Here is a 983,997-nt window from a genome sequence, read left to right on the forward strand (position 1 = left end):
GCCACTCCTCTGCTTAGATCTTTCAATGGTTCTCATTTATTTAGGATAAAGCGTGAAATTCTTAGCAGCCTACAAGACCAGCATGATGATATGGCAGCTGCCTATTTCTTCATCTTATTTCATGCTTCTATTTCCCCCTTGCTCACTGCTTTCTAAGCACTGGACCCTCCTGTTTGTCCCTTGAACCTATCCAATTTCTTTTTGCCCCAGGACACTTACACATGCTATTGTTTCTGCCTCATACATGCTCTTAGAACTCCACCTGGCTAGTTTCTACCTAGTTTAAATGCCATATCTTCAAGTGATGTGATTTGTAATTATATATATGGTTTCCTATTTGACTCTAAGTTTCTGAGAGGAAGACCCATATCTCACATGCTTACCATTATATACCAGCCTAGCACATAGGAGCTTGGCATATAGTTATTAGAGTGAATGAAGAGAACCCAAGAGTATCTAAGCCCTAGTTCAGACAAGCCACATCTCCTTCCCATAGGTCTTAGAAGAACAACATAGACAAAAGCAGAAGAACAAAGTAGGGAACTTAGGGTTAAACTCTAATAAGTGACACTCAGCCACAGGTAGGATTTCTTTTTCTCCTCTACTTGTTAGCTTTCTTTTTTTTTTTAAAATGTTTTTTTTTCAACGTTTATTTATTTTTGGGACAGAGAGAGACAGAGCATGAATGGGGGAGGGGCAGAGAGAGAGGGAGACACAGAATCGGAAACAGGCTCCAGGCTCTGAGCCATCAGCCCAGAGCCTGACGCGGGGCTCGAACTCACGGACCGCGAGATCGTGACCTGGCTGAAGTCGGACGCTTAACCGACTGCGCCACCCAGGCGCCCCAGCTTTCAATATAACCTTGAGCGATCAAGCTGAAGGCCTAGGATGTCTATTTCTTCCCATTGTTCAAATATGTCTCCTGCTTTTTCAATGAACCTAGAGGGACCATAGGAAAAGGGTCTGGGATGGTGGGGCCGGGGGCGGGGGGAAGAACACTTACCCCATGGTGGAGAGCCAAGCTTGCTAAGGCTGCCCACAGACCTCTTGGTCTAGGGTTATATCAATGGGCCATATTATGTCTCTTGGAAGAAACGAGAGCATCCAAAAGAGAAAAAGAGAGGTGAGACCATATCATCACCAACTTGCCGAAGGAAGAAAAAGGGGGACATGTGCACTATCTTATCTTTCCATTTCCTTGAAAGTGCCACCCATCAGAATCATAGTTCTCATTAAATAGATGGAATGAGGCCACACAGGCCAGCATCCTTCCAACTCTTCCTCCTCAATGGGAGAATGCTGTGACCTTGATCCTGCTACATCTTTGGGAAGATAGGAAAGGAAGAAGGATGAATTGTGTGCTGGACTTTTCTACTTAGAGAACAGTAATGACAGTTACTGGACTAGAGCCATTCCTGTGTGTGTGGAAAATGGAGGCCTATCTTGGGCCTTTTATTCTTTCCCATCAAATGGCACTTTAAATTTTGAATAGGGACTTCACATTTATTATCTCATTTGATCCCTATAGCGCCTCTACAACATTGGTTGGGGTAGGATGTTAATATTATTTGAAAGATGAATCATGAGACTTAGGTCATCTTACATATTTGAAAACATTACCAGCATGAAAATATTTTGAAATAACTTTTTTTTAACTCTATAAATTTCTTTTAAATGATACTTCTCGAAAGTATTAGAGGATCTAGCATTGTTATCAATTTACGCACATATTTGTGAAACACTTGAGTTTGATTGTTAAAAAACAATTTTTTTCCTCAAATATTTCTCCATTCTTCTTCCCTCCCCTCCCTTTGCTTTCTCTGTCATTGAGTCAGAGAATAATTCAGTCTTAAGTCAATTAGGTGGGACAGAAGAGGGTAGGCATCAGCATTTGCAGGGGAGAGAGTGCAGTGCTCTGGAGTGGGGTGGGAGGAGAGAGCTCAGGAAGGGGAGGAAGGCTTCATGTGAGGGCTGCCCAAGCAGAATAACCTGAGCCTGGCCACGCAAAGGAGTAGCCTGATGTGAAGTGTCAGGGCCTGGAACATGTGAAAATGTTGTCTATGTCAGGGAGAGCCATCCCAAGTGTGCCAAGGGGGGGCATTCACAAAGTGGAGCAGCCTTCAGGGCCCAAGTGGGGTGAGAAGTATATCTATTCAGTCAAGGAGGGGCAGCTGCCTGGCCTGGGAAGTCAGAACCTTAGCAAGATGAAGAGTGTGATCCTCAGGATGGACAGTCCATGGGGAGTGTCATGTGGGGGAGGGTGGCAGGACTAGCTTAGAGTGGAGAGTCAGAGCACGAGAAAAGTGAGGAGGGGTGCCTGGCACTGGGGGGGGGGCAAACTGCAAGCATGATCCTTAAGAGTATGCCCCTGTGTGGGGGCAGCTCAGTGCAGGGGTATCCAAGGCCCAGCAGGGTGAGGCAGGTGTTCATACAGTGTGGTGGCCCCACAGGGGATGTTGGAATTCAAATGGAATGAGGGGGCCATCTGCTCTGGGAGAGGCAGTGGGGACGGGAGATTAGCTGTGTAGGAGAAACTGACCAAATATAAGTAAATAAAGTAGGGGTGGTGGGAACCATTTGGAGAAGCGAGATACAAACGTGGACAGAAAATTAGAAAGGAAACTGCGGAGTTGGATTACAGTTGGAGCAAATTCAAGGTTTTTAATATTGATAGTCAGAAACATGAATGCGTGAATATATGCACATATGTTCCCTGACTCTGTCCACTGAGAAGATCTGGGAGCAGCATCACCCCAAGAACAGTGAGCACACCTACAGCTCATATCTTGGTTTCTTAATATCATTCTCCAGTAAAAGAAACTCAAATTCACTGGGAAGTAGCTAATTTCAGGAGTGGGGCAGGGATGAGATTACAAAATGGAAAGGGAACACCGTGTGACAGAGAGAAATAACTGAAGCGTATTAAAGGGGCACAAACCTAGCTTGAATGAAACACTGCTGGCCAAATTGGAGAATAACCCAAGTAATCAAATAAGTCATAGTAATAGATTATTGCACACTGAACAAAATAGGAAACCGTGAATCCACACTGATAAAAACAACTTAAGAGTTTGATGACAGTGGCATATTTAAATAGTCATAGAGTACTTTCCCATAAAATACTTGCTAGTGACAAAAAGAAGAGGAGTGAGTTTACAGGGGGGCAGACACCGGCTTTTCATCAAAGAATCAAAGTAAGCAAATGCACTCATCCACCACCTGGGGGGATGGGATGGGAAAAACACAGCATCGCTTCCACAGTATTTCTGCCAAAGAAGCACAACCCAAATCTAATCGTAAGGAAATATAATATAAAACCAAATAGAGAGGTATTCTGCAAAATAAAAGACTGCACTGTTCAAAAGTGCCAAGGCCATGGGAAGTCAAAGAAAGACTGAGAAACAACTGAAGGACACCCAAGTAGGTTCAATACATGATTAATAACGGAGTCCTCTCGCTATCACGGAAATTACTGGGACAACTGGAGAAACTTGAGTGGATGGTGGTGATGTACTAATGCTGATTTCCTGATTCAAGGGATGTGTTGTGCTTCTTCTTCTTCATTTTGAATGTCTATTTATTTTTTGAGAGAGAGAGAAAGAGAGACAGCGTGAGGGGCAGAGAGCAGGAGACACAGAATTGGAAGCAGGGTCCAGGTTCCAAGCTGTCAGCCCGACACAGGGCTCGAACTCACGAACCATGAGATCATGACCTGAGCAAAGTCAGACGCTTAACCGACTGAGACACTCAGGCACCCCATGATGTGTTGTGCTTCTGTAAGAGAATGTTGCTGTTTGCAGGATAGACACACTGAAGTATTGGGGTAAACTGGATATCTGTTTGCAAACTTACTCTCAGATGGTTTAGAAAACAAAATATCTGTATGTGTTTGTAAAAGTTTTCGAAGTTTAGGGTTGTTTTAAAAATTTTTTAAAGGCAAATGGAGGGATAATCCTTCATTGTCAACAAAAATGCCAGGTCTTTGCTTTTTATTGAAATTAGTCTGATCACACTGCTGTCTCCTCCCTACCCCAACTCCTAATCAGAAATCCTAATTTGCAGTCATGAATGTCTCTGATCCATTTTAATGAAATGGTAGGGGAGGAAAGAAATTAAGCATTAATTACGTGATTGAATAGACCAAAATTTCCAATCTATGGATTTCCTGGGGAAAAGGACAATAAAGAGGGCCTTACTAATGATAGTAACAGCTAACAATTTCTGGGAGTCTTCTGTGTTCTAGGTGTTATTCTGTTTTATATTTCTTAATTCGGGCTAGTATTTTTCACAGCCCTATGGGATAGGTTTTAATAATGCCACATTTTTTGGACAAGGCCACATAGTTGCTAAATAGCAGAACTGAGATTCAAAGCCAAGTAGTTTGACTCTTGGGCCCACAGCTACCAGGTTGGCAATAATAATTATTGTTATTGTGATAGTTGTTAATCGGTATTAAGTATTTAATATGTTCAAAGCACAGAGCTAGAAATCTATTTAGTTGAATGTTCACACAAACCCTATAAATTCGGGTTTCCAGATACGTAAAATTTGACCAACGGCACTCAGTAAGTGGGAAAGCACAAATTCATAGGTGGGTCTGTGTGACACCTAAATGTGGTCCCTAAGCAATTACACCAGATCATCTATGTGTTGGTGGAAAAGTCAGTAACTCTAGAACTTTACTGTGCTTTTCACTGTTCCTCATGAGGTCTGGATTCTTTGTATGATACCATTTAGGAAGAAGTAGATATAAGGTTTGATCTTTGTCAAACTCGGTCAGCGGCTGCCATATTTAAGTGATTCAGCCCTGTGAGTGGTTGGTCAGTTAGTCAATATACTTCTGTGTGACCTTTCCTAGCAGAAAACTGACTTTGAAGGTCCCCCTCGCAGTAGTGATCACACGGTGCTCTTGTAATCCATTTTTTTCAAAGGCCAAGCTGATCAAAACCTTCTAACCGGGAGCCAAGTTGTTTCCTGAATCTTCATCTAATGGGCTCAGAAGCAGCTGCACTTTGCAGAATTGCCTGTGCTCTGCTGTCATGTCTGAAATATAATGACTGGCAAGGAGGGATCTGATCAACAGCTGTGTATAAATAAAGCCCAATGTCAAAGGTAGCCCTCCCTGTTGTCTTAGAGTTTAAACAGAGGCCCCAGAGGCCTAGAATGCATAATGGGTGATGTGCACCCCCATATCCTAAAATAAGATGGCATACTCCCTACATGGGACATGGAAAGGATGTGATAAGACTGGTTCTGCCACTGAGATCACTTACCTCCAGCCTGTAAAATTGTCAAATTGGAGGTATTTGCAGAACAGAGCCCTTTGAAGAGGGCTGTTGGAGTGCTATAGGTTCTCTCTTCCTCTTTCCCTTCAAGGTGGAAATGTCAAGGGCTGCACCTCTGGACATTAAATTAGATGAGAGACAGCTAATGGGACCACACAGGGAACATGGCCTGTGTCCCTGAGGATTGAGGGAATGTTAGGGTGGTGTGAGCTGCTGTTGAGCCAACTGTGAGTAGGATTTGAGCACATGAAAGCCATCCTTTTGCTATGGTGGGACACAGTTGTGGATTTTCTTGGACCAGATACTGGCCACAACTCAGAGAGCTTGCCTGGCACATCTCAGGAGGATTCTGTCCAGAGGACACATCCTGAAGACACCCAATGAGAGGATGGACTCTCAGAAGATCCAGGGCTGACCGGAAACACAAGGTTGTCCCCTAGTGACACATTGATTTCAGTAAAGGAATTGCCTTGCTGGAAGATCCCAAGGGAAACACACATAAGTGGTCTAAGAAAGAAAAGTCAGTTTTAACTGTTCACCAAACTTAGACCCGTAGCACCAGCTTTATGTGGTCAGCCACATGTAGGCTGACTTTCTTCATTTGGGCTTACCCTAAAGGTGATGGAAGCAGCAGGTGGCCAGGGGACTAGAAGGATATCAAGAGAAAGACAAGAAGCCGAGCACACCCTCTATCCTCACTGGGGGCCAGTTTGCAAGCTGAGTAGGGGATGAGTTCAAACTTGAATCATGCTTGGCTTTACACTGCATGTGACATTGTCATTCACACAGATCAAAAATTATCAAATATTGGCATCTTCTCGTGGTTTAACCTAAAACAGTAGATTGGATTTGATGGGTTAATGGCCAACATGAAATTACTCTCGAGAATGAAAAGAACCCAAAAAGCAATGGCACATGCATAAGATTTCTTGCAGGTTCAGGGTAAGAACTAACCCACACAGCAGGCTTGGAGGCCAGTGGGAGAAAGAGCTAAGCTGTAATAAAATTGCCCTCATTAAGTCCAGTTCTTCCCACATAATGGGAACATGTATGATGCATTTTCCTACTGGGAAAAAAATAACCTTTGATATGTTCATGAGTTAATGCTCTTGGTAAAGAGCAATTCTTTAATAAATTGATTCATCCAGTAAATACTTATTGAGGTGTTAGCACTCTTTGGTTCCAAGATTACATACTGAGGTGAGAAATACAGACAGGATCCTTGCCCTCAAGGAACTTACATTCTTTTGGAAGGTGTAGACGGCTGGTGGCCACTATGAAGGAAAAAAAAATAAACTTATAAGATCTTCCCAAGATGCCCAAAAAATGTTATGAGGAAAATGAATACCATGGTCTGACCAAGATTATCTAGGGCTTGGTAATCAAAAAGGTCTGCCTAGGAGATGACCTATGAACTGAGATGTCATAGGAAAAGGAATCATTCAATGAATTAAAAGAGGAGGGGAGAGGGAGGAACAAGTGTAAAGACACCAGGCAGGTGTGAAGGACAGAAAGGATGCCAGTATCAATGGCGATGATCAAGTTCTTCTCCTTGACTGTAATTGACTTGAAAGCTGAACCATGTCCCCTTCATGTCAGTTTCCTGATCCCCAGCTGGGCATAGTGAAGGTGCCCAAGTCAGGTGCACAATTCTTGAATGAACCTCACTTGTTATGTTTGGGGATACTTCCCAGGCCCCAAGTCCAAACCAACTTTTGAGCAAATTTCACAGTCAGACATGAAGTCTGACCAGTGAGAAGATGCACAGATGAGTGTAAGCCCTTACTTAAAGCCCAGGCTCTTCTGGCCGCGAATGAGCATGTGACCTTCAAGTAGAAAGGAAAGAGGCACGATGAGGAGGTGGAGAAAGAGAGATGGAGGGACATTTTCAAAAGAAAAAGAGTTCAGAGGGATGGTCAACAATCATATTTGACCTTCCACTTCAATACGGGCCTTCTTATTTCATCATTAGGAAGTGCTATTGAAGGTAGATGTTGTCCATTTTTTAATCATAAGGAAACTAAGGCTCAGAAAGGGTAACTTTTTGCAGAATATCACATAGCTAAAAACTAAAAACTGACAAGGCCAGAACTTGAAACCAAAACCATAGGATTCCAAGTCTAGTGCCCTTTTTAACTACAGTGTATTCCTCTAAGGTACAAGGCAAATGAGCTCATGAGAAAATAGATGTTGAGATGTTGAGATGTTTTCATGAGAAAATACATGTTGTCTACCTGTTGCACACCCCTATTGTATATAATTCAATCCTCTTTCAAACTCACAATGTTGGCATGACACCATGTCAGCTACACTTCCCTGGGAAGCAGTAGCCAAGATGGAATTAGAAGCCCAAGGCATTCAGGGTGCTTGGGTGGCTCAGTCGGTTGAGTGTCTGACTCTTGATTTCAGTTCAGGTCATGATCTCACAGTCACGGGACTGAGCCTTGCATCAGGTTCTGCACTGAGGGTGGAGCCTACTTAAGATTCTCTGTCTCTCTCTCTCTCTCTCTGTCTCTCTCTTCCTCTACCCCTTTCTCTTGTGCACACATGCTCTCTCTCTCTCTCTCTCTCTCTCTCTAAAATAAAAATTTTTAAATTAAAAAAAAAGAATCACAGGGAATTTATTGAGGTAAATGCACATGGAAGATAAAAGGGAGCAATGGCAGGAGTAGATGAGGAGGGTCTCAGACCAAGATGCAGGTCTGGCACCTGTGAAGGGAGGGAGGGTAGAGGTCTGGGTAGGAAGAGCTTCTAGGGCTAAGGTGTAGATCTGAGCAAGTCTCAGCAAGGCTGTGGAAGTTTTGGAGCAAAGATGGGCGGTTAGAGGAGTCCCACAGAGGGCAGGTATGTCTGACGATAGTCCCCTCACGAGCTCAGTCCTCGGCTGGGACAGCCCAACATAACTTCTGCCACAGGTCATGAAGGTGTGACAGCTGGAGCTGTCTGCTAAGTCCTCCCCTCGCAGCAGGTTCTCCCATGAAAGGAGATCTGAGTGGGACCCCCACCCCCCCCCACCCCACGGCTGTACAGACACCTACTTTATAAGTGGGTGTAACTGAGGTGCAGGGACATCGGGTGCCCTGCCCAAAGTCCCTCAATAATTGGCAGAGCTGTTTTTCTAAACCTGGTCCATCCCAAACCAAAGTGTTTTCCATCAAAACAAAAGGACACAAAGAAAGCAATGAAAAGGTATGGTGTCTCAGAGGGTCTCTCACTGTTTCCCTCCGTTTCCATTCACCTTGACCTTTATCTTCACAGACCTACCCAGACTTCACTATTTCGACCTTTGCTTTCTCTTACCCAAGGCCCTAGCCACACAAAAATGTCACAGACACCGTTTCCTGTTTCCATGACTTCACACATACTGTTCCCCCATCTGGAAAATCCTTTCTGCTCTTATCTTCAATTGGTATTTGTGGCTGTTTATTTTCATTATCCGTGTATGTGCCTGCCTGCCGCACTTGACCGCACGTTGTGAGTTCCGTAGCCTGTAGGTGACTCATCTTTGTTTCTTTATTCCCTGCTCCAGTGCCAAACACATAGCAGGATCTCAGAGAGTGTTTATGGAAGGAATGAATGAGTAAACAAATGAATGAGTGGCTATTACCACTGCCATGAGTCAGTCCTGGACCCTTGGCCTTCCTTCTTATCCCCTATCTGTGCAACCAGGTGGAGATGAAAGCATTATCTGAGCAGTTCCATCAGCTTACAGTAATAGACATTTCTCCTGTTTATCAGTGGCTACCACTCTGAGACACACAGGGATGACTTCTTATTTGCCCCCTTTACATTATTTCTAGCAAGCAGGGCTTACTTGGAACAATGAAATATAAGCCAAAGTGGTGTGTATCACTTTGGGGTGGAAGTAGCCCATGGCCAGGGTTCTCCTCCCTGCTGGGGAGTATCCCAGAAGCATACTTTGTCATGATGGTACCCTGGGTGAAGACAGCCTGGGATGGGCGCCACCACGTGGAGGACCGCTGCTCTGGAGAGGCACCCACATTGACACCCGATGTTGCAGGAGCGGAAAATACACTTGTGTTAAGTGTCATACAACAAAATCTGGGATTTGCTTGTTACTGCTCTGCCTTGCTGCACCTGACTAACACAGGCACGGTCTCATCAAATCCAAGGACTAGAGAGCTGGCAATAGTTTGCACACTCTTCCATGTGTCAGACATGAGCTTGCTCAACCTCAGACTCCCAGGTCCTATCCACAGAGATCTGTGAGTCTCCAGGCTTGGATTAAGGTTTAAGAATCTGTTTTTATGAAGCTTCTGGCGGCAAGTCAGATGTGTAGGCACATTTGGGAATGACTCTACCACAGAATATTAAATATAAAGTTTTTTTTTTTTTTTATATGAAAGGGTTTGCCATTTGGCAGAAGGGTTTTGCTCCAGGATACCGCATCAGTACCGGAAGAATCTGGATTAATGCCATGGTATTTCTAGCTCTTCCCTCCTGCCACGGTGCTCCGAGTCCAAGCTTCCCTGAATCACCTACGTGGCCTTGGACAAGTCACTTCACCTCTCGGAGCCTGCTTCCTCACATAGGAAATGGATAATAAAACTTTCTCTGCTGGGTTGTTACATGCATCAGGATGGGTCTAACTGAATGCATTGCAGACGTCCAGTAAATGTTGCTTATGGTCACAAAGAGATTGAGGTCCCAAGAACCACATGAACGTGCCAGAGCTCACACAGGAAGCTTGTGGTCCAGAAGGGAACAGACTGCAGGATCCTTTCTGCCTCCCCAGCTACACATCTGGGTAACTGAAACAGGAGGGGAACACTTAGGTAAGAAAAGGGTCTGGGCTGGGCTAGGAGGAGCTCGGGCCAGCTCTGCTCTGTGAGGCATCAGGACACGGCTGGCTGCCTGGTGCATGAGTTCCCAGGTACCCGGTACAAAGCGAGAGCTTGCAGCCAGGCAGCGGGAGCGCAATTAAAAAACTAATGGCTTTTAAATGGAGCTGCCTCTTAAGCTGGCAGAAGTCAAGTTGCCTCCAGGTTGTAAGAGAAGATGGAGAGAGAGAAGGAGGGGCTTTTAAACCCTATCGGAGAGCATTCATTTCAAACTACCCTGACCCTTCCTTTCTTCCAGCACACAGGTAATGTCTTCCCTGAAGGCTGGGCCAGCGTTTCGATGGAGGGAGAGCTCAGACCACCAGGATTTTGATCAGATCCCCTGTTCACTTCTTACAACCAGCCAGTTCTTCTGGAACATCTGGCTGGGCTCAGTGGTCAATCGGTTACTCGACAAACAAGTTTGGAGCTGTGAGTTCAGGGTTGGGTTAGGATCTGTGATGTCCTGCTGCCCAAAGAGCCCTGCCTGGGAGTTAGTATGTATAAGTTCTGTCTCAGCTCTGCCACTCGCCAGCCGTGACCATCTAAGTGACCTTAGAAAGGTCCCTCCCCTCTTTGTGCCTCATCATCTATAAAATAGCAGAGAGGCTGGTTGAATCATACCATAATAATAACAAGCAACATTTATTTCGTGCTTATCGCTTCTCAGGCACTGTTCTAAAGGCCTTACGCTTATAAACTTATTTAATTCTGGCAACAAATCGACTTGATCATTCCCATTTTACAGATGAGTAAATGAAGGCACAGGAAATTTCATAACTTTCTGAAAGTGACACATTTGGCAAAGCACCAGGGTCCTCCCCATCTCAATTCTCATGGTCTGGCTTCCAAGAATGCACTCTTAAACACTGCACTGTCCAGCTCTCTGGACTCTGCTAGCCTTACCAGCGTATGGTTCCAAAGACAAGAACTGGGCCTCCTTCCCTTGGAGTTTTCTTCCCTAGTAGAGAAACAAGACCAGAGCCAAAAAAAGTAATATTGAGCGTGACGGTCTGGACTGGAGAACTCAGAGAAAAGACAGAGAGGATGGCTCCCAGCAGTTGGGGAAGGCTTCATGGAAAAGTTGACATTAGACATGGTCCTTGCAGAGGAGGTAGGATTTGGACAAATAAGAGAAGAGGGGGGGAGACATTTCTAATAACAGAAATGCATCAGTGAACCCCTGGAGGTTAGAACATGTGTGATGTCTAAGTCAGAGAGCATGTCTGAGGATCTTATCCTCTTCTGTAAGCACTTAGCCTCTTGGAACACTCCTGCCCCATCCTCCCAGGTTCAACCCCAGCAGCATCTTCTTTTAACCCTTTTTATGACCACCTTCCACCCAACACAGACTTGGCTATCACCATCTGTGCTACACCTTGCCTTTCCTGATGGACCATGAGATTCTTGAGGCCAGATATAGGAATCTGTATTTGGTTCCCACCTCTGCACCCCAGCTCACAGAGCCTGTCACCGTCTGGTATGCACTAGATGAGGAATTCATAGTGGAGATAAGATTTATACCAAATGAAGCCAGGGCATGGTCCGACTGGCAATCAGAAGAGTTTGGATTTGGGGTGCCTGGGTGACTCAGTCTGTTAAGTGTCCGACTTCAGCTCAGGTCATGATCTCATGGTTTGTGAGGTCAAGCCCCGCATTGGGCTCTGTGCTGACAGATCAGAGCATGGAGCCTGCTTCGGATTCTGTGTCTCCCTCTCTCTCTGCCCCTCCCCACTTGCTCTCTGTCTCTCTCTCAAAAATAAACATTAAAATAAATTTTAAAAAATAATAATAAACATTAAAAATTTTTCTTTAAAAGAAGAGTTTGGATTTGATCTGAATTTCGACTGGGGAGTTGAATAACCTTGGGCAGAGGAATGACCCCATAAAATCTGTGTTCTACAAAACCCACATTGGTGGGGACAAGATTTGGGGTAGGACAATAATCTTTTATCTTTTTAATATGAATTTAAGACCAGAAGAGGAGAAACCAATGATTCACATTCTGTAAATTTTACGGGTTATGATTAAGGTTACTGGTAAGGAGGAGAATGACAGTGATGGTGATGTTGATGGTGGTTGATGATCCAACTTTGTTCTTTCAAGAGTCTTTTCTCTTAAACCAGGCGTATTTTTTACTTTTTTTTTTTTTTTTTTTTTTTTTTTAGAATTTTCTCCCTCTCACTTCCCATCTCACTGTCAGGTTCTAAGACAATGCTTTTTACACAGTAGGTTTAAAAATGAGGACAGGAAGGGTAACTTTTACAGTGCCTGGCATTTAGTAAATTTCAGGTCAAACTATCTAATCAAGGATTTCCAGGAAAAAAAATTTTTTCAAATTACTCAGGTAGCCAACTTGAGCATTATTGAAATTCTAGTGTAGTTCTCTGTAGTTAATCAACTGCCCTACAGCTACATCAAGGACACAGGAAAAGAAAAAAGAAAGACGGATCCTACACCTAGAAGCTCCAAAGTGCCAAGAACATTTTTTTCCAAAAAGTGAAAATAGATGGAACTCAAGATAAATTGGGCTGGAGAATTTTGAGGTCATTCACACAAGGAGGAAGGTGATTCTAGAGCTGGGCAAAAGACTTAGCAGGCACTTAGAGCTCTTATCAGCAAAACTATAAAAGACAAGGAAAAGGATAATTCTTCAGAAATATCCTAGAGGAAAATGAGCCTCTCTAGTTCAAGAACAAGGAACTGAACTTGCAAGGACACTTATACCTTTAGAATTTAATTGTTCAGATCTTAGAAAGTGTCTTAGGATCTTAGAGGTAAAGCCTTGGATCTTTGAGAGAACACACACACACACACCACACCACACCACACCCATAGACTCAGCACATGACTGCTACAAACAAGCAAAACCAACTGGACTTTAGCTCTTGTGTTTTATAGCCACATCTTACAGGCATCCAGGCATACCTGCTTCTCATTTGAGGGATCACTTAAGACAGAATTCTATCTTCCCTTAACCCCACCTATGCCACCTGTGCCTACTGGACAATTATGGTTTCTGAGATCCAGCTGTGGAGACAGATTCCTCACTAAGAAGACACAATACAGCGTCAGGTCCCTGGAACCTAGGGGAGTCAGTTCCTGACAAGATACACCCCAGTGAGTCAATGGAGATCGCAAATGACATTTGCTGTAACATAAATACATCCCATACCTTCTTCCTGCACATCACCCCCAACCACATCCTCAAGCACCCATCCTCAAGTACACATACATGCTTTCAGCGCATGCTCATGTGCACACACTGCATAATCACGCACAACGCCTATCACCTCTGCAAACCTCACATCACCTCTACACTAACTCACAGATGATCAGCTATGTGATCTCATTTCCACTGTCCTAGGAAATTCCCTGAGACCATCTTATATACACTTAGAGGCACGGACACCCCACTATCATGTCACCCCCTCCCCACACATCCATTTATTATCTCATGCCAGGCACTGTTCTAAAGAATCGACGTTACATCAGCAAATAAGATAGCATGGCTCTGCCCTCCTGGAGCATACATTCCAGTGGACAGATACACGAGCAGTTATAAAAATAACACAGATTACATAGATAAATAAGATAATCACAAGTGAAAAAAAAACAATAAACAAGGTAACGTCAGGGAGACAAGAATCATTGAGCAGGATCCACGAGCCCACACCCACCACTCATACGTGTCACACCTCAGACCCTCTACTGTGAACAGTCCCACAAATATGCCCTCCATACAGTGGTGCACAAGTGTATTTTCCTCACCCACCCCATGTCATCACCCTCTCACCATCCCCACCCCACCTCTCCTGCAGACAAATAACCACACATGTAGTTCCTTCCCTACCGTGCTCTATCGCACAGCACGCCCTTGTCAGCTCTATCGCTCCATCACACCCTTGTCTGTTCACATACTAATATACCAGGGTCACAGTTCCACACACATGCACTCCCCATCACAATGACCCCAGTCCACTGCCCGCCACACACTATCACACATGGATGTACCTACACATGTCACCAGCATGCGTCATGACTCATGAGTTCCACACATCACATCACAACATTCCGTGGATCGACTATTGTGTCTGCACAGACCCACACTCACACACACACTTCATTTATGCACAGATATACACAGCAGATCTTGCATTCAGCCTCATTTTGCTTCACAAAGGAGTGCATCTGGTCTATCACCAACTTACTTTAAGAAATAACACATCTCCAGGGCGCCTGGGTGGCTCAGTCGGTTAAGCATCTGACTTTGGCCCAGGTCCACCGTTCGTGAGTTTGAGCCCCACGTCAGGCTTTGTGCTAACAGCTCAGAGTCTGGAGCCTGCTTCAGATTCTGTGTCCCTTTCTCTCTGCCCCTCCCCTACTCACACTCTGTCTCCTTCTCTCTCAAAAATAAATAAACATTAAAAAAAAAAGACATAACACATCTCCTATTATTCTCCTCACCAGCCCCAAGGATTATTCAGTCTGTAGTTCTGTTAAGAAAGAACAGAGCTTACTCTGAGCTCAGACTAGGTGATATCTGTAAACAGTAATGGGAGAAAAAAAAATTCCAACTTTATTTGGTTGAGACCCAAGTCAGGAACTTTTTCACCATTTCCCTTGAAGTCAAAACCATGGGGAGTTTGCCTCTTCCTTCCCCCTAACCTCTGCTTCTGCAGCTTGTTAGCTGCCACTGTCATTGTTGGAAACAAAGATTGTTCCAAACAGGGCTCTATGGGAGCCACTGGTGTGGGGTTGTGGTTGACTGTGCAGTGAATGAATCCTCCCGTGATGCCTCTACACAAGGGGACACATCAGAGGTCCTCATGACATATCAATTTTCTATGGCTCAGTGCCTGGAAACAACACCCACTTGTCATCTCGCAGTCTGCAGATCAGGGACCCCAACATGGCTCTCTGTTAGGGTCTCAAAGGCTGAAATCAATGTCTCCACCAAGCTGAGTTCTCATCTAGAAGCTTTGCAGAACTTCTTCCCGACCCACTCATGCTTGGAAGCTGGTTCCTTACAGTTATAGGACTGAGGCCCCCATTTCTTTGTTGACTATCAGACAGAAGTTGTTGTCAGCTCCTAGAAGGCCCCACATACCCTGCCATCTGGGTCCCCCACCTGCCTCCATCAAGCCCCTCTCGCACTTTCTATCTCTGACCTCTGTCTCTAACCTCTAGATCCAGATCGAAAGGGCTCAGGTAATTAGGCCAGGCCACCAGGATAGTCTCTCTTACTTAAGGTCAACTAATTTGGGACGTTAATTGCATCTGTAAAATCTCTTCCCAGCAGTACCTGGACTAGTGTTTGAATCTCTGGGAGAAGGGGTGTGTAATCACGGGCTGGGAAACTTGGGCCCATCCTAGAACTCTGCTTAGCACACTAGTGTTTGGCCTGTACAAATAGCTCGCTTCTCCTGGGTTTCCCTTGGCCCATATTTAGCCAGATATCTCCGTGTCCATTCTGATGGTAGCTCCTGTCTTTATTCCATTCTTCACTAATCACTGTGCTGAGGCCTGGGCGCACTCTCCTTTATGTGTCCAGCCTTCAGATATTTGGCCTGAGTAGCACAGCCCTCTCGGTCATCATTTTGCTTCATCTCACAAAGAAAGGACCTTTCATTTTTCCTCATAAGGTGCTCTTGACAATCTTCCTTATCCCAGCCCTGGGCCGCATACTCTTGAGAACTGAGAAATGTCATGCCGGACATGGTATTTAAAAGTCACTGAGTCCCAGCCCCTCGTTTTGCTGTTAGGGAAGCTCAGGTTACCAGAGAGACTGCCCAAGGTCACACATCAAAGAGGCATTAGAACTGCAGCCGCCCTAGCTACTTGTGATCCATGCACCCCGGTGGGGAAGACCTGTCTTCCCACCAGACAGACCAGAGCCGGAGGTCTGGTGCCAGCGACAGGAAGGCAGAAGGAACTTGGTGTTTTCTGAGCCCATGCCATGTGCCAGGCCTGAGACTGGGCAACTAACACACCACATCTTGAATTCTCACGGTCACCCTTAGTCAGTGGTTCTCAATGCGGGGCAGTTTTACCCCCCACAGGACACTTGCAATCTGGAGAGATTTTTGGTTGTCACAACTTGGCAGGGGTACTTCTGGCATCTAGTGGGTGGAGGCCAGGGATGCTTCAAATATACTACAGTTCATGTGACAGGCCCCATGACAAAGGATTATCTGGCCTAAAATACCAACAGTGCCAAGGTGGCGAAAGCCTGCTTTGAGTTAAATGCTACTACGCTTTATGCATCCCCATGATTCTTAGCCTGCCCAGACTTTTTAAAGGTAGATTGGGATATAACTATAGATCATCTTTGTTATGCAGGCTGTTACCCCTCTTTCTTCTCCAAGCTATAAAGACTCAGAATTTCCCTCAACATTGTCTCATGTGTGCTCAGAAACAGCTGCCTCAGCATCTCAAGGCACTCACCAAGCTCTTCTTCTATATCAGACCTTCCAGAAATGTCACCTTGCCAGAACAGTGAATGTCTACATACCTGAAGGTACCTCAACCTGCCTCTGATGTCTACCCCAAACGCCACTTTGCTGGGCACAGTGACAGCCTCTCCTGATGGCTGATGTAGTTCCCAAATGGGCATTCTTTTCCCAGGGAGCTCACAAAGAAAGGGCCAAAGCCATGAGGTGGCCCAGAGAGAAAAGCTCCCTCTCTGCAGCCTGGGTTCTCCCTGGGTTGCTGCAGCATCCAGACAGGATTGCATGGGCACTGAGATCTCAAGGAGATTTTTTTTAATGTTTATTTATTATTTTGTGTGTGTGTGTGTGTGTGTGTGAGAGAGAGAGAGAGAGAGAGAGAGAGAGACAGAGCACGGTGGGGGAGAGGCAGAGAGAGAGAGACAGAGCACGGTGGGGGAGGGGCAGAGAGAGAGAGGGAGACACAGAATCTGAAGCGGGCTGTAGACTCTGAGCTGTCAGCACAGAGCCCAACGCGGGGCTCGAACTCATGAACCCTGAGATAAGCACCTGAGCGGAAGTCAGACGCCCAACCGACTGAGCCATCCAGGTACCCCACAAAGAGCTTTTTTAAAAACAACAGCAGAAATCATTGCTTCTGCTTCTGCCTACCTGGTTTCATTTTCTAGGATCTGGGTGCATGGTTAGTCATAGTCTGGGTGAGAAGGACAATTTGCAAGGGGCGCCTGGGTGGCTCAGTCAGTTGAGCGTCGACTTCAGCTCAGGTCATGATCTCGAGGTTCATGAGTTGGAGCCCTGCATCGGGCTCTATGACAGCTCAGAGCCTGGAGCCTGCTTCAGATTCTGTGTCTCCCTCTCTCTCTGCCCCTCCCCTGCTCATGCTCTATCTCTCTCTTTTTCTCTCAAGAATAAATAAACATTAAAAAAACCTTTAAATAAATAAAAAATAAAACACACTTTTTTTTTTTTTTTTAAAGAAGCACAATTTGAGAGATAAACACCGTCTGCTTCTTGCAACTCCCCTCCCCTGTGCTCTGGCATTGATGGTTCTCTTTTCACCAAAACCCTTAAGCAAGTGTACTCGTGAAAACTGCATTTGGGGGTGTCTGTCCCACCATCCTCCATAGCTGTACACACCAGACAAATCTCAGGCCAAATCTGGGACGTTTGACGGGGGTGTTTCTGGCATCTACCAAAGAGTAAACTTAGACACAGAAAGGTTAAGAAATGTGCCTAAAAGTACAAAATATTCTTTCGGGCTCCAAAACCGACACTGGGGCATCTACATATTTCTGCAGAGATGGGATCAGCCCCCTACCTTCTTCCTGAAGGAAGAGAATAGCACATCCTTATCCCCTTGAATCCATAGACTCAGCCCTCTGACGGCCATAACATATAGAGCAAATCACTAGGACAATTCCAGCTCCTCCTTTTCTATGCCTTTTATTTCACTTGACTTAACACTTCTTTTCTTCATAGTGTTTGTCCAAAAGTGTGAGTCACACAAAAAGGTCATTTGACTTAAATTTGCTCCGTGGCCGGGCAAGCTTATTTCTGCATGTGTTGGCCTAAGTCACTCTTCTGAAGTTCATTCATTTCAGTGTTTTCTCCAAAATTTGGGGTCATCCTCCCTCAGGAGAGCTGACGTTTTCTTCTAGCCCATTCTCCCCACCTCTCCTTTGGAAGTTCAAACTGCCACCCCACTGTTTTCTGTGGCCTCCTGGTTGAACAAAGGCTGGGCACACCCTCCTCCCAGTGCTCTCAGGGCTTCTTCTGTCAGTTCAGAGGGACCCTTCTGGTCCGGTTCCCATGGGAACGGAGGTTCACATTGCCAAGGCCTCCTGTGGCCACAGCATCAAGGTTTCTCAGGGAGAAATCACCCTGACATACAACAGGCTCTGGCCTCCTCTGCTTTGTTCTAACCCAGAGCCTGTCAAACCTTCCTGTGTATCACCTGAAGGGGGTCAGGTTCAGTGGGTCTGGAGTGGGACCCAGGAATTGGCATTCTCAATGATTTTAATTATCCAGGTGAGTTTGATGTTTATCCAAGTTTGGTAATCACTGTTCTAATCACTTTGCAAACCTGCTTGAGACATTCTGGGATCCAAGAGTTTCCTGGTTTCATTTTTCAACCAAAGCTTCCTACTACTGAAGGTCCAGGTCCTGACCGGGTAGGATGGACCCATTGCCAAATTCAATGTCTTGCTCCTTCTAACCATTCACTCATTAGCAGATGATTATTCAGGACTTACCATGAGCCAGATTCTGCTTTCAGGTAACATAGTCCACGGAGGGGAAACAGCCTTCATTAAGAAAGCATCTACAAGAGCTCTCTCTCTGGGCGGATCCTGGCCCTAGTGCTCCATGCAGGTTTACCCACCCAGGCATTGACAAGCCTAAGTCCATAGAGGGTTTGTGCTGTGTGTGTGGTGGGGGAAGGGGCACGGAGAGTCCGGAGGACAGAAAAAGATGAGCATACACACAGGTGAGGGAGGTGGTGTCCAAGTCATGCTCATGGATACTTACACTGTTAAAAAAGTAAAGACCCCACACCACGCATGGACCAGTGATGTAGCTGTAACCCAAACACAACATTACACCTAATCCAATTCTGGTCAACAATGGCCCAACCAGGAAAAGCAATCCTAATCTTTCTCATAATCACAAAAGGGTCTATGGAGAATCGCTGGACTCACGCTGAAGAATGGGAACTAAGTGCAGTTTATTCTAGAACTTTGTATATTATAAACCACAAAAGCCATGTGGTGGTGTCTGTAAAGTAAATTTCCTAAGATTTCTTAAATTTTATAAGTACCACATATGCATAGGAGAAAGTGAATTAAGTAGCATGACAAACAAGTACATCATATAAAAGCTTGGAAAGATGTAAAGAAAAATATTAAAATGACCCCTAATTCTACTACCCAGCTATAACCTCTGTTAAATTTTTGGTGTACTTCTTCATTTCTCTGTCTCCCTATATAGATACATACATGATAGATAGATGATAGATAGATAATATATTATATATGTGTGTGAATGTGTAAACATTTTATGGATTGCATTCTCTTGCTTAACACTTTACTGCAAATTATTTCTCTTATCGTTAAATATTTTCTAAATCCCCTGCGTCAATAAATATCTAAAATTTTTAAATGTTTATTTATTGTTGAGAGAGAGATTTCGAAGCAAGCTCCAGACTCTGAGCTGTCAGCACAGAGCCTGATGCGGGGCTTGAACTCATGAAACATGAGATCATAACCTGAGCTGATGTCAGACATTCAACCTACTGAGTCACCCAGGCACCCCATGTGTCAATAAGTATTTAAATTAGAATGCCATTTTTGTGCCAGACACTAGGTTTGGCTCTGCAGATCTGAAGGTGATGAAACACACATGGTTTTTGTCCTCCTGGGAAGTACCCTCTGATAGGAGATAATCATGTGATCATATACATAAATGCAACATGACAAGTGTCATACAAGCTATGAATCCAGAATTCACAGTGCCAGGAGAGTGCATATCAAGAGGGAAAACTGGTGTGCATGTCAGGAGGCACCATAGTGTGTGTGTTGGGGGGGTGTGTTTCTTGGGCAGTATGGTGGATGAACTGAGTTCCCCCTGCCCCAAAGTCCAGGTCCTAACCCCAATACCTATGACTGTGACTTTATTTAGAAATAGGATCTTTGCAAATATAATTAAGTTAAGGACCTTGAGATCATCCTGGATGTCGGGTGGGTTCTACATCCAATGACTAATATCCTTGTAAGAGAAAAGAGAAGAGATTTTTTTTTTTTAATTTTTTTTCAACGTTTATTTATTTTTGGGACAGAGGGAGACAGAGCATGAACGGGGGAGGGGCAGAGAGAGAGGGAGACACAGAATCGGAAACAGGCTCCAGGCTCTGAGCCATCAGCCCAGAGCCCGACGCGGGGCTCGAACTCACGGACCGCGAGATCGTGACCTGGCTGAAGTCGGACGCTTAACCGACTGCGCCACCCAGGCGCCCCAAGAGAAGAGATTTAAAACACACAGACTTAAGAATAGGGTTATGTAAAGATGGAAGCAGATACTGGAGGTAAGAATCCCCAAGCTGAGGAATGCCAAGTGTTGCCACCAGCAGCCAAAACTCAAAGAGAATCATGAATGGATTCTCCTCCAGAGCCTCCAGAAGAAACCCACCTTAATTTGAACTTGATTTGAACTTCTGGTCTCCAGGACTGGGAGAGAAGAAATTCTGATGCTTTGAGCCACCCAGCCTGTGGTGGTTTTCCACAGCAGTCCTAGAAGATGAATACAGGGGCTTTCTAGAAGAAATGACATGTGAACAAGCATCTGAAGGATGGGAAGGAGTTACTGAGGAGGTATTCTAGGCAGAGGACATGACTTGCTCAAGCAGTGTGAGGTGGGAAGAAGACAGGTCAGCCTGAAGAACTCAAAGAAAGCCCATGTGGGTGAAGGGCAGAGCATGAGACTGGACAAGAGCCTGGGCCCCCCAGGTCCATCTACTGTCTTGTGAGGTCATGGTCTTTATGCAAAGAGCCAGCAAAGTCATTAGAAAGTTAAAGCAGGGCAGGATGTGGGGCTAGAGTGTGGAGAACAAATGGTGGAGGTCAAGGTGGATAAAGGAAGCTGGTCAGAGGCAGACTCCATGGAAGAGATCACTGAACAGATTATTCCATTCTAAACAGATTCCATATATTAATCCTCACAACAACCTTCAGTAACAGGAAGCCTTATTTTCCCCATTTTACAGCTGAGAAAACCGAGACACAAAGAGATGAACTAACTTTCAAAGTGTCATATTGATAGTAAGTGATAGAGTGGAGATTTGGATGCATAGAATCTGGCCCCAGATCTCATTCTCTTAAGTGTTAGCACAGATTAGAGGGAGGTGACTGGACAGAGTCCAGAAAGCCTGCTTTGAAGGGTGGATGGAATTGAGGTAGGAGGAGAACATATGAAAGGACATTCCAGGAAGGAGAAAGAACATGTATATAGAAAGGAGGTGTATTCATGGCATATGACATCATGCCATCATGGCAATTAGTGCCATGATGAGGCCACTTCGCTTGAAGCAGAGACTGTACACCAAAGAAGTTAGTCACAAAGATTGTCCCCAAGAACTCTCCCCAGGCTTTACACTTTGGTCTCTTCCATATAACATTTGAGGTGAACGTAAGAGACTAAGGAAACAAAATTAAAGTGTGGGGATCCAAGAGAGGACAATGGGGGCAATCGTTATCTCCTTTGCATCCCAGGAGAAGTCGCTGTCTTCTCCATTTCTTCCTTTCCCCATTAGGTGTCATCTCAGGAGAGAGCCAGGAAATTTATCGGGCTGCAGAAGTTGAGCCTTACAGTCCAGTAAATCACAAAGCTCATGTCACTTGGGCTGCTAGAGAGCTTCCACCAGGGTCTCTCACAGGGTACGTTTGTGCTCACGTGTCAGCCACTTTCCGAGATTTATTCACAGCCTATTCCCCTGGAAGTTTCCCCTTATGATCCTGGGACAGAGAGCTCAGTATGTGCTCTAGGTAGGGAGAGAAAGTGGGGAAGCAGAACTGCTGGTCAGGCTCCACATGTCAATGGCTGGAAGAGACCTCCCAGGCCATCTACTCTCAACCCACAAATGTGGAAGCCAAGCCTCAGTGAGAGGAGATTTTCCTATGACCTTTCAATATATACAGGGCATGATTTGTTCAAGGTCATCTAGCAAGACAGCATGAGAGCCAAAGCTGAAATCCTGAGTGGATTCCTTTCAGCTTTACCAGAAAGTGTCTATATATGAAGCTGTGATATTTCTCTATATTGTAGAAGTATAAATTATATTTAAACTTTAAATTATATACATGTCTTCCTGTTAGGATGAGAATTTCCAGAGGTCAGAGACTTGCTTTTAATGCCCATATTTTAATACTTGTCAGGTAATGGGAACTGTGTGAGTAATAAAAGAGTGGATGGGTGGATGGATGAATGGATGGATGGATGGATGGTTGGATGGATGGATTCAGGTGGAAATTTTCTTCATCTTATCTCTTTCTCAAAATGTGATCTGCCTTCAGGATTACTGTAGTGTTTTCAAAGGTGCTAAGCAGTGTCTAGGGTTGCACTAGAGAAAACCATAAAATTAAATGAATTTCTTGTGACATCTTTTCCATGGTCAGTAGGTTCTTCTCACCAAACATACATCCTCTCACAACTAGAGAAGTTAGAAAACTTCCTACTATGCCACATCCCCGGGGCCTTTCTTTTCACCTGGTACCTATATTCTGCATCTTTGACAAGCACCTATTTTTTGTCAAAACTTCTCCATCCTGGCTCCCCTTCTTAGTCTCTTCATTAATTCTGTCTCCACAAAGAGCCACCTGGTAATCATCAACACTGTTCTCCTTTCTGTGGTCTAGATGCAAAATCATAGGGCTATCCTTGAATCTTATCTTAAAATCAACAGTCAAGCTGCCATTAAATCCACTTGCTTCTCTCTCCACAGCATCTCTCCGTTTATTTGCTCCTTCCTATCTTGGTACCATTAACCTGTGTCAGGCCCTCACTCTCCTTGTCCATTACAACAACCTAATGGACATCGTTCCTTGCCTCTCTTTCTCACCTAGATTTGTTTAGTTTAGCACTAACGTGGTTATTTCTCTGGTCCTCTCACTACCCACCCCCACTCACACATGTCCCCTCACACACTCACACATATGTGTTCATACATGGTCTCACACGTGGGCACACACATACTCACATTTCCTTCTCCGAGCCTCAGTTTCACCACTTGTGAAATGGGGTCAGTGATAACTATTTCTCAGGGTTATGGCGCCATGGAAATGAGAAAGTATTAACAGACACCCTCATTTTATGTGAGTGAGACACTCACTGTGCCATGGTATTTGTGGTCTTATGCCTTCGAGCTTTCACAATAGTCCCAGAAGATAGGTATCTGCCACCTTGGTTTTATAAACGAGGACCCTGAGGCATAGAGGAATTTAATAAGTTTCCTGAGTTTAAGTATTAAGTTCTGAATTTAAACCTAGGCAGTGTCTCCTGAGAGCACTGTACTCAACTACTAAAGAATACAGCTTGTGTTTTGTATAAAGCACCTTGCAAACTGCCTGGCAACGTTAGGCGCTCATTGAATATTTTCACTTCCATTCCCAATAGAAATGTTGATTGCACTGAAGTGAACATGTACCATGTTGTTGAATCAAGCGCAGCTGTGGTTGGGAACTCCCCGTTTCACCCAAGTTGGAGAAGCTTGTATGAGACCAATCGTCTTGCCAAGAACTATGAAAGCTAAATCAACAACTATAACAACTACAAAAACAGCTGATGGAGGGCTGTGGACAGTGGCCAAGGTAGTCAGCACACAAGAGAAGGAACCTGTCGATTTGTTTGCAATGGGGAGCAAGGCCTTGAGTTGGGGGCTAAGCTTTTAGCGTCTGGAGGTACTGGGGAAACAAACAGCAGAGTTCATGGCTACTAAATCAGCCAGGATTTGAAGGGTCAATATTCTCTGACCATTCTTGTTTGAAGATTTCTTATACCAAGGAGTTTGTTGAATCTGGACCCAAAGGCCTCGGCACAGCCCACTCTGCTTCCATTTCAGGGCTGATTTGTCACTGATAAAAGCAACTCTGGAGAAGGGTTTCCTTGCCTTCCCCTCCCACATCCCTTGAAACTCCAGTTCCTTTTGTTCTGCTGCTTTACTATCTGCCTCAGTCACCCTACTTTTCCATCCCCAAAGCCCAAGGATGCTGCCTTGAATTGCTTGGATCCTCACCATCCCTCTCCTGGATTATCAACCCATCTCCCTGCCACAGGCTCTCCCTGCTCTAATCTGTTCTTTTCACAGAGGCTAAACCTGTCTTCCTAAGGCACATGTCCAATCAGTTGACTCATTGAAGACTTTCCACAATCTCCCACCAATCTTGGGGGGGGGGGGGGTGGATGGAAAGCCCATCCTTGTAGCATGATCCAAAAATCTATTTATGCCCTGGGCAAACCTTTGTAGCTTCCTTCTCCTCTCATCCCCTTCCCCTCTGTCTGTCACCTCAACCTACAGTTCTTCAAAGTCTCTCCACATATAAATCCCTTCTTCAGAAAATGGTCTCACCTTGTAACTCCTGCTTTGACCTGGCTAGTTATCAGCTGCCACACCCAGCACATGTCATTCTATCAGGAGACCTTCCTTAAGTGAGCCTACTCTTCCACCCTGGCAGCTGGATCCCATCATCTTTCCTGTGTTACCACAGCACTTTACGTCTCCTGTATTGCAGTATCACCATGCCAGAGAGAACTGGCCAGCTACTTGCTTCTCACCCTCCTTGATCACAAACTAGCTAAGGGCAGACAGAGCCCAGGTGGTTAGTCTTTACATATCTAATGCACATGCAGCTCTGGCCTATCACAGCCACTATGTTTTGAATGAATAAAGGAAAAAAGCATGGAAAGAAATGTCTATGATGATAAATGCTTCCAGATGCCAACTGCATTTAAATTAAGCTAGACTGGGCTGGGGTTAGAAGTAACTCAACAGGCAAGACCTTTCCCCGGGTCTCATAGCTCAGGGAAGATCATTGGCCATGGAGTAGGTCTCATTCGGGACTCTGGTTGCAAGTCGCAGAGACCTAGCTCATACTAGCCTAGAGAAATCGTGGACATTATTGGTTCACATGTCAAGTCCACACCAAGGTCAGGGAAGGGTGACACCAGGGACTCTAAGTCCACCTGCAGAGTCACCCTCTCATGATTCAACTTTGGTCTTCCGCCCTATTTCCCTAGATCAGGTTCTCCTTTTGACAAGGAAGTCGGTCAATGGTAGCTTCCAATGGTAGCAGTTGGCATCTTTACGGTCTCTTTTCTCATTTGGAAAGAAGCTTTTCTTACTCTGCTTCAGTTTTCCAGTTGGGAAGTTCCATGGCCTTTGATTTCCCTAGTTTGGTTCACATGCCCTCCCCACATTGGACTAATTACTATTGTTTGGGAATAAAGTACTCTGATTTTGTCCAAATTGGGCCCTATGCTCATCTCTGGCCTGTGAAGGAGGTGGAGTCAATAAGATGATGGCAACTCTCCCTTTGTTCCATGTGGCTAGAGAAAGGATAAGAGGAGGGGCAGTTCCCTGGCTGCCACAGCCATGGTTGCTGGGGGTGTCTTTGGAGCTAGAAAGGCAAGCCAATTAGGAAAATGGCTCTAAGGAGGATTTGGAAATGTATGAAATGGAGATATATCAATTTAGCTATTGCTGATTTAAAAACAACTCTAAACTTAGTAGCTGAAGATAACACTATTTAGTTAGCTCACAATTCTGCAGGTTGACAATTAGTCTTGGCTTAGTTGGATGGCTTTTCTGGTTTTGGCTTGGGGACATTCCTCAATCAATAGTCAACTGCCAGTCAATGCATGGCTCTGTTTTTGGGGGTTGACTGGCTCAGCTAAGGTGCCAGGGCTGATAGGGCTATGTATCTGTTGTCATCCAGCTGGCTAGCCTGGGGTTGTTGACATAGTGGCTCAGTATGATGCCAAGAGAATGAACAGAAATGTGCAGGGTCTCTTTAGTCCTAGGCTCAGAATTGGCATAAGGTCACTATTGCCATATTCCACTCCTCAAAGAAAGTTACAGGACAGCCCAGATTCAAGGGGAAGGGAAATAGAATCCACCTCTCAATGGGAAAAGCCAGAAAGTACAGGGAGGGTGGAGAAACCGTGTCTCCTAGGAGGAAGGAAGTGGGAGAGTAGGAGGAAACATAAGAAAAGGAGGGTTGGCAGAAGGGAGAACATGGTGGAACCAGAGGGACTAAGTTCATTAACAGTGTTCTGGGATGACAGGGAAGTACAGCCTGGTGGGATCTGTAGGCTGCAGAGTCAAGTCCAGGTGTTGTCTATCTGTCCAAGGAACTTGATGGTAGAGGCTGGAGGACAAATGTCCCATGGGTTCAGCTTCATGGCACCCAGTCCCAACACTGGATCTTTGACTTTTCATCAAGCTTTTCTCTTAATTGGCTATCTCTAGAAAGACACTGAGACTATGCCTTGGCCAAGGATGGCCAGGGACACGAACAAGCCAGAGAAGACTGGGAGGCATTTTCCAAGCAGATCTTAGTTGGTTTCTCTCCTTCGGTTTATGCATTTTGCTTTATAAAAATTAAAAAGATAAAAGAAAGGCAGCCCCTGTGTTCCACTAAACTGGCTGTTAGGGGACTCCAGAGGGGAATTAGCAATCGTCTGTTATGATGATAGCATCTAGTTAAACCAGCAAAATGGCTCCTCTGACTCCAGCAGGGGAACTGGTGGGTGGGAACTCTCACAGCATCTGAGAAAGCTAAGCATGTGTTCCTAACAGGCAAGTTAGAAGCTACAGCAGAGTGAACCTCCTTACTCAGGAATTTCTGCCTGGGGCAAATGTATGAAGAACTGGCAAAGGAAGTGACTGGGTAGGGGGAAGGTAAGAATGGAACCCTGGAAAGAGCTCATGGTTTGGCAACAGAAAACCCATATCCAGGAAAAGTTTCTTTCTGCCACTTTCAGGCTGGGTGACCTTGAGCAAGTCAGGCTGAACCTCAGGCCTCACATCTGCACAATAAAGATAATAATATCAGCCTCAATAGAAAATGTTAATGATTCAGTGAGATCAGCTGGTAGTAATGTGAAAAATTTAAACACAAGACATAGTTCTAGCTATTTTGAGGAAAGTGAGTTCCCCGAGTCAGAGGCAAGATACAGAATGAATGATAAAATTTCCTCTCTGAGCTATAAAAATCCCTACTCCCTTTCCATAGTCCCAAATAAATGAAACTTCTCTAATCAAAAATGTAAAGGAAAAGAGCTCCCCTATAAACATGGACCTGCATCAGTAATTCCAGAGCCAGTTTTTACCTACATAATTATTCAATTATGGCATTGTGGGTTGTGCTCAGGCTGAATTGGGACCACTGGACCTGCTGTCCCAGGCTCAGGTCTCCAGCACTTCCTATTCCTCACTGAAACCCTGGACAAGGCACCCTGGCTAGAGGGATCGTGCACTAAGAGTCAGCAAATATCTCTGCATTCAAACCAGTATGATTAAAAATAAAAATAAATATTACCCACATTTAAAAAAATGTTATCTCTTTTTATATTTTTGTAATGTTTATTTTTGAGAGAGAGAGAGAGAGAGAGAGACAGAGACAGAGCATGAGCAGGGCAGGAGCAGAGAGAGAGGGAGACACAGAATCTGAAGCTGGCTCCAGGCTCTGAGCTGTCAGCACAGAGCCTGACGTGGGGCTCAAACCCACAAACTGCGAGATCATGACCTGAGCCAAAGTCGGACGCTTAACTGACTGAGCCACCCAGGTGCCCCAATTATATCCCTTTTTAAAACAAAACAAAACAAAACCCAGGAACTATAACAAGTACAATTGCACTAAAGAGTTGTTTACTGTTTGTCTTTGAAGTCAGGACATTTGTATGTGACTAAAACGTGTTAGTAATTATGCCATGAGCACACATGTATGTATGAATGTAATACGCAAGCATCCCTGAACAAACTTTTGGTGCAGTGGAGCTGTGGGTGTTAGATAGTGAGAGGTTTGGGGGTGGGGGAGGAAGGCAGTGACACCATAACACCAAATAGTTTGGGCAGAGAGGTGGACGAGAGAGAGAGAGAGAGAGAGAGAGAGAGAGAGAGAACAGGAGGGAGGAACCCAAAAGAGCGTATTGGAGAAGAGTCTGTTCCATGGAGGACTGGGTATTTTCTTTGTTCCTTTTTTCTTTTTCCTCATTATCATTTCCCCAGTGACTTGCAAAATGCAGGCACATATGTTCTCAATCAATGTTTTCTCAATGACTGAATAAAAAAGTAAATGAAGAACACACCCTCCACCGCAAATCAGGTGGCATCCCAACCGTGGGGGAATGTAAATTAAAACAATACATTTTGAATGACTGGCTTTTTTCCCCTAGATCTAATCTGTAGAACCCCTAGAAGCAAACACACTGGGCCACAACATTTCCCAGAAGGAAGAGGGAACAAGGCCTCCCACCCTTCCTCCGAGGGCACAAATCTCTCTCACGCTCATCTGGGACTGGGACTATGCTACATGCCACTTCCCCACCAGTGTCTGGAGCCTGTTGCTGTGGCTCTTCAGAAGCAGCAGAGGGCTGGCTGGGCCTCTTGGCCCAGTAAGAGGCTTTGGCACAGGATGGCTACTGTGTGAGCAAGTGAGATGGTTCGGCTTTGACTTTAGGAGGTTTGTGTATTGATTTGGTTGTTGTTATTTGCTTCTGAACTTCAACTGAGACAAATTACAAATGAGGCGAGCCAGGTTTGTTCAACGAGTATTTGTAAATCTCCTACTGGGGTGCCTGGGGGGCTCAGTTGGTTGAGCATTGGATTCTTGATTTGGGCTCAGTTCATGATCCCCGGATTGTGGGATCGAGCCCTGCATCAGGCTCTGCACTGAGCATGGAGCCTACTTGGGATTCTCGCTCTTCCTCTCTCTCTGCTCCTTACGTGTTCACATGCACTCTCTCTCTAAAATAAAAACAAAAAAACAAAAAAAAATTCTACTGTTTTCCAGGATCCATTCTGGGCACTGAGGATACAGAAGAACATTGCAAGAAAGAAAACAAGAAAGAAAGAAAGAAGAAAGAAAGAAAGAAAGAAAGAAAGAAAGAAAGAAAGGTGATTATATACTGATGTGGGGACCAATTAAAATGATAGTAAATAAATATACAAAATGTTATATGATAAGTGCTCTGGAGATAAATAAAACAAGATAAGGGAAATGGGAACACACTCTACTAAATTGGGTGGCCTGGGAAAGAGAGCTACACGGAGGACCACAGCTTAGGGGAGCAGAGAGGAACACATGACCCAGTGGGCATTTCCTTTTAAGAAGAAGAGAAAGAGAAAAGATTGAGCTACTCATGTATAGTGTCTCCTTCTCAAGTCACCAAAGGAAAAGTCTCAGCTTCCACAGAGGCAACAATGAGGGTGGAAGGTGAGCGTGTATGAGTGTTACACTACCATACGTCCCTCCACATGGAAGGGAACAGCAGGCACAGAAAGGAGATGTTCTGTTCTCACAAATAATTCATTAGGAGAACCCATGTAAAACACACAGCACGGTTGACCCATAGCAGGTGCTCCATCATTATTAAAAAAAAAAAAAAAGCAAGATTAATAGCAACCATAATCATGTGTGCCAGGGTAAGGTTGTGCACCAAACATAATGCCAGGTGTCTCCTGTGTGTATTCTCCATTTTCAGAACAAGCCTAGGAGGCAGGCATGACTATTAAGTTCAGCCAAATGGAATTACCAACATTTTACGGTTCCATCGACTATGAACCCTACTTAACAGACTGGAAGATAAGCTGGTTACTATTGTTGCTGTCAATGTACACGGTCAATTTCTGAATTCACAGAAGCCCAACAAACACAAAATGAGAGATAGAACAGGTACAGTGGTTTCTTCTTCTCTTAATGAAGCTGAATTTGAATTGGCTTATCCTTCCAGCCTATAGCGATTGTCCTTGCTCCCTGCAGCATATTCCAGAAGATCGGGGTTATTTGTGGCTTACTGTATGCTCTTCCTGGACCCTACCCTCAGCAACATTTTCCTCAATAACTTGGGTTAAGGGTTAGTGCACTGAACAAATGTGTGGAGGACGCAGTGCCAAGAGAGTTAGATGAACAAGCATGACTCCAATCAAAATCTAAGTTACAAGTTCCATCAAAGTGACCAAATCCAATTAGATTATATGGAGCAGGAATAAACTCATTCATGCGTGTATGCATTTTTTTCACGCAAAAAATTATTGATTGCATGTTTACCATATGCCAGGCACTGTGCTGGATGCTGGAGATTCAGAAATGGTCAAGGGAGGCAAGGTATCCACTTTGCTCTATTGAGCTTTACCATCTAGTTCAAGAGACAAACGGTATACATGTACGCCAATAATAATCGCCACCTGTGACAGGTGCTATGAAGTAGGATGAAATGGAATGCAGGTAGGCAGAAAGGGCTATTTAAGTTGTGTGTCTCAGGGTTTAGGAGGGACCTGTATCATAAGAAAGAGGCAGTCCTCTGAAATCGTGGGAGTGGGGAGAGCATTCCTGGCCAAGGCACTACCTCGTGCCAGATTCCCGAGCTGGCAATGGCATTGGTGAGATGCACGAATTGGAGATCACAGGGACTGGAGTGGAAGAAGTGAGGAGGAGGAGGAGGAGGAGAGTGGCAGGAAATGAGACAAAACAGACCAGATTGCACAGGGCCTTGGGAGGGGAAATGAGCTTTATTTCTTGCGGCTAAATATGTACTAATCCACCCCCCTCCCCCCGCCAGGTTCAAAAATTACCTCCTCAAATACTGGGAGAAGCGGGAGAGACCATGAACTTCCTTAATGACTTAATGATGGAACAGTGCCATGAATGAGCACAGCAACAGCAGATTAGGTCTATGGAGAGCTAAGGCAGCCTGGCGCTGTGTGAATAGAGCTGTGTTGTTCCTTACAGAGGAGGTGAGTAGCCTGGTCCCTCTGGGATACTCAGAACACAGCTGTTGCCCTGTGCACAGACCTGAGCTCCACGTTTTCAAAGCAGTATCAACAAATGGAAGCACACCTCGAAAATGGAAAACAAACTCCTGAGGGGTCTGTAAATAAACGTGAAGTGCAGAACCATTGAGGGAAACGGCTTTTAGATTAAAGAAAAGGAAATTTGGGATGATCCGGGAAACATGGACTTTACAGTCCTTATCTCACTGAATCTATCCAACAATCCTTGTGAAGCATGGGGTGTCGTCCTTGTGTTCATTTTTCACATGAGGAAACTGGCTCTCAGGAAGATCCCTTCCCAGGATTTCATAACTATTCAGTGACAAAGTGTGATCTGAACTTAGGACCAGATTGGTGTTCTTTCCAATATGTCTACCCTCAAAAGAAAGAGAGTATTTCACTCGGGAGCCCAAAGGACAGAGAGAAATGGGATTTATAAAGAGGTGGAACTGGTCTCCAGAGGAGGGGGAGCTACCTAGGAACATGTATGCTGTGTAACAGTGGAGTTCTATAGCATCATCACATGTGGTATTTGACCCGAGGCTGCAGGATCCTTTGTCTAGGAAGTTGTAGTGGGGTCCCACATATGAAGGGAAGGATGACTTGGGCTCTCAAGGCCCTTTTAAGAGTAACAAGATTCTCTGTTTCTCTCGAACAGTTTCCATCTATGCCCAAAATACTATAGGAGGCATAGAGACCAATGCAATAAAATTGAGAGTCTAGGAATAAACCTATATATCTATGGTCTGTTGATTTTTGACGAGGATGCCAAAAAAAAAAAAAAAATGTATGATAAACTCCCTCCCATCTCCTTGGCCAGTTCCCAGGGGGATGAGCCTCCTACTGCCTCTTTCCTCATAGTTCTGTCCAAGGTCATCTAAGGCCAAGTAAAACAAGCACATGAGCTGTAATTTGACTCTTGGCTTGGTTCCCCTCTTGGGTAAAGAGTCCTATCTCAACATTGTTGGCTCAAGGATTCTGCACAAACTCCTTTATAGACCAGACTCAAATCCATTTCACAGATCCATCTGGCTCAGAGGCCAGGCTGATCTCACTCTAGACTTAAGTTCCACAAAAAGAGAGAGGTCAAGAAAGTGGATTATTCATGTCTTCTTGAAAAACTAATCATTTGAAATTAGTAGGGAAGTCCCTCCATGTAGATTGATATAAGTGTAACTGTGCCTCACACAGGAGAACCACGTGACTTGTGCTCACAGTATATGTTAAATTAGCAAGTACACCTTACATTCCACATGAGTGAATATACACACAAAGCCACAGCACATTCCATGTACACACGTATGCAACTTTCTACACACCTAAATGCACATCTCCTGCACAATCACAAATATTCAGCATACATGCACTTCTGAATTCCACCCCCCACAAATGCATACAAATGCATGTACATGCATGATACAGTCATATTCATAAGTGTGTACACATACTTATTACTAACTACTACCTTTAGAAAACTATCTCAACCTGTCTGATTCTCCTTCAGAATCAGTCAGACACGGTCTCATCACTCTTCCCCAGTCCCCTTACACATGGGAAAACTGCTTGCTCCTACCAGAGGAAGAATGTGACCCTTGCCTTCTCACAAACCCACTACAATAAATGTAACATCACAGTCATGGGGCCCCTGGGGCTGGGGATTAGTTAGGAGCTTGAGTTGGTAATCTAGATAAACAATTATTCCTGTCTCCCAAATTGGAAACCAGGTGATCTTGGCCAGCTGAAAAAGTATAAGAAGGCCTCCCCCTTTGTCTTGAACAAAATGAACTCTCTTCAGATACCCTTTAGCAGAAAAGCAGGAGATAAGAGGCAAATGGAAGGCTACTAATCTCTCTTTTCTTTTATAATGACAATGCATTTTTTATTATTATTGCTTATTTCATTCCACAGAAAGTGCTAATAGAATTGTAAACCAGTGTAACTGCTCATGGAAGGGGAGAGAAATAAAGTTGTAGCCATAGAGATTCTAGCCTTAAGACATTGTTCTCTTCCCCCTTGTCTGATTCCCCACCAGTGGGATGGAACGGAGTCAGAGGAAAAGTCTCCTGGCTCCTTCTCATGTCCAGTGTCCTATGCAAGCTAGTTCCCCTTCACAGTAAATGTCAGACTGGCCTAGGTTCAAATTCTACCTAGGATGCTTACCTAGCAATTTCAAGTAAACTAGTTCATTTTGCTAAACTGCAGATTTCTCTCCTATAAAACAGGGAGCTAATACCCCACCCTGCAGAATTACTGGAGAATTCAATGAAACAATCATTGTGAAATGCTCTGTAAAATATAACAAATCTAAAGACATTAGTTGTTTGTTGACTTGGGGGAATATCTCAGCAACTCATTTTTCACATTTGTAAAAATTGAAAATTATGGACCATAAACATATGGTAAAGGGTGTGTGTGGCACAGAAAATAAAAAGTACTTAATTACATTAATTCCTTCTCTCCTATTACAGAAAGATTAGGGTATTACCATACAGCTAATATCACACACACAGTATTTTTATGACCTCTTCATCTTTTCTGGGGTCTTATCCTCCATTGATGTGTGTACTATATATATATATATAGTATGTATATATGTATATGTATATATATGTATATGTATATATATGTGTATATATACACATATAGTATAAAATAGACTCTCTGAGGGCATCAGGCAGCAAAGGCTACACTTTGTCTTAAAAGTCAGTGCAATATACTGAAACAGGGGTCATGAGGTTAGAGCTTCAGTCCTGGCTCAGCACTTGCATGCTGAATAATTCCAGAGAGTTATCATTAGGACTCCTAGGTCCTCATATTTCTCATTTATACAGTATGGGTGCTATTAATCTATTAATGTTCCACTTCATAAGACTACAGTGAGGAGCATAACCAATGTGGAAGAATTTTGAAAACTATTCTGTTATTAATCAGGTCCTTGTCTGGATCAGCAGATATTACCTAAGTAGTTACTCAGCCAAGGGGCCTGGCTGGTTGTTTAAAACCTCTCAACCGTGACCTCTTGGTCGATGGATCATCTAGACTGGGGGTTGGCAAGATTTTCTTATAAAGGGCCAGATAATAAATATTTTATACCCACTCACCTCAATATCTCTAGGTGGAAAGAGGGAAGATGGTCTCTGTCATGATTACTCAACCCACTTGTGGCAGCACAAAGGAGCCATAGACAATATATAAAATGGGAGGGAGTGGCTATGCTCCCATGTGACACTATTTACAACAACAAAAGGTAAAACTTATGGTCCAGATGAGATGACATAGGCCTGATTTTCCCTGCCCCTCCCCAAGAAGCACAACTATAAGCCCTGAAAATGGCACAAGAGACAAGCAAAGGAGAACCGTAACAGGCAGTAAGAAGGAGACAAGCAGTTTGGGAGGAGGAAGAAAACTGCCTGGACTTCTCGTACCCCTCATCACCCAACATAAGATGAGCACCCAGACCTAATGTTTTTTGACCCATGATGTAACACCAGAAGACGTCTCACGTAGATTCATTCCCCCACCATATCAACATCAGGTAAGACTAAATCCACCACAGGTGAAAGACTCTCATTTCTCACTGTGCCAGAGACTCCCCTTTTCTGTTGAGGGATAACAAGCAGAACAGGCAGAACTGGCAGGGGACAGGGGACAGCTACAGCAGGCATCCAGTCCAGAAAGCCTCTTTGTACTACCCATGGGCTTGAGAATTTACTCCCCTGCCCAGAGACACCAGGGTAACTTAGGAGTACCAATAGAAGGATCTCACCACATGCATCCACAGCAAAGAGACATTCAGCAGCCCCACCCCCCACCGTTAGTGAATCCCTTCCACATCAGGCAGCACCACAAGGAACCCAATGGGAACCCTAGCAGCACCAGATAAACCAAGCAGCCCAAAAATAACACTGCAAAGTCTCTAGAAATTAAACTGCCTTTGGAACCATAGTCCACAGAAGTGGGCCAAGACCCACATGCAAAACCAAAAGGAGGTGATAGCCTGCTAAAATAAAAGAATTAAATAGAACCCAACGTCTCTTGACATAATAAATATAATGAATACAATGTAAAAAAGAAAAAAAAAACCCATCATACCAAAACCAAGAAAATCACAACTTGAATGCGAAAAGACAGTTAATGCCAACACTTATTTGAATGCAATATTGGGCTTATCTGACAAGAATTTTTAAAGAAGCTATCACAAAAATACTTCAAAAATCAATTACAAGTTATCTTTAAATAGTTTTTAAAAAATTAAACACAGAAACAGAACTTATTTTTAAAGAACCAAATGGAAATTATGGAACTGAAAGATTCCATAATGTAAAATTTAAAAAGCCCTCATAAGATAGGCTTAATAATAGAGTGGAACTGACAGAAGATAGAATCAATGAACTTAAGGACAGAACAATAAAATTCACCCCATCTAAACAATAGAGACAAAACAGAGAAGGAGAGAGAGATCTTTGGGACAATAACAGCAACCCAACATTCATACATCACAGTTGTAGAAGGAAATTAAAAAAGAGAGAGAATGGAACTAAAACAATATTTGAAGAAATAATTGCTGAAAACTTCATAAATTTGGTGAAAGACACAAATCTATGAATCTAAGAGGGTGAGTTAACACCAAGCAGGATAAACCCAGAGATATCCACACCAAATATATTATAATTAAGTTTTGGAAACTGGGGCGCCTGGATGGCTCAGCTGGTTAAGTGTCCAACTCTTAATTTCGGCTCAGGTCATGATCTCACAGTTCGTGAAATGGCCCCACATCAGGCTCTGTGTTAACAGCACAGAGTCTGCTTGGAATTTTCTCTCTCTCTCTCTTCCTCTGTCCCTCCCCCCTCCTCAAAAGAAATAAATAAACATTAAAGAAAATGTTAAAAAAAAGATTTTGAAAACTAAAGTCAAAGAAATAAATCTTGAAAGCAGCCAGTGAGAAGTGACATATTACCTATAGTGGAATTTAAGTGAAAGAGGTTCTCATGCAAAACCATGCAAGCCAGAAGGAAGTAGTTAATTCTATATCCAATGAAACTGTCCTCTAAGAATTAAGGGGAAATAAAAACAGTCTAAAATGAAAAAAAAAATAAAAGAATTTGTCTCCGGCATACTTATCCTTAACAGTAGTTCTTCAAACACAAAGTAAAGGAAAAAGAAAAAAAAATATTGCAGCACCAGGAAGCAAGAAGGAAGAAATGATCAGAAATAGGGACATACAGTAAATAGTGTCTTTTTCTTCATGAGTTTTATGTCATGTTTTATAATTGAAAAAAAATTAGGATATCATCTGATATTCAAAACAAAGATATTTAAAAGTGAGGAAGAAAAAGGGCTCTAAATTCAACTGAGCTTTCCACATTTCTCTCTTTTTTTAATTTTTTAAATGTTTATTTATTTTTGAGAGAGAGACAGAGCGTGAGCAGGGAAGGGGCAGAGAGAGAGGGACACAGAATCCCAAGCAGGGTCCAGGCTCTGAGCTATCAGCACAGAGCCCAACTCAGGGCCTGAACTCATGAACCACGAGATCATGACCTGAGTCAAAGTTGGATGCTTAACTGACTGAGCCACCCAGGTGCCCCCTCACATTTCTCAAGTAGCAAAATGATACTAGGTGGCTATTATAAGACACATATGTATACTGTAATGCTCAGAGTGACCACTCTGAATACTATACAAAGAAATACACTCAAAAACACTATAAATAAGTCAAGATGGAATCTTAAAATATGTCAAGTAACCCTGAAGAAAAGAAAAGATGAGGAAACAAATAAAAAAACAAATACTAGAAATGGCAGACTTAGGCACCCAGATTTTAATGATACCTTAAATGTAAATGGTCTAAATACTAATCAAAAATCCAGGATTGGCAATATGGATAAAAATAAATAAATAACACCCAACTCTATACTGTTTATAAGAAATTTACTTCAAGAGTGAGCAAAGAAAATTACTGGAGACCAAGAGGAATATTGTATCATAATGATAGAAATATCACATTGCTGGAAAGACAATGATCATAGTTGTACACACATCAAACAACAGAGCTCCAAAATACATGAAGCCAAAATTGATACAGAACTCACCTTTCTCAGCAACTAATAGAACTACTAGATTGAGAATAAGTAAGGATACAGAAGATTTTAACACTATCTACCAGTAGGATCCAAAAGGCATATATAAAACACTTCACCCAACCACAGCAGAATACACATTTTTTTTCAAGTGGCCAAGGGATTTTCATCAAGATTACATAAAAAGACCATAAAACAAGTCTTAACAAATTGTAAAAAATTTAAAAGAATTTAGTCAAAGTGTGTTCTCTGGCCATAATGGAATCTAAGTAGAAATTACTAGCAGAAGAGCAACAGGAAAATGTGTAAATATGAAAATTAAACAACATATATCTAAATAATCCATGAAGCAATGAAAAAGTCCCAAAGTCAATTTAAAAAACACATAAAACTGAATGAAACTGAAACATACCAATTTATGTGGGATGCAGCTAAAGGGTACTGAGAGGGAAATTAATAGCACTAAATGCTTACAATACTAAATTCTTATCTCAAAAAACTAGAAAAAGAAGAGCAAAATAAGCCAAGAGCAAGAAAAAGAAAATAAATAATAAAGATAAAAGTAGAATTCAATAAAACCAAAACAGGAAAAAGATCGATAAAATAAAAACATATTTCTTTGAAAAAAAATCAATAAAGTTCATAAACCTCTAGAGAGATTGACAACAAAAAACACAAATTACCAATATCAGGAATGAAATGGGATATCACTGTAGGTTCTGAAGCCATTAAAAAGATAATAAGATTTCAATGACTTTATGCTCATAAGTTAGACAACTTAGAAGAAAGGGATCAATTCCTCAAAACCACAAACTACCAAAACACATCCAAGATGCAGTTCACAATCAGAATAACCCTCTAACCATTAAATAAATTGAATTTGTAATTAAAAACTCCTGAAAAACAGATGCGTAGGACCAGATGATTTCATTGGAGAATTCTACCAAACATTTAAATGCGAATTAATACCAATTTTATACAATGTCTTCCCAAAAATAGAGAGGAGGGAATTCTTCTTAACTCATTTTATGAGGCCACGATTACCCTGATACCCAAACCATACAAAAATAGTACAAGAAAACTACAGACCAATATCTGTCTTGAACATAAGCACAAAAAGTCTCAACGGAGTATTAGTAAACTGAATCCAATAATATATAAAAATAATCTTATACACCATGAAGAAGGGACATTTATTCTAAGGGATTCAGGGCTGGTTTGAAAATTAATCAACATAACCTATCATATCAACAAACTAAAGAAAAAAAATCACATGATCATATCAGCTGATGCAGAAAAAAAATTGACAAAATCCAACAGCTATTCATCATTAAAAAAAAATACACTCAGCAAATTAAGAATTAAGGGAAATTACTTCAAATCAGTAAAGAGTAACTACAAAGGTCCTATGGCCAACATCATATTTAATGGTGAAAGACTGAATGTTTTCATTCTAAGATCGGGAACAAGGCAAGCTCTTAACCAATCTTGCATCACTGGGAGTGGGAGGCAGGTAGATATGATAATAACAGGTAACATGAAGGAATCCTTGTGGTGTTAGAGCTGGTCATTGTCTTGAGAACTGTGGTGGATACATGAACCTACACTGGTGATAGAATTGTAGAGCACCTGATAAACACACAAAAGCAGAATGGGATATATCTGAATAAGATTGGTGGATTGTATCGATGTCAATTTCCTGGTTGTGAAATTATACTACAGTTTTGTAAAATGTTATCATTTAGGAAAATGGCAAACTGTCAAGGGATCTCTCTTTATTATTTTTTGCAACTGCATGTGAATCTACAACTATCTCAATAAGAGTCTCAATTTTTTAGAAAAAGAAGAAAACTCAGGCAGTGGGCTATATTTGTCCTATGAGTCAGAGTTTGCAAACCACTGAGCCAGACCATTGTTTCCCAATCCTAAAAACAGGTTAAAAATCACCTGGGAAGTTGTTTGTTTTTGATGTTTATTTGTTTTTGAGAGAGGGAGAGACAGTGTGAGCAGGGGAGGGGCAAAGCGACAGGGGGAGAGAGAATCTGAAGTGGGCTCTATGCTGACAACGGGGAGCCTGACTCAGGGCTCGGGCTCACAAACCCTGAGATCATGACCTGAGTTGAAGTCCGTCATTCAACCTACTGAGCCACCCAGGCACCCTTCACCTGAGAAGTTTTTAAAGATGTCTAGGCTATACCCCCACAGTTTTTGACTTAATTGTTTTAGTCTAGGACCTATGCAGCTTTTTCAAAGCTTCACAGGTGATTCCAGTATACAGTCAGATCAGTGAACCTTGTTCTCTTGAACATAACATGTCTATCATTTTTGTGTTCTTTTTTCCACTTAGCCCACATTTAGTCAGACACCAAAACCTAAAATATACCCACAGAAAACTTTAAAAAATTTCCTTTCTGTCTATGAAGAATACCAATGCCTTAATTTGACCTTCATCACCCATCACCTGAACCAGTATAATGGACTCTGGACTGCTCTGCTTCTCTCCTGTATTTTCCCTAGAAAACTAGTTCTGATGTACTTCCAGACTGCATGCCTGATTGTGGCATTATTTTGCATAAAATCCTTTTTAAATTCCACTTTGCCTGAAAGGGTGGAACATCTCTGTTGTTTCTTTTGGCGTGTTCCATCCAATCCCACACTCATCTCCATCACATGCACCTGCGTCTCACTCATTCAGAACTTCTCACCATCCTCTGGACACTTCTGGACTTAGCACAGCTTCATACTTCTGCACATGCTGGGCCAAAAGTAAACTTTTTAATCCTTCACTCGAAAAATTCCAATTGTTCTTTCAATACTCAACCCTCTCAATGAGCTTTCCTCCAGAAGGAGTAGCTCTTTACTCCTCTGCATAGCACTCTGCCCAGACCATCTTTCCATGTGCCTGTCCCCACACTCCATTTTATGTTCTAAAGTCAGTAGCCAGGAGGCTAATAGTTGTCTGGTATAGGACTTGGAATACAGTAGCATTTTCAAACACAGAAATAATTGAAATAAAGAAATAGGGTCAAGGTACCTGTTAGAACCCAATCCTGCTACTCATCCTTGAGTCTTGGTTTAAACATGGCCTTTAGGAAGCCTTTTCTGAGTCCCATGAGTGAGGTCGGATGCCCTCAACTACTTCCCTAATAACGCTATGCTTTTTCTATGGTAACACATATCACATTTTCTCCTATACTTGCTGATTTAATTGTCTGTCTCCTACAGGCTGGAAACTCCATGAGATAGAGGGTCTGGATTTTTGTCACTCTTTGCTTTAGGCCTAGCACCTGGTATGGAATAGATGCTCAATAATCAGTGGTTTCATGAATGAATGGATAATCTCTGTCTAGTGATCTCTTAGTACATAACTAATCTCTCTTCTTTGCTTAATGCTCTAGAACTACAGCTTTGCTGTCCTGACATCATTTCTTAATGACAGGATATACTGTTTCCAAGCTAAATTGCTGAACCGTCTGTACTACCTTGACTTGGGAACGTCTTTGCTGCCCAAGTGGTGAAGAGGTGATAATACATGACCAATCTTCTTTGTCAGGACTTGGATAAGACATCACTCTGCCTGCTGAGTGTACAATAGTCAATTCCAATGGGCTTTAGGACCTGTTTACAATAATTACAGAACATCCTTTTGTTTAGGGAACAGGAGAATTTGAGCTGAATGTGAGGGATCCCAAGAGGGAAGGCAGCTTTGAAAGATGTGATGTTATCATCTGTGCTATGCAAATTGAGTTTGGGTTGAAATATGAGTTCTGTTTGCCTGACTCAAAAGCGCCCGGTGAAAACATTAGTGTTACTGTAAAATATGGTGACACACTGGAGCTCACACATTATGCCAAGAGCCTCCAGTAAAGTGAGGCAGCCCAAACAGTTCTCTTTTATTCTTTTATTCAGTGTTTGAGGGAGTTGCTGATCTAATAATAAATTCTTCTTCCTAGGAAGAGGGCACCCGATGAGTACAAAACAGCATTTTTGATTAAAAAAAAAAGTATGCATGTTGGGGGAGGAAAGCACTTTGCATTTTTTCAGCTCCTTCCATAGAAGAAGGAGGTGGTGCTGAAAAACACACACTCATTTATTGTCACAGCAGCAGAACAGCAGGGACTCCACACTGTCTGTTTTTCTAAGGAAGTAAAATGGAGCCAAAGGAGAGTTCCTGAGAGCTAATAGCAAAAAGGACCAGGAACAGGATAGAGAATTGGCCAGCCATCTTGGGGCCAGTAAGGTTCTGGGGGAAAGAACCCTCTGAAAGGACAGAAGACTGTCCAGTTGTATTGTGATTCTTAGCTTAATAAACAGTTTCTAAACTTTCAAAAATTAATTACTCCATAAGTGTTTTTTTATTTTTCATGTTGAACATGCATCACCAATATATCTGTCCCTCTTTTTCCCTCACCTTTCACAAGAAAAACATAAGCTCTGTGAGGACAGAGACTGTCTTATTCAATGCTGTATGTGAAGGGCCTAGGATAGTGCCTGGGGCACAGGGAGTGCTCAATAAACATTTGTTGAATGAAATAATAAACACATGAGTAAATACACATGTATTTATTTATGAATTATATTCATGCACTCAAACAAACTAATGTATATTCATGTAGTGAAATATTATGCAAATTGCAATTCCTATTGAAAAAGAGGAAAACTCAAAAAAGAGAGGCAAATAAATATGAATAGCAGTTCCAGTGATTTTTCCCTCCATTCCCCCTCAGCACATTACTATCTACTCCACTTTAAATTGCATATAAAATTATTTTTAAACTTCAGGGTGAATATGAATCACCAGGGAAGCTTTTTAAAAGTGAGTATTTTTATTCAGCTCTCTCCTTTTTCTTCCCCTCCACCTTTGCCTTAGATTCTGATTTAATAGGTATGATTAGGCAAGGCTTGGAAATTGCATTTTTACAAGTCACAGGAAATTATGTTGTAGATCTACTTGGAACTACATTTTATGAAACTCATTGTGGAGAAAGTGTTGGCTTCATGGGGCTTAAGTCACTCCAGTTCCAAGCTTCCGAAATGAGCCAGCTCTGCTACCTTCCACAATCATGGAGTTCTTTGGAGCCTGGCTTTACAAATAGGAACATACACATACACACACACATTCCCCACAGTATGTGGTACCCTAAGGGTCATATTCAATTACAGCAAATGCATGGCAGAATCTAAGAACTACAGCAGTGCCTTGGCCAGATAGGGAACTACAGACATCTCAGAACCACGGACAGCTCCTGGGAGCCAACCAGCTGCCCAACTCATGGCCCCCTGTCTATGGTTCTTGGTGATATGCTGCCCCCTACCTGGTGAGTGTGGAGCAGTACATAGGACGATAAACTGCAGGAGCCTCTCCTCTCCTCCCCAATCCCCTAATGCCTGTGCTGTGCCTGAGGACATGGTAGCGGCTTTCAATCCCCATATCCACCTTTGTTTCTTCTCTAGTGCTTCCTACTCCAGAATGCTCATGTCGTTCACATCAACATCAAATAATTCATGGCTATACATAATGTCATAAAAACAAACCTGGAAATGTGAGGATGAGAGAATAGCACCCCAAGTGAGGGAGACTGATTGAGATCATGGACATGGCAGCAAAACAATTTGATAAGCATATATTACATTTATTATTTTTTTTATAAATAATCTTATTGTTTAGAGGAGCAGAGTGTTTTGTTTGTGTGTGTGTGTGTTATTTTGCTTTTTTTAAGTTTATTTTTTTAGTGATCTCTATACCCAACATGGGACTCAAACTCACAACTCCAAGATTAAGAGTTGCACGTTCTTCTGACTGAGCCAGCCAGGCACGCCTATTACATTTCTAGACATGCCAGGCACTGTGGAGGAGGCAACCAGACTAAGTGTTTATTTTTCCCTTTTTTAAAAACTTTTTATTTATTTATTTATTTTTTTTAAATTTTTTTTTCAACATTTATTTATTTTTGGGACAGAGAGAGACAGAGCATGAACGGGGGAGGGGCAGAGAGAGAGGGAGACACAGAATCGGAAACAGGCTCCAGGCTCTGAGCCATCAGCCCAGAGCCCGACGCGGGGCTCGAACTCACGGACCGCGAGATCGTGACCTGGCTGAAGTCGGACGCTTAACCGACTGCACCACCCAGGCGCCCCAAAACTTTTTATTTTTAAATAGTTTTATATTTACAGAAAAGTTACAAAAATAGCTGAGTGTTTACATTTTATAATGTTAACTTAATTAACCATAGTTTAATTATCAAAATCAAGAAATTAATATTATAGACTATTCAAGTCTGACTAGCTTTACCCCAATGTTTTTTTCTATTCGAGTCTCATCTAGAGTCCCATATTCCATTTATCAATTATTAGTGATATTTCCATAGTATCCTTAAATCTGTAACAGTTCCTTACTCTTCCCTTGTTTTTCAAGACTTTAATGTGTTTGATGGGTACTGATCAGTTTTTTTGTAAAATGTCTCTCAATTTGGGTTTGTCTGATGTTTTCTCATGATTAGTTTGCATTCAATGACATTGCTGAAGATCTCTCAATGGCCAGAGATAGGAAATGTATTCATGCATTCATACATATCTAATTTACTTCTCTGTATATCTATCTGTATATATTATAGAGCTGTAAGTTCATATTGAAACCTAACATTCCAATCCAATGACACTAAGTTTATTCTAGCTGTTCCACTTTCCTTGTGACTTCTTTCTCTGACAAAATACCTGGATCTCATTATCTACAATTTACTCACTTGTTTGTACAACAGTATAACATGCAGTAATAGAACTGCAATGCATATACTATAAGGTTATAGTATTTGTGCCCAGTTCTTTTTCTCTTTAACCTTATAGCATCCTGTTTAAAAAAGCACTGCTTTCCAAATGTAGAGTATCTTTGATGTCAGTTTATAGTGTATGTGTGTACGTTTATGAGCGTATGTGTTTTATTCAGTACCTTCCATAATTTAAATGTGTCTCCTAGTCCCATTTCCCAAATGTAAACTGAAATTAAGCCAGTAGAAATGGCTGTTAATATATCAGCTATCTACTGTAGGTGAGGGAAGAATGGAAGGCTCACAGAAGGCATTCTGTCTCAGACATTAGCTCTTCCTTGCTATAACCCTCTTGATGTGTATCCTGACATCTTCCACAAAGCTTAGGATTAATTGCTTGCCAGAGTTTTACCAGAGCAATAATCAAACCTTCTATAACCACCATTTTCCTAAGTCTGTGTTTCCACAGATACCTGTACTTGCCTTTGTCATAACGTTTATTGCCCTCTATTATAAACTATCTTTTTACTACTCTCTTGGTGCCCAGAATGGAGTTGGCACTCTATTGACATTTCCTGAATGACTGAATGAAGATGGGAAAGCTTGGCTTAAACAGTGTCCTTACATCCTTGAAGAAGATCACCCAATGTGCTTGCTCAATATGTCAACCTGGGGCCCTACCTGGCAGTCTTCAAATTCAGTAGATTGACACAATCCCCAAGAATGCATTTTTGCAAGACACCCAGGAATCCTCATTGACTTTCAAGTTGGCTAACCACATGCACACTGGCTAATACAATCCTGACAAGAAAAGTTTGGTGGAATGGAGTAGACAGGGGAGGCTTCTTGAAAGAGGAGTTACTATCTGCCTTCTTAAAAATGGACCCCACCAAGCCAAGAAAAAGCCAATGTACCCAGGTGACAAAAGGGTTGACAAAAACTATTTCACATCTCTTTCAGTTTCCTGGGAGAGTAAGGAAGCCTTTAGAAATTCTTCTCAGAAGCCCCAACCCCTCCCTATGACAATTGTTACTATTTATAGAAAATGCAGAAGACGTGTTCTGGGGCTGGCCCTTCCATTAAGCCTCTGAATCTGAATGACGTTGAGAAATAACACTCATAATAATTACTACTGTAGTAATATCATTATCATCATTATTATTACTTACCCAACATTTAAACTATTCCATACTGTGCTAGGGCTTCTTTGCACATTGCCTCTATATAGTGACCATAGACCTCGTCACTATTATAATTTCTGTATTTTGGGAGGACATACAGATTCAGAAAAATTCAGCAACTTCCCCTAATTTGCAGAATGGCCATGTTCCTCCTCTGTAAACTGGGAATGATAGCACCTCCCTCTTAGGAGTTGTGACGAGTTTTAAATTATAAGAGTTGCTGCAAAATTTTCTGATCAAATGCAAAAAACTACTGACAGCTCCAACTCTTTGGAAATGGATCGGGAGTTGGGATGACAGGGAGGTTAACAGTCCTTGTATATTTTTTGGTACTTTGTAAAATTTCTGTGAGCTTTCAATATCAAAAACAAATGAAGTAAAAACAAAAAAAAAAAATTCAACACAGAAGAGAGTGAAGGCAAAAAAGCAGAAAACTGCTATAAGCCCTAGGCTGAAGACACAAAGGGAAGGGGCCGCATTATGAAAACCCAAGGGCCAGAGTCATCAGTGGAAGCTGGAACCAAAAGATGTCTGCCAGGGGAAGCTGGAGTCATTAGGAAATGCAGCTCTAAGCAGAGACAGGGCAGAGATTCCGGTGTGATAGATTACCCAATATTTAAAAATATTACTCCCGGCTCCCGCCCTCATGGGAAAAGTGCATTTTCCCACTCCATCGATGTTGGGGTTGGCCATGTAACTGGCTTTGACCAAGAGAGATTAGCATACAGGACATAAGCAGAGTGTGCTTGCACAGTTAGACTTGTTCCCCTGCGCTTTTGCCATTGCCATGCAAAGAGCATTCCCTGGGTAGCCAACTTGTCCCTGAAGAATAAGAGACACATGGAATAGAGATACCCCAGAAAACTTGCAGAATTGAAGCAAGGGGTATAGTTTCCTTGCCACTGTAGATCAAAGCAGAGCCATCCCAATAGATCCATTGACATGGGAGCCTGAAATGCTTGCCATCGTATGTTACTGAGTTGTGCTATTACACAGCAATAGCTGATGGCTGCACCAGCTGTTCTCTTCCTCCTGCTCTCCAGTCTTCCACCCGTGCCTCCCATTAGCTACACCAAGCCAGAAGCCAGTTGATGTAGGATCTTAGCAATTATAGCCTCCTTGTGATACAGAGATAAGCAAGGAATGGATGGGGGGTGGGCAGGAGGGTCGGGGAACAGAAATAGGCACGGATCTGTCACAGCTTATTACAATGTTACAGTGTCTGGAATAAAATATGTTACCCGATAAATGGAGATTATTGTAATTGGGGGAAAAAATCTCTAGATAGAGTAAGGTTTACAACTGGGCTCAAGGTCACCTTCCAGGACAGTGTTCCTGGCTTCTAGCTGAAGAATACTCCTGAGAAATAGATCAACAAGAAGCAAAGCATAATAATTTGATGACAACAATGATGATAAGGATGTAATGGTAAAATAGTTAACTTTGAGCATTTAACATGTTACAGTTTTTTAAAGTTCTTTACATGTGATGATCAGAACAGCCCTGTAAGATTGGTACTAATATACAGACAATCCCTGACTTAAAATGGTTTGACCTACGACTTTTCAACTTTACTATGTGCAAAAGTGATATGCATTCAGTAGAAACTGTACTTCATATTTTGAATATTGATTTTTCCCAGGATAGTGATATGTGGTACGACCCTCTCTCTTGATGCTGGGAAGCAGCAGCCACAGCTCCTGGTCAGCCCTTATGATCACCAGAGTCAACAACCAATTCACTTACAGCCATTCTGCACCGATGCAACCATTGTGTTTTTCACTCTCATTACAGTGTTCGATGAATTACATGAGATGGTCAACACTTTATTATAAAACAGACTTTGTGTTAGATGATTGTGCCCAACTATGGGCTAACATAAGTGTTCTAAGCATGTTTAAGGTAGGCTAGGATAAACTACGATGTTTTGGATAGGTTAAGTGTATGAAAATGCATTTTTGACTTGGGATATTTTTAACTTACAATGGGTTTATCAGGACTTAACCCCATGATAAGTCAAGGAAGAACTGTATATCTATTTTACTGGTAAGAAAGCTGAGGCACAGACAGGTGACCCAAGATCATATAGCTAGTAAATGTCAGGGTCAGTATACGAACCCAGATAGTCTGGCTACAGAGTTCATAGTTTTGACGACTACGGTATGTGAGAAAAACTGTGTTTTACATAGTGGAAATCAAGAGATATGAGTAGGGGTGTGTGTATGTGTGTGCATGTGTGTGTGTCTGGCACTGATGGGGGAGGCACTGGCTCCTAAAGCTTAATCACAAAGCATTGTGAATTTATAAGCCTCGCTCATGCCGGGGAAGATGAATGGGGAAGAGGGAGCTGAGCTAGGGCATGGCATCTTGGAGCCAAGCTGATGAAGCTGAAGCCATAAATCCTCCTTCTGAAGCACTCCCTTCTTCCTGGAAGACTGTAGCTGACAAGCAGAGGAGAGGGACACTGTCACCTGGACTGGGGACATCACTGGTGGGTCCTTCTCTGGGAGTTCAGGCAGCTCAGAGACAGAGAAATGTATGTGTGACAAGAGTGTCCTGTGTTCTTTTCTCAGGTGGAGGAGGAGGGAAAAGCCTGGGGACTATCCCCAGAAGCTCCAAGGGATAATGGACTTTGGAATTAGGGAAACCTAGGCCCCAGTGTGGGTTCTTTCCCCTATCAGCTATATGACTCTGGGGAAGCCATTCAATGTCTCTCAATCAAACCACTGACACGAAAACTGGATGATAACAAATAATACCTCCCTGGGAAGGTTGTCAGGGACATTCAGTAAAATAATGTTTAATAAAATACTAGCTCAGTGCTCAGCATCTGATGGCGTTCAAAGCTTGTTGGAGACAACCCCTTTCTCTCCTTAACTGATTGTGATGAAACTAATAATGGTTGCAGGTGGTTTACCTATAATCATATGGCAAACATCACAACAGCACATTCTGTAAGAAATACAGTTAAAAGGAAAGACCTTCCCCAGGTGTCAGAGGTGGTATAGCTAATAGGTTATGTACATGGGCTTGGGCATAAGCTGTCCGCATTCTCCATCCAACCCAACCCAACCGCTCACCTTCTATATGGCTTATAGCAAGCCAGTTAATTTCTTGAAGCCTTGGTTTCCTCATCTGTGAAATGGGCAATAATAACAGTGGCTGTACCATTGGGGAGTTACGAGAGCTCACTGAGCTACTGACACAATCAACACTGTCCGTGGCACACAGTAAACTCTTGATGCATGCTACTTGTGATTATCATGGATGTTAGATACACTGATCAAGGGTGTAGGCTCTAGAACCAAACCTAATTAACTCAAAACCTGGCTCTTTCAGTTACCATTGTACAGTAAGCATCCTTGGACAACAGCTTGGTCCTCCTGTGTCTCAGCTTGCCCACCCATGACATAGCAATAACAATGCAATCTTCTTCACGGAAGTTGCTGTGAAGATGAACCAAGTCAGTACATGAAAAACAGTCAGGATACTGTCTGGCTTAGATAAAGATTTGGGAACCATTACATTGTCTGCACTTCCAAAAAGTATCAACTTTTTTGGGCAAAGGACATTTTATCAGGTCACAAGATCACTGCATATATACTTAAAACTGATTCCATCAGGGACATGAAACCAACAACAAGCAAATCAAATCTCTATGAAATACCTAGGATAAAGGAGCTAAAAACAGGCAGGGGTTATTGATTGGGCAGGAAATGAAGTTAGAGGACGGTTTCTTTGTAAGCTCCATTAAGAGGGAGAAATCACACAAATAATTCTATCCATCATACAGAAAAAGTCCTCAAAAAATTATATATATAATTTATATATTTTACATATGCATGTATGCATATATTTTTAAATATATAAGGTATGAAAAGATGGCAAAAAAAGAAATGATTCTCTATACCTGATATCTAGGACAGTTAACCTGGTCTGTCGTTAGGGAAGAAGTGTGGTATATGCTGATTTAGGAACAATAATAGGCATGATCAACTAGGTGGAGACCACTGGTCCACAGAACCCCTTTCCCGTTCCTAGCATAGGAATTTAACTTTCCCACCTCGACCCCACCTCCCTTTCTTTTCTCTTGTTCCTACATCCATCCTCTATTTACCTATGATTGTTCCTTCCTCCCCAGACATAAGCTGCCTTACTTCCCTCTTCTGTCTGAGATGTCCTTCCTTTTGCCTTGTTAATTGCCAACCCATCCCTTCAAACCCTATTTAAATGCCCCATCCCTTCTGAAGTCCTTCTCAACTACCCCAACTACCTCTTTCCTCCTTGCTTCCATATCATCTTGTCCAAACATTAATTCTAGCTCTGACCACAGTGTTGTGATCACCCATTTTTGAATGTGTCTCTCCCTCTCCCTGATTTACTGTCATAGTACAGTGTTAGGCACAAAAGTTGATGTTTAATTTCTATTTGTGAAAAAAAAGGGGAACAAAATAATGGATGGATGAATATTTTCAATTCCTGGATGGACCTCTGCCCTTTCCTCCCTTTCCCTTCTCTTCCCACAGAGATTTCTCTCTCCCCCACCTTTCTTATGCCTTCTTGCCACTTCCAACCCTTCCTTTACTATACTCTATACTGGACCTTCTGATCTACCTGTTGAATCTCAGATGCCTTTCTTGCATCCCAATCTCTGACTGAGCCCTATGACCTAAGTCTTCTAAAAGATCTACTTGGCTCTTTCCTACTTGACAGTCAGCATTCTTGCCTGGCATTACCACCTCTGCCAGACTTCTTGTACAACCAACCTGGACTCTTTCAAAGAGCCATTCAGGATTCAAGCCACACTAAACTAGGACTCCAAAACCAGGATGGACCACCCTCATCTTCCACATCCTTGCTGTGTATTCATTTCCACTTGATGCATTTGCAATGTTCCTGGAAATCTTCCCACTGTTCTGGCTCAGCTTCCAGGCTGCATGCTGCGACACAGGGAGTTCTGTGTCAAACTCGTAATTAACTAACTACTGTACTTAAGCTAATCTCAGCCTAATTGATGGCTGCTCAAGCCATCGGTGCTGATAAAGCAGGACTGTTCCTGCTCAGGAGCTCTATTTCCTGCAGACTCAACTGTGTCAGAACAGGGATGTGGCACACATCCAGACTTCTTCAGAGCCCAGGGGCTTCTTAGTTCAATCACAGGGGATTGAGTACAAAGATGAATTTTCATTTTCCGACTTTCTAGGACTCTTGGGAAGTGCTCTCCTGGGGTCCCAGCTCCAGTCATCTGCCCCACTCACCTAGAGGGGCCTTTGGGAGCCTGCAATACTCAGTGAACTAGTTGCTAGGTAAATTTGCTTACACGTAGTCAAACTGACATTTTGCTGGCAGAAAACTTTTCCAAACTTTTCTATTTATTTCCTTTAAGGATTAAGGTATCATAAGCATATAGTTTTAAAAAGTATATAAAATTAAATTTCCCCATTAATAAAATATGCTGATCACAGAAGATGTAAGAAATACAAAATCATGAAAAGAGACACCTCTTCTAAAGGCAATCTCCTAGATAATTTTGATACATTTTCCTCCAGTCTGTTTCTCTAAAGTCTTCTCCAATTTTCATTCTCAATGTTTGCATAGTTTCGACAACCCTGTGGATGCAACCTTGAATCTTAATTCTTATTAGTATTTCCCAAGACCCTCTTTTGCTTGCTATGGATATCAACATGCATCTTGAATGTAACAAAATAATAATATCTCATATTGAACATTTAGTAGGGTCCACAGTACATATTCCCATTCTCTCTATATTTTTCTAACTTAAATCTATACACCGATCCGGTGAGATAGTACTATTTTACCCACTATTACCCTCTCAGGACACTGGGGCTCAGGCAAATGAAATAACGCACTTAAGTTCACAGCACTGGGGCACAGCAGGGCATAGTTTGAATTCAGATCATTTAGATCCCAAACCTACTCTTACAATACTAAGCATATTGTAGCCTAAAAACACTTTGATCAGTTTTCTCTAAACTGATGGATTTTGCACATATTTATGCGTATGTGTAAGAAAAATCTAATTAGATTTCAACAGATAAATACCTACTTAGAGTTCAAGCATTTTTAGGGCTCAGATTTTCTGCTAAGGCAGAAGCAAAGTAGAATGAGACCTGCGTGGATTTCTCTATGTCATCAACTTAAACCTGACCCTCAAGGACCCATTATCCTTTCCCCGATTTTATTATTATGATAATATGATCCTTATGTCCATTGATATAGCAAGGGCTTGGGAGCACACAGACTTAACTTGAATGCTAACTCTGCCATTTGCTGTTTCCATGGCCTTGAACAAGTGACATACACCCTTACTTTTCTCATTCACAAAATAGGAATAATCAGGCCCATTCTCCGATAATTGCTTTGAGTCTTAAATGAGAATAAATGAGTCAATAGATATAAAGCATTTCAGACTGTCCTAGATAATTAGCACAGTGCGGGAAATGGTAGATACTTCCTTCTGTACGAATCAACACATCTGGGGTTTTAGCCTTCCTGGATAGTCATCTGTTATCATTCATTCAATCACAAATTTTTCTTTGCACTCAGTACCTATCTGAGCCAGCCTTTGAGGTAAGAAAGAGAAATGTGAATATTAAAATTTTTTACTCATCTCTGCAGTTCTCTCTCTTCTGAGAGATCTAGATACTCCTGCTTAAAATCAGGAGGCTGGGAGAGAAAATAAGCCGCAGGCTACTGCAGTGGCTCCTGTCCTGAGCAACCGGATGAACCAGGAGAAGTCGCTCCACCAACCCAACATCTCTCCACACAGTGGTAGTGCTGGGTGATGCATTTGTGGCATTCGGATTCCAGAAATGTTTACTTCATTATGTGTACTCATCACAACTGTAGTTGTGGTTTAACCAAGGAGAGTCTGAAAATGTTGGCCCCGTGTGACTGCCTTTATTTACATACAATTACTCAGATTCTTCTCCTCCTGAGCTCCTTCTTTGTTGCACAAATCCTTACTAAATACCTCTCTGGACCTGCTTCCAGAATGGAATGGGCAGAACACTGGCTGCTGGTATCTAGTTAGGATTTATTTCATCAACATATGGATGGGTTCCTCATTTCAATATCATTATCACGAGGTGGCTCCACTCCCAGGATACAGCTTTATTATATATCTGTACCTTCTGCTTCATTCGGGAAAATTCTGTATACGCACACAGCCAAGCTTGCTTTTGTGATCGTGAGGGTGTAAGCACGCACCAGCTCCTCTTCCTTATTTTCTGATGCCCCATCTGCCTATATGCTTTTTTTTTCTACATTCATTCATGTTTCTTATTCTACTTCTGTTAACTAATACCGATATTTTTTCCTCATCTGATAGAAAACATTTCGCTTGTGATCAGTGCTGCCTATTCAGCAGAGTTCACCATGCAGTAGGGTAGACAGACATAAAGTCAAATACCAGAAAACATTATTAGGTAAAACAATCTTACATCTGAGTACTATACAAACTGTAGAGGGGTAACAAAGAGGAGTTGCTAATTCTGTTCAGAGCAGTCGAGAAAGGCTTCTCAGGGGGGTAAAATTTGAATTGTGTCTTTTTATGGTTCATCCCCCAATCACCAAAAACACCCAAAACCAAAACAACAACAACAACAACAACAAGAACAAAAACCCACAAGAATTGAGAGAAGATTAGCCCGAGGCCATAACATGTACAAAGACATGGAGGCCTGAAATATCATGATGAACCATGTAACTATGAGGTTCTTCCATAGGGCTAGGATGTAGGGAGTGGGGTTGACAGATGGGAGATAAGGATGGGAAAACAGGTTTGAAGTCAGGTAACAAGAGGTTGTAAGACTATAGTGCTTCAAACTATAGGTGATCAGGAGCTATTAAATAATACACAAACAAAACAAAAATCTATACTATCTATAATTAAAACAGCCATCATTTAGTGAGCCCGAAATAATGTGGCAGGCCTGTGCTAAGCACTCTACATCCATTTCATGTAAATTCACTGTTAGAGACTAAAGGGAATGTTTGACAATATTGTATGGTATTATAGTGAGAGATCTAGGAATGCCTGGATCTCACAGGAAACCATCCCAATCCTACCAAGAAGTTCTAATAAATAGAGTAAAATAGGCAAATGGACATCTGGGCCTGGCCCCACCACATTTTAGAAGGACTGCTGGTGACTCAGTGCAGAAAGCTGGGAGGAGGTGGAAAAGGAAGCAGAATATCACTGCATGGGTCAAGGTCTGAAAGGCCTGAATTAAAGAAGTGGCCAAGGGAAGGAACAGAAGGAAATAGAGGGAAGTATGCAGAAGCTGGAATAAACAGCGTTTATTAGTTGAAAGAGAAAAGTGAGCAGGAGAGAAAAAAAGTCTAGGCTGCCGGCTCTGAGCTGTTAGGGCGGAAATGGCAGGTGTGAGAGCTCTCTAGCTCTCTTTCAGAACCTCAACTTTTCTCATCTTGAAACTCTGTGAAAGTTTTCCCCACATGTCAGGGCACCCACTGCTCCCAGCCTTTCTCCATAGCCACTACAAACCCCAAGATGATTCATCTGCTCCCTGTCAAGCTTCTTGTCACTTTTCATTTGCCAACCAACTCTTCCTCTTCTAATGCTAACCACTCTGGCAGACACAGCTCATGTTCTGTCATTTCTGGTCCCGCTGGGCCAGCCTGGCACAGGGCCATTTCTCCTGAGCTCCTGTGGCCATTCATAGAGTGATGGGAAACTGAGTTTGACTCTAGTTTTTAAGCCTCCAGTGCTTGGCACAGTGTCTGGCACATAGAAGGTGAATGAATACATGAACCTTGGACTTGACTTTCCTGAGCTTGAGTCTCCTTGTACACACAAAGGGGATGGGAAATCCTATCTCAGCGTACAATTTTGAGGATAAAATGTGGTTAAAAAACAAAAACTAGGGGTGCCTGGGTGGCTCAGTTGGTTAAGCATCCGACTTCGACTCAGGTCATGATCTCACGGTTCGTGGGTTTGAGCCCCACATCCAGCTCTGTGCAGACACGCTCGGTGTCTGGAGCCTGCTTCAGATTCTCTGTCTCCCTCTCTCCCTGCCCCTCCCCTCCTCACACTCTGTCTCTCTCTCAAAAATAAATAAACTTTAAAAATTTTTTCATAAAAAAGGAGAAAGTGTCTTGCAGGGTGCAATGCACAATGTGCAGCGAACATGGAAGGAAATACCATTGCCCTCATTATCATACATGATGGTTAGGTTTATGTGTCAACTCAACTGGGTCATGAGACATTCAGACATTTGGTTAAATATTATTCTGGGTGTGTCTGTGAGGGCGTTTCTGGATGAGAGGAACATTGGAATCAGTAGACTGAGTAAAGCCGATGGCCCTCCCCAGTGTGGTGTATATCATCCAATTCATGGAAGATCTGAAGAGAAGAAAAGGCTGACCCTCCCTGGAATAAGAGGGAACTTATGCTTGACTGCCTATAAGCTGAAACAACACTTCTCTTCTTGCTTTTATACTTGAACTGAAAAATCGACTCTTAAGCCTGTAGCTTTCAGACTGGACTTTGGCCTCAGTCTAGAACTATTCCATTGGCTCTCCTGAGTCTCTAGTTGGCCAACTGAGATCCTGGGACTTCTTGGCCTTCATAATCATATGAGCCAATTCCTTATAGTAAATCTCTCTCTCTCTCTCTCTCTCTCTCTCTCTTTTCTTTTTCTCCAGATGAAGAACACTGACCAATACACTATGGTTACTCCTAAGGCCAATATTCAGGAATTCTCCCTCTTGGGAAGCTTGCACTGAGATCCAGGCCATGGTGAACAGAACAAGAAACACTGTTCTATGGGGCACCTGGGTGACTCAGTTGGTTAAGCATCCAACTTCCGCTCAGGTCATGATCTTACAGTTCATGGGTTTGAGCCCTGTGGTGGGCTCTGTGCTGACAGCTCAGAGCCTAGAGCCTGCTTTGGACTCCCTGTCTCTCTTTCTTTCTCTCTCTACCCCTACCCTGCTAGTACTCTGTCTCTCTCTCTCTCTCTCTCAAAAATAAATAAAAACATTTTTTAAAATTTTTAAGAAATTTTAAGGGAACTTGGGCAAATACAAGATATGGGGACTGGAATGGACTAAGCATGTGGGGGCAAGCAGGGGAGAACAGCCAAGCCGGAGGCATCATCCAAATTTCTACTGAGGAAGAGACCCCAGAACTATCTTCCAACCCCAAGCCAGTAACAACTGCTGGGCCATCAACTACTGGAAAGAGGCATGACCAACATGTGACAATAAACCACAGGGCTGCAAGCCAAAGGTTCTAGTTTCTCACTTTTTGTTGCATTGTATCAGGACGTACTTATATTATTTCGGGAAACATGACAGAAGTGAACAATAAAACAGCTGGTGAGTGGCACAGGGGTGGGTATCTTAGAAAATCATGGAAAGTCCAGAGATGCAGCGTAAGTTTTATCAAGTGGTTCAACACTAACTTAGTAACAAAGGTCAGGGGGTCAGGGGTCTATTTTTAACTCCTGTTTGGTATGACACCAGGAGGTACACGGTATCTTAAAGAAGGCAGGCAAACTGAAGGCTCTGAAGGAAAGTCTTTTCATGTTTTCATTTTTAAAAAATATTTGAACATAAGCATTACACTTTCCAAAAGATAGAAACATGTGCAGGTGTAGCCCTGGACTTGAGTTGGAAGTGAGTGCTTTCGATATAGCTTCAAACTCTTTGCCGGGTCATAGCCTGCCCTGAAACAAATTGCCTCTGAAGCTGGCTCTGCAAGGTTCCTGGGAAATGTATATCCATAGACAGCAGAGATGCAGAAATATGAGTGGCCCGGGTGACCTGAAGGGAGACTGATCAATGGGTTATTCAATGTCCAGGAAGGACCCGATATCAACAACATCAACCTCACTGTGAAAGCATGTGTAGAGTGCTTGAGGACCAGAGGAACTCTTCAATCTGGAACCAATCATAAAAAACTCAGACATAGTAACGGATGAACCGGAGGGTCCATGCTGGGTCTGGGCCAAATGGGCTGGCAGAGCCGGATGAGAGTTACTCAATTTCAAGGTCACATGTCTGAATCAAGAAGGGTTACACATAATACATTAGGCCAAGAGTGTGGCTCGGCCCTGGGTTGATCTCCATGAATATACATACTCTTACAGATCCACCTCTGCGTTAATAGAAAGAAGATATTATCGCCTGAAAGATTTTTTTCCCCAACATTATTTATACCACTATAAACCATGAAACTTTTATAAGTTTACATAATGTCTCCGATTTATCCGTTAAATAGAAATTAAAGTACTTTGGGTACAAGTAAGATAAATCCAACTTAATGAAGCTTAAGAAAAAAGGAATTTGTTGACTCATTGACTTACATCATTAAAAAGTCCAGAAAAATACAAAAGTTAGGCAAGCAAGATCCTGGAGATCAGTCAAAATAGTGGAGATTCTGTTACTCTTTTCTATTCTCAGAAATGGTCTTTCCATGTGAAGGAAAAGATGGTGGCCAGCAACCCCAGACCCACAGTTCACTTCCAGTGGAAATAAGTCTTTCCAAAAATTCCAGCAGAAAGCCTCATGGAAGACTATAATTGGTCCAGCATGGACCATATTTCTAAATCCTTAAACAAATCACTTCGGCAAGGAGAATAGGACATTCTTATGAAAAGAGAGAAACGAGGGGCGCCTGGGTGGCTCAGTCGGTTGAGCGTCCGACTTCAGCTCAGGTCACGATCTCGCGGTCCGTGAGTTCGAGCCCCTCGTCGGGCTCTGTGCTGACAGCTCAGAGCCTGGAGCCTGTTTCAGATTCTGTGTCTCCCTCTCTCTGACCCTCCCCCGTTCATGCTCTGTCTCTCTCTGTCTCAAAAATAAATAAACGTTTAAAAAAAAATTAAAAAAAAAAGAAAAGAGAGAAATGAGAAAAGGAGAGGCAGTGGTAAAATGGGCACTATACAGATGAAAGGAACAGATGTCTATACTTGCTTCCTTTTTTAGGTGTTTAAGACCAGCTAAGATAACTGCTTGCAGATCGGGTGGCAAAGTGAACTTATAAAAATTCAGAGATGTCTAGCACTTAACTTAGGGGTAGTAAATATTAATGTTTTATTTATCAGTGTCCACAAATAGCTGAGAGATGAATATGAGAGATTTTCTTGATTTTTCTCCCTGAGCAATGGAAAGCTACAGTTTCTGGAATAATGAGACCTGAGTTCATTTTTTTCCCCAAGCTTTTATTTAAATTCCAGTTAGTTAACATACAGTGTAATATTAGTTTCAGGTGTAATATGTAAGTGAATCATCACTTACATACAACACCCAGTGTTCATCACAAGTGCCTGAGTTCAAATCCAGACTCCTCTCTGTTACCAGATCCATGCTCTAGGGCATAATATACTGGTTCATAGGACAGCTAGGACGGTTAAAAGAAGGGCAACATGTGGAAGTACTTTGTGACCCAGAGAGCTGAATGCAAACAAAAGAGGAAATAGTAGGAGTTGTGAAGCCAGATTCCAATACGAGGAGAAATGGGCAAGGTGCAAATAGCTAGGAGCTGAAAATTCCCCTCAAAGCCTGCAGGGCAGCTTCAAGGACTCAGATGGAAAGGTCAGTGAGACAAAATCCTCAGTAGTGGTCAGTTACAGAAGCAAGGACAGCCTTGGACAGTCATTGATGCCAAGGTCTTTTGGTAGATCCTTTAAGTGCAGAGAAGTTCAGGCTCAAGACTTTTCTGTCATGCCTGCTTCTCTCCATCATTCTACATCACTCTCATCCTACAGCCTCTACTTCACTCCTCTTGAGAAGAGTTCAAGACTGAAAGAATCCACTGAAACAAAGGCTATCCAGAAAGCAGAGTTTACTGTTAGTATCTCATTACCGAGGGTCAAGGAACCCTGGAGAGTCTTGGTCTATCCAGACCCGCCTTTAGGGAAGATGGGAAGGGCAGGAAGAGACAGATTGGAAAAGGAGCGGTCTGGATGATTTGGCTACAGTACACGGATATCTTCTACACCAGATTCTTGGGTTTAATCTTATCTGGTGGGTCTTGCCAGATAGAAAGAAAGAGCAGCCTTGTTTTGGACCATGCCCCACTTAATTCAGTGATTTGATTAAATTATTTTATTTTTACTCTCTAAATATCCCATAGTGTTGCTCAATTCAGTTCTATTAAAATTCATCGAGTCCCTCTTCTGTGCCAGGTCTTATGCCAGGAGCGGGGGTGTGAGAATGAGTAATATATGATCCCTGTCATCCCAAGGAGCCAAGGAGGTAGGTACAGTGCAGCATGATGAATGCCACAACAGCAGAGGCACAGGTGAATTGGAAGAATGGGAGAGTGGTATCACACCCAGTCTAATGAGGCATTTCAAGACTGCTTCCTAGAGGAGGCAGTCCCTAAGCAAAGTTGGCATTATCCAGGTAAAGAAATGTGGGAAGGCCATTTTGTAAAGAAATACAAGAAGCAGCATAATATGTGTAGAGATTATGAGAAGATTTGTTTTATGAGAGGGTAAAGTGTGAGATGGAAATTAGGTTGTTGAGGGGGAAATATCTTGAGGGTGTGTGGTGTGTGCTAAGGAGCACGGACCTTATCCTGTTAGGGAGCAGTTGAAGGACCTTACGTGAAGTTCCATGGTCTTATTTTTATTTCAGAAATATCTTTATGGTGCCTGCATGGATGATATATTAGAGGTGAGCCCGCGTATAGGAAATAGAAAGCTGAGGCAATAATTCAGGTGAAAGATAATGAGGTTTTGAATAAGGACAGAGCTCTAGGAGGGATGAGAGAGGAGAATTAATTGAAATATATATAAGGTAAAAATGGCCAGATAGGCAACTGATTGAATGCAGAGCTGAGGAAGAGGACCAAATCAAGAATAACTCCTAGGCTGCTGACTCCAGAGACTAATGGCACCATTAAATGAGTTTGTCGAAAGGGGTGGAGCAGGTTTAATGGGACCACAGTAGGTTTGGTTTAGGACATGTTTGAAATTGTGATATTCATGGAACATCTAAATGAAGACGGCCATTAAGTAGCTGCATCCACAAGTGTTTATGTTGGCAAAAACATAAAGGGGTGTGTGTCATCAGACGAGAGGTGGTAGTTAAAACCACAGAAGCAAGTGCAATTGCTCAAGGATAACTCAAAGACTGATAAAAGAAGCTAGTCGTGTATGCCAAGAATCTGAGCTATAAGGGAAAGAGGAGGCGGCAGAGCAGATAAGGGATGATAAGAAAAGAATGGCTTAAAAAGGAAAGACGAGAGAAGTTTCAAGATTGACAGGAAGTGGTCATTACTACCAAATGCTACTGAGATATCAGGTGAGGTAAGAGCTAAAGAGCTTTGGACAAGGCCATTAAGAGAGTGGTTGCAACTGAGCGTGAGTAGTTTGGGGAAGCCAATTAATAGCACCCTACCTTCCCAGGCTGTGGACGGAATCAGCTGAGGAATTAACACCTGAAACTCAGATGGAAAGCAAAATGTGGCTTAGGTGTGTGGTCAAACGGACTGAATACTTCTCCCTTTCCCTCGTGCTGACCATCTTCTCTGCAGTGTGGTTCTCTCGGTTGCAGGGTAGAATTTGCCCAAGGAAGCTTACTGCATAGGGATGAACAGATACGCCTGAAAGAAGAGGAGGATTGTTGAACAAGTAAACTTCAGGATTCTTCCAGTGTCATCAGTCAGACGAGTCTATCCATCCACAGAGAGGAAACAGAGAAGCTAGCTTTTTCACAAAGCTGCCTTCTAGAAAGGGAGAGAAAAGTTGCCTTCCCTCTTCGAAATAAAAATGAAAGGGGAGGGGTGCCTGAGTGGTTCAGTTGATTAAGCGACAAACTCTTGGTTTGGGCTCAGGTCATGATTTTGAGGTTTGTGAGTTTGAGCTCTACATTGACTCTGCATTGACGTTGTAGAGTCTGCTTGGGATTCTCTATCTCTCTCCCTCTCTTTCTGCCCCTACCCTGCTCTCACTTGCTCTCTCTCTGAAAATAAATAAATAAACTTAAAAAAAATTTTTTTAATGAAAGGGGAAAATAAAGCTCTCCTCCAACAGCGGTAGGGATAAAATCCAAATGCCAAGACATTGGTAGGGGCAATGAGTGGGTGTTGAAGAAGTAGGGACCACTGATGTAGACAATTCATTTGGGAAACCTGTTAGCACAAGCAGAAGAGAGAGATGGGAGAGAGATTTGAATGACTGGGTCAGAGCACATGGATGTTTTCTATAACTAACTCTTAGATTTTTGTCTTACCTGCCCCAAGGCTATGACCCTTCTTCATTTCAATAAACAGCACACCCTGATGCAAGCGAGGGACCACTTCATCCTAACCAAACTGAATTATCAAAGTCAGTACTTTTGCCTCAAATATTTTCCCTGAGTGTTGAAAGAGCACTGGGCTCGAAGTCAGAATATCTGGACTCAAACATCAGCTCTTTTACTCACACCTTATACCTCCTTGAATAAATCTATTCTGAGCCTCAGATTTCCCATCTCTGTATTGGAAACAATTGGCCATATCTCATAGGGTTGTGAAAATCAAATCAAATGAAGTCAAATCACCTTAAGTTAATATCAATGAGAATATATATAAGGAGACCTCAGCACATACCTTAGGTGCTCAATAAATGCTCTTGATCCTAAATCTATTTACTGGCAACAATGCTCTTCCATAAAAGCATCTACGAACTACAATCTAGGATAATGACACATTAGTAATATTGTTAGTATATTGTTAGTATAGTAGTATAGTATATTGTTGTCCTTTGGGGAAGATTCTTTTTTGTTACAGAAGAAATATCACACTAGGAGTCTGGCCTGCTCCCTCAGAGCACAGCAATACCTTGTTAGGATCATTTTTTCCCCTACAGTTTAGTCTCCAGTTTTGTAGATTTGGATCCTCAATTTTGTCTCAATACCTAGAGGTGATATAACTCAAGGAGACAGATTAGCACTTTCCAAATTTACAAGACTCCTGATAGGTAATGTAGGTGCCAATATATATTTTCAGCAAATCTCCTGTTTGTTGATGATAATACTCAATAGGCTAAATTTATTTATTCAATCATTCATTCAGTGCTTAGTTGCATTATGTGTTAGATCTTGTGGAGACAGAGATGAACAAAAATGAGCTCTTTCCTTAAGGAACTCACAGTCTGTTAACCAGACAGGCATGCAAACAAATGCACATGAAGCTAGAGATGAGCATGAAAATCCAAGTCTAGGGACCTCACTGCCACTGAAGAGGGGTGAATTCACCCTGCTTGGAGGAAATCAGGAGAGATTTGAGAGTAGCAGCTGCTTGAGCTGAGTTGTGAAGGGTAAGTAGGAGTTTGTCATATGGAGATGGTGAGAAAGAGCCCTCCAGACAGAGGGAACCATACCCATAAAGCTATGGAGGCATGAAATGGCCTCTCTTTCTAGGAATTGCCCATTCAAGACACAAGTTTAGTGACAAGGGAGAACAGGGTGGAAGTGATGGAAGGGGGAGCAGAAAGGGAAAGACAGATGCCACTTCAGGGGGCACCATGAACATGAGGAGCTTGGACTCAGCCTATAGGCAAAAGGGTAGTGATACAGAGGGACAAACATGAGCCAATCTCTGCCTTTAGGGAGGATACCTGGGAAACCAAATTCTCCCAGAAAATTGTTTGCTGATTCTGATGCCAGAACAAGCATAGTGGTAACATTCTTCAAGATCATACAATTCACCTTACTAGTTCATTACTCAGTTGGCCTGCCATCATCCTCTGTAAGAGCATTTCACTCCCCATCCATGAATGAAGGACATATTCTAGGCTCCATAGGGTAACCTATTTCCATCAACAAAACCCTTTTCCTAATGCAAATACAATACAGCTTAGCAGTTAAAAGCATGCAGCAGACTGTGTGGATGTGAATCCTGGCTTCTCCACTGACTAGTTGTGGGACCTAAAATGTGAGCTTGTGCCTTTTATGCCTGTTTCCTCATCTATCAAATGGGAAATAATGTAAGTATCTGCCTTACAGTGTTGCTGGATTAAATGAGTTAATATTTTATACATATGATGTGCTTGGAACTGGGCCTGGTTCACAGGAAAAGCTATGGAATGTTAGTTGTTGTATCTCAGCAATTAGATTACAGCTTTGAAGTTCTGTTACATACCCAAGGGACTCCTCTAGACTCTGGGAGATTTTGTCCAGTGTCAATCAAGGAGATACAAATCCTAGTTCTGGCCCACAGTATCCATTTAATCTTTGACAAGCAACAAAATTCTCTTAGCATCAATTTCCTCATCTATTACCTAAAAGCAATAATATGCACTCAAAGGACTATTGTGAGGGTTTAACACGAGAATTTTGTAAGTGTCCCCATCATACAGAGAAGATGCAAATAATTTTCTTTTCCTTCCATCAGGAATTGGCCAACACTGATTCTTTCCTATGTTCTGAATGAGAATGTAAACCCAACGAGCAAGAACACATGGAGAATTTTTGTCAAATAGGTATCAGAGATGAAAAACTGAAATGAGAACTGACTTTGAATTTGTCTTTAAAGCCCGGTGAATAGATTAGTTATGATTTATCCAGACATGAGTTTGCCTAAGCTGATTTGAAAATTGTGAAATATGTCTTCTTCCACATTGGCCCTAAACTCAAGTTGTGGGCACATCTATCCCAGATCCTTTTCATGTGTGTCAATGATGCTGGGGTGGCAGTAACTGTGATAACTCACCTTGGTGACAGCCTCTGGATTCCAGTAAAAGTTGCTTTTGAAGTCCCAAGACCTGAAGAGATGCCTATTGGAAGGTGACTTTGAATTAATCTAGCTGCCTTTCAAGAGACACTCAAACTTCCTCCCAGTGTACAGCCACCTTATGTGAACATCCATTTACCAACATTACTTTTGGAATTTACCTATCTGGGCAGCCAACTTCTCACTGGTAAGAATGCAATTTAGATGATCGGAGATTCTGAATGAAAATATACATGGGAGGGAAGGAGGACTGGGGAGTTGTCAATGTTTTCAGGGCGGATACGCTTTCTTCAAACTGTGCAAGCCTCTTGGGGATGCTGATCACTGCTTTCCTAGAGAAAGAGGGGAATAGTGCAACTCTCCCTCCCCCTACTCCTATTACTGAAAACTGGTTTTATACAAATACGAATAGCATGGGTAGGAGAATGTTGAGAGCTTTGGCAAGCTCTCAGAAGGGAGGCAGTTGGAAGAGTATATGGATTTAGACACTGGAGAAGTGAGAGTCAAGTCCCAATTAGATCTTTTATCAGAGGGAAAAGTTGTTCAAGTTGGTCTAGCACTGATTTACCCATCCACAAAATGGGAAAGATGATCACTCTCTCACAAAAGAGAGATTGAATGTAAACTCATAATGTAATAAGAAATAATAAGTGCTCAAAAATGTTAGGTCCCTTTTCTGTAACATTCTGAATCTATGATTTGATGGGTAGTTTACAGGCAGGCACATTTTCACTGCATATTAGGAAGAACTTTCTAATATTAGGGTTTCCCAGCAATGAAACAGACTGCTTCACAGAATTCAGAATCCCCCAGCTCCTGCTGTCTCCTGCCATTGCTGACAATATTCAGACACAGACTCAATAATCTGCTTTTATGGCCATTTTGAAAGATGATGAGCTAAGAAGTTGGACTGAATGCCATTTAAATTCAAAGACTTCAAGATTCTTTAAAAGTCACTGCTAATGTTTAAAATTCCCTAATGGAGAAACTGGATGCTTCTAAAGGCATCACAGGAGTTCACAGTGAGACACCCCTATGACCCAGAGAAAGAAGAAGATTCTCAAATTTGAACTTGATTATCAGAAGGGAATTCTAGTGATATTAACCCTAAGGCATCTACCTCCTTGAGACACCATCGAATTAATTACTTTAGTGTGTAAAAATGGAGATTAGATGGTGTCACAGCTGTCAACTAAAAAAATGAACAGAAAAAAAGCATTCAACAAAATGGTTGCTCATTTACATGACCCCAAAACAACCATTTTGACTTCTTGTTCTCTGTAAATTGACTGGAACTAACTTTGGTGCTTCTTAAAGAGAGGAAGAATATCCAAAGCGTCTTGGAGGTTGATGTTGGCTCTTTCACTTAAAGCAAATCTTCATGATGAAATCCTATACTCCAGCCCCCTCACTGCCCCTTGCAGCTATACGTCCTTGAGCTAATCATGAAATGCCCTGGAATTTCAATTTCCTCATCTCTAAAATAGGAGTAAACTTTTAAACACCTTGCGGTGCTGTTGGAAGAATAATCGAGCTCTGATTTTTCAAAATGTGTTTCCTTGCGAAATGGTGCAGCCACTTTGGGAGACAGTTTGACAGTTTCTTATGAAACTAAACATGTTCTTACCATGCAATCCAGTAATTATGCTCCTCGGTATTTACCCAAAGAACAGAAAACGTATGTCCACACAAAAATCTGCACAGGGATGTTTACAGAAGCTTTATTCATAATTGCCAAAACCTGGATGCAACCAAGATGTCCTTCAGCGGGTGAATGGATAAACTGTGGTGCGTCCAGACAATGGCATGTTAGCAATAAAAAGAAATGAGCTATTGAGCCATGAAGAGACATGGAGGAACCTTAAATACAAGTTACCATGTGAATGAAGCCAATCCAAAAAGGCTACATTCTGTGTTATTCCAACTCCATGACATTCCGGGAAGGGCAAAACTATGGAGGCACTAAAGATATGAGGGTTTGCAAGTGTTAGTTTTGGATGGAGTGGGGGAGGAATGAATAGAAGCACAGAGGATGTTTAGTGAAAATACTCTGCATGATACTATAGTGATGGATACATGTCATTATACATGTGTCAAATCCATAGAAACACCATTCACAACACCAAGACTGAACCCCAAGGTAAACTACGGACTTTGGGTGACAATGACGTGTCAGTGTTAAGTTCATCAGTTGTAACAAATGTACCGCTCTGGTGGGGAATGGGAACAGTCAGGGGGAGGCTACCCATGTGTGGGGGCAGAGGGCAGAGGGGAAATCTTTGTACCTTCTTCTCAATTTGCTATGAACCTAAAACTGCTCCCCCCATGCCTCCAAAACAAGTTTTTTGAAAAATGTGTTTCTTGACTCACTATGATTCTGCTAGTGAAGGGGGTCCCAAGAAATCAAAGTCTGGGCCTCTACTCCACAATGTCCAGAGCCATGCCTTACTCATTTTTCTTTTCAAATTTGGAAACCCTTAAGCTATTTCATGGATACATTCTTGCACTCACACATGTTTAGTCTACCCTGCTATATGCCAGGCACTGTCCTAGACCCTGGGGACACAACAGTGACCAAGACAGACAACGTCCCGGGCTTCATGGGGCTGTATTCCAATGGGATAATGCTCATAAGACTGTGAGGAAATCGATGGGAAAGTGATTATTACTTCACTAGGGGATCGGCTTGAAGGAACCCGTCTGGCTGTCATTTGGAGAACATGTGAACTCTGAGTGTGGAAGCCAATCTTTGTGTCAGGCTTCTCAAGAAGTTGTGCCCATCTGGCCCCAAACACTTTGCTTTTGGGGAAGGGAATTGCCAAATGGCAAGGTAGGCTCCAGGGGCTTAGTCCAGGCATCCTTCCCCCAACCCCTACCCAGGACAAGAAGCCCACTGGTCATCCTCTTTGTGATATGCAGAATTCACCCCTTGGCACTCTAATTAATTGAATCAATGCTTAATCTGCAATCAAAGGCTATCTCTCTATTGCCTTGGGGGAAGTTTTCCCTAAACCCAGTCATTGCCCTTCCACTTTGGAGATTTTTCCCCCCTCTCATTTGCTCTACCCGTATACCTCTGTTATTATTTTCTCACTATATAGGCTTAATCCTACTCACATTTTCGTCAAATAAATTTACTTAAACAGGAATATCTAGTAAATGAAAAGAAACTGGAACCACTTTCCATGAACCAGAAGGTATGCGTAGGGAATAAATAGCACTCAGACAAATGTTATTAAACTCTAACTGGCTGCTGCTAAAGATTCAGAGCCTGAGGCCTCGTCTGTCTGTCTTCGTTAAGATGTATTGCAGCAAGGGTTAAGATCCTGCTAAAGATTTGCTGACACTAAACCAGGACTTTGCTCACCTTAATCAGAAATACGGAAATTGAAAAAAACTAACGATCTCAGTGTGCTGCTCAGTGTTGTGTAATTCCACGGCTGCCTACCACCTGAAGGATCTCTCATACCACCTAAACTCAAGTCCTGCCAGCGCCCAGTGCCCCACTTCTGGAAAGCCGCTTCTAGGGACTTTGCCATTAGGCTCTGTGAAGCCTCAGATTTAGGAGATCAGCCCCGTAGATGCTTCCACACATCACCCAGTCTGTGAGCCAGGGAGGAAGTCACTGTGTCTCACCTCCAAACCCACCCTGTGCTTTGCTTCTGAGGCTGACACCGGGGCTCTGCAAACCATGTGTCTCCCTTAGCCAAGGAGTTCTCATTAGATTCTGCCAGTCAGAGGCATTGAAGAGATCCCACGTGGCAAGAAGAGGGAAGGGACTTGCTCCTTTCCGTTTGCATACGGTTTCTGCCAGCTTTGCACCAGCAAGGGCCTTTCACCCAGCCTAGGCATGGATGGCCACTGTCCAGCCTTTTTACGCACTTGCAGGGTCAGCCTCACTGCACCCCTTGGGGATGTCCCTGGCAGCCCGTCTGCACCCTCCCCTTGGACCCTCCATACCTCTGCACCCCATCTCCACGGGGACCTCTTAACTTTAGAGGTACCCCCGCAGAGGCTGACTCCCAGCTCCTCTAACTTCTGAAGTTCTGGTGACTCCACTCTCTCCCATTGTCCTCTTGACCCCATAGTGGTGGCTGCTCCCTCTAGTAACCATCTCTGTAGAACTTCAGAGCCCTCTTTTGGCCTTTTCAGCTCCCCAACATCTGTTTTGCCAATTCCTTTGATTAAATTCTCTTAGTCGAAATACGTGGTCACTTCTGTGTGCTGACTGGCCCCTGACTGGCACAAATTTGTTCACATCTTTCTGACTAGAGGGGGCTCTTTAAGAACAGAGGTCATTATTAATAATTCCCCCAATGGCTTCTGAATGAAAAAAACAATTCTGCCTCTTGTGATCACCACTCCTTACCCTGTCCTGACTCTGAGTCTGTTCCCCTGCCGAGAGAGGTCTGCTAATCTGATTGGTTAGCCCCCAACACCTTGGATTTGCATCAGTCTCTAGGGTCAGGATACCCAGGCTTCTGCACCTCCACTTTCACCCTGTGTTGAGCTGATTCAATAAAGGCCTTTTCAGGATCTTTCTCTTTCCCCCCACAGACAGATGAACACATGCTGTCCCTAAGGTTTCGATTCAGAGGCAAGTGGGAGTCTCCCTTGGACCTCCAGGGCCAAAGCTCAACACAACTTTTATCACAGACTTTGTATATACATTGGGGTTATTGGGTGCTAGATCTGCAAATGATAAAGTAGAACTTTAACACAGCCTTCTATTGGTTCTAACATGTTTTGCTTCCTTAGGAACTTGGTGGAGATAGGGGTGGTATTGTTTTCTATTCCTGCATAACAAACCACCCTAGTGGCTTAAGAAGACCACCATTTATTTGCTCATTCTGTGGGTGGACAGTTTGGACAGGGCTCAGCTGGGATGGCTTCTTTCTACTCTGCGTGGTATCAGCTGAGTTCATTCATGTGTTTGTATTCAGTTGGTGGCTCAGCCAAGGGCTCGCTGGCCCTGGATGCCTGATGACTGGCTGGGCTGATGGAGGCCACTGGACCACACATCTCTCTCCATCTAGCTGGTTTGTTTGAACATCTTCATAGGGTGGCTTAATCCCAAAAGCAGCAAGAAAAAGAGCAAGCTCTAATGCGCAGGTGATTTTCATGCCTTTGCTACCATTCCGGTGGCCCAAACAAATGACGTCACATGGCCAAGCCTAGTCAATGTGGAAAAAGACATGGGTTGTAAGGCCTTCAATGATTTGTGGTCATGCTCATCTCCTTGGTTTTATCTCTCTCTAGAGTTCCCGAGCCCAATCACATCTCCTCCCTGCAGCCTCCTACCTGCCTCGTCTCAACCCTGTCTTATAGTCCAGACTTATGGAACTGATTGCATCCCCTGTCTCCTCCATGTTTATTTATACTGCCAGGCCTTTGCACATGCTGTTTCCCCAGGCTTGGACTCCTTTTTTTCACTACCACCCACCCTTCCTCTGCTTCTTGTGATCTGCTACTGGTCATCCTTCAGCATTAAATGAAACTTCCTACTGGAAGCTTTCTGCCAATCTTCTGAGGCCATGTAAACTGTTCCCAAAATGTATTCCCATGGCACCCAGCTCCTGTCTTATTATATAACATAAAGCTTGTCTGTTTGTTTCTCTGTATCCCCCACCAGACGATGAACTCTATAAGGACTGAAACCATGCACACTGGACAAGGAGAGAGCCCATCAAATTTGTTTTCTTTAGCCTTCCTGAAGAAAGACTTCTCTAGAGTAGAAGGAACTGGTCTGTTTCCCTCTGGCATTAGGATGGTGTGAGGGCTGGGCAACCCTAGGATAATGAGATTTGGTATTTTCCCATCATTTTGAAAGATGTTTGGTTAATGTGCTTTATAATAAGCTTCCTGAATTCAAACTGTTTTCCTTAGAAAGCAGTTTACCTGCCATACACAGTTACTCTAAAGTGTTCCTTAGGGGCATTACTGGGGTGGAGATGAGAAGCTTTAACTGCTAAGATATTAAGATTTTTTTCACCTTATAAAGATCTTATATTTGTAGACACAAATGGGGTAACATTTATCCATGTTGAACAACAAATGGGAGATCACTCAGGAACCAAGACTAGAATGTAACAACTCAAGAGCCATACCTCAGCAGAATCCCCAGTATCTCTGCTTACAGGATTCGTGCTGTGGGGCAAACTCCAGGAGTCCCATATTGAGTAAACTTTGTCTGACCTTCAAGGGCTAGGAGAACTTCTTGCTTTTGACTAGAAGGAACCCCTCACACACACACTGCCCCACCACTCCCAACATCAGTGTGGAAACAACAGAAACTTTTGCAAAGTAGTCATCTAAAAAGGGACATCGAGAAACCCATTCCCCCACACCCAGTGGCCATCAAATTTGAGTGTCATCTTGCAATGTTTACATACAGTCTAGGGCATAGAAGATACTAATAATTATACGATGAATAAATTGATGATGTTGGCCAACAATAACATGGAGTCTCTGTTCAAGCCCATGTTCAAGTGCATAAAATTACAAACATGAGACATATCTTATAGAAAGTGCTTAACAAATACCTGTTGAATGAATGAAGCTCAGGCCCCAGGAAAGGCCATAACTCTCAATAAAGTCAGCAGTCTCAGGAATCAGCCTCTCCCTCCCAACATTTTCCCCAAAGTCAAAGTCAATTATCCTTGAACTGACACTGTGTCTCTGATTATTCTCAAATATGGTAACAAAGGGAAAAACAATAAGAAGGTCACCTGGGGAAATAAACTTTATGATGGTAGGCTTTGAAAGAGAGATTTGATTCAACCTGGCAACCCAACATAGAAACTGAATATGCGACCATGGGAAAAAAGTGGGAATGCCTCTGGGCAGTGACGTGAGTCCTGCCCTCTGCTTCTCACCCCATCCCCCATCCTGGGAAGATACAAGGTCATTAGTCTGTCAAGGCTGGATCTGGATAGAGGCCCACTTGTCTCTGCATCTTCTTGTACTGCATGGAACCACAAACTCAACTCAAGATGAATAAGGTGGGCAGAGCAGGGCATAAAGGAAAGAGCCCTGTGTTGCACGTTGATAGACCTGGGTTCAAGTTCACTCTCCAGATTACAAACTTTAGGAACTGCATGAATTATTATCCCCCTTGGGGGCTTTAGCTTTCTAATGTGTAGATAACTCATGTGTAAATAACAATAATGCCTCAGGTTGTGGTGAGCAGTAAAAGAGAAAATGACTTATAATGAACAGAGCTACATAGTACGAGCTGCCATTATCATTGCTATAAAAGATGGAGATCCCAAGTGCAGCAACTTAAAATCTAATCAGAGAAATAGATCCATGTTTGACACTAGAATTCATGGAAATCTATACTCTTAATCTGTCTGTTCCTTGAGTGATTTTCAATTGTTATTTGTTCATTTAACAAATATTTATTGAGTACCTATAAGTGAGGAGATAATGCGCTTGGCATTGAGGGGACATCATGGCAAGAAGAAGGGAGACTATCACTCTCCTAACTGGATACTATGATCACTTTAGTTATTTTAGCTACCTGAGTTGGAAACAAATAGGCAAAGTATATTCTGTGTGTGTGTGTGTGTGTGCGCGCGCACGTGCACGCGTGCTGAATGGGACACGCAAGACCACAGAATGGGCATCAAAAACCTAGAAGGATGACAAGGCTCAGTGATATGTGGATTCCCAAACTGAAAGTTCTTAGACATTAAGAATCCAGGTTAGATGAAGGTACTCCTATGTTTTTCCCCGGGCTGGCTCTTTAGTCTAAAGTTTAGTTAGGGGCCCTTTACAGAGGAAGGTAGGAGTCAATATGGCTCCCTACTCTAGAGTCAAGGCTAAAAGGAAAGAAAATTAGTGATTGTTCCTGGGGAATTGTTCCTCATCATCAATAAGAAGTTCATGACAGACCCTGGGAATAGAAACATGGGAGTTTGTGAAATACAGACACTTTTTCTCATGGGTGTTTTCATACAGATCAACAGTGAAAATCCTTACAGGAAAAAAAAAGGAAGAAGGGATCACTTCGTTGGGAGAAGCTGAGAAAAGATGGTGGGTAGAGATGATATTCCACTCTGCAGCCAACTGGATACCAAGCAGAAGCCGGGGCTGGGGCTGCTGCAAAGACTGTGTTTTCATGGCTCTGCTGGATGGAGAGGGAGGCGAATAGGCTGTTTGGATGCTGACCTGGGCCAGGGAAGGATACCTGGGCTGAGCCCCAGAAAGACAAAGGAAGATTCATTGGATGAGGCTTTTGCTTATAAAACCAGAGAAAGCCCACTTCAGGCAACTTCTTCATCCCACAGAAGACAAAGATGAAACCAGGTTAAAAGTGGTTGAGATTGGAGCAAAGACCTGACTTCAAAACACATCCATGAATGAATGTAAGAGTAAACATGTGTTTGTTTTTGAGAGTAAATAACAAATAAGTGGAGCCTAAACATCCCAGTGCAGAGATGATCTTACCATACCCATGAATGCCGCAAAACTTCACAGCCCCTGTGACATGCAGGTGCCTGGGGCCTGACAAGCAAAAAGCTCAGTCCTCTTCAGTTTCCAAAGTGTTGCTTGGCTGACGAGGAAGACTGAAGAATTCAGACAGCGGTAGGAGGGAGGAGGAAAGGGGCAGGAGTTGACCGAGTCCTGTTCTGTTCATCCATTCTTTGGCTTGACACATGGTTTTCTCCAATTCAAAAAGAAATAAAACAGAGACCTCTTTTGCCTCCCTCTGCTCATCCTAAACTCTCAAGCTCATTCCCACAGGTCCACAGAACTATCAAATATCCACTGAGGTGGAAAAAACAAGAGGTTCTTTATCCTTCAAGTCACAAGCTTGGGAGCCCCTCTATTACAAGAAGACTTGATCTGTCACCTCAGTAATTAGACCGTCTTCCACAAGCTCCCATGGTGCCTCCAGCTGTCCTTGCTGTCACCACAAAAGGTGACCCAGAAGTGGGAGCGCCTCACCTTATCGATGTAGGTGAGGGGGTACCTAGAGCCCTCTTACAGAAGTAGATTTTTCTCGAGCTCTCAAGACTAGGACTGAGCACACCATAGGGTTCCCCCAAAAAGCTGGCTTCAGGGGTGTAGAGGTACCTGGGCATTGTGAGGCAGGCAGGATTCCCAGACTCCCGGACTTCCCTCAGAGGCTCAAATGCTTTCACACTTCCTACTCTCTCTTACTAGTCTCTCTTTATCAAAATGTGCTTCCCTGATCTCTTCCATGCCAACCCAGACTTGCGGTTTCACCCAAAATATCACCTCCTCCAAGAAGTCTCCCTTGACCCTCAGATTTTTTCAGAATAGTAGACTGGTTAAGAGCATGGCCTAGGCCTGGAGTTGTACCCACAGCTACCACTTACCAGCTGTGGGCTTTGGGAAAACTACTTTACCTCTCTGTGTTTCAGTGTCCCCTTTCGATATTAATTTGGGGGAGTAATGTTGTGAGAATTAATTAAGTTATGGCGCATAAATCACACAGAGTAGTCCCTGTCATATAACAAAAATTCCATAACTATCAGTTATTGTCATTTGTATTATGATTTCCCTTTATTGCACTCTTGACATGCAGAGTTATTTGTTCAATATCCACATTTGCTCCCAGACTTCAAGATCCCAGAGGTTCAGAGAGTGTGTCTGTCTTGTTTACTGCTGAATTATGACTGCTTAGCATGGCACATCAATGGCTGAATAGATTTTGAATAATGAGTGAATCAATCAATGAATTGAAAACCTTCCATAAATGCTGAAGTGACACACAGACCCCTCCAAGAATATTTATCATGTTTCCTTTAAAATTCCCAGGGCCTAGCACAATTTCAGGTTCCTAATAGACAAGAAATAAATATTTTTTGGGTGAGCAAATGATACTTTTGAGGGGAGGTGGAAGAGTAGTAGAGACAGGAAATGCAATTGCCAAGCTCGTGCAAAAATGCCAGAAAAGGCTTGTTCGTGCAAGAACTTAACATTCAATGAAGAATACCTATGATAAAGGTGCTTGCAGTGTAAAAGCCCATGAAAACGCAAAAAAAAAAGCATAGTCATGGCTATCACATGAGCATCTTCAGAAAGGTGAAGCCAGATTGTGTTATTGGGGAGAAAGCAAAAATAAACACCTCACCACTTAGATCAATGGAGTTTTATTTCTGCTGCTGCTATCTGTGCAGCACTGAGCTGCAGGGAGTCCCTGGTCCCTGGAACCCCCCCCCCCCCCCCCCCGGCCACCGGGCTAACAGAATCTCTATCATCATACAATACTGCCATCTCAACACAAGACTCTGGGGTTTGCAGCAGCCATGGGAAGAGCATGGGGAATCACATGCCTGGCAGTTCAGGGAACAAACCAGAGCCTTGGATCATTAAAAAAAAAAAATTTTTTTTAATGCTTATTTATTTTTGAGAAAGAGACAGAGACAGAGTGTGAGCAGGGGAGAGGCGGGGGGGAAGACACAGAATCTGAAGCAGGCTCCAGGCTCTGAGCTGTGAGCACAGAGCCCTATGTGGGGCTTGAACTCACGAACTGTGAGATCATGACCTGAGCGGAAGTCAGGCGCTTAACTGACTAAGCCACCCAGGCGCCCAAAGCTTGGATGATTGAAGCTCTGGTTTGAATTAGCACAGCTGGATCTTGATCTTTTGTGCAATCCCTGAGAGGCAGAAGTCTTTGGAAGTGGAGTGGAAGTGACAATGTATTAACTTAATAGTTGGTACCAGAAATTTTTCTTAAGGAGGAAATTGTGTGTGTGTGTGTGTGTGTGTGTGTGTGTGTGTGTGTGTATGTTTAAGGGACATACCTTAGTATGTTTCTTAGGGTAGAATGTGGGACTCTGGAAGCATGGGTTTCGGCAGGAGCTCGGGCAAGAAAAAACTAAACCATTCTGCATGAGATAAAAGAGAAGAATAGAAAGGAGGGAAAAAAATCTCTTGTTCCAAGGAAGGAGCATGTGGTTAAGAGAACAAAGTGAAATGCTTGAAGTGTAAACTGGGCTCCAACATTCCTTGCTTACACACAAGTCTTTAGCAAAGGCAACCAGCACAATGATAGCTTCCCATGTGCCTTTTGTGTATGAGTGTGTGTGGGTGCAGGAGGCTGAGCTCCTACCCTGGCTAAGCACAGATGCAAATGAGATACCATGCACCAGAGGGTAAGATATCCCAGAAATCAAGGGAGCCAGGCTAGTGCCAAAGAAGCTACGGGAAGGGTAAAGCCCCTGGGGATTGTTAGAAATACAGGACACTACTTTGAATTTTCAGAGACTGGGATAGAGGCCAAAACACACCTCATTTAGATCACAAGGGCTGGGAAGACTTTGGCTGGAGTCTGGGACACCTATAAATTCTAAACACTCCTCCAAATGTTTCTGCTCTCATGCCTGGCCATTGCAAATACCACATGCTAAAAATAAAAGCATTCATGGGAAGAACAGATCGGGGAGGATGGGTCAGAACTGCTTGTAACCAAAGATCTTACAATACAATCACAACCCTAGGACAGTTAACTTTGCACCAGCAGATGTACCCAAATCACACTTCATTCTCAGCGGCTTGACACCCTGGGCCTTCTGTCTCCTTTGACTAACAATTTCATCAAAATTAAGAATATGACTCAGAGGGTAGTCTTCTTCTGGAGTCCATGGCTTTAATAGGGGGGAAATGTCATCCCATATTCCCTAGAACCTTAACATGTGGGAAGTACAGTGGTTACTGGAGCCTTAAAACTAGCCATTAGATGTACTAGAGAAAGCGATTTTTGTCTTCTGTTGCGGGGTCTTCTTTAATTATTTGGAAAACTCGCTCCCGATGACAGTAAAGCATTAATGTGCTGGGGAAATCTGAAGGAACTAACATGACTTCCAAACTACACAAACGTGTCCCTCTTAACTGATCACATAGGAGATGATTCACTCAATGCAACGTGACAAACAGTTTTGACTATGTGCTTCTCTCCATCCCTGCTTTGGCCTTTTGAAGGGCAAGATGGACACTTCTGGGTATCTCAGGACCCACCAAATCGCCCATCCGAGGCCCTGCTTACCCCAGGGGACATCCTTGGCAACAGAGATGCAGGGATCTTGGGAAGAAAGCCAGAGAAGCCTTGAATGTCATGAAAAGTCTCTTGTCCGAGCCTCTGCTTCTTAACTGTTCTGTTATTCTTTCAGGATCGAGTTTTGTCACAGAAATTTAATCATATTTTCAGAAACTTTTCATTGTCATATATTCATTTTTCTAGCTTTTCACTTATTCATCTTTTTATTAAATATATATTAAGTGGCTGCTGTGTTTAAGTGGAGGATACAAGGCATGAATATATATTAATATATATTTGTTTTCTAGGCAATCTCCCTCTCTAGATGTTGAAATCGTTTAAATCCAAGGCTCATCTCCCTATCTGCGTGGTCTATGTCATGGCCAGGCATACAACCGGCCCCCACAAATCCTGCTCAGTGAATGAATACAATTTGAACTTATTCAGCAGTGCAAAGCACATGGTCTGGATCCAGAAGGGCCAAATTTGAATCCCTCTTCCACCACAGACTTAGACCTGCTATTTAATCCCACCAGCCCCAATTCCCTATATGTGTAATGGGAACAATAGTTGTGACAAACGAATGAGATAATGTGTGTGAAACAACACAGTGCATGGTACATGTATTCAATAAATGTTGGTTGTTTGTATTATTAATTTGTTATTTTATTATCTATTATTGAAAGTATATGGATAAGACATTTGCCTTGCCCCCAATCTATATATTGATAGATCTAACTGACTTCTAGGTATCATTTAAGTGTTTTACAGATTGGGGAGATGCTCAGAGATTTAGAATGATTTGTTCAGGGCAGATTTAACAAAATCAGTTAAATAAGATACAGCACCATGAAGAGTTTTCGAAATCCTAGTCTGTCTGTTGTTTCTGGCCCTTTTCTGAATCTATTTTACTCTCTCAGCATCCATCCAATGTTTGTTGAAAAGACATAGACGCTACACTTATTCGAAGGATATAATTTTATATGTTCTTCCATGTGTATTACTGATGCTACCTTGGAGCCCTGCAGACCCCATGAAAAAACTGTGGCAAATATTATCCTCTCCATGAAGCAAGAAGGGTTTTTTAAATTGCAAGGAGTAGAAGACCCAACATAAAGTAGATCAGCCAATAGAGAAGATGGCTTGGCTCATGTGACAGGAAAGAGTGAAAACTGGCAGACGTTAGTGTGAGCTAACCCCGTAGCTCAGTGATACAAAATTAAAGATATGCTTGTTTCTGATTCAGCTCTGCTCTCCAGAGTCAGCGGCATCCTGGGGATGGCCCCATCATGGTCACAGAATGGCAGAAAGCACCAATCTCACGTCCAGTGAAAAGCTGCCAGTTCCATCTTACAGTCATCAAACAATGTCTCAAACTCTGTGGGGACTAGACCACCTCTGAACCAATACAGTTGACCAGGGAAATCCCGTATGCCAATTGGCCTAGACCTAAATGATATTCTCAACCAGTCACTGTGGAAAGCAAGGTGGAATTAACCGGATTGGCTTGGACCCAACAAGGCCCACCCGTGGAGCTGTGCATGGGGAAAATGCCACCCAAATCAGATGGCTGTTGGACAGTGGGAAAGAGGTCAAATGAAGAACCCTAGTTATAAATGAGTAAGACTAACGGAAAAGCTGGGCATGTTGAAACTCTGTTTAGAATAGGGTTTGCTTGATTCTCATGCCAGCATGTTTTTTCTTCTATTTGCTCACTTTGTGAGAGGTGGGTCAATTTACTATTGATTCTATCTTTGCTCTGTAAAGGGAGTGGGGAGTGGGTGCCAAATCACTGACAACAGGGATGCTTTCTAACACATCACTACCTGGTGTGTACCTGGTCTATGCTATTGTCTACAAAGGGTTAGAATGAGTTTGGGGGACCCCGGAGGTCAGAACAATTTTAGGGTCACCATGTGAATCTTATAGGACAGGGCAATTAGAAAGAAGTACACAGATCTTGTGCTGTCCAGCTTCTGCCCCTACATTTGCCCAGTCCTAAAGCCCATCATCCTATCATGATAGCCAGATGATACCTAACCCCACCAAATCATTGCAGGTTGGAGTTCACATATGCAGAGTTCCAGGAGGTGGCTCAGTATGTCTCATCACCCAGGTTACAAGAATGACAGCACCACCAGGACCCCATGTTTCTGAAAGTTTGTCCCAAAAGTCTGAATGGCACCTATGATTGCTCAGGGCTGAGCACAGAATCAGGGATCACTTTGCTCTTTAAACTTGAAAGAACCATATGGGAGGAAGTCTCCTTAAGTAGAAAGACTCCTATACTTTGAAGAGCAAAGCCTGTGTTGAAATCCTGCTCTATCACGTGAAATTTGCTTTTCCTAAGTTATTAACTAGCATATATATTCAGCCTATAGCCAAACTTCCAAAACAAAAACAAAAACAAAAACAAAAAACACATTTTGATTCCGTGCTACTCTCAAGCTACCGCTATCCTCTCCTTCTGTCCTCATCCAAAATTCCCAGGGGCGCCTGGGTGGCGCCTGGAAGCGTCTGACTTCAGCTCAGGTCATGATCTCCCAGTTTGTGAGTTCAAGCCCCAGGTCCTGACAGCTCAGAGCCTGGAGCCTGCTTCAGATTCTGTGTCTCCCTCCCTATCTTCCCCTCCTCCCCTCCTGCTCTGTCTCTCTTTCAAAAAGAAACATTAGAAAAAATTAAAACTTCTCAAAAAGTGTTACCTGTATTTCCCTACTTCCTCAACTATATTAATTCTTCTTTAACAGTTTTATTGAGGTATAATTCATATGTCACACATCACCCATTTAAAGTCCACAATGTGAAGGCTTCTAGTATAGTCACAGTTATATAAATATTACCACAATAAATTTTGGAACATTTCATCACCTCATAAAGAATCCCACACTCCTTACCCAACACTCCCGATCCCCTCATTAGCTCTTCTCGAAACTCTTTCTACTGAGAAATATGCCGTAGGTGCAAAGGAGGGATGTAATGTAGGTGTCAAGTTAACAAAACACAAATAAAACACTTGAAAAACAAGCACTTGTAGAGTACAGAACTCATGTGTAAAAGACAGCTGAAAAGTGGGCAAATGAACACACATCACACCCTCACTCCCCAAATGGAAAAATAAAATTTTGCTAATACTATTGGTACTTCCTGTGTTTTTATCTGATTTCATCCCCTTGCTTTTCTCCTAGAGGTCCCCAGTGTTTTGAATTTTTAAAAATCAAGTTGATTGCTTTTCTTGATAGTTTTACCCAAAGGCATGTGTTCTGAAACTACATATTTTTAGGTTTTCCCTGCTTTTGAAAGCTGAATTAATGAAGCAAACTGAATACATTCTTCGGCAACTTGGTTTTGTTTTGTTTCTTTCTTTTTCCCTCCCTCAACAACATAGTTTTTTTTTAAAAATTTTTTTTCAACGTTTTTTATTTATTTTTGGGACAGAGAGAGACAGAGCATGAACGGGGGAGGGGCAGAGAGAGAGGGAGACACAGAATCGGAAGCAGGCTCCAGGCTCTGAGCCATCAGCCCAGAGCCCGATGCGGGGCTCGAACTCACGATCGCGAGATCGTGACCTGGCTGAAGTCGGACGCTTAACCGACTGCGCCACCCAGGCGCCCCAACAACATAGTTTTTGAGACTTACCCATGTTGATGTTTATGGCTGTATTTGGTTTCACTGCTTGTTTACATGATGTCTGCATGAGGCACAATTTATTTAACCATTTCATAGTAGACAGACACTTTAGAGATTGTTTCTGCAATTTTAAAAACAATGCCACAATGAGCATCCTTTAGATGCAGCTCATTATTCATAAATACACCATTTCTACAGCGTGTGCTCCTTGGTACAGAATTCTGGGACATTTCACATAGCAGGCACATGTTCCACTTTAGAAGCGGGGCCAAGTTGTTTATCAAAGCAGTTACCCCGATTTCCACTTCCTCTGTGAGTGAACACCACACCTTTGGTAGATTTTTAACTTTTTTCAATTCAATATGTTTATCTTGCCTTTTCCTAACTAATAATGAGGTTAAGAACATTTTGCTATATGTTTATTGGCAATCATATTCCCTGTTCTGTGAAATGCCTGATTTTGTCTCCTGCTCATTTTATATCTTACATTATGGATACATCCTTCCTTGGCCATATATACTATGAAATATCTACTCCCAACTTTGTGGCATGTGCTTGTGATGTCTGTTAAGATGAGTAAAAATTCTTAAATTTCATGTGGTCAAAACCATCGAGCTTTTCCCCATGGGTTGCACATTTTTAGACGCTGTTAAAAAGTCCTACCCTTTCTGAGATCAGAAGGCCATTCTCTTACACTATCTTCTAGGAATTTTCAAAGCTTTCTTTCACATTGAAATCTTTAGATCCATCTGGAAGGGATTTTTACATGTGATGTGCAGAAAAGATCCATTACTATTTTTTCATCCATCTAACCACTGATGAACATATACTGAAAAACGGACTATCACTTCCACTGGTCAGAAACACCAGCTTCATGCTATATCATGACTGCATATGGACGAGGGTACGTCTAGGGTACTTTATTGTGTTCCCTTGGAATAGCTGTCTCTTTCTACACCAGAATGATAGACTACTGATTATCAGAGCTTTATAGTGAGTTGTGATGTCTGTAAGGACGAGTCTCCTTGCTTGGTTCACCATCTTTAGGAGTATCTTGACTATTAGTCGGCTTTTGGTTCTCCTGTGTGCTTATTGGAATCAGTGTATCACATTCCACAAAAGTGCTTCTTGGCATATTGACTGAAGTTTTGGGAAACTGAGAGATGAATTTGGAAGGAATTAACACATTTCATGGCATTGAGTTTTCCCGCCCACTAGCTTAGTATCCCTTTCCTGGTATATTGGATCTTCCTTAACGACTTTTCTGTAACACTTTATACTTCTCACCATAAAAGTCTCAGATAACTTCTCTTATACTTTGATGATTTTCATTTTTTGGAAATGTTATTTGTTATTGCATTTTCTCTTTAAATTTTTTTTTAATGTTTGTCTATTTTTGAGAGAGATTGAGAGAGAGAACGCGCAAGCCAGTGAGGGGCAGAGAGAGAGAGAGACACAGAATCTGAAGCAGCCTCCAGGCTCCAAGCTGTCAGCACAGAGCCCGATGTGGGGCTCAAACTCACAAACTGAGATCATGACCTGAGCTGAAGTCAGATGCTTAACTGACTGAGCCACCCAGGTGCCCCTGTTACTGTATTTTCAACTTGACTGTGAGTAATGTATAAAAATGCAAGTGACTTGTGTATGTTGATTTTTTTTTCATCTGGAAACTTTGCTCACCTTCTTATACATTATAATAATGTACTATAGGTTCTTTGAAATTTTTAATATAGAAAATCTCATCTTCTAGTAATGACATTTTGAGTCTTGGTTTTCAGTTCATTTACCTTTTATTTCCTTTACCTGTTCTATTTTGCTAACTAGAAATCTCCAATGAAATACTGGAAATAACTAATGATAGATATCATTCTCATCTGTTTTTCTGACCATAAAGGGAATGCATTAAATATTTTATGAGTATAATGTTTGCTTCAGGATTTTTGTGTCTATGTAGGAATAATTTTTTTTTCTCAATTTCAAGTCTGAGAAGAGTTTTCATGTTATCATGAATGAGGGTGGAACTTTGATAAACTGAGTTTTGTACCCATGGAGGTGATCATTCATTAGTAATTTTCCTTGAACTTGGAACGTAGTGATTATAATAATAAAATTTTCTAATTTTGAACAAACCAAACATCCTCAAGAGGAAACTCAGCTTGGTCATGTTATATTACTATTTCACATACGGCTATATTCAGAGTATATGTGTACATTCAGGAAGAAGAGTGAGCTATGATTTTCTGTTATTACAATAGCAAGGTACAGTTTTGATGTCTACGTTTCAAGAAAGATATAAAGAGTGAGTTCGGAAACTTTTCATCATTCAACTTACTTTTTAAACAATTACTTTAAATTTACAATTGTAAAATTCATTCCTTTTGATGCACATTTGGTATGAGCTTATTTTTTCTACTTCAGCTGCCATCCTACTAGGCCCGTGGTGGCATCTCACCCAGTGACCAGTAACTGTATTGCCTGTCTTTCCATGTGCCATTCATATATCCTCTTGGGAGAGTGTTCAGATCTTTTAATCATTTTTTTAATTGAAAAAAATTTTTGTTGTCTATTGTCAGATTTTAAAAATTCTTTGTATAATCTTGACATAAGTCCTTTATCAGGATATATGATTTACAAATATTCCCTTGCCCTTACAGGACTGGTCATTCTTCAGGGGTTGACTTCCTGCCCCAAATGGCCTATTAATTATTTTTTCAGAATCTCCAGGTAGTTGATTTTTTTTTTTTTTTGGTCTAGGGTTTTTAGTTGTAATTAGTGGGAGAGATAGTCTATGAAGAATTCCAGGGGCACCTGGGTGGCTCAGTCAGCTAAGCATCTGACTCTTGATCTCAGCTTAGGTGTTGATCTCAGGGTCATAAGTTCGAGCCCCACATTGGGCTCCATGCTGGGCGTGGAAACTACTTTAAAAAAAAAAAAGAACTAATTCCACCTCAGCCTGCACCAAAAATCAGTCAGTTTTTATTCTTAAAATATTTTTCTCAAAATTTGGGATGATCAGTCCCTTTACGTTCTGTAGAAGTCACACATAAGATTGTGTGAACGTTTGTGGGTAGGTGGTAACTGCTCGTGTGTTTTGAAGCGGTCATAAAATCATTTGATTTTTCTCTCTGTCCTTCAGTTAGTTTTGTCACAGTATTCTTTCCCTTTGCCTCCCCTTTTCTGGGAGGGACATATCAGCCTTGCCAGAGGTTGACAATTCCTTAACTGTTTGTAGAGACTGACTTTCTTTTCTTTTTTAAATGTATATTTGCATTTATTCCACTTCATCCCTTCCTGTGCTCTTCGTTATTATTTCCTTCCTTCTACTTTCTTTGGGTTTGAGCACTTATTCTATTTGAAACTTCTTTAGTTGGATAATTATTGCATTTGTGTCCCTTGATTCTGCACTATAAGCATTATACCCTTAATCTTAACCAAAAGGCCGAGAAGCGATGCATTATAAGCATTATAAACAATGCTTCCCTTCTGTGTAATACTTTAGTTTTTTTTTCCATAAGATTGCAGGTTTGGGGCGCCTGGTTGGCTCAGTTGGTTGAGCATCCGACTTCGGCTCAGGTCATGATCTTGCGGTTCACGAGTTCAAGCCCCGTGTCGGGCTCTGTGCTGACAGCTCCGAGCTTGAAGCCTGCTTTGGATTCTGTGTCTCCCTCTCTCTTTCTGCCCTTCCCCCTACTTGCGCTCTGTCTTGCTCAAAAACAAACATTAAAAATTTAAAAAAAAAAAGACTGTAGGTTTGTAGTTAAGAATTCTTAGGATAGACTTTTATATTTCTATTAGTTGTGTATTTTTAATTCTCTATTCCATGGAGGATAATAACCCTTTCTTTTGAGGCATCTCCAGTTTCTAGTCCATTCTCCTAGCCCCACACAACTAGCGCATGCTCTGTCGGTCTCTCCCCCAGGAGAGCCCATCCGTGAGTGCCATGACTGCTCTTCCGCCTGTACCTGGAGAGGCAGGATCCTTGGGGAACAAATGGCGTCAGCTCACCCAGAAAAGGCTCTTCTCTCCTGTAATTCTCATTCATCTATTGCTCTTTGCTTTCACAGCTCCCAAATGTTTTTGAAAATGTGAGTTTTTGCAATGTTTTCTCCCTAGTTGATGCAATGGGAATGTGAGCCTACTATAACCTACCACATATTACTTAGAAGTAAAAGTCCTCTTTGGAAAAATTTCTTATGTCCTCATGACTCATAAATTTGTTATCTCTAGTTCTGAGCTTTCCCCTGAGCTTTGAATTCATATATTCAACTGCCCTGAGACCCATCGACCTGAATGTCTTACTTATGGTTCTAACTCAAGAGTATCCAAAATCGAACTCCTCGTGCACTGCTTCTCCTTCCTGCTCAATCCTCTCGTGCTCCTGGCCTCAGCTGGGGGCGCTACCGTGTCTCCAGTCATCCAGGCTGTCTCTATAAACACTTTCTACACCAAACAGTCCTAATGTGACTTATTATCTGTTTACCTTATATTTGTCACAAAGACAATGGATAAAAACCTGACTCAAGATGAGCCGATTGGAATCTTCTGTGGACATTTCATGTCTAGACCCAGAATAAGAAGGTCTTTCCTCTCTGGAACGATGTGTGCCTGTAGCATTTGTGACAATGGTTCCAATGCGATGGAGAAAGCTGAGCTGAGCGGGTCATACAGACATGAAGAGAGTGGCAAAGATGAGGGGGCAGCGAAGAGAGGGGATCCTAGCATTTGTGTACATTGCTCCAGCTCTAGGCTGGGAATTTCTATGGCCTCAGCTAGTACAAGTCAGGTATTCTGTCACATACAACCAATAGAGCTCTGACCCGAGAGGTGACTCAGCACATCCTTATTGGGCTTGGAGTGGTGCATGAAGCTAACAGCTAAGGCGTTAAAGTGGAGAATATTCCTAGCATCTCACTGTTAAATGGGGGACAGAGAAGTAAGGCACACACTTAAAATGACCCTCTTGTGAGCGTCACCAACCATCATTATTGCATGTGCCAGAAAGGGAAGTGCCCTTCTGCATGGGGTCATCTATGCCAGCTTCATGGAAGACAGAAAGAAACAGAATCAAGGGAGGCAGCCATGGACAGAGAAAAGTGATAGCTCACGTCAACTGAGCACACACCATATGCCTGGCACGGTTCTTAGTGTCATGTGTATTAACTATTTAATTCTTACAGTAGTCCTGTGAGGTAGGTGTTATTCTTCTCTCCATTAGACAGATGAGAAACTGAGGCACCAAGGGATTAAGTAATAGCCAAGATGGCACAGGTGATCAGCACCAAGGCAGAGCTCCAAACACAGGCAGCCTGGCTAGTCCCTTAGCCACTACACTATACTGCCCCCTGATGGTCAATCAGGCATTGCAGATGAAGCACGCCATATGGCAAAACCATGATCACGTGCAAGGTCATGTTAACTAGAATTCCCATTTGTGTGGACTAAATGTTCTCCTTTAAAAGAAACAGAAGAGAAAGTCAAAAACCAGCTTGTAGGTCACATACTAAAAGCCTTTCAATGCCATGTGAGTTTGAACTTGCTTGTGTTGTCCTGAGATCAATGCTGCTAAACCATGGTCAGGTCACAATGCTGATATCAGTCTTCTGAGACACCGGGGAAAAACTGTTGAAGTTGTGCACTGCACACAGGAACCTAGCTGCACAGACAGGTGGGGCCTGGCATCTAGCCTACACATCTGTCCAAACCAGGGGCCCTGGCACAATGGATATCCACTTGGAGAGTCCACCCTTTTATTTTATTTTTTTTTAATTTTTTAAAGTTTATTTATTTGGAGGGGGGGGTGGGGAGAGAGAGAGAGTCCACACAAGCAGGTGAGAGGCAGAGAGCAGGAGATACAGAATCTCAAGCAGGCTCCACGCCATCAACAAAGAGCTCCATGTGGGGCTTGAACTCACAAACCACAAGACCATGACCTGAGCTGAGATCAAGAGTCAGACACTTTACCCACTGCACTGCCCAGGTACCTTAAGAGAGTCCACTTTTTAAAATTTGCACAAAGTCCTATACTAGCTAGCAGCAACCCACCCATCTTCTCTACAAGGTTGTTTGCTAGTAAGAAACTGAGAGACCTTTCCAGAAACTATTACTGAGAGCATCCTCCGTTTCAGGCAATGAACTGGATGTTTAAATGCTCTGACTATCCTAATCCTCTTTTCTAAATTTGGTTAATGTTTATTTATTTTTGAGAGAAAAAGAGGGACAAAGTGTGAGCAAGGGAGGGGCAGAGAGAGAGGGAGACACAGAACCCGAAGCAAGCTCCAGGCTCTGAGCTGTCGGCACAGAGCCCGACGCGGGGCTCGAACTCACGAACTGCAAGATCATGACCGGAGCCACAGTTGGATGCTTAATCGACTGAGCCACCCAGGCACCCCATGACTATCCTAATGCTTACACGACCCAGCAAGGCAGGTTATAACATCCCATTACAGAAAAAGACTAAACGCCAAGGAAAGCTATGTCACTCACTCAAGGCAGCAGGGCCAACATTCAAATCCAGGTCGGACACCAAAACCGGTGACGGTTCACTGCTCCCGCCCTACCCCTTCCACATGCAAACTGACCCCAAACCTCAACCTTTCGACACTATGCCGCTAACCTGCCAGTGCCAGAGGGAAGCTGGCCAGCTGGTTCCTAGTCAACCACACCAGGACCGAAGACACCCCTGAAACCTCCTTGCAGCCACAGGGGGGTTAAGAAAGTCAGCACCTGGGCTGGAAGAGCAGAGACAGACGGAGTGGACTGCCGTTGGCTTTGAATCCCACAGGAACTAAAGCACGGGAGACAGGTGAACGGTGTTCCTGGCAGCAGACGAGAGTGAAAATAAAATCTATTCTAAGCTGCCAGCTCGCACCTCTCCTTCAGCTTAACAAGTATATTACTGTCGAATTTGCAGCTACGGACATGCCACTTATAGTTCAAAACCATTTCTGTTTCAGCCTCAACTCACTCAGTCAGGACTAGCAGGGAAGGATTTTAAAAAAAGAAAAAAAACATACCTTCCGAGCATTGTTCTCCAAGTGCATCTGAAGTCACTGTGACTCGGGCGTGAAGATGGTCAGGGAGTTCCCCAGAGGGCTCTCTCAGTTCAGCAAGGAGGGCATTTTGCCGTATTGCCACCCCCTGGTCCTTAACAGATAGCTCTTTTGAAACAGAATTTTTTTTCCTCTGAAATTGTTTTGAATTTCAAACGTCAAACAGCCTCCAGAAAATCCTGGTTGAGGGCATAGGATCCTTGCTGAGCCAAAAGAAAAAAAGAGATGATTTTGAATTAAGGTACTTCCTCACTTGAAGAGATGCTACATGGGGACCAGCAGATGGATGTATAGTTAGAGAACCAAGAGATTCATTGTAAGAAGGTGAGAAAAGGAAGGGAGCCCTCCTGCATGTGCTGTGTCCAGTGCTGTTCTAAGACACTTAGACTTAATTCGTTCACTTATTTTTTTCTATTGTTTTATTGTTTTTTTTTTTAAATATAATTTATTGTCAAGTTGGCTAAAATACAGTGTATACAGCGTGCTCTTGGTTTCGGGGGTAGATTCCCATGATTCCTCGCTTACATACAATGCCCAGTGCTCATCCCTAACCAGTGCCCTCCTCAATGCCCATCATCCATTTTCCCCTCTCACCTGCCCCTCCCATCAACCCCATTTGTCCTCTGTATTTAAGAATCTCTTATGGTTTGCCTCCTTCTCTGTTTGAAACTAGTTTCCTTCCCTTCCCTTCCCCTATGGTCTTCTGTTAAGTTTCCCAAGTTCCATATATGAGTGAAAACATACGACATCATATGTTATTCATTCATTTAAACATCACAACAGTCCAGTTGGGCAAATAACCGATTTTCATCCTCACTTTGCAGAGGAGGAAATGGAATCATTAAAGAGGTTAAGCAAGCAAGTCACCCAAAGTCAAAAACACTGGGAGTAGGGCTCTGGTTGGATCTAAGCAATTTGGACATAGAGGCTGTGCTCCTAACCACAACACCATACAGCCTCTTGGTGCTGGGTGTGCTTTCTGGGACATTCGTGAGGACAAATTCTCACACAGCTGGATGGAGGAATGCTTAACAAAGGCACAAGCCACACACTGTGGGTGCACACAGGGTGAAGTGAGAGAGAGTGGGAAGGTAGGGATCCCTTCACAGATTGGGAAGCTTTGGACAGGGTCTTGAGAACTCGGTCTGATTTTGAAAGGTTATAGATAAGAGGAGAGCCTTTTAGGTGGTTCCTTCTCTTGATTCTGTGAAACCCTCCAACTTGGCCAACCAGTGGGACTTCAACATGTCTGAAACTCTTCCGTTCCTTCCAAGCCTGCTTTTCTTCCATTCTGTCTCTGATGGCGGCCCCTTCACTCACCCAACTTAGAATAGGCTTTGATTTCACCCCCTCAATATCTCGCCAATAATTATCCTGTCCTCCACAGTCTTATCTTGAGAATAAGCCAATTTAACAGGGGGGCTTGGCCTGAGGAACACAAAGGGGAGTCTCTGAGAAAGTCTCTGTGGGAAATATCACAAAGTCAATCCATGGAGAGCAAGCACACGGGGGAACAATTCAAGAGACAGTTTCTTAGACTTGGTATTCCCTAACTTGTGCAAAATGAATTCATCTTCCTGGACTTCAAATGCCCCTTCTGTAAAATGGTGGGTGAAACAGGAAAGAACAGAAGTTGGTGGACTAAATTATTTCTAGGTTTCCTCTTAGTTAAAACATCCTGTCATTCTTTGCCTTCTGTCCCATCACCTCCACGCTTATTAATCCTCTTCCCATCCTATGTAAGTTATGAAGCCAGACAGAGCTTGAGGTACCCGTGAACTTTGTTCCCTACAAGGTCAGGAGCCCTAGGAAATTACCTCACCGAGGTCATCAGGTGTCCACCCTAATTTCAAGGTAAGTCCATTCATACCTCTATCCTAGACCAGAGGGCAGGTCTAAATGACCTGAACAAAGCTTCCTTTTCCATGAACCACACTCTCATTCCTGCCTAGGTCCCTCAAGAGGAAGGCTTCTCCCCAAAAGAGGTATTCCTGACTTGTCCTATCAAGCCAGCCACATAGGAAAGAAAAAAGAGAAAAACCCAGATAAGACAGAGAGAGAGAAGAGTCTGAGACAAAACGAAGGAAAGGACACCATAAATCCCTCACATTTGAAACAAGAAATCCCAGAATGGAAAGGTACCCAAATACAGTAAAAAGTTGATTTTCCATCCAAATATTCTATACCACCACCATCACCACCATCCTTTCCCCCACCCCCTGCCAAGATCACAGCTCCAGACTGCTTTCAGAAGTGAAATCGTGCCACAGTGGTCCAGTGCCAAATAAACAGTAGGTATACAATCAATAACTGTCAAGTGAGGAACGAATACATTAACATTGTAATGTTCCTCTCAACAATACTTTAATAACAAAATCCAATTCAAGGCATCATAAATATTTGACCAAAGAAAACAAGTTTCCTTCCTTCTTTCCTTCCTTCCTACTTTCCTTCCTTCCTTCCTTGCAACTACTTGTGCCTCTGGGTCTCTGTTCATTTCATTTTTATTTTTGTTTTAGAAGCTTGTTGATTTAAAACATACTATTATCATCACATTTATCCTATCATTGAGGAAAGAGAGTTTTAGAGCTCCAGGTACTACTGATTGCCAAGTCACAGCTTATGAGGGGAGCCAGGGAGCAAGTCTTGTTCTGCCTCACTTCCAAGCTGGTACTTTCTCCACTCACCTTGCATCGCTAGAGAGAAATGTGAACAAAGTCCGAAAAAAACAGACTCACATTTTAACATCTTCCTTTCCTCCAGCTTGCTGAGAAAGGAGGAACTTTGCTTTTCTGTTTGCCTGTTCGATATATGCCTCTTAGACGCCATGTCAAGAGGGAGATTGTGTTTCTTTAAGGAGTATCCCTTTCCCCATTTCCAGAAATGATGACTTTACCACAAGGCTAACATTGCATTACTATGGATTTTTTTTTTTTTTTTTTACTTAATTGAAATGAATGAGTTTTTCAGCTAGACTCCCTCCTCCTAAGAATCTGTCTTAAGATGCTGGAGGTGCTATCAGGCACATTTAGTTATTCTTTTTCATTCCAAAGAATAGGGACAAACAGCCTTCTTTCTGGGGTGTGATGATGCGGGAGAGGACAACAGTGTTTGCCTTGCCTATCTCTGTCACTATAACTAAATCTATTCCACTTATAGTTTAACTTTCCACACCCCCGTTGATTCTTTTATTATTTATTATTGAAGTATAATTGACACACAATGCCATATTAGCTTCAGGTATACAACATATTGATTGGACAATTCTGTACATCACTCAATGCTCACATCCCCATTGATTCTTTTTTTTTATTTTTTTTTAACGTTTATTTATTCTTGAGACAGAGAGAGACAGAGCATGAACGGGGGAGGGTCAGAGAGAGGGAGACACAGAATCTAAAACAGGCTCCAGGCTCTGAGCTGTCAGCACAGAGCCCGACGCAGGGCTCGAACTCACAGACTGCGAGATCATGACCTGAGCCGAAGTCAGCCGCTTAACCGACTGAGCCACCCAGGCGCCACCCCCCCCATTGATTCTTATAGCATCCACCTGTCTTTCCAAAAGACCTTGGCCAGAATACGAAGGCCTAAGTCAAACTCTTAGAGACATCAGCATGAGCAGGCTGATCTAAATATTAGCTCAACTGAATGTAGGCTGGGGCTAAATCTTGAAAAAATGAAAAAGAGACTGTTTATACTCTGCAAAAGCTTTGTCTTCCAGATGACTAACCCGTACACTTGTAGTTTTAAGTTTCTGTCCTTTGAAGATAATTTTTGTGATGATCTTTCAATTTCTATATGTTCTCAAGGGAAAATATTAGTAGAAGGACTGCTTGGATAATGTCAGTATTAGACAATATTGATGTAGGTACACGTTCACACATGCCTGTGTGCAACACACACACACACACACACACACACACACACACACAGCCATTCCCTCCTCGTCCTTTTCTACTGTAGAATTATTGGAGAAGAAATTCTATACCTATAGCCCAAAGCTTCCTTGCACACAATTCCTATCCCCTAGTGTGACCCCCTCCTCTGGCACATCGCACTCATTCTCCCCATCCGACCCCCACACCCCCCACCCCGCCCTGGGTGCTGGGAGCAGTGCTTGGTCTAACAGTGAGTTTGAGAAGATCCAGGTGTGTGCAGATCAGCCTCTTCCCACTGCTTTCTCTTTGGGACTGACCAGCTCTCAACCACATGGTAAGTAAGTTTATCTTTAAAGTCCCCTGTCCTGTTGGTAGGACCTTTCCCAACCTTGCCCGTGTCTGAGGTGGAGAATCCTGTCTCATCCTGAAGTTTAGTATCACAAAGCCCACGTGAAGCTCATCTGAGCTGCATACTCTAGCTTTAACAATGACAATACCTCATTTTGCCATTCACTGGATTCCTGTTTTTTTCTCATTTGGTTCAGAACACAGGCAGGGGAAAAAGAGGATTTGCATATGGATTTATGCCAACAGTCCTCAAGAACTACAACCACTTCCATTTTCCTTTTCCTTTGGAATGTGTATTCATTTTTTTTGAGAGAGAGAGAGACAGAGAGAGCGAGACAGCGAGAGAAGGCATGAGTGGGGAGGGGCAGAGAGAGAGGGAGACACAGAATCCAAAGCAGGCTCCAGGCTCCGAGCTGTCAGTGCAGAGCCCGATGCGGGGCTCAAACCCAAGAATCATGAGATCATGACCTGAGCCAAAGTCAGACACTTAACTGAACCACGCGGGCACCCCAACCTCTTCCATTTCCTAACCTGTAAGCAGACACTGGATAAAGGAAGGGAGCAAACTCAGCTATCTGGGTGGAACATGAAGGGCACCTGTAGATACCAGCTACCAAAAGTCCCTTCCTTTTAATGTTGGGGGCAGGAAGGGAATCCTGGCTTCCTTTCTGGACCCAGTCATCAAACCAACACCATAAAACAACTGTCAAACAGGAATGAAGACCCTTCCACACTCCCCTCACGAGCATAAGTGTTCTTTACTGACCCACTTTACAGATTAGGCACCTGTCTGGGCTGCACCTCCCTCACCTGTGCAGATAGAGGTGCCTCTCACCTCGTAGGCTTATGGAGGACAGAATGAGGTAAAAGACGCAAAGTACTTAGTTTCTGGCACTCAAAAGATCTCAGTGAAGTTTCTCTAGGTTTGCTGCTTCTTCAGTTTTGTTTTTATTTCATATCGTTACTGTGTTGCTGTAACAATGACACTGAGTCCCAGTAGGTTATGTATCTCGTGCAAACATTCATTTCACTATCTGCCATCTGTTGGCTTTGACGTCTTGCCCATCTTTCCTCTGGTTGCCAGCGTGATGGCAAATTAGCCTAGGTGGACAGATCTCCCTTTTATGGAATGTTGTGAGAGCCCTAATCATTTTTTTAAGTGATCACCTTTAATTAAGAGAGACAGGACTTCCATGTGCCAAGAATCCTCACTCTGTCCCACATTGATTGGTGAAGCTGTTAATGGTACCAGCCTATAAATAATTATGCCGCCTTCAAAGTCAGCATTTCTGTTATCTCCAGCGTCATCACTTATGTGCCTAAGTGAGGGAGGCAAGGAACGAGGGAAGGGCCTGGCATGCCCTTCAAGGCAGTTCCACTCCCTGGAGGCCTGGGGGACCCACTGGGCACAGGGAGCAGATCAGATAAGGAGGAGGCAATGACTTTAAGAGAATAATAATTTAGAGCCAGATACTGTAGTGGTAAGCGTCTTAGCCTCTAAGTTGGGGGTTCTGGGTTCAAGTCACGTACTTGCCACTAACTCGCTGCATAAACTCTGGCAGCAGAAAGGAGCTAACATTACCAACTGTTACTCCTCCAGGCTCCTAATGGCATGATTTTATTTCACCTCTTTAATGCCACCACGAGAGAGACATTGCCCCCCCCCCCCCCCCCCGCCGATTTACAAGGAGTAAAAATTAAGCTCAGACTAGTGAATACTTACTCGAGGGCACACAGCTAGAAAATGGCAGATATGAGATTCAAACTCTGCAGACCGGCTCATTGCACCATATCCTTCTGTCTCCAAGAGATCACGCTCCTAAACTACAAGGAGAGGAGCTGCCTCCACACCACAATCCCGTATATTCCCACGCTACCTCCTCTAAGATGCTGCCTCTGACCCCAGCTAGATGTGACATCTCTTCGCTCTTTACAAGTCAGGGTTGTAATCAGTGAGAGGAATCTTGTCAGCCCCCTGCCTCAAATACACCAGCTCTTTTTAAAGAGCCATTTTGTTTGTGCCTATAATGGATATACATTAGTAGGTCTTCCCAGAATCCCTCTGTTCCACTAGGAAAAGCATCTTCTTTTCCTGGAGTTTCTCCTCCTGTAATTTCAGCTGTGACCCTCAAGGGGGCACTGCTATCTTCTTACAAACCCAGTCTCCTTGATTACATCAAGTTCAAGCCAGCCAATGATGAGGCCACATCTCCCATCCTGTATCCATTCTCCAGTGATTGGCCCAATGGTGAAATAAGCACAACAGGGTGTCTGCAAGTGGAAGCAACTAGATGCAAAGTGCAGAGCCCATTGGTGGCTGTGTCCTGTGCCGTGGGGGGTAGCAGTGTGCACCAGAACAGACGGCAGCACAGATGGGAAACCGAGTCAAAGAAAATCCAGGCAGTGCTCAAATCCTCCATATCAGCTTCGCTGCACCCCTACGCTGCCTGCCATCTTGTGGTTCAGCTGCCACCAGGGTACCCTTGAAACAAATCATGTTCTGCCTGCCTACGCTCACTTACTGGGAACTAACATATCTTCACATAATATCTACCCATCCATCTTGGGGCACACGTCCCTTCAATCCTCGCTATTCATGGATTCCATATTTGCAAATTTGCCTACTTGTTACTATGTATTTGTAACCCCAAATCAATACTCACAGCACCTCTGCAGTAATTAGCAGACACGTGCGGATGTGCAGAGAGATGAAAAATGGGTCTCCTGACACGCATGTTCCCAGCTAAGGTCGAACCAGACAGCAACACTCTGCCTTCTTGTGTCTGCTCTCATAGTATAAACAAACAAGTGTCCTTCTCACAGGCTACATAGCACTACGTTTTTTACTTTTTATTTTTTGTTGACAACTTCACCATTTAAAATGACCCTTAGCCTAGCACTGAAGTGCCATCCGGTGTTCCCGGCGGGGATGTACCTTAGGGAAAAAATAGGTGTGTTAGATAAGCTTCATTCAGGCATCAGTTACAGTGCTGTTGGGCCATGAGTTCGATGTTAATGAATCAACAATATACATCAAATTAGATGTCTTTAGGCAGACACACATACAAAAAAACAAAGGTTATGCATTGATGACTTGATGAAAATGTGATCAGAGGCTTGTAAGAACCTAAACCTGTATTTCCCCTTGGATCAATGGCTGAGTGTTTGCAATGACTTTATGGAATATTATTGTGAATAATAAGAATCAACTCTATATATGGTATATACTATATATACCTATGTGTGTATGTGTGTATACACACACATATATAGGTGTATGTGTGTGTGTGTGTGTGTGTGTGTGTTTACACACACAATTAGTGGTATTGTGTATATTGTATATACACTAACTGTATATACATATACACACTACATAGACATAGACATGTGTGTATGTGAGAGAGAGAGAGAGAAAGAAATTTATCATAAATATTTTCCAACAATGTGTTGGAGAACAGGGGCAATTTCTTACATATTTCTGACCTCTTTCCTCACCACTACCCTGCTTCATTCTCAATATTGAGTAAAAAGGGGCACTTGCGTGGCTCAGTGGGTTGCACGTCAGCTCTTGATTTGGGCTCAGGTCATGATCGTGGGTTCAAGACCCACATCAGGCTCCGCACTGAGCGTGCAGCCTGCTTGAGAGTCTCTCTCTGTCTCCTTCTGCCCCACTCCCCCACTCGTGTGTCCTTTCTCTCTCTAAAATAATTTTAAAAATTGAGTCAATAAATGTCTGCTGAGTGAAAAATGTTGGCCATCTCACTTTCCCTAACAGATGCGGGTTATCAAGCACCTATTTATAACCATAGAACATATATTGAGGCAACCCTGCTGGGATGATACCAATCAATCCCACAGGAAAGACAACTGCTTATCCTGGGTTTGCCCATTGTCAGGACACCCTGACTGAGGATGTACGGACCGCGGTCTCCACACCAAATCAAAGACCTGGAGAGTACCTTCAAGAGGAAGATGTGAAATAGAGAATGTGGACTTTGGAGGTCCAAATACCTGAGTTCAGTCCTTGGCTGCACACTCTGGGCCTTTGGCTTGTCACTTAGTACTCCCTCCATGAAATATTCCTCTTGGTATGAGAAGGTGCTCTCGACTCACCGATGTCCAGAAACCCTTTGTGCTGTGTACCCATGGGGATGTCCCTGCAGTCACTCAGAGGATGGGGCAGTTCTAGAGAACAACACTCTCACTGCCTCCCCTCGTATCTGCTCATACAACTGGGGAGACGAGAAAGTTCTGTGTGACTCCACAGAGCACCGCCATGCAAAAATGTTTCCAAGAGGCCTTGAGCCTACAGCTGGTTGCTCAAACCGGCGGAAATAAACAGCCAAAGACGGAGCTAAAGAGGCGCCCAGGGCGGAGAGGAGACCGAGTAATTAAAAGCCCTGGTGAGAATTCTGTGATAAGGGGCAAAGTGAATCATGGCACGATGGGCAGACGTCATCCCGAGGCTAGTCTCAAATTAGGAGAACAAACAGACAACTCCCTGCGGAAACTTCAGTGATCTGGAGAGCCAGACCTCTGGGGCCAAGCCTCCTGTGCACGCACTGAAGCTGCTGACTACTCAAATTCCGTGCATAAAAGAGAATAAGTGCTTACATAAGGCCCAAACACTTTTCAGTCGGCAAAGCACTTTCCTTATACCGTCTCATGTTTGATTCTCTCAAATACTCTAGAAAGTAGGCAACTGAGATTTTACCGAAGAGGAAATCAAGGCACGAAATTGAGGTGAATTGCACAAGGCCATGTTGCCAGTAAGGGGCAGAGCTGGGGCTCGAACTTCGGTCGCCTGATTCTAAGCCCAGGGCCCTCTCTGCCCACCATCACTATCCCCACTAAACTTAAGGACACTGGGGACTGAGCAGCAAGTTCTGGGCTCCTTCAAAGGAGACCAGCAGCAATAAGCCTGCCTGCCTGCCTGTACAGACAGCAAAGAGACTGGATGCCTACAAAGGACAGTTTTCAGGCTGGACCCAAACATATTCTCATGAAATGGTAGAAAACACTTTTAAATATTTCCCTGGCAATTCCAATGCACAGCCAGGTTGAGAACCACTGGGTCCAAGAGTGTTTCTCAAATGTTGGCAGCAGAATCACCCGGAGAATTTGTTGAAACACAGATGGCTGCCCCCGCCATTCCCCATCGCCACTTGCATTTCTGGTTCAATGGGTCTCAGTGGGGCCTGTTAATTTTCACTTTTAATAAGTTGCCAGGTGGTTCTTATTGATATGGCTGGCTCAGGGACCACACTTTGAGAACCACTGGATTGGAGTGTAGGGTGCAGTCTTGCCTCTCCCTTCTCAGTCCCACCAGCCTGCAGGGACATTTCTTTCCAGGCAACTCCTCTCTCAGTGGTAAACTGTGCAACGGACTCAGACTCTCTGTAGTGAGGTGTGCAACTTTTTAAAAGGAACCCCAAAACTGCTAAGATTGAAGCCCTATTTCCCAATCCCACTGTGCTTGAAATGATACTAATCTTTCTTTTTTTTAATTTTTATTTATTTTTGAGAAAGATACAGAGAGCAAGCAGGGGAGGGGCAGAGAGAGGAGACAGAATCCCAGGCAGGCTCCACACTGTCAGCACAGAGCCCTTGGCCAGGCTCGAACTCATGAACCGCGAGATCATGATCTGAGCTGAAATCAAGAGTTGGATGCTTGGGGCGCCTGGGTGGCGCAGTCGGTTAAGCGTCCGACTTCAGCCAGGTCACGATCTCGCGGTCCGTGAGTTCGAGCCCCGCGTCGGGCTCTGGGCTGATGGCTCAGAGCCTGGAGCCTGTTTCCGATTCTGTGTCTCCCTCTCTCTCTGCCCCTCCCCCGTTCATGCTCTGTCTCTCTCTGTCCCGAAAATAAATAAACGTTGAAAAAAAAATTTTAAAAAAAAAGAGTTGGATGCTCAACCAACTGAACCACCCAGGCATCCCACCCCTTTTTTAAATGAAGCTAATATTTCTGATCCCTTGTACAATTTTTCCATCATATCTGTACTCAGAAGAGGTAGACAAAGGTGTAATTTGTAGGTACTCTTCAAGTTCCAATGATAAAGAACACAATTTTCTGACCTTTGAGCTTGATGCTAGATTGGATGAAACTTTTAGGGATCTCAGGGTGAGAGTGAGTGCATTTCACATATGTGGCCAGGAAGACTGGCTGTGACAGATGAAATCACCAGCCCAATGCTTCATTCCCTTGCAGCGATTATGCATCCACAACTTTGCCATGGCATCAATGGCTTCAAGGCCCCCCATGCCTTGACTTAACCTTGCTCGATTGAGTATCAGCACATGTGACATGGTCAGGATTTTTTTAATGTTTATTTATTTATTTTTGAGACAGAGAATTTTTGAGACTCGAGCAGGGGAGGGGCAGAGAGATTGAGAGAGAGAAGGAAGGAAAGAGACAGAGAATCTCAAATAGGCCCTGTGCTGACAGCATAGAGCTCGATGTAGGGCTCGAACTCACAAACAGTGAGATCATGACCTGAACCAAAGTCAGACGCTTAACCGACTGAGCCTCCCAGGTGCCCCGACATGGTCAAGATTTAAAATAGGTCTGCCTGTTTGGATCTTCCTCTTGTTCTCTGAACCGCATCACTCTAGAGAGGACATGTCTTAACCATGCCCCAAGAAGGAGGATGTGGAACAAAGCTGACCTGACTAACACTCAGATATGCAGACCAAGAGGAGCCATCCCAGCTGATCTGAGAGCACTTGAGTGAGAAATGCACGATTATTAAATGCCCATTGTGCTTGGGTGCAGCATTAACATAACCATTGCACTTGGGGGTGGACTGTGATGCAGCATTAACGTAAGAATTCTTGACTAATACAAGAGGGACAACAGATATCCCAAATGATATTTTAAAAGATACAGAGGAATGGAAATATTTGGAGAAGTTATGAATGGTTTAGGGTTTTCCAGAGAAATGAAAATAATAGAGTGTGGAGTGTATGTGTGTGTGTGTGTGTGTGCGCACATGCTTTTAGGACAGCAGTCATGGTCTAGCCCCTCACTAGAGTCAAATAAAGCTAAGCCAATTACTAGCAACCTAACTTCTCTATGCCTCAGTTTCTTTTTCTAGAAAGAGGGCCAATAATAATAATACCCACTTTTATGGGGCTTTTAAGGAGCAATGAATAAATGGATACACATTGTGTACTTAGAATAATCTGGCACATCAGAAGTGATATGTGAGTGTTTGTTACTATTGCTTACATCAGAATTTTTAAATAGCATCAAATACTAAGAGAAGTCAGGACATATTCAAGTGTTAGTGTATGATGGGAATTTTGAACTTATATTTTACATTCTACTAAATTATAATTTAAAATTAATATAAAGTAGGGGCACCTGGGTGGCTCAGTCAGTTAAGTGTCCGACTTCAGCTCAGGCCACAATCTCACTGTCTGTGAGTTCGAGCCCTGCATTGGGCTCTATGCTGTCATCTTGGAACCTAGAACCTGCTTCAGATTCTGTATCTCCCTCTCTCTCTGCCCCTCCCCGGCTTGCACTCTGTCTCTCTCTCAAAAATAAAAACAATAAGCATTAAAAAAAACAAACAAATAAAATATATTCTTGGATGTTTAAGGTCTCATGATGTTTAACCTTTGTGAAATGGAAATGACCCAGAGAAAGATAGGACTAACGGTAAGTAACGTAATAAAAGTTGATGTTGTTTCAATAAACAGTAACCAAGAATGCAAGGAAAGGAAGCACATATCTGTGGTAGCACAAAGCAAAACTTCTTGATTGAATCAATGTGGGAGGGGTGCATGGTTACATAGGTATACATGGTGAGAAGTGAAATCATATGTTCATGCAAAAATCTGTACATAAATATTCATAGCAGCGTTATTCATAATAGTAAAAAAGTAAAAACAACTCAAATGTGCAACAATGAATGGATAAGTAAGATCTGGTATCCATATAATGGAATATTATTCAGCAATAAAAAGCAATGAAGTGTTGATATATTCTACTACATGGACGAAACTTGAAAACACTGTGCTAAGTGAAAGAAAGAAATCAGTCCCAAGACCACATACTATATAATTCAATTTACATGAAATGTTCAGAACAGGTACCTCTATAGAGACAGATATAGATAAGTGGTTGTCTAGGGTCAGGGGTGCAAGGTGGGGATGGAAGTGAGTGTAACTGCTAATGGGTGTGGGGGCTTCTTTCTTGGGTTAATGAATATATTCTAAAATAGATTATGAAAATGATTGTATGACTCTGTAAATAGACAACAACAACCGAATGGTGCACTTTAAATGGGTAAATTGTATGGTATGTAAACTACATCTCAAAGAAAAAAAAAAGGAAGTCTTGAGCCCATGTAAACAAAAGTCTTTCAAGAATTATGACAATAATAGAATCAGAAAAATAATTCAAAGCACAAATCATTTCAAAAAGGTCACCTTAAATTGATAAAATATTAATTCCAGAGTTAAGATAAAAGAATCATACATTTCAAAGGTCAAAAAATAAGGCAAAAATATGAAGAAGCTTTTCTGTATTAGATGAGAAATTTACAAATACACAGCTCTTGTGAAAGACTTCAACGCACCTCTCTCCGCCCTTGACAGAAGAAGATGTGGATGTGAAAGGAAGAGCGTGATGGAGAAGATTTAATAATTTACACAGTGTGATAAAATTAATAAAATATATATGCAATTATATTAACCTCAAACAGAAAATATACTTTTGTAAGCATTCATGTGGTGTTTACAGAATTTAATTATACGGTAGAAATTGTAGAGGCCATATTCTCTGGCAACACTGCATTAAAGCTAGTGTAATCACAAAGTGTAATCAAAACAATGTGAGAAAACCTCTTGGAAATTAAACAACATTCTATTAAATAAGGATTGGTTCAAAGAGGAAATAAAAATTATAATTACATGCTATCTAGAAAATAGCAAAAATGAGAACAATATTTATCAAACCCAACGGAAAAGGTTACCCTTTACCTAAAGTCAAGCCCTTTAAAAGCTGTCATTATTAAATAGAAAATCATGTAATTAGAGTAACTAAGGATTTAATTTTTTAAAACGAACTAAAATAACATCAGGAAAGGAGAAAATGATAATGTTGAAGGCAGATATTTGTGAAGTACAAATAAGTAAAATAGAATTCTTAATTAAACTCTGGAAGGAATTCCTGGACTTCCCAACACTAAGACTATGACAACAGTAGAAGTCCAGAGAGACATCTCAGAACAACATACAAAATGCTGGATGAAATATGGGGCTTGAGCTTTTGAATACATCATTCAGCTGGAGAGGAAGCAAGAGAAATCATAAAAGGCCAAAAACAAAATAAAAAGAACAGATACAAAGAGATAAGTGAGCCTTGTAGCACCATTTGCCCTCAGGACTTAGGTCATCTGCTGCTGACCTAGACCATAGGTTCTAAAGGATTCCATGTATCATGGGGACAAGACACATAATCAAAGGACAAAACCTGAGATACACAGTTGGGAGACCCTTGCATAAAGCCAACCCCTCTAAGGGCAACACCATCCTCAGCGAATTAAAATTACACACAGACACACACACACACACACACACACACACACACACACCTTCAGACATAAACAATATGGATTCTGGTCCATACTGGCTCAGGTTTCTGTGAAAACCAATAATAACAAACAACAACAAAAAAAAAGGGTGCCTGGGTAGGTCACTTGGTTAAGCGCCCGACTTCAGTCCAGGTCATGATCTCACAGCTCATGAGTTCAAGCCCCACATTGGGCTCTGTGCTGACAGCTCAGAGCCTGGAGCCTGCTTCAGATTCTGATTCTGTGTCTCCCTCTCTCTCTGCCCATCCCCTGCTCTCTCTGTCTCTCTCTCTCTCAAATCAATAATACAACATTAAAAAATTATTTAAAAAAAAGATTCAAGGGGCGCCTGGGTGGCTCAGTTGGTTAAGCGTCGACTTCAGCTCAGGTCACAATCTCGCAGTCTGTGAGCTTGAGCCCCGCATTGGGCTCTGGGCTGATGGCTCAGAGCCTGGAGCCTGCTTCCGGTTCTGTGTCTCCCTCTCTCTCTGCCCCTCCCCCATTCATGCTCTGTCTCTCTCTGTCTCAAAAATAAATAAACGTTAAAAAAAAAAAAGATTCGAGATTTAATCCCATGAATCCTTAATGCCAAGTTTACGCTTGCATGAGTTTTAACTACCCAGACCATTGTCCTCAAAAATAAAATAAAACTATAATTTAAAGTGTTCTGGAATGATAATCTTCCCTAAGCCACCGGCAATAGCAAATGTATTCCTCTCTGGAATTCACACCCCCAAAATTCCCACCGATAACATTTCTCAAAACATCATCTCATAATCATAAATCACAGGACTTATGTGGGAATTAGGCATCATAATGCAAGGCAGCAGAAACAACTAACCATACCCACAATGACTGTAGATACAGGAATATATAATTAGATATGTAATTTATTTAAAATAAAGTCAAAGTGATCTATAGTTCAATGTAATCCCTATCAAAATGCCAATGGCTTTTTTTTTTTTTTTTGCAAAAATAGAAAAATTCCGTCCTCAAATTCACATGGAAACTCTGAACAGCCAAAAGAATCCTGAGAAGAAAGAACAAAGTTGGAGGATTTATTTACATGTCCTGATTTCAAAACTTAATGCAAAGCTACAGTAATCAAAAGAGTGTGATACTGGCATAATGGCAGACATAGACCAATGGTATGGAGAACCCAGAGATAAATGCTTGCAAAGATGTTACAATGATTTTCCTCAAGGGTGTCGAGACCATTCAATGGGGAAAATACAGTCTTTTCAATAAATGCTGCTGGGAAAACTGGATATCCACATGCAAAATAATGAGGTTGGACCCTACATTACACCATATATGAAAATTAACTCAAAATGGGTCAAAGATTTAAAATGTAAAAGCTAAAACTCGAAAACTCTTAGAAGAAAGCGTAGGGGGGCAACGTTGTGACACTGGTTTGGCAATGACATCAAAAGTACAGGCAACAGAAGGAAAAACTGGTGAAATGGACTTCATCAAAATTTAAAACTTTTGTACATTAAAGGATGCTAGTGGGGCACCTGGGTGGCTCAGTTGGTTAAACGTCCGACTTCAGCTCAGGTCATGATCTCATGGTTTGTGAGTTCGAGCCCTCCGTTGGGCTCTGTGCTGACAGCTCAGAGCCTGGAGCCTGCTTCAGATTCTATGTCTCCCTCTCTCTACCCCTCCCCAGCTTGCACTTTGTCTCTCTTTCTCAAAAATAAACATTAAAAAATTTTTTTAAATAAAGGATGCTATTGACAGAGTAAAAAGGAACCCACAGAATGGGAGAAAATATTTGCAAATCATATATCTGATAAAGGATTAATATCCACTATATATAAAGAACTCCTGCAACTCAACAACAACAAATCAAAAGATGGGCAAAGGACTTGAATAGCCATTTCTCCAAAGAAGATATGTGGATGGTCAATAAACACACAAAAAGATGCTCAACATCATTTCTTCATTAAGAAAATGCAAATCAATGGGGCACCTGTGTGGCTCAGTCGGTTGGGCATCTGACTTCGGCTCAGGTCATGATCTCGCGGTCCGTGGGTTAGAGCCCCGTGTCAGGCTCTGTGCTGATAGCTCAGAGCCTGGATCCTGTTTCAGATTCTGTGTCTCCCTCTCTCTCTGACCTTCCCCCATTCATGCTCTGTCTCTCTCTGTCTTGAAAATGAATAAGTGTTAAAAAAAAAAAAGAAAAAAAAGAAAATGCAAATCAAAACCACAATGAAATATCACTTCATACCCATTAGGTCAGATATTAAACAAATAAACAAACATCAGAAAATAACAAGTGTTGGTGAGCATGTGGAGAAATTGGAATGCTTGTGCATTGCCGATGAGAATATAAAATGGTATAGTTGCTTCGGAAAACAATACAGTGATTCCTCAAACAATAAAACATAAAATTACCATATGATCCCTCAATTCCACTTCTGAATATTACGCCCAAAAGAACTGAAAGAGAGACCTGAACATATATATTTTTGTAACAATGTTCATAGCAGCATTATTCACAATAGCCAAAGGTGGAAAACCACACAAATGTCCATGACGAGATGAATGGATAAATAAAATGTGGTATATACATATGATGGAATATTATTCAGCCTTAAAAAGGAATGAAATTCTGATAGAAGCCTCACATGAATAGATCTTGAAGACATTATGCTGAGGAAAATAAACCAGACACAAAAGGGCAAATATTGTATGATTCCACTTACATAGGTACTAGAGTAGTCAAATTCATAGAGTAGAACTGTGGTTGCCAAGGACCAGGGAGAGGGGGCAAGAGGGAGGGGGAAGTTATTGTTTACCGGGTGCAGAGTTTCAGTTTGGGAATGATGAGCAAGTTCTAGAGCTAGATGGTGGTGATGGTCGCCCGACAATGTGAATGTGCCTCATGCCACCAACTACACACTCCAATTTTATACTATTTATAATTTCCCACAGTACAAAAAATATTGATTAGTTCTACACATATATCATCCCATTGGGGGTGGGGGGCTAACTAAAAATGTTATGAATATCAAACCAAACGAAACCAAGTTACTGAAAGTATGATACAGGAAGGTAAGATCGCTATCACTAATACCCACGCGGACTTGAAAAAGAACCAAAAAGAGCTTCTAGAAAGAAATGTCTATATAATAATAAGTATAGACTCCCACAAGTTAAAGAGCAGATTAACACATCTGAACAGATGGCTAGTAAATAAAGATAGAGCTGAAGAAATTATGTAAAATTATGGAAAATGTAGCACGGAGGGACAAAAAGAAAAAAGCGTGAAAAAGAGGTTATAAGAATAGAGGAAAGGGAGAAAGTTTATTATGTGTCTAATCAGAGTTCCATGGGGAGATAATAAAGACAGAGGGGAAGATACAACATTTGACAAGGCAGTGGCCGAAACTTTGCTGAATACATGCAAAATCACACTGCTTCAGGCTTAAAAACCCCAGCGAAACATGAGCAGGATGAAAAATAATAATAAAACTTACAACCTAAACTGGTCACAACCAAACTGCACAACATGGCAGAAGAAAAACATCTTTCTTTTCAATTTTTAAAAATATTTTTATTTATTTTTGAGACAGAGAGAGACAGAGCATGAATGGGGGTGGGTCAGAGAGAGGGAGACACAGAATCTGAAGCAGGCTCCAGGCTCTGAGCTGTCAGCGCAGAGCCCGATGCGGGGATCGAACTCCCGAACCATGAGATCATGACCTGAGCTGAAGTCGGACGCTTAACTGACTGAGCCACTCAGGCGCTCCTAGAAGAAAAATATCTTAAAGGCTGATGCAGAAAAATAATAAATTGCACAGAAAACAATTAAGATGTCAGCTGACATCTCCCAGCAAAAAAAAAAAAAATGGAACCCTGATAGGGCTAATAGGGGTGGAATAACATTTTCAAATTTAGGACAGAAAATTACTGTTGACTTAGGATGTATACCCAGTAAAAATACCATGTCAACACTATGGCACAATTAAGACATTTTCATGGAAAAAAACAAACAATCTGGCACAATTAAGACATTTTCATGGAAAAAAACAAACAATCTTTTATGCATAGACTCTTGCTAAACTTCTTATAAAGAATGAGTTTAGAGGGTTCATTTTAGGAAGGAGTAAAACATCTCACAGCATATGCGTAAATGTACACATCAAAACAAACACTGATTAAACAAAAACAATGTCTAAATGTTAGACTTTAAAAGAAGGTAGACTAATGTGGTGGCTAACAAGCAAACAAACCTCAGGAGAAGAGGGTGGGGACGGGTTAGAATGCATTGTTCAGAAGGAGAATAATGATACTGATTAACTTCTGACTTTGTTGTAAGTATGTTAAAAGTTCTGGAGTAATCACTCCAGAATTGAAACAGAACACAGAATTTTCCAGATTATTAGAAGGGAAACGTGGAAATGGGGGAAGAGCACAATGAATCCAAAGGAGGAAGAGGTATACAGAAAAGGTATGATAGCAATAAATCAAATATGTAGGAATCACCACCTACAAAACTCAGCTAACCCCTCACAATATAGGACAGAGTTGTCAGATTAAAGTATAAAGACATACCCTAGAGGCTTTTGGTGCAACCAGAACATGTGACATTGGACACTGAACTTTACTGTCTGAGCAGGGCATTCTGACCTGGCAGTTCATTAGAGGCTTGTATAAGGCCAGCTTCTGACTGATGAGGCCTGGGCCTTCAAGCCTGAGAGCACGTGTTCTTTGATGTTGGCTGGTGAATTCAGCTGATGGTACCTTTATCTGCAGGCAAGTGGCTCCTTCTATAAAGGCAGCACAGATAAGGAGACGAATTCCAGAGCCCAGCAGCTGGGCTTTGATAATAGGCACATTATCAAAGTCAGTGACACAGTCAGAGATCTGAGGGGCACCCATCCGAGACTGCCATACTAAGCTACCTTCCTTACATTGGGTCATAAGTAAAAGCCAAGGGACCACAAGGACCTCTTCAAGGATAATGTCTGCTGTTCAGACGGCCTGGTAAGCAGAGGCACTGACCTTCTGTTCTCAGCAGGTGTGGGTCACCAGTAGATGTGCTCTACATGGGGCTACGAGACCAGCAGAATCAGCCTGGCCTGGAAGTCTGCTAGAAATGTAAATTCTTGGGCTGCACGCTTGAACTTCTGAATCAGAATCTCCAGTAGTAGTAGGTAGGGCCAGAAATCTGGGTTTTAACAAGCCCAGCAGCAGATTCAGATGCATACCGAAGCCTGAGAACCACCAGTCTACGGCAACAAGGGAAGTTTCTGGAACTCATGGGCTCTTAGCACTATGGTGGATTCAAGATGCAGACTGCAACAGCCTCTTCCACAGCACAGCTTTTCCTAGGCATCTGTGTCTGTAGCAAATAATCCATGATAGAGAAAACAGCATCTCTATCAGACTTTGAGGCATTTGGGAGAGGAGAAATATTTGCTGCGTTTATACTGTGCAACAGCTTTTTTCCTGTGTGCCTCTGAGTCCTATTGGAATTTCTAGCTTTTAAATGACTGGTATCCAACCTAGACATGAAGGACTGGGCAGCTGCCCCAATTTCCCTTTAATGATCTTACCCTAGAAGGAGACTGGGAGTTTAAAACTTGGAAAGGGTAAACAGAGGGTGTTTGGGCTGGAAAAAGTTAGAAACAAGACCAGTCTGCTCATAATCATCACTTTTACTTTACACTGCACTGGACGTTTCAGATGCCACAATTTAACAAAAAGCAATGAAAAATGGGAGAAGTAAAACAATCATTAGTTTCAGATTATGTTATTGTAATCCAGGAAAAAAAATCAAATAAAAAAACTGAAAATAAGAAGAAAGTGCAGGAAGGTAGCTCAAAATGGTGGTCATGAGTGGGCACCTCTCAGATCTGTGACTGCATCATCGACTCTGAACATATAACTACAGACCCAGCTGCTGGGCACTGGAATGCATCTCATTTGTGCTGAGGGCTGGCATACAAAGACAGGACCATTCCTAGGAGATGGAGGCTTCTGGAATACCTGATCCATAGGAATAGAATCCTGCATGGAATGACATCGGGCTGGGGTGACCACATCAAGGTGACAGAGGTGTTGGTGGGCCCATACTCATGGGTTCCACTGGTGGGCTCACATACTGAACCACCCAGAGGCAGTCTTCCTCATGGGACACTGTAGTGGCCTTCTAAAGCTTAGATGGAATGCCAGATTTAGGGTAACACTGAAGACAATGGGGTACCATTCTTCAGGATGCAATGTATGTGTTAAATTAGAAAGCTTTGCATGATACTAGATCCCCAAATAGAAGGATGGGTCCAGAATGGATGAAGGGGTAGAAGTAGGAGCGGCTGTGTTTATGGACGCTCCCAATGACCTGCTGGGGTATTCTGTGCCTCCCATTCTCTCTGGATTCTGCAGGGTTTGAAGGTCTTATCTCCCAAGGAGGAACCTCGGCAGGAAACATAGCAAGGGTTCCATTGAGCTACAACGTGTGGCTATCACCATACTTGGGACTCCTGGGACAAGGGACCAGGGGTGAGGAGAATTGTCACTGGCAGGGGTAATGGATCTCAATCAGCATGAGGAGGTAGGGTTTTTACACAGGAGGTCAGGGTGGAATAGTGTGGAATGCGGGCACCACTATAACTGACCAAGAAGGATACAATTATGAAGAGTTCATGTTCTCGTCAATGAGGGTTTGGGGCATACTACCAGAAGAGCCACCAACTTGCTGAGGGGAGTGGAGGGAATCCAGAATGGATGGAGAAGGGAGCAGATGAGTGTACTTACAGCCCTAAGATCACTACGGTGACAAGGGCTCCACTCCCTTCTATCTGCTGTGTTTTCCCTCAGGAGGAAAGACCCACAGGAACCATGGCAGAGCTGCTCCCAAGTCCATGTGGAGAAGTGCAATGCCAGGGGTGGACTGTGGTAGCCAAATGATGTGCTCTCAGACCTCAGGCTGCATAATTGACCAGCTAGCCCCACTGCTTGAAATCCATCACCACATGCCTATAGAGACCATGTTGCCCACTGGCTGCTCTCACCAGGGCTGAGCGTTTCAGGGAAGATGAATGGCTCCCCTAACAGGTGACCTTGGCTTCAGGACCACCCCCCACCACCACCACCTCCAGTGGCCTTGCTGAACTTTTCTCAGAACTGGACTACACTCTGACATGCTTCCACCCAGCCTTTCTCTCCTCACTCAGTGTCACACCTACATCTCCCAGCCTCCCTCACTCTCAGAGCATTTCTGTTAATCAGTCTCTGGCATGTCTAACTCCCATCTTGGCATCTGCTTCTTGGAGTTAACATACGTAACAGAAAATTAACATATCTGTCATATACTCATCCAACAAGCTCTTTGTATCCTTCAACACCCATCAGCAATCAAGAGCAGACCCCATATACAATCACAATAAAAAAGATGAACTACCTAGAAAATAGAATAACAAAAAGTATTCAAAATATATGTTTAGAAAAGACTTGTGGAAACAAACAGAATTACTGTGTTTTGGGATATGTAAATTCAATGTCATAAAGACTTTAATTCTTCTTATACAGTTTAGAGCTTTCACATAATCCCCATCGAAATATTAATGGGTTTTGTTTAACAAAATAGAAGTATTGATGGTCAAGTTTGTATGGAAAAAATTCAAATGCCTAGACAGACCATTTGGCCCTGCAGTCCCAACTTGGGGAAATGACCTCTACAAATGGTAAGTTATTGTAGCCTTGTTTATGATTGCTAAAGACTGGAAACAATGAAATACCTCTCAGTAGTGGACTGGTTAAATAGAATGTGGTGAATCCATACAATAGAATTTGCTATCCTGCTCAAAAGAAAAAAGAAAAGAAAGAAAAGAAAAACGAAGCTATCTACCTACTGATTTGCAAAGATCTACAAGTCACACTGTTAAGTGAGAAGAGCAAAGTAGATAAGAGTGTATATAACATGCTACACTTTGAAAAAAACATATGCGACACTTTGTGTATAAAAAGAATAAAATAAAAATATATAATCATATCTGTGTGCATTTGCATAAAGAAGGTCTGGAAGTTATGGAAACTAACAAATGGTTAACTCTGACTCAGGATAATGGGGACTATATATAGTGAGAACAAAGTTGAAAACAAGACTTTGTCTTTGAACCATGCGTATAAATTACCTGTTCCCAATAATCGCACAACTTTATCTTTAAAATGCCACTGGGATTTCACACTGACTAGAATACTATTTCATACCCACAGTTTGGCAAAAATTAAAAAGCCTGGCAATGCTAAGTGTGGTGAGGGTGTGGGGTGTTCCAAAGCATTTCCAGTGTCTGCGTGAACTTGCTCAACCCCATCAGAAAAGAATATAACCTAGTAAGGTTAAACTCCAAATATCCTATGATCTGGAAATTTCTCTCCTTCTTATATATCTGAGAAAGGACACAGGGGTACTAGAAAATATGTGCAGGAATATTCATGGCAGCAGAAGTTGTGATAAAAAACACTTTATCTGGGGGGCACCTAGGTGGCTCAGTCAGTTGAGCACCCAACTCTTGATTTCAGCTCAGGTCACAATCCCAGGGTTGTACAACTGAGCTCTATGTTGGGCTCCACACAGAGCATGGAGCCTGCTTGGGAATTCTCTCTCTCCCTCTCTCTCTGCCTCTCTCCTGCTCACATGCGCTCTCTCACTCTCTCTCTCTCTCTCTCAAAAAAAAATAAATAAGTAAAAAACTTAAAAAATAATAAAACACTTTATCTAGAAGTCCTTTCAAAACAGGATGGAGGAACTGTATTATAATTCATTTGTGGGAATACCATACTGCAGTGAAAAAAGATCAGCCCCACTACATGCATAAACTACAGCAAACCTCAAAAACTTGCAACTGAACAAAAAATCATATGGCATGGGTCATCTCACAAAAAGTTCAAAAATGGCAAAACTAAATTAGATCTTATTTAGAAAAAGTACCTATGTTACAAATATGCCACTGACTCATATGCTATCTCAGGATGTGGTTACTTCTCAGCAAGGGAGGAAAGGGCCATTTGGAGTGCGTGAATCTGGGTAACCGGTATTATCTCTATTTACCTCAAAACTAGAATAAAATGTTTATTTTAGTTTTAGCACTTAAGTGTATCTCTATTTAAATGTAGTTTTTTTTGTGTGTAGGATATATTTTATTATTTTTTAAAGGTAAAATAATAATTCTTTCAAAGATTAGTAAAGTGGATACCTCTGACATATTAAATCAGGAAGAATAATTACATGAGGAAAGAAATCTTGCTACTGATGAGGAGGAAAAAAATAAAATAGTGAAAGACTATAAAAAACTTAAACTTCAGAATCTCATTGAAATGGAAAGATTCTGGGGAAACAGACACTTTAAAAAATTCACTCATGAAAAGGTAGAAAATTTGAACAGACAAATTACTGGAGAAGACTAAAAAATTCATCAAAGAATTACTTTGCAAAAACTCCTATACCAGACAGTTCTGAGATTTAGTACTTTCAAACTTTCGGGGGACTAAAATCCCTATGCTATTAAAATTGTTCCAGGCTTAGAAAAATATGAATACATTTTTCATTTTGTAAAGCCAACATAACCCTGATTCCGAAACGCAAGAAGTGAGGATAAAAACTGTAGTAAAATTGGGAAGTCATGTAAAATCCTAAATAATACATTATTGGACCAAACCAGTGGCAGAATTAAGAGAATTATTCACAATGGCCAGGTAGGAATTATCTAAGAAATGCAAAGATAATTATTATAAGATCTATTAATGCAACATCCCAATGAATATATTTAAGGAGAAACAGGAATAATCATTTTAATAGAGGAAGAAAAAGTGCTCAATGACATTCAAATACATTCAATAATCCCCAAATTTGTTTTGGGAAGAAATGAGAAATAGAAGTTTTCTTTTTTTTTTTTTAACATAGTAAGACTTTATATCTTAAGCTAACTATCAACATTACCCTTAAGAGTGGAAAACTAAAGAGAATTCTTATTAAAACCAGTGGCAAAAGCAAGTAAAGAAGATACTCGTCATTATTACAGTTTAGCATTTTCCGAAAATTCTCAGCAATGCAATTAGCATAAAACAGGAGGAGATAGGATTGTTGAAAAGATAACGAAATTATCACTTTGTAGCATAATGCAATGGTACCTTTATAAAACTCCGGAGAACCTATGTTTAAAACATATCTTTTAAGTTAGTGTTTTTTTAAGTTTATTTATTTATTTTGAGAGAGAAAGAGGGCACGAGTGGAGGAGGGGAAGAGACAGAGGGAGAGAGAGACAATCCCACGCAGGCTCCCCACTGTCAGCATGGAGCTCGATGTGGGGCTTGAACTCACGAACCATGAGATCATGACCTCAGCTGAAGTCAAGAGCCGGACGCTTAACTGACTGAGCCACCCAGGGGCCCCTTAAGTTAGTTTTATAAAGTAACTTCACAGAAGGTATTTTTTAAAGTCTGTATATTTCCTATATGTATCAATAATAATCCATGAAAAATGACCCCAAAAAATTACTTTACAGTGGTGTCCAAAACATATAATTCTGAGGGGGGAAAAACGTTTTGAAGAATAAGTAAGATCTGCAGTGTATGCCCCCAAATTTGCTGAAAAATAACAATAAACATTTTTAACATACAGGCAAAAATATTTATGTATGAGAAATTCATACATTAATGCTTCTGAAATTAATTTATGGGCTTAATAAAATTCCAGTTACATTCCTAATGGAATTTGTTTGGAAATTAATTATTGGATTCTTAAGTTCACCTGGGGCGGGGGGAGTGATAATAATACAAACAAAACAGATTAATGAGAAAACAGCTGTGAACTTTCTAAAAAGAGTGATTAAAGAGAGAATTTTCCTCCAAAAGAACACAAATGAATCAAAACATACAAACATCAGAATTGTGTGATAAAAGCAAAAGAAGGGGGGCACCTGGGTGGTTCAGTGGGTTAAGCATCCAACTTCGGCTCAGGTTGTGATTTTGTGGTTCCTGACTTCAAGCCCCGCATCGGACTCTCTGCTGTCAGGGCAGAGCCCAGAGCCCAGTTCAGATCCTCTGTCCCACTTTCTCTTTGCCCCTCCCCTGCTTGTGTGCACTTTCTCTCTCCCAAAGTAAATAAACATTAGAGAAGGAGAAGAAGAAGAAGAAGAAGAAGAAGAAGAAGAAGAAGAAGAAGAAGAAAAAGAAGGGGGGAAGGAGGAGGAGGAGGAGGAAGAGGAAGAAGAAACACTGTTCGAGGAGGTTGAGAAATAGGACTGGTTCCTCACCAGGAAGGGAGACCTCACAAATCGACAAGGCAGTGAGAGGTTACCCAGGACTCTGCAATGGAGAGATTCACTTTTGGGTGGGGGCGTACAAATGGCAGCCTCCACTGAACCACTAAAAACTCATTCTGTGCTGACAAAGCGATAAGAGTACAAATAAGCAAATACACACACCCAGAAATCAGAAATCCAGGGGAACACATATGGGTGAGCGTTCATCTGTCTTTAGTTAGCCTGGGCTTCTTCACCAAGACCTGCCTCCCTCCTCACCCGCCAGATTGCATCCCACGGAACTGAGTTCTAATGCACATCTCTGACGCGTCCCCATCTCTCCATCTCTGTGCCACTCTCCCCAGGACCACTACCATAGTCACCACAGCTCTTCTGGTTTCACATGCCTCCCATCCATCCCCTACCCGGCTGCCAAAGTGACCTTCATCACACACAAATTAATTTGCATTCCTGCTCTGCTGACTTCCCTTCTTGACTATCCATTGCAGTTGGTATACATTCTGAAGTCAAAAAACGTGTGTTATCTGATCCCCTCACTACCTGTCTCACCCCAGTTTTGCTGGTGTCCCTTTACTCCCTCTGCGGCTCTAGCTACCTTGGCTTCATCAGCTTCTCAAAAGTAAGAAGCTTGGGGGACACCTGGGTGGCGCCGTTGGTTGAGCATCCAACTCAATCAAATCTCGTGGTTTGTGAGTTTGAGCCCCACATCAGGCTCTGTGCTGACAGCTCAGAGCCTTCAGCCTGCTTCGGAATCTGTGTTTCCCTCTCTCTGCCCCTCCCACGCTCACATTCTCTCTCTCTCTCTCTCTCTCTCTCTCTCTCTCTCTCTCTCTCTTTCTCAAAAGTAAATAAACATTAAGAAAAAAAATTTTAAGTAAGAAACTTGGGAAGAACACAAAAACAGGCAATGAAAGGAAGAGCCAAGAGAAAAGAATGATAGATCAGAGTACTTAAAACTTTAAACTCTCTACATAAAAACCATCATTGGAAAAAAAGCTGATGACAGACGATGAACAGGGAGGAAGGATTTGCAACAAACAACTAGACAAGGATTCAGAGGCACTGCTGTTTAACAAGGCTGTTCAAGTTAGGGAGGTAAGAACTCAGATTCCTGTTGGGACCAGGTCTGGAACAGGCACAGGCAATTCACCAAATAAATGCTTAAGATAGATAAGTGTGTGAAAGATATTCTTCCTCATTCAGTCAACGAGAGGCAAGTTTGAACCACAAGACGGCATTTTTCACCCATTGCTTTGGTGTTCTCCTTTTAGAAAGCTTTTCATTGAGCTACAATTTACATAAAGGACACCAATGTTTGGCATATAGTAGGCTTACTTTTTACATAGTTTTTACATCTGTGTAACCACACCCAGGTCAAAATATACAACATTTACAGCCCTCTGGGAACTCCCTTGTGCTCCTCCCTAGTAAGTTCTCCCCTCATAAGAAGCAACTCTTACTCTTTTTTTAAAAAAGTTTGTTTATTGGGGCGCCTGGGTGGCTCAGTCAATTAAGCATAGACTTTGGCTCAGGTCATGATCTCTCAGTTTGTGAGTTTGAGCCCCATGTCAGGCTCTGTGCTGACAGCTCAGAGCCTGGAGGCTGCTTTGGATTCTGTGTCTCCCTCTCTCTCTTTCCCTCTCCTGCTCATGCTCTGTCTCTCTCTCTCAAAAATAAATAAAAACATTTAAGAAAATTTTTAATAAAAAAGTTTGTTTATTTATTTATTAGAGAGAGAGAACAAGCAGGGGAAGGGCAGAGAGAGAGAGGGAGACACAGAATCCAAAGCAAACTACACACTATCATCACAGAGCCTGAGGCGAGGCTCAGTCTCACGAACCGGGAAATCATGACCTGAGCCAAAATCACGAGTAAGACACTTACCCGAATGAGCCATCTAGGTGCCCTGCTATCCTTATTCTTCTATTTCCAAAGTCTAGTTTTGCCTGTTGCTGAACTTGATAAAAACAAAATTTTACACAATGTACCTTTTCTGGACCTGCCTTATTTTGCTCAACAAAATCCCCTGGGGTTTGCAATTGTTAGTAGTTGCTTTGTGTTCTGTTTAAACTCGCTGTGTGGTACCCCACTGTAGGAAACACCTCAAAGTATCTCTTCATTCTCCTGTTGATGGACATCAAGGTTGTGCCACTGGGTCTAGTCTGAATAGATCTTCCATGAATGTTCTTGTGCATGACTCGTGGTGGGAATAGATACTCATTTCTCTTAGATAGAAAACTTGCAGTAGATTGCTTCGATCATAGATCAGACAGGTGTATGTTTAGTTTTAGTAGATAATGCCAAACGGTTTTCCAAAGTTATTGTACCAAGGATTGGTGCTCAAACCTTCTAAAATGAAGTTCGGTGCCCTTTCTAGTCAGCAAGTGTGAAGGTGGAAGGCTCCTCCCTTTCCTTATGTCTTCTTTCTGTCTTCTCTCTCTCTCTGTCAACCTTTTTTTTTTCCATCCACACAAACTCCCTGCTCAACCCGTCTGCATCCCCCTCCCTTCTTTCCTCTTCCCAAACCTTTTCAGACCACTTACAGTTGGAAGATGTTCCAGGCCTAAGCAAGCCTTTAAACTAGAGTCTGAGTTCCCTGCATCAGCAACTGCCTAATTAGAGTCACGATTTGCAGCCCAGTGAAGTCTCCACCAGTCTAATGTGCCTGGCGGAGCTGTGCTTCTGGTAGTAATTACCTTCAGCTTCCAGTTAACAGAAGGGAGAGAACATCTGTATCAAGAGTGATGAGAAAACCCCTGCCCAGGTTCCTCTGGAGCTGGAATGTGAAAGCAGGGAGCCAGCAGAAACTCTCATTAAGTGGACCATCCATGACTTACCCCCTGACAGCTCCTATCTCCTGTTACATTTCTCTCTCGCCCAAGGAAGGGAATTTAGTTCCTACTTCTGGAGCTGGGTCTCTGTCCAGTATGTATTATTTAAGTGGGAGAACAGGAAGAAAATGTGGCAGGGGGGCATAGATTCTTAAACATGAGAACACTGAGGCATGTAACAAAATTAGTTCCTAATAAAGGACCACTGTCCAAGGGAGTCTCTTTTCCAACAGAGAGAAGAGGCAAGTCTTTCCTCACAGGAACACTCCTCTCATTTACAGTTCCAACACCACATATTAAACTCTCTTTCCAGTACCTACTTGTGCCCAGCAATGGGTACCAATTGTGAGAAAAACAGAAGTGGTCCCTGTTATAGTGGTTCTATGGTCTAGTGATATATTAATCAAGTAATCGCTCAGCTACTTCCCTAGTGGCTGTTTCATGTTGGGAAGGAATGCAGAGAGCATGAAGGCATATGAGAGCTTATTACAAGGGTCTTGAAGGGGGTGGGAGGGGCAGGAAAGGCATCCCTTAGGAAGATCTCCAGGATGAATGGGGGTTGGGCGGTTGGAGGGCAAGCCACCAAATAGCCTACAATGAGGCTGTTTTTGTGGTGGGAGAGAAAGGGCCAGAGTTCCAAGAGGGCACCCAAAATTACTAACCTCCCTGGTGGCTCCCATGAAAGTATCATAGGCATATGATGGTTTATACTAGTCTCATTTACTGAGGCAGAAGAAAACAAAGAGAAACATTGTCTAGCAGCTAGTATTTTTTGAGCACTTACTATGTCTCATGCATGAGAAGTATTTTCTCATTTAATCTTTAGACTCCTCTTTTGAGGTTGGCCTTCCTATTACGCTGGTTGTACAGAAGTGGAAACTGAGGCACAGAGCAGTTAAATAAATTTTACAAGGTCGCCCTACTCCTAATTGCGGAGTGCTAAAAAACAAAGTTCAACCGAGTAAAATTTAAAGTTCTTATTGTCTTTATTCAACCATTTGTGAATTGGACAGCAACCCATCTAGCAAACTGAAAAGAGCTCCAAAGAGCTGCACAAAATGAAAGACTTTTATAAGGAAGAGAGGGTGGGGGAAGGAAATTACTAGCAAAGACTGGATTGTTCCAGGCAAAGTCACCTTCCCTTAGGGGATGGCAGGTGTCTATCAGGCAGATGACCTCACTGGTTCTGATCAGGTGAGCCCAGATTGACCGGTTTAAGATGTCACTCACGGAACAGGTTGAAACTGTAATTAAATTAGGTCTTGAGTGTTCATTTGGTGACAAAGGCTTAACACTAGTGACTCCATTTGGGGCCTATAGTCTCTTTTTAAGGGGAGCCAAGGACACATAAGATTCCTGTGTTTTGCAGAAGCAGTGATAGCCATCATCCATCTTCGGACTTCTCTCTAGCAACAAATCTTCTGTCAGCCCCGGGAGATCCCGTGAGAACTTAATGGAGCCAGCAGGCTTCCCAGGAGCCCCTTCTTTCCTGAGGCCACGGGTGTCAGTCCCAACTTTGCCCAGCCGACCTTCAGAGACAGGCTCCTGGGGAAGGACCGGGGAAGCCCAGGAAGGGCATGAGGAAGTGCACTGTAACAGGTCAGAGGAAGCCCCGCACACAGGCTGCACACAGCCCTGCACACTCAGGATGACGTCACCCAGTGAGAACATCAGGGTAGCAAGCATGAACTTACTCACTAAATTTCAGGTTTAAAAAATACATTCTTTCGGAAGGCATTCTCTTTCTGAACCAAATGGAATCTGGCTTCTAGGGCCATTAGTGAGTATTGGTTCCTCTCCGTAAGGTCGCCGGAGAACTCAAAGCGACAGAATCAGTACAGAAAACATTATGGGTAGCACTGTTCTTTCTTCCCTCCAGGCAGTCTCCCCAGCTCCCTCTACAGAGGACGGCTCCTCTCTCCATGGCGAAAATTCCAGCCCTAAAGACCACCCCTGGGAGGGAAAATGCTCATTCGTTCCCTGTCAGTGCAAGTGCAAGTCAACCCTCCGTATGCTGGTGGCAGAAGCAGATTGATATACCACTTGGTACTTCCTGATGAGCCTAGGGAAGAACCAAATTATCCTCTGTGCATGCATGTGTGCGTGTGCTTGCGTGTGTGTGTGTGTGACAGAGAGAGAGAGAGACAGACAGACAGACAGACAGACACACAGAGACAGAGAGAGACAGAGAGAAGACAAAAATCTAACTCAAGAAAATACTCCAAATACGCATACCAATCACCTCAGCATATTGGGATTTGGAATGATTCTTATTTCTTTCTTTGCACTTTTCCCTATTTTCTAAATTTTCTGAAACTGCCTTGTAGTCCTGCCATAATCAGAAAGGAAGCCATAGAAGCCCTTCCTTCCTCCCTCCTTCCTTCCTTCTTTCCCTCCTTCCTTCCTTCTTTCCCTCCTTCCTCCTCCTCTCCTTCCTTCTCCTCTCCTTCCTTCCTTCCCGCCTTCCTTCCCGCCTTCCTTTCTTCCTCCCCTCCTTCCTGCCTCCCCCCATTCTTTCCTTCCCTCCTTCCTTCCTTCCCTCTTTCCTTCCTTCCCTCCTTCCTTCCCTCTTTCCTTCCCTCTTTTCTTCCTCCCTCCTTCCTTCACCCCTCCTTTCTCCCTTCCTTCCCTCCCTTCTTCCTTCCTCCCCCTTCCTTTCTCCCCCTCCTTCTTTCTTTCCCTCCTTCCTTCCTTCTCTCCTTCCTTCCCTTCTTACTTCCTCCTTCCTTCCTTCCTCCCCCTCCTTCCTTCCTCCACCCTCCTTCCTTCCTTCCCTTCTTACTTCCCTCCTTCCTTCCTTCCCTTCTTACTTCCCTCCTTCCTTCCTTCTTTCCTTCCTTCCTCCCCCTCCCTCTTTCCTTCCTGCCCTACTTCCTATCTTCCTCCCCCCTTCCTTCCTTCCCTCCTTCCTTCCTTCCCTCCTTCCTTCCTTCCTTCCTTCCCTCCTTCCTTCCTTCCCTCCTTCCTTCCTTCCTTCCCTCCTTCCTTCCTTCCCTCCTTCCTTCCTTCCTTCCTTCCCTCCTTCCTTCCTTTCTTCCTCCCCTCCTTCCTGCCTCCCCCCATTCTTTCCTTCCCTCTTTCCTTCCCTCTTTTCTTCCTCCCTCCTTCCTTCCTCCCTTCCTCCACCCCTCCTTTCTCCCTTCCTTCCCTCCTTCCTTCCTTCCTTCCCCCCTCCTTCCTCCTTTCCTTCCCTCCTTCATTCCTCCCTCCTTCCTTCACCCTTCCTTTCTCCCTTCCTTCCCTCCCTTCTTCCTTCCTCCACCCTCCTTCTTTCCTTCCCTTCTTACTTCCCTCCTTCCTTCCTTCCTTCTTTCCTTCCTTCCTCCCCCTCCCTCTTTCCTTCCTGCCCTCCTTCCTATCTTCCTCCCCCCTTCCTTCCTTCCTTCCTTCCTTCCTTCCTTCCTTCCTTCCCTCCTTCCTTCCTTCCTCCCTTCCTTTCTTCCATTCCTGTCTTCGCTCAGGCCTGTGAACTTTCAGGATGCCTCCATTGACTGTAAGCCCTTAGAGTTCCACTGCACATGAAGCTGCATTTTGTTCCCTTCTGTCTGACTGCCATGAGCGGCCGCTGTTATTATTACCAGCTTCTTCCTGCTTCACCATCTAGAGAGACAGGAGCTCAGAAATCCAGCCTCCTCACCTCACACGCAGTAGGTCTAAGGTTGGGATGACTGGGACCCGTGCCTGGAGTCTGGAATGGAGGGGGAACTTCTGGGGGTCATAGTAGTCTTAGCCAAGAGGAGAGAGAGAGAAAGACAACTGGGACAGAGGGATCTAAGATGCCACGGTGCTGGTTCTGCAGTTCTGTGTGTTTTCACAAGAGTAATTTAGTTCTAATTACTGACAATAATTATTTCCCAACCCACAGTGGGAAGCTGTTGGGCTTGTAGCTATGGCAAATTCCAAAGGCCTCTACTTGGGCTGTGCCTCTGTTGTGAAGCAGTCTGGACCCCAGAGGTTCTCTGGTAAGAAAGGCCGAGCCTAGAGATTAAGGGGGAGAGAGGGAGGAAGAATTCCAGGCAGGAGGGAAAGAGCCAAAGGAGGCCAGGCTGGTGGCCAGAGTATCAGCAGGAGAGCATTAGCCTGTGGAAAGAACACCCACCACAGGGCCAGGAGACCCAGCCCTGTGGCTAACTTGGACCTCTGTGCAAATGTGGACCTCCTTTTCTTTAATTTTTTTTTATTTGAGTATAGTTGACATGCACTCTTACATTAGCTTCAGGTGTACAGCTTAGTGATCTGACATCTGACATCTGTCATCTCTACATGTTATGCTAAGCTCACTATAAACGTAGCTACCAAATGTGGACCTGTTTCAGCCCTTGCTGTTGCAAATGTAGACGTCCCCGTCCCCATTAAGCCTCAGTTTTCTCATCTGTAAAATGACAATAACATGCCAACCTCACAGGCTTGTTGTGAAGATTGAATGGAAGGTTCTAGAACAGAGGGCCTTTGTTGGATTATGGCCTTCCATCACTCTTTCTACCTTCCTTGAGTAACTACAGTTCAACTTCCGACTGAAGAACTTTCCCCTCCCCCACTCTGTTCACATGCCTCAGTGGGCACCCCTCACGTGGCTCAAGTGGCCAGAAGCCAATCATGTACACAGGTCCCTAGCCCGCTGGTTCTCACAGGAAGAGTGCGTGTGCACATTCAGTTACAAAAGCCAAATAGAAATTGTACATGAACCCAAAGTGAGGCCACTCAAGCAAACTGAAATGTCAAGTTTTTTTTTCTTTTTTTTTTTTTTAAGACTCAAACTATATTCATTCAATGTAGGAAAACTGATTAATTCATGCCTGTCAGAAGGTCTTTTTGTGGAATGCCTTTGGTTTTTTAAAAGCATGAGTACAAATTAATTATTGCTTAACAGATGCACTGTTTTAGACATAGCCTTCTGAAACATTAGATCCCAGGGGGAAATAGCTACCGGGCTGCTTGGGTGTTAAAAATGATGAAATCCTAACTAATTCCCTTCTGGCTCTAACAATCTATGAGCATCATGTGGAAACTGTAAGCCTCTGACAGGCAGAAGGGAGTATTTGAGGATTTGGGAGCAAAGCTCAACAATCAGGAAACCATACCATGTCATCAAAGGAAGGAATAACTAAGCAGAGGCTAGCACTCTGCTGGGCTCTTTCCATGAGTTTTCTCACTGAAGTCTCACAAAAACCTGACAGGTTGGATTATTATGCACACTTTACAGATGGGGAAAACTGAGGCATGGAGAGGGTATAATCATTTCCACAAGGTCACCCATAAGACAGCAGTATAGTCAAGGTCACAAGGCAGGGCTTCAGAACTTTAAAGGCATGCGTGCCCAGCACCAGGAGAGCCCCTCTGAACAAGCTCGGAAGAAGCAGCCACAGCCAGTTCACTGAGCCCTGCACGGTAACTCCGTTGTATTGTCGCTGGAGCCAATAGTTTCTGCCCTGGAACTTCTTGATTCCCCAAATCCTTGACGCTGCTGAGGAAGCAGCTCCATGGGCACATTGGTTCCTCCATGTTGTTCTGCGTAGCCCCAAGCCCAATGGCTGCTGCTCCAACCTTCCCAAAGATTTGGAAATATTCTACTACTCTGTTTGAAATAATTCCTGCTGAAATTATCTACCATAGCCTCTGTTACCTGCATCCGATTCCCAGTCAGGTCAACTCCAAACCTCATTCAGGTTAGGAAAGGAAGGGAGGGAAATAGCCAATGTGAGTATCTGAACACAGAGCAGAACTCTTCCATGGGGGGGGGTTCACTTTCATTTCTTCTGCCAGTGGGTTCCACGTTCTTACTTTGGGATAGCTATGACTGGAGCGAGTTTGGGACTGTTGATTCCTATTCTTCCTTTTCCACATTGTTGCAGAATTGCTCACAGAACATATATATTTAGGAAGCAGTGATGAATCTTCTTTCTCGGATGCCCTCTAATTGTAAATCAGCATTTAGGAAGCCCTTGCACATTTACACAGAGTTTAACAAAAATGTTTCATTAGATATTCCTTAGGCTGATGTGCCACACCAGGCTCTGGAACGGGCTCCAGAACTCATGTGGGGGAAAACTAAGCATTTGTGGGACCAGAGTAAGAAGGAGCATGTTCTGGGATTGGAGTCCCACTTCCATTGCCTCCCTGATGGAAGGCAACACGGGGCCCTGGAGTCCCCAGGCCTTGTGTGAGCATTTCACATCCATCCCAGTGCTTCATAATACTATGCACCCATGGACATTTATTTAACCATTTGGTGTTATCTGAGCCTTGACTATAAAATTAGTCGAAATTATAACAGTACATGATTCCAGAAAATTGTTGTAGAAATTAAAGGAAATAATGTGTATGCTTCACTTAAAACAGGTCCAAGCAAAATTGAGTTCTATCTAAGCATTTTCACCATTAGTATTTTTCACGTGATTTATACATTTTACATTTGAGGGATGGGAGGCTCAGAGAAATGCAGTAGCTTACCTCAAGTTTCTGCTGTCACTTCCTGTCTATCTGACAAAATGTCATCCTGCTTCCTGCCCCAGTTCAAATGCTCCCTTCTCCGTGAAGCTCTCAGTCATACATACAGACTCAGCCCCCTCCACACACACATACACTCTCCAGGTTAGGCGTAATATTTCCTCTCATTGTACGTTATACTTTTCATAAGACTTAACACATTTGTGCCATATAAAGTCAACAAGGGCACTAATAGTGTCCCTTGCTATGAATGTATATATTTTAATGTTTATTTATTGTAAGAGAGTCCATGCGTGCATATGCCGGGGAGAGGCAGAGAGAGAGGAAGAGAGAATGCCAAACAGGCTCAGCACTGTCAGTACAGAACCCAACATAGGGTTCAATCTCAGGAACCATGAGTTCATGACCTGAGCCGAAACCAAGAGTTGGCCGCTCAACCAGATGAGCCACCCAGAGGCCCCAGTGTCCCTTGCTATGAATTGCAAGACTCCACAGAGACCCCCAGTGGCTAGCATTGTGGCCTTGCACATGATAATAATAATCATAACCTGTGTATGTGGAACAATCTTTCATTTGTGTCCCATGATGCAGTTCTAACCCTCCCCCTACGGACTAGATATTGCTCTCCACATCCTACAATAATGAGATAGAAGCTGAGAGATGTGATGTCATACACCTTGTAAGAGGTACAGCCAGTGTCTCAACTGAAAAGCTTCTGGCTGTTCTAAGACACTACCGTCACATCAGTAACAAGCTTTGGGATGGAATGGAGGCATGGAGAGGTGGAGTAGAATGGAGAGATAAAACACAACGAGGAGAGGTAAGGAGAGGACAGTGCGTGCAGGGAGAACAGCATGCACTGTCTGAGTCCTAGGGTAGAAAAGAACAGTACAACTTGACCAGTGGACCACATTTCAACAATAAAACCAATAAAACCATCTGTCCCTTCCTTTTCTTCAAGGCTTTTGTGAACATGGAACAAAACCCCAAAACTAGAAAATGTTGAAGGAAAAACCCAGTGCTCCCCAGAAACAAAGGATTGCTAATGTTATCCCAGTGACAATGGAGATGACTGGGCCTCAGGGTGCTCTCCCAGTCAGAACATCCTGGCCTGTCCATGCTGACATCAAAACTACTGGGGGAGGGGCACTGGGTGGCTCAGTCACTTAAGTGCCCCCCACTCTTGGTTTTGGCTCAGGTCATGATCTCACAGTTCGTGGGTTCTAGCCCCATGGGCTCCATGCTGATGGTGCAGAGTCTACTTGGGATTCCCTCTCTCTTTCCCTCTCTCTTTGTCCCTCCCCTGCTTGCTCTCTCTCAAAATAAATAAATAAACTTAAAAAAAAATACTGGGGGCAAAGAGTCGTTCCTCCTCCTCCTCCTAGCCATGGCTGTGTCCGATTCTCCTTCTCTCCATGGGGCTGAGATATGTCAGAACAGAATATGAGGACCAGACCTACTGGGCTCAGGTCAGCCTGGAAGGAACTGGGTCCCCCAGGCAAGAACCGGTCATGTTTCTGGCAGGTCAACAGGATGTGGGAGTCCCTGTGGGGGTGACACTGGGGATCTAGGCTAGAGGCCACAGCTGATGGTTGGCATCTGGGCACCCTAAGCAAAGGCAGCTAGGACCCACTTCACAAGAATATGTTTGACGATCAGAACTCCATTTTTAAAAATGCACAAATTTTGTGCAGGAAAAAAAAAAAAAAGGGGATGGGCATCCTTTCCCCCAGGTAAAACACAATGCAACACCATGAGCCAGGAACTAGGCCACAGGAAATTTCTTGGTCACATCACTCAAATGGAGCGCCAGGGCCAGAGCAAGTCTAGGAGCAAAGTTTCTCTGATGCTGTATTGCTGGAGCCCCTGACTAGAAGCCATATTTGCTTCAGGATGGGCCAGGCTGTTCTTCTAGGTGGAAGTCAGGAGTTTCCATCTCCTGAGTCCTATCTCGGCCCCTGCCCCACAAAAACTCAGGACCTTGTGCCATCTGAATTCACAGCAAGTTATATCTCTGTTTTAATAACTGATGGGATATCAAGAAGCACCTAGGAGGGTCAATGCTTGAACATGTGATGTGATTAGGAACCAAGGCAAACGTTAATTCATTCTTTTTTTTTTTTCATTTATCAGACATGACAAATTAAAGATTGTTCCTGACTTTAAGGTGCTTGCATAAGACAGACATGTAAATAAATTATTATGTTCTTTGAGCAAAGGGCCATGCACAGGCAAGCCCATTCCTATGAGGGCTTAGAGGAGAAGTGTCTTAATCAGACTTGAGAGAGTGAAGGAAGGCTTCTAAGAAGAGATGAGGCTTAGCTCAAATACTATAGGATAAGAGCGAGTCCACTGGATTAGGAAGAGAGAGAAGAACATCTGGGAAAATATCTAGTTTACTCAACATGTCTTTGCGGAGACTATAATATGTGCCAGGTACTCTACTAGGGAATGGGGACATAGCCAGTGAATGAAATAAACATGGTTCCTGGCTTCATGGAAACTGCACCCAAGTACTTACCACAGACACTTTATAAAACCCTGATCGGCATCCCTAATGGACAAAGCAATTTGAGAGAAATTTATTTTATAGAAATTGGTAGAAGGAATAGACGAAGGTCAAAGAAAAGCCAGAATCAAGCCAGATGTGAATATAACCAATGACTTTAGTCTAGGGACTTGAGCCAAAGTCCTAAGAAACCAAGTAGTATGAGGGGGTAGCAGGCTGATGCCACAATAAGGTAGATCTGATGAAATAGCCACATCTCTGAGTCCTTTGGTAGGAACCAAAACTTTATAACCCAATGTGAGAGGAGGCCAATGTGGGCAAAATAGATGATGAATCCCTGGGTATTCACTTGATGACTTTTGGAGAAGAAGAAATTTAAATTGTTAAGGAGGTGGAACATTATCTCATATCAATAGCTTTGAGACAGAGAGGGTGACCCCGCAGCTGAAGGGTCACTTAGTGGTCTGCATCAAGGGAAGAAGTACTAGCAAGTGCCAGGAGGTGGAAGAAAATGGTGGGTGGGTGCAGCCAGTGGTGAGCCCCTATGAGGTTCCTCATGGACTCCTGAGAAGGACAGAAAGATTCAGGTGGGGTTAGAGTCCTAAGGACTCCGTGGTAGGAACTGAGCCAGAGTAACCATTCTGGTGTCTACCCTCAGAGAAGGCAGGATACCCCAACTCAAATTCCACCACCTCTTGTTCACCAAGACTCTTCCTGGAGGTCAGAACACCAGATCTCAGGCCAAGACCCCCTGAGAGACAGAATGGCCAGGAAAGCAAAGTGAGCCTGACTGACCAGTTTCTACATAAATAGCAGCATTTCCCTTTCAAAATGGAGTAAAAGAAGTAGGAGCGAGACCAGTGGCCAGTGTTGGGGATCTTGAGGGACCCTGTCACAGACTTTGAGACATACATGGATAAAAGGCAAATGTTCCTCTTACAGCAAGACAGCCTTGCCCTCTGGGCCTCCACATTCTTTCTTCAACTCCTTCTGTTTCAAAATATCTTACCTCCCCTTACTACATATAACCTTCTTTACAGGACCTAACCTCAACACCACCCGCCCCCACAGTGGTAGGCTGGCCTGACCCCCAAATAAGCCCAGAACTGCTCACTGCTCTCTGCCAGGCCTTGATTCTCCATGGCGGGAACCAGGATGGGAAAGGAGAGGTCTGGGAGAGGATGATGAAGAAAATGCCCAAGGGCATGATGGGTGGGAAAAAGTTTATCAAAGGGCAGCATTCAGCTCAGCTTACAAGTCGGGAGAAACTGGGGCACAGAGAGGCTAAGGGACTCAGCAAATATCACACAGCTCAGAAGTGGCAGAACTAAGCTGTGAACCCAAGTCGGATTTGAATTCCCAGTCCAAGTCAGAAATTACATCATGTCCACGGAATAATCCCAGTTAATATCTGTTGAATGTTTAGCACATGTCATGCCCTGCTCTAAGCACATTTTACATGAAATAATTCACCTAATCCTCACAACAAACCATGATAAAGATTAGTATTGGGGGCGCGTGGGTGGCTCAGTTGGTTAAGCGACTAACTTTGGCTCAGGTCATGATCTCATGGTTCATGAGTTCGAGCCCTGCAGCGGGCTCTGTGCTGACAGCTCAGAGCCTGGAGCCTGCTTCAGATTCTATGTCTCCCTCTCTCTCTCTGCCCCTCCCCAGCTCATGCTCTGTCTCTCTCTCTCTCTCCTTCAAAAAGAAATAAGTATTTTTTAAAATAATTTTTTTAATGTTTATTTATTTTTGAGAGAGAGAGACAGACAGTGTGAGTGGGGAAGGAGCAAAGAGAGAGAGGGAGACACAGAATCCAAGTAGGCTCCAGGCTCTGAGCTGTCAGCACAGAGCCCGATGTGGGGCTTGAACTCACCAACCCCGAGATCATGACCTGAGTTGAAGTCGGACCCTTCAGGTACCCCATACGAAAGTAGAACCCCCTCACTTTTACAAACGACCTACATTACTACATGTTTTTGCTATCTGAAAGCAATCTAAAGAGGGCTTTCGCTTTTATGGAAAAAGTCATTACTGGACTAATATAGGTCTTTTGTAAAAGCGAAGGGGTACAATGTGAACTTCCAGAAAGTAGGAGATACTCGTACATCTATTTTACAGATGACCAAAAAAAAAAAAAAAAAAAGAAAAAAGAAAACAACCTGAGGTCACCCAGTTAGTGGGTTTAAATCTAGACAATGCACCTCCAGACTTTCTACTTTTTGCTCACAGTAAATAATCACTTCATTAAGCCCTTGATGGGGAAACATACATAGGCTGTACCCAGAAAGCAAAGTAACCCTTGATTTATTCACTGGGACAGACTGAGTCCAATACAGAGACCTCTGCCAAGATGGACAGGGCAGCACAGCACTCCTTCCCCTAAAATCAGTTTACATGCTTCTAACCCCAACAAGCCTCGAGGATGCTCTATTTTCATGCCAAAACTGTACCCCGGATCTTCCTGGCCTCAGACCAAGACACCTGGTCATGAAATGGGTGGGTCCTTAATCTGCAGTCCAGAACTTAGGGAGGTAGAAGTGATACCTTGCAAAGGAATTTGAATTTGGCCAGGCAGGAGTTTGGACTTGGGGAAAACACATCAGTGAAGAAGGTCAAAATCAGGTGCGAGAGGATCCCATCCCAGTGTGGTTTTGGATCACACCATGGGCAGTGCTCTAGAAACCCCATTCTCCAGACTCTGTTAGCAGCCAGTGTCCTGGACTTTGAACTCTAAGGCATTACAGAAAAGGGACAAGACATGATGCTGGGTCTCCTGCCTTTTCAGCTTTGACTCTGAACTTTGTGGGATGTGAAACCATTTGAACGGGGCCTCTAGCACAATGGGTTTAGCTCCTGGCCCTGAGCTACCCCATCCTTCCTCTCAGTGTCAGGAGCATAGAAACACTGAGGGTCAAGATCTACCTTTGTCCTTCTGGGCTGTGCAACATTGGGCATGTTACTTAACCTCTCTGAGTCCCAGATTCCCACCTGTCAAATTAAGAGAGCTGATAGTGATGGAACCTAATTTGCTGCATAATTATGAGGATTAAATGAAAGTGGTGGTTTAAAATAGTTAGCATCAGGGCGTCTGGGCAGCTCATTTAAGCATCCAACTCTTGATTTCGGCTCAGGTCATGATCTTATAGCTTGTGAGTTGGAGCCCCACATCGGGCTCTGTGCTGACAATGCGGAGCCTGCTTGGGATTCCCTCTCCCTCTGTCTCCCTCTCTCTGCCTCTCCCCGCTCATTCTCTCTCTCTCTCTCTCTCTCTCTCTCTCAAAATAAATAAATAAACATTAAAAAATTTGTAAGTGCTTAATATCACACATTACAAGACCTCAGTAGATGTGTGCTAATGCATTATTTTTTCTACCTTTCTTGAGGTATGATTGACACATAAAAATTGTATATATTTAAGGTGTACAAGGTGTTGTTTTGATATTCATATACAGTGTGAAATGATTAGCATATCCATTATTTTGAAGGCTAGAGCACACTGTTGAAACAAATCCCAGTTGGCACCCACTCAGGGACTGCCACCACCCTCAAATTTGCCCAGTTAGCCATTGAGGGCTCCCCATGCCCCTGCCCTCCCCCAGTGACTGCTGAGTGGTCAGCTCCCCATCACAGTGATACCATGTTCTGCTCAGAAGGAAGAACAGACGTGGACATGACCGGCAGAACACTACTGGGGGCATGACGTCAGAACCCGAGATTCTGGGAACAGAGCAGAGTGCCAACACTCACTCTGTCCCTGTGAATTCCGATACTCTTCTTCCCAGAAAGTTTTTATTTTTTATTTTTTATTTTTTTTTTATTTTTGTAATGTTTATTTATTATTTTTGAAAGACAGACAGAGCGTGAGCAGGGGAGGGGCAGAGAGAGACAGGGACACACAGAATCTGGAAGCAGGCTCCAGGCTCTGAGCTGTCAGCACAGAGCTCGACATGGGGCTGCAACCCACTAACCATGAGATCATGATCTGAGCAGAAGTCAGACACTTAACCAACTGAGCCACCCAGATGCCCCCTCCTCCCAGAAAGTTTTTAAAAAGAGAGAGAGAGAGAGAGAGAGAGAGAGAGGGAGAGAACACATTCTTTTACTGACTTTAAAAGCACTGACCTTTTAATCTGTCCTTCCGGGGAGAAAATGGTTTGTGCTTCACAATTTCTTTGGAGTCAATGATCCTGAATACATTCATCGAAGCCAACTCTCATAAATCTCTATATGTACAAGTTAAAAAGATAATGAAGCTCTCTGATTCTGAGAGCCATCCGTCCTCGACAATTAAAAGTCCCAAAATGCATTCACCTCAAACTCTTCTCTTTCTGAACCCAAAGAACTTTCCTTGCCTTCTTACTCCTTCTCATAATAATTCAATCAAAACAATACTCCCTGAGCATATTTTCTCACTCAGTTCCAAGGGAGCCCTGGAGAGAATACAAAGTAAATAAGAGAGTGGGAGCCCATATTGTCTAAGAACTTAGATCAGGTGCAAGGCAAATTCAATTCTTCATCCCACCAATATTGTCAGGTGGGTGCTAGAGACAAACCAGTGACCCAGACAGGCATGGTCCTTAAAGATATGGGGGTAAGGGGCACCTGGGTGGCTCAGTTGGTTGAGCATCTGACTTCGGCTCAGGTCATGATCTCATGGTTAACGAGTTCGAGCCCCGCATCGGGCTCACTGCTGCCAGTCTGTCCATGCAGAGCCTGCTTTGGATCCTCTGTCTCCCTCTCTCTGCCCCTCCCCTACTTCTGCTCTCCCAAAAATAAATATTTAAAAAGAAAAGAAAACGTCATTTGCAAAAACAGGATATGGAGGTTAAAATCTAAAAAACTATTGAAAATAAGTAATGAACAAATGCCCAGCTAAAATCAGGGGCACAGATTGGTAGTGGGGGCCAGACTAATTTGAGTTCCTACTGTGTGACAACATTATAAAGGACATTCTGCAGGTAGGATAGGATTCAGCTCTACAAGGAAGGGGCAGAGATGTTCTGCTTTGTGAGGGCATTCACTGACTGGCCCACAGTCACACAAACAGAACGGTGGCAGAGCTGAGGTTTGAAACTCAAGTGTGTGTTCTTTCAGCAGTAGGAGAAGTGCTACAGTGTGAAGATTTGCCTGAGATGCTGAATGCAGAGCCCAAAGAACTGACTGGCTCCCGAATTTCTGGTGCCTGCTAAAGCAAATTCCTCATCTGATACTGAGGTTCACAGAAATGGACATGACTTACCACAGGTTAAACACATGTGTTGTTCTTTCCTTGCCTCGGGCCAAAGTCTCTTGCTCTGGGGAATTCCTGCTCGCAGCTCCCCTTTGGGTGAAATGGAAGGTTCCCCTGTTTGTTCCTCTGTGAAGAGCCAGCCTTCATTTCCTAGGGCTGCCATAACAAAGAACCACTAACATGGTAGCTTTCAACAACAGAAATGTTTTGTCTCCCAATTCTGGAGGCCAAAAACCCCAAATCAAGGTGTCAGCAGGGCCATGCTCCCTCTGAAGTTTCTAGGGGAGAATCTTTCCTTGCCTCTTCCAACTTGTGTTGACTTTTGGTATTTCCTACCTTGTGGCTGCGTCCCTCCAATCTCTGCTCCTGTCTTCACATGGCCTTTTCCCCTGTGTCTCTGTGTATTCTCACAGGGACACCAGTCACTGGATGTTGGGTCTACCCTAAATCCAGGATGATCTCACCTTGATATCTTTAACTAAATATATCTGAAGAGATCTTATTTCTAAATAGGGTCATATTCTGAGGTTGTGGGTGGACCTGAGTTTTGGGGAGATATTCTTCAATCCACCACTGGACCCTATCATCTATTTCTTTGGCTTTGTTTATTTGTTTGTGTGTTTTTAAGTTTATTTATTTATTTCGAGAGAGAGAGAGAGAGCACGAGCAGGGGAGGGGCAGAGAGAGAGAGGGAGACAGGATCCCAAGCAGGCTCCACACTGCCAGTGCAGAGCCCAACGTGGGGTTTGAACCCATGAACTGTGAGATCATGACCTGAGCTGGTCAAGAGTCAGGCGCTTAACCAACTGAGTCACCCAGGTGCCCCTCTATCTCTTTGTTTTATAAAGACAGATGTTGGTCAACTCAAAATAGTCTTTCCTAAGTTTATTATTAAGCTATGAGGCAAAAGTGGAGGGGACAGGGTCTAGAACGACCTGAAACGTTTTTATGATACCATCAGGTAAGGTACTAACAATATGGAATACGAGCTATGAGATATGGCTTGTAGTATTAACCTCATCATTTGCCAACTGTGTGACCTTGGACAATTTATTTAACCTCTCCAGAAGCTCCATTTCTCAGATAAGGAATGGAAATTTCCAGAGGTTTAGAAATAGCGAACTGCCCACCAAAGATTTTTGTTATCTCTTCAATACTAGAGATTATTGCTTGAAAGCAGCTCACCTACCAAAGATCACATATCAAGTTCACTTTTCATCCCCTTGGGGCCCCACGGCAAGATCTTACTGATGGTATGTGCATCACCTCCAGCCTGTGTTGGCTAAGGAGTAGCTATACCTTCTCCACCCTCCATTTCCCCATATTTAGACGGAACGAAAGGGACGCTGAGGGCCCGGGGGGATGCAGTCCCAAGGCGGGCAGAATCAGAGTCCCTGAGTCACCACCACAGGGAAGACTAGCCAGTAACAAGGAGCAAAGATGTGAAACTGGTAAATGAACCAAAAAGAAGCATCTGCTACACTGTCTCTTCGAGTTGGGTCCTTATTTGTGGTAGCACATAACATCAGCCACACGATACCCTACCCAAAGTCATGGGACAGGAAGACTGAGATACAACTACACTCTTCCTCTGAGCCCCACACCCTTCCCACCATGCTTTCCATTCTCAGATACGAAAAGGAGTGGGATCTAGGCTCAGGCCAGAATCTCCATCGCAGAAGCAAGATGAGCATTTGGCCCGAAAAGAGCTTATCCTGAATCTCTCAGGAAATGGCATTTGATGGATGTGGTGCAGAAAATCAGTGCTAAGGGGGGCCGTAGAGGAATGCTAGAAAAGTGGACTAAGCCTATCAGTATGAAGATTGAGGGTGAGCTCAGTGCAGATTTGGAGGGAAATCTCCACACGGATGAGCAATTCCTCGGTTTCTACAAAGGGAGAGATCTTTGAAACCCGGAGTGACCTCTTTCAGACTTAACCGCGTCTTCATTCTCCACACAACCAGCCCAGCACAGGACAATGTCTCAGAGACAGTTTTACTGTTCTTTTAATAAACCTAAGCCCTCTCTTCTCTTTCTTGCCACAGAAATGTATGGGCCTGACATAAAGAAATTGGTAACTACAATTGCGAACATCAGATATTGAAAGTCAACTGTTGGAGTTTAAAAAAATAAAATAAAAAGAACACTTCTTGTAGAGTACATTCCTTTGAAAAGCCTTTGTATTTCCCAGTGTTGAAGTGATGGTGTTTCATTCAGCCAAACATAAGAAATTTGAAGCCATTGTCGAATATCCAGAGGAAATTTGTGGATGGAATTTTCTGCCTGGGATTAAAGGCACGTTTGAGCAAACGCTTAGCATTTTATTGCACATAGGAGATCCCATCAGAGCTGGGGCTTTGTTTGGTGGCAGAAAGGCCTTTATTGCTGCATTTAATGCCTTGTGTTATAGATAGTTTTATCCATTCAGAGCCCTGGATTTGAAGTCTGACAGACATGATGTTCAGGAATTCATTCTAAAGTTTTGGTCCTTAGAACCCAAAACAATATTCAGACCTAGCCATCCTGGCTTCATCCCAAGGGAGAGACACTCACAAGGGACAATGACAAATGGGAAAAGTCCGTAAAATTTTATTGTTGTTGGGCTTGTACCCAAAGCCACAGGCATTGCCCTCTGGCAGATTTACCTGGAGAATGTAGAGATGTTCACCTGCTGCCTGTCAGGGATGGATCTACTCTGAGCCAATAGGGCAAAACCCCACATTTACCAAGTGATAACATTCAAGTCTGAGAGAGAGAGACAGAAAGAGAGAGAGAGAGAGAGACAGAGAGAGAGAGAGAGACAGAGAGAAGCCATTATCATCCCTTTGCTAGGCAGCCAACCACCTTCTAAAATACCAAGCCTAGTCATATTTCTAGAACTTACTTACCAGATGAGGAACTCCTGAGTAGAGGGCAAAAGGAAAGCAAAGTTTGGAGGGTGGGAGGTGAATCATTTGGATGCAATTCACACCCAAATACTTACCTTCCCTCAAAACACAATCCTCTCTCTCTTACCACATTTTGTGCCCCTGGGAAAGTCATCAGTCCTGCTTTAACCTTGTCCTGATGACTGATGCAAATAATAAAAGGAATAAAATATATAAAGTTTCTAAAGCAATGCCTGAACTCTACCGAGGTGGCGCCTTTCCTAGCTCAGATCAAAACAGGCCCTAGAGATTAGGGGGAAGCTCTGAGCATAAGCTGGAGGTAAGGTGGCCTCAGCGGCAGAAAGGAGGAAGGCAAAATTAGAAGGTGCTGGTCTGAGAGGGCTTTGGGAGAAGCGCTTTCATCTTTGACAAGGCAAAACCTGGAACAAGAAACAAGAGGCAGGCTCGCTCTAGGGCTGAAGTACAGGTCACAATGAGATCCTCAGCTAGTCTGACTATCTGGGATTTTTTATTCCTCCTCGGATGAATGAGCTGGTTGGTTCCAGAACCCGAGGCAGCCCCGGCCTGCTGTGGGGATAAATGGCCTGGGCTGCAGAGGATCGGAGAAAGATGGAGGCAGGGAGCCAGGCAGGTTATTACAGATTCCAGGTGCCAGCATACAAAGGAAGTGGAGTCTGGCGATCACAGGCCAAAGAAGTGCCAATGCTTTTTGACAACTGTCATTTGATTGAATTGTTCCGAGGCAGCATTGCTCAGCAGTAAATACACTGTGGAGGTTCAAGAGAACTCGGAGGTTCTGGTGGCCACTGTGGCGTGATGAACAACTGAATAACTCCATCAAAGGGGGCGGGCCGGGGGAGGGGTGGAGATGGCCGTGAAGGATGCTGTGCTGCTCTACTGTTCTGGCAAGAAAATGTCCAGGAGTCAGAGCTCAGCAGCTTCTCTTCTGGGCCCTGCTCCCTGATCTAGAAGTTTATTCAAGGTCATCCTTGTTCAGTCCTCCCCGCCCTACCGGGGAGGCCAGGGAGAGCTGGCTTTTGTAGGTCTTCCAATGACTGGGCAAGTACAAAGCGTTTTCCTTAACCAGCACTGTTCAATGAAGGTTATAATGACCTATATTTATTGAACATTTATAATTTCTTTTTAAAATTTTTTTAACGTTTATTTATTTTTGAGAGAAAGAGACAGCATGAGCAGGGGAGGGGCAGAGGGAGACACAGAATCTGAAGCTGGCTCCAGACTCTGAGCTGCCAGCACAGAGCCCGACACGGGGCTTGAACTCATAAACTATGAGATCATGGCCTGAGCCAAAGTCAGACACTCAACTGACTGAGCCACCCAGGCGCCCCTGAACATTTATAATTTGAAAGCACAGCGTAAGTGCATTTTAAGAATTACCTCATCTCATTCTCTAAATAAACGTACGGCTTCACAACAGTTATAAAAGCAATTGCTCCAATGAAGAAACTGAGGCTCATGTGTGTTGAATAATTGCCCACAAATATGCAGCTGGTCAGCCAGCCAGGAGCTCACTCCCGTGCCCACACCCCCAAACTCCATGGCCTTGCTTCCAGGAACAAGAGCCTGATGGAAGCATATACTTGGTGCCATTTCCTCTAGGATGCATGCGGTTACAGGAAACAGATTGCTTGCCAGGAGTTAGTATTAGAATTGTTAGTACTTGCTTAATAAATTCAGCACCTCACCAATGTAAGGTCTCTGGCCAATGTCTCTGAAGTTTCCTTGGTCTTTTCCTGGTGGCTGAAAGATACTGTCACAGTTCCAAATGTGACATCCTACCTAAGAGCTACCATCCCTCTCCCTGCTCCCCTTTAAAGGGAGACTCTTCAAAAGAATTTTCCTTACCCTCTGTTTCTCCTTCACCTCCTGCCATTCTCTCGGGAACCCAATCCAATCAGGCTATGTTTTGCACCAACCCCATTAAATCGGCTCCTTTGAAGGTCACCAAACTACCTCCACATCACCTGATCCAACAGTCAATTCTAGGTCCTAAACTCTTAACCCATCAGTGCCCTTTGATACACATGACGACTCCAACCTTTGTGAAGGACTCTGCCCACTCTTGGTCCTCCTTTTACTTTTCCATCTCGCTCTTCTGATGGCTTCCCTTCATCTTTGCCAGCTCCCAACTCTTGGTGTGTTTCGGGGCTCCTTCTGTACGTCTTTAACATCCATGGGTAATACTACCTGCTAGGGTTTTAAACACCACTCATAAACTTAATCAGTCAAAGAGTATGTCTCCAGCACTAAATTTCACACTGAAATATAAGGTTGGCTTTTTGACCTCTCTACCTAGTTGTCTCCAGAGTTTACATGCCCCCAACCTGAACTTTTGATCCCACTCTTTTCTCTGAATCTAATTCTTCCTCTGATGACCCTTCTCAATAAATGGTAACTCTATTCTTCCAGTTGCTCAGTCCAAACCACTGGAATGAGCCTTGATTTCCACCTTTCTTTATCACTCTACATCCAAACCATCAGAAAGTCTTGTTTGGTCTAGCTTTGAAGTAAGTCTGTAATCAGACCACTTCTCACCATCTCTTCTACCAATCTTCTGACCCAAGCCACCTTTACCTCTCACCTGGGCTGTTGCAATGGTCTCTTACTCTTCTCTGTCCTTCCACCTTTGGTTTATCATATTCCATTCTCCAAAGAGCAGCCGGGGTCATGTTTTAGAAACATAACTCATTCCTCAACAATAAGTGTTCTCTTAGCCTTCCTACTCAGCCCCCTTCAAGAATGTGAAAAGCCCATCTTCTGGCCACACCCCCCCCCACTACCTCTCTGATTTTAATTCCTAACACTCTCAGCCTATCCCAGTGTAATTGTAGGTTCTGACTACTGGCAGATTATGTAATCAGTTTACGTAGTCATGACCAGAATTTTTTAATAAAATAGAATAGACAATATTACAGAACACTGCATATAGCAAAGGTGAGTATTCTTTTGTAAGACTCTGAATTTGGTGAGAGTGTGTGTGCATGCGTGTGTGTGTGTGTGTGTGTGTGTGTGCTGGGTCCCCATATAAAATTTACGTCTCACTACGAGTCATGGCCCAACAATTTAAGCCTTAGCTCACTCTGCTCCTATCACTCAGATGTCTCTTTAGTTTCCCCAACATGGCAACCATATCACCACCTGAAGGATTTTACCCTCTTCCTGGAATTCTCTTGCACCACTCACCCATCCCCTCACTTCTCAGCAATCTCTCCTCAAGGTTCACCTGATGAGAGAAGTCTTCTCTGGTCACATTATATAAAATAGCTCCATCCATCCTACCCTGCTTAATGTCATTTTGCTTCTTACCACTTGACATACTACAGATTAATTTGTTAACTGTGGGGTGCACAGTAGTGCAGAACCATAAAAATGACCATTCGTCTCATGAACAATGCAATCTCAACAATGGGAAAAATTATGATTGTTCCATGACCTTGAAAAATGTTTGTCAAGACAGTACTCTTACTACCATTTGTAAATCTAGAGAGAAATGATAAAATAAAACTAATACCATAGTCCTATTTCCCTTATGTGTCCCCTCTCTGTGACAAGGTTATATGTCTTGACGTCATTTCCCTTCCCACTTGCCAAGGACGATGGAACATGAGAGCAAGTGATACCTAACTTCAGAGCAGAGTCTTAAGAACTAGCTCTTGGTTCACCATGTCTCTCTTTTCAGTCCCAACAGGGCCTTCTCCATATGCTGGCAAAATAAGATGATGCAGAACAGAGCTACAGACAACCCCCAGTGCTCTTGTAAGGTAAGTAAGGAACAAGTCTTTACTGTTCTAAGCCAGTGGTTCTTAAACTTTAGTGTGCACAAAAACACCCAGAGGGCTTAGTAAAGCAAAGACTGATCAGCCCCATCCTAAGATGGTCTCAGTAGGTCTAAGAGAGAGACAAGAATCTGCATTTCTTTTTTTTTTTCTTAATTCAAATTAGTCAACATTACAGTGTAGTCTTGGCTTCAGGAGTAGAATCCAGTGATTCATCTCTTATATATGACACTCGGTGTTCATCCCAAAAAGTGTCCCCTCTTAATGCCCATAACCCACCCACCTCCCCTCCAGCAACCTCCAGTTTGTCTTCTGTATTGAAGAGTGTCTCATGGTTTGCCTCCCTCTCTGTTTTTATGCTGAGCAAAATAAGTCAGAGAAAGACAGATGTATGATTTCACTCATGTGGAATTTGAGAAACACAACAGATAACATAGGGGAAGGAAAGGGAAAAAAGATAAGAATCTGCATGTCTAACAATTTCCTGGGTGATTCTGATGCTGCTGTTCAGGAACCACATGTTGAGAATCACTGTTCTAAGTCAGTAAAGATTTGGGGGCACAATTGTTACTATAGCACAACTTAGCCTATGCTAACTGGCACGGAGCAGAATAAACATATACAGATATAGGAAAAGAATGACTAGGCAGAGGGTACTTCAGGGCTTTGGAATCAGACAGATTCCCCAATGTGTCAGAGATTGTACCAAGATTCATGAAGGTGAGTTAGAGTTTCTTCTCTCAGAAAGTTCATACCCTTTGGAATATTATCTAGATTTTTAAAAAATGACTCCTTGGGGCGCCTGGGTGGCGCAGTCGGTTAAGCGTCCGACTTCAGCCAGGTCACGATCTCGCGGTCCGTGAGTTCGAGCCCCGCGTCAGGCTCTGGGCTGATGGCTCAGAGCCTGGAGCCTGTTTCCGATTCTGTGTCTCCCTCTCTCTCTGCCCCTCCCCCGTTCATGCTCTGTCTCTCTCTGTCCCAAAAATAAATAAACGTTGAAAAAAAAAATTAAAAAAAAAAAATGACTCCTTAATCACTTCCCCAATGGTGTGACACTTATGATTCCCTCAAGTGACATTACACTGAATCAATATGGGCCCATTTAACTATTTCTCCCAGAAAAATTAAAATGTTATTAAAGGTATAGTAGTTAAGTTAGTTATTTCATTAGTCAGTTTATTTAATTGTTGTTGTAAAAGTAACAAAAGAGCCTGAGGAAAAAAAGAGAAGTGAGATATCGAGAGAACTTTGATGCCATATCAAAGAGAACATGCTCTCAGTTTTGGGGTTCTAGAACATCGATGGAGGCTCTCACCCCAGCTCTCTGGAGAGCAGAAAGAGAAGACCAAGGCCTCCTATGGCTTCCCTGCAGCTGACCTGGACCTGCTTCTCACCTCACAGCTGATCTTCACCCTGTCTCTTTTCTCTGCTTCTCACCTTCTCACCTTCTCACCCCTTACTCATCACTCCATCCCCAGGCCTCCTGCCCATTCTCTCAGGGCTGGCTCTGGACATAACTGCCTCTGTGGTGTTTTAGGTAATATGGGCTGAGCCTTCCAACTCTCCATTACTGTGCTTGTCACAGTGCTCAGCATGTACTAAACTCTCATTAACCATCAGATGGGTAGGTGGATGGGTGGGTGGGTGGAGGGTAGAATAGTATAGTTATTAAACGTATGAGCCCTGGAATCAGGCAGAGTTGGTTTGGAATACAGCTCCATCACTTACTATCTCAGTGACTGTGGGCAGATGATAAATTTTTCCACGCCACAGTCTTCTCATCTGAAAAATATTGCCTACATCATGGAGTAGAATTTTCAGTAATGTTAGCTTTTCAAAAATCATTATAGGAGCTAGTTTAGTGGATAGTGAAGGACGCTCCTTCAAGATTGTTTTGACAATGATGGACGAGGAGAAAGACAGATATCAGATGCTGAAGTAAGGAGGGAGGAGGAAAAGTTTAAAAGAATTTAGAATTCAAGAATGGGTGAAATGATTCTTGGCATTCTGAAGACCCACACTGATAAAAGTGGATGAAACAATCAGCTTCAGGGATCTCCATGGACATCCAGAGGGGAGTGCAAAAGGGAGATGCATATACTCCCTTTCTCCTTCTACAACCTTGAGAAAGTGAGTTAAGAAGTGGCTTTAATTTCCATCTGCTGGTGCTCTAAGACGGGAAGGCATTGGAAAGCAGTTAACCCTAAGAGCTCTGATACTAAACTACTTGTAATCCCTCTTCCTGTGGGGGGAATAAATAGAAGTCACTGCCTTTAAGAGTCAATGTCCATGCAGGAAAACAGAAATCCAAATAGGAAATTTGAAAAGGGAAGATGCAATCCAAGGAATGAATTATGAAGTGTTGCTGAGGCTGAGAAAGCAAAGAGCAGAAGGTGTGATGACCTGGGACTGAAAAACTGCAGGAAGCAGCAAGCACCCTAGGGCAGGAGGAAGGGTGGGGGAATGGCGCAGGCAGAGACCAGGGTGCATTCACACCAGTGCTGTAGCCATGCCGCCTGGTCAGCGCAGAAGCTGCCCAGGAGAGCGGGCCCCAGTCCATGCTCAACCCATGGAGAAGGGCTGATGATGGCAGACACATGGAAGGACGTCCCCTTCTGAGGCTTTGATCGCCAAGAATCGGGTGCTGTGTCTGACACCGGGATCATTCCAGTGCGAAGCAGCCCTCTCCAGAGATGCTGCCAAGAGCAGAAAAAGAAGAAGCCAATGCAAAGCCTTCCCTTTCTGACAGTGTCTCCTTATTGATAAAATTGAACAAGGAGCCAGATGGCAGGGGAGTTCAGGAAATGTAATTTACACAGGCTCCCAGCCTCAGCATTACAAAGAAAAGTACAAGTCTATTACCTCTTCTGCAGAAAGGAGGGTAAGCTGGGAGGGAGGAGATGATGATGGTGATGATGTTGACGATGACAACGACAGTAAAGACAGTGGTGGTGATGACAACAATTATAATAGAAATACATCAACAGCAGCAAAACCAGCATTTATGGCCAGGCACTGTCCTAGGCACTTCATGGATTTACTCAGGAGCAAGAAGGAAGAGGAGAGGAATCAGAGGGAAACAGAGTGAAGGAGAAGTAGCCCCTCCTGCTCTGAGATTGAGGATTTCATCGCTGAGAAACTTCTGTCCTTGTCCTCTCTCACACCCCTCCCCTTACACACACAGACAGAGGAGAAACACACACACACAATGAACAAGTATTGGCTGACAGCTGGGGGCTGGCCATGGTGCTGAGGACTCTTTATCGCATTACCTTATTCAATTTTCACAAAAATCGTATGTTGAAAAGAGAAACAGGACAAGAGACGTTAAGTTAAGTCACTCACAGCCAGTAAATAGCTCACAGATGGCAAAATTTAGTTCTGTCTGATTTCAGAGCCCATGCTCCTTCAAATTAAGTAGAAAGAGTGAAAGCTGTTCTCACCCAGATGTCCAAAACCAACGCTCCTACCTGCTCCCTCTCAGAAAGCTGCCTTCATTTCCAGAGAGGTTCTGGCTTCAGGGCTGTCTTTTAACTGGGAATCTACTGAGGGAGCAGGGAGCCTCTGGCCTGAGGCTAGCCACTCTGGCCTAAAGGGGATTTGCTTTGAGAAAGAGGTTTTGAAGTTGACAATGAAAGTAATTTCCCTTCTAATGGAGCCTAAATAGCAGATCTTGAAAGCCCAGCCAAGTAAAGAAAAGTTTAAAAGAAAGAATGAAAAATTCAAAGTACTGCCACCAACTGCCCACCCCCAAAAAGGGGACAGGATTCAAACACACTGAACTATCTAAACTAACAGAAAGGACCAATAACCCTTTTTTGTCCCCAGCTTTACTGAGGTATCATTGAAATGCAGCGCCTGTCGGTTTAAAGTGTACAATGTGATATTTTGATACAGGTATATACATTGTGACATGATTATAACAATAAAGTTAGTTAACACCTCCACCTCCTAACATAATGACCTTTGTGTGTGTGTCGATTTACTCGCTGGACAGCTTTCAAGTAAATAGCATAGTCCTGACAATACAGTCTTTCTACCATATACTAGTGATCCTCAGAATGTATTCATCCTATAGCTAAATTTCCTACCCTTTGACTAACATCTCATCTCCCCAACCCTTGCCCCTGGTAACTACCCTTCCACTCTCTGTATGAATTTGGCTTTTTCATATTCCATGTGTAAGTGACAGCCTACACACAGTATTTGTTGTTCTCTGTCTGACTTACTTCCTTTAGCATCATGCCCTCAGGTCCATCAATGTTGCAAATGGCAGAATTTCCTTTTGTGTGGCTGAATAATATTCCATTGTGTATATATCACAGGTTCTTTGTCCATTCAGCCACCAATGGACACTTAGACTGTTTTCATGTCTTGATTCCTATGAATAATAGGAGTCCCATGCCGCAGTGCATGGGAGTATAGATGTCTCTTTGAGACAGTGATGTCGTTTTCTTTGGAAATATTCTCAGAAGTGAGATTACTGGACCACGTGGTAGTTCTATTTCTAATATTTTAAGGAACCTCTATACTGTTTTTCCATCATGGTTCCACCAATTTATATTTTCACCAACAGTGCACAGGGCTTTTCATTTCTCCACACCCTCACCAACACTTGTTATTTCCTTTCTTCTTCGATAATAGCCATCCTATCAGGTGTGAGGTGGTATATCTCATTGCGGTTTTGATTTGCATGTCCCTGATGATTAGTGATGTTGAGTGCCTTTTCATGTATTTGTTGGCCATCTGTATAACCTCTTTGGAAACATATCTATTCAAATCCTTTGCCCACTTTTAAATTGGATTTTTTAGTTTTTTGGTTTTTTTGTTTTGTTTTGTTTTGTTTTTTGCTATTGATTAGCATGAGTTCCTTATATATTTGATAAGGTGTTAATGCCCAATAGTTTTTAAAAAATTTTTAAGTTTATTTATTTATTTTGAGAGAGAGAGAGAGAGAGAGAGAGAGAGAGAATGAGTGGGATTGAAGCAGAGACAGAGGGAGAGAAAATTCCAAGCAGGCTCCACACCGTCAGTGCAGAGCCTGATGCAGGGCTCGAACCCACAAACTGTGCAATCATGATCTGAGCTGAGATCAACAGTCTGTCACTTAACCGACTGAGCCACCCAGGCACCGCTAATAGACTTTTTTTTTTACAAGAAGCCACAGGTGTTAAGGTTCATCTGTGTGTGGGTGCCTCCATTGAGAGAGAAGCAACCCAAGCTGCGGTCAGTCAAGTTCATGCCTGTATGAATGGGTTCACTGTCTTTTTCCGAGAGAATTTTCTGATGATGGAAAAAGATAAAAGTGTCCACTGGTGCTCAAGGCAAGAAGAAGGGGCCACTCTATTTGTTTTCTATCACTATTGATTTCCATCACCAGAACGGATTACAACAGACTTAGCAGAGCCTAAGAGAGCATACAGTTTCTATGCTATTCTATCGGGAGTCCCAGCATGGCTTAAGGTCCTGTAGTTAAGGGTCACAGGGCTGCAACAAGGTGTCAGCCAGAGTGGAGTTCCCATCTGAGGCCAGAGGTCCTCTTCCCAGCTCATTCAGGTGTCAGCAGTATTTGGTTCCCTGCAGCTGTAGGACTCAAGGAGCCTTGCTTCTTCAAAGCCAGACACACACACACACACACACACGATGAAGGAGAAAGAGAATGTGGGGTGAGTCAGCTGGCAAAATGAGACTTCCATACCATAATATGATCCCAGCAGTGATGCCCCATCACCTTCTATGTATGATTGGTTAGAAGAAAGTGACAGGGCCCAGCCACACCGAAGGAGGGGATCATACAAGGGTGAGAACACCCAGAGGTGAGGCTCACAGGGAACACCCTAGAGTCTGTCGGCCACAACCCGAGGCTGCCAAACATGACAGTGATGCCATGCTGCTGAGAACTCGCCTGCCCTCCTACTTTCTCTTCCCATCTTGTACCTATATACACCCACTCCTTGTCCACCTTCCCTCCTATGAGACCACTCAGCAGCTCCTGATCACACATCCCAGGGGCCCATTTGTCTGAAAACACCACCAGAAGCCTCTGCTGCTCAGGGCTCTCCTGACAACAGGTCTGGGACAAGGAGGAAGGCCCTGGAGGGCCCTGCTTGCGTTGGCGGGTCCACACCTCAGGCCTCACACCTGCACCTGCTGTGGGAATCGAGAGGAGGGGATTAGCAGCTGATGAGAAGAAGCATGGGTGTGTTTAAACCTTCTCCCCACATAATCTCTTATTGACCGAGAAGCATCACAGGGAGGTGTCTGCGAGGAATTAACACTAATCCCTTTCCAACTCTTGGGCGGCTTTGCTCACCAGCCCCTCCTTGCCTGGACAACCACAGGAGTGGGTTAGTCACAGAGGATGCTGGGTAATCAATTAGGATGCTAACACACCACCTTCAGAAATGCATTAGCCCTGGTCCCACCAGCACGTTCTTAAATAAATCACAATAAAAGTGAGATATGGAGCATCACAAATGAATTAAAAGAGGAAGACGAAAGTAGAGAGAAACACAGGCATGGCATGGGGTTTCATTTAAATAGGAAAGGAGTAGACGGGACATAAAAGGTAAGAAAAATGAAGGGAAAGAAGAGGAGAGGAAAGGAAGGGACGAATATTTTTTTCTTTTAAAACTTAATTCTGTGGCTGTAAAGTGGGCCAGACGAGCCCCTCAGGCCTGCTCAAAGGGAAGATTCACAGCAGTGAAAGTGTAACAAGAGCCAAGTGGTCTGAGGTCAAGTTCATGATGATTGAGAGAAGACTGGCCCTGTCTCTTGGGTCCATACTGCCAATCACACAGCTGAATATGGAAGAGGTATTCTGGAAATGATTGCTAAATGGATTGGTCTTTTGTTTCCTACACAGCAGCCACATCATTCCCCCCCCCCCAGGGCCCTGGTCACCCCATCTTCATTCATGCTTCCATCGATTCATCTATTCATTAGATATTTCCTGAGTGCTACCAGTCTGTGCCAGGCACTATGATCATATATGGTGTTATCACAGTGAGTCAGAGGACATGGTTGCTTTCCCCACACATTCCTGCTCTTGGGCGGAAATCCTAAAAGCTAGAAGACAGTATAAGTAATAAGTATAAGTCAGTACCTATAGGAGAGGCACTTAACCCCAGTTTTTATGGGGTATAGAAAACCTTCTGGAGCTAGTTATATCCAAGTTAAGACTAACAGATGACAGCAGGCAAGAGAGCTTGGGACAGGGGTCTTCCGGTCAGAGAGAAGAATGTGTTCCAAGCCCTGGTGTTAGCACAGCACACTAGAGGAAACCTACATGGTTTGGAATGACGTAGGCAGGACCAGGTCCAAGTCCCCAAGTACAAGAAGTGCAGGAGCATCCGAGATACAAGACCTGGAAGAATAAGCAGGGTCAGATAAAATTGGATATTCTGTTCTGAGGCAATAGAGACCTCTGGAGGGTTTTAGGCAGGAAAAATGGCATAATTCAATTTGTGTTTAGCACAAAACTAGACAAAAGGAGATAAAAATGGAAGGCAGTAATGGACCAGGTGAGAGATGAAGGTGGCTTGAATGTGAGAGGTAGTACGGATGCCGGGAAGAAGTGAAGAGATTGGGCGGGGGGTGGAATCTAACAGAGCTTAGTGGCCGATTGGACATGGCGGAATAATCATCAGTGACTTTCCTCCTGGTATCTATGTTGCCCAACTGGCTGGATGGTGGTGCCATTTAGTGGAAGAGTAGGAAGGTGTTTCGAGAGAAGACAAATGAGGGGTTCAAGTGTAGAGGAGTCCATGGGACATCAAAGCAGAGAGATGTCCAGAGGCTTCCTGGGAGCAGTCTGGGCTAGCAGCACCCGCATATAGGTGCTAATCAAGGCCACAGGACCAGATGAGATTACACAGGCAGATGTGGGTCCTGCAGCCACGCCCTGCCCTATTCATTCTTCTCCTGCCAGACTCTTAACAGACCTGTCAGATCCCTGACCAGAGGTATGCATGTAGCTGAGCTCCCCTAAAATGGACTTTGTAGCAGCTTTTTTTTTGGGGGGGGGGGGAGGGGAAGACAGCTTCCTTAGCATCAGGTTTGGGGCAGCAGAAAAGCTTTCTGCTGTTTCCACTGTGATTCTTAGAGCCAGAAATGTGTATTTGGAAAGTTGGCTATTTTTATGCTGCCTGTATTTGCTGCAATTATTTCCTTTCAGTTTCCCTTAGTGTTTAGTAAAAAATCTTTCTGAAAATATCAGCCTGTCTCAGTTGTGTTAAAGGGATGGCGGAAAACAGAGTCTTGTCAAGCTTGGGCTCAACTGTTGAAAGGACGCTGTGGCCCTTGGAGGCTTGGCATGGTGTCCCAGGAGGAACCAGACAGAAAGAGACCCAAATGGAAGGTAAAACCCTAAGGAGTGGAGTCGGGGCCATTTGTACATCTGCCCACTCCAACCTGAAGATACAGTCTTCCAACCTGGTTCTCTACTCTCGCTTGCTCTGTGAGATATAGCAGAGTGCTGTGAAAAGAAAAAGAATGTGGGAGTCAGACAGAAATGGTTTTGACCCCTAATGCTGCCACTTAACAAGCTGAGAAACCTTGGGCAAATTACGTAAGCATTCTGAGCCTCTGTGTTCTCACAGTAAAATGGAAGTAATAATAACCAACCTGCAGGGTTGTGAAAATGATGTCTGTAAAGCTCCAGGCTTAGAGTAGGAACTCAGTAAATGGTGCCTGTTGTGATTATGATCCCTATCAGGGGTAGCCAGAAGTAGTGAAAACAGCAGAGAATTCAAACTCAGAAGTCAAAGATGAGCCTAAAGGGAACGAATCTAGGGAACTTAAAGACAAAATTAGGTCAACAATGGGGGTGGGGCCAAAGCCAGGTTCGGATTCAAACCCAGCACCTGATCAGAAACAGGAGGTTTTTAGGAAGCAGAAGCAGAGAACAGAGAGGACATTAAGAGGCCCCAGCCTTCGAAAGATGTCAACTTGAGACTAAGTTATGCCCCCGCTCTTCCATTCTTGCATTTTTCCTGCTGGGATGGCAGCCTGGCCCTCAGCTCCACTTCCCTGTGATCTGAGGTTGGTCCAGTGGCCAGAGGGAGCATATAGCCAGAACTGAAGAGGGAATTCTGAGGTTCTTCCTGGGATGAAGTTCTCTATAGACCCATTCGCACTGAGCCCCTACAGCTCACCAGTGGCTCTAGGTGCAGCCCATAAGCTCTATCTACTCCCTACATCTACTCTTTCCTTCAATCCCCAAGACACCAAGCAGAAAAAGACCTCAGTTGCATCCCATACTGATCACCTTTTAAAGGCTGGGTGAGTGACTACAAGAGCAACCCATGTTCTCCAGTCTACTTCCTCCCTTTACCGTTGTCTCCATTCTTCTCCCCACCTCCCATGGGAGGAGGCAGACAGACAGCAGTCACTTCCTGGGAATTAGAACTGCAGAGATGACCAGATGGCTGGGAAGGAGGTACCCTGGCATGGATTTTTCTAGATATTTTTAATGCCAGAGCTGGAAGCGTTCATTAGATCACAAAATCCAGGGGTTGCAAACTCAAACAGTCACCCCAATCCTGTGCCCTTGTCCCTAGGCCTATACCACCAGCCGTGGCATCCTCTTGTGGGAACAGGACTTATGCTGTCAAAAGAGAACAAGGTGCAAGACTTTTATTCACTGGTTGGTGGATGAAAGGCCATTTCCCTGCTCCTAGATGTGAGTGAAGAACCAAGTAGCCCCAGGAGCTGTCAGCATCTGTATCATTAACATAAGAAGTCAGCTTGAGATGAAAGCCAAACTACAAAGGAGAGAAGAACCAAGGGAGGTGGGGGGGGGGGGAACTGGAGCTGTGGCCCCACATCCATTGTGAGCCCCTAAATCAAACAGACCCTGAAACCTTCTCCACTTCTGGGTCAGTGCCAGTAAGCCAGCTTGAGGCAGATTTTCATTACTTGGAAACATCAGCACTCCTTCCTGACTTACTACTTTTAGAGACTCCTTCTCTTCTCCTCCCACTTTGGATCAACGCGGACCTCAAACAAGGGGCCATGTTGCCACACTCCTCACTCCCTCTGTTTGGAGGGAGGACTACCTTTTGACCCTGGATAAATTACTTAGCCTCCACACCTCTGGTTCTTTATCAGTAAAATGGGACAATAACAGATCCACCATATGTAATGTGCTTATGCCAGCACATGAGTGCTCAGTATATATTGGGAGTTGTTATTATAAGTAGTCGTAGAAGCAGTGGTAGAAATAGTATTAGTGTGGGTATTACTACCCTCAACTCTGATTCTGGGCGAATTCTCATTCGCTTCCTTTTTTTGTAGCCTGGGTAAGTCACTGGGTAAAGATCAGTTAACTCTGTAACAAATATCCCCCAGGTCTGGGGAAGAGCCCAGGATCTATGAGGTGCTTGGGCGGGACACCTAGTCAAGCATCAGTTCAGTTGGACTGTGGTGTTATCTGGGTGACAAGGGGTGAGAGCCAGACTGAGGTTTCTTATCGAGGACTTGGGAAAGAAAACAGCTGACCAGGCAAGTCAAAGCAAAACCCTTACTGCTCATGGTTAGCCAACCTAGGCAACCTGAAGTCAACCAGCAAGCCCAAATGTGAAGAGCTGAGTCACAATTCAGGTACAAATCAGAACAGAACTGGAGCGGGGCAGGAGGAAAGAACAATTCTAAGGAGATTGCTATTCAGCCGTGAAGCCTTTGGTGAACTGGACCACATCCTCTGGATACTATTGTTACCAAGGGAGATGCCATATTCTCCACTCCCTCTTACTGGTCACTGGCTGTGTGGGTCACAGGGTTGGGGTGGGTGAGGACTGGATTCAAGAATCAAGGTCCAAAGGGACAAGAGGTACTGAGGATTCGGTGTCAGTCATTGAGAAGCTTCTATGGGTTACGTGATTCTGTGAACCCTAAAAACATAGGGGCCATCATCGCTGAGATTTACTTTGTGCAACTGGCAACATCAAAGCTTCCTGAAATCTTCCTCTGAGAAAGCAATCACCAGCCTGTCTGGTTCCTCCTGGATCAGTCCCTCCCCCTGCTACCAAATCACACCAGGTGGACAGAACAGTTCTCCAGGGAAACCAGGAGCTCTCACTTCCTTCCTTCCTAATACAATTGGTCTCTGGTAATCTACTTGTCATATGTGACTTTCACCCTCGCTAGCAGCAGCAACAAGGGCCCCTCTCATTACATGGCTGCCAGGCCTGCTCCAGCCCAGCCTGCTGCAGAATTAACTTGTCATGTCCGCCCCACCACTGGGGACCCACAGGGTGTCACAGCCTCGAGCAGCTGAAGCGCCAGCGGGAACGAAGATTGGCCGCCTGAGTCACTCCCCATCTGCAGCACGTTAAGGAGTGCGCTGGAAGGTGCTGTGGACAGATCCACATACAAGCAGGATGGGGACCTGCTTTTGAACCCAAGGCCATAGGACACATGTTCATAAGACATTTTACACCTTCCGGAACAGCTTCTCACATTCTCATATGTGAAGCATGCCACGGGGAGGTGATTATTTCTCCTTTCACAGAGCTAGTTGCCAAGCTGCAGAAAAATCCCTGAACTCTGAGTCAGGGGCACCCGTTGCAGTAATGTCTCTGCTCCTGACCAATTTGTGAATCTGTGCGAAGTCCCCTAGCTGTTTCGATCCTCCGTTTTCTCGGTTCCAAAATCAAAGCAATAAAACCAATGTTAAGAGCACTCGATCAAACGAACAGAATTTTAAAATGCTTTGTAAATTTTAAGAGACTACACCCATCGATCCATTATAATGATTCTACTCTGAGATGATGAAGTGTCAGCAAAGGCAGGAAGAGGAGGGGGTGCCCTGGGGCCAGACTCCCTGGGTCCAGTCTCTGCTCTTCCTCCTCCTCCTCCTCCTCCTCACTCTGTGGCCTGGGGCATGTTCCTCGGCTTCCTTGTGGCTCCGTGATTGCATCTATAAAACGGAAAGTAATAAAAGCTACGTGGAGGTTTATTTTGAGGATTAAGTTAGACAGCACGGGCAAAGTCCACGGCACAGAGGCTAGAATAACACCGACGTGCAATGAATAGCTGGCATCCGTATCTTCACTACTAACTTCCAGTTACTACACTTTAGGATCAGAATCCAGCCTCCATGATCACTGGTCCAGTGCTGCAGAAGTCCCCTGTCAACAGGATGACTCTAATGACCCTGACCTCAGACCACAGATGGTTGGAGTGAGGGGAACGGGCAACCGCAGTCCCCCTTTCTGAAGTCCTCCACTTCACAGGTGGAGTTAGGGAAGGAGCTCAGACGTTAAGCCAAGTTCCTGGGCTCCCAATCCAATGCTGCTTCTACCACCCTGCTGACCCAGAGACTCACTGACCTTTGGCCTGCAGAAACTGAGAGACCACCGAGCTCACCCCTTTTCCCACAAAGGGAGGCAGTCTCCTTGCGGACAAGCACAACCACATTGCTACCCAGCGTCTTCCTCACTCACCTCAAGCCGCCTTAGAACTTCACACTGACCACGACTGCGGAAGGGAAAATCGCGAACTTGCAAACAAAAAGGAGAAATCGCCTTCAGAGAAATAAAAAGGATAAGGTGACTCACTCATCAGCAGATACAAGGAATGACAGAAACAAAAGAATGGCCGCTTTAAAGCTCTGGGGAAAACCAACCAACCAACCAACCAACCAACCAACCAAACCAAACAATGGCCAGGCTAGAATTCTACTCAGAAAAACTGTGCTTCAAAAACGAAGATAAAATAAAGACATCCCCAGACAAACACATACTGAGAACATCTGTGACCAGTAGGCTTACACCACCAGGAATGAGGCTTTCCAGAATGAAGGGAAATATTCCAGACAGATGCATGCAAGTTCAAGAAAGAATGAACAAGCATTGGAGAGGATAAATATATGGGTCACATTAACAAATATATTTACGGCTTAAAGCAACAATAGTAACAATGCCTCTTAGAAAGCAGGCATGTGTTGAGGGAAACATACAACAACAGAAAACAGGATGAGGCTAAGTGGAGTTAAACTACAGAAAAGATGTAGCAGTGTTCTGAAGGTGATAAACAATAAAAAAAATTAGAGGAGATAAAACAGACGAAGGAAAATATGCACATGATAAATACCAAAACTAGTAAACAGGGAGTAATAAAGCAAAGAACATAAAGGACCCATAAAAAAACAGCAAGATGATAAATTTGATCAATTTAACCTCAATTATATCAGGAGCGGTATTAAATTTAAATAAATAAATACTCCAATTAAAAGGGTGTCAGACTGAAGTAAAAAACAAAAACAAAACACAAGATGTGCCTATGTGCTGATTACAAGAAACATATTTTATTATTTTATTTTATTTTATTTTATTTTATTTTATTTTATTTTAAAGTAGGCTCCATTCCCAATGTGGGGCTCGAACTCACAACCCTGAAATTACGAGTCACCTGCTCTACCGACTAAGCCAGCCGGGCACCCCGAGAAACACATTTTAATTATTTCTTTATTTTTAATTATTTTTTTTTATTTTATAGAGAGAGAGAGAGAGAGTGAAGGAGGGAGCAGACAGAAAGGGAGAGAATCTTAAGTAGGTTCTATGCTCTGCGTGGAGCCTGACCTGGGGCTCAATTCACAACCGTGAGATCATGACCTGAGCCAAAATCAAGAGTTAGAGGCTCAACTGAACCACTCGGGTGCCCCAAGAAACACATTTTAAACATAAAGGACAGGTTGCCAGGATGGAAAAGTATATGTCATACAATATGCAAATGCTAAGCAAACATTACGCAAAAGAAAGCAGGCGTAGCTCCATTAATACGAAGGAATGGCAACTGCAAGGAGAGAGTTATGAGTGAAAATGAGGAACATATTATAGCAAGAGAGTAAATTTAATTGGAATACACAGCTATCCTCAAGTTGAAAGTACTTCATAATATACTGTTTATATAAACTTGAAGTAGGCAGAGCCAATAGGAGAGAGAGACACAAAACCACACAAAGGTTGTAAGTTGTCACACACACATGTCAATAATCACAGACCAATCAGAAAATATTAGTGAGGCTACAGAAGATTAGAACCATGTGGCCAACCTGACCAGTCGGACCAAACTGAATACATTCAACCACGCCAAATATGTATCTGTTGCAAGTGTACGTGTAACATTAATCAAAACAGGCCAGACTATTTGCTAGGAATCCCATCTCAAAAAATTTCCAAAGAAGGCAATAACTTAATGTGTATACTCTGATGACTATGGAATTAAATTAAAACTCAATCACAGAAAGATAACTAGAAAATCTGCAAATGATTGAAAATTAGATAACACATCTCAGACCGCCCATGTGCAAAATGGAAATTAGAATGGAATTTAGGAGATAGTTTCATCTGAATATTGAATATCTCAAACACTAAATATCTATATTTGTGAAATGAAGCTAAAGCAGAACCTGGAGGGAAAGTGTATTTATGTGCATATATTAGGGGAAGAAGAAAAGTTGAAAATCAATTATCTAAGCTTCTAACTCAATACACTTGAAAAATAAAAAAATAAATTAAGCCTAAAGAAAGTGAAAGGGAACAAAAGTAGAGCAGAAAAAACTATAAGACAGTGTAAAATATAAGACCTGTGATAGAGAAAGTAACACAGTCAGAAGTTAACTCCTGAAAATATTAATCACATAAATAAAAATGGAGCAAGACAAAGAGAAAATATGAAATACACAACTACACATATCAGGAATAATCAGGTACATCATTATAGAATTTGCTGACATTTAAAGGTAAGAGTATACTATGAATAACTTTAGGCCAGTAAATCTTTTAAACAGATGAAATGGACAAATTCTTGAAAATCATGATTTACCAAAACTCTTGCTAGAAGAAATGGAAAATGTGAGCTATCCTATAGCTAAATGGTTTCACTGGTGGGTGCTATCAGACAGTTGGGGAATAAATAATACAAATCTTTTTAAAACTCTTCCAGATAATGGAAAAACAGAGGACGCTCACTGACTTGTATTATGAATTCTTTATAATCTTGTCCTGAAGCCTGACAGCAACATTCTAAGAAATAAAAATTAAGGTCAATATCCTTCATGAACACAGAAGCAACAATCCAAAACAGAATATTATCAGGCTAATTCAGTGGCTATTTTTATTTGTTCCAGGAACACATTGAAAAAATAAAGATTACAAGAAACATTATTGAAAAACTGCATGTCAATCTCTCTTGTGAACATAGAAGTAAAAATCATAAATAGCAAGAAAAGGGGGGAGGGGGAGGAGAAAATCATGTAGTAAGATTTATTCTGGGAAGGCAAAGTTGATTTTATATAAAAAATCAGTCCTATAATTCACCATGAACAGAAGAAAGACAAAAACTATATGATTATTTCAAAAGATGAAGAAAAAGCATTTGATAAAATTCAATACCCATTCATGATCTTAAAGAAAAATTCAATTGAAAAAGTTTTTCAATCTGATAAGGGATGTCTTCAACAAATACCTACCACTAACATACTTAATGGTGAAATGCGACATTGGGAACAAGATTAAAGATTTCTACTAGGGTGACATTTATTCAATTGTATTGGAATTCTTAGAGCAATAGGACAAAAAAAAATAGAAATAAGAGTCATAAAGAGTCAAAAAGAAGGACTAAAACTATCTTTATTCCCAGAAAATGATTCATAAAATTCTGTAAGGAGAAAATCCAAAGGATCCAACAAGGAAATTATTAGAGTTAATAAGTGAATTTAATAAAGTCAATGAAAACAATATAAGTATACAAAAAACAGGTCTATTTATATATGCCACAGCAAACAATTAAAAAATAAAATTTTTAAAAAGGAAAATATTTACAACAGCATCAAAAATATCAAATCCTGGAAGTGCTACACTTCCATACCAAAAAAACAAAACAAAACAAAACAAATTAAAACATTGCTAAGGGACATTGTGTGTTTAAATAAATAGATAATCCATATTTATAATTTAGAAGACTTCCTATGATAAAGATGTCAATCTTCCTTGAACGAATGTATAGATTAACGCAAAATAATTCCCATCAAAATACCAGAAGTGGTATGTGTGCACATGCATGTGTGTGTGTAAATTAACAAGCTAATACTAAAATTACATGAAAGTGGAAAGAACATAGAGTAGTCAAGAAAATCGTGAAGATCAAATTTGGAGGGCTTCAACTATCACTATTAAGTTATAGTAATTATGACTGTGTGGTATTGGCTCAATGATAAATAGAACAATGAAAGACAATAGAAATGCATGTGAGACATAAATCCTCACATACATTGCACTTAATTTGTGGCGTGCATTCCGATGCAACTCATTTGGGGGTGGGGGGAAGAATGGTCTTTTAATACATGATTCTGAAACAACTGGATATTCATATGAAAGAAAAAAAAAAGGACCTTGACTCCTATCCCACATCAAAAGTTCATTTGAGGTGATCACATTCCTAAGCATCAAAGGCAAAAATAGAAAGTTTCTGGATGAAAATGTGGGAGAATATTTTTATGACCCTGGGGAATGTGAAATTTTAAAAATAGGACAGAAAACAATAATCATAAATGAAAAATAGATAATTTGTACCTCATTAAAATTAAGAACTACTATTCATCAAAAGAAATGATAAGAAAGTAAATAGCCAAGCCACAGACTAGAAGAAATTCTCAATATATGTATCTGATGAGGACTCATCACCAGAAAGTGTATTTTTTTAAATGTCAACCCAATTTAAAAATGGGCAAAAAAAATTGAATAGGCAGTTCACAAATGACAATATTCAACTGGCCAATAAGCCCATGTAAAGGTATTCAACACTGGGCAAATGCAAATCAAAATCACAATAGGACAGTGACTCACCCCCATGAGAACAGCTAAAACTAAAAAGACAATTCCAGATTTTGGCAAGGGTCATAAGTGACCAAGAAATCTCACTGCTATGTATGTATACGCAAGACAAATGAGTGTATATGCCCACCAAAAAATATGTACAAAATTTTTAGAGCAGTTTATTCATAATAGTCAAATCTTAGAAATGATCAAAATGTCTAACAACAGAGAAAGTGATAAAATTTGGTATATTTGGTACGGAACAATAAAATAAACAATAAAAAGGAACACAACATCCAAACATACAATAACATGAATGAATCTCACATTATCTGTATTAGGTTAAATGAAAGAAGCCAGTAGTTTCCACCTTCTGGTTGGACTCTGCTGGATACAAGTACATACTATACGATTCCATTCATAGACCTTCAAGAACAGACCGAATTATTCTTTTTTTTTAAGTTTTTTTAAAAATTTATGTATTTTGAGAGAGAGAGCACACACAGTGGAGGAGAGGCAGAGAGAGACGGAGAGAGAGAGAATCCCAAGCAAGCTCTGCACTGTCAGCACAGCCCAATGCAGGACTCGAACCCATGAACTATGAGATCACAACCTGAGCCGAAACCAAGAGTCAGATGCTCAACTGACTGAACCACCCAGGTGCCCCCAGACCAAATTATTCTATGGTTGATAGAAATCAGAACAGAAATTACCTCTGGGGTGGTGGTATTGACTAGAAAAAGGTAGGAAGGAATTTTCTGGGGTGTTGATGGTATTCTGTTTTGATCAGTATGGGAACTACACAGTTGTGTACATATATATTCACTGAGTTCTTTACTGGATGTTAGGTCTCAATAAAAAAGAGAGCAAAAGGGGAACCTGGGTGGCTCAGTGGGTTAAGCGTCTGACTTCGGCTCAGGTCATGATCTCATGGTTCACTGGTTCAAGCCCTGCATCAGGCTCTGTGCTGATAGCTCAGAGCTTGAAGCCTGCTTCAGATTCTGTGTCTTCCTCTCTCTCTGCCCCTCCCATGCTCATGCTCTGTCTCTCTTTCTCAAAAATAAATAAAAAAACATTTAAAAAAAAAAAAGAGTGAAGTATTGAACTGCCCTTTCAAATCAATTTTCCTGTTGTGTTATCTTTTCCTTGTCAAATTTTAAGCACATTTTTATTTTATAGATGTCATGTCTTGATCTATTAGCAATATTAAACTTTTTCAGATCTACTATTTATTAATTCTGTCCACTGATTATGTTATGGTATCTTTCATCATACAGAGTTTTAAATTTTTATATAGTCAAACATTTCTATCTTTTAAAGCATCTGGACCTGTAACTATGGTTAGGAAGTTCTCAAGATCAGATTGTACATGTAGCTCCCTGGACACTTTATAAGATTTTTATTCATTCATATATATGTATTTAAATATATTAATATATATTTAAAACTTTAATCTATATGGAATTTATTATTGTACATAGTGTTTTCTATGGACTGAATGGTGCCTCCCCAAATTCATATGTTGAAGCTCTAAACCCCAATGTAACATATTCGAAAGTAGGGCCAAATGGAGTAGTTCAGGTTAAATGAGGTCCTAAGAATGGAGTCCTGACACTACAGGATTAGTGCCCTTATAAGAAACATGAGAGAAATGATCTGCCTCTCCACCGTGTGAGGACCCAATGAGAAGGTGGTTGTCTACAAGACAGGAAGAGAATCCCCACCAGAAACCAAGCCCTTCCAGAACCTTCATCTTGGACATTTTAGCCTCCAGTACTGGGAAGAAATAAATCTCTGTTGTGTAAGCCACCCAATGTATGGTATATTGTTACGGCAGCCTGAGGAGACTAAAACAGCCTGTTACGGGAATCCATTCTTCTCTTCTCCCAGGTACATACTCAATCCCTCTTATTTATTTATTTTTTAATGTTTTTATTTATTTTTGAGACAGAGAGAGACAGAGTATGAGCAGGGGAGGGGCAGAGAGAGAGAGAGAGACACAGAATCTGAAGCAGGCTCCAGGTTCTGAGCTGTCAGCACAGAGCCCGACACGGGGCTCGAACTCACAGACTGTGAGATGACCTGATCTGTAGTCAGCCGCACAACCGACTGAGCCACCCAGGCGCCCCATAATCAATCCCTTTTAAATTGCCTTTCTTTCATCTACTGATTGAACTTCTCAAGTATTTTGGGATCAACATGTGGATTCTCTATTCTATTCCATTGAAAAGTTTTCCATTTCCACATGAATTTCAATACCATATGAATGAAAAATGCCCAGGAACAGCCACGAAAAAGGAAGAAGAATACTAAGTATTAAACTAAGTATTATGGCTCCTGTCTGATTAATATGGGAGTTGCCAGTGGGCATCAACTGAGAAGCGTACGTTTATGTATTGTTGGTGGAAATGTGAAGGCCATAGCATTTGTAGAAAACGATGTGTTCAGCATCTATTAAATTTCATAATACCTATTTCCTTCAATGCAGCCATTTCAATTCAGGGTATATGCCTATGGAAATAAAAGCTTAAGTACATGAAGACATGAATTCTAGGGTGTCCATTTCAGTAGTGTTCTAAGAGGCAGTGTACTGGAAATAAAAGTGAATGTCCGTCAATAGAGAAATGGCTGAGTAAACTGTGGGCATTCCTACCATTAACTACAGAAAATGAGTTAAAGTTACCTAAGGACTTGGAAAGCTTTACAAAAGGCATCACTGAGTGAGAAAAGCAAGAAAATGCAGCAAATACTACGCAACTAAATGACTCTATTTCCTAACCTTCCTTGTAGAAAGGTGTGGCCATGTGACTAAGTTCTGTCCAAAGAAGATATACAGGTAGTTGGTAACTGCTTCTTTTTTTTTTTAATTTTTTTGTTTGTTTATTTATTTTTGAGAGAGAGAGAGAGAGAGAGAGAGACGAAGACAGAGTGCAAGCCGAGAAGGGGTAGACAGAGAGGGAGACACTGAGTCCAAAGCAAGATCCAGGCTCTGAGCTGTCAGCACAGAGCTTGACACGGGGTTTGAACCCACAAACTGAGATCATGACTTGAGCCAAAGTTGGACACTTAACCAACTGAGCCATGTAGGCGCCCTTGGTAACGGCTTCTTGAAAGGAAGAGGATATGCTCATCCTTTGTCTCTTTTCTTCCACCTTATTTCCTCAAGTATGGATGTGATGCTTGGAATTTGAGCAGCCACCCTAGAATATGAGGATTAGCCATGAGGATTGAGTCTATCCCAGGAGTAACAGACACAAGAGCTGGAAAGTTCCAGAAGTAATCACCATTAGCAGTGGTCCCCAACTTGACTGCATATTTGAATCAGCTGGGTAGAATTTAAAACTCCTAATGTCCCCCCAAATTAGAACTTCTGTGGGCATCTGTATTTTTAATAGCTAGGGTTGCCTTGTATGTCCAAGGTTGAGAATGATTGTTTTAAATTCTCTTCAGTGTTTTCCCAATGGTAACCAAAGAATGACAAGAGTCCTTATGCCCATACGTGCCCATCCAATGGAAATTATAATTCAGTAGGGCTTAGGTGGGGGCCCAGGAATCTGTTTGGTTTTGGTTTGGTTTCTTTTTTTTTTACCAAGCACTCCAGGTGAAGCTTATCTTCAACCAGGTTTGGGAAACACTGGGTAGATCAGTGAGCCCAGATCAGTGCATCTAAATCAGAGTAAAGCATCAGGATCACTTGGAGAGCTCATTTGGCTTTTTAACAGCTTTACTGAAGTATATTTTACATACCATAAAATTCACCCATTTCCAGTGTACAATTCAATGATTTTTAGTAACTTTACTAAATGGCATCGTAACTTTAGATGCATTTTCATCTAATTTTAGAACATTTTCATCCCCCCGCCCCCAGTAAGATCCCTCATGCCCATGGACAATTAATTCCTATTCCCACCCTCTGCCCCAGGCAACCACTAATATCCCTTCTGTCTGTATAAATTTGCCTTCTCTGGACATGCATAGAAATGGAATCACACAATACTTGTCCCATGTGTCTGGCTTCTTTCACCAAACATCATGTTTTTGAAGTTCATCCATGACAGCACTTGCCAGTAGTTTGTTCCCTGTTGCCGAGTAGTATGTGGAGAGTTTGTTAAAATCCAGACCTCGTCGGGCACCCGGGTGGCTCAGTCAGTTGAGCATCTGACTTCGGCTCAGGTCATGATCTCACGGTTCATGAGTTTGAGCCCTGCATTGGGCTCCATGCTGACAGCTTGGAGCCTGGAGCCTGCTTCAGATTCTGTGTCTCCCTCTCTCTCTCTGCCCCTCCCCTGCTCATGCTTTCTCTCTCAAAAATAAATAAATACTTAAAAAATAAAATAAAATCCAGACCTTATCTTGGGCTCTGCCTTGGAGATTCTTATTCAGTGGGATTTGCATTTTTTAACATGCTCTCAGGTCTTGCTGGTGCTGCTGGTCTACAGACCACACCTGAGTATCACTGGTCCAGAAAATGCCAAACCAAGACCACCTAAAACTAACACACCAGCCTACAAGTTACCATTCCCCGCCAAGTTACAAAACCTCATTAGGAATGTGCCCTGGGCACACGGATTCATCCTGAGAAGGTTTATCATCAGAAGTCGCCTTTTACTTTTACCTTGTCATTTACCAGCAAAGATGTCACTGCACACAGGTCCCTGACAATAGCTCAGAGAAGCCAGTTAGAAAAATAAAGAGAAATCAGGTCATCAACACATGGGAGCAGTGCATTTGTCCAACAACGGGGAAGAAAATGTTTAACTTCACTAATAGTTCGAAGGATAAAAAGTGAAATCATATTAACCGATTAAACTGCCAATGATACATTTAAATATCAAATAATCAGGGTGGATAAAGGCATAGCGAAATCAGTGCCACCATTTATAGCTGGAGGAAGATTAATTAATAAAACCATTTGGGATGGCAATACTGTCCGTATTGAGATCCTTAAAACGTTCACGCCCCTTTCTCTTCTTAATTCTGCTTTTTGAAATTAATCCTAACAAAATAGAAACACCTATATATATACAATGTTGTCTGAGGCTGTGTTGTCTTCATGTTGAAATGTCCAACACAGTAGAGAGAGGGGCTATACATATTTTAATGCATTTTAATGCATTAAAAATGGTCAGAGGCCAAGAGCAGTAATGAGTCTAACCTACAGGAGTTGAGATCCCTGCTGTGCTGATTGCTGACCGCACGACAATGGGCAGATCACTTAATCTCTCTCTGCCTCAGCTTCTCCATCTGTAAAATGGCAATAATTATATTACCGACCTCAAAATGTGTGATGATTATTTTTGTAGGTCAACTTGATTGGGTCACAGGTCACAAACACTTGGTCAAATATTATCCTGGGTGTATCTGTGAGGGTGTGTTTGGGTGAGTTTAGACTGAGTAAAGTGTCCTTCTAATGTGAGCTTCATCCAGTCAACTAAATTAGGCATGAATAAAACAAAACAAAAAAAAAAGGGCTGACATCTCCCCAGATAAGAGAGAATTCCTACTACCAGACTGCTTTCGAGCTGAGACATTGAATTTCTCCTGCCTTTAGACTCAACTAAAATATTGGCTCTCCTGGGTCCCCAGCTTGCTGCCTACAGATCTTGGGACTTGTCAGCCTCCACAACTGTGTGAACCAATTCCTTATAATGAGTCTTTATTCCCCCTCTCTCTCTGTCTCATATCAATTGATTGGTCGATTGATCACCTATTGGTTCTGTTTCTCTAGAGAACTCTGATACAAAATAGCAATATGTCCAATAACTGGGAATAAAATGTTAAAAATAAATTTTAAATTTGTTCTGAAAATTAAAAATATAATTATCAAATGACTCAGCAATCCACTTCTGAGTATATACCAGAAGAATTGAAAGCAGGAACTCAAACAGGTATTTGTACATCTGTGTTCACAGCAGCATTATTCACAATAGCCAAAAGGCAGAAGCAACTCAAGTGTCCATTTACCTATGAATTGATTTTTAAAATGGGATATATCCAGGGGTGTCCACGTGGGTCATTTGGTTAAGCTTCCCACTCTTGATTTCAACTCAGGTCATGATCTCACAGTTTGTGAGTTCAAGCCCTGCATTGGGCTCTGCACTGACAGCATGCAGCCTGCTTGGGATTCTCTTTCTGCCTCCCTCTCTCTTACTTTCTCTCTCTCTCTACCCCCCACCCCTCAAAATAAATAAATAAACTTAAAACATGTTTTTAATGGGGTATATCCATTCAGGCTTTAAATAAAGGAGATGCTGACATGTGCTACAATGTGGATGAACCTTGAAGACATCATGCTCAGCAAAATAAGCCAGTCACAAAAGGAAAAATACTGTGTGATTCCATACCTAGAATTATCAGATTCATAGACAGGAAGTAGAATGGCGGTTACTAGGGGCTGCAGTGTGCAGTGAAATGGGGGCTTAGTGTTTAATGGGTGCAGTTTTGGTTTGGAAGACAGAAAAGTCTAGAGGGGTGCCTGGGTAGTTCAGTCAGTTAAGCATCCAACTCTTGGTTTCAGCTCAGGTCATGATCTCATGGTTCATGAGTTCGAGCCCCACATCGGGCTCTGAGCTGACAGCACAGAGCCTACTTGGGATTCTCTGTCTCCCTCTCTCTCTCTGCCCCTCCTCCGCTCGCTCTCTCTCCCCCCCAAAAAACAAATAAATCAACTTTAAACATTTTATAAAAAAATTTAAAAAAAGGAAAAGTCTAGGATGGTTGGATGGTAGTGCTGATCACACAACAATGCGAATGTACCTTGTGCCATGGAAACGAACACTTAAAACGGTAAATGTTACGTATATTTTACCATGATTAAAGAAATGGGGGAAAAAAGCATGTACCTCATAGGATATCTGTGAGAGGTAAATGAGTTAATATGTGTAAAATGGCCCAAAATAGGCACGATATCAGTAATATTTGATTCACAAATGAAGATCCTACATATTTCCAAAGTATATTTACATATGAAAATACTCGTGGGAGAAGGTGAAATGAAAACACAGAATACAAAACCAGGCACTACCAGTATAATCTGAATTTGGCTTGAAATATTTTTTTGAGATCTACGAAGACCTGGGGCGCCTGGGTGGCTCAGTCAGTTAAGCGCCTGATGTCGGCTCCTGTCATGATCTCGCGGTTCATGAGTTTGAGCCCCGCGTCTGGCTCTGTGCTGACAGCTCAGAGCCTGGAGCCTGCTTCAGATTCTGTGTCTCCCTCTCTCTCTGCCCCTCCCCCACTCATGCTCTGTCTCAAAAATAAGTAAACATTAAAAAAAATTAAAATTAAAAAACGATGTACATATAGCTGTCTATGCATAGAAAAGAATGCAATCAAGACCAAGCACATGTTAAACTAGTGAGTTCTGAGTGATGATATAGGATACTATATGTTCACTTGTCTTGATATGTTTCTGCTTGTCCCCATTTTGACTAAGGATATGTGTTATTTTTTATGCGTCACCCCTAAATGATGATCTTAGGTGTTTAAGGGGAGCATGTCTGCATCCTGTGACCTGTTTACATTTCCTCATTAACTGGATATGCCCTCCTCCTTCCAGGAGGCAGCCCGCCCTCTCCATCCCCACAAATGCCATCCACATGTCCAAGAAAGATCAGCAGTCCCTCTAGCATGGGCACGCCTGGCAACTTCTGTCTCACTCCCTGCATGCAGAAGAATTTCGAGAAGCAACGGGGACCTGGAGACTGGAAGTTCAAAGGAAGAGGTGTCAGGCAAGAGAGTTGGCTCTTGTCACTTATGGACACGCTTGACACTTTTGTGTGTGACAATCGGTTCCGGTGACCTCAGGGAAGTCCCCCACATCCTGTGTAATCAGGGCTCATTTCAACATCTCCAAGACAGTACTCCTCTCTGGGCTCTCTGTGTCAATCACGCCCCCTCTCTTGGCTTCTGTGTGATTGGAGGGTTTCAGAAGAAAAGCAAAGCTCCAGAGAATGTCACTGCAGGTCCTTCACAATCCAGACTCAAGTGCCCCCTCCCTGCTCCAGGTGTCCGATATCTGAACATGAGGCTACAGCTTGCGGCATCCCATGCTATGAATGTTCAGACCGTGTGTGTGATTTTCTCTCTTCCTGGGCCAGTTCTTCCCAGTTTTCTGCCTTTGTGAAAGTATTTCCCACTTTTCAAGGCCCAAGGGCATTGTCATCTATGTACAGCCTTTCCGATTCTCCAGGCACAGTGGAGTTCTCCAGCCTCGGAGGGCAACTGGAAACTACCCAGCTGACCTCCCCAGACAACTAGAATGTGAGTCTCCTATAGACCTGGGTGGTACTAACTCAGCTCTGCTAATAAGATCAGATATGTTTTGTTCAGTTTTACCTTGACTGTGACATATCACTAATGGGAGCCACAAGCTCATCTGTTACATGGAGAGGCCATTCTTACCTACTCTGCATGGCTGGCAAGAGAAGGTGAAAATCTGAGAGGTTCTTCTGGTGGGGGTGGTGGAGGGGAGACAGTGAAATCTCTTATTCAGAAAGTTTTGAAATCATCCAAAGGATCGTGATAATAATCATGAACTTGCCTGACTCCAAATAAGCAAGTTGGGCCCAAAACATTGCCCTGGTCACAGCTTTGCTTTGTACTGCTAGAAATGGAAGCTTCGCTGCATTCGCCTGAATAATTGAATGGTTCACTGCTCGGGAGAGGAACAATTGAGCTCACTCCATTGTTTGGGAGAGGACTGATTGAATGTTTCATTGCTTGAGAGGAACAATTGAGCATGAGACTATTTGGAAGAGAAATAATTACGCATCCCATTGTTTCAGAGAGGAACAATTTAATATCTCATTCCTTGGGAGAGGAACATTTAAGGACAGACTTTCACCAATTTAGGACTCTATTCTACCTAAAAGTTAGCTTCCAAGCCATTTATTTGTTTGGAACAGAGAACACATTTACCCAGAGACACAATGTTTGCCATGATTTGTAGATTTGTAGGCTTCCTTCCAGAGTAGGACCTTCACCCCCATCAACGTCTATTATCTTTCCATTATATTTGAAGCATGCTGGCTTTGATTTCATTTATACCATACCGCCACTTCTGATACTGCATCCGTAAGGATTTTCATTTCCGAATGCAGCTCTAGGTGCCAAGAAGTTGCATGATCTGCCTTCACTGCAAACATGTGACCTCTGCTTCCACTGTCCTTGTCAGTTGTGTTCCTTCATAGATAGATAGGTTACATGATCCAGCTAGGTCACTGTAACTCTCAACCCTTCCATGTAACTGAAGTCAGCTCTGTGTGTTTGCATGAGAGAAAGTAACTCTCTGGGCCAGTCACTCTCCCAGGTGTCGTAAGTGGAACACTGACTCAAATATTCTGCATCCAAAGGTCGTATTAAATCTCAGGTTACTAGAGTTCTATTGCTTTGTATGTCTTGTCTTCCAAGTGTAAGTGACAATGAGTGGAACCATCTGCTGAGCCACTGGACAAGATTTTAAAGAGTTTCTTCAACTGGTTGTCCCATCTAGGCACTGAGATAAATCTCTGACATTGGGGCGCCTGGGTGGCACAGTCAGTTGAGTGTTCGACTCTTGATTTTGGCTTACGTCACGATCTCACAGTTCGTGGGATTAAGCCCTGCATCAGGCTTTGCATTGACAGCCTGCATGGAATTGTCTCTCTCCTCTCTCTCTGCCCCTCCCCACCCCTCTCACTCATGTGTGTGCTTCCTCTCCCCCTCTCTCTCTATCTCTCAATAAAAATAAACAAGCTTAAAATTTTTTAATAAAAAAATAAATTTGACAGTGACAATGTCCTTCAGATAAGATCTTATTTTATTTTTTAAATGTTCGTTTATTTTTGAGAGAAAGACAGAGCATGAACAGGGGAGGGGCAGAGAAAGAGGGAGACACAGAATCCGAAGCAGCTCCAGGCTCTGAGCTCGAACTCACAGACAGTGAGATCATGACCTGAGCTAAGGTTGGATGCTTAACTGACTGAGCCACCCAGGCACCCCCTTCAGATAGGATTTTAAGTAAGTCTTTCCATCTTTCCATCTCTCCATATTATGATGGATTGCTTGCAAAACTGGCTGCCCTGGTTATCCTCCCTGTAATCTCAGCCTTGGTTATCTCCTCCCATGCTGCCTTGGGTTTGGCTATATAACTTGACTGACCAATGGGACAACATGAAATATAATGCAGGCAGAGACGTGAAAAGTGCTTATGGACTGGAGCTCGCTCTATCCTTAAAACTCTGCTACCATGAGAAGAAGCCTGGGCTAGCTAGTTGGGTGATGACAGACACTTCGCCAAGTCCCCTCTATTGCCCCAACTCAAAGTCTGTAAACTTCCAGGTGTGTAAGTGAGGCCATAGATTACTCACTCAGTCACCAGTCTGCCAGCTGACAACACATTCAAGAGCAGCCTAGCAGAGCTCAGCCACGATGACCCACACCAAGAGAACCAGCTGATCCACAGAATCAGAAGCTGAGGAAATCGTTGTTATTTTGAGCCAGTAAGTTTTGGAGTGTATTGTGACACAGCAAAAGCTAACTGGTACAGGAATTGATACCTAAAGGCTGGCTGCTGCCATTAGCAAAATCTTATACATGTGGCATTGGCTTTGGGACCAATGGATGGAGCCTGGAGAAGAAGCAAAGAAAATGTTAATGAAAGGGATAAAAATGATGAGCAAAGTGTTAGTGGAAACTGGAGAAACAGTGATGGGAGTGCAAGAGAAACAGGAAAAAATGGTGGCCTGTATTATATAGCAGTGGGGCAATCAGGGCAATCATCAACACTGTCATCCGTGGTAAAATATAGCAAAGGGTCTCAAGCTTTTGGACTTTGGCAAAATCACTTCCAGGCATAATGTTGAAAGAATCAGTTGGCTTATTTAAGAGTCTGTGTAAAGATACAAAAAAAAAAAAGAGTATAAAGGAACAATTATCCAGTTTTGGAAGCAGAATTTAGAAGGCATAGAAGGGTCAGAATTTTCTTGACGGTAACATGAATGTGTTTCTCAATCCGAGTCTTGAGCAGGCAAAAGATTCTCAAAGTAAGTAACAGCCTCAAGGTAAAGATAAATTAAGATGTGGCTCCAAAAAACTCTAAACCTCATGAAAAGACTTGATGAGCTGCCTATCAGACATTCTTAGTTAGAGAAAGGGACTTATCAGAGTCTTAGGGCAATTGTCCCATAGTAGAGATAAGCTTTTGTCAAATGGAGTGGACTTATTATTTGATACCTAGAAAACCCACAAAGTGTTGAGAGACTTGTATCAGTAAAAGAGCCATCAGCTTTAACTGGGTAAGACTGATATTGCTCAAACTGCAAAAAGACCTCTAGGCTCTGGGCTCTACATGGGCATAAAGTAAGCAGAGAAAGCTATTCAGCTGCCAACATGGGCCATTTCTTATGGAAAAGGAAGTATATCTCAAAAGGTAAGGGTGAGAACCAAGAGAATGGACCCTTTAAAAATAATAGACTCAGAGTCCCTCTCAAGGAGCTGACCTGAGTCCTCATCAAGGAACATTTCCTTTGTCCACAGTAGGGAGACAGGGCAGCATCTGCCTGGAGGGCTTTCAGAATTTCTCTGGGTCAGGATTGCCATGTGCATCCCATTATTTTCACTTGCATGGCTGTCCTTCCCTGTATTACTAAGGTATTTTGAGGCGGGGGGGGGGGGGGTGGGGTCAGATAGCTTTACTAGTTCAAGGGCTCAAGATGAAGGGGAACCACATTCAAAGAACCACACCCAAGAAACCTTATCCATATCTGGACTTGATGGCGATCAGGAGATCCTGATGCTATGATTGGATGACATGTAGAGGACCCAGAGATGGGACAAGCACGTTTTGTGTGTGAGTGGAATGTAAACAATTTTGCAGAGGGCAGACTATGGTAGATTGGAAAGGTAGCCCAAGATTCTTCTTCACAAGGCTTACCTCTGGGGTTTCCCAATCTTGGTCTTCTTGAATAAGCCATCAATTGAATAAGCTGGGCTAGCCTGCCACGTGAAAATTCCCGAGCTAGCCCCTTGGATGATTATAGATTGTGGCACAGTTACCCCCATTGCTCCTAACCAGCAAATCACCAGACATTTGAGCACCACCTACTATCATCCAGTACCAGCTAGCCTCCAGCCAACCTGCTAGGACCAAACGAACTTTTGATTGGATGCAAATATATGAGCAAACTCTACTGAGATTCACTGAGTCTAGCCAATCCAGAAGATCCACCCATCAGAAATGTGAGCAGAAGCTGACACACTTCTACACATCTATGATCTATTATTAACCACCTTACCAGGAGGGAACTATAAAACCACTGGAATAAATTACACATATTCTAATTTGGAAGCCTTAACACTGGTTCATGACGTGCTCCATCCACGCTATGTATTTACCACTTCCCCTTCTCCATTCAAAACGCTTGCTACTTTATTTACTGTGGAGAAAAGTCTCCCCTCTTTCCCAACTAGACTGTAAACTCTTTTAAGAGGAAATGTGGCACAGTAGTTACTAGCACAGACTCTGCAGCCAGATTGCCTGGATTCAATCCCTAACTCCAGGACTACAAGTTCTGCAACTCTGAGTGAGTCACGTGACCTCATTGTGCTCAACGTCCTTAGCTCGAAAATAAGGAAAATAACGGTATTGGTTGTAGGGCTATGGAAGAATTACATGAATCAACATGTGTGTATCTGCTGACAATGGTTCCTGACATATATTAATAGTGAATGATATATGTTTGCATTATCTGAGGTTCAAGACGAGTCTTGGGAATGCTGGACCCCCTTCACTTCCTGGTGTTTTGAGGGGTAACACACATCTACAAGGAAGCAATCATAAATCAAAGAAGTGGAGAATTCCAGGGCACTAATAAGACTATAAACCAGTGAAGCAGATGTAACATATTCATCCCATTACCAGTATAAGGTATGTGGGAAACACTTTTCATTTGAGGATCTGGGAGTGCTCCCCAGCTATTATCTCAAACAGCCCCGCCACACGCACTGCTAAGCTCTAAGCCCAAAAATAGGTAGATGATTTTTCCACATTGGTTCTCTGCTTTATTATCAGAATGTACCTTTGTGTGCAGAGGAAACAAGAAAACATCTGTTGTGCCACCTCAAAGACTGGCCAAGGCTGAGAAGAGCCCCCACGTGTTGGCATCCCATTTTCTTGATAGAATCTACCATGTGGTCTGTGGGCTCTGATTTCACAAGAGATTTTTCAAACTGCTGGACAATTACTGGACAATCAAGCAGCATAGTTTCTTTGAAGGCAGTGCCACGACGCTGTTACCTGAGACAAAGCCTGGGAATGAGTCCTCTATGAGCCAATGACAGTAGAATTTCCTTCAAGGAGGATGAAATGATGAATGGATATTTCCATGAAAAGAGGAAGCTGCTTCAATGTCAAGAGTCTTCATCTCTTCAGACATGAGGTATGTCAACCTCGAGCCGCTCATGGCCCCAGTAAGAATGAGGACCATTGAGCAAGTCAGACACAGTTTGTTGGCATTGATGGAGACCTGCACAAATTCAATCTCTCCCTTTTGCTTATGGATATCTGTAAAATGCGGTCTTGGCCCTGCATCAGTATCTCCAGGAAGCCAGCTACAAATCTGATGCTGAGGCTCAACTCAGACCTATCCAGTCAGTGTCCCTAGGGTGTATGGGGCCCGGGAAGCACCTCTCACCAATCTCCCCAAGAAGCACACCTTGTGTACAGTGACTGATATTTAGGTCAGGTGCTGGCTTGAACTATAATGACAAGAAGCACTGTGAAGAGATCTGGAAGTGAAGAATCAGATATCCTTTCTTAACAAGTTCCTCCAGTATTCAGAAGAAAGAGAGGCAGAGATAGAGGGAAAAGGAGGAGGAGGGGGGAAGGGTGGAGGAGAGAAGGAAGGGGGAGGGGGAGGAAGAGGGGAGGAGGAAGAGAAGGCAGGGAAGAAGAAAGCTAGAGAGAATGACTATTTATACAGAACACTTTTTACGTCGAGACCTGACATACAAGCCCACAAATGACACACACTTAACCAAAACAAAAGTCTCAGGAAACAATACTTACTGAAACCTCCTGACACAGTGTGGACACCTATTCTTTTTATTATATTTTTTGTGAATCCTGGTCACATCCAAGTAACTTGGTACTTCCATCCACTAATGGATTGCAGAAAGTACTGGTGTGCAGGACCCAGGGGTGGTGGTAGTGGAAACCAAGGTAGACAAGAATCAAACAAGCCTGGGCTTTTTCTCTTTGCACTGACAGCTAGTGACTGTTACCAATCAGAAAGAGGATATGAGGAGACTCCTTCCTCCTCCAGCTTCAGCGATGAGCCTCCTGTCCTTTTTATGAAGCGCAAGTCACAAATCCCCTAAGATAACTAAAAATCTTGGGGAAAATGAATCGAGAACAAGAATGGTGGTTAGACAGGAACGAAACACACTGACCTGAGAGAGGAGAACAGAATACGATAATTTTACTATTTGTGGGGACTCTGATGTTTCTCTCACGTAAAAGAAACTGCACTTAGGTTAATACGAATCTGCGAAGGGTCCAGAGACATTAACTGGTGCCTCTGTGGCCAGAACACTTAGTTTTCCATACCATTCTTTTGTTCCTTCAACATATATTTATTGAGTACCTCGTAGAACTAGCGATACAACAGCAAATGAGAGATGAATAGTCCCTGCCTTCATGGAGCTCACATATCAGCAGAAGAAGGCAGACTTTTTTTTTAATGAATGAAATATAGAATATACTAGATGGTGATAGAGAGTCCTTGGTTCTTCTGTTGGGAAGTGGTATCTGAAGACCACACTATGGGGACTCAGAGCGCTCACTGCTGCAAGGTTGGTCATTGTATCCAGGTCTTTCCAGTGGTCCAAGCTTGAAAACAAGGTTTTTGTGATCTGTTTGCATAGGAGGAAATTCATCACAAGCCACAGTTAAACTTCCAAATCAAATTCAGGACTAAAGAGCCTTGACTTACTCTCTTCAATCTGACGCCTTCATATCGTTTCCGCCACACAAATAATTCTGGTCCTTGACAATATTAACACAAGCGCTTAATCTATCTCATGGCATACACACACACACACAGGTCTCAGAAGAGCCCGATTAGGGGCACCTGGGTGGCTCAGTCGGTTGCGCAACCGACTCTTGATTTCGGCTCAAGTCATGATCTCACAGTTCGTGAGATCAAGCCCCACATTGGGCTCTGTGCTGACAGCGCAGAGCCTGCTTGGGATACTCTCTCCCCTTCTCTCTTTCCGCCCCTCCCCCCTTGGCACTCTTTCACTCTCTCAAAATAAATAAATAAAAAGAAAAAAGAACCCCATTAACCCCACACCGACATTAGGACCACTGCAGATGTCCACGTTTATTTTACTAGTGTTTCTATCCATAGAGTATACGCCATTAGAGATGTAGTTATCTACATCTACATTTTGAAGTCATTTGAAACAATTCTTCTCTAATTTGATTGTTGAACACACACGTTCATTTATTTCACTTTGCTTTCAATCTTCAGAGACTGCTGTTTCCTAGATGTGATTTTGCTTTGTAATTATGTAAAATGTCTTCCTGGTTCCAGGGTTCGCCCTGCCTGTTTCCCTCATCTTGTTTCTTCACTGCCTTATAGATATGCGTAACCTTTCTTATCTGTGTTTGGTTTCTCTTCCTATCATTATATATATACATACACGTATGTATATATACACATATACGTATATACACACACATGTATATGTGTGTGTATATATGTGTACATATATGTGTGTGTGTGTGTGTGTGTGTGTGTGTGTGTGTGTATATATATATAATTTATATGCTTGTCCTCATGTTCTTAAATTACACATGCTTTTTTCCACTGTGCTTAATTTACTTGCTTTGGTCCAGAATATATTCCAGAGACCACTCCACTGTTGTCCTTAAACATATTCTCTCTTACAGCTATGTGGAAACCTCAAGGTTTATTCAACTAGTGCCCTGTTGATGTACATTTAGCTTTTTCTACTCTTTTGGGCATCTTTCTGTTTGCCCAAGGGCATTTTTAGATCCTCCTGTAAATTTTATGAAAACTTTGGCTCTATAGACAACAGAAATCTCGAGAGACCAGTTTGGAGGTAATACATGGAGAGAAATATACCCTGTTTATGTCTTATTTCAACCTAACAAGGGTTATTGATCCTGTGTTGTGTCAAAAGCACAGCACTAAGTGTCAAGGGGGAACACCACAATATAGAGAACCATCCTGCCCTAAAGGGCCCCAAGTGGGTCAAAAAAGCAACAAACAATTAATTGTGTAATAAAAAAGTAGAATGAGCTCAATGTTACAATTATGGAGGAGAAAACAAAGAGAAAACATGTGATGATGTATAGATGGGAAGAATTAGATGTGACTCATGGTGAAAGACTACTGGATCCTTTAAAAAAAAACTGCAGACATTTTGGCCAACATGGGTGGAGGATGGTACCTTGGGAAGAATTAAGGGCACAAACATAGATACGCTCAAGAGATATGTGAGGCAAAGCTTGCAACTATTAAGAGGTGACTTATGGAGAGTACAGTGGTTCAAGCTTGGGGTAGACACTGGAGTCCAAATCCCGGATGTCCACTTAACTCTGATCTTCACCAAGTTCACTCAACAGCTACCTATGCCTATATGGGATCAGGCATCGTGGGGTAGCCCTTGTCCAGCCGAGCCCTGAAATAGAATTTTGCAGTGTGTGACACCGTGGACGACCTCCAACTCAAAACTCTTCGCCTTGAACTTCTGCCATGACCTCTCCATTTCCTAACAAAACTGTCTATTCTGCCCTCCCATGGGCTGCCTTTCTCCTAAGGACACAGGGGGCAATGTCTGCTGCAGAGGAAACCTGGCCTTTGTTCTTAGCACAAAGGTGTCTTCTTCCCCAGGTGGCCACCTCCTTGGCTGGAGATGTGTTGGCTTCCATGGCAACCACCTCTGCTACACACACATCTCTTCCCCCCAGACATCTCCAGAGAACTTTCCCAAGCTTGGGGTGTGGCTTGCACCTGTAGCGTCTCAGCCATTCCGCGATTCTATGTCAGACAAGATTCCCCACTTTGTCTTTGCCTCTAGCACACCTTATTCCTCAGAGCCGGATCAAACTCTTCCAGACATTGGGATGTAAAGTCACCCTTCAACTCTCCACAGTAACAACAATGGCTAGTTTGACAGCCAACATTTTCACATGCATTCGACAAATTTCTTTTGATTGCCTATCTTGTGTCTGGGAGGCTTTAGGCACTGAGGATAAAGGTGTGAACAAAACACCCGGATGAGGGGGTTATGGAGCACACAATATGTGCCAGGTGCTCTGCTAAATATTTTAGGGCAATCAGATGGGTGGATCCTTGCAACATGTCTCTGAGAGCAATATTTTTGTCAAGTCAATAGGTGAATAAAACGAGTGTTGGTCGGATTAACTAACTCGATACCTGAGCTTGTATCTGGTTCTTGCTCTGACTTGTTATCCAACTTTAAGTAAGTTTCCTTAGAAGTGCTTGGGGCACTTGGGTGGCTCAGTCAGTTGAGCAACCAGCTTTAGCTCAGACCTTGATCTCACAGTCTGTGGGTTAGAGCCCCGGGCTCTGTGCTGACAGCTCAGAGCCTGGAGCCTGCTTTGGATTCTGTGTCTCCCTCTCTGTCTCTCCCCCACTCATGCTCTGTCTGTCTCTCTCTCTCAAAAATAAATAAATATTAAAAAAAAAACTTAAAAGAAGTGCTCTGCCTTACCTTCCCAATCTGGAAAATGGGGATTTTAGTAGCTACCTCATAGTGTTTTGTGAGAAATAAAGGAGCTTTTATCTGGAATGAAAGTAAAGGGGTACCTTACCTATTTCTAGTCTTATACGATGTAACGACCATTAGTTTAAGCATTTTCTCCTATTAGATCATGAGATTCTAAGGACTTCGAGTTTGTTTTTATCATCTTGTGTAAAATGGGGTTAATAATACTGACTTTGCAGCTGAGTTGCAGGATTAGGGAGAATGTTTCTACAAAGGACTTCACACAGTTCCTAATCTATGGTCAGTGCCCAGTAAATTTCCATTATTGTAATTATGATTGTTATTGCTATTATTGCTACCAGTATTATTCTGTAATGATTAGCACAGTTCTAGGAATGGAAAGAGTGTTCAAAAAGCATTTTGTGACTCACATAGAAATAAATGGTGTAGCACTGATTCAGAAGCGCCCCCCACCGCCCATGGGACCTGAGGGATTAGTACTGCCTCCCTCTGTTTCCTGAGTGGCAACCCATCACTTGCTTTGGTTAACATTGAGCGGTAAGGGCTCACCCCTGCTAACTACTTAAAAACTAATATTGAGTTTGCAAAAACTGCTTTTTAATGATCTTTAACAGCCCTCCAGAAAACCTCATTAGCAGGCACCGAATCACTCAGGGCTGTGCAGAAGAAGGTTTGCACGCATGGCCAGTGGCCTTTAGCCTCATTTGTCTCTGACTGAAGGCCAAGCACACGCCATGTACAGGTTCACAGAGGCCCCTCCATGAGGTCTCTGAGTCACCCCTTCCCTCTTGTCCACCTTGTCGGGAGCCTTGGACCTTCCAGAAGAGTATTGCAGTCACTTGTCAGCTGATCCAGCAGACTCCAGTATCTTTCTGCACAGAACCTCCCTGCTCCTAATAGCGAGGCATCACTCCTCTGCTCAAATGCCCAGCATGGCTCCCTATTGCCTCTTTCACCAACTCTGAGCTCTTCGCCGGGGACCCTTCCCACCTTCCTCCCTTGCCTCTCATGATACCCCCACACTGAGACTGTCTACATCAAATGAATTAGGATGCTTTTCCCAGATCAAAGGCTTGTGGTCCATTTTTCCTGCTTCTAAGTTTTTACACATACAGCTCCCATAGCCTGGCTTGGCATTGCTCATTCCACAGTTGTTGTTGGAACAATATAATGGAGGACAAAGAACTCAGAACATGGACTCTAGAGATAGGGGTTATCTCATTTTTGCCCTGACCAACTATTGGGTTGAGCCCAAATACATCATTCTATAGTCCACCTATTCTTTTCCATTGTTCAAAATATTACAACAGTGTTCCTAAAACTTGGCACAATTGATATCTAGGGCAGGATAATTCTTTGTTGGGGGGGAGTGCTGCCCTGTGCATTGTAGAATATTTAGAAGCATCCCGGACCTTACCCACTAGATGCTAAAATCTGTCCCCTTTCCCCCAGTGGTAACAATCAAAATGTATCCAGACATTTTCAAATGCCCCCCTGGGAACAAAACTACCTGCAGGGAAGGAGCTTTTCTTTACAATGACTATAAGAGCCCCTGTGATATTCTACCCAAGGTAGTGTAATTTTCTCCTCTACTTGTCTGGACCCCTTGTTAATAAGAACAATCATAGCTAATACTTATGTAGCACCCACTATATGCCTGGCATTGTCCTTACGAGATTTACTTACATTAGCTAAGTCTCATCACTTACCCCGTGGAGTCCATGCTTTTGCTGTCCCCATTTTATAGATGAGGAAAATGAGACACAGAGAAGACAAATAATTTGTCAAAAGTCACACAGTCAGAATTCAGTTCCGGGTAGTGTGTCTCCAGATTCCCTCTTCTGAATCTATAATGCATCTTAGAATGAGCAGTTACTTTGAAATATGAAAGACCTACGCTTATATTCTAGCTCCAGCATCTATGAGCTCCAGAGCTTTGGGCAAAAGGTAGATCCCCAGTTTCCTTAGTCAGCAAGATAGAAATAATAAAATCTATACTGAGGGTTTGTTTGAAACTTAAAAATAACACATACATAAAACTCCTATCATTGGGTCTGACCAATAGAAAATGCTTAATGTTGGGGGCTGATGATGGTAGTGATTGAAATAAGAAAGACAAAGTTGAAAAAGCAGAAGGGAAACAACAAAACCCTGGGAAGAGTCGGTATATTCCTATGGTCCAGACAGTGCCTGGCATAGTATAGCTGCTACATCTCCATCTTTCTGGAATCCTAGAGCATGAGTTGGCAAACTAGATCCCACAGGCCAACCCGGCCCACCATCTATTTTTGTTAATAAAGTTTTATTGGAACACAGCCATGCCTGCTCATTTATTCATTGTCTATGACTGCTTTCATGCTACAATGGCAGAGCTGAGCAGTTGCGACAGAGACTGATGACCCACAAAGCCAAAAATATTTGCCATTAGGCATTTTTTTACAATGGGGTCACTTACCTCTAATGTACAATTTAAATTAGAAAACACTGAATGTGAAGATCACTCATATCCTTTTGTGGCTCAAACACAATTCTGTGATTTTTCTCAATTCTCAGCTCTAAATTCGCCTTATCTTTGTAACCTTCTGTAATTGACCGCATCCAGCAAGGGCTTTGTTGACTATTTCCTCTCATTGTCCACCCTGCACCCTTGGATGAAAGCACCATGCTATTAACTTTCACTATCTCTCGTGTTGTTCATATGCAGGTGTCCGTGAGTGCTCCCAGCATGTGCTTCTGCTGACAAACTCCCTAGTGTTTGCTCAATGGTGTTGCCACGGGCTGCCCTCTGAAGCTGTTTGACAGGGCAATTACCAGCCTCACATTCAAAGGGAATAACAGAAAAGACTCAGGCCAGCCCACAAGTGGCCCAGACCTTTCCATCTTCATTTCCCTTCCATCTTTGCTGGTGGCTCCAGACCTGGCTGGTCTCCTGTAGGCACCATCATGCTACTTCCTGCCTGTCAAAACTCTTCTCTGTCTTGACCAGTTATGGTAGGATAGATTCTCTCTTAAGAAGAATTTTGGGGGTTCCTGGGTGGTTCAGTCAGTTAAGCAGCCAATTTCGGCCCAGGTCATGATCTCATGCTGACAGCTCAGAGCCTCGACCCTGCTTAAGATTCTGTGTCCCCCTCTCTGCCCCTCTCCTGCTCTCTCTCTCTCCCTCTCTCTCTCTCTCTCAAAAATGAACATTAATAAAAACTAAATATGAGCTCTGAACTGGAGAAGAACTCCGAAACTAGAGCGGGAAATAAAACAAATCTGAAAGTATAAAGAAAAATAATCTCTGAGTTAATTTTGTTTCCTAGGGACTAATGCTTAATTTCCAAGTTAGATTCCAACTCAGAAATTGCATCATTCTGCAGAGTGATGCTATGATATTAACAGACATGGTGTTCAAAAACACAGCTCAGGGCCACCTATTCACCATGTGACAAGGAGGCATCTTTCTTCACTGGGGAAGAAAACTCTCCCCAGAAACACCCTCAGATAGGTTCCTGTGCTCCTGCCATAGCTGCAAGGGAGTCTGAGGAAGTAAACACCTATTATTTCAGCTTCTGTTGTGAGAAGTGGTCTCTTTCAGAAGGAAAAAGAGGTTGGGGAGCGGCTACTGAGCAGGAGCAATCTGTGTTTGCCCTGAGTAGTTTCCACTCGATAAAAACATATAATAAAACATCCCATTTCTATATCCAACAATGTACATTCTTGTTTATTTACAAATGTCAGCTACTCAGAGGGCCCATGCTGTGAGCCTGCTTTCATCTTTGTTCTCAGAAGGACAGGCATCTGTTTTCTCTAGGATGATGAGTTTTTTCCCCTTCAAGAGGCCGGAAATTTCTAACAGATTCCTAGGGTCAATTTCCCAGAGTCTGGTGAGACTGGAACACTGGGGCTAAGAAAGGGAAGGCCCCAAATATTCACAGTTCCTGTAGATCAGACACTCTGCTAAGTACTATGTGTGTGTGTGTGTGTGTGTGTGTTTTATTTATTTTTGAGAGCAAGAGAGACAAAGCATGAGCAGGGAAGGGGCAGAGAGAGAGGGAGACACAGAATCCAAAGCAGGCTCCAGGCTCTGAGCTGTCAGCACAGAGCCCAACACAGGGCTCGAACTCACAGACCATGAGATCATGACCTGAGCCGAAGTCAGACGCTTAACTGACTGAGCCATCCAGGTGCCCCGTGTGTGTGGTTTTATTTGATTGTCACTGCAGTCCTATGGCATAGATATGATCATCACCAAGGTTGGGGCATGAGAATGAGGAAGTGGGGTACGTAGGGCTAAAAATTTAAGGTGGCACTCATTCTCAGGGCCGAGCCAGTGGCATCCCTGCACCTACATGACCCAGAGAGTAAGTGCCCCCTTAAACTTTACCCACTAGGCTCATCACTCACCTCAGCCTTATCCTGGCCACAATCCTCGTGACTGTATAGATGAGACAATCAGGGAGGTGGCAATTTATCCAAAATTACATTCCTGAAAATTGACATTAAACCCAATCTGCCCAACTCCAGAGAACTCACACTGGGCAATGCTCCTTCAGGCATGAGTGATGCAAATATCATAGAAACAGGGTGGAGGTATGTTCAAAGAGCGGGAACCAACTGGTAGACCAGATATCTTGAAGAAGGAAGACTCTGCTTCACTGAGCGCTTATCCATTAAGCGCTCCATGTTGACCACAGCTGATAGAAGTGTCTGCCCACTTCCCCTCCCTGGTTTGCTGTCACTCCCACCCATGGCTCTGCCCCCTTTTGTTCCATTCTTCTTCTGTGCCATTTGCCATCCTTCCCGGTGAAACACACATGCAAGTCCCTATAGCACTACTGAACCTCTCTTTCAGATAACTAATTAAAAATCTAAAATGACGCATTACCCAATGCCTCCCTGGTGTCACCCAATAAGAGATGTCTCCCAAATGGATGCCTTTGTTGTCTGCTCCTTAGTTCACATTTCCTGTATGGTAGCCACGGAGGAAACTGAGCAGCAGAGTTCTTTTCTACACGTGGGTAAATTTCACAGGCCAGTTCATCTAACTCTGCCGATGTTCTTCTAGCTAACCACAAGAATCTGAGTACAGAAAACAAACAATCTGGCCCCTGGAAAGGAGGAACAGGTTCAAATGGTGTTTACTCCCTGATTAGCAAGTACACACTGAGCTGCTGTGATGTGTGAGCCACTGTGCACGTCTTTACCAAAGACACAAGGGCACATGTGCTGAGCTCCTGAGATTCTGCCCCCCTCCAACCTAAATGAATTTAAACTGGAGGGCAATTAACCCCCACCCATAGGTCCACCCTGCCACAAACGTGAAGACCAGTGTTTATTACCCAAGTAAGGGCTCCATTATGTGAACACCTCCAAATCTACCCAGTCCCTTGTTCTCACTTTTATTCCCCTACTTATAGGAAGTGGCATTTTCTTATTTAACAATCAAGCTCCTCTCTACATTATATCCCCAATTTAACAAGCCGGTCTCTGTCCATCCCACCAGACTCACACAGCTCCTCTCCTAGCCCAGGGTAGACATCCCCGTGTGATGGAAAGAACACGGGCTTTGGAATGAGTTAGGTCTGCTTCAGAAAGCCTGAAGTTAAGCAGAAAGACTAGCTCCTGGTCTAAACATACCCTATTGACACCGGTTAACAATTATACAGCACAAATCACATGCCAGGGACTGTTCTAAGTGCTTAATGTAGATTGACCCATTGCATTCTCACAGAAGCTCTACGCAGTAGGCACAGTGTTGTATCTACCCGATCACTGAGGAGATCGAAGGGACAGAGAGGTTAAATTGTTTGTCCAAATTTTCACAGCTGGAGAGCGGCAGAGGCAGGACAGCACAGCAGTCCAGCATGAGACACTGCACTCTTAACGACGGTGCTTCACAGCCTCTCGTACAGAATTCTTGGACAAAAATAATTACAACCAAGACAAAAATGCAGTAGCATTTGAAAGCAATAGGGAGGATTCTCCGCTGCGAAAAAGAGGGAATTTAAAGCCAAGAGGTGAGCAGGGGCTGAGGGCAACATCCAAATTGGGCCTGGGGTTTTGATATCCACTCAGGAACAGGAACAGAGACCTCACTTCCTAGGTCCAGAGACACCTTCCCAGCACAGAATTCATAAAAACTCTGAGTAAAGTATAAACAAATGAGGAAATTCTACAGAAGTTAGAAATGATGGGAAAATAACAAGAGTCCGAAGAGAAAGTATCACTTTCGTTAGGGCTGACAATTCTTGGCAGCCAAGAACTTTGGTTTTAACAATCCATGCACCTAGGGGACAGCAGACAAAATATAGGACTTGCAGTGGGGGGGGCTGGGGTGTCGGGGGAGTTGACTTTGGAACCCATATCTAAAGATAAGACTCTCAAAAGTGATTTAAGAAAAATTATTTTTTTAAGGTTTATTCATTTCTCAGAGACAGAGAGACAGAGTGTGAGCAGGGGAGGGGCAGAGAGAGAGAGAGGGAGACACAGAATCTGAAACAGGCTCCAGGCTCTGAGCTGTCAGCACAGAGCCTGATGCGGGGCTTGAACTCACGGACCACAAGATTATGACCTGAGCCGAAGTTGGATGCTTAACCGACTGAGCCACCCAGGCACCCTAAAAATAATTTTTTTAAAAAGACTTGCTCTCCAAAAGCAAGGTTGGACTGTTTTTTTATCTCTTGGTAAACCAGATTAAAGCCTCTTCAAGAATCTCTCCTCTTGGGGCTCCTGGGTGGCTCAGTCGGTTAAGGGTCCGACTCTTGATTTCAGCTCAGGTCATGCTCTCACAGTTGTGATATCGAGCCCCACATTGGGCTCCATGTTGGGTGTGGAGCCTGCCTGGGAGTGTCTCTCTCCCACTCCTTCTTATGCTCCTCTCCACCATCCTTCCCCCCTCTCCCCCCCTTTCTAAAAACAAACAAATAGATAAAAAGGGTCCTTACCCATAAGTCTATCTGCATGTGGGTTCGGGTCCAGAATTCATATCTGATACATAGTCCAAAAAATATCCCAAACCAAAAATGTAGCTAAAAGTAGTCCAATATTTTAGTAGTGCCCCCAGGGTCCCTGGGGCCTCCTCTAAGAGGCCTCTGAAGAATGATGTTCCAGGGAACATGCACTCACAGTAACAAATTACATAACATATAGAAGCAAGTCAGTATGATTAAGATTAAAATCATGAACAACACTACCACCCCAAATTGCAGAACTAGACTCATAAAGACTCAGTGTTGGAACTGACATAGGAAGATAAAAATAAGTGTAAAAAATATATTTAAAGGGGTGCCTGGGTGGCTCAGTCGACTAAGCATCCAACCTCAGCTCAGGTCATGATCTCATGGTTTGTGAGTTCAAGCCCCATGTCAGGCTCTGTGCTGACAGCTCAGAGCCTGGAGCCTGCTTCAGATTCTGTGTCTCCCTCTCTCTCTGCCCCTTACTCACTTGTGCTCTGCCTCTCTCAAAAAAAATAAATAATAAACATTAAAAACAAAACTATATATATATATATATATGTATATGTGTGTATATATATATATACATATACTTAAAGAAATATAGTAGGGTATTGAAGGTATAATAGGGTATTGAAAACACCATTCTCCCTCAAAAAAAAAAAAACTATCAAAACCAACCAGGAAATATTGAAAAATAATAAAATGGAACTTTTAGAAATAATAAACAAATAAATGAAAATTAGAAACACTATGAATAGATTGAGTAGGAGATTACACAGAGATGAAGAAAATCTTACTGAACTGGAAAATAAGTTTAATTAATTACCAAGATTGTAGTCTGGAAAGACAGGAGGCAGGAAATATGGAAAAGGACTCACAGAGAATAGAGCAAGGAGGCCTAACAAACAAGCAACAAGTATCCACAAGGGGCCAACAGAAAGACTAGGGAGATGGAAACCATGTGAAGATTACCATCAGAGAAACGTTCAGAATAACCAAAAGGCACAATTTCATAGCTGTGCTCAATCTAATGCATCCCAGAAACAAAAATGCACGTTACTATCAAAGGGGCTATGGACATAAGCTGACCTCTCATTCACCATCCACAAAATTGGAAGCCAGAAGTCAAAAGAATAATATCTTAAAAGTAGTGAAAGAAAATATTTGTCAATCTAGAATATGTATTCTGAGAAATCATTTTTTTCAAGAACAATAGTGAAACGAAGACATATTCATACAGAAACCAAAAAAAAGTACTTACTCCCAAGAGACCTTCATAAAGAATGTATTTTGAAAAGAAGAAAAAATGAGCCTCAAGAAAGGCATGGGATTCAAGGAGGGAGGGTGAAGGGGAAAAATTAACAGGTGTGAATCTCAACCACGTAGGAATGTATAAATAAATCAGATGTTCTCTTTGTGAGGTTTAAATAGAACGAAAATTGGGCATCATTTTATTATTGGAGGGTAAGCAGCACAAAAACATCCTGTGATCCTTTTATTGTTTAGGAAGAAAATAAAGACAAATTTTGGGCTATTTGAAGTTAAGTGAAGCATCGAGGATAACCACAAAAAGAAACGAAATAGCTAACATGAACATGTGTAGTCATAAAAATATAATTGAAAAGATCTCAATTCAAAAGATGGCACAGAATGGGGCGCCTGGGTGGCGCAGTCGGTTAAGCGTCCGACTTCAGCCAGGTCACGATCTCGCGGTCCGTGAGTTCGAGCCCCGCGTCAGGCTCTGGGCTGATGGCTCAGAGCCTGGAGCCTGTTTCCGATTCTGTGTCTCCCTCTCTCTCTGACCCTCCCCCGTTCATGCTCTGTCTCTCTCTGTCCCAAAAATAAATAAACGTTGAAAAAAAAAAAAAAAAAAAAAAGATGGCACAGAAGGCGTGCCTGGGTGGCTCAGTCAGTTAAGCGTCTGACTTCGGCTCAGATCATGATCTCACAGTTCGTGAGTTTGAGCCCTGTGTCGGGCTCTGTGCTGACGGCTCAGAGCCTGGAGCCTGCTTCCGATTCTGTGTCTCCTCTCTCTGCCCCTCCCTAACTTGTGCTCTGTCTCTCCATGTCTCTCAAAAAATAAATAAATGTAAAAAAAATTTAAAAAAAGAAAAGATGGCACAGAGGGAGATAAAATTGATCTGCTGATCCCCTGAGCTAGAGGAAGTCAGCCCTGAGTAATGGAAGCTCCCATCCTTGCCACGAGGCATGGCATCCAAGTTAACACTGTCCACATGGTGTCCACCCCAAAGTGGGAAATGTACAAAAAGACTGATCCAGAACAAGTTAACCCTGTAGCTCCTCCATAGAGGCCAATGGTAAAATCCTCAATAGGATGCTTGCATAAGTCAGGACATGTAGGATTCACAAGAGAAAACAAATGCCACTGAAGACAAGCTTGCAGTGAAAAACTACAAAGTACAGGGGGAATAAATGCCAAATGTGACCCAGCCGATGGAGCAAATGTCAGAATCACATCCCATGGAAGAACCAAGGATAATAATAATAAGCAAAAAATAACAGCCACTATTCTGCAGACATAGAACTCAGTGTTTAGTGAAATTCAGTCGCCTTTCTAGTCCTCAGTATATTACACTTTATCCATATTTCTGACAGTTTTGGGGCCGAGGCCAGATTGGAGATGCAGCTTCCACTTATGTATGTTTAAAATACTCAAAGAGAAAAAGGATGAAAGAGACTCAATAGTATAGTAACTATGAAAAAAAATTGCCTACAGATTTGAAAAAGAACCAAATACAAATTGTGGAAATAGAAAATATAGTAGTAGAAAATAAACAAATAAATAAATAAATAAATAAATAAATCCTCAGTGGATAGCTTATATGATGAATCTGTAACAGAATTTCAATTCTACCACCTACTAACTAACCTTGGTTAAGGAAGTTATTTTATTTCTCTGACCCTTAAATTCCACATTTATAAAATGGTCTTTTAATAGGTATTTCATTAGGTTATTGTGGCATTTAAATGAATAGTACACATAAAGCCTGGCACATGGTTAGTCTCAACCTTGTTCCTTTTTCACATTCCTGCCTAGTCTTCTGCTTTGTATTATAGTTATATCTGTATTTGGTTTTCCAACTATTAGACTGTGAGTCTTTCACAAGCAAAACCTATTACAGAGCTTGCATAAAGAAGTCTTTAGATAAATAAAATTGTATAGAATATACATAATATGGAACATATACAACATAAGGGAAGTAAAAATATGTTTGAAAATGAAAGTAAGGGGAAAATCAAGGATCAGTATCCAAACATATTCAAGAATTCTGAACAATTGCCCCAAATTTGGACTGATGGTTCCTAGAAGTCAACCACACTTCTTAAGTTAGCTCAGGAAACATTTTCTGTCAAGAGCAGAGGGTAAATATTTTAGGCTTTGCAGATCACACGATTTCTGTTGCCACCACTCACTCGACTCTGCCCTTGTAGCTCAAAAGCAGCGGTAGACAGCATGTGAGTGAATGAGCATGGCAGTGCTCGCTAAGACTTTATTCATAAAAACAGGTATCAGGCTGAATGTGGCCCAAAAGCCACAGCTTTCCAACCTCTGAGGCAGGCTGCTTTTTTTCTATGGCCTTCTGCCATTTAGTTCCTGCCTTTTCTAGCTTTTATCTCACCACATGGATGTGAACTTCCCCAGGTTAGGGACACGAGTGATTCACTTCTACAGCCGCCATGAGTAGGTAGCAAAGGCCTGGCACTGGGTGGGTGGTCTGTAAATATTTGTTATGGAAGTGAGTGCTTGAGAGCTGAGGTCTACTCCCCTTCCCCTTGAATCCATACCAGTTTTAAGGACTCCCTTGACTAACGGGATGTGATGAAAGTGACATGGGGGATGTCTGGGGCTATGACGTGAGAAGTCTGACAGCTTCTCTGTGGGTCTCCTGGAACACGGTCTGGAGCCCTGAGAGCTATGTAAGAAGTCTGACTTCTATGCAGGAGAACATTGGGAGAGGCAGACTCTGAGACTACATGGAAAAGGAGAGTGACCCAAGGCCATCCTGCCTGCTCTCGTCATCAAGGCATCAGGCATGTGAACAAGCCATACTGTGAACAAGCCCTACAGTAGCCCAGCCCCCACCAGCATGTGTGGCTGTAGCTGATGCAACGTGCAGCAGAAGAATCATCCAGCTGAGCCCCGCCTGAATTCCTGAGCAAAGATGCAAAGATGTCACAGGAGACTACCATAAAATGGTGGTTGTTTCAGGCCACTACGTTTGGGGTAGTTTGTTATACCTCAGATTACTGGAACAGTTGGAGATATAACCACACCATTGGGCTCAGTAAGCTCCATCCATTTCTCTGAGTGCTACTGTCTGAGAAGCTGTCTCTCTCTGTCTTGGAATTTTCATGTCCTGTCCTTCACTCCCAGAGGGCTCCCCTGACTCTTGTTGACCTTTGAAAGTTCTGCCTTGATGTAGACCAGGCCACGGTCTACACCCTTCTCTGTATTTCAATAGTATGTATTTCCTGTACCACCCTTTGGAAATTCCATCCAAATCACTATTTGTATGAAATTGTTGTTTAAATCTTATCAGGGTTTTTACTTTTGTTCCTGTATTTGTGGGAGGTGGAGCTATAGGACCCCTGAGTTCTCTTCCAGCTCAGCCATTTCAAGGTTCCACTGAGGATAGCTGAACACTTAACTCTAATCAGGTCTAAACTTCTCCTCTTTGGAGATCTATCAGGGATAGGGCCTGGGGCAAAGCCCAGGATGTCACTTAATGTGCAGGCAGAAGGGCAACAGCTCATGGCTCTCCCATCATCTCTGCATCCTGCAGCCAGGTGTGCTTAGACTTGGGCACAGCTGGACAACCTGTGGGTCTGGGCTCCAGGGAATGGACCCCTACCTGCTGCTCTGCCTTTTTAAGGGATGAGCATGATACTGGCCTCAGAGAAAGAAATAAACAATTTAGACTCAGATACCAACCAGATTGAGCCTAGCTGCCAGACATTTAGAGGAGCCCTGGAATGTCCAGATGCCAAGCACACAGAGACCTTGGGAAGTGGGTGTCAGGCATAACCCTTCCCACTAAAGGGTGGAGCTCAGACTTAGCTCACTGATTGCCAAGCAATTTGAAGAGGGCTGAAGGGATCATTCAGCCCTTCTTGTCTGCACAGGGGGTCTTGCCTTCCCCTGTCATGTCCACTAAACCGTGGTCTCTCTTGTTTTGCCCCATTGACCCAAACCATCCTAAACCACTGTCTTTGTGTACCAGGCCCGTCCCCCACCAGCTTTGCCCAATGGAGAACAGACATGCTCTGTGCCTCTTCAGGGCTGTCAAGGATTTCTTTTGCTCACACTCTGCATCCTTGAGCAGTCCTTCATGAATCCACAGCAGATGTTTCTTAGTCCTTTCATTTTCCGTTTTCAGAGGAATTGTAATCGGCTGTGCTTTAATTAGGATCTCCCTCAGGATACTCAGGCTTTTTTCCACACCCGGGAGTTTGCAGATTCCCTCTTAGTGCACCAGGCTGATTAGATTTCTTAATTCCCTAAAATTTGCTGTCTCAAAGCCTAATACCCTTGTAGTGATGAGGTCTGTTTCTCTTCCTCTCCTCTCCTTATTGGGCTAAATCTAGGTGCCAGTCACTGGTAAGGTGTTTAGTCTCTGACTTGGTATGAATGCCTTTCTGGAATGGGTGAGCTGGCCGTGCTGATGGAGCCTCTCCTGGATGGACAGATTTGCTGGAGCTGAAAGGTGCCTCTGCCCTGATTTGGACAGTCGTCCCCCATTCAGCAGAGTGGGGCTGGCCCCACTGGGTTTGATCTCACTTGGAGCAACCAGAGCAAGCCTAGCACAGCGCTTAGTTGTAGCCTCTCCTTTATTGTGCCATGAGTTTGTATTGGGCTCCCACTCTATGCAAGGGGGACACAATGATAAACATGGTTCTTAATTTGCTAAAAATTATTATCTAATGGGGGAGACCAATAAGTGAAAAGACAAATACTCTGTAATACTAAGAAATGTGCTTGCAGCAAAGCAGGACACCAGGCTCTGGGGGAACAGAGAAGGGTTTCTGGGAAAATCGACATCCAAATTGAGACTTGAAGGGTAAGTAGGAGTTTCAGGCCAAGGAGACTGAGGATAGGTTGAAAAGGCAAGGTAAGAAAGAGGAGAATTTTCTGGGCAAAGGGAAGACCCTACGAGGCAGTGAGGCTTGCCCTGGGATCTGCAAGCAACTCATGGCTGCTAGAGGACAATGCAAGGGGCAGAGAATTGAGGGGCATATGTGTGAGAGATCTTGAGAGCTGAAGAACAGCATGCAAGGACCAGTGGGCCATTTTAAGTCATTGACACTGCACTGGTGGAAAGGGATCTCGCCCCTTCCTATCATTTATAGTATGGATTTCAGGACCCGGAGCATCATGCTCCCGGGAACTGAGAGAGCCCCTAAATACTCATGTGCTAGTGAAGACTGGTCCTGGTAGCAAGTGTCTCCAAAACCAAAAACACACACCATCTCTGCTAGTTGAGGCCTGCAAGTCTTCCGACAAAGGGAGCAGCCTTGGAAAGACAAAGTGGATCCAGCAGAGCTGTAGATGGAAAATACCTACAGCCTCAGTGAACTAGGAGCTGGGTGTTCTGGGCACTGGAAGAAGAAGCCAGAGTAATGGGCCCGAAGTGCTTTCAATTCTCTGTTGTCAGTAACATCCTTGCTAGTTCCACACATGGCCCAACAGCCATGCCACGTAGACCTGAGTGTGAATACTTGTCACAGATACACGGGCAAGTTGTGACATTTCAGACTTTGTCTCAAAAGATTCTTGTTGGTCTGGAGGGTAGAAGAGTGGAGGAAAGGGGCAGAGAGGACAGGCATGTTTGTGTTATTTTTTTGTCCAGATTCAAAGCAAAGCAGAAAATAGAACTCTCTTGGAGGATACAAGTCCAGGAGAAACAAGAGCCCATGGAGATTGTAGATCAGAGCAGGCTTGGAGTTAGGGATCAGGGTGGGAAAAACACAGATTAAAGGGTAGGAAGACACCAGAAGACGAAGTTGGCCAAAAGACAAAACCAAAAACCCCCAAGAGCGGATTGGACCAAACTATCAGCTACACAGAACATTACCAATTATCAATCAATTGATAACACTGTTACCAGTGTTAGTTGATAACAGTAATTGTTAGCAATGATACCATTGCTATCAACTGATTACATCAGCAATGATCATCATTGATAATAAAAATGACACGCGTTTGTCAGGCACTTCCCGTGTGTCAGACACTACATTTTATAGAAGATGGGCACACAGACACATGCATACATACACACATATATGCATGCATACAGTCAGGTTACTAGATACATAAGTAGACAGATAGCAGGAAGGTCTGTCTCCTTGTTCCCTCTGATAAGGAAATAAAACGTAAGGACTTCAAAGCCGTAATTGGGCAAAGTGCTTTCAAATTTAATAGAAAATGTCTATGTAGAGCAAGAAATAGACACAGCCACTCTTATCAGATTAAAAATTATAGTAGTGTAAAAAATGGAATCTTATATGTATCCTGGGTGAGGACTATTGCTACAATATTAACCCATACAGGACAAGGTATCTGTTTTGTTTGGGGTGTTTTTGTGTTTTGTTTTGTTTTGTTTTGTTTTGTTTTGTTTTGTTTTACTACTTCAGGATACTGAAGAAACATGGGGAGTAAAAAGTCAAAGGGGGATCCAAGAGCAGATGGTTCTCACGTCTTTCCCCAACCCCACTGTGTCATCATGGCTTTCCATGTCCAGCTACTCAGCAGCAGAAACAGACGCAAGAATCCTGAGATGCAAAAGGAGCCTGGGAGCTTGACAATTGCTAGGGAAGAATGACGGTGTGGGGAAAGAAGGGAGAGGAAAGGAGGGGAGGAGGGGAGGGGGCTGCAGGAGAAAAGCAGTGACATTCTTCACTGGCTGAGAGATTGTCTGCAAGGCGCCTGGAGGCTGGCAGCTGGTGCCATGAGCTGCTGTGAAAGCCCTGTTATCTGGAATGATTAGAACCAGTGAGTTGAAAGAAGAAAATCTTTAAAAATGAAAGATGCACCCCTTAAAGGTTTTGTTTCAATCTAAAACATATCAACGCACCTTTGTTTCCCTTTTGCTGTAGAGCGCACTTCTTTCTTCCAGTAGGGGCTTGCAAATTGGAAGTCCCAATCTTCTTGTACAAAACTCCTTTCCCTTTCAATTTCCAGTTTCAAATCCGTTAAAACAGGATGAGGATGTAGAGACCGAGTGAAGGAGTGTGAGTGAAGGCTCGGTCTCTATTTTTATGATTGTTTTCCAGCCGCTTACAATGATCTCACACATATCTGAGCAACATTTTTAAATGACTTGGCTTTTCAAGTTTTCTTCAATTGATTTAACTTAGTTTTTATGGAAACACTGCTCTATTTCCTTTTACATGCACATTTTATCGACTTATATAATTTCTAATTAGGTTAAGGTAATAAGAGTTGCGGGATAGCAAATGGAACTTTTACTGTTGACCCAGAATTAGCTACTCAGACTCAAAGCAAATGGCAAAGAGGCATCCAGTACCCCAAATTTTGAAGGGAACTGAGAGTATTGGGTGACCACACACCCCCTCTGGAGTGATGGCATCACTCAGCAGCTGAACCAATAACAACAGACTCCTTAATGCTATTAATAATATCCACTTCCCAAAAGCCTTATACCTCAACTACTACACATCTAGATTTAAAACCCCTTCCATTTGTTGTACATTTAAGTACATTATGTCAGTAATACAGAATGAAGTGATACAACGATATCAACTGTACATTAAGAAACAAAAATAAGTCCTCTTTGGGAGACCTGAAATGAGTTCCTAAGAAGAACATATAAATACAGTAGTACTCTATGGAAAGTAACTTCTGTATAGTCAACCTCAAATAAAAAGCAATTGAATGGCTTAAAAACAAGGTTCTGATTAGAAAAATTGTATCATCACAGGGTTTTATCAGAACAAGTGAAGTCATGGTCTCATTAGTTTTCTGAGTATGTCTATTCTAATTATAAGAGAATAAGATTTAAAAGTGAAGCAGAAGAGGTGGGCATTGGTAGCTGGGTTTCCTTAGGAGAGAGAAAAAAAATGGGTGGCGGGAATATTTGATGAGTACAAAGACTGTTTCTACACTAATTAGGAATAAATCATAAAAGGGAAGTCAAACTGCATATTGAACATGAACTTCTGCTCCCCAAGCCAGCAGACCAAGCTGTCCAGGGCAGCTTCGGTTAACATGCATTGTGATTTAGCAAGCATCTGTTTCTCCCCCACTTGTTGAAGATGTGCATTCAGATCCAGGCTGCAAAGTACCCTGAGTGAATATTAACCACTTGGCACTTGTGGGCTTCTGAATGGACTACCCTTGACACAGGTAAATCTGCTCTGAAGAAGGGATTAATAGGATCTTCAATTTTTGAAAAGCAGAGGCCAAGAAAGTATCTTGGTCAAATGTCTTTTGATTGCCAATGACAGAACCCAACTCAAACCACCTTTCAAAAGGGGGCGGGAGGGTGTGGTAAACTGTGGCTCGTTCAAAGAAAAAGCAGGGTATTCTAGCTTCAAGCAAGGCTGGATCCTGTTGGTCACACAATGTGGAAGTAAATCAGTCTTTCTGTCCCTCAACTCTGCGTCCCATTATAGAGGCTTAATTTTCAGTCTTCTCCACACTGTGGAGGGTGAGGATAGAGGGCAGAAGCTCCTATGAGCTCGGTGCTTGTGTGATCCCAGCTTCAAATCAAGTGGAAAGACAGCTCCTTTCCAAAAGTAACAACAAAGTTCTATAAGCGCATTTCACTGAGGCCTAAAATAGGTAATATGCCCAGTGTCTTAGTCTGCTCAGCCTGCTCTAACAGAACACCACAGATTGGGTGGCTTAAACAATAGACATTTCTTTCTTGTAGTTCTGGAGGCTGGAAGTCCAAGATCAAGGTGCCAGCGTGGAGGTGTCTGGTTAGAGCCCTCTTCCTGGCTTTCAGACTGCTGCCTTCTTTCTGTGTCCTCACACAGTGGGGGGGGGGGGGGGGGGGGGGAGGGGGGGAGAGAGAGAGAGAGAACTCTAGTCTCTTCATTTCTTCTTACAAAGACACTAATCTCAGTATGGGGTTCCCCATCTTCATGACCTCATCTAAACTTATTACCTCCCAAAGGCCCACACTTACAGATACCATCACATGAGAATTTAGGGCCCCATATAATTTAGTGGGGACCCAAACATTCAGTCCGTAGCACTGAACCAACTACCGTTGAAAGGGATACTACACAGTGAATGGCCACACTCATGGGGTTTTATGCCCTTCCCTGATGCCAGAGGGGAAGTCAGCTCTGCCTGGACCATACACACTGACTGGACCAGGAGGGCTTTTCCAGAGGAATATTGAGACACTGTAGTAAGGAGAAAGGGGATGGGTCCTTGGCAGGAAAAAAAAACGAGAGAGAGAGAGAGAGAGAGAGAGAGATTTCTTCTACAGCCAAGGAAGGTCATTGAACTACCATTAACTGAGCATATATTTTGTGTGGAGTAGGCTACATGCGTTGTGTCTTTTGATCTATACAACCACTTTCAGAGGTGGCTATCATTATCCCTATTTACTATAAAAGAAACTGAGCTCTGGAACCATTAGGAGACTTTGCCAGGCAGCACAGAACTAGTAAGTAGGGCTGCAGGGGCTCTAAGACAGAGATACCTCACCTAAGGCATCCGCTGCCCAGTGTTCTGACTTCCACTGTGCCATTTATAAGCCCACCAACATGGCATGCTCCTGCTCGGTCTGAGGCAGGGGTGAGGCTGGTGTGTATCTCCCACGTGCTTGGGGCCAGCAGGTAATTTCACAGATGAGCAGAGAACTGAACGGGACCCCGAAGTGGAGGCAGAGTTCGTTCATTGGGAAGAAAAGGCACATTCAAAATTGTAAATACCAAAGAGTCTAATTCTGTAAAAATCCAGCCAGGAAAAAAAGAAAAAGAAAAATACCTACATCATATTCAAAAAGGTTGGGGAGTAGATGTTCAGGGAGTTAAAACTTAAAGAAATTATTTTCTTCTTTATACTTTTCTGATATTTCCAAATTTTATACCATGAGAATGATTTATTTTGAATCAAGGAAGATCTATTTTAAACAATCCTGGAAATACAAGGTGAGAAAAGGTAAAATAACCTCTAAGATTTTTGAACCAGGTTGATAAGCTGGAAAAAGCTGTAAAAATCTTGTCAGGTTTCTGTGAATGAATTTTTTTAAATGAAGCATTGGAGTTAATAGCAAATTCTCTGCATGAACAGAAGTTAATATTTTCGTGCCCTCCAGCACTTGGAGGCCAGCAGCACACAGTGCAGGCATATATATTAACAACCTGGACACTGGTGCAAATAGCAAGGTTGAAAAACTTGATGACTCAGCCAGGCTCCCCTGACTGGTGGGGTTGAAGCAAGGACAAATCCTGAGGACTCCTGAAGACTGGGAGATTCTAGGATCACAGGCAGAAGAAAAGTGAGCATAAACCTGAGAAAGGAAATAAAAGCGATTCTTCTCTGGAGCATAGGACCCTGGACAGCTCCCGCCCACTCGCCGCCTGAAATCCTGGTTTCTGGTGAAATCCGAGAAAAGAATCCTTGTCACAATCATGATCCCTTAGGTGTCTATCACTCATCACAGTTTACAACCCGTTTTCTCATTCACTGTCTCATTTGAGCTTCACCTTTCCTCATGAGACAGGCAGAGCAGGAGAACCAGGTAAAAGTCTGGCTGTAATTATCTCTCATTGGAAGATAAAACAGTAAACCTCAAGCTATGTTAGGGGCTGAACGAAGTGTTTTAAGAAAACCAAAGTGAGCTTGGAATTATTATCAACGGCTGATTGCAAAACTGTGTGCAGCGATGCTGTTGCTGTGTGTTGCACTGAGGGGAAAAAAAATAGATGTGAGCCATTAAGAACTAAGCCTCCCTCCAGTAATGGGACGAATCAACATCATAAGCCTCCCAACATGACACACCAAGAAGGACACAGCAGCACTTCTGTGATATTCCTGCCAAAAATTTGTAACCTGAATCTAATTGCAAGAAAACATCAGACAAACTCAAGTTGAGGAATATTCTGCAAACAACTGGCCTGTTCTCTTCGACAATAACAAGGTCATGAGCTACAAAGAGTGAGCAACTATTCCAAACTAAAAGACACCAAAAAGATGGCAACAACTGAATGCACCGTAGGATTCTAGATGGGATTGTAGACCAGCAAACGTTTTTGGTTTGTTTTTTTTGTTGCTGTTGTTGTTGTTTGTTTGTTTACTGTAAAGATCATTATAAGGACTACTGATGAAATCTGAGTAAGTTCTATAGACTAGATAATATTATTAAATCAATGTTAATTTCCTGATTTTGATCATTGTACTCTGGCTATATAAGAGAATGTATGTTTTTAGGAAACACACACTGAAATATTTGGGGTAAAGGAGCAGGGGCATAAAGCTTGCAATTTGCTCTCAAAATGATAGCTGGATAGATAGATAGATAGGTATATAATGATATAGAATGATAAAGCCAATAGTTACATAGGTAAAAAGACAGATATGTAGGTATAAGTATAGAAATGAAATGATAAAGCTTATTGACAATTGTGAAATCCAAGTGAAGTATTTCTTTGTACTATTCTTGCCACATTTTGAAACTATTTCAAAATAAACAGTTTAAAAAGAAGGAAAAAAAATAAATAAGTCCTCATTTCTGTTTGGCAGGTCAGAAGCAAGTCTCCATAGCATTTGACAAAAGATGCAAGAAGAAATTAGGTGGTTGAATATGGTCACAGGTGAGACTCATAAAGTAAACATTGCTTGTTTGCAAAGTGGATTGGACCTGACTTGACTCTATTCTTTCCTTATATACGCTACTGTCCTAGAGTACTCATTATGATCACTAAGAACTTCCAGCTGCACCTTTACCTGGAGAGACATCGCAGCTCAGGTGAGTATCATCCCTGGAACCAAGGATTGGAGATGAGGGAGAACTAGCCGCTTATGACTCGTCTAATAAATAGACTTCAGTCTTAAAAAAAAAAAAAAAAGTAAGTGTTAAGGGGCACCTGGGTGGCTTAGTCGGTTGAGCATCTATCTGACTCTTGATTTCGGCTCTGGTCATGATATCACAGTCATGAGATCGAGCCCTATGAGGGGCTCCGCACTGAGTGTGGAGCCTGCTTGAGATTCTCTCTCCCTCTCCCTCTACTCCCCCGCTCAAAAAATTAAGTGTTAAAAGCACTTATTTGAATTGGTCCAGGTGGACCGACTGCTGAGGACTGTAATAAGCTGTTCTTACAACTGAAATACTGGAGCTTACCCATGAGCTGAACACTACATCCATCACTTTAGCTATAGTAAGATGGCCCAGCAGAGCCCAAATGTTCCTGTCTTCATCCTACCCAAACAAAATGGATGGACCATAGAAACCCTGCCTCCTGCAAGATGCCAGAGTGGTGCATAAGACTCAGTACCCAGACTAGAACAACATCTGCAGAAATGGGCACACAAAGACTTCTTAAATAATGTGTGTGACTTGTTCACAGTTTCTCAGAGGGCAATCGATACCATCCCACCAGTGGTTAAATTTCAAGTCCCCCAAGACAGGGTAAGGGCTGCTGCTTATTATTCTGGCTAACCCAAGGTCTATTTGGAGGAATAATATCATTTCCACCTTGAAGATGAGAAAAGCCGAGAGATGTTAAATGGCTTGCCCAAAGACACACAGAGCAAAAGCAGAGAACTGATAATTACACATTTTATATCCTCTACATTACACATTTTACCTGAGACACTTCCAGAACTTGTGATTTCTACACTGTTTCCATTTTTTATCCCTGGCCATTAGACAAAAACATTTTGTGGACAAGATTTTTGTAGATTCAATTTTGAATGCACATCATTCCTGGTATAATACCAGTTATATAGTTAGTGCACAATAAATGTGTTTTGACTAGATAGTAACGAAGGCTTTTGGCCATCTAGCCCTGTGGTTCTCAACCTTGGCTATTTATTAGATCTATCTTTGGATGGTTTTTTAAAAACCCCAAAGCCCAAGATCCACCTTAGACTGACTAAGTACAAACAGTTGGAGCTGTTTGTGTGAGGGGATGGGAAGGGATAGGTTCTATACCTCTTTAAAGTTCCCTAAATTGTTCTAATGCAGCCAGGATTGAAAACACAGATCTAACCAAAATATCTCACTTTTCAGATGTAGAATTGAGGTATGTGGAGAGGTGAAGTGGATTTCTTAAGGTCCTATGTACTTCAGTGGTACTACGGAACTAGAAGGCGCCCTTCCTGGCTCTCTGCCTTGCAATCTTTCCATTTATCATGCTGCTTCCTAATGCACTCATATTGTTTTAAATGCAATGATATGGGGTTCAGTGGTATGGGACAGAATGGAAAAGTATAGAAAGAACAGGAATAGGATGGGAAGGGATGGGATGGGACGGGAAGGGAAGGAATGGGATGGAATGGGATGGGATGGGATGGGATGGGATGGGATGGGATGGGATGGAAAAGAACAGAAAGAGGTGGGATAAAATGAGTTGGGTTAGGATGGATGGATGGATAAAGTGGAGTGGGATGGGTGGGTGGGTGGATGGATGGATGGATGGATATATGGACTGGAGTGGGATGGATGGATGGAGTGGAATGGAATGGAATGGAATGGAATGGAATGGAATGGAAGGAATGGGGGGGTGATGGAATGCTATGGGAAGTAAAGAAATAGGAGAGCTAGGGTGCAACGCAATACACTGCAGTGTGATGTGAAAGGATTATAAAATGAGAAAGATACTGTCAAGCAGAAAACACAATGTGCATGGTAGCTCCTGACATTCATGGCATGAGACAACCTAGCACCTAGACAGTGCTCTTCAAACTCAAAATTTGGGGTGATTTTATTCCGTGCTTTTCTATCTTTTCTTCTCAGCTGAAGACACAAATCCATAACATAAGCATTTGATTTTCCAGTCAGGAAGCTCTGGATTTTTTTTTTTTACCCTGGCACCACCACTTTCCAGCTGGGAAATTTCTGGAAAGTCCTTCACATCACTAAACCCCAAACCTCCTTGATGGGAAATCATGCCTGTGTCACAGGGCTTTTGTAAGGAAATGTGAAATACGTGAGAAACATCAAAGAGAAAAGAACTTTTTATTCTGATTTTTATCCACTTTTACGTTCTCAGAATCTGGCTGCCTCTGTGTCCCAGAGGGACTGGAGAGCTAGGCCGAGCTGTAGGCTCTTCCCCCTGGAAGGGTTTCATCTCACCACTATCCACTGAGTGACCATGCCTAACCTAAGACTGGGATCATGAACCACTGGGAAACCAAAGTTTCCTTATAGAAACTTATCCTCATACACACCAAGTAAACATTTTGAAAACATTTTTATCCAAAAACAGATGATAAAACCATTAGCAAATGTAATGGAAAATATAATATGAACCACCTTATCTCTTTACAAAGCCACGAAAATGAGGCACCATTATTAATAATGAAAAGGGATGCTTCATTGCATTTGGCACAATTTGTGATTTTTGTATTTATTCGTTTTTTATTTTTACAGTGTCTCTCTCCCCTCTAGACTAAGCACCAGAGGGCAGGAATTAAGTCGTACTCATCAATGTTTCCCTAGTACCTAGTAGTTTCTAGCACATGGTAAATGATAAATATATGTGTGTTAGGTGTATGAAGGGCAAATGAATGAATGAATGAATGGGATTTTCTAGGTCTGGAGGGGCTTCTAAGAGCCGATGACTTTGGTTTGCATCCATTGAACTTCTAACAGTCTATTCAATTCTCAAAAATTATCCATAGAGACTTGGAATATGTAAGTAGACATATTCTAAACCCATATTCTAATCTTGCCTACCTCAGTTTGCTGGGACTCATCCTGAGAGGATATGCCTCCAACCCCCTGGGTGCAACCATGTTGGAAGAGATTCCCTGTGTCCCTATTCTCAAAAAGCTGAAGATAAGTGTCCAGGGGACTGACCTGGAGCTATGTTCTGGAGGGATCTTGTCACCTCCAGATGAAGAACCATCAGCCTTCCATTTACAAGCTAAAGTGGCCAATTAGTAGGGGACCTCAGAAACCAAAGGAGATCTGGAGGGGAGCCATTGGAAATCAAAGCCCATCTGCACAAGAGTCAGAGTAGAATGAGTTTCTGTGTCCTTACTACCTAGGCCTGAATCCCAGGTCCACCAGGCGGGTGCTCTGTGACCTGGGGAAAACCCCATCAGTTAGGAATACCTGTTGCCTTGTCCTTCAAATGGAATGGGACAATAGACTATATTTCAGAAGATTTTGTGAGCCATCAATGAGGTAATGCAAGTGAAGAAATTAGAACAGAACCAGGTACGTAGTAAGCACTCAGTCGTTGCTTTTTTTTATGGCGAAAGATCCAGGGCAAAGAACGAACAGGTATGAACAAGAGACCAAAATAAGAAGACCTCAAAGTGGAGACAAAAAATGTGACTTAAAAACTTCATTAGAATGTTTCTGGGACAGCATGCTCTTAGAAGCCTGCAGCACAGCCTCTGGACCATGCTATAGCCTTCTCAAAGGTTCCAGGAGCATCTGATAATGGCCACTGCTGAGTGCTCAGAGAGCATGGCTGACTGGCAGAAATGCATTATGTGTCCTCTGCCTGAATTCAGGGTTTGCTCCCTCCTGCCCCATCACAGGCTCCTGAGAAGACCAACTTGAAACTCATATCAACATTTAAATTGTCAGGATATGATTAAGCCTTGGAGAAGATTAATTACCAGCTTTCTTATGCATCAATCCCCCCTGCCCACAAATGTTCCCTACCCCCCACTAAGCCTCTGAAAGAATCTAACATTATAAACAAGGATCTAATTAGCAACTTGAATTCAGGCTTAAGATCTTTTGTGAAGGTTTGGTCACAGATGCTGCTTTAATCTCTGAGGATTATTCTTCAGCATCCGGAGAGACTTCAGTTACTTTCCTAGGCCTTTGAGGAATTTTATCTCACTTGAATACTGCTGCCAGCCCCAAGGACCTGCTGAGGAGTGGACCCAAGATTAGCCCTTGCTGGGCTATAAAGAACTCTCTTTTTTGTATTAGAATTCCTTCCCATTTCATTTACATCTTCAGAGGAAGCTAAGTAGGGGGAGGCTCCCCCCACTTAAGTTTCTCTTAGTCGGGGTGACAAAGGAGATATGGATCTTCAAATGCTGGCTTCAAGCGGCAATTCAGCTTTAGTGGTAAAGGCTCACCATGTGGCCTCCAGGGCTCCTGTTCCTTCCCCCTCCTCATTCCCACTGTTCTGCCCTCGTGGACTCCACATCGCCTCTCGCCAGGACCACAGTCTATCTCCACTCCACCCTGTTTTCACTCCCAGATGGCTTTCACCTTCCAGCCAGATCACGGTCCTCCACATGGCTCTGGTCACATCGCTGTCCAAATAAAACCGTTAGAGGTTCCCAGCTGTCCAATGACGAACGTGCAGAGTCCTTACTCTGACACTGGCAAGCCTCCCTGCTATGGATCCAAACCACCATACCTGCCCTTCTGCTTTAGCTACTTTTCCACACCTCCATTCTATAGGTCTCCAAGCTGCAGGCAGTGGCTCATCAAGAAGGTCCTGAAATCAATCATGTGTTGTGACCAGCATTTGTAATGTGGTTCACAGCAAAAGAGCAAACACTCACATGACTTTTACCATACAGCAGGCTCTGTGTTCAATCCTTCACATAGATTCACGGACTTCTCACACTGACCCAGTGATGTAGGCACTATTGCCATCCCTGTTTCACAGATGAGGATACCATCACATGGTGAGATTAAATAAATTGCCCAAGGTGATTAAGGTAGGCTTGCACCCAAGCAGCCATGGGGCTGTCCCTCATGTCAGAGGCCATGTCCCTCATCACTATGCAATACTGCCTCAATATACTGTAGAACCATGTGGAAGAGGATAGAAAATCTAGGGTGCACTGAACACAGAAAGGTGACTTTCATGAAGGTCTGTAGCAGATAACTAAAAATGTATACAGGCATAAGTGCAATAAAAAGTGTTCGTCGTATTGAGTGTACAATGTAAAATCTGTGTCTTGCTGTAGCTTGTGGTCAAAACAGGTAAAGTCCTAACCAAACCATAGGATTGGCCACCAGTCCCTCACCCTTCCTTGCCTCTGTGCCTTCTTCACCCACTCTGACCCTGGCCCTTAAAATGTCTTTCCTCATCTTTCCCCTCACTACACCTCTTCAGTCCAAATGTTGTCTCCTACACACAGCCTTTCTTAGTTCTTCTTCCATTCTGTCTTCCGAAGTATAAGCTTTTGGAGGACCTGGGTGCTTTGAGTTCCCCACTGGGACTCACTTTCTGAATGGCTAAGCCCCATCTTCCCGGAGGCTTTCTTTCTCCCTCGCTCCCTGTGGGTCTGACGGTTTTGCGGCACTCAACTTTCTGTGTTAATTCAGGGCAGTGGGAAGTGTGGTCCCCAGGCCAGCAGCTTCAGCACCCCCTAGGAACTTGTTAGAGATGCAGATTCTCAGGCCCCACCCAAGACCTGCTGGATCAGAAATTCTGAGGCGGGGCTACAGCCATTTGTGCTATAACAAGCCCTCCGGATGATTCTGATGTTCACGCAAATTTGAGAACCACAAGATTAAGGAAAAGCCATCCTTATTCAGTATCAGAGAAGGGGTCTCTCCATGAATCTGGGCCAGTTGACTGCAATGTGATGCTTATGAGGACAAGGTCATGAGATCATCCTCACGCATCAAGGCCAGTGATATTTCTCCCCCTATACCGAATCCCCTAACCCTAGCCTCTGTGCACTTGCAGGCTATTTAGCCCTAAGAGAAGGGAAGGACGTCGCAGCGCAAATCTGTTTGCTCAAGACTAATTCCCAGCTCTAAATTACGAGTGCAGTGTCCTTGCTCATTCGTGGAGCCCAGCTTAGGGCAGTGAGCTATCTGCACCCAGAAGGAGGCAGTAAAAGCAAAACCAGGAATAGACAAGGATATTGTGCAAGGCCAAGGGAATTTGCACAGAACACCAGTCTGTAAGGCAAAAGCATTTTAGGAGGTATGATCAAGACAGACTGCAAATGACAACAACAGGCAATGAAAGAACATGTGGGTTTAGAATAGGAATAAAATTTCACAGAAAATCCAAGGTCATGGAAACAACAAGCCAAGAAGGCCTGGGAGCTAGCTCTTGGATTCAGAAGCATTTGCATGAACATTTTATATTTGAAGAAACTCAGATCTGCATTCTCAGATCACACAGTGAGGAAGTGGCAAGGCTGGGGTGCAAACCGAGCTTTTACTGCCCCAGCCTCCCCACCCTCAGGGAGCTTCCCAGTCATCTGAGTGTTCCCCCCGCCCCATTCTCTTTCCTCTCTGCTCCTGCCACAGGTCCCTGATGTGCCACCATGCCTGACAGCAGGGCTCTACACCTTCTGGTCCTTCTGGAATCACCCTTCCCTAGATGTCCCTACAGCTGTCTCTGCTTATCCTTCCAGCCTCAACCCCAAGGTCACTTCCTCACAGAGGCCTTCCCTGACCCCTCAGCCGACCCTCTGCCCCATGCTAGTTTCCTGGGGCTGCCAAAGAAATCAATGACTACAGTGGGTGGCTTAAAACAACAGAAATGTATTCTCGTACAGATCTGAAGGCTGAAAGTCTGAATCACATCAGTCTCCGCCTGCATGCCACATGGCACTGTCCTTTCTGTGTCCATGTCCACATTTTTTTCACAAGGACACCAGTCATTGGAGTAGGACCCACCTTAACACAGTATGGCCTCATCGTTACATCCGCAAAGGCCCTCTTTCCAAATGAGGTCACGTTTCATAGGCACTGGGGGATTTCAACATGTATTTGGGCAAGGTGGTGGGGGACAGACATAATTCAACCCATAACAGTGCCAGACACTTCCCATCACAGCACTTTATTTTATCTTAATGCTTTGCTTATCTCTACATGAAATTATCTATTTACTCAGAAGTGTATGTATCCATTGTCTTCCCGCTCCCATTGTAGAAAGCAAGCTCCTTGCAGCCAGGGTGCCTCTGTCTTGCTCACATCTGAATCTCCAGCACCTAAAATGAAGCCTGGCACAAAGTAGTACTTAACAAATATTTACTGGCTGACAACTGTCTCTTCCCACTGGGGTCTTTCATTACACGGACCAAACTCACCAACCATAGGGATGAATATTTCCCCTAGGCTAGTCATTCAGAATCATTTTAAGAATAGACTGTGTGAGAGTGGGAGTCGTGCTCTTTCCTCTGAAGCTATTGGCTATGAGGATGATAGTTGCTAGCAAAAGTACAGAATGCTTAATGCATTTTTAGTGTAAGTATATGCCAAACATTGCATGGGGTATACTTATGCATGCAACATACAATATTTTTTAAATGTATTAAGTTATCTGAAATTCAAATCTAACTGAGCTTCTTATATTTTTATTTGATAAATCCAGCAAATTAATGATGTCAGCCCCAATTTATCAGCAGCCATGTTGTCCACCCCATGTAGAAAGCCTGCCTAAAAGTGAAGGCTTTCTTCTTTTTTCATAGCTTTTTTTAAAGTTTCTTTCTTTGTTTCTTTTCTTTCTTTCTTTCTTTCTTTCTTTCTTTCTTTCTTTCTTTCTTCCTTTCTTCTTTTGAGAGAGAGAGAGCATGAGAGCTTGAAGGAAGGGCAGAGAGACAGAGACAGAGAGAGAAAATCCCAACAGGTTCTGTGCTGTCAGTGCAGAGCCTGATGTGGGGCTCAATCTCACAAACCATGAGATCATGACCTGAGCCAAGATCAAAAGTCAGATGCTTAACCAACTGGGCCACCCAGTGTCCCAGGACAAAGCCTTTCTGGAAGAAAGCAGAACCAAGAAAGAAAGACTGATTCCTGGAGGTATTTTCCAAGTGCCTGGGTCCAGGTCAGGCCTAAATGCTTCCTTCACCCCTGGGACTCCCCAGTAATCCAGGTCAATAAAATCCTCCTTTTTTTTCTTTCTTAAACTTTTTGTTGTTGTTCGATTAAGCTTTGCCACTTTCAAATCAAGGAGGCCTGGGGCAAGCAAGTTACCTTGCAAGTTACCTTGCAAGTTACCTGCAAGTTACCTTGCAGTCTTCTCTCCAGGAACACCAGAAAGTGCACAATGTCTCAGTCTCCCTCCTTGCTCTTCCACCACTTCCCCAGGGGGCCGGATTTCTTTCTGATGTGGCCCTTTGTGTTCAGGCCAGACGTCTCAGCCACCACCCCTGCACCTGCATCATCAAGTCCCATCAAGACACAGAACAAGCACCAACAAGGCACAAAAAGAAGTGAAGAAAGCAGAGAACCCCATCCTGCTGCAGCAAAAACCTCAGCCACGGCTCCAAAGAGACAGGCCCCGTTGCTAGGGCTGGGCACTGTGCTACAGGCAGCAGCAGAAGCCCAGCCTTTCGGTCTCTTCCCCAGCTTCACTGCAGTGGTTCAAGAAAGACCCAGTTGACCATACAAGAGTGAAGCAAAGGATAAGGTCCACAGAGGCAACACAGCACCCAGACAGCTGTACCCACAGGTGATCTGTGCAGTATGCCGGCTATAAATTGTGTCCTTATGGTTCTGCATAATGAGTCTCTTGGGAAGTGACAAACAGCTGGGATTGATACATTTAGTTTTGGCAGAGCCTGATTTGATAAAGATCAACTCCTTCATTCCAAGAAGGAGAGAAAGAATAGGTCCAATACTAAGGTGCCAGTCCCTTAGCATCCGGGCAGGAGAGGAGACAGAAAACTCCGGGCCTTGCCAAGAAATCACTCAAATGGCCATGGGCAGGGACATTGACCTCCCTCCAAATTAAACACTCAGGCTTCTGAGCCGAGTATCTGCCAAGCATACACTTTGCAAATCGAGACATTGTTTATCCATCCCGCAAATATTTATTAAGATCAAACAACATGAAGACCCAGTGCTAGGCTCTTGGGAAACAATAACGGGCAAATGTAAACACTCCCCCTTCATCTGCCTGCTTCTCTCCTTGGGAATACGGACATTGATCAAATGAATACTTAGGTAAGTGGAAACATTATTGTGCTAAATGCTACCAAAGAGAGAAACGTGCAATATAAGAACAAGTGGGGGAGGCTCAACAGACTTCATTCGATATTCAACTAATTCTTTGCTGCTCTGTGCCAGACCCTGTTGTGAATGCTAAGAGTGCTAAGCTACAACCACACTTTATCCATCCAGGGTTTGGATTTATTTATTAACTGGAATTATTTACACACACCCCCACCCCCATGTGGAAGCTCATCTCCGTCCTGGCTTGTGTGGTGAACGTTCCTCCCATCCGATTACCGGCTTCCTGGGTACCTCCGTCCCAGAATACACGCTCACCGTACTTATTAGTTCAAGCCCAATGAAGTCCAGGGTCTGCAGTCAGTCTCCCTGGGCTCCTGAGAAAGCAGGGCGCAGGCAAATGAGGACTCACATCAGAATGGAACAGGCTGTTATTTCAGTTTTTGGACTCCATCTGTGAGACTGTAGAATTCAGAGAATTACACAGTGGAATTAATGTAGTGCCCAACTGGTTCGTATTCAGGAGCTCTACACGTCGCTGGTGAGTCACAAGCCGGGCACTTTGGGATTTTAACTGCTACGTAGTAGCCTTTGCGTTTTTGTTTAACATCCCTGGCCGCCCGTGGCTTCTCCCCAAGTCTGATGGTCCCCGTGACAGCTGGACTGCAGACCCACCCTCCACCGTTAGCTGAGGAAAACCCAGTGGTCCTTTCCTTGCCAGGAAAAGTGCCCTTGCTCTTCCCATAGAGTATTCTGGCTGTTTGCCCAGACTCAAAATTCTCAAAAATTCTATAAACTTAGAAAGCATCCTCCAGCTGCTCTGGACCTTAGCATCTCATGTGTTAGTCCTTTGGCTGAAGGTAAAAACAACCCACTTCAAATGAGCCTAAGCAGCAAAAATAGAAGTGGGGAGGGGGTGCAGGGGTTATTAACGGGACACGTGGATGAGTTACGAAACCCAAGGGAGTAGAACACTGCTGGGCCCCACAAGGGTCGGGAGCCAGTAACTGAGAAGCCAACAGGAAGCAAGATGGCCCCAGATCCATCCCTCTGTGTCCCCAGGTCTGTCTCCACTGACCTCTGCCATACCTGGATCATTCTCTTCCTCTGCAAAGTCCCTGTGTCTTTTTTCTGTGCGCAGATGGAGAAGATGACTCTTCTACAGCTCCTGCTCTTCCCTGTCCTTGCTTTCTGCCACACCAGAGACTGACCAGCTCATTTTCTTCCGAGGTGCTAAAACCTGCCACTTATTCATTTCGCTGCAATTAGTAAGGACCCACAACGTTCCAGACACCGTCCTAAGTGCACTATGAATATTCACTCATTGAGTCGGGCCCCTCAGAAACCCCAAATCATCACTGTTGGTTAGGGTCTTTTGTTTCTGTTTTTTAAAGTTTATTTATCCATCAAGTGAGAGAGAGAGGACAAGGAAGTGTGCTCAAACTCACAAACTGTGAGATCATGACCTGAGCCGAAACCAAGAGTCCGATGCCCAACCAACTGAGCCACAAGGTGTCCCAGTTCAGGTCTTCTGTAAGGGTCCCATAAACAGCATCCCCTCCCGCACCTGTGTACGAAAATGTACTTTGAGAGACGAGAATATCAAGCCAAAGTATTGTTTTTATTATTGATAAAGACTAGGTTGGATGTGTATGCTCTCTAAAACTGAACCCCAGAATTGAAGGGACTTACTTACCTTTTCAGACACAGACAAACCTGCCAGGATTGGCCTGGGGCTCTGAGCAAAGATAAGGTGCACTGCCTCAAGGAGAAGCTTAGAACTCATTTACCCTAAGGGCAGCTCAGTCCCAAGGAGAAACCAGGAAGAGCTGAGATGAGTGTGATCCATTTGCTTCTAAATTTACCAAATAGATAAATCCCTTCACCTCCCCTGGGGCAGGGTGTCTGAAGAAGCCAAGAGAGACAGAGAGAGGTCAGGAGGAGTGAAGCAACCTTTCCACGTGGAAACATTGAGAACAGGACAAGCACAGTGTATTAAAACAATCATATTCGGCACCTTTCTTTGTCTTCATCACTTAAGGTTTTTAAATCTTTCATTAAGCAGTCTGATTTCCTACTTGGCCTAGTTATTATAGGGTTTATCATTCCAGGCCAGTATCCCCAGGGTGTGTGAGTGTGTGTGTGTGTGTGTGTGTGTGCACATGTAATTTCTGAAAATTTTTCATTAATTATGTTTTGGTTGTTTTTCCATCCCACTATTTAAGAAAAAAATTTTTTAACGTTTTATCTTTTGAGAGACAGAGAGCAAGAGAAAGTGTGAACAGGGGACAGGGATAGATAACGGGAGACACAGAATCTAAAGCAGGCTCCAGGTTCTGAGCTGTCAGCACAGAGCCCGATGCGGGGCTCGAACCCATGAACACAGATCATGACTTGAATTGAAAGTGGATTCTCAACCAACTGAGCCACACAGGTGCCCCCATCTTACTGTTTAAAAAGATGTATTCTCTGGGGCGCCTGGGTGGCTCAGTCGGTTAAGCGTCCGACTTCAGCTCAGGTCACGATCTCGCGGTCCGTGAGTTCAAGCCCCGCGTCGGGCTCTGGGCTGATGGCTCAGAGCCTGGAGCCTGTTTCAGATTCTGTGTCTCCCTCTCTCTCTGCCCCTCCCCCGTTCATGCTCTGTCTCTCTGTCTCAAAAATAAATAAACGTTAAAAAAAATTTTTTAAATAAATAAATAAATAAAAAGATGTATTCTCTCACTGTGTTAAAAGGAAACGAAAAACAAAAACAAAAATAGAGACCACCCATTATGTGTATGTTGTATCCCCTTTATCCACCTTCCATCACTATTGTTTTATGTCGAATCCATTCTCGTCCTCTCTCCAGGGACATTTCATTTAACTCACTTTTCTTAATCTCTCTTCCACCTCACTCATTATGTTTTCAGCCATGTGGAAGTCTTTATTATTGTGTGTCCTCTTGTAAAAATCTTCATTCTTGTGATGGCTTTATTTTTATCCTTCTCTCTCTCTTTTTTTTTTTCCTGAGATCCACCAGATCACATTTAAACTTTTCTGTTGTTTTATGTTATTTCCCCTGACCAATTTTATGTCCACTTTAGATTAATTTTACAAAGGTTTTTTTTAACATAGTGATAAAATGTCTTTTCAAAATGTGCTTTATAGTAATATTTTGTAGAAAAAATGGCAAAGCCCCAGAGATCGGCTTGATCCTCAAATGCATATAACCCTGATGGGTATTGAGAAGGGCACCTTTTGGGATGAGCACTGGGTGTTGTATGGAAACCAATTAGACAATAAATTTCATATTAAAAAAATAAATAAATAAAAAGTAAACAAACAAACAAACAAACGAACAAATGCATACAACCCTTGTGGTGCCTGGGTGGCTCAGTCAGTTAAGCATCCGACTTTGGCTCAGGTCATGAACTCGTGATTTGTGAGTTCGAGCCCCACATCAGGCTCTGTGCTGACAGCTTGGAGCCTGCTTTGGATTCTGTGTCTCCCTCTCTCTCTGCCCTTCCCCTGCTCATGCTCTGTCTCTCTCTGTCTCTCAAAAATAAATAAATGTTAAAAAAAGTTTTAATGCATACAACCCTCCGACCAACCCACACTCATAAACAAGGAACATACCCACAACCTCACCACCACAAACTGCCCGGGAAATGCACAAGACCAACCTCATCATGCCTGTATTTCTATTTGTCAGAACCACCAGACTTGTCAGACTCTCTGGATAGCACTTATCATTTTGACTCTCAATCCCAGCTGGTGATGTATACTCTTTTATTTAACCACTCGCCTACCTTGCTTCATTTCTGGGAAACTCTATTTTCTGCCCTCTGGAACTCATAGTCCATTATCAGCAAAGTCCCTTATATTCTCACTTCTTCTCTGAGTTATTCCTTCATGTTCCTCCTCTCAGTGAAGCCTGGCCCTAACTAAAGACAGACAGTTAATCTCCTACAGAGTTTTCCAGAGCTGGCTGATTTCCCCCAAATCCCTCTGCACCACTAGACCTGGTATGGTGCTTGCCTGCCTACTCATCAGTGTTTTTTTCTCAAATAATTTTCACTGCTTTCCCCATGGAAAAACCTTGGCTTTGAAGCTTACACCATCAGCTTATACACCATTCACTACCCCAACCCTTCCTGCATTTGTCTACAGAAGTCTGGATCAATCCTCCTCATCCATCAAAGATTTTAGTACCTGGGTCACCTCAACACTCTCTGATACTATTCTCAATTATTTCAGTATCTCTACATAAGATCCTCCCAATACCACATTCCCTAGGTTTCTTTATGTCTTCTAGTTCAATGATTTCATTGTCCACCTAACCCAGGCTCTCATTCTTAGAATCACATTTGATTTTACCATTACTCCTGATTGCACTCCCTCCTCAACAGTTTAGTGCATCCTAGGCCCTACCTCCTTTGAAGTGTCCAGCCCATTCTTTCTCTTTTCCCAACACCAATGACTTCTGAATCCAACAAGGACCTTCAATATACTGATTCTGCCACCACTTTCCCAAATCCCATTTCATATGCTTATTTCCCTGCTTATCGAGCTCCGATTTTATGTTCCCTTATGTACATCTTCAAATACTTTCCTTTTTTCTCCCTTCAAGACATCATTAGCCTGGAGAAATAAAAGAATCTTGGTTAGATATTTCCTACCCAAACAAGTGAACCTGTTCATAAGATATGCATATTTACACACATGCACACACACACACACACACACACACACACACACACGGACATGCACACATTTTCACTGGGCTTATTTGGCCCTGTGGCCATCAAATTCATATGGGCCCTTTAGGTATATCCAACAGCATAATAATAATTTTTTCCTTTGCCCCTTCATTCTCTCTTCTAGAAAATAGTTGTTAATTTTCTCTCTTCTCAAGTCTTCCACATGTCCTTCCCTACTCTAATCTCAGCTGATAGTAATGCCTTCTGGGACTTTGAAAGCATAGAAGCAATGAGAACCCCAATAAGCTCCTCTGACATACATGAACCCTCCAGATCTAATCCCATGTACTGCGTTCCCTTCTATTGCCAAAAATACACATGCTCCTGTTAAAAGTCTAGTTCTTCTCCTGTATGGCAGACCCCCTCCTGTCTCACCTCTACAAGAATACTGCTCTCACATTTGCTTCCCTGTTCCCCCACCTTAGTGGGATCTCTCTTCTAGCAACTACCCTCAGCACCCTAGTGTGCCCATGCTCTTGTATTAGTCAGGGTACTCCAGAGAAGCAGATCCAACCAATATATCTGTATCTATAAACAGAAAGAATTGACTGACCACACAAGCAGAGCTTTTGAACAAGATGATTTTGAAAAAGCCAAGGACATTTTAAGAAAGGTGAGATCAAGTTAGAGAAGATTCCTCTCTACTGATTATTAGTTTAAAAGTTTTAAAAATAAAGTTCTTGTATGTTTCAAGAAAAAATCTATATCTACATCTTTTAAGAGTGTATTATGAGGAATGGGTTCATGCAACTCTGGAGGTGGAGAAGTCCTATAGTCTGCCATCTGCAAGCTGGAGACCCTACAAGCATTGGAGGCCAGTGGTGTAGTTCCAACCCAAGTCCAAAAACCCAAGAACCAGGAGAACCAATGATGTGAGTTCTAGTCCAAGTTTGAAGGTCTGAGAACCAGTAGAACTGATGATCAGAGTCCCAGTCCAAGGAAGGAGAAGATGGATATCTCTGCTCAGTCAGGCTGAGACAGCAAATTCCCCCTTCCTCCACCTTTTTGTTCTATCCAACCTCTGAACAGATTAGATGATGCCCACCCACACTGGAGAGGGCAATTGCCTTTACTCAATCTATGAATTCAAATGCTCATCTCATCCAGAAAAACACACACAGACACACCCAGAAGTAATGTTTAACCACATATCTGGACACACCATGACCCAGTCAAGTTGACACATAAAAATTAATCCTCACATTTCTCAACCCCACCTTCCTGCAGCTGTTACCCCGTTGCTTTGCTCACCTTTATAGCAAAACTCGTGTTGCACTTCGTCACCGCCCATTTTGACCTTACCCACTGGGTTTTCATCTCTACCCTCCAACATCCCAGTAAATGTCATTCTCCTTTTCAACTGAGAAGGGCACCAGCCTCTTCTGAGCGAGTAAAATAAATAAGCTTCTTCATCACGATTTCTTTGTTTATTTGTGCCAGATGGTTAATACTGTCACCAGGCTGGCTGAGAGCTATACACACTACTCTGTTCTGTAGGGGCTCACTATCTCTTCATCATCTTGCAAGACTGATCCCAATCACTTCCTTTTCCACAATATTTCCCTTGAATTCTCCACCAGTTCAAAGTGAGGTCTTCGACTTCTGAGTTAGTTTGACACTTCTATCTGTATCTCTCTGATAATGTCTCTAACCTTCTACTTGATATTAAATAAACATGACGGAGGCTGCATTACCAGCCCCAAACCTTTTACTACCCTGTGATATTATAGATCTGCATTCTTGGTGTGGTCAGGAGTACTTGGCGTTGGGCTTTGACGTGTGACTTGCTTTGGCCAATGGGATTGTTAGAGAATGTGACTCAAGATGAAGCCTGAAATGGACCTGCAGAGCTGGGCCTGTCTTCTTGCATTTCTTTCTTTTTTTAATGTTCATTTATTTTTGAGAGAGAGCACAAGTGGGGGAGGGGCAGAGAGAGAGGGAGACACAGAATCAGAAGCAGGCTCCAGGTTCTGAACTGTGAGCACGGAGCCCGATGCAGGGCTCGAACTCACGAACCACAAGATCATGACCTAAGCCCAAGTTAGACGCTCAATCAACTGACCACCCAGGCACCCCTGTCTTCATGCATTTCTGCCTTTTGCCAGGAGAACATCCTGGAGGTACACACTGCTCTAAGAGGATCAGAAGGACCCAAACTACAACTTGAAACCAAGCCCAGCCTAACCTAGACCAGCCAAATCCCAGCCAATCCAGCATCTGCATGAGTGAAAAATACATGCTTGTTTTGCACGCCAGTGTGATTTTGCTAATGTTTTTATACGGCAGTCACAGACTAAACACACATCAATGCAATTTCAGCTCCTTTCTTAGCTGGGGCACTCCTGGAAGGCAAGCTTTCCAGCTTACTCTTTGTACAGCTTTGTGATGACAACTGCATCCAAACATTATAGGATGCTTACTACAGACCCTATGAAAAAGCTGAGGTCCAGAGAGGTTCAGTAAATTATCTAAAGGTCCCTAATGAAGCAGTAGTGGAGATGGGGTTCCAATCCAGGCGGCCCGGCTACAAGGGCTTGGTGCAATGCATCCATCTGCATAAAAAAAAAGGTTCACAAAAATATTTGTGGATGCAAAGGAGAAAGAAAGGGAAAAATAAAAGAAGAGGGGAATTAAGGAAGAGCTCTAAGATTTTTGTTGTATTTTTAAAAAATATTTCTACATTTACTACTGAGAGTTCTGAAGTATCATTGTAGTTTATGCCCTTGAAGAGGATGTTTACCGTTTGGATTGCTCAGGAGTCATTCCTCTCCTAAGAGCACCTGACTACCTTTTGGGGAACACCTGTACCCATATGTCTGGGTGAAGTCTGCATCCTGGCAAGGCCTCTCACTACAGAACCCCTCCATCTACAGGATTTCCTGCCCCTCTGCCACAGAACAGAACAGCCAAGGGATGGGCTTGTGAGCCAAACTGACCCACTGGCCACTCTTCCCAGGACTCAGGTGAGTGGTGGACGTGTGCACGCCAGACTCCCTGGTTGGGACCCATGGTTGGGGCTCCTATGCCGAGTTCTCCTTAGCTCTCCCCAGCTCCTCCCCTTTTCCCTGCCCAGTCTCAGCCTCCTTAATTTTTTTTTTAAAGAGAGAGACACAGGGGCGCCTGGGTGGCGCAGTCGGTTAAGCGTCCGACTTCAACCAGGTCACAATCTCACGGTCCGTGAGTTCAAGCCCCGCGTCAGGCTCTGGGCTGATGGCTCAGAGCCTGGAGCCTGTTTCCGATTCTGTGTCTCCCTCTCTCTCTGCCCCTCGCCCGTTCATGCTCTGTCTCTCTCTGTCCCAAAAATAAATAAACGTTGAAAAAAAAATTTTTTTAAAAAATAAAGAGAGAGACACAGGCAGAGAGAGAGAGCGAGAGAGAGAGACAGAATTTGAAGCAGGCTCCAGGCTCTGAGCTGTCAGCACAGAGCCTGACGCGGGGCTCAAACCCATGAACCATGAGATCGTGACCTGAGCCAAAGTCAGACACTCGACTGACTGAGCCACCCAGGTGTCCCTCAGCCTCCTTTAGACTGAGCCACCCAGGTGCCCCTCACCCTGCCAGTGAACCTTCTTGCACCTAAGAAACCCAGGGTTGGTTTCTGTTGTTTGCAACCAAAAACCCCGACTGACTCTATTCTTCTTCCCAAAACAATCCACAGAGCTATGGAACTGTGTGCTCCATTGACCTGAAATCAGGAATGCCTTAGATTTTGAAAGAAGTCCGTTCAAGGCCAAGTTGCCTGTTGGTTGCTCTTTTGCCAACTGTGGTCTGAATGAGAACAGTTCTGGGCCCAGTAGTCAGTGGTTTGAACACATCTACTGTCCGGAGAGGAAAATGAACATGATCTATGTAACAGCTTCTGTCACTAAATCACAGAATGTTAAAACTAGATAGGTTCTTAGAGAACATCTAGACCAACTCCCTCACTGAACACATGAAAATAAACAAGGCCCTGAGAGGGAAGATGACTTCTCTAGAGATGAACAACTTAACGGCAGGGCAGAGACTAGAATGAGGGTGTCCTGATTCTCATCCAGGTCTGGTTCCACCCCACCACCTGCTGTCCATCTGCCAGAATGTTTCATTCTCTTGGTATAGTGGTTAAGAGTGCAGTTTTAGTGGATAGACCACTGGGCTCATATCTTGGCTAAGCCACTTAGCAACTCTCCAACCTCAAGAGCACTGCTTGACTATTTGCACTTTGGTTTACACATCTGTAAAACAGAGATCATTACAGGATCTATCCCCTAGGACTGTGATGAGTAACAAAGAGTATAAATATATTATCTCAGTACCTGGCAGATAGCAAGTGCTTGATGAATATTAGACATCATTACAATTATTCATAGAGAAGTGACCTTGAATATCAATTCTTCTTCATCTTAGCATTTTAGCAGAGGTAAAGGGAACGCACCAAGCTCATGCATCTTGAAACTGGCATGCTATTCCCATACACCATGCGTGCGTTTTCCAAGACCAGGCTATTTTCAGTTGCATTGACAGGAAATCTCAACCTCAGCAGTGAGAACTTACTGATTCATGTAACTGAAAACGATGGTTGCTGATTTTAGTACTGTTGGGTCCATCTACTTACACAGTGGTCTATCTGTCTATCTCTTTCTTTCTCCGTCTGTCTCGTTCTCCTCCCACTGCTCCCCCACCTCTTGGCCTTGTTTCCTACTTGGTTGGTTTCATCCTTAAATAAGCCCTGCCCACATGGAGATTCATGCATCTCCAGGCTCAAATTATTATTATTAATTATTATTATTATTATTATTATTATTTGGGGTGATAATCCCTGTGGGAAAAAAAGAACTATTATTTCTCAACTATTCCTGCAAAATTTCTGGAATTCATGCTGATTAAAGTCAGGTGTTCGAGTCTAAACCAATCATGTTGGCCAGGGGCACTTGAGTGATGAGGCAGCCTGACTAATGTGCCCATTTCTGGATCTGATGGGATGGTCACTCCCACTTAATCACAGAGACAGAGTGTAGAAAGGGATTCAATACCAGAAGAGAGGATGGGGATGTGCGGGCCAATGCAACCAGAATCAGGGGCCCACCTTTCCACTCTTCTCTATTATGGAAAGACCCCTAAGGCACTCATTTGCCATCACTCCTCTTCCCTCTGGCCTCCTCAATTCTGTCAATCTCTTCATTCTGCTTCTATTTCTTCTTAGAACTTAAAGTTTCTTTTTTTAATGTTTATTTATTTATCTTGAGAGGGAGAGACAGAGCACAAGCAGCGAGGGGCAGAGAGAGAGGGAGACAGAGAGAATCCCAAGCAGCCTCTGCATTGTCAGTGCAGAGCTCAACGCGGAGCTCCATCGCCCAAACTGCAAGATCATAACCTGAGCTGAAATCAAGAGTCAGACACTCAACAGACTGAGCCACCCAGGCACCCCTAGAACTTAACATTTCTGGACTCCTAAAAGATCCCCGGTCCCAAATCTGAGCCTCAGTCACCGTGTACAACTCCCTGCACCAAACATAGAAATGTGGTAACCTATAAGCACAGTTATCTCTGAAGCAGATCTGGAGACTCAGCCAAAAGGGTGACCTACTTCTCTTTTCTTTAGCACCTCAGACCCCTCCTGGGTCAGGGACTCATCCATCAGCAGCCAGGATCCTCTAAAGAAGAAACAGTGGGGGCTCAGATTTGCTGAGAACCGGCATGGCCTTGAGCACAACCAGGGAAAATCAGAGTCATCCTCTCCTACTGGTTATGGTACCATAACAGCAAGCAGGCTGCCTACCTGCTCATTCATAAGCCTTGGGGCCATATAAAGGGGCACATATAAGGGCTTTGGAAGCATGGGTTCTAATACCACAACTGCCATTAGTAGGCAATGACCTTGGGAAGGTCGCTTCTCCTCTTGGACGTCTCAGATTGTCACCTGTAATATAGAAACAATAATATCTATATGCCAGGGGTGACGTGAGCATTAGATGAGACAGTGCATGTGTTGACCTCTGGTGGGGCTCAGCACTCTTTGGTCCCCACCCCCTAGGCCCAGCCATTCCCCTCCTTTGGAATGAGCCAGGATCTGGGACAAATATCTCTACCTCCTTAAACAGAAGAATGCCAAACTGGTGAATTAGATCGCAAGACACAAATTGGGCTATGTGTTCAAAGGGTCAATTGTTCAATGGGTGAACAGGTCAGTCAGTGTAGACACACCAGGGCTCTCTTCCTCTTCCTCACCCCTGCAGTGTGAGCGCTGGGACTCCCTCTGGATGTGAGAGGACCCAGTTCTTTTTCTGTCTCTGTCTCTCTGTCTATCCCCTTGTGGCTACTGTTGTAGATTAAGAAATATTAGGGCAGGAGTTTCTCAGCTTTGGGGTCGGCCTTTCTCTTTCTGTCTGTCATCCTGATGCTATATCCTCCAGGGCTGGGGGAGCCTCTCTTGTTGCAGTGGCATACAGCTGTGTGACACTGGGCAAGAAATTTAGACTTTCCTGGCTTCAGTGTTCCTTTCCACAAAATAGAGATAAATAAGACCAGACCTCCAGGTCATTGTAAAGGTGATGTGGGATTTCAAGAGCAATGCAACTAGCACAGTGCTTGGAATATTGTAGGTGCTAATTATAAGTCATTTATGCTTTGCTCTCATTCTGCTTCGTTTTTTTTTCAAAATTTTTTTAACATTTATTTATTTTTGAGACAGAGAGAGAGCATGAACGGGGAAGGACAGAGAGAGAGAGGGAGACCCAGAATCAGAAGCAGGCTCCAGGCTCTGAGCCATCAGCCCAGAGGCTGACGTGGGGCTCGAACTCACGGACCACGAGATCGTGACCTGAGCTGAAGTCGGACGCTTAACCGACTGAACCACCCAGGTGCCCCTCTCGTTCTGCTTCTTGTAAACATAATGTAAACTGGCTCCCTAGCACAGTTCCATCAAGCAGCTTCTGATAAATGTGTATCCTGCCCAGACAGTGGCCAGAACCCAGAACTTTCCTTTTGTTCCACTAGTTGTTTTTTTTTTTTTTATTCTCCTTGTTGGAATTCATGTGAACATCAGGTATTCCTGGCGTTAGCAAGAACCATTTGTACGTTTGACATCTGACATTGGTCAAAAGGTGTCTGACCAATGTCCTGTCTACTCAGAGCTTCATGCCCTCACCGCAGCCAATAGGATCTTCTGATGGGCTTTTCTTATCTTTTTGGTGGCATTCATCCCATCTCGCTTTGTGGTTAAGGGGAAAAGAGTAGCCATGCATGGAGCCATGGACGTGTAGCCATCCTAGGTGTGAGTCTTGGCTCTCCTAAGTGCCAACTGGGTGACTTTGGGCATATCACCGCCCCTCTGTGAACCTATTTCCTTTAACGAGATGAAGATAATAATATTTTCTTCATTAGTGTTGTGAGGATTTGGGGATGGTTATGATATAAACCCATGTACATATTGGGTATTACTGAATATTTTGTCTGTTTTCTAGAAATCTCTCTCCCTCTCCTACTAGACAGTAGGTTCCTTAACGGTGATATATCATTGCATCAACAATACCATTCATTCATTTACCACTCATCATTTATCACTGATATGATTCAATGGTGTCAATCATTCATTTGAGAACCGCACAAGTTCTAGAACACAGAACATATCCAATGTGTTGACTAATCAAATGGATTGATGGGGATTCTCTTCAATATATTTATTTTTTTATATATTTAATTTATATTAATTTATTTAATATATTTAATTTATTTCGTTTACAGGACCCTTTGGTAAATAATCTTTCTGATTCATTTCTGGATCCCCATGTCTAGCAGCTCTCCAGTAAATACTTTCTAAAAGAATAATTGAATAAATGAGTGATAGAGAATTCATATCTTTCTTCTCTCCGTTCCTTTGTTTCTCCCTTCCTTTTAGCATACATCTACCACCTAGCTTGTGTTGGCCACTTTACTAGACTTCATTCACTCTGTGCCCTTGGCATACACAGCCTGCATCACACAGTAAGGAAGTACATAAACAGGCAGTATGATGCTGCTGTTTAATTACCAGCCTCTGAACTAAGACTACCTGGATGTGAATTACAAATCTGCCACTTACTAACTATATGACCTTGTCCTGGTTAACCAACTCCTTCAACACTTAGCTTCCTCATTTATAAATTAGGAATGATAGTAACTATCTCACAGAACTTTTGTGAGAACTATATCAGTATGTATGTAGAACAGTACTTAGAACTGTACCAATACATATTATTAGTAGTACTATGGGCTGAACTGTGTCCCCTAAAAAGATATGCTGAGTCTAACCCCTGGTATCTGCGACTGTGACTTTATTTGGAACTAGGGTCACTGCAGATGTAATCAAGTTAAGATGAAGTCCTTAGGGTAGGACTTAATCCAATATGACTGATGTCCTTATGAGAAAGGGAAATTTGGACACAGAGACACAGACATGCACAGAGGGAAGATAATGTAAAAACATGGGGAGAACACCATGTGAAGGAAGAGAGAGAGATTGGAGTGAGCCTCTATAAGCCAAGGAATGGCAAGGATTGCCAGCAAATAGCAGAGGCTACAAAGGAGCCAGGAAGGATCCTCCCTTAAAGCCTGGAGAGAGGGCATTGCCCTGCCAACACCTTGATTTTGGACTTCTACTCTCCAGAACTGTGAGATGATACAGTTCTGTTGTTTTGAGTCAACCCACTGTTGTACCTTGTTATGGAAAGCCACAGAAATGAACACAATTAGCCGCCATTATGAGTATGTGGTTTAAGTGCTTTTTAAAAAAAATTTTAATGTGTATTTATTTATTTTTATGTTTTATTTATTTTTGAGAGCAAGAGAAACAGAGCATAAGTGGGGGAGGGGCAGAGAGAGAGGGAGACACAGAATCTGAAACAGGCTCCAGGCTCTGAGCTGTCAACACAGGGCCGGACAAGGGGCTCAAACTCACAGACTGTGAGATCATGACCTGGGGTGAAGACAGATGCTTAACTGAGCCCCTAGGTACCCCATGTTTATTTATTTTTGAGAGAGAGAGAGAGCGCGCAGGGGAGGGGCAGAGAGAGAGGGAGACACAGAATCCGAAGCAGTCTCTAGGCTCCAGCTGTCAGCACAGAGCCTGATGTGGGGCTCAAACCCATGAACTGTAAGATCATGACCTGACCCAAAGTGAGACTCTTAACTGACTGAGCCACCCAGGCACCCCTTAAATGCTTATTGAATACAAGAATGACAAAGGGCACCTGGGTGGCTCAGTCAGTTAAGAATCTGATTCTTGATTTCAGCTCAGGTAATGATCTCACAGTTCATGAGTTCAAGCCCCACATCAGGCTCCATGCTGACAGCACAGAGCCTACTTGGGATTCTCTCTCTCTCTCTCTCTCTCTCTCTCTTCCCCTCCCCATTCACACTGTATCTCTCTCAAAATAAATAAACTTAAAAAAAAAAAGAATGAATTCATGTATTTTGGACTCTCTCTCTGGGTTTCTGGGACCCTTTGGGAGTCCAGAGTAATGAAAAGGATTCAGAAATAAATCTGGTTTGCAGAATCTTAGGAGATTTTATTGCAACCATTGTTTCATGACATCATGGAAACAGGGCCATGAATATCTTCAGCCTAGTTTACTAGGAAATTTATTTTAAGTGTATTTATTTATTTTGAGAGAGAGAGTGAGAGAGAGAAAGGGAGGGGCAGAGAGAGGGAGAGAGAGAATCCCATGCAGGCTCCATGCTGACAGCACAGAGCCCAGTGCAGGGCTCGATCCCACAAACTGTGAGGTCATGACCTGAGCCAAAATCAAGAGTAGGCCACTTAACCGACTGAGCCACCCAGGTGCCCCTCACTAGGTGAATTTTAACTGAGGCTTTTATACAAATGACAAAAAAAGCCTGCTCCCTCACTAATGCCTCCTCATTCTTATACAGCTTCAACCTTATGCCCATCTCCATGATCAAGCCATATCCAAGGACAAGCAACAGGCATATCACACAGAGAGATGAAAAGAAACAGCCAGGTCATGCAGCCTCTGTCCCCATTTCAGAAGGTTGATCATCAGAGGTCACATCCTAACTGGTCTACTCTCCGAATTTGATTTGATTCTCTCCCATGAGTTCTAAAAGGGTTCCACATGGAACCAGTCTTCAGTCAAAATCTTAGCACCAAGTATATATATGACTTGAAAATCTCTTCCATGTCCTAAGAGTATTTTTCCATCAAACGTCCTCCTGGTGGTCAGATCAGTTGGAAGGTATGTACCTTCGTGGATTGATGCATATTCATGGTGGACTGAGTTGGTTGCCTACCCAGTATCCTTTTCTCCACTTCTCCTTCTGCCTGCTCCACAAGCCACGAGCCTTAGGACACTCATACCCCTGAGTTCAGGAATCGATCCTAATTGGTCTAAGTGTAGTCTCATTTCCCTGGCCAAGGGTTGGTTCAGGAATGGGCACTACCCAATTCAGGGCCATAAAATGTGAGAGGTATTCTGCAGATGGGCCAGTGAAAAAATTTCCTCAATCAACCAAAGAGGCAAGGAGGGAGAAGAGGAGGGGAGAGAAGAAAGAGATATAACCTCTCTCCTTCTCCAGACATTACTGACTTTTGATATGACACTTTCAGCCTAAGATGAAGGGAACACCCAGGATAGTGGAGGAGAGATTTACAAAGAATCTGGATCTTTAATACAAATATTGAACTGCTAAATCAACCAATTTGGAAGGCTGACATGTTTTTGGATATGTTCTATTAAATGAGCCTATAAATTTGCTTTATTATTTAAGCCAGATTGAATCAGTGTCTGATACTAGCAAAATCAAAGCATTTCAATAAATAAAATATAAAATATTTTAAAAACAAAATTAAAATATTGAAAGTAATGTTTATCTTGCTTTTTCACTTACCAAGAGATTTTTCCTACGTCAGTAGATAATCTTCATAAATTAAATTTTATAGGGACATTATTATATTTTGAAAATGCATCATAATTTATTTAACTATTCACACACTTTGGGGTAATCAGGTTATTTCCATTTTTCACTATTATAAATAACATTGATGTCAACATCTATAAACAACCCTATTTAGTTCCTTAAGATGGATTAGAGATATAGAAATTCTAGTTTAAAAATAAAACTTTTTAAAGGTTTCTGACGTTGCCAAACTGCTTTTGAGAAAGACCAAATCAATTTATACTCCCATTAACATGGTATAAGAGAGCCTTTCTCACTACAACATAAGTCATAGGCAATTTATTAAGATAAAAGAATAGTATTCTCATCTTAATTGAAATATTTGATTACTAGTGATGCCGTGTTTCCTTTTATTTAATGGCCACATATATTTTTCTTCACCAAATTGCCCATTCATGTTCTTACTGATTTTTAATTGAGATTTTACATTTCCCTACAGACCTTTGAGGGCTCTAGGACTAACATGTACAATTAACCTTAAATTCATAATTTACTTTAATGCCCAATATAATTTTTTAAGGTAGGTTTGATTAAACCCATCTTACAGAGGAGAAGACATAGGCTCAGAGAAGTTAGATAACTTTGTAGTAGTCATCAAGGTGTGTTTCAAGTGTGAGGGCAGGTGCGCACACCCAAATACCAACTTGACATTTGCCACTTGGAGTGACTTCAGCTACCACCCACACTGTGCTCTTTTTCCTGAGGGTGGGCCTTTATACCTTGGCAATTGTCTGGTTCTCCATGTAAAAGGGCTTCTGGTAATTCATTTTAATTTTTTTTAACTTTTTATTTATTTTTGAGAGATACAGACAGAGCATGAGTAGGGGAAGGGCAGAAAGAGCGGGAGACACAGAATCTGAAGCAGGCTCCAGGCTCTGAGCTGTCAGCACAGAGCCCGACGCAGGGCTCGAACTCACAGACCATGAGATCATGACCTGAGCTGAAACCGGACGCTTAACCGACTGGATCATCCAGGCACCCCCCTGATAATTTACTTTTGAAAAAGGTAAGGTTGTATTTCTTCTACTAGGTATGTGTCCTCCTCTTTTGATGACACGTATAACCTCACCCACCTCCCTGTGAGTGAGATATTTCCCACCATCAGAATGCCTCCCAATGTGGCAACTGTAGCAGTAAATACAGATGTTCCTAATGCGTGAAATCCGGCCAATAACTGACTATACCACCTGCTTCTTGGTTGTTAGCAAGTGCAGGGATAATTGCATCCCATGCTTGAACTGACAGATGATACAAGTGGTAGGGGACACTTTGAGCTCTCATTTTGATAGAGATCATAAAAGGAATCCAAAGGAGGAAACTGATGGTGTTTATCGGGGCTGGGAACTATAAAGCAGTGGTTTTGAACCCGCATGTAAGAATCACCAGGGAGATTTTTAAAACCGCTCCTACTTCAGGCTACACTCAATACCAACTAAATCGGGATCTCATGGGGTGAGACCCAGACATCAATATTTTTTTAAACTCCCCAGAAAATTCCATTGTGCAGCCAAGTTTAAGCACCAATGCTATAGAATCACACCTCTGATTTCCTGTCCTAAAAAGGAAACCTTGCACTCAGAGATGCAGGAAGGCTTCAGGAGAGAGAAGAAAGGAGTACTCAGGGAGAGTGTGGTGATCTGGCAGGACCAGCAAGACCACACTGGGATGGCATCATTCCTCACAGCATGCCTCAATGTGAAGACATCCTTTGATATAAAAGTAAGGTATCTCTGCTTGTTTAGGTGATACATGTTGAGAATCTCCCATCCACCTTTGAGTAAACTTGTACACTGAAAAAGTCAACTCACTGTCCGAAGAGAAGGGCTTGTGTCAAAGACTGAGGCAGGTCCTTGGCTCAGAAAGCAAGTATACACTTTTAATAGATATCTCTTTTGATCCAGTGAAATAGATAGGAGCTTGGAGGCAGACAGGACGCAGGAACCCTCCTCACTGAGTGTGATAATGCTATGAGACTCCCCCAACTCCAAGCTCCAGTCATGTGCTTCTGAGCCAGACATTTTCCTAGAAGCTGAGTAAAGCTGTAAGAGGATACCTTCCTTGCCACACCAAACAAACCAAAACAAAAAGGGCAAACATGTGGAAGTTACCACTGGCCACTAAATACAGTGAACTCCCATTTCATCCTTGCCTCTTTTGGTTCTTCTTCACAACTCCACACTCTCTCTCCAGAGGCTAATTAAATGGTAGTTGTCTATGCACAAATGTGCTTCAACATTTCTGTTGTCTCAGAAAAATCTTGCTCTCACATGATCACAATTCAAGCTATTGCTTTATGTTTCCCTGTAGTTATGTGTTTCCTAAGCTTTCTTTCCCATCATAATTAGCAACAATGTTCTAAAAGTCCTCTAGTGCAGAGCAGGAACTACAATTCTCAACTCACATATGGACAGGTCAAGAGCATTCCCAGACCCAAAGCTACACAATGGGAAAGCTGAGGGACACTGAGGCAGGGATGTGCAAAGAGAGACAGCAGTTCAGAGATGATTAGAAAGCAGACAGATGCTCAAAGATCCAAAGAAGGAGAAAGACACAGAGATTCTGGGGGTTACAGAGACATGGAGACATAGGAGAAAAAGACCCAGAGTCAGGACTAGAAGAGTCTTACTTCCTGGTTTGAGAGTAAAGCACCTATAGGCAGGTCTTAGCAACAAAATCTACAGATGGGTGGTGCTAGGTCATTTCCACTGTTCCTTTCCCCTATACAACTGCTGTGACCAGATCAGGGGTGACAAACGAGTTTCAACATGCCAACTGCAATCAATCAGCAGTCACTTAAATGCTGTATTGACAGATTTGAGGCTACACGTGCACGCACAGCAAAAGACTACAGTGATGGAATCGCGATGTCTGCCATGGATGTGGGCGAGGAGAATTACAGTGCATGTGCCAGGTGTTCATCTTGGAAGCAGATTACTTCTAAATTCAAATTTCAGTTCTAACAGTCTATGATTCAAAGCAACCATAGCAAAAATGCAAGATCTTTTCACTAGACCACGTTTTTCTCTAAAATTGTGACTATTGGGGCGCCTGGGTGGCGCAGTCGGTTAAGCGTCTGACTTCAGCCAGGTCATGATCTCGCGGTTCGTGAGTTCGAGCCCCACGTCGGGCTCTGGGCTGATGGCTCAGAGCCTGGAGCCTGCTTCCCATTCTGTGTCTCCCTCTCTCTCTGCCCCTCCCCCGTTCATGCTCTGTCTCTCTCTGTCCCAAAAATAAATAAACGTTGAAAAAAAAATTAAAAAAAAAAATAAATAAATAAATAAAATAAAATTGTGACTATTACCTGCCACCATTGGGTATGAGGAGAAGAAAATATGATACAAGCAATATTTCAAGAGGGAACATTTGTGGTTTTTCTTCTTTTCTCCAAGAGCTTCTAGAAATATGAACATTTTAGAGTGCTAGAGGTTGCTTTTTGCATCCCTTGGAGAGGTGGAAGAAGGGAGACAGCTGGAAAAATTTAGGACAGTTCTAAATTATTTAAGACCCTTTGCTTTACTTGTACTTTCCAAAAGAACACAGGCACCAAGGTTTCAGCCACATGCACCCTGCCCGCTCAGTAAGAAATATGGAAGCTTAGGCTGCAAAAACTGAAGACCACAGCATGTGCTCAGAAACATCTGAAAGCTGGAGTTTAGTGATTTGTGTTTTACAGTACAAGCACTCTGTTCTCCAGGAACTGAAATCTGTGAAGGAGGACAAATCATTGGCAAGGAGTTCAGATACATGGTGGTTCAAAGGGTGGTGATCTTTGGGAACAGAATATTCTAGCTTGGGGCCTAGCACCAGGCTGCCCTTGGGGGGTCTAGCCGTCCTATGCCTTCCGGCAGAGGCATCTCTATAATGAGATGCTCTGGGCTGAGACATCTAGAAACTGATTTTAGATTCTAAGAACAGTGGGCCCTTGAACAACATGGGGGTTACAGGCACTGATCCTCTCACACAGTTGAAATTCTGAGTGTAATTTCTGACTCCCCAGAAACTTAACTATTAATAGCCTATTGTTCGCCTCAAGTTTATGATAACATAAACAGTCGATGAACACCTCTTTTGTATGTTGTATGTATTTTTATGCAGTATTTTTGTAGTAAAGGAAGCTAGAGGAAAGAAAATGTTAATAAAATGACAAAGAAGAAGAAATACACTTATCGTGCCGTAGCGTGAAAACTCCATGCAGAAGTGGACCCGCACAGTTCAAACCCAGTTGTTCAAGGGTCAAGTATATTTCAGAAATCTTCTCATCTCTTTCTGACTCTCCTACTGCCACCCTGGATGAGATCCTCATTAATGTTCTCGCAGACTCTACCAAGGTCTTGTTTCTCCTCTCTTTGTCTCTTGTGACACACTTGTTCATCCTCAACGCCGCAGCCACACTGACCTTTTCAAAGTGTACCCTTGACTGTATCGCTCCTGTTGAAAACCCTTGATGGCTCCTTTTACCTTTGGATAAAATCCAAGGTCCTGAAAATGTCCTAGGAGATCTGACCTTACCCACGACTTCTGATCCCCACTTGTAATATGCCGCTACCTCCAACAGAGTTGAGTTTTCCTGCAGAATGTGCTCTCTTCCCTTCATTCCTGTCTTCGCTCAGGTGGCTCCATCTGAAATCGATGATCCATAGGTGTTCACCTGGAGAATTCTTTAGCCCTCCATTTTGCCTCCTTCTGCATATCATGATATTTACCATATTTTGCTAAAACAAGTATATTTTTTTCTTTGCTCTTCCAGACAGGAGATCCTTGAGAATAAGAGCCAACCTTCTCATCCCTAATTTTTGCCGTCTGAATTTGTGCCAGGCACCTTACAAATCTTTGTTCACTAATACAATGAATGAATGATATAAAAAAAAAGTACCTACCTTATACAAGACTCAGTCCTGTTCTTTAGCAAATTTACCCAAGGGAGGTAACAGTGCACCTTAAAAGGATTAAACCAAAGTCAACTTGAAATTTTAAATGGGTTATACTAATAGTCTACCTACCCTTTTTCTAACTAATCTTCCCATTTTGACCATTTTCTCAGTGAAAACTTACTCAGCTTCCCATCTCTTTCCAGTCATGTGGAGCCATTGGCCCTCCTCATGCCTCCCTTAACAGCTAAGTTCACATCTTCACTTCAGCACAAAGGGAATCTCAATTTCATATATCAATGTAAACATCAGTCTCCCAAGCTAGAATCCAAGTGTCTTGAAGGTAGCAATTGTGGTTGGCTTGTTTGTCTTGGGAGTAAAAAAACCACAGTGCAGACAGTAATCATGTACTACTTTTTAAAATAAACAAGTGAATTCTTTTTTATTATAATAACTTATATTTACTGAGTACATATTAACTTCTCACAATGAGATAAGGTAGCTACTATAGTTTTGCTTATTTTGTAAATGAACAAATGGTGGCCTCTAGATGTTAGGTGACTTGTCTGAGGTTAAATTACTCCCAAGTGGCTGAACCAAAACTTGAAGCTGGAACACCATCTAGTGCCTTGATGAATGGATGAGTAGATGGATGAGTAGATGGAGTGATGGGTGGATAAGTGACTTATGGGTGGGCAGATGGATAGATGGATGATGGATGGATGGGTGGGTAGAGGGATACGTGGATGGACAGGTAAATGGCCAGGGCTCTGAAATCATATGGAAACATTAGACATTCTTCACCACCATCGCCCCCTGATGTTTTGAGAAGACTAGCAATTCTAGTATTCATTTATGAAATAATTTCAGTGGGAAGGAGAAGAGAAAATCTGAAAGAAAAAGCTTAGATTGAGTCACCAAAAAAGGAGAGTGCCTTACTACCTATATCCTATCTGCAAATTTAATAAATAAATAAATTTTTTAAGTCTTTGTCCAGACTCCCTCATTTGTTTTGCTCTCTGAATATTGCTGTGTTTGTGTGTGTGTGTGTATGTGTGTGTGTGTGTGTGTGTGTGTGTGTGTTAAGATGAGAAAATTTTTTCCCATTTACAAAGGAAATATTGATATTTTATATTGTAAAAGAAATTATATTGGGGCACCTGGGTAGCTCAGTCAGTTAAGTGTCTGACTTTGGCCCAGGTCACGATCTCACAGTTTGTGGGTTCGAGCCCCGTACCGGGCTCTGTGCTGACAGCTCAGAGCCTGAAGCCTGCTTCGGATTCTGTGTATCCCTCCCTCTCTCTGCCCCTCCCCTCCTCATGCTCTGTCTCTCTCTGTCTCTCAAAAATAAACATTGAAAAAAAATTTTTTTTAAGAAAATTATATGAATGCACTACAAGAGACAAATGGATTTATCTGGTTTCAAATGTTGCTAGAAAAAAAAAAATTATTTCTCCCTGACTCTTGATGCTTTCCTGTTCCAGAAGGAATTCCCACTTAGTCTAATTAGGCTCTCTCTCTTCTTCACTGGGTCTCCATCACTCATTAGTTTCCAGCTGGGTGATGCATTACAAGGAGCTTTCTAATTACCTTCATTTTGTAGACATCCTAACTTGCAGGTGGCCAATGAATGCTTACTTAAGCCAGATTGCTGATCTCCACTGACCAGTGACCTGATACCTACAATCTGCTTGTTCTCCCTTTCTTATCCTATTAGGAAACCAGGAACCAAAACTCACACCAAACAGAATAAAGAGTATCACCATTATAGGTCTCTTAAAGGATTGACATACTCAAGGTAAAGAAGCAGGGATTCACTTTCTGTACCTTTCTCAAAGCCTAGAGTTTAACACAAGATTTCTCCATCAGACCATCCTGGTCCAACAGCAGCTCTCTCTGTGCTCCATCATATAAGACCTATAGCTTGTTGCCAGCAATCACACCACTCTCTTCAACACATCGGTAGCTCACGGAAATTTTCAATAACCAGTGTTGCTGTATAATTTATCATCCAAATTAGGGAACTTGGGGAAGTCAAAGTAGGCACTATTGCAGTTACACCAGGAAAAAAAAAGTGCCAACTAGGACCATCCTGATCAATAACCCTATCAATAACTGACTCAAGCATTTGTACATTTCTCCCCTTAACCTCCACCCATGTTTTCCAAGTCAGGTTAGGTTTTGTGGTCAGGCCCCTGGCCCTCTGACTCAGCTCTCACTGGACACACTGTGCGCTTGAACCAAACTCCCCATGTAACAGAGGTTTACTTTATCATGATTGCTTGGGTCATTGTGTTCCCTCAGAGACTATATGCTACATGATGGCACGCACTGGGTCTCTCCTGTGTCCCTAGTGCTTAGCACAGTTCCTTATACACAATAAGTCTCTAATAAATAATTGTTTTGCCCTTAAATGTAGAGAACATACCATGTAACCTGGTCACTTGTGACCCAATTAAGACCTTCAGATCGTGGTAGTAAAGTTGATGACAATTCACCCATTCATTCATTTTTTGATTAATTTAGATAAATGTAAATAAGTGTAAGCAATAATAAAAGTAACTGATTCACATTCACAATTGCACCAAGAATCATAAAGTACCTAGGAATAAACCTAACCAAAAATGTAAAAAATCTGTATGCTGAAAACTATAGAAAGCTTATGAAGGAAATGAAGAAGATATAAACAAATGGAAAAACATTCCGTGCTCATGGATTGGAAGAATAAATATTGTCAAAATGTCAATACTACCCAAAGCTATCTACACATTCAATGCAATCCCAATCAAAATTGCACCAGCATTCTTCTCGAAGCTAGAACAAGCAATCCTAACATTTGTATGGAACCACAAAAGACCCCGAATAGCCAAAGTAATTTTGAAGAAGACCAAAGTGGGAGGCATCACAATCCCAGACTTTAGCCTCTACTACAAAGCTGTAATCATCAAGACAGCATGGTATTGGCACAAAAACAGACACATAGACCAATGGAGTAGAATAGATACTCCAGAATTGGACCCAAAAAAGTATGGCCAACTAATCTTTGACAAAGCAGGAAAGAATATCCAGTGGAAAAAAAGACAGTCTCTTTAACAAATGGTGCTGGGAGAACTGGACAGCAACATGCAGAAGATTGAAACTAGACCACTCTCTTACACCATTCACAAAAATAAACTCAAAATGGATAAAGGACCTGAATGTGAGACAGGAAACCATCAAAACCCTAGAGGAGAAAGCAGGAAAAAACCTCTCTGACCTCAGCCGTAGCAATTTCTTACTTGACACATCCCCAAAGGCAAGGGAATTAAAAGCAAAAATGAACTATTGGGACCTCATGAAGATAAAAAGCTTCTGCACAGCAAAGGAAACAACCAACAAAACTAAAAGGCAACCAACAGAATGGGAAAAGATATTTGCAAATGACATATCGGACAAAGGGCTAGTATCCAAAATCTATAAAGGACCCACAAAACTCCACACCTGAAAAACAAATAATCCAGTGAAGAAATGGGCAGAAAACATGAATAGACACTTCTCTAAAGAAGACAGACAGATGGCCAAAAGGCACATGAAAAGATGCTCAACGTCGCTCCTCATCAGGGAAATACGAATCAAAGCCACACTCAGATACCACCTCACCCCAGTCAGAGTGGCTAAAACGAACACATCAGGAGACTATAGATGCTGGAGAGGATGTGGAGAAACAGGAACCCTCTTGCACTGTTGGTGGGAATGCAAACTGGTGCAGCCACTCTGGAAAACAGTGTGGAGGTTCCTCAAAAAATTAAAAATAGGGGCGCCTGGGTGGCTCAGTCGGTTAAGCGTCCGACTTCGGCTCAGGTCACGATCTCGCGGTTCATGAGTTCGAGCCCCGCGTCGGGCTCTGGGCTGATGGCTCAGAGCCTGGAGCCTGCTTCTGATCCTGTGTCTCCCTCTCTCTCTGCCCCTCCCCCGTTCATGCTCTGTCTCTGTCCCCAAAATAAATAAATGTTTAAAAAAAATTAAAAAAAAAATAGATCTACCCTATGACCCAGCAATAGCACTGCTAGGAATTTACCCAAGGGATACAGGAGTACTGATGCATAGGGGCACTTGTACCCCAATGTTCATAGCAGCACTCTCAACAATAGCCAAATTACGGAAAGAGCCTAAATAGCCATAAACTGATGAATGGATAAAGAAATTGTGATTTATATACACAATGGAATACTACGTGGCAATGAGAAAGAATAAAATATGGCCTTTTGTAGCAATGTGGATGGAACTGGACAGTGTTATGCTAAGTGAAATAAGTCATACAGAGAAAGACAGATACCATATGTTTTCACTCTCATGTGGATCCTGAGAAACTTAACAGAAGAACATGGGGGAGTGGAAGGAAAAAAAAAAAAGGTTAGAGAGGGAGGGAGCCAAAACATAAGAGACTCTGAAAAACTGAGAATAAACTGAAGGTTGATGGGGGTGGGAGGGAGGGGAGGGTTGGTGATGGGTATTGAGGAGGGCACCTGTTGGGATGAGCACTGGGTGTTGTGTGGAAACCAATTTGACGATAAATTTCATAATACATACATACATACATACATACATACATACAATAATAAAAGTAATATAAATACATATTAAAAATAAATTTAAATAAATATTTACTGAGCCCCTAATTATCTGCCAGCCACCACATCTTTATTTGCAGGCAGACTAAGTCAGGTGTATTTGGTCTCTGTAATTTTGTTTTTCATTCTCTTCCACAGTGAATCAGCTGATAGATGGATCCTATCCCTTTTAATTCCTAAATTTTCATTTTCCTTTTGCTGTTTTTTTTTTCTGCCCAAAACACAATGCCTATTTCTTGGCTGTGAAGGTTGTATCTTTTTTAAACTGGGTCAGCAGATTTTGATCCCGATACACCACAATGGGATAATATGATAGATTAAGCCTAGACAGTCACAATTAATTCCTAAACAGACTTAATTTGATTTCCCTTCTCCAATAAACCCAATTTACCTCGGTGGAGGTGTGACACGTCTGATTAGGCACAGCGATGCTCTGAGCAACCAGCCTGAGAGGAAAAGGCTTGTGTGTGCAGAGCGATATGAGGTCAAAGCTGAGTGGGATTCCTCCACACAGTTTGATTAGCTGTAATTCAGCAGAACCTCCGGATTGGTGGTCTGCCCTTTGCTCTTTAACTGGAGAGATAATTACAGGAGGAGGTGGGGAGGGGGAGCCAGGGTCAACCCTCACTTAGCACTGGCATTACAGAGAAGAGACTAGTTCAGGGGAATAATTATATAATTTTCTAATGCTAAGCCAAAATCCAAATTCATCTCCCATGGCATCCCACTGAGGAGAGAATGGGGTCAATTCCAGTGCTGTGGAGACAGCCACCTTCCTCAAGAGAATTAAGAGACGCTGATGTTTAAGTCAATATGCAAAGTATTTTTTTTTAATTGAACGAATGGTGATTCGGCCCTATTCGTGTTTGGGGCACAGGACTTTTGGACCACACTGTTTTGACTTTGGGTGTTGAGGGTAGTGAACTTAAAAAGACACACCAATTCTTGTACCAGTTCTCAAAACCTTTAGAGGTTGAGGGTTGCAGACTTTGGATTTCCCCCATTTAGTCATCATTGTTAACTGCTCCTGAAAAACCTTCAGATATTCGAGAACTCATCCCTTATGTGGGCAATTTCATCAACCTACCCCTCATTCTCTTTCTTTTTGTTTAAGTAGTCTCAATACCCAGTTGGAGCCCAACACAGAGCTTGAACTCATGACCCTGAGATCAAGACTTGAGCTGAGATCAAGAGTCAGATGTTTAACCGACTGAGCCATGCAGGTGCCCTGTCCTACTTCTCATTCTCTAGCATTCCTCCCATGATGTGATGCAGACAGCTGACTCTGTGTTTTCAATTCTTGTTCTTGCCCTGACAAGCTGTGCAGCCTTAGGCGAGCTACCTAACCTCCCTGAGCCTCAGTTCCTTCTCAGGATGAAAGAGGATGATATTACCTGCCAAGTCTCCATCAAATAAAGTAGCTAACAAAAACTATTGCTTCGTATGTTCTCAATAAAACACAGCGCCTTTCTTTTCTAGGAGTTGTGCCAGTGACATACTGCCCATGAAAATATTTCAGACCATTTCCTGATTAAGCAAGAAGGCATCACGATCGGGGGTCCAAAATGACAGCAGAAGAAAGGAAGACAAAAAAACACCTCTTAATTGTGACTCTGTTGAACAGAACTGAATTTTAATTAAGCAACAACATGGGAGACACCATGCATTTCCAGGCAATTATGGAACACTATAGGGGGTGTTTGTAAGGTAGAAGGCTGCAGGCTGAGTGACTTCAGAAGTTCACCAGTTCCCACTGACACACAGCCCAGGATGTCTTGTAGCCAATAGGGAGCGATATTTGTCAATGAAAATAAGAGACAGTTCTGGCAGTGAGACAGAAAAGGTCACCAGAGGGAAAAGATGGAATTTGGCGGGGAGGGGAGGGTCTGAGCAGAAGGATCCAGGGCCCTTTCCATTTCATGCTGAGCGCACACAAAATACCTCCTGATGGACAGATTTAATATCTTATTTAATATCTTACCCACAGTCGGCTCTCCTCACGTCAGCCTCAGGACCAGAGGAAGCAGGCAGGGCACGTGCGGGGAGAAAGGACCAGAAAAGCTGGCTGGGAGACCAGGAGAGAGAACCCGCAGAGGATTGTGGAAATCTAGAGCCAAGACAGAGGCAGAGAAAGGAACCTGGCACAAGACCCCCAGTGGGAATACAGATGGTATGTCAGTGCTCATTCACATCCTCAGAGCAATGCCAAGTACTTTATAGACATAAGACAAAGTCTGGTTTATTACATTTAACAGAAAAAAAAAAAAAAAAACAATTGAGGCTCAGAAGGATTAAATATATATGTTTTGGAATTTCCCCAAAGTTACATAGCTAGTAAGTGATGACTGAGGATTTCAATCCAAGTGTTTGATTCAAAACCCACACTCGATCGCTACACAATCATGATATATAATCGATACATTCAGCGGGATTCAAAATTGGAGGAGACGGTTTCCGAAAGCAGGCAGGTGGAGGGTTCAGAGTGCATACCAAGAGTGAAGCTATAACCTGGGTGGGAGTCCAAACATCATAGCTAAAATGTGGAGCATAGGGGCGCCTGGGTGGCGCAGTCGGTTAAGCGTCCGACTTCAGCCAGGTCACGATCTCGCGGTCCGTGGGTTCGAGCCCCGCGTCAGGCTCTGGGCTGATGGCCCAGAGCCTGGAGCCTGTTTCCGATTCTGTGTCTCCCTCTCTCTCTGCCCCTCCCCCGTTCATGCTCTGTCTCTCTCTGTCCCAAAAATAAATAAACGTTGGAAAAAAAAAATTTTAAATGTGGAGCATGAAATCACCCTGTCAGGCCAAAGCAGAGAGATGGTCGAGAGGCATGGATGTAGTTGCACGGGTCAAGATCAAGGCAAGGAGAGCAACCAGCCAGGAGAACCTTTCATACTATGCCAGCCCTCTGTGTCAGCCTAGGAGATGTGTGTACTCCCTGTCGAGAAGGGTCCTGTTCTCGGGCTTTTTAAACCACTCCCTGGGGTGCTGCTTTGTCTTGTCTGCCTGGAGCCTTCTTACTCACTGGTTCAAAGGCACAGGTTGAAAACTGGCGACCAAAGCATCCTGCACGTGAGTGTATTTTGCCAGAACAGTGTTCTTTATTTTTTTTTTAATTTATTTATTTAAATTCAATTTAGCTGACGCACAGTGTAGTAGTGGGTTCCAGAGTAGAACCCAGTGATTCATCACTTACATATGACACCCAGGGCTCATCCCAACAGGTGCCCTTCTTAGTGCCCATCACCCATTTAGCCCATCCCTCCATCCACCTGCCCTCCAGCAAACCTCAGTTTGTCCTCTGGATTGAAGAGATTCTTATGGTTTGCCTCCCTCTCTGTTTTTATCTTTTTTATCCTTCCTTTCCCCTATGTTCATCTGTTTTCTTTCTTAAATTCCACATCTGAGTGAAATCATATGATATTTGTTCTTCTCTGACTGACTTATTTCACTTGGCATAATACACTCTCATTCCATCCATGTTATTGCAACTGGCAATAACATTCAAGATTTCATTCTTTTTGATCACTGAGTAGTATTCTGTTGTATATATATATATATATATATATATATATATATATATATATACACCATCTTCTTTATCCATTCATCACAGTGTTGTGTAAAAGGTTCTTTGGAGGGGATGGGTGTTCCGTGCTTGCAGGATGCCTCTTCTCTCCCAATTGTCCCAGATCTGGTCACTTTAAATATTTATTTTACCTGTCAGCTCCAGGAAGGATCTGAGTTTGTAAGCCCAGTTTAAGGATCACCGTTGTGATGAAGGTGCCCCTGAATGACTCAGGCAGAACCTTCCTCTCTGCTCCCCAACACCTTGCATCTAACTCCATCCTAGAGTTTATCATGCAGCCAGTGTGCTTGTGTACTTCTCTCCCATAAGAAAAAGTTCTCGCGGGACAGGTGCCCAGGCTTGTTCATTTCTCCAGTACTCAGCATACCGTGTGGAACACAGAAGGAGCTCCATAAATAGTAAGTGGATGAATGAATATTTGGACCTTGGAGACTTCCTGGGACAGGATGGGACGATGGTTGAGATGGTAACTCATTGGCTATCCTCATAGAAATCTATACAGCCAGTGCCATTTTCAGCCCAAGAGACTAAGAGTTTGGGTCTCAGATGTTCGTCCTCCTGTCTCAATATGCTGCTGAAGGCAGCAGAGGTCCTTGGCATAAATGTTGATAGCAAGAGCTATTTCAGTCGCATGCCAGCTGCTGGTGGCCATCCTGGAAGCTTTTCCATTCCCAGAGTGGGTATGGGGGGGGGCTCCACTTACATGTTCCTGGGAGGAGTACCTAATCACACCACACACATACATGTGCACAATACACACCACTCCAGAGTCATCAAAAAGTCATCTAAAGTAGACTGATAACAAAAGACATATGGTGGCAAGGAGTACAGCCCTAAGGCAGGAAGATGTGACGGAAGAGGGCCCTGAGCCACCAGGCAGGCTTGGGAAAGCCCAGCTGTGTCACTAATAACTTCAAACTGGGCACATCAGTTATCCTACATAGGGTACGTGGTAGGACGGTGGGGGAGAGTTTCAGGAGGCATAAAATCCAACTTGAGTGGCTTAAATAAAAGGGGGATATTACTGATTCATATAAAAGCAAAACACAGGAATAAACTGAGCTTCAAGTATGGCTGGATCCAGGCCAGGGTTAGGTGATCGGGACTGTTTCTCTCCATCTACTGGCTCTGCTTTTCTTTGTGTCGGCTTCATTCTCAGGCAGGCTCTCTTAAACCGGTGGCCCTCAGAAATCCCAGGCTTACTTAATATTCCTGGGTTCGAGTCCAGCCCACAAGAGAGCATCCTCCTCCTAATAACCACAGAAGTCACCAGATTAGCTCTGATGGACATTTGGGGTTACATGATTACACCTGGAGCTGCAGGGCAAGTCAGCTCACCTTGAACTTCGTAGAGGACCTCCGAGTTTTGTCCTTGTTCCTTTATTTTTCTTTCTATAATTCCCCCCTAAATGATCTCATCCAGTCCAACAGCTTTAAATATCTTCTATACCCTGAAGACTCCTAATACGTCCCTATAGCTGTGACCTCTCTTCTCCAGAAGTCCAGACTCATGTATCAAACTGCCTCCTTCATGCACCTCCACTTATTCATCTATTAATCATTTCAAAGAAAATTTCCAAAATAGAATTGTTCATTTTCTACCCCAATCTCTCTTTTCCTCTAGTCTTCCCAATTTCATTAAACAACACCACCACCCGCCATGCTGCTCAAGACAGAAACGCAGGGGTCATACTTGATTCCTCTCTACCTCTGCATTTGTCTGATCCATCAGTCCCTTTAGTCCCTCCTTCAAAACACATCCCACATCCAGGGAAGAGCATGGAAGTTTTTTTGTGTGTCTCACATCCCTGAAATACAGACAGATCAACACTAAACCATCCTGCATACCTAGAAAACTGATTTGAGGATTAGCACAACAATCTGCACAAACTAAACCACGGAATTCAGCAGGTACATGGTGTGGAAACGTGAACTTGGGGAGAGAGAAGCCACGGAGGGCAGGGAGCTGTTTTTTCATGCAGAGAGGACGGAGACGGGGAGGGAGGGAAAATATGGGAAAAGCACCCCGCCCTCCCAAAAGCAGCTGGAGAGAAAGTGAAAAAATGGAAACAGCCACAGGGACTGAACTAAAAGGGGAGAAATGAGAAAGGAGAGGGTTTAAATTCCATTAAGACTCTATAAACAGGGAAGTGCAGAGTCTGAAACTCTGCAGCTCAATACCTGGTGGTGCTCTGGTGAGAAGGACAAATCCTCAGGAGCAGAGTGGAGGCTGGAGGTCTTCGGGCCACATGGAGACAGTTGGTTCCCCTGCAGGAAGGACATCTGGTAGAGGCCATGTGCCCCCCCCCCCCACAGGCAAAGGCGCCAGGTACGTGTTGTGATTTGCTATAATCCCTGAAACGCTGCTGATACACAACCATCCAAACCTTTTCTGGGGCGGGCTGACACACGGCTGCAGTCTCTGGGCATCGGCAGCAGCACGGTCCTGCAAACGTTCCTGGGTGTGGCCGGTATCCAGCCATTGCTCAGTGAGACCCTCTGCAGAGGGGCAGAATGGGTCAAAGCCACAATCCCTCAGAAATAAGGGGTCAGGAAACACAGCCGCATCTGAGACAAAACTCAGAAGGGAGGTGCTGCTTGGGGCTTGGTCACAGACTGTGTAAAATCGGGGAGTGGATAGAAACTGAAGACAAAGGACAAGTGCGTGATTGCTGATCGGGAAGAACAGAGTTCCGATACTAGAGACTGGGTAGGTAGGTGACGCCATTTTCACTGCTCCTGCACATGTGCATATGCACCTACAAGCACCACGACAATCCACCCCAGTACGCTAAGCAGCGCCATCTGGTGGAGAACGGAGCCATTACACTAAGCCCTGCCCAACTGGGCCAACCTTGCTCTTCAGGAACACAAATCTCGCTGCCTGCTTACTTTATGGACTATAAAGTACTTTGTAGTTCAACTTCTAGGGGAAAACGAAGTAATTTCAATCATATTTCAATCTGTTCTCTGGTCTATCTATTCAATTTTCTTCTTTTTATTCTCTTTTTGAGTTCTTTTCTTTTTCTTGAATACAAGAAGAGAAAAAATTTATTTTTATTTTAAATTTTTATTGAAAGTATTTTTCTTTAATTTTTTTCTACTATAGTTTTTGCTTTTGTGAAAGTTTTTTCAAATTCTATTTTACTTCCAGCATTTCATTTTATTCTATTTCCATTATTCATTTTTTTCAAATTTTCAAACAATTTCCTTTTTTTTTCCTTTCCCCTTTTCTTCTCTAATCTATCAAGCCCCTTTCCACACCCAGACCAAATCACACTTAGGATCTAGCATCATTTATTTGATTGTGTGTGTGTGTGTGTGTGTGTGTGTGTGTGTGTTGCTTTTATTTTTTAATTTTTTTAATTTTAATTTTTTAAATTTTTTTCTACCTTATTAATTCCTTTTCTCCTTTCAAAATGACAAAACAAAGGAATTCACCCAAAAAGAAAGAGCAGGAAGAAACGACAGGCTGTGACTTAACCAACATAGATACAAGTAGGATGTCTGAACCAGAATTTAGAATCAAAATAATAAGAATACTAGCTGGAGTCGAAAATAGGTTAGAATCTCTTCATGTGGAGATAAAAGAAGTAAAAAGCTAATCAGAATGAAATAAAAAATGTCGTCACTGAGCTGTAATCTCGAATGGATGCCACAGTGGCAAGGATGGATAAGGCAGAGCAGAGAATCAGCGATATAGAGGACAAACTTATGGAGAATGATGAAGCAAAAAAAAGAGGGAAACTAAGGCAAAAGAGCTCAATTTAAGAATTAGAGAAATCAGTGACTCATTAAAAAGGAACAACATCAGAATCATAGGGGTCCCAGAAGATGAAGAGAGAGAAGAAGGGGTAGAAGGGTTATGTGAGCAAATCATAGTGGAAAACTTTGCTAACCTGGGGAAAGACCCAGACATCAAAATCCAGGAAGCACAGAGGACTCCCATTAGACCCAACAAAAACCGACCATCAACAAGGCATATCATAGTCAAATTCACAAAATACTCAGGCAAGGAAAGAATCATGAAAGCAGCAAGGGGAAAATGTCCTTAACCTATGAGGGAAGACAGATCAGGTTTGCAGCAGACCTATCCACAGAAACTTGACAGACCAGAAAGGAGGGGCAGGATATATTCAATGTGCTGAATCAGAAAACTATGCAGCCAAGAATTCTTCATCCAGCAAGGCTGTTATTCAAAATAGGAGGAGAGACTTAAAGTTTCCCAGACAAACAAAAATTAAAGGAGTTTGTGACCACTAAACCAGTCCTGCAAGAAATTTTAAGGGAAACTCTCTGAGGGGAGAAAAGATTAAATAAGTAAATAAATAAATAAATAAATAAATAAATAAATAAATAACAAAAGCAACAAAGACTAGAAAGGACCAGTGAATACCACCAGAGACTCCGACTCTACAAGCAACATAATGGCAATAAATCCATAACTTTCAGTACTCACTCTAAACATCAATGGACTCAATGCTCCATTCAAAAGACATAGGGTAATAGAATGGATAAGAAAACAAGATCCATCTATGTACTGTTCACAAGAGACCCACTTTAGACCTAAAGACACCTTCAGATTGAAGCTAAGGGGATGGAGAACCATCTATCATGCTAATGGTCAGCAAAAGAAAGCCAGAGTAGCCATACTTATATCAGACAATCTAGACTTTAAAATAAAGACCTTAACAAGAGCTGAAAGGCATTATATCATAATTAAGGGGTCTATCCACCAAGAAGACCTAACAATTATAAACATTTATGCTCCAAATGTGGAACACCCAAATATATAAATCAGTTAATCACAAACATAAAGAAACTCATTGATAATAATACCATAATAGTAGGGGACATCAACACGCCACTTACAGCAAAAGACAGACCATCGAAACAGAAAATCAACAAGGAAACAATGGCTTTGAATGACACAGATGGACTTAACACAGATGGACCAGATGGACTTAACAGATATATTCAGAACATTTCATCCTAAAACAGCAGAATATACATTCTTCTCCAGTGCACATGGAACGTTCTCCAGAATAGACCACATACTGTGACACAGATCAGCCCTCAACAAGTACAGAAAGACTGAGATCATACCATGCATATTTTCAGACCACAACTCTATAAAATTTGAAATTAACCACATAAAAATTTGGAAAGGTAACAAATACTTGGAGACTAAAGAACATCCTACCAAAGAATGAATGCATTAACCAAGAAGTTAAAGAGGAAATTTAAAAATACATGGAAGCCAATGAAAATGATAAAACCACAACCCCAAACCTCTGGGATGCAGCAAAGGCGGTCATAAGAGGAAAGTATATAGCAATCCAGGCCTTCCTAAAGAAGGAAGAAAGGTCTCAGATACACAATGTAAACTTACACCTTAAAGAACTAGAAAAAGGACAGCAAATAAAACCCCAAACCAGCAGAAGACAGGAAATAATAAAGATTAGAGCAGAAATTAATGCTATTGAAACCAAAACAAAAAAAAAGAAAACAAAAAACTAGTAGAACAGATCAATGAAACCAGAAGCTGGTTCTTTGATAGAATTAACAAAATTGACAAACCACAGCAAGTTTGATCAAAAAGAAAAAGGAAAGGACCCAAATAAATAAAATCAAGAATGAAAGAAGAGAGATCACAATCAACACAGCAGAAATAAAAACAGTAATAAGAGAATATTATGAGCAATTATACTCCAATAAAATGGGCAATCTGGAAGAAATGGACAAATTCCTAGAAACATACACACTACCAAAACTGAAATAGGAAGAAATAGAAAATTTTAACATATCCATAACCAGTAAAGAAATCAAATTAGTAATCAAAAACCTCCTAAAAAAACAAGAGTCCAGGGACAGATGGCTTTCCAGGGGAATTCTACCAAACATTTAAGGAAGAGTTAACACCTATTCTCCTGAAGCTGTTCCAAAAAATAGAAATGGAAGGAAAACTTCCAAACTCTTTCCATGAAGCCAGCACTACTTTGATTCCAAAATCAGACAAAGATTCTACTAAAAAGGAGAACTATAGACCAATTTCCCTGATGAACATGGATGCAAAAATCCTCAACAAGATATTAGCCAACCATATGCAACAATACATTAAAAAAAATTAGGGGCGCCTGGGTGGCGCAGTCGGTTAAGCGTCCGACTTCAGCCAGGTCACGATCTCGCGGTCCGTGAGTTCGAGCCCCGCGTCAGGCTCTGGGCTGATGGCTCGGAGCCTGCAGCCTGTTTCCGATTCTGTGTCTCCCTCTCTCTCTGCCCCTCCCCCGTTCATGCTCTGTCTCTCTCTGTCCCAAAAATAAATAAAAAACGTTGAAAAAAAATTTAAAAAAAAAATTATTCACCACGACCAAGTGCGATTTATACCTGGGATACAGGGCTGGTTCAATATCTGCAAAACAATCAATGTGATTCATCACATCAATAAAAGAAAAGCCAAGAACCACATGATCCTCTCAATAGATGCAGAGAAAGCATTTGACAAAATACAGCATCCTTTCTGGATAAAAACCCTCTAGAAATTAGGGATATAAGGATCATACCTCAAGATCATAAAAGCCATATACGAACAACCCAACGCTAATATCCTCAATAGGGAAAAACTGAGAGATTTCCCCCTAAGGTCAGGAACAAGACAGGGATGTCCACTCTCGCCACTGTTATTCAACATAGTATTGAAAGTCTTGGCCTCTGCAATCAGAAAACACAAAGAAAGGCATCCAGATTGGCCAGGAGGAGGTCAAACTTTCACTCTTCATAGACGACATGATACTCTATATGGAAAACCCAAAAGATTCCACCAAAAAACTGCTAGAACTGATTCATGAATTCAGCAAAGTTGCAGGATATAAAATCAATGCACAAAAATTGGTTGCATTCCAATACGCCAACAATGAAGTGACAGAAAGAGAAATCAAGGAATCGATCCCATTTACAATTGCACCAAAAACCATAAAATACTTAGGAATAAATCTAACCAAAGAGGTGAAAAATCTATACACTGAAAACTATAGAAAGCTTATGAAAGAAATTGAAGAAGACACAAAAAAAATGGAAAAAGATTCCATGCTCCTGGATAGGAAGAACAAATATTGTTAAAATGTCAATACTACCCAAAGCAATCTACATATTCAATGCAATGCCTATCAAAATAACACCAGCATTCTTCACAGAGCTATAACAAACAATCCTAAAACTTGCATGGAACCAGAAAGATCCCGAATAGCTGAAGCAATCTTGAAAAAGAAAACCAAAGCAGGAGGCATCACAATACTAGACTTCAAGCTGTATTACAAAGCTGTAATCATCAAGACAGTATGGGACTGGCACAAAAACAGACACTCAGATCAATGGAACAGAATAGAGAACCCAGAAATGGATCCACAAACGTATGGCCAACTAATCTTTGACAAAGAAGGAAAGAATATTCAATGGAATAAAGACAGTCTCTTCAGCAAGTGGTGCTGGGAAAACTGGACAGCAACATGCAAAAGAATGAACCTGGACCACTTTCTTACACCGTACACAAAAATAAACTCAAAATGGATGAAAGACCTAAATGTAAGACAGGAAGCCATCAAAATACTCGAGGAGAAATCAGGCAAAAACCTCTTTGATCTTGGCTGCAGCAACTTCTTACTCGACACGTTTCCAGAGGCAAAGGAAACAAAAGCAAAAATGAACTATTGGGACCTCATCAAAATAAAAAGCTTTTGCACAGCAAAAGAAACAATCAGCAAAACTAAAAGGCAACCAACAGAATGGGAGAAGATATTTGCAAACAACATATCAGATAAAGGGATAATATCCAAAATCTATAAAGAACTTATCAAACTCAATACCCAAAAAACAAATAATCCAGTGAAGAAATGGGCAAAAGACATGAATAGTCACTTCTCCAAAGAAGACACCCAGATGGCTAACCGACACATGAAAAAATGCTCAACATCACTCATCATCAGGAAACTACAAATCAAAACCACAATGAAGTATCACCTCACACCTGTCAGAATGGCTAACATTAACAACCCAGGCAACAACAGATATTTGCAAGGATGCAGAGAAAGAGGATCTCTTTTGCCCTGCTGGTAGGAGTGCAAGCTGGTGCAGCCACTCTGGAAAATAGTATGGAGGGTCCTCAAAAATTAAAAATAGAACTACCCTATGACCCATTAATTGCACTACTAGGTATTTATCCAAGGGATACAGGTGTGCTGTTTCAAAGGGGCACATGCACCCCCATGTTTATAGCGGCACTATCAACAATAGCCAAAGTATGGAAAGAGCCCAAATGCCCATCGATGGATGCATGGAAAAAGAAGATGTGGTGTATATATGCAATGAAGTATTACTCAGCAATCAAAAAGAATGAAATCTTGCTGTTTGCAACTATGTGGATGGCACTAGAGGGTACTATGCTAAGCAAAATTAGTCGGTCAGAGAAAGAGAAATATCATATGGCTTCACTCATATGAGGACTTTAAAACACAGAACAGATGAACACAAGGGAAGGGAAGCAAAAATAATATAAAAACAGGGAGGGGGACAAAACAGAAGAGACTCATAAATATGGAGAACAAACTGAGGGTTGCTGGAGGGGTTGTGGGAGGGGGGAGGGGCTCAATGGGTAAGGGGCATCAAGGACTCTACTCCTGAAATCATTGTTGCACTAGATGCCAACTACTTGGATGTAAATCTAAATACGTGCATACATACATACATACATACATACATAAATAACACATCCCACATCCAACCATATGTCATAGTTGTAGTATCCTCCTAACTGAATCCTCAGCTCCCTCTTTTTCTTCGTATAATTTATTCTCCACACAGAAGCTTCAATCATCTGTAAAGGACATAAATCCTTCTCCTACCAAAACCCCCCCAGTGGCGTACATTCACTCAGAATAAGATCCAAATTCTTTTCTAGGACCCACATGATCCTACATGATACAGTCTCTGTTGGCACCTCTCTGCTTTTATCTCCCTTCACGCACCCTTGCTCGCTCTACTTCAGCCATGCAGATCTTTTTGCTGTGTCTGAAAATGCCAAGCTAGTTGTTACCACAGGGCCTTTGCACCTGCTTTTCCTTCTGCCTGGCACACTTGCCCCCGACAACTATCATATGGCTTGCTCTCTCACCTATTTGATTTTCGACTTCAGTGAACTTCCTCAAAGAAAATTTCCTTGCTACATAATCTTCTTTTCCCATCCTTCCCTATACCTAATTTCTATACCTAGTTCTATACCTAATTTCTACACCTAATTTATTCTATACCTAATTTCTCTTGATCACATTTGTCCCTTCCGTAAATTACATATTTAACTTATTTCCAATTTTCCCTACTAGCATATAAGCTCCATCAGGACAGGAATCTTGTCCGTCTGATTCACCACATCCTTTATACCTTTCTTAGTATGAAGCACATGACATAAGCTCAGTAAATAAAGAACGATCTGATGGTGGAGGATGGGTAGCTATGTTTTTAAAAATGAGGGCGAAGGGCACCTGGGTGGTTCAGTCAGTTAAGCGACCGACTTCGGCTCAGGTCATGATCTTGTGGCCCATGAGTTGGAGCCCTGGATCAGGCTCTGTGCTGACAGCTCAGAGCCTGGAGCCTGCTTCGGATTCTGTGTCTCCCTCTCTCTCTGTACCTCCCCTGCTCATGCTCTATCTCTCTCTGTCTCTCAAACATAAATAAACGTTAAAAAATGTTTTTAAAAAACGAGGGCGAATTTACTGGCACCAGGAGACATGAATGTAGGGCAGGTGCCGCCCACAATATAACCCTCCCTAAAAATATCTGATGATCGAATCCACCCATTTTCTCAGAATTTCCAGTAACTAAGAGGTACCACACATGGTTACAAACAGAAGAGTCCAACCTTTTCCTAACTCATCCCAATGCTAGATTCATGAAATACTTCAGGTTCAAGAAAGACTACAGAGGTTGATACAGGGCTACGGTTGGAGTCTATGTAGGGCCTTGGTTCAGAAGTTCAAGAGTGAGCACAGAGTTTGTGGAGTGGCGAGCAGAAGCTGTGGTCGGGAAAGGTGCACAACACCAGCCTCCATCACATACTTCCCTTCAGCATCAGGGCACGGTGAGGAAATGTTTCCGTTTTACGTATTCACACAAGACGAACTGTGAGGGTGGGTATTTAAGAGGGTGAGGGTAAAGGTTCCATCATCCTGAATGGGGTTGATTTCATTTCCTACATAAAAGTTGAATGACTCAGAATACATGAACTAGATCATTCTCTTCCTATTAATACACCCGAGCAGCCTAACCTATTTTCAGATTGCGTGACACCTTTTTATTTTTTTCCTCCTGAAGCTTGTAGTAAGAGTCTGATTTTAAGAGCAGGTGAGCAGCAATGTGGCCTTATTTGCAATGATGACAGGCTGATATTGTTTTTACCCGTTTTCTTTACCCTCTTTCAATCAGTTGCCTTGAGATGTTAGAGATAGCTGCATTGATTCCCCCAATCTCCCTACCCACCCTTCTATCAATACTGAGTTCAAGGTTACAGGAGGTACCATTTGTCTTATTGATGTAATTCCTCCTTCTACTTCCACTGGCCTACCTTGGATCAATTTTATTAATAATACAATTGGTATCTTTCCACACCCTGCCCCTCCCTCAATCCCCAAATACATTTCAATGTTTGCCTCCCCCTTAAAAGCATTCACTCTGTCAGAACATTCTGAAAAACTGCACTCTCAAGAATGAACCCTCCCTTGATTGTCTCTGAGCTGAGGGTATTCAACCTTTGAAGAATATTTTTAAAAGCTACATGGTGTATTTAAGAAGGTACAAGCTTAGGGAGTCTTTATTTCCAATGTTTACATGTTCTTTTCATTCCATAGGGTTCTAAAGTCCAACCTCACTTTATTTATCCTTTTACTAGGAGAGATTATTGTTTTTATATACTTCAACCTCCTTTTTCTATTGTAAGCTTCTTGAAGGTAGATATTGTATCTCAGCCACCATTGAGTCTCCCTTAGGGCTTAGCAAAGATCTTGGCAGATAGGTGGCCCTCACTAAGTATTTGGAGAATGCAGAAGCAAGTGAATAGCTAAGGTTTCTTCAGGGGCATATATGTTATCCACAGATTTCCTAGAACATATTCTCAAAATGAGTGAGCCAAACACCCTCAAATGAGCTTCTAAGAGCCTGGGTGACCCTCACCTCTGTATCCCCAGGAACAAACCAGCGCAGCTCATGACAGAGAACAGTAGAGGGTTGTTAAATGGGAGAACAGCAATAATTTAAATTACATATCTACTAAAGTGAAAAGTTGCAGGTAATGCTCCTTGGATTTCGTAGGATGTTAGACTTTCTCTGCTGGGAAGAGAAACTTGATGAGGGGCACTTGATGAGTTGAATGGTGCCTTCCCTTCCCCAAAAGAGAAGTCCACTGGAAAACAGTCTGGAGGTTCCTCAAAAAATTAAAAACAGAACTATCCTACGACCCAGCAATTGCACTACTAGGTATTTATCCAAGGGATACAGGTGTGCTGTTTTGAAGGGGCACATGCACCCCAATGTTTATAGCAGCACTATCGACAATAGCCAAAGTATGGAAAGAGCCCAAATGTCCATCGATGGATGAATGGATAAAGAAGATGTGGTATATATATACAACGGAGAATTACTCAACAATCAAAAAGAATGAAATCTTGCTGTTTGCAAGTACGTGGATGAAACTAACATGTATTATGCTAAGTGAAATTAGTCAGAGGAAGACAAATATCATATGACTTCACTCATATGAGGACTTTAAGATACAAACCAGATGAACATAAGAGAAGGGAAGCAAAAATAATATAAAAACGGAGGGGGACAAAACATAAGACACTCATAAATATGGAGAACAGAGGGTTACTAGAGGGGTTGTGGCGGGGGGATGGGCTAAACGGGTAAGGGGCATTAAGGAATCTACTCCTGAAATCATTGTTGCACTAACTAATATTCTAACTAAATAAGTTATTTAAAATTTTTTTTAAAAAAATAAATCTTTTAACAAATGGTGCTGGGAGAACTGGACAGCAACATGCAGAAGGATGAAACTAGACCACTCTCTTACACCATTCACAAAAACAAACTCAAAACGGATAAAGGATCTGAATGTGAGACAGGAAACCATCAAGACCCTAGAGAAGAAAGCAGGAAAAAACCTCTCTGACCTCAGCTGCAGCAATTTCTTACCTGACACATCCCCAAAGGCAAGGGAATTAAAAGCAAAAATGAACTATTAGGACCTCATGAAGATAAAAAGCTTCTGCACAACAAAGGAAACAATCAACAAAACTAAAAGGCAACCAACAGAATGGGAAAAGATATTTGCAAATGAAATACCGGACAAAGGGCTAGTATCCAAAATCTATAAAGAACTCACCAAACTCCACACTCGAAAAAAAAAATAATCCAGTGAAGAAATGGGCAGAAAACATGAATAGACACTTCTCTAAAGAAGACAGACAGATGGCCAAAAGGCACATGAAATGATGCTCAATGTCGCTCCTCATCAGGGAAATACGAATCAAAACCACACTCAGATACCACCTCACGCCAGTCAGAGTGGCTAAAATGAACACATCAGGAGACTATAGATGTTGGAGAGGATGTGGAGAAACGGGAACCCTTTTGCACTGTCGGTGGGAATGCAAACTGGTGCAGCCGCTCTGGAAAACAGTGTGGAGGTTCCTCAAAAAATTAAAACTAGATCTACCCTATGACCCAGCAATAGCACTGCTAGGAATTGACCGAAGGGATACAGGAGTGCTGATGCATAGGGGCCCTTGTACCCCAATGTTTATAGCAGCACTTTCAACAATAGCCAAATTATGGAAAGAGCCTAAATGTCCATTAACTGATGAATGGATAAAGAAATTGTGGTTTATATACACAATAGAATACTATGTGGCAATGAGAAAGAATGAAATATGGCCGTTTGTAGTAACATGGATGGAACTGGAGAGTGTTACGCTAAGTGAAATAAGTCCTACAGAGAAAGACAGATACCATATGTTTTCACTCTTATGTGGATCCTGAGAAACTTAACAGAAGACCATGGTGGGGGTGGGGGGAAGAGGTTAGAGAGGGAGGGAGCCAAAGCATAAGAGACTCTTAAAAACTGAGAACAAACTGAGGGTTGATGGGGGGTGGGAGGGAGGGGAGGGTGGGTGATGGGTATTGAGGAGGGAACCTTTTGGGATGAGCACTGGGTGTTGTGTGGAAACCAATTTGGGGTGCCTGGGTGGCGCAGTCGGTTAAGCGTCCGACTTCAGCCAGGTCACGATCTTGCGGTCCGTGAGTTCGAGCCCCGCGTCAGGCTCTGGGCTGATGGCTCGGAGCCTGGAGCCTGTTTCCGATTCTGTGTCTCCCTCTCTCTGTGCCCCTCCCCCGTTCATGCTCTGTCTCTCTCTGTCCCAAAAATAAATAAACGTTGAAAAAAAATTTAAAAAAAAAAAAAAGAAACCAATTTGACAATAAATTTCATATTTAAAAAAATAATAAATAAATAAATAAATAAATAAATAAATAAATAAATAAATCTTTAGCAATTAAAAACAGAGAGAAGTCCAAACCCATGGATGTCCAAACCCATGGAACCTGTGGATGTGACCTTACTGGGGAAAAGAGGCTTTGAAGATGCAATTTAGTTAGCAATCTTGAGATGTGGGACCATCCTGGATTACCTGGTGGACCCTACATTCAATGACAGGTGTCCTTAAGAGAGACAGAAGAGGAATATGGCACAGCAAAGAGGAAAGACCATGCGAACAAGGAGCCAGAGATTGGGGTGAGGGATGCCACAAAGGAGGGAGCAGACACCAGAAGCAAGAAGAGGCAAGGAAGAACTCTCCCGAGAGCCTCCAGAGAAAGCACAGCACTTCTGCCTCCAGAGAAGGGAGAGACTGAGTTTCTGGTGTTTGAAGCCACCACGTCTGTGAAGTGTTTTCCAGTAGCCTCAAGAAACTGACACGGGCACGCACACTGGGTTTTTATGCCACTGAATCCTCTGAACGCTTAGTGTTTTCATTGTTACACAGGAGGAAAGTGAAGCATGAAGAGTGAAACAACACTGGTGTCATAACCAGTCAGGAACCGAACTGAGGTTTCAAACAAGGCTGGCCTTGAACAGCGATGCACCAGACCTTCATTGAAATGGGGCTTTGCTCCCGGCCCAGGTGAGGCTCTGGGAGTACAGACCACACAAGATAGGAGATCTACTCGTGAGGGGCTTCCAGGGGAGGTACTACCTTCAAGCCCAAGTCCTTTCTTCTGTACACGTTGTGAAGAGAAACCTCGTAGCACCACCTTACACACCTGTCCATCCTTGCTTCCACATGTCCCAGCAAGTCATCCACGAACAGTCTACCCAGGGTCTGAGACACAGGAAAGGAAGGGGGGGAAGAAGATAAAGTCGATTGACCAGGAAGGGGTAGTAGCATGGGAGTTGTTCTAGAATGAAGGACACTGGCTTACCTGATACGCACCTGGTTGCCAGCGCTGCCCTTGGGAGTGACAGAGACAGAAAGAAAGCCCCTTCTGTCTTCCCCTGGAATTCCTTCAGACATTTGAGAATAGCTGCTGTGTGCTACCCCTGCGTACTCTTTCTCGGGCTAAATCTATCCATGGCGTACTGCTTTGTGGTTTGTGAAACCTATCACCACCCAGTACCATGTTGAGCTTCCACAGTCTAAGGAGGTAGGAATGGTTGTTCTCGCTTTGTAACAAAGGAAGCAGTTGCATAGATGTTCAGTGACTTTCCAGGTCAGAGACAGGATCCAAACCCAAGTATTCTGAATATGGATTCCCCTGTATCTACGCGTGAAAATTTATGAACAGAGACGCTTTCTATCAGGGAATGCTAGTCCCCTAGTATCTACTCTTGCTTTGGATTTTAGCAGGGCATCGGGCCACTCAAAATAAAAGCAACATTTCCTAGCCTCCCTGGCAGTTAATTATGGCATGTGGCTGAGTTCTAGCAAAGAGACACGTGCAGAAAGTTGCATCCAATTTCCAGAACAAATCCATACATGGAGGAACTGTCTTTTTTATTTCTCTGTCCTTCCCACTCCTGGCTGGAATGCTGATGTGCTGGCAGGACCTGAGCAGCCACGATGGACTACTAGCTGAATGTTGTTTTGAAATGGCAAAATAGCTGCTAGAAATGATCTGGGACCCAGTGATCAAGTAACTGCCTCATCCACCCAGCATTATCTATATTTACCATATTTACATGGGGGGGGGAATGAATTTCTCCCCATTTTGTTTAATTCTGTATTGCCTGGAGGGTTCTGTTACTTATCAGCCAAACCTAATTTTAAGTGATACGGCGCCTAAACTTTCAAGGAAACCAAATAGTTTAAAATCTCTTAGTTTTAAAGGTTCAGGTTGGGGGGGCACCTAGGTTGCTCAGTCAGTTAAGTGTCTGACTTCGCCTCAGGTCATGATCTCTGGGTTTGTGGGTTCAAGCCCCACCTCAAGCTTTGTGCTAACAGCTCAGATCCTGGAGCCTAATTCAGATTCTGTGTCTCCCTCACTCTCCCCGCCCCCACTCTGTCTCTCTATCAAAGAAAATAAATAACATTAAAAAAAACTTTTTTAATAAAATAAAAAATAAAAATTCGGGTCATTTGCTGGTTCTTGTAAGTTTCCTAAAACTGCTTCAGTATCTGAAGATTGTGAAGATGGGGGAAGTTAAAATCAGAATTACACCAAAGCCACAGAACAGTTAGGAGGCGTCAGGATTATATTAAGAAAGAATTACCTACATCAATACCAAGGCATCTATTCTTTTAGGTCTTACTACAGGTTGAATTATTGCCTATTATAGAGACCACTTAAACAATTACATTTTTTGTAGCCTGCTTATTTCATCCTTTTCTTGGTACCAGCTTTATAGAGATATAATTCATGTACCATTCAACTCACCCATTTAAAGTGCACAATTCCATGGTTTTTATAGTCACAGAGTTGTTGCGACCATTGCAACAATCAACTCTAGCACATTTTCATCATCCTGGAAAAGAAACCCCCTGCACCATAACAGGCACTCCCCACTCCCCCACCCCTCCTCAGCCATACGTAATCACTAACCTACTTCCTGTCTCCGTGGACTTGCGCACTCTGGTCATTTCGTGTACAGATCTCTCTTGATGTGCGATGGGGTCATGTTCCGATAAACCCATCACAGGTTGAAAATGCATTTGCTACACCTAACGTATCAAGCATCCTAGTTCAGCCTAGCCTACCATAAATGTCCTCAGAAGGCTTCCATTAGCCTACAGTTGGGCAAAACCATCTAACACAAAGCCTATTTTATAACAAAGTGCTGAGCATCTCACGTAATTCATCAAATACTGTACTGACACTGAGAAACAGAATGGCAGTCTGGGCGCAGAATGACTGTCAGTGTCCAGGTTGTTGACCCTCGTGATCACGTGGCTGACTGGGAGCTGTGGCCGCCTCTGCCCAGCATCAGGAGAAAACCATCCTGATATCACTAGCCTGGGGAAAGATCCAAATTCAAAATTCTAAGTATGGTTTCTACTGAATGCCTATCGCTTTAACACTATCATAAAGCCAGAAAACCCTAAGTCAAACCATCCTAAGTTAGGGACCTTCTATAAATGGAATCGGGCAATATGAACTTCTGTGCCTGGCTTCTTTCATGTAGCACAATGTGGTTGCAGATTCATCTATGTTGTCATATGTAACAGTACTTCCTTTTATTGCCAAACAATATTCCACTCTATGGATATACCACATTTTATTTATATAATTGTCAGCTGACGGACATGTGGGTTGATTCCAATCTGGGGCTATGATGAATAATGCTGCTATGAACATTCCTGTGCTATTTCATCCTCAAAGAGTTCTATTACAGGGCTCTTTTTTTAATTTTTAATTTTGTTTTTAATTTGAGAGAGAAAAAGAGAGCATGAGTGGGGGCGGGGGGGGAGAAGAAAGAGACAGAGAATCTTAAGCAGTTTCCATGCTCAGCACAGAGCCCGACACAGGGCTCAATCTCACAACTGAGAGATCATGACCTGAGCCAAAATCTAGAGTCAGACACTCAACTGCCTGAGCCACCCAGGCACCTCCCCAAAAAGCTCTTATTTATATAAACCACATTCTAGCATTCTCTAAGTTACAACTTAACGTTTATTCATTTTTTGATAGAGACAGAGCATGAGTGGGGGAGGGGCAGTGAGAGAGGGAGACCCAGAATCTGAAGCAGGCTCCAGGCTCTGAGCTGTCAGCACAGAGCCCAACACGAGGCTCGAACTCATGGACCGTGAGATCATGACCTGAGCTGAAGTCGGACGCTTAACTGACTGAGCCACCCAGACGCCCCACAACTATTAGTCTTAATTTAATTTTTTGATAATTATTTTAGGACAAAATATGTTTTGTCTGGTAACCTGGTGTTATAATCACAGTACTCTGGGAAAAGCAACCTGTTCTTAGCATCAGAGGTTAACAGCACCAAAGTTACTAACATGTTACTAATAACAATAATAACAGCAGCTACCAGTTGTTGAGATTCTCCTATGTGTTAATTACTTTCCATTCATTCAGTTCAGGCACCTAATTTATCTAATAAATCTCCTATTGCTGATGAATTTGGGCTGTTCCCATTATATAACATTAAGGTTAACACTTCAATAACCATTTCATGCAATTTTTTTTCCTTCTTCCTGAAGTATTTTCTCAGGATAAATTCATAATCCTGGTAAAAAGGATAAACCCTCTTCTAGTCTCCATGCTTAATTGCTGTATTGATTTATAAAAGTATTTAGAAATACCTGTTTCAGCACACTTCACCAGGAACAGGTGCTGACTTCCTAAACTTTGACAAATGTTGTCTGTGAAAAACACAAACTCCTCCATAATGCTTTAGTTTGATTTATCTTTGATTACTTCTTTGTTGTTTTGTTGAAGAGTAAGGCTGGGATACCTCATGAAGTCTTTGTCAAAAACTAAAATTAAATGAACACAAACTTTGACCCAAGAGCCTATGAAGCCTGACTGAAGGGGTGATAACATAGTTAAATTAAAGATGATTATTTGGCACAAGAGCGAGCCTCAGTGGAATTACCCAGAAATGGCTGCAAAACTCAATTCAATTCAATGTTTTATCATCATTAATGATTTGGAAGAAAAGAGTAAACAGCACTGAAATTAACTTCACAAATGGCTCTAAACTGAGAGAATTGTAAATAGCAATGAATAATGAGAAATTTCCCAGGGACCAGAAAGGTGAGAACTCACAATATATAAAAGCTAGTCCATACTGGAAAACAAGGCTGCCAGGTCAGGAAAATAGAGCATCCGGTACAAAAGTAAGGAGGTGCCATAGGCCCACATCCACCGGTCACCCACCTAGCACATGACAAGTATCAGGGCCTCTCATATCCCCCAGGTAACTGCCTTTTCAACGCCCTGACCACTCACACATGCTGTTCCTTTTGCCTGAATATATTATCCTCCCTTATTTACCCAACGGACTTCTCCCGGGACTCAGTTCAGACAGAAGTTACCTCTTCTAGCTGACCTCCAAACCACCCTCCATCCACCTTTCTTTGCATCTCATGGGCATCCTGTGCCTACAGCCTTTTTGGCACTTTTAAGACCACATTTTGGAGTAAAAAAAAAAAGATGGCTACTATGGTATACTAGATTTTTAATCCCTTCCCATAAAAACATACAGAACACTTGGGATAGCCAAACTGAAATTCCACAGACAATATCTACAATACAACCAGATGACTAGATATTCTCATCAACACCATAATAAGACCCAGTGAAGACAGACCACTGCCCTTCATCAGCATGTGTATCTGTGTGTAACGTAGGAGAGGGAAGCAGAGCGGCACCTGACAGACTGGGACTGGAAGAACTCTCAAAAGAGCATCCCATATTCCTCAAACACATAAGTCAACTTAAGAATAATAATGGACACTAGGAGAGATTGCCAACATAATCTGTGAGTGAATGCCAGGGGGTTCACGCAACACTGGAAGGGCTGAAACCATCTATGCCGTATCAACACCCCAAATTAACTGGTCGACATAACATGCCCTTTAAAACAAAGTTCCGGGAGCACCTTGGTGGCTCAGTTGGTCAAGAGTCCACCTTCAGCTCAGGTCATGATCTCATGGTTTGTGAGTTTGATTCCTGCATCAGGCTCTGTGCTGACAGCTCAGAGGCCTGGAACCTGCTTCAGATTCTGTGTCTCCCTCTCTCTCTGCCCCTTCCCTGCTTGCATTCTGTCTCTCTCTCTCAAAAATAAATAAACATTTTTAGAAATTTTTCTAAAAAATAAAACAAAGTTCCGGAGTGATGACAACTTCTGTGAATAGAGGTGAAATTAATAGGATGAGGAGACAGGAGAAAGGACAAAGACATCCAGATAAAAATGGAGGAAGGAAAAGGGGCCAGGAGATGTCAGAATTAATAAGGACTTGATTTTTGAACACTTCACAAAACAACAGAAGAGAGAAGTCCAGAGCTAAAGGTAGAAAGTCTTTCCTACCATCCCCACAAAGGGTGCCAGAGAATACATTCATGTAAAAATGACCATCAGGAACAGATTATGCACAAATCCCACACAAAATTATTATGAAAACAGCCACATAAGCACAGAAAAATGTCCTCCCATACCAAGGACAAAAGAATGACCAAAAATTGAATGTTTTTAAAGAAACAGACGAGGGGCACCTTGTTAGCTCAGTTGGTTGAGCGTCTGACTCTTGATTTTGGCTCAGGTCATGATCCCAGGGTTGTGGGATGCAGCCCCACATTGGGCTCTGCTCTGTGCTGGAGACTACTTAAGATTCTCTCTCTCTCTCTCTGTCTCTCTCTCTCTCTCTCAATCTCTCCCCCTCTGGCTCTCTCACCCACTCATGCACTCTTGCTCTCTCTCTCTCTCTAAAATAAAACAAAATTGAAAAGAAAGAGAGAAAGAGATCAAACTGTTTATAATCTAATATTTCCAATGATCTAACAGAAACCAGAAGTGATCATAGAAGATGTGAACTAACAACATAAGTCAGAATAAGAAATACTAAAAACTGGGATAATACTCAGGAAACCATAGGAACAAAGGCAAAAGAGCATTTTAGAAGTGGAGATTCACACTGAAAAAAAAAACACAAGAGGAAAAGAAACACAACAGATAATGCCTTAAAAGAAATAGAAGATGTAAAGGAGGAGTTTTTAAATAAAAAAATAAATAAGGAGAATTGAACGAGAAAGTGACAAATGCAGAAGATAGTCAAAGACAATCCAGTACATGTATAATTAGAGCACTAGAAGAAAAACAACCAAAGAAAAGTAACCGAACAAATTCTAAAACTATAGCTTAAAAAGGCTATCCAAAAATAGTTTTTTTAAATTTGAAACCACAGTTAAAATGCCACATCCTGTATCTGGGTACAATCAACCCAGGACAACCAGTATAGAGACATATTCTAATAAAATAGCTTGACTTTGAAGGAAAGAACACCTTAGGGCATCCAAGTACAAAAACTAAGTCACTTCCAAGGGAAAGAATATCAGATTGTCATCAAACGTTTTGAAAGTAGTACATACAATATGCCAGAAGACAAGGGGCAAGAGTTAGTATACTCAAAGAAAGAGAAGGTGAATGTTGAGTGAATGAAGCCAGTCCTAAAATACCACACTTGTATGATTCCATTTATTTTAATATCTAAAATAAGCAAATCTACAGAGACAAAAAGTACATGAGTGGTTGCCAGGGCTGCAGGGAGGAATTACTGCTAACAGATACAGGGTTTCTTTTGAAGATGATGACAGAGTTCTTGAAATAGACAGTGGTGGTAGTTTCACAACTTGGTGAATATATTAAAACCATTGAATTGTACACTTCAGAAGAGTAAATGTTATAATATGTGAATTAGATCTCAATAAAGCTGTTAAATTTTAAAAAATGAAAGGAAAGACAATGTGAGCCAAAGATTTTATATCTAGCCAAACTAACCTTCAGGTATAAGTGCTAACAAATGGTTCTCATCAAGAAAGTACTCAAGGAGGAGCACCTGGGTGTCTCCATCGGTTAAACATCCAACTTTGGCTCAGGAAATGATCTCGCAGTCTGTGAGTTCGAGCCCCATGTCGGGCTCTGTGCTGAAAGCTCAGAGCCTGGAGCCTGCTTCAGATTCTGTGTCTCCCTCTCTCTCTCTGCCCCTCATGCATGTGTTCTCTCTCTCTCTCTCTCTCTCTCTCTCTCTCTCTCTCTCTCTCAAAAGTAAATAAACATTTTTAAAAAATTTTTTAATAAAAATAAAAATAAAGAAAGTACTCGAGGAGTACTGTTCCCAAGAACTCTTCCAAGCATCCACTTGAGTGTGAGCTTCAGCTTGCCAAAATCACTGGAATATTAAATACATATAAATATAAATAGATAAGTACTTGTATAAATATATGTAGTAGAGCTAAGACTTTTATAAGGGAGAGTATGCAGAATGCAGTGACTATATGTGTGACAGCATAGCTACCAAAAATGGGTGGGAGAGACAAATAAATAAAAAACAGATTCTCAAATATAGAGAACAAACTGGTGGTTGCCAGAGAGGTGGCGGGTCGGGGATGGGTGAAATAGGTGATGGGGATGAAGACTACGCTTAATCATGATGAGCACTGAGTAATGTACAGAATTGCTGAATCATTACATTGTACACCTGAAACTAATGTAACACTGTATGTTAATTATACTTGAATTTTTTTTAATGGGTGGGCGATGAGGAGAGTGCCTAAGAATTCAGTTAAGCTAGTTGATTTATAATTTTTAACTGGGTATAAGAAGGTTTTACTTGGGGGGAGAGATGAGTAGAGGAAGAAGAGGTTACTCACTGATTTCAATAATGCTCATTGCAAAGAACCAATAGACCATAATTAAGAATGAGGAACTGAAGATATTATGTAAAGCTATTAGTATACAGCTGGAAAAAAAAGAAATGAAGTGTATCTCTATATACCCCTATGGAGTAATCCCAAAATATATGCTTCAGAGAAAATAAGAAAGAAGAAATAGAAAAGCACATATAATATGCTCCTGTTTATTGAAAAAGGGGGGTATACATATTTGCTTCAATTAAAAAATCAATGAAAGATAAACCATAAATTTTTAATAGTTGCCTATAAGGGAGGAAAGGAATAAGGTGAAAGGTACAGAGACAGAAGCTAGACTTACTTGAATATATCTTGTTTTGTAGATTTCATTTGGAGTCACGGATTATTTTATGGAATTGTAAAGTAAAATGAAAAGCAATGACTAAACGTTAAAAATAAAGAAGTTTAACAATATCAAAGATCTCCAAAAGCATATCCAATTGTCAGCAGAGCCACACAGAGAAGAATTATTCCAAATAACTTTAAAGACAGTAATTTTAACTGTAAATCCTTAGTAGACTATACACCAAGATCCACCACATTATTGGAGCAACTACTGGTATTGTTTTTCTGTTCAGGTGGGTAATCACAAAGCAAATTTTTATGATACTCTCATTCTATTATTCCCAATTTTCATGAGATCAATCCCAGAATAGAAGAAATACAAATGTAATAGAGAAAAGATTAAGGGAAAGCTCTATATTCCTGACATTTGATTGTAAGTACCATGAATTCAAGTATTCAAGTATAAATTCATGATGTATTCTATCTGTTAAAAATGTCTTAGCACAGTCCACTGAAAACACCTAAAACCCCAATGAAAACCCCAACAGCAATGGGCATTCCTAAAGTACAGATTGAACTCTTGAAATTTCATTTACCAGTAGAAGAAATCAGTACTCCTTGGAGAAATGACTGATTCCGGATCTGGAGCAGGAAACACACAAGGCGAGCCTAAAACAGATTGCCATACCAAGATCCTAGAAAACTATCAAATATTACTAATGTCAAAACAGATCAGGAACCAAACTGAAGAGACTCCCCCTGGCCAAAAATAGGACATTTTGAGCTTCAGTGGATTGAAATACATGGAATTTATTTACACCCACGAATAAATAATGATGCTTTAAAAATTTAAACTAATCGGTCACTGTTGGGATGATATAAGAGAACTCAATTTACTATTTTTAAATACCTACTTTCCTTTATTTCTAGGCAGCTAAATAGAATTACAATGTTGCCATTTTATAACTTCTAATTCATTAACAAACGTAGGCATTGATCATCACCAAGATCACAAAAAGAGACACTATTGCCTCCTGATGGAAGAGTCTTGCTAATAATAATAATAATAATAATAATAATAATAATAGAACCTGAATCTGATCATTGCCAGTTTATAGGAAGTAGAAAGGACAGAGAGATAGTTTAAAATATAACAGTTGGGTACAATCACTCAAATTCAGACCAGCCACAAAGAACAAAATACATACTTGTAATAGGGTAGGGAAGAAAGAGAGGAAGAAAGAACACATTAGATTTTAAGAGTAAATTACATATCAAACAATCACAAGGTATTGACCTTATTCAAAGAAGTTATTAAAACTGACACTCAGGAAAAATGGAAATTTGACCAATATCTTAGTGTTTGATGGTATTAAAGAATTGCTGTTAAATTTTTAAGATATGAGAATGATATTGTGGAATTTATTTCAAAAATAGTCCTTATTTTGTAAAGCTATATAACTATAACAATTCTGGGAGCAATTACATAATGTCTGAGATTTGCTTCAAGATGATATGGACAAAACACATACATACAAAGAAGTACAAGAATACAGGAAAACCTGGAGAAATCTGAATAAGACAGCAGGTTGTATCAATGTCAATATTCTGGTTGTGATATTGTACCACAGCTTTATAGATATTCCCACTGGGGGAAACAGGGTGAAGCATACACAGATTTCTCTGTGTCATTTTTTTTTTTAGGTTTTTTAAATGTTTATTTATTTATTTTGAGAGAGAGTGCGCATAGGCAGGGGAGGGGCAGAAAGAGAGGGAGAGAGAGAATCCCAAGCAGGCTCTGCACTGTGTATACACAGCCTGATGCAGGGCTCGATCTCCCAAACCATAAGGAGGTCATGACCTGAGCCAAAATCAAAAGTCAGCCACTTAACTGACCAAGCCACCCAGGCACCCCTCTCTGTGTAATTTTTTATAGCTTTGTGTAAATCTACAATTATGTCAATAAAAGTTCCAATTTAAAAAAAAAAAACACTAATATGGAAGATGTTGGTGGAGGTAGAGACATAGTAAGATCAGTGAGGCTGGCAATGAATTGAGAATTGTTGAAAATGAGTGATAGGTTCAAGGCAATGCGTTATATTATTTTATTCATGCTTGTATATGTTTGTAATTTTCTATAATCTAGTTTTTGTTTGTTTTTAACGTTTATTTTTGAGAGAGAGAAAGAGGGAGTGTGAGTGGGGAAGGGGCAGAGAGAGGGAGACACTGAATCGAAGCAGGCTCGGAGCTCTGAGCTGTCAGCACAGAGTCCAACACGGGGTTCAAACTCACGAACCGAACTGCAAGAGCATGACTGGAGCTGAAGCTGGACACTTAACCGACTGAGCCTCCCAGGCACCCCTATGATCTAGTTTTTAATGCTCTTTTTTTCATATATCTCCATCTATGAACTTCTGAAGACAGGATTTGTGTATTATGTATCCCGGATTATTTGCGGAGGACTTGGATGAAAATATGTCTGTTAGATAAACTCATGAAGAAATGGATGGAAAACTAGTTATGAATGAGTGTACAACCAGCTGGAAAAATACATAAAACTGGTGGTGAAGTCTTCAGTCCCAGATCTGATGCCAAAGCCTTATTGTTACCAATCAGTGCCAACCTAAGGACCAAAAAACACCTATATGGTAGACTAAACTGCTTACCAACATCTGATTCCCCACCTTGGCAGCGGATTATAATTCCACGGAAATTAGATTCATGGTATGACTTCCTCTGGCCAATTAAATATGATTAAAAAGTCATTTGTGTCATTTGCAGGAAAATCTTCAAGAGACCATTCACCATGTTCCCTCTCTTTGTCATGGGCAGGGACTCCAACAGAAAGTGGCCGCGCCATTCCAGTGTGTGGGTCCCCTGAGTAACATGAGGAGGAGATATAGCTGGTCAGTGCTGAGTAGGTAGTATGTGCAAAAAGTAAACCTTGGCTGTTCCACACACCGAGATTTTGGAGCACTTTGTTATTACACCATACAGTAGCATAACCTGATAGAATTACCGGGGTTTGCTTTGTTTTGGTAGAGCAGGAGCAAGGAGGGTAAAATCCGGGCTTGCGGTAGCCCAGAGCAGGTAGTGAGAGTATAAACCAGAGCAGAGGCGACAGAAAGAGAGCTGAGATGCTATAGAGGGAGGATCCACAGGGCTGGGAGGATGCATAGCGGGCATGAGGGAGAGAGACGCAAGGATGTGGAATGAATGGCGTCACGGTTACTGAGGAAGGGAGGACTAGGGGTCGAGGGGCAGGCTGTTACTGAAGGGGAAGAGGCGGATGACTTTGGTCTTAACTTGAAAAGGCTCAGGCAAGACGGCGAGTACGTTTTGTACATTCCAGCTGCACAGTAAGCAAGGCAGAATCTCAACACCGACTGCAGGAATGGGAAGACTAGCAATGTGAATAAAGGCCCCCCCGCCCCGGCCTCCAAGCTGGGCTGGGCTCGCAAAATCCCTGACAGATGGGCACGTTCCCGCTTCTCAACCTTTGCCAGGAAAGGCGAGTTCCCTGACTTCTCCAGGAACCCGGCAGTGTCTGACAAGGCCAGCAGTCAGCAGGTTTTCCCCTTAGTAAGCAGGCAGCATTCACCCCTGGGGGAGGCAGATCACAAGCATTAATCAATAATCACTTCAATCGGGGCTTTCAAGAATTGGCTTTGGAGGTAGGGTTCCAGAATTTCTGAGCTTTAACCTTGAAATGACCTCTTTCCAGAAGTCTCTTCTTGTCAAAAGTGAAACACACCATGAGAGATCTAAGTAATACATCTTTATTTGGTAGTTTCCCACAGTAGCAGTCTCTTATATACAGAGACTTTATATATATTACATATAAAGCAGGCTTTATGTACATTACCTCACTCATTCATGTAGCCCTCAAATCAACTGTATGAAGTTATAAAATAATGTGATAGAAAACACAGACATGGCATGCTGACCAAGTAAGGCAAATTCTGGAAGTATGGCTTTTCTGTTTGCTGAGCAAGGTGACGGTTGTGGGGATGTAAGCTTGGAAGAACCAGAGGTAAATTATTGTATCTAATCAGAGGACAGGAGGATGCAAGAGACAGAAGAAGGTGGAGGAGCTAGAGGACAATGCCTAGAAGCTGCAGCCCTGAGTAGGAGAAAGAACAGTGCATGCACACGCAGGCACATGCACAAACACACACACACACTTGGTGAGGCGTCTGGAAATATCAAACAACTTGATGTTTGTTGCAGTGCATAGCAGGTGAAACATCTCTGAGTTCCCTCTACAAAATCTTTAATGAAATATACATTGCACACTAATGTTTGAGAGGAGGATTTTGTTGGGGGGATGGTTATAAAGAGGTAATAATGCCTGCATGAAGGTTAAGGAAAAGCAAAACCAAGGATGCTCAAGGCATTATTCTAAGTGAAATAAACCAAAGATAAATACTGTATGGTATCACTCAGCTGTAGAATAAAAAAAAAAAAAAAAGACAAATTCATAGAAACAGAGTAGAATGGTTGCCAGGGACTGGGGAGGGAGGGTAGAAGAAATGGGAAAATATTGATCAGAGGGTACAAACTTCCAGTTATAAGATGAATAACTTCTGAGGATCTCATGTACAGCATAGTGACTACAATTGATAATACTGTATTGTCTATTGAAATTTGCAAAGAGTAGATCTTAGACATTCTCATTATTAAAAAGGTAATTATATGAGGCGATGAATATGTTAATTAATTGGGGCAAATATTTCACAAGGTATACATATATCTAATCACTTCATTGTACATGTTAAACATATATAATTTTATTTGTCACCTACACCACAATAAAGCTTGGGGGGTAGGAGAAAGGATGCTCATGAGTTCTTTACAGTAACAATGACAGCAACATTTATATTAAGCTAAAAAAAAATCCAAAACTCTAAATGGACCCATCAAACTGTGGTACATCCATACAGTGGAATACTACCCAGCAGTAAAAATGAGTAAGCTATTGATCCAATAGCAACAAAGATGCATCTTAAATACATTTTGCTAAGTGAAAGAAGTTCAGACCCAAAAAGCTTAATGATATATGGTTCTATTTATATGATAAAATGAGGGGCACCTGGGTAGCTCAGTCACGTAAGCATCCGACTTCGGCTCAGGTCATGATCTCATGGCTGGTAGCTTCGAGCCCTGTGTCGGGCTCTGTGCTGACAGCTTAGAGCTTGGAGCCTGCTTTGGATTCTATATCTCCCTCTCTCTGCCCCTTCCCCGCTTGCACTCTGTCTCTCTATTAAAAATAAGTAAACATTAAACAATTTTTAAAAATTATATGATAAAATGAAAAAGGCAAAACTAGAGGGGCAAAAATCAGATGAGTAATGGCCAGGGGTTGGGAGAAGGGGAGGGGTTGACTCTAGTGGAGCACATAGGGGAATTTTTTAGGGTGATAAAGCTGTTCTGTGTGTTCTGAAGTGGTTAAATACATGAATCCACATTTGTCAAAATCCTTACAGAGTAAACTTTATTGTATGTAAAAAATGTTTAAGCAATCAGAATGTCTAGGGATCTCAGGATGGAATGCAGATCATGAAAAATAAATCTATCTGTATAAAGTACACATCACATAACCTTACTGATGGGAAGGAGTTGATGTAGGTAATTTTGATTGCTTACAGTATTTTAACAATTTATATAAATAAGTTGTAGGTAACGAGAACTAGATTTCCTACTGTCTGAGAAAGAAGGTAAAACTCAGAGAGAGAAAGCTAGAATAAACCTTGGGTATAGGCTGGACTTATGACTCATTTCCAAGTAATAAATTATGGAAAGGGGAAAATATAACCCTTAAAATGGAGAACGTGGCAGACCCAACTGGAACCAAGAGATCAAGGTTAACATCGTGAGTCTTAAGTCATATGGATGTCCTGTTTCCTGGACACGAAGGAACAAGGACACTTCCCCTCAGTGGTATTCTTCTCCAAATCCCATAATCCTAGTCTAATCATGAGAAAAAGAAATCCAGAAAAACTAAAATTGAAAGACATCCTATAAAATATTTGACCAGTTCTCTCAAAATTACTAAATTTGTGAAAAACAAGCACTGAATGAGAAACTGTCACAAATTAGAATAAACTAAGGAGATAAGGTGAATAAACGCAGTGTGGCATCCTGGGTTGGATTTTGGAACATAAAATGGGGTAGGAGTGGAAAAACAGTGCCATCGGAATAAAGTCTATCGTTGAGTTATCAGTAAGGCGCCAATGTCAATGTCTTAGTTTTGACCAGTCCGTCATAGTTATGTAAGATGTTAACATTAGGGGAAGCTGGGTGTAGGGCCTATGGTAACTCTCTACTCTATCTTTGCAACTTTTCTGTAAGTCTAAAATTATTTCAAAAGAATTGGCATGGGCTGGGAGTAGATTATACCACCTCTACCCACACGCTATTGGCTAGAAACTAGCCACACATCCCTAATCAACCCGTATGGGTATCTGGGAACTATAATCAGCCTGGGTGCACAAGAAGGAGAACATAAAACATGATTTTGCAAACACCTAGCACTGTCTCTATCTACCACTCTAAAGGTACAAGGCAGACACAATAAGCAAGAGAAAATTCACCATCCCAAGCTCCAGCAGCATCTTCCCCCAAACCTTGGGACCCTGACCTTTAACTGCCCACAGAGTAGCCAGCCACATTTTGGGAACAGCTGTGGTGCTGGGAGAAGAGTTTGTGCAGCAGTGTGGGAATGAACACTTCCAGCTCGTGAACCACTTTATGCTTTAAATGTATTGTCACATTTTATCCTTTCACCAGCCTCCAGTTTTAGAGATGAGGAATCTGAGAGGTTTGGAGGTTCTCACCATATGGACTTACCAAAGGTCTTAGTGGATGTTTGATGAGGCCATGTAGTTAAAAATAAAATAAAACAAAACGAAAAACTTACTGGGACTCTGTTATGGCCTGAATTGAGTCCTTCTTCCCCCAAATTTATATGTTGAAGTCCCAACACCCAGAACTTAGAATGTGGCTGTATTTAGAGATGTGGGTTTTTTTTAAGCTTAGTTTATTTTGAGAGAGAAAGAGAGAGAGCTTGCTCTGGGGAGGGACAGAGAGAGAGAGAGGTAGATAAAGAATCCCAAGCGGGTTCTATGATGTCAGCGCAGAGCCTGATGCGGGGCTCGATCTTAGCAACTGTGAGAGATCATGACCTGAGTTGAAATCAAGAGGCAGACACTCAACTTACTAAACCACCCAAGTGCCTGAGATATGATCTTTAAAGAGATGACTGAGTTAAAAGGAAGCCTTCAGCTTTGTTCCTAATCCAATATAAGCATAGGAAGAGGAAATCTGGACACAGACACATGTGCACAGAGAGGAAAGCCCATGTGAAGATTGCTGTCTACAAGCCAAGGACACAGCCCTCAGAAGAAATCAACCCCACCAATACCAGAATCTTGGATGGTCAGCCCCCTGAACTGTGGGAAAATAATTCTATGGTTAAGCCACTCAGTCTATGGTCCTTTGTTATGGCGACTCCAGCAGATTAACACAGCCTCTCTGTGGTTGTCCTCAGGTCACTGAGCCCCATAGGAAGGAGTGAAGAGTGAGTCTTTTTCTTCTCAGCTGGCTTTTCCCAGGGAAGCAAGGTGCTACCCACTCACTCAGCCCCTAAAGAAACAGGAGATTCATTCTGCTCATCCCCACTACCGACCTCGATCACCTTTCCAGGTCTAGTGTGAAAGGCGAGGCCATGTCCCTCACCAGCTGAGTCACCTTGAGAGAGTGACAACCTCTCAGGACCCCCACTACCCCATCAAGAAAATGAGAAAAATGGGCAATGCCGGCCCAACAAGGTGTTAGTCAAGCTAAATTGGTCTAACGTCTGTGAAAGCTCTAAACACCAGGCCCAGTATACATCCAGTCAAAAGATACACAGCATCCCCCATCACTACAACTTGGATATTCTTTTCTCCTGTGAGTCACGGCGAAGAGTCAGGATGCAGGAATCACTGACACCTAGGCACACATCCCCAAGTGACCTCAGTTAAGTCAGCCCTCTGAACTCTGCTCGGCTGTAAAATGGAACAGTGGCTCCCTCCCAGGGCTTTTCTGGGGCCCTGACGAGATCGTATGCATAAAGCTCTCAGCGTGGAGGCTGGCCCATCGTTACGCTCATCGCCAAGGTTATTAGAATGTTGAGTTTTGTTTCATTTTCAAACGTCTCTTTTTCCGTTTCCCTGTGACGCTGCTAACATGAGCACAGCTCACATAAACTCGTCTGAGGCTACCGTGCTTTAATCACCAGTCGGACCAGTCTGCGGATGGGCAAACGTGGGGCCTCATCGACGTTCCTTGGACTGTGTTTTTCAAGCAGCCTTTTATTGGCTTCTGGGGAATGGATACCTCCTAACAAATCTTTGTTTTAGAGATGGCTCTACTTAAAAGGGCAAAAAAATGTTCAAGGAAGGAGTATTATATTCTTGTTCTCAGACATTGTTCTGGAAAAGGAACGGAAAGTACTCCCAACAGGTCGGCGTCGATACAATTCTATATTTAATCGTGTGGTTTGCTTTTGTGAATTCTTTATTAGCCGGTCATTAAGAGCATAATCGCTGATTGGAATCGGTGCTCAGGGAGGAATGTTCTTGCCTCCTGCTTTTGAATCTTAATTGTAAGGCAGATGGAATGAGTTTGTGTACTGACCTGGGAATGAGCCTGAAGACATCTTTTCAGCGGCGTCAAAAACAAACAAACCAGCCCACGCGCCGCCTGGCTCAGAACCGAACAACCTGGAAGGTGCTTGGAAAAGGGGGAACTGGAGACAGACCCCTCTGGAGCCGAACTCCGCTTCCAGAGGCCAAGAAATGTGAAGTGTGGATTGACCGCCAGAGACAAGGGCGAAGGAGGCTGAAGATTTTCAAGCTTGTACTGAGCCCCTAGAAAGCACCCCACGCTAGGCGCTTCACGGCATACCAACCACACAGCCCTGGGAAAGCTCCCTATTCTCCCTGAGCCTGTTTCCCTCGCTGTAGAACGGAAATAAGAATGCCTACTTACTAGAACTGTCGTGAGATTTAATGAGCTAATGTCTAGTAATGCGGCTGTGCAGTAAAAAGTACTGCAGATAATATTTATTAAGTGTTTACGAGGTGCCGAGTGCTTCCCATGGCTTGTCTCATTCAACACACACAATCCTATCATTCAAAATTCCTTATTTTAAAAGAAAAGAAACTTTAGACTTCAGGGAGTGGAGAAGCGTGCCTTGCCCTCAGATCCGGCAAATGTAGGCTAGAACCAGGCTTCACGTTCAAGTTATTGATTACAGTCTCAAGTCTTAATTAACCCCATAGCGTGGTCAGTGGCAGACGCAGGGACATCTGGATTCACTGATAATTAAGCCACAATCCTGGCCCCTAAATAGCTTGCAGACTGATAGGGGAGCCGGACACTGTAAACACATAAATGACTTAACAATGCATTAAGTACTGGAACGGAGTCACAGACAAGATGCTGTGAATATGTAAAGGATACAGGAGCTTATCAGCCTGTTAGAGCTAGAACAGAATCACCGAAGAGGAAATATTGAAGCTAAAGAGCTCGCCAGGCAGAGAAAAACAGGAGAGGTGGGGGCAGAAAACAAAACCAAAACCAAAAATACCTTCAAAACAAGGTATGAAGTCACAAGATCATGAAAGAACCTGTTTTGTCCAGGCCATGATGACAAGTCCAGTGTGCCTTTACTTGATGGTGCATGCATAGGGCAAGCAGTTAGTCATGCACAGAAAGGTTCACAGAGGCCAGTGATGAAGGGCCTGATGGATAGCCAAGTGATGGAGTTGATCCTTGTAGAAACCAAGACGTGAATGGCGGTTGAGGCAGGGCAAAAACTTATCAAATTGTGTTTTTTTAGGAAAAACTCTCCTAGCAGCGGCTGGCATAGTTGAGACAGTCCCTGAGAAGATGAAAAAACTCTGAGAATTAGATCAGGAACTGATGAGTGAGAGACAATTAGGACCATAGTGTCTGCAAACCGTAGCTTACAGACCAGGCAGGATGGGCTCTGTGGTCTAAAAATGAAATACACGTTCCAGAGATGGAGAAGCGTGTCTGCTTGGAGGTCAGATACAGCAATGGAGGAGGCCTTGACATGAGAAATGAAGGAAGGGGCAAGTCAGATGAAACCTTTTGCCTGGGAAAATAAGGATGCATTCAGACATTTGACAAATTCTCACTAAGCTACTTATTAAATTGTAGGCACTGGAAGCACAAAGATGAACAAATCACCATAGTTCCTGATCTTAAGGAGCACACAGTCAATACATGTGAAGAACACTGAGTGCAGGAGGTGTCCAAGGGTCACATGAGAAAGACCTTGGTCAACATGCCCAGGGGCTCTCCACCTTCCTGCAGAGCAAACATGGATGACGAGCAAGGTGACCTAGCGGTCACTACCCAAGGAGGCAGTGCACTCCCAGAGCATCACTGAGACCCAAGGAGGCAGGGCACTCCCAGAGCATCACTGAGACCGGGTGAAACACGATTCAATAAAGGCTGACCAGGACATAAGAAAGGATTCTTTTTCCCTTCAAGATGAAAACAATGGAGATTCCACTGACCAAAACTGGTGACCTAAGTGACAACGGAGCAGCTTTCTATATTAGCATTTTTTTTAAATTTTTTTTTCAACGTTTATTTATTTTTGGGACAGAGAGAGACAGAGCGTGAACGGGGGAGGGGCAGAGAGAGAGGGAGACACAGAATCAGAAGCAGGCTCCAGGCTCTGAGCCATCAGCCCCGAGCCCGACACGGAGCTCGAACTCACGGACCGCGAGATCGTGACCTGGCTGAAGTCGGACGCTTAACCGACTGCGCCACCCAGGCGCCCCACTATATTAGCATTTTAATAAGATAGAATCACCTGGCACCATTTTAGGAACATAGGATGTGGAGTTTTGCCAACCTGGGTTCCATGTCAGACTCCCAAGTTGGCCATCTGAGCGACCTTGATTGGTTGCTGCATCTTTCTCCTACTTGTATGGTCTCTTTATCTGAAGAATGTGGACAGTAACACCTTCCACTTAGGTTTGTGGTGAAACATACATGAGGGAACATTATAAAATGCGTATTGAAGGGCCTGGAATACAGCATGTGAATGTCAGAGTCTCTGCAGCACATCCAGTACATATATATCTCTCCTCCCCATCTAACTTTCTAAACAAGGAGAGAAGTAAAAAGCAAGAGCAAAATAGAGGCCAAATATCAACTTTATTACTGATCATCTACTGCTGTATAACAAACCACCTTAAAATTTAGGAGCTCGAAAACAATATTTATTGTGCTCATAAAGCTGCCATTTGGACAGGGCTACATTTTGGACTCCCTGTCTCTGCTCTACTCGCATTGGTTGGAGCAGCTCAAAGGTCCAGGGCTAGAATCATCTGAAGGCTCTGTCACTCGCATGCCTGGCAGCTGGGCATGTGACCCCCTGGCACCTGGGACCTGTGACCAGGACAAGGATACATGTCCTCTCCATATGCTGGCTGGGTTCCATGAGCAGGCATCCCCGGAGGACCAGGTGGAAGCGATACTGCCCCCACCTTGGACTCCACCAATGACTCAGCCTTGGAATTCACGTGGCATCATTTCTGCCATTTGCATAGTCCTGCCCAGATTTAAGGAGGGAACATGGAGACTCTTGGTGGAAGAGTATCGAGATTATGTTTGAAGAAGGAGGGGTGGGATGGGATATATATTGGTGCAGCCATCGTTGGCTAGCCCACTGATAGAAGCTAACCAGTCAGACTAAGTTATGGAGGAAGGTTTAATAAAGCATCTATTTATAGGCACCTGGGTGGCTCAGTCGGTTAAGCGTCCGACTTCAGCTCAGGTCATGATCTTGCTGTTTGTAAGTTCAGGCCCCACATCAGGCTCTGTGCTGACAGCTCAGAGCCTGGAGCCTGCTTTGGATTCTCTCTCTGCCCCTCCCCTGCTCAAGCTTGCTCGCTCTCTCTCGCTCTCTCTCTCAAAAATACGTAAACATTAATAAAGCATCTATTTACAAGGGTATGGGGAAGAATTTAGGAAAAGCAACTAGACCTGCATACAGTGGGAGCTGCCACTATGCTTAAGCTCTAAGGCATAAGGGGAGGGAGTGACTGCCTGAGAGAGTCACATACTTTAGTTAAGGAATGCAGCTGACCAATGACAGCCTGCAGGGAGAGAGCCATGGGAATAAATGCCCCAGCCTTACCCTCTTCCTTCCAGACCTCCCTGGTCTGAGACCAGGGCTACACGTATTTTCTGAGACCGAGGCGAGCACGTATTTTCGAATGCAGCAAAGAACAGAGAAGGTAGGATCTGGAGGGGTAAACAAAAGTCATCAAGCACAAAGTCCATGTTGGAATATCTGGGGGTTTTGGTGGGACTGCTAAATGGATCCATCATCTTCCGGCCTCCTGATCCTGAACTACAACCAGCCCATTGGGAAGAAGTTTGCATCTGCATTTACTGGGGTCATTGCCTCCTGTTGGTCATGTGGAAGAGGAGGATAAGGCCAAACCAGCCCCCTTTGTTACTTGAGTCCAAACAGAAATGTGGACAGATCACCACCCCCCCCCCCAAAGCACACACACCCCAGACAATTTACTGCACCACTCTGGAGGTGGGAAGCATAAGAAATGCAGGGGTTGCTGTTTTTGTAATAGGAAAAGTCCATACCAAGAACATGGGAGGACTCCCCCCTACCAGGGCTCAGCCGTGTTCCTCCTTTTGTTTACCTGCCCCCTGCCTTCCACTGAAAAGGAAACCCGGGCTGTGTGAGTGCAGTGCGTAGCATAGAAGGAGAGATTTTTGTCTATATTAAGCCAGCGGCATCATCCATCAATTTCAGGCACATCAAACAGACCAATTTAAAACAAAAGACTTTTCATTGGATTTCTGCATTTCCCATGTACACAAATAATACGAGAGGAGACAAGCAATGCCCGAGCATTTCAATCTTACTCCTTCCAGATCTTAACAAAACCTGACATTCTTCAGGGCAACTTTTCAAACAAACAGCCAGGGATGGACAGGAGGCAAATGCTTTGTGCAAACACCAATAATTCTCATTCTATCCCCTTACATATTGACATGTTCTAGCTGTAATCTTTTTATTTATTTATATTTTTTCTTAACCTGTTCTGCTTTGGGAGAAAGTGAAAAGCCTCAGGAGGCAATTTAAGTGACAGAAAGAGTAGAGGCTTAGTAGTGGCCCCCCAGGACCTGCCCCAGATCTCCCAGGCACTGTTGACCACTCCCTCGTTTCACTGCCCCCACGCCATGAATTAATTACACGTGGCATTTCCTTGTTCATGTGCTCTACCCTTCCACCCTCCTTAAAGGTAGAGACAGCCTCTTGCAGGTGGAAACTATGTCTTTCTCAGTGCTACATAGCTGAGTACCTGGCTCATGAAACATGAGGGGTGTGACACCAGCTCTGGAGATAATTGTAACACTCTTGCCCTTCTCCAGTGATACATGCTCAACAGATACGATGTGTGAGATTGCTGTACAACCTGTAATCCCGTTACTACATCCTACTGGTTAGTCCCAGTGCTGGGAGACACAGCAGTCAGGACCCCGAGGCTCCACCGTGAGACCAGAACAGTCTATTTCAAATCCCAGAAATACAGCCCAGAGGTTAAAAGCGGGACGGCCTCAGTTCATATCCCAGCTGAACTCATTACTAGCTGTGTGATTTGGGTGAGGTCACTTCCCTTCTCTGTGTGCCTCAGTTTCATCATTTGGAAAATTGGGACTATAACAGAACCTACCACCTAGAGTGGCTTGAGAATCAAATGAGCCAAAACCTAAAACTTTTGGAACAGTGCCCGGCATATGGTAAACACTATATTAACATTAGCTACTATTAATAAGCATTGTGGGGGTGCCTGGGTGGCGCAGTCGGTTAAGCGTCCGACTTCAGCCAGGTCACGATCTCGCGGTCTGTGAGTTCAAGCCCCGCGTCAGGCTCTGGGCTGATGGCTCAGAGCCTGGAGCCTGTTTCCGAATCTGTGTCTCCCTCTCTCTCTGCCCCTCCCCCGTTCATGCTCTGTCTCTCTCTGTCCCAAAAATAAATAAACGTTGAAAAAAAAATTAAAAAAAAAAAAATAAGCATTGTGATTTTCATTCTTAATGTTACTAGCCCGTCTCTGGCTGTTGCCACAGTCTCCTGAAATCCCAGAAGTGGAGAGAATCTTAGAGGTCCTGCGTTCCCACCTCCTGCCAGCGCACCTCTGATGGGTGGGTGGCCGACCACAGAGGGAATTAACATGTTTCAAACACCTACTATGTGCCAGAAAGACTGCTACATGTCTAGCCCACTGCATCACACTCTCGTCTCGATAAACTTCGGTGAGAAAGATATGGCTCTTCCTCCATTTTACAGAGGGGGAATGGAAGTTCGAAGGGAAAGCTGTGTCTGGTCACACAGCTAGGAAAAGCAGGAGGCAGATTCCAACTGGGATCACCTAAACCCCTCCTTCACAATTTGTTGCAATTTGTTAGCTCGAGTCCCACCCTGTGCTCCAGTCACTGTGTGAGTGCTAGCCTTCTCTCTGCAACCAGACTCAGCACCTGCCATTTCCTCCTGCACCATCCCCTCCACCCACGCCCATTTAATAAGTGTAAAAATACTTTCACTGAATCATTTATTCATAATTCTCCAGACGCCCACCATATGTCAGTCACTACCATGTGTGCTGTGGGTGCAACAATGAGTAATCCGTAGTCCCTGACCATGGAGTCTAGGGGAGTCTTGGGAACTCTGTGCTTCTCATGCCAGGTAGATATCAATTAGGCCATTTAATTGATTGAGACAGCGGAAGAGACAGACAGCCACAGTCAATGTCTTAGACTGAGTTTCCTCTGGAAAGCAGGGCCTGAGTCAAGGACTTGCATGCAGGTAATTTGTTTTGGAAAGGGAGCCTAGGAACAGGAGTGGGAGAATGGATAGTGAATCATGGAAGGGGGGAAAGCCAATGTGAGGGCATGATGTATAACACCAACTTGGTCACCACCATGGGCAACTGGGATGCTACTTCCCCTGGGACCTTCAGAGCCACCGTCCAGAATGCATCTCAGAATGAGGGGCGCCTAGGTGGCTCAGTCAGTTTGGTGTCTGACTCTTGACTTTGGCTCAGGTCATGATCCCAGGGTCGTGGGATCCAGCCCCGTTACAGGCTCCACATGTGGAGCCTGCTTGGGATTCTCTCTCTCTCTCTCTCTCTCTCTCTCTCTCTCTCCCTCTGCCCCTCTCCCCAGCTCACATTTTCTCTCTCTCTCTAAAAAAAAAAAAAAAAAGAATTGCGTACTAACATGTAACAGCAGCTCTTATCTTCTATGGCTCAAGGGTTCATCATGAGGCCTTAAGTGCCTTGCACTTCCAGACAGCACATGCTGGAGCCCCAAGCAGTTTCCCTGCAAACATCCACTGCTAAAAATGCAAAGATGCCCCAGGGCAGAACGCGTGGCAACTGCATTCACTTGGACAGAGGACGTTACTTCTCTCCAGTTACAGACTGGAACAAAGGAACAAGCAACATCAGCACCACATTAGAAGTTAGTATAAATACAAATTTTCATACCCCAGCCCAGACTTAACTGACTCAGACACTCAGGGAGTGGGCTCAGCTATCTGTTTTACCTCCAGGTGATCCTGGCGCACACACAGACCGAAGAATCTCTGGCCTATGGAACTTTGGGTCAGGATGCAAGAGGAGTCTAATCCAGTTAATACGCTGATCTAGAATTCTAGCAACTGAAAGGTCCAATAACTTCAGGTCCCAAAGTAGAAATCTGCAGGTGGCCTTCAACTCACCTCCCAAGTCTGACACTGCCTCTCTCCCTACAACACCTATTGTCTATGGCCACTGTCGTGCAAACCAGACCATGCGGTCACAAGCCTACAATATTTATGATTTAGCCCTTTAAGAAAACTTTTGCCAACTCCTAAAATAGACTCCAAAAATATACCTACGCAGATATGGTCATAACTGACTTCTGACAAAGTTGCAAAGGCAATTCAAATGATAGTCTTTGCGGCAGTTTGGGAATGAATGGGCATCTATACGCAAGAAAATAAACTTCAACCTATATCTTGCACCTCATACAAAAATTAATTCAAAACAAGAAACAGAGACATGAGTGGAAAACACAATCATATAAAACACTTGGAAGAAAACATCAGAGAAAACAATTGTGGCCTTTGATTAAGCAAAAGTTCATAGACACAGTAGTGAAAGCATGATCCATAAAATAATAAATGGATCAATTATGCTTCCTTAAAACCTTTGGTCTGAGGGTGCCTGGGTGGCTCAGTCGGTTGAGTGTCTGACTCTTGATTTTGGCTCAAGTCACAATCCTACAGTCATGGGATCTAGCCCCACATCGGGCTCTGTGCTGAGTATGGAGCCTGCTTAAGATTCTCTCTCTCTCTCTCTCTCTTTCTCTCTCTCTCTCTCTCTCTTCCCCTTTGCCGCTCTCCTCTACTCACTCTCTCTTTCTCTCTCTCTCTCTCAAATAAAAAAATAAATAAAAAAACTTTGGTCTGCAGAAAGCAATGTTCAGAGAATGAAGCACAAGCTGAAGACTGGAAGAAAACACTTTGCAAATCGCTTTTCAACAACAAAAAAGAGCTTCTAGTTAGAATATATAAAGAATGTCAAAACTCAACAATAAGAACACAAACAACCCAAGTTTTCAAACGGACAAAAGAATGGAGCAGATACTTGACCAAAGAAGATATGTGGATGGCAGAGAAGAACAGGAAAAGATATTCAATGTCGTAAATCATTAGGAAAATGCAAATTAAAATCGTGAGATATGCCCACACATCTATTAGAATGGCTAATTTTTTTTTAGAAAATGTTACATCTGACATGACTAAGTGCTTATAGGACAGGTGGCAACTGGGTTTCTTGTGCATTGCAGTCGGGAATGGAAAATGCCGCAACCCCTCTAGAAAATACCTTGGCAATTTCTTAGAGAGCTTAAACATACACACAACTGCATGACCAAGAAATCACACTCCTTATATGGACCTTGGAGGAATGAAGACGTGTTCACTCAAAACCCTGTGTGTGAATGTTAGTCAAAACCAGCCAGTGGGACGCCTGGGTAGCTCAGTCGGTTAAGCAACCAACTCTGGACTTTAGCTCAAGGCATGATCTCACATTCCATGAGTTCAAGCTCTGTGTCAGGCTCTATGCTGGCAGGATGGAGCCCGCTTGGGAGTCTGTCTCCCTCGCTCTCTGCCCCTCCTCCACTTGCGCTCTCTCTCTCTCTCTCAAAATAAATTTTAAAAAATCACCCCCAAAACTGAAAATAACAAAAATGTCCTTCAGTAAGTAAATGGATACATAAACTGTGGTACATTCATACAATGAAACGCTACTCATCCATAAAAGGAACAAACTATCGATAGTCACAGCAACGTGGATGAATCTCAAAAGCATTATGCTGAGTGAAGAAAGTCAATTTCAAAAGATTATGTACTGTATGATAATATATGACATTCTAGAAAAGACCAAACTATAGTGGTTGCCAAAGGCTAGGGGTGGGAAGGATGAGATTATAAAGGAACACCGTGAGGCTGATTTTTGAAATGGTGGTGCTGTTCCGTGTCAGAATAGTGAAGGTGTTTACAAAAATCTACGCATGTATTAAAACTCATAGAATCATACGCCAAAATAAAATGAGTTGTGTTATATAGCAATGAAAAACAAGCATCCAAGAGCACAGAAGGCAGGCTCTGGGGTCACTTGAGCCGTTTGGTTCCCTTACTGGCTCTTACTGGCTGTGTGACCTTCAGTGGGTCACTTAACCTCTCTTTGCCTCAGCTTCCCGAATTGTAGAATGGAGATAATATTTCCTACCTCATAAACTTTTTGTGAGGATCAGTTGAGAAAATCATATAAAGAAAGCACCCAGACACAGCTTGGCATATGAAAGAAATGTAATAATAATAATAAATGCTTACTCTCGTTGGAGTGCCTGGGTGACTCAGTCGGTTAAGTGTCCGACTTCAGCTCAGGTCATGATCTCACAGTTTGTGGGTTCAAGCCCTGGGTGGGGCTCCATGCTGACAGCTCGGAGCCTGGAGCCTGCTTCGGCTTCTGTGTCTCCCTCTCTCTCTCTGCCCCTCCCCTGCTCATGCTCTGTGTCTCTCTCTCAAAAATAAAAACTAAAACATTAAAAAAAGTTTTTATTTTATTTTATTTTTTTAATTTTTTTTTAACGTTTATTTATTTTTTTTGGGACAGAGACAGAGCATGAACGGGGGAGGGGCAGAGAGAGAGGGAGACACAGAATCGGAAACAGGCTCCAGGCTCTGAGCCATCCGCCCAGAGCCTGATGCGGGGCTCGAACTCATGGACCGCGAGATCGTGACCTGGCTGAAGTCGGCCGCTTAACCGACTGCGCCACCCAGGCGCCCAAAAAAAGTTTTTAAATGTTTACTCTCATTAAGGTTAGTCCAGCTGTTACACTGAATGGATTTTATTTTATCATTCAAAAACTGATCTCTTCAGGGGGCTTGAACAGTAATTCTCGCTTAATTCAGAATATCCTATTTCATATAGCAACTCTTCCATCCGTACCAGATTCAGAAGGATTTTATGAATTTTTGTGATTTATCCTTGTAAGACCATGAGATCATCCCTCTGTATTAAACTGTCCATCGCCCAGGTTGTGAGGCTTTCTCCAAGTCTAAGAGTTTAAGATAGTTTATGGGAAGAAGTCAGGACCCAAAATTAGAGTCCAGAAATGGAGAGACGCCTCTTCTAACACTGTGTAGTTGATATTCCTTCCATCTAGCCTTGAATCCCATTACTCTGATGGAGTGAATCATGATGCTTAACACCGAACAAGTGACTCACCCTCTGTTCCCCCACCATGGAATCTTCTCAGTCATTCTTTCCTTTCCTGTCCTGGGGTTCTTGCAATAATCCCTCTTTTATACCGCTTCTATTCTCCTGCCCAGAGCTTTCCACCAAACCCAACTCCCTGAGTAGATGATGGCCTTTGATATGTCATTTCAGTCTTCAATGGCCCCGAGATTCTCTTTCCCCTTCACAAATCATCATTAGGTTTCTTTAGCACATTTTCCACTGGAGATAATTGTTGTGACATGTCCTCGATCCCTTTCTAATGAGAGTGGAGCGTAACCCAGGGCTTTTCAAAATTTGAACAAAAGGACTTCACCTCAATCATACATAATACAGTCATAGCCAGCTGTCAGTTCAATAGCTTAACAAACGTATATTGAACATCGTTTGTGCCATGTGTGGTGGGAACAAACATGACTAAAAATGGCCCCATGGAACCACAGGGATTTTCATATACTGCTGGTGAGCATGTAAATTGGAACAACACTCGAGAAAACAGTGTGCCATTATTATCAAAGCTGAAGATGTATCCTATGACCCAGCAATTCCACTCCTGGGTATATATCCTAGAGAAACCTATGTGCACGTGCTCCAAGAATTGTATACGAACGTCATAGAGCATTCTTCCAACAGCCCCAAACCAGAAACAACCCAAGTGCTTATCGGCACTTGAATGGGTAAACACATTGCCGTATATTCGCAGGATGGAACATGGAAATGAAAATAAGGACAGCTACACACAACCACGTAGGTGAATCTCACCCTGGTGAACACAGGAAGCCAGACATAAAAGTACGATTCGATTTATATACAGTTCAAAAAATGCACAGCTACCGTGGTATAGATGGCAGATAAAAGATAAGTTCCGAAATGGGCACCATCAAGTCCGGAGATAATGGGTGCTTCTAGCAGGAAAGTGAGAGAGTCATCACGGACGCTTTTGGGATATCGGTAATCTTTTACTTCTTAACCTGGAAGATGAGAATTCGAACGAGCAAACGGGAGGTGAGTCTCCCGTGGCTTTTCCACTGGTGGTGCCCAGCGGGTGCACACAGCAGCCAAACCCAGCAAGTGAGCACCCAGGTGAACACAGACGGCTCCAGGAGCAGCTTCCGGTCGTGACTCCAGGCGCAGGACAGGGCACATTTTCCCCTCTCTCCGTTCGCAGATCTAGACCCCAAGCAATCCTGTGATGTCAGTGCCAGAGGCCCAGCAGGAGGCTACGGGGACCAAAACGCTGAGGGAGGGGGCCTGGCTCAGCTCAGTGCAGCAAACACCCATTTGAGGTTTTTATATTTTTAATTTTTTTAATGTTTATTTGAGAGAGAGAGAGAGAGAGGGAGAGACGGATCGTAACCAGGGGGAGGGGGGGTGTGCAGAGAGAGAGGGAGACACAGAATCCAAAGCAGGCTCCAGGCTCCCAGCTGTCAGCACAGAGCCCAAGGCCAGGCTCGAACTCACCAGTCAACCAACTGATCCACCCCGGCGTCCCTCTCCATTTGTGTTTTATAAATGCACTTTTTAAACTCTATTTATTTATTTATTGAGAGAGAGAGACAGAATCCGAGCAGTGTAGGAGCAGAGAGAGAGGGAGACACAGAATCTGAAGCAGGCTCCACGCTCTGAGCTGTCAGCACAGAGCCTAACATGAGGCTCAAACCCACAAACTGTGAGATTATGACCTGAGCCCAAGTCAGAGACTTAACCAACAGAGCTGCCCAGACGCCCCTGCACTTTTTTAGTTTAGAATAGTTTTCAACTTACAGACAGCCCTGAGGACAGTGTCGAGAATCCCCATGCACCCCAGAGGCAGTTTTCCTATTGTTAGCATCTTACATTTGTCTCTATTTCTCTGTCTTCCTGCAGCTTGGCCCCAGATACAGGCATAGCTGCTAAGTGCTTAGCAAGGTAAGCTAACTAAAGCCCCAACTTTCTAGCCAAAGGAAGGAAAAGGGGAGCCCCAGGAAAATAAATGCGAAGCACCGGAGACATAAAGCAGACACAGGGGCTCAAGAGAGAGGACCCCCCACCCCACCCCGTAAAGTGGTTGATGAATTCGTGTGCTCACACCCAAGCTGTGCCTGCATGGGGTCGGAGTCAATTCAGCATACCTAACACTGAGACCTGGACTCACACATGTACCCTGACCCATGTCTCTAGACTGACCACCGGGTGGCGCAGCGGTGGCCAGATCTAAATAACTGGACAGAGGTTTGAAAAACAAACTCCCATTGGAGCCAGAGTTCACAAAAGGGAGGTTGGAACTTGCTACCTGAATCTAACCCATTGGTTTCCTGCTCAAGCAAAACAATTTCCATAAGAGTTAGTTGAATAAGGACCAGAGTTGCATAATATGCAACCCAAATGTTCAGAATCTAACTCAAAATCAGTCAGTATACAAGCACCAGAAAGCTCTTAGCTCCCTTGGGAAGAAACGGTTAACAGACAACACAGGTGTTGGAATTAGTTGACAAAGGCTTTAAAGCAGTCATTATACAAATGCTCCAACAAGCAATCATAAACCATCTTGAAACAAATGGAAAATGGAGAATCTCAATAAAGAAATAGAAGATCTATCAAAAAATCAAATAGAAACTTAAAAGTAGCTAACTGAAATTTTTTTTTAAAGAATTCCCTTGGATGGGCTCCATTGCAGAATGGAGATGACAGAGCAAATATTCAGCAAACTTGATATTTTAATAAAAATGATCCAATCTGAAGAACAGAGAGGGAAAAAAAACATTACATAAGTGGACCATTATAGACCTGTGGCACTATTACAAAAGGTCTAATATTTGTGTTATCTGAGTCCAAAGGGGGAAGATAGAGAGTGTGACGCTGAACACCTTTAAAAAATAAAGACTGAGGGGTGCCTGGGTGGCTCAGTCGGTTAAGTGTCTGACTTTGGCTCAGGTCACGACCTCATGGTTCGTGGGTTCGAGCCCCACATCGGGCTCTGTGCTGACAGCTTGGAGCCTGGAGCCTGCTTTGGATTCTGTATCTCCCTCTTTATCTGCCCCTCCCCTGCTCGCTCGCTCTCTCTCTCTCTCTCTCTCTCTCTCTCTCTCAAAAATAAATAAACATTTTAAAAATTAAAAAAATAAAAGGCTGAAAACTTTCCCCACGTTTGGCAAAACTATATAAAGCTACAGGGTAAAAGTGTTCAGTGATACCCAAACAGGATATACCCAAGGAAATACACATACAAAGACATATCACAGACAAATTACAAAAACTAAAGATAAAGAAAAAATTCCTGACAGCAGCCAGAGAAAAAGAATGCATTACTTAAAGAGAAGCAAATATTCAAATGACTATGAATTTCTCATCAGAAATCATGGAGGCCAGAAAAAAGGACTCTAATGTTTTTTAGTGCTTGAAAGAGAAAAATCGTCCATCTAGAATTCTGTATGTAGTGATCTGTAACAGAACAAAGTTAAAATAAAGGCATTCTCGGATGAAGATAAACAGAGAATTTCTTGACAATGCACCTGTAAGATACACCTGCTTTTAAGGAATTTCTAAAGCAATTTCTCCTGGCATGAATGTACATGAAACCAGAAGAAGACGAAATATTGTCAGAATGAAGGAAGAACAAAAGACATAGAAAATATCAGGATAAAATAATAGGCAATTCTCTCCTCTTGAGTTTTTTAAAATGGATTTCACAGTTGAAAGTAAAGAGCATTTTCTGGTGGAGTTTTAAATGAATTCAGAAGCAATATGTAAGACAGATACAAAGGTGGGGGAGTAAAGGCACCTAAAGGATGGTAAGTTTTCTATATGTGTCTTGTTTATAAGTAGATTACAAGAAAAGAAGTATGTATATTGACATCCCTTTGTTGAATACTGAAGTAACTATAAAAGAGATATAGTCAAAATCTAAATATATAATTAAAATAAAACACTAAAACTATTAAAATAACCCAATAAAGGGCAGGGAAAGGGAAACTGAGAAAAACAAAGGAAACAAAAGGAGAAATAAAATGATAGATCTAAATAAAAACGTAACAGCAAATATATTAAATTATAGTAAATATAGTAAATTTTATTTACTATAGTAAATATTACTACATTTTATAGTAAATTTTAAATATAGTAAATTTTCTAAGCACACTAAATAAAAGAGATTTTCAGAATGGGCAAAAACATATGCCCCAACTATAGGCTGTGTATAAGAAACTCACTTTGACTATAGTAATATAGCTAAGTTAAAAGGGGAAAAAATGAAAAATGACATATCACACAGACACTAATATTTATATATTTTTTAACATTTATTTTTTTGAGAGACAGAGAGAGACAGAGTGGGAGTGAAGGAGGCACAAAGAGAGAGGGAGGCACAGAATCCAAAGCAGACTCCAGGCTCTGAGCTGTCAGCACGAAGCCCAACACGGGGCTCCAACTCACACACTGCGAGACCACGACCTGAGCTGAAGTCGGACGCTTAACCGACTGAGCCCCCAGGCACCCCTCATAGAGACACTAATAAAAAGGAAGCTGCAAGGGCTATTCTAAATAGACTTCAAAGCAAAGAAAACTACCAGGCCCGAAGAGGAACAAAACGTAATGGTAAAAAGGTCAATACGGCAAGAAAACATAATAGTCCAAAATGTGTATGCAACCTAACAACGATTTTCAAAGCACACAAAGCAAAACTGAAAAACTGAAAGGAGAAATGCATAAATCCACAAATACGGTTTCAGATCTTAACCCTCCTCTTTCAGCTACATATAGAACTAACACACAAGAAATTAGCAAGGACGTCAACCAACTGTATTGAACTGATATTTATTAATTATGAGTGTTGTGTGCTTTCCACACAACAACATCCGAATACACATTCTCTTTAAGCACGCGTGGAATATTTACCACAATAGACCATATTCTAAGCCATAAGACAAGCCTAACAAGCTTAAAAGAGTTGAAACCATACAGAACATGTTACCGGACTCCAATGAAGTTAAACAATAACAGGAAGTCTGCAATACCTCAATACCACTTGTGTTTTAACAACATACTTTTCAATAATCAGTGGGTCAACCAGGAAGTCTTAAGGGAAACATACACTGAACTGAAGAAAAATTTGCCAAATCTGTCAGCTGCCGCTAAAGTGCATAAAGTGCATAAAGGAAAAATTATAATATTAAATGTTTATTAGAAAAGGAGAAAGGTCCCAAAGCAATAAGCTAAGTTTCCACCTTAAGGATTAGAAAAAAATAAAAGAGCAAAATAAAAGTAAGCAGAAGGAAGAAAATAATAAATGTAATGAAGAACGGACAAAGTGCTTGAAAAACCGTAAACAACCCAAGGTGAAATAGATAACCCGTAGCAGGATTCTCACAGAGTCCTGACACTGAGGCTTTTCTTTCCAGGAAGTGACTTTATTCCTGTTGGCACAGCTCAGTTGGGTTTGTACCCAAAGAACTGAGCCCTGAACGCCATGTGGCATAGTTTTTTTATATATTTTTTACTGTTTTGTCTCCCATATATGGTAACACACAAACATGCAGTCTGATTAAGTGGTCTCATTGTTACAAGGTCAGGAGGGATGTTGTCACATATAGCCAGGTTGCCTACAGGTTTGTCTGTTTTTTTTCTTTCCTTAGGGAGGGGACCCTACCACAAACACGCACAGACTTTTAACTATTAAGGAAATTCAATTGCGGGCATCTGGGTAGCACAGTTGGTTAAGCGTCCAACTCTTGATCTGGGCTCAGGTCATGTTCTCACTGCTTGTGAGTTCAAGCCCCACATCAGGCTCTACGCTGATGGTGCAGAGCCTGCTTGCGATTCTGTCTCTCTTTCTGTCCCTCCCCAGCTCCTGCTCCCTCATGTTCTCTCTCTCTCTCTCTGAAAATAAATAAATAAACTTACATATATAAATAATTTTTTTTAAAAAGTAAATTTAATTCAGAGCATAAAGTCTTCCAAAAAATAAATCTCCATGTCCAAATGGTTTCACTGGAAAATTCTCCCAAACGTCGAAGGAATACATAACACCAATTCTGTACAACCTCTTGCAGATATTATAAGCAGAGGAAACACTTTCCAACTCATTTTATGAGACCACATTCCCCTGATATGAGGGGAGAGTTCGGGGCTGGCGGTTGGAAGCTGGCAGAGCAATAGCAAATAGCAGTGCATGTAAAAATGCAATGGCTGAGATGCCCCAAGCAGAATGCATCTAGTAGAAAGAATTGGGGACCCAGGAGAGAACGCTGGGAAACCACCAGGGACTGGCAGGGCAGAAGGATGTCCATGAAGGAGACCAAGAAGAAATGGTCAGAGTTGAGACCAAGAGAAGTAACAGCTTCAAAAAGAAATGAGGGGTCAATAGTATCAAATGAACTGGTGTGGTTCAGACAAGAATAAAGGTGCCCACAGTTAAGAAAAAGTGTAGGCTCCCTAAAAGGGAACCATTGTGCACTGATGGTGGGATCATAAATTGGTTCAGTCACTATGGAGAACAGTGTGGAGGTTCCTCCAAATATTAAAAATAGAACTACCATTTATGATCCAGCAACCCCACTTCTGGGTATACATCCGAAGGAAATTAAAATAGGATATGGAAGACATCTATGCCCTGCAATGTTTTTTGCAGTATTATTCACAATAGCCAAGATTTGGAAACAACTTAAATGATCATCAATGTATGAATGCATAAGAAGATGTGATGCATACACACACACACACACACACACACACAAACACACACACACACACAATGAAATACTATTTAGCCATGAGATAGAAGGAAATCCTTCCATTTATAACAACATAAATATGGACCTTGAGGGCATTATGCAGCGTGATACAAGACAGAAAAAGACAAATACTGTATGATACCCCGTATATATGGAATCTAAAAAGAATCCATCTGGAAAAAACAAGAAAGTAGAATGGTAGTTACCAAGGACTGGTAGGTGGGGAATAGGAGAAATGCTTAGGGGTACATACTTGTAACTAATGGATACATACATGAGTCCTGGAGATCTGATACACAGTATCAGATTATAGAAAACTGTAGGGAAAGGTCATCAAGAAGACGTGACCGGCAGTTGACCTGTTATGGCAAGGGGATCAGAGGCTCTTCACCCCCATCCCTGTCCTTGGAATGTGGGTTCTGCTTGCCTTTACTCCCCCAGAGGCTACTCCAAGGACATAGCTTTGAGATAATGTTTCTATTTACTAAAATTGCCACCTAACAACTTAGAATGGCCTATCTCTTTCTTCTCTCTCTGCCCTCCCAGTTCAGGGGGCCAATTTCCATTATACCCAGGAAGCTCCTGAGGAGGTTACTAACGGACATGAAAACTGTACTATAAACATTAGACTTGCTAAAAAAATAGATCTTAATTGCTCCCACCTCTAGAAGAAATGATCATTGATTGTGTGACACCACAGAAATGTTAGCTAGCTCTACAAGGGCAGTCACGTTGCACTATAAATGTATCAAATCAATATGTTGTAACCCTCACACTTAACAATATTATATGTCAATTACAGTTGACCCTTGAACAGCATGGTTTGAACTGCACTGGTCCACTTATGGACGAATTTTTTTCCATAAAGATAGTATGGTACTTTAAATGCTATGATTTCCTTAATAACATTTTCTTTGCTCCAGCTTACTCCATTACAAGAATACAGTACATAATATATAAAACATACAAAAATATGTGTTAATCAACTAGTTATGCTATCGGTAAGGCTTCCAGTCAACTATTAGCAGACTATTTAGTAGTTACGTTTGGGGGAATGAAAAGTTACACTCAGATTTTCAGCTGTGTGGGGAGGTCAGTGCCTCTAACCCCCTCATTGTTCACCTGTAAATTGTAAAGTAATAAATAATCAGCTTTAGAAAGAGCATTAGTTCCCAAGCCCATCCTACTGGGCTCAAACCCTGGTTTCACTACTTAACTCAGATAAGTTACTTAACCTTCTATGCTTCAATGCCTTTATCTGTAAAATGGGCCAATGATAATCCCTGCTTCGAAGATTGCTGTGAAAGAAAAATGAGGTAACGGGAGTGAAACATTAGCACATAGAAAGTGCTCAGCAAATATTACCTGCTAATACTTCAGCACCTTACCTGCCAACTTGCCTAGCAAGAATCAGACCTAAAGTATGTGGAGGAAAAAATGAAGCAAATAACAGCCCCTTACCTCAGGTGGTCTCGTTGCAAACACGTCACTCTTGTCTTGGTAGTGAACTCTGCTGTCAGTAAAGCCTCAGTCCCTCTCTGAAAATTCTCAGCACAGTGAATCCCTAATTATAGGCATCATCTTATTTTCTGATTGTTCCAAGTCAATAAGCCTTATCTTCCACATATAATTAAAAGGCAGCACGGTATTTATATAGGGTCGGTAGTCCAGTTCTCCAAAGGCAATGTTTGCAGCCCTTGGCTCAGCCACCAAAGGGCTGTGTGAATCTCGGGCAATTCCATCGACGTCCCCGAGCCTCAGTTCCTGGTCGCCGCTGACATGCTTCCTTCTTAACGTAATGGGTGCAACGGCTTGAGCAGTCCACTGACAGCAGAGTCTTGACCTTCCTCAATATTCCCGAGCATCGCAAATAGGCAGCTGTGTCTAAAATTCCAAGCCTGAAACAAGTGAAGATTTTGAAGATCAGCAGGCCAACGTGGATGACCGAGAGAGAGTGACCACATTGCTCTCTGGTTTTTCAGATTCCCTTTCAACCTCTGCTCCATACTTCCAAGTGATGGAGATCTCACTGGTCATCAAGACCAAGCCCCAAGAGCCTGGTTCCACCTTTGACCAGCTCTCACCACCCAAAAGACGCCTTAGTACGTGGAAGCAGAAGAATCCGGGGAGTCAGGGCACCTGGGTGCCCAGCCAAGTCCTGACGCTAATGAACTATGAGATCACAGACAAGGTCGCTCCTCTCTGCGGGTACCCGTTTTCTCATCCAAAAAAATGAGAGTGTTGGCCTGGGCCCTGAGAAGTTTGCTTCTAGCTCTCAGATCCTTCATCCTAAAATGAAAGGGACAGAGAAGTCTTCCTGAAATTCAGTGAGAGAAACTTACTGGAGGAATCACCTAAGCATGAAAATAACAACAGAGTTAACCACTAGTTCTCCAGAGTCTCTGGGAACCAGCCATGAGCATGTTAAGTTTGCAACCAAAGTACATTGTTGCTTTTTAGCAAGGAATCCACCCCCCCTTCTTTCTCTCTTGGGTTGGCATTTAATGTCCACAGAAGAGTAGGTTTTATTTATTCTATTTTTTTTTAATTTTTTTAAGTGTTTACTTATTTTTGAGAGAGAGAGAGAGCACGAGCAGGGGAGGGGCAGAGAGAGAGAGAGAGAGAGAGACAGAATCCAAAGCAGCCTCCAGGCTTTGAGCTGTCAGCACAGAGCCTAATGCAGGGCTCCAACCACCAAATCATGAGATCATGACCTAAGCCGAAGTCGGAAGCTTAGCCGATTGAGCCACCCAGGTGCCCCAGAGGGTAGGTTTTAAAGCTACAGTGGCAGAAATGCAGTATGATGGTGACAAGAGGAGCTTATTCTCAAAACTGCTTGTTGTTCAAGGGCACAGAAGGAAATCAACCCACTATCATTTCCCAATTATTTTTCCTGAAGCTCATTAAGGCTTTCTCAATTCATAATCAATACATTAAAGTCCCTCTGTTTTATAAAAACAGTTCATCAATATTTTATGGTTTTAATAATTTATGTTTTATTACAGAAGCAGATGGAACCCTACAGCACACATGTTCTCTAGAGACGGCAGAGGAGAGAGAAAACCTGAGTTGCAGATTCCAGACTTAACTAATCAGCCTTTCCGGGCCTCTGCCTCCAATTTGGAAGTTTTTGCATGGTGGGTGGGTGATGACCCACTTGACTATGAACTTCATGAAGGAAGGGATCAGTTCTGATTATTTCTTCACCATCTTACCATGTGTCAGCCACTATGCTAACTATTTAACAGACACTCCCTCATCTACTCCCCCCACCCCGCCCCCACCAAATAGCCATCGTGGAAAAGTATGATTGTCCCCACCGCACAGATGAAGAAACTGAGGCTCAGAATTAGCAAGTAACTTGGCCAAGCCTGCACAGCCAGGAAATTCCAGTGCAGGGTTTGAAATGAGGTCATCTGACTCCAGCATCCATGCAGTTTGACACCTCTGCCATACAATGGTCAACATTCCTTCGTTTGGAAATATTACTTATTGAGCATCGACTTCTGTAAGCAGTGGGGATGCTGAGATGAACTGCACAGGCCGACCTGAACACGTGGGGCTAATGCACTGGTGGGGTTAGACCACATACAAGCAACGGTTTTTAAAAATCCAAAGAACTCGGAACTTCCACCAGATTCCATCTAATTCCCCCCTTGTGGCAATGCTTCCTGCAGCCCATTTCACTAACCAGGTTGTGGCATGACTTGGTCATCTTTGCTGGGCTCACGTGGTCCAGAGCAGAGATCTGGACTGGATGGTGGAGAGACCAGCTTCCAAACATGTGCTCCAGCCGGGTACATGTTTTGAGGACCTATCCCCTGGGAATGTGTTTTCCCAGCGCCACTGGTGAGTGGTCTCCTGGGTGTTAATGTTTTCCCAGTGGCTGTTATTCTTAGGGGGCCTGTGGTTTATCAGGACAGTTAGCTTCTTTCAAAACACACAAAGGAACCTCAGGCTGGTGGAAACATTTTGCTTCAGTTTCCAAGGTGGAGACCAAATGTATAAAGGCTCCTGTCACTATAACTTCATTGTCTGCAATGCATCTGTTTCCCACATCAAGTTATTAAACCTGGGCTTTATGTTTCTTTCAGTGCCTAACACAGTGTTTGGCATGCATTAGGTGCTCCATAAATTAATGAAAAGAATCATTGTTTGAGTTCAAAGCTGGGGCACATTTACTTCCTGTGCAACCTTGAGCAATTTACTTAACTCTCTGTGTCTCAGTTTCCCCATACATAAAATAGGGCATTGAATAGTACCTATTTCTTTTGTTTTCTTTTTTTTTTTTTAATGTTTATTTATTTTGAGAGAAAGAGCATAAGCCAGAGAGAGGCAGAAAGAGGGAGAGAGAGAATCCCAAGCAGGCTCCACACAACATCAGGCTCTATCTCACAAACCATGAGAACATGACCTGAGCCGAAATCAAGAGTTAGACACACAACCGACTGAGCCACCCAGGACCCCAATTTCACAGAGCTTTTATGAGGAATAATTGAGTTAATAGGAAGCCATCAGTAGAATGCATGACACTTGATAAACACAAAATAAATGACAGTTTCCTGTTTTTTCACAGTATCTATAACAGCAAAGGCCATTTTCCAGATGAATGTAATTTCCCGTGCATATTTTCCCAGTGAGTATTTGTTCAATGCAGGATATGTTTCTGTAGGTAATTTTTAATACTAGGTGCGATCTTTCCCCCCAGACATTTTTCTGCGCATATTTTTTGAGTGGTCATTTCTCCTAGTGAATGTTTTCCTGGTAGGCATTTTTCCTAGAAAGGCTCTTTCTCCAGAGGTTATATCTCCTCCCCGTTTTTTTTGCAATTATTTTTTCCAGTGGATACTTTGCCTAGTGAGTATTTTCATGGTGAGCATTTTCATAATACAGTTTTCCCAGAGAATATTTTTCCTAAGGAGCATTTTTGGGGAGAATTTTTCCTGTTGGATATTTTTACTAAGCAGTATATGTTTTCATCAGATATTATCTCAGAATGAAGTGTGTTTCCAGTAGTTATTTTTCCAAATAGGCACTTTTCCCTAGAAGTTACATGTTTTTCTGTGAGTGTTTCCCCAAAGAAGTATGATCCCATTAGGAACTGGATTATGTCCTCAGATTCATAAATTGGAAGCTCTAACCCTCAATGTGATTGTATTTGCAGATGGGGCCTTTAAGAAGGTGATTAGGACTTGATGTAGTCATTAGGGTCCAATAGGATTAGTGTCCTTCTAAGAAGAGAGACAGTCACCAGAAGGGTGTAAACACCGGTGGAAAAGCCATGTGAGGACACATCAGGAAGGGGACAATCTGCAAGCCATGGAGAGAGGCCTCAAGAAAAACCAACTCTTCTGATATTTTGATCTCCTGGAGACTTCCGGCCTCCAGCCCTGTGAGAAAAAATAATTTGTTTTTTAAGCCCCCACCCCCAGTATTTTTTATGGCAGCCCAGGCACACTCTTGTAACTCCAGGACTTTGTATCTTTGTGGCTGGAGCCGAAACAGTGGCAGCCTCTTTGCTTCAGGCCACTTCTGCTGGTCCCTCAAAGGTATCTCTTGTTCACCCCACATTGAACACTAAGTCCTAACTCAACACAATTAGAAGGTCTATACTGGCCTGTGGCTCCCTTTAGTGCTGGCGAAGGAATATATTGTCCTTAATCTGATTTATTTCTCAGCCTGAAGCTCCCCATAACTCCAGTCCTGCAAAACCAGCCCAGTAACAAGTGCCCTGTTACCATCCACGCAGCCCTGAGGTTGTACCACAAAGCGATGCAGACACGTAAAGATCCTGAGGAGTGTGGAAGAGGTGGCTTAGGTCCCTTTGCCTGTATAACCTTAGGGGAGGGACACCCCGAGGGTTTATCCCTTCTGATCTGAATGTGTTTCCAGAGATGTGGAGAAGTGTTTGGAGACTCTCTTCACCAGAGAGCTTTCCCTGCTGATGGCCATAGCCATCATAGTTGGGAAAGGCCACCTTACACATTCGAATGTCAGACTTTGGGTAATCATATATTAATTCCATGTAGGCATAGGGACAAATTCTGGGCACCACAGACCAGAAGAGCCAGAGAGCCAGGCTAGCTCATACTTGAAAGATACTTCACCATCAGCCCCCACCCCCCTCCGGGACCCCAGGAGCAAGGACCTGGGATCACCACTCACACCCAGCCTTTCACACTGCCTGATAGATTGCATTCCTTTTACACAGAACGCACCAAAATCCCTTTCCTCCCTTCTTATGTTTTTTTCAGTAACAAAAATCATCAAACACAGATCCGTGCTGGGGCGCCTGGGTAGGTCAGTCGATTAAGCGTCCAATTTCGGCTCAGGTCGTCATCTCACAGTTCGTGGGTTGGAGCCCCGTGTGGGGCTCTGTGCTGACAGCTCAGAGCCTGGAGCGATTCTGTGTCTCTGTCTCTCTCTGCCCCTCCCCCATTCGCACTTTGTCTCCGTCTCTCTCAAAATAATAAATAAACTTTAAATTTTTTTTTAAATAAATAAATAAAAGATTCAAGTCCTTAAATTAAAGGAGTAAATATCTGCTATATGGAGTTTGCAGGATCAACTAATTGGGGGAGGGATGATTGGCAGGTAGCAGCCATCTGCCCTGTACCTTCTCTACCTTTCCTGCACCTGGTGGATGTTCTAGAAACAAAGTCATCTTGCAGGATGCCGCAGGGCGCCCAGGAGGGATCCTGCAGATACCAAACAAAGCTCAAGATGTGCTCCCCTCTACTCAAGTCAGCACAAGACATTTTGTAGAGTGAAATTTCCCACGTGTAGGAGAAAGGAAAATGCCCCCATCAAACATGCAAGCGGCTGTAGGCGTCCGTGTCTTTTCTGCTGCATTACTCCAATGAGGCTCTGCCTCTTACCACCTATTTGGTTCTGGTGGATGTGACTGGTGCTCACTGACCTCCACATTCTCCTCTTCAAGGGCACATGGCCACACAGCATTCCCCAGCCATGGCCACAAAACGAGGTTCTGGACAACGGAATGGGAGCAGAAGTGATGTGTCCAACTGCTAAGTTCAGCCCATAAAAACCTCCTTGGGGTGACTCTCACACCTCCTTCTGCAGCTGAGCAGCGACCGTCTCTGGGGACTTGCAGCTGGAAGAAGCCACGGTGTGGAAGGCACCTGGCTTCCCCAAGGGACTGGAGGGAACAGAGCCCCTGCCTGTCCACGCTGGACTGTGATAGGAGTGAACATTTAAACTCTGTTGTAGCAAGCCACTAAAATTGGGGGAGTCATTAGCCTACAGTGAACCATTTACTGGCCCTCTCTAAGCCTCAGTTTCTGGACTAGGAGAATAAGGAGACCATGTGCTATCTGAGATTACTGGTCATGAAAATCTCTGCAGGTCTCTGCCTTTTTCAGAATTTGGTCCCAGGTCTTTGGACATAAAGGAAAAAAAAAGTGCATTTATCCACCAAGTGGGCTCTTAGTGTTCTATATGTTATGCTCAGAACACATCCATTTCTTTTAATAATAGAACAGCAGATCCATCCATAACTGGCTCATTCCTGAGACAGGGTTTCAAGTGACTGAGCCTCCAAGCGTTTGAATTCCATAACATAAAATCAGTCAGCAATGGACTGGATTTAACTAATTTCAGTTTGTGGGAAGGCTCCTGATTTAAATGTAATTTCTTTCTTTTTCCCCCACTCTAACCCAGCTCCAAGCCTACTGTACCCTACAGAACGACTATCATTCCACATTTTCCAGCCAAGAGAGCTCTCGGGGGCTTGTCCACCTTGAGGGAACAAACTCTTGCCTTGATTTCCTGTTTGGGAACTTTGGAGGCATTCCTGGAGGCTAATATTCAGGATCAGTGATGAAGTCTTTCCAAGTTCCATGATACTGGCTTTGAGTGAGACCCACCAGGGTAGGTGAGTTTTATTTGTTGGACGATGCTCACTGATCTTCCTAATGGTCCCACTGTTTCCCTGCTTTCCCCTAGAGTTTACTCTCAACACAGTAGCCTGTATGATCCTGTTAAAATGCAAGTTAGATCAGGTCACTCCTCTACTTGCAGAATTCCAAAGAATTTCATCTTGCTCAAAGTAAAAGCCGAAGTCTTTATTAACCTGGCCCATGAGGCCCTACATTTTATGGTCTGACCACATTTTCTTCTCATCTCTCACGGCTCTCTCCACCCCAGCCACATGTACCTCCTTGCTGTGACTCAAACACCCTAAGCAGACACCTGCCTCAGGGCCTTTGCACTTGCTGCTTCTGCTTCCTGGAATATTTTCCCCTAGATATCTTTTTATCCTCCCACATTTTCTTAGCTCTTTGTTCCATTAGAGAGCTCTTCTCTGAAAATTCTATTTATGATTATAACTCCCTTCACCAATGGGACTGCCTAGCCCACTTTCCAGATTTTATTTTTCCCTATAGCCCTTTTCTCTTTCTAGCATACTCTAAGCTGTCATACCTAGCTTTCTTCTATTGTCTTCCCAGCCCTTCCTGAATACGAACTCCATGAGACCACATCATTGTTCTTTCACCGCATTCCCCCAGCACCTAGAAGATTGAATGGCACATAGCAAATGTTCAATAAATACTTGTTGAATAAAAGTAAAATTTTATTCTGCCCTCGAATTTATCAAATCATACTAGAGGCTCCTTATATTTAACATATTTCATTATTTTCCTTGGACAGATGTCAATTATTGTTGTTCTTGCTGTAACTCTAGTGTAAGTTCAATTTGGTCACCCATGTTCCATAGACAATGGAATGGCACTGCCCTACTGAGAAAAGTCAGCCGGGCAGGACAAAGAGGGCGGTGACAGGTGCTGAGGTGTTGGGACCCCATTTCCTCAGAGTTGGAGATACCTGGGCCACAGTAGAGGTTGCTGACCCAAGATATGTGGACCCCAAAGTTTCAGGCCTATAAATCATCTGAAACCATAGGCAAAAGTATGTCCGTGTGTGTATGTGTGTGTGAGTGTACATGTGTGAGTGTGTACATGTGTGTAAGAGCGTGTATAGAGTATGTATATGTGTGGGTGGACGTGTGGTGTGTAAGAGTGTGAGTATGTGCACACGTGTGTAACTGTGTATGTACGGGTGGATGTGAGGTGTTTAAGGGTATGTGGGGGGGTGTATGTATGGGTTGACGTGGAGTGTGTATGTGCATAAGTGTGTAAGAGTGTATTTGGAGTGCGTGTGTATGTGCGGGTGGATGTGGAATGTATGTGTGTGTGGAGTGTGAGGTGTGTGCAAAAGTATGGGGGGATGAGTGTGTGGGTGGATGTGGGATGTGTATATGTGTGAGTGTGAAAGGTTGTATGTGGAGTGTGGAGGTGGGGTTATGCATATGTGAGTGTGTAAGTGTGTAAGAGTGTGTGTGGAGTGTTGTGTATCACTATGGAGAATGTGTGGAGTGGTATGTGTGTGGCTGTGTAGATGTGGGATGCATACATGTGTGAGTGTGTGTAAGTGTATGAGTGTGTGAGTGTGTGGGTGGGCAGATGTGTGTGCAGCGTGAGTGTGTATAAGTAAGTAAGAGTGTGTGTGGAGGGTATGAGTGGATGGGTGTGGAGTGGGTGTGAGTGGGTGGATGAGGTGTGTGTGTGTAAGAGTGTGTGTGAGCAGGTGGGTGTGAATGGGTGTGAGCGGGTGGATGAGGAGTCTGTGTGTGTAAGAGTGTGTGTGAGCAGGTGGGTGTGGAGTGTGTGGGTGAGTGTGTGGGATGGGTGTGGAGTGTGCGTGTGTTTGTGCGAGTGAAGCATCCGTGTACGCTCCCCGGTTCTTTTCACGACGCCCACAAGGGCCGACCCCCACCGCCGGGCTGTAGGATGACCACCGGAAGTCCCTGCCCGGGAGCAGCTCGCATTCTGGGGAGAGAAGACGCGTGAGGCCCACGCCTATTTTCTATAAGTAACAAAGCTAAGAGGCCAGAGAGTAGGCAGGCTGCCCGGGAGCCCTCGCGGGTAGCTTGGGCTGGAAGGTCTCTTCGCGAAGGTGGACCTTGAGTGGATATCTGAATACAGTAAGGGAATGGGAAGTGCAGTCGTCTGGGGCACAGTGTTCCGGACGGAGAGAAGAGCGGATGCAAAGGCCCTGAGATGAGATATTAGCATGTTCACGAGACGGGGAGGATGCCAGTGCGGCGGGAGTGTGGTGAGCAGCGGGGAAGATGGCAGGACAGGAGGACAGAGAGAGAGATTAAGATGCATGTAGCATCTTGCTGAGCGATGTGTTGGCTTGGTATTTGATTTAGCTGTGAGGATAATGGGATTCCAGCAGCCGGCTGTGAGCAAAGATCCAGCACGATCCGACTCGGGTTTTTAAAGGCTCGCCTGGTGCAGAGCAGACTGAAGGGGGCAGCGTGGAGCAGGGAGACAACAGGAAAGGAGTGCAGAGACCCACGTGAATGGATGGCCTGGACCTAAGTGGCAGTGGAGGAGGTGAAACGTGGGGATGCTGACTGATACATGCAGACACGTGGACGTGTTTCTGGAGAGACAGTCTCTGCTGGCCATCAGTGTCTCCTGACCTCCCCGCGTGCATTCCTCCTTCCTCTGGCGAAAATACATCCCGCTTCACATTTGGCCAACTACCCTGCCTTGATGGACACAGTGGAGATGGAAACGTCCTGCAAAGTTCCCAGACTCTCCTGGCTGAGGGGCCAGCCCTGGATCTCAGCTAGGCAGCAAAGGTCTCTTCCTGGAAAACTGTGTCTTTATTCAAATGATGTAGTTCTGAAACTAGGATATATCCACCCTGACAGGGTTCCCCTGAAGGGACTGCCCATGCATTCTGCTGGCCAGACCCTAAAGCTTCCTTGGTCCCTTTCTTTTCCACTGACTGGAAGTTCCACTTTTTCCTTTTTTGTACCATCCCATTATACACACACACACATACACACACAGACACACACACATGAACATATATACACCTATATGTATGAATATATACATACATGTACATATACACATTCATATATAGACCATATGTTATTATATATGATTGATTATATCACTCTATGCTGTGTATGCTATGTTATGCTATGTACATTAGCCAAAGTTTCTGTTCTCATCAACCAAATAACCTTAAGCAACACAGAGTCCTTAGCTGTACTCAGATTGTCGAAAGGGTCCAGTATCTCCAAAGATTCACCAATAGTTTTCAGAGCCTTGTGAATCAAACTGTGGTCTGCAAACGAGCATCACCAAAATCACGGAATCCTACACCCCACCCCAGACCTACTAAATCAGAATCTGCACTGGCACAAAATCCCCAGGTGATTCCTGTGCCCGCGAGAGCTTGGAAGCTCCAAGAGTCAGTATGACGTGGGAAGAAGCTATCAGAGAGGGATTCAGGGAACCTGGGTCCTAGATTTGGTTCTGGCACCAAAGAGTCACATGATGTTGCCAACTCTCTTCCCTTCAAGTCTTCTGCATTTTGTTTTCTCGCTTCTTGCAAAAAAAAATAAATAAATAAAGTGGATCCGTGACTAGCTGTTTGCTGTGATGACTCTTTGTACACACCCACATTCCAGCAAGAGACACGGAACATTATAACCGGTTCAATGTCTGCATCCTCCACCATCTGGAGGAGTGGGCAGCTTTATTCATTCACTGAGAAAGGTTTGTGGACTCCATTCCATGTGACAGGCACCTGCAGTGTTCTGGGATGATTACCTGTGCCCGCCCCAGCCCAGTGTCAGTGTTCAGTAAATGTTTTCAAACAAATGATTTCATTAAAGGATTCCTTTAGAAATAAGTGAATGCGTCAAATGTACAGTGTAAGTTACTTTTTAATTATTATTGTCTCTCTATAGAGATCCTTCTCCGGTTCCAACAGCCTAGGAATCTATGGAGTGAGTCATTTATCAGCTGAAGGGTTAGCAGGATGGATCGTATCTTCTGGAAATCCCAAACCCTCACCTGATGCTTCTCTTAAGTAGATGCCATTAGCAGGTTACTCCAACCCACCCAAAGAGACCTTCTTAGAATACAATTGGTAGGCAATTCACCTGCCTGGGAAAACAGGTGCTAACTTCTTTGTAGCTAAGCTGTTGGGGGGGGGGGGAGGGTAAAAACAACCATTTCCATAGCAACAGAGATGCACAATTTAAAGGACATAGTGTCTCGCTTAAATCTATTTATAAAGAATGTGTAGGAAATACAATTAAGGAAACAGCAGATGAAGTCCTCAGTCTCTGACTTAATTGTCTGTCTTCTGTCACTCAGCACTCAAGAAAAATGAGCTATGAGAGGGTCCAGGGGTCAGCGGCCAAGGAGGACACACCACAAGGAGTGTGTGGCTTTCCCGCGTTGCTGCAGAGAGCCCAACCCCTTCACAGCCCGGTATTCCCAACCCCATTGCAGGAGCTCCCACTGCCAGAGGCTAGCTTCAGTTTTTAGGGCGGGCCAGAGATGTAGGTTAGGAAGTCATCTCCTTAAGGGCTGCTTTCATTGTCCCTGTGGCTTACTAGGCTGCACAAGTCTTTTCTGTGACCTGAAACTCCCAGCATGAGACTCCCAAAGCTGCATTTATAACCCCTGCTTCCTCTCGAAAATTCATCACGCTATTTGGTGCTACAGGGGTGCCCCTCACTCAACATTTCCAAAGCCAGTCATCTGTCTGGCTGCTGACTTCTGTCCCACCACCGTCTCTGGCATCCAGGACGCACATCCCTAAATCGTGCCCACTTTTTCTTCTCATTGTCTCTTGCAACTTGTCCACCATCATGACCCAAAGACTGCACAAAACGCAGCCCAGCCGGGCTGGATGCAGGGCTCCCGGGGACAGTTCTGGGCTCTTTTCCAGGCCACATGGCCTCTCCCACCACACACCCTAGTCCCTGGGCTCCAGCCCCCAGGAGTGTCCAACTAAAATCTAGTGTGCAGAGCAGAACCCTGGCCACACACCTCCTGAACTTGCTGGCCCAGCCCTGAAGATCCAGATGCTGGAGTAGCTCGTGTTGATGTTCCCTGTGCAGCTTCTCAGAATGGGTTTCAGCTTTCACCAACTCTGCGGGAGCTGGGAGCTGCAGCCTCCTCTCCACGGACACCCCTGTCTACAAGTACGCAGGGTGTGCCTGACTGGCAGTGGTGACTGGCGACCCCCTCCTCTGACCTCTCATGCTCCACGTCAACCTCAGACACGCATGCAAACTGGAAAGAGGAAAAGGCCACCCCTGAGCATGAATGCGTTTCTCTAACGAGGCGAACCTGTTAGGGCCACGTGCAATCCACATGGACTCCTAAACCGACTAAGATGTGCCTCTCCTTGTCACATGAGTTGATGATGACCCAGCACGTCAAAATAAACAGAAAATCAAAACAAAAGCACAAGAATACATAGTGCCTTGCTTGTTCAGCTAAACTTCCTGGGCCATTTCTCCAGCACCTTCCTCCCTTCCGCAAAAGAACACATCTTCATTTTTCTGGAGCATCTAACATTTTTCTGTGACACAGGTGCTGCTGGGCAAAGTTTACCCTTACACCAAGGTTCTCAAGCAAAGTCCATGCTCCTTCCAAGGCTCCAGCTCCTTCCCCCAAGGAGCCAGGCACATTCCCTTGGGACGTGCTGCTCCCTCCCTGGGTTTCTGGATCTCTCTTCCCCCAAATCCTTATTTGTTTGGCTCCTTTTTTTTTTTTTTTTTAATGTTTATTCATCTTTGAGAGACAGAGAGAGACAGAGCATGAGCGGGGAAGGGGCAGAGGGAGGGGGAGACACAGAATCTGAAGCAGGCTCCAGGCTCTGAGCTGTCAGCACAGAGCCCGAAGTGGGGCTTGAACCCACAAACCGTGAGATCATGACCTGAGCCGAAATCGGACGCTCAACCAATGGAGCCACCCAGGCGCCCCTGTTTGGCTCCTTCTTACCCTTCAGTTCTCGGCCCCGAGCAGCCTTCCTGGACCACCCTGTCTGAAGGAGTCTCAGCCAGGGTCATCCTGTCACTGTTTCCTTCCTCCATGGCATTCATCACTGTCTGCAATGATTCCACTCACTTGTGACTCCACTGATTTTCTGTGTCCTCCACTTGGATCTAGATTTACTGAAGCAGACACCCTGTGTCAATTCTGCAGCCTTAGTGCGTACTCAGAGTCTGGCACATAGTAGGAGACCAGCAAGTTAGTTTGTTGAATTATTGAATAATCTTTGTTTACACCTTCCTAGTGTGTGGTTAGCCAAATAATCACCCTGAGTAAGAGAGGATAGTAGATCTCATGGGATTCTGTGAGCTCTCAGGTAACAACCTGGGGTGGGGCTCTTCCGGAAGACCTGCTGCTGTAGACCAAGGGTAGATGCCCTGCACCTGAGAAGAAAAGTCAATGGATAACAAGGGATGGAAAGATACGTAATAAAATCCAGTGCAAAATGCTGAAGAAAACTTTAAAAGATATGAAGCACGACAGAATGCTTCAGAATTCAGGCAGAACCTCGGTCCTGAGCTCCCATTGGTTAAATACTCAATAGATGTTAGCTATTACTGCATACTGCCTGGTGCAATCAGGAGTGTGAACCAGAACAGAATACCTGCTTGCCACAAGGGTGAATGTATTAGCCCGTTCAGGCTGCCATGACAGAATACTCCATACTGGGGGGCTTAAACAACAGGAATCTGTTTCCTCGCAGTCCTAGAGGCTGGAAGTTCAACATCAGGGTTGGAAAGATGGGTTTTTTCTGAGGGCTCTCTCCTTGGCTCGTAGATGGGCATCTTCCAGTGTTTTTGCTTGGTCTTCTCCGTGTGTGTATCTGTGTCCCAATCTCCTCCTCTTGTAAGGACACCAATCCTATTGGATTAGAGCCCAGCCCACCCTAATGTCCTCACTTTACTTTAATTACCCCTGTAAAGGTCTTATCTCCAATTACAGTCACACCCTGAGGTAATGGGGGTTGGGACTCCCACAAGTAAGTCTGGGGGGAGACACAATTCAAGCCATAACAGTTAATGAGATTTCCAAACATAATACTGTGTATGCAAAATTCTTTAAAATGATGCCTGATACATTCTCTTTAAAAAAAAAAAAATTCTAATGTTTATTTTTTTGAGAGAGAGAGAGACAGAGTGTGAACAGGGGAGGGGCAGAGAGAGAGGGAGACATAGAATCTGAAGCAGGCTCCAGACTCTGAGCCATCAGCACAGAGCCTGACATGGGGCTTGAACTCACAAACCCTGAGATCATGACCTGAGCCAAAGTTGTACACCCAACTGACTGAGCCACCTAGGTGCCCTGATGCCGGATACATTCTAAAATTGCTCTATAAATGTTGTTATTATGATCATTATCTGTAATTTTAATAGATTTCATCTCTATATCTTTGCCTGGCATGTAGGGTTCGATAAATATGAGTTATTTTATTAGTTTATTCTAGAAATATTGATCATCATCTACTGATGTTAGCCATTATTCTAGGGTGTGGAGTAGAGCTGTGAAGAAGATGGATAAGAGACCTGTCCTCATGGAATTTATTATATTATTATTATTAGTAGTAGTAGTATTTCCAAGGCCTTTCATAATTAGCCAGTCACATAACTTTACTTTAAAAAAAAAAGCTGTGATTTAGCAAATGTGAATCCATGTTAGCACCAAGAGATTTACTTTTCCTAAATGTTGGTAAACCATCTGTTTGTTATCTGCCCTGGGACTTGATGGAATTAAAGTTTAGTGCTTTAGGGTGCCAGCTGTCTACGTCATCATACGCCAGGACAGAACAATCCCGTGACCCCTCCTCCACATCTCCACCACCTCTGGGCTCCTCTCCAGGATCACCCACCTTGGTCTTGAGACCAGCTGACATTCCTTCCAGTGCTCTGGGATTTGGTCTGTCAGGACATGTGATGTCATTTAAAGCACTTCCCGCCCTCTCTGCTCACAGGTGCCCTCTGTGTGCTCACATGTGTGCAGCTCCAATTCCACCTTCAAGCTACTTAATCACCCTCACCAGTTCATAACCCCAATCGGGCAGGACCCTTTTCATTTAGAAGCTAAAGGTGAGGCCTTCAGGAGATGATGGCATTTGGGTAAGGGGGGGGGTGTAGGACCGCTCTCATGGGATTACTGTTATTACAAAGAGGAAGAAGGACAGAGTTCTTCTAACACTTTCCTCAAGTGCTGGCCTTCTCTTTTTCCTGTTCTTTGCTTCAAATAAAATCCTGACACCACCATTTTTGTGTGGTTCAGGATACCTGTGGAACTCCTACCCATTGAGAACTGTCCTTATACACTGATACTGTATTTCTGATTTTGACCACCATCTTTTAAAAACCTGAGCCCCTTGGGGCGCCTGGGTGGCGCAGTCGGTTAAGCGTCCGACTTCAGCCAGGTCACGATCTCGCGGTCCGTGAGTTCGAGCCCCGCGTCGGGCTCTGGGCTGATGGCTCGGAGCCTGGAGCCTGTTTCCGATTCTGTGTCTCCCTCTCTCTCTGCCCCTCGCCCGTTCATGCTCTGTCTCTCTCTGTCCCAAAAATAAATAAAACGTAGAAAATCTTATAAAAAAAAAAAAAACAAAACCTGAGCCCCTCAGATATCTTCTCTGGGTTTCTTAAGATACAGCTTTTCTCTCTCGTATTTATTTATGATGATACAAAATCCAATTGTTCTTTTTAAGAATTTGTATATTCTTGGGACACCTGGGTGGCTCAGTGAGTTAAGCTTCTGACTCTTGTATTCAGCTCAGGTCATGATCCCAGGGTCGTGGAATCGAGTCCCATGGCAGGCTCTATGCTGAGTGTGGAGCCTACTTAAGATTCTCTCTCTTTCTCTCTGCCCCCATTCTGCACTCTTTCTCTCTCTCTCAAAAAAAAGCCTGTTTAAGAATTTATACATTCTTTCAACAATTATTTATCAAGCACCTACTATATGCAAGATACCTATTGTAGATCCTAACAGTATACCAGGTAACAGGAGAGACACTATCAATATGCTCCCAGACCCTCTACTTCAGTGAGGTGGGGCATGATATGGGTATAATATAGGTTTTATTTTTTAAATGTCTTATCCTAGTTTTGAGGCCCTGGCTAGAGGGTGGTCAGTCCCGTTCTTGAGTAGTTGATTAAGTTCACACCCCCCACCCACCTCTCTTGTAGGGCTCACACTCTGGGTCACTGCCCTTCAGCTCTAACCACCCAGGGCCACATACCACACAATCAGAGATAGCCTTTATGGCTCACAACCTCCTGAAATTATTCAAATCAGCCTATCCTAAACCTACTTTTCCTGCCACACCCTTTCCTTCTTGCAGAACCCACAAAAAAAGCCTCTGTCTACAGATACCTCCCATGAACCTCATCACCCACCCTATGCTTCAGCTGAGTGTCTCTGAAGAGTATGCTATTTCTTCCCAGGGAGCCAAGATTAAGAAAATGGTACAACTCTTCCTAGTTTCTCTCTCTTGATGTGTGTCTGGCCTCACTATGCATCAACCAAGATAAAAACAATAAAACAGTGTGCCGGTTGAGTCCCTGATTCTTGATATCTAGGTGTAATTGTCTCAAATTCCCATTGACATGACCTAGACAAGCCCTCAGATACAATGGAATTTCTGCTAATTCGTTGTGGTTTGGATTCCTGCATTTCTACATAGTATCTGTGTTCTAAGCCCAAGTCTCCTTGACAAAAAGCTCACCTTCTTCTTCTAAAAGAAATACACTCACAACTAGTGTTTGTAAAATTGTACTGAAGTCTCCGTGAGCTTTTGGCAGATATGGACATGGTTGCCTAGGGAGAGTACAGCAAGAGAAGAGAAGATCTAGAATGACACTCTGAGGAGCTCTGACATTTCAAGGCTGGGTAGAGCAGGATATGGCTAAGGAAGACTGAGTTAAGGCTTCCAGGGAGGTGAGAGAAAGAGCAGCAGAGGAAGCATCCCAAGAGCCAAAGGAAAGGGAAGGTCTTGTCAATAGGTCTTGAACTTCCATGAGACCAAGAAACCTGAATGTTGAAAAGCATTCCTTGGATTTAGCCATGTGGGGATCTGTGGAGATCTTCTCATGAGGTATTTCAGTAGAGTGGTGAAGACAGATAAGAGTAAGCTGAGGACTATGAGGATAAGAGTAATGCATGCATCTCCCTGAAGGATCTTGACTAAGAATGGAAGAATGTGGTGAGAGATGCTACAGCAGCCCCAGATTCCAGCCCACAGCTCGGTGTCACACTCAAGTGGCATAGAGGTGAATCTTCCAGCATGGCCATCAGAATGGCTATATGGATGAGACGGAGGGAGTACTCCTGGGCCCATATGGCCTGCAACTGTGGCCAAGCGATACCAGGAACATCAATGTGCTCCAATTAGAGGACTCTGAGTTTCCAAGGGGAATGTCAGAGCAGCCACCTAGAGGTGGAGCAGAGAGACTGCAGAATCAGATAACCAAGCCCCCAGGAGTGCCAGCACTCGTGTCGACCTACAGAAACAGATGGCACCAAACCCACACACACAATGATGCAAGTGTGTCAAAGAACACAGCAGCCAACTGGAGCCAACTGACTCCATGGCCAGAGCTGGAGCCACTTAAGCAACAAAATTAATAAAGTACTATTGGATTATAACCCAAACTATAAAATAAATATCCATGAATGAATAAATAAATAAATAAATAAATAAATAAATAAATAAATAAATCTATCTATCTATCTCCTGTGCAGATGGAGCATTACTTTTCACTCCATGATTGTGAGCTGTGCATAGTGACTTCCTTCCAAAGAGGACAGTATGGAAAGGAAGGGATACATTTGTGGTGGAGAAGCCTGACATATACTACCTTGGCCAGATGGTCAAGGTCAACACTAACAGTGATAAGTCATATCAAAACTATGTACCTTTGATTTCATGTGAGAAAAATGGAACTTTACCTCTGCGATCTTCCCCCCATTCACACCCACACCCATAGCCCCAGTCTAATCATGAGAAAAACACCAGACAAATCGCAACTGAGAGACATTCTACAAAATATCTGACCAGTACTGCTCCAAGTTGTCAAGTGATTAAAAGCAAGGGAGCTCTGAGAAAATGTCACAACCAAAAGGTGCCTAAGGAGACATGACAACCAAATTGCAGTGTCCTGGATAGGGTCCTGGAACAGAAAGAGGAAAAACTAAGGAAATCTGAATAAAGTGTGGACTTTACTTAATAATCACGTATCAGGGTTGGTTCATTAATTGTGACAAATGTACCATACTAATGTAACTCGTTAATAATAGAGCAAACAGTGTGCAGCATATGGGAACTCTCTGTATTATCCTCACAATAATTCTGTAAATCGAAAACTGTTCTAAAATAAAAAGTTTATTAAAAACACAAAACAGACAGCATCAGATGTAGTGTGCTTCAGGGCTCCACACACCCCTGGAGATACTCCACTCTGCAACAATTAGCAGGAAGGATCCTGAGGATTTGAGAGGAATTCAAAGACCCTGTCTTTCTCCCACTGCCTCCTTAAAGTCACCTGAGACACACTCCCCTTTCCATTCAGATTCTAACATGCAGAGAAACAGGAGAAAAACAGCACTCTGCAAATCAGGGAATTATCAAAGCCAAAGAAAAAGCTTAAAGCACTGGATTTTGATTACTGGGTTGGACCCACCCGATGGGGTAGAAAATGGGGACAATCAGAATAGCCTTCTGAAATAAAGAGGCTCCATTTATGTTGTGCAACTGAATGTATTGTGAGTAAACTCCTTTACATTGTGTGCAACTCCTTTAACCTTGAGGTATGTTCAGGATTCTTAGTCCATGTGTGGCATACACTTGCCCCCACAGGCTGATTACAACTCCTTAAACCAAAAATAGCATAAGGTCATCTGTGGGTGCTGCCAGGATGCCAAGACACAAGAATGTGTAGAGACCCCGTGTAAGCAAATCCACATAAGAAAGGGAGGATGTGGGGAGGAAGGGTCTCCTGACTCGGTAGAGGTCCTTGTCGTGCATAATGGTCTACTACCCGAATTCCCTCCACTCTGGTTGTGCAGACCATACTGCAGCAAGCTGGAATGAAGAAATCCACACCTGCTGGCGGGTCATCCTTTGGGGACTCTCACCCAGAGATTCCAACTGTGTTGGGATCACTTTCCTCAGAGTGGAAGAAACTGAGAGATCAGCATTGAACATTCCTAGTGCATCCTATAATGCCCTCAGAAATGATGCCATTAGTTTTTCTCTATTTCGCCATGTTCAGATAGGAAATTTGACCACCCCCTGTTCTCTACTTTGGGAGATGGAGGGGCAAGGAGGTGATGAAGATCAGGGAGGTTATTTAACATGCAGCCAATTTTAGACAAAAGGCTGGGGGTCCAAACTAAGCAATGTTGTGAGGTATTACAGAGACTTAAATAAGCAAGTATATAACACCAGACTAAGGTAGCAGGGCCTGCAAGACAGGAACCATGCCTCGCTAGGGAACACCAGATAAGAAAATGCAACCAGTGGCAGGCAACCCACTCCCTTGCTCATGATCGGGAAGCTTTATTCCAAGTATAGAAAGTGAGTGAAACAGGGGAACCCACAAACTCTATCTGGAACCCCGTGGCTCCCATCCTTCTCACCCACCTTCTGACTCTGAATCAGTAGATCTGGGATGGAGCCCATTAATGCGAATTTCTAGCAAGCTTCCAGGTGGTGCTGACTGCTGAACCGAGGGCCACACAGTGTATTGTACTAATATGGGAAAAGCTAACTACATAAAGCAATGAGCAGAGCACAGGCATTTATTCTTGTGCATCTCTTTTCCCAGCTCAGTGTGTGTGCTTCCTCTCTGCCTGGACAGGAGCATCCACATTACCTGAAAGTGTAAGATTGCTTGAGAAAGAATGAAAAGAACAGCAAGTTGTAACCTGTAGGAGATTCATGAGTAAAAGATTCTCCCATCCTGTCCACTGCAAAGTCACTCTTCAAGACTCTGCCCCCAGGATCTGCCTTCCCGACTTCAGAGAGAAGCTTTGACTTAAACTGGTGAATTTGTTAAATGAGGGGGAGGGGTGGGATCAAACAAGGACTGAATTAAACACAAACGTTGAAAATCTGGGTCCCACTGAACAGATGTAAGAGTTAGTTCCTTTCCCCTACCCTAGTTAGGAGGTCGCTTAAAAAGCAAGCCTTCAGAAAGCTGTTCTCATGGTGCCTGAGGTATAAATTCATAACATCCATTGAAGGAGTGAACCATAATCTCCTCTGTTACACATTTCTTCTAAAGTAGTTGCTTGCCTCCCAATCTCACGTAATCACTTATTGAACACTTACTAAGGACCATGTACAATGGGAACAGAGACAAAGGACAAGGCTCTACACTCAAAAGCTCACAACCTAATGAGGAAGACAGACAAAACAATGGTCTGTGGTGGTACAGCTTGATGGGTGCTATTGTAAGAGGTGTTTGCAGAGAGAGATCTCAACCCATGTTGAGAGTTTTACCAAAGGCTTTCTGGAGGAACTGATACCTGAACCAAGATCTGAAGGACAAGAAAGAGCTGGCCTATGTTATGGACTGAATTCATATATTGAAGCCCTAACCTCCAGTGTGATGTTACTTAGAGGTGGGGCCTCTGGGAGGTAGTTAGAGTTAGATGAGGTCATGAGGGTGGGGCTTTAGGATGCTGAGATTAGTGGCTTTGTATACAAAGGGAAGAGAAGGAGATGGCTGGCCTCTGGATCTGTGAGAAATGAATGCCTGTTGGTTAAGTCCCCAATCTATGGTATTTTGTGGTAGCAGCCCAGGAAGACCAACACAGACTAATAATAAAGAACAAGAGGGGCATTCCAAGGAGCAAGAGCAGCCCCAGCAGAGCCCCAGAGGATTGTGAGAGTTAACCTTGTCCTGGGAGCTACAAGAGCTTCCAGATGCCTGAATCCCAGGGCTCCCTTATTGCTGGTACTACAAGGAAGGTAACAGTGAGAATGACAATTAGAAGTTCAAAGCAAGATACCAAAGAGCAAGAATGCACACTACCAACTGTGATTAGTATGGGCATTCAAGGAAGGACAAGTTCAGTGAACGCCGAGCAGGGAGGACTTCTTGGAAGGGGTGTGGCAGCAGAGGGGACGGGCCTAAGGCGCAGGATGGAATCCCATCCAATCCCACTTCGCATTCCATTGTAAAATGAGTGTGGCTAATTCTCTTCTCTCATCCCCTCTGCAGAAATTTGCTTTCCACAGAAAACTGCTTAGGGACATGTATTTGCTTGAGGCAGATTGGAGAGGCCATGACTTTGGTAAATGTGCATGGAGCTCATTCAAATTGGATGGATTAAAGAACATTTTGGCCAAAGGATTCTCCAAAGCTTTTGCCTGGCTGGCTACATAGAGGCAACTCTGCTGATCGTCTGACTCCCTTCTGCGTGCTGGGCTGTACATCTATGGCAACCTTGTAGGGCACTTACCCAGCAAAAAATAAAATTATGCATCGAACTGGAGGCGTGATGTGCAGGAGAGAGACAACAGCGTCTCTAGTAAACCACTTAGCATCACCATCCTCAGCCACTTGGGGCCGGAAAGGATGGTGTGTTTGAAGGGCGGTGTTTTAAAAAACGTGTTCCAAGCACATACAGAAATAGTTTTTTTCTAACAATTAAGAAACACTTTCAGATACTTTGCTGTGGTGGGGTATTTCAGAAACATTTGTGTCTTTAAATGCCAGATTCCTCAGACTGGTTATTGCAGAAGTATGAAAAGAGAAAAAAACTTCTATTTGAAGAAATTTGTTTCAGAATGCACTCAAGCAGTAGTGATTTGGCTTGGGGAATTTTTCATTCTCTTTCAACCTCTTAAAGATACGTACAAGTGCCTTCAGACCTTCGAGGATCTTAATGACTGGCCCCCTACTTACCTCTATATTTTCTTCTCTTAAAACTCTTCAGTTGACCTCCTACCCTAAAATATTGTCTAAATGTCAATACTTAGCCAAATGTTTCATGCTGGTGGGCGCCTTTGTCTCTGTGCTATTCCCTCTGCTTAGAATGAATTTGCATGGTGAACCCCTTCCTACATCCTTTGAAATCAATAGAGACACAAGGAAGTCATGGAAGACGTCCTCCAGACCCCCCAAGGTAAAAAGTGACTCATTTTCTCTCTTCCGCAGTCACACCTTTGAGTTTGGTCCCTACTCTTGGCCACTGGGGCAGTATGGATGAGCCTCTGCTCTTCTCATTACTTTGTAAAAATGGAGAGTCAGAAACAGCTTCAAACATGACCCTTGGTTCCTCACCCACCCCAGAAACATACAGCTTCTCCAGCCCTGCCTCCTGCTTATTCTAAAACTCTCTCATGCTTAAGTGGGTATGTTCCTTATCTGGTAAGCATGTATGTTCTGTGTATGTTCTCTGGATGGACACATAGGCACATGGAGGCACATATAATATCTGACAGTCATGGAGTGCTTTATGCAATGGGCTTAAGAAGCGAAAATTTTCTTATTCTCAGTCTTTATAGGCCTGGGCTTATGGAGGCAGGGTGAATCAAAGGAAAGCCTCGTATTGGCCAACTCGCCAAAGATGAGGCTTGAATTCTAGGCATTCTGATGAGCACTAAATAGAGTCTGGCACAAAGTTCTATAGGAACACAGAGGGTAGAGCTGCTGGTCTTGCCTGGCGAACAAAGAGGGCTTCCCAAAGGAAGTGCCCAGTGCCATCATTGCATCCTTACCAGTGCAGCCCAGAAAGCAAGGCAAAGTCTTGTTCATGATGTCTGGTTGGATGTGGATGAACGGTTTTTTTGATGCTTAAAGATGACAAATGATACACGTACCATGTGGATTTGGCCAAAATTCGAATAATCCGAGTCTATGATATACCATTCCATTTGCTTACTTGATGAACACCATTCTGCCTTCATTGAGAGAGGGTCATTCGCCTAGATGTTTTCAAATATTAATTCATTTGAGCCTCATAACAATTCTATGAAATAGGTACTATGTGATTTTTTAGGTCCATAGGACAGAAGAAACTAAAGCATGGAAAAGTTGGATAATTTACTCAAGGTTATAGAACCAGCAAAGGGGAAGATTTGAACCCAGGGAGCATGGGGCTAGAGCCCATGCACTTAGATACTACTGTATGCTGCATCCAGTGCAGGTACAGTGAGAAACCATAAGCTCAAGGAAGCTTACAGCCTGGCACATAATAGGAGCTAAATATTGAACACTTTTGAATAAATGGATGATAGAAACAATAGAAAGAGCAGATCACTTATTTGGTTGCACTAATCACACTATTGTATACACCTGCTTACATATTTGTCTTCCTGTGAAACACTGAGATTCTTAAAGACAAGAAGGGGATCTTAGTCACTTCAGAATCTTCTGAGGTCCAACACACGCCTATACTTGCTCAGTGAAGAGACATGTATTTAGTGCTTTGAAACTAGATATCACACAGTAGAAGATCCACAAATGGTGCTATAATGCTGCTGTAATAATTGGGAAGAATTCTTTTCTTTTTTTTTTAAGTTTATTTATTTATTTTGAGAGACAAAGAGAGCAGGGAATGGGCAGAGAGAGAATCCTAAGCAGGCTCCACACTGTCAACGCACAGCCCAATGCGGGATTCCATCTTGCGAAATGTGAGACCTTGACCTAACCTGAAATCAAGAGTTAGGCACCCAGGTGCCCCAGCACAATTCTTTTCTTTTCTTTTTTGTTTTTTTAATGTTTATTTACTTTTGAGAGAGAGACAGAGACAGCACTAGCAGGGCAGGGGTAGAGAGATGGAGACGCAGAATCCAAAACAGGCTCCAGGCTCTGAGCTGTCAGCATGGAGCCCGATGCGGGGCTTGAACCCATGGACTGTGAGATCATGACCTGAGCCAAAGTCGGACGCTTAATCGACTGAGCCACCCAGGCGCCCCAGGAGAATTTTTTTCTAATCAAAGATGATCGGCACATCAGCCATAGGTCTATCTATACCTGTGTCTGGCCATCCTCACAACGGGGTAATTCCCTCTAAGAAAGCCAGCTTTTCACAACAGAGAAGTTGACAGAGAAGCCAGGTTACATGTGTTATGAAGAAATAAAACAGAGCTTCCCCTTCGTATTGATTCCCCTGTGATGGACTTCAAAGTCATCCTATTTTTGAAACGTTAACTGGCACTCACTTTTTCAAGGACAGCTCTGTGATTTAACATGAGCATGCCCACAAATCAATCAACTCACGTTATGCACATATATCTCGCAGGGATGCCCACAAGAAAGGGCACAGAGCACTCTTGTCAGATATTTCATAATTCTTTTGACAAAATTATGCAATGGCTACCCTTTCAATCATAATTAGTGACATTATCCAATGGAGTATGGTACAGAAGAGTGGAGAAGAAATGAATTTGAAAATTGGACCCACATGGGCTCAAATTCTAGTCTGTCTCTTCTAGTTGTATGCCCTGGAACATGTGACTCGACCTTTCTATCCTTACCTGCGGAAAAAAAAAATGGAAACGATAATGTCCATCTGTAAGGGGCCTTGTGAGATGCATATGCCAAATAGCAGATACATAATAGCTCTGATATAAAAATTGTTTTCTTTACTTCTTTCCCATGACCCTTGGTATTCATAAAATTATCATCATCTCCATACTACCAATAAGAAACACCTAAGCTAGAAAAGATATGTCTCGCCAATGTCTTGACCCTCTGAGTCAACCACACAAGGAGTCTGGTTATCTAGGGTATTCAGAGTGAATAGCAATTAAAATATGATGATAGGAGGGACTGCCCCCCAATCCCGGGTTTTCTTGGGGCGTTTTAGTTAGTGAGTTCTTTGAAAATGCAACAAAAGGAATTCCCATTATGCTATTTCGTGGGGTGAGTGATGCAATCTCTAGCCACTTACATATAAAACGTGCGTATGTGCACATACTCAGTATATTCTAGTTTTAAGAATGTACACCCTAGAGTCAGACTACTTTAATTAAAACTGAGGCTTCAACATGTATCAGCTGTGTGTCCTTAGGAGCTATATCTAACTGCTTCATGCCTTGACTCTGTCATTTGTAAAAGGAAGATAAGAATAATACCCATTTCTTAGAGTTTTCTGGGGGATTGAATGAAATAATGCATGGAAAGCACTTAGATCAGTGCCTACCATGTCGAAAGTGCCCGAGGAATTATACATATCCAAGTATCAACAGGGTTATCTGGGTAACAGGGTGATGGTTGATTCTCACTGCCTCATATTGTCATGCATTTTCTGAATCTTCTGCAGTGTTAGTCATTTTTGCTTTCACACATATCCAAACCTTAATGCTGTTTCAATTTGAGAAACTTTTTTTTTTTTTAAATGAGCAGCCCTCAAGTCAAAGGGTGGGAGAGAATAGAGCCAATGGGTGGAATCCAGAAACAACAACTGAATATCGGGAGGTGAAGTCTAGAGCAATTCTTAGGGGGAAAGTAACTGCAAGAGCTTCTTAATAGGTGGCCTGAAATTGCAGGCCAATGGGGTGAAAAAAATCTTTAGAGTAGGGTCCGGACTCAAAAACCTGCAGGGGTTCCTGTAGACAGCATGAATGGGTGAAGCTGGCAGGGTAAAATCAATACTAGAGGGGTGTTGGGTGGGGGAATGGGCTAAATGGGCGAGGGGCATTAAGGAGGGCACTTGTTGGGATGAGCACTGGGTGTTACATGTAAGTGATGCATCGCTAAATTCCGTTCCTGAAAATATTATTACACTATATGTTAACTAATACGGATTTAAATTAAAAAAATAATAGTAATAAAATTTAAAAAACATACCTCAATAAAGCTGGAAAAGCATCAAAAAAATAGTAGTGGCAGGCACTCCAGAGAACTGGATAGTACGTGACTCATTCTAACAGGGCAGTCACCACTGACTGTGGCTTGTTGCAGCCATACTATGCTTCTAGATCTTGTGATTTGGGGAGAGAACTCAAAAATCTGGAATTTTATGTAAAGTACCCCAAATTTTAAGTGTTGCAAACTACTTTAATTTTTTTTTAATATCGAAAGCTAAACAAATATGTCAGGAAGCCATCAGTTTGCAACCCATGCATTAGAGAGCTTGTCTCCATCCTAAAGAATTGGTAGAGGAAGCAGAGAAAGTTCATATAAAATGCAACAGGGGGCAGGAGAGATGCCCAATGGGTGGCAAAATAGAAGGAGCAGAAAGACCTGGGTTCTTGATGACACTGGTAAGACAACAAACCAATCCTGGCACTACCTGTCTCCTGTCTGGTTAAAGATAAAAACGATAAATGTTTAATGACTTCATCCACTATCAGCCAGGTTTTCTGCTTTTGCAGCCAAATGCACCCTCCCATACACACAAAGCAAAAGAAGGTCAATCTTGAGAACAATCCAGACAGAAAGGTGAAGGTGTGGATAAGCAATGCCTCAAAAAAAATCTATTTGCTCACTTAGTCATTTTACAAATATTTATGGTGGAACCACGCTGTGCCAAGCACTGGGCCAGACACTGAGGGTTTCAGGGATAAATCAGATTCAACCTCTAGGAGCTCACAAATGGAGGCATTTGCAGCTTATTTTCATGGACCAAAAGGAAAAAGAGAATGAGCTTAAAAGACTAGGCCATGTGAATGGGCTGCCTACAGGTGCAATCCAGAGGATGGTTTCATGCCAGGTGGGGCAAAGAAATAGACCTATAGACAATCCTTTGGCTGGCTGCCAAGAACATGGAACCTGTGCACCAATGTCAAGGACAGGGTGTTCAAACATGTCCCCCATGCCATTTTTATAAGGCATTTTCATCTGGCTGCTATCCGGGAAAGCCCTGGCCCTCGTCTCCTTGCCACTTTCTTGTACTGTCCAATTTCACAGCATAATTTACAGCTCTTCCTGCTCAGATCCTCCCTGGGACTGGGGAAAAATAGACAAGCAGAGTAGATGGCCCAGAGAGAACCTGGGGAGACCAGGGCGATCTGGGAGGAGAAAACTGGCTGGGCATCGCTCTGCTGCACAGAAATGAGTGCGTTCTCTCCATCCTCTGTCTGTCCTCCCTGTGATGTCTCCCCACTATGTTCTTCCCATGTAGACACTGAGCCAGCTGTGTGGAAGGCTGAGGCTGGTCCAACAGTCTCAGAAAGTCAAATAAATTAAAAGGCAAGGACTAGTTATGTCCTATTGGAAAGAACATCTTTCCCTCCTGTTTCTAAGTTCCCATGCTCAGAAACAAGAAGTGGTCAAGTGCACAAAGGAATAAAAGAATTTCTTCCCAAAAGAGCCCCATTTCCTTCTGCAAAGGCCCTGTCCAATTAACCTGAAGGAAGGGGGGGTTTTGCCTTTCTTCCTTGAACCACGATTTGCCAGATGTGGTTGAGTCTGGGCCGCAGGTCATTAATCTAAGCCTCAAGAATATTGTTGTTACAGTCTCCTGTAAGGCTCAAAGACATAAAGTTGCAGAACTGGAAGTGAATTTAAACACCATCTGGCCTTATGCCTCCTCTGCCCCATCTGACACTTCAATCCACCCTGCCAAATCATTTAGCCACTCAACAGACTTCCCTTGAACACCTACTGTGCACCAGGCACTGAGAATAGAACAGTGGACAAAACAGGCAAAGGTCATCACCCTCATGGAGCTCACACTTGAATTCCATGTGGTTTTCCTTCATCTGAATAAGAAAATGAGATCTTGCAACCTCTGGGGCCAGAACAGCCCTTCCTGGGACAGGTCTGACTTCTCCGAGGGTCTTCCCTCCATTGAATCAAAATATCCATAAAAGTCTTTCCCTTCACATGCTAGGTGTTATATCTCTTTCACACCCCCTTTACAGCTAACAATCTCCTCATCACCCCTTCAAAATCCAGCAGAAATGCCACCTTCTCCGTGGGGTCTTCTCCACTCCATCAGGGAATGTAAGTCCATACTCCCCGTGTTCCTGAAGGACTTTGTTATTGTTCACAGCTCTGCTTTGGCACTTACCAGGCTGAAGCCTAGGCCTGCCTCCAGTGCTGTGTCTGTCCTCATTCCCCTAGCAAAAGTGACTGAAGGGCAAAGCCTGAGTCTTCCTATCTCTACGCACAGTATCAAGCACAGAGACTAGCATCTAGCAGGTGCCGGGGCATTGATTGATTAAATGAATGAATGAATGACCAAAATATGCCCAGTTCTTTAGCAGATTTGTTATTCTGAGGTAAGTAGCCTTCAGATATTCAGTAGCTACCTCTTTTTTAAATGTTTATTTATTTATTTTGAGAGAGAGAGAAAGAGAGAGTGGGGGAAGGGCAGAGAGCGAGGGAGAGAAAGAATCCCAAGCAGGATCCACACTGTCAGTGCAGAGCATGATGTGGGGCTTGAGCTCATGAACTGTGAGATCATGACCTGAGCTAAAATCAAAAGTCAGAAGCTTAACCAACTGAGCCACCAAGGCACCCCTCAGTAGCTACCCCTTAAGTGCCTACTGCATGCTGGGCACAGTTTGAGGCCTGGAGCCCAGGCTTTGAATGAAGCAAGAGAGATAAGAAGCCAGTACAGAAGTAAAGAAACAAGAGACTTTAGATACTGGGAGTGCCATGAAAGAAATAACACAAGGAGTTGAAGAGAGAGCCACTGGGGTTTCTTATAGATAAGCACTCAGGGTGGTCTCTCTGAAGAGGTGACATATGAGCTGAGACCTGAATGACCACAGGAGCTGGTGGGATAGATCCGTGGGCAAGGCTATGCCAGGCAGCATTGAGTGGAAGGGCTCTCAGGAAAAGCAGGCTTGTCACGTTGTAAGTACAGCAAGGGGACCAGGACCTGGGGTGGAGGAAATGAGCCCAGAGACTCTCCAAGGGTCAGCTTATTAGCACCTCATGAGCATGGTAGGGACACTGAAGAGTTTTACACAGAACAGTGACATACTCTGCCTCAAGTCCTTGGGAGATCACTGTGACCGAGGAGAGAAAACAGTTTTCTGAAGCCATAACGGCAGTCGGCACAGGAAACCCAGGGAGAAGGCCATTGCATTAGTCCAAGTGTGAGTTGATGGCAGCTGGTCCAGGATGTACTGGTGGTGATGGAGAGGAGGTGAGATTCAGAAACTATGTTGGAGGGAGAGCCCACAGAATCTGCTGGGTGCAATCAGGACGGAGGGTAGGAGAAAGATGGGAGCAAGGGTGGGTGGTGGTTGTTGGCTCAGATGGATTTCTAAATGAGTAACCTTTCCAGTACCCCAATGCTTACAGAGAGGACACCCCCATTTTGCCCACATCAACGAAGATGCTCCGGAGTGAAACCTGCCAGCACACCTGGCTCCTTCCTCCTAGTCCCCAAGCCGCCCTCGCTTGCCTCCTGCACCTTTTCCTTTTCTAAAGCCCTGACGAGCCTACGAGTCACTGCTATTGATTTCTCCAGCAAAATGTAATTTGGGGGAAGCCGGTTTATTTTTTTCTTTTTTTTGAAGCATCATTTGTACACAGCAAGTGCCACACAACGGGGTGATGGCTTCCCTGGAAAGCTGTCCCATCTCAGGCATGGTAAGGATCTGTGCAAGCCAGCAGCACAGGGAGAGTGTTGCACACTGTACCATTTTAATAAAGTATTGATTTCGGACAGGATTTCAGGTCTTGGAGGGAAGTGGCTTGAGCCAATGCATGTCTCTTTGCCTCGTGTTTGCCAAAGCCCTTAGAGGAGGTCGAGAGCCTCATTACTACAAGAACCCATTGCAGACCACACACCATTGAATCCTTAGCCAGCCTATGAAATTGATTTCTTGCACTTTATTTTCATGGCTTAAGTAACAGATGGAGGGTGATGGCAGCTGGTTGACCTAAATCCAAAGATGGAAAACACACCGCACCTCCTGAGCATCCATTCTTTCCTTTCCCCTCACTGGTCCACGTTTGGCCAGAGTTGAACCTGCCCAGGTTTTCAGACCAATTGTGCCTTCAGTGTATACATAGCATCCATTTGTTTTTCTCATTCAAACACAATGTATTTATTGAATGCCTCCAAATACTCTAGGGTTGCAGCCATGAGCGAGATAGAGCCAAGGTCCCTACTCTCATGGAATGCCCAATCTAGTAGGGAACGAGACTGAAATGACAAATAAGATGGTTTCACAGTGTATTAAGGAAAATATGACAGACGACAGAGTGACTCTGGGGCAGGGTCTGTAACATTTTCTAGAAAGAGTCAGAGAGTAAATATTTTTGGCTTTGTAGGCCATACGGTCTCGGTCACAACTACTCACCTGTTAGAGGATTAAATCAGCCACAGATGATATGTAAAGGAATGAAGGATGGAACAGGTGGCAGGCCTGTGGACTGTGGTTTGCCAACCCCTGCTCTAAGGCAATGTGGGAGGAATATTTAAAAGGGTGCACTGAAATAGGGTGATATTTCAGCTGAAGTCTGAATGGTGAGAAGGAACTTGCCACCTAAAGATTAAAAGGGAAGGCATTCTGGACCAGGGAATAGCAAGTGCAAAGCCCGGAGTCATGACTATTTCGGGAACAGAAATGCCCATCCATGTGATGGGGCAAAAGGAAGACAAGGGTCACGGGCAGGCAGGGATTGGTCAGCAATGGTCCATTATCCAATTGCACATGGCAGGTGTTCAATTAATAAATTTGGCCCTATCAAAGGAAATTGAAGGAGCTCAAGGTTATTACCCAAATAATTTAGACAAAGCTCCACACTCGTCACTCAACACTCTGTGCACCAGTTCTAGCCACGAAAATCTTACTTTACCTCTGTGATCAAATTCCCACCGAGAACCTCATTTCCATCATTTATGTTTCAACCTTGTCTCCTATTAAGGAACCCACCTGAGCCCAAATCCTGCCTCTATAACCTAGCTTGAGACCCCAGATCTTTCAAAACCAAGGATTGACTTTAACTTAAGGGATTCTTGCCTCTGCTCCCCTAAAAGAGAGGGCCCTGTCATGTGCTAGCTGCTGCCAAGCAGACACTTGATATGGCAGTCACTAGACTAGATGTATTTGCAAATATTCTAGTTCTCTTACTTCCAGGGACTTTCACACCCCCTGAGAGCTGTATGATCAGTGACATACTTTAGCCAACGAACTGTACACAGATAACTGAGTAACTTCCAGGTAGAAGCTTTATGAGCCAACGTACAAATTGCCACATCTCTCTCTCCAGCACCACAAAGGTACGGCATTTGTCAAAAGGAAGCCCCCTTCTCATCTGTGTTGGACATAAAATGTTAACAGAAATAAACTTGTGTTGTGCTGAGGCACCAAGAGTCCGTGGTTATGATTGCAACACAATGTGCCCCATCCTGACCAATACAGAGATTAGTACTCGAAAGTAAGGGATGGCCGTAATGAAGAACTAAAGTACATTATACTGATCCAGAAGATGGACAGTGGGTGACTCAGGATATCCAAAATTAAGTCAAGAGAGCAAGTCAGGGGAACATGGAAACACAGCAAATCTAGGAAATCTAACTACTAAAGAGTTGTAGATATGGCTGTTGGCTCACGGGAGCTACTACAGTTTAATGCTGGCCTCTAGAAGCTCACATCTGTGGACAGCTCAGCTAAGTAAACAAGTAAGGACAATACTTTGTGTAACAAGTGCCACGATGGAGAAGTCATAGGAACAAAGTCATAAGAATAAGAGAAAGTGAAAGTGGCATTAGTAGTGCCTTTAGTTATACAGCAATAGTAAGGTTAGTTGGCCAGGCTACATTTAGTAGCTTGTGTAGAGTCTGTGTAGGTAGGGATTTGTCTGCCTGATTCTCTGCTGTATCCCTAGATCCCTAGTAGGCACTGGTGAGTAGATGTTGCATAGATTTTTGCCGAATGAAGAAATTTTGAATCTCAGATAAGGCAGTAAAAGAGTATTTCAGTCAGAGGCAAGTGCATATGCCAAGCCACGAAGCTTAACTTTATAATCTCAGGATTCCACTTACCTGGATAATGTGATATAGCCCAGGATAAGGAGGCTAAGAGAGACATGGCAGAAGGAGTCAGGATGATCTTGGAGAAATAACCTGGGACTCTGATTTGCAGCCATTTAGTCAAGGTCAAATACCCACAGGGACAAGGAAGAAAATGTGAGTGTGTGAGGCCATAGGTTGTTAAGACAATATGTGCTGGTAGAAACCTGGCCAACTTGATGAACTGTCGGGTGCATCTTCCTCGTAAAGGCTTTCAGTTTGGGATGATTAAAAATATTGTGATGGCCTCACGCAACATGTCTGGAGGCCGTAGGCCGGTTGTAAGGCACCGATTTTCAAATCCTGCCAAGGGAGACATTCAGAAGACAACCGGGGTTTCAAGAAAAAGAGTGCAAGTCCCCAATCATTATCCATAATCTCAAAATTCTAAAAGCTGACAGCTGAAGGCTTTTCATGGGTTTGGCCCAAACTCATCTGGCAGCAAACACTGACTGAACTTACACGAGGCTATTCACAGTCTTCATTTTTCCCTCTTCATGTGAATATTCATACATTTCACTTGATGTGTTTGATTACAGGGTACTGCCCTAGAGTTCACTGCTAGACCTACATGATATGCTGTAGCTTGTTTTTCTTAACTCCAAAAGCTTCCAAATTTTTGGAAGACTCAAAGTTTTGGATCAAGGATTATGGGTTTCTGACATGATCAGATGCATAATCTTTTGGTGGAAAACTCTGGAAGCTGAGCTAAGGGTAGGCTGAAGGAAGGAGAAAAGAGAGCTGGTTAAGGAGCTATAGGCAAACCGGTGGTAAAAACGATGGAGAATTGCTCCAGGATGGATCCGCTGGAGACAGAGGGGCTTGGGGGACAGCTCCCAGTCAGAACAACACAAATCAGTGCCCGATTGGAGGTGGGAGGTAAGAGAGGAAGGAATCCAGGATGAGTCTCATGCCTCCAGCTTGTCAGAGTGGACAGATGGTGAGCCATCCACCACAAGAGAAAATCCAGAATGATTAGAGTGAAGGGAATTGAAACTATAAATGCCAATTTGGACCTGTGCATGTGAAGTTCTTCGGCACCCTGTGGTTGGAGATGCGCAGCAGGGAGTTGGAAATGTGGATCTGGGTCCCGGGTAAGAAGCTGGTGACAGAGTATAAATTTGGGAGGTGTCATGGTTCAAAATTTATTTATTTATTTTGAAAGATGCAGGACATGAGTGGGGGAGGAGTAGAGAGAGAGAGGGAGAGAGAGAGAGAATCCCAAGTAGGCTCTGCACTGTCAGCGTAGAGCCCAGGGCAGGGCTTGATCCCATGAACTGTGAGATCATGACCTGAGCTGAAATCAAGAGTCAGACACTTAACCAATTGAACCACCCAGGCACCCCAAAGAGATTTCCTGATTTAAATAGTGTCCCACAAAAAGGTATGTCCAAGTTCTAACCCTCGGTAACCATGAGTGTGGATTTGTTTGTGGATATAACTAATTTCAGAATCTTGAAATGAGATCATCCTGAACTAAGAGTCCTAAATCCAATGACTATTGTCCAAATAAGAGAAAGGAAAGGGAGGTTTGAAACCCAGAGAGAACACAGAGGAAATTAGAAATGAGAGTGATTGCCAATGATGCCAGAGCCACTCGAGGCTAAGAGAGAGGAATGCAATGGGTTCCCACCCCCGCCTCAGAGCCTCCACCAGGAACCAGCCCTACTGACACCTTGATTTTGGACTTCTACCCCCAGGACTGTGAGAGAATAAATTTCTGTTATTTTAAGCCCCCCAGTGTGTGGTAGTTTGTTGCAACAGTCCTAGGAGATGAACACAGGAGGCTTCAGCCATGCAAGGAATTTTAAGCCCCAGGATATGGCGAGGAAGGAGAGAGGTGGACCCAAGACAGAAATCAAGTGAGACCAATATGGCATTGAAAATATGGCGCCAGAATGGTGAGTAAGGGCAATCAGAGAGGTAAGACGAGAACTATGAGGGTGGAAGCTCGAAAGGGCATGAGCTTCAGCAGGAAGGTGTGCTCCTCAGTGTCAGATTTTGCAGAGAAGACATATAGACTGAAGGCTGAGAAGAGAATACCAAATTTAGCAATAAGGGCATTGGTGACTTTGAGTTGGAGAAGTTCCAGTAAACTAAGCAATAAGTAATCTGTGAGAAATGTGAAGTCAGTAGAGAATTCTTTCAAGAAGTTTGGCAATTGTGAAGGGAAGAAGGTGGCCACGCCGGCAGCTTGGAAGCATTTAGATTCAAGAAAAAGCGTCTGCAGGCTAGGGAGCATGAACATGTCCAGAGGCTGTTGTGGGAACTAGCACTGGGCAAGGCTGGCAATGTAGAAGAGAGCAGAGACAATGAAGGGACTAAGACCATCTGAGAGAGACTTAAATGCAACATTTGGGATATGGAGTCCAGGGGACTTCTTAATAGAGAGCTGCTGTGGGGAAGCAGGTGCCCAGTGGGAAACAACTCCCAGCCTCCCTTGCAGCCCGATGGGGACATGTGATCAGTTCTCGCCAATGGTGTGGAGCAGAAGTGGTACGTCCCCTCCAAGCCAAGGTGGGTGAGGACTGGGTATGCCTTCTCTACCCCTTTTCCCCTCACCTCCAACTGGATGCAGAGGACGTCATAGCCCTTAGGGAGGGTGGCACCACAAAGCTGAGACAGCCTGGGTTCCTGAATCACCACCCGGAGGAAAGCCTTCTGTTAATAGGAAAAGTCACAATGGACTCCCATAAGTGAGAAAGAAAGATTGTCCCAAGTCATGGAAATATGGGAGTTTGTTTGTTTTAGCAGCTAGGTGACTATAATACAATCTGCATATTATATGTGTCCAGAACTTACACTGCTGGCTTCCTGCAACCTGCCAGAGCTCTCAGCTGCTACCAGACTAACCCATTAAAGATCATCTGCCTGACAGTATAACACCTCTCCTACCCTAACTGAAAGTCTCTCATTCATTCAACATAAATGGTTAAGCTCCTACCACGTGTAGTACCCCGAGCAGGAGACAGGGATTTGGCCATACGTGTGATAAGGTAGCTTACATTTTTAATGGGGCACACAGAAACTAAACAGACATGTAAACATGTAATTTAATATTAGGTAGGAATATATGATGTACTTTGAAAACATGAAGCAAAATAAAGGCATAGAAGTAAATTGAATAAACAGAATAGAGGGATGGATGGGCTGGGGTGCAATTTTAATTGAGTTAGCCCAGGAAGGTTGCCTTGAGGATAAGACGTTGACGCTGAGATTTATGCAAAGGGACCAAGCAAAGCTAAGAAAAAGCTGAAGGAAAGGCAAGCCGGACAGAGGGAGCAACTCATGCAAAAGCCCGGAGAAAGGAATGTGCTTGGCATTTTGGAGGGCAGCGAGAGGGCCAGTGTGGCCTCAGCAGAGTGGGCAAGGTGGAGGGGGCGTGACAGAGGTAAGGCAGAGAGGTGAATCGCGAGTCAGACTGCCTTGGGTCTTGGGGAGGAATCTGAGTCCTTTTCTAGGAAATTGGGAGCATAGACCCTGTCTCCCAGGCAGACAGGCAGGCAGGCAGGCAGGCAGGCAGGCAGGACTTCTCCCACCATTTCCCAAGAGCTTGCCTGTTTCCTCCCCGCACACCTGTCTGGCTTGCAGGACCCAGCTCCTGCCCCTCTGTTCCTCCCCCTGTTAACTCGCTCAGAGCTCTCCTGGGCACGGAGCAGCCAGACTGCAGGGTGCCTTTGCCAAGGAGAAGCAAGGTAGAGGAAGCGGCTTTTTCCATGAGAGGTGACTCCTCTGCAGAGAAAATGAAGTTCATGGGCATACTGGGAGAGAAGCAGCACCCACGAGGCAGTGAGCACTAAGTCTATATTTGAGCTGAAAAACATGCAGACAGGCGGGCGGGAGCCCAAACACAACTGTTTATGCCTTCTGCGATCGCAAATGAGTAATTTTGCCTCCTGGAGTTTCAGGAAGCTCCTCCAGCTCGGAAGCAGAGCCATCTCTCATACTAGAAGGCCGCAAGGATGCGCGTGAGGGTGTGGGGGCCTCCACAGATGGAAACGCTTCCAACACCCGCAGTCGTTTGCATTTGCACACTACGCTCCGCTCCTTCTATCCTCGTGGTCCTGGCCACACAACAATCTGGGGCAGGGACCGGCCTGTTTTGTTTGACAAGCGAGGGCATACTGGTGCTGACAGGTGATGTGTTATGTGGGCCTAAGTTCGCAAAGCCAGTAGAGGGGTTATTCTTGTGAACCACGTTTAAAAGTCATCATGATTCCACCCCCCCCCCCAACCCCCTGCATGAAATAATCCATGGGTACTTAAAATTCAAACTCCTTTCCATGTCCTAAGAAATCTTACACCAGGGACCAGCAAACTCTAGCCTGCTGCCTGATTGTGTAAATAAAGTTTTATTGGGACAAAGCCATGTTTGCTTATTTGCGTATGTCTATGGGTGCTTTTGCACTACAGTGGGAAACTTGAGTAGTTGCTTCAGAGACTGGCTCACAAAACTAAAAGAATTTACCATCTGGCCCTCTAATATCAGATTTATTGAACCTACCTCTTCACCATCTGTTCAGACCCACCTTTCCTCTCGTATCTCTGCTCTCTCTTCTACTCACTCTTTTCCAGACACACTTGTCTTCCTTCTCTTCCCCAAACAAGCCTAGCTCTTCCTGCCTCAGGACCACTTGCCATTCTCACTGAAAGGCTTCATCATGATCTTCACACACTGGCTTCCTTTCACATTTCAGGTCTCAGATCAAATGCTAACTCCTCAGGGAGGCCTCCCACAATCTCCTCACCTAACAGGGCCCCGGTCCTGTCTCAAATTCACTCCTCTGCATTTTTTTTTTTTTTTTTTGGTGGCATATATGATCTTCTAAGTCATCTTATTCTTTAATGTACTCATTGCCAGAGTCTTTCACTAGAAAAACAGCTCCATGGGAACAAGTACCCTAACTGTTTTGGTCACAATTAAATCCCTGATATATAGAATGGTATCTGACACATAGTGGATGCTCCATAGTCAAGTGCTAAACGAATGAATGAATCAAAGAATCAATGAGTAAATCATCACTATCCTTGACGTACATCGTAGTTTCTCAACCTTGGCACTAGTGATATTTGGGGCTGAATAATTCTTTGTGGCAGGAACTGCCATGTGCACTGCAGTGTTTTAAGCAGCATCCCCGATCTGTACACACCATATGTCACCAACACCACCGAATTGTGACCACAGAAAATGTCTCCACACATTGCCAAATGTCCCCTGGGGGTGGCCAGGGAGCGATTCACTGCCAGTTGAGAACCACTGAAGATACATGGTTTAAAGCTGTCCTGGGAGCTGGAAATATAACAGTGGGCTTTTATACAAGACCACACTCATCCAGATTCCTAGTTAATTGTAGATGTACCTACCAGGGGCGTCTGTGTTGGGGCCAGCTCCTCGATGAGCTGATGAAATTGTTTCATTAAGGAAGTATGAGCATTGTTTTGGGGACGAAAGTCCCAAGCCAGAAACCACTTTAATGTTTTCAGTAGGGAATGGTGACTAACCGGGGAGCCTGAATGTATGGATTACAAGTTATTACCAAGCTCTGAACTGACATGAATGTAAAGAGACATTGCTGTGTCCCAGGCAGGGTGGCAGGCAGAAGGGGCCGTGTGGACAGAGAGGCCAAGGGGCTCTCTTGGGGGATCTGGCCATTTACAGGGAATCAGAATTATTAATGTGAGTGTTTTGTTAAGTCTTTTCCCATGACAAGAAGAAAAATGGATGAGAACCGAGATGGAGCAAATGCACCGCCTGGCAAGGGCTGCGGGTGATCTCTGGGGTCCGCAGATGCAGGGAGGGTGGGGAGAGCCACTTAGTGATGTTGTTTTCTATGAAGAAACTGCTGAGTGTGGGAGCCTGCTATTGACACAAGCCGGCTCCTGCCACTCTGCCTTTGATGTAAAGGCTGGTCAATGTATTCTGCTCAGTTCCTGGGGTCGGAGTCTATTTTCATAGCTCTGGCCCCCATGGGGCATAGCTTAATATGCCACCCAACAAACACAGCCCTGCCTCGCCAGAAGGATGGTTGTCCTCCAGCAGGTGACCCTCGGGGCACCATGGTGTTGGCAAAGAGGAGGGACTCAGGCCAGGCCAGGCCAGGCCGCCCTGACCCATCAGCTGCAATTCCTGGTGAAAGTGGGGCTTGGAGGGAAGAAACAGGGCGGCATCGGCAGCAGCCAGGAGCACTGCCTCTTGCAGCTGGTACATTTCCCTCAGCCTAACTTCCCGTGGGTCCTTTTCCCCTTCCGACAGCCCCAGAGACTAATCCTGCCTCCCATTCCCCTTCACTGCTGCCGGGACTGCCTCCAGTTCTCAGATTTGTCTCCCACCAAAGACTGGTTTCAAATTAGGATGCAGTTCTGGCTCCCGGATTTCATTGTGGAAAATAAGCACACAGCCTTTTCTTCCTAGGGTGTTGGGACTGGGAAATAGACAGGGGTGAATGAAAACAGCACAAGAAGGGAAATGAATATCGTGGAATCTGTTATTTTTTTATGTATCTAGGCTCTATTCCCCCTTCTGATGATAACACTCACATTCTGGGGGAGAGCCATCACCCCCTAACTCTCAGTTCTTGGGATCTGAGCTACGGCCAGATTCAGGGATAGGTACTTGGCCCAGCGCTGTGACAATCATGGTACACCATCCTTCTGTTCATGGTGATGGATTTATAGATGGACAAATGACCCTGGTCAACTCAATCATCATTAGCCCAAGGACTGATGCTACATGCTAAGGAGTTTAGGGAAGAGGTATGTTCCTCCTGCTGGGATTGAGAAGAGAACAGAATGATAGCCAGGAGCTGCTGGAATCCATTTCCACCACTGGCAGGGAGACTGCCAATTGAGCCAACAGCTCTATGAGATGGGGACAGCCTGACCACGTCCTGGTGCCGCCTTGCTACAGCCATACCTGAAACTGGCCCCCCTTGGAAGCTGTCAACTCCATAAGACACACATTATATACAACAGTCCTTTTGATTTTTGTTTCCAGCTAGGTTTTAGTTGGGTTTTGGATCTCTTGCAACAAAAGAATTTGGTAGTTTAAAAAATTTCTCAGAGGATTTTGATCGAGGATTAGTTTCCTTCTTCCCTATAATTCCTAAGTCCTTTCTCAAACAGTGGCTGGGTACTTTCTCATATATAAGAGTACTCCTTCTTTTTTTTTTTTTTTTCAATATGTGAAATTTATTGTCAAATTGGTTTCCATACAACACCCAGTGCTCATCCCAAAAGGTGCCCTCCTCACTACCCATCACCCACCCTCCCCTCCCTCCCACCCCCCATCAACCCTCAGTTTGTTAAGAGTACTCCTTCTTTAACCCTGATGCTGGAAGCTGCTGAGTAAATATTTATTGATAACCTACTATGTTCAAAGTACCATGTTTGGTTTTTTACCTAGGGTTGCTTATTATTATTTATTATTATTATTATTATTATTATTATTTAATTCAGGTTACAACAACATGTGATGGATAGTCTTACTCTCAATTAAAGATGAACAAACTGGGATTTAGAAAGCAAAGTAAGTGCTGAAAGTCATACAGCTAAGAAATGGCAGAGTGAGCATTTGAATCCAGCACATCTCTCCTACGTCATATAAGCCCTTCTCCCATTGAAGCCTGAAGTTACAGTTAAGAAAAACAATGGTTATGCACTGCTTGATCATTGGAATTAATAATACAATTCGCCATTGGAGTGCTCACTGGAAGCCCAAGCCCTGGGCTAAGTACATTGTCTATAATATTTCTAACGTCCACTCAATACTGTAAGATATGGATTGTTTACTTACCACCATCTCCATCTTAAGAACGAAGATCCTGGGGCACGTGGGTGGCTCAGTCGGTTAGGTGGCCGACTCTTGGTTTCAGCTCAGGTCATGGTCTCATAGTTCATGGGTTTGAGCCCCACATCAGGCTCTGTGCTGACAGTGCAGAGCCTGCTTGGAATTCTCTCTCTCCCTCTATCTCTGCCCCTCCCCTGTTTATGCTCGCTCACTCTCTCTCTTTCTCAAAATAAATAGATAAACTTTAGAGAAAATAAAAAAGAATGAAGATCCTGAGGCTCAGAAGATGTAAAATAATTTGCTCAACATGCTACAGTTAGCTCAAGAAGAGATAGAATTCCAGAATTCCAGACCACGGAGAGTCCAAGCCAGCTCTCTTTCCAGTAGCCAGATTTCCTCCCAAATCTCAAGTGAGAAATTAACATCTTAAGAGCTTTGCGTTTTCCCACCCCCATGTATCCCTGATCCATAAAAGAAAGCTCTTAGGAAATTTCGTCATATGCCATCCACTTAAATATTTCATGCAGGAGAAGCTTGACTCCCCAGTTAAAATAAGATACTTGGAGGCTGGGTCCATGATTTAAACATCTACACACCAAGAAGCGTAACAGGTGAATCATGAATACTTACTGAAGAAACAAGGTAATTCTCCATCTAAACCTTTTCCCCAAGTGCGGTCTGTGGAGATTTCCCTGGGAATCTTGCTAAAATTGCAGATGTCCAGATCTGAGGCCAGGCCTAGTGAATCAAAATACAGGAGATGAAGGAATAAAGCAAATGTGGTATATTGGAATATATATATATATATATATATATATATATATATATATATATATATATATATAATGAGATCTTTTATGTATATATAAATATAATAACAATATTATTCAGCCTTTAAAAGAAAGAAGGGAATCCTGCCATATGTACCAACGTGCATGAACCTTGAGAACATTGTGCTAAGTGAAATAAGCCAGTCATGGAAAGATAAATACTGCATGCTTCCACTTATATGAGGTATCTAAAGGAGTCAAACTCACAGAAGCAGAGAGCAGAATCGTGGGTGCCAGGGCAGGGAGGGAGAAAGTAATGGTCAAAGGACATAGAGTTTCAGTTATACTAGAGGAATTCATTCTAGAGATCTGCTGTACAACAGATCTCTATAGTGCCTCTAGTTAATAATAATGTATTGCACACTTAAAAATCTGTTACTACAGCATGCACAGCACTGAAATAACCCTGAGTTATTTACCAAAAAAGAACACCAGCACTTGTATTTTTAAAAATCTGTTAAGAGGGTAAATCTCACCTTAAGTGTTCTTACCACAATAAAATAAAAATGCAAATTTAAAAAAAGAACATAGGGGGACAAAGCACAGGAATCTGCATATTAACAAGCAACCAAGTGTCAGTTATCCAAGTGACAGTGCATCCAAGTGTCTACTCTGCTAAACAGCAGTCAACCTGAGGGACAAGCCTTTATTCCTTCACTTAACAAACTGCCTGAGTGTCTCTTATACCAAATGTACCTTGTTAGCCATTGAAAATAAACAGTAACCAAGGTCCTTTCCCTCAGGGGACCTAGCAGTGGAAAAAGATAGTATTCAAGTAATTACGAAAACTACTGTTTATTTATGATTATGCCAAGTTTTGTTGGAACAGCAGGGAGAGATCATGGTACACCTTGTGGACCAAGTGACATTCTCACTGGGCTCTGAAGGTGGGGCAGGTAAACAAGCAAAGTGTCTCAGGCATAAGGAACAGTATGTACAAACACCTTGCGAAGGAAAAGTGAAAAGAAGGTTCTAGAAACTGAAGGAAAGGGAGGAGGTCTACAGTGTTGAGAGGGAGGGTAAGAGTGCTACATTATGAGGCTGGTGAAGCACAACCTGGGGGGGGGGGTGGTTGTATACCACTAGCATTTTTTTGGTTTCTTTTTGTTTTAATTCCAGTATAGTGAACAGTTATATTGGTTTCGGGTGTACAATAGAGGGACTCAACAATTCCATCAGATGTGCATTTTAAAAACATCAGGTTTTTCCAGCTGCCTTGTAAAGAAACATTGGAAGAGGACAAGAGTAGAAGCAGGAAAAGCAGTGGGGAGACAGCTGTTGTCCAAGCAGGAGATGAAGGTGAAGGTCAATGTGGACGGGGGTGGTTGTGTACAGTGGACAAAGCCACAGGTATTTGGGGAGTAGAAACAACAAATCTCAAGGATCAGTAGGATACAACAGCACGGGAGAGGAGTTGCAAATGGCTAGATAGAAACCCAGGAGAGAACAAGTGCTCTGTCGGGGAACATGATGAGCTTGGTTTTGGAAACATCAGTTATAAGTGTATGTCAGTCAAGGCTCAATGGCAGGCAATGGAAACCACTCTAGCTGTTTTAAGCAGTAATGGATTTAATTCCCAGAATTAGATGTTCTCTCTGGTATCTCTTACTGTGGAACACACCATTCCAAACTTTGTTTCTTATAACAAGAGCCATTTCCTTAGCTCACAATGTCTCTGACAATTTCGGGTTGAGCTTAGCCAAGTGGTTCTTCCAGTCTTGGCTGGGCTCACTCTAGTCTGTGGTCATTTGCAAACTAGCTTAGCAGCTCTGCATCTGGACACTGATTAGCTGTTGGTTGAGCATGATGAAGAACCCTGGGCCATATATTTCTCATCATTTAGCAGTCTGGCCTGAGCTTTTCACACAGCTGCTGGGAGAAGATGTATATGAGGCCCCTTAAGGGGTAGGCTCAGACTGGGTAGAATGTCACTTTACCTCATTCTGTTGGGTAAAGCAAATTACAATGTCAGCCCAAATTCTAGCAGTGGGGAAACAGACCCATCTCTTTATGGGAAGAATTGCAAAGTCTCCCTGCAAAGGGGAATGGATATAGGGAGATATAAGACATCATGACCATTTTTGCAAGCAATCTATCACAAGTACTTACAGAATCATGGAAAGGACTGCAGGAACACGCCCCATGCTCAGGCTCCAACAATGAACCTGAGAACTTGCCCTCCAGGGGAACCTCTGCCTCTGCCACAACCAGGATGGCTGCCGCAGGACCACTGCTTTCAAGAATGGACCGCTGTCATTATGATACAACAATCAAGAAGCCGCTCTTGCTGCTCCCACTTCAGAAGCAGCTGCCTTTCCACATCCAAAAATGCAGTGACCAGAGGCGGGGACCCAACTGCAGAAGAATCCAACATCCCACCAACTGCAGCAGGAAGATGGCCTCTACCTTCCAAATCTCATGTGCATACATATAATTGGTTTTCCTCCAGAATTCCAGCTGCAATGGAGTCTGAGAAATATAACTGCTAGCTTTCCAGGCTTAATAGTTCAGGAAATTACTCCAGAAGGCATTGGGATGGATTCTGGGTGTCTGACCACAGCATATATCTCAAGGTGATTGCAAGTAAGCCAAGGAAAAATTAAAAAGAAGCAACTGGGTAAATGCAACCGCCATCCAGGTGAGAAGTCTGGACTGATTTGAGATTTGAACAAGAGCTGAGCATGGCCCAGGGATTCACAGTGTGCCTAGGATTCATGCCAAGGCCAAACATCCTGACCATTTCCAGAATACAGTTAACAACCTACCCCATCCCCCACTGTCTCAATGATTCTTGCTCTAAGACAAGAATGATAGAAACATTCTTCAATTACACTGAGCCCAGAACCTAAGCGTGCTACTCCATAGCTCTGTGTATTTGACCACTTCCTCCTACAGTCTTGGTGTTTTCCCCAGTGTAGCAAGATGAGTCGGATTTGTCTACATAGATGAATCTCAACAGCCTTTTGCAGCAACGGAATCTATGAGAGTTCCTTGCTCCCATGCACAGGTATGATTCATCCTCCCCCTCCAGAGTCTCTTTGTGAAATGTACACTTCCCAGCAGGTAGAAGGATTCATTCCCTCGACATTTGGTGATGACAGCAAGGAAGGTGCCCTAGATTCCAGCCAGGCTGTCCTATTCCCTACTCCTGCTGAGAGGCAGCTCTGCCCCAGTGCTGGGCTCCCTCCATGTTCCTTGCCGTGTCACTTTTCTCTTCTACACAAACCCTCCCCCCATCCAGCTGCAGACCTGGTCTCAATCTGGGACCAATTACAACACTTGATCCAATTGTCCTATGAGGGCAGCTAAATGGCTGAGATCTCAGTAAACTTTTGAATCCATCTATTGTAGACTCAGTGATTACTCAGGGACCAGTCAGATGGTTGGTAAAAATGTCTGGGGGCTTTGTCCTCTGGTACTATTCAATGAAACTAAAGGATCAACGGAGAGAGGAAAGCAAAATGGAAGAGAAAAATCTAGAAACTCAGCAGTTCCAACTTTTTATCGAATCAAAGTATATGAGAAAGAGTTCATCCAGAATAGTGCCCTAGACATAAAATGAGAAAAAAAAGACCGCTACCTATATATTTGAAGATCATGCTGCCTCACATAGCAGAAAGTTTTAGCGTCCTTACTACCGGTCCCAGATTGCTTCTTAAGCCAGGAACTAATATAAAGATCCTTCTTTCCCACTTCCTGTCCCAAATTTTAGTCCTAAAAGTATAGCCTCCCTATTTCCACTCATGACGCACCCACTAAGCCATCCTCCAACAGCTAGAAATGCAAACACAATTGTGTTCCTCCCAGTTTATAACCTTTTAGTGACCCCCATTGTCCTCCTTTATGTCACACACGAGACTTTTCATGATCTGGCCTCTCCAGTCTTGTCTCTTGCTATAACTCCTTGTTCCAGCTATGCTCCAGCCCTGCCGACCTTCTTATGGTCTCTGGGAAACACCACACCCTCAGTGTCATACCTTTGCCTGTGCTTATCCTGCTACCTAGAAAAGTTCCCCACCCACCATCCCACCCCTGTGTTTAGCTTCCTCCGGTGCCTGCCTTAAAACTTATCCAGGCACCACTCCTGGACCCCAATAGAAAAACCCTCCTGGACCCCAATAGAATGGGTTCCAAACCCAACAACTGGGCTTTCCTCCTCCTCTCCCCTGAGCAAAGTTCATGAGGGTAGATATTGCCTTATTAGTTACCAGTGTCCGGCCCAGAAGAGGCACAGAGTCAAGGTTAGATTTTAAAAAGAAAATAAATCAATCAATGCATTAGAAAAACAATGGTTCCTGAAGATATGACATGTTTTACTGCGCGTCTCAGTATATACACTCCACTATAAACAAGTATGAAATTACAACACCAAGGCTTTAAATCCAACTCACAAATGGTTCCAATAATACCTCTGTGTGTTTGGCGAGAGGTGAGACCCCTAACTTCCACATTCACCCTGATGATCAATCATCAGGGCCATCCAGAGATCAGAATATAAACGTGGTGGCCCAACCATTTCTCCAGATTGTCAATAAATATTTATTGAGCAGTTACTATGTGTCAGACATTGTTCTAGGTGCTGGAGATTCAAGGGTAAAATATTTGACAGAAGCTCTGATGTTGTTGAGACTGCACCCTAGAGAGGAGATGGTGAATAAAGAAAGGAGCCCATAGATGAGCAACATAACTCTAGCAAGTGTTAAATGCTGTGAAGAAACCAACACAGGACAATGGAAGGTCCATTGGCTGCAACAGGCTGCCCAGTTCCAATGACTGTGAGGGCTACTCAGAGGGTGTGGAAGACATCACTGAGGAAGCAGCCTGTGAGATGATTGCTGAATGTCAAGAAGCATCGGAAGGCAAAATTAGGAGAGTGTCAGGCTCTGGGAAGATAGGGGAGCAAGTGCAAAGGTCCTGGGTGCATGCCAAGTTTGGGGCATTCAAGGACAGACAGGCAGCTAGTGTGGTTGGAAGTCAGTGAGCAAAGGGCAAGTGGTAGGTGCTGGTGGTCCCAGAGGTCTGCAGGAATTGGTGACATAGAATTGTACGGACCACCTGAGGAGCAGGAATTCTATTCTAAGAGCAATGGGAAGGGGCTGGGGGGTTTTGAGCATAGGGATGGCATGATCTAATTTAAAAGATCACTCTGGCTGCTGTATAATGAGGAGGTAATGGGGGCTAGACAAGAGGCAGGGGAATTGATTAGGATTGTTATTGCAGCGATCCATCTAGGTAGGAGGTGACATGAGAGATGATGGGGCCTCTGCACAGGTGGAAGCCATGGAAATGGCTGGGGTGGGGGTGGGGGTGGGGGCTCAGACCAGGGAGGGAGGGTTAGCCAACAGGACTTGCCATTGCAGGGAGTAAGGGAAACAAAGAAACAGAGAACGACTTCTAGGTGTTTGGTTTGAGCTGCTGGGTGGATTCTGATGACGTTCACCGAGAGGGGGAGGTCTAGAAAAAAGACAGGTCTGGAGAATCAAAGTGTGAAAACTGTCCATGTTACACCTGGGATGCCTCCAAGATGCTGACTTGGATGTGTGAAAGAGGTAATCCATGTGGGAATCTGGAGTACAGGAAGATCAGGCCAGAGATACTGATTTCACCATCCTCACCAAATACATGGCTAATAAAGGCTTGGGCTGGATGAGACCATGCAGGAGAATAGCACACACCAGAAAAGGACCCTGGACTGAGCCCAAGGGTAATCTGTTGTGTTGAAATCAGAGGGTAATAAGTCAGCAGAGGAGAATGACCAAGCTAGAGAGATAGGTGTGAGCCCAGGAGAGGGCAGTGTCCTGAAGCCAAGGGAAACCCAGCACCCGAACAGATAAGAAGAGCCCACATCAATCGCGCCTCCTGGAAGGACTTTCGATCACTGACATCATCTGCATGGAGAAAGGAAAGCACTTACAAGGAAACGACGTTGGGTAAATAACTATGTGATAATCAATACCCACATCAGGCAAAAGAACTATTTGGTGCCAACAGTAATGACAAGCTGAAATCACAGATCATGGTTTGAATTAATTTTGAGAGCTTAATCTTGAAAACCCCAGTCCCTAGAATAGGAAATATCGCGAAGGACTGCACTCCATCCTTTGGATAAGGTCTGTGAAGTGCCTATTGGTTAAAAAAGAAAAGACAAGAAGGTCCTAATCTTTAACTTACCTTATAATTGCTTCACAACGCTTTTACCCGTAGCTAATCAGGGGTAGTTTCAAAGTGAAATGAGGTGTTTCTGCCATAGGAGGAAGAGCACCAGAGAAAAGAGAGAAAAGAGGATTGATTCACCTTGTTTTAGGTGTACCGTTCTTACCTGGGGCCCCCTGGGGAGCCATGGATAGAACTCAGGGGTCTATGAAGTTGAGTGGCAAAAAAAAAAAAAAAAAAAAAATTTGGTTTTTTGTTTTTTTTTTTTTAGCAAACTTACTTTTGCTAACCTCTGACATTTGCCATTTTTTTCAGGACCTTTGATTCTGTGGCCAAGAGAATCAAGAAACTTCTATATCATATTACAGTTGTGGCAGCGATCTTGAAATACTGTTTACCCTCACCAACGACTTCAAAGGACACCTGCCTATAGATACTATTATTTCATGGTGAACGAGGACGGACGAACATTACTATATCACAGCTCTTGTTGCTTTTGCTTTATCAATATTTTGATAAACTGAATTTCAGTATAATTCCTCAATACTCTTTTGTGTTGTATTTGATGCATTTAAAAGCACAACACTGAGAAGGGGTCCATAGGCTTCCACAGATGGCCAAAGGAACCCACGATAAAAAGATGAAGAGAATGTGTCTAGAACAAAGTCTGGCCTCGGTGGGGGGAACTACTTTAGGAAAAATGGGGCCTCCAGAAGCAACTCTGACTTGGAAGAGAAGATACTCAAGAATACCACGCACGAGAGGAACAGAGTTAAGTAGAGATTGTTCCTCAGGAAATCTAGAAAATGTGGAATAGGAAAATTCAAAATATAGGAGCCCTGAGTACTTAGGAGCAGCAAAGAAGCAAGCACCTACTTTTGGAACGGTCTGAAGCAGAAAAACCCAAAGCAGAAATTTCACAGTAAAGATTAATTAAAAAAAACAATAATAGTAAGGTGATAGAGTATTACATTAATGGTTCCGATGTAGCAATGCCAGATACAGCAAATGAAGATATTAGATGATCAATTAAATTTGCACCTCAGATAAACAAAAAAATATTTTTAATACAAATACACCCCAAATATTGCATAGGACATACTTACACCAAAATATATATATTATTCTTTACCTATCTGAAATTTACTCATGGTTGTCCTGTGTCTTGTCTTGCAATCCTACCGATAAATCATGCAGCCACACTTCTGTGTGGTCCCTCCCTTATTGATGCTGGCCATGTGACTTGCTTTGGCCAATGAGATGTCAGCAAGTGTAACACATACAGAGGCGTGATAAATGCTTGGGCAGAGACTGCTGTTCCTCTTGAAGACTACTGCCACCGTGTGAGGAAACTTGGTTTAGCCTCTTTGGAGATGCATGACACCTTGGAGAGAGGAGCCCAGCTGGCCCAGCTGGCCTAGCCCCAACTGACCCTCCAGCTGAATGCAATCACATGAGCAGCCTAGATGAACCTCTCAGACTGCCAACCCACACAATTAATGAGAAATAACAAGCCACTGCCATTTAGAGGTGGTTTGTTAGTAGCAATAAACATTCAGTACAGTGCATCTTATCCTACCTCACCTAATGAAGGTTTCTAGAACCTTCTTCTACACACAAACCACTAAAATAGGTAGATGCTCTGTAATTGCCAGAATGCTGTAACCTGCCTACAGTTGGATCACATAGAGTGTGTGTTAAAGATCTATAGTCATGTACCTACCTACTTTTGGAAGTAGGACTGAGTAATTTGCATTTTTGATGAGCCTCCCTGGTGATTTTTAATCCTCTTTAGAGTTTGAAGACTACTACACTAAAAAGACCCCCAAATCAGTAGACACTGTTCAGCCTTCAAGCTCTGTGATCAAGGGGAGGAGACAGAGGGGTGTGTGAATACCTACAATCCCAGGCAGAAGGACAGGATTGCTCCAAAAGTGGCAAAAGGAAAATCGTATAGCACAGAGCAAGATGAGATTCGAGGTACAAGAGAGCTTCACAGAAAAGGGGGCTTTGAAGCTAGAACTTTTGCAGTGAGTATGGGTCACAGAAAAGTCCTGGACTAAGAATTTGGGTTCTGGGTTCGGGCCTCAGCTAATAACAGCCACCATTTATTGAGCAACTACTATTTATAAGGGAATGAGCTAGGCTCTTTACACTCTTTTGAATCTTCACAACAACCCTGAAGCGTAGATGCTATAATCCTGTTTTTAAAGGAGAAAAGAGGCTCAGAGAGAATATGGCACTCTCCCATGGGCACACAGCTCACAATTGGCGGAACAAGAAGTTCATGCCTATCACCTGACTCTATAAACCAGGTAGGTGCCTTGCATCGGATGGCATTGCCACTGACAAGGAGCCAGCTCCCACTCTGAGCCTCCGTTTCTTCATTTGTAAGATGGGACAGGATGCATGAGTTAATTTCTGAGGCCCCATTACTGGAGCCCAATCAACTCTACCCTCGATACTGATTGTCCTTGTTGGGTTGGGGGTGCGGGGAGGGCGGCAACAGAAAGGATGGACTTCAGCCCTTGGGGATTCGGTGCTAGGTATCTGTCTCAATCAGCCTGGGCTGCTGTAACAATATGTCATAACCTGGTTGGCTTACAAACAAGTTTATTTCTCACCGTTCCGATGACTGGAAAGTCCGAGATCAAGGTGCCGATGTGGTCAGGTTCTGGGAAGAGCCCTCTTCTGGGTGGGCAGACACCAACTCCTTATATCCTCACATGGCAGACAGCAGAGAAAGGCAAACTCTCTAGTGACTCTTGTAAGGTCACTAATTACGGGGGCTTTACCCTCATCTAACCCTAATTACCTCCCAAGGTCCCACTTCCGAATACCATCACATTCGGGATATGGTTTCAACATATGAATGGGGGGGCACCCACAGTAAGTCGATAATCATACCCAACCCAGAAATACCAGTCACAAACCATCTGCCTGCCACTTTCCATAACAGTGGCTCTCAGGACTCTGTTTGCCTCCTGCAGGAAATGAGAGGGAAAGATAGGATGAAGGGAGGGAGGCGGGTTAGTGATTAACTGAGTGCCTGAACGAATGATTGAATGGACGATAAATCAATGGATGAATTATGGGAACCAGATGGTCGAGGAAACTCTGATAAAATGGCCTCAGCTGAATCAGGAGGACTACTACGTACTTGAGAGCAAGGGTAAGGAGTGGAAACAGGTGCTCCAGAGGAAGAAGAGCCTAGCAAACATCAACAAAGGCCAAGGAATAAGATAAAAGGTGTGACGGTGCCACAAGACCCACCTGCACAGCTTTGGCCTTTGGGGTCCAGGAGGAAGGCAGAGAAGGGTGGGGGCAGAGAGAACTGAGCAGAAGGTGAACAGAGCCCTGCCAGTGTCGCAAAGCAGCTTGCCACGGAGTAAAGGCCGAGCAGGGAGCGTTGGGGCTCCCTGCACAGAGTTCAGCCCAAAGAGGGTGGGAAGCCACTAACTGATGAGGAAATAAACAGGGAGAGTTCAAAGATCAGCCAAAGATCAGCAAAGACACTCAGATGCCTGGATGGCAAAAGTGCTAGGGTCTTTAGAATCTGAGACCGTGCAGGTTAACGAGAGGGTCAAGGATATCAGCCCATGCCGAGAGCCCGTAATTCTGTACTAAATGAAGTCAACTCAGATCATTTAATTAACTGTTCTCAGGTTTTCTTTGAAGAGGAAGAAAAAAATACTTCTATTTTCTTCTGATTTCTGAGAAAATGAGTCTAGGCTCTGAGGCTGCAGTAGGCACTTTGATAATCAAAAAATGTTTTTAAAGTGCAGGGGATTGCTCTGTTAAAGCGAGGAAATCTGCTTAGAAGGAGAGAACAGGAACCGATATTTATACGCCAAGTACTGTACCAGGTGCCTTATAAACACCAAATCATGTAGATCAGCCCAGCAGCCCCCAAGTGGTGATTTGCTGTCTATACTTTACAGATAAGGAAACTGAGTCCCACAGTATCCAGCCAACAGGCCACAGAAACCCAGGTTTAGAGTCTGCGTGGGCGCTTGCCTCTGGGACTTTAACTTGTCAGTGTTTGATTTCCTCTTTCAGGGTACAATCCAGAGAGTTCATCTCTTCAAATATTTGCCACATTAAAGTATATTTTCCATTGCCAAAAACCATCCTATTAATTGAATTTGGGCATCTAGTCTGGGACCTGACTTTTCAATAATATTTAATAACTATTGCTTCCTTCTAGTTAAAAGGGTAAACATAAGAGCTGGACAGAAGTGTTCAATCCAAACACACCCCTAATTGAGGCTCTCTTCCAGTGCTAGTAATGATAAATTATATTTCTATAGAATGTTACAAAATTCCAGGCATCTTGCACTTAACACGCTCAAACCGAAGCTTTGATCTTCCCCGAAGCTCTCCTACCTTTTACAGTTTTTCCTCATATCAGCCAATGGCACTGGCATCCATCATCCTGCTCGGGCCATGTGTGGAGGATGCAGTTTTGTTTTCCTTTCCTTCACCCCTCCCCCACTCGTTCCCCACCCAACCCTGAGTCCACCCTCGTTGCCAGCGTCACACCGCCCCATCTCTCACTTAGCTCGCTGCCATGGCTTCCTAACTTCCATTTTACCCCACTCTGATGCACTCCCACAGGTAGCGAGTTATATTTTAAGGAGGTGGCCATTCTTAAGTAATCTTCCTGCTTAGAATCTCCCAATGATCTGAAGTTGCGTTAATAGTACGGTACCGGTGTTAATCCTAGGTTCTGATCAATGGAACCATTTATGGGAGATGGGAGATGGCTATCAACATTAGCAGGAACTGGGCAAATGGTATAAGGGAACTGACTATACTATCCTCGCAACTCTAAAATTATTTCAAAGTTCAAACAATTTTTTTAACCTTCCAGAGATTTCCTTCTGACTTGGACTAAGATTAGGACTCCTTTGCACAACCTTGCCTGCCTCCTGTACATCAGTTCCTGTAACCCTCTCTTGCCCCCTGCTCCATTCACTGTGGCTTCCTCTTGGCTCCTAGAAAACACCAAGGGTCAAAGTCCTTCCTCATGTCAGAATCTTTGTACATGCCACCTTTTCCTCTGGTGACTTTTTCCTCCAGTCTCCATGTTACTTCTTTTTGGTCCTCAGGTCTCGGCTTTAAAAAAAAAACCCCGCTTGGGGGTGGGGGGGGGCGTCTTCCCTGATTTCCCATCTAAAGTGGTTTTCTTCCTCGCCATGCCTGCTTGCACGAGGCTGTGGGCTCCTCTAGCACGTTGTCTGGTACATGGAACACGCTTGGTGTTCCCTCCCCTCCGTCAGCTTGCACTGTGATTCCCAGATGGATGTTTGGTGTGCTTAATGCTCCCTATCTCTGGCACCAGCATTTACATCACAGAAGCACAGTCCTTGGAGACCTGGAGAAACTTGTCCTCACCAAGGCATGCTGGAAATAGATAAATTGTAGAATTTACGTCCCCAGCCCATATTCTGGAGAATGGACATTTTGAACAAGATTGATAAAAGGAATGAGAAAAACCCTTTTCTGCACACTGTTTTTGGTCCCATTTCAGCCCCCCCATCCCCCGCACAGGCTATAAAAAGGTTATAGAAAACACGATATGAAGAGGTGGAAGAAATAAGCTTGCCATTGAGAACTTCATCCCTAATTTAGATAAGTGTATCTCAGGAGACATCCTCCTGTCATCCCCTTGAAAGGTTTTGATATCGTGTGACCCTCAGCTTAGCATTTTAGTTCTGAATTCCCCCATCCCCTCCCCACTGCCATGCTAGTTCAACGGATCAGGCAAAATCAAAGTCGCAAAGATGCTACATACCACCCATGGGCAGGGACAGGCTTCAAAACAAACAGAGTGCACATCATAGTTCTGTTTAGTGAATAAGAAAATGTGGTACAAATAGCTGTCATTTGCTGCCGGTTTCACCGCTTACGAGGCATTGAGTATTGAAATGTATGCCTTATATTATCTCATTTGATTGTTTGCATTGTCTTGTTTAATGATGTCACCCAAGTGCCAAGGATAGGCACAGAGTAGGTGCTCAGTGATGTTTCCTATAAATGAACAAATAATCTCCTGACATAGGTATTGTTAATATCACCATTTTCTGGATGAGGACTCTGAGACTAAGAGAGAGTAATTTGTTCAACATGACACAAGCAGGAAGTGGAAATCAGGATCAAACCCACGTCTATTCTGAGACCACATGCTTTCCAATCACAGCCCCCTACTCCATTCCAAAACTCATTTTGGCTACAGGTCCATCAGATTGCCTAATCCCAAAGCACAAGTGCCCAATAACCCCCCAAATCTAAAGATAGTCACCCTCACACCGAAATACCTCTCTATTGACTTTCCAGATGATTGGATCTGTGCACCGCTCTGGATGAAAGAGTAACCTTACACAGAGACCTTTCTCCAAAACGGCATTGCCCTTTAAATTTGAAAGTCATCCGGCACTGTATTTCTTCCATTAGTTCAGGGTTGCTGAATTTCCACTTACTCGTCCTGTCGGTAGATATACAGGGAATATGCGCGGATCAGAAAGTCCAGATCCGTTTTGCTGAGTAACTTGAGGGTGAAACTGGTTTGATTGGTGTTCTCACCAGGCTGCTGGTCAGAACCCAGGAGTGCAGAGTCTTAAATAGCTCTACCAGCCTGCAAGGCTTCCAATATTCATGCAGAAAACAAGACCCACAGGGAAAAGAAAAAAACAAGCAAGAAAATAAAATGGGAGTCAGAGCATCTGACATAAAAACAATGATAAAAAGTAAACTTGTGGGGGCACCTGGGTGACTCACTCAGGAAACCGTCCAACTCTTGATTATGGCTCAGGTCATGATCCCAGGGTCATGGGATTGGACACTGTGTCAGGAGTGCTCAGGAGTCTCTTTCTCCCTCTGCCCCTCTCCTTTTTGTGCACATGCACACATGTGTGCGTGCTCTCTTTAAAGCAAAAAAAAATTTTTTTTAATTTATTGAACAGGATAATCTAAGAATATAATGGGAATTGGGCCCCCGGGATTATGACATTAGGCAGACTTATGTAAGTGCCAACAACTGTACTAAACACCTTACACGAATTTTCGCAATTAATTCTCACAGTAAATCTTAATATAAGCCATGTTATTGTGTGTGATTTCCAATGAGGAAAGTGAGGCTCAGAGAGATTGAGCATCTTTCCCAATGGCACACAGCTGCTACATGAGAGAAGAATTTTGCCAACTGCTATGAAAATCAGCAAAAATATGGAGAAGTCACATGCATTGGTGAGATGCTATGGCTTCAGGATATGTGGGTTGTAGTCCTGAGTCTGCTTCTCACCAAGTATGTGCTCACAGGCTAATCCCTTCTAAGATCTGAGCCTCAGTTTCCTTATCTGTCAAATCAGGAGACTGAACCATATCAACCAATTAAATGGGGAGTTGCTGCCTATAGATAGTTGGTGCTAGAAAAAACAGAAGAGGGGTCTAATCTGGTGTGGCCTAAGGCAGAGGGAAGACATACAGGGGGTCTCAGGAGGTCATTTGTGACCTCGGACATAAAAGGTAAGTAGAAATTTGTGGGGACTAGGACTTCAGGGACAGGAACGGCACATGCTAAGGGACAGACTGGTGAGTGCAAGGCAGAAACCATAAGAAAATAACATGTTCAGGTCTTCAGTAGATCACTTCTCCTCTCCTCCTCCCCACTTTGTTTGTTTTTAATCTATGAGATGAAGGAATTGGGGTAGATGCTCTGGGGGTTACATGTCTCCATGATATTATCAAGAACACCAGAAAGTGTTTTATTCAGTGTATTTCCAATAAAGACTATGTCCACCATTTACCCAGGTAATTAACTATCTAGTTAGGACACCTTTCCTTCTAATTTCAATATCTTACTTCACTTACTAGATTGCCTACCTTCAAAGCCAGCCCTGCAGACTAGCAGCCATGGAGCCGTGGGCCAATAACATTTCTTCTTTCTCCATGAGTCTATCATTTTTCAGAAAAGATTTGAGAGAATAAACAAATGTGTCTCTATTCAAGGTGATGAAACAGGAAATAGTTGCTGGGTTGGACGGTACAGTTCTTTTCAACTCTCTACTGCTCCTAGAGCTAGAATGACTTTGGGCTTCAGCTACATTATTGGAACAAGAGAAAAAAGGATGTCTTCATTTTCCTAACACTAGCCTTCCACCTGAAAACCTGGGGTTGGTTTGGTAGATACTTGAAACTCAGCAGACATTTCCCAATTCCCACCTCATTCTGCCCACAGCTGGACTCCAGAAACTTGGAACATTAATCTACCATAACTCAAAACCATGATCACTACTGATGTTACAAACATCATATTTATATTTTCAGATTTGGCTCACTGACACGGCTTTCAGTCACCATCGATGGCAGAGCCCAACCTTTTTTTCCTGTAAGTATGAATCAAATAATTGCTTCTTCTTCCTGACCTGTCATACCACCTGAAAATCCACTACGAACATAATTTTAATCGAGTCCTGCCATAAAGCTAACACCTGAAGATTTTTACCAGCGAATGCCAGGCCACTTTCCAAATCCACAGGAATGGCAGACAGACAGAAGAATGAACCTCGATATAAATGGATCAAGCACAGGAGAGGGAGACAATAGAAGATAATTTCCACTATGGCACAATTTTCCCAGGGGCTCAGACAGGGTCAAGAAGTGCAGAGAATTAGGGGTTCTGCTCTTTAGAACTTGCATAAATGAAGAAAGGCAATACGAAATGAACTCAATGATTAATGTATAAAAAGGTCCAAAGAGAAAAAGTGTGAAATCAACCATGTGAACCAAAGTCGTTTTTTTGTTTGTTACCTTACAGTTTCCAAGCAAATAGAGCTCTTCCTCATCACCGTCTCCAAACTTAAATTCAACAGATCACACACACACACACACACACACACACACACACACACACACACACACAAAAGATGGGTCTCTTGTTTAAAAACCTACTTAGGCTGTAGCATTAACTCTTTGTGTTGTGGATGCTGGAGAGGCAGTCTTCCAAAGCCCAGGGAGGATGGATTGGCTAGGAAAACTGGCTTGGCTGGGATTAATCTGCTATGTAAGAAATAATATTTATCTCCAACTGTGGGGCAAATTAAATTTGAGATGGCTCTAGAGGGCCTTCTCTCTTCAAAAAGCACCCCTAGGGGCGCCTGGGTGGCTCAGTCGGTAGAGTGTCCAACTTCGGCTCAGGTCGTGATCTCACGGTTCGTGAGTTCGAGCCCCGCGTTGGGCTCTGTGCTGACAGCTTGGAGCCTAGAGCCTGCTTTGGGTTCTGTGTCTCCCCCTCTCTCTGCCCCTCCTCCACTCATGCTCTGTCTCTCTCTCAAAAATAAAAATAAACATTAAAAAAAAATCACCCCGAGCACATACTTCCTACAAAAAGGGATGATCTGCCTCATACCTTGAAGAATATTGAGTTTTATCTGAATGGTTTATTACTTTGGAGTTTGGGGATGGGAAAGATTTAAAAGACACAGGACTCTGGCTATCAAGATTTCATCTGTTAGAGGGGAATTTTGACTACATTTCTGCGACTGCAGCCTGATGACTTATTTGATGATATTTTCTTCTCAGATATTTCCTCAACCTTCACACCCTTCTCTCCAAACTTGGTTCCATGCAAAACCCAACAGCAAGTCCATTAGAGCTACTGCTGGAGAGGCTGATAAGAATACTTATTCCAATAGTCATAAACTGGAATTTAAGAGGAAAGATCATGCAGTTATTAAAAGCGCCTGCATTAGGGTCACAGTTAGTAGTGCTATGACCTTGGCCAAATTACTTGACCTCTCAGAGACATGTTTTCCTCATCTGTAGAATAGAAATCAGAATATTAACCCTGAAGGGCAAATCTAAGTCTCAAACGATGTCTGGAGAACTTTCAGCATGGTGCCTGGCATATGATAACTGAACATTGAATGGAAGGTACTATTGTGTGAAGGAGAAAATGAGAGTGGTTTTCCACTGGAACTTCCATGAGCTTGAAAACAGGGACCACACCTTCTTATCTCTGCATAGTAATGCCTACTATAGGGCTTGGCAAATGGAAAATGTTCACTGAATATTTGAATGAAGAAATGAATAAGTCCATTCAAAATCAACACAGTTAAAACGATACTAATAATATCAAAGACTTGTATAGTCTTTACTACATGAGGTACGCATAGCAAACTCTTTTAAAAGGTTAACTCATTTAGGGTCGCCAGGGTGGCTCAGTCAGTTGAACGTCCAACTCTTGATCTCAGTCAAACGTCTGACTCTTGATCTCAGCTCGGGTCTCGATCTCAGGGTTGTGAGTTTAGACCCCATGTTGGGCTCCTCGCAGGGTGTGAAGCCTACTTAAAAAAATTTAATCTTGGGGCACCTGGGTGGCTCAGTCGGTTAAGCGTCCGACTTCAGCTCAGGTCACGATCTCGCGATCCGTGAGTTCGAGCCCCGCATGGGCTCTGGGCTGATGGCTCAGAGCCTGGAGCCTCCTTCTGATTCTGTGTCTCCCTCTCTCTCTGACCCTCCCCCGTTCATGCTCTGTCTCTCTCTGTCTCAAAAATAAATAAACTTAAAAAAAATTTTAAAAAATTTAATCTTTTAAAACTCGTTTAATCTTCACATCAACTCTATGAGGAATGTCCCGCTAGTATGCTTATCTTAGACAAGATGAAATGAAGACACAGAAGAGGATATTAATTTTCCCAGTGCCACACAGCTAATAAGTAGCAGGACTGCAATTTAAACATAGGCAGCCTGGGTTTTGATTCTGTGCACTTAAATCTAAATGTATTGCCTATCTCAAAAAAAGAAATTTTACTTATTAAAAAATACCCCACGGGGCGCCTCGGTTAAGCGTCCGACTTCAGCCAGGTCACGATCTCGCGGTCCGTGAGTTCGAGCCCCGCGTCGGGCTCTGGGCTGATGGCTCAGAGCCTGGAGCCTGTTTCTGATTCTGTGTCTCCCTCTCTCTCTGCCCCTCCCCTGTTCATGCTCTGTCTCTCTCTGTCCCAAAAAAATAAATAAACGTTAAAAAAAAAAATTAAAAAAAAGAAAATGCAAAAAAAAAAAAAATACCCCAATTCATGCTTGTTTTGGAAAAATTGGAATGTGCATAATGTGAATCTTTTGGTTTACTTCCTTCTAGGCTTTTTTCCTACCTTTATTTGATCTGAGGTACAACCATAACCTACATGCAAAGTTACAGCTTTTCAAAGGGACTGGTTGCATAATTAACTCTGCTACAAGTTTTGTAAAGGATTTTTGAAAAGTGAAAATTTGAAAAACCTGATTTATTACTCACAAAACTTTGGAGTCCTTCCCAGCCCCTTGGTCGTAGGGGCTCTGATAGACCTTTCCTCCCAGAATTTGAATCTGGAATGTGGAAGCTGGTAATGCTTAACTGGCACCTATTCCCTGATTTTATACACTCAAAATCAATCCACTGCTCCTCATGTCCAGCATTATTGTTCCCTTCACAATCTACTCAATATCCTCTTCCCCTTGTCCCACTCCACATCTCCCAGTTAGGGGTCTATTTGGACAACTGCTATTGAACACAGCAGGGGACAGTAAGGACTTTTTACCTTTGAGTTCTTGTTAGTTTATTCCTCTGGGGCCTGTGAGTTACAATCTACAGAAAGTGGAGTCTGTGCTTTTCAAGAGCAGTTAATAAAGTGTTTACAGCTGAACTTTGTGCCTCCTCTGCCCATCGCTGCTATCTATACACGGCATTTATTATTAAGCCTTCCTACATGGCGAAAAGATGTGCCGGGTGCAAGCATTGGAAGCCTTTATTTTTTTCCTGATATTGACCTATAATTTCCAAGTAAGTCCCCTTATTTCTCAACATCACCTCACCTAGAAAAATATGGGCCAAGGCAGTGGTTCCAAATTTTGGCTGAACATTGGGCAAAGGATCTGAATAGACATCTGTCTAAAGAAGGAACACAAATGGACACCACAAATAAATGAAAATATCTCAACGTCGCTGGTGATCAGGGAATTGCTGATGAAAATCACAATATGACACCACTTCATGCCACGAGGAGGGCTATAATCAATAAGACACATAATAACAATTTTTGGTGATGATATGGGGAAATGGGAGCCTCATACACTGCTGATGGAACTGAAAAATGGTGCGGCCACTGTGGAAAACCATCTGGCAGTTCTTAGAAAAAAAATTCAACGGAGAGTTATAAGATGACCAAACAACTCCACTCCAAGGTATATACATAGGAGAAATGAAAATACATGTCCATACAAAAACTTGTACATGAATGGTCACAGCCACACGAGTCATAACAGCTCAAAAGTGGAGACCATCCGAATATCCATCAACTGATAAATGGGTACAGAAAAGTGGTATGTCCATACAATGAAGTATTATTCAGCAATATAAAAGAAATGAAATAGGTACTGATAGATGCTACAGCATGGAGGAACCTCAAAAACATTATGCTAAGTAAAAGAAGCCAGCCACAAAACACCGGATATTGTATCATTCCATTTATATGCTATTTGCATAATAGGCCAATCTACATAGATAGAAAGTAGACTAGTGGTTGCACCCGGCTGGGGGAGGGGGAGATGGTAAGCTGGGAATGACTGCTTCTGAATACACTGAAAATTGTTGCATTATACAGTACCCTTTCTTATCTTATCTGCAGTTTTGCTTTCTGTGGTTTCGGTTGCCTGAGGCTAACTGTGGTTCTGAAGCAGATGGTCCTCCTTCTGACATATCGGCAGGTCAGTAGTAGTCTTACACTACATCACAGTGTCCGCAGCGTTCACCACAGTGCATCTCACCATGTAGGCATTTTATCATCTCCCATCATCCCAAGAAGTAGGGTCCCAACAATCAGATATCTTGAGCAAGAGAGACATATTCCCATAACCTATTAAAGCATACTGTTATAATTGTTCTGCTTTATTATTAGTTATTATTGTTTAATCGCTTACTGCACCAAATTTATAAGTTAAACTTTATCACAGGTGTGTATGTATAGGATAAAACATAGTATATAGAAGGTTTGCTGCTATTCAGTTTCAGGCATCCACTGGGGGTCTTAGAACATATCTGCTGTGGATAAGGGAGACCACTGTATAATTTAAGTGGATGAATTGTATGGTGTATGAATTATATCTCAGTAAAGCTATTTTTTCATCAATCAAGATAATCAACTAATTCAGTCAGACATTTGTCATTTCATCATTGAGTGGGTCAGACACACCAATCACATTTCCGACCCAGTCTTTTCCTTCGTGTAGATATGCTAGCCATCCAAAAACAACACTGTGTCTTATAATGGCAAGCATTTGTTTAGCTCATAAATCTGCAGATCTAGTGGGTGGTACCGCTGCTCTGGGCTGAGCTAGGCTGATCTTGGCCTGACTTGCTCATATGTTGGTCAGCTGTTCATTCAGCTGACGGTTGGCCAGTCTAGGATGGTGTTGGCTGGAATGATTATCTCTGCCTCACATGGTCTCTGCTTCTCCAAAGGGCTGGCCCAGCTTTGTTCACATGGAGATAGTGGGGTTCTAAAAATAAATGGAAGCCTGCCAGACTTCTTGAGCCCTAGGCTGAAATTGGAAATTGGCAGTCACTTCATCACATTTTTTTTTTTTTTAATTTTAGAGACAAAGAGAGAGCGTGAGCAGGAGAAAGGGCCAGAGAGAGAGAGAGAGAGAAAGAATATTAAGCAATCCACACTCAGTGCAGAGACCAACACAGGGCTCGATCCCACAACCCTGGGATCATGACATAAGCCGAACTCAAGAGTCAGACGCTCAACCGACTGAGTCACCCAGGTGCCCCAACTTCCCCCACATTTAATCAGCGGGTCATAAAGCCAACCAAAATTAAGGTGGGGTGGAGGGAGCCTCTGAAAAATCACATTGCAAAGGGCGAGGATCCAGGAAGCAGTAAAGAATTTAGGCAAGTTTTATAATCAATCTATTTTACAGTTTTTGGGGCAATAAGTCTAGCTTTTAATTTCATATTAACCACTCATTTTGTGGGTAGCTTTGGGCACATTTATTGCTTCTTGTAAAAGAGATAAGGCATGCTTGATCTTCAATCAGACTTCCTGGTTGAAATTAGATTGAAAACTTCTTTAGACTACGTATTTTAAAAAATTAAGGTTAAATACAAAGAGGATTCCATACTTATTAGCAGCAAGTGTCTTATGATCCATGCACATAAATAAGGCAGAGTTCAAACAATCACCTACTGGAGAGACCTGAGATTTCTGAGAATTAAAAACCTATTTAGGGAGTACCTTCCTTGGAATGAAAACAGAGTACAGAAAACTTTTACATAGCCAGCGTGATTCACCCATTCTAATCCATTTGATTTATCATGACCTGCTAAAGACAATAGGGATGAATTTACAAGAATGAATAAGACCCTACCCATTTTCCCGAGGAGCAGGTTGAGGTGAGACTAGGAAAAGAGAAGCTACATCCCAGAATCCAGAGGAGAGAATTTCAAGCAGAATGGACAGTCAGCAGCAGGAAATGCATCTGAGAAAACTAGTAAAGTGACAGCGAAAAGGACCCACTGGGTTTGGCCGAGCACATTCATTCAAAAATGTTAGCTGAGAAGATACATATGCAAGGCCCTTGGTTGAATGCCAGCACACATAATTAATGTCTTCTTGATCTCAAAGAGCAAACCAGTGGGAGAAAACAGACATAAAAAAATAACAATACAATGTGAAAAAGAGTTTTGATGGAGGTTATTGGTCTCCTTACAGAGTGTACTTTTGGTGGGAAGAGAAAGTCAAAGCAAGCCAGCTGTAGGTTGGGTAATGAAGGAATGATAAAGACTAATGATAGTAATTGAAGAGAAGGAACCGGGGAGAAACTTAAGGGAAAGGTTGAGTTCTGAAGAAGTTTGCTTTGGTTTGTCTTTGTTTTTATTTTTGTATGGGGGCCACCAAAGCATGTCGAAGGCTACTGGGAGAAGCCAGTAGAAAAGAAGAGCTTGAAAAGAGAGATGAGGTGGAGGGGGAAGGGGAAAGCAATAGCATCGCTTCCCAAAGGGAAACTGGATCCAGGACACAATAGGGAGGATTTATTTTGGAAAGGAGTAGGAATCACTTCATCCTCTAAGAAGGAAGGGGAGCAGAAAACTTGGACAAGTGCCCCTATTTTTTAATCAAATATCCGAACATAGAGCAGTTTGTGTCAGCTGGGGTCAATGAGAGGTGATCTAGGGAGATTTACTTTAGATTCAAAACTATTGGCGTCTGCAGGTATCCCTAAGGTTTACTGGGAAAACAAGACAGGATAATTGAAATGGGTAGTTTCCAGGAGAGTGATGCCATGTGTTTGCTTAGATATCCTTTTTGGAGACAGATGTGAGGGAAGTTGAGAGAAACCATGGGAGCAGGTCTGTGTTTGCCTGCTGGGGCTGGCATTAGGTCATCTGCGGACAGGGGCAGGTGGAACAAAGCAAGGGACTTGATGGAGAGAAGCAATCACTTGGAGCCATGGAGACAGGAGGGGAAAGGGTGCCAACCACGGGTCATCTCCCACATTATCGAAAACTACTGCAGAGGAATTGATGTATTCCGGGAGAAATGCTGAAGAGGTCATGCTGGTTTATGGGAAGCCTAATTAGGAAAGTTAATCAGATGCAAAATTATCCCAATGAAGTCCATGCATTCCAAAGCTGGAGAGTTATGATTCGGGGATTGCCTGCTGTTCTGGATCTTGTGTGCTGCCAACTCCCCTCTATTACTGCAGATAATTGTGTCAGCTCCGTAGAGTGTCTCTATATATAAATGCGCAGGGCGTGTCACACTTTTCCTGGGTTCCACTTGCCTCTAGGCCACCGTGTCGCCTTTAAAGCTGTCATCCTCACGGTTGCGCCTGCAAGAAAAACCGTGCAGCCAGACATGAAGACCACCAAGCCATCGGCAGCATGTGAGCGACATGGGTACCATCCTAAATCCTGAAAACCCATGATCTCCATCCCTAAAACATCAGCTCCGGTTCCCCTTATTAAAATATGCTTTCTTCTTTGCTAACAGCAAAAAAATGTTGAGGAAGATTGCTGATGCCTTTATATTTTTCTTTCTTGGCAGTAAACTTTAAAATAACTATCCTGGGGGCGCCTGGGTGGCGCAGTCGGTTAAGCGTCCGACTTCAGCCAGGTCACGATCTCGCGGTCCGTGAGTTCGAGCCCCACATCAGGCTCTGGGCTGATGGCTCAGAGCCTGGAGCCTGTTTCCAATTCTGTGTCTCCCTCTCTCTCTGCCCCTCCCCCGTTCATGCTCTGTCTCTCTCTATCCCCAAAATAAATAAACGTTGAAAAAAAAAATTTTTTAAAATAAAATAACTATCCTGAAGATGAATTGCTGACAACTTCTAATCATAATCTTGATGTGTGTTTGAAACATTCCAGCACTGGTTTTGGAGTCGACAGTTCTAGACTAAAAAACCAGCTCTGTTGTCTGGGGTCTGTTACGTTCTCTGAGCCTCTGCTTTGTTCTCTGTGTATTACGCCAACTATATGCACATAAAGTGGTGTATAGGGTATGTAGACAGAGAACAGAAAGATGGGTGATTGATAGAAGCAGACAGAAAGAAAAAGAATAGAGATGGTGAAGATGATGAAAATGGTAGGTAGGTAGATGATAGATAGATAGACAGACGGATGGAAAGATACGTAAGGATAATAGTGAAGGAGAAAGGAAAGGAGAGCATGTTATTCAGGGCATACTACTAGTTAAGAGCACAGGCTATACAAGTACACTGCTAAATCAAAGCCAAGATGTTTCAATTACTAGCTATGGGAAGTTGGGCAAGGTCTGCCTCATTGGATGGTTGTGGGAGTTAAACTCAATAATCCTATGGGGCTCCTGGATGGCTCAGTTGGTTGAGCATCCAACTCTTAATTTCAGCTCAGGCCATGATATCAGGGTCATGGGATTGAGCCCCACATCAGCCTCTCAACTGAGCGTGAAGCCTACTTAAGATTCTCTTTCTCCCTCTGCCCTCCTCCCCCACGCCCGCTCTCTCTCTCTTTCTCTTTCTCTCTCTCTCAAATTAAAAATAATGATAAAAATCCTATCTAATAATCCCTGGCACATAGCCACGTTCAAAACCAATAGTTACTCATGCCAATTCCATATCAGCTACCAAGCTAAGCAATGTATGCACGTTAACTTAACTCTCCCGCCATCGCCCTAAGGAAGATATCGTCCCCGTTTCCAGATGAGATGATGCAAGTCCAGGTCACCATAAATAGCCGGGAGGTCTATGCATTGCCCACCCTTGGGGCTGCCATCCACAAGGGCTAGATGGGCTGGGACTTTAGAGAAATTGAGTACCTTATCCCAACTCATATGGGAAACAAAGAGTAAAGCAGTGATTTAAATCCAGCTGTTTCTGACATCTATGTATGCTTTGAATGCATCCTACCATAAGCACTTATTATTATGTTACCCAGATGAGGCTGGTTGATAAATCGGTTTAGTGTTCAGATGAATAAAGAAGGAAAGAAAGAACTGTTGAAAAGATAATCTTGACATGTCTCCATCTCTTCTCTGACCCTCGTCTCGGACACTGCACAAATTTCATTACCAAGCCTACAAAGCCCATTTACATTGGATTTTCAATCCTTTTGCATTTAAAATCTGGTTGTTCCCTACTCCCAATTAACTGGGTGTGGCTTGTCCTTTGCTAAATCATCTGCAAATGCCCCTTATTTCCCAACCAATAGCTACTGCCCACTGTTGCCTCTCTGTCCTAGTGTTTGCTGAGGGAACAAAAGCCAATTTAAATCCTAGCCCTAGGAAATCTTAATTAGGAAGTCAGGGTGCTGTTCTTTTCCTCCCTGCTCTGACAGATTCCACAGCTGAAGGCCCAGCCTCAGCGCAGAGTCAGGAGGGTGGAGACACTCATCAGCATTTAGATCATTCAGCCTGGAATAGACTCTGAAGGGGCCAGGATGCAGGTTCCAGCACATCTGAGAGTTGTCAGCAACCTAGCCTGTCATCCCCACATTGGGCTCAAATCCAGGGTTGAAGAGCAGCGTGACTAAAACATTTGAGGAACCCCTCTGTCCATGGTTCTAAAAATTAACACCTTGGAAGCATCCTCCTTCCTTTCTTTAAATACCATTGACTTCTATCCAATCTCTGTGAGGAATGCAAAACTCAGTGCCTTTATTGCCTGTCTTGTAAACATTTCCGATAAGGGCAAAGCTTAGTGTTAGAAATGCAATGTTTTGACCCATGCTGAACAAAATTTACACAAGAATGCAAAATATCCAGTTATTTAAAAGTAAATTATTCTTTTATATATTTTTATATTTGATGGTGATTTTCTAATCACCATCTCAGTGGCTAGATCTCAATGGATACATTTAAATCACAACGTGGCATTTTAGTTTTAAATGTCAATATTTATAACTCACTAAAAATGACATCCCTGGCAATTATTTAAATTTCAGATGAAAATTTCAAGACATTGACTCAAAAACTTTTGAGGAAGCATATTAATTTCCAAAATTATTTTCAGAGGTAATAAGCAAATACATTTGGAGACTGCTGTTAAGCCAAAAAAAGAGCTATGACAGAGGGAAAATTTGGAAGTGCAAAACTTTTAAATAATTGTTTTGAGATCTTTGCTAAGTTTTAAGTACCCATCCTTCTCCAGCTACTGTACAGATTTGTTCATGGCTGCAGCTAATCCGAAAGCGAGCAGCCAAGATGGATGATGCCTGCCATGGAAGCAAGTGCACAAGCACAGAGTCCCCATGTAGACAAGACAACTTCTCAAGGCTCAGGGGCTACCCATCACCTTCATCTCCTTCCTCTGGATTTCTCCTCCAGGTCCCTAGACTGCTAGGTGCTGCTCCATGAGGCAGGGAAGTTTCAACAAGAAGGCAGTGGTTAATAGAGTTTCCTCCACTCATACACTAATTAAAACATATCTATAATAGCCTCAAATCTAAGCATGTTCCAAGTGGCAAGGAAGACTTTGTTGTGGAAGAGACATATCAGCCCAGACCTACATGACTCCAAGGAGCTAGTGATGGAAAGTCCAGGAAAAAAACAAAAAAAAAACAAAAAAAAACATTCCATTGTATTTCTCTGATGATGAGCAGGTTAGCCATCTGGATGTTTTCTTTGGAAAAGTGTCTATTCATGTCTGTTGCCCATTTCTTCACTGAATTATTTGTTTTATGGGTGTTGAGTTTGATAAGTTCTTTATAGATTTTGAACACTAACCCTTTATCTGATATGTCATTTGCAATTATCTTCTCCCATTCCATCAGTTGCTTTTTAGTTTTGATGATCGTCTCCTTTGCCGTGCAGAAGTTTTTGCCTTAATGAGGTCCCAATGGTTCATTTTTGCTTTTGTTTCCCTTGCCTCTGGAGATACGTTGAGTAAGAGGTTGCTGTGGCCAAGGTCAAAGAGGTTTTTGCCTGCTTTCTCCTCACAGATTTTGATGGCTCTCTGTTTTACATTTAGGTCTTTCATCCATTTTGAGTTTATTTTTGTGTATGGTGTAAGAAAGTGGTCCAGGTTCACTCTTCTGCAAGTCACTGTCCATTTTTGCCAACACCATTTGGGGCTGAAGAGACTGTCTTTATTCCATTGGATATTCTTTCATGCTTTGTCAAAGATTAGTTGGCCATGTTTGTGGGTCCATTTCTGGGTTCTCTATTCTGTTTCATTGACCTAAGTGTCTGTTTTTTTGTGCCCATACCATATTGTCTTGATGATTGCAGCTTTGTAAATACATCTCGAAGTCCAGGATGGTGATGCCTCCAGCATCAGGATTTCTTTGGCTATTTGGAGTCTTTTCTGGTTCCATACAAATTTTAGGATTATTTTTTCTAGCTCTGTGAAGAATGCTGGTGTTATTTTGATAGGGATTACATGGAATATGTAGATTGCTTTGGGCAGTATCGACATTTTAACCATATTTGTTCTTCTAATTCATGAACATGGAATATTTTCCATTTTTGTGTGTGTCTTCTTCAATTTCTTTCATAAGCATTCTAAGTTTTCAGTGTATAGATTTTTCACCTCTTTGGTTAGGTTTATTCCTAAGAATTCTATGGTTTTTGGTGCAATTGTAAATGGAATCGATTCCTTGATTTCTCCTTCTGCTGCTTCATTATTGGTGTATAGAAATGCAACTGATTTCTGTGCATTGATTTCATATCCTGTGACTTTGCTGAATTCATGGATCAGTTCTAGCAGGTTTTTAGTGGAATATTTTGGATTTTCCATATAGAGTATCATGTCTTCTAGAAATTTTGCCTTATTTTTACTTCCGTTTTATAGATGAGACAACTGAGATTCAGAGGAGTTAAATAATTGCTGTATGATTGTAGGGCGCATAGGCAGCAGAGCTGGGATCTAATTCAACCAAACTGGTTCAAGAGTGACCAGTCTCGAATGTTATACCATGGATTCTTAAACTTGTCTAAGCCTTTGACCTCCTCGGCATTCTAGTGAAGCCCAGGGACACTTTCATTTTAAATGTTCCAGCCAGAAGCAGCAGCATGTGTGGAGATGCACAGGTGTGAAAGCTGCAGCGGTGTGTTCATAGGACCATGGCAGTTCCCTATTGTTAGAGGGACATATTTTCTCTTCTTTTGATGTCTTTCCATGGCCTCTTTCTACCCCTTTACTCACTCTATCCCAGGGGAAGTAAGGACACTTATGTGATCAGTAAGTTTGGAAAGAATAAAACAGACCTCCCTTTATCCTCTGGTGAGCAAATTACATGCAAAGAGCAGTTCTGTGCATCTTCGCATCATGTATTTTACACTTGCTGGTTCAAGACTCCCCAAGCCAGGATTTCTTGTGGCTGGTCGGGGGACTTGCCTGGCTCAGGGGAATCAGCTAGCAGGCCCATGCCACTCACACAAACTGTGTCATCTAACTTAGCCCCCCTTTTTTTTAATGTTTATTTATTTTTGAGAGAGAGAGAGATCGTGAGTAGGGCAAGGGCAGAGAGAGAGGGAAACAGAATTCCAAGCAGGCTCCATGCTGTCAGCACAGAGCCCAGTGTGGGGGCTCAGACTCACAAACCATGAGATCATGACCTGAGCCAAAACCAAGAGTTAGATGTTTAACCAACTGAGCCACCCAGGCACCCATAACCTAGTTCTTATCAGAATGAGAGGTGATAATTTGGTGTTCTGGCTCCCTTGAGTTATTTTTCTTGACTTGTTCAAAACCCAGATGAGGAAGTATAATGCTACGCTCCTCAGAGACTCCAAAAACCACAGCTTGATCTTAAGTAATGAATGGGAGGTGTGGGTAGATATAAAACCAGGGGGGGAAACAGGAGTGAGACTGACCAGGGAGGATGCTGTGGTCCATGCTTTGGAGTTCTGATTTTAACTTGAGGGTTTGAAATAAGGGAGAAACATAGCCAGATTTGTATGTCGGAGAAAATCATTTGATAGAAGAATAGATTGGAGCAAAGGCAAGGCTAATAAAGGGAGATGAGTTTGAGGCCTATATCAACCTGTCCAGAAGTCAGGTTGAGGAAGTGGACAAGGAGGGGTAAGTATGGATTCTAGAGAAACTGAAAGAATTTCTTGGGACACTTGGGTGGCTCAGTTGGTTAAGCATCTGACTTTGGCTCAGGTCATGGTCTTGCGGTTTGTGAGTTAGAGCCCTACATCCAGCTCCGTGCTGACAGCTCAGAGCCTGGGGCCTGCTTCAGATTCTGTGCCTCCCTCACTCTCTGCCCCCCCCCCCCACTCACGCTCTGTCTCTCTGTCTCTGTCTCTCAAAAATAAATAAACATTAAAATTTTTTTTTAATTTCTTTATGTGACTTCCACCAACTCTCCCATTCTTCCCAGCTCCACGTGAGCAATAGTCTCTCAGAATCCCATTTCCTTTTGTTCATACTCCCTGATGAAAATCCCTTTGCTATTTTCACCACTCATGATAGTTATCTGCCATGTTTTCCCGACCCAACTGGGTTGTTGCTTCATGACAACTGAGACTTTGACTAATCCATCTCTGTTACTCTCACTGACCCTGGTCAGAGTTAGCCATAAATAAATTCATAGAATGGATTCATCTTTGTAAATCAGGAAAGAAAGATTCTGGCAAAATGAGTGAAAGGTAAACCTGAGAAGAAAGCTGTAGCAGTTAGCTATTACAGCATAACAAACTATTCCCCAAACTTAGTAACTTAAAACGGGAGCCATTGTTTGGTGAGCCATTGTTTAGAGGTTCTGCTGACCTGGGTCAGGCGTAGCCTTATTGGCTGGCCTCAAGCATGTGTGGTCATCTGGCAGGGGGTTGAAGGCTGATCAAGCAAGGAATGCCGTCGGTTGGTGGGGTGAGTACTCCTGGACCACATGGCTGTCATCATCCAACATGCTAGTCTGGACTTATTCTCATGGTAGAAGCCAAGTTGCCAAGAGAGCAAACAGAAGGATTCAAGACCACTTGAACTGGGATAATAATACTTCTGTATTCTGTTGACCAAAGCAAGTCACAAAACCAACCCAAATTTGAGAGGTAGGAAAACAGAGATGGGAGGAACTCAAAAATCACACTGTCAAAGGCATAGATATAGGGAGGGATGGAGATTTGAGGACATTCCTGCAAACAGTATACGATGGGGAATTTTCAGACATAGTTCTGCCTGCAAGAAAATAATCCCCTTACCAGCAGTGACCAAGAGAAAGACTTGCTTGATGATTGTGGATGATGAGGAGGAGGAGGAGGAAGAAAAGGAAGAGGAAGAGAAAGATAACACCACAAGTCTTCTTCATAATAACTCTGTGAGTTGGATACTGTTGTAATCCCCATTTTGCAGATGTGAAAATTCCGACTTCAAGCAGGGAGGTCCCTTACTCAAGGTTATCTAGCTACTGAAGTAGTAAGTAGCAAGCCTAGAAACACACATATGCAGTCACCATATGGAATGCAGCACAGCTAGCTTGGGCCCCAGCTGCAGGGAAAATTTGCCCAAAGTTTCCCTACATGGCTGGGAGCTACAGGAGACTTTTCATCCAGGTCTGTTTTTCCTGTTGTGTCTTTCTCTGTTCATCCCTCTTGATTATCCCTATTCTTGTTAAGTCTATTTTTCAGATTTAGTTCATAATGTGTTATAATAAAAGGCTTTTTTTCTTCACTGCTTTATAGAGGCATGGAGAGGATTAACAGTTAATTTAATGTTTGCAAGATGCCTTGAGCACCTTAGAATTAAACATGTCATGTGCAAATAAATAAATAAAGGCTTTAGAGTATAGAGACATTGGTCTTCTCTGAATAACACGCTCACAGTGTCTAAATGCATGCATGCACACAGCCAGCTGAAAATCTGCTGATTCCACTAGACAGGAACCAGGTGACCTTAGAATTTGCGCTTCCACGTATGGTATTAGAAGCAGAGTTGCAAGCCAAAACTTCATCACCCACCACATTTTCTATCTTTATGTCGGGGATATGAAAATCAAGAAAAATGCTCAGTGTTTGGTAACCCAGGTACGTGCATACATACACATGCCCCTTGCCAGGATCCGACAAGCTGACAGGTGACTAAGCAATGAGAAAGAAGAGGAAGGTTTGGTTTAAAATAGAGACAGTAAGGGGTGCGTGGGTGGTTCAGCCGGTTAAGCACCCGACTCTTGGTTTCAGCTCAGGTCATGATATCACAGTTCATGAGATTGAGCCCTGCATCGGGCTCTGTGCTGACAGTGTGGAGCCTGCTTAGGATTCTCCCTCTTCCTCTCTCTCTGCCCTTCCCCTACTTGCCCTCTCTCTCAAAATAAATAAAAAATAAAATAAAATAAGAGAAAGCAAGAAGTTTGAGGCTTATATAGTGGCAATGTCTAGTTTATGAATATGTCTTGGGCTTTTTAAAATATTTTATTTGTTTTTGTATTCTTTCTTTTTAAGTGGGCTCCATGCCCAATGTGGGGCTTGAACTCACAACCTTGAGATCAAGAGTCACATGCTCTACTGACGGAGCCAGCCAGATGCCTCTATGAACATGTTTTTCCATTGATAACCAGTCTATTGGTACTCCCCTCTGCAAACAAGACTTCCACCCTGGTCCTAGCTTCTTGAATCTCAGCTAAGTGAAGTATCCCTGAGAACACAGCATTCATGGAAGCCCAAGGTTCAGGGAATCTCCAGAACTCATAATTTACCTGAAATTACATGTGCGCTTAATAGGTCTTTGTGGGGTGCCCTGAAACCATTTAAAATGTCTTCTCTTTGGAAAACCCACTTCAAGTCTTAAACAACTAATATGTCAATGGATTCTTAGAGTAAAACTTAGGGTTGCCAGGCATGTGGATCTATAATCAGATACAGCAGACCAGATGAGAAAGTCTCCAATTTCTAGGCCCACCCCTCCAACCACATGGTGCATCTTTTTTTTTTTAATTTTTTTTTTTTTAACATTTATTTATTTTTGAGACAGAGAGAGACAGAGCATGAACAGGGGAGGGTCAGAGAGAGGGAGACACAGAATCTGAAACAGGCTCCAGGCTCTGAGCTGTCGGCACAGAGCCTGATGCGGGGCTCGAACTCACGGACCGTGAGATTGTGACCTGAGTGAAGTCGGACGCTCAACTGACTGAGCCACCCAGGCGCCCCGGTGCATCTTTTTTTAAATAGATTTCTTTTTATTAGAGCAGTTGTAGGTTCACAACAAAATTAAGAGGAAGGGACAGAGATTTCCTATACTCTCCACCCCCCACCACAGGCATAGCCTCCCCCATTATCAACATCACTCAGGATATAGTTGTTACAATCAATGAACCAACACAGATACGTTTATCCAAAGCCCATAGTTTACAAGTTCCCTCTTAGAACTGTATATTCTGTGGGTTTGGAAAATGTATGTCATGGAGCCATCATTATAATATCATACAAGGTAGTTTCACTGTCTTAACTCAGGGATGGCGCATCTTGATGAATTATTTTCCCGTCAAGGCTTCTGTTGGTTTTCACCTTGACCAGATTAGAGGAACGCTTTCAGGAAGGATAACACTTTCTGTGAGTGGCTCTAACTTCCAAACGTTAGGAGAAATAAGGGATGGAAAGTGGATAAAGGAACAAATGTATGCTGGGCATCTCTAGCTTTCCTGCATTATCTCATTTATGCCCCCAGACCCTTCGAGGGTGGGGTTTTCACCTACACTACTTTACTTATGAAGTCAAATGAGGCTAAGTGCCTCATACAGCTCTGAAATGGACTGTGGACACCTTGAGGAGAGGACAGTCTCTTACTCATCTTTATACCTCCCCGTGCCTAGCATAGCATCTGGCACAAAGTAGGCCCTCAGTGCATATGCACTAATGGAGAATTAAGGAAACAGAGGTGGAACTGAAATCCATCCCTGTTGGTCTCCAAAATCTGTGCATGTTTCTATAGAACCAAACTCGTGTGGGTGTCTATGTGTGTGTGTGTGTGTGTGTGTGTGTGTGTATAAGACCACAGTTTTCATCCTGGCAAAGGTAATGCCCAAATATGAAAATCTGCTAAGCTCTTTGTCTGCTTTTCTCCTCCTTCCTGAAAATTAAGTATCAGTGGAATACATCTTTGACAATACAAGGATTTTTTATTCTTCTTACACACTTGTATTCTCATTGCCTCTTCCTGCTTCCAGAGATGGGCCCTGAGTTACAGAAACTCCCTACAGATTCATTCATGTCTCTTATGGAAAGACATTTGAATAAGACCCTTGAATTCTTGGCAAACTGTCTATTTAGGTTTGAGAACTATATACAGATAGGAAATTCTCATTTTATTATTAATTGGAACTTTGAACCCAATCCTATAAACCCAACATGACCTTGCCCTGTGGCAGCACTGGCCCTGGTTTCCCACCCTCTCCTCCTTACTCACTGGGCTCCCGATACAATGGCCTCCTTGCTGTTCCTTGGACAACCCCACACTACTCTTCCACAGGGCCTTTGCATTTGCTGGATCCATCTTACTGTGGAAACTCTATTTCTCATTTCCTCACCTCCTTCAGGCCACTGCTTAAATGTGACCTAATCAAAATCCCATTCCTGACCACATTATCTCACATCCACTCCTCTACCCCATAATCCTAGGTGCTATTTGTTTTTTTCAGTCTCAACACTAACATCTTACAAGTGTATTTGTTTATTGTCTCTTTCTCCCACTAAGATGTAAGAGCTTGATTCGCTCACAATTCTGCCTTTAGTGCCTAGAACAATGCCTTGAACTTAATGGGAACTCTGTGTATTCTGAACACCTGAATGGAATCCCCATGTCCTGGATAGCAAATGTGTGTTTTCACTCCCCTCTTCTGTGTTCATTTCAGACGTCGCTCTCTGATCATAGTAAACATTGCTGCTAAATCAGGAGAGAGCCTCAGAATCCCCTCTAGGCAACAACTGCCAACCAACTGAAGTCAGCACTTGTGAAGAAACTTTCGTGCTATTCTGAGGCCAATGTGGTCTTCTGCCCTGGTGAATGAGCTGGGCCACAGATCATGCAGGAGGACCCTCCTTTGTCCCTCTAGCTTAAAGCCAAAACTAGACCTAGCCACGTGGCAAATTCCTTTGTATTTATTTCCACTGGCTCCACAGTCTGGTCCTCGGACTTGGCCCAGAGCTGTACTGGAGCTGGAGTGGGTGGCTCACGAGAGCAAATTGTGCCTCTCTCTTCCCAAGTCTGTGTTCTGGGACTTCATTTGGTAGCTTAAAATCAGCCATAAGCTGGGGCGCCTGGGTGGCTCAGTTGATTAAGCATCCGAGTCTTGATTTCGGCTCAGGTCGGGATCTCACGGTGGTGGGATTGAACCCCGCGTTGGGCTAAACGCAGAGCCTGCTTGAGATTCTCTCTTCTCCTCCTCCGCCCATGTACGCACTCTCCTGCTCTCAAAAAGATTAAAATAAAATAAATGAATAAAGTCAGCCATAAGTGGAAATATTGACGCCATGGAAATCAGCAAGTGCTACAAATAAGAGTTTTTTGTTGTTTTGTTTTGTTGAGAGGCCATTGTGAAACCAGAACACCTCTTCCTAGACCCTGTGCATTCCAGGAACCAGGGGAAATATGGAGACAAGTGCCCAGTTTCTTTCCTCACCTAGAGTAGGAGTGACCGAAGCCACTCGTGGGAGGCTTCTGTCCCAGGGCCCCCAATCCAGTTTCCGTCTGGCCTTTTATGAGGTATCTGGGGTTGGGGGAAGGTGGGCCCCCAACAGGAAGCAGTCTGGGTCACAGGAGACACAGAGATGACAGTGGCTTGCCACAGGGAAGAAAAGGGCTTTTCCTCTTTGTTCTGTCCATGGAAAACCCTCCTCCATACCCAGGAACATCTGGGGACATTCCAAGACATTTCCCCTCCTCCTAAGTGAGGAAGTGAGGTTTGTGGGGGGAGGGGACCAAGAGACACTGACGAGTGTGGTTTTCCTACTACTTGCCTCAGAATCCCGAGATGCGTGTTAAAATTTTCACTACTGTGCCGCTGTCCCCCGTGTGCTGATCAAACTCAGAAAATGGGATTTAGAAAAACGCATTTCCATGAAAACAAGAAAATGACTCTTATGAGCGCAATAAGTGATTATTAGGCTTGCTAAAATGAATCCAACTCTCTTAGGGAGGTCATTTAAAATGCATAAGCCTGAGCCTGAGATCAGGAGATTCTGATTCGGCAGGTCTAGGGTAGGGCTCTGTGTTCTGTGGTTTGATAAAGCTTCCCAGGTGACCTTGATGTGGGTTCATGTTAGACTTTGCGGTAAACACAGATTTTTTTCCCCTCTCCTTTCATTGCTTTTCTTCACAAGATGAGCTTTTCAAAATTCCTTAATTCTTTGCAAGAAAACATGAGTACTTTCATCAGATAACACTGCTAAACACATACCGAACACTTAATATGAGCAGGCATTATGCTGAGCCCAGGAGGTGGAAACTTTTACTGGAGAGGTAGATGCTATTATTGTTCCCATCTTAGAGGTGAGGAGACTGAGGCCTGGAGGAACAAAGTCATCTATGCAACGCCACAGGGCTAATGAGGCAAAGCCAAAATTTATACCCAAGTAGTTTGATACTAGGACCTACGCCCTTAATTGCTAAGCTTACTGCCTCCGAAAGACTTCCAGAAACAGGGGCACCTGGTGGCTCCTGATTGGTTAAGTGCCTGACTTAGGCTCAGGTCATGATTTCATGGTTCGTGAATTAGAGCCCTGCGTCGGGCTCTCTCAGAGCCTGCAGCCTGCTCTGGATTCTGCGTCTCCCTCCCTCTCTGCCCCTCCCCTGCTCGCACTCTGTCTCTCTCTGTCTCAAAAATAAATAAACATTAAAAAAAAATTTTTTTTTAACTTCTAGAAATAAAAAGACGAAAACTTTAATTTGAAAATCTCACTGATTGAGCAAAAGGATTAAAAAAAAACCCAGCAACAACGGATCCTAAACATTTCACTAAAATGTCAAAATTCCATTTTTCTGGATTTTCCCCCTATAGAAGTCTGGACTGGTTGAAATAGATTTCTATGGGTGGAAAGCAATCAGAATAATTGGTTTGAGTAGCGCAGAGTAACCAATAAATTAGCTTGAACATGACCTTTCCAAGGCCGGCCTGTATTTTATTTCTATTCTCTGGCCCTGAATTGTCGATTGTTAATTGGTGGTTTGTTCCGCAGGCAGGCTGCTGGTTTCTGACACAGGGTAATGCATTATGAGATAATCTACTTTCTGTGACTTCACACAGTTCCCATGGCAACCGTCAATGCCATTTCCCTGCAGAGCGGCTGCCTCATGTGTTCTGAATGTGTTGCAGGAATGTAAACATCTTCACTAGAAATGTCCGGTAACATGACAGTCCAAGAAAAGAATGGCATTTCTATAATTACAAATGGGAAACAATCGAGAATTATCCCAACTTTCCCCCTGGACCAAACGGGGGTGCAGGGTGGCTTTGTTGTTGCTGTTTTAACTTCTGTTTGAGGGAAAAAAATAAGGAAAAAGTTTAACAAGACTTACTCAAAGAGACACAACACTTCTTTGGAAAGACCTTGTTCATTAAAGCTTTGGTTCATTAGAAGCAAGGTGGCAGCATTTCTGGAAGGAAAGAACCATATCCGTCAACCCAACTACCATGACTCCAGGCAAGCATTCACTGGGAGCCTCGGGTGACCTAGACCTCCTGTCGTTCAAAACTAATAATCTGAGGTTTTCTTGGTTGATGGTGAGAATTCTTTATTTTTAACTCTTGCTGGCTAGCTACGTGTGTTCTCAAAGTGAGTTCCTAAGGACATTTCTCCAACCAAAAACTTCAAGACACAATTCCGAAGTAGAGGAAGTCAATGCCTGGATTTTTCTTTTAGCTTTATTGAGGTATAATTGGTAGACAAAAATCTGCATGTATGTAATGTGTACAGTTTGATGAGTTTGGACATAGCATCTGGATCTCGATGGCATTTTTCAATGACTTCTCTTTCTTTTATGTGCAATTCTTTCTGCCTTGTGTGCTCCCCCCACTTCCAGGTCAGTTCATTCCACTTGTTTTTTTAAAACTAACTTCAAATGTCACCTACTCTGGCAAGTTGTAGTAGGCAGAATTTTAATATGCCCCCCAAGATTCCCACCCCCTGGTGTATATACTATATGTAGTCTCCTCCCATTGAGTGTGGGTGATATGTATGTGCACATGGAATTTCTCTCCTGGATTAGACTAATCAAAAGGGAGTTTATTCTGAGTGATCCTGACATAATCAGGTGCACTCTTTAAAAAAGTCAATATGGGGGGTATATGGGGGGGTTGTGGGTGGCTAAGTTGGTTAAGTATCTGACTCTTGATTTTGGCTCAAGTCATGATCTCATGGTTTGTAAGATTGAGCCTTATGTCAGGGTCTGCACTGATAGCACAAGCTGCCTGGGGTTCTCTCCCTCTCTCTCTGCCCACCCCTCCAAATAAATAAATAAATAAACATTTTTTAAAGTCAATACAGGGCTGTCAGTTTCAACTTGGACATGTAAAGAGCTTGGAAATTTTTATTCCTGTCCTTACACCAAGAAAAAATTGGACAACGTGAAAAATCAATGAAGTTTTTTGACTCATGAGATGGCCGTAGTTGTAAGAGAAACTGCCACCCTAAAATCCAGAGAGACACAGGTGAGATTTTTGGGGTCATAAGCTGGTAGGAAGACTCAGAAGGCAATTTTGACAAATTGCTGGAGGCTCAGTGTGGATGACCATGAGAGTGAGAAACTCCTGGGGGCCACAGTCTTAGAAGGACCCACGCTTTTGTGAGTTTTACCTCCAGGAACCCTACCAGGTTCACATGCTGAAGATCCAAGAAAGATCCCTTCTTGGCTCTGCCAGCAGGAGGGAAATACACCAGGAGCCTTCTCCATTACAAAGGCCTGACCTTCAGAAGAGCTTTGCCAGAGCTATCCACCTGGAAGGATCGTCCCACTCCAGCCTGCTTCAACATTCCCAGATCACCTACAGGGAGGAAAAACATAGTCAATAAGGATAAGGCCTTCCAAGAAACAGATAAAAAAACACTATAGCCAGGGAAGGAGGGAGGAGACAGGGGAAGGGGGAAAAACAACTGTATCACTGGAGAAATAGTTATGAAGGTCACAGCAAGACACAAATCCAGGGAAAGACTGTGATTTTTAATTAATTAATTTATTTTTTAGAGAGAGAAGAGCACGCATGTGCACATGCAAGTTGGGGAGGGGCAGAGGGAGAGGGAAGGAGAGAATCCCAAGCAGGCTCCACATTTAGCACCAAGCCCACTGCAGGGCTTAATCTCACAACCATGAGATCTCACAACTTGAGCCCAAATCAAGAGCTGGATGCTCAACGGACTGAGCCACCCTGACACCCCCAAAAGACTTGAGATTTAACTGGAAGGTGTAGACTGTTCCCCATTCCTCATACCTTTCCACCACACCAACAGGGCTCCCATATAACGATAGTGGATTTGGGCCGAAACAGCAGCAAGGGACAGACTGTCTCTGGGGAGGGTACTGAAGGAAGCCCAGAGTCAAAAAGAGAGATACAAATAAGGGCATTGAGGAATGGGAAGCCTCTGGCACCTGTAGTTACAGCAAACATTAATACAGCACATTTTGTAGACAGAGTAACATAAATCCTTATGTTTAAGGCCTATTTACCTGATCCCCTATTACCTAATACAGCATGTCTGGCTTTTAACAAAAAATTACAAGGTTGGTCAAAAGGCAAGAAAAGCAGTCTGAAGAGACAAAATAATCATCAGAACCAGACTCAGATATGACACAGATGTCAGAATTATCTGACAGAATTTAAAATAGTTATAATTAATATATTAAGAGATCTAATGGAAAAAGTAGACAACCTTCAAGAATAGATGGGTGATGTAAGTGGAAAAGTGGAAACTCCAGGAAACCATCAAGTGAATGCTAAAAGTCAAAGCACAGTGGGGCGCCTGGGTGGCTCAGTTGGTTAAGCCTCTGACTTCAGCTCAGGTCATGACCATTCGTGGGTTCAAGCCTGCATCGGGCTCTGTGCTGACAGCTCAGAGCCTGGAGCCTGCTTCCAATTCTGTGTCTCCCTCTCTCTCTGCCCCTCTCCTCTCATGCTCTGTCTCTCTCTGTCTCTCAAAAATAAACATTGAAAAAAAATTATTTTTAATAAATAAAAAGTTCAAAAAAAATCAAAACACAGCAACAGCTATGAAGGACACCTTCAGTGGGCTTGACAACAGACTTGGCATAGCCAAGAAAAAGTCCAGTGAGCTTGAAGATAGGTCAACAGAAATACCCAAAAAAGAAAACTCAAAGGGAAAAAAACAGAATAGAGCATCCAAAAATTGTGGGTCAACATCAGAAGAAATTACACATAAAACTGAAACACTGTCAGAAGACAGAGTGAAGCAAAAGAAATATTTGAAGTAATAATGGCTGTGAATTTTCCAAAATCAATGACAACACCAAACCACAGATGTTCCAGAGAACACCAATGAGGATAAGTAAAAACAAAACCAAATGTATCAGGGCATTCATATTCAACCTGCAGAAAACCAAAGACAAAGAGAAAATCATAAAAGAAGCCACAAGAAAAAAACACCTTAGCGATAGAAGAACAACGGTAAGAATCATGCGGAACTTTGTATCAGAAGCCATGTGAGAGAGAAGAGAGTAAAGTAAAATCTTTAAAGTTTTGAAAGAATAAAACCCTACCAACTTGGAAATCCGTATCTAGCAAAATTCTTCAAAAGTGAAGGAAAAGTAAAGACTTCACAGACGAACAAAATTGGAGGGATTTTACTGCCAATAGACCAGCCCCGCGATAAATGTTCAAAGTTCTTCAGGATGAAGGAAAATTATATGGGACTGAAACTTGGAGGTGCGTAAAGAAAGGGAGGAGGTTGTAGAAGGAATAAATGAAGGTAAAATAAAAATAGTTTATTGTTGTCATTCTTTTTTTTAATTTTAATTTTAATTTTTTAATGTTTATTTATTTTTGAAAGAGAGAAAGATAGAGCATGAGTGATGGAGGGGCAGAGAGAGACGGAGACACAGAAATCCAAAGCAGACTTCAGGCTCTGAGCTGTCAGCACAGAGCCCAATGCGGGGTTCGAACTCATGGACCATGATATCATGACTTGAGCCAAAGTCTGATGCTCAACCAACTGAGCTACCCAGGTGCCCCTGTTGCCATTCTTAATTGACCTAAAATATGACATATTGTTTGAAGCAATAATGGTTACAGTGTGCCAGATGAGTGTACTTATAGATAAGTAAATAACAGCGATATCCCAGTGGACAGGAGGAAGAAGAGTGAGAAATACTCTTGAGGCACCTGTACAACCTCTGAAGTGATGTAGTGTTTTTTGAAACCAGACATAGATTGTTCGTAAATGGAGATTGCAAACTATAAATGGGATGTGGGATCCTGAGCAGGATCTTGGAATGGAAAACAATACTGGGAAAAACAAGAGGAAATCTGAATAAAATCAGAATTTGAGTTAATAATAATAATGGTTCATCATTGGTTCATTCATTGTGATAAATATACCACACTCACATGTGCTGTTAATGGTAGGACAAGGTATGTATGGGATCTATGGGAACTCTCTGTCCTATCTTGTGACTTTTTCATAAATCTGAAATTTTTCTCAAGTTAAAGGGAAACAAAGTGAGACTCAGAGAGATGATCCTGCTGACATCAAGAAGGAAGCAAAACTGTCTTGGAGAAGGGCTGTTTCCTAGCTGCAAGGGCCTCAGTCCTACAACCACAAGTCAACCACAATGAGCTTGGAAGAGGACCCCAAGGTCCAGCCGAAAACCACAGAGTGGCCAAAGCCTTGACTGCAGTCTGGTGAGTCAGAGGATTTGTCTGAGCCGTGCCTGGAGCTGCTCTTTGGGGGGAAAATGATACTTCAAAACTCTATTTCCAACTGGAACATGTTTGGCACACAATCATGGTTTGCTGCACGAGCAAATGGAGTAAAGATGTAGGAGGGATTCAATGTTCACCACTGCCCCTCAGCACACAGCCCAAATGTGAAGAGTAAACGGAAGTCCTCTGAAACGTGAAAGTAAATGCCTTTACAGGCGGGCGGTGAAGTTCGTGTTCTGTCCTCTAGGGCGGGACACCCTTGGCCAAACAGAGAGCCAGTTCACAATTTTAAGGAATTGGAGTTATCTTGTTTCTTAGTCCAGAACAGATTAAATGAAATTTATGGGAGTTGACGCCCTAACAATGAACCCAGAGTAGGAAAATAAAATGCACCTGGCTGTTGAAATTGGGGTGTTTTGCTGCAAAGAAAATGCAGCAAGTGGGTGTCTAACCTCCAGTCTGTAGCCACATAATGATTTTGCAGATTTAAAAACAAGGCAATTGTAATAATGGGCATCTGCATTGCGCTGTCCACAGACAAGTTTCACTCAATCTTCTTAGCAAATGTGTGAGAAGTTAAGATGCTTGCTTGCAAGGAATAAAAAATGTAAAATCGAGGAAGTAATGGGTTTGGGGAGTGGTAGACAGTACAGAAGGGAGGAATGTGAGACAAAAGAGGATTCACTGGAGACTTCAGAGGTATTGGTGATGGTCTGGGTGTGGCAGGGATATCCAGGGAGAAGACAGAGCATCTTTCTTGGTTAGCACCACAAAGTTTAATAATATTAATGTCATTGTTATGATTATGCTTTAATCCTTGTGATGCATGCAATGTGCACTGGTCTACGCTGTGTCTGATTTTATATATAGAAAACCACTCAAGTGCATCAGAACTGCCTGCAAGGCAAGTCGTAGTGTTCCCTGAAACAGCAAAAGAGATTCAGGTTAAGTAACTCATAACAGGAGCTGAATCCACTTCTGCCTGACTTAAAAAAATTTTTTTAATGTTTTATTTATTTATTTATTTATTTTTGAGAGACAGAGTGAGCACAGGGGGAGGGGCAAAGAGAGAGAGGGAGACAGAGGATCTGAAGCAGGCTCTGCGATGACAGCAGAGAGCCCAGTGCGGGGCTTGAGCTCCCGAGCCTTGAGATCATGACCTGAGCTGAAGTCGGATGCTCAACCAGCTGAGCTCCCTAGGCGACCCTCTGTCTGATTCGAAAATGTCATTCCAGCCACTAGCCTCTTCTTGTGAGTAGGCCCCCACTCTCCAACTCTTTTTCATGTTTCTTAGAAGTAAAGGATGAAGCAGGCAGGATCGCTGAGACCCTGACTCTCAAACCACCCTTCACGCTTACACAAGGTGGTGGTCAAGGCTTCACTTCAGCCAGAGTTTCCCACAAGCCCACTTCTTCACCGCAGAGTTCGGGTCAGATGCTGAGTGTGTGGTTCAGGCGTGAGGTATAAATGCCTTACTGCTTTCTGATGCTAGGGATGCACATGTTCAAGTAGGCACGCAGCAAGAATGACAGACAGACAGACAGACAGACAAAGACCTGGCTTCTCAAGAAGTCCCCAAGCCCACCTGCTCACACAGCCACCTGGATAAGAGATGGGATGTTAGAGTGTGTGTCTTTGTAATCAAATGACCTTGATTTTCTTTAAAAGCAAAGCCCAGTGGATGTCCTGGATCTTCAATGACCAGGTCAGTAAGTCCAAAGTGTTTTTCTTTCCTTATGGCAAGTTGGTGCCTAAAATGTGCTGCTTGGAAATAAGGTATTTATTCAAGACCCAAATGGTGCTTTCTGTCTGGCTTCCAGCACCAGCCTAAATAAGTCTGGTCCATTTGTAAACTCTTCTTAGCCATAGGGGAGCCTGGGTGGATCAGTCAGATAAGTAGCCAACTGTTGATCTTGGCTCTAGTCATGATCTCATGGTTCATGAGGTTGAGCCCTACATCAGGCTCTGTGCTGGCAGTGCAGAGCCTGCTTGGGATCCTCTCTCTCCCTCTCTCTGCCCCTTCCCTTTGTGTGCTCTCTCTCTCTCTCTCTCTCTCTCTCTCAAAATAAATTTTAAAAAAACATTAAAAAGATAAGTAAACTATTCTTAACTATAAAATCCTCTTTTTGTTTTTTTTTTTTTTATTTATTTTTTTATTTTTTTTTTCAACGTTTTTTATTTATTTTTCGGACAGAGAGAGACAGAGCATGAACGGGGGAGGGGCAGAGAGAGAGGGAGACACAGAATCGGAAACAGGCTCCAGGCTCTGAGCCATCAGCCCAGAGCCCGACGCGGGGCTCGAACTCACGGACCGCGAGATCGTGACCTGGCTGAAGTCGGACGCTTAACCGACTGCGCCACCCAGGCGCCCCTAAAATCCTCTTTTTGAATGAAATCTGTCATATACACATGATACAGCAGAGGGATACATGTGAGAGAGTTGTGTTTTTTCTGAATTCAAATCCATATCATTGGACACAATTCTTACATTATTTATGGAACCCATAATAGCTCCTTTCTAGGCATGAAGTTTAAAAATCATGATCTAGATCAGTCTCCAAACCTCTAGACCAAAGAAGGGTCAAAATGATCCATAGGAGTGTTGGAAAAAATTCTATACCTTTATTTTCTGTACCTTTTTATACCTTTATTTTCAGTTCATTTTAAATTTCTAGTTTGGGTGTCCTCTGATGAAAAATATCTATTAGAATGGTAGTACATTTAAATATTTTCTAAATAAACAAATATACCTATGTAGTTCAAAGGATGTGGGTGTGTGTGTGTGGTTTTACTAATAGGAGCACACGATCAAAATAGCTTGAAGGTCTCAGGTCTCTGAACTAGATGGGGGTCAGTAAACTTTTCCTGTAAAGAGCTAAACCGTAAAATATTTTAGGCTTTGGAGGCCATATGGTCTCTGTCAAAACTACTCAACTCAGCTTTTGTAGCACAGAAGCAGTCATAGACTATATGTAAATAAGTGAACATGAACGTGTTCCAACAGAATTTTATTTGCAAAAACAGGTGGTGGCTGGGTTTGGCCTACAAGCTGTAGTTCTCTGACCTAGGTGATCATGGCCTAGGTGATTTCTGGAGACAGTTTCAGCAGGAGCATCTTTTGGCTCAATTCCAATCTTGACAAACTGTAGTGGGCCAGAGTGGAGGGTCTCCAATATCACCCATACCCACTGGATCCTAACCTTCCACATATGCAACCCCTTCTTTAACAGCATTGAAATATATAACAAAATCTCTTCAGAAATTACAAAGTGGTTAAATCTGAGGCACTAGAGTTGAACAGAAGTTAGAATGCAAATTCCACTGTGTAGAGCTGGGCTCAGTTTAATTACTTCTCCATCCCTGTCACGTGTAAAACCAGGACTCTAACAGCCACCCAGCAAGCATGCTGCACTGAGTGAGAGGGATAGTGGACCCAGAAGCATCCAGTGCAGAACCTGTCATGTAGTCTGCTATCCCGTAAGTGCTAGATTCCAACCCTGTCTTTGTTCTGGGCCTTTTTTTGCCTTCCAAAGCAAAAAGTAGAAAAAAAAAAACAAAAAAAAAAAACCAGAGTGAGAGCAAAAGGAAGAAGAGAGAGACAATGAGAGAGCAGAAAGAAGGTTTTGTCTTCCTATGCTCTTTCTCCCAAAGGTTTTGTGTCTTGTGTTGGGAAATCTGCAGCTCCTACTTGCTTTTGTCCCACACCCAGGAGCCTCCCCGAGGACATGAGACAGGGATAGGAAGATGGGTGTGGCCAGCAGGATCTGTAACGCATCCTTTTGGTTATTGGTCCCCCAAAGGAGGGGTCTACACCAGGGGTCTTAAAACATGATCCACTGGGGGCACAGGGAGGAAATGTTAGAACTTCTGTTCATATTTATTTATTTTTATTTTGCAATGTTTACTTATTTACTCACAAATGGTGAGATCATGACCTGAGCCCAAACCAAGAATTGGACACTTAACTCGCTTCACCCACTCAGGTGCCCCATATTAATTTTTTATCTCATCTTTTTTTAAATTTCTATTTTTGAAATTGAGATGTTTTCTTAGGGATTTAATATATTACACTGTAGTACATGTATCTAATTTATCAATAATTATACACACATTAAAGAATGGGCTCAAACAAATGTCCTCATTGTAGTACACGATCAAGGAGATAAAAAGTCGGGGATGGGGTGCCTGGGTGGCTCGGTCAGTTAAGTGTCCAACTTTGGCTCACATCATGATCTCACAGTTCATGAATTCGAGCCCCGTGTCAGGCTCTGTGCTGACAGTTCAGAGCCTGGAGCCTGTTTCAGATTCTGTGTCTCCCTCTCTCTCCAACCCTCCCCGATTCATGGTCTCTCTCAAAAATAAACATTTTAAAAAATTGTTTAAAGTTGGGGAGACCTCTCCTTTAGGGTTTGACAGACACATTGATGTGTCAGGGGACTCCAGAGGCGGCAGGGTAAATTTGGTATGCCTTCTTGACATATCCGTGTTGTTTGCAGATGTTTCCATGATCGTTAAAGCAAATACAGATTTTGGAGTTAAATCCAAATCCTCATGATTTTTTTTTTTTTAGTTTAAAGTTCAACATAAGACTTCTAAGAAAATTTTCAGTGCTTAGTTCCTTCAGGTATACTCCAGACCATTCAAGAATCTGTGTCTACATTCTTCCATCTGGAAGGGGAAAGTCTGAGAAACAGTGCTATTGACAAAGGATCTGCTTGAATAAAGTTGCTCTTGGCTGTCTGAATCTAACTTTTTCCAATGTACAGAGGTAGGGGATATTCTGAAGGCATGCCCTGGAGACTCACATGAGACTCCTATATCAATATAAATAATAGTTTATATTTATTAAGCACTTATTCCATGACAGGCATTTCATCTATGTCATGTTGTACAATCCTCATAACAGTATCACAGAGTAGATGCTATTAGTATTCTCCTTCTACAACTAAAGAACTGTGGTGGGTGGACTTCCAAAATGACCCTCCGTGACCCATGCTTTTGTATAACCCCTTGTCCTGGACTGTGGGCAAGACCAGTGGCTATGATAAGACGTCACTCCTGTGATGTCCTGTGGTTGTGTTACGTCATATGGCAAAATAGATTTTTGTAGATGTGATTGAGGTTGTTCATCAGCTGAGTCCATCAAAAGGGAGCTCATCCTGGGTGGGCCTGGCCTTATCAGGTGTGCTCTTAGAGGGTCCAGCAGTTACAAACAACAAAGATGAGAGAGATGTGTTCCTGCCGGCCTGGAAGAAAGCAGAGTTATGTCGTGAGCCACCTAGGGCAGTTATGTGTTAAGAAACTGCAGGCAGCATTTGGGATCTGAGAATGTTCCATGGCCAACAGCCAGAGGCAGAACAGGGACCTCAGTCCTCCTACCACAGGGAAAGGAATTCTGCCAAAGATCCGTCATCTTGGAAGAGGAGCTCAAACCTCAGCTGAGAATTGCAGCCCGAGCCAGAACTCTGATTTCAGCCCAGTGAGACCCTAAGTAGATTCTCAGGCCGCAGAAACTGTGAGGTAATACATTTGTATTCTTTTAAGCCACTAAGTTTGTAGCAATTTGTCACACAGCATGGCAAACAAATACAGGAAAACTGATCCTGCTAACCAGAGGTGGTACCGGAATGCAAACCCAGGCACTCCTGGTACATTCGTTTGCCCATTCATTCATTCATTCACTCATTCAACTCTGTTCCTGGCTCTGGAAGTACAACAGTGAATAACATGTGTTCCTGCTGTGATAGAGACACCATTCTAGAATCTCCAGAACCCTTGCTTTTAGTACGGGGCCACACTGCTCTCTTGTAAGCCAAAGGGGCCGTAAGACAAAGGCTAGTCCCCAAGTAGGAAAGGGATTTCAGATCCCCGTTTTCAACTTCTCAGGAGAAGGTGCTTTTTCCCAAATACAAGAATGGGAACGCACAAGCCAAGATGAGATCACCACTTTGCTCTGGCTTTCTTCTTGGACTCAGAGGGTCTTTCCCACATAGACCAAAGAAGGTCGGTGTAGGGGGCTTCTGTCACAACATGCTTTGTCATGTATTTAATCTTATTTGATCTGGTTTGTTTCCATGGGGTTTTTTCCTAATCCGTTTGTGATTCTTTTAAAGATATTCAGGATAACTAATAAATCTTCCAATATGGTTTTCTTTACTATTTTTTGTAGATTCAATACTTGGATGCCAATGCTTGGAGAGAAAGGACTGGAAAGTTGCCATTAGTCTGGGAGGGCTCTGGTTGAGCCATGTTTAGGTGTTTAGTATGTTTCTCCTGCACACCAGAACCTGGCAGTGTGGCAAATGAAAAGAAAGTCTATCTCATACCTATGTGCTCAGAGGCTGGACAGAAAACACACACACATGAACATCTAAGAGTATAAACCTTCAGAGATGCAGACATCAGGGCACACCTAGGAAAGTCCATGGGCTCTGGAGTCACCCTGACCCAAGTTTGGATCCCTCCTCTGCCCCTCTCTGCCTTAGTAGAGTTAATCATAGTGATAGCAACAGCCATCATTTTATTAAACGTCTCCTCTATGCCAGGCACAATGCTGAGCCCTATATACATAATTGCAGTGACTGAACCCATGAACCTGGAAAGTACAGTATACTCCTCATTTTATAGATGGGGCCATAAAGCTCAGAAAAGTTAAGCAACCTGCCCCACATCACCCACCTGAAGAGTGGGGGAGGTGAGATTTCTGTTGAACTTCCTAACCTAAACTCCGGGCTTCAGTTTCCTCAATAATAAAATGGGCTTAATAATGCCCACTTCACAAGGTTGTGTGGAGGAATAAATGAGATCATGTCCTCACTGCCCCTGGCCAAAGGCAGTCACTCAGGACATGTTAGTTTCCCTGTGGAAAGAACTACTGGGCTGCAGAAGTACCAGCAGTCTTCCTGGAGGAGGTGTGGCCTGCGAAAGGTGCATTACACTCAGAGACCATTTGGAGTTCGAAGTCGTTAGAGTTACGTCCAGTTTGCCTTGGCAGTCAGGCTGCTGGGCACCACGCAGAAAAGAAAGAACTCTGCCTGATTTAATAACAGCGATTCATTCTCTCCTCTGCAGGTAAGTCTGGTGAAGGCACCTGGGATTCCGCTCTTGGTGCACACGCCTCAGTGCTGGGCACACACCAGGATGCTTGACTCGGCTGCTTTGCAGATGAGAAGGAGCCCAACAGGTGACCCCACAATATGCCACTTTGGCATGTGGATTATTTTGAGCTGAAGGCAATCAAGACCCGGCAGATTCAAAGAAAACTTTTTTCTCTCTCCCTTAGCTACGCTTAGATAGGGGGACTGGCCCAGAGAGAGAGCTATTACCAGTGATGACTTTTTATCTGAAATGACCTATCTGTGTGGCAGGGCAAACATCTAATTACCAAACATCTGGTCCTCTTTTGTTCTGTGGATCACCTTCCCCCACTTTGAAGCCCCAGGTCCCTAGCCGATTCCTTAGCTCAGGATGGCATATCAGCCACCATTGCCAGAATTGTCCTTGGATGTCATATTTTTTATGGCACTCTAGGATGTACGTAATTAAATTTGTTTTTCTCCTGTTAAACCATCTTATGTCAATTTAATTATTAGACCGGCCAAAGCACTGAAGGGGCGGAAGGGAAACGTTTCCCCCTCTGCCCTGCAGCACTGAACGAAGAGGAAAACGGTGCCCTTCTTGAGAAGGTATAAGCTCTTTTCCGTTTGAATTGACAGAGAAATATTTATCCAGGGTTGCAAAAATCCTCCAGGAGGGCATTGCGTTAAAAAAAGAAAAAGAAAGAAAGAAAGAAATTTCCTGCTGTACTGGAGAAGCAGTGCCTCCCTTTTGACATTTTGTAAGGCATAAATCTGATAGCAACAGAGGCCCCAGAGACAGGGTGTTAGCTAAACTTCAGGTGAAGGCATATTGCGCAGGAAGTCGGGGAGCGCCGCGTCCTTGCCTTTGTCATCCCGAGCACACTCATCTACAGTGTCTTTGGTGTCGTCTTTCTCCAAGGTTAGCTCGCCAGGGACTCCGGCTTTCCATTGCAGCCTCTTCAAAACGCGTGTTTTAATCCACTCCCCCAACTCCCTTGCCCGGGTCCTGATAGGTCCTGATGGGCGATGACTCCAGGATCTGAATGTGAGAAATTTGGCAGAGCCGTCTGGGGCCTTGCGAGAGCCTGTTCCTGTTGTTTCTGGCTGGCTTCTTCAAGTCACCCCTTTGGTGAAGGGGCAGCAACGGTGACCGCCATTAGGACCAAGGGGAGGTTTTGGACCAGAATACCCACCAGTGCTCATGGTGGGGTTCAAGAAGACATTTGCTGCACCAGCTTTGAAAAACTATTTATTTGTTTGTTTGTTTACTTATTCATTCACTCATTCATTCATCTATTTATTTATTTCAAAGTTTATTTACTTTTGAGAGAGCACAGGAGCAGGGGAGGCGCAGAGGATCCAAAGAGGGCTCCGCGCCGACAATGGCGAGCCTGATGCGGGGCTCAAACCTACAAACCCTTGATATAGTGACCCGAGCCAAAGTCGGAGGCTCAACCGACTGAGCCACCTAGGCGCCCCACAATTTTGTTTATAAATAACGACTGGGTAGGGTTGGGAATCTGATCCTCTATGGGATGAATTTAGGGATCTCCTTAGTTACGTAGAAGACATTGAGTTGCTGTGGTGCTTGAACTTTAGTGCAAATGTGATTTACCTGCTTAGGGTTGTTTGTTTTTTACAGAATTGACCTTTATTTATTGTACTAAGGTCTGCTTGACTTTTGATCCAGAGTAAGTCTCGTTTTATGGAAACTGTAGATCCCTGGCCTCCATTCCAGGAAGATTTGCATTTTGCAAGACTTAGGTGCCATTATTTATATATATATATATATGTATGTATTTATATATATTTATATAAATATAAATATATATGTATTTATATGTATTTATATAAATATATATGTATTTATATGTATTTATATAAATAAATATATTTATATGTATTTATATATGTATATATATACACACATATATATACATACATACGTGTGTGTGTGTGTGTGTATATATATATATATATATATATATATATATATATATATAAAGTAATCTCTACATCCAACATAGGCTGGAATTTACAACCCCAAGGTCAAGAACCATGTGCTCCACCAACTGAACCAGCCAGGTGTAATTTTGATGTAAATGGCTAGGGAGCTAACCTCTAGAAGCTTGAAGAAAGGACTCTGAAGTCAGGAACCAGCCTCTGGCTCAAATTCAAACCCACTAAGGCATTTACTTGCTGTGTGATTTTGGGCATGTGATTTAACCTCTCTGGGCTTTGGTTCCCACATCTATAAGTAAACCTCTGTCTCAAGATGTCTGTCACCTTTTGGAATCCTAGACTACTGAATCTTTGGATGGAAAAGGAAAGGGGACAGGAGCCAACATTTGGTGGAGCCCCTAAGGTATGCCAGGCTTGTGATCACACCCCCACTAGGTCTCCTTCAGCTAAGTTTTTCTCCTTCCCAAGTCAAAGAGCCTGTGCTACTCTGTTTGGGCTTCTGAAAAATGCCTTCAGGGCAGAGATTTCTGACCCATGTTCTAACACAAAATGTGCATGGTGGATTAATTTTGTTCAACACACCTTGGTTGTTTTGTGAAAGGAAAGTCTATGCAACTGAGTTCACTCATTCCCAGCAAGCATTTTTTGAGCTCTACTGTGCTCCAGAGCCTGTGTGCAATGCTGGGGACCCCATGGTGGGCCATCTTTGTGGAGCTGGGCACACTGGCACTCCTCACTGGCCGATCGTGTCAACTAATTCGCAAGCAGCTGGAGCAGACACTGCCCCGCTCAGCCTGGGTTAGGAGAGGCTGAAGGGAAGCCATCAGAGTCTGCTCTGGGAGCTGAGCCGAACTCTGCATCCCAGCTTGGCTGCTGGGAAATGAGAGAGACTCAGGCCAGCTGAATTCAAAACACCTGCCTGAGATAAATAGCAAAATAATAATAATGTGATATTTAAACACTGGCGTCCAGACTTCTTAGCCACTGTGCATGCTTGTAGGGAGAAGCCTGAAGCAATGGAAAGATCACACACACCCCCTTAAACAGAAATACTGAGACATGAACAAGCAGGTTTCCTCAACATGTGGTCCCCAGGCCACTGGCCACACAACCATCTCAGGGAGCTTATTTTAATTTTGGGCTCCTGTTCCTTTTCCAAATTTACTGATTCAGAACCCTGAGGGGGCGTGCTTATAAACTGTGTATTTAACAAGATCTGCAAGCCTCCCCACTTCCCCTCACAGTGAGCCGACTCGAATCTGAGAATTTCTGGAATGTCGCTACAGCTAAATCTGTATAACTTATGCAGTAGATGTGTCTCCCTCCTTTCTGGTCTTAGTGGTAATAAAAATAATAATTGGCACTATTTACTGAGCACTCTCTATCTGCCAAGGAGTGGTAGATCAGGCATTTTACACACAACTCCTTTTATCTTCACAAATACTCTATTTTGGTCCTATTGTCATCCCCATTTTCAAGATGGTGAAACTGAGGCACAGAGTTTGGTGACTTGCCCAAGGTCTTACTCATTAGGAATACAGCCAAGATTCAAACTCAGATCCACGGCTCATGCAAGAAAGGATCCGAATTCCTGTAAACACAAAACAAAATAAAAGCAACATGTTGGTGGCAGCTGCTCTGGGGTGCTGGGAACAAAAAGTTTAATTTTTGTCTATGTGCCCTTCTAATTTTCCCTACAATAAATGTGTATTTGTTTTTAGTATGAAAACAGACCGGCGTTGATATTTGTTATTCTGCACTTATTTGCTGTACAAATTCAGGTAAATATATAATATCATTGAAGTTCAAGGTTCTCATCTGTAAAATGGGTATAATTTGTGTTATTGTCAGACTGAACTAAGATATTTTAAATTAGAGAGCTCAATGCAGTTACATAAAAACACATCAGGTCCCTTCCTTATTTATTTACCTCTACTACTCTCCGACCCCCCAAAAAAGGCATCATTGTTTTCCACTAATGACTGGAGCTACAATTGTACCCTGAACCCCAGAGCCTTCCCACCCCAAGTGTGGTCCTGGACTAACAAACATCATGAGCATCCCAGAAAGCTTGTTAGACTCTCGGTCCCCCACCCAGGACCTACTGAAGCAGAATATGCATTTTAAGAACTGCACTAGTTCTCATGGAGGCGTGGTCTAGAAGATTGTTCTCCAAAAAGGGGAGTGTCACACAGGGAGTTAAATCACTGATGTTCTGGGAAGCAGGAAGAAAATACTAGAACTTCTACTTATGTTGATCTTCCATATCCTTTGTTAACATCTGGTATTTGTGCATGTTTTATGATGTATTCAGTAGATTAGTAGTGAGTACACACATACACAGTTTGTAAGTAAACATTGTCTTGAAGGAGGGGACCCTGAGGAGGGGATCCAGAGTTCTGCACACTCAGATAACATTGGCCTGCCACACTTCCCACAGCAACTTCCGGGAAGTTGGTTAGGAAGGGGGATGCACCTCCCATGCTCTGGCTGTTTCCTTAACCTTTTGGTGCTACTTCTAACCTACTTCTAACCTCCCTTCCCAGGGAGGATATCCTACCCTGCTGGGTAAATTGGTAGCTCACCTTTTTTTCCCCTATCCCTCAGGGAGAGCACATTTCACTCCTTCTTCCCATGATGTGCACTTTAAAGGGGCTTCTCTGTCTCTATGGGGTACCCCATCCACCACCACGCCATCAAGTCTCCCACCTGCCCTGTCTCCATTGTCCTTGCTCAGCAAAATCCAAATCCCAGTGAACCCCAACCCTCAAGCCGGCTCGGTGCCTGCTCAGGAAGCAGGATGCAGCCGAGAAAACACATACCCAGGCTGACAGCACTCTCCTTAGATTTATGGCCGTGAAAGTCAGATGGACCCTAAATTCTGCCTGCCTCCCCCCACATCCCTACCAAGTTTCCCTCCTTCCATTACTCTCCCTTCCCTTGTTTCTCAACACCGCCCCCAGTCCACACCACCCCCCCCCCCATCCCCAACCTCAGATCGGGACCTTCGTCCCATGCTTCACATGTTGAGAAGGGGCTGTCCTTTGCCAGGGCATGCCTGGCCTGGATGTTGCATTTAGATACTTCAGTCCTCTGGAATCAAATCAGCTCCTCTCTGGTGTTGTGTTCTTTCCAGCACATGCCGCTGCTGGCTCTCTGTCAATGTTGAATCCAAACACCACGGTTTTAGAAACTGCCCTTTTTCCAAGCACCTTATTAATCCTCAAAGCACTTGTGAGCTTTAAAAAATGGTGCTAGCAGCATGTGACATGTGTGACAGGCCACGGCTTGCAATCCCCATTTTCCACACCAGGAAAACTGGGACAGCCGGGCAGAGTTCCTGAGCCAGCGTCATACAATGAGTCAAGTCAGAATTGGAGGGGCTTATCCCCTTCCTAAAACCCACTGCCTCTTTGGGACTGTATGAAAATAAAAAGGAATTTTAAAAAATGCAAAATACAAAGACTTCTCCCCTGCCCCCTCCCCCCAACATGAGTTTGAATGCTGTGGTCTGGAAGATGTCTACTAACATAAGCTAGTTTCAAGTCCCAGAATCCAGGATGAGAGCTAGAGACACCAGGGACAGGTCAGTGTTTTTATCCAATGAGATCTTTTAAAATAACAAGAATGACTCCAATCCGGGCTGGCTGTTCAGTTCTCCCAGTGGCTGTCAAATGCCAGGGAAGCTGGGCTTTGCGGAATGGGCTTTGCAGAAACACTGAAGCCAATTTAAAATGCCTGTTTCTAGGCCCCCAACTAGACCTACAGAATCCAAATCTCTAGGGCTGGATCAGAAAATCTTAATTTTTTTAAGACACCCCTTAGCTGCTCCTGATGCACACACAGGTTTAGGAGCCCTTGAGTCCTTGTCATTATGAATCTATTTATATCCTAAAATGGCAAAGCTGGCAGGGACTTAGAGATGCTTTAGTCCAACCCCTCATTTTACAGATAAGAGAATGAAGTCTTGGAGAGATGTGGCCTGTCCAAGTTCCTAGACCCAGGCTGAGTTAACTGTGGCCCATTTAACTTTGGGTTCCAGTAGCAGGATCTAATTTCAGGATCAAATTGGCACCACAAAAATACACTTGAATATTAACTTTTTAATGGCTAAAAAGCAGAGCCAGGTTTTCTTATTTAGATTCTCCTATCCAGTAAAGTAGGTAATTTAAATCGTAAGACTAGTCATCCTTGCACCCTATAAAACTCAATCAAGTGATTTCCATCTTCAATGGGGGAATAATGCATTTTATTTTTCGGCATTGGCCTTTAAGTATTGAGCAGTATTGGTCCTGAAATCGGGTCTCTACCTCCGTATACAGCTCCCAGGAATATTTGCTCACCGTCTTACATTGGCCCGGTCAGTTAGATGGATGCCTGTGGCTGGCTGGTGTCTTTCAAACACTGAGTGATCAGGTGACCTCCTTAGTTGGACCTTGAAAGCCACTCACCTGAAACAAACAAAATGCAAACGCCTTCTGTGTGTGCTTTCTCCCTGTGGTAGGTTTGCAAACAGGGGTTATACACCCGATGTAGAGAAAAAAAAAAAAAAAGCTCATGTCCCTTGGCCCAGGGAACAGAGTAGCTGACAGAATAAACATGCTATCTTAGGGAGTATAAGAACTAGGAGGGCAGCTGCAGCAGTTACTACCTGATGTCCCTACCCTACCGAGGTCTCTCCCTTTAGGGATTTGCTCCTACCGTCTTGGCTTGAGCTGTGTAGCCCAGGCCTGTGTATTTTGCTGCTGGCAAGCTGTGTGCTTTCCTGGGCATCTGCCTCCTTAAACCCACCAGAGCCCGCTGGGAGCTTTGAGCCCAGCACGGTGCCTGGAACTTTGTGGGCATTCACAAAAAATATTTGTTGAATTTTTGAACTGGACTTACCCTCCTCTCTGATATCCGTATGTTTCTTGAGCTGCTTCCAACTGAATAGCTGATGCCAAAGTGAAATCGACTGGATTTTTCTCCAACAAGCATTGAGTGCCTGCTGTTTGCTGTAGCTGTATTAAGATCAGTGAAATAGAGGCCCTCCGTGCCAAGAGGCTGTAAATTGAGGGGGAAATGCACACAGACATTCACGTCATCCTTACATAAGGTAGCCTGTGATAAACGCAATTCAAAGAAGTGCAAAGAGGCAGGCCGCACAGTGGGAAGATTCCTGCCTGACTTCCTCCTCTTTATATAGATTTTTAACAGCTTTATTGAGGTACCACTGACATTAAAAATTGTATGTACTTAAGATGCATGACCTGATGTTTTCATATGCACATACATTGTGAAATGATCACCACTATCAAGCCAATTAACATATTTATCACCTCTACACAGTTACCGTTTGCACGTGTCTATTGAGAAGATTTAAGATCTATCCTCTTACAAATATCAAGTATACAATACAGTATTGTTAACTCTCATCACCGTCTCTGTATTAGACCTCCAGAACTTATTTATCTTGCATAACTGCAACTTTGTGCCCTTGACCCATATTGTTCCATTTCCTCTCCCCGCACCCCAGCCCCCCCCACCGCCAGCATTCTTCACTCTGCTTCTATGAGTCTGACTATTTTGGATTCCACATATAAATGAGATCATGCAGTATTTCTTGTTCTGTGTTTTGCTTAGTTTGCCTAGCATAATGCCTTCAAGGTCCACCCATGTTGTCACAAAGGGCAGGATTTCTTTCTCTGTTAAGGTTAAACAATATTTCATTATATATATACATATATATATTTCATTATATATATACATATATATTACATTATTGTTATATTATTACATATTACATATTACATCATTACATGTCCCTTTATCTGCCTGAGGACACTCAAGTTGTTTCCACATCTTGGTCATGGTGGATAACAATGCAGTGAACTTGGGGGTGCAGACACCCTCCTAACTCAGGGCAGGTTGTTTATCGCCTGTTGCCCCTTCTCCAGACAGTAAACTCCTCAAGGGTAGGGATCTTTGTTACTGTTCGCTGATCTTGCCAAGCACCGAAAACAGTAGCCGGAACATAGTAGGTGATTTAAAAATATTTCTAAATGATTTGGATTCAGATCCTCTTTTTGCTGGTTATCAACTACATGACCTAATCAATGCTTTTTTTCGGGGGGGGGGGGGGGGGCTTCAGTGTCCTGATCAATGAATCTAGAAAAATGATAGTTGAGAGGATCAAAGTTTTTAAAACAAGTGGTTTTCAACCAATGGCATTAATCTTACTATGATCATCATATCCTCTTAGTGATAATATTTTTAAAAGGCACATATCTCAGGAGAGATGATTAATTATAACTGACACACTGATTCTATCTTGTAACTATCCATTAGGTTACTTTCAGCCAGAAGTCACAGAAAACCAATTTGCAATGGCTTGATTTTTTTTTTTTTTTCCTCGTATAATAAGAAGTCCGGAAGTGAATCTACAACATCAGAGCTGGCGTCTCTATAATTCTCTTGACCAGGGATTGACAAACGATGGCCCACAGGCCAAATCAGGCTTGCCAACTGTTTTTGCAAATAAAGTTTTATTGGAACACGGTTATGCTCACATGTTTACATATTATCTTCGGCTGCTTTTGTGCAACAACGGCAGAGTTGAGTAGTTGTAACAGAGACTATATGGCTTGAAAAACCTAAAATATCTGCTTGTTGGCCTTCACGGAAAAAGTTTCTGACCCCTGCCCTTACCATGTCTTAATGTGCTCTGGAAAGCACATTTGCTTTCAGGACAAGGTGGGAAAAGTGGTGTAAGCCCCACCCGGCCCCAGCTGACTTTCTTTTTCACCTCACAGGTCAGAACTGGGTCACATGGTGACCTTTTGCAGAAAAAGAGTCTCGGATACTAAGAGATGGATAAACCTGAGCTTTCCAGTAATGGAGCCACTAGCCGAGTGCAGCTGTTAAGGACTTGACATGTGATTGGACCCAAGAGAGACGTGCTGTAAACATAAAACATACAGCAGATTTCACTACCAAAAAGAAGGCAAACCGTCTCATTAATAATTTTGTATTGATTGCATGCTAAAATGCTAATATTTTAGATATATTGAGTTAAATATACTATCAAAATTAATTTTACAACATTTAAATATACCATCAAAACCAGTTGTACGAAAATTAAAACATACTCTCGAAAGAAATCATACAAAAATTAAAACATACCCTCAAAATAACTTTCTGCTTTTTTAATGTGGTCGCCTCACAGCTGTGGCTCTCATTCTGTTTCTCTTGGACAGCGCTGTGCTGGGCTAATCATGACCCATTGCCCGAGGCTGGGAAAATTGTTACCTTAACCACATAGGCATTCTGTCAGCAAGGAGAACGGGGGAGGAGTGGGGAGGCCAATTTGGACAGTAACCAACAGGGTTTGCCATAAAAAAGAAAACAAATGAGTACCCAATCCGTGGCAAGCACTGAGAGGTGATAGCATACACACGGTCCAGCCATCATGGACCGGAAAAGGTAACATTGGACCTGGGTCTTGTAGAATGGATTGGACTTCGAAAGGCAAGTGACAGGTAGCGTTGGGTAGGATGAGCTGGAGGGCATTCCAGATTCCAGTCTGAGGGTGGAGAATGTAAAGATGACTGGGGGGCGGGGAGGGGGCAGGTAAATAGGGAACAGGATGAGGAGGAAGGTTTTTACCTCCACCCATTCTCCTCTTCTCCCTGCTGTACCTTAATCCAGGCAAACTCACCTTCTCTCCATTTCCCAAACATATGGGCATTCCCACCCCTGAGACTGAGATGTCCTTCCTCATTTTCCTCTCCCCTAGGTGGGGGGGGGGGGGGGGGGCGGGTGCTCAGTCAAATCCCATTATATTTTCAGGCTCAGCACATGCATCCCCTGTCCAGGAAAACTTCCTTGACCCCTAACCCCAGAAGTTAAGCTCTACTTCCTTTGTGCTCTAATAAAAAAATAATAATAGTATTAAAGTAGTAATCATGAACATCTGTTGAACACTTATTACGTCTCTGGTGTCATGTTTATACTGTATATGAATTAGATTATTTAAGTTGCATGACCACCTTATTAAATAAAAATTGTATCCCATTTTACAGATGAAGAGAATGAGGGTTAGAAAAATTGATGGGTCCATTTCACATGTCCTGAGCTAAGACTGAATGCTACAAAAAAAAAAAGTAGGAGGCTTCCAGGTGGATTAAGGGTAGAAAAAAGACATTTTAGAGAACAGGGTGTTTCACCAAAGCAGGTGATTCCCTAATAGGAGAGGCAGATGTGGCAGGAGTGAGACCCAGAGAAAGAGGAAGAAGCAAGTAAAGATCAGACAGGGAGGAGCCCACATGTCACACAAAGATGCATGAATTTTACCTTTTAGATGACTGGGAACCACCGAAGGAGTCTACACAAAGGGCATCACTCAGTTTGCATTCTGGAGACAGGAGAACTTTTAGGAGGGGACCCCACCCATCCAGACGAAAGATGATGAGTTGTATCAGAAGGACAGTAGCAGCAGGGGTGCCTGGGTGGCTCAGTCGGTTAAGCATCTGACTTTGGCTCACATCATGATCTCACGGTTTGAGGGTTCGAGTCCTGCATCCGGCTCAGCACATTGATGGTGTGGAGCCTGCCTGGGATACTCTCTCCATCTCTGTCTCTCTGCCCTTCCCCCCAATTCACACTTTCTCTCTCTCTCTCTCTCTCTCTCTCTCTCTCTCTCTGTCGAAATAAAATAAACTTAAGGGGTAAAAAAGGACTGTAGCAGCAGAAACAGACATTTGGGGGAGCTTTGAGAGGCATGACCCTGGTAATTTGTACCCTGCGATAAGAAGATGAAGGTTGCACCCCCACTTCAGGTGTGGCTATGTCACTCACCTCATCTAACCCCACAGCCTTCTTCAAGTTAGGTGTCCACATCCGGATGAGGGCCCCGAGACCCAGGCAGATAAGCAGCTTGTTCAAGGTCACACCGAGTATATGATAGAGGCGAATAACCTGTCTGGCCTTTCCAAAGCCCAAGATCTTGTTGCGACCCCGCATCGCCTCTAACCTTAAACTAGGAAATTATTCTCTGTCCTCATCTCTCCTTGTTTGTCAAACATTAAATATGAGGGACTCATTCATTTACAGAGTGTTTAAATTCCTCACTAATCTGCAGAGTACCTTGCTATCTGGGTTCTTCACTTGATATGCATTTTGTGTCTTTTGGGTAAATACCATGTTTGCAAATGGATAGCAGTCCCCCTATTTTGTACATACTCGTGCCTTTAATGGTAAGAAATTAAGGGCCAGAGACGTCCAGTAAATTATTCAAGATCCTACCATCAGTAATGAGCAGAACTTGGGTTTGAACTCACATCTGTCTTATTCCATGTTCTTGCTCTTAAATACTACACTCTCCAACTTCCCGGATTAAAGGATTAGGTCCAGCCTACAGAGGGGAGAACCTGGGAAAAGACTGACAAGGAAGACACTAGTCTTTTGGTTCCCCATTACCTTTTTCACCTACCCGCCAGGCACTTTGCCCTTAATTCTGCAAAATGCAGAGATAAAAGTATTTGTTTCATAAGGATACTGTAATCCATGCAATTAGCTCATGCACACAGTAGGTGTTTGATGAAAGGAAACACTATCTTTTATAATTTAACCACTAGCTGCCCCTTCAGTTGTATAGGCTGGCTTTGCTCTGGCTTTGAGCCAACATTTCTGCAAAGGTTGACCCTTCACTGACTCCTACGTGAAATTCAATTGTTCAATCATGGCTTTTGCAGTTTGGGTAAACTCTTTGTGAGGAGACAGTGGATAGGGTGTACTATTTCCAGGAAACAGCTTAGAAAGCTTCCCATAGATGTAGTGAAGATGCATCCTAATCAGGGTGAGCCCAGAGAATCCATGTCTGCTTACAAACTAAAGCAGATACATACAATGGAACATTACTCAGCCTTAAAATAGAGGGAAATCTTGTCATGCTACAACAGAGATGAACCTTGAGGACAATGATAAGTAAAATAAGCCAGTCAGGGAAAGACAAATACTACAAGATTCCACTTATAGAAGGTATATAAAGTAGTCAAATTCATGGACACAGAAAGTAAAATGATGGTTTCCAGGATCTGGGGCCCAGGGGAAATGGTTCAATGTGTACAGAGTTTTAGTCATGCAAGATGAAAAAGTTTTATCGATCTGCTATACAATGATGTGAATATAGTCAATGATACTGTATTGTACTCCTAAAATTTTGTTAATAGGGTAAATTTTATGTTATGTATTTTTTTTTACCATAATATAAGGAAAGAGGAAGGAAGGGAGGGAGGGACGGAGGGAGAAAGGGAAAGAAGGAGGGGAATAAGGAAAAAGGGAACAAAGGAAGTATTCCTCCTTAGAGCCTTCAGAGGGGTCATGGCCCTGGCAACCCCTTAATTTCAGACATCCAATCTCCAGAACAGCAAGAGAACACATTTCTGTTGTTTTGAGCTGCCTAATTTGTGGGTATTTGCTACAGTTGCCCTAGGAAACTAATCTAAGAAAAAATACTAAGTTCAACACATTGAAAAACTAATACCCAAGGAAATCAGAGGGCCAAAATAAGAAAGAAAGAAAGAAAGAAAGAAAGAAAGAAAGAAAGAAAGAAAGAAAGAAAGAGAAAGAAAGAAAGAAAGAAAGACTTTAAAAGAAAGAAAAGTTGGGGCGCCTGGGTGGCGCAGTCGGTTAAGCGTCCGACTTCAGCCAGGTCACGATCTCGCGGTCTGTGAGTTCGAGCCCCGCGTCAGGCTCTGGGCTGATGGCTCAGAGCCTGGAGCCTGTTTCGGATTCTGTGTCTCCCTCTCTATCTGCCCCTCCCCCGTTCATGCTCTGTCTCTCTCTGTCCCAAAAATAAATAAACGTTGAAAAAAAAAATTAAAAAAAAAAAAAAGAAAGAAAGAAAAGTTAAGTGTTTCTGCAGGGACAAGGAAGGATATTCATGAAGTAAGAATAAGACCAGTTTGCCATCATAGATGATATAAGCCATAAAATCAAACCAAACGTGATAGTCTGAAGAACAGGATGGACATGTACACGGAGAAACAATGTCAGAATGCTGTGCCAAAGAATAGAAAGGGAGAATGTAAGAAAGAATATTAAGATAGAGAAAATAACAAGAAGCATGAACATCCTCCAGTCAGGATTCTAGAAGAGAGAACAAAGAGAATACAGCTGACCCTTGAACCAGCTACCAGTTAGGGGTACTGATGTATAGGTGTTGACTCCGCCAAAAACTTAACTAATGGGATACTGTTGACCGGAAGTCTTACCATTAACATAAACAGTTTTGTATGTTATGTGTATTATATACTGTATTCCTACAATAAAGGAAGCTAGAGAGGGGCGCCTGGGTGGCTCAGTCGGTTAAGCGTCCGACTTTGGCTCAGGTCATGATCTCATGGTTTGTGGTTCGAGCCCCGTGTCGAGCTCTGTGCTGATGGCTCAGAGCCTGGAGCCTGCTTCGGATTCTGTGTCTCCCTCTCTCTCTGCCCCTCCCCTGCTCATGCTGTCTCTCTCTGTCTCTCAAAAATAAATAAATGTAAAAAAAAAAAAAAAGGAAGCTAGAGAAAAGAAAATGGTATTAAGAAAATTACAAGGAAGAAAAATACATTTACAGGACTCTATTGTATTTATTGAAAAAAATCTATGTGTAAGTGGACTGCACAGATCAAACCTGTGTTGTTAAAGGGTCAAATGTGCACAGGAAGTAATAATAAAATGAATGAGAAGACATTCCACAGAGTTAAGAAAGATACAAGACTAAAGACTTAAAGGGCACAAGAGCAGTTTGAATGAAAAGCATGTTGATGTTACAAATTTGGGTACCTAGTGCATGAGATGCTCAGAGGTAATTGGGTTCCCCACCCTCTCCTTTAACATTTGTCCTAGGTCTGTCACTGTATAGAGGCTTTCTCTTTGCTCCCTTGTCTTCAATGGAACTTCTCCATTATGTAAAATGCAATAAAAAGCATCATCTTTGATTCTGGGCCAATATTTGTGGTGGATGGAATTGGAAGTATCCATTTCAGAAGAAGCCTGTGGAATAATTAGAGTTTATTAGTCTCCGTAGCGTGTTATTCAGAAGTTCATCCCGTTTGACACAGTCTTGGCCTATGACAGACAACAGCTTTAACCCTGCCAAATTGGAGGGAAAATCAAAATAAGAAACCATCTCTGAGATCCTTTATTGCATATCAAATGTGCAAAATGCTAAAAAAAAAATCTCATGTAACAATCTGCTTGGATAATATTTCAATATATTTATGGGTGATGTCGACACTTAAGCAAGATAATTATTGTTCATCAAGTAAAGCAGACTGGGGATTATAAGAATCTCTGACCAAGTAACAAAAATAAAGAGTTACGTAAACCCATCAGTTTTTAAAATTAAAACAGCATTAATCTCAGATGCGTGATATCACTTTTGTATGCACGGGCCAGGGCTGGCACTTGGTAAAGTCCAGTGTCTCCTGGGGAGTGAACAGTTCACAGGATTATTTTGTTAACCAACTCATGGGAGACAAAACTGAACAAAAACATTTTACTAGTAAATGGAACATATTTAATTTGGTGTCTCATTCTGTACCAGTCTGTCATTAGAGGGACCTACATCGAAACTTATAACAACAGCTTCCCATCAATAATTGTTTGACAGTTACTATGCTACTGGGTGTACCTTTCAAATGTATAATTAGGAAGACCTGGCAGATGGGACATCTTGATCAATAACATAGTCAATTTCCTATTATGGAAATAAATTGATATTTCCACTGTAAAAACATTTCTTTCAGTACCTCAGAACAACACGATTTATTTCCAGCAAGAAGGTAACTAAGAGGAAGTATAATGTTAAGACAAATACTAGTAGGCACTTACCAGTCCTTTGAACTGCACTCCATTTCCAACATCCCCAGGAGATGTCAGGTTTGCTTAGCAAGTTCCTCGCAAGAGATTTGTTCTCAGAATCCTGCCTTCGGGCAGGAAAACTGGATCCAACGCTTATCTCACTGCTCATCCAACCAGGGCCACTGTTATTGGAGATGGAGTTAGCATTGGTGGGAGATGTGATACAGAGGAATACAGATACCGAGCACAGGTGCAGGAATCACATCTGGATATAAATTTTAGCCTTGAACTTGAACACATTGCTGGCTCTCTCTGAAATTTATATGCCTCACCTATAAATTGGAATCAACTAGACCTAACTTCAAATTGTTTCTCTTCAGCTTACTAACTAGCTAAGAAGCTTCAACAATTTACTGGACCTCTCTCAGCCTTGTTTTCCTCAATGGACTGTGTAGGAGTGAAATGACATGATATACCCAGGTATTATAGCACCAAGGGCATGCCTCACAGATTTCAGTTACTTTGTCCTTCCCTGTGATATGGGCAATGTACAAACAATGCACCAAAGTCTTGAAATGTGACTCTCAATGTGCAAATTGCTCAGTCCTTTTTTTTTTTTTTTTTTTTTTTTAAGAAAGGCAGGTTGCCACATGCAGTGCCCCATTGGATGTGTCTGGGGCCTTGGAAGCTTGACTATCCTTTGTTCTACAAATGGACCTTGAGAGCTTGTTTGGAGGTTCTAGCAGGGGAGCTCAGCTACTCCTATACCCTTCACCAAAGAACAGTCTTCCTGTATCAGGGAAGGTTGTCCACTTCAACTGAATATAAAGCTTTGAGAGGAACACACATGGAGCAGTGAGGGAGGAAGGGGACCCCACCTAGTCAGCAAGATCCACAGAAATCAAGCCTGTCTGTCAATGAGGTGACAGATGTCACATCCAGATCGCCCTCAAACATTCTGCCCAGTCCTTTTAGATGTTATTTTCCCTAGGAACCTGAGTGTATACTCAAATACATTTTATGTATTACTTCATCAATTGTTGATGGCATCTGCTTGATCAGGTCAATCGCAGATGTTTGATGAGAAGCACTACACAGGCATGAGAGCTGATGGACAGAAGACCATGTCATGACCTCCGATATTAAGAGGGTTAAAGCTAGTTGGGAAGTCCCCACACAAACTGAGATCACCTAGTCACAACAGTGACCCTAATGCCTTTTAGGGGGTAAGGGGAGCCAGACTCTTAGAGTGTCAGGAATTCTCACCAGTACCCAAGTTCTGCCAAAGTATCTCAGAGAACACTGTGCCTGAGTCTTCTTTCTTGCCGTCTCTCTTGCCCACTAGGAATCTAGCCAGCCTGAGGAGGAGGGAATAGTATATTCCTGCTTCAATTACTGACAGCCTCATCATCTCCATAGCCCACCTCAGGCTGAGATACCATCTGTTCTCTCCATTATAGCCTCTTGATATTAAAGAATGCTCAGGATCAGAAGAAAGTTTGATTACTTCCTTGGGACTTGGTTCTTGGAAACCATCTCAAGATGGTCAAGGACAGTCAGTGGTATAAGGAAGACCAGCAAAAGAACAAGTGAACTTGTTTGGGAGGGGTGAGAGAATGGGGACTCAAGAGTTCTATTTCAGACATGTTAAATTTTCACTCCCAATCAACACTCATGGCGAGATGTCAAGTAGCGTTTCAGATATGCAAATCAGGAATTCAAAGGAGATGTCTGAAATGGTGAACTGATGTTATAAATTGAGAAATCATTATCACACAGAGGTAAGTAGAATCTTGGAGTTACCATACATTCCCGGGGGAGTGTAGAGACAGAAAAGTAACAAACCCAAAGGAAGGCCTCCAGGAGAGAGGCACTGAAGGATTAAGATTTAGATGGATGAAGAAAGAAGAGATGCCCCCAGGTAGGTTCAGGATTATGAGCAGAAACACTACAGGACAAATATAATGTCTTGTTTGGCAGCTAGTGAAGATACTACTAACTGGGTTTTCAAACAGTAGCCCATGGAACCCCTGGGTTCCCCAAACCCTTCAGGACTGTTACTTGGGGCCAAAAGGAAGTCCAGCCGTGTGCATCTCAAATCTCCCATCTCTCCCTCAACCATAACAGCTCCTTTAGAGTCTCTTCTATATTCTTCAAGTTAATGTTTTCTGCAAAGACAGAACTTTAATGCCTTTTGAAGAAGTTGGTTTTGTGACAGACTCACAGGTCCTAGAGTCCCAAGAAATACCTTAAAATCTAGACTCTGGTCCTTAGATGCTATATGACCTCAATCAGTTTTCCTCTGGTATAAAAAGAGGCTACTAGCAGTTGTAACTTGTGAGTTTATTGAAAGAATTACATAAGAAAATGTATATAAAGTACCTAATGGAGTACCTGACACTTAGTAGATCCTCCACCCTTATTGATTTCCTTCCATTTTCGAGGGAGTGCTGACCTAGGAGAATTCATTCCAGACACACCGTTCTCCAGGGTTCTCCAGCATTGCTAGCCTGATCCAAATGCGTTTTCATCTCTTGGAGAGTTTCTGCTCTCTTACCCTCAACCTCAGCAACCCTGGCGTGTGCGCACATGTGCACACACACACACACACACACACACACACACACACACACACACCCTCTGTTTTATTTCCTTCTGGTTCCTGGAGTGTTAAGTCTCCGCCTTATTTCAGCCTCCCCCATGCAGACTCCCTCCTACTCTCACAAATTCCCAAAGGTCAATTGTGATGGATCAAGGCTTCCCCAGGACCCAGTGGGCTCCCTGGCACCAGACAAAGCCACAAGAGTCCCCTCTGGAAACCTGTCCCTCTTACGAGGCAGGTTTGGATGGGAGGCTTCCAGCATTCATCAGCTCACTTCACACCTGTGAAGGCCAGTGCTGAAGGTGCCCAGAGAGGAAGCCAGGGCCTGGAGAATGAAAGAGAGACATTTTGAAGACTTAGTAGAAAAGCTATAAACTGCTGCTTTCTTCTCCTGGACAGACCGTATTTTCCAAAGATGGCTGCAACATTCTCTCCCATCCCACATGCTCTTCTACAAAGTAACCTGACCCTCCTCCCTGAGATATGGGCTCTAATTCTCCTGCCCTTGAAATCTGAACTGATCTCGTGATTTACTCATACCCAGTAGAAGGCCGCTGAAATGGATTCTCTGACCTCCGAGACTGGGTCAGAAAAGTACAGGTACCTCCCACCTGACTTGCATGGACTGCTCACTCTGGGCACACTCCCTCCTGGGAATCAGGCCCCATGCTGGGAGAAGGCTGAGCCACATGGAGACACTGCCTACCCATCATGCTCTGGGTGAGTCATCCCAGACCAGGTAGCAGGCAATATCTCTAAATGCTCCCAGCCTCAGACATCTGAGCCACCACCAGCATTTTCATTCTCCCCAAGTAAATCCCCAATATTATGGAACGGAGACAAACTATTGCCTTTGCTCCCTGTCTGAATTCTTGACCCTCATAATCTGTGACCTGAACAAAATGCCCATCACTCAGTTTTTACATCACTCAATGTGGGGTGGTTTATTATACAGCATTAGTGAAGGGAACACAACCCCAAAACATACAAGTAAGCACACACACACACACACACACACACACACGCATGTGCTCACCCATGCTTAAAGAAGAAAGAACAACTCACTAACTCTATCTCCCGGTTTCCCAGTCTGTCAGGTGACAGGAAGGTACAGCTCTAGGCTCCCAAAGACCCTTCCCGCTCTGACATTCTGCTTCTGGGACCTTCTGGGACTTTCCCTCCCTTCCCTGTTCTCTTCTGTTCAAGACTTGTCTGAAATCCTCAGCTTCTCTGAGGTATCCATGACTGAAGACTCCCCAGTTATAGTTGCATTTTATTTTATTTTATTAACATTTATTTTTGAGAGAGAGAGAGAGAGAGAGAACATGAGTGGGGCAGGGACAGAGAGAGAGAGAGAGAGAGAGAGAGAGAGAGAATCCCAAGCAGGCTGTCAGCACAGAGCTGGATGCAGAGCTCAATCCCACAAACTGTGAGATCATGACTTGAACTGAAATTAAGAGTTGGTGACTTAATCAATTGAGCCACCCAGGCGCCCGTGTAGTTGCATTTTACACAGCGTGAAAGCCTCCAGGCTTTGATGGTGGGATTTCAGAGCCATAAGCTATTTTTTTTTTTTTTTTTTTAGGGGATGGGGGAAAGTGGTTATCCTAAGTCTAGAAATTATGAAAGTATTTGTATATCATTGTTCCATAATGCATTATTTATACACAGTAACTGTTAATACATAAAGTGTAACCTCAAGCTAGTGCTGTGTGCTGAGCATCCTTCTAGGCACAGAACATGCTTTCTCCCGTTAGCCCCTCACAACGGGAGATCGAGTGTGCTACCTGTTAGGGAACACAAGGACACCTGCCACGGGGGGAGATCAACATACCCGAGAATTCTACACTAAATGTGGGTCTGTCCAGCCCAGGGGTTTTCAAAGCTTGCTGCAGTGAGACACATCTTATGCTCGGAATCATGGTGTTCCTCTGATAAAACAGAATGATGTTAATGTCTTCGTTTGCAGAGGAAGTATATTAATAAGAGGATTTTCTATTTTCTTCCCATAATTTCTTTTTTAATCTTTGGCATTCACCGCCGCTTGCCGACTAGGAAAACCAGTTCTAGCTCAAAGAAGAGGAAGATATTGGAGTAATTAAGAGAATTGGAGTTAGAAAAAAAATGAAGAGGGACACTTGGGTGGCTCAGTCGGTTAAGCATCCGACTTTGGCTCAGGTCATGATCTCACAGCTCATAGGTTCGAGCCCTGCGTCTGGCTCTGTGCTGACAGCTCAGAGCCTGGAGCCTGCTTCAGATTCTGTGTCTCCCTCTCTCTCTCTCTCTCTGCCCCTCCCCTGTTCACGCTCTGTCTCTCTGTCTCTCAAAAATAATAAATCAAAATTAAAAAAAAAAAGAAAATGAAGAAAATAAAGCAGTCACATATTGCCATGTGACCTTGGCATGGTCACTGTTCTCATATTTAGTCCTGTCATCTGTTACAGTGATCATGATAGTTTCTCCCTCATAGAGTTGTGTTGGGATTAAAGGAGATTATGTATTAGGTACAGTGCCTGGCACATGTAAAGGCCTAATACAGATTCACTGCTTTTATTTACCAACCATTCCTGTATCATTGCAGGCAAATTCAAGATAGAAGGTGATTTTCAAGGTGATTTTGGCCCGCTAGAAAAAGTCTCAGGAATAAGGGAAGGTATGTGTGTACATGCATGCACATCTGACTTACAAATTAGATAATGTCTTATAATAAAAATGTCCAGATTAATTGTTGAATTTTCCACACTTCTGATACAAAAATGCCCTACTGAAAAATAATATACTGAAGCAGGAAATGCATGGCCATTGGAGCAGAACAGAAATAGATTCTAATCCCAGATTAGTTACTTATCTTCTCTGAATCTTGGTACAGACACGATGTATTAAGTGCTCAATAAATATTTGCATCACCAAATTCTAAAAATTACTATAATATCTACCTTTTTCTTGTTTAGGATTAAGTGAGATATTAAATAAAAGTGCCTAGCTCACAGTCACTAGTTGGCAAATGTTCATGTTCTTTATCCTCCAACTATGTTTTAAGTGCCTGGCATATTTTATTAAGGAACTCCAAATTTGATCAGTTCTTTTCATTCTGATGAATTTTAATTCCTTTATCATGCAGATAACGACGTTTTAGCTACTGAGATAGTTTTACTGAATATACTCTATTCATTCTGGAGATTAATAACCATAGGCTCTATGGATAAAGGAATGGTGCTTCTCAGAGCAACTCAAGAAGCTGTATACGTATTAATCCTCATCCTTGTGAAGAAAGTAGGAAACACCTCATTTTTCATTAGCTTAAGAGATAGCTGAGTTTGCGTTTATCATGAACACACACACACACACACACACGCACACCTTGAATACAGTGTCTCTTTATAACCATGAAGTCTGAGATGGTCATGGAATCATTAGACTCCCTTCCTCTGGAGATAAATTTAGATCTCTGCGACTTCCTGAAAGCAGATCATTTGTTTCATCTTTAAAATTAAGGAGTAGTGGGGGAAAGTTCCTGTGATTCTTTTTTAATGCTCAGCAATTTCTAGTCTTCCACTTAGAAGCAACTAAATTCACATCATGTGACTCACCTTCCTGCCATAAGTCTGGTGATCAATTTAAAAGCTCCAGTCTGCCAGCCATTTCCTAGGTAACCAACCCCAAGTGACTGAAATGGACAGCCCATAACAGACAGAAACCAGCAAGAGAAAGGAAAAACTTGTCAGTTTGTACTTTTTTCTCAATACGTTTAAATAATTAAAAACGCCATCAAGAAACTAATCCATAGACACAATGGTATGTAAAATATGCTTGCATAGTGCTTTGCTAGCATCATTGATTTCACTCGAGAAGGGAAAGAACCTTTTACTCAAGACTTTGCTTGTCCCCAAAGGAGTTTCTTCCAACCCTTGAAATGAAGTTAGTTATCAGGTCAAATCTTGTGGAGTGGATGAGTGACAAAAGAGCTAAGTATTTACAGCATGACCTCGACGTTTCCTTTCAATCTGGAACTATCATAAACGGACCTCTGCTGGAACACACATTGGATTACATACAGTGATTCAAGAAGCAAATCTTTCTCTCCTGGCCCAGCCTTTAGGTGATGGCAGACCTGTGGCCATCTTGACTGTCAAGATGTCCTGAGCCACAACCAGCTAAGCCATTCCTGGGGACCCTAACCCTTAGACTATGTGTGATGATAAATTTGTTGCTCTAAGTTGCTAAATTTGGAGTAATTTGTTACACAGCAATAGACATATTCTTAAGTGAAAAAGCAACTGGCACACACCATGAGGCACACTATGATTATTTTCGTTTGTTTGTTTAAAGCATACCTAGGCATATGTAGAAAAAAAAAGCACAGATATTGCTACCTCTAAGTGGAGAGATTATTTGCATTTTTCCTTCCAACGTCTCTTTATTTTCCTCGCTCTCCACAATGAATCTCTTGTTTCTGTAATAAAAAACAATTGAAGTTAAAAATTTTTTAGTAATTCAACGAAGCTTAAAGGTTAAAGCATATCCATTTGGGAGTCAGTCCTCAGTGGATCCTGGATGCAACCTATATCAGCACATGACCTTTGGAGAAGATACATAATCTTTCTGAGCCCCTATTTTTTCATTTGTAAAATGTTGGTAATGAAAATAATTGTATCTCATTGGGTTTGGGGGACACTTCAATCAGGTAATGCAGGCCAAGCACGTAGCACAATGCTGGTCACATTGTAAGCATTTAATAAAGGTTAGAAATAAATTTAGAAAGAATCACCTTCCTATATGTAAGTAGTTTCTGAGTGTCAGGCAGCAGGTTAAGGTAATTAAACACAGAAAATACCAGGGCAATAAAGAATTAAATGGCTCTTAAGTTGAAAGAAAGAAAACCATTAACTCTGGAATAGCAGCAGCAGCATCGTAAAAGGCAAACAAATATTGAGCACCCTCCCTGTACAAAACAGAGCAGTGGATGGGAAGAACATGGGTTTTAGAAGCAGAAGGAAGTACGTTCAAATCCTTATTAGCTCTGTGATGGTTGAAACACAGCCTGCCCTCTTATCTTCAAAATGTTCGAGTCCATTGGGGCCATGGTTGCAATTGACATAAATGGACTGGGCAAACTTACCCCACCCCCCCCCCAAAAAAACACAAGTCATTGGAAGCATTCGGGTCTTCTACAGCCAATGAGACTAGAAGACCAATTTGGAACACTGGTAAGTTTGGGAAGGTTCCAGGTGACTGGGCAGAAACCACAGGAAGACCATGCAGCAGCAAGAAGGTGGTTAGTGACCATTAAAGCTGCTGGCATGAATATGACCTCCAACTGGCCCCATGTCTTTACATTGATCATTGGCTCAAGATTCAATGTCTTCATTTGTGACTGCCACGTCACTCCCATGTTGTTGTTGGCTCTGCCAGGATGGAAGAGATCTCTTCAGCCTCCATCACTGCAGGGGTTGCTGTGTCCACCATGACCATGCATGTTGGGCTATTTCAGGAAAGGGAAACTGGGTACCAGAATGCCAAAAGCCCACCCTCATAGGGATAATGATACAAAATACTGCAAGCTCATTATGAGGATGAGGCACTAAGTAGACTTTAACATGCATATCACAATGCCTAGCACATAATTGGTTCTCAAAAACTGGAAGCTATTATTATTAGACAATCAAAATCTAGCCTCTGGAACAGAGCAAAATTTAACTGGCCACCAATTCTGTGCCTGGCTCCATGCTGGGCTGAGGCTAGACTAGTTATAATATTGTGTACTATAGTGTTACATTGGCTTATAATGAGATTATAGGCTAATGGGACAGCAGAGAAATCAAAAACAATAATAGAAATCTGAAATCACCACGATGAGGATCAGATACTCTAGGAAGGAGTAAAGTGTTCTGATTCTCAGAGGAGGGAACTATTCATTCTGTCTTGGGTGGCTGGAGAATGTGGAAAGAGAATGTGGTCACTGAAATGGTGGCATTTGAGCCTGGAAGACATTCTCCTCTCATCTATCCTGATCCTGCACATTCTTCAAGGTGCTTCTTCAAATAAAACAGCCTTGCTTCTCAATCCAAAATACAGATTGAGGAATTTGAATAGAGAAAAGTTTGGAATGAAACCTTCCAGGTGAGCAAGGGGTTGCCAGTCAAAGGTATTCTTTTTTTTTTTTTTTTTTTTCCTTCATTACCTTCCATTGTCATCCCTACATCATGCCCAGGGGATACTTCTCCTTCTTAATTAATGGTCTGATTCAAAGCAAAGGTTTTTCTCTTATTTATTCATTTGTCATTTCAATAGATGGCCAACACTTATTGAGGAGGTAACCCATGCAGTAATTTCCAGTGTTGAAGCACCTGGGTTATAAAATCAAGCAGATCTGGTACAGAGCCTACTTATTCCCTTACTCTCCAGGTAACCTTGGACAAGGAACTCATTGGAACTGTTTACGCATGTGTAAACCAGGATGAACATGGAAAACATGATTCTCAGAGCTGTGACACCACATGGGTACACCCTTGCAGGGTGATAGATGTCCAGTAAATGTTAGCTATGTTGTTACCATAGGTAGGATGTGTGTTAGCTGTGTGTTAGCTATGCTACTATTCAAAGTGGTTTGTGCATCATTAGCCAAGAGAAGACAGGCTGGAATTTTCAAAAGCCTTTGTTAAATACTAGCGGAGACGGGAAGGAAATAAAGAAAATTCAAGAAATACAATAGTTTGACATAATCGAGGACAGCTTTCTGACTCTTGACTACCTATTCTGTTACTGTTTATTCATGTCTACAATGGTGGCCAGCCCCAGGAAGGTGCTCTACAGCTTTTAGCGAATTATTTGATTGATAATGTATGCTTACTCAGTGAGGGTTAGCCTGGGACTGTTACCTTCGACAACTCCAGGGGGTACCATTTACATATGACACACGTAGATGACATCCTGCTTTAGCACAGTGGCTCTCAAGTTTAGCTGGACTTTAGAATTACTTGGAAACCTTTCGAAAAATATTGATGCCTGGGTCTCACCCCTAGAAATTCAGGTTTCATTGGTACAGGGTGTGGTCTGGGCATCAGGATTTTCTAAAGCTTCCAGGGATTTTCTAAAGCTTCCACATGCAGCAAAGTGTGAGGACCAATTCTCCAAGTATTTTGTGTGAGTTTTGACCTCTGGATTGGGTGGCAGGGTCGTCTTGTTATTAATGGCTCAAAATGCCGAGTTCTCTAAGATGTACAGTGAGAGGCGAAAACAGCAGGTCTGCCTGCAGGGGTAATTTATTATGGTGGGAGAGTGCAGGATTGCAAACAGGTATGCCTGGATTGAAGTGTAGGCTACAGCTTATTACTAAATTGTGTAACCTTAAGCAGCTTGCATTGGTGGGGAGTGTCTTAAAAATTCAGGGAACTGTGACACAGAGTGCTTGGCGGAGGGTTGGCCCTGAATAACGGCTGGTTGTAACTAAGGTTTCTCTGACTGTTCAGAGCCGATCACTTCTGCACCCTTCCCTCATGTTCAAGCAAAGCGAGAATTGGCAAAGTACAACCAGTGGATCAAAAAGATTCGCCCACCTGTGTTTTTAAATAAAGTTTTATTAGAACACAGGCATGCTCATTCCTTTAACGGCTACGGCTGCTTTCACACTTCAACAGCTGAAGAGACTCTTATGACCTGCAAGGCCTAAAATAGTTACCATCTGGCCCTTTACAGAAAAAGTTTGCCTGTCCCTGGTCTAATCACCAATGAAAGACATTTTCTGTGCTGTTTATGATAATGAGGATCTATTGTTATTTGAAACCCCCCTCCCCCACATTGTGATTTAGGTTCTTTGAAGCCAGGCCAGCTCCTGTCATTTTTCTCTGATGATTCTATTTCATATTCACTTCTTGCTTGCCAAAGAACTCTGATGTGTGAGCTGTCATTTCCCACAGAGTCTAGCATAGTGTTGAGCAAACAGAAGACACTTGAAAAATATTTGACTGATTGATTGCTTTTCTCTGATTTATTTCAAGCTTGAGCAATTGGGCCAATGGTTATTTTTGTCACTGACGTGATAGGTCACGAAGACCATCACAAATCCCTATATCAAATGGGGACGGGATATTTCAAACCATTGTATGAAATGGCTTTTTTATAACATTTCTGATCATCACTAGTTTTTATCCATTCCTTTATAAGCATTATGTGATTCTTCCCACAAGAGACGGTGCTGTTTCTGTAGAAAAGAACAATGTTTGGGCTTGAGCTAAAACCCCAGCCTGGCCAGTTCCTAGCTTTGAGGCCTCGACCATGTGGCTCATGATTCTGCATCATTTAGAACCTAGACAAGTCAGGTTGTCTCTTCTCTTGGTCTCTGTCCTCTACCAGTTCCTGGGAAATCATATTGGTGAATTGTCTTTTACAACTGTAGACAAGGGCACAGACCAATCTAAAGTCAGGTAAGTCTGCTGAGAAAAACGGCGATGAGAAGCAAATGTTCAAGGCATAGATAAGAGATGTCGTGAAATGCACACGCCTATCTGTGAGACTCTGGAGTGATGTTACATTTCTTGTCATTGATTTGATCTGCTTCCAGCTCTTCTATGTAATAAGTGGCAGGACATTCAATACGATTAACTATTCTATTTCTAAACAATGTAGAGTTCATTTTAATGATGTTTTCCACTTATTTTGTGCTTGTTATCATACCAAGAAGACCACTTTTTTTTTAATAATTGAATTTACCAAGGAGATTGCATTACAAAAACAAGCTGAACATGGCCCAGTTACTTAACACTGTGGCTTAATGTGAACCTGATGTTGACGTTTTTAAATGGGAGACTTATGTAATTATTTTGAGTTAACTCTGTCTTTATTCCAGATATTGGATGATCCTTTGTCGGGATTTTGTATGTATTGGATGCTTTTGTCTGGGATAATTTATGAGGGCCTCTGAAAGAGATTATGTAGCTGGAAAACAAGACCAAGAGTGGAAGAGATATTTTTCAACTCTACAAGAAAATGGCATGGTCGCTAATGGTCTACCCACCATTGCAGGTAAGCCAAGGCACGAATTATCTTCCCCACAGTCATATATTTTGTAGCAAAATGGATTTTTAAATTTATATTTGAATATGGAAAGGTCTTATGTTATGGGAATTTGCTTCAAATTAAATAATGAACCACGAAAAATTAAATCTGAGCACTCTTCAGAACTTTGATAATGTAAGTCTTAAGCTAATAAATAATAATTATCTTTCCATGATACATACTTGATAATCACAATGATCCTACAAGGTAGGTGTAGCAGGTATTAAAGTTCCTATTAAGTACAGAAAGAAAGTCTTAGGGAAAGCAAAACCTATGCATACGACTGGGTTTTAAACCCATACTTGACTTCAAATTTGAGGTTTTCAGTCTTTTACAGATAGGTCATCTTCTGCTCCCCAGGAGTGGGGCAAGCCAGGTCTTAATCATTGTCCTGTGTTCTCCTTCCCTACAGCATCTATCCAGCTTCTGACTTTTGCTTTGGTTTTGTCTCTCGGCTCTAATCTGCACCCTTCCCTTGGGAACCATTATAGAATTTAACTTCCCTCTTTGTGGCCACATTTTTGGCTCTTCATTATTTTAAGGTAACTGTCCAGCCCTTACCCAACTCTGCTGCAAGACCTGAATCTATTCTTCTCCACACTTGGCAGACAGGGTCTGCTCTAATGAGGTGTTTTGTCTGGCAATGAGGCCACGCACTCCATTTACTCCAGGAGCCTCTGTTCAGAGCCGAGTGGTGGGGACCAGAGCTCTGGCTGGAGGCTGGAGATACAAGAGGGGATGGAGATTATGAAGGGGATATTCTCCAGCTGGCAGGCTGCGGGAGCCAATTTTGGTCCTCGTGGATAGAGGAATAGAGGATTGTTTTCGTGAAAACCTTTGTGAGACTCGGAGCAAAAATCAAAGCTGCTTTGGAGCCTAGTATTGTCATTCGTTCAACAAATATTTAATAAACAACTACCGTGTGCCCCACACTGTTAACAGACATTGAAGATACATCAGGGAATGAAATAGGAAAGAATTCCTGATCTCAAAGACCTTACATTCTAGTTGGATAAGCAGACAATATACATATAAACAAAAATATGCACATTTTAGTCTTTCAAACTTTGAACATGATATATATTTCTATTTAGTTATTTTATTTCTCTCAGCAGTGTTTTATAATTTTTAGTGTTCAGACCTTGACTTTTGTTATATTTAGTTCCAAGTATTTTATGTTTCTTGAAGCTATTATAAATAGAATTGTAACATTTCATTTTCTAATTGTTTACTGCTGACATATACCACACAGTTGATTTTGCATGTTAACCTTGAACTGTGCAAGCTTGTGAAATTCACTTATTTTTTCTAGTCATTTTGTGGATTTCTTAGACTTTTCTATGTAAATAATCATGGCATTTGCAAGTAGAGACAGTTTTACTTCCTCCTTTCTGATCCCTATGTCTTTTCATTTCTTTATCTTGCCTTATTGCAAAAACTAAGATGTGTCCTGCTCAACATTAAAAAGTGTGGTGACAGTGGACATCCTTGCCTTATTCTTACTCTTGGGTGAAATAATTCAGTATTTCACTATTAATTATGATGTTATTTGTAAGTTTTTTAAAAATGTCCTTTAACAGGTTGAAGAAGTTCCTTTTATTCCTTCGTGGTTTGCAGAGAGACTTTATCATGACTAGGTATTGACTTTTGTCAGATGCACTTCTGCATCACATGGCTTTTCTTATTTATTCTGTTAATATTATGAATTATATAAAATATAATATGAATATTATGTATAACATTATATATGAAATAGTTAATATAGAATATGTATAAGATATAATATTATGAATTACATAAAAATTATAGTAAAAAGTTGAAGTACACATGCTATAAAAAATAAACAAGTTCTATTCCACATAGGAGTGAAATCACATGGTATTTGTCTTCTCTGACTTACTTTGCTTAGCGTTATACTCTCTAGCTCCATCTATGTTGTTACAAATGGTAAGATTTCATTCTTTTTTATGGCTCAAAAAATATTCCACATCTTCTTTATCTATTCATCATGTGGAATTTATTTTTTTTATTTATTTATTTATTTATTTATTTATTTATTTATTTAATTTTATTTTTTTTTTCAACGTTTTTATTTATTTATTTTTTTGGGGACAGAGAGAGACAGAGCATGAACGGGGGAGGGGCAGAGAGAGAGGGAGACACAGAATCGGAAACAGGCTCCAGGCTCTGAGCCATCAGCCCAGAGCCCGACGCGGGGCTCGAACTCACGGACCACGAGATCGTGACCTGGCTGAAGTCGGACGCTTAACCGACTGTGCCACCCAGGTGCCCCTCATCATGTGGAATTTAAAAAATAAAACAAAAAAGGCAAAGGAAACAGAGAGAGAGAGAGAGTGAGAGAGAGAGAGACAAACCAAGAAACAGACTCTTAACTATCCAGAACAAAGTGGTGGTTACAACAGGGGAGGTTGGGAGTGGGGGGCGATGGGTGAAGAAAGTAATGGGGATTAAGAATGCATTTGCCATGATGAGCACCAGCTAATATGAATCACTATATTGTACTAACATAATGCTGTATGTTCAATGCTGTATGTTAAAATTAAAAACTTAATAAAAAATAATAAAATAATAAATAATTTAAAGGGAAAGAGAAGAATGGGATGACTGTTTCAACAGTGGGCAAAGAAGGCCTCTCTGAAGAGATCACATTTGGATAAAGACTTAAATAGGAGCAGACTGTTCAAAAGTTTGAGGAAATATCATTCCAGGGACCAAGTGGTAGAAGATGGGTTTGACGCGATAACCAGAAGTTGACTATGTAAGGCCTTAGACACCATTGTAAAGAATTTGGGATTTATTCTGAGTGCCTCAGGGAATCATTAGATTTTTTTTTAGAAAAAAAAAAAAAAAAAAAAGCACCATGAACTGTTTTATGGCTTTTTTGTTTTGTTTTGTTTTTTTTTGTTTTTTTTTAATTTTTTTTTTCAACGTTTTTATTTATTTTTGGGACAGAGAGAGACAGAGCATGAACGGGGGAGGGGCAGAGAGAGAGGGAGACACAGAATCGGAAACAGGCTCCAGGCTCTGAGCCATCAGCCCAGAGCCTGACGCGGGGCTCGAACTCATGGACCGCGAGATCGTGACCTGGCTGAAGTCGGACGCTTAACCGACTGCGCCACCCAGGCGCCCCTGATTTATGGCTTTTAAAGATCTTTCTGGGTGTCATATGGAGAATTGAATGCTAGTGTCAAAAGTGGGTGGGGAGTCAATCAGGGCTGTTTTATCAGGCCACCAGGGACACCGGCACCCTGGATTAGAAAGGTAACAGATGAGGTGGTGGAAAAGGACCTGTCTGAGATTTGCTGTTGGATTGGATCTGGGGTAAGGGGAAAGTAAGGATTCAAGGAGTCTTCTAGGGTTTGGAGCCTGAGAAGCTAGGTGCTCCGTGGTGCCACTTACTGATGGGAGAGAATATTGGGAAATAGAATAAAGAAGCCTGTTTGGCCATGTAGACACTCACCTCTTTGAGTGAATCCAAAATAAACAACCAGACACACAGTTCTGGAGCTCAGGGAAGAGGTGGGTAGAGAGAAAAAAAAAAGGGAAGCCTTAAGAATATAGATAATATTTAATCCCACTGGGGTGAGGTGAGTTCACAGAGGAAAGAGAGTAAGTAGAACTGTGTGCTGGAGAATTCTAACACATGTCGAGTCAGGAGGAGGGGAGAAGTCTCAGAAAGGAGGAGGAGAAGGAGCAGCCAGTGAAGTAAGAGGAAAACAGGAGGAGGGGGGTAGCTCAGAAGCCACAAAAGGCTTTGAGAGAAAGGGAGTGGTCCACTGTGTCCAGTGCTTCTGAGATGTCAAGTGAGATACAGATCAAAAATTGACCATGGACTTTGGTAAGGTGGAAAAGAACAGTGGGAATGGAGGAGGCAACCTAAATAGGATAGGTTGAATAACAAAGAGATTTACAGTAACTGGGTTGAGTGGTTTGGAGACAGCAAGTATATACACAGTCTTTAGAAGTTTTACCTTAAAGGCGAGCAAAGAAATTACTTAGGTTTGAGATGGGAAACGGAGGTTAAAAATGGCTTGTTCAGTTTTGCTTAAACATCACAGCTATTTCTCATGTGCTCATATACTTATGGGAGTAGGTCCTACAAAGAGAGAAGCTGTCCATACAAGAAATAGGTGGGATAATCCAAAGAGCGGCAAAGCTCATGACTAATAGGGCAGGATGAGAGCCAATGGCAACCCCGGGGAACCGGACCCATTCTCCACAGAGAGGACAAAGAGGAAAAGCGATGAAGCAGGAAGAAGCTGGCTGAGGCAGCCCTCTCCCTCCAGATTCCATCATCAATGGCAGTGAAGAAAGAGATGGAGTGAATGACAAGGCCAGAGCAGCACTGGAATTGTGGGGAGGGAGGAGACATGATGAATTAGTAGTCCAAAGGGTAAGAGAATGAGGGGATCAGGGCATCCAGTAGAATAGCCAGGCAGCCCTAACATCTGCATATGACTTACCATAATTTGAAGTGAGGTTCATCAGCAGGGATGTGTGTTTTTCTGCTATAGAACGTTTTTCCACGTTCAGCTACTTGGGCTGAGAAGCAGATGGTGAGCAGTGTTGGGAACTAGTGTGCTGGCTCGGTGGTAGTGACATGTACAAGCTGTGTTGATTGCAGTGGTGGTCTGTGTTTTATAAGCTGAGTTCAAAAGTAATTGATAAATAGTAAAACAGTGTTAGGGTTGGTGCAGGTCTGAATGAGGTGGGAGAGACCTGTTTGGGAGTGGAGGAAGGGGCTGTCATCACATAAATGAGCTGGAAAAACAGAATCCACTTGTCAAAGAGTAAGATGCTTCAAGCAAGAACTGGAAGATAGTTCAGCTATTGCCAATGACAAAGTCGAGGGGGGAGTCATGTGACAAGATGCTTGGGTTTAGTGGAGGGAGAAAATGAGAAGGACATGGGAACGCAGGACGGAGGCCTGGATGTTGGATGGATAGGTTACCTCGATGTTCTCCTTGAAGGCTTCGCACATTGTTTCTTTCTCAGATACATGCCTGGTTCACTGCCCATTGGATGTGCTTTCTCCTAGATCCTAGCATCCCTGTTTTTCCCTCTTCCTCTCCTTTTTTTTACCCTCTGCTTTATTTTTTACATGTTTCATAGGTATTTGTTATTTGTTGCCACCCCCGTCTCCTTCATGAAGGCAAGGATTTTATCTGCTTTGGTTCACAGCTGTAGCTTCAGCCTAGAGGGAACGTGGGTGGGTCTGGATGAGAAGCCTTTAGGACATGTATCTTGTCCCCTAGTCTGCTAATCCTTGGGGTGAAAATAACAACCAGCACTTGAGAGGGCCACCTGGGAGGTGGTTTTCTCAGGGGAGTAACAGCAACGAGAGAACGGGGACACACAGACAGAGATGGGGTGATGGGTGTAGATTTTTTTCTTTTTCCTTTTTTTGGAATACAGAGAAGAGTGAAAGGGACCAGGAAGGGAGTGTGAGATAAGGCCAAGCAAGTGATGTGCTGGACAATTTGGGGATGTGTCCAGGGGACCAGGGATGGTCAGACAGGCTTGCCAATGTGACAGGGACTGAGGTAACAAGGCATGGAAGGCATAATAGGATCAGTGCTGGGACCTTACAGGAGAAGGTAAGCTATCGATTTTCATTATGGACTTCCTTTACGGATTAGCCTTGAGAATAGTTAGCTAGGGGGAGCAGATTGTAATGGTCTTCCCAAGAGCCCATACATTTCTGGTGGCTTCCTTAAATACTCTGGTGGGTCACATCATGAGATGTCTCTCCCACCTCTGCACAGAAGCCCGCACCCCAAGTCTTCACAGTTTGGAGAGGATTGGGTCACTCTGCCCTGCATGGACCTTGGTATCCTTGCGATAAGCACGTGGGACAGGGGTAACTGTAGGAAACCTTTCAGCAGATTCCAGATTCCAAGTGGCACAGCAGACTGATGAGAGACGGAGCGGAAGAGGGTTCCCCAAAATGACCTCCATTCCTGCATCAGAAGATGTGGGCTGGAGAGTTGCCCAAGTCACTGTAATTTGGGCTTAAGTATGAAGAACCCCCAGGTAGAGGGTCACAGGTAGAGGAGGCCAGGTCACAGGTAGAGGAGGCCAGTGGCCAAAGAAATCACATGCAACAGTTTCCATATCTAGCCTCTTTGCCACACCTTTCCCTAATAACTCACTTCTTGCTCCCTCTCTTAAAAAAAATAATAAAGAAAAATTTGCCTTTTTAAAAAGCTTCCCTAGAGCAGAGGTGGTTCTTAAGGACTCACTTTTGAAAGGACATCTCAGTCTGCAGAGCCCTCCAGAGTTGAGATGTCAATAGAGGAAGTTAGAAAGTGGAGAGCCGCGGGCTGCCACACAGCACCGTGAAAGTTCTGCACCAGGACACCCAGAACAAAGATCGCCATTTACTAATTTGAACAAAGGCACCTTATGGGCAAATGGCAGTCCTGGGTCGATAAACTTGAAAGCAAAACCAGAGCATATGTCCACGAGAAAACAAGAGTGCTCTTCATCCGTACGAAGTAGGAAGGCAGAGACCTCATTTATGGGATGAGAGAGAATCAGGTGAAAGGTGGAGAGAGACACAGGTATTTGAGTGGTTCTAAGGAGTCTTAGAACACAGCCCTTCTAGCAAGACTTCTCCAAAAAGGCAATTTACAATATTTTATCTTCAATTCTGCATGGAGGGGAGGGAGGGTCTCGCAGCGTCTCTTTTAGCTCTCAGAATATATTTGCTTGTGTTTTCTTTCCCTTTCCAGGGGTTAGGGTTCTCATCTAACTGATCTTTGCATTCCCAGGACTTGGCCAAGGCTGGACACTCAGAATATGTTCGTTGAGCAAAACTGTATGACATGCTATAGGTCATAATGTGAAGTTTCAGTTCTAAGAGAATCCTGAACTCAAGATTTTAATATTACAAAATCAGAATGGGTACTAAAAATAACTCGCTTTTATTGAGAGAGCTGTGTGAACTCTATGATTTAATCCTCACAGCATAGTCTGTAAGGTGGGTATTGTTATTACTTCCCTTTTGCAAAGAAGAAGAAAAAGGAGGAGGAGGAGGAGGAAGTAGAAGAAATACATGCATAGTGTTTAATATGTGACAGGCATTCCTCTAAGCACTTTTACTTATATAAACTAATTAAACCCTACTAATAAAACTTTGTGGAAGCTACTGTCACCATCTTCATGGTACTGATAGCAAAACTAAGCTGTGGTAGCACATTTAGTAGGTAACAGAGCTTGGAAACCTCCTGGGCCCCAGGGTACATGTGATTAACCAATATCATCCCCAAATATATCCCCAAATTCCCTATCTAAAATAAAAACATTCCAAGACGTTCCAAAGCATCCGTACCGATCTCATCCAAATATCAGTATTATTCTGAACTCCGAATCCAAAAGATTCTTTCTTCTTAGGAGAGGGGAGAGTAACAGGTAACGGGAACACGTTAATGGGAGGGAAAAAAAATCAAGAGTTTAGAACTGTTATTTCAAAGCCTGCCAGCACCCTTTCAACGGTCCATGTGCCACCCTCACAGTAAGTGGCTCAAGTATAGATTTCCCATTTGGTCATTAACACCCATTATCTCACTCCCCCCACAGACTTGCCAAATTTACTTTTAACTGCTCTCAGCACTGAGACAGAGGGGGGCAGGATAATGAGTCTCCACAATGTATAATTATTATAAATGAGCAGAGATAAACTACACCTGTCAAAATAAATGATCAGCATCCTAAAACTGCTGGTTTCTCCATTCCCTGTTTTGTAAACTGAGAGTTACCCGCCCTTGCTAATTTCTCCTACTGCTGTTGCCAGGACTTTTTTTTTTCTCCTAATTTGAGCCCCTAGAGTTAGCTCAGAAGGTGCTTGTCACCCCTAAATTCTTCTGAGGATAAGAGAAAAGCTCGAAGTAAATTGTTCCACAGGAAATGAATTACTACATAACTAGAGCTCCCTGAAAGGATGTCAGACATGGGCTGGCTCATTGTGACTCCGTCTATCAATGTTCAGTTTTTCAATAATACCCCATTTTTGTTCTTTTCCTAAGGTTCTGCCAAAGTGACAAAAAAGACAATGGAAACACAGTATAAAAGTCAAGCTAATTTTAAGTATAACTGCATTTGAGGAATGTTCAGCCAACGGTATTTAGGATGCAGAAACACATATTTCCATGATCTCTGAAGTGCAAACCCAACTAACAAGACTCCTGACTGGTCTATACCAATGTAAAATAGTTGTCTATGTGGTTTTTAATGATAGTACGCTTACATCTTTTTCCTGCAAAATATTTTCCTTACTATCTTGGGTGTATTGGGATTCTCAGAATGTGAACAACAGAAATAAGGAAGGGAGCTTTATTAGAAGGACAATGAAGTCACTTGGCAAATCAGAGAGAGAACTGAATGACTATCGGACAGGAAGCAGAGCAACTCTGAGCATGTCAGGAATAGGGACGAAGTACTTCCTAGGGAGACCAAATCAGATTAATTCTAGCACCACCCATCCCATTGAAAGAAGATCTGATTGACCTTGATAGCACCACCCATTCCATTGAAAGAAGATCTGATTGATCTTGATAGAGTCATGTGTCCAGCTGCAAGGGTGGATGAGCAAGACATTGTGAAAAGTGAGCCTATAACCAGAAGAAGGGAAAATAAAAACAAAACAAAAACAGATGGAACTCCTATCCTGTGTTTGATTTGTTACTCCATACAGGAAACTCTTAGCTTTCCAAAATGTAGTCCCTGTTCTGATTCTCTGGTCCGAGATACAAATCTGTTTCTCTTTGAGTTCTCAGGTAACAAGAAGCTCTAAGAAATGACAGGGCCAGTGGTGGTCAGTACATGAGACTTTTCAGACAACTCCGAGTCCACAGATTTGCTCTTTGTTGTACAGGTATGGAGATTAAGAGTGTCAGGAGAATAAAGACTGGGTAGCTGGTCTCTATTTACCAAACACCCCAATTACACTTCTTAAAAGTCTCTCTCACATACCCTCAATCCACTGCTGATCCTGTGGTTAGCTTTACCCTGGGGATGAATACATGCAAGGATGATATTCCAAGCCTATAATAACCTGCATCAGCACAGCCTCCCCTACCCCCTGGAACAGATCCAGACCCTGCCGTAGTGTGAATAACCCCTTCAATTGCTGGATCATGGGAGGTCCATAGGCAGATATATTCCAGCACCAATCAGAAGCTTCCCTCTCCTCCCAGGTGAGGGTCCACCCAGCCTCAAGGACCCTGCCCTCTTTCCCATGGCTGTAGCGTCTTGAGGTGCACCTGCAACCTGGGAGCATTCTGAGAGCTCTAGTCAGAGACTTGGTGTCAAGCCATTTTGCTGGACATCTGAATCTGAGTTTCTTCTGTTGGATATCTGGGTTCCAGTCGTATTTTGAAGCTATGGTCCCCATGGAGTGACCTGAAATTGAGTACAACAGCCACCCTTTGTCCCTTGTAACAAGCTTCTGTTCTAATAATATGCTTAGTATCTCATTCCCAACCCATGACTGGGGCATGGCCTGCTATGGACCATGTCCCTTTCCATTCATCCATTTTTCCATTCATGAACATTCCTTAGGGATTCTGAGATTAAATAAACACCATCTTTGCCCTTGAAGAACAAAGAGGGCCCCACCTTGCACCAGGGGACTGACTACAAGCTCTTGGACTTCTTAGAAAGCAACAGCCTACTTGGACATCTGGGTATTGCTGCATCTAAAATTGCTGAAGCTACACTCCATCCATTCGTTGGGAAATCTGACTACTGGTCACTGTGGGCTGGAGAACTTGGATATTAGGACCAGTCCTTGCTTCAGCATCAGGAGCTTCTCCACCCCTCCCACTCCCCATGCCTGCCAAATGAAATTAATTTAGCTCTCTGAACCCCCTCTCACCTTCCTTGGTCTTACTAAGTAACCAGGCACATCTAGTCACACCCCCACATATAGCACCCTTGAACTCTCTCTAAATTCATGCTCCATTGTCATCATGGGAACTCTTGTGTTTTCCCTGTTCCTTAGGAACTTTGAGGCTAAGGACTGTATTGGTAGGCACAAACTGTGAATGTTCAGCTTTTCCCAAAGACTCTGCTTTAATATAAAAAGTATGATATTAGCTTAGAGATGTCACCATAAAAAATCATCACCAAAAATAGGTTATTAATTCAGAAGATGCCTGATTTTGAGATGTCCTACTTTGTTACCCTAAATTTCAGACTTTGCTATATCTATGTCTGGCTCTGCTGCAAAGCTATCCCAGTGTTTACAGAATACAGAAAATTGGAAGAATTGGCCAAAATATATTCAAGGGTGTATTTGTCCTTCAGGAGAAAGTAACCCCCTAAAAAGCAAAATGTAACTTGTGGGTATCAGGCAAATTTTGGGTTTTATTCCAAAGGCAACCAGGACACATAACTGGGAAGGCACTAGATTGTCTACCTCAGTGTGTTCTGTAGCAAAGGCAAACCTGCAGAGGTGAGTGGGCAATGCTGGGTTGGCTGCATCTTGTGAATGCATTTGGTTAGTGTCCAAAGATGTGAAGAAAAAGCATTTGTAGGAGCAAGGGGACATTGGCATTCAATCCTGCAAGGGTCTATCTCCTTGATTCATTAACCTGGAGCTTCAATAGCCAGTGTCACCTGTTTCTGCCCCCTCTTCCCCACCCCACCCCCCAGCCCCCCACCAGGTGCACTCAGCACAGAGCATTCCAACCAGGTTCCAATTGCCTAGACTTCCAACTCTGTCACTCTTTTTCCTGTTGATGGCCATGGTTCATCTTGAAGGCCTAGTGTTCAGTCTCTCTTTCCAAACTATGACCTTGACTGACATTCAGAAGCCATCTCCAGTTATTTTGCTCTGGATTCTCTGAGTAACTGTGCATCCCAATTTGTTGTGTTCACTGGGCACTAGAATGGTGCCTCCTAGAAAGAGGATTGATAGTCAGGCATAGTCATTCTCTAAAATGAGCTAACATCTATCTTTCCCATAAAGAATGGCAATGGCATCAGGCCATTCCCTTCAAAAGAAGCTATGAAGTCTATTGCCTTGGTTTCCATCTGACATTTCATGAGGGTTTGTGTGAAAAACAACAACAACAACAAACAATAGCAGCAGCAAAAACCTGATTTGCTGCCTAACTGGTGAATTTGGAAGGTAAGTGGACATTGCAGCTTACCTTTGGTTAGAGCAGCAGGGCCTCCCAGCTGGGTCTTTTGGCCCAATTCCTGGCTGTGTAAGCCAGCTCTACAAAAGATATTTGCTGCTTTTGGCTATTTGGTACATTGTAATAATTAGTTGGCAGTTTATGTGATTGATAATGGAGCTTTTAAAACAGATTTTTTCCCCCAGCCCCTTGTAAAAAATTCAGGGCTTAATTGTTCTTTCAGAGTGCTATTGGAAGAATTGGGGTTGGGTGTGGAACTCAAAACAAAACTGATGCCTGCGTGAGAGCTTTTCTGAAAACATTCCACCATGCACCTGCTTGCAAGGCAATGGAATTTTGAGAGAAGAATGTTTGAAAAGGAAAAGTGACTCTAGATTCAGTGTGCTCTTGGACTTAGTTGTTTTTCAAAGCAAAGAAGTAAAAGTGGCTTTTGGTTCCTTCTTTAGAAAATGTAAACATGCTGTATCTCAGTCTCACCATGTAAAGCTCTATCAAAGTATGTTTTAGTAGCAAGAACTCTGGACTCTGAATTCTAGACCTGATTGCCCCTAAGACATCATGTGACATAAGATGTGTATTCATTCACTTGTTCACAATTATCTGTTGAGCACCTACTGTGAGCCAGACTCTACTGGGCACCAAGAATACTTCAGCAAGTACAGTGGACACCATCCCTACTGGTAAGAGGTCACATAAAATGAGAATTGGATCCAGCAAGACAGAAGCCAATGGGGACCTTAGCAAGCGCCATTTTCCATGAAGTAACAACATCAGAAGCTTTACTGGGAGGTGGGGAAGGATGGTGTTGAAGAGTGGCTGGTGGGACATGAACTGCACAGCAAGGGCCAACACATGTTTCCAAACTCTCAAGAAGGCAAAACTATTTGAATTGCTCACTTTTAGAGAAGAGATGTGAAGCGTAGGTCAATCCCCCCCCCCCCCGCCCCATATACAGCAATCAGATGATGCCAAAATTAACAGCTTGATGGGAAATTTCTCTCAATGGAGTTTAAATTCAGGATGATATAGATTACATTCTCCTGGAACAGAATGATTGTCATCCTAACGAGGCTTAACAAAGGAAGATTTTCTCTCCAATGTCTATGCTTTGGCCCTCAGATACCACCGATTCTACAATGGCCTTTGGCAACTCTAACATGAGTTCAGACCAAGGGGTGGGCTCTTAAACACAATTTTGCGTGGAATAGATACTCCCAGGGCTGAGGATTAACCGTTTAAAAATTATGTGGATGTGTTTGGGAAAATCTTATGAGTACTATTGATAAAATCTTCCCTTGACTCTCAAGCTACTGCTCTATTTATCTCTTTCTTAACAGCAAAACTTCTCAAAACACATGATACAAAGCACCCAGAACAGTATCTGGAACATAGCAGACATATATATGTATTTTTTTGGTTTTGTATTATTTTTGTTTCCATGATTTAATCCCCCTGTATCTCTAGTTAGGACTTCAGTGATGGGTGTCCACATATCACTGGTAATTTTGAGTACCAGGCAGGTGTTCACAGGCAGCTACTAAACAGAAACATTTTTATACACAGTAAAATTTGAAAAACCATAAAGTTGATCATTACAGCTCAATTTTGGTGGGGGGAAGAGGGGCATGAGTGAATGGTTCTCGAGATACATGTGTTGGGATGCATTCAGCTTCAAGTAACAGATAACATTGACTCAACCAATCTAAACAGTGAGGACATTTAAAATTTTCAAATTGCAAGGATTCTAAGATTAGGTGGCTTCATAATTAATTAAGTCAAGATGCAGTGACATTAAGGACCCACAATTCTTCTAGTTTTCAACTGTGCCATGGTGCTAGCTTTGTCTTTGGTGAGATCATGGTCATGGGATATGGCTGCCACCATTTTGAGCATTACAATGCGAACACAGTGATGTGCAAAGGAAGGAAAGTGACCACTGTGTCCCTTTTTATCAGTGATGAAACCCACCTCCCAAACCTTCAGCATACTCCTCACATCTCGTTGGCCAGAACTACTTTAAGTCATATCTCTAAACCAACTTCTGGCAAGAGGACTGTGGCTCAGTGGTAGATATAGACTAATTAGGATCTGCCCCTGGAGCTTGGGCTTTGCCTGCAAGAAAGAAGGGAGGATGACTTTGTCAGTAGGCACTGTGCACCATCTCAGAATTACTGCAGGACCATCTTTGAGCAATTCCCAGAATGGTTGCTTTGCATTAGGGAATCAAAGAATAATCAGGCCTCCCAGGGTTCCCTTTCAGCAGAAGGGTACACAGAGTAGTCTAGGAGTGTTTTATAAATAAATATTTAATAAAAAGCTACTGTTCTGGGCTAGGGGGTGATAAGGGAGCAGGCTTGGAAACAGCCTCAGGCTATTTCCTGTGGACAAGCCTTTATGGCCATTGACCGAAAGTTTCCGTAGACAATGGATACTCCATTAAGACCGTTAATGACCTTAAGACCCCTTGGCTGGAAGAGTCAGTTATACTACAAATGTATTGAGGTTGGACAGTGTGATATTGTGATTTACAAAAAGAAATATATGATCTGTGACCCTGTTTCTGGCACAGAGCTCCTAAAAGTCTTGGAATTGCCCAAGAGATGACTGAAGTGTTTTTTGATGTGTTAAATACATGACTTTGGGGACTTACCTAAGGATGGTGCTAGTTGCCAGGAGAACCAATCACCTGGTTAGAGGGCTATAACTTTGAGACCAATGTGCTACTCCCACCCCAAAACCTCCAGGGAGGGCAGAGGAGCTGGAGACTGAACCTATAACCAATGGCTAGTGATTTCACCAATCATGCCCATGTAATAAGCCTTCATCAAAACCCAAAAGCTACATGTTTGGAGAGTTTCAGGTTTGGCAAAGAAGTGGAGATTCCAGTGGTAGTGGTGTGACCAGGGAGCATGGAAGTTCCAAGCCTGTTCCCCACACCTGGTCCTATGTATTTCTTCCCTCTGGCTGTTCCTAAGTTGTATCTTTTCACAGTAAACCAGTGATCTAGAAAGTAAACTCTTTCTCTGAGTCCTGTGAGCCACTGAAGAAAATTAATCAAACACAAAGAGGGTTCATGGGGACCTCTGATCTGTATCAGGTTGGTCAGAAGCACAGAAGACAACCTGAACTTGCAACTGGCTTCTGAAATGTAAGTGGGGAGAGGGGCAATCTTGTCAGACTGAGCCCTTCACGTCAGATTTGATGTTGTCCCTGGATAGACTGTGTTGCAATTGAGTTGAGTTCTCAGAAACCTCAGGCACCACTCTCCCCCTCTGCTCCCCAGTTGAAACTGGGTGTAGGAATCCAAAGCAAGCAGTAAAACATTCAAGTCTTTCATGAAAAATAAACCCCAAACAAATGAAACTGTTACCCAACACTGGGTTTGCCTCTTGGTGGGTGTCAAGCCACAATGCATTTGCAACAAATGAAGGGGAACATCAGGCACATTTCCCAAAGTAGTGTCTCCCCCAACAACAAAATTGGGGAGGCTTGAAGCTAACGGCACACACATTCACAAAGGGGCTCATGCAGTGGGGAATTCGGCATGGAAGTGAGGCAAAAGTCGTCTTAAGGAAACAGATTCTAGGTCTTAGTTGATGGAAGAAGTCACCAGGGCTGGTAAGGGTGAGTATCATCGATTCTCTTGCTCCACTTGGCCCACTATTTGATTGCTCAAAGGGGTTTCAATCTTGCAAAGACAACTCAGGAATCTCCATCTTCAGGTCAAGTCTTTACGTTTGAATCAGCACTGGGAGTTTTACCACTGATTTATTGCCCCTGATGTGATTGGATTATCTCCTGCCCTGACAGTGGCAGTTTGTCCTTATACTCTTACCTCGCTTAAAATCATAACCACATAGGTCTATCCTTCTGCAATTCATCATATCCCAGGAAGTTCAGTAAGGAATGTGCTTTGGGCAAGTAGTGCTGGTCAGGGATAGATGGCAAGATGGCGGGGCACCTTCAATGACGTCTCTTATGTCGAGAAAGCTACTACTTTTTCTGGAGACTCCTAACCTTTACTGCTTGCAAAATCACCTCAACAGTGAGGCCCCCTGCTTTTCTTCTCCCTAACTGATCCCCTGGGAAGTGGAGTGGGAAGAGATTGCATGGGGAAGGAGACAGGATAAATAGTGAAGGCTTTTCCAAGATGCAGAAAGGACTAGAAGAGAGAATGGGAAAGCTAGAGACATAACTGAAAATCTGTGTGATGCTTTTAAGAACCCAAGAAAGGATGAATTTCCTGCTCAGAGCAACTCTGCAAATGTACAATAGTAGCATGCCTGTTGGCAGCTAGACTCTAGTTTTTTTAGGGAGCTTATCACTGGATTAGGCACTTGGCTCAACATCGATTTCTCCATGAATGATCACTAAAGTTTTTAAGTCTGGTTTTATTCACAGAATTTAAGTAGTATCTCTCCCTTAAACAAGGATTTTTTTTATACCTTTAGGCCAATCACTATTTTTCTGAGTTAGTTTTCATAAATTAACTAATTAAGCAACTATGCTCACATCTTTAACACAGAAAATAAGACGTAATGTGATTTTTTTACATTTATTTATTTTGAGAAAGAGAGAGAGAGTGCACATGAGTGGGGGAGGGGAGAGAAAGAGGGCGAGAATCCCAAACGGGCTCCACACTGTCAGCACAGAGCCTGACTCAGGGCTTGATCACATAATGATGCGGCATCCCATATGTAACGTGATTTAAAAAAACAAAACCAAACCAAACCATTGTTACTCTTTAGTGTCTTAATCCAAATGATTTAAACAAAGTTGGGGGTGGGGGGGATGCCTGGGTGGCTCAGTTGGTTAAGCTTCCGATTCCTGATATCAGCTCAGGTCATGATCTCACATATGGGCCCTGGGCCCTGCGTCAGGCTCCGTGCTGAGTGTGGAGTCTGCTTGGGTCCTCTCTCTCTCTCTCTCTCTGCCCCTCCCCTACTTGTGTTCTCTCTCTCACAAAGGAAGGAAGGAAGGAAGGAAGGAAGGAAGGAAGGAAGGAAGGAAGGAAGGAAGAAAGAGAAAGAAAGAAAGAAAGAAAGAGAGAAAGAAAGAAAGAAGAAACGAAATTTTTAATGATTTTTAAAATTTTAAGCAGAATTTCTGGATGTAAGAGCTAAAGGCAGATCAGTTCACACCATCCAACCAAAAATCTCTAATCAAAATATCAAGGATATCAGTAGCAATTTCTGGTTAGTCCTGAAATCTCAGGTTTCACTAGGGAGAATGACCGTGTAATTTTGCTAATATCACACACTGACAGGGAGGAGCAAGAAAGCTTCTAGACAGAAACAACCAGAATGTCTAAGTAAATGAAGGGATTATTCCAGAACAGACTAAATACAATAGTACTTGATTAAAAGAGCCTCAGAGGATTTTTGATATCAATTAATGAAACCATAAAAGTTGTTAGAACAACAGTCACTACCATTTATTGGTCATCTCATGTGTCAAGCATCCTGCTGTGTGTGAGCACTTACAACCAGGCAGGGTGTAGGCTGCAAACAACAGAAACCATTTCTGGTTAAGATAAGCAGAAATGGATATTTTCGGAAGGAACCAAAGTGGTCTATAGTGGAATTGAGAAGGTTGGTGAGGCAGGGAAACTGAAAGGACTCCATTTTATTTTTTTTATTTATTTTTTTTATATATTTTTTAATTTTTTTAATTCTATTCTATTCTATTCTATTCTATTCTATTCTATTCTATTCTATTCTATTTGAAAGGACTCCATTTCAGAAAGACTCCATGTTTGCTATTTCTCTGCTACACCTTATTTATTTCTGTTCTGTATTTCACCTGGCATCTGAGTAAACCAAAGAAGCAATGTTCCCACTCCAAGGGGGAGGCAGGAAAGCTAATCATTCTCCGAGTTTCGTCCTAGGCCCCCGTACACCTGATAATGTCTAAGAAGAATTGGATCCTTAGCATGTTCTGGGACATTAGTTTCAAACAAACCTCAGTCAACACTGGCATCAATATTGCCTACTTTCCGTGATTTACGGTGTAATATCTGTTGTCCACCTGACACTTGTCTTTGATGGGACCCTATCCTACCTTGGATTCTTGGAGGAACACGTACCTTGGACCTCTTTCCAATATAAACCCCTGACCCCAAATGACGGGGAGACTTACCTTTCCTTTCCTTTCCGAGTCTCCCAGACACTCTGCCTGCTGTGCTCTCTCACTTATGCTATTTGATAAACTCTGCTCTCACTTCCTCTTTCCTCGCGTTTGATTTCTATCCTCCACGAAGCCAAGGATCCCCTTGGCTGGTCCTGTCAGACCCCCTCTGGGTCCTTGGATTCAGCCCATTTACGCCACGGGTGAATTCAAACTAAAAACTGGTAGGAAAGAAAGGGGACAAGGGAGCTGAGGCCGCAGGCAAGGACGCATTTCAGAGGGAGTCCGACAACTTAATATCTAAACAACTGCATCTGCCTCCTTTGAACTCTGAAGCTTCTGTTTGGTCAACCAGGATCAGGTGGCCACATCTCAGCTGCCAGAGGGAGGGAACACCTGCTCCTATCAGTTTCCTTATTGGGGGTGGGGCCGTATCCAACCAAGGTCCTTATAATGAGGAATTTCACCTTAATAGGAAGGATATTCAGGTTCCAGGCAACCACAAAGTACAAGATAAAAGATATGATAAAAAGATCTCCTTAAAGTCTGCCCCTTCTAGCACCCAGTAACTTCAGAACACTTCTTCCTACGTAAAAAAAAAAAAAAAAAAAAAAAAAAGACTGCTTCTCACTAAAATAGTACCAATTCAACTATTCCTCATACAACTGAGAATGGTCTATGAATGTTCTACTCAAAGCCCTGTTCATGGCAAGGCCACTCCAGCCCTATTCTACAAGACCGCCCATAAGTATCACCACAGGGTATGTTCAAAAAAGAAAGAAACCCAAATTGGAGTCATTTGCTCCCCTCCCCAAGCCAGCAAACCAAGACTTACTGACAGTTTCAACCTATTCTAGGAATGTGACCTTTTAACTGTCATCCTGAAATTTCCAGATCAGCATTAGTGAGGTAATCCGTGTGATAAAAACCCTGATTTTGCTCCTCTCCAAAAAAAAAAAAAAAGCCCTGCCTGAAACAATCCTTTCTTTTGTTTTGCTAATAATGTCTTTGTCCTGCCTATTAAAAACACAAACAAAAACAAAAGAAAACCTGCCTATAAAAACCTTCCATTTTGTGCAGCCCCTCAGAGCATCCTGCTACCTGCTACTTGGGGTGCAGCTGGATTCACGGGTCGCTTAATAAAGCCAATTAGACCTTCAAATTTACTCAATTAAATTTTGTTTTTTAACAGGCACGATTCTGGCTTAGGCACACAGTGAGGACCCACCATATGCCAAACTCAAATTGTTTCCTCCTCAGCCACTGGAAAATCCCATGATTTCACAGATGTGGGGCCTAGATGAGTAGCAAAGTAAACGGGGTAAGTACACCTGGAGTTTGGGCAGTGTTACTGTAACGCATTTGTGCTTTCAAGACCATGGGGGGCTTGTCTTTGCGCCTGCGCGCCCGCGTGGGTTTCGGACAACCACCCAAACTATCCGTTAGAACTAATTCCAGTTGTTTGAGCTAACACACTGAATTCAGCATCTCCGGCATGTAAACCCATATCAAAATTATTTTGTGACTCATCCTTTACCCCCAAGGCTTAACTTTTAAGTTGACTTCCAGCTCAAGGAATACTGGGACCTGAGTATTCATAGGTATGGAGGTCAGGCAGAGAAGTAACTGTGTCTTCAAAGAGAATGCCCTTAGGCCTTCGAGCGAGAGAAAACAGCCTCAACACACGTGGGTAGAGAGGGCTGCTTTTCCTGCGGTTTAGTGGGAGAATTACTGAGGGTTGGGAGTTCCCATGCTCTAAATTCTCTCACATATCCCCCCTTCTAACTCTTGAGGGCCCGCTCTTAACAATTACCTACCTTACACAAAAGACACTTGGTGGGACTGAATTCAACAGGCATTGCTTTGGTAATCCACGGGATCAAAATTCGCTTTTGATTTTCAGCTGCAATAGATAACATTATTTAGCTGCAGTCGTTCAAAGTCCTCCATTTTTGAGTTTTGAGCCCAAATGGGAAGATTTGAAGACGTCGTTCTATTTCCTTGTTACCACCCATCGTCCACGAATCCCTCATGCTCTCGTAAATACAAAATTTGACGTGTTCGCACATTAATTGTTCAACATTTCCTTCGAGATGTTTTCTCTTCCATACTGTTAGCTTTTAAGCTTCTTGGCCTATTTCCGCCCCCTCACTGCTAACTGGTGTGATTTCATTGCTTAGCTTGAAGCTATGGGCCCTTCTACTTCTGATGAAAGGAATCTCAAGAAAAATAAGGAGATAATGTTCACCTTTCTGCTTCAGCAATAGAAAAGCAGATTCGATTTTGTACAGGGATGCTGTATGTGCAAATGTATTTTCTTAACAGAGGAGTCCTTACAACTCTCAGACTCGAGATGGCCTCAGCAGGTTGGGTGTTACCTTTTACTTCTAAAGCTGCTGCAATTGTCTTTGTTACTTTTAATGATTTGCTGCCTGAATATAATATATAGAGCGGCATCCTCACAAAGGCTACAAATACTTGTGAAGTTTCTTTGATAAACCAAAAGTCTTCTCGGTACTTCTTTCTTTATCCTACATGCATGGATGCTAAAAAATTAATAAATAAAGCTTTTGACTCTGTTGGAGTTCTTACTGAAACAAAGTATCTCAGATGATTTCAATAAAAGCCTGTTATTTGCCCTGTAGCGAGGAACACTCACTGGTCCTTCAACGGGCACAGAATTCGAGGTGAGCCAATGCACTGATTTAATTAATTAAATGACTGTAACATTGTAATGTGTGGCATATATATATTTGGTCTTCACCCCGTTTAGGTCACAGAGGTCCTAAAACCCCTGGAATTTCCTGAGTGCTGAGAGAAAGCAAGGTGTCCTTTGTTATGTTAATGGGTGACCCTTGGATTGCACTTAGAAATGCCATTGGAACTTACAGGGAAGGGGAGAGGGGCTGGAGGGTGAATCCTTTGCCAACGGCCAATGATTTAATCAATTGTGCCTTTATAGTGACACCTCTATAAAAATCCAAAAAGATGGAGTTCAGTGAATGAGCACCTGGACGTATGGGGAGAGCAGCGCCCCTGGAGAGGCCATGGAAACTTCATGCCCTTTTCCCAGACCTCACCCTCTGTATCTCTTCCATGTGACTGTTCCTGAGTGTTATATCCTTTGAAAATAAACTGATGATCAAGTGGGTGAAGTGTTTCTCTGAGTTGTGTGAGCCAGTCTAGCAAATTAATCAAACCTGAGGAGGAGGTCCTGGAACCTCATTTACAGTTGGTCAGAAGCACAGGTAACAATGGGAGCCTGTGATGGGCATCTGAAGTGGGGGAGAGGCAGTCTTGTGGGACCCAGTCCCTAACCTTGTGGGGACACCCATTTAGTGTCAGAGACTTGCTGGGTGGTGTGGGGGAGCCAAGTGTAGGGGCCAAGGGCAGGCTGTCCCTAAATACACCACTTTAGCCATATTGATTACGTTAAATTAAAAGTTACTCAAGAAACGCCAGTGGAAGAATACTCTGACCTTCCTTTGTCCCCCTGAAAGCTGGAAATAAATCTCCCACGTGAGAGGTACCCTCCTGTGCCAGGAGGTAAAGAGACATCCCAATCACCAAAGAGAGACCATTTAGAGTCAAAGGCTGTATAAATAAACCTTGTTACTTTTTACTGATTTACTGCCCCAGCCCAAATGCTGTTTAGAATTCCTTACTAATTGAAACTCCCAAATGTAAGTTTACTTTGTCCATCAGTTCCTCACAAATTTGCTGTCTCTTTGTCTAAAAAGTATAAAGACAACCTGCCTTGGTCATTTTTTTAGGTCATAATTTCATTATGGGGCCTCTGTGCACATGTAAGTAAACTTTTTTCCCCCTTCTGTTAATCTGTCTCATGTCAATTTAATCCTTAAACCAGCTAGAAGACCTAGAAGGATAGAATCAAATTTTTCCTCTCCAACACCCTCACATGTTGGAATCAGGTCCAGGAACCTATAAAACTACCATATACCATAATCTGCCACATTGCTACAGCCCCGATTAGTCCAAAAACAATCACAGATTATTCCCTTTTCTCTTTGGTCTACTATTGTCCACCACCTACTCCCTACTCCCAGTTTCTATACCAACGAGTATTGCAAACATTAGAGAAATTATTTTACTGGAAGGTTATGACAAAGCTTGTAGAACTGAAGGAAATGACGGAAAAGCAGGCTCAAAACAAATGTGGAGATTAAAGGAAGCCACCATAATCGAGTCTATGTCTTAGAAAGAATCGGGTTAGGATGCCACTCTGGGTACCGTCACCCCTGGAAAGCCACTGCGGCAGCCCCCAGTTTTCAATTCGGCCACGGCCACCAGGAGCAATCTCCAACTGACCTGGATGTCTGCTATGCTCTCTCAGATGGCAAAGTCCTTGACGGGGACATTTGGTTAGCTCAGCCTTGATCATACGCCCTTGCCTTAGCTGCCAGAGATTATTGAGAGGGAATATCTTCCCTGTGATAGATACTTGGATATTTCTCGTGTTTTCTGTCTGCCTAGGAAACCTTTTGATTACCCTGCAATCTCTGGGCAATCCACTCCCTCCCCCATGGGTCCTATCTTCCCAAGGTAGAAACCAGAAAAATTATTTCTCCGGACTCCTTTGCAGCCTTGACCCAGAGATGCGACCTCAGCTCCACCCATCCATAGAGGACAACAAGAGGAAGCAGGTTTTGGGTGGAGTGTCTATTTTGTGGGGTTGCTGGTTGCAAGGTCAAGTTCCCCATGCATAAATGGCATACTAGACAGGGCAAAACGTTGAGTCCCTAATGGGGTGCAAGCGCTAACATCTAGAACTCAATGAGAGCACAGCAATTTCCTCATGGGGCCAACTCCCCAGCACGGTTTCCACATCCTTCCTAATCGAACCCCTTTCCTCAGCCCTCCAATAATCTGTAAATTGTCTGTCCTCTGCTTCATCATCCAGGGTCACTTAGTGTTGATCATAATCAGGATCCCTAGCTGATAATATATCCCTCTTCAGTTTCCACGTTGAAAAGTTGGGATCTCACTCCTACCAAGACTAAAATAATAAGAATATCTCCCCAATTAAGAATGGTATTTGGGGGCACCTGGTTGGTTCATTTGACAGAACAAGTGACTCTCGATCTCAGGGTTGTGAGTTCCAGCCCTATACTGGGTGTAGAGATCACTAAAAAAAATAATAAAATAAAATAAAAGAAGAGTGGTATTCTGGCCCTGGGAAGCAAAAGAGAAAAACAAGACACATTAGGGGCATCTGGATGGCTCAGTCGGTTGAGCTTCTGACTTTGGCTCAGGTGGTGATCTCACAGTTTGTGAGTTTGAGCCCCACATGAGGCTCACTGCTGTCAGCATGGAGCCCCCTTCGGATCCTCTGTTCCCCTCTCTCTGTGTCTCCCCTGCTCATGTTCTCTCTCTCTCAAAAATTAAAAGGAAAATGTATTTTTAAAAAAAGACACACTAATACTACAACAGCACTGTTACATATATCTTCTCCAACACTCACAATGATCCCTAAATTATCTATTACTACCATAATCATTTTACGATTTTAGAAATGAAATGGGGGCAGCTGGGGGCTTAGTCAGTTAAGCGTCCAACTTCATCTCAGGTCATGATCTCGCAGTTTGTGGGTTTGAGCCCCCTTGTCGGGCTCTGTGCTGACAGCTTGGAGCCTGGAGCCTGCTTTGGTTTCTGTGTCTCCCTCTCTCTCTCTGCCACTCCCCTGCTCGTGCTCTGTGTGACTCTCTCTGACAAATAAATAAACATTAAAAAAATGAAATAAACGAAGGCTCAAAAATTTAAAGTGACTCGTGTGAAGTCCACAGACAGCTACGGGGCAAAGTTGCAGCTGAATCCATCGAGCTCTGATGGCCACTAAGCATCGTGAGCCAGGTCTTTCTAATTCCTATTATTTTCCACTGTGACACACCTTTTTGTTAACAGTAAAAATACAACACAAAACACAAAAGTCAACAAAAACCCTCTCTTCCAGAGAAAGTACATTATGCCTGGCGGTAAATTTTGTGAATTTTCTAAAAAGGTGGGCATTTCTGTTGGAACGTTCTGGAAAGTGACCAGACTCTACCCTCACCAAGAGTTTCACAGCACACACAGAAGTGGGCTTTCCTTGTCTTGTTTACCAGGCAGCACAGCATCATAGTAGCATCCTGGGCAAGTCCCTTAACTTCATCTGAGCAGTGGGGATAATAGAACCATCCTCTTTGTTCTGAGGTTTGAAAGATAAAATGCATCTAGAGCACTCACGGAACGCAGTGTCTGATATATATTAAATACTCAACAAGTGTTGGCTATTATCCTCGGATGATTTTGATAAAAGGCGAAGGCACTGCACAAAGAGGAATAGGTCAGCTAAGGGTTGGGAGGGAGACTCCAGGGATGTGGTCGGAACCTCGCGTTGGTCTAACCTGCTTCTGAATATCTATCAGAGTGAATCAAGGCTGAGTTTTGTTTTATTTTTTCCCCTGGGAGATAGTAACATCCACCCTCCCTAATTCACAGAGTCATTAAGCGGACAAAATAAGATAATGTATGTATAAAAAAAGCACTGGGAAAAAAGTTAAGTGCCATAAAGTTGCAAGGTATTGTTGGCCTTGTGGCTGTTATTGTTTTTGGAAAGCTCTTACCCTGGTAAATAATAAGACTTGCCCTTGAAAGCCCTTTCAATACGTAAAGTCTAAATATGTAACCAAGAAAAAAAAAAGTTTAAGGGATTTAAATTAGTCTGGGGAAAGGAAGGCTGAACAGGATGATTAAATTATTTTTTGTAACTTGAATATTGTCTTCCACAAAGAGAGCTGTGACCAAATCATCTGGTTTCTACCAAGGTCTACACAATAGGAAGTTAGTTTCAAGTGCTACTGAAGGAGATCAGGTTTTAACTCCAAGAAACACTTCCAGAGATTGTATTGGGAGGATTAAAGATGTCTTATGTAAATACTGTCAGTGTAAGAGTTGAGGCTTTCTAGAAGGAGGAGGCCAGTTGGATGCTTTGAACAAAAAAGGCCAGTGCTTTATAAAATAAGGTCACGGCTTTTAGTCCAAAGGTAAGGTGTGAGGGATATGTGTTCCTCAAAATGGGATCCAGCGACAAGCAACTGATTGGAGGTGGTCCCAGGAAAGCCACAATTACTGAAAGGCCATCCCATTCCCACTGGGAAGGAGATGGGAATATGATGGGATGGGAGGGGATATCGCAAACCTACTCAACGTAGTCAAGGAAAAGTTGACAGTTTCCAAATAATCTCCCTGCTTAGGATAAGGTGTTTCCAGAATATAGTTAAAGACAAGGCTACATAAGAAGGTTAAGTAGGCCTTGTAGCATGGATTAGCAAATGCAGAGGCTAAGGGACCAGGCAGACCATCACAAAAGGTGAAGCTGGGTTATCTTGCATCTCTTTAACCCAGGCAAAAGTAGAAGACAGACAGAGTGAGAGAATGTTGCTGGAGAAAGTCCCAGAACGGGGTTGAGATGGATCAGCACTAATTTCTGCTAAGTTCAAGGGGCAATGCTGCTACTCCATATGTTCATCTCTTGTTGATTCCCTTAAATGCCCTCAACAGCTGCTCATGTCTTATTCTTCTCTTTAGGACTGTCCTTCCTGCTCACCAAGCAGCAGCCACACTGGCCTTTCAGTCCTTAAACATGCCAAGACTTCCTGCCTCATTGCTTTGCACATGCTGTTCCTTCTACCTGGAATATTCTTTTTTTTTTTTTTTTTTTTTTTAACGTGGAATACTCTCTGTCCTCACTGATTGCCTGGATTATTTCTACTTCAGATCCCAGCCTGAGTGTCCCTTCCTTGGAAAGACCAACCTGAACTCCAGCTTTTGTCCTTTTCCCACTGTACCCCTAACATGTATATTGTAGCATTTCCCACAGTTAACAGTTATATAGATATTTGTGTTTGGTTGCTTAATTATTTGTCTCTCCAACTAGATCATAGCCTCCACGAGAGAAGGAACATGTCTATTCTGCCCACTTTTGGCACCAGGCTAGAAAAGCAGGCCCTCAAAAAATCCTGGTTGAACATATGAGTGTTAGAATCAACCCAAATGGGGGTGCCCAGGTGGCTCAGTCAGTGAAGCTTCCAGACTTCGGCTCAGGTCATGATCCCATGGTTCGTGGGTTCAAGCCCCATGTCTGGCTCTGTGCTGACAGCTCAGAGCCTGGAGCCTGCTTGGGATTCTATGTTTCCCCCTCTCTCCATCTGCTTGTGTTCTGTTTCTCTCTCTCTCAAAAATGAATAAACATTAACAAAAAAAAAAAAAAAAGAATTCTTTAGAATCAACCAAAATGTCTCTACACTGGAGACATTTTCCACCAGCTTTCAGCATGTAATTTATTTATGTTGGACAAGAAATAGTTAACTCAACTTTTCATTAGCATCAATGGGAGCGTGAAGTAGCAACTTGGTTAGGTTAATCTGGCTAGCTCTGGTTTGGCTAACCTGCCCAACAAGTATGTCATCTTATGCTGGGTTGAAGTGGTCAGCTGTTCCCCAGAGAAGCAGTATCTGACTTCCCCACTCTCCTTCAACCTCAGCCTGCTTTCACTGGGAAACTGAAGTATATACCTTTCACTAAAATTGTAACATTAAGAAATCCTTCAGAAGGTGGTGCTCATAAACAATGCCCTATAACCAGACACAAGAAAACCGTAAGTTGTGATCCTCTCCCTCCTGAGCATGAAAAAGCTTTGGCTGATCACACATCGCCTTTCACAACTTTTTACGACACAATAACATGGAAAAGTGGGCCTATCGATTGAGTAATTATACCAACCACATGGCTGCTGGTGGGGATGAAGAAGCTCACAGTCAGGGATCGCCTTCATTGGGCCAATAGAAGTAACGGGAGCTTGAAATTGGTGGATAGACCCTTCGGCACAACCCCCAGCCCCCGCCTTCTGATTGAGAAACTCTAGGTCTCAACTAACCAGAGTCTGAAAGGTAGAGTCTTCACAGGCAAAGCAAGATAGGGAAGCACAGTGAGAGGAAGAACTGGGAATTCTAGATTTGCACAGTCCACTTGTTCAGAGTATCAGAGAGCCACATGGCAGGGAGAGAGAAGATTCATTCTCAAATGAGCAAGCCACAGAAGACACAGTGGGCTGTGGGGTAGGTGGGGATGAGACATTGGGCCAGGAATTGTGTATGCATATCAGTGTCCAGCCAGCTGTAGATCTGGAAAACAGTTCAAAACTACCACTCTGAGAATTGAGCTAAGGGAAATCCATCACCAGTATATTGGTAAACACTGGGTATCGATGGATTTGTTCTTATTTGAGGATAAATGAGCAGGGAACCACAACCATATGAAGCCAGTGAAAAACACTGCAGAATAAGGTAAAAGGAAGACTGTCCTGAAGATCTAAGGAGGGAAGAATTCTCTCACAATGATTTACTCTAGGAAATAAAGTGATACTTTAGAATCTGCTTAACATCTATAAAACTGGAGCAGAAAGGCCAAGATGTCAAGACAAAGAAAATGAAATTAAAAGAGAGACAGGTGGTATAAATAAGAATTGTAAGGAGAACAAAAAATGAAATACAAACAGAGAATTGAAATCTACAATGAATCAGTAGAGAGCGGGACTGAGCATATGGAAATGTGGATCAACGCCAGAGAGGATGAACTAGGGTAGCCTTCTCAGAAGGCATATATGAACCCTCAGGGGTTAAAAACAATGAGACAGTGAATGGCATCTCTATCAGATGACACCTACAGACAAAAAGAACTACAGGGAACTAACCTGCATCTTTGTCTACTCCCTCCCCAGCCCTTAGCCAAGGTTGTGAACAATCTTTAAAAAGCCCCTACAGTTTTGTTCTGGGGGCTCAGAGCTGTATCTCCACAGTCATCTCTTAGCCTTTGTTATGATCTCCTTAATTTGTTCTACGCTCACACTTTGCGGAGGCAATATGGCATAGTGATTAAGAGCTCAGACTCTAATTTTTTTAACATTTATTTATTTTTGAGAGACAGAGACTGAGCAGGGGAGGGGCAGAGAGAGGGAGACACAGAATCTGAAGCAGGCTCCAGGCTCTGAGCTGTCAGCACAGAGCTGGACATGGGGCTCCAACCCATGAACTATGAGATCATGACCTGAGCCGGTCAGATGCTTAACTGACTGAACCACCCAGGCATCCTAAGAACTCAGACTCTGGAAATAAACTGCCTGTGTCTGGAATCCAGTCCTACTGTTACTGTGTGAACTTTGTAAGTCATCTGATTTCTTTATGCCCTCATGTTCTCATCTGTAAAATGACCACAATGATGACAATAATAGTAATTACCTCAGAGGGTTTAGTATAACTAAATGAGCTAATGTACGAAAGCGTTCTGAACAGTGCTAAGTGGATTGCAAATCCGTGGTAAAGCATTATTTAAATCTTTTGCATTGTCCCTGGTTTCTTCCTCTCTACTGAAATGGGTTGATACTTGAGGACTGATACTTCATTTGAGAATTTCAGGTGATGTTCTGGACTTTGGGTTTTCCCTTGGCTCTCCTCTCTGGAGACCAGGGAGCTTTTGGATACTCTCTAACCCCTGGGGCTAGTATCTCAGATACTCACTTTGGGGAGTCAAACTAGAATTATAGATATTTGGGGGAAGGACCTAGAATAAATAAGACAGAAGTAAAGTTAGTAAGTTAGTAAGAAATATGCTCAGATTTACTTTGTAGAGTTACTTTGGTTAGCGTGTAGGAATGGGAAAAGGCTAGTTTAAGGAAGTTGAAGGTAAGTTGGGTGGGTTCTACAATTTTCCAGGTGAGAGATAAAGATCTGAGCTAAAAGGGGCACCTGGGTGGTTCAGTCAGTTAAGTGTCCAACTCTTGATTTCAGTTCAGGTCATGATCTCACGGTCATGAGATCAAGACCCACGTTGGGCTCCATGCTGGGTATGGATCCTGCTTAAGATTCTCTCTCTCTCTCTCTCTCTGCCCCTTCCCCACTTGCACTCTCGCTCTCTCTCTAAAAAAAATAAAGAAAGAAAAACCAAAAAAAAAAGGATCTGAGCTAAGGTAGTAACAGTTTGGATGAAGCATTTGAAGGATGTTCTGAGGGTAGGATGAACAGCAGTTGGTGACTGAGGATAAACTGTGGATGGAGTCAAAGTTAAGAATTTAACCCATCACATTTTAATATTTATTTTTCTTTCCTCCGTCCACTGGCTGTGAGCCACTAAAAAAGTAAGAACTGTCTTTATTTTTATTAAAACCCTCAACAGTCAGCATAGTAACTGACACTCAGCAGGGATTCAGACACTATTTGTCAAATAACTCTAGATTGAAATTAGCTTTCCAGTCTCTGATCCTTCAAATAATTGTGTCACTTTAACCAATCACACCTTCTATTTAACGCCTTAGTTGTTTCTCAAAGCTTGAAACCTTTTCTCTTTGCATACGGTCAAATCTTGCCAAACCATCCATGTCCAACAAGAAACTCCTGCTTTCAGAAGTCTTCCAAAGACCGGATGGAGCATGGTGATCTCTGTCTTCGGATTCATAGTATTTCTTGTTCTTACGGCATCTTTTAAGAATACTTAAGGACAAGTCTTTGGATTGATCTCATATTTGCAAAGTCATTTAACTCTTCAAAGTAAATGCTTTGTCCCCTGATTTGGATTTGGAGATTCTCAAGTGTAGGAACACATCCACATCTCCTTTGGCTTGCTGTCCCCACGATGCCCACCCCACAGAATGCATAGCACAGCAGTGATGTGCCTCACAGTAAACCATGAGGCACACGATTCTAAACACTCAGGTTACGTTTTTTAATCTTCTTAATGGAGTAATTTTTAAAACTGTTTAAGATGAGAAATCCATGACTTTCTAGCAGGACTGGGTAAAACACTCAGAAATAGCTCTTCCCTGGCCTCCAGACCTGCTCTATTCTGCCTTAAAAGAGACCAATTTGAGGCCTGGGTTTGGGAGTTTAACTAGGACACCATGACTTGCCCTGTCAACACAGAGGTCATTGATTCAAATTCCCTAGTTCTGTAACTACAGCACACTCAAACTCAAACATATGGGGTTAAAAGCCAAAGGTCCAATTGCCCTGGTGGAGAATGGAGCTATCACAAGAACTGTCAGCCATCATCAGTTCTCAAGTCGGGTTCTTGCTGGAATGTAGATCTTCCAAAGTCAAAGCAAAGGTTCTAGAGGCAGGCTCCAGCTCCCGTGATAGAAATGCTGGCAGGAACTGTGGGGTAGGAGAGAGGGTGGTGAAAGAGGTAACCAAGCAGGCTGGGTCTTCATGCCAGACTCAGCAGGAGATTGGAACGGTAAACGGATCCTTGTGTAAAGGCAAGTTGTAGTTGGGGAGACCAACCACATGTGATAGGTGGTGGGTAGAGTGTGGGAACCGCAGGTTCTAAGTCTGTTCACACTAAGCATAAAATAGCAAATGATTTCCAAACAGAATTTCAGTCTCTGGAGGAGGGGGAGCCCCTCGTACCCTTCCAGGATCAACTGTCATCCCATCCAGGAATATGGAAGGTGAGAATTGCTAAGTCCGAGTCTTTGGGCAACAAGCCCTCTTACCTATATTGGTTAAGATATCTTTGGATGCAAATAAGAGAAATCTCAACTAAAACTTATGCAATAGGTATGTTTATTGGTTCATGTAAATGGGGAATTCATAGGGTAAGTTCCAGGGTTGCTCTATTCAGTGTCCTCAAGGGTCCTAGAGAAGGCACTGTTAGCTGGTCACTTCCAGGACCAGCTATTTGTTATTTGTTAACAAAACCCAACAGTGCTCCATCTCCAGAAGAGGAATCATAGCCCAAGTCAATCCTAAGGGAGAAATCTAACAAAAGACAAAGCACATTCTCCCTGGCTTTTTCTTTCTGCTTTGGATGCTGGTTTGAGAACATGATGCTTACAGCAACCACAGCCAACTTGTGACCATGAAGCAACACATAAAGCAATACATGGAGGATGGGAGAATGGCAGGCTAGAGAGAAAGATCTTAGCTCCTTGATGAAAGCATCGAGCTGCTGTACCAAACATGGACATGCCTACTCTGAGATTTATCATTTGGGAGATTATGATTTAAGGACCTATTACCTGGATATTTTGTTACTTGTAGCTCAAAGCAATCTTAGTTGATACAGATAGATTTTTCCCCTCTCTCTGCGCTCTGCTATTCTCAGTGTCACTTTAATCTGTCATGGCATTAAAATGGCTCCAGCAGTGTTAACATTTGTATCAGCAGAACACTGATAGGACACTGAAAGAACAGTGGTAGACCAGCATCCCAAATAAGACTCCTAAGAGTCACCTTGATTGGACTGCCTTAGGTTATCTACTGAGCCTTGAACCAATGATGGTGTTTAGGATATGGAATGCTTTGATTACCTTATGTCTACTCATGTCTGCTCCTGGAACTGGGGATAGTTCAGGTTCAAAATAAAATCTGGATTCATTTAGCAAATGTTACAAGTGCCTTGCTCGTATCCCCCAGACCCACCTTGGTGATCACCTCCACCTTTGATGGATAGATTCCACATAAACTGAAGGTTTCCTATCTTAAGCACCTGTACCTCTCTGCTGTGGGTATTCTCTGGCCTTGGGAGCATGGTAGAAGTGCTAGAAGTGACCAATTCCCAGGAGCAATGCTCAACAGATGAAGGGATTTGGTGGATAATTACTTCCCTAGGTTTCCTGTCCCTTAATGGGACAATTCTGAGTTATGTTCTACATCTGTGCTGTCCAACACAGTAGTTAATAGCCATGTGTGGCTATTTATATTTAAATCAATTAACATTAGATAAAATTAAAAATTCATTTCCTAAGTCTGACCAGCCTCATTTCAAGTACATAATAGCCACTAGTGGCTACTATATTGGACAGTGCAAACATATAACATTTCCATCACGCAGGTTGTTTGGACAATGCTATTCTACACAGTCTCTCAGAGCATCCTTTTCATTAGTAAGCACCCATTGACCACTTATTAATATACCTCTTATTAGCTTCCTGCCCTTTCTGGTTTTATTTCTTTGCATCTTCACTATGCTTCTTGGAATCTCCTTCCAAATAAGCTTCTTGCTCCCAAATCTTTGTCTCAGCATTTACTTTCTGGGGAACCCTACTAACACCATACTCTCAGGAATAGGAACGCGAGGGTAGGATATTGTTGACTACAAACAAGTGTCCTCTATATCCTGGCTACTCAAAGTGTAGCCCCTGGACAGGAATTTGTTTGAAAAGCAGAATCTCATGCTCTGCCCCAACTCTCCCGAATCAGTTTCTGCATTTTCAGAAGGCTCCTAGGTGCTTTATATGCACATTGAGGTTTGAGATGTCCTGCTGTATGGGTCCCTTAGATAAAGAGGGGAGAAATAAGCAGAACTGATAAAATATACTTACACAACTATGATTGCCATTTAAACAGCATTTTGTTTTGTTTTGCATAAAGGCTTCAAAAAGTAGATGTCATCATTTTGATTCAATACTTTGATGCTTTTACCAATGTTCAAATATGTACACATATATATGTACATATATGTATGTATATATACACATACGTGTATGTGTGTATATATATATATATATATATATATATATATATTCATTTTTTTGTCTTGGTCTTCTTTTTTTGTCTTGGTCTTCTGGTATACTAACTTGAGGTCCCCTTTTCTTCCGGGGGGCCAAGACCTCAGGATAAAACCTGGCTCTGGCCTTTAAAATGACCTCTTCAGCACTGATTTTTCCTTCCTATCTCCAAAAGGCCTTTGCATTCCCAGTTAAGCACTTTATCATAAGGTGATCAGGGAGCTATATACCTGACAAGGTTTTTACTCTGATGGATTTTCGCATTCAGTGAGTGGATAAACCCTCTTTCTTCTAAAGACAATGGGATTCTCTATCTAGAGCCAAATTTGTTCTAATTAGCTGCCTCTGAGGTTTTCAGTGGCAAGTCTTCGGAAGTTAATAATGCTATTTTGAGAATACCTGTATGTTGCCTGCTTAATGAACATGATGATGGGAATATAAACTATTTTTCATTCCACCAAGAAAGACTTTATCCTTATTCCCCATCTCACATCTCAATTCTAGACTTGCTTTGTTTTTAGTTAAATTATGTTCAAATCACACTTTCATTAGTGTTAATTCTGTGGTGTTTGCAATGTTCTTTAATTCTTCAGCTAGCAAGTGGCTGGTATCCTGCTTAGAGCTGATGGAGGCATTTTGTTTTGCTCAGAAATGTCTTTTGATTATTGGCCTGAATGACAGAGGAATGTTTCACGCCCCACACATACATTTTCCCTTGAAATGTGTCTGGGTAGACTACCTTTTCTAGATACTTCTCCAGCATCAGCTGAAAGATAACTAGTCTTCTCTATATCTGTGCAGTCTGAGTGCTGTTTGATTCTTGACTCTTGGAAGGGCATTGCAACCTAATTTACCAGTAAGATGTGGGAAAAATATTATGTGACTGCTAAGTATTTGAAACCTTGAAGATTTGATTGCTAGATATTGAAGTCTACAAAAAAAAATTTGAGCAACTTTACATATAATCAGACCTGATATTCAATTGTTTTGACAAATATAACATTACCATTTAAAATATTGAAATCCTTCCAGCCCCCATCCCCTGTCTACCCCAGCTGCCATAGTCCTCTGCCCAAACCTTTACTTCCTCCCACCACCGTTTCACCAAACCCAGCACCAAAGAACTAATACTGGGCCTACCAGACACCCCCAGACTCTGTTCTAGTGCTGGTGCCCTATGGCTGACTTGACTTCCCATAAGTTGCCTGGTAGGTGCCCTGCTGTTACAGGTTATATAATTTTCGTATCACCCCTGTGAGCATTCATTAGTTTCCCTACCTAGCACTTGAACAATGTTCAAAACATTCAGAAAACAGCTCTAAAATTTTAGAAATGAGATTCCATTTGGAATAGTAAAAGTAATTGGATTGACTTTAAGAGGGTAAGAGTATCAGGCCACCTTCGTCTGGATGAGTGCAATATTCTTTATTATTATTAGTAGTAGTAGTATTGGGAGGAAAGACAGAATTGGGAAAACGGAACTCTCTTCTTTAAAAACATAAAACCAATCTGCCTCCAGACTTTTCATCATGTTCTTATTCCATTCCAGTTCCTTGGGGTGCACAAAAAATGAGACCAGGAAAAGCGGAGGGGAGAGCAGGGTTCCAGGCTTCCTCTTTGAGATGCTTTTAGGGCCCCCTAGTGGCTGATTTAAGACAATTTTTATTTATTTTATTTATTTTTTTTTTAGGATTAGGTCTCCTTGACCCTGATTAAAAAAAGAGAGAGAGAGACCTTTCTGAATCTCTCCTGTGACAGGTACAATAACTGTGTGGAGAAAAATAGATAACAGTTGGTTTAGAGGGCTCAGTATTTTTTCACTTCTCAGTTCTTAGCGAAAGCAGTGCAGATTCTTTAGAAATAACAGATATATCACCTTACATATTTTATTCTGCATTCCTCATACTATATTATGTCATAGCGAACTCCTTTTAAGACATTTATATCCTGGTTTGTGTCAAAGGGCTATAATTCATAGGTAAGTACATCCTATCTCCTATCTTAGGTTTTACACACACACACACACACACACACACCTATCCATACCATTGGTGGGGCAAAGGAATTCTTTTAATGTGGGGCTTCACGTGATATTAACAGAAGGGCTCAGCTTCTGGAATATTTCACTCTGACAACATTCCTATCGTTTAGAATATTAGATAGGCTACTGAGTTCAAAACTGCAACATTACATTGAGAGAGCAAAGCTTCTACCCGTTTAGGGTGCCTATTGACTGATGCAAGTAATTTTTGTGAAATCCCCTAATAATGAAATATATCTTTAATGTATCTTATTGACCAGAGTGAGTATTGCTCTGTCCCTCACTATGGTCGTATTTTTCTCTTTAAAATCCAATCTAGAGAATGCAATATACTGGGTAATTATAATGGAGATGTTTCTTTACCACATGCTTATCTTTTAGTTTCTGATATTATTCCATTATTTCTTCTTTGCTTGTAAATTTCAGGTCTCCCTTCCCTTCCTCAGTAACGTTAACCTTATTACTATGCTAATGTGTTGTAATAATGCATTTTTACACCACTAATGAAATGAAGCAAAGCAATGAATAAAAAGAAAGCCCAAATTCTTGCTTTAACTTTACCGAATTCCAGGGCGGGGGGGGGGGGGGGGGGTGTGGTTGGAGTACGGGAGGAGGAAGAGTAGGAAGCACGGTCGACCCGCAAAATAAAAATGATCCCCTTGTTTTCAGCGCGTTCTAGAACAGAGCTGCGCGTCAGAGGAAGAAGGAAGCAGCATTCGAGCTAAAAGGATTGACATTAAACTTTGACACTTTAATAGTCTCTAGGATATTAGATAATATTTTATCATCTAATGTTCTTCTCCGACACGGTAGTGACATCAAAACCAGATAACGATCTCCTATCCCTGCAAACGTGCAGGGTGAGACTCATCCCCGCGGAGATAAGCCAGCAGGACCCCGGCTTCGCAGTTAACTTATCCAGAAGCTCCAGTGCAAACGTGTTTTACTTCTTCGCCGGGGACGCCGCTGTGTAACCGCTACCGTCTTTTTGCATTCTCCTTTGCTGGGTCTGCCGCTGAGATTAGGTAAACAGCTCTCCAGAGCTGCGGGAGAGCCGGTGGCGGTGCACGAGGGGTGGGGTGGGGAGCACCGAGGCCGCGGGTCTTTGCCTAAAGAGGCTGGAGGAAAGGGAGGGGATGGCGGAAGGGTCCCGGATGGGTCGAGCTGAAGGCCAAGAGCGGGGTTACTTGGCGGGAGCCAGGTCCGAAGCCGAGCGAGGGGCCGGACCTCAAAACCCTGGGGCCCTCAGCCTGACCTCTGGGGAGTGTGGTCAGTACCGCAGCCCGAGCTCGGCATCCTTCTCTTATGCACCCTCCCACCCCACGCCTTGCACTTTATCTCTGTTTTTGCATCCTTCCCCTGCCCCTTCCTGGAGTACTGTGGGCTTCCCGCTGCCTCATCTGCACCCATGGGCCGAGAGAGAGGCGAGCGGAGGCGAGGCTGGGACCCGGGGCTCGCCGGGCTGGGGAGGGGTGGGGATCCGGGGCTGGGGGGGTGGGGTGGGGAAGGGGACCCCAGAAGCCCTGGGACCGAGCTGAGGAAAAACCCGGGAGCTGGATCGCGCGCCGGAGCTCGGGTCTCCCAGTCAGAGTTGCCCATCCCTCTGCGTTCTCCTCCTCTCCGGGCCTGTTTCCCCCTCCTTTGGGTTTTCTCTCCAGGCCTCCTCCTCCCATTCACTCTCACACCACTGGCCCTTTTGGCCTGCCGGTTTCACCCACTCCTTCCGTAGCTTCAGAGGACTCTCGGCGCCCCACTCGCGGCTTTAGGACTGGGAGGCTTTGGAAGTCCATTCAGTGGGATGTCGCGCGCGGGGCTCTTTTGCCAGGACGGAGAGCAAGAATGAAATTGGAACGGGGAGGGGCATCTCGTGCGTGCAAGGGTGTGTGTGTTGGCGGTGGGGGCAAAGAAATGCAGTTTTCCCGAAAGAACTGGGAGCTTTGGACCGGATTCTTAGATACAGAGCTCCAAATAATGTGTTCGAGCGCTTCATCGTGGCTCCTCGCAGCCGCAGGCTGCCCCATACCCTGCCCACGTCGGAGAGAAGCGGCGACCCGAGTAGAAGTGGAGGCGGGGAAACTTCCTACTTCCCACGACGGCGGTTTTGTCCAAGGGGGAGTGGGCAGGCTGTACCGCCCTGTGAGCCTGCCGGCGTCACGACAGCGGCAGCTGCGGACCCGTCCCTCTTCCCTTCCCCCTCTTTCCGCGAGGCTGGCCAAGCCCGAGGCGGCCGGGGGCGGTCGGGGTGGGGGGAGAAGGGCGGGGAGCTCCCAGCTAGCACCCTTTCATCCCAACCCGGGCCGAGATTCCGGCTCCGGGTGTTGCTTCCGCCCGCGTGCGAGTGAGCTGGAGAAGTAGAAGGGAGGAGCCTCGCGGGAGGGGGCGGAGCCCAGGCCGGGGCGGCCTCTCGGTCCTTGCAGCTGCGGCTCCTGCTATTGGCCAGTCGCGCCGTCACGGGGTGGAGGCGGGCGCCCAGGCGCGCGCTGGCCCCGCCCCCCGCCGGGAGCCCGGCCCGGGCTCGCGGTCCCCCCCAGCTGCACAGACATGACACAGACACACAGTCACTGCAGCTGCTGAGCGAGCCCGGAGCTCTGGGCACGCGGCGGCGGGGCCAGCCCGGAGCCCGGACCCCAGCGCCCGCCCGCGCCCCCCCCTCCCCCCGCGGGCCTCCGCGCGGCGGCCCCCGCCTGGCCGGGCGCGGGAGGCGGGGATCGCGCGCCGGCTCCGGCCAGCGGCGCCCGGCTGCCGGCGGCGGCTGCAGCGGCAGCCCAGCTCCGAGCGCCCGGCGCTCGGGGAAGCCGGAGCGTCTCGAAGGCGGCGGCGGCGGCCGAGGCCGGCGAGCGCTCCCGGCGGCAGCGGGGCCGCCCGCCCCGGCTCCCCGCACCCACCGCGCTGCGCAGCGCCTCCGCTCCGGTGACCTTCCCGGGGCGCCTCCCCCGGCCCCGCGCCCCCGGCCCCGCGCCCCAGGCCGGGGCGAGGCCCTCTCCAGCGCCTCCTAACCGCGGAGCCGCGGGCGGGCGGGCGGCGCAGGCCCGGGGGGAGGGGGCGCCGCGGCCGGCTGCAGCCTCCGTGCCGCCGCGCTCGGCGTCCGGCCCGGCCAGACTGCCGCTGCCCCGCCGCCGCGCGGAGCCCGGGCGCCCGAAGCTGGGGGCGCGGCCGCGCTCGCCTCGCGGGGCCGGGAGCGGGCAGGCCCTGCCCTGAGGGGGCGAAGCCGCGGGGAGCGCGGGAGGTGGAGCCGGCCCCGGCGGCCGCCCCGCGTCTCTCCCCAGCGCCCCCTTCCCAGACCCGGCCCGAGGCGGACGCAGGCCCCTGCCCGTGCGGGGCGCCCCCGGCTCTGAAGAGTCCCTAGGGCGGGGAGCAGCTCCAGGCAGCGGCGCCGGAGGGAGAGGAAGAAGGGACTGTGCCCAGCCTGGGCGGCCCGGACCCTCCCCGCAGCTTTTGGAGCCGGGGGCCGCCCCGAAGTCTGCGATTGGCACCGCCGCTTGAGCTAGGGCAGCGCCTGCTGGGACCCGGACCCTCTGCGTCTTGTAGGCGGCGGCGGCGCCGCCGCGCCACCCAGCTCTTCCGCGGTCCCCCTGTGTTTGGCGGCAGTCACGGCCAAGGTAAGAGCCCGGGGGTGCTTGAGAGCCGCCGCCCCGGGGACGCCCTGGTGAGCGGCGCCGGACAAGTTCTCCGAACCTGTAGCTGGTACCCCCTGTGAGGGCACACCCTCAGCTGTCTGGGCCAGGAACCCTGGACAAGCTGGAAGTACAAGTCCCCAAGTGTCTGATGTCCCCAGGACCCTTCTCAGGGACCGTCTTGCTCCTAGGCACGTAGGCTGCTTAATGGGGAGCAAGCAAGGAGGAGTTTCCTGTTCAGCACGGGAGGTGGTGTGCCCGCCCCCCCCCCCGCCCCCAAACCCCCCGCAGCTTGTTAGCTTTGGGCACCTGTGCTTTGGGGAACCTGCTGTGTTTTTAGCTGCCCCTCTTCGGTGATCCTCACCTGCCTTTCCTGGTGTGATGCTGTGAAGAACTTTTCTTTGCTCCTTGTTGTAGAGAGTCGTGGCGATTTAGGGTGAGCCGCCACAGCTTTCCAGTCCCTCTGTAGGACAGAGTGGTTGGGTGGCGGGGACATCTGTAGAGAGGAAACCTAACCAGAGTGCCAGTCCTGTTTCCACAAACCTGCTCGTGGGGAGTGATCAGTATATAGCGATCCAAGTATTCTTGTGAATATCTCTGTTGCTGAAGGCTAGAATGGCTGACTCCAAGGTTTGTGCTTCCTTATTTTGTTTATTGCTGTATTACTTTCTTCAAAGTTTTCCTTTTAAGGAACCTCAGTCCTATAAGCCTGTCCTTGCCTGTTTGAAATTTATTAAGCCTATGAGATTTCCCTGGAACAATCTGATTTTAAATGGGTCACTTAGGAAGGAACAGATTGTCTCTCCTACATTGACTCCATCCCCCCGGTGACCCTGTTTAATGGGGATGGATTTTTTCCGTCCCTGAGCTGATGTACCTCGGTTGAGCAGGTTTCTGTTGAATCCCGAATCCGTGAATTTTGTCACTCAGTCCATTAAAATGATCTCCTGAGGGAGCAAAATAGCAGCTTACATTTTCCGTGAATGTCACAGGAAGTTTTACAGGGTCTTATGTAAGTTGCCCTAGAGAGCACTCAGGCTCCTGCTTCCTTCTTGGGGGATGAGGTGGGGCTGCTAGTGGGTCCGTCACCTCCCCTAAAGTCACCTCCCCTAAATGCAGATCGGTCCCTCTCAGACACAGGTGGGAAACCCAGAGTGCTTATTCACTCCGTGGAGGTAGTCACCTCAGGCTAATTTTTCTCACCTCTCCTGTCTTCCCTCCCCAGGAATCAGCTTTGGTAGACTTAAGACAGGGGAAGGTTCTAAATAAGGAAAGGAATAAGTGGTGTTTTCTTTTCTCTTCTCTCACAAATGGGTGACACGAATGAATTGCTCACGGGCATGAGTCCTCACTGGGGATCAAAACAAAACAAAACAAAACCTGGCTTTAAGGTTTCACACATTTTAGTGAACCTTTATATTTGAAGAGTGTTTTTCTTCAGTGAAAATTGTTTGAAGAGAACACACGTTTATCAAGCCAGGCCCTGTTACTTCCATACCAGGAAGAAAATTAATTGGAACAGAGAGGCAAAAGTCCTGAAGATCTACATGTTAATGGGTTTTCAAGGGTGGTGAGGAAAGGAAACAAATTCCCCTAACAGGATAGAGAGAAGGGATCATCTTTCCCTTCATCTTTCAGGGAGAAGATGGGATCACTCTGGAGTGGGCCCTTTTCCTTCAGGTAGTGAAATGTGCTAGCTGGTGGGTTAACTTTTGGCTGTAAGAAAACGCAGATCGCATTGACTTTGGAAGCAGAACTAGAAGGGCCTTGGAAATGAAGTGAAAAGTTTTCCCGGCTCCTCATAGGTCCCAGAGGACCTCCATCTCATTGGGATGATATGAAGGTTTCCTTAGGTTCTTGGGTTCCTGAGCTGTGGTTTACTGTGGATGCTGATTGCAGGAGTATCTCCATTTTTCAACCATCTACAGTGGCAGGACACTAAGGGACTAGTTTTCTATTCCACCACCAATGAAGAAAACATAAGGACCCATGTTACAAAAGGCTACGGTGTATCTTTAGGGCTCAGGAACTTGACTTTTTGGTACTTGATGTATGCTTGCATGAATGAGTGTATTCCAAATGCTTAAATGATGGGCCTGATCACATCTAAAGTGTCATTTAGGCACCTCAGAACCGGTTGACTGTAAAGTACTATGCAAGACTGAAAAAAACTCAGTTACAGTCTCTAAGTTTACAGGGGCTATACATTTCGGGCAGACAGAATCTCTTGCAGATTCCATCCTTTGGGCATCAGACCATGCTGACTTTGTGTTCCCTGAGAGGTTGTAATCCCCTTTTTGGTTTTGGACTACACCGAACACCCACAGTCTTCTGAGTGGAGTCCAGCATCAACTCCCTCAAACTTAAAATTTCTCACTTGTCACCCCTTAAAAGTACACACCTTGTATTTATACACATAGAACATTTGACAGTGTGGTTTCATCTCAGATGCTCTCTGCACTTTTAACAGCATTAAGTCATTAGTGTCTAGGTTTCTTCCAGCAGAATTGCAAGATAATTCTATTTCACTGAAGAACAAAACCCCATTGCCCAGGCTTACCTTACACACAGTGGCCAAACCTTATCAAAGCTGACTTCCAGAGGTGAACAGACAGAAAAAGGTGAGAAGCAGAGTCCAAGAAGAGATTACCCGTTTCAGAACACTGGCACCAAAAAAGGCAAATGTCACCAAGATTTAGGTCTCAATGGATTCTAAAAGCCCGTGGAATCAGCATATGGAATTAGATTTAGTGTCTGGAACCTGTGAACCTGTATGAGTTATTACACTTTCCTGAACCCTGGGGTCTGGCAGACCACATTTGTGATCTTTTACCCATATGCGTGGTGCATATTTAGGTAGTTTGAAGGGAGCTATTGTTGTGGTCTAAGGAAAATGGTCAGCATAAAGCTTTATTTCTGTTATTAAAGCTTTATAGATTGATTCTCATAGGCACCGTATAGCCAGGAGGTAGGAGATTGGAGCAGGAAAACACTGTTAAATTTGCCATTGAGCATCAACTAGTGAAAACTGGTCCTGCAAAAGATATATACTGTGGACCTACAGTGTGTGCGAAGTCTTGTGAATTTTAGGGACACCAGGTGGCAGAGGGAGAGTAAGAAGTTGAGGCAGAATACTGGTCTTCCTTAGGGTCTGTGAATAATGTGAAGGCATCTTTGCAGCCAGAGTTCTCAGAGAGTAGGGAGCATGCAAGGTCAGGGGTGTGTGTCCCAGGGCACTGGGAGCTCTGGGCACCCAGCCATTGACACACTTGAGCAATATAACCCCCCTCACAGGATCCACTAGTGTTGTTGAGGCTTTGCTGCTCTACTCTAGAGGATTTGACATTGAGAGGGACTCGGGTGCTGAGTTCCTCTTTGACCACATTGATGTTTGGAGCCCAGTAGGAAGCAGCTGGTAAAGTTACAGCATAATGCAATCTATTTTGTTTTATTTTATGTATTTTTAAATGTTTATATTTGAGAGAGAGAAAAGGAGAGTGCGGACACAAGCAAGAAGGGGAGGGGCAGAGAGAGATGAAGACAGAATCTGAAACAGGCTCCAGGCTCTGAGCTGTCAGCACAGAGCCCGACTCGGGGCTCGAACTCACCAGCCGTGAGATCACGACCTGAGCCAAAGTCGGACGCTTAACCCACTGAGCCACCCAGGTGCCCCTGAAATGTATTTTAGAAAACGTTTCTCTTTTTAACTCCACAAGCAATAATTGAACATCTCTTATGTGGCAGCCATGCTCTGTGTGGAGGCTACGGAGGTTTCATGTTTAGTTCAGGGAAGCAGACATCGAACCATTACTACAAGCTAAGTGCCATTGTATAGGTTTCTGCAAAGGATGAGCTTGACTTTGTCAGAAGAGGAGAAAGGAAGAGAGTCCCAGTCTCAAAGAACAGCATGGGAACTTTAAAAGATGTACCGTATATGGAGCACAGCCATTAGTTGATGTGGCTGGAAAATTTCTGGGAGACGGGAAAGCCTTGGTGTTAGAAGGGAGAGAATTTCACAGGATTCCATGCTGGGGACTAGCTTCATGCTCCTTGTATTCAAATGGCAACAAGAAAGGTTTCTGGATAAGATCCTCGAGTACTAGTTGATTATGCCACAGTGTTAATAGAAACAGGAACTCTCTTTTTTGTCCTTTATCCTTCTACATATAGCACTTTGCCTGTTCTTTAAAAAAACTATTAGCAATGCAAATAAAGAAAGGGTCCCTTATCAACCATAAGTCCGCCCTCTTGTGTACAAGAATTCCATCTGGGGCTTTCATTATGTGATTATGCAGCAGTGGGAGAAATGACAATGTTGCTTGACAAATGATATAGTATGGGGGAAAAAAAAATCCTTCTCTATGACAACAAATTCCATTTTGTCAGATTTGCTTCTGGGTAGAGTTATGGCCGTGTTTAGCACTTGAACAAGGTTCTTGTATTTGAATCATCTCAGTTGTGGTCTGAACTTTCTTTGCTGTTGGAAAGAGAAGAATGTAATAATGAGGATGAGTGTGTGTGTGTGTGTGTGTGTGTGTGTGTGTGTGTGTGTTGTGGCATGAGGAAACTGTATAGTGAAGAAAAACCACAGTATAGCTGCTGGAGGATGTTAGGGAGGAAGGAAAATCACAGTGGCAGCAGTGAGCCCCAGTGCAAAATATATTTAGTGTTTTCAGAAATAGGAGCCAGACAGTGGAGGCAAAAGAAGCTTCTGTGTGCGTTTGCTTGTATCATCTTTACCTGTGTTGAGTGAGAGGCAGGGTGGTTTAAGTAAAATCGGAAAATCTGGGTCTAGCCTTGCATCATCTGTTGCTGACTTGCTGTGTGACATTAGAATACTTCTTGACCTCTCTGGGCTTCAGGCCTTGTCTCTCTATACATGAGTTCTTTGTCTTGCTACTAGGAATTTAGAGCCCAGAAAGGGAATGGGATTACCTAAGTTAGTTAGTGGCAAAGTTCGGACTTCTTAAGATTTCTGACTCTGAAATGGGAAGAGGCCTGGCCAGTTCAAAGGTGTACTTTACCTGGAAATATAAAACACCACAAGGATGGAACACTGAATAAAAGAATCACAAAGTCTTCGCTGTGTTGCGTGTAGATTCTCTGATCTCTCTCTGATGTATTGGGCCATTCACACATAAGCAGCTAGACTTGCCTGCTAACTTATTATGTAATATGGAAGCCAGTTGATTTTGATGTTACCTATTCTTTGAGAACGACTTGAGAATTAAGTACCTTGTGATAAAAAGCAATGCTGAAAATTTTGATTGTTTCCACCTTAAGTAGATAGAAGCTGAGTTGACCCTTAGGGATTTTGCAAAGCCTGGACTCTAATGTGGAAAGGGGAACCCTTTCATATGGCTGGGGCGGGGGCGGGTTACCCTTGTAGTCAAGCTGTGGGGCAAGTGTGGGGGGAGGGATGTTTGGAAGAAAAATAGATGCAGAAAAGCACTTGGGTAGATGAACAAGTCGGGAAAAATAAAAACCAAGTTAATTTTATGCTTCCAAATTTGTGTTCTAGAAAGAAGGCTCTTCCCCCGCCAGACATTGATCTCCTGGGTGTAGAGGGTGGTGCTTACTGGAAAGAGGAGATTCGAAGTGAGTGCAGTGTAAATATAAGGTTTTGGGTTTTTTTTTTTTTTTTCATTATTATTTCAGTTTTGAAGCTAACTATAGGAATGCCCTATTTTAGGAGAATTTGCCTTGTGAAATCTGATTTTATTTAATTTTATTTATTTGAAGTTTATTTATTTTTGAGAGAGGGAGAGATACACACAGAGTGTGAGAAGGGGAGGGGCAGAGAGAGAGGGGGAGACACAGAATTTGAAGCAGGCTTCAGGCTCTGAGCTGTCAGCACAGAGCCTGATGCAGGGCTCGAACTTTCAAACCATGAGATCATGGAAGCCGGACGCTTAACCGACTGAACCACCCAGGCGCCCCTGAAATCTGATTTTAGAGGTGAACACGTTAAGATAAGTAATTGGGGCACACCAGATTTTTATTATACAAAAGGGATTCATAAAAGACTCTTTTTAAGGGCTAGTTCCTTTATTGTGTTTCAAATTATTTAATTATGACAATCATGATGGATGCTTTTGGGAACCTCTGTTCCATAAAACCATGGATTTTTTTTTACTATAAACTTCTCAAATGTTTTAACAAATAACTCCCTATGTTCACCTGCCAAGGATCCTAATAAGGATCTGTTTTACTGAGAGAAGTACAGTAGTTATATTAACTTTCATAACCACTAACTAGCATCTAGTGTTCCCTCACTTACCTAGTTACTTGGGGCAGATTTACTTGTTTAACTGCTCGTCTTCCTGGAGATGGCAGTCCTAACTACCCACCTGCCTGAGTCTCTTCACTGCCCCCACTGAGCTTCTACCTCTGAGAATATATCAAAAACAGAAGCGGTTTAAAGAGGAAATTAGGTAAGAGTTTGCAGGATTGTGAGTTTTCCTAATTGCGGAGACATGGAATGAATTTTGTTCTCAGTCTACAGGAGAGGAGATAAATGTAGGAGATGTTCAGAATCATGCTTGCCTACTAGCTTGTCCTTTGCTGCATCTGAAATGTCTAGGGCTTTTAGTTTTGTTTTTTTGTTCCTTTATCTCTCATGAAAGTTCCCAGAAAAGAATTTGTTTTAGGAATGAAATAAAATGTGAAGCACTTACGGCTCCAGAGGTAATTTGGGGGCAACCTGGAGTTGTAGGCTGGGGCCAGAATGGAAAGTCCCGTGTCACCGGTAATTTTGGCCTCTCTTGTCACCTTATGGGGCTGCGCCTTGGACAGGCAGCAGGCGAAGATGGAGACGGAGCTCTGACCTGCTGGGAGAGGTTTGCTCTTTGCACAGTCCTTTTTCAAAGTGCCAAGGCCAGTGGGGAAGAAAGGCCAGTTGCTGATCTTTCCACAGAAGCAGTAGAATTTAGGGGGATTTACAGCAGCACATGGGCATGTGGGGATTTCTTTCTTCCTCCTTTTTTTTTTTTTTTTTTTTTTTTTAAATTTAAATTCAGCAGGGAGTCATGGGCTCTCCAGTGTTGTTCTGTGGCTAGGGATTGCCTTGGATACGTTGGACCACATACTTATTATTGAGTAAGGTTAACATTTCTGTGGCTACTGGGAAACACCCCCTCCCCTGCTTTGTTTCCAGAATGGTTGCATAGATCTTGAATATGCCAGCCTGTGTGTGTACCAGCCTCCTTGACTGATGTCAGCTCTCATCTGGGAATGGCATTTCCTGGTTGCTTCAGGAGCCAAGGGAGGCACAGGCCGAGGGACGGAGCAGGATGGGGCTTTTCCTTGCCTGCACGCTTGGTGCCTGGTGCTTAGTAGGTCTGCACCAGGTAAGCAGTGTGTTCTCCCAGAACGGTTTGTTTGATGAATGCACAAATGGTCGTGTTTTCAGTGCTGGGGTGGGGGTGATGGGGGAGGGAGAGTGAGTAAACACCAGCAGACATACAGACTCGAGGCCTCTCCAGGAAGATGTTATTTTAAAAATGTGAAGGACATTTCAGGTCAGCAAAATGAATTCTCTTAGGGGTCATTGTTGTGGTTCAAACACTGATGGCTTTGTAACAAGGCAAGGGAAGTACAGTACCGAAATGTGTGGCGGATTTCCTTTGCTCTGAATTTGTGAGGATTTTGACTTTTTTTCTGGCACCAGACGAAGGGGCGTGCCCTAAAGCCTGTCAAATGTACACGCCAGGTGGCCTGGAAGATGCCTGGAAAAGCGGGATTGTTGCTGATGCTGTTCCCAGCAGTGGTGAGGGTGATTATGAAGTGACCCGAGTGGAGCCGGCTGGGGGTGGGGGTGGCTCCCTCTTAGGAGGGGGAGGAGGGAGGGCTTGGAAAAGCTTAGGAAGGCTGGAGCCTGCTCTCTTCCTGTAGGGAGACCTCTCCACTGCCATCTTGTTGTCTGGTCTCCTTTCGCTGTTTACATGGATCACTGGCACGTGGGCTCTTCCACGTCGGGGAAGTTCTCTGCATCAGGGGCAGAGCTGCGGTGTGGAGATGCCACCAGGGCTGGAGGAGACCTTGAGCCCCCAGACCAACACCTTCCTTTCACAGCTGTGGTTCCTAAGGCCTAGGAGGTAAGGAGGATTATCCGGAGGGGAGGTAGGACCAGCACCCAGCTTCCTGACCACCCCGTGTAGCCTGTGGCTCTGCCTTTTCACACCCGTGACTTCTGGGTGTCTGTCCGTAGCCCCCTTCCCTTCCCGTCATCGCTCTATGTCAGCTTGTTCCACACCCAAAACTATGTTCCCCGAGTGCCTCCTTTGTGGCAGGCACTCTTCCAGTGCGTCATTTTGTGTCGTTTTGGCTTCCCGCACCCTTGGTGGTGGGCACGGCACTCTTGCTATCCCCAGCTACTGGGCGTGGAAGCTGAGGCTTGTGCAGGTCACACAGCCATGCAGCCTGGGGCTGGGACTCGACCCTGAGCTGTTGAGACTCGGTCTGCTGCCTCAATACTGACCTTGCCTGGCTTCCCCGCCCGTCTACACTCGCTGTGTGCCCTACGACCCTGTAGGTCTTCTCCAGTCCTAGCCTATTGGCTGTTGCCCAGAAACGCCTCTTGTTTTCTTGCTTGGGCCTGTTAGTTACTGCTGCTCCCTTTGCTGGATCAGACTCTTCCGTCCTCCCTCCTTTGGTCAGAATCTCTCCTGCCTAGTGGCCCCGTGCACTCTGTGTGTCTTTGATGGCATTTCCTTCATTCATTCCACATCCACTAAGCCAACACTCTTCAGCCAACGTTCAGTATAAACTCCCATGATGTACAGGCCTCAGCTTGACATCTGCAACACGGGGGTGAGATCACCCGCCATCACCCGGGAGCCTTGGCGAGGGAGGTATATGCTAACAAGGGCATGCATGAAGGGCAGTGGGCACCGTGTGTTGGCAGTGTTGTGCTTGGGGGGTCGAAGAAGAGAGTATTCAGTCTGGCTCTTAGTGATTAGGAGACAGAAGAACAGAGTGGGAGAGGCATTGCCCCAGACCTGGGAGACTGTGGCATGTTCTCATATGGTCTTCTGCGTGGCATCTTGTCAGTGTCTCTACCCTTTTCTTATTTCCTCACTGTGGCTGGGTTAGCCCATCTGTGTTCCTATGGGTATGTCTTGCTACCCTCCTAGCACTTAGGAATCCTAAAGTAATCAATCATTTATGAAATCAAATTGAAAGCCCTCTGTCCTTGCCCTCAAGAAAGATACTTGGAGAGATTTAAAGAATGTGTGGTGAGGCACCTGCATGGCTCAGTCAGTGGAGCGTTGACTTCAGCCCAGGTCATGATCTTGTGGTCTGGGAGTTCGAGCCCCGCATCGGGCTCTGTGCTGACAGCTCAGAGCCTGGAACCTGCTTCAGATTCCCCGTCTCCCTCTCTCTCCTCCTTCCACTACCCATCCCCTTGACCCTCGTGCTCTGTCTCTCTGTCTCTCAAAAATTAATAAACGTTAAAAAAAATTAAAGAATGTGTGGTAAGTTAAACAACAAGATTCAAATCAACGGTTCAGAGCAAGAATAGAAACCATGTGGCAGTGCAGTTAATGGTTGTAGATTATTGGAGCCGGATGGGAAACAGGAGGTGGGAGTTCACTTTAGCTGCTCAAACTCAGTGGAGGTAGGATTTGAGTTGGGTCTTTGGACTCAGGATAGTTAAAATCTGAACAGAAGAATTATAGGGAGGTCAAGGGGCCCACGTTAGGCGGACAAGTAAGTATTTCTGGGTTACAGAATTTCTTGGGTTTCTTTTAGCAGGGAGTTGGAGGTGAACTTGGCAAGCAAGGTTGGGGCTGTGGGCTTTTGGAAGGCAGGGTGACTTTGATCAGAAGGATGGTGTATTAAAGGCTGTGTTTTAGGGGCGCCTGGGAGGCTCAGTCGGTTGGGTGTCCGACTTCAGCTCTGGTCATGATCTCGCGGTTCGTGAGTTCGAGCCCCGCGTCGGGCTCTGTGCTGACAGCTCGGAGCCTGGAGCCTGCTTCGGATTCTGTGTCTCCATCTCTCTCTCTGCCCTTCCCCCACTCACACTCTGTCTGTCTCTCGAAAATAAATAAGCACTAAAAAAAGTTTTTAAAAAAAGCTCTGTTTTAGGAAGATGAGCCCAACAGTATTGGGGTCAGATTGGAGTGGGGAGACATGGAAACTGCGAGGCCGTTGAACAGGCTTTTGCCCTGGTTCGCACGAGAACTTCTGAAGACCACTGGGCCAGAACTGGTACGGTACGGATGGTAGCCCAGAGGAGCTTCTGAACTTTTCTCTGATCCCAGTCATTGGTGCAGAAGTCAGATGGTTGACGTTGCCTCCTGGAAAGTTTACTTGTGACACTAGCGGTGTTCTTAAAATAGCGCTTTCTCCCTTGGCTCTGCTGGGCAAGGGGATGGGCTTGGGTCAAAATGCACCCTCCAGAGCCTCTTTTACTGGGGTTTTGTTCACGTGAGCCCCGCGGTAGAGAGCAACGTTTTTCCTAGCCCTGGATGATAGTAAGGGATGGAATGGAGAAAATTCTTCTTTTCCTCCTGAGGGGTCCCTAAAGCAGTGGCAGCAGAGAGCTGAGAGCAGAATGACTGGGGCTCTGACGTCCGGCTCCCGATCCACCTTACAAGCGAAGCTGTGCTGTGTGTCCCGTGACTGGTGGTGTTTCTCCGCCTGAGCAGGGCCTTGCTGGGAGATTACAGTCCCCACCTTTCAGAATTGCAGAGTAAGCCATTCTGGACGACAGAGTTTTTCAAATCGACTAGCCTGATCCCTTCTAGATAAGAGAGCCTTTATTTTTAATCTTTAAGGAGTGAGCGCTTTTCTAGAATGTTCTGTGTGTTTACCCTCACCGGCTCGCTATTGGCCACTGGAAAGCATCCAGCTTTCTTATCAGGACACACAAAGCTTGTTATGAACTGGCCCCTGCCTTTCTCTGCGGCCACATCCGCCTTCCGCCACCTTCATGCATCCTCACTCATTATCTTTTTTTTCCTTACTGGCTATTTCCCCCTAAACCTGCCAAGCTGTGCATGTCTTTCTCCTTCTCTCTGATGAGTTCTCTCCCTCTGTCTGCCTCTGACACCTCTGTTTTTCCTTCACAACCCAGGACAGGCAGCCTTTCCTGCAAGTTTTTCCTGGTTCTGGGTGCTAAACCGCATCTGTGTCTGGGGCTGGACTCTGGCTCTGCATTTTCTACGCTGTATTCCTCGCTCTTCAAGCTGGCCGCCTTGCCGTGAGTGTGGGAGCCTTTCAGAAAAGAGGGCACCTTAGGGCTGAGGGCTCTTCAGTGTTTCCCCGGATGCCTGGACTGTGCTGTCCGCTCCGTACGTGGTGGCAGTGATTGTTATTTGGGATTTCATCGAATTTGTGTGTCCAGGCATAAGACAGCCCTTTCCTGCAGAACCTTGAGTGTTCAGTGTGCTGTAGGGGCACATGGGGTGTGCGTGTGTATTACCTTCTCAAGGTACCCCCAGTCCAAAGAGGGCATGCACCCTTGCTGGGGACCAGCATGGCTAATGTGGGGTGGAGGTGGGGAGGGGGCCCTTGCCACCTCTCCAGACAGAGAAGTGCCTCTTACACAAACCCCCAGGCTGAATGTTGAAGTTTGGCTTAAAGAACCTCTGTATCCCTGCTGCTTCCTCTTGTCTTGCTCCGTGTAACTATGTTGCCATCACCCTCACCACACCCTCTTGTGTGTCTGCTGCCTCAGCGTTGCATTTCTCTGCTTTCCTCCATTGTCTCTGATCTTTAGCCTCTTCTTTCTTCTCCTCCTAGGCTTTTTTAAACCCTGATGGAGAAGGTCAGCTCTTTCCTTCAAGCCGTAGCGGACCTTGCCCTCGAGTGTTTGATTCTTTCTGGTGATGCTGCTGGTCCCTAGGTGCTGATGGAGTCTTTGACCGTGGTTTCCGTTGTTTACTAGGCTTAATGCCGTTGCACGTTCTTTAGAGAACCAGTTGCAGAGTGGCACTTGGAGTAGATTGAGAGATTACCAGGCAGTGATGGGCAGTGGCTGAGGAGGATGGATAGACTTGCACAGAAGCCCAGCCCCAGCGCCCAAAGACTCTGCTTCAGGTAACCAGCGTGTTTATGTCGGAATTTTTAGGATCACCTCTAGTATTTGTGAGGTCCGTTTGGGTTTTTATCACACTGCCCTTGTAAGCCCGGCATTGGTGCCGCGTGAGTAGGTTTGCTTAGCGAATCAGGGAGGAGTGATAGATGAACCCTGGGCTTTATCAGAGGGTGTATGTGATCTGGGCACTGGCAACACTTTGTAAACTTGCACTTGGCACGGGAGTTGGTTTCATGGTTCACAAAGCCCTGCTACTTTTCCAATAGTAGTCTGACTTCATACACACCAAGGGATGCTTTCTCTGGCTCTTACTTATTGACATTTCCCTTTTTCTTCTGCTTGGATTTATCCCTAGCTCCTGTTGAAACAGCATTTTTGAGCTCATTAAATCTGTTAATGTGTCTGTAATGCTTAGGACAGAGCCTTACACAGAAAGCACGCCATAAGTATTAGCTGTTGTAATTGTGTTTTTATTTAGAGCTTCCCCACCGTTTCTCCCCTCTCCCTCACTACTTATGGTGGTCGTGCTTGGCAAAAGAAGGAAACCAATGGCTCTTGGGGCAGAGGAGGGGGCCACAGGCTTTGTCTTTTCAGCTCTGTCCAGAGATCTCAGAAAGCTTGCAGAGGCCCCGAAGGTAACGGCAAACACTAGCCCACTCATCACCTGAGACTGTTTTTCTGAAGCTTTCTGTCCCACCATGCTCCTTTCTCATATTGGGAAGTTGGCACCCTGACTGGCAAAGGAGGTGAGAGTCAGTGAATGCTATAGGAGAGGACTCTTCCTTAGCAAGTTGTGTTTCACAGTATTTAAAATAACAGTAACCGTAATAATGGTAACAGTTGCAGTGGTAATAGTCGTAGACCATCCGCTGAGGGCCTCTCACGTGTTTACGAGATACACTTTCCATGCACGACACCTTTTGATGCTAACTACAACCCTCTGAGCTATGCCATTTTATTTTACAGGTGGGGAAACTGAGGTGCAGAGATGTGGTCATTGGCCTAAGTGTAAAGCCAGAGACTGGACCCCAGTTCTATCTGTAGAGCATTTCCTCTTAATCTCTGTCCTGTAATCCTCCAGCCCAGCGGTCTTGACACTGGGATATACACACCCCTGGGGACATGTGAAGCCTTTCCATGGAGTATGCAGATGTGGATGGCTTTAAGGGAATCAGTTTTCAGATTTTCAAACTCACATGTGAACTGTCCCCTGAAATTTATTGCACGAAGACCACTGCTCCCAGGTCCATGGACTGTCTTTTCATTTTCACAGTCTTCCCCCGTGATTTTTTTTTTTTTTTTTAATGTTTATTTTTCAGAGACAGAGACAGACCGACACAGACAGACAAAGCGATAGTTGGGGAGAGCAGAGAGAGAGGGAGACACAGAATCCAAAGTGGGCTCTAGGCTCTGAGCTGTCAGCAGAGAGCCCGACATGGGGCTTGAGCCCACAAATTGCGAGATCATGACCTGACCCGAAGATGGACGCTTAACCAACTGAGCCACCCAGGTATCCCAAGTCTTCCCCCGTTTTTAAAGGGACATCTCTTACCCAACACGAATCTCCCTCTGGTGCACTGCTCTTGAGTCGAGAACCCTTCAAGAGGCACCAAACAGAGGAACTGTTTGAAACTGGCGGGCAGGAACCTTCTGTGAATGCAGCCACTGCCGTATGGCACCCCTTTGCAGACTCACTCTCTCACCTGTTTAAACTTGGTGTTTAAGCAGGACATCTGGGCCCCTTTGTCATGCTGAGGAATGATGTAAATGTTTCCAATCTCCAAAAAAATAACTTGCTCTTGAATTTTTAAAAATGAGTGATGGGGCTCAGATGGTTAGATTCTGTTTAAAGATGTGATGTGAAGGTTTTACTTTATTTATTTATTTATTTATTTATTTATTTTTTATTTTTTTTTAAGGTTTTATTTTAAAGTGTTACTGTTTATATGATATGCTGGGAATTCTGTCCTTAGAAATTAGTTTATGATGAAGAACTTCAGATGTCAGCCTAAAAATAGGCAGGGTGTTGCAAGTTTTTCACCTTTCAGAATTCAAAAAATAGCCTGATCATTGTACTGTCCTTCCCCCACCTCAGATACTGAAGTTTGGAGGGGACAGCTCCTAAGTTGGGTTTCTGCCACAGACTCTGATGCACCTAATTTTTTTTTTCTTTCTTAGAATTTCAGAGACATCAATGTCTCCTAAAGCTCATACATTGCACTCCTAGTTAAGCACACTTGACATCACGTGGGGTTTTAGTAAACACACTTTGAATTTTGATGAAACTTTTACGTAGGGAGCAAGACATGTGATCATGAATACCAGAATGCCTCAGTGGCTCGGTGAGGACTATTTCATGCATAAATGGTGGGAACCCCGTTCATACTGGTGTTAGGCAAAAAAAAAAAAAAAAAAAAAAAAAAAGGACTTTATCTGCCTAAGTAACTGAAAAATAGAGGACAGCATCAGGAAGTGCTGGATCCAGTCCTCAGGAAGTCATTACTCTGTCTCTTGGCTCTGCTTTCTTATCTGTTGGCTCTGTTCTCAGGTAGAGTGTCCTCATGGGAAGGCAGGATGGTTGGTTCTCAGGCTTGCATCGTACTCACCTCACCATCACAGCTGAAGGAGGGCGTCTCTTCCCCAGTAGACGTGGTGGGAGTCTTGGTCATGATCTGTTAGGAGGGCTGAGATGAAGCCCTGGGGCTGGTTGGGGGGAAAGTGACCAGTCCTGGTTGAATTGCTCAGAGAGTGGGGAGGGGTTGCCAAGAGAAGCTGGCCAAGCAGAAACCCCCAAATGCCCAGTGGGAAGATGAGCCTGGAGATCTTGAAGTCATATCAAACCAACCACAAGTCTCTAAAACCCTTTTATTCTCCTGGATAAGCTTCCCTTACACCAACCCCCTCCCCCCCCCCCCCCCCCACCAGCCAACACTTTCAATGTTAGGATACCCATGTGCCCAATGACACAGTGACATTAGTGATACCTTCTGTTCCCTGCTTTGGTAGTTTCAAGACTTTGAAAGAAATGCCAAAAAAAATCCCTGACATAGTGTATTCTGTGATTTTTAAAGACCGTGAGTTATGTGATTAAAGAAAAGAAATTAAAAAAATGTGGAATTTCATGGGTGTCAGTTTGCTTGGGCTGCTGTCACAGAGGACCGCAGACTGGGGGGCTGACACAGCATTTATTTCCCCACAGTTCTAGAGGCTAAAAGTCCCAAGATCAAGGTCTCAGCAGGCTTGTTTTTTTGGAGGTTTTTCTGTTGGGTTGTCTGTGGCCGTCCCCCCCCCACCCCCTCCACATGGTCCCTCTAAGTATGATTTGTATCCATCTCCTCTTATAAGGATACCAGTCAAACTGGATTAGGGAAATCATCTCTTTTAAAGAGATGGCCTCCAAAAGCAGTCACATTCTGGGGTCCTGGAGGTTAAGACTTTAGCCTATGGATTTGGTGGGAGAAGGGGGAGGGGAGACACAGTTCAGCCCCTAACACCATCCTGTCTTTCAACTCTGTGAATGGGTTATATTTTGAAAAATAATACTAATGCACACACCTTGTTTAAAGCACAAATTGGTAACAGATTCGCGAATGAAATGCAGACAACCCATTACAGGGTGGTAAGCTTGACTCTGTGATTTGGGTAACTTGTCCCCTTAATAGGAGTAGAGAGAAGGCAGGTGAGAACTGATTGTGGGTTTGCCAAAAATGCTTGGGATCCCGTGGTGGGACCTGGACCTTTCACCTCCTTAAGCTCAGCTGCCAGTGTTGTTCAGGTAACAGTTTCCCTGAAATTCCCTGAGGGTGAACTTGGGTTGTGGAACGAGTTTTAGGACTTTTTGCAGAGCTGGGTAAGAGGCTGCCTTGAGGCAGGATTCTTGCATTAGCTCAACAGCTGGTGGCCAAAGCCAGTTTCCTTTACTCTTTCCCTTGGAGCAGGTGCATTATTTGACCTTGAGCTCTGTTGGGCCCCCCTTGTGCCCGGGCTGGTGTGTGTGAAGGGGAAATCTCGTCATCCTGTATTTTGTGTCTTAGGGAACAGAATTTGCAAGTGAGGGGTTTTATGAGTCACCTTGACCCGAGTCCCTAAAAGGGCCGAAATCACTTTCCATTCACATTCCGGGCTCATCTCTAAAGTCGGCAGGTGACAAACCTGTCAGCTATTCTCCTTTGCTGAGTGGTTGTTACTGAGACCAGGAACAACTGAGACCAGTAACATCTGGTCTGTTGATGAGCATCACAGCTGAAAAGATGGGGGGGTGAGCAGCCGCCTGTCAAATTGTAGTCTTTTCATGTCAAAACCCCCAGATGTCCCACCCAAACTGTGCTTACCTGCAATCCAGAAAGTTCAGTACTTAGTGCTTAGGAAAGCCCTCTGCTGCAGGACGTGGTTGAAGGGTACGTATGTTGCCCGGAGAGAGGATGAAGTTTTGAAAAATCCGTCCACAGAGTAACACCCCTTCATATGCCAGTGTGGGTTGCGGTAAGCGATTTAGAGATTGTCTTCACTGAAAGCGGGTACCTGTCCCTGGGAGACTAGGACTCAGGAGGTGGAAGTTTGGGCAGAACATGGTTTATTGTTATTCACTAGCTCAGCCTTGGGCAAGGCACTTGCCTTCTCTGTATGGGATTCCGGTGGCTGCTGTAACAAAGTTCTGGAACTGGGCTTGGGTGGTCTAAAACAAGTTTCACAGTTCTGGAGGCCATCTCAGGGTGTCGGCAGGGCCATGCTCTCTCTGACAGCCCTAGGGGACAGCCCTTCCTCGTCCCTTCTAGCTTCTAGGGTTTGCCTGGATCCTTGGCTGTTATCACTCTGGTCACATGGCTACCGGCTCCCTGTGTGTCTGCACACTCTCTGCCCTCTGTGCACAGCTCCGTGTCCAAATTTCCCGTTTTGTACGGACACTGGTCATTTTCGATTAGGACTCATCCTAATGACCTCATTTAAACTGGAATCTTCTGTAAAGACCCTGTTACCAAATGTAGTCACATTCTGAAGTCCTGGAGGTTAGGACTTCAACATACCTTTTGTGGGGGGGTAGGACACAAGTCAGCCCATTGCTCCCCGAGCTTTATTTTTCCTTTTCACAGGTCCGTTATCTGTTCCCATCTTCAGCGTAAGGATCAAACACAGTCACGTCCAAGAGCACTCTAGAAAACATATCCCCTGAGTGACGGCTGAATGCCCTATGGGATGTTAGATGTGTCTTCTTCCTGGTTTCTGGTACCTAGTGAGCGTTCGGATCTGGCGCATGCCATGTTCTCTGTGATTTTTCAAGTAAAGGTCCTTTGGGGACTGTGAATGTTTGACCAGGGCTGTGCATTTGCCAGAAACTCGGGGCAAGTTGTCTGTGGACTTGCAATGGGTATGTCGCCCCGAGGATGAAGCTGTGCCCCCACAGAGTCTGAGACTGCTGTGTCTCCTGCCTTGTCCCGACTCGCTAGCCACTCACTGCCGCCCCGCGGTACAGTTTGGATGTAAACCCTGAGATATCGGTCCAACTCTTGAATCTTTCATTGAGGGCATGGGACTGCGTGGTAGCTTTATTGGTTTGTTTTCATGAGATGTATTTTGATATTCAAAAGAGGTTCACTGGGGCAGAGGCTAAGGATGTTTTCGGAGAGTGTTTCTCTTTTGCTTTCTCTTAGTAACTTGCGGTGGTATGAAAAAAAAAAAAGCTACAAAACAAAGCAAAAACAACCCTCAAAAGCCTCACCCTGACATGGGAAGGATTTGGAGTCTTCAACTTCCTTTTACAAAGAGCTTAGTAGTTTTGCTGTCTGAATACTCATACATCTTGATGTTTGCTTGGAGATGGCACAGACTCGGCAGAGATCTCACTTCTTTGTTAAGGTCTTAACATGTTCCCCATCAGCTGGATCAGTGTTTCCAGGGGCTTCGGGTCAAATGATGCTGCGTTTCCTTCCTTCCTTCCTTCCTTCCTTCCTTCCTTCCTTCCTTCCTTCCTTCCTTCCTTCCTTCCCTCATTCAGTGAACACGCATCATCTGCTATGTCCCAGGCACTGTGCTGGGCACTGGGGTGAGGACAACACGTGAGGCCCTGCTTGCATGGAGCTCTCATTCCCAATGGCCTGTGGTTCATTGCAGTTCATTTTGTCTGGGATGTGTCGTCTCCCTGCTCTCTGTCCCATTTGCATGCAAAGCTACTTCCTTTGACACTTGCCACGTGCACTGAAGGCTGAAAGCCACCATATATCTAACTCCACTTGGTATTTATTGGGTTGTTACACCAAATTTTGCAAAGCCAGAGGCATCGCTTGGTTACAGGGAATCCTCTATTGCACTCCCAAGAGGCTGCTCAGCGGGCTTTGATGATCCGTAAAACCCAACTCCGTTTCTAACACGAGAGAGCTTGTAACTTTTTTTTTCTTGCCTTTTCTGAATTTGAGTCCTTTATAGAGTATTTTGAGAGTTGGGCACTGTCGGGCGGGTTTTATGTCAATGCCTCTCGGATGGCCAATGAAGCCCTGGGATCAATTTTGTTATATGGCTGCCTTGCGTAGTGCCGCCCTTGGAAGCATTACATTGCAAGAAGTGTTCTTTTCATGTAGAGATTTAGATGTGGTAATTGAAACGGGAATGCCTGAAAGGACCGTTGATGTCCCCACACTGTGTGCAGGAGTCGCCAGCCATCTTGCAGAAGAGTGGAGAGCCTTTGTTGCCTTGTTGCCTTCTGATGGGGAAGGGCATAAATTGGCCCTGCTGTGGGGAGCTGGCCCAGCAGGTTTAGCCTTACAGACCTCCCATCCACTTCCTGCTGGATAAAATTGGGAGAGGATTCCCTTACAGGATCTACGATGACCTGTCCCTGGACAACACCTTCTCGGGGAATGAGGGGCGGGAGGGAAGGTTTCCACGTGGATGGGAGAAGGAACCAGTGGAGAGAGTCTCCGACAGTTGCACAGTGGGTTGGTTTTATCTTAGGATTGATGCTTTGTAATGATTTTGTCGAGAGAGAGGGGGAAATAAATACAAGTACTGTTATCTGGCTTAAAGTTCTTCACTCTCCCTCTGCATCCTATAGAGATGCAGACTCTTTGGGCTCCAGAGAGACAGACATGTGGACAAACTGGATGATTTGGCAATGGGTACACTTCAGCCCGGGAGGTCAAAGGACCTGTCTAAGGTCACAGCAACTTCAGTGGTGAAACCCAGGCCCCCTGACTTCTGGCCTCTGGTTGACTCCCTGTAACCCAGGCTACATGGCCCAGGCTGTTATTGAGCTGGTCCTTCCCCTCCCCCCCCCCCCCCCCCCCCCCCACTCCAGAGAAATGGTCTGGCCCTCCTGGTGATGGTTGGGTACCCTGTGGGCTGCTACAGGGGTGGCCACATTGATGCTGGAAGGAATGGCAGGGCTGGGTCTTGTTTTTTAAGCGGGGTCTCATTGCTACGATTATTGAACGTATCTTTTAAAGATGAATATAAAACAGCTACCCTCCCAAGCAAATCAAAAACAAATTATGCCCTTGCCACCCAGAACTACAGAGAAACAGCAGGCTCTTCGTGGCTGGGAGAGTAATGGCTGCAATATTAAAACAATGATGAGAAACCCGGGATCGGATGGCTGGAAGGCAGGGAGGAGAGCAGTCCCTTAATCCCCCAGGGATAATGGGTCTCCACGACAGGCCCCTGTGATTTATTGTGCTTAATGTACTTGTTTTTATTTGTCCCCTTCAACACGGAGCTTTGTCACAGAAGAGATTTGATAATGGCCTGTTTGCAGTCACTTAGACTCTGTAATAAAGCGCCACATTTTTGGCTGTCTGGAGTTGGGCGGCCTCATTGTCATTCACTCTCCGATTTCACCTTCACTGGCGGAGATGGGATGGAGTGAGGTAAGGACTCCTTTGCCGCCCTTGTGTATTCCCGTCACACGACCCGGCCCAACTCCTGCCATGGAGCCAGGCCCCTCAGTGGCCCAGCAGACGTGGCCCATCTCCCTCTCTTGGGCTGCTTTGGGGACAGCAGGAAGGAACCCCTCATGCTGCCTGTAATAACACATCCCTGGGACTTTGTTTGCATGAACCACCCATGAGAGTTGACCACTTGCAGCTTTTGGGGTAAGCAGTAATAAAAGCAGAGCCGTGGGGGGGCAGGAGGATTTCCAAAAGAGCAGGCTCGACTTACAGGCTCCAGGTGCTCTGCCCCAAGTGACCAGCTGCTGCGCAGAGAAAGATGTGTCTCATTCATTCGCTGAGAGTGAGTCACCCTGAGGTTTCCTTTCAGCTTCCTCCTGGCTTTTTGGGGAAGGGAGCGCCTCAAAGGACTGGCCTCCTTTTTCCTGCAACACTGCCCCTAACCTGCTAAGGTTTGGTCAGAGAATTCGCAAAGCAGACGATAGGGGGAAATGCCTAAGAGGGGGGGAAAACAGACTCCAAGTCTTTTCTAATCCCGAGTTTCCTCTCTTGGAGGACCTTTCCTGGTGTTGTGTCATCAGGTCTGGTCAGTGGGGAAGGCGCTCTGCTGTGCGGCGTCCACGCTTGGCCTCTAGGCGGTGCCGGGAGAGACTGTCTTTGACCGTGAGCTTTTCTGAATACCGAGAGAGCTAGTGTCTGCTTACAGGAAACTCAAAACAGAAAAAGACTCCTTCAAAATGCAGAATGATCAGCAAAAGTCAAGAGTACACAAAGGGTGGGTGGGTATGGGGAGTGGTCGGCATCCCGACCCCTGTAGGTGGGGTGCCACATCCACTTTTCGCTTGCACATTCTAGCAGGGTGACGGCATCCCTGAGAGAGAAGAGGTGCTGACAGTGTTATGTTGCTCCTGGGTGTCTATGATTCCACCCATGTGAGGTGCTGGGGGGAGTCCCATTCGTAGAGACTGAAGGAGTGGGGGCTGATGGGGCCTGGGGAGAGAGAACAGGTAGTTAGCATGGAGGGCTAACACCTGGAGGGCTTCCGTGTGGCGGGAGGTCAGATAGGAGGTCCAGTAGGCAGAGGCAAAGGTCCCAAACACAGTCACCCTTTCCTCTCCCCGTCGATTGGCTGATTGACTGATTGACTGAGGTTGCAGGGTTTCAGTTTAGGGAGATGAAAAAACTAGAGATGGATGGAGGTCGTGGTCGCCCAACTGTGTGAATGGATCTAATTTCACTGAATGGTGCACTTGGAAAGGGTTGCAGTTTTCAGTTTTGTTATTTGTTTTTTTTAAGCTTATTTATTTTGACAGAGACAGTGTGAGTGGGGAAGGGGGGAGAGAGAGAGAGAGAGAGAGAGAGAGAGAGAGAGAGAGAGAGAGAATCCCAAGCAGACTCCACACTGCCAGCACAGAGCCCGATGCGGGGCTTGAACCCACGAAGCCACGAGATCATGACCTGAACCAAAACCAAGAGTCAGACACTTAACCACCTGAACCACCCAGGCGCCCCTTGTTATGTGTATTTTACCACAATGGGGAAAAAAAGTGGTTGTCTGTGACCCCACTGGCAGATGGTCACGCTCTTGTGTGATCCCTTGCACATGGGGTGTGAGTGAACTGGTTGGTGTCTTGCTCTGACCAATAGAACGCAGCAGGGGCGATGGGATGCTGCTTCTGTGATTCTGGCTGACTCGTGGTAGAGGCTGTCCTTGTTGGCTTGATGAAGTCGGCATGCTGGGGACGCCCACGTACGTGGCCAGGAGCCGTGGGTGACCGCCAGCCTGCAGCCAGCAGGGAGGCGAGGCCCTCAGTGCTACAGTGCAAGGACTCGAGTGAGCTTGTGAGTGGGTTCTCCCCCAGAGCGTCCACATGAGGATGCCACCCGGGACCCCTTGGCTGCAGCCCTGCATGTCTCTAAGCAGAGGACCCAGCTAAAAACCACAGCCAGACTCCCGAGCTGCAGAAACCGTGAGATAATAAATGTGTGCTGTTTGAAGCCACTAGCTTGGTGGTGATTTGTTACACAGCAGTAGATAACTAATACGGAGCCTCACAGGAGACCTGTGTGGATTTATTCCATTCTCGTTTTCCATCCACCCTTGTCACTTCAGACCTCCATCTTCCCTTTTGTTTCACTGGCAGTGTGCAGCTTCTCTGTTTTCTGTTTACGTTCAGTTACATTCCATGTTAGAGCCGCTTTGTCCTTCCGGTTCCTGCCTGCTCTCCTTTGGTTTGTGGTTTGGGGGGAGTGTCCCGTCCCCTGTTGGAAAGAAAAAGAGTAATTTCTAGTGTAGTGGTGGACATTGCCAGAGAGAGACTCGGGGTACCACCTCTATCCCTCACCTGCTTGCTCACTGCCAGTGGCTTAACCTGTCTTGCCTCCTAGTTACAGTGCTCACTATATAAAATGCAGGTAATCAGATTTTCTAGGGTGGCTCTGGTTTCAAATCTTCTGCCCCATTTGTTGTCCCTGTAAACCATGAAACTGTCCCAGATAGTCTGTTTTGGGATCTACGCTCTTTTTGGACTGGTTCCCTTGCAGTAAATTAATAAGAGCTGCTGCCGTCTTTTGAGCACCTGCTGTATGTCAGACCCTTGATTAATGATTCCCCTCGTGTCTTCCCATCAGCCCTGGTGAGGTGGCTATCATGATGCCTGATTTACACAGGAGCACGCTGAGATGCAGTGGGGTTTATTTTCCTGTCCAAGGTCACACGGAGTGCGTGTGTGTCCAAACCAGGATTAGAACTCCAAAACTGTTCTCTAACTTGTCTGGGCTCACTGCCTCGGAAGAGCATAGGGGTGTTCCTGCCAGGTCCTGTGTCCCAGTTTTGCTTGGAAAATAGAGTTGCTGCACACAGGCCACCTGGAGGTTTCTGATAATTTCTTCCTGGTGGACCCAGTGGGACAATGTGGGGTAGAGGGCACAGCTGAGCCTTCAAGCCAAAATAGGGAGGGAGACCACCAGGTGCTCAGGAATGGAGATTTCATTTGGAGTGGGCAGAATGAGGGGGGTCCCAAGTGGTTCTCAGCCCTGGCTGTCTACTAGAACCATCTGGGGAGCTTTCACATCTACTGATGCCTGGGCCCCACCTCTGGAAGTTTTGATTCAACTGGTTTGGGGTGCAGTTTGGGCGCTGGGAACCCCAAGCTCCCCAGGAGGTTAGCACATGCAGTCAAGATTCAGAACACTGGAAGAACCTTCCTCCACGTGGCAGGAAGTTGGGTAGGAGGTCCAGTGGACAGAGGCTAAGGGTAGGGGCATGGTCCCAAATACACCCTACTCCCCCTTCCCCTTTGGTTGATTGATTGAGAGAGCATGCATGCACAGGAGCATGAGCATGCAGAGGGGAGGGGCAGAGGAATGGGAGGGGCAGAGAAGTGGGAGGGGCAGAGAAGTGGGAGGGGCAGAGGAAGTGGTGGGCAGAGAATCTTAAGCAGGCTCCATGCTGAGCCCCCGAGCCCCTGAGCCGCCCGAGCCTGACTTGGGGCTCTATCTCCCAACCATGCGATCATGACCTGAGCTGAAATCAAAAGTCAGAGGCTTAACCAACTGAGCCACCCAGGCACCCCCTCTTCTCCTGTCTCCCCCATTTAGAGACAGACTCTGTGTTTATAGCCTTGGCCTTGTAGAGTCCAGGCCCACAGGACTGGCTTCCAGGAGCCTAATTTGGGGACCCAGCGAGGCAAGCTCATAGTTGGCTGTGGATTCGATGGACCCCCGCTTCTCTAGTGCCATCAAGTCATTCCTACTCAACACACAGTGAAAGGGATAGAGGGGTCGGGATACAGACCCCAAAGCCTTAGTAAGTCTGCTGGTGTCTGCCTGGACTGCTTTTGGTTCTTGCCTAGAGTTAGTGGTTACATCTGGGCTGGGCTGTTTTCCCACGTAGCTGGAGTACTTCCTGACGAGCAGTGCTAGATGGCAGTCATCTTGTGGGTAGGACCTCGCGTGTGATCTGCTGGAGCGAATGGCGTGATGGATTTACCATCATGGGTGCTGTGTACAACTTCAGCTGGCGATTGGTTTAAAAAGCTTTTGGAAGTTGAAGCGCAGGGAACCGGAGGTCACTTGGGCAAGTGGAACACTTAGTGATTTTTGCCCTGTTTAATTTGCAACTATGTTGACTGCACCCATCGCCTCTTGTAGCCTGCTCCATTTTTTTTCCTATATGTAGCATCACTGTTTGTTTATACACTGTGCAACGTACTTAAATGTAAGCTAATGGTGGCAGGCATTTCCGTCCCGTTATATCTGGCACATAGAAGGCTCTCGGTAAATATTTGCCGAATGCATGAACAAATGGTGGCTTGTGGCTCATCTAAGACTTTTCCCCTTGGTTGAGCTCTGAGATGAACTGCAGGCTTTCCCAGGGAAGGAGGAATGGAGAGCTATGGGTTAATTTTACTTTACCTACCCTTTTAGATCTGGTGTCTTCTTTCTTAATTAAAATGTCTTTATTTTTCTTTTTAGCAGTTACCTTGTAATGGAAAATGACAATTCTGCAGGCTTTAGTCTTTTATGTCTTGCAAACCGAGCCCTTTCCCCTGCTGTGGCTTCAATAATGCATCATTTCATAAGTTCACGGACTTTAATGTGCTTCTGCTGAGCCTCTAGTCTCAGGTAGGTAGTTAAATGAAAATTAACCGCCGTAGGTTTGATTCAAAGTCACCTCTTCACCTTATCCCTTTGGATTCCCTTCCCGTACCTCATGTGTGCAAAACACTGTCACGTTTTCCTTCTTTTAGGGAGAGGGCGTGATGTGTGTGTGCATGCGGGCTCCGGTGTGTGAATGGCTATATCGGTTTATTCCATAATCTGAGATCCATGAAAAAAATAACAATGTGTTCACACAAGGTTTTGAAATTTTGCCTTTTCAGCTAGAGTACAGGGGCGTCTAGGGACCTGTAGCCAACGAATATTTAATGAGAGTGTTGTTGTATTACCAGATTTAGGACTCAGAGTGGCTGCTGGTAAATTGTCATGTGTCTTGACAAGGTTCTGAAAGACACTCAGTTTTCTTTCATTCATTCATTCATTCATTCATTCATTCATTCACTCACTTATTCATTCAGTTAGTCCGTGCCCAAGGATTCTGTTTTTATGTATAAAGGTGCCTGGGTGGTGGATGTGATATGTAATATGCATTAATGGTCTCAGTTTTTCACACCTTTCTGAATTCTCGGAATTCCTATCTAAAGATTATGGTATATTTCAACTAGGTGACTTTAGGCTGAGGATGAGACAGAGGTGCTGGTGTGCCAGTTCTGACCCTAGGCCTTTGAAGACCTTGAGTGTTTCTGCTTTTCTTTGCATCTCTGTGCCTTTGCCATGGGAACAGCATGCCCTTTTAGCTTGCTGTTCTGAGGAAGAGCAGGATGAGAGATCCTTGGAACAGAGCTGCCCAGCCAACCCGAGAGACTGCAGTGAGGAGCCGAGCCCTCCCCCCCCCCCCACAACCGGATCTGCTGAGCGCCAGCTGACCTGCAGATGCTTGAGTGCAGATAAATGATGGTTGCCTCAAGACACTGCTTTTGGGGATGGTTTGTTACACAGTGTTGTGATGTGACAGGTGGCTGAAGGAGGGATATTAGTGTGACTCAGACATAGATCCTCAAGTCTTGGAGTTTGGGAATGTGATGGTGGGGCCAGGACAAGATCATTAGCTCCTACGGGGCAGAGAAGATGCTTGAGTGCCCTAAGAAAGGACTCAATAAAGGGAGTTCAAGGAGGGAGAGTCTGCTGGGTGAGTGATCCAGGAAGGCCTCAAGGAGGGGGTGACCTTTGGAAAGGATGTTCTTTGACTATGTTATCAAAGTTCACAATAGAGGACCATTGACTAGATTTCTGAGTTTAGAATATGTGGTTTTTCAAAACTGATTTCTCATCAAAGCTGGATTGCATTGGTATCAATTTTCCGTTTAAGTGTCTAATGACTTCGCTTTCACTGGACCAAAAGAAGGCTCTTAAGACTTAAAGCTACATTGGTTTCAGATTACAGCATCCCCCTGTGATGACAGCTAATATTTCCAAAGCTTATCACAAAGAACTACCCGATGCGTATTTGACATACCTACTGAGTTCCGAGGATGTGGTTACTCAGCATTTTATAGGCATGATCTCATGTAATCCTCATCACCTTAAGATGGAGTGAGAGATACTAATGCTAATTTCATTTTCCAGGTAAATTAACCAAGCCAGAGAGGGTAGGTGACTTGCTAAGCCCTGCAGTAACGTCAGAGTCTCATTCTACTCTCTGTACCTGTCTCTCCCATTAGATTGACATCCTCTCCATTCATTTTTGTGTCACTACACAGAGGATGATGTTTTGCACACAGTAGGTGCTCAGATGACATCTGTTAAGGGAAAAAAAATGAATAAATCTATTAAGAAGGAATAGTGTCTGTATGGAAATTGTATCTGGTAACGAGACTTCAGTCTCCAGATTTCTGGACTGATCCTTATAAAACCATGAGGCTGTGTCAGTGGTTGGAGATCCTGGAAATATTTATAGGTATTTGGGAGAGCCCAGAAAGGAAGGGTAGCACTTTCTGGAAGTGGTGATCTCTGGAGGGAGTCTCAAATGAGTCTGAGTTAGACAAGGGAGAAGCAAGGGATCTACCCACAGAGGAGATGTGAGTTTACAGCAACCATATATACATGCCCTCCAGTGCCCAGCATAGCTTCTGGGACACAGCGGGCGCTCAGTTATAAATGTTCGTTGGGTGAGGGAGGTGCTGGCAGTGAACTTTCTGAGCTCTTGTGACCATAGCTGTGAACACTTGAGTCTCTGCAATCTTATAACCTTGTTTCTAGTTCCCCTAACCCTTGTCACTTTAAGGAAACTGAGGCAGCATAACAAAAGGAACCAAGACCCATTTTGTCGTAAACAACTTGAGGAATTATTGCCTAATAAGGCTGGCTTATCACCAAGCCAATGATTCTCTTGAGTGGAGCTAGGAATTCTGCAGATATAAAATAAATTTGGAATAGCTCGTGGTAGTTCGAACCGCCTTAGAATCACACACAGTGACTCTCAGTTTTGAAAGTATTTACTGACAACTTGCAACTTGACCCAGATCTGAATCCTGGCCCCAGCATTTGTCTGTGAGAATTTAGTGAAGTTCCTTAATAGCTTTCCGAACCTCTGTTTCTTCATCTGTGAAATAGAGATAAAATCCACATCCTAGAGTTACACAGTTAAATTAAAAAAAAAAAGCTAGGATTTTTTTTTTCTTTTTCTTTTTTCTTTGTTTTTAGCACCAACTATGTGTCAAGTGGTCTTTTTTAACCTCTGTATGAATGGATTCATTTGATATTTTGAATCCTCACAGAAAACCATGCGATGGGGTGATTCCTCCCCTTTACAAATGAAGTATGATAACTCCCCTTATAGCTACAGCGCTATTTAGGGGGGCACTAGGATTTGAACCCCCCAGAGCCATCCTCTTAACCCCTCAGCTGTACTGTGTCCCTAAAACTTGTGCAGACATCCCCTTCTTTTGCAGACCTGACCACCATTGTTCTGTCCCAGTCCTGAGGAACCAGTGTGCCTGCCAGGCTGGGAAGGCTTGGTGGGCACCAGCTGGGGTCCCGGTTCATGGGTGGCACCTTGGGGCGTCTCTTTCAGTGCTGACATGTGTGGCCATTTGTGTTTGGCCACATGTTTATCATTGTTTATCCTGTGAGATTGCATACATCACCAGGGGCAGAGACCATATCTGTTTTCCTGTATTTCTGGCACTTAGTACTTTTTCTGCTTTGAGCTCAGTAAATACCAAATGAATGAATAGATTTCTGTTCACTTATCTTCTCCCCTGTCCTCCGGTCACTCAAGACCACTCTCCCTTCAAATGATCCCATCCTCCTGTAGTGAAACTAACAGCTTGAGCCTATATATTAATATTATGCTGGTATTTTATGTGGGTGCTTCAGCGAGGGCTGGTGGCGGTCTCCTTGCCTGCTGGTGAGTGCCTGTGGGACAGCCACCCCCCCCCCCCCCCCGCCACCCCCGCAGCAAATATCAGGCCCAGAGCCCACTTTCCCATGTCAGATGTTCTCAGTAAGTGCTGTTGACATGAGTTGATTGAACAGAGGCCCTCTTTGACTTTTGCCTCTGTTAGAACTTCAAAGGGGACCAAGAGAAAAAAAGTTTATTTAAGGAAACTATTTTGCATAGTTTCCAAGTCTGTATTATTCCAGCTCAAACTTATGAATGGATGGGCTCCAAAGGATACGTCTTCTTTTCTCCCGCTGAAAAAGATGTCATAAAGATGCTACGGAATGCTGCTCGGTACACAAAAGTCTGCCTGGCCCAGGAGGGAGTTAACTCTGGGACCTTTGCCACAAAATTGTCAGACGGCCACACTTGCAAATCTGACAATTAAAATGGGAAGGCGATACAATTGACTCAGAATGTTTTTCATTTATATTGAATGAAGGGGCTTGTAATTAAAAGGAAAACATAGAGCTTCTGGAGGGAGCTGGGTAAGAATTTTAGAGGTACCTATTGTTTACAGTTCAAAGGAGAGGGTTTTCTTTGGTGGAGGGGGGAGGGAGTTGAGGTCCTGCACGGAGTCTGGGCTCTAGGATCAGACAGACCTCGATTAAATCGGGCGCTTGACTAAGTGTGGGGCTGACTTTAAGTAAGGTACGAAAAACACCCGTGGCTTTCTTACCTCTAAAATGGGTGAGATGTTTTATGAAACGGACTGCGTGTGTTATGAGGACATATTTGAAGGTGCTTCTCAGGCAGGAGGGCCTCAGTGGATGTTAGTCCCTTTCTCACCCTCGTGTGTGATAGATAGAAGGACTGTCCATTGCATGCATCATTATTGCATTTATACACAATACACACACCATTTCTGAGACTGGAAGAAAAGTGGAAAGGCAGCTGAAAATGCAAGGGGGAGGGGTTTTTTGAGGGTGTGGAGATTTTGACAAATGGAAGGGAAGCAGGTTCTTTGTTTCTCTAACAGCGTTCCCTGATGGGCTTGCAGGTGTTATCTGAGACTTTTTTTTATCACCTAAATTTTTTTTTTTAATTTATTTTTGAGAGGCAGAGAGAGAGCATGAGTGGGGTAGAAGCAGAGAGAGAGGGAGACACAGAATCTGAAGCAGGCTCCAGGCTCTGAGCTGTCAACACGGAGCCCGACACGGGGCTCAAACTCATGAGCCGTGAGATCATGACCTGAGCTGAAGTCAGATGCTCAACCAACTGAGCCACCCAGGCGTCCCGCATGTTTTTAATTTTTTAATATTTATTCATTTTTGAGAGACAGAGACAGAGCATGAGTGAGGGAGGAACAGAGACAGAGGGAGACACAGAATCCGAAGCAGGTTCCAGGCTCTGAGCTGTCAGCACAGAGCCTGATGGGGGGTTCGAACTCACAAACCGCGAGGTCATGACCTGAGCCGACGTCGGACGCTTAAACGACTGAGCCACCCAGGTGCCCCCACTTAAATTTTTTTAAATTGAATTTTGATGTCATCTCAAACTAATGTAAATATCTTCTGGGTCATCTGGGTGACGACCTATAATCAGATACTGGCCCTGGATTTGTACCGATAAACCATTGCCTTGGCACCAAATGGTTCCTTGTTCAGTTGAGCGAAGCTCATGAAGGAAGGATGGAGTGCTTATCATGAAGGAGGCATCTGGGCTATTCCACAGTGTTTCCAACATCAAGAAGGCATACAGCTGGGGGCACTAACCTCAAAAGAACCTCGTTGACCTGAGCACAGTGAACCATGCTCCCTTGGGAAAGTGCTGGCTTAGGTTCAGCCTTGACTATCACATTGAGTTGATTTACACTTATATTGTTGCTGAACTTATAAAAAACAAGCAGGTACCTTGTAAGTTGGTTTGCCTTCAAGGTTGTATTAGAGCCACAGGTCCTGGGTGTGCGGCCCCCATTGGATGGTCATGCCCACAGCTCTTCACCTGGTATTCTGTCCTCATTCATCAGCCCTGTCCAGGAACTCCCCACCCTCAATTTACTTACCAGTCCTCAGTCCTCTTACACTGCCTCGTCCAGGTCAACACCTGCCTTCTGTGTTTTTGTTTTTGTTTTTAATTTTTTTTTTTTAACGTTTATTTATTTTTGAGACAGAGAGAGACAGAGCGTGAATAGGGGAGGGGCAGAGAGAGAGGGAGACACAGAATCCAAAACAGGCTCCAGGCTCTGAGCTGTCAGCACAGAGCCCGACGCGGGGCTTGAACTCATGGACCGTGAGATCATGACCTGAGCCTTGCCTTCTGTGTTTTTAAAAGAGCTTTAAGACTGCTTTCCCAGTTGATTTTTACAGTTTGTTTGTTTGTTTGTTTTGTGGGATGTTTCGGTTCATTTCTTTCTTAGGTGATTTGCTGAGGCCAGGAGGACACCTGGAGGGTACCTCCTTGTTACTCTGTCTGCAACACTGAGCACAGTGCCTGGTGTTTAGCACTCAGTCGATATTTAAATCATTTTTTTAATTTTAATGTTTTACATTTTAATGCTAAAATAACACTAGAATAAAAACTAAGCCATAATGAGGCTTCCCTGCCAATTTCTTTTCTGTACAAGTGGCCCCTGGTCACTCAGGTTGGAGGAACATTGTGTGAGAGGGATTGCCAGAAGTGGAGGAAGTGGAGAAGTAGGAATGCTTTGGGTCCACGTGATCTGCTGAGCACCAGGAGGCAGGACTGCCCTGGGTCAGTGTCTGGTGGGTCCAACGAGGACACGGCGGCCTACGGCTCACCTTGTCTACGTACCTGAGGTGCTCACCTGGGGAGCTTGTAATCTGAGTCTACCCTTTCTAGATTGGGTGTTGCCTGGAAGGTTCTTGTCCTTTATGAAGTTTGGAGAGACTCAGGCCTAAGTGGGAGGTGAGCAGGAAATTTGCAGCTCAGGTGAGCCCATGCTCACCTCTGGAGGGTAGCTGCTTATGCCCAACGTTCAACTTCTTAATGGGTGTTACTTGGACTGCATCATAATCATAACTGTGTTCTAATAGCCTTTTATGGGACAGAGAGTACACCAGCAAACCTTTTATTACTGTCTATAAGGTCTTAACTGCAACCAGGGGAAGTGGATATGGGATAAACATTCCTATTTCACAGATGAGCAGACTGAGGCTTAGGGGGATTGATCTGAACTTGAGTCTTAGGGCTTCAAGGTCCTGTTAACCTCCACGTGCCGTTTGGCCCTCTGAAGGAAAGTGAGCGCCTCCATCCAGGTCTGGAGTTTCAGCTGCTTCCCCCTGCAGAGGGTCACCTAGGACACCAGCTCGTGACAGAGTGGCTCAGCAACAACTTTGTTATATTTTCCAAACTGAAAAAGGGATAGGTCCTCTTGGTTCCATGAAAGGCAGTGTGGCTTGTGAGACTCACACCCTCGTGCCATACAAACTGGGTTTGGAAGTGGGCTCTGTCCCTTTCCGGCTGGAGTGGATTACTTCTCATCTGAGCCTCAGTTTCTGCCTGGGTAAGATGGAGATACTGATGGGTTGAATCAGGGCATTAGGGTGAAAGGAGCCATCATTTGAAAACTGGCTGGCTCAGCACGCATGCACATTTTATTGCTGTTATTCCTGTTCCCCAAGGTTCTCAACCTGGACTTTTATTAAAAAATTTTCTTCAGGGCTTCTGAGTGGCTTCTCAGTCAGTTGAGTGTCCGATGGCTCAGGTCGTGATCTCGCGGTTCATAGGTTCTATAGCCCTGCATCTGTCTCTCTGCTGTCAGCACAAGAGCCCGCTTCGGATCCTTTGTCCCCCTCTCTCTCTCTGCCCCTCCCCTGCTCACACACTCTCTCTCCTCAAAATAAATAAACATTAAAAATTTTTGTTTTGTTTTGTTTTCAGTAGAAAGCCTCACAAATGCATGTGCTCTTGATAGCATCACGGGCGCAGGGTGACCCTGTCCTTATGCTCAGCAGGCACCTTGGAGGCTACAGGAACTTGGGCTTCAGAGAACAGGAAGGAGGTTGACTTGAGCCGTTGGGGGAACCTAGAGACGCTCCTGTCATGGTCCCTCGGAGGCGAGGGCTGGCTTTTGGAGTCCGTGTGCGTGTGTGATTTGCAGGAGGGGGAGGCCTCCCTTCCCCGAGCAGGCAGATTAAAGGCTGGGTTGCCAGCCCTCAGCCGTGTAAGCAGTGACCTCAAGGATCTGGCAGCTCTGTGGGACGGTGGCATCTGGCCTTGCAGGGCCTCCCCCATCTGGCTTCGCCCGCCCTCCCACTGACTGATTCCCTGCTTCGTTGTGACTTTCCGGCCAAACTCACAGTCGCTTGGATGTGGCACGTGCCTTCTCGTGTCAGGTGCTCCGCTTGGGCTGGCTCCGTGTTAGGGCCGCGGAAGAGACGTGGGGTTTGATAAGTGGGCCGCTTCTCCTAGGCTCACTCACCCCGCACCGTTGCTGTGTGTGAAGAGCACACTCTTTAATGCCATCAGAGGAAAGAGGTCCCACATGCGGTGACCCAGGACCACGTTCTTTGCAAATATCCAGGTGCTTTAAAGTGATGTGTTCCGAGCAGCCTGGAGGGACGGCTTAGGAATGACTAGTAAATGGTAGTAAATGGAGGAATCCAGCATTGACTGAGGCCTGTCCTGTCCGCTTAACTTCTGCTGTCCAGGAGCTGGTGCTCTACACGCTAGCCCAGACTGAGAGAACAGAGAACACCTTGTGGCAGACCTGTGTTCAAATCATTTTTTTTTTATCATACAAATATTGATGGAGTACTATGTGTGGCACGGTTATATGTGCAGTGGGTCTATTAGTAAACTAATTATAAATAGTAAACTGGGTGATAAAGTATTTTTTTTAACATTTATTCATTTTTGAGAGACTGAGACAATGAGAGCAGGAGAGGGACAGAGAGAGAGAGAGAGAGACAGACAGACAGACAGACAGAGAATCTGAAGCAGGCTCCAGGCTCTGAGCTGTCAGCACAGAACCCAATGCAGGACTCAAACTCATGGGCTGTGAGATCATGACCCGAGCTTAAGTTGGACACTGAACCGACTGAGCCACCCAGGTGCCCCATAAATGGAGTGATAAAAGTCCCTGTTCTCAGGGACCTTACATTCCAGTTGAGAGAGACAGAGTAACAAATAAAATAAGTGAAATATGTCGAGCCTTCTGTGGTGATAAAAAGTCCCCATGGAGAAAAAGAAATTGCAGGTGGGAGGGTTGGGGATGCGTATGTTGGGAGGTGGAGTTTGCCAGTTGAAGTTACTCAGGTGGGGCTTCTCCAAGGTGATTTGAGCAAACATCGGATCTGAAGAGGTAAAGAAACGAATCATGGGGCTATCTGGAGAAAGAGCTGGGGTAAATGCAAAGGCCCTGAGGCCATTTTTCAATTGCTAATTGAGAGACCACAAGGAGGTCAGTGTCTGGAAGGCAGGGAGCCTGGAGGAAAGTAGTGGGGGATGAGGTCAGAGAGGAGTAGAGGCTCAGTGGTTCAGGTGGTGAGCTGGGGCCATTGGAGGAGTGACCTAATAAGCCCACCCATTTCTCAGGTAGTCACTTAGGACACTCCTCTGTTGAGGATTGCCCTTGGGGGGCACAGATGGAAGCAGGGAGACTGTATATGAGGGGCTTTAGTTCAGGCAGGAGGTGACCTTGACTCCGGCTAGGGTTACAGTGATGGGAAGTATTGGTTAATAGTTAATTCTGGGTCTCTATTGCTTACAGTCTCTGTGATCCAGCGCGAGTTACTTATTATCCCTGGATTTTAATTTTCTCAGCCTTGCAATGAAGATAATGAAACCTACTTCACAGAGCGGTTGCCACGCAATGGCCAGGCATGAGCCTGACCCCAGTGGGAGCACTGCCCACCCTCCCCACAGCTGGCATTGGAGGCTGTGTGCTGTCCCTTCCGTCGTGTCACTCGGGAAGGGGCTTGAGGTGCTGAGGCCAACAGGCTTCTGGCAACTTCTCTGCATGGTCTCTGCTGGGGTTGATGAACCAACAGGTCCGCAGAGGTGTTCTCACCCAACCTCCTTGAGTTCGTGATTCAGAAGCTGGGGCTCAAAGTGATGAGTCTTCGCATTTTCCACATAATTCATCCAGCTGTGTGTCACGTCTCATGGCGTCCAAGGATTTGTGAAGAGGCGGGGTGATTTGTGGTCCAGTGTGAGGAAAATTGGATTATGGAGCAATAAATTGAAAGAGTGCTCCATCAGTCTGTTGAAATCCTGTAATTTTGGGCTCTCGGAGTTCAAGGTAACTCCTAGCAGAGAAAGTAGAAGAACAACAGAAGAAAATCAAAATTTGGGCTCAGTTTTCTTAAGGAATGCACACCTGTTGTTCCAAGATCGAATATCAGGCATTGACTAGAAATGCCCTAGTGAGGTAATTAAGGGTGTTTTATTGCTCTGTGGGACGTATGGAACTTTTATTTGCAAAGTGCGTTATTTACTGTCGTTAGTTTCTTTCTGTGACAAAGGTCAGCATTGCCGCGCCATTTTTCCTGATGCGCCAGTCCTTGGTTTCCCCGCTGAATGCCATCGGGGTTGTTTTCCCTAAGGTTGAACAGTATTTCCTGCTGGCATGTCTCCTGGCCCCCTAATGGCTGCTGGGGGCAGAAGTGGTGGCCGTCTGGCAAGATCTGGAGAGACGTTAGATGGCTTCATCTAGATGGATTTCATTTACCCTGGGCCCCTGGCCTCTTTCATCAAGGAGAGGGACAAGGAGTCTGGAAGGACAGAGGCACTTTTGCTGGTGTGGTAAGGGTGTTAGCACCTACTCTGTGTACGTGTGTGGAAGGCTTTTCTTCCGTGTCACGTGTCCGTGCTGGTTGTTACTGCCCTGGCGGCTTTTGCAGTCAGCCTTGGGTCCTGGAGAACAAGCCCCAGATGTCAGTGTGGACACAGCATCGCCGCACTGTTCCTTGAACTTTCCCTGACCCGTAAGGCTTAGCCTTGGTGACACAGACTCTGTAGGCGGGTCTTTCTTCCGTATGTTCTAGGAGAGGGAGCTGCCACTTCAACAAAACTTTTTAAATTGGGGGTGTATAAGTCGATGGTAAACTAAGAAAAAACAAACAAAAAAACATTGCCATGAAGCTTTGCTGTGCTCTTTTGCAGGTGGCATGTATTTTTGGAAAATAGGACCTGTGCTTTTGAACCAGCCTCCCCCTCCCCCTTTGAGAGGCGTCAGTTTGTTACCCACGTTGAAGAAACTTGATGAGAATTCTGTTTTACCTTCCATTTCCTAGATTCCTCTCCAGGCAGAGAGGCTCAGATCAGCCTTCCTATGCAGATGCACACCTTCCCTTTGCGTTCTCCACCTGTTCATTTGGGGAGCAGGAGGCGACTCCCCTCCATGACTTAGCACAGGGACCCCTGGGGGCTCCTGGGCCCACTGCAGGCTTTGAGCAGTTTGCTCGTGAAGCTGGGCAGTAAGCCGTACAGCCTGTCTTGTGCACAGAACTCTTTTCTCGGCCCCCGGGGGTGCTCGTAACTATGCTTCTGGAAACCTGGTACATGGGAAGGCATCTGGAATGTTAGACTTTCCATATGGAAGCCTGTCAGGGAATGTCATGGCGGGTTGGCCTAGCGGCCTACTGGCATCTTTATTGAGCATGAAAAAAGCTGCTTTTTTTGTGAACTAGAAGGGGACAATTTGGAAGGATGACATTATTCTTTGCAATCAGAAGCCTAAAAAGTACATGAACACGTACGGTAAATCTTCCTCACTTTGTACTTCCCTCTGCTTCTGTGTTTACTGCTCACAAAATGGTGCAGAGACAGGCACGTGTGAGGGAGAGGAATATACCTTCATCAACGCCTGTGTCACACGTGAGAGAAGCAGAGGGAGTAAAAACGTCTGCATGAAAACTTGTTCTAGAATTTGAAAGCAAGATTTAGCTGAAGGTTCTGATGGAAACGTCCTCACCTGCTATGTCTGGGAGGTTTGGGAAAGCGCAGCTGGAGGAGAGAAAACTTGAATCACGCAGGTCAGCCCCGCTTCGATGAAGTGATCAGAGTGAGGCAGGTGAGTCTGGGAGAGCGGGCCAGGCCTCAGGGAGGAGACAGGAGTGTGGTCCTCAGGTCTGGATGGCAGGGACTAGTGAACACTCGTGCAGTGATCCGCACGGAGGCCGTGGGCAAGTCTGTGGTGTATTTCTCAGCTGGGCCTCAGTGTCCGTCTCTGAACGCTGGTATAACACCAGAGTCTCTCACACTGTGAGGGCATGCAAGTGAGAGTGTACATCAGGGTTCACTGTGATGCCGACCTGCTGGCTAGAAGCCTTGGATGGCTGAGGTTTTGGTCAAGACTGTTCCAACATCCGATGCGACTTGCACCCACATACTCTGAAAACTATGGCAGCCGTGCAGGGTCCAAAAGGCCGTGAGAGATTCCGTCTCATTTCAGCTTACACCTGTTTTCTTGGTCATCCAGAGATGCTTTCGTGTTAGCGTGGGTGGGCACAATTTGGAGTGCTTGATTAACCCAGCAATTAATAAAAGTGGAGAGGTGACAATTGGTGTTACCAAGCTGCAATTGAAAGCAATGCATTTGGCTTCTCTCCACGCAAACAGATTGGTGGAGAAGCCACCCATGGGGAGGAACATCGGAGTGCAGAATAAGGAAGCTGGTTGGAAAAAGCGTTCAGAGCAAAAAGCGGTGTCAGGATGGGTTGCTTGGTTGATTATTCTTTCAGTCAACAGATATTTATTGAGTAATTCCTGTGGGCCTGATTCTGTGCCAGGAACTGAAGATACGTTTGTGGGTAAGGTGTAGCTTTTCTTGTGAAGAGCCTGAGACTGTTGATGATGGAGGTAATGGACACATAAGCAATGGATTCTGATGCTTTGTAGTAGGTACAGGATAGATGGTATTCAGAGTTCATGGGGACCGAGGGAAGGAGAGGTTGGTGTCTTTTTTTCTTCTTAATTTTTTTTTTAATGTTTATTTATTTTTGAGAGAGAGACAGACAGACAGACAGTGTGAGTGGGGAGACACAGAACTCGAAGCAGGCTCCAGGCTCCGAGCTGCCAGCACAGAGCCTGATGCGGGGCTCGAAGTCATGGACACACGGACTGTGAGATCATGATCTGAGCCGAAGTCAGCCGCCCAACCGACTGAACCACCCAGGTGCCCCCCGAGTGGTTGGTTTTATGAAAAAAGAGAGAGCAGTATTAACTTTACAGAAAAGTAGTGTGAAAACAGTTTTTCACACAGGCAACTGCAGGAGCAAAGGTTTGGACGCATAAGATGAGGGGGGATATGCAGTTGATGAGCAGGGACTGGTTTGAATTTCAGCTCTGCCACTTACTAGCTGGGTGACTGGGCAAATCACTGAGCCTTCCTGTGAGTTGGTTTCCTCATCTGTGAAGTGGGCATAAAGACTCCATGCCTCATGGGGTATTGGGAGGATTCTTTCCTACTACATGCAGGGTGCACTGTGCTTGGCCTGTGGTGACCCTCTTGTAGCAGTGAGCCCTGAGATATGCCAGGTTCCTTGAGTGTGCCCTGCGTAAGAAGGACCTGAGACTGGAAATGTCACGGAGGGCCAGCTGTTAAAGGGGTCAGAATATCACACGTCCTGATTTTACATCTGCAGACATTTACTCACACCTTGTTTAAGCCTTGTCTCCCCTTGAGGTACCCATTGATCTTACCCTTTAAGAAACAGCCACATGTTTGTGATCTTGATCGCAAGGGATTGCACCTTGGTTCTTCATTCTCTCCTGGGGAGATGGCGTAGGGCAGACTAGTGGACATACGCCAGTTGGTCTGAGTGTTGGGAGAAGCTCGGGCAGTGTCTGTTTGGACCTGGACCTTGTTCTGGCCGCACTGTTTGTAAACCACGTGTCCTCACTCCTGGGTGGAGTTTCTGCACCCATGGCATTTTGTCTGACATGTATATATGTATCGTGTGAAACATTTATCTCAAGGACTAGGATGGAAACACCTTTGAAGGAAGGAACTGCCTCGTGTAGGAAAAGATGTTGATAAGCTACAACATGTCGTCCAATAGAAATAGAATCCACATATGTAATTTAAAGATTTCTGGTAGCAAGGGTAAAAAAAAATAAGTAAAAAGAAATAGGTGAAATGAATTGTGATAACAGGTTGTATGTAAGTCAGTATAACCAAAATATGTGTAAAAATTATTGCACTATTTGGTATTCTTTATTTTACACTAAGTCCAAGCTGGTGCATGGTTTATATTTATTGTGTAGCTTGATTCAGACCAGCACGGGACAAGTGCGGCTCCTGTACTGGGTGGTGTGGGTCCTGGGAGGAGCCAGAGTCACAGTGCTGTAGCTCTTCCTCCCTCTCTCCATCTGTGTCTCTCTTCGTCTCTGTCTTTCTCTCCATGCTTCCCCTCCCTGAAAGGGCTGAGAAGATAAATGAGCAGTGGAGACCACAGTGGATGCTTTGTGTGAATGGATTTTTGTCGACAATGAAGACCGGGATAAGTTTCATGGAAGGACACAGAGAAAGGGGCAGTGCACTAGGAATTTGCAAAACAGTAGCAGCCGTATGTCCAGCACTGTTCTAAGCATCTCACTGGAGCCTCTCAATCTGCACGGAACCCTAAGAGCTCATCATTTCTCCCCTTTTGAGAATGGGAAAATCAACACAGAGAAGTTAAGAAACTTACCCAGAGCCATGAAGCTGAGGTTTGAACTCAGATAAGCTGTCTCTGGAGCCCTGCTGTGCTAGTTACCTTAAAAAATCCAGGAACTGAATCTTACCATTCGGCCTGGACTGGGTAGTTTACACCAGAGGTTGAGGAAGCAGGAAGGCCCCAAGGATCATCTGGATGAGCCTGAAAGTCTGCTAGAGAAAGGGCTTTCTCCGGTTTGCTCCCATCTAGACCCAAGCCTGGTGCATAGTAGCTGCTTGGTAAATATTTGTGCAAGTTGGTGGGGATGCGTTAGCATCAGTGGATATGATGACCCCTGAGCCCGTCAAAGGCTTGGAGATGAAGCTGTGCCTTTAAGGGATGGTCTCATAAATACAGCCCTGGGTGAAGGGGACTCATGTGGAAGCATGTTCACATCCAGAGTTCTCTCTCTGAGCTGAGGACAGAGTTTATACATCCCATGCCAAAGCTCTTGTTTTGTTTGTTTTTCTAGCAAAATTAAGAAATCGAGATACAGCATAGCCAAGCCCAGAAAACAAAGTGTGCAGCTTGATACATTTTTAATAAGGGGAATCCCCTATATAACCAGTTCTCACATCAAGAAATAGGGCATTTCCAGTACCCCAGTACCCCAGAGCCACCCTGCCCCCGCCCCCCCAAGAGTATCTGCTCTCCTGACTTCTGACCTTCATGTGCCCATGCTTTTGAGAAATCCTGATGATTGGAGATGGGGGGGAGGGGCAGTTTGTTTGTCTTGTTACACTGATGTTCTCCAAGGTTAAGGTTCTGACCTGATTCTTGTGCCCATTGCACATATGAGAAACGAAGGCTCACATCGGTAATACAGCTTGCCCAGGTCTCATGGCTTGAGCATAGATCGGCAATTCAGACCCAGAGCTGTAGTGCTCCAATGCCTGTGTTCTTGACCATCCCATATCCATAGGTCTCCTTCTACGACATTTTGTCTAAAACACAAGGTTGGGACGTTCAGGATGAGATTGCTGGTCTGAGCAATATTGGAGCCGCCTCCCTGATGCTGCAGAGGAGGGCTAGCCATCCCGGCTCAGAGCCCAGCGTGCTGGATTTATCCCAGAGGCCGCACCTCCCGCACCTTCCAGAGTGGCTTGGCTGGCGAGCCCATGCTGGGTGGGGTGACAGGGACAGGTGGGCGGGTGGGTTCCTCAGTGCCCCATGTTCTCCACCCCCGCTTGTTGCTGACAGGCTCGCCCAGGGCTCTGTTGGGGGGAAGCTTTCCATTCAAAAACAGCTCACTCCCACCTAAGTGGAAAGGACTCTGTGCTGCCACACACACTGGTCTCCTGCTCTGGGGACACGGCTGGGGCTGCTGCCTGTGAGGACCTTGGAGTTTAGCACCCATCAGCGCTCCTGGGAGGGAGCCAGAGTGGCAGGCTGGGGAGGGCAGCCCCTGGCTGGCCTGGAGGCCCCTCGGAGGGTTGGAATTGGGCATACGTATTCTACGCTGGGGAGCTTTGCTCTCTCCATGGCACTGCCCTCTGCCCCCACCGCTCTCCAGTCCAGAGGGACAGGTGGTAGCTGTCATTCTGCAGTTGGCCGTGGCCTGAGAGAGATTTGCCAACAGTTCTGGAATAGAGATACCCCCCAGCCTCTTTGGCCCGGAGAATGCCGCTTGACCCATAAAACTGCAAACAGGCAGTCCCTCAGCCTGGCTTTCTCTCTGCTAGGACGGGAGTGGATAGCAGGCAGAAATAGAAGCTATTACCCTAGGCTCGGTGCCCTGAGGACTGAAATTTAATTCAAAAAGGCAAAATAAAATCATCCCTCTGAGGCAGTGGTTCTTATAAAAATAAAGCCAATATTATTACAATAATCCTAGCAAGTGAGTTGCTGAACGATTTACTCTTAGCTGGCCACTGGGCCTAGCATCAGGGATTGAATGGCATAGCTCTGGAGCCAGATTGTCTAGGGCTGAATCCTGCCGTCCTCTGCTTAGCTGTGTGACCTTGGGCAAGTGACTTGACCTCTCTGTCCAGCTGCGACGTGGAGCTGTCGTGTTCACGAATGGGTCCACGTGGAGCCCTTCGGTTACTGCCTGACATGTTAAAGGCTCAGTAAACTTTCATGTGGTGATGATGATGAAGAAGATGATGGTGATGAAGACGTGCACGGATCGGTTCTAGTCTCTGAGCCATCTGGGGTGCTAGATAATTTCGTCTTCACAGTTCACCAACAGAGAAACTGAGACGCAGATAGGGTCAGCTCCTGGCCGGGAGGCCACTGAGGTGGAATGTGAACCCAGCACAACCTTCTGCAGGCTTTCCAGTGAATGGCGGGTAAAGCTGCCGTTGGCTTTCCCAGAACTACACACGTTTCACACACTCTTCCCATAGTTGCAGGAAAAAACAGGACAGATGCTATTTATTTTATGATCCATTTAAAATAATACACATAACTAATGTTTGCTGAGTGAATGGCCCCATTTCAGCTGCTACATTTCCATGGCCTTTGTGTTTGGCTTGTGTCTTGAGACCTGGGTGAGAAAGTTCTGTGGTCCTGTCAGACCTGAGGCTCCTCGTCTCTCGCTGAGGTGCTCATGAGAGGGGGAGATGCTTTGATGTGGGAGGGTGGAGGCGGAGGAGTCTTCGGAGAAGTGAAGCCTCGCTGTCTCATCTGTCTGTGCTTGGTGTCTGTTGCCCAGGCTGGCTGGACCCTTCTGACCTTCAGCCCTTCTTTAGGTCCCGTCCTCGGGACCTGTACCAGCTCTGGGAAAGGACCAGAGCAGCCAGGAAACAGGAGAGTCGGGTTTGACAGAGATAGGAGGGCACTGCACAGTCTGTGGAAAGAAGGTACCATTTTCGTGTTGAAGTTCCCTGAGTAGAGGCAAGAAACCAGCACCAGAGAGGAGGCCAGAGGAAGGGGGGGGGGGGGTGGAGAGAAAATGCCATAGGGGTGGAGAGTGAGGGGGAGGGGATGGGGCAGAGGTGGGGGCAGGGGCTCAGGAGGAGGGAGGTGAGCCTGGTGACTTGTATTTGGAGTTTTGTGCCTTGGGAAGAGCAGGGCAAGCCTGGGGTGGAGCCAGCGGGGAGGAAGGATGTGAACAGCAGGTGGCAGACAGTGGGAGGGTGGAGGATGGCTCGGGAAGAGAAGGGATCCCACAGGTTTTAGTGCCAGAATAGACTCCAGGCCCCGGGATGGGGTGCCGCTGAGAGGCAGACCCTGGCCCACCTTTGGCCACGCAGCTGGTGAGTGGCCAAGCTCCCTGACTCCCACCCCAGTGCTCCCTGGCTGCCAGGTGGCCTCTCAGGGCAGAGGAGGGTGAGGCTAGAAGGGCTGGAGTCTGCTCCTCAGCTCAGCCTATGGGTCTCCCGCCTGCAGCAGAGTTTCTGAGAAGGTCCACCCGGGGACCTCGGCCTCCGTGCCCGACGCCATTCAGAAGAGGCTCCACAAATAAAGTCCACGGTGTGTCTGTCTCTTTAGTCCAGGAACAGCTTGAGCTAATCGAGGCGTGCCTCTGCCGTGTGCGGCTCCTGCCAGGGGGGTTAAAAAAAGAAATACTCACGCCGATCCAAGGGCTTTTTGTAGCAGTGCAGAAATAATAAACCCAAACACAGAGGCGAGCCGTTTCAGGAGCGAGGTTGGTGCCTTATCGGGGTCACTTTCCGCCAGCTTCTGCCGGGCCCCGGGAGACCAAAGCTGTCAGACGGCCAGTTCCGCCCCCTCCATAGGGGCAGGGCGATCTCGTTAAGGGGCAGAGGTGAGTGGGAATGTTTCCTGGTGAAAGGATCCGATTTTAGTGTTTGTTTTCCCAGTGAGGTCAGTTCCATGGCCCTTGACCATGGTTCCCTACTTCCTGCCAGCCTGCTCCAGGAAGACCAGCTCCCAGCGTGAGCCGGGCCAGCCTCCCCTGCCCACGCTTAACTCCTGGTTCTTCCACTCCATGAGAACTGGGTTTCACACACGTGGAAGTTCAGGTCGAGAGATGTAAGGGGCTTGCCCAAGGCTTGTACACAGCTCTGGTGGCGGTACTGGTGATGATGATTAGTGATGGTGATTGGTGATGGCGATGGAGAGGCGTAGCTGCTGGTTGGTTGCAGCCAGCAACTGTGTTAAATTCTTTAACTGTGTTAAATTCTTTGGTGATGAAGACCGTGTTGATAACAGTAATGGCTAGCACTGACTGTGTGTCTGTTCCATGCCTCACTTTCCTCTTTAAAATGGGACAGCTTTGGGGCAACTGAGTGCCTCGGGCAGTGGAGCATTGGACTCTTGATTTGGACTCAGGTCATGAGCCCAGGGTCATGGGATCCAGCCCCATGCCTGGCTCCGTGCGCTGAGTGTGGAGCCTGCTTAAGATTCTTTCTCCCTCTCTCTCTCTTTCTCTCCCTCCCTCTGCCCTTTTCCCTCTGTCTGTAAAATAACCAGAAAATGTGATAGCTTCATGGGGTTGTTGTGGGTTAGGGTCTTTGTGGAGATTGTACAACTTAATATGCGTAAAGCACTTAGTGCTGCCAGGTTGGTGTTTGTTCCCAGTATCATTTGCTATTAATTAAGCCATCAGAGGTGCACTTGATCTTGAAACCACTCTGTATACCCCCTGTATGTATGCATGCGTGTATGTGTGTGTGTATTTTTAAAGTTTATTTATTTATTTTGAGAGAGAGGGAGAGAGAAAGAGACGGGGAGAGAGAATCCCAAGCAGCTGTCAGCGCAGAGCCTAATGTGAGGCTTGATCCTACAACCATGAGATCATGACCTGAGTCAGAATCAAGAGTTAGATGTTTAACTGACTGAACCACCCAGGTGCCCCTGTATGCCCCCTGTAAAGGCTCAAGTCAGGAGGCGCCTAGGTGGCTCAGGCTGTTAAGCACGTGACTCTTGATTTCGGCTCAGGTCATGATCGCACAGTTCGTGAGTTCAAGCCCCGCATCGGGCTCTGCACTGACAGTGCGGAGTGTGCTTGGGATTCTCTCTCTCCGCTCTCTCTCTGCCCCTCCCTACTTGCTCTCTCTCTCTCTCTCTCTCACCATGAATAAATAAACTTAAAAAAGTTCTTTTAAAGGGTTAAGTCAGAACCTTCATTCTTTCTGATAAGCCACGCATGATCGTGCCATGCTGTGTGTAGAGAGGCCCTGCAAGTGAGTGAATGGCTGGTTGAAAGGTGGGTGACAGGACACTTCTCTGTTCTAGATCTTTCTTCCTTGACACCCCCCGTCCCCCACATGCTGCTCCCTACCCTCCTAATTTTAGTGTTTGTTTCCCCAGTGAGGTCAGTTCCATGGCCCTTGACCTTGACCTCCACCTTTCCTAATACTGTTCTCTCATTTGTTGATAAAGAATACAGACGGGGCGCCTGGGTGGCTCAGTCGGTTAAGCGTCCGACTTCAGCTCAGGTCACGATCTCGCGGTCCGTGAGTTCGAGCTCCGTGTCGGGCTCAGGGCTGATGGCTCAGAGCCTGGAGCCTGCTTCCGATTCTGTGTCTCCCTCTCTCTCTGCCCCTCCCCCGTTCATGCTCTGTCTCTCTCTGTCCCAAAAATAAATAAACGTTGAAAAAAAAAAAAAGAATACAGTGCAGTATTCTGTCACTCTGTCAACAAATGAGGGATAGTTTAGCTGAATGAATGCTCGTAACCGTCACCAGTTGTCGTCTGTTGACTTTAGTTTTGCAAAGGCTCTGACTCTTCCCCCGTTTTTTTTTTCTTTTTTGAAGGTGAACAATTAACTCTATTCCCTCTGCTATGGATTAGTGAGCATGAAAATTGAATGTCGCCAAATGTGCACCAGTGTGTTTCACGCAGTGAGAATACTCTTGTTTCAGGGAAAAGTTACAGAGAGACAGAAAGGAGGGGGGCGGGAAAGAAAGAGAGAGCTGTTTGGGTCAGCGTCATAACAAGCAAGATGGTGCTTAGATACCTCCTATTCTGAAGCCCCTGCTGTGGACCTGGGCACATTCAGGTACCTCTGCTCTGGCCTCCAGCAGCACCTCTGCGCTGACCTCAGTGCTGGAACCCGCCAGGATAGGTGGCCGTTTGACCATGCCCATGTCCTTCCCGGGCTGGAGCTGTGACTTTCTGCTCCCATGACCTGACTCTGTGCTGGCACGTAGTGGGCTCAGTAAACGTTTATGGAAACAACTTGGTACATAAAAGCTTTGTAAGCGAAGAGCTTTATTTCACTCTGCCTGTTTAGTGCTCGAGCTACCCTAATTGCTTCTTTCCTGTTTTCTCTCACCCATATGGACCTGGGTCAGTTTTAACTGCTAAAATGAACTAATTTGAATTTAATCTGAATTAATGGTATGCATGCAAGTCACTGCTCATTTAATTAATTTGTCCGTGTCATCAAATAAGCATTTTGAGGGCCCCTAAGTGTTTGACGGGTGGAACACAAAAGGTGACACAGAGGCCCAGGATGTCGGCTTTAACACCAGAACACCTGAGCTCAAGTCCTGGTTAGACACTCTGTTTCTGGCTTCAGGTGGTGACAGTGAGTAAGAGCACTGATTCCGGGTGTGAGTTTGAATCCGGACTCCACCACTTAGGATCTGTGTGACCTCAGGCAAATTACTTAACCTTTCTGTGCCTCACTTTCTTTCCTCTTTAAAATGGAATACCTCCTTGGGGTTGTTGTGGATTTTAAACAAGTTAATATATATAAAGCACTTAGTAGCAGGTTGGTATTTGTCACTAAGTTTTAGTGTCCTCATGCGTAAAACCTGACTATCTCAGTACCTACGTCTTCACAGAATTGGGATGAGGCTTGTATGGGTTTCCTGTGGCTGCTGTAACAAGATACCATTAACTGGGCAGCTCAAAAGAGCAGATATTCATCGTCTCACAGTTGTGGAAGCTGGAATTCTGAAGTCAAGGCACCCCAGCAGGGCCGTGCTCCCTCTGAAACCTGTAGGACAAGCCTTCTTTCCTCTTCCTAGCTTCTGGTGGTTGCCAGCAATCTTGGGTCGTCCTTGGCTCGTAGATGCATCACTTTTATCCTGTGTCGTCAGGGTGTTCTTTCCGTTTGTCTTCACATGGCATCTTTATAAGGACACCAGGCACCCCGGAGAGGAGGGCCCACCCTATTCTAGTATGACCTCATCTTAATTATATCTGCGATGACTCCGTTTCCAAATAAGGTTTCATTCTGAGTTCCTGGGGGTCAGACTTCAACATGTCCTTTTTGGGAGGACACAGTTCGACCCATAACGAGGATGGAGTAGAAGAATCCACAAGAAGCAGTGGACACAGAGCCCAGAAGAGAACAGTGCCAGTGAACATTGGCTGCGCCTGTCATTGCTGTTACCCTGTCATCATTAACACAATGGCAGCCCTTTGCTGGGTGGCCGTGGGAGGGTCTCTGAACATCTACGAACCTCATGTCTTCACCCTGTTGGTTAAAATACGAGCTTTCCCATGTGTTAACTGAATGGCGTGGCCTGTCTTCCAGGGCGAGGCTGTTTTTTCACCCCGCTGATCTGCATCGGGTCTCTGCGATGGGAGGAAGTAGGACCAGTCCCTCCAGGATGAAGTGAGGCCCAGTGTGTTGGTGGCCTAGACACATGCTACTTCCCATGCTTGCCATCCTTCAATCGTGGTGGGTGATTTATAGCCCATTGAGGACAAACTCCTGTGGGGGCCACTGCACAGACAAAGAAGGGTCCTTTTTCCCTTCCTATGGGGTCAGGAAGGCTCAAAGCTGTCTCCAGACATCAGCTGATTTGGATTTTCCAGATCCCCAGTTGCTTTTGCAGTCAGAATGGGAAAAAAAAAAATTTTTTTTTTTCCACTTGGGAGCCGAACAGATTTGCTACAGAGAAGTCTAGATATCTATGGAAACAGTCCTAATTTTAGCCTTGCCACACTTAATGCCAGCTCGGAGAGTGCTGTCTTGGGTCAGGGCCCAGAGAATGGGGAAGGTGAGCAGGCCTGAAAGGGTCAGAATGAGCACGGAGTAGCCAACTGACAAGCAAGAATTTGGAGGGTGCTGCAGTCTCAGTGGTCACAAGGGACTGACTCCAGGGAGAAAAGGTGTCTGGAGAGAGGGGCTTTGAGAGATGAGCATGTATAAGAAATTAGTATTTGGACCCAAGCAATTTCCTTCCCCTCCGCCTCCCCCTGTCCAAATTCTGCTCATTTTCAGCCCAGTCCAAGACCCTTTCTTCACTCCCCCCCCCCCACCTTTGGAATCAACCACAGCTGCCTGGACTTCCTACCATTTTTATGATTCTGAGGAAGCACTTCTGGCCTCTCATTTCATTGTACGGTTAGTCTGTGTATCTTGCAGTCTCCTGTTTGTTTTTTAGCCCCTCGAGGTCAGCCATGGTCATTGTCGTGTCTGTAGGCTGAGCCTGTCATGGAATGGACATGCAGAAAATGCAAAACGAGTGGAATTAGACATGACTGGTGATCTCCTGTTGCCCAAACCAGGGCCTGAGCAGCCTTGAAAAGGACATTGAATGAATGAGAATAATAGAGTACACAGAGACCCCTTTGGTGGGAAGAGTCCACATGGATGGGAATGAAAATCGCCTGTCATTGACTTAAGGACATGCTTAAGCTTAAGCTTAAGGACATGCTTAAGACAGGTAAGAGGTCCCGCATGGTATGCTGGGTGTTGAGTGCAATGGGGTGTGGGGAGAAATGGACAGAGATCATTTCAGGCCATGTAGGGAACATCGCTTCCCTGTGTCAGCCCTGTCCTCCTAGCCAGCTCAGCTCCTAGCAGAAATCATCCTAGAACATCAAACACAGCACAACCCTTAGACATCATCCAGTCCTGTGTGTTTTGAAGTGTGATATTCAAGACAAGCATTTTTATATTACTATAAAACTAGCATCCTACACCTGCCATTTCTCAGGTATTACTGCTTAGGGTAAGATAGGTCACAGTAGCTCTCTCTTGCAGATCCCACAGATTACATGGTGGTTCTCCTGCATGCTCCTGTATGTGTGAGACCTATAATGAGCAATGTCCTATTATAACCATTTGGAAGTCAGGCTTATGCAGATGGAAGAGGTTGCTGATGTGAATTCTTGTATTGCATTTCCAAATACCTTGCATTCTTTTCATCTGGATGAAAAGCAACATAGCTGTGGTAAAATAGGGAAGGCCGTGTGCAAGAGACTGCACAGATCAGTTCAGCCTCCTCTTTGGAGTGCTAAGGAAGTGGGCGAGGCATGGGTTGACCAGCTGGCCCTGATGGTGTCAGCACATGGGGCTTAGACCACATCTCCTCCTGTTGTCCACCCATCTTGACATGCTAGACAGAACGTAAACTAGTTCCTACTATTTGGGAGCTTTAAGTTCTGTCATTTAATCCCGCCAACAACATCGTGTAGCGAGCAGTATTTCTCCTTACTGTGCAACCAAGGGGAGGCTGAGACATAAGGACTTGAAATAACTTGCTGAGGCCTGTCCTGTGGATAAGACGTAGATCCAGTGATTCAACATAGCCCCCTCCCATGACATTTAGCTGTGTCAGGGAGCTGCAAACCTATCAAAATGAGCTTTTAGATTTTTGCAAATAGAAACACAGGCAGAGGTATGGTGCCATTTGCCGCCTCTTGGGAAAGATGTGCCCAGTGAGTAATAGAACTGGGGCCAGTGTGCAAGTTGCTCAGCCGCAAGTGAGTCTGAGGGCTGGACAGGAGTTTGCTGGGCAACAGGATGCCTCCCTCTTGGGTGGCTGTTTGTCCAGCACCAGCAAAAGGCTGTTTGCCTGGTGTGAGAGGTGGGTAGGCAAAGTGGGTGTGGGTCCCTTGGTTGGTTCATTTCCCCTCTGGGTACTACGGAGGGGAGTGAGCAGCCCCAGCTGGCAGGGTGAGTCAGAGCAGAGCCCAGAATAGAAGCCAGAGGGCATGTATGTAAAGGCCACCTCTATCCTAGCATTCGAGTTTTAAGATTCTCGTTAAAGATGATTAAGCTTTTATGCATAGCAGTTTGCACACTGCTGTAGGATCAGTTGTTAGTGTTGCCTGGCAACAGCTGTCTGAGTTAGCCACGCCCACGAGAGTAATTTACTGGGTCACGCAGGGCCCAACTCACTATTTGTACCTTATCTAGTCCCCTCCCAGCTCCCTAATTCATCCATCCATCCATCCATCCATCCAAAGAGCACTTTTATCAGGTATCTGTTTGGGGCTAGTTTTATATTTGGCAGCATTCTCTCTGCATTGCTGGGAGTGCTTAGGATGTGGTAAAATGGAAATCTGGCTCTGCCTATTTGTATCAGCACAATAGAGCCCCCGTTCGTTGAGACCCTAAGCTCCAGGAGGCAGGGCCTTTGCTCATTTCTAGGTCTCTAGTGCCTAGAAGTACGCCCAGCACAGAGTAGGTGCTCCATGAACATTGGTTGAAAAAAAGAGTGAATGAACTGAGTGTCTGCTATGTGTTTGGCCCTGTGGGAGGTGTTTTACATAAAACTTAAAAAAAAAATTCTCCCAGTAACACATCTCTCATCCTACATGTGTCTGTCCCCCATTGTAGGGTACTAGCTGGTGAGTGCCAACCTTTACTGTAAACATTATCGTACGCGCTTGCACAGCAGATAATAATCATCACTGAATAATGTAGCTGCTATTATCCCCATTTTACAGATGAGGAAATGAGGCACAGAGACGTTAAGTAACTTGCCTAAGGTCACACAGACTCTCTTGCTTCAAACCATTTTTCCTTCCTTCCATACGAGCGCCATCCAGTAGAACTTTGTGGTGACGAAATGCTCTGTTCCTGCCCTGTCCAGTATAGTAGCCACTAGCCAGAGGTAGTTACTGAGCACTTGAAATATGTTTAGTGTGACTGAGAGACTGAATTTTTAGTTTGATTTCATTTAAAATTTTTTTTTTTTTCAACGTTTATTTATTTTTGGGACAGAGAGAGACAGAGCACGAACGGGGGAGGGGCAGAGAGAGAGGGAGACACAGAATCGGAAACAGGCTCCAGGCTCTGAGCCATCAGCCCAGAGCCCGACGCGGGGCTCGAACTCACGGACCGCAAGATCGTGACCTGGCTGAAGTCGGACGCTTAACCGACTGCGCCACCCAGGCGCCCCTCATTTTAATTGATATAAAGGTAAATGACCGCAGGTGGCTAGTGATTACCTTGTTGGACAGCACAGTTCCTTCCTATGCGATCTGTACATATTCTAACAGTTTACCGTAATTGTTTAGCATGTGCTGCAATTTTTCAAATGCTTTACAGCAGTAAGTGATTTAGGTTAATCCTCACAGTCACAAAGGAACTAACGAAGGTCAGGGGTCAAGCACTTCCTCCCACCCCCGAGATTTTACAGTCAGAAAGTGGCATAGCTGGGGGCGCCTGGGTGGCGCAGTCGGTTAAGCGTCCGACTTCAGCCAGGTCACGATCTCGCGGTCCAGGAGTTCGAGCCCCGCGTCGGGCTCTGGGCTGATGGCTCAGAGCCTGGAGCCTGTTTCCGATTCTGTGTCTCCCTCTCTCTCTGCCCCTCCCCCGTTCATGCTCTGTCTCTCTCTGTCCCAAAAATAAATAAACGTTGAGAAAGTGGCATAGCTGGATTCTACCCCAGAGAGAATCCCAGCGTTTTAAATGATCTCCCTGTTGCCCTCCCTGTTTTCCGCACATACAGCAATGGATATCGCCATGAAAAATGAGGTCTTGGTGTTCTAAGTGGTTTTGAACCTCACACACAATGCCGCCCTCTTCCCTGCTTGGGAAAGGGGTCAGCCCATATGCAGGCTTGCGAACTCACTGTTCCCACCAAATGACTCATTTGGGTCGAAAACATTTATTTACCTGAAGTAGAGTTGTGTCAGTGTCACTCTGAAATAAAATAAGATGCCAGTATTCCTTGCCAGGATGTTCTTTAGTGAAAACAAACAGACCAAACAAAAGCTGCTTCTGGGTGTAATGGTGATAATATTTCGAGGTCAGGCTGGGAAGGAGACGAAGAAAATGGAGCTGAAATAATCCGCAGTCCTGCTGGGGTGAACAAGGGACTGCAGCCTTTGGGCAGAATGAGCAGACTGTACTGCTCCTGGCTGCACCCTCCCTTCTTGAGGATGGGTGGGAGAGGGCTCTGTGTCAGGGCTGGGGTGGCAGAGGTCACTGAATTGTGTTCCACAGTAGAGGTCAGCTTACTTTGCGAGAAAAATTCATCTGACTGTGTTTTGCATGCTGGGCTGAGGCCGTCTGTCATTCATGCCCATGGCTCATCCAGAAACCAAACAGGGATTCAGGTTACAAGCAGAGCTGGGGGAACGGGGATGGGGAGAGAGACATGGAAAGAGGGTGAGAGGGATGAGGCCACATCAGGACCATGGTCCAAATACAGGCAGTGATGGTGGATGGAACCCAGGGACCACAGGCCAAGAGTGCTTTGGGTTCTGAGAAGCAGGGGCAGAAGAAATGTGGCCTCTGGGGAAAGCCTTGCTCTCTGAGGGCTTTGATTGGCCAGTTAGACACACATTCTTCTTGTTGCTATCTCAAGGCGGTCACACAGCCTCCCAGACCAGCCCCTTCTCTCTGTGTGTTTGTCCATCCATCTGCCCGCCCACCCAGCCAGCCAGCATTTGAGTCTGTCCGTGATCCTGAGGATAGGGTGGTGAACAAGGCACCGTCCTTATGCTTGAGGAGGTCATAGTCCTGTTTGGAGACATGTACGTGGGCATGTGTTTATGAAGCAGGTAAAGAAAGCATTGGATGCTCTGCACCCCATGGTCAACAGCACTTTGGCTGTGTAGCTTTTGCCAGTAACATGAGGCCAGCATGGCTTTCTCTGCTTCTCCTGTTGTCTTTATCATACATGTAGTCACTGTCTGCATTATGCTTCGGGGTATTTAATTTATGCTCAGGGTAGCCCTTTACTGCATCTTTATTGTAACCCTCCCGAGGATAGGGGTGTCCTTGGGACCCAGCCCAATTATAGACATGGCTAGGGACTCCAGGACCATGAAAGTAAATCAGAGCCCCTTAAACTGGAAGGGATCTTAACAGTTCTCAGTGACTTGAAGGGCCGTCCCAGCTTTCCCCTCTGTCTTTGCCTCTCTTGGGTAAGGCCCACTAGGGTATGTTCTGTCATGAGCTATTGCCAGTCAGTGGAAGAAGAAAGGGAAGCCTCACCTCTCACTGAAGACAGAGGTTCACCAAAGCTCGCCACACCTCCATGCTCTTCACGGTCCCCCCGGAAACAGGTGAGGGATTAGTTTTCTGGAGTAAAAACGTGGGACGTTACATATTACTTTGCATTTAGGTAACACTGAAATGTAAGCATGCCAGACAATTTGTTTGGTTATACAAAACTCCAGGTTTCTCTTGGTGTCTTCAGTGTAGGAACTGCAATCTACAAACTTTTGGAGAAAAGGCACTCATACCCACTCCCCTCTCCCCTTTACTCCTAATAAAGTTCACCTGAGCCTAGAAGGAGTCCAAGGCCTCGTTCAGACTCCTAGAAATGGGGATGGCATCGTCCAGCATTGGGAGGGGTGCCACTGCCCACCCTCCCATCGGGAGGCGGGAGGCAGGAGGCAGTCGAGCAAGCAGAGAGGGCATGGGTCCCTCTGGAGCCGGAAGAAAGAAGGTCACCAAGTTCATGGGAGTTTATTTTGTGTCAAGGGCTTAATTCATGTTGTTTTACTGTAATTGTCTTGGGTTCCTAGTGAGCCTGTATTAATCTCCACTTAAAAACGAGGGAATAGGCGCGCCTGGGTGGCTCAGTTGGTTGAGCATCTGACTTCGGCTCAGGTCATGATCTCACAGTCTGTGAGTTCGAGCCCCGCGTCGGACTCTGTGCTGACAGCTCAGAGCCTGGAGCCTGCTTCGGATTCTGTGTCTCCCTCTCTCTCTGACCCTCCCCCGTTCATGCTCTGTCTCTCTCTGTCTCAAAAATAAATAAACGTTAAAAAAACCAACAACAACGAGGGAACAGGGGCACCTGGGTGGCTCTGTCGGTCAGTTAAGCATCCAGCTCTTGATGTCGGCTCAGGTCGTGATCTCATGGTTAGTGAGATCGAGTCCCTCATGGGGCTTTGCGCTGACAGTGTGGAGCCTGCTTGGGATTCTCTTTCTCTTCGTCTCTCTCTCTCTCTCTCTCTCTCTCAAAATAAATAAACTTCAAACAAAAAAACAACAAAAAATGAAAAACCATGGAACTCTGTAAGCCCAGGAATCCCATTTTGGACTTACAACCTTCAGAACCATACGGATGCAAAATTTGTGTTAAGCATCCCTGCCCCAAATGTCTTACAGCTATTGAGTGGCAGATTCTGGGACTTGAACCCTAATCTGTTGGCTCCTCTATGTTCCCGTCTGCCACGATGATGTGTGGAGAGGTGGGCATACTGAATTCCCTGCCGAGGGCCCAGGATCACATTCACACAATCTGGGGTAATTCACTTGATTCCTGTGCTTCAGTTTTCCCACCTGTATCTGTAAAATAGTTAATGATAATAGTAATATCTTGCAGGATTGATAAGGATTAAATGAGATTACTCAGGTAAAGCCTGGTGCGCCACAAGCTCTCAGTACATATGAGCCCTACCGGATGAGTAGCGTTAACAGTAACATCAATGATCATTACAGTTTTGACAATTGTTGCTTCTAGTAACAATTTTGACCATTGTGTTACTGGACTGTGCCTTTGTTAATAGAGTTGTCATTTTATTAATGAAGACACAGCTCTTAGAATAAGAACTTCTGTTTTTTTTTTTTTTTTTGAATATTTAAAGAACTTTATTTATTTATTTATTTTTTATTTTTTTTATTTTTTATTTATATATGAAATTTATTGTCAAATTGGTTTCCATACAACACCCAGTGCTCATCCCAAAAGGTGCCCTCCTCAGTACCCATCACCCACCCTCTCCTCCCTCCCACCCCCCATCAACCCTTAGTTTGTTCTCAGTTCTCAACAGTCTCTTATGCTTTGGCTCTCTCCCACTCTAACCTCTTTTTTTTTTTTTTTACTTCCCCTCCCCCATGGGTTCCTGTTAAGTTTCTCAGGATCCACATAAGAGTGAAACCATATGGTATCTGTCTTTCTCTGTATGGCTTATTTCACTTAGCATCACACTCTCCAGTTCCATCCACGTTGCTACAAAAGGCCATATTTCATTTTTTCTCATTGCCACGTAGTATTCCATTGTGTATATAAACCACAATTTCTTTATCCATTCATCAGTTGATGGGCATTTAGGCTCTTTCCATAATTTGGCTATTGTTGAGAGTGCTGCTATGAACATTGGGCTACAAGTGCCCCTATGCATCAGTACTCCTGTGTCCCTTGGATAAATTCCTAGCAGTGCTATTGCTGGGTCATAGGGTAGGTCTATTTTTAATTTTCTGAGGAACCTCCACACTGCTTTCCAGAGCGGCTGCACCAATTTGCATTCCCACCAACAGTGCAAGAGGGTTCCCGTTTCTCCACATCCTCTCCAGCATTTATAGTCTCCTGATTTGTTCATTTTGGCCACTCTGACTGGCGTGAGGTGATACCTGAGTGTGGTTTTGATTTGTATTTCCCTGATAAGGAGCGACGCTGAACATCTTTTCATGTGCCTGTTGGCCATCCGGATGTCTTCTTTAGAGAAGTGTCTATTCATGTTTTCTGCCCATTTCTTCACTGGGTTATTTGCTTTTCGGGTGTGGAGTTTGGTGAGCTCTTTATAGATTTTGGATACTAGCCCTTTGTCCGATATGTCATTTGCAAATATCTTTTCCCATTCCGTTGGTTGCCTTTTAGTTTTGTTGGTTGTTTCCTTTGCTGTGCAGAAGCTTTTTATCTTCATAAGGTCCCAGTAATTCACTTTTGCTTTTAATTCCCTTGCCTTTGGGGATGTGTCGAGTAAGAGATTGCTACGGCTGAGGTCAGAGAGGTTTTTTCCTGCTTTCTCCTCTAAGGTTTTGATGGTTTCCTGTCTCACATTCAGGTCCTTTATCCATTTTGAGTTTATTTTTGTGAATGGTGTGAGAAAGTGGTCTAGTTTCAACCTTCTGCATGTTGCTGTCCAGTTCTCCCAGCACCATTTGTTAAAGAGACTGTCTTTTTTCCATTGGATGTTCTTTCCTGCTTTGTCAAAGATTAGTTGGCCATATGTTTGTGGGTCTAGTTCTGGGGTTTCTATTCTATTCCATTGGTCTATGTGTCTGTTTTTGTGCCAATACCATGCTGTCTTGATGATGACAGCTTTGTAGTAGAGGCTAAAGTCTGGGATTGTGATGCCTCCTGCTTTGGTCTTCTTCAAAATTACTTTGGCTATTCGGGGCCTTTTGTGGTTCCATATGAATTTTAGGATTGCTTGTTCTAGTTTCGAGAAGAATGCTGGTGCAATTTTGATTGGGATTGCATTGAATGTGTAGATAGCTTTGGGTAGTATTGACATTTTGACAATATTTATTCTTCCAATCCATGAGCAGGGAATGTCTTTCCATTTCTTTAAATCTTCTTCAATTACCTTCATAAGCTTTCTATAGTTTTCAGCATACAGATCCTTTACATCTTTGGTTAGATTTATTCCTAGGTATTTTATGCTTCTTGGTGCAATTGTGAATGGGATCAGTTTCTTTATTTGTCTTTCTGTTGCTTCATTGTTAGTGTATAAGAATGCAACTGATTTCTGTACATTGATTTCGTATCCTGCAACTTTGCTGAATTCATGTATCAGTTCTAGCAGACTTTTGGTGGAGTCTATCGGATTTTCCATGTATAATATCATGTCATCTGCAAAAAGCGAAAGCTTGACTTCATCTTTGCCAATTTTGATGCCTTTGATTTCCTTTTGTTGTCTGATTGCTGATGCTAGAACTTCCAGCACTATGTTAAACAACAGCGGTGAGAGTGGGCATCCCTGTCGTGTTCCTGATCTCAGGGAAAAAGCTAAGAACTTCTGTTTTACAACATCAAGCCCATATGCAACATTCCGGGGGCCCCCAAGGACATGTAGCCAGAGCTGTCTCTCCAAGGACCCCCCTGTCCTGGCTGACAGTTTCACCTCCCATGGTCCTGGTGACTGTGCTGCTTGTAGCCACTGTATGAGGGAGGCCCTCCCCAAGGGAGCTTATGATCTCTTGTGGGGGAGCCCCAAACGCCACTGGAAAAGCGGAAAGGCGGTACGGGACTGTGGTGGTACTCAAGTCCGGGCTTGGATCACCACTCGGTGCTGGCTGGCTGTCCTTCCCTGGGCAAGTCCTGTATTGTTCGTGGCACAGTTCGAGTGTCACCACCCCAGAGAAGCCGTCCGTCCCTGATAACATGGACTGTCCGCTCATGCTTCCAGGTGGTGTGAGCGGAGTCTTCCTTGCTTCCATGGTGGTTTGTGTGAACCTCTGTTGTAGCCTTTCCCATTGTGTGTTCTTAGAGGTTTGTGTGTCTCAGCTCCTCCACTGCTGGGAGCTCTTGAAGACAGGAGACTGTGTCTGTCGTAGAAACTTCTGCTTCTCACCCAAATCCCACCCTCTTTTTCTGGGGACGGGGGCCAGTTCCCTAACCCCGCCCTTTCAGTTAGGCAGGGCCAAGCGGCTCCTTGTGGCCGAACTGTGGCAAGCAGAGGTGACATGCCTTACTAGCTCCCACGTTGATCCATTCAGAAGCCGGTGGGGCTAGGGAAGTGGTACCAAATACAGAGGGGAGGGGGAGGGGGTGTCTAAACCCTGAGCAGCCGAGATGGCAATGCGTCCATTCTGCAGGTGAGGAGCCTGAGGCTTGGCCAGGTTAGTCAGGGTCCCACAGCTGGGATTCAAGTCCAGGTCTGGCTTGTTCCATGATGATGTGCTACCAGCACCCTGTCCTGGTTTCTGTTGTTGTGTTGTGGGGTGGAGGGTGTGTGTGTGTGTGTGTGTGTGTGTGTGTGTGTGTGGGTGTGTGTGTGCGCGCGCGCAGGTGGGTGGGTGGGGGGACATCTAGCAAAACCACAGGGCTTGGCTCCTCTTGCAGAGTGGGTGATGGCAAAGGCTGGAGTCATTAGCCTGCCGGGTTCAAGGAGGGGAAAGGAGCCCACTGTTCTGTTGGTGCACAAGCCACTTTCCCTTTAATGTGGGACAATAGCAGGACGGGGCTGAGCTTCGACCTTTTCCTCGCTGCCCGGATGGGGCAGGAGAGTGGGAAGAGCCGAGGTAGAGGCCGCGTGGGCAACGCTGCCTCCCCACGCTCAGGCTGAGCAAGCTTTCATGTCCCGCCCCTCTGGGGTTCTGGGGTGAAGGGAATGGATGCCCCAGCCCAGCTGTGGCCGTTGGAGGGGTGGGCTGGCCTGGAGGGGTTGGGGGGGGGGGTCAGGGCAGTGGCCTGGCCAGCTGGCTGTGTTGGGTTCGTCCCCACTTTCACCTGGTGATTCCAGTGCATCTCAGTTTGTGAGCCCTCAGCATGTGCCAGGCGCCCTCCTCAAGACTTCCCGCACATTTATTCCCAGAACATTTCCCCTCTGAGCTCTGGGTGGTCCCGCTGCCCTTTTACAGATGAGGACCGTAGAGGTTGGGTAACTTTCCTCAGGGCACACCTGGACGGTTTTGCACCAGGACGTTCTGACTCCGGAGTTCCTAACTGGTGTGATTTCTCTTCCAGGCACTTAATTGCTACCATATAGGCATCAACAACTAGAAGAAAGATTTAAATATGTGCTTTTGGGTGCCTGGGTGGCTCAGTCGGTTAAGTGGCTGACTTCGGCTCAGGTCATGATCTCACAGTTTGTGAGTTCGGGCCCCACATGGGGCTCTGTGCTGACAGCTCAGAGCCTGGAGCCTGCTTAGGATTCTGTGTCTCTCTCTCTCTCTCTCTGCCCCTTCCCCGCTCATGCTCTGTCTCTCTTTCTCTCAAAAACAAATACAAATAAATAAAAATAAGTTAGATATGTGTTTTATTGTAGTATCTTCTCTGGGAAGCGTAACTGCAGCCGGGGCTTAATTTAGCTCTCTCTTTCTCTGACCACATCATTTCTTACAGTTGTGTGTCCACTGGGAATATTTACTGTGTACATCTGTTAACTCTCGCATTTGAGGCTGTTTGAGTACCAAAAGCTCATGATGGATTTTCTCCTGCCCTTGAGGAGAGTCTATTTTTTTTTTGCTTTCCAGTTCAGAACCAAGAAGGCATGTGGGCGATGAGGTGAGCTCCCTAAGGTTGCCAAGCTCCATCTGCCTCGCGAACCTTGACTTCAGATGCTATTTTAGCCTTTTCTGTTCGCTCTTGGCAAAACAGAAATTGGAAGAAAAAGAGATAATGACAGACAGGTTCATCTGACAGCTGACCTTAGGAGGGGAACTCGTCTATTTTTTCGAACGAACATTTAGACACAAATTCAAATGCATTGGCCGTTGTAGAGCACCTGTCATGTGCCAGGTCAGATGTGGAGTGTTTCCAAAGCTGTTTTATTAAATCCTCAAGGGAACCTTTGCAAATTGGTGTTTTGCATCTGGATGAACTGTGCTTAAGTGACTTGCCTAACTGTCACAGAGCTGTAAGTGGAAAGGCCGGTGCCTCAGCACTGGCCTCTTATGAGTTCAGGGCTCTCTTCTGCTTCTCCCACCACAGAAGACATAATGGCTTCCTCACGTTGACCTGGAAGTGATCCTGCATCCCAGTCCCTGGCCTCCTCCTATGGAAGGTTGTGTAGCCCAATGGAGAACATTTCCAGAGGAACACGGCTGCCCAAGAGCTGTTATAGCCACAAATCAACACTTAACTCTGGTTAGACTCTGCATATGGAACATTCCGGAATCTCTTCAGTGGAAGTCTGGCATGGAGCTCTCTCCCATAGCTTTCCCCTGCCCTACCCCTTTCCCCTGCTCTGCCCTTTCTTCTAAAAACAGGCCATTCCTTGTGCAAACTCATCCCGCTCAACCCACAGTCCTGAGGCTGAGCGGCTTCTCAGAGGGCTAAGGTTGATCCCGTCTCCATCAGTTATTATTTATGTTCTCTTAATCTTTTTTTTTGCCTAGGTTTCCTTGTCTTGGAGTGAGAGTAATATAATACCCCTCTGTGTTGGTGCTAGGTCTCAGGGAGCAAAAACGTTTCATGGGAGCAGGTATTTTTGTTTCGCTCACTGTTGTATTTCCAGGTGGGTGCTCAGTAAATGTTTACTGAATGACTGAGGGAATAAGGGGTACCTCTCTAAGCCTCATTTCCCCCACTTTGAAAAGTGAGATCGTGGTGTTGATCAGAAGTTCTTTTTTTTTTTAAATTTTTTTTTTTCAACGTTTATTTATTTTTGGGACAGAGAGGGACAGAGCATGAACGGGGGAGGGGCAGAGAGAGAGGGAGACACAGAATCGGAAACAGGCTCCAGGCTCTGAGCCATCAGCCCAGAGCCCGACGCGGGGCTCGAACTCACGGACCGCGAGATCGTGACCTGGCTGAAGTCGGACGCTTAACCGACTGCGCCACCCAGGCGCCCCGATCAGAAGTTCTTAAAGGGGGATGCTCCTCAGAAATTCCTTGGGGGCTTTTCCTATAAGCCCCCAACAAAGTCCTGCTTCTGAAAGTCTGCCTCACTACATCTTGGCTGGAGCCGGGCGCATGCATTCTGAAAATGAGCATTCTGGGTGATGCTCCTGTGCGGCCCCAGTTAAGAAAGAGGGGCATGCTGACTTCTGAAGTCTCTTGACTGATTTGACTTGACCTGTTTGACAGGTAGGGGCAAGTTCTCAGGGTCTCCTCCCACTCATTTCAGCCCTCCACCTTCCACCCCTCCTTCAAGATGCAGCTTAAAAGTCACCTCCAGGAAGACTCCCCTCTCCTCCTCAGATCAAAAGTACCCCTCTCTGTTCAGTGCCCCACGGTCCTGCTCCTGGACATCTGTAATGCCACCACAAGCTGGAATGAGATGTGTCTTCTATGTTAGGCGATAGGCTAGTGGAGGGCAGAGTCTTGCCTGATTCAATGGCCACCCCCCCCCCCCCCCCCAGCACGTTTCCCCAGCCTCTTGGATCTAATTGGCACATCATAGATATTCCAGTGGGTCACCAGTAAATATATGAATTACTTTTTCAAAAGCTAATTTATCTGGTTTCACATGTGTAAGTCATAGCTGACTCCTTCTGTTCGTTTTCAGACCAGTGACAAAGGACATCTTTGTCAGACAGGTCTTTTTTTTTTTCTTACCTTTTTTCTTTTTAATAAATCAGGGACATTTGGGGTGGGGGGAAGGATACTCTTCCTTTGTAATTAGCCTTGATGATTAGACTGTCTTTTCCATTATGTTTTATTTTTATTCCCTTGGAATTGATCAAGTGGCCTCTTTTCTGTGAAGGTTACCCTTCAGATGAGCAAGGGAGCTTGATTAGAGCACCAGGGGATTTAACTTTGTGTTTTTATAAAAAATAAGGAACGTGGCGGAGAAGGCTGATGTGAGCTGATGGGTGAAAGGTCCGCCCTTGAGCTATAAAAAAGGACCTTCACACTGAGGAACTGAAACCCATGCTCCCAGGACAGGACTTTTTTTTTTTTTTCCCTTTTTTTTTTCTTTGCCAACAACTGCTCAAGTAAAATTTAATAGTCAGTTTTAGTTTTGAATTTGTTTTATATTTGGCAAAGCTTCCCGACCAATCCCTCGCTGCCAGTCATCTGTGCCAAGGGCAAGTTCCTTTTTATTTTTTAAGCACATTAGTATTTGCGTTCATTAACTATGAATTTATCTTAATTGTTTGAGTGTGAGGTTTGTTTTATTTTTTAACTTTTAATTAAAAAAACTTTTTTTTTTTAATTTTTTTTTTCAACGTTTATTTATTTTTTGGGGGACAGAGAGAGACAGAGCATGAACAGGGGAGGGGCAGAGAGAGAGGGAGACACAGAATTGGAAACAGGCTCCAGGCTCTGAGCCATCCGCCCAGAGCCCGACGCGGGGCTCGAACTCACGGACCGCAAGATCGTGACCTGGCTGAAGTCGGACGCTCAACCGACTGCGCCACCCAGGCGCCCCTAAAAAAACTTTTTAATGTTTATTTATTTTAGAGAGAGAGACAGAGCACAAGTCGGGGAGTAGCATAGAATCTGAAGCAGGCTCCAGGCTCTGAGCTGTCAGCCAGAGCCCAATGCGGGGCTTTAACTCACGGATAGTGAGATCATGATCTGAGCTGTTGGAGGCTTAACCGACTGAGCCACCAGGTGCCCCTGTTTTATTTTATTTTTTTGATACAAACAGGTTTGAGTCAGTTGTAGAGTGCCTTGGTAGACTGCCTAATCCCCAAGTGGCACCTTAATTTTCTTGTTCAGCATCTGAAAAGAATGTCTGGTGAGGCCAGGCTATGTGTACAGCTGGCCATGTTCCTGCCTGTCTGTTGGGAATCAGATGGGGACATGCTGAGAACAGTTTCATTTCACATTTGCTTCCTCTTGTCCACAGCTGAACCAAGAGGTGATCTTGGGGGAAGGGTCCCTCCAGTGTTCTGGGCAAAGGGCAGAAGGAAGTTTGCTTTTCTCTCTGTTCATCTGGTGAATATTTAGTACCTGCTTCAAGGCGGGTTCTGAGAATACAGAAGTGAAGACAAAGTCCTTTCCTTGTGAACATGCTCTTTCCAGCTCAGCTTATGTGGGACGGGAGCTGGATGGGTCCTTGCTACACAAGGCATACTTATTTAGACCTCACCAATATTAGGGATTATACATACACACACACACACACACACACACATTTGTAAACATTAGTTTGGTGTGGGGTGTTTTGCAAAAACAGTTAAGCTATGGAATTATGCAGTCTGGGTTTGAAAATAAACCCTGCATCTTTTTTTTTTTCTTTTTAAGTTTATTATTTATTTTGACAGAGACAGAGGCAGTTTGAACAGTGGGGGAAGAGCAGACCAAGATGGGGAGAGAGAGAATCCCAAGCAGCCTCTGTGCTGTCAGTGCAGAACCTGATGCGGGGCTCAAACTCATGAACTGTGAGATCATGACCTGAGCTGAAATCAAGAGTCAGATGCTTAACTTTCTGAGCCACCCAGGTGCCCCAAAAAATAAACCCTCTTAACCAACTGTGCGGTATTGAAAAAGGCACCTCAGTGTTCATAGCCTCATGTCCTCCTCTGTTGAATGAGGCTAATGGTTGGTTGGATGTCCCTCTCTGGGTCATTGAGATGATGAGTGAGGGGCATAGCAGATGGCCTGACTGTATAGGGGCAGCACTTAGTAGGTGGGATCTTTGGTGGGGAGGACAAATTTTCCCCTGCCCTCTAAGATTCAGCGGCCAGGCCTGCAAACTAAGCTGACAGAAGACAGATTAACAGGAGAAAAGCATTCAAATTTTATTGGATGTTACAAGTTTTATGGGGCACAGAGGTGGGGGGAGGAGGCTTAGGAGTAAGAAGAGAAAACTCCCCAGAGAAGCAGCTAGGACGGGACAAAGGAAGACACAAAGGGGTTTCCGGACTTTTAGGGGTGGTGAATTGTGGGAAGGTCACTGTATCCGGGTGGATGGGGGGCACCAGTGGCAGAAAAGGGTTATCTAGCAGGGTGTGTTTATGTAGATTCTCCTCCGTGCAGTCTGCCTCTCTGGCGATAAAGTTGTTCTCCCCACTTCCTGGTGTGGGAGAGAGGGAACCTTCACAGGGGAATTTGTGCCCTGTTTTCAGGCAGGTAGGGAGAGGGCAGAGAGCACATCCTGGGTCTGTCTGCTTTTTCTCCATGACATCTGCTCAAGTGGTCCTTATGCCAGCGGGGCAGATCTTGAGTGGCCTATTCTGAGTCCGGCGATGTGGATACACCGATGTGTTGTCAGCCTGGCTGCGAGTGAGAAAGTGAGGCTCTTTCTAGTTTCAGAGTGCACGCTTACACCCCTAAGTCTGGAGTCCATCCTGGGCCCAGTCCTGCGCGAGGAATGACCTTACATCCAGTTTGCTGTCAGAAAGGTCACTTGTGGCAGAGGATCCAGAGGCCACAGGGCTCCCTGGTTCTACCATGTAATTGCAAGGTGGTGTCCGACATGTTCCCTGCTGCCACAAGTGTCACTTTTCTTGTTTCTGAACTAGGACAAGGTTGCTAACTTCTGTGGTCCCCGTCCTTCATTTCCTTCAAAGTGTCTGTTTAAATTTCATATGGAGGAGGCCACCTCTGGCCACCTGCTTTTCACTGCTGTCCTTGCCTGGCATGTCCCATCTCCTTTGCCCTGCTCTGCCTTTTATTTTTTTCCCAAAGCACTTATCACTTGTAATATACTGTAGAGGTTTTGTTTTGTTTTTTTTTTTTTTTTGATGTATTATGTTTATTTTTAATTACCTCTTCCTCCCATTGGAATGTAGCCTCATTAAGGGTCAGGAACTTCATTTATTTTGATCTTCCATCGTCTTGAAATTGCCTGACACAAACAGGTGCTGTGAAGAGTTGAATACGTTATAGAGAAAAGGAAAAAACCCCAGCAGCTTCTGACTGCTGTGTGCATGGGCTGGCCTGGCTCTGATGGAGAGGCCCTGGTGTTCTCCTTTTGGATGAGAGGAATTTCACAGCGCACCGAGATGTGGCAAGGTCACTGTGTGATGGTGATAGAACCTAAGAGGAAGGCAAGGCCACTCTATGACCAGGACTGATCGTAGATGAAGACAAGCTCACTGTGCAGTCCACGAAACTGGCCAAACACCCGTTCTCTCATATGTGAATGACTGCTGTCTCTTCACCAATTATAGCCATAACCCTTGTCTGTTCCTCCTGCTTCTCAGATCACTGTTACAAGGGTACGTGCTCAGAGAATTCCTGCTCTACGACTGCACCCACCAGGGCAAAACCATGCTTCCTGGAACCCTCCCCCAAACCACTAAGCAGGCCCAAGTTGTATACTGAATACTTCCTAACATCCTCTTACTGAGACAGCTCAGATTCTCCAGGGTGACTTCCTTGTTTGACTTCAGGTGTGTTCCTGGTGGTCTTTGGCTGGAGGCTTCAGCATCGAATTGCCTGGAGAATAAAACTCTGTCACTAGACATCACTGTACAACTGTGTAGGTCATCATTAATAGATAAATGGTATTGAACAGATGTGGTGTCCGCTCAGCCTCAGTTTTCTAATTGGCAAAGGGAGAGGGTTGACCAGATGACTCACTGGTGTTTCTTATAGTTGCCACATTCTGTGACTCCTGGGTATTACTAAGTGCTCAGTGCGTGTTATGCATTGTGAGGGCCAGAAAAGAGGTACAAGTAGGAGGAATTCCCTCCTGGGCTGTAGCACTTGCACGCTGTGTGGCCCTGCACAAGATGCAGGGCCCTGAATTCTGGTGTTATTAACTGTAAAGTTTTGACGATGTTAATTAATAATGATGTTGCCAGGTAATATCAATGATAATGATAGCATAAAATTTCCAAGAGCTTACTCTGTGTGAGGTGAGTCAAGGTCCCATGAATTCTCACAATAACCATACGAGGGAAGTGCTGTTACTTCAGTAAACACGCAAGGAAATGAAGTTACAGAGAGGTTCCTAAGATCACACAGCTAAACAGTGTCAGAACTGGGATTGAAACCTAGGTCTTTGTCTTGTGAAGTCACATGTTTGGACTTTCAAGCTCAGACTCTGCATCGTAATGCTTCAGTGAACCACTGTGATTGCTGTTGGAAAGAAGCGGAGGGCTCAGTCCATCAAGCCTCCCCTGTTTGAGATGTTAATGCAGGGGTCGTGGTATGTGTGCCCCAAGGCCTGGAGGTTGAGAGAAAGGGAAAGGCTGCTGGAGGGGGCTGATAGGACAACTTCAAGAGACACTGCAGGTCTTGAGAACAGCACTGGTCTTCTGCTGATTTCACTGTGTATGAGCTCGTAATGACTCTAATTGCTAGATTTTTAAAATGTAAAAAACAGGGCCAGTAATCTCTCTCTACCTCACAGAGGAGGTAACTCTGGTAGAAGTGCTTTATAAATGGTCGTGTGCTGTAAAAGTGTAAGGAAGGCCTACTCTAATTGTGGAGAAAAAGAAAAACAAACAAACAAATGTGGTTTCAAGGTATTTCACGGAACAGAAGCCAGGTGCTAAGTGAGCCCTCTGTCTTCCACTACTCAAACTTTACTAAGGAGTGTTGCCATAGGAACCTTGTCATTATTATTCAGCAGATGTAGACTTGGGAGGGTAGAGTATTTTCCCAAGGCCCTTTAGGTTACTTGTAGGGTCTTGGGGGCAGGAATGTGGTGGGAGGGGCATTACATCAATAGGGGAGCCCACACAGCCCCTCCCTCTGGTGTCGGCCCTGGATTGAAGGCACTGCTACCTCTAAACCATCTGCCCTATCCCCTCCACTCTGAGTCAACCTTAATTGTTCAGGGATTGAAACTGGAAAATGCGTTAACCACATTATTCTTCCAAATAAGGTTATAAAATCTACCTGTATTAAAGAGGGGAAAGGGCGCACCTCCGTGCTGACAGCTCAGAGCCTGGAGCCTGCTTCGGATTCTCTGTCTCCCTCTCTCTCTGCCCCTCTCCCACTTGCGCTGTTTTTTTTTTTCCTCTCTCTCAAAAATAAATAAACATTAAAAAAAAAAAAGAGGGGGAGAGTTCCTTCTATGGAATTTCAGACGATGATGATGATGGTGGTGGTGGTGGTGGTGGTGATGATGGTGATATGTAGCAATAATACCGCTGTCTACCGTTTACTGGGTGTCATGCTCCAGACACTGCACTCAGCATGCGTATGCATTATCTCATTTAGCACTTACAACAAATCCATTGTTATCCCCCTTTGAAAATGAGGAAACCAAGGCACAGAGAGACTGAATTACCTACCCCCCAGTTACCAATCAGCAGGTGTCATAGCCTACATTTGAATATGTTCCTTCCGACCTCAAGTTCCAAAGTCTTAAGACTCTGCTCCCTGGGGTCCTCTCAGAGAATCCTAGTATATGAGAGCTATTTATCTAGGGCATCTTCTTTTAGTTGGGTAAAGGGAGGTTGGAAGAGGTGAGGTCCCCGTTAGAGGGCCATGTTGTTGGTGGGGTGGGGGTGGGGGGCGGCTGGGCTAAGACCTCAATCTCTACCTCAGTCTAGAGAGTTCATATGATTTTTTCTCCTGATGGTTTTCTCCTAGTGTGGTTTCTTGAACAGAAGTGTGGGTCCCCTTTTGTTTTTCAGTTGGAAAAGACCTAAGACCACAGAGCCAAACTACCTGGGCTCCCAGCCTACCTCTGCCCCTGGCCAGCCACGTGATGTGGGGCTTGTTGTATAATCTCTGTGTGCCTTTATGTTTCCTCATGTGGAAAATTGAGATAACAGCCATACCTATGCCAGAGGGATATGATAAAAATGGGAGGAATTAATATATTTGAAATGCTTAGTACACGGTGAGTTATCAGTAAGTGCTACCTGTTCCACGGTCGTAGTCCTAATTTGAGTCTGTTCCAGTATGCTGGAGCTCTGGTCCTTGCCCCCGCCCCCCGCCCCAGCCCAGGACCCATATCCCCCCCCCCATGGATGCCGTTGAAGACATGGTGAAGTTGGGGAGGTGCTGGATGGTGAAGTTCACGAAAAACATTTGCTTACCACACCCACCCAGATGGTTGGGTGTTCTGTGAAGTGGACTTGTGTGTGTGTGTGTGTGTGTGTGTGTGTGTGTGTGTGTGTGTGTCTGTGTCTGCTGGACCTGGTATTTAGGAGACGGGTTTATTTTGATCAGCATGCCATCCTGGGGTGACTCAGGCAAAGGTATTGCCTGGCCTTTGAGACTGATGATACAGCATTGCCCCTAGGCCAGAAACAGCACAAGGGCATAGAGGTTATATCCTGCTCATCTATCTATGGTCCCTGAGACAGAGCAGGCGCTTGGGAAACAGATGAAGAACAGGGAAGCAGAGTGAAAGAAGGGGGTGGGGTGGAGCAGAGAAGACAGGGAGTGGTCATATAATTACTCTTTTTAATCCTTTTATTATTTATTTTTTTAATATAATTGTCCAGTTAGCTAACATACAGTGTATACAGCGTGCTCTTGGCTTCTGGAGTAGATACCTGTGATTCATTGCTTACATACAACACCCAGTGCTCATCCCACCAAGTGCCCTCCTCAATGCCCATCACCCATTTTCCCCACCCCCCCATCAGCCCTCAGTTTGTTCTCTGTATTTAAGAGTCTCCTGTGGTTTGCCTCCCTCTCTGTTTGAAACTATTTTTTCTCCCTTCCCTTTCCCCATGGTCTTCTGTTAAGTTTCTCAAGTTCCACATATGAGTGGAAACATACAATATCTGCCTTTCTCTGACTGACTTACCCTTTTAGATACCTTAGAAGGTAGTGAGTATGGCTCTCCAATTTGGAGACCAGAGAGGTGTTTCAGATAAGTTATTTACTCAGGGCTAGTTAGGGATGGATCAAGGACCTGGACGCAGGTCCCTGTGCCTCAGAGTCACTCTGGGATGGACCCAAGGGCTTACCTCAAGTAATTAGTAGAATAGCAGTTTATTCGGGACGAGAGCTCTGTGAGTGCAGGTGGGCATACCTTTGCTGGGTTTAAGTACTAGGGTTTAAGGGCCCCATGCCTGGCTGTGTGTCAGAAGTAGGGGATGCCTTTGTCTCAGTATGGCTTCAGGAATAGTTAGTTCCCTCTCCTCACTGGCTGAGGTAGAACCCGGATCAGGCTGGGGATGGGCTGCTGGCTTGGGGAGAGTGGATAAGGGGCACATCTTTCCTCCTCTTCATTAATTCTGGAGGGAATGGTTATTTAGTGGCCCTCGGGGGGTAGGGGATAGAGTTGCTGGCCAAAAACTCTTCATACCTACTCTTAGTCCACTGCTTCCTTGGGTCTGTGAGCCTGCTTTAAAAACCACTTAGCCATCCTCCTGTTTCTGGCCTTCTACACGACATACTTCAGATGTAAATAAACACATTTGCCATGAGCATTATTGGGGTGGTCAAGATAGACTTGGGAGGAGACTTCTGATTAGTCTTTTCTTGATAAGCACCCACTTGTTTATACTCTGAGCTTCCGCAGTGGATCCAAGCAATAGTGTCATGCCAGTAAAAAAATAAATAAACCTACAGAGGGCTTTAAAAAAATCTGTGTTGCTGATTTGGTTTTGATTGCTCATATTCTGGCTTCTTTCATGGGACTATTAACGGACCGGGGAGTGACTGCTTTTAGCCTCAGTAGGTCCCTCGTCAGGAAGTGGAACAGGGACGTCGATCGTTTTGGGGTCCTCCAGACAGTGCCACACAGAAACAGGCTGTTAATTTTGTAACCACCAGTTGGCATTAGTGGGGGCGGCAGGAAGCACTGCTTTGACTATTGATCGGGGACTATGGCTTCTAGTTAGGCTCTTTGGGGGCGGGAAAACTGATGAATGAGCGACTTGAGGCAGTAAGAGATGGGGTCATGCTGGGATTGTTAAGCAATTATTTATAAAAAAAGAAAATGTGAAGTGGTGGAAAACAAGGTTTGGTTGGCTTTTCCTAGCAGTTTATCTGAGAAGATGATTGAGAATTTTTAGCAGATGTGGTATCTTCAGCCCTTGTGCAGGTCAGTTGATAGTATGTAATACTCTTGGAAGTCGGTGGATTTCGGGGCGCCTGGCTGGTCAGTCAGTGGAGCATGGGATCCCTGATCTTGGGGTCGTGAGTTTGAGCGCCACGTTCGGTGTTGAGATTACTAAAAATCAATAAATAAAAACTTAATAAGACTTAATAAAATTTAATGGTGTTGCTTATTTATTCAATACCTGTTTATCAGTCACCTGCTATGTGTAAAGCACTGTTCTGGACAAATTCTGGAATTTAAACTGTAAGTTGTTATAATGTCAGCTATACCCAATATCATTACCATGTTAACTGTGTCTTATTGAATTCTGATTTTTAAAGTGAATAATCTCACATTGTTCAGCGAGAGCTTCAGATCAACAACAGGGTTTAATACACTCTGGGTAAAAACAAAAAGGTATAGCTTGATGTTTTTGTATGTTTGTGAAACATTTTGGAAGATACACAAGAAGCTAAAAAATAATCTAATAAAGAAAGTCATAATTAATGGCTGCCAACAACGCAGAAAGAAAACAACCAAATGTTATGTGTCTCCTGATGGAACTGGAATCTGAGATTTTTTCCCCCCTTATTTATTTTGAGAGAGACAGAGGTAGCACAAAGGTGTAGGGGGAGGCAGAAGGAGGGAGAGAGAGAATCCCAAGCAGGCTGTGCACTGTCAGTGCAGAGCCTGACACGGGGTTCAAACCCATGAACTGTGAGATCATGACGTGAGCCAAAACCAACATTTGGATGTTTAACCAAATGAACCACCCAGGTGCCCCAGTATCTGGTTGAGACTCTTGATCTACTCTGAAATCAGCAAAAATACACGAGGTACAGCCACATATCAAATGACAGAGATGCAGTCATGAAAATCCAGGCAGTGGGAAATGCTATAGAAAAAAATCCTTCATCAAATTAATTGTAAGAGGGAAAAATTCATGGAGCAGTGACTTGGATGTCAGATGATATTAAGGAATTAATGTTTTTATTTTCTTAGTAACGAAACTGAGGGCTAGATTTTCAAAATCTCTTGTCTTTTAGACAAATATGTTAAAATATTTTTGAGTAGATGACAGCATTTTGGGAGATAGTTTTTATTATTATTTTTTAATGTTTATTTTAGTTTTGAGAGAGACTGAGCATAGCAGGAGAGGGGCAGAAAGAGAGAGACATAGAATCTGAAACAGGCTCCATGCTGTGAGCTGTCAGCACAGAGCCTGATGCGGGGCTTGAACCCACAAACCGTGAGATCATGACCTGAGCCAAAGTCAGGTGCTTAACTGAGCTACCCAGGCACTCTGACATAGAATTTTAAATAAAGTAGTCATCAGTCTGGTCTATTTCTCCTCTACTCCATGTGGAGAATTATAGTAAGGTCTGCTGTAAGTAATATGCTGAAATGTTCCAATATGGTATGATCTTAGAAAGATGAACCAGTTTGCTAGAACTGTCCCCTCGGTCTCTAGGGGTTGGGAGAGGGCAGGGAGAGAGACTCAGTAGGTACGGCTTTGTGAATCCTACAAATGCACTTTGACCACAGCTGTTTCACTTGTATATTTTATATCTTGGAGTTCCCCCGTAAGATTTCATTTGGGACAAAAAGATATTTTTACTGCTTAAAAGAAGTTTGGAGAGCACTCCAACATTTTAACCAGGAACATTATAAACCAGGAAACTGAAGCCCAGGCAGGGAAGGTGATGTATCCAAATTCACACCCCAGGCACGCGGCAGAGCCCCAGACCTCTTGTTTGCTGTCCCTTGCACTGCTCAGTCATGCTTCTGGTTATTCTTTTAGGCTTCTTGTGCAGGGTCCCCCAGGAGGCTCGATCACCTGCATTCTGGTATTTGGTGCTGCACTCCCCAGCTGCAGTGGAAGCAGGCTGAAGTCCTTCTCTGGGTGCAGTGTTTGCTCTAGGCTCCTGCTCCGGGCTCCCGGACTTGCTCTCTGCCCAAATTCATGGCTGTGCTCCTGTGCCAGGGAGCCTTGGAGCCTTGCAGCAGGAGAAGGACATCGGATATCGGATTTGGGAAATGAACGGTCTCATTGGGACCCTACGCAGGCTGAAAAGCCTGTATACTGAACACTGAATCATTTTTAATGCTTGTTTCATCTGCTGCTCGTCTTTCTTTGCCTTCAGTCAAACTAGGTGCCTCGTAGGGACTCAGGAGATGCCCCATCCTTCAGGGCCAGGTACACAGGTGGAGCACAGCTAGAATCCAGGCTTATAAGGCTGTTTCTGTACATTGAAAGTAGAGGTTCCCCTCTCCCCCTCCCATCCCGTATCCAGTTATCCACCTAGGAAAAGAGGGGAATTGGTAAACTAGAAGTATGGAGGAAAGTGGTAGAAACAGATTGTTGGCTTATAAAATCTCTTAGGTTAATGTTGGGCCAGTGGCACTTTAACTTCTGTTACTGTCCCCAAAGCCCGCAGGATAAGGCTTAACTTCCATCAGGAACATTTGGGTAGAGATTTGGCCAGATTGGGGATGGGGGGAGGGTCTGGGCTAGCGATGGGACATATGGGAGGGTGGTGGTAGTGACTTTGGGTGCAGTTTGAATAAGCCCCCACGAAACCCTTTGTTCTACCTGTGACTTCCCTCCTCTACGTCGGGTTACCCTGAGATCTCCTGTTTAGTCTCAAGGCTGTTAAGCATTATGGGGTATATTCAGAACTGAATTCAGGACTGGCATCCATCTGCTGGAAGGAGAATTACTAATTTCAGTCTTTAAGTTGTGCCTGCTGTATGCTCTGACTCTGGGTTATGGGGATGGCTAGGTCTAGTACCTGCTCTAAGGTGCATAGTCTAATAAGGTCATGGAAAAATCATGCCTAAGAGCTCAATTTTATTGAGTCTTTGCTCCTTGCCAGCCACCATGGTAATAATGTTTTACCTGCGTTTGGTCATTTAGTCCTTGAAGCAACCACAAAGGAGAGTTACCATTAGTAACCCCATTTTACAGAGAGGTCCTGTGACTTGCCTGGGCCCAAAGAGCTCATAGTAAGTGCTAGAAGAAGGATTTGACACTAGGCAGCTGTCTTCTAGAGTGCTCCCTCTTACCACCATGCCCTACTGCCTTCTGCTGTGGAGGGGACATTGCAGTGTGCCAAACACAGCCACGGAAATGTGCGTAAGCATAGAGGTGATGGAGAAGCAGAGGCAACCCACTCTCATGAGTGTGGAGGAGAGAAGGGAAAGTCAGGGAAGACTTCAGAGAAGCGGTGAAACCTAGGTTGTATTTTGGGGATGAAAAGGAGTCTACCCACATAGGCCCGGAGTGGAAATTCCGGCCCAAAGAAGCAGCACGTGCAGGAGCCAGAGGCACAAACAGGCACCTATTTGGAGAGAGGCAGGTGGTTGGTTTGTGCTGGGATAGAAAATGCAAGTGGGGGAGAGAGACCAGTAGATGGACATACTGGAGAAAGTCTCAAGGGCAACATCTGTACTGCCCTCCTCTTCAGCAGCCAAGAGCCACATGTAGCTACTTTAAATTAATTAAAATAAAATTAAATAAAAATTCCAGGTCCTCAGACTTAATAGTCCCATGCAGCTCGTGGCTGCCATATTGGAGAGCACAGATGTGGAACAGTTACATCATTGCAGGAGGTTCTGTTGGAGAGTGCTGGACTAAATCATTTCCTTATTTGGCAGGCACCTGTCAGGCCCCACCTGGTGTATCACCTGCAGGTGTCAGGTTTCAGAGAGTTTGGTTTGGTTGGTTTGGGGGGAAGAGCATGTGTTGGCTGCCTAGGCTCTCGCTGAAGGGTTAGTGGGATGATGTGTGCAGTTAGAAGAGAAACACTGTACACTTGCTTAAGATCCGAACTTTTTTTACAGCACTGTTCAGATCAGTATATAAAGCTCCCAAGAAATATATCATTTCCCCTCTAAGCCAGCAGAGCTACTAGTTTCATTAAAAAGGCAATGGCAAATCTATTTTTAATTTTATTTTTTATTAAAAAACACCCTACTGCTTGAGATTCTAATCTCTAACTGAATAATAGGTGTCATTTTAGAGTTGCAAATAGCCAGTGAAATAGCACGCATTGAGGGTACTTAATAAATAGGATTCAGTGCTTTACATTAGTGGAGGGACAAAAATAGGTCAAAAAGCTTTTCCTCTTTCCTTTTGAGTACAATGATCTGACTTTCCAGATGGTGAGGAGCCATTTAGAGCCATAAAGGGATTTTGATTTAGATAATGGTAACCTTGCTTAATTTCACAAAATTTATGTTTTGTAAAAGGGGCTTGGCTTTCTTTGAAGTTCTGTGAGCCGTCGATCAATAGTTTCAAATGTTTTTTTGTGACCAAGAGGTTCGGTTTTGAGGCTTTTTGTGATTTACTCCCTGTGTTTTGAAACAGTTTGCCACTGTTTTTGGAGTGCTTGCTTTCAGAAGATTTTTACTTGAGTCCTGGATTGTGTCTCTTGGTATTCTGTTTGGTGGGGCAAGACTTGGAAGGGCAGCTCTTGGTTTTCCAACTCAGTATGTGTTCACCCTGTTCAGGTGGTAGATTTCTGTGGAAATCTACTTCAGCCCATGAACTCTGGAGGAGACAATATTGTGCCTGACTTCAGGGTGTGACCTTCAGGGGTAAGACAGATCACCCCTCACCACAGTGATTTGAGTGGGCACATGGCTTAGTCAGAGCCAATTAGATGTGATGGGACTTTTGTAGGGACTCTTGAGAAAGGTGCGTGTGTTCCTTTCCACTGGCCTTGAACCTTAGAGGGGAGAGCTGTGCACATCCTAGCTACATCCTACGTGGCAGCTGTCTCTTCACAGCTTGGCATCTGCAAATGAGGTCAGTGTGGATAAGAGCAGAGCTGAGAACTGGAGAGAGACCAGGTCATCCCTTAGACCTAGATCAAACCTTGCCTGAGGGCAGATCTACCCTTGGACTTTGTAGATTATAAGCCACTAAATTGTCTGTTTTGTTTAGAATAGTTCTTCTATTCCTTGCAACTGGAAAAGCCTCCCTTTTTAAACATTCCTAAAGGAAAAAACAATGAAAGTATTTGCCTATCACCTAAGGTTATTGTAAAGGTGAAGGAAGGTGACATATCCAGAAGCATTTTTTCAAAGGGTAAAATCATACTGGTATCAGGTATTTGTAAGAAAAAAGATGTTAGAACCTTCCAAACCAAATTTTGACTTTGTTATTTATTTATTTATTTATTTATTTATTTATTTATTTATTTATTTGATAAGGAGCAACAATTTAGTTTCTTTAATCAACGTTAACAGAAGAGACTAGACCCTATTATAACATTCTCAGTATTTTCCCAAAGTGAGCTGGCCTCCAAAAATAATTTTTAAATGAATATATGTAAAAGTAGTTCTTAAGAACTGGGAGTAAAACTGCAAAAGGGTTCTTTATTTTTAGGGCCATTTTTGGTTTTCTAAACTAGGTCCTTTTTTAGTGTATTAATTTCCTAGATTTTTAAGTGGGGCTTTCCATTTTGAGAGGCACCTATTTAGTGCCAGGCTAGCTGTTTTGCATAGGATGTTATTAAATCAAGTACTTTTATATTAAGCATGAGGTAGACTGGAATCCCAAACCTAGTCACAATGGGTGTGTGTTTTTCACATTGTACAAATTTTTCTCTATTGATTTGTGTTGTCTCTTACCTTTTGCCATTCAGAGGCATTTTAGAGGCATGTTCTCTAACTGACCTGTGGATGGTTGAATAATGACTTCATAATCCACAATTGACTGGAATAAGCAGAGTTTTATGTCCTGAACAGCAGGAAGTGCATGGGCTTTGTTTTGAGGTTGGGTGGATGTGGGTTTGAGACCTGGAGCCCCCACTCCTGGGTCTGGGTGACCTCATCTGAAAAAAGGAAGGATCACAGTTCTCTGTGGTGGGTTGGTTGTGAGGACTGAAGGGGGTGATACGTGTCAAAGCACCTCACACCTGGTAGGTTGTCAGTAATTACCTTTCTTATTTTTCTTTTTTTATTCATGTAGATGAGGTATTTTCAGGCAGTGAGTCTAGCTCTAGGGAAATTAGGAATTTTATTAAAGAACCAATTGATCCCAGTAGCATCCATCTTTTAATTCTTTAGAGTACTAAAACTTGTGCTCAGCAGATGTTCTATTTTTTGAGATCTGGGCAAGTTTTAGGTAGAAAGATGAGGAGGTTCTCTGTTCAGACATGTGAAAATATATTGGTCCATTCATTTATTCATTCATTCAAATTATAATTGGGACCTTCTCTGCCAGGTGTTGAGGAAACATCTTTCTTTTCACCTGTCCTAAGTCATTTCTTGAGTTCCTAGTAGGTCTGTGGACTTGGGGTTATTTCTGGAGCTGATACTTAGATGAAAGTAGAGTTTTCCACCAAAATTACATGTTTGCTTGCTCTCTTGGGTTAGATTTTATTGTCATGGGAATAGTCTGTTTCTTTCATTTTCCCCCTCTCTTGATGCAAATAAAAATGTGGAAACTCTTAGGGGGAAAATGGAGGGTATAAATTCTGCAGACAAAATCCAGGAGACCCAGGAGCTCTGGGGAGAGTCACCAGGAGGTGGAGAGCTTCCTGGCACAGAACTTTCAGCACTGGAGCTGTCCACCAGCCGGGTGGGCTGTTTCCTCATGTAGGTGGAGATCAACTGGCCAAGGTGCTTCACAGAGGCCAAAGGACAATTTTTAAAACAACATTTTTGGGGGCACCTGAGTGGCTCAGTTGGTTGAGTGTCTGACTTCGGCTCAGGTCATGATCTCACAGTTTGTGAGTTCAAGACCCACGTCGGGCTCACTGCTGTCAGTGCTTTGGATTCTCTGTCCCTGTCTCTCTCTCTCTCTGCCCACTCAACGCATGTGAACATGCTTGCTCGCTCTCTCTCTCTCTCAAAAAAGAAAAAAAACATTAAAAATTTTTTTGAGATATAGTGGTTTTATGAGTTACTAAAGATTGAGTAGAGGAAATTCCAGCATCCATAGCCCCAGCTTAGAATGTCAAGAGAATCTTGACGTTCAGATGGTGTGATAAGACACAGCAGTGGGGAGTGGTCTAGAGCAGGCATTAGCAAACTACAACCCACCACCTGAGCCCATGAGATAAGAATTGCTTTTATTACATTTTTCAGTGGTCAAAAAAATGAAAAAAAATATACTGTTTCATTGCATGTGAAAATTATATGAAATTTAAATGTCAGCGTCCACAAGGAAGGTTTTGTTGGTACACAACCACACCTGTTCATTCACTGTTGTCTGTCGCTGCTTCCCACTACAAGGGCAGAGTGCAGTAGTGGCACCAGAAACCATATGGCCCCGAAGCCCAACATATTACTTTCTGACCTTTTACATAAACAGCATGCTGATCCATGCTCTAGGGCAGAGCTTTCTGACACTTCTCACCCTGAAGCATCATGGAAAATGATGATGTTTGCCCAGTGGACGGTGCCCTGCTGGCCCAGGACTGGGGGAGCCCTCACCACACCTGAAATCCTCGTTCGGAGACTGGCCAGGGGCTTCAGCCCCACCTGCGGCTGTTTGATATGGACACTCACCTGGGCTTGCTCCCCTGCAGCTCCTTGAACGTCCTCAAGACTCAGATGTTCCCATGAAGATGTTCTCACAAAGCTCTTTATGGTTTACAAATGCTTTTCACTCTTGCTGCTGTATTTTGGTCTTTGTTCTCAGGCACTAGGTCTGCCTTTCATAATCCGTTTGAATTAGCCCTTCTTGAAGGTGTTAAGGGCAGGTATGAAAGCGTTAAGAATTTCGTGATGTTGTTGGGGAAACAGTATATATGTGGAAGGATTTATATATGTGGAAAGGAGGGTGTTACAAGGACTCTGCCTTTGACATGACTGTCATGGGCTCTGCCACATTCCCAACACCTGCGGATAGCAGTGGCCTCCCCCTTGTTGATGGGGACTGTTGTGGGCATATGTGTTCATTGCCTTAAGGGTGGGCAGCCAACACGGCCATTGCAGAGTCTGGGCAGCATTTTTTTGTAGTGGGCTAGCATAGGAACCCGAAACCTGATGCGATAATGGTGACTAGTTATGTGTATCTTTTAGAGAATCTTAACTAGAAATACAGAGAGAAGCAGTCACTTGGCCTCAAGAAAAGAAGAGAAATTCATTCCTGTGACAAATAGTTACAGTGTTTCTTCTATGGATGAGGCACTCTTCTAGGGGCATGAAGAAGCAAAGTCCCTTCCTTCTTGGATGTTACATTCCAGGGTGAGGCAATATAGAAAAATGCTTTTTATTGTTTTGAAAGACAAGTGCTATAAAGGAAATAATCCAGATCGATGGGCTAGAGAGTGGACAGTAGAAGGGAAGGATTAGGTGTCAGAGAAGGCCTCTCGGGGAGGAGACAGCTGAAGGCTGTGATAAAGCAGCTGTGCAAAGATAGGACAGTAGAGCATTTGAGGCAGAGGGATCGGCAAGTGCAAAGGCCCTGAGGTGCAAGTGAACTTGGCTTGTTCAAAGGACAGAGAAAAGCTGTTGTGTCTGAGATGTAGCAGTGGCATATGAGATTGGAGGAAACGAGGCCAGATCTTAGAGACACATGGAGCCATGGAATCCGCTCATGGCAGAGCCCATGCTCCCCCAGCTGAGGTCACTTGTGCTGCCTGGGTTCTAGTGGCCAGTTCTACATTGCTTGGTTATACTACGGCTGCTATTTTGGGGTTCATGGGAGGGGCTGTCTCCCTTTTTGTCCTTAAAGTGTTCATGGTAAATTGTCATTATCCGAGCTGGCCTCATTAAGTCTGTGTTTTTCGCAATCAGATCTGAATCACAGCTAGTACTCATAATATGCCAGGACTGTCTTCACACTTTACATGGATTAACTCATTTTTCCCCAGCCAGGTATATAACCATGATCATCCCCATTTTACAGATTGAGAACCTGAGTCCTGAAGAGGTTAGGTTACTGGTCTCCAGTCACCAGCTAGGAAGTGGGAGGGCTGAGGTGTGAACCCAGGTGGCTCGATTCTGAAGCTAATGCTGCCACTTGAAAGAGGGATGCAACTCAGGCCCTGGCTGTGGGGCCAGGCATGGACGGGACTAGCTGGGAATAGAGAGAGTGTGGGATTGTGGGTGGGTGTAGATGGGCAAGATGAAGCCCAGCCAGGTGCAGGAATAGCCTAGGTGGCATGGGTTCGTGATGTGCATGAAGCAGCGAATGGACGGAAAGATAAGATGAGGCGTGTGCTTGGTCCTCTTGACCAAGGGAACCCTCCCATTCTCCCAGCAGGACTGTGAATGGGAAGACTAACACTTAGTTGGTGCCACTGCATGTCAGACATGTGTTATTGTATTTAACCCTCCCCAAAACCCTGCAAAGAGGTGGCCTAGATCCTGTTTTGCTGCTGAAGCGCTGTGCTCAGAGAGCTGGAGAGCTCTGCCATCAGCCCCTAGCAGGAAGGGCACAGATCCAGGATTTGAACTTTTGAACTGACTCCACTCTTTCCACTTCATCACACCTGCTCTGTCCAGCCTGCAGGAAGCAAGCTGAACAAGAGGAGCAAGCTGCACTCCACATAGGTCGTTGTCAACCTTTTCTGGCTGTGGATCCCTTTGGAGAGGCTGTTACAATGTGGCCTCTTCCCCAAAGGGGCTCGTTTGTGCATATTTGCATGTGCACAGTTTTGCATGCACATGGAAGGACTTTACTGCATCTCTTGAATGGGTCCGGAACCCCATTCCCACTCTCTCAAGTCAGGCTGGACCCTGAGACACCAACGCAGTGGGGAAGAAGAGGAACAGAGTGACTCCTGACCACTCTTCTTATGTGGATCCAATAAGCTGTGACCTCTTTTACCTAAATAGCATACCTTTAAGTGCCTAGTCATGTGTCGGGTCTGGGACCAAGAGCTTACGGCTTCATTTCATCTCAATGTCCCCGTGATCCTCTGTTAGAGGTATTGTAATTTCCTCCATTTTAAGGATGGTAGAACCAAGCCTGGAGTTTGGGAGATTGATCCTTGCCAGCTGAGCTTCAGAGCCTGGATTCTAACTTAGCTCTTAGTTACACTGAATCTCAAAGTAGTCAGGCTGCAGTTAGTGCCAGAATGTTCTTAGCATGAATAAACAAGTGCTTGTAGATATTGCCAGGACCTCAAATGTCATTTCTCACCTGCGCCTCTGTTAGGCAGCTCAGATCCACGAGCCTGGGGAATGTTATTGAATTTCTGGTTCCGTCTTGAATGCCATCGATGCATTAATTAACGTGGCTACAAAAGCACCTGACACTCCTGGAGGGCTGTGGGGATGTGGAGTCCTTGCCGTTTCTGTCGCACGCAGCAGTGCGGTTAATCCCCCCGCTGAGACAGCGCCAGGCCAGCCAGGGGGTTGACAGTCACAAGGGGTTTGCACAGACTTGCCTGCCATTACGGACCCCAAAGTGCAGGATTGTAAACGGAAAAACACTTAAAGATGCCACATGTTGTGTAAACGCCTCTCTCGCGGTAAAATATTATACCAACATAAACCCCTCATAAACATGTAATAATAATTTACGCATAAGCACCAGCCATAAAGTGAAATTCAGCTCGATCCAGTTTTGCAAGAATTTTCCCTGGCGGAGAGTGTTAGCCATTGTGCGAATTCTCATCTGGGTGAAGAAAAACAAAATCCATTTCCCTGAGCGTAGTTATTCTTTGAAATAGCTCTGGCCTCAAACTTTAGAGGGAAAATTATCCTGCGTAGGAAAATGCTAACTGTATCATTTCTAAGGCTGTAGCTTTGCTGCCGAGGCATATTAATGTGATAGAAACTTTACTCAGGGCTTATAACTTGCCACTGCTTGATTTTTTTTTTTTTTTTCATTTAAAGAAGAGTAAAATGAGTGAGCAATGTTCTTTTTTTCCCCAGCACTTTTCCTTTGAATATGCACTTTATGGCTTAGCTTTTTAAAAACAAAACTTTAATTGTTTGGCTTCAATGTTTGTAAACTACAGATGGGAATAAGAAAAAAAAATTGCTCATATTTCTAGTGCTCCCTGGTTATTTCTTAAGGTAGATATTTTATATTTATCGGATTATGGTTATCATTGACCTCTCCTTCAGTCGTAAGCTCCATGAGAGAAGAAAGAGGCCTTTTGGTGACTCTAGTATCCTTAGCACCCTTTAAAAGATCTCAGCATATAGTAGATACTCAATAAATGTTTTGCAGTAAATGTCAGATCCTTAGGAGGGAGTAGAAGGAATTAGGTTTTATTCTCTTGAATCCCTCTTAGCGGTTAAGTCTGAGAAGTCCAATGTTCTCATGGTACAATGAAGGTAATTAACACACTAAGACTGACCTCTTGGGTGTGTTAGTTAGGGCTGTTGTTACAAAGCACCACAGAATGAGGGGCTTAAACAACAGAAATGCATTTCCTTACAGTCCTGGAGGCTGGAATTAGGGGGTTGTTTCTCCTGAGGCCTCTTTCCTTGGCTTGCAGATGACCGTCTTCTCCCTGTGGCCTCACATGGTCTTTCCTCTGTGTGTGTCTGTCCTAATGGCCTCTTCTTATAAGGACACCAGTCAGATCAGACCACCCTAGAGATGTCATTTAACTTTAATTACTTCTTTAAAGACCCCAGTCTCCAAATACAGTCACAATCTAAGGTCCTGGGAGTAAGACTTCAGAACATGAATTGGCAGAGGGTGAGGCGGGGGTGGGTGGTGGGGGTGGGGGTGGGGGTGGGGAGCAGGGGTGGAGGGCCAGGTGAAGGAGGAGACACGGTTCTACCTGGAACAGGGAAGTTACTGACTTGATTATAGGGCTTTGTAATTGGTGAAGCACCATTCATGTGTTTTGGTATTACTGAAGAGTTTCAAATCTAATTGAAGATACAGTATAATTAATAGCATGAAAGTCAATTCACAGGCTGGTATATTCTAAGATCTTGGCGAACATGGTGCTTTTGGGTTCTAGAGAGGACCTCCTTCTACCCCTTTCCTGCACACGTTCTCCTGTGGAAGGTACATGTGCGTCCTGGGGCTTAAGGAATTGCTGTGGCCTGCCTTTACCTACCTGAGGACAGGGTCACACTTCAGACGCTCCACAGTACCTGCAAAGTCCTGTCTGGCCTAGTTCATTAGCAGTGGCCTAATAACAGCACTTGTTGAGCGCTTACTGTTTGCTGGGCACAGTTCTAATTGGGCTCCTATCTAGAGTTTTGGTAAGCTCCTCCAGGATAGCACAGCATGTGCTGGAGTTTGTATTTTTAAAAAAAAATTTTTTAACGTTTATTCATTTTTGAGAGAGAGACAAGAGCACGAGTGGGGAGGGGCAGACACACACACACACACACACACACACACACACACACACACACACACACACAATCCGAAGCAGGCTCCAAGCTCTGAGCTGTCAGCACAGAGCCTGATGCAGGGCTCGAATCCACGAACCGTGAGATCATGACCTGAACTGAAGTCGTTCACTTAACTGACTGAGCCACCCAGGTGCCCCTGGAGTTTGTATTTGAAACCCAGGGGGCAGCTCACCTACTCTATGCCCTCTGGGTGGAGCCAGCCTGTTCCCAGCCCTCTGGGGTTGCCTCAGCTCAAAAACCCTTCCTGACTTCTGGTCTGCAGAGTTCTAAACTGGGCCCAAGCCACAGCTCCTGGGAAGCTTGGAAGCTCTGGCTCTGCGTCCTGGGTCCCTTGGTCATCGATTTCACTTTTGGTTAAGACATGAGTTTGTCTTGGTCCCTCTGTGTTTTTGGTCATCAGACACCCATCCCCCTCTCAGGGCTGTTCCTCATCTATTTTGTCGCTTAGATGGGGGCTCTTAGAGTATATGGGACTTAGGCTTTGTGTCTGCCCTTACATCTGATCCATGCATGAGGGCAGAAGATAGCTGGGGGCCTCCAGGGCCCCAGGGAGGGGCTCCCTGGGAATCTGGTTGTTATGGCAGGTGCTGGGACTCCCTGTGCTCTGACAGGGGACGTAAGGAGCAGTATTATGGGGCCCTGGAAAAAGGGCCACTGACTAGAGGCTTTCAAGGGAGGCATTTGATTCCAGAACCTTGAAAACTGATTTGGAGTTAGCTAGAAAGAAAGGAGGGAGGGCCTGCCGGTCAGTGGGAGCTGCAGGAACAGGATGGTGAGGGACTTTTGAGATAAGTGGTGGAAGACACTGTTCAAACCTGTTAGTACGACTGCCCAGGTGCCTGGGATTTGGAAAGGTGAAGTAGGTGTCAGGGGATGAGCCCTGGGCCAGGTTGGGAGGGGCTCTGTGTGCTGGCCAGCAGCTTGAATCCCCTCTTCTTTGGGGGCTCAAGTCTGTGTGCAGGTACATGTGCGTGTGTGGTGCACCTGCATGGGCACCTGTGGGTGTGTGTGTGTGTGTTGTGTGGACTCTGTCCTGTAGATCCCACGTTACCCAGGGGTGCACCTGTGCCTGAGTGCAAGGGGTCCATGGACTTGACTGTGAGGGCTGGAGGGCTGGATGTGAAGGTACTAAGGAGAGAGGCAGACATACCATGTGTGTTCTCATTCAGTGATCTTTTTTAAAAGTGAAAAGTACTTTTCCGGCATCTGCTTCCAGGAAGTCATCGTCAGCCCCAAGAGTGCTCCTGTGAGCCCCCAGGGCCACCCAAGGCCTCGGGGCTGGCATTAGGTCCTAGTGCAACTACTGATGAGCCTCCCACCCACCCTGTCGGCTGCTCTCTCCCTCTGTCGGCATCTTTTCATTTCTCCAGACTTGTCTCCTTGTTCTCAGGTGTGTTACTGGAGGAGTAGGAAAGGAGGGGCAGAGGAACAGTACTCATACGCACCCCGTGCAAGATAAAGTACTGCGTTTTATGTAACGCTTCTCTCAATGTAACTCCAGAATCTTTGCTAATCTGGAAATAATATCACCACGACCATCCCCTTCATTACCACCACCGCCAGTCCCGTTACCATCATCACCACCAGCATCATATCATCCTCTCCGGCCTCTAGAATACAGGTGTACCCCAGTCCTTGGTCTTTATGCTTGACATAAATGAACTCACCTAATTTTTATAACAACCCTGGGAGTTAGTCACTTCGCCTTACTTCGCCTTTGAGGTGTTGCAGCCTTACTTCGCCTTTGAGGCGTGGGGATGTTAAATCAGTTGTCAGAGACCACACAGCCGCTGAGTGGCCGAGGTGGAACCCCACCCCAGGCTGTCTGGCGCAGTGTGAGCCGTTGCTGCCTCTCACGGAGCAAACGTGTCCCTGGTGGTGTCTCCACCCGTGCTCCAGGGAGGGCGTGTCCTGGATGGCAGCCGGCTCCCTCTGCCTTGGCATCTGCTCACTGTTGCTTTCCTGCGCTCTTGAGAGCTCCCCGAAGTTTTATGTTCGAATCGAGTGTGGTCAGCACTTGCTCGTGGAAAGTGATTAAGCTGCACAACTTGTGTCTGTAAACCTCAGAGGTGGACTGTCCGTTGAAGACTGAGTGGCCGTGGGTCTCAGGCCTTGGAGGTGGCAGCACGCACCATCACTTTAATAAGTGAGCTGAAAGCATCCTTGGCCTCCAGCCTGAAGGGCCTTGTTGACGGATGGGCAGATGGTATGTTACACCTGTCGCTGGGGTGGCGCTTTCGCTCTCCTCCCTTTCTGGGACCGTCACCTGTAATCTCTCAAGTGGGGACCCGGCCTGCCTCCTGCCTCCATCCTCAGGGAGGGGTGGTTTCCTCCCAGCCTGTCTGGAAGCTCTGTGGCTCAGAAGGAGTTAAGTCCAGCCAGGCTGCCTCCTGGGAACCTGTCCCCCTGGATCACTGTTGGTTTTAATCTTCATTATCTTGAATGACAATGCTGTCAGCACCCAGGAGGGGTCCTTGAACAGCCAGATGGTGGCTGGATTTTTCTGCCAGTCATCAGTTTTCCTCTGATTGCAGCACAGGTGCAGGGAGGAGCTGGTTTTTACTCCCTCAGGTTTCCACTGCTCCAGTCCATCCCCCCAGAGACCCTTAAAGGGACTATTAAGGTTGGGATGGGATTCCAGAGAAGTAAGGCGATGGATTCATCAATAGTTCTTGATGCTGACTGTACACAAATAAAAAACAATTTTTTTTAATATTTATTGAGTCCCTACTACGTGCCAGAAGCTACACACTGGGGATATAGGAAGGAGCAAAGCCAACCCCATGCTCCAGTGGGTCTTCTAGTGAACAAACAAGCACGGATTATGTCAAGTGCAGGAGGTACTGAGAAGGGAAACTAAAGAGGGTGACTGGGCCATGAGCATGGGGTGGGATGTTGTTTTAGAAAAAGAGGTTTTTAAGCCTCCTGGAGAAGGTAGCAAGTAATCATGGTCCTGAGTGAGGCGGGGAGGCAAGCCATCTAGATAAGCAGGGAAGAGCATTTCAGAGAGAGGGAACAGCAAGAATAAGGGCCCTGAGTGCAGAATGTGATTGATTTTTTTTTAATGTTTATTTCATTTTTGAGAGAGAGAGAGAGAAAGCATGAGCAGGGGAGGGGCAGAAAAAGAGGGAGACACAGAATCCGAAACAGGCTCCAGGCTCAAGCTGTTAGCACAGAGCGCTACGTGGGGCTCGAACTCACAAACTGTGAGACCATGACCTGAGCTGAAGTCGGATGCTCAGCTGACTGAGCCACCCAGGCGCCCTGCATGGATTGTGATTAGAAAGGAGACTCTGGGAGCTGAGGAATGGGTATGAAGAGGTGCACACCAATTTTTCTTTTCTTTTTCCTTCTTTCCTTTTTTTTTTTTCTTTTTAATCCTCACTTTTAAGTATGGCCAAATGAATATTCTCAGCCTTATCAATCAGGCTAGCAATTTCTCCTTCCTTGGGGAGAAGAAGAAAAGTGTTGGCAATAAAGGGGGTAGGGTGGCAGGTGCATTTTCTCTTCCATCTGGATTAAATTTAAAAAGATGCTTTTCAGGTAGAAATGCTAGAGCTGAGTTTAAGAAACAGAAGTCCAAAGATGGGGGGAGCTATTTGGAACTGATGTTGGTCTGTTCTTTCTTTTGTCTTTCCATATCACTCTTACAGAATTTTGATACTTTATTACATTATATATATATAACATATATAACAAATATAACTTATACCTCTATATTATTTACATTTTCTCATTCATTCATTTATTCCTTCAGTTTTCCTTTACCAAGGATGCCACTTGTCAGGTACTACTTTAGGGACCGGGAATTTATTTAATTTTTTTTTTTATTTTTACAATTTTATTCAACGTTTTTATTTATTTTTGGGACAGAGAGAGACAGAGCATGAACGGGGGAGGGGCAGAGAGAGAGGGAGACACAGAATCAGAAACAGGCTCCAGGCTCCGAGCCATCAGCCCAGAGCCTGACGCGGGGCTCGAACTCACGGACCGTGAGATCATGACCTGGCTGAAGTCGGACGCTTAACCGACTGCGCCACCCAGGCGCCCCTTTATTTTTTCAATTTTAATGTTTATTTATTTTTGAGAGAGAGAAACAGAGCACAAGCAGGGAAAAGCAGAGAGAGAGGGAGACACAGAATCCGAAGCAGGCTCCAGGCTCCGAGCTGTCAGCACTGAGCCCGATGTGGTGCTCAAGCTCATGAACTGTGAGATCATGACCTGAGCTGAAGTCAGAAGCCCAACCAACTGAGCCACCCAGGCACCCCCCCCATTCCTCTTTTTAGATGGCTCTTTTACCTCTAGAGAGAGTGGTCCCTCACTGAGAAGATATAAAAAAAACTCTTTCTTCCTTCCTTTTGCCTCCGCCTTCAACACCAGGCCTCAAAGAAGAGCCCATGGCCAAGGCTTTCACATTCTCAGCTGGGCCATCGGAATCTGGCTTCTGTTCCCAAGCTGCAGTCTGTGCCGTCAGTGAGCTGGTTGTTAGGTCTACGCGCCCCTCTTCCATCCTCCCCCTTCCTGAACCAGGTGGCGCATTTCATCCCACAGATCACCTCCCGCTGCTGCGGAGGCCTCCTCCTGGGCACTTCCTGGAAAAGGATTCTCCACACTCAGCTAGCTCCTTGAGGACTTCCACCCAGCTGGCTATGTCGACACCCCTTCTCCCACCCTTCAAACGCGGGTCACCTCCAGGTTCTGTGGCTTCACCTCATTCATGAGCTCGCCCCCTGGGTGTGTGGATGTGTTTGCCCACCTGCTCTGTTGTGGCAGCTTTATACTTAGTGTGTGGAACGCCGAATCCTTCACCTTCCCTCCTCCTCACGGCTCCCCCTTTATGCTCCCACTTCTTGTGAATACAGCACCTTTGTGCCTGTCAACTCATTTCTTCACATCCACCAAAACCATAGGAATTCTTGAGCAGTGCTGTCTCTGATACCCACCCCTTTTGTTCCTGTTCTACTTCTCTTCCCTGTCCCAGCCCGGGTCCTCCAGAAAACAGTCCCCACAGACCAGCAGGCAGCTTCCCCAGCACCTGGGGACTTGTGAGAAATGCACATTCTTGGGCCCACCCTGGATCTGCAGCATCTGAGTCTCTGGGGGTGGGGCCCAGAAATCTGTGTTTTAACACTGTCCATCCAGGTAATTCTGATTGTTCCTGAAGCCTGAGAACCAATGACGTAGGTAACTGAATAAGCCTCCTTCCCCGTCTCCATGACTCACTTCTCTCTGCTCCCATCAGCTGTGCACCACGATGCTGGCTTTCTCTTCCTCAGGAGCAGCCCTGATCAGATCCCAGTTGTCACACACCTCCCGTGTGGCTCCTGCATAGGCCACTGTGTGACAGGTCTGAGGTCACACTGCCCAGGCGTGAACCCACGCCAGAACTCTTGAATTTCGTATTTCTGGTCTACTGGGCTAACTCAGAAGTGGCTTTTTTTTTTTTTTTTTTTTTTTTTTTTGTAAATTATATCCCTTTGTAGAGATGTGGCTCATTTTATGCAGCAGATGTACCAAAAATTTATGCACGGTGGATTTTTTGAGGGGGGGGGAGAGGAGGGTAATAGAATATTCTTTTCAGGGAAGTTGTTTAAATGCCCTGGGAGAAGCCGCGGATTGAAGTAGCTTTTGTTTGCCTGGCTGTGTCTTCTGGGGAATTCCAGGCCAAAAACTTTCACCTCTGGCCTCTTCTTTTCAGTTGGAGGAGGCTGGAATGTGCTGATGTCTAAGGCTGTTACTCCAGCATTGGCTATCCTAGGTCTGTGACTCTGAAGGTAAAATATTTGTCTATTTTCTTAAAATTAGGTAAGAAGAGAATTGAAGTAGGCTGAAAAATGTCCCCCACAGATATGAGGTCTTAATCCCCGGAACCTGTAAATGTTACTTCACTTGAAAGTCGGGAAAGACCCTTTGCAGGTGTGATTGGTGAACGATCTCCAGATAAGGAGATAATCCTGGATCATTGGGGGTGTGTCCTAAATGCAATCCCATGCATCCTTATAAGACGGAGGCAGAGGGAGATGTCCATGCACAGAAGGGGGGAAGGCGATGTGACCACGGAGGGAGGGACTGCTGTCAAGAAGCCACAAGTCAGGGAATGCTAGCAGCCACTGGAAGCTGGGAGAGGCAAGGACTGGATTCTCCCCTGGATCTGCTGCAGGGAGCCCAGCCCCGGGATACCTTGATTTTGGACTTGTGCCTCCAAAGCTCTAAGAGAGCAAGTTTCTGTTGTTTTAAGCCACCAAGTTTGTGACATAAGGAATTTTACCACAATTAAAAAAAAAAAAAAACTTTCTTTCTTTCTGTTTTAAAAGAGAAACGAATGTGCCTGTGTTTGAAATGTATGCTGGATGGCAGATGTGTCTGTCCTTGGCACCAGGATTTCTAGGTGTGGGACGGGCAAGTTGGCATCCTCAGCCCTGCCCCTCCCCAGCCCCGTTCTGATGCGTTCCTGAGCCTCCTGCTCTGCGTTCCTCATTGAGTGGCACTTTGTGTGTTGCATTCCCGGGCGCTTCCTCCCATCATGCTGCTCTCCCACATGCACACCTGCTGTTTTGTTCTCACTAATTGCAGCTGGGGAGTTTAGTGGCTTCCAGTCTCTGTTGGAGTCAGCATTGATGGGTGGTGGGAACGCCAGGTGGGCTTTGTTTCCCTGTCTTTGTCTCCATCCTGTATTTGGGATCTGATAAATACCCCTATTCTGACATGAAAAGAGTGGCCTCTTGGATGTTCCTTTCTGAGCTTTGTTTTAGAGCGGCTCAGTCATCTGGGACCCCCCCCCCCTCCCCGTTTTCTAGAGTAAAGACCCGTGTTCTCTGCAGAGCGGACTTGGGGGATTCCCTCGGGTGCTTAGTCATGAAGTCGCTTATTTATTGATCAACTACTAGAATCACAAATCACAACATTTTAAGACAAGTTCCTGGAGATGATCTAACACATTGTCCTCATCTTGCATACGAGAAAGCACAGCCCCCAAGTGTTGCCTCTGGGGTGAGCACTAATACAATATAACATAAGACCTGGTCCCTATTGCCCACCTGCCCCCATCCCTCTCCCACCTCTCTTTACCAAAGACTGTGCCAAAATGTCTTGGTGGGCAATAGCTGTCATTTATTTAATTTTATAAACAGCTGACATTTACTGAAGCCATACTATGTGTGTGGCACTGCTGTTAGCACATTCCCTATATTATATAGTTCATCCGATTATCATTAAAACCCTATGAGGTAGGTGCTGTTATTAATAAAGAGTGCCTCGGCTTTGTAATGAGTCGAACCTTTAAATTCTGGAACCATCATTTGCTAGCTAAATTGAAACCTCATATAGAAAATGGGGATAGTAGAGCTCTCAGTAAATATTTATAGGTGAAAGGAACAAGTAGATGAACAGATAAATGGTGGATTCAGAAAAATACATGTGATTGAGAAATACCAGTCAATAAAATGTTAAGAAAATCCAGGACCTGTGTGTGTGTGTGTGTGTGTGTGTGTGTGTGTGTGTGTGTGTTAATGTTTATTTATTTATTTTGAGAGAGAAAGAGAGAGTTTGAGCAGGAGAGAGGTAGAGAGGGAATCTCAAACAGGCTCCAGCTATCAGTGAAGAGCCTGACACGGAGCTCAATCTTACAAACCGTGGGATCATGACCTGAGCCGAAATCAAGAGTCAGAAGCTTAACCAACGGAGCCATCCAGGAGCCCCCTGGGTGTTTCACTTGAGCATGTGACATTAGCCTTTCAGTTCATCCATATTCTCATCTAGAAAATGAGGATAGCAATATTTACCCTATGAGAGTGTTCTAAAGATTGGGTGGGAGAGGAATGTAAGCAAAGTACGTAACCCAGTACGTAGCACAATGGCATGATCACCCAGTACATGGCACCAATTTTTGTTAGTTGGTGAGGTACTTGAAGGGCACATGAGGAATGCATTGTCGTTGGGCTGTGGGGTGCTCTGGGGTAACTACAAAGTCCTGTTCCAAGGTCTTCCCTTCCAACAGGACAGCCAGTGTGAAGTTCAGATGACTCAGTCGGTACAAGGATATCTTGACCCCAAAGGGCAGCAGAAAGAGCTCTATCGACCATCAGCCCTGGCCAGAAAATTCCTCACTGTCTAACGGGCAGGCACAATGGACAGAAGGAGCCGCTGGCTGGGTGCAGATGCATCTGTCCACAGTCACACTCTCTATGGGCATGAGTCATTGGCTGTGTCCTCAGATGTGGAGGGCAAGGACAGGGGACAGCATGCCATTGGACCTATCCGATGGGGTGGTTGGAACTGTGGTTTAGGAGGATGGTTGAGCCTAATTCCTTTTCCGTTACAGGTCCTGTGTTAACTTGGGCAAGCTCTACTAATTATTTTTTCCACCCTACATTAGTATGTATTGACCTCTGTTCTGTATCAGGCACTGTATTAGGTTCTGGGGAGACAGGAAAAAGACATGGTTTCTGCCCTTGGGCAGGTTTTAGCTCCCCGGAGACATAGCAAGGAAGCAGTAAAATCAGGTGCACTCTGGTACTGTGGATGTATTTATAAATTTTTTTAAGTTTATTTATTTGTTTTGAGAGAGAGAAGGAGAGAGTGTGTGAGCTGGGGAGGGGCAGAGAAAGAGAGAACCCCAAGCAGGCTCCACGCTGTCAGGGCAGAGGCCAAAGTGGGGCTCGAAATCACAAAACTGAGATCATGACCTGAGCCAAAATCAAGAGTTGGATGTATGACTGAGACACCCAGGCGTCCCGGGATATATTTATGCACGTGAGCAAGGGCAAGGTGTGTGTTGTGGTCTGAGTATAAGCTCCTGAATTTTTCTCGTTGGAGGGCCTCTTGACAGATGACTCATGATTTTGTTTTCTTTTTTAATATATCATTTATATTTGTCATGATGGATTAGATTATGTTATTTATATGAGCAATTTCCAGATCTCTGTGGTTTAAATAACAAGGATTTATTTCTTACTCATGTAACACACTCATCTGTGGTTGGTATGTGTCTGTGGGGAGGGTCTCTGCTCTGTGTTACACAATACTCTGGGACTCAAGCAAGTCCCACTCCTTGGAATGTGCTAGATCCCGGTGGCTAGAGGAAGTTGGAACTTGGGGAATCATGTTTTGGCTCTTACAGGCTTTTGCTTACAGTTGGTTGTCCAAAGATAGTCACAAGGTCACTGTTCACTTGCAGGAGCTGGGGACGATCGGGTCTGCCTGTGATTGGGAGAAGATGAACCATGTGATCCCTGATGGCCTTAGATTATTCTGACCAACTTGACGTTTGAATTCCTAGGCTAGAGGATATAACAAAACAGTGCATTGAAAGACGAGCTTGAGAAGCTGGCCAGAAACATGAAAAGGAGTGACAGCCTGACATCTAGGAAAAGTATGGGAAAGTCATGTCTACCAGTGATAAGGTCAGGTAGATCCATTGCGTAGAGCTGATTGCCAGGATGCTTCTTTAGCTCCCGGGGGCACATATAATGCTGTTGCATATAGTAAAAGCTATTGCTACACAGTGCCTTGGTCAGGCCCATGCCAAGGTTGGGGATATGTAATTAACTAGGATCATTAAGAAAAATTTCGAATATATTTGTTATATTGGTTATAAGACCAGAGGAAGTGTCTTTTCACTTAGTTAAAACTAAATGTAACAAAAGCAGTAAGCCTTTTGTTACCCAAAAATGTTACTTCAATAGAACTTGGGTAAATTGAGGCACTGCTGTTTATAGTTTTCCATTTCTTCATGGGCAGTTTGTAAGTGCTTGATCGTTTGCGCAGACCTTAGTCTGTCTCCCTTCTTATTTTTTTCTTGTTCCTTATGCTTATGGTTGTTGAGAATTTCCAGTAGAGTACTGACAGTTGAGCTACTTTGATGTAAGTATATATGAACACACGCACACATATCTTTCTACTAGGAGAAATATGGGCTTCAGCAAGCAGAAGGTCATTGGCTGGGGTAAAGAGGACACAGGACATCATTTTGGAGTAGTCTTTACCTGTTATCTCTGCTCTGTTCTCTTTCTCAGCATGTTCTTCTATATCCTTTATACAGGTGGCTAGGAAGAAAGATCCTTAAATATCTTTGGCTCACTTTCCTGGAGATCTGCACTAGCTAATCAGTCAAACAAACATTTATCAAGCATGGTTTATATCCCCAATGGCATGGTGGAGAAAGAAAGGGAAATGTAAGTATGGCCCCCAGACTCTAAGAGCTTACAATTTCGAGATGGGGAGATCAGTCAGGATTTGCCTATTACGTGCCACACACCGTTCCAAGCTTATATCACCTAACTTAACCCTACGGTAGGCTTCTGTAGCTGCCAGGTTTTCTACTTGATGATGAAGAGATTGAGACCGGAGAAGACCGCTAACTCTGTTGTGCTTACATAGTGAAGTGGCAGCATTTGGATGTGAAGCCAGGGTTCTCTTTAAGTCCATTCTGCCCTTGCTATGATACCTGCCAGCCAGCATGGAGCATTCGGAGATCCCTGAAGCAGAGTGGGATCTCAGGAGGGCAGAGGGGTTTGTTCTGTTTACCACCATGTTCCCGGTGACGACATGGAAGTCTGGTGTAGATACAGTGATGGTTAAGAAAGGCTCCTGCCCTGGGTGCCTGGGGGGCTCAGTCAGGTATGCGTCCGACTCTTGATTTCAGCTCAGGTCATGACCTCATGGATTGTGAAATGGAGCCCCGTGTTGGGCTCTGCGTTGACAGCATGGAGCCTTCTTGGGATTCTCTTTCTCTCTCTCTCTGCCTCTCCCCCACTTGCGTTCTTTCTTGCTCTCTCTCTCTCACAATAAACAAGAAGACGAAGAAGAAGAAAGGTTCCTGCCCTCAGGAGTGAATAGTCTAGTGCTGTGTAACTGACAATAAGTTCATCAAGTCGGTGCAGGGAGTCTGCTACCATGGGCAGCGGCACGGGCGAGGGTGCCTCATGTGTAGTTCATGAGAAGCATTGAGGGTGTTCAGGGGTGTGGCACTGTGTGACTGAGTTTCAGCCAGCATACCTCTTGAGCAGCGGCGAGGAAGGAGCAATTTGGGAGGTGAGTTACCAACCGTCCCCCCTCCCCCACCCTGGCCCACTGCTGTCTCCATCAAGAAGCTGTAGGAATGAGAGCCAGCTGCATTCAGATGGCTGCAGGGGGATGGAGAGAAGCACTTGGTCTCATGAGTGGTGAGTGGTAAGCATGGGGAATAAAAGAGAAGAAGGAGCCTGGGAGGGTCTGCACATTCCTGGCTTGGGCAGCTAGCTGGGTGGTGGTGGACCAGGAGGGAGGACCACATTTAGTGGAAAAGACAATTTAGTGGAAAAGACAGGACCAGAACACCTGCTTTGGAGTCAAGCCCTCTGTTCTCTCTTAGCTTTTTGACCTCAGGCAGAATCCTTAACCCACTCTGAGCCTTCGATTCCTGAAACCTGGGAATACAAATGGTACCTCCCTCATAGGGGTTTTGTAAGGAAATGAAATCGCACACACAAAGCACTTCAAGTTTGACACGTGAATGCCAGCTGCTGCTAGTTACTGATAACCAGTGCTTAATAACTGATGATGAAGATGGGTAAAATGCAGCTTACTTCAGAGAGGAATGTATTTAATTAGTTGGTTTATTTTGTAGTTTTATGGTTGTATTAACAGAAATACAATGCGCGTGCAAGCTGTCTGTCCACTCTCTTCATTGTGCAGCCTGGCGTTGTGATGGCTGACTCTGATGGCCGGCCGGGCTGCTCTTTCCGCAGTGGCTTTGGAGGACACGTGTGAGCAGTGTCCACATCTGTGCAGTGCGACGTGTTGCACGTCAGCAACACTTCAAGCTCCTTGACGGTGTGGTTTAGGAGCTTCCGGGAGTCACCGGGCAGCATGTGCTTTGCTTTCTTGTTACTCCCGTAACCAGGGTTGGGCGTCACGATCTGTCGCTTGAATCTCCTGTGCACCCTGTTGTTAGTGACTCTGGGTTCCCGCCAGTTGCTTCTAATTCTGACGACTTCGTCTGGCTGGTGCCGGATGAACTTGGTCCACTTTTGAATGGTCTTGGGCTTTACCAGGGGTCTGAGCAGGACATGGCTGCCAGCTTTCCAGGCAGCACTGAGGGCGAGAGTGCAGTGGGGAATTTAATACCTGGCAACCTCTGTTGTCATTTAAAAATTTTTTTTTCTTTTTTTCAACGTTTTTATTTATTTTTGGGACAGAGAGAGACAGAGCATGAACGGGGGAGGGGCAGAGAGAGAGGGAGACACAGAATCGGAAACAGGCTCCAGGCTCCGAGCCATCAGCCCAGAGCCTGACGCGGGGCTCGAACTCACGGACCGTGAGATCGTGCCCTGGCTGAAGTCGGACACTTAACCGACTGCGCCACCCAGGCGCCCCTTTGTTCTCATTTTAAAGAGTCGGGGCAAAATGCTACAGGAGCGAGTAAAGGGAAAAAAAATTAATCACATGTCTGTTATGTTGGCAGGCTCTATGTCACATCCCGTACTAGGCATTTTGCAAATGTTTTGTTAATTATTATAACCATCTCATTAGAGCAGCCTGAATAGCCCCAAGAGTGTAGAATGCTTCAAGAGGTTTGTTTCTCATTCTCCAAAGGAGAAGGTTGGGGAGAGTAAAGGAAGGGGGTGGAATGTCTGCTCCACACAGTGACTTGGGTCCTCATGTGGTCTCGAAGCTGTGGATACTGATGTCCAGCCAGCACAGGACAAGAGCACGGTGCCAGTGCTGCTCACGTCCCACTGGTTAAAACTTAGTCCCCCAGGGTCACACCTCACTGCAAGAAGGCTGAAAACTGTCTCACCTTGTGTATGGGGCTTGGTGAACAGTGAGTTCTCTCCACAGAGGGCCCCACGGTTGGGGGATATGTAGGTTAAGGAAAGTGGATTTAGTGGGATTAAGTAATTCGTAAAGGAAGGATATTTATAGTTCAGATAGTTGAGGAAATTCTTGGATGATGTCTGGGACCATGAGCTGGTACCAAGGAGGCGTGGTGGTAAAGGATGTTGGCATCAGAAATTAAGGACTGGGTAAACCGGTGGTATGGACGGCCACAGGCTGGCTGGAGCTGCCCGGGGATGGTGGTAGAACGGGAAAGGGAAGGAGAAAACCTGAAATCTGTCAGCGACAGAGGGATACAGAGTTTGTGGCCAGAAGGTCTCAACTTCAAACAGGTTATTCAGGGCATTTGTATGTGTGGGATAACTTACTTGTTTAGTCCTCCCATGTGCATTGCAGGCTAGCAGACCCAGGGAGAGCTTCGAGCTCACGTACCCTGGGGAGGAGATAAAATGAGACGTGATGGTGGGGTGGACGGAAATTGGCTGTCGTGGTCAGTACTTTTGGATTACAAAGGTTATGGGATCCGTGTGAACTTGGAAACCCGGATCAGACTGCTGGTAAAATGGATGAGTCCAATTCCCCTCAAACTGGTGGTCTTTGAGGTTGCTTTTGAGCGTGGGGATAAATCAGTCTATCAATGCATATTTATTGAACACGTACCGTGTGCCCGAATATTTGTGGCATCTGTTCCTGGGAAGGCAGTGAGAATGGGATGGGGTGTAACCCACAGCCTTGGCCGGAGCCTGCTTGTGGAGAGGAGACGCTCCTGAGGAGGGGTCGAAGGACTGATGGTTCTTTCGGCATCCGAGGGAGTCAGTGATCACGGCACACAGAGCCCCCGAAGGTGGGACCACCTCGGTTCTCACCCGCTGAGTTCTGTGAGCCTTTGCCAAGTCACTGGGCTTGCTGGTCCTTGGGTGTCTCATCTGTTTAAAAATAAACCAGAAAGCGCGGGCAAGGCTGCTTCGTTTTCATTATTCAATAAGTATTTGCTATGTACCATCTGTTCAGGTCCATGGGGCACAGAAGGGTAGGACACAGAGCTGCTGCCCTCAAGAAGCGAAGGAATAAAATAAATACATGCTGGGGGGGGGGAGGGGGGAAGGCAAGCTTGTACAGACTGTGGACAGATACTGATGAGAACCCCTGCTGTACAAGGCTCTGCCCCCAGGCCCCCAGCAGTAGGTAGTCTGCCTGCTTCCCGCGTGGTCTCAAGTCCATTCCAGTCCTGTGCAGCCACCCCATGCTCCTCCTCTCTCCTCCTCCCTGATCATTTGGAAAGTACTTCTCAAACACCTACAGTCTATCGGGCTCTGGACAGACAACCATGAATGAGTTGGCAGGGTCCCTGTCCCCATGGAGCAAATGTTGTCTTTGGAGCAACAGGCTGTAAACGGGCAAACAGGGTGGTTTCACACCTTGGTATGTGCCCCAGGTAAAGCAGAGACAGCAGTGTGATGGGAGTGTCTTGTGGGGTCATGCTGGATGGGAAGGTCTTTGCAGGGGTGGGGGGTGCTCTGGGTTCTGAGGAGGTGGAGGAGCTGCCCCGTGACGGGGGGACCAGCAGCTAACCTGAGGGGTGAGGCTTAGCCGTGGGCAGCAGGAACTGAAGGGGCCACAGTGGTGGATGGCTCAAAGCTCAGTCAGGTGATGGGGGTAGAGTGAATGCATATTGAGATACACGTGAGAGATGGTAACCCTCTTCCTAGTCTCTGGCACGTCATAGCCGCTCAGTGAATATTTGTGAAAGAGTGGGTGCCCCCATACGCACCACCTCTTTGAACCCCCTTCTGTCCCAGCCGACTCTTCCAACCTTCCGAGGCAAAATGTTTTACTAAAAGCCCTTCTCCCACTTTTCTTGTTAAAATGCCCTGGCTACATAAGAACTAGCAGCCCACGCATGTGAATAAATCTTGTAAACTGGCTCTCACTGTGCCCGCCATATTGAGCCCTGGGAGCCCCCAGGTTGGAATCCTGAGCCCCTCACTCTCTTGTACTCCATCTTGACTAGGAAAAGAAATGCCATTTATTTAACTCTTATAAACTGGCCATTGTATCATAGGGAGATTTTAATATTTGTGCTAGTGTGAGTAAGTATAGTCATATCTCGTGTTTTTTTTTTAAGTTTATTTATTTTGAGAGAGAGAGCATGTGCAAGCAGGGGAGGGGCAGAGAGAGAGAGAGAGAGAGAGAGAGAGAGAGAGAGAGAGAGAGAGAGAGAAGAATCTCAAGCAGGTTTCCCATGTGGGGCTCAAAGTCAGGAATCGTAAATCACGACCTGAGCCGAAATCAAGAGTCAGATGCTTAACTGAGCTACCCAGGCGCCCCAGTCATAGCTTGTTTTTTTTTTTTTTTTTTTTTAAATTTTTTTTTTTTTAACGTTTATTTATTTTTGAGACAGGGAGAGACAGAGCATGAACAGGGGAGGGTCAGAGAGAGGGAGACACAGAATATGAAGCAGGCTCCAGGCTCTGAGCTGTCAGCACAGAGCCCGACGCGGGGCTCGAACTCACGGACCCTGAGATCATGACCTGAGCCGAAGTTGGCCGCCCAACCGACCGAGCCACCCAGGCGCCTCATCATAGCTTGTTTTTATAGGTGACACACTGTGGCACAGACTGTCCAAGGTCAAAATAGTTACTGAACTGGGGTGTCCTTCGGGGTCGTCTGCCTGTAAAGGCCCCTTTTCCATGTGCCACACTAGGCTCCCCAGTTTTCCTTCCTCCCTTCTGCCTTCCCTCTCTCCTCAGCCTCCCTATCTGTCAACCATGGATAATGATCTTGTCCTACCTTACCACTGACCCCCTCCATGATATTGACCTAGCGGGAAGTTGTAAGGCATAACCAGTAAAAATGACAATGAAGCGTTTTGCCAATAGAAGGTGTGCTACTGAATGTTAATTCGCAGTGGAGCCTGTCTCAGATGTGAGGGCACATTTATTAGGTAGCTGTTTAGCCAGCAGGCTTTTTCCTGCCCCCAGCTCGACTAGGAAGCTGAGTCCGGCTCCAGCGGCCCTAGCTCCGTCCTCTGTATTTTTGCTCTGTTTTTCCCTTCTGTGATCTCTCTGCATGTGGATTCGGTGACTCTGCAGCAACTCAAAAGCTCTTTGGCTCTGTGAACTGGCCAACAGCCACAAGAACAGTGGACGTCATGCTAGGGATCCAGCCATGAAAGCAGTAGGGGCTGCCCTGAGGGTGTCCTGGTCTAGAGAGAGGAGAAGGGCAAGTGTGTGACCAAGTGCGGCAAGCCATGGGAAGGCCTGAGAAAGATGCTCACACATGGAACACCATTGGAGGAGAGGTAAGAGGGAGCCTGAGGGCCTTTCATAAACCTCCGACAGCCTCTGCAGGGGCCTGTAGAGGGAGTGGCCTACAAGGGGCTGAGGTGCGTGGGAGACAAGGTTGTAGGCAAGTGCCAGGTGGGGAAGGCACCGACGTGCCTTGGCGAAGGAGAGACTATGGAAGCTACTGAGCTTCAGGGGTATGTGTTTGACGCTGTGTGTGGGTGTGTGTATGCAGATAACGTGTGTGGGTATACACATGTATACTTACCCATAACACACATACACACATATGACATTTACCTGGTATCTTAGTTATAGGGACAGATTGGTTGAAGAGAATGACTTGAGAGACAGGTCCTTAGGGAGAGTGACAGTCCCTCTGAGCAGCTTTTCCAGGAGAACATTCTGGAATTTGAGATGGTCAAATGAGGGTAAACCCTGTGTCACAGAGAGGATATTAGTTTTGGAGATCAGACAGACCTGACTTAGAATCTTGGCCTCAACAACTCACTCCCTATCTATTTACTCATCCATCCATCCATCCATCCATCCATCCATCCATCCATCCCCACTATCTGTGTATCTATCTATGAATCTATCTATCCATCCGTCCATCCATCCATCTGTCTGTCTATCCATGTCTGTCTATCCATCCATCCATTCATCCATGTCTGTCTATCTGTCCATCTATCTCTCCCTCCTTCCCCCCTCTATCTGTATCCATCATCTATCTGTGTATATATCCATCCATTCATCCATCCATGTCTGTCATCTCTCCATCCCTCCATCCCTCCCTCCATCCATCCCTCCATCCATCCCTCCATCCATCCATCCATCCATCTGTGTCTGTCATCCATCCATCTGTTGATATCTGTGTCTGTCTGTGTCTATCAGTCTGTCAAAACAAACTGCCTCTTGAGGGTTACCCTGCATGTTACTCCAGAGGCTGCCTCATGCTGTTCATCTTTGGCCTGGGATTTTCACTCTCTCCTTTCCTGCACAGGCCATAGGGGCTACTGTCAGGCTCAGTTTCCATCACTTAGACTCTTGCTATTTGTGAAAACAGTGCAGGCATCCAAACGCCAGGCCATGCTTTGTGTGCTCATTTAATGAGAAACTTGAATGCAAAAGAGGGAAAGTTTGGAGATAATTGGACTCAGGAGGGTTGCAGGTTTTTGGAGGTGATGAGCAGTTGATAGTCTCATAAGAGGTGCTCATGATGGTCTACAAACGGCTGAGCAGCCGGGTTCCTACTTCTAAGGCACATCTCCCCAAGGTCTTCCTCGTGTGGCCACCCCTCCTGCTCTCTGCCGATGCTTGAGGCTGAACACTCGCAGGGCGTCCATGTGCATGTGAATGTGCATGCACCTCCGGTGATGCCCCTTGTGGGAAAGGCAGCAAAGGAGTTCCCACCCTCGCTGCAGCTCTGTTTTGAAACTTCATTTTCATGGCCAGCCTCTTCTCTGAAGTTGCACAAGTGTGTGAGTCCCTGGGCTGGCTTGACAGGCAGGTTCCTGCACTTTGCTCACTGTTGAATTCCAAAGAATGGGTCTTAGATGAAAAGAGTCCTTTTTTTTTTTTTTTTTAAATGGTTGTAGAAGCCATGGTCAAAAGCCAATCACTCACCCACTTGTCTTCGAGCAGATGAAGGCAACACAGTGCTTTTTCTCCGATGGGAGATTCTCCCGGCATGAGGAAAGAAACATAATTGGAAAATGGGCAATATTCACGGAGCAATTACTGTGCCCGTTAATGAGGTTTACATGAAGGCTTCCAGTGAATTAATGAAGAACGGTGATTTTGGCATTCATGTTGAACAGCTGGACAGCTTGATAAGGGAGCACCCCAGGAGGGCCCAGGGCTTAGCCAAGGTGATAAGCACTGAGGGAAACTCTCTGCTCGGCTAGCCCCTTCCTCGATTGTCTGTGGTCTCATTACTGTCCTGGGAGAAGTTGAGCCTGGTAGGCTCTGGGCTGCAACACCAGGGCTGCCCCACCAAGAGGAGAGGAACCAGTTTGCTTAGGTTGTGGGCGTCCATTTTCCTTGGGCTGTGTTCAAGATGTAGCCAGCGGCAAACTGTTAAATCTCCTTTCCTCGGGTGTTCTGATTAGGGATTACAGTGGCTTTTGGGGGACAGCATGTCTTGGGAGAAAGGCACATGCCATTGCAATATGACGGTCTGAGTCTAAGTGATGGCCCCGTCAGTTATGTCTGTGTGTTCCTTGGATGTGTTATTCAGTGGTGGGGAGCTGTGGTTTCTTCCTCTGGAGAAAAGACACTCTTACATCAGTGACCTGTTGTGAGGATCAAATGGAATAGTTCACACGGGATTACATTATGCATGTGTTAGTCGTTGTATCAGGCAGGGTTCTCCAGAGAAACAGAACCAATAGGACATAGAGATATATTTATACCTAGAGGCTTTATTTTAAGGAATTGGCTCACAAGGTTGTGGGAATTATGAAATCTCTAGGGCTTGCCGGCAGGTGGGAACCTCAGGCAAGAGTCAATACTACAGTCTTGAGGCAGAAATTCTCTGGGAAACCTCAGTTTTGGCTCTTCAGGTCTTCAACTGATTGGACAAGGCCCACCCACATTATTGAGGGTAATCTCCTTTACTTAAACTCAACTGATTGCAGATGTTAACCACATCTACAAAGTGACTTCGTAGCAACACTGAGGCCGGTGTCTGATTAAGTAACTGGGGACTATAGACTAGCTATGTTGACACATTAAACTAACCATCATTGTTGTTGTCACTGTTAATTGAGATGCCAGGAACCAAATATTGTATTTGCCCCCGTTGGGGACTATTGGAAAAGTGTCATTTGCTGGCCTAACACACAGCCAACATGTTAACTGTGAAGACAGATTGTGATGGATGAGGTCAGGTTGAGGAGAATGACTTGAGAGACAGACACACTTAGGGGAGAGTTACAGACCATCAGACCAGCCTTTCTAGGGGAACATTCTGGAATTTGAAATGGTCAAGTGAGAGGATGTCATGGAGAGGATCTTCATGGAGAGGATCTTCATTTTGGAAACGAGACAGACCTGACTTAGAATCTTGACGTCAACATAACTTCCTTCCCATTCCACACTGTGATAAGTGACCCTCAGCGATGGCTTTTAAAACATTTTTTCTCCATAAAATGGGGAAAACAAACATCTTTTAGGCTTATTGTAAGAGTGTGGAGTATATCCGGCATGATTGAAACACTCAGTAAATAATTGTTTCCCTCCCTGTGTATCTGTTAAGTGCTTATTGAGTTGTTACGATGGGACATTTGTTTTCTAATTAAAGATTTTCCTATAAGGGGTTTGAAGCTGGGAACGTTGCAGAATGCAAGAGAGTTCAGGAAAGCTGGAAGTATCTGTCAAGGTGGGGACAAGTATGGTGTTCAGGACTGCCTGGCTTTCCCATGTGCACAATGAAAGTGCATTTCACCAGGAGATCTTTGATGAGCAGAAGAGATAGAACACCCCGAAGGAGTGCTTTGTCATCCGAGCTGAGAGCTGGGCGAGGGCAGAAGTGGAGGATTGTTTCCTGATGCTTGTGTGCAAATGGGAATCGGTGACGTATCATTTCTGCAGATAAGCCATCACCGTTGTCAATGCTGTGTCATCCATCCCTGTCCTGTTGGGCAGAGGGGATCTGAAATGCACTACATGTCCATCTTTCACCAGCATGTTTGTGTGGGACAGTATTGGCACCTGTTTTGTTTCTGGTCCTGGGGCTGTCAGAAGATGGACAGAGAATCTTTATGAGCCTGGTAAATTCCCACTGCAATGGACCGGCCGTCTGTCTGTCTTCCCCTCTGATATTTATGTTGGAATCCTAACCTCCAATGTGTTGATAGCATCAGGAGGTGGAGCTTCTGGGGATCATCATGATTAAATGAGGTCATGAGGGTGGAGCCCGCCATCAATGGGATTAGGGCCCTTTTTTTTTGGGGGGGGGTAAAGTTTATTTATTTTGAGAGAGAGAGAGTGCCCAAATGGGGGAGGGGCAGAAAGCTAGGGAGAGAGAGAGGATCCCAAGCAGGCTCTGCACTGTCAGTGCGGAGCCAACGTGGGGCTTGAACTCGCCAACCATGAGATCATGACCTGAGAGGAAGTCAGATGCTTAACCGGCTGAGCCACCCAGGCACCCTGGGATTAGTGTGCCCTTATAAGAGTCACTGCCAAAAGGCTTTCCAGATGCAAGGATACAAGAAGTCAGCAGTCTGCAAACATGCAAGAGGGCTCTCACCAGAACCTGGCCACACTGGCACCTGAGCTCAGACTCCCAGCCTCCAGAATTACAAGAAATAAGGGTCTGTTGTTTCTGAACGCCCCCCATTCCATGGTACTTTGTTAGAGCAGTCTGCAGTGACTAAGACAACCCCTTACGTACAGACTATTTGCTTCACATTGGTTTCTATACTAACTTGGTACCTCTGCATGGGAAAACACCAAAAAGCATGCAGAACCAGTTGCATTAAATAGGTCTGTATTTTGTCTTTTTCTTTCTTTGTCTCCTTGAGAAGGCTGTGAAGTCCTTGAAAGACAGATGGTTTTTTTTCCATCGCTGTGCCTCATTGTCTAGCACAGGGTCTGGCATGTTGTCAGGGCACAGTGTATATGTTTGTTGGATGAGCAGACACACTGTGAAGGAGTTTCTTGATCCATGTTGTGCTGTTGGACTGGACAGCTGTTGAGGCTTGACTGTGCTTATGGAATGAAATACTCCAACACAGGGAAACGCAGTGATGGACCAGAGTCCCAAGAGGAACACCTCGGAGGGTCTGATAGATGGATGGGACAGCCTGGCGAGGCCTGTACCATCTGTGTCTCCGACCTGGCAGATCGAAGGTGAACGCGTGATTGAGTGAGGTCTTACCAATGACAACTCACCCTAGCTGGAAGGTACATGCTGGGAGGCGCTGGTGTGAGTCCTGGTGTCCCTTGAGACTTGAATGGATTGAAGTGGCATTGTGGTATGCAGGGAGAGGGCCATCACTTGAATACATCTGGTGGAAGTAATGACCTGGAGAAGACAGCACATGTCACAGACGGAGCCTTGTCCAAAATGTAGCTGTCCATCACACATTACAGGCAGGCGTGCCGCTTTGTCAGAACCACAGAAAAACAGAGTAGGGGGGGCGCCTGGGTGGCTCGGTTGGCTGGACATCCAACTCTTGGTTTCAGCTCAGGCCATGATCTTGCTTTGTGCTGATGGTGCAGAGCCTGCTTGGGACTCTCTCTCTCCCCCTCTCTCTCTGCCCTTCCTCTATGTGTACTTTCTCTCTCTCTCAAAATAAATAAACAAAACTTAAAAAAAAAAGGCAGAGTAGGGCAGGCAAGATTCTCAGTACGTTTCAGAGCATGTTGGATCCTTGTGTAGCCTTGACCTCATGATCTAGTCCTCTGGGGCCTCTGCTCTTGGAGTTGTTCAGATATGAAGTGCCCTTGAATGGGAAAAGAAATGAGATTTTAACATCTGTGTTTGCATATGTTAATCATCTCCTACATTTCCCCTCCCAGATTAAACCTATGAAAATAATTTCAAAATGTCTCTTTTAATGATACCGTTGTGTCCCCAAGGTTGAAATGTCAGAGTCCTCTTTAGGAACTCTGTCTCTGATATTTCCCCTTTCCTCGTTCCTCCTTTACTTAGGTCATCCAGTCGAGGAGGAATTTCATCTCCACCTGCCACAGGCTTGGGTGGGGTTCCCATCATCCTGGGCCTGGACGATGGCACTAGCTGCTGGTCTGCTCCCCCCCCCCCCGCCCCCCGCCCCCTTCCTGTGTCTCCTAACCCATCATTCCCATGCGGTGAGGGCTTGTTCTAAAGCTCAGAGCAGCTCATGGCAGCCCATGGCTAAGCCTCTGTGATTATTCCTCATTGCCTCTAGAAAAAGTCTGAACAAGTGAACATGTTATAGAAAGCTGTTCCCAGTTGGGCTCTGGTCCTCCTGGCCTTGGGCCCTACATCTGTGTACCAGACCTCAACTTGACCACTCTCTGAATCTAACATATTCTCCATGTTTCGAAGATTTGTGAGCTCTTTTCCCTTGGGAAGCCTACTAACTTTTTCTGCTTCTGAGACTCTTACTCCTCCTTTAAGACTCAGGGTTTTTGCTTTTTGTGTTTTGTTTGTTTGTTTTTGTTTTGGGTTGAATTGAATTGCATGCAAATGAGCATTAAGAAGGTGCTGGAATTGGCAAACTTCTCTTCAGTGCTTTGCTTTAGTTTAGTGGAAATTCTCTTCAGCTGAAGCCATGAGTGCCCCACAAGGGAGCCCAGTTTGTTCATGTCTTCACTCGCTCTGCTAAATTGTGTTTTATTAATGTGTGTGATTGTACTGATGCTCGGGCTACTGTGCTAATGACTGATAATTGCCTTAATGAGCTATTTGTAAGAAATACAGTAATACCAGTAGGGATGAAACCAGACCCCACCACAGCTGGTGGTGTAATAGCCCTTTCACTGGCTTTGGGGAGGAGCAGACTGCTGGATTCTGGCAGTGAATATAAGGAAAAGCTCCGAGCCCCCCACTTTTCCTTGAACACCAAACTTACCCATCTTCCGCTGCAAGTTAACTGTGTGCACATCCATCAGGAGGCTAGGTTATCTGGGTAACCAGTCTCAGTGGCTCACATTAATGAGTCCTCTCCCCAACCCCCCACCCCTGCCCCGTAATACATGTTTATCAGAGGTCACCTGTGGCTCTAGCCCATGCCATCTTCAGGATCCAGGATGATGAGGCACCATTTCTGGTCATCATGGCAGAGAGAGGGAACACTCACTGGTTCTTAATGCTTCCCCTCAGTTGCTTGCGTGCTCATTTCATTGGCCAGAGTAAGTCACGTGGCCACACCCGAGCGGAGAATTTCTGTTTCAATGAGCTCCGAGCTGGAGAACTGGTATTTGGGAATAGCCTGGCACCCACCATAGCACAGTAGAGTGGTACATTCCTATGCCTTGTACAGTGTGGTTCTAGGGAGTCAGTACAGAGAGATTATGGGGCTCGGCGAGCCTTGTAGTGAAGGACACAGGCTTGGGATTTAGCAGTCCATGGTTCAGATCCTGACCACCACTCATTAACTATGTGACCTTGGCCAACGACTTAACCTCTCTCAAATCCAGTGTCTTCATCTGTAACATGAAAACAGCAATACCTGTCATCAAGGACTACTATGGATCAAGTGAGATAATGGATCGAGAGCATCTCTGATTTTGTCACAATAAATGGTCATTGCTGCCTCCCCTAGAGCCCATTCAGAGTGGAAGCTTCTGTGCCTGTTCCCTGCAGACTGCTGTAGTTGATATCTGTGCCCTCCCTAATGGAGGACACACCCCCACGTGCTTCTGGAGCTCTCGAAATGTGGCTGGTGTGACTAAAGAACTGCACATCAGATTTTATTTAATCTTGATGATTTAAATTTTATTTCATTAAAAATTTTTTAAATGTTTTTATTTATTTTTGAGAGAGAGACAGAGCATGAGCTGGGGAGGGGCAGAGAGAGAGAGAGAGGGGACCCAGAATCTAAAGCAGGCTCCAGGATCTGATGCAGGGCTCAAACTCATGAATCACGAGATCATGACCTGAGCCAAAGTCAGATGCTTAACCGACTGAGCCACCCAGGTGTCCCTTGATGATTTAAATTTTAAAATGAGCAGCGTAAAATATTTTTCCTTTAAATGGAAGGTTATTATTTTGGAAATATTTTTCCTTTAAACACAAGGATAATTGTTTTGGAAGGACTCCATTTCACTTTAATTATTGAAAACATAGCATCAAAATTGAAGTGTACCATAAGTATAAGATATGCACCCAGTTTTGAATATTTAGTATGAAAACAGCATGTAAATTATGACATTAATCATTTTTATGTTGGCCACTTGTCGAAGTGATAATATTTTGGATATATTGGGCTAAATAAGATAATTAAAATTAATTACTAGAGAATTTTAAATTACATACAGGGCTAGCATTCTATTGGGTGGTGCTGGTTTAGAGATACAGAAAGTGAGGTCCCTGCCTTAGTGGGATTTCAGTCTGATTATCTTTCTGTCTATCCATCCATCTATCCATCCAGTCAGTATAGATTTACTGATCACCTCTTCTGTGTCAGGTGCTGTGCTAAGCCCTTGGTTATCAGTACTGATCAAAACAGATGTGTTCTCGTAGCTTATGCTTAGTGGTGGGGGGCTGGGGACCAATGATACCATGGTGTATATACATAAGTGTAAGTCACTATATGCCACATCAGACAGATAGGATTATAGGAAAGCAAATGACACAGGACCTGCTCCTTTTAGTGGGTGGGTGGGGTTAGGGAAGGGGTTAGGGGGTGCTCCTTGGGTGGCTGGGTGGGGTTAGGGAAGGATTTGCTGAGACCTAAACTCAGAGGGAAGGGGGTTGGATGAAGGCAGGCCTGGGGTTGAGAGAGGAGTGTCTCAGGCAGAGTGAGAAGTATGCACTTGGGTCCCGGGGCTGAGGGGTAAACAGTGCCAAGTCTCCGATCTCATCCTTTCGAGCTGCACAAATAATTCATTTTCATGGGGAAATACAGAAAGGATGATCTCCTGAAAAGTGTGTGAAACCCTGAATCTTTTCGCTGCGTTCCCAGAGAGGTCCAAGGCCAGTGTGCACTTCACTCCACGGAAGCCATCAGACTGTGTACCTGCTCAGGATGGGGCGATTCCGAGTCCTAGGTACGCTCCTGATCCGAAATGGTGCACAGGGCCTTGCAGCTTGAAAACATTTGGGAAATACTCATGACGCTTACTTCTTACTGGAGAAGGCTCCTTATCACGTTCCCCCTGCTTTTTTGTGCCCGGTGGTGGGGGCAGAGGGGTCTGCTTATGCCCCCTTGCTGACTCCTCTCAGCACTCTGGCGAGGCTTCATTCTTCTTTTCCCAGATAACAAGATGGAGGAACTCGAAGGGTGAAAACTGGTTGTGAAAGTGAAGGCTTCTTGCACACTCACTAAGTGCTGGTCCCTGTTCTGAGTGCTTCCTATGGGTCAACTCATTTACTCCCAGAAGTCTGAGGGTGCAGAAACCACAGCTGTCCTCCTGACTCTGCAGATGATGACACTGAGCATCCACTCATCCACCTTTCTTTCATCCACTTATCCACCCGCCCATTCATTCATTCAACACTTATTTTTGCTGACTGTTTTTCTTCCATCAGGCACTGTCCCTCGGCTCAGGAAATACAGGGGCGAATAAAACAGAGACTGCTGCTTACATTCTGGGCGAGGGGCAGTGGAAGAAGTCAGACGCTAAAGGTCACACATTGTGGGATTCCACGAAAATAAAATATCCAAATTGGTAAAATGTAGAGACAGAATGCAGATTGGCCATTACCAGGCCCTGAGTGGGGAGAAAGTGCCCAGTGCGTAGGGGGTTTTATTTTGGAGCGATGGAAATATTTTGGAAGTTGGTAGGGTTGGCAGTCGCACAACATTGTGAACTCACTAAATGGCAGGAGATCGCTCACTTTAAATACTTAATTTTAGGGGTGCCTGAGCGGCTCAGTAGGTTGAGCATCCAGCTCTTGGTTTCAGCTCGGGTCATGATCTCACAGTTTCATGGGTTCGAGCCCAGCATCAGGTTCTGCACTGGCAGTGTGGACCCTGCTTGGCATTCTCTCTCTCTCTCTCTCTCTCTCTCTCTCTCTCTCTCTCTCTGTCTCCTTCTCTCTCTGCCCCTTCCCCACTCACACTCTGTGTCTCTCAAAATAAATAAATAAATAAAATTAAATATTTAATTTTATGTTCTGCTGTGTTTCACTTTAATGAATTTAAATTTTTAAAATGTTTACATTTGAGAGAGAGACAGACAGAGCATAAATGGGGGAGGAGCAGAGAGAAAGGGAGACACAATCCAAAGCAGGCTCCAGTCTCTGAGCTGTCAGCACAGAGCCCCACACGAGGCTTGAACTCACGGACTGTGAGATCGTGACCTGAGCCGAAGTTGGACGCCCAACCGACTGAGCCACCCAGGCGCCCCACACTTGAATGAATTAAAAAAAAATAGTAAAAAAAATTCTAGGGAGGGGAGATGAGCATTAAGCAAAGGAAGTTCGTGGTGCAAATTTTAGAGATGCAAGGGAGGGAAAATGGGGCTCCTGGGTGCAATGTTGGGTTGTCGTTAGAGACAGGGATGTGTCAGCAGAGGATTGGGAGAGGCAGAGGGAGGGGAGGGCACAGCAGGGCAAAGGGCTGGAGGAGAGCGCGTCCATCATGTGTCGTGTTTGGGGAACAGGCCGAGTGGGGATCAGAGCCAGAAGGTGCTGCTGCTGTCCCCAAGTGCCTGAGTGCAGATTAGAACAAGGCGCCCTCCACCCCCAGAGGTGCAGCCCATGAGCACAGGGCTCCCCAGAGGGCTGGCTGGAGTTCATCCCTCTCTGTCCTGCCCTCTCGTTTGGGCACAATGTGTGTGTGTCAAGTGGTGGCCCGGCTAAGAACTGTGGGACAGGGAAAATCACAGGAAGGGTCTTTACTCTGAGGCTCCCAGCACGGGGATGACGCGACCTGGCTTGCTTTTCAAAACCATCCCTCCGGCTCCTGTGTCAACAAGAGACTGGGGACAAGGGTGCAAGTGGGGAAGAGCCATCAAGGAGCTGGGACAGACACTCAGACAGGAGGTGCTGGTGGCTTGGACTCGCATTGGGGTCGTAAACATGGTGCGTTGTTTTGCATCAGAATCTGAGTGTGTTTTCGAGGGAAGTTCACCAGGATTTGCTGCCCTGTGGGATGTGGAAGGAAATCAGTGGTGAGTCTGGTTTCTTATTTGAGCAGCTTGAAGGAAGGAGGGAGGGCTTCCATTTACAGTAATGGGAAGGTTACATGGGTCCCAGTTTGGGAGAGGATATTAGTAGTTTGGGCTTAGTCTTACTGAATAGCGGTGCTCTTTAGGTAACCAGGTGAAGACACTGGGATGTGAGCCGGAGGTTTGGAAGCAAGGTTGGGGTAAGGAGCTGTAGACTGGAGGTTGCCACTGTTTCTGTGGCATTTAAAGCCACGGGTCTGGCTGAGATCAGCCAGGGAACAGAACAAGTAGAAAAGAGGAGGCTGTACTTGGCTGCACTCTATCCATGCTCTGGAAAAATAAAGTCTGTGCTGCACTGGGAACATTGGGGGTTCTTTAGTCTTTTTTAAAAAACAGATTTAAAAATTTTGTTTAATGTTTATTTATTTTTGAGGGAGAGCAAGCAGGGGAGGAACAGAGAGGGAGACACAGAATCCGAAGCAAGCTCCAGGCTCGGAGCTGTCCGCACAGAGCCCGACGTGGGGCTCGAACCTGCAGACCGTGAGACCATAGCCTGAGCCGAAGTCAGACACTTAACCCACTGAGCCACCCAGATGCCCTGAGTTTTTTTTTTTTTTTTTTTTTAAAGCAAAGAGTTGCAGTCTTATTCTCTGGGGAAAATAAAAAACCAGGTTGCTCAAGGTATCAAAAGCACACAGATACACAGCTGGCTCTGTGCAATGTTCTGTGGCACACGGTCCCCAGGTGTGTGTGTGTGGGGGGGGGGGTGTTTATTGCGCTGAACAACAGTACAATGGGCTGTGGATGTCTGCAGCCTTTTTTCTCATATGTGTGTCGCCAGTGACCGAGAAATGGTCTGGTCCTCACAAGGTGCCAAATACATGCTTGAGGAATGAGTGGATGGATGGTCGTTGAGCCCTGTGCTCGAAGACCCAGGTAGGAAGTTTCAGGGTTGTTTTTTTTACTGTTAACTCATGGTTGGAAGCAAAGAGGCCTACCAATACCTTGGTTGTTGGAGATACAGTCCACCTCATGAGTTGAAGAGTCACTATATTTTGCACTTAGGGCCCTGGAGGTAGATCTCAAAAAGAAATCCAAAACAGCTGTGAACAAAGGCAGCATCATTGGAATCAGCAAGTGACTTTCCAAGAAGACGACTCGGGCCAAAATTCTTCTGGGTGTATGGCCCTGTGCAGATGAGAGGTAGCGGGCCCGGCTGGTATCCGGAGAAAGGCCTGTTTACAAGGTTGGCCCTTGGCTGACGTCTGAAAACTCGGATTTGGGGAGGGTTCCCACCCTTCCTGAAGCCGGTAAGGGTGGCTCACTGTGCCTCAACCGTCTGTGCAAAGAGTATAGTTGATGCTGAACCCCTCTCTTCCTTCTGGGAGTCCAGAATTTTGGCACATGTTAGGCAAAGGATACCCATCTGACCAGTCTCTGGCAGATAGCCTGGGCACCGAGTCTGAACTTTGCTGGTCAAACATTTCACATGTGTTGTCAGAGCTCATTGCTGGGCGGCTTAGGTGCATCTGGGTGACTCCAGCAGGAGGGGACTCTGGAAGCTAGTGTCTGTTTCCTTCCAGATTTTGCCCATGTGCCTTTATTCTTTGCTGGTTTTGTTTGGTGTCTATTTGCCATAATAAGTCATAGCCATGAATGTGTGTGAGTGTATGCTGAGTCCTCTGAGTCCTCTTAGAGAATCATGGAACCTGGGCCTGGTCTTGGGGACCTCTGACACTCCTCCACCTGTGGTCATTTGCTTTACTAAATAGTCCTATCACCTTAGAGACCATGAAATGTCATTAGCACTACTATCTGTAAATGGCATTAGCGTGTCACATCTGTAAGACGTCTGCATCTCCAGGCTGATTTGCCTTCACAAAGACTCGCTCCATGATGTGCTTCCATGGGTGACTTGTGCCTGAGACATTTCTACGTTTGGGGTGCTATGTATGTCACAGAGACGATTGATGCAGAGACAGAATCTCAATTTGAGGGAGAAAATGTAAGTTTGATAAAAGCAGAACCCCTAGAAGTTGGGGAAAATTCCATGATGTGACAGTCGTTTTTATTAAGGACAGGCTTATGCTTCCTGTCTTGAGGGTGTGACAGAAGGGACTATAAGACACTGGTAGAGTTGAGTGGTTTGGAGAAAGAAAGCTTTGCCCTTCCCTGGTATCCCTTGCTCGTCTTTAAGCTTTCATCAGTGTGTTCATCTACCTGTCTTCCTATCCATCCAGTTGTCCGTCTGGTTATCCACTCACCCACCCAGGCAGCTTGTTAACTTCCTGAGCATTGACTATGAGTCACACAATGTGCTAGGCATGGGGTATGGGAATGAGCTGAGTAGGGTCTCTGCCCCCCTGGAGTGTGGTCCACGGGGAGGGAGATAGACATAGAAACAAGTACTTCTGGGGGGAAAGTGATATGCATAAGTCTCGCCAGAATCCCACAGGAGCATACGCCTCATTCATCTGGGTGGGGAGATAGCGAATGTGGTCAGTGAGGTTGTCCAAGGAGATTAATCAAACAAAGGGACCAGTGCAGGGGTCGGGTGTCCTGTCCCTGCCTTCATGGACATTTAAGCAGAGGAGAGGGGAAGGCCCTCCTGTGGGGTTCCTCAAAGGTTAATTTAAAATATTCTTTTCATTTGGCATTGAGATGAGTCAGAGCCAGGGGACAGAGCCATTTCCAAAGGAAAGTGGCAGTTACCTCCTTCACCTGCCAGTGGTAATCAAAGGAAGACCCCGGAACTGAGTGGTCTAGAACCTGCAGCAGAGGCTCAGAACTCTTCCCGCAACGATATGGGGGCTGAAGCCCCCATAGAGAGTCAGCTGTTGTGAGTTGAAGAAGCCAAATTGTCGCTTTTATTTTTGGCTTTGCCTGGGGTCAGAATTCCTTTTGTTTCTGACTTACCTTTCCTGTGAGCAATCTGGCCTGATTTCTGTGTTTAGAGCATTCTGTCCTCATCTCTGCCTCCAAGAAATCATTCCTTTGCACAGCTGCTCATTAACCCTGCATTTTTTTCCGGAGTTAATTACCAGGCCTTTCCTCCCAGTGTCCTCAGGAGGTGGGGGGAGCGAAAGGTATTCCATGAGTGCGCGAAAATAATAAAAACCGCAAACACTGCATTGTAAGTGCTTTATAGAATACACTTCAGCTCTTGATTCTTACAATAACTCATGAATTAGGTGGGAGGCTTACCCTCCCCCTTTTACAGGTGAGGAAACTGAGTCATCAGAGGGTTAAGGAATGTGTTCAAGTGCCTCTACTAAAGTTGGATTAAAGAAAGGCAGGACACCAGAAGCACAATTCACAAAACAACACAAAAATACAAAACAAAATGGATAAATTGTTCTTCTTCAAAATTGAAAGTGTTGCTTTGGAAGGGGGGGGGGTCTGCTATGAGGAGGGGGAAAGACAAGCCACCAACTGGGAGAAAACTGTGCCGATCGCATATCTGACAGCAAAGCTCTCTCCAGGATAGATAGAAACCCCTCCAAACTCAACAGGAAGAAACCAAACAGTGCAATTAGAAAATGGACAGCAGGCTTACATAGACACTTCAGCAAAGAATACACGCAGATGGCAAAGAAGCCAATGAGAAGAGATTCCACACTATCAGGGAGCTACAGATTGAAGCCACAGTCAGCTAACCACCACACTCCTATTAGAGGGATGTGAAAAGTGCTGGCAGTAGCCGGTGTCGGTGAGGATGCACAGACACCGTGTCTTTTGCAGAGATGTGAAATGGTGCAGCCATTCTGCAAATCTGTTTGACAGTTTCTTAAATATACACTTGCCATACGATCCAGCATTCCCGCTCCGGGGCACTTATCCATTTCATTTCACAAATGAAAACTTGTGTTTACACACACACACCTGGACACAAATGTTCATAGGAGCGTTATTTGTAATAGCTCCATGCTGGACACGCCCCCTGTGTCCTTCAACAGGTAACTATGATAATTATTATCATTATTATTTGATGCCAGAATTTTGCTTTTTTTTTTTTACACATGCATTTATTTTTATGCAGCTATATTGAGGTATCATTGATATATAAAAACTACACATATTTAATGTATGCAGTTTGATGAGTTTGAACATACGCATGCACTTGTGATACCGTGGCCACAATTTAAAGAAAAAAAATTTTTTTAATGTTTATTGGTTTTTGAGAGACAGATGGAGACAGAGCACGAGTGGGGGAGGGGAAGAGAGCGGGGGACACAGAATCCGAAGCAGGCTCCAGACTCTGAGCTGTCAGCACAGAGCTTGATGCAGGGCTCCAACTCACGAACCGCGAGATCATGACCTGAGCCAAAGTCAGATGCTTAACCGACGGAGCCACCCAGGCGCCCCGACACTGTGGCCATAATTAAGATGACAAACATCTTCATCATCAACGGGCAAATTATTATGTAAAAAAATTTTTTTTTAAAGTTTGTTTATTTGAGAGAGACAGAGTGTGCGGGAGGGTCAGAGAGAGAGGGAGAGAGAGAGAATCCTAAGCAGGCTCTGCACTGACAGCACAGAACCCGATGCGGGGCTTGCACTCACAAACTGAGATCATGACCTGAGCCGAGATCAAGAGTCAGACGCTTAACCCACTGAGCCACCCAGGAGCCCAACAGGTGATTTATTAAAATGTAGTCTTGTCTTACAATGGAATACTACTTAGCAATAAAAAGGGATGAACTTCATAGGTGCAATAGCTGAGGTGAGGTCGTCAGGTCATTATGTTTAGTGAAAATCATCTCAAAAGGTTACATACTATATGATTCCATTTATATAGTGTCCTCTGTATGACAGAATTGCATAGCATAGGAGCAGATCAGTGGTTGCCAAGGGCTGGCCAGAAGCAGGGGTGTGTGTGGGGATAATGGGGTAACTTGAGGGAGTTGCCTTGGGGGTAACACAACAATTCTGCATCTTGATTCTGGTGGTGGTTACACACATCCAAACGTGATAAAATTTCTTGAACTGTACCCAAAGTCCAAAAAAACAAAAAACAAAAAACAAAACACTAGTAGCTGCACAAACGAGTGAAGTCTGAGTAAGGTCTGTGATCTGACTGTACAGGGCTGGTGTTAGTTTTCTGGTTTTGATGAGGACTATAGTCATGTAAGATGTCACTATTGGGGGAACCTGGGTGAAGGGTACACAGGACCTCTGTGAACGTGTTAATTATTTCAAAATAAAAATAAGCATAAAGTTTTTAAAAACCCTTGGAGGTAAATGCTTAGCAGTCAGAACATTTGCTACAATCCTTGCCTACAAGAAACTGACTGTTTAGTACAGGGGTTTGGTATGCCCACACTGAACTTTTCAAATAGAATGAGTCAGGGCCTAAGAGAAAGCTGCACAGAGTCAGGCTTCTTAAGAATTAAAACACACAGGGGACCCTGGGTGGCTCCGCTGGTTAAGCTTCTGACTCTTGATTTTGGCTCAGGTCATGATCTTGCCATTTCATGAGTTCAAGGCCTGCACTGGGCTCTGTGCTGGCAACATGGAGCCTGCTTGGGATTCTGTCTCTGTCTCTCTCTCTCTCTCTCTCTCTCTCTCTCCCCCTCCCTCTCTCCCTCTCTCCCTCTACCCCTCGCCCACTCACACTGTCTCTGTCTCTCAAAATAAATAAACTTAAAAAAAAAAAGAATTAGAACAGTAGAAAGTGTATGGGGCAGTTACGATATCGCTTTTCCCTGCACTCTATCTAAGTGCAGCTCGCACATGTGTGAGCACACACACACACTCAGCAAACCCTTGTCCATACTTCAGATCCTTGCTGCAGTGTGATCTCGTCAATGGAGACGTCTCTCTCTATTTTCCGTTTGTGCCCATCAAGCATTTCCTTGCACCAGCATACTTTTAGCCAGTGACTCTTTTTGTTTGTCAGAATGTTTTTATCTCTAGCTTTACAAACACAGGCATCCCTTTTTGCTAGAGTTAGTTGCCTACTGATTTGTTTCTACCACATGGATTATGCCTTTATTCTCGCAGCCACGGTGCCAGCCCGTCGTGTTGCTCTAGAGATGCTTCTCGCGTGAACAAGCAGGTGGTGGTGTGCCCTTTCCCAGTCTGACTTCACAGGGGTAGTCTTACCTCCTACCCACAGGATTACAAGCGTAATATTCTACTACAGACACCGTTTTGCAAGGGACAGGGCATATAGCTGCTCTCCATCCTGATAGGGATCAAATTTGTTATCAGCAATTTCTTGAAGAAAAAGAAGTCTCGGGGCGCCTGGGTGGCGCAGTCGGTTAAGCGTCCGACTTCAGCCAGGTCACGATCTCGCGGTCCGGGAGTTCGAGCCCCGCGTCAGGCTCTGGGCTAATGGCTCAGAGCCTGGAGCCTGTTTCCAATTCTGTGTCTCCCTCTCTCTCTGCCCCTCCCCCGTTCATGCTCTGTCTCTCTCTATCCCAAAAATGAATAAACGTGAAAAAAAAAAATTTAATAAAAAAAAGAAAAAGAAGTCTCCAGATTCTGGAGGCAGAATACTGATGAAGGTGTTCAAGCCGGTCATACAGACCGGAAACCTGAGTTCAGTGCTGTAAGTGACCGAGGTCCACACCGTTGTTACTTTTTTTTTTTTTTTTTCAACGTTTATTTATTTTTGGGACAGAGAGAGACAGAGCATGAACGGGGGAGGGGCAGAGAGAGAGGGAGACACAGAATCGCAAACAGGCTCCAGGCTCCGAGCCATCAGCCCAGAGCCTGACGCGGGGCTCGAACTCACGGACCGCGAGATCGTGACCTGGCTGAAGTCGGACGCTTAACCGACTGCGCCACCCAGGCGCCCCACCGTTGTTACTTTTAATTGAGTGCAGTAGTGTTGGCTGGGAAGTTGAAGTACCTGACCTTGAAGGTTCCTTCCACCCCAGCGTCTCTTTGGCTCCCCTTAAGAGCAGGATGGAAAGCCCTCATGGAGAATGATTTCTGAGGAAGGATTTAGGAAGGGTGTCATGGCGTCTGCCTTTGACACCGCGTCACAGGCCAGCTAAGGCTGGGCTGGTGCCAGTTTTCCTTTCTGCATATTCTTCCAGTAAGAGAGCTGGGGGTGGCGGGGACCTGAAGGATTGCATCATCCCCCCAGATTAGATCTTGGAAAAATGTGTCCAGATCCTGCATCCAGCGTTTGGAGCAGCAGTTACCAGTGTGGAACACTCCTGCTGCAAAAAAGCCATGTGTGTGTCTTGATAAAGAGTGGAGAGGGACGCCTGGGTGGCTCAGTCGGTTAAGCATCCGACTTCGGCTCGGGTCATGATCTCGCAGTTTGTGAGTTCAAGCCCGCGTCAGGCTCTGTGCTGACTGCTTGGAGCCTGGAGCCTACTTCGGATTCTGTGTCTCTCTCTCTCTCTCTCTCTCTCTCTCTCTCTCTCTCTCTGCCCTTCCCCTGCTCATGCTCTGTCTCTCTCTGTCTCTCAAAATAACTAACTAACTAACTAAATAAATAAATAATAAATAAGTAAGTAAGTAAATAAAATGTTAAAAAGTAAATAAAAGAGTGGAGAAAAGGAAGGAGATTGTCTGCGGAGCACTTCCTGTGGTCCCCCTTCCATCAGTTTCCCTTTTAAACCCTAGGAATAGGAGGACCTATAAAGTTCCACTTACTCCTTTCCTAAAGTTTTCCTGTATTCCTTTTTCACTGATACTTTTTATTATATAATATGTTCATTTTTAAAGATAAATGCGGCTCGTGTGCGTGCATGTGTGTTCACATCTATACTCACACTAGTCCAGATATTGCTGGGTACTTTGCATTTATTGCCTTACATAATTCACGCAACACCCTGCACTTTAGGATTATGATCCCCATGTTATAGAGGGGCAAAATAAAATGAGGGTGGGGGTGGGGAGGGTTGGTTAGGTTAACTTCCAGGGTCACAGTTGTAAATGGCAAAAGTGGGGTAAGACTCAGGTCAGTTTATTTTCAGCACCATGTGACAGATAAAGGAGGATCCCAGAACTCAAAGGCACTGTATCTGTTTAGATGACTTTGTTGTGAGAAGCAGCATCTATAGACTGGCTTAAGCAGTTTAGGGAATATACTGGAGGTTTCCTGTAATTAAGAGTTCCAGAGGTAGGACTGACTTGACGTGACAGTGTCTTCTTCCATGTGCTGCTTTTCCCACAAGCAGCATTGGCTCTGTGGCAACTGGAGTGGCTCAGGTGCGTGCCACCTGGCATCCATCTCTGTGGCCCTGGGACTTTGATTCCAATCAGCCTATACGATCGTAATCAACCGTGACACTGGAGGTGGTGGGATTCCTCCCCACGCCCGATTGGCTGGGTGACCCAGGTCCTTTGGGCAGAGGGAAGAAGAGAGAAATGCAGACCCCACTGTCTGAAGGTCTCAGATGTCGTCAACAGGCAGGCCAGGGTGGAGGGAAGCCAAGAGGCAGGAGGCGCTGGCTGGAGAAGGTGAATGGCTTGGCTGGAGGGGTCTCCTTCCTCCCCCTTTTTCATCTGCCCGCTTCCGGATTGACTGGAAATCCAGCCACCCACCCGTGTACCCACCCCCATCTATTTTTTTTTTAGTTTTAATGTTTTTATTTATTTTTGAGACAGAAAGAGACAGAGCATGAGCGGGGGGGGGGGGGGGGCGCGGGGGCGGGCAGAGAGAGAGAGGGAGACACAGAATCGGAAGCAGGCCCCAGGCTCTGAGCCGTCAGCACAGAGCCCGATGCGGGGCTTGAACTCACGGAGTGTGAGATCATGACCTGAGCAAAGTCAGAGGCTCAACCGACTGAGCCCCCCCAGGCGCCCCCCTACCCCCATCTATTGCTCATGTTCCTTGTAGGTCCCCACACCCGCTGGCACCTTTCCATATGCTTTTAGAAGAGCCCAAGTCCCACCACATCACCCTTAAGGTGGAAACCTCCCCTCCTGTTCCACCTGTTTCTGTCTCTGCATTTTCCCAGGGTCTTCCGCAAGCAGGACTTTCCTGTCGCCTTTCTCTTAGTTCCTTTTATTGTGTTCTTTGCTGGCATGGTGATTTTACAAGGAAGATACTGTTCCTGGCCCCTCTCCTCCTTTTATTATTTTAAAGGTTTATTTTGTGTTTCTTATTAGAGTTTTGAATTATTTTCAATGCTTCTCTCCTCCACCACCAAGTGAGTGGGTTGTCCAGGTTCATCCCTTCTAATGTTTCAAATTCTTAGCTGTTTATTCTTCACTCCCACTGAAACCGACTCTCAGAAAGGGTTCCAGTAACAAATTAAATTAGATGATGCAGGCATTAATGTGTATATTGCCTGGGTAAGATCTGAGCACTTCATATGTTTTAAGCATTACACATATATTTACTTATTAAACAGAACCCCTATGAGGTAGGTACAATTTTTATCACATTTTACAGATGGAGAAACTGAGGTCCAGAGATGTTAATTGCTTTGCACGAAGTCACACAGCCTATACAGGTGGCAGAGGCAGCATTTGAACCTAGGCAGTCTGGCTCCAGAGTCTACACTCTTTTTTTTTGTTTTTTTAAACATTTATTTTTGAGAGAGAGAGAGAAGGAGAATGAGCAGGGGAGGGGCAGAGAGAGAGGGAGACACAGAATGTGAAGCAGGCTTCAGGCTCCGAGCTGTTAGCACAGAGCCTGATGTGGGGCTTGAACCTATAGACTGTGAGATCATGACCTGAGCCGAAGTCGGACGCTTACCTGACTGAGCCACCCAGGCTCCCCCAGAGTCTACGCTCTTAATCATTGCATCTGCCGTGTGTACACACACACTTATAAAACCCCACATGCATATATCTACCAGTGTATATGTGGTTCTGATTGCTGCAAGAATCAAATTGGCTATATCTATGTAAACATAAATATAAGTAAATAGTAGTAATTATTATGGCTGAGAGTTAATCAAATACATGTATGCTGGGTGTCATGTTAATTGCTTACTTAAATTATTCCATACTGAACTTTATTTTAAAAAAAAATTTTTTTTTTTTTAACGTTTCTTTATTTTTGAGACAGAGAGAGACAGAGCATGAACAGGGGAGGGTCAGAGAGAGAGAAGGAGACACAGAATCTGAAACAGGCTCCAGGCTCTGAGCTGTCAGCCCAGAGCCTGACGCGGGGCTCGAACTCACGGACCGCGAGATCGTGACCTGAGTTGAAGTCGGACGCTTAACCGACTGAGCCACCCAGGCGCCCCCATACTGAACTTTCAACAGCCCTACAGCTTGCTACTATTGCTAACCCAGTTTTTAGGTGAAGATACCGAGGCTGACAGAGTAAATAGTATCTACCAGGTGACACAGTTTACAAAGATGCAGCCTGAATTTAAACCTTTTTGAAGATCAGTTCTCTTAAAATAGGACCGGCAACAACTGTTAGGAAAACATTACTTACACTGTCACATTTGAGCCATCCTCCGTTATTTTGGCCTCAGTTTGTGTGAATACTCCCTTTTTTGCTCTTGGGATTGTCCAACTTTGGGCAATTGTATCTGTGGTTGCTGGGCAGATGAGGACACCGAGTTCAGAGGAATTGTGTGACTTCCCCAAGGCCGTATGACAGTAACAGGGTGGGTCGGGCTGGAACCCGGATCCATCTACTCCAAGAGCCAAGTCTTTCAACCATTACAGCCCTTCCCCCACCCCCCACCCCCGCCCCTCTGAGAATTTGCTGCCTCCGTGGCAGAGGTTTGTGGGCAGAGATGCTCTGTGCTCCAGCCCCAGCCCTCAAGGTCCAGCTGGGACTGCAGGTGCCTGGGCAGCTCCAAGGCTTTGGACCCCTTCTCTCCCTCCCTCCTTCCCACCCAGCTGAGAATTGAACGGAGACTCCCGTCTTTGGTGGTCCAGTATCTGGGAAGAATCGGCTGCACAGTCTTGTCAACATTTGCAAATTATTCACCAATTATATGCACAGACACATGGGGCCCTACCACACGCTTCAGGGACGGGAACGTGGGAGCTGGGAAGTGCGTGTGGATCTGTGAGTTTCGGAGGCTGGGTGGGCGTCGCGTCGAGCATAAACGTGTCGTCTTGGTCTTCGTGAAACCTCACAGTATCTGAGCCCAGTTTTTCCCTCCGCATCCAATAAACTTCCTTATTTCCCCTGTAGTTGTAGGAGAGAGAGGCCCTACAGAAAACTCAGAACCCAAAACATATTCTTTTGCAAAATACCAAAAAAAAAAAAAAAACAACAAACAAACCCCAAAGCTGCCTCTACCAATTCCATCTCTATTAATATTGCTTTTCTTTTTTCTTTCTTTTTTTTTTTTTTTTAAGGTCTATTTGCATGAAAGCAAAAGATTCTCACACTACTTTTTATATGACAAAGCTTGAGAGGGCAGATTCTTACAGATGAAAGGGGGCTTGCCTTCTATAAATATGCAGAGATTCCACAAGGGTGAGGATATAATGCAGACATGCCTCCAAGATTGGGAGCTGAGTTGGAAAAAGTTCTGTTTCCAGGAGAAGGATTTTCCCGAGTTCCCGGGGTGGGGGGGTGGGCAGGAGAGACTCTGAACGTGGTGGCCCAGCCGTCTGCATTCTGGAATCCAAGCCCTTGTCCCGAGGGAAGCAGTGTTCTTTACTTCCTACAGCCTCTGCTGGGGTTTCAGGTTCTGGAGTGGAAACTGGGCAGGTGAACCTTTTATTTTCATCAACGGCGTTGTAATAAAACTGAATTTATGTCCCAGCTTCAGCTGTTGGAAGCGGCTACTCCCGGGTTTGGAGGCTTTTTTCTACTCGGTCTGCGGTGGGCATTACGGATGCCAGCTGGAGCTGAGGCTGGGCTTGTCCTTCCTCATCTGCGCTTGGAAAAGTCCGGTGTCCGTGATCAGAGGTGGGGTGGTTGGCTGCTTCCTTTTTTCCCCCAACTGTTATGACAGCCTCCAGGTGGTGAGAGACAGAAAGGAATTCTAAACTTTCAGAACGTGTTTTGCAGCTCCTCGTTGTGTCCCTAGCGTGAATCGTAACGCCGTCTTGAACACCCGTCTCCGAGATGCCTTGAGAGCATGTTCCGCATCTCCTGAACCTTCTTTCTTGCCTGCAGCAGCTCAGCCAGCCAGGGAGCTCCCTCCTTCGGATGCGCCCAGGGGTCTTTTGTCCTGCTTGTGGAAAGCTGTTCGTGGATATTAAGTAAGATAGCACTCGGCACAGATTAGATGCTCTTCTGACCTCCCTGACCCCACCTCTTCCTTTCCTTTTCTCATGGGTGGGGTTTTGGAGAACCCCTGGGACATAGTGGGAAGGGAAGTCTGTTCTGGAAAATCACAAAGCGCACTGGGTAGTGAAGTTGGGGAGAGAGACGCTTCTGTGGACTGCAGGCAGGGGACTTGACGATGCCTGCGTTTCCTGTAGAGGAAAAGTCCAGAAGCTTGGTGTGTTTTTTTTTTGTTTTGGAGCACGTGACTCTACTAGTCTGCTTTGTAAGGGCTGGCTGCCCTTAGGTCACAGAAGACTCTTCTTGCTCCTTCCTGTTCTCCCTCCATCCTGCCCCCTGAGAGGGGTCATCTAAGAACAGATTTTCCTGGTCCCACCTTTGCCCTCTGGGCATTTCTCGTTCCAGAATATCTGCAGTCATAGTATGTTCTGTCACAGGGAGGGGTAATAACACTGGCCTTGGAGTCGCTGCGTCTGGGTCTGAACGTTGGCTCTGACACGGGTGCCTTGCATGCCACTTAGCCTCTCTGGTATCACATTCCTCGGATGGAGAAGGGGACAGGTGGTAAGGGTCAGGGACCGAATGAGATCGTGTTACCTGGTACCTATCCTAGCAGGCAGCGGGTGTGAAACAAATAAGACACACAAAGATTTCCTTTTCCCTTAGGCACATGTAAGACTTAAAATGTGTTGTTCCTAGAAAGATGGTGGTAGTTGTTAGTGGTGGTGTAACCATAGCAGTAAGGCTTTGGCTTAGCCTCCATATGAAAGTCGTTAATGATTTCTATGTAATCATCTGTCAGATTATTATATAGAAAAATATGCTGCTGATACTATTAATTTTTTTAGTTTTCTTTTTTTTGATGTTTATTTATTTTTGACAGAGAGAGAGAGAGAGCACGAGCACGAGTGGGGGAGGGGCAGAGAGAGAGGGAGACACAGAATCCGAAGCAGGCTCCAGGCTCCGAGCTGTCAGCACAGAGCCCGACGCGGGGCTCGAACCCATGAACCGCGAGATCATGACCTGAGCCGAAGTCGGACACTTAACTGACTGAGCCACCCAGGCACCCCTACTGCTAATATTATTAATATATATTCTAATAATGATGCCACTTAACATTATTCTTGAAGAGATTTAGCCATGAAACACCCAATAGCCTAATAATAAGTCATTGCTAGCAATAAAATTTTCCATACAGGTAGGTTTCTGAGTGAAAGAACACTTGTCCCCCCATAAAGCAGCAAAATATCCCAAACCAAAGAAAACCAAAAATGCATAGTGACTTTGCGGAAAACGTTCTAAACTCCCATTTCTCTCCCTTCTCAAACGCAAGAGACCGAGTATTATTTAAACCTCTCATAATGCGACTCATTTCGCCTTTGTGCTGTACTGTCATCCGTGGGGATGGCCCCGTGTGAAGAATACTTTGCCCCTACAATCAGTGGCCCCCACTGTGGTGCTTTTGTGGCTTCTGGGGCTGCCTTTTGCTTCTGTTTTCTTCAGGCCTGCTGTCAGCTGCCAGGGGCCATCAGCCAGTCCTCCCCACACCTGAAGTACCTGGTGAATGGGGGGGGGGGGGTGACCGCTAGGAAGTGGCTCACAGACTTTTAAATTTGAACTGTTTATCTTGTCACTTGATGAGCTTTTCTCATTCACTTCTAGGAAAGTGGTTCTTTCTTCACTGAAAAGCCTCGTCTTCACAGCCAACCTGAGTTACAAAGCAGCTGTGTTCTTTACCTTCTCTTCCGGAAATTTTGTTTGTGGTGTATACAAAGAGAAGTCACAGTGGTTGTTTTTGGCAGAATTCTTACCTGATGTTCACCTTGAGAGGATATGTGCCTGAGGGCATTTTAAAGCAAAAAAAGTGAGGACTGAAACTTCTGAAGTAATCTGAATAAATATTCTGGATATGGGTTGCTATGGAAAACAAAATTCAGAACAGCCTTTGGAAATACCTGCCAATTATATCTCCTATTTTGCTGAACTTAGGAAGTTGGCATGTCAGATAAGTAGATTGATTCTCCAGATGTGGAGTTTTTGTTTTAATCATTGTGATGGGCAGGATAAACTTCTACTTTGGTCAACTTCCACAGAAGCACAGGCTGGCCTTTCATCATATTTTTGAAGGCGAAAAAAAAAAGGGAAATCTCTGGATGGTATGAGTTGTTAAGTGTTCCTGTTGGGTTATGAATACCCCCGGGAAAAGAACCATCTTCGTTTTCTTTTTATTCACGTAACAAGCGTTTCTCAGCTTTTGAGAGAAAGTTTGGTACAGAGTTCCGAAGCTGAAAATGTTTTGGACTGGGAGCAGGGAGACGTGGTTTAAGTCCCTGCGGTGTCCTTACACCATTTAGCTGAAAGCTTCTGCATCTCGGTTTCTCTCCTCAGTGGTTACTGAGTGGCCGCTGTGTTCCAGGGGCCAAGGGCGTGGGCGTGACCGAGAACCAGCCGGACACTGACCACCCCCCCCCCCCCCCCCCAGCCTGATGGAGTCTGCAGTTGGCCAGGGCTTCCTGAGCTCTGCCAGCTCTCCTGTTCTCGTCTTCCTGTTGAGTGGTCGTCCACTTCTTCTTAGGACCTTGTTATTTACGTAAATACATTTATGGTGATGAGAAATTTATATCATTCTCCCTAAGCAGGTAACCAAAGCAACCCATGATGTGTTAAAGCCTGGCTACGTGCTGCTGCCCACCCAAAGCTCTTTTAAAAAACATTGTTTTTAAATATTTAGTTATTTTTGAGAGAAAGAGAGAACACAAGCAATGGAGGGTCAGAGAGAGAGGGAGACACGGAATCCAAAGCAGGCTCCAGGCTCCCGGCTCCCAGCTGTCAGCATAGAGCCCGACGCGAGGCTCGAACTCAGAGACCGCGAGATCATGACCTGAGCCGAAGTTGGATGCTCAACTGATCGAGCCACCCAGGCGCCCTAACCCAAAGCTCTTTTTAAGGGGAGTCCTCACTCTGGTTTGTCAAGTAGTGGAAAGCCTTCAGGATACACCAGCGTCATAAGGAGGGCTGAAAAAGGAGGAAGTAACTTTCTCACTAAATTCTTTTGAACTAAGATAGGAAGATTTGCAAAAACTGAATTAAATACTTGATTTTCTCATTCTGATGGAGCTGAGCCCTGCCTGCCGAGGAAGCCTTCATAGAGGCCATTAAGTGATGTCTGGATGGAGAACTAGCAGCTGAGTTAGCAGATAATTTGGAGGAAGGACATTCCAAAAGGCTGATCATCCAGTTGCTTTTATTTGGTTTTGAAATGTACATTATTTTATATCTGGTGTCAAATGGTGAAAGTCTGAAATTCTAGAGATTAAAGGACGTTTCAGAAGAATATTGAGACTTCACTGTGAAGATCTCTCTGTTTTTAGGAAGATCATAGAGACCAAGTGCCCGTTTAATCCCCACCTGCCCTCATAGAGACCAAGTGCCTGTTTAATCCCCACCTGCCCTCACTTCTTGCTAAGCATAAACATCATGTCTTGACTTAAGGTCACCAGTCTCCTTAGTGCCCCTTGTTCTCTGAAACTTACCTCTCCAGCACTTTTCCAGAGGTTTGGGTTAACCAATAAATCAGGAATTTCAAAGATCTTCTCTACTTCCTATTTAAAATTGGGTAAAAAAAATCCTATCAGCCATGAGTTGAAAGTAAAGCATGTTATTTACTTGGACGTAAGCCCTGTACACATGGAGCATATTCTCTAGAGGGGAAGAGAGACATTAATAAAATAACCTTGCAGCGGCACCTGAGTGGCTCAGTCGGTTAAGCGTCTTAACTTCAGCTCAGGTCATGATCTCAGGTTCGTGAGTTCGAGCCCCACATCGGGCTCTGTGCTGACAGCTCAGAGCCTGGAGCCTGCTTCGGATTCTGTCTCCCTCTCTGTCTCTGCTCCCCCCTCCCCCTCTGCTCACACTCTGTTTCTGTCTGTCTGTCTCTCAAAAATATGTACACTTAAACAAACAAACAAAAACAACCTTGCAAGTAAGTGTAGGTTGTCACGCAGGTAAATGCTAGGAAGGACGGAGGGTATTCCCCAGGAATGTGAGAAGTGAGAGCTGAAGGGACTGTCTGGCTATAATAAAGGCCAATGTCCTTTCCTCTGGAGGGAGTGGGGAGAGATTAGGCGTCCGCCCTCCTTCCACTGGCAGGCACCCTAAGGTTCAAACACGAAATGGAGTTTCCAAGGGCTGTGACTAACTGAATGGGACTCATTCTTCAACGAAAAATGCCCTTTGGCTATGGAGTAGCAATATTGAATCTTCGCCCTGAGAGCTCATGGTGGGGTAATTTTGGAGAGAGAGATATATTGGGGATGTTTTATTATTCTGATTAACACACTTGAATAAGAACCTTGGTGTTCCCCTGCATTATAAAATGAAGGCAATAGTAAAAGAAAAGTTTTTTCTCCTAACAAGGGCCTTATTAGAACTTGGAAAGCCACCTTCCCAGTCTCCCCGGCCTCTGAATAGTGAGCCCTACTTACGCACATGATGACAGGCTTCTTGAAAAATTCCTCATTCCCTAATGATTCTGAGTGTTATAATTTAAAAAAGGCGTGTCTTTGCTACCTACAGGATTAAAAAAAAAAAAAAAAATAGCGGCTGTCAGAGTCGGCCTGCAGGCAATTTTATGCTGCCTGTGGCTTATTTGAAACGTTCCCTACCACCCTGCCTTCTTTTATTTCCTGTGCCATCCTGCCCCGGCGGTGGGACTTAATACAGCGTGTCTGTAAATATCTGCAACGTGTTTGCACAGAAATAGTGCCCAAATTGAATCAAATGGCATTTCCTTTCTCTCCTGACAGCTTGGATTTTTTTTTCCCTCTCTTTTAAGTGGCTTTGATAAGACTCAGGGCCAAATTATTAAATCACCAGGGCTACCCTTTCTGTTCATCTGCCGCTAATGAACTTAGAAAATTGGCATGTCATCTGGCAGACAAACTCATTTTGTTTGACAAACAGCTGGAAAGTGTTTGTAAACAGGAACAAATTGGGGCTTGTATTTTTTTCCCCCTCTCACCTGGCCTTGTATCCGTGTGCATGGGTTTTGGGGGGGGGTTTCTTTTTAAACTTCTCTCTGAGGTTTGTAGAAATGCAGCCCTAGCTTTCTTCAGGTCTGTTACTTCCCTTGTGTTAGTCGTCAGCAGGGCGGACCTCACACACAGCCGCTGTTCTAGAATTAACTGGTGTGGTGTATTAGACATGTTTGTTTTTTTTTAAATTAATTTATTTATTCTGAGAGAGACAGAGACCCGTGTGAGCGGGGGAGGGGCAGAGAGAGAGAAAGAGAGAGATAATCCCAAGCAGGCTCTGCACTGTCATCACAGAGCCGGATGCGGGGCTCGAACTCACAAAACCGTGAGATCACACGTGACCTGAGCCGAAACTGAGGGTTGGACACTCAACCGACTGAGCCACCCGGGTGTCCCTGGCCTGGTGTGTTAGAAAGTGTGCTAGGTGTGCGTGTGACATATGGCTTGACCAGTTACTCATCAAGTGTCTCTGTCAAGTTGTTTAACACCCTTATTCCCCAGTTTACTACTTGATAAAATGGATAGTAAAGTAAAATGTATACATGTGGTGTGTGTATGTGTATATGCCCTGTATGTATGTGTATTATGTGTCGTATGTGTGTGGCATGTGTCTACTGTATAGAGATAGTGTACACATTTTTTAAATATAAACTGTATACGCATATATATGTGTGTGATTGTATGGGTGTACACATTTATATGTATGCATATGTAAATAAGATAAAGATTGATTTGTGCTTATTAGTACCTGCAACTATCTCCTGAAAGCGGGACAGACTGAGAGCAGAATGCCACCTTCATTATAACTTTTCAACATATTATTTAATCTTGCATTAGAATGCCTAAACTTTGAGGTAGTTTAAGAAGCAAATTAGGAAATTAGAAATCTTTACCTTTAATTTTTTTTTTTAGTTTTATGTATTTACTTTGAGAAAGAGAGAGAATGAGAGAGAGAGTGAGTGAGTGTAGGGGCAGAGGGAGAGGGAGAGAGAGAGAGAGAGAGAGAGAGAGAGAGAGAATTCCAAGCAGTCTCCACACCATCAGCATGACCCCCGATGTGGGGCTCAATCCCATTAACCGTGAGATCCTGACCTGAGCCAAGATCATGAGTCGGACGCTTAACCGACTGAGCCACCAGATGCCCCTACCTTCAATTTTTATTCCTTCAAATTTGGAAGAAAATTCAGAAATTCTTTAGGTAACTGCCAGAGGTCCAGCCTCCATAACCCAGAGGTATAGTGGAAAACCTGCTGGAGTCCGGTTGCTGGGTTGACATTCTTGCTCTGTTACTTAATGGCTGTGTGACATGGGGCAAATTGCTTAGTTACCTTTTCTCTAAAATGGTGATAGTATCACCTAATTTGCGGGGTTGGATTTCAGTGAGACACTGCATGTGACACGCTTAAAATGCAGTGCTTGGTACAAATATATTGTTTGGAAGATGATAGAAAATACTACTACTCGTCTTGTTGCAATTGTTAAAACAGAAAAAGGGTTCTAAGTAAACAGAGTATTAGGGGCGGTGCTCAGAGGAGTCTGGGTCTGCTTCCCCAAAGAGGTGGCCCCTGACGGAGGGATTGGAGGTTGTCATGACTTATCACGCACAAAAGGAGAAAAAAGGAAAGAAGAAAGTGAGAGATTGTCTTAGCGGTTCAGTATTGATTGGTTTTAGCAACTTTGAAGTTCCTTTTGAGTACGAAGGTCCTCTTTATCATCCACCGATGAAAGAAGGCTCTAATCCCCCTCCACTGCCTTTTCTGGCCCAGGACTTCCTGCAGAGCCTGGTGATCAATAGCCACCAGGGGATTTAGAGCCACTTCTCAACACAAATTGTCAGAATCATGCAGTGGCACTGAGGTTGCTGTTGTCTTGTGGGACCATGCCCCTATCCCCAGCTGGACTGTAAGCACTTTATCATACACCAGTAGGCTTCCGTGGAAATTTGTTTGATTGAATTAACGGGGAATTAAAACCCTTTTGCCTGGAGTACCTTTAAGTAGACACTTCTTCCTTTAATGGAAACTCCCCCCCTTTTTTTTTTTTAAGTTTATTTATTTATTTTGAGAGAGAGAGGAAGAGAGAGCGAGAGAGACAGAGACAGACAGAGATCGAGCCGGGCAGGGGCAGAGGGAGAGGGGGAGGGAGAGAGAGAATCATAAGCTGGCTCTGTACTGTCACCACGCGGAGCCCAACTCGGGGCTCGAACTCATGAACTTTGAGATCATGACCTGAGCCCAAATCAAGAGTTGGGCGCTTCACCTACTGAGCCACCCAGGTGCCCCAAAACTCATTTCTCAACCTTCTTTGTTTTCCATTTCCTGGCTCCAGTTCGCCTTCCTGTAAATCTCAAACTGTTCTTTCACACGTGTTCTTTTCCTGAAAAATCATAGTCCCTGCTTAGAGGGGCTCATTCTCTGATGAGCCAGATCCACACCAACTCATTAAAATAGATTTTGCTAAAGTCCGTGATAGAAGATAGAGAAGACAGTTGTTTGATCCCCTTATATGATCTTGAGGAAATCTCTTTTAGGAGACTTAGTTTTTTATCTGTAATTTGGGGACGATAGCATTTGTGCCACAGAATTATTGTGTAGATCAAATGAGACAAGGAACTGTTGTGTGTTACCTGACATGCTTATGTCTGGAAATTGCTCAGGATAAATAAGGTGACTGGTAGAATCTTGTTTTGTTTTGTTTTTCTTACAGCTTGATTCTTTATTTTGATAGGGGCTGGTCTGTGTTGTTCAGCCATGACTGTTCTGGTGTCACTGAGTATTTTTTCAACTGAGGTGTAATTTACATACTGTAGTTTTTACTGTGAGTGTACTAGTCAGTGGTTTTAGCGTATTCACAAGATTGTGTTACTGTCACTACATTTTAATTCTGGAACACTTTCATTAGCCCCAAAAGAAACCACATACTCATTAGCAGTCCCCCCTTCCCCTCTTCCGTGAGCCCCAGGTAGACACTTTCTGTTTCCTTGGATTCAGACTGGGAGATTCTTGAAGAGTATCTCTCTCTCCCATCTTGAATACTTACAAATCATGAATCTTTACATATTTAGGTCCTTTAAACATTTTAAATTTTTTTAGAGAGAGAGAAAGAGAGAGGGTGTACACGTGCACGAGTGGGGAGGAGCAGAGGGAGAGACAGAGAGAATCCCAACAGACTCCACACCCAGTGTGGAGCCTGATGTGGGGCTTGATCTCACAATCCTGAAATCATGACCTGAGTCGAACTCAAGAGTCGGATCCTTAAATGATCCAGGCACCCCTGGGTCCTTTAAACATTTTTAAAAATTTGTGCTGATTTGAAGACGATGAAGAAGATAAAACAGAAGCAGCAGGACAGGAAAGCAAGGACTTGGGTTCCAGACCTAACTGTGCCCTTTGCTTTCTGGGTGACTTCGGGATGTCACTCCCTTGTCTGAGCCGCAGTAGCCACAGTTAGATGACTTGTATTCAATTTGAGAACTGCTCCCTCTCCAACTTCTCATTTAGGCTTAAACTCAGTGATTTTGAGTCTATGCATGTTTATATTGATTGGCTTTAAATGTGTGCTTGTTCTTTAAGTTTCTTGCTGCTTTCTTATCTTCCATGCTGGCATTGCTTTCCTTTTTTAGTTTCCAATTCAGCGTGCTATGTGTCAAAATACGTAAATATATTATATGTGTGTGTGCGCGTGTGTATAAAACAGTGGCATTTTTGGAGGCAGCTGCCTTGGGAGGACTGATGAGATCATTCATGTAAATTAGCTGAGGATTTGGCACTTAGTGTTAGATAACAGCTCTTTGCGAAGTGAACGATGGGATCACCCGTTGGTGATGGTAGACCAGTTGACACTTGCCCATGTGAAACTTGTTAAATTGATTGTCCCACGTGATCCCAGTCGGAAGCTTCCTTGATCTTGGGATGGGGCTTCTGAGAGAGTCTTCCTTTCCCCCTTTGCCTTCACTGGTGTGCGGAACATGTCAGTGCGAAATTATAGATTTGGAAAAACAAATGCCATGAGAGGAGCAATTTACCTTATCCTGCTCTCTTCAAGTGACACGGGAAATGAAAAACGTCCAAACTAAGACGAATTTAGTGGATACCAAAACCACCAGGCTATTGATTCTTAAAGCCAGACAGCACGGTTATGAATTGGGTGATAAAAATGGAAAGCATTTAGCTTGACTCTGAAGACAGGGACAGCTTTGTGTTATCACAGCGATTAGGTTCTCCTGACAGCCTCACAACTAATGAACTAGCTCTTATTAACTAGCCTGCTTACTTTCTGTGCTTCATCTGTCTGATGTGTTGTGTGAGTAAGCTACGTCGGAATAATTTGATTTCTTTGATAGAAGCCTGGATGCCTGAGACTTAATCTCTAACCTTAAAGGTAGCAGGACCATTGGCTGCAAAGTTCTTACGTAGAGCGAAGGCAGTAAGAGATTGTTAGAAGCCATGAATAGTTCTGCACCATTGCAGAGGTGGGGTTTGTATCTCCTGATGGACTTTGGAACTGACAATCAGGTGCCTTTTGGGTGTTAGAGATCAGTTATGGAACCTGCATTTATTATCATTGGATGCTGAGGCCCAGAGGAGGTGAGTGTCCAGTTGAGTCACAGTGTAAGTTCCTGGTTGAGCAGGACTAGATTTCCTGAAGCTTGGTCTCATGCTCTTTCTTTCACATCATTTAGAATGTTGAGACCTGTGGTAGGTCCAGGCCAGCCTGTCCTTCTCCAGTGTCCTCGAGTCAGTCCTGCTGTTCTTTGACAGGTTATCCCTGACCCCATAGGACTGAAGTGCCTCTTCATGACTCTCTGCCTTCATGGTGGTTTCTTTTCTTGACTTCTGCGTGATGATGAAGGTAACTGTTAGCGACTGAATTACATCTCTGCAAAATTCATTATCTTAGTGGTGTCTTAATCCACAGTACCTCAGAATATGTCCTTATTTGGAAATAGGGTCATTGCAGATCTAGTTAGGTAGAATGAGGTCATACTGGATTGGGTTGGGCCCTAATCAAGTATGACTGTTGTCCTTATAAAAAGGGAAATTTAGACAGAGATAGACACACGGGGAGAATGCCCCATGAATCCTGGGGTTGTGCTGCCATAAGCCCAGGGACCACCAGTAGCTCAGAGACTAGTCTGGGTCAGGTCCTCCCTTGGCAACTTCAGGAGTGCTCATGCTGCCATCTTGGATTTCCATGGAGCCTTCAGAATTATGAGATGATACATTTCTGCCAAGTTACCCATTTTATGGAACTTCGTTCCAGCAGTTCTAGGAAACTAATACAGCCACCCACCAAGCATTTCATACCATAAAAGTATAATTAGTTATGAGAATAAATAATCGACTGTAGTACCTTCCTTTTTACCCTCCTCCCAAGTTCTTTTGTTTTTTAATTATCAAACTGCCATTAGGTGTGTGGTGAATTAATTGGATATTCATTCATTCATTCATTCATTCATTTATTCATTCATATTCATTGTTTAGCTGCTCTGTGCCAGATAAAATGCTGGGCACTTTCCCACTGTGTCTCATCCTGGTTCTACCTCATACTACACGTGTAACGTGTGTGGCATTTGACCCGCACTGAGCCATGGTTTTCTCTTCTCCACAGTGGACCAATGATACACAAATGCTAGGAGTCTTGAGGGTTGAATGAGATGAAAATGTCAAGTGCCCAGCATGGACCCAGCTGCATAGTAGTTGCTAAATAGCTGCTACTGCTTGAGCTCCCCAAGTGTGAGGTTCTAGAAATTTAAAATCATTAATAATAATAGACCTCCCTGTGTGCATAGAGCAAAGGGATTTAGATAACCTTAAGAAAAGCCACTCTTCTCGAGGAAATACTATACACAAGCATTTATAGTGGCACAGTTCAGAATTCCTAAAAGGTGGAAACATCCTGAATATCCATCACCCGATGAATGGATCAGCAAATGTGGTCTATCCCTGCAGTGGAATATTATCCAGCCACGAAAAAGAACGACCCACTTATACATGCTACAACACAGGGTTGAAGCACAGGAACATTATGCAAGGTGAAAGAAGCCAGGTACAGAAGGCTGGAATATTGTATGCTTCCACCTATATGGAATATCCAGAATTGGTGAGTCCATAGAGACAGAAAGCAAGTTGGTGGTTGTTAGGGGCCAGGGGAGGGGAAATGGGGAGTAGCCACCTAACGGTATGAGATTATCTTTTGGAGTGATGAGAAATTTTTGGAATTAGATTGAGACGGTGGTTGCACACAACACTACGAATGCAGTAAATGCCGCTGGATTCTGTGTTGTTAAAATGGTTATTTTTATGGTAAGTGAATTCTAACCCAGTAAAAAGAAAAGCATCGTTCTTCTTTAGTCACAAGGATGTTTATGTGGCCCAAATCAGGGGAACGTGGAACAGGGTCAAAATGTCACACTTGGAAGCCATCACACAGTATGGTTCAAATATCTTGAAATTGGGAGGCATAGAGTCTTTGTGATCTGAGGCAAGTAATGTTTCTGTCTAAAAGAGGAATTTTTTTTTCACTTTCCCTGCTGTGGCTTTGGTGTCACTGTGACTTTTTATTGCAGTGTAGGACCAGGACTCCCCAAACTGTTCCCTGGCAAAGGAGAACAGTACTGCTCCAGCACTCTGAGACCAACCATGACTGATCCTGGGCGTCTAGAGGCCCCATCCTTCAGCATAGTGCTGCCTCACTGTCTTAGTCCACTAGGCCTTCTGGAACACAGTACCACAGACCGAATGGCTGGATTACAAACAATAGAAAGGCAATTGTCACAGTAACTGTGATCAGGCTGCTGACATGGTCAGGTTCTGGGGATGATACCCTTCCAGTTGACTTCTTACATCCTCACATGATGGAAAGAGTGCCTCCAATAAGGACACTAATCCCATGCGTGGGCTCCACCCTTGTGATGTAATTACCTTCCAGAGGCCCTACCTCCTCGTACCATCATATTGGGGATTAGAATTTCATCATATGAATCTTGGGGGAACACAGACCTTCAGTCCATTGCACCCATATATGTACCAAGTTGGCATCGTGTTAACAGAAATGTCCCCCAAACAAGGACATGGCTATTGGGATGGCCCCCAGCTGGGCCTGCCACCAGAAGCCTGTAAGTTGGCCTCTGGGATGTGTGTTCTTCTTTGCCCAACCCAGAATTCATATTGCTCGTAGAGTTGTTGGTCTTCTTGACCACAGATGGTGTAAGTCCTGCCTAGGAGTCTTCAGCAGCTCCTGAGCGTCTGTAGAATGAAGCCCAAGTTCTCCTTCATTTAGCGTTCAAGGCCACCCAGGCTCGTTCCCCTCCACCCATCAGCCTCCTTACCTGACTCTGGAAGGAACGGTTAGCTGCCATCCCCTGGTCCCAGGCATGCCCTTGAACTTTCCTGAGGGACTCCTTCTGCCAGGGATGACTTTTCTTCCCTTGGCAGCCATTTGAATTGTGCCATCCTCCTTGGCTCAGCCCAGATGTTTTCCTCTGCGAGCACTTTCTCTGGTCCTGTCTTGTGTTCCTGTTCATGGTGTCTGCGTCTGTCTGGTCCCTACACTCTTACAAGTCTGTTCAAGGGCAGGAACGCTGTTGTACCCTTCTCTTATGCTCGGCTCCAAGCCCTGTGCCTGGAATAGAGTGTGTGCCCCGTAAACATGTGCAGAGTGGAATGAGGAGGAAAGTGGCAGAGTCAAGAGAAGGTAAAAAAATAGCTACCTTCTTATCATTTGCCACAAGAGATATTTACATAAAAGCTCCATAGGCCTTGAAACCCAGAGGAAAAATAGACTCTGCAAGTTAGACACATCACCCTCCAGCAGTTGGGAAGACTGGAGTGCATTTTTCGTCTCCGCCCTTGTTAAGTGCTTATGAGTGTTTGCTTAAGCAGAATGGAAATGGGAGGCAGTGCCTGCTTAAATCATCCCTTTCCAGAGTGAAAATCAAAAGAACGAAGACCAAAACACTCCAATGGGTAGCCTCATGGATATGATTAAGCGCTGATTTAACATTCAGAAGAAAAACATAAAAATCAGCCTTCCCGGAGCTATAGTCTGACCCCAGGAAAAGCGTGTATCCTCAGGAAAGATCAATTTGCATTAAAGATCTGTTTGGCAATGCATTGTTGAAAGAGGTTAATATTGTAAGTGGAAGTTTTTGATTGCGTCTCGACTCTTTTCTTTCCTTTTGCCTCTCTACCTGTGTCACCCCAGAGAGAGCTCTGTGTGAGAAGTGATAGTCACACTGCCTGCCAGTCAACATCTCAATGGAACTTAAATGCTCTTAAAAAGCAGAATCTGGGTTGTATGATGTGATAGAAAGGGTGGAAATTAAGGAAAGTCCCTGGGATGCACATGAACACACTCCACCTCCCCGGGCCGAGGGAGGTGGTGACTTTGGAGGAAGATGACCACAGTGGATGTGTGGTACTTCCTGGGCCACTAGATGCTAGTAACACCCCATTCCCTCCAGTCTTGACTGTCAAAAATGTTTCCAGACATTGCCAGATGTTCCCAGGGTTGGGGGCAACATTACCCCCAGTTGAGAACCAATGTCTTACAGGCTCACCACGCAGATAAGCAGGAGGTAGACCAGTAGGAAGAAGTCAAAGCAGGCAGAAAGGCAGGGAAATGTGACAGACACAGCGTCCTTCATCTGGTGCTCGTTCTGCATTGGGAAGTGTGACGTGGGTGGGCTGGAGGTCGTGGAGGCCTTGAATACCATGCTGAGGAAAACACATTGGATTTGAAGTCAGAAGCCTTGGGGTTAATCCCAGGCTGCCCCCCTGTCCCCCCACTATGTGATGAGAATCACTAACCTTTTGAGTCTTGGTGCCCTTATCTGGAAAGGTAGAGTTGCACAGCTTGGTTGTAAAGACTGAGTGAGCTAAGACCGTGTGGAAGCATCAGTATGGTGCTTGGCACTCATTGCCCGATAAATGTTGTCTTCCTTCTTTTAAAAAAAAATTTTTTTTTTTAATGTTTATTTATTTTTGAGACAGAGAGAGACAGAGCATGAACAGGGGAGGGTCAGAGAGAGAGGGAGACATAGAATCTGAAACAGGCTCCAGGCTCTGAGCTGTCAGCCCAGAGCCTGACGCGGGGCTCGAACTCACGGACCATGAGATCATGACCTGAGCCGAAGTCGGACGCTTAACCGACTGAGCCACCCAGGCGCCCCTGTTGTCTTCCTTCTTGAAGACAACGTCTTCACGCTCCCACGTCTGGTGACCTCCAGTCCCTCTAGCTCCACTGCCACCCACTCGGGCTGCCATCGATCCAGCCTCTGTTATTGCAGAGCCTCGTGGGTTCTCTGCTCCAGCTCCGTCTCAGGCCTGCAGCCACGCTTGCCTCCTGAAACAGGATGACAAGAAGGCTCAGAAGACACTTTCCTGTACTGTCCAGCACTGTGGCTCTGGGGCACTTGAAATGTGGCTAGTTCAATTGAGCGGTGCTGTTCCTGTTAGGTGAGCTCTGGAGTTTGAAGACTTAGGATGAGAGGAAAAGAGTATAAAATATCTCAATAATATTTTATGTTGGTGACGTGTTACAATGCCAATGTTTTAGACATGCTAGCTTAAGTTAAATGTATTCTTAAAATTAACTTCCCTTATTTCTTTTTACCTTTTTAAAGGTGGCTCTGGGAAACAAGATGAGTTTTGTAAGAGGAGCTGTTGTCTTGTCCAAGGAAACATATTGGTTTGGTTCAAAAGAGAATCATTTCCTGGCACTGAGTTTTGAGATATAATCTGCTTCACGAAGCAGTCCGTTTAATTTTAAAGAACAGAAATGGCCCCTTTAAAAGAGTAGCCATTTATTGAATAATGTGTTCAGCGCAGTCTTTTTTTCCCCTGAAGATGTTAGGATGCTTTTTTCCTTTTGAATACTAGTCCCTTTACAGTACAGTATTATACACCGCCTTAAGGCAGGACGAGGGCACACCCATATTTGTTAGCTCCCTCCCCACCTTAGTTACGACTGAATGTTTGTGTCCCCTAAGATCTGCCTGTTGAATCCTAACCACCAGTGCAATGGTCTTAGGGGGCTGGGTCTTTGGGAGATGATTAGAATATGAGGGCAGAGCCCGTGTGAGTGGGACTAGTGCCTTTATAAAAGGGACCTGGAAAGCCCACCGTGTGTAGACACAAGAACAAGATGACTGTCTACAAACTAGGAAGGAGGCTCTCCCCAGACGCTGAATCTGCCAGAGCCTAGGTCTTGGACTTCCTACCCTCCAGAATGGTGAGAAATAAATGTTTGTTGTTTAAGCCGTCCAGTCTATGGTATTTACCCAAGCAGCCCAAACGGATGAAGACGCCCCTCTGCCAACTTTGTAGGTGCGACAGCAAGTACTTAGAATTTGATTGGTCAAGCAGCTGAAATCCAACTGATTCATTTTAATGTTACTAATACTACTCTAGCCTCTCACATTGCTGTAATCATATTTTGGATATTCTTTTGGTCTCCCTCAATGCTTCCAACAGCTATTAGTGCACAGTACTGCCACTGGCTTTCACGAAAAAGGATGGGGGCCCCTGGGATGTTGAATGACCTGTCAAGATACTGAACAGCCAATATGCAGAGCTGATGCTTGAGCCCAAGTCCTGACTCCCCATCCTCTGTAAATGCTGTGAGGCCCACATAGAATGCAGACCATGCCTCGGAGCTTGCTGTGAACATAGTGGAGACAAAATGGCAAAACTCTCAGGCTGCAGGCAGCATGTCCTAACTGCAAAGGTGTGTGACATGGGTGGTTGAAGACCAGATCAGAGACCCTGGTGAGGCCCTCCACCCTTGATCTGGGACATCATCGTGGTTCTGAGAGCGAAGGGATATGTTTCCTTGCAGCAAGAGAATTTGACTTCACAGCGGGATCAAGACGAACAAAGCTGGCGACAGTGGGCCCTTAGAGTCCTTTGAAACACAGCGAACTCCCAAGTTTTCAATGTTTGTTCCCAAGCATATTGCATGTGGCTTTTACTCCTGTAGTTCACGTGATTAATTTTTAAACAGTGCCTCCGAGGCCAAACGCCATTCTCCAAATGAAAAAAGGAATTGGGAGTGCCAGTTTGACAAGCCCAAGGATCATCTACAGGAGGGAGATGCCTTGGGCCCTGATGTGCAGAGAAGAGAGGGAGGGAGGAAGCATCTGTAGGGTGGGCCTCCAGGAGCGATGCCTTAGACTCAGGGGGAGAGGTCAAACCCCCTTTGTGTGTTCCTCCTTGTGGAGCAGAGAAAGGAAAGAGAGTTGCCAAAGTGAACTTTGCAGGTGACCTCAAATGTACCAAATGGTCTCTGCAGGGTTCACTGCAACTGTAGGGACCTACCTGAGGTGCTGTGTGGCTTCTGTTTCTCCTATTATAGATGTTGTGGAGTCCGGCAGCAAGATGGCAAGCTTTTGTTTAGAGAAGGCTGCCAGGTGCCTGCCTGATGGCCAAGGCTGTCTGGCATGTTCATTCACTCGCTCGTTCATCCATTTAAGGGCTGCCTCCTGTGTGCCTAGGTGCCATCCTGGTTTTTGCTCAAGTGGAGACTGAAATGTAGTGAGTGAGGCAGCCATTACATAAGTAATCCATCAGATGATTGTATCATTCCAAAGTTTGATGTGTGTAGAGGAGGAGGAGGTAACCAGAGAGCAGGACGGAGGACGTGAGGGAGGGTCACTGAGGCCTGGGACCCTCTGAGAAGACCCCTGTGAGTTGACAGCACTCAAGAATCTCAAGGACTTAGCCAAGCGAAGAGCAGAGCGAGAAGCATTCCAGACAGAGGGAAGACACTTGCAAAGGCCCTGAGGTGTGTTCCAGAAGTGAGAGGGCCGGTGTGGCTGGAGGCAAGCAGAATTGAAGGGATGCTGGCCAGAGAGGAGGATGTAGAGACAGTTAGAGGTCAAGCCATGAGATCCTTACAGACATGACAACGAGTTAGGGGGTTATTTTAAGAGCTGCGGGGAGACGTTGAATAATTTCCGGTGTGATCTGAGTTAGGAGGCTATCATACTGGGCACATGCGTGAGATGATGGCGGCTTGGATTTATATAGTGGCAGTAAAACTGGAAAGAAGTGGGTGGATCAAAGGACAGAATAAATGTTTCAGAGGTAAAAATGGCAGGGTTTGAGGATGGCCAGATTTGACAAGATGTGAGGAGTGAGTAAGGAATTGAGGTACTTGGTAACTGGTACCCAGGTATCTGGCTTGAGCATTGATGTAGACGATGGTTCTCTTTAAGGCAGTGGAAAGCTCTGGAGAAGAGGGGGTGGAGAAGGGGGAGATTGGGATTGAGGCACCCGTGGTAGGGAAAATCATTGTACATGTGAGTCTGGAGGTCAGAGGAGAGGCCAGAGCTGGAGGTACAAAAGTGGGAGACATCAGCCCGGAGACCGTCTCCCACGTCATTGGAATGGGAGATCTCACCTGGGGAGAGAAAACAAGATGGGTCCCACACTGCCTCCTGGAACATTCCTGGAATTTGCCGTCTGGAGAAGACAAGGCTACAGGAGAAAAGGAATGTATGAAATGAACATCTCAGAAAATAGCACCGTGAGTTTACCAGAGAAAGGTAATAGCACCTCTTAGTAGTTGACTGACCATTTGAAATCAGACGTGATTAAATGGAACAAATCTGCCTGCCTGATAGTGCGGTTTCCTACCCCAACATTTGGCTTCCCAAGTAGAGCCGTGGTAAACAAGTGCGGTTGTGCTCATCTGAATGACTGGATTTTCCCAGGCCAGTATAATTGCAAAGAAGGAGGGCTAAGGGAGGGAGGTTATAATAATGAGCCATGGCATCTAAGCTGAATGAGAGAGAATAGAAAGAAAATCTAGACCTGGATGGACAGTAATGAAGAAAGCCGGTGGACTGGGGTTCATGATGACAGTGAAGAATTTGGGCAATGGCAGCCTGGGAAGGCTAGCAGGGGGCTGGATGGGGGGGGGGGGGGGTTGATGTTGACATTTGAGATTTTTGGGGACTGTGCTGGTTTTGGTGACACCAAGAGCTAGAACATAAATTTGGTCCACATGAAGTGGCAGATGTTGTGAACCGACCATTCCCATCATGGAACTGAGGTGGAGAGGCAGAAGGACGTGTGTTGGACGCTGAGGTCTTCAGACAATGAGAAGAGTCACCGGGAGCTCCAGATGACAGTGACAAGGACAGAGAGAACGATGCTGAACCAAAGACGAATGGGGGCTTTAGGAGAGGGGGAACCAGTAAGAGTTGGCAGACAGCCAGAAGCCTGGAGGACAGAGGCCCGCCTCCTAGCCATTTCGTACTTGCTTGAGAAGAGTAGGGGAAAGGGGTCTCCTTTGGGGAAGGCAGAGATCGGGGGACAGTTGTCCTTTCACACAAGAGCAGAGCTGGAATGAAGCCAGGCGAAGCTGAGGATAAAGAGGAGTTTGCTGATCACATAGTGGAAGTTCCACAGGATTCTACAGTTGGGCTTGGGAGGAAGGTGTGGGCTGGCCCTTGTGTCCCAGGAGTAGTTTGTATGGTCGTGAATATCCAGGAGTCTGCCGGCTGTGACTGAAATACTCAGTCATCGATCCATTCAATGTTTATTGATCTCCTCCTATATGCTAGATACTGTGCTAGCAACAAAGAAAACAGCTGTGGCCAAAACAGACGAAGTATCTGCCCTTGAGGCGTCAGTTGTGTGTCCTGTAGCATAGAACTGATTTTCTGGGGTTTTTTGTTTTGTTTTGTTTTGTTTTGTTTTCGTTTTTCAGGAAGCACTGGAATTTGAGTCCCAGGGTTTCCAACTAAATCAGTGTCCTTAGCCTCTCTTGGTCTCTGAAAGATGGATATAATGCAGCCTCTGTGGGTGGTGTTGGTGCTTTTCAGTCATTCAAATATGGAAGAAGTGTTTTTGATGGGAAGTCAGGATGGGTCATCAGAGCAACCTCTAGTCCATAAGATGCTTCTGTTCGATTAGAAAAAAGCACTTTTCCTTCTAGAAACTCTGTTTCCATCTATCAGAGAACTGTTGTAATAAATCTGCCATCAACAGAGTCCAGGATGTGATGGTTCTCCCTAGTATACTGGCCAGTCCCTGCAGGGGTAAGGTGAAGGAGGGGGTCAGGTAGGAGTGGAGGGAGGCCAGCTTTATTTATCAATAACCAGTTGTTTACTCAGTGCTTTGGTAGTAGAGTGCACCGGCATCACCTGGGCTCTTGTTAAAATGCAGATTTTGATCCATGGAGCTGGGGTGGGGCCTGGCAGTCTGCCTTTCTCGCAAGATATGAGCCCCCACTGCTGCTGCTGCTGCTGCTGATTTAGGGGCCACACTTTGGATGGAGATGGCTAAGTGTAAACCAATGTTTTAGCTCCTGGTCTCTGGCAGAGGCTTAAAACAAACACTAGAGGGCCAGGATCCTTTGCCCTTTCGGGGTTTTAGTCTGATGAAGAGAGATTAGAGACAGGAGATGATTAGAAGACAATGACAGTGGATGATGGGCATTGAGGAGGGCACTTGTTGGGACTAGCACTGGTGTTGTATGTAAGCAATGAATCATGGGAATCTGCTGGAGAAGCCAAGAGCATACTGTATACACTGTATGTTAGCTAACTTGACAATAAATTATATTTTAAAAATAGTTTAAAAAAAAGACAATGACAGTGATCTGGATGGTGCTCCTGATGGCCTTTGGAGTTTGGAACAAAGGGAGGGAACATCTCCAGGTCTGGACTTGCCAGAGATGTTTCACTGAAGCAGCCAGGACTTGAAATTTCTCCTGAGGTCCAGCAGAGGAGGGAAGACACGGCAGGACAGTCGGGCTGTGTGTGAGAGGCCTGGGCAAAGGTGTGAGGTGTGGATATAACACTAGCAATAGTACAAATAATGACACAACAAAGCCAACATCGGTGGAGGGTCTGTCTGCTGTAGGACCTGTATTATAAGCTCAGTGAGGGCCAGCCCTGTGCCCTCTTAGGAACTGGGACAGCCTCTTGCAAGAAAGGTTCACTTGAGATTGGGATGACTGTTATGCCCAGAATTCGTGATCCCCAAAGACCACCAGGGAGCCGAGTCGGAGGCAAAAGCAAAGAGCCTTTATTCAAGCTAGCTCCAGCTCAATCCCCTACCAGCACCAACGCAGCGGTGAGATGCCCGAGAGAGAGAGAGAGAGAGAGAGAGAGAGAGAGAGAGAGAGAGAGAGAGGAGAGAGAGTTTCAAAAGCACAAAGGTTTTATAGGGATTTAGGGGCAGTTGGGGGGGGGGGAGGAGATGGTCTCGGCCTTAGCTGATTGGCTGGGGAAGGGTCAGAGTCCTGTTGCGCAGATTGCTGGGCGTGGTTTGAATGGGAAGTTTGAACGGGTGAGCAGGAAGTTACTCAAGGAGAGGAGGCGTGGTCTGAGGTTTGAGCTGGAATTTCTTTCTGTGGTTTTTCCGGAAAGGGGGCCATGTCGGGGACATAGTCACTCAAGATGGAGGACACAGAACAAAATAGAGTCGGCCGGTCTAGGTCTGCTCTTTCAATGACAATATGGGACTGACAGGATTCACCCTATCTTATAGTTACAATTGGTAATTGTAACAAATAACATATAACCTGTAACAACATAGAATATAACATGTAACAAATCTGTTACATGCCTATAGGATCAGTTGGGGCTCCTAATAATTCTGAAGGGTTTCAGTCATTGGGTTCCTTAGACTTTTGTTTGTTTCCTTTGGAAGTTACTTAGATTTTTTTTTTTTTTTTCAACATTTATTTATTTTTGGGACAGAGAGAGACAGAGCATGAACGGGGGAGGGGCAGAGAGAGAGGGAGACACAGAATCGGAAACAGGCTCCAGGCTCTGAGCCATCAGCCCAGAGCCCGACGCGGGGCTCGAACTCACGGACCGCGAGATCGTGACCTGGCTGAAGTCGGACGCTTAACCGACTGCGCCACCCAGGCGCCCCATAGATTTTTATTCACTCTTCATGTGCAGAATTTCTAGACAATTCACATGTCTTGAACACCCATGAAAATTCATTTCTATTGATGCTAATTAAAAGAGAATCTCCAAGAGTGCCTGGGTGGCTCAGTCGATTAAGCATCCGACTTCAGCTCAGGTCATGATTTCATGGTCTGTGAGTCGGAGCCCCGTGTCAGGCTCTGTGCTGACCGCTCAGAGCCTGGAGCCTGCTTTGGATTCTGTGTCTCCCTCTCTCTCTGACCCTGCCCCACTCACTCTGTCTCTCTGTCTCTCAAAAAATAAATAAACGTTAAAAAAAATTTTTTTTTTTTAAAGAGAACCTCCAGGGATGCCTGGCTGGCTGTCAGTGGAGCATGGGGCTCTTGATCTCGGGGTTGTGAGTTCAAGCCCCAAGTTGGGCCTGGACCCTACTTAAAAAAAGAAGGAGAAGGAGGAGAAGGAGAAGGAGGGGAAGGGAAAGGGGAAGGGGATGACAACTGTCTGGTGTTGATCAGCTCAGCTCAGCATTTGGAAGGTGGGCTTCTGATTGGAGTCTTTCAAATGGTAGCCAGCCACCCCCAGAAGATGTATTCCTAATTAGGATCCTGCAGATCTTAACTTACTGAACCTGTCATGGAAAGTAAAAGTAACACATGTATTTTTCACTGTCTGCCCTGAGGTATTTTGAATCACATGCAATATAACAAGAAGACGTGGTGATTCAAATTTTAAAATATTTTTCAGTTATAAAAGCAACACATATTCTTTGTCAAAGTTTTTTGGGAGAAATCTGTATTCAGATATATTGAAATGATCCGTATCCTATACCCAGAGATAACCTTTAACTTTTATACTGTTCATATGTATAGTTATATCGGTATTTATACATGTTTTGTTGGACTGAAAGATACTTGTAATCACATTTATGTTCAGCTGTGAGTACTGCTTTTGTGGCTTTAATAGAGCACGATAATTTTTCTGGCTCATACAGTGTTCTGCATAAATGTGACTTTCATTGGTTAAAACAGATGGGAGAAGACAGATCGAGTAGTAGAAGTTTAGGAGCAGGAATTGACCAGCTTGGCCAAGGAATTGGATGATGGGTTTTGAGGTATTTTATTTTATTTTATTTTATTTTATTTTATTTTATTTTATTTTATTTTATTTTATTTTATTTTATTTTATATTTTATTTATTTTATTTTATTTTATTATTTTATTTTATTTATTTTATTTTATTTTTTTATTTTATTTTATTTTATTTTATTTTATTTTATTTTATTTTATTTCATTTCATTTTATTTTATTTTATTTTATTTTTTTATATTTTATATTTTATTTATTTTATTTTATTATTTTATTTTATTTTATTTTATTTTATTTTATTTTATTTTATATTTTATTTATTTTATTTTATTTTATTATTTTATTTTATTTATTTTATTTTATTTATTTTATTTTATTTATTTTATTTTATTATTTATTTTTTAAATATGAAATTTATTGTCAAATTGGTTTCCATACAACACCCAGGGCTCATCCCAACAGATGGAGGCATGGGCATTTTAGAGGTGACTCTTTGCCCTGCCTATTCACCCTGGAGTCTGTCTCCCTCAGACCAGGCAAGAACCGGTTCCAGACTGGTTTCCCCACTTAATCCATCAACATTTGCATACGTATGAGAGGTGATTTCCAGACCTTCCTTCTTTCTTGTGGTCCTTGACTATATTGACTTCCTGGAGTAACTCCTGATATAAACTGAGATTTTTCTTTAAATTGTGTTTTTAGTGCACAGAGGTATCATTTAAAAGTCAAATCCATGAAGGAATATTTTTTTACCTGCTGGGTTTAATTTCAGATGCCAGTGTTATCATAAAATGCAAACCACCCTGGACTGTGTTTCAAAACTTAGGACAAATTGTGCCAGTTGAAATTAACTTTTGCAGATGGAGCGAAGAAAGGAGGAAAGGAAGTGTTCTAAAGAGGTTTTTAAAAACGTTTTTAAATATTAATGCCACTTGCGTTCAGCTCCGTATATATTCGTACTACTTACCCCTGAAGTCCAAATTCATCTATTGCTTTCCAGTTTTTGCTCTGTTGTACTTTTTTTGTTTGTTTTGTTTTGTTTTGAGAGGGAACAAACGGTGGTGATGTATTTAACCCGGGGAGGAAAGTAATCCTAAGATCCAACAGGAAAGATTTAGGTTAGATCAGAAGGGAAACGACCCCTGGCAAAGGTTGTTGGAATCAGTTACTTGGGGAGAGCAGAGCCCAAGGTCTCTCGGCCTTAGGGGCATGTAACCTTTGGCCCATTCATCAACCTTTCTAGGCCTTAGTTTTCTCATCCACTAAATGGGGATGAAAAATAGTTTCTACCTCATAGGTTATTTTGGAGAATTAAAAGAGCCTGAGACATAATACATGCTGCTTATTGCTAGTTGTCTTTACTATTATTATTATAAGTGAATTTCAGGAGCGCCTGGGTGGCTCCGTGGGTTAAGCATCCGACTTCAGATCAGGTCATGATCTCCTAGTTTGTGAGTTCAAGCCCGGTGTAGGGCTCTGTGCTGACAGCTCAGAGCTGGAGCCTGCTTTGGATTCTGTGTCTCCCTCTCACTCTGCCCCTCCCCAACGTGTGTGTGTGTGTGTGTATGTGTGTGTGTGTGTGTGTGTGTGTATTCTCTCTCTCTCTTTCAAAAATAAACATTAAAAAAAAGTGAACTGCAAAAGAAACAACAAAAACAACAACAAAAAAACAAAAAAAACAAACAAAACCAACAACCCAAAAACCAAACAAACAACCAAACACCAAAAGAGGCAGTTTTTTTTTTTTTTTTTTTAAATTTTTTTTTTTCAACGTTTATTTATTTTTGGGACAGAGAGAGACAGAGCATGAACAGGGGAGGGGCAGAGAAAGAGGAAGACACAGAATCGGAAACAGGCTCCAGGCTCTGAGCCATCAGCCCAGAGCCCGACGCGGGGCTCGAACTCACGGACCGCGAGATCGTGACCTGGCTGAAGTCGGACGCTTAACCGACTGCGCCAGCCAGGTGCCCCCAAAAGAGGCAGTTTTAATGTGGTGTCTTCCTGAAGGAGAATCCAGTGGGTCCTTCTGATTGAAATCACCCATTTGTACTTGACAATGTCAGCCTGTACTTATTTGTTGGGCTCTTTTCTCCCAAGCCCTGTGGGAATGGGGAGTGAGAAAAACATGATACTTCTGCCCTTCTGCTCTCAGGAAGAGGTGGGGCTCACCTTGCCTCATGCTCCATCAGTCCTTTCTGGGCCCTTCTTCAAGGGATCTCTCATTTAAGACTCTGGCAGAGAGGGCATCACTTCATTGTAGATGGACAACATGGAACTTACCCGGAGACGGGGAGTTCGGCAGTGCTGCAGCTAGTTGAGTGTGGAACTGGATTTGAAGCCACATCAGTGTCACTGCATAGCCTTCTGTCCCCAGTATGTTCTTCCTGAGAGATCCCCCAGCATCTGGGAGATCCTTATTCTTAGTGACTCACAGTTGGTGTGGAGGGTTTGTTGCCCATGCTTCAGAATGAAAAACTTTCTATGGTAGTGGAGGGGGCTGGGGGAACCTTTTCTCAAATCAACATTCTTTGTTGAAAGGCGTTTTGCTTTTTTGGTTTTACTTTCTAGGCCACACCCTCCAGCCTTGTGGTCTTTCATGTGTTTCGAGGGAGGGCCATTTAGAAAATGGCGTCAGAGTGGTTGCAGAAGAAAGCCTGGCACTGACAGTTGAGATTGGCTCCATTAGGTGTTTATTGCTGGCAACTTGCTGAACGCAAATTCCTAAAGCTCCGAAAGGCTTTTTTTTGGTTAGACTCTGATTCCATTTGTACGTTCAGCAGACAGTTATCAGCCAGCCAGCAGGTGACAGGCAGTATGCTAAGTCTTAGGCCAATGTAAGACGAGTGGACAGGGTGTCTGTCTCCTGAAAACGCCAAGGCTGGTGGGGAGGGGAGACAGTTCAACCAGACCTAGTCACATGGGGCTTAGGGGTTCTGGCAGAGGGAAGGACATTTGTGGGACTACCCAAGGGGACACCAAAGCCAGCTCTTTCATGGACATTGTTCTTTGGGGATGGGAAGCCTTGTATAGGTACCTGCAATAGTAGCTTCTGCCCTGTTTGGGAGGCTCCTAACATGTGGATCCCGCATCCCACCTGCAGCCATTGTGACATCCACATTAGGATATAGGTGAAGAGATTGCATGGTCTGCCGGGTTTTAAATTCCTTTGTAAGGCATATGACCTGTGGTCAGATACCCAGGTGAAGGATCATGGGCCCCTGCTCCATGAGAATTGACCCTCTCCTCCCTCTTTGAACATGTCTCAGCCAGTCTTCTGCGTGACCTTAGGACTGGCTCTCTGCAGATGAGTTGTAGGTTATCTGTGTTCCTCTCCATTTTCTGCACATTTTAATTGTTTCCATGCTTTTCTGGATATCTTCTTCTGTATTAAAGGCGGGAGCTATTAAGATAGTCCCTGGTGAGTGTTTGTGGGTTATCAACTGTGATCCAGTTGTAGTCCCCTGCAGATGATGATGTGGCCAGTGCAGTCTCGTCTCCTCTGAGTGTGCCATCAGTCAGCCTCCAGTGCCTTCCTCAGCTCTTCCTATCTGGAACTCGGGAACGGTTCTGCCATCTTGGCCACACCTGCATCAGTCAGCAACTTCATTTGTCTTTCCACAGAGCTCTGTGCACATCTCAGTCTGTCACATTCTTGCTGCAAACTAACCTACACTATAGAATACATGCCTGTGTGTGTGTGTGTGTGTGTGTGTGTGTGTGCACAAGAGAGAGAGAGAGAGAGAGAGAGAGAGAGAGAGAGAGGCAGAGGCAGAAGGGAGAGATCTCATAGGGTTTTTTGTTTTTGTTTTTTCTTATAGAAAGAGAGAGAACATAAGCTGGGGAGGGGCAGTGGGAGAAAGAGAATCTTAAGCAAGCTCCATGCTCAATGCTCAGCCCGACTTGGGGCTCCATCCCACAACCCTGGGATCATGACCTGAGCCGAAATCAAGAGTCGGACGCTCAACCGACTGAGCCACCCAGGTGTCCCTTGAGATCTCATACTTTTTATCATCCTTTATTCATTTACTTTTTAATTTTTTTTAACGTTTTTATTTATTTTTGAGACAGAGAGAGACAGAGCATGAACGGGGGAGGGGCAGAGAGAGAGGGAGACACAGAATCGGAAACAGGCTCCAGGCTCTGAGCCATCAACCCAGAGCCTAACGCGGGGCTCGAACTCACGGACCGCGAGATCGTGACCTGAGCGGAAGTCGGACGCTCAACCGACTGAGCCACCCAGGCGCCCCTCATTTACTTTTTAAAGAGCTGTCTCTGTTCTGATAGACTGCAAGACTGTAGCACTTGTCTCAGAATAGAAGGTTAGCAGGAGATTGTGGACGAGTCCGATACCTTCACGACCTACAGGGTATTTCTCCTCTGCAATCTGCATCCATTTACAGTGCTAAGAACTCAGCCCTTCCTCTCTGCTCTTCCTTTCAGAAAGTATTATGAGGGAGGCCGAGGACCCCGTGCTCCGGGCAGAGAATCGGCGCTGGGATTAGGGGTTGTCACTTCTGAGAGGATGCTGGGAATCTGCAGAGGGAGACGGAAATTCCTGGCTGCCTCGCTGACTGTTCTCTGCATCCCAGCCATCACCTGGCTTTACCTCTTTGCCGGGAGCTTTGAAGGTAAGAAGGAGGCTTCCTCACAGGGAGAGGGGTGGAGAGGGAAGAAAAAGGACACTGGCCGTCCCAGAGTCCTCGGAAGCCCCCTCCGGGTCACCGTGTGGAGCAGGAGAACGTTGGTGCTCAGGCAGAGACTTGCGTGGGGCTTACATGGGTGTTGGAGGGAGTCCGTCGTGAGGAGGAACACAGAGAAACAGAAACGAAGTAAGGTGCACCTGGGTGCAGTGGATGGTGGAGGTTACACAAATGTCAGCTACCAGCTCTGCAGGTCGATCGCTGTGTCAATAGCGGGCGAAAGGTTTGGGCCCTGGAGAGATTTCTCAACCGCATGGAGCCAGCTGTTTTCATTCATTCTTCCATTCATTCATTCATTCATTCATTCATTCACACATTTCACATTTTGTTGTGACTCTTGCTGCTGCTGCTGCTGTTGTTGAACATCTGCACCGAACCAGGTGCTGGTAATGCAGCGATCACAGATCTGGACATTCACAATGCGGTGGGGGGGGGGGGGGGACGACAGGTGAGCACAGGACTGCCGTGCATGGAGCCCAGGGTGCCGCGGGAGGCAGCGGTTGGGGTGTCAGGCCTGGCTGGGTGTGAACGATGATGGTCACACTGGCTGGATGGAGGCGTGCAAGCAGAGGAGCAGCCCTCCCCAAGCCAAACAAAACAAACGCCGATCCTCGTCGCTTCTCAGCAATCAGTGGAGAAGACAAGCCTGGCCATTCTCCCAGCCAGCAATTTCAAATGCGGCGCAGTGTTTCGCGTATCAAAGGTGGTTTTCTAAGCTTCAGGGAGGGAAGGGATGGGAGCATCATCGAGGAGGACACTTTCTTTTTATTTACGCCCATAAGTGAGTTCAAAAAAATCTCCGATGAAAATCTGTCTCAAGGAAGTCACTACTGTGTTTTTAAACATTTCCTTTATGCATAATTTTTTTGACAGCTCAAGGCTACCTTTTAATTAGGAGTTGTGGACTTTGTGAGATTTGCCCTGAGTTAGCTCGACTGAGTGTGATCGAGGTGTCTATGTGCCTGTAGAGCAGGAAAGGGCCCGTATGTCCTGCCCTATACATCCCTGGAGTCGAGGAGTTTCCATATGAACAGCTACATGGAGTAAATTATGCCATGGCAGTGGATGATTAAGTTTTGGCAAAGAGATCAGAGGGAGAAAGGTGAGTTGATGTGGATCCTAGAAGAGACAGAAGGAAACATTGGGCCAGGGATGATGGAAAAGCCCTTGCAAAAGAAGGCTGAGAGCACCCAGTGCCGGTCCAGGGTTAGCACGTGAAAACCTTGACCCTGCCAATATAACGGGACTAGTGATGATACTAATGGTGTAACAATATTAACGATAACGAGCATGCCAGTGTTTCAGACATTTCTGTGGGCCAGTTATCGTCGCAGGGGCTTTGCATGCATTGTGTCGCTCTCCCCAGTAATCCCATGTAGTAGGTATAGAAGAGGAGGGCGAGGCAGAAATCCTTCAGTGATCTGTCCAAGACCCCAAAGCCCATCAGGATAGGCCTGTGTTATTGGACTCGAGATCTGAGCTTCGTAACTACAACACCATGTTGTAGATGGGGGCTCCAGTGAGGTATCAGACTTTGGCTTAGGGGTTTGACAAGGTGTCACATGACCTTTCTGGGTGCCTCAGAGGGAAGTTGCAGAATTTTCATTTGCACTCGTTGATAAAAACCCAACCCCAAATGATTTTGGCAAGAAGGGAATTTGGGGGCTAACAAAACCAGTAAGTTGAAATGTAGGATGGGCTTCAGGCAGGGATGGATCCAGGGGCTCAAATGATATTTTTGTAGTGCAGTCTCCCTTCTTGCCTTTGTTCTCCATTTCTCCGCCTTGGTTTCTTTCAGGGCAGTTTTATCTCCACAGAGGAAGCTTTAGTTTACAACTTACACTCACCAAGTGCCTGTGGAAAGAGGAGTTCGTCCTCCCCCTGCTTCCACAGTATTGCCTGATTGGATTGCCTCTGGTCATTTGTGGTCCAGAGACCAGAGACCAATCACCGTGGCTGGGGGAGGTGCCTATTTTTGGTCTTAGGGTAAAGAGGAGTTCCCTGAAATACGTGGAGTCAGAATGAGGGACTCAAAATGGCCCCCAAAGGTAAATGGTGCATTTTCCCAAAGAGGAGACTAGGAGTGGATCTGAGATATGGAGAATGTATAATTGGCTGTGCTTAGTGGCAGATTGATGTCAGCTAGAAGTCTCCTTTCCAGCCTCCTGCTGTCTGGGCCAGCCTTGGCTGATGGAGTGACCACTATCTCTGACTTTGAATGATTGTATTAGACTATCAGACAGATGACGGGAAACAGAGAGGATTGAGGAAATAATACTCTGAGGTGACCTGTACAGACTGGAAAGAGGTGCCCTATTTACCAACATGTTGCTAATAATAAATTCTCCCCTTGGGACCAAATCACAAACTGCATTAAATAGGGGCTAGATGATGTGAGTATGTTAACAGAAGTATCCCAGCTAGAATGACAGCGGGGATAGATGCCTTTTCTGGGGTATCAGTTAATCCACAGCTGGACCACAGCATTTATCTCTAGATGCCACACTTGGAGGACAATGTAGACAAGTCAGCACATTCAGGAGAGTCTAGGCGAATGCCAGTGCCAATCCAAACCTTGTGATATACAGAATAGTGGAAAGAATTGGGGCTATTTACCTTGGAAAAGCAGAGGTTCCACTCCAGGTGTACATGATCGGCTTCCACAAACAGTCAAGGAGCTGTCGCCCCAAAGAGCGATGGCCCCAGAATCTATGGAGGGACATGGCAGGGAGCCAGCTGTCCAACTCATCCTAGTAAAGGATCATCCTGTCCAGGGCTGGAATGAGCTGCCCCAGGAGGTAGTGAAACACCCAACATGAGAGGTGTGTAAATACAAGTGCCCTGTGGTACGGGGAGCTCAGCATGGGGCAGGGGGTGGGGCATGTAGGGCAGGATGACTCAGAGATCCTGAGGCTCTAGAAAAGGCTGAGTATGTACTGGGAGACAAAGGTACCTCCGTGGAGCCCCTGACAGTTGTCAGCAGATATCAGTGCATTTGCAGAAGAGCCTGTGGAGACATTCTTTTCTCTGTAGTTAAACATAACAACTTTGGGGCGCCTGGGTGGCTCAGTCGGTTAAGCATCGAACTTCAGCTCAGCTCATGATCTTGTGGTCCGTGAGTTCAAGTCTCGTGTTGGGCTCTGTGCTGACAGCTCAGAGCCTGGAGCCTGCTTTGGATTCTGTGTTGCCGCCCCTCCCCTGCTTGTGCTCTCTCTCTCTCTCTCTCTCTCTCTCTCCCCTTCCCTCAAAAGTAAATAAGTAAATGTTAAAATTAAAAAAAAAAAAAAACAAAAATGTAACAACTTTGCAATCCGTTTATTGACCCCCTTGAGTTTTCTGTTCAAGGCAGGTGGAGCCATAAATAAGGGGACAGAGTTGCTGCCTGTATTCATGGGGATGCTATTTATATTTTATGTGAGTTTATTTATTTTTCAACCCCGTTTAATTTCGATGGATCTCTTGAGAGCAGAGCCTAGACTCTCCCAGAGATGCAGATGCCTCCTGCAAAAAGTTTTCGAATTAGATGACACACAGCAGGAAGATCTATTGAGAGTATCCTGGATGGCAGCCTCAGGCTCCGAATCAGCTGAGCCAGAGTAGCGGGGTGATTTGGGGTACAGTCACTGCTCTTTCTAGGCCTTTGTCTCCTGCTACACGAAGTGACATAAAACTGAAGGTCACCTGGGGCGCCCGGGTGGCTCAGTTGGTTGAGCGTCTGACACTTAATTTCGGCTCAGGTCATTATTTCCTGATTCATGAGTTCGAGTCCTGCATCAGGCTCTGTGCTGACAGTGCAGAGTCTGTTTGGGATCCTCTCTCTCTCTCTCTCTCTCTCTCTCTCTCTCTCTGCTCCCCCTGCGTTCTCTCACTCTCTCTCAAAATAAATAAACTTAAAGAATATATTTAAAAAAAAAAACACGAATGTCACCTGTTGGGGCTATTGGGGCACTAACATTCTGGAAGTTTTCTATTCTAAGCATCTGACGAGAATGAATTGGAAATGGCCAGAATCTTCTCCAGTTAATGGCAAATATGTCGGGAAGAGGGAATCGGCTTGCTGTGATTTGCTCCTGAGTGTGGATCCAGGATCAATGCATAAAAGTTATGAGGAAACAGGCATTGACTCAATGTAAGAAAAAAACTATTGTAATCGCAGATTCGACTTGCCAGGTGTTGGAGTCCACATCTTGGAAAGTGATGAGATCCCCATTCGCAGAGCTGTTTGTCAAAGGCCAGGTGCCTGCTGGTTACAGATGCTGGTCAGGGGATGTCTTTGCTGGCACTTCAGCCCCCCAGTTCCTCAACCCTGTTTTCTTCGTTTCCTCCCCCATCCTCCTTTTCTCCTGTAGCATCTCAGTTACCATTCCCAGCTACCCGTCCATCAAGCTCACAGCGTGGAGTCTTTGCTTCCTTCTTTATTCTCTCCATCGCCGGGTGCCACATCCTGTCGCACCTGACTGTGGCCTCTTCCGGCCACGTCTTTGCTTCCCGCCTTTCACCACTGCCGTGGCCCTGGCTCAGCCGTTCACCTTCATCCTTTGTGGTCGCGGCTGATGGAACATCCTGCCGTCTCACACGTGTCCTCCACCCTCCAGAGAGCGGCCAGAGCTCAGTCGCGGGGCCGTGCTGCTCCTTGTCGGCTGTGCTGCCTCTGTTTCCTTATGTCCCCTCCCGTCTTCCATCAGCCACACTGGATTTGCTTCGGGTGCTGTGCGCACCTGCCCTCTGAGACTGCTGGTCTTCTCACATGCTGGCTCCTGGGACACTGCTGCGCTTCCATCCTTCCCCGCCGCCCACCCCCGCTCCTTCCCTCCTTCTTTGCTGGGCTGACTTAGACCCTCAGGTCTCAGCTGAGCATGATGGGTCCTCCCCCTTAGCTAGGTTGGCTTCTGCCACGTCTACAAATTCCTTTTACTTTCTTTTCTTCATACCCTAATTACTTTTCTTGTGTTTTCTCTTATGTTTTAAAATTTCTTTATTAATTTTTGAGAGAGAGAGAGAGAGGCAGAGTGTGAGCAGGGGAGGGGCAGAGAGAGAGGAGGAGACACAGAATCCGAAGCGGGCTCCAGGCTCTGAGCTGTCAGCACAGAGCCCGACGCGGGGCTCGGACCCACGGACCGCGAGATCGTGACCTGAGCCGGTCAGACCACTAACTGGCTGAGCCACCCAGGCGCCCCTTTTCTTGTTTTTTTTTTAATCACCTGTCTTCACAAGTGAGTACAAGCCTTAGGAGGGAATGGAGTGGTTTTCTTCTATTCATCTTTCTGTCACTAGCACCTACTCCAGCGTCAGGAGAATTGTTTGTTGAATGAATGAATGAGAGAAGAATGCCCGCTTCTGGCTTTGAATGCCGACAGCTCTCAGCTCTCACCGTCGCCCTCTGGGTTCTCTCCATACTCGTGGTCACTGCTTGGGGTCTTTCACAGACATTTTGCCTTAGCTCATAATTTCCATCTTTACTCAGGTGAGTGCCTCGTTGAACGCCTTGAGAAAACATCTATTTTCCTACTTCTCAATTTTTGCTCTTTGTTCCTTCTGTCCAGTATACAGTTCTCTTTTTTTCCCACTACGCTTCCTCCCAGCCAACATCTTCAATGCCCAAATTCAATGTCATTTTCCCCTAATGTCTGATTCTGTGTGGAAACTTCTATGACAGCACTCATCAAGGGATGTTTTGCTTGTGTGGTGTCTTTCTGGCCACTCGCTTTTGGGCTTCGTGAGACAAGGGGCTGTTTTATTTATCTTTCCATTCTCAGAGTCTGGGCATCACTCTTAGTTGGGCCTTAGTGAATGCTGACTGGGTGGGAGTCCGGATGTTGACGGAAGCAGGGGTCTCTGGTAGCCAAGGGCTCATCCGGAGCCCTGAGCATCTGTGATTTTGAGACCTCAGAATATGGCTCCAGGAGCCACCCCTTAATTCTGGATGGAATGTGAATTCTTGGACGTGAGTAATTCTGCTTAAACACACCTCTGTTTGAATTTAGATCATGCGTATTATTTTCCACCAGAATCACCTTATCTCATGGGCATGTGACTTTTATTTACGGGCTGTGGTTCTGTCTCTTCTGCCCATCATGGAGATGGTATTCAGCTGTTACTGAATTACCAGCATGCGGAGAAAGCGTGCTTTTCGGCCATTCAGAAGATTTTTCACACATGCTGCCTTCTGATAATTTACGACCAGCTCTGTGCAGAAGCTCAGGCCGGAAGCTTTCAATGGTCAGGGAGGCAGGGCAGGGAGGGTGCGGGTGCTTTCAAAAGGAAATGTCTTCAGAGGATGCAAAGTCCTGAGCATTTAAAACTGGTGTCGGGAACAGGCACAGGATATTAATATCTGGACTGGTTTCAGCCCACACCCACGTTTTAGTTCACTGTTCATGCCATTCTTATCAACATAAATTACTCCTAAAATGAATGGTTTGAGAGTTGTCTTGATAAATTTCAGCAGAAAGAAATGAGGGCCTGACATTTGACTGTTTTGAAGAATTGCATTGAGAACCCAGGACTTGTAAGTTAAAGCGTTTTCCTTTTCACTGTGAGATCACGGGGCGCATGAACAGTGGAAAAGGGGAGGTGGGGGGACGGTGTCCAAACCTGACCGATTCCCTAGCCTCCTGTCCACTTCCCTCAGCCCAGAGACTGGGCCCCAAGGTTGGTGAGTTTGGAGTGTGCGAGGTGCTAGTGAATGATTTGCTCAAGGTTTTGGTGTCTATCCCCTGGGATGAGTCTCTGTGGCAGCTGTGATGTGAGCCACGCCCTCCTGCCAGTGGCCCAAATGAACCCCATAATGAGGTGATTATGGGGTGCAAAAACACAGGGTGCTGAATGCAGAATGAAATGGAAAGTATACAGATTGTTCTTAATAGGTCACAAATGAAGGGCTTTCCTGGCCAGTGCATCCTAGTTGTTCATGCCGAGTGGAAGCCTACGAAACAGGATGTGAGGGAGGCAGCAGTGAGCGGAGCCCAAGTCGCGGGCACGGCGGGCCTGCACACGACTGTGCTTCTCACCTGGGGCCCCAAAGCATCTCCTTATTCTAGACCCTGAGGGTGGCTGAAATCCATCCCCGTTGTGTTCAGCTCCGAGATGGTTGCTAAGGTGACCTTTACTTTTCTCGCACCAGCTTTTGATCATAAAGCATTCTTGGCGGTCCTGCTGGGGTGGAGGAAATGGCCCTGATTGTCATCAGTTGGCTGTACCTCCTGGAGGAGCTCATGGTTAGAATCTCTGACCAAGTGTTAGGAAACCTGGGGTCTACTAATCCCAGCAGCCACCTTGTGTTAGTTTCCGCTGTAACCAAGTACCCCAAGTTCGGTGCTGAAAGACACACACATTTGTTATCGTATGGTTCTGGAGGTCAGAAATCTAGTCAGGTCTTAGTAGGCTAGAGCCTAGATGTTGTCGGGGCTGGTTCCTTCCAGAGGCCCCAGCGGGGATCCATTTTCGAGGGCAGAAGTGTAGCTCCTTCAGGTTACTCTGCCTTCCTGCTTTTCTTTCTTTTCTTTCTTTCCTTCTTTCTTTCTTTCTTTCTTTCTTTCTTTCTTTCTTTCTTTCTTTCTTTCTTTCTTTTCTTCATTTTTGAGAGCTGGAGAGAAACAGCACTAGTCAGGGAGGGGCAGAGAGAGAGAGAGGGAGACGCAGAATCTGAATCAGGCTCCAGGCTCTGAGATGTCAGCACAGAGTCTGATGCGGGACTCGAACCCACAGACTGTGAGATCATGACCTGAGCCAAAGTTGGATGCTTAACCGACTGAGCCACCTGGGCACCCCTCAGGTCACGCTTTCTAACTCTGAGCCTGCTGCTGGAAATCCTCAGGTCTCCTTCTCTGACTTCCTGTCTTCTTGAAAGGACCCTTGTGATTCCACTGGGCCCACCTGGATAGCTCAGAACAGTCGTTCCGTCTCACAAGCCTTAGTTTAGTCACGCTTGCAAAGTCGCTCCTGCCATAGAAGGTGACAGATTCACAGGTTGTGGGGAGTAGGACACGGACATCTCTGGGGGCCATTATTTGGTCCTCCACATGGCCCTAGTCTACCCTCCCCATCCCCTCCATCTTGCTCTTGTATAGGGACAAAAGGATGTGGAACCATCTCTTCTGTCTTATCCTGCTCTAGGAGTTTGGGGTTCTATAATTCTAATACACATAAATATCCAGCAGGACTTGCCCCTCATGAAAAAGGCATTGCAGTCATATCTGTTCAAACAATTGTAAACCATAATATTTTCTATAATAGGTGTTTATTCAATAACCAATGATAGGCTAAGGTTTTCTGAAAAGAAGGGACAGGAACTTCTCTTTGGGGGGGTGCAGGTTTTAAAGTGATCTTCTTTCTTTTTTTATTTTTTTTTTTTTCTCAACGTTTTTATTTATTTTTGGGACAGAGAGAGACAGAGCATGAACGGGGGAGGGGCAGAGAGAGAGGGAGACACAGAATCGGAAACAGGCTCCAGGCTCTGAGCCATCAGCCCAGAGCCCGACGCGGGGCTCGAACTCACGGACCGCGAGATCGTGACCTGGCTGAAGTCGGACGCTTAACCGACTGCGCCACCCAGGCGCCCCAAGTGATCTTCTTTCTTATTTCAAACGCCAATTTAACCAAAGAAGGGGGCATTTCACTCAGAGAGCCCTGTGATGGTCTATTAATTCTACATAAAATGTTTGTGTAACTACTTTGGAATACGATTTGGTGTTACCACCTAAACCTGAACATAGCCCGTAACCCATCAGTTCTGTCCCTGGTCACATACCAAAGAGAAGCGTATGGATGTTTGCACAAAAGACGTGTGCAAGAATGTTCACGTCAGCATTATTATTAATAGTGCCACATAGGAAAATACTGAAATGTACGTCCACAGTAAAATAAACCTATAAATAGTGGCATATTTATATAGTGAAGTACTACAGAGCAATGAAAATGAATATATTCACAGATAGTGTTGAACAAAAGAGTATGTATAGTAGGATTCAATTATGTAAATACAAAAGCAGACAAAAGTTGATCTAGGAGTAGAGACTGGGGAGGAGCCAAAGGAAGACTTGGTAATCCAGGTGACTAACTTTTTAACCTGTGATTACTACAGGGGTGTTCACTTTGTGACTATTCATCGGCTTTTTTGTTTTCTGCATGCGTTATTTAAAAAAGACAAAACAAAAAACAAAACACTATGCAGAGTCACCTGGGTGGCTCAGTCGGTTAAGCATCCAGCTTCAGCTCAGGTCATGATCTCATGGTTCGTGAGTTTGAGCCCCACATTGGACTCTGCTGACAGCTCAGAGCCTGGAGCCTGCTTCAGCCTCTCTCTCTGCCCCCTCCCCTGCTCGTGCTCTGTCTCTCTCAGAAATAAATAAAAATAAAAATAAAATAGTATAAAAAAACACTGCAACTCTATTGATAGTTAACTGAATTTGAAGAAATTTTGTGGGGTTTGCCTTCTTTTCAGATAAGAGGAATTTTATTAACCTTTGGGATTTACGAATCAGTGTCATTGTTTAACTTTGAAATTCAAATACCTTTTAAACACGAAACTTTTCTTTTGGGATATGTATTTAACACTCCTATTTCACCACGTTTCCTTCTTTTTTCCCTCCTGATCCACCTTACCGTTTGGACACACACGCCTCCTGTGAGGGCCTGATCACAGCACTGATTCAAGATCTGAAATTTGCTCATAAAGCCCTAATTCTGAAAGAGTGTTTCCATCACTTTGAAATGAGATCAGTGTTCCTAACCAGAACTCCAGCAATGACAATTTCCAATTAATATTAAAGTGATAGTATTTCTTAATACGGATTCCAAGCCACATTGGATAAAAGTTCCCATCTGCATTAATCAGCCGACCTGCATCTCCATAAAACCCTTGTGCCTGGAAAAGAAAGGAAAAAAAAACTTTTTAATGTTTTATTTTTGAGAGAGAGCACAAATGGGGGAGGGGCAGAGAGAGGGGGACAGAGGACCCAAAGTGGGCTCTGTGCTGACAGCAGTGAGCCCGATGTGGGGCTCCAACTCATGAACCATGAGATCATGACCTGAGCTGAAGTTGGATGCTCAACTGACTGAGCCACCCAGGTGCCCCAAGAAAGAAAATTTTTATTAGACATGAAAACCTGGAAGGGATAACACTTACTGTCTCTGGTTAGAAAGTGGCTGCATCTGGCCCGAAGTTGCATTGTGCTTGGCCGGTACACTGCTTTTACTGTTTTTAACTGGATTTTTGACCATTAAAACTTGGGAGAGCGCACATAAAAATCATGATTTCTGACCTTGCTTAACAGCGTGGAAAGATCTAGCAAACCAGACCCACTTTTCATCCTAGCAGCCATCGGCTGGAGCTGGGCAGTGGCTGTCCCTTTGCCCAGTGCATGGACATTCCAGTTTGTCACCGAGCCATCCTTCCTGGTTGATCCCTGTGTCACTCTGTGCACTGTTGTTTTACACAGAGCTGGATTGAGAAGAAAGTGCTTCTGGGATTTGCTTAGGTCCCTGGTTGACCCTGGCTGGCTCAGGCTTTGCATTTGGACTTCCTGGCTTACTCTCTGCCGTGTGCCGGGGTGGGGATGTGCCCTACGTTCTCTCATTTCTTCCTCCAGACAGCTTCACGCCTTCCTGTTTGACGGATGAGGAACTTGAGGTTCAGGGTGTTGTGTTCCTTCGCTGAGGTCACCCAGCTGGTAACTTGGAGCCAGCACGTGAACTCAGGCCTGCCCCGAAAAGGTCCTGCACGTTGCCCTTTCTCAACTTGAAGATACAGAGACGGCTGGCAGAGGAGATTTTAAAGTCCATGTGCTTAGGGGCACCTGGGTGGCTGGGTCGGTTAAGCGTCCTGCTCAACTTCAGCTCAGGTCATAATCTCATGGTTCGTGAGTTCTAGCCCCATGTTGGGCTCTGTGCTGACAGCGCGGAGCCTGCTTGGGATTCTCTCTCTCCCTCTCTCTGTGCCCCTGCCCTGCTCATTCTCTCTCTCTCTCAAAATAAAATAAACGTTAAAAAAAAAGTCCATATGCTCAGGTTTTCAGACAAGGACAAGACAAAACCCATCTTGGTTGAGAAGAGGGCAAACCATATTCTGTGGCTAGCAGGATTATTATTAGCCATATATTGGCTTATGTAGCAGAGAATTCGATTAGTCTTATAGTGCAGATTGCATTTTGCTTCTGCCGAAGACTCTCCTACAATTAAGAGCGGGAGTGAATTTAAGGATTCCTTTGGGCAGCCTTACAACCCAAGCAGATAAAACCTCTGAAAACCACTTGACTTCGGGGCAGGGGCTGTTGGAGGGTGGGGGTGGTGAACACGTTCCTGGGAGCCAGGTGACATGATTTAAGTCAGAGGGACAGTAGACATGGGAGTTCACAGCACTCCCCCGTGGAAGGGGAAGCAGGATTGTAGTTCATGCATTTGTTGTGAAGGCTGAGCAGAGTGTCTTTACAGAGTGACAGTTCTTGAGGACGTTTTCTTCCCCCTCTCCTGTTTTCCTAGAGTGTTAGAAGGTCCTCCTTGGAAAGATGCAAACGATCACCCCCCTGGTCTAAATAAGGCCCACAGAGGCCACTGAAGTCGGCAGAACTGGACAAACTAAGCTTGCGTCTCGGCTGGCAGTGTGGCTGGAACCATCCCTCAGTACATTTCTGTACATTGCCAGCATTCCCTGTAGGTGTTGGAAAGCAGGGGGAGGAAGTGGGGAGACTGAGACCCGTAACCTGTGGTCGTAAATGCACCCGCAGCTACTTGGGGACCTTGGAACCGTGCTTGGAGAAGTGAAGCTATTTCACATGGATGGCCTTGTAGTGAGGACATTGAAGGGTAACAGAGAGGAGAGGACCATCCTCTGACTCCATGATGAATCACCTCTGTGACCAGATTTGTCTTCTAGGGCTGGAAATGCGTTGGCACACCTGCCTCTAATTCCCAAACCTCCCCGCCAATGCTGTGTGTTGTCCGCTAAGGAACTTAACCCCTCTGTGCCCAAATGGTCCCCTCTAACAGTGGGGTGCCGCTCCGTATTTAACAGGGTTTTTGTGCAGGTGAAAAGGAATCCATTGTGTGTAATTTGGAGTAGATTCGCAGTCATTTTGTGGTTAGCTGTGCTTTATACACTGTGCTCTCTGAAGCAAGAAAATCACTTCAGGAATCACCAGAATTGAATGTTTAAGATTGTGCCATTCAGAAGGATCTTGGCGATCCTTCTAGGATCCTTCTAGGCCCTGAAGGATCAGGCCAGGGTCTTACAGTTCTTGGGTCGAGCCCTGCTTTGAGCTCTGTGCTGATAGCGGGGAGCCTACTTAGGATTCTCTCCTCTCTGCCCTTCCCCCGCCCCCCTCATGTTCTTTCTCTTTCTCTCAAAAGAAATATTTAAAGAGACCTTTTTTTTTTAATATGAAATTTATTGTCAAATTGGTTTCCATACAACACCCAGTGCTCATCCCGACAGGTGCCCTCCTCAATGCCCATCACCCACTTTCCCCTCCTCCCCACCCCCCATCAACCCTCAGTTTATTCTCAGTTTTTAAGAGTCTCTTATGCTTTGGCTCCCTCCCTCTCTTTTTTTTTTTCCCTCCCCCTCCCCCATGGTCTTCTGTTAAGTTTCTCAGGATCCACATAAGAGTGAAAACATATGGTATCTGTCTTTCTCTGCCTGACTTATTTCACTTAGCATAACAGTCTCCAGTTCCATCCACGTTGCTACAAAAGGCCATATTTCATTCTTTCTCATTGCCAAGTAGTACTCCATTGTGTATATAAACCACAACTTCTTTATCCATTCATCAGTTGATGGACACAGGCTCTTTCCATCATTTGGCTATTGTTGAAAGTGCTATACACATTGGGGTACAAGTGCCCCTATGCATCAGCACTCCTGTATCCTTTGGGTCAATTCCTAGCAGTGCTATTGCTGGGTCATAGGGTAGATCTAGTTTTAATTTTTTGAGGAACCTCCACACCGTTTTCCAGAGTGGCTTAAAGAGATCCTGATGATGCAAGGCTCCTGGTCTTTCCAGGGTGGGCCCTTTCGATTATGGGTATTTGTCATTTTTGCTCCAGCAGAGGGCAGTCTGTGCCCCATCTTCTGCCTACCCGGGAGTTGTCCTGACCGAGCAGGTGCGGGCTGTTGAAGCTGGTGGTGATGTCCTAGGTGGGAACCCTCTCCACTGCACCAGTAGGTAGCCATGACGATTAGGTAGCATGGTGCTGCCACACAGAAGCTTTCTCCCATACATTTAAATAACCCTCCCCCAACTCCATTAGGGAAGGCAGTATTTTGTCTCGAAGGAGGTAATTGAGCTTCAGAGCCGTTGATGGATCATCCGAGGACCTTCATTCATTCAACAAACACAGCCAGGGACTGTTCTGCGACACTGGGGATCGAGCTTGCAATCCCATGAGCATGTCCTCTGGTCTCCCGGAGCTCCCTTTCTGGTGCAGGGGGAGAAATGATTCATGGACAGTTTCCTCTTCTGCTGAGTGGTGGTGGGTGCTACAAAGAAAAATAAAGTTTGGCAAGGTGCTGGTGAAAGCGTCAGGAGAGGGGAAGGTGCTGTTTTAATAGGGTGGTTGGACAGGGCTCTCTGCTGGGTGACATTTAAGCAGAGCCAGGTGGAGATGGGAGGAATAGCATTTCAGGCAGAAGGAACGGTGGGAAGAGGTGAGTGCTCAGTGCCTTTGTAGAAGGGCAAGGAGAAATCAGATCGCTGGAGAAGGGAGCATGGTGGGTGAAGTCAGGAAAAGTGGGGGCCACTGCACAGGCCTGGCCGGTGGGTCTTGGAGCTCTGGGCTCTGATTTCTTCATCATCCGGGTCTCCTTCCGAGATATGCTGAGATTCTGCTGCTGAGGTGCCCAGGTGCCTGTGTTTTTAACAAGCGCACCAGGGTGAGCCTTATCTTCTGGCAAGCTGGGGAGGTTTGACGCGAGTCTAGATCTTTCCTTCTGCTAGGTAGGTTCCCTTCTTCCTCTGGGTGTTTGACCTCAGCTCCCTTCCTCAGCTCATGGGCTGTAGGACCTGCATTTGATAACGGTCAGGTTGGTGATGACAGCATGGCTTTAATGCCTGCTGTTTGTATTCTGCAGCAGCCCAGCTCTGTGCTTTATCTCTGACATTTAAATCTCCTCCCACCAGGTTCCCGAGGGAGATATTATTACTTCCAGCCACTATACTGTCTGTGCCTCTGTTCAGCTTCTAGAGTTGAATTGCACCTCCCTTACGTAACTCACTTCTTTTGCAAAGTTGGCGTGTAGGCTAGAATAATGCCGTGCGTCGCTCAGAGAGGGCCTGGCACAGGACAGAGTGCCGGATCAATTGTTTTTGTTGCTAGTGTTCGCCCTCATTTCAACACCCTTCAGATGGTGAGGTCTTGCCTTTCTGTCATCATCTCTGAATCCTTAGTGTGGGGCACCTGGAATATAGTGGGTGTTCGGCAAGTGTTGAAGAGTGCCTGAGATAAAAACACCAGCTCTTATTTACGGAGGATTTAGGTTCTTGTAATAACTCATCAGTGCGTCAGAACAACTAAGGGAAGTACTGACCTTCCCGTTTTACAGATGAGGAAACTGAGGCACAGGAAATTTCAGTAATTGGCTCAAGGTTCCAGAGCTAGCACATGGTGGCTTTGCTCAGGCAGTTGGTGTTCACCAGGATCTCACCAAGGCTCCCTTTACCTCTTAAACTGACACGATTATAGACCTTTCTCTTTACTGTGTGAGTTCCCTTCTTCCTGAGTCGTTCTCCACGGAGGTTGGGAAAAGCAGGTCATTTCCCATGTGAGGGTAACCCTTCAGATATACTTGGAAAGTACTAGACCAAATCTTCCCAGGTGGTGGGGTATCCACTTGTGTTAACCTTTCTTACTTGTCAAGCCGTGGGTTTTCTTTCCTGCCTCCTGGGCTTAGCTGCCAGTTGCCTCTGCCCTGTTGATGGTTGGATCCAGACTTCAGGGACAGATAAGGGGTCAGCCTTTTCTGAGCAATAGAGCTAACTAACCTATGCTTTTTCCTACCCGGAAACCATGCCTGTGATCTGTGCTTCCCAGAATGCAATGCCTGGCTTGCCCTGAAGAGATTGGGGGCACTTGGGTTTCTGAAAGCTGTCATATCGGTCCAGAAATGAACGTAGGCACTCCCCTGTGGCACACGTGGGAGACTGCTCTGAGGTGGCAGTGAGTGAGACCGGTCTGGAGAGAGAAGCCTCTCACTCACAGCTTAATTTCATGTTTTGGATAAACACTCTGAGGTGAGTGATGTGAAGGGGTGGATAAGTAAGGATCTCGGAGAGTGAGTATTTATGAAATCTTTATATTTCCCTCTCACCACCGCTCTCTTAATACAGAGTTCTGCTCAGGTGGCTGGCTGAGCAGAAAGGAGTCTGCTTTTTCCCTTCAGTCCACCCCTCTGCCCCAAACAATCTCTGCACTGCTTTCCAGATGCCTTGATGACAGGTAGTAATCAGAAAGAGACCTTGAGTTGCAGATTTTCTCCTCTTCTTCCCTTGTTCAGTTAGTTCCCTGGGCTCCTTCAGACGTTGAGACCTGCCTTCCGTCCGCCCTTGCTGCGGGACGAGGGAAGTTTGCGCTGGTGAGTGTCGGCTGTGTGTGCTGTTCCAGGCACACACACTGCCTCTGATAACGCCTCTTCGGGCAGGTCCTGTTCTTGTCATCCTTGCAGGGATCAGGTGCAGGGTAGTTAGGAAACTTGCCCTAGGTTGCAGAGCCAGTGAGCCCAGCCTGTCTGGCTCAGAGCTGGTGCTCTTAACGACCAATACACTGCCTCTTGCCTCCCTCCCTTCCATTATGGTCGCACGCACATGGTTCTCCCTCTGTGCAAAGCATGGTGCCCGACACAGGGGAACAGGTGAGTAGGACTTCCAGGGCACAGGGTTGACCCAGAAATACAGAAGTCCAAATGTGCTGCTGGTGCCATGAGAACACTGTACAAAGCTCAGGGGGCTGTGCAGGGGCCACAGGTCAGAAAAGGGCTTCACGGGGAAGTGATCTGGAGCTAAATGTTGAAAGGGTGGTTAGAGTTTTTCTGGGGATTCATGAGAGCGTTTTTGTCATTTGGGAAGACACGGAGGAAAGAAGCCACCAGGGCAAGAGGGAATCGGAAGACGTCTCCCGTGCCCCCTGCATGGCAGTTGCCTATCAAAGGAGCGTGCACCTGAACGTGAGGACAGCAGGCAGAGCAGAATGGAAGGGACATGAGCTTTGCAGACAGAAAGCTCTGGGTTTGAACTCTTCTGTGCATCCACAGGCACACCTCTCACCTTTTCTGTGCCTCTGTTTCTCCTGCCTAAATGGGAACGACGCTGTCTTCGTAAAGATTTATTCAGAAGGCTGAGTGTGAGGAGTTATGGAAGCACCTAACACATCCTGGGCTCTCGGTAAATTGCAGCGACGTGTTTTGTTTTGTTTTGATGAGGTCATTTATTGATAAACTTCAGATAGGTAATTGAAAATAAAACATAGTATAAAAATCCCTCTTTTGGCACATAGCTGTTGCCCAGTAAATATAAAGCAGAGGCTTTGTTTGCACGTGGTTGGACTGGCCTCATTGCCAGCAGGGCATGATGGGAGAAAGCACAAAATGAGAGAGTGGTTAAGTGGATTGTGCAGGGTCACCGGGCCAGCACACGGGGGCACTCACTTTCTCGTTGGTCTCTGCAGCAGCTCTGAGAGTCCAGCTGTGCTAGTGTTCTTTCTCTCAGAGAAAATGAAGATCCAAGGAAGCTGAATATCCTGTCCAGTCGCTCATGTCATTGGCCCCAAGAATGGACTTCATCACCAAACAGCCATGAAGCTGGTCCAGGACTCTGTTTCCTAACCTGTACAATGGGAGTGATAAATATCTGCCCTGCCCCCACCTCAGGGAGTTGTTAAGGAGATCGGATTGAATAGTCCTTGAAGAAGAAAACCAAGAAAGGTTAGTTGGCTTGACAAAGGGCAGGTGGAATTTCATTCCCGGTTCCTAATTTTACAGGGTGGCCTGCTTGAGCTCATTCTCTAGAAATACGGAAAATGTTTGGAGACTCTTTTTGGTGCACACAAGGATCTTAGAACAGAGTCAAAAAGATGAAATGCCTCCTCCTCTGAATACAGCTGAGGTCTGCAGGGTAGAAGGTGGAGGTATTTGAACACCCACCCTGTTGACCTCACACCTTCTCTCGCCCAGCACCCCTCCCCAGCCTTGCCCCCAGCTTCAAGGCCCTGCTGAACGCCACCCTGCTCTCCCCATACCCTTCTGAAAGCCTTTTGTTCCCAGGCCTTGGTGTTCACTCCTTCCTGTGCAACCCATCTGGCTTGGCTGGCCATTTAGAAGCAGGGTCTGCAGCCTTATTTTGATTTCATACGGCCTCATCCACTTATTAATTCAGGAAAAATTCACTGAGGGCATGCTAGGTCCCAGGCACACTTCTGGGTTCTCTGGAAACCCTATGGTCCTCAGGGGGCTTCAGTTTACCAGGAAATAGTAAGAAAGCAAGTTTACAAATAAGATAATGACACTGCGCGTGCCATTTTGGAGAGGGCGGGTGGGGAAGGACTTTGATGAAGTGACATTTGAACTGGGACCTGAAGCATGATCCTGAGCATGAGAACAGCCACACAAAGAGACCAGCTGTAACAGCTCAGAGTCTGGAAAGGGGCATGCTGTGTTTGAGGAAAGCTGATGGAGGCCCAGGAGCCAGGAGTGGGATAAGCATGAGGATACGTGGTCTGAGATGCACTTGGGGACTTAAGCAGACACAGTGTGGACAGACCACTGATGGGAGTTTGGATTCTTTTAAAGACCAGTAGTGTCCTGGAAGCTGGGGGCCAGGCCAGCCTCATGGTGGGTGTATTCACTTCTTCTGCCCTCGTAACAGGTGACCGCACCCATAGTGGTTTTAGACAACTCTGATTTATTCTTACGGTTCTGGAAGTCAGCAGTCCACAGTCTGTGTCATTGGGCTGGAGTCAGGGTGTCGGCGAGGCTGGTTCCTTCTCGAGGCTCCGAGGGCATCTGTTTCCTTGCCTTCTCTAGGCTCGGCTCTAGAGGCTGCCTGGTTCCTTGGCTCTTGGTCCCTTCCTGCATCTTCAGAACCTTCCATCTTGCTTCCACTGTGACATCTCCTGTCCGACTCTGACCCTTATGTTACACTGTGCCCACCGGGATCATCAGGATAATCTTTTCATCTCGAAGCCCTTCATTTAATCACTTCTGCAAACTCCCTTAAGGCACCATAGTCCCAGGGGCCAAGGATTGGGACGTGGATGTTTTGGGGGATGTTATTCAGCCAGCCATATCAAATTTACGTTCGGAACCGTCACTCGGGGGTCTGCATGGAGAATGCTATAAGGAGACGGGAGTTTAGGCCAGACCTCCAGCCAGGTGGCTAGTGTGGTCGTCCGTGTGAGCAGTGAGGTGACCTGACCTTGGATGGTGGCCGTGAGGTGAGGCAGAAATGGCTGGCCGCTGCTTTCTGCAGAGAACCTTCAGGTCCTGGTGATGTTTGGTTCGTGACGGTGAGAGAAAGGCAGCGAGATCCAGCAGAAGAGCTGATGTGGGGCAACCAGTGGCCGGTTTGTGACCTCTCAGTGACAGACCAAGCATCTGACAGTAAGCGCCCTCAACCTGGTCACACCTGGGTGTTGGGACCGTTGAACCAGCGACACTTAGCAGAGAGGTGATGTAGGCTGCCAACGTCAACAGCCTTTGCTAGGAAAAAGAAATGTTCCATGGAAAGAAAGATTGGGATGGCTTTTTTTCATTTCCAGTATGGAGTGGTGGACGCTGTACTTTCAATATTCATCATAAAGAAAAGTGTGTTTGAAGTCAAGTAGAAGTGCCAGCAGTGGCTTTATTAGGTGGTGCTGTGGAGGTGTGCCAGGGCAGCCAGTGTGTGGCTCTTGGATCATAAGACCTGGGCTCTGAGTCGGATTCTCCTGCTCACAGATGCATCAGCTTGGAGCGGTCCCATGCTGTATCGGGGCCTCAGCTCCTCATCAAGCTTTAGGAAATGGTTGTGACAGATGAACTAACGCAGGACAGGATCCTTGCAGACATGCTGCCAGGCGTGCAGGGGTTATTCGGGAAGCGTCAGCCCTCTTTGAGGGAAAAGAGATCAGAGGGAACACCGCTAGCATCTATTGAACACTCACATGCTCTCGGCGCTGTTCTCTGTGACTTACCCAGATGAGCTCTTTGATCTGTATGAAACCAGCCTGCCAGGTCGGTCTCTTCATTATCCCCACTTACAGGTGAGGACATTGAGGTACCGGGAGGTTAAATTACTTGCCCAAGGTCCCTTTTCTTGGAAATAGAGGAGGTGGCCCTGGGGGCCATGCTTTTAGTTACTGTGCGGTCTCCACACATGGAGGGGACCTGCGTCATCCCCATCTGACAGATGAGGAAACTGAGGTGGCAGGGGATCAAGTACCTACAGAAACAGCGGGTTTGTGGCAATTAGCACGTTTCTCACTTGTGCATGGTTAAAAGCTGAAGTTGCTTCTGCCGGAACTCCCAGCTAAGGAGGGGGTTTTCATCTCAAACAGGGGCTCCAGCCCTGTTGCTATACTCCTCCGAGTCCCGGGCCTCGGAAAGGTCGGCTCTTTCTCCAGATGGTCTCAGGCCCGGACCATAGCTCTCCTCCTCCCTTCCAGCTGCAGTTCCAGTGCCCTGGCCATGCAGTCCAGCGTCCCTGTTCCCCTGCGGCCCCTCCCCCTGGGTCCCCCTCTCTGCTCCTGCCTGTAGCTTAGTGAGAAGTTATAGTCACGGGTGTGTGGGGTGTGTGGGGGTGATTTAGCCAGAATCGTGCTGTTCTGAGGACTCTAAGCCCTGTAGGGTTGGGCGTCCTTACCGGCTCCGTGTTTCTATACTTGGTTCAAGCAAGCTTGTGCATTTAGGAAAGTCTCATTTCCATCAGACGTGTTTGCAGCTTGCCCCAGGTGCCTGACATTTCACCTTGCAGCTGCTGGGTTTTCTAGTATTTATATTGCCTATCAGCCTGTGAGAGCCTTGAAGGTTCAAACTGGCTTTGGGGGCTCTTTAAATCTCCTACTAGGTGCAGCACGTGAGGGTAGTGATCAGTACTTGAGACGGTGGTCCTATATTGGCCACTTCTTAAATTTGTTTTCCTTGGGGGCGCCTGGGTGGCTCCATCAGTTAAGTATCTGACTTTGGCTCAGGTCATGATCTCATGGTCCGTGGGTTCAAGCCCCGCATCTGGCTCTGCGCTGACAGCCTGGAGCCTGCTTCGGATTCTGTGTCTCCCTCTCTCTCTGCCACTCCTCTGCTTGTACTCTTTCTCTCAAAAGTAAATATTAAAAAAAAAAAAAATTTAAGTAATTTGATTTTTTTTAACCTACGTGAGGGAGGCATGTTATTGCATGATACTACTTTTTGTTGTTTTTTTTAAAATCTAAAAGCTGGAGCAAAGCAGTCTCAGTACTATAATACCGCAGCATTTATTCCATACACGTGTGTGTTTTATATTCCAGTGTGCTGATTAGTATATACACAGAAAATATATGTGTGTGTCACACACCTTTTGATGACTTCCTTTCTTGTGTGAGTTCCAGGCTAGTCCCCTTCATTTGAAGGTTTTTTTTCCCCTTTAAAAACTATTTTTTTATTCTTTTTTTTTTTTTAATGTTTATTTATTTTTGACAGAGAGAGAGAGAGACACAGAATCCAAAGCAGGCTCCAGGCTCTGAGCTGTCAGCACAGAGCCTGACACGGGGCTCGAATTCACAGACCATGAGATCATGACCTGAGCTGAAGTCAGACGCTCAACTGACTGAGCCACTCAGGCGCCCCTAAAAACTATTTTTTTTAAATGTTTCTTTATTTTGAGAGACAAAGAAATTGCAAATAGGGGAGGGGCAAAGAGAAAGGGAGAGAGAGAATCCCAAGCAGGCTCCATGCTGATAGCACATAGGCCCAAGCGAGGCTTGATCTCCTGAACCATGAGATCATGACCTGAGCCAAGATCGAGTCGGACACTTAACTGACTGAGCTACCCAGGTGCCATGTAAAACATGGGCGTAAATATTGTTCTGCCCAAGGCTTGCCCTGCCCTTCCAGATTCCCCCATCCCAATTCCACTTTTCCCAAGCACTTAAGCCTAATGTCAGATAGTGTGGCATCTGGGGAGTCAAATCCTGAGCTTATTTGAGATGAAAATTCACCCGGAATTTGCGAGTGAGGTTTAGTAGAGAGTGCTATTTTCACTGCTTTTTAAATTCATTTTTAAACATATTTATTTATTTTGAGTGAGAGAATGAATGAGTGGGGGAAGGGCAGAGAGAGCGAGGGGGAGAGAGAATCCCAAGCAGGCTCCGCACTGAGTGCAGAGCCTGATGTGGGGCTCTATCTCACAACCCTGAGATCATGACTTGAATCGAAATCAAGAGTTGGGTGCTTAACCAGCTGAGCCACCCAGGCACCCCTTACTGTGCCTTTTTTAATGACCTCTCCCCCGCCATCCCCCTTGAGAAAATCCTGGTATTTTTGAGCAGGAAAGACCTGCATCATCCCCGTTGTGTTTGCATGTTTCTTTGTGTGTGTTGAGGTTCCCTCTGGATGGCCACCTGATTTTATTACCTTCATTTCTTACTCCCCTGTTTTCCTATTAGATGATGGAGGAGGTGTTTATTAAGTACTGGGTATATGTTTGATTCTGGACTGGGGTCTTGAGAAAGACACAGAGCAGGTTAAGGTATGGTCCCTGCCCTTAAGATGTTCTGTTGTTAGTCTTAGGTGATCATGACCTTTTAGTAAATGGTCATTCCCTGAGGACAGTGGATCCTTGGAGGAAACCACATGAGGGGATGGGACCATTGTGTCGTGGAGGAGGGAGGTCACAAGTGGTGGAGAGTACTGTGTGGTTGAGGAGGGAGGCTAGAGGATGATCAGAAGTAAGATTAAAGTCTTCAAGAACAGCAATCTCTTTTGGAGGTGATGCCCCCCCCCCGCCCCCGCCACACAAAGTTACAGTCCAAAGGAGCTACTGTGTTAGAAGTGTGCACACCTGTTTTGGGGAGTCCAGCTGGCTGGGGCCATCAAGGAAAGCTTCATGAGGACCGTGCCTCTTGGGCAGAGTCTCGCCACATGACCAGGAGCAAGCCAAGGAGAGCAGAGTTGGAAGGCCACGGCTGAGCTGTTGTTGCTTGGGGTCAAGAGATTGCGAGGTTGGTCCCTGCCGAGATCATCCAGTGATGACGGATAATGGTCTTTGAGAGTGGTGTGCTTAAGGAATCGGCCCAATGATCTTAGTAAGAAAAGCACAAATGACACCCGGATCTGTGTGGTACCATGCACAGGCTAGCAGGTTTTCAGTATTAACCTCCGAGCCTTGAAGAAATCCTCTCTCCAGACATTCAGGGTGTCCCTTTCTGCCTCTGTATGGTATTTGTGAATCGCTGCCCTCCCGTCCCCCACATCCGTCCACGCCCCCATCTTTGGCCCTCAGTGATTCTGTATTAATAGCGGCGATTAAGCCGCCTCATCTCGTCAGGGAGGAGATATTAATCTTCATCAGGCCCGTGGAGGAGCTGGGGTTTTTTCTGCTCTTCCCTTCCCTCCCCCCAGCTCCCCCCATGGAGCTTAGGGGCTCTTACGTGTCTGCTCAGTAATCTGCTTCTGCACACGCGTTTCAGGAGGGTCACTTCTCCGCTTCCCTCTCTTAGCCTCCCTGCATCCAAGCATCACATGCTGTAATTGAAGACCCCTGTCAGGGGATGGAGGGAAGGGAAAATTGCTCCCTCTGATGGGAACTCCCAGCTTCACTGTCCTCACTGCTGGGGAAATTAGAACGGGGCGATACCACAGCTGGAAGCTGTAGGCTTTTTAGTCTATGAAATACCATTCAACGCTTGGAGACAGTACAACAGCACCTGAGTTTCTGTGATCCTGGATGGCTGGGGAAGGAGGCAAAGAGCTTGAGGACCAGACAGGATGGAAGAGGACCTATTTTCCAAAGCTGTTCTCCATCCCAAGCTGTTCCTGCTTCTGTGAACCAACTGCCAGAAATAGGTCACCGTGCACCAAGCTTCTATTATGTGCCAAATGCTGCGTTGGCATAGTCAGTCACAAACGAACTTGCCAGATGTGCATTGTTAGTCCATTTTCCAGATGAGGAAACTGAGCACTGGGAGGTTGTGTGCCTTTGCCAAGGTTGCCAAGCAAGGAGGAACCAAATTCGGTTGTTGGTTTCTTGACTCCTCCTATTGGCGCTCTGCCCACCAAGGATGGCTATACAATTTATTGTACAAACTGGAACACTTTAAGGAATGAACGGGGATGCTGAAATAGTTAGGCTGGGCCACCAGGCATAAATGGTGGCTGGTCCAGGGTAACCAAGAAGCACGGTCTCCTGCCTCTGCTACAGCTGGTGGCAGAGGGATGCTTCCATGCCGTTTCTGGAAGCGGAGATGGCAGGACAGACCCCATTGTCTCTTCCTCCTTCCCCTCCCACTAGGACAGAGCCCTGCTGGCTTCCCAGATGCCTGGTGCAGGAGGGCCTGATTAGTTTGCCTCCACAGCAAAGAATCTCAAATAACCACCGTCTCCCCTGCTCAGCACGCAGCCTACGTGCCCAGGCCACCTCGGAGGATCTGTTTAACTCCCTCCTCACAGTGGGATTGGCCTTTTTTCGGCCTCTGATCACACCTGGGTTGGAGAAATGGTTCTGTTTCCCCTTAGAATGGTTTCCATTTGCATTCTGCCAGCGATGCTCTACCTCAGAGGGATCCCCGGGACATTAAATTAGCAGAAAATGACATTAGCGCTAAGAACCAAACTCAATTACCTGAAATACCAGTATTTATTATTGTAAGGAATAAAACAGCCTCCTTTCTACCCCCAACTCTTAGATCAATCATATCCTCACACTGGATCATATTAATACTGGTTTCTTTTTAGTTGGCAGCCTTTTTCCTTTTCTTTTTTTTTTTTTGGCAGATTGTCTGAGAGGCACAAAATATGCATGATTATGACACAGTTTGACTCTTGCCCTGTGTAATGTGCTGGCTGTCCAGGCTGTGGTCTAGGAGTGTGAGTTCCGAGCTTCCAGGGGCTGTGCCCTTTCCCTTTGCCTGGCCCCCTCTCCCTGGGGGTATACCCATCCCTTTGTTCACTTGTCTTATAAATTGACAGGTATTTTGGTGCCTTTATTTTTGCCCCACACTCTGCTTTTTCCCTGAGAAGTTCCATTGTGCAAGGTCAATCCCCGGTCCCTTTGTACTTGAAGCTGTCCCCAACTCCTCACTCTGCCCCTGTAGCACGTATGTGTCCCTTGGTTAGAGTGCTTTGCGCAGAATCGGTGCTTAATGTGTGCTATAAATGGGGCAGTAATATTCTTACTGTGCAAAGTTGCTATGGGGTTAAATAATGTATTTTTGTATCCCCAGGTAGAGGGTACACGGTTGGTGTTCCGTGAATTCTGTTGAGTGAATAAAAGTCCACCTGGGAGAGGGAGGTTGTGAGAACGATACTTTACTCCCCTGATACCTGAGGGCCAGTTTGAGGGCTGGGGTCCAGGACCTGAGATTAATTGGAAGGGTTCTAGGACATGTAGGAAGCCTGTTCAGAGCACTGTGGGTCATTTCAGGCTGCTGCAGGGCTGCTGAATCTGAGTGCTTCTATGGGGATGCCATTGCCTTCTGTGAAGAGGCTACCTACCCAGTGCGCTCAAGGGGAGCCAAAGCCAGCCCACTGTGGACATCAAGGCAGAGAACCTGAATGTGAGTCCAGCTGTGTAGCCGTGGGCAAAGTTACTCCTCCTTTCCAGAATCTGTGAACTCGGGGGCTCAGCACTGGGAGAGTTGAACGTTATGAGGATTGCCATTCTCTCCAAAGGATAAGAACGAAAATCAACTCAATGGATTGTAGAGCTCAAATAAACCTATAAGAGCTAAAGCTGTAAGACTCTTAGTGGGAAACATAGGAGTAAATCTTTGTGACTTTGGATTAGACTGGTTTCTTAGATGTGATATCAGAAGCAAAACCAAAAACTGTAAACAAAGATTGGACTTCATCAGGATTGAAATCTTCTGCATGTCAGAGGATACCATTAAGACTGTGCAGACATGGGGCGCCTGGGTGGCGCAGTCGGTTAAGCGTCCGGCTTCAGCCAGGTCACGATCTCGCAGTCCGTGAGTTTGAGCCCCGCGTCAGGCTCTGGGCTGATGGCTCGGAGCCTGGAGCCTGTTTCCGATTCTGTGTCTCCCTCTCTCTCTGCCCCTCCCCCGTTCATGCTCTGTCTCTCTCTGTCCCAAAAAAAAATAAATAAAAACATTGAAAAAAGAAAAAAAAAATTTTTTAAGACTGTGCAGACAGCCTACAACGTAGAAGGTATTTGCAATCTGATAAGGAACTTCCATCCTTCATAAAGAACTCTTCTAGATTCATGAGAAGACAACCCAGTTGAAAAGTGGGCAAACGACTTGAGTTGGACATTTGTCCAGAGAAGCCACACAGATCGCCAATGAGCACACGAAGAGATGTTCAGCATCCTTAGTCATTGGGGGATGTACATCAGAGCCACAGTGGGATGCCATTTCACTCACTAGGGTGGCTGTTATCAAAAAGGTAGAATACCACAAGTGTTGGAGAGGATGTGGAAAAATCAGAACCCTTCTGACAGGGCTGGGAGGGTTGTAAGACATGCAGCCACTTCGGAGAATGGTATCGCCACACGGTGGAGGGTATTCAGACATGACAAGGAATGAAGTATTGATACGTGCTACAACATGAATGAACCTTGAAAACATTACATGAAGGAAGACAGTCATGAAAGACTGTATATGACTCTGCTCAGGTGAACTGTCCGGATAGGCCAGTCCAGAGGGGCAGCGGGTAGATTAGTGGTTTCCAAGGGTTGGGGGAGAGTGGCTGAGAATGATGGGTATGGGGATTATTAGGGGAGGGTTATGAAGTTCTGGAATCCGACAGTGGTGATGGTTGCACAACTCTGAATGTACTAAAAACCACCGATGTACGTGTCCCATAGGAAGGACGGGCAGATGTAGAAGTCAAAAGTCAATCTCGATGTTCTGACTCCAGAAGAAGAAAAAACCACCTCCTTGGTATCAAAGCTCAAGGTTTAAAATGCAAAATTAACATTTGAAAGCTGTGTGTGTCTTCTCTGTGGGAGCCTCTCTTTAGCAACTGTCTTCAGGCACACGTTTCCCAGTGTAAATAACTTTTGGACGTGTTAAAAAAGTTCACCGGTGTTTAAGTTCATTAAATTAATGTTGTCACTTGAGCTGCCGAGTGTGGCACGGGCTGTAAACTGTTCATCGTGTTTCTGGAATTCTGCAGCAGTGATGTCTTCAAGAATGTGGGGTGCGTTAAAAACAGAAGAGTTGCTTTATTCCGAAGAGTCCTAATCCAGGAATTCAGTGACTCGGGCCTGCCACTTAATGCTGTGTGGATTTTATTTTGTCAGACATTCAGCTAAAATCTGAGTGCCAGCTTTCCACCATGGACTGTGAATATTAGAGGTACAGTGGTCAAAGCAGTAAGCTCCTGCCCTCAAGGGGCTTGTCTAGTCTGGGTGGTGTGGAATAGAGGAATGACGCAGAATTCGGGGCATATAATTAGAAGCAGTATGTTGGAAGGTAGCATGGGGTATAGACTAGGGTACCCAGCCCCCAATAGCAGTGGTCAGGAAAGGCTCATCATGGGAACTTTGCCTGACCACAGGTGGGGGGGGCTGGCATTCTAGACACAGAAAAGCATATGCAAAGGCACTGCGGCCTCTGCCCATCCCTGTGGCAACTCCTAGAGAGAGGGGCCCAGGTGAAAGAGAGCAGTGGCAGCAGTCTGAGTGCGAGAGTGGCCTTGCTTGTGAGCACTTTGGTGGTGACTGCACGTGTTGGGTGCAGAGGTTCTAGAATATGGGTTTTTTTTTTTGTTTCTTTTGTTTTTAATTTTATTTTTTCAATTTAATGCTTCTTTAAAATTCAATCACATACATTAACGTCCTCTCATTTGCAGATGATTTGCTTACTGAGTTGTTCATCGGTGACCTGTTCATCTGTTGACAGAATGTGTCCTGTGCATACATTTTGTGTCCAGGTCTGTGCCAAACACTGGGCAATGTGACAGTGAGCCAGACAAGCCACGCAGCATCTGTCTGCTGAGGAGACCTCCTGTGCCCCCCTCCCTCCACCCCCCAGCCCTGTTCACCTTCCTCCAGGAACACTAGCCACTTCTTCCTTGCTTCTCCTTACACGTACTCTTGCCCCAGGACCTTTGCACTGGATATGGGAATTTTTTTTCTGTTGCCCTTCCCTATCTTCTTCCCCTGCTCCATCCTGGTGCCCCTCAGCCTGACTTGTATGGCACGTGGGCACAGGCTTCCGTGCCCCCAGTGTTCTATTTGGAGGACTCTGGCAGGAGATCAGTGGGAGGGAGAGAGTGAGGCTGGGTTTGCTGCTGTTGCTTTAGGCTTCCTCCCTGAGGGCAGAAGGAATGAAGCAGGGAAATTTACAGCTCCTGCCGGCAGCCTTCCCTGTGCAGTTCTGTCGCGTTCCCAGGACCACGTCGGGCCTGGAGGTGGCCTGGTCCCTACTCTTCCTAATCCTGGACTACTGAAGTGCTGATTATTTCCCTAAACCTTTGAGGACAGGCTCCTCAAACTAGCCAATCTGAGCGTGCCATCTTTTTCCTGCCAGGAGTCCCAATTAGCTGTTCCCTTTCCTGAAATGCTTTTCCCTCAGATGTCCACATGTCCCCCAAACACCACCTTCTCAATAAGCTCCCTCTGACCACTCTAGTTAGAAGTGCAACCTGCTGCCACTTCTTGAGTTTCTACTTAATGTTTCTCCTCTCGCCACTTTTTTTTTTTTAAAGAGAGCATGAATGGATGAGAGGGGCGGGGGGTGGGGAGAGAATGAATGAATGAATGAATGAATGAATGAATGAATTTAATTAAGCAGGTTGTAGACTCAGTGCACAGCCCAACGCAGGGCTCGATCCCACAGCCCTGGGATCATGACCTGAGCCAAAATCAAGAGTCAGACGCTCAACTGACTGAGCCACCCAGGGATCCCTGTCCACTTTTTAATCTGTTGTAGGATGCGGTTATTTGCTTTGTTTTGCATCTCCCCTGACACGTGTGCATGCAGACAGTACACACAGGCGTGAGCTCATGGGACAGGGGTTGTTCTCATTGCTAGGTACTGCTGTACCCCACAGTCAGAAGTGTCCCTGCACATTCCAGGCTCTCTGTAAGTATGTGTTGAAGGGCCAAGAGGGGCAGGCGTCACAGACCATATCTGTGCACAGCCTCATGCACACTAACCCCTTCTCCTAATAGCCTTCAGCAGGGAACTGAGAGAATGACTTTTGGCCTGTAGGAGCCAGGCTTAGGGCTGGGGCTGCATCTGTCCTGTGTTCCTGTCTGCTGATCTTCATTGCTGTCCTTGGCATCATCTGTTGAAGGGAGTGAGCCCTGAAGGTACTTTTGGGGCACCCTCGCTGTTTGGGGGGCGACGGTGGCATGTTCAGTTGGGGTGAATGAAAGCGTTCTAGGACGACCACTCTGAAGGAGGCTGAGGTCACTGGGTGTGGAAGGCCTGTGGGCTGCAGTCTGTTCTGTCCCTCATTAGCACATTCTTTCCCATGGTTCTGAAAACCATATTTGCTTCCTCCTCTTCTGTAACATATTGGTGATCATGTGTGTCTCCTGAAAGCTGATGCTCAACCCCATGCCCTGTGACATTGATCCTGTCCCCTGAGCAAGACCCCTTCAATTCCTCTCTTTTTCCTTCCTGCCCTGGCTGCCCTTGCTTGGGACAGTTGATTGCAGTCACTGACCTTTGCCGGGACTTGATGTGACCGTCTTCTTCCCAGCTCCTTACCCCATCATGTATCTCCTCTTGCTGAATTGGCGCTTTGGTGTTCTGTAAACATATTACAGTTCTCAGCCAACTCACTGGGGAAAGGAGCAGGAAGTAAGGATCGAAGTGTAAATTGAGAGTTCTCATCACTGTGCCTCGATCGGTTTGTCACCAGTGTATGTTTGTGTTATGATGGCACCACATAAATTGGTTCTGTTTCAGAAATAAACTCTGATTCTCAGGGCACCTAGTTGGCTCAGTGGGTTAAGCGTCCGACTTCGGCTCAGGGTCATGATCTAGCAGTTTGTGAGTTCAAACCCTGCATCGGGCTCTGTGCTGACAGCTCGGAGCCTGGAGCCTGCTTTGAATTCTGTGTGTCTCTTTCTCTCTGCCCCTGACTGACACTCTGTCTCTTTCTCTCTCTCTCTCTCTCTCTCTCTCTCTCTCTCTCTCTCTCAAAAATAAGCATTTAAAAAATTAAAAAGAAAGGGTCATTCCAAAAATTAACTTTTTTTTTCTTAAAATGATTAATACCCCTGAGCTTCTGGACTTTCTATAAAGATTACCAGACGAGCACAGAAAGCCAGATATTACCCCTTTCACAGAATTGAGACAACTGAGGCAGCCGGAGGAGGCCAGAGACTCACTTAAGACTGTATCTGCTCTCTTTTCGTAATATTCTTCTGTTGTCTTGGTGTTTACTGAGGGCCTACGGCCTTGGAACACCTGCAGGTGCTCATATATGGGTCCTACTCTGGGTCCTGCCTCAAGTAGCTGGTGGGGAGGCCAGACGGTGCAGGCAGGGCCAGTCTCTTACGTGCTGAGTGGAGCCGTGGCCTCCTGGGGGTGGGAAGACCTGGAGGTCGGTCTGTCCTGTCACTTCCAGCAGACAGGTGTCCCTGGAGTAAGTCCCCTGGGAACGGTTTCGTTTGTGGGATAGAGAGTCTGGAGGCTGGAGGAGCACTCTACATGTGTGTAAGAGAAGAGGTGGATGAAGGCAGGAAGCGGTAAAGGAGGTGGGCTGATGAGGGAGCATCAGACCACATGTGCGGTGTGGCGCAGTTGATGGAGAGCCATTTGCTTTGAGCGGGCATTTCTGCATCAGACTGAGAGTTTGATTCCATTGTGCGTGATGGTTGATGTTTGCCATCAGGCCTTGTGAGCCCTGGGTCCCATTTGCCGGGCCTCGGAGTGTCCCTTACTTATCCCCCGTTCTTGAGCCTGTTGATGGTTCTGTGCTGGCTGCACTCGTACCCATACTTCAAAGTTTAGCTCAATTCCCACCTCCCCCAGGAAGCCCTCCCTGAACTTCCTGAGCCTCAGGAATTCCTTCTTTACTCCCTTTCCTGGCCTTCTCTCTTTGCCTTTGTTTTCTGTGTTAGTCATTTAGAGAATGGACCCGGGTTGAGGTCCCAGCCTTATTAGTCCATGGATTTGTGATCTTAGGTGCACCATGTCACTTTCTGGGTCTTACTTTCTTTATCTGTAAAATGGACATGATGATAGTTTCTAGACAAAGAAAAGAAACAGACACCTCCGTCTTCTTCCTGAAACAATGAACTCAGGCTTGATCTCATTCCCGTTGGACAGCGTTCATCGTGGGATCTGGAGCCACAGGGCTCTAAGATCGCATTTCTCCTCATGTTCTATTGTCCAGCCCCATTCAGATTACTACAGTATGATGGAAGAACACACATTACACAGTCACATTTGAATGCTGGCTCTTTCTCTTGACTTGGTTTAGCAAAATACTTCTGGGCCCTTGATTGTGGTATATATGGGTTAATATCAATGTGCAGATTGAATCAGGTGGGGAAATGGATCAGCCCTAATTCAGTGCCCAGCCCAGAGTGGATACTAATAAAATGGCTTCATCAAACCAGCCCAAGCTTCGCTGTTTGTGGTGACTCCTTAGAGCAGTCTGAAATCTCTTGATTCTTAGCAACCACATGCACAATGGTTGGCATAAGACATGGAAGACATCTTTCTCTTTGGGGGTCCGGTTTGGGGGCACTCTTGTTTGTGAAGGCCTCCCTCTTCCTTTCCATCCTTAACCGTCTTCCACCTTGTCATGGCTGCCCTATATCACCTCGACCTTCAAGCCTTGGTTTCGCTGCCAGTGTTTGCCGTCCACGCTTGCCACGGCAAACTGACTTTCCCTACGTTGCTTTTCCAAATGCACTCACATCTCTCAAAACCTGTCTCTTTCCTTCACTTATATTGCCTTAATTTCTTGTTCCTCTGCCATTAAGTAGGTATTGATTTCTATTAAGATGAACATCAGGATTTATTGAGTGGAGAGGTAAATATTGACGGGCAGGGACGTGGGGAATTCCTCCCCCACCCACACTCCCTCCTCCGACTTGCTGCTTGGAGGCAGGCAGGCCGGCCGGGTCCCAGTGTGGCAGCCCTGTTTGTTGCAGTAGGAAAATTGCCTACCTTGGGCCTGGGCAGGTAAGGAACGCTTTACAAATGGACCGGGTAAAGAGGAGGACCCCCCTGCATCTTGTATTCGAATATTCCCAGTCCTGGCAGTGTGCTTGACACGGGGTGGATGTCAATAGATATTTTTGGAAGTAAGAAAGCGGGTGGGGGGGGGGTGGGTAGGGAGGAGTATCTAGTAAATGCATTTGGCACCTCTGCCTTCTCTGGGTAAAGGGGAAGGAATTTAGGATTTGTATGACTAGTGTTGCCATGAGTCTGTGAGTGTTTTTACCAAGCTAATGTCTCTGCTGCAGAGGAGAACGACTCCTAATGACATTAAGGCTGGAAGCCAGTGATCCTGTACATGTCCGAAAGTCCTACCGTTGGGGGCACTGGTTTAGCGTGGGGAGTGAGAGTCACGGGGCCATATGCCAGTTCTTGGCAGAGCTTGACTTAGAGGTATTTCCTCCCAGCCCATTCCCTGAACTTGTCTATATTTCTTGACTTTTCCCATTTTGGTGTTAATCTCTCTCTGCCTATCTGTTATACTCTACCAATCTATATTTAGCTATGAGATAATTAGAAATATGTATTTGGTCTTTGCCCTGGTTCCTGACACAGAGTTTGTAAAACCTTTGGAATTTCCTAAGGGGTGAGAGGAGCATCTGTTGTTATTATAATTAGCCCCTTTTAAAACTACCTGGATTTATACTAATGAGGTGATACTTGGTGGGGGCCCCAAATAGCTTTGGGATGGGGAGCTGGTTGTCAGAGCAAGGCAATGGGGAGAGGGTATGGGGGGGGGGTGCGTCTAGAGATTGAGTAAATCATTGGCCATTGATTGGCCAGCTCGGTCATGCCCCGTTAAACCAATAAGGGGTTTACATAGCTTTCTGGTTGGCGCACAGCTCTAGGTTCTGGGAGGGTGGCGCCCCTTGAAACATGGAAGCTCCATGTCTTTTCCCCCACATACCTTACCTTCTGCACCTCTTCCATTTGGCTGTTTTGAGTTGTAGGCTTTCTAATAAAGCAGTGACAGAGGAAAGTGCTTTTCTGAGTTCTGTGAGCCAGTGTAGCAAACTATGAAACCCGAGGAGGGAGTCTTGGAAGCATGCCAACTTTCTAGCCAGTGGGTGGGAAGGGAGGCCCATGCTTGGACTGGTGTCTGAAGTAGGGCCACCAGTGGGGTCTGCATTAACTCCGGGTGTTTTAGAACGTAGGTGAGGGGGAGACACTATACATTTGGTGTCAAAAGTGCTGAGTAAAAACTGTTCAACTTGTCTTTTGGCCTCTGTTGCTGCCGTTTTGTAGTTTAGAATGTTCCTTACTGTGCTCTCTTGGGTACCATGACTTCCCAGCAGACCAGTTTCCTCAGCTGGAAAAGAGAGTGTCATGGGGATTAAATGAGCAGGGGTGTTAGGGGCCTGAGGGTTCTTTGTTACGGAGCACTGTCTTGTGCATTGTATGATGTTTAACAGTTTTCCTGGCCTCTCTACCGGCTAAATGCCAGTAGCATCTGCCCCTCCCCCACAGTTAGGACATCAAAAATGTCTCCAGGCATTGCCAAATGTCCGTTGGGGGTTGAGATCACCCTAAGCTGAGAACTACTGGCATGAGTAAGAAGATATCATGAGGCATTTTTTTTTTTTTTTTTAAGTTTGAAAGAGAGCACAAGCAGGGGAGGGGCAGAGAGAGAAAGAGACAGAGAGGGAGAGAGAGAGAACCCCAAACAGGCTCCATATTGTCAGCACAGAGCCTAACGCAGAGCTTGAACCCACGAGCTGTGAGATCATGACCGGAGTGGAAATCAAGAGTCGGATGCTTCTCCGACTGAGCCACCCGGGTGCCCCAAAAGACAGACTGAGGTATTCTTAAAAACCTCATCACTCTTGATGATAATGCAGTTGTGTGATTTATCTGACAGGTATTTGTGTAGCATTTACTGTGCTCACTGCATTGCACCGGGTTCTGAGAGACCATCAAAAAAGGTAATGAGATTATGATGGGCTTCGAGAATCCTACACCTGAGCATATGGGCTTTCGGGATTGCTTCGAACATTTTGTTCTGACCTAAAAATAGCAGAGGGATGTCGACAGTCAGGCCTTCTTCAGGCTTGGCGGCTCTCCTGTCGTGATTCCCAGCGAAGAGGGCAGTGGGGAGAAGGGTTGATCTCATTGGCTGGTCCTCTGGTTCCTGTGAACCCTGGCCTGGGAGAGGCTGTCCCTTAGAGCAGCTGGCCCTTGGAGATGACAGGCACTGTGACACTGCTGTTGCCTTTCTCCTTTGCATTCACAACCCCACCAGAATCTGGCCGGTGGGTCACTTCCACCTCTTCCCTGTGCTCACCTGTCACTGAGGCAGAGGAGTCCACATTGCAAAGCGCCACTGCTCAGAGCTCTCCATCACACTGGACTGTTGACCTTCCGAGGTCTTCCCGAGGTGCCCCCCCTGTACACCCCCAACTCCTCTGTCTCTACTCCCCCTCAGCCCTTCAGATCATTCTACTCCCTCCACAGCTGCTCTCCTTGCTGGGCCCACGGCTCTGGCCCCTCTGGGAATGCTCTCCCTCCCCATCCGTCATAGCTCACTCCTTCACTCCGAGCAGGTCCTTGTCCACACTTCGTCTTGTAAGAGAAGCCTTCCCTGGGGCCCTTTATGAAGTGGCTCTCCTCCTCCCTCCCCCCACACCTGATTTTATTGTCTTCACAACTCTGATCACCACCTGACACATCCATTGTATTTTGTTGTTGTTGAGGCTATTATCTGTATTCTCCCACTAGGGTGTTAAAGTCCTTAGGGTGGACCATTTGTAGGTCTTTTCAGTGTCCAGGAGAGTGCCTGGCATGTCCTGAGCACTCAGTAATAATCCATGAATAAGCAGATGGATGGATGGATTCCCTCTTGACAAAGGAGACTTTTTTTTTTTTTTTTTAATTTTTTTTTCAACGTTTATTTATTTTTGGGACAGAGAGAGGCAGAGCATGAATGGGGGAGGGACAGAGAGAGAGGGAGACACAGAATCGGAAACAGGCTCCAGGCTCTGAGCCATCAGCCCAGAGCCCGACGCGGGGCTCGAACTCACGGACCGCGAGATCGTGACCTGGCTGAAGTCGGACGCTCAACCGACTGCGCCACCCAGGCGCCCCCAAAGGAGACTTTTTAAGATGACTCTGTGTCACTACAAAGTTGCCAAGAGTGCGCACTGCTCTGGTAGTGTGACCTGGGTGCTGGTAGTCTGTACCTGTGTGAATCTCTGAGTGGTGTTTGGTCTGCCTTATGTCAGCCCTTCTCTCTCTTGCGGGGACTCTCTCCTGGTTATGAGCCCACATGGACATACAGATGAGGTCTCAAGGAGAACCCTTGTAGAACTCTGGCTGGGAGCCCCAGACTCCACGTCTGATCGCCAGCATCATCAAGAAGGGGTGTCGCGGGGCGCCTGGGTGGCTCAGTCGGTTAAGCGTCCGACTTCGGCTCAGGTCATGATCTCATGGTCCGTGAGTTCGAGCCCCGCGTCAGGCTCTGGGCTGATGGCTCAGAGCCTGGAGCCTGTTTCCAATTCTGTGTCTCCCTCTCTCTCTGCCCCTCCCCCACTCATGCTCTGTTTCTCTCTGTCAATCAAAAACTGAATAAACGTTAAAAAAAATTGTTTTAGGGGCACCTGGGTGGCTCAGTCGGTTAAGCGTCCGACTTCGGCTCAGGTCATGATCTCACAGTCCATGAATTCGAGCCCTGCGTCGGGCTCTGTGCTGACTGCTCAGAGCCCGGAGCCTGTTTCCGATTCTGTGTCTCCCTCTCTCTTTGACCCTCCCCCGTTCATGCTCTGTCTCTCTCTGTCTCAAAAATAAATAAATGTTAAAAAAAAAAAAAAAAAAAAAAGAAGGGGTGTCGCCTCCGTGCCCTGGGACTCACTGCTTCCTCCGCTCCTCCCTCCCCGCTCACGCTCCCCGTCTCCCCCCATCTAATGCACACAGAATTTTGACATGGGTCATCATTGTTGCTCCCGTATCTGCTGTCTTCCACACAGCCTTGTGCGCCAGTCCGCCTGCCACGTGGGCCACAGAGTGTGCATGAGTGAGGTCCCCAAAGACCCTGCAATGCACGGGGAGTGGGCGAAGAAAGGGGGCTCACAGTGGGTGTAAATGCAGGGTCACATCCTGTATGGATATATGTAAGGATGGCACAGTCCTGGAAGACGGGACTTTTTCTCTCGTCCGGCACAGAGGCCATCTTCCAATGGCTTTTGTTCTTGTACTCCAAATTCTGTGCCCTCCCCCCTCCTTTTACCTGATGGCTCGTTTCAGCCTCGTATGCCCTCTACCCAAATATACCTGGTGTCACAGCTGTTTTGGGGTGTTGGATCCTCAGAATCAGCACCTGCCTTTTTCATTCTTGTTTCCACTTTCTTACCTTACGGGACATCACACGTAGCAGGACTCCCTAGAGTGTCTGCAGAAACGAGCTGGCTGGGAGCAGAAGAAAGAGCACGAGGCTCATAGTCCCCAGAATTTCTTTGTGCATTACCCACATCCTGAAGTTCTTGAGAGATCCAGAGACGGCATGTCTCCCCATTCTCCCTGGACCTTCGAGGTTGTGAGTCTTTCGCCATGAACCCAACTTGGGGCTTTCTGTGCAGCCCACCCGGAAATTAACAGTCTCCCCCTGTTACGAGAGCTTCATCAAGTTCTTTTAAATTGAAACTTTTCTTATTTGTAATTGCCCCTAGTGGCTGTCTTGTTTCAAACAGGCTTCGTTAGCTCGGAACGGACCTCTTTTCCCTTGCCTTCTGTCTCCTGTCGTTGCCCCAGTCCTTCCTAGGGATTCCAGAGGAATCTTCCTCAAAGGCTGTACCACTCCCTGCTGGAAAGCCTTCTGTGGCTCCTTATTGCCAGAACAAGAGTCGTGAGCTTCCTGTTTCTGCTTTCCAGCATCTCGCTCTGACTTCCCTTTCCAGCTCTACCGAAGCAGTTCGCCTCACCCCTCCTTCCATCCCCAGCCATCAACCTCAACTGCCACTCATGACCCCAGCCCTCAGCAGACCCCTGCAGCAGCCATGGGAGATGTTCCTGGATGTCCTCATCCCTTATCTGTCTGCAGGCCTGTCCTCACGCAGGACCCACCTCCTCTCTCGTAGGCCCACCCTGTCCTTTCCAGAGAGCCCCCCTCCACTGTTTCCTCTCCCAGTACTATTCTCTGCTCCGTCTTGTCAGAAGGTATTTTTCCCTCCTCATTATTGCCATCATAACTCCCTCCATGACGGTAGCCTATTACCGTGTGCCCTCTGCTGGGACTCTCGAATGCTTTTGTCTGTCCATTCAGTTAGTTCCAAGGGCAGGAGTGAATGGTGAATCCCTGTTAATGTCTGGCTCCGTTCCATGTATGCCATAGGTCTCAATACATTTTCATTTAGTTGAAGCACTTTTAACGTTGTCTGTGTTTCATTTGTTGTCTTCATTGTTTTCATCCAACATGGTTGTCATTACTATCTTTATAGTGACTTCGAAGCGACAGCATAATTTCTTATCCAGGCCCTCTCCGTTGGACTTCTGCTGCTGGGTATAAAACAGCATATGCCGAGAGACAAAGATAAAAATACAAATCGTGTCAGGGCTGCACGCAAGACTTTCATGTTTCCATTTAGCGCCAAAGAAGGTCACGCTCAGACCAGATGAGTTATTTCCGCGTGCGAAGTCCAGAGCTTCTGTGAGAAGTTTGTTCTTACGTATCGCTTACAGCTGATGCCATTAACCTGCATTTGACCAATAAGCTTCAAGAGGGCACCATGCAACATTTATTGTGTGGCTGCTTTGGTTCTCTGTCAGATTTCAATGCTGTTCTTAATTTGGGGGCCTCAATTGCTCTTAAAAGACATCCCTTGAAGACGCTTCATAGAAACGTTCCCGATTGCATTTCCTTTGTGCTCATGGCTTTGTGTCATCCTTTGTTGTTCTTTGCCCCAATTCGTCTGGACTTTGAAGAGGGGAGTTTCAGAGTTCTGTGACTCAGCAACAAGCCCCCATAATTGCCAAGTATTGTACATAAAGGACTTACGTGTTCAGATTCTTACATTGTCTTCATAATAAACCCGGAAAACAGAATTTTGTCCACATTCTGGTATTTTTGTGGTATTTTTGTCCACATTCTGTGAATGAGATTATTGCCGTTCAGAAGGAATAGATATTTTGCTATGGTTTGATAACTTGCCCAAGGTTGTCTACAGCAGGATAGCCAACATTTCAATCTAAACCTACTGACTTCAAGTTCGGTTTTTCCCCTGCACAACACCTGACTCTGAAGTCATTTTACTGAATCTTACTTAGTCATATGAGGGTTGTAAATGGTAAAGCCCAGCTATATTGCTGCTGAATCCCACTCCCTTCTGCCTCTGTTTTTTTGTCAAGAAGATTTGATTCACCTTTAATGCTCTGGATTTCTGCTTTCCATTCAGTACCCTAGGAATCCCATGGGCACTAAGGACCCAGGAATTGCCCTCCCTGGGCAGGCACTAATGCTCTGCATGGAGATGGTGTTCTTCCAGGCTGTTCTTCCGGCGGCCCTCTGCCTTCATTGTCCCGGCTTTTGTTAGCAACCATCTTCTGTACAGCCAGATCATTCCAGCCAACGATTTCACCCCCTTACTTAAACCCAACCCCCCCCCCCCCAAGTGGCTTAGGACAATCTCAACTGCTTGCAGTCACCAAGGATGTGTTCAAGGTGGCCCCTGTTTACCTGGCAGCCTTATCTCTAGCCAGTTTCTTCTCTGACATTCTATATTTCAACCTTATTATAAACACAAATCATCTTCTCCAAGCCTCTGAGCCCTGGGCCTCCGGGTGTGCAGTGGTATACTGACTCTCAGAAAAGAAAGAATTAAAAAAGGCCTGATATGCAATTATTTGCTCATTCATGTGGCATAAATTCTCCCAATGGTAGGAGCCAGCCGGCATACCACTGGCAGCTTTCTCTTTCCTCTTCACCTTGCTGATTCTTGTTGGAACTTAATTCAGATACTACTTCTGCTGGGATGACTTTCTTGACCAGCACCCACCTGTCCCCTGCCTGGCAGAGGCTCTGTGTGCTCACATGCCTCCTTGCTAACATTGGTTATAAATAACACTTATCAGCCTGTATCATAATTGTGTGTGCTGGGAAATCTCCCTTCTGTTTTCTGCACTCTGTGGGTGGGTACCAGCTGTGTTTTGATTCATTCCTCCAAGCCAGTTCTAAGTACAAGGTCAAAGACATAGAAGATGTCCAACAAATCTTTGTTGAAGACACGTTTTGACCTTAAAAGGACCTTTGTGCTTCTCCCAAGGAGAGTGTTTCATGTTGATGAAGTACTAATCCTTCATATTTTAGTTGCAAGACCTGTAGATCTGCTCAAGTTTGGAAAGGGGGATGGTGGTGGTATCTGTGAGACCTAGGTATATGCCTGGAAACCCAGGAGTGAGAAATACAGCTCAATTTTACCTGAAAATCTATGAATCGAGGCTTTTACTTTCAGGATGTAGGAATCCCTAGGATCCATCTAGTCCCCAGTCTCCTCTGTCTGTCCGTCTCTCCATCTTTTCACTCTTTCTTGCTGTCTTTCTCGTTCCCCACCCCATACACTGTCCATCTCTGCCTCTCCGCATTCATTGCCTGTGTTCTTCTCTTTCTCTCGTTCATTCTTTTCTGCTCTCTCTTTTTTTTTTTTTTTTTATACAACCTAGTAGGGTTTTTCCAGCTCCAACTCCTTGTGACCTGTCAGCTTAGGCACCTGCCATCAGTGATAACTTCTCTTTGTATGCCTTATTTAAAATTTCCATGAGAAGAAATATGAGTGGCTCAGCATTGCTGGTTGAAGCCCCAAGCCACCATCTTGGATCAGAATCTCTGGCTGGTGTAATCAGAACAGGGGAGGACAGAATCAGGCTGGGACACACAGACAATGACAGACCTGTGTAAGACATTTGGAGATAAGGTGGTTCCCTCCAAATGGTGCCATCCCAGGCTGAGTAGAAGCTAAAAATGATAGTGAATTGAAGTTGGGGTGGGAGAGCCACTTCACTCTCATTAAAATAATTGTGGATCGGGATGGAGAGAGCTGAGTCATGTGGCCACATGGCCAGCCAGCTCTTTGTTGGCTCATATTGTTTCCACCCAATAAGAGCCCAGGTCTATTAAAAATAATCATGGCTTCAGCTTCAGTGATTGCCTCTGGGAGTCCAGTCAACATATTAATTAATTATCCTCGGTGTGAACAGATTTCCTCTAAAAAGTCTCCTGTCTGTTTATTTTCTTAGCCTCGTTCTGTGCCTTCCAATTTGTCCAATCCTGTTCCCCCTCATCAATTGGTCACTGTCTTAGATTTCTCCCCAGCATCTGCTTTCGCTCTGAATGGTGTTGTCTTCCAGTGAGCCAGCTGTGGTTCTGTTGGACCTCACTTAGCCAAGAGGCTTCAGAGAAGGAAAGCGGGTCTCTGCTTTGGTCTGCCTCTTGAATCAGTACCTCAAGGTATTGATAATCTTGGACATTTGGTCTCTGGGGACAGTCAGTGTGCTAATAAGGAACCATGAGCTGCGGATAAATAAATAGCACACTTGGCTTGGTTGAAGGGCAGGTATAGATAGTGCCTAGAATTGTCAGCAGTGAAACAGAAAAGGTGGTTTGCACTGCAGAATTGTGATTGACAAAGTATTACAGGAACCTAGAGAGCAGAAAGAGAAAAGCTTTAGGGTTGAGATGGGCAGTGAAAGCCGAGGGACTATGTATGAGAAGGATCTCTCAGAGGTGGAAATTAGTGGTGAGTGAAGTGGGAAGGCTGGCATAGGGGGCGGGAATGCGGGTGGACATCTTGGCTCTTGGCGACGAACCTGACTTTGGAGGAATAGGTTTGAAATGAAATTTCAGGACATGGTCAGTCAAGTGGTTCCATGCATGTTTTTAATAATCTTTATCCTTCATGCATTGTTTCCTTTTTCATTTGCTGTACCAGCGAGGGAAGTAAGTGCCAGTTGGTTTCTTAGGTACAGTCCTTCAAGCTTGGATTGCTCACAAAAGAAGGGTCTGTTGGGTCAACAGCTTTCCCAGATAACCTGTGGCTAAAAGCACTCCTGTCCCAGTGCAGATATTGGAGGGTTCTGGAGTGGATTTATTGGCCTTCCATGGCTCCTCTGTTTCTGGATTTCTGTAGGGTTGTACACTGACCCCAAGCAAATATTGAGTAGGTTGAAAGAACTGGGTCCTGAGAAGGTCTGGGCGTTACCAGTGCTAGAAGGAAGAAAGCCTTATTCTGTGGTAGCAGCTGAGAGCAGATTTACAAAATACTGTTCCAAAAGAAGCCCTGGGAGAAAATACTGGTGATTGAATCCTAGTCCACTGGGGTATGTCCCCACAGCTCTAGAGCATAGCACCAGTGGATGTCTTGATACAATAAACGGATAAATGTTACACTGTGAGCAGTGGACGGTTGGGTGGGTGGGTAGGTAAGGGAAGGGAAGGAAGGGAGGAGAGAAGAAACCCACCTACATGACCCTCAAACAGAAACAACATTTGGTCTACTTGGAGAGGCAGAGTATAACATATACAACTGAGAGGAGTATCTTGAGTGTCACTTGGGAATGACTTGGGTACTAGTGATAGAAAAGCCAACTAACAGTGGCTTAAACAAGAGTGTGTTTGTCTTACACCTTGGAGGCGTGTGGTTTTTGCCATCAGTTCTGTGGCTCAATCATATTGGTCCTCTGGATGGGCATCTCTGAAGGTCTCCTGATCTTATATTTGCAAGATGGTTGTAGGAATTCCCAAGCATCAACAAACACTAAAAATCATCCCTTCTCCAACGGCCAGTTGGTCAACATTTACAACACACCCCTGCCTATATGTCCTTATATTTGTAGTATAATATATGCCTATGTGTCATATATTTGTAGTATTATATTTATATATCTGTTACCATATGTCTATAAGTAATGTATAGTAAAGGCTCAACATATTTTTTTTAAATTTTTTTTTCAACGTTTATTTATTTTTGGGACAGAGAGAGACAGAGCATGAATGGGGGAGGGGCAGAGAGAGAGGGAGACACAGAATCGGAAACAGGCTCCAGGCTCCGAGCCATCAGCCCAGAGCCCGATGTGGGGCTCGAACTCACGGACCGCGAGATCGTGACCTGGCTGAAGTCGGACGCTTAACCGACTGCGCCACCCAGGCGCCCCTCAACATATTTTTTTGAATGAGTGCACAGGTGCCATATAAAATACAAGACTATTAAAATTTGCACTTCAAATAAACATCTAACAATTTTTGGTATAAACATCACTTAAACATTGCATGGACACACTCATACTAAAACGTGGTTAGTTCATCTGAACTTCAGATCTAACTGGGTGTACTGTATTTTTATTTCCTGCATCTGGCAACCCTAGGGACATCGGAGTGACTTTATGGAAATACATTTGAAGGTTTGCCTCTGTTTCCCAAAGTGAGGGCTACCTGTTGTGAACCTACTTAAGCATATGGATTGAGGTGGAAAGTTGAATGTAGATTGTGCACAGAGTTGGAACAATTTATCTGGAGGGAAACATGAAATTGGAATTAGTAGTTAGTGATGGAGAATTAACTCAAAATTAAATTGTGAATGGTTTGTAACTCCTCAGAGAGATTTCTTAGTGTTGGTTTCAGAACAGTGGAAAGAAAGCCCCACTGCCAGCTGGAATCCACAGCATGGCAGTGTGGGTCTTTTTCTTCATGACATCTGTCTGTGATCACAAGAGAGATTTGACCCGTGTTGGAGAGAGTAGCAACTTCAGGCTGGCTTGTGCGATGTCCCCCGAGGTACCAGACAGGGGTCTGATTTGTGATCCTTGCCACATGTCATGTTGCTGGATCAGGGAGCTCGGGGGAGAGAATTTCTGAACTGGGCGCTTGTTTGGAATACGATTTCCTGGGTTCCACCCCAGACCTACTGCAGCAGTTGCCCTGAGGTATGGGGCCCAACACTCTTAGCTTTTAACTAGCCCTCAAGGTGGCTTTGCCCGCTGAAGTTTGAGCACCTCTGTTCTAAGCAGCAGAGGGACTATTGAAGAGTGTTTGCTTTGTGGTTCAAAGAAAGGCTGTTATGAGCCCAGCCAGTCTGGAGAAACCACTTGGAGACTGGTTAACACCCAGATGTTACCCGAACATTACCAACCTGCCCTTAGGAACATCCACATAAGCAGGATGGCAGGAGTCTGCTGTTGTACCTTCAAGGAGCAGTGGGAGGGCTCAATGGGCTCAGAAGACGGCCTGTTGGTGGTGAGCTATCTCAGGTGTGTTGATACCAAGATGTGGGAAAAGTCTCGTGATAGGTAGGCACCCTGGTTTCTAGTCATGACCTGCCCAGTAAGTGGTCCAGTTAACCTCATACGACTGCTTTCTTTTCTCTGGACCTCAGTTTCTGGTCGTGTCAAGGGAGGATTTAAGAGGAACAGCCTTGATTTGGACTCCTTGTTGCCCAAGCCTCTCACACAAAAGATGAAGAGTTGGAAGCCCAAGAATTTCCCCCAGCAGAGTATGAGCTGGGGTCTCCTGCTTCCCACCCAGGCTCTTTGCTCTCTGTTTTGTTGTGCCCCCCCCTTCTCTCCACACTTGCACATTAGTCCTTCTGAGGATGAGGGGGGACTGTCTGTGACTTGGATTCCAGAGGACATCCTGGAGGGAGCCAGGAACCCTTGGAGTCCATCAGGCCCAAGTTCGGATTCCTATCCTGGTGGGGGTGGAGGGGTGGGGAGGGAGGAAGGGTGGAGGGAGGGGCAGACAAGGTGATGCAGAATGAGCAGGTTCACCTGCAGGTGTCTCCCTTGCTCAGTCTGCATGAAGGGCTACTGAGCCCAAAGTCAGAGGGGATGGGGATGAAATGAAATGAGGTTCTGAGACTGATTCCCTCCTTCTTTCCCACCACCTCTGTGCATTTTTGGAGGCCTGTGCTCTGTGCACACGAAGTAGTCGCTTGTATGCCTCTATAATCTGCAGTGGCTTACGTTGGAATTCAAGAGGTCATGAAGGCCAGAGTGAGCTTGGAATGGGTCAGAGATCTGTGTGTGGTTGGTTGGTTTTCAGAGAATTTCTCAGGGCCAGTGATAGGCCTGTGTGAGAACAAGATGATGTCACAGTCCATTTTGCCTGGATTTTGTATGGTCCCCCCCCCCCCCCAGTTTCTTTTGTTTTCCCTTTTTTGATTGGTTTGGTAAATGTATATTATAGTTCTTAATTTAGCATTTACACAATCAAAGCAATTGTTTCTTATTTCTAGCTCCAGTTTATTGTATGCTGTCTTCTATCCCAGTTTGATCTTGCTCATTTCATCTCATGAAAGTAGGTATAATTCTTTTCACCAGTTCAGCAATGAGGCCACCGGCAGTGAGGGAATGGGTATGTCCAAAGTTGAACAGGTAAAGGAGCCAAGATCTGAACTGGCTCGTTTGACTCTAGAGTCGGTACTTTAATTTGTCCAGGCAAGGGTGACTTCTTCATTTCTGGTCTGTCTGTTACCACGGTGGTAGGATAGAACTTTCTGCTGTTGTAGCCAACTTAGTAGAAAGGCAAGCATCCAGTCCCCAGCTGCCTAGACCATTGTGCAAGATAATCCGGTTCAACATTACCAACTGGTGGGGTTCATTTTTAAACCCTGAATATCACAGAGGAAGAATAAACAGATACACAAATTTACCATTTATGACAGGAAATTTGCACCTGGGGCGGGGGGGGGGGGGGTAGCCTAAAACAAAACCATCACTTAGATAATTAAGGAACTCTCACATTAATACAATGCCAACCTGCTTTACTGGGCCCAGCCATGTGTGCTGGCTGGTGTGTTTAAAAATAAACCACCAACACCACAATATAAATGAACAGTAAGCTGTAACTAATGTGCTTCCAACATCCAGGGGTGGTGCCCTGCATTCCCATAGTAGAGGCATGGCAGAGGTGGGGCGGCTCTCCGTGAAGGGCTGTTTGGGGATACATTTTAATGTGGTTCCAGAAAGACGTGGAAGAGGCCTCCTCATTTTTTCTTTATCTGATTCAGGGAAGACAGGGAGCTGGAACCTTTTTAAAAACCAACTTCATCCATTTCTTTAACGATCATCTGAACAGCTAAACCTTCTGGGACGATTATATATAATCGTTCTCCAAGCCGTATCCATTTTCCCTGGTCTGTAGATATATCTATCCCTCGCCTGCTTTTTAAATAAAACTGATCCTGATTAATTATAAGAAAATAGATATGAAATGAAGCTTTGAGCTTCTTAGCAAATCTTAGCCCTCAAGTGATGTGGTTTTGCTTTCTACATGAAGAGGTTCATAAAGGGGAGATTTTGAGGACAAACAAAAACAAATTAGCTATGGGGGTAGGCAGTTTGTGGCTGTGAACAAGTGGCTGTCATTGGCACCATAGATATTTAAGATATACCACCTGCGAGTATACCTGTTGTACAAGGCAGATTCCTGAAGGTGGTAGAGTTGGTGCCATAGGAACAGAATTTAAACTTGACTTAGGTAAAGGCTGGTGAGGAATGAGGGGGCCAAGGTAACTGGCTCTTTTTCGCCTTGTTGCTTTTACTTTGTTTTTATAAAGACTGGGTTATGTTAGTAGCTTTTCTTGCTGGCCTCAGTAGGATGCATGATACCCATGTGTGTGTATGCACACTTACTCTCCATCCTTCTCTCTTAACCGCTGTGGCTCTAACCATTCTTGGTTTCCTCTAGTTCTCTACCTGTTCCTTTCTGTGTCTTGACTATGGAGCCAAGTTGATCTCCTGGGAATTTCCTGTTGATGATGGAGTGGAGTGTGTGGCTCATCTAGTTGCCCAGTGGCTAGACCTCTCATTCTGGCGTGCTCATAACTTCTGGGTCTCTGGTCTCAGTGAACACTCCCCTCTTGCACTCTTCTCCTTGAGGGCCTCCTCCCAAGACCCATCTGATCCTGCCTGCCTCAAGACTGCTCGGATGTTCAGGGAAGAACCATTTCTCCAACTGAGGCAGCATCCTTAGTGGTCCAGAGCCATTCATGTCCAGTGGTAGGCCTGGCATCCAGGTTCTTGGCTTCCCTACCAAGTTGCATCTGCCATCTTGTTCTTCACCCAACATGGTTGACATGGTTGTTGAACAGGGTAGTGGGAGTGGTTAAAGCTCTCTGGAGTCAACCTGCCCTTTGGCAGATGGTACAGCTCCTGGACCTCCAATTTTTGCCACTGTTCTTCTTAGCTTGCTCAATACCTAGACAGTTCTATCCATGGGCATCCATTAGACCCAGAACTAGCCATTTTTTAGGGCCAAGGTCAAGATTTACAGTTTTAGTCTCCCATTTGATGCTTTGATTTACTGTCTCTTTTCTTCTTAGAATCCTTTATTTAAACTCCTAGACTTACACTTGTTACTGGTATTCCTCAAAGACTTAACACATTTTAATACAATTTATATTGCATTGTTCTGCATTCTTGAATTTTTTTTTATCTCCTTGAATTCTTATAAACGCCTTGCTTCATGAGCTATTGTCTTCTGCTTCTTTGGGAACTGCCCATGGTAATTCTTTGCATATAGGGCTACTCAAACAGACATTGGTTGAATGACAATGGCCTTTTCCAGAAAGGAAACAGAGACAGTACAGTCAGATGGCGATAGTGAAGCTTTCCTTCTTTTTTCCACCTAACAAGTGTCTGGCAAGAGAAGAAAGTACATCAAAGTAGTGTTGGGATTAATTCTAAGGGCAAAGTTTAATTGGTCCTGGGGTTTTCCATCATTCTGTACCTGAACAAAGGCCATTATTTTCAGTGGCAGCTTATCACTGCATTGTTTCCATGGGTGCTGCTGCCCTGATCCACTGGCTGGGTGGGAGGAAGACACACTTTATAGAAGAAAGAAACGGTTTTGGACCTGATGTAATCCTCAGCTGTCAAACAGCTGTCCCAGTGTGTTACCTCCTAGAACAGAATCATGAAACTTAATTAAAACTGGGAAGGCTCTTTTGAGGTTACCTTGACCACTCCATCCATTCATACATACGTTCATGCATTCAGCAGAAATATTGATCAGGAAACTATGTGCAAGGTTTTCCACGAGGTACCATCAAAAGGCTCTGAGGAAGCATGAAATCCAATTTGGAGAGCAGGCATCAATCACATGGGGGCTACTGAGGGTTGTGATCCCACAGTTGAGTGGCTCGTAATGAAGGTTTTTAAAAATTGGTGCACTGCCATGGGGAATGGGTAGCTCTACACAACCATGGTGTCTCGACAACCCTGAGCAGAGGAGAATGAGTCATGACGACAGGCAGTTGCTGGCTCAACAACCACAAAAATGCCAGTTTTAATCCTAGAGCAGTCTTGGCATGCTCGATGCGAATGACTCCTTGGGATAAAGTTAGACCTTAGGTACAGGCTCCACTGTCACTCTGTTTAGATCTGTGACCCTCTGGTAAGCTGCTTACCCTTGCTGTGTGTGTCCCGTTCCTCAGTGGTAATGACTGTTATGGGTTGAATTTTGTTCCTTTCAAAATGCATAGGCTTAAGAACTCCTACCCAGGAAGTGACAGTATTTGGAGATAGAGTCTTTAAAGAGTTAATTAAGGTAAAATGAGATCTCATGGGTGGCCCTAATCCAGTGTTACCGGTGTCCTTTTAAGAAGAGGAGATGAGGACACAGACACACAGGAAAGACCATATGGAGACAACAGGGGAAGACAGCCACTCATAAGCCAAGGAGAGAGGCCTGAAAAGAAATCATCCCTGTTGACACCTTGATCTGGGAACTTCCAGCTTCCAGAAATGTGAGAACATACATACATTGCTGTTGTTTAAGCACCCCCAGTCTGCAGTTCTCTGTTACGGCAGCATTAGTAACCTAAGACGGTGACAGTCACCAGAAGAGAGGCACTGTGGCTCAAGAAGGCGTGCGATGTCTAGCTTACATGGTGCGCCACGTGGCAGAACCCTGGCTGGACCGAGTAAAAGGGATTCAGCTTTGAGTCCGCATCCGTGTCTCCACCTTCTCGGTAGGTGGACTCAGTGCCTGGTGCACAGTCGTGCTAACTACTTTCTTTCTCAAATAGCAGCCCCATTGGGTGCCGACAACTTCTCTCCAGTCTGTGGAGGCTACTCACACCACAGTGCCAGGCTCAGTCGAAAGTGCTTTTGTCTCCTCCAGACCATGCAGTGTGGTTGGTGAGTTTTGAGCCATTCCTCCTAGGAAATGGCCCAAGGAGGTTCTCCTGAAGGTCCAGGGGGTGGGGGTGGTATTTGGGGCTGCATTATTCTCAGCACCCAGACTTCTGTCAGCCCGCTCAGGTGTGTCTGCCTCTCTAAGACTGATGTTCAGTCCATTTGCTGGTCTCTGTTTGGTGCTTCTGTGGACATTTCCAGAGCCAGGTATACACATGGTTCCCTTGTTTCTATCTCTGGCTTTCTCAGATGTGCTAACTCTGGTGGATTTTTAGCGGGGGGTGGGGGTGGGGGGGTGTACTAGCCCTAGGGCCCGCACAGTACTACTAAAATCCCAATAGTGACATCAGCCACTTGAGTGTGTGGGTAGCCAGTGGGAGGCAGCTCCATCTGGAAACTAAAAAGGGAAACAACAGTCCTCTCCTTTCACTTCTAGAATTTTCTGTGTCTTTGCAGGTAGACAGGGCCAAGTAGGGAATTTACAATTTGACACTTTTTTTCCCAAAGCAGCTTGATTTTTTTTTTTTTAAGTTCCTTTGATTCCAAAGAACTGGGAGCAGAGAGTAAGGCTGGCTGGGAAGCCAGAGCAATTGGAGAAAGGAGGGCGAATGATGGATACGTGCCTGGCGTCCTGCGTGCTTGGAAAACCTTGGCTGTGGACTGAAAATGCAGCCATAAACCCCAGCAAGAGGAGCCCTAGAACCATTTCCAGCTGTTAGCACCTGGAGACTTCCTAAGTTACAATGAAAAGAGCAACTCTGGCAAGCCGAACTTGACTTGGTGAATTTTGTTATGTGTAGCTTGACTGCTTTTCATTCTCCCCTGGGCATTCTCTGTATTTCACTGATGGATGTATAATAAAATGGTCAGACTGTTTGTGCCAGAGGACAAGTGCGGTCCTGGGAGGTCTCCCTTTAGCAACGGGCAGGATGACCAGGAAAAAGACACATCCTTCTCGTGTCGGGACAGTGAGGAAGGGAAGCCGGTGTGGGCTTTTCCTTTCCTGCCTCCTGTTTTTGTCCCATTAGTCATAACATTATTCGGCTGGCATTGGTCTCGTGTGTCAGTTCTGGATCTCCTGAGATGATAGCATTCTCACTTGAGGATGGAGGTAATGATTTCTTTTTCAGGCTGCTTTCAACCTGCAATATTCCCAAGATGTGAGCTGGCGTGGTATCTGAAAAGAGTCTATGATGGCCACTGCCTTAGGGCAGAGAGGAGCCAGCCCGTAAGTTTCTGTCTGCATTTTTGAGGCAAAGGACTTGTGAGATGGTAGGTTAGCTGTGCAAATGATCTGGGACCCAGGTGCCTGGTCTTGATTTGCTGAATCTTTTCCTTTCTTTAAAGCTGTTCAGTCGGTCTTTACCAGAATCCACCCTACCCACCCCCACACCCCCCCCCCCCACCAGAGGGGAGTCTGAAATTCCATCAAGTTATTTGTCTGATTTATCAGTGTTTGCAAGGTCAAGACTGTCTCGCCCCAGGTCACTCCTGGCGGAGCTGGGACTTGAACCTGCAACTTCTTTCCCATCTTGGACGCTCTTGGCCTTACAGGGAGCTCCTTCTGCTTTCTAGGAACTGTCACCCTTCTGTTCCATCTGCACTGCACAGTAGAGACTGAGAGGAACCTTCATGTTTTCTCGAAGGCTCTCACAAGAAGGCCCCTCTTAGCCATTGGAGGGGTCCACTGAAGGCCTCTGTGGGATGTGGGCTGATCCTGTGGTCCTCGTTCGTATAATGGGAAGCAGCCCTCAGGAGAGAAGGATGTGCATTTGTATGCAGCTGGGCGGATGGCGTTGAAATAAACGCCACCCTCATCAAACTACACAGCCGGCACATCGCAGAGAAGATGGACCAAAATGGAATGCTGATTTTTCTCACTACCGTCTTTAGAAACCTCCTTCCTCACCACCCACCTGCTGGTGGTAACGGCTAGGAGCAGTCTAGCCTTGCAACAAACTGCTTAGGTTTTGGAGACCGCCCTGTGTTCAAATCCATTTATTGATGGATGGATTTATAATCTGTGGAACTGTTGAGGGAAGTCACTTTCCTGAGCTTTATTCCTTTTATCTATAAACTGGGCATATTAATGCCTAACTCAGGTCTTTAGAGTTAATACGCGAATGTAAAGTACTTTGTACAATGACTTACACACAGGGAGCATTCAGTAGTAGGTGCTATCCTCGCTGGGGTTTTCCTTATTGAGATTGACTCGCTGACCTTTGCCTGGGGTGGATGTGCTGGCTTCCATAACAGAGAAGGTACCCAGTCTAGTCCCTGCTCTTGGTTATCGTAATAAGTGAAAGCTATTGTCGCAGTGTGGGATAATTCAAAGATCTGAATAATTCAGCAGATACAGCAGAACTGGGAGATCCAGGGACTTGACTTTCTTCTCCCAGCCCTGTCTCAAAATAACTTGAAATACTCATAGTGTATTGAGGCAGCTTGCTTTACTTTACATGACCTCAGTGTCCTCATCAACGAAATGGGGCTAACCGAGCGCCGTTCGATCCTGAAGAGAGAGCATGGAAGGGAGGTGCCCATCTCAGTGCTGGGATTAAGTCAGGGCTCAGTCAGCGGCTGTCGGAGCAATACCGACATCGCTCTTTCTGGGGAGTAAACTGCCAGTTCACCATAGGAACTATAAATTGTGCTTTTACCCTTTAACTCAGTGATTCTATTCTTAGGAATGTACTGTCCCCAAATATAGATCCCAAAAGAAAAGGGGGAGCGGGGAAGAGTGGAGCCTGTCAGAGCGGTTCATAGCAGTGCTGTTTAAAATAGCTCCAAATTGAAAACGCTGCACGTGCCCGACGTCGTCAGCCCTTTTTTGGCGTTTTAACGCCGCAGAGCCCGCTACGGCCACGGAGCGTGTCAGAAGCGTGGGAAGTGTGCACGGCTTCCGGTCTGTGGGATGTCCCGACGGGGAAGGCAACAGGCCGCTGTTTTCACCGAAGCCCAGAGAGGGCTAGGGTGTTTTTGAAGTCAGTTCTGCGGTCTGCGGAGCACCCTTCTCTGTGGGTCCCCTGCTTTGGTCCCAGCCGAGGCACTCCGTGGCCACCTCTGCAGCGCCTGGCCCGTGGCCTCAGGGGTCTGGTGGCAGTGCCAGAGCAAAGCCAGCTTGTTCAGATCCGGGGCTGCCGAGATGCCGCCTAAGCAGTCCCTTTGGCAACGAGTGACATCCGGCAAAGGGCGCAGCCGACAGAGGACCTGAAGGAAGTGCCCGTGGGTGGAGGATGTGATGCACACGGCGGGTGGGGAGGCCACGGAGCCTGGAGGCTGGCTGCAATTTCACATTTCAAGGCCTTTCTGTGTGCAGACAGAGACTTGAAGAGATTTCTGGGGTGTGTGGGCAGACGGATCATCTCCTCTGCTTGGATTTCTCTAGTACTGGGTGCCTGGTGACAACAGTTCTTGGGGGATGGCTCTCAGTCACTGGACACTCAGCCCCCACCCCCCCTCCCGGCACTTAGAGTCCCGCCCAGAAGGGTGGTTATCATTCTTCCTCAGAGGATCGTTGGGGGCCTCGGCAAAGGAAATGTTCACAAAGCTTTTGGCCCCAGTGAGCGCTCAGGACGCGTTGGCAGTCTTTCTGCTTCCTGGAGGTGGGGAGCGGGGCTGGATTTGAATGTGGTCTTTCTTTTTATGCACATGGCAATCATCCATCCAGGAGTTTTGGGGGGGGGGCGGGGGGGGCTCTCAATCCCTGGTCCTGTCCAGCTGTCCGCCCATGCATACTCCTCCCTGATGAGGGTCCTACCAATACAGGTGGGTGTCATCAAAAAACACAAAAAATGGCCTTGCGGTGGGGGGGGGGGGGGGGCGGCTGGCACTAGAGTTACATATTCTAGTACGTTATTCCTTCTTTTTCATAATGTCATTATAGACCATGATAAAAGAAATGAGTCAATAAAATGGAGAATTAGACATGTGGTAATTCCCGAGATTTAAGATCGAAAAATGTGACGATTCAGTGCTTTAGCACGGGCAATCTTATTATATCATCCCTCTGCTTAATATCGTTTAGCAGCAGCTCCGTGTTGAGGACAAAATGGAAACTCAGCCTCGTGTACAAATCCTTTCGCAGTTTGGCCCATGGCTGCCTCCTCGGTTCATTTTTTGGTCCTTTTTCTTGAACGTTCCCGAAGATGTGCGTATTAATTTCCTGTTGCTCCTTTGACGAATTAGCACAAACTTAGCGGTTTCCAACAATGCAGACAGATTCTTTCAGACTCCTAGAGGTCAGAAGTCCAACATCCGTCCCTCTGGGCTCAAGTCAGGGAGTCGGCAAGGCTGGTTGCTCGTGGAGGCCCTGAGGGGACAATCCGTTCCTTTGCTTTTTCTCGGCTTCAAGTGGTTGCACATATTCCTTGGCTTGTGACGTGTTCCTCCGTCTGCAAAGTGTTTCGCTCCAGTCTCTGCCTCCGTGTCGCACTGACTTTTCCTCCGATGCCGACAGTTCCCGCATGTGTCTTAAAGACCTTGCGATTGTACTGGGCTCACCCAGATAATTCAGCATCATCTCCCCATCTCGAAATCTTTAATCATACCTGCAAAGTCTCTTTTGCCTTATGATGTAACATTTACAAGGGCCAGGAATTAGGACTTGGGCATCTTTGGGGGACTGTTATGTAGCTTAACCCAGTGTGGTTCCCTGGTCTCTGTGTTGAGTGTTCTTGATGCTTGGGACATCTTTGCCTGCCTCCTTCATGAGGTTCATTCCTGCTCATCCTTCAGAACCCACCCCTGAGGCTTCTCTAGAAGATTTCTTTGGTCCTCTTCCATCTCCTGCCCTGTTGATCTCGTACATGCCTCTCCTTATCTGACACCTTAAACCCATTACTAGCATTGCCACACTGTATGATAATGTAGGTTTATTTGTCAGCCTGTCCCAGCAGTCCTTGGGGACAGGGACTGCATTGTCACTGTCTTCCTATCTCTACCATGTGGACCAATGGCCACACTTCGTAGGTGCAGGTTGATGGGTGCCCAGGAAAGTGGGAGCCAGGGCAGGAACCACGCCACCCATCATGGAGATATTCAAAGGGGAAGCCCTTTGCCCTGATGTCCACACGACCTCATTGGCCTGGAATCGTTTCCTCCTGGGAACTGTAGTCCCTTGGGCTTCAGCAGGTCAAGGTCCCATGTTTTCCTGTTTCTTCAGCTGCCTAATTCCCTCTTTGTTGGGCTGCAGTAGATTAGCCTCAGTAAAAGCGAATAGACAATTTCCTATTAACATTTATATTGCTTTTCTTTTCTATTTCTTGGCGAGGCTCTGAGGACTGGGATGGCTGCGGAAAATGTTCTTTCATCTAAATAATGTCCCTGTTGGGGGCTGGATGCTGGTTTTTTGCTGGGCTGTGCAGAAGAATGGGTGGGGTGGACTCATGAGCCCAGGAAAAATTAAGGCACCGAAGCCAATCTGGAAAAATCAGTAAATGTATACGGAGTGCCCCCTGTGTGTCTGCTCCCATGCTAGGTCTTGCTACACAGAATGAATGTCTTGCATTTATTAAGTGGTTACTATGTGCCAAGCATTCTCCCAGGTGCTTTAATTTTTATCACTTCCTTGACTTTCTTAGAGCTACCCTATGAAACACAGGTCCTATTATCAGAGTTACAGAGGAAGAAACTGAGGCAGAGAGAGGTTGCTGTCCACGTTCAGGGTCACAGTCTGGTGAATGATGTGGGCTCCGGAGCGTTCTCCTGCCCACCTTGCTGACAGAGAAAGCCCAGCTCAGCCCCTCTCCCCAAAATGCTCATGGTCTGGAGGGGAGGAGACATCTAAGCTGGCAGTGCCCTAAAAGGTGAGTGGGAAATCCACAGGTAGTCTGGGATTGTGAAGGGCAGTCCAGGCAGAGGGAATAAGGAAACCAGAAGCAGGGAAGTGTGAAAGTAATTATTGTGTTCAGGGAAGAGTGAGTAGCAAGCACTTCAGGGCAGTGTAGGTTGCTTTGAAAGCTGCTGTAGGGAAGGCTGGCTGGCAGAGAGTCCCGGAAGGACAGGAGGATGTAGCCGGAGAACGGATCTCCTGCTCTGTGGTCAGGAGGTGAGCAGCTAGAGGTGACTGTGTTGAGGTGGACAGTAGTGTCTGTCGAGCTGTAGTAGGCACACAGATTTCCTGGGATGTGGTTGATACAGACTCTGGTCCAGAGGCCTGGGGTGAGCCTGAGAGACTGCTTTCCTCAGTCTCCCAGGTGACACTGATGTGGTCAGTACCTACCTCTCACTGGGCAGGGAGGGTGTTGGGGGGAAGCAGGTCTGGGAGGGTGTGGGGGGGGGATGCAGGTCTTGGGGGGGGGAGGTGGGGGGGATGCAGGTGTGGGGGGGTGATGCAGGTCTGGGGGTTGGGGGGTGAGGCAGGTCTGGGGGATGGAGGGGGAATGCAGGTCTGGGGAGTATGGAGGGTGATGCAGGTCTGGAGGGTGTGTTTGGGGGGGATGCAGGTCTGGGGGGTGTGTTGGGGGTGATGCAGGTCTGGGGTGTGTCTGTGGGGGGGATGCACGTCTGGGGGGTATGGAGGGTGATGCAGGTCTGGGGGGTGTGTTGGGGGTGATGCAGGTCTGGGGGGTATAGAGGTTGATGCAGGTCTGGGGGGTGTGTTTGGGGGGGATGCAGGTCTGGGGTGTGCCTGTGGGGGGGTGGTGCAGGTCTGGGGGGTGGAGGGGGATGCAGGTCTGGGGGGGTGTGGGGGGATGCAGGTTTGGGGGGGTGAGGCAGGTCTGGGGGTGGGGGGGTGAGGCAGGTCTGGGGGATGGAGGGGGAATGCAGGTCTGGGGGGTATGGAGGGTGATGCAGGTCTGGAGGGTGTGTTTGGGGGGGATGCAGGTCTGGGGTGTGTCTGTGGGGGGGTGGTGCAGGTCTGGGGGGTGTGTTTGGGGGGATGCAGGTCTGGGGTATGTCTGTGGGGGGGATGCACGTCTGGGGGGTATGGAGGTTGATGCAGGTCTGGGGGGTGTGTTGGGGGTGATGCAGGTCTGGGGGGTATAGAGGTTGATGCAGGTCTGGGGGGTGTGTTTGGGGGGGATGCAGGTCTGGGGTGTGCCTGTGGGGGGGTGGTGCAGGTCTGGGGGGTGGAGGGGGATGCAGGTCTTGGGGGGGTGTGTTTGGGGGGATTCAGGTCTGGGGTGTGCCTGTGGGGGGGGTGGTGCAGGTCGGGGGGATGGAGGGGGATGCAGGTCTGGGGGTGTGTGGGGGGGGTGACGCAGGTCTTGGGCGTGTGTGTGTGTGGGGGGTGATGTAGGTCTGGGGGGGTGTGTGTGGGGGTGATGTAGGTCTTGGGGTGGGGGAAGTGACGCAGGTCTGGGAGTGTGTGGAGGGTGATGTGGGTCTGGGGGGGGCTGTGGGTGAAGGTGCTTGGAAATGAGGCCTCCCCTTTGCTGTCAGGCTAGAAGGTCGGATGGCCGTGTGGTCATGTTCTCAAGAAGAAGGGCGTAGATGGAGAGGAAGCGCGGGGGCTTGGTGCAAAGGTGTTCAGTGCGGAGGGGGTGCCTGGAGTGGCGACCGAGAGGCGGCTGGTGGACATAGGGGTGAATCAGGGACGGTTAGGCGCCCCAGCATGCGACAACAGCCCCCAGTAACCGCGGCTTAAGCCCGAGGGAAGTTTACTTGTCTCCTGCACCCAGGCAGCCCGCCTGTTGACAGTGGGTTGGTGTGGTAATTTAACGGTGTCATTGCCAGAGCACTGTATTTTGGCTTTGCCAGCCTCCGCTGTGGGCCGAGGCACCTCCGCGTCCAATATGGCGCCAGAGCCTCCGTGTCCTCGTTGTGGGCTGGCAGCCAAGAAGAGGCAGGAGAGGCTGCCAGAATGGGCACACGTCGCCACTGGCAAGCTGCCTGTAGTCCTGGGGTCCTGCTGCCGTGCTTCGCTGCTGCAGAGGCTGTGAGCCGTGGTGTTCTTCTGGCTGCTTTGCTCCCCTGAATGTAAGCAGGGTTCCGTTCCTGAGCAGCAAAGGGAGCGGGGCTGTGGGGTGGCAACATGGCGGTGCTTGCCGCAAGTGGAATCCACGGTGGGGGCTTAAAAGGGGACGGAGGCCTGTCGAAGTCATCAGGTTGTTAGAGCAGGTCTGAGTGATGGCCCCTTATGCTCACAGGGCCGTGGATCTTCTTGTGCCCTTTGCTTGTCCCACTTCCATAGGGTGAGTGTCCTCGAAAACTCGCCCCAAACCATCTTCCCCTAGAAGATTTAGGCTCCACTGCCACCTCCTCTGGGAAGCCCACCAGGACTTCTGCGTCAGAATTTATCCCCCATCCCCTGAAACAGAGTGTGGTACTTACGGCACCTTCCTCAGCCATCCTTTCATTCTGTTTTACATTTTGCTTAGTCATTTGCACGTGTACTTCTTTTTGTGAGGCAGCATTCCGCCCCCAGCACCGTGCCTGGTGCACGATGAGTCCCCAGGACATTTTAGTTCAACTTGCATAAGTAGTTAAACTTGAGTGCTCACGCTGATGGCACTGGGTGTTTTTCCTAGAGCAGTGATTTTCAAACCCTGGTATGAATCAGAATCAGCTGGAGGGTGTGTTATAACAACCCCCCACCCTGTTTCTGATTTAGTAGGTCGGGGGGGGGGGGGGAGAGTGGGGGCTAAGAAAGTGCATTTCTAACAAGTTGCCAGATGACACTGATGCTGCTGGTCCTGAAACAACCCCTCCGAGAACCACTGTCCTTGAGAAACACACAGATTTGCTGCTTTTCCCCAGGGGAACCTTCAGTGTACGTCAGGCCTGACAATACACATGGGGATTAAATACGGAGAAACTAAGTCCGGGGATAAACCAGCAGAGAAATATTTGGGGTCAAGGGTACTTTGGAATCTTGTTTCTTAGTTCTTTTTTTTTTTTCTTTTTTCAAACAAATTCCATTTCATCTAAACCTAGATGCTGCCAATTGTAAGATGCACTGTTTCTTTATATAAAGCCAAGAAAATTTAAAAAGGCTTTTAATTAAACTGCGACACAATGCTTTCTTATCCTGCTGAATCTTTCTTTTGTACTTGTTGAAAGGGCCCTTTTAGACCTAATTAGATGGGTTTTTATTATATTTTACTGCCATGCCTACGTCAAAAGGAAAGTATTGGCAAATATGTTGGTTCTCGCATTCCTAAAGCTTCTTTACATGGAGTCTCGCTCTTCAAAATCCTTTCTCAGCTCTATGTCCTTGCCAGATGTGTTTTGGCTACACTGTGCCCTCTTCCTCACCATTGGGAACGTTAGGTTTCCTGCAAGAATCCCATCAAGAAGACACTTGAGCCCACTTTGCGGCTCTGTGGAGCTGGCCTGCTCCTGGCTTCTCTGATTTCAAGAATGTTGCTAACACATCTGATTCTCCACCTCCTCCTGCCCCTTCCCTTCCCACAACCATCCGGTTCACGGGGTTAAAAGACTGCCCTCCTCCATGGTCTCCAGGATTCCTACTGAAGCCACTGGCCCCCCGATCTGTTCTGCAAGCTCTGTGAATGTGCTGGGGATGACAGTCATGTTTCTGCTGCTGTGTGGTCCTGTTACTGCTGGGGGCTTCTTGGTTTCAAAGATGTTACAATGTGAAAACCACATCTTAAAATTTTTTTTAATGTTCACCACGTGCTAGGCACATGTTCTCACTGTCAGGGATTTTCACATAACCGGTCTGTTAGTATTTATGACAGTTGTCCAAGGTCAGCATTGTGACCTCTTGTATAGGTGAGGAACTTGGGTCCCCATTAAACATGCAAACAGGCATTCACTCCCCTAATAGTTAAATGAGCTCCTACTCTGTGCTAGTTGCCAGTATAGGCACTAAGAATACTGAAGTGGAAAATTCTCTGGGTGGAAAAGTCAATGAAAAAATAGATATCTAAGATTGAATCATGTAAATGCTATAAGAAGAAAAGTTGGGGTATGCACGGTGTTAGGGAAGGCTTTTTGAGTAGACACTAGAGTGCAGTGAAGGTATACACTATACAGATGTAGATTTGAACCAGAGGGAATGCAAGCGCAAAGGTCCTGTGGCAGGAATGTGTTTGTCTTATTTGAGGGATAAGAAGTCTGCATGGTTCTTTTTCTGCAACACTTCTGACTCCAAATACATGGGGGTGCAGGCGGTTTCCCACCAGTTGTCCATCTCGGGACAACAACTGGATATCCTAAAACTCCATTCTAATGCTAACTATCCAGAGTTAGTACGGACCCCACAGGGGAAGGGCTTCACATCCAACAGACTGTTCCTACTTCGTACTCCATTCTCAAGTCCCAGGTTGCCACCTAAGTTTTGACCAACCAGCTGTATATTCAGAGGTTCCCATAACCCCTTCTGGAATTCAGGAAAGTGCTTTACTTAGTATTGCAGTTTTATTATCAAAGGACCGAAGTGGAAGAGATGCATTAGGGCAAGTTATGGAGGGGGCAGGGGTTATGCATGCCGTCTTGCCAGGCCCTTGATGTGTTCATCAGCCTAGACGCTGTCTGAACCCTGTCATGTAGGGGGTTTTATGGAGGCTTCATTATGTAGGCATGATTGATGAAATCATTGGCCACTGGTGTTTAACTCTGTCTGCAGCCCACCCTCTAATTGTGCCTTCCCTTCTGTGGTGACCAGTACCCATCCTGAAGCTGTCTAGGGGTTCCCGGCCACTGGTCGCCTCTCCTTAGCACACACAGGACATTCTGGGATGATAAGAGATTCCAAGGGATTTTAGGCACTGTGTGTGCCAGAACTGGGGACAAAAAGACCAAATACACGTTGATCACAGCAAGGAAGCCAGTTGTGTTGGAGCTCAAAAAGGCTTGATAAATGGCACAAACTGGGATCTAGCCTGAGCTGAAACTTCTAGATCTTTGAGCTCTGAGTCTGGGTTTTGTCTTCATGCGGGTAAATATGAGAAGCTCTGTAGACTACACCTATGTCTATTTACCAGACTGAATTTAATCTTTTCAGAAACACTGTCTTGATTTGATTCAGTTCCAGTAGCGAGTAGCTGTTCCACACCACCCCCCCCCCCCAAAAAAAAATGTGCTCATCATTGTCACCATCGTGCTGCCTGGGAAGTGTTCATGGCGTCTGGTTCCATGAGCAGAGGTCTAACCAGCCCAGGTGGGGATGACTGCACGCGTGGGAAAGTGGGCAAAGGAGGCGATGACAAAGAGATACAAACATTATGTTCCCAGTGCATGTTCTCAAAATAGAATATGGGACTTTCAACTCCTTCTTCTTTGAAGAACACAGTGCCAGAGAGAGACTCTGGCAGCATACTCTAGAAGAAAGGACAGAGAGCAGGGTTTTGATCTCAGCTGTGCCAGTAATTAGCCATGGGACTCCATGTATTAGAGTTCAGTTACAGACAAGAGAATGCATGAGTTTAAACAGAAAAGGATCTATGGCCATGATTGGGTGCAGGGTGCTAGGAGAAGCCAGAGGCACAGGCTCTCCGCTTGAGCTGTGAGGAGCAATTCTCCAGACCACACAGAAGCAGACCACCAGGGAGACTGTGGTTAAGAAGGCCTGAGACTACTGCCCCATAAGGACCACACCCTGTGTGCTGAGATCTGGGTCAGCAGTACGGGCATCATGTTTTCTTGATTCTCACAAAGTTCAGGACTGGACTCCGGGATCTAACTACAGGTGCCTTGGAAGGAAACCAGCCTCCCTTGCTTAGGCTCATCAGAAAAGACTAGAAGCAACAGCAGAGCTGCCCCACCTCCTGATGTTCATTTGTGGCTTTCCAATCTCCCATGGTTGTATCTGTGTGGTGGAAACTATGTTTCACAGTGGGTGTCCAGGAGTTAGGAGTAAATAGGCTTAAAGGAGCTCAGAAAATGTCTGATGTGGCTCTCAGTGTATGTAGGGGAAATACTGAGACAACCTGTGTGTGTGTGTGCACGCTTAGTGTTTACTTTGAGAGAGCACAGGAGCGAGCGGGGCAGATGAGAGAATCCCAGGCAGGCCCAGCTCTGTCAGCACAGAGCCTGATGCAGGGGCTCGATCCCATGAACCATGAGATCATGACCTGAGCCAAGATCAAGAGTTAGACACTTAACTGTCTGAGCCACCCAGTGCCCAAGGTAATCCTATTGTAAATTCGAGAGGGTAAAGGGATTCAGATGGAGTTAGGGTTTCTGCACTTCACTCAAACTTCATGATCTGCTGGCCCCAGGAGACATTGATAAGTTATGCTGGTATAACAATATTTAGAGCAAACCATTCAAAAAGCCATACAAAGAAATACACTAAAGAACAAACAAACAAAAAAAACCCATAAGTGAATCAAAATGGAATTCCAAAACAATGTTTGAGGACCCCACAGAAAGGCCGGATGAATCAGGAGATGCCATCACAAACCCACCAGGATGGCTAAAATTAGAAAGACTGATAATATCAGATGTTGGCAAACATGTGGCACAGTGCAATTCTCCTACATTATTGGTGGGAGTATAGACTGGTTCATCCACTTTGAAAAGAGGTCTGGTAGTTTCTTCTAAAGATAAACATGTACCCTCTGAAACCCTTCAGTTTCAGTTGTAATCATTGCCAAAACTGAAAATAACTGAGGTGCTCCTCAATAAGAAAATGAATACTGAACAGATATATCAATACAACTAATACAATGAACTGTCACTCACTGAACAATAGATAGAAACTGAAAACATGCATGAATCACAGAAATGTTATGCTGGGAAAGAAGACTTACCCGTAAGAGTATATACTTTGATCCCTAATAAATGAACCTCTTTATAATGGGAATAAATTATAAAAATGGCTGCCTCTGGGGAGTGCAGGCAGAGATTGGGAAGAGGTTTGAGTTAAAGCCTTCATCACTCCAGAATGTTCTGTGTCTCGAAAGGGGTTTGGGTTTTACAGATGTATGCATTTGTCACAATTCGCCCTGTGCATTTCATTATAATAAGGTAACTTTTTCCTCAAAAGAAAAATACATAAACATTACTGATCCTTAGTTAATGCTATCCATACTGTAGTGCCTAGGGTATAATGTGCGGGTGACTAACTTACTGTTTTGAAATGCATTTTTCAAGAGATGAGTTGATGGGTACGTAGGTAGGGATGATAAAGCAAGCATGGTTAGATGTTAATGTAGGTTGCAGATATGTTCACTGTATACATGTTCACTGTAAAATTCTTTCCCCTTTGTGGTGGGTTTGAAAATTTCCTAAGGAAACGTTAAAACAAAACTGGTAGGATGTGTGGTCCCTTCCTCTCCTGCATCAGGCAGCAGTTTGTTTTGTTGTTAACCGAGTCACTTCAGCTGGCTGGCACCACTCTATGGGGCGAGGCGATTTTTGCTAAACAGGATACACGATGGCACAAAGGACTCCTAACTTGGGTGACTGAAATAAGTGGGAATAGGGACGTAGTCTGTATCCACGCATCCTCAGAAGATGCCTAGAAAGTACTTAATCTATTACTCTGTAGTGATAGCCCAAAGTCCGTGCTAGCAAATACTACAACTAGGCATTTCTGTGATAAGGTTAAGCGCAAACTTTTATAGTTGGAGGAGACCCAAAGTGGGAGGGGAGCGACGTAATCCCATTTTATTTCTTTGTGAATTTCCCTGAATCAATTTGGTCATTTAAAAATCTTAGCTGATTTTGTAGGGAATGGTAGCAACCAAAACATTTGAGTTGGATGAAGGTTAGCTTCCCGCCGCAACCTTCCTGCATTCATTAGTCAATCTGCACCAAGCGATTGAAGCAAACTTAAAAATATCAGTGATGTCTCTGTCCTCTGTGCTTCCAGATGCTCTGGCTACCATTTTACAGAAAGGATGACAAGAGACAGGCATGGCTGCATTATTACAGGGACCATTGCTGTTCTCATAGTAACTAGTGTCAAGAAGACAGAAGTCTTTCCAAACAGTGGCTGGAAACAAGACTACTTAGGGATCCACCTGTAAGATGCTGTTGCTGAGGATGGCCACTGGGGTGTCTCTAGATTTTCAGTCTGTTTATGGAAAGGTGGGAGAATCTCTAAAACGCTTTAGCCTGCCTACACTTCTTGAGAACATCTCACCAGTCACAGCTCTTTTCTAAATTCCACCAGCCGTTTATTTTAACAAGCCACCAGGTCACCAAGAAAACGCCGTTTGAAAACAAACTAGATCCAGATCCTTTCCACAGGTCTCTGGATCCATACTCCATGCTTCTGGGTTGAGTTCCTAGTAGAGTGCATCTTGTCTGTTTATAGTGAAATAAACATGAAATTTACTACTTTAACTACTTTTAAGAGTACACTTCCATGGTATTAAGTACCTTTACAATGTTGTATAACCATCACCACTATCGATTTCCAGTACTGTTTTACCATCTTCTATAGAAGCTCTGGGCTCGTTAACCAGTAACTCCCCATTCCCTGGCCCCCCAGCCCCTAGTAATCTCTATTCTACTTTGTTTCTGTGAATTTGCCTATTCTAAGGACCTCATATATGTGGAATCATACAATATCTGTCATTACGTGACTGGCTTATTTTACCTGGCAGAATATCTTTAAGGTTTGTCTGTGTTTGCGGCGTGTGTCACAACTTCCTTCCTTTTTAAATCTGAATAATATTCTATTGTATGTATGTGTATTGTGTTTTGTGTATCTGCTCATCTGTGGATGAACAGTGGGGTTTTTCTGTCTTTTGGTGATTATAGATAAAGCTACTGCCTCTATTTTTTTTTTCCTTATGTGCATTCTATGAAGTTTGGGTATATCTCAACCCCACACTTTTGAAGTGATAGTTACATAGGGAGAATTTATATTTTCATTGCAAAAACCAATATAATACTTTTAACGAAATAACATATTGTGGTAAGCATTAAGTTATAGGGCAGATGCAATAGACAGAAAATCAGAATCCTGTGTAGAGACTTTAGAAGTGCCCAAGCCTCAACAAGATGGGGGTGTGGGTCTAGGAAGTTGCTGGAACTAAGAAAGGTCACTCGGCTGCATGCACAGCAACTGTTGGCTGATAGCTGCATGAGTAGTTTTCTGGTCAGGAAGTGACATTTGTAAGTATTTCACATCCTAACGAGAGAATGTGTCACTTCTATCCAGGTATTTAATGTTTATGATGTCTTCATTTCATTTTATAAAACTGAGTGGGAGGAGGGAGTTGGCTTAACGTGTAATGCATTATAAGTTTTAATTATAATTTTAATGTATAATTTCAATTATAACGTTTCCCACTTAAAATCATGGGAAATTGGTTCCGTGGTAGCTTTTTTGGCACAGAGCATTTTACTTTCAGGAATGAATTATTGAAATAACAAGGGAAACGTTTGTTTGCCTTTTGAGGTATATCACGGATGCTATAACACTGCACATTTTGAAGAGGAGAAGAAGTATGGATGCAGAGTGAGAAAGAGACCTGGTCCTCTGGTGTCCGTAGACTGCCCAGAGAAGAGTGGGGTCACCTTCCGAGGCCGTGGCTCTTTGTGGTTCCTTGGGGGGGGGGGTCTCCCATTGTCTGCATGTCTAAACTTCTGGAAGGACTGGCCTAGAGAGTGGAGCAATCGTGGCCTTTGCAAATACTTGTTAGGAATCCGCCATGTTGGGCCAGGCATGCTGGGAAACTTGGAGAGATTAATGGGGCTTAGTCAGTTTTTATGTTTGAGTCTGTATGGGGATGTGTGGTTGTGCGTTTTGCTTGCTTGCCGACTTGCCACCTCCTGGCCTGTGAAGAGCCTAGTAGTAAGTGTTTCCAATCTTGGGCTCACAAGCTATCTTAGTGTGCAGTCAATATTTGCTGGTGAGAAGCCAGCCGACCAGTACCACTGCATCTAATGCTAAGCCTCACTGATTCTCTCTGTGATCAATGTCACGCGCGTGGCTAGTGGTGGTAGGGCTTCGACAAATCTTTTAGGAAAGGTAGAAGATACTGACCAGCAACCTCTTCTCCCTCCCTCCCTCCGTCCCTCGCGCCCTCAGAATGACAGTTGGATTAACATCTTGCAGGTGTGGCTGCCTGCCCATCTGCTTACGGTGTGTGGCTGGACTGTGGAAAGCAATCGCACAGAGCCTCTGTGGGGCTTCTGTGTTTCCCTTCGGTATCGCCCGTAGCACATTTACCCTGTTCTCAAGCCAAAGGATGATTCCAGTAACTCAACCTGGGGTCAGTGCTTGTGGAGGGTGTTCCAGGCAGGGTCCCCGTGAGCTCTGTTTTGTGCAGCAGCTGTAGCTTTGCGATACTGGAAGAGTCCAAGGGAGTCTTGGATGCCTGGATATATGCTCTTGGAGAAGAAACCAGACAGGACTGCGGGGAGGTGGCAACATGGGACCCCCTCCCAGCACTGACCCCACTGAGCCACAGGGAGATGGTCCAGAAACTGACCTTGATTTGGTCAAGAAGTTCCCAGGATGTCTTTCCTTTTTTTTCTCTTCTCTGGTCTCTCTTCCTTCTCACCCCTCCTCCCCCGTGATCTGAGGGGGAAAGGGTGCTTCTCCCGCCCTTTACTTTCTTCTTTCCCCTGCTCTCCTGTCCTCTTGTCTCTCCCCCGTGGTCTCTAGAAAAAGGAACATGGAGCATGTTAGAATTCTGTGTCCTATTGAGTGTGTGTCGGACTTGGGCACCAGTGTCTTAGAGGGTTGACTGCAGATACCTACATCCTTGCTGTTTGGGAGATCTGGATAATGACCGCGCTCACTAGAACTTTTATAGCCCTTATGTTTGTATATCACCTACTGGTTCTACATGTGTGCACTCAATCCTCAGGACCATCCACGAGACAGGACTATTGTCTTCAATTCACAGATGAGAAAACCAGGCCTGGAGAGCAGCCAACTTGCTGAAAGTCACACAGCTATTACATGGGGAAGCCAGTGTCTCCACCCAGCCTGGCTCCATCCTTCACACCATGGCAAGTTTGTCCATGGAAGCATCTGGAACATGGGGAAATGAAGGACTAACATTTATTGGACATCTATGGATGAAAGCTTTTTTTAAGTTTTTATTTTAATTTCAGTTAACTAATAGTGTTACATTAGTTTCAGGTGCACGATAGAGCGAGTGACCAGTTCCACACGTCACCCAGTGCTCATCACAAGTGCACTCCTGAATCCCCGTCACTTGTTTCACCCATCCCCCGCCCCATCTCTCCTCTGGTAACCCTCAATTTTCTACAGTTCACAGCCTGTTTCTGGTTTGCCCATCTCTCTCCTGTTTTCCCCTTTGCTCATTTGTTTAGTTTCTTAAATTCTACATGTGAGTGAAATCCTATGGTATTTGTCTTTCTCTTACTCAGTTATTTCACTTAGCACAGTACTCTTTAGCCACATCCCTGTCATTACAAATGGCAAGATTTCATTCTTTTTTATGTGTGAATAGTATTCCATTGTATATATACCACATCTTCTTTATCCATTCATCAGTTGATCAGCACTTGGGCTGCTTACGTATCTTGGCCAATGTAAATAATGCTGCTATAAACATAGGGGTGCATGTATCCCTTTGAAGTACTGCTTTTGCATTCTTTGGGTAAATACCCACTAGTGAGATTCCTGGATTATAGGGTGGTTCTACTTTTAGTTTTTTGAGGAACCTTTGTACTGTTTTCCACAGTGGCTACACCAGTTTGCGTTTCTACCAACAGTGCACAAAGGTTCCTTTTTCTCCACATCCTCACCAACACTTGTTCCTCATGTTGTTGATTTTAGCCATTCTGACAGCTGTGAGGTGGTATCTCATTGTGTTTTTTATTTGCATTTCCCTGGTAAGTGATGCTGAGCATCTTTTCATGTGTCTGTTGGCTGTTTGGATGTTGTCTTTGGAGAAGTGCCTGTTCGTGTCTTCTCATTTTTTAATTGGACTCTTTGGGGGTGTTGAGTTATATAAGTTTTTTATATATTTTGGATACTAACCCTTTATCAGATTTGTTATTTGCAAATGCCTTCTCCCATTCTATAGATTGCCTTTTAGTTTCGTTGTTTCCTTCACTCTACAGGAACTTTTTATTTTGATGTAGTCCTAATAGTTCATTTTGCTTTTATTTCCTTTGCCTCAGGGGACCAATCTAGAAAAAAGTTGCTACGTCTGATGTCAAAGAACTTACTAACTGTGCTGCCTTCTAGGATTTTTATGGTTTCTGGTCTCATATTTAGGCCTTTACTCCATTTTGAATGTATTTCTTTGTGTATGGTGTAAGAAACTGGTCCAGTTTCTTTCTTTTGCATGCAGCTATCCAGTTTTCCCAGCACCATTGTTAAGGAGACTGTCCTTTTCCCATTATATATTCTTTTTTTTTTTTTTTTTTTCACTTTTTGATTGGAAGGGAATATGACGTTTATTCAAGAGGCTGGCCACCTGGGGAGAAGGCAGACTCTTGTCCAAAAGCCAACTCCAAGGTTTCTGTCTGGCCCAAGGATTTTTAAAGGGATTTAGGGCAGTTAATCAGTTAAGGGAGTGCAGTGAACTGTGACAAATCTTGATTATGTGCAGTCTCGATGGTGCCAGCTACAGACGTTACCACAGTGCTTGGAGGCTGTGGAAGAGGGTCTGGTTCCTTGGTGTCCTGGCTGGTACAGAAAAGCCTGGTGACATGTGTAAGTGACCTGTTCTTTCTTGAAAAGAATGCATGACCTGAAACCACAGGCTGGTTCCCTTGGATTGGTCCCATGGTTTGGACTCCTCAGGGCTCATTGGGGCCACGGATGGGGACCCTTTTTTTTTTTTTTAATTTTTTAATTTTTTAATATAGTTTATTGTCCAATTGGCTTCCATATAACACCCAGTGCTCATCCCAACAAGTGCCCTCCTCAGTGCCCATCACCCATTTTCCCTCTCCCCCATGCCCCCATCCACCTCAGTTTGTTCTCTGTATTTAAGAGTCTCTTGTGGTTTGCCTCCCTCCCTCTCTGTTTTTAACTATTTTTTTCCCTCCCCCTCCCCCATGGATTTCTGTTAAGTTTCTCAGGATCCACATATGAGTGAAAACATGCTATCTGTCTTTCTCTGATTTATTTCACTTAGCATAATACCTTCCAGTTCCATCCACATTGCTGCAAATGGCAGGATTTCATTCTTTCTCATTGCCAAGTAGTATTCCATTGTATATATAAACCACATCTTCTTTATCCATTCATCAGTTGATGGACACTTAGGCTCTTTCCATCATTTGGCTATTGTTGAAAGTGCTGCTATAAACATTGGGGTACAAGTGTCCCTCTGCATCAGCACTCCTGTGTCCCTTGGGTAAATTCCCAGCAGTGCTATTGCTGGGTCATAGGGTAGCTCTGTCTTCTAATTTTTTGAGGAACCTCCACACTGATTTCCAGAGCAGCTGCACCAGTTTGCATTCCCACCAACAGCGCAAGAGGGTTCCCATTTCTCCACATCCTCTCCAGCATCTATAGTCTCCTGATTTGTTCATTGAGCCACTCTGACTGGCATGAGGTGGTATCTCAGTGTGGTTTTGATTTGTTATTTCCCTGGTGAGGAGTGACGTTGAGCATCTTTTCATGTGTCTGTTGGCCATTAGATGGGGACCTTCTTTCAGGAACTGAGGTGGAGGTGGAGGAGGAAGCAGCAGAGGTCAGCCCCTGCGAGTGCCCACACTGCCTGTCAGGAGCTGCGTGGCTGAGTGCCAACTCCACAGACCCTCCCTCTGGCACCACCCGAGGGCCAGTACAGCCGCAGCAGCTGTTGGGTGGACGTGCCACTCTGTGCGCCCCCATTAGGTAGTCTTTTGTGCTTTGTCAAAGATTAATTGACCATATACTTGTGGGTTTATTTCTGGGTTTTCTATTCTGTTCCATCGTTTTCGTGCCAGTACCATACTGTTTTGACCACTATAGCTTTGTAATAGAACTTAAAGTCTGGAATTGTGACGCCTCCAGCTTTCCTTTATGTTTTCGAGATTGCTTTGGCTCTTTGGGGTCTTTTGTGGTTCCATACACGTTAGGGTTGTTTGTTCTAGCTCTGTGAAAAATGCTGTCGGTATTATGATAGGGACTGCATTGAATACATAGATTGCTTTGGGTAGTATGGACATTTTAACAGTATTTGTTCTAACAATCCATGAGTGTGGAAGGTCTTTTCACTTTCTTGTGTCGTCTCCAATTTCAGGTGAAAGTTCCTTAACGTGCAATGTGAAAGATGCACAATGTATGTATTGGGCGTATAATTATAAATTATAACTATTTAAAAGATCGCTCATTTTTCTATTAATGGTCTGGTTTTTTGTTTTTTTTTTTTTTCCTTTCTCCTTCTTTTTACACTTCCTACGCCCTTTTTCCTGGGGATTTGGCCCAGCCCCCCTTCCTCTTTAAAGCTTTTGATCTTTTCTCCTTTTTGCACTCCCTAGTATATCCCCCTTCTCCATTTCCTTTTTGTCTCCCTAAGTCTCTCCTCCCACCGTCTGCTTCATGCCTGTCCCTCTCTCCCTTCTCATCTCTCTCTGCTTTTATCTTGATGTTTGCCGTACCAAATCCAGCAAGGACAGAAGTCAGCCCCTGTCTCCAGGCACAGTGGGAGCACTGGGGAGTCTGTGCTAGCCTCGGGCCCTCCCATTCCTGGGGGCACAGCACAGGGTGGAGTGTGGCTCCTCAGGCAGTCACCAGGGTGCACCCGCTTTTATCATTTATTCCTGCCAGAGGAGATGCTTCTCGGGCAGGGGGAGATCCCTGTGCAGGACTCTGGCTGAGAACTTAATCTCCCCAAAGTCAGCAAAGTTCTGCGACGGAATTTTTGCATTCCTCATAACTTAGCCAGACACACACACACACATTAAAGGCAGTAAATTTGTCAGCCTGTACAGTAACACACAGTTCTAAATATGGGCATGGTAGGGAGAGAGATGGTTACTGTGGGAACTATAATTTTTAATTTACTGGCTTGGAGCTCTAAACCAGGGCTTGGTGCTTAATGTAGTGTTTTTACATTTGGATATGTGCTCGGGAAGGTCATAAAACCTTGCAAAGCTAGGGCAGTGTTGGGGGTAGTCACTGAAGGATGCTGTAGTGGGGGGAAGGCTTGAAAAATTAGGTAGGTGGAATGGGGCCATTAGTTTGCCCATAACCTTCAGAAGGGAAGAGGCAGACGAATCCTGGAGAGCCTGGCTCATGAGCATGGGAGGCTTCAGGACCAACAAGGCCACTTCTATCAACTCGCAGCTGAGAGCAGGGTCCAGAGAGAGAAGTGATGTGGCTGGGAAAGGAGGCTGAAAGCAGCACAGCTTTTGAAGCCAGAGGTCTGGGCTCAAATCTGCGCAACATACAGGGAATTTATATGCTTAAAATCTGAGCACAAAGAATGATGAACACTGGGGTAGTGCTTCCTATCTGAGAGGGCTCAGTCACGAATCTTCACGTCTTCATGAGACGTCTGTAGATGGACGTTGTGGCAAAGGTGGCATCAGGGCTAGGATTCTATCGCGGGCAGTCTGTCTGGCTGTGGTTTCTACGCTCCAGTTGCTACGTTTCCCTGCACGTGAGTCCCCACTTTGCTTCTTATTCGCTATGTTGCTTGGGGTAAGTTACTCAACCATTCCTAGCCTTGATTTCCTCCCCCCTCCCCCCCAGAAAAATGAGGGCAGTAATACCGTCTGCATGGGGTTGTGGTGAATTGTTGGGAGAGAAGGAACATATGGAAGTTGTCCGCAGGCGTGATGTCTCAGTGTTTACCATCGAGAGAGAAGCTGAGTGCGGGCCTTGTTTGAGGAAGATTAGGACAAGAATTAGTATTGGGGTATTTTTACTTGTTAGGTGGGCAGCACCCATGCTGGCACGGGGCCCACCTGACAGATCCCCTTTCTGCCTCCCACCTCCCCGTCCTCCCTGGGAGAGGGAGCGTTGGCTCCACGTGCCCCCCCTGCACCACCCCCCGCCCCCCACGCTTTCCCAGTACAAGATGTGACAGAGCCGTCAACAACACCTGCCGGGGTGTTCAGGCCTGGCATAGCGCCCTCCTTGCGTGACTCTCTCGAGCGGAGTGGAACACGGTGCTTCCTTGAACATCTATTCATTCAACAAATGCTTATTTCGCACTTACGACCAGCCTCCTATTGCTCTCAGCCCTGGGGATATACTCATGACTGAGACAGATGGTCTTGACCTCGTAGAACTTTCCAGAAAGGGTGGCGGGTACTAAATAAATCCTGTCAGCTAGTAATGAATGTTAGAAAACTTGAGCAAGGAAAGGAGATAGAACCTGGCGGACTGGGTAGATAGAGAGTGTGGTTTTAGTCAGAGAGGACCTCTGAAGAGGCTCTCTTGGAGCAAAGGCCTGAATGGAGTGAGGGATGAAGGCCACACAGATTGGAGGGAATCGTGTCCCAGATGGAGGGAACGACACGTGTAGCTATCCTGAGGCTGGACAAGTCTGGTATGTTCCAGGGACAGTAAGGAGGACAACGTGGGAGCAGAGTTAGGCCAGTGCCAATGGTATGGGGCTCACAGATGCTAGAAAGGAGGTTTCGATTTCAATTGCAGGCAGAGGCCATTGATACAGTGTTGCCAGATAAAACATAGCATGGCCAATTAAATTTGAATTGCAGATAAATGATGGGTAATTGTTTAGTTTGGACATCCTGTATTTTTATTTGCTAAACCTGGCAACCCTACATCAGTGGGCTCAGAGCAGAGGCCTGCTGTTTGAAGACTGTTGGCTAGAAGGAATTTTGCAATCAGGGGACCGGGAAGGAGGCAGTCATCCCCAAGATAGACGTGGGGCTGGTTTGGGCCCCAGTGGCCCCAGTGGAGGTGTGCTGAGAAGTGTTTGGGTAGATATATTGGATGTTTATGGGACTTGGTAGTGGATTGGACATGCCAGGGAGACAGAGGATGCAGGCAGGGCTGGTCCTAAGCTCTAGTTCATGAGGGGAAGCGTGGAGTCCTACAGGGTCAGCTGTAGACCAAGTCGCCTGCTGTTTACCTAAGGTCTTGTTGAGCTAAAGATTCAGGTGCCCACAGATCGCAGGGCAATTTGCCACATTTTGCTGCATTTGTTTTTTTGTTTGTTTTTTATTTATTTTTTAATGCTGATTTATTTTTGAGAGAGAGACAGACAGACAGAGTGTGAGTGGGGGAGAGTCAGAGAGAGAGAGGGAGACACAGAATCTGAAGCAGGCTCCAGGCTCTGAGCTGTCAGCACAGAGCCCGACATGGGGCTCGACCCCATGAACTGCAAGTTGAACCCACAGCCTGAGTTGAAGTTGGATGCCCAGCCGACTGAGCCACCCAGGTGCCCCTGCGTTTGTTTTTATATTCACTAAATTTATATGCGCTCTGCCTGGATAGTTAGTTCTGTGGTTACTATGCTAGATGAATACCTCATCTTTTGAGCCCTTAACCTGTGCCAGGCTCTCAGCTAATTGCTCTCTACAACTGTCTCCTCTTATGTGATTGCCCCCCCCCCCCCACCAGGTGGGGTCGTGCTGGGATCATCCACAGTTTACAGCCCAGCATATCAAGGGTCTGAGACCATGTGACTTGCCTGCTCCCTGCTGCATTTTGGTGTCTGGGTTATTCCTCTGCTTCCTACTGTGTTGTGGGCATGTGAGTATCAGACCCACATTTGGCCCTTGGCAGCCGGGTTGTTCACATGAGGGACATCTCCTAAAATTGTCCAAAACTTCAGTGTCAGAATTAGAACCCAGTTCCATAACTTTATATAGCAGTGTTCTCAGTCTTGAGTAGGAATACAAGCCACTTAGGAGGTTTGCTAAAAATGCACGCTCCTGAGACCCATGCCTCGGGTTCTGGTTCTGTCAGACTGGAGGGTATGGCCTGGACATGTGTTTTCGGACAAACCCTACAGTCGATTGTGATGTCATTATTCCTCTACTTTCTTTGAGAAATACTCTGTGACTCTGCTTTAATGATGCCAAACAGAACCCAGTGGGACATGCTTGGATTCCGTCACTGGGCATTAGGGATGCGCTTTGAGCGCGGTTTGATCGCATAGGTTACTCAGATTCGTATTTTCAGGGATTTCCACATCGTTTACCAGATGCCTCAGGGAAGATCTGCAGTCAGTGTTTCAGGCAGAATGGCTTTGGGTTTTTCTTTTGCCTGCTGATGTCCCCTCACACTTGCTGAGTACCTTCCCCCAGTCCCAAGGGTTCCAGGACCCCCCAGCCATCAGGCTGTGTTTACCCTTCTCACATCCAGGACCTATGCCGGCTGCTCCCACGTGCTTTCCTCAGCCGGATGTGCTCTCACCCCACCCCGTGTGCGCGTTTTGGGGAAGAACGTGGATTGAATATGTTTTGGTTACATGCTCATCCCAAGGGAAAACTCTGCTGGTGGAAATTTGGTGAAGTAAGGTGCTTCTGCCCCAGGCTCCTGGGGTGTCCTTGAAATGAGGGTGATGTGGAGCCTCAGAAGATCTCATCCAGCACCTCAGAGAAGTGAAGTAAAAGCTCAGAACCGAGGCCAAGAAAAGTTGGGGGTCGGGGGAGGAGAATATAGGTGTGGGAGGGCAGGGGGCCTGGAGTGGCATCTTGAGGGAGTACAGGATGTGGAAGAGAGGGTAGCCTTATATAAGGAGTTCTCTGCTTCTTAACTACACTTTTGTGGGCTTGGCAACATTTTTCTTCATCCCTGGGTGTACTACTGAGGACCTTGGCATTCATTCCATACACAGTGACCCCCAGTGAGCGAGGTCCTGAAATTCCCAGTTCCTCATGAGGTCTGTGCAGCTGTCCCCTTGCTGACAGGCAATGCTACTTAAGAAACTGATGAAACACCAGCTGAGTCCTCTTTGAGGAAAGAGAGAGCTCCTTGTGGGGTTCTCTCTAGGTTTTTCCCCGGTATCAGTCTTGTTTCCTGAGGGGAGGTCCTACCTGGTGGGTGGCAGGGCCGTGAAGGAAAGAACACATGGGGAGCCCAGGGCCAGTCTCTCAATCTCTCATTGGCCTCGGTAGTTGTATCGTGGTTCCCCTTGCTCCCTGTGAGTTTGTTGTCCCAGGTCGATGGTGGGAGCTTGCGTGGAGGAGGGATCAGATGCCACAGAGCAGGGATTCCGGGGAGAGGCATCCTAGAACATTCCTCCCCTGAACACATGCCACGTTCGCTGGGTGTCCCCACCCGTGGTGATTTCTGATGCTGCTGACTTACGGGGAAGCGCATTGGGCACTAAATCTTGCTTTGCGTCTTATTAAAGAGCTGCTCACCGTAAAACTGTTACGTTAGCTCAGAATGGTTTGCTCTCTGCGCCTCTCTGCCCCACTGGCCTCCATGCCAACGGACAGCCATCAGCCTAGAGTGGTCTTGCTGTTACCACCACTGTTAGTAACAACGAAGGCGGCATCCGCTTACTAGACTCTGGGCTGGGGGTGGGGCTTTACCTCAGTGAACCGTCCGTTCTGTTCCGGTACCTCTGGGCATGTGCTTGGGCATTTCATCGCAGGTTGCAGGGAGGGTCCCTGCTGTTCTGGTGGCGTTCAGTCACCCTGGGAAGAGAGGGTAGATGGTAGATGTTCAAATACTGTGTCTAACTTCTAGAAGCCGTGCGACTTTGGTATCTTGCCTGATCACTCAGTCTGCTGAGCACTGATCCTCAGTGGCTGTCCTCTGGAGGTAATAATAGCCTGTGTCTTACGGTGTTGTAAGTAAAGACAATATTGTTACATGGGAGGTTATAACATGTTACCTGTTGTTATTTCCATCATCGCTGTCGTGGATTCTCTTACATGGTGGGTTGGAGCCAGGAAACCTGGCATTGAACTTGCACCTCTGCTTCCTGCTGCCGATGTCACTTTGGGCTATAGATTGGCCTCCTGTGTCCCCAGTGAAATCCAAGCACGCATCTCTGGTTTTCCTGTGGGCTCAGGTGAACACAGCAGCAGGCACACAGCAGAGTGCCTGGCCCACAGTAGGTAACTCGCTCGTGGGTGTGTTTTTGCTGAGCACTTGCTGTATGCCAGACTGGGCGTTCATGGCTGGGGATCCAGAGATTCACAAACACATGGTCTCTGGCTTGAAGCAGCCTACTCTTCCATGAGAACACAGATGTGACCAGAGAGGGTTTTGCACAAAGCTGTAATAGCTGAAGTAGAAGCTCGCATTCATAGCAGGAGCGGGACCAGGTCGAAGACAAGCTAACTTCTGCTGTAGGAATCACCAGACTTCCCGTGGATGGGTGTTGGGGGCACTTGAGAGCAGACTAGGACTTTCCCGTCTGGGGGAGATAGTGGAGGCCGGCGACAGGGGATAGAAGTGGGTGCTTTGCTGACGAAGCACGGGGACGGGAGAGGAGCCAGGACCAGCTCGCAGGCCCTCTGTTCCGTGGGTCCGTTAGGGCTGAGTTTCTTCACCTTTAGAACCTTGCCATCCTGTTCCCAAGGAATGCTGTTTCCACAGCCCTCTGTGTTGACATAAATAATTTTCATGATATTATCGACATGTGCAACTTCGTGCAACCTCTATAGAAGTAGCTCGAATGAACTATAGAAGAGCACGACAGATGTATATAGTATTTCCAATACAACTGCAACATTAATAAAAAGTGCAAATGATCAACCTGATTTTAACATTTCGGGGTCGGGGGGCGGGGGTTGGTTGCGGTGTTCTTGGCTAAGGGATGCGTCACTGTGGCATAGAACTTGGAATGCCCATGTGCCACACGATGGCTCACTTTTGGTTGTTACTTTCCTCTGTTCCCACCAGAGAGCTCCCAACCACTTTGCACCAGACTCGTGGGCTTTGTGAGGTGTAACTGCATCATTGACGAATCTGTTCTTTCTCTGCCCTTCTCATTAGCCAGAGGCCGTTAAAGTAGTGAAATTCACATGCTAGCACGTGCTTAAATTGTCCTTTGCTTAAATTGTCCTTAAACTGTATGCCAGGCACTGTTCTGAGGGTTTCTGTATGTTCTCTGATTTCATTCCCACCACACTCCTCCAGTAGTATTTCTACCAGACAGGAAGAAGACGAAGCACATAAAGTTGTGGTCACAGCTTAGGGACACAAACACAGAGTCAGGATTTGAACCCAGGCAGTCTGGCCTGGGACCCTTTGCTCCTAACAGCTGCAGATTTGAATGGACTTTTCAACTCCTCTTGTAATACGATCTCCTCCAATAACTAATGACTTCATTCCCACTAGCTTCTGTGTGTGTTTAGGGGTTGACAACTTGCTAAAATTTAATATTCAGAGCAATGTTGCCACAGCTATTTGACAACTTCGGATGTAAATCTACCTTAAAGATATACAAGTACAAATTATGCAATCTGACTTTTAAGTGCTTTTCCAGCAATATAAATAATGAAGTGTGTTGGAACTGGCAGGTATAGTACATTAAATTGAGTGCAATTAAAACACTGTGATATTTTTAAATTAACAAGAAAAAAATAAGTGGCAAAATTAAGAAATCCGAATCTGTCCTTGTAGCCTCCGCCAGCTGATAACTGGGTGGGTGATTGCAGAGGATATTAGTAACATTTGTGCCCTGGATCACAAGTGCAGGGACAGTCACATTTAACACAAAGAGCACTTTGATTTTGCTTCTGCGTAACAGGCAGATGACATTTCCAACAACATCATCTTTTCAGTTTTTTTTTTTTTTTTTGAAAGCAGATGACAAGAGGGTATTCTGAGAAGACATCTGAGTTGAAATAATGACTTGCCTTCTGGGTAATGTCTCAATGAGACATCTGAAAGTCAAGATTCTCATTGCTAGACTCGAGTACAAGCTGCGTCTTTCACGCTCGCGGGTGGGCTTTGCCCTTTCCAAAAGCCAAGAGTCTGTTCCTTGGGAAGCAGGAGGATAGGATTGTTCTCAGCCCATGGTTACTGTACAGCCAGATCAGTACAGATTTGTAAAAGCCTCCGTTCTGGAGTTAGAAAGCTCCAGGCAAGACACCCCAGTAAAAATACCTGTACCTGTGAGTTCACCTGAGTGTTTTCCTTGGAGGTTGTCCCCTCGCACACCCATCCCCTTACTCCTAGTACGGACCACACGGTGGTCAGGGGCTCCACGGAAACCCAGTTTTTGAAGCTGGATGCGTAACCTGCACGCGGTACCTTGTTTTGGGTGGCCCAGATGGTGACCTGGGGCAGCTGTAGAGTGAAGTGTTACATTCCGTAACTTCCTGAATTTGGAATCCCTGCCTATTAGTTTGTCAGGGCTAACGTGAGAAAATACCACACGCCGACTGGCTTAAACAACAGAACTTTTGTCTCAGCATTTCCGGAGGCCAGAAGTCTGACATCATGGTATTGGCCGGGCCACGTTCCCTCTCGGCTTGTGGCAGCGTGACTCCAATCTTTACGTATGCCATTCTCCTGGTGTGCTTCCAAGCTTCTCGTTTGATAAGGGCCCCAGGCATATTGCATTTGGGGTCCTCTCTGCTCCTGTATGACCTCATCTGAACTAATTACATCTACAGCTACCCTATTTTCAAATAAGGTCTCCTTCGGAGGAGCTAGGGGGTAATACTTTGACATATAAATTTGGGGAGGGGGCACAGTTCAACCCATATGAGCCTGTACACGAGCAAAGTGGCTGGTAATAGAAGATCAGTTCGTATCTATTTTGAGAGAGAGAGAGAGAGAGAGAGAGAGACACTGAGACTGCACACAGTGCAGAGAGAGAGAGGGAGACAAAGAATCCCAAGCAGGCTCCATATCATCAGCACGGAGCCCTGACACAGGGCTCAAACTCACAAACTGTGAGATCGTGACCTGAGCTGAAATCAAGAGTCGGACGCTTAATGGACTGAGTCACCCAGGTGCCCCCAAAGAGAGAATCTTAAGCAGGCTCCATACTCAGTGCAGAACCCAACATGGGGCTCAATCCCATGACCCTGAGATGAAATCAAGAGTCGGATGCTCAGCCAAGTGAACCACCCAGGTGCCCCAGGAAGCTCATATCTTAATCGGGGGAGATCTTAAATTAAAAAAAAAAAAAAAAAAAAAAAAAAAAAGGCAGAGGGGAGCCTGGATGGCTCAATCAGTTGAGCGTCCGACTTCAGCTCAGGTCATGATCTCGCGGTTCGTGAGTTCGAGCCCGCGTCGGGCTCTGTGCTGACAGCTTGGAGCCTGGAGCCTGCTTCGGATTCTGTGTCTCCCTCTCTCTCTATCTGTCTCTCTCTCTCCCCGTCCCTTGCTTGCACTCTGTTTATTTTTGAGAGAGAGAGAGAGAGAGACAAACATGAAAAAATAAAAATAAAGTAGTGATGTGCTATGAAGAAACACGGGGAGGCAGGTAACCACTGGTGTGTGCCATGGGCAGCTGTTTGAGATGGAGTCAAGGCAGGTGTCTGGGAGCCGGTGGCATTTGAGCCAAAACTTCCCTGTGCCATGAGGAGATCTGGAGATATTGTGGCCTGCACTGTGGTGATTCCCCAGTTGCACATTAAGTATGACGTGTTGCTAGGGTTCGTTGAAGAAGGTATTTGGGGTTGAGGCTTATTTTTATTTTTTTATTATTTTTTTTTTTAATTTTTTTTTTTCAACGTTTGTTTATTTTTGGGACAGAGAGAGACAAAGCATGAACGGGGGAGGGGCAGAGAGAGAGGGAGACACAGAATCGGAAACAGGCTCCAGGCTCCGAGCCATCAGCCCAGAGCCTGACGCGGGGCTCGAACTCACGGACCGTGAGATCGTGACCTGGCTGAAGTCGGACGCTTAACCGACTGTGCCACCCAGGCGCCCCAAGGCTTATTTTTAAAACACCCTGGAAGTCCTTGGGAGTGAGTTCTGATATTTGAGAGGAAGGAAGGAAAAACCTTAGGGAAAAGCAGCTGCGTTAAATGCATAGTAGAACTCTTAAAATCTTGTGTCACATTTGATCTGAACATTGGCCTGGAAAGCAATTTCAGAGGCCTCTATCCCTGTTTGAATCTTAGTTTCATGGGGTTTCAAAGAAACTCCAAGTCTGTTCAACCTTCTTCCCATCTGTTTGTAGATGTGAACCTCTTCTTCTAACCTCTCCAGTGGGGCTGTGTATTCAGCTCTCTGTTGAGCCACCCCTTGGATAGATAACTCAGTTGCCCTATTTAAGACCTCCCACTCCATTGCTAGACCAACAGCTCCAAACCTGGGTCATTGGCCCATGGAGATCCTTTACTCCTCTGTCTTTTCTCTTTGCCCAAGGCCCTATGTATCCTTTGAGTGTTTCATGCCCTCAGTCAGTGGTTCTGAAGGCTGACTGTATGACAGAACCATCTGGAGGGTTCTGTAGAAGGCCGATTCCCAGATCCCAACCCATACCTACTAAATTGGAGTTTTGCAGTAGGTGCTTGGCAAGTATGTTTTTTGTTTTGTTTTTGTTTGTTTGTTTGTTTGTTTGTTTTTCTAACAGCGCTCCGAAGATATTATTAACAATGCTCTGAAGATAATTCTGCTTTTAAGAATCACTGCCCTGAAGCACTGATACTATTTCCCCAGCGGTCAATTCTTAGACCAGCATCGAGAAAAGGGATGTATGGGGATGTCACCTCGCTTGCCACTACAATGACTTGGATGTCATGAGGCAGAGCTGCCTCTAGCGTGCCTTGTCCTCGTGGTCATTGTGAAGGGTTCCGTTGTTCCGTGCACTCGGCTCGGATTTGGGAGGATATATCACATAATAACCATGCTGTCCTCAAATCTCAGCACGTCATTAAGAGATGCGGAGAGATCTGGGCCAGCTTGGAGAAGCAGAAAAGAGAATGAGCTGGTTCTAGGGCTCGTGCTAAAAACAGAACTTGGGCAGAGATTTATTTTCCTGTTGCTGAAGGACCATTCGGGCAGAGAAATCAGAGACAATGAGCTTCCTGGTAGGGATCTCCATATTGAAATCTGCCATCAAGTGATGAATCTTTTTTTTTTTTGCAATGCTAGTTCCCCTCCCCCAAATGCCTTGTGTACCTGCTCAGGTGATCATTTCTACTGTGTTTTCAAGGTGATTCAGAAACTTTGCTGCACCCCTTAGCAACTCCTGTTGGAATGTACTGCCGGCTTCTTTAAATCAGACAGGAGGCCCTGGTTTCGATTCTTGTTCCCCCCACTCACGCTGCAGCTCTCCACAGTTGTTGAATAGTATCCCTTTACAGAAAATAAGAGCGGCCACCGCCTTTGAATTTTTGTAGTTTTGCATATTGGATTTTTCATCTAGATGATTATTTTCATCGCTCTCATTTGGTCTGTCTCCAACTCCTGCATATTCTTCCTGAATTGAGTAAACACATCCCACTTCCTTTAAGTAATTATTTTTTTTTTTTTATTCCGGCCTGGCTTTGTGCTCCTCCAGTCTGTCTGCTGTTTCTCTCAGATCGTAGGTACCAGTCTTCCCTGTGGCGTCAGACGTGTGGAAGTGTGTGCCCATCTCTCAGAGGACTGGCTTCTGCCTGTGGCTCCGGCATATTCCACAGGCATTTGGGACCCCAGGTCTGCTGCATCTCTGGCCACAGCTAGCCAGAGAACACATGCCGTTGTGAACCGCGCCTGGTGAATCCCCGTGCTCGTGCATGAGGACTGGATGCTCCGTTCTGAGAATTTGGATGGACAGATGCTGAGCATCGGCTGTGGGTATAGAGCAGAGGGTGGGACCAGGGCAGTGGTACCACTGTGGCAGGTGCACTTGTTCATGGGTCAGCTGGAGATGCGACTGTAGGCAACTGTGAGCCAGCAGGGGACATCAGCTGGTGGGGGGGACATCAGCTGGTGGAGGGGACAGTGTTGCGAACACTCTGAGGAAAACACAGAGGAGAGTCCCTCAGGCTTCTGGTAGAGATGCAGAGAAATCTGTGGATGGGGAGTAGGGAGGGAGGGGAAAATGGAGGGTGGATATGGAGAGATAACTGCCTTGATTTCCAGTGGTTTCAGTCCCCTGAGACTCCGACCCCTTTGTTCCTAGACGGTTCCCATGTGTTTATGGTAAACTGTCTTTTTCCATTTGGACCAGTGTAAGTGAGTTTCTGTCTCTGCCCCTGGAATTTTGCAGACGGAATCCCACTTGGTGCGGTCGCATCTTGAGGACCATTTCGGTATCTTCCCCGATCCTTTTCCCAGCCAGATTGTTGCCCCCTCCATAAGCAGTTAGCCCCAGTATGGTGACAAGCACCTGAATGTAAGAGCCCACCACACCTGGATTCTATTCCTGGCCCTGCCATCTGGGTGGCCCTGTGCAAAGTGTTGCAGGTCTCTGAACCTCAGTTCCTTCTTCTGAAAAATGGGGATAAATGGCATTTAGTTCACAGAATAGGGTTTTTTAAAAATTAAATAGAACTCTAAAAAAAAAAAATTAAATAGAACTCTGGGAAATATTTAATTTTAATTTTCCTCCTTGTGCGATATCCAAGCTCTGTGTTACTACCTTGAAGGATGGGAGAAGACCTATTCTTGGCCTTCAGGGATGGGGATTGGCATATTACGGCCTTCAGGTCAAATCTGCCTCACTCTGATTCTGTAAATAAAGTTTTATTGGAACACAGCTTCATGTACCGTCTGTGGCCACTTTTGAGCCACAGTGTGGCACAGCTGAGTAGTTGTGACAGAGACCATGTGGCTCAGAAAGCCTAAAGTGTTTACTATCTGTACCTTTATAGGAAAAGTTTTCCAACCCTTGTTCAAGTATCTCAGGGTCTTGATGCGAATACATAAAATAGCTTTCTGTTATTCGTGTTGTGTATTGTAGACTTTGGCTTTTTGATTTTATTATATAGTTCTGGTCTTTGATGTGTATTTTCGTTTTTACTTGTCTGTTGTATGTAATTCTCTGTTCTCTTTCGCTGTCTTTCTAAACCACTTCTGGTTAGCTAGCAATTTTTTCCCCCTGCCTTTGATGTGCAGTGATACGACATGCAGGTTTAACCCACGGGACGTACTCTTATATGAAAAGAACGGCATGTGAGCAGTGACCTCTCTCAGGATTCCCCCACCTGTGATGGAGCGGCTCCTGCTTCTCCATTTTCGTCTCCAGGATCTGGTTCTTTGGGGGAATCTCCGAGCTGTGACCCGAGTTTCCCAGCAAGTATACTGAGCAGTGAATCTGCATAAACCACTTTTTGACGTTTTTATGCAAAAATATCCTTTGTTACCAAAATATCACCCTACAACTTCCACTGCTGGTGTCTGAAATGCATAAAAACATAAAACTGTTCTTTTGGAATAAGAATTTACATAAGTATAAAAAAAAAAACAAACTGAAAAAACCCCCTAAGATTCTAGGCTTCCTAAGAGCCATGGTTTGTTGAAAATCCCATGGGTGTTAGGGACAGATCGTTGTCCAAACTTCAGGCCCTTTCACCAGCTGAATGGCCTTGGGCCAACTGGCTTCACTTTCTTGGTTTCAATTTACTGTCCTTTAAATCAGAGAGAATAACCACTTCAGAGCAGCGTGAGGATTAATTGAGATAATGATATAAGAAGTTAGAGTCCTTGCCCCTTATATAATCCTTGTGTATTTGTGTGTGTGGGGCGGGGGGGGGGGGTGGTCTTGGAGACTTAAAGGCGGGTTCTACTGTAGTGTCAATTTGCTAAATGAACAAGCAAATAAAAGGCCTTTTTGAGACCTTGCTAGGTGCCATCAGGTGTGCTGGGCCCTGCAGATAGGAGGGGGATAAAGGCCATGTGCTAAGTGAAACAAGCCAGTCATAAGGAGACAGTTTTTGTCTGATTCTGCTCAGACAGGGTCCCTAGAGGAGTCACCTTCACAGAGACAGAAAGTAGATGGCGGTTGCCAGGGGCGGAGGGGAGTGGAATACGGGGCTCCTGTGTGTGGACGGTTAGAGTTTTGCAAGCAGAAGAGGGTTCTGGGGATGGATGGTGGAGGTGACTCCACAGCAGCCTGAATGTACTTGACTCTGACCTGCACACTTAGAGATGGCAAAGATGGAAGGTTTCGTGTGTTTATTTCACAATTAAAAGTAACTAAAAACAAAACAAACCACAACAGGAATGGATCCAAGCGGATCAGTGGGAAGAAATTGGGGAAGAAAGTGGGAAGACGCCATTGGGGAGAAAACCCGGTAAGGAGTCTGGCATGTGGGGTTCCTGGGAGGGATGGGAGAGGACGGGATTGGCCTGGAAGGTGACCGTGGAGGTCAAACCGCTGGGGACTGGGAACTGGTTAGCAGCGGCATGATTTGGGGGTGAGAAGGAATGTGGTGAGTGTGGCTCCTGGGGCTCGGGCTTTTGCCTACCCAATGGGGAATAATTTGCCAAGATACAGAACCCTGATAGGATCCATCACAAGACTTTATATTAATCACACTTACAGCTAAATAATTAATCGGCCGTCGGCTGTCCTCCTGGTGAACTAGAAATAGCACCCAAAGACAGACCATGTCTGCTCGCTTCACCCAGTATCCCCAGCACCTAGCCTGGGGCCTTGCACATTCTAGGTGCTCCACATCCTGCTTCTGAAGTGTAGTTTATCAAGTCTACCTTTCCATTTGCTGATTTGGTGCTTTGGCTTATTTCTAGTGTTAAGGTTTCAGGATCAATAAGTAATACCCCTCTGGGGCACCTGGGTGGCTCAGTTGGTTGAGCGACCAACTTCAGCTCAGGTCATGATCTCACGGTTTGTGAGTTGGAGCCCCGCATCGGGCTCTGTGCTGATGGCTCAGAGCCTGGAGCCTGCTTTGGATTCTGTGTCTTCCTCTCTCTGCCCCTCCCCCACTCATGCTCTGTCTCTCTCTCTCTCTGTCAAAAATAAATAAACATAAAAAAAAAAATTTTTTTAAAGTAATACCCCTCTGTCCTGTGTGTGAGATGAGAACAGGTGGAGGAGCATGGGATTGAGCCCAAAGAGATCAGAACTTCCCTTTTTGTTAAAGCCACTTGGAGAACGTATGTGTCTCAAGCAGGCAGACTTAATTCCTCACCCAAATTAGACTGTCTTAGCAAAGCAAACATCAGGTTCTCCCCCTGGGGACATGTGGCACATGCTCTCCACAGGCTGATGGACCCCGAATGAACAGGGAAGCCAGGCAAGGCTGAGCACGCACAAGTCATTCGCACAGATGGGCAAACGTAGCCTCCTTTTCCCTAGGAGGAGCGCAGGTGCCGTGATGGACCAGGATTGCTGCTCTGGCAGAGCTCGCTCCTCCTGGGACCCTGCGCAGTGAGGTCGAAGGGTTAATAAATACAGAACAGTAGCTCTTGCTGCAATTTTCAGAGTGAGTAGGTTTTTCTGGGGTAAGATCTTGGGACTGGCCAAAGCCCCTGGTCCCCTGACCATTCTCTGTCCTTTATAAGAGACTGTGCGTGAGCCGCCAGTGGGGTCCTGTCTACTGTGTGCTCGTTCTAGGACAGCCTTTACACAATTTCTCTTCTTCGTTCGTTGTTCTTTTCTCTAAGACCCAGTGGATATGGTGACTTTTTAATTACTTAATACCCTGCTGTTTTCAGACTTTTGGAACTGCGAGGGAAGTAGGGATGATGTGTCTAGCTTAGCTTTAGGTTGATAAAAGCTTTTCTGTGCCTGGCAAGAAATTTTTCTTCAGCATCACATTTTAAAGGAAAAGTATCTTCGTATGAAATGTTTTAGTAAATTTGTTCCCAATAGTCTTTGTAATTTATTGTACAATGTATCACACCTGTAGATACGAAGAGTCAACATTCTTTAAAATCTTAGCTTTGGAGAAATGACAACATACATTGTTTCAGCATGTCCAGCATATCAAACACGGGAGGTTAAGCAGTTCAGATTTCACCATATATTTCCTTCTCTTTGAAGCCAAAAGTTGGTTTAGGGATTAGAGGACTAAGCAAGCCTGAGCTTTGGCAACAATGTAGAAAAAGGAGAGGAGGTGTTAACAGCTGTGAGAGGTCCAGAGAGGACTTAAATTCACTGTGGGTTGACTATTAGAATATGAAGCATACATATAAATGCTACATAATGGTAACTTTTGTTTGTAAGGCATTTTACACTTGACAGTGTGATTTTACTTAGGTTCAGTGGATTAGATGAAATTGCAAGCCTCTCTGCAGAGACTCGATGGCTTTCATTGGAACTGGTCTGGTTCTCAGCGTACCTCACTCCTCAGTGTGGCCTCAGCTGTGTGGTACCCACATGATGGGCTGTGAAGTGCAGATATTCTGAGAACTGGGGAGAGTCCGGGAAAACTCAGGCGGCATTGCATTCAGTGCAACAGGGAAGTTCAAAACTCTTTTGTGGGTCCCACTGGCCTCAGAATGAAGGTCAAGTTCTTGATGGTGCCCCCAAACCCTCTGTGATCTGCCCTACCTGCCTTTCCAGCATCTTTTTCCACCCTTCACCCCTTGCCCTGAGTGCCTTATGTGAAAATCTTTTTTGTCCATTATAAGCTCCAGGCCCTTTGATCTCTAAACCATAGGTTCCCACGTTTTCTCATTTCTTGGGCCCCGTAGTGTCACCTTGCTCATAGGTCAAATGTAATACCAAACTATTCAATTTATTAAGTGTTTATGCCCTAACAATTTAGTAGCTGCTTGAAAATAGGACACACATAAAGTGACACACAGCGTTATTTACTTACGGGATGCATAACTTCTCAAATCTTGGAAGGAGCCTGGACACCTGTTGATTTCTTGTGCAGTCATTGCTTTCTTTCCTAGCAAATTCTGAAAACCCAGCTTTGCCCAAGATACGGAATGTGGTACAACCTCCTATTGAAACTGAACTATCTTGAGCTAGTAGTTCGGGCAATGCCCAACAGGTACTAAAAATTGTTGTGCTTCTGTAGCGATTTTAGAATACCTTGGGGTGCCTATGTGGGTCTGTTGGGTCACCCTGGGGAATCTGGGCACAGTTTGAGAACTGTGGTTCTTAGCTTTTACATATGCTGTTTCCTCTGCTTGAACACTTTTCCTCTCCATCGGGCTTCTTGTGCCCATGCTTTAGCCATCAGCATGAGGACTCCTGGAAGTTTCCCCTGGGCCTTTACGTGCTAAGGGGTGCTGCCACATGGATGCATCATCCTTGTTAGCATCTCTATCTCTTAATAGAGAGAGAGAGAGATCCTATGATCCTATCTCTTTGCAGAGATAAACATTATCTCTGTCATTTTAGCTTCACTCATTTTTCTCCCTGGGCTTTAAGCTGCTCAAAGGAAAGGACCTGTGTAGTGACTGTCATATTGTGGATGCTTTGTAAATGTGTACCTTGAGTGAATGAATGAGTAACTTACTGGATCTTATTCAGAATGAGCTTGTAGACCGGAGGAAATAAGTGTTCCTCCAAACAGACAAGGTTGACAACTACAGGGCTTTTCTCATTTGTATGAGGATGTCTTTTATAAAAGCCTGACCTTAGCGACACGCAGTGTCTCTTGCCCTCCGTGACCTCATATGCTCCTTCGCTGCATCCTGCAGACCTCCCTGGGTATAAGCACATGGCCTCCTGAATTTCAATATAAACCACAGCGGAGATCATTTTGAGCCTTTTGCATTTATTCATGTTGCGAGACATTGACCCATAGACACATCTTTTTGGTTGGGAAATTGTAGGTATAACCTGCTTCAAATGTGTTTGTTCTTTCCTTTAGGGGAAAAAAGGTTACATTGCTGATGGCTCCAACTGCCGGCATACTGTAGCATTACTGGAAATACAGTTGTGCTGTGGTCATTTAATCTCCAGGTGATGGAGGCTTGGGGACGGTGGCCCGGCTCCTGTCAGGGGGTGCAGAACGTGGGTTTACACCAGAGCAGGTGGGAGAGGTCTCTTCGGGCCTCAACTAGCAGACGGTGGTCACCTAAGTACGCATTGGTCGTCTGTGTTTCTGTTATCTGTTCCTGGAACTGATGAGATGAATATCAAGGAAGAAGGATGGCCACGTCCTCCACCGGGCTAAAAATAACTCAAGTGGCTTTTTTAGAGCTTGGTGGACATTGTTTTTCTTCAGTTTTGTCTTATCCTTAGACTATGGGGACAGTAATGCTATAAGGAACCAGATGGCTGCTTTTACTGCTAAATTAAATAACATGGTACATGGGACATGTTGGTGGCTCTGTCATTCTAGCGTCTGGCTCTTGATTTCCGCTCAGGTCACTATCTCAGGGTGGTGAGATCGAACCCCGTGTCAGGCTCCACGCTGAGTGTGGAGCCTGCCTGAGATTCTCTCTCTCTCTCTCTCTCTCTCTCTCTCTCTCTCTCTCTCTCTCTGTCTCTCTCTCCCTCTGCCCCTCCCTCCCATGGACACATGTACTGTCATGTGCAATCCCTCTCTTTCTCTCTCTCTCAAAAAAAAATAACATGGTTCATGAATAATATCTAGTAACAGTACTCGTAGTTACTGTGTGTCTTTGCTTAAGAACATCACGTCCCAGGGCGCCTGGGCAGCTCAGTCAGTTAAGCGTCCGACTCTTGATTTCAACTCAGGTCATGATCTCATGGTTCATGAGCTCGAGCCCTGCATCACTCACACACACACACTCTCTCTCAAAACAAATAAACATTACAAAATAATAATAAAAGATCCTGTCCCATTCCCATAAGTCTCTCTTACCTAGGCCTTTCCTATAGGCCCGTTCTTTTTAATGCATTTTCAAATAGCCCTGTAAGGTAGACAGGAAAGTTTGTTCCCTGTCATTTGAGGCTTACAGGTGTTAAATTACTCGCCCAAGGTCAGCACAGCTGATAACCCTTTACTGCTTCCTTTCTGTAAGGGCTCAGTTGTTGCAAGGGGAGACTTTTCTCACTTATGCTGTAACCCTGTGGGCCTTTGAAGATCTTTGACACAGCCTGAGGCTTCAGGACTCCAGGTCTGTGGAAATGTTTTATGTGGAAGGACAGGATCGGCTGAGGGGTCTGCATAGAAGCTTCAAGTATGCTCTCTTGTGACCTTTCTCTATTGCGAGCAAAGATCTGTTTCTGTGCACCTTTTTACTCCAGGAAATGCTTGCTTATGCTGCTTCCAAAGTTACAAAGGTGATAGGAAGCAGCCAATATGCACGAGAAGCAATTTCTGGGAATGTGAACCAACACTTCTGGTCCTGCTCTTGACATTCCCGGGCACGTGCCTCTGCGCCTCCAGACCTCACTTGCCTCATGCAGAGTGGGAACAGCCATAACCCCTTCCCTGCCTGTGTCCGTTCACATGAAAGACCAAGGGGGACCAAAGACCCACAGATGCTCCGAACGTGGTCTCACAGTGCTCTACCGGCATAAAGGAGGGGTATTTTTTGCCAGAAGCATATGGAAGGTGATTTCAAAGCCTGCAGCCATAGTTTACAGGAGCAGTGACTTGACCCCACCTAAGAAAAATGGCAAAAACTTTTCCCAAGTGCCCCTTTCCCACCTACCCTGGGAAGTGAAATGCCCCCTGGGAAACCTGCTATTCTTTCCCGCAGCACCACAAGGGAGACTCAGTGGGAGATTCTTAATGCACCTCCACTGAAGAGGGGCTCCTGGGTGGCTCAGTCGGTTGAGCGTCCGACTCCAGCTCAGGTCATGGTCTCGTGGTCCGTGGGTTCGAGCCCCACGTCGGGCTCTGCGCTGACAGCTCAGAGCCTGGAGCCCGCTTCAGACTCTGTGTCTCCCTCTCTCTGTGCCCCTGTCCTGCTCTCTCTCTCTCTCAAAAGTAAACAAACAACAAAAAAGAACCACACCCAATAACCATGCATTCCTCCATTCCCTCTACCAAAATACTGTTCCTAGCCCACTGCATGCAGTCTCCTGGATATTGGGCTGCTTTCTAGAACTGTTTGGCATTTGATCCCACCAGTTGAATTTTGTGCTTAGCAAAAAAACATTTTAATCTATTTTCAAGTCTGTTATAGTGTATCTTTATCATATAATTAAATGATACAGTTATTACAGAAGGCCGTGAAATATGAGCGCAGGAAGAAGAGGGTCTATAGAAAACTAAATTGTGTATTTTGGAACAATGACGTAAAGGCAGATTGCTGTAAAAACAGCTGTCAAATGTAAGCAAGACAGCTAAAAAAACGGGGGGGGGAGATAAAAATATGAAAGGAATTCTGTACTCTGATTACTTCACAAATGTCTTTAAAGTTTCCCCTGTATTTTATTTATTTTTTTTAATTTTTTTTTCATCGTTTATTTATTTTTTTGGGGACAGAGAGAGACAGAGCATGAATGGGGGAGGGGCAGAGAGAGAGGGAGACACAGAATCGGAAACAGGCTCCAGGCTCTGAGCAATCAGCCCAGAGCCCGACGCGGGGTTCGAACTCACGGACCGCGAGATCGCGACCTGGCTGAAGTCGGACGCTTAACCGACTGTGCCACCCAGGCGCCCCTCCCCTGTATTTTAAAGATACCCAAGCCAGGGACGCCTGGGTGGCTCAGCCAGTTAAGCATCTGACTTTGGCTCAGGTCATGATCTCGTGGTTCGTGGGTTCGAGCCCCACATCGTCAGCTGTGCTGACAGCTCAGAGCCTGGAGCCTGTTTCAGATTCTGTGTCTCTTTCTCTCTGCCCCTCCCTCCTCATGCTCTGTGTCTCTCTCTCAAAAATAAGCATTAAAAAAAAAAAAAAAAAAAAAAAACTCTAGCCAGAAGTGTTTGACAGTTTCTTTCTGGTTTAAGCAACAGAGGTATTGTGCCTTTTCACACAGTGGGCCTGTTTTTACAGTAAAGGCCTTGGCCCCATATCAAAAGATTGTCAAATGAATGCGTGTTTATAGGTTATCAGTTAAAAAGTTCATAGTAGATACATACCCCAATGATGCTGGGTAAGAGGGTTCCTGCAGAATCTTTACTCCCATTTTGCAGATGAGGGCACTGAGGTGCCGAAAGGATCATGGGCTTGACCAAGGATGAAGAGATCCAGAGTTGACAATTTGTTGTTGTTGCTGTTGTTGTTTTTAATCCTGTTGTCTGTTTCTGTCTTCAGAATGTCATGGGTGTAATTTTAGACACCCTGTAAATTTAGACAGCCCCAGCAGCATCCTTATCACAATCAAGTCGTAGCGCCTAGAAATGGCATTGGTATTTGAAGTCCTTGATTTTTGAAGCCATGCTAAGGGCAGTGTCCTCGCTATACTCCTGGGATTGATGGCTCTTCCCCATATGGCATCCTTTCCTATGGGAGGAGAGACAAGTTCAGTAACTTCTTTCCTCCTCGAAAGCCAAGACAAAGGTCATAACAGAGATAAGCTATCAGATACTTGGAATTTGATGCTCTTTGCATTTCCTTCTTTCTTCTTCGGGGCAGAAGCTTCTTAATCGACAGGTGCAAAGATTGAGAAATGCCAGGAAACCCGAGGAAGATAGAAGCCTTGCTTTGGGAGAAACTAATAACCATTCTGTCCGGCAAAACAACCCAGGTGTGTGTGTACAAGCTCATGTGCACCTGGCTGGGTAATCACATTCCTTACAGACCTGTTTTGTGGTAGGATGCATCCTCAGATCTGGAGAAAAGAGGTCTCTTATTTGAGCTCTGGATTTTGACAAATGGTGTATTTTGGGATGTGGGGTTTATTTCTGCTGAATATCTGGCTTGATTAGCGTGGAGAAGCACATGCAAAGCAGGCTGGAGCCCCACCCCACCCAAACCTCCCAGGGCTGCACAATCAGGAAGTGCATTCTCCTCCCATTGTGGCTTCCGAGGGAAGTGTGCTTTACATATGCAAATGCAAGCCCCAAGTTTCACTTAATAATTATCAGCTGGAGATTCTATTGATGAGCAGCTGAAGCTGCTCCTCAGGAGAGAAACTGTGAGTTAACCATTTCTAGTCCATCCGGATATGCCGCCTCCCCTAGCCTCTGAATACTCCGGTGATTGGAGACAAAGGTTCTGATTTCCCCCTTTTGTCCCCCCTCCTGTCTGACTGGAGCCTGGCAGCTGAGTCTTCCTGACCCCTCGTATTAGCATGTGTTCATCTTTCCTGTGCCCCCACCTCCTTTCTGTTTTACAGGCTACAGAAGGCGGAATAGACCCATCTCTATTGGCCATGGCAGGATTGCTTCCAGCCCTAGAAATACTGGCCTCCCTGCAGTAGCTCTCCTGTCCAGAACCAACCAACAGCATCCTTTCCGAAGGACGTAGGGTGACCCAGAGGCACGGTGCCCAGGATCTCTAGCTCACGATATCCAAAACTTTCCTCTGCTTCTCCTGTTCTTCTGTGTGTGCACTTGCCTCTGGGGTGTGTAGAAGTAACACCTGGGCTGCTTCGTCAGACTCCCTTGTTCCGGCTGTGCCTCGGCAGAGTTCTGTTCTGCAGGCTGGCACAGATGGTTTTACTTGGATTCTCGGAGCATTCTTGCCACAGGACACTCTTAACTTTCTCGATGCTTGTCGCAACCGTCTTGCCCTCATCTCTCTTGTGTGTCTTCTCCTTGTCACATCAAAAGGCAACCTTTGTTTTCTGGAAAGAGAGCTGTTTAGAGGTAGAAGATGGAATGAAAACAGACTTTTTCTTTGGAGGTGGGTGTCAGATTCTTTTTCATCCTGGGCGTTTTTACTTTTGCACTAAGCCTTGGCAAGTTGCTTAAGCTCAACGAACCTATCGCCTCCACCTTAACATGGGGACAATCAAACCTACCTCGTACAATAAGGTGATACGTGTGACCCACTCAACCAAAGTGGGTGGTCAGTAAGGGAGTTATAATCATTCTCTTTTGAAAATCAGTTCCCACCACTGAACTTTCTAGTCCTTGCCTACCCCCATTAATTTTCATCATTTAAGTGATATTTATTGAGTGCCTACTGTGTGCTCTCCATTCTGAGCCCTGGGCACATAATGGTGGATAAGACTGATCTACAAAAGACCTTTCCAACACTGAACTTGTATTCTAAGTGTGGAGACAGGCACACAAGAAAGAAAACAAAGACGTTTATACTTAGGGGAGTTCTAGGATGTGTGCAAAGGGGAAGAATCACCAGGGAAGGAGTGAGAGACAGATTCTGGCTGAAGGGTGGCCAGAGTTTTCTCTGCAGAGTGGTATCTCTGACAGCAGGTGCAGAGGCCCCAATGTGGGAGAATGCTTGGTACATTCAAGAAGCATCTAAAAGATGGTGGGGGCAACTGGGTGGCTCAGTCGGTTAAGCGTCTGACTTCAGCTCAGGTCATGATCTTGCGGTTCGTAGGTTCAAGCCCCTCATCAGGCTCTGTGCTGACAGCTCAGAGCCTGGAGCCTGCTTCAGATTCTATGTCTCCCTCTCTCTCTGCCCCACCCCTGCTTGCGCTCTGTCTCTCTCAAAAATAAACAAACAAAAAATAAATAAAAGACCAGTGTGGAGGAGTGCGTTAAGGTCGGAAAGATAATTCTGATAAAAGTTTTGTAATCCACTGTAGGGTATTTGGGTTTTAAGTTTGCTGGGAAGCCATAAGAGGGGCAGTTTGAGCAGGATAGTAGTGGGATCCGAGAACCATCTTCACATGTTGTCTAGGTGCTGAGTGGTAAGTAAACCGTCAGAAGTAGGGAGGCCGGTTAGGTGGCTGTTGTGTGAGTCCAGGTGAAAAAAGGTGGGGCCTGGGACTTGGATGGTGGCCTAAGAGTTTGTATCTGGGGTGTATTGAAAGGTAAAACACACATTAAAATATATCGTTAAAGAGGTCTATGGAACAGGAGGGAAGAAGTTCAAGTTCAAGACTGAGCTCTGTGTTTGTGGTCTGTGCGCTGGTAACAACAGTGATGCTATGTGCTGAGAGAGCAGGGGGTTTTGAGGTGGGAACCAGGGGCTCTCATTTGGATATGGAGACACGAGGGGCTCCTGAGTCCGTCTCTGTGGTACTCGGGAACAAAGGGACTCAGCGTGGCGTCTGCCTTCACCCACACAGTGTCTGCCCCAAACAGGTGTTGAGGGAATGGATAGTCACGGTGCGAAGCAGGCTACATCAACAGTTGTCACAAATGTAATAAGAGCTGTTGCCTGAGGTCTGTATTGTAGCAGGTTGCAGGAAATCCAGTGACAGAACGGAGGAGTGGCTGACTCACCCTGGACGGATGGGAGAAGGGTTCCTAGGAATGATCTCTCAGGTAGGGGAGAGTCCATGGTAACTCGCCAGGTGACAAGGCCTGCAGGGGAAATCGCACAGATCCTTAAGGCTCCTTCCAGTTGCCAGTCATGGTACCCAGGAACTTAGCATAGGGCTTGCACCTGTCGGGGCTTTGGAACTACTCACTGGAGAAGGTCACGGGTTGTCTGAGGTACCCTTCAGGGCCAGAAGGTGGAATCATAAAGTGCAGGGCGTTTCAACAGCAACACCAGGGTTTCTGTCCCAACCTAGCCTCTGAGGTCAGTCCCATTAGTAAAGCCTCGTCTGGGTCCTGCAAGGGTCTCATTTCTTTGGGGCAAGGAAATTGGGGTCTTGTCCTGGAGGCTCCACCATCAGGGCATCTCTTGGGGCCTCTGTGTTTGTTAGCACTCCCCACACCCAAGCCCAGCTTCCTCTCAACTTGCTGAGGCATAGCCTCCCTCTGCTTCACAGCCCAGTTGAGTTGAGGGTCCTTGGTTTTATTATTGTTGCTCGTTTGCTACTGGTGGAAGCGCCTTATAAAAAATCACCGTCATCCCGGGAGTAGGACTTGCAAATAAATAACAATCCATCAGAAGTAGAGATGGCAGGTTTTGCTTAATAGGTATTAGCGCAATATTTTACCCAAACATCTATCTTGCTCTTGGTAATGTCTTATCTTTGCCAAGTGCCCATCCTGATAAAGTGTTATTTCTGTCAAGCTGAGCTTCTGATAAAATCTTCTATTTTCCCCTCTCCCCAACCCCACCCCATCTATCCTGATAAAACCTCATACTTCATTTCTGATTTCCTCCCGAGGGATGGTTTGGATTTGTCAGGAATGGGTGAAAAAAGGGATGATAAGGGTTTTCCCTCTTTTTTTCCCCGTTGTTTCAATATAGATAGTCACGAAAATTGGAATATAACTTTAAGTAAGTCGAACTGATAAAGGAGGTTCGGAGACTCTTTAGAAGGGGGAAGAAGACGGCATAAAGGAGGGCAGACATTTATAGGCGAGGGGATGTTCAGGCAGGCTGTTGCTTGTTTTCTCTTGTTTTTAATTTACAATTGAGCTGAAGACGATGGCATTGATTTAGGTGACGTGGCAGTTTGCAGGAAAGGGGCGCTAGCGAAGGAATCAACCACCTTCACAGAAACATTTGCTTCCTCTTCTTGTTGAAACGTGTTAGATTGTTCTTCGCGGCAGCCACTCATGCTGTTGTGGGTTCCATGGCCATTACCCACTTAACCCTGTGCACATGAAGAGCCCTACTAACTAACTTCTCCTACTGACCTGCCTTCTAACCTCTTCCTTTCAGTATGTCATCAGGTGTAACTGTATCATGAGCACCACATGCCAGAGTTGGGTTCCCCTGGGGCTGTGTGCCCTGCACCAGCATGATAGCCACAGGCGGTGGGGTAAGTGTTGTGTGAAGGGCAGTGGCTTTGTCTCTCAAAACCAGTTCACTGCGGAGGAGAGGGGGAACGTCAGAGGGCCCAGAGAACGTGATGCAGACCCAGCCACTCCTCACTGACGCTAGACCACCTGAAACACCAGAAGTCCCAGCAAGGAGTTTTCTCCTATGTTAATCCTCACTTCCACCCAATGCAGAGGAAGAGAACTTCTGCTCAGACTTGGCGTGTGCCTGATTGGAGGTGGGCAAACTGAGTGCTGTCACTGACATAGGGCGTGAAGAACACGCTAGACTTTGAGTCCTGTTTTGCAGTTAGTTTTCCTCTTACCTAGGGCATTTGTGAGACTACTGTCTTCCAAACACAGGGGAGAGTAGTGATGTCTGAGAGTGCTGTCTGGTAGTCCCTGTCCCTCCCTAGGAGAGCAGAGCACTGTTGTTCGAGTCTGAGGCAGTCTAATTACAGTCACACGCGGGGCGCCTGGATGGCTTAGTCAGCTGAGTGTCTGACTCTTGATTTCAGCTCATGTCATGATCCCAGGGTCGTGGGGTCGAGTCCCACATCAGGATCTCTGTGCTGAGCAAGGAACCTGCTTAAGATTCTTTCTCCCCCCACCCCCTGCCCTTGCCCACTCTCTCTCTATAAAATAAATAAAATGAAAAAAATCTTTAAAGACACACTCTCTTAAAGAATAAGAGACCCTCGGGGCGCCTGGGTGGCGCAGTCGGTTAAGCGTCCGACTTCAGCCAGGTCACGATCTCGCGGTCCGTGAGTTCGAGCCCCGCGTCAGGCTCTGGGCTGATGGCTCAGAGCCTGGAGCCTGTTTCCGATTCTGTGTCTCCCTCTCTCTCTGCCCCTCCCCCGTTCATGCTCTGTCTCTCTCTGTCCCAAAAATAAATAAACGTTGAAAAAGAATAAGAGACCCTAATTCTTTCCCGTAGATGTGAATTTCACTGTGACACTCCACCCCTGAAAGAAGATGACTTAAACGCCCGGGGGAGGGTAAGGAGCAAGAATGGGATGGGGCCAGAGTTTTGCTGATTTGTCTGGAGACCTGTAACACCGGCTACCCGCCAGTGAAATCTTTATCCCTTTGCCATCCAAACCAGATATTGTCAGCATTCCCCATTTAAAAAAAAAAAAAAAAAAAAAAAAAAAAATCACAGAATTCCTTTTTGGTAAATACTTAATATGGCTACCAAGAATGACGGTTTGAGTTTTATGGCAAGTGTGGATTCACATAATTAGAAAAGGATGGCTTTGAACATCCTTAGTGTGACCAGCGTAAAAAATTTTAAACTTTGCTACAGTGTCCTCCCATGTGGTTCTCTTGATTTGAACAAGATTTTGTTAAAACACACACACACACACACACACACACAAATCCTTGTTCAAAATTTTTACTGTAAAATATGACTCTCCCCAGCACATATGATTTGCCACTCTTGGAACCTATTAGTAGGATTTTATAAGGGCTATGAATATTTCATATAAAATAACACATTTATTGCTGGGATTTTTTAAAAAATTTAGATCAGTGGAAAAATAACTTAGGAAATCTTTCATCTTGAATACTGCCAAAGAGAAAATAAAAGAAGAAATTTTAGAATATTTCTGGGTCTGATTCTGTAGTCGATCACCATACTGATGACTCCGGTGAGGATGGCTAGTTGATGTTTTGCTAAGGATAAAATCATCATGCCTGTTTTCCTTGGAGTGTTGAGGACTGTCCCTGAAGGGGAATGGTGTTCAACTGTTGCACACCTAGGAAATGTGGCTCAGGATACCAAAGGAAGGGGAAACACCACCTTCCAAACTCAACCACTGGAGGCCACTATGAAAACTGGGTGACTTGGAGGCCATGCTAAAAGTGATTGAAGTTAATGAGTTAAGTGGGGACAGAGGGTAATCAAAGATTACTTGGAATGTGAATTTATTATTACCCACTGGTTGTTTTTCCAGATTTGGAGTGACTATCTCCTCACATTTTCTGGGACACACCATGCCCAGTAGTTATTTCCGGGGATCTAAGAGAAGAACTGGACCCCACTGTCAAATTGTTCAAACATATAAAAAATAGAGCACTGCTCACATTATCCTTTGCCTTGTTTGGTGATGGTTTGAATGCTATCAACAAGGTCCTTCTGTCTGTACTTAGACTCCTTGGGAATCAAAGAGAAATAGAATTGGCCAGATCTAAAACTGGAAAGACTCCGTTACTCTGCTGTGAGAATAGTAATTCAGAGACCAACTGTCTCAAACTTCCAGAACTTAGGATATTCGGCAGAAAACATTTGGAGCTTTGAAGTCCTTGAACCTGAAGTTTCAAGGGGCAAAACATTGACATCATTGCTCATTAAGATATACTTCAAGCACTTGTAGCAAAAACCCAGCTATGGATTATAGCAAATTGGTGCTAAAAATGTCTTCATTTTCTTGACTTAATGAAGCTCTTTAAGGCAAGGTTCTGGAAAATACTTTCTTGGAGGAGAAAAGTCAAATTGCATTTAGCCTATTATGACGAAACAGAACCAGGCTTCTTTCCCTGGCTTTTTAGAAGCTTGTGGGGAACTGTTTTCTTAACTGTTGTTTAGTCTTTGCCAGAGGATCTCCAAGGTCTTTGCTGGAACTCAAGTTTACTTTGGTTGCCAAGACAACTTCCAGAAAATCACTTTGGGGAGTTTTTGGGTAAAATGTTCCCTGTTTACCCCAACACAAGTAAGCAGCCTTTGCTCATCACCACTGCCATGTTCCTTCCTGCAACAAGTCTAGTTCCACAATTCTGGAATTAGGAAAGTGTCCAGGCTGAGCCCTGTGTCTTACTCAGCCCAGAATTAGTGCCACATCCAATTCAGCTGTCATATGGACATCCATAGATCAAAATGTTAAAAAAAATGTTTTTTTAAATTATTATTATTTTTTACATTTTCTTTATTTTTGAGAGAGACAGAGTGTGAGCAGGGGAGGGACAGAGAGAGAGAGACACACACACACACACACACAGAATCTGAAGCAGGCTCCAGGATCCAAGCTGTCAGCACAGAGCCCGACGTGGGGCTTGAACCCACAAACCATGAGATCATGACCTGAGCCGAATTTGGATGCTTCACTGACTGAGCCACCCGGGCGCCCCCCAAAATTTTTTAAATGTGAGACTTTAAAGATGAAATTGAGTTCTCTAAATTTTTCTGAAGTGACTCTGGCTGCAATATTTATTTTGCAATTTCAGAATGTATTGAGGTGTGAAATTTTTATGTTAATTAAAGAGGAGGACATTGTGTTTAAAAAAATTACAAAATGCTTACTTAATGAACACAGCTTTATGTGGAAGGTGAGAAATTGGAGAATTCGTTCGGCATGAAGTGACCTGTGGGTCAAGAGAAGGGAGCCTAGAACCAGGGAAGCTGGAAGGTCTGGGAGCAGGTGGGGGGTGGTGGTGGGTAGCTGCTTTGGAAAGGGAGGCATTGACAGGATCAAAACAGCCCCAAGCTTGAATGAACTAGAACACCGGGCAACCTAGCTTCTAGGAATTCAGGAAGGTCCTGTGTTATACAATAGGAGCTGTCCTAAGAATACAGTTGAGACTCGGGCCGGGAAACGGGGGCCCAGTGTCAGAGCAGTAATGGAATTGAGTGTGGCAATGCTAAGACCTCCTTTGCACCTGAGCCATTTCTGAAATTTGCCTTCAGGAGCCAACAGGCACACTTGCAAGTGGGGGGTTATGGTGCCTTAGAAGATTGGGGGGAAATGCCTAAATCAGGGTTTCTCAACCTTGACTGTACAGGAGGACCCCATGAGAGTGGCTGCTTCTAAAAATGCTAACTGGATTCCCACCTCTGAGCTAATTCATTGGAGAGGGGGCGTAAGGACGTTGGGATTCCGTAGAAGTTACCCAGGGGATTGTAACGGCAGCCAGGATTGAGAACCACTGGGCAAAGGGACCAGGAAATGAAGCAGAGGCAACACAAAAGTTAGACTGGACTTGTCTGGAGAGAGGACGAGCAGGAGACATTCTGGTTTAGAACATAAAAGGGCCATTGATCTGGAGCCAGTGAATCTGGGTTCAAGACTCTCCCTCTGCCATTTGCTGCTGGGATGACCTTGAACAAGTTAACTCGTGTGTCTTATTTCTTGTTTCCCTCCTGCCCCCCTTTCATAGTCAAGCTGGGAAAGTGAGAATGCCTGCTTCATTAGTGTTGCTAAATCAAATGAGACGGCGCACACGGCTTCCACGCACGGGCTTGTGCTCACTAGGAATGGTGACCAAGTGTTTGTTGAAAACGATAGAGGACCTTAAAGTAGATGGAATTGCTTCTGTGCACTGTCACAATGCAGGATGCGGTACCAGTAGGGTTGAAGAACGTTATCCCTGGCATCTGTGAGTGAAGCTGGCAGAAATAGGGAGAGATTGGAGGCCAATGTCTTAGGACAGGGGCTCACAAACTATGGCCCATGGGCCAAATCTGGCCCACTACTTGTTTTTGTAAATAAAGTTTTATTGGTACACAGCCATGCCCATGTATTACACATTTCTGTGGCTGCTTTTGTGCTGAACTGGCAGAGCTGAGTACTTGCATCAGAGGCTGTATTGCCTGCAGTGTAAAATGTATTTATTTTCTGGATATTTACAGAAAAAGTTTGACCCCTGGTTTAGAATAAGATTAAAAGAATTGGTTTGGGATGGAATGCTTGAAATATAGTGATAGAAGCAAGTACTTTAAACACGGGGAAGGAAGAATCTTCAGGCCCTGGTGACAGATTGTACGTAGGGGGATTTTGCTGCATAAGGGTTAAGGATGCAGTGTCTTTGTCGTGGGTAGAATGATACAGAATGACAGGCTTCCTGAAATCTGGGCATGAGTGTAGAATTTTGGTGTCCTTGACTAGAGAGATCTAGGTCTGTCCCCACTGGAAGGGGCTGGTGGAGTCCCCTACATGGGTGGCCTAAGGGCTGGGAGGCCACCCAGGTCCTGACCCTGCCTCTGTTAAGATCCCCTCCCCACCCGCAGTTCTGGTGGTGGATATCACACACAATGCTAAACACTAGCACTCTGGAGAGATCCAGAGCGACTCAGTGCACACAAATTGATTCAGGTCGTCACTTAGAACATTTTGGATGGCAAGTCCCTAATCTCTGTCACCACACTGCACAGAGGTTGATTTTCAATTTACCTTTTTTGTTCTCAATCTTAGATGTTTTGCTTCTTAATTCAGAGCATTCATCTCAAGTGGATTCAGAAATTCAGATCTGATGATAAATTCACGTTTGTTGAGAATTTGGGAGGGAGGAGGAAGATGTTGTCAACTAAGCCTTTGAATAATGTCTGTTCTGACATTTTAAACTCTCAAGTGGGCTGAACCGCGGATCAACACATATAGGCATTATGTGACAGAGATGTACCATGTGTACAAATAGACTGTGTGTATCTGAATAATAGGACCTGGAAGGGAAGGTAATAGAGAAGCAAAAGTAAAGGAACTCAGAATGAGGGATCTTCTCTTGTTTCCAGGTTTTGTGCGGTAGGGTAGGAGGAAAGAGGAAATTCGTGTGTCTCCTCTGATTAGGCCTGATGCTAAGTAATATACATACACACATACGCCGGCCCCCCCCATTTTATAGATGGGGACACTGAGTCACAGAGAAGTTAAGTCCTTCGCCTAAGGCTGTTATTTATTAGTAAGTGGAACTGTAACTCAAATTCAGTTCTTTCTTATAAGCGTCTGGGATTCAGAATAACTCTACCTGATTTCCTTTTCTTGGCTATTTCTCCCTCTCCTTAAGCACTTAATATTATCATGAGGCCACATTTTTCTTTTTTGTATATGATGAGGCCACTTTTTAAGTAATTGGTAGTTTAAGATTTGCTAGATCAATTTTTTATGCCTTTTTTTCTAGATGCCATTCCTTCCCTCTATCCCTTCCTCAAATGTTTGTCAAGTACAGGCAGTGTGCCAGGCCCTGAGGATAGAGAGACCAGGTTTTGGGCCGTGCCACTCAGTGTGGCAGACTGTTCTTGCCAGTTCTGTTCTTGGTCCCTGTTCTTGGTCCCTGCATTAGGGTTCTCCAGAGAAATAGATTACTAGGGTTTGCATGCATTTGTGTGTGTAAAGAGATTTATTATAATTGCCTTTTGCGGTTATGGATTTGGTCAAGTCCCAGGATCTGCAGGGTGATTGGCAAGCTAGAGACCCAGGAAAACTGACGATGTAATACCATTCAAAACGCTAGTAGCCTTCAGACCTAGGAAGAACCAGTGTTTCCGTTCATAACCAAAGGCGGGAGGGAAAAAACAAAACAAACAAAAAACCCCACAATTTTCCCAGTCTGAAGGCTGTCAAGTAGGAGGAAGTTTCTTACAGAGGAGAGGGTGAGCCCTTTTGTTCTTTTGAGGCCTTCAACTGATTGGACGAGGCCCACCCACATTAGGGAGAGCAACCTGCTTTACTCAGTGTGCTGATTCAAAGGGTTAAGCTCCTCCAGAAACACGCAGAATAATGTTTGACCAAATATCTGGGCACCCTGTGGCCCAGTCAAGTGACACACAAAATGAAACATCACAGTGCCCAAAGTGTTCTACAACAAGGAAGTATGAAAATTATATAAGAAACTTCTAGAGAAATTGGACTTTGTGGCAGCCCAAGCATGTGATCAGTAGACTTGATGAAGAGGGTATAGGCCACTTTGTCAAATTCATGTGCTGTATTGCATGTGGGTCAAGCTGTGTACTGGGTACATGTGTTAGGGCCAGATTTTTATCCAGGATTGGTTGGGAGGAAAATTGATTCTTTTCCACTGATGGTCTGAGAAGTACTGGTGTGGGCACAGCTGTCGACATAGGCCATAAAATCCCACGTGACGGGCCTTGCAGTGACAAGCTGTACCCAGAGCTAGGGGAGCACTCCCGGGAGAGACCAGAACCCATAAGATGTCCCCATCACTGGTGTTTGCAAAGCACCTCTGAAAAGGTGAACTTTCGCTGTCCTAACCCTTCCCCCTCCCCACCCAGAGGGCTAGGACAAGCCAAAACAAAGAGGTCAGGAACCAGAGAGAGGAGTAGCCCAGGAACAAAAGCAGGAATCAGGATGAATGAAATTAGAATGAGCCGTGAACTTGGCAGAGCAACAGGTCCCTTTGGTATCAAGCGGCATTGGGATCCATCCGCCAGGGAAGAGACACAGGGTCCCTGTGCACACGAGGCAGGGAAAGTCAGCTGAGAAGGGCCTGAGGCACATCTCCAGGATGCTCCCTTCCAGAAGCTGAACCTGGCCAAGGAAGAGGAAGGGCAGCTCAGGACAGCCTACCTTTAGAACAAACCAGAATTCTGCTCTTGATTGAGCACTTCCTGTATGCCAGGTGTAGGGCACAGCATACATGTTGCCTTTCCCAACATTGGTTCCCCTGTTTAAGGCCTGGCATTTATCATTTCGTGTGTCTTCATGGTTGAGAAATCCATAGAGCTTTACTTTTTATTTTATTTTTCAAGTTTATGTAGTTAGAGTGCAAGCAGGGGAGGGCCAGAGAGAGAGAGAGAGAAAGAGAGAATCCCAAGCAGGCTCCACACTGTCAGTGCAGAGCCCTATATGGGGCTTGAACTCATGACCTGTGATACCATGACCTGAGCCAAAACAAAGAGTCAGACACTTAACCTACTGAGCCACTCAGGCTCCCTGAGAAATCTATAGAGTGAAGAAAACACCTGCAGGCCTTGGAGAGCTAAGTTTGGTTAAAACCATTTGGGGTCCAGGGGCGCCTGGGTGGCTCAGTCACTTAAGCATCTGACTGCGGCTTAGGTCATGATCTCCCAGTTCATGAGTCCGAGCCCCATGTTGGGATCTGTGCTGAGAGCTCAGAGTCTGGAGCCTGTTTAAGATTCTGTGTCTTCCTCTCTGTCTGCCCCTCCCCTATTCTTGCTCTCTCTCTCTCAAAAATAAACATAAAAAAAAACAAAACCACACCATTTGGGGTCTAAAGAATATTGATAGCATTTCCCCCTTGCTACCCTTGGAATTGTAATTGCTTGGGGATTACATAATTATGACTTTATTTATAAGCACATAATCAAAGAATTATAGGCATGCAAAATGTGGGGCTTTTGGGAGGGGAGCCAGAGGAAGTGATGAGGTCCCCCTGGGAGCCTACCCACTCCTCCACTTTGCTTCTGGATGAACTTGGACCTCACTGAGGCTGAAGGGAAGAAGGTTCAGAGATGCCACAGATCAGAATAAGCCAAGGTTTGTTGGCCCTCTCCTCCCATACACTACTCAGAGAACAGCCCCGAGTTCAGAAAATGTACAGCCTTTAACACGCTAATTTATGTCATCAACTCAGCTTACTTATAATACCACTCACTCTCATTGGAAACTACTGGAACTGTTTGCCCAATGAGAAACAAAGCGCCCAGAGCTTTCTATTTCCATACCTTACTTAAGCCTCCCATTGCGCCTGTGAGGTTAGCGTTTCTGTTCCCATTTCAGAGACTGGAAAACTGAAGCTCAGAGCATTTAAGTAATCCCTCCAAAGAACAAATTTCTCATTTTCTTTTGTTGTGAATTTTCCGGAGCTTCTGGGTGCCTTCCTAAATGTTCCGGTGTTTTGTTTTGTTTCCATAAGAAAGAAGACCGCTCAAGCACCAGAACTCTTAACTCCCAGCATGAAAGCAGGGGCGTGGCCCCATACAGTCATGGAAACTTTATTTCTGCTCAGGCTCCACCCCAACAGGAAGGCTTAAGTGTTTGGAGTCTGACACCTGTTTTTGTCGGAATAACCTAAGACATTATCAGCACGGAACTACCCAGCACTGCACGGATGCATAGCAGGGCCCTGATGCTCATCTCTCCCCACCCCTGCTCGAAGGGTCGATGCCAGTTGAGCAAACACAATTGCCGTCAGTGGCCTATTCGTTTTTATTCTCAGTGGAACTAATTTGGTTTTACCAAACAGGGAAACAGGTTTCAAAAGCCTGGGTTAGAGCTTGTAATTGGCCAGCTTGGGGACAATACAACCCTAAGCCACCTGTGATTCTGTGTACCCACACATTCAGCCTCGGCCCTTGATCTGTGGTCCTGGGCAGTGGGATGCAGCGAGTCCTATATGCCACATTGATAGGAGGGGGCCAGGAGCTCAGGTGTTTAACCCCGAGGTGATTAAGAGGGAGAGAAATGAGTCATGTTTGTGAAGGCCCAGAGACACATCAAAAAGCCCTGGGCAGAGGCCGACTCAGTTCAGCAGCACAGGTGAACCCCGCAGGGTGTAATTCATTGCGTTCTTTGATCCTCAAGTTTTGTGGGTCGCAGAGACTCTCTGGGATGGTTTGGAAGCTCAGTGGGGTCTGAGCAGGAAGAAGAAAAACTTGAAGTATGGAAAATGAGAAGCTTCTTTTTTGGCGGGTGGCTAAGAGAGGGTAATTTTCTAGAGATGTTATTTTTGCTTAGTAGTCCCTAAGGCAGCCGTGTTGTAGCTGGATACTGGGATGTCTGCAGCATAGGAACAGGGAGGACAGACAGCTTTGAGTGTGTCGTGTTCCTGGGGCACCTGTGTACAAGATGTGGTATGCTAAGTACCTTTGGGAGATGGGGATGTTGCATTAATAAAATGTTTTAAAAATCCATAGCTCTCCATAGGGCCTCTTATGAAACTGTATTTAAGTGGAGAGTGTATAGGATGAGACATAAGAGAGACCTGGGGACGAATTCTGACACTCCTGGGAGGTGATACTTCAGAAACAGGGTTTTTGTTTTTTTTTTTTAATTTTTTTTCAACGTTTTTTAATTTATTTTTGGGACAGAGAGAGACAGAGCATGAACGGGGGAGGGGCAGAGAGAGGGAGACACAGAATCGGAAGCAGGCTCCAGGCTCCGAGCCATCAGCCCAGAGCCTGACGCGGGGCTCGAACTCACAGACCGCGAGATCGTGACCTGGCTGAAGTCGGACGCTTAACCGACTGCGCCACCCAGGCGCCCCAGAAACAGGGTTTTGAAGGATGAATAGGAGTTCACATAGGAAGACCAAAATAAACTTCTGTCGTTATTAATATTTGTTCTTTTTGCTCTCTTCCACTTTCTCCTTTTCCTCTTTCCCTTCCTCCTGCTATTTCTTCATATTCATGTGTGTTTTATCCAGAAGAAAAACGCCTACCAGGAAATGTGCCAAGGTGGGAAAAGACGACAGGGTATTTAGTTAGGAAAAATTATGATTGTCTTCTCTAAATAGCATGTTACTTTTTATCACCTCCTAAGTCATTCTGTTCTCAACTCTGTCCCCAGGTCAGTCTGGTCGCATCTCTTGGTCACTCACTTTGGATCCACCTTCCCTCGTGAGCGGAACAGATGCGTGGGGTGCGGGTCGGGGCTCGCGGTGTGCTTCGTCGCGGTTAACCGTCCCCCGGTCTTTCCGCCTCCCCAGATGGGAAGCCGGTGTCCCTGTCTCCGCTGGAGTCGCAGCCGCACAGCCCCCGGTACGCGGCCGCCGGCCAGCGGGAGCGCGAGAGCCTGGAGGTGCGCGTGCGCGAGGTGGAGGAGGAGAACCGCGCGCTGCGCCGGCAGCTCAGCCTGGCGCAGGGCCGCGCCCCAGCCCACCGCCGCGGCCACCACAACAAGACCTACTCCATGGAGGAGGGGACCGGGGACAGCGAGAACCTCCGCGCGGGCATCGTGGCGGGCAACAGCTCGGAGTGCGGGCAGCAGCCGGTCGTGGAGAAGTGTGAGGTAAAGAGCACCCCGGGGGCGGTGGTCCAGAGGCCAGCGGCCCTCACCCCTCGCAGACGCCACCGGGAAGCACCGCCAGGTGCCCGCGAAGGGCTGGCATTTTTGACTCGGGCCTACGTGGGAACCTTGCACGGCCGCTACCGTTGCCGTGTGGCCTGGCCAGTCGATTAGCCTCTCTGAGCCTCAGCCTTGCCATCTGAAAAGTGGGTACGAGAAGGCCTCCAGCACAGAGAGCTTAGGAGGAGCAAAGGGAAGGAAACCACCGCTTCCTTCTTTGCGGTTCCTTTTGACCCACTCAGGGTCTGTACGCCTAGTTGTCTTCCTGGGGACACCTGTTAATTTAGACTACGGTGTGAGTGGTGGACCTGGAGTTGTGGCCTTGCTGGGCAACAGTTCCCTTGGCCACCTCCTTCCTCACTTAACGATCAGTTTCTGGAGAACCAGAGACCTGTTGCTTCTCTAAGGCAGTGTCTTGAACTTTTACAACTGAATATCCTGCCCCCCACTTTTAGAGTACGCTTTCTGTGTTAGTAACTCTTTGGGCATTTGGAGAACTTACCCGCCCCTTCTCCCTACCGCCCTCACCCCTCTTGTTTGTGCTTCTGTGTGCACTGAACGCAATGGCATGCACGTTCATTTCCTGCTTCTCCCGGTTCCCAAGGACAGGAATTAGAGCACCCCTGTTAAGAGCAAGGCCTTTTGTGACCCAGACACGCCCGAATTCAAATCCCAGCTCTGATGGTTTCTGCCGTAGGTGCCGGAGCAAGTTACCTGACCTCTCTGAACTTCAGATGCCTCACCAATAAATTTGAGAAAATAATTCCTGCTTCATGGGGGATTTATGAGAAGTAAAAGGGATGGGCCATATAAAGCCACAGACGGAACCTGGTTCGTAATATGTGTTCAATTGTGGTTAACTTTTGTTAATTTTGATTAGATATATTACCTGCTGTTGCTTTATTCCATTTCCTGGCCACATTCTCAGAATACTAGACTTCAACCCCCCTGAAAACACTTGGCAAACAGCAACATGTTGTTCATGTGAGGGGAGTCCTTGGTTCTGTTGCTCATACTGCAGTCAGGGAATGTAGGGCTTGCTGAGCAACATAGACTCAGGTCTGGGGAAGGTCAGTGGTGAAGGAGGAGAGCCCTTGGGCTGGGAGGATTTGTCATGGTCTCTCCAGCCTGGATGAGGGGTGGAGAGGTGGACGCAGGTAGATGGAGGCTGTCCAGTGAGAAATGTACATGAGAGTATGAAGAATAGGAAGCAAGGTGAGAAAGAATGCAGGACATGGGGGGCTGGTCAGGAAGCACAGACAGCCTGGGCCAGGACATGATCGAACTGTATTTTCATTCATTCTTCCATTCTTTCGTCCAGTAGTCACTGAGCCTCCGTTATGTATCCCATGCTGTTCCCGGTGCTGGGAAATAGCAATGAACCAAACTCCTCTTGTCTCATGTTGAGGTGGGGCGTGGAGGAAGAAATGTTCAAGAAACAGCGAGTTGGGAACATCAGGACTTGTTAAATGCTGTGTGTTTATTCAGTCCTGCCTGCATGCCTGGTCCCATCCACGTAACCTTCCACTGCCATCGCCAGTGGCCCGTGGTACTGAGTATCTCTCTTTTACATCTTCAAAAATGGGACTCGGCAGTGTTATCAACTTCCCCCACTTTAGGCTGGTCTGGGAGGGCTGTAGTTTTGAGAACTTGTATTCTTGCCTGGGAGAAGGCTTGCTTGCTCTCTTGCATGTTGTCTGCTCTCAGGTTATGGCCCAGGTAGGAGGGCCCAGAGGGAGGAAGTGTATTTATGCTGTTATGACTGAGACCCACTCAGCTGCCGAGCATCAAGGAGGTCAAAAGTGGAGAGGGGAAAGGAAAAGAAAAAAGGAGGACACATGTAGAGCAGAGGGAGAAAATGGGGGGCTTTCTCTTCCTACCACGGTCTGTCTGGCCAGCAGCTCCCTTCCCCCCGTTCAGTTTTCAGAGATACACCTCCTATTTCTAACGAGGGCTCTGCCTGGAGTGCCTTGCAAAATCGTGTAGGCAAAACAGCTACTGAGGCCGGTGGTACATTGACCTACATCCTGACCCCATCGCAGCTTCATAGCCATGTGGCAACAAGCAGGTTGTATCATTTTCTGTGTCTCAGTTTCCTCGTTTGTAAATTACCGGTAAAAAGATAAAAATCAAGCTCCTGCCTCGTACTATGTCAGGGGTGACGATATATATTAGAACTAGAGGCAAGTTCTAAAATGTTGTTATTGGCATTAGATTTCACTTTTAAGTGTCAAAACATCCCAGCTAACCATGGCTTTGAGTCTTCTCTTGAAGCTGAAGAAGGCTGGAGACCTTTTGAGTGGGGATGTCTGTTTTAGGGATACAGGCTTCCTTTATGTTTCGCTCAGCTTGCTTGACTGGCATTCCCAAGGGGGTCTCATTGTCCATAATGACTGTCCCAGCACTGGTCATATCTGTGCGTGCCATCCAGCAGGCAGGAAGGAAGCAGCGATAAGGCAGGGCGTGTCACCTTCCTTTAATAACACGTGTTAGACATTTCACCATCTGTTCCCCTTGGAGCACGTTGTGGAAAAACATTACTGCAGGGCTGTTGGCAGCTGCCATCTAGCTGCAAGGGAGCCTGGAAAAGTTGGGTTTTTATCCAAGGAAACCATGTTCTCTGCTAACATTTTGGAGCTCTGCCACTCGAGAGAACAGATGTTAGGGTTACAGTGAACATTCCCTATCACATGGGTTGTGCCCAGACTCAGTTGTGACTAGAATTGGGTACCCAAAATGCATCTTCTTGGGACCCACCCTCAGCCTATTACTTGAGGATCTCTGAGTGTAGGCTGCAAGAACATGGGCATTAAAGAAATCTGTGCAGGTGATTCGAGATAGTGGGGCATGTTTGGAAGCCACTGCTTGAAGGCACAACATAAACAATGGGGTTCTCTATATCCCTTTGCTCTTTGAAAGATAAAGTAGCACCATAGGAATTAAGATTTTGGGATTGTTGATTCTTATCATAACTTCTCTTTTAAAAGTCTTTTGACTTGCACCTGGGAATTAAGATTTCTTCATTTTTCTTTGCTTTCCCTGTGTGTCTTGATAATGTTACTTCTTAGGTGCTTAAGATTGGTTTTGGTAGAATTATCTGTGATGAAACCCTGGTCCTGTTCAGAGTTTCCGTAGATGAATTTGGAAGTCTTCATCTTGCTGGCATCTTGTCTCAGCGTGGTCTCCTGGGTCCACATTTACCATGAGATGCTGACTTCATACCCATTACAGTATAAACGCTTTCTCTGTCTCCATCACTCGGTGTCTTTAAAGATATCAGTGAAGAAGCCATAGAAGCAAACAAGAAATGTCAGTTAGTGGCGAGTGGCGTCAAAGTAGAAGTCTCCCTTCGTCACGACGCTTTGCGATTACAAGCGCCAAAGCTGGTCCTGACACCCTGTCAGAGCACAGCGCCTCATAACCGAGGATGTTGTCATCCTCTCTTGTTGCACTGAAACTTCTCTGAGGTATGACAAGTATTTCTGGAAAGTCTTCTGTAATGATGCCAGGCTGTCAGCCGAGATATCTGGTGATGGAAACAATGGGCCTTCGCCAGGCCCTGTGCCTTCTTATCGTTCCTAATTATGTGGCCTTCAAATAGCTGTCCATTTTATTCTTGCCTTTCTCTGTTGTCAGGGCAATGCTGTTTCAGCAAGGCACTGGTTTCTGTGTGCCATGGAACTTGGAGCAGAATAATCCTCTTTGATTTCCACTCGGGCCAGCGTGCGTATGGCTCTGTGTATTTTTCTTGCATTTCTGGTTCTGGTGAATTCTGAGAGTCCGCTCTGCTGCAGCTGAGAAGTCACCGACCTCAGAATCCAAATTCCTGACCAGGAATCTTTGCTTTGTCAGTCACTAGTCATGTGAGCTTGGGTGATTCAGTTACCCTCTTGTAGTCTATTTCATCATTACAAAATGAGAGTTATAATATGTTCTTCCCAGTGCAGTTGTAAGGCCGAAACGAGATAGCGGCTGGGAAACTAATTCTGCAAGAGTGTCACTTATACTTACTCTGGGTGGTCCACTTTCCTAATGCTGCCCAACACACACCTAAAATGTAATGGCTTAAAACAATAGTGATCATTTTATTAGCTCTCTGGTTTTTTGGGGTCAAGGATTTGGAAAGGGCTTGGGTGAACAGTTCTGGTTTGGGGGTCCCTCATGTAGTTGCCATTAGTTCGTGGCTGGAGCTGAGCAGCGAGGGCTGGAGCAGTGGGCTCTGACCCAGCATCCTTCTTTCCTGTTGTAGACTCAAGGCCTCTCTGTGTCTGCCCCTATGGCTGGTTTGGGCTTCCTTACAACATGGCGGCCCCAGGGCAGTCGGCTGCCTCCGTAGCAGCTGAAGACTAAGTACAAGTACTCCAGTGACCAAGATACAACAGAAGCACTTTTTATGACTTGGCCTCAGAAGTCACACAGTATCACTTCTGCTGATAGTGTAATCTGTTAGTTGAAACAGTTCACCCAGTTTCGTGGGTAAAAGGATACACATTTCTCATCTCTCAGTGGGAGGAATGTCAAGCATTTGTGGATATACTGTAATATGGCAACAATTAATATTGTTATTATGGGAGATCAAGTGAATCGTACTCTCTGATGTGAGACCACCGTTAGGGAAGTATGTCTCTCCTTCTGCACTGTGCTTTGAGCTTCATCTCTTAGTGTTAATATAATAGTAATAAAAGTTAACATTTACTCAGCCTTTAAAGTAGATCAGACACTATGCTAAAATTTACATAAAATATCTCATTCGGTCCACACAGCAGCATACTTTGTTTTACCCATTAGAAGGCTGCTAAGAAAGGTTCAATAATTACTTCAAAGTCATACTGCCTGGAAGTGGCAGAGGTCAAATTTAAACCTAAGCAGTTTGCTTCTAGAACCTGTGCTTGGAACCATTGCACTCCCGCTCTGTGAATTAGAGCGCCCGGGACCCACACTTACAGCCCCAGTCTGGCAGGTGCCCCACCTTGAAGGCTTCAGGGTGACCAGGCATGATGGAGGTCATCTTTCCCTTGGGGGCTACGGTAGCCCTGTGAGGGATACTCATTTCTCAGTAGGTTGAGGCAAGGGTATGTCTGTTCTTATAAAAGAAGTTCTGTTTTAAATTGCCTTCCAGATTGTGACTGCATTTGTTAACTTAGTAGAGGTGTACTGTTTTACGTTAGGCATTATGTTTATAAAACTTGACATCTTGCAGCTTCATTTTCTGGGCCCCTAACTAACTGTACGGTATTTCGATCTATTGTTTTTACTTTGAGGATTTTATGGAATAACTCAGCAGTGGAGGGCTTGCCTGCCATCCTCCCATATGCATGTTGCTCTTGGAAGATGCTGTTGCAACATTTGGATTCAGATTTCGTTAGCTTCATAGGCGGTCTTTGGGGCTCCTTCAAGGATGTAAATCTGCTAAAATATCTTCCCTAAATGTCAGGCCTTGGAATTAGGGAATGGGTACAACTGGAAGAAACTTAGTAGGATTTTCTTACGTGTTGATTTTCAGGGAACCCTAGCTCCTACAATGGTAACTTAGGTTCCCTCCTGTCCCCGAATCTGGTAATTACTGTTTCACACCAACTTATCCCCCAAACCCAATGGCTTCAAGTAACAAGCATCTATTTGTCGTACAGTTTATGAAAGTCAGGAATCTGGGGGCAGCTTAGTCGGACATTGTGTCTGTAGTTTTCTCGTGGGGTTGCAGTTAAGATGTCTGTGGGGGCTGTGACCATCTGTCAGCTTGATGGGGACCTGCTTCAGAGATGGCACAGAGGCATGGCTGGGACCTCAGTCCCTTAGGGTTGCTTGAGCGTTTTCACATTGTAGCAGCTGGCTTCCCCCCCGAATAAGTGCAGAACAAGGCAGAAACCACAGTCTTTTTTTTTATGATCTAGCATTGGATATCATATACTGTTACTTCTGCCCAGTGCTATTGGTCATACAGACCGACCCTGATACAGCATAGGAGAGATTATTCAAGGGTTACACAAGCTGGCAGGGATCTTTGGAGGCAGTCTTGGAGGTGGCCACCTCACTGTGACAATGGCAAGGGGCCCTGTCTCCTGCAATCTCTTGTCTGTGCTTACCCTGGAGCAGTCCTGCCTTGATCTCTTTTCTATATTGTACTCTATTACTATATTTTATTTCTAAAATGTACCATTAAGAACAACAAGTAAAGGTAAAACCCTCTCGTGTTAAAGATGATGAAGCTGAAGTTGAGCAAAATAAAGGATCTGTCCTAATTTTACACAGTTGCCACCAAGGCCGAAATAACGAATGATTCCAGTGGTTCATTTCCATGTTCCTGTGTCTTCTGCCCTCTTGTATGGGAGGAAGGTGAAGGAAGCACCAACATTTGACATAGCAGAGGGAATTGGGCAGCTCTGAAACCCTTTGTCTTTTCAATAGTGGGGGAAAGACTATCCCAATCCTTACTTGAAGGAGAGTTGGTGATAAGGGCAGAAGGAAAGAAACTGATGTCTGACCTTCAAGAATATTTAAGGCTCAATACCGTGAAGGTGGTGGACCCTTCAGCATACTATAAACTCTTACATTAATAGTAACACTACTGATTTCTGATACATCTCTCCTACTTACAGGATGCCAGGCTCCTGTAAGATGATGAATCATCTCAGTTAATCTGTCCAGATTTCTGTGAGTTGAGAAATTTTTACCCCTTCTTTATAGATGGAGAAACTGAGGTTCCATTAGGTGCTAGTGTATCTTGAAAGATGGGGAGGAGTTTGTTAAGTGAGGTGAAGGACTAGGGCACATTAAATCGAGGGCACATTACGGAAGCAAAGAAACCCAGCAAGCCATCCAGCTTGACCGGGGCACGAACACCATGAAAAGAAGCGGGCAGGGCTTTTGGTGAGAATGATGCTAACCATGTCTGCTTTCACTTTGTGAGCAAGTGTTTGCTATGTGTGTGAGCTCCTGGACTCTTAATCATCCTAAATTTATAGCTGTGGAAGCTTGGGCTTGGTGAGGCTACATGGCTAAAAAGTGCAGGTCTACATTATAAATCTTTTTTGTTTTTAATTGTGGTACAGCAAAGCCACTTAACATGAAATGTACTCTCTTAAAAAAGAGATGTGTGTTTCAGTAGTGATAAGTATATTCACACGGTTGTTCAACAGATCTCTAGAACTTTTTCATCTTGTACAATAAACTATATCTGTTAAACAGCAACTCTCCCATTTTTCCCTCCCCCTCCCTCCAGACCCTGACAACCACCATTCTGCTTCCTGTAAATGTGTCTACTTTAAATACTTCATATAAATGGGGCCAGACAGTACTTGTCTTTTTTTCTTTTAATGTTTTATTACTTATTTTTGAGAGAGAGAGAGTGTGAGCAGGGGAGGGGCAGAGAGAGAGGGAGGCACGGAATCCGAAGTGGCTCCAGGCTCCGAGCTGTCGGCACCAGAGCCCAATGCGGGGCTCAAACTCACGAACCGTGAGATCATGACCTGAGCCGAAGTCAGACGCTTAACCGACTGAGCCACCCAGGCGCCCCCAGCCATCTGTCTTTAACAAGTCTTCCAGGGAATCCTGATGAGAACCTTGAGTTAGAAGGCGGCCAGGGTAAGGATCCTTCTTCCAGTAGCCAAATTTGGTTCTGGCTCCAATGTATTATGAGTTTGTAGTATTCTCTTTGGCCAGAGTGTTTCTTGCCACAGGCTTTCTTTGACCAGCTAAGGGCCAGAGCCCAGGTGAGCTTTTCTAGAAAGCTTCAGGAAAATGTGGCTAACTTTGAAGGTCAGACTTTTTTTAAATTTTATTTTTATTTTAAGATGTTTATTTATTTTTGACAGAGAGAGAGAGAGAGGGAGAGAGAGAGACAGAGCATGAGCAGGGAAGGGGCAGAGAGAGAGGGAGACACGAAATTGGAAGCAGGCTCCAGGCTCCGAGCTGTCGGCACAGGGCCTGACGCGGGGCTTGAACTCACAGACCGCGAGATGATGACCTGAGCTGAAGTCGGACACTTAACCAGCTGAGCCACCCAGGTGCCATGATGCGCATCTTTTTCAAAAAAATAATTTTACTTCTTGTTTGTTTTTAAATATCTTGGAGTAACTAATATCCATATTAATTAATATCCATATTAATCCATATCCATATTAATTAAGCAATTGATACCCAACATCAGTATATATAGCTCTACTCTACCTTTGATTTTTTTAATGTTAATTTATTATTTAAAAAATTATTTTGGGGGCGCCTGGGTGGCACAGTCGGTTAAGCGTCCGACTTCAGCCAGGTCACGATCTCGCGGTCGGTGAGTTCGAGCCCCGCATCAGGCTCTGGGCTGATGGCTCAGAGCCTGGAGCCTGTTTCCGATTCTGTGTCTCCCTCTCTCTCTGCCCCTCCCCCGTTCATGCTCTGTCTCTCTCTGTCCCAAGAATAAAATAAAAACGTTGAAAAAAAATTTTTTTTTAAATTATTTTGAGTTTATGTATTTATTTTGAGAGAAAGAGAGAGAGCACAAGTAGGGTAGGGGCTGAGAGAGAGGGAGAGAGAATCCCAAGCAGGCTCCGCACTGTCAGTGCAGAGCCCAACATGGGGCTCGAACTCGCAAGCTGTGAGATGATGACTGAGATCAAGAGTTGGATGCTTAACTGAGTGAGGCACCCCATTAATTTATTTATTTTTAATGTTTCTTTATTTTTGAGAGAGAGAGAGAGAGAGAGGCAGAGAGAGAGGGAGACACAGAATCTGAAGCAGGCTCCAGGCTCCGAGCTGTCAGCACAGGGAACGACACGGGGCTCAAACTCACGAACTGCGAGATCATGACCTGAGCCGAAGTCGGACGTTCAACCGACTGAGCCACCCAGGCGCCCCAGTACTTGTGTTTGAGACTAGCTCGTTTCACTTACCATGACGTCCTCAAAGTTCAGTTATAGTATGAGACAGGATCCCCTTCCTTTTTAAGGCTGAATAATATTTCACTGAATGTATAGCCCACATTTTGTTCATCCGTTCATCTGACACTGGACACTCGGGTTTGCTCCCACCTCTGGGTATTGTAAATAATGCTGCAGTGAACGTGGGTGTGCAAATATCTCTTTGAGACCCTGCTTTCAGTTCTTTCGGCTATATACCTAGAGGTGGGATTGCTGGATCATATGGTAATTCTATGTTTAATTATTCCAGAGAACACCATATTCTTTTCCACAGCAGCTGTACCATTTTATCCTCCCAGCAATGGTGCACGAGGGTCTAGTTTCTCCACATCCTTGCCACAGATTGTAAATCTTTATGTATCTGATAGTCTGCTTCCTCTGCTGGGGAAGTTGACTGCAAAGTGATCACCAAGGACTTTGCAAGAATACATCGTGTGGCTGTTTCTCCCCCCGCCCCCCACCTCTGCCTCCCTGTGCTGTAGCACCTCTGGCTTAGTGCAATGGTAAGACACACCTGAGACGGAGTTTCATGTGCGGTCTATGAAGGTGTGCCCTTGGGACCGGCGCCTGAAGGCTCTGTGGGGTTTGTTAGAGGTAGCTGCCCCAGCAAACAATTCTCTGCAGGGAAGGTAGTTCCTGGCAATACATACCTCATTGAAGGGGCATTTGGGCAGCATATCATGGCGTGTCCACCATGCTTAGGTGATTGCAGTAGCTTCCTGACCTTTCTGCTTCCAGCTTGCTCCTTCTGCCGTCCTCCCCGTGCACCTGCACACAGACATGCTCTGTTCTCAACGGGCAGCTTGAGTGATTCTTTAAAATAGAAGTAGGATTGCTTCACATTCTGTGTCTCCCTCTCTCTCTACCCCTTGCCTGCTCATGCTCTCTCTCTGTCTCAAAAATAAATAAACATTAAAAAAACAAAAATAAAAATAAAAATAAAATAAAAAACTAAAAATAAAATAGAAGTAGGATCATGCCATTTCTCAGCTCTGAACCCTCAAGTGGCTTCTCTTTTCACACACAGGAAAAGCCAAGTTCTTCCAAATGGCTGTGAACTCTAGAAGGTCTCCCTCACCTCCTGGCTTTCTTCTTGTGGACTGGTTGCCATGCAGCCTGGCTCCCTCTTTTGCTCCAGGCTATTTCCCCAGCACCTACAGTTGAGTCTGGCACATAGTAGGTGCTCAAGTCTACATTTGCAGAATGGTTGCAGGTTTGGCGAATGTGGGTAGGCTTTTGGCTCAGGCAGGTCAACCTTAGGTAGGGGTGTAACACACACCATGTGTGGCAGGTTCGTTTGGGGCTGTATTCAGACAGTGCACCTGCTCCAAATCCTGGTTAGCCTTCTGTTGACTCACCCTAAAAATCAGTCTGCCCCTTTAATATGTCTTCCACATAACATTTGGATTTCTGATCGGGTGAGGGTACTCTGTTCTTTGTAACACAGGAAAATCCTAAAGTGGACCAGAAATATGCAGGATGGAGAACGCCTGGTGGTTCATTCGTTTGTTGTGCATTTATTAGGCTTTGGCTATGGAGAAGGTGCTCGAAGTCCCCAGTGCAGGGGTGGCCCTTCCTGTCCTCATCCTTGGCCCTGTAGCCCCCGTGGTTCCACCTGCCCTTCCTTGCTGAGCCCCTGACAGCTTGGGTCCCATTACAGTCAGGAGATGTCTACTTTTATTTTATTTATTTTTTTTTTTTAAATTTTTTTTTTCAACGTTTATTTATTTTTGGGACAGAGAGAGACAGAGCATGAACGGGGGAGGGGCAGAGAAAGAGGAAGACACAGAATCGGAAACAGGCTCCAGGCTCTGAGCCATCAGCCCAGAGCCTGACGCGGGGCTCGAACTCACGGACCGCGAGATCGTGACCTGGCTGAAGTCGGACGCTTAACCGACTGCGCCACCCAGGCGCCCCAAGGCGCCCCTACTTTTATTTTTAAATGATTTTTAATTTTTTGAATGTTGACATACCTTAGGAGGTGTTCTACCTTTATTTTCTACAGGATGCAGATAATTTTGTCTTTTGAGTCCATGGGTTTTTGTATTTAGAGAAAACAGAGTTCGATCACTGGCTTCCCAGAAGAGTAGGGATGTCCTGGAGGTTTGTAAGATGATTTTAGATGGCTCGTTAGCAATACATTGCTTTCATTTTAATAGTCACATATGTCACAGGGTGGTATGGGTTTCACAGCAGGACTGTGAATTCAACCCCTCGGTTTGCCACTGACTGGCCGAGCCAAAGACACTTAGCCACCCTGTGTCGCTCACTCGTCATCTTGAAATTTGGAAAACGCTGGATGTTAGGAAGACTGCAGAAATCCCCCCGATCCATGCTTTCACTTTCCACGGTTACAGTTAGCCGTGGTCAGGCTGTGGTCTGGAAGCAGATGGTCCTCCTCCTGATGATTCGTCAAGTCAGTGGTAGCCTAACGCTGCGTCAGAATGCGCACGTCATTCACTCATTTCATCTCCGCATGTAGCAATTTCATCTTCCTTCATCACAGGAAGAGTGAGTACAGGACAATATGAGACTTAGGCCACATTTATGTAACTTATTATAGTATGTTGCTATAATTATTTTGTGATTAGTTACTGTTGTTAATCTCTTACTGTGCCTGATTGATAACTTCCGCTTTATGGTGGGTATGTATCTGTAGGAAAATACATAGTATATTATAGGGTTCAGTACTATCCAGTTTCAGGCGTCCACTGGGGGTGTCTTGGAAAGTATCCCCTGTGCACTATTGTATATAGAAATTCTACACTGCTCTTAGGATTCACCAAGGATCAGAGAGGTTACGTTACTTGCACAAGGTCACTCAGCTGGCCAGAGGCTGAGCTGCAGCCACCACCCAGCTCTCCCGAGGGGGTTAAAGCACAACGATGCTGAACAGCTTTTCTTTATGCTGTTGAGGCATTTGGTGAACAGCATTACTTCACGAGGTGCACCTTCTTGCCCTCCCTTGTCTGCGTACAACAAGCCAGTGGGCCGCCCATTTTTATGTCCATTTTACAGACAAGCCAGTGAGGCTCAGGGACATTGAATGAATGCTCCTCAGTCACAAAACAGTAGCTTAGCCTTGATGTCGCAGCTCAGACCAGATCTCCCCATGAACCTTCGTCCACCTCTGTTTCTAGCTGTGTGCTTCTCCCCAGCTGCCTGTCCTCCTGGAGTCCTGCCTCCCTGCCCCTTGCTCCCCCACCACACAATCAGAACGTGGGCTCAGCCTCACTCCTCACAGCACATTGTTGAAATGGGGTTCCGCCCTCTCTCCCATCGCACAGTCTCTCTCGCAGTGTTGCTGGGGGGAAGCACAGCTGGGCACAGTATTAATTACTTCTTCTGGGGCCATACCTTGTCTGCCGTCCCTTAATTTTTTCCTACGTTTCTTTCGGGATAGTGGGAACTTTTTCCCTGCGTCCATATTTGAGAAGACAACCCTGTGGAGATTTTTCTTGTGTGTGTTGGGGTTGGGGGAGGGGAGGCCAGAACACAGAGAATGTTCTTTTTCAGGTTCTCTTGAAGGCTAACACACAGAGAGTTACAAATCCCAGGTGGCCCTGAATGTCAGAAGTGACAGTTGCTCTGGTCCAATCACTGGAAGGCCCTCTCCTCCCTGAAGCCCACGGGTACCCTTTTGGCCTAGATGGTGCAGGTTGCTCTAGGCTGCGAGGACTCTGATCTCGTCAACATAGGATCCTTCCCAGTGTTTGATGGGGTTGTCTGGTGAGCTGTCTTTCTCCCTCTTCTCTTCATCCCGGGGAACTGCTTCACCTTTCCATCCAGCTCAACATAGTGCTTGGCATATCAGGGACGCCAGGAATGCCCATGTCATGCCTGAATCCTTCTTATAAGTCCTAAAAGTCGATGTCACTCACTCGAACCTAGTTCAGCTACATCATGTCTTCAGGGGCAGCTTGTGGATGTGCTGAGTGCCAGATTCAGGACTAAAGGGAGTGAGCACGAAGCTTCGTGGGCTTCCTCAGAAAGAACTTTTCGTCCATGTGTCTGAGAACTTTGTCAAGCTACTTAAAGTTTATACACACAGCTTCTACATTCTCAAGTTTGTTACATTGGTGCTCTCCTGCCTTTTTTTTTTTTTTTTTTTTTTTTCCAGCTTAGGGATGGACAGTTTATTTATGAATGCTTCAGAGTCCTCTGTGCTTCCCTTCCAGCCACCGGAACCAATGTGAGGCTAGGAAGGGTCACTGGAATTGGTCAGGCCCTGGCAGGAAATCAATGGCACTCTTGAAGGAGACAGGAAGGGTTTAAGGCAGCGCAGACATGCGAACTGGTGAGGGTGGTGAAGCCACTAGAACCCCTGGGCCTGAGGGATAGGAGACAGGTGGCCTAATGGAGCCCAGCAGAATCAGAACTCAGGGGGAGGGTTTCTGACAGGTGCAGGGGATCTGATCTCTCCTGCCTGCCCTCAGGCCTCCCAGTGACCAAACTCCACCAGAAACCAGAGGCAGTGGGATCCCAATTATTCAGTCTGTAAATGTCAGGCACTTAGGCACAGAGCAAATTGAAAGAGGGTAAGAGTGAGTTTGGAGGCACAAATTAAGATCATCACCCCAGCCCAGTCTGAGCTTTGTGACCAGTAAAGGTAAGTATGACATCTATATAAAATGTAAGCAAGTCTTGATGACTGGCCTGTGGTCACCCAATCTGATATTTTAGATGCTTCACTTTGATGGGATGAATGTCCAAGTAGTTTGGCCACTGGCCATCTTTTTTTTTTTTTTTTTTAGTTTAGTTTATTTATTGAGAGAGAGAGAGCACGCACAGGAGGGACAGAGAGAGAGAGAATCCTAAGCAGGCTTTGCACTGCCAGTGCTGAGCCCAATGTGAGGCTCAAACTCATGAACTGTGAGATCATGACCTGAGCTGAAACCAAGAGTCAGATGCTTAACCGGCCGAGCCACCCAGGTGACCCTGGCTATTGGCCATCTTTAAGTCACCACAAAGAGACACTTGAAACCTGGGCTTTGTAGCTTCAAAACCAAGTTATCATGGTGAGACCATATTTGTGGCTCTGCTCTTTCAAGGGACATGCATCCCTGTCCCCCTACTCTCTCTGCTCTGAAGCCTAGCCGCTGACCCATTCTTGGCATTCACTCCTACACCTACAAAAGCCGGGACCACCCAGAACTCTTCCAAGAGCATGTTCACAGTGCTCCAATTTTCTGCCTTTCTTGGTAGCAGGGCCTTGCTGCTACGGCTCCAGATGATGAATTTATTCATGGTGGCAGGTGTATGGGATGAAACTAAAGAGATTGGAAAATTATGTAAAATGTTTGAGAATGTGCACGCTCGTGTTTTCATTTAATGGGCCCATTTTAAAAAGCCCCTGAACCCTGAAGCCAAGACAAAGTTTGATATCTCAGAGGCCGCATGTTTAAATATTTGCAATTGCAAAGAGCTTGATTCAGCGTGCTTTTATCCATTCTTGTCCCCTTCCTGGTTATGTCTCCTGCGTGCAGGCATTTTCCTATTCATTTCCTTCGTGATTTAAACGGTGATGGTTGCATCCGCATAACAGTCTTTCATCCCAAGTCTTTTGGAGATATTATCCAGAGATAAGTGATGGTGTCTTCTCTTCATTTTACAGGTGGAGAAATTAAACTATGCATAAATTAGACTGAGTCAAGGTCGGGTTGGTAGCTTGTGGGTCTGAGTTTCCCTGTACCCTCTCTTTTTCTTTCTAAAAGCAGGGTTTCCTCACAACAGCCCTGTGACCTTTTGGACAGGGTAATGCCATGTTGGGGGGCTGCCCTGAGCCTTGTAGGGGGGGTCAAGCAGCATCCCTGGCCTCTGCCCACTCAATGCCAGTAGGCCTGCACACACCAGGAATGACAGCCAAAAATGACTCCAGACACTGTCAGATGTTCTGGGTAAGGCAGAGGGGGATGAATTTTGCCTCCTGTGGAGAACCATTGCCTTCCAGCAGAGTAATTTAAGATCCTGGACACCAGAGATTGTGAGTTCATTGGTCTGAGGTGGGGCTGGGGCACAGGGTGTATTTTATAAACCTTTCAAGTGTTTCTGATGTACTATCATGGTTAAGAATGTCTGCTCCAGAATTCGAATCCCATCTAAGCCTGAGTAAACTTCCCCTGGTGATGTTGCGGGGGGTGGGGGTCCGGGGGGGTGGGGAGTGTGGTAAAGTAGGCCTGGGAACCAGAGGTCATTATCCTGAAAGCCTGTAGGGGAGCAACCAGGATATCAGAACTGCTTTTTTATTTTTATTATTGTTTTTTAACTTTGTACTTTGAAGTAATTATAGACTTCTAGGAAGCTGCAAAGGTAGTACGTAGGGTCAACAGAACTGTGTTTTGAACTGGCTGATGAGAATAATGGGGAGTCCAGAAGCCATGCCATGGGGAGAGGGCACCTCTGGAGGCCCCTCTCTCTTTTTTTTTTTTTCTTTTTAATTTTTTTTTTTTTTGAGAGCAATTTATTGCTCTTCTTTTTTTTTAATTTTTTTTTTTTAACGTTTATTTATTTTTGAGACAGAGAGACAGAGCATGAACGGGGGAGGGTCAGAGAGAGAGAGGGAGACACAGAATCTGAAACAGGCTCCAGGCTCTGAGCTGTCAGCACAGAGCCCGACGCGGGGCTTGAACTCACGAACCACGAGATCATGACCTGAGCCGAAGTCAGATGCTTAACCGACTGAGCCACCCAGGCGCCCCATGGAGGCCCCTCTCTTAATTAAGTATTGGGTGCTAGAGGGAACGTGCTCGTTCTGCAATACTCCCAGGACAGAGCAAGCCTGGGGTGGCTGTTAGGAGGCCGGTTTCAGTACAAGGTGGACTGTGCTTTGGCGAAAGGTACAACGTTGAGAGGCGTGACCCCTCTATTCTTTGAGCTGTTGTGAGAGGCTGGATGGCTTTCTGTAGGGGCTGCCCTAGAACAGGGTTTCCCAGTCTTTGTCAGTTGCTACAGCACACAGGGTAGTCGTGCCTGAGGGTCCAGCCCTGCCTGGTAAGCCTTAAGACCTCGCTTCAGTACATGAGTGACTTTATCCCCTGTAAGTCACTGACAGCACACCAGGGTGCCAAGGGGACCCCATTTGGGAAGCCCAGCTCCAGAGAACATCATCGCTATGATCGGAAGGCTGTGTGCCAAGCGCCATATTTATTCCACTCTTGGTATTGTCCCCTTATGTGCTCCATGACCTCCTGCAGGACATGTGTCATGGCCCTGTGTGACTGTGAGATGCCACACCTTTCCCAGGGTCACCCTGGGCTAAAGGAGGAAGCCAGGATTCCTTTCCGGAGCCCGAGCTCTTAACTGCTCAGATGAGATGCCCCATAAAGTCCCCTTCACTTCTCCGGTCTTGAGTTCTTGGAACGATGTCCCAGCTGGCGCCCTTATAGGTGTTCATTGGTGTCTTTGCCTGGTCAGGCTCCCCTAACCTGAGTCATCTTGCGAGAACATTTCCCAGCTCTGAGCCATCACTTCTCAGTCTGAGATCCCTGATTGTCACTGCTTCCTTTCAGGTTGTATTTCTTTCTTCTCTCATGTGACCAGTTGTCGTTGTCCCCCAGCTTGGGGGCAGGGGACGCACTGTTTGCCTATGTGAGCCGATTGCCCTTTCTCTCGTCCCCAAAATGTAATTGAAAAGAGCCTTAATGGTTTCCAAATGATGATAGCTCCATAAACCGATTAAAAAGGCCTTAATAAAACTCTCTCAAGTTATTTTCCACAGCTGCAGACTATGCCCTTTGTTTTCTAATGATCCCAACAAGAAATGAGGGTGGTTTTTATTTTTCATGTGGTCTGGAACACCAGGAAGGCCCTCTTCCATCTGTTTAACTGCTCGCCCGGTTTTCTTTGCTTCCCAGACAATCCACGTTGCTATTGTCTGTGCCGGATATAACGCCAGCCGCGATGTCGTCACCTTGGTCAAGTCTGTCCTGTTTCACAGGTAAGCGCGGCCACTGTTCTCTGCGGGCTTGTGCGTGGGGCCGGGGCACGTGGCTCGTGCGTGTGATCCATCCGTGTCACTGCCTGCCTGCACACTTCCTCTGGAGAGAGTCAAAGAAGGGCAGCATTTCTCATCAATCACTGAAGCTGCTGTGAAAATATGCTTTTTGTCTGAAACCCTGGGGAGATTATTGTGTTAATAATGTTTAACGGGAGCAGTTAGGTGCTGTCCCACAACGTTTAGGATTATAGCTCTTAGACCTAAAGGGACCTTCAAGGACACTTCAGATTTGAGGCTTCCATTTCTTCATTGGCTTCCTCTCCCGACAGTCACCAGACCTCTCTGTTTACACATCCCTGTTGACAGGTTGTGTTGTGGACTGAATTGTGTCCCCCTAAAACTTATCTGCTGGAGCCCTAGCCCCTACTCCCTCAGAACGTGAGCTGTATTTGGAGATTGGCCTCGAAAGAGGTAATTCAGTTAAATTGAGGCAATATGAATGGACCCTAATCCAGTATGACTGGTGTCCTACTAAGAGGAGATTGGGAGACAGACTTATGCAGAGGGAAGACCCTGTGAGGACACATGGAGAAGACCCCCCCATATACAAACCCAGGAGAGGGGCCTCAGGAGAAACCAGCCTTGCCAGCACCTTGATCTTGGACTTCCGGCTTCCAGAACCATAGAAAATAAGTTTCTTTTGTTTAAGCACTCCCAGTCTGTGGTATTTTGTTATGCAGCCCTAGTTAGCTCATAGAGGTTGCTTGCTGTATTCCAGTTGTAGCCTGTCCCATATCTGGGCATTTCTAACAATTGGAAAGTCCTGCCTTATATTAAACTGAAATTTTCCAACCCGTAGATAATGTGTGTGGGTCCTCTTGGATCCCCGTGGAACTAGCCACATAAAGGACAGGTTTCTCCTCCACCTGGAAGTGATTCTGCTTCTCCTAAGTCCTCTCTTATCCAAGTTAAACGCCTGCCATTTGCTTCTACTTTTTTACAGGACTTTTCTTGTGGTTTTTTTTTTTTTCACTATTTTGATTGATTGATAGATTGATAGACCTATTCAAGGTGTATCCAGAATTGAGTTTGTAGTTCTAGCCAGTATCCTTGGCTGTGTTCTAACATTCTTACCAAGGGTTTAAATAAAGCTTATTCATGGCTGTGGCCAAGATGCAGAAGGTTCTGGGCAGTATGAATAATCACGAGAAGCTCTTAGATCTCAACTGAACAGAGATCAATGTCACGTTAATGCCCGACTCTAGCTGTCAGTGCTGAGGTCTGCATAATCTCCCTCCTGCACTTGGCCTCCCAGTCCCCACAGATCTAGCCTCTCCAATGCCAGGTGATACTTTAAAAAGGCAAATCTGATTTCTTCAAACCTTTTCTTGGCTCCTCCTTGTGGACGGGAGAGAATTAAACCTCTTCACCGTGGTCTATCTAGACCATCAGGACCTGATGTGATTCTCTCTCCTCCCCTTGCTGATACTTCACTCTCCAGAAACATTGACCTGCTTGAATTCCCACCCTCTCCCTGCCTGTTGTCTATTTGTCCATTTCTCACCTCCTCCAGCCTCTTCCTCCTCCCAGCCTGGCAAACTTCTTATCCTTCTTTTTCTTTTTCTTTTTAAAAAAAAATTTTTTTTTAACATTTACTTAATTTTGAGAGAGAGACAGAGAGAGAGAGAGATCAGGGGAGGAGCAGAGAGAGGGAGACACAGAATCCGAAGAAGGCTCCAGGCTCTGAGCTGTCGGCACAGAGCTCAATGCGGGGCCCGAACTCATGAACCATGAGATCGTGACCTGAGCTGAAGTCGGCCACTTAACCAACCTAGCCACCCAGGTGCCCCTCCTTATCCTTCTAACAAGAGGCCCACCTGTACCTGTTAGTCTGGGCTGGGGCTCCCCTTCTCCCAGCCCACAATACCCTGTGCATCTTTCTGTTACTGGACTTAGTACATTGTATTTTATTTCTGTATTCATGTTGTCTTTTGTAGTCGAATATGGGACTTCTGGGGACAGCAACCATGCCTTATATTTCTGTATTCTCAGTATCTTAGCAAAGGACTTCACATGTATTAGGTGCTCCATGAATGTTTACTTGTTTAACAAGTGAATCTGGGGAACTTCATTAATAAATAACCTGAAGATAAATTTATTCAACCAGTTAACTAATAGATCTAGCTCAGACCTGGTTCAGCTACACATTCATGCCACTCTACAGCTGAGTGATTTTCAGCAGGTCATTTTAACCCTTTAGACTTTCATGCTTAGGTTACTTACCTCTTGCTGTGAATCGGTTCACCCCGATATTTATTAGATTGAAGACAAAATTTATTAGCTCAACTGTTTAAACTGAACTCACCTGGGCGGGTCTTTTGGTGGGTGCCCTGGTGTGCCTGTAGTCAGGTAGCAGGCCCACAAAATGTAAGATTCCCTGATCTGCACCCAGGAGCAGGAGATTCCCTGCCTTCCTCCCTGCTCAGTCCCTGCCCTGGAGTGGGGAAGGGGGAGCACTGAGTAACCAACAAGTAGAGAATGTGGTTGGCTGATGGGAGGGGCTCTCCGTTCCCTCCTCTTACCTCTGCCAGGTTGGTATTGGGATTTCAGTTGCTCCTCCCAGGAGGAAATGGGAATACCAAATAAAGATACCAATAAAGCCCCAAGTGGGGCTCCACCTCATGTCTTCTGACTTAAAGTGAGATACCGTTTCTACACCACCATCACTCCTGTGTGTTGTTTGAGACTCCTTGTGGTTCGTCAGCCTTCATCTGCTTGAAACCGGGCATTTTGTCCCATAAGCACTGAATTAGATGAGTGGTTCTCAGCCTTTTTGTGTTTGTTTCTTGTCACCAGTAAAAAACTTGGGTCCCTCCCTGATTGGGGGGAAAAGCCCCCCTGTTAAGAGAAGAGTATTCGCATGATTACAGACAGTCAAATGTGCTGCCTCTCAATTATGGCTCATGTTAAAGCCATAAAAATGTTTTGTGTTGCTGGGTGTAAATATTATCTCTGTTGCTTCGCTACAAATCAAATAATTCCAGTAGTTGCCGAACAGCTTCGCTACAAATCAAATAATTCCAGTAGTTGCCGAAACCCTAAGGAATCCCATTGAGTGTAAACTTTTACTCCTACAGTAACTGCGCAGCACAAAGATGTTACATTTAAAAATAGCAATAGATTTATAATTGGCTGCCAATGGCATGCCGTGCTTTGGTGGCAGCCTGGGGATTTGAGAAGAAAGCAAATTCTTAGTATGCATTAGGAAAATTCTACACCCCACGTCAGTGAGGACTTGATCTTCACCCAGATGACCACTTAAATCCCTCCCATCCTTGAAATTCTACAATGAGAATGTCTGTGGATTGATGTGCTGGTGATAATGACTGGAGATATCAAGACAAAAGGACTTTTGAAAGACTTTCAGCTCAGAAAGTCCAGCTATAAATAGCTTCACTGCTTCCGAAGCCCGTTATGGGGATTAACCAAGACATGGTTATAAAATACTTTGGCAAATGAAGTACCTTTCTAGTGTTAATAACAATGTAATAATAGTGGTGCAGGATGCTTCTTTTGGCTTTCTCTGTTAATTACAGCAATTAGATTTATTTTCCAGACAAGACTTTCAGCAAATTTTCATTTAAGGCTTGCTTTGTTACATCAAGTCAATTTTACTTCTGCAGTATGCCTGGTGACAGTTGACATAGTAGATTTTAAAAGAGAGTAAAAGAGTGATGTAGGCACTCCTGTATACTCCTATCAGAACCAGAAATTGCTATAACCTTTTTGGAAAGAAATTTTATGGTGTTATGCCCAAGACCTTGACCCTATATGACGACTTCAGAGACTCTGTCTTAAGAGGATAATCCTGGGCGGCCTGGATGACTCAATTGGTTAAGCATCCAACTCTTGATCTCAGCTCAAGTCATGATCTTACAGTTCATGAGTTTGAGCCCTGCATCGGGCTCTGCTCTGACAGCACAGAGCTTGCTTGGGATTCTCTCTCCCTCTCTTTCCCTCCTTCCCTCCCTCTCAAAAATAAATATTTAAGGGGCACCTGGGTGTCTCAGTCAGTTGAGCGTCTGAGTTCGGCTTAGGTCATGATCTCACAGTTTGTGAGTTTGAGCCCCGCATCAGGCTCTGTGCTGACAGCTCAGAGCTTGGAACCTGCTTCGGATTCTGTCTCTGTCTCTGTCTCTGTTTCTCGCTCTCTCTCTGCCCTTCCCCTGCTCGCTTGCTCTCTCTCTCTCTCTTTTTCAAAAATAAACATTAAAAAAAATCAAAATATTTAAAAAAATCTTTAAAAAAAAAAGGATAATCCTGATTGTAGAAAACACTTTTATGACATACTGCTTATAATGATAAAAATTTGAATCATACTCGGATGCTTGGGTGGCTTAGTTAAGCATGCAACCTCGGCTCAGGTCATGATCTCACAATTTGTGAGTTTGAGCCTCACGTTGGGCTCTGTGCTGACAGCTCAGAGCCTGGAGCCTGCTTCAGATTCTGTGCTTCTCTCTCTGCTCCTCCCCCACTCATGCTCTGTCTCTGTCTCTCTCTCAAAAATAACTAAACACTAATTTTTTTTTTTAATTTGAATCATTCTTAAAAACAATAAGACTAAATAGTGGATCACTCTTTTATATAGTAACCCATGTTCTCAGTTGGTGGACAAATTGTATTTTATGATATAAAATAAGTGATAACACAGTTCAAAACATGTGCATAATATCATTCTGCTGTATAAATACAAGCACATATGTGTCACATGTGTGCAGATGTGCACAAATATACTCAAAACACTGGTAGGAGAAAGACTAGCAGAGACTTTGTTTAAAAAACGGAATTTTTCATGTGTTTGGAGAGGTAGAAATAAAGGTGATATTGTTTTTGTTTTCTCTTTACGTGTATTTTGGGTCATCTCATTGTGCAAAGAAAAAAGGTGGATGAGAAAGAATGAATACAAAATACATGTGAACAAGGGTTTATCTCATAGAGAATAGCACGATATGTGTCCATGGAAGGGCTTTTAAAAGGAAATTGGGGGACGACCTGTAACTCCAATCCCATTTGCAAATAAACTGGGAAGTGTAGCTGTTCTTCAAGGAAGCGAAGCTTTTAGTGAGCAGAGCGGAAAAAAAATTACTTAGTTACTTAGTAGCTAAGTGTTTACCTCCTGGGCAGGAAGGTGGGCCAGCTTGTAAAAATTTAATATTTGTTTGCTGGAATGATCTACTGATTCTTACACTGTATAGTCCCGTTGGCAGGAAGAAGCTGGGTGATTTCCCTTACTTTGCATATCAAGCAGCTGGATTTTTGTTTTTGTTTTGTTTTTGTTTTTTTTTTTTTTTAACTTCACTCGTGCCCCTGAAGAACATGGAGGGTAAAACAGCCTATTTGTGCCAAGTATCCGTCTCTAATTGTGTTATTGCTTATTCAGGCTTAAGCTTATTATACAAGTAGAGTCTAGCTTGTGAAGGGAAGAACCTAGGATTTGAATAAAACAAACAAACAGAAGTAGGTTCTGATTTTGGTCTTGCCATCTATGAGCCAGGTCTCTGTACTTCTTAGAGCTTTGACTTGTTCTGTAACCTTTCTTACAGCCCTGCTTGACTGTCAACAGAGATAATCTATGTGAAACATTTCTGTATTTTTTTTTTTTTTTGAGAGACAGAGAGAGAGAGAGAGAGAGAGAGCATGGGAGCTGGGGAGAGGGACAGAACCGGAGAGAAGGAGAACCCTAAGCTCAGATGGAGCCCGGCATGGGGCTCGATCCCACGACACTGGGATCATGACTTGAGCTGAAATCAAGAGATGGGCACTTAACCACTGAGCCACTCAGGCACCCCTGTATTCTGTTTATTGAACAAATATAAATGTAGCTGTCACTCTATATCAGGCTCTGCTCTAAGTGTTTTTCAGATATTAATGCATTTAATGCTCCTGTGACTCCAGGAGGTGGGTACTATTATCACCCCCTTTTAGAGATGAGGAAGCTGAGAATTCATGTTAAGTCCTAGCTCAGAGTCGCAGGATGCTCAGATATGGGTTGGTACCCAGTCAGTCTAGCTTCAGAGTCTGAGCCCTCAACTGGGGGTGGCAGGGGGGTGGGGTGGGGTGGGGGTTACTATTTTGAATATCATTATTCTTTCTGTTTTTAATCATCATGTTGGGTGACCTTGTGGACATTGTTATTGCTACTATGATCTCTGTAATCACACCTTCATCCCTCCACTGAAGTATGTATTTTTGAGGTGCTGAGTATAAAATAAATAGTGGTTTTAAAGGCTTGGACATTAGTGTTCTTGTAAAACTTAAGAAAAAAGCACGGAGGAAAGGAAGTGGTAACTGTGAGGTGATAGTTAACTTAATTAGCTTGATTGTGGTGATTATTTCACATCCCACACATATGTAAAAACATCACCTTAAACGTTCGTAATATATTTAATGTATACCTTAAATGTATACAGTTTTTGTCAACTCGACCTCAGTAAACCTAGAGAAAAGAGAAAGTGCTATGGTCATGTGATATCTTCGAACAGGTAGGATACCTATGCTATTTGGTCATGCACGTACATGTAAAGCCAAAGAAAAGTGATATGTGTAGTTCAGATACCAGGCATCACGTAGGCCATTGTATTTGACCTTCATCCCAACCCGGTACGGTAGATGCCACTGCCCCCACAAATGGATGAGGAAACTGGGGCTCACAGAGGTTAAATAGCTTGTTCAAGGTCACAGGTGAGTAGATGATGCTCCTGGGATTCTAACCTTGGTTGTGCCAAAGCCTGGAATCCATGAGGCCTTTTTGTTTGTTTGTTTGTTTGTTTGTTTTTGGAAAGTTGCTCTGTATTTCTCCCACGGAGAGCTCTTCTGATGTGATGCTGACTTGCCCTTGAACCCTCCCACATGATCAGTGCTACCTCTCTTCCTTCTAACTGGGAACGCACACCGAGAAACCCTCATTCTGGCGGCTGTGTTTTTCTGCAATAAGTTGTATTAAATCTCCAAGTGTAACAGATTCACTGAGCATTGGAGCCGCTGTCACAGGCTCTTTCTTTTTCTAAAAATTGCCATTCCATTGTAAACTTAATAATTAAGGATTATTTCAGCTCAGATGTCCCTGTGTATTTTAATAAAAGCAGACCCTAGATTGCCTTGTAGGGGCTGTGGCACATTCCTGACAAGATAAGAAAGGAAAGGCAGGGAGAAAGCTGGAGTTTAATCATCTTTGCTCTTTGTATTACCATATTTACGGCATCCCAACCTGGACCAGGGGAGCAGTTAAGGAAATCAGAGGCGGCAGGAGCATTGCTCATTATAAGCGAAGTCTGCAGGCTCTGTTGAAGATAAAACATGCACTTGCTTCTTTCTTTGTTGTCAAAGCGTGATCTGGTCTGAATATAGACCAGACTTAACGTCTGTGTCGTTCAGGCCCCGGCAAGCTACATGGGACCCGTTCTATATTAAGATATTCTGGCCTGTTCACATAGAAGCCTTTTCTCATGGGCTCAAAGCAATGCTCCCCAAATGCATATATAATTGGCAGCTGGTATAAAAGGCTGTTTTTGATGTTGTACAGAAATAAAATTAAATAACAATGAATCATCTATCGAGGAAATTATCTTTGTGTGTGTGTGTGTGTGTGTGTGCGCGTGTGAATAGTAAGAAATTCTGGATAAGTGTTTATCCTTCCCTTGGTAAAGTTCTGTTGGTGTGAATGTGTCGTTAACATCTGTCTAACTCTTGCTAATCTCCCACTGAACAAAAGAGAGTAGGTGGCAGGCTCTCGGCCTTTGGCTGATTTTGGAATTTGAAGGCGCCGTATCGTTAAAACTATTCCTTGGGGCACCCGGGTGGCTCAGTCGGTTAAGTGTCCCACTTGGGCTCAGATCATGATCTCCTGGTTCATGGGTTCGAGCCCCGTGTCGGGCTCTGTGCTGACAGCTCGGAGCCTGGAGCCTGCTTCAGATTCTGTGTGTGTCTCTCTCTGCCCCTCCCCCGCATGTGCTCCGTCTCTGTGTCTCTCAAAAATAAACATTAAACACACACACATACACACAACGAATTCACGCCTTCCTGAGCTAGGAGCTGAAAGTAAAGTAAGACTCAGAAGTCACACCTGGAGATTGAAATGCCACCTTTATTGCAGTTTGCTGTGGGCTGTGGGATGTTCTTTCAAATGTGGGCACAACTGGGCTCTTTTTTGTCCCGACCAGTTGAGTTTCCCTCCCAGTCAGAGGCTGGCCTTCCCCATGTGGCGGACCGTTTATTGTACAACACAGCTCCCTGAGGAAGGAAGCCAGAGACCACCGAGCGGACCGAGTCTACTTTCCTCCCCCAAACCCACAGGTCACATCCCATCACAAGCAAATGAATAAGTATTGGGATTTGATTCACATACTGTAGCGTTCACTCCTTAAATGTGTACAGTGTGCTTGTTGGTTTTTAATATTCAGAGTTGTCCATCCATCACTGCTTCCTAATATTAGACCATTTCTATACCCTCAGAAGCCCTTGTACCCATGCAGAGTCTTGCCCTGTTTCCCCTTCTTCCATCCCCCAGTGGCCACTTGTCTTTCTGTTCCCGTGGATGTGTTTGTTCTGGACATTTTGTAGAAATGGGACCTTCTACTATTTAGTCTTTCGTGAGTGGCTTGTTTCCCTTGGCATCATGTTTCCATCCGTGTTGTGGCCCGTGTCTGTGCTTTATTGCACTTCATTGCCAGTAACATTCCACTGCGTGGCTCGAGCACGTTTTGTTTGTCCGTTCATCACTTGGTAGCCATCAAGGTTGTTTCTGCTTCGTGACTGTTACGGATAATGCTACTACAAAGGTTTGTGTGCAAGCTTTTGTGTGAACACAGGTTTTGTGTATAACTAGGAGTAGGACTGCTGTGGAGCTCAGCGGCAGTAACTTTTTATGCTTAATTTTTAGAGAAGCTCCAAGAACCTGTGTCCAAAGCAGCTACACCATCTCTCACTAACACCATCTCTCTACTAACAAATAAGGGTTCCAGTCTCCCCACATCCTCACCGACGCTTGTTATTGTCCTTTTTTTTTTTTTCATTATTATTGTTTGAGCCATGTTAGTGGCTGTGAACTGGTATTTTGTGGTTTTGATTGCCATCTCCTGGTGACTGACGATGTGGAGTATCTTTCCTTGTGCTCGTTGGCCATCATATCTCCTCTGTGAGAAATAGCTGTTCAGATCCTTCACTCAGTTTTTGATCAGCTTGCTTAGTGTTTGAGTTGTAAAAGATCTTTATATATTATGACTACAGGTCCTTTATGAAAAGCTTTGCAAATTTTTACTCCCATTCTGAGATTATCTTTTCTAGTTTCTTGATGGTGTCCTTTGAAACACAGATGTTTTAAATTCTGACGAAAACCAGTTCATTTTTTCTTTTGTTGATTGTGCTTTGGATGTTGTGTCAAAGAAACCATTCCCTGGAATGCCTCGGTGGCTCAGTCTGTTAAGCATCCAGCTCTTGATTTTGGCTCAGGTCAAGATCTTGTGATTTGTGAGATTGAGCCCCAATCCAATCCTGCTTGGGATTCTCTCTCTGTCTCCCTCTCTCACTGCCCCTCCCCTGCTTGTGCTCTGTCTCTGTCTCTCAAAATAAATAAATAACATGACGGGTGCCTGGGTGGCTCAGTCGAGTGGGCATCCAACTTCGGCTCAGATCATGATCTCACAGTTTGTGAGTTCGAGCCCCGCATTGGACTCTGTGCTGAGAGTTCAGAGCCTGGAGCCTGCTTCAGATTCTGTGTCTCCCTCTCTCTCTGCTCCTCTCCTGCTCATGCTCTGTCTCTCTCTGTCTCAAAAATAAATAAAAACATAAAAAAAATTTCAAAATAAATAAATAAACATGAAAACAAAATTAAAAAAAGAAAAAGAAACCATTCTATAACCCAATGCTAAAAGATTTACTCCATCATTTTCTTGTAAGTGCCTCTACTTGTAGCATCCAGGTAACTGTGTCAAACTGTGAGAACATTTGGATCTCTTTGGTAATTATTGTCTGTTTATTTATTCTTTCAATAAACAGGTACTGGATGTTACATCTACAAGGGGCTATTGAAACTCTGAGGATAAGATTATTCACAAAATACAATCCCAATGCCTAGACTCCATCTAGCAGGAAACAGAGAAGTGAGTGCCAGTAGATTATTGCGGTCACATGTGTTTTGAGCCCCGGCGTCCATGAGAGGCACAAAGAAGGGTATCTGATCTAGTGGAATAGCTTCCCCGGAGCAGTGGTGCTGAAACTTGACCACAGAAGGCTAGAAGCGCAGGTAGGGAGGGAACATGAACACGGTTAAGGAAGAGAGACAGCAAGCACACAAGTCTGCAGGAAAATGTGATTAATCTGTACCCACAACTAGGCACTTGCTTAGCACTGGGTTTGTAGAGAGAGAAAATGAGGGCGGTGTGTTGTGAAATAGCGAAACTCCACCCTACATAGCTCACATTCTAGTGGGTGGGCAGGAGGTAGACCTGAAGATGAATGTAGAGATTTCCAGTGCTAAGCAGTGCTAGGAAGATGGGGCGCTTGGGTGGCTCAGTCGGTTAGGCATCCTACTTCAGTTCAGGCTGTGATCTCACAGTTTGTGAGTTCAAGCCCCGCATCGGGCTCTGTGCTGACAGCTCAGAGCCTGGAACATGCTTGGGATTCTGTGTCACCCTCTCTCCCTGCCCCTCTCCTGCTCATACTTTGTCTCTCTGTCTCTCAAAAATAAAACATTAAAAAAAGTTTTTAAACAATAAAAATAAAAGGAAGTGCTAGGAAGAAGCAAGGTGGTGGAGAGCCATAGGGGAGGGAGGGGGCACTTTGGAGGGAATGGCCATGAAGGGCCTCCCTGAGCAGGTCACTCTTTATTCCTGAAGAGGGAGAGGAATTGGTCACATGCAGGTCTGGGCAAGAGAATGATTGGAATGCAAGTTTGAGGAGGGAGTAGGAAGACGTGAGCTTGGAGAGGTGGACAGGGTGAGATTATCAAAGGTCCTGCCAGCTCCAAGCAGGAGGCTGGACGCGACTCATCGTACAGTGAGCAGGGGGTTGTGTGATCATTTTGGAGGGAGTTGAGGGCTTACAGGACAGAGGATCTTTTGGAGGGAACCAGCACAGAGACCCTATGAGAGAAGGGGTGAATATATTGATGAGATCTCACCAAAGAGCAGACAGGCTAATAAATGCTAATGTGTGTTAAGTCCTTACTCTTTGTGGGTCACTATTCTAAGTGCTTCATACATTTTAAGTCAATCTGATAATAACAACCTAAGAAGCTGAGACTCTAAGACTAAGTGGCTTGCTCAACTTCATATCATTACTTTGTGACAAACCATGATAAGAAGCAGCCAGGCAATTTGGCTGTAGAGATCTGGCTCCTGACCACTGGGCTGAGCTGCCTCTCAGGGCATGGAATTGATAGGGGGTGTGGGAGATGGGCCGGGAAGGAGCCCAAGCAGTACTCCCATGTTAAATGATGTGCCTTTAGCCCCGGCAGGGAATCCCGGAAGACAGACATGTATAAGAGGCCCCTATTTAATATGCCCGGTGTCGTTCTGAGAGCTAGGCTGCACCATGAATCACAGCCAAATGTCTGTCCTCATGGAGCTTACATTCTTGAGGGAAGACGGGTACTAAACAGTCTGCAAAACTCGTAGTAACCTGGTATTAGGAGGGTTGTAATTAGGCCATCTTGATTCTGAGTGGTCTGTGGGCATGAAGGTGGGACCATCTAGTTGATGGTTGGATTTATATTAAAGCTCAAGGGAAACATTCTGGTTTACACAGAAACTTGAAACAAAGTGGTCTGGGCAGTGTTTTCACATGCTTGTCCTGTGGCTGCCGAGAGGTGCGGTTGACAGGACCCTCATTCTCACCGTGGTGTGGAAGGCGGAGCTCAGTAGAGCCTTTCCAGGCATTCTGCCTCCAGGGAGTGAGACCAGGCTGCTGGTGAGCTGTGTTGGATTGCGGAGATCGTCAGCAAAATGCCAGGTCCTCCATGGTCCCCTGGACTGGGGACCCTGGTGTGCCCTCTGATTAAACATTTTCATAGTCTTCTAATGAGGCACATGGACCCCTTTGGCCAAGCAAACAGCTAGTTTTGCCCTAAAGATGAGCTAAGTGTCTCTCTGGATTGATTCTTCATTCTGGGGAGATACTTGCAATAGACCAGAGTGAGAGCTTGTAAGGGGAAGGCCTCACACAAGCGCTCTCCGTGCCCTCTGTGGGCCTATTGCTCTTTCCATGCTGGCGCATCCTCTGCTCTGTTGCCAGATTAACGTCCCGAATTACAGCTTTGATCTCCTTCCTGCTCGGCACCCAAGTCTTGTCTGGGTCTCCTTCTCTTACAGAATGAAAGTCATGGATCTTAAGAGGTCACACACGCTGGCTCAGCCTTCCGTTAGGACTTTCATTTTTTCTTTTTATCCTCCCTATTCCTGGCATGCAGGAGGTGTCCACCAAACGCAGCAGTGTGGTCAACCCAGATAAAACTGTTGTTCCGTCATAGACATGCTGTGTACTTCCTTGCCTCTGTCCCTTTCCTGATTCTGTCACCCCTGCAGAACGCCTTCATCCTCCCATCTTTTCTTACCTGAATGTCTGGTTTAACAGCCACGCAGTCCACGCAAACATCCTAGATTCTCCACCGTGGAGAAGTAGCCTCTTCCACTCCGGTAGCTTTTCTGTGTCTCCTTGCAGAGCCATCCCGTACAGTTGCACAGTTGCTCACCACCCAACTCTTAAGGGTACCCTTCACTTACTGTCCGTTCAAGTGTCTCCCCGGGAGGTGTGCAGTTCCCAAACTTAGCAGTTGTGTGAGGTAGCCCCGTGTTCCGGCCCACCCGCGTTCCAATGTTTATTTAGTTATCTGTGTCCTCTCTGTCTCTGTTTCTGCCAGCCTGATAGCTTCCCGAAGAGAGGAGCGTTCCAGTTCCTGAGTCACCTAAGTCCCCGTTAGGCCTCACTTGTACTTACTGCTTGACAGCTCTTTGTTGCATGTTTGTTCATTCAACTCATTTTGGGTTTATGGATGGAGGAACTAATTGAAATTACTTCATTTGAAAAGTGATGTAAAGCAGTAGAGAAAGTAAGTTCCCCGAGTTAACACTGGTAACGGTGGCCCCATCCACTCAGGGTGTTATAACAAAATACCACGGACGGGGTAGGGCTCATAGACAACAGATGTTGATTCCTCTCAGTCCTGGAGGCTGGGAATCCAGGGTCAGGCACCAGCGTGGTCTGGCTCTGGGGGGAGCCTGCCTTCCTGCTTTTCGGTTACAGGTTGCTGACTTCTGTCTGCATCCTATGATGAAAGGAGAGGGGGAGCTCTCTGGGGCCTCTTTTCTAAGGGCGCTAATCCCTTTCAGTGCGGCTCTACCCTCACCTGCTTTGGGAGTAGGGCCCAAAGGCCCCACATCTTGACACCTTCACCTTAGGGGCTAGGGTTTGACATAGGAATTTGAGCAGGCAGGGCACCAACATTCAGACCATACCAGGGGTTAACATACGTTGAAATCTTACACACCAGACACTTTGCTAAACAGCTTATATATACATTATGCTGGGTCACGTGGTTGACTCAGTCAGTTAAGCATCCGACTTCAGCTCAGGTCACGATCTTGTGGTTCATGAGTTTGAACCCCGTGTCAGGCTCTGTGCTGACAGCTCAGAGCCTGGAGCTTGCTGCGGATTCTTCCTTTCCCTCTCTCTGCCCCTCCCCCACTCATTCTCTCTCCCTCTCCCTCTCTCTCTCTCTCTCTCTCTCTCTCTCTCTCTCTCTGTCTCAAAAATAAATAAACATTAAAAAAATTATATACATTATGTCACTTAGTCTGCACAGTGAGGTATTGTTTACTTACCATTACCATTCTTGATTTGGAGATGAATAGATTGATGCCTAGAAAGATGAAGTGATGTGCTTCTGGGCCTTCAGTTAGCAGTTCGTGAAGCCAGGGCTCCACTCCAGACATTCTGGAGCAGAGCCCCCAGCTCTGAAGCATTGATGTAGACTGCCATTGACTATTGTTACCATTCTTACGGTAAAGTTAATGGTGGCCTAGAAGGAGGGACATTGGCTTTCTTTTCCTGTTGCACAAGTGTTTGTTGAGCCCCTGTTATGTGCCAGGCTTTCTGCAGGGCACTGGAGATGGAGGTGAAAACATGGTTTCTGTCCTTGGGGGCCTCGTAGTAGAGACAAGGAGCCACATGTTTGAATAAGTATCGTAGTGCCGTGCGAGGAATGGTAGTCATGTTTTTCGTAGGAGACGCCAGGTTAGCAGGAAAAAGGACGAGAGAGGGCTTATAGGAGGTGTCCTGGAGGAAATGACTTAAAAAGGGAAGTTTGAAGGATGAACAGGAATTCGTGGGACCTCTAAGTAGGGGCGAGTATTCCCTGGAGAGCAAGCTGCACATGGAGATACAGACGTGTGGACAGCGTGATCGTGTTGGAACGAATATATGTAGGTTGGTCTGTTTGGTATTGCCATTCGGTGTCGAAAATTATGCCGTTCCTCTATTGTGGATACAAATGTAAACTGACAGTTACAAAGGCTTACCTTTATCCATTCTGGATGCATAAGTCTCCGTTGTGGCTCCTGTGGGTGGGGGGGTGGCCGTGCCAACACTGAGGGCTAAATGGACCCGTGTGTCTTCCCAGTGACTCTGATGAGCTGCCTCTCACTTAGCCTTCAGGCAAGTCACTGGCTGATAAACATGCCCCCGCCACTGGCACCAGTCCTCCCTCGGCCACCTGGTAGCTTCTTATGGGGAAGCTTCTTAGGACTTCCAGGGAATGTTGTAGGGCAGGTGTGCCCCTTCCCCTTGACTATAGGTAGTTTATGGGCACATTTGCACTTTTCAGGCAATGGGTCCCCGTGGAGAAATTCTGCAGTGCTGATTGGGTCTTGTATTCATTTATTCAGTTTGTCACCCTTGAGCACCTGTTATGTAGATGGTGGGTTTGCCTTGGATAATAATTGCCTTTGGGTCCAAACTCATCCATTCAGCTCCATCTGGCTTTACCCCCCTCATCTTAAACTTGGTGCCTCCAATCCCAAACCCATCATCTTCCTCCAATATACCTTTCTTCTCCTATCCCCTGTCCTGGAGATACCACCACCAACCCAGGAACCTCAGTGTCCCCTTCTGCTTCTTTTTCTCCATTTCCCCCCATATCTAAGATCTCTTTTCCTAAAATCCCTCTAGATTCAGCTCCCTTATTGTTCTTCCCCAGACTCAGTCCTACTGAGATCCTCATTTCACATTCACGAGTCCCATCTTCCAAATGATGTGTCCACCTTGGTTCCCCTTATCTGTCCACTTTCCATCACCCATCCCTCCATTCAGTTCATTTATTGAACTCTTCCTGCATTCCATGCACAGAGCTACATCATAAGGTGATCCACTTGAACGTGACTGGCCCAATCCTTGACCTCCCTAAGCTCACAGTCATGTGAGGATCTAGACAGGTAAACAGGTGAGCAAAACCTAAGGGTGGGTACATGGCACTAAGATGGCTTTTCGTTGGGAAGGCCCCTGACCCAGTCATGGGTAGTCAGGGAAGGACTCTAGGAGAAAATGGTGGTAGACCTCAGAACTGAAGACTGGATAAGAGATAGATGCTGACTGGGCAGCGTGAATGGTGGGAGAGGAGAGGGCCAGACCATGAGATTTCCAACAGCAGCGATGGTGTGTCTTACCTTGTCCCCAGCATCCTGCTCATCTCCCGCTAAGTAGTAGGTGCTCAATAAGTAGTTATCAAAGGAGCAAATGCAAGAAGGTTTCTTACAGAGCAAACCAAATATGCAAAGGCCTAGGTGAAGACAGCGTGGGAGCATGGGAATCTGAGGGAGGGTCTAGAGCAGGGCTGGGGAGAGGCTGCACGGGGGGCCAAGAGCTGAAATCAGTCATGTTGCTACCACGCCTCACTGATGAAGTCTGGACTCTTTAACTGGGCGTTCACTGCACTGCTTCCTGCACTTTGTCTTCCTTTGCTCTGAGCCTTGGGTCCCAGCTAACTGCTTGTCCCCACATACTCCTGGCATGCCCCTCGGCTCTGGCCATAGTCTCCTGTTACTCTCCTTGGATTGTGTCCCCCTCTCCCTTTGCTTCCTTTCAAACCCCTTTATCTTTTGAGGTATTGCTCCCCCAACTCTTCCTTGTACTCCTGAGCCAGTCAGAATTAGCCCTTCTTTTTCTTTACTCCCATAGAACATTGTGTTCTATTGTGGTTATTACCAACATTATGTTCCACCTTGTGTTTGTATTTAATTGTGGATCCCCCGTCCCTCTAAAGACTATGAGCTCCTTGAAGTCACGGGGACCAGGTCATTCTCCTTTAGATTTCCCAAAGGTGCTCATGCATGGTGTTACAATTTATGCTGCTGTTTTTACTAGCTCGATAGTATTTATGAGAGTAGTCCTCCTGGATTGAACTATGGCTTTGTGCCTGGTGCTTTCTCAAGAGAACATATCTGCTATTTATTGTCCTATCTGTGTTTATTATTGATATGCATCATATATTATACTTATCGACACAGTAGCCCGATAAGGAGATGTTTCTCAACGTTTTACAGAATGAAGCAACAGCAGTGAAGAAATAGAAGTGACATGCTCAGAATCCCCACTAATAAATACCACAGTTGGGACTTGAACCCATTTCTGGTTGACTCCGGAAGCTTTTCCCATGTGTAATGCTAGTTTGTATTTTGGGTACTGCCTCAGTAATGGCTGGTTGATGGAGGTGGAACAAAGAAAAGCTGTAGGAATGTTAAGTGAGGGTAAGCTGACATTCAGTGATGGGAGCCCCCGGTGATGCCATCTTGGATGCCTAGGTTCCTTTTAGAGAGGAGCAAGCAGAAAACAGAACTCAGAATCTTCCCAGTTGCATTCAGCCAGTCCAGAGACCCTTCTCTGTCCATGTGCTTCTGAAACCAATGCAGATACCGTTTGACCAAATTGTTACATATGCTTAAGATTTCTGGAAACACAAATATGCTAGTAACAGGCATGGTGGTTGGCTTGGATGGAGCGTTACCAATGATTTTACCCTCTCTGAAATCCTGAGGTTGCGTGAGATGCCTTCTCTCCTTTTTAGCGCTGGGTTGGTAACGTGCCTGACTGACTTTCACAGCTGCTGTGAAATTGGTAAGCATGTGATTCTATGGCTGGAACTCTCCCTGCTGACCCGTCTTCTCCCCGCTTCCTACAGACGGAACCCTCTCCACTTCCACCTCATCGCCGACTCCATCGCAGAGCAGATCCTGGCGACGCTCTTCCAGACGTGGATGGTGCCCGCCGTACGTGTAGACTTCTACAATGCGGACGAGCTCAAGGTACAGGCGGGAGGGGAGAGGTGGCCCCCTCAGCTCCTCATGCTGGAAGCTTTTCCTGGTTGTGGTTCGGCAGACTGGCAGTGGAGGAAATCTCAGCTTTCAACTGGAAACATCCAGAGTATAATTAATGTTGTTTGCCACCTGCATCAGATTTGACTGCGGAAAGTATTAGAGCAACCACGTCCTCAGCACAGAATCCATGTTGGTCTGTGCGGTTCTGGCCACCAGGGCTTTCCTTAGAGGTGGAGGCCATTGGCCTGGTATACATCTGAAAGAAGTCCGTGGTGGCCGTTCTAGAGAATTCTGCTCCCCGGTGAGGTCAGTGCTGAACTCAGAGTCAGATGGGCCCGGGTTGTAATTCGTATGTTGTCATTTACTGGTCATAAGATAGAAAGCAAATAACTTAGACCTTTGCTTTGTCTGTTTCCCATCAGTGAAAAGGTGATTATAATATCAACCTCAATTGGATAATTAATAGGCAAAAATGAGAGAATATGTGTCAATGTGCTTTAAAAGATTATGCTGAATAAATAGCACAGACTGTGTTGGACTGGAGGGTTTCACCAGACGAGACTCATTTGGTCATGCCATTTCCTTGTTTAGAATCCATGTTGTGCCACGTTGTTGCATCAGGACTGAGATTCACGGTCTCATTAAGAAGTCCTGCTTCTGGCTCTTGACTCTTCTTCCAGTCCCATACTCCGCTCTAAGAAACCACCTCTGGTCCCTGCTGGCTCTCCTGTGTTGGAGACTTTGCTGATGGTGTTCCTTCTATCTGGCCTGCCCTTGCACCTGCCTTTTCACAACTCCTCCTCACCCTGCAGGACGCTGCGGCATTGGCACCTCCTCCGAGAACCTTCCCTGACCTCTCCAGAAAAGAGGAAGATGTTCTCTGGTCACGTGTCTGTCTACCGCTTTAGTTTAGAACCTTCTTAATGGGGGAGGGGGCGGGGAGCACGTCTTACTCCTTTCTAATTTCTAGTGCACAGTTGGTACCCTGTAATGCTTGTGGATTTAACAAATTGCTGTTGTTAGAGGAACATGTAACTTTGCAGAAATATGTTGATGTTCTATCTCCAGTCACCTTGGGAAGGACTAAACACCTAGGCATGAGGCAGATTCGAGCAAATTGCTTGTTCCAAACCTCATAAAGCCATTATCTTTTCATTTCGGAGCCATAACATTTTAAATAGATCACAGAGATGCCGGCCGGAGTTTCTGATTTTCCCATATTTCAGGCTCTGAGGTTGATCGAGATGTTCAGAATTTAGCATTTGGGGATTGTCGTGGTAATTTGTGTGCCATTCCAATCTATTCTGAGCTAAAATTGATTAACACTCTTAAAAGGGAAAAACAGAATTTAGCAAATTGCTGCACTAATTAAGGTGAAAGCAAGCCTCTCTGTCTCCCAGGGTCTAAGCGCCAACACAGTGGGGAAAAGCAGCGGGAGGGGAGGCACAGTGCCTGGCTCTCACGGATGCTCCTGCCTCCTTCTTCGTTCTCCCTTTTGGGACTATCCTGTGCCATGTCCCATGTAAGCCTGTACACCCTACTCTTTAAGAAAACACAAAAGTAGATGAACAAAACCCCAGGTTCATATCCTCGCTTGCCATTGAAGAACCATCTGATTTGGGTCCTGAGCCCTGGCTCCATCAGGGCCGGCCACCAAGTCAGACCCTGAACAAGATAATTCCTATGAAGGCCCAGCAGTGCCTGAAATGCAAGTTCTTGAAAATGCCCCATACACTCCCCTTTGCAGCCAAGGCAACATAGGATTAAAATACTCTGGAGTATATGGCCTGTTAGGAAACCTGTGGACCATTGGGAAACTGAAGGAGTAAGGCAAGGAGTATAGCAAGGGCTATAATCTCCTGGGGACGCAGGGCTTCCCTGAGGTCTTGAACGAGATGGGGGAAGGAGGGTTGGTGCTCTGACTCTCCCATGACCACTTTAATCCAGGTGGACCTGCTGTTTATTACTTTATATACTGGATTTTTATCCATTTGAATTGGTGATTCCATGGCTTAAAAAATAGGAATACAAACAAAAAACAAAAACAATCTGATGTGTTCCAAAGGATGCTGCCTTCAGTGTCCTGTCCTCTAGTGTGACCTTTGCTCCCAGCTACACTGTGCAAGGTCTTGAACACCTGCATTTTATCTCCCTACCAGTTAGCACCCATCTCCCACCATCCTGTATCCCATGAGACTCTTGTCCGAATCCTGTAAGGACAATGGGTGTGAAACCATTTTGTACACATAATTTGGCCATAATTGATGATCACAGTAATAATGATTTATGCATAATCCAGCTCTGCAAACTCTAAACCATGATCTGCCTACTCCCTGCAGCCTGAGCATCTCTTGGCTGTAGCACCATTATCTGTCTGCTTAGCTGCACCCCCAGAACCAAGAGTTCGTCTTTGACAGCCCCTCTTCCTCACCGTGTGTCTGTCCGCTCCACATCCTAGCTGGTCTCCCGTCTCCCCTGCCACCATCCCACTCTGAGCTCTTGTGACCTCTCCCTAACACAACCGCAGTCTCTGTCCAGAGTAGTCTTTTCCCCTCTGCTCTGCTCGCTCCGCCTCCCCCCAAATGTATTCTCCGTCAGTAGCGTGAGTTGGATTTCCCACCGGCATGCCCAACCATGCCATCCCCTTTCCTGTGGCTAAAACCTCCCATGGTTTCCCCGTGCTCCTAAGATCAAGACCACAGTCCCGAGTGGCATCTCCTTGGGCTTTCTGGCTCCTGCCTCCCTCCATTGGATCATCACGTCTGCTCTGCTCATTCCCTCCCACCAGGGGGCCGCTGCACCGGTTATTTTTCTGTCTGTTAACCTCTGTCCCCCAGCCTGCCTCCTCTTTCCAGTTGCTGGTTAATTCCGTGTTCTTTTGCTTAAGCTACATTTACGTTGAGAAATCTTCCCTGCCTTCATAATCTCATAGGGGTTCCTTTGTTATAGGTTCTCATAGGGTCTCCTACATTTCTTCAGTAAACTCATCCCTGTGTGCTCTTTCCTGCCTTTGTGTAGTAAGCTGGTAAATGTCCTCTTCCCCCAGATAGTTGGCTCCAAAGCGCCGAGATCACGTCTGCTTCTCATCACCCTGCTGTCTTCAGTGCCTAGTGTGATGCCTGGCCTAGGAAAATATTTGCAAAATGATGATATACAATAAGCTCAGTGCTGGTTCCCAAGAGTAATAAAGCCATTAGAAAGGGGTTTCTTTATCACTGTCAGGGCTCACCACATTCGTGAGGCCCGTTGTGCCTTGGGCCACGGGCGGGCCGCCAGAAATTTGTCTACCAGTGACCCTGCAGTGGCATAAATAAGGCAGCTCCATCTGTGCAACCCCGTGTAAAGTCCCAAGAGCATCCCTGGGGACAGGTGAGTGTCTTTCCATGAATGCATTAAAACACCATCCATTACCTGATGTTAGCAAAGGGGGAAGAATAGGAAGGGAAGGGACGTGTGCTGTGTTCTGTAGTTGCGTTCAGGAAGCGTGTCAGATGGCACCCTCAGCAGACACACACGATGGCCTCTCCAATCTGGTGCCGAGAAATCGCTTTGTACAGCTGTTGGAAATGGCATTTCTCAGAAATACTCCTGTGGGCCCCTTATTATATCCGTTAGTGCCGGAGAATGGACTAAGAGGGAAGAGGAAATTTATGAGGGATCGGTGCATGATTAAAAATGAACTGTGGGAAATTCGCAGTGGACTGGTATGCTTCTCTCAGTAATGACCAATTAGTGTAGATTTGCAAATAGTGATCACTCAGCTTGCTTGTCTCTGTGGCCTGTGAAATGCTCATTGGTCTTCCTGATGTTTACAGGGCCCATTCATTTCCAGCCTCCAAGTCCCCATGTCAACAGGCTACCAGGACTGAGTGCGTCTTTGTGCCCCGATCTCCACTCAAGACATGCAGCCCCTTTCAACAGAGGAGAGAGGAGCAGGAGGCGGGGGGTTGGGGGGGGGGCTTATTTTTGTGTAGAGCTTTGTAGATGGCGGCATGCCGTCACTCACTCCTCGCAACAGCCCTGTGGGGTGGACTGAGAAGTTTTATTACCTCCATCTCACAGATAATTTATAAATTGAAGCACGGAGTTGAGGAGTATTTGCCTAAGATCAGGCATCTAATGAATGCCAAGGCTGCTGTTTAACTTTTCCCTTTCCAAATGAAATGAGATGAGATACGGGATTGTATAATTCAGTAGACTCGGAGGTGGAGCAGATCTGAAAAGGAGGAGAGAGGCATGGGCTGCAGCCGCTGCGGAATGAAATTGCCACTGTTGGGTTGCACTTGAACACAGAATTCTTGCTTTTGGTGCCTCTGGACCCCATAGCCTGCAGTATGACAGGTGTTATTGATGGGACACTTTGTTTCTTGTGTTTTGTGTGGTTCTTTCATAGAATGCTCAGAACTCTGTGGAACAGGTGCTATTATTACCCCCACTATGCAGACTAGGAACCTGAGGCTTAGGGAGGTTAACCCCAAGTCATGTATGCACCTCATACATGGCAGAGCCAGAATTAAAACTCAGAACTACCTGATTCCAAAACCTGTGCTCCCCGGTGTTGAATTTCCTTCTCTGTAGCCAACGTTTAAGCTGGGACCCTGTTATTGTGTCTGCACAGGGGTCCTCTAAGCTGTCAGTGGAGGTTTTTTTCTGGTTGTTCCTGAAGAACAAATGTTAAGCATGACCCCTCTGTTAAAGACCTACTGGGGTGGGCGGGGGGGGGGGCACCCGGGTGGCTCAGTCGGTTGAGCATCCGACTCTGGCTCAAGTCATGATCTCGCAGTTCGTGTGTTCAAGCCCCGCATCGGACTCTGTGCTGACAGCTCAGAGCCTGGAGCCTGCTTCAGATTCTGTGTCTCCCTCTCTCTTTGCCCCTCCCCTGCTCATGCTCTGTGTCTCTCTCAAAAGTAAATAAAACCTTTAAAAAAATTCAAAAAAAAAAAAAAAAAAAGGCCTATCGGGACTGGAGCTTCCTGCTGAGGATAAAAAGACAGACACCCCACCAACGATGCTGCTGAGGTTCGGGGCGGCCCTATCACTTGCACCCAAGGATTATTTTCTAAACGAAGTAGTCACTACCTTGGACGGTTTGCCTTAAATCAGCAATATATATCTTGTCAGTTTTCAGAGAAGACCTTACCTACATACCAGCTTTGATCTTGCCCCACTTAGCTCAGAAAGTCACCCCCATGCCATCAACTGGGGTGAGGATGATCTCGAGCTAGCAACGAGAAGCTTCTGGGGTAGGGGCTGTTTCATGATTCACCTGTCCAGTCAAGGGTCATGATTTATCTCCTTTTCTCTTAGGCCTGATGCCTGCTTGTTACCAACATCAGAAAGATTATGAAGTGGGATTCAGGATGATGGTTACAGAAAATATTGATGGCTGACTCTTAACAATCAGCTTCCTACATAGGAGATCTGCCAGTCTCCAAACAGCTGGTTGACTTGCTCTGTCACCCCAAAGCATGGAATCCATGCTTTTCTTGGAGCCACTTTTGACCAGGTTTTGTCCGAAAAGCTGGGCACAGAGATAAAAGTTACAGGCCTTACCCTCTTGGTTCTCACAGTCTAGTGGGGCAGGCACATGAGTTAACAGACAATGATATACACACTTGCATTTGGTCTTTATTAATGCTCAGGACCAATGAGGGAATCAAAAAGATAAAAGATTTCAGTACAGCACAAGGCGAATATTTCTAATAGAGTTTCTAAATATGGAACAAGGTCCTTTGGGAGGTAATGGTCTCTTATCTCTGGAAGTATTCAAAAGCAGAAGATTAATGACCATTTATATAGAATATTACAGAAGAAAGTGGAAGGTTATGCCCGATGAATGCCAAGTTCCTTCCTAATTAAGATTCTATGATTCTCAGAAGGGGACAGGCCCCGCTCATTAGGACACCCCATTATTTAAAGAAATATTTGCCTGTGTATAAAGTGAATTGTACAACTCACACAGAAAGATTCTTTTTAACGCAGATTATAATTTGTTGGTTGCTTACAATTTTCCATGTGTAATATTTAAAAGCCAGAGACTAGCATTCTAAATACATTTTCAGATGCATTTTAATCATCCACGTCCATCCTATGATCTCACCTTTGCTACACAAGGGCCAGAGGTCCATTGCTGGCCTTACGGAACCAACCCTTATATTCACAAACCACATGAATAATCCAGGGCCCAAGCAAGACAATAAAGAGAATGGGAAAATGGTAACTTTCCAATACCTGAACATAAGATTTAACCTCTGCCAGCCCTCCTATATAACATGAGACTCAAAGAGAGAGAAGGAACAAGAACAGATTTAAGAGGTTAATCATAGCCATTTTCAAATATATGAAAGGGAAAGGGAAAACATAGAATTTTTGAGTGCCCACAATGTGCCAAGCACTGTGCTTTCCATTACGAGACCTCATTTCCTGCATTTAATCTTCACCAATAAAGGGGAGCTAGAGGTAACAATCTTAAAAGACAATTAACCAATGTATGTTACTCTGGGTATTGCCATATTATTACAGAAGCCACGAAGACAATCCCAAAGATCACACATACCTTACTTCAATCCTTACTCTTCTGCAGGGCATCTTAGAGCAGATCATATCCTCCATGAGATACATCCCAGCATGTCTGTCTTTGCTCTGCAGGCAGAGTCTAACTGGAACCTGCTCCAGCCCCATGGGGGTATTTGGAGACTGCACGTGAAGTTCAACTATTGCCGAGTGCAGTCCCTTCGAACTACATCCCAGGTTCCACAGCCCAAATGTCCAGACTCAATTTGGGGAAGAGACTGTGTTAGGAAGAATCACATGTGAGATCCTGGGCAATTCTTAACCACCGCCACCCCCACCCCCCACCCCCCCGCCCAACCCTGGGCCTCATCTATCTAAAAACAGTAGCTATTTTTATTGGGCTTCTTTCTAACCCTGAAACCCTATGATTTCCAGTTTGCATGAGTGCCTCCTAAGTGAAAATGTCCATCATCTGGAAGCACATCTTCCTAGGAAACAGGTAGGGAAGTGTAGGTAGCAGTTTATCCACCCCCCGTGAGAACAATGTAAGTTTGTCTCCCACCAGACAGCAGGGTGCGGTTATCTAAAGAGAACCTCTGCAGTACTCCACAAACACCAGCACAAAGGCAAACGCTTTTGTCACTTAAATATACCTTGTGACATTTTTGTGTAATACATGGTTTCCAAGTTGTTGCCTTCCTTGAATGTGCTGACTTTTGTCTCTGTCTTGTCCACCATTCTCTGTGGTCCTTCAGAATACAACAGTTGTGTCAGATCTATGTAGGTGACATGCCCTGTCAGGAGCTGTAATTGGCCTGGGCTCAGACCTAAACACATTCAAAGTAATTAAGTGTCCCTTTGCCTACCTTTTCCCCATCATGAGTGTCGATCTCTTCCCGTTTTCACTGCTGTCCTCTTCTCCTTTGTAATCCATTCCCCCTGATAAAGAAGGAAATGCTTTCTTGTGCCTTATTCTACTGTGTCCTCAAGAATCCCATGCTGTGGAAACAGCACATGTTTTCTTGTGTTAATAAGGAATTTACCAAAGGACTAATCGGAGGCAGAACTGATGCCAGAATCTACTTCTTTGGCTTTGAATACAGTGCTCTTCCCTAGTACTAAAAAATTGTACCTATCCACAGCTTGAGTTAAAAAGCAACATCAGTGATTCCACAATGTGGTGACAGCGATGGATTTTGGAATATAAGCTGGCCCCAAACCAAACCAAAACAAAATAAAATAAAACCAGAGCTATATGACGAGTGACAGGAATGGGCAGAGTGAACTGAGAATTAGGAAGTTAAGACATTTTCCCAGTGAGAACATGACTCTTCTTCCAAATGTTTTGAAAGAATAAAAGGCTGGACTTGGGGAGTGAAATGTTAGACCCTCAGTGTTTCAGATGAGGTGTATTTTTTGACATGTTACCCTGAGACTGGGTGATGAAAAGTTAATGCAAATTAGGAACTCCAGGAACTTCAAGGCAAGGGTGGTGATGGGTGGTCCATCCATAGGATGATGAAATCCAAGAAAAATTCTCAAGAAGGGAGAAGAATTCTATGCACACAGATCAAAAAAAAGCCCCTACAATTCAGGCAAAATCAGCAACAAGTTGGCCACATCAGGGGACACCCTAGAAACATTATGAGTCATACGGATTACAAAAAATACAAAAAAATCCTTCCTTTGAGAATAATAATAGCTCTCATTAATAAGAATTGATTATGTGCCAACACAGTAGTTTTACACACATATTATTATTTTATCCCCACAGTAAGCCTTGAGGTTCGTATAATTATTTTCACCCATTTCCAGGTGAGGAAATGGAATCTTCTGAAAGAGACTTGTTGAAATTACTCAGCATTGTGAGCCAGAATACGACTGGAATCTGGCTCTTGAGCAGTGCTGTCTGATAGAAATACAATGACAAATCATAGGTATAATTTCAAGTTTTCTGCTGGTCATATTTCCAAGGGCAAAATGAAACCAAGTGAAAGGGATTTTAATAGTAACATTTTACTTAATCCTCTATATCCAAAATATTACCATTTCAACATCAGTATTTTAAAAATTACTAATGAGATATTTCATGTACTTTTTTCCATACGATCTTCAACAGTCAATGTGTATTTCACACATCTCAACCAGGACAGGCTGCATTTCAAGGGCTCAATGGCCACATACAACTGGTAGCTGTGGAGAAGCAGCAAAACCTGGTTTCTGAGGCTCCACCGTAACTCCAGGGCAAGGGGTAGAGAGAAACACATCTCTGAAGAGTAAAAGTTCTACATGAGCCTTTTTGCTGGGGTAATAAATGTTCTTAATAAAATGTCTACCACACTTTTTGAGCTAGAAAGACAGAGAGACCTCAAAACACCAGCCACGTTTGCTCACGTATAAAGACAACAGAAAAATGATATTCAGTGCAACAGCTCACAAAATACACACCACTGTGTACTTCTGGAGGAAGTGTCATCAGTAATTTGCCAGCCAACCAAAACAGTCATCAAAATGAATATTCGGGAATGAAGAGATCGCATTCTAAAGGGGCAGGCAGTGTGTACTGAAAGAAGTTACACATGGAATGATCTGTAAATAATTGTTTTAAGTCAGTTGCAAAGATGACTGCAAATGCCTGAAGCTGTTCTTTAAAACACACACACAAATAACCAGTTCCTTTGGTTGTTGTTCCCTCTTGGGCCTGTGTTGCCCGCCCCGCACCTCCCACCTCTGGCAACCGTCTATCTCGTCTATCTTCTCTGGATCTATGAGCTTGGGTTGTTTTTGTTTGTTTTGTTTTTGGTTTGGATTTCTTTTTGTTTGTTTGTTTTTGTTTTAAGATTCCCATGTAAGGGTGATTATATCTAATTGTTTTTCTCTGTCTTACTCTTTTACTTATCATAATCCCCTCAGGGGCCATCCATGTTGCCAGATAGTAAGATCTTATTTTTTATGGCCGAACGATACTCTTTTTCTCCTCATCCATCAGTGGACACTTAGGTTGCATCCGTGTCTTGGCTGTTGTAAATGATGTTGTACTGAATACTGAAGTCTGACCAGTCATTTTAAAACAGGTTGGGAGGTGCTGTTAGACTCAAAGCTGCTAAGTGTCTTGTGTTTTGTATAACTCAGGTGGTATTTTGTAACCCTTCTCTCTGATCATCGAGGAGAGACAAGATGTTTCTGAAAAACATCAAAGGTGACCACTGGTAAAGTTACAAATAGAATTAAAACTGAGTTGTTGGAGGTGAATATTGCAAGTGAAACAAAGTCTATATAAAGACTTTGTAGGTAGGGAGCAGAAAAAAATAATAATGATGCTGAGCATTAGATATCCGTATGCGGAAAAAATGACCCTTGACCCTCTTCATACCATATACAAAAATTAACTTGAAATGAATCTTACAGCTAAAGATAGGAACTAAAAACAATAGAACTGGTGGTAGGAAAAAAACGGAGGAGAAAATCTTAGAGACCTTAGACTAGGCAAAGATTTCTTAAGTGGAATCTGAAAAAAAGCGCAAACTAAAAGAAAAAAATATTGATAAATTGCAGTTCATCTAAACTGATAGTTTTTTTGTTCCGAGACATTAATAAGAAGATGACAAGCCACAGACTTGGAGAGAAAATTTGCAAAGCATGTGTCTGATGAAAGATGTGTATCTGGAATAAGTAGAGAACTCATACAACAGTAACAAGAAGACAAATGACCCAATTTAAAAACGGGCAGCATATTTTAAGAGACATCACTGAAGAAGACAGGGATAGCCAGCAAATCCCTAAAAAATGCTCAGCATCCTTAGTCACCAGGGAAATGCAAATTAAGGTCATCACAGGATACCACATCACACCCCCTGCAGTGGCTAAGATTAAAAAGACTGACAGTACAAAGTGTTGGTGAGAATGCGGAACAACGGGAACTGTTGCACTTAGCTGATGTGTAAAGTGGTATATCCACTTGGTAAAACAGTTTGTCAGTTTCGTGAGCCATGAGGCGTATGTTACAACCCACCAGTACCACTCCTGGGTATTGATGCAAGAGAAATAAAAACGTGCGCACACAAAAATTTGTCTGTGATTATTCACGGCAGCTTTATTCATAGAACACACATGTCCATTAGCCAGAGGAAACAGTTGTGATATATCCATTTAATGGAATGTTACTCGGCATTGAATATGGTATATATGGCAATATGAGTAAATCTCAAAAGTAGTATGCTGAGTGAAAAAAAACAGACACAAAAGACTACACGTTATATGACTGCATTCGTACAAAATTCTCGAAAGCAAGACAGCAGTTACGAGGAGCCAAAGAGTAGGATCTTTTCAGGATCACCTGAAAAGGGGCTGAGGGGACACAGGGAGAGGGTGATAGAATTGTATAAAGCAATTGTGTGGTGGTTGCAGACTGTATACACTTGTTGAGTTTTTCGTTTCAAAGGGGTGATTATAACGCATGTAAATTTTTTCTCAAAGCTGAAAAATGATGCACAAGAATACTGTTCCAGAAGCAAAAACAGCAAATATACAAGCATGAAACTTCTGTCATTGGAGAAAAACTCAGATGCTTGATTAGATAGCAGTATCTTAACCGTATGCTTACAATCTTAAAGAAACATACGTAAAATAAATCATAAAATTTAAAAATAAAATTTATATTAGGATGTCTCAGACATACGAAGAAAAATAGGGTACGAATATGTTAATTTCAGACCATCTCAAATATAAAGTATATTTAATTGAAATTAGTAATTTTAAGTTGACAAGTGTGATATCCATAAGAGGAGATAATAGCCAAGCTGTTTTCCAAGTAGAAAGCTTTCTAATAAACAAAGCAAAAACTGATAGAAATATAGGATATATCGGTAGAGTTTCAGCCACTAACAAGGCAAATCATATTGTTAATGACAAAGGCAGTTTTAAGAGTATAATCATTATGAGTAGATATCAAAGCTCATATCCATAAAATGGAATAGAAATGGATTTTTGTGTGTTTGTGAAAAAAATTACATAAATTGAGAGCATAAGAAAACCTCATTAAATTCTGAACCATAAAGATTATATAGGCCCCAGTTTTGACTGCAATGAATTAGTTGTACATATCACAAACTTTTAGATGGGGGGCTCCAAATACCTGGAAATTAGGGGAAGGTAAAGAATTTTTCTAAATGCTTATTTAATCCAAAAGGAAATAAAACTAAAAATTATAGCCTATTTTGAAAACCACAAAAGAGGAATATTTCACAGTAAAGCTTATGGAGTGTGCTCAAAGCTGTCATTGGAGATGTTTTAATAGCCTTCAGTGCCTTCATTATTCAAACACAAAGATGATGATAAATGATCCTCACATTCCACTCGATAATTTGAACAAGAACAATGGTGTGGACCTAAGGAAAGCAGAAGGAAAATAAAGTTAATAGCAGAAGTCTGTGAAATAAGGAAAATGAAAAACAGAAAGCTAGGATTAAATGTTTGAAAGCTGGTTCTGTGTGTAGGAAATGGCAGTCCTCTGGCAAGTGTAGTAATGAGTGGAGAAAATATTAATAAGCTAAACAATAAGATGGGATAGAACAATGCACAAGGAAAATGGTAATAAAATAGCAATAGTAGCCACCATTTATGTGGTACTTATGTACCAGATACAGTACTAAGTATTTAATGTGGGTTAGCTTTTTTAGTGATCACAACCACTCTTTAAGATTAGTGCTGTTAGGATCCCATTGTGCAGATGAGGAACCTGAAACTAGAGACCCTTTGGCCAAGACCTATGGTCTAGAAGGGGGTGGAAACAGGATTGGAGCCCTTCAGCCTGATAATGTGTCTGGGTTTTGATTCCTAGAACATAACGCTGTAAATTGCCGTCCCTTACATAGGTGTATTTTAGTTGTATATGTAGAATATACATTTTAGTATATACTGTGTGTGTTAGGTACATGTAATATACATGCATGGGATGGATCTCATATGCATACATTGTATGTAATATGGTATATACATATTCTATATGCATATATGTAATATGGTATATACATATTCTATATGCATATATACTACATATATTTCACTGAGAAGGCTTTGAGGTCATCTAGTTCACAATGTTACCTGAAATAGTGGTCTTCCCTCCCCCCTGACTGTTTCCTAAATCTCAAGGAAACTCTTCTTGGCCCAACATCCTATTAATGTTTGGGTTCTCAGAGTTGTCATGCCCCTCTGCTTCCTTTTCCCTAACGCTCACCATTGTATAATTATTTGTTAAACACCTCTCTTGTATGATTATTTGTTAAATACCCTCAATGCCCAATATTAGTTATAAGTCTGATTCTTCTAACTACAATGTACAGTCCACTTGGATGGACCCCCTCTGTTCTTATCCTGCCTATCTCTACTGTTAGCATAGTGCTTGTGTGTAATTGACTCTAAGTAAATGTTTGAATGAAGGAGTCTTAATAAGAATGCTGAGGCTTTTCCTCCACTCAGCAGGGAGGAGTCCCAGGAACTGTTACTTCTATCAGCTGTGAATATGAAAGGAAAGAGTGATCTCTTATGTTCAGGGTAATTGTCAACCTTTGCTCAAGGAAGAATTTCCAACCTGTAGAGAAAAAATGGATTCTGTAGCAAAAGGCATTATTGTGAAATTGAGCATTTGGGAAAAGATCAAATAGGATAACGCCAGATACAAAAAATAAATTTTGGATAGTTTGAAGACTTGCAGAAGCATTAAAACTAGAAGAAAAAATATGAAAATTTTCATTCAAGGGTGAGGAAAATTTGTATATGCCAAAAAGAAATGGGGGAAAATATAGTCAAAGGAAAACTCTAGTAGATTTAATTGAAATGAAAAAAAAAGGAAAAATTCTGAATGTCTGTCAGCAATTGAAACAAATTTAAATGGCAAGTGATAAATTGGGAAAATGATACTTGAAACCCACATAGCGTATAACACATAGAGCTCACAAATCAATAGGAAAAATAGACCAATGGAAAAATGGGTAAAGGATACGAATAAAGGAATTCACAAAATAAGAAAAACAAATGGTAAAAGGGTGTATGTACTGTTATAACATACAGCACATATGGGGTACTGCTAATGAATTGCTATGCATTCAAAGAAATAGAAAAGTAAGATTTTTATATCTAAATGGGAAAGGCTTTAAAAAGATGTATTACCCACTATTGGCAAGTAGCCAGTTGGACTGACTCTTGTGAAAATTTCTGTTACAAATGAACATCAGGATAGTGTTATTTTTAATAGTGTGGCAGTACTTATATGCACTATACGCAAGCTATAGGATGCAGAAATTCTCTGTCCTGAGGAAATAGAGGTGTGGAGTCCAAGGATTTCGTGATGGTATTGTTTATAGTAGCAAAAATTAGACACAACTTAAATCCCAGGAGTGGTGAAAATGTAGATTGTGGTACATTTTCACAATGGGATATTTGAAACTTTTCAAAATCTCTCTTTTGATGAGATTTTTATTGGTTTAGTAACAAGGTGGAATGTTACTTGAATCAATGAAAAGGGAAAATACTTGTGATGTATTTTAAGTTAAAAAAAAAAAGACACAAAGCTACCCCCCCCCCCCCCCCCAGTTTAAAGCCATCTGTGTGGTTATATAATTATTGAAAAAGGAAGCACACAGGGCATCATTTAATAGCTTTCCTCTGGGTACAGGGATTCTGGTTCTTTTTTGTCATTGTTGGATTATACAAAATTTATATAGTTAGTTTTCAAAAAATTTTTTTCCTTTTGGAAGAAGGGAGGGAGAGAAGGAGAAAAACAAAGAGAAAATAATGACGTCAAGCAAGTGATCAGAGGAGAAACCTTGTTCTCCAGGTGTGGTGAGCAGATGGCGTGTTCAAAGGTAGGAGAGCGCACGCACACTGTGGGGTTTGTCTCATCTGCCTGTGAATCGTGGCTGTCAGGGCACCACCATTGCTGTGTCGCAGGTGAGAATCTGGTTGGAAGAACACCCCGGAACTTCTTGGGGCTTTGTGCATATTAGTAAGTCCACCCTCTTTGCTTCGATCATGTCTGAGATGTTCTTGCGGGACAGGTGAAGAAGTATAATGGAGAAGCAGGTCACTAAGGACTTGCCTCCTGCTCTCTTGAGCAGCCCCAGTGACTCTTGGTTGCATTATTTATGTGGTCAGAGTAGAACTGGTTCATCTATTCTAGACTCACTGTTTTATACTATGACAGTTCCCAAAGAGAAGTGACAGAAGTATGGTTCCCAGTGTTTCACATGATCTCCTATCAATTAGGTTGCTTTTGGTATAAGTAAAAGAACTACCCCCGTAAATATGGCTTAAGCAACCTATTCATTTTCTTACACAGCAAGAAGCCCAAAGATTGGCCATTCCGTGAGAGATGGTAGTCGTCTTGGGGGTTCTCTTGGTCTCCTGGTCACAGAGGCCATAGCAAAATCCAGGAGGCATCTCCTCTCAGGACGTTGGGAAGGAAAAGGAGAGCCACCGCTGCCTGCTCTCTCTCGCTCTCTCTCTCTCTCTCTCTCTCTCTCTCTCTCTCTCGCAAGGAAGGAATCTCAAGTCTCCCAGCAGACTTCCCCTCAGGTGCATTGGTCAGGATCGTCATGTGTCCATGTCCTGTCTTCAGGGGAGACTGGGAAAGTGAGGGTTTCTGTGTGTCTGCATATTTGTAGCCTTTCCGCTAGAGAGCTGGAAGAGCTCTGGGTAGACAAGCAGTAGAGTCTCTCACACTTCCCTTTGCAGGTTTGTTGTGAGAAGAAAATGCATATTTAGTCAGGGATAACCCCTATATGTGTGTGTGTGTGTGTGTGTGTGTGTGTGTGTGTGTGTGTGTGTGTGTGTGTGTGTGTGTGTGTGTATTCTTTCTCTACTTGCTCTGAGTTAACTAGTTTGGAGTTTATGATGAGTAACTTCATTGGGATTTCCCAAGGCACTTAGTCTGTACATGGGGAAGTTCCCAGTCCCTCCAGGATCAAGGTAGACAGACTGCCAATGGTTTCCATGTTCTCAGGAGCCCAGGGAGACTGACTTGAGTGGCTTGGGGAAAGCCTGATGCTAACTCTAATTATTAGGTAGCTGAATTCTCAAGAGGACACAACTCAGGTCTGTACCTTGGTATAAGTCAATGAGTAGATAAGGATTTGCTGAATGCACACTATTCCAAGAGAGTGCAGAGATAGAGCAGCTAATATCTTCTCCAGGAATTTAGTGAAAGTGAATAAAAATAGGGAGAGATGCAGTACCAATCAGTTACCAGCTAGATAGCAAGGGATGGCTTGCTATCTAGAAATGGGATTTGGAGCTGGGCCTTGGAGGCTAGTGCAATTTCCAGAAGTGAAGGGGAAAGAGAGGGGCGTTCCCATGCTGGGTACATCATTATCCAGAACATGGTTTGAGGAAGAGGGTGGAGAGAAGGCGTAAGAGCTTTTTATCTTGCTCTGTGAATTAATGACAGGCTTTCACTGCCCTAAGAAGAGAATACCTTTCCCCTGGCAGGACTCCTTTGTCTGCTTATTATCTGCTGAGTTTAGCTATAAAACTTAATACCCTCATCTTTGTGCTTTTTCTGTCAGAAAAGAAAGAAATGCATTTCTTTTATCTGCCTGGCCTTCTGTTTTTCACTTATGAAGGTCAGACCTTTTGATAGTAGAAGAAACGAATAAACCGGTTCACTAAGACTGTATCACCCAGGACTGCTCAGGATACCGATAGGAGAAAAGTTTGATTGTTTTTTACCTTTTAGTCTTCAGTATCCATATAGTCACGATATCCACCATAAAGCCAACAAGTTGAATGACTACTGTATGCAAACTATCTTAGAAAACGTTTAGAGGAGTTTCTGAGGTAACATAGTGAATCTACCACAAAGGATGCTCAGATGGAGGAGATATGTGTATATATGTAAGTTACCCATGGAGTAAAGGCAGAGAGAAGCATGCTTCGTAGCAGATGAGTGTGGACCTGACTGGCCTTATATTTAGAAAATTGAACTTTGATTTTACAGTGTGCAGAATCCATTTAGAAATCAATGACACTGATCAGTGGGTTTGAGGACAAAAGGGGAGCCGAATGGGATGAGCATTGTCAAATTCCTTCCTGAGGTTCCGTTTCCCTTAGGTAACTTGAAACAGAATGCCAACTCTTTGTGCTTCGGGGCAATGCTAAAATGAACAGTTAAGTCCAAGACCCTGATCTTAAGGTTCTCGGGACCAGTGACCTGGTGACAGTATGGATCTTGGGGGCAGGATGTCATGGTGGATGAGTGAAAAATAAACAGTAGAATTGGCTCATCTACTCCAGACTTGCTGCTGTACACTCTAACAGTTCCCAGAAAGAAGGTATAGACGTGTTTTGGTTAAAAGTCTCCTCCCTAGACCGCCTTCTTCCTCTTCAGGTGACTAGTATTAAAGGCAGATTGGTTTTTTATAGCTTTCGTAGGGTTTGGACCTGTTGGGTATGGCAGTAGAGGGAGAGAGGGATCAAGTTCACTTCCTAGAATCCTGTAAGGAGCTGGTGGGTGTGTGGTGGTGTCACCTATATTGAAGGAAACTGACAAAGGGACACAAAGGGACACCTTTTCTCACGAAGAGCAAGAGTTCTGTCTGTCATCTAGATATCCACTTAGGGAGTATAATGTGTGTTACTGGAAGTGCTCATAATGAATGTGATTCTCCCCCCTAGATAATTGCATAACGCAGGGTCATCAGGTACACAAGTGCATCATTCTTTAGGCAACCTGCTAAGTAAGAGGTGAGCCCCGTCGGGACACAGCTAGGTGCATCCTGGGACTGTGACGCAGCAGAAGGAAACTACTGTGCTTTGTATAGCACAAGGATGGGAGGGAACCTAACATTTGGGGCTCTGGAGTGAGAGAGCCCGGGATTAGGTAGAAGTGCTTAGGAGGATGCAAAACAGTGACAGCTGCCCAGCGCCTGGAGCTTGGAGTCCTGGGTTCTTCACGAAGTAGTGTTTAGGATGAGCCTTATCTGCCGGGTGGAGGGAGCGCCTGGGTCTGGTGGAAATGGGAATCGCTCTTGCTGGGAGAGGGGCTGCCATGGCCACTGCCAGCCAGGAGAGTCCTCCTTGAATCAGCCTCTGGGCAGTCTTGCTCGTTGAAACTTTGTGTTCTTCTATTTCTAAGCCTCATTTACTCTTCTGTCTTGTTTGTGCGGCTGTGGAAATACCGCTTCTCTTCCTTTAGCTCACGATGCTGAGGACTGAAAACCCTTGCCTTCCTCCTCTTCAGACATAGTTCCCTAACTCTGGGTAATGCAGTAGTTTCCAGTATTTGCCTCAAAACTGAGGCAAACTTGTACTCTGGTACTAGGATGCAATCAGTATTTTCCCTGTTCACCTGTATACTTTTTTCAAGTTTTCACTAGTATTTTTGAACAAGGTGCCTCAACCTTAGCACCGCTGACATTTTGGGACAGATAATTGTTTGTTGGGGGGCTGTCCTATCTGAGGGTATCAGGCAGCATCCCTGACCTCTACCCACTAGATGCCAGTAGCTGTCTTCCAGAACCTCAGGATGTGGCAACCAAACATGACCTCAGCATTGCCAAATGCCCCATAGGGGGGGCAAAATTGGCCCTAGTTGAGAACCAGTGCACTAAAACCTGACAAAATTGGAGGTGAGTCTGCTGTTTAGGCAAGCCCTGACTGTGATGCTCTTGAAGGCCATGGAGTGGAAAATTCAAGCCGCTAAGTCAGAGACCAGCCAATTAGATTTATGTCTTTTTATGCCCAGTCACATGACATACCCACGTGTTGCCTGTTCTGGACACCTTAGCTGTGGACCCCAGGGTGATGTCCATTCACCACTCTTTCTTACCTCATTTGGGACACTGAAGGGCCAGATTCTTTGTTTTCTAATGGAAATGTGGAAAGCAAGCTAGAATTATTTCTACACAAACTTATTTCTACACAGAATTATTTCTACACAAACATGTTGCTCCACGTAACCAACAAAAAGGTGCACAGAGGTGTCCGAATGTGAGCTTTCTTGCTGAGGAACAAGAGACAATACTTGAGTCTCCCAGTTCCATCTGCTTACCATGATGAAGTCAAAGCATTGCTGGGGGGACCTCATAAAAACGATTTTCCTGAAGGCCAAAAGAGATGAGTTTCAACCCTGCCATTTCCTAGCTGTGTGGCTTTGGACAACGCTGTTTTCAAGTCTTCGTTTCCTGTGTGCAAAGTGGGGATATGAGTTCTTGCTTAATTCACAAAGTTATTTCAAGAATCAAATGACATAAATCTGAAACTGCATTGCAAACTAGGAAATGCTGTGCATGTATTATCATCATGCCCCTTACCATTTTTGAAAGATGGACGTCTTCACAAACTGCCCTGTTAAATATCCCTTTATATACTCAACTCCCTTGGCTAAAAACTCATCTAACTAGGATATTTTCATTGGATTTAACCACTCAGCTAGGCTGAATTCAAGAACCCCAGTGGGTTTTAAATCTGCTCACTACTGGCTAAATAATATGTTTGAAGAGAAAATAGCAAGCAATGATCAACATCTTATTCATGGGCATAATAGCACTGCTGCGACTCCCCTTTCTCCTCCCCTATTATTATTAATATGGTGTTATTACCTAACGTACATTGTGTCCCAGAATGTGCTTGTCGCCTTTACATTACATATACATAATACATAAGCCCTACCCTCCAAAACCAGCCATTATAAAGAAGCAAGAGGAAATCACCAATGGTGGCAGATGTGGTGAGGCTCTGGCATTTCAAGTTGCTCACTGTGATCAGACCTTTATTCTACTTGTCACGTAAAGAAATATTCCTTACTTCTATATCCAGAATTAAGCAGCAGCTGTGAGTGCAGATTCTGTCAGGCACTCCGCTTGGTGCTTCCCCAGACATCATCTGGTTTTCAGTCTCCCACAAACAGTGAGCGGCTTTGTCTGTCTCTTTCAGGTGCAGAATCTGAGAGAGAAGGGAATTGACCCGATTCCCTGTGTGTGTTTTCAAACTCTGAGTACAGCGCTCGCTCGTGTCTTTATTCCATGTTGCTTCCAGATCAAGAATGCTTAAATATTCCCACACCAGGGAATTGAGACAACAACAACAACAACAAATACTCTGTATGGGAACTGGACAGTGTGTGTGCAAACAAAAAAGAACCAAAGGTAGAGAGCTGGGCCATCATTAATTTGATTTCCCAGCTAGGCTTAGTTAGAATTGATTGGTTGGCTCACTTCCCCAATTGTTGCATGTGTACCTCGGGCTCGATTGCACCTAAGAATCACTTGATAGACTTTACAGACACAAAACAGCACCCACAAAACAATGGCAGGGCCTTTCATTGATTGCACATTAGCATCGCTTATGATCTTTATCAAACCAGAAGCAGTAGCAGCACCAGGCCTGCCCGCTGGCTTTCCTGGGGCAGGCCCAGTTAGTGGGACGAGGTGGTTCTCATGTGCGGCCGGTGCCGGGCCTCGCCTCCAGCTGGTGTTCCTCAGTGGCCTAGAGAAGTTGGGCCCTCGATCGCACTGTTCATATAAAGGCTGAGCATCAGAAATTACGAATTCATTTTAACACTCTTTGGGTCTATTTTTCAATCTTCCCTTTCTGCTTTTCATTTTGGTGTTATTAACAGTGTTCTTCTTCGAACTCTTACTGGTCACTTGCAGCCTTGTAGATGCTGGGGAGACATTTGCACTGAGAAGGTATGTGACTCCTCACAGGTTGCATTGACTGTGACTTGTGGAATGTACCTTTGTGCCGAAGGTATGTGCTCCAGGTAGTAGTTACCTTTGCCTTTTCTGACTGTACTTCCTGTTTCCAGGTACCACCAGTTTGCTCCATCCCCAAGAATTCTAGTGAGACTTTATTTATAGCTTTCCCTGCTTGACGATCGTTTGAATATCTTATTTGAGTCAGTTTCCAAAATGATTAAGAGTTTTGAAACAAATCAAGTCTGATATGTAGTCCCGGCTCCTATAATTCTTCAAGATTGTGTGATTTCCTTAATGTCTACTTTATAGGGTTATTGTGTGAGTTAAAAGAGAGTATTTATAAGTTTCTTCTAGTGTTGTTACACAGTGAGCATTCAACAAATGCCATATTATTATCATCATAAATATAATAATACTCTTTCCTTTTTACCCATGATCTCCTAAGAAATAAGAACATTCCACATTCACTGCTCTTTCCTTCACATCTATGCGAGAGTTTGGCACACACAGTGAATGTCTAGAGAAATGAGTCACTTTCAGAATTAGGTGATTTTTTTTTTTTTTTTTTTTGGAAGAGGGATTTAGAGCATTAGGAATTCTTTTGATCAGTAACCAAATCCCCAAGTGGAAAGTACAGGCTTAATGGAATTATATTATGCCATTACCATCGTCTACAGTACTTTCTAAGGGTGACATTCATCTCCCTTCTGTATTCTTGTGTATGATAAATTCTAAATCTAGACAAGTTAGCTATCTTCAACACCTGGTTTCCTTGACAACCCTTCATATAAATAGTAAGGGCCTGTTGTGGAGGTGAATGTCAATATAACTAACCACAGTCTAAGGCTTCAAGGCCAAGGTAAAAATATTTTAAATTACAATAAGACTCTTGGTTAATGTTTGTTAGATGTATTACAAGGGCTGAGTAAAGGCACCATCTTTTCAGGGATGACCAGTGAAGAGGGTCATTGACAAGTTTTGTTGGTCTTTGTCAAGGTTTTCCTTTGGATCTGTACTATACCAGGATAGTTTCACCTTCCATGCTTTACGAGAGAAGACCGTTTTTAAACCAACCAGGAATTAATTAAGTGGCAACTCTCGTTCACACTCCTTAACCCTCTTTACCTGCTCCAGGTTGCCCTCCCATGTGTTTAGAGTTCAGTTGACCTGCAGGTTAGATCTCTGAAGCTGGGACCAGAGAATGTCACAGGAGAGAGCGTCACCTCCAAAGGATTGCAGAGCCCTCCGAAAATGAAAAGCACCTCATTAATGCAGAGCAGCATGGTGCCTCATTAATTGTAGGCTCTGAGGCTGCCTCTCACAGGAAGGTTCCTTCACAGGAAGGTTCCCTGTGAGGAAGTGGTTGGAGTAGGAGAGAGGGAAGCCTGGGCAAGTGTTCTCCTAAAATCTCCAGATGAACTTGAGAACAGATAACTGTAGTGTTTTGTGATTAACCTGCCTTCTGAGTAAATTCAGGAAGAACTGCTCAGCTCAGCAGATTTGGGGCTTTGGTTTGTTTGTGTTGTTGTTCTTTAATTTTTTTTTTAATGTTTATTCATTTTTGAGAGAGAGAGAGAGAGAGAGAGGGAGCACAAGTTGGGGAGGGGCAGAGAGAGAGGGAGACACAGAATCTGAAGCAGGTTCCAGGCTCTGAGCTGTCAGCACAGAGCCCATCGCAGGGTTTGAACCTGCAAATTGTGAGATCATGACCTGAGCCGAAGTCAGACACTTAACCGACTGAGCCACCCAGGCACCTCTGTTTGTGTTTTTGTACACTTTTCTGTTTTGTGGCTAGCTTGGTGTCCTGTAATCCTTTAGAACAAAGTTTCTCAACCTTTGAAAAAAATTATTATCAGCCTTTCCCTAGGAGCTTAGTTAGATACATTTTTCCCCCTAATTGCACCCGTGAGATTTTAATAACAAGTCATGATAATATCCAAGATTTTTTATTTTTTTGCCTCACAAAACAATTTTTGCCTTGTTATGAATGTATGCTGAAGAATAAATTTATAGTAACAGGGAAAGAAGAGGTTTTTTCCAGACACACCACACCCCCTCCTTGCATTTACTAGCAAAATGATTATCTCCATTTTTTAGCGCTTTGAGCAGGAATTGAGAGAGAGACAGAGAGGTGAGGGAATGGGGTGGGTTTTTAGCTGGCTAAGCCTGGTCTCTCTAACTCCCAAATCCCGTGTTCTCTCTAGTTGACATTCTTGCTTCTAGGTCACGCATGACTTCCTGTACACATAGGCCCATACACACATTTGAAGACTGTAGAGAAGTAGGTTATGATGACGCTGATGAAACACCACACCATCTAACTTAGAACTAGAATAGTATTAGCAGAACCACCAGGATATCCTCCTATTCCGTCCCCCTACCGCCTGTAGCCTCCATTAACACAAACCAGTATCCTGAATGCTGTAATAATGCTTTTTTGAAACGATTGTTTTTGTCTCTTCAAGCCGTCATCTGGTATTTGAAAGGATGAGTGAATGGTCAACGCGACAGGTTCTATCCCCATCCTGAGGAGTGGCTCTCGATACTCACCACCTGTGCGCTTGTATGATTTCACGTTTTCAGAACTATTCGTTGAGTGCCTTCTGTGTGTCAGAAAATACATAAATACACACTGTGTGCTGCTGTGCGCTGTAATAAGAATTGCAGCTTCTAAAAATATTAAGTCCAGGCTACACAGGAGCTAATGCAGTTTTCTCCTCAGTGCATTGAAAAATCTATTAGTTAAGAAGGCAGCTATATTTCAGGAAATTAAACCACTGTAACAGTCCAGTTCACAAATCAGAACTCCCAGTGCTTTGAAATGCTTCGTTTCATAACGTAAAGTACTGAGGGATGTTCGGGCAATCCATAAATGCTCCAGTGACCAATGCCCTCCAAGCTTCACAAAGCTAAATACAGAGTGCTTCTTGCCAGACGTGAGAGGAAGGGGTTTCATTGCCACTGATATGAGGAGGAATGTGTTTATAGATCCATGGGCACATTCCTCTTGATTCATCCTACCTGTGTCATCACTCTAGAATTAATTATGTTTATGGAAGATGGTTTCTCAGGAGATTTATGAACACTGAGCATTTCAAGTGGAAGCCACCTAACTTACTTCAGGCTGGAGTTGTGAGGTCTGAATGATGTTCATTGACGCTTGGTGTAGAAGGCTGTCACCTGAAAAGACCAACCTGGGGGCTCTTACAAGGTTCCCTTCCAAGTTTCCATTGTGGGAAGATGTGAAATCTGTAACTCAGCTCTCCTGTTGGTACTGGTTCCTTAGAATTTCACAGTAGCTGACCTAGAGTGGCTTTTATGGAAATGGGATTTCTACTTTTAAAAAGGACAGGCAGGAAACCTTCTAGGCACCACAGTCCTAAACTGCCCACGAGGTATAGGGTTATCTAAAGAACTCCTGACCTCCCATCAGCTCTTTTTTGTATTAATCTTTGAGAAAGGTCTTCTCTCCCTGTACATCCAACTGTATCAAGTTCAGGTGGTACCCTTAAGTTTGGGGCTATCTTATGTCACGTTTCTGAACAGTTAGCTGGTTGGTGATCCAATGTAAATGATTCAACTCACAAGTCCTTGAGAAATACAGTGCTTACTGTGTCTCCTTAGTGGTTCTTAGGGTATAGTGTGGGGACACCTGTTTCAGTACCACACAGGGCTCTGGTTTAAGAATACAGATTTTTAAAAAATTTTAAGTTTTTATTTAAATTCAAGTTAACGTACAGTGTAATATTAGTTTCAGGTATGCAATATAGTGATTCAACATTTCCATACAATACCTGGTGCTCATCACAACAAGGGCACTCTGTAATTTTCATCACTTATTTAACCCGTGGCCCCACCCACCTCCCCCCTGGTAACCATGAGTTTATTTCTAAAGTTAAGAGTCTATTTCTTGTATTGCCGGGGGCGGGAAAACCAAAAACAGATTTCTGGACCCTACCCTGGACCTGATGAATCCTCACCACCTCTGGGTGTGATTCTGGGAATCTGCATTTTCTTTTCTTTTTTTTTTTTTTAAGTTTGTTTATTTTGAGGGAGAGAGAGAGAGCACATGAGCAGGGGAGGGGCAGAGAGAGAGAGAGAATCCCAAGCACAGTCCATGCTGTCATCATGGAGCTTGACGCAGAGCTCAAACTCACAAACTGGGAGATCATGACCTGAGCCGAAACTAAGAGTCGGGTGCTTAACTGACGGAGCCACCCAGGCGCCCCTGGGAATCTGCATTTTCTGTAGGCATCCTCCAAGGTTCTGATGCCTCTGAGCTGTCTTCTGTTAATCTTTTCCCTATGCAAGTTGTTAGAGTTTATTCTAAGAATACAGTTGAGATTATGTCTCTTTGCTAGTGAAAACCCTTTTGTTTCTTCCCACCATCTTTAGGACCTTGTCCAGTGTTCTTTGGCAGGGCATACAGTATTCTTCAACATTCCACCCTTTCCTCGTCTCCATGTTCTTCTTCATCACTTCCAGCTCCAAGCTTTTCCTGGGTGTATCAGACTGTCACACACACATGCACGCACAGTTGTTTACTTGTATCTCTGTGCCTTCACTGATGATAATATCTCCACTATCCTGCTTTTCTCTCACTATCTGAGAAACTCAATTTTCAACACATTTTTTAAGACCAATTTAAGGCTCATCTCTTCCAAACATCTCTAACTGGCTACCCTTCCCTCCCCACCTCTCTCTCCCTTTTAATTGTACTTCTACTAGACTGCTCTTATACATACACTTGGAGTTCATCATAATCCAGTTGATAACCATATTCTAGAATTACAGATGTGGTAACTAGTTTCTAAGATGTCCCCCAATAATCACTGTCCACTAGTATTCACACCCTTGTCTGTTCTCTAACCACGTTGCCAATAACCAATAAGCTAACCAATAAGACATTGCAGAAATGACACCATGCCACTTTTTTTTTTTAAGTGTGTTTATTTTTTGAGAAAGAGAGCACAGCAGGGGAGGGGCAGAGAGAAGGAGAGAATCCAAAGCAGGCTCTGCACCATCAGTGCAGAACCCAGTGCGGGGCTTAGACTCACGAACAGTGATCAAGAGCCAGACGCTTAACCGACGGAGCCACCCAGGCACCCCAACACTGTGTCACTTCTGAGCCAAGCCGTAAAAGACACCCTAGGTTCTCTCTTGATGACTTACTCTGGAAGAAGCCGCCTCCATGTTGTAAAGACATTCAGGCTGCCCTATCAGGTGGTGCATGTGGCGAGGAGCTGAGGTTTCCTATGAACAGCCAGCGTCACTGCCGTGCGTGTAGGAGTGAGCCATTTTAGAAACAGATCCGAAGCATTCAGATGTCTGCAGGCTCAACTGACACCTTGACCGCAACCTCAAGAGAAATCCTGAGCTAGAACCACCCAGCTAATGTGCTCTCAAATCCCTGACACTGAAACTAGGTGAAATAACAAATATTTCTGTTTTAAGCTACTATGTTTTGAGGTATCTTGTTATGGATAATGAATATCTAGTAGACCATGGACTCCTTGAGAGCATCAGCTATGTTTTATTCATCATGGACTCTGGTCCCTAGCCTCTCCTCAGTACCTGGCCCACAGTAAGTTTTCTAGAAACGCTTATTTAAATGGTCACAACTGAGCTAAAGTGGATTTTTTTTTTTTTTTTTTTTTTGCTGGAAAGTGTAAATATAACTGCAGATGACTTTATCTCGTAGACATGAATCTCCTCTTTTCTGTTGCTTTAAATATCTTTGATAATATTAACAATGAACAACAATAGCCAATACTTCTATATAGCACCAGCATTCTCACAGTCCTATAGAGTATGAGCTGTAAGAATACCCATTTTACAGATGAGAAAAGTGAGACACATGGAGGTTTAATCACTTGCCTGATGTGACGCAGCTAGTGAGGGATAGAGCCAGGATTCAAACCCAGGCAGTCAGGCTCCAGAGTGCACACTGTTAATCAGTTTAAAAGCCTTTTAATTTTTTTTAAATGTTTTATTTATTTTTGAGAGAGATATAGAGCGTGAGTGGGGGAGGGGCAGAGAGAGAGGGAGACACAGATTCTGAAGCAGGCTCCAGGCTCTGAGCTGTCAGCACAGAGCCCGATATGGAGCTCAAACTCATGAACTGTGAGATCATGACCTGAGCCGAATTCGGAAGCCCAACCCGACTGAGCCAGTCAGGCGCCCCTTAAAATCTTGCATTTTAAATATTGAGCGCTTACCATGGGGCAAGCACTGGGCCAGATACCTTAGTTCCCCTGCCTTATTTAATACTTTCCCAAACCTCATGTGATCTATGTCATGTTCTCTATTTTATGGGTGACAAGGTACAGGCTTAGAGAGATGAGCTTGCTGGTCTAGAGGCCACGGAGCTGGACTGGGAATGTGGCCAACCAGACGCCTGAGCTTGTGCGTGTGCCGTGGCCCTCCACCGTGGTATCTCCCAGAGCCCTGCCCCATCTGCGATCCTCACCCTCCTTTCTCAACAATTATGTTCTGAACATACAGGTTGGTTGCCAAGACGACCACTCAGAAACAACATGAAAGGCAAATGACTTTTCGAACATTCTGCGGGTAGGAAGACTTCTTTTTTAATTTTTAAAAAGGTGTCAAGGTGATTTGTAATCCACAGGAAAATGTTGATACGGGTGAGAAATCTATTCTGAGCAATAAATATTTCCAGGATGATGGGGGAAAGCTTAGAGACTATAAATAAAATAACTCCCTAGGAAGAGAGCAGGATGTGCTACTATTATCCCTATTATACAGATGAGACAATTCAGGCCCAGAGAAATGTGGCAGCCAGGAATACCCAACCCCAAACCCTTCGCACCGAATTGGCATGAAAAGCTGCTTCTCTTTTTGTCTGGATGGAGACAGGCTCGGTTATGACAATACAGGATCCCACAGGGGTGAAAAGCACTCCTGGGACCAGGGGCAGGGGGCGGGAGGAGAGAAACATTCATAGCTTCAGAGTGGAATGTCTCAGGCTGGGGGCTGAGAGACTGGATAGGAAGGACTCAGGCACTGGGATGGTAACCCTCCACCCACTCACGGTGGGGGGTGGCTAACTGAAAGCTTACACAGAAGGCTCTTAACGTAATGCCTGACCCACAGGAAGCACTCAGGAAATGCTAGATGGTGTTTTCTATTGTTCTTATCATTGGGGCATCCCCGGTGCCTCCTGAAACTCAGCGTCTTCAGGAAGAAGTTCGCATCATTCCTTGATAAAACCAACCTCTCTTCCTGTCTTTCCCTTGTCTGTCAGAGGTAAGGAGCCTGACATCACATCAAGACATCGCTTCCCTTCACACCCTGGGCTTCCGTGTTCCTGTTACTACCCCGGTCAGGTTTTCTGAGTAACTTCTCTGAGGATCACCCAGCATCAGATGAACCTTAAAATCACCTGTAGCGCTTCATAGACACTCCCCTTGGGATCTGTCTGACAAGGAGCTGGCAGTTTGGGGAAGGTGAATGTTCCCTGGAGAGCATCCCCCACCCCCTCCTCTGCATAGAAATCCTGAAAACCTGGGATTGCTAATGCTCCTTGATGTGTGCATTAAGTAGTATTCTTGAGCACAATTGCATTTTTGCTAATTAAATCTTAGAACATGCCGCTTAGAATTATTAACAGCCATTACAAGGATAATTGTCCATTAAAATAAACCTAACTTTCATTTTTATTATTGTTTTAATTACATAAACCCTTTGGTGTGTTTAGAATGATGAACATGCTAGGTTCTTGTTCCGTGACACATTGTCATCTTCTAGGATGCTCTGAGGTCAGTCTGCCTGGGGTGCCCCCAGGTCTCTGCAGTGTGCCTCTGAGGACGGTCTTCTCTCTGCTGACCCCATGACTTAATGTCCCTGAATGGACTGAAGTTTATTGCAGGATGGGAGTGAGATTTGATAGCAGCAGGGGTTATACCAAGAGACTGTCCCAAAGGTTTCACAGGTGACCACTTCACCCAATTTGGTGGATAAGTAGGTTTTTCCTCCTAAAACCAAGGGTATCCTGTCCGGTTTGGAGATCTACCAGCAGAGGCTTTGAGTTTCCAAAGAGGTCTCAATTTAGGATTTTGTTAATAATCTATATAGGACTATAGGGAAAGGTGATGAGTGACCTTTTCCTCTGACAAAGCCATTTTCATTCCTGACTTCCCTTTACTGTTAAAGGTAGCCTCATTCCTTGCTTTTATCAAGCTCGACATCCTGAATCATCTGAGCCTCCACTGTGCTGACAGACCTCCCCTGGGAGAAGGGGCCTTTGCAGAGGCCGGCTGGGTGCCCAGCACCAGGCCAGGTGCTTTGCCTTTCTCCCAGTGGTGTTGTAAAGAGAGCGTTCCAAGCCCCCATTTTGCAGATGAGAAAAGCCTCACAGAGCTGAAATGATGGGATGGCGCTAAATCCCAGGCTTTCGGGGCTCAGCAAGCCGTGCCTCTTCCGTTGCACTGTTCTGACCCTGGACTTGAGCAATTAGGGCTGTTTCTGCTGCTAGTTGCAGAAAACGTCAAAGGTAGGATTTAAACTCGGCAGTCATGCACGTCCATCAAACATTTTTTTTGAGTAATGACTGTGTTGTTACCACAGCAAAAATGACATCGTCCCTGCTTCGGGGAGTTCCAGCCCAAAGCTGGTGAGAGACATGGAAAATTAGACACAGCATGAGAGTGTGCCGTGCTGGAGGGAAGCGGCTTGCTCCAGGAGCCCATGCCCAGCCTGGGGCCCCAGGGAGGTGGCGACTGGGGGGTGCCTTCTAAGCTGAGGCTGGAAGGAAGAACAGGATTAGACTAAGGTGGGGGTGAGGGGACATGTTATATTCTACTTCTAAGAGAGAACACCATTTATAATAAATGTATCTGCTTCTTACCACACATTCTTTCCCCCTGTAGATTCCTCGGTTTTCTTTCTGAGGTTTTCTTTCTGAATACAAACTCATCCGAATGCTTCCTTTACCTCTAATTGAACACTCTGACTTAATTGATTATGTATTAAGTCGGGGACTTGGGGCGACATTCCGGCCTGGGCTCATGTTGAGATTAATTTATTCCTGTCTCTCTACCGTTCTGTGATGCATCTGAGTGCCTCACATGTGTGTTAAAAATAAAGCCGAGAGTCGGGGCAATCTAATTAGATGGCTCAGCCCAACGCTCTGGTGTTCAGTCTTCACCAAGCTCTCCGGCTTTGATGGTAACCAAAATAGATGAATAAGTTAATCAAAGGTCTGATTAAATAGCACAGCTCTGCCGCGTGGACCTATGATTGCCAAACTTCAGTTCAGGAAGGTTCTCAGGGGAGAGAAGAAGCTGAGCTGAGTTCCAGAGGCCAGGGCTTTCATGAGGAAGAGTTCTTTAAAGTCCACTGGAGGCACTTACTTGAGGAGCCCCCAGCCCTACAATCTAAGCTGACGGCTAGTCAGGGTGCTCACTTCAAAGGAAGGATAACGTGGCTTGGGGAAGGAACACATGCCTTCCCCTGGCGGCTTCTAACTATAGCTTTGCATCCTGCTCACTGTGGGATTGTGGGCAAATCGCTCACCTTCCGGTGCCATATGCCCATCTGTCCACCTGCCCATCCTTCTGTCCGTCCTTCCATTTGCCCACTCACCTCCCATCATGGATAGCATTTTGCATCTGTCATGTAGAAGGCATTGCCTTTTGGTCTTGGCCATCATTTGTTTAATGACTGCTGGATGTATCAGGCAGTCTCTCCAGGTGCTCTCTGGCCCTTCTCCACCCTGCTTCGTGCCCCGCGACACTGCTACATAGGGCCATGCCTCTGAGCTCCCTTTCCCTCTGGCTTCCATTTGGGTTTGTACAGAGGGGCACCCTCACAGGAGATTGGTGGGTAGGAGGGGAGAGAAGCCGAGTGACATGTGTCTCCCTGCTCTGTCCTGTGAGATTGCCACAGGCTGGTCGCGTCTCTCTACTGAAGTTCACTGCTCCTTCCTGGTGGCTTATGTGTATGGCCGCCCTGTCTAGACTCCAGCAGCCACTGGTACCAGCCCTTTGGGCCTTGGGTGGTCACGACCCCCCACTCTTTGTGTTCTCGGGTGCCACATGGTGCCTCACAACTGGCCCTAAATTATGCACACGCTTCGTAGATAGTTCTTTTATTACCTGTTTTCCTCAGATTACCCAATTGGAGTGTGCCATTTCCACCCACACCTTGATATAGTGCAGTAAGCAGGACAAGTAACTGCCTCTTTTAAGTGACAGAAGCTCAGAAAGGCTGAACAAACTTGTCCAAGGTGACATGGTGATTAAGGGACACCAGAATCTGAATCCAGGTGTGCCCGACTCCAGAACTCTGGATCCCCAACCCCCTTTTTGGTATGGAGCAAAGAGGCATGGCTGTCTAAATCCTGGACATGATGAGAGAGATCAGGAGGAAGAGTGGGAGCTTCTATGAGCTGAGGGTCTTTTGTGTACGGAGCACTCACCCCGTCTGATCTCTAATTTTTCTGTGAACATGTGATGTAGGCACCGCCTCCATTTTACAGGTAGAGGAGCTGAGGCTTAGGTCAACCCCTTGTATGGGACAGGGGTTCACATTTGCCTTCTGTCTCTGCTTTCCCTCCTCTCTGCTGCCTGGGAACACAGTGTTGGGGGCGAAGAGTTCAAGGTTCTTTTCCTGATGCCGACACGTGGTGAACAGTTTCGTCCATCAGTTTATGTGTTTTCTTTTTTTTTTTTTTAATTGCACATGTATGCAAAGGACCATTGTAAAACTGATAAGGAGTAGCCGACATGGTATTTTCAAGTACGTTGGAGATGAACGCAGAATCCGGAGGGGGTTTCAGAGATGGGCTGGACTGTGTGAGTTACCATAGGGCTCCTTTTTCATAGCTTTCCCAAGGCAGCCTCTGTGTCCCTGTTTTCCTACCATTACTAGATGTGGGCATGTTTAAAAAGAATGCAGGGCTTAGGTTTTCTTTACAACAGTAGTAGTTGCTCATTTTAAAAAGTTGAGAAGGGGCGCCTGGGTGGCGCAGTCGGTTAAGCGTCCGACTTCAGTCAGGTCACGATCTCACGGTCCAGGAGTTCGAGCCCCGCGTCGGGCTCTGGGCTGATGGCTCAGAGCCTGGAGCCTGTTTCCGATTCTGTGTCTCCCTCTCTCTCTGCCCCTCCCCCATTCATGCTCTGTCTCTCTCTGTCCCAAAAAATAAATAAACGTTGAAAAAAAAAATTAAAAAAAAAAAAAAGTTGAGAAGTGTTTAAAAGTGTAGGGGTGCTTGGGTGGCCCAGTCAGTTAAGCGTCCACTTTGGCTCAAGTCATGATCTCACAGTTCATGAGTTTGAGCCCCACGTTGGACTCTGTGCTGATAGCTCAGAGCCTGGAGCCTGCTTCAGATTCTGTGTCTCCTTCTCTCTCTCTCTGTCCTTCCCCTGCTCGTGCTCTGTCTCTTGCTCTCTAAAAAATAATTAAACCTTAAAAAAAAAAAAAAGTGTAGTTAAATATATGTGTATGTGTGTGTATAGTATACATATCCTTTTATCTAGAGGGGGACCCGTCATTCCAAAATGACCACTATTGTAATTCAGTGCCGTGCTTCTATTTTTTCTTTCTCTGCGTAAATTTGGGTGTTTTCATGTTGATTATACATAGTGGTTATTAAGCAAAAACAATTTTAAAACTTACTTTTTTTCTTTTAACATCATATGCAAGTTTCTTCTCAGTATATCTTAATCTACATTGCTCATAGCCATTGAATAGTATGCTTAGCAAGCTTAAAAAAAAAAAAAGGCATGTTTTCATTAACTGTCCAGTTTAGGGGTATTTGGATTGTTTCTGTTTATAACATGGTGATGAACATCTTTGGGAACAAAACTGGTTTCTTGCTTTTAAATGTGACTTTTTTTAAGAACAGAGTCCTCAGAATGTCCCTAAAGGGCAAAAGGGAACGGTATTTTTTGGAATCTTAATAAGGTGGCCTCATTTTCCACTAAAGAATTCCATTATAAGTGTTAACTTTTTTTTTTAAGTTTATTTATTTATTTTGAGAGAAAGAGAGACAGCACGAGCAGGGTGATGGCAGAGGGAGGAAGAGAGAGAGAATCTCAAGCAGGCTCTACGCTGCCAGCACAGAGCCTGGTGTGGGGCTTGAACTCATGAAACTGTGAGATCATGGCCTGAGCCAAAACCAAGAGTCAGATGCTTAACTGACTGAGCCACCCAGGGCCCCCCAAGCGTTAACTTCATGAAAAATAAGTGTGTTTTTGCCTCCATGGAGATTCCCCATGGCAGCTAGAATGGGGACCCCACCTGTAGTTACATTCATATATGTCCTGTACCTGTACAAACTTTTAGCACACTGGTGTTCTGTATTATTTTTCGCCTTGCCTTTGGGTCCCAAGTGGTACTGAGATGTGTGAGTTGCTGACCGAGTTACCAACCTTTGGGACGTTGGTTGTCCTGTTATATCATGTGAGGATTTCAGTGTTGGCTCTCCATTGGTGGTTCTTTACCGTCTATGGGTGTGTATCCTCTTACTCCCCAGTGAAGAGTGCTGCATGGGTCATGACCAAGTCCTTCTCATGTGTTTGAGAAACAGGAAAGGAGCAACACTCATTGGTTTAATTACAGCTCTAAAAAATAGATAAGCAGAAGCTTTGACAATGCCACTGAAGTAGCAGTCTTTAATGACAAGCAGAATTTGATTTAAAGAAATATTTCTACCTAGGAACAATTAAGTATTATTTGTAAAAATGAGGGTATGATCCAATTTTTATATTTTTATTCTTTTGCACATATTCTTATTTTCCCCAGTGAGCCTATATACTCTCTATAATAAAGGTTTTATTTAAAAAAAATTTGAGCCTAGCATTTGAAATAATATTTATTTAATAAATATTGCTTTTCCTCTCCCTTGATTCAGATGCATTTTCTTCCAAAAAACTTCACATGCCAAACTGTACATCACATAAACGTATCTTTAAGGAAATACTCATTTACTCAGCAAATTTTTATTGAATACTTTTTATGTACCAGGCACTACAATGTTTATGCAAAAAATGAATGTAATGATTCTTTTTGTTTTTCTTTTTTCTGCTCCTTCTCTTCCCTGCCTGGTGTAGTCTGAAGTTTCCTGGATCCCCAACAAACACTACTCTGGCATTTATGGTCTAATGAAGCTCGTCCTGACCAAGACTCTCCCTGCCAACCTGGAGAGGGTTATTGTCCTTGACACGGATATCACCTTTGCCACTGACATTGCAGAATTGTGGGCCGTGTTCCACAAGTTCAAAGGTAATTGTACCCCATGTTCCCTGGTGTCTTTAAAGGTCTCGCCATGCCAAGAAGAGGGATTGTATTTTTTTTTTTAAATGTGAGGCCGACACTTAATGGGTCCATACTAATGGACAAGGAATTACAAATCTAGTTAAGTATCAACTCTACTGGCATTTGAAACACGTTTGAATCAAACTGGCATATGTTTGCATTTCTTTAGTAAATAAAGAGGTAAGGTTTATGTTCATAGGAAGAACCCAATTTAGGATGCATTGTAAGAGAGAAACGTCAAATGTGTATATTTTGTATGCGGATAATTGAGTGTTGACTTAGCTGTGTAGAGACATACATTTATCAGTGTTTTTTTTTTTTTTTTTTAAATCAAATGATGTTTTGATTGCGAAGAAGGCCTGTGAGGTGGTAGAAATGGGTACTGATTAGAGTGTTGGAAAATGTTCTTATGGCTTTTGCTTTCATTAATGCTGTGGTTGATCATTTTTAGGAAGTGTATAAGTTTGGCTTTTTATGACATTCCCTCTCATCCAGTTAGTTTTTTCTTAGCTATTGTGGCTCTTGTCATTGCCTCAAGGTATATGAGATTATGTGGTGGGGAATTGTGAGCCCAGTAGGTGTACTTGACTCCGGTGTGGATGCATGGGAGAAGTGACAGGTTAGCACAAATCTCGGGCTTTAATTCTAATCCCCCCTCCAGATGTCTTTCTTAAAATTGCATTATCTTACAAATTCTTCTCTGTATTAGACAAATGCAGTAGGAGATAAATTTGGGAGTGAGAGGTTTTTTTTTCCTTTTTATTTCTTAGTTTTCTTTTTAAAATTGCATTCTGGCTTCTGTGTTTAAAATCCCTCCTGCTACTTGTCTGTAGCTTCTTATCCTATGAAGGTGAGCTACTACTCAGTGATTTTTAAATCACAGCTGTTTCCTAAATCTCAGGGTATTCCAGTTGGTCTCATGGACAGAAGAGTAAATTCCTCACCTACTCTGGTCTTGGCCTGCTTCTTTCTGGGGGTCTCTTAGCTCTAGGCTAATTGAAAAAAAGTCCTCAGCATCTCATGGGGGAGACACTCTGACCCTCAGACTCTTTCCCTTGTTAAGATCGAAACATACTTTCCTTACCCATGTCAGTAATGACACTAATAGAGACATCATGTGGCTCAGCTCTGGTCTCTTCACGGAATGTTGGGGGTCTGTCCTTTCATGTCATAAACAAAGAAACTGAGGCTTGAAGGCATGCAGGATTCAGCCCAGAGTCGAGACCAGAATGTGTATGTGTGTTGGCTTCCGTGCACACCTCTTTTCGAGTTCCCTATTACTTCTGCTTGTTTTTCTGATTACATTGAACTCCTTGAGGACAATTTTTAAAAAATAATTCTAAGATATTCCTACTTTTATGCCAATGTCTAGTATTCAGTGATGTGTTTATTCAGCAGGCATTTATTGCATCCCTACTGGGTATCCCTGGTGTGCTGGGCTCTGGAGACTTCTTCTGAAGGGGATTGGAGAAGGCAGCTGGGAGGGCTTCACAGAGGAGGTGGTCATCATGCTCTCACTTGCCAGAGAGAAGTGGTTCTGTGTGGTGGATGCCGACATTCCCCTTTGGGAATAAAGGATGTATTAACTCCAGCTGCTGGGATCACTGCCCGCATGTGGCCTTCAGCTACCAGCCCCGTGAAGAGCCACATGCCTGGGGCCACATCCCCTTCCTGGAGAATGTGAAGTCTTGCAGAGCCAGCTCTAACATTCCCTGGAGAACCCCTCACAGCTGGATTTCTCCCTCTGCCCAGTCCTCTTGCCTTTTCTTTTCAGATGCTCTTCCCAAGACCCGCTCCCTAAATTAACCTCCTGCATGCTAACTTCTGTATCAGAGTCTGCTTCCCCAGAAACTCACCCTGAAATATGCATTTAAAGCTATAAGTCTCCCTTGGAGAAATGTAACTCAGCAAAATCACTAGAACAGGTGGTCACTAATTGTAGCATTGTAGCTAGGAAATACCATTTATTCTGTCCCAGCTAGGACCTGCCATAGTGCTGGTGGGGTTTTGAAGCCAATAACAACAATAGCATCACTGTGGTTTTAAATCCCTCGATATCCTCTGTGAACGAAAGGCTCCCAAGGTGCTTGTGGCCCAAGGATTTGGATCCTGGGGTAGAGCAGAGTATATGAGCCAAGGTCATGACAGGGACCTGGGGGTGGCAGGAGCCGGGGGGGAGTGTGCACTTGAATGCAAGGAGCTGAGTTAATGGGCTATATTTTATTTGTTCATTCTTTCATTGGTTTATTTCTAGCATTTGTTAGGCCCCTGCCGTGCAGAGGAATATATTAGATGTTGTTGTTACCTAAAACGGTCGAGAACACAGCCCCTGCCTTCAAGGAGCTCACAAACAAGGCAGGCTGCATTGTATTTTTATCTATCACCAACAAAGGAATATAAAAACATCTGAGGTTTTCCCATGCCCACTCTAACTTTTCTGGGAAAATACGGAGGTGAAAAGAAAATAAGTAAGCTCTTCTCTTCTCCATATGGCACTCTTTTCTACAGCTTTTTTTGTTGTTGTTTTTTAATTATTTTTTTCTAAACTTGAACGATCAGTAGCCAGAACATGGAATAGGAAGAAAGCCCCATAGGACAAACTCATGAATGTAGGAAGTTCTGATCCCAAAGGGAGAGTTCCCCTCTCCTGAGGGCAATTGCATTTGGCGTTCTTCACCATAAACATTTTGAGTGACATTGATGTAGTTTGGCCTTGTTGATTTTTCTCTGTTTCACAACGGCTAGTTATCTGGGGCTCTTGTGTTCAGATCACATATGCTTGACTCCTTTGTAACGCTGTGAAATTCCCCTCACCTAAATCCATTTACACGGAGACACTAGTAAGAAGCCTTTTAGAAAGGGCTTAGATCTTTGCTCCGCCTCCACCATGGGAAGCTTTGGGTGCCTCTTGGAAATGTCCACACGCCCCCGGAGACTTGACTTCACTTAAATGGCAGGTGCCTCCCTCTGCACCCTTACCACCAGCTGCCACTGCTGGAGGATTTTCAATGATTCTCAGCAAAAAGAATCGAATGTGCCACGGATAGCGAGAATGAAGGGCCACCCATTCGGTCATATTACTGAGCTTAATAGTTGCCAGACCATCTCCTGACTGTTGGGAACATTGCAAGAATAAAAGAAACCCAGCCCCTACCCTGGCAAGTGTATAGTTGAGTGGGGTGGTCGGGGGGAGACAGACAACAAACAAGTAAAATATACAGTATATTAGATGGTGATTAGTGGTTGCTCTGGAGGAAAGGAGATGAGGAATACCTCTGTGTGTGCACACGTGCATTGCTTCAGTATTCAAATCCAGCAGTAGTGGAAGCTCTTCCAATGGAAGAGTGACATTTAATGGAAAGTGACATTTAAGCAGAAACATGAGGAAGTTGAAAGAATAGGCATGCCAGGTGCCTAGGGAAAAGTGGAATAGTGTCCCAGGCAGTAGGAACAGCAAATGTGACGTTTCGGGAGCCCTGTGGCCTGGTTTGTTTGAGGAATGGGATGGAATGAGCCCAGGATGGCTGGGGGCTAATGGGTCTGGTCACGGAGGTCTCCTTTGTCAGGCACAGGGAGAATTGTGCCTTACCCTTCTGTGATAAGGGCAGCCATTGTGCAGCTTTGAGCAGGAGTGATGTGATCTGACGGATGTTTTGTTTTAAGTTTATTGGGGGCGTGGAGGGGGCACAAGTAGGGAAGGGGCAGAGAGAGAGGGAGAGAGAATCCCAAGCAGGCTCTGTGCTGTCATCACAGAGTCCAGCTCGGGGCTCGAACTCACGAATTGTGAGATCATGGCCTGAGCCGAAACCGAGAGATGCTTAACCGACTGAGCCACCCAGGTGCCCCCTGATTGATGTTTTTACTGGGTCATCCTGGCTGCCCAGTTGAGAATAACAGGAAGCAAGGAAACCATTCAGGAGACGTGGCAGTCATCCAGGCGAGGCCTGTTGCTAGCTCAGACCCGAGGGGAGCAGCACAGGTAAAAGGCATCGTCAGGGTAGGGGTACGTTTTGGAGGTCAAGGTGGTGGGAGGTGAGAGGGCACAGAGTGTGGGACGCCCAAGCCGGCGTTTGGCAGACCCCACCACAACTGCAAGAAGAAGATTTGGGTTTGGGACCCTTTACATTTGAAATGCCTCATTGGACATCCACACGGAGATGCTGAGAAGGAGGCAGGTAAATGAGTGTTTGGAAAGCAAAGGGAAAATACTGGTTCCTACGGACTTCTTCTGGTCCAGGCCCTGAGCTAGAAGCTTTGTACTTTTGAAAAGCAGGATAAACTGGGCCCCAGAGAGGCTAAATAACTTTTCCTGCTCAGAGAGCTATTCACAGCAGAACTCAGCCCTGGACCATCTGGCTGTGGAGTCTGCGCTCTGCCTCCTGCGTTTCTGGGCTTCCTGATGGTGAGGGGGCTGTGCGTGTTCCAGGGCGGAGCGGGGGAGGGGGTCGTTGGGGGGGTGCGTGGGCTGTGGGGGGGGGCTGCCCTTAGTTCGGCTGTGACCGCTGATCCTGAGTCACCCACCACCCCTGAGTGCCATCGGTTTACTGCACAAATATTTGGAAACACTATCTAATTTTAGCAATACTGGAAGAGGCTGTTAGGAAGGCATAAATAATAAATGTACCCCCATAATCTGAAGCTTTTAGAAAAACTCCATACTGCATGTTCAACCTAGTATTTTTAATTCTTGAGAAGAAATGCCTTCCCTGTAGGAAGAGCATATTGCCGTCATGTAAAGTTCTGGCCCCAGAACAGGTATGGTCAGAGTACCAAGCACAGGTGGGTATTGCCCTGCTCACCCCCACGGTGCCACGGTGTGGGTAGGTATGTGATACCAGTGGATATTTTTCAAGAGCTAACAGACTCACTGTGGACCAATTACAGCTAACATTTTTAAGCACTTACTCTGTGCCAACCACTCTGTTAAGCACTTTATGGTGAAACTCATTTAATCCTTACAACACTCCCATGAAGTAATTATTGTTAATGTGTCCATTTTAAAGATCTGGGAACTCACACTTAGGGAGACAAAGTAGCTTGCCCAGCACCTCAGCTCCTAAATTGTAGAACTGGGATTTGAACTCAGATGACCCGACTCTAAATCCAATACCCTTTACCCTGCACCTACACTCCCCAGAGGAGCAGATGGAGTTTAGAGTCTCTGTGGAGAGACCGAAGCTAGAAACAAGAAAGCAGTCTGGGTGACCATGTGAACTGGGCTGTAGGGGTGATATAGGCATCCTGAGAACAGAGGTATGGAGGCAAAATCAGGGCCATGGAGAAGTGTGGTTTTCCCAGGATTTGAAAATAAAATTTTGGTTTCCAGAATCCTGGCCCAGCTTGTGACATCCCAGAACATCATCTTTAAAGTAGCCATGAGCCCCAAGAGCTCTACTCATGCGCTCATCATGGCCAGTAGAAGAAGGCAGAATCGGGGTCGCTCTGTGACCATGGTGGGTTAACTGCCTTCTCTGGGCTCAAATGAACCAGGAACAGTGCACGTCTTTGTGAGGAGTGCACAAGATAACGTGCGTCATTCTCCCCAGGTTCCACTTTCTCTAAGGACTCCCACCGGAGTATGGGATGATGGTGGACATCCTTAAAGTGTGTCTGCTCTATTACTTTGCAGCTTTGTCTACAAAGCCCTCCTCGGCACTGGGGTGGCTGTAAGGGTAAAATAATGTAGAAAAGCTGAATATGAAAAACCTGGAAAGTATGGCTTCTGGAAAGTCACTTGTAGAACTTTTGTGATTATAACCACTTGCCTTGAAGGAGTTTTTAAACACTCGTAACATTTCTTCCAGTGGGTCAGGTCTATTTCTTATCTTGTGAAGGCTGCCCCTCCCTTCTCCCTCCCTCCCCTCCCTTCTTCCTTGTTCCCTTCTTTCCTTTTTCCCTCCTCCCCTCCCCCTTCTCTCCCATTTCCCCCTCCTTGCCCCCTCCCCATTCCCCCCTCCTCCCCCCCACCATTCCTGCCCTTTTCCCCTCCCCCTTTCTCTCCCCCCTCCTTCCCTGCTTCTCTCCTTATCTTCTCCTTTCTCCCCTCCCCCTCCCTCCCTCTGTTAACAGAACTGGTGGAGTAGGAAAAGCTTTAAAGGAAGACCTCGAGTTTCAAGTCCCTGCTGGTATGCTTATCAGTGGGATGATCTTGAGGGGTGGGGGGGGGGCGGTCATTTAACCTCTCCACCATGCTCCCTTACCTGTAGAAAGAAAACACAGATGCCACCTCACAGGGTTGTGGGTTTGAGGAACCCTAGTGCCCAGTACATGCTTTTCCTTCCTTGTCTCGTTATTTTTTCCTTTTCCTTTTCCTTTTCCTTTTCCTTTTCTTTTTCCTCTTCCTCTTCCTTTTCCTTTCCTTTCCTTTCCTTTCCTTCCTCTTCCTCTTCCCTCCTGTGTCTACTGTTTGTCATATCCCATTTGCCTCTTTTCCTTTGACTTTAGATCCTTCTTCCCTCCCTTCACTGACCTGAAAGTAAAGTTCCACACTCCCCTCCCCCTTCAGCTGACTTACAGGGAGTCAAAGGGCCCATGTTCCCTGAGTAAAGCCAGCCCTCCTTGGCCAGGCCTGCTCTGGACAAGGTCCACCTCACTGCACATCTGTTCCTGCCTTCCTAGAGAGGCTGCCTGGCCCCAGGGAAGAAAAGCAGAAACTTTGAAAGCTATGAAGTTTCAAATCAGGTGCTTTCCAATGACAGTGACAGCCTGTGTCTGTGTGGGTGGTGCTCTGTAAGTGTGGAAGGTGCTGGGGTTCTGCTGTGATGGGGTGAGTCTCCTCTGTGGGGTTTGTGTTTCATTTTAGGGTTCAGTCAAAGGCTGGGGCATTTCTTTTCGTCTGTGCCGTGGTTTCGAATGTTCCCCTGCCCTCCTCCTGTTCGTAAAGTTCCTTGCTCACTACCAGTTTTCATTGCTTTGTTTTTTAACTGCTAATTCTTAGCTGATTTTCCGTGTGGAAAATTTGAGGGCCCTTTATGTCCTCATCCACTTCCTTCTTTGAGTCTGTTGTCCTGTCCGTGCTGCCTTCCATTCAGAGTCCAGGAACTAGCTCTTTTTAAGTTTATTTTTATTTATTTTGAGAGGGAGATACAGAGCAAGTGGGGGAAGGGCAGAAAGAGAGAAGGAGACAGAAGCCCAAGCAGGCTTTGCACTGGCAACACACAGCCAATGCGTGGCTCGAACTCACAAACCCACCAACTGGGAGATTGTGACCTGAGCCGAGATCAAGAGTTGGAGACTCAACCAACGATTGAGCCCCCCCAGGTGCCCCCAGGAACCAGCTCTTGGCTTCTCTCCTTAGAAGCTCACGGTTCTTCCCTTGGACAGGCTGAAATGCTCATCACTGGCGGAACGTCAAGGGATTCTGTTCCTCGCAAAATTGGTGAAGACGTTTTAATTATTTTTCCCATTAACTTGGAAGGGGATCTGCCTTCTTTCACTATATTAGAAAAATCGTTTGACTTCTCTGAGCTTCCTTTTTGCTGTTGTTCTATGAAAGTGGGGGAATAATTTGGCCATAAACACCCCCATAGGTTTTATTTTGGTGGTGAAGTCAGGAAATGGCTCTGCCTTGCATGCTACTTAATCATCAATGATAATTCCCTTTCCCATCTGCGTCTTTGTTTTCTTGTTCTTCAACCGGCAACTCCTGAGGAGTTAGGGGGAACAGAAACCCACCTGCTTCCCTGTCACCCTGTCCCTGTCCTTCTCTCTGCCTCCATGTTCATTCATCCACTCATTCTTTAGTTGACTCCTTATCTTTTGAGCCCCTGGGCCCGCCTCAGGCTTGGGAGAAGAAAGTCATGAATAAGGCAGACCCAAGTCCTGCCCTCACGGTACTAATTTCTAATAAGTGCTTTTCACGTATCAGGCAGTGGGCTATTTCATTTAGCATTCATAAAAGTCTTTAACTGTCTTGCTGTGGCAGAGACTAGACCGAAGCCAGGGTGGCCCCAGAGCCCGTGCTCTTGACCACTGGATTCTAGATCCAGCTGAACACATGGTTACATAAAATGTGGAAAGCACCTTGAAAGGGAGAATTCGGGGTGAGGTAGAATCACACTTCAGGGAAGGCAGCCCTGGTCTGGTGGGCTGAGGGAGTCAGGAAGGCTTCTGGAGGGAAGAGGCATGGTGACATTAGCCTCCGTGTCACCTCCCAGAGAGAATGCCACATGCAGATCCTGGAGAGAGAATGGTGCAGACAGGCATTGAAGGGAACATCAAATCTCCTCAGACAGAGTGGGAGGGCTCCTGCCTCTGGTCCTTTGCTCTGATGTCCCCCTGCTGGGGAATGCTTATTCCTAGCCTGCTCTGTCCTGCTGCCCCAAGTCCCTACGAGTCTTGGCTCAGATCTCAGCTTCTCAGTGAGCTTCTCCTGATTGTTGCCTTTAATCCTGCAACCTGAGATGCCAGCCTCTCGCTCCCACCCTGCTCTTTTCATGTTTTATAGCACCTGTTACCTTCTAGTCTGTCTTGCAAGGATTTACCAAGATGGCTGCTCCACCCTACCCACTAAGCAGCAAAGACCTGGGTACCTGGATGCCTCTGGCTTTACCTGGTTGCTGTGTGTCTTTCCTGCTGATGCATAAATACTGCCTTTGTCTGTCTTGTTCCTGAGATATTTCCAGCATCCAGAACTGTACCTGGCAGATGATAGGTGCTCAGTTAATATTTGTTAGGTAAATGAACAAATAAAGCGTATGATTCTAGGTGATTTGCGGGGTGGAAAGTAAGAGAACTAGGAAGGGTCTTCTAAGTTACAGCTTTGAGTTTTATCCACAGGTAATTAAAAGGCTTAGAGTTTCAGGTAGAGAAGTATGCTCAGATTCTCAGATTGGAAAAGACTTCTTTGGCTGCAGTGTGGGCAATGATCCAAAAGGTGAGGCAGGAAACCCATACCTTGAAAGAAACTGGTGACAGTATACGTTGGGTTGGCTACTGCTTCAGTCCAAGCAGGACATGTGGCCTATGGTAGGATAGTGCCCCTGGGACCAAGCAGAGGACCTGGATTAGAGGTGAACTAGGAAAGTTGAGTGGATAGCACCCAGTGCCTGGAGTTCAGGGTGGAACATGCAGAGACGGATGAGCAGCTCTGAATCTTACAGCAAAGGTCTGGGCTGGAGGTATCTTTAGGTGTTTCCTTTTTGGTATTAAAATAGTGTTCTCACTGAGCTCTTACAGTTTCCTTTTCTGAACTTCCCGGTGTGCCCTAGTGTAGCATCTGGTTTTCTGTTTTCTGTGGTTCCTGGTTTCCGAAGGGAGAGTGGCAGGATTTGCTGTCCCTAATAGAAGGCTAATGAGCAATCGGCAAGCACCAAGCAGGGCGAGGTGTGGTTGGCAAGCCGTGGTTAGTGAGCAGGAGCGACAGGGCGAGTGCAGAGCTGAATTCATCCGAGAAAGATCCCCGACCTTGCCCTGATTGTGCAGCACATACCTGGAGACTGAGGGCACCTCCTGCTGATGTGGCTGTGTGTTCTCAGGCCAGCCATGCCCTGTACATCCCCAGGAGCCCCCTGACTGGGCAGACGGGACCCCTGTCAACTGCGTGGCTGTTCCTAAATGCACACGGCTCCAGGCTCTCCAGGACACTGGGAGGCTCCCGAGAAAGAGGAGGAAAGGCACATTTCTAGAAGTGGCTGTGAAGTATTCCTTCCCTTCTTCCCTAATTCACGTGTCCACTGCCAAGGAGTGGGACAAAGACATCCAGGCCCTTTCCTTTGGGTGGGTCCCCTTTCGACCCTTGGTACCATCTCAAGTCAAACTTCCTGCCTGTAAAATGGGGATAGTAATGCTGCTAGGGTATTGCTGCGTGGGTCGTGTGAGATGTTGCACGTAGAGGTTAGCTCAGTACCTGCAGAGTCAGCACTGACCGTGTGTAGCTGCTGCTGGTACTAATATTAGAGTCATTTTGTGGCCATCCCAGTAGGGCAGCTGTTTGGGGACCTAAGATTCAGGGTGGGAGGATCTGGATATCAGAGAAGGCAACCTTAGTCCTCTGTGAGTAAGGCGCACTCCCCAGATAGCCCCAGTCATGATCATGGTGGAGGAGGGGAGCCTGGGAGGAGGGTCCTGGGGGAAGTCAGGGTTTTGTCCTAACTGGAGAGCATCAGCTACGTGTCTCTGTGGGGAGAGCACAGGCTGTGGAGTGTGCCAGTCCCAGGACCTGGGTCTGAGGCTGGCTCTCCCATACAGTTGGCACGTCTGTTGCTCAATCTCAATGGGAATAATAGTTGGGAGGCAAAATATGTAATTCACCTAGTGCTTTGTAGGTATTTGTTATATTAGCTCAGTTTTTCCATGCAGGGGTTTTCACATTTTACTATCTGCAAAATTGAGATGTGTGACTTACAAAAGTAATTTGCCTGATGGTCTTTTTCTCCTGAAAAATGTTTTGATATATCCTATAATCAGTGGCCTCTTAGAATCCAGAAAGTATGGTGTTATTATTTTTTCTAGCTTTTTCTTTTATCGTGGAGTGGTAGAGGAGGGACAGAGTTTGGGTAGGGCTGTAGACTGGAGTTGGGAGGGTGATTAGAATCAGTAAAAGAGAAGGATTTGCGGGGGTGGGGGGGTCTTAGCAGGCCACTCTTTGATCTCCTGTTATTGTATGACCACAGGGTCCTGGGTCATCTGTGCTGTTGCTATTTTTGGTGAACACTTTGCTTGTGGCTCCCACGTTGGAATGGTTACCACCCCTAATGGGCCCTTCTGCTGTGGAGACTGACTATGTGTTTCCTGGAAATAAAAAATATGTTGTGGGCATGGAGAAAAGGGGAGATCATCGAGTCATGGAATGGAAACATTTTAGGCTTTGAAAATTTCAGAAAGAGCTATCAAAAAGCTTAAGCATCAAACCCAGAATTACAGGAAACTGCTCTGCCCAGAAGTCTTTTTTTGCTCATTCAGACATTCAGTAAATATTTCCTGAGCACCTACTTGGTACCAGATACACAAGCAATGCTCTCTAGTGCTCAGTCTATTGGAAATTCATGCAACTAATTCATTCTTCCTTGAAAAAAATCAGATCGTTCTGATTTTTTTTTTTCTGGGAACACTTTAGCAGTCTGTGTACCTGCTGCCCGCTCAGGGCGGGACCCCGGACTCCGAGAGGGCGCAGTGCACTGGGAGTGCCACTAGGTGGTACCTGCCATTAATGTGAATTATTCAGGTTGCTTTTCTTTCAGTTAGCTGATAATCAGCTACCTTCAGGCAAAGAGATTTTGATGGTGAATGTAGTTTTAGTGGATGCATAGAGGATATAGGGCTGTCCTGGGTCATTCTGGGGGAAGGGAGGGAGGGTGAGGGAGCAGGTTGGGATCAAGTAAAGGCATGAGAGAGAGAGAGAGACAGCTGCGGAATAGGCAGTAGGAGGAAAGAAGCAAATACCTGTTGAATGAATTGATGGAGAAAATGACAAAGCCCATCTTTGGAATCATATGCTCAATTTTTTTTCTTGTTTGCTCTACAAGTATTTTGGCTAAAGGGGCCTTACATGAAGGGTAGCTCTAGGGTGGAGAGGCCCTTTTCTGGTATCAGAATTACCTGTAAGGTCTTCCCAGATTTCACATCACCAAGGCACACTCCTGTCCCCCACACTGGCCTGGACATCACCAGTGATCTGAGATTCATTGCCTTCATGCAGTGTTTCTCTAGCTTGGTGATGCTGAGATTTGGAGCTGGAGAACTCTTTGTTGTGGGGAGCTGGTTCTGTACATTGTAGAGGTTTAGCAGCATCCCTGGTCTCTACCCACTAGATGCCAGTGACACCACCCTCCCCAGTTTGGACAACCAAAAACATCTCCAGGTATCACCAAATGTCCCCTGAGGGGCAAAATCTATCTTTTTGAGAATTCTTTCCTTAGTGGCTCACCATTACTGATGAAAGTGTATGGGCTCAGTCAGGCATTGGTGGTGATGGTGGTTTTAAGTGGTTGATAATGAACGCTCAAAAGAAGAAATAAAATTAGAACTTTCTATAACTTGTTTATCAGTTCCTATCTTGGAAAACCCCCAACCAAATGCCCTTTGAATGACTTTCTGAATCATCCCTATGTTCAAGTTCCTGTTCTATATGCTCCAGACTTCTTTTCCCTTGTTTATCCTCAGTGCTAGCCTCGAAGATGCTTGAACCGTAAATTTTCTCTTTTTCTAGGGCTACAGATAGAGTTGAACAGCCAGTACTGAATTTCCTTTCTCAGAAAATAAATGAATGCATTCACTCCCCTGTACTTGGAAGGATACATGATACTAAGGGAAAGTGTGATTGAATTAACCAGACTCAGATGCATTCATATCCATAGAAGGCCATGATCCTGTTAGGACCCACTGGAATTTACCATCTTCCCCTGAAATTACAAGAGGGACCAACTTACCCCTCATCTACATCCTCATGAAAAGAGGAAATCGGCGCATGTCATTCGCTGACTATTGCAAGGACACAAACTTTTTTTTTTTCCCTCCGAAATGCATATACATAGATTATTAGCAGCATCTAATATATGACAAGGACGGACGTGGCCTGTCAAGGAAGACAAATAACTGTTCTCTTCTCCGCAAGGTGCGCTGGGCTTGCCCATCTGGAAGAGTGCAGTGGGCAGAGGTGTGTGTGCTGATTCCTTATTGAGATGGATGGAGGGGCCATTTAAGGGAACACTGTCAGCCAGCCTAGGACCAGGTAAAATTACCAGCTTCCCTAGAAGCAGAGGGTATTTTTTTTTTTTTTTCATTCACAACCATCTTCATTAGAAAAGGAAGTCTGGTTTCTGTTTTTTCGTTTGCCTTTTGATTGGTCTCAGAGGCAAAGAGGTCACGACAATTTGGGGCTTCTCTTCTTTATTCCTGAGATGGCAGAAGAGACCCAGGTTGATGCCACGATGCTAAGAAGTCTTACAAGATTAAAAAGAAGATTCCCCAAATCCAGCCACTGAGCATTTTTATTTTTGAAATGATGTGATACTAGGTTTTCAAAAAGGAGAAGGCAGACTTTGAAGGGCCTGGGGGAGCAGGGAGGAGGGAAGGGGAAGGAGGAGGGTTGGTTGGTAGGGATGGAACTTACTTTCTTTTTTAAGTGAACTTTAAAATTTTGGAACAATTTTTGAGTTACAGAAAAATTATGGAGCTAGTACAGAGTTCCTGTACGCCCTGCACCCTCTCTCCCTTATTATTAGCATCTTACATTAGTACGGTACATTTTGGGGGACAAGTTGTCTTTTATTTTATTTTATTTTATTTTATTTTATTTTATTTTATTTTATTTTATTTTAGGGAGAGAAAGAGAGAGAGCAGGTGAGCTCCAGTGAGCTGGGCAGAGAGGGGTAGAGAGAGAGAGAGAGAGAGAGAGAGAGAGAGAGAATCTTAAGCAGGCTGGACATAGGGCTCAATCCCATGACCCTGCGATCATGACCTGAGCTGAAATCAACAGTCAGATACTCAACCGACTGAGCCACCCAGGTGCCCCAGAACTTGCCTTTTTACAAGCTGCCTGGTACAGTCCAGACTGTGCATGCAGCCTAGATGCTCTACATACATATGCTTCTTTCATCACAACAGTCCTGACAGAGGGATAATCCAATCTCCGTTTTTTATAAGAGTGAAAACCCAACACTTAAAGAGGTTAAATAACAGACCCAAGTCACCTCATAGTACATGGCAGGGCCACAATGATAGCCTCTTTCCTTTGTCAATAAGCCCACAGATTTTCAGCCCTGCTCCTTGTTGGTATTGAGCTGTGAGGATAGTGAGTGATACACCTGCCTTCAGGGAGAAGACACTCTCATTGAGAATTAGAAGGGCACACAGCTCCTGAGTAAGGACTGTGGGCAGAGATAGGAGGGCATGTACCAAGCACAGTGGCGCCACCATTGAGAGAATAGTTAACTTTGGGGACTGGGAAAGACGTCACCTACATCATAAGATAAATTGGTTTTGTGCATTGGTTAGAGTATCTCCACGAAGGAAGAGGGGAATGGGACATTTCAGGCAGGAAAACAGAATGGGCCAAAGTCATGAGACATGAAACAGTATGGCGTGTTCTTTAGACTTCAGGGGGTTCCCTGTGGCTGGAAAATTAGTACAAAGAATGGAGCATGGGAGGATGGGTTGGAAATGTGATGGAAGATTGAAAAGTAGGCAGGAGCTAGGTCATGGGGGGGGGCTGGCACTGGCATTCCATGCCGTGGAGTTTGGGTTTATTCAGAAGATAGTGAGAATCCATTGACTGTCTCTAAAAAGATTGACCAAGTCAGACCAGTCAGTCCCCAGTATGAAAAGGTGATGTGCTGTAGTGGGGGAATGAATTGGATGGTACAAAACCAAAAGCAAAATCCAATTAGGTGGCCATGTCAGTAATCCAAGTAAGAAATGGTCATTGCCTGGACAAAGGTAGTGGTGGGATGCAATGACAGAATCAATTAGAAATGGATGGATGTCCAGATACAATGTGATACAAGAGAGAGATTTGTAGATGACTCTTGTTTCACAATTTAGCAGATTGGGTGTAAATACAAGAGGAAGCATAGTGCTGGGTGAGAAAATGAGTTCAACTCTTCTACGTGTGATATGGTCGTGCTAGTGTCAGTACCGGAGGTTGATGTTTTAATGGTAGCAGATGCTTCCTCATAATGTACTGCATTTATGCTCCACTGTGGTAGAGGTCCTGTTTGTCTGCTCAGCATCCATGTCCCCCTTCCATAAACATCGGCAGAATGTCTTTTTCTTTTGAAAACCTTGCGTCTTCTTGTCTTGATTGATTTTCAGGGGTAGTAATCCATCCCTGGCTGCAAAGTAAGGGCATGAGCCAGTTCTGGTCAGCGTCAGGACCCCAGCCATCTCCCTGGCTCTAGTGATTGATTGATTCAGGGTGGTTATGTGCCCCACGCTGAACCAATCAGAACATGAGGCCAAGGATTTTTTCTGGAACTTCTGGAAAAGATTTTCCACTCCAGTTGGTAAACTATGAGGAGATGAGACTGGAACTTCCATCAGTCATTTTGCCACTGTGTCAGGGGCTCCTTGAGACCACCCCTAGATTCTGTGATTTCCTAGGATGACTTACAGGACTCAGCGTGAGTCATACTCATGGCTATGACTAACTTCAGCAGAAAACATAAAGCAAAATCAGCAAAGGAAAAGGTACATGGGTGAAGTCCAGGAATAACTAGGCTCAGGCTTCCAGAGTCCTTTCCTAGTGCCGTCATCCAGGTCACACTTCATTCCTCTAGCAATGAGTTGTGGTGACATTAGTGAAATGCTCTTCACCAGGAAAACTCATTAGAAATTTAGCACCTGGGATTTTTACTGGGGGCTTGTCATGTAGGCACCTTCTACTAGCCCATACCAAAATACCAGACTCCCAGAAGGAAAGCAGGTGTTCATAATAAACCATAATGTTTGCACAGTTTAGACAATGGGCAATTCTTACCAGGGAAGAGCGGGAACCTTCCTGGAACCCAGGTTCACAGGTGCCAGCCAAGGCCTAACTTGGCAAGCAGGCCTTTTATTTTTTTTTTTTTTTAATTTTTTTTTTCAACGTTTATTTATTTTTGGGACAGAGAGAGACAGAGCATGAACAAGGGAGGGGCAGAGAGAGGGAGACATAGAATCGGAAACAGGCTCCAGGCTCTGAGCCATCAGCCCAGAGCCCGACACGGGGCTCGAACTCACAGACCGCGAGATCGTGACCTGGCTGAAGCCGGACGCTTAACCGACTGCGCCACCCAGGCGCCCCCAAGCAGGCCTTTTAAATTTTTTTTTTTTTTTTCAACGTTTATTTATTTTTGGGACAGAGAGAGACAGAGCATGAACGGGGGAGGAACAGAGAGAGAGGGAGACACAGAATTGGAAACAGGCTCCAGGCTCTGAGCCACCAGCCCAGAGCCCGACGCGGGGCTCGAACTCACGGACCGCGAGATTGTGACCTGGCTGAAGTCGGACGCTTAACCGACTGCACCACCCAGGCGCCCCCCAAGCAGGCCTTTTAAAAGAGAAAAGTATCAGGCCGGCTGTGGTGCCTCTTTCCTGCACAGCTTTTCTGTCTGAGAGTTAAAGCGGATCTGAGAGCCTGAAAAGAGAGACCGATTCCAGATTACATTGTATTATAGTCCCTAGTTCCAGCCATGCCTGAAGCAGATTTTCCTTTTTTAATTTCTTGGGTCAATTTAAATTTCTGTCACTTACAGTCTTAAGAAGCACACTGGCCAATAAAACCTATTCTACCTAAAATGTTCTTTTTTAACTTCTTTACCACAAATCCCCATCACTGTTCCTTGTCTCAAATGGGGTCTTCCTCGGTGACCAGGACTAGCCTATAATAGACATGGTAAATTTTTGGCACGTGAACAGATTTTCTTCAGTTTTTTAGAGGAGTATTCTGTCTAGATTGAAAAGGTAGATTTTGGAGCCGATTTATCCTCGAATGTGACCTAAATTAAAAGTTTGACCTAACTGAATATCTCCTTGATCTTCCCTTTTACAAATTACTCTTTCCTGAGAAATTGGCCATAGCTTCTAGTAAGTAGTGCCTCCAGCTTGGGCTCCGTCCTGGGCATTCTTCCTTGTTTGGCCTAATTAACTGTGTCATCATTCAAGCAGATTAGGTGTGTGCCTTCCTGGGACATCAATTAAAAAATATATCAGTGTTTGTCAAAGTGGAAAGGTGACACGTTGAAAGATGAATTTTCTTTCCAGTCTTGTATGGAAGCAGTAGAAAACAAAGGAAGTGTTGTAGTGGCTTTGCTGGCATGCTCACATGGAGGAAATAGGGACTGGAAGGATGTTAAGAGATTGTGAGCTAGTTTAGTGCTTTCTGTCGCAAAGGTAAAGAGAGGTCCAGAAGGTCTTTAATTTGTGAGATGCAGTTGCAGGAGAACTTAACTTAGGTACAGGTCTCTGTTTTGTCATTACTACTAGCCTTAGGCAGGTCACTCTACCTTTCTGACCCAAGGATAATTCTTTGATAAGTATTTATTGAGTGCCTCATGCAGAAATGAATCTGTAAAATGAATGAGTTTGCCTGGACAATCTCAATGCCCCTTTCAGGTCTGCGAATCTTAACACAAATTCACATGGCTAGAGGCAAAGCCAGAATCACAGAAAACATGAGTCCTTTTCATGCCTCCCTTGACCCCGCATTTATCTACCAGCAAGTCCTGTGAGACCACCTTCAAGGTGTATCCCAATCCAAGCCTAGGAGATACTAAAAAATTAGTTATTGAATAAACAAAATTAGGTCTTCAGCTTCTGTGGCTCCTTGGATTCTAGAATAATGTTTGTTTGTTTGTTTGTTTGTTTGTTTGTTTGTTTTCCCCTGTCTGCTCCTATAAAGTAGGAAATCACCTGCCCTAGAGTCTCCAAGGGGACCTGAAGCACTGAGGTTCAAGGCAGGCATGAAACACAGTTTAAGACAGGAGTGGAGATCCAGTGAGGAGAATGAAGTCAGCCCCAAAGTAGGGTTCCCATGAGGATCTAGAACTTCTAGAGTGAACAGCGACTAGCTGGCTTGGCTCAGTCCAGCGAGAAGCTCCTGACAGTGGGCTTCCAAACCCACGCCAGGTTCTGGCCTCTGTCTTGGAGAGAGGTGTGGAAGCACCAATGATGAGAGGTGGCCTTTGAATACCTGTTGATGCTTCTCCATTGCGGCATACGCTAGGTGCCCATCCCTATAGCATTTGTTCCTCTGACTTAGGTTTTTAGAGGCACACTGATGCCCATGACTTCGGCTCTACGTTTTTGTTTTGTTTTGTTGTTGTTTTTGCTTTCAAATTTTGAGGAAGAAAATATGTTTTCTTTGTAAAACAGTAAGAAGAGAAGTCTAGTCAGGACAGGGTGCAGGCAGCATAAAGACGCCCTCTGGGCATTATTGTAATAGTGAAAGAGCTTCATCTCCAGAGGCAAAAACAAGAATTTACTAGATCCTTTCGCAAACAGACTGCTCTGTCGTGGGCATCATTAAGGTTCACTACACTGATCCATTTTATATGTATGTGTCATGAATAAAACAATGCGCGTCCGTATCAGCACAAAGAAAATAAAACTCCTCCTGTGTTTCTACTACCTAGAGTTCAGTGTTAACATTATAGTATATTTCCTTTCAGACACTTTTCCATGCATATAAAATTGTTTATTTTTTGTATAAAATTAGGATCCTATTGTAATACTGTTTGCACATTATTGTGTTTTCTCCTTAACTACACATTGCGGCCGTTTTCCAGTGTGATGTGCCATGTTGTTTTTTATGCTTCCTCATATCCTGTGGTATGGCTGTGTTATTATTTGCCAATCCAGGCCTTCTGTTTTAGATTCTTGGGCCATTTCCAATGGTTTTTGGTATTCTCAAGAAGAGCAAAATGCTCACCCTGTCTTTGGAGCCCTGAGGCTGCTGACATATGAAGCTCACTTAGCCTCATGCTACAATGTCATGGCTGCAGAGAGTCAGATAACCCTGTGTTATCTGTGTGATCTTGGATGAGCCAGTTAACGTCTCTCTGTTATACATTCCTGCTATGAAAACCAGGTACTTTCTCCCCAGTTCACAGGGGCTGACCTGAGGGTTGAACCCAGTCATGTACCTCTCTGTTCCCTTCCCTTCTCCCAAATGTAGTTTTCCTCAACACTGGCTTCAAGTTGGAATCAGCTGGGAGCTTTCTAAGAAGAGAAGTGCCCAGACCTACTCTCTACCAACCAAGTCAGAATCTCTGGTCTGGGCTCTGGATACGGCATGTTGACAGGCCCCTTCTATAAGTCTCCCGTGCCACCAAGGTTGAGGCTCCCTGCTCGAAAGTTTCGGCCCCGGGGCCTGCTGGCTGCTGCTGCAAAAGAGACATTGTGTCGTGGCTGTTTTGTCGTGGGGTGGTGAGGCAGGGTAGTGTTTGGAGACAAGATTAGAATCCTGGCACTCATGCCTCCCAGGGAAAAGTGCCAACCTGTTTATTTTGTGTCAAGAGCTCAAACAGTGATCAAAATCCAATCCGACATCATAAATACCAGAAAAGGTCAGGACTGGGCTTGCTCGTAGGATCGAGCGCACACAGCCGAGCTGGGCTTGGCGCTTGGTCAACTCCAAACTTTGAGCTGGCACACAGCGCCGGGGGGACTTGGCAGGGCCCAGGCATATGGCGCCCCAGCCACAGAATGGAGGTTCACGTGGCTCTGTTGCTTTTGCCGAAGGAGGAGAAATGCTATTTTCTCAGCGGTTGTTCTTCTTGACTCATTAGTGTACTTGGCATGTGGTTATTTTTTAACTTCTTTGCAAATATTCGTAGAAAGAGAAGGGGAGTGGAAGGCGGGAGATGTTGGTGTTTACTGAGCTTGTATTTTGTGCAGGCCCTCCCAGGATTGAAGGGGTGCCCCCCTCACACTGGGCCCACTTCCCTAGTGCAGCCGACGCACCTGAGGTCACCACCTGGCCGGCAAGTGGCCAAGGTGGGAATTTTATCTGAGGTCGGCAGAACTTCAGAGCCTGTGACCTGTTCCTCAGGATTCCACATCTTAGGAGTTCAGAGGGTTTAATTAGACCATTTCTGGCTCATCCCAGCTTGATTGTGACAATCAGGAGGAAATCCCACTGTAAACTATTAAAAGGTTTTCCATGTAAGTTTGTCAGGACAGCCTAGGGAATAGAACAAGACATACCTGTGTGGGTGACTTTCCCCATGGGGCTCACGTGGGAACCCCACTGGCTCCTTTAGTAAAAGGACATCCCGTTTCTCAGGAACGGCAGTGGACTGAATGTCAAGTGCAGACGCCCATGGGCTTGGGGAGTTTACCTGTCGGGCCCTTTATTAACAGAGCTGACAGGAATCCATTACCCAGCCTTTCTTGCTCCTTGTATCTAAGTATAGATGTAGGAGCATCAGTACTTTTTATACCTTTTTGACTATATCCTACAGTAATAAGTATATCTTACATCACAATCTAAAGGGAAATGCGTGTATGTGTCTATACATGTATACACATACACATTATACAGACACAGCTGTGTAACTAAAACACAGTATCTTCATAAAACAATACTTTACTAATGTTCAGCGAATTTTTATACTTCTGATCGATCTAAAGGATTTTAATTTTTAAAATGCTTGTCGAAACCCACTAAGTTATTTTCACAACCCCCTAATGTGTGGCACACCCTAGTTTCAAAAACATTTGGACTGGAAATTCTCTTAAGATGGCTTTTAACTCTGTGTTGAGCATTCTAAAATTCAGCAAAGCTGCCAGTAATCAGAGAGGAGATCATAAACTCATTTTCTAGAATCCATGAGCTGGAAGGGGCCACGGGGATCTCATTTAGTCTGTTCCCCTCTTGTCTGGCCGACCTCCACTTCAGTGAGCTAACGTGTGGGGTGGCATCCAGCACGGTGGCTGGCACGTGGTGGGGGACCCCATACGTCTCATTGTCCTTTCTTCCCAGGTGGGTGTCGGGTTTTATTCATCTCTCTCTTCCTAGCTGCTAGTGTAATGCTCAGCACTGGACTCAGTAAATTGATGGGGAATAATCTTAAAAAAAAAAAAGGTGGCTCGGTTCTTTTTTCTCATTAACCTTTGGGGAAGATGGCTCAATCCGCTTGGATGATGCAATTCATCTGCTTTTGGTTTTGTTTTTAACTAACTGCAATTCAGGAGCACGTACTCAATGCCTACTGTGTACCTAGTAATGGTGGACGTGGAAGATATCATATGGTGAGTGCACAAGAAAGGGAAGGGATCCTCGTTCTGAAGGAACTCCTGTATAAGTGAAGAGGAAGGGGGAGGAGAAGCAGCCGTCAAGTAATGTGGTCCTTGCTTGTGCAGAGAGTTTACCAAAGTGCTGTGTGGACATGGAAGATGGAGAACCAGTTCTGGTCAGGAGTGGCAGGGGCAAACACACAGGGGAAGTACTCGATCTGGGCTTTGAAGGTTAGTAGGAATTTGTAGGGGCCAAGCAGATGGTAATTCCAGGCAAAAGGAACATCTTAGAAATGGCAAAAAGGAGTGGTCCCGCGGGGTACATTTGGGGGACATTAATTGTGGCTAGGGCTTAAGCTCCGGGCTCATGGGGCAGCTGGCATGCACAGCAGGTGGTTAAACACTCGGCCTTGAGGCACAAAACACAGGTCTGAATTTCAGGCCTTTCTTTCTACCTGTGGTAGGCTGAATAATGCCCACAAAGATACCTTCGTCCCGATACCTGGAACTTGTGGAAATGAAACTATACGGCAAAAGGGACTTTGCAGATGTGGTTAAGCTAAGGGTATTGAGATGGAGAGGTTATCTTGGAAGATAATGGGTGAGCTAAAAATGTAAGGCGTGTCTGTGATATAATAGAAAATATATACATTTGGTCTTTGTCCCCAGTTGCTGACACAGAGCTCCTAAAGTTCTTGGAATTTCCTGGGTAATACGAATGTCTTTTATTCTATTGAGGCTACTCTTAATGAGCCCCTAAATAGCTTTAGGATGGGGCTGGTAGCCAGAAAGACCCAAGGCATGGTTGCAGCATTGAAATCTTCAGCCCCCTTCCGCTGCAGGCCCCCTACATCCAGAAGGGCAAGGGGGTGGAGGCTGAGTTAATCACCAGCGTGTCATTTAATCGATCATGCCTATGTGACAAAACCTCCATCAAACCCTGGGAGTTGATGGGCTTCCAGGTTGGTGGGCACCTGGAGACGCCGGAAGGGTAACACACCCAGAGATGGCGTGGACGCTCTTATGCCCCTGCCCACGCATCTTGCCCTATGCATCTCTCCCGTTTGGTCTTTCATGAGTTAAACCTTTTATAATAAGCTGGTGGTAAGAAAGTAAAATGCTTTCCTGAGTTCCGTGAGTCATTCTAGCAGGTGATTCAACTTGAACAGTGAGGGTTGTGGGAACCCTCAACTTTGTAGCCATTTTGGACAGAAGTGTGAGTAACTTGGGGACCCAGTACTTGGGACTTGTGTCTGAAGTGGGGCAGTCTTGTGGGACTCAGCCCTTAACGCTGTGGGTCTGTGCTGACTCCAGGTAGTTAGTGTCAGAATCAAACTGAGCTGTAGGATGGTTGGTATCTGGAGAGTTGGCTGGTGTGAGGAAAGGTCCTACATATCTGGTGTCAGAGGCGTTAGGAGTAGAAACAGCGGAGAGGGTCCTTCCAGGAAGAGACAGGGTGATCTGACTGTGGAGAGAAAGGATGTGATACAGAAGCAGGGACTGGAGTAATGGCTCTGAAGCCAGAGGCAGTGGCCACCAGCCAAGGAACGTGGGCACCCTGGTAGCCGTAAAGGACAAGGAATCCGATTCTGCTCCCAGAGTCTCCAGAAGAGAGCAACCCTGCCGACTCCTTGATGGTCGCCGAGTCAGATTCCGTGCTTCCCTCCAGAACCATGAGGTAATGCATTTAGCTTCAGGCTACTAAGTTTGTGGTGATTGTTACAGCAATTAGGAAACTAATGCAGTGTCTAGATGGCCTTTGGAATTTACTTCTTTAAGCCGCGTGTGTGAAAGTGGGAGTAAATGGGAATAATCATGCTGACAGCAGCAACCTCATGTTGTGTTTTGGTGAGGATTGTGTGTGTCTCCTTTAACACGGGGATTAGCCAGCTACCTGGCATGTAGGCAAGATTTATTTGTGGAAGTAGATAAAAATAAGAGACCTCATCACAGATCAGAATGACTTTTTGCTACAATGCTTGTTGGCTTGTCTTTGTTTCTAGCGAAGCACTAAGCACTGAGGCGAAGGGACCATATCTGTTGGGTTTATCCCTGTCTCCCCAGCGTTTGGCACGGCCCTGGCATGTTTTGCATTCTAGAATTAATTGATAAACGATTGGATGCATGCTCTGTTGTATTTAGAGGTTCCAGATCAGAGAGGGGAAATGCACAGCACAGAAGGCCATTAACAGAGGGAGAGGCAGCAGGTAAGGAGACCAGTGTGGGCCCCACAGTAATCCAGGTGAGAAGGGGTTTTTCCTGTCTGGCTAGCATCCCTCCTGTCATACTTTTATGCTCATGCCCTTTAATTCTGTTCGCAGAGCAAGAGAACAGCTGCACACTGTCCTCAAATGGTCTCTTCCCTACCATTAATTTGTTCTTCAGCCTTCTCTTCCCAAGCAAAATGACCCAAATTATTTTGGCTTTCCCTTATTCATAGGACAGCGTTGTGAGGCCTTGCAGATGTTGCAGATGATGGTCCAGAGGATAGATTTGGTTTGCACACGTGTTTTAAGGGATCCACACTTCCTTTTTTTTTTTTTTAATGTGAATTATAAAACATGGCAGATTGAACACATGCGTTTATTTCTGGACCCTCCCAAAGTCTACTAAAATGGAAGGAAAGGAATAAAAAATGACACAAGTTCTCAAGAACAGAGATAACGAGAGAGGAGAACAGACAAGGGCATCAGTAACTGTGGGATCTAGAAGGCAGATGGGGGGCACTGCACCCCCATAGCTCTGACGCCACCCACCCCCTTCACGCACACATGGGGTTGGGACTGGACGCTGGAGTGAATGTCGGGAGATTGCCTCCAAGTCTGTGTCCTGGACAGAGAAGACCCCTCAGTCTCCTCCTCTACCCAGAGCTCAGAATATGTGTGGTAGGTTTCCTGTCCTTCTAGACAAGAAATTGTTTGATGTCTGTGGGGAAAGGTCCCAGCCCAAGAGTCTGGCACTGACGTTTAGGACAGCCCGTGTGCTCACTTGAGGTCATTTTAAGTTTCTACTCTCAGCTTCAAACCCAGCCTCGTGTGCTCTGCTCTGCGATGCTGGGGCTGGGACTCTGCTAACATTTTAGTCCTGCCCTTGGCTCCTGTGAGGTTCTATGAATAGGGCACTAGAGGAAAACTAAGGCTGGAGAGAAGAAGGGGCTTGCTCCTGCTTATCGACAGTCTGTTTTTTGCAGGACTTCCTCACCTGGGTGTGCAGTTCATTCCAACTTTAGTCTATCCCCTCCCAACACTCACATTGTGGTGCCTCCTTCTCAGGGGCCTGGGCCCCAGGTCTGAGGGGGGGGGGGTCCCTTCCTAGCTCCTAAACTCTAGGAATCCTAATTCCTCACTTCCCTTTGTTGTGCTGGCTCTCTGAATGGCACTTGTCACAGGTGCTATTTATGTGACATTTCAGTATTTTCCTTTTGGCTTTTCCAGCCCCCTCATACCTAGCTAGCAACCCTTTACTAAGGTTCCTCTGTGTGGGGTTCCTCTTCCTTGACTGGACCCTGACTAATGGACCTAATAAGAGACCAATACTTGTTTCATCACCCTTTAGTGAAGGCCAACAGCCAGGAAGTCCACCCACATGAGATGCTGGTCAAAGGGCACAAACATCCAGTTATAAGATTAAGAAGTTTGGGGAATCTAATGTACCGCATGGTGATTCTAACTCATCATATTGTATCATACTTGAACAGTGCTAAGAGGGTAGATCTTAAATGTTCTCACCACAAACAAAGAAATAGTAATTATGTGATGGGATAGAGTTGGTAGCTGATACTCTGGTGATAGTCATTTTGCGATTTATAGGCATATCCAGTCAACACCCTGTGCACCTTAAACTTGATGGTGCATGTCTGTTATATCTCTGTAAAGCTGGGGGGGAAATTAAAAAAAAATTTTTTTTTAATTAAAAAAAATTTTTAAAAAGCTTACCCGTGAACTCAAAGCTGCCAAGCCATTTTTAGTGTCTCATTCATATCTACTGTGAAGAGTCAGTACACATTGGAGGAAAATCTCTAATATAAAAGTCAGAGGTCCATTTTGACAGATGAAAGAAAGGAATACCTAAGAAACAGAGATGAGGGAGAAAAGGAGCACTCAGCTAACTTTTGGTCTTAAGAAAGTTAGTAAATGGCTCTGGGCTTCTGTGTTCTTGTAAACAATATGGGGATGACAATACTTAGTCTCTCATGAAATTGTTGGGAGCTTAAATCCTGTAACACCAACATCTAGCATAGTTCTTGACACAGGAGGATGATGTAAACATTTTGTTAATAATAATAATAAGTAGTAGTAGTAGTCAGAAAAATTATTGGTTTCATATCCCTGTTGAATGGGGAGCCTCGCCACCTAGGTTCTTTCAGATGACTTTGGGCTAATGAGAAGAAAACACAAACTAACAACTTATTGAACACCAAGTGTCAGTCTCTGGGATAACTCTACATTATCCTGCTTATTGCCGGTAAAAGTCCACGAAGTCTGGGTGTTTTACACCCACTACATTAGGAAACCGGGGTGCAGAGAGTACGGCCTGATTTTAAAGCTCCTGTCAGCCTCTTAAAGGGGACTGCATGCCCAGAGAGAAAGCCTGCCGTGAAGTTTCGAAGGGGCCATATGGGCAGACAGCCTCTTATTCTGGCTAATTTAAAACCAGGAAGGTGTTCCGAATAGGACACAGCTGATAAGAATAATCCCAAGTGAGGGCTCGTTCCTTCAGGCATGGACAGGGCCACCCAGCAGCTGACGATGTTAATAAAATTGTCAGGCAGCTATTAGAATAACTTAAAATTATCCAGATTTTTATAGCTACCTAAAAAGGCCAAACGGCTCTTGTCTTTGCCCATAAAATGAACATCTGTTAGCTCCTAAAAGACTAGTATCCGTGCTCAGTGGCTGGACCTCAGTCCCTCTCTCCTCCTGGGATGCTCAATTATGTACTGTTTTATTTTTTTTTTTTACCCCCATCTCTAAAATGGTCTGTCCCTACAGCAGATAGATCTGCTTGATGTTTCTTTGTTCTCAATATTTTTACCTTTTTTTCTCCCACTGAAAGAAACCAAGCATTCGAGTTCAACGCATGTCTTGAGCTCTAACCTATGCCATATCTTGCTCTGTGCTGGCTCTTTGGTGTACGAGTTCGTGCTCTCCGTGTCCCTTCCTAGTGAATTAGCAGCTGGGCGTTATCCGGCAGCCATTTTCAGGCGAATTGTGCTGACCGCTGTGCTTGGCACTTAGAAATTAGCATATACCTCTTGTATGTACAAGGGGAAAGGGTCTTAGGACTGAATTCTTTTCCATTCTGAAAATCAGCATAGTCTTGGGGTGCCTGGGTGGCTGAGTCAGTTAAGTGTCCAGCTCTTCTTGATGTCGGCTCAGGTCATGATCTTATGGTTCCCGACATTGAGCCCCGTGTTGGGTTCCACACTGAGCGTGGAGCCTGCTTGGGATTCTCTCTATCCCTCTCTGCCCCTGCCCCACTCATGCATGTGCACGTTCTCTTTCTCAAAATAAATAAACTTAAAATCAGCACACTCTTAATGTCATGTCTTAGAAATATCAGGAGGGGATGATGAGCCCAGAACTTCAGCCAGCAGTGATAAGCACTTGCAGACAAGGACCAGGCCACCTAGTAGCTGTCTGCTCTTGGGTCAGTGACCACCTCAGTCCACCTCAGTGTTTTTATCTGTAAATTGGGGATGAAAAATCTCTGCCCTAGAGTGTTAGTATCTGGATTATTGGAGATGCTCCATGAGACATACACAGAGTGGCACCCAGCACAAGAGTAGGGGCTGAATAGATGGGGCTCCTAGTCTCCCCCCTTTTCAGGACTTCTACATCTGTGCATCCATCTGTTGCCTGAACAAACCCATCCTAGAGCCTGTGGGGACAGAGACCAGTATAACAGGTGTTACAGGTGGGGGAAAATGGGACACTAAGAGATTATTAACAAGTTCCTAGATCTCACACGAGGAAGACTTAGGTTAATACAGTTAGCATGTGATGGAGTTAAAGGATATATGTGGCCCTCTTCATTTCTGTTTTTTTCATTCATTATTTAGTAAGCATTAATTAAGCACCTACTATGTGCCAAGCATATCAGAGTTGGATACCACTGCTACACCTAAGTTCATGGCACAATTACACTAAAATGGCTTTCTGGATCATGTCAGCACTCCTGAGGCTTCATGCCCTTCTGTATAAGCCCTGCCTTGCAGGTAGGTGTTCAGCCTCTGTTGTATGCATCCTTTGGAAAGAAGCTAACCTCACAGGACAATCTTCTCTGCTTCCGGACATCTTGAGCAAAGCTTGGATAAGCCTAAACCACTGCCTGTCTTCTTCTCCCTGTTTAGAGTCACGTCCTCCAAGACCTAGAGCTGAGGCTGATTGATTTTCTGATGATGTCCTTTCAGGTAATTAACGGCTGGCTTCATGGCTGCCTTCAAGGCTTACCTCCGTCAGGCCCAATGTCTGAATTCCTCTAGGAAGTGGGATTCCATGTTTACCGGGATCTCTGTCTGGGGTGGCAGCACATGATCACAAAACCAGCATAGGACCATACTCATGTTCCACTCTGCCATTTTCTTGCTGTGTGACCTTGAGCCAGTGAGTCAGTCTCTAGGCTCCTCAAAAGGAAGGGGCAGTCACAATGATGTCGACCCTGGGGGCGCCTGGGTGGCGCAGTCGGTTAAGCGTCCGACTTCAGCCAGGTCACGATCTCGCGCTCCGTGAGTTCGAGCCCCGCGTCAGGCTCTGGGCTGATGGCTCAGAGCCTGGAGCCTGTTTCCGATTCTGTGTCTCCCTCTCTCTCTGCCCCTCCCCCGTTCATGCTCTGTCTCTCTCTGTCCCAAAAAAAAATAAACAATGATGTCGACCCTGGATAGTTGAAGGATTAATTGATGTAGCTTTGCATGATAGTGCTGTATGTGTGTCTGGCTGTCCACACGGGCAGCGCTTCTGACTTGATGGGGTCAGGTCTCAGGTTATGGATGAAGATGCTGACGTACCATCAGGACACGTGAGCCTCCAACCTCCCAGCCTGGAACGTCTGTTAGAAGGTCAGGGTGAGGCTGGATCTCAGTGCCCTGTATGTGCCCTGAATGACCGGGTGGAAAGTCAGGATGGCCAGTCTCTGCAATGCCTGAATTCCTGTTGTGCACAGGGTGGTACTTGATTGCAATTCTTGCTGTGCACAGGGTGGTACCTGATGGCCAGACAATAAGATAGCGTCCTTCCAGTCTGGAGAAAAGGGCCGGCTAACCAAATGATCATATCCGAGTCTGAGTCCATATGCAGGCTGGTATTTCTCAAATTTGGATGTGCTTCAAAGTCTGTCTCCTAGGGAACTTTCAGACCATGGGTCCCGTGCTTGAAGATTCAGATTCTACAGGTACGGAGTGAGGTCTGTGCACTATGAGACTGACACAGTTGACTTTAGGGGGCACAAGAGAGCAAACACACTTAACTTCTCAATACTGGTGAGCTGAGGTCTGGGATAAAAGACATTTTGCCCCTGGATTGTTTGGTCTTCATTTTTAGTTTGCTGGGAAAATATAAAACCAGTGCCATTAGGAGGCTTATCTGATAGCTTTAAAAAAAATGCTTCAGTGAAACAGTCTTGCCCTACAGGAAGTGAACATCTTTGGTTTGCCAAGTTCTAGGCCAATTGCTATATATGTCACTTCAGTTAGGTGAGCTTTTGCTGCAAGTGACAGGGCTTTAAGCCATAAGGAGGTAGGGAAGCCCAGGGCCTTTGCAGCAGCTCCACGGTGTCCTCAAGACCCCAGATTCTTCCCATCTTTTTATATTCTTAGTGTGTTGGCTTTTTGTCTCCATACTTCTTGCTTCATGGTTGCAAGATGGCTGCCATGGCCCAGGCCATCTTATCTTTACAACAGGGTCTCTAAAGAAAGATAAAGCAAGGCAAAAATCCTTTCTCTTCTGGAAGTCCTACCTTTTCATTGAGAGTAAGAACCTCCACCGCTGTGAACTATGTCGTCTTTCCTTTGGGGTACTTAGTGCTCTCTGCCCTGCCAACAGCTCTACACATTAGGCTGCTTTTTGTCTCCTGTGTACTTCATTGCCCACTATCGTTTTTGGCTCCAGGTGCCCACTTGGTAAATGCCCTTGACTGGATTCCTGTAGGTAATTAGGTATCCACAGTAAATTAGGAAGATTCTTAGCTACTGCATTTGGATGGACCTTAGTGGTGGAGTTGTGATTCCCACGGTGCTGGTTCAACCTGAGGGGCCACCCAACCAGAGGTTGGGTTGATAAAGCAAGAGGCCATCGCAACACTCAGTGGCGATGAGCCAGGTATTAAAGAGGGTTTGATATTTCTTCTAATGAAAAGCACGCAAGATACCATTTGAAGTTCATCTTCCTCCAACTCTTCAGAGAGTTCTTTTTTGGTAGGACATGACTGGTAGAAAAGATACTGGGGAAGTAAAAAAAAGAGAGAGAGTAGAGAAGATATTCACCGTTCCATGTTTAGGGAGTTGGGTAAGGGAGATGGAACGTTGTAACTTTTGATGGTGGGTGTACAATAATTGTTGTAGTTGATGAACCTCTCCACCTTGGAAAGTAAGGGTATAAGACTAAAGAATTTCACAAATATAAATACTGAATATAGTGCCCCATATTTAGTAGACATGTATTAAATTATCTGCTATTATTAATCTTGGAAACTGTATGAGATTTGACCCTCTAAAACCCACAATTTGAAGGAGAAGAAAGGAGGTACATTAATTACTCTGTGCAAAGATCTATTGCTACAACTTCTCTTTTTATTCCTCCAATAGACTGAGATCGATACTAATATACTGATTTTACAGAGCAGAAAATTTGGGGGCCCTGGAAAGATTAAGCTATTTGTTCAAGTCCAGAAATCGGTTTGATTTATTTTGTTTCCTTTACTCTTAAGAAACTAGAACTTTCTATCTCCTGGACTTCCTTCTCTTCTCTTTGTATACTAATTAATCAAATAGTCAATTAACCCACTGTTCAATTAAAAATACAGCAGATGAGGTCTGGGGATGCAGAGATATAGTCACAGGCTTGCTCCCATGCAGCTGTTTAGTTGTTCAAGCTCAGAAGTATCTTGGCACCAAAGCTGTTCTTCTGCTCTTCCATATGGGAACTGCGTTTCTGCCTACGGACGTCTAGCCCTGCTCTAGGGTAGGGTATGACTTGTCTTTTAGGAACACCGGCTCATTCTCCGTCCTCTCCTTTCTGGGCCTTCTCTCTCCTCTCATTTTTCCCTCTTGCAGTTACAGTTCCTTTCACCCACATAGTCAGTCACTTTCTCTTTGTGTTGGCACTTTCCTTGAATGGGGTCAGCATCTGGGCAGATGGTTGTACCTTCCACAGAGGAGCCAGGGGACCGCAGACTCTGTGGCACTCAGAAGCTGGGTCAGGAGGTGTCACATCAGATACAGGGGCATGTTAAGTCATCTTGATGGTGGAGAAATGGCGAAAGTGGTTCAAGTTGACGCTCATCTTTGAGGTGGTCTCTGAGCTGCCCACCATCCCAGTACTTCTCACCAAGAAAGAGTCATGTCAGGATTGATCTCCCTGAAGGTAAATGTCCTCTGGTGCTCCCACCACATCACCTACTTGGGTCTTTGGAGCCCCTGCCACGTGCCAGTGTCATTGTCACTGAGCCAATGTTTGCCAATGTGTATTCTGAGGACCACCAGCCTAGAAACATGTGGGGCTTCCTTAGGAAAACAGATTTCCAGGTCCAGGTCCCCAGACCTACCAGGATTTGACCTTGAGATCGATATTTTTACCCAACTTCATGGGTCACACGGATGCAATCTTTGGGTCATGCTTTGAGAAAGGCTTCTTCACTCAACTGTGAGCTGCATGGGAGCAAGTCTGTGACTGTATCTGTGCAGTCCCAGCACCTTGCCTGATTATTTTTTTAATTGAATGGTGGGCTAATTGAGTATTTGATTAATTAGTATACAAAGAGAAGAGAAAGGAGTTCAGGAAATGCAAGTTTCCTGAGAGTAAAGGAAAACAGTATAAATCAGTTGCCCTGAAAGATCAGAACGGCCTTTGCAACTTAAGAACTTGTGTTCAGCGTTTTCCGTGTGAACTCTTCCTGGGGCCCCATTGTCGCTGCTCTCCCTCGATCGTGTCAAGCCAGACCCTTATGTGGGGAATTTACCTGTATTGTGAACAGACGCCTGCACTGGGCTTTACTCATCGGACGAGTGCTTCCAGATCCTAAGCCTGGTTTGGGCATTACCTTCTTCTGAAGCACATTCTGTTTTTCTCCAGATCAAGCAGGGTCAGTCTCTCCTTTAATTCACTGCCATCTCTTTCTAAAACCGGCCTCCTCAAGAGCTTTGCTTTGTGTTATTTAAAATGTTCACATCTCCCTTATTAGACTAGAAGCCCTTGAAGACCGAGAACTTCATGTGCTGTGTACATAGTAGGCACATAAATCCTTCCGGAATAAATGGTTAATGAAGTGACCAGGTTCTGATACCAGCTCTGCTTCTTAAGAACTAGCTGACTTCATCTCACTGCGTCTGATTTTCCTGAATATCAGAAAATGAATAATTAAGCGGTGGATCGTGCTGTGAATGGAGGAGATACTAAAAGATGGACTTGGGGCTCTTTATTATCATTTGTAATACATAGCAGAGAGAGCAATTACTTTAGCTCATCTTCCAAAGTTGGAAAGATATTAGTTAACTTTGCTTTGACTTTTTCCCCCTCGTAGTAATTTTTTAGCAGGCATTCATTCATGGGGTCTTTATTGTATTGGGTAAGCCTATATCTTTTTCTTCTTTTTTTTTTTTTTAGCAGCTTTATTAAGATATAATTCATATACCATAAAAGTTGCCCTTTTAAAGTATGTAGTGCAGTGATTTTTAGCATAGTCAAACATTCAAAGAGTTGTGCAACTATATCAGAACTTTTTAATTTTAGAACATTTTAATCACCCCAAAATAGATACTTCTCAGCCTTTTGTGGTCACTCCCCATCATTCCTCACCCTGCCAGCTCATGGCAACCGCTAGCCTACTCTCTGCATCTAGAATTCACCTAGTCTGTTTCGTATAAATAGAATAATACATTATGTGATCTTTTCTGGCTTCTTTTGCCTAGCATGTTTTTAAGGTTCATCCACGTTGTAGCATGTATCAGTACATCATTCCTTTTTATGGCCATGTCCTCTTCCATTGTAGGGTTATACCACATTTTTTAATGCATTCATCAGCTGATAGACATTTGGGTTGTTTCCACTTTCTGGCTCTTAGGAATAATGCTGCTATGAATATTGCATAGCTCGTTTTTGTGTGGACATGTATTTTCAGCTCTCTTGGGAATATACTAAACAGAAGGTCTGTTTAATATTTTGGGGAACTGCCAAACTGTTTTCCAAAGTGTCCCATTTGCAAGCCTGTATCTTAGACCTAGCCTTTCGTGTGCTAAGAATACCAACGCCCGTGTCTTCGTTGAAAGCCAGCTAATCAGACAGGTGAAACACAGGTGACGAATGTGGAACAAAGAGCTGCAGACTGCTCCATCACTGCAGCCACTCTGAGGCCCAATTCAGACACAGTGAGTGGGTCCAGTGTGATGGGTAAAGACACAGAGGATCCAGGGCTTAGGGGTCGCCTTGGGACAGATGAAGTTGTTTAGCCATGAGGCAAAGGCAGGATGGTATCTAAGAGGTAAATTTCCATGACGGGTGCCTGCATCCTGATCACACATCATGTATCACTTGTATTTGTTTTTCTTTCTCTTCAGTGGCATGCAGCAGAATTGCTTGAGAGGCTATTTCCTGCAGCTTTCGGCTTCCGTCTCTCTACTTTGTACAATAGTTACAATCAAGGTTCATAATACCTCCAATCTCTTACTGGAGGTCACACCTTCTATGCTGCAAATCGTGCTGATACCATGGCCCTGAGGTGGCCACTGATTTGCCCAGGAGACTGTTTTTCATTGAAGGTGTTTTCTCTGGGCCTCCATCCTAAAGGATTAAGCAGAGCCTGTTAGAGCCGGCAGGTCAAGGGTCCCTCTGTTCTTGATGGCAAAGCAGGTAATGAGACCTTCTGCAGTACGGGGTCAGCTCTGACTCTTGTCCTCCTTTCTCCCTGCCCTAATTATTATTTGTCTCAACTGAGGTAGGACTTTCATCTTTATGACAACACCACACTCTCTAATGGAAAGATTCTAAACAAAAGATTAACAAGCATTTAGACCCTTCCTAAACCAGAAGGTCTGTGTACTAAATCGACAAATGCAAAACCACCTCAGTGGTAGCAGCCTTACTGCATTTCAGACAGAATTCCCTGGGGTCCCTCTTGCCAGGTTTCTTTGCCACAACAAACTACCTCTACCAGAGATAAATTCCCCTGTAGAGACACTGGAAGAGAAAGGGCTCTCTGTGCCATGCCTAGTGACAGTGGGCTGAGCTTTTCTTATGGCTTCTGTTTGATTTGAAGGTGTTCTGTTTTGTTTTAGCTTTACCTTGTGATTTTTGGTAGATCAGTGACTCCAGCCAACCCGGAAGCAGGAGTGGCTTTTCAGACCTCTAGGAGGCTCACATCTGTATTGGAATGAGAGAAAGGTTTGACTGACAGGCTTTTGGGATGAAGGCAGTTGTCTGGCACCCGAACTCACTCCGGAAGGGTGCATGTTGGAGGGAATGAGAGAACACGGAACGGGATGACGACGCAGACGTTCTGGGGTCCCAGGGTTGCATTGGTAGTTTCCCAGGTTCAAGTAAACACATTTTACATGGGACCCTATACTTGGAGCAGTAGAGATTTTAGAAGATGATGAGGGCACAAAGAAAAATAAGTAGGTTAGAAAGGAAATGGCATGAGCAGTTGCCAGGGATGAGAGAGTACAAGGGAGTAGCTACAGTTTTGAAAGCAATGGACGGCATCAGAGAGGTGTTTGCAGTCAGATGAGACAGGTCAGGTTCCTGACTGCTGGGTAGTTAGTTGACTCTCCGTGTATGATAAAGTGGTACAGAGCTATTCACACAGTGTGCCAACATCAGTATCCTGGTTGGATATCGTACTGTACTTAATGTCAGACATCACCATGGGAGAAATTGTGTGAAGGGTACGTGGGACCTCCCTGTGCTATGTTGCAACATCTATAATTATTTCAAACCAAAAAAGGTTCTGTTTTTGTTTTTGTTTTAACTTGAGACGAAAAAAAAGAAATAGTACTGCAGGCAGAAAAAAAAGTAAATGATGCGATGGACAGGGCAAATAATGTCCTAGCGTCTAACTAGGTGTAACCTCTATTGCGCTTCTGACAAATAGTGTCATTTCAAACCAGAAGGCAGCCCCTGGTGCCTTGTGTGGTGTCCATTGTCAAGATTCCCCAAGAGGAAATTGTTTGGCTCATGTCACACACAAGGGACTAATCTCAAAATTATATGCTAAGAACTCCTAGAAATTAACATGAAAAAGACCAACAACTATGGTCAAAGAATATGAACACATCATTCACAAAGGAAGAAATACACGTGGTTCCTAAACATAAAAGAGACTCAACCTCTCTCTCAAAAATTAAAAAAACAAACAGTTATGCATATAAGACTATACTGAGATACCACTTTTAAAATCTGAGATTTGCAAAGATCTGTAAATTTGGTTAACACATTCTGTTGACGGAGCTGTGGGAAAGCGGCCCTCTCAGGCTTTTCTGGTGGGAGTATGAACGGGCGACTCGGCAGAACTTACAAAATTCCTGGAACAGAGAAAATTCATTTTGCCCTTCCCCAGTGATACAGTTATAGCTGGAGCATGGCTAAGCAGCCAAGGGCTACCCTTCCCAGCAATGTGTCTGCTGCAACTCAGCAGTAGGATGCGAATTAAAAACGTGCCTGTGGGGGCGCCTGGGTGGCGCAGTCGGTTAAGCGTCCGACTTCAGCCAGGTCACGATCTCGCGGTCCGTGAGTTCGAGCCCCGCGTCAGGCTCTGGGCTGACGGCTCGGAGCCTGGAGCCTGTTTCCGATTCTGTGTCTCCCTCTCTCTCTGCCCCTCCCCCGTTCATGCTCTGTCTCTCTCTGTCCCAAAAATAAATAAAAAACGTTGAAAAAAAAATTAAAAAAAAAAAAAACAAACAAACGTGCCTGCGTATGCGTGTGCGCGCATGCACATTTGCAGAAATGGCCACAAGTTCCTTCCTTCCCTGTGCGCATGCCCTGCACCACGGCTTTGCAGCCCCGCCCATCAAGAGGAGGAGTTTGTCTTTACTTCCTGAATCTGGGCTGCTCTTAGCACTTGTTTTGGCCCATGGGATGGGAGCAAACGCGACTGGAGCAGAGACTGGAAAGCTTTGGGGCTCACCCCTCTGCTGCCTTCTGCTGTGACGTGAACACACTTGGGCCAGCCTACCAGAGGATGAGAGACCATGTGAAGAGAAGTCCCTGTCACCTGAGCTGCCTTATGAGGGTTGCAGAGGCCATCACATAGTAGCCAACCCCAGCTGATCCACGAGCCAACTACAGATGCTGAGCAAACTCAGCCAAGAGAAGGGCCACACCAAGCCTGACCCAGAGCAACCCATCTGGGTCAGGCCAGATGGTCCACCTGCATGTTGAAGCCAGTACGTCTTGGGGTGATGTGTTACACAGCAGTGCGGGTCCCAGTGTGCTCTTTTTTTTTTTCTTTTTTTTTTAAAAAAAAATTTTTTTTTTCAACATTTATCTATTTTTGGGACAGAGAGAGACAGAGTATGAACGGGGGAGGGGCAGAGAGAGAGGGAGACACAGAATCGAAAACAGGCTCCAGGCTCTGAGCGGTCAGCCCAGAGCCCGACGCGGGGCTCGAACTCACGGACCGCGAGATCGTGACCTGGCTGAAGTCGGACGCTTAACCGACTGCGCCACCCAGGCGCCCCATTTTTTTTTTTTTTAATTTTTTTTTTCAACATTTATTTATTTTTGGGACAGAGAGAGACAGAGTATGAACGGGGGAGGGGCAGAGAGAGAGGGAGACACAGAATCGGAACCCAGTGTGCTCTTTCTGAGACAAGTTCTCTAAGAATCGCATATGCCCTGTCATGCTCTCTCTTCACCATTTCATCATCATTCCTGAGATAACTCATAGCTCAATCTCATCTTCAGTTAGACAGGCAGTACCAGCAAATATTCATCAAGACTCTACTTGACAAGTGCTAAGGACTCAAAGTCAGATGCCCTGGCTTCAGGAAGCTTACCTTCCAGCAAGAGATAAATAGAAACAGTTATTTCAGGTGCTGGCAAGTGCAGTGATGGGAGTAAATTGGGAAGGTTGGTATGCCCTCCCTCAGTTGACAAGGAGGGAAGTGTAGGGCACTTAGCGCTCAGGGCTTGCCTTTCACAAATGAGCGAAGTAAGTCACAAAGTGATAGCTCGTGTTTTGCACAGTAATCCCGTGAATTTCCTGCAGTCTGTGTTTCACAGAGCATTACTGAAACCAGGACAGAAATACAGAGAAAACCATAGGGAGTCCAGCAGAGCAAACCCAGGATTAGGACTCCACTGTGGACTGCAGAAGCAGTCGGAGAGTGGACTGTGCTTCAGCCTAATGCACAGGGAGTAGCTGGACACGTGTCAGGGGCAGCGTGAGTTGGAGATGACAGTTCTGAACTGCTGTGCTCTGCAGAGAGAGGTCTGAGTTCCCTGCATGCTTGTTAGAAATGCAGAAGCCCGGAGGATGTTCCCTGCACAATTGTGGGATCCGGGAGGCTACATTTTATCACCCCTGTGTGCAGGGCTCAGGCTCACAGCAGTTTAAGAACTACTGAAATTGATGAATCACGGTCTCTTACAAGAGAGACAAGCCTCTCGACAAGTGAAAGCCAGCTGGAGCAACTTTTTAACCCAAGGAAAAGAAAATGCTCTTTAAATAAATACCAAGAAGAAATAAATCCCCCTTTCCTTCAGAACACAACTTGGAAATGTTGCCTTTTATGTCCGATATTAAAAACAATGTGGGCTAGTGATGTAGCCATCCCAGATCAGGCCTCTGAAGAAATGAGTGGTTTCTTCCCCCTTCCCCCCCCCCCCCCCCCCGCCCTTGTTCTTTACTTCTAAAATATTGTTTCTTCTTTTGGTTAAATGACAGACTTCAGTAGAGCAGAGAAGATGTAAAAATAGCAACTATTTAAAAGAAATTTGGGAAGGGAATCATCATTTTTTTTTTTTTAATGTAGGAAGTAAAGTCCTCAGGGGTGGGAGATGGGGAGCCTAGTTTGTGATATGGAACGTGAAAGATGTGCCCTTTGCCCCATGAATGAAACCTGAAGGGTCTGGCTGGGGCTTCCTTTTATCAGCTCAGGTAACCTGCCTCAGGACCTGGATGGAGCTTCAGGTGAGTTTTAGAGGTAACAGTGCCCCCTTCTGGCGTGAGTGGTTTTTAACATTAGAACTTGCAAAATCCTGGGCCCTCTGTGTCTGGGGTAGAATCTGTGCCTTAGCCATCCACCTCCCAGAGTTCCCCGGTCTCCTTGGGGTGAACCTCTCTCTAGAGCACACGTGTCCTCCTGACGTGTGGGCAGCTCAGAGGCCTTCAGGGTTTTGCCAGAGATCAGTGTGCAGGAGGAGTTGGATTTTCATTCAGCAGCTTAGGCATATCCGTGGGATTTCATTCTTCCTGTGGAAGCCAAAGTCCCTTTAGACTGTGGTATCAGGTGGCCGCAAGTGAAACCTTTTATTTTCCTTTTCCTAAAACACGTTACACCCAGCTGACTAAATGGAATTTTTCTTCGTGTCTGTTCTTGCTAGGTATTTCAGATTATTACCAGAATTTTAAACCTTGTCTAGTACCCCCAGCCGTATCCCTTTGTCTGAACCAGTCTCTTAGGGACCCTCCCAGGAAATAGCTGGCACTCTTTTTACCATGGACTGTCAGCCTCATTTCTCACACATCGACCCCTATCCTGGAGAACTGTCCGTGGCCTGCTGACTTAGGAGGGTCCCTGTGGGTAGAACTTATGTGGGATCCTGTTATGGTCAACACTAGTGGAGAAGGACCCGTCGGCCAGCATTCCAAGTCCTGAGCCTACCACTTACCGGCTGTGTGACTTTGGGCAGGTGGTTTAACTTAATTGGGCCTCAGTCTCCTCATGTATAAGATGGGGATGACAGTAACAGAATCTAACTCATATGGTTAGTGTGACCATCCAGTGAGGTAATAATATATGTTACGTGTTTAGAACAGTGATTAACAAAAGATGCTCAGTGCACATTTGCCATCCAGCTCCTTCACTTAAAGGCCCAAAGTTCTCCTGTGGTTGTCTTCTTGGCCATAAAAACAGCTTTAAGTCCTATCCTGAATCCCACTGCCTTGGGAAGAGAGAGCCCCAAGTAATAGAAAAGTCTATCTAAAGATGGTAAGGAATGTCACCTTCCACTTGTAATCTCCTGGACCTAATTGCTGGGGTCCAACTTTGTGGCCTTATTTTTGTAGAAGAAGCCACTGTGGCTGACCCAAATCTACCCCTTCCTTCCCAGGGTGTGCTGCGTCTGGTGATACAACAGTTGGGTGCTGGGCCAGTTCCTTGCCATGCACCCCATTCCTAAGTCCGGGGAGGGGGGCTCTTACCTGGGGTCCATAGATTTTGGCAGTTCTCAGACCCCTCAGAAGGTATGTGCAGAACTGTTTGTGTATCAGGTGCAACTTTGGTGGCACTGTCACACATGGGTTGTCATTTCTTAGACGGAAACTGTCACGGATGTGAGAGTGTGCCCCTGATACTTGACAGGTGATCATGAGGAAGGGGAGAGTTGGTGGTGAGGGAAGTAAGCTTGTAACCACCTCGCAATTTTTCATCCTTCAGCAGCTTTGCTCAGTAACGGAGAGTTCGCTTTCCTGTGGCTCAGGTTGTACCGCCTCAGGATTACCAGTCAGTGCTTATTCACAATTAAGGAAACTATGCAGGGGAAGAAAGAAAAAAAAGCCACATGCTACCTTCAAGAACTGGAGATTTTCATCACTTCTTTTGAATTATTCACACTCCGTATTCCCCTTATTAATGCAGATAATAAAGAGTTGGCAACATTTTGGAGGTCTGGACCCCAAAACAAGAATGTTTGTTTTCTTTTTAAAGCTCCAGTAAACATTAAAAAAAAAAAAAAAATGATGGTGCCCGCCCCCCTTGTGGACTTCTGTGGGGTTCTTGTCATCACTGTCTAGTAAGTGGGAGAGAAAAGGGCTTAAACAGGACAAAGTGGGGAGCACTTCCCCCAGTGATACAGGCACTGGTCTTGAGGGTAACATTGGCCGGTCCTCTGTGGATGGTGTTGCAAGCAGCAGATTGACTGTGTAATTTGTGGAGCCCGTTGCAAAATTACACGTAAGACCTCCTCTTTCTAGAACTGTTAGGAATTTCAGAATGGTGACAGCAGAGTGTTAATCCAAGTGCAGCTTGGGGTTTTTTGTGGCTCAATGGGTCATAAGACCATGAGGCCAGCCCTGGAAGGATGCTGGGATGGGGGCTTATCCCCTATGCTTGCCACACTTTGAGCATCTGGATGTTTGCTGTGTCTCCATCACAGTGTGCACATACCTGCCTCATGGCTTTGTACTTGCTGTCCCTCTGCCTGGAAGTCTGTGCCCCCAGGTCACCCTAGGGCCCACCTAGGTTCCTGCTCAGACGTCACCTTAGCAGAAGGGCCTTCCCTGAACACCCTCCTCCAAATAGCACTCCCTGCCTTTGCAAACACTCTCCCTTACACCCTTTGCCTCAAAGACCTGACTCTCTCCATACATATGGTTCATCATTATTGCTGTTCTTACCCCAGTGAAGTGTAAGCTCTTGGAGGGCTGGGACTTGATCCGAGCTGCTCACTGCTCTATGTATTCTGTAGGGCTCGCCCAGTGCCAGTCACACCTTTGTTGCTTGGTATGTGTGGAGTGCCTGTGTGGGGATGCTCTTTGCCATCTGGCAAAGCCAAACCAGGTGTGAGGGATCAAGAGAAGGCCGAGGGTTTGCTCTTGACTCTGCCTGCTTTTATCAGTGATCTGCTCAGGCAGAAGCATTTCTTCCTCTTGGTCTCCATGAGTCTGATTCAGACTCTGTGCCATTTGTAAGATTCAGGACCTTGGCTGTGAAACAGAAAACAGGTGTTGGCATGTAAGAGGCCAAAGTTGCCACTGAATTTTAAGAATCTGCTGAAACGTACTACTTCTTGCATTGAGTTTGCAGCTGTGGTGTGGGACGGTTCTGAGGTCAGATATGCTGGAGGGAGTGGGGGATTAAACAAGGTGACCTGGCTTTTGACTTCAGGGTTCTCAGAGCCCTGTGTGGGCTGACATGCACTGAATTTCACAAACTTGTTCATTCATTTCACCAAGTATCTCAGGGCACCGTTAATCTGTGAAGTACACATTGGGACACCCTGGTGTTTTGGCAAATGGCTGTTCCTGGACTCTGCACTCCCTTCCAGGCAGATTAAGTCAGGAGACCCCCACCTCCTTACCTGGGTTCTTCAGTCTATAAAACAAGGATGGCATTTCTAATTTTATTATTGAATGTGTGCTGAGTGAGCCCAGAATTCTTGTCCAGCTGCAACGTTCTGGAAAAGACAGTCCTGGCTTTCTATTCTCCAATTGCTGTCGATATTCCTTCCTTCATTCATCCGGCCAGCAGATGCATGCTGAGTACCCATCATGCGCTAGGGATTCTTTGAGCCCCTCAAAAAAGAGCAGTGAAACCAAACCACATCTCTGCCTTTTGGAACATACCTTTTCATAGATGTCCAGGATGAGCCACTGGCATGGATAGATTTGCTATCTCTCAAGGTCTCGATGCCTCAATTAGCACTGGAAAAGCCACTTGTAATGGTGTGAAAGAAGGAACATTTGGGCCCAAAGTCTAGAGACCTGAATTACCATCCAGGCCTCACCACTGACAAAGGTGGCTTTGAGATCAAGAGTTTACCCTCTGAAGTCACACCACACCGGGTTCAATCTCGGCTGTGCTGTTTGCTGACCCCTTGAGCAAACAACTTCTCAATATCAGCTGGTAGTTTTCACATGCCGTATAGGGCCAGGCACACCACCTGCTGCCAAGGAAATACTGCACGTCAGTTCCTTAGCCCAGTGCCTGGTTCCTGTGTGCACGTGATGCTTTGTCCATTCATGTTGTTTGAACCCTCTCTGAACTTAGGCCTCTTGCTTTGGACTTTGGCTGTCCCTTTCTATAAGACCAAGTGTTTGTTTCAGCTCAACATGGGTCTGTTTCAGACTCAGTTTAAGTAGTATTGGACCTGGGATGATTGTCTCTCCTCCACATATATACTGGGCAACTAAAATATGGCAGTATGAGGTCTCTAGATCTGTGCCTGTATACAGATACGTATCATATATGTGTACATAAGTATACATATATGTACATATGCCTTATCATGTGTGTGTGTGTGTGCGTGCAAAGAACCTCAGCTTGTAGGTCTATAGAGCTTTTCTGTTTCTGTCGTTGCAGTCTGGAGTCCGTATCCCAGCTCCTGAGCGATGATGCATTTTCACATATGGGGGAGTGCTCCAGGGTCAGAGAAATTAATTTCTGCCCATTCCAGTGCAAGGATTCTATCAATCCTTGTGCGGTCCATGGGGATTTTTATTAATTTCCTCTTTTGCACGTACTTTATTTCTGTTTATTCTGCTCTCCTGGATCTGTCATCATTCTGCTTACTGTTAACTAGTTTCCTGGAGCAGAAACATCTTCTTGCTGCTGGTCTCCGTCGTCTGCATGCCAATTCTACGATTCAGGAGCCTGGCCATACAACTGTATGGAATAGGAACCAAAAGGTTCTGGAATTGCCCCATTCTCAGTAATACTCAGATTTCACAAGGGTTAGCCCATTTAGCACATAAAGGAATCTCAGCCAAAATTTAGACATGGGTAGCTTTTCCTATTACCTTGAAATTAGTCTCGATTACCCTTAAATTATTGAAGATTGACCGCCATGCAAAGTGGTTTCTCCTTTCATTAATCTTACTAAATGGCTGCATTTGTTACAAATCTTTTTTTCCCCCCTCTCCAGCACGATTCCTTTTCTCAGAAAGGCTCTTCTGCAGTACCTTTCTTTTACATTCCTTACTTTTGTTTGAGCATGTTGATTAATGGTGACACCAGAGCACATCCTGACAGCCCTGCTTCTCACCTATGTTTCTCCAGCAAAACATCTGAATGCAATGTTTGCATCTTCCGGGATCCTTGGGTGTTAGGTGCCACTGCCCCCCCTCCCCCCCCCCCCAAAAAAAAAAAACCTTGGTCAGGGTGATATAGCACATCTCACTCAGGCATTTAAAAAAGAATGTAAAAAAAAAAAAAAAAGAAAAATAACAGTGCATGTTCCTCATTATAGAATAAAGTCTGTGCATCACAGAATATGTTGGAGACTCGAGAAGATTGGGAGAAGTGAGGGAAATCATACTTCTGATACTACTTAGAAATCACCACTATTTGATCAGTTACTTCCAGTTTTTCTCTACATTTTTCAAGACAGTTGTGTTGCTTCTGTAGGCAATTCTGATTCTTTATATTTTCACTTAACATTATTGATCCATATAATCATCACTTCCACTATCTGGGTAATGTTCCACTTAGTGATATATCATTATTATTTTAAGACATTCTCACTACTTGGGGCCAATTAGGATGTTTCTGATTTTTTTTTTTTTTTTTGAAGATTTACTTAAGACTTTACTGAATTTCTGTGGCATATAGCATTCCTTCTTCCAGATTCATCTGTCAGTATAAATTAGCAGAGTGTGATTTTGGGGTTTGAATTTTCTGAAGGTTCCTCATCGAAATTGTCAGTTTTCTTCTTACAAGGCATGTTGCTGTATAGTACAGCCAGTGATGTCAGAGAGAGCCCTAGCAGAGGTATAAATTTAATGTTTTAGGTCACAATGAAGTTCTGACTCTGATTTTTCTTTCACAGTACATTTTTTATAAAAGGAAAAAAAAAGAAAAAAAGAACAGCTTAAAAAAAAAATTTTGTGTGACCTGACCACCAACTGACAAGTAAGTGGTTCCTTGTCCTGGGCCTCAGTTTTCCTCCCTGTAAAATAAAGAGGTCAGACAAGGTGATGCCCTGCGGTCCCATCCACAGGTGTGGGCGGTTGATATAGCTGGACAGTTCAACAAAAGCATCTCTTCTGGTGGAGCTGAAGGAGGAAAGCTGGCCATTAAGTAGAAAAGTGATGTTCTGTTTCATGGGAAAAGGCAACCCTGACATCATTCAGATTTGTCTTTACCAAGCTGGGGTGTGCAGAAGCTGCCTCGAAAGATGCAGGATATAGCAGAGGCCGTCAGAGAGGAGAAGACCCACTCCTCCTTGTGAACACATTCCTTCTGCCGAGTCCGGGGTGAGGCATTCCATCTCTGCCGTAGGGGCCTGCAAACATCCCAGCTTTGGGGGAGTTCTGTCTCTAACCTGGAGCCATCCTGTCTTTATGGGATTAATCTCAGGGGTGAAACTGCTTAGTTCACCTAAATCTTTAGAATATTGGGGAACGATGATAGCAGAGCCGAAATGCTCTGGGGTTTATGATGCAAAGCTGATTCCTGCTTTGCTCTCAGTAGCGGCACCATGGATAACACATAGAAAACCTCTTTAAATGCCAGGAAAATACCACCCGTGTTGTCTGTGTCAAAGCCTTCAAGTGTCCGTAAGACTTTACAGGATACTCAACAAATATTACCACGTAGGGTATTAAGCTTCCGGATGAGGGCACAAGGAAGTACGCACACAGGTACAACTCAACGCGGGCAGCATTGGCAACATAACAAAGAGATGGCGATAAAAGCTGCATGCGAAGGTATCCGAGTACAGCTGCCACATGTGGAAACATCTGGCCCAAATGGGAGCAAAATCTGGCTGCCCCAGATCAGTCTCATTAGTCATTTAACAGCCCATCAGTAGAACGGGAAGAAAATCACTTTGTGTGTGAAGGATTGCTTAACATTACTGCGCCGTCATGGCACCCGCCACGTTGAGTTGTGTTTCCTAGTTTCTATGCCCGTCTTCCTCTTGAGAACAGGGGCTGCCTCATGCCAATCATCGGAGAGCCCGGGGGCATGTAGCACAGACTTCAGAATCAGAAGCCGAGTCCATTCGAAACCTCCGTGGGCTTCTGTTTTCTTATCGGTGGAACGTGGGTGACGTCACCGACCAACAGAGGCAATAGGATAGGGTTTGGTACATCCCCTGAGGCCGGTGACTTGGGTGCAATTGTTACCTTCACCTTTTATGAGCAAATTGGCCAAGCTGTTGAACCTCTCTGTGGCTTAGTAGCCTCTCCTGCAAAGTTCCAACTCCCAGGGTTGTTGGGACTAAATAAGTATGTGCCAAGTGCTGAGAAGAAACTTGGGACCTGACAGGCACACTGTAGGCATGTGCTGAAGTCCCCGCACTGTCCTTTGCACTGGTTAGTGTGCGGTGGGGCTTAACTAACAGTAGTTCCTATTGTCATGATTGTATCCTTGACTCCCAGCGCATTGTCTCTTATGGCAGTTTGTTGAATAAGGCTCATTCCTCGGGTTTATTCTCTAATCTGTTAGGTTAGGGGCTGGAACCTTTATTATCATATTTACACATTCTACGTCTTTAGGTCTAAAATGTGTATAAAGAGCAGGGTGGAGAGGGGTCCTAGCAATGAAGCACAGGACGTTTTCTAACTGCCAAGTCACAGCTGGGTGAACCCCAGGTGAGGAAGCTTTACTCATTTTTCCTCTACTCTCTCTTGGATTCATTCTGTCCATCTGAAAAAGCAGAAAGATTGTAAAATGCCCAGTTAGGTTGTGTGGGGGCGGGGCAAATCATTTCTAAAATCCCCGTCTTTCAGTAGATATCCCCCGCGTTCAGACAGCATCACTCTCCTGCCTGAGGCGGTGCACCCTGAGACCCTACAGGGCGCTCGGTGGTCTTGGGCTGCGCCCGTCCGTCCGTTCGCAGCAGGTGGGACAGCTGAGGCGGGAGAGGCAGAGCCTACCTTGGCTGAGGGGAGTAGAGGATTGAGGAGGCCAGTGGTTTTCAGCCGCTGGCCCTGGAATCTGCAGCTCCAGCATCACCTGGGAACCTCTAAGATACTCAGATTCTTGGGCCCCACCCCAGGCCTGCGGAATCGGAATTTCTGGGGGGTGGGGCCCAGCAGGTCTGTGCTAAATAACCTCCAGGTGATTCCAACGCTCGGGAAAGTTTGAGACCCACTGGGGTTAAACTGGACATTTTAGACAGTTGATGCCTTTTTAAAGGACAGCCTCAAGGCTTGAGATACCTGCTCTTTTTCCTCACTCCCCAAGCAAATATATACCTGTGACCACACAATCAGAGCGGTAAATTGAAGCCAATTAGCAGTTAAGTAACTGCCAGCACTTGTCACCAGGGTAGTTGTTAGTAATTAGCACTAATGACTCTAGAGAGGAAAACAGTTGTGGTTCAAAGACATCCCCACCATTTGAATTCACTCTGAGTTTTCTCAACGTTTTTCTGCCATGTTTCTCTTTTGCATTCAAAACACCATCACAGTTGGATGGATTCTTCTCTTGAGACAAGATCACATGAAGTAATAATATGCAGTGGTATTTTTTTAATGCTTGCCAGGACGTGCTGATTCAGTTGGGGTGTATGTGAAAGTTGTGAATCAACCTTTTGGATGCACCTGCATAATTCCTATGGCGATGTCAGGATGTACATTGTAACTTTCTCCGGGAAGTAGAAAATGATTTATAGGCATGTCAGAAATTGTTGGATGAGCTCACCAAATGACAGTTCTCTCTGAGTTTTGTGAGACTAGAACCAAAGAGAAAGAAGAGAAACCAAGAAAGGATCATTTCCAGATAGAAAGGCAACTTCATAAACTTTTGACAACCGTGGTGTTGAGTTACCAAACATAGGCTTTAGGAAACTTGCAGGAAATGTTAAGAGATAGAATTAACACGAGCCTCCCATTAGCTTGTCCATGAAAATGGTGCACGTTGGAAGAAGAGAAAGGCTGCTTTGGAACCGCGGGGCGCCTTCAATTTGGCAAGGGTCGTATCTTGCTCATTCCCAGTTCTCTGCAGCACCCCCATGCCTTACGTGGGTTGACTCTCACAGCCGTCTTCATATGTTGGGTTGAGTTGAGTCAAGTTGGATTGAGCGGTGTCTGATTTCGGCTGTGTGAAATTCTCTTTTCGGTACAGATACTATGTGCTCCACTGTGATCAAAGCTCATCACCATGGAAGTTTTTGAAGCTGGCAGATGTTTAGTTGTGTGGGGTCCTGTTAATTAGGAGAGGGAGCACCTTATCAAAGGATGCCTGCCTATTTCAGCTCTGCCTCATTTCTTCCCTCAACCCAAAGGGGTAAAATTAGGGGAGTTTGTTAAAAACTTGGGGAGGAGGGGGAAATTGTGTGACTTAAAGGTTCACCTCTTTCAGGAGGCGACAGCTTTTATTTATTTATTTTTTTTAAATTTTTTTTTTTAACGTTTATTTATTTTTGAGACAGAGAGAGACAGAGCGTGAACAGGGGAGGGGCAGAGAGAGACGGAGACACAGAATCTGAAACAGGCTCCAGGCTCTGAGCTGTCAGCACAGAGCCCGACACGGGGCTCGAACTCACAGACCGTGAGATCATGACCTGAGCCGAAGTCAGACGCTTAACCGACCAAGCCACCCAGGCGCCCCCGGAGGCGACAGCTTTTAAAACTGCTAGATTATTTGTAAAGAGGGAGTCTGAGACATTTCCCATGGGTATCTGGTTCCCATACCACACCAGTGCAGTGCCAGCCGAGATTCCTGAATTTATAGACTGCAGAAGGGGGGTCCTGGGCATGCTTCCTGGGCATAATCTTTTTTTTTTTTTAATTATTGTAAAATATAACAGAAATTGGCATTTTAACCATTTTCAAGTGTACAGTTCGGTGACATTAAGTGCATTCACACTGCTCAGCAATCACCACCTTCCCGTCTCCAGAACTTTTTTATCTCCCCAAACTGAGACTCTGTACCCATTAAACACCAACTCCCCGTTCCTTCTCCCACCAGCCCCTGGCAAACAAAGTTATTAAACCAAACTGCTCACAAGCTCTCAGGTCTTTGCGTATTCTAATTCCTGTGTCTGGGATGCCCATCTCATCAGCCTGCTGGATTCCAACTCATTCTCAGGGCATCGCTCTGGGGTCCCCTTGAGCTCAATACTCATGGCCTCCATGTTTGCATGGCGTGCGACACTATTATAATTACCCACTTCCTTCTCTCTCTGTGACTTTTCCCTTCAGCCTGTGAGTACCCCTTGCCCTAGTGTCTCCCAGATACCTGGAAGAAAGCCCCGGCACACGGTCTGTGCTCAGTAACCTTTGTTGAGCAGCTTGCTAAATAGAGGCAAGAAAACCCAGAAATCCTAGTAGAATCTTTTTTTTTTTTTTTTTTTTATAAGAAAGGAGATCCATTTGGGACCTTGCAGATTCCATTACACTACCCCAGCTCCTCCCCGAGTAGAATTTTGCAAGTTGAGTCCAGCCTAGGTGATGAGGAAGGGCCCCTGTGAGGTGCATCTATAGTTGTATGTCCCCAATGCCAAATTCTTGCCCTGAGGGGCTTGATCTCTGGCTCTAGGAGCTGTATGGTTTTCATGCCTGGTTCAGAATTGTCATTTATTACTAGGTGTAAATGGAAAATTGTTCCAGAAGCAGCAGCTGCCTCTTTAGCCCTAAGTAAGAAGATGTCTTGCTCTGATTTGGGGGGGGGGGGGGGGGGAACTATATATATATATCTACATATACACACACACACACACATACACAGTACATATTATATTTTATGTAGTGTGTACCATGCTCGAGGCATCCTGTGAGGTAAAGAGGTTTGAAATGAGACCCCATTCCTTCTTTCAGGGAAGATCTAATGTCAGAGGGGAGTCAAGCAAGTGTCCAGAATGCATTGCAGTGAGTCTTATAATTGAGTGAGGACAGTTTGTAATTATAAAGCATAGGGAATGTTGCTGCCCTGACCCACACACTCAGTGTCTCCTGTGCTTCAGGGCCCTGGGGTGTCTGGGATGAAAAGAGCAGTCCCTGGCAAGGAGAACGGCATGATGATTATATCTGATGTAGAATGACCAGTGCTTAGTAGAGCAGAGGGCAAGTTGCTCTGGGAGCAAAGCGGTTGTCAGATCCGTCATTTATTAAGTACTAGGAAGTGAGGGAAGAGAAGGGAAATTGATTCCAAATGACAGGAACCAAGAGACGGCGCCTCAAATGACAATCTCAGCATGACAAGTAATCCTCAAGGCCTAGAGTACCCACTTGTCTTACCCAAGTCGTCAGCTAAGCTTGCATACCCCCAGCGATGGTGAACTCACTATCACAACAACACATTCCGCCTCCAAAGAACAGTGACCTTTGAAAGTTCTTCATATTCAACCCCATGTCTCATTCTGTAACTCCTTTCTTTGTTCCAGGATCTGCCCTCACCAGGCAGAATAAATCCCCCTTCCTAGAATTCTCCTTCACATGTCTGGGGCAGGTAGAATGGACCTGGTGAGCCTTTTATTCTCTTCTTCCAGGGGAAACTCTCTTCAGTTTCTGCACTTTTTCTAGGGGGTGGGGGTGACCTGTGAGCTGGTAAGAGATGTAGCACTTGCTGGACACATGATTAATTGTGCTTTTCACTGTCATGTGTTGTTTTGATGATCACAGCGTCCACCTAAGGTATTTTAAGTGGGGGGGTCTTATGGCAAATGTGCTGCTGCCTCTTTACCCCTGTGAGCTGGGGGTGTGGATCTTGTGCCGATGTGGAAACTAAAGCTTGCAGAGAGAAATTCACCTGCCCTATTTCACATGGCTTAGTGATTAGTAGAGCAAGGATTCAGACTAAGGATTCAGACTCTGTCGGAGTCTTAGTCACTATTCCTTTTTATTTTTTAGATGTGTTTCACCTACCATAAAATCCCCCTCTTTATAGTGTCCAGTTGAGTACTCTTTGGTATATTCACAGACTTACATGACCCTTACTGCAATCTAATGTTAGGCTTTCACTCCAAAAAGAGACCTGTACCCATTAACCGTCACTCCCCAGCCTAAGTAACTACTAATCTCCTTCCTCTCTCCATGGAATTGCCTATTCTGAACATTTCATAGAAATGGAATCAGACAGCATATGGCCTTTATGACAGGTTTCTTGCCCTTAGCATGTTTTCAAGGTTCGCCCATCTTGTAGCCCTTGTTAGTGCTTCATTCCTCTTTATGGCCACGTAATGTTCCATTGTATGGATACATGCCGCATTTCATCTTTTCATTCATGGTTATTGGACACTGAACTGAGGCTGTTGACCACTTTTTGACATTATGAGTAATGCTACTAATGACTTTTTGACATTATGAATAATAATGCTACTAACGAAACTCGTGTACAAGTTTTTCCTGGGCGTCTTTCCATTTCTTTTGGTGAATACCTAGGAGTGTGATTTCTAGCTCAGGTAATAACTCCGTATGCAGTGTTTTGAAAAACTGCCGAGCCATTTTTTCAAAGTGGCTGCTCCTATTTCCTAGTCATTGTTTTTGAGTGCTTTTTTTGAGCGCAGGAATCATGTCTTAAGTGAGCAAACTCTCCTGACTCATTATTTTAGTTTGATAACCTAACTCGTGAATTTCAGCTACATTACACAGACTAGCCTACCTATAAAGTTTCTGAAGGGTACCTGATTGGGATCTCCACTTTGGGACTTACCACCTCTGTGACCTTGGGTTTATCAGCTGTTCTTTCTCTAAGAGTAAAAGGAATGGATTGCGTGGGAATCAGTGAATTAATGGATTCAGTAAGATACAGTACATAAAATCCTGACATCGTAGTAAATCATTCATTTCACTTCAGCATTTATACTTGAACTTTTTTTATAATTTATTATTTTTTTTAAATTTATATCCAAGTTAGTTAACATATAGTGCAACAATGATTTCAGGAGTAGATTCCTTAATGTCCCTTACCCATTTAGCCTGTCCCCCCCCCACAACCCCTCCAGCAACCCTCTGTTTGTTTTCTATATTCAAGAGTCTCTTATGTTTTGTCCCCCTCCCCATTTTTATATTATTTTTGCTTCCCTTCTATTATGTTCATCTGTTTTGTCTTTTAAAATCCTCATATGAGTGAAGTCATATGATATTTGTCTTTTCTCTGACTGACCAATTTCACTTAGCATAATGCCCTCCAGTTCCATCCACGTAGTTGCAAATGGCAAGATTGCATTCTTTTTGATTGCCGAGTAATACTCCATTGTATATATATACCACATCTTTATCCATTCACCCATCAATGGACATTTGGGCTCTTTCCATACTTTGGCTATTGTTGATAGTGCTGCTATAAACATTGGGGTGCATGTGTCCCTTCAAAACAGCACACCTGTATCCATTGGATAAATACCTAGTAGTGCCATTGCTGGGTCGTAGGGTAGTTCTATATTTAATTTTTTGAGGAATCTCCATAAGTTTTCCAGCCGGGGTGGCTGTACCAGTTTGCATTCCCATACACTTGAGCTTTACTATGTGGTGTAAAAGCACATAGTACGAACCAAAAGGGTCAGTAGTGAAAAATACAGACAAAAGTCCATGCCTACTTGCCTCTCCACATACTCCTTGCCTCACTCTAGAAATATTGGTGTTCTGTGTTTCTATAGTGACTCGTTCTCCCTGCCACCACAGGGCCTTGGCACATGCTCTTCCCTCACACTGGAGCTTTCTTCCCTGTGTTCCTAGGCCAACCTCCCCACCTTTGCTTGGTTGACCCTACATGTTCTGCCATCCTCAGCCCTGTCTTCACCCTTTCAGGAGAGCCTTGCCTGTTCAGATCAATTCCTCTTACTTTATACCTACATCATGTTACCCCTTCATAGCACTTAGGATTGCTATCATTTTGAATTTATTTGGTTTTGCATGATTCTTTAATTAATGTCCCATATATCCCACTAGACTCTAAAGTTCCAGGAGGGCAAGGCCTGGGCTATCATTGCTCCTCACTGTATTCCTGGTATCTGGCACACAGTAGTAGTGAGCAGTCAGTACATATCTAATGAGGGAATGAATATCTGTTCCTTTCCCTGTAATTGCAAACTATCAAAAGTGACTTGCTTTGAGCTAGAAGGAAGGCATCATCCATCTCATGGGTGAGTGAAGAGTCATTGTGCAAGCCGCCTGCCATCCTGTCTGGATGACCATGTTCAAGTGGAATATATGTTGACGGACAGTCAGGTGTTAAGCAGGTTGATATTAACAAAGACTTGGAGCACTTTCTGCCGGGAAAGAAACCCAGAGTGTGTGAGATCAGAATTGAGGGCTGCCAGCAGGTAATTTCAGGGTAACCAGCCCGTCTCCTGCCTCATAATAAAGTTAATTAATCCTCCTTCCTATCCATCTTCTTCCCACCCTGTGACCACCACCAGCTCCTGACCATCACAGGTGTGTGCATCCAGACTACTGCCCCGCCCCGCCCCCGGGCTTAGTTCTTTTGGAAGCAGTGATGCAGGGGGTGACCCCCCCCCACCTTCCCCCCAAAGTCAGCATCTTCTGTTTCCTGCTCCTGTTCTTGTGAGAAGCAGTCCCTCTCCCCAGCCCCTCTGCTGCTCACTGCCTTTGAAGTATAAGTAATAAACTTTTACAGATGGTGACAAGAAAAGCCTCATTAGCTTCGTCCCTGACTTGGAGAGTAGCTCTAATCCACTCGCCTTCTGAGTCCAGCTCTTTAATGTATCATTTTCAATCCTGTACCTCTCAGATGCAGCCCCGAAATGGCTTTGAAGTGTCACAGCCTGCCCCTACCCCCTCCCCATTCTCTTGGTTCCTCTTTATGTTCCAGCAGGGTCCTGGGCTGGGTCGGGAAGCCATCCATAGGCTTCCTTGAAACCTCCATCTCGTCACCGGTCCAGCAGTGATCATCTGCTGTCTCTCCCCTGAGCTTACACCTGTGTTGGGACCAGATGTTCCTCCTGCATCCCTTCCGGGGATGGCAACTCTTCTGTTGGTTTAGCTGTGAATTTCCATTAAGGCACTTGCCTGGACTGGCTTCTGTGTTAGCAAGTGCTGAAGTAATAAGAGTCATAACATTAGTAATAATAATACATTCCATTTATTGATAATGCCAGTCATTAGGCTAATGGCTTCATGCATATTGCCTTATTTAATCTCCAACAGTCACTTAAGGAAAGGTGCTTTTATCATCCCCATTTTGTGGATGAGGACACAAACACTTAGGTGAAGTAGCTTGCCCACAGTTAGCAAGGAGAGAGTCCCCAGGTAGCATCAGGGAGGGATGCACACACCTGCACTTAACCACCTTATAAACCAGGAAGCTATGGAACTTGTTTTTCCTTAATAAATACATACTAGAATTTTTATATCCAAATGGCCTCCCATAGGAGATTCTGCCTGTAATGATGTTTTTCCTCTCTCTTTAATTGTCAACATCATGGTCCTCAAAGTGGGTTTGTACCTGTAATTGGACAGGTAAAGTTAGGAGTTTGGAAAGATTGAGATATGAAGTAAGTGCCTTGTAATTCCTTTGCTGCCTGAAGATGTTCTAAAACTTTTTTTAAATTTTTAATGTTTATTCTTAGAGCGGCGGAAGAGGGGCAGAGAGAGAGGGAGACACAGAATCTGATGCAGGTTCAAGGCTCTGAGCTGTCAGCACAGAGCCAATGCGGGGCTCGAACCCACACGCAGTGAGATCATGACCTGAGCCAAAGTCAGTTGCTTAACTGACTGAGCCACCCAGGCATCCCAAGAGGTTCTAAAACTTTAATGGTCTTTTGAGAGAAGCCTCTCCCACTTAGTTAGCAAAGCTGTGTGCTAAGCACTGGGGATTCAAAAGTGAACCCTTTTCTACTTTGAAAAACTTATGTGTAGAAGAAAAAAGAACATATATGCAGATTTACATATTATCTTACGTATATGCGTTCTAATGTGTACATAGGAAATGATATAATTATTATATGTTTACATACTTAAAATCTGATGTAAGGAATGACATAGGGTGCTCTGGAAACAGAGAGAGGAATCATGCTATAAGGAAATCCATACCATACTGGCATAAAAAATGAATGCACTGCTTTGTGTAATTGCAGGTGGCAGATGGGCTTTGGCTCATTTCTCAAAGATTCTTCATCTTTGTCCTCAGGCTGACTTCCCTTTTAGTAGCACATGATTTCTATCCATCCCTTGGGCTGCCAGCTTCCTCATTTATCTCTAAGGGAGGAAGAATCCTATGCTTTACTCTAATTGCACTATCTCAGGCCATAGCCCCACTCCTTATCCAATCTATATAGCTAAAGGAGTGGATTATGCTCCTTGCCTAGATCAGGTTGGGTCCAAGCTTTGAGCAGGGGTGAGGTGACTCCCATCTAAACTGAATGGCTGCTACAAAATAGAGGAGGGAAGAAGATAAGAGGAAGCTGCAACTATTAGTCTGCTACAGAGCACCTTACTTTGGTTTCCTTATTGCATTTAGGGCAGAAAGCTCTAGGCTTGGGGTCTGCTCTGACCCCAGAGTTCACCCTGCTACAAAGCATTAGCCTAATTCTATGGAAGACAGCAAGCAACAAAACGGAATATCAAAGAGGCTACTCTAAATGTCCATCATCGCCAAAGTCCTATTACAAAACTACCTTGTAAACCATGTGAGTCTCCTTTTAGAGTCAGTTTTATTTAAAAAAAAAAAAAAAAAAAAAAAAAAAAAGGTGGGGAGGGTAGGGCGCCTGGGTAGCTCAGTCAGTTAGGCATCTGACTTTGGCTCAGGTCATGATCACAGTTCATGGGTTCGAGCCCTGTGTTGGGCTCTGTGCTGACAGCTCAGAGCCTGGAACCTGCTTCAGATTCTGTGTCTCCCTCTCTCTCTGCCCCTCTCCTGCTCGTGCTCTGTGTCTCTCTGTCTCTCAAAAATAAATAAACATTAAAAAAAATTTTTTTTTAAAAAGAACAAACCCTCATTACTTTTCTTTACCACTTATCTTATTTACAAGATTTAAAAGTACATGGGATTCTTGGCTTTTTATGAACATTAAATCAACTCTCAGAGGGAACGATATGCCAGTCCTTTGGTATTCAGAAAATGCTTTAGGATATTACTACAGCAGTAATAATTTTAACAATAGCAGCATCTTGAATACACATACTCAAGATTACTATTCTGAAGGAAAAAATATCCTAATCACAACCCGTTTTCTCCTAGGGAGTCACTCTAAGGAATTGTAGAAATTATTTTTATAGAACAATTCCACTTGAGTGACTTTCCCTTACTTGAGGTTTTAGGAAATACAGTTAGCGAAAAAGTTAAATCTGACTCCCCTGCACTGTGGGGCCAGGGACAAGTCACAATTCCATCGCTGATCCTCAGCTTTCTTATCTATAAAATGAGCACCCGTTAAGCCTTCCTTTGTGCAGTGTCAGGTAACTGAGATCAAGTATATAAAAGTTCTGTTCGTTTGTATGTTTGGAGAGAGAGGCAGCATGCACCATGGAGGGGGCAGAGAGAGAAAGGGAGAGAGAATCCCAAGCAGGCTCCGTGCTGTCAGCGCGGCAGGGCTCTATCTCACGAACCAGGAGATCATGACCTGAGCCAAAATCAAGAGTCAGATACTTAACTGACTGAGCCACCGAGGCACCCCTAAAAGCTCTTCTAAAACAGTAAGGTTGTTATCATTTTCATTGCCTGTACTAACTTCATTATTTAGCAAAGCGTTAGTAAAAAGTTGAAAGTAATAATACATTGCGTTGATTTTCATGCCTTGCTTTAGAAGAAGAGTTGCTCTCATTTATTCAATATGTATTGGACACTTTGTATGTTTTATCACATTGAAAAACTGATAAACATATTAGCCCTAAGCTTCTGGCAACAACCTTGTAAGAATCCTGTCTACAAATTTTGAGGCTCTTTTTTGACATTGTGCTGAATAATTATGGTAGCTGGCACTTAGATAGCTCTTACTCTGGGCCAGACCATGACACAGGCATCATTATTATTATTATTATTATTATTATTATTATTATCATTATTATTGTATGAGACTGAGGCATAGAGTGGTTACTCCATTTGCCTAAGAAAATAGCACAACTAGGGTCTGAATTTGATTATCTTGTTCCCGAATTTGAGATTCGGGTCCCTATCTATACTGCCTCTCCAGGTATGTCAGAATACTTCAGGCAGAGCCCTATTTTCATTGACAAGAGCAAAAAAGAAAATTAAATAAATAAATAAATAAATAAATAAATAAATAAATAAATAAAATATAACAAGCACAAAGAAACAAAACTAAGTTGAATTTATTGTTTATTTCATTGCCAGGTAAGGGAACACACCAATGAAAAAAAGTTACCGAATAGGTGGCAGAGAGGAAAAAGTCAGTTTTTAAATGCAAAAGAGGGAGGTAGGTTAGGAAAGAGCACTTGAAAACTGTGTTCTCAGTGGGACAGGATGAGTTCATTGGTTTGCACAGAGGTTTTGAGAGAAAGTAATACAGTTCATTGGCTAGGAAAGAATTTTTCTTTTTAGGTCCAGTTAGAGCCTGCCATGATCACGGTCTCTGAACAGCTTCAGCTGCTTATTAAGAGCAGTTGCCCTGAAACACACACTTCCAGTTTTGGTGTCTCCTAGGCAGGTGCTGCTGGGGTTGGAAAATGTTTTTACACCATGTAACACATACTGCATGAGGTACAGCCAAGGGACTTGCACCCATGGAGCTTAGATCTCTTGGTGGAGGAAAGAAGACTGCACAGAAGCAACTTGCGATGGTGATAAGGGCTATGAAGGACCCAAGAGCAACAATACAGAGATGGGTGGGTAGATGTAAGGCTGCTTCTGTGGGAACTCACAAAGGGTGGGTGAGGACTTTCATCCAAGAGAAGACACCAACGCTTCCAAGAGCCAAGAGTGCTTTAAGCAGAGCAAACGGCCAATGCAAAGAGCAGATAAAGACCAACCAAGGAAGCAGGTATCACCGAAGTACAGCAAGTGGAGGAGGGGAGTCAGGAGGTAGGGTGTGGGGCTCATTCATGGAGGGCTTTCTGATGAACTGAAGGCAGAGCACAGAGGAAATCAGCCGCTGTCTGACTTGGGGCTCAGATATAGCATTCCTGAGCGGAGTTTGTCTCTCCCTGTGAACCGTAAGGTGCAGTTATCTGCCTGACTGCAGCACAGTGGAAGACTAGACTTGAGGATGGTTTCCTGCCTTCTCGTGGACTTGCTGTGTGATCCTGGAGAAGCCGATTATCTCTCTTCCTTGTGATCTCGCAGAACCTGCAGGTATTTTCAAAGCAGCGGTGGCAGAAGGAAAAGAAGGAGAATCCGATCTCTGGTCTTAGCTGCAACAGTGACACCAACTAGCCTCCTGGCTTTAAGCAAGTTCTTCAATCTCTCTGAACCTCATGTTTCTTATCTGCCGAAGAAGTGTAATGTTAGTTGAGCTACCCGCCCGCCAGGGGTTTGTGATTATCAATTGGAGAAGATGGTAGGAAAGCAGTTTGAAACGGTTTTATTATTATTTTTTTAATGTTTATTTATTTTTGAGACAGAGACAGAGCATGAACGGGGGAGGGTCAGAGAGAGGGAGACACAGAATCTGAAACAGGCTCCAGGCTCTGAGCTGTCAGCACAGAGCCCGATGCGGGGCTTGAACTCACGGACCGCGAGATCGTGACTTGAGCCGAAGTCGGCTGCTCAACCGACTGAGCCACCCAGGCGCCCCTGAAACGGTTTTAAAGAGACACGTTTGCAAGGTATTGATGTTATTGAGCCGAACAATTAAAAATATAACACGGCAGCACAGATCCCAATATTGTGATGCCATTGTCATGTAGAGCATATTGAACATTCACTGTGTGTTAGGCACCAAACTGAACACATTCGCACACAGCTGACCCTTGAACAGCTAACTACAGGTTTCAACTGCCCGGGACCACTTACATGCAGATTTGTTTCAATAAACACAGGACAATGCTAGTATTTTCCTTTATGATGTTCTAAGTAACATTTTCTTTTCTCTAGCTTTGTCGTAATAGCATATACAAAACACGTGTTGATCAGTTGTTTATGCTCTCAGTAATGCTTCTGATCAACGGTAGGCTATTAGTAGTTAAGTTTGGGGGAAATCAAAAGTTGTATGTGGATTTTTGACCGTGTGGGGGCAGGGGGAGCAGCACCCCTAACCTGGCTGTTGTCCGGGGATCATTACGATACATTAATCTGTGTCGTGTTTAGAAGGAGCTCGGTTGTTGTGGACATTCACACAAGTCATCAAATAGCATTTAACCTTAGGGAAGCATGTCTCAGTTTATCTTTACAGCAGCACTGAGGGGCCAGAATTACTAACTCCACTTTACAGGTGGGAGAAACAGAGACGCAGCGGTTAGGTTCAGCACTCAGAACCATGCAACCTTTAAGTGGAAAGGTTCCTCATCCACACCCAGGGCTGTTTGATTCCAGAATGGATTGACCATGACTCCACCCTGCTTTCTCTTGACAGAGTTTCATACAACCATAGCCTTGCCAGTATCTATCAATTACCCAGCATTCAAACTTGACTTCTGGGCTGAGGAGCTTAACAAAAGCAAATTTACCTTGGGCATTTACCTTGTACTTGTGTTAAATTGACAGTGGGCATTGCAATCTCCGAGCAGCATCTTTTAGATGAGAACCTTTGGCAAGGATTGAGCAACTATTCCCTTAGCACCAATAGAAGGTGCTAATGATGGCTACCCAATCAGAAGATAGAAGACCCCACTCAGCAAATGGGTTAGTAGAGCTTCTTAATTGTGTCAAGAGAAATGAGCTTACTGATATTTCTTCGCTTTGTACTATGCAAAGGTGGGCCAAGGAGCCAGGCTACCTGGGGCGATTTGCTAAAATGAAGGCTTTTGAATCCAGTTACATCGATGTGAATCCCAGCCCCAAGATGCCCTAGCTTGGATCACCTTGGACCAAGCAGTTCAGCTTTTCTGTCCTCAGTTGTTTTTTTTTTTGTTTTTTTTTTTTAATTTTTTTTCAATGTTTATTTTTTAGAGACAGAGACAGAATGAGCAGGGGAGGGGCAGAGAGAAAGGGAGACACAGAATCTGAAGCAGGCTCCAGGCTCTGAGCTGTTAGCACAGAATCTGACACAGGGCTTGAACCCACAAACCATGAGATCATGACCTGAGCCAAAGTCAGATGCTTAACCAACTGAGCCATGCAGGTGCCCCCTTTCCGTCCTCAGTTTCTTCATCTGCAAAATGGATGTGATAGTACAGCCTATTTCATAGAGTAGTTGAAAGAGATTAATTGGGGGCAACCCATGTAAAACCCTTTGGCCAGTACCTGGACCAACACTCAGAGTCACCTATTGTCACTATTAGGGTCAGAGTCACCTGTTGTCACCATTAGGCTGAGCGATAATGTCAGCTGCACAGATGACGCAGACTGTAAGAAAACACCATGCCCATGGGAGTATTCATTTGGACAGAGAGGATTTTTACCAGGAAAGTAGCCTAGATAGGTTATTTCTCAATTGGAGAGAGTACGTGCGAGTTATTTGCCAGAGCACTATGGCTCTCCTCACTTATCCAGCCATTAAACATAATTTTGACTTTAATGGGGCACTCTGACATTTCCTAGTTTGCCCTGAAAATGGAGTGTGAGGAGGCAGCATGGTAGAATATGTTGCCTTTCAAGACAGGGTGCACATGGCCCACCCATTGTTCTCCCCTCTCCCCTTGGGTGCCTGCTATGACTCCAGTCACTGTTCCAAGCCCCCAGGACAAGGACAGTATGTCCTTCCATATGGTAAGAAATTTAAAACATTATTTTTCAGTTAAAACACAAATACAAGATAAAATGCACAAATGATTACGATAAAAATTGAGACTTCAAAGAAATGGCTTGCTTACCGGCAGGCTAATCTGGGCTGTGTATTCATTCCCCAGGGTCCTAGGAATTATGTTAGCGAAAAACTCTGCAGAGCTCTGAGAGCATCCAACCTGTGCCTTCAGACAGACCGGCTGTAAGTCCTTGCTCTGCTCCCTGCTTGCTGTTGTTACCAGAGTATACAAGTTGGAGACTCAGTTTCTTCTGCTATAAAATCACGATGCTATTGCTTTCTACTTCAGTAGATTTGGGGGAGAGTCAAAGGAGATAACATATGTAAAGGTGGAGCACAGTGTCTGGCAGGTGGTTTACACCCAGTGTTCTCTCCCACCCTCCTTTGGCTTCACTTGGCATTCAGGAATCAAGGGTGGCCCGCTCTGTTCCCTGGGCCATGGAGCTTACAGCCCAAGAGCTCCGGTTTCTTTGCACTTCTCAGCTAGAGAGGCTCCATCCCGCAGCTCACCCCACAGCTCAGAGTATTTTTGTGCCTTTCCCTCCATCTTCCTTGGTGATGCATTGGCTCATCTGTCACCTGCCAGTGGCTGACCGGTCCCATCAATCTTACTGTTACTTGCTCATCCACCAGCCTTTTTTCTTCTCTGTCATCGCCCATTTGTAATTCAGCACTTTTCTGGCACCTGCTCGGCGCAGAACATTAGCATCTTTTGCAAGTTTTCAGTTTTCAAATATTCCGTGAAACTCTTCTCATGTATTGAGCCCTGCAGCCCTGTCGGTGGGTCAGTCCCCACCTCGGCAGAAATTTTGCCTTACAACTTGCTGTGGAATGGTGGGTTTTTGTTTTTTTTTTTTCTCCTAACCTCATCTGCATTTTGTAGTAATTCAGCCACATCTCAAATTTCTCTCCTGTGTCCATTCGACTATTTTGCTTAGTTTTAACTATGCAGGCAGTGTTGGCCAAAAAAGACTGAATTCATACTTTTCAAAAACTTTTCAAGCCTACCCAATGCTGGGCACAAAACTGGGGCTAGAAAACCCGCCATTGAGTTCCAGTTTAAATGAAGTGGCTCATTGTCTAGGCAAAGCCCCATGTGATTTCCCCTCCATAGACCAAGACCTGAGCTCAGGGGAAATGCAGCCAACTAACACTTTCATTAGAAGTAAGTTTGGAGAAGATTCTTTCCTCTTCAGAATTTTCTCTCACCTTGAAATGAGAGTCCAGCATCATCTTTTAAATTATTGAGCCCTAGCTGCCTGGTGTCTTTCTAACTATTTTTATCAGAGGTTCTGTCTGACCCCCCCACAGGTACAGGTCAACTGACCTCAGTCTTCCTGTCCACAAACAGCTAATGTATAAAAACATGGTTCCTGCTCATGCCTACTTAATACTTCTTGAGGGGTGCTGTGTGACTCAGTTGGTTAAGCATCTGACTTTTGACCTTGGTTTGGGTCATGATCTCATGGTTTGTGAGTTTAAGCCCCGCCTCAGGCTCTTTGCTGTCAGTGGGGCCTGCTTGGGATTCTCTCTTTCTCCCTCTGCCCTCCCCTGCTTCTCTCTCTCTCTCTCTCTCTCTCTCTCTCTCTCTCTCTCTCTCTCTCTTTCTCAAAATAAATAAATACACTTAAAACATTTTTTTAAAAATAGGGGTGCCTGGGTGGCTCAGTCGCCAATTTGGGCCCAGGTCATGATCTCATGGTTCATGGGTTCGAGCCCTGTATGGGGCTCTGCATTGGGCTCAGAACCTGGAGCCTGCTTTGGATTCTGTGTCTCCCTCCCTCTCTGCCCCTACCCCTGCTCTCAAAAATAAATAAACATTAAAAACTTTTTCTGATTTTAAAATATAATTGTTAAGCTGTATCTCTATAACCACATGTAGTAGGTGGCCATCTATTCAGGAAAGAGCATTTTCATGCCCTCGAACTTCCAGACACTGTGTTGCCAGCACTGTGGGATTAAGGTATGTACCTCCTCTTGACTGCCTTGAAAGCAGATGCTATTCCCTTTTACAAAAGAACATTCCAAGACCCAGAGACAGATCTGCCCCCGTGGTCCTACAGCCATTTCAATGGGGCACGAGGGTGCAGGGCTCAATTTTGTCTCGTTGAGCTGCTGAGATTTTTTACACGTTCTCCAGACAATATATAGGTAACATATGAGAGAAGAAACATGGGTTAGGAGGGAAGAGAGTCTGGGGAGTTGATGCCAAGGGTTTGAAGAAGTGAACAGCAGAAAAGACCCAAGAGGTGGGGCCGCTGTGCAGCTCAGGGTGGGGGGCAAAGAGCCATGTCCATACTTACAGGCTTTGAAAACAAAGAGTATCCTCGCCATAACTGAGTATCGAGAGTGTTGGAGATGATGTGGAGGGTCAGTAACCACCTTGAAGTCACTGCAATGCCTTCACATACGAGCTGTCTCTTTAGTGAGCAGATAAGCTGTACAGGATTCCCAGGTGCCCACTTTCAGGTTTCTAGTCAGGTCGTGCTAGAGTTGTATCTTACCATCATCAGACGCTAAAATCAGAAGCATTCCCATAATGTACTTACTAGATAACAGTGCATGTACTATACTAGACAGACAAACAACGGATTTAGATTAGGAATGATTATAATAGCAACAATTCCTATTTACAGAGGAATTTACATGGTCTTGGTGCAATTTCAAACACTTCTGCACACGTTATTTTATTTAAATGGCACATCAGTGCTTTATTGTGGGTGGGCAGGGTGGACAGAAAACAGGTCTTTTTCAAGTTAGGACAAAATGATAGGGGTTCTTTTATCCTCTATGGTAGAGAAACAGGGCAAGCTTTGTAGCTGGTGTTCCGTGAAAGCTTCTAGAATAAATAAACGAAGATGGATAAGATACCGTCCCTGCCCTTCAGGAATTTGAACCCACTGGGACTAACATATACCTAAATCCATAATGTAATATTGTATGATACTAGATGAATCAAGGTGTTTATAATATGCAGGGAGAAATCCATCAGGGGGAGAATCAGAAAAGCTCCAGAAAGTACCATTGCAGTCAGGGCTTGGAGAGGAAACAGAGGAGGAAGTGGCCACCTATGCAAGTGCATGTACAATAAAAGATACATGTACAGTTTGTGCATGTCCAGGCGCAGTGACCTTCTGTGTAGACGGGAACACCACCTCTCCATCCCCATCTTTGCATTCCTATATCCTTTCACCTCCCTTATCCTCAGTACTTGCCGTCAGCTGAGCCGCTACAGTGTTGCCTTGCTTATGATCCCTCTCAGCCACTAGAGCATAAGCTCCATCAGGTGTTGTCAGGGCATCTGTTTTGTTTGTTGCTGTAGCCACAATGCTTAGAACACCTCCCAGCACATGGCAAATATGCAATAGAAATCTATTGAATCAATGAATGATAATTTCAAAGGATTTAAGAAAATAATATAATATCTAAATGTAAGGAAAGTACCCCCACCAGCCACCACCCATGTTTTGGTTTCTGTAGTACCTATCGCCATTTGGCATATCCTATATCTAAATACATTTACTTATCTCTTGTCTGTCTTATCCGACTACATTGTAACCTCCATGAGTGTAGGGATGGGATCTTGTTTTCTCTTGCCTTCACTGTTTGTATCTCTAGTACCTAGCATAATATTTGGCACCTAGGAGTGCTTAATAAATACTTTTTGAAGGAATGAATGGCTGAACGAGGCTGTCTCTGTGAGATTGAATCCAGCAGGAGTAGTTAGGGGTCTGGGGCAGAGGAGTAAGGGTGGTTTGGCGAACTGTAGTCAGGTTGTGCAGGGGATCCTATGCCAAGCTGAGGGCTTTTGATAAGTAATCTAGGGAAGAGTGCTTTGTGAAATTTTTGAAGCTGGGGGATCTGATCACAGTTGCATTTTACAAGGGCCATTGGGTGTGGCCAGAAGGAGTTTGGGAGCACACTAGAGCTTGTATAATAGAGACTAGGCTATATCTGGAGGGAAGACTCCTTACATCCGAGAGTATTGCAAAGCATTTCCGCAAGTCATAATGACTGAGCACATGATTTATTTTTGAGGTATGGCTCCTTAGTGCTAGGTTACCAGAATTAATATTGTCAGGGCAAATGGTAGGGGAGCCATTTGGCTTGTTGGAGTGGATTCTGTATGACTTTTTAATAAATGTCTTTATTTGATCTGTGCTAATTAGTAAAAGATCTGAAAATGTAATACCTTTGAATGGTGCTGAACTGTTAGTAACCACAACTACTAAAGGTGACCTACAAAGCCATCCAGATGCCCCCAAGGCACTTTGTTAGGACAGACCACAAAGGGGAACAGCCTCACCCTATTAGCCCTGACAAATTACTGAAAATCTGCTGAAATTTCATAAGCGTCTATGGAGTTGACCCTCACACCTGGTGTTGATTTTTCTCATTTCTCCTTCCATAACTTATTTTATATTTCCCAGTTCCGATAGAATTTTCTAGAATGATGGAAATATTTTATGTTTGCACTGTTGATTAAGGTAGTCACTAGCCACACTGGTCATTAAGCACTTGAGATGCAGCTAGTGTAACCTAGGAGCTAAATTTTAATCGAACCTAGTTTTGATTAGATTTAAGTAGCTGCAGGTGGCTGGTGGCTGCTGTATTAGGTAGGTACATGGCTAGCACAACTCTAGATATCTGGACCAACCTCGTTTGACATTTCCCCAATTCCTGTTTATCATTGAAGTATTTAATCCCAACCTAGTTGCTCCAGAAACGCTCTTTCTAGGAAACCAAAATCCCCACCAGTACCTTGATCTGAGGCTGATGTGAAGTGGAACAGATTCTATTTGTAAAAGTACTTCTTGACACACTGCCTGACTCATAGTAAATGCTCAATAAAGGTAGCATTTATTTAACACTGGCAGTAACCCTAAGGGGAGCTATCATGATCTCCATTTGTAGATAGGGAAACTGAAACACAGAATTTTAAATCAAGTGCCCATGACGGTTTTTCAGCCAGTGAGTAGCAGAAGAGAGATTCTGAATGCACTTTCCTAAGCACTGGGCCAGAAAGCAGACTTACTTTCTAGACTTCAGTGAGTTTTTCCTCTTTACTCTGCGAAACAAAATCACCTCTTAACAGTGGCAACAACACAGCATCCTTAGCAACGTGTTCTCAAAACTCCCTTATTCGAGAGGTAGACTGACCCTGTGAGATGGACAGGCATGTTCTCTGATTTCCCGGCTTGGCAGCAGGAGAGAAAGACCTTTAAAACCAAAGTGCTCCCCAAAGGTACTGGACAGAGTAACTCATGAGCCAGAAAAGCATTCAGAGGGGTGTGTGTTGGGTAAAAGGACTTGGAAGAGAAAAGGAGAAAGACCTTAGGCTGCTGCAGAGAACCCTGTCAGACTGATGTAAATCGAAGCAAGAGGAATTGGTGGCCTGCACCAGGGAGTGGGGCCAGGGAATTCAGCATCTTGTGATGACGACAGGAGGCAGCCTTCTAACCCCTGGTGCAAGTGAGTTACATCTTTCTCTCCAATTCCAATGAGATTCTTTACCCCCATTGCCTTGCTGACAGGAGATTTTCAATAGTCATCTGTTGGATGGATGAACAGGTGAATGAATAAATAATTTGATGAGCAAAAGTTTACGGTTGCCCTAAAGGACTTCTAAAAAAAAAAAGTGTTTGCTTCTGCGAACTTCTATAGCAATCTGCAAGGACTGGAGAATCACCTGAGGCTGTAGTCACTCATTGGGAGAGAATGTAAGAAGGGAATATTTGTGTCTGCAATTCAGATCCAGCCTTTTGATAAAGTCACAGAATCACAATAAGAGCACAGTTATATAACTCAGTAAACAGATTCGATAGGTATCTAGATATATCCTCCTAAATTTGTTACAAAAGTTTTGGCAGCCGCTTCCTGAGGATCCTGGAACCCTCAAGCCAAGTCTGGGGAGTGGCAGCCTGTGAAACCACCTAGTTTCATCCCGTCCATCAGGGAGGTGGGGGAGGAGGTGCCCGGAGTAAGGACATAGAGCTGAATTGGCATGGTTTGTGTAATCCCCATGGGATTGCTGGAGGGTGACAGTTGCCTGAAGAGTATTTAAATGCAATTTGGGTGAGTTATGTGAAAATTAGCTCCCCTGCCTCTTGGTGCTCTTTTTCTCCCCCTCTCTGAAGTTACATTTAATCTCATCGATGGAGTTTCTCAGTCTTTCTCTGGCTGGCTCTCCCTATCGCTTCTGTTTAATCCTGCTGTCTTTGTCATGGCATTTTGGGAGCGCACTGAGCTTGATTTTGATGCTCTGTTTGAGATTCTTGGAGCTGATTAGCCAATAGATAAAGTTAATGAGATCATCTAGATGACAGCACTTAGTAAACTGTCAAATGCTGTGCCAGTGGAAGGGGGTGGCACGGGGTGGATGGTAGGGAGAGTAGTCAGACATCCACCCTGCTTTTTGTGGCTGTGTGTTATTTTCTCCATACTGTCCGTATGATAACAAGGAACAGATAGATGCAAGAGCCGTTGGGCTTCGGGTCCCTCCAGCCCTCTCATTTACATAAGTGAGGAAGCCGAGACTCAGTGTGGACAAGCCATATGCTCCAGCTCAACCAGAAAAGTAAGTGTAGAGTCAGCCCTGGCGGCCAGGGCTCCCATGCTCTTTCCTGGCCTCCCTGCCCCTTTCTCTCCACCAGCACAAGTGGCAGACCTGCAGAGGCCGTCCCCTGGAGTGATGGTCTTTGTTACTAACAGTTCTTCACTGGGTGGAGAAGAGTGCTGGCTGTTTTGAGGTAATTTCAGCTCGTTCCTTCAGCACTGCCTTGTCCTTGGGTGTTAGTGACAGAGCAGCAAACAAAACAGGCAAAGTCCCTGTCCTGGTGGAGCTGGTATTCTCCCCCAGGACAGCACATAAATACATAGTGTTTTAGGTGGTGGAGCATGCATGGGGTGGGGGTGGGGGGGCGGTGGGGAGTAGAGGAGTTGCTATGGTAACTGGGAAGTACAGTCTGAGAGCCCTCACTGATTGATAGCATGGTGTTTGAGCTGATGATTGAGTTTGGGTGGTGGTCTAAGAAAAAACAGCGTCTAAGCTCCAGAAAGTCCTTGAATACCCTCTAAAACGTTCACAGTGCGAATCTCTAACTTATGGGATTACAGTTCTTTTTTTTTTTTTTAATTTTTATTTTATACAGAGAGAGTGCAAGCAGGGTAAGGGACAGAAGGAAAGAGAAAGAATCCCAAGTTGGCTCCACACCCAGCGCACAGGGCTCAATCCCATGACCCTGGGATTTAAGCCAAAATCAAGTTTCAGATGCTCAACCAACTGAGTGAGCCACCCAGGTGCCCCTACAGTTCTTTCTATTCGCTATATTTTTATTCCTAGCATTTCACACGAGAAATATATATTACTTTTATAATAATAAAAGATTCATCGATTACTGTGAGTGAGGGGGGTTTCACTGTAGTGAAGTGATAGATTAACAAGCCACAATGAGTGTGGAGGAAAGAGAGAAGTTGAACGAGAATAACCAGATGGGGCGTGGCTCAGCATCCTGTTGGCAAATTTAAGTAAAAATGTGGCAGCAGGAGAGTAAAAGCAACCATTATGCTTGATTTTTTTTTTTTAATGTTTATGTATTTTTGAGAGAGACAGAATGCGAGTGGGCTAGGGACAGAGAGAGAGGGAGACACAGAATCCGAAGCAGGCTCCAGGCTCCCAGCTGTCAGCACAGAGCCCGACTGTGCTCGAACCCATGAGCCATGAAATCATGACGTGAACTAAAGTTGGATGCTCAAGCGACTGAGCCCACCCAGGTGCCCCCATTATGCTTGATTCTTAAAGTCAGCTAAAGAGTAAGCCCTGGACCCCTCCTGCACTTGTGTCCTCCAGTACAAGCCCCCCAGAGCCTTCCTGCATGCCCTTCCCAGCTCACTTCAAGATGGCGGGATCCTCGGGCCCTTTAACATTGCTGGTACCTACAGATGCAGAAACTCTGAGAAGATGGGAAAAGAGGAATTTATCATCCCTTAACATTTTTTCTAGAAACATTATTTCTTTTCCAAGTATGATTCGCAGTAAGATTTATTGAGTATTCCTGTTCCTGCATTTAAATAGTGATGACATTGGTTGTAGGGGGAAAAAAAGTCTCTTAAATAGTCATTAAGTGGAAACTCCTCAAGGTTAGAGACCATGGCTCATTTTTCTTTGTATCCCCCGTAGCACCTAGCTCCATAAATATTTATTGATTTTATTAGAAAAGATTGTTTGATAAAGTGAGAAGAACAATGGAAATACAGCTAATTTTTTTTTTTAAACATAGGGATATCAGAATCTCCCCCACGCTGTCCATTATCTCGTTGTTTCCTGTATTTGGTGAGGAGCACCTTTGAAATGTCCCACATTTACAGTCCAGTGATAAATGCATTTGTAGGAAGGAGATGGTGGTCATCATCCCAGATCATGGCTTTCCACTGTTTGTACCCACAGTCTCCTCAAACATGCTCACAGATTACCAGAAAAATCTAAACTTGCAGCCATCTTGGTTGTAGATCTCACTGTGCCAGACCACCACCGTTATGCCTGCACCCACCGCCAGGCCTGGCCCAGACGCAGACTGGCACTCTCTCATCCTGTGTCACCCTCCCCAGATCTCCAACCCATTGCTGTGTCATTCCTGCTTCTGAAGAGAATTTTAAAAGCCAGTGGCCCACTATCCTGCCTCCATCAGTTTAACTGAGTGAAGATAATTTAATTGTTTTTTAACGAGACAGGAGCTTTAGTGGCCCGCGGTTATAATTAAGAGTGTCAGCGGTCTTTAGAAATATCCACTGTCCTGGTGCAGTTCTCTCCCTCAGCCGCCTGTGGCTACTGCCCCACCCACTCTCACCTGTTCCCATCTGTCTTTAAGCTTCTGTATCTTGATTTCTAGCCTGCCTCTTCACTGCCTTATCCTCCTTCTGTCTATCCTTTCCTCCCCTGTCCGTAAACTACCTTGTGCTCAGTCCTCTGGGCATGAGAACTCAGTGGCCAGTTTTGCATGCCTTCCCATCCCCTAAATCAATGTATCCCCAAGCTTTGCTGGACTGCTGGCTGTGCAGGAAAGCATTCTCATTAATAAAATGGAATCTTGGATCTCCAGGGTGGCTGTGGAAGTACAAATGCCTTTTCTAAGAAAGGGTAGAGGGCCTCTGAATTTGACCTTCCGTTAGAGTCTTTCTCTCCGCTCTCACTGCTACCATATTGGTGGCCCTTGGGACGATACCACTTAACCCTTAATGCCCTGGCCCAAGTGTGAGCCAAACCCAATGCACACCAGACAAGTCTTTCAAAAAGATTCAAAATTTGCAATTAGAAAGTAGTGGGGAAATGTAATTCATAAATGGAACCACAAGAGACATGACAGTAAAAGATCAACGGTGGAGTTTCTGGTTCTGTAGTGGTTGGTTTGCTCCAAGACCTTGTAAGGCCCGTCCTATCTCAGGTGGGATCTCTGCTTTGCTGGTTTCCCAGCACCCTGTGGAGAGGGCACCATACCTGTCCCCACCAACTGGGAGCTGCACCAATGCTCAGACTCTTGGCATCATCATTTTGAGGAACAACAAAGCCAGCTTTCCATTAATAGAGACAAGGGTCTTTTTACTCTGATTTCTCTGCTCATGGAGGAACTTTTCTCTAGGGGAAGTAACTCATTGATTAACATCTCCCTACAAGCGAGACCCTCCTTTAACATGCAGGAAGTGGCCTTACTGACCCAGAAACTCAGAGTCCCTTGAGGAACTCCAAATTCTCAACTCTGTTGGTGATGTCCATGTTCCTCAAAATTGTATTGTTCTAAATGAGGCTGCTGCTGCCTGACTTTGCTAAGATAACTGGTAAGGTTTCTGTAGGGACCAATTTCTACATTAACTGCCAGCATCTCCTTGGGTTGGTGATTGCTTTAAGGGATGAAGTTTACCACCTTGAAGAAAATTCCTTTGATCATCCCATAGATAAATTACTGATAAACTTGGAGTGAACGGTGGTGGTTTTCTCTCCTGTCATTTTACCAATAACTATTTGATAAGTAAGGAGACAAGAGAAACTACAAGTAAAAATTGGGAGGGTGGATGAAGAGACGAGACAAAACACTTAAAAAAAATACGTCGAGGGGCGCCTGGGTGGCTCAGTCGGTTAAGCATCTGGCTTCAGCTCAGGTCGTGATCTCACGATCCGTGAGTTTGAGCCCCGTGTCAGGCTCTGTGCTGACAGCTCAGAACCTGGAGCCTGCTTCTGATTCTCTGTCTCCCTCTCTCTCTGACCGTCCCCCCATTCATGCTCTGTCTCTCTGTCTCAAAAATAAATATTTAAAAACAAAAACGTCAAAAGAAACTACTCTAGGGAAGATGTACATCATAGATGAAAAATAATGCATCAGTATTTCAGTATGTAAAATGTTGCTATAAATCAATAAGAAAAAAATAATGGGCAAAGAACATGGATATCCTTTGCTTCAGGAAATCCAGAGGCCAATTAACATAGGAAAAAATTCTACTTTGTGACTAATCAAAAAATGAAAAATAAAACAGGAATTAAACACTACCATATATACGTGTGTATATATACACGTATATATACATATATATAAATATACATATATACACATACACACACACACACACTCACACACACCAGTGATGGTAAAGATAAAAATGTAAGGACTTCTTTTCTTGCTAGAGGTAGTATAAATGGCCAAAGCATTTTTGCAGGACAAGTTGACAAAATGTATCTAATTTTAAAAATATGCATGTATGTGACATGGCCATTTTATTTCTAAGAAATTATGGGAGATGAGAAATTATGGGAGATATTTATCATTATTTGTGATAAAATGTTGAAAACAAATCCAGCATCCAAAATCAAGAACTTGTTAAATTGCAGTGTGTCCATAGAGCAGAATGCTAATGGAACTAGTAAATAAAAGGTAGAATATTGACATGAGTAAATGCTGATGACATATTTATAGATCAGCTGTAAAAGTAGGTTACATAGTGCCTCTACCATTACCCTTTTTTTGTCAGAATATGTATCTGTATCTCAATATGGAATAAAAGTCTAAGATTGCATTTTAAAATTACCTCTAGGTGATAAGAATGCAGGTAATTTTATTTCCTTGTTTGTGCTTTATTCTGAATTGCACATTTCATGCAAGAACACTTTTTTTTGGGTCTCGTCATCAGACCATCAGAAATCAAGAATGATAAACCTATAAGTTATTGGAAACGTGCAGTTTTGATTTACTGAGATTTCATTTACATGTAGTCTTTAGAGAATGTGTCTGTTGTTTAAAGCAAGGCCCAGCTCTCCAAACCAGGAATAATAGGCTTCTTTCTCGGAAATACTCCCAGGGAGAAGAGGAAGCACTACAGAATCTCCTGTGGGGCACTGTGGGGCTTGTCTCTCCTCCCTGGGCAGAGAACCAGAAAAATGAGCAGGAGATTTATACCCACTTGACTTCTTGTTCTTATCCTTTTTGATTAAAAAATACATCAAGACATGAGACGGATGGAAAAACCCATAAAAATAGTTTTACTGCATCATAAAAGGCTTACATTTTTGACATTAGGATCATGAAGGGATTAATTGAGACTGTCATTCTCTGCTTTCCTCCCCGAGTGCACTCTAGCTGGGGTGGCGCAGCCCTGCTCTGCGATGTGTGAAGCCACAGAAGGTGCTTGTTCCTTTTCCTCCTGCTGCTGTCAACCCACTGCGTTGAGTTGAGGCGTGGTTCTAGGTCTTTGTGGCTCCTGGAGGGCCGGGCCACGTCTTGTAGTCCCTCAGCTTTGTACATTGCCTGACCCCTAGGAAACCTTCATGTTTCCTACTGTCTCTCAGCTTTCATTTTGACTTGCATGAATGTTAAACTGTCCTAATAATTTTGAGGAATCAGCAGATCAGGAAATAATATGAGAGCAATTTGATTTGTCAGTGAGTAGTAATTGTTTACAGCTAATTTTCCAAATGGATAGCTCAGCTTAGTTTATTCAATTATTCATCTGTTCATTCAACAAATATTTATTTAGTCTCTGTTAGTGCCAGGCACTGTTTTAGTCCCGTTGGATACAGCAGTGAGTAACAGGGGACAAAAAGACACTTTTTATGAAGCTCATATATCAGTAGAATTGAGATCAGTTCCTTCCTTCCTTCCTTCCTTCCTTCCTTCCTTCCTTCCTTCCTTCCTTCCTTCCCTCCTTCCTTCCTTCCTTCCTTCCCCCTCTTCCCCATCCTTCCTTGTTCTAACCATCTGCCCATCTATCTATCCATCACTTATCGAGTGCTCATCTGATGCCTGGTATTGTGATAGGCATTGGGAGATACTGATAAACAAGGCCCTGCTCCTGTTCTGAAAAGGTGGAAGGTCTAGTGAGGAAATGAGACAAGATCAGGGACTGTCTGGTAAGTGTTATGCTGGGCATAACCCCAGCACGCCCAGTGGAGGCACATGGGAGCACCACCCACACAAACACATCAGCTACAGATCACCTCTTTCCTGGCTGCAGGAATGCCTGTCCTTATCTAGTTCCTGCTTCTGCAACTCACCTGCTCTGGATGGAAAGTTGGCCTCAGGAATCACGCAGAAAGAAGTCAAGAGGTGTCACCTTGCCACCAGGGAACACAAATGGTAGGGTTCCTTGAAAAATAACTACTTTACTGGTAAAATTCTTGATATCTGCTATGTATTGAAGCACCCACTCCGTGAGCCTCAAAGACTGGGGATGTAAACCCCAAGCAGCATCCCATGGGAAGGAGAGCCATCAGTACTTAACCACCTGTAAGTGCCAGCTCAGTGATGTGGACCGTGTCTGTGTTACAGGAATTCCATAAAATGAGAGGGGGAAGAAACAGACTTTTATTGAACACCTATTAGATTCCTTCTAGGCATTTTGCCAGATACTTCCTTGTGCTATCTCATTTAATTTTCAAAGAAATCCTGTGACAGTTTATTAAGCTTTCACAGCTGAAGAAATTGTGGTTCAGAGAGGTTAATTGACTTGGCCAAGGTCACAGGTATCGAACTGCATAACTGAGTCCCAAACACAGCTGTCTGCCCTCTTCATCCCTCTGCAATTAGGGAAACAGCATGGAGGAGGGTTTACCCTTTGGTGCTTTATTTGAAGTTCTCTTTTGGCAATGATTTCATCCTACTTGGTAACGCAGCACTGTTTCCCAGACTATTTTGGAGAACAAAGATGTTAATAGGTGTTTAACCAGAAAAAGCATCCATGGTTAAATACATTGGGGGAAATGCTGGGTTAAACAGGTTTAAGTAGGGAGCTTCTTTATCTCTTCAGGTTACATACATGTCCTGTGAGGCTCGGAGAGGACATTGTGGCAGGCATACATGAACACACAGTGCATCATGGCACTTGTGTCCCGTGAAAGCCAAATTCATAAATACCATTCCTTTAACCAGCATCTGATGAGCTATTCTGAGAATGGCACCTGTGGTCTGTGAGCCTGCCTTTCTCTGGACTGTGTCCTATTCCTCCCTCCCTCCCCAGTGCCCACTGAACTTATCATCACTACAGCCTAATCCATATCTGAGAGGGTGTGTGAAATGGGCCTTGACCTTGACTGAAGAACTGAGAAGAAGGCTTCCAGGAAGAAGGTCCTATGGCCCATGACTCACATGTTCAAGCAGAGAGGCTGCGTGTTGGGGAAATGTAGAAAGAATCTGGGTAAGGCAGGGTGAGGATTTTAGATTCTTTGGCAATCAGAGATTCTTTCTCTGGGCATTTGGGCTATTTTTATTGCAATGAAATGGACTATGCAAGATCTGAAAAGACAGATGGTAGTCATAGGCTTTAATTCTCCATTTATTAGCAATTCATTGCAATTCTTAGTGTTACCTAGGTCATAGTCATACTGCTTTTAGCCCTTTGCTTGAAGTGGGATTATTCAGTGGAGCCCTGGGACTGGAAGGACTCACATTTAGGGGGGTGGGTGTGGTCTGCATCCTTGGCTGGGGTGGGGGGGTTTATGCTTACCTGTGGACAAGCTTCTGGGGGTATCTTCTGAATCCTTTTATAGGTTCCCTTGGACGTGAAATTAAGGTCCTGTGAGCACAAACAGCATTCTTGTACCTTATTCAGTACCTTATACTGAGACAATTTTTTTCCTACTCTTTTGTTGAACCCAAAAGAGCAAGACTGCATGGTTTCTAAACAAAGCAGGACTTTTGTCAGAAAATCTTCAGACAGCATAATTATCAAATAGAAACTTTCAACAAAGAGCCCTTCAGAGATTGCAGAATTCCCCTTTCCTTGCAGCTGACAGGCAAATGCTTTCTTGGAAGGGACCCATTGGCCTCGCCTTACTCTTGCTGAAGTGTCATAATTATACTCTGTTGATCCCCTCCTGACTTGTGTAAGAAGGAAGAATCTACACACACAAGTGTCAAGATCTCTCAAACCCCAGGTGGGGCTCTTCTAAGAATATTTCTTACAGAATCCCCTTGGCACCCATGGCACTTTGAAAACGAAGTCACAGTGCAGCTCTTAGCCCTTCTTTTTCATCTCTCTGAAAACTTTTTCCAGGAAAGTTATTTCTACATGACCTGAGAAAAGAAAACGTGTGGCAGGCCCATAAGGCAGCCCCCCCAAAACATGGCTTCTTCATGTCTTGGGCGGTCCTGAGCCCCCTGCTGCCTTTTGTTTCTGGTAAACTAAGCTGAAGAATAGCAGGTGTGGTAGGCTGCTCGGCCACCGGCCACCATAGCAAAATGCCATAAACGGGGTGGGGTGGGTTGAACATTTATTTTCTCCCAGTTCTGGAGGCAGAGTAGTCCAACATCAAAGTGCCAGCAAGGTAAGTTTCATCCTGAGATCTCTTCTCTTGGCCGGGAGGCTGTAGCTGGCTGGCTGTGCGCTCACGTGACCTGCTCTTTACGTGCACATGGGGGGATGGGTGTACACAAGCTGTCTGCTGTCTCTTCTAAGGCTATGATAATGGGTTAATCCTATCAGACTGGGTCCCGTCCTCATCACCTCATCTAACTCTAATTACCTCCCAAAGGCCCACCTCCAAATACCATCACGTTAGAGGTTAGGACTTCAGCATAAGGATTTGGGGAGGATGCAAACATTCAGTCCATAACAGCAGGTAGCATATCACAGTACATTTCCAGGTAATGTCACTAAAGCTTGCTGTCAGCATTGATGAAGAAAATCCTGTGTTACAACATTTTGACACCACTGTTTGGGTCTCTAATTCTGCCCTCTTTGTTCATGACCTTACCATTATTTGGGGCCTGCCTAAATAGTACCTAATTATTTCCTAGGGGTGGAGGTGTGGAACAGAATCGGAGTGAAAAGTTACCTTATTTAAATGACAACAGGGGCGCCTGGGTGGCGCAGTCGGTTAAGCGTCCGACTTCAGCCAGGTCACGATCTCACGGTCCGTGAGTTCGAGCCCCGCGTCGGGCTCTGGGCTGATGGCTCGGAGCCTGGAGCCTGTTTCCGATTCTGTGTCTCCCTCTCTCTCTGCCCCTCCCCCGTTCATGCTCTGTCTCTGTCTGTCCCATAAATAAATTAAAAAAAAAAAAAAAGTTGAAAAAAAAATAAATGACAACACATTGTAGTTGCACCTGTCCAAACTATGGGCTCTAGGTGGTTTAGGGACAGGAGAGATGTGTTTTAAAAGAATGGCTAGTTTACATCAATATGAGAAAGGATAAAAATCATATGATTCTTTCCATAGATTGAGAAAAAGCATTTGACAAACATTCATGATAAAAATCCTCAACAAAGTAGGTTTAGAGGGAACATACCTGAACATAATTGAGGCCGTATATGAAAACCCCACAGCAAACATCATACTCGGTGGTGAAAAGTTGAGAGCTTTTCCCCTAAGGTCAGGAAGAAGACTGTATTCAACATAGTACTGGAAGTCCTAGCTTCCAGTCAGACAAGAAAAAGGAATTAAAGGACATCTAGATCTGTAAGGAAGAAGTGAAACTTTCACTGTCTGTGGATGACATGATATTATATATATAAAACCCTAAAGAGTCTAACAAAAAACCGTTAGAACTGATAAATGAATTTAGTACGGTCACAGGATACAAAATCAATGTACAGAAATCCATTGCATTTCTTTTTTTTTTTTTAATTTTTTTTTCAACGTTTATTTATTTTTGGGACAGAGAGAGACAGAGCATGAACGGGGGAGGGGCAGAGAGAGGGGGAGACACAGAATCGGAAACAGGCTCCAGGCTCTGAGCCATCAGTCCAGAGCCTGACGCGGGGCTCGAACTCACAGACCGCGAGATCGTGACCTGGCTGAAGTCAGACGCTTAACCGACTGCGCCACCCAGGCGCCCCAGAAATCCATTGCATTTCTATACACGAGGAAACAACAGAAAGAAATTAAACACTTCCATTTGCACTAAAAATAGTAAAATATCTAGGAATAAACTGAGGAGGTGAAAGAACTGTACTCTAAAAACTGTAAAACCTTGATGAAAGAACTTGAAGATGATGCAAAAAAATGCAAATACATTCCAGGCTCATGGATTAGAAGAGCAAAATTGTTAAAAATGTGATACTACCCAAAACAATCTATACATTGAATGCAATCCCTATCAAAAGCAACAGCATTTTTCTCTGGAGCTGGAACAAACAATCCTGAAATTTGTATGAAACCACAGAAGACCCTGGATAGCCAAAACAATTTTGAAAAAGCTGAAGGCATCACAATTCCAGATTTCAAGTTACACTGAAAAGCTGTAGGAATCAAAACAGTATGGCACTGGCATACAAATAGACACCTAGATCGATGGAACAGGATAGAAGATCCAGAAACAAACTCAAAATTATGTGGTCAATTAATCTTCTACAAAAGAGGCAAGAATATGCAATGAGAAAACGTCTCTCTAACAATTGGTGTTGAAAAACTGGACATTTTGTTAACATCATACAGAAAATAAACTCAAAATGGATTAAGGATCTAAATGTGAGACCTGAAACCATAAAAATTGTAGAAGAGAGCACAGGCAGTAATTTGTCTGACATCAGCCATAACAACATTTTTCTAGATATGTCTCCTGAGGCAAGGGAAATAAAAGCAAATATTAACTATTGGGACTACATCAAGATACAAACTTCTGCACAGCAAAGGAAACAATCAACAAAACTAAAAGACATCCTTCTGAATTGGAGAAGATATTTGCAAATGACATACCCGATAAAGGGCTAATATCCAAAGTATATAAAGAACTTCTGCAATTCAACACTCAAAAAACATCTGATAGGCAGAGGACATGAACAAACATTTCTTCAAAGAAGACATACGGAAGACAACAGACACATGAAAAGATGCTTAACATCACTCATCATCAGGGAAATGCAAATTAAAACTACAATGAGGTATCCCCTCACACCTGTCAGAATGGCTAAAATCAACAACACAAGAAACAACAAGGGTTGGCAAGGATGTGGAGAAAAAAGAACCCTCTTGCACTATGGGTGGCAAGGCAGATTGGTGCAGCCACTGTGGAAAAAAATGGAGATTCCTCAAAATACTAAAAATAGAACTACCTGTGACCCAATAATCCCACTGCTGAGTATCCAAAGAATATGAAAACACTAATTCTAAAGGATCTGTTCACCCCTATGTTAACTGCAGCATTATTTACCATAGCCAAATTATGAGAGTAGCCCAAGTGTTCATGGATGGACGAATAGATAAAGAAGACATCTGCACATACCCACAACTGAACATTATTCAGTCATAAAAAGGAATGTAATTCTGCCATTTGCAATGACACAAATGGAGCTGGAGTATGATGCTAAGCGAAAGAAGTCAATCTGAGAAGGAAGTACCATATGGTTTCACTCATATGTGGAATTTAAGAAACAAAACAAAGGAAAAAAGAAAGTAACGAACCAAGAAACAGACTCTTAACTAAAGAGAATAAACTGATGGTTACCAGAGGGAAAGTGGGTGGGGGGATGGGTGAAATAGGTGACAGGGATTAAAGAGTGCCTTTGCCATGGTGAGCAGTGGGTGATGTATGGAATTGTTGACTCACTATAGCATACCTCTGAAACTAATATAACACTGCATGTTAACTATATTGGAATCAAAATTAAAAATTTAATAAAAATAGCTAATTGTTCAGCATGTTAATTGTATCTAAATCAAGCTGTAAAAAATAATAATAACAGCTGATACTGAGTATCCAAAATGGACCAGGAACAGGACTAAACATTTTCTCTGCATTCTGTCTCTCAATTTGTGTTTGTAAACACTCTCTATAATGTAAACTCTGTTGTTACCATCTTTAGCTAACAAGGAGGAGGCTGACTGAAGATATGCCAGTTGGCCTTGACCGACAAAGTTATATAAGTAGCAAGAGATGGAACAGGGATTTGAGCCCTGGTAGTCCAGCTCCAGAAGTCACCTCCTATACTGGATTAGACAGTCTTTCAGAAAAAGAAAAAAGAAAAAAGCCCAAAAACTTCTGAATGCAGTTTTAAACTCTAAAGCTTTGTTTCAGTGAATAGACTCTACCATTCCCTATTCCCATACTCAGGTCTTCTGCCCCCTGGTCCTACCCCTTGGGGTTCCGGAAGATGGTGATGGGTAGAGAAGTGCAGCCTGACAGAAGGCCATAGGTCTCAGTAAATCCAGTAGTCCTTTCAGAAACCCATGTTCATGGCGTTTCGCTTCTATCTGTCTGCTTTTCTTTTTTTTTTTTTTTTAATACAAAATTTATTGTCAAATTGGTTAGAGAGGGAGGGAGCCAAAACATAAGGGACTCAAAAACTGTCTGCTTTTCCTACCAGTCTTCCCTTGAACTAAATTGCTTCAGGATTACAGATGAGCAGCGGTTTGGGGTTCGGGAGGTTTAGCATCGTGCTGACAGCTGAGTTTTCTCTGGGGACACCAGCTAACCCACAGCATCCTGCTCTTTGTCTGCATTGCTTATTTTCCCTGGAAGCTTTTTGGTTCATTTCCTCTTGTGACCACCTCTTAATCTTAACAGAGAACTGTTTTCCAGTTACTGCTTATTATCTCACAGCAGATGTTCAAGGTGAGGCTCAGGATCACTTATCAAAAATATAGAAGCTGTTTGGGTCTCAGAGGCATAGAGCAAGGTTTCAAACTCATGTGTATGCAAGCAGAAGGCATGTGTAATACGAATACACAAAACTTTCCAAGTATAAGTCGGTAGGTTTTATGTCTCTGGGATTGTAAGTAGGTGAGTCACCTGCCACGTTATGTTGCCTTTTATTTATTTATTTTTTAATGTTTATTTTTGAGAGAGAGGAGAGCAGAGAGAGAGAGAGGGAGACAGAAGATCCAAAGAAGGCTCCACACTGACAGCAGAGAGCCCGATGTAGGGCTCAAACTTATGAACCCTGAGATCATGACCTGAACCAAAGTCAGACGCTTAACTGACTGAGCCACCCACGTGCCCCTATGTTGCTTTTTAACAGGCAACTTAAACGCATTGGCCAACAATACATGTCTGGGACTCTTTGGATACAAGTGATTATTCAGATGTAATGGTGTTGAAGTTCCCTTGAAAAAAATCTGTGATCCTGTGATATTACAATTCCTTTGTAAAATCCAGGCCAGCTTTCTTTGCCCTCCAAAGAAGTGTTGGGAGCTACTTGGCAGAAAACTATAACAATATGAGATGTCTTCAAACTGTGGGGTGGCGGGAAGGTGAGCCTGTATTTCAGCCACATGTTTCTAGAAAGAAGCAAGCATGTATATGGAGGGGAATTAATTTTTGTAACTCTAAGAGAATGGTCTTTCTTTTTTCCTTCTCCCATTCATTCAGCAATATTTTTTGAGAACTTTCCATGTGCCAGGCACTCTGTGTATATGGGGGGGGGGTATAAAGAAGGAAAGAAGGCATGATTTTGAGAGTACAATGCTTATGTGTTCCTGTTCAATGAGGTGTCCAACCCATCCCAGTTTACCTGGGTCTTTTCTCATTTAGCATTAAGAGTTCTACATTCAGGAACCCCCTCAAGGACAATTCATCACCCTGATGCTCAGAAATGTCTACCCTGGAAGACAGGAAGACATGATGTGCTAGCTTCAACAGGTAGAATTCCTGTGCCGGTGACAGCCACAAATGCAGAGAGATACAGATGTGTTGTGGTGGTGACTCCGATACTCCAAGTGACGCTGCTGTCGATAGCATTATTTCACAAAATGATGAACTCTGGGTAAAATTACAAACAAAACCGAATCTTCCCTCTGTTTACTCAGTAGTTGCATTGCTGGAAAATTCAGCATGTATCCATGTCTGCAGAAAAATGTGGAGTTTACCTGTAAAATGTAATTTTGATTTCATACACAGATGATTATTGACATCTTTTCCCCTTAAATGAATATCTAGTGAGGTATTTGAAAGTCAAGAGAGGCAAGAGACAATTCTTTGTGGTGTGGAGTTGTCCTGCACACTGTGGAATATTGATCATCCTTGACTTTACTTTCTGAATTTAGCCGGTGGCTTCTCCAGTCTTAGCAATAACAGAAACCTCCTGCACAGATTTCCAGACCACCCACTAGGAGGCAGTAGTTCCCTCAGTGGAAATCACTGTATTACACATTTGAGAAGAAATAAATATTTAAGGAGAGATCAGGTACAGCAGACCTTCTCCTGTCCTTGTTCTCTTATTTCCTGTCCTTCATCAGCTACAAACTGTAGAGATTTTCTCTGTATACAACATCCTGCAAAGTCACCTGGGACAGTCTGCAGATAACTACCATCTTCATCTCCAAACTGTTTAGGGTATGCTTGGACATATCAAACCAACCCAAAGGATCAGCTCTAACATGACCGACATGACCCTGAATCAGGAATGTCTGCTGAGTTCCAGCTGTAACTGAATTTGTTGGGTGGTCTTCCCATTAATTCCACTAGCCCTGAGCTGAGGTTTCGCTTCTTTTTATTGATCATAAAATCAGCCCAGTGTTTTCCCTCTTTGTGTCCTCTGGACTGGCAGTGGGAGAGAGGGAAGGAGCTAAGACCCACACCTCCTTGAACGAAAGAATTTCCCAGGCAGTCTGGTGTTCAGTCTTGACCAGTTATTCAACTGGTACATGTTTTTTTGTTTTGTTTTGTTTTTTAAGTTTACTTATTTTGAGGGAGAGAGAGAGCATGAGCAGGGAAGGGGCAGAGAGAGAGAGGAAGAGAATCCCAAGTAGGCTCTGCACTGCCAATGCAGAGCCTGACACGGGGCTTGATCTCACGAATCGTGAGGCCATGACTTGAGCCGAAATCAAGACTCAGACGCTTAACCGACTGAGCCACCCAGGCACCCCAGTCCACGTTGGTATTCCTTTTGGTGAGGCATGTTGGTGGGAAATGAAATGGTTAAGACACAAAAAATTACCGACCGGAGAAAGAAACGACCAGTGATAAATCCTTAAACACATTGAGAACTTGAGCATATGCTTTGTACAGAGAGGCAATGGTTTTCATTATTATTAGTTATTAATAATTATTGCAACAGTAATGATTATTTTTGCTTAATGTTTTGGGGGTTTGCTTTTGGACTTTCCATAAGCCGTGTAAGGCCGGGTCTGGTTCTGCCACTTTCCAGCTGAGTGCCCTTCAGCTGTCAGTTCGTTTCCTCATCTGAAAAATGGAGACTGAGATATGTACTTCAGCTACTAGGAAAAATAAAACAGATAATATTTTCAGAGCACCTGTTCCCAGGAAATAATAAATGTTGTGGCTTTATGTCCTCTTTTTCCAAAGGAATTACTAATGGGTTTGATAATTAATTGAGTTCAAGCCCCCAGACTTGTTGCCTAAAAATGGCAACCGTGCTGGAAAAATTTGGAGTCTGGGCTGTTACATGCTGAACTTGAGTGACAGCCGCGTTGAAATGTTGGGTGTAGAGTTGGTGCTCTGGGACCGAAACTCATACGAGGTTCGATAGGCACGCGTAGAGTCAGAGACGTTGATGGAGAGAGCCCCTGGCAAAAAAATGAACTTTCTATTGAAAAGGTGACAAGATCATGGAAGAGACGGGGCTCTCTGTGCTCTGTGCCCTCCCCAGTGTTGCCAAGTGCAGAGAGCATGCTGTTGAATAGTTCATCGGGATGCTTCCCGGGTGTTCCCGCCACATGCTGAGCTCCTTCTCTGTCCTCATCTTCTGCCACAGCTAGCGAGATTGACCACCTGTGCCAGTCACCCCTCCGAGCCTCAGAGGGGAGGGAGAGAAGCTGGGGTCAGGCCCTTCATTAGCATCCAGGGCAGGCACACAAATTTCCAGAGACAGATGGAATCGAATAGCTGGGGGGTATTGGTAGCATGGACCTCAACCAAAGTGATTCCAGATGTTGGAATCAGCACACTGTCCTCTTCTGTTGCTTTCCGCCCACGTAGCATTAAAATTATCCAGAGATCAAGTGCCGAGTAATGAAGTCTGGGTCACTCCCGTCTGTCTCACGAAATGCCACTTGGAACCAGAGCCTTTTCATTTGACAATAAAATCAATGAATGAAATATCGCAGGGTTGAAAGCAGTGCTGTACAGAATTCATTACAGGCGACGTGTTCCTAAGGATGGAAAGGCTTGGCCCTCTGTACTTTACTTTCCCGTAACATCAACACATCTACTTAATGAAACTTGAACCTTCCGTTAATCCTTCACCTATTTGCTTTTAAACTTGAATCCTTTGAACAAAACTCAGAAGGCTTTCTTTTTGGATTCTGCCTCTTTATGAATGAGCTGTCATTAAAAAAATTAGAATATACATCAGTTAAGGGAAAATGGGACTTGTTAATTAGGAAAACTGTTCATGAGATTAGAGGTCTTGTTCTAATAATCGCCGCGTCTCCAATGAGCCCATATCATTTCCTTTGAATTGTTCTCATAGTTTGAGAATCATCTCAACACTGAGCACCCTGGGCTGAGTGTCACCATTTGTACAGATTCAGAGACAGCCATGTGGCAAGTAAGCAAGGAAGAGTGGCCAAGGGAAGGCAGGGCGTCTCCAGTCTTTTCCTCACAGGTCGCACCTGCCCCTTGGAGAATGTAAGAGAACATTGAGACAATAATATCGTTCCTTTAGAAGTGACAGATAGGATCAGTGTGAGAGAACTACCACATCAGGTGTGTGTGTGGTAAAGGGGAGAACAGAGAAAACTCAGGGGAGAATGAGGTGAGGACTGGTTCTTCTGAGCTCCTTTGCCACAGGAAGCATCCTGTCCTTGAGAGAGTGGGTAAGTGAGGAGATCAGGAAAGGAGGGGAAACACCTGGGATCACAGTTAAGGTTCATGACTTATCCAAGGAGTATCTTCCATTGTAATTAATCTGGCCTTCCTTTTTTTCCTCCCCTTCAAATATTTGTTGAACACTTACTATATTCCTGACACTACTGGGCTCTAGACATAGAAGAACAACCCCCCTCAGAAGCTTATGTAGTATGAAAGAGAGGCAAGAGAAAAATCGATGTGATAGGTCATCTGAAGGAAACATGAGAGAATTTGAGAATAAAGGAGTGGGGAGGTATTTGGGGAGAGGGACAAGAAGGAAGGCTTTTCTGGAAGGAGAACCTTAAGCTGAAAGAGTGCAGAGGGGCTGACCCTGAGAAAAGTAGGGAAGAGCTTGGCAGAGAACATTCCAGCACGTATGGCATCTGAATGGTTGGCCTTGGAGGAACGGGATGTCCCATGTGGCTGGAGAAATCTTGAGGGACACACATTAGGAAGGGCAGAAGGAGATGGGCAGGGGCTTGTTCATGTAGGGATCTGGAGGCCACAATAATGGTTTGGTTTTTATGTTTAAATAGTTTTACAGTAAGGTACTGGTGTGGATCTGATTTGCGTTCCGAGAACATAGCTTGTTTACAGCGTGGAAGTGGGATTGGAGGAGACAAGTATCAAAGCAGGGTGACTGGTTAGGGCAGGGGAGGATAGCAGCATTTGCAGAGAGAGGTGTCTGGATCTCAGATATATTTTGGATGTGCTACTTAGGATGCTAGGCTATGGTTCGTGAGGGAGAGAAGGAATCAGAGTTGACTTCCAGCTTTCTGGCTCAGGCAGTATGAGGAAGGATGCCATCATCATTAGTCAACAAATGTTGGTGGCACGTCAGCAATGCCACGGCTGGGGAAATAGATGGGAGCGGAATACAATCGCTGCCCTCACCAGGTTCACGGTTGTAACAGGAAGACAGATGTGCAAATAAACACTTAGAACAACAGGACCCACTGGCACACAACTGGAGGCGCTTGGCAGAATCCCCTGGGCTGTTTATTTACCCCTTGTCCCCCTGCCTCCAACAGCTTTATTTGTTTTGTAGCAACTGTTGTCATTTTTGTTCTTATGTACTTAAAATATATGAGACATGCTCTACACGGAAAGGAATACATTTGATATTTACATTCTGCTTAAAGAAGAATAAATCCAACATCCATGTATCCACCATCTAGCTCAAGAAATAAATCTTCACCAAACCCTTTGAAGCCCTATGTACTCTTTGCCCAGAGTTAAATCCAGAATCCAGTATGTTTTATCACCTCCTGGCTCTTCTTTGTAGTTTAACAATCCACATTCTCAAATACTGTGTTATTTATTCTGCCTCTTTTCATTTTTTAAAAATGGAAGCATTCTGCCTATATACTTTTGTAACTTCCTTCTTTTGCTCATGTCTTATTAGTGGGCTGCATCAACATTGCAACATGTAACTTGAGTTCATTCTGTTTTCACTGCTCTGTATGCCTAAGTCACAGTGTATCCCTTCTTTTGCCACAGTTTTGGCTATTCCCAACAATACTTGTATGAATATTATTTATATATATTTTAGGGTGCATACCTCCTGAGGTTTTCCTGAGGGGTTACACATAGAGGTGGGTCATAGAATATGTATATATTCAACTTGATTACTGATTGCCAGTGGTTTTCCAAAGTAGTTGTTACAGTTTATACTCCCACTGTAGTGATTAAGGGTTCCTATGGCTACCCATCTACACTGGTAATTACTCCTTGTTGTCTTACTTTTTAAAATCTTTGCCAGTCTACTGTGTGAAAAATGATATGTCACTGATGCATTAATTTGCATTTTTCTATTACTAATGAGGTTGAACATTGTTAATGTGTTTATTGACTGGTTGGATTTTCTATTCTAGAAATATTCATGTCTTTGCCCATTTTTCCATTGAGTTGCTCATCTTTTCCTTATTGATTTGTAACCACTCTTTATATGTTCTAGATACTAAGCCTTTGCAAATTCTATATGCTGCAAAATCATCTCTCAGTTTATTTCATGTCTTTCTAATTTTTTTTATTGTGTCCATTGATACACTGACATTAGAGCACAGTTGAATTTATCGGACTTTTCCTTTATGGTTTGCATGCTTTTGTATTTGGTTTAAGAAAATAACCCGTACCCTGAGGTCATGAAAATATTCTCCACATTTTATTCTAATTTTTTTTTAGTTTGTTAAAGAGTTTTTCATATTTAACTTCATATGAGATTGATTTATATAAAGTATAAAGTTTGTTTATTTTTTATAAACATTTGTTCCAAGATAGTTTTCCAAATCAACTTTCTCCCATTTATCTGTCATAGATCACATTCCTGCATATGCATAGACTATTTGCGCATCCCTGTATCAGTACCACATTATGTTACTATACCTTTATAATAGGTCTTGGTAGCTGGTAGTGGTGGTCTCCTCACCTATTCTTTCCCTTTAAAAAAAAAAAAGCTTTTTAAAATTGAACTATAACAAAAATACAGTATGTATAGGTGTTTATACCTTAGTGAATTATCAGAGTCTTGCCTATTCTTAAATATGTGTAAGAATAAATTTCTCAGGTCCCGTGCATGTGTACACACACTCATAAACATTGGGATTTTGATTGGAATTTTATCAAGTCAATATCCGTAAATCAGTTTGACAGGAATTGTTATCTTGATGATAATGAGGGTTTTTTTTTTAATCTATAAACATGATTTGTTATTCTTTTGGTTTGTTGTTTAATATCTTCCAATAACACTTTATAGTGTTCCCCATAAAAGTCTTACACATATTCTGTAGATGCATTTCTGGGTATCTGATGTATTTTTTTCCATTGCAAATGATATTTTAGTGTATTTTTAACTTATTGTCCATATATGAAAAGACAATTAACTTTTGTATATGGACACTATATGCAGAAATCTACTAAACTCTTACTGATCCTAATAATTTATTGATAGACTTTTACTGATCCTAATAATTTATCAATAGACTTCAGTGTTTTCATAATGTAAAGACTACCTCTAGTGATGTCTTTTTTTGGTATATTAATAGATGTATTTCATATTTGCCTTTTAGATTTTTTTTTCCTTTTTAAATGACATGTAGCTGGATTTAAAAAAATTTTTTGTATAAAAATCCTTCACCCAGAAGGTATGGGTCTATTTATCCAAATTTCTGTTATTCATATGGTGGTTGTTACTTCTGCCATTTGATTTTGTGCCTCCTACTGGTCCCACTTCTTAGGTTCCCTCATTTCTCCTTTCTGATCTTCTTTGGATTTTAACCTCTGTTAGGTTGAGGAATCTAGGAATCTTAACATGAATATTTAACTTGAAGTCTAAAATCAATATTTTCCCTCTCCTAAAAATAACCCATGAGAACTTTAGAATGCTGTCTATAATCACCTCCTCTTGAATTACATGCTTGTTGTTTAAAGTACGTTAGGTTGTTTCACTTTTCTTCTTTTTTTAAAATTTTATTTTTTGAATTTACATCCAAGTTAGTTAGCATATAGTGCAACAATGATTTCAGGAGTAGATTCCTTAATGCCCCTTACCCATTTAGCTCATCCTCCCCTCCCACAACCCCTCCAGTAACCCTCTGTTTGTTCTCCATATTTATGAGTCTCTTCTGTTTTGTCCCCCTCCCTGTTGTTATATTATTTTTGCTTCCCTTCCCTTATGTTCATCTGTTCTGTGTCTTAAAGTCCTCATTTGAGTGAAGTCCTATGATATTTGTCTTTCTCTGACTGACTAATTTCACTTAGCATAATGTCCTCCAGATCAGAGAGGTTTTTGCCTGCTTCCTCCTCTAGGATTTTGATGGCTTCCTGTCTTATGTTTAGGCCTTCCATCCATTTTGAGTTTCTTTTTGTGGATAGAGTAAGAAAGTAGTCCAGGTTCATTCTTCTGCATGTCGCTGTCCAGTTTTCCCAGCACCACTTGCTGAAGAGACTGTCTTTATTCCATTGGACATTCTTTCCTGCTTTGTCAAAGATTAGTTGGCCATACGTTTGTGGGTCCACTTCTGGGTTCTCTATTCTGTTCCATTGATCTGAGTGTCTGTTTTTGTGCCATATTTCACTTTTCTTCTAATTTCATTAGGTAGCATTGTTGATTTTCAGTTGCTATGTTTTTAAAACTTTATAAATTTGCTTTTTTCTCTCTATTCTTTCCCACATTTCAGACTTTCCTTCTAGGATCATTTTCCTCCTCCCTATAATGTATATTTTTAAATTTCCTTTAATGAATGTCTGCTCCTAGTCAAATTTGTTCCTGATCCTCTGAAAAAATGTCTTTATTTTGCCATCCTAAAGGATGTTTTCACTGTTTCCACCAGTCTAGGTGATAATGATTTTCTTTTGGCACGCTGAAGAAATTCTTCCACTCTCTAAAGGCTTACATTGTTTCTGTTGATAAGTCAGCTGTCAGTCACTTTTCATTTCCACTTCCTTTTCTTGGTTTCTTTTCAAATATGCCTGGTCATTTTTGACAGCTTTCATGTTCTTTTATCATACTTTTTATAGTATGGATAGTTACCTATTCATCCATACCAAATTAAAATCAACTTTAGTGACTTAAAACAAGTCACTTATGTCTTATGATTTCTGTTAGAAATTCAGGAAGGGCTTAGCTGGGAATTTCTCATTTGGGGACTCATGCTGTTGTAGGCATATGTCATCTTGGTTTGATAATTGATCTTCTCCCCTTTTTTTACACACAAAATATTTTATTGTGTTATGGTGTTGGTATTTTGTTTTTGTTTCAGTTATTTTTTCAGCTTTATTGAGATGGATTTGACTTATAAGATTATGTAAGTTTAAGGTATACAATGTATTTTTGATTTGATTTGATTTGATTTGATACATTGTACATTGCAAAATGATTACCATCATGTCCCAGTCTTTGTGATGAGAACATTTGACATCAACTTTCAAGTATGTAATACAGTCTTACTAACTATATTCGCCCTGCTACATATTAGATCCCCAGAACTAATTCATCTTATTACTAGAAGTTTATACCCTTTGACCAACATTTCCCCACCCCTCTCACTGCCACCCTCAGCCCTTGGTAACCACCGTTACACTTCCTATGAGCTTTTTCAGATTTCCCGATATAAGTGATACCATATAGTATTTGTCTTTCTCTGTCTTATGCCATTTAGCATAATGTCCTCAAGGTCCATCCAAGTTGTCTCAAATGGCAAGATCTCCCTCTTTTTATGGCTGAATAATATTCCACTCTATATACCACATGTTCTTTATTTGTCTGGTCACACTTAGGTTGTTTCCACGTCTTGGCTATTGTGAATAGTGCCAGGGTGAATAATGAATGCTGCATGGGAGTGCAGATGTGTCTTTGAGATCTTGTTTTCATTTCCTTTGGATATATACCCAGAAGTGGAGTTGCTGGGTTATATAGTAGTTTTGTATTTAATTTTTCCATACCATTTTCCCTAATAGCTATGCCAGTTGACTTTCCCATCAACAGTGCGCAAGGGTTCCCTTGTCTCTACATCCTTGCCAGTACAGGTTACCTCTTGTCCTTTTGATGACAGCCACTCCAACAGGGGTGAAGTGACATCTCACTGTAGTTTGATAGGCATTCCCTTGATAATTAGTGATGGCTATACTTTTTCATGTACCTGTTGGCTACTTGTATGTCTTCTTTGGGAAAAACATCTTTCCAGGTCCTCTGCCCATTTTTTAATCAGATTGTTGTTTTGCTGTTGAGATGTATGAGTTCCTTATATATTTTGGATATTAACTCCTTGTCAGATATGTGATTTGCAAATATCTTTCATGGGGTGCCTGGGTGGCTCAGTCGGTTAAGCAAATATCTTTCCCATTTCATCAGTTGCCTTTTCATTTTGTTGTTTCTTTTGCTATACAGAGCTTTTTAGTTTGATACAGTCCCACTCATTTAATTTTTGCTTTTATTGGTTGTGTTTTTGGTGTCATATCCAAAAAAGTCATTGCCAAAGTGAAGAGCTTTTTTTTCTATATATTTTCTCTTAGGAATTTTACAGTTTCAATTTTTATGTATACGTCCTTAATCCATTTTGAGTTAATTTTTATGAGTGGTGTAAGATAGGGGTCTGATTTCATTCTGCATGTGGTTATCCAGTTTTCCCAGCACCATTTATTGAAGAGGCTGTGTAATTGACTTTCAAGTTACACTCACATAGCTGGCAGGTTGGTGCCTGATGTAGGCTGGGGGCTTTATTGACCCTTCATGGAGGCCTCTCAAGTGTCCTTGTCTCATGGAGACTGGGTTCTCTCAAAGTGAGCAAACAGTGTGAGGCAGGTTGGTATCGAATGAATCATTCAATGGGCAGAGGATTAGACTCTACCTTTTCATGGAAGGAGCGTGAAAGAATTTGGGGATGTTTTTAAACCACCACCCATTCCCTGTTACTTCTTAGTCTGTGGGTCTGTGTTATGTTCTTATGTAATGTTTTCAATAGTCAGTCTTTTGGGGTTGAATTCATTTTGACTTCTGCAGGGTTTGTTTTTTGATAGATTTTGCAACTGTGTGTATATGTGTGTGTCGGGGGGGGGGGCAGCAAGAGAGTTGGAGATTTATCTATGAGAACTCTTTGATGCCAGGTTTTAAAATACATGCCTCCAGGGAGGATTTGTGTTCACAGTGGTTTCAAACCAAAAAGACAGCTATGAATTCTGGCCCCCAAATACCTGCGGATAGGCCTGGAGTTAAGAACTCTCAGTAGAGACCTCTTTGTCACTGTCTTTCACCCAGACTTGGAGCCAGGACAGGCAAATGTCCCTTCTCTCTCCCTCTGCAGGGCTGGCTTCACTGACCAGGGCCCTGACTTCTCCAGGGGTTGTGGAGGGCAGGGTGGATTCCTGGCTTTAGTCTTTGTTGCCCAGCCTGCTTTTGCATAGTCCTACAGTCCTAGTCTGTGTCTCTTCCTGTGTTTGGCTTATTAAAACCAGTGCTTAATGATGCTCATGGAGGCAGGTTCCCCAGCTCATGTATTGCTTTCAGCTTGCTTACCTCTCTGGATTTGTGCTTTCTTATCAATTCCTTTATTGACTCTGAAGATTATCCTTATGTTCTTGTCTATTCCTTTTTTTCCTTTTTTACACCCCCCCCCCCCACATCATCATCATCATCATTATTACTAATCCAGCATTTTTAGGTTTCTACCAAGATTTTTGGTTTGTTTTTCAGGATATATTATCCTCCATACCGTCAAATACTAATGCTCGGGGTTGGGGGAGGGGTTCTTTAAAAATACTAATTCCCTGTCCAAAACCCAAACTTGGCAAATTAGAATCTCCTGAGATGGGGAGCCAAGTGCATGTACTTTTAAAAAGCCTCCTCAGAGGATCGTGATGCCCGCTGATACTAAGAGATAATTATTATAATGAGGACATGGTCCAGGAGCAATGGAAGTGCAGCAGGAGAGCTAAATTTGGCCCATGAAGTTGGGGAAGGCTTTACAGAGGAGGAAATTGCTTTTCACCCCTTTTAAACCTTCCCTCTCATCCTCTGCTGCAGTTAGCTTTACCATAGGTATGCATCCAACATCAGCATCGCTCCATGTATCGAAGGCCCCCAGGGAATGTCCGCAAGGTGGCAGCCATCTTCTCACTGTGTGTGTAGCAAGACCGTGTGAGGTGGCCGACCTTGTGGCATGAGGTTCTCAAACTTCCTAATGCCGTCCACGTGTCTGCCCATTGCATGGGCTTAGCCACCAGCGTTCCAGCCTACAGAGTAGAAACCCACCTGCGTTGTTCTCTGGTCCTACTGAGAGTATGGCGTGGGCTGTCCGAGCTGTCAGGTGCTGAAAAGTCAGAGAATTTCAGCTACACTGGCTGAGCCAGGAGGATTCTGGACAGGAGACAGCCCTCAGGATGTCGGGTCCATTTCTGGCAGGACCCCAAGCTGTATCAAACCCTGTGGTGTCAGGGGAGTTTGGTTGTACTCTTCAGTAACCTGAAAAAGTCTTCACAATGGACCACACCCCTAGATTCACATTGAAAGGAATTCCTGAACAGTTCACGAGGCTTGCATATCTGGACTCAGGAAGGACCTGGGTTTGAATCCAACTGCACAGCTTATTAGTAGCATGTCCGCAGGCAAAGGATTTCAGTTTTTCTAAGCCTCGGTTTCCATTTCTGTTAAATGGAAGGTAACAATATCTATCTTCTAGGGTTATTGGAAAACTTAAATGAAACAGTGTATTTTAAATGCCCTATACTAATTGTCTTATGGACACTTCTGTTTGTTACTTTTGCTGTTGTTATTATGGTTCCTAAAATCCCTAAGGCATAAATAGGACAAGGATTAGTTTCATATTCTTTTCCTGTTTAGCAAATTTGATGCCCACTCACTTCAGCATCTAAGTCAAGACCAGATTTCTGTGTCCACGCTGACCCCAGTCCACTTGCCCAGATTTAGTTCTAAGTAATAACAGTAAAAACCACAATTCATTTATTAAACAACATCAGTGTAGGTATAGATACTTTACCTATATTATCTCTAGTCTTTATAGTACCTAAGTGGGTTTTATCAGCCCCATTTTGCAGAGAACAAACTAAAGCCCAGAGAATAAAAGGAATTTGAAAGGACACACAAGTGGCCAGTGGCTCAGCTGGGACTGGAAACAAAGATGATGGTGTCTTTGATACGTATGCAGCCTTCCCTTCCCCATGCTGGGCTCTATGTGATTGTTACGCTTGGGGTCTTGCCTCAGCCTGAAATGGCCCTTCTACTTTTAATCTGCCCACCAAAATCTTATTCATCCTTTAAGACCCAGCACAAATACCACCTCCCCGGCTCTCTCAGTTGCAAAGAATTAGTGCATTGCAGTATTTCCATGGGAGTTTACTTAGGTTCCACTGGGGCACAGTGGATACTCTCTTGTGTCTCTCATGCACATAAACGTCTCCTGTATTTATTTGCAGTGTGTCTGAAGTCAGCAGTTCTATCTCATTCATTCTTTTACTTAATAATAATCCATGACCTGTCCTAGATGTCCACTAAATGTGTATCGAATTAAAGAATAAAAATTCTGGTTGTGATTCAGTATGTTCTTCCACATACTCGTCCTTAAATCTTAAGTGATGTGTACAAGTGACTGTTAGTGGAAGACAAAGTTGACTCACTTTGCCTTAGTGCCTAGCTTTGTTGATGGCCACAGAATTTCCCAGACTGCAGGTTTGCTCCTGTTCCTCGTCTGTATCTTTCTCTGCGGCCCCCTTTGGCTTCATTCTCACCTGGCACATTATTCCAAATCTACAAAAGGTGAGTGGACAGCATGTTGAGTTCTGTTAGCTCAGAGCCACAGCTGCCCACATGTACAAGCTCTTTAAAATGATTCATGATGAGGAAGCTTGCCCCTAAGTTACCGGGTCAGCAGCAGTCAAAAATTGCATAAGTGGAACGGAATTAGAATCTCCCGGGGGCTAAAAGGTTGCGCTTATAACAGGTTCCTCTGTTTCTCTGATGCCTTTCATCCAATGACACCTTAATACAGAGTTAATTGAAATGGAAAACGTCAAGCGCAGAAGCCGCACAAAGGACTTTATAAGATGTTTAAGAGTTTTCCACACTTTGATTAGGAATACATTTAGAAGTCACAGGCAAACCAAGAACTGTGTGTTTGAAAACTATGAAGACAATATGTCCCAAATCTTCCTGTCTCTAAGGAAGAATAAAAGTACCCAAGGTGGGGAGCACTGATTATAATAAGGTAGGTCAGAGTCCTTAGATCGTATGGGAGACTTTTCAGTACAGATGGATTGATGGATGTGCTTAGGTCTTAAGCAGCTATGAGCTAATTGACAGCCACAGAATCCTAGTGTCAGAACTCAGATGGACCTTTGGGATTATTTTGTGGAAATATTTCACAAAAGTGGATGCCCAGGTCTCGGAACAATTGGGCCTGGCCTAGAACTCTCGTGATGCTTGTTTCTTTTTCTTTTTCTTTTTTTTTACATTTATTTATTTTTGAGAGACAGAGTGAGACAAAATGAGAGCGGCGGAGGGGCAGAGAGAGAGGGAGACACAGGATCAGAAGCAGGCTCCAGGCTCTGAGCTGTCAGCACAGAGCCCGACCCGGGGCTCAAACCCACAGACCGCGAGATCATGACCTGAGCCGAAGTCGGCCACTTAACCGACTGAGCCACCAGGCGCCCCTCGTGATGCTTGTTTCTGAGACTGCCTATGATAATTGCTCAGGTATCACAAAGATGGCCATAATATGGGGAGAAAACGTACAGATGAACCATGGCTGTAAATGCAGGTGTTTTGAAGTCACAGCTTTGTTTCTGATTTAGAGTCCACTGATTATCCTTATTTGGCATTTTTTAATATAGCCTACGCTTGTAATGTCATTTCCAATTTCAGTTAGACGTAGCATCAAAGACACTCTCCAAGCCCGGGAATGCAGAATCCAGCCCAATGTTTACTGCCTTTCTGAGTTCTCTAATACAATAGCCGTTGTTCAGCTACTCACTGCCATCATCAGATCTTTCTCAAGAATCCAATTTAGTTTTCAGAGAAACAGCTCTTCTCACACTCCTAATTAATCAATTTACATAATGTTGACTTAGCATACTTAATTGCAACAATAACAACAGGCCTACACAGGTTTTGGAGCAACCACAACTCATTCTTGGTTCACCCATGGCCCAATGGGCAGAGACGGGAAAGTGGAAACATCTTGAAGAACTCAGTAGACTTTGTTCTGCGTGCCCTATGCACCAGTCCATGTAACACATTCCTGGGGAAACAGGAAGGATGGGCAGGAGGCCCTCGATGTACTGTAATCTATTCCCTCCCCTTGCAGACCCAGGAACAAAAGAAAGGTGATAGACCTTCAATCAAACACATTAGTGGTATTTGAGAGTTCTACCTGGTCTGGTGTCTTCATCCATTTGGGCTGTTCTAACAGAATTGCATACACTGCATGGCACGCTTATTCCTTACTGTTTTGGAGACTGGGAAGTCCAAGATCAAGGCATCAACAATTTTGGTGTCTGGTGTGGGACTCCCTCCTGGTTCATAGTTGGCCATCTCCTTTCTGTGTCCTCACATGGCTGATGGGGTGAGGAATCACCCCAGAGATCACCTCCTAAGGGCCCCACCTTCAAGTACCATCCCCACTGGTGATTAGGTTTCAACATAAGAACTTGAGGGGCACACAAATACCCAGTCAACAGCACATGCCAAACAAATCGAGTCAACAGATTCATGGGGCAGTTGCTCCTTGGACAGTGGCACGTAACTACATAACTGTTGGCATATACATAGCAGTGTATGACTGACACAGCTCTCGTTAGTGTGGTGATGACAGGATATATAGCTCACAGACCTCGTGTGTGAAATCCGGACCAGAGCTCTCTTCAGTGTGGCAGTGACTGGGGCAGGACGGTTCTGGGCTCCTCTCTCCTTGCAGTGCCTTGTGATAACATGACCCAGAGTAGGGGCCCTTATTCTTGTTTTTCTTTTTTTTTTTTTTTTTTTAATTTTTTTTAATGTCTATTTATTTTTGAAGGAGTGAGACAGCATGAGCCGGGGGGGGGGGGGACAGAAAGAGAGGGAGACCCAGAATCCGAAGCAGGCTCCAGGCTCTGAGCTGTCAGCACAGAGCCTGACGTGGAGCTCGAATTCATGAACCGTGAGATCCTGACCTGAGCCCAAAAGTTGGACGCTTAACCGGCTGAGCCACCCGGGCGCCCCAAGGGGCTCTTATTCTTGGAATCTCATCCCTTCGTGTCCTCCCAGGTACCTAATTCAGCGCAGTGATTAAATGTAGCTCAACAGAGAGAGCCTCTGATGTATGTTCAAAATGCAGCAGGAAAAGGATAAAATGAGTAGTTTTCCCATTTCTCAGGTTTCTGAGAAAACTGAGAAAACCCAAACATCCAACAGAAGCTACAGGAAGTGAAAGAGAAATAGGAACTGGAGGTCAGAACCAGGTCACTTCCGTGGAGTTTAGCCAGAATCCATGTAAAAACCAGGATCCAGGAGAGACGGACAGCCTGACAGATGCAGAGACAGAATGAGGATGGACTGGCCGCAAGCTGCTGGTCAGATGTGCTCCAGATCAAGGTTAATGGAAAGGACCGGGCCCCTCGGTGAAACGGGTGAACTCGGCTGTCCTTGACTGTGCTTGACTCTACACATCGGTTGAAGCTTTATAAACTCTAACCTCTGGAGTGGGGTAATTTGTGCTACTTCCTGGGAGACTGGACTGAGCATATGTAGCTGTCCAAGTTAGCAAGTCAGTGAAAGGACAACATCTCAAAGTCTTCCTTCTAAGGGAGCTCCAAACCTTACATGGTGACAAAGAAGTCAGCTTGTCTTTGGCCACTACTAGAAAATGGAAAATGGGAAACACTTTGCAAAGATTCGTGTCTAACAAACCATAGTGAGAACCATAGTAAGAAGTTTAAACAAAGTTAAACACCTAACAGGCTCTATGTTTGCACAAACATTCTGTTTTGTTTATCACTCATTTATAGCCCACTTTATCCTACAAAGGGTTTCAAGCAACTTACACAATAAGTTATGTACAAGGTTCATTGTATCCTGTGATGTTTTTAAAGTTGAGCTCTGAGCTTCCAGGCTGCCAAAGTAAAAAGGTCTACTCGGTCATTTGAAGGATTCTTGCTCCAAAAGAGTATATAATTGTTTATTTTGAGGGGACTCAATCTACAGTGGACGGTGTCCTCAGTAACATCCTTGCAATAAATGCAATGGAGAGTTTTGTAGAGCTCTTTGTTCAGTGTCCTTTGGGGAAAATTGGAGGCCAGACATGGGAGTTTAGTACAGGCCCCAGGCAGTGTGGCCCTGTCATGCAGCATTCTGCAATCCCCCCACCGGCCCTTAACCAGTCATCCATCACTGTGACTCCTCTCTCCCAGGCCTTTGGCAGGACCTCAATGGCAAATCATGCAGGGCTAAATTCTGACAGCAAAAGAAATGACTGTTTTGTAAGTTAAAGCCGAAATGAATTGAAATGTCCTAATTTTGACTACGAAAAGAGGATGGGAAAGCTGTCGGCATCTTCCCTGGGATCCACGTACACTTCTCAACTTCTGGGCTCAGGGAATGTGTTGTTTCTATGCGCTTCTCTTTCTCTGGCCAAGATGGGCATCATTTCCCTCCTTCGATGGCTCTGAAATGTATTTCCAACATACAGCATGCAGCCTCGTGCCTTCTGACCTATTCTCCAGCAGCCTTGAGCTCTAAGTAAGGAACACATTCCATCCAGGCAGATTTTTTTACCTGCCACTTGCTACTAAATCAGTGACCTTTTCTAGATTGAGCCTCGACAAAAGCTCTTTCATGCAGCCAGCTCACCTGGGACAGACAGACAGACTGCAGCTGCCCCTGGTTCCTTTCCTGGACGCCTCGGTGCTATAGGCTCCCCATTCGTCTGCCGCTTTTTCTTCTTACTTTTGCTCTGAGCCGAGGGAGAGTTTCTTTCTCCTCAAATGTCACCTCAGCTATGCTTTTCCAACCCCCTGTCTTCTCTGGTAGGCTCCCATTCCCGCTGCCGCCATCAGTCTGGACCCCCTCCTCTACTGTGCTGTCCCCATGTCTCTTAGCCCCACTTGGCATTTTACTGTGGATCTGTCTGTGGCCTGGCTCTCCCACTGGAACGGATGTGCCAACGAGACAGGACCTTAAGGTTTTTGGCTTTGTTGTTGTTGTTTACGACTCAGAGCCCAGAACAGTGCCTGGCACATAATCGGCACTTAATAAATGAATGCTGGATGAATTGAATGGGTGGATGGCTGGCTGGCTGGCTGGCTGAGCAGATCTAGATTAGAATGCTGGCTCCTTGTTCAGAATTATGTGCTTATCTACATACACATACATGCATCCCCTGTCTGGCTCTCTCCCACCACTGCCCAGTGACTTCACCAGACCAAATTATTTTCTACACTGAACTTGCAAGCCTCCATTTATAGTCTGCATCAAAAAGGATATCAAAACTGTTGAAAAGCAAGGTCTTGCGTTTTGTTATTGGCGACTTAATACCATGCCAAAGAAGACCATTAGCTGACTATTACAGGTGTGTTGCCCTTGGCTTGCTAAGAGAGGACTCTCTCTGAGGGGGACAGCAACCAGCAGGCTTCGAGACTGCGAGCAGAACCCCGTGGTTTATGTGGCGTGTCTGCTGTTCAGCTCCTGCAGGTGTGGCGTGAGAAGAGTGTGTGTAAGGGCCCCAGGAAGCCAGGGTCCACGCCAGCTGTTGGTATCAGCAGCCTTCCTTCCCACGCTGATCCTGAACAGCTGAGAAGCACCGTTTTGTTAAGACTCGAGGGTTCTGGTCGCTACACAGCTGTGTAATCTTGAGAATCCCGTTTCCTCTTGCTGTAACTCGGTTCCATCAGTGATGCCATGACAAGGTTAGAGTAGATGATTACTAAGTTGTTCCAAGTGTAATATTTTTAACCACATTAGGACCTGGTATTGATAAGCTGTTCTAATGCCCTTTTGAAGTCTGCTGTTTAGCATGTCTCTCTTACACGTGTCAGGCCATGTATTTGGTCACGTGCTTTGTCTCCTTGATGAGTCCGTGGCCTTTCTGAGGGGGAGGACCCTGTCTTGTCTATGGGTCTGTCACCCATAGTCAGAGCTAGTGCCCAATACTTGTGCATTGTGTGGACAATGCGACTCAGCTCTTTTCCTGCACTTGGGTACCTGCTGATGGAGTTTTAATTATGCAGTGAAATGCCCCAAAACACAGGTGGCTTGTGCAAAATTCATAAATCCTCCATGCATAAGTTCTGAGAATCTGATCACTCTCGTATGCCATCTCTCACATTTCTTCAATATAGAAAACTTTTTTTTAATGTTTTTAATGTTTATTTATTTTGGAGAGACAGACAGACATACAGTGCACGGGCAGGGAAGGGGCAGAGAGAGGGAAACAAGAATCGGAAGCAGGCTCCAGGCTCTGAGCTGTCAGCACAGAGTGCAGCGCGGGGCTCGAACCCACGAACTGTGAGATCATGACCTGAGCCAAAGTCGGACGCTTAACCAACTGAGCCATCCAGGCACCCGTAGGAAACTTTTTTAACCCCCTTTCCTTCTCTTTTCATCTTCATCCCAGAAGAATGACACCTAGGCTTCAGGTCACACTCGGATCCCAGCTCCATCATTAGCCTGTGCAGAATCAGGCTAGTCCCATTTTACCTCTGAGCCTTACCTGTAAATGGGAACAACGCTAACCTTGCAGGGTTGGTCACAGGATTAAGTAACCTCTAGCACAGTGCCTAACAGGGACTAAGTAATGTTAATTGTTCCCTCCAGGGCTCAGTTCAAGACACCCTCAGAGCTTTCCCAGGCAACCCCTGGTGGTTGTTCTTCAGACACCATAGGATATGATACCTCTGTTGTTTATCTTGGAGTATCTATACTCACTTTTGCACAATAGATTATAAAATGCTAAGCATCATGGCACCTACTAAAGTGTCTACTCTTTTTTTAGCCCAGTGTCTGGAAAATAGCAGATGCTTAATTCATGTTCTGTGCAGGCAGCAGAGACCGCACAGGGGAAGGACAAGGGCACCTGCTAACATTTCTTTATCATTCAGATGGAAAGTGTGGTCCAAAATATTCCCCAGGCCCTTGCCACTTTGATATCCTATGCCATGATGCTGGAATGGGTTTGTTCATATTTTTTCTTGTTTTTTTTTTTTTTTTTTTTAATAAAAAAGCCTCATCCTTGATGCAGGAGTTTCCTTAGACACGGGGCGGGGGTGGGGGGGTGGGGGGGCTTTTCTAAACACGAGACAGTTTTCTTCTGTGAGCACTTGTCCTCAGGTTATCGACAGAGAGAAATGTGATTTTGAGCTCAGCTTTCCTGCCCCAGTGGGCTGCTTTGGCACATTGTTTCAGGGAAGAAGAGTGGCAACTGATTTCCCTCCCGGAAGGACATGTATCACAAGGCATGTATATCAGGCACTTCAATCTGAAGCTGGGGAGAGAAGTACAGAGACCTTGGTTTCTCACCACTAATGCTAAGGAAACCAGTTACAACTCTCACCATAGACAGCATCTTGTGAATGAAAGGTGATGGCAGGTGTAATGAAGCGGGGGAGGGTGAGTCTGGGTTTGGGAGTCAAGACTGCTTCATTGCAAATTTTAGATGGAGATGGCAGAATCCCTACCTTTAGAGTCCCCATTGACGGGTGACAGACAGTTGCCCTCCCTTCTGCTATTATTCAGGGGAGATTCCTTTTCTGGCTTCTTTCTCCTTTGTTCAACAGCAAAGCATTATGGGGCTCAGCATTCTGCCTTGGTCTTCTCCATTAGCCTCTCCTTTCCATGAGCTTGTGTCCTTTTTTTTTTTTTAAATGTTTATTTATTTTTGAGAAAGAGACAGACTGTGAGCAGGGAGGCACAGAGACAGAGACAGAGACAGAGACAGAGACAGAAGCTGAATCAGGCTCCAGGCTCTGAGTTGTCAGCACAGAGCCGGATGCGGGACTTGAACCCACGAACCATGAGACCATGACCTGAGCCAAAGTTGGATGTTTAGCTGACCGAGCACCCAGGTGCCCCTCCATAAGCTCATGTTCTTAAATGCCATTTGTGTTCCAGTGATACCCAAATCTGCAGCTTGGATCGCAGGCTTAATTTAGGGCAAACAAGAACTCTTGATTCTACCCCAGTTGTGATATATCCAAGCTTTAGGATACGGTTCAGCAATAAAAAGAAAAGCAGTATTAATGCATATGGCTTGGATAAATTTCAGAAACACTATGCTAAGTACAGGAAGTCAAATATGAAAAACTGTGTGCCCTGTGATTGTGATTCTATTAAGTGCAGTCCTAGAAAAGGCTCGACGATAGTGTAACGGAACGAAAATCAGCAGTTGCCTGGAGCTGGGGTTCAGGGAAGTAGATTGCAGAAGGGCCCCAAGGAAACATTGGGGTGTTGGAACCATTCTGTATCTTGATGGTGAGGATGGTTACATGGCTAGACACATTTGCCAAAGTTTTGTTAAACTCCAGATCAGTGAGTTTATTGAATTCCACTGTATTTCAGTAAAGCTTGAGGAAATGATTCCATAGTTTCTGTCTAAGCAACTAGAGAGGTGGAGAGGGTGAGCTGCTCTTCCCTGATGTGGGTAGCACAGGTTAGAGCAGGTGGAGCAGAGAAGGATCAAGACCTCAATATGGGATGCACCAAGTCCAAGATGCCTGGTACATGCCCCAAGGAGAGAAGTGAGATGGCGGCTGGATTTATGATTCTGGGGCTCAGTGTAGAAATCAGACTGGGGATATAAATTGAAAGTTACCAACACGTGGGCAGTATTTAAAGCAGAGTGGCCCCGGGGCACCTGGATGGCTCACTTGGTTAAGCGTCCGACTTCAGCTCAGGTCATGATCTCATGGTTTGAGAGTTCAAGCCCCATTTAGATCTCGCTGCTGTCGGCACGGAGCCTGCTTCGGATCCTCTGTCTCTCTCCCTCTCTGTCTCTCTCTGCCCCTCCTCCACTCACACTCTCCCTCTCTCAAAAATAAACAAACATTAAAAAAAAATTTTTTTTTAATAAATAAATAAAGCAGTGGCCTGGAGGGAAGTCACTGGGGACGCAGGCAGATGATTGGCAAACAGAGAAGCTCCAGGGATTGCGTGAGGTCTCGGCACTCTGGCCTCAGTGGTGAAGACACAGGGGGATGCCCCACATAGACCTATTATTGACATATATTATTTCCACGATGTATTAGCTACGTTGTCATCAGCTTTTATGTTGGCGAAATCCAATTCAAACATTGCCCATTTTTAAATGTGCATTTCAGTAGTGTTTAGCTGTTTATAGCATTATGCAGCTGTTCTCTCTCTGTACTTTCAAGACATTTCCTGTCACCCTAGAAAAGCTCCCCATACCCAGCCAGTGATCACTCCCCACCACCCCTCCCACAGTGCCCGTTAACCACTGACCTACTTTCTGTCTTTATAAATTTGCCTACTCTAGACATATAAAAGGAATTGTACAGTATGTGATCTTTTGTGTCTGGCTTCTTTCACCAGGTGTAATGTGTCCAAGGTTCACCCGAGTTGTAGCGCATATCAATACTTCTTTCTTTTTATGGCTGAGTATGTTATTTTGTTATTATGGCTTCGTGTCTCCCCACGCTGACTCCAGAGAGCATGTGTGGGAGTTCTTACCTGAGAACTTTCCTCCCCTCCTCCTTTTACCTCGCTGTCCCTTCCTTCCCCTCCCTCTACTGATTTGACTTATTTTAGGGGGTGAGTCTCACCTCCTTGGAGACTTACCCCATGCCCAGCAGCATCTCTTTTGCGTCCCTCAAGACACATACAATAATAATTCCATCAAGTTGCCTTTACCACCTCTTTCCAGGAGGCTGATTGGCTCCAGGCACAGGCTGACTTGTTATCACCACAGCACCATCCCCAGCAAGGAGAGAGCAGTTCAATGCTCTCCGGGGTATGTGGAGCCCTGGGAGATCCAGGGTTAGGGGAGCGTCAGAGTCTATCCCCTTTCCTACATGCTCCACCCCCTTACTGGATTGCAGGCACCTCACCTCCACCTCTTGGTGTGGGTGGCCCTCAGCCCAAGCATGCCATCTGCACCCAGATCCCTCAGAAGGTGTTTACTGACCATGATGCATGTCTGCAGCCCTTACATCTCCACGCATCTCCAGGCATGTGGATCTCCAATGGGCTGTTTCTAATAGAAGGAAAAAAAAAAAATAAGACCTTTGGTTGCTAACCCTTCCAAACATCCACTCGTCCCACCCCGCACAGCAGCAACAACGTTCTTTTCACATCCAAACTCTGATCACACGGGCATTTAATGGCCATAAATGAGGCTGTACAGTTCCCCTCAGTGCCACACCACACCACGGCGCACGGTTCACGTTGTCTTCTTTGCACATGGTGCCTGGTGTTGTGTGAGCAGATGGTCCTGCCTGCCTCAGACCCTTCAGCTGTGTCCCTGCCTATCCTGCACGGAGAAGCTCCTTACTCCTTCACCATGAGGCCCTGCACATTTACCGCGTTGGCTATCAGTCCCTCGAGGGGTGGATTTTCCTCCTGACACCAACCAGTGCTCCAGCCCCCTGGGGACACCACGTAGGCATCCTACAATTCAGTTCTGACACAACTACCTGGAATTGGCATCCAACCCCACAGGCTTATGGGCTCTGTCCCACAGGACTGCCTGTCCCTCGGACACCAGACATGAGCATCAGGCCCCCAGGTTACCCACAGTTCCATTTGACTTGGCTACAAAGTCAGACCCTCCCTCAACCCCCTTCTCACATCGGTTTGCTATTTGCTAGAACACAGAACTCAGGAACCCACTGTACTTACTGTTAGTGGTTGATTCTAAAGAATGCAACTCAGGAACAGCCACATGGATGAGGTGCCTAAGGACGAGGTTGAAGGGGGAGGGTGCGGTAGAGGGGCCGTGGCCTTTCTGAGTGCACTCCCCTCAGGCACCCTGACGTGTTCACCAGTTCCCAAGCTCTCTAATCCTGTTACTTAGGGTCTTCACGGAGGTTTCGTCAGGTAGGTAGGCATGGTTGATTAAATCACTGGCCATTTGTGATGAACTGTCTCCGGTCCCTCTCCCTTCTCTGGAGGTTGGGCAGTGGGGTGAAAATCCCAAGCTTCCAATCAAGGCTTTGTCTTTCTGGCAGCCAGCCTTCCCCACCCAATGTAGCTTTCTAGGAGCCCACCAAGAGTCACCTCATTAGAACAAAAGATGCTGTGGGGCACCTAGGTGGCTCAGTCAGTTGAGACTCCAATGCTTGATTCTGGCTCAGGTCATGATCCCAGACTCATGGGATCGAGCCCTGTGTAGGGCTCTGCACTGACTGTGAAGGCTGCTTGGGATTCTTTCTCTCCCTCTCTCTGTTCCTCCCCCCTCACACGTGCTATCTCTCTCTTCCTCCCTCTCTCTCTCAAAAAAAAAAAAAAAAAAAAAAAAAAAAAAAACAACTATATGGGAAAAAAATTAAGTACTAGCTACAAAAGACACAAAAATGTTGGCTAATAATGGTAATACTTAAAGTTGAGCAGTAGTTTATGGTTTGCAACATTTTATTTTACCCTTAAAATAACTGTATGATGGAAATAGAATGAATTTTACCATCATCCATTTTAAAGAAATGAAAACTAAAGCTCAGGAATCAAGCAGTTTTGGCCCCGGTTGCACAATTAATACAATTGACCTTTGAACAATTTCAGGAATGGGGGCACCGAACCCCTGCCCCTCACGCAGTCAGAATATCTGCATTTAGCTTCCGACTCCCTCCAAACTTACCTACTTACTGCCTGGAGGCCTTACCAATCATGTGAATAACTGATTGGCAGATATTTTGTACGTTATCCGTATTATATCCTGTATTCTTACAAGCAACCAAGAGAAAAGGAGATGTTAAGAAAATCAGAAGAGCAGTGAATTTACAGCCCTGTACCATATTTAACCAAAAGAACTCCACGTGTAAATGGGCCTGCACAGTTCAAACCCATGTTGTTCAAGGGTCAGCTATAATTGGAAAAGCAAGAACTTTTCTGGTGGTCTTAGACTCCCACAAGTAAGTGCTTTTTCTTCATTCGTAGTAGGAAAAGTGAGATTGTTTCTCCTAGGTGCTATCAACAGTGAGTTACAGGAGTATCTGTGAGCCAGGTATCTGAAAGTTGCTAACAAATTGTGGGTGTTTTTTTTTATTCTTTTTTTTTTCAATGTTTTATTTATTTTTGGGACAGAGAGAGACAGAGCATGAACGGGCGAGGGGCAGAGAGAGAGGGAGACACAGAATCGGAAACAGGCTCCAGGCTCTGAGCCATCAGCCCAGAGCCCGATGCGGGGCTCGAACTCACGGACCGCGAGATCGTGACCTGGCTGAAGTCGGACGCTTAACCGACTGCGCCACCCAGGCGCCCCGTGGGTGTTTTTTTTAAGTTTATTTATTTATTGAAAGAGAGAGAACATGCAAGTGGAGAAGGGGCAGAGAGAGACAGAGACAGAGAGACAAAATCCCAAGCAGGCTCCTTCCTCCCAGCACAGATCCTGACACAGGGCTCAAACTCACAAACCGTGAGATCATGACCTGAGCCGAGATCAAGAGTCGGACACTTAACCGACTGAGCCACCCAGGCGCCCCCAAACAAATTGTGTTTTTAAAAAAAGATCCAAGTAGTCCACAGATGGAAGTTGTAGCTGGATCCAGGCCAGCTCTGCTCCCCTGGGGGAGGCCTCGTCTGAGAGGTGACAGCAGTCAAGCGTCCTGGGAGTTGGTGTGATAAAAGCAGCCTTGGAAGATTGCCCAGCGGCTGGCCCTGTGTTCCTTTTTAGTTTTTCCCATTTCCAAAGACCAAAGATCAAGGAAGGAAGAAGAGAGAATCATTATTTGAGATTGAGCAGGATTTTTTAAACTGTAAGTTAAGTTAATGTGGGCTCACTTGGGACTGACCTAAGGAGGTGGGTGGGGACTTATTCTTGCATCTTGGCAGATGGAATCGTTACCTGGACCTTTATTGGATTGCAGGCTCTTTTCTGAGCCTCAGGCTGTCCTTTTCTGTTCTCCACAGATGCCCCTGGGGTAGGAAGTGCTCTCAGCTCAGTGCTCTGGGATTAACACTCAGATGAACCACAGAGGACTCTGCCGTATTCAGGACCCCTACCCACAGCCTCTGGTGGCGGTGCAGGCAGGAACAGGTGTGCAGGTCAAATACGCCTTGGCCAGCCTTTTTACCCATTTTTTCCTGTCCTTTGGAGCCTTACCGACAGTGTCAGGGAGAGGCCCTGCAGGTTGTTCCTAACCACAAATGTAGGTGTGGAAACAGTGCAACAGAGTAATCTGAACACCGCCTAATAAAGAGATTTTACAATCAAGTTGGAAGGGAGATTTGAGGTCATCAAATCTAGTACAGAAATCCCTGAGTGCCCTCCCACTCCAAAGGCCCCCAAATCTGCCATGTATGAGAATTAAGGGGGCTGTCTTTGCAGAGAAATCCCCAGGTCTCATCCTCGGAGAATCTGCTTCAGTGAGGTTAGGGGTGGGGCCTGGCGGAAGGTAGCTAAACCATTTGAGAAACGTTGTGTAGAGATCGTAAAATCTGACAGGCGGGGACTGGGCCTGTTTTCTTCTTTGCTGTTGTTTCTCCAGCAGTTGGCACAGAGCCCCGTGCACAGTAGGATCTTGGTGAATACCTGCTGGCTGAGGGCTGAATCATGCAGCCTTTTCCAGAACTACGCCAATATTTAAAAGCTGCTCCCTAGAAAGGCAGCCTGTTTCCATTTTGGCGAACTCTAAGGGAACTTACAGCCTTGCTTATAAGAAGCAAAATCTATCTTCCTTCGGTCTTCACTCATTCAGCCTAATTCTGCCTTCTAGAGTGACACGGATTCTAATTCCTCTTAGAGGGGATTATCCCTCAGCTATCAAGGTCAGCAAGAATGGGGTCTTTATCTCCAAATGAAATCGAGGTTGACTGGAATGAATAAACTAGAGAAGCACCCCCAAGGCAAGAAAATGATTGGAGAGAAGACCTTTTTTTAACTAGGACACGTGCATTCCAACGCAAGGACGCACGGTATGAGCCTGTGGTACATAAACCTAACAAAGAGTCTCAGGGAACCCCATGAAGTAGATCCCTTTACCATTTTACAGAGGAGGAGACTGAGGGACTATGAATTGACCCAGGATTACCATTCAAGTAGAATTTGAACAAGGTGAGAATTATATTCAGGTTCAAAGAAAGGAGAGGCAGCCAGGTTGGAGAAGCTTGCGCATAGAAAACACAGCCAGCATGGAGTCAGCACTTGAGCCCCAGCATTGGATGATATGTTCCCAAGCACCTCACTCCCTTTCTCTGGGCTCCACCTGTAAAAGCAGGCAGTTCCGGAGTGAGTACTCAGATCTTTGCTGTGCCTGGGACTTTCGGTGATCCCAGAGTGACTTCAGGCAGAGTTATACTGAGGATGTAGGAAGTAGGGAAACGTGCAGGTTCCCGAAACAGTCCTTTTCAGCCCATCCAGGGTTGTTTTAAATACCTTTTGTGTTGCATCTTCTCAGGGGATGCTTTATTATTCCGCACCCACTAGCAGAGGGCATCCAGGGCGAGGAACAGTCCTTTCAGGATGTGTAGTAAACGGTAATGTGATACTATACGTTTTCCTTATTACAGCTGTCCTGTGCTCAGACATGCATTATTGAATGGTACTATTAAAGACTTTTCTATTTTAAAATAGCTTATTAGAATAAATATGAGGTTGAAAAGTCATTGTTGCTTTCTCTGCTGATACTACGGACAGCCCCTAGCTATCACATTTTAATATTCACCTGCTGGTGCAAGCAGAGCAGTTTTGATATGCAGCGGTGATTGGTGGACTTTCTCTGTGCATCCAGGAGCTTTCCTGGGGGCAGGGGAAAGGAGGCAGCCCTGGGAGCATCTGCAATCCGCGTTAGGACTCTGTTCCTGGCGTTTACCTGGAGAGGTTAACCTGTAAGCATCCATTTCCATCCCATTCAGCTAGAAAGAGTTTACCAGTTCCAGATGGGCTAGGGTGGTCTGTGATAGATTTTCATCTACCCATCCATGCTATACTGGGCCCCCAGGAACACTAAGCTTTTAATCAAGGAAGCAAAATTATCAAATTTGCACCTTCCAGATATTTTTACATAGGCAGAATGGAATGGCACGGCTCCCCTCAGAGAAGGTGATCAAGTGCGATCTGCCAAGTAATCTGGGAAGAAAATGTGATAGGGGGGTGACAGAGCAGGCGAGGGGAAAGGTTTGAAAAATAGCAGATAAAATCTGTGGGGTTTGGTTATGGCAAGGATGTGAAGAGCAAGAAATTAAGAGAAGATGCTTTGGAAAGTGGTCTGAACTGGGATAGAGATAGGTGACTAACTTCCTGTCAGTGGTACTTGAGGCCACTGGAGCAGATCCTGTCATCCAGGGATAAAATGTAGAACAAGAAGGAGTGGGGAGGGGGGCAAGGATGGGAGTTGGGGAGCACCAGCATCGAAGGGGAGGCAGGGAAAGAATGTTCAGAGGGAAGAAAACAGCCAAGAGACTGGTGCAGCTGATAGCTTCAGAAAGGCACGGCAGGGCCAGCAGGACAGGGTGCGGGCAGTAGGGCCAGATTTCGCAGAGTCTAGTGTGTGCAGCTGGTGTGAGCACTTGATAGGAAGACTCAGACACCATATGCACAGTGACCATCACCATGGAGAGGAAGGGCAGTGCCTTAGGCAGGCATCTGCCAGGAGCAGGGCTCTTTGCCTGTGTGACTTGACTGCACATCCTTCTTGGAGGCGGGAGGTAGAGTCTGTCCTTGCCCTTTTACAGTGAGGAAATAGAGGCTCAGAAAAGTAAGACCGTGGCCAAACCATACAGAATCAGGGCTAGACCCCTCTTCATCTGGGTCACAAACCGTTTGTCTAATTCACCATGCTGTCTGCCTCCCTCCCGGCCACCTGGTGGGCGAAGCCCAGCATGCCCTGTCCATGGCCCCATGTGCCACGTGGAAGCATCACCATCCCCCTGCTTCTGGGGCTTCACCTCCTGAACGGAGCTCTCTGCCTTGAGCCAAAAGCTGCGGAAGGAGGGAGCGAGGGGAGTTCCCAGCCTGGAGCCATCCGTCTGCTGGCTGGTGACACCGACACCAGGGCCCCAGCAGAATAGCAAGCTTGTTCGCTCTTGTCTGGCTGTTAGTGGTGATGTATGAATAAGCAAAGAAGACAGCTTCATTTTCATAAGTTAACTTGTGCCTGGAGTAAGGAAGACGGGGAACAGTGCACTTAATCATAACCACAGGGCTGCACGGAAAACAATGACAAAGCCTTTTCTGTTAGTCACGGTGGTTTATTATAATAACTCCTAAGAAGACGAGACAGTGCAGGATGCTGAGCGAGGCAGCACGCCAGCGGCCCGTGTTCCCCCTCAGCCCCCCGCACCGCCCCCCAAGAGGAGTCCCCTGGGACTTTACCTCTTAATGGGATGGCAGGTCTCATGTGTGTTCGCATCATCCAGGTTAAGGCTTTAGACTTTGACCTCTGGAGACCAGATGCCATCTGGCTGATGAGCTGGGATTGGCAAAGCTATAAAGGATGGCCTGTCTTATGCACCGTCTCTGCTGAGAACGGTGTTGTGAGATAGCACTGTTATCAGAAAAGCTTATGGGGAAGCTTGGGGGTTTGGAGGTCTGTGTGGACCAGCAGGTGTAGCCCACAGTGCAGGTAAGGATGCAGTAGACGACCCCGGGGAGACCCCAAGCCAGCATCACCCACCCTCCCCCACAGAATCAATTATTCCCTGCCCTCCATTCCTCTAACTTATCAGTGTTTCTGTCACTGCGGGTACCATGCTGTTTCATAATTGTTTATCTGCCTCCTCTTCTAGCTGCCTCTAGGGCAAGGACCGTGTTTTATTTGTCTTTGATTCCTTAGTTTCCGTGTGGTATCTGACACAGAGCAAACCCTCAGTCAATATTAAACAGAACCAAAGTCTAGGCAGAGTAAGGACCGTGTCAGCTAAGGAAGGATCGGGGGAGAAGGCCGAGACTGCTGATGCCTGAATCCAGGTGGATGGAACAGAAGGTGGGGCCAGGGAATTCTGGGTGTAATGATAAGAGCAGATATTTACTGAACATTTTACTGTTTTTCCAGGCATTGTTAGTGGTAACATTTGAATAAGCAAAGAACACAAAATAGTGCCTAGAGAAAAAAAATTAATTCTAAGGGATGTCCTACGTATTCACTTTATAAATGAATGAAGAAATGGGCACCAAGAGATTGAGTAACTTGTTCAAGGTTGCACAGCTAATAAGTGGAAGAGCCAGGATTGGACGTGGGCGGTCTGGCTCTGATGTTCGCTTTCTTCATCCCTTCACTGTCCTCAAGAAGCCTACCACTGGAAGCTGCCACTGAATTCTGCTGGTTTGTCGGCTAGATTTAGATGCCATGAGAGTTCATCGTGTGCTGGGGACCCGACTGGTGAGCCTCGCCTTCGACCCTTGCCTTTGACTGTCAGGGACAGAGTTTCCACACCTGGATCACTAATTCTCAAACGTTAATGTCCTTTCCAATTACCTGTTTTTTTTTTTTTTAATTTTTTTTTTCAACGTTTATTTATTTTTTGGGGGACAGAGAGAGACAGAGCATGAACGGGCGAGGGGCAGAGAGAGAGGGAGACACAGAATCGGAAACAGGCTCCAGGCTCTGAGCCATCAGCCCAGAGCCTGACGCAGGGCTCGAACTCACGGACCGCGAGATCGTGACCTGGCTGAAGTCGGACGCTTAACCGACTGCGCCACCCAGGCGCCCCACCTGTTTTTTTTAAATGCAGATGACCAGACCCAGTGACCGGAATTCTTATTTAGAATTGAGGCATGAGAGAATTAATAGATGACGTGAACCCCACCTTCCCAGACACTGAGCCAATTTAAGGGTAAAAGAGAGCAAAATGTCACCTTTTTAGTGCAAGTTAAATTGGAGGGCTTACTGTGGATGTTTGTCATATCAACACTCTGAGTTGGAATTGCGCCCCCCCCACCCCGTCCCAAGAAGCGTGGGGCAACCGTGGCCTCGTGGAAAGGGGCCTGCCCCAGGAAAGGACAGGGTTAAGGTGACCCTCTGTCAGAGAAGGGATGGAGGAGGGGTTAAGCAATGTAGGCTTGTTTCTCTGAAGCTCACCAGCCAGGTAAGTCCTCCTGTGTACATAGAGGAGACAAAGGGTTGGGGCTAGCAGCCAGGAAATTCCTCCTTCTAGAAACCAGAGAGGCAGGGGGAAGCTGCCTCTGGGTCAAAATTAATGTCTAGGTTGACGCCCAGGAACCTGCAGTTAATAAGAACCTCAGAAGCACTCAGTTCTCAGACCACAGTTAGATAAAGTCCTAGAAGGACCTAACTGTTGTGCTAGATTGACCTTCAAAGAAAAGCTTGTGGATGGGCTTGCTCTCTTCCAGAAGCTTCCAGGGGAGCTTGGATGATCTGTGAAAATAGTTATGACTTACAGAGTGCTTAATAGGTTTCAGGCCCTATGCTTAACCCTTAACACACATGAAGTCATTCAGACATGTGTAGACACAGCAGCCCTAATGTTTAGAGACTGAGGCCAAGAGAGGTCAAGTAATTTTCTCAAGGCTACACAGCTGGAAAGGGGCAGGGGCAGAGGCAGGGCCAGGAATTGGGATCAGGCAGTGGGACCTGAGGTTTCCACTCTTTACCTCTAGCTACCCTGCTGCATGGTTCCCTGTGGATGGACAACAGACCTCTGCAGGATAGGACACATTAGACAGTCCAAGGTACTCACAAGCCCACTTGCAAAGCCCAGCTGCCCTTTTTTTCTTTTTAATTTTTTAAAATGTTTTATTATTTTTTTAATGTTTATTTATTTTTGAGAGAGAGAGAGAGAGCATGTAAGCAGGGGAGGGGCAGAGAGAGAGGGAGACAGAGAATCTGAAGCAGGCTCCAGGTTCCAAGCCATCAGCACACAGCCCAACGTGGGACTTGAACCCATGAACCATGAGATCATGACCTGAGCTGACGTCAGCCACTTAACTGACTGAGCCACCCAGTCACCCCATTGTTCTATTTTATTTTTGAGAGAGAGACAGAGACAGAGTGCAAGCTGGGGAGGGGCAGAAAGAGGAGGAGACACAGAATCTGAAGCAGGCTCCAGGCTCCAGGCTGTGAGCACAGAGCCTGACGTGGGGCTTGAACTTCCAAACTGTGAGATCATGACCTGAGCTGAAGTTGGACACTTAACCGACTGAGCCACCCAGGCTCCCCAACCCAGCTACCCTTTTAATCCCTGACAGAGCAGCTAATGAATCCATCTGAAAAAGCAAAATGAAATCTTAGTAGCTATTTATTATTTTGCATTTTGTCAACCAGCGGATGTTAAAATTACAGCTATCGTGTTCCTAATTAAGGATTTTTTAACCTTAAAGAGGGCTGGCATGTGTAAAGGAGTCGTATGCAACCATCATGAGAAATGCAGCCCAGGTGCAAATTGAGAGGGGAGTTTGGATAACATTAACTTAGGTTAATCATGTATGTCACTCCTTCTCTGGAGATCAAGACCTTGGGTTCGAGCCTTGGGCAGAGCAACCAACATAAATATGCTTTCAGGTGGTGCCACCCCACCTTTGCAGTTTTCCATGCAGGTGAGGAAGATGCCAGATTTGCCAGAGAATGTGTTGGTGAGTAGGGGGAGGGCAAAATGCTTTGCAGCTTCAGAAGTGTGGGGGTACTAATACACTACACTAACATTGCGGGTCTCCCAGTCGGGAGAGGTTTATCCACCAGATGTCATTGATTTAGTGTATTTATTGGCACCCGTTAGTGTGTTGGATACCACCCAGTCCTTGCCCTCGGACTAATGTAGGTGGATATTTACAAATGAGGTGTGGGTGTACCTGCGTATCACCCACTCTGTCCTTTACAGGGCGTAAGTCGGCTATGCAAAACATGCCAGGAGGAAGTGCTAAATAGAGCTCTCTCCCATCTCGTGGGAGCGAAGGTAGAGTGACCATTCAGACTTAGGGGTGTTCATAGCTGGCTTCATGCTAGATGAACGGGAAGGGTTGACGGGCAGGGGTTGTCTGGGGGTCAGGGCAGTTCCCGTTAAGCAAGAGCCAAATGAGCAATGGCCAGAGGTGAGAATGTAAACAATAAAACTGTACATTTTCATTTGTCAGGAATGAAGTGTGGTTAAATAGAGAAAACTTCTGGGGTGCTTGGGTGGCTCAGTTCGTTAAGCAGCCAACTCTTGATTTCAGCTCAGATCACGATCTCATGGTTCATGAGATCGAGCCCCGCATCGGGCTCTGCACTGACAGCACAGATTCTCTGACCCTCCTTGCTCACTCACACACACATGTACTCTCTCTCTCAAAATAAATAAACTTAAAAAAAGGAGAGAAAGCTTCTGAAGAGGTAGATTGAGGCAGAACACAGTTCATGGAATGCCAGAGTATGCGATTTGGACTTCGAAGGTGCTGAAGATGAGCATATCTGAACTTCAGGTGGCTACCCTAAAAGTCAGTGAACGATCATTCCCCTGTTGTCATTTTGAGCATGTGACAGACACCGTGTTCATTGTACTGAACCCGGGGTCATTAGTAATTATGAACTGGATCCCTCAAGGACTCTGTGGCCCCCCCGCACCCCAACCTCTGTGAGAGGTTATCACGTGGACTCTGTAAGGAGGTCACAGCATCGGGATGCGGCACACATCTTTCTCAGCTGAGGACAACCTGCTTTTCAGATCTCATTGTTTTGCATGAACATCCCAAGCTCGTTGCATGTAGAATTGATTGGCTCTTGCACTTCTTGAATTGTTGATGTGTTTTTCTGAGGGATTCTACAAGTTTGGGATGTGATCATATACAATGACAAAGTGGGTGGTAGTATTTTTCCCATGCCTCTAATTTATGTATTTGTGCCGGGGTGATGATTTAGATAGGAGCTCGATAAATTGATCAAATAAATTACGCCGAGCCCACACACCATCATTTCAGGGAGCTGCCATCACACCAGGGAGGTTCTATATCATGCAGCATGCTGTTCCGGGAGAAATGTCGTGTTTTTCTTAACATGCTGCCAGGCTTTCATTTGGTCAGAAAGGTCTTTATTTCTCAGATTGGCCAATAATATCAAGATTTTAGCCCCAGAAGGCATCGCTTAGCTCTGGAAGACCATGATTATTAGTCATGTGACCCTTAGCAAGCTATTTAAAATATCCAAGCGTCAGTTTCTTTTTCCATAACAAGGGTTGTTCATTCTTCCCACAAATGCTTGTTGTAAAGGCAAACGAGATGGAATTGAGACGGTGGAAGGAGTGTGTGTGTCGCACAAGTATTAAATTATGTGCTGGCTCCACCACTACCTGTGCACATCATGATCCTGGTGAACTTCAGTTTCCTGGTGTGTAAATAGTTGACGGTTAAATCCAAGGGAATGAATACCTTCTGCAAGTAGATGATGGGCTTGTCTCGTGGAAGATGGGTGGGTCTGATGCCTTGCTTGCCCTCCATAGAAGGCCTGGACTCCCAGGAACATTATGTTCTAAGAAATCAAGAGAAGTGACTGACTCCCCTAAGGTGCTGAGAAACTAGTCTAAGAGGCCTGGATCAGCCGTGCTGTTGGTCCCAGTACAGCAGACACAGGCCAACGTCAGAGCTGAGTGCTGGGGACAGAGAAGCAATTGCTCCTCTAGAAAACACTCCTGCATTGACATGACACAGTGGCTTGGGGACTCATGATGAAATGGACGTGAGGGTGAAAACACTGTGGGGAGGTGGTGAAAAGGGGGCTCTTCTCTGTGGGCTTCCATCTCCTTCACCAAGGGGCATTTCTTCCCTCCGATGGGGGCAGATGATCTCAGCTGATGCCCAGACAGCCAGTGAACTCATGTACAGTGGGGGATAGTAGAGCTGGAACACTTGAGGTGTGTCGGTAAATATGTGTTGCATGAGTTAAGGGATGGATGGTCAGCTGGTCAGCTGGTTGGTTGGCTGGCTGGCTGGTTGGTTGGTTGGTTGGTTGGTTGGTTGGTTGGTTGGTTGGTTGGTTTGGGATTCCGGTATTACCACAGAGTAACTGGGTGACCTTGGGCAAGTTAATTATCTGCTCCTTAGTTCCTTCTCTGTAAAATGGGGATAATAAAAATGGCGGGGCAAGGGGTACCTGGGTGGCTTAGTCGTTTAAGCATCCAACTCTTGATTTTGGCTCAGGTCATCATCTGGTGGTTTGTGAGATCAAGCCCCAAGTCAGGCTGTGTGCTGACTGATCAGATCTTGCTTGGGATTCTCTCTCTCCCTCTCTCTCTGCTCCTCCCCCATGCACGCATGCTCGCTCACTCTCTCTCTCTCCCTCTCTCTCTCTGCCCCTCCCCCATGCACGCATGCTCACTCACTCTCTCTCTCTCTGCCCCTCCCCCATGCACGCATGCTCACTCCCTCTGTCTCTCTCTCTCTCTCTCTCTCTCTCTCTCTCTCAAAATGACTAAATAAACTTAAAAAAAAATGGCGGGGCTGCCAAAGTTTGAAAATTAAATACACTAATACAAGTTAAGCACTTAGATCAGGGCCTGACACTTAATAAAAACTACAATAAGATTTACCATTACTATATCTCCTATTCAGTACTTACTTACTGTTCCGTGTGGCTTGGCTTCTTTTAAGACCTTTGCTTTCTCTGTACTCTACAGGTCAGCAGGTCCTGGGCTTGGTAGAGAACCAGAGTGACTGGTACCTTGGAAACCTGTGGAAAAATCACCGTCCTTGGCCTGCCCTTGGAAGGGGCTACAACACAGGTAAATCGTGAGGGTGGTACATGGTGGGGGTTTCAGAAGGTGACGTGAGGGTTCAGTGTGCCTTCCTCTGAGGGAGGAGGCAGGCAAAGGATAGGAGGAGACCACTTGGTTGCCTGAATTCTGCAGTGGATGGTACCTACACAGCTGACCTTCAGTTCTTTCTTAGAGCCACAACTATAGTCAGCTTGGCTGTCAGACCTTGGCTGTCAGTTGCAACCTCAGCAAAAAGCCTCCCTCCTGACTCACCTTCAGATCTAGATCCCGTTGGGCTTTTTTAGAAGTATGACCTCTAGGTCCCTTGGCTCCATTGATACAAAGATCGTTCCACAGTGACAAAGAACCCGACATTCAGCTTCTTACCACGACAAAAATTTACTTTCCTCCGGTTCCATGTCCGTGTGAGGCCTGCTGGATCTTGCTCACCGTAGGCATTCCGGATTCATCTGGATTCATCCTTCCCGGTATAGGGAGGAAAGTAGCAGATGTCCTATTGATTCTGAAGGTTTCTGGTCAGAAGTGACATAATTTCTGCTAATAGTTCATTGGCTAATGGTATCTTCATTCATTCATTCTGTGTTCAACAGCTATGTATAGACTGCCTGGTGTGGACTAGACCCTAGACCCCGTGCCAGGTAGGCCAGATAACTCCCATGACCTCACAGAGTGTATCAATAAGAGACTAGAGCTCAGTGTATCAATAAGAGACTAGACCCTCTCCTTAAGCTCAGGACTGCCAATGTCTATTGTTGCAGTGCTTCTGGATCCTTCTGCCCTTTCTCCTTTATCTTCTATTGCCACTGCTTTGGAACCTTGCTCTTGAAGGATGTAGATGTGTGGCCTGTGTCAGGATCAAAACTTGGAGCTCAGGGGGCAGTAGGTTTGGTGAGGCCGAGAAGGACTGGGACCTGGCATCTGAGACCAGCTGGACTGGGGTGGGGCGGGTGTCAGGGGATGGCGCCACCTAAAAGGTCCTGGGGGCTAAAAGTCAACTCTGAGAGCTGAGGGTCAGGTGTGAATGCAGGGGCCCCGGAGGCCAAAGAAAAATGGATGACAGTCAAGCTTCCAGAGGTGAGAGTTCAGAGATGGGGTCAGAGCTGGAGGAGGACAAGGAAAGGAAGTGTCAGAGTCCATGTCCAGAGGTGCCAGTTAGGGAGTCCTGTAAAGGCTGTCCTTTGAGATGGGGGCCGGGGGCCATCCTTAGCTGACATTTGGCAGAACATCCAGGCATGCCTCCCTCTATGGAATTTTTTCCTGTGACACCTTCCAGGCATTACAGCCTTCTTTGAAGGTTGCAGCTAAGGAATTTTAACAGGCCTTTCACATACCTCCTGGAGGCTCCCCTGCTGCGCTGGGCATTAACCCTTGAGTTGCTGGATGGTGAGGATGTCTGAGGAATCCCTGAGAGGGGCCAGGCTGGGGGAGGGAGGCAGAAGGGCTCTGAGCACCAGCTCTCCCTCAGCTAGTGTAGAAGTATTTTCATAATGGCTAAGGCAACATCTCTGGTCTCGGCATACCAGCTGAGTATGTACTGGCTGCTTTCTAGAAGTTACTCTGATTCAATCCTTACACTAACCCCACCAGGCAGGCACTATTCTTATCTCTATTTTATACCCAGGAAACTCACACTGAGAGGGGTTGAGGCTCTAGTCTGAGCATTAAGGAGGCTGCCTTGTTAACTACTGACCTTCCTAGGTTGAACTTCACTGGCTTCAAGATCAAGAATACTATACTTTGTGGAATTCTGGACTCTTGTCTTTCAACCATCTGGAGACGAGCCTAGAATTTTGCCTCATAAGCCTCCAGGAAGTTTCTGGAGCAGAAGAGTCTGCTCTGAAATGTGGCACTCTGTTTCTTCTCCAAGCAAACCTTCCCAGAGGGCTTTCCCAGTGTATTTGAGGCTAGACCCTTTAGGAACCCACTGTGGGGCCAATCATATGCCTTCCTCCCACCCCACCCTGTTCTTTCCTTTGGTAAACGAATTATCATCTGATGTTGATATTTTGTAAAAGCCTGAATTCCAGTACATTCACTCCAGGCTCTCAGGAAGCCCGAGACACCCATGTCTGTTGGGTGGGATAAGGGAGATTTCAGGTAAACCCTGGTATCTGTCTTCCACAACACAGAATAATAGGCAGTGTCACACAGAGATATATACTGCAGTGGTCTCGAGGACACAGCATCAGGGTCATGGTTATCTGTGTCAAACAAAAACCACAGGTCATCAATCTGGGTTTGCAGGGAGGAGAGGAATGTGGCACACTGGGGAATTTATTATGACAAAAATGACACGTCCCGTCCTGCCTCTCCCAGTTTGCCTCAGTGTGAGGTCAGGAGACATACAAGTCTCTAAACCACCTCCAGCTCCTCCTTGATATGCCAAGGCAGTGAGTTACTTTCCCACTTGCTGCTGCTTAAAGGGCAGAGCAGATGAGGAAAACCCTGTTAGAAGTGATGTGTCCATTTAAATAAGCCAGTGACACCGAGTGATCATTATAAAAGGATTTATGTGACATCAGAATGCATTGGCTTTCATGATGGGGATTTGTTATTTTAAGACTAGGAATTGTACCACACATCAGTGGATGAGTCATGAAGCACTTAGATTCTCGTGGAAATTGAGGACTCTGCTGGGAGGGAGCCCGCTGCCCTAAATCCTAACAGAAAGCAGGCCTCCAAAAGGGGTATCTCCAACAAAGCCCCGCGTTGAGACTTCTGCTTTGTCTTGGCAAACTCTGGCAGATCCATGTTGGAATCGTGATTCAGCCACTAAGTGCCCATGTAGGCTTGGCCAAGTTAGTTCACCTCCCTGAAACTTAATTAATTCTTTCCCCTGTAAAATAGGATCATAGTACCTAGTATGGGGGGATTAACAAGGTAACTAGTTCAAAAGCCTAGCCTGGTGTCTCTCACAAAACAAGTGCTTAGTAAATCTTAGTTTGTGCTCCCTTGGATTTTCTGTCACTTGTCCTATGCGGGAATGGAACCCGTCCTCTGCTTTTAAACTGGTGGTTATGTGACGTTTGTTAAGGTCTTCAAAGCCCTCTCAGGTCAGAAAAAAAACCTGAGATTTTCGCTCTTCCCTAAATACAGTGCAGCCACCTAGCACTTTTTCTCCTGTTTCTCTACTATCTGGAAAAAGTTACCTTTTCATATCATTTTAGAAAAAGAGATGATTTTACTTCATAGACCAGCTTCCTAACTGTGTTTTACTTTAAAAATCCTCGGGGGTGGGGGAGAAGCATAGGCTGTTTGAGTTGAAAATCTGTCTTCAAGAGATAACTTTATCACTTTCCAACATGGTTCCTTTTGGAAAGCTACTCAAGCTCTCTGAGCCTTGGGTTTGTTTCTGGGAACGGAGAATGAATAAGCCCACCCAGAACCCATTGTGAGGCTCTGTTGTGGTAGTGTAGCTACAAGGGCCTGGTGAACCGAAATGCATTAGGAGTCGGTTGTAGTTTTTATATCTCCTCCGGACCACAGCCTAGCTGAGTAACTGTTTTCCAGTCATTTAGATTTGTCCACATTTATCAAGTTCAGCTGCATTCACCAGGCATCAGACCAGACACTTTACTATGCACTATCTTCATTAATTCCTAGAATTGTCTTGTGCAGTAGACATTCCCCTGAAAATAGCCAGCCAGCTTCCTCCTTCCTTTTGTTTCTCCTTCCCAGTCTGCTTGCACAAAGCCCACAGGGCCTAAACGATTAGAGCAGATCTGTTCGCCATCTCCCACATCCTCCCCTCCCTTCTTACCAGAGCTGTTTACAACTTAATTCCATCTTCACAGAACTGCTGAGCCACAGCAGCTGTGGACGACCAGGCCGACCCCAGCACAGTGCCTTTGCCATGAGCACTCGGGTGGAATTAAAAGGCACCTCCCACATCCTTGCATCGAGATGGGTTCGTTCCCGACCACTCTGTCCATTCATCATCTAGGTGCGGGAAGCTGTCATTCACCCAGTATTCAGCTGTCTGCAGGACTTTTTTTTTTTTTTTCTTTCCTTAAATAAGATTATGACAGGCTCATTAAGATTCAGCCCACTTCAGTTCCTACGCTGATGGCGAATATCTTAAAAACAAACACCAGCAAAGAAGAGAAGGAGAAGGAAAGCTACAAGTAGCAGGTGACCGGAGAATGGGGTGAGGGAAGTCAGGCCGGTAGAAAGGAGATGCTTGACAGAGAGGTTTGTTTGTGGACGATCCCAAAGGTTACTCCAGGACAAGGTGCGTCCTCCCCGAGACGAGGTTGTTAACCAGAGGATGTGCTTTAAGAAACAATTTAAAAATAAAACGTATCCCAATTCCTTTCAGTCTCCAAAGTAGGCCAGAGACAGGCAGATGGAGACCTGGCTCTCCAGGGAGGGAGGAGGAATTTCTCTAGGAATCCTTATCCACAGAACAATCGAATGGGGACATTCAAGGGTGGACTCAGCTCTGAGGCTAGAGCGCAATAAGAGGTACAAGTGGAAGGTGGAGGCCTGGCAAAGCCAGGTGCCACAGTGATTCCAGGGCAGGGATTCAAAAGGAGCCAATGTTTGACCACTTGCCAAAGAACTGCTAAACAATTAGCTTTCAAGGGCCGCCCAGAGCATGGGATGTCCGCTGACCCTTTGCTCTGCCCCTGACCTCCAGTCTTCTGCAGCCCAAGGCAAGTCCTTTCATTTCTCAGAGCCCTCCTTGTCTCTTGGCTCAAGAACTAAGAACTGTTTATGCTCTGAAGGAGGGTTAGTATTGGATGATTTGTCTGCAATAATTGCTTTCAGAGAAACTAGCTTTAAATGTAGTTCATTCAATACATGCTACTGAATGTCTATATTCAGGGTAGAAAAAGATTTGTAAACAAAAAAAAAAAATGAGTGCTACCAAGAACTTTCCTTTAAGAAGACTATGGTTTAGTGGAGGAAAGTTTGCATATCCACAGAGACTTAGGGTGATTTGAGCCCCTAGGATGATTGAGATTCAGAGTTGAATGCTGACCTCGTAATAAACCTCAACCAGCATTTTCTAGACTAATTCCAGAAGGCATTGCAGGAGATGTTGATACATCTTTAGAAACTATGGACAGATAAGGTTGAGAAATCTGTACACTAGATCCTTCCCTTAGAGATTCAAATTGAGTATTGGTGTATTCGAGATCCTGGAAAGTCAAAAGTAAGGGAGGCTTTTCAGCCCAGCGGATTTTCCACTCTTACTTGATCCTAGGGCTATGGAAAGAAGTTTGGAAAAAAACTACTTCTACACTAATTCTGGGGACAGGGATTATGACTTTTTGAGCTCTGTATCCCAAGCTCGTGGCACAGAAGAGTTTAAATAGAGTTTGTAGAATAAGCCCATAGAAAGATGCTTGCCATTCGAAGCATGGTTCGCTCAGTAGACATGTCTAGTCTATTCTGTACTGTATTTTCTCATCCATCTCTGTACTGTAAGGATGTAGACATGCTCTTACTGCACCTTCTTAGTCAACATCTTCGGTGTCATTGCATGTCTGAAGCCAGTTGCCAGCTCTCCAAAACCTCCTTCCCATAGGAAGGAATTCTGTGTGAGATAGCTTCTAGATCTTCCACCATCCTGTTGGGTTGGCCATTTTAGGTAGCTCCAACTTCTCTCTGTGAGGGCAACACACTGATCTGAATGATACGTTCTGGATGTTATCAAACTGTCAGCGGTTCACGCCTCCACCTGGACATTTCTGTCCGCTCTTCTGAATCATTTAGAATGTCTGCTTAAAAATGTCAGCTTTCAGGCTCTAAACCACATAAAGTGAATCTAAATCTCTGGAGGTGAGGCCAAGTAACTGTGCTTCGAAGCGTGCTCCCTACGTGATTCTGATGCATGCTAAAATTTGAGAGACAGCCTCCTGGTACACACTTTTATTGCCATTTGCACATCAAGCTCACATTGAACTTGAGTTCAACTGAGAAGCTCCATGAGTGACTGTTGAGCCAAAGGTTCCCCATTCTGTACTTCTGTACTAGATTTATTGACCCCAAAGCACAGACTTTATATTTATCTCTAGTTGAGTTTTATCTGATTTAGACCCATCTTTGTCTCATTTTATTTGACTTCATTTTAGTCCTCAACTTAGGGTCATCCACAAAAATAATGAAAATGCCTTCTGTTCATTCAGCCAGTGGCCTTGCCTCATTTTTGTAACAAATGTTTTGAAGGCTTTTTTTACAATCTTGGAATAAAATTCAAAGGTTACCTATATTACACTGTCTACAAATACAATTTCAAAAAAAAATCGATATAGTGACCTGGCTATATAATTTACAGAAGAAATAAAAGGAAATTAATTTACTATAAAATAATATTGACTTCACATGTAATTGCTCAGGCTTGGCTCCAGTGGAAACAGGACCTGATGGAATAGTCAGATGCTTCTGTGCCTGTGTTCAGGGTAGAGCCATCTTCAGTGTGATGCTGACAGTGTTGAACATCACCAATGGGGCACTGGCAATCCAGATTCCACGAGTGGTGTTTGTGATCTGTGAGATGTTTTCCCAAAGTGGTAACCATCCCTTGGCAAATTATCAGCTAGCAGGAAGTATCCTCCTCCCTCAATTTGCACTCCAAATTCATTGTCTATTATTAAAACCATTGAAAAAAATATCACTTAGTTCTGTTTCTGTAAGGAGTATGAGTTTCAGGCTCAGATAGTTAGAATGCCTAAACACAAATGTCCAGGGGGACCCATGGGATGCAGGAATAGTCTTCATTGCGGTAGCCTTTCCTGGGAAGAAGAGGCATTGCCCCCATGGAGAGCCATGAGTTCAAGGCACTGCAGCTGTTCAACAGATGGACCCAAGTGCAAAGCCGTGACCTGCTTGTGATCTCCCTCAAGGTTAGCATCAATGAATAAGATAATATGCTCCCCTCTCAGAGGGAAAATTCACTCATCTAGAAGTCTCTGTAGCAATACTGCCGCCAGCTACTTCTCTGCATTTACGCTTCTTCTAAGGTTCAGTGAAGTTACCCAAAGCTTGTTCACTTCATTTCCTGAACCAGAATGTTCTTCTTCTTCTTTTTTTAAGTTTATTTATTTTGAGAAATAGAGAATGCACAAGCAGGGGAAGGGAAGAGAGAGAGTAAGAGAGAATCCCAAGCAGGCTCCACCTGTCAGCACAGAGTCCAACGCAGGGCTCAGTCTCACGAACCAGGAGATCATGACCTGAGCTGAAATCAAGAGTTGGTTGCTCAACCGACCGAGCCACCCAGGTGACCCTCCGTTTTCCTTTTAAAAACACAGTATTACTTGTGGAAATGAACAGTTGTGGGTTCAACTCATGGCTCCATCTGGTTCTGGCTCCATGATATCCGGGCATCTAATAGTCTTTATCATATCAGGACTTGAAGCATTCTCACCTCACAGGGTTGCTTTGAGGACAAAATTAGATAATATTTATAAAGTGCTTGGGGTGATCTCTGGATCAGTCAGTGTCAGATATTAGTACTTTCTTTTTATATTTGAGGTTCCCCGGGGCTCCTCGGTGGCTCAGTTGGTTTACCGTCTGACTCTTGATTTCAGCTCAGGTCATGATCTCACAGTTTGATGAGATTGAGCCTCTGTGCTGTCAGTGCAGAGCCTGCTTGGAGCTCTCTGTCTTCCTCTCTCTCTGCCCCACTCATGTTGGTTCACTCTCTCTCAAAATAAATAAACTTTAAAAAAATGTTATGAGGTTCCCATAGAGGGAAAACAGTTGTGGCTCTTGAACATGGTTTGATAGTCACCCTATCGTTAGTCCATTGAAGAGGTCTGGGCCTGAGCACTCCCTCCCCAGCACCAGCCATCCATGTGTTCAGTCATTTGCTGGACACATAATCCTCACGCACCCAGCATGTGCGACTTGCCAGGTACCTTTCTAGGCCCAGGGGATGCTGCAGACAGAGCAAAAAGGAGCTGTGTTTGTGGGAGGTCCCTTATTGTAGGAGAGAAGCAATCCCCCTCTTGTATCCTGTGATGCCCTGGTGTCAGGCGCTCCTGAACTCACTCAGCTGCAACCACTCTGCCTTCCCTGCCGTTCCTCAAATACACCTGTTTAAACCTGGGGGGGCCTCTCCAGCTCCAGAGAGCAGCCTCACTCCATTGCCTTTCCCTGCCTTACTCTCCTCGGTCGTGGTAATTGCCATCTGACCTACGATAATTTCCCTCATTTTCTTTTTAATTTTCTGTCTCTTTCCATGAGGATTTAAGTTCCTCAAGGGTAGTAATTTCTGTCTATTAATTTCCCTGCTTTATCTCCTGTCCCTAGAATCACGCCTGGCATATATTAGGCATTGAGTAAGTATTTGTTGTTGAATGAAATTAATAACTTTGGAAGATGGTAAGTGTTTTGGAGACAGTAGCACAGAGCAGTGGTCATCAGTGGGAGTTGGTGGGGAAATCTGGCTCTTGGGGGACATTGGCACTGTTCAGAGATGTATTTGGTTGTCACAGTGAGGGAGATACTTCTGGCATTTAGTGGGTAGAGGCCAGGGATGCAGCCAACCCAACAATACACGGAAGGTCCCCTATAAAAATATGTCCAGCATAAAATGTTTACGCTTCTGAGTTTGAGAAACCCTGATGTAATATGATGTGCTGAGAAGCAGAGAAGGGAATTGGATTCTTCTGGAAAGAGCCATTTCTTTAGGGAAGGGCTCTCTGGATGGATGGCATTTGAGCAGCAGACCTGAAAGGAAGGAAGTTGGCAGCCATGCTGGGTTCTGCAACAGCATTCCAGAGAGAACGGCCAACACAGCAGAGGCCCCCAGCAGGAGTAGACCTGGATGTGTATGTTCCTCTCATGGTCACACCCCACACCCCCTGGCCACAGGTGTCAAGCACACCTTCACCAAGCTATGGAGGATTAACCCATCTCTGGGCCATTCCTTACCTGCAGGGTCCAAGCCCTCCTCTAGAAATCTAGTGATGCTCAAAGCAGGGTCTTCAAGTATGCAAGATTCAGAATGCCCCCAGATTCTGCCCTGCAGGCCCTGGGAGCTCTGACTCATGTTAACACACATTGGAACCTTGCATCTGGTCCTGTTCTCCTGCTTTGGTCTAGGGTTTGTAAAGATCACCACTAGCCCAGAGAGAATCGTGGCAAAGTGTAGCATCATTGGAAGGGGGGCATTCTGGGCCGGTCCTGGCTACCTCTCCAGGCACATGGCCCCTCCTCTTCCCTGCACATTCCTGTTTGGCCACACTGGCCTCCTGACTGTCACCCAAATGCATTCTCACCCCTAAGCCTGAACCCTCTGCCTGGACTGCTCTTTCCATTACTACCTTCAGTGCTCTGCTCAGACAGCCTCTCCTCAAGGTGGGCTTACCTGGCCTGCTTCTCCCAGGGAACACTCCCCATCCCTCACCCTGGTTTCTTTTGCTTCATTGTGCTTTTCATCAGTGTTATAAAAGACACATTTTTTATTATTCAGCTGCTGCCTGTTGTAGGCAGATGGGCCCCCGAAAAATGCCCATGCCCTAATCTTTGGAATCTGTGATTCTGTTACGTTACATGGCAAAAGAGACTTTGCAGCTGTAATTACAGACCTTAAAATGGAGAGATTATCCTGGATTATCCGATGTGCCCAAAAATCTAATCACAGGAGCCCCTGAAAGCAGAAAGCTTCTTCCACCTGACAACAGGACAGATGATACAGAAGGGGAGCCAAAGAGACTGGGAGCGTGGGGAAGAGTTCTCATGCCACCCTGGTGGACAGTGTGTGACAAGGAGAGCAGGTAGCCTTCAGGAGCTAATGCATGCAAGGAAGAGGGGAGCTTAGTTCTACAACCACAGGGAACCGAATTCTGCAAACAACCTGATGAGTTTGCGGGTAGATTCTCCCCTAGAACCTCCAGTTAAGATCCCAGCCTGGCTGACACCTTGATTTTGGCCTTGTGAGACTAAGTGGAGAACCCAGCCCCACCCCTAGGATTCTGACCTACACAGCTACAAGATAATGAATGTGTGGGTTTTAAGCTGTTAAAGTAATTTGTTATGGCAGCAACAGGAGCCTTGTATCCCTGTCTTTCCCCACAAGAAAGCAAGGTCCTTGAGGGGTGAGAATCTTGTTTTGTTTGCTCCCATGTCCCCATCCAGAACAGGGAAAGTTCTCAGATATTTGTTGAATGAATAAATGCATTCCACCTTCCATCAGTCCTGCCTTTCTGGACATGGAAGACAACTTGGAAAGTCACTGGTGGGAAACCATCTATGTCCCCGTGTCTTACAGGATGTGCCCATTCGATAGGCATGCACTCAGCAGGTCACAGGTGCCTGGCATCAGGCCCTACACTAGGAGTAGAAATTAAAGTCCCGTGTGGTCTCTGCTTGCACCCCCATTTCCCCTCCCCCCACATGGTCACGTTAGATTTAAAGTAGGAAGTTAAGGACAAATACAATGCAGTTGGGTGCTGTGATGGAGGGGTGTGCCCACAGCCCCTGCTTGCATGCATTGAGAAGTGTCAGCCAAGAGGACTGGAGGTGGGGATGGGGGTGGGGGTGGACATTCCAGGTCAATAGAGCAGCAAGCCCCCCCGCCCCCCAACTTTGCCCCTTGCCCAGGCTAGGAGATGTAGAATTTCTTAGCACAGAAACCAAACAGCCCATGGTTTGGGCTTTTAGTTTAGTCCAAGATGTGACTTGTAGAGTATGTGCCCAGCATGTGGGGAGTGGTGAAGAGCCCAAGTTCTGGCTCCTTCAGTGGCCTTACAGCAACCATACAGTGGTCACTTAGGCACATCCCTTCACCTTTTGGGTTGTGTTTTTTTTTTTTTTTTTTTTTTTTTTTTTGCCTTTCTTGTAAAATGGGAGTGTCGGTACAGACTCAGGATTGCTGGAAAGTGTAAGTGAATGGAAAATGCCTGGCAAACAGTAAGCACTCAATAAATGGTAGCTAAGACCCTGGCATAGCAGTACAGAGCACAGTGGTAGGCCAAGAGGCTGGGAACTTAGGTAGGGCCAATGTCTGAATGCTAAAGGGCCCATCCAGCTTCACTGGACAGGCTGGAAGGTTTTTAAACAATGCACAGCTTCACTCTTGGCCCTAGGGAGAAACTGTCCTCACCCAGCACTCTCTTCCCTTTTCATGGTCTCCATTTAAGTCTTGTCTCTGAGCCAGGTTCTCATCTGAGCACTGGGGTTACAGCCTGTGCAGACACTTTGCTAAAGCGCCCATCAGCAGGCCCAGGGCACTTAACCCACCACATTGCCTTCAGTAGCTCTGGGTTCTCTGTAGTACCCTCGCAAGGCAGCCAAGCAAGAGCCCCCCTCCACTTGTCAGACTTGATGGGGGGGCCTCCAATTACCCTGAACTGCTGAAGTGTTTTCCTAACTGCAGCATTCTGAAAACATGGCAAGATTTTTCATCCCCCACCCTCCTGAGCAAAAGCCCCTGTTCTAGAAGAGTTTCTCTGTCATTTGCTTCCTTCCTTCCCCTGGCATGGCCTCACGAGAGAGAATGTGTGTTTAATTTAAGGCTTCCAGAATCTGACCTTAAGTGCAAGAAGTCTGCTTCGCGACTTCTCTCATTCTGGGATCTTTTCGCCTGAACTATTTTCCTTATAAATGATTCTGTTTCCTGGGTAGCTCTGACCAGGGTCTCACGGTTTTCTTCTCTCTTTGCTAAGTAAATCATAAAGAGAAAACCAAGAACAATAGTAAAACTTGCCCACTGGCCTCCACTGGGCCTCATCTGCAGTTGTCCAGGTGAGCTAGAATGGCCTCATCTGTCACCTAGAGAAGGGGGTGCAACTGGCTGCTGCTGAGCTTGTCCTTAAACTGCTATGCATCCTGAACGGAAGGTAGTCCAGCCGCCTCTCCAAGCCTCGGTGTTCTCTGCTGTGAGTTGAAAGCAACAGTGCTGTCTTAGTCCATTCAGGCTGCTGGTAACAGAATACCTGAGACTGAGTGGCTTATAAATGACACACATTTATTGGTCACAGTTCTATAGACAGGGGAAGTCCAAAATCAAGGTGCCAGCAGATTTGGTGTCTGCTGAGGACCCTGCTTCCTGGTTCATGGATGGCCATCTTTTTCCTGTGTTCTCACATGGTGGAGAAGGCAAGGAGCTCACTGTGGTCCCTCTTATAAGGGCTCTAATCCCATTCATGAGGTCCCTGCTGTCTTGACCTGATCACCTCCCAAAGACCCCCCTTCCTAATGCCATCACAGTGGGGATTAGGCTTCAACATAGGAGTTTGGGGGGCACACATTCAGTCTGTCATAATTACCTGCCCTGAAATGTCACCCTACTGCTGAGAAGGTAAAAGCGTAGAGATCTATAGAGCTGAACAAGGTTATCAGTGTTTTCTTAACATCTGAGCGCCTGTCACCAATCCTACACTGCTTTGTTAATTACATATCACCACTTGCTCCTCCAGCCTGATCACACCTGTTTTATCCACTTATCTTCAGCCATTCCTCATTCTGCAGCTAGAAACCCTCTGCCCAGGGTATATGGCGGTCATCTTCATAAACAGGGCTTCCTGTGCCTTGATGTTTGAGAGGGCTCTCAGGGGTCTGAAAGTCTCAAATCCTGATACCTACTTAGAGTATTTCAGGGCAGAAGTAGAGATCTTGTAAGGTGTATGTATAGTGTGTATGTTTAAAAATCCATATTCTGGGGGCGCCTGGGTGGCTTAGTTGGTTAAGCATCCAACTTCGGCTTAGGTCATGATCTCACAGTTCGTGGGTTTGAGCCCCATGCCGGGCTCTGTGCTGACAGCCCAGAACCTGGAGCCTGCTTCAAATTCTGTGTCTCCCTCTCTCTCTGCCCCTCCCCCACTCTCACTCTCTCAAAAATAAACTTTAAAAAAAAATCCATATTCTGGCACATAGCAGACACTCAATAAACTCTGTAGAAGCTGGCACACAATGGGCCTTTCAGAAAGAGCTTTAAAATTCCATTATAGACTCTGCCAGGTGCTGTGAGAGCACTAGATTACTGCCAAAGAATTGGATCACTTTTTTTTTTAATTTTAAACTGCATGTAAAAAAATTTAGACAACAATCCATGTCCACATTTGTTGTAAAGGACAAATAGTAAAGAAGTGCAGTGATGTACTAGAGCCTTGGCTTGTGAGAGCCTGTGGTTAAATTTTCAGGAAATACGAGATCTGGTTGTTAAACACAACTACTATTTAAAATCAAATTCTGGGGGCGCCTGGGTGGCGCAGTCGGTTAAGCGTCCGACTTCAGCCAGGTCACGATCTCGCGGTCCGTGAGTTCGAGCCCCGCGTCAGGCTCTGGGCTGATGGCTCAGAGCCTGGAGCCTGTTTCCGATTCTGTGTCTCCCTCTCTCTCTGCCCCTCCCCCGTTCATGCTCTGTCTCTCTCTGTCCCAAAAATAAATAAACGTTGAAAAAAAAATTTTTTTAAATCAAATTCTGTAAACTTACCATTAAATAAGTTATTTTTTAAACAGGTAATAAAAGCTCAAAACTCATTACTTCCTAAACATCTTACTACTATCTGTGTTCTTAAGGTTATTTATATCTGCCAGATTTATACAGTGGGAGTAGTGTATTGTGATTTGCTACTGCACGTTCCTCCCAGCTCCAGCAGTGACACTGTGTTAGTAATTTGAAATCTTCCACAGTGAGAGTATTTACACCATGGGAATTGGCAAACACTACAAATCAGAGCTTGTCTTTCTGCAGATGCAAATGTTAAACATTTGCCAGCATGTAACCGAGATGCCGTAATACGTGAAATCCCCTCTCCGCATCACCTTCCCCAAGGTTAATACTTCTTCTGCCTGTGTAATTATTTCTCTTTACGTATGCATCTCCTTTTTAGTTATGTGCTCTGTTTACTTAAAAATAGGATGTTGGGATATCTTTCTACATTGGTACATAAAGTTGCATTTTCTTTTTAAGAACTGCATGCTTTTTCCATTTGATGAATGTGCCATAATTGATCTCGTTTCCTGATTAATTGCTATTTTAGGTGCTAGGCTTTGCCCCCCTCCATTTACAAACAATACACAGAAACATCCCTTATATTTATTTGTTTGCTTATGTGTATTTATACACAATGGATTTTAAGAAGGGGTACTGCTATATCAAACATTGTGGGGGCACCTGGGGGTCTCAGTCAGGTAAGCATCCAACTCTTGATCTCAGCTCAGGTCATGATCTCACGGTTCATGAGATCAAGCCCCACATTGGGCTCTGTGCTGACAGTGCAGAGTCTGCTTGAGATTCTCTCTCTCCCCCTCCACCACTTTCTCTCTCTTTCTCTCTCAAAAATAAATAAACTTTTAAAAAATCTTAAAAAGGGAGCACCTGGGTGGCTCTGTCGGTTAAGCGTCTGACTTCAGTTCAGATCATGATCTCATGGTTCGTGAGTTTGAGCCCCGTGTCGGGCTCTGTGATAACAGCTTAGAGCCTGGAACCTGCTTCAGATTCTGTGTCTCCCTCTCTCTCTGCCCCTCCCCCACTCGCACTCTGTCTCTGTCTCTCTCTCCTAAAAATAAACATTAACAAATTTTTTTTAATCTTAAAAAAAACATAGATATTTTAAATTTTTTTAGATTAGAAAATGCTAAATGTGTGGAGATCAGGTGAAAAGAGGTAATATTTAAAAGTAAACTTAAAAAAAGTCTAATGTGTGTGTGTATATGTATGTGTTTTGTTTTCGGTGCTGGGAACACAGTCTGTATATTGCAGAAGAATCTGTATTTTGCCAAGTACCTACTTAATAGGAATTTGCTGTGGACTGAATGTGCCCCCTCCCCAAATTCATAAGGTTAAGCCTTAATCCCTGATGTGATGGTATTTGGATATGGGGCTTTTGAGAGAGAATTAGGTTTACATAAAGCCAAGAGAGAGGGGCCCTCATGATAGGGTTAGTGTTCTAATAAGAAGAGACACGAGGAGCGCCTGGATGGCTCACTTGCTTAAATGTCCAACTCCCGATTTCGGCTCAGGTCATGATCTTACGGTCGTGAGATCAAGCCGCACGTTGGGTTTGGCACTGGTGGGCTCGGCACTGGACGTGGAGACTGCTTAATATGCTTAAGGTTCTCTCTCTCACTCTCCACCCATGCTCTCTCAAAAAAAAAAAAAAAAAGATACCAGAGAGGCTCACACTCTCTCCCTCCCTCCCTCCCTCCTCCTCCCCCTTCCATGAGGGGACACAATGAAAAAGTAGTCTTCTCCAAGCCAGGAGGAGAGCCCTCACCAGGAAGCCATCCTGCCAGAAACCCTGCCTGGATCTTGGATTTCCAGCCTCCAGAACTGTGAGAAAAGAAATGCCCGTTGCTGAAGCCACCCAGTCCGCACTGTTCTCTTACACCAGCCTGAGCCACGAAATACAAAACCCAATTTCAGCCTTTTCCAATCCAGGCAGACAGTCTCTGACTGGTTCAGCCAGGCCTTGGAAGCCATGAATCACAAAGCAGCGGCCAACTCAAGCAGAGCCCTTTCCTTCCTGTGGGGAGCTCTGCCTGGTTCTGGCATTGCCACACCTGGACGAAGCGTGTTGACCAGGCCTAATCGGTGGACGCAAGGGGTGGTCATTTCCTGAAAATGTTTCTGCCCTTCTCTGCTGGTCCACAGAAGGTCAGCTCTTCCTGACCCAGACACCTGGGTGGTTCAGTCTGCAGAAGAAGGGAGGATATGATCCTAAATCTTCCTGCCATAAAGAAAATAATCTGGCATTCATTCAGTGCACTGTTTCCTTGAAGACATGTTTACGTGGGAGGCATCTGATTTCCTTGAGGCCTCTCCAGTGCACAGTACCCATCTCTTAGAGTCGACTCATGCTTTCATGTGCACTGGCTCACGTAATCAGAGGCGTCGGTGGAGGAGGTGCAGAGGGGCTGATGGGCTCCAGAAGTTAGCAGAGCCAGTAAACAGCCCAGTGCTTGCGCCTACTTCCCAGTCTTTTCTCTGGCCTTCAGTGCTTGAGATTGAGAGAGCATTTACCCCAGGGAGGATTACCCAGCCCATTCCCCAATACACAGGGCTAGGCAGCTGTAGTCTTACAACCTTGTGCCATCCACGCATTGAGGGCCAGGCATTATGTTAGTATCACCTGCTAACACTCACAGAGCATTTACTCTGCTGAGTTATGTGCTAAGTGCACTTTATGCTTTATCTCATTTAACTCTCAGTATATCTTTTGTCCGGTTTGCACAGGTATTCAAAACTTTCCTTTAGAAGAGTGCTTCACAGTCATGGCTGTGCACTGGCATCCCCTAGGGAGATCTTAAAAACCCTACTGTCCAGGGCTCACCTCAAACCGGTTAGAACCTCCAACTCTAGTTTCTCTAAAATCAAACATGTGTTCCCTTGTTTTCTTTCTTTCTTTCTTTCTTTCTTTCTTTCTTTCTTTCTTTCTTTCTCTTTCCTTCCTTCCTTCCTTCCTTCCTTCCTTCCTTCCTTCCTTCCTTCCTTCTTTCTTTTCTTTCTTTCTTTCTTTCTTTCTTTCTTTCTTTCTTTCTTTCTTTCTTTCTTTCTTTCTATTTATTTATTTTTGAGAGAGAGGGAGAAAAAGAATCCCAAGCAGGCTCTGTGCTGTCAACACAGAGCCCAACGCAGGGCTTGGTCCCCTGAATTGTGAGATCATTACCTGAGCCGAAATCAAGAGTCAGAAGCCACCCAGGCACCCCTGAGGTGTTTCCTTTCTACTCGATAGGCCTGCCCCCTAATCTTTCCCAAAACTACATTATAAAGTAGTTATAGGTACCCCTGTGTGCCTTCCACAGCTTTCTTTGGACCTTCTCTATCTTCACCTTGTTTCTATAACCGTCACCAGACTCTGGGACTCCATAGCTGTTTGATTTTGTGTACATTCATTCAGCAAAGACATTTTGAGTATTAGCTTTGCGTAATATCAGACCGTGTGTTAGCCTCTGGGCATACTTGAGTGAAACCAGAATCCTGGCCTCAGACTGCTGTCAGGAAGACCCAGGATAGAGGCACTGCAGATTCGTCCATGTTGTCACAAATGGCAGGATTTCCTTCTTTTGTATAGCTGAATTATATTCCTGGTTGGTGTGTGTGTGTGTGTGTGTGTGTGTGTGTGTGTGTGTGTGTAACACCACATTTTCTTTACCCATTTACCATCAAAGGGCATTTTGTTTATTTCCCTATCTTGACTATTTACTGCTACCAGTGAACATGGGTGTGCAGACATCTCTTCAAGATCCTAATTTCAATTCCTTTGGAGAGTTGCCTTTGTTAACTATGCGAGGTGATGGATGTGCTAATTATCTTGATCTTCGTAATCATTCTACAATGCACAGGTATATCAAATCATCACATCATATGCCTTAAATATATACAATTCTATGTGTTGGTTATTCTTCAATAAAGTTAAATGTTACAGACCCAGAAACAATTATAAAAGGTTGTAATGCATCAGTGCCCAGATGAAGAAAGTCTTGGGCTACGGGGAAGGGGGGGTGCAAGGACGCACCTCCAGTGGTTTATTTGCACCCCCATTGTTGCCCAGATTATGACCCATTATCCTATACTTTCCCTGGAACTGACAGAACCCGGCAAAAATGCCAGTGACATCAGAGAGACTAGCCTTGCCGTCTTCCCTTTCATTGAAAGCTGTTCCTGTCGTCCACCTTTATGTTTAAGCATCCCCACCCCCCACCCCCACATCCCCACCCCAGCCCTGTGTCCTCCTGAGCCCTCAGTTGCCAGATGTCCTTTTAGACCATATTTGACATTTCCCCACAGCAGGTCAGATGTGTTTGAATCAGAATAGCATGGAATATCCTGAATTGGTTAGCAGGGCCCTCAGGGACTCCTCGAAGTGAAGGCAATCTTAGCTCAGACAATTATCCAAAAGAAATCACCCGTCTCTTAGCTGACAGTGCTATTGCACAGAGGCAAGCTTTGCTTATTGGGCCCACATGTATCCAGCATGGACCGTGTGCCCGGCACAGTGCAGACAAGCTCATCTTTAGTTATGCTCAACGGAGACAACAAAAGAAGTAGAAAACATAGCCCTTGCTTTCAGCAAACCCAAGATCGAATTGGAGTGCCCAGGCAGATATACTGAGGGAACATTTATTTTCTTCGTCTCAGTCTAAATAGACTAATGTTCAACTGTTCCTAATGTTCAACCTCTTCCTAACGTTCAACTGTTTACAGCAGGGATTGATGCGTGCCTGATCTAGCCACCACTTGTTTTGGTGTGTCTCAAGCTAGGAATGGTTTTTACATTTTTAAATGATGAAAAAAGACAAGTACATTTTGTGGCACATAAAAATTAGATGAAATTCAAATTTCAGTGTCCATTAAAGTGTAGCTTTGGATGACTATACACCCTTAAAAGCCAAATGAACGCTGATCCCCACCCTCCCAACACAGGGCTCCTGCTCTTGTGTCCTCTTTGATTATCTTGATTACTAAGAATCACCCCAGATAATTGCTCCCAGGTACAGCTTGCACCACACTTCCCCTCCCCCCTCTTAACAGAAGCAGAAATTCATTTCCGGGGAGAAATTTCACCCTGCGTTAAATAGATCCTTGGAAGGATAATGCCGTTTGGCTCCACCGATCCCCACTCCTTCCTTCTTTCTGTTTTATTGAACGCTGGAAACGTTATCAAGGGAAGGACGTTTATCATTCTTGCCTGAAAGCTCGGACCAGGGTAATTTTGCGCCTGCTTTTTCAATGATTGACACCACAACAAAGCTGGATTAAGTTCTCCCTTCTTTCTGCCCAGCATTCAACGTGCACCCCACTAATCCAATTTATATGAAATCCTCTCTCGTGAACAGGACAGCCTGTGGGTTTGCCCAGATCAGGCTGGCAAAGAGCAGTAGGCTCATTCATTAGCACAGGCTCACACCCCGAAGGGTTACCATGGCCTTCTGCCTGCTGGAGTCGCTTTCCAGTAGATATGGGCCTTTGTGTGCCCACGGGAATAATGCTAATAGTCCTGGCTAACATTTATTGAGCACTTGTTTTGAATGTGGTATTTCAAATGGATTATTATCTTGTTTAACTTTCACAGCATCCCAGGAGGCAGGCACTCCTTGCTGTTCCTGCAGTAGATCAGCTCGCCCAGGGCCTTTGCACCTGTAGCTTCTTCAGCCTGATTTCGTCCCCCAACGTCAGCATCCCATGCTCCCTGGCCTCATGCAGGTCTTTGCTTAAATATCACCTTCTGAAGAGAAGCCTTTGCTGACCATCCATTCAAGATTTCAACAGGTTCCCTGCCCGACTGCTCCTTATCTCCCATCCTGCTTTATTGTTATCATCAGAGAACACACTTTTATCCTCAACCTGCTTACTTGTTTATTGTGTTTCCTCTTCTATCAGCATATAGGCTCCATGAGGACAATGGCTTGTTTTCAGAATGGGTTCTGGTACACAGACTCTCAGCAGATATCAGTTGAGTGAAAAAACAAATATAATTATCGCCATAACCATTTTACAGACCAAGAAAGAGAAGGTTTACAGAAATTAGCCAGTGTGCCCCAGGTTGTTTGGAAAACAAGGAATGAACCGATCCAGAATTAACCTGTGTCTCAGACCCTCAAGTCTTTACGGTGCTACCCTACAGCATCTGGCCAAACCCAAAGCCTTCTCTAGAAGTGTGGATGTGCTAGGAAATATGGAGACAGAACTGCCTACTCCTCCTGTAAAAACGTTCGCTTAAATTCAGCTTTAGTGTAACAGGGATTCACTTTAACCAAGGGACCACATGTGGTCCCTCCTGTGGCTTTAGGCACTGTGCTGGTTGAAATGCAACTGTCCAGAATTCAGTGCAACACCACGGGTAGGTCACTATATTTGTCTTGAGCAGATCTGCCGTGTATCATGGACTGTTTGAACCTGGGGTGCAGTTGGTGAGACACATGCTACCTCTGGGAGCTCACAGTTTGTGGCACAAAGCATGCACGATGGCTGTGGATGTTAAAGTCACATCTGTGTAGACAGGGTTGTGTGGGACTTTTTCACAGCCAGTTTGCTTACTAAGCTTGTCCGGCTTCATCTCATCGACATTGAGCCTGGGAAATGCATGGCTTTGCTAACTAGATGAAACTAGGTTTGAATCTGGGCTCTTCCGTATTAGCTTCTCCATTACTTCCAACTTTCCTGGGATGTTATAAGGAGTAGTGGTCATGGACATGCGTAGCACAGTGCCTGGGGCCTAGAGGGGGCCTATTAGTGGGCTCTGCCATCCTTGTTAGTTATCAGTGCCATTATTTATTATCATTTGGCTTCTGAGCAATAAATTCAGTGCCTACACGTCAGTAGGAAGAACTTGGTTTGAGTTTTAAAGTCTACCCTGGGTAATAACAATAGCTCATTATTTAATGAAGGCTACCCTGTGTGTTAGTTGCTGTGCTGTTTTATTTTGTCCTATTTAATCCTCCTAACAATCCTAGGAGTTATGAATACCCATTTTACAGAAGAGTACACTGACCCATAGAGCAGTAATTAAGTCACTCTACTTGCCCCGGGTCACGTAGCTAATAAGCATAAAGCAAGCATGTGGATTGTTGCTGGAACCCTTACTCTTCACACCTACGCTGGAGTCCTCAGATAGTCCAGGCTGGGGGCTTATGAGGTGCCAGTCAGGGAAGCAACAGAACATACCAAAGCTGGAATCAAGAGACTGGCACTCAAGCCCTAATTTAGCCACTTATATGAGCGTCCTGAGCTTCCTCACTTTACTGAGTTCAGTCTTCGGAGTCTCGCTTTCCTCATCCATAAAATGAAGAGATTGCCCTAGATGTTGTCCAAGGGTCCTACCCACTCCATGGGTCTCTAATTCTGCAAGATGGCTCTTTCATTCCACCTGCCACAGGTCTCCCAGAGCCAGCATGCTGTGCCCTTAGAGTTAGAAAGACCTTGGTTGAAATCACAACTTTACCACCCACTAGCTGTGTGACTTTTCTCAGCCTCAGTTTCCTTATTTTCCAGCTGAATATAACCAAATTTCTTGAAACAGTCCAGGGGATGAAATAATTATAATATACATGTAATAGGATGTCATCAGACATAAGGTGTTGTAATGAAGGGACTATGTATGAGGTGAATGGGCAGCACTGAAGGTATCAGCAAGGATGCTGAGGCACCAGAGATGAGCAGAAGCCACAAGCTGTTGCCACCTCTGGGCCAGGAAATGTGTGTTAGTTTCTCAGGATCTGCCATAACAAAGTATAACCTATCGGCTGGCTTAGCAGGAATACGTTCTCTTATAATTCTGGAAACTAGCAGTCCATGATCAAGTGTCCATAGGGTTGATTCATTTTGAAGCCTCTCTCCTTCGCCTGTAGTGACCACTTCTCCCTGAGCTTTGCTTGACCCTCTGTGCCTATCTGTCCAGATTTCCTCTTCTTAGAAGGACACCAGCCATACTGGATCGGGGGCCATCTTGATGATGTTATTTGTACTTGGCACCTCTTTAAAGATCTCATCTCCAAATCCAATCACATGTTAAGGTACTGGGGGTTAGGACTTCAACTTGGGAATTTGGGGGGGGGGGGGACACAGTTCAGCCCCTAACAAGATACAAAGAGAAGAAACCAGCATGGCTACCCTACATGGCTACCCAGTAGAAGCGGAAGCAGGAGAGGACACTGGCACTGTAGGACACATTGCCCAAACTGGATAGTGCATGAGAAGAGAACACCCTCTCTTTCCTCCCACCCTCCAGTCTGTGGCCAATGCCTCCAACTAGGAATCATCCAGCAGGGGTCGCAGGTAATTCTGTCTGTGGGGAAGCATCTCTTAGGGTGCAGAGAAGACCAGAGAGTGGGGCTGAAGCGGACAGATGGAGAATATGCCACTTGGCAAGGCATGTGCTGCATGAGAGACACTCCAGAAGTGCTATTTCTTTCCACTTCATAAATGGAGGGAGAAAAGTGAAGAAGGCAGCTGTGCACCCCTACCTACCTCACTGGCTGTCCTGCAGTACATGCTTTTTCTCTGAGCATGTGAACGAGTGAGTAGTGAAGAGGCACACAATGCATCCTTCCATGTGGACTCACTTTGGTTAAGTCTGAAACTGCAAAAAGCTTCTTGCCCTTTCTGCGGGCCATTAGCTCCGCATTCAGCCAGGCTCTATCACACGTTCGGCTGGTCAGAATCGCCCGGCCATCCACACCGCCTCGCCCTTCTTGGTAAGCAAATGAGACATCATCTTGTGCAGTGGAGCATCCAGCCAGACTGGTAGGGAGAAGCAGGCTCATTATTTGTAAAAAATTAAAATCTCCATGCCAACGAGCTGGTCAGCAGGTCTGACTTCTTTTCAGAGAATAATTATTTTTCCGTACCTGCTGAAATGTCACAGGGTTCCCGGCCCCCCAGACAGGTTCTGCTGTGCTGTCCTTGGCTCTTGCATCTACCTCTGGCTTTTCTAAGCGTTGTAATAGGCTCCATTTTGTTCAATGATAATTTTTTTAATGTTAGTTTATTTTTGAGAGAGAGTGTGAGCAGGGAGGGGCAGAGGGAGAGAGGGAGACAGAGAATCCGAAGCAGGCTCCAGGCTCTGAGCTGTCAACACAGAGTCCAACATGGGGCTCAAACTCACAAACCGTGAGATCATGACCTGAGCCAGTCGGATGCTTAAATGACTGAGCCCCCCAGGCGACCCTTACTGATAATTTTTAGATCTACCGCTTGGACTCTCTATATTCGTTCCCATATACAGCTCCAGAAAATACTTTCCTCTTGCTGGAAGAGACAGGTCAGAGACTCTTTAATAACCACCTTAATGACAGTGGGCTGGGCATGGTCAGAATATCTCTTCAGTATCTATTATCTCCTGCTATCTGATGGTCTGCCAATGAAAGCCTGTCCTTGTCTCAGAGCAGGTCCTATACGAGACTCCATCTCCTGATGTGTTTTCTGGGTAGCAGGAGAGCCAGAACTACAGACCAGCAGGCATGGCTTCTGCCTTGGATTTTTTCTTATCACTCACTGTCTAAAATGGGCAAACTCTGGGGCTCCTGGGTGGTTCAGTTGGTTAAGCATCCCAACTTTGGCTCAAGTCATGATCTCGCGGTCTGTGATTTTGAGCCCCGCATCGGGCTCTGTGCTGACAGCTCAGAACCTGGAACCCACTTCTGATTCTATGTCTCCCTCTCTCTGCCCCTTCCCTGCTCACACACTCTCTCTGTTTCTCTCTCTCTCTCAAAAGTAAATAAACATTAAAGAAAACTTTTTTAAATAAAATGGGCAAACTCACTTACCTTCTAAGACTTAATGATTATCTGAAAACTTACCCGAATCAGAAAAATGGCAGGAATAAGTTTGGCCTAAGACAGCAGTTTAGGGTGCTTGAGAATCAAGTGAATTTGGGGTCTTGGTGCTATGTCAGTTTCCTCGGCTGTTGTAAGTGCCAAGGACTTGGTGTCATCATCAGTTTATTCTTTCATGGCTCTGGATGCTAGGAGTCCAAATCAAGGTGTCTTCAGGGCCATGCTTCCTTCTGGGTTTCTCAAGGAGGATCCTTCCCTGTCTGTTCCAGCTCTGGCAGCACCAGGTGTTCCTTGGCTGTGGCTGTACCACTCCAGTATGTGCCCCTGTCTTCACTCTACATCTGTTTCCGTGTCTTCTCTTCTTATAAGGACACCAGTCATTGGGTTAGGGCCCATCCTTATTGAGTGTGGCTCATCTTAACTTAACTATACCTGCAAAGACCTTGTTTCCCACCAAGGTCCTATTCACAGGTAAGGGGGTATGATGTGGACACACCTTTCTGGGGGGGACTCAGTTCATCCCATAATAGTGATTTTCCTCCACTTATTATTTGCAAAACACTGTCTGATTAAGAAGACCTACCTATAGGGCCACGTGGTGGCTCAGTTGGTTAAGCTTCTGACTTCAGTGTAGGTCATGATCTTCCAGTTCATGAATTCAAGCTCCGTGTTGGGCTCCACGCTGATGGTACAAAGCCTGCTTGGGATTCTCTCTCTCTCCCTCTCTCTGCCCCTTCCATGCTCTTTCTCTCAAAATAAATAAACAAACTTTTAAATAAGAAAAAAGACCTACCTATAGAATCTCCTTGGGTCTGTGCAGTTGACCAGGAATTATCTCCCTTATTTTGGTCCAGGAGTCTAGAAGGACCACACCGAGAGGAGTTTCAAGAGCTTGGTTGGAGAGAAATGGGGACCAGGAGACAAAGAGAAAGCCCAGGAGAAGGGTGGGCTCCTGGGGAAGTTGTGTTTGCTTTGTGCTGGTTATTTTACTTTGAGCCACCCACCAAGCCTTTTTGAACCTCAGTTTCCTCATAAAGATGAAGATAGGGGTGGGAGCATGGATTTGATAACTTTTTGAGGTTTCTTCTAGCTTAATATTCTTTGGTTCCACAAAACTAGCAATGTGGGCAGGGAACACCACCCACCCAGGAAAATCCAGGCAGCTCTGAGCAGTGGGTGTCTGTAAGTGCAGAACTGGACATAAATCAGCATCAGTCAGCTCCAAGACCCACAATCCTTTGCTTTAAAAGTGGACAAGGGCACCTTCGTGGCTCAGTCAGTTGAGCATCCTAGTTTGGCTCAGGTCATGATCTCACAGTTCGTGAGTTCAAGCCCTGTGTCGGGCTCCGTACTGACAGCTCAGAGCCTGGAGTCTGCTTCGGATTCTGTGTCTCTCTCCCTCTCCCTCTCCCTCTCCTTCTCTCTCTCTCTCTCTCTCTCTCTCTCTCTCTCTCTCTCTCTGCCCCTCCCCCACTCATGCTCTGTGTCTGTCTCTCAAAAATAAATAAACATTAAAAAAAAAAAGAAAAAAAACCTCTCGTGCACTGCTAGTGGCTGTGTAAAGAGGAAGAAGCAATTGCAGTGTCTGCCTAGACTGCACGTGTGCACATCCCGGGACCCAGAAAGTCGTACATATGATGCCAAGAGACCCAATCAGGGATGATTGTAACTTTCACGACTGGCAAAACCCAAATGTTCATCATCAATGTAATACGTAACTAGGGCGAGTTCTATCCACATGATAGGTTATTATACAGCATTAGGTGAACAAAATGCCACGTGTAATAATGCAACTGGATCTCACAGGCATAGTTTTGAGTGAAAAGGCCAGTCATAAAAAGGCCACATACTATATGATTCAATTTACATAAAATTCAGAAACTGATAAAACGAAGGTATGATGTCAGAATTTGGGATAATGGCAACATGGCGGGTGTGTGTGCGTGTGACTGTAAAAGGCATTCTAGTCTGTCAGTGATGTTCTGTTTCCTTGTCTGGGGTCTAGTTCCAGCAAGGAGTTCAGGGGTCTGAAAACTCGTGAAGCTGTGCACTTAGGGTCCCTGTGGTTTTCTGAATGTATATGATACTACAATTAAAAGTTTCCTGTAAGTCGCAAAAACAAAAATGCTCTTCAAGTCTTGGTTGAAAGTGTTTGGCAATCAGGGCACCTGGGCGGTTAAGCGTCTGACTGTTGATTTTGGCTCAGGTCGTGGTCTCACAGTTCATGGGATCAAGCCCCACTTTGGGTTCCAGTATGACCGTGTGGAGCCTGATTGGGATTCTCTCTCTCCCTCTCTCTGGCCCCTCCAACCTCCCCCCACCAAATAAATAAACTTAAAATAAGTGTTTGCCAGCCACCAAACCCTTCATGTTCTTAGCCATATCACAACCATAGCCAAATACATTCTGTCCAGTGACAGATATATTTTTGAACCAAGCCTGCCCTTCTCCAGAACACCCCTCTCTGTTTGAACACCCGTAGATCCTTCCCACTCTGGCGTGAGGGAACCACTCTGTTTTCCATCTCTGTGTATCTGGTGCGTAGAAATTCCTCAATAAATATTAACTGAATGGATGATTGAGTGAGTGAATGACCACCAGCCTCTTGTAAGGTATGAACTGACCTTTGTTTCCTATCCATCCACACTTTCAGAAATCCCAGCAAATGTAGGCTTCAGGTGGGAGGATCTCCATTTTCTCTCTGTGCTCAAGAGCTTTCAGAAACGAAAAGATTTAACAAACAAAAAGTAGAAGCTTTTAATTTATGTGATCAAAAGTGAGTCCCAGGTAAAATCAGCAGGGGATTTTAAATTAAGTGGTTTTTAGTAAACTCACTTTCTCGTGGGTCACGCAGGAGAAGAGAAATGTAGAACTTCAAAGCAGGAGAGGAAAGTGGTGATTTTGAGGGTCATCTTCGTGAACGTTTCTGGGATGAGAGCCCACATGTTCCCCTGAGCCCCTGGTACAGAAGATGTGCAGTACCCACTTAAGGCTTTGTTTCTCTGGTTCAAACCAGCAAAACCACGGGAAATGCTGAGGGACGAGGGGAACAGATTTGTATCTTCATGTGTTGGTCCCTGCAGTGCAGATAGAGAGCCAAGAAAAGGCAGACAGAAGCCAGTGAGGGCTCAGAGTGAAGGAAAAGCAACATCCTACCAGATTCCTGGAGAAAAGGGGAGAAGAGGTCCTGGTAAATAAATCTGGGAAATGCTGGATGCAGTAGCCCCCTTTGAGATTCACTGTGCACACAGATACAGCCTACTGTGTTTAACTGACCATCTCCTAAACTTAATTTACTGATTTGACCCTGTTTCCCACACACCTGTTGGCATCCTGCAGGACACCACGCAATACATTGTGACTTAGCACGAGTGTAAGAACAGGGGTCTCATCTGAAGCCTGCTCTGATCTTGTCTGAAGGAGTCATGTGGCCACCTCGGACCTCAGTTTCCCCTGAACTAAGAAAGTACATGGTCTGAATTAACCAACCCAATTCTGGCAGTATTCTTGAGCTTGACTAAAGAGTGGAAGCAGGTTGCATAGAAAGAAAGGAAGAAAATAGTGGCAGACTCTTTCAAACAGAATGCTTGCACAATCTAAAGAATGTAGGCAGGAGGTGGTGGGACACGAGCTGAGGTCCGAGTTGAGTGGGCCCAGACACAGAAAGAAGAGGGTCTCTGTGCCACCCAGGAGAGAGAGATGACATGATAGCTCTGAAACACTGTCCTGACTGCGTCTCTCTCCAACTGGTCACCTGTGCTCCCTTGTAGCTGATCAGGCCCCACTCTATGGGGAAACCCTCCCTTTCCTGGCCTCCTGTAATGCCTGATCTCCCCGTATGTTTTCGTACAAGTAAACTGCTTATGGCCTGTGGTCTTCACACAGTCCTTCAAGCATTTGCTTATGTTTTTTAAAGAGCTACCTGACTTGTTTTGGCTTTGGGCCACTGATTCAGCTAAGTCTTGTCGTATCCAGTCATAAGCATGTGCACAGACACATGCACACACACACACACACACACACACACACACACACACACACACTGGGAGGCAACATGGCATGGTTGAAAGGCTACAGGTCAAAGGGTGAGACTAATTTTGCCCCTCACTAGCTAGGTGAGTGTAAGATGGGGATGATTCTATCCACCTTGCAGGATTGTCCTAAGACTTGGAGGCCCTGTAAGTAAAGCCCATCTCTAGTATGCAGCAGTTGCTTGAGAAATGGCGGGTGTTATCAACCCTGGTACTGTATTTAGTCTCTTCTCCTTGCAGTTCCATTGGTAAGAACCAGTATCTGGCTCTTTTAAAAAAGCATGATTTTCTCCCTCCTCTCTTCATAGACCTCCCCCTTGCTTTCCCTGCCATCTTGGCTAGCAAGCTATTGCTACATATTCAGTTTGGAAAACAGAAACATTGCCCTCTGATCCACAGATGAAACACCCTACCACTGGACCAGATGTTCACAGGAGAAGCCTTTGATTTTTAATTTATTTATTCATTGATTTATTTAGTGTTGGTCTCTTAGGCTCCCAGCACAACAGCTGAAGGTAAAGCCGTGCCAGCCCCATGCCTCCCAGCCAGCTCCGTTGGGAGTCCCTGTCAAATGGAAGGCGTGCTGCCTCTGTGCAGAGTGCTGGCCTCCAGGGCCGGGGGCTCTCTCTGTGCTCCCAGATCCGGGCAGCAAGTATGGAAATGGGAGGAATTGTGCAGTAGCAAATACCAGCCAAAGGCCAAAGTCAAGGTCTTTGGTACCACCATCCCCCTGACAGCAGGAAAGCGCTGTCAAAGTCTGACTCAGGGCAAGCCCCGCAAAGCCAAATCTGTGTCGTTTCGGCTCGAAAGGGTCCAATTTCAGAAGGAGCCGTCTTCATCATTTTAACCAATATTCACTCAAAAAGCTTGTTCCCACATTGAATGCATGCATATAATTTGTATTCATTCTAGTGGGAATTATGCAAGTTGAGTGAGTGATAATTAGGCACCTTAATGAGGAAATGTATAGTTTCTGTAACTGTTATTTATAAGCTTTTATGTACCACTTCATATTTTCAAAGCCCTTTACAATCATTAATTAGGATATCTCCCCAGCACCATAGGAGTGAGGTCAATAAACAGCTAGAGCTCTGTTTCTGTTGGAAATGTTGTTTTTCAGCTCTTGTACAATCTGTGTGCAAACTCCTAACCTTTGAAGAAACAGGCAGATTCTCTTATGAGTGTGTACCGTGTGATTGAATTTAACAGTCTATACAGACTCCCTAGCTGCTTAGAAACATCATTTATGGACATAATTTTACTTATGGTAGATTTTCTTTCCTTTATTATTATTTTTTTCTTCCTTGTAGGTCACATCCCTTAGCTGCCACTTAATAACCCCAGGGGACCTCCTAATCATGCTGGTTGTGACACCATAAGATGATTTGACAGAAATCTGAGGAAGAATATAGGCTTGAAGATATTTCAAATATTTTGAGTGTCTGGGGCATTCCACACACGAGGGGATTTTAAAGAGTTTTAGAAAGACAAGTTAATTTAGGCTAGTAAGTGAATTACTAGGCATGCATATTTATTATCAATTAATATTTCTCAGTTCAGCCATATTAAGTACTGTGCCTGCTGTGCTAGATACTTTTTTTTTTATTTGAGGGAAAATCTTAAGCTGGCACCACATGCTCAGCACGGAGCCTGATGCAGGGCTCAGTCCCACGACACTAGGATCATGACTCAAGCTGAGATCAAGAGTCAGCTTCTCAACCGACTGAGCCACCCAGGCACCCCTAGATACTTCATAATGTTGTGGGATTTTTATTTTGAGGTAGGAAATAATAGATCGTGGCCTATACCAGATACTTTTAAAGATACACTTTTTTAAAAAGTCCTCCTAGTCATGTTGAGTTAATGTGGGATTGTCCCCATATATTATAGGTAAGGCACTGGGGCTCAGAATCCCAGTGGCTTTTTTCAAGAGAACTTGGTGGTAAGTGATGATGTCAGGACTCAAACCCAGGGCTTCTGTTTTCAAGTCCAGTTGGAAAAACTTGAGGTTTCCACTTAACATACAGTTTCCTCTTGTGTGACAGCTACAGAAACGCCTGTATTCCCAGAATCCACTCAACTGCATCAGCGTGAGGATGTGAGGATATTTATTGTACAAATAACCCGTGGTTAATTACAGATTTATGAGCAAAGACAAATGGTTTCACCCATGCTAGACAATTTTATGTGGCCGCTTTTTAACTTTCTTTTTTGGGGAGAAGAGGGGGAAATGGGTCATTACCTTTTAAGGTCTGCTGTTCAAATGTGTTGGAAAATAATCTGCTACCTGATAGGCAGTCACAGCCCTGAAGGGACAAGCGTGTCTGGCTTGACCTTCACACAGGTGATCCTTTGCATCCTTTGAGAGGCTGCAGGTTAGACAGGATTCAGCTTTCAGGTTGGACATCATTTTTTTCAGGAAGCTTTTCCCTAATGCTTCCTCCCACACTCAGATCACATTTCCCGGTCCCAGATCCCATGCTTCTTACCCCATCTTGTATCTGTCACAGTGTTTACATTGTCTTGATTGCCCATCTCCCTTCCCTATTAGATCTTGCTCCCTAAGAGCAAGGACTGCGTTTTACAAACCGCTAAGTCACCAGCTAACCCAGTGAATCGTAGGATGCTCAAAACATACCTCTAAATGAATTGTAGAAGAAATAACTTCTGAATGCAGGCTGCATGAATAAAGACCGGACAGGATCCCCACTGGTTTGTTTGACAAGTCAAGAGAAGCTCACATATGGCCGGGCTGTAGGTCCTGGGAGCCCTGATTCCCATGAGCTTTTGTTGGCCTGTGTTGGCCAAGTACGCACTTGGCATTAATGTTTAGCATGAGGCGGCTGTTTCAAAACATTGAGACAGGGGCTCCTGGCTGGCTCAGTCAGTAGAGCATGTGACTTTTGATCTGGGGTTAAGTTCAAGCCCCACAGTGGGTGTAGAGAGTACTTAAAATCTTTAAGGGGAGCCTGAGTGGTTCAATCAATTAAGCATCCAACTTTGGCTCAGGTCGTGATCTCACGGTTTGTGGGTTCTAGCCCTACATCAGGCTCTGTGCCAACAGCTCAGAGCCTGGAGCCTACTTTAGATTCTATGTCTCCCTCTCTCTCTCTGCCCCTCCCCTGCTCATGCTATGTCTCTGAAAAATAAATAAATGTTAAAAAAATTTTTTAAAAAGACTTTGCCGTATTTCTAAAAAACAAAAAACAAACAAAAAAAAAAACTTAAAAAAAAATCAAGACATACATACATACATCCCATAGACCTTGCTGGCACAGGGGATACACCAGCTTCATTAGTTCTAATGTTCTACGATAAAGACCCTTTTCTAGATGGGGCAGTGGGAGACATTTACCATGACATTGGAAAGTCACTTCGTAGCACCTCACTTCCCACGTCTATCCAGAAGCGATGATGAGTAGCCTGTCTCCTTTCTAAGGATATGGTGGAGTCAGAAGTGGATAAATGTGGAAACTCTTAAATGCAGAAGCTGACAGTGAAGTTCATAAGCTTTATAACATGTTCGTTCACAAGTTTTTGTTTGTTTTGGATTCTGATTGAATCAGGGATGGGCAGTAGTATATTTAGTAAACATTCTGGATTCTGATGAGAAAGCCAAACTGCATATTGGCTTGTCAAGTTTGCAAAGAGAGAGATAGTTAAGTGGCAAAGTGCGATTGATTGTGCCAGCTTTGCTGCATAGTCTGATGGAAGGAAAAAAGTAAATGTGTGGCTGTAATTCCTGTGGAATTATAATTCCTGGCTAAGGAATTACAGCTTGTTCTTTAGGCTTCCTGAGATACTAGAGGCCTTTGAGCCTGTGAAGTGACCTGATAAAGCAACATTTCAGGTTGGCTTTTCTGAAACAGACCCAGTTGTAGTCATTCCCTTGCTCAAAATCTTTCGCTAGCTCCCAGGTGCCCTCAGCAGGACTTTCCAACCAATGTGGCACACGTGGGTAATAGATGTGCCAAAATAGTGATCCCATCAGCCATCGGGGCCCCTGAATGGGGCCTGGAGCAGCCAGACCCCTGGGTCAGCCTTTCCAGCCCCAAGCAGGTTGTAAGGAGTAAGAAATGACATGAAAATGGTTGGAAAGCACCTCTTGCACAGATACAAGCCCTTCCTGATCCATCCCTGCTCACGTGTTCAAGGTCATGTCCTGACATTTGCGCCAAAACACTCTATTTCAGCCATCCAGCCATCACACACACCTGTTCCCACACGTCTTACTGCTCTGCCTTTGTCCGTATTTCTTCAGATGTCCCCCTCGTGTCTGCCTGGCCTGATCAATTCAGGCTGACCGCCCCCCCCCCCCCCCCCCCCCCGCCGCCGCCCTCCCCAGACTCTCTTAATGAACAGTGCACGTTCTCAGTGTTCACAGCCCTGGTCTTGAATCATGATGCTTAATGTGTCTTCCACAGATGGGCATGACCAAGACTAAATGCTCTCCATCCAGTAAATATGTGTTGAATTAATATTTTGAATAAAACCCAAGAAATTGGGAAAAGTAGGGAAGAAAAACATGTACAGGTCTGTTTCAGTTGTTTGCACAAAATAGGTGCTCAATAAATAACCACCGAATGAGTGAATAAAGGAAGAGATGCAAAAGCCATTTAAAAAAATTTTTTTTAATCTTTATTTATTTTTGAGGGAGTGAGAGAGAGACAGAGTGAGAGCAGGGGAGGAACAGAGAGAGAGGGAGACACAGAATCCGAAGCAGGCTCCAGGCTCCCAGCTGTCAGCACAGAGCCCAACGTGGGGCTCAAACCCACTAACCGTGAGATCATGATCTGAAGACACTTAACTGACTGAGCCACCCAGGCACCCCTGGTTTTTCTTTTGAGAGAGAGAGACAAAGAGAGACAGAGTGTGAGCAGGGGAGGGGCAGAGAGAGAGGGAGACAGAATCCGAAGTAGGCTCCAGGCTCCCAGCTGTCAGCACAGAGCCCGATGCGGGGCTTGAACCCATGAACCGTGAGATCATGACCTGAGCCGAAGTCAGACGCTCAACCGACTGAGCCACCCAGGCGCCCCGCAAAAGCCATTTTAAATGTAGCATCTGTGGGATGCTGCAATGGCCCAAACACGAGAGAGGAGAGAGAGTAGTTCGAGATGTTTCGGGGCACGTGGCACCATCAACACAGCGATGCTTGCACAGTTTTGGAGGCTGGACCCCAGCTCACCTCTCAGCCATGTGCCCCACAAATTGAGATTAGGATGCTGACTGCAGCATCGTTTGTAACAGGAGAAACAAAGGAAGCAGCCAGAATGTTGTTCAGTCAGGCAATGCATAAATAATTTGTGGTATATTTTTATAATGAGTGAAGTGATTGCCATGAATAGACTAGATATTGCAATCTTAACATGGTTAAGTCTTAAAGACGTAATGTTGGGTGAAAAGGTAAATGAGAATTGAGAAATGAAATACTCTAAAGGCATCATAGATTGTTAATTAATATATGCACAGAGAATAAAACTATAAAAATATGCATGGAAATGAAACCCAACCACCTCAGGATAGTGGTTACCCTTGGGAGAGAGAGAGAGAGAGAGAACCAGAGTGGGATGAAGGAGCTTTTGATTTATCTGTCATGTTTTATTATTCACAGCAAATGTGGCAATATATTAGCATTTATTAAATTGGGGTGGTGGGTATTTGTCATATTAGTTTCTAGACTTTTCTGGTGGTTTGAAATAGTTCATGCTTTTAAAAATCAACATGACAACACCCAGTGCTCATCGCAACAGGAGCACTGGGTGTTGTATGGAAACCAATTTGACAATGAATTTCAAGAAAAAAAAATCATCACATATAAAAAAAAAAAAAAGGCTAGGTAACTGGGAGAATAACCCCACATTTCTGCATTTAGTCTTCTGGTCTAGACATTTGCCTCTCTTCAACTAGTCTGGGAAACAGGGTGGAATCACATTGGCCACAGAGGACTTGCCAAGTCTTAATACCCATTACAAAGCATTAGTTCTCAGTTCAGTCCCCTGAGACTGATAGATCTCCCATTGACATCTCTAGAGGCTTCAAAATGTGCATTAATATCCTCCATCTTGTTTGTAGCCTCCACTCCCTTCCCATTTTTTCTGTATATTAGAGCACCTATCCACCCTAATTAGGATTAGTTTCTACAGTAAGATGAAATTGTTTTACCTGTTAGGGATCTATTTTCCTGAATCTATCACTATATTCTCTTGGCTTGTAACTCTGTAAATTTTTTCTTTTCTTTCTCCACAAGAAGCAAATAATATGCTTATGGTGAATTTTACTATTTCTGAAATTGCTTCTGTGAACAGTTTCAGCGCCTGCACTGACTGGCGAGGGTCAGCTGTGTGCCCAGTCTTCCCAATGGGGTGTTCAGTGAGATTACTTTGGTAGTTTGAAATCAGCCACGATAGGAGAATTTACACCATAGGAACCAGCAGATGCCACAAATCACATTTTCAGGGTTCCCCCCCCCCCCCGCCCCCCGGGAGCTTGTGGCTAAACATTTACCAGTGTACCACGAATGGATATAACAGCTTTCTGAGTTGCACAGGGCAAGTAGCATTTTTCTCATTTTACACATATAGAAACCAAATGTCACCAAAGGGAAAAAGTCTTGGCCTGAGTCCCTGGGCTCGGGTGCTGAGGCTTCGGCTTTTGTGGTGTAGGTGAGGGAACACTAGCCTTGGAGCCAGGCAGATCTGAGTTTGAAGCTGGTGTAGCTTCTCTGGTACTGTGAATTGTTCCAGAGTCTGACTTAGTTTCTCAGTTTCCCCACCTAAGAAATAAGGATGACAATATCTAACCTGCAGTGATCTTGGGAGCAAAAAGGGAAAAGATACGTGCAAAAACTGAGCAAACCATAAAAGATGTGCAAAGGATGTAATTTGACCCTTTGGCTTAACGAGTTCAGATCTGTGTATTACCCCATTATTACCGCTACCATATATATATATATTTTTTTTTTTTTCTTATTTCATCTTTACCTGACCAAACACCTTTGACTAAATGGTGAATTTACTTTTTTTCTCCAAATATGTGCCACTGGAATAGGTTTATAAAAAAAAAAAAAACTCCCAGAGTTGACATTTATATGTGATTTGGGGAATCAGATTCTCTCCAAACTCTTAGAAACGTATGTACTAGGTATCAACTCAGATCATTTGTCAACTGCCTGGAGTTTTCTCCGCTGAGCTTTCTGCTGAGCTCAGCATCCTGAGGAGGATTGATTTGAGAGCCCATGGGTGCTACAGTTCCATCCACCAAATTAACTGCAGTGGCCTGCAGGGAAATTCTCTTGGTTCCTCGTGTTCTGTGCTCTGTGCGTTCTCTATATGCTCTAACTGACCTGGAAGTAGACAGCTGCTTCTGAGTCATTCAGCAAAGCCAAAATGTGCTTTTCTTTTTAGGCTTTTACTAGTTAATTTTTACCTGAGTAATAAATTGAGTTGTTTTAACATTAAAAAAATAATAACAACAGCAGGGTATGCAATGGCAGTTTGTCTCTCTACACGACCCCCCATTGACCCAGGTCCCTCCCCGTAAAAACTAACAAAAGAAAGATGGAGTGCATCTTAGAGACCAAGCATCAGCACCACCTTCACTGTAGTTTACATCTGTGTTCGTTGTGGGGACCAGAGAAGACTTTGGCAATCAGAACACTGAAGCAAGCTCCCATGGCTTGTCAATAAATGCAAAGCAAATCAGCCAGTCTCACCTAGAAAAAAGTCACAGAGGAGCCGCTTTGTGCGTGTAAAGATAAACAGCATATAGTGTACAGACGCCTTCCATCAGCTACACCTTGGGAGGTTGTCCTGTCTCTGGGGCAAAAACACAGGGAAGAACCAAATGCTTCTTGGGAGTGTAGTACGTATCAGGTGCAATACGAGGCTCTTTTCAAGATTAGCGTGGCAGAATAGTACAAATGTACCGCTTTAACCTGCTTTAAGTGTGCAGTTCAGAAGCATTAAGCACATCGACGTCGTGCCACTGTCTCCACCTCCCCTCTCCAGAAAGTGCGAGGCTCTTCGGCCCATCTCACTTAGTGTCGGCCACAGCCTTCGATGCTATTGTCATGTTTTCCTGCAACGAAGATGTTCAGAGAGGCTGTTTGAAGTCTCATCCTGAGTCACTGGCAGAGCCTGGGATTGAACCCAGGTATGTTCGTCTCCAAGACGTGGACAGGTGTGTCTGGCTGGCTGTCTGACTGTCATTTTTTCCTTCTTCCACCCTATGCTGTTGCCTAGGGGTGATCCTGCTGCTTCTGGACAAACTACGGAAGATGAAATGGGAACAGATGTGGCGGCTGACCGCAGAGAGGGAGCTGATGGGCATGCTGTCCACGTCCTTAGCGGACCAGGTAAGTGGCGAGGTGAGAAGGTGCAGTTGTTCTTGGACGCCCTGTGCAGTTTCTCCAGGAAGCTTGAAAGTAGAGGGGTCTGAATGATGTCTCCACCTGTCGTGTGACCCATTCATCGCTTCCTTCAGCAGACCTTCACTGCATGCTGCATGAGCCAAGGATGACGTTCAGAGACAGGATTGCAGAGGTAAATGAAGGACGTCATCCTTGGCCTCAGAGAGCTTCTAGCTTATTAAAGGAGACTGATGAGGAGGCATTCGGAGGAACTTGCTGTCTTCATCTTGGTGTGGGGTGCATAGAACACCACAGCACATTTCCCAGACAAGGTTACATTCGCTTTTCCGGCACATAGGGTCTAACTTTAAAAGCAATGCCTTTCACTTAGATCCCCGTGCTATGACCCTATCCTCAAGGGAAATGCATTTAAATGGAAGAGACAAACTACCTGTCTTGAATAACCAGCTTCTAATCCAGGCAATCTGAAAAAGTCTGTGAACTCCACCAAACCATTGATGTGAATGCATAAAAATCCCATTCCTCATTTTTGCTAGCAAATGCAGGTGCCCGAGCCTTTGACCTTGGCTCTGCCAGGCTCACACATTTAGATTTTGAGTTCCCTGTGGTGTAGATGGCTGTGTTGAAACGGGGAGAAGACTTGTCTGGGTTCTCTGCATTTTACCCTTTACTGTTCATCCAAAAAGCAAGTGCAGTCCCATGTTTTTGCCCGATGTTCAACTGTCTGAGTCACTGAATTTTTGTAAAGTTTTCTAATACAGAGGAAACAAGAAACTCTGTAGGGTGACTTTGCTATTTTTTTTTTAGCATTGTTATTATTCAGTATTTCCCAAGCAGCCAGAAACTAATTTCCTTTTTCAAACATGAGATCTGGTATAATGAATGAGTTAAAAATTACCCAGGTAGCTGTTTTAAACCTGAGGGGAAAATTGTCCTCCATCATCATATTTTAAGTCAGGTCACAATGACTCCAGCATGTCCCCAAAAGCTAGCAGTTGCATATCTGTGTCCAATGAGGGTAGTTTATCCAGTCATCTCCTTCTGCGAAGGCACATAATTCACCCCCCGGCACCAGCTGTCAGCAGCTAGTTAATAAGTGTGGTTTGGTGTGAGGAGAGCTTGGAGAAAAGCCCAAAAGAAGGAAAACTCCCTAGAAAAGTCGGAGTTGGATTTGGAGGTGGGGAGAGCGTCCTCGGGCACCATGGCCTGCAGGAGTCCAAGGCGCATCCATCATCGAGTCCCCGCCAAAAGCCCCAGGAAGAACTGATGAAACAAGATCTATAATTTGTCTCAGCCCCTGAATGAGCAGAGCAGTTGTCATCATGCAGTTTCCTCTCCAGGAGGCCCAGGATGGATGACACAGGGCTCCTGGATGAGGTGGGAAGAGGGGTGGAAAAGTGACTTCATTTCATCTGTGCTGGCTCCGGTATGAAAGACCAGCCGTGTCTGCTCCCACGTCCCCTTGCCGGATGGCGCCTTCTGAGGCCAGCAGAGCCCGTGAGCTTCAAGCACGCGTGGGGCGCTCCCCCGTCCGTTCCAAGGGGAATGCCTCACAGCGCAAGCCAGCCTGTGCTCAGAGCAGGAGCCTAAAGAGAGGCCTTTGCACAGGAGGTGCTGTGCCTGTGAGCTGGCCTCCTAAGTGAAACGCTCCTGACCATTCTATCTCTGGCTTTTATCTCCCAGGATATTTTCAACGCTGTCATCAAACAGAACCCCTTCCTCGTGTATCAGCTCCCCTGCTTCTGGAATGTGCAGCTGTCGGACCACACCCGCTCTGAGCAGTGCTACAGGGACGTGTCTGATCTAAAGGTAGAGGAAGGACAAGTTGCAGTGGATGCAGGGCCCATGGCCGGAGGTGGAGGGAGGTGTCCTGCGGTGGTGGCCGGTGGATGGAAGCCAGATGGGGAGGGCTCTTCGGGGGATGAATGTCTCTGAGCTTTGTGTGCATGTGGTGAGAGAGATAAGGACACAGAAGAGCAGAGAGAATGTGCTTTTCTCCTTTGTTTTCTTTTTTTCTCTTGTTTGGGCTTTCTAGAAAGCGTAAGAACCAGCTTGCGTGGTTATTCTTCTTGCCACCTGCTGCTGGCTGTTTTGGTTCCTGTCCGTTCCCCAAATCCAGTCATTTAATTGCAACAGAAACATTTATTGAAGGACTACTCTGTGCCAGGTGCCATAGATGTGGATGGGAATAACTTACTTCCTACGCTCAAGTCAGTCGTGGCTAGGGGAGAGACACATGTGAGGAAATGAATGTAAAAATGCCTGCCAGGTGCTGTGGTGGGGTGGGGTAGGGGTGGGAACGCCAGCACAAATGTCTCATTCTACCTCAGGCAGCAGTGACAGTGACAGAAAAGCCTTCAATGTTGGTCTCTAGGTACTGGACATAGTGGTAGGGCCGGGACATAGAAAGAGTAATGCAGAGGCTGCTTTTAGGTGACCAGCCCGAACAATGGAAACCTGAGTGAGGTACAAGGACCCGCAGTGACCCCACAACCCCCTGACCAAATACAAACAGGCCCATCAGGTGACTCACCTCAAGATAGCCCCAAGTCCTAGCTGACCAATGAGTTACTAACATCTGGACGCCGTTACCAAACAAGGAAAATTCCATATTCCCCATACCTCCTCATCCTCCTCCTTTAACTACAGCCCCCCCACCACTGCTTTGCATCAGATGGTCTCTGCTTTCCTGTCCTGCCCACCACTCCCTTGTGGTGTATTCAGTAAACTTCTGCGTCCTGTTCTGCCTTTGGTGAATTCTTTTCACCACCCTGCAGCCAGCTTCCACCTGATTGGGTTGTCCCACATTTGGTGCCCGCCCCCCATCCAATTGGGAGACTCCTCGTTTGGTGGCCTGTATGGAGAGCCCTTGTGGATCCCCCCACACAATGAAGAAAACAGGATGTATGAGTTATCTGCTGCCATAGTCTAATAGTGGCTTAGATCAATAACCATTTATTTAGTTGAGGAGTTTGCAGGTTGGCGGGATGGTTGTCTGATTTTCATTGGCCTAACCAAGTGTCTGTGGTCAGCCTCGGATCCGATGGCTGGTGGCTGGGATGACCTGGTCCTCCTCCAGTGTCTGCCATGTCCCATGAGCAGGCCAGGCTGGTTTGTCATAGCAAAGCAGAGGTGGGAGAGGAAGTCTTAGTGCTTGCAAGGAAAGCTTGAGCCCTTGCTGCTGATATCCTGTCGGCCAGAGTACCCATAGGGCTGAGTCCAGTTAAAGGGTGTGTCAGAATATCCTACCTGCAGAGGGAGGAGTGAGGAACCGACCTCATCTGATAAGTGACAGAACAAGGATTTGAACCCAGGCCTGCCTGACAGCAGGTGTGTTTGCTTCTCTGGCTGTATCAAACAAGAAGCAGACACCTATAACCATCAACAGTTCATGTCACTTAAAATGTGTAGCCATTGCCCACGTGACACTGCAGTAACAAAAGTTTCAAATTTTTACTTTTTTTTTTGACATGTATTTATTTTTGAGAGAGAGAGAGAGATAGATAGAGAGAGAGAGAGAGAGAGAGAGAGAGCGTGCTAGCAGGGGAGGGGCAGAGAGAGAGGGAGACACAGAACCTGAAGCAGGCTCCAGGCTCTGAACTGTCAGCTCAGAACCCGACATGGGGCTCAGACTCCCAAACCATGAGACCATGAGACCAAAGACATCAGTCTTTTCCAAGTAGGTATGTGTTGTATCTCATTTATTGTCCTCAGGCACATAGAATTTTGTACACTTCTGTTGCTGAACCATTGCTGTTAGTTTAGTTGTTTTCAATTTTCACAAAGATAAATTGTGTTGTAATGAACAGTCTAAAGTTAGTGAAATTACATAGTCAAGAAGAAAGAACTTCTTTTTGTTTTTTCACTGCTCTTGAAGTTCATTGCAAAATCTTAGAAAGTGTTTAAAACAGCAGTGCCTCCATCGTTGAATCTTTCAACCAACTTTTATGCAGTTTCACTGTGTCATGTGTTTCTTAGACATAAAGAAAGTATATGAAATACTCAGGAATATTTCTAAGACTGTCAAGAACTAGAAGTTTAAAAGAGAAAGCAAATAAAACCAGCCCTGTAGAGAACACCAAAAAATACTGGATAAATAATTTTTTTTAATGATTTGAAAGCATAGTAGATCAGTCCATAAAGTAAATGAAGTAAGGAGAGACCAGACACATGATAAAATATGGATCCAGAAGGATAAGCAAAAAGCAGCTGGATCTGACATTTGCTGGGTATCTGCTGACCGTTGGTAGCTGGAGCCCTGGCTTAAATGTAGGTAACTATATAATTTAAACAAAGGAATGCTATTATTAGTAGGTAACTATATAATTTAAACAAAGGAATGCTATTATTAGTTACACTGGGACATTAGACCTAAATCAAAGTCAGGCAAACCTATGTTCAACCATTCTATTGGAAGGCTGTGCGTTGGAATTTGGGTCTCAACCCCAAGAAAGACAATTAAAAGATCCTTGCTGAAGTCAAGATCCAGGAAAAGTGATATCCTCAATGGATAACATGTTTAAAAATATCCATAGAAGAAGATGATAGGGATTGTTACATGTTTTATCCTAGGCTTTAGGTAAAATAAGAGAAATGTTTCTCATGGGAATCTCTCATTTCAAGCCTGTGCTCATATTAATTGATGGACTAAAATTATATGTGTGGGGCAGAAATAGAAAAAAATGAAAATGTGCCAGGTGCCTGGCAGAAATAAACAGAAATATGATCTAGAAGAATGCTCTCAAAAACAAGAAAGACTTCAAAGAATTCTTTAGGTGACATTTCAATAAAAATGAGTTCTCATTCAGTAATCATTAAACATATAGGGAAATCAGCCACCAGGAGAAAGGGCAGAGACTATAGAACTAATCTCAAAAACTTCAGGTAGTAGACTCATCAGATATAAAACAGAAGAATTGTCATTATGTGTAAGTAATAAAAGAGAATTAATAGGATGGAAGAACAAGAGATTTTTGAAGGCAAACAGACGTATTTGGATCAAATAGTACTTTTGGAAGTGAAAAATATAATTACTGAGATTTCAAATTGAAGGAATGTGTTAAGCAGTAAATTAGACCCAGGTAAAGAGAGAATTAGAAGAGAGAACTGAAGAAATCATCCAAAACCGAGCACACAGGGAAAAAGAAAAACTGAGAGAGAAATTAAGATATCTAGATATGTCTAATTAGAATGTTAGAAGGAGATAATAGAGAAAATTGGAAGTGAGGCATCTTTATAGTGAATGGGAATTTTCCAGAACTGTTAAAAGTAGCCACAGATGCAAGCAGTTTAAATTAAGAGAAAGCTATACTTAGACCTACAGTAGTAAAATTGCAGCACCCTACTGTGACTTTTTTAGAATAACCAAGAGAGAAAAAAACAGATTCTCTACGAAGACATTTCATGGGTGGGAATGAGAGTTTTTATCAGCAGCAGTGCAAGCCAAAAGAGTGGAAGTAATACCTTCAGGGTGCGGGGTGACAATAACAATATGTATACTTAGCAAAACAGTCCTTCAGGCATGAGAAAAGAGTATTCAGATGAGCGAAAGCAAAGAGAATTTTCCGCAAACATACCTCTGTGAAGAAACTTCTAAAGGGTTTACTTCGGGAATAAGGCGTGTGATTCCAGATCCAAGAAGGAATGCTGAACAAATAAGAAACATGTAGGGATTTCATTCAATAATTTCTAAATAGTAGTTGTAGGAGTAGTAATAATAATACCATGTAACTGTGGTCTTAAAAAGGTTATACCGGGGCGCTTGGGTGGCGCAGTCAGTTGAGCGTCCGACTTCAGCCAGGTCACGATCTCACGGTCTGTGAGTTCGAGCCCCGCGTCAGGCTCTGGGCTGACGGTTCGGAGCCTGGAGCCTGTTTCTGATTCTGTGTCTCCCTCTCTCTCTGCCCCTCCCCCGTTCATGCTCTGTCTCTCTCTGTCCCAAAAATAAATAAAAACGTTGAAAAAAAAAATTTTTTTTTTAAATAAAAAGGTTATACCTAAAATATCAGACAATGACATCACATAAGTCAGGAGGGAAGCGATGAGAATTCAGGTATTCTGGAATCAGAGTTTTGTTGAGAAAGGGAATGAGATAGTAATTTTAGCCGCTAAGTAGCTGTACGTGTTAACCATTCAAGCTGAAGCCCTGAAAAGAATGGGGAAGAAAAGTGCATAACTTACAAGCCTGTGATGGGTAGGATGGTAAATGGAACTGGAAAAAACAAAACCAACCAAAATATCTCCATCGTTAAAAAAAAAAGTGACAGCATAGAAAAAGTGGGGGGAAATAGAGAGCAAGAAATCAGATAATAGAAAGAGGTGCAAATATATCAGTAAGCAAATAATTGCAACCTAAGTTTGAGAATGAAAAGACCAATTGTCAGACTGAACAGGAAATAGTGTGCAACATATGCTGTTTATAAAAGACACACCTAACGTATAACAACTTGAACAGTTGACGATGCAGAAAGAATGCCAAGATAACTGTGTTGGTGTCAGACAGAGCATCAGTAGGTGTAGAGATGATCACAACTTAAAAATTAAAGTTCACCAAGAAGATACAGGAACTCCAGACTTGTATACATTTCATACAGTGGCATATATATACATGAAATGAACAAAATCCAAATATGTATAATTTACCAAAACTGACCTAAGGAAAAAATATCAATTCTGGATTACCTTCTAGCCATTAAACCCTCTTACAAAGTACACAGCATCCCTAGATGGTAAATAGAGATTAAGTTATACCAATTTTTGTAATCAAAAATTCCCATTTTAAGTAAATTTCCAGAGAATAGAAAAAAAGGAACACTTTTAACCCATTTAAAAGACCACAGTATCCTCGATACCAAAATCAGACAAGGAGAGCACAAGAAAAGAAGACTGTAGGCCTGTAGCACTCATGAATATTGAGATGAAAAAACCTTAAGCAAAATATTAGCAAATCGAATTCAGCCATGTAGAAAATAGATAATACATCATGGCCAACTTGGCTTTATTCCAGGAAAGACAAGAATGATTTAACATTGAAAAATCCACAATTATCATTCAGCATGTTAATAGATTAAAGGAGAAACACCACATAATCATGTAAATAGATGCAAGAAAGTTATTCGATAAGATTGAATATTCATTTATGAGAAACACTCTCATAAATAGTATCCATTGAAAACCTACAGCAAAGTTTTGCTGAGCATTTGCTTAGGGATGTGCTAATTAATAAAAAAAAAAAAAAGAACAGAGAGCCCACACAAATGGGAATGTGATCTATAAAGAGATGGCTTGCTGGCCATTGGAGAAAGCATGTAATCGTCCACAAATGGTGTTGAGGCACCTTGATTATCCAAGTGGAAAAGTGAAAATTGGTCCCTGTATCACACCATGCACAAAATTAATTCTAAGGGATTAGAGACTTAAAACTAAACCAAATTGAACTTTAATTTAAAAAAAATTTAGGTAACTGGCCTATGACCTCAGAGTTGGGAAGAATGTATTCAACAAGACAGCAAAAGCATATGTCACAAATGAAAAGATCCGTGAATTCAACCACATTGAAATTAATAATTCCCATCAAGGTAGCATCAAAAGGAGAAAAGAAAAAGACATTTCAACACAACTGACAATGGACTAGTAAACTAAACACACAAATAACTCTTACTAATTAATAAGAAAAATATGTAAAAGATATAAACAGTCATTTCACCGATTGTGAAGAAAATGGCCAATAAACACTTGAAAAGATGTACAGCTTCTTTATTAAATCCTGGAAGTGAAAATTAAGACCACATATAATTTCACCCCCACCAAATTAGAAGAGTGGTATTGTCAAGTCTCAGCTGATCTGTAGGAAGTGTCCAATCCTGTTGACAGAAGTGTCAATAGATACAACAAAATTGGAAAAACACTTTGGCACTTGACCAGGCAAGTCTCCTTGATAGGAGACTTCTAAACTCTCAAGTCCTATTTTCATATAGGATAAAAATAAAAACATAAATAAAATAAAAACATAAAAACACACAAAAAGAATAAAAACATAAAAATTCTACAAAAACCAGTGCAACTAAAAACCTTGGCAGCCCTTAAAAAGGAAGGAAGTTCAGACACGTGCCATAATGTGGATGAACTTTGAAAAAATGCTAAGTGAAATAAACCAGACAAAAAAGGAAAACTATTGATGATCTCATTTATATGAGATACTTGCAGTAGTCAAATTCACAGAGAACAGAAGCAGAACAGAATGATTACCAGGGGCTGGGTTGAAGAGAAAACATGGAATTAATGAGTACAGATTTCCATAGGAGATATTGAAAGAATCCTCAAAATGGATAGTGGTGAGAGTTGCATAGCAGTGTGAATACACTTCGTGGCATTGAACTATACCCTTGAAAATGGTTAAATTGGTAAATATCATGTACATTTTATCACAATAAAAAGAATTCAGGGGTGGGGAGGACTGTGGCAGGTGTCTTGTATAATTAATTGATTGTTTTTAGCAGGATTAGTATGAGTTTCATTAAAAAAAAAACCGGACAGGTATTCATAAGCCAGGATATTCGACAGGTTATCAGAGATTCTAAATTGGCAGCCACAAAAGGGACAAGGAAAGGCACCATAAAATAGAGGAGATCTCCTCGGTGAACCTTCAACTTAGACATTTCATAAATGCCAACAAAGCTAGCTAGGCGTCCAAGTGAAAGTGTGTCACATCTGTCCCTCACAGTCATACCAATGCATTTGTGCATTTACTGAGTGGTTACTATATGCCAGACACTGTCACAGGCGCTGTGATGCTATGGGAAACAAAACAGACAAAGCCATTGGTCACATAGAGACAGACAGACAGACAGACAGACAGATAGATAGATAGATAGATAATATATCACAGCCAACTTGGCTTTATTCCAGGAAAGACCAGAATGATTTAACATTAGATGTTGATGTAGCAGGTGGTGACACCACTTTGACATTGCTTAGTGGTTGCTTAATTATTGTCACTTTGAAACTATCAAACAAAATAATTTGTGAACCAACTCTTTTTGGCAGCCTATTCTACGTACAAGTAGAGGCCTTTGTATCAAATAGCAAAATCAGGAAGACAGAGTCAAATCAGATTAATTTCTATCTTTTTAGATAAACCCTAAAAAAAAATCTGAAAGTCATTTTACCCACTAATACCTTTTCCACCCAAATCTTACACAGAACCCTAAAATACAGAAAATACAGCCAATCCGTAAAAGTGGGGAGAGGGTTAAGGGATGAAGGAGAAGGGCTGGCAGCCCAAGTTTCACCCTTTGGGTGATATCGGGGCCTGTACATTGCCATGGAGTCCGAGGGCCTGGTTTAATGACACAGTGTGTCCATAGGTCCCTCCAGGCCAACCTGGGCCTCAGATTCCAGGTAAAGGTGCATCTTTGTCATTTTCTTTCTTCTTCTCATTCTGTCTCCTTCTCCCATCCTTTCTTTCATCCATCATGTTCAACAGGAATGAAGGACCTCCTGTTTGCTGGGTACCATGTTCCCCCCTGGGGAGTATACAGAGATACCCTGAATGCTGTTCTCCCTCAGCTCACACTCCAAAGGGTAGCCAACCTGAGAAGCCCACCTGTGGGTCACCCAGGGCACCTGTGCTGGGTCAGCTGATTGAAAATGTCGGTTCAGGCTAGAATCCTAAAAATAGGTTAACCTTGATTAGCTTGTCTTTTCAACCAAGGCCAGGTTTTTTCGTCTGCTGATTGTGCTGTATTATCCTGTGTAGACATCTCTCGTTATCCATTTTCTGTGGTTCTCCGATTCCTTTCCTTGAAGGGCGAGCAAGAACTTAAGGACTCTTACAAAGCAGGTGAAGGACAGTCCTAGATTTTTATGGTCTCTCACCCACAACTAATCTGACAGCCACTTTTTAAGGGACTTTTTTTTTTTTTTTTTTAATCAAGTTGTCCCAAAGCTTTGGCTTGCCTTTCATGGAAATAGCAACTCTTTTTGCATTCTCCTAATTCAGAGAATATTTGAATACATACATTTCCTCTTACATTATAAATAAAAGTGGCATCAAAACACATTTGGCAACACACAGCTCACTGTTGGTAAGCATAAAGCTCACTCTGTAGGAGCAGACGTACTCCCACATCCTACCAGACAGGAGCTTACCAGCCTTGGGCATCTATCCTGCCCTGGGTGTCAGTAGAGAAATTTATGCTAAGAAGAGATTTCCCACAACTAAGGGAAAAGTGGTTTCACTGACAAAGGGGAAGAAGCATATGGGCTTTTGGAGCCAAGCAATCCCTTACACTCTAATGCCTGTTCGACCTCTTACCAGCTGAAGGACTTGTATAAACCACGTACATTCTCCCCATGTCAGTTATGTTCTTGTAAAATAGAGGCCATGATTTTTGGCCCTGTTATCAACCAGGCCCCTTGAGTACTCCGTAGAAATGCACTTGACTTTTCACTTCAGTCTTTGTGTTTCAAAGACCTTCATTTTCATCTTTCAGTCCTGAAGCTTGAGGACTCAACCTTCCCTGGCTGAGTCTTAAATAAAAAGAGAAGGACCCAACGGAGCATCTTTTTGTCTTTTCACCCAGAGCACAAGCTCTTAGGAGATGAGCAAAAGGGCTGCGCATTGGCTGGGAGAAGGTAGATTGGGAGGGTAGCTATGACACTGTGTTCTAGTCTTTGAGTCTTCAGTAGGCGTTTAGAGAAGGAAGTCCTGGCCACAAACAGTGGGTGGTGGTCAGGAGGTAGCAAGCAGGGCGTCCAGTCCTTGCGTCTATAAGAGTTACTGGAGCCCCAGGTCTGAGTAAGCCACAGCTCCTGGCTCTCAGGAGGGTCACAGTCTAGTGAGAAGCAAGCATTAAGCAAACAGAAGATTCCAAGCACAGCCTGCTAAGTGCTGCAGTGGAAGGAAGTAAAGGGGGCCTGGGAGAACCGGAGGGGGCCCCTCTTGGGAGAAAATGTGATGCAGTCTGTGTCTTGAGGGATTCTATAGGACGTCCAGGCTCAGTCGCGACACCAAGTCTCGTCCTTCCTCGTCTTCTGCCCTCACGTCATTCCTCAGCCCCCAAACACCCTTGCCACTCCTCTCCCCAGTCCTTCTGTGTAACCACTCTTCCTCCCCTGAATATGACCCTGGAGAATGGGAAGGAGCAGTAACCCCCATGCAAGTTAGGAATAGTGAACCGGGGCCGGTAGATACTTGCCTAGCAGGGACCACAGCAGGGCTCCAAAAACATCTGCCCGGAATGCACTGATCCTTTCTGGGATTGACAGGAAATGCCTCTCAGAGGAAGCAGGCTGTGGCCAGGACCTCAAAGGATGACCTGGAGTTTTCAGGTGGATGGGGTGGGGGTGGTGTGCCAGGCAGGGATCACTCAATCTTTACAGAAGCATCACGGGCTGAATATTGGTCTGTTTTATACATCGGAAAATTAGGGATCATATGAATGAAGTCACTTAGTTGCTTGCCCAGAGTCACACAGCAAAATATGACAGAGCCGAGGTTTGAACTCACGTCGGCCTGACCCTAACTCTAGAGCTCTTTCCTCCGATACAGGGCTGAGTTCCCACCTTCATATAGTTTCCCAGGAAAGCATTTTACGTGAGATAATGCTTCTGTAGGATTATTCTATGTGAGCCCTCTTTGCATTCAATGGCTTTTTGAGGGCTGACCCCAGAACAGAGACTCTCAGTATAACATTGCCTCCTTGAAAGAACATTTGGATTTTAAGCAGCAGAGTCAGAGACTGGATTTTTGACTGCCATCCATTCATACATTGGGAGCGGAGTACACTTAAAAGAAAAATCCTAAAGAAGAGAAAAACCAAGAGAAAACGTGCCATCCATATGGAGAAACGATGCATGTGCCTAGAGGCAATCTGTATCATTTGCATAAAAGGAGTAGCACATAACTCAAGTTTTAAAACATTTTATAATACTTAGAGAGGTGTCAGTTTTCACATCTTTTGAGGAAGATGAGGGGCCGCCGTGCATTAGCATACTGAGCGTGCCGTAGCTGAGCAGACTACAGTGAAAAATGAGGCCGGGGAAGCCAGAGCGAGGGTAATAAGAATGATGAACGGTAAGGTTGATTTTCGAAGATTAGGATGGATCAGGAAGAAAAAACAGTTGCTGTGGGGGAGAAGATCTAAAATCTACAATTACCACCTCCCAGCCAGAGCTCTCTTGACTCCAGGCCAGGGCCTGTTCAGTTTCATCGCATGACTCTAGTCCAAGGGGCTATGTATAAAGCAGTTGGTACCGAGCTGGGAGACAAATAGTAAGCCTCGTTTCCTTCTTACCAATAATTAATAATTAGTAATGTTCCCACTCTCTCTTAGAGTCGTTTTCAGTCAGCTAGTGGGCATGTAAACAAGGGATCTTCTTCCTCGTCTGTCCCAATGCCCTCATTTCACAGACCAGAAATAGGGACCTGAGGAGGGAAAGGGCTGTCCCCCGAGATTAAGCCCTGGTTTGTGGCACTTGGTCCTGGGCCCTACTAGTGTGCTGGAGAATGGCATACCCAGGGTCGGAGACTTTGGAGAATTTAAGTTTTTGGTCTTTTGTCTTCCTTCAACACTCACCCATTCTTTGCTCATGAGGTGATTTTCAGAACTTAACTCCTTTGGGTGCTAGTGATTTAAGTTATCCCTCATTGGCTTTTGTTATACGTACCTGATGAAGTTGAGATGCAATTATTCCTGGAAACATCAACAACATTCCTAGGAGCAAGGTGTTGCCTCTGGAGGGTCTGCCCTATGTAGTGCTGTTTGGGGTATGTATCCAAACAAGTCTAAGAATTGTTGATGGGATTGCTTTAAACAGGGGGGAGCTGGGGCGCCTGGGTGGCGCAGTCGGTTAAGCGTCCGACTTCAGCCAGGTCACGATCTCGCGGTCCGTGAGTTCGAGCCCCGCATCAGGCTCTGGGCTGATGGCTCAGAACCTGGAGCCTGTTTCCGATTCTGTGTCTCCCTCTCTCTCTGCTCCTCCCCCGTTCATGCTCTGTCTCTCTCTGTCCCAAAAATAAATAAACTTTGAAAAAAAAAAAGTTTTAAACAGGGGGGAGCTGGGGAGGGCTGCAGAGGGGGAGTTCTGTGTACTGTGTATACAAAATAGCACATTATGAAGTCCTGCAGTAAGGAATCCTGATGGGATTGGTGGACCCTCAGCATTTCTGCGTCAACACACAGAACAGATCCCTTTGATCATAGAATATCTTGTGGGACTGGTTCCTTAAAAGCCCACTGTAAGAAAACACTTCCCTAAATAGTCTGGGCTCTCGAATGAAAAAGATTTTGAGAGAGGGAATTACCAATTAAGCAATATTGGGTGGTTGTGGATATCAAACCACTGAAATTTCTAAGTATGTTGAAATGAGAGTTTTGATAGGTAGCACAGCATTTTTTTTTAACCTCAAAATCCCCATAACAATGGCAACAATTTCAAACATTTACTTTCTAAAAGCCCTATCTATATCACATGTTCTTTCTAAAAGTAGTTACTTCTCCATTCATTACCTTGACATTGAAGGGTCAGATTAAAAGTATATTTTTTTTTTCCAAAAGTACGAGATAGCATACGAAAGATAACCGGGTTTTTTTTTTTTTTTTTTCATGAGAAATGCATAAATCACCTTTATATATGCCTTCTAAAGGGCTTTGCTATGAACTCTGTATTTTACAAAAGATATCCATTGTCGTTCCTGGTATCATTCCCAAGTATTGTAAAAATTCTATGATATTTTCAGTCTTGCCTTTATAAAAGTAACCAAATCAGTGACATTCAGTGTGCAGCTGGCTTCAAGGGCTTTGTTGCAAACTTTACTTCACTAATGCGTGAAAGAATTCAGTATCACTTTGTAACCTTACTTGGAATCTGGTTATTCCAATTAAAGCAACTGTACCTTTCATACATGCACTTTCCATAAAAGCACTGTCATCATGAAAGCAGGAAGTTGCTGTTCAGATTATAACTCGTCTTTCTTTTAGTGCTCACTGGAAGGTTGGTCTTTGGGTATTTCGTTATTGAAACAGAATCTTGCAAATAGCCTAAGCTGACACACACCGGGATCCTCTATGCGTTGATTTAACTCGGTAGCAAATCTCCCATGTAATTTGTTCTCCTACGTGTATCTTCAGGCCTTCAGCATTTGTTTTCGTGACTCTTCTCACAGCATTTGCTGACAAAGGAATTTACTTCATTTGTTACTGTATTATCTTGTGTATTTTTTCAGCCATTTTTGCCTAGGCAGGAAAAACAGGTGTTTCCCTTATTGGATTTTATTATCTTTCATTGTTACGTATAAATCCCCAAAGGGACTGCTAAACTCTTTTCATGGGGGTTAGTGGAATGTTATAAAGTTCTAGACTGACTTTCACAAGACTTTAAACATCATCAAAAAATTATGGAGGCTTGTCTTCATATTCTGGATAATTTGTTTTTAAATGTCTTGCTAATCATGCCTCTTTGTACTAACATCAAATGGTATCTCGAGGCATTATACACACTTGGGGTGAAGCTCTTCCTTAATGATAGTGGTTGTAAATCCATATTTGAATTAATTTTTTTTTTTTTTTTTGTAGCTTCTGGTCAGATCTAATGAGACAGACATTTCTGTACTTGGGAATGTAGCTAGGAGGTGCTCATATTGGAAACAGAAGCATCAGCTTGGCTGTTTTCTTGCTGGTCACCTGAACTTGTCTCACTGATGTTCTCGATCAGTCGATGCTTTGTAGGACTGTGTTTTGTTTTAAATATTTTTTTTTTATATATTTGAGAGAGAGAGAGAGAGAGTGTGTGTGTGTGTGTGTGAGGGAAGGGCAGAAAGAGAGGGAGAGAGAAAATCTCAAGCAGGCTCCTCACTGTTCGCGCAGAGCCCGATGTGGGGCTCCATCCTGCGAACCATGAGATTGTGACCTGAGCTGAAGTCAGACACTTAATCAACTGAGCTACCCAGGCACCCTCTCTTTTGTTTTTAATACACACTTTTGTTTGGAAGGATTTTTGAAAGAAAAGGTTGTAAAAGCAGTTCTGAGAGTCCTGTACCCCAGCCATCTAGTGTCAGTTTCCCCTAATGTTAACATCTTACAGGATAATGGTGAACTGTCAAAACTGACAAACCCACGTTGGTAGATTGCTCCTCACTGAACTGCAGGCTTTAGGTACATTTTGCCAGTGTTTCCATTAGTGTTCTGTTCCCTTAGTCTCCTCTAGCCTCTGACACCATCTTAGTTTTCCCATGTTTTTCATGACCGACCTTGATAGTTTTGAGCTGGACTGGTCAGGTATTTTATAAAATATCCCTCAAACTTGGTTTGTCCAATGTATTTTTTTCTCATGATGAGACTGAGATTGTGAGTGTTTGGGGAGAGTATCGTACAGGCTAAGGGTGCCCACCCCCACAAGGGCATCACATCATTTCAGGGAGGACCTGAGTTTCACACACGACTTCACTAAGGGCTCTCTCTGTACTTGGTTAGGAGAGCGTTTCCAGGTTTCTGTACCACACGGTGATTATTTTCCCCTTTCATGCGTCATTTTTCAGAAGTGAGTCCCTACACCCACCCCACACTGGAAATGGGGAGATTAAGTTCTACTTCCCAATAAGGGATTCAAATCTACATATTAGGGCTGTTCTGTAAGGAGATCTGCTTCTCTCCTCCATTTATATTTATTTATATCCATGTAGACGCATGGATATTTATTTTATACTTTGGGCTATCATGCAGGACTCCTTTTAAGCCATTTTTTCCATTTTGTGAGGGATATTTTAATTAAATATTGATATTATTAAATATTATTAAATGTACTAGCAATAGCTGTTAATGGTTGGTGGAACGCTTACGCGCACACATTTAAACTCCAATACGTCTCAAAATGTGACAGTTCCACATTCTGCCCTCTGCACTGACACCGCGAAATATGGGCGCTCAAATGACATAGGAACTCATTCTCTCCCTTTCTCTGTCTCTCTCGGGCTGCCTGTGTTTCCGCAGGGTAACTTTTAGCAGTCCCCCCACCAGTAAGTACGCAGAACTCAGTTCTTCAACAAATACGTGCTACATGTGTGCAGTAGACCAAGCACTGCCCTGAGCACTGGTTATATGGTAGTGAGTGAGACTGCATAGGCCCTGCTCTCCGTGAGCTTATGTGCCAGCAGAGAATATAGATACCAAACAAGAAAACAGACGGTCAAATGGGGCATTCCAGGCAATCGAACTGGCTATGAAGAAATCAAAGCGAGTGATGTAACCATCACTGGCACTCATAATCCCAGTTTGGAGAAAGAGACCCTCTTTCTCTCAGTGCCTCAGCTGAATGACTCTGTTGATGCTTCTTAGGACACATGCCCACACCTGAACCCAACTCTTTGTTCTTAGGGATGGTCAGGAATGGCTCATTGGTCAGTGTGAGTCACATGCCCATGCTTCTGGCATATGGGGCATGACTGATAGTCCCATGAGAATCATCCGAAGAGGACCAGGTCTGGTTCTGTGATGGAATGATGTAGGGCATAGAGAAAAGCAATAGCCATCACGGAAGGTGTCTGCTGGGAACCAGGAAGCCAGCTGCCTTTCCTGGAGCAGAGATCCATGTGGTGCCCGCCCCTAAGGACATTAATTACCCCCTACGGGCAAAATCCCACTGGACTACAAACCCGGCTGCTCCTCAACCAACCTTGGGAGAATCCCTCTGCTAAAGATCCATGCTGTCCCTACAGGTGGGATCTGCTTCCCTCTATCCTCCCTGTCCCCAGATCAATAGACACACCCCCCAGGAGGACACTGTGAGAAGTCTGTGAAATGTGAGTCAAGTCCTAGTAATTAGTTAATTTCATAGAGAGGAAGAATATGGGGCCAGTTATCATCCACAAGTCTTAAGTCAGATGTCTGCAGAGAAGCCACATTAAGACAACACTCACTGAGGGACTCTTCAGTTTGGACGGCTTTGCCATTTCCTGCTGTCAGTGGTCCATCAGGAATTCCCCACACATACCAAAACCCAGTTCAAACTGATTATTAACCCCATTTTATAGCAAAAAAGAACTGAAAACATTGAACATGATGAACATGAGAGAAGATGGCTAGACCTTCTCATGGATTCCTGACCCTGTCGTCCCTGAGCATTAGCAAGGGTGTCCATTTTCCTATTGTTATTTTCCCCCTCCCTATCCTCTCCCTCCTCAGACAGGGAGAAATAATGTTACAGAGACAGAACAAGAGATGGAAGGATGTAGGACAGGGCCTCGGATTCATGCAGGAGCCTACGTGTCTACCTTTTCCAGATGAGGAGACTAAATAATCACTGAATTTGGTCTGTACTCTGCTCCTTTCATGGGTAATGATGCACTTTTGTCTGGGAAGAATTTTTTTTTCTTTCTGGGATTTGTAAGAACCAAGAAGCAACAAAGGACCTGTGTAAAAAGGAGACAAAGAGTCACCAGAGCCTTTGTGGCTTGAAATCTGAGTTTCAGACACACTGTTTTTGTTTAATAGCTACTCCCGGTAATTGTCAGGAATGGGAACAGAGAAGGACGAGAGCTGGAAAAGAATCTTCGACAGTTGGTGGGGGCAATAAAAGAAGTGAGGTGGATTCCATTGTCAGTCGACAAACATTGGCCAAGCCTGTCACTGCACATGCAGAGGTGGACAAACACAGGCCTCACATTCAGGAAGCCGGCAGTCAGGCGGTTAGAGACTGAGGGATAGTGTCACTTTAAAGGACATCCCATGGGAACAGAGTGTGTGTGTTTCACGCGAACTGAGCGCCAGTCTGCTCCAGACTCTGCAGTGGGCGCCTTGACACTTCTTGTCTCGTGGATCCTCTGAAGCAGGCATTCTTATTTGCTTGTATCGGATTGGAAAATCGAGGTTCATGCACATCAAGTTGTTTAGGGGACAGAGTTGAGAGGAAGCAGAGGTGAAATTTGCTTTGTTCCTCTGCCCATCAGCACTGCTCAGTGTCTGCTCAGTATGTTAAACCTATTTGCCTTACTGAGTAGCCCCTCTTCAAGCCTCTCCGTGTGGTCCAGCCAGGACCGCAGCTTCTTCTCTGGGCTGTGTCGTCCGACCCATCCTACCCTTCTGCCTCAGCCTGCGACCACCTGTAGTCCCCAGCTTCCATTCTTGTTTCTTGTTCCCCCTTCCCACACAGAGACTCCATTTTCATCCAGCCTTCCTAGTTCGTAAGGTGGCCATTTTGTGAAATCCAAACCCAGATTTCTTTCGTGACTTGAGGTGCACATGCGACGTGCCTTCATGTGCATCGATCCATCGGTTCTGGGCTTGACCATGAACTACAGGGTGGTTTCTGTGACAGCCCTTTTGTAGATGAGGGGCTGTCTCCATGGTATTAGGCAACTTAGCACAGGCCAGCCGCTGATGGCAGCCGGTGTGTGGGTGGGTCTGCTTCTCCCCTCTCTCCCATGCAGCGTAATCCTGAGGATGACAGGGAAAAGGACTTGTGAGACTATCATCCCCTCCTGGAAATACCATACAAGGGGGGAGCACAGAGGGAGCTTCAACTCCTTCAAGAGAACATGACAAGCTGTTTGGCCCTTAGACAAAGAAGAGGGGAATATATTTCTCCATCCTAAAGTCCACATTAATAGGGCTTTTATAAATGATTTGCTGTAGACAGAATGTGAAGATTATTGAGAATGTCATCATCATGATTTCCATTCTTGAAGCAAAGGGCAGCGATTGAATACTAAATACCTGCCAGGCACTGTGGCACTCAGGAAGAATAATAAGTCATGCTCCCTGCCAGCCCAGAAATTCACATTCCATTGCTGCCAGGTGCAGGCATGTAAATAAATAACTACAAGAGTGTGCAATGAGTCCTCCATGGAGTTAAGTGCAAGAATTCTGTGGAGCATTGAAGAAGGGCCCAGCAACAGCCCTAGGTATTACATTAAGAATGCTTACAGGGGCGCCTGGGTGGCTCGGTCGGTTAAGCGTCCGACTTCGGCTCAGGTCATGATCTCACAGACCGTGAGTTTGAGCCCCGCATCGGGCTCTGGGCTGATGGCTCAGAGTCTGGAGCCTGCTTCCCGTTCTGTATCTCCCTCTCTGTCTGCCCCTCCCCCGTTGATGCTCTGTCTCTCTCTGTCTCAAAAATAAACATAAAAAAAAAAAAAAAGAATGCTTACAGTGAGAATCAGAAAACCCAGTATGCAGGAGGCTTAAACTAAACCCCCTATATTGGGGGAGTTTAATTTCTTAGCGAAGAATACTGCAGTAGATACAGACATTGCTTTGTGAATAGCAGCGCGTTGAGCTCTTTCTCATAGTCACAGGATGGCTGTCATGGTTCCAGTCATCACATCTCTGTTTACTGCAGAAAGGTGAGTGGGGTGGGAGGAGAATGGCATTTTAACTGAACCTTATTATTAGGAAATCAAATATATGCTTCCCCGTGTATCTTTTTGGGCAGTCCTGAATCATATGGCCCACCTTGGCTGCAAGGGGGTCTGGGAAATCAGAGAACAGGATCATCATGTTTAGCTTAGATCTTAAATGGATCATGATCCATTCACAGGAGCTGGCAGTTGCAACTACAGAGTTAGTGTTCTGTCAGGAATGAAGAATGGGTTGGAGAGACAGACCTACTGGGAGAGAACCTTCTGCCACAAGTGGTCAGGCAGAGATTTACAGAAGAGACATGCATTTGAACTCAGCCCTTCAGGACGAGCAGGTCTTCACGTGAAAGAGAAGAAGTAAGGACTTCTGGGGAGGGGGCTGGAGCATATGCAAAGGCACCAAGTCATGAAAGACAGGCTCAAGAAATACCAGGAAATTCTTTTAGCCTGGAGATAAGAGCAGGAATTGTAAGTGGGAACCATTTTGCAATAGGCTTAACTACCAGGCCAAGGAGGGTAGGTGTTATTCTGTGAGTCATAGAAAATCAGGGGAGGTCTTGAGACACATACCCACTTGCCAGATACCCCTTATCCCCGTAAACTTGGAAGACATAAGGCCCATGTTCTTGCTCACCTGGCACTTGCATGCAGGCTCTGATGTCTTAGCATTTTGGTACCATGCGTTATTTTTATGAACCCTCTGGGTTCTGAGTGCTTCAGAAGCTGAATTTTTGAGCTCTTTCCATAGCCTTGTCCTTGTATTGAGGTCTCGTTTCTACCTTTAAAATGCCTTTTCCTTGATGGGCGATAGAGTCTCCTGTTTCTCCTTTAAACAAGTTGACTTCTGCTGTCTGTCTTCCCAGATGATGTTTAAGTTTCTTGGACAGTAATCAATTTCTGTCAATTTCTCTGGCTCACTCCAGGCTGACTCCAGGTCTGCACATACACTCAGCCTTTACAGACATTTCAGACCCAAGCAGATCACGCCCACGGGGCCCCTCGGTGCCTGGCAGCTTCTGCAGCCCACCTGGCCTGCAACCTGGATACCTCCTTCTCTGCTTCCTTCCAAGCTGGAGATTCAGCCCCTGTGTCTGAGAAGGCCTAAACCATCCTTCGGCCTCAGTATCCCAGGGATGGGTGAGGTCCCTGTGCTTGGAAGGGGAAAGTAGGCTTCTTTTATGATCCTATAATTTTTCAGTAAAACTCACATTCATTGCTGTGAATGGAGTCATTTGATAATTATAGACATGAGAGAAATGAGAGAAGAATCCCTAATGTCTCTCTCCCTCAGGTTCAAATCCTGACTCTTCTGCTTCCTAGCCATGTAACTTAGGGCAATTCGCTGGATTTTCCTCACCTGTAAGATGGGATAAGGAGACGATCACTTGTAGTGTTGAATGCACATGTTAAGTGAGCTATGACAGCAAAGTATTCAGAGCAGTGCCATGGCACGTTCGCAAGCCTCCCATATATGTTAGCTGCTGATACTGAGTATTCTTGCCATGCCAATGTGCCTCAGTAATGGAGTAAGTTATGATGGGTTTTTACCACAAGTCTTGGGAGACTCACACGCACTTACCAGCTCCTTGCAAAAATCTATTTTTGGGACACATTCTCCAGTGTCACTCCATCTCATGTGTGAAAACTTGTCACCAAATGTCATCTACACCGCCAGCTTGCTGCCCCCAAGCCAGCAATGATGGGTGATTCTGTCCCTCAAGGGACCAGGAAATGACATTCCTCAGTCGTCAGACAAGCGCTGATCAAAATTATCAGCAATACTAATCCTGAGTCAGATTTTCAGAGGCAGGCATATGGTTTAGTGGAAGGAACAGTGCCCCAGGAGACAGATCCTGGGCACAAATTCTCCCTCTGCTGTGTGGCTCTGGACAAGTCACTTTCTCCCTCTGGGCCTTGGTTTCTTTATTATAGCTCAGGAACCATCAATAACCGCCTGTCTTTAACATCTCTTTAAGAGTACACATCATACCTGTAATTTAAAATGGACAGCTATGTAATATCTGCCTCTCTCTCTCTCAGTTGTAAGTTCCAGAAAGAGAGTCATGATCTCTTGTGTTCATCTCTGCATTCACAGCCCCTCTCAGTGCCTGGCACACAGTCAGTGCTCATTTTTAATATATATTGAATAAATGACTGATGTGATAGAAAGAAAAAGATTTGGGAGCACGACAGACCTGATTTTGCATTAGGATTGGTTACTTAGTGACTCTGTGTTAGGCTCAGCCTCAGAATTATCATCTGCAAAGATGGGGATAATAGAAATAACTTTACCAAGTTGTTTTGAGGGTTGGATGTGAAAATGTCACACATGCACACATACGCCAACCATGGCCTAATGTCTAGGGTATGATGGGTATTAGATAAACATAGCTATCATTTACTTCTCTGGAGCCTAGCACAGGGGAAGGGAGTATGCTGTGTCTAGCTGATTAAAAACTAAGGAGAAAAAGGTAAATCCGAATATACATTGTTTCTCCCTGTTGAAGAGGCTCAAGTTTTTTGAGTCAGATGCATATCCCTCAGCCTTCCTGCTGGCTTAGCACTTGGCAAGCACCAGGATCTTTGGGTGAGCTTCCCTGTCACAGGCCACCCAGGTGGCAAAGGGTTTCCCAGAATCCCCTTGGTCTGCCAGTGTCACCACCGTCTTCTCCCTCTAACTTTGGCTAATTTTTATAGAACACCAGTCACCAGTATTTACCTGGATGCAATAGGCAGACCTAACTCACTCTGCAGACACAGAACAGAGTGAGGCATGATGGGTTAAGAGGTGGCCTGGAGTGGGTCGGGGGCATCTGGAGGCCTGGGTCCTCATTGTAGCCTTGACTGAGTCCATACTCACCACGTGATCTTGGGCAAGCCACCTCCTCCATAAGCCTCACTGTCCTTGTCTGCAAAGCTCTCAGCCCACAGCGCCGTGTGTGATAGCAGTTAGGAAGCTGGGGTTCGGGTTTAGAGCTGGCTTCGTGTCTCAGCTCTGCCACTTACCCACTGTGAGACATGGGCAAGTCAAGTACCATCTCCGTAAAATGGACACTAGGACCCAAATGGGCTTATTTGGGGGATGTGATGACGCAATGTCTCCAAAGTGCCTGGCAGATTTGTGCACAGAGAGTGAAGATTTGTTTGTCTGGGGACACAGAGGCTAGCCCTGATTTTTACTTAGTGTTAAGTTTCTCCCTGTTGAGGAAGTTCAGGTTTCCTGAGTCAGATGCATATCCATCAGCCTTCCTGCTGCCTCAGCACTTGGCACACACCAAAATGTCTTGCAGCAAAGACATGATCCCCACAGGGTGTGAGTGACACCAGCTCGTATGCAATTATTTTAATGCGTGGCCCAGGACCTTCTCCGGCCTGGGTTGTGTGTTCTCAGGGGAGAGCCTTCCCTCTCCTTCCCTCTTGCATCCTTCAGAAGGCACAGGAAGAGAACGCATTGTGCACACTCCTGCTTCCCTGAAATGCAAGTGCCACCAAGTGGCCTCATTCCAGGAAGGGTCTGCTGGCCGTTCTGCACTGTCCTGAATGCTAAATACTCTCTTCCTGACTTACTGCTCCAGTGGACTTCAGGCTGGCAGGAGAAGAAGGGAGGGCAGGATGCCAGTAGGCAGGCTGCTGCCACCGTCTTTGAGGAGAGAAGAGAACCCACATAAGGTGGGCCCACTCCGGCCTACAGGCACTGGGCCGGGTAGGCATCTGTTTAAACCTCTTAGCTACTCTGTGGAGTCAGGGTTACTGATTCCCACCTTGCACACGAGGAAACTGAGGCCCCAAGAAACAAAATGAGCCGCCCTGGGACACACACAGCTAATGAGCGTAGCTGAGATTCAAACCCAGGCTGGCCTGACATCCCGGGTTCTTGCTCTGCCATCACCCCATTCTGGTCATGGGAGGGCAGGGGGTGTGGTTTGCCCCAGTCAGGTCTCCTGTTGTTCCCTTTGCCTTGAGAGAGGGACTTGGTCTCGCAGAGTATTTGCCCAGCCAGCCTCAAGGGCTGTGGCTGCCATACCTCCAGAGGACCCTGAGAGAGCGGGCAGGGGGAAGTAGGCCTTCCAGACCTCTCTAAATGGCAGCCTGTTGAGGCTCCTGCAGAAAGAACGTGGTTAAAGGAGGGAGCCAGGAAAAGACTGAGCTCTGACACCCCATTCCCTTCCTCTGTCTCAGTGTCAGCTCTGCTGGTCCCCCCACCACGTGAGGCGAGTTGGAGAAAGGTGAGAGCTAGTTTATTTCTTCTGTGATGTGACAAGGCATCAACAGGGAAGTTTTTACAACCTGGCTTCTCCTGTTCTCTGCCCTGTGGACAGAAGAACGTGGGCTTTGGAATCAGGTTTATTCAGACTTAGGTTTGAATCCCGGCTCCCGTGTTTACCAGCTCTGTGGCCTTGGGCAAGTCACTTCTCCAGTTTCTTCTTTACAATTGCATTCCTGGGATGCCTGGGTGGCTCAGTCAGTTAAGCGTCTAGGACTCTTGGTTTCTGCTCAGGTTATGATCTTGAGGTTTGTGGGTCCCAGCCCCGCATTGGGCTCTGCACTGACAGCATGGGGCCTGATTGGGATTCTTTCTCTGTCTCTCTCTCTCTCTCTCTCTCTCTCTCTCTCTCTCTCTCTCAGATAGATTTAAAAAAACATTTAAAATTGAATTCCTTGTTCAGGTCACCATAAGGATTAAAAGACGACAAATACAAAGCTGATGGTGAGGGGTCCCCCCTGCCAAGAGCATGAGCTGTGCCTGCTGGGAAATTCTCCTAACTGGCGTCACTTGCTGCCCGTCCACCCTGCCACTCATGTCTTGTCCAGTATAGTCAGAGGATCCTACTCAAACATGGAGTTAGTAATTTCCTCCTCTGTAAAATCTCCAGTGCCACAGCTGAGTTCTGAGCCTCCATGGAGCCGGGCTCTCCCTGCGCCCCGAGCATGGCCTCCGTGGAGCCAGGCTCTCCCTGCACCCTGCTCACTTCTGCAGCCTCATCTCCCACCCACCCCACCCAGCACCTGGGCTCTGGCTGCAGCACATGACTTCTCATTTCCCACCGGTCTTCCCTCTGGCTGGACTGTGCCACCACCATCCCCTCCGTGCCCGCCCCTGCCTCCCAGGAAACTCTGCTTCATCTTTCAGGCCCCAGCAGGTGCACCTCTGGAGCTCCTCTTCTAGAGCTTCCGTTCTCCACGCCCCTCCCTCCATGGTCACATTCTGAGTCCTGTTTGTGGATGCCTCTCCCGCCCACCGCCAGCCAACCAAGGGCGAGCACTGTCAGCAGGGGGCGCTGCCCCTCTCCCAACCTGGTACAGGGTTGGCACTTACTAGCCAGCCTTTATTGAGCGCTCACACTTGGCCAGACACTCCTTACATGCTTTACATGTATTAACGAGTTGAAGGCAGCTCTGAGACGGAGCATCCCTCAGTCCGGCTGGAGGCAGGAACCATACCAAATATTTAAACAGAGAATTTAATTTTTTAAAAATGGCAACTACACATAAAGTGTTGATTTGGTAAACTAAGTAAAAATAGAAACTCGCAGGAAACCATTACCACCCCCCGTGGCTGAAGGAACAGAGGGAGAGGTGGGGGGATTCTTACAGCTTGGGGCTGGAACCCAGACCTGGGCTGGGGAAAGCAGGCAGCTCCAGGGCAGACGAGGAAACTTGTTCTCAGTGTTGGGAAAACTGCAGAATGATTCTAGCTGCTGCTAAAGGGAGGACTTGCCACTGCCACCTTGAAGAAAGGAGGGGGGTGGGGCGCCCTGGTGGTTTGGTCGGTTGAGCATTGGAGTTCAGCTCAGGTCATGATCTCACGGTTTGTGGGTTTGAGTCCTGCGTCAGGCTCTGTGCTGACAGCTCCAAGCCTGGAGCCTGCTTCAGATCCTGTGTCCCCCTCTCTCTGCTACTCCCCGGCTCATGCTTTGTCTCCCTCTCAAAAATAAACATTGAAGATGGGGCGCCTGGGTGGCGCAGTCGGTTAAGCGTCCGACTTCAGCCAGGTCACGATCTCGCGGTCCGTGAGTTCGAGCCCCGCGTCGGGCTCTGGGCGGATGGCTCAGAGCCTGGAGCCTGTTTCCGATTCTGTGTCTCCCTCTCTCTCTGCCCCTCCCCCGTTCATGCTCTGTCTCTCTCTGTCCCAAAAATAAATAAACATTGAAAAAAAATTTAAAAAAAAAAAAAAACATTGAAGACAAAATAAAAATAAAAATAAAGGAGGTAGGGTGATGCTTGCAGAAACAGGAAGCAACGGGAGGGCCACATTCCTTTTTCCTTCTCCCAGATTGTCAGTCAGTCTCCCTGTCACGGCCCCTGCTGGCAGCATCTAATGGGAGGCAGCTGGCAAGGCAGAAATAGGGTTTGCAAAGTCCCTGCCTCAGCATCACAAAGCAAGCTTGGAGCTGAGAGACAGAAGCTAAAATGCTGGCACGGGCGGCAGCTGTTGCTCTCCCCATTTCACAGATATGGAAATTGAGGCACAGAGAGTAAGTCACTTGTCCAAGATGAAGGAGCTACCTAGACCAGAGCCAGGATTTGAACCCAGGCAGTCTGGCCTTTGCGCCCTTCCTCTTCAGCACTGTACCATAGATGGTGAGTGAGTGAGTGAGTGAGTGAGTGGACAAGCCACCAACACTGCTTAGCCCGGCGCCCAGCCGAGTCTTTGCACAGTCCTCCCGGCCTGACGGCCCCTCGTCGCCCGGGCAGGTCATTCACTGGAACTCCCCCAAGAAGCTGCGGGTGAAGAACAAGCACGTGGAGTTTTTCCGCAACCTCTACCTGACCTTCCTGGAGTACGACGGGAACCTCCTGAGACGAGAGCTGTTCGGCTGCCCCAGTGAAGCCGATGTCAACAGCGAAAACGTAAGTGGCTCGTGGGGCCTGGGGGTGCGGGGCAGGGCCCCCGAGATACACAAGCCACCACCCTTGCCCCAGGCGGTGGGGGAGGCAGGTGAGTCAGCACATCCCTGCCGTGCTCCCCGCCGCGGGTGTAGAGGGGCCGTGCCGGCCCAGACGGGGTGAGGTCGGAAGTGAGTGTCCAAGCAGAGGAATCAGGACGAGCCGAGCGCCAGTGAAACAACAGATGCCGTGTCTCTCCATAGCCGGGAAACTCTGACATCCTTGTGGACCTGGCAGCCACAGGGGAGACCCTGGCTTCAGTGGTCAGTGCCCGGGGGGCATCAAAGATTTGCACAAGTAGCTGGCTCCTTTAGGGTTAGCAGAGGTGAAGAGAGTGTTAGGTACGTGGCATGGCTAACACCTCTACTTTCCTGTCTCTTCACTGTTTATAATCGTTTATATGTTCTGTCTCCTTTGATGTTTGTAGAAACCCTCTCCCCGCCCCCCATCAGAGTTGAGAAGTTGAGGCACAGAGAGGTTAAGCAGGTTGCGCACAGCAAGCAAGGGGCGAAGTTGACAGTGACTTGAAGTTCTGGAGAGCAGGAAGGGGGGAAGCAGCAAGCTGTCATGGAAAAAGCAGGGCATGTAGGGTCAGGCCGACCTGGGTTTGGCTTTAACCCCTTCCAGTTACCAAGTATGTGACCTCTGGCAAGTTACTCGACCTCTCTGTGCTTCCGTTTCCTCAACCGCCAAATGGGGACAAAAACCTTAGAGGCGTGTTTGAGACTAAGCACGAAATTGCATTTGAAGCACCTGGTTCAGAGTCTGCTGTGTTAGACGCTCAATAAATATTTCCTCCCTTGCCTTGACCCTTAGTATTAGACACAGAAGTAACTTGTTCATGTAGTCAGTCGACAAACATTTACTGAGGGCCTTCTTATGCTGAGCACTGAGTATTCATAGGTAAAAAAAGGACGATGGTCCTTGCTCTCACTGTGCTAATATTCTTATGGGGGAAACATAGTTGATAACTACAAGAACATTCAGGAAAAATGATCAGCCAGTGGGAAATACTACATAGTACTGAGCATATTAATGACGAGCTGGCTACTCCGCTGGTTTGCAGGGTCTGGAGGGCTTCTTTGAGGAGGTGATGGTCCATCTGAGACCTGAGTGACAAGAAAGAGCCAGTCATGGAAGAGCGAGGGATCAAAGCCACAATGAGACCCCTCCTCACACCTGTTAGAATGTCTATTCCCAAAGAGCAAAAGGTAACAAGACTTGTTGGGGATGAGGAGGAACCAGGACGGTTGGTTGAACGTACAATGCTGTGGCTGCTGGGGGAATCAGTATGGCAGTTCCTCAAGAAATTACAAATAGAACTGTCCCATGACCCAGTAATCCCACTCTGGGATGTGTCCAAAAGAATTGAAATCAGGATCAGGATCTCCAGGCAGTGTCTGCATTGCCATGGTCGCTGTGGTATTACTCTTGACGGCCAGAGGTGGAAATTACCTACCTGCCCGTCGACAGACGAGTGGATAGAATGTAGTGTATATATACGATAGAGTATCGTCCAGCCTTCAAAAATAAGAGGAAATGTTAGCATTCGTGACAACGTAGGTGAACCAGGCAGATATGATGCCAGGTGAAGGAAGTCAGTCCCAGAAGGATAAATACTGCATGATGCCTCATGTATGTAGATGCATCTAAAATAGTAAAAGCTGGAGATGTAGACCACAGAATGGTGGTTACCAGGGGGCAGGGGGAGGGGCCGTGGGGAGCCATTGTTCAGTGGGTGTAAAGTTAGTTGCACGGCATGAATGAGTCCCAGAGACTTGCCTGTACAATGTAGTGCTTACAGTTAACAGAGTATTGGGCACTCAAACGTTTTAAGAGGTAGACCTCATGTTAAGTGTTCTTAACACACACATACACATACACACACACTCAAAATCTAAGAAGGTTTTGGGGGTGATAGATTTGTTTATTACCTTGATTGTAGTGAAAATACATGAACGAATGTAGCGTATGTTCAAAGTCACCAAATTGTTATCATTATGTGTAATTTTCTGTCAATTATACTTCAGTAAAGCTGGGGGGGGGGCAGGGGTGGAAGGGCAAAGGAAGTACATTCCGGGGGGGGGAATAGCCAGTGCAAAGGCCCTGGGGTAGGGCCAGGCCCACACGAGGACCTGAAGGATGGCCAGGGTGGCCAGGGGCTGGAGGGGGAGGAGGAGAACACGAGAAGCTGAGCAGCAAGAAGGCAGGAGGCAGATTGGAAGGATGTTGTAGGCAGGCTAAAGAGTCAGGATTTTATTTTGTTACTATTATTGTTATCGTTTCTATTCTTATCTTGGATGTCATGAGAATTCTTTTAGGCTCCCAGTGGCAGGGGAGGGTGTGTGTGGAAGGTCTGGAGGATGCGCTCGGCTGGACCTTTATCAGGACAACTGGTCCCAAGGCCCCCCTGCCCTCTAGTATTTGACCCCTGAGTCACAGTGGACTCCCCTCAAGCTCTGGCCCTCCTCTGCATCACCCCATGCCTTTGTCAGTGTCTGCCCTTCCCTACCACTGGCAGTAGAGGAAAGAAGACCATTAAGCACTTGAACTCTGGCTTGAATTCTGGGAAGCACTTAGAGGTTTCGACAGACACCGTGTTCTGGTTTTTCCTTCCACTCTCTAATCAGTATTTGCCATCATTGTCAATATCTAAGTGCCCATTCGGCACTTTTGTCCCCAAATACTAAATGGAAACTGTTCTCTTGCCTTTGTTTCTTCCTGCATAGAAGAGGCTCAAATAAAAAGCCTTGCAGGATGAAGCCATCGGTTAGCTGTCCCTATCAGTGAGTTCCCCAGGTGTTCTCTTCTGTGTTTTAGGAGGTGAGACTCCCTTTATAAATGACCCACCTGGTTCTCCTACCACCAGCTTCCCCCGGAGGGTCATCAGGGTGGGGAAGTCGTCAGTGGTCCTTCTCAGAATCTGTAGCCGCATTTATTTGCTCGACAAGCAGGTGTGAATGCCAGCCATCTGCCAGACCATGCAGGACACCGGGGTTGAACTCAGAGGCTGGCCCAGTCCCTGTACGTTAAGTCACTTGCTGTGCAACAAGTGTTAGCGCTGCCAAGGGGGTGGTCTCTCCGAGTAGAGGGAGGGCCACAAAGGAGAGAACAGCCCTCTCGATTGCTCACTGCAGCTGTTGTCCCAAACACTCTGCCCTTGACTGTGCACTAGCCACACCCACCTCCTTCTGCTCCTTCTGCTCCAATCTCCTTCCCATGGCAGGGCCTTTGTGCTTGCTTCCTTCTGCCTGGAACACCCTGCCCCCAGGTGCCCAAGTGTCTCAGATGTGGCGTCCTCAGAAACTCCCCTTGACCTGCCCCTAACCTCAAGTAATGCTTCAAGTCACTGTCTGTGATGTGCTCCATTTTCCTTTCATCTGAGCACATGCTACTGTCCACAGTTAGTTGGTTCATACAGTTGTTTCTTTTTTCTTCTTCTTCTTTTTTCCCTAATAGAAGACCAGAATATAAGACCTTTAGAGACTTCGTCTTGTTCCTCTCTTGGGACTCCTTCCTCTAGCAGAGAAGCAAGGACCTCATAAGCACTTAACAAATATTTATGGAATACTTGAACAAATAAGAGAGATGAAGGAAGTCCCAGGTAAAGGACAGAGCAGATAAAAAAGCAGGGCATTCACAGAGAACGTGCTGGCAGCTGGTATCCTGGAGCACAGACGTGTTGACAGTGATGAAGGATGAAACTGATTAGAGGGACCTTGGCTGCGCTTAGGAGTTTTGACTGACCTGTCAGTAGTGAAGACCCACTAAAGGGCTTTAATCAAGGTCACATTTATATTTGAGAGAAATCGCTCCATATAGAGAATACAATAAGAGGGACAGGCTGGAGGCTGGGAGGCCAGTTAGACCATTGCCACATCCCAGGCAAAAGTGGAGGTGGGGCTCTGACCTAGGGCAGCAGCAGCAGGGACAGAGGGAACAGCTCAGAACGGGGGAGCAGTAAAACTAGCACTCTAAGTCAAGAGGACAGGTTCCTGTGCCCTGCAGCTGCCAGGTTCCTGTGGCTGAGCCCGCCCCCAGTGGCAGGGGCGGGGGCGAGGAGAGAGGCTGTAACATTGTGTCCCTGGAAAGGCGTCCCTGTAGGGAGTTCCAGCCCTGGCCCTCTAGCATGTCAAGTGTCACCGGCAAACACAGCCAGAAGGAAAGGGTAAGATCTTGGATGTGGGCCGAAGCCAGATACTCCCAGCTCTGTGGGAAGAGGTCATTAGTAGAGCTTTGACAAGTGCAGTCTTGAAGAAATGAAGTCGGGAACCTCTTCGTGGGACTGCAGGTCCCAGAGGGGAGAGGGCTCCAAAGGGAGTATCCGCTGGGCAGATAGTTCAAACAGTCACCGGCCACAGGACTAGTGATCCAGGGGGAGTGTTGCAAATCGCAGCCTGCTCTAGTGAGGGATGCAGACACGCAGGGGTCGTTCTTCAGTGTGAGAAGTGACAGAGCAAGGTTGTGCTTCGATAGTACACGAGAAGGCCATTCCATACACTACAGGAGAGCAGGTGCATCAGGGAAACCTTCCTGGAGGAGGTAAGAGTTGAAGGCCAAAAAAGGAGGAATGAGGGGGTACAGAGAGTAGACCTGGTGGGAAGGAGGGAACAGCACAGGCAGTGGAGACCAGAGGTGAACACAACAGGGCACATGCAAAGGAAGGCAATGTGAGAACATAAAAAGCCACACGAATTCACCATTATTTCTTCACCGGGGCGGTGATGAGAAGACAGTGGGCTCCCTCATCACAGATCACTCATTCAGCGGACATATGGCTCAGAGAATTCATGCGAGGCCTCCGAACCTCAGTTCACCATCAGACAAGTGGGGACAGTGATGCCTTTGTCACAGTGTCTTATGCATAATTTATGTTAAATCACCAAAAACGGGACTCAGCACCAGGAACACAGCATTCACTGAGGTGCATTTTTTTACCAATTGCGATTCCAAATCCCTCTGATACTGAGTCCAGATCTGTTGTTCCACAAATGGTTTTCAGATTTTATGAACATTTTTCCCGGGCAGGCCTGGCAGAGAGAGGAACACAGCGTTGCTTAGAGCCCTTGGTGTAAAACATAGCAGGGGACTGTCACCTTTGCTCTGGGCCAAACAATCCCAAATGGATTTCCCACCAGGTAGGAGATTCTGGGTGAGAAGGAGAGCCCATGTGGCTGACTTTGCTGCCAAAGAGTAAATACATTCAGAACCCAATGTGATGGAAGGAACAGACCCCCATTTTCGACTGTGTTTGAGGTTCTTGCTTGAGGACAAGATGGTTTGGTTTGAAGAACAGGTTCCATCTGTGGTTTAGATGAACAGCCGATGGGACACACAGTCTCTCCTGTCCCATAACATCTCTCCCTGGAACCGATAATTTATGCAATGCAGTAAGCATTCAGTGGGCATTGGTTGTTATCTGAAGTTCCAGTGGAGTCCAGAATTCTTTACCTTAGCATTTCCGTCCCTTTTCCTCAGCAACCCCGTCCCTCAAGTGTATCCAGGAAACCCTGGGGCTCCTCAGAACACCGTTGGATGATCACAGATACTCCCCACCCCTAATCCATGCAAAAATCCTTCTACAACAACTCTAACAGGCTTGCATCTGGCCTCTGTTGGAATCCTCCCAAAGACAGGGAGCTCATCACCTACAACAGCTTACTCCACTGTTGGAAAGCTCCAGATGCTAACCTGTTCTTCCTTATGTTGAGTGTAGCCTTCCCTTCTGAGTCCTGTCCTCTAGAGCAATGAAAATAAGGATATACCCCTGTTGTCCCTGACAGCCTACCAGATAGGGTGGCGTGTTTCCATACATTGGTGATTCAGAAACCGCAACTCTCCCTAAGCATTGCATTTGTAAAGTGATGTTTTATCATCAAGAGTGCCTTGTTCTACCTAAGGGAATTTTCCAGATAAAGGAAGCTCACCTTTTCAAATGCAGAACCATTAGAATACAGGTGTGTTCATCAGTTTGGATGGGAATCTTCGTAAAGTACACATGCTTCCTTTAATAACTAAAGTATACTAACCTCAGTTTACAATTTTCAGTGACTAAGGCGGCACTGACTAGACTGAGGAGGCAGGAATTGGCCAGAGGAAGGAGGATGCTGTTTATCCTGGCAGGAAATGGCCTCAGACTCTCCTGCTTATTCTGCAAATTCTTTTCTGACAGCTGTCACTTTGAGTTCATCAGCTTCAGAACAACCTTTTCTGGGCTCACCTCCCCGTTCATCCTTCCCCTGGCAGCTGAAGGAAAAAAAGTAAAAACAATTATATGTAAGTCAGAAAGACCCTAGTAAAAGAATCACACATTTGTGTGTGAGAAGTTAAATTATGAAACATAGCAAACATCCACAATGTGCCAAAAAAAGAAAAAACAACAAAAAACTGGACACTGATGAGTTTTCACCTTTATGTGGAATTGTAAGTCAATGGACATTGCAGACTTGGAGCTTCCTTAGCACATGTCCGCAGCAGACATCACTAATCAATGACCCCTCTCTTTGTACTTGGGCTCAGCCCCATCCCCAGCATCCTTGCCAGGACAGCGCTTCAGGAAACCAGCACCAGTCTCCAAGTGATGACATAAGAGATGCTGGAGCCTGTTGAGTCTCCCTGTGCCAGGCATTAGTCACTCTAGTGTCTCCTAAATGGGGACAGCTCTCTGTGTGGCTTCAAGACTTTTATCTGCTTTTTCTAGCAGCCTCTGCCAATTGGGGGTTTCCTGCAGAAAGGGAAATGCAGCTTTAATCTTCACTGCAGTCGAGGGAGGTAGGCTTTATGAGTCACATTTCACAGATAAGGAAAGCAAAGCTCAGAAGGGATGAGTTACTTGCTCAAAGTCAAACAGCTCCTAAGTGGTGGGGCCATGATTGGAAACCAGGTCTGTCTTACTCAGGAGTGATGAACTGGGGCCGTGATTCCCATGTGGATGGAGCTCCGTATAGAAAATGAACATAATGAGAACTGCAAGTTATTCGGTGACTGTCCTCATGGTTTTTACTTATCACCACTTCTTACTCTTAGGCGAACCCTGCAAGGTAGTTACTGTCTCCATTTCTGGAGAAGGAGGTAGCGGGTCTGAGGAATCAAATCATGCAACAGGTTGATGGCAGCGCTGGAACCTGTATGCAGCTTGACGCACAGCCGAGTGGCCTTTCTACAAGTATTTAAAACACTCCCCGATCTACAAGTGTAGTACCTGCCCTCTACCCCAGCATCCCTGTCTCCCAGGGCTCCTGCCTTTATTTTTCCCCACAGCACTTCTCACCACTAGATATATTATAATCTTGACTTTTTATTTTGTTGATTATGTCTCTCCCCGCTAGACAGGAAGCTCTGTGACTGCAAGGATTTTTGTCTGTTTCATTCATCAGTGTATCTTCATGCCCATAAACGACCGCCTGGCACCTGGTATGTGTTCAGTAAATTTTGGCAAACACATGAGCTATTATAAGTCCTTCTCTGGAAGCACCTGTGGTGTACTGGAAGGACCCCTGTGCTCGAAATCAGAACAACTGGCCTGAAGACTAGATATGGGGCTTTAGGTATAACTCTCACCTCCCATGGCCTCAATGGGCTCACCTGTAAAATGGTCCATAATAAATAAGCCCAGCTCAGGCTGTTGTGCAGGTTGATGGGTTTAAGGTGTGTGGACTACTGCACATCCACAGGAGGCCAGGTTCAGCGCGCTGGCCAGAAAGCTTGTCCTGACACCTTCCCTTCCAGCTGCTCTGAGAGCGCCCCCTCGCCTCTGAAAGGATGGTTTCCAGACTCAATGCCCTCATCCTACAAGGGTGGCAGGCTGCCTGTGTGGGCCACGTTCCCTCATACCAAGCCCACCAAAAAGAAAAGACCACAGCATCACCGTGGCTCAATTAGAAGTTAAAAATAAGACATATATAAGTGGATTCTATAAACACTTTACAGCATCCGTCTGCGCGGCAGGGCTGGGGAACAGATGGCTCTGGAAACAGCTGTATCCCAGAGAAACCCCAGAGGAAAAACCAGAATGCATTATTGCCCTCACGTGCGAGCTGCATGTCACCAGCTCTTTGCTCACGTGGTGGGCAGAAGAGCCCTTGGGTGGATGGCACCAGGGCCCTAAGACAGGCTGCCCAAGGCCAGCCTCTGGTGGCCCTCCACAGGCATATTCCGTTCTGGAGGAGCCCAGAAGGATCACAGTGTTTGCCTGGGAGGCGGGGGCAGGGAGAAGAGGAGGAGCCACGGGGTTCTGGTGCTCAGGGGATGTGTCTGGGTGCTAGGCACGCCATGGTGGCCTATCTGCTTTGTTCCCGTCCAGCTCCAGCATGCACGCATCCCTCCTTCCCGCCCCAAGGCTCTGGCTGGAATCTGTCCCAATGTGCCAGGTGCTCTCCCTTCATGTGCTTTTTTTTTTTCCATGTGTATTTCTTTTTGAGAGAAAGAGAGACAGAATGTAAGCAGGGGAGGGGCAGAGAGAGAGGGAGACACAGAGACTAAGAATCCAAAGAGGCTCCAGGCTCTGAGCCATCAGCACAGAGCCCGACGTGGGGCTCGAACCCACAAGCCATGAGATCATGACCTGAGCCGAAGTCGGCTGCTTAACTGAGTAAGCCGCTCAGGTGTCCCTCCCCTCGTGTGCTTTTGCAGCAGCTCCCTGCCTTCTTCTCCTGGACTTTTTCTCCACTGGCCAGCTCCTGGTGCCGTACCTAATAGGGCAGCTCTGGAGCAGGGTTGCCACATGTAAGATCTTAGGAATACTAAATATGAGATTTCAGGCCATTTACTTAAACTCTTTGTGCCTCAGTTTTCCCTTCTGTTAAATGGGCATCGTAACTAGTGCTGCCTGATAGGCTCAGTGAGAACTAAATATAAGAGAGCTGAGGAACTTTGGGCAGTGTGGCACACAGCACATGCCCACCCCCCCCACACACACACACACACTAGGTTTTGTTGGTATTTTGGATACACAGCATTGTAACTGCTAACTTGCTCATTTATTTCCCCACCCAGACCCTATGAACAGTTTAGATGTAGAAATGGGTTAATTCCTCATTCCTAGCACACAGCTTGGTGCATAATAAGCGCCTATTCATTGTGTGTGTCACATACGAATTAATACTGATAACCTGGGTGGGAGGAGACCAGGCCTTTTCCTCATTATTTTCCTCAGAGCCTGAGTTCTGGGAAGACTCCCTGAATGGACCTAAACCCATGCCTTTCCCATCCCACAAAAACAGGAAAGTGGCGCATGGGATTTTTTCCTTAGTAGCTGTTTTGAGTTCCTGGAACTTCGTTGATTAATACACACTGCAGGCAGCCAGTGTGAGCTAGTAATCTTTCTCTACCTGTCTGTGTGGTTTAATAAAGCCTAATTGCTTCACGGAAAACCACAGGGAAGAGCCTTGAGGTAGGTTTCAGGAGACGTGCGTTAGAGCCCAACTTCTCGGAGCAAATCTCTGGGGCCCTGGTTTCCTCATCAGTCACCTGAGGGCAATAGGGCAGCCCCGCCTGTCTCATTCAGAGATTGAGAGGAACACATAAGGCCATGGGTGTCGAGGCCATAGAATACCGAAAGTAAGTTGAAGGTATAAAGCAACATTTTGGAGTGTTATTTTACCCACCAGGTATCCACCTGTGCTGCCAAGGCATCCGAAAGAGAAGTGTCCTAAGAAGGAATAGACTTCTTACTTGGTCTGTTGGATTCTGTCTTCATCACTCAGTGGCTAGAAGAGGCAAGTAGGCTTGTTAGTTAAAGTAACACAAGCAATTGTAAAATGGGTTCAGCATGCTAGCTGTTTATTACTCACGAAAGTCCAAATGGATGTTTTTGATTGGCCGGTGTGTTTTTTCCAGGTTTAGGGACCCAGACTCCTTCCATCTTGTGGCTCTTCCTTCCGTGGAGCTTTGAACTCTACTGGATGCCCTGGCTCTCTCTGACAGAGGTGCATAATTTAGCCTCGAAAGTGGTGCCCAGAGTAGCCAGAACCTGCCCACATTCCACTGACCAGACTTTGCCATGCAGTTAGCTTACCTGCAGGAAGGTTGGGAACACAGCCTGGTTGTGCACCCAGGAAGAGAAGAGAACATGAATGTTGATGAATGCAGAAGGTCTCTGCCACTGTGGGGAATACATGTGTTCAGTCTCCTATAGTCACAGAACTATCTAGCATTAGAACTAGAAAGAGTCCCAGAGATTGATTAACAAGGTATTGTAGTGACTTGATTACTTACAAGGACTCAAAGGAAGTACACCTGGAGGTAATATCCCAGCTCCGTCCACTCACTGTGTGACCTTGAACAAGTGGCTATACCCTTCAGATGATGAATGCTTTCATCTGTAAACAGGCAGATAGCTGTCCCTAACCCATGGAGTCTGTGTGAGTATTGAAAGAGAAAGTGTCTGGGGCGCCTGGGCGGCGCAGTCGGTTAAGCGTCCGACTTCAGCCAGGTCACGATCTTGCGGTCTGTGAGTTCGAGCCCCGCGTCAGGCTCTGGGCTGATGGCTCAGAGCCTGGAGCCTGTTTCCGATTCTGTGTCTCCCTCTCTCTCTGCCCCTCGCCCGTTCATGCTCTGTCTCTCTCTGTCCCAAAAATAAATAAACGTTGAAAAAAAAATAAAATAAATAAAATAAAAGAGAAAGTGTCTGCAAAGCTCCGAGCACGTTTGCTGACCCTAGTGAGCATTTGATCCTTGAGAGCTCTTTTATGAAGCCCAAACTCTTGGTCTTATGAATCAGGGAAATGACTTGGTCAAGGTCACATAGAAAATGGATGTCAGAGAGATTAGGTCTCAGTTTCTGGTTATCCCCATAACCTCTCTCTGTAGTTTTGCCTGACTTTGAACAGAAGGCCATTAGGCCAGAGCCATGGACGCACTTGCAACCCCTCTGAATCCTCAGGAATGACTAGCCGTCATCTCTGACAGCTCAGAGGTCAGTCCAGGCCACTGTCTTTAAGGATGGGAAGAAATAAATGCAAAGTGCTTAAAGGGCCATTTTCCCTTGAGTCCAAATCTCCCTGTGCCTCAGCTGGCTGCCCAAAGAAGCAATTTAGCAAATGCATTTTATCTCAGGAGAAATCTGTCTTTTGTTTCTGTGACTTGCTTGTCAGGAGCCCCCTGCTCCTTCCCCGGTGGCCAGAGTACGGAGTGCGGGCGCATGCAGGCCCTGTTAATGAAAGCCCTCCCTCCAGCCCAGCATCTCCCTGGAGAAATTACGCCTACCCTGGGTGAAAAAGAGGTAGTTTTAAGCAGTATTTAAGCTGTTCCAGTCTTCCCCTTGAGATAACATCAACCATGCAGTCAGCACTAAGAATTCCTAGATTAGAATTTGGAAAGGTACATAATGGAATCATAATAACATTGCTTAGGTTTTGTGTAGCACTTTACAGTTTATAAAGCACTTTTACATGTATTAGTTCCTTTGAGAAAATTGCAGGGAATTTGTTAAATACAGAAAAGTATAAAGAAGCTAATAAAATTCATCTGTGAATCCACCAGTCAAGAGAAAAGCTTTGGTTAACATTGTAATGTGTTCGCTTTTGCCTGTTTTCTGTGTGACTTTTTGTTTGTCTTTTTGCTGTATTGGGATCATACTGCATATGCATTTTTGTGGCCTGCTTTTTCATGGAGGATTGTGTCTTCCACCATTTCCCTTGATCCTTGTATCTTTCCCCTGGAAGAGGAGTCACCACACTGCGAAGATGTCCCTGGTGTGAGGTCTGAAGACTGGATTCTCAGTCTGGACTGCTCCTTAGCTGTGTAACTGGCAGATAACTGAAACCCTCTGAGCCTCAGTTTCCTCCTTGGTAAAACGGATGTGTGCTAAAGGATTAAATTAATAAAACAATCCACCTGAAAACATTTAGCACCGCACCTGGCCCAGAGCAGGTGTTTCACTCCTGTTAGCTGAGCAAAGGTACAGACCACCATGTTGATAATGAATAGAACATTAAAGCTCAAGGAAGGCAACAGTATTCCCTAGACCCTACCCCTTAAGCCACAGGTGACCTAGGGATAGATGCCACTGAACCACATTGTTGTTACTATGAAGTTCATAGAGGCTACTTATCCCTCAGGACTATTGGTAGACCCTCCCAACTTGGTCAGACCATGCTTTGAGAGTTCTGGAAGCGTCACTGGTCACTGTTCCCTTTTTTAACCTGAGTACATGGCTATGAGTACATGTAGTAGAGACTGTGTGAACATTCAGGATGCTCTAGATGTTCTAGGTACAGGAAATTCAGAGATGAATGGGCTACAGCCCCTGCCTGGAGGAGCCATTTACCTTGGGATGGTTTTTGCCCCTAACTCAAGGGTATGTGCCTGCATAAGTAAAGAGAAACCCCTATACACCCATGCATTTCTTATGTTCTGCCCACTAATTTCCTTTCTCACATGATCAAAATAACCTTCTCTTTTTAAAGCTCATCAAAGACACTTTTCTCCATGCACACGTGTGTGGCCACCCTTACACACATGTCCACACCTATCCTCACATGCGACCCCACACCTGTCTTCACTGAACCGGAAGCCATGCACTCCTGTCAACACATTAAAAAACACCACACAAAGCAACCCCCACCCCCGCCCCAAACAACCCTGCTTTTGCAAAGAACTTTGCAGATGTATATTCTCTGAAAGGGAATAATTGCTTGTGTTCTTTTGCAGTGTGGGTGGGAGAGGAGGAGGATATGAATTGGTTAAGTTTCCTCTTGGGGGGTGACACTGTGGTTTCTAGGTATATTTGGGTTCCTCAAGGAGGAGGAGGTAGGGACTGTGTTTGACAGAAGTGCTATCCAGGCTCACCCAGCCCCTGCCTCCCCTGCCCTCCCTGTACTGTCTCCTTCAGGTGGTGGTTGAGGATGGAAAGCATCCACCCACGTGTCTCCCTTTCCTAACTGTGATAACAAGCTTGGTAATAGACAGCGTTGGCTGTGTCTTTACTTCCCTCCAAACACTGTACTCTGCATATGCAGGATCTCTTGGAGTCCTCCTACAGCCCCCTGGGGTAGTTACTATTATCAACCCCATTTTACAGTTGAGGAAGTGGAAGCTCAGAAGGGTTAATTAAGCAGCTCACCCAAGATTGTAGAGGCGGGAGTGGGATAGAACCAGTAGCCTCGGCCACTGTGCTGCATCTGCTTCTTGACCCAAGGCTGAGTGAGCATCCTTCCCGGAGAGGCAGCTTGGTGGCAGACCCAGGTTCGGCCTCCCTGAGTGACCTCAAGATCTCGAAACTGCTTTTCATCTGTCAGATGAGGCTGTACATGCCTCATTGGAGGGCTCCAAGGGATCACATGCACCCGCCACCTTGCAGAGAGCCTGGTGCGTGCTTGTTTGCTGTCCAAAACGTTTTCAGCCATTACAGACCCTTGAACTGCAAATATAGGAGCAAATAAAGGGCTTAAGAAGGATCACCTTCTATGTATAGCATTAGAGGATATGGAAGGAAAATTAGAAGGACAGGCCTTAATGCACAATGATTACAGTGTATGTGCAGCAAACATTTCTCATGTGTGCAGCACATGAATATTAAGCACCTGTCATGCAATGGGCACAGTGCTAAGGGCAATGGTAAAGTGTCACCATGGTGCCACGGAAGTTACCCTTGATTAATTTCGGTTCAAACTAATGAGTGCTTTAGCAGAGTTATGAATCAAGTGCTCTTGGGGCACAGAGAAGTGGACCCAGCTCTACCTGGCAGGGCCAGCTAGGGTCTCACAGACAAAGTGTCCTCCATTTCCATCCCCCAAAAAGCTTCTCTCCTGCTTCTGCCCAGTCCATCTACTCTGCCCCCACACGTCCACTGATCTAATTTCTATCCCTGCTGAAGTTCTTTTACTTTTCATTGTAAATCTTTACTTTACTTTTTTACTTTTCATTGGAAATCTTTGTCAGTGAAGTAGACACAGGCGGGAGAAAAGCATCAGCTCACACAAAGGCACTGCTGCATTTGGATTTCAGTACATTCTGCCCTGTTATCTGAAATTGTTGTACTAGGTCATCTACCAAAACATTTTTCCGTTTATAAGAAGTTTGTGGTTGCTTATATGTTTGTTGATGATAACCACCATCATTCTCAGCTGAGAGAGGCTTGTTTCTCAGATCGTGAGATCTTCATGGCCTTCATTTCTTCATCATGGCCTTTATAAAATTAAATTGCCAAGGAAACTAAAAACAGTGATCCTGTCTTTCTATGTGTGACCCATCAACAATGTCTAATGAGTAACCACCTCAGGCAAGGGTAGGCTCCTGGCTCCTTGGGGCTTCCCTTCCTGGTCCCATACCCCTTTCTTCTATCTTTCAGCTCCAGAAGCAGCTCTCTGAGCTGGATGAGGATGACCTGTGTTATGAGTTCCGGCGAGAACGATTCACTGTCCACCGAACCCACCTGTACTTCTTACACTATGAGTATGAGCCCGCTTCAGACAACACGGATGTCACCCTGGTCGCTCAGCTCTCCATGGACAGGTATGCAGATGGGCCCTGCCTTCCCCACAGGGCCCTCCCTGCAGCTCTATACCCAGTCATACGGAGAAGGGAGATATGGCTTCACAGGCTTAGGCTCAGGTCACAGCCCTCTCCAGCCCTGAAACCCAAGGGCTCTTGTCTTCCAGTGAGGGTGGTGGTTTTGAGGATAGAGTAATAAGAACAGTGCTCTACTCAGACTATCTCAAGGAAGAAGGGGTGTGTTATAGGGAAACACATATTCTGGAACCACTGTCACTGCTGGAAAGCAATTGCTGTTCCTTTTCCTTAGTGGATTGATGCAGCAAACATCCATCAACCCCTTATCAGGAAGTACTGATGTGATTCCACCCTTATGTGGCTTACACTCTAATGCACTGATTCTCAACCTTGGCTGAGGACAAATTGAATCATGTGGGGAGCTCTTAAATTCACCTTCAAGCTCTGTTGCACACCACTTAAGTAAGAATATTTGTGTGGTAGAGACCTTGCATTGTTTTAAGTTTGAGATGTGCAGCCAGGGTTGAGAATGTGGGGATAGTGGTATAAATAGCAACAAATAGTTGAGTAAAATGATTATAATTGTGATACGTGCTTGGAAGGAAAAGAGATTGATAATAACTATGATAAGAGAGGGACCTTCTTTAGGTAATGTGGCCAGGGGAAATCTTTATAAGGACGGGACATTTCTGCAGGGATCTAAAGGATGAGAAAAGGAGGCAGGTATGTGGGTTGCTGAAAGAAAAACGTTTCCAGGTGGATAAAATAGCGAGTGTAAAGGCCCTGTGGTGAGAAGGGTCTTGCAACATTCAAAAACGTGATAGAAGAGCAGTGGCTGAAGCCTAGCAGGAAAGTGGCATGAGAGTAAGATTATAGAACATTAGAAACTCACAAAATATTCAGATTTTATCCTAAGGGTGGTGAGAACTTAGTGAAGACATTTATACCAAGTTATATGATCCAGGTTAGGTTTTTGAAAATCTCTCTCTCTGGCTGCCAGGAGGTATATGGGTTCAGAGTCCTGAGGTCACGCATTCAAGGCTATACTTTTCTTTGCCTGGGTGTCCTATGTGTCTCCTTCCCACCTCGAGTGATCAGCTTTCTCTTTGATTTACACATGGCCCACAGTGGCTCCCTAGCCCCAGCCTCCTTCATATCATTCCCCCTCACCTCCCACAGTTGGGAAGGGAATTTGATTGGCTCACTCTGTCTTTGAGTCACCTTGGAGATGCCTGTCCAGCCTATGGATGAGATTCCATGGGGTTGTTTTCAGTATTAAAGGAGTTAATGCCTGTTTTCAGGATTAAAGGAGTTAAAACAGTACTTGGCACATTTGTTAGGTGTTCAATAAATGTCAGTTGTTATTAGTTGGGACTGATTGAAGACTGTACAAGCCAATGAAGGGGTAAGCACTCAGACATGAGAAGGTTCACACATAGTCCAAGGAGTGAGTGAGCGGAACCTGGCATCGAGAGACATCTGGAATGAGTCAAGTTCAGTGTGGCTTATGGAAGCAGGCTCCTCACTGTGGGAGTGCCACTGTGTGTTGGCGAATGCTTGCTTGTGGAATTAAGTGGCTCCATTGGTTGGGTGTTTCCTGGAGATGCACAGGCTCAGGGCTCCTGTGCAGAAATACACAGAACTTGCTGAGCATAACAGGTGGCAGGTAGAGATGAACTGGGACACAAGAGGAGAGCACAGAGGTCCTTGTACCAGCTCTGTCCTGACCTACCGTGTGACCTCAAGCAAGATTTTCCCTTCCCATGGCCTCAGTTTCCTAATCTCCAAAACTCGTGTGACCACTCAGCAAATATTGTGTCGGCATCTACTCCTGTGTTGTACCAGGCTTTTGTGAAGCTGGGGATATATATGAGAAGACCCCATGTTTGCCTTCAAGGAGTGTATAGCATATTCATGGCTCAGACGGTGTGTGTGTTATCTATTGTTGTAGAACAAACAACCACAGATGGAGCAGCTTAAACAGATACTTAGTATCTTCCAGTTTGGGAGATCAGGACTCTGGATACGGGCTGGCAGGGTCCCCTATTTGGCTCTCAGGACTGCAATCCAGGTGTTGGCTGGGGCTGTGATCTCATGGGAGTCTGGGTCCACTTCCCAGCTCATTTGGCTTTTGGCAGAACTCAGTGCTAGGACTGAGGTCTCCGTTTCCTTGCTGGCTTTTGGGTTGAGGTCCTTCTGAGCAATAAAAGGCCACCCCTAGGTCTTAGCCTTGTGGTTTTCTCACAGCCTGGCAGCTTACGTCTTTCAAGCCAGCAGGAGACTCTGCAGTCTGTTATATCACGTAATCCATGGGAACAATATTCCATCCCTTTCTCTGGGTTTGGCTCACACTCAAGGGAGGAGGTTATACAGGTCTATATGTCAGGGGGGCAGGAGTTGGGGAGCCCAGCTTAGAATTCATCCTTAGAATTCTCACTATAGAGAAGATGCTATGAGAGGAGCCCCCATCCCAGCCTGGGGGCAGAGAAAAGAAGAGACAGGGAGTGCATCCGAAGGGAGGTGTTGCCTACATTGAGCTGGAGGCTGAGTAGGTGGGCAGGAGAAAGCGCACAGGGAAAGAAGGAGGCTTCCCGAGGTGGAGCTAAGCGTATTCATGGGACAAAGAGGACCCCAGGCCCATGGGGAACACGCAGGCTCGAGTGTGGTTAGAGTTTCGGGGGTTGGTGAGGAAGAGGAGATCAGATGAACATGGCCAGGTAGGATTACAGAGGGGATTGGGGATGCCAGGGCCGGTGCCCCCTGCCCCTGCTCAACCCTGTCAAGCTCCCTGTGAGGCTCCATAAGGGCCTGACCAAGACCTGAGCCCCAGAGTCACCCCTAAACTTCTCTGTCCCTTGAGCTCCTCACCCAGCCTTCGGTTGGGGTATGCATGCTCTCCCCTCACCAGGCAGCACTTTAGTGAGTGACCTGGCCATTCCAGTCTCCTCATTTCTTTTTCCTTTTCCTCTATGCCATTTAAAATGAAAATAAAATCTAATCCTTAATATTCATGCTGAATGATGTTTGAGATTGTCCTTCTATATTCTTCAGGCAGCATAAACGCACGTCAGGCCCCTCAGATGGGTTCCCTGAAGCTCAAATACTGTAATCTGCCCAGGTGAGTGAGTTTCAGACAATTCCAGGTTCTCAGCTCTCAGACCATCCCTGGTTTTCCTTAGTCCAATTCATGCCTCCTGTTAATACATTCAGTTTATCAACAAAATATGCTGAATCAAGATTAGTAGCTATCTGGTACCTCCAAACTCAGGAGAAAATGAAAGAGGTAAATCTGGCATCCTTTCTAATCTGAATAAAGTGGTCTGACCTTGAATAATTTGGTCTCAAGAATCAGACACTGTGGGGTCTTGGTGGTACTGCCACTTCTTGACTTTGACCCTTGAACAAATCACCTCTTTTTTTTTTTTAATGTTTTATTTATTTTTGAGAGAGACAGAGTGTGAGCGGGAAAGGAGCAGAGACAGAGGGAGACACAGAATCTGAAGCAGGTTCCAGGCTCTGAGCTGTCAGCACAGAGTCCTATGCGAGGCTCGAACTCACGGACCGCGAGATCGTGACCTGAGCCGAAGTCAGACGCTCAACCGACTGAGCCACCCAGGTGCCCCTGAACAAATCACCTCTTAAGCCTTGGTTTCCTCATCTGTAATCTGGGAATGCTAATGACAGTAGCTCCCATCTAAGGTTGTTGTAATGATCAGGTAAGATAGTACATACCCAGGACTTAGCCCTGGTGTGTGGTCAGAGGCTCCTTACCATTTGATAGCACCGTTGGCCAAAATCTTAATATTTGTGGTAATGCACAAAAGGACACTCGTCTCACAAAGAGCTCTGGGTTCAAATCCCACCAACTCCATTACTCTTCAGCTGGTGATCTTGTGCAAGATCACCACTTGCACTTTGGTTATCTTTCTCCTATAAAAAGAGTTAAAAAAAATATTTGCCTCATAGGGTCCCAATTAGGATTAAATGAGAGACTGTCTGTGAAAGCCCTTGGCATATATTTGCCTTCAATAAATGCTTACAGATCTCAAAACCCTGACCACAGCATCTGCACATGGTATGTATTTAGGAGAGGTGAAGTGATGTGGGAACAACAAAAAGAAACATCTGGGTTCAAAGCCCATTTGCACCACTTACTAGCTGTATGAACTTGGGCAAGTTACTTAGGCTTTTTGAGCCTCATCTTACTTATCTGTGAAGTGGACAATACTGTCAGGGTCACAGAGTGGTGTCAGGTGTTCTGAAATAAGAGGCTCTGGAGTGCTCAGTGAGATGTAGGTCTACAACAAATGCTAGTTTCCCTTTGCTTAGGTTGTTTTTTTTTTTTTTTTAACCTCTATGCTAGCTATGGAATTCGCGATCTGGAATTTATAGACAACTAGAAAATTGTTTAAGTGATTAACACCCCACAGCCATCCTTCTGTATGCAGTTGCCATCAATAAAAGGATCCAGGCAAAACAGAACTGCTCCTGCTAGTGCTGGCTGGAAGCATCCTCCCAGCTGGGGCTGCAGGACCCCGGCAGGCCCCCCTCTCCCAGCCCTCTGAAAAGAAAACCCTGGCCCCTCTCGCATCTGCCACAAACACTGACCACAGAGACCTTCCCTTCAAAGCACGCACATCCCTCGGCATAGCAGGTGCATGATCCCCTCCTCTAATGTGTTGTGACAAGTGTTGCCATCCTAACAATACCCCAGAGAGCCCAAGGAGTTCCACACCCTAACGAGAGATGCTTAGCAGGACATAATAAAAAATTATAGAGCAGTACCACAAGCCGATGGAGACGGTAGGAATTCCTCCTTCTGCTTCATCCTACACATCCAATTATGATGCAGCAGGCTGACTGGTGCCTGTTGGATTGATTCTTAATTGAAGAAACATTCCGGGTGTGTTTGTAAACCTTTGAGTCAGAAGTAGGCCCTACGTGAACGCCACAACGAATTAGGGGAGCCGGCATACAGGCTCCCGTGTCCGGCTCCCTCTAGAATTCTGTTCAGAAAGAATGAATGTCGCCTGCCACAGCTATGAAACCGGCAGGTTTGCTCTCTCCCAGCACACAGGAGACGTCCCTCCCGTCCTAGCAGCACACGAGAACGGTCGATAGGAGGGATTCTGGTCACAGCATCCTTGCCACCTGGCCAGGAGAGCTTGCTTTTTCGTGTTCCTTTGACAAAGTTATTGACATACTGAATATAGCTCCAGGGAATCCTGTGGTTGATGGGTCTTCTCTGCCTTCTGTGAGTGGAGGAAGAGATGTTAGCTGAGGTGAAGGGGGCCCTGCTTTAGATCACCCAGGAGCCTGTTAGACAAATTCTTGGCCCCACCCAGACCTAGCCAACAGCAACCTCTAGAGTGGGGCCCAGGAATCTGTGTTGTAATAAACCTCCCAGGCGATCTTGAACATGCTTAAGTTTGAAAAGCATCATTCTAGAGAGTGGAAGGTAATCCCTTCTCCATGTAACAGCCAGAGTGATCTTCTAATACAGATCTTCCTTAACGTCCAGTGGCTGGGGCTATAGCTCAGTAAACCCATCATAAGCTGAAAAGATCGTAAGTCAAACATGAATTTAATACACCTAACCTACCACACATCCTAGCTTAACCTCGCCAACCTTAAATGTGTTCAGAACGCTTACCTTGGCCTGCAGTTGGGCAAAACCATCTCACACACAGCCTATTTTATAATAAAATGTTGGATGTCTCATGCAATTTTTGGAATAGTGTACCAAAAGTGAGAAGCAGAATGGCTGTCTGGGTACAGATTGGTTGTCCGTGTATCAGTTGTTGACCCTTGTGACTGTGCAGCTGACTGAGTGTCACGGCCACGGCTGCCCAGCATCACGAGGGAGCATCACACTGCATGTTGATACCCCGGAGAGGAAATGCAAATTCTAAACCCCAAGGATGGTTTCTACCGAATGCACCATCCTAAAGTTTAAAAATTGTTTTTTGTTTTGTTTTTTAAACAATTGTTCTAAGTTTATGTATTTTGAGGAGGGGCAGAGACAGAGAGAGAATCACAAACAGACTCCGCGTGGTCAGCACAGAGTCTGATGTCAGGCTCGAACCTACCAACCGTGAGATCATGACCTGAGCTGAAATCAAGAGTCAGACGCTTGACCGACCGAGCCACCCAGGAGCCCCAAGTTGAAAATTTGTCAAGTCAGCCCATCATTAGCTGGGATCTGTCTGTACATCAGGTCACCATCTTTAAAACTCTCTGATGATTTCTCACCACATTCAGAACAGTATTACAGCAGCCTCCGGGCCCCGCATAACCTGGCACCTGCCTACGCCCCAGCGTCTTCTGCCCTTCTGTCCCTCACTCACCCATCTTCCCTCTCTTCTTGCTTGAACATGCTATACCCAGTTATCCCAAAGGCTGCTCCCTTTCCTTGGAAAGCTTCTCGCCCTGACTCCTCAAGGCTGGGACCTTCTCCTTATCCAAGTCTCAAATTCATGTGCCCATCAGGCCTTCCCCGGCCAGCCATCACAGTTACTCCATCCTGTTTCCTGTCTTGGTTGCCTTCTTTCGCCCTTCGCTCCCTCAGAATCTACTTTGGTTTGTTCTGTCTTTTCCCTCCACTGGAAAGAAGCTCCGGGAGTGCAGGAACCTTGTCTTTCTTGTTCATCGCAGGGCCCAGCACGTTCACCTGCACATTATAGATAATAAATATCTGTTGGCTGGGTGCATGTTTGAAAGGCAGAAACAGAACCTAAGGAAGAGTACAGCTGCCATATATTGAGTACCTGCTGTGTACCTTGCTTTGTGCCAGATGCCTCATAGAAGCGTAGTAAGTACGCTTGTCCCATGGTGGTTGTTACAAAGCTAGGGCCAAGCCCCACCATGTAAGCACGGTTTAACACCTGTGTTTGTGTCCTGTTGGAAGCAAGTCACGTGGCCATCCCAGAATCGGTGTGGGGAGTATTAGCCGAGGGTGTAGATTGAGAGAGAGGAATAACTTGTAGCCCTTTGGTGATCTACAGAGGTTATCACTGTCCACGCTGTGCACGTGTGGAAATGGAAGCTCAAAAGAACCATCATGACTTGCTCAGGGATACTGACACAGCTCAGAATTCCCACCCAGTTCTGACTCCGGAACCCACAGTTGCACTGCCACACCATGCATCCTGCCTTGCTCTGGTGAACCAAATTGGCTGTCTTGTAGGGAGTGAGTTCCCATGTCAGCAGAGGCCAACTGGCATTCTAGAGTCCCTTCCAACCCAGTCTTACAGGTTTCTGATCTGGCTGTCTCCTTGCCTGCTCCCTTGATTCTAGACAGAGCACACGAGGCTTCCTGTCTCAGTAGGACTCCCTGGGGTGGCTCTGGCCTCAATCTAGCCCTTCCCGCCATTTCTTTGTCCTTTCCTGAGCCTTTGCCCTCCCCTTCCAGACATGAAGCAATGGTGGAAGTGGAGAAGAGCATGGGGCAAGAGAGTCGGGACCATGGGTCCTAGCGCTAACAAGCTCTTCCATTCGCTCACTACATGCTCGCCAAGCCAAGCCCCTCTCTGAGGCTGAGCTCTTTGATCATAAAGATGGCATAATCTAAGAAAACCTCTATGATTCTTGCCAAACTGAAATTTCATAGTTTCAGAATGAACCTTTGTCTCTTGAACCTTTCTCCATCGTCCCCTGTCCTTGCTGTGACTTTATCTTCCAGTGTAAGAGACCAAAGAGCGACTCAGCACAGAACTTTGTGTGGACAAGAGCTGCACAGGGGGACCCTAAGGAACAGGTGTGGGACACGCAACCAGGAGGAGGGTCAAGAGAATGGCGGGGTCTTTGAGACAGACCCAAGACTGAGGAGGAGGAGGAGGAGGAGGAAGGAAGGAACGCACAGAAGCTGACACCAGGGGAAGAACACATTTGTGTTTGGGGAAACAAGGAGAAGCTGCTTGGGGACATTTGTTTCAGCCTGCCAGCCATCCACATGGAATAACCATCTGTGTTCTGCACACTGGAGTCCGACAGACCTGGGTGTAAATCCAGCTTCCCCACTTTGCAGTTATGTGACTTAAAAGAAGTCCTTCGCCTCCTTACCTGTAACACAGTGGTTAGAACCTCAGCTTTAGGGGCGCCTGGGCGGTTCAGTTGGTTAAACAGCTGACTCTTGATTTCAGCTCACATCATGATCTTACGATTCGTGAGTTCAAGCCCTGAGTCGGGCTCTGTGCCTGCTTGGGATTCTCTCTCTCTCTCTCTCTCTCTCTCTCTCTCTCTCATTAAATAAACCTTAAAAAATTTTTTAAAGGAATCTCAACTTTATGGAATTAGTGTGAATGTTAAAAGCCAGTAACTGAAAATGTGGCCAGCACACTGGAAGCAGCAGAGAAATGGTGGAGATTTATTGTATCACAGTCACATTTTCTGTAGTATCATTATTTTTTTTTTAATTTTTTTTTCAACGTTTATTTATTTTTGGGACAGAGAGAGACAGAGCATGAACGGGCGAGGGGCAGAGAGAGAGGGAGACACAGAATCGGAAGCAGGCTCCAGGCTCTGAGCCATCAGCCCAGAGCCCGACGCGGGGCTCGAACTCACGGACCGCGAGATCGTGACCTGGCTGAAGTCGGACGCTTAACCGACTGCGCCACCCAGGCGCCCCTTCTGTAGTATCATTATGATAGACCTCAGTCTCCCACTATTGTTCAGGTCCTGCCAGAAAGCTTAGTTTTGAGGCAGGAGAGGTGGGAAAGCTTAGGGCTGGTGGCGGACAGGCAAGGAGTGGCTGGGTCATTGTTACTCTTTGTTCGCTGTACTCTTTATAGTAAAGCCCATGTGGGTGTGATGTATACCACATCAGCAGCACCTGAGAACCTGGAGTATTTGTGTCTCTGTTCTCATGCTAAACCTTTGGCAGAGCTGGCTCCCCACGCAGAAAGCTCAGAGTCAAAAACCCAGGCAGTGGGGGACTCCACCACAGGAACTGACCTCTCTTCCCAGCAGACACGCACACCTCCCACATCGCTGTCCCTCTAGCAAGCTCTTCCTTCCACATGTTAGAAATTATTCTTGCCCTTCACTCCCCAGATCTCAAAGGATTTGTACAAACAGCTGTCCCTTCCAAATGCACAGTCCCCACCCCGCTTCACAGAGAGCGACAGTGCGGTGCACGTGGGATCATTCAAAATCTCGGGTTCTCTGAGCCCAGCGGAGAACAGGGTCTGTGGCTTAAGCCAAATGCACATTTCAGGGAAATCAGGCATTGTAGAGAATGCAGACCCTCTTTGAAAACTGGCTGTGGTCAATTTGATTAGTAAGTATAAAGTATGAGAAATGGAGGGCATTTTATCCTAGTGAATATCTTAATCCCCCGTCATGAAAGAGGAAGCAACTCCAGGCAATAGCAATTCACAGAATTACTGAGAGGAAACTGAAAGTCCATCGAGAAAGCCATTGACACAAGATAGGTGTGCCTGTTTTCTTTTGTTTAGAAGCAGGGAAATGCATGGAATCTATTTCCTGGTAATTGTCCGAATAAAGTGGGCATCCGACCAGGAGACTGCTGATTATGTACCTCTTGCTGGGCAGAGAAAAAATTGAAATAGGCTATTGCTGTCTCTTAACCATAGATCCTATCTGCCAGACACTTCTAATGCCTTTGGGGGGTAAAAAATCTTTATAGATTTCTCTTCATTTTTGTAGAATCCTCTCCATTGGAAGCACCTCTTGTTTTTTCTCTGGGCTTTCTTCTTCCCTGCCCATAATCCTTGGCTTGGTGCCTGTCATGTTGCCTCGCAAAATTGGCTCAGACCCTGAGGCAATAAGGACTCTGACAAATGAAGACAGCGTAACTCCAGGCAAACTTTTGTCCCTGGCATTCACATGTTTTTCCGTTCCCGGTATTTGTTTCTTCTCACTGTCTCCAAGGCCCTGTCCCAGTACCCATCTGTACGGGTCTGGTCCACATCCAAGAATCCAAGCTGACTGGACATCTGGATTCCCCGGTTTCTCCATCAGAGAAATGATGGTCATGCACAGGGTTGAGGGAGTTCTGGAAAGGGTCTGGTGCATAGTTAATGAGTCGGTGATCATAGCTGTTATCACCCCTGTTTTAATGCTCCTTGTAACTTATGACCCCAGTTTGGCTAAATCTTCTATGGCTGGTCACTGCTTTAGCAGAGCAGTGTGGCTCTTGTACATCTTTGCTGAGAGAGGAGAGGCAATGGAGTTTTGAGCTGGAAGGGGATCTTTATATCATTTAATATAATCATCCCCACCCCTGTGGAAAGAGGAGTCTGAAAAGAGAAGGCTGATAGTAGGATATGACTCTGTCAGTATCACACCTTCAATTGGAAGCAGATAAAGACAAGAACCAGAAAGGTAAGTGTCTTTATGGCCATTTTATAGATAAAGGAACTGAGGTTTGGGGATTTGCCCTCATTGCACCGTGATTAATGTTAGAGCAGGGATTTGGATTGGGAGCTGGTTGACCAGGTGTCTGTGGAGGTGGAGTTGCCCCCGCCCCCTCAGGAGGCTGGGTGGATGGTACGTGGACCAGGTCCCCGTGGCTCACCTTCCCTGTCTCGTCCAGGCTCCAGATGCTCGAGGCCATCTGCAAGCACTGGGAGGGACCCATCAGCCTGGCCCTCTACCTGTCGGACGCTGAGGCCCAGCAGTTCCTCCGCTACGCACAGGGCTCCGAGGTGCTCATGAGCCGCCACAATGTGGCCTACCACATCGTGTACAAGGAGGGCCAGTTCTACCCCGTGAACCTGCTGCGCAACGTGGCCATGAAGCACGTCGGCACACCCTACATGTTCCTGTCGGACATCGACTTCCTGCCCATGTACGGGCTCTATGAGTACCTCAGGTGAGGACCATGGGGACATCAGCTCATGCAGGATGGTCCCTAGGCGCTAGTCCAGTCCTTCCCTCTTAAAGATGGTCCTCTCGGGTTTGGAAGGGCCATCAGGCAAGCCAGCGTCTTCATTTTCCTGACGAGCAGGCTGGAACCCCACTTTGCATATGGAAATGTTAGTGGCAGAGCTTGGTCTCAGAAACATCTCTTGTGTTCCCAGTCCAATGCTCTTTCTGTAGCTGCTATGAAAACGTGTCGTCCCTCTTCCAGTTTTGGATCAGATGACCTTCATCTAACCATTCTAGAAAGATCACTGCCTATTCTGTAAAACAGATCAGAGTGATGGTGAAGGCTAACATTTATTGAAGTGCTTGCTGAGTGCCAAGTGCGGTTCTGAGTGCGTGACAAGTAGTTCATTCCCACCCCCTGCAGTCCCTGCGCTGGGAACTATTATTATCTTTATTTTCCGAATGGGAGTGTGTGCAGCTGAGATCGCGAGCTGTTAGCACAAGGTTATACACCTACTGCGGGAGCTGGGGTCAGCCGGCCCGACTCCAGAGCCACGTGCTGAATTTCCATCTTGGCTGCCTCTCTGACTGTCCAGTGACCCTTTCCAGAAGCTCTGCCCATGTGGAGGGGCAGGCATCCAACAGCTGGAGAGAGCCCTCGGCTCATGTCAGGCATAGATGGCTGTGTGGGGAATGGCATTTATTATGAAATAACAACCAATCTGAACTGAAAGGGACTGTTGAATTCATATAGCCCTAAAGTCCCCATGTGAGAAAACTAAAGTCACAAGATGTAAGTGGTCAAGCCTTTTGTTTTGTTTTCATTCTTTATTGGTGGCTTTTGTCAGCACGAAATATCTCTGCTACCCGGTGAGTGTTTGCCTGGATCCAGGTACCATGAGAGGTGGTTTGCACATATGAATTATCCTGCTGGAGCCTCATATCAAACCCAAAAGGCAGGCATAGTTACCCTCCTCAGACTGTGGGCAACCGTGAGGCTCAAAGGGGCAGAGTCTCCTGGGCTCCAGAATTTGAACCAGTGTCTGTTAAATTCCAAGTGGGCAAGTTGCCCTGCTTCATACATGTCTGGCTGCACCCAAACCAGGTAGGATCTGAATCCTTTCTCTCCTGCTCTCTTGCCCTCCCTCCCTCTGTGTGTGTGTGTGTGTGTGTGTGTGTGTCCGTCTGCCTCTGTCTCTCAGTCTTTCTCTTACTGTCTCCATCACTCTTTTTTTTTTTTTTTTTTTAAATGTTTGAGAGAGAGAGAGAGCACGCACAAGCTGGAGGTGGGACAGAGAGAGAGAATCCCAAGCAAGGCTCCCTGTTGTCAGTGCAGAGCCCGACATGGGCCTCGATCTCACAAACCGTGAACTCATGACCTGAGCTGAAATCAAGAGTCAGATGCTTAACCGACTGAGTCACCCAGGTGCCCCTGTTGCTCCCAGTGTTAAAAAAGCCTCTTCTTCCAAAACACTTTCAGCCATTTGTCCTGAAGCCAGAGCACAGGTGTGATCGAAGCTCCCTCCGCACCCTACTCTCTGGAGCAAGGGAAGGCAGCCTGTGTTCTCTGTCCACTTTTCTGAACCAGACTTCCTTCCAGGGTGATCTTGGGGTTTCATAACTTCAATCCCTCCCCTATGCACAGGAGGAGCCCCTTCCAATCTCCCTCTGTCTCCACCAGCAGGGTCTGCGACCCTGGAGCAGCATAACCCTCGGCCAGGGAGGATGGGAGGTATCTTCCCGAAGAGCATGGGCTTTGGGGCTCCAGGAATGGATCTGTCCTCCGGCTCTGCTCCAGCTGGGCCTTGGAAGCCCAGTGTGTGGGCTCAGGGTGCCCTCGTGTGGCCAGACTGTGTTCTCAGCGCCTGAGTCGTGTAGATCTGAAGCCACTGCAGCCTGCAGGCTCTGGGAGTCCCTCAGGAACAGACAGTGGTTGGGCCGCCCTCCACCAAGAAGAGAGAGGAATCAGGGTTAGACTGCGGGGCCTGTCCTCCCGCTGTGGAGCTATTCTGTGGGAGCACCTGAGGGGGCCTCCATTCCCAGGAGTTAAGGTGAACTGGTCCTCTCTTAAGAGTGTGTGGTCTGCTCCCCACCTCCAAGCACTATTTTATTATCTTACCTCATGGGCATAATGGTTTTAAAAACCATCACACATGAACAGATTGTTTCTATGTTGTACTCCTATGTTGTACTGATCTAAGACTCTATTAATCTCTAATCAAGACCTTACTCAAAATGAGGTAAGCAGTGTTGCCCACTAATTAACATTTTCTTAACACCCAGTCACCTGAGGCTCGGTTGGCCTTTGCCACCTTGTTACAGGAAGGTGCGTGGTCCCCTCAGGGGTTTTGAAATAGTGCACATGGCTTCTACCGCTCTGCTGCTCTCTTCACAGGCCCTGTAGCAGCCCAGAGACCCTACCCTGAGTGAGAAGAAATGATCTTGTCCAATCTTTTTTTTTATTAAGTTTTTCATTTTAATTCCAGTATAGTTAACATTCAGTGATATATTAGTTTCAGGTGTACAATACAGCGATTCAGCAGTTCTGTACATGACTCAGTGCTCAACATGATAAGCATATCTTTAATCCCCATCACCTATCCCCCGTGCCCCCACCCACCTCCTCGCTGGTAACCATCAGTTTGTTCTCGATAGTTAAGAGTGTGTTTCTTGGTTTCTCTCTTTTTTTTCCTTTGCTCATTTGTTTCTTAAATTCTACATATGAGTGAGATCATATGTTATTTGTCTTCTACTGACTGACTTATTTCGCTCAGCATTATATTCTCTAGCTCCATCTATGTGTAATAAATGGCAAGATTTCATTCTTTTTTATGGCTGATTAATATTCAGTTGTGGGGCATGTGTGTGTGTGTGTATATATATACACCATATCTTTTTTACCCATTCATCTGTCTGTGGACACTTGGACTGTTTCTGTATGTCTATTGTAAATAATGCGGCTATAAACATTGGGGTGCATGTACCCCTTTGGATTAGTGTTTGTGTATTTTGGAGGTAAATACCCAGTAGTGCAATTACTGGATCGTGGGGTAGTCCTATTTTTTAACTTTTTGAGGAATCTCCACACTGTTTTCCAGAGTGGCTGCACCAGTTTGCATTCCCACCAACAGTGCAAAAGGGTTCCCTTTTCTCCACATCCTCACCAACACCTGTTGTTTACTGTGCTATTGATTTTAGCCATGCTGACAGATGTGAGGTGGTATCACATCATGGTATTGACTTGCATTTCCCTGACGATAGTGATGTTGAGCATCTTTTCATGTGTCTGTTGAGCATCTGGATGTCTTCTTTGGAGAAGTGTCTGTTCATGTCTTCTACCCATTTCTTAGTTGGATTATTTGATTTTGGAGTGTTGCATTGTATTATCCAGTCTTCTCTTTAAAGTATACATGTGGAAACTGAGAACAGGGAAGCTGTGTCTTGCCCGTCTAGAGTGAAAAGACATTGTGACTCTCCTGATTCTTCTTCCCCTCCATCTTGTCATTCATTTAGTGTATGAACTTTTGTAAGGTACCTACTATGTGCCCCCATGTATGTGAGCCACACAGAGAGGAACTATGAATCCCAGCATTTACAGGCCAGCAGGAATGACCATTAAAGATGTAACTTCTTGAGGTTCTGTGAGGGACCATGCCCCCTCCCAATGGAATTCACCTAGTCTAGGGTGGGAGGAAGGATGTCCTGAAGAAGATAGATCTAAGCGGAGGCTGAGTGGGAATTTGCTGGTAGAAGTAGCGATGTTCCAGGTAGAAGGAGCTGTCCATTCCAGAGGTGCAGGGTGGTGAGAGCCTTGATGAAGAGAACAGCAAGAGATGATGTGGCCAGAAATGTAAGCCAGAGTGGGTCCCGCAGAACTTCGTGTAAAACATGCTGAGGAGTTTGGACTCCGTGAGGGAGGAAAGCAATGGAAGATCATGGAGAGAATGGCCGGATTAGATGTTCATTTCAGGAAGATCATTCTGGTTGCTTTGTGAAGGATCTCAATCAGCAGGGCCAGAGGAAGGGGGATAAGTGAGGGGACGATTGCCTTAATTCAGGTGGGAGGCACTGAGGGCCTGACACAGGGATCAGAAGCAGCAGGGTGACAGTTAGATGGACCAGTGAGGGATCCTGCAGCTGAAATCAGTAACTTTCTGCAAAGGTGTCTAGACGTTGAAAGGGAAGAGGAATCTCTTCCAAGTGCTGCCACCCAAGTCTTCCTTTGCAAAGCCTTCGCCCAGAAGTCCTGCCTGCTTTGGCCCACATGCTGGCCACCTGTTGATCCGCTGTGCCCATTCCTTCCAGGACTGGGCAGGATATCTTGGCATTGATTTTGAGTGTTATGGTGGACAGGACGCTGGCTGAGACCCAGGAATCCTGTTCCCACTCACCCCGTGTGCTGTAGTGAACTGTGTGGCTTCCAGCAATCCTATTTTTACCAGCCTGTTTCCGCATTGTAAAATGAAGAAATGAACTTTTATCAGGAGGAGGCAGAAATGCAGTCTTGGCCTAAAAGAGCCAAGAATGCTGAGCCCAGCCCCCACCTCTGGCTGCTGGCTTCTCTCCACCCTAATTGTGGCATGATTGCTTTGGGAATGGGGGACAGGGCTGAGGTCTTCATATTTTTCAAGAGAACCTGGAAACTTGGATTTTTGTGTTTTGATTTTTAATGTTGACAACTAATTTAAAGAACAAAAACAAAAACACTATTGAGCCCCAAATCAATTATGTCTTCAGGCTGAATAGAACTTCCCACCCCCATCCTGTGCCACCAGTTTGTGACCTCTGACCTAGGTAATTCCTAGGCACCAGAACTGGGGGGACTGGTCAAGAATATGATTCTATCGGGCGCCCCAAATAAGCACGTACTGTTCTTCTCATATGAAGATAACCATATTGGCTTGCCATCGGCTTCTGGAAAATTTTGTCCCCAGTGAACGGGATGAATGTGTTTCTGATCCAGACACTAAAAGTGGATGTGCTTCGTGACCAGTATTATATCATTACTTTGGGATGAGGTTAAGAGTACTGCTTGCCATGAGAGTCGTGGACCCCAACAAGGCCGGCGGACCCTCTTCGAGACTGACTTCTTCAGCATCGATTTCCAACAAAACGCTCTCCCCAAACTCTGTTAAAATGTTAATATTAAAAATGAGGATAGTTACAATTTCTTGAGCCCTTAACATGGGCCAGCAAGCCTGCCAGCTGCCTTATTATACGTCACCTCTCTTGTTCACACTTCTCTGTGAGGTAACGGTTATTACAGGTGACCAAACTGAGGCCCCAGCGAAGTAAAATTTTAGTGTCAGTGGAGGAAGGTGGGCTTGCCTCTGTGACACCCTGCTCCCTAATGGAAGGGGCCAGACCACTCTCAGACCCCGGGACACCAGCACAGGCTGACTGGCAGCCCTCTCACTGGACCCCCCCAGACATTCGTATCATCCTTTTGGGGGGACCTTTCCCCCACACAGTCCAGCATCATGGCTCCCCTCAGCAGTTGCTTACCAACCAGCTAATATTACAGCAAAAACAAACAGATCAATTGGAAAATAATGAAATCAGTTATTCGCACGGACACAGCTGCAGAATTTCACTGAAATCTCTCCCCCTCCTCTTCGCCAGTTCCTCCTAAAGGAGCTGGTAGATGTGTGGCTTCCACTGGATCTCAGAAGCGTCAAGTGGGATTCAGCGGGGCGCAGCAGACCTGCATCCGAATCCTGGTTCTTACCAGGTGTGTGACTTGGGGCAGTTTCGTCTCTCCAATCCTATGTTTTCTCAATGAATAAAGGGGCTAATGATAGCCTCGTGTGAGGGAATGGTCAGTATACAGCACTCAGAATTGCTCACAACACTCAGAATTGGACTTCATTGCCAGGCCCCCACCCCCACCCCTTCCCACTGCAGACTGCCAGCTTTGGTGCCCCCGGGTGACTTCATATAACCACCTCCACTTTTTTTCTTATAAAATGAGAAGCTGTGTAGTTATATTCACTTATTCAAAAAAATATTTAGTGAGTACCTATTATGTGCCAGGAAGTGTGCTGCATTGTGACAGTGCTGTCCCTGGAGTCATTCAGACTTGCCTTTCTTTTTCTTTTTTGTTAAGTTTATTTATTTTTGAGAGACAGAGAGAGAGGGAGTGCACAAGTAGGGGAGAGGGAGATACAGAATCCGAAGCAGGTTCCAGGCTCCGAGCTGTCAGCACAGAGCCCGACGTGGGGCTCGAATTCACAAACTGTGAGATCATGACCTGAGCCAAAGTCAGACGCTTAACCGACTGAGCCACCCAGGTGCCCCCAGCCTTGCCTTTCAATTCTGAGTACCCTTTACTCAGCTTTTAGTTGGCCTCCAGAAAGGTACTTAACTTTCTGTAACTTTTTTTTTTCTTCATTTGTGAAATGGGGATCATATTATTCCTTCCCTCTTAAGGTCCTGGGAAAATTAAATATAGTCGTATTTGCACAGCACCTGGCAAAATGCCTTGGAACGTGCTTCATTCCCCGAATTGTCATGGCTGCCGCGGCCCTGCACTGTTCCAGGCGCGGGGCTATCTCGGTGGGCAGAACAGGCCCCGTAGGTTCCTGCCCTCATGGGGTTTACATTCTAGGGGCTACTCTCAACTGTCGTTGCTGTTGCTGTTCTTGCTATTGGTACAGACAGAGAAGATCCAGGAGTTCAGACTCACAGCCAGGTGACCCAGGGTGGTGGACAGGGGGGGCCTTGAAAAGAGTTGGGTAGTCAGTAATGGACTCGAAGGACTAACAGGCGTAGAGGCCTGATACATCCTGGCACTTTCAAGGGCTGTTCCGGAAGGTAGAGGGAGATCCATGAGACTGGGCAAGCTTCCCGCCCCTTTCAGTAATCCTGAAGAATCCTCATCTTTGTTCACTGCCTGAAACTTAAAACATCTGCTTTGCAAATGTTGCTTTTGCTTTCTAGGGGACGAACATGCCACCCTACACGGATACTGTATTCTGACAGCGTGCAGGAATGACAGATTTCAGTTTTATTCTGTTCTCTCCAGGATGATGTCTAACCACCTTCCCGCATCAAATTTCCCTTGGCACACATAGCTTCTCTATAAATACTTGTTGAACGAGTGCAGAAATCTGAAAAGACCAGGCCGAGGTAGCACCAAGCAAGGCTGGCTGGCTGCCTTCCAAGAGCCATGACTACATGGCACTTCCTCGGGTTAATTCATCATTTAATCCTGCTATCTCGATGACATTTAACGTTTATTGAGCACTTACTATGTGCCAAGCACTGTTACCAGCACTCTGCCTGTATCTTCTCATTTCACCTCATCACAACTCATTTTAGAGACGAGGTGGGTTAGACTAAGAAGCATGCCCTCAGGCACAGCATTGCCAAGGGGACAATTCACTTATCTTGGGCTTATCCCAAGGGTTCTGTGCTTATGGTGTTTATTGCTCCCATTGCCTGATGGGCCCATCTCCACTGCCATCATGATGGCCACGCCCATCATCACGGGTTGTATTTGTCAAGTGCTATTCCATGCATTGGAGAGCTGTCTTCACCTCTACATGAGATAACCCATTTAAGCCTCACAACCGCCCCCCCCCCCAACCACATGCACAGAGAAGAGAAAGCTGTGGCACGACGGTGTAACTTGCTCGAGAGCACAAGCTGGTGAGGGTCCAGGTAGGATGTGAATCGGGCAGCCTGCCCCAAAGCTGCCCTCCTAACTTCAGGGGTATTGACTGCCCTCCCATAACCCACAGCCAACACTTAACAAAGTGCCCTCACAGAGAAAGCGCTCCCCGAAGTTTAGCCCTGATTGCTAACAGTAAATATGGTGGCCATGGGGTAGTTAAATAGGGGTCAGTAGGGATGTTGAGAATTACATGAGGTGGTGAATATGGAGTCCCTAGCGTGGAGCGTGGTGTTGTAACTATAGCTATTTCGTTGTTTAAAAATTTGCCCCCAAGACTCATTTTCAGCTTCTCTTTCTTCCTGACCCCTCTCTGACTGACAGGTTCTCTCTCTGGATATGTTAATGCCACCAATTTCGGAGCCACGGGATCTTGCTGGGGCCTGGGAGCCCCCTGGCTCTCCAGACCTCATCCATTATGTGTGTCTTTTACAGTCGCATTCTCTGTGGGCAGCCTGATCACCCTCATTTGCAAGTCTTTGCTGTTGTCCCCACATACCTCCTGGAAGCCTGTCTTCCAGGAGCTCATTTCCTAGGCAACTGGAATAGGGTCTGAGTCCACCCTGTTACCTGCCTCCCTGTTCAGGGAGGAAGCAGGGCTGGCTGTGTGAGGCCTGCCTGCCTCTAAGGTTATCAGCACAGTAATCAGGACAGCGGCACTCTGCCCCTGCCTTCCCCCGCCCTGAGGGAGGCTGCTGAGCCCTCAGAGATGCGGTTCAGGTGAACCTGAACCTGGTTCAGAGCCCCAACACTCTGGTTAAAGCCATGCTTACATCTAGTGCTACTGAAGCTAGGTGGTTTAAGGGGTGGGGATGGGGGCAGCTGGAGACAGGGGCCTCTCCTAGCCTCCCTGAGACACACACACACACACACACACACACACACACACACACACACACACACGATGGGGTTGTGGAGTGGTGAGGGTGTGGAGCTGATGGCCAAGAAAGAATTCTTGAAACGTCTTTGGTGCAAAAAAAGGTGATTTTATTAAAGCACGGGGACAGGACCCTTGGGCAGAAAGAGTTGCATTATAAGTGTGACGGGTGACCATTTATATACTATGGAGTTGGGGCACCTGGGTGGCTCAGTCAGTTAAGCATCTGACTTCGGCTCAGGTCATGATCTTGTGGTTTGTGAGTTCGAGCCCCACGTCGGGCTCTGTGTTGACAGCTCAGAGCCTGGAGCCTGCTTTGGATTCTGTGTCTCCCTTTCTCTCTGCCCCTCCCCTGCTCATGCTCTGTCTCTCTCCCCAGAATAAATAAACATTATAAAAAAAATTGTATACTAGGGAGTTACGGGAGGTAAAGACAAAAAAAAGGTGGGGGGGGAATTTCTAAATGAGCTTTCTATGCTAAAGAGGACTTCTAGGATACCGGAGGCCTTGCTATTGTCAAGTTAAAGTTGTTTTCTCTCTAGTAAGACATTAGCGTTGGGACAGGACGGGGGTTGCTGGAGAAATGTGTGACTCTGTGTTCTGTCTCAAGTATCTATCCGTGGGCTGCAGGTTATAAAGCAACTTAACTTTACCTACCATTCCCTCCTTGCCTGTTCCCCACATCACTGTGGAGGGGAGGGTGATTTGGGGGCTCCAGGAAACTAAGTCTAAGGATTTCTGGAGATTAGGCTGTTGAGAAGATTGCCTTTTTCTTGTAGTTTACTAAGACATTTGTAAACTAATGAAGACTTGGGTCCTGCAGGACTGTGATCGCTATCAGTTAACCATTTGTTTTCTTTCCTTTCCTGTGTCCTTGGGCAGCCAGGAGTGCCTGAGTACTATCACACACATCCCACGGAGTGGGGGAGGGGTTGCGAGGTGTCAGTTTGCCTTATGCTCCCTCACCCCCCCCCCCCCCCCACACACACACACACACACGAATGCCCTTCCTTGCCCCTCCCCGGTTGGTTACACCTGTGGCCACACTAGCCTGCTGCTTCTCACCATCTGAGCTCACTTACGGGTTTGGTTTGCATCCTGCCCACCCACTAGCTCCAGGAAGAAGCTGAAATCAGGAAAGGGTCTGAGGGTGAGCCTCAGACGTGTGCCTCAGCTTTCTCTTCGAGCAGGGACCACCTCAGCTGTGCCCACGTACTCCTGGAGAACATCACCAGAGAATGTGACCGCACAGCAGTCTGCGAAGGAACAAGGAAGGAAGGAGCGTTTTACAAGTGCCTTCTGTGTACCAGGCACTGTGCTACGTGCTCGACAAATGTTCTCCTTTTTATGGCGACCCAGTCAGTGCACAGGGCTTCCATTCCCATTATCCAAGCGAGAGGATGAACGTGCAGAAGATAAATGTGCCCAGAGGTCCTGTGGATTAAGGGACAGGACCAACCACAATTTCAACCCAGTTTTGGAAACTCCCATCATTTCCAAAGGATAACCTTCACAATACCGTCCTCTCCTCCATAGGACAACCATAGACGAATTCCTTCATTCTCTGTACACTTTTTGAGTGCCTACTGTGTGCCAGAGCTAGATACACAGCCGTGGACGAGGTGCATCCCTGACCTCAGGCCTGGCAGAGCTGACAGGTTACACACGCAGGCTGTCTGCATGCTGTGACCGCGGCCACCTCCCACCATCCCTAGCGAGCAGAACTGTCCAGAACCACCTCCCACGATCCCCAGCGAGAAGAGCTGTCCAGAAGGAAGCAGTCCCCAAGAAGATGTGGGCCCATCATCCGAGGGATGCGTCAAGGCCAGCAGAGGTGGGCAGGAGAGGTGCAAGGGCAAAGCTCCTCCTGCTGGCTGTGCACAAAGCCTTAAGAGAAAGCGTGAGGCCGTTCTGGGGTTTCAGAAATAGGTGCACACTCCAGCATAACTTTCCTTCCCGCCTCCCATCCCTTTTGAATATGACTTTCACCTAAGTCCCCAGGAGCCCATAAGAGCTGCTTGGACTCCTTACAGCTCAGGTTTGATTAAACAGCATGCTCTCTGATATCGGATGCTGCCGACTGGGCTGTGCAAATGCAAGGCTCCGAGAGCTGATGAGCCTCCTCCTTCTCTCCTGGCATTTCGACGCCAGCCCCAGTGCCTTCAGCCCGTGGTTCCCAGCAGTCTGTCACTGGTCAGCATTGGCCCCAGCCATTCATCGCACTGCCACAAAATACCAGCTCAGCCAATTCTGTTATGGGAGCAGAAGTTCGCACGAGCAGAAATCAAGGATTCCCCCCTACCCCCACCCCTGCCCAAAGGTAGACAGAACAAGAGATATCCAAATGGTAACCAGCACCACAAGGGCTGATGCCCAAAGCAGTTCCCTGATCAAAGCCGACGCAAGGGGGAAGCTGCTGTCCAGAAATTCTGGGATGGAGTTCTCCAGCTGGGGGCAGAGGGTGTGGTCTTAGCACCAAATGAGAGAGGAGTTGGGGAAGATGAAAATGGACAAGTGTCAGATTTGACAATGAAGGGACACTACTGATCGTGGCCAGATCCGGGGCCTCGATGGCAGACTCCACTTGTTTGAAGAAAGGAAATCGCCAGTGTGGGAGGCTCAGTAAGCCAGCACATCGGTGCTCACGTCTCCAGACACCGCCTGTGCTCTGGCCTCTGCCCCACCTGGCTGCTGTGAGGAAGGGTCTGCCGTGAGGATAAGCATACGGGCTGTAGCCACCGGTGTCTCCCTCCTTCCCGTTCCCACTGGCTCTTCCATCAGCTGCCTTGACCCATGGACTCCAAGAGGCTCAGTGCTCCAGGTGTAAAGTCCCCACATGAACAGAGTTGGCTGAGACAGATCCCATGATTATTGATCTTTCCCAGTTATTTCTAAGCTGGTGCAGCCTTAACTAAAACAGTGATTGTCATCACCTTCACTTGATAATGATGATGTGATGATGGTGATTGCACCTGCCAGCTGGGTTATAAGGCAAATTGCTCAGCCTCTTGGAGTCTTAGTGGCTTCATCAGTAAACTGGAAATACTGGTGCCTGTGTCCTACATGGCAATGATTCAAGAAGTGAAGCATATAAAGTGTTTAAGATGCTTGGTACTGAACACACATAAGCATTCTTTACTACCGTCTCTTAACCACCTACAGTGAATGTACCAGGCATTTCTAAGAAATTCAGTTTCCCCAAACCTTATGTGCTTTCTCATTTTCAGAGCTTTGCAAATATTTAGAGCCCCCTCCCCTAACCAGCTAACTCCTGCTTCCTCGAACACAGTGGTGGGAAACTCTCTGTGACTCTGCACCAGAGAGCCCTGCACTCCTGTCTTCCTCCCCCCCTGCACTTTGAGCTCTGTGCAGACAGGTTATATCTGTTCATTCAGCTCTCTACTCCGTTTCTATGCCTGGTTTCATAAATGTCCATTAATTAATGAGTGTAGTATCTCAGTTCTGTTAATAACCAGGTCTGTGAAATGTTTATTATCAAGATAAGGAAACACAAGCCCAGAGAGTTGAGCTAATTGCCCCCATTGTACAATTAGTGAAGGGGTAGGGTTCAGATAGGATCTCTGTCATCTAAAAGATCACACTTGGGGCGCCTGGGTGGCTCAGTCAGTTAAACGTCCCACTCTTGCTCTTGCTTAGGTCATGATCTCAAAGTTCATGAGTCCGAGCCCCACATCAGGCTCTGTGCTGACAGTGTAGATCCTGCTTGGGATTCTCTCTCCCTGCCCCCTTCCCCTTCCCTTGGAATCTCTCTCTCTCTCTCAAGATGAATCAACTTAAAAAAAAAATTTTTTTTAAATAAAGATCACGCTCTTTCTTACTATTCAGCCTCCTTCAAACTGGCACCCCCCTGAGGGAGATTCAGCCCTCAAATGCATTGAATTTTAGCTGGCTCCTCCTGAAACTTCAGGCTACCTGGCCACAGGGATGCCACAATGCCATGTGGCTACCACACAGCAGGAGTTGAAGAGCATCTCAGTGAGAGGTGTGGGTCCTGGTTCATCCCATCCCCTGCCCTTCTCCCTTTTGCCTGCCCAGAACTGACACCTGATGTCCGCTATCCTCCACTGCCCTGCCTGCCCTGCGGCTGTGCCCCCCTCCCTCCCACCCAATATAGACTGAAACAGGAGATAATTCCAAAACCATTTCTTCCTGTTCAAATTTGACTGTGTTGTCTCCTTTTTAAAAATTTTTTTAAGTTGTATTTATTTTGAGGGAGAGAGAGAGCATGAGCAGACAAGGGGCAGAGAGAGGGAGACAGAGAAAATCACAAACAGGCTCTTCACTTCAGCGATGGAGCCCAATGCAGGGCTCGAACCCGCAAACCGTGAGATCATGACCTGAACCAGAATCAAGAGTCAGATGTTTAACCGACTGAGCCACCCAGACGCCCCTCTCATTTTTATGTACATTGGAGATAGATTATTTTTCTCATTTTGTTTTCCTAAAAATAACGTCAAATGGGGTTGGCAGTGCCTAAGCCCATGCCCGTGAGAGAGGAAGCTTTTGTTTCAGGGAATTCTGAACAGAGCAGAGTGCAGGTAAGTAGAGAGGAAGGAGTTAGCTAATCCTTTGAGGGAAACTGGCAAGTAACTCAAGTCCCATTTGCAGGCAAATCGTGACCCTTTGTGGGACCCCTAGAGGGTCTAAATGGAAAACTTGGCCTCCTCTCCTGGCTCCCAGCACACTGTTAAGAGGTCAGGTGTCAGTGGGGAGGTTTTACTTATTTCCTCTCCACCGCACCATGCCGGTCAGTTCTTTCCAACCTCTAATCACATAAGGTGAAACTAAACATTTTTCACAGCAAAGATACTCATGACAACAAGGTTGTATGTTTTTGCCAAGTGTAAGGTCCCATTTCTTGGCAAGTGACCCTGGCCTCTCTGAACACCCCTGCTTCCACCATAGCCAGCCTCTTCTGACCATCAGCGTGCATGCTAGGTGGGGGACGAGGGGCCAGCATGGTGACGTGGATCCCGTTCCTGACAAATGATTTGACCCTCCTCTTATGTTGATTTGGTTCATTTCTGCAGAAGTACGGGCAGGCCATGCCAAATGGCCATGGCTCTCACACCCACCCATTATCTGGTCTTGGCTGCTGCTTCGGGTCCAGGTGGCAGCCATCAAGGGAGAAACCACGTTGCCAAAATCCAGTGGTCAGTGCCCGCTTCTCCTCTTCACTCCTCCACAGCATTTGACCGCTGATGGCTGCTCCATTTCTTTCTTCGTGGCTTACCGAAGTACATCCCTGTCTCCTGGTGGTTCTTGACTTTATTAGTCCCTCCCTGTAATTCTCATTGCTGGCTACTTCTCTTCTCATTCCACCGTCCCTCGGTGATGTTGTTCAGTCTTGTGGCTTTAAAGGCATCTGCCACTGATCCCCAATATAGCTCCACCCAGCCCTGTCCCTTGACCTCAAAACTCCTATGTCCCAATGGCCTTCTCGGTGCCTCTGCTCAGTTCTCCCATGAGCATCTCAAATGAACTGTTCAAAACTGAAGTCTCATCTTCCCCCAAAAACCCACGCCAGCATCTCTGTTGATAGCAACTTGTCTTCCCATGATGCAAGCCAAGAGCCTTGGGTCACCTCCTGTACTCCACTTTCACAGCCCACGCCCAATGGGTCAGGAAATCCTGCTGGCTCTAAAACCAGGCTAGTCTTTTTGCCTTCATTGTTACTAGCTTGGTCCAAGCTAGCTCACCTGCATCACCTCAGGAGCCTCCTGACTGATCTCCCTGCTTCTGCCCGTGCAGCACTGGAACCTCTTACCAACAAGGCAGCCAGAGAGACCCTTCTTTTTTAGAGAGTGAGAGAGAGAGAGAGAAAGCAAGCAGGGGAGAGGGGCAGAGGGAGAGATAGAGAGACTCTTAAGCAGGCTCCACTTTCAACATGGAGCCCAACACACGGCTCAATCCCATGACCCTGGGATCATGACCTGAGCTGAAGTCAAGAGTCAGAAACTCAGGGCGCCTGGGTGGCGCAGTCGGTTAAGCGTCCGACTTCAGCCAGGTCACGATCTCGCGGTCCGGGAGTTCGAGCCCCGCGTCAGGCTCTGGGCTGATGGCTCAGAGCCTGGAGCCTGTTTCCGATTCTGTGTCTCCCTCTCTCTCTGCCCCTCCCCCGTTCATGCTCTGTCTCTCTCTGTCCCAAAAATAAATAAACGTTGGGAAAAAAATAATTAAAAAAAAAAAAAAAAGAGTCAGAAACTCAACCAACTGAGCCACCCAAGCACCCCTAGAGGGATTCTTTTAATATAGAAAGCAGCTCATCTCACCCCTTAGCTCAGAGTCCCCAGTGGCACTGCATCTCACTAAGTAAAATCCCAAGACCTCTGTATTGGTCTCCTGTGGCTGCTGTCACAAATCACCATGAACATACTTGAAAACAACACAAACGTATTATCTTACAGTAGTGGAGGTCAGGATCGGAAATCAGTCTTTCAGGGCTGAAATCAAGGCACCCCAGGCTGCGTTCTTTCTGGAGGCTCTAGGGGAGAATGTCTTGCCTTCTAGGGGGCATTCTTTGGCTTGTGGCCACCTCACCCCTACCTCTGCTTCCATCATCCCATCTTTCTTTCTGACTCTGACCCTCCTGCTTCTGTCTTATAAGGACCCTTGTGATTACACTGCACTCACTCAAGTAAAACAGGATCATCTTTCCATTTCAGCATCTTTAATCACATCTGCGAAGTCCTATTTGCCAAGTAAGGGTGCGTGTTGCCAGGTTTCTGGGATTAGGACAGGGACGCTTTCAGAGGAGTGGGAGTGCCGTTCTCTTGCCCACCTCAACCTTCAGTGATCTACACGACCCCATGTGACCTGCAGCACCCCTCTTCCTTCGTTGCCTCTCTGGCCCCACTTTTAGGGACTCTCCCTGTTCCTTATTGTGCTCTCGTCATTAGGACCTTTGCACTGGCTGCTTCCTTAGCCTGGAAAGCTCCTGCCCCAGATCACATGACTGCTCCCTCACCTGCTGTTCACCCTTCTCCGTGAGGCCTTCCTGGACCATTCTATCTAAAACTGCCACCCACTCCCCACCCCTGGCATTCCTAATACCCCTCACCCAGCCCCTTCCTCTCACAGAAATTCTTGCTTTCCAACAGTAATTCACTTACTGTTGTGTCTCCGTCCTGGAAATGTCAGCTCCACGAGGACAGGAATGTCTGCCTGTTGTATTTACTGATGTATCCCAAGCGCTCACACAGCCTCTGGCACGTGGTGGAATAAGTGAGGACATGAACAGATGAGTAGCAGAGTCAGACCTTGGCCAGTGCTGGCGCCAGCCTTTGGGACCCCAGTCAAGCCGCTGTGAGAAGATGGGTGGGCAGTCGTGCTAGTGGCCGTCGTGCATGGTGTGGTTACTGTCTGCAGGGCTCTGTTTAAGTGCTGTGTGGTCCTCACAGACCCCCTCTGAGACTAGTGCTGTTGTCACCTCCCCCGTGATCACAGATACAGAAACTGGCACAGAGAGGATAAGTGATCCACCAGGATGCAATGCTGGGCAGCCCAAGCCCTTGTCCTCACCACTGATGGGGTGAAGTCAGAAGAGCTCTGCAGTGCCCTGTTCCTTATTTCTCTGAGATGCTCTTCCGTAATCTCTTCGTGCCTGGTACCTGTTTCCCTGGTGACAGAGACCTGCCTCTTGGGCAGAGGATGGGGTGAAAAGAGATTGAGAGAGATGGAGGGAGGGGTGTATGTGCTTGTGTGTATGGATGTGCACACACACTGGTCAGGACCAGTCTTGGGGTTTGGTCATTCGAAACCCCAGGAAGCCTGTCTACCTTACAGGGTACCCTTTCGTGCTGTTTCTTTGACATGACACTGAGCCCGGGCAAGCCTACAGTCCGCTGTCTGCCACCCCGTCAGTTGGTATAGGAATCCTCACTGCTCATGTCCTCTCCCCTGCTCACCACTTTTCCCAGGCAAGAGCAAAGCAGGCGGTATTTGTAGACTTGAGCAAGCTATGGGAAGATGCCTAGGGAAGATGTGCAGGAGAGAGCACTAGTAGGGCTCGAAGACAGATGCCACCCAGCGCACGGTCTCCCTCCCCCCGTCAGCTCGGCCAGATCAGACGGGGCCAAACTTAATCTGCCAGGAACACCTGACTTGTTTTGGACATGAAGAAGGACCCAGAGATGTGGCTGGAGACAGAGATCTAACACAGTCTGTCTCTGTAGATAAGCAGCTTGGCAGCCAGAGTCCCACTCCAGGTGTGAGAGTGTGTTCTATTTCCCGCCTCCCCTGCACTCACACATCTCCTGCAACAGGCCCATCAGTAAGCCGAGCCAGAAAGGGGAAGGGGGTTGTTTGTGAAGCAGCTATTCTAAGTCAGACACTGGGTCGGGCTCTAGAGGGACTGTTCTGCTTCATCCTTTCAGCAGCCCTATTGGTAAGAGTCATCATCTCCACTTTGTAGATGGGGAACCTGTGAGCAGGAGAAATGGAGCATCATGCCCAAGGTGGCAGGCAGGATTTGAACCCAGTGCTGGCTGGCCCCAGGTCACTTGCATGTGCTGCACAGGGTTCTGAACTACTTCAGTAGAAGCCTAAGGTTTCTTTTAAGAGTCCCTCAGTCCAGGGGCGCCTGGGTGGTTCCGTTGGTTAAGCATCCCACTCTTGATTTTGGCTCAGGTCATGATCTCACAGTTGTGGGTTCGGGCCTTGTTTTCAGGCCTTTATTTCCAGTCAGCTGATTGTAAACGTTAATTATATCCATGAAATATTTTCATTGCAACATCTAGATGAGTGGTTCCACCAAACAGCTGGCAGCATTGCCTCCCTAAGTTGGCACATAAAAGCAACCGTCTCATAGGCTGAACCATCACATATGCAGTGCTTAACGTGTGCTAGGCATGGCACCAAATATTTCCATATGCACGTGTGCTTTTCCTCACCAAAATATTTAACGAGAGCATGAACTCTGAATCTCAGAATGGTTCAAGTGACTTTCTAGAGTCAGAACTAGAGGCTAAGTGTGTCTGATTGCTCCTGTACCAGACTGCCTTCTAGAATCTTCAGTGTTAATCTAGATTTAGGATTCTAAGAGGAATGAGTGAAGTGACCAAAAGTCACTCAGCCTGTCAGGGCTGGCTCCAGAACTCAGGTCTCTTGGCTCCCGGTCTAGCCTTCTGACCTCAACTATACTGCCCCTCTGTTCCCTGAAGATTCTGCATTGGAAACACTCCATCTCCTGCAGGACTCACTTTCCAGGTAAATAGTGGAGGCATGCTGTGCATCCCTAGGTGGTCCACAAACCCCCAGCAAGGGAAGGAAGCCGTGTGGAAGGATCCAAGCTGTCTTTGCCATGTCCATGAGCAGATGTGCTCAGAGTCAGCATCCTGGAACCACTTTACTGCTGCAGCAACTTCGTAATGAGACCCATTCAGGACATCGATATCAGAACCTCTTTGAACTGAGTCTGTAATGGGCCTATCTAGTGACAAACCCATCTTTGTGGCAGTGCGTGTTTCAGGGAGAGTAAAGGGAATTTGCAGAAAGCACTCCAGAATCTGATGCTCTCTATGCAGGGAAATAAGGCTTTCTCGGGCTGCATTTTGTGAAGCATGCTGCTTACTGGGTCTGCTTACTCTGGGCCTTGCAACATATCGATCAGGGTGGTTTGGCTGCAAGCAACAGAAACCAATGGTAGGCAGCTTAATAAAAATGAAAAGAAATCAAAGGAAAACAAGACAAAAACTAGCTGAGTGGTATTTCTTATGGAATCAAAGTAGAATCTGGAAAAACCAATATCTGAGACCATAATTAACCTGGGCAGCTCTGGGCCCCCTGCAGCAGAAGTTCAGAAGCCTCGGGGCGCTTGAGTGGCTCAGTTAAGCATCCGACTTCGGCTCAGTTCATGATTTCATGGTTTGTGAGTTCGAGCACCACATCGGGTTCTGTGCTGACAGCTCAGAGCCTGGAGCCTGCTTCGGATTCTGTGTTCCGTTCACTCTGCCCCTCCCCTGCTTGTGCTCTCTGTCTCTCAAAAATAAATTAAGATGTTAAAAAAAAATCTTTTTCGAAGTTCAGAAGCCTCTAGAGTGCTGCCTGACATTAGTACATGTCAGCTCTTTGGTTTTCAGTCTCTGCATCTCCGTTCAAACTTCCAAGAGTGAGAAACTGATTTGCTCAGCCTGAGTCAAGTGTCTGCCCCTGAACACCGCCCTGGCCGTGTGTTCTGGGAGCTGCTCCTCCACACAGGGACGACGAGAAGGGGAGTCACCTTTGAGCAGGCAGCCTGAGAAGTGGCCACCGTGACTGTGATTATAAAAGTAATAGAGATAGACACACGCGCATTCCTGGATCTCTGTTGTGGCTGTGTATGCACGCTTCACCCATCCCTTTGTGGTTCAGAGCTACTGGCCTCCCACGCTTTTTCCAATTATCTTAACACAATTATCTGCAAATGCAATCTTGGGCTTTTAGCATCCTGAGATATTTGAGACAAGAATGTAAATACCGGGCAGGAAAGATGCGGCCTATTTTGTTCAGTCTGTGTCTCCCAGTGCCTAGTGTGGTGCCTGGCACATAGTGGGTGTGCTCAGTGATTGTTCAATAAGTAGCAACTATCTATCCGTGCTGGGAGGGGGGGACCTCCCAACCCCTCCTTCCTGGTAGTTGCAGGGGCTCTGCTACCTGGTGAGTCCAGGGAAATTCTGTAGACCCATGTGTCCCATCCTCAACACCCAGAACCAGTAGATAAGTTGTCTAGTTTTCCTGGAGGAAAGGTGACGAGCCTCAGTTCTGCTGATGTCTAATATAAGATTGATATAGAAGAGAATGCTTGGCCGTGGATGAGGGAATCTTTGGTGTTTGAAGCCATGAAGTCATTGTTCAGAGACACAAAGCAGGAGAGGAACGCAGACCAAAGCTGTCTGACTCAGACTTGTCCTCCAACTGGCTAAATATAGCTCACCCAGATTCTATCTTGGTGTCACCCTCTATGAGTCTCCCCAGAAATAGTGCCATCGGGACCATATATGATTTGGTATATAGTGAACATAACACAAGCCTGATTCTAAAGAATGAACTACAAATGATATTCAGAGCATTCTAAAATGACCTTCTGGTCCATCTCTCAGCCACCTCTACTCAAGGGGACACTGGTGCTACCCCTTAAGCAAGGGTAACTTCCGAGACCTGTCCTTATTCTGACCTCATCATGGATGGATACCAAGCCCTGCCTCATCCTTCTCAAACTGCGGCTCTGTTCTTGCCCCATGCTGGCCCGGGATAACAGTTACTAAATGGTAGCATGACTTCCCTTTGCAGACCAGTCCCTGCTTACGCATAGGCTCAAAGTTGTGTCGAGTGAAGTGACTTTAACAATACGGCGATAAGTTGTATTGCTATGGAACTGCTGCTTCCAGTATTTTGCAAAATGCCTTCCAGTGCCTCGATTCCCCCAAGGAAGACTTCAGAGATAATAAGCAAATAGCCCTTGCTGGCATTGAGACCCGAGAGTCAGTGGTCTGAGCAGGAAGCCAGAATGAAGTACCATAGTTGTGACCAAAAGGGCTCATAGGAAGACCAAAGCCGGAATAATGATGGTGTCGTGGCAGAATAGTGACCTTTTGTTGCTACAAGTCAGCCATGTGCCGAGTGTACCGAACAGCATTTGTATTTATATTACCTTGTTCAGCCTCCACAACAGCTCCAGGAGGGAGAGATCATTGCCCCGTTTTAGGGAGGAGGAACTGAGGTAGTAAGAAGCTAAATTACTTGCCTGGTACAAGACCCATCATCTTTCTGTGTCCATTACAAACCTCCTGCTCTTCTCCCCTTCAGAATGGTGGCCACAGAGCTAGGCAATGGCAGACGAATTTAGAAGGGCAGGAGCTGGGTCTCAGGGGAGTCGAGCAGAAGGCCAGGGTCAAAGGTAGGAGTGAGTAAGAGGATGGAGAATGTCCCACCCTTGCATGGAATACCAAAGCTCTATTGTATTGGGTGCTGGCTGCAAGGGGCGGGCCTGGCTAGTTTAAAGGTTCAGGGTCTGGGGGATTCAAGGGGTTGAGGAGTCCAAGAGAGGCGACCCAGAAATGCCCAGGTTGGTGATCACGTCATCAGCTTTACGTCTGACGATGCCATGTGGCCAGTGGCACAGCAGGAGTGTGCGGCCAGCGCAGTGGCTCCTGCAGGCTGAGCTCCAACCCCCCGTGAGTCCTTGGAGACCTGCCTTCTGCACTTGGCTCAGAGGTGACATTGCTTCTCTGGACTCCTGAGTGGTATTGGACTGGCTGCTTGGCCTCCCCAAGCCTCAGTTTCCCCATCTTTAAACTGAGAGTTTGACTTGGGCTTTCTGTCCTCCACCCCCTTGTGCCAACCCTCTCCCTGTCCTCACGTGGGAAAGGCTTTTGCCTGGTATCATGAGACCCTGTTTCTGCCTGCCCTCTCTTTTCAGGAAGTCTGTCATCCAGCTTGACCTTGCCAGCACCAAGAAAGCGATGATTGTCCCTGCATTCGAGACACTGCGCTACCGGCTGTCTTTCCCCAAGTCCAAAGCGGAGTTGCTGTCAATGCTGGACATGGGGACTCTCTTCACATTCAGGTGAGTTGCCCTCGGTGCCATCCCTCCTGGGGGTGTCCGGGACCTTCTTGGAAACCCAGGCACCAGAGCTGCTGGCCCAGAAGTTTGTTGCTACCTTAAACCATTTAAAGGCCAGAAGAAGCACCGTTGGCCCCTGCTAGGTCTTTGGAATATTCTTTCTCTTCCCACATGCCGTGTGCTCTGTTTTGCACATGGGTGATGGACATCATGTGTCCAGATGGAAGGATCGGGTCGTCAGGTAGGAAGTTCAGCTTATACTTGATCCCATCTCCTCTCTCTGAATTCTCTCTTTGGTTTGTTTGTTACTTCATTCATCTGGGAAATGGGTTCGTCCTGTTAGCATGATGACTCCTATTCCCCCTTTTCCTTTTTCTGTGAGTGGTCTGGTCTCCAAGGTCCTCAGGCCTAGGATGGGCTCATGTACCTTCAACAACTAATGGCATCAAGGTGACTGCAGGGTCACATATAGCAGATGGGGCCACTGACTTTGCTACTGCCCAAGTGACAGGTCTGAACAAGCCTCTCACTTGCCTGACTTTCCAAGTTCCCAAAGTCCTGCAGGAGCATCGCAGGGGAGCTGCCCTGCCACCTGTCCACAGTGCCCAGAGAGCGTGTGCACCTGCACAGGTGGGAAGGGGCTCCGACTCCTCCCAGAAACAGGCTGTAAGTGTAAACAGTAAGTGTAGTGCCCTTGGGGGAAGTATGAGTCCTCCCCGGTCTCATGACAGAACAGTCTGAAGACAGAGCCACTGCTCCCATCTCCGATTTTACAGAGAAGCCTCCGCTTTGAACAGTGTAAGAATGGCCAACGCCACCTTGGAGTGAAAAATCATACATTTCTAGGCAACCCGAATTTTACCAAAAAGATTGTAATAGTGGGGCACCTGGGTGGCTCAGTCAGTTCAGTGGCCAGTTTCGGCTCAGGTTGTGATCTCACAGTTCATGGGTTCAAGCTTTGCATCGGGTTCTGTTCTTACACCTCAAAGCCTGGAGCCTGCTTCAGACCCTCTGTCCCCGCCTCTCTCTGCCCCTCCCCCACTCATGTTCTGTCTGTCTTTCAAAAATAAATAAACATTAAAAAAATTTTTTTAATAAATAAATTTTTTAAAAAGATTGTAATAATAACTTAAGTTTCCATACTACTACTAAGTTACTAGAAGTTTCTAGAAGGTTTTCTCAAACAAGTTTTATTTTGGGAAAGTACCTTCATGAGATAGGTTATTCATTCAACAATTTGGAGATGATCCTTTTACACATTTTATACAGATAAACTGAGGAGTGGAGGGGACCTGCTCATGCCAGGACTTGAACCCCAACCTTCTTCCTGTATCCAGAATTCTGGAAAGTGATCTGAAATCACTTGGTTTAATACCTGCCCCCCAAAACGAAGACTTCTTTCTTCTTGGAGAAAAAATAACAACAACTACCAGTTTTTGAATATAAAACTTCTGCCAGACACTGTCATCAGCTCATGGAATCCTCACAACAAATCCATGAGGCAGATAACTGTTATTCCCCTTCTACAGATAAAGAAACTGAGACTCTGAGAGGCTAAATAACTTGCCCAAAGACACATCGCCAGTACGTGGCAGAGCCTGGATTCAGACCAGGTCTTAGGAGCTGCACAGCCAGTGCTTTTAAGTCTAATACCATTGGACTGGGTCTTGAATGTTCCCACCAATCAGTGTCAGAAGATAAAGGTAAACATGGAGGAACTGAGACCAAAATCAGTCTGAGTTTCCTACAGATGCCATAGCCTCATGGCTCCACGCCTGGTACATTTCCAAGGCATCTTTCCTTCCATCCCCATCCCCAGGTGATCTGAGAACTCATTTCAAGGCCATGTCTGTGGTCATGAGAGCTGAGGTTTGGCCTGCTGCGTCCGTGATTGCTGCTCTGGCCAACAGCTCACAAGCCACAAGGCCAAGTGCTAAATTATAGACCTTCCCTCCAAGAAATTGCTTTTGTCACCTTCCCTCCAAATGATGACCTATCAAGTCTCCTTGGACAAGTCGCATCCAGCATCCCCTGGAAACTTCCAAGTGCCACCTCTCAAGCCCTATTCCAGATGTAACAGATCAGAGGCTCTGGGGGTGGAACCCAGTGATTGGTTAAAAAAAATAGCCTCCTAGGTGATTCTGGTACTCAGCTCAAGTCTAAGTACCACTGCTCAAAGCAGAAGGCCCCCAGATCTCTCAGAAGTAGCATCCCACATGCTATATCCAGGAAACCTCTCTCATCTCTGTTTCTTTGGAGGCTACCTGGTGCTGATGGTCCCAGAGAACAGCCTTGAAGTCCAATGTCTACTGGACTCACGGTAGGTTCCTTGAGCGAGTATTCAGACTGTGATGTGTTTTCATGGCAGGTGAACTGTAATGTCACCCTGTTCTGTGCTGACCAGCCACTCAGTATGCTTGTCAGTGTTCCTGCTGAGCTAAGGAAAGCTGCCTTCCCACCCAGGAGTAGAGGACTGAGCCAGCTGCCTCCCTCCCCCATTTCCTCTTTCTCATACAGTAGGCCACGAGTTTATATTCTAAATAAGAAGGCTATTAATGCATTGATATCCCTGGGAGTAAGACCACTGTGAACTGACATTGCAGTTAGGGCAAACAAGGGGAAATAATGAGAATATTTTCATTTTTTGAGGAATTATTACATATCAGGCACTGCTCTGGATACTTTATGTGAATTCACATAGTTGTCAGAAATCTATGAAGTAGGTATTAGCATCTCTGTTTTACCTATAGAAAGAAATGAATCATATTAATTGTTATTTATTAATAAATTCACCTAGAGAAAGAAATGAAGGAGCAGAGGAATTCAGTAAGTTTTCTGCACCTGCTAAGTGACAGAATTCAAACCCAGACAGGGAGGCTCTAGAGCCATTGTTTTTTGTTTTGTTTTGTTTTTTTACATTTTTTTTTAATGTTTATTTATTTTTGAGAGAGAGAGACAGAGTGTGAGCAGGGGAGGGGCAGAGAGAGAAGGAGACACAGAATCTGAAGCAGGCTCCAGGCTCTGAGCTGTCAGCACAGAGCCCGATGCGGGGCTCGAACTCATGGACCGTGAGATCATGACCTGAGCTGAAGTCGGACAGACGCTCAACCGACTGAGCCACCCAGGCGCCGCTAGAGCCATTGTTTTCAGCCGCCTTGTTATAGTGCCTCTAGGGAAGGAGCATTTATTGAACGCTTGCTGTGTGCTAGCACTGTGCCAAGCCCTTTATAAACATTTTCTCATTTCAGTTCCTGAGCAGTCCAACAAGATAGATACTCTTTTCTCCAGTGGATGCAAGAGGCAAGTGAAGCCTCGTTTAAATGCTTTGCTGACCGAGGTCCCCAGTTCCTAAGTGGCGGAGGTGGGTTTTAAACCCTGGTGCGGTGGTCCCACTGTGCCATGCTTGAGCCTAGCGCACGTTCACAGCCACCGGTCGTGCTGGGCCGGCTCTGTGCAAGTCTCAGATGTCAAGGCTGCCTGTTGGGCTAGTTCACAGATGGAAAATCAACTCCTTCCCAGCCTGATTTTTTGATTAATCCCAACATCTTGCAGTATCCCTGCTTTTCACACTCTGTTAAGGTGATGTGACTCAGCCTTTCATTTTTCTTCCCATTGTGTGACTGTGGTTTAGGTGGCAGTTGCTGAACTGATAGAGCTGAGGATTCAAGTCCCTGCTCTCTGCCAGCCTGGCCATGTCGCCCACAACACAGCTTACTGAAAGGCCAGTGCCCGCGCACTGGGGAGTTCCTCAGGCTTCAGGGCAGGCACAGCCTCCATCAGGAGGGAGCAGAATAAGTAAGCGGCCGCCTCCCCTGCCAGCAGGGCTCCACTGACCACCCACTCTCACTTAAACCTCACTCGCGTTAGGGGCGCCTGGGTGGCTCAGTCGGTTGAGCATCTGACTTTGGCTCAGATCATGATCTCACGGTTCCTGAGTCCGAGCCCTGCACTGGGCTCTCTGCTCTCAGCGCCAAGCCCGCTTCGGATCCTCTGTCTCCCTCTCTCTCTGCCCCTGCCCCACTCACATGCGTGCTCTCTCCCTCTTGTTCGCTCTCTCTCCAAAATAAATACCCATTAAAAAAAAAAATCTCACCTCCTGCGTGGAGGTGGAACCCCCAGACCACGAGCTCTGTTCTCCCTGTAGCTCCCTAAGATGTTACGGTCCTACCCTTCAGTCTCACTTTCATTTTATCTTCTACCGTGTTCTTTGTCCCTAACCCCTTGCTCTTGGGCCAGGTCTGCTGCCTTCACTAGGCTCCCAGCCTCCTGCCATCTCTTTGTAGCTTCCAGAGGCAGATTCCTGCCCTACTGTCTGCCCTCTGTCTTAGGTACCCCTCAGGTTTTTAGGTTACTCATTAGTTAAGTTATTCAACTTAGTGTCTGATTATTGACTCTTTGCTGTGTGTATAGACCAGAGAGTGTGGGTAAGAATGACACGGAAGAGAGATAACCTAGCATAGTGGTTCAGGGTCCTGGCCCTTGAGCCAGGCTGTCTAGGATTGAATCCCAGCCCATCCTTATTATTTGTAACTTGGTATTAAGTTATACCAATTTAAAGCTATAGATACAGTATTTACAATGTAACTGGTATACAGTAAGTGCTTAATAACTATTAGCTTGTTAGGATTGTTGTTACATAGTTGTATTCATTTGCTGTATAACAAGCTGCTACAAATTTAGAAGCTTTAAACAATACAAATTTGTTACCTCACAGTCCCTGAGGGTGAGAGATTGGGGCATGGAATGTCTGGATTCTCAGTAGGGTCTCACTGGGCTGAAATCAAAGTGAGGGCAAGACTACAGTTCTCCTGAACTCTGGGCTCATGGACTTCCTTTCCTTGCACTTGGAAGGCTACGGTCACCATTTCCCTGCTGGCTCTTTGCCACGTTGCCCCCACAGGCAGCCCACACATGGCTCTTCACTCTCTTCCAAACTCAGATCTAAAAGTTCACATGATTTGGCCAGACCCACCTCAGGAATCCCCCTTTTAATTAGTCCAAAGTCAACTGATTGGTCAATTTAATTACATCTATGAGGATTCTACAAAGATCCTTTTTGCCATATGATGTAACATACTCAAAGGAGTGACACGGTCACAGGTTCAGCCTCAGGGGGGAGAATGTTGTACGAGGGCAGGAGCACCGTGTTCTCTGGTAGGATCAACCAGCACACGCTCACCTGCAGTTCATTCCATATAAATGATACAGAGCACTCCACGAATTCACCGACCCCTTCATTGTGAGAGTCTTGGCGTTAGTGAAAGATGTACATAACAGACTGGGTTAGTCTCCTAAGGCTGCCATAACAAAATTGTACAAAGCGGGCAGCCCAACACGGCAGAAGTTTATTCTCTTGTAGTTGTGGAAGCCAGAAATCCAAAGTCAAGGTGTTGGCAGGTTCATTCTTCCTCCAAAGGCTCTAGGGAAGAATCCTTCCTTGCCTCTTTCCAGCTCCTGGTGGAGGCTGGCCAACTCTGATGTCCCTTGGCTTGTGGGAGCATCACTTCCATCTCTGCCTCCACCTGTCCATGGCATCCTCCCAGTGTGTGTCTCAGTGTCCACATTTGCCTCTTCTTATAAAGATACCAGTGGTTGGATTAGAGCCCACCCTATTCCACCATGATCTCATCTTGATATATCTGCAAAGACCCTCTTTCCAAATAGGTCCCATTCACAGGTACTGGAAGTTAGAGCTTGAACATCTTTTGGGGGGGACACAGTGCAACCCACAAGGACCGTATCGGCATAAACCTTTCCTTCCTTCCTTTTGCCCAATGGCTTTTCTCTCTGTGACCTAGGTACCACGTCTGGACAAAAGGCCATGCTCCCACAAACTTCGCCAAGTGGCGGACTGCCACCACGCCTTACCGTGTTGAGTGGGAAGCTGATTTCGAGCCATATGTTGTTGTGAGAAGGGACTGCCCTGAGTATGACCGGAGGTTTGTGGGCTTTGGATGGAACAAGGTGGCTCATATCATGGAACTGGATGCACAGGTGAGACAATGGACTGTCATGGCTGTGAGGAAAGAAGCAGCCTAGACTTCAGGGCTGAAAGGGGACCTTGGAGGTGAGAAAGCAGAGCCCGAGAGGGAACAAGACATGGCCTAGGACCAGAAGTGAGAAAATGGCAGTGCTAATTCTTAGGGCTGTTGATTTCCAAACCTTCTTTCTCTACATTTGGGTGAGAGTTCGATTCCTGACCAGGACCCAGGCAAGTGTGAGTGTCCTGTGACAAAACATTCCACCCCCCATCCTTACCCAATTTAATGATGAGGATGAAAAATCGTCACTTAGCGTTAGAGCCATATAAGTGGCCCAAAGCATTTTAGGAGTTCCATATGAGTGACACAAGGCTTGAGGCTGAGGGGCAGCTCATTATTGTACGTTATAACTATAAGTGATGGTCTTTAGACTGTATTTAATTGTGAAACACTTTCATTCATTCAATAATACTTATTAAACACCTGCTTCAGAAGAAATCAGTAGAATTCCAACAGGTTAAACCAGGAGTCTGCAAACTTATTCCACAAAGGACCAGATGGAAAATTTGGGGACTTTAGGGGCACCTGGGTGGCTGTCGATTAAGCGTCCGACTTCAGCTCGGGTCATGATCTCACATTTTGTGAGTTCAAGCCTCGCATCGGGCTCTGTGCTGACAGCTCAGAGCCTGAAGCCTGCTTCAGATTCTGTGTCTCCCCCTCTCTCTGCCCTTCCCATGCTCATGCTGTGTCTCTCAATAATAAATAAACATTAAAAAAATTTTTTTTGAATGGGGGGCTTTGTGGGGCCTACAGGTCTCCTTCTCAACTACTTAACTCTGCCTTTGTCATTCAATGGTAGGCAGTATCTCAACCAATGAGTGTGGCTGTGTTCCAATAAAACTTTATTTATAAAAACATGCAGCAAGCCGGACATGTTGCAGTTCATCAGCCCCCCGTGTTAAACAAACAAAAGTAAAGTTGATCTGGTTAAGTTAGGAGAAAGATTCCTGGGCCTCTCGACTCCACCTTTTTCTCTTTGTGTCTATTCTCCAAGGCACCTGTTCATGGAGCACAGTGCACATACTTCTCAACAGGAGCACCAAATTCATAAAAAAAAAAAAAAAGCAAGGTTGGATATGCTCAGTGCTGCCTGGCCTGAGAATCACCTGGAGAATTTTCCAACAGCTCGTTATATTTGAGAGCAGTCCCAAGTGGTTTTAATAAGTATCTAGGGTTGCAAACCACTTGTGTAGATGGAAGGTTGTAGACTAGTGTCCATATTTAACAACAGAAGCATGACTGATAGTATTCATTTTGTCATTGATACTTGGAGGTAGTCTAGTGCTACTCACATACAGAAATGTTTAGTCTGCCTCAGCTTCTGCTTGAACAAAAAGAAAAGTACTATTTTTGTATCCAGCAGTGTGGTGAGGTGAACTGGTTCAAATAAAATTAATGTTTCCAGCACTAAAACCTGGGCTTTGTTTGTTTTAGGCAATTTTGGTGGGATTCTTGAGCATTTCTTGCTTATTTCCCTTTTTTGCCAGTAACACAGCCAATTTTGCCCTTTCCAGTGATTGAAGGAAATGATGAGGTCATACCTGACAGGTAATCCAGCCACACCTACTGGGGCTAATGGGATCGGTGAGCTTCTTTGCCCCTGTAGGAGATGTCGCAACAGCTAAGCTCTGACAGTTCTTGCATTTTCTTTTCAGGAATTTTTCTTACTCCTCCTTACCATCACCTGTCATTTCTTGCTGCGGTCAGTGTTCTTCCATCTGTAACAGATGCCTTTCTCCATTTTTTTTTAATGTTTATATATTTTTGAGAGAGAAAGAGAGACAGACAGAGTGAGAGGCAGAGAGAGAGGGAGACACAGAATCCGAAGGAGGCTCCAGGCTCTAAGCTATCAGTACAGAGCCAGAAGCAGGGCTTGAACTTGTGAACCACAGATCATGATCTGAGCCGAAGTCAGATGCTTAACCGACTGAGCCACCAGGTGCCCCTACCTTTCTCCATTCTGATTTTCCCTCTCATAGTTTATTCTGATCTGTTCTAGGCCGGGAAACTAGATGATCAAAGCCTATCAGACATTATGTCCAAAACCAGAATACACAGAGTCTGAGTGAAGGTGCACCGGATTCTCCTTTGTTACACGTTCTAAATTTATGTCACCCATTTGGGCTGTTTGGAGACATTTTATTTTTGGTCTGAGTTTCTGTATTCTGCCAAGCGGAGGCCCCTGTATGGCGATGTGACGTGTAAGAAGGATAGGTAGGCAAGAGCTTTGTTCCTAATGAGCTTTCCATGAAAGCTCATGGAATCTATGAGATTGGGAATCTATGAGATTCCATTGGGATCTTTTTTTTTATTATTCCTTTTTTGTCCCCTCTTGTGTACTAGTATGTTAGTCTGTCAAACCTCATCAAGCCCTATGAGAAATCACATAAACAGACATCATTTAATTGAGCAACAGAGTCTCTCGTGGCTTATGTCGTTCTAGAACAACCACGTGGGCATGTGCTCACATTTATCAAGAACCTTTCATGGGCCATGAGCTCTGCCCAGCATCATCCACACATTATTAGTCATCTTTCAAGGTAGGTATTATTACTTTTACTTTATAGATGAGAAAACTAAGGCATAGAGAAGCCAAGAAGTTTGTCCAGAGTCAGGGAAACAGCCCTGCTCTGTCCCTCTCCAGCATGGCAGGCTTTCCATGGCCCCACCCTCCTTGCTGACATCATTCCCCACTTCATTCAGTCACTTTGTCATTTGGTCATGCACTTGGGCATTCATCATGCATTCTGGAGGGTTCTTGCAAGCGCTCTCACACTACTCTTGTCTTCCAGGAATATGAATTCATCGTGCTGCCCAATGCCTACATGATCCACATGCCTCACGCCCCCAGCTTTGACATCACCAAGTTCCGGTCCAACAAGCAATACCGCATCTGTCTCAAAACCCTGAAGGAAGAGTTTCAGCAGGACATGTCCCGCCGCTATGGCTTTGCCGCCCTCAAATATCTCACGGCTGAGAACAACAGCTAGCACCAGGAAACCCACCCCTATTCTGCAGGGGAAAAGCCACTTTGCTATTTGGGGCCCAGCCTTCAAACTCAAAATTTGAGCAATGCTTTTTTGGTTTGTTTTTATTTGTCTCTTTGGCCCAACAAAGCCGCCCACACTACAGAGATCTGGGACGAGGATCCAGCCAGCTCCTCTCTGCTCCACAATCTGGCATTCCCAGAATGTGGAAGAGTAGCTCATCAACACAGTCTCTTCAAGAACGGGACACAGGGGTGTTAGAGGGAGCAAAGGGGTTATCCTACTAAAAAGCCACAAAACCGAGCTGGTCTTTAGGGATGTTCTTGTTGCTTTTTAAGAAAGGGAAGTCAGGGTGCTGGGGGTTAGCGATCCCAGAAAATAAAGGCAAAACTGTCTTTTTGTCAGAGGAAACTTTCTTTTGTGTCCTGCAATCTACCTGTGTATCCAAGGTGGGGGCCATCCAATGATCTGAACCAACCATGCAGAAAGACCCAGTGGGGACATTATACCTGGTGGGACCTGGAGGTGGGGTGGGTTGGTTCTTTATCCTCAAGGTCGCTCTTGTTTTGCTTTGATTTCTTTTCCTTTGAGGGGATTTTGTTTGTTTGTTTTTGGTCTGGGAATCCAAAATTGAAAACTTGATCTTTTAAGTCTCTGAAAGAGAATCAGCTGCGTCAACCAACATCCCCTTATGAGCAGTGGCCCAGCAAGGAGGACAAGAGTCTTGCCAATATTTAAACATGGGCAGCCCTCTTCAGGATTCTCACTGAGGCCCCCATGACCTTGAATTCCCTACTCTCCAGAATCCAGGGGCTAAGACGGGGACTGCGGAAATAGGAAGACCATCCCGTCTACAACCAGTCACATTTTCTATTGGCAGTGACCGCTTCCTGAAGAAAGGGCTCTGAAGGGGCTGCTTCGGTGCACATGAAAGGTACGAACCTCCCAGGCCTTCAGAAGAACTTTAATAGTTCACACATGCCCAATTCCGAAGATTCACATGTCCCTTTGGAGACCTTGAGGAAGAATGTGTTGGGTTCCTCCGACTCCGTGCTGCTTCGCTGCGGGTGGGAGGAGGTCACAGCCTCAGGCTCCCTCTGGGACCTGTCCAGAGGGCAGGCAAGCACCTTTACCACCATTACAAGGATTGAGGAGACGCTGGACTTTTTACCCATTTTCTTGAATCTTCAATATTAATGTTGTGTTTACATTGATGAGAACAAAAGTCCACGCCCTCCTCTAGGCTGGGCTGTTTGTATTGAGTTGCAATGTGACCAGCGAACGCTGCATTCAATAAACGAAAGTACGGACTGTGTCTCCCCCGCTCCCTCCCTCCACTCATGTAAGAAGCTGCAGAGGGTAGCTCCAGGGTAGAGAGCAAGATCGATAAACAGCAACTTTACACTTTGTGTTCTCCCGTTTTGTTTTTCTCACCATTTGAACCTTAACCTTGTTTTCTCCTTTTCTGAGGTTAGATCTCACCACACCCTCTGACCCTCAAAGCATCTTCAGAGTCTCTGTCCAGCTTCTGTCTCGGCACGGAAGCCAGATGTTTTATATCTCAGATGCTAGCACGTTAAAACCTGGTCGTCAGTAGCAGAGTGAGCCTCTAAGACTCTGTCCTGGTGGCCATGTGACACCCCACCGCAATCTGACCTATGAGACCCTTCCATGTGTTATATGCCCAAGGGGAGATTTCACTCAGGTTGATTTTTAAAAACTTAGGAAAACAATCAGTAAGACTCACCCTCACACAGATACGGATAAGTTTGTGTGTCTGTAAGCATGTGTGTATGTCTGTCATGGTATTACATACATATAGCATATAGGTAGCATGCATATCACAATATATGAATACTGTAAAAAGTAGACTATCACAAAAGTATTCAAAGTACATGGTAAAGTCCCCTTTCTCCATAGGTGTGTGACAGCCAGCCCCGACCAGCTCATGAGGACTTACTGTGTGCATCTTTCTCCTACTCTTGTGTTTGAAATTGGCCATGATGGAAGTATTTACACCATGGGAAATCTGAAAACCACAAATCAGGGCACCGCACCCCCCCCCCAAGAGCTGGTTGTTAAACATTTACCAGCACACCAGTGCCTTTTTATTTTCGTTGTGTACACACACACACTCATTCACTCACTCAAAAACTCTCTTTTCTAGAGAAGACCATTGTTAATAGATGTAATTTTTAATTAATCACTACCAGCTACTTGAGCCAAGTGAGAATATACAGTAGTACTAGCTCTTTGATGTTAAAAATCAATTTTTAATTCCCTAAAGCCTTTTATGTTTTAAATTTTTCACAGCCCCTGGATCCTGCCCAGCCACCTTGCTTTTACTTGCGTTTGTATGGGTATGAGAATGACCGTATCACTTACCATGCAGACCGGGTCACCTCTGAGAAGAAGAGAAGGTAGTAAGTGCTTTGAGACAATAGGTATAAATTGGAGGACAATGTAGCTTCATGCACACTGAATTTATTAAAGCCCGAAACTGACTCTCCACACCAACAGGAGAAAATCCTATTCCCCCAAAGACAGGTGCCTGACACAGTGAAGCCGGTCTAACTTAAGGCTAGAGCTCAGATGCTAAGGCCCAAGTTCAATACAGAGGCTGCCAAGTCAGTGGAGGCTGAGGTCTGCAGAGCCAACAGAAGGAACTTCCAGAACTTAGCCCGCAGCGGCATCTCACTGCACATCCCAGTTCAAGGGTGGGGGGCGCTGCCTGTGGGCAGAGGCAATCACTATCGATGTGGATTCCCTAGAATCAGTTCCCCAGGGCAAAACAAGCTTATAAATGGGCCACACGGATGTTTTCATGCCTAAAGAAGCCAATACCATCTTGGCTTTCAGCTGGGAGGAAAAAAAAGTTCTTCTCATTTAGCCCCCATACTGTTCCCTGGAGAGCTAAGATTTATCAAGTATCTACTATGTAAAAGGGCCTTTGCATGCATTAGCTCATTGAATCCTTACAGCAAGGCTGCAAAATGAAAATTACTGCTTATAGATGAGGAAACCGAGGGAGCTCTGGGAAATTAAGTAGCTTCCCTGAATTCACATCAATAATATATGGCAGAACCAGAATTTAAACCCATGCCTACTTGGGTGGATCCAAAACCACATAACCTGCAATGCTCCTTCCTTCCCCAGTAAGAAAGAAATCTATTAAATATTGGCCAATGAGAGCATTTGAACCTATATGGAAAGAGTATTAGATTTCTAGACTTTCTCCAACATCCATCCAATAACACTGTCCCGACAGCAATCTCCCCTAGAAGCTCTAAATCTTGCTATGCTCATGGACTTCCTGAAAATTCATGTGAAATAGGCCCGGCCGTCTATAATCATATTTAGACATGGCTGGGATCAACTCTAGGAAGCAGTAATTCGTTCCCTGAATGCGTCTCCTGGGTTACCTCCTAGATTACATGGCACAGGTCGAGACACTATGTTTTAATCTCGCCCTTAGACCCGAACTCAGCTTGCTGCTTCAAAGTGATCTGAGTGTTGAGCTGATTTACAGAGCACATATTTGCCGAGTTGACTAATAGCTTCTTTGTACCCCATCATGAAAGGACAGACCCTACTTTAATTCTGTTCCTTTCAAAGACTCTACTGTCTTTGAGTTAAGGCTTCATTTGTGGTCACCCGGCCTTTAGGGAGCTCTGTGTTAGTGGAAGAAACGTGATTAAAATCCCCTCCAACACAGCTCCTGCACACTCTCGGGGAAGATAAGAGCCACCATTTACTGAACTAAGACTTCTATGGTAGTTGGCACTGATGAATCTTCACAGTGGCATAATATAAGGAAGGTTTGACTATCCCTACTCTTTAGCTAATGGAACCAACCCCTCAGAGCAATTATGTGAGTTGCCCAAAATCACGCAAGTTGTTCATGAAGGTTCTGGAATTTGAGCCAAAATCTGGCTGACTTCAAAAACCCATGTCTTTCCACTCTGTGCTGCTGTCTCCCCATACGACATTGAAATCAGTTTGGCTACAGGCTTATGCAGCCACATCATCATGTAGTTCATGGTGATATGCTTTTTTTTTCCTTGCCTTATTAATCGTGTGTTTATCCAATTTAATGCCATTGAAGTTTATGAAATGTCAGTTATCCACTAAGTGCATTCTAAGTAGTTTCAGACCCATAGAATCTAATGTCAGAGATACCATGGTTTTTGTCTTCATTCATTTAACAAAAATGTTCTAAGAACCCCCCTCCCCTGATTTCAAGGAATGATTGGTAATATCATAAAGGAGATAATGGGGGCACCACAGAAATGTTGGGTTTCTTATTGTGACTATTTGATGGAGTTGGTCCTTGTTTTTTTCCAACACAGTCTTGAGAGACGGTGTTTTCTGGAATGAAAGGAGGTCGGTCAGTTTTGGGAAAGTGTTTCCCAAGGTTTGGGACCAGTGAGGCTGGGATGATGTCATGGAATGACTAACAGAGTTTGCCCAGAGAAGAACTGTCAAGAGATTCCTGGGTACGTTATGCTGCTGAAATTCTGAAGGAAGGAAGGAAGGGCTCCAGTGGTGGCGTCAGAGTAATTTCACTGTACTAATATTTCTTTCTTCATTCCACAAAGAATTTATGGAGCATCTACTGTGGGATGTGCACTGTGAATGCAGCAGCGACCCAGGCACAGCCAGCTTTCAGGTAATATATTTACCTGGAGAGCTAAAAAACATACAATGCTGAAATAGGTTTTATTTTATTACATTCATGTCAACAATTTTAGGTTTTTTGGTGTTTTGTTTGTTTTTTTAGACAAAGAGCGCAGGAGCGGGGGAGAGGGACAGAGGGAGGGAGAGACAGAGAGAGAATCTTAACCTGGGTATGGAGCCTGACTCAGCTCAATCCCACAACCCTGGGATCAGGACCTGAGCCGAAAGTAAGTCAGATGCTTAACCGACTGAGCCACCCAGGTACCCCAGATTATTTTTTTTAAACTTACACTTGCATATAGAAGAGTTGTAAGAATAATACAAAGAACTGTATGCCCTTCACTTAGATTCAATGATTGTTAACATTTGACCACTTAGGCTTTATATCTGTCTATATTTTTTCTGGAACCTTTAACAGTGGATTGTAGATGTCAATCTGAATACTTTTTTCAATCTGAATACTTTAATCTGAATACTTTAGCATGTATTTGTTTTAAAGGACATTCTCATATAACCATGATGCAGTGATGAAATTCAAGAAAAGTTTGCTACAATATGATAATCCATTACACAGTCTACATTCACAGTTTGCTGATTGCCCTAATAATTTCTGTGTAACAGTAACCACATCCATCCCACCTCTAACTCCAGGGTCCAATCCAATCTAAGACACATTGCATAGTTGCCTACAGTCTCTAATCAGGAATAATTCCTGGGTCCTTTGCACTTTATGACAATGACATTTTTGAAAAGCACAGTCATTTTGCAATAGTTTAGTGTTTTGAATGAGAAATAGATATACATATACAAAGCAATTCATGAAATAGGTACATATGCATGTGTGACTTTCTAAATTCATTAATATTATATAGTATATTGTATAACATAAAATTGTATGGCAAATAGTGTTAAAGAAGCCAGTCCTCAGAAGGTTCACCATCAATGTGTGTGCATGTGCATTGGTGAGATGGTCCAATAGGTGGGATGCTATGGCAGGCAGCACATGCAGCCATGGGGACACATCACTAACCCCACTTAGTTATCACCAATGAAAGTGATCATTTTCTACTTACTTGAAATTTAAGTAGTCACTTTTAAGATACACACATTAGTCGAAATGCTTTGTGTGTTAGGATGAATGCATATTACATGTGGATGTAAATGTGGACATTTTTAGCTCAGTTTCTCAGATCTACAAGAGAAAAGATAAAACAATTCAAGAATTCTTACCTCCCCCCCTCCCCCCGACTTCATTATGTATGGACCCACATTCACCAACTTATTAATATTTTCAACCTCCCAAAGATTATTTAATACTTAGGTAGAGCTGTGCAACTAGGTTTCCTTCCCCATGAATATTAAGGTCAACATCTAGTAGGATCAGAAATGTCTTCTAAGTAGGTGAGAGAAGACTGACCCGCTGATAACCAACACCCTTGATGTGGAAGGACAATGAGCCCTCTTTGTATACCCTGGCTTGGTAATCTGGCCTCAAAACCAAAAGCCCCACTCAAAAGTGCCTGTTTTCGGGGCGCCTGGGTGGCGCAGTCGGTTAAGCGTCCGACTTCGGCCAGGTCACGATCTCGCGGTCTGTGAGTTCGAGCCCCGCGTCGGGCTCTGGGCTGATGGCTCGGAGCCTGGAGCCTGTTTCCGATTCTGTGTCTCCCTCTCTCTGCCCCTCCCCCATTCATGCTCTGTCTCTCTCTGTCCCAAAAATAAATAAACGTTGAAAAAAAAAAATTTTTTTTAAATAAAAAAATAAAAAAAAAATAAAAAAAAAATAAAAATAAAAAAAAAAGTGCCTGTTTTCCTGGTAGTCCCTGATCACTGTGTTATACCAAGCTAGCCACTCTCAGATTCCAAAGTCCCAGGGGCCCCTCCCTGAGGCACCCTGCAGTCCTGCGTGGCTTGTCTATATGCCTAAACAATGGCAACTCCGAGCTTGGGCATGTCATTAACTCTGAGTTCCTTGAATATAAAAAACCTATGTCTCACCCAGCAGAAGAGACTGATGGGAAACCTCCAGTTAATCCTGACAACAAATCCACTTCAAACATTCTAATATTGCTCAGGGCTACCTGAAGCCATCCCAGCTACCATTTATGCGGCACTTATGTGCTGGTGTGCTAAATTTCTTCTGTTGTCTGGAGGAATCCCATGAGAGGAGGGATTATTTTCATAGATGGGGAAACCAAGGCTCAGTGGAAGTACTTGGTGGGGCCACAAACCAAACACTATTTTTCTGACTCAATTTTGGTGGATGGAAGTAAATGTGTATGGGGTGGGGGGCGAATCAGTGGACAGGAGTCTCTCTGCTGGTCTCCCGCAGCATTCCTGAACCCAGTGTACATAAAGCTAGACCTCATGGTCTCCCTCCCCGAGGGTCCAGGTCCTCTTCTGTTGCTTGGTGTTGTGAACCATTCTGAACGATGTAGGCAAGGATCAGTCAGAGCTGGGAAGGAAGGGGGTGGACAGACATTTGCTGACTAGTATACAATTTGCATTATTTTATTTAACCAGCAATAGGTGTCTCCTTGTTAAAGGTAAGAAAACAGAAGCTCAGAGACGTTAAACAAGAGCTGTGAAAAGAGCCGGATCTAGGTACTCCAGAGCTCATGATGTTGCCAGTTGTCTGCACTGTTTCCCAGGGATTTGGCTAACACAAGGTCATAGAATCTTTGTTTTTCAAAGGACCTTAATAATGAGAAAAAGCCTAGTCATCAGTGGGGTGTGTTTCTTCTTTGGCTTTTAACTAGTGCTTTTCCAACATTAATGTGCATGGATTGTGAGCATTTATTAAAAGCTGATTCAGTGCAGGGCGCCTGGGTGGCTCAGTAGGTTAAGCATCTGACTTTGGCTCAGAACATGATCTCGCGGTCCATGGGTTCCAGCCCTGCGTCGGGCTCTGTGCTGACAGCTCAGAGCCTGGAGCCTGCTTCCTCTCTCTGTCCCTCCCCCACTCATGCTCTGTCTCTCTCTCTCTCAAAAATAAACATAAAAAAAAAAAAAAAGCTGATTCAGTGTGTGCATCCCCAGATTCTGCGTTTCTAACAAACTCCCACGTGATGCGGAGGCTCCTGGTCCACACACGTGATATGGTCTCATGCCTTTAAGCATCACTCAGCTTCTTTCCAAATCTTTGTGGAGCTCTGACAGCATGCCTAGCAGGCATCACTAGATACCTCGGAAAATTGCCGTTCAGGAGATTGGTTCATTTTTAAGAAACAGTGACTAAGGTTCAGCAACTGTGCCAGGTGGTGGTAATTCAAAGATGAATTAGACACAGTCCTCAAGCTCATGGAACCACCCTCCCCACCCTCCCTCCCCGTGTCCAGTAGGAAGAGAGGTGTGTGATGAGTGACATACGGGGAAGTATCGGGAGAGGGGCTGAGGGTGTTATGGGAGCTTGGCAGAAAGGAGCTCACTCCAGGCTGGGCTCCTGGAAGGCTCTCAAGACAGATGACTCCTATTAAAGAAAAATTATTGATTGACACATGTTAAAATGGTAAGGATGGCTTTATTCAGGTGTTAAGACTGTTGCAGTAGGGGAGAGAAACTGAGCTCAGCTCCAGATACAGGGGGGATTTATAGACAAGCTGAATGGGGTGGTGGCGGGGGGGGGGGCGGATTGGTAGATGGAAAATCACCAAGAGGAGACCTCAAGGGTAGTGAGAGTCTTTCTAAACCAAATTAGCAGGATTCTTGCCCGTGCAGATACAGGACTTATGCATCAAAGGCAGGGGTGAAGAACTTGGTCAGATGTCAAGGCTGATCATCTGTCAAGGGTAGAGGATTCTTACTAAGCTAACTTGTCAGCAGGATTCTTTGCTACAATGGGCTGAGCTCACCGCAGAACGGGAACAAACCATGTCACGAAGAGGGCTCAGAGGAGCCCATACAGAGTTGGGTCAAGGAGAGAGTCTTTGTCACATCTGACAGAGGACAATCACTGGCCTAAAGAACAGGAGGCAAACCTGATTTAAGTGGCCCACCCAGCAGGGAGAGACCTGAAACTGGCTTGTTTTTCTTTACCGTAATTCAAGTCTGATTTTGCCCTGAATGGATTACAATATGATTTTATCCTGTGGGCTCCAAGAGCCTTACCGTCAGGACTAAATGTAGTTGGTGAATTTCAAACCGTCCCTCTGACCTTGAACAAGACATCTCTTGAGCTCAGTTTCTGTGTTTATAATATGAGGCAGTTGGTTGTGTGTGTCTCTGAACACAAATTCTGTTATACCATTTTGGTTTTGATTTGCTAATGATTTTAGGAAGCACTTGGGTAGTGCTTGCTATGTATCATAATTCTAAGCACCTTACATTTAGAAAATTGACTAGTAAATTAGTTTAAGTAGTAACCTTAGGTAGGTACTATTACCAGACCTATCTTGTGAAGGGGCACATTGAGGCACAGAGAGGTTAAGTAGTTTGCCCAAAATCACACAGTAATTAGCAGAGCTGGGATATGAATCAAGCAGGTTGGCCCCAGAGTTCACATTCTTTTTTCTTTTTTTCTTTTTTCTTTTTTTTTTTTTATGTTTTTGAGAGAGAGAGAGAGTGAGAGAGCACACAAACAGGGGAGGGGCACAGAGAGAGGGAGACACAGAATCTGAGGCAGGCTCCAGGCTCCAAGCTGTCAGCACAGAGCCCGACGTGGAGCTCGAACTCATGAACAGTGAGATCATGACCTCAACCAAAGTCAGACGCTTAACTGACTGAACCACCAGGTGCCCCCAGAGTTCACTTCTTAACCACTATGTGCTACTGCCTCCCTGATGGGGAAAGAAAGATGCAATTATAACAGATTCCTCATTATGCATTTAATATCTTTGCTGGGTGTATCAGTTTTCTATTGCTGTGTAAAAAAGTACCACTAAGTGGCTTAAAACAATACACATTTCTTATCTCACTGTTCCCAAGGCTCAGGAGTCCAGACATGGGTTGGCTGGGTCTTCTGATCAGGGTCTCACCAGGCTGCCACAGAGATGCCAGCCATGGTATGGTTCTCATCTGGAACTCAGGGTCCTCTTCCAAGTTCACTGTTTGTTGGGAGAATTCAGTTCCTTGTGGTTGTACGACTGAGGGTGCCACTGTCTTTTTTTTTTTTTTTTTTTTTTATTTATTAACTTTTTATAAGGTTTTTTTTTTTTTTTTTTGAGAGAGAGAGAGCATGAGTAGGGGAGAGGCAGAGAGAGAGAGGAAGACACAGAATCCGAAGCAGGCTCCAGGCTCTGAGCTGTCAGCACAGAGCCTGATGTGGGGCTCAAACTCACAAACCATGAGATCATGACCTGAGCAGAAGTCAGATGCTTAACCAAGAAACCCAGTCTTAGGTGCCCCTATGCTTTTATGTTTTTAATTAAAGTATACAGTGTTATATTAGTTTTGGGTGCACAATATGATTCAACATTCCTGTACAGTACTCAGTGCTCAGCACAATTGTACTTTTTTTTTTAAATGTTTACTTATTTGTTTTGTGAGCGAGAGAGAGCAGGGGGAGGAGCAAAGAGAGAGAGGGAGAGAGAGAGAATACCAAGCAGGCTTCATGCTGCCAGCACAGAACCTGACACAGGTTCAAACTCACAAACTGTGAGATCATAACCTGAGCTGAAATCAAGAGTTGGCCACTTAACCAACTGAGCCACCCAGATGCCCCTAACTATACTCTTAATCCCCTTTGTCTATTTCACCCCGCCCCCACCTCCCCCCACCCCCCACCCCTCACATGCCCTCTGGCAACCACGAGTTTGCTCTCTGTACTTATGAGTCTGTTTCTTGGTTTGTTTGCTTGTTTGTTTTGTTTTATAAGTTCTACATGTAAGTGAAATCATATGGTATTTGTCTTTCTCTGTCCAACTTACTTCACTTAGCCTAATACCCTATAGAT

General features: G+C 45.0%; 1 protein-coding gene, 4 long non-coding RNA genes and 1 other non-coding gene across 6 annotated transcripts; 3 read left to right on the forward strand and 3 right to left on the reverse strand.

Annotated features, from left to right (window-relative positions):
* Positions 1-367,459: 367,459 nt before the first annotated feature.
* LOC147578922 (uncharacterized) lies at positions 367,460-369,501 on the reverse strand. Its single transcript, XR_015253086.1, has 3 exons — positions 369,309-369,501; positions 368,768-368,875; positions 367,460-367,580 (listed from the first exon to the last, which is right to left on the reverse strand). It is a non-coding gene; the product is annotated as an uncharacterized LOC147578922 (long non-coding RNA).
* Positions 369,502-423,530: 54,029 nt separating this feature from the next.
* Positions 423,531-427,398, reverse strand: LOC147578923 (uncharacterized). The gene is made up of 2 exons (XR_015253346.1): positions 426,779-427,398; positions 423,531-423,918 (listed from the first exon to the last, which is right to left on the reverse strand). It is a non-coding gene; the product is annotated as an uncharacterized LOC147578923 (long non-coding RNA).
* LARGE1 (LARGE xylosyl- and glucuronyltransferase 1) lies at positions 425,816-974,748 on the forward strand. The gene is made up of 15 exons (XM_086712419.1): positions 425,816-426,399; positions 571,983-572,170; positions 675,206-675,507; positions 692,318-692,400; positions 709,625-709,748; positions 743,038-743,209; positions 856,102-856,206; positions 891,644-891,756; positions 893,455-893,580; positions 917,822-917,977; positions 932,304-932,467; positions 943,020-943,298; positions 964,262-964,408; positions 970,204-970,399; positions 973,239-974,748. Exons 2-15 carry the CDS (start codon positions 572,065-572,067, stop codon positions 973,434-973,436), a joined length of 2,271 nt encoding a protein of 756 aa, XP_086568545.1. The 5' UTR covers positions 425,816-426,399; positions 571,983-572,064; the 3' UTR covers positions 973,437-974,748.
* Positions 622,701-622,838, forward strand: LOC112863968 (small nucleolar RNA SNORA76). The gene has a single exon (XR_003223914.1). It is a non-coding gene; the product is annotated as a small nucleolar RNA SNORA76 (small nucleolar RNA).
* Positions 815,485-844,770, reverse strand: LOC147578924 (uncharacterized). Its single transcript, XR_015253345.1, has 4 exons — positions 844,246-844,770; positions 843,533-843,601; positions 827,301-827,354; positions 815,485-815,742 (listed from the first exon to the last, which is right to left on the reverse strand). It is a non-coding gene; the product is annotated as an uncharacterized LOC147578924 (long non-coding RNA).
* LOC147578925 (uncharacterized) lies at positions 893,588-901,636 on the forward strand. Its single transcript, XR_015253347.1, has 3 exons — positions 893,588-896,044; positions 896,086-897,517; positions 897,761-901,636. It is a non-coding gene; the product is annotated as an uncharacterized LOC147578925 (long non-coding RNA).
* Positions 974,749-983,997: the final 9,249 nt, after the last annotated feature.

Source organism: Puma concolor, chromosome B4 (genome assembly GCF_028749965.1).
Source record: "Puma concolor isolate L17-30 chromosome B4, mPumCon1.1.hap2, whole genome shotgun sequence".
NCBI classification, from domain to species: domain Eukaryota; kingdom Metazoa; phylum Chordata; class Mammalia; order Carnivora; family Felidae; genus Puma; species Puma concolor.

Bases quoted from the DNA above. Each gene is read 5' to 3' on its own strand.
- LARGE1 (XM_086712419.1), top strand. From the start codon at position 572,065: ATGCTGGGAATCTGCAGAGGGAGACGGAAATTCCTGGCTGCCTCGCTG. The intron at 709,749-743,037 runs GTACAGGCGGGA...TGCCTGGTGTAG, and splicing joins ACAATGCGGACGAGCTCAAG to TCTGAAGTTTCCTGGATCCC. The intron at 743,210-856,101 runs GTAATTGTACCC...TGTACTCTACAG, and splicing joins CGTGTTCCACAAGTTCAAAG to GTCAGCAGGTCCTGGGCTTG.